A 1153433-nucleotide genomic window follows, 5' to 3' on the forward strand; every position below is an offset into this window, starting at 1 on the left:
AATACTAACAAACAAATCTGGAGCATGTTTCTTTTGTGTGTGAACACTGGTCATTTCAATTGAGGTCAGTTTGTATTTATCTATGTATGAATTATTTATGTTAACCATTTCCTGTGCCGTAGTATTTACATTATGATTACGTTCTCTATAAAGAGATAATAAAAATACGAATTTTGAATTGTGAATAATAACGAATCAAGAGCTAATCAGTTAAGAGGTGTGAGAATATCTGAGGTAACGAACCCACGCTGTTATAGCTTACTTCTTGCACGTTGCACCGGGTAATTAAGGCGCTCTTGTTACTTACTGTTACTGTTAGTTTTTAACGTTGTTATAATGAAAAAGAAATGGAGTTTGGAAACTAGATAGACCGTCCAGTTAGCCCGGATTAGATTCATGAGCATCCCTCCTGCCCCCTCCCTCTCCCTCTGCATGTTCTTCCCTCGTCCTGCAGGAATAGTCTTTCCTCCTCCACCGCTGCAGCCCGGCATGTCCGCAAACTGAGAGCGTGAGCGGTGAGACACGGAGAAAGACACAAGCCAGCCTTTAAGACACACGGCTTGTATTTTGCGCCTTCCCTTTGAAGGAGAGAAGATTTTAACACCGCGACGAAGCTTTTAGAAGGGACTTGGACGAGGATCAAAAACAAGGTAAAGGATGTCCCGAGCAACCACTGGGATGTTGACGTGTGGCTTCACTGTACGGGACAGGGTGCGTGATAGGTCCGGGCACTTGGTACAAGATGCCGATGCTTCCGTCCACTGAAAAACAACAACAAAAAATAACAAAGAAACAAAAACACTGGCATGTGTGTAAGTTGTGTCCCCTGAAAAGAGTAGGGGATGCATCGCTCTAAGCTTGTAGAGTAGATAGTACATTCTGTGCACGAACTGTGGCGACATGCTGCAGATAATAATACAGTGTTAACTGCGAGGGTTCATATGGGGGGAAGGAAAAAAGGTGCAGCTAAGGAGACCGATGAAGAGGAAGGAATCCAGGAAATGATTTGAGCATCTGAGCATAAAATCGCTGACGAAAGAGCGATGCCGCAACCGTGCAGCAAGTTCTCAAGTGGATTTTTTTTAAAATTCTGCTATAGTGTGTATTGCAATGTCAGTGGGATGGTGCGAATGCTGCAGAACTTTACATGGTTGTTATGTCCTAAAAAGGGACTTAACTCAGGCTTTGAATGCTGTAGAAATGTCTTTGGGACATTATAATCTTTTGAAATTACTACAAAGTATCCACTTGTGAGCCCCTTAGCAGCAGCGTAGAGAATCATAGCTTTTTTCTTTTTAAAGTTTTAAATGAACTGCTGATTTGTTCTGAATACCTACAAATCCAATGTAAATGATTATTATAGGAATAAGACATGCAGGAAAACGCCACAGTTACCAATATACTCACACAAAAGAATCAGACGTACTATAAGAAATCAGCAGAATGCATATTAAAAGCAGTGTGGTCAATCTTTCTAAGACCCATGCAGTGACACAAATTGTGCCTAGGTTTGCTCATCTTTGACCCCGTGTTTGTTTCCCTTTGCTTCTGGGAGTTATCTCCGTGAAGACAAATCGCAGGCAGTCCAGCACTGTCAGCATAAAATGCGCAAGACAGAGCGCAGTTGTAAATTGAGGGCACAGGTGCCTCAACCAAACTCAGGACACAGTGTTATCCTGAAGGGTAACGATGTTTTAACCGCTCGAAGTTTAACTATTCCCTGTTTTATTCACATTTTGAGATGGTTTCTGTACATTTTTAGCGCAGCTAATGGAAATAAAATTCCAGAGAGCTACTAAATATGAAGATATTCTCTTTAGAGTGACTCCTTTACCAAACAGGGATCTCCGTCTGAACATCGTGTTGTGTCCGCATTGTGCCTCGTCATTTCTACCCCCACCCCAAACCCATCCCATCAAACTTGTGTAAGAATCACTGGAGTGAAACAGTGGTGTTCCTACAGTCACAGCTTGTGTATTCTGTCTCCCTGGCTGCAGGTCTGTCCCTGTAACGCGACCACTGAAGGAGGAGAACACAGAACTGCTTCATCATGAATTTTGTAATGAAAGCTGCGCTGGGAGGTGAGTAGACTGCCCGGCGTGAGGTTGATTTAACAGCACTGCAGCGTAAAGGATTTAACAGGATGCTTGGCGGCAGTAGCAGCAGTATACTGGTACTGGCCTCATAGTTATGGAGACACTGGACTGCATCCAACATCAAACTACTCTCTATAGCATCATATTTCCTCTTTGTTTTATGCCAACTGTTTAAAACCTCCAAGGCTGCAACATAACTTGTTTCAATAAATGCATTCTGTTGGCCAGTGCTTCATTATTGTCAAGAACTGCTGAGTGTTTTAACCTTGTCTTTATGGCCAGCATATCAGTCTGGAACCAGGTTAAGGACCGCTGCAGATGAAATAGGACGGCGGCAGCAGCAGTGATAGATCTAGTCATATACCAATAATACGTCTGTCAAGTGAAAAAGCCGCGTATCTCCAAAATGTCACCTTCTGAGGATGGAGGCAGCCTTACTGTAGGTTGATTTTAATGCATGAGGTTTTCACATGGTTTTAATACCCAAGCAGACTCGGCTTTTCAAGTCCAACCAGTGGCACCTTTTGAGGCAAGAGAGATAGAGAAGGGCGGTTTTGCCAAGAATTAATGCTGACTTTTGTCCTTTAAAGCCTTCAGGTATTATCCCTTAGAATATTATCTCAGCTATTATTTGCCCCCTAATTAATCCTCATTATAGCTCTGTAATTCATCCTTCTCGTCAGCTATAGCTTCAAGGTGAAGGGCAGGAAAGTGGTACCAGTAGCTACAATGCAGCGGTTTCACTCATACCTGGTCAGTCGTGCATGATGTTGAGCTGTTGTCCAGGTTACAGAGATGTTAGGCAGTTACAGCTGGAGTTAAAGCATAGCCCCAACTCCTCATTGGGATGCAAAGGATGCAAGCGCTGCCTTGTTCTGCATAGCTCCTGTGCTGTGCAGCTGTGCTGTGAATTCTTAAATCAACTGCACTGCACTGGATGTAGTTTTGCTCTGCATAGGTTGGGCTGCACTCCCCCTGCAGACATTGGGAATAGATTTGACAGTGTGGGTGTTTATCTGTGTACACTGCCAGTGCAGGGGCGGGGTAGTGTGTTATATAGATGTGTGCACCTTATAAAAGATAAATTACAGTGAATGCAAAGGCCTGTCTGCGTGAACAGATCCTTGTTGTATATGTGAGAGAAAGGTGAGAGAGTAAGGATGCAGAGAGAAAGTTTGACGATTATCAGGATGGGTGTCATATTTAATATTTAATAATTATTCCTTCTGGGATGCATTGCTGTTAATGCCTTTGTATGTTACACAAGCTGTAGTTCCAGTCTGGACACAGTGACCTCTTTCCACGAAAATGTCCACAAAGTATTGACACTGCAAAACATCATTAAAGCTCCCTAAGGGGGGGTGAAAGGTTAATGAAGGAGGCAAGCCAGTTAGCCAGTTAATCAATGAGCTCAGCTATCAATCTGATGCTCAGAGCCTGAAAATCAGTAAATCAATATTTGTGAAATATTATTTAATTAATTAAGTTGGATCATTGAGTCTCCTCCGTGCTTTAGCAGTTTGAGCTATACAGTGCTTGTGGTTTCATTCCAACCAGTGACCTTTGTTATGTGTCAAACCCCTCTTTCCCTTCTCACATTTCCCCGAGGCTTCAGTGACAGCTATGAAATTAAAAAAAGAAAAGAAACAGAATAACATGTTTTATTAATTAGCAATGTCTTACAGTGGATGTCTAATTGAGACTGAAATATGTTCAGTAATACTGGGTGGATTTCTATGACATGAGCGTAACTTAGGTACCGACTCAAGCACCAACATCAGTTCTAAATTTAATCTGTGCAGCACTGTGCTTAATGAGATATCAGGGAAAGTATCAATCAAAATGCTGACCGTGCCATAAATATCACTGTTCCTGATTTCAGTTTTGTCATCCTTTTCAACATTGTCAACTTGTGCAGCAACACACTGCTCCCAGCCCCCCCTGCTATGTGTGGAGCTGTCAAACAATGACTTACAGGCTTAAACATATCCTATTAAATGGTCAGGATGCACAACCTGTAATGTGAAATGGTGTCAATGTAAAACCTCCAACACATATTTAGGCTAGCCTGCCTAGCATGGGATGTGGCATAGCTTGTCAGGCTAGAAATATCCTGGATGTCAAAATGGAGACTTCGACAAAAGCCTGGTCTCCATAGCACTAGACTAGAGGGAACATCTTGTGGTGCTGTTGGGGAAATATGCTTACAAGTAAGGGCGATCGTGGCTCAAGAGTTGGGAGTTCGCCTTGTAATCAGAAGGTTGTCGGTTCGAGCCCCGGCTCGGACAGTCTCGGTCGTTGTGTCCTTGGGCAAGACACTTCACCCGTTGCCTACTGGTGGTGGTCAGAGGGCCCGGTGGCGCCAGTGTCTGGCAGCCTCACCTCTGTCAGTGCGCCCCAGGGTGGCTGTGGCTATAAGCTTGCCATCACCAGTGTGTGGATGACTGGATGTGTAAAGCGCTTTGAGGTCCTTAGGATACAAATACAGGCCATTCACCATGTTGGAAGTTAAAAATGCTTTGAGTAGAACAGTGTTATATAAGAGCCAGTCCATTTACCAGAATGGATCTAGCTGAGGTATCTTGGGGATCTGATTAGAACTCCTCAACAATGTTGTTTCCGAGAGGTTGTGTAGTCATGGGCAACCTTAAGGAGACCCAGAAGCTCTGGCTTGGAAAAGCTTTGGTGTTCCCTCAGAAGAGCTGGAAAAGCTGGCTCGGGAGTGTTGACCTTGTTAGTGTTGACCTCTAAAATCCACACTAGCATGTATACACTGAAAAACTCCTGACAGAAACATTTATATGACCTCCATTTATTCCTGTGACTATTTCTTTTCTCCTTAAGTCAATATTCAGACAACCTTAATGAGACAATTTAAACAATCTGCAGAAAGGTAGCTTGCTGAGAGACAGAAAACAGAATAAATCAAGCAGCATTTCTTCATTTCTACAGCATTCGTTTCCATCCAGTGATGATTTTTTTTTACCTGTTTTTGGATTTGCTATCCTGCCACTGAGTGTTTTGCTGAGTATGTTTGGCGATGTGCGGATGAGAGTCTGTGTGACAGAGGATGCTGCCAGTGCATTAAGTAATCCTCCAAGGCTTCTTTAGTTACAGATACTTGAAAGAAAACAGAGCGATGTTTAACTGTGATGATTCAGCAGGACTAAGATCCAAAGCTTGAAGAGTGCTGGGTAGTTTGCTGCATTTGCCACAATCGACACCGCTGGTCACGCGACTCCCAGACATATTATTTTTCCTCACACAACAACTAAAAAAAAAAAAATGAAAACCTACCAACGTATTTTTATACTGTTGCTGTGTGCAAGCTGCAGAAAGCTCCTAGATGGGATATACAAACAGTGTAACTGAAAAATTTGTAGGCACCTGCTTGGTGATGCAGACATTTTAAAATACAATGAAACTTCTTTTGTTTTTATAAATTTCCGTCTTACTGAGAAGCAAAAGAAATGCAAAGAAAAGAACAAGATGTAATGAGATGAAACAAGTATTTTAATCCAACTTAAGGAACTTCTCAGAGTAAAATGGCATGCACGGATGGGCACATACAGATGAGGGGTGCTTACAACCACTTGAACAGGTATGTTTAGGCATGTTTATCTCATTTTAAAAAATTATTAAATTAAATTAAATTATACAGTACCTTGAGCTTCTTGGACTACAGTTTAAAAGCCCACAGCATCCTAAAAATCTCCATTATGGAAACAAAAAATTATGCAGTTAGATTAGATTTTATTATTATGATTCATCCGTGAAGATCTGTTGCTAGTTCTGAGCTATGGTACAGAGTAATGCATCTTAAAATTCCAGATCCACTTTTGTCTCCTTGTTAAGTGATTGCTTCGACTTCTGAATGCTTGGGTGCTGACTTGGCACCTCCTGACTCCTAACTAAAAGTTGAAGTTAGTTTGACAGAATGGGAAGCTGTTAAATGCGCTAGTCATTTAGTCCCAAGGTCTGGAGCTCAATCAAACTCTGAAGGCCTCAGGCAACAGCAGTGACACCATGACTGCTGCATCTGCAGAAAAGTCAGAAGTGCAATCGTCTAGTCAATAGTCACATTTAATTACTCATTTAACGCATGTTAACGCAAGTTTTATATTTTTTCCATTTGTTCAACAATTTCTTCAGCTATGGGAAGGTTAGATGTGCCAAGAAGATTGTCTTTACACAGAAGTTTGCAATGCGTGTACACTAGAGTTTATGTGTTTGTCTGTTGGTGGCACCAAATGTGCAAAACACAGTCATGAAACTTTACAGGTGTGAAGTTCAAGTACACCTGAAGGCCAGCTTTAAAGATCTGTTTAGGGGGACTTTGCAGTAGGACAGTAGACAGCTAATTGAATCGGCACAGTGGAATAATTATTGATATTGATTTAATCATATTGATATAATCATCAATATGACACCCAAAGAATAAAAGGCAGGAATTAGAAATTAAATAGAGTGCATGCTTAATATTGAGTATTTTGTTTTATTTGTCAGATGTTGTGAATGATATGGAGACTTGCATGTGAAACCAATGAACAGAAAGCTGACCTTTGTTTGGGTGAAGATCAAAGTCCATGAATGGCAAAAGTCCATGAACAGGTGGTAAAACATAATGTAAGACTGACTAGAAACACAGAGGAGGTTAAACAGATGCTCTCACGAAGGAGAAAAGAACAGTCTGGGCCTATATACTCAAAATGGGAAAAGAGGCAAGGGGAGGTTAAAAAATAAATAAATAAAAGCGCAAGGAACATATGACTTTCAAAGTAACACAGGAGGTAACCAAACAGGAAATCGCCAATAGTGGTGAAAATTTTTACAATAACCCATAGAGAACTCAGGGGGGATAAACAAGGTAAGACTGAAAAATAAAACCAAATAAAAAAGATTTCAAGAACAAAGAAACTAAACACTGAGGCATGACAATTATATGGAAAAACCAGAAGGCCATAGACTAATGAAAACAATGAAAATCAAACTATAACCAAAAGCTGGAGCTAAGAAATCAGACTCAGTCCCAAACTTGAAATGCTTGGTCAAAGACCTGAGACCATAACATGAATAATGTCTCATAATTAAATACACACAGTTCCTTCATCATTAAATTAAAAGATCAGTATGCCAGCATAGCTGAATCGCTCATTTCTGCTGTTGTCTGGAAACCATTAAGGCTAGATACCATCGTCTGACCCATGAGCACCCAGTAATAATTTCTTCACCACATATCTGGTAGTTCCTGCTGCAGTAAAAGACTCCAAGACCACATTTTACCATGATCAAACACGCTTACACACAGACTGCTAACTGTTGGCTAAAAACTACATAGAATTTACCGCTTCAGCAAATTAGTGTTCTACATATTGTAAACAAAATGGGAACATGCTAGTTTTTCCTGGTAAAAATATGAAACCCCATCGTTTCTCTGCTGTAATAATATTTAGTTATTTACTCTAACACATAAATGCGATCATAAGACATTTTCATTAGTTAAGTCTGACAAAACTGTGTTATTTGAGGTGGAATGAACAGAAGAGACACCTTGAGATTTTGCTTGCTCACCCCATCGCCTCAAAGTAGAGATAATCACATTTAGCAAGCTTCTAATATGATTGGCAAAGGGAGTGAGGCCGTCATTACTTGATTGGTGTGGAGGTCTACAGCTGGCACCCACACATAATTTTCCCATTTTCTTCTTGTGTTAACTCCAAGAAATCAAATCATTTGCAAAAGTGACCTTGAGCTTTTGCTAGAGTGCAAGGTGTGCGTGACTGCATGTCTGTTTGGTACATCCAGATTCAACAACTAAATTATTCCACCGTATAAGGCATGATTAGTGAAAGAGAGAGACGGGGGAGGGGTTCTGAGAAAGGCAAATTCACAGAAAGTATCACTTTTCGAATTCATAGCCTGACGATTGTTACATGCTGCTGCAGCATTTTTATTACTAATACCATTTTTCCTGTGCTGAAATGGCCATGTACCTTCAGAACGAATCTCAAGTCTTGCTTAGAAGACAGCTCATAAGCTCAACTGCTTGTTAACGCAGCTATCTAATCAGCCAATCACATGGCAGCAATTCAGTACGTTCAGGCTTGTGGAAATTTTCAAGACGACCTGCCAAAGTTGAAATCAAGCACCAGAATAAAAAGAAGACTGACAGAACGATAATGAAAGTCTGTGTATTTCAGAAACTGCTGATCTGCTGGGATTTTCCAGCACAACCATCTCTGATTTACAGACAATGGTCTGAAAAAGAAGACAATATCCAGTGAGTGGTAGAGGAGATGTTAGACTGCTTTAAACTGATGGGAGGGCAACAGTAACTCAAATAACCACCTTAAAACGAAGGAATGCAGGAGAACACACATGTTGAACAGTGAACAAGACGACACCGGCTGCCAGTCCTGACATCTAAAAACAGGAAACTGAGAGTAGAGTTTGCATGGGCTAACCAAAATTAGAAAATTGAAGATTGCTCACCCCATCTTCACTTTAGCTGCAACGGTCAGGCTGCTGTTGGTGTAATGGGGTGGAGATGCTTCCTTGGGACACTTTTGGGAGAGGAATATAAGCTGGCATTAAAGCTGCTACCAATTAGTAGGCAAAAAAAAAAAAAATCAAAATCACAGTTAACATGCTCCCCACCATCTCCTCCACCGTCTCACAAAGCTGTTATTGAGACAATGACTTATATCCCAAAGGCCAAACTTGCTGGAAATCTTTACAGCACACTTGTGAACTTTCTCGCCACACACTGGGCTTAGAGGGGATTTGCCCGAGAACTTTGAGTGGGAAAAGAGAGATAAGTACTGTTTATCTGATTCTGTCAAAAGTTGAAACTCTGTGAGAGTTAGCTAAGGTTAGTCTTCTTTGCCACTTTCCCTCAAGACTTTGGATTTAACAAAGATTTACTGAAGAACTTTCAGAAGGAAGGGATTAAAGAAATGACACTTCTTATTAAGCAGGAAATGCCCAAACATGGAGGAAAGAAATCATAGTATATTAATTAAAAAGAGAGGTGATACAGGAAATGACTTAAAATGTTGTACTTGGATTATCTTGGAATTGTATTTTCGATGTGGTCAGTAGCAAGATTATCTACAATATCCAGTGGCACAGCAGGGCATGTCTATGTCTGTTATGGATAAAGTGGCTGATATTACTGATTTTAATTGAAAAACATAGCTCACCACAGCTTTGTGATAAGAGCAAGCTAAATAAATTTACTTTGGTTTAAAAGGGCGTTAATGTATCTGTGGCAAATGGCTTACAAAACAACAGCCAGACTCATTGTTCAGTTTTAAAGCTATCGTCCTTTATTCTATTTGAACAAATATGATCTGAATGCACAAATAGGATTTTGTGAAACCAGACCAAGTTTATTTTGGTTTGATTTAGTGTTGTTAAAATAAGAGCTGAGGGCCCTTTTCACCGTGTTTTCCTAGGGAATTATTTGACAGTGAGGCTCAGCTAGTTGTGAGTCATTGCATTACTGACGGGATTCAGCGGCATTGTTTACACAGCTTCTGCTGGAAATATTCCAGATCTGGGCCATAAGCTGATCTTGAAGTCCATGTTTATCTGGGATTTTCTGACACTGACAGTATCGATTCATGTAAACATTTATTTCAGTTTCCATAGTTTCGCATAGTGCAGTGCCTTTTTCCTGACTAAACCAGTGGTCAAAGAATAGTGGTGTTTATTAGTAATCATTGTCTGGGCTGGTAACATTCAAAATTTTTTAACTTAATACAGCAGGTTCTCTACTAATTGGAAGGTCGGTTGATCCCTAGTTCCTCCAATCTATGTGGTGAAGCATCCTTGGGAAAGATACGGAACCTCGAGTTACCACCAATGCATCCATTTGAGTGTGTGTGTGAATGTTAGATAAAAGTACTATATATCTATAACTGCTAGTCCATTTAACATTTAAATGGCACCTTTTCTCAGCACATATGAAAGCAATACAATGTTTATCATCGTGTGAACATGTGTGCACATTTATCACTTGCATTCAAAGACATATAAAAAGAAATTGCATAACCATGCAAAACCTCATGTTTGACCATATATGTTGACAACTAAGGACTTTAGCTGTAACCTGCCTCTCTTTCACTGTCTGATACAGATGCAGACTTGAAAGGAGCAAGTATAGCATGCTCTGCCAGATGTTGCTGTGTTGGCTTCTATGTGCTGCTCATCCAATGCTGATGCAGCTAATACCTCACTTTACCTTGTATTTCTTTCCTTCCCTCTGAATTTATTCTCTTTAATAAAGAGATTCTGACTTTCTCTGTCCTTTTCAGTTTAATACAAGTGGCTCATTAATGCTGTTGATAAATTGCTTTAAATGCTGAAAAAAGTGCTGCTATTGCAATGCTTAAAATCTTGGTTGAGAATAAACTCACTGCTGGTTGGGTGTGGATAAGCAGGGAACACAGATATGGAGTGAAACTAACTTGCATGAACATAATTTGTATTGATGGAAAAAGAAATAGAAGAAATTCAGTTTGGATTGTTTTTATTCTCATTGAATGATAGAACTGAAGGAATTTGGAGTATGAACTTTTTCAGCCTCTGCAGTGGGAAAAAGGTCTGAGAACCACTGAGCTTGTTAATAATTGTAGCTTTGCTGCTCTACACTTCCCATACAACACCTGTTCAAACTGTCTTGAGATTACAGTCTTCTTTCCTAGCCCCTGGGCTAGAGCTATTACTAGTTCTCCAGTTGTCAATCCCTTATTTTTGCAAGCCTAGCAAAGTATAAGCGGGTGAAACCAGCCGTAGGTGGTGTAGCTCCAGGGTTAGAAAACTTTTCCTCCCTGTTATAGATTTTATTTTTATGTTTTTTTAACATTAGAACATTAATGTGTTCCATTTCATGCACGAGTTGGAGCTTATTCCGTTGAGTGTACTTTTTTACACAAGCACTGGCACAGTGTGTGTTTGCAACCTGAGCTGTCAGAGTCTTACTGTTGTTTTAAGTCTTCTTCCTTTGTAATAAAGTCTCTGAGAAGCTGTGGAGCCCCAGAGCCTTAGAAATAGCCTTGTAACATTTCTAAGACTGATGTCTTTCAATCGCCCTCTTCCTCATTGTGTCTGGAGAGCTTTAGATTTTGATATTGTGTTCTTCTAGGCGATCTTTCAGCATACTTAAGTGTAGCCACGGCCCTTTAGCTGAGGTCCTGTTTTGAAGCCTTATTGTGAGCTTTTTTACCGTCACCATCCTGTTTAGTTAAATCACGAGTGAGAAGTGGATCTGACTAAGAAAATGAGGACACTCAATACGCTTAAGTTAGCATCTTGTCAGTTAAAGTAGTTCTGTGCTAAATCGTACCCTATTTCCATTTTAGGACTATAAGTTGTAAATTATATGTGCTATAATGTGTATAATCTGTTGTATTAAATGTGACTTAAAATAAAAAATGTGACTTTTTAAATGTATTTTTATTGAGGTTATAGATCAAATGAGCTGTAGGGCCTTTATTACAATTAGAATTTTTGCAAAAAAAAATTTATAATTTGGGGGTTAACTAAGAGGGCAAATTAGCCTACTTCTCCATACAAGCTGTAATGATTCAATGTTACGAGTGTTGTCCCGCAGTTTTACTATTAGTCTGTTCTAACAAAGCCCAGATAACCTTTTTTGCTTATGGAAATACAGGCATCCTTTAAAACTTGTGTTTTGTGACTACTCAGGTTGCTTTTTTTTATGCTAAATTCTGTTTGAATATTTGATGCAATTTATTTTGAGATGTGAGCAGAAAAACTGGTGTCATTTGTGTTTTGTTAATTACCCAACACAAAAATGTGTTTTTCGTTTTCTGTCCTTCAGCACCCTTGTGCTCGCCCATTGCCAACTCATCTTTTCTCGTCTTCTGCCTTAGATGTCTTTTATCTCTCTCTACATTTTGCTACAGTTTGTTTTTATTATGCTGATGAATCAGAAAAACTAACAGCACCAGGGGAAGACTGAAGGAGTAGTCAGTCTTGTGCCTTGGTTGCTTGATTTTTCTCGTCCGACGTCCTTGCCCGCCTCTTACCTTTTCAATCCCACTCTTCGTTCTAAGCTCACTCTCTCGTTTACTTCACTGTTTTCTAACACAACTTATTCCTTCATTGAGCACTTTCTCCATATTGCTTCCTTTCCAACTTTCCCTCTCTCTGTGTCACACTGTAACTTCACATGAACTGTTGGATAATCCCACTAACTGGAACACTTCAACAAATTGGACGATTATTTTTGACAGATTCTCTCCTTCTCATCACACTCTTCTTGCTTCCCTTCTTGTTGTGTCAAAATGTTCGGATGTAGACTGCCTTGATATCCTAGATTCCTTATTCTCCAGTTCTTCTTTCCGCCTCTTCGCTACTTATCTCCTCCCGTCTTTGCCAAGATTCTTCAGACCACTGGTTTTTCTCCTAATCTTTTATATCATGATGCTTGATGACTGTTTCTACTGTTTTCTATTGTTCGTGTTTGCAGAAGTCAACATTTTCTGTACTGAAATCAGGAGGTATTATTTTATTAGATGTATAACTCTGACAGGCACAGGAAGCAGATTTGTGCAAAGCATATTCAAAGGCTTATGCCTTGTAGATTAATATACAGAACTGTGTACTCTCTGAAATCTGTCACCATTCTTTCATCCTGTGTCATACTGATTATACTGTTAGTCTCATGAGTACGTCTTTTTTTCCTGTTTGCTTCTGATTGTTGCAGAAACAGCGTATTGCCGTGTCATCTGGCAAATAACTGTATACATCAACAGTGTGCTATGCAAAAACTGTTTGATCCATAGCCTATCTGATATCATCTATGTTCCTCAAATTCCACATTGAGACTTATTAGGACTGCAGCCATTACTGGGGTCACTAACATTTAAACTACTTAGTTAATGCAGAATTCCATTCAGTTCAGTTATATTTACATAGCACTAACTCAGTGTGCTTTATATTGCAAGGTAAGGACTCAACCATCAGGCATTTACCTGGCAGCAACACTCGGCAACAGTGGGACAAAAGAACTCCTTTTCAACATGAAGATTCCCAGCACAACCAAACTCATCAGGGACAGGTTATGGGATGAGGGGAAAGAGAAGAGGGAAAAAAAGGAGAGCATAGAGACACAAGGACAAAACACAAACTGTGGGAGAAAAGACTGCATTTCATGGCGTTTACTAGCTGAAGGAAGTCATTTTCAGTGCATCATGGGTCATCTTCCAGCAGCATAAGGCAGATTAACAAAGGGATAGGTCAGCGTCACCTGCTGTAGCCCTCACTATGTGCTTCTTCAAAAGGAAAAATAGAAAAATTGTAATCCTGCTTTTACGAGTAGAGAGCGTGTCTGTTTCCCAAATACAAGCTGGGAGATGGTTCCATAGGAGAGCGGTCAGATAACCTAAGACTCCTGTTTTACTTTTAAAACTCTAGGAACCACAAGCAAACATGCTGTGTGGGAGCCAAATGCTCTGTTTAAATAATGTGATTCTATGAGGTTTCTATGTTGTTTGACTTTTTTTTTAAAACTTTGTATATCAGGAGAAGTTTATTACATTCAATTCAAGATTTTTAGGGGCAAAAACAATAATCCCAGCTTTGTTTTATTTTAGAAGTGAAAGGTTATAGGTCATCCAGACCTTTGTGTCTTTAAGACATCCATTCACGTGAAGTATTCATTTTTCTGCCTTTTTAGATAATAACAGCTGGGTATCATCTGCATAATAGTGAACATGTATCCAGTGTTTTATGATAACATGACTTCAGGGAAGCATGTATAATATAAAATCCATTGCTTTCAGCACAGAGCTCTGTGGACGACTGGAATTTAGAAGGAAAGGGCAAATTCAGCTATGTTTTAATTGCCACCAGTCGTCAATATTTGCTTTTTTTTATTTTTAAAAGGCTTTTAATGATCTCATCTACAAGGAACTTGCAAATGCCTTTCCAGCAATATTAAATAGGGTCCAGCATAAGGTTCTATTTTGCTGCCTTTTTTGGTATACTTTGCTGTCCATTTCATCAAAATGTGTCTCAGTTTTGTATGAGTCAGATGATTGTTGGGACCAGATCATCTGCACTGGTCTTTTAAATAGGCTTTGCCTGATATGTTTTGGTTTCATTTCCCAAAATCAAGCAAAATGGGCCACACTGTGAGTTCTGAATTAATAACCAAGTGTTACCAGCAGAGGGTGAACATCATGGTCAATGCAGACATCCATTTCCCTCTATTTTATTGTGACACGACATGTGAGGGCACCAACTATAAACACATGTTCCCCAAATGGACTGTGAAACAGTATCTGGTTGGAATTAGAATAGAAGAATCAGAGAGCCAACAAAGAGCAATGACAATAAAGCGAAATTATGGGTGCTCCACGGCAACTGTGCAGGACTAAAAAAAATACAAATAGTAAAGACATCAGGAATAATTTCAGTCAGTTGTGGGTAACTGAAGACACTACAGTAGAGTACTTGTTTTTATTGGGTGCCCTTGTAATGCAGTGTTTGCATTCAACAAAGTGGATGGCATGCTAGATTAATAAGAAGAACTGTGGTGTCCAAAGCTAATCATGAGAAAAGGTAAGCCCTTGCTTTTGTGGTGTAGCTGGAAGTACCACATTTTAATTTAAACCATGCTTGTAACTAACTCAGGCAGCAAAGGAGCTGTGCTAAAACAATCTTTGAAATCAGCTTGTAAACATATTAGAGGTGCCATTAATAACTGCTCAGACAGTATCTGTTTAAGAAAATCAAATAGTGAGTGAAAAGGGCCAACAAAAGACCAAAAACGGAAATGTTTTTGCATTTGATGTCAAATAGCATTGGATACTGGCAGATAATAATAGCTCTAAGGTGAAATGCTGAAGGTTGTACCTGTGTTTGTGAAATACATCTGCCTCTATTTCATTCAGTCAGTTTATCTGCTTGTCATCTCGTGTCTCGCAAACTAATTTGACAGCTCAATCTTGAAAGCCTGCTGGAGCAGTTGTTGTGTCTAATGTGTTTCTTTTTTGTTTCGTGTCTCTCAGGAGGCCCTCCTGATGTTGGCAAAATGCTTGGTGGGGAGGAAAAGGAAGAGGACCCTGATGCAGCGAAAAAAGAGGAGGAGAGACAGGAGGCACTGAGGCAGCAGGAGGAGGAGAGGAAGGACAAATATGCCAAGATGGAGGCTGAGAGGGAATCGATGAGACAAGGCATCAGAGATAAGGTATAATGAAAAAAATGGATTTTGCTCTGTGGCTAGCTAAGGTAGTCATAAAGTAAAATTTACAGTTTTCAACCCAACAAACAGAACTATAGTAAGTCAGTCAGTCTTGTAAGGAAAACAACCACCAAAACAAAGACAATAAAGAAACAATTAATGTAGAATTAAATAATGTCATACAATGAGCACTGCTTACTGCGCGAGAGATGCATATGGGCAAAAAACTTGGATTTTTAGAAGCCATTCTCTCTTTTGTTTTTCACGTACCTTCTAAAGGCTTCTCATCTTGGTGGCTTGACAGCACAACTGTTTATTTATATATATATAAAAAACTTGTTTAAAATAGACTACCGTGACATTGTTGTGCTTGCTTTGTGCTATTTTTAAAGCTCTCGTACCCATGAAATAGATCAGTAGATCAGGAAGGAGCTGTAGAGAAGTAAAAAGCTGTTGAAAAATGAGATGAGATTAGATTGATTTAGAAACAGTAATGGTAGCCAGGATACAATTGAAGCTACATATACATTATTAGGCCATTATTTGGACGTTTGTCTTTGTTCCATGATTACACACTGTATTTCTTTTATACAAACTAGTCAGGGCTGTAGAGACGCTGAAACTGCAGTGGCTGCAGTGTAACCACTTCACTGCAGTGTGAAAGGCAGGCAGTCTGTGGGTGGGACAGGTCTGAAGGGAATAGCCCACTGTGAATCAGCGGGTTGAAAAGCAGCACTCCTCCCTTGGTTCGTCACCTCGTCTATACTTCTTAAGTTCTCCCGGAGGAAAACAAAGAGTGAGGAACAGCTCCTAAAGTGCTTGTCACCAAAAGGATACTGTCAGTTTCCTCCACAGCTTCATTCCTTTGTGCCAGATTGTGTGAAAAATGCCCACACTATGTCCATGTCCTTGCTGGAGCATGGCAAAGCTAGCAGTGTCACATGCATAGCTGCTTTATTTTATGATTACCAAATTACTTGACTGACATTTGTCAACCAGAAATGGCATCTTACAAATGTAGTGTGTAGGCGTCTATAAAAATGTGATTCACAAGAAGCACTCACTCTTTAAAAAGCTGGCTGACAGCGCAATAATACTTCTTTTTCCATGATGTTTTGATTGAAACATGTTTTTTTTTTAAATGGATGCTTTTTTTTTCTTTGTGTGCTTTTGTCAAATACAAATTTGCAATGTATTTTTTGTCTGAGCTCTTATCAGCAAACTTGTGTTTCTGTTTCAACTCTAGTATGGCTTGAAAAAGCGTGAAGAGGCCGAGGCTGAGGCAGCAGCTGCCCAAGAAGAGTCTGCAGCGGGCAGCTTGACTAGACCTAAGAAGGCTGTGCCAGCTGGCTGTGGTGATGAGGAGGAGGAAGAAAGCATCATGGACACAGTGATGAAATACCTGCCAGGCCCACTGCAAGACATGCTCAAGAAGTAAGCTAGGTAGCTAGCTAACACTATCTAGCTTAGTTCACAGGCTACAGTTACTTTAATTTAGTTTTTCTCATTTTTCAAACACATCTAAACAAATAACATGAAGTTACATTTTGGCAAGGTGTTATGTTGTTTGGCAAGTCAAGGTTTTGTGATGAAGAAATGCACCAACAGTGTGAACTGCAGCCATTGGACTAAGCTAGGCTGGCTTACCGGCCATGTGAACGTTAGTTATGTTAGAAAGCTAACAGCAAGCAGAGGGCAAAGACAAATCTTAGACGATTTATCCTTCTAGTCTGAGAAGTTTTAAACTCCCTTTTCTGTCCCCTGCAAGGGATGCAAAAGCTTTCTTGCACCACTGGAAAATAATACCCTTGTACACCATATTCATTCAGTTTGTACATAAATAAGGCAGTGCATAACAACCCTCCATGTGGGCAAAAAAACAATCAAAAATATTATATATTAAAAATATTATTCTGTATGTCTGTCTTTAAAAGAAAAAAAGTAATAACTTGATAAGCCATATTTTAAAAAGGAACTAAAGACTACTCTTGTGTGCTCCTAAAGCTCGTTTTATGTTCAGCCTTGTCTAAAATTAATGTGAAACCTTTTGCACACAATGTTAAAATCTCTGTAAAACCTGTCGTCTACTTTCCCCACACACTCCCACAATGCCCTTCATGTAGTATAGTGTTTAAAATGTTTCCATTCTCACATTCTGTGTCTCTTCACGTCCTGCATGCCATTTGTCTGTAAGAGTTAGTCGTGTGAATATGTGCTCCCATCATCTCGGTCTCCTTTTATCCTCTTTGTTATCATGCAAAAAATAATATGGCAATAACACCTGAGTTTGACTGTGTTTTCATGTCTATATAGCCGTTAATATTATTAGTAATAAAAAGAAATATATATATATAAATAAATATGTATGCTTTCAGGAAGTTTAATTTACATGTTTGCAGGGTTTTTATTTTTTTATTTTATTGTTTTGATGAAGAATGACTGCTTGGCTGTTCATATAATAGCCAAAAACCTTAAGCTTTCAGCCATAAAACCAGAATTTACAGTATATATACTATTACCATCAGGATCACTTAAAAGGGAAAGAATAATAACAAAACAGTGTGAATAAAAAAAAATGTGTTTTTGAATAAGCAGCGTTGAGCCGAGAGTGAATTATAAGACCAGGTTTCGCATTATACAATGATTTGTGAGAAAAAGACCGCCTTCCCTCGATACGCACAGACACACAGTGAATACTGCAGTTTGCCTTCTAATTTAGCTACACAGAAAAAAGCTGGTGTGTTTTCAAAGACGATTTAAAGTGATGCTTGATTCAGTTTCTTATTGTTGGCTTAGATGTGATGATGGTCCAATGAGGTTGCCATGAGCAATAAAGGTTTATCATGTATGTTTCTGCCTGAGATTCAATAAAAACTTAAAACCTTGTTCACACATAAAAGTGTGTCGCTGTCTTATTTGTGATATTCCATATTTAAATCATGATGTAAGTTGCACTTTACAGTCTCAGTATACATGCAGTATTTGTTAGATTGGAACAATTAAGACGTTCTGCACGGTACAATAATAGAATATAAATATGTGTTTGTGTTTGCCATGTTGAATTTCACCAAATTAACAAAAACTAAAGACCTTCCTTCCTGAATTTTATTTCATTTGTTACTTTTGTAATAATAAAATTCCATTTCCATTCCACAATTATCAGGGATTGTAACATCTAGCCCTTTTACTGAATCAGTCTCATTTTATTTTTTATCACGATTAACTAAAATCGTTTTAGTTTAGTCCAGTTAACTCTAATAACCTTGTACTGAAACAAATGATGCATAAAACTGTAATTTTTCCCTCCAATGAAATTAAAATAAATTTTTTTTTCCAGATCATTCTTACAACCTCCCTGGAATGACAATGAGAACCTGTAATTTTTCATAAATATGACATGTGGATTTTTTTCCTTGTTGCTGTATAAAATCAATTGCAACCAAGCGCCACCATTGAGGACCGTAGCCAAGAGAGCCAAGAGGGATGGAAAGCTTCACCAGCTTGGTGTAATTCTTCTCTTTCGCCACAGAGTGGCACTGTGGGCCCTGCGGTCTTTGTATCAAATGTGCTGAAGGTGTATAAACAAAGACAATTTTCAAGCTTTATTTAATTCATAAAACAGAACAAAAAAATGTGAACTATCTATGAAAAAACCGAGTCAAGCAGTACAATATGAAAAAAGCCCTACACAGGAGAAAAGAACATGACACACAGAGTCCTCTTTCACTTTTAGCTTTCAATTCTTCATCTTTATAATGAAGATATCGACCATTCACTGGACATTGTTACTGACAGTGTCAGTAACAAAGTGGTGATAAATAATAACACTGAATGTGTTATTAGCCCTTAAACATGCAATCAGAATTTTGAGCAAGAGTTGTTCACATTAGGAAGACATAAACGTTTCCTAAAACAAATAATTCATCGACAGCTAATAAAAGCTAACAAACCATCCTGTGATTTCTACTGGAACTGTTCTAATTCCTGCTTATATAACAGCTAACTCTACTTTTCCCTCATTGCACTGCTGATTTTTAAAGTTATGAGAAATCACGCTATCTGCTCCAAAGTATACAGCAGCATAAAATCAACATTTATTCGGGTGTTTTTTGGCCTATGATGAGAACCATTTCATTTTGATCTCCAAAGGATTACGGTGCAATACCATATCTCTGATTTGCAGTACCTGTCATAGCCAGACATGCTTGTAAATAGTCTGTTTTTCATACGAATAAGGGGGATTGTTATAGTCTGAAAGCTGCAAAGACATGAAAGGTTTCCTGCATACAAAAATACAACAAACCTGGATTTAGGGATTAATGTGAAACCTGTAGTAAAAAAGTCATTTCATACTAAAACACACATTGTAGCTCCAGTAAATACAAATCAACACAAACAATCAACAAACCAGACCTGGCTGAAAGTGTAAAACAAATCCATTCAAATATTCACAAGTTGCTTGGGTTAATATAATCTGGTGACTGTAAGCAAAAACCCTCTTGCCACTCGGCAGCTATGTAACATTTATTCTAAAAAACTGCATGTAAAGAATCTCATCAAATTATGTTTAAAATTGTTACATTTCTTTGCAGATTTTGTCCCATCACAAAGTTTTTCAAAAGCTTTTTACTCTCTGGGAGTTTTTTTTCTAACACCATCTTTAGTTTTGGGAATTTCTCTCAGAATTTGTTGAGCTTCTTGTCTCTCTCCCTCTCTCTGGCGCTCTTACAATGCCGCTGCTGTAAACACTTCTATATAACAGTGCCGTATTCGCTGGATATTTAAAGGAAAATATAAAGCACATTACACTGGCATTTGAATATTGCACATTAACAGGCAGCGAGTGCTAATATAAACACTGGATAACGTCACAGTGTAATTTGACAGTACATTTTCTTTTACAGCAACGTTTTTACTACTGGTTATTTGATTATCCAGCATAATCAAACCAAGTCATATGAATGGCTTCTGACTCTTTCCCAGGTCTGTTTCAATAAATACGTATGTAGTGACAAATCTCACAGTTGCCAGGTTTATACAGCCATTTGTAAATTGCTCAAGAATCTGTGTAGCTCAGTATCGAAATGAGTCACTAAATACTTTTTTTCACACTGAAAAATGAAAAGAGAAAAACATCAGAAGATGGGGGCAAAACCAGATGTTCATTTTTTTTCTCAATTCAATTTAAATGAATAATCTGACATGGCAGAAATTCGTAGTCTTGTAAGGTGTCCTGGAAGCAACAGCAGTAGTGACAACACCAGTCATTTACAGCACAGTAGTAATAATAATAATAATAATAATAATAATAACTATTAAAATTCAACTCAGCAGACTGCTAAAAGTTGCCCATCACTTTTCATATGGGACCACATTCAAAACCAGACCTTAAGCCCTTCACTGAGGAAGCATTGAAAGACTCAAAATTACAGAGTAGGAGTTGGTTTGTACAAAAAGCTGCAGTTATAGCTGTCCAAGCCTAGAAAATATGTCAAAATGCAAACTTCAGAGCACAAAGTAATAATATTAATGTCACTTTTTTTGTTGTTGCATGCACTGGAAACTCAGAAGGATCTGTTAATTAATCCAAATGGATCATTTAACATTTACTAAGTAAAAGTCTGTGAGTGAAAAAGTTCAGACACTGTCTCTGAAACCAAAACAATTGAACCTGATAGAGTGGAAGGGGGTGACAGATGGCAGGAGTTGAAGGTAGCCCTGGTTTCTACACATTTGTCCGACACTTTGGGAAAATGGGTCCTCCTTCAAGCCTTCTCTTTCTTACTGTAGACAGAGGGAAAATGGAAGGTTACAGGAGAAAGAAAGATGAAAGACAACATCAACCTCATCATCTTAAGCAACAGCACAGCAAAGCTGACCTCTTTAACTGACAGGAAGCAAGATAGCTGACAAAAAAAGCAAGGCAAAAAGAACATCACAACAAATTGGTGGCTGCAACGTGTAAGAAGAGTTCTTTGTGAATAAATACACAGGACAAACGTAAGCAAGTGGAAAGAACAGGACAGCGTCTTCTTAAACGTGATTACTTTGTGGTTATTGTGCACAATAAAACAGAATATATGTTCAGCTCTGAAGAAAATTCTGTCTCAAGATCACGTGATAATGCATGTTCAACAACCAGAAACTAATTACTAAAAGGTGATCAGAGACTCCATGAGAGTCCTGTGGGTCCACTTTTGGGGCTTTGGAAAGGAGTGAAAAAACAGGAGGAACCAAATTCCTCCAAAAATGCAGATGAAAAGAGCAGAAAGACCAAAGACTAATCACTCAAAGTCAGTATAGAAAAATACAGCATAATTTCAAAGTCAAATTCTGTGCTATGAGATTCTTTCTTTTTTTATACAGGTAGTTATCTCATCTACATGTTTCCAGAATTGCAAGATTTTTGCACTATTTCAGGAATGCCGTGGGACTAAAGAGCAGTCTCCGTAAGCTAGAGATGATTAAAAGAGTGAAGATGTGGACAAGCAATAGAAACTCTCAGAAGAGTATGACAGAAGGCAGCAGAGCTTCCGGTAGTCCGGAAAAGAACCGGGAGATGTTGGCAGCAGAAAGGCAAGGCTGAGCGGTCATACAGTGTGTGACTGTACTGTACTTTTTTTTTTTTTTTACTTAGTCTTAGACTTGAACTTTTTCCCAAAGGCCCTCTCCAGCTCAGGGACAGATAGAGTGAGGGTGAAAGAGCCGTCTGTCTCCGACCTGACGACCCGGGCTTAAAGATGACGTGGGGAAGAGAAAGCATCATAAATGATGTAAAGTGGTTTTGAACATTATATATATACACAAAATACAAGAAGATAGTAAGACCATTTAAAACAAAACACAAACAAAATCATATCCACATCTAATTTAGTTTTGAAGCTACATTCTGTAGCGTGAATGTTACAGCAATCGAGTCAGAGAGGATTTATTCTGCCCTAGTTTGTTGTACAAAGTAAATATTTTGGGGGAAAAAAGTTGGAAATCAGGTCAGCAAACACAACAATTACTGGTAAAATTTGTGCATGACAGGAAACACTCCACTCACTCGCTTCATTATGTTCTCTCTCACGCTCACAGGCTTTTCTTAGTGCTGAGGTCATAACTCAGGAAGGTACTGTTATGATTGGCTGAGGCTGTTTGGCAGCTCTACTGAGTAACCAACTGATGATATCACTCTCATTCTTCTATTAGCCTCTGATTGAAGTAGAACTCAAGGAGATATAGTGATGATAAAGTGCACTCGTGCCCATACTAACGTCTAACTCTGCCAAATGAAACATTACAAAAAGACATAACTAAAAGAATGAAAATAATATTACTTGAGTATTTACTTGACGTTCTGTCAGTTCGAGACCTAATGCCACATCCATACAGTGATCATGCAGGTGTGTGTACCCACCCAGGTCATTGTTGTTCATCATGGCATTGGAGCCCCGGAGGCGTGGACCCTGCTGGGTGAAATGATACCCAAACTTCAGCAATGTGGTGTTTTTCTCCAGCATGTTGGCTATTTCCATCTCCACTTTGTTGCCTAAGGGCTGACTCTGGAGTTCACAGAGAGTGCAGGAAAGGATGGTGGAGAGAGGAAGACGAGAGAGGAGTAGATGATTAAAGGCAAAAAAAAAAAAAAAAATCAGTGGTGGGATTGAGGGTTTAAAAAAAAAAAAGTTGATTTCAATCAATAACTGGACTTGAAAAGCAAAAAAGAAAGGGCCAAGAACAAGGAGAGAAATAAAAGTAGGCATTAGTGGGCAATGAGTCACAGATGTCCAACTATGGCATATGAGACATTGCAATGCAATCAGCGAGCATTAGACCAAAGTGGCAATGATGAACTGTGTACACTGCATGACACATACATACTGTTCCAGTGTGTTTAAATCTGTCTGTACTCTATGGAGGGTGTGAGCTTTTACCTGATTGTCTATCTTGAGCTCCAGTAGTGTGGTGTTATTCTGCAGCGACTCTATGAGGGCCAGGATTCCAGTCCCTGTTATGAAGTTGGACTCAACGTTCAGACTCTTGAGCATCGTGTTAACTTTCAACATCTCTGCCAGGGCCTGAGAAAACACACAGCACTTTGTATTCAGGAGCAGCTTTGAAGCCAGGCTGCTCTTGTCAGGCTTTCGTTGTGGTTTGGTCCCCGTTTTGATTTTGATTTGGTTTTTCTTCTGTTCATATTGTACAAATGTCTCCACTGTTTCCTACTCTTAGTCTCTGTTTTGTCTGTGTTAGTTCCCTCGTCTTGCTTGTTTCCATCTCCTGCTTCATTTTGGTAACTGCTATTCCTTGTGCGTCATCTGTGCCCTCACTTCCTGTCTTTGTTTTTCTTCTCATTTCCTGCTTGTTTCCATCTGTGTCTTCGCCTATCCGAGTTCCTTCCACTGTGCTATCTGCCACTTATGTCCACCTATGTCTCATTCTAAAATCTGGCCACTGAGTATATGCAAGTCTTTTCTTTTTTTTGGGGGGGTGGCTGTAGCTCAGGTGGCACAGCAGGTCAGCCACTAATCAGAAGGTCGGTGGTTTGATCCCTGGCTGCATGCCAAATATCCTTAGGCAAGATACTAACCCCGTGTTTGCCTACTGGTGGTGGTCAGAGGGCCCGGTGGCGCCTGTGTCCGGCAGCCTCGCCTCTGTCAGTGTGCCCCAGGGCAGCTGGGGCTACAATGTAGCTTGCCATTGCCTGTGTGTGTGAATGACTGAATGTAGTGTAAAGCGCTTTGGGGTCCTTAGGGACTGAGTAAGGCGCTATACAAATGCAAGCCATTTACCATTTTCCCTTTGTCTGATCATCTGCTTGACTCCACATGTACTCCTATTTGCGTCACATTTCTTTTCTGTATTGTTGGGACGAATTTTCCTTGTTGCCTTGAGTTTGGATATCTTGCTCTTGTTCTGCAGAGCTTTTTCTTCTTTTTGTTTACGCCCTGCTTTTTTACCCTCTTGGTGTATTTTGATCTGTTTAGGAGGAACTTTGTCAAACCACATGTTTATTTTAATCTTCATATTGTTTGTCAAAATAGGACTCATCCCCATTAATGATAAAAAGTGAAAAACTGGGAAGCTGTTAAGATAAAAAGGGAAGAGAACTGAAAAAAAAAGCAAGTTAGGTTGAAAAGCATTAGACTTACAAATGCTACAGGGTCATTGCTCCTTGTTCCTACAATACTGAACCTCTCCACCACTGTGTTCTTCATCAGAGCCTCGGCATATGCCTTCAGAGTTGGGATAGGAATATTCTGGGTGCAGAAAAACAAAAAATTAAATGTTGGAAAAACTTATTTCTATGTATTTTTGCATTTTCCCTTGTCATAAACAGTAAAAAAAATATTAATTGCTGTGATTCATAAAGAAACAAATGCTTGAAGTTTATGTATAAAACTTGAAACCAAATCCAATATACATCCAAATTTAAATATAATTTTTATAATAGATATAGATTATTAAACCTGCACTGTCTCTCTTTTTTTTTTTTTTTTTTTTTAACACAACCCAGCATTCTTACCTTGATGTTATTGAGGTTGACTTCTACCAGCTCGGGATCATTCCTCTTTACTCTCAACAGAGTTTCCTCTACATCAGTGGAGTTGGGCTCCTCATCAGGGACTGGCTTGTACTGGGTACACTGGATCACACCTGGGGTGCAACACACGTATAATATAAAAATATATTTACAAAATCAGACTGCTGATGGATAAATTTGCTTTACTCAGGGTCTGATTGGACTAAATCTCATTTCAAAAGCAGCACAAAAAATAACCTCTCCATTAAGTAGTTGACTCAATTTCTGAATCTGCGACTCTAAACACTGTAAACAGCATTTTCTGGATGATTGCTTGAGACTTTGCTTGTGTCAAGCAAAGAGAACACATTTATTTGGTGAAAGTATAGTTTTCCACATTCAGTGTTGCTTTTGGCCGTGGAGTACTCTGCTGGTTCAGAAATGCTGTTCTTCTTCTCCATGCTTGCCCCCTTTTTTATGGTAATCCAGGCTAAACATCTGTGTAGCTTCACATTTATTTTACTGACAGGGGATTGGTATCAATCTTAAGAAGGTGATTAAGCGTACTTCCAACGATAGTTTTTTGCAGAGCACAGTACAGGCAGAGTATTAGTATTTGGCTACAATAACCTCAGGAGATTTTCAAAATGATATTTTTTATACTTTGCAAAAGCTGCACAGAGTACCTCGTTGTAAGTGCTCTGCAGCAGAAGATCTAAAATACGGAAAAACTAGAATCCGTTTGGTTTACCAGCACGAGAAATGTGCACCTACTTTAGTAATGGATTGCAAATCTCTGAGATTCAGTCATTAAGGTTAATATGGACCAATGCTTTTGTAAAAAGGGTTTTTGTGCCCTCCTCTGTATCACTACTCAAAACAGAGTGACAACTTCAGCAGGAGACTGTGGGTTGCTTTATAAGGTAGTCATATTTGGATGTGAGATGCTCAGTCTCTGTTTAGAGCTGGAAGTGTAACTATAGGATGAGCCACCACACAAGATAAACAATAGCTCATTAACCTGTGAAGGAGAGCTAAAAGTAATCCCACAATTCAATCGTTTACACGATGTAGCATAACATGAAGTGCAAACAGATGAACCAGCGATAGTGTATTCCTGGCAGGATAATAGCAAAATGTATGTGTGCTTATACTCTTTTATCTACCTATCTATTTTACTTTAACCTGTTTTACATTATTTGTGCATGTATCAAGTGCAAAACAGAAAAAATATGAGCATACACTGTTTTTGGTAAAATAAACATTCTGCAAACATGAGATCACACTTTATTCCAATCCAACTGCAGCATTTTTCTTAAATGATGCAATTTTTTTGGTACTAGTTGAGTGATCTGCTTTATTTTAGAGTACTTTTACTTGTTCCTCGAAAGTCCCTATAATTCATGTGTACTTGTGTCCAGTAGTATACATTTCGGTAGGTGAGTGCAAGCGTGTATGTGTTTCACATACTGTTAAGGCCTTGCTTGTTGACTATAGTGCTGCTGGCCAGGGCTTCATAGTACTGCTGGTTACTCATCAGCGTGTGCATGCCCAGGATGGCTGGAAGAAGAGAAGGAGACTGAAGAATGAACATTTGAGAAAAAAAAAGGATCGAGAAAGAGAAAGCAAGAGAGCAGTGCTGACACTGAGTGGACTTATTGATTGGCTTGCAACCTTAGACCAGACCACCATGCACCAGTCGCTTTCAGCATCGCAATCAAGGCAAGCATGAGGAAAAAAAAAAGAAAGAAAAAAACCTGCACACTGTATGGATTCAGCTCCCGTGTACTGGCTTTGACTTCTGCAACCACAGCTGACCTTCTGCTCTTAGCAGGCCGAAGCCAAATCAATGTGCAATATACTTTATTTGTTATAAAAAAAATAATGAGATATCAGCCAGCCAAGGCAAAAAAAATCTATGATGTGCTCTGGCAGCAGGAAATCTGAAATATGTTTCCAGCCAAGCAGTTACTCTGAGGACACAATTAACAGAGAGTCTTTGCCTTGTTTCTTTGTCAGAGAGATTGAGAGTATCTGACTGTTTATTCGATTACTGAATGCAGTGAAGTGCGTGTATTGCAACAAGCTAAGAGGCTTGTTCACCACGAGCATTTCTCATTTTAAATCTCCGTCTTCTAACAGCAGCAGGGTTGGATAATATTTTTGTCACACATGAAGTATGCATCGTCTTGTAATTACTCTGACAGTGGTTAAAACTAAATGTGTTTACATGGTATAAGTAAGTATACTTCCCACAAAGTCAACTCACTGTCATCATTAATATAATAAGTTCAGCACATTGACTGCAATAACTCAGGCAGGCTAAAAACAAAGAAACAAAACAGACAGAAAAAACCCTGAAACATCAGCAACACTGTTTTAATGGCAGCTCGAGTTTCTCCTGATGGTATGGACATCGAAAAAGTTATTATTTTATATTTTAAGGCAAAGAAAAATAACTTCAAACACTATTCAGACAAAATCCAGCAAATGACAATAACTGCAGTGTGTAAAGCAGAGCTGCGTCATATCACATCATACCTGCTATAGCGGTGTCATGCACTTACATTCCCAACTGCCGCCACCTGCAAGCTGCAAGCTGATAAAACACTGGGTGTTTTCTACATCGTCATTAATATCATTTTTACAATTTTTTGTGATGTAGTTTACATCGTCCTTCCCCACTATGCAAAAAAATGTACCAGCAGGTCCACTCGCCCTGCATGAACCAAGTTTTTTGTTAAATACAATGCACGGTCCGCACATGCAACAATACGACTACAAAGTAAAACAAAAAGCACAAATGTCACAGAAGACCAGTGTTGTTCCATGCAGGACTATGTGCAGCGTACAGATACCCTGGACGGTGATGAACTAATAGATAGAAAGATCCAGAAAATGAAGGTACGGATGATGATGATGAAGAGTTGAACGGTAAGAGTGGAATGAAGATGAAAGGAGTGCTAGAGGAAATGAGTGAAAGTTAGATTAACAAGGGCTAGTTACACCTATGGTAGTCTACTTACATTCATTAGTGAGAGCATGCCTAAAACCTTCATATAGAAATATATAGAAACAACTCTTGAAATGGAGAAAAGTTACAGTTCAGCTACATGTGCAGACGTAAAATCCAATTAAACTTAAGTACTTTTATTTGTTCATTTTCTTGGAAAAATTAGCCTACAGAGAGATGTTGTGTGATAGTTACCTGCAATATCACAGAGTTCAGCATCGGTAGCACTGGACAGGGCTTCTTCTAACTCCGGCTCCAGAGTCACAGACTCTATGATTGGATCCACTCTTGTTTTAGGCACCCAGGCTTTCCCTGCAATATGAGGGGATATATTTTATGCAAAGTAAGTGACTGCAAGCACTACTATTACAATGACAATTATCAGTAACTTTAATTTAGCATTTAGCTTACAAGTTACATTTGACAGACTCCAGTTTTTTCCTGGATTTTTGTCAATTTAGGGACCTCTATGGCTACAGATTTGCTTCTTAAGTAGCATTTTTTCTCAAAATGACCCAAAATTTCTATACATTCTGTGTGGTGTGACCGCATGTAGTGGAAATGCAGCTTCATAGTATATGCACTGAATTTCTCTCTAAGGTTGAATTTGTTGAACTGCTGTGTATTGAGGTTATTAAAGTTAAAAATATAACTAAAAACTAAAGTAATAAAAACTGAAACTAGGCATGAACACATATTTTTGTGAACTAAAATGAAAAAACAAACAAAACTACACCTTTGGAAAAAAATAAAACTGATGGAAAAGATTTTGTGAATTTGGAAAACTAAACTAAAATACAATTACAGATGAAATGTGTTTTCCTTGTCATTTATTATAAACTGCCTGATGAGGATTTGATGAATGCTTCTATTGAGGCCAAAAAGTCGAAAGGTTTGTATTTATATTGTATCTACACTCATTTTTCACAGTTCTTGCCTCTGGCGTTTGCCGTAAATGAAATAATAAGAATTAAAGATTGAAACGAATGAAAGCTAAACATTTTCAAACAATAAAAGCTAAACTGAAACAAGCAAACCCACTCTGGAAACAAACTGAAACTAAACAGAATTAACAAAAAGTCAAAATGAAGTAAAATTAAAAACTAGTAAGAAAATAATAATTTAAAAAAATCTATGATAACTCTGTGATATATTGTTTTATTTCTTAAAATAATGGCATAAACAACTTTGGATTGTCCCCTCACAGCGAGGTGTGTCAAATCCACTAGACAGTCGGGGTGTTTCTGTGTGACGTTAGCATGTTCTCTCTGTGCCTGTGTGGGTTCTCCTTGGATACTCTGGCTTCCTCCTGCGGTCCTCCCATGTTAGGTTAATTGGACATTCTAAATCGGGTGTAGGTGTGTATGTGAACATGAATGATTGTCTGTCACTCTGTTATTCCTGAAACACAGCAATCATTTTCATTGCTACTACCATTAACAAAGGCTCACTCTTTTGTCATAGAAAGTCATGTATAAAAAAGACAGAACAAAAGCTAAGTAAATGTGAATTACAAAAACAGTGAAGACCATCAACCTGTTAGAACCTATAACTAGTACTGAATACAGTACATACAGTAGTATGGAATTTGAATGTAACTGTCAGTCTAAGGTGAGGACATGTAAGACAAGGTCAGTCCAGTTGCCAAAATCAGTTCTGTTACACAAGCTGTGTGAGGTGAGTATGCTTTCATGTCACACCTGACAAGCGGCTGACTCTAGAAGCCCAGAGATGTCTTTACCGATAGGTTTGCTATGTCTGTATTTGTGTGGCTTGCTCCTCGAGTTTCAGCCAGACATTTTTTCTGATGCTCATATGAACACGTGGCTCTGTGAGAGGAGTTGTGAGAGCAGTTTTTGGAAAGTCACGTGTGACCTGTCTTGGTTAAATGTCATGGCACCGCTGAGGGCACGGCAAATGCTGCGGCAAGTGGAGTGAGTCCCAAAGCAACAACACCAGCAAATCAGAACGTAACAAAAGTCAGAAAAACAGAAAGAAACTTTACAGAGTTTAAAGAGTTTGACATGGCTGAAGTTCTTCACCACCAGTCAAGTCTGTGTCTACGCTGTGGATTTCTGATAAACCGAGTTTTAGTGTTAACACCTGAGCTACAGGTTGGCTGTTTTCACTGATCAATTTGCCTTTTTGAAATCCATCCAAGAGTCCAGAGATATTTGTTTAATTACAAAGTAACACCATCATTTAAATCATGTTTAAGGAAGCTTTAAACAGCTTTCATTTATTAATAATAATAACAATAATATCTTAATAAAAAGATTAATCATGAAAAGATTTGCCTGATTAACTTGATTTTTATTAAACACACCAGTTCCTACCTCTCTTCTCCCCGGTGTAGGGCACCAGGTCTTCTTTGTCAGGATGCTCTTTGGCCTGTTTCTCCAGATGGGCCAGGAGGTTGTCTCTTTGAAACGTCCCTGTTGGTGCTTTCTTTGTCTGGTCCTTCTGGCGCATCCCAGCAGGCAACAATGCATTCTAGACACGGATTAACATTTACAATATGTTGGTATTGCATGTTGGAAAAATAACCCATACTTTTGCTAATTTGACCAGTCTATGTGTGAAGTCTATGTGTGAAGTGTGAAGGAATTTTTCGATGCTTTTAGCCAGACTTGCTCCCTGCTTTACAATTCCGATCCAGCCTAATGTAACTCAACATTCATTCCCCAGAGAATGAATCCTTGAGTTTCCCAAAGTGCCTTTCTACTTATTCTATCATGTTAAAAAGGTTTTCGTTTTTTTTCCCACAGAACTTGGTAGCAGAGACTGTATTACGCTCCAAGAAAGAAGAAAGAAAGAAAATGTACTTTATTGATCCCCGTGGGGAAATTCCTCTCTGCATTTAACCCATTCACTCAGTGAAGCAGTGGGCAGCCATTGGGCGCATGGGAAGCAGTGTGTAGGGACGGTACCTTGCTCAGGGGTACCTCAGGGTAGCTGTTCAGGGGAATCGAACCCCCGACCTTCCGATCATGGGGCCACCACTCTACCTACTGAGCTATCCCTGCTAAGAAGCCAATCACATAGCAACAACTTGGTCTCAATCATGCAGACATGGTCAAGACTACCTGGTGAGGTCTAAATCGAGCACCAGAACTGGAGTCAAAGATGGTTTGAGCGACTTTGAATGTAACATTGTTCTTTTTGCCAGATAGGCTGGTCTGAATATTTCAGTGAGTACTCATCGACTGGGATTTTCCCCACACATTCATCTCTGTTTTATAGCACAAGACCACACCTGCTGTCAGCTAAGAACAGATGAGATGATGTGAGATGATGAGATTTTTTGCTGCTGCAACATTAACGCTCCATGTCATAAAGTTCAAACCATCTCAGTGACAGTGAGCTCACTGCACACAAATGGCCTCCACAGTCACACGAGCTCAATTGAGCATCTTCAGGTTGCGGTGATGTGCCGACAACAAATCCGAAGCAACTGTGTGATGCTATCGTGTAAACATGGACCAAAATCCCAGAGGAATGTTTCCTGCACCATGTTGAATCTGAGCTACAAAGAATTAAAGCATTTCTGAGTGCTTTAACTAAGTCCAACCAAGTATCTCATATCTCACCTCATGAGGTGTCAAGATGTATGTAGCTTCTGAAAAGTGAAGTGACTTACATCTGCATTCTTTCTAATGGTCAACAGAGGGCAGCTTCTTTGACTGCAAAAGCAGGGCAGTGCAAAGTCTATGATAAAATTACACTAATCAGGCTTTTCAATCACATCCTTCAAGCACAGCATAGCATATCTTTCTTTATATTAGGATTAAAGTCAGTAAGTAGCTGTGTTGGCACCGGATCACTTAGTTTATGTTTCCCTATGTCTCTGTCAGCAGTTATCTCATGCTAAAGTGGTCTCGAACAGGTGCTTATGTGGTTTTATTTTCTTTATCTTGTTCAAACTTCTCTTTTAGTTAAGTCTTGTAATATTTTGAAGCAAAACACAAAGCTAAGAACAAATGACTTTGATTTTTTTCTTCTGTAACAAGTTTTATGAGCTGCTGAGTGAACTGTATGATGTCAGGCCTAGACAGCATGACACTATATAATTCTCTCTCTCTCCTCTAGCTCAACACAGGACCAAGAAATTTCCCAGACCATTAGTGCACACCAAGTTATTTTGAACCTAAAGCAACATTCAAAACCATGCTCTTAGAAGTGCTACTTATAGCTGCATATCTTATCTGCTTCTCAGCACTTAGGGGCCTCCCTTTCTTTATAAGTCTGTTTCTCTTTTTGCTTCTCACTGTTATTCATCTTCAGTCAGACTCTCTCCTTACATTAGGAGCTTCCAAATAATAATCTGGTTGTACAGCAATTAAAAAAAAAAAAACCCCAACCGAACATACCCGACACTTTGCGCAGTCAGCACAATCTAAGATATCACCAACACAAAGCTTATATCAGCTTTAGATTACAGCGCTCAGTCCCAGTATTTTATTTTTAACAGCATGAGTCGGCCTCTGTTTCTCTCCCATCAACTAACAGTCACATGTACAATACGTGTGTCTATGTGTCTATGAGCCTGAAGCTGAGACGATATCATTTCAAGATATATGACACATCAAGATTCATTTCAGATACCAGCATATAAAAATGCACAATGCAAATAAAAATGACCACCTGCAACAAATGCAAACAAACATCAGCACAGATTTCAACTTTCTCACGCTCTAATAAACATATCCAATAATACCTGCCAGCAAAACACCACCTCCACCTCCTCAGGAAAATATCCATCTATTCTGTAGCTACAGGCTCTCTACAACTTTTTGAAAATGGGAAGTTGCAGTCTCAGAGCCATTTTGATGGTTTAATCTATGCCAAACTTTTCACTTTGATTGGAACTTTTTCTACGTGTGATTTGTATTAATCCACACAAACAACTGAGTATGAAGCAAGCTTGGGTCAGTACACTTGTGAGGCAGTACTGTGTGTTGTAAAACACAAAATGTTCTTGTAATTGTTGCTGAATAATCAATAATGGCAGACATGCGTGCAAACTTTCAGTCTGTTTACTGGAACCGATGTGGGAAACCGTGCTGGGAATGTTACAGTCAGAGCAAATGGGCACTTTACTGTTGTGTAACAGGTGACCCTCATAAACAGGCACAAACAAGGTAAGGACATACGCACTGCTTCTCTCTGTTTCCTCTGTTTACGTCAGCGAGTCCCTGCAGTCACTCACTGCTGGCATGAGCCTCGCTAACAAACACACACACATATCTACTCCACATTATACCCTTCGAGTCATCCCCTTGGCACTGAGGGGGACTCCGGTCTCTTTATGAGGAGTTAGACATTCATCTGGCAGCTATTGCAGCAGCTGTCCACACCTTGACCCCTGATTTATTACTCGGTGGTCTGTCGGTGGACGAGAATCAAATGCAGAAATAAACATATCATAAAAAGCAGCAGCGAATAAACACGAGTGCTGATGTAGTATTATAAGTGCTTTAGCTGTACTTAATACAAAAGGAGAAATACTTTGAATAACAGGGAAGACTAAACAGTAACAAGAGGTTATTCATTTAAGGTTAGTATTTTACTTTTTCACACTTTCACTCTTCGTTTTTCGTTTGTTTCACCATTTTTACATGTATTACTGAATCAAACCCTGCCGCAGACACAAAAGACCTTCATGTTTAGTTGTAATACTTTTACACAGAGAATCTAATCTGCGCTCAGCAACTTTTAATACAGTCGCGGTCCAAAGTTTGCATAAGCTCATTGTGGTAAATGCTCTAAATGATTTATTTGAATTGATATTTTTCCAGGGTGGAATGAATATACAGCATCTATCTTTAATGACTTCAAAACATAAAAATAAAGAATAAAGAATTTAATTCATTTAGGATTTTCTCTAATTCACACAAGGTCAAAAGTGTGGATTACACCCCAACTAATATTTGGTTAAACGTCCCTTAGAAAGTTGCACCTGGAATAGATGTTAATCAAATTCTTCTAAGCAAAATTGGTGGAGCTCATTTATTTTGGCTCATTTTGTGGCACAGAACCAGCTTTACAGGTTATCCCAAACATTTTCAACATGGTTAAGGCTGGAGGTTCGGGAAGGCCATTAAAGAAGCTTAATGCTGACCTGTTTTATTTGGAACACCCAATTCTGTCCATGTTTAGTCTAGTGTGGAGTAAAGTTGAAGAATTCCATCTATTTGAGTAATGTAACAGTACCACTAGCAGCAAAACAGCCCCAGAGCATGATGCAACCACCACCGTGCTTGAGAGTTGGTACAGTGTTCATAGGTTTGAAAGCCTCATCTTTACTTCTCCAAACATGCCTGTTGCCATTGTGGCCAAAGAGCTCAATCTTTGTCAAATCTGACCAAAAAATCTTTACCAAGAGGGATTTTAACTTGTCCATGTGGGACCCTCTCAGGGCATGGCGATGTAAAAACTGGCTTCCCTGTGCAGTTGGTATTCCAGTAGTTTCTGGTTTCTGGTAACCTTGAACTTGGGGTTTTTCCTGAACAACCATCATCTGAGGGTGACAGTTTGGGTTTTCTTCCAGACCTTGGCAAAGTGGTGACACATCCAGACAAGATGTGCTTGCGCATAACTGTTTTGAATCATCTTGGAATGTGCACTTGTTTAGAAATGGCTCCAAGAGACCTTCCCAACCTGTGCAAATCTACTCTTTTCTATTGCTCTGAGTAGTGACCAACACTCAGAGCAATAGACAACTGCTATGAAACAAATCCTTTTTATGCTGGCAAAGAAAGTACCAGTTGTAGGCCTTGGCTTTGTCAATTTAAAAGAGACTATGGAACCTTCAGCACCGCTTATGAAAAAATGTGAGTGTATGTATATTTTATTTTGTATATACTTTTTCCGGTGTGGATCAGAGGAAATCCAAAATAAATTGCTGCTTGTGCACCCAATTCTTGTTTTTACAAGTCATTAGAGATATATGCTGTTATAATCAGGGGTGCACATAAGTGGTCCGCAGGTGCGCATTCGCTGTCAAAATAAAAGACGCGCACAAGATAAGATGTTGCAACGCACGTTTGCGTACATAAGATTTTCTGGAGGAGGACAGACATTTGTTTAGAACTCTTAAAGATGTCGAAGAAGCTCCTTTAAGCAATTACTTTGGTGTTCCTCCACCTCCAAAGAAATGTCAGAAGGAGTCCGAACTGCAAAAGAACCGCATATTCTCAGAAAAGTAGTTGCAGGAGGTGAGCTGGCTTCAAACAAATGATGAACACACAGAGATGTGGTGCAGAATTTGCCGTGAAAATCCCACTCTAGCGGACAAAAACAGTGCCTTTTATATGGACGCAAACGCGTGTTGCAACTTCTTATCTGGTGCGCGTCTTTTATTTTGACAGCGAATGCGCACCTGCGGACCACTTATGTGCACCCCTGGTTATAATCAATGCACCCTGGGAAAAAATTTCTTAAAGAAATCATTAAAAGCTCAAAAGTATCACGACATTCATTCCCATGATGAGTTTATGTAAACTCCTGACCATAAATGCCATGGCTTTGTAGACTTTTATTTTCAGTCCTTTCCTTCAAACATATTTTAACAATTGCTACTGTACTACCACTATAAAAACTAAGATTTATGTTATTTTAAAAACAGAAATTACCAGCTAACAGCAACTCAAACGAAAGCACACTGCAGCTCCAGTGATATACAATGTGATACATTACATCGTGCTGTCTGCTGAGCATGTATGCCCCCATTAATCCCCACTGATACCAGCATACTGACATAGCTTCTCCTTATGGATTTCAATGTTATAAGCTTACATCAGGATCCAGCTCCTCTAATTCATCCTCTAACCGCTGCAACTCTTCTTCTGACAGTTTCTTCAGCAGCTCGTCCTCGTCTATGTCTCTGTACTTCTCCATCTCCTTCCTCAGAAGCGCCATTGTGGACAGCACACCTGGGGGGGAAAGAAGAGTACAATATCTTGGAAAACAACAGAAATAAAATATTTACACATCAATTATGAGCAATGATGGCAATCAATTTGAGAGTTATACTGTTTGAGGGAATATACGTGGCAATAAAGCATAACAGTATTTATCATTTTCTTGTATTCTCTTTGCTCTTTGTTATTCTTGGGATGTGTTCAACATGTGAGGCATATTCAAACTGTTCTCTCACTTCAGCAACGCCTCCAAATGAAAAAGGCAAACTGTAGGAGATCAGGAGCCTAGATTATATCTATGGATGGAAACAACCAAGAAGTGAGTAATTAAAATGAATGTTGGAATAACAGTGGGTTTGAAGGATCAGAGAAAAGCAACACAATGCTTTAACAGTGGAATTCAGAAGACAGACTGACCTTAATGACCCCCACCTCGGGTAAAATAACAGCAAAGGCAGCCAAGTGCCCGTAGCCCTCTTGGGAAAGCAATTACACCTGAAAGAGGCACAAGTAAATAGTGTGAAGAGAGATTAATAGCTCGCAGAATTAGAAAACAATAGTACGTCATGAACATGGAAAGAAGTGAAACATCATATTTCTCTGCTTGTCATCTCTTCTCTACTACTCCGATTTCTCAGAAAGCAACTGTCCGGAAATACAGAAGGCTTGAAAATACGAAATTCACTGAGTGCAAAAGAAATGTATGAGAATTTGTCAAACATTTTCACTGGTAATGCTTTAAATGTTCTTCTTTCCATTTCTCTTATATCGTCACAGAGTTTTTGAGAGCTGTTGGAGTGTTCATTTTCATGTCCTCAAAAGGTTTCCATGTGCCACACTCACATCTTTAGATTAAATATGACGCTACAGCCAGCAGGTTAGTACAACTTAGCACAGAGTGGAAAGATAAAAAGCGCTAACCTAGGCCTTCTCAAAGCTAACAATTCCCATCTGCCAGCAAATATACAATTAAGCTGTTAACAGAATTGCTAGATGGAACTGCTCCTAGCCAAGACAAGTCTGGTATATAACTGCATCTTTAAGCTTTTATGCAGGTTTTTGAATGACTTAATACTAAATATGAATGAGTTTACAAATGCAGACAGGTGAACAAACTGCACCGTTAATTATTATTTAAGGAGAAATATTTTGAAGCCTTCCTAGGTGTTTTATTGTTCTTCTCTGCAAGAATTTTTCCATTTATTTGTCACCATTTCAATTTGATTCAATTAGACAAAAAACAGTTGTCTGATTGAATTGGATTTGCTTACAAGTTTTCACCTATTTGCTTGACACTTGGTAATTTTGCACATATCCTGCTGCTGATCATCTGCTTATTTTCTCCAAGTGTTGCCCTGAAAACTTTATAAATGTTGGATAGGTCAAATATGCTGTCCGTAAACGTGTCTTGCTCTTGTTTCTTTCTCAAACAGCTATGAAGACTCATTCCAAATCTTGCTCTCGAACTCTGTCTTGGCTCTGTGACCAGATGACTGAAAATGGATGAGCTGCAGTGGAACATTTGTGGACCAGAGCACCAAACACTGGGCGCGCACACGGTCACTAAGCCCCAAGTTCCTTAAAGCTGTAGTTCAGACTCTGACAAGTGTTGAGCTGCTACCGATGGATGCCCACATAACAACATTAACTATAACTTCACTGAGCTTGTATCAGGTGATGGGAATGATCTCAAATTAGGCAGAAAATATTGAGCTGGAGCTCAAAGTGCAGAAAATTGTGTTTTTGAGGAGCACAAATGTGAAAGAAAGCTTATCTTTTTGATCTTAGCGATGTCACCAAGTGTGCTTTGGCTTTAATCCTAAAAAGCGGGGTCAAGCGTGTTGTTCTTTTGTTCTGCTTTCTCTTTTCACTCCATGTCAAGACAAGTTTCCAAAACCAGAGATGAAGAACTGGGCTGCACTCCAAATAGCACTGCAAGCCCACTGGAAGACTGCAACCTGTTCTGATGATATCGAACAGACACTTTCCTGTATTTAGAACATTTCTATAAGCCTCTGCTTCATTACAGGACATTCACTGGGCAGAAAGAGCAAAACAACTAAAAATGACCTGAACCAGAACGTACCCTCTGCAGTCATAAACATCTAACTTGCCTCTTGCCCTTGAAAGCAGGCCTATCCAATCCTTAAGCGTCTAAGAATAGCCCACTGATACGGGATAATTAATCAAGTCAGATATGTGTAAAACCTTGGGAGGGCAACTGGTCTTGCATGAGCACAGCCTTTCACTAACTGAGAGCAGAAGATAAAAAGATTTCAGAATAAAAGTCTTTTTAAAACTGTGTGTATACAAGTTAGCTACTCCTGGGTGAAGGCAAGATTTTTTTTTCAGTCATGAAGTACGCAGACATTTCTGCAATATTCACAAATGCTCTCAGAGTGAAGAAAACTGAAATATTCATCACAGAAATAAGCTCATGCAGCAATATTAAAGTAACTTGATTTTTCTTTTTGCAACTCCTCGTTAACTGCTTTCAAACAGCATACAAATGGTACGTGAAGCCTTTGTTGCCATCTTCTACAGGCTGCTGAAATGCCCTCCACAACATCTTTGTGCATAACTACTTCACAGATTCACATTCAAATATAAGCATAACTCTACATATCTAAAAAAGTAAATTAAAAGTGATTTTAATTGATTAAATTACCCCAAACATATCTTAGCTGCTCAGTTTGTTCTAGGTCTGATGCTGAAATGGAATAAAACTACAATAATCACACTTAACTCTGCTCATTTTTGAGAAAGTAGAAGAATTAAACCCTAATTTTGTGCCACACAATCTAAAGGAAAGATAGCAGTTGTAAAAATTGCACAGATATCTGAAATGTCCCAGCAGACAACAGCTGAGAGACAACTGTTCTCCTTTACTCAGCCACATGTCACAATGCATGTGGCAGAAAATAAGCTCTGTGGAAAGGATGGCGTGTTTTATTACTGGCACTCCAAAGAAAAGACAGTTTGGTTCGTAGATTTAGACCTGGCATTGAGGTGTGCATACAACCAAAACCATTAAAGGCCACACGTTAAATAATCCTTCATTTTGCTGAGGACATCTGTGGCCACTGTTTTTTTTTTTTTTTTTTTTTTGCTTTGGGGCCAGCACAGAGTCATATATCATGATCTGTATACCAGACCAAGTAGCTCACTTGCTACCTTGGACCTGGGGTCAGGCCATTTGTTCATTCTGCAGAGGTCAAAGTGTCATAATGTTTTTGTTAAGTGTAATATCACCAATGAGTGCTGTTATACTCCAGCTAATAATATAATACATGGCTAAACCAGGAGGTAAACAGCAGACTTCTGAAGCACCATTAAGAGCTGTGCTCATAAAATAAAAATGACTGACAAACAGAAGTTCCACAGCTTAGTTATTTCTAGAGTGGATGTGTGGAGGTCACAGAAAACCAGCAACTTTTGTATACTTCGGAACTCCTGTTTCTGCAAAGTTGTAATAACTTTAAAAATTAAATTAAAAGATGTAGTTATGATTGGTCCAAATACAATCACAATAAAATAAAAATAAAAAAACCCACCCAATCTGCATCTTTCAGTTTAATATTTAACCTGCAGCAGCCAAATGATGAAAAACAGAAACAGGGAACTTATAATTGGTGTTCATTTTTTCTAGAAAACCACTTTCCCACTTTAAGTAAATGTTAAACTAATCCGGTTCACGGTTTTAACACGGAGAAGTGACCTTAACTTATTTGACTGCTTTGCTGCCCGCAGTATAATATATGCATTAATTTCCCTACCTCCTCCAGCGCTATTTATAGCCGGCTGGTCCCGCTGGGTGACAGCAACGAATACTTTGACCAGATATGGTTTCCTTCACAGCCGCCTGGAGTCGCAGCAGTGCGAAGTACGGTCCGCTGCAAGCGCGTAACTCCGGGAATCCGCCAAATTTCCCCTAAATCAAACCGTCCATGACCCGCGGACAATCTTGAATCCAGAAGATTTCAGCGCTCACAAAGTTTCCTCCCCCGGCTCTGGTCGACTCTCTGTGGACCTGTTGGGACTGAATCTCATCTCCAGCAAAGGGCAAACCAAACTTTTGGGGAAGAGATCCTCCTCCTCTCCTCGCTCACGGCTGCTGTGTCACTCCTGTGATGTCACGAAGATGCGCTGCCTCCATTATCGGACAATGGTTCACTATGTAGCGTAGCTCACGATAACGTTTATGGTTTACATTAAAGCTGCAAGAGTCTGGGTAGGATATCGGTTAGTTTGGTGACTGTTAACCGCTTAAGTGCTGGACTCTGGATCCCTATTATTTTACTGTGCAATAAGTTATTGTATTCTTACAAGTACAGAGAGCAAATCTGTACCAATCCGTTTATATTGGTTCTGCAATAAGCACCAAATTAAATTTAGGTTGGCTGAAGCGCAGACAGATGACTGTCTGTTAAAAAGTACTTGTATTTAAAACACTGTGTAGAATAATAAGTGGAGTAACAGATGTTTGTGCAGACACGTTACAGTATATGTTTCTAACACTGAAATCTTAAGTCCACTCAAATCCATTAAAATTGTGAAATTATAATTCAGTCTGATTCAGTTTGTACAGACAGCCAAATAAAACTGTTTAAAATACTCATTCTAATGTGGGTGAAGCTAATAAAATAAGTTAATAATAATAATAATAATAACAACAATAATGCTAAATATTATGTAGCAAAACTCAAAGCTGTTTAATAAAGCACCTGATAAACAAGCAGCACTCTCCCAAGGCAGCTCACTCTGAGCATTATTTGCTTTAAAGGTAATATTACTGTATTTCATGTATATTAACTTTATGTGTTTTTCTTTTTAAAGTTACTTGAAGACATTTGTAATGCAGTTAGTCAGGTCAGGGTAACATGACAGATGTTTACTTGATTACACAGACATTATGTAGGACTAAGATAGGTAATGGATAACAGGTATCAATTTTAAATAACTGGACATGAATAATCTGAGCTCCTTTAATATTATAAAACAACATATTTCAAACTTACTAGACAGCTCTTTTGCTTGACAAAAGTGCCTTTAAAGGTTAGAAGAAAGGTAGAAATGTGAAATGTAAAAGTGAAATCAGGGGTTAAATGTGAAAACGCTAACATTAAACATTCAACATTAAACATTAAACTATATTGTCCATTATACAAAATGATACTGGAAGGCAGAGGTTAAACTTGAAATCTTTATACGGTGCATGCTTTCTATATTTTGAAAATACACATCACACTTGCAAGAATCTGCTGACAAGAAATTGCTCACCCCCCCCCCCAATATTTGCCCAACAAACCGTTAAACTGACATTGTTGATATAAGGAAAAATTTAATGGATTTATGACCCTATCTAGAAAATTGTAATCAGAATTAAACTTTTTGAGCCAGAAGGTATGGACGCACATGCAAACCCACCCCCCAAAAAAAACAACAACAATTTCTTCATAAGTATACATTTCAAATATATATTATATAAATAAACAGCTGGATTCACTGCAATATCAAACTCTGCAAAGTCAGCTCAGCTTAAAGAAAAAGCAAAACATGCAATAAAGAACACATATGGCTTAACTAGAACCAAAAGAAAAATGCAGGAAATTTTTATTAACTTCAAGACTGTGACCCTACCAAATCTCAAAAGTCTTCGTACAGAATAATGAACACTGAAACAGAACAGAGGACATTTATCCCCATGCTTGTGTTTCCATTCTAGGAAGTTCAAGACAGCTCGACATCAATCGCAGTGATAACTGTGTGGATCCAAAGGTCCTGATTATCCACTGTGGTGTCCACTAGGTAAACTGTCAACCTGCGCTCCCAAGGCTCACCTTTGACCTCCGACACATCTTGCACACTGTCCACCACTGCGACCAGTGCGCGATTCTCTACATGATTTCTGAATAACATCGAGGAATCCTCTGACCATTGGTGCTGTGTTACACCTGTGTGATCAGGAAAAGGAAACAACTAGTATGTGTACACCACAGATTTCATATAAAACATGGACATGTCTACTACAACACCCCCCCCACGGCCTTTTGCATTTTGGCTTCCACTATATTGATTGGTAGTAGTGACTATGTTTGGATGGATGGATGATCTCCGTCACACCTCTCTGATCTTTCAACTAACAAAACCTCCAAATAGAACTCAGTCAGCTGGTAAGTTGCTTCTGATTTTCCTTGAAGCAGGGTAAAATAGGCCAAACTTTGGAACAGTCTGCCTCTTCAAACTAAGATCTCTCCAACACTCGACATCTTTAAAACCTGTCTGAAAACACATCTTTACTCACTAGCTTTTAATTCTGACTCAGTTTTTGTTTTGTTCTTTGTGTTTGTTCTACTTTTTACCTTTTTAAAATGTGCTTATAAATAAATTGATTGATTACTAAGTTGGGCTGTCAAGTTAAGTCACATGCAACAAGATTTGCTTGTTGAACACTTCTTTGCAAGTGGCAAGCAGTCCCATGAAGGACACTCCAGGTTTCAGATGGTAGCTAACCCTCAAACAGAATTTTGCTATTCCAATAGTAGACATAATTGTACCTAGGGCTGTGGGATATGACCAAAACCTCATATCCCGATATAAGACATTTATCGCCCCGACAACGAGATATATCACAAAAATGTTACATTTTCTGTAAATTCTGTGAATCTCGGGCAACTCTACTTGCGTGAAGTTTTTTCAGCTGGGCGTCGTGTACCTGGAGTTGAGTGTGTCACATAAGTTGAAACTACCACAATTTTCTTTGTATTTATTACACTGCGTGCTAGCGAGACAGAAGCTAAGCTCGCTGCAACATGGCAAATGCCTCAACGCTACCCGAAATTGAACCTCCCCCACCCTCATTCAGATCTGGCATTTGGAACTATTTTGGTTTTCATGTGAAGCATGACCCTGAAGGTAAGCGCGCCATGGACAACAGTAAAACAGTATGTCGGATGTGCCACGCAATGCTCAATTACATTGGTGGGAACTAGTGCGTTAGCGCAGTTAGCTCATTAACGTGTTGACGCCGTCCAGCCCCACACACGGGGTGATCCGCGGTAGCTCGTTAATGGAGATTTGCGCCATTATGGCGTTAAAGTAATTTTAACGAGATTAACGCTGACAGCACTAGTGGGAACACAATGAATATGACTGCACATTTACGCCAACATCATCCTAGTGCAAAGACAAGTGGAAGCAGACAAAAACAATAAGCACGCATGCTACAAACTTTACCCGAGTCATTTAGACAGCCGTTAGCACATGCTTCTCCTTATGGGGACCTGATATGTTTAATATGCTGCTGAGAATATAGCCCAGAAGAAGCGTATAGTATAGCTTTTATTTTGGAAAGAGCCATTTCTCTGTAATAAACCCTCTTTTCCAAAGATGAGTGATTTCTCGATCAGATAGATTTTATTTTTTTATTATTTTTTTGTTTCAGCAACATTAAATTTAAAAACTACTTTTGAGTTAAAACATATTTATAATTTTAATGAATGACAAATTAAAAAGGCATGAACATTTTTTGTGTCGAAAAAATATCGAACCGTGACACCAAAGTATCGAACCGAACCGTGAATTTTGCGTATCGTTGCACCCCTACTATCCATCTATATGTAAAAAACCAGTGAAGCTATATGAAGACAATAACTCACCTGCCAGTTGTGCAGTCATAGCCTGGAAGGGCAGCTGTCTGAACTCCTCTATTAAGGGCCTGATGAGCGTACTGTGGACTAGCTCATGCTTACCGTAGTCCAGCTGGTAGACAGACACCAAGCCATTGGAAAGACTCCCCTTCACCTTCACACGGTGCCAACTACATACAGGTAAACATCGGTTAAGCCATTGACCCTGACACAATAGCAACTTATTGATTTTAAACTGTGAACCTTGGCATCACACAGCAAAGCAGTTGAAGGTTTTCCTCCTAATATAAACTTATAAAAGAAGAATTCTTTAAGAATATCTTTTATAATTTTGGAGTCTCAAAAATATGCTACAAAGACAACAATGTGTTAGGGAAGGAGAGAGAATAAATGAAGTAGTTGATTTATTTCGGGAAAAACTGACAGACCTTTAGCAGCCATGTGTCGACTTACTTTTTGTCTATTTTGGCAGCATAGATGTGCCCTTTCTGGATGGTGGTGGTTGGGTTGGTCTTCCCTGTCTGGTTGTAATAAAGCATCATCTCCCCCATCAACACCACCAGCTTATGCAGGTCATGCCAAGCCTGCAGCACAAAGTAACCAGGGTGGCATGCCACTGGTACGAACACATCTATATTCTGACCAGGCTGAAAGAAGAGGACAAGGAAAATGACTTCTTGGTACTCCAGCTTTTTTTGGGTCTGGAATAACCCCAAACCCATATTCTTTACTAATTTAATTTGACCATAATCTGTAAACGGATGTGAGAAATTGCTCTCTCTCTCTCACACACACACACACACACACACACACACACACCCCAAATTTGAACAGCAAGATTATGTTGAACTTTTAACTGGAAAACTCTATTCATTTTCAATGCTTCAATGTTACAGTTTTATTGTTGGACTGTAGTAGAGTAACTGCATGTTTCACCATGCAAAACAATTGTTTTATTTTAAACTAAGCCTTGATGAACTTCAGTTTATTCTCTCTGAAACAAACCACTTTGGCTTCACCATGCTCCCCTCTAAACCAACTTTTTTCAGATTGGCTCCCCTGGCAACAAAAGCATTTAAAGGAGTGGTAGGGAGGAGTTTTGTGCTTAAAGCCAGGGCTGCGTGCTTGAGACTATTCAAGCACACAGACTATTCTTGCAGCCATCTTTTACTCCCAGTAGAAGGTTATCTCATCTTCACGCACCAAGGGGAGATCCAGCAGAGGTGGCAGCTGAAGTAGTTGCGTCTGAGTTTTGGTGGTAGCATCCCCGCCCCCTGCTATGTGACGTAGCTGCGGTGAAGCCTTCACAGCGGGATTCGAGACTGAGCTGCTGAGAGACGACCTCTCCATCACAGGAGTGAGACCTACAAGTTTAAACAGCACCCCATTCCAAATATTACATTAGAGATTATGAGCTTAAATAAAAAAAAATAAAAAATAAAAGTTTCAGGTCAAATGTTTACTGCTGGTAGGAAGTATTTCAGACCCAGAATGTTTATGATGCGCACCATTACCTGTATTCATGTTGCAACTGGTGATTGTGTTGTTTTGTATTGTGAGCTTCTTCCACAACTCTGACTGGGCCAAGTGATGGTTGATGCTCTCGTCCAAATGCTGACCGCCAACGCCAATGAAAAGATACATATAGACAAGCGTGTCCTTTGTGTCCTGGTTTAATTTCAAGATCTGAAAATGAAAAGAATGGTTAAAAGAATGCATGGACAAAATGTACAAATTGAGAGCTTAAATTTATCGTGACTGCTTTACACAGTTGCACTTTGGAGTTAACTGATATTTAACTGCACGTCTACTAATGAATCAAAATACGACAACCAGAAGTCTAACACACTGTTAGAACCTACAAGACCTGTGATTTGCCCTGTGATGTACAGCACTAATACAGTGCCAGCAGATCCTTTATTCTGTGCATTTTGAGTGAAAGAGCCAACACAAATCATATTTGGTCCAACACATTCTCATTATCCATCAGAAGTTCATGGTTTGTGGATCGTTAGACCAGTGCTAGTAGATGCTGTCCATAGCTCTTCCACTAGCAATGCTGGTTATGGTATGTCTCAACAGTCAAATCTTTCCTGTTTAGAGATACTTCATTCCATTTACCTGAAAATTTGTCAAAAATCACTTCTTTCACACTGGCCATTATTCCAGTATGCAATTACAAGTTACTGTGCTTCAAAGTGAAGATTTTATTATCAGCAGCATTTACCAAGTCTATTTTTTGATGTAGATAGTACCTTCATTCTACAGGCTTCAGAGCCCATAACAGCCTCCTTCACCCACAGAATGGCCTCTTGGCTCCAGTCACCCTCAGGAACAGGAAGGTCAGCTAGGCGACATTTAATAGCCTGGAGAAGACACACTTACAAACCTTTACATGTGTTACAAAACTCGTGAAGCCTGTCTGACCACTGATCTCTCCATCACCTAGAACAAACACAAGTAACTAACCTGTGGTGGGATGATAATGAAGTCTTTCAAAAGAAGAGGGGGGATCTCCCGAAGATCAGTGAGTTCTAGTGTTGCTGGGACACCAAAGTCAATGACAGAAATCTCCATCACTCTGTTACCGTACATATTGGTGATCTAAAATTAAAAGCAACAGAAGATGAAGAAGAAAAACTTACTGGTCATGATTTTTGCCATTCTCAAAACATTTCTTTCAATTATTTTTAAGTCTTCAAACAAATACATTGCCAATATTTGATTCCTACCTCAACTCTGGCCCACTTTTCTTTGTAGCGAGCTAGACAGAACTTGCCAATGAAGGGCCTAGACACCAGGAACTCAGATGTGATCTAGTAGTGGGGGGGGGACGACGACAAACAAACAGAAAAACCCAGTAACAGTGTTAGAAAGCTTCGCCCATTCCACAGGTGAAACGGCAGTTGCAAGGAACTCATATCTGAAAGAAGTACAAATAATGAATAAATCCCAGTAAATGACAGACAAGTGTCTGAAGTCTTTGGTGGGGATCAAATGCACTGTCAACGAGATAAAAGACAGGCACAAAAAAGAAGAAGAAAGGAAGCCATTCGTGCTCAAAGGTCATCCTTAAGGAAAAACCTCCAACAAGAACTTTTTTTTTTTTTTTTTTTTTTTTAAAACTAGATGTTTTTTTGCATTCATTGTTCTTTGTATTTAAAGTAAATGCATGCTTCTGAAAAGCAATTTAAACAGCCAATGTGAGGTACAACAACTGCACAAAAACCTCATTGTCCCTGAGGCCCAGTATGGGGAATGTATTTTTCCCCCTCCTTATCTTTATCACTTTATCACTGTTTATAACTTCTCACAAAAACACATGACGAAAAATACAATCCTGCACACATAGTATGTGGAAATACCCTTATTCCATTGTCTTCCACTCTTCCATGAATGTATGTACTATAAAGTATTATATACCTGGGAAATGAAGTAGGCCTCTGTTTCTTCTAGTAACTTGCTCAGTCTTGCAGTTCCACGGGAAGGGAGCTGGCAGTACAAGGTGCCATCTTGACACACATTTGTGACAGACACATCCTGATAGGTAACATTTACCTACAGGAAACAGTATCATATTATACAATGCTGGAAGAATTCATCAAAAACTTGTGTGATGCAGCAATGATGATAATGGTTAGAGTCTCACGCACAAAACAGTCTTTGCATTTTCATCTTATTTCTGGCCATTTGATGAGCTAAAATGAGTGCATTATGCTTCAATAAATGAAACCCAGATTAATTTATTGAAGAATAATGAACTCATTTTTAAAAAAAAGCAATTTTATTACTACAATACATTAAAAAAAAAACAAAAAAAAAACCAATGAAGATAATGAAAGTTTTGCTGCACTCCCAAAGTTATTTTTGTACTCTTGCATTTTTAAATCAAGTAACACGTGTTTCTCAGGAAAAATAACAAGCAGCAAGCTCTGCCTGAGGGCTAACAAATCACTTTGCCCAAAGCTGAATATAAAACTGCAGTTTCCAAACCACCCACACACGCAAACACACACCCCTACTGTAACATAAGACACAATAAAGTACGGGTAACACAGCACCACTTAGTGGTTATGTTGAGTTTATAAGAAAAATATGAAAAGGGGAGGAAAATAATTACAAATCTAAGTCTTCCCCACTAGAACTAATTGTCTGACCACATTTTATTTAAAAAAAAAAAAAAAAAAAAAAGGGTATATCCTCAATAATATGTAAACCTACAGACAGAGGGTTGTTCATGGTCTTGTCCTGTAGAACCTTCAGGCAGGCGGAGTTGATGTTGAGGTCGTCATCCTGTGAAGTATCATAAAGTACTGCTGTAGGTACTTCACTCTCTTGGCATGGCTCTAATGTTTCCATCAGCAGGATCTTTCCAATTGCCACATTATCCATAAGTGAGAGCACCAATGGATGGGAGCTGAATCTTTCTAGGCCTGACAGGAGGATAGTAAAGAAATGGAAAAAGATGAAGACAATGGCAAGAGCATCAGGGTAACAGAAACTCCTAAAAACACTTCCTTTATCTAGAGATTGAGTTTGTTCTGTATAAAACAGTTAAACAGAATTTCCTAATGTTCTACATACCTGCAAGCTGAACATTAGTGGCTTGAAAGGGCAGGGAAAGAAAGTCCCTGTGTAGTTCCAGCAGATTTTTCATGTTAGTCTCTACAGAGAAGCCATAATCCATGTAGTAAACCTGACAGACACACAGAGAGGTTCTTTGGTTTCACATGTCTACGTACACACACACACACACACACACACACACACACACACACACACACTAAATATTATAAGACTTTTGGACGCCTTTTAATACACATTGTATTGTGATGGCGCTTATACATCAGTCTCACACAATTTGAGACTAAACTTACAATAAAACAACAATAAAACAACAACAACAACAACAAAAACATACAGAGTATTAATTTTCAAAAGTAAGAATGCACTCTTTGCAAGTGTACATAAAGTTGGTTTAGTTTAACATTAGAACCACAAAAGGGGGTAATTTGGCATTTATAAAAAAAAATTTAAAAAAATCCTTTTACCTCTGTTAAAATAAAACCATCATCTCATATTCCTACACAGTGCTTATTCATCAAATACTGAATTTCTAGGGGTGCTGAATTTTAAACAAATATTTTGACATGAAAGATGCTATAACATGAGCCAGAGCTAGACAGATGTTATAGATAAATAAATGTATACGTTATAGTATTTAGATAAAAAAAAAAAAAAAAAAAAAATATATATATAATAATAATAATAATTAACTGCCAAGGTGAGCATGGGATTCTGAACTACAGGGAGTGCATAATTATTAGGCAAATATACATTTCTGACATTCAAAAACAAAACAAAAACAAATCGGCGACCAAGATAGCCACCTTTCTTTGCAAGGACACTCAAAAGCCTGCCATCCATGGATTCTGTCAGTGTTTTGATCTGTTCACCATCAACATTGCGTGCAGCAGCAACCACAGCCTCCCAGACACTGTTCAGAGAGGTGTACTGTTTTCCCTCCTTGTAAATCTCACATTTGATGATGGACCACAGGTTCTCAATGGGGTTCAGATCAGGTGAACAAGGTGGCCATGTCATTAGTTTTTCTTCTTTTATACCCTTTCTTGCCAGCCACGCTGTGGAGTACTTGGACGCGTGTGATGGAGCATTGTCCTGCATGAAAATCATGTTTTTCTTGAAGGATGCAGACTTCTTCCTGTACCACTGCTTGAAGAAGGTGTCTTCCAGAAACTGGCAGTAGGACTGGGAGTTGAGCTTGACTCCATCCTCAACCCGAAAAGGCCCCACAAGCTCATCTTTATGATACCAGCCCAAACCAGTACTCCACCTCCACCTTGCTGGCGTCTGAGTCGGACTGGAGCTCTCTGCCCTTTACCAATCCAGCCACGGGCCCATCCATCTGGCCCATCAAGACTCACTCTCATTTCATCAGTCCATAAAACCTTAGAAAAAACACTCTTGAGATATTTCTTGGCCCAGTCTTGACGTTTCAGCTTGTGTGTCTTGTTCAGTGGTGGTCGTCTTTCAGCCTTTCTTACCTTGGCCATGTCTCTGAGTATTGCACACCTTGTGCTTTTGGGCACTCCAGTGATGTTGCAGCTCTGAAATATGGCCAAACTGGTGGCAAGTGGCATCTTGGCAGCTGCACGCTTGACTTTTCTCAGTTCATGGGCAGTTATTTGGCGCCTTGGTTTTTCCACACGCTTCTTGCGACCCTGTTGACTATTTTGAATGAAACGCTTGATTGTTCAATGATCACGCTTCAGAAGCTTTGCAATTTTGAGACTGTTGCATCCCTCTGCAAGATATCTCACTATTTTTGACTTTTCTGAGCCTGTCAAGTCCTTCTTTTGACCCATTTTTCCAAAGGAAAGGACGTTGCCTAATAATTATGCACACCTGATATAGGGTGTTGATGTCATTAGACCACACCCCTTCTTATTACAGAGATGCACATCACCTAATATGCTTAATTGGTAGTAGGCTTTCGAGCCTATACAGCTTGGAGTAAGACAACATGCATGAAGAGGATGATGTGGACAAAATACTCATTTGCCTAATAATTCTGCACTCCCTGTAAAGCAGAGTGGGTAAGAGGTGGGAGTGTGCGACCAAACATGTGGAGAACTGGCCATTTTACTGACTGTACAGAGCAGCGAGGAAACCATAGCTGAACCCAACTGAGAGTGCACAGTATGGAGAACTAATCCAAGGGAAATACATTTTTTTGTTGCAGGAGAGGTCAAAATTACACTTTCTGGCAGAGACAGAACAATAAATTCAAATTTCTTTGTATTGTGAGAAACTGGAAAACCCATGCAAATACAAATTTTCCAGTGTGTCAAGTTTAAAATACTTTCAAAGCAAACTATGCTGCCTATCTTAATTTGCGTAAGCATGCCATTTTCGTAAGTCACTTGTCCTTAAACTTGCATTTTTTTTTATTTACATAGACTAACAGCCACACTATCAAACTCATCTTCTTCAACTAATTCTTAAGAAAGGGAAACCGTAGTATCATTAGATTTTAATCCACCAATGTGTGGGATCATCTAGACAAGCGGTCTCCAACCTTTTTTGCACCACGGACCGGTTTATGCCTGACAATATTTTCACGGACCAGCCTTTAAGGTGTCGCGGATAAATACAACAAAATAAAACTAGTACCGGTACCGAAAAAAAAGAAGATTTATTCATAACACACGTGAAAAGACCCAGGAAAACCGAGTTAACGATAAAAATGATAACAAAATAACGCTGAAAACCGATAAAAACCATACATTTCACACCTGAGCCTCAACTTTTGCGGCCCGGTACCAAACGACTCACGGACCGGTACCGGTCCGAGGCCCGGGGGTTGGGGACCGCTGATCTAGACTGAGAATGAAACAAAAAGAAGAGCTCTGAATGACCTTCAATATGCCTGGAGAACTCTTCCTGAGCACCACTTAAAGAAATTCCAAGAAACAGAGTTCAGTCTGTGTTAAAGAGTAACATGTGGGCATACCAATATTGACTTTCAAGTCTGTTCAAGTCTGTATATGCTTTACTTCTATTCAGGTTTCATAAATCACTGCCACCATCTCCAATTTTCCCAGCAAAATATAGAGAAATGAGACATGGATCAAGACTTTTGGACAGTTAAATGCTCTTACACTTATAAAAACTGCCTGATGGTTTAGCCAAATTAAAAAGCTTGGCTCTATCAATATAATTTACTGAGACGCATAAAGGGGATTAAAAAAACAACAACAACAACAACAAAAACAGTGACATTGTGTGTCAGAAACTCTCAGGGTGACTAAAATTGTAGTGGGTGCAACTAGATATTTTAAATATAAACATTTAGGACTTTAAGGACTTATAAACACACTAGCACAGAACTATGGTTAAAAATAAATAAATTCAAGAAATTTACCTTGACCTTGTTGGGGCCTGTGACCTCTAACACCTGCCCTCTGGCCATCTCAGCTCCATCCTCACCTCTGACAGCTACAAGCTGACCAACTATGGGATTAGACACAGGATGCTGAATGGAGTTTTGGCTGTAAAAGGTTTGCATGGCATCCTCCATGGCTTCCTGGGCGTTGGAGTAATTCTCACCTACATACCTGAAGAAAGACAGATTTTCACTTCACTCTTCAATTTGTCATAACTTACTGTGGGGGAAAACATTTTTGTATTTTCAAATTAAATCCAAATAATGAAGGTTGCAAGACATGATTTTAGTCATAATAAATCACAAACAAACAAAAAAAAGACTGAATTGATATTATGTAATAATAATAATAATAATAATAATAATAATAATAATAATAATAAATTGCGTTTATATAGCGCTTTTCGAGACCCTCAAAGCACTTTACAATTCCACTATTCATTCACTCTCACATTCACACACTGGTGGAGGCAAGCTACAGTTGTAGCCATAGCTGGCCTGGGGCAGACTGACAGAAGCGAGGCTGCCATATCACGCCATCAGCCCCTCTGGCCATCACCAGTAGGCAGTAGGTGAAGTGTCTTGCCCAAGGACAACGACCAATATGTAGGTGAGAACTACTCCAACGGCCAGGATCGTGGCTCAAGAGTTGGGAGTTCGCCTTGTAATCGGAAGGTTGCCGGTTCGAGCCCCGGCTTGGACAGTCTCGGTCATTGTGTCCTTGGGCAAGACACTTCACCCATTGCCTACTGGTGGTGGTCAGAGGGCCCGGTGGCGCCAGTGTCCGGCAGCCTCGCCTCTGTCAGTGCGCCCCAGGGTGGCTGTGGCTACAATGTAGCTTGCCATCACCAGTGTGTGTGTGTGAATGGGTGGATGACTGGATATGTAAAGCGCTTTGGGGTCCTTAGGGAGTAGTAAAGCGCTATATAAATACAGGCCATTTACCAAGACAGACAGAGCTGGGGATCGAACCGGCAACCTTCCGGTTACAAGATGAACTTCCCAACCCCCTGAACCACGGTATGTTGATAACAAAAGGTTTTGGATTTTTCTCTTCCATTTTGTTGACTGGGTTTAAATTATTTTTTAGATTTAATAATGCATTAAGAAGTACAAAAATGTCTGCATTAATAAAGTCTGTCTCACCTTACAGTAACGGCATTGGTGGTCTTGACTTCAGTAACCAGCACTGATGGGTATTGCACTGAGGGAAGAACTAAAGAGGGAGGAACCACAGGACTCAGGACCTTCAGACCAGAAGGAAGAGGATGCCTTATACCCTGCTGGTTTTCTCGACCGTCTGTGGGTTTTATGTCTGCTCTGCTTGATTTGTAGAGGATGGCCTGATCACAGGAAAGAACGAAAACATAACCATTGTTAAAATCATTGTTGTTTTAGCTGCAAACAATCACCATTTTCACCCCTACAGTTTCTGTGTTACCCATCAGAACACCTACTGCTGTTTACTCAACTTATACGTCACCTACACTGCATCAATCTCTTACCTTCTTCTTGTCATGTGGCGAGGGGTACTCCACATTGCATATATCAAGCAAAAGAGACAAGTTGTCCAGCACATGCTCAGGGAATGGCACCTTGTATGCCTCCATAAAAAGTTTGGGCATAGCATGGGCCCACAGACCCTGGCTGTATTTGGAAAGGAGCTCCTTTATTTTCTGACGAACATCAGCTGAGACAACAGCACACGGTTTTGATGGAGGACATGGTGTAGAATCAGAAGTGGGATTGAATGTGACTTGTGTACAAGGGCTTTCAGGTGTTGAGGGACATGAAGAAAAATGTGTGCTGGTAGTGCTTAAATTGTTGAGCGATGCTTGTGAAGTGCTGGTGGTGCTCTTTAAAGGAACAGGAGATTTCTTGGTAGGCAGAGGAGGGTAGACCAGCTGGTCGGCTCGGTTGGTGGAAAGTTCCTCTACCTTTGGAAGAAGATAAATGAGACACACAAAAAAGTGAACATCTTAAATAAAGCTGTTAAGCATACAATCAAAGACCGCAACACACCTCCAACTTACCCCATCTCTAACACCCTTCTGTCATTCTAACCCTCTCCATGACCACCTTCACTAAATCCAGGAATCTTACATGTACTCCTGCCTGGCAGCTCCATTAAAATTCTTTGTCTAATAAATCCACTGTACCTCATTTGCACAATTCCAAACCATCTCAACCTTGCCTCAAACTTTGTCTACTCAAACTCTGACTCATTTTTAATCTTGTCTATCCTGGTCATTCCCAGTGAAATTCTGAGCATCTTAAACTCTGCTACCTCCCTCTCATTTTATACGTGTGTATTCTGTCTTGCATCCAACTTTCTTCTTCACTCCAGTGCATACCTCCATCTTTCCAGACTCTCCTTCACCTGCTCGCTACTTTTACTACAGATTGGTGCTCACAGATGACATCCAGGGAAACTCCTACTTGACCTCATCTGTCAACCTGCCCATCAACACTGCAAGCAAGAAGGGGCTCAGAGCTGATCCCTGATGTAATCCCATCCCCATCTTGAACCCATCTGTCACTCCCATTACACACCTCACCACCATTTCAGTGTCCGCATACATATCCTATACCACCTCACATGCTTCTCCTTGCCACTCCTGACTTCCTCGTGCAGTACAATAGTTAGCTGGCACCTTATCATATGCTTTCTCTACATCCACAGAGACACAGGGCCTGTCTCAATATGCGTTCTCGTGATACGTCATCAGTCGGAGACCAAGTACTGTTCCAATTCAAAGTACGCATCAAGCCGAGAACACGAAAAAGTCCCGGATGTGTTCTCGCTCCGCCCGTTTTATCGAGCATGCATCGGTGGTGACTTGTGTGGACTTGGTACAGCTAAATATCCCAGAATGCATTTCGTCCAAAACTCAAATGCAGTAATGGCGGACGTGCGGGGCTAAAAACTTTTAAATATTACTCTTTCTGAGTCACAAAATAAACTTTTAAGTTATTTTCAAGCGAGAATGTAGCTGTGTAAGCTTCAAATATCTGCTCGATTTATCAAGATATCATATATTTCAAAATGTGCTCTGATGTTTTTGGAGACGTCTGTGACCCGCCAGCTCTATAGCAGATATGGCCTGCATGGTAAATGGCCTGCATTTGTATAGCGCTTTTCTAGTCCATAGGACCCCAAAGCGCTTTACACTACATTCAGTCATTCACCCATTCACACACACATTCACACACTGGCGATAGCGAGGTTGAGGATCACTAGAGCCGGCGAGAGCAGCGGACTCCCGGCGCAACATTTTCAACCCCCCCTACGGTCTTTTCGCTACTCGGGTTAAACAAACCCCAAACCCCAGCAGCTGCCTATTGTATTGAGTGTCCACTAAAATATAAATAAAAGCGTTCTAACATCTCACCTGCTTGTTTTTATTAAAACATACATGTACACTATTTTTATTTTATTTCGCTACTGAGGTTAAACATGATATATAAGTCACTTAGATCACTTCTAAAAGTTAACGTTTGGTTTATTTCAGTGTTTTATTTGTTCCTGAGTAAATCGGTTTGGCTGTGATTAAAGTTAAGCTTCATAACATATTACTCAGTTAAATTAAGAGGGGACAGCAGTAAAAACTCCGGACCTGTGACATCATCAAGTACGCTGGTGTTCCAAATGTAGAAATCGCGAGTCTGTGCTCACGTTCTCGGCAAGTCCGTACTCCCGTGCGGTCTCGGCAAGTCCGGTCTCCCCGAGAACGCGAGTGCGTACTCGCGTACTTAAAATTGAGAAAAGGCCACAGTGAAGCTCCTTCTAGTGCACTCTTCTGGCATGAAGCCATACTGCTGCTCATTGACTGCCACCTCTCTTAAGCTAGCTTCAACAACTCTGAGGCCTAGCATTACTTTTTCATTTGCTATAGGTCTGAAAACTAGTACTGGTAACGATTTCAACTGAAAATACTATCACTTCCTAAGAGTTTGTTAAAGAAAAAAAACTTGACTAAAAGTACTTTTTTTAAAAGGCATCACGATACGTCCACAACCACCCTTACTAACCCTTTTTTGGCATTTTAAACTACAAGTTTTCAAAATAATTGATTCTGAGACTGCAGAACTGAGTGTGAAATTGAAAACTGTCACTGGGTTTACAACCTAACATAAAACAAGACATTAAAAAGAACAAAAAAAAAAAAAAAAAAAAAACAAAAACCCAAAATACTCAACTTACGGTACACACGTGTGTCCACTTTGCCATGTCCCTGAGCACCTGAGGATGGAGGTTCCGACTGAACGTATCACAATAGAGTTCTGAGAGTTTTGACATCCACAGTCCACTGTAGTACTTCTCCAGGAGCTGACTTATTTGACTCTGCACCAGCTCCACGTCATACTCACTATCCTGCATGGAGGGATTTGAACGATCATGTGTTGCATTGCCACCTATGGGTTAAAACTTTCTACTATACCATATTATCAAAACTATGCAAAAGTTATTTTCTTAAACAGAAAGCATCTGATGTGACTTCAGTGATCAAATAGTTTAACTGAAATAGTATAAATATGGATTCTGAGTAAAAAAATACACTTAGAAGTATTAAGATTGTCCTGACCATCTAAAGAGCACTTTGTATTCTAATATTGACAAAATTAACAGCAACAGACCGTACCTGGGATTGGCTGGGCATAGATACTCGCTGTAGGTTCACTTCTGAAAAATGTTTGAAAAGATAGAAATTAAGTAAATTCACTTTGATACAAGCCAGTCTCAAAAGCAGAGCACTGCTGTTTGTTGTTAATCTTTATACATATGCTCTATTAACTTCTTAAATCAATCATTAGCACTAGAGCAAAACTTTGTTTCATTTCAGATCCTATGATTATTGTGACCATACATTGTTCTGAGCACTATAGCTGATAAAAAGTCAAACACTTCAATATGGTGCTGGTTAAACTGTCATCTGTGCAGCTGATTACAAGAGTTATATATTGTGATGCTGCACAGCCAAATTCACTTTGCTAACAAGCTTGGTACTGTTTGTACTTTTCTTTAGTAATACATTTCTAAGCCTGACTTGAAAAGATCTAAAAAATATGCCCAAAGAGCAGTTTAAAAGCAGATATATGCAAAAGCACTATATTTGTGTAACTCTTGTTATACTTGGATTCAACTTAGAAAGTTGTGCTATCAGAAAAAAAAAAAAAAAGAGGAAAAATCTCAAATACCTTTGGAGTTCATCAAGTTCTTCTCTTTCCTGTTAGCAACATAGATATCTTAAAGCACAATGTGATTTCATAACAATAAGCTGTCACTCAACAGGACACAGAATTTTGCATTCATGTAGCTATGATTCTTAAAGGCTATACATACTAAAATTACACAGTACATTTTTTTGAGGAGAGCTTAAGCTTAATTTGCCCACAAGTGTATCTTCACCTGTTAAGTGTAACACATGCTGGTTTTAAAGCTGGTTGAGGAGCTGGTTGTCGGTGTTCAACTGGTGTGATGGAGCTGAAACCTTGATCCAACTTCCTAGCATTTGAGAAGATTATGACAGAGTGTGACAAAGAATTTCTGCAAAGCTGAATTTATTGTCTAAATATTGCTTATAATTCCTTGAATAAATAAGTAAAGAAGATATTGTTAACCTGTAGTCCCCTGAGGCACTGAAACCTCTATAGCCACCATAGGGCCAAGAACGGTTTTTTGATGAATAACATTTACTATGAGCAGAAGGTTGGCGGAGTGAAGTCCTTGGCCTCACTAAAACCAAGGAAAGAAAAACAAACCATATAAATAATGACCAATGTTTCCCCACAGATACAGTGTATGAAAACCTGCCCAATCATTATGACATTAATCTTTTTTTTCTTCTCTGTCTAAGACGAGACCATGATTAATTAGTTGTTCCAACTAAGAAACACCTACCATTGAGCATGTACGAGTTGGGAGGCTTGAATCTCATCTTGCAGTTCACAATCTGGGAGCGACCAGATTTCTTCGAGGTTTTCTGCCTGGCAACCAATTGAGCAATGTTGGCAGTCTCCTCATACACTGCAGCTAAGCACTGTAACTAAGGTAAAGATTAATAAAAAATTGTTTAATAAAAATTTCTAGCAGTTATACGTCTCCCAGTTCTTTGATGAGGCAGTAGTGTAGAGGGAAAACATTTTTTAAACAATACACTCACCTGACCCATGCCGTACTCAAGTTTCACAACGGAGGGAATGCTTCTGAGGTAGTCCTCGAGCTTTGAGAAGCCCAGCTTCTCCAGTGGGATGTTCTCTCCACACAGTGACCGGTACTCCGACTGAAGGTTGTCAATTGACACGCCGTCTTTGCTGGACTGGAGGACAGCCCGCAATATCCTCTTGACGAACTCGGCATCTGCCATCTTGGCAAACTGAGACTTGCACAGAACTGAGAAAAAACGGAAAGCAAAACATGTTTTTTTAAAAAAACAAAAAAACAAAAAACATAACATTGTAACAAAAATGTGAGCTTCAACAGCACATTTCTTATTTTCAAAGAGCTCTGATATATTTTACAGTTTGGATACTTTAAAAATCTACAAATCTTTGGTCCCTAAGTTAACATACCAACACGTTTGGGGCACACTCATTATGTCCGAAATCTTTTTTTTTTTCTTTCCACTCAGGTTCATGAATTTAGCCTGTAAAGGGAGTCACAGGAGTGACTAACGATTAGGTAGGAGTTTCAGGTGTCGAAAACCTCACCAATAAGTTTGGTGTGTGAGATTTTGGTATACCACGTTTGTATCATTGATGCAAAGAGCAAAATCTCAGTGCCTCATTACTGGACTCCTTTTTAATCCTCATGGAGAAAAATGGCGCAAACCGCGGGAGTTGGCTAACGGCTAACTGTTAGTACAAAGTAGCTCGTTCAGAGGTCGGAAATAGTCCTTCATTTCGGCCCACAGTTGACATAAACCATAAACCAGCGAAAAACATCTATATTGCGCAATTAACATCAACTTAAATTTGGTAATTTTATCGACAGGGAGACGGTTAAAAGTTAATAGTACCTGCACCTGTTAACCAAACGCCTGGAAACTCTTCTCTCGCGAACTCAAAATCTCGCGCACGCCCACAACTCCCAGTAGTTAATTATCCTGAAGAGCACAATTTTGAACCGCCTCATATACGTTTAAACATTACGTCGCTTTTTTTTTTATTTGTCTCGTAAACATTTAGCTAGCTAACACATATTTTCTTACATCACACAAAAAAGGTTTAATCAATTTTTTTTGAAAAGCTGCTTTTAAGTGTTGTGGAAAATTTAAACTTTTATCGCAGAAAAAGACTTCACTATTCTCAAAGCAAATGTTTGTTGTAAATTTATTATTAGTATGCTGTTTTGCATCATTCATACAATATACCAGTAATTTTGCATCTGGTATACATTATCCTTGATTAATTGTTCAAAGTATTAATCCAAATAACATCAACTCTAGGATTTCTGGTATCATTTTATTAATTTGTATTTTGATTTTATTTTCAGCAACCTACAACCTACACTGGCCTTTCTATATATGTACTACTATAAAAAATTGTATGAATGCTCACTATTAAACACAACCAGACATTTAAGGAAAAGTAGTGTTTATTAGCAGTTAGATTTTATGCTGCCAAGACAAAATAAAAATAACAAGCACAATAGCTGTGTGGTGTAGGTCAAGTAACTGTATGGCCAGCTCCAACTCGAGATGTTATAGAGGTTGTGACAATATACAAAGGTTTGTTTATCCCTGCATTTATACATTTATATATTTTTTTAATTTGCCTTCACAGCAGATGCTTTCATTCTGAGTCAGGGAAAGAGATGGCATGAACTCATGTTTGAATTCTTATGCCAAGTCTGAGTAAAAACTATGTATTTGTAAAAAACAATACACGCATAAAACCCACAGACCCTAGGCCACAGAACTCCATTAAAAAGAAGTACATTCACTAACTAGCAAATTAGTGAAGTTGTTCTAAACTTATTTATGGCACTCTCAGCTGGTGACATAACAGGTAGTGAGATTATGGCAGTGCTGAAAAACTTCCTTCTGCTTTATAACAAGTTTCCATTAAAGGTCTTCGTCATTCATTGGATTCCAGCTTATATTTTTTTAAAGAACCGGAATCAAATGTGTTATTAACAGTCTTCTTCTGGTGGCAATTTGATCTCTGGTGGCAGCTCTGACAATGCCTGTTGCCTCTGTGTTTGAGATGCCAAAATCCAAGCCTGCAGCACTGTGTCTGCTGGGGGAGATGATGACGAGAGGTGGTGCTTTCTTAGCATGATCAGGGGAGGGTTCCTTAGTAATGTGTAAAGCAAAGCCCAACGCCTCCTGGCCCGACTGTTCACAGGGGGTTCTGAACAAACAGAAAGTGATAATAAAACAGAAGTTTGAGAAAGATCAGATGACAGAAAGGTCAAAGCAGTATAAAGGTGTCTATAAATGGAAGAGACACACAGACACACCACTGACCTGACACATTATTGTCGAATGTGGAGTAAGCAGATGAATTGTGTCTCTGCAGCGTACTTGACACCAGCATCTGACAGAAAGATACCATGACTGGGTTGTTGTGATAATGGTCAGCAAAGATCATCCCAATCCATGTAGTGTAGCCTGGATAAAAGGGGAAATACAATTATCAATATTCAGAGATACAAATTCACACACCATCAGACAGGGTATTGCAGTAACATAAGAACAAATGAGCACAAAGCTGTCATTTTACATGTCTTTTACATGTTATTTGTGAAATAACATCTTTTTTTGTTGTTTTTTTTTACTAGCTTTAATCAATATTTGACTGATACCAATATTTGCCTTGAGACAAAGTAACTTGTAATTCTCATTGAAATGCTGCCATCTCGTGGATGCATCTGAATGTGGTCTTCTGGACATCAAATAATATGAATGATAAAATTATTTTTCATTATTACTGCAGTATATTAAAATACCAAAGAGTTTAGGTTTGGCTGTGATCTTTTTTTCTTAACTATATGTTTTTAGTTGAATCTAAGCTTACCAGCATCCATGTTCTCATACCCCCGCTGCATAATAGTTCGGTCTATGCGAGACACCAACCATGTTCCCACCACAATGCTTAAAAGAAGCCTCAGTATGCAGGTGGTCATCCCCATAACCACGTTGTAGAAAAAGAAGAAGTAGTTGAAGCAGTGAAATGCCTTCCTAAAAAGGGGGAAATTGTGATTTCAAGTTAATGTGCTTTGAGTTAAATTCTTTTGTCTTATTAATATTTGAAAAAAATTGTTAAGTGATGTTAGCATTGGAAATCAATATATATCTATTAACTATTAAATATTAACTATAATTCTTTATGACTCTGGTGGTCATCTGGTTGCTTGTGAATATGCAAATCTCCTTGAAAAAGTGCCAATAATGCTTTCATACTACTTTAAATATTTTGTATCTGCTATCTAATGAGCCACTTACTGAGTATGTGAGATTTACGAGAGATTTTGGGATTTTTAAAATGCCTTTTGGCATTTTTCTACCACGATGAATTGCTGGCAAATGAAAGATCTGAGTGTTGGTGTGACTCAAGAACACACTTTATATGAGATACACCTACCTGTTGTTGAGGGCTAGAGGTTTCTCTTTGTCTGTGGCATCTATTTTGTTCTGAAGGAAGAAGATCTGAACCAAAATTATTTGAAGAATCACCAGGCTAATTACAATGCAGATGGTCAGACTAAAAGAGACACAGAAAAACATTAAAGGTCAGCCAGAGTGCACATTAATTTATATATGTAATCATAGCAACACACTTATAGAAAGAAAAACAGCCTTACAATATAGTTCCCAGTGTGGAGAGCATGCTAAGCACTTTCCCATTCAGTATAGGAAGAACCACCACGTAAGCAATCAGCAAAGCAAACAGGAAGTGGACAAAATGGACAATCAGGTAGCCTAAAAAAAGCAGAAATAATTAACAACTGTAAAAATATTTTCCTTATAATAGCTGCCTGTATAATAAGTCAGACAGCTTTTCTGTGATTAATTTCATCTATTGGCATAGATTACATCTACATAGATTTGCATTTTGATGAAAGCTACTGTATGAAAATGATTCTTAAGATTTGGTTCTCAAGTCCTAATACAGGATGTCCTATTTAGATCAGGCCAGTTGTCCTTGTTTTGAAAGTTTACGGTAAGAAAAGCTTACCCCACAGTGTGAAAGCGATTTGCCAGCCCGAGTATCTTGCAATGGAAGCCTGGTAAAATTCATGGCACAAACATTTTTGTGTACTTTGTTAAGAATGCAATAATTTAAAATCACTTCAGCTCTACAGTATGCGTGTTTGCATCCAAGTGTTTTGCTTACCACACTCGTAGCAGATCTAGGCTTATGAAACTTCTCAGGAAGAAATACTTTCTGTCCTTTCCAGAGCCTCCTTAAGTGTTTCCTAAAGCAACAGTAAGCTCATTAAATTACAGACAAATTCAGATCTGTTTGTCTGCTTGCTGGTAGTAGAAATGGTAGTCTTGCTGTAAACTAAATATAGCTAACAGTCATTATACCCGTTTCTTAAATTTCTTACCTGTAACATGCCAAAACATGGAAGGTGTAGGCAACAGAGTTAAGACTGGCAAAGATGGTGGTGGCTAGCCAGGATTCTTAAATAAACAAACAAACATAAATTCAAACATACATAACTTTATATTACTGTATATTACTTTGTATTCTTATAAATGGCGATGACCATTGTGTTCCTAATATTTAACAAAAATATTATTCAATTTTCTAATAGAGGTTTATTTGGTAATTCCTACTGGCAATATTAACTCTCAAAACAGCAGGAAATAAAATGTGTCTGATATCCACTTTACACATAATATGTGATATTAATCACAGGGTTCATAAATGCTCCCCCTTTAAAAGTCTGAAGGGACTACTTACTCCTGGCCACAACGATAAATTCTTCCAGCTGTGGTACCATGTATCCCAGGGATTCTGTCTCGTTACATGCAGTAACCACATCTTTCAGTGTATTTTTCCAAGTTTCAATTTTGTCAAAAGTAGAACTACTGACACTGTAGTCTGCTAGTGTCATCTAAAGGAATGGAAAAGATAAATGAATATAGGAGTCCCCGCAGAAGAAGTATAAATCATTTAAATAACACCAAACAAAGGGAATCAATTAGACAATTCAAGAAAATCATAAAATATATTTTTCCGTACCGTATATAGGCCTATTAGGGATATTACAACAGTGCCAATGATTCTGCTGGGATACTTGAAGTGGGGGTCCCACTCATAAACCCTCCTTTGGAACCAGGTAAGTGGCATACTGCAACACAAACATGGATGAAAAGTTTCAATTTGTCCTGTTCTTAGGTTCAATAGCAGCTGCAGCATTTTTTAAACAGCACTGAAAATTCTCTACAGAACTGTGACACGTGTGATTTTCAATTAGCTGGATTGTTAACTCTCACATTTTTGATACTAAAACCTTTTGAAATGGCTTGAACACAGCAGACTGGACTTTAAATCAGTCTGAAACTCGGTTTCTATAAAATGCAGTCATTAAAACTTAACATCCAATGTTGAGTCACATTTTATATTAGAATGAAACTAGGATACCCTGAAGATTTGTAAAAATACAAATACTGGTGACACTCTTGATGGAGGAGATTGAACAACATCTACCTATTCGGAACCATGATAACAGATGCATGCTGTCTATGCAATGAGGGGGGATGTCTATTCTGTTCTCTATTTTGTTCTCAAACTGATCTCACTTTAGCGGCTCAGTATCAGTATGGGTGGAGTTCCTTTTTCTCCTCCATTGTTCTACCTCTCTGACCTGTCTTCCCCATGTGATGTCTGTGTAATGTCTGTACGGGAGGAAGGGTAAGATGGCGCTGGTTGCCGGCAGCCTTAAACCAATTTCATTCGTGTACACGAGTGGGTGTATTTACCTATGTCCGGGTGTCTTTTGCAGCAGTCTCTTAACATGCTGAACCTGGTGTCGCTCAGTTAGCTCTGCAGAGTCCTGGCAACAGATTCAGACATTCATACTCGGACAAAATTCACTATATTCATAAAAAATTGTAACTTTCTAATCTATTATGAAAAAAAAAACGTTATTAAGATAGCAACTGACATCGACTTCAACCAAGGCAGCTACTATCTGGGTAGTATTCATTTTATTATCTTTGTATTTTTAATGTATGAATTTTGTTTTCTTTGTTCTTTTTTTAAAATGTATGGAAGTTTGTACTGCAGGCTATTGTTGTTTGCCCTGCTGAAGCCCATTTCAATAGAGAATACCTGACATAATTTTTATTGTAATTATTTTTAGTAAAATGTGTATGTGTGTTGAAAATACAAACTACACTGGTAAGAATAATAGTTTGTGTGATGAGGTAATGAGACTTTTTGTCCATTTTTAACCAATAAATCATTAAGTTCAACTTGAAGACCTTGGTGAATGTAAGTCAAATTTTAATGTAATGTTAACACATCCCCACTCTACACCCTTACAAAGTTTTATCAGAATTTAAAAAATATGTGAGCTATTGTGTTTACAGGCAGAATGGGGCACATGCACACACATTTGCTACCAACAACATAATATTCTTGATGGCAGTAATGACGTTATGTTGTACACGTATTTAGTAGGAATCATCACAATCCATGTATTGGTATTTCTGACCTCTTGTTCCATGTGCAGGCGTATTCGAATAGCTTTGACCAAGATGTAAATAAATCGCCCGAAGAGGAAGATGAGGGAGAGCATACGGGGCCACTGGGAAATCACCTTTTGGTATTTACCCAGTATCTTTAAAACCATAAACACAGACAATCATAAATGTGTTCTTCAAAGCTTAATGCACTAGGCAACTTCATAGCTAAATGTTCAGCAGAGTTTGAATGCCTTTAATTAACATGGGTCGAATATTGTGAAAGCTTGATGGACGGTACATTGCTGGGTTTCCTACCTTACCACTGGGACAAGTGACTGTTTCCCAGGCTGTAATTCCTATCCTACAACATAAAAACACAAATGTGTAATACGGTTGTTAATAAAATTAAATCACCCACACATCAACCAGTTAATCTATCTATTTAATCTCCAACTTTTTTTATTATATTTTGTGTTTTTAGTTCCTTTTTTAAATTAACCATTAGTTTATTTTTGTTTTAGTTTATGAGAAGCTTTAAATGATGTTGTAAAACATGCATACATAGACTATGTCTGAATATTTACCAAAATAGAGAGTAGAGTATTCCCAGCACTGCCCCTGTCATTCTGAATGGTGTGGACAGACAGGCAAAGAAAGGGAAATAAACCAAGCCCACTTCTAAAGCTCCAATCAGGTACAGAAAAGCTGAGGATAACAGTCAGAACAGTGTATCTGTCAACACAATTCTTGGAAACTCTACAGTAAAAAAGTAAGAGGATAACAATGTACCTCTGGCCCAGGATGGAACAGTGAACAGGACATAGTTTTCAGAGAACAGGAGCAAGACGCTGCTTGATACGGCCCCAAAGGCAAAGCCATAAGACCAACGATTACTGAGGCTGCCTACAGTATCCAAAGGGCTGAGGCACAATGATTAATAGAAAAACAACCATAAGTACAGAAAAAGCCATAGTGATGCTGTAGTCATACAGACACAAGTAAATGATTCTTAAAGGATGTCAGTGAAACTTAGTAGGGGATATCCCAAAAAGTTGATTCTGGTCATCTGGACGTAGCGTTTTCAGTAGGACAACGGTTTCGTCACCCATCCAAGTGACTTCTTCGGTCTCAGCTGAATGCAGGTTTCCCCAACGTTATAAACAGTGGTTTTGCATAATGACTGAAACTAGCACTACTGACAAACAACGGGCTGACGAGTAATTGTTCCCATTGTTCATCAGTGGTGCTGGTTTCAGTCATGAGAGGAAGAGTGACGAAAACTTTCTCCCACTGAAAACGAAGAACAAAATCAACTTTCTGAGAATTCCTTACCTAGATGATTGCATACTTAATTAATTTTTACACCAATACATTAGTTTAAAACTACAAACTTATGACTGATATTTACGTCTCGTTCTATTGTATAATAAAAGATAAGACACTGACTTGAGGACCCATCTGTTGTTACTACTCCTGTTGACTTACACAACTATAGCAAAACGTCGATCTAGGAATGGCAGTCTGTCGTCAATGGCCAGCCTCTGGGCTCGTTTCTGAAGGAATGACAGCACCCCTGCAATCAACACCTGGATGAAAAGATATCACATCATAAATACTATAATAAATAATAATGTCATGTTCGCATCAACTGTGTGAACAAGGAAATAGGGTGAGCATATGGGTCTCTTATAAAGGCTTTATTTGATCCTTATATATTGCTGCACCAGTCAGTGCTGCTCACTTATTGTGGCAGCAGGTTTTTTGTATGTTACCCTGCATTCCCAGTAGCACTGCGCTAGTGCTACTCGTAATCCTTGGTTACACAATACTATGCAAAAGTTTAGAGTCACCCCAGACTTTCTTTTATTTTTTTTTCAATGTTGTCTTCAGTAAAAGTGACTAAAGTTACCATTCAAAGTTAGAGTGCTAAGTTTTCTGTTGTGAGCACACACAACACTTATTCATTTCTTGAGTTAGGTGACAGTTTCTGGCTTGTATTTCTGGCCACTGTTGGGTGGTATAGTAAATATAATTTTTTTTTTGATAACGTAATTTAACACATTACTTGCATTACAAATATTTTTCAATTCTCTACAAAAAAAGTTAATAATAAAAAAAACACCCCACCATGGATAATAGACATCTTTTGAATAAAATAGGCCTGGCTGAAATTAAGTTGGGACACTACATACTTGAGTTGTTCAAATACAAAACAAATTTCAATTATTAAGGGAGTTTCTGAAACTCTGCATTATTAATATGGTCTTATTATAGGCAGTGTTGTAGTTGACCATGTCTAAGATCCAGTTTTAATGAATGAATAGCTTACTGCTGGTATGAGTGAAAGATGCAAGATTAGCTCCACAGACACTCTTTGGTGACAATCCTCATCCGGGGAGACCCTGGAGACACAACGATACTATGAACACAATGTAACATAATGCACTGTAACACATGACAAATTAAGGAACACCTAGTTTGTTCCCTTTTGTTCTGCTGAGTACAAATTAATTTGATAGACTAAAAAGACACCAACAGGACAGAGCCTATTTAAACTAAAGTGCTGATCTGAGTGGAATAAGCCTTACAAAACCTTACCAAAGCTTTACTTACTAAATCAGATAGAGATAAAAGAGCATTTAATAAAAAGGGTTCATAGTGCACTGATAAAGTCAGTTCAAGTTCTGTCCCTGTGTCTTTGTTTCAAACTCCTAGAATCAGTTTGTAAACTCGAACGGCGACAACAATATACAGCTGATTACAACAAAGTAAAGATCTGTAATGTAACACATTTAACATTTAGTGTTTAAAGTTTGTACTCACTCATGTTCCAGCAAGTTTCTAATCATCTTTCGATAAGTTGGTTCATTACTGTCCAGAAAACTTTGTTTCTGCTGTGCTGTAAAGATAAAGCAGGCTGTGGAGTGATCCCACTTCTCCTTTTCCTGGTTTTAGTCATGTGACTAATATGAAGTTGACCTTTGGCCTCAGGACTCAACACTTTTATAACTCTGCTGTTTTACTGTCCTCTGTGTTTTTTCTTTTTTCGTTTGGTCTCGCTCTTTGTCTGTCCAGTCCTTCCTCTTTCTGTCACTCTTTCTGCCACACACATACACTATCGACCACTGTGTTACTCAGTGAAAGGAGTGTAAACAGTTAGCTCACCCAGTTAGATAACCAAGTGTTCATTCACCTTGTGTCTTCACTTTACAAAGGAATGTTACACTGATTCCTGTCTCTAAATAACAAATCTCTTCTTTCTTTCTTCTATTCAGCATTGTCTTCACTGAAACATTTGTTCAATCTTTCGTCTGTTTCACTCTCCTTATTATTGTCTGCTTTGGTGAAATGTGAATTTGGTGGATAACAAAAGAAAATACCCCAAGCACACTGTTGAATGATATTTATTGATTGCGGTAAGTATTTAAAACAGTTGGAATCATTTCACTTGATTCTGATTGGGCCCTTGACAGTGACTTCACCAGGTGTGGAGGTCAGCAGCTCTGCTCTTTGACAATCATAATGTCCACCTTCGTTGATCTGATAAGAAAATAATAACGACATGACTGGGATGATTTCTGTCAAATGACTTTTAGTTTAACATATGATAAAGAGTGAAAATGAGGTCATGTTAACTACAGGTCACATTTCATCTGTGAACAGAGATAAAATGTGTCAGGAGTTACCGGGTCATGAACAAACAGAAAGAGGGAGAAACAGAGACAGAGATCTTTTTTTAAAAGAAATACATCATCCTAAAATAGCATTACTTTCCTGTAGCTAAATCTGTCTGTCATTTGAGGAAGATTCAAGCCTATATAAGATAATGTTTTACTTTAATCATTATCTGATAATTAAAAAAAACCCTCACATTACCGCAGCATTGACTTTATTTATTTTACTCAGACTCACAATATTCCCTATGTAAGGATTTTATCTTATCTTAATCCTATCTTCTATAGTTTTGTCAGTATTTTTGGCAATATTGAATAAGAGCATTGCTGCTAAATTACCTGTTCAAATGTAGAACTTTATCATTTCCCATGATATAACTATTACTTTCCTAAAAAAATCACTAACATCTACATGCTTATTACTCGTAAAAATGAATCAAGAATGACCTGGAAAGCTTCATTATTTGAATCATGAAGCAATTATTTGTCTAATTTATTTTTTAATTTATTTTTTACAAACAGATGGATGTGCAAGTATTATATAGTAAGTAAGTAAAGTAAAATTTATTTATATAGCACTTTTTAAGACAAAAACGCTGTTACAAAGTGCTTCACATAAAAACATGTCAAACGAACAATATTAGAGGAAATATAAAAGCATATCAAACAGGCAATAGTACAATATAAATATAAAATAAGACAACATATTACCCAAATGCCTGTCTAAACAGATGAGTTTTAAGCTGTTTTTTAAAAGAGGCCACCGTGTCGATGGTGTGTAGTGAGGAGGCTTGGGTGATGTTGAAGTAATGTGTGAATACTGGGAGTGTAGAGCAGCTGTGTGTACTCACTGTCTCTGGGCACACAGCTGACACTCATTTGCATAAGTGTTTCCATCGCTGCCACATACAGGAGAGAGGTTCAAAGGACACGCCACAATCTCTGCCGTGTCAGGACAAGTAGGCTGGCAGAAAGGTAAACATTTGTCATTTATATTCTATAATAGATACAATAATACTAACAACATTTCAGCAACAAAGCTGTAGCTTCAGTTAAAACAAATCCAATCCCCGAAAGTACTCAAATATAAAGTTTCTATTTAAAAATATGTCACCTTTCTCATGAGTCCAGACCTCTCTTCTGCACCTTAAAAAAACCCAAAGAAAACTTTAAAAATATATATATATTAAAAATAGTTCATATAATAGTCAAGAAATAAAGAAAGGCCAAAAAAAAAAAATTGGCCTTCAAAGAAGTAACTACACTGATTCAAACTGTGCACTAGAATGAGAAACTACTACTGCTGTATTGTTAATATGTAAAATGTTCACTAAGTGTATGAGTGCATAGAATTTAATAACTAAAGTAAAACTGACACACCTGACATAACAGCCCCATATTGCAAAATGCGTATGCATATGTAACCAAGTATTCTGTATTTCCTATTTATAATGAAGTCAACTTAACTATACTTTACAGAGATATTTTGTCTGTGACATTTGACTGTTGTTTTTGGTGATCAGTGTTGAAGCATAAAGCCTTCAACTCAGTGTTGTAAAACAATAAAACTTCATTATGTCAGTGTGCTTCTACAACTGCAGCTGCTCCCCAAACTAACTAACCCCGATCTAACACAAATATAATTTCACTTAAAAGTACCCCACATACAGAAGAATGATTGTTTGTTTAGAATAGAGGGCTTTTCTTTGTTACCTGCAGTCATACAGATGAGCAGAAGTCCCAGAAAAACAACTCTCCCAGTCATGATGTTGGTGGGTGAATAACTCGGAGTGACAGGAACCCGTGAGTATGCTTCTCTTTTTAAAGGCAAATAAAATGTGTGTGTGGTGGGTGTGTATACGTGTGTGGGAACACAGCAGATGAAAATGGACACACAGACGCATGAAATCTCTAGAAACTTAGTCACCAGCACACATTAACCCACACACCCAAACATAAACTGATCTTTTGTTCATCCAGTAGCTACAAACTTCCATGTGACAAGCCCACCCTTTTTTTCTTTTTTTAATCTAGCACACAGGTACTGTGAAAGCAAAGTCAAAGTAATCACATCGTGAACCTTTTTTTTTTTTGAAAATGTATGAATTTATTACTGTAAAGAATAACTATACATAATGGGTAACAACCACAAACGGCCATAATACTTAAAAATGTAAACAAATAATAATATTGAGCATGAGAAGAGAAAAATCCCTACCTTAGTACTGTCTCGCTCTCTCGTTAACTTGCTACTATCTCTGCTTTTGACTATTTCACTCATTTCTCACGATCACATGTAAGCCTTTGTTCTCTATTTCAAGTTTCAAACAAATCGTTTTATGCAGTGGATTAACTTTGTTTTGTCTGTATTCCAGTGCAGAGATTTGTTTTTACATGTCTCTTTTGCCATGATTTCCACTTTAAAATAGTTGAAATAAAAGACTATACTAAACCTATAAAGTGCTCAAATTTAAAACAGGGGTTTGGTGGGATGGGGATCAGACCCTTTGTGTTGGTAACAGAGTCAGCCCCAGAGCAGTTATCCCCGAGATATTGGAACCCCCTTCCGAGATTCCGCGTGAAACAGAGCACCTGTTATCACCTTAAAGCCTGGATTGGACTTCTGAACTATAAAGCATTACAAGCATAAGTATTAATTGACATGGTCCTCGATTTTAGCCTGGCTTACTGACTAGCTCTTATAAACAAAATATCTCAACAGCTTGTCCTATATCAGAGCTACTGACAGCACAGATACCTTCAGTGTGGCAGTTTATGGACGTGGACAGAGTAGAATTTGGCAACATGACCAGAGGATAGAAAGAACTTGCAGTCTAAATAAGACTGAATGAGAGCACAAGTTTGTTTCACGCTGTTGACAATGAGAATAGGAGGATTTTGACTGAGCTGATGGATAAAAGCACAACACAAACTTTAAAAAACATTTGCCTCCTCCAGATTATGCTGGTTGGTTAAGGATACATATTCATCTTCATTTGGCACAGATACTGTTTGTTCACTCCACTGGTAACATCTTTTTTTCGACTTGACGTCACAAAATTGCTACTGTACATAATATCCACATCGACACTGGCTCAGGTCTGAAAAGCTTCCGTGGTACCCTCGCACTGATGTTTATAAAAGCACATCCTGGTCACACTCAGATCTGGCGGCATGCTTTGGTACACAGAAAAAAGGCCAGACAGTCCAGGTGTGTGGCCCATTGGAAAGCATGCACTATATATTTCCATTTGACTTTCAAAAATTCTTCAGTAATCCTTAGCCCTCCTTTGTCCGAACAGGACAGAGTGAGTAACAAGCCAGCATAGCAGACTGTACATCTTGTGCATATAACAAAGAACCACAAGATTTTTTTTGTTGTTGTTGTTGTTTTTTCACGATGAAGGACACACTTTAAAACAAAACAGTCAAGTTTCTCTATACACACAAAGAAATTGGGCTTTTTTTGTGCTTTGATGCATGTTGGTATCTGTCTTATACATTCCTTGGCAGCCTACATACATTGTTGTTTTAATGGAGTGCTCAAATTTCTGTCTCCGCCAGTTTAGGCACTATGCTGGACAATGTCAAGGACACCAAGTACGACAAATAAAAACAAAACAACTTGGTTAGCAGTTCTTAATTGTTATTTGAAGAAAAGTAACTCTGTCAAGGTTATGTTTGCCTGGAGGAATTAAATTACCTTTAAAAATGTAATTAGTAAAAATTACTATGCTGATGATTGCACATTTGTGACTAAAAGTGGATTGTAAAAGCTTTTTTTTTAACCATCATTTGATATAGAAAAAAATCCCCCAAACTGCGCTTGGTAATGAAAAGAAATCTAGAAAGGTTTGACCCTGAATAAAAAAGCAGTCAGTCTGTTTTTAACCAGGTTAAAAAGGTTGAACAGATTTAACAGCTGGCAGTGACTGATCCAAATTTGTTTTTTTATATCATCCTGATTTCTCCATACAGGCAAATACATTAACACCCTCACTGACCACAGCTAACTACTTTAGGAAAGGGGTTTAAAACTGAGAGATCTTCTGCCGTCCCCTGGGTCTTGCCCATTGAGTGGGTAGCTAGGCTACACATGCTTTCCAGTCTAATACAGCATTAAAATTCTGCTGTCAGTTCAAGTGTTCTGAGTCTTTCCTTTCTTTCTGTCAATCTAGTGAAGGAGAAGCACCTGTCTCCTACCCTCACAGAAATATCTCGTCATCTTAAACATAATTATATATATATTTCTTGCATTGATTTGCATTGAGCTTTCATTGTTTCAGTGTCTGTCACAATACCTGCAGTCTCTGCCTTTTCAAGAGGCTGTGCATTGAAATGCAGGTCCACTGAGAAATGATGACAATTGAAAAAGACTAAAAAGTAGAAAAAAAAAATGAACGCAGTCTGTCTCCCCAGAGTTTAGTGGTCCATCTTTTCTCGGTCGTGGGGAGGGTGGGCGAAGCATTGCAACTCCCACAGATGGTATGTTGTGGAATCAGACACAGCTCTCCCTGGTCTTGTTGTCTGTGAGAAAAGAGTTCAGCTGGGAAATGTCCACTACAACAGCGTCCCGCTTGCTCAGATGGACATCTTTCAAGTGGTCCTCGTCACTTTGGTCCTTGGCAAAATTTACGAACACCTGGAAAAGGAGGGCGAAGAAGAGGAAAAACAAATGAGCATGCTTAAATTGAAGTTGGATGTTCATAATGATTGTTTGTAAGTTTGCTTACTTGGTCTAAAGTGGTCTGAGAAACAGAGTAGTCCTCTATGCTGAGAGCCTCTTTGTTCTTTGAGAGCAGGGAGAAGATTCGGGCGAGAGAGGTGAGGGATGAGGGAAGCTGGTACTGGAGCATGTTGCGGTGCTTCTCCTTCAACGTGCTCCCTGGTAGCTCCCTTTCTATGAAGTCCATTACTGGCCTAAGGTCTGGGTCTGGTCCCGCCACCCGTAGGATGATTGTGTAGCCATCTCCAAATCTAACAAGTATATTAAATATATATACATTCAGTTTTTTTCCCCTGCTATGGGGCTGAAGACCAGTCTTTCCTTCATATGAATCAGCTGACAGAAATACAGAATCAGGATTGCTGCCATATATAGTCATAAACATAAAATAATACCATTAATCTTGCTAAAAGTGTAAAACGACTTTTTGTGAGCTACAATGTTGTGAGAGGTGATTTTTTTGTGGTCTGACCTGTTTTTGAGATGCTGCACGCTGCCCAGACAGCGGAACCTGCCGTTGACCATGATGGCCATCCTGGTGCAAAGAGCTTCACACTCCTCCATACTATTACAAGACACATAAGAAAGATATTCATAAGGAGGGAATTAGAAAAAAAAGAAAAAAAAAGAAAGAATGTCCAGGTAAACAAACACATGGACCGGAAGGGCCTGTCGAACCTGTGAGAGGTCAGGACTACAGATCGCCCCTCTTTGATGATGCTCAGGATGGCGTTCCAGAGAGCACGACGTGCCTTGGGGTCCATGCCTGTAGTTGGTTCATCCTGCGAACATGTAAGAGCAGGTACTCAGCTGCTGCTACACAATCATATTTACGAGACAGTTCACTGACTTTAGGAGCTTTAACATTCAGCAATGCTTTATTATTATTGTTATTATTAGTTTCACTGACCAGAAACACAACAGGTGGTCCTCCTATTAGAGCAATAGCAGTAGACAGTTTCCTCATATTTCCTCCACTGTAGCTGCCAGCTGCCTTGTCCACATACTTCATCAAACCCAGTTTACGGATGCCCCAGTCTGCCACCTAGTGGAGGGTTAGAGTTTTGCGTGTGTTAAACTGACTTCTGGCTGAAACATCATATCATGGCTGAAAGTGTTATCATTATCAGGTAAAGTGTCTAGTTGAAATATAAAATAGGAAAAAAACCCAAACAAACAACAACACTGCACAAGTAGAATTATAGGTGTAGTTTACGTGTAAAAGGCAAATATGTATCACGTGTGTATGCTTGTTGCTGACCTCACAGACTTCCTTCTCGGGCACTCCTCTCAGGATAGCATAAAACTCGAGATGCTCTCTGCCAGTCAGTAGGTCATTGATAGCATCAAACTGAGGACAGTAGCCCATGTTCTGATGGACTTCATCTATCTCTGTGGTTACACTGCAGTAAGAGAAAATAGATTAAAGTGGTTTTTTTAAGTGATATGAAGAAAGAAAAAGAAACCTGAAATGTAACACCTTTTCATGAATTAAGTAGTGTTGTAATCTACATAGTGTCGTATGATATGACGTCTTTTCTTGTCTCTCACCTCTTGCCAGCCAGGTAGGCCTCGCCACTTGTTACCACAGAATCTCCTGTCAGCATTTTGAAGGTGCTGGTTTTTCCTGCTCCATTCACCCCCAGCAAACCAAAACACTGCAGGAAAGAGGAAGAATATATTCTACTTAATATTTCACATTCAAAATGCCATTTGCTAATCCTTAACTGAAAAAGAAATTACTCATCCTCATATGTATAAAAGCGAAAAGACAGCAATACCTCTCCAGGAGGGATGCCAACACACAGCCGGTCCACTGCTGGCTTCTGTTTACGCTTGTAAATCTTGGTGAGCTGTCTGAGCTCCAGGATGTCTGACTGTCCTCCACCGCTGAGGATCCGCTGTCGCTCTCTTGCCACATCCTCGTCTTCCTCTCCGATGGGCTTCAGATGACTAGTGGATGACCTGAAAGTTACGGAGGAAAGGAGTTAAGTCTGAGTGTTGTGATATGGAGAACAAAGTTTAATGCATTTAAAACAGAATAATCACATGTATGTAATAAGTTTCCCCCACCTGGCCTTGAAGCAGAAGTGATACTGAATGAGGACGGTTATACAGAAGAAGACAACACCCTCAATGGCCATTGCAAACAAGTTCTTTCCAACCATGTCCCAGGCCAGAGGAGAGCGGAACCGGTTTTCACCTACAACAGGACATACATTTTAGGAACAAACACTTATTTTTCGTACCTTGTCAAAAACTAATAAGAACACATTTATTGCTGTAGTTAACAACTGCCTGCTGTGTTTACCGAATCTCTCCAGAGCATCAGCCATTGCTTGATTCTTCACCATGTCAATAAGTCCTCTTCCCAAGCAGAAGTGAGGGAAGATGAGGAACACATTCTTCAGGATATCATTAATGCCACCGATTTCCTGAAGGAGGAATGAAGGCAGCATTTAGCCAAGAAAGGTTGAAAATTCAATGTCAGTCATTCAAAAACCTGCAACTCTAGATATTTTTGAGTAATTCCTTACAAATTTACAAGTCTCCTGCTACTAATAACTGCTTACATTGCTTCCAAACAGCTCGAGAACAAATGTGGACACGCTGCCGTTGATTCCTATCAGTATGTTGACGCTAGTAAGAACCACGTAGGCTGTGCTGGGTATTTTAAAGAAAAATGAAGCTGGGTACATCAGAGGGGTGATTGACCATCTGAAAAAAGACACAAACAGAATTTTATATGAAAACAGGTTAAAGATAAACAAAAACGGAAAGAGACAAAGAAATTGTGTTTGTGCCTAATTTACCCATATAGTAGCAGCAGCAGAGCCAGCACAGGCAGATTGGTGGAGGAGACGTAGGCGTCTTGTTGGAAACACACAAAGATGATGATCACCAGTGTGGCGGGAACGATGTAGTTACACTGCAAATGGGATAAAAAAATGTACTTTCAATAAGCTAGATGTTGTATCACGACTGTGGTTTTCAAGTCTTTTTCAAGTCTTGAGCCAAATGAACCTTAAGTTTCGAAAAACTAAAATGACTTACCATATCCCAGACAAAGTTGGCCAGCCAGTAGAGGAAGGGTTGTACTCCACTAATGAAGTGCATGTGTTTAGCCTTGTTCACTCTCTCTTGGATGAGAAAGACCACAAAACTGGCGGGCACAAAGGACATGGCGAAGATGACGCAAATGGACACGAGCACGTCCACCGATGTTGTCATCCTGGAAAAGAAATAACAAAAGACACAACGGGAGTAAGGAGAGGCCAAAGAGATAGTTAAACCTTTGAATTCAGCACTGTAGTCACTGTAATACTCACAACGCGACTTGTGAGAGCTGCTCCTTGGTGAGGTTGAGTGGATGATTGTAGGCAGTGATGCCAAACTTTGTGGGGTCTTTTCCACCTGGCAGACTGACCCGTAGAATGGCGTTGTTCATCACATTGAGGAAGGAACCAATGCTGTGCCAGCCTTTGTTGTTAAACCAAATCTGCATTAAGAGAGGCAATTGTGAGAGTTTCACTTGATGTAACATTAGAGACTAAATAAAAGGAGCTTAGACATAAAACAGCAGCTTGGAGATCAGCTAAGTGTTACAAGTCTGTAAGAGTAAAGAAAGTCTACAGCATTCATTTATTTTACCCCCTCTTGAGCACTTATTATCTTTCCACAGTCAAAGTAGCACTTAAAAAAACCCACTTAGGTTCTAATGTTATAGTGCATTTGCTGTTATTTTGGACACCAAATAGTGCCAGACACCATTTGCATTTAAAATGTGAAAGTACAAGTACAAGAAAAATACACATTACTTGATACTCTGTAAGAAAGAAAACATAGGGCAATAAATCTCACCAATGTGGAGGGGAATCTATGTAATGTTCATTATCTATGACATACTCAACATAAATAGCATGTAGGTTGAGTACTACACATTTTGTGTGCAAGCTGCAGGTTTAACAATGGCACTGTTGAAGGAATTGATCAAGGAGGCTTAACTGTAATGTCCAGAGCCACGTGCTGTTGTATAACTGCTGTCTCGTGTGTGCATGTGTGCGTGTGTGTGCTAACCTTGACGTTATTCTTGGTGTCCAATCCTTGGATGAAACTGGAAAGACTGTGAAAGAAACGATCTGCTGCAGCTCCCTGGAGAATGGGCGAGGCAGCAGACAGAAGAAGTGAGCCAAGTCTTTTTTTAGCACATGTGTAAACTGACACTGCTCAGACTTGTAATAAGATACCATGTTTATCATCAGTACAGCTGTAATTATAACAGCACAGACAGACCCCCTGTAAGAGTCTTATCCCGACAAAATCAAAGCAGGCCATTATGGAACGGTTTATGGATTATGTAGTACATAATGTAATAAAATCTCTTACTCTTTCAAGATGGAAACGTCTCCTCAGCTGAGCAATTGCCCGATCAGTTTCATCTGCGTGGGCCAGAAATTGTGAACTCCTTGCACCTAATGAGAATCCGCCATATCTGCAATAGATTACAGCCATTTTAATACTTTGAAAGGACACAGCGGAGAAGCACTCACTCAGTATTATTGATTTGTGAAGGAACTAAAGATGCATCATGTCTGTTACTGTACCTGAACTCGTTGACCCAGATCTTGTTCTTCAGGCTGTAAGAAAGGAAAAGAAATTACTCAGTGCTTGATAGTTGCTTGAATGAGAACAATTTGCATTAAAAAAAAATCAAGGTAAATAATAATAACATGTCAGAGGAGTGTTACCTCTTGCCAATGATCTGAGCGTAGGTCTTAACCAGATAGTCTGAAACGTTTCTGCCTGTCAAATTCTGCAGAGTGTCTGTCTCACTGAGCTTCATCTGGATACAAAAACAGACAAATCAGTTATTTCGTGTTCATTATTCATCTAGTTGGTTGCTCACACTTATTATATGACTTTTGTTTTAACTGGTTTTAGATTTTATTTGCCATCTCAATTTCAATTATTTATTTATACAGAGCCAAATCACAACAACAGTCGCCTCAAGGTAATTTATGTTGTAAAGTAAAGACCCTAGAATAATACAAAGAAAACAGAGAAAATATAATCATATGACCCCCTATGAGCAAGTGCTTTGGTAACAATGAGAAGGAAAGAACTCTAACCTGTGGTGGTGGAAGCCCCCCAGCTCCAGATGGACACTCGGGCAGCATCCTCTTGCGCCCTTCGCAGCTGCACTCACACAATGGAGACGGATTCTGCATGGTCCAATTTCCTTTGTCAAACATGTCCTTCACACTTTGAGAGACTTGAGGGACCGACCACTCATCTTGAACTGCAGTGCAGGGAATGTCCCTGGAGCATAAAGAGGGCGCTCATATTAAAATCTCCAATTTGTCCATATGCATTAAGCATTCTTCCTGAAATTCTGACTGATTCTTACACGATCTATAATATAGATCTAAATATTTTTCCTAAATGTAAGTTAACTCACGGTATTGGCTGTCCTTCCATGCAGCGTGTTCCAAAGCCAGGTTCTGCTGTCAGAGCTCCAAGCAGATTGTTGGTATGAGGGTCTTCAGGCATGTCATTACTGCAAAGGCACAAACAAAACACATTCCTTTTAATAACACATGCCATTTTAAACTATCTCTAAAAGTAGGAGAAATACATGTTAAAAGAACATCGTCACAAAATTCTACTTAGCATTTACAGCTTTGGTAAGAACACTAAAGGATAGGCAGCGTTATGTAACGTTTTACATCTTTAATGGGCTGAGAAAAATGGGCTATTTTGCAAAACAATGGATTAAAGTTCTTTGCAGACAGATTTTATCTTACCTGATGAAGGTAAACTGTTCTCCATACATGCCAGGATCCAGAGCCAGGCTGGGGTACTTTCCAAATGGAGGAACGATCAGGCTGAAGACCAAGGCAATACACACAAACACTGCCGGAAGCACAATCTGAAAGATAACAGCACTGATGTTAAAAGAGAAAAATACAGCTATTATTTTATAGAATCAGAATCAGCATCAGAAAGACTTTTATTTATCCCCAAGGGGCAATTAAGTTAGTAGTTAGGAAGAGCCTCATGATTGAGCGAGGCATAAACATTCATATAATGGCTAGCACTGTGTGTAGAGCCCATATATGTGGGTTTAATGCCAGTATACCTGGGCAAAAAAGCCCTTCCTAGAGCGTCGAGCATAGAGGAATCGTTTCCACAGTAGTGCTACAAACTGCTGTCTCTTCAGACTCCAGCCTTTCACTTGGTATGACCCTTTGCCATCTGTTCCACTAAGCCAGTCGGTCTCACGGGATTCTGAACACAGACAACATGATACCCATCAGCAAAACTGCAGTGTGACAACATGGAAACATAACTTGTGACACATGGATTGTAATAACTTAATGTCTGCAAATTTGTAATTTTGTTTATATTTATATATCTGGTAAAATGAAACTTTAGGTACAAGCATAGGCTGAAAGATTTGATGAATGATAGCGAAAAAGATCTTTGCTATCACTGCACTTCATGCTGGGTAATCCATTTCTACCTGGGTCACCTTCAGAGTCATTGAAATCAAAGTCATCCTCAGTGAAGGGTTTCAGGCAGCTCTGGTGATCTCCGAACGCATGACGACGACGGGTTCTGGTGGGCACGACTCCATCTGCAGCCACATGAGAATCAGTGAGCTGAGCTAAACTATTTAAATTCCATTGTTTTGTCTTTTCTATGTTCCCTGATGCTTCTTATTTAAGACTCGGTGTACACAGCATTTAATTTCTAATTATTTCATCTAATGTTTACCAACAAATGGTGTTATAATGTAGATTGCATAGGAGACGTTAGGTGTGGAAATGTTGGAATAAATATCCCAGATTTACCTGAGAGCTCAACTGAATCCACTCCACTGTCCTCAGCCACTTTCAAGAAAATCTGAAGAGTTAGAGGGAAATAAATTAAAATACTGGCTAAGGTGAAAACAGACTGCAAAAAATAATGCAAATGACATATAAATATGTAAAAAAGTTAACTCCAACCAAATGAAAATGTAGTATCTTACTTCTTCTAGGGTGGTATCAGATATTCCATAACTTGAGATTCCCAAGTCAGTCAGTCGGTCATCAAGCTCATGAAAGAGCTCCACAAAGGCGCCATCTTTTGCAGCCTGGTAGGGCAAGACATAGGCGAGTTCATGGCCGAGATCCTCCACCAGGCGAGCCTCAGGGACATGCTTGAAAATCACATTGGAAATGAGGGAGACATCTGTGGGGAAGAAAAAGCAGAGAGAGTGAGAAGTTAGTAAACGGACAGAGGTCATTTTACATTACAGCTTTCCTTTTTGGAGCTCAAACTGATAATGTGGGCTTAATTTTATAAGAAAGACAGCCACTTTGTTATTGATTCTTACCAATAGTAGTGGTTTCACTTTCTGGTTCACTGCCAAGACCAGCATCTGAACTGCTTTCTGATACATTGTCCTCCTGTTTAAAAGACAAGACAATGTTAAGAGGGAAGACTAAATCAGTTGTCCTTCATTAGCAATCAGCATGTATATTTTCTATTTTACTATAGTAGAGTATATTTCTGTATTAATGATACAGAAAGTTTTTTTTTCTTCATTTGAAAAAGCTTAATATTGCTTTTTACATTTCTTGTACCTTTTCTGTTTTCTTGCTATAGGAGACTGTGCTGGCAGAATTCCTGCATGACTGTAGTGTCAAGTCATAGTCTCTCTTGACCAGGGTCAGGTAGTAGCCTGTCCCCAAGTGGGTCTTCAGGAAAAGAGAGGAGCCTACGCAACACAGCTTCCCGTGCGAAATGATGGCAATGCGGTCACCCAGGATGTCAGCCTCGTCCATGTGATGAGTGGACAGGATGATAGTGCGGCCTAAGAATAGAAAAAACTGAATTTGTCATTTCATTCTTGGGGGTGGATTTCTTGACTCAAATTCTATGTAAAACTACAAAAATAACAAGCTAAGACAATATCAGATCTAGTTACCTTGTCTGTATTTGAGCAAGAGATCCCAGATGCCCCTGCGTGCGTAGGGATCAACACCAGCTGTGGGTTCATCCAGAATCACAACCTTTGAACCACCAACAAAAGCCAAGGCCACTGACAGCTTCCTCTGCATCCCACCTAAAAAGACATCAAGAAATAAAAGTCAGAGACAGACTTTCTGTTGAAGCGTTAAACAGAAAATCCCTTTGCACAACCTGCCCACTGAAATAAATCAAATTTAAACTGACCGGACAGGGTGCTTGTGCGAGACTTTCGTTTGTGAGGCAGTCCAACATCATTCACAATTTGTTCCATTTCCGCCTTCACCTTCTCCTCTGAAAGACCCTTCAGGCGGGCGTAGAACCAGATGTGTTCCTCGACTGTCAACCTGCATTACAGCAAGCAACAGTTCACTTAACAGCCAAAGCACAAAAGACTGAAAGTTTCCACAAAAGTCTGTCCCCCAGTAACGCATACGTACATGCTGAAAAGTACGTTGTGTTGAGGGCATACACCCAGATTCTGCCGGATTGTGCTGAGTTCAGAACGAATGTCTTTGCCGAGAATGTAGGCTGTGCCAGAGGTGGGTGGAAACAGCCCTGTCAGGATTGACCTTGATCAGAAACAAGAAGGAAACACAAAAATACAGTCAGCACTTCAGCTGAGCAAACTTTTAAATCCTTTATCAAGTGTCAAATTCTCAGCTCAGCAAAACTTGGGAGTACTGTAGACAACATGTGCACTATCTTACATAGTTGTGGTTTTGCCAGCTCCATTGTGTCCGAGGAAGGAGGTGATCTGTCCCTCATAGAATCTCAGGGACAGCCCGTCCACGGCCAGTTTGTTTCCATGGCTGTAGATCTTCACGAGATTCTCAATGTAAACACCTGGCTCTATGTGGCTTGGCTCTTCCTCAATGCAGACAGCTGCAAATCAGACACAAAAAAACAGCATAATTTATCCTGGTATGCCATCCAAACTTTAAGTAGTTTAAAGTGAAGATGTGTTGTATATCTAAAAATTATGATAATAATGATTATGATATGTACCATCAGCGTTACCCTTCTTTGACAGAGGGGTGGAGATGTTCTTGTTCTCTTTTTCTCCACACCAATATGTCCTAGTGAAGGGAAAATACCAGGGCCTAGGGATCCCATACTGACCTGTAACAGAATGTATTGCTTGTCAAATAATTCATATTGCTCATGTGCAATTTGTCCGCTAAAGGGAAAAATACCCAAACTGCAAAGTTTTTGCACAACTCACCAGGGAACACAGCTTCAATGTACCAGGTCATTATTCCGTACAACACAGCGTCAAACAGCATGAGGCAGATGGAGGTGGTCAGGTTGTAGCTGTCTTCCTCTAGAGGGCTGGCAAGTAGGTTTGACCACTGTATTCCCACTCCTTGCTCCTCAAAGAGGGCAAAGTACTCACATCCAAAACCGAAAGCCACAGGAGAAAGGAGACTCTGTGAAAATGAAAGAGCATTCAAATTTTAGGACAGAAAATTATGCCTGCATACAGCAAGCTTGTTTTTAATCACTATATTCAAACATAGAAGTAATATTTTAAGACAAAGAGTACAAAATGCAAAAGAATCATGTTTGTATTCATAAGTGTGTAATTAAATCTATTCAACACACCACAACAATTTTTGCTCCAAAGCCCACGTAGTCCTGCCAGGCAACACAAAGCACGTAGGGCAGGTAGAGAGTGAAGTATATAATGCCACCGCAGGCGGCTGCCAAGTTGGCACGAGAAAACAGCGTGCTGATGAGAAAGCACTGCATGATGGTAACTACGCCAAATGATCCCAGGAAGAGAAACACAACGCCGGAGTCACTGTAAGGCAGCAGGTTACCCATCTGAGAAGGACGTCAGACAAAAGAGACAGGGAGCGAAAAGAATGATGTCAGTTGTTTTCCACCTTTTAATTAAATTTGGAGACATCATGGAAAAAGAGTGACTTAATTGTGCTGAGTATGAACATCTGCAATGATCAGTGCGAGCATGTTCACTTGTTTTCTATAATTTGCTGACATTCCTTCATGGTGACATATTGGGCATACGTGTGTGTGCCTGTGGCTGCACCAACCTTCAATAACATCACCAACAACCCAGCGCTGATCAGCAGGGGGATTAAACTGCTGATGAACCAGCTGAGCCAAAGGGTGCCGTTGTTCAGTCCCATGATTCTCATAGTCTCTTTGAGACGTGCCTCTTTCTCGTATACCACTCCCTTGATGATGATAGCTACTGAGTACATCCATGCCAAGGTCATGAAAAGAGGCATTGACCGACTCATCACACGCAGGAATCTGAAAAAGCGCATTGAATGTTACACACATATCCTCTGTAGAACTGAAACACATTCTTTTTTTAACCACAGCATTCACTTACATATCATCAACGTAGCAGGGGTAGGGCATCTGCTGAATGTAGATTCCTGTCTTCTGCTTGGTGCCGGTGACAGCTCTGATAATTCCTTGTTCGATTACATCCTGCAGGTAGGAAAACCCACCCCAGACATACCGCAGGTCCTCAAAGGGGTCTGCCCTGGGACCAGGGTCCCAATATCTGCAAAACAAGATGAAAATCAAGAGGGTCAAAGGAAAAGGGAAAATAAATAAAAAACGTCTGGTCAACACGGCCACTTACCCGTCTTTAATCTTGTTTGTTCTCTCCACATTATCGATGTCCATACGAATTTTGTAATTGACATTGGGTGGCAGGTCAGTGCTGTTGTTGTGGGCAATGTCAGGAAACACGATTCCAGCCCAAAACCTCTGGTTATCAAGAAGACCCATGGACTTGTTGACCAATCGCTCCTCATTAGCCACTGGCTCCAGCTTGTCCAGGTTCACACACTGAAGGATTTTGATAAAGAATGGTTTTAATTTCAGTTTAGCTAGAAAAAAGGCACTTTTGCAATAACTTTTATCTGAAAAGTGTTCATACTGAAGACGCCATCAGCCTGCAGACATCCAGTTCAAGTGTTAAGTCCTTAACAGCTCCAAAACAAACTACTCAGCTCTTACGAATGCTAAAAAAGTTTCAGCTCAAGTAGTCACACAGTTTCTCAGAATTACATTTATTTAAACTGGAAAACAGCAATGAACTTTACACCTGATTGCACAAACTCAGGTGCTTTTGTAACCACACCAGGATTGTTTAGCTGATTTGTTGAGAGCTCCTACAGATTAGCTTCAGACTTTTTTAGTTGACAGAAGCAGACTTGTACCAGATCCTCCCACAGCAAGTCTCTACTGTGCCAACAGAAAGCTAGAAAGCATAATGAAATGTGGGTGGACGATAACAATTAAAATACACCATATGCTACATATGTATGTCATTTTTGACTGTGTACGGTTGTCCTCGACACAGTTCACAGTGCAAGAAGCTTCACACATCATATGATCTTAAAGGGTGAAACAGTCAGTAGGTCAGTGAGTTGTTTGTGATTTTGCTGAACATGTAATTGACCCTAAGTGAGGCTTTTTAAGTGATTTGTATTGCATTTGTGCATTTAATAACATTATCCGCAGTGGCTAGAGACAACAGGTCAGACAAAACCAGGTCAGATTCACATTGAGATTCACACTAAAATGATCAATTACAGTAATAAAATTATCTATATATGGGAAGTAAATAGCTGTGAGGATCTGAAAGCAGTTCAAATGCACTGAACAGTCGAAGATGATGGCAGATTTGTACTGTGATGCCAAAAAATGTGAAATTAGCTGTTATTTTTCTGCATGCATGAACACCTATTCTACAGACATAACTTCAGACTCACGTTATTATGGCTTTAATCCCAAAATCTCAAAAAACATGGCAGCACATGACAGTTTGTTGTGCACTTTTTGCTAATACATCCTTTTATTAACACTAACCTCCATGAAACGAGAAATGGTCTGTATGGCGTGGTTGGTTTCATTGAAGACGTCTCTCCAGGTGTAGACCGATCCTGCGTGTTTTTTGTTAACTGAGGTCTTAGAGAGGAATGCTGCTATGTCTGACACGCGCAACTCAGTCCCACTAAGCTGGGTGTTAAGGAACATAGCGCTGGCATTATTCTGGAGCAGGGTCTGCAAAAAGAAAAAATAACATTTAATAACAAATAAAATCAAAATAACAATGCTGATTTTGATAGAAAAATTTTTTAAGATGCTGGAAAAGCTGAAAGTTCTTTTTTCTTTCATTTAAATTGTCTTTTAACCTTCTTCTTTTTGTGATGCAAAATGCCAAACTGTGAAAAACTCCTGCATGCATTCTTGCTTGTTCAGGCAGTTTATCCCTGACAGCAACTTATCATTAAACTCAAAATGCAGCTCATTATCAGTCAGTAAGTATTTTTACAACCCTTCACCACCAGGTGGTGCTTTATGTAATTCCCACATGAAAATGCTGAACAGATTTCTCAGGCACAGCCATGCACTGATGTATTTTTGAGAACATAATAACAAGTAAACTGACTCCAATAGGATGAATCCAGAACGATGCTCACTAATCGTGGCAGAACAAGTAGTCAACCAAGCACATGTGTGGTTGGTCCGGCTCTTTTCTTATTTGAACGAGAACAAGTGTGGCCTAAATGAGATCAGTTCTTAGTTTTGGTTTACGAGGTTTTTTTCCTCAGCTGCCAAATTCTCATTTCGATAGCTTCAAATAAATTCATCAAAAAAATCCCAGAACATAAACACTCTTTGCTATTGAGGTCACATCAGATATATAATTATACATAATTACATTTCAGTAAAGGCGATCCTTTCATGTAAACAGGAAGCACACAAAGCAGACAGTGCTGATGTGTGCCAAAGGAAAATGCCCCTGCACGCACTCACCCTGACCATGTCCATTTCCTCGCTATTCTCCATGAAGTTCCAAATCTTGGGCTTCATCTCCTCCCACATCCCTCCAAGGTCCCTCAGCACACCCAGCTCCTGGAAGGTCTTATTAACCTGAAAGACCCACCAAAGATAATTTCATTTAATGGTTCATACACACCTCTAATGGGGATTTTATATGTTAAGCGATAGCTATACCTCGTGGATGATCCTCTGTGTTGCTGGAGTGTCTGGTGTATAAAGGATCTTCCCCATGAGAAGGGGCTTCAGAGCTCGCCAGATCATTCTGGAAATGGGACTGGACTCCAGGTTCTTCATCAAATTGTTACAATAAGGAGCTGAAAAATAAAAATAGAGACATTTAAATGGTGAACCTTGTATTAGTAACAACAAAATATTTGACTAACAAACTGTACTATTGTGAAACTAAATTGATAGGTGAGCTCTGGACACTTACTGGAGGAGTTATCGTAAGTGGAAATGGGTTCACTGTCATTATCGTTGCCGTGGTTTCCAAAAAGGGCCTTGTAGTTGTTGTCTTCATACCAGTTGAGAGACTTGATTTTGAGGCCCCCTCCCTCAGGATGTCCACAGACGATACGTGACACGGCCTGGTACATCTGATTTGGAGACCCTGTAGCATTTGCGGTAAGATACAGGATCTCCTTTCGCATATCCTTCCAACTCTTCATGCTGGAAAGCTGTAGTAGAGAGAGGCAGATAGAAATGTCAACATATTGATGATTGCTAGGTGGCAGTAGGTCAAATTAGAGATCTACTTCTCATGTCCTCAAAAAATCGGTTGACAATCTTTGGTTTGTCTACACAAATAGAGATAATGCTCCTGAAAAGACCTATTTTAGACACAAAATATCATCTTAATATATTAGAACAATTTTTATGTTTCAGGCAGGAGGCTTTTTTTTTTTTTTTTTACCATATTGCCTTTTTACAGTAAAGTAACTGCATATATTTAAGACTGTCACTTTTTTTTTTTTTAATTATGCAGATCCACATGGTTGAAATTCATCCTGAATGACAACATGAGTGTTTTTAATGCACCGCTGATCACTTCAAGTGTCATCCCATATGTGTTCAAAGTTGCTCTGCACACATTTCTTCTTCAGGTATTCTCAAATGTCCTGAATGATTAAACAGATAACGAGCAAAATGAAAATAATATGCCCACATCCTTATTTGAAAAGGGATCATTTGTGACAACAGTAATATAAAATGTTTGAGTGCCTGTGTGTGACGCAGGAGGTGTGAAGATATTGAAGGTTATCATCTCCTCTATGGTTGGTATTCTGGACGTGGAAGTCAAGTGCTGCACTGAGGGGTGGAGACACTTAGCTGTCTGCCTGCCTCAGATAAATTTAACTGGTGTTCCTGGTCTATCGTTATGCCTGAGTATGTGTGTGCATGAGGAGAGGTCAGATAAAATGTAACACGTATTTCTGCACGTGACTTGCATGCTACTGCTGAGCAACTTACATAAAAAGCAGCTGTGATGATGATATTTATCATAGTGTACATCTCACATGTGTACGTTTTGTAACAAATAACACAGAACTTGCATTGCATTTCAACAGCAGTTATCTCTGCTAGTTTTCTGCTGCTTATGCATGTGTTTTTAATGTGCACACAGATAAAGGGAAATTGACTTTTAAGTTAGATAAACTTTGTGACATTCACTCATCATTCTGTTAAACATTTGTTTGGCATTGGCACAAAATGTAACAAATATAAAATGACCAAGATTATCTTCTTTTGCATATCCTTCCAGTTTTAATCTCCAGAAAAACTGGAATTATTGTGATGTCAACATACATTTGCATTGTTTCATCAAAGTGAAGGAAGCAGGGAGTTCATTCTGGTTCACACTGAGGTTACTATAGGTCATCAGACAAGTCCACACTAGTTCACTGTTAAGTTTCCAAACTGGTCATCAGCTACCTACACACGCAATTATGTCACCGACTCGTGACAGAGAAGGATGTCTTTTGTTAAAGTAAAAAAGAAAGAAAACAGACGATAACTTCAGCAATTCCAGCGTCACACACGCACACAAAAAACAATCAAGCATTTCAAGTCCACTCAAAGGGGGACTTTTGTGAAAGGAAGGGGGGTACTAGGGCATACGGTAATTTTGAGCTTTGTGCTTTAAGCATGGAGGATGAAGAAATCAGACCCTTTCTTGAAAAAATGAGATAAAAATGTGAAAGAAAGAAACTGAAGACAAACAAACAAACAAGACAGTGTGTGAGAGGCTGCAGCAGGAGGTAGAAATGAGCACAGAAAGCAGAGGAAGGTACAAGAACAAAGAAAGGTTACTATCGGGCGTTCTCGTAACTGGCAAACATCCGCAGGCTCCACAAGTACAGCCCTATTATTCTGACAACTGCTACTGAGTACATGCTCATTGACACAGAAACACACATGCACACACACAAACGCATATAAACACATTCAAGCCAGACAAGTAGAAACGCACACGGCTTTCTGAAATGCCACGCATTCCTGTTTTAGACTGAAATCTGCAATTTTCTTTGTCATCTTTGTCACTTAATATCAGCTGCTCCATGTCATTTTTATTCATTTATTTATTCGCTATTTGCCAGGCAAACAAATATTCAACGTAAGTTTCAAACAAAGAGAAACTGAGCCGTAATTTAAAGACCTGTTGCGTCCTACATTTGCACTCGCTGAGCTCGTTTTGTATGCGGTCGCTTTGCAGCTGATCCTGCAGCCACATCAAATGGTCACATGCTTTCCTGCTCTGTCATGTACAAAGAACTGTGGGTGATTATTTCTGCCAGTATGTGTCTGTCTGTAGTGCTGACTGGGTGCATATCAGAGTCTTTTAGGAAGTTTTGTTTTGTGGCTGTCAAAGTACATTAAAAAAATATCAGGCTGTGCATATGTGTATGTGTGTGTTTGTATTTAACACTGCATGTAGCCACCAGGCAAAATTTATATATAGGTCTGCATGAGTGCGTACTTGCCTTGTGCTGAAAACGCTTTTGTGTGACTAAATTAATGTGTCATTTCCCTAGTGGGTTACTGCCCATGTTATCTTGGGTGACTAGGTGACTAATACACACATCCATGCAGGAACTTGCACAAAAATACACACACGCACATCGACACAGACATGGAGGCAGCAGAGAAAGATCATCCTAGAGTAACCCCACAGCTGAGTCTACACAGGTTACTAAAGTTCAAGTTTCCGCTCAAGCACACAGCTATTTAGATGAGAACAGACCCTCGGAGGGCAATCCTAAAATAATTGTGAACATCAAGTCACAAGTATAAAATACATTTAGATAACTTCCAAAGAGATCCAAATTCTCAGACAAAACAATAGAATGGGAGTTGCAGGTGCACACAGTTGTTCTTTCTAATAACGTAAACCTATTAGAAAAACACATAACAATACACTGATCATTTTAAAGCAGGAAAGAGTAAATAAGCTAAGAATGTTGCTGTATGCACTGTAAACTGGGCTTCTTTGTGAAAAATTCTAATGAACACTATACGAGTCAAAAAAGTTAAGTTATAAGCTTGTTCTCTCTTGTTCATCTGGTCATGTTAAGAGATTCAGCTGACTTTAAAAACTCTAAAAAGAGTTTTAAATCAATTTTTCACAAATAGTCTGCATTTGCCAGTCTTGCCAGAGAAGACAATTCATGACCCCCTTTTCAATAATTGCCACCAATCATAATGAAGGTTTTAGTATAAATTCTAAGGGGGGATTCCAGATTATTAGTGCACAAATGCCTGCCTCCTCAGCAAAACCAAAATAATCTACTTACAAACTGAGAAAAGGCTTCAGATAAAGTACTTAAGTAATTAGTTTAACAATACATTAAAAATTTAAACTCATCATGGCTAGCAGAGAAATAAAAGGCAGCGATGTCTGATTCAGACAACGACCATTATGTAAGTCTGACATGGACCATTTCTTTTTGCATAATTTTCCATGTAGTTATGAGATGCTGGTTGATAAGAATAGTTACATCTCATTGCTCCATAATGCCAGGCTCGCTCATACTATTTATCCAGTGTTTAATGAAAAGCCACGAGGTAGCTTAAAAAGTAGACATTTTTGAAAAAAAAAACCCCAAACAAACATTTGATAGGTTTGTAGCTTAAACCTATTCGCTGGAACGTTCAAGACATTTTAACTACACAGCAAAGCAAGACACGAGTAGGCAAAGTTCTTCATGTTTCTCGTGCACGGGAGAGAACTGGACAAACGTCGTTCCTTCACTTGACCCCAGTTGCTCTCGTCCGCTCCCCCGTAACACTGCTCTTTTTGAGGTTACATGAATATACATAGGTTCATTAACATATGACGTCTACATACACACAAAGAGTACCTTGCCTGTGCGTTGGGTCAGAGTGTGACCCCATAAACGACTTCCCTAAACCTGCTGGTCTGGAAGTCCAGCAGTTCATCTAAACAAAAGGCACTTAGAGTAAAACAGATATAGATGTGTTTGCTATACCATGTATCAGCAAGAAAAGATACAACCTTGCTCATGATCCCAAGAGTGATCTATGCCAGAACACTCTGGAGAGGAGTGAACGCACCCCCCTCTTCATGCTACACAGAGTTGTTACAGACCTCCTAGGATGAGACATTCTTTCAATCTACAAATGATTATATACTTCTAAGCATATATGAGTAAATATTTCTAAGCATAAATGACAATCAACAATATAAACCTGACACATTAAAAACATTAACATCTGTACTTTTTTTCATGAGGTTTGTCACAGGGCTGGTAATGTGGAAAAGGGCTTTTTCTTTGCTCCTGAAGAAAAATTCTGAAAATGCATTAAGCTCTTTATGCCATTCAATAGTGATAAGCCTTGGCTTGAAACACAGGCTGTGAATGATTTTTGGTTGGGAACAAGAGGGTACATGATTGCACGTCTCCATTCTGGCAGCTGCATATCTCATCTATCAGCCAGCTAAGCAACGTCATATAATCTGCTTCTAACAAAGTAACAGACTGAAAAGAATTATAGTCTTTTTTTGGTCATTACGCCACTGCATGATAGCAATTCATTCCCAATTTCAGCAACCTAAAACATAACCAAGTCTCCAGTGACGTGTAAAAGTTTCCAAGCAGCTGTGGCCAAAATGAATATAATCATGGTAAAGCACAGAGGAAGTTGTGCAAGAATGATTGCAGTTGAAATTCTTTTTTAAAAAAGATTTCATGAGATTATGCTTATCAATCATTTACACAGAACAGAGAGTGGAATAATGCAACATCAGCTGCCGAGAAGAGGAGAAGACAGAAGTACATTGGTGTTCTTGCAGCTGCTTAGGAGGAACATACACCAACACATACACACACTTGCATTCACGACTGGATCTTTATGTTTTGCCAACTCACCAAGCAGGGGCCTGAGAGAAAGAAGGTTCTGTTGTAGCTTCTCTCGTTTCTAACTACACTCCAGCAACGCTAAGATACATTAGCTCAGACGTGGAAGTGAGCGTGCATGCACGTGATTCTATACTGCTTGTCTGCAATGACGTGAGACAAGCGAAGACAGTGCACCTGGTTGCCTGCTGAGCAAAGCTTTTACAGGAATATTTCACAGCCTGCTTACTTTTATCTAAGCTTCAACAAGATGCATTACTGCAGTTTTTTATGCTTTAGACTATAATTTATTTTCTACTGTTTGTACAATAACGTGATCTGTGGTGCAAAATCGCTTAAAAACAGAGGGACCCTAGTAAATCAGAGCACACTGTGTCAGTAGAGGAGATCTGATTTTATATGAGGTGTTATAAAAGACTCATATAAGAACAACCTTTTCGAATCAAAGTGCACAGTGTGCTTTCTATTACTTATTACTACCTCGACCCTAACTTTAAATATCTTTAGTGAGATTTGGTTCTTGGTAAGCATTGATTTTATAGGGGACTGAACTTTGGACACAAATACCTCAGTAACCTTGTTTGTTCGTGTTATGTTAACATGGGGGGGTTGCGTTATCTGTATACATCGGCGGTGTGTTTACCTCAACGGCCAGTGCTCCCAGGCTTTCCAGAAGATTGTCGGTTGCAGCTGAGACTTCCTGAATGTCTTTTGGATCAGACCTCACATCCCTCTGTGAGATACAAAGAGGACAGTTACTGTGCTGTAGAGATTTTTAAGGTAGCCTGCACAAATAAAAATTGATTGGCTATTTTCTAATTGCTTTTGTTCTTGCATAATATACTACTAATGACCACAGGAAAAGATTTATCACACAGGCAGAGAAAGGTGAGAAAGTTGTGGGGTAAAGAGGAAGAATAACATTTGGGTCAAAGGTGAATGAAGAGTGTCTGAAATTCGATAAAGCACAGGTGCTTCTGAAGACAGAGTGGCTTTCTAAGAAGAGAGAAAGACAATTTAACTTTCTAGTAAGTTCTTTCTCTCTAAGTTGCTCGCTCGTCTGCCTGACTTTCTCTTGCCATAACAATTTCTCCACTGTCCCTCTGTTTTACACACACACACATGCACATACACATGCACAAATGGGGAGAAACGGACTTATGCAAGTTCCGGTCTTCATATTATGCAATTCAAATTTTTTCCTGTCGGAAAAATTTCCCAGTCTTGCATCATTGTTTTAAAGACTCAATTAAAAAGACATACACATGATTTTTTGGCTTGATAAAATCACGCTTCTCTGAGCCAGAAATGTTCCTTATTTACACGCGAGTGAGCAAGACAACACCAGCAATGGTTATTAACTTTACTGACAATGATGACATTCAGAGATATTCTCCATTTCTCTCCTCCTGTGTTTGTTTCTTGTTTGAACATTCTGTGCTGCATAATGTTGGCTGACCTCTTCCCATCCTTCCAATCATGACTCACATTTCTATCATGGGTTTGGAGGGATAGGGCAGGCGTTTTGGAAACATGCAGGGAGAAGGGAGGTTAAGCTGAAAAGAAAAAAAAAAACCCAAACCAAACAAAAAATAGACATGGGAGCACAAAATATAAGAGATTGTGGTTATAACTATAATTCCTTTTGACCACTGACTGGTCAAAAGGTGTTTTTATAAAGAACATTTGTGATTCTCCTTGCAAAAGAAAGCTAGGGACTTCTAAAAAAAAGTACTTTGTTTGACTGAAAAACACTTTGGGGATATCTGAATAAATACATGAGCACTAGTAATAGTTTTACTATAACCACGAAGCGTCACAGTTCCGTGACAATAATGCATATTTTCCATTTTAAACAGGAAGGGCATGTCTTCCTAGTTCCGGGCAGGTACACAAAATACCACATCCCGGTCAAATATGTAAACACAGATGGCAGATTTAGAGTGCTGTACTCTGACACACTATTGAGTTACAAGTTTGTTGCTTTTTTTCATCTGTTTTCTTATGTTTCATTTTATGCCAGAAATACTAAAATAAGACGTTATATAGGTATTATTAGCAATATTACATTTGATGTCAAAATTAAGATCCATTCTAAACTTATCATTTCATGGATTTCAACTTACCCGAACAGGTTTTAGGAAGTCCAAGTTAGACAGGAAGTGGCTCTGGGCCTTGTTCAGCCAATCACTGGAACTCTTACAGATGATCTCTTGAGTCATGCGGGACACGTTGCGGTCAGCAATGTGGACAAACTCCTCCAGTGGTGTGGTGTTGCAGAGATCTCTGAGATGGAAGCCGAAACCTTTTGTGAGGACCTAAAAAGAGAGGAGGGAAAAAAGACAAAACAGGATTGAGATAATATAGAGAATAATGAAAAAGAATGCATAGGTGAGATAATGTAACAGGAGAATTTTAATGTCTGTGTGTGTTTTATATATTGAGTTAAGCTACGATGGATTTACAAGTAAAACTGCATCAAAATTTGGTGAATAACAAAGTTTGCTAGGTGACTGTTACTGGCTCTTATATGACTAATATCCAAAAAACACGCACAAACTGATAAATTCCTGAAACCTGACCATGTAAGCAAAACAATGATGTTCCCAGAAAAAATATTATTGAGCAATTATGAGGTAAGAAACGTTCTGAATGGCGATGCTGGGTAAGCCAAGAACAAACTGGACAAACGTTAAAAGTACTCCAGTACTCCAAGCAAAACTCAATTCCAAGAAATTCATTTTGCCTTAAAAAATTATCCCTCTTTTTCTCTTTTAAAAACTCACAAAGATAGAAAGAAATTTTATTAAGCAGCTGCAGCCACAATTAAGGCCCCTTTTCCTCAAGACTGTAGAAATGTGTGTATTTGTGTCAGTGTCTTGTTTTGTAAATGTCCTTTAACATTTTTTGTTATGCCATCATGTCGATTAGACTTCACAATCTGCACAGACATACACGACTTCCAGTGTTTTCACTGGGAAAACATCAGTGCTTACAGCAGACAGGTCGAGGGACTGGGAATCACTCTCACTTTATACAACAAAGGACACAGCAATATATGGCAACACATACTTCCTTGAATTTTCTCTCCTCTCCTTCAATAATGCTCTTTATGAAATTTCTGACCAAAAGGACATCGCCCTATCTGATCAATAGCTGTCCGGGAGAGAGGAATGAGATGAACAGATGGTAAAACATGATCCCAGAGTGGGAATTTGTCTCTGAGCTTTGGTCTCTGCACGTGAGGAGAAATGTGGGGAAGGAGGAGCGGCCATGTGACTTCAGCCCTCCAACTGCTAAGCAAGGATGATGTGATGTGCTGAGGTGGGAGCTGTTGTTGAGGGTAGGCAGATCAGTCAATGTATGTTCTATGGAGTTTGTTTGCATAGAAGAAGTGTTCTGTGTGTTGACCTGCGCATGAGCATGTTCTGAATTATGGAAAATTAAACACAAGACGAGAGGAATCGTTTAAAAGTGAGGGAGGGAGCAACAGAAAAGGGAGTTTTGAATGTAAAAATAATGGAAAATAATTAAATTACTGACTTAAAAAAGAAAAAAACAATATATATAAGCATACATGACCTCATTTAAATTGTTTCCATTACACTGGGTTTAGAGAAAAAACAAACTGAACAAAAAGACTAATGATAAGGGGACAACCTCTTCACCCATCTGCCCCTCACCCACTCTGATTTTTCTCTCGGGTATTAAGGGCTTAGCTGTGCCACAGCAGAATACAGTGGCCCAATAGACGCTATGAAGCCAAGGTCATTGGATTTATTCACAAACACTGTGGCCAGGGGTGGTTATGATTATCTCATAAAAAAGAAAAAAAAAACAGTGATACAAGTATTGGTAGTGGTTCTCAGGTGGTAAGAGAAGCTGCACGAAAACATTTAACCCATTGGTGAATGTTACTTTAAAATAAATAATAATGATTCTAGACAACTGTCTTCATTTACCTTCTCAAGATTGACATCAGCCTCCACTATATGCTTCAGGGCGTGACGAGGAAGTGACGCATTGTGATGCAGGAAGTGAGAAAGGGTTTCATCATCACGCAAAAAGTCTTTCAGCTTGAAACCTAAAGGAAAGAAATCCAGATACACTGATTAAAAATAATAATAATAATACCACTTTCTAGTGGTTGATTCTGACATAAAGACAAATAGCAGATATCCCAGGAGAAGAGGTTTAAACAAACTGCTTTCAAAAAGTTATAAGCTCTACCTAAGCACATATCTGCAAAGAGACTGTTTTTATATTGTCAAAATTCAATCTCACAATTGTAAAATTTAAAGGCCTTAATTAAAGATTCAGTGATTCGATGATAAATGACCTCCACACACAGATAATCCTTGTTTTTTTGGCTAATTCCAAAAAAAGATAAAGGAAATGAACAATGATGGCTTTACCCAGAAACACAATGTCTCATCTGCACTCGTTGTACTTTGCTGCATTCCAGTGAAGTCAAACCATTTCAGAAACTGGCTTGAGTAAGCTGTGTGGTTAAACACATGCACGCACACACACTGACTTCTCTCTATTCCTCAGCTCCAGGTTTGGAACTCAGGGTTACTACAGGGCATTCAACTTTGGACTAAATATTGTGTCTTCTTCTCCTCTATAAGGATTTATCTCCCCAGATTTTCCCATCTCTCCTTTCACACAGCGTTCTGCCCTCTAACTAACATTTTAGACCATTTGAAAGCCATCTATTTACTAGCCGTGAATGAAACTACTAACTAGAATAATCATGTAGCAAGAACAGGAACTCCTTCAGTTCGCAAGAATAGATTGTTGGTGGAACGACATACTTTTATATCAACTTTTTCCCTTTAAAAAAAGGTTTACGCATTCTTTTACCACCCTGCCTGATTACTGGCCGTCTATTCTGTTTTTATCTGCTCTCATCTAGTCCGTTCTCAACTATAAATCAGGAATGCTTGTTTAAAAAACATCTTCCTACAACCCCTCTCATCTTCCATTCCTTTCCCATTATCTTAAGTAAATCTTTTTCTGCTCTCTGGTTTTTATAACAAGCACAGATGCAAACGCACACAAACTCATGCAGACAGGAAACACTTGTCTCGACTGAACTGAACATCCCCCGAGAGGAAATGAAAGGGAACAGTGTGTTTCTGTGTGTTTGAGGGCACATGTGTGTTGTCACTTTTTTTACTGCCTGCAATATCTACGCGCCGTAGTGTGTGAATTGTTTGTAAGGGTGAAAGTTTTAACATCTACATCCTTTTAAAGTCCTAAATACCCTTACCAGTCCTTATGGACCTGTGCATGTACAACTAATTGTGTGCCTTTGTGTGTCTTTGTCTATGTGTGACCTCAAGTCCCAGCTGGTAACAGCTAGGGAGTATTAATAAGGTCTAATCAGCGCCCCAGTAGGAAGTCAAAGCTCCCATGGTGCACCGCATCCAAAGACCCTTCGGGACACACCAGTGTGGATGGTGCAACCTTGTTGAAATGGAAAATCTAGCAGTACTTTGTGCAGTCAGCAACTTATCACTTATCAGGAACAGGAACAGTTTTTGAAGTATTTGTTTATGTGTGTTTTTCCTGCGTTGGTGCCAGCCTGATATGAGGGCAAGTCCCATATTAACATTTGCAAGTCTGTACGTGTTCCTGGCATTACCTATCAATCTTGTTTGTAATTAAACAGTACTGACATCACACACCTTAGCGACCGTGGCATCACTGGTCAAACTAGTTCAAAATCAAGCTGTCATTTCTGTGATACCAAATCTGTCACAAAAACTCATCTAACAGACTTAAGGTGAAATTAACCTCAAGGGGGGAAAAAACCTGCTGGACTGTCTACGAGTATGTTGGCATGTGAGCCTATTTGTGTTGTAGATCACTCTCCATTCACTGATTATTGATGTTACATAATAAGAACTATAATCACTGTTCTGAAAGTTTTTCAGTGTCTTTGCAAACTGTTGTTAAAGTCTCTACTTCAAAAGCTCGGGCTCAAAAAACAAAACAACACTCAAATAAAGTCTTTTAAAGCAGTCAGGCAGATTGAAGACGGTGGAAGATTCACTATGCAATTGCAATTAAGCTTTACTTCTCTGAAGATTAGCAATATGGTTAGGAATCAAAATCAAAATATATTTACCTCTCATCTACTCTTATGATATTAAACACATTTCAAAAACATATTGCATATATAGCAATGGCAATATGCAGCATATTGGATATTGCAAATTACTGCTGAATTGTTTACTTTGATGTAATTGTCCATGTCATCTCACACCACAGATATCTGTTAGATCTGATCAATGAAAATAACATACAGTGTCATCCACTTGTCTTGTTATCTAAAGTCAAAAAGCTTATCCGTGTCCACAACACTTCACAATCCACCTTTATCAGTTAAGGTCTTATTGAAATGACCTCCCTACAAGTGCTGAATTATTAACCAACATGTGAGAGGCTCCACTCTCAGCTCTTTGATCTAGGCTGTTATTCTTATAGCATCACTCTGAAGCAGCACCAGCTCTGTTTGCCCTCTTTGGCATCACACAGCGCTGTCTCTGCTCTATATCAGCTCATTTCCTTTTGTGGATTAAAAGAGATACTGAGTGGAATATGGGATTGACAACTATCAGACCGCTGCGCTTTCACAAAGCAATTATGATGAAGTGCACAGATACAGAGAAACTGTGTTAAAAAGAAACCCCATGGCTCCCTGTTCACTCCATTTAAAATAAAATGTAATAACGCACAGATAGATAAGATATATCACTGGTTTTTAAGGCATTCCAAAAAAATTCTGACAGAAAAAAGGAATACAATATCACACGCCACACAAGGCATGGAAACTGAGAAATCTTTACAATTGAAAACTGCCAGTCCATATTTTCTTTGTGTGAGCTGATTTGTTTGCAAACCATGCTTTGCTTTGTAGGAATCATTGCATAATGAATTGTATCTCCAGGCTAACAAAACGGCAAAGTCAGCTAAGGTACCCAAAATAACAAGAAACTGATTGCCGTGTTTTATTGCATAATTTATAATTGCTTTAGCTTCTCAGTATATCAGAAAATAAATGTACTTATTATTGTGTGAGTATAAAAGCAAGGAAACACTAATGAGTCAAACAAAAGAGCAGCCAGATTAATTAGACTTCCTCGTTTCACATCACCAATTAAGGGAGGTTAGTAGTTACATCACTGCTGTTTAATGTTGTTATACACTGTCCTGAAATGCCATCCTTCTGGTCCTCCTTTTTATCCTTTAATAATGTTTTTTCCATAACATCATTATATGTTTCCCCCCTAAATGTGCAAACTTTATCGGTAACAGACAGGAAGAAACAATACTCCAATCCAGACAAAGTAGAAAATCCTTATTATGATTATGCTGTGATTGTCAGGGCAGTTTAGACTTTGCTACCACCAGCGACACATAAAAGTGGAGAAGTGCAACACCCACTAGCTGCTCAGAAAACGAGCCCATGACATCTGGTGGACTGCGATAAGGGGCCTCTGAGTACTCAGGGTACCATTAGTTGCACGAGCTGGTACACTGCAAACGTGATCTTAAGTCACTTTATCTACGTTTAGCATATTTTTGTCAGTGTATTGATCTGCAACGACTGAAGTCTATCTCACTGCAGATCACAAGACATTACAGCTCTTACTTGTACCTGGAAATATATTCTTGGGTCTTTTTCAGAGTAAAAAGGGAGGAGGAGTGGGTTAAAGGGTGATCAATGATCAGTCACCTGATCCTCAAACACTTACTAACACAAAAAATACCAAATAATCAAAGGCACAAACTTACGAGCAGTGTTTTTCTGAAGATTCCTGAGGGCTCTTAGCAGTCCCTTGTAGCCTTCATAGCTCTTATCATTCTGAGTGTACAACAGGATCTTCTTGGCATCAGTGAACAGACGGGAGATTCTGGTGTTTAGAGAAGGATGAGAATTGGATGAAACAAAAAAAATGTGTTGTTTGAATTCTGTGAATCAGTGCATAAATTGTTAAATATTAATACATTTGACAGCCAAAGTACTCACATAGAATCATTAAAATTTCCCACCACCCCAGGACTCTCTCCAGGTGTGGGATTACGGAAGCAGGGGTTGTTGGCATTACAGATGATACCTTGTACCCAGGGCAGAGTACCTGCTGAAGGCATGGCCTTGTTTGGGAAGTGACCTGAAAAATATACATACAAATTCAGATATAATTTGATGTAATAATATCAGCTTTTGTTAAATGAAGTCATAAAACAGATGACAGACACTGCAGAAGAAAACCTGATAGCATTAAACTACCAACTGGGAACATATACATCATTGCAACATCAGTATTAAAGAGTGCTGATTTTATCTTTAACATAATTTGAACTCTCATGAGCTAACATTACCGATATAACCACAACTGACAGAGTAGAACCAGTTATTATAATACAAAAGATAAGAAGAGAAAGCCAACCATTGTCAGAAAGTTGACACAGCCATGATTAACTTTCTGTCATGAGTTTATTGGGTTAATTGCGATGCAGCTGAATTGAAAATTTGAGGAAATTCTGTTGGAGGTGACAACTTTCCTTTTCAAAAGTGGAAAAAAAAATCTTTATGAATACTACCAGGATTATTTTGTGCTTTCAATCAATGAGTTGCAATCTTATTGACTTAAATGGGGCCAAAGTTGTGAAACCAGCTGTATTGACAGCCAGTAATGTAATTCCCCGAGTCTTATCACATGTTCAGTCAGTGCAAGTAAATGTTGGCAAGTCCAACAGATTCTTCTATGAATAAAACAAAAATTCCCTGGATGAGTAAAGTAGTGATCTAACCCATTTGGCATAGTTTTCCTGAAATTTTTTTTATAAAATGCAGAACAACTGTTAGAAAGTTCAGACCGATGATACCAAGTTCACTTAAAAGTAGGAAAAACTTGCAGAAATTTTTAAGATGATGCTTTTAACAACACTTACATTCATGTTGTTCATAGGGCGGATAATATATTCGGACTGATATCAGGATGAAAAAGATGAACAGGGGCCAGACGATCTCAATCAGCAACTGGATCTAAGACACAATGGATGATGACAAAGCTTAATCAATGAAAAGAAAGCAGGCTTTAAAATCTTCATGTGAAAAAATAAGTTAATCATCCCAAAACAATGGGTAATCTATTTTTTACCTTGCTTTTGTGTGTTTGTGTATTTACAGTTCATCTAAGGGTATTTCTACTGCTTTAAGACAGAAAAATATCAAGTGCGTGAGGAAAGGGGCTATCAGCTGTTGCTCTTCAAACATTAATCCCAGCATGACTCTAAAGTAAAGTATATGGGTTAATAAGAGGAGATGGAGTGAGACAGAGAGATCTGCTGGATTTAAGGACTGTGGATTTGTCCATCTGCTCCATATGGCTTCCTCGCTTCATCTGCTTTTGACACAGGCTTTAACAGCATGCTAGACATACAATGTAGGGATAAAGAACAAAGCCAACGTCTCAGAAAATGTACTGTATCCCATTGTTGCAAATAATTGGACCGAAAGTCACGCAGCTAAGCCGTCACTTTGAGCAGCATTTTCGACTTGATGGACAAATGGCTTAATTGTACACAGAGAAGCCTCTCCATTTATAATGGAATACTATTCAACACTTGGGAACTGAATTTCATTTACATAACTTTGAGTGTGTAGGCATCAACCAACACAAGAGTAACTGGATAATGGATCTGACACATAATTGTGTCATCAAGCTGTCTTCAACTGATTCACAGTAAACAGCAGCACTTTTCTTTCCAAGTGGCACAAAGGACAATTACACTGTTGCCATTGCATTGGGCTATGCAATGCAATAACCCGTATAAACAAGCTTCTGCAATGCTTTTATGACTAGGCATGTGGCATTGGAAGATCACATTCAAAGATTACATTTAAAGTAAACCAACTAAAAAGTGAGACAAAGCATTGCTGGGAAATCATAAACGATGGATCTGTCTTTTTTGTGACGAACAATACCATGGGCAATAGTAGGAAATTATAGCAACGATAAAACCAAACTGAAAGAAGAAAAATAAAAGGTACACAATTTCCTTGTGGGTACTGAATAAAAGGTATTTAACCCCCAAAAAATTGGTTTAGTGAAACACTGATAAATAGGAAAACATTTTAAGAGTCACGACAAACAGATGAAACAAATACCCAAATACAGGATTAATCAGTCAATTGAGCTACACTGCTACTTACAGTCTGTCTCCGTCGGTAGGTGAAGTTCTTCCAAAGCAGTAAACCCAGCTGAGTGGAGACTGCCATGTTGCCGTCTTCCCAACCTCACTGAGCACGCTCCTGCTCCTCACTGTGAATCCACACAGACAAGAAAGAGGATCAAACACTGTATAAAGGACTCATCAATAACAATCTGCTCCGCGTGAAAAGTCCACTAATTAAACAAAGTCAGCTAACTGACTAACTAAACCTCTATTCCCTGTGGATAAAGACACGGATGACAAAAAATATACCCCACTGACGCACAAAAAACAAAAAAAAAGAACAGGAAGTTGTTACATGTTACATTAGCAAAACCATGATTACCAAGATCACGCATTTCTACCGAATATGGCTGTAAACTCGGCCTCGTCATGTGACAGTAGGCCATGAACATAGAAACAAGAAATCAAAAAATAATAATGATGGCAAAAACATTCACCTATTTAACAAACTGTTTCAATCTGAAACTCAGAGCCAAGCCGAAAGTATCGCTACAGTCGACAAATGAAGCCAACTCTACTGACTGAGGAAGGGTGCTAAACCCTGCAAACTCAGGTCCACTTCATGTAGCCCCGTCTGTACCAAAGTTAAGTGACGCTTCTTCTGGGAGAATGACTGGGTGGGTGGGGGGCAAATTCGTCATCTGGTACGAGTTGTTAGCTACCACCCCCCTACCCCTCCAATCCCTTCTTTTCTTTAATCACAAAATAAAATTCATCCTGTTAACACTCAGTATCGCACACAATACTGTGTCTCGTTTAAAAGTTAAAGTTATCACCGTAAACCCATTTATTCCTATTGTTTAAAACAAAATAATCCACTGATTAATCAGAGTTTCTTTCAAATGCTTGTGAAAATCTGCGTGGGTGGAAACCTTTCCCTGCCTATTTGTTTGCTCTATCTGCAGCTCAAAAAGTCCTTGGATATTTGCTCAGATGTGTTATATGCAACGCGATCTAATGAGACTACCTATACAGTCACTTATAGTTTTATTTCAGTTTCTTTTTTTTAATACCAGGAACAACTGATGATAGAAAATTAATCAATGTGAATAATTAAAACAAGAAAGCCTTGGAAATCTGAAACACGGCATTATCAAGAATTAGTCAGTAAATTTGGTCTCCTGGTGATCAAAAGTTAACATAAAAACTCTTTAATAAAGAACTTAAGAGTCACTGCTGCTCAAGGCTGATACAATTATTAATTAAGGTCACTGAAATCTATTTTACTTGATGTTAACTGCAGTTAGAGAGGAAGACGTTGTAGCATGACATATCAAAAATAGTATAAGGGCTCATTCCTGACATCTCAACATTTCACTGAGCTCAAAAACTATTAACAGTAATGCACTTTATGTATTTTCAGATTTGATGGTTTTATTGGTGATGAAGTTGGACTATTTTTGGTGGGAGAATTAATGCTGTGCTGTTTATTACGCAGAAGTCCTTTATACAGAGAAAAGCTGGCTGGATTTCACAAAGAGCAGGATGACAAAATAACAATGTCAAGGACAGGGTGATGTTGAAACACGATCTTAACTGATCTGCCTGTGGGCTGAAAAACCTTGTCCTTATTAAGCCATTCATACACTTCTCTATGGTTTTACACCGCATTTTTGCTATTTCAAGCAAATAACATTTTAGTCAATCTAACCACATTCTCAGGTGTTTTGCAGCGAATTTATAAGTAATCAGTAAATCCACTTAAATGCATTAAATGTCGCAATTAAAAACTAACATGAACTTTGGGAACAGCAAACAATACTCTAACCCCTGTCCTTATTCAGCTGTACTCCTACATCTGTTTTCTCCATGAGTCACTTATTTTAATAACAGAACTCGGGGGCATATATAACAGTTTCAGAGAAACAATGTAAGATACCTGGAACTGACATGTTGAGAGCCTCTTCACTGAAAAAACTAAACTAAAAGCAAAACATCAGCTGTCTGATTTTTCGTTATTATTTTAACGCTGTTGACCATTTGTGATGACCATTCACTGAGGATGTGGGGGAGAATTCTGAAAACCCCGAAGACAAAAAAACATCATCAGCACGATCTTGTGTTTTATCACAGCTGATGGTGAATGCGGAGAACACCATGCTTATTACCATATCAGAGACAGCAATGGTGCTGTAGCAGATGGTGAACTATGCATACAATGCATTCTTTCTATGCATTTCGTCATTTAACACACACAGTGAATAGATGTCACTATTCTTTTCTACTAAATACATGGGATTTAAAAAGAAAAACATATGTTTTGTCTTTTTACTGGCAAAATTTATTGTTCTGTAACTGCCCACCCCCCTTCCCCTCAACTGAACCCCGCGTTTGCGTCCTTATTGCCAATTACAAACCTTTGCATTCATTTACCTTTAATTCTATCTATATTTTCTCCAATAATACAACCAGCTCAACATGACATCCCGATAAATCATTATCGATCAGTCCACCCTCCGGGATTTGTATGATTCTGAGACACGACGTGGTGGAAATGCGTCGCATACAGAGACACGAGCGGTTCTGCTTAGTGATGAGAAGCTCGTACAGTGCAGAGACAATGCGCCTCTAGTGGTAGACACACAAATTTTTTTCTTTTTAATACTTGTTTACCATCAATCCTCGCTCACGTGTTATATCACTCTCACACATGATTTCCCCCCCTTGACTTCATTGTCTTGCTTTGTGTAAAACACCTGACAAATCACTCAAGAGTTTTTATAGAGAGCGTTTTCGATATTAAGAAAAAAAGAAATATAAAATCGTCGATGCTTTACTGGAAAGACGCGTTTATGCTTCCCTAAATCACGAATGAAAAAAACAACCTACAGTAATGCATCTCGTCATCACTGCGTACATAGCTACACATAAAAAAAACCTACATTCTCGTCACCACTGCGCACATACACATAGATTTAAAAGAAAATGACTTTTTTTTCACTGACAACAAAAAACTAAAATAAAGGAAGAAATTATAAGCAGCATATAGTTAATAGTCATAGTTGAAATTGGCCACCTTTTGCACTACAACCAAATGTCAACGATATAGCAGACTTCAAATCATCGTCTGACAGAGTTTTGTGCTTCTGTTTCACTGTGTTACTGAGCTGAGGTTACTGGCGGTCATCAGCTTTGCGACGCTGACCCACAGCAGCAGCATCAAGTAAGCCAAAGTGAAGGCACAAGTAGGGTGAGCAAACCTTCAGCATTAAGAGGCAACAAATGGGACGAGAAAATATCGATGTAACAAAGACCACCTATACATACAACTGTTACCATGCAAAGCGCTCTGTCGTGGATTTGCGTTAATTGAGGAAGAATGTAGATATTTTTTGTTTGTTTGTTTTTACGTCTTTAGTTTTTCTTTAAGGGTTTGCAAAAGAGGACATTGCAACAAACTGCCTTTTATTTTTGGTATACCTCACCGGAAGTCCTGTACTTGACTATAGCTACCTTGACATCGCTTTTTTTAACACCACATAAGACACTTGCGCCACAAAAGAGCAAAAAATAAGGTAAGAAAAAATGCATTCACTTGTACTTAAAAAAACCCCAACAGTACTGACTTAAACTTAAAGTGTCTATTCAGGCACATTAACGTCACTGGTTAACTCCGCGACGTTAATGCAAAAACGTCGACTAATAATTAGCCAATAATTAAACAATATAAATTTTCATCAAAGAAGAAAACTAAATTTTCACTCACGCGGACTGAGAATATTAAGATGACAACGTCTTCATAAATAGTAATATGATTTTTTTTCTTTAAAAGAGATATTCTCACACTCTTTGTTAAACAAAGAAACGCACAGTTTCTCACAAAAGTCAAAACTGCGCTTCCAAATCACCGACCTGTATCCTGCACGGTGTTTATATCCACTCCTTCTCATAAATTGAAATCCTTCGTTCAAAGGTTGAATAAAATGTTCTCCTCAGTTGTTACGGTGTACCGTTGCTCTCTCTCTCACTGGCTGACAAAATGTTTTTTTCTTGTCCGCCAGGGTTTTATAGCGCAGCTCGATGCGGAGCAGAGAAGAGCAGCAGCAGAGGTAACTAACGGTCACCGTTTGTTGCTGCTCCCATATAAGGAAAGCACGTGCGGAGGCAAAACATGTCTTAAAGGGCCAGCGACACTCGCGCGCCTCTGTGCACTGTGCCGCTTTTCAATAAGTGGATGATTCATGGAAAAATTCAATTAGCAACAACACTTCTTTTAGACTTAATCAGATTACTGACCATTGTTCTATATCCATTCAATAATAATAATAATAATAATAATGCGTTATTATCTCTTTCTCTTGATAATTTAAGTAAAATTATGCACAGTGGATTGAGTTCAAGAAATTTAAAATGATATTAGGTATACAACATAATCGTAAAAATGTAGAACACAATATGTATTAGATTCTGTAAATTCTGTAAATATAACATTTCCATATCCATATGTTGTGTGGGTAAAGGGCATGGATATATTGATAATTTAGAGAATGAATGTTTAAAAGGCCTATACAAACACAGAACAGTTTCTATTTCAAAAGGTCCTGTAGATAAACAAGGGAGTTGCAACAATACTGGATGTTCAGTCAACAAACTGTACACTTGTATTCTTCCTGAAACGCAATACTATAGGTGAGTCTTAATGTGGCTCTATCTGTATATGTGTATTCTGCCTCCTGGCCAATGTGTGCACAGATAGGCTCCGGCCCTCTGTGACCCTGAAAAGGATAAGCGGCTTAGAAAGCGCATGGATGTTAGCTTGTCATTGCTTCATTTCTAATTGCTGCTTTCATCCTTCAAACCTAAACTCAGATCACGGCAGGCTAAGACCACTCCAGGTCACGTGGAGTGATTTGGTAATGCACAATAAACAGTAGATGCTGTACAGCAACTATGTGCTGTAGTGATTTGGATAAGAAATGAGATTATCCTCTTTCAGAGCTGCAGCAGTGCTATCACAGTCAGCTGGGATAACATTGCTGGGCTAAGTAAATAGATCCACTTCAAAGGGATGCAATCCAGCAGAATCCCCTTCGAGATGAGTTTGAGTTTTGATGTCTTTCACCAAACTCTGAAACTAGGAAGCTTTTATTTGTAATTCTTTGCTTTGTATTGCACTGTGGTCAGATATGTTTAATGTGGCCTGTTCATAACTTACTGACTGACTGAACAATGTTAATATTTAATAACTTGTGTAACTTGACTAAGCTCAAAAGTTTAATTATAGCTGCCACAAGTTGCTGCTGGTCATTCATATGCGTCTATCTGGCCATCACTTTCACTTTGATCAGTGACTGTGCCCAAGTTTACAAAAAACAACAACTTTCACATCATCACTTTTTAAATGTTCTTTTTCTTTGAATGTAAAGAGAAGCAAAAACAGAAATTCTTGTAGATTCTGTTTAATCTTAACAGAATCTGTAAGAATCTGTAAACTCGGGCTCTTTAATGAAATGCTAATAACCAATGCCTTCAAGAATCAAGAAAAATTGTTACAATCTATTCTAATGAGAGAACACTATCTCTATTACTTTGCCTGCTCACTAGCCCCAAAACCTTTGTCAACTTGCTAAGTGTGGTTAAATATGGATAACTGGATAGCTCTGCTGTCCAACAAACTTCCATTCAGGAACAACTCTAAAACCTTTGCATGTCCACAACGTCAGTGACAATTGGCAACAACTTCTGCTGTAAGAAAAAAAACATATTTTGACAAATTAAGCACTACTACTGTCAAGTTTTTGCAAGATAAAAGTTTGGACCTCTCTCTCTCTCTCTCTCTCTCTCTCTCTGGTCTGTATCAAAGGGATAAAGACCAGCAATCCCCTCCAACACTGATTCTATTTGTTTACTGGTAAGCCTTTGTTGATGTTTGAGAAAAGCTGCAAGATGGGTGCATGATGTATTACACAGATTCTCTGACGTACAAAGAACATGACAATCATCTGGCAATGACATGTCCTTTGATATACTGCAATGAATTCTGACTAAATGAACTGCAGAATCTGTCCAGAGTCTTATCGTCCTTTGTGATCTTGCAAACTTCATATTACTCAGCTTTAAAAAATAAAAGAAACATTATACACCTCTATTTAACTAACTATATAACTATAACTGTTCTCTAAGCATGGGGTGAAATTAAAGCACCATCTCCTGTCTGTCACAGTAATTAGTTACAGAATCTCCAGAATTTTGTGAATCGGTGAAGATGGATCACAGTTATCTAGGTCATACAGAAACAGTAATTAATTGACTGAGTTATACAATAACCTGTTTAGCTGTTTATTTTATCTGAAGACTTTGGACTAACTAGGGACAATTTAAACTGCTTCTGGGCTACAGAACTCACCCAGCAGGCATTACAGAGATCTAAATGAAAGCTCTCAGAGTACTTAAAGACAAAACAAACGCTTGTCTGACAAAGCCAAGTGGATCCTAAGATGCATGTCTCCTTCTCAGTTTACTATAACATCTCTGGACAGTTCATTGTTTCATTAGAGTCTGTGTTTACGTTTTGTTAACTCAGTCAGTGCTGGACTGAAGGCAGCGTACACAAACACTAAGGTAATTAGTCTTTCAGTTAGCTTTTGACTGAGCTGCACACTTTAAGTTCTCTGGATAAATCGTAGTTTCTTTTCTCTTTGAAACAAAGGGAACTGAAATAAAATGTAAGATGTGTAATCTCTTTATTGAAAACAGCTTATTTTATCCATAAAGAGACACATTGTGACACAGTTCTGCTGTGTAAAAGAATGTAAAAAATATAGCAAAACCTTGCTCAAGTTTCCATAGTTTTTAAAAACATGTGTCTGCATTAAAAACGAGAGTCCAACCACAGCAAGTGTTTTTCTCAAAACTGAATTTCCAATAATTGTCCATTTTCTTTGGCTATCCAAAGTAATCTTGAGTGAAACCAACAATAATCTTCTATCTTTATTTATTCCATTGAAACAAAACAAATCATACACCACAATGTTTGAGACACCCAAATCACCTTCCTACAAAGAGACAATTATACCAGTGTTTCCACAATGAAGACTGATATGGTGCCAAACCTTAGATCCATTAACCTCCACACTGATCTCATTCTTAATAATGCTTCAAATGTACTGACTCCAGCAGTTACAAATGTCTCACATGCACTGAGACTGGTTTCCTCAGTAATATGAGCCTCATTATGAACTAAATGGTAAGCGGACTGGTTCTTATATAGTGCTTTTCCAATTTACCTGAGCATTCAAAGTTCTTCATACTTCATAAGCTACATGAAGTTTCTGTAAACTCATTCTCCTATGATTCATTCACAGATGAGCCATATAGAGCAATATTCTCTAGACAGATCTTCACTCAGCCTGTACATGCATTAAATTTATGTAAGAGGATGTTTGTTCGTGTATACATCATCCGACATTGCTTTTAAATATCATCATTGTTGGTCATTTGATCTGCAGAAAGATGTCTAAGATATTTAACCTTATTACAGACAGTAAGATTATTATCTGATTATTTAAACTTGAAAATCTTTGATATTCGTCCTCCTTGTTTCTACAAATCATCGTGCAGTGTTCTGGCATTGTGTCTGTTTCTCTGTATTTCTATACTGTTTTCCACACCATAAGCAGAACGTGTGAAGAATTAGAGACTACTAGGACTAAATACCATAAGATCATTTGCATACATAATATTACCAACTATGCACTTAGTGTTATAGGCTCTGAATGCCTTTGATAATTCATAAACATGCAGATTAAAAACTATTGGGGACAAAATTGGTCCTTGTTGAACTCTGTAGCCCACCGAGGGGCCAAAATGATAACCCCCACCCCCCATTTTCTTGCAAAGTTTGTTTTCCATATCAATAAAGCAGAATTCTCACACATAAAGACTAATGAATTTCTAATGTTCAAAAAACAGTTTAATAAATGCATTGTCAAGAAAAGTAAGAGTTAATGATACAGCATTTGTAGAGGAATGTGTCTTGAAAGTACAATAGCATACATTGGTGAGCTGGCAACCCAATAATGTATATATATCACCAGTACAAAGGTAACTAACTAACTATTTTTTTTTACCAATAAAGAACATTTGAATGATCCAAGCCAACGGTCATATCTTCATGTGGTCACAAGTCTGAATTAGAAGAGATTCCAAAAGCACATTAATTTCCCAAGAGCTTGTAGTATTGTGATCAAGTAAGCGAACTCACACTGTGCCAGCCATGGCAAACTATTGTTCTCCAGTCAGTGGTAATAAAGACACCAACCCTTTACATATAATTGCAATAAATGAAGTGAAGAACACTTCACAGGAACGACAGATATTCTGATCAGTTTTCATGAAACTAACTTTACATCACACAGTTTCTCAATCCTCCTACCTCACTCTAATGAAAACAGGCATCTCCAACTATTCCTCTGGACTGGGCAGAGCTGAAAATGCTGTACTCGTGTGCACCGTTTAGATTTTGCTGTGTGATTTTTAAGTCAGTTTTATTCCTCTTATTCTTGCTGTCTTAAAATACTCTGAAACCAGACACTGTGACTTCTTATTTTTCCTAAATGTCATTGTCATAGCATTTTTGTACTTCCCACTGAAAATGTGAAAAAGTGATGGAAGGGAAATATGCCAGAAAATACTTTTTTCTTATTGTGACTCATTGTGACTAAGAAATCAAGCCAATGTTAGCAGCCTTGTTTGTGCTAAAGCGCAATTTGCACAGATACTGTGATGGAAACTCTGAGATAATAATAAGGGTCCACAGTTATGGTGCACATCTAGTCAGTCTCTTTAGAAAAGGCATTGAAAATGATTAATTTAATTAACTGGTTAAAACCTTGAAACCATTGAGAAAGACCATAGTTATTATTACACGGGACTAAAGCCTTCTTTGAAAACAAAACATATCAGTGTCACTGGTGTAGTTTGCTGTTTCAAAAACACAACACAATCATCATATAAAGCTTGTTATCTGAGACACTTACTTGTGTCTAAAATGTGAAAAACGCAAAAGAGAAGGACATGGACTTAACAGGGGAACAAGGCTCCCATGTCAAGGTTGACCTGAGTGATAAGGACTTCTCAAGAATTTCTTGCAGGCAGTTTTTATTCTGGGTTTCTGAATGTGGGTTTCCATTAAAATACAGCTTGTTGATTCTCTCGCTTATGCAACTGAAAGCATATCTACTGATTTTTTCATCTCCTATTTTTGTGAGTAAATATTTTAATGTGTCTTTGTCTCAGTTAATGAATCGTTTCTTTGTTTCGTTTTTGAATAAGGGACCAAATGTGTCTCAGCTTCCTCGTTTTCGGGTTGACCGATAGTAACCCGGGTCTCTCTCTTTTTGCAGGATTTAATTAACATGCAACATGTTTCACTTTCAGCCGTGCAGCTCGTAAATTGTCGTCCTTGGAGAAACATATCGTAATTTTTAAGGAGTACCTATGCTTGAAAAATATGCGGGTCCAGAAAAACAGGAATAAAACAGGTCAGGATGAAAATGAAGAAGAACAGGAGGAGAAGGAGGATGATTTTGTCCGATAGTAACCCGGGCAGTGGAGGAAGGGAGGTTTGTCCGATAGTAACCTCGGCACAGAGAATGATGGAGAAAAGCAGAGTAGGAGGGGGTGGTGTACATATCACCTAAATTTAACTCCGCATCGCAAAAATGTGTCACATCTGTTTGCTGTGCTTTAAAGAAATTACTGCCCTAAAACTGCATGGTTTTTAAAACCGTGTCAGTGCCACATTACACCCGTGGTCTTTTGCACTAAGCAATGCGGCGAGATAAACACGACACGGGAGTTTATTATTATTTTTTCTTATATTTGCATATATTTATCTAATGACTGTCACAGATAACATTGAATTGGTCTAAATACAATAGGACACCTTTCTCCTAACTGTGCAGCAGGCTACAAAAATGACTCCCGTATTCAGGAGTTCTGTTATACCGACTCCCTGCATGCAACGTAGACATCTTATGTAACATTAAGGAGCTGTGGGAAATTTGATTGACTAAAACATTAGTAACATAACATAATAATGAGGTTCTTTCCCCCACTTGTTCTAAATTCCGGACTATTGTGTTCTATTGTCTGGCATTCGTGTAGGGCAGTATCATTTATGATTATGGCAGCAAGTGTCACTGTTCCTTAAGTGCTCCACAGAATGCAGTTTACCTTCCTCTCTTCTCAGGAAGTGAAAAATGCAGAATGTCCTAAAGACACATGCATAACACAATCAGCGTAGTCTTTAAATTCATATTTGTCAGATGTCAGCGGACATACATATTTAGCCTATCTGGAAAAATGAGCCCACGTTAAAGATGTGTGCTAGTATCTACATCTAGATGAAGGTACTAGCGATTTATCTGTGGACATCATTAATGGAATATAACATCAGTGTGGAAGTCATTGTCTTTAATCATTGCCTAAAGCAGGAGGCTGGCTGGAGTTATTAAAAAAAATAATAAATTAAAAAATGGTACTTTATTCTACTGCAGTCTGTGCCCTGTGATATTTTTTGTGTTTGACTTTTGTGTTACAATATGTATATTTATCATATTTATTGTGTATGTTATTCATTTAAATATTTTTTAAAGGCCCAACAAGGGACAGACATATTTCTTTTTCTATTTCTTTTTCCATCTTTAATCTTACGGTTTTCGGAGGTTAAGAACGGCATTTGAACGCATCGCGGTTTGACCGCAAGTTACCTCGCACTGCAGCCGCCGGAGAACTGGGTGAAAGGGGAATGATGTCACTGCTTAGCCGACGGATGAGAACAATAAAGACGCCGAGACTACTGGAAATGGTTACTGGGCATAAATACAGCAGCGAAGACGCTTGAATAATTTATCACTTAAAGCATGTTTTAAATCTGAACAGGACAGAGATACTAAGTTTACATTTCTTAAACTTACAGTTTCATTTAACGTGGAGTCAGTTATACCGCATAGTTTTAGAACAGTTTTGTTTCCCTTTCCTTTTTCCTGTTTCATAATCATAAACAAAGAGGCTTTTCATCTGTCAACTAATGACTTGTTAATAGTTCACTTAACATGTTTGTTTTTATTTTCATTGCCACACTTCAACACTTATTTAAAGATCCATAGCTGCAGATAATTTAAGATTAAATCTCAGAATCGTTGCTGTTTGTTTCCTTTTTAAACAAGTTGTGTGTTGTGGATCCAACCAGGTCACATCAACAGCAGAAACTGACACAAGCTCAGCTCAGAATGAACTATATATGCTGCGAGGTCAATCCGTGCTTCACTGGATAAGTAATACATCAGATTTAATTGGCTCTAATGTGGCAAGAAGTTCTAAGAGGACCTGGGGTTTTAAATCACAAGAAAGGGTCGAGAAAGGATCACAGCTTTGAATCCATGACCTATGACAGAGTCAAAGGAATAAATAAACTTTTCTGTATTGTAATTTAAAGATCTAAAGAAAAAAAATCACCAGGATGGCACATAAGTAAGCTTTGGGTGACCGTACAAATTTTGTGTTGAGTACAGTGTGGTCACTGAGCTGCTTTCTTGTGTGTATGTAAGGTGTATATGTGTATGTTGTTGTTTTTTGATCATGTGGGCTATTATCAGTTGCTATTAAATATCTCAAAATCTTAGCGACAAAAATGCAAACTGCATTGTTTTCCTTTATTTTGTCTCTTTGTTGATTTATTGCATAAACTCATGACCAGTAACTCACACACTGAATAATGATTTTCCATGTAGCTGCAATGAAGCTCTTTCACTCCACTGGGGACGACCTACATATTCGCAGTTGTTGAATGAGCCTGTTGTTGTTGTTCCACTGGGTTTCAGATTTTTGATTTTTTTTTCTGGGAACCATCTGAAAGAATGTATTCTCACAAGTCATGACCCAAACTAATTTGTATTCTGTTATGTGCCCTATGTCCTGCTTTATTTCTAAGCAAGCATTTCTAAGCAAGTGGTAAACAAGTGTTTCAGCTTTTGGGACCAACTGTACAAATAGATCCATACACAATTATAAAATGTTCTATTTTTTGGTTCCCATTATAACATCTCTGCAACAAATCCAGCTATGATGAAGCTTATAATAAGCTTATTGGCTTCACAGCTTGTTTATACTTTGTTTAATCATCTCTAAAATGATATCAAAGGCGCTTTTGAAGGGTGTGAAAAGTTAAGTCTTGACCTTTGAAATAAAAGCATGGGAAAAATATAGCATTAACTTCATATAGTGACAAAGTGACAAGTGAAAAGTGGACAACTGTAGTTTCTGGTATGGCTACTGAGGGTTTCTTCTATGTTAAAACACCCAACCTGACACCAAAAAAGCAACAAGAAAAGGTTTAAAAAAACATTATGATGGTTGATTTACAATTTTTTTTAAACTTTTACATTTTGCTAAGGGTTAAGTTAGGTTTATGGTGTGGTTGGTGTGTGTAAACACAGGCAGCTGTAGACAGTATCTCTCTGTTAGGCCTCGCCTCCGCTAATGTGAGTCGTTGACCTGGACATCTCAACTGTGTTTGTGGTCTTTGTTCTTTTGGAGCCTTTTAATGAGATTATCTGATGTTATCTCGGCCTGTTGCAAGGTGTGAGCCATCCTGACATTTCTTTATCTTATTAGTCTTTTACTTAGCACTAATTACGAGGTATCTGGTGCTAATGACACTTCAATCTTTCATCAAAAAGACAGCGATCTTTTATTAACACTATATGGTAATAATATGGAGTTAAACTGGATATAATTAGACCTACTGGCATGAAAAGACTTTACATCTTGCCATGTTTGATTAATTTGTGTCACCAAGATGATACGGTTATCTTCAGGCAAGGATTTGAAAACCTTTTCTTTTTATTGTTTTTAGGTCATTCTCACAGGAAACTTTAAAGATCAGTACCTTTTTTTTAAATAAATGGGCTACAGTTAATATTACAGATATATAAACTCATAAATGAAACATTCATAACACCTCTCCTGTCCTTGACACCTTTTCTTGCAATATGAAAAGAAAAGAAACACATTTCCTTTCAAGTTCGATTGATGATAGTACGAAAACATTCATCAAAAGAAATCACATGATTTAGCTTAGGTGAAACTTGTTTGTTGAATACAGTATGTTGCATAATGTGTTTACAGTGTGCTTTTAGTAGGCTGCTATTGTAAACTTTTCTTTGACCTGACCAGAGCGTATGTGTGAGAATTTAAGGATGTTTATGTGAACATATTTATATGTGATTTGATTTTATCTCAGTGGATATCTTAACCGCAGCTGCACTCACTGAAAACTCCTCACAAAATCAGCAAGCAGGTGTCAGCAAAGTGTCAACTAAACTGTTGCACTTTGTTTTTCATTCAAGTTTTCATTGCTTTGATGACCTAAAATATTTTCTCACTCACTGCCAATGGGCTGTAAACCACACCACGATGTTACTTTTTGTCAGTTTATTCCCGACCTTGTACAGGAATTCCTTTCCTTATAAATGTGGATAATTTATGCCACATGATCAGATATCCTTTTGGAATGCAACAAGTCTTGCATGTTTGGATAACTCTGAAGAAGACTCTTCTGCAGGTCACAGAAAGCAGGTCACAGAGACAAATTTATGCATTAGAGTTGCACTTTTACTGTAAGCTGCTTGCATGTTTTATGTCGTGATCACAAAAAGGACTTAAACAGGACTTAGACACACAAAGTAAACTGGAAGGTGAAATAAACAATAGTGACTTAAATAAAAGCTTTTGGCAAACAAAAAGCCTCTGGAAGAACAGATAAGTCCCAATAAAACCATCAAAGAAACATCTGCAGATTAAAGCTGAAAATCTAAAGGCCTGAATTTGTATAGTGCTTTACACGTTCAGTCATCCACACACACACTGGTGATGGCAGCTACATTGTAGCCACAGCCGTCCTGGGGCGCACTGACAGAGGCGAGGCTGCCGGACACTGGCGCTACCGACCACCACCAGTAGGTAACGGGTGAAGTGTCTTGCCCAAGGACACAATGATCGAGACTGCCTGAGCCGGGGCTCAAACCGGCAACCTTCCGATTACAAGACGACCTGCCAACTCTTGAGCCACGATTGCCCCAGACACAAAACATAAATCATACTGGGAATAATAAAAACCAGCTGTTGTGGATCTGTGCCACTGCTTTTTAGATATAGCAGAATAAGAGAAACTGGAGTCTAGTTTACCCTATTTTTGTGTTATATTAGAATTTTAATGTAGATATTTTATGCAAACAAACAAAGCAGTCACAATTATAGTAATGGTTGAGTCAGTAAAATGGACTTTCTCACAGAATATAATAATTCTAACTGACCTCCATTGTGCTGAATGTGTGAGGAATACAGGAAAGGGACCTCAAACATCTAAAATGATATAGAAGTTATTATATGTGATAAGTCAGACAGTGGGCAAGTTTTCATATTTTGTCATTTGAATGTGTAAATAGTGTGTGTGTGTGTGTGTGTGTGTGTGTGTCAGTGCTGACTAGCCATCTGCCGCCCTCTGTTCTATATAACGGTCTATTCTTCTCAAACAGCTGGCGACCACACTGACCTCCGCCTATTCTCTCTCTCTGTCTGTCTGCTTTTCTTTTCTCAGTCTAGCATTTAGTAAGTATTTAGGTCCCTACACTGCATGTGGTATCCCAGCCGCACCATTTAACATCTGTTTAAATGCTCTTTACTTTTTCAAAGGTAACGCTCGAGATCACATTTGTAACTTTGTTTCACTACAGAGCGATCTCACTGAAAACAATAAGTTGCTGTTGTGTTGTTGTCCTGCCTCAGTGTTGTGCTAAATGTTTAAAAGACTAAGAGTAAGCCTGTAACACAGGGGAGTGGAAAGTAACAAGGCGACAAGGTTACTGGGTTCAAGATTAAATGTAACAAACCTACCAATGTCAAACACACTGATTTAACTGTGGGCGAGACCAAAATTAAGGGTGTTTAGTCTTTTTTGCTCGAGAAGATTTGAAATTGTGTAAAATGCATCTAAGTAGTGGTCAAAATATGAGCCTTGAATGTTAAAAAAAAAACCTGTTTCAAAATTCTTTTCAAAAAGCCCAGTGCAAGTAGAGCTTGAAGGAAGATGAAGTAGAAAAACAATGGGTGTAATTTGTTTGACTGAACCCAGGAGACCTGCTGGCTGATGCCAGCTTTTATAATGTAGAGCTAGGTTCACCAGTTTTCCTGATAATTTTTAACTCAAAACAGATGAGTAACCTGTAGGTGGTGTCATTATTACATTATATCTATGCATGCAAGCAAAGCTAAAGTTAGCTATAAAAGCATAAAATATGTTGTTATTTAAGTAATCTTAATGTATTCTATGTTAACCGCTGGTGGTCTCACAGTCTAAAAAGGTGAACAGGAACATAATTTAAGAATGTTTCTGCAGAGATAACCTGTTTTTATGTGTTCAGATCTTCTTTTCGTTTCCTTTATTTTGCTCCTGTCTCTTTAAACATTTCACCCCCGCTGACAACTTTCAGCCATTTTAGGAATCTCTGCACACTGTTTGCAGGGAAGTAATGCTATGTTATTTTGACCCCCTCTTTCTGTTCTGCCTCTTTCACCCCGCCATTTGGAATTCTTGTCCTATATTTTTCTTTCTCTGATTCTGCTGTCGCGGTTGTTTTCTCCTGTCAGGGCCTCTGTCTGCTTGTGCTGATCAAGCAACATTTATGTCCTGTGCAAGTTATTCATGCTCACAGACACGCACATGCACAACCACACGCACAACCAGCAACACACAGGGAGTCTCATCAACCAAGTTCAATGCCATGCTCAGAGATAACTTATTTAGAAAAGCTAAAGGAATTTATTTCCTAATAGGTTTTGGTTTCAGCTGTGAAAGTTCCCCTGCATGTAATAAAACACAGCTGACAGCTATTCTTTCTCAATCTTAAATGATGCTGTGTTGGGGAAGATGTCTCTGTAAACGCTTTTGAAACTAGGCACACACAGATGCAAGCACGCATGCATGTACACAGACATATACAAACAGATTATTACAGCAAAGCTCTGCTGTCGTTCCCAAAGGAGAACCCGTGGCTATTTTTGGCAGTGTGGAGGACTTAATACTGAGTGAGAGAGGTTTATAGAAAAAGGATTGAATAACCCCCGTGATCCTCTCTAGAGTGAGAGAGACAAAATTATTGCTGGTAAGATAATTTGCATTAACACAAATGACAAAACAGAAGTTTAAAGTTATAAATATAACAAAAAAAAACAAACAAACAAACAAACAGTCTCCTCATTTTTCTCAAGTAATTTTCAGTAGATAACTGGAAACTTGAAAACCAACAAGTCTATCTGTAAATGCCAGTGATAAAAGTATCTGTCTGTGGTACCTTCAGAGGTTAATTATTAACATGCACAGCTCATTTTATGTAATGTACAACAGCTGAAAAGTACAACACCTTATACTAGAGCTGAAAATTCTGGCTGTGTGAGAAACAGCCTGCTTTCAAAAGAAAAACACATTTGCTATTAAATGCAATATCACTAAAAAAACAGAGATAATACTAATGAGAGGCCCAATGACAGCAACCAATCTTAAATTGCAGTGGCACACTGTGGTACATAAAGTTCAACATTTTTAAAAGGCTACTTATTAACGAGAAAAAAATATGCTAGTTGAACCTACAAGTTGCTCTGCTGATTAAAGAACTGAAAAATACAACTTCATAGATGTATGGCGCCTTTAAGGTATTGATTAATATATATATATATATATATATATATATATATATATATATATATATATATATATATATATATATATATATATATATATACACATACATACATGCATGTGTATATATATATGTATATTCTAAATATACATATGTATATATGCAAGAATACCAGAGGCGCAAAACACCAGCTACTGGCAGACCAAGCAGTCAGCCTAGACTGCAGGACCAAACTGACCAACCTGTGCACTGCCTGGATTGATTACAAGAAGGCCTATGACTCAATGCCCCATACCTGGATCGTGGAATGCCTAGAACTATATAAGATCAACAGGACCCTGAGAGCCTTCATCAGGAACTCAATGGGGATGTGGCGGACAACACTGGAGGCCAACCTCAAGCTCAAGCCCATAGCACAAGTCACCATCAAGTGTGGGCTCTACCCAGGAGATGCTCTGTCCCCACTGCTGTTCTGCATAGGCCTGAACCCCCTCAGTGAGATAATTGACAAGACTGGCTACGGATACTACAGCCACCTCCTGTACATGGATGACATCAAGCTGTATGCCAAGAGTGAACGAGACATCGATTCACTGATCCACACTACCAGGATATACAGCAATGACATCGGAATGTCGTTCGGGCTGGAGAAGTGTAGTCGGATGGTAACAAAGAGAGGGAAGGTAGTCAGAACTGAGGGGATCAGACTACCAGAAGGCAACATTGCAGACATAGAGGACAGTTACAAGTACCTAGGCCGCTAGGAAAGCTGCAACCACCAAGTACCTGCAGAGGGTCAGGCAAGTCCTGAGGAGTCAGCTGAACGGTAAGAACAAGATCCGGGCTATCAACACCTACGCCCTGCCCGTGATCAGGTACCCTGCTGGGGTAATAGGCTGGCCAAAGGAGGAGATAGAAGCCACTGACATAAAGACAAGAAAGCTCCTTACCATGCATGGAGGGTTTCACCCCAAGTCCAGCACCCTGAGGCTGTACGCTAAGCGGAAGGAAGGGGGCCGGGGACTGGTGAGTGTCAGCACCACAGTCCAGGATGAGACAAGGAACATCCACGAATACATCACGAAGATGGCCCCAACTGACAGCGTGCTCAGTGAATACCTCAGGCAGCAGAAACCCAAGAAAGAGGAGGAAGGCGAGGAACCATCATGGAAGGACAGGCCCCTGCATGGTATGTACCACTGGCAGATAGAGGAGGTGGCTGATATCCAGAAATCCTACCAGTGGCTGAACAAAGCTGGACTGAAAGACAGCACGGAAGCCCTAATCATAGTAGCACAGGAACAAGCACTAAGCACAAGATCCATTGAGGCTGGGGTCTATCACACCAGGCAAGACCCCAGGTGCAGGCTGTGTAAAGATGCTCCAGAGACAATCCAGCACATAACAGCAGGGTGCAAGATGCTAGCAGGCAAGGCATACATGGAACGCCATAACCAAGTGGCCGGCATAGTGTACAGGAACATCTGTGCTGAAATGGCCTGGAAGTCCTGGGGTCAAAATGGGAGATGCCCCCAAGGGTGATGGAGAATGACTGAGCTAAGATCCTGTGGGACCAGATACAGACGGACAAAATGGTGGTGGGTAACCAACCGGACATAGTGGTGGTAGACAAACATGAGAAGACGGCTGTAGTGATCCATGTAGCGGTTCCGAATGACAGCAATATCAGGAAGAAGGAACACGAGAAGCTGGAGAAATACCAAGGGCTCAGAGAAGAGCTCGAGAAGATGTGGAGGGTGAAGGTGACGGTGGTCCCCGTGGTAATCGGAGCACTAGGTGCAGTGACTCCCAAGCTAGGCGAGTGGCTCCAGCAGATCCCGGGAACAACATCGGAGATCTCTGTCCAGAAGAGCGCAGTCCTGGGAACAGCTAAGATACTGCGCAGGACCCTCAAGCTCCCAGGCCTCTGGTAGACAACCCGAGCTTGAAGGATTGACCGCCCACAGGGGCGAGTGGGGAAAAAAATTAAATAAAAATAATACTGGATGGAATATCGGGGGGGGGGGGGGGGGGGAATGTAATGTTTTACAAAGAGACAGCTTAAGGTGACTAAAAAAAGCATTGTGAAAATTGTGAGTTTGGGGTATTTTAATGAAGGTAAAGTGGGACGTTTGTGCTTGATAAAGGCTACTGTATCATACTCCCTTCTAACACAGCACCACACCCTGTGGACAAACATCAATGAGAGCTGTTTTCCTCCCATAACAGTGCAGTGACCCAAAGCACTGCTCCAAAACTTGTAACAACTATTTAGAAAGTGAAGCAGTCATCTGACATTCTGTCTCTAGTGAATCAGGTAGCACACCAACACCAATAAATTGTTGTGGGACCCGCTTGACCATATGATGCATAATAACAGACAGCTAGAATGCCAGATGTGTGTAAACATGTGACTGATCATCATTGTGATGGTGATAGCTGATTATTAGATCAAAACATAATCTAAGAAAAACATTTCAATTACATTTTTAAAGATTAGTCCTTCAAGCCTCAGAAATGTCTTTTATTCACTTCAATTTCATGAGTAGACTTTCATTTTTCCAGTCCAGCGACTGTCAAAAACACACAATTCACTTTTATTGGAACCTGCACTTGCCTGCACATGTTTCAGATCTGCTACAATGTTAGTGAAAGCAAATTAAAGGAAAACCTAGTTGAGATCAAAAAGACAAAGCTGAACAACTCAAACGAGAAAAAAATGAAGGAAGCATGGAAAAATGAAGAAAAAGAGCAGAGGTGTATAGATTGTGAGAAGAGAGGACACAAATAGGGGACAGCAAACCAGCACAGCTGCCCCAGTGAAAAAAGATGAGCCTTTTTTTCTTTTTTTAACGTTCCTCCTCATGCTGCTCTCGCCGCATCCACGTGAGAGACAAGGGGAAGGAGGGGAGAAGCAGAGAAATGAGGAGAAAAGGGCTAAAAACCACTGCATGGCAACCTGCGCCATCTCTCAGCCAAAAACCCTCCTTAAGAAGTTATTTGATTAAAGACTTAGGTTTAAAATGTCTTGGTATAACAGTGAGGTATTTAGAAAATATTATTATTGTGCAATAAGATACAAAAAGCACAAGTTAAAGCTAAATATAAGAAAAAAGTTGTAAATTAAATGTTGAATTGATAATAGGATAAATGGAAAGAGAAGTCTAAAAAGGAAAAGAAAAAATGTTAAGAATGGGTATATTTGATAGCAAGATGATGACCCCAAAAGACATCTAAACGCACATGCTTGTGCTAGGGTTTTTTTGCTGTGAACCCGAGCTGGTTTGCTGAAAGCTGGTTTGGCGATTTTTGGCGAAGCCAGTGATTTGGGGATATAAATAAATCTGTCATGTGACGGCTTTGGCCAGTGGAACCCGGGACCAGCTACAGGATTCCATCATGATTTAGTCAGCCTCTTAGTCTCCATGAAACCTGGAAGAATCCCTTATCCTGGTGTCAAATCCATGCACAGCACACTGAACAAAACACACTGATGTGTGTATACATAAAACATATTTAACAAGCGAGTCCAAAAACTTTTGACAACGTGACTGAGGCTGAGGCTAGTTATTTCTTTTACAGGAAAAATTTGCAGCAAGCAGCAGTATCATAATGAAGCCTTACCTAAGCAGTCATGCGAGCAGTTAGTTTGTGGGAGTGGGCCGTTGCCTCAAGGAAATGCCTGATATCTCATACTGAAACTCCATGAAATTCTCTAGGTGAAAAGTAGGAACAGATAACTCTCATTTCTTTCAGCTACATTTACCAATAGGGTGTGAACGTCTCTGCTGTCAGTCTTGCATTTCATTTCCTTTAGCCTGATGTGAGGACGATGTGTTCTCAAAGTAGTTTGCTTTTATATTCCTAAAATAGAACTGAAACTAGAAGAATGGTCTCCAATTTTTCTTCTTTGCACAAAAGGACAAAAACACTATTAAACTTGAAGAATGATGTCTGCAGCCTCACTAATAGCATTTTCTCTCATCTGTTCAAGTAGTCCTTGTGTCTCCCTTAAAGAAGACTAGAGTTTTGCCACCCCAGAATCTGATGAACTGTGGTTCTCTTTACAGTTTTTTTGAGTTCTCTGGTCACTTCTATCACATCATAACATTTAGCTATATAAATAGACAAAATCTATTGGTTGACAAACATGTCGATCAGTAAATATATACCTATATTAACTGATCGACATGTTTAAACACATTTCATGACATTTCTTTTTCAACAATATTTTTAACAGTAGTAAAACTTCATTACGCCCTGCACCCCAGTCCATAGGGACTAAGTAAAGCAGGCCATTTACCATTTCCAAACATACATATTGCTAATCTGAAAAATCTCATACAGAAAAGGATACATTTTTCTTTCCTCACCTCTTCTCTCTACTATGGTAACAGCATCTTATTCCTGGTAATGCTTCACTGGCAGCATTTTCCCGTCAGTGCTGTTTTTGTATGAAGGCCACAGTATCTTTGTGTAGTCTGCTCTGGTTGGTCCCAGGTGCATTGTGTCCTCTCATGAAGGACAGTCTTTCAGTTTAGTGTGCATTTGTTTTTCTGTGTGTTCTTGTAGAGTCTATGTATATGTTGTTGTCCATACTTGTTACATAATATAATTTCAAAATGACCATGAAGGTCTGGATCCGTGGAATGAATCATCTTATTCTCTTTGGACTCCAGCTGCAACAGCAAGACCAGCAGCAATGGCAATGCTGGTCTCTAGCGCCATCTGCTGCACCACATTTGGAAAAGCACTTTTGTGAAACAAAACATCTGTATACATTTTCAGTTCACTTGGTTATTGTATTTGCCTTTTTTAAAAACTTGTTTCGACCTTTCCCACTTTGTACCATTCTAAAAGGTACAAAGATATGACATATGAAGTAATGAGGCTTATTTAATGCTGTCTTTAACTCTTTAACGCACACAGAGAGTCTTTAACTCTGATCTTTAACTCCTGATGATCTAGTGAGATTATATCTTGCATCAGTGCGAATGCAGAGTTGACATCAATAGTGTGAAATTAGTCACATTTACAGAGAAATACTGTCATCCTAGAAAAATGCTCCATTGATTTAGTGTATTACATACTCTCACAGCAGAGTTAGAGCATTGCTTTTACTATAACAACAGATTTTTAAATTTGATTCAGTTCAGCTGAAGATTGTCAACAAATGTAGTGTATTTTACAACTTTGTCATACAGCTTCGATTTGGTCAGCCTGCTAAAATGTGTTTTAAGAGTTAAGTCCTGAGTTTATTAAATATGTTAGACTTCATGTTCCCACAATCCAAGGAAATTTAATTGCAAAATACTCATGAAGCCTTTGATGGTTTGAAGTATTAATTCACACAGCCAGAGAAATAAAGTTACATTAGAGACTTGAAATAGGATTGATAGCTGTTGTATTTCAGGTAAAATGGAACAGTCACTCAAATCATCTACTGAAAAAGAAAAGAATCAGTTTTCTTGCCTTTCCTCATCCAAGGGTGTTTACTCTGAGGGGTTTTTTTTCCCCAGTTGCAAAAATGAAAGAGTTAACCAAGCAGAACCAGGCATTGATTTTAACATTTTAAATAGTCAGTGCTGCTTTAAGTAGTACTGAAACTTTTACACGTCAAAATGTTTACTTCAATGTAAAGCACAAATTTAGAATTTAGATAGAAAAATGTGGTACCAACAGGTTTGATGCAACTTTGCTCTACAACCTTTAATGAGACTTCCACAAAAACAGCAACATTCTGTTTTCTCTTCTTTAATGTCACATCTGCAGTGGCAGATGTGTGGAGCAGAGGGAGACAGGACCCAAGTGCAGACATAACTGTGAGTGAGCCTTTATTTACAGTGAGGACAGACAAAAACAGGAAAATGTCAAAGACTAAACTAAAGTAAGCAACTACAAAAGCAATACAAAGGAACTAAAAACCTGATTGGAGACATGAAACACAGAACAGGAAAACCTGAGACAAGGAACCCTGGAACAAGCAGAGGATGATGCTAAGTAAAACAGGAAACATGAGAGACACGCAATCCAAATTATGTTAATCATATAAACTCCACAAACTGCATCTAGGCTCCTACAATTTCAATGACCCTAAGACTAGAAGGAATCACATGTAATGTTACTCTTAATTTATTGTCTTAATGGGGCCCTATTTGTGGCTTCTTTTCTGTCCAGTATACAGTGCTTTACAAAAGTCTTCTATCACCCCTCACGTGTAGCAAACACAATGGGTATACATTATATAAGAATTAAACGTAGTTTAACAAGCTTGAAGGTCAATATTTGGTATGATCACCTTTATTCTTCAACACAGCCTGATCTCTCTTTCTTTAAGTAGTCTTCAAGAATAGCTATACCAGCTTCTTGAAGCAAATCCAAAGCTCTTTTTTTGTATGTTGGCTGGTGTGATCTGTCCAGTTGATCCCACACTGTTTCAGTAATGCTAAGGTCAGATTCCAGCAAAGCCAATCAATGACTGATAATGTTCAGCTGGCTGTTTTCTCCTATGCTTGATCACAGAGTAGGTGGCTCGACTGAAGGGATGGAGCGTTCAGGTCCTGTGTCAGGTCTTTGTTGGATTTTTCTCCCCTGTTTCTTAAAGACGTGACTTTCTGATACAGTATCATCTGCTGTGGATAATTTTTTCAGGCTTGCCACTTCTTTTTAAATGTTTTCGGAACAGACAACACGCCAAACTGACAGCTCTTTGGGAATCACCTTGCTGATACAAAAATGCCCTCTTAAGCCAAAGTCAAAATTTGTTATCTTTGACATTTTTCATGATTTCAACTAAAGAAACAAATTATATGTTTTTGCATCAGACACTAGTAACAAAGTGCCTAAAGCTACACTTTAAAATGAGCGATTTCTTTGCTATGTTTTCTGTTATGTGTAGACACAACATTACTTCATCCTTTGAATTAGGTGCCAATTTTATGCTTGAACGACAACACATTATAAAGTGACTGCAGTGAAGACAAAGAGACACAGACTGTCTTTTGTACCTAGTGCTATTATCATAGTTAACAACACTAAACCGTAAGTGTTGTTGCCATTGCACATTGCACTTTTTTGATGAAAAATCTAGGTTGTTTTATCGGGCTTTTATTATATTATCTTGGTGAGTGTATGTGATGTGTTGGCTGTCTGTTTGTTTGTACGGACATACTGCAAATCAATTTCCCGTTAGGGACAATAAAGTTACCATTGATTGACCATTGATTGGCTTGATCATATTGGATTCAGCCTTGATGGAATGACCTCCTTCAATGCATGAATACAGTCACTGTACAGGCATTTCTATAAGTGAGCTGTGCCACATCAATGGCCATGCACTTTGTAGATTGGTTTGTAAATTCCAAGTTATAATATTAAGAATGGCATTCTACTTCAGGGCCTTTGCCTTCAGCTAAACAGTCAGATTTGATACAATCAGAATCAGAATCGTGTTTATTGGCCGATTCTGATTACAAAGGACTACTTTTGGAACTTGAGCAATTCACACATCTTCCAGCAGAGGGTATTCGTGAGTAGAATTAGTGGCTCCTCAAAGTGCTGTATAAGAGAATTAGAGTAAAGAGAAAATATCCAGTTAGTGACAGTTCTGGGGTGAAAATGCCTTGCTTATGCCAATGGTCAGAGGGGAATGGCTGAACTGCTTCAAGCTAATAGGAAGGAAAAAATAAATCAAAAGTGACCAAACAAAAAAAAAATGTCAGCAATAAGCCAGATTGTGTCATCTTCATGTGGGTCGTGAGGATCCAGGGTGTTGTCCTGCTTAATGCCAAAGCAGAGCAGTTTGAATAGGGAGAAGTATCAGTATCACACAGGAATTGTGTGATCTTGTCTTTAATCATAACTCAGTAAAGTTTGATACATAAAGTTGAGCTATTTTTTCTCTCTCCATGCAACACCACAGCACATCTGTTAAAAAATTAATAAACAATTGTAATTGGATTTAGAGTGAACATTTTTGTACAAGCACACAAAGCACGCTTGTAAGGTATGTTCAGTGTTAGAGCCAATGGGTACAAATCCTTATAATAATTTCACAATCTTTTGGGGACATCTTTTTTCTGCACCACACTGTACGTTAGATTTGCAAACAAAGTTCTAAAATGAAACATTGTGCGATAGTCCTACATTTAAACTGTTGTTCCTAGCTTTTGGATGAGGTTAGGCAACTGCATATAAAACTGAGAAAACTGAATTTTCACATTTTTACATAAAAAGTTCCTTCCAAGAAAACATGAAAGAATAAATTGACTTGAACTCCAAAATAATGAATATCAGTAAGGTCAGCACTTATTTTCACAGAACTTAATCTATGGTAAGAAGCCTTACACTGTCAATTAAATCTGTAATAACTGTGGCACGGACACATCTCATTTTCAGGAGCCAGAAGTCTGTTCGTACCATGCATGCATTTCATATTTTATGGATAAGGGCACCCACACATAAATAGGTATAATTAGGGGGTAAGGTGCTGAAGTTAAAAGATAAACTTTAAAAGTCAGAGATAAAAGGTCAGAAGGTTGAATCCAATATGAGAAAATTAACAAGGTACTAAGGCACCATGTGTGATTTCTTAATAAAAAAATCCTTGCAGGTACTCTGTATCTATAGAGTGGAAAGTTTTAATAGTAATCTATAATTTACTGGTGCCTTATTAACGTGTCCTTCAAATTGGCTGATATCATTTCAGTAAGTCAGTAAACTTAGGCAGGTAGACATGGTTAGGACAACCTGCTGACATTCCCAGAATAGGAAAAAGAAAGATGGTTCAAATGATTTTGAACACGGCATGGTTTTTGGTGTCAGACTGGCACCGGTGGTCTGAGTATTTCAGAAACTGATCATCTGCTGGGATATTTTGTTGGCACACTTTGGACCTCTTACTACCAATAGAGCATTGCTTGAATGCCTCAGACTGGATGAGTATTGTTGCTGACCACATCTATCTCTACAGTGCACCCATCTTCCGATGGCTACTTCCAGTGGGATAACACACCAAATCAGAAATATCAAATTATCTTAAACTGAACAACATCGGAGATCTCTGTCCAGAAGAGCGCAGTCCTGGGAACAGCTAAGATACTGCGCAGGACCCTCAAGCTCCCAGGCCTCTGGTAGAGGACCCGAGCTTGAAGGATAAACCGCCCGCAGGGGCGTGCTGGGTGTTTTTTTTTTTATATATATATATATAAATTAATTAATCTGTATATTAATTAATCTGCTAGCATCTGCTAGGATTAATTATGTATATTAATGCTAGCAGAGACATATAAGGTGCATGTATTTCCTGATATGATAACAGCATTCCAGCAGGTTTCACTGGGTGCTGTGGGGAGTGAATGACAAGATAGCAATGGAAGGAGATGTGATAAACCTGTAATTGGATGAATGCTGAATATCTCACTCCACTAGGCAACAGAAAATGAAAAAGCCTCCTACTAGCTAACCAATCACCAACTTTGCATATGAATAGTAAGAATATGAGAAATCATAACCATGCCTTTAATAATAACTACATCTGGAACATGAATTATTTATGAGGTGTGCATCCCAGACTGTGTGAGGGAGCCGGAACATTATGGACTACAGATGTTACCTTCTCGCCTCCTCTTCTATTTTCTCATTAAGTGTAGAGAGGAACAATAATCACAATTTTTTAAAACAGTATTATTTTTTTGGTGCAGCTCAATCCTTTACTCTTCATATCTGTTCTCCATAAAATGGGCTTTTGCCTCAGAGGGAGAGAGAAAAACAAACAGGCAGCTTTTTGTTGAAGTTGTGATGACAGAACGTGGGCCAATGTTTACTCATCTTGGGAATGAAAGACTCCTCTGACTTTACAGAGGATTTAGAAGTTAGACAAGCATGTCCAAACACACACACACACGTCCATACAGCGAAGTAAAGCCTTCTGACTGAAGTCCTTCTCCTTCTCGTCTCTCCTTCTGCCACTTACTCCTTAATTAGTTTCTCTCCCTTGTTCTTCCTGTTTCTTTCTACTAGTTTTTCTCCACTCTCACCCTGCCTGTCCTGGTTTCAAAGCAATACTTCACTTTGCAACAAATAAGTTTTCATGCAGTTTCAGCTAGGGAAAATTGAGCACTCAAGTGACTTAGAATAGAAACATGGTATTTTTCATTTTCAAGATGGAAATAAACTTGTCTCTTGCCTCTTTGATGATGTTTACTATCCAGTCATTGCAGCTTTATCTTGGATGCCCTGAATAGACACTAAGATCTGACTGCAAACCTCTTATTCCTGAAGGTTATCAGCCTTCATCCACCAAGGCAAGAGCTAAGGGGAAATATATATTTCAGTGCTGCTGAAAGACAGCTAGACAATATCTGTTATGCAAATCTGTTATGGTTCATTTCATAAAAACATAACGAAGACAGGCAGCACGGTGGCACGGTGGTTAGCACTGTTGCTGCACAGCAAGAAGGTCCTGAGTTCAATTCCAACATCAGGCCGGGGTCTTTCTGTGTGGAGTTTGCATGTTCTCCCCGTGTTTGTGTGGGTTCCCTCCGGGTACTCCGGCTTCCTCCCACCGTCCAAAGACATGCAGCTTGTGGGGATAGGTTAATTGGAAAAATCCAAATTGCCATTAGGTGTGAATGTGCGAGTGAATGAGAGCGCGAATGGTTGTTGTCTGTCCCTGTGTGTTGGCCCTGCGACAGACTGGCGACCTGTCCAGAGTGTACCCCGCCTCTTGCCCTATGACAGCTGGGATAGGCTCCAGCGCGACCCTGAAAAGGAGAAGCGGAAGCGAATGGATGGATAATGAAGACATAGAGCAAAGTGTAAGGCCTAACCTATTGCACAGATCTAAAAGGCTTCTATAAAAAAGCAAGGGCATTTGGCCTTGCAGAGGATGCTCTTTATCAGTATCATTCAAGCTTTTGTTATGTTTTTAAGGCTATTTCTGGTCTTATATTTCTTTTAAAAAAATGTATTTGATTAAAAGCACAAAACAAAGAAATAATAAATAAATAAATTAAAAAGTGGGCAAAGTCATTTTTAGGCTAAACTGCTCTATGATGTTACATAAATTATCTTTGTCAATCTGCAGTTAAATAACAATAAAAATGTCCTTTAGCTAAACAATAGAAAACAATAGAAAAAAGTAAATAATTAGTAATGAACTAATAACAGTGTATGTTATAGAAATACACTGGTCATTTTGAGTTAATTTTATTATCTTTATGATTAGAATACTTACCCTCATATTTTCATTTTTCATTACATAGTTTACGCCTCCATATATCCAAAACAAAACACATTTAAGGAAAACAAAAGATCTTTTTTTTTTCATTTTATCTTTACAATTAACACAATCTATTGAGTTTTGGAACTCAGAAAAACAACCCAAAAAACTATACCACCAGTAATTGCAGCACGACTATATCAATTTGAAAAATAGATATTTGATTGTTTGATTTGATTTAGTATCAGATACGCTAGCATGAACATCACTTTTGAAGCTTTTTATTATTGCATTTACTTGACTGCATTATTACTTAAATGATGTGTATACAGCATTGAAATGGTATAAATTGATAGTTAAGACCAATACCACAAGCAGAGCTATCTACTGAAGTAACACTGGAAAAATAATAAAGATAAATAGAATAAAGAATAAAACATAAGCAAAGTAACGTAACGCCACTTGGTATTGGCTGCTGTGCTACTGCAAAACATCAAGTCCTTTCAGAGTAAATTCATTTACATACTGGACATTTAAGTGAAAAACCTTTGCAAAAACTCAAATGAAATGAGATCAAATGCCATTAGTAATTACAAGATTAAATCACGTAAATATCATCATCATCATTATCACCGCCATCATCATAATCATTTCCATCATCACTGACCTTCAGAACTGAATTTGAAGCATTTCAAATATTTATAGCATTCAAACAGGTAATCAGAGCCATAACCAGTTTATAGCCTACACACACACACACACACACACACACACACACACACACACACACACACACACACACACACACACACACGTGTGCACACAGCATGCCTCCACAAAGTACATGCAGGTTAACAGCTGCTGAACACAGAGCTGATAAATATTTTAAGGGGTACACAGATTTTCTCACCAGCTTGCTTCCCCTGCTGATGTATTAGGTGGTGTTATGGCCAAAAAGGATGTGCATGACTTATTGATGTGACCGAGGAGACTGCTAGATGATGAATGATGGAAGGAAATAATAAGAATTTATGCTCATTATGAAGGGAAGGATTGCTTTTGTGTGCTCATTAACACTGACTTTGTTTATGCATGCATTATGAATTAACTTAGGTCTTCGAGTTACCTCGATAAACTGATAAACTTCACTCCGAATTTCAGATCTTTTTCACAAACTTCATGAGCAAACACACATTTATAACTGGTGTTCTTTCCAACTTTGTATTTCTATGATCTGATATTTACACGGCCGTTAAAATATAAGATTTTGCTAAAGTTGTTGCCCAGCAGAGATAGCACAGTAGTGTCGTTTTTAGATAAATGCCTGGAGACTGGAGTTCAATCTAGGACTTTCATGTGCCCCTCACAATGAGTTAGGTTTAGGTTCCTGTCACTGCAGTTTCAGGAAATTACAGTGGCTCACATTCATTTTGTGGGCACAAACCATAACTGCTAAATGCCTAACTAAATCCCTTGTTTCATCTTGACATTAGCATGATTAATATGGTAGGGACTCTCTGGCCTCAGAAGGGAATATGTCCCCTTAATGTGCAATACATGTGCGTGTGTACACACACACACACACACACACACACACACATACAGGGTACAGTACAGTTTACTGCTAAAGAATAACATTTGTGTCTTGTCAGCATTTTCTTGTCACTGTATGGGGTCAGGGCAGCTGTGAAGACACTTAAGCTGACTATAAAACGTACTGGATGTACTTTTACATTGAGGACTGGCAGCAGGGGGAAACATTTACTGCGATACCAGCTGAGTGAGTGAAAAATGATGAGAAAAGGTTGTTATTATGAATGTCTATATGAATTTGCAAGTAAACTTGGATACAATGCTTCCACGTTCCCATAACTACAAATTCATTTAGATTTTCTTTTATCTTTCTTTCTTGAGTTGCCATGCAAATTGCCAAATAAGAAGCACATTTTCATTTATTGAGACTACACTTCCATTTAAAATGTTTTCCCAGTTGTAAGTGTGAAGTTACTGACAAACATGATCTTGGTCATCTCAAACCCCTGTGGAGAAAAAGGGCCTTGCTGCACTTTTCTCTGTTCCGTGTGCCTTTGATAACTTCAGCTCACAGCTTCTCTCAGGACCTCAGGAGCTATTTTCTCCTTTCTTTCCTTCTTTCATTTCTATCCCCTTTGTCGGACCCACTTTCTGTTTTGATATTACTCTGCTTGTTTTAGTCCAGCTTTGTAATCATGGTATATGACACCTAAACCATCTATTTTTCTCTTTATCTCACTATGCGCCACTCATTCCTCTCCTTAGATTTTTACCTCTGTTATTTCAGTTTTACTTGTTCCATTCTGTTCTCCCCACAATGCTGTGTTCTCTTATACCCGCCTGCCTTGTGGTCCAGGGTGATTACAGTATTTATGTCTTTGTTATTCTTGATTTGCAAAGCTGTCCACAGCCATTGCTTAAATTGTTACGCTTCGTGCTCGTGAATGCAAAATGAATCCTGAGTGTTTCTCAGCAGCAGCTGAAGCTCAGTTTTACTTATCGTGCAAATTTTTCTTTTCTGTCCCACAAATCCAAATGTAGTAGCCTGAATGCAGTGCCGATGAAGAAATTTGTGCTTTATAGATATATGCACACTCTGCCGTGGACGTACCTGTGTGTGGCACTACACTATTAAATATCGAGCATTAGTAGTGCCAGGAAATAAAGAACTTGGCTCAACCCATTCATTTAGATGAAGCCAATTAGAGGAGCTGTCTGGGGATAAGGCCCTCACTGGGCCATTTATATATACCGCTAATCAGCACACACACACAAACACACACCCATATGTATAGATATGTGTGTGTGTGTGTGTGTATATGTGTGAGCTTTTTCATAAGATAAATGAGTGCTGCTTAACAGTGCAGTAAATACTGAGGTCTCACAAGGGTATTGCTCTCTTTATTTCCTGTGTAACTCTCTTCCTTAAACACATGCTTACATTAGGTCTACCACACTCTCTCCCTAATTAATCCCTTAACTTTTTCTTGGTGTCCTATTTTGCCTCATCAGACTTTAAGGGATTAATTTGAGAAATTAGGCCTTTTTAAAAAAATATATAAAACTAAGTGAATAAGAATGAAAAATATTCTGAATGAAAAAATACAAACACAAGAGAATGTGAACTATGAGTGGAAAGATTAGTCTTTATTGAGGCAGATGCTGCTCTCATTGCCCTCAAAGCTGTTTTCTTTTAATCAGAATTGTGAGTGGGGGAAAAAAGGTGAACTGAAAAGAATTCATAATTTTAGAGCCTGATGATTTATATTGGTATTTTTGTTGACCTCAAAAAGGCCTTCGACACAATCAATCACTCAATTTTACTGGATAAATTGGAAAGATATGGTATTCGAGGGAAAGCTGGTAACTGGTTAAAAAGTTACCTAACAGGTCGGGAACAATATGTTAGCATAGGGCATTACCATTCAGAGAAACTTGGTATTACATGTGGTGTTCCCCAAGGGTCAGTGTTGGGACCAAAACTTTTCAATGTATACATAAATGATATTTTTGATGTTTCTCAAGTACTTAAACTCATACTGTTCGCAGATGACACCAACATATTTTTCAGTAGCGATGATTATACTGATCTTGTAATGACTGTAAACAGGGAGCTAAAATTAATAAAAAAATGGATGGACATAAATAAATTATCATTAAATATAAATAAAACTAAAGCAATGTTTTTTGGTAATTTAAAATATAATATAGAATTACCAATTATCATTGAAGGTGTACCAATTGATAATGTGAGTGAAAACAAATTTTTGGGAGTTATAATTGATAACAAAATTTCATGGAAACCCCACGTCAGACACATAAAAACCAAAATTTCTAGAAGCCTCGCAGTTTTGAACAAAGTGAAACAATTCCTTGATAAAGATGCACTTCGTACTCTGTACTGTACCCTGGTTCTTCCATATCTTACATATTGTGTGGAAGTGTGGGGAAATACATATAAAAATACAACTAATCCATTAGTCACAGTACAGAAACGAGCACTGCGTATTATTCACAAGGCTGGTTATCTAGATCATACTCACAAATTCTTTCTTCAGGCAAAGTTACTTAAATTCCAGGATCTGGTTAATTACAATACATCCATAATTTTGTATAAAGCTTTTACTAAACTTTTACCGGCAAATTTACAAACTAGATTTAAAATTCGAGAAAAGGTTTATAATGTGAGAGGCTTTGGAGAATTCAAATTACCCAGAACTCGAACAACCTGTAAAGGCTTTTGTGTGTCTGTATGTGGTGTGAAAATCTGGAACAGTCTGAGTTTACAATTGAAACAATGCAAAAATATTCATAGATTTAAATTTCTCTACAAACAGTTGGTCTGGTCACAGTATACTCAATGATGGGTTTTAGTGTGCTCTGTAATGTCTGTCCTCTTACCATTGCTGGTATGGATTCCAAAATAAAAAATAAATAAATAAAGTGTGCGTATGTATGTACATATATGTACTTGTGTGTGTAGATATATATGTATGTATATGTATGTGTGTTTGTTACTTGTAGTTATTACTGCCTGTTACCTGTGGTAATGCAATTTATAATTTATATATTCTGTATTCAGTTATGAAGGCTCTAATTGTTGGTTGCGAGCTGCCGCTTAGATGCTTGTATCTGCCCGGGGCTGTTGATGGGTCTGTATGCAATGATGGGCGTAGCTGCGGGAAGTTTATTGTTTTTTTTTGTTGATGAGTGAGTATAGGGGTGGGATTTAATAAGTTTTCTTCGTCCCACTCCTTTTTCAGGCAAGTTTTGTTTTTTGTTTTGTGTATTTTATGTTCAATATAGGTATTTGTTGTGCCTGAAAATGAATAAATAAATGAAATGAATGAATGAAATGAAATGATTTATCCCAGATCTTTTCCATCTTAGGATCTGCGCCCACTTTTTGTTAATGTTCCCGTTTGTCTCTTCATGACTTCCCCTTATTGCTTTTCCAGAGCCATTTTTTCCCCTTTATCTAATATTACCTTTGTTTTTTTCCTCTCTCAGTCTGCGTCTCCTGTTTTAAGCTGTTCAGGCGTATCATCATTTATCTTATCAGAATATACCATCATCATCTGTCACTGTAGGTTTTATGGGATGTGAAAAGTGAGTGCGGCGTATGTGCATGTTTCAAAAAGATATTGTAAAGTGGAGTGATAAAACAATATCAACCGTTATTGATGACGAGAACTCGGATGTTTATAAAGGAAGTAAAACTTTACCAACAGCACCAACACAGGAATAAAGTGATTAATCTGCTTGGGTTGGTAAGTGCTTGCATTTATTTCAGACTGCCACTTCAAAAGCTGCCATAGTTGACAAAAGACCATGTGAATATAAACAACAGTGTCAAGTTAAAATGAATCCCTAAAGACAGGTAGCGTGAACATAAAAAAGCAGGAGGGAAATGTGATTTTATTCTTCAATCAAAGTGGCAGGCACTTCCTTTTTAATGCAAGGAGCAATTTCAACTCAATTTAGTTTCCCATTAAAAATGTAATTGTGTCACCCGATGAGAAAGTGATTCAATCAAAACTTCAAAATCAAAACTAAAATGATAGGAAAGAAATTATTGCTTTTTCTTAACTAGAGTGCTGGGTGTTTTATACCCATAGCCAGACATTATTTTCATGCCAATCCAAGTGCCCCCAACTCACTCTCCAATCTAATTTCCTATCATTTTCTCTGGGCAGTCACAAGTGCCATTATTTTTATGGTTGGAAATCATCAGGCACATGTAAGCAATTTTAAAAAAAAGAAAAAAAAAAAAGTCAAATCATATGGCGTACGAGAGCAAAATTGGTTGAACTGAAAGTGCTTATACCTTTGCAATGAGAGTTTCTAAAGCACATCAATTGTTTCTTGAACTTGTTAAAAGTTACAGACTTCGTTTCAGCTCACACATGGAACTGCAATTACTGCTGGTGGCAGCTCGCCGCAATCAACACTACAGAAATTGTTCAGGGAGAAGGTGTTCCAACTAAAGGTGCAATCTGTAATATATCCTTGCACACAGTGCCTGTAATTTCAAAAAGAGACTTTGTAAATGGACTGGTTCATATATAGAGCTTTTCTACTCTTCTGAGCACTCAAAGCCCTTTACACAACTTGTGCATTCACCCATTCACATTTTTCTTGGTGCTTTCTAAGTAACATTCACACACACACACACACACTCCGATGGATGCATCGGAGAGCAATTTGGGGTTAGTATCTTGTCCAAGGATATTTGGCATGCAGACTAGGGGAAGCCAGGAATCGAACCACCAACCTTCCGATCAGTAGCTCTACCGCCTGAGCTACAGCCACTTTGTAAATGCTGCTGATCAATGGCAGTAACTCCTCAGTTTGCGACTGCTGCAATTTTAAGATTTTTCAACAGGCACATCCTGCCCAACTGGAAATTTTTTTTTTCTTAAGCAAAAAATGTCTTCGCTACAATGGTTCGTTTGGCTATTGTGCACAATTTCATAGATATTTTAAAAAAAATTCAACAAGTATTTATTTATTTATTGTCACAACTGCATAAGATTTCGTCACTGTTGGACGAGATCATTATAATTAACTTATGGCTCAGTTGTCCCTTTCTCTCTTTCTATTACCCTTATGCTATATAACCCTTTGGTCTACCAGTTTGAGCCAGAACCAACCGAAACTGTGATTAGCTAAAAATGAAAATGTAATGAATCCTTTTTTTTCTTTTATCCAATTCAAGGCCACAATGGGCGTAGGGCTATACTAGGGCAACAAGTCAGATACACCCTGGACAGCTCGTCAGACAGACAACAATTCACACTTACTGACAACTTAGAATCACCAGTTAACCTAACATGTATTTCTTTGGACTGTGGGATGAAGTCAGAGTACCCAGAGAAAGCCCAAGCAGGCACAAAGAGAACCTGCCAACTCCACGCAGAAAAGCCCCAGCTGGCTGGTGGATTCAAATCCTGGTCTTGCTGTGAGATGACAGTGTTAATCCACTGTTCCACTGTGCTTCCCAAACTAAATAAAAATTAAAGAACATTTTGGATGCAAAAACAACATAGGCATTTGATCAACAATCACACCTCTACAAAATAAAGGATGTGATAGTATCACTGTGAACATTTTGATTATTTGTGACACAATCGAGCACAGAACATTGTCATGTTGAACTGCCATCTTTATTTTTGGATTAGGAAATTAATTTAAAACTACTGCAGCCATTTTTATATTTTATTTTCAGCCAGACAGAAAAGTCTTTGAGGACAAAATACGTATTCACAGCTGCAGGAAATGCCAAGAGATGTTATTTTCCCCACGTTATCTACCTAGAAAACATTTTCAGTTTTCATCAGTCATGATAAAAATATCACAGGAAAAGGAGGCTTAAAAGGTCCCTGTAAAATTTTGAATAAAGAAGAAATGAAAAGCATCAAGTAAAAGAGAAATTTGACATTACGTTACTCAAGTCACTTTGTTTTGTGTTCTTATGCTTTTCTGGAGTTTATCGTGAACATGAAAGCCAATATGGTAAAAAGTAAAACATGGATGACTGTCGGCGCAGATGTTCATGTAGTTTATAATGTCAGCCACTAGATGCTCCTGAAGAGACATATTTCACTGACAGAACCTTTAAGGTCTGCACCATGTTCTCATCCCTTACTGTGACTCAGAGTTGTGACCTTCCAATCAGAAGCTGGATTTTTCAATCTCCAGACTACAAACAACCCAGCCTGGCCCTCTCTGTGACCCACACGACTTGTGTATAAATATAGATGCCTCAAGCCACGGTGTGTGCGAGTGAATTGATTGTAACAACATGAGGCTGCTCGTGGTGGATTCAGGCCTCACAAGGGAAAGAATACAGAACGGGACAGCAGCATGTCTCAAACATGTCTTGAACCCGACTGTAATTTTATTGAGAAAACAAAGAATCTTTTATTTTTTCAGCTGGACACAAGCCACTCTCAGATTAGAGTTGCGGCATTACAAACAGAGAGAAGGAATTGAAATTCAGTGAGCGACAATGGCACTGCTGTGATGCTAGAGTAGACTGTTGGGGGAGGAAAAAAATCTCACTATAATCATCTCAAATCACAAAGTGAGTCTGCACGCAGAAGCAAGGCATCCCATTCCCGTTAATTGAGATACTACAGCGGCAACCTATTTACCCAAATTAAATTTTGATATTGAACATGGGCATTAAGTGAGGATTTTCTTTGGAAGAGAAGTGATGAAATTAAACTGTTTCATAAGCAGAAACAAAGGCAGTGCACTGTTATTAGTGGCACACTGTGAAGCATTCAGCATTCAGCACCATTTTTTTTTTGGATGTCTTGGTGGTGATGAACTCTAAAACATAGATCCAATTATTATTCAGTACCATTTGGAGGGAACTCTGAAACCTCAGTGGTTCAGTAATATAATTATTTTTATTTTTTCAGATTTCATTATTTGCAATCTGTGAATGTGACAGGGCGAGGTGGGGGAGGGAAGGAAAAATGAAGGAGAGGGAGGATGCAAAGATCTAACTACTGACGTTGCTAAATGTCTACATTTGGCCATCACTCATTCCCTGTGGTGTGTGTCTGTGCCTGTGTGTTTTGTCCATTAGTCACTGAGAGCTTTCTTAACGAGGTGCTCTTAATTGCCAGAGTCTGTTGTAAGTTACTTTTCCTTCTGTACATCTCACCATCTTCTTTTCTTTTCTTTTCTCATGTAAAAAAATTTACTATTTGTATTGGACAGATAAATGTTTAAGTCATGCACTTAGAGGTGGCCTTTGGAGTTTTCTTTTAAAAAAGAATATTTGGAAACTTTCAGTGTTATTCACCAAAATGCATTTGTATTGCAATGTATTTCGTTCCTCATAAAATATTCACAAACCTGAAATACGCTTTTCTTGAAATCTTGAATATATATTGCACATATATTTTTCTTCCCACTATCCCTGCCCTTGTTCCACCACAAATAAACAAAATGTTTCTCGGCTCTTCTTTTCTCTTTGTTTTGTCACCTCATCCAGGCTAGGCAGAAGGCTGCCCTGCTATCGCTTTTTTTTTTTCCTGTTAAAGAGAATTGTTTTATCCCCACTGTCCCCAAGTGCTTGCTTAAAGGGTTTTGTTGGGTTCCCTTGTATGTATCATTATGTAAAGCCTTTATCTTACAGTACGAAACCCCATGAGATGACTCGTTCTTAAATGGTAATAAAAGGCTAAACAAATTTGATGTAAAATGTTTAAGCTGTTAAATACAATGTGTAAGGTTACGTTTTTAACAAGTAATGTAAAAAATATATTTTTTAGATAAATAATGTTATGTAATGATATGTAAACCTGACAGCTTGGGTGGAACAATGTAACATGTTAACAATATATTAAAATTCAGCTTACATCCACCAACGTTAATTTAATGATTCATTGGTTGAAAACTGAAAAAAAGCCTTGGAAACCCAAAAACTATCATTCTTACAGTAAGTAGCATTTAAAGATTTTTAAAAAATTATGTCATGTTTGTCCTTTGATCTCTATTTTAAGGTAAATAAATTGATCTGAAGGTCAAAGTGATAATAATGCTATTTAAAACAGTATTTCTAACTGCCATTGTTTGTAGTGACATCATATAAGCGTACAGAGAATGATATACCGGTATAGGAATTGTAAGTATCACGTTCCTTTGGACCTCTGACCACTTCAATGTCAAATAAGGTCAACTTTCAAATGTATTTTATCTTTATGCTTAAAATTGTACTGCCTGTTTTGTATTGAGAACATTTATGGAATTACACTGATATCTGTGGATACTAAATATTCGTGGAAATATGTCACATTTGACCTATGATGGTACCTTTTTTTCAAGCTAACCCCAAAATGCATTATAGGCTCAATAATCTTTTTAAAAAGAGAATTATATACATACACACATCATAGCTTGATGCATGGATTAAGAAAAGCTAAGCCAAGTAATGCTTGCTTGCTACATTATTGCAGGCCAAACACCCCAGGCCCCATTCTGCCACAGGCTGATAAACCAGGATGTTATGCACTTTATATATAAGCACAAGCGAGTCTCTTCACAAGGAAAAGCCAAGTGCCACTGAGTGACAGTCTGTCAGGATATCACTTCATTATTTGCATTTGGGTACTTTGAGTATTAGCATGGCAGTGTGCAGTTATGGCAGTTATTGTCTATGTGTACCAGAATTCCTACATATATTCATGTCCACTTGGCAAAAAAGTGTGTCTTGGTGAGTCAGATGGTTATGTAGCATTATTGCTCCACTGGGCTGACATTTAGATGGTTGGGAAATATCCTGGAGTTGCTGTGGGTAGATATAACCTGAGTCATTGCGCAGGGCCTGAATATGAACTAAATTAGTAGACTGGAGGGACAGAGAGAGAGAAAGAGATGTCAAAATGACCGTTAGGGAGAAGTCTTAATACTGTCTTTCAGCTTATCCCAACACTCCTACCTTCTTCATAAAAGACTTGCCCAGTGGTTAGTGACTGGTGGACAATGGCATAAAAAAAGAGCAACCACATAAAGAGCTATACAGTCAAACGACACATACATCACATAAATACAGCACAAAGATGATTGATGGCTTTATGTGTATATGAAAAAGAAAACAGTTGAAAGGTAAAACAATCCAAACTTCATCATCTACTCTAATGTGTTGGATAATCTCCAACAGCTACTTTGAATAAATTACCAACTACAATTCCATCTGCCACTAAAACAAACTTTAATGCTTATGCAGTTTAATTATAACTTGATTTCAGCAGGGAGGGAACATTTTGATAATTTTACCATCATGATTGCACGTAGAAATTGGTGCTGACTATTTACACAAACTAAATATGTAAAAGCTCACATTTTTATGCATCTTTTCTCCTCGTCTCTAAACCAGACTTTCCAAAAGTGCCTGCCTAATTTTTCTTTATATGGTAGCTTTATGGATGCTACTTACCACACAATAGTCTCTGTTTTATTGGATGTGTGTTAAGGCTTTGAGTTGGCCAACTTGAAGCTATGATATTTTCAGTGTCTGTTGTTTGGATCTTTTCATTGTAAGGACTAATTTTTTTTTTAATAGTATTATGACTGTTAGATTCTGGAAATCCAAGAATCCTGCCCTAGGCATTGATCTCTGGGATAAAGTGCCTTGCTGAGGGTTTCTTTTTCTACACCAACACTTTTTTCTCCCCTCAGGGCTTCCCTTGATTCAAAGTAATCTTGTTGACCCTTGACTCGACTTTGTACTTTGAATCCAATGCAGTACTCGCCTTACCATTTCTATTTTTCTCTCATTGTCTCTTTCCCCTTGATGCAACACAAATCCTGAGCCAGCATTACTATTCTATTCATAATGAATGTCAAAGCAATGTTAACTTAAGAAACTGAAAGCTCTGCTTCTTGCACTATGGGGTTTGAGATGAAGCAAAAATTCAAATTACTTTTGATTTTTGACAAAAGAGGAAGTAAATATTGCTTTCTTCCTTCTCCCCAAGAACGGTTAGTTGGCAAAAATAAATTATTTTTCTCCCCTCATTTGTCAGAAGTAAAAATGTAATGGAAATTAAAATGTGGATGAGTCATCTTATGCAGCTGGGACTTGCCACGAGGGAAAAATCCTCCAGCAGAAGCCAATATGAAATCATCTTTTGAGTTAATTGTCATTTTTTCCCCCCCTGATATAAATTCCTTCTCGTTATTCTAATACGCATTCTGTCAGTGCAGTTAGTGAAAACTCTTCCTTTAAATAAATATGTGGTATGCAGATTTAGCATTTTCTATTTTACATTTTCTTCTTTATATTATTTTAAAATGCAGCCCAAAATGCAAAGGGACCTTAGGAAAACATAATGCAGATAAATGACTAAATTTAGCATCATCATTTCCATATTCCCACCATGAGAATGCTCTCTCTTTAATATGCATATTTCCATATGGCTAGAGAATACTCGAGTGGATACCATATAGAGCAGATAACGATGATGGGCAGATGATAGCAGAATAAACAAAAGATAGTATCATTATCATTAGGATGTTAGCTCTGTTTCACCATCTTTAATCTTGGTTATCACTTTTCTCTTCTCTGTAAAGCACAGTAAACACACACTTTGCAATTATTTAATGTGTTGTTATTCCACTTTTGCTCTTCCTCAGCTGCAAAACACAACTGAATATAATAATAAAAAGTCAAGAACCAAGAACACGTCAACATGTCTCCAAAAAGGTGGGACAGGGCCATGTTTAGCACTGTGCTCTTCTTTTAAGCACAGTTTGTAAATGTCTGGGAACTGAGGAGACCAAACTTTTGGGAGAGAAATGTTTTCCCATTCTTGTCTTATAGCTGCATGGTGTGCCAAATGTTATCACTTGGTAAAAGGTGTGGGCTACAGGCAGGCCAGTTCAGCACCTGGACTCTGCAGTATGTGGTTTAATATTGTCTTGCTGAAATATACAAGGGGTTCCCTGAAAAAGACAATATCTCCATGGAAGCATATGTTGCTCTAAATCATCTATATGCTTTTCATTAGTCCAGGCCAAAGGTCTATCATTAGTTTCACAGCCTTCTTATCTAAAAGACCTTACAGAGACCCTGCCATTCCACACCAAAGGTAGAGAATTAAGCTGATATTTGTTTATGTTACATTGTTAAATGAAAAGAGTGGCATTGATGAGACATGTTTGAATTTTGAACCAGTTTTCAAGAAGACATTTTTCAGTGATGGTCATTAAATGGTCACATGATCAGAATGGACTTATACTCTTTACACTGAAACATAGCTGGACTGGCCATCGGGCATACCGGGCATTTGCCCGGTGGGCCGCTGGCGATTTTTTGTTTTTATGGGCCGATGGTTTTTTTTAGTTTTTTTTTTAGCGTATATATAATGAAAGGTGTTGGATTGGCCAATTGGTCATGATCGACTCTGGGCTGGACCAATTACAGCCGAGGAGGCCGGATGCACCCTCCCCCTTGTTTAGCAATCACGTGATTTTCGCACATTGCATGCCGGGAACTCGTGGCAAAACAATCCAAGTACCGCATCAAATGCAAGCATTTGCGGCACCGCAAAACGTTCATTCTCCGGTTCCAATACCTTCTTGTTTTTTATTTGCTGCACAACAAAGGAATGTACTGTGGAGCAGGGAAATTATTTTACTGCTATTGTTAAATAATTGTCATCATTACCATTGCATTAATAATATAATCTGGAGTTTATATTGCATTCAGGGGTTAAACAGTGTGTCTTTCAGAAAGGCTAAAAGTAACAGGACAGGAAACAGGCTTGGAGAGTTTTGCAGAAGTGGAAGTTATTTTGAGCAGCAGGCTAAGACGAGGCTTTAACAATGTAACAGATAGCTTTAAGAAGGCCTTAAGCAGTTATGACTATTTTATACACAATGCATATCTGTGCTTATTAAAGAGTTGGAGCTCGGTCAATTAATTGGGGGTCGGAAGCTTTGTTCGGCGCGATGTTCGGACAATCTATTGTGCAAGTGACTTGGAGCCATAGAAGGAATTGCAATACATGCTTACAAAACACTTATATATCAGATCATTTTATATTAAGGTTTTAGTAGAGGTTCTTGGTTAAAACATTTATTTAGTAGAAGACATACACATAGTCTCAGTGAGCCTCTGTCCTGGTGAAAGGTCAGAAGTGCAACAGGTGAATTGAGAAAGAGCATTTGAGGACGAAACACAGCAGGTTGGAGGTGAAGAGGTGACACAAAGAGCATGTGAGGTCAACACATACACACACATTAGTTAGATTTATTTAGAGGAGAGATTAGTCATGTCTGGTTGTAACTGCAAAAGTGTCTCGGTAAAAGAGGAACCGTCCTTGTTGTCTCGGCAAGAAAGAGGAACAATTCACTTTAAGATAAGAACGGAAAGTACCAGCCATGAAAATAGAAGATGATCTTCTGGGTTAAAAGTCTGATCTATGTATAAAATGTATCTGTGACGCATGAAGGGGCGTCAGTAAATCAAACCCTGATGCTATAAAATATCTGTTCATGCTTTGATTGAGTCGAGGACTACTGGCTGTCTGCGTACAGAGTGTCTTCCCACACGTGTGTTCATTAAAATCATTGTTGGACCAAGAGCTTCTGGACCATGGGTGGTTTGTACTCTCCCTCCTCAATTGTGAACCTTAACATTTGGGGGCTTCGTCCGGTGGTTGAGGAGGGAGAATTGGAGGTTTAGATGGAGAAATTTGGTGGTCTCTGAGGTGGTCTGACGGGCAGACATGAATTCCAGTGGTCGAAGTGAGTGGGCATAAGCCGGCTTATCCAAAAGGTAAGGCACTACCTGTTGAATTATTTCCAAAGTGTGCCAAATTGGACATGATAAAATTTAAGTCTACTCACTGAAGTTACTGGTGGATGTCTGTTTTGATTTTGATGAAAAATCTCATGAGTTGAAGCAGTTAGAGTTCTGCTAAGAAGAAATGAAAGCAGTAAAGTCTGCTAAAGCAGTTTGAGTCTGCCAGGAAAAGTTTAAATACTGGGTTGAAGTCCCAAAGAAATTGAGTTAGAGTCTCAAGTAGTTTGGTAGGGTATTTGGTCATTTTGTGGGTTAAAGTCCCGGTTGGTCATTAGGTCAGACCTTTGTTGGTCAATTTGTGGGTTAGAGTCCCCATTGTCCATCAGGGTCGATCTGCCTCAGTTATACACTTGTTTTGGGTGTTGATTGTTGTTTCAAAGTATTATAAATTATTCTAGAACGGCAGTTCGAGTCTGCTAGGAAGCGCAGAGCCCGGAGGTTATGCTCCCTCCTTGTCGTGGACGCGTGACATTGACCTGTCGGCGAACAGGGTTAGTTCAGTTTGGCTTAACTGTGGGGTACAGGGCATCCTGGAATTAAGCTAGGAGTTAGAGTCTCCTTACCGTTTGGAACGGTACCTGCGCTTTTTTGGTCAGAAGAAGTTGGACTTCGGGCGTGTAACTTTAACTTAACACTTTGGGGTAAGCCTTGGCTGTGAAACGCCAAAAATAGAGCTTCAGGCAAAGTTTGGGTTGGTTGACGCTTTTAAATTGAGTTAGGGATTTTAGAGATGAGGCCAGAAACAGTTAAAGTCTTGATACTGGTTAATTGGTCGCAAAAAACTCAGGGAGTTTATCCGCTGGGCGGTTATTTTAAATTTGTCTAAATTGTGTAGGCGCTAAAGCTGACAGATCTGACAGTGGTTGTAAATATAAGATGTCTTTGTAATATAAAATAAGAGATCTCTGTGTGAAAGGAGTCTGAGGCAATGCTGGAGCTATTTTTAGACGGTGTGTGTGTGAGTGAAAATGCAAATGAGTAAGCAGTGAACTGTTTAAACCACAGTTGGTTTTACATATACTGCTGCAAACATTGTTGAGTGTGTGTTTCAAATGCCATTCATGTTCATTAGAGGGTTATAAATAAAGTATTGAGTTGCCGTAGTGGATGTATAGTAATTGACTGAGTTTGGATGCAGATATATAAATATATTGAGTGCACTGTATATATTTAAGACTAACACATTACTTGCAGTAGTAACTTTTCTCCAGCAATAGTTGCTGGTGTGTTTTATTTTTTCAATTTCTTGTGTGTGCGGTGAGAATTAATGGAGGTTCCAATTTTTCGTTTGTTTTTTGTTTTTTACGTGCTCTTTTTGATTATGACAAGCATGTCTAAAATACTCTTAGGAAAGTGTGTTTTGAGTTATATTCCTCAACTCTGGTCACACTTTAAGTGTGTGAATGCGGTGACTAGAAGGTTTTGAATGATGAATAAAGGTGTGAGAGGTATTTCTTTGGTGATGTAAAGTAGGATGTTTTAAAGTTTGAAAGTGTTTTTAATTTAAGAGATGCATGAGTGATGTTATAAGAGTTTAGTTTATTTCAAAGGTGTGTGTGTGAGAGGATCATGAAATCATTGTGTGAATGAGGCTACATTTTAGATCAAAAGTTAGTAGAATTACAGAGGGTTTGTAGATTGTAAATCAGAGGTGTGGACTCGAGTCACATGACTTGGACTCGAGTCAGACTCGAGTCATTAATTTTATGACTTTAGACTTGACTTGAAAAAATGTTCTAAGACTTGTGACTTGACTTGGACTTTTACACCAATGACTTGGGACTTGAATTGGACTTGAACCGGTTTACTTGAAAAGACTTGATATTTTACCCCAAATATAAAATTTAACATGCATATTATATAGAGATTGAAAATGTGACGTCATTCACGGGTAGAACCGCAAAGGATTCTGGGAACTCGTGGCAAGCGGTACTAGCTCACGCAGGCTTTCAATTAAAATCAGTTATACAGCAATAAAAAGAAACACAAAAATGTCAAGAAGCTGTTGTATTATTAACTGCAAATAGCCGGTCGCATGACAGCCACGGGAAGCCGACGGGTAAAGAGATCGGTTGTTATCGGATTACGTCGTTGAAGAGAAATTGTTCGAGCCATGTTTCCGAAGTAACAAAGACGCGACGGGTGTCCTGGATCGCAGCCATTCAAAGATCAAATATAACGTCCCAGAACCCTCCAGCTCACAGGTTAGTCTGCTCCAAGCATTTACACGAAGGTCAGTGTTTTTTAGTAGTTAATACGTCATTTTCATAACATAATTGGTGATATAGGTTACAAGCAAGTCTGGCGCTGAACAGAAATTGTTGCGCTATGCTCCTTTATTTATTGTGCATAAATAGTGAATTGTCCTGACACAATATTGCGTTTCGCTTCTGTTATTATGGTACATTGACAAAAACATACTTTTATTCACAGGATAAAACAGGGTTTTTGTATCACTAATTGCCCAGTACGATTACAGCATACAGTATTATTGTCACTGCTACATTTCTGTGATGGGTACCAGAAATTATTTCTACTACTAATTAATTACCGTTGAGCTCAAAGGTCCTATTAATAAACGGTTAAGGAATGTGTATTTATGACGACGATTTGTGAGACTGGTAAACTTATGATACGTACGATGGTCTTTCGTTCTACACGGTGCATTTCAAGGTCCTGCACCCATCCGGCGGTAAACTGTACCTGGGCTTGTTGCAGTGACCTGAAGTTACTAAACTTCATGAGTGTATGCACTCACTCCAAGAACCGTATGATTATAAATATGCATATAAATATGCTAAGATGAGATAGCTGACTTCATCTAACTAGCAAATGTTGTCCAGGCTACGTTGGTGATACAGTTTTTTTAATGTGTATGATATTTTTGTCATGCGATTTTAAAGCCGGTCCTACAACCGCATCCAAGAATAACATGCAGCTTATCTCAGAACTGTCGGTGAAAATTATTCTTGGAGCTAGGTTTAATTGAGCTGCATTTTAAAGAGGTGCAATTTCACAATTTGTGTATATTTTCTAAGTTCACTATTTTGTCATGTGTTGAGAAAAACACAGATTTTAAAATTACATGGTCCAATATTTACATTTAGCATATAACTGCAACATTATTTTTTCGTTTTTTTTTTTTTTTTAAAGACTCGAAAGGACTTGAAATTCAAAGTTTCAGACTTGTGACTTGACTCGGAGTTTTACACCAGTGACTTGAGACTCGACTCTGACTTGCCTGACATTACTTGAGACTTGACTTGAGACTTGAGGATAAAGACTTGAGACTTACTTGAGACTTGCAAAACAATGACTTGGTCCCACCTCTGTTGTAAATACAAAATAAGTTTGATTAGCCTGGAGAAACAGCAAAGCAGCTTGAGCTGCTCTGAGCAGCTGCGTGCTGTGTGTGTGTAACAGGAAATGGTGTGGGTGACAGGAAGTTTGCATGCCCATATAAGGTGACGAGTGAGCACCCAGAGAGAGAAACAGATGAGTTAAACTCTAGGCAGATAAAGCGAATGGAGGTTTTGAGAAAAGAAATAAAAAGGATATTAATTGTATGTTTTAGTGTGTTAACACAGATTACAGATAAATAAAGGTGGACTTCTCTCAACCTGGAATTTTGAGTACGGCGCCAAAACCACTAGAGTAGCATAATTGGGAGAAAACAGGCCAGATTTTGGCTTAAAATTTTACAGCTTGACCTCGCACTTGTCCCCATCCTGAGAAGAAGCTCAAAGGACAGTTAATCTCCTGATGAAGACCGACAGAACATCGTGGACTTCAAGAATTAACAGCAGCCAAAAGACAGTGCAACTGACTCGTTAACACTGAAACCACACTGACGACACCAGCAGCAGCATGTAAGGAACCACGAGGTGGAAACATGTACTGTAAAATACAGGCTGGGCAGTTGAACAGTGGGATAATGAGCTGTGGAAAGCACTGGACACTGATTGTCAGATTTGCCATGCTTGGAGTAATCTTGAAAGAGATGACTGAGAGGATCAACAGAAAAGAAGAAACCACGTGATGAAACATGCACGGTGGACAGCAGGCTGGTAAGAACAGTGTGACATGACTGTTTAAAGGCACTGAATGTGGTATTTTGCCAGGCTGGGACTTGATCCAAAAGGAAAATACTGAAGAGAAACAGAGAAGAAACAGACTGTGTTTGCTGGAATTCAAGACAACAAAAGGACACTGAGAGAAGAGGACAGTGACCAGTGAGAGGTGAAGCCGGACGAGTTCGACTGTGAGAATACAGGGTGTAATTGGATTGAAATGAAAGCCTGAACTCATGATGGTTTAGAGATGTCCACCGTCACAAACAAAGAGGTAAACAAGAATAGAAAACATACATAGACAAAGTGTTACATGTGAAATTATTTCTGGAAAGAATCAGAAGTGAGATAGTTTTGAATTAAGAAATCAGGGAAAAGATGCATGAATTAAACCTGACTATAACATATAGAGGCAATGAAGAAAGCAGCTTACACTTACTGAACATTAACAAAATACATAGGAAAAGCAATGAAGACCTGCTTACACGTATATACATGACATAAGTTGGGATTTCTGACCAGAGAAAGGGAAACGGGTAGTTTAAGTACTTATGATAATAATGAAAATGTCTCAGTTGTGTTTCTTTAGGGGCTAAACAGACCTGGATCAATTCTCCCCATGCAGCGGTCGGAAGAAACCTGTAGGTTAACTTGACTGGACATGCCAAGGCAAGTTTCTGGTTGAATTGTTCACAGCGCCATGTCTCCATAAACCTGACAAGTGGGCCCTAACTTCTGGCTGAGGAGCAGGGATGCTGTTAGTAAGGTGGGAACTTAAAATTTGGGTTAGCAGATTTGGGAAAGACAACTGACGGCTTGAGTGGAGAATTGTGCAGGAGTCTGACACACTGCAAAAGCAACATATGCAAATTCACATACACAAACAGAAAATGCATTAACCTTATAAAGACAAGACAAGCTCATGGAGTTTAATGCATAGACACTGATTAAACCTGGCTAAGAACACAAACATATGCAATGAAGAACAGCTTGCTATTTTGTATGAATGATACAATGGTGTGAATGTTTAATAAAATGCATTTGAGTTTGTAATTGAGGAATAGAAGAAGCCATATGACAAAGGGAATGAGTTATGTAAACAAAAAGTGATTAAAGTAGTTTTAAAAAGAGTGACTTAGGAGTGCTCTCTCGTACTGAGTGATCAAAACCAGTGATCACTGTAGAAAGAAATAAAATGATTTAATGAGTTGGGAATGTTTAAACATATGTTTCGGTTGTTACAGCTTTTTGAGAGATGACTCAGTATGCACATTAGCTGGAGTGAGTGGTGACGTAGGAGCTTCCTGTATGTGTGTGACTGAGGAAGTGACTTTCAGAAGAGGAAGCATAGCAGACACAAGAGAAGTACAGATTTGGGTAGGAAATTTATAGTTTAGTGATATGTTGTTGTAAGGGGGTTTTATGCTGAATGTAAGTATGTTACAGAGCATAAGGGGGTGATTTTTGTGTGCAAATTGTGTGGTTTTAATGAGACTTTCGGTGTATTGAGGAGGTGAAATTATGTGGTGGCAAGATTTGTGTGTTTAAGGTTGTTGAGGTTGTTGTGGTGATGGGTTGACTCTGTCAGTTGGGTTTGGGTTGTTGTTTTTGTTTTTAATAGAGGGAGTTTTAGGAAACATGGACATGTCTAAAAATTGGGCCCATTATTTTGTAACAGTGCACTTAAAGAAAACCTGTCAGGTGATTTTGTTTTGTTTTTATGAGCTAACAATCAGCTCTATTTTTTTCATTTCTGTTTTAAGCAGGCCTGCAACAGTGAATAACGGCGCTGAAAATTCTCGGGAAGAGCAAATATAAGGGGGCTTTCCAAATTACAATTGGCTGAGGAGAAAGCTACCTGGGGACTATTCAGGTCGTAAGTCCCTGTAAAAAGGATTTTATGCGAGTCAATCCAGTCCTAAAGCATAAAGAAATATTTTCCTATGGAAAATAAAAATGACTGAGCTCATTTTGCTGAGGGTGGAGAATCTGACGCGGGAAGCTCCACTATTAGCAAAAATATGGAGTGAATGTGTGAGTGAATGTGAGGATGAATAAATGTGGACAAACAATTTGTTTTTACCAGAGAAAATTTCTGTTTTGTTTTATTAAGTGGGGTTAGATTATGGGATTATAGTATATTGTTGGGAGAATGCCAAATGCTAAAGGAGAAATATTTTTTGATGTAACTCAGTTACCATTAATTGAAGAAACACATGACTGATAACTGTTCTGTTTTAAGTTTATTTTTATGACATAGATTGGATCATGAGTGGGGAAACTGAGCATTTTAAGTTTTGTATAGTATCTTGACACATGAAATGTATCAAGATAAAGGGGGGTTTAGGGTTTAATAATTTAATTGTTTAATAATTTAGGATCATTTTAGGACCTTTTGGGGTTTTTGATCATTTGGATATGGTAAAACTGAAACTGTTATTTTTAAGTTAAGGTTAAAGGATTAAAGTGAACTTGTCACGGTTTGCGGGGCAAGCCGTGTGGAGTTGTAGAAAAGGACCCAAAAGGCGGCAGCTCTGGTGCAGGTGAATATTTATTTACAACGGTGGGCACAAAACAGCACTGGTGGAAAAACAAGAAACCGGAAACCTAAACTGGGTAAGCTAATAACACAAACCAGAAACGAGGATGCAGGGAGGTCCGGGGAAATACACAAGAGACGCAGGGAGACCGAGGGGAAACAACACAGACGAACCAGCAACTACCATAACAGAAGACACAACTTAAATACACCCAGAGAACACAGGGAGATTACACACAGGTGGGGAACACAGGTGATACTGATAAACATAACGAGACAGGGCAGGAGTGAACACAACATTACGCATACTGACGAGAGACTGTCAAAGTAAAACAGGAAGTACACAGAGGTTCAGACAGGAGGAGAGAAAGCACGGGGAGAACACAGACATAACAGGCTGGGGGAAACATGGAATAAACACAAAGAGAGACGAGAGCTCATAAATACACAGAGGGGCACAAGGGGGTAAGAGTCACAAAGGGAAAAACACTTAGGGAACACCACAACAGGACACCTCAGAAAACCTGGCCTAAATAAGGAGCGAAAATACAAGGAACCAAGAATACTGGGCCAACATGGCCCAGGACCATGACAGAACTGAATCCTGTTTAGAAGATACAATGCCGGTTTTTCAAAGCTGTGAATAATTCTTAGAGGGAAAATTAGTGAGGGTTGAAGGAGTAGAACAGCTTTGATTTCTTTTTGATTTCTAGAAGTAGTGGTTATAATGTAGGCTTACACAGACAGATATTACACAGAAACACACATGACAGTATTGATTCCAGGCAAAAGGCCTCAAATTCATTTAGCTTTTAACTGAACTTAAAGAAGGACCAAAGAGGAAGGAAAGCATATATTTTGGTTAAGTCTGATAAATTAGAATTAGAAGGTATTGTTACATTAAAGGGAGCAAATGAAATAAAAAGGCTATACCAAAAACAGGTGATAACATAGGAAATGTGAGGTTAAAATGAAGTTAACACATAGGACGTTGAAGAATATATATAAATATAAGTCAATAAGTTAAGAAGATAATTAGGATCAGGCTTTTGATTAAAGAGTCCCAAATAGGATAAGTTAGGGAGATGCAGGAAAAGGTGTTTTGTTTCCTTTGCAGAAGATCGATCTCGGCGACCACAGGAGGGGCGAGGATCCTGGAGATCTCGAGGCCTGCTGAACCACCAGAGAGGGACCGAGAAAACCAAAGCTTACACATGGAGTGTTCTCGAATGGGAGCTGGTTGAGCCAGAGGACGGCTAGAGAGGGTCTGAGCGAGGACACAATGTATTGCGACCTCTGGTGTTCCAGAGGTCGAGAGAGGGAGTGTGGAGCAGGGAAATTATTTTACTGCTATTGTTAAATAATTGTCATCATTACCATTGCATTAATAATATAATCTGGAGTTTATATTGCATTCAGGGGTTAAACAGTGTGTCTTTCAGAAAGGCTAAAAGTAACAGGACAGGAAACAGGCTTGGAGAGTTTTGCAGAAGTGGAAGTTATTTTGAGCAGCAGGCTAAGACGAGGCTTTAACAATGTAACAGATAGCTTTAAGAAGGCCTTAAGCAGTTATGACTATTTTATACACAATGCATATCTGTGCTTATTAAAGAGTTGGAGCTCGGTCAATTAATTGGGGGTCGGAAGCTTTGTTCGGCGCGATGTTCGGACAATCTATTGTGCAAGTGACTTGGAGCCATAGAAGGAATTGCAATACATGCTTACAAAACACTTATATATCAGATCATTTTATATTAAGGTTTTAGTAGAGGTTCTTGGTTAAAACATTTATTTAGTAGAAGACATACACATAGTCTCAGTGAGCCTCTGTCCTGGTGAAAGGTCAGAAGTGCAACAGGTGAATTGAGAAAGAGCATTTGAGGACGAGACACAGCAGGTTGGAGGTGAAGAGGTGACACAAAGAGCATGTGAGGTCAACACATACACACACATTAGTTAGATTTATTTAGAGGAGAGATTAGTCATGTCTGGTTGTAACTGCAAAAGTGTCTCGGTAAAAGAGGAACCGTCCTTGTTGTCTCGGCAAGAAAGAGGAACAATTCACTTTAAGATAAGAACGGAAAGTACCAGCCATGAAAATAGAAGATGATCTTCTGGGTTAAAAGTCTGATCTATGTATAAAATGTATCTGTGACGCATGAAGGGGCGTCAGTAAATCAAACCCTGATGCTATAAAATATCTGTTCATGCTTTGATTGAGTCGAGGACTACTGGCTGTCTGCGTACAGAGTGTCTTCCCACACGTGTGTTCATTAAAATCATTGTTGGACCAAGAGCTTCTGGACCATGGGTGGTTTGTACTCTCCCTCCTCAATTGTGAACCTTAACAGTACAAAACAAAAGGAGAACAATGCCGGTCCGTACAAAGACAGACTCGACGAAAAGACAAAGAAAAGATACGAGGAAAAAATCAAAGGAGTGAAAGGGTCAGACCCTTACGAGCACACAGAGTGGACAAAAGACGTTAGCGTGCTGCCCAACTTTCACCACGCTCAGATTTATAATTATACGCTTCTTGGAGTGAGTGCATACACTCATGAAGTTTAGTAACTTCAGGTCACTGCAACAAGCCCAGGTACAGTTTACCGATGGATGGGTACAGGACCTTGAAATGCACCGTGTAGAACGAAAGACCATCGTAGGAACAAAGGTAAGTTTACCAGTCTCACAAATCGTCGTCATAGATACACATTGGTTAACCGTTTATTAATATAACCTTTGAGCTCAACGGTAATTAATTAGTAATGGAAATAATTTCTGGCAGCATTACAGAAATGTAGCAATGACAATAATATTGTATGCTGTAATCGCACTGGACAATTAGTGATACAAAACACCTGTTTTATCCTGTGAATAAAAGTATATGTTTTTGTCAATGTACCATGGTAATAACAGAAGCGAAACGCAATATTGTGTCAGGACAATTCACTATTTATGCACAATAAACAAAGGAGCATAGACCGACAATTTCTGTTCAGCGCCAGACTTATTTGTAACCTATACCACCAATTATGTTAAGAAAAATGACGCATTAACTACTACAAAACTCTGACCTTTGTGGGAATGCTTGGAGCAGACTAACATGTGAGCTGGAGTGTTCTGAGACGTTATATTTGGTATATCCAGACCATCCGTCGGCTCTTACTTCGGAAACATGGCTTAAAAAATTTCTCTTCAACGACATAATCCGATAAAAAAAACAACGATCTCTTTACCCATCGGCTTCCCGTGGCTGCCATGCGACCGGCTATTGCAGTTAATAATACAACAGCTTCTTGCCATTTTTTGTGTTTCTTTTTATCGCTGTGTAACTGAGTTCAATTGAAAGCCTGCGTGCGCTAGTACCTCTTGCCACAAGTTCCCAGAATCCTTTGCGGTTTTACACCTGAATGACGTCACATTGTCAATCTTTATCCTGGTCTCTAGTCAAAATGCCCGGGCCAATTTTTTGTCCCAGTCCAGCCTTGCACTGAAAGAATATTATGCACGAGTTTTACTGATCTAGCCTACTCTGATAAAATTCATCTGCATGTGTCCCACAAACAGAAAAGAGTTTGATATAGGTGGTCCTGAGCAGTAGTTCTCGGTGCTTTCTGAATGTCATTGGCTGCTTTTTCATTTATTTTCAGTCTAGTATTTGTAGCTCAGCATTTTCAGAAGTTTTTCTTCTCTCTGATCCATTAACAGGGGTGCAAATAAGTGGTCCGCAGGTGCGCATTCGCTGCCAAAATAAAAGACGCGCACCCGATAAGAAGTTGCAACGCGCGTTTGCTTACATATAAAAGGCACTATTTTTGTCCGCTAGGGTGTGATTTTCACGCCATATTCTGCACCACATCTCTGTGCGTTCATCATTTCTTTGAAGCCAGCTCACCTCCTGCAACTACTTTTCCGAGAATATGCGCTTCTTTTGTGGTCCGGACTCCTTCTGACATTTCTTTGGAGGTGGAGAAACACCAAAGTAATTGCTTAAAGGAGCTTTCTTCTTCGACATCTTTAAGAGTTCTAAACAAATGTCTGTCCGCCCCCAGAAAATCTTATGTACGCAAACGTGCGTTGCAACTTCTTATCTGGTGCGTGTCTTTTATTTTCACAGCGAATGCGCACCTGCGGACCACTTATTTGCACCCCTTTCCATTAATCATTTAAGGACAACAAGGGACCTAACTTAAGGGATGAACCAAGGTTCATCAGACAACTTAGCAGAGAGCCAATTTTAAATTGTATCTCTATGCTCTTTGTTTCTAGCAGCATATTCCAAAAATATGATTTGTTCCCATTTCTTTGGGGTAGTCTACAAAAAATACACTTTCATATCCAGTTTGACAAGCATAAAATTGTATTTTTGCACCAGCAAGGTGATTCCAAAACTTGGCATATCTTAGCACTGTGTGCAGTTTGTCTTTAAATTGTTTGATAAAACTGGATGGGTGGAGGACAAAGGAAGAACTTCCAGGGCTAATAAATATCTGTAGGAGATAATTGATTATTTAAATAGAAGGAAATACAAACACAGAAAAATCTGGTTTTGATCCCCCGTGCAGTTCCATCTAGGAAGTGTCTCATTGGCAGCATCTTCATTTTAATTATGAACAATCCCAAACACATTGCCAATACAGTAATAGCATACTTGGAGAGAAAAACACCCATTGGAACGCCATTACTCCTGGACTTACTTCCCACAGATCTCAACATTGTTGAATCAATGTGGGATCATCTCCACAGAGAACAGAACAAAAGGCAGCCAAGATCCAAAGAAGAGCTTTGAATGTCCTTCAAGAAGCCTGGAGATCTATTCCTGAAGACTGCTTACAGAGATTACAAGAAAGCTTGCCCAAGAGAGTTCAGGCTGAGTTGAAGAATAAAGGTGGTCATACTAAATACTTACTTTCAAAATCAGAACTGTAGAACTTTAGGAACTCTCTTCTTGCCTTTTATTCTGTATTTCCATGTACACTTGCACATTTTAAAAATTAATTGCTGGACCTATTTTTCATTTTTCCTATTAAAATATGAAGAAAACAGGAGTGGCTCATATTTGCTATACTTTCAACTGATTCTTGCACATTTTCTCAACAATGGATTTAAGTTAATTTAGGTGTAAATTTAGACTTGGGGATTTTTTGTCCTTTGCTTTGTGCAACTTTGTTTTACAAACATGCTGCATCAAGAAGTGTATAAATTGATCAAAAAGTTTCTGTTAGAAAATATGAAGATGTTATTTTTCTGATATTGTTATCCCATATAGGGCTTATAAGAGACTAATGGAAAACACACATTCACACTTGCAGCTTCTTGTTCCTTACTCCTTCTTTTTCCCAACATTACATCTACTTTAGGCAATTAGTCCTGACTACAGTGCTGTTAGTGCACACACACACACACACACACACACACACACACACACACACACACACACACACACACACACACACACACACACACACACACACACACACACACACACACACACACACACACACACGTTGGTGGGGTGCACCATGGAGAACAACAGCATCAGTTACCTGCCAAGCCCCTGAGAGGCACAGCAAACTCCACCTCCCCTCCTTTACACTACATCTAGATAATTGCCATAGAGCGCAGGCATCTACAATCTTCTGTAATGAACTCCTGCATCCCCAGACACCTTACTTCTCCCCCTGACTCCTCTTCCTTATCCATTTTCCTCTTTAAACCCCAATCTCTCAACCGTCATTTGCTCCCTCTATTCTTCCCTTCAGACACCTTGTCTTTCTTCACACTCTCCCATGCCCGTCCCTAAACTCCTCATTTGTTGTCCTCTACTTCTCCTCCTAATATATGTTATCCCCATACCTCCACCTTTTCCAGCTTATTGGATCCTTTTCTCAATTCTTCCTGCTTTGTACTCCTCCACTACTTTTAATAGGATGCCATTTCAAGGCCATTATTGAGCTAAACTACAGGGCTGTTAGCCTTACTATACTCAACACTCTAGACCTTCGACATGGTCATATTTTACAGACTTGATTGTAACCATCCAATTTATACAATGACTGTTTTATTTAACCAGTATTTTGCTAAATCAGCAAAATACAGTTAGGACATTCATTCTTTGGAATAATTTCCCCGAGGAGATCATATTCAGAATTGTAAAACCTTATTGTGGAAGTAAAAGCCAAATTATGTGGATATTTTGCATCCAACTCATTGTGTAACATTTTATTCGATGGTATTTGATGGTTTGGGCCCCAGGAAGACTAGCAACCACTGTTGTGGAAGCTAATGGGGTTCCTTATAAATAAACAAATAAACAAATATCGGAAAGCTCACTTTCATTTTCTAAATCCCTCTTAAAGACGCATTTTTACAAGACGGCTTTTTCATTGCATCCATCTTGATCTATTTCAATGTTGTTATTTTTATTGTCCTATGAGCTTCTCCTAGTGATCATTTTTAATTTATTTTAATTATTTTATACTTGCTTTTATCTGTCTTTTTAATTAAAATAGTCTTTATTCCTCACGTTTACTCATCTTGTGCTGACTGTATTTCCATACCTTCTCCTCTTAGTTGCTGTTTGTTTCCTATCTTTTCTTGTGAAAAACTTTGTTTTTTAAATTTGCAATAAATAAAGTTTCTTATTTTTATTCTCATTGTCATTCTAAACTGTACAGAGTACTTTCAGCTCATTGTATTGGTGTTATTAAAAATTGTCACTTGGATTCACAGTTTCCAGCAAAGTTTTTCATAAGCACAAAATTATATATAGTTGTATTTTTGTATATATAGAAACATATCTTGAAATCGAGACTTAGCAAAAAATCGTTATATGGGAAAGTTAAACTAAAGCAATACAAACTACTCAATCGATACATAGTTTCAATTAATGAAAAAACTCACTGTACATGTGATACAAAGTTGTAACAAAATACTGTAAAATATAAAACGTCACATGCAAAACATTCATAGTGAAAAATACCCACTTGTTCAAAGCATGTCTGGTTCTCTATGACTGCCTGGTGGTTGCTGCCTAATGAATGCTTTCACAACAGTCAGGATGGTGGAAAAAGGGAAAATGCAGCAGGACAGAATCTGAGAAGCAATGGTAAAATACAATGAAAACAATTTATGTTTTTTATGGTCCTAGTATAACAGTTAACCACATAAAAATGGCAAAAAAAGTAATTTAACAAAGAATCGAAAGCCTTAATTACAGCTGTCAATATTAGCAAAGCAGTTATAGTCTCAGTTGCTGAAGTCGTTGATTAATATGATGTTGTTGCTGTTTGCTCCAACACTTTTTATAGTTCCCAGGAATGCAAAGAGCCCAAAGTGAGCTAAAACAAAGTGAATATTGAAGTACCATAATATTGTTAATGTTGTTGTTGGTCAGATTGATATGTAAACAGGCAAAAATTTTGTTAAATGCTAAAGTGCTAACAGGTGTGTGTCTGTGTGTGTGTGTCATGTGTACTGTGTGTAATGTTCAGCATGTTGTGTAAGTCTACCAAAATCATCTTTTATGTTTTGATGGTTAATAAGCCAGAATGGGTTCTCAGAGAAGTCCAGATTTGTATAAATCTTTGAGTTTCCATTAACAGTTAGTAAGGTTACAGTGTCCTTTCCTAAATACATTACAAAATAATATACATCCCCTCAAAAGCCCTTGCTCTGTTAGAATCTGATTGTGTATCATATTCATCCAAGATGGGTTGATCAAGGTGACATTTGCAGAGTCGAGTTGAGCGTGGCTCAGGGCCAGTGTTAGAATTGTTCCTGTGTCCTGGATTTGATAATGTGTCTAAATAGTTAGTACAGGATCATTTATCTCAATAAAGACACCACTCCAAAGACACGTTCTTGCCCTGAGACAGGAGAGTGGGGATGTATTTCTGGTACACTCACCGTGTAGTGGAATGACAACCAATAATTGATTACAGTGGCAATTAACTTTTAAATTACTATAGAGATGCAAAAGGTGGTTAAGTGGAACTTGAAGTGGAGTGGTTTTACACTGTCAAGGGAGAGAGCAAATTATAAAGTGGTGTGTGCAAGTGAATGGTTGCACCTGTGTAGTGTTATGAGGGCACACACACACACACACACACACACACACACACACACACACACACACACACACACACACACACACACGCACGCACATATTTCAGTCTATCCCTACTTTTCCTAAATCAGAACCTCAGAGACTTCCTTCAAAATATCCAGCTGCCAGCTTGATGTGCTTCTATATAAAGAAATGAGAAAGAGTGTTTGTGCCAACACTCCCACGCAAATAGAGGCGCACACAAACACAGTGTGACAAACAGTATGAAGGCAAAACTAATTATTCATAGCAGGCAGGAAGATATTCACATGGAGAACACATGCGCACACACAAATGGAGGGACACTTCTTGCTAAACAACCTGCCATGAGCCTAAACCATCGAGGACTGTAGCCTGACAGCAGATGTGATACACAGGAAAGTCTGCTTGTGTTATGCATGTTTGTTTGTGTGGGCCTGTGAAAGCTGCTATCAGTGTTTTGTTATGAAAAGTGAAAAAAAAAAAAAGAGTTTGAATGAGGATGTTTTAAGTAAGTTCTGGACATTTTTAGAGAACTGATTGCAATCACAGAAGCTTTCCCACATGACAAAGGAAGAGGATCTGAGAGACTTGAGATCATAAATATTACATCGCACGTAGCTTACACTGATCACACTCATGCTGCAACCACATGAAGACCTTGTCAGTTGCCAGCTTGTTTATGCACCGATGTGTGGGGCAAAAGCCAGTCTGTCAATCATTTCAGACACGCTGTTTGATTAAAACAGAACATAAAACAGCAGGCTGGTACTAACTCTACTACTCCTGAAAAAAAGCAGTATTCCTCAATTAGAATACAAACCGTTTTTTTCCTCCTTTCATTTTGCCCCTTTTGAATAATGTCCAGCATTCCTCTGTTTACAGCTGAGCTGCTATCCTTTTGTCAGAAGTATGAAATCAAACACTCTGTTCGTCTTAGTGCTGACAGCTCGGACCAAATCACAGACCACCTGACAAAATGTACATTTGAAGTGCAAATTTTTCCAGAATATTCCTGTGAGATCTTTACTCATTTAGTTTTTGCTTGGCTTTTAAATGACATGTCTGTACAGGGATAAGAGAAACTCATCAGAAAGCACAGAATGAACATTTAAAAGGGTTCTTTTAAGATTTTATTATCTACGTCAACACTTTACCCGTGAAACTGTCACAACAGAGACTGAACCTGCAGGAGATAGAATGGCAAAAACATCACTATAAGAGTCAAAGTCACACCGCAGCACATCACATGCACCAGGATAATAGCTTGGTGAGCCTGATGTTCCTTTAGGGTAACAAATTGCAAGTTTGTGCAATAATTAAGGACTCAAAGGACACGCAGTACCTGAGAGTCTAAACCCACTTAGGTGGTCTATCCATCCACTTTTCTCGCTGTGTGTGTTTGTGTGTGCTTTTTTTTTTTTTTACCTAACTGAACTGCAGGGCCTTTATCTGTCCCACCTTTGAGGTAAAAGGCAGAGACTGTCTATTTATTATGTGTAGCTCTGGAAGCCTAATCTTTAAAAAGGCATGTTGGAGTTTTAGCTCAAAAAAACATTCATACGAGGAAGGGACTTCTCCTGATGCAGAAGGGAGCACATTGGTGGAATTAAACCAATGATTTTGTTTGTGCTTCAGCAGCATAGAGCTTTGAAAAACCCAGGAAGTATCGGTGGATGTCTTTTGATTTGCAGCAATTGAAGTCAGTCTTCACTGTTGATATTAATAAGGCAGGCAGACAAAGAATTGACTGGATTTAGTGAAGGTATATGTTGAAAATGTGCAAGCCTAAGCAGTACGAGGAAAGTTTTAAAAATGGAACTTCTGTTAATGTTATGCAAATTTTAGGCTTCAAATGTTCTCCAATAGTAGGTCTGTATGATTGACATTTGCACAAGAAATGTCCTTATCCAAGTTCATTTTGTATAATTGAGGGGAAAAAATGTTCTCCAGGTTAATCATCATATTAACAATCTCGTTTTTGGCACAGAGTAAAAAGTGAAGCTAAACTTATTAAATTAGAAAGTAAAGTTATGATATTAGCACTTGTGTGAGCCAATCATCGTAACGGTTATAGCTAGCTAGCAAAGCTATGCAGCTGCTTTTTAAACTTGATGTAACTAAAAATAGTGTCTAATAAGTCAGGAAATGCGATTCTTCTTTCTTTCTTTCTTTGTGGAAGTCGATGATAGCAGGGACTTCAAAGTCTCCCTCTACTCAACAATGTGTTTATTGATCCGTTTTTCTCTACTCAAACATTTATACTTCACTCTGAAGTGTGTATTCTGAGTGTCACACTAAAAACATTTTAGTCATATCAGTCTGAGGAAAAGACTGACGTGGTAAAAGGAGAAAAAGGTTCCCTTCGTAGAAGACATGGAAGAGCATGATTATGCCCACAAAAGCCAAGCTAATCATAGCCGAGTAGGAAAAAGCTTGATCTAACAACATGCAACCAAGCAATGACACTGAGAATGAACTCGAAACGAGATAAGCCATCTTGCGCCCCTCAATTTCTTTTTGAATTATGGCACAATATTCATCAGAGAGTTTTCATATGTGCTTACATCCTTAGTGTATTTGATGAGAACAGCAAACAGTGAAGCTCTGCTAAGCTGCTCTTCAGTTCTACTAAACCTAACTCAAGTACAATCCAAAGACTGTACTCGATACTCTGTGTTCATCTCTACATTTTGGAATTGCTATAAAAAAAAGATTTACACTGCTACTAAAAATTTACAGTTGGCTCAGTAAGTATTTGTGTACAGCTTAATGTTGTTGTAATACCTCAGAATCACAACTGTTTAACTGGAATTGAAAGAGAAAATAGTTGCATTCTTGTTTTTGGCAGTAGAACTCTTCCGGGGCTGCTCAATGGATTTATCTGGAATTCGATCATGTACATGTACAAAAAAAATAAATAAATCCAGTGTTTGCACTTTTTTTTAAACCAACCTAGAAAAATAGCAGTGCTTCCCTGCATTCTCAGGCTGGCTCCTAAAGTAATTGGGTTTATGAGAGTGTTCATTACAGAGTGTTCTAAGCCAATTTTATGCCCTCATTTTAGTTACCCAAATGCCAGTGACACATTTGCCTTGTAATGTTGATTTCCACTGCTGACCATGAGGTGGCAACACAAACTCAGATATCAGGCGCCAGAGTCTTATCAAGGCCAATTCCATACAACCTTCCCTGTAATTCCCATCTTCTTAAGGTGTATGTGGCCACTACATCTGATTATTGTTTTTTTGAATTTTAAATCAGATAATATTATGACACACAAAAAGCAGTCTGATATCGATATTAAAGTCAAGCATTTACGTTTGTTATTTAAACATGCAGATTTAATTAACAATTTTTACATTACATGGAAAAAAAATCTACTTTACGTTTGCGTCACTCACTGATAGGAGAAAGGTTCAAAACTCCAAAGAAAGAAAAATGAATGTTCACGTAGTGAATTAGATCAAATGAAATGTAAGTCTGCTTCTGGCTTTTGCAGATAAAAGGCTTACAAGATCCATGTTGCATGACCAAAACATACAACATAGTAATCCCATCTTTGGGAGCCAGTCACTAAGATATTTTACCAAATTTTTTCAGCAGCAGGAAAATCAGTGGAACTCAAACTTTTTAACTGCAGTGTCAGCTCTCTATTTGGTTAATTAGACATCTGTCTAAGGAGCTTGGAAAGAAAGCTAATAGACTTCTTTAAGTTTCATGACGATGTTTCACCTCTCATCTGAGAGGCCTTTTCAGCTCTGAAACCGATGGTGGAGATTCCTAGGTTTAAACCCTAGTGGGTGTTTTCCCTCAAGAGGGTCATTGATCCACTATTATTCATGTCTCTCATCAAATGAGCCAAGGTGTAAAAACTGCCCCAAACCATTGACAACCAGTGTACACCCTGTCAAACATACGCTCAGCAGTCACTTCATTAGGTATACTTTTTCAGCTGCTCATTAACACAAATATCCAATCAGCCAAAGTTGGATAAGAGAAGACTCGATTACTGTTGCCTGATGTCTGGAGTCTTGATATCTGCTAGAACAGGGGTGGGCAATCTCAGTCCACGAGGGCCGGCATCCCTGCAGGTTTTAGTTGTGTCCTCGAACCAAAACAGCTGATTTAAATGGCTAAATTAGCTCCTCAACATGTCCTGAAGTTCTCCAGAGGCCTGGTAACGAACTAATCATGTGATTCAGGTGTGTTGACCCAAGGTGAGATCTAAAACCTGCAGGGACACCGGCCCTCGTGGACTGAGATTGCCCACACCTGTTCTAGAATGTTCAGATTTTGGGATGGGATGTAGGGTTTGGTGTAAACAGCATGAAAGCATGCTGACCATGTCCAACCCTTTGTGACCACAGCGTACCCAAGTTGCCTGCTTTTAGCAGGATAATGTGTCATGTCACAAAGCTGATATCTCAGACTGGTTTCTTGACGATGAAACTGAGTTTACTGCACTTAAATGGCCCCACAGTCACTAGATTGCAATCCAGTAGAGCACCTTTGGGATGTTCAAATTCCAAATGTGTTTTAAGGTTTTGGAGGTCACATTATTTATACAAGAGATTAATATTAAATGGAAAGGCTTTATGAAAGCACCCAAACAACAAAACAGCATGTTTGTTTAAACAAACACACTAATTAAAGCTGTAATGCTTGTTGTTGTAATTAATTACATTAACAATTGATCTGGCATTTAAATGTCCCTGTAGAGAACTACATAGCATGTGCAATCTAAGTGCTCTTTAAATGGAATTAAAAAAAAAAAGCACACCAAAAAATGGATATTATCGAGCATGGTGTGTGCGTGTGTGTGTGCGTGCGTGTATGTGAAATCTCCAGGCAAAACTTAGTTTCGTTGTCCTGCATTTGTAGTCCTCAGGTGTTACGCAGAGCTTTGCAGACCACATATACATGTTGTTGCTATGTATGGTTCCCTGTGGGCAAAATAAAAACAAAAAACGTCCAATTATTCAGCCAATCAGCTTCGATGTATGCATAGTCACATCTGGTGAATTGCTGTTGGCTCTTTAGAAGACACAAATATGCCTCCATAGCCACTGCATTGGCCGAATTCCCATAATGCTTCTCTCAGTGTGCCCAAAGAGTTATGCAAATAGACACAAATGTGCAACATGGCATCGCTGACCTACATTATGGGTGTCAAGAAATGAAAAGTAAAGTAGTAATATTTAAATTTCTAAAATAAATTCTTCTTATTTGACAACAATTATTTGTTGTTGTTGAAGAATTAAAGGCCAAGGCACTGTCCTCTTGTGGGGATGTGGTCAATTTTGAGCTGCTCTTGAATATGTTAATGCTTGTTGACAGAGTTTGGGTAAAGAGCGCACAGCCTGAATGGCCTCTGACAAGGGCAATGTTATTTAAAGAAAATTTCAGCCTATTGCAGAAAAACTAGAACTGTTGGAGAGCTTCTTCAGATATGATACAGCATGTGGAAAAACAAACAAACCATCAAACAAGAACAGAAAACCCTTCAGCAACATAGCAAGATTTTCAACTTTTTCCTCTTTCACCTGCACTAAACAATTAGACATACAAATGCTGCTCAACTAACTATGCTTGTGTTGGCTTTTTATAAAAAAACCCCAAAAACAACAACTTATGTCTCTGCAACTGCAAGCCACACATGGCACTATTAAAGGGGAAGATTTATTCAAGGAAGCAGCTTTGGCAATGACTGACCCAAACCTGGAAAACTGGTTGCTTCTTATACAAACTGCAATCAGATGCTTGCTAAGGAGAAGCATTTCCAACCATTGCATTGCACAGTTTAGCGTGGCATACAGGTTCCGTATTTTATTATAGTCATCAAAACTGAAATTGTCACCATTTTCCAATGTATAGAAATGACAGAACGCGGACCCAAGCACAGGCAAAATGTAGTGGAGGTGACTGTTTAACAAAAGACGAGCCTTTATTATTGGCTGGAGAAAACACTACAAAGTAAAAGGCAAACAGGGAACTGAAAACATGAAGAAAAACCTAAACTGGAGTTTAGCTAAACAAAGGAACAAGTGCAACATTGAAAACATAGCAAAACCTGACAATCGGGAACAAGGAGCCTGAGACATGAAACACTGAGGAGGAACTGCTGAATGAAAACACCGGGATGACAAACAGAGGTAACGCAGACGATCCGACAAAGAACAGAGGGAAACACACATTATATATAGATACACACACACACAAGGAAATGAGGAAATGATAGACAGGCAGGGAACACAGCTGAGACTAATCAAACAAGATGAGACAACGAGGAAGCAAAACTCAAAACACTGAACACAGGATGCGACACTCTCCAAAGTAAAACAGGAAACACACGAACTTGGAGACAAGGATGACAAGAAGGAACACAAGTGAGGCACAGGAACACCTAAATCTGCAGTGCTGGATCAAGGACACATCTAAAATCTGCAGGACACTGGCCCTTGAGGCCTAGAGTTGGACACCCCTGCTCTAAATTGATAGTTTAAAATGTTTAGTTTGCAACAGAAACTCTCGCTAAAGCTAGCAGTAAAACCTGATTCTATCTTGTCCAGTGATCGTTACACTAGCAAAACCTCACTTTGAATATGCCGATTTAGAAACATTAGTGACTCTTGTTCAGCAAATAGTTTGTGGGTTCTATTTTACAACACTGAATTCTCTGAACTGTAAACATCTAGTCTACTTAGCTAGTAATTCTCTTTTGCACAAAGAAAAGACTGAAATTGATGAGGATGTAACTACCAGTTGGTTAATACTTCCTCTGGCCATGACATGGCAGGACAGACAATGCTCCCTTTCTCACAAACACACATACACCCCAATACATGCAGAATATAATTGAACAGCACTGTGACAGCACTCACAGCCATTTGGAAGTAAATATGATCAGTTCCACGTACCAGTACAATTTGCACAGCGGACAATGAAACATTCTTTGGCAGAGCAGCCGTAAGTAAAGCAAACAGATTTATTAATGTAACATTACTAGTCACTGAAAGGGAAATAATGAGCCTTAGGCTTTGTTTTCACACCGTCAATAACACACTCAATACACCGAGTGCCTATTATCACATGCTGCTCCACTTGATTTTAATTTATCTTTTTGAGATAAAAAAATAACTTGGCATTCATTAAAGATTGAGAAAAAGAAATCAAAAGCATTATAGCTATATATATATATATATATATATATATATTGGACCCCAAGTTTCTGGTGAGAATAATTTCATAAGGGTTACAGAATTTGTGACCATGTTGAAATGTAGAAAGAAAAAAAATGAACTTTCTTATTTTAGTTTGAAGTTTCTTTCTTTCTTTCTTTCTTTCTTTCTTTCTTTTCAGGAGACATTTTATGCACATTTGTGTTACCTTTGTTAGCAATTGAACACCTTTTTGATCATTTATTTGCAGTGCATGTTTTCATTGAGCGTCTACATAGACATACAGTGTGTGCAGTGCCTGTGCTTATGTACACCTGTGTGTGAAAAATTGCTCTGCCACTGCTTCTCTGTGGGGTGGTTTTCATTTAAACAGGCTCCTATTCCCTTACCAAACACTGAGGCTGATAAATGAAAATTGTCCTTCTGTACATAGTGTATACTTCTGTGTGTGGGTGATGTAGTTTCATTATCTCACTTTTGACAATAATTTAAAGAAATAAACTTTGAACTAATTTACCTTGATAGCTATTAAACTGAAAATGTCCCCCTGCTCTCTCCTACATCTCACATGTTTATTTGTCTGTGTCTTGCAAATTTATGCAAGCTTGTGTAAAATGGTTTGCTCTGTGTGTAGACTAATGCACATCCAGAAATACACATGTATATGTGTGCTTTGTATGCATGTGTACTGTGTCTGTTTACAAGGTAGAAGCACTAACAGGTTTATTGCTGTTTGTACTGCGTCAGTCTGTCAGTGATTGCTGGAGTAATTATTTCCACTTTGCATTGTGTTTGTGAATAATTTAACAGTGCTGAGTGTATTTTAAGTGAACGCATCCTTTTATGTTGTAATATTTTTGTGTAAACTTGGTTAAGGGAATAAAAGAGATAAATAGAAATGGTACAGTGAGATGCAGATGGATAAAAATGACAAGTGCCAAATGTCTTCATTAAATTCTCATTTCTGGGATGTTTCATTCCGTCTGTCTTTGTAAACCTTTAATAGCATCTGTACTTTTGTCTCTGTGTCAGCCTCTTTTGTTTTCTTCATCTGTATCCTCAGCATATTTTCCTGACTTTCTAAACTTTGATAATTTTTGTTCAGAGAAACCAGGCCCTTCTCTAACACTGCATTGTTTCTGGGCCACATCAACAGAACAACCAGGCACAAACTTTCTGTTGCAGATGGCACTTTTTTTCATTTGACATTACAAATCAGCAAATCATGATTATAAAGTATTTATAAACAGTTCTGGTGTGTATTCGGCAATGGCTGGCAAGTGGTTTCTGGTGTATAATTAGCCACAAAGAGGTACTATATATGATTCTGTACTGAAAACCTCCATGTGATTGCTTTAGTTGCTAGCAGGTTTCTATGGTAGTGTTTTACGTGTTAATCAAAGTGTCTGCCACATTTGCAAACAGTGTTGGTCAAGTTACTTGAAAAAAGTAATCAGTTACTAATTACTGATTACTTCCCCCAAAAAGTAATCCCGTTACTTTACTGATTACTTATTTTCAAAAGTAATTAATTACTTAGCTACTTTTTAAAACACGATTTACAACCTGAATAGGTGATAAAGCGATAGATCTTTCAGCCCAATTCTACTTTTTCTGCATAATCCATCATACAAAATGTAATCAAATGGAAAAGTCTCTTTTTTAAAACTTGTTTTATTAGTTTTAATCTTTTAACTTTATGCATCAAGGAAAAATTTTATTATATGCAACATCCTCTGACTGGAAGAAATTTGTTTAATATTTAAACCTATTTTCTGCACATTCCAGCACATAATTTTTTTTTTGTGTGTTTACACTCAGTCTTTCAAATAGATGCAAGTAAAACACGGCAGAAAATAAATAAAGTCAAAGACTAGTGGTCCTGTTGCTCTATTTTCACCTGTAAAGCAGGAGTAGGGTAGGCGGAGGTTTACCCTGGTGCAGGTGTGCCGCAGCGGTCAGTGGAAGAGTCCGCGAGTTTCTCTGTGAGTTTCTCTGTGAATTTCCCATTACGTCGTTGCGCACTCGGTGCTTGCTTGGAAGTTTAGGGGTTTTTTTTCGCTGTAAAAAGAAGTTTTCTTCCCACGCACAACGGACACTAATGTTTTTGTCACTTTTTATGGAATCAAACTCAAAGTAAGGTCAGTACTTCCACGCTTTAAACACTGGACGCTCATACTCTCTCCCGCACTCGATATATTCTCCATTGTTGATCTGCACACAGCTGTTGTCACCAATGTCGCACTCGCTTACGTCACTGTCATGAGACATTCTCACAAAAAAATCACGGTTTTAGTAACGCAGTAACGCAGTGAACCTACGTGAAAGTAACGGTAATCTAATTACCGTTTTTGCAATAGTAATCCCTTACTTTACTCGTTACTTGAAAAAGTAATCGGATTACAGTAACGCGTTACTGCCCATCTCTGTTTGCAAACCATTCGCCAAATGTAAATAAAGCCGTAGAAAGTACATTGCAAACCTGAGACCCTAGTCCTTCAAATAAAAATTGTGCCTTATACTTTGTCCCTCTTCTACTGGTGTGAGAGCCTTTCTGTGGATGTGTGGGATTTTGTGTTCCAGTGGCAGAGTGTGCCTGAGGTCTCCACCCTGCTGATCACACACCTGAGCCTCATACCAAATCACACACCTACAGGCTGTTGGACTGATTCCTGTTTGGTGAAAAAAAAAGCTGGAGCATCTTTTCGGTCATAGCCAGACTGTTGCACCGCATGCGGTATTGCAAGCTTAGCTCAAAACGATTACTCGTCTGTTGTTTAATTATTATTGTGCGCTTTACTCACCTTCATGCGTGAAGTGTCCGAAGAGAAGCTGTGGATAGAGGATCTCATTATGACAGACACGGAAAGGAGAGAACTGCTGGAATTTGATCGTGTAGAAGAATGTTACAAGCAACATAGTGTTCGCCACGGCTTCTCCAGACCCTTTCATGTCTGTAACATGTGCTCAGGGTTAACCTGTTCTCATCTCTGAAAAGCAAAGCGTGGCAGTGGACCCGCCAAATTTTATATTCTGGTTGGGCTCCATGGTCCCAAGCAGTGAGCATAAGGCCCACCACAAGATGTAGGGCCTTCAGGCAACCCTCGTGAAATTTGTTTCTGATTGTCCGGTCAGAGACTTTCGCATTAGTGACCTGATGGAGGACATTCTGTAGGGCTCTGAGGGTGCTCATCCCCTTCCTCTCTGTACAAAAGAGCAGATACTGCTCCTGCTGGTTACGGCGCTTCTACGTCCCTTTCCAGATCTCCTAGAGTAACTGCTTGTCTCCTGGAATCTCCGTCATGAGACTGTGCTGGGAAACACAGCAAACTTTGTATTGATGTATTGATGTGTCATTCTGGAGGTGTTAGACTGCGAAACCTCTGTAGGGTTCAGGTATTCCGAGTCAAATACAAAACTAGTGACAAAACAGTCAGAAACTGGTTTTACAGTGGTCTCCATCTGTAAAACCAGTTTCTGTTTTGGGGGTCTCATTGTTTCCCCTGTACTGCACCTGTTGTTAATTTCAAGAGAACCAAAGCAGCTGAATCTGATTAACAACCCCCTCTGCTACTTCACCGACCAGATCAACATCGCAGAGGTTTTACTGACTTGATGCTATAAGTGTTTCTTTATTTTTCTTTTATTTTTGAGCTGTGTACAGCTACCACCTCAAGTTCTCCCCAGAGGAAAGAACCAGGTGAGGGATGTGATATTTGGAGTGAGTGGGTACATTAACTGACTATAGGAGGTTAAATGTAATCACCAAGAATATGAAAGGTGTAATTTAGGTAAGGCAGCGGAGAGGAATTCAGAAAAATACTCTGATGCTTTGATGAAATTCCCATCTTTCTATAAATTAAAATAATCACACAATCACAATCTAATCACAAAACGAAATACTTTAAATGCAGTAAAAATACCAGAAGAGCACTTATAAAGAAACAGCTAAATTTCTCCTTCTTCCACAGGGTTGAGAAAGATACAAGTGATTAAATTCTGAAGGTTGTTTTTAGTTAGCAACTTAAATCAGCCTGAGTGCGAGCAGACCAACAACTGATGGAGAGTGAGTTGAAAATATTTGTTGGTCCACGCAAGAATATCATCTGCATTTATCTTTTATTGAGATAACTGGAATGACAGTATCAATCTGATAAGTTGCTCTTTGAATTACAACAGTTGCCGAAATAGCTCAGTTGGGAGAGCGTCACACTGAAGATCTGAAGGTCCCTGGTTCAAGCTTGGTTTTTGGCATGGTGGTCCATTGACATAGTTTCCTTATGAATTAATAAAGTATTGTGATAATGTTGTAGCTTACATCTGGTGGTGAGATTTACACGGCAGATAATTAAAAAAATTAAACAAATACAATTAATCTATTTTCTTCCACTTATCTATGGACGGGGGCAGCAGCCTAAGCAGAGAATCCCAGACCTCTCTCCAGCCACCTCTTCCAGCTTATCCAGGAGAACAAGATCTTCCCAGGCCAGACTTGAAGGTGCTAATTCTCATTCTTTCCACTGCACATTGGGCTACAAACCACTAGTTATGGTCCTGTAATGCCAACAGGACCACAATTTCTAGCAGAGAAGCCTAGAAATTCTGTCCATAAAAATTATGAACAGAACCAGTGACAAAGGATACCCCTGTGGACTCAACACCCACCATAAACAAGTCCAACTTCTTGCCAGCAATGCAGACCAAATTATTGCAGTTGTTGTACGGTGACTAAATTGCACGTAACGATGGGCCACACACTATATTACCAAAGTATATCTCATATGACAATAAATGAGAAAACTGTTTGTTTCTACATTTTCAATGTACAAAACCTTTTTTTTTTAACTAGGATGTAATCATTTCATGATCATTACCAAACTAACTGGTAGCTGGTTTATGCTGAACTGCCATGGTACAGTTCCGATCAAAAGTTTAAGACAACCTGAAAATTGGCAAAAAAAATCACATTTTGCATGGTTGGATCTTAAAGAGATTACAAGTAGAGCTTCAACATGCAACAAGAAGAAATGGGAGTGAGACAAAACATTTTTGAGCATGCAATTTATTGAAAATGACGCTTAATTCCACCTAAGATGTTTTTTAAGTGCCACAGAGGAGGGGGTGCCATAATGGTGTGAGGTGCTTTTTCCTTCAGTGGAACAATGGAGGTCCAGGGGCATCAAACGGCCGCTGGCTATGTCTGGATGCTGCAGGGAGCGTCCCTCATGACTGAGGGCCTTCGTCTGTGTGATAATGACTGGATTTTTCAACAGGACAACCCTACAGTACACAATGCTGGCAGGACAAGGGGCTTCTTCCAGGATAATGACATCACTCTTTTGGACCAACCAACTGAGAACCTTTGGGGATGGATGGCAAGGGAAGTTTACAAAAATGGACAACAGTTTCAGACAGTAAATGCCCTTCATGCAGCCGTCTTCACCACTTGGAGAAATGTTTCCACTCACCTCATGGAAACTCTTGCATGCTGCAACGAACTTTGGAAGTGATCAACAATAACACAGTGATGAGTTGTTCATGTGTGTTTGTTTTGTTTGCACATTTTTATTCTAAACATTGCACACGCTTATAAACCTTTTAATATCATAATCCAGAATCGAAATTTTTCAGCCTAGTAATTGTAATTTTAAGCATTTATTGCTTTAGTAAAATAAAATACACTATTTGACACCTATGCTAATTAGGAATGTGCTATAAATGGTAAATGGCCTGTATTTGTATAGCGCTTTACTTAGTCCCTATAGACCCTAAAGCGCTTTACACTACATTCAGTCATCCACCCACTGGTGATGGCAAACTAAATGGTAGCCACAGCTGCTGGTGCCACCGGGCCCTCTGACCACCACCAGTAGGCAACAGGTGAAGTGTCTTGCCCAAGGACACAATGACCGAAACTGTTGGAGCCGGGGCTTGAACCAGCAACCTTCCGATTACAAGACAAACTGCCAACTCTTGAGCCACAATCGCTCCATGAGTGTGAGTTTCTATAAATCATAAAAATCAACTCATAAACAAAATAAGACCTCAAATAGGCCCACATTTTCAAGAAATTACAAGCTTAAAAAAGTTCCAACATATTTCCAAAGTTATAAAAATAACAAATTGCCATCTGATCTTTGGTTTAAGCCCTCTTTCTGCGCTGTAAAATAAATGTTTTATGGGATACTATTGAAAGGCAGGCAGACACACCAAACAGTGATGAGCTCATTACCTCCATTTTCTCAGTGAGGCAACCACCTGACTAAATATTTATATATCATGAAGTTAGAAATTAAATGCTAATCCACATATAAAATTAAACAAAACTATGTTGAAAGAATGGAAAGAAGGCCCTAGACCTGAGCACAAGCCTGTGCCTAAGGCTGTGCAAAGATGTAAGCATATATTTAAACAAGAAGCTGTTCAAAATAATGATGTATAATAATTTCAGAAAAATCTAAGAGATACATTTGCAGAACCAACAGAATAAAACTGCTTGGCCTTGAATGATTTATCACACTTAAAAGGCAATAAAACACCAACGCTGGAAAACAGAGAGAGCACTGATGTTGAATTTTGTTTGAAATGATCCTTAATGAGCCAGAAATAGTTGCTAAGCAACATCTGTTTTGACATTCCCAGTGTGCATTTTCTGTCCCTATTTTCTTCTACTTTACCCTTTCTTTGTCAAAATATCATTATATAAAACCTATAACACTATCCAGTGTACGCACAGTGAGTAATAGTTCCTAATAGCAGTTATCTTGAATTTTGCTGGCAAGTTTTCCCTTTGAAGTTTTGGTTCCGTGGTATTGCACAAAAACTCATCAAACAGAATAAATATTAGTGGCTTCTGAGCATATTGGAATGATCAGCCAAAAACATTGTCTTTTTTGGTCATTTCTCCAACTCCAAACTGGATATGGCCAGAAATATGACTGAACAGAAATGCTGATGCATAAAAGGAAGTGATTTAATGCTAAGTATATATGCCTGCAATTCTTAGAAAAAAAGTGTAAATGTCTTGCCCCAGTCACTCAGGCCTAGAAATTGGTCTGCAACCAGTTGCTAGGGAAAATATTATCTATTTCCTGACCAGTTGGTGAGTGGTTGCTGTAGATGACTCACTCTGAATCTGTTGCTAAAGCCTGAGTCACACAAGCCCATAAACTAGTTAGTAAACATCTGGCAACCACTGGACTCTAGGGAAAAACCTGCTAGTTGCGGTTTTAAGGCACAACTTTGTTTTTAATCACTATCAGATTTTTGATTGATTTTGCCTGGCAGCAACCACCAACTTCCAGCAACCTTTCGCCATCCTGTTAAGCAATATGCAATATTCCTTGGATAGGGCACACAGGTATAGACAGGTTTCTATGCATGTGTGACTAAGGCATTAGCTTATACTTTCATTGTGGTAATTTTAAATACTGGTTTTGCAGATTTTATTATTTTGTTCTGCTATTCTGTTACATGCTCCAAAAACTCACTCAGCAGCAAAATCCCATACAGAAATTAATGCAGACAAACTGAACAGAGAAAACAATTTCCTCGTTGTCCTTGCTTCACCAGTTATACACATATATTTTTATTTTTTCAGTGCTATTAATATGTAAATTGATATCATCCTTTCTGCACAGACAAACACACAAAGGAGACACCTTCATACAAGTGCTGATTGACAGACCAGTATGAGGCACACACTTCTTCTATTTGTCAGCAATCAATGCACTAAATTAAATAGCAATCCAGGGGATTAACTACTGCATGCAAGAAGAGAGGAGGGGTGAAGATGGTGTACACATACACAATGAAGATGCTGACTTTTAACATTTGAAAAAACTACTTAATCTTGCTGTCATTGCAGATATGAATACATGTGCACATATACAGTCAGGGACAGGAGGTGATATAAGTACTAGAAGAGAATACAACTTGTCCTGGCCACACAGCTATCTCTGTTTCAGCTGCAGGACACACACACACACACACACACACACACACACACACACACACACACACACACACACACACACACACACACACACACACACACACACACAAGCCTTCATGTTCTTGTTTTCCCTCCCTTTCAGGCTCTCTCATACACTAATGGCCTAGTTTCAAACTGCTGAATTAAGGGTTTAGTGACTAACAGACTGTTTTTTGTGTGTGACCGCTTTAGGTGCGCAGACAATCATCATTATACTGCCATAAAAATATGCCTTCTCTCACTATTTATTCTGATCTGTCCCAGTCTGGGAGAAATAAGATCAGATTTAGCATTGCTAAAGTCATACAAGGATGCCCTAATTTGGCTTCACACATTCCAAATTGTATCATAAAATGCAAAAATCATGCACTTCTTTCATGTGTTTCTGTGTGATTTGTGAAGTGTTTTGAAGCTAGAAGACTGATTTGATCTACATGTACACAGTTTTCTCATGGGTATGTTACATTTTCATCAGTTAGTTAAAACAAGAAAATTTCGCACTTGTGGAAATAAAGAAGATTAATACTGGCAATTATTTCCAATTATCCTCTATCTAATGGAAGCTTCATAGTATAGTTGCTTACACATTCGCCTAACAAGTGAAAGGTTCCTCATTTAGTCCCAGGAGCAGACACAAATCCCTCGGGGGTTACATCAGGAAGGGCATTTGGTTTTAAAATATAAATAAAAAAAATCTGCCAAATCGAACATGCAGAGCTACCCGCTGTGGCCCTTGGGGTCTACTGTAACAGATAGGCTTACTGTGAATGGGATTTTTTCCTCATGCGGTTTGGGAAATATAACTCTTACTTTCTTTTTTTCCCCTAAAACATTGATACATGATAAAGATGAAAGTTTTCGAATAAATTTGACATTAAAGTAATGTTAACTAAGTTTTTAAATGTTCAAAAGTCATCATATCTATCCAAAGACTCAGATCAGATGGTGAAATTGTGGTGCTCTCAGTGATGTCTCCAGATTTGTTTGACACCCACGGAAGACTATTGATGGAAGTAAATCTTTCTTCATCAGATTCATTATGTCTTGTCTTTTATTTGTTTCTTTTCGTGTCCCTATCAGGCTTTGCATTGCAGTTTATGAGGAAATCATAGCTTTGGTTCTGCCTTGTGAGAACGAATCTTTGATATATGGTTTGGTATGTTTCATAGAGAATTTCTCTACAAGCAGAGTTCCATGAAGCACAGTAAAGTGTAAAGTGTCTGGTCTTCTTGTTTTGGCAGATCAGACTGATGATGTTATCAAAGAAACATAAAGAGGCTTTTAAAGTCTCTGTGAAGTCAGAATTCCAACAATAACAACAAAGAAAAGGTAAAATATTTTGGGAAATACTGATTTTGTCTATTTGTTTGTTTACTGCAAGTACAGATAAACTGTTTAACAAAACAATTATTGCATTGAAAATCCTAATTTGCATGACCTCAATACATTTAATGTTACTACCTATTTTGCTGTACAGTATTTCTGATTTTTTTTATTGTATTTGATTTTTCTTGACGTTTTAAACTTTTATATTACTATTTCTAGGGAAGTTAGATAACTAACTGCTCGTGTTAACAAACAAAAGAAAATGATAATTGAACACACAGACCTTTACTTTTCAAAGCACGACATAAGTGATGCTGTCATGGCTGCAGAAGCAGACATATAGAGTTATGAGAGAAGGACCCAAGTGCAGGCACTGACGACTGACTTTACTGCAAGTGAGCTTTATTTACAGTAGGAAAGTGAAATACAAACAAAAGCTGAGGGGATAGGAAACAGGAGGGACACACAGCTGGGGCTAATCAGACATCACGCGACAGGGAGGAAGCAAGGCAGTAAACGCTGACATAGGACAAGGACTGTCAAAGTAAAACAGGAATCACGAGACATACGCAAAGACACAGACTCAGAGAGACAGGCTTCACTCTGAGACATGGCTGACTCAGGAACACAGGGAAGATAGAGACAAGGGTGACTAGACATGGGACGTGGGACCAGGACTAGCACAGAGAAGACATAGGAATTGACACAGACTAAGAAAAATAGAAAAATACAGAGGAAGGAAGAACTAAGATCACTAAGCACAACAGAAAAATAACCTAAACCAGCACCAACAATAGTCAAATAATATTAAATCAAGATCTGAAACATAAATACTGGGTTGCAGACCCAGCACCATGACAGATGGAGAGGCTGAAGTGCAACTGACTATTTATTATTTTAATCTTGGCATGTGACGTGTCTTGTTTGACTATTATTTTTCCAAAAGTAAAGAGTAAAGATAAAGCAAAGATAAAATAGTAAAGACAAAAATTAAACAAATATAAAGTAAAAGATGTGGTTTCTACCCCTTTCATCCTGAACTGAAAGCATTCCCCTCTTCTACTTTTCCCTGTTTCATGTATGGTCTTTGATGGAGGGCAGCCAGCAGTGAACGACCCTTTCAGCCACTCACACTCTGAGCTATCAAAGACTGTGATAGATGATGGGAAAGAATTCTCAGTGATGGATTTGGATCACAATGTGTTGTGACACATTGTACGGGGCTGCTGACATAAAAATCCCATTTCTTGACTTACACACATATAACATACACACACGTATACATAGATACACACACTGAGGATGACAGTATCAACTCACTGTGTCATCTTTCTCATTGACAGCATTTTTAAGTGTCTCTGCAGGTTTGAAAGAAAGAGAATCTCTATAGGTTGGTGTTTTCACTAAAGACAAGTTGCAAGAGAATTTGAGTATCTCCTGTGACTCTTCCCTTACCATCAGGTTATAACACCATCTTCCACTTTGGGAAACACAACTGTCAACTCCCCCCCACCCCCTCCCCGCCTTTTTTTGTGAATACCATCTGAGCATCTTATATAAGGCTCTTGTGGCATTCCTTCTTTTCAGCCTCTGTCTTTTTATTCTCACCTGCAGGCATTTCTGAAGGAGCTTCCTCAAACAAAGATCAATGCTGAAAGTAGAGGGAATAGCCACATGAGAAAGCTTTTGTGTCTTTTTCCTTTAGCAAAAGAAAGCAGAAAAAGTAGAAAAAAATGGGGGGGGGCTTCATTTACTTTATCATCTACATTGGAGTTCAGTGGAAATCCCCAAGGGTAAATGCCATCTTTTGGAAAGATGAATTAAGCACACAGCCATTCATCCACCCAAATCAGAAGGTTTCAAGTTGATTTTTCTGTATGTATGTTTAAAATATGCAAAAGTGTGTATTTTGTGTAATGTTTTGTAACCCTCCCTACATAAATAACCATAGAAATGAAAATAATACAAATGACATCCCTACATAAGAGCTAACCCAAAATACTGCAAAATCCAGGCTTGGATGAAGCATTAATATTCCCCTTGGTCAAAAAACATGATATTAACAAGGACAAAAAATAAAATATAGGAGAACTCAAATTAATGCATGCTATCAAAACAGGGATTTGCAGATATGCAATATATACTGTCTATGCTGTTCACTAAGACTATGGAAGGCAAGTTGCCCATTTGCAAGTGTTTTACTTAGTAATACACAATACAAATAAAATAATCTCTTCAGTGTAAACTGCATGAACTGTCTCCTTTTGGCTATCCCTGGGTAATAGATATATGATTGTAGTCCCTGTAATATCCCTTTGGATTGCAGAAGAAAAGGTTTACAGGTCTGCTACAGAACATGAAAATCTGTATTTCTGTAGACTCAGAAATCCAAACCTAATCTCATGCAAAATGACGCAGCGTCTTAAACCATGAATGGAAACCCAACTAAACTGATAGTAGGACACTGCTGACTTTCAAACCAATCATCATGCCTTCTTTGTCATAACCTTTGCCTATCTGACCTTCTGGTTTGTACCTACCTGTACTCCTTGGCAGCAAATAAATGTTAATTTTTAAAAACACTGGAGTTTAAATGTGGTCATATTCAAATGGTAATGATTATCTGAAGAACTGTAGTTTGCTAAGAATGAGATTTTGTTAGAAAGGATGTTAGTCGGTGCCAGGAAAATACTGAATGATATTACTTGTAGACACTGAGCTTTTTTAACTTTATTCTTTCACATCTGTAAGCTGCATTACAAAAGGTTTCTCTAAAGAGTTGTAGAAGGGAACTGCTCTGCTTGTAATGATTCTTCAGCGGCAAACTGTGTGGGACTTAGTGTCATTCTCAGTAAATGGGATGCTGAGAATCTAAGGAATGCTTCTCTATCACATACCCCCGCATTCATTTCTAAAGTTATGTAAGCATTCATTTAACTTTGGAATCGACTCGAGTCAGTCAGGTTCTGTCATCACAAACGCAAGCCCCAATTTTCCCTTTCAAGGTTTACCAAAGGACACACGACAATGGAGGTTTCAGCATCAGGCCTTGTAATTATTGTGAAAAATTCAAGAGAAGGAGATTAATGCCCTCTACCATAGCACGTACTAATTTCTGCTCACTGTGTTACGCAAACTTCTTTCAAATAAACCAAGGGCAAAAAATAAAATAGCCCTAATCATATTACGGCAACAAAGTATTTTTGTCATGATCAGGCTGTGTGCAGGCAGGATGGGGACCCAAACGCAAACTCACGGGAAAACAGGACTGAACTCAAAATACAGCTTTATTGCTGACAAAAGATAACGGCGACACAAAATAATACGAAACTGAATTGGGAAGTACTAAGGAACTGACTTACGAGGAAACACACGGAGGGGCACACAGTCACGAGGGAGAACGCGACACTGAACTGAGGGAGATGTGGACATAAATGCACAGAGGGTAAACGAGGGAAGTGGGAGCACATGGGGAACACAGCTGACACAGATAACCGTAACGAGACAGGGCAGGGGTGAACACAACATGACGCATACTGACGAGAGACTGTCAAAGTAAAACAGGAAGTACACAGAGGTTCAGACAGGAGGAGAGAGCACGGACATAACGGAAAACATGGAATAAAACACAAGGAGGGGAAACAAGGGTTCACAGATACATAAAGGGGAACACAGGAGGTAACCAAATAAGGAACATCTTAACTAAACAACCTAGGAACCAAGGCATAAATAGAGAACAGAATACAAAACACACAAAAACTAAGAATACTGGCCCAGGACCATGACAATTTTGCTTTCAGAATAAAAATTAAGTCCGTGGATTATTCTGTGTCATCTCCTTTAATACAATAATAATAATAATAATAATAATAATAATAATAATAATAATAATAATAATAATAATAACAAAAACTTTATAACAATTTCTCTCTACTAGACACAACAAATACACACACTTGTGCTGTCTATGTACTTGCATATTTCTATACTTATTTGCCGAGATGCTTTTGTGTGTTCTGGTGTATAGATGTCCTTCTGTCTCTGTTTGGAAACAGAGGCAGAATTTACTCTGTGTGTTTACTTCAGTACAAACAAGGATTGTGTTTGTTTTCTTATCTTGAGTGTGTGTTTTTGCACACCGGTGTATGTATGTGTGTGATGAAGTTTGTAATTAAACTCAAATCCATTACATTACAGTGGGGAGTTTTTCAGGAAGATTCATTTCTACAAAGGCACCACCTCCTCCAAGTCCTTTTAATTTGACAGATAAGTTTATCCATTTTTTCCTTTTGGGGGATAAACTGTACACAATACATCCCTGCATGGTGCCGCACAAATGAAAACTATAATTAAAAGTGACATGGCGGGTTTGGAGTAGTCATGAAAGCATTTGTGTGCATTTTGTCTCTCATAAACAACATAGTCATAGTTGACAAACTGTCCAGCACTTTTTGTAGTTGACATTCAATTCAAATTTTTTTTTATATAGCACTGGCTCACAATAATTATAACCTAGAGGCAGTTTCTATTGTAAGTTCAAGACCCACAAATATTAGAGAGAAAACCCCAACAATCAGACAATCATCTACAAGTAGTACTTTGTAACAACAGGAAGTAAAAACTCTCTTTAAACAAGAAGAGACCTCCAGCAGAACCAGTCTTTGGGAGGGACAGTTGTGTCCTACTTCGGGATGAAGGGAAAGACAAGAAAAAAGAAGGGCACACAGAGACGAGGACAAAACACAAACTATGGGAGACAGAAGACAAAGTATTTATGACATGTAGCAGCGGTAGTGAGTGAAGAAGAAACACCCAGAAACCTGAGCCTATATCAGCATAACTGAGGACTGATCCAATCCTAACTATCGGCTGAATCACAAATGACAGTTATAAGTCTAATATTAACAGTAGAGAGTATGTCTGTCTCCTGAATCTGAAATGGGAGCTGTTTCCACAGAGGAGTGGCCTGATAGGTGAAGGCTCTGCCTCCCATTCTACTTTTAGAAACTCTAAGAACCACAAATAACCCTGCAGTCTGAGAGCAGAAGTGTTCTACTGGGACAATATGTTATTATTAGCCTTATAGTAACATAATCAGGCCCCCTCACATCTTACAGATCTTAAAAAATCTTTAAGATGCGACGAGCCATGATGAGGTTTTGTACGTGATAAGAAGGGCTTTAAATTAAGTTCCAAATTGAGTGTAGGGAGGAATCTGATCTTTCTTTTTAGTCCCTGTTAGTACTCCAAAAGTGTGACATTTTAAATAAAATTGTAGAATGGCTTGAGATGCCAGTTGGACTGAATAGCCTAATAAGGAATTACACTAGAGTGAATGAAGAAAGCAATTCTGCATATTTATTTAACATGCATGTTGAAGAACACATCCCAGTTAAGAATAACTCCAGTGACTTCTCACAGTGTTACCGTAGGACAGAGTAATGCCACACAGAGTAGGTTTCTGGTTGGATGCCATGTTTCTGAGGTATAAGGGCAAAGTAGAATAACCTCGGTACTGTCCGGATTTAGAAGTATAAAATTACAAGTTATCCAGGCCTTTATGGCTTTAAGGCATGCCTGTAGCACTGTGTCTTACATAGGGAAACACAGAGCTGTCCCAGTGCTTTTAATGGAAATTAAATAAAAAAAAGAATTCAAAAATTTGAAATAAAAAAAGAAATTATGTATCTTATTCTATAATTATAATAACAAGTATACAATGATACTACACCCCTTTGTTAAATTATTGAGGTTTAGCAAAAAGTATACTGTCCACAGGTCACATACAAAGCAAATTTACAAAGAAATATGATACCAAAAATACTCATTACACAGGGAAAATTGCAATACATGCATTCAATTGATTGTATATATGTTTTTACCGTATCTGCTATTTTTACATGGTCACTCACTTTGGCCCAACTTCAGTCCCAATTTTGTAATCAAACCAATTTGCAACTGATTTTACAGTCTGGCAAACTTTCTGGTAGTTGTTTTCCTCTGCAATTTACAGGGAGTGTTGATGCCTGATTAAGTCCTAAACCAATCCTAATCTGGATCTTTTGGGTATCTGGCAAGATCCAAAGTCTGATTTCCCACAACCAAGCATGAAATTACCTCAGTGGCCTTGCACAATGACAGAAGTTAACAGTAAGAAACACAGTGTAGACCAAAGAGCTTGTTTTATGGACAGAACACAGGCTAGCATTTTTACTTTTCATTTTTTCCTCGAGGACGAGGATACAGCTATCTTCTTGTAACCCAGCTGGAATAATCTTCTCATCATCCAGAACAAGAAAACAGTCTCGAGTGTGGGGGTAGAAGTATAACTTTAAAATTCACACTTATCTTTTAACAGAAGACAGAAACATGATTTCAAAAAAAAAAATATGGTTATTGTTGAAATTTTAGTCAGCAGTGTCCTACTATCAGTTTAGTTGGGTTTCCATTCATGGTTTAAGACGCTGCGTCATCTTGCATGAGATTAGCCTTATGTTAATTATATCTAATAACTCCTGGTGTGACGTGACTCTATGGGCCATGAAAAGAACAAATAGCTTAGTACACACTCACTCACTCTCTCTCTCTCTCTCTCTCTCTCTCTCTCTCTCTCTCTCTCACACACACACACACACACACACACACACAGGGAGTCGGTGAGTGTTAAATAATGTAAAATGTGATGAGAACCATGTTGGTAGTTTCGCTCACTCGTATGTATGATTTATTCACAAAGCTCTCTCTTTCTTTTGATGTGATTTTGTGTGATGCGTTATGTGAGGTGAGAGACACACTTCCTTTCTTCACCCAAGAAGAAAAAGGGGATTTAGTCACAGGATAACACAAGTGAAACGGAACGGTCGAGGAAGATGGGGACGACGAGTTTTCAGGCAAAAAAAAATAAATAAAAAATGCAGAAGCAGGGAGGACAGACAAAGTGCCTTTCAATTACTTTCCTCTAGAGAACATGAAAGAAACTCGTCATTTCACCTAAATGGAAATTGTTCCAGGTCTGGAGAGACCTAAACCCAAAACATTCCCACCCACATTTAAATAAACTAAACCCACTTAAACATCTTATTAGCAGAGAGGTCCAAATAAGATTAGCACTTACTGGACAGCTGTTAGTGATGTTACGCATTCGCTCTTTCCATTATCTCTCTTTTCCCCACTCACTAAGTGACAATAAGAAGTAGTTGTTTAACAAAAAGTCTAGTTTCTGCAATTTTTACTGCCTGTGATTATAATCTACAATAATCCACTCCATAATGCTTCCAAGACAAAAAAGAGGCAGAGAATTTGAATTGGGGATTTGTATTACTCCAGTTACTTTTGTTTTGCATATTTTTGTCTTAGCCTTACTTTTAAGCTTGCATTTGAAATGGAACACCATCTTAATCGAAGTTTGCACTAATCTAAATGCTAAATGCAGACAGTTGAGATGTGAGGACAAAAACAGCAACATTAACAGGAAAATACACAGAGGGAAAGCAAGTTTAGAATTGCAAGTTTATAATACTATCAACATTGTTTGTTGTTTATTGACCATATTTGTAGATATTTATCTGTGTGTGTGTGTGTGTGTGTGTGTGTGTGTGTGTGTGTGTGTGTGTGTGTGTGTGTGTACACCAGCACTGAGAAATCTGACCTTTACTACAAGTTGTAATATGTTCCTGCTTTTCTCTCTGGTGTGCTTTAGAAGTATATTAATCTGTGGTACTAAACCAAACTCATATAACTCCAATGTCAAGTACCAAAGGGTAAAAAGGGAGCACAAACCTCAATTTCACCAGGTTATCCTGGCCTTATGAAAACATGAAACAAAAAGGACATCATGTCATTTATATACAGCAGTTTGACAGATGATTAGTTTGAAGAGTCACATAGTAATTCACTTCCCAATTTTGGATATATTCAGTAATAACAAAAACAAAGTAGTACGTTTGAACAAGGTTATCTGTTTTTGTAGTAAACATTTATTTCTATATTTTATGTAGACTGGTTCAGAGGAAACATTTCCAACTGAAATCATCATTCAGTCTAGCAGGTGACATTGTGTTGAGTGCTGGGATCCAGTGCATCTCTCTCTGTGACAGCAGCTTTGACAAATTGCCTCCTGTTGCAGGAAGAGTTACATATTTAACATCCAATAAATTCCTCCTCCAGCATTATGGATATTGCACTTATATGCAGCATACATAATGTTTTAAAAAAGTATTGGTTTGCAATGAATCACGGTGAAAGTTACTAGTCACAAATGGAATAAACTTGGAACAGTGGTGAACTTTCCCAGGAGTGGCTGATGTATCAAAATGATTCTAGTATTGCATCAACGACTGTTCCAGGAGGCCACAAAAGTACCCAGAACACTGAGGTCACTTAGGGTCAGTGTTTATTATTCAAAATTATGAAAGAAACTGGATAATAATGGTATCCATGTGAGAGCTCCAAGCTGAAAGCCACTGTCCATCCATCCATCCATCTTCAACCGCTTTATCCGAGGCCGAATGCACTAACATGAGACACAGACCTTCAAAGTAAAACAAGAAGTACACAGAGGCAGCCTGGAGGGGGAAAGAGAACTTGGAGGAGCACATGTTGGGATGAGGAACACAAGGAGTGGGAACACGGCACCAGAACTAACATCACAATATAAACACAGACACACAGAGGAGGACACAGAGGGCAACTATATGAGGGAAACTTATTAAATACTCAGGGAACTAAACAGAGAATACAGGAAACCTAAACTAGAACACTAGACAATATAGGATAAATTAGGACTAACAAAGTAAACTTTGAACATAAGCCTGTAGAGATTGGTACTGTTCTAGAGTTTCCCCCTCGAAACCACTATAACTAAGGAGATGGTGGTGGATCACAGAAGAGTTAGGCCATTCCATCCACCAGTTTCCATGTGAAGGACACTGGGGTGGAGCACTGTTATAAATGTCTGGGGCTCCTATTGAATAACAAGCTGAACCAGTCCCTGCTCTCTACATGAAGGGGCAGAGCCGCATCTACTTCCTGCAGAGGCTGACATCCTTTGGTGCATGTGATAAGATGCTGCACATACTTTATTAGTCTGTGGTGGCCAGTAGTCTCTTTTATGCTGTTCAGAGTGCAGCCTGATGGACAAATATAGCAAGTGGCTGGACATGCTGATGAAAAAAACACAGCTTGGTGCTTGGCAGGAAACCGGACTCGCTTAAGACTGTGGTGGGGAAGAGCACAATGAATAAACTGAAAGTTATAATGAACAACAGAAAACACCCTCTCCACAGCCTCCTGGCAGGGCAGAGGAACAAAGGTAGATGGCTCCTGTCACTGTGCTGCAGATCTGATCAGTTCAGGAGGTCCTTTGTCCCCACTGCAAAAAAGCTTTCTAAGACTCTCTGTAAGTGTGATAAATGAGGAATGGGCAAATACTTTCTCAAAGCTCCTTATGTACAAATGATTTTAAATCATTTGATTTAAAATCTATAGTGCTGGTGTAGAGAGGCAAAATTACAAAAGTGTCACTTTCCAAAAACATATGGACGTAAGAGGAATTGTGACTTTCTTTTGTTGAAATGAATCAATCTGTTTTTCCTTTTAGCATAAGAGGGATTAAATTGCAACAATTAATCTTAGTGCAGCCAAGCAGCTGTCATCCCTTTGCTGCTGCTTCTTTAAAACTTTGGTAGTTTATAAAACTTGCCTGTTTTCACAAATGATGCATATGCGTGTATGTGTGTACATGTGGGTAATTGTGTTAAATTAGCTGGCTGCTGAATGACGCTACACTTAATATTGTTAACTTTATATTACCATAATCATCTTGCATTTCCTCATTGAATCCTAATTTAATGCATCATTTAAATAAAATGATCACATTACATTAACTTATCAAACAATTATAACAGTACTTGCATTACATAAGTTCTCTGCACAATGAGAGGATAGCAAAAAAATACAAAAAAAACCCTTCAGCTTCATAATATAGATATTAATGTGTCTATTATCCACAAAAAGGCAATATGATGAGACATGAGCACACTGCACCTAGACCAGATATAACTATTTAGTGCTGCTAACCTGGCACCCTCTCTTTTCAAGCGTAAAACCCCCAAACCCAGAGTGGTGCTCAAGATGAGTGTATGCTGACCCTGAACCAATCAGCAAAAGCTGGATTTTCAACAGGTATCAAAAGCAGCAATGAGCTGCCAGGTTTATAGTACTGTGGCCTCCACTGTACTAAAACCTCCACCTGTACCTACTCAAAAAATATATGTTGTTTGTCAGTTGTCAAAGGTTTATATTGTTAACTTGTAATTATGAGACAATGCACCGCAGGCCATGTAATGCAAAAGTGATACAAAATAACATAGAAGTAATGTTAGGAATTTCTTTTTAGTTTTAACTGTTTTGTGTAAAAACAAAGTACAAAGTAGGAAAACTCAATAAATCTGCTTCTTAAATGTTTAGCCAGGAGATATTTTAACACACCAGCTTCCACAGACCTCTAAATAAACAGTTTAGCATATATTTGGCTACTATGATAGTACATGATCATGGATGAAGTGTTGTGTAACTTCCTATCTCTTGGTAGCCAGTTGGACATATAGATAGAGTTAAACCTTATGATCTCTGAACTCAAATGCAATAACCGCAAACAAACGAACAAAAAATCAGCCAAAAGTACGTTTATAAAGGATACATTAAAATAAAAAAATATTTAATTTCATATTTTAGCACTACTTAGCAGAAATCTGTCTGTGCAACATGAAGATATAGTGCATGGGTGCAGTTTTCTCACTAAGGTTACGTCATGAATTATGGTTATGAGCATGTTTCTAAGAGATGTGTCAAATCAAGGGCTCACAAATCAATGGGGTAATGCAGTTCTAGCTTTGTCCTCCTTTTCTATACAGTCTGTGACTATGTCAGCTTTCACCAATGCCTTCACAGCACAGACCGTGTGAGGAAATGTTAGAAGAGGATTACAAAAGTTTGAGGCGTGTTTGGGAAAAATGCACATGACCTATCCAAATTTTCCACTGCTTCTGTTTGTGCCAGAATGATACACTGGCACACACACACACACACGCACGCACGCACGCACGCACGCACGCACACACACACACACACACACATACAGAATAAACATTTTAATTATCTCTCTCCCACATATACACATGCACATAGAGATATGTACGCAAATGCAATCTCGCATCAACAGAGATACACACACTCATACATAAAGGCAAACTCAAAGAGTGCAGACTTAGCAAGGTAAACATAGGCACCATTACACATGCAGTTTAATATGTACCCACACACACACTCACATACACAAACTCTCACACATGCACAGTCCCCCCACAGCCCAAATCCTCTCTGGCTTGTTTAGACAACCCACTGCTTTCCAGTAAATCCTAAATAAGCTAATCCCAGAACATCAACAAATGTAATTTTCAGCTTACCATAAAACACATGCAAATGGAAGGCAACCCCTCTATGCCCTCACTGTGACAATATGTGAGTGCATGGATATGGGTATTTTGTAATGTGCAGGTAATGTCCGACAGGCAAAAATGATGATGAATGTAGGTGAAGAGGTGCATAAGGCTAAGAAGGTCATCCAAGCATGGCATATATAGAGAAAAAAAATATGGCTTTTGTTGGAGTGGGGGTAGCAATTAAATCCACAAATTTCTTAAGTAACCTTGACATTGTTAGTGCTGTCTATGTCATAAAGTCACTGAGTTGACACATAACCCAATAATAATGTGTTACAAAACCTGTTACAAAACACATTATCACTGAAAAATACAAAACTGGGATCAACTAGTCAGACACAGACTATGATGTGAATATGAAAATGTGACATAGTCTGAGCTAGTTATTGTGTACTGTAGTTTGTTCCTCCTCTGAGTCCAGGTTGTGGGATGGGGAGGCCCTCCAGCCACCTGCAGGGCAGAGTCTGAGTTCCCATTCACCAGGAAGGCACACCCATTTCTCACCAAGCTGCAATCAACCACCAGTACTTAAGGATCAGTTTGAGCCTCCGGTCTTTGCCAGATAGTCTGCTGCTGTTCAGTGCTTAATCTTGCCTGAATCAGGAACATATCACTTACCTGTACAGCTTACCTGACTCCACAAGACTGGTCTTCTTTACCTTAAAACACTCACCTACATTCAGATTCCTACCCCTCTCTGCTGGCCCTCCTGGAACTCTCAAGTAAGCAATAGTTTCTCAATGTTTTCCCTGTCAACAATCATCTCTGCAGATCTCTCTCTCCTGAAACTGGATTAACTCCCCTCTCCTCTTCCTCAGTGTTCCTGAGGATCCAGCCCTCAGTTCCTGCTTCTCGGCATCTGCAAATTCTTAAAAAATAAAGACTCTGAATTTTATAAAACTGTCTCAACCATGGCCACATTTGAGCCCTCCCTTTTGTTTTTGCCTGTAATAAAATGGCATCTCTTGAAAAAGAAAAACAATCAGCAGATATTTATTTATTAATTTTTTAACAGAATTCAATTGAAAAGTGCAAATAAATTATTAATAAGGGTTTTGGTTTAGGCAGCAGTTGTGCTCCTCTCTTTAGTGATCCCTTATTTGTCAAAAGTGTTGGAACAGTTGAGATGCATTTTTTCTAAACACAGCATCTCCATGACTTTTAAACCCAAAAACACGCTGCTCAAAAACACCCGGTCCACCCCATGGATCGGGTCCCCGACACAAACATTGACTTACCTGGATGATTGAGCATGCATCAATGCTGGACAACTTCTTAAGTTTAGGCTTGAATCACTAGAATAAGGTCTTTTGTTGAGAATCAAATACTAAGTCACTGATTTTCTTTTCTGGGCCATTCATTTATTAATTATCAATATTCATCCATTTCTTTTCAAGCTGCCAAAGAGTTGTGGAGCCTTTCCAAGATATACTCACTGGAGGGGAGTACTGACTGTTTGCCAGTCATCACATAATTATGGCAATTGCATTCACAAGTATAGACTAATTAGAGTGTCTTGTTTACCTCACTTTGAATCAGCTGGTAGGAAGACACAAAGGTGAATGCAGAAACAGAAATGAAAGTTTTAACACAAATCAAACTGAATATGCTGGCTTTACAGGTTATAATGTGTTACTGATACAGAATCTGAAGGATAAACTCCATAAGTAGCTGCTGGTATGCACAAAGATACTTTAAAAAGTGTTGACTAACCTGAGAATTTTCTTTCTACAACATCCTCCAGCCTACAGTAAAGCACCAGAAGACTTAGCTCAGGATGTCATGCACCAACACAAATGGAAGGAAATCTCATTTTTGATTAACCCAAAAGTGTTTACTAGATCTAGGAAATTTGTGCATTATTGAATCTAAGGGCATGCGTATATCCCAGTGCACAAGTTTCAGTATCTACTAGGGTTATTTATGGATGTGTCTGGAAACCTGTGTGTGCGCTCTGGCCCAGGTAAACATTAATCATTAGCCTTGCCATATGGTGGCCACGTTGATCACATTCCCCTGACAGGCAGGGCAGCTTATTCTGGAAAGAGGATGTACTGGTTCAGGTGAAAGCAAGTACACATGTTCATGCACACGACACACACACACCCAGACACAAAAACACACACGATCCTAAAGCCAACAGGAAACTCAATCTGTAACACAAATTCCCCTTGCTGCCACGTTGGGTTTGAGTATGTCTACAGATATGCTGTTGCTGTTATCAACAGTTAGGAAAAAGAAAAGGACTAAACAAGAGTTGAAGTTTCTTTTCCTCAGTGAAAACTGTGTCTATATTTCCTGTGAAGACAATTATCTGGTGTTGACAGAAAGAAAAATAATATATATTTAAAAAAGGGGGGAAGAGGCAGGCATACCCTGAACAGGTTGCCAGCTTGTCACAAGGCAACCAGAGAGACAGACAACCATTCATACCTATGACCAATTTAGAATCACCAATAAACCTAACCCCACTAACTGCATGTCTTTGGACTATGGGAGGAAGCCAGAGTACCTAGAGCCCAAAAACTATTTGTAAGTGTCTAGAGCTGTCTCTAATTCTTGGTGTGATGTAATGCTAATGTTTTATAGGCCTATCTGTTATCATACAATACACCTCTACCTTCTTTTGGTAATTGTCTTTTTTCATACATACAAGTGGAAATATCTGGTTAGTGGCACAACTTTCATAGATTTTATTTTCAATGCCATCCTGCTTATTTCACTGTGACTGCAGGTGATCTAACATACTTTGGATTATGAGCTGTTCCTCTAATCTTTATCTGTCAAAAAAAATTGTTTTCCAAAGTGATCTGAATTTTCTATTCGACTTTTCTAATTTTCAGATGGATAGCAGATTTTCATGTTTTGTTGAACCTTTGTATAATGATTTCACATCTCTAAAAAATGTTCTTCACTTGGCTGGATATTGCAAAGTCTTTTTCCCCCTTTTACTTTACCAGGTAAAAGACACTGAAAACATCCAGTACTATTTTACCTCATGAGCACATGCGTCTTTTTATGTTGTTCCTTCATATGTGCAAAACTGTCCTAATATTCCCACTATCTCCCTGATAAATTTGTTTTGTTTTTGCAGTTTAAGGATTACCTTCATTTGCATTTAAATGTTTTTGGTTCACAGCAACAGCTTCCAAATGCAAATCCCACACTTAGAATCAACTTCAGACCTTTCACCAGTCTAATTTATGAAGAACTGCACACACCTGTCCATTAAAAAGCTTTTTAGTCAGTTGTGTATGAGAGTCTGAAACTAGAGGACTGTGTTTAAAAGTGACTATAATTCCTTGACAGTGAATGTAGTATTGTTAAATATGTAAACTTTGTTTTCAATTCAATTCAATTTTATTTATACAGCGCCAAATCACAACAGTCACCTCAAGGCGCTTTATATTGTAAGGTAGACCTTACAATAATACATACAGAGGAAAAAACAACAATCATATGACCCTCTATGAGCAAGGACTTTGGCAACAGTGGGAAGGAAAAAAAACCTTTTAACAGGAAAAAACCTCCTGCAGAACCAGGCTCATGGAGGGGCGACCATCTACCGCGACCGGCTGGGGTGAGAGAAAAAAGACCGGATAAAAGACATGCTGTTGACACGCATTTCAAGAATTCAACTGCATACTGATTGTTTTATTTAAAATCTGTTGTGGTTGTATACACGGTTAAAGCTGTGAACATGTCACTGTTCAAAAAACTGTATTTCCCTGTAAGTAGCACAATGTCTTATCATTGGCATCACATAACTGAATAAATGACTTTTTAGAATTGGAAAACATTTGATTTCTTTTGTTTAATACCTTGTATTGGGTGTTACTGTGACCTAGGTTGAGTATGTTTCAGTTTCAGTATCAGCACCCCAACTTCCTCTCCTGTTAATGACCTAAGGCAGTGATTTTTGTGGAGGAAGCTGTACAGAAAGCAATACACTTTTGCATCTTGAGTGTTCTTGTACTTCATATCCAACCTGTTCAAGCACACTCAGGAATGGCATGCTTAAATATATCCAAGTTGGGTACTCAGTTATCACACTAGTTAAAGAAACTGTACTGTCAAACTAGCTTATAATGGATTGCATTTATATAGCGCTTTTCGAGGCACCCAAAGCGCTTTACAATGCCACTATTCATTCACTCTCACATTCACACACTGGTGGAGGCAAGCTACGGTGTAGCTACAGTTGCCCTGGGGCAGACTGACAGAAGCGAGGCTGCCATATTGTGCCATCGGCCCCTCTGGCCAACACCAGTAGGTGGTAAGGTAAGGTGTCTTGCCCAAGGACACAACGACCAGGACAGAGAGCCTGGGGATTGAACCGGTGACCTTCCGGCTTCCCAACCCCCTGAGCCACAGTCGCCCTAATAGTGGTTTAAAATGGAACTGAACCACCCAGAAAAACATCAGCTATAATGTATCTAAATATATACAAGTCTGGTATTAGTGTAATATTACTTTGCACTATGTATTATGTATGACATAGACTAAATTCTTGGGACCAAAAATGAGCCTGTTTTCTATTTATTTTCACCTCAACCAAATTTGTAGTCTCAGTTACTTTAAATGTGCATTTATGATTGTCATGTCATAAATGACCACTCCTCCTTGAATCGCTACCTTATCGTGGTGGAGGGGTTTGTGTGTCACAGGGATCCCAGGGGCTATGTTGTCTGGGGGCTTTTGCCCCCTGGTAGGGTCTCCCATGGCAAATTGGCCCTGGGTGAGGGACCAGACAAAGAGCGATTCATAAGACCCTTATGAAAAGGACACCGAGGGAACAGTTTACCCTGCCCGGGATAGGGTTACCGGGGCCCCGCCCTGGAGCCAGGCCCGGGGAGGGTGCCCGAGGGCGAGCGTCTGGTGGCCGGGCCTTAGTCCATGGGGCCCGGCCGGGCACAGCCCGAAGAGGAGACATGGGCCCATCCTCCCGCAGGCCCACCACCCACAGGAGGCGCCATAGGGGTCGGGTGCATTGTGTGCCGGGTGGCGGCCAGGAGCGGAGGCCCTGGCGGACTGACCCCCGGCTGCCAAGACTGGCAATAGGGACATGGAATGTCACCTCTCTGGTGGGGAAGGAGCCTGAGTTAGTGCGTGAGGTTTAGAGGTACCGGCTAGATATAGTCGGGCTCACCTGTACACATGGCTTGGGCTCTGGAACCAGTCTCCTGGAGAGGGGCTGGACTCTGTCTCAGTCTGGAGTTGCCCCTGGTGGGAGGCGGCGGGCTGGGGTGGGTATCCTAATATCCCCTCGGCTTGCTGCCGGTACGTTGGGGTTTTTCCCGGTGGACGAGAGGGTTTGTTCCCTGCGCCTTAGGGTCGGGGAACGGGTCCTGACTGTCATCTGTGGTGGCAGTTCAGAGTACCCAGCCTTCTTAGAGTCCCTGTGGGGGGGGGGGGGGGGGGGGGGGTGCTGGAGGGTGCTCCACCTGGAGACTCTGTTGTCCTGCTGGGAGACTTCAATGCTCACGTGGGTAACGACAGCGAGACCTGGAGGGGCGTGATTGGGAGGAACGGCCTCCCTCATCTGAACCCGAGCGGTGCTCTGTTATTGGACTTCTGTGCTAATCACAGTTTGGCCATAACGAACACCCTGTTCGAACATAAGAGTGTCCATAAGTGCACGTGGCACCAGGACGCTCTAGGCCGTAGGTCGATGATCGATTTTGTAATCGTATCAGCAGACCTGCGACCATATGTTCTGGACACTCGGGTAAAGAGAGGGGCTGAGCTGTCAACTGATCACCACCTGGTGGTGAGTTGGATCAGGTGGCGGGGGAGGACGCTGGACAGACCTGGTGCACCTAAACGCGTAGTGAGGGTGTGCTGGGAACGTCTAGCAGAGGCCCCAGTCCGCGAGATCTTCAACGCACACCTCCGGCAGAGCTTCAACAGCATTCCGAGGGAGACTGGGGACATTGAGTCCGAATGGACCATGTTCAGCGTCTCCATTGCCGAAGCTGCTGCATTGAGCTGCGGCCGCAAGGTGGTTGGTGCCTGCCGTGGTGGTAATCCCCGAACCAAATGGTGGACACCAGAGGTGAAGGGAGCCACCAGGCTGAAGAAGGAGTCCTATCGGGCTTGGTTAGCCTGTGGGACTCCGGAGGCAGCCGACAGGTATCGACAGGCCAAGCGGAATGCGGCTCGGGCAGTGGCTGAAGCAAAAACTCGGGTGTGGGAGGAGTTCGGAGAGGCCATGGAAAAAGACTTTCGGACTGCCTCGAAGAGATTCTGGCAAACCGTCAGACGTCTCAGGAGGGGAAAGCGGTGCTCTACCTGCACTGTGTATAGTGCTGGCGGAGCGCTGCTGACGTTGACTGAGAAAATTGTCGGGCGGTGGAAGGAATACGTCGAAGACCTCCTTAATCCCACTGACACGTCTTCCGAGGAGGAAGCAGAGTCTGGGGATGAGGGGAATGACCCGCCAATTTCCGGGGGCGATGTCACTGAGGCAGTTAAAAAACTCCTTGGTGGCAGAGCCCCTGGTGTTGATGAGGTCCGCCCCGAGTTCCTGAAGGCTCTGGACGTTGTAGGGCTGTCCTGGTTGACACGCCTCTGCAATGTTGCGTGGAGATCAGGGGCAGTACCTGTGGACTGGCAGACCGGGGTGGTGGTCCCCATCTTTAAGAAAGGGGACCGGAGGGTGTGTTCCAACTACAGGGGGATCACACTCCTCAGCCTCCCTGGGAAAGTCTACGCCAGGGTGCTGGAAAGGAGAGTTCGTCCGTTAGTCAAACCTCGGATACAGGAGGAACAATGCGGTTTTCGTCCTGGTCGCGGAACACTGGACCAGCTCTTTATCCTCTCCAGGATACTTGAGGGTGCATGGGAGTTTGCCCAACCAGTCTACATGTGTTTCGTGGACTTGGAGAAGGCATTCGACCGTGTCCCTCGGGGTGTCCTGTGGGAGGTGTTGCGGGAATATGGGGTGTCTGGCCCATTGCTACGGGCCATTCGATCCCTATACAACCGTTGCAAGAGCTTGGTTCGCATTGCCGGCAATAAGTCGGACTCGTTCCTGGTGGGTGATGGGCTCCGCCAGGGCTGCCCTTTGTCTCCGGTTCTGTTCATAATTTTTATGGACAGGATTTCTAGGCGCAGCCAAGTGGCGGAGGGCTTTCGCTTTGGTGGCCTCAGAATCTCATCTCTGATTTTTGCAGATGATGTGGTTCTGTTGGCTTCATCGGGTGAGGGCCTCCAGCTCGCACTGGAACGGTTCGCAGCCGAGTGTGAAGCAGCGGGAATGAGGATCAGCACCTCCAAATCTGAGGCCATGGTTCTCAGCCGGAAAAGGGTGGAGTGCCCACTCCGGGTCGGGGATGAGTTCCTGCCCCAAGTGGAGGAGTTCAAGTATCTCGGGGTCTTGTTCGCGAGTGATGGGAGAAGGGAGCCGGAGATCGACAGACGGATTGGGGCTGCAGCTGCAGTAATGCGGACGCTGCACCGGTCCGTCGTGGTGAAGAGGGAGCTGAGTGTAAAAGCGAAGCTCTCAGTTTACCGGTCGATCTACGTCCCTACCCTCACCTATGGCCACGTCCTGTGGGTAGTGACCGAAAGAACGAGATCGCGGATACAAGCGGCAGAAATGAGCTTCCTCCGAAGGGTGGCTGGCCTCTCCCTTAGAGATAGGGTGAGAAGTTCGGCCATCCGGGAGGGGCTCAGAGTAGAGCAGCTGCTGCTCCACATCGAAAGGAGCCAGCTGAGGTGGTTCGGGCATCTGACAAGGATGCCCCCTGGGCGCCTCCTGGGTGAGGTGTTCCAGGCATGTCCCACCGGGAGGAGGCCCCGGGGCAGACCCAGGACACGCTGGAGAGATTATATCTCTCGGCTGGCCTGGGAACGCCTTGGTATTCCCCCGGATAAGCTGGAGGAGGTGGCTGGGGAGAGGGAGGTCTGGGCCTCTTTGCTTAGGCTGCTGCCCCCGCGACCCGGCCCTGGACAAAGCGGATGAAGATGGATGGATGTCATAAATGTAAGAACTCCAAAGTTTCAAAGTCTTAACTAATACGCGTTTTAACCTTTCATTTTTTGTGGTAGCTGCTTAATCTGTCCACATCTTTTTCACTCTCTTGCCTTAGTTTGAATTGTTTGACTGTAAACCTATTTTCACAAAAAAACATAATGACTCATCAATGCAGGAAACACACAACTGAAACAAATTTCAGCAATGACGGGCCAGCTCCATTAAGTCATAATAATAATTGAGCACACACACTACCTAGAACCAGAAGCATGAAAACTAGAACTGTATTTACACACAAAGGCAGAGACGTGCTTACGCATTCTTATTAAATAAACAGGTAGGGGTCCTCGTTCATAAATGTCAGTCATTATGTACAAGCCTGGCTTCCACTCCCGTCTCTAGCAATAAACTGATGTAGACAGTCATTTTTTTTTAAACCGCAAGTTATTAGAACCGGCAATGCAAAAAACAGCAAAGAAGTAGCATAATTTCACTGAATGTCAAATTCATGGAATTGTGAAACAAATAGAAACTACTGAATGGAAAAATGGAACAAAATCGACTCGATCAACTCTGCAAGGTCTGCATTGAGGAAAGCAAAAAATATAAAATGGTCACAGCATAAATATATTGGCAAGATCCTCCAACAAAGCCTGAGCAGCCATCATTTTGCACAACTGCAGGAATTTATAGCGTCAGCATTAGCATAATCATAATTAAATAAATAAGTAAATGTGAAAACAGTAATAAGAACATGATAAATTCAATACACAGTCAATTATTTACAAGACTGATTATGAATGTTAAACTGTATATATCAATATTGCTGCATTTGTAAGCTGAATAAATATTTAGATGATAATAAGAAATGCAATAAATAAAACTGGATGTTTTATTTGTGTTCACTTCATCACCGTATTTTAATCTCCATAGCTTCTCATAAACTTGATTTACTCCAAAGCAATGTGTGTACACTTGTCCGCTTATTCTTCCTTTATATTTTGTTAATTCCAGCTTACCTGTGGCATGTTTTTGTGCATATATCAAGATGCTGCAGTTAATGGAAATCAGAATTCATTGTCTTAAGATTTTCAGTTAAAGTTGTGCTCATCCTGTTGCAGAACGTCTCTGGACAAAGACAAAGGTAAGCAATATATAAATGTATGTTTTTTAATAGTTATTTAGAATTTGCACGAGTTATCTGAGTATTAGTTCCAGTACGATGAGTTTGATGTCTTGTGTTACATATCCCATTAGAAATCTTTACAGATAAGTATCATAAAGTAAATCAGGATAATAGTTTGATGCAAATGATGCTTAAGAAGTAGAGTGATGCATTTTGTGCTATTGCTGTTTACATAGGAGTAGATAGAAGCAGTAAAAAAACAGTATTTCATCCACAAAAGTGGATTTTTAGTATATTTTACCCTCAGGCTGTCAGACTCACGGGTCACTCTTGAGAGGCTCAGGAGAGAAACTATAATAACCCCTCAATACAGAAGATATCATTAAAAGCAAATAATAAAAATGATCTGTATGTTTTACATTATACTTTTTCATTTTTCTTTGTAGTTCTTACAAGGACTTGGGCTCAGAGCTATTTGAGGATTCTGCTTTGTTTCTTCTGGTGTGAACATCTAAGCACATTTATTCTGTTTCAGGGTTCAGTCCAGGCAAAACGAAAACAAAAAAATATATGTCAGTGTGTATGTGTGTGTTTGTATTAAATTACTTGTTTGCAGCACAGCACTACTGCAAATCATTAAATGTCAGAGTACAGACTTTATTATTATGTTTTAGTTTAAGGCTAAAGTAAGGAAAGGACCATTTCTAATGAGAACTCCAACTTATTTTTTCTAGAGATATCCAAATTAAATTTAACTTTACAGCTTTTGAACATTTCCTCATAATTCTTAAATTCAGCTCCTGATCTTACTCTCCCATAAGATCTTAAAAAAACCCTCTTTTTTTTCTGTCTCCACTGATCTTTTACTGGATTAAACAGCTACTCATATAAATATTTGTATATAAAAGAGAAATCTTGACTGGCTTATAAATGAGGCTTTATGTGTGTACATGTGTATGTGTGTGTGAGGTCTTGGCTACAATAAAAATACTGTAAGTGTCAAAGAAACTGTACTGTGTTGGTATTGCAGTCCTGTTGTATGTCTTTATGCTTCTTTATCTGAACAGATATGCACATATGTGTGTTTGACCTGGCTTATGCCAGAGCCTAGTTAACCAGAAATAGCTACAAGAGCATCGCATCCCCAGCAAAGTGGTAATGGTTTCAATTCCTAAGTCATTTTTCAAATGTGTGGTGTGATTGAGTCAGCCCGCCCACTGAATTCAGTATTTAATTTCCTCAAGGTCTCATGAGCCATGTCTCTATTTCCAATTTCTCCTCCTCATGAGATCAGGACAGGACACTAAATGAAGGGTTTTCTTTTTCTTTTCTCCCCTTTTTTCAGTCCATCGTTTCCTTTTCTTGCCTGTACAATGCTGAAAGCTCAGGGTTGGATAGGAGGGGACAGGTTAATAGGTGTTCTTGGAGTAGAAACACTTTCCATTATCATCATTTCTCTTTCCCTTTTACTCTTCCACAGCATTTATCAGCCTTAATCCTTGTTTCCTTTTCCCCCTGCTATCTGTCACCTGATGCCATTTATTTTCCCCATTTTCTGTAATTTCTTGTAATTTGTATTAAATTTTTTTAAATGTGCATGCTATAACATAGAAGCAAAACTTTGCCCTACCTAGAATTTGTTTCTGTTCTCTCTCTTTAAAAGTGACCAAATTATAAATTTAAAAATAAGTAGAAAACATTTAAAACCTAAAGAAATCACATTTTCCACCTAAACAATTAACACAATGCAAAATTTTAAAGAGTGGTGGTCTTAATAGTTGCAGCATTTGAAGCTGGAAATCAAAACTCATATGTATGTGTGTACTGGTAAATGTGAAACAAATACAAAAAAGCGTACTGTCTCATGGTTGAAAAGCCTGGAGGGAGACAAAAAGTTGCTATTTATGGTGGAAATGTTGGGAAGAGAAAATAAACTGACCTCAGTCTTTACAGGAAGAATGACTGCACACAAGTAAAGGTAAACATGGTTTTATTTTTTTACTTTTTACTAAGAGGCCTACGTGACCAGGCATGACCAGGCATGCCTCTGGTCAATGGCATCGACCGAAAGCCAGATGACCGCTAATGAATCAAAGATTGAAAACACGAGTGGCTCTTCCCTCACAGGAGGATGCACTTGAAATGAATCACAAACACTTTTACATATCCATCCAAGTTGATTCAAACTTCAAGGGATATACTGTAAAGTCATTACACATACAAACCCAAGCACATGCAATTAGTTTTCAGTTGTAGTACAAGAACTGAATTACAAGTGCCAGAGAGCAAATTATAACTACATTAAAACTGTGAATAGGGATGCAAACAACCCCCTTGGAAGGTAACTAACTGAATATGGAGTTACTATATCACCCTTAGTCTTCAGCTGCTTTGACACGTCCTACAAAAGGCAAAAACTTCCACAGAAAACAGGCACTTTGAGGGATTTTTTTTTTTAACCAGATAAACATTACTCATTTTGCTTTTTATTTTATCTCCTGTAGAGAAAAAATATGAAAGTGTTGACTGCAGAGGTTGGTATCACAGTATGACTTGGGGAGCTCTGGTTGATGGATGGTGCAAGCCCAAAGTCAAGTATGTATAATTAAAAACAAAAACAAAAAGTAGAAGAAAGAAAAACTAATTGAACAGCAAAGTGGACTAGCAATTCAGTTTTCTCTAGCAACAAGGGAATTCACCATAGGGTGCTATGGGATCAGCTCAATTATAAAAATGCTACAATCTAAACAAATGAAAGGGACTCCTGTGGTGCTTTCAATGAGCAGTACTGCTTCATTTCTTTTATTCCAAATGGGAAACACAAGTTGCATGTAAGTGTGTTTATGTTTCAAAAAGAATATGAACACTTCTGAACAATTTTTAACTTTGTGTGCTTTGGATGCCAGTCCTCAAATGGAGAATTTTGGTTTTCACTGTTTTATCATTTAAGAAATTGTACAAGGTATTTCAGTAAGGATTATAAACTTAAATCACACATTGGATTTCAATGAATAAAATATTAATATGTTCTCTTATTCACTGAACATTGGTTTTGCATGGAACGGAAGGGCATGGTGTGAATAAGACTGCAAAAGAGCATAAATATTTAGGACAATAAATATAAAACTGGACTTTGGAGAATGACCTAGTATTGTGTTAAATTTAAATTACTAACAGACCTTGAGATAGTGGCTCAATGACAAAAGGTCAATCAATTATTTTTAAGATCTTTCTCAAATTTGGGGGATTACAACACAATAAAGATAAAAACATGATAATTGCTGTTTCCAATATACCACTGTGATTTTAAATGTGAACCACAAAACAGAGTTCCTAGGAAGGACTTTAATGTGTTTTTAAATATTTATGCCCTTTTGAAAATATTTTCCCCTTATTTTCCAAGAGTCATCCTTTCAGTAACATGCATGAGCTGGAAGAGTACATATTAAAGACTGCTAAAAGGATTCTAATTCATATAGATATAGGAGAATACCACTAAAGCACTTCTGTTGCTTGGAAAGACATGACTATAGTATCACTATCCTTCTTATGATTATTTTGAACTGTATATAAGGTAATATAAAGCTTCAGAAATGTAGGTCTATGCTTGCATGTGTGTATAGAAATGGATTGGCAGTAAAACATCATGAGCTTTTATTAGGAATAAACATTTAACTGATTGAATTTATATCAAAGCCGTTTTTCAGAATTAATCCTTAATCTTTGAGCAAAAGCCATTGATCAGTGACAATTGATCAATGGCCATTAGTACCATTCACAGAGAGTTGGGGAATGGCTGCAATGGTCTTTGATCAGTGGTCATGACAATTATTATTAATAACCAAAATACTGACCATTATCATTATGCAAATGTACTGTTTATAAGGTTGGGGAAACCTGCAGTCAGCTAAGACGAAATCACCTGGATGAGTGATGAAATGTTTCTCCCACTGAACATCCAGATGAACAGAATCCACTTTTTGGCATCCATCCTTCCATTCTCTTCTGCTTATCCTTTTAAGGGTTGCAGGGAGGCTGGAGCCTATACTAGCTCCTATAGGGCAAAATGCAGGGTACACCTTGGGCGGGGCTAACACATGGAGACCATTCACACCTGTGAGCAATTTAGAATTACCAATGAACCTAACCACACTTACTGCATGCTGTTGGACTGTGGAAGGAACATCTACACAGCAAGGTGGAATCGAACTCAGGACCTTCTTGCAAGGCAACAGTGCTAATCCCTGCGCCACCATGCTGCTTGACTTTTTGGCATGTAGATGAACTTTTAAAAGTACTTTTATTGCACTATGTTCATTCACTAATGAGCTTCTGTAACATGAATCAAATGGCTGAATTGCCACTTCAGCATTCGGTTAAGTTCTATAGAGTCTTACTAATGACCTACTAATTGTATTCAGGTGTGTTGCAACAGGGAAGCATGGAAAAGCTGCAGGACACCGGCCGTTGAGGGCTGGAGTTCGAGACCCCTGGTCTAAAAACAGCAGAGCTTATTGACAACTCACCCCAGTACCGGTGTCAGAAGTGAGCTTTACTGACTTACTGACAAAGTTTGACAGTCTCTTCCAGAGTAAATAGAGGTAAAGACCCAGCCTATGGGCAGTAGGGATGGGTATCGTTTAGATTTTATCCGATACCAGTACCAAAATGGTACTTTTGAAACGGTGCCGGTGCTTAAACGGTGCTGGAACCGGTGCTTAAAGAATGGAGAACACACACTTTGTCCAAAAACCTCTCATGTTTAGCTTTTTTTGTGTGAAAAGATAACAGTGTTAGCCTTTTCTGCAGCTTTAGGGGATATATGGTATGACTCTTGGCTGGAAGCAGTGCTTAATCAATGGGGAAAAAAAAAACACAAACTTTGTCTAAAAACCTCTCATGTTTAGCTGCTTCCCACTTTTCTTTGGTCATTTTAGCCTTTTTGGCCAGGGTGAAGGGAGTACCTGCCATCAAACAAGAAGACAACCGCATGTAACTACGACAGTGTTTGCTAGTTCACCTTACATGCATTAATGTAATAACGTGGTTAGCCTACTCAACTTAAATTACACACGAACAACATTAAGCTACTCACGCAGAGAAGAACGGCTGCTGCTGCCATCATCATCATCCGTCATCATTTCTGCTACACTGGCAGGGCTAGGGGCCAGGACTCTCCTCTTCGGGTTCTTGGGGGATGTTGCTAACTCCGGGACCGCTAACAGGCACCACACTCGCAGTAGATGTGCACGGTGTGAGGTCTTGCCACAAGCTATCAAATACGGTGCATTTCTCGGCTTTTAACATAATGCTATACGTCGCCAGGTATTTCATCAGATTCCAGGACTTAACTCCTTTGCACAGAATCACAGTATCAGCTTAAAGCACTTGTTGCAGGCTGCTGAGTTTGCATATTTTGCTGTAAAGTATAGCCAGACTTTTGAGCGCTTCACCTTGGGCATTTTTAGTCTGTAGTTCTGCTCTAAAAGAACGTACGTACCTGGGCCTGCCTACTACGCTTGCAAAGGTAAAATGATTGGCTAGAATTCAAAGTGTGTGACATCTCAGGGGGGAAAAAAGCACTGAAAGAAAGCACCGAAATGTGCGCTGCTTTTCGGTCTGGTTACTACCGTTTATGTCAGAACCGGTGCCATTACCCATCCCTAATTAGCAGCTGAGTTAAACCGTAGACTGACAGCTTACCCTCACTACAGATGAAAGGTGGCTAGAGTTTTTGAGGTGAATCGGGGATTAAAAACGTAAAATTCTGAATAATATTTAATTGACACACTCTGTTTTTTTGTCTGGTTTTTATATTATTATTCAAATAGTATGTTACAGTGCACTAGGGTTAGTTAAATTAATATGCACAATATGCTTTTGTCTTCAGACACTGAAAGTCAAAAGCAACAATACAAACAATTTAAAATGCCAGAATTAAATCCCATGTCCACTTAGCACTATGTGGTGAGATGTGCTATTTAACATCAATATTTAATAGGAAATCATCTCAAAACGCAACAGCACAAAATGCAGTCAGTTTAAAGAAAGAATGATTAAATATAACTGAGTACATTTCTAAGAAAACTGTCTGCTGTGAGGGACTTTTTCTGCTTTCCTGCCGTCGGCATCACCACTGTTTTTTTTTCTATTTTTTGTTTATTTACTTTTTCAACACAAATGTATTAATATCCACATAGGGAAGGAGGCAACTTGTTCAATTTACCAATATCAGTAGACAGTTTGAAAAGTAACAGATATATTAAGTTTACTTAGCTCTGTAATGTGTTTTACAGCATCATGGATCACAAATCTGTGAATGATATAATAATTTGGGGTCAGGATAAAGTCGATCTTTTCATTTAGGAACGTTGCTGTTCCTCTCCATTGGCCAATCACAGCAGCTTCACCATCATTTGCAAAGCCAACAAACCATACATATAACATTTGTTCAAAGATGCTCCTCAAAGCAAGGCATTCTAACTGTGGGATGTCAAACAACAGCCCTAGTGCATAAACCCATCTCCATTTACCATGTAAGAGTATTTTTTAAACACTCAGATGGTTTGGAAAATGAGAGTGATTGTCAGGACAATACATGGACCCTAGCAATTTTTAACATAAGAGTTCAGCCTTATATCATATAGATATTCACTTTTCCTCAGTTTTCTCTCATTTCTGTGAACAGACATGCTGTTTAAAGCAAGAAACACATGTGTAAAACACATGCTTACACTGAGTACATTACCTTCTCCATCATTTTTGAGCCACAAGCTTGCAGATTGCTGGTCATTATTAAAATGAACTTGGTGCATCTGTTTGTTTATAAATTTAGATAAGGCCTAGTCTGTGGCTGAGAGTTGTTTCTGCCGTGTTGATTTCATGTGATTCACTGGTAGTGTCCATCCCTGGGTCTGTACAGCACTACAAGTCTGATGCAGACGAAACAGCTGAATTGCAAAGGCAACAGATTTATCACAAGTAATCACAGTATTATTGCAAACAGACTGAATGTAATTACCAACTTGACCCCATTCAATCGAAAAAAACTGGTGGCAGATGGATCCCTGTCTTATAGCCATTTTCTCGCCACGTTCATGCAACAGTGTCATTTTGAAAATAAAGTCATCTCAGACCTAGTCCCTGTCTTTAAAGTGACCACTTCAAAGGCAGGGATCTGTGTGTTGATTGCCAAAGCTGTGCTGCATTGTGCTGTTTTCTCTATTGTAACTGAAGCCTGATATATTAACCTGGGGAATTATGGTCTGGCCGGGTCTTCCGTAGCCTTTCACATCCTTGCAGTGTATGAAAAGCTATGGACAGGGTGGAATGACCCATAAGTGTATTCACATAGTGTCGATGATTAAATAAAGACACCAAGACATTCCACTCCATAGTTTGCCTGTTTGTTAAAACTGATGATAACCTTAAGACAATGACTCAACAGAAAGTGCTATCAACCCACTTTCCTTCCACCTTTCCACAACAAGAGGAGCCAATGCATTTCCAGAGAGCTTGCCTCTCTGCTACTGAACCTCGGTGGAAGATCCAAGTGGGTGAGCACCTTTATTGCATCAGAATGAAGCTAAAAAAGACTCACACATCAGTAATGGCAGGAGTACAGACTTGTGGCTCTCAAATAAACTTCCTGCCCTTTCTCCTGTTATCTGCCTGACTCTGTTCAGGCTATAAATTCCTTTCACATCAGGCTTTGGTTGACTGTGGTTTTGAGAAAAGTTTTCTAAGTAAGAAACAGAGCCACACACTCTCTGAAATGATGACAGTCACAACTTTAAACAAAGATTTTTTACTTATATCACCTAATATAATTTCCCTCGTCTCAATAATCCTATCATTGATTGATCAGCTGGTAGGTGGGGTAATTTCTTTCTTGCTACCTGTTTTCCGTCCACCCTGACTTCAGTTAAGGATCTTGTTTGAGCTGAGTAGTTGCTTTCCTTAGAATATAACAACCTTGAACAGGCCTTCAGCAAGGCTGGGCCTCGGATGTTACCTCCCCACTGTCCATACAAGTGCACCACAGATGTCCTCCCTTCGGCTCTGTTTCCCTCCAGCCAGATTTATAATCTATCATGCAGTAAACATGAAGCCATGGAGCAGTTCATTTTATTCTCTTTCATTATTCTCATATCATGTGTCCCCTGTTTACAAGAAAGAACAAAACCAACACGCTTGCAGTTTTTTGTCATTGGTTATACTATTATAATAGTTTTTCTACCATTAATCAGCTCAACTTGTTAACCTCTTCACTGTGGCCACCATAATTGTTGAGAAAAACCCAACAATCATATGACACCCTATGAGAAAACACTTTGGCAAAAGTGGGAAGGAAAAACTCCTTTTTAACAGAAAGAAACCGCCAGCAGAGCCAGGCTCAGGGAGGGGCGGCCATCTGCTGCGACCGGTTGGGGTGAGACAAGGAAGACACTATAACAGACATGCTGTGGAAGAGAGCCAGAGATTAATAAGAAGTATGATTCAGTGGGGTTAGGGTTAGTGCGTAGGCTGTAGCTAAAAAGCTGCAGCCGCGTGCGTAAGTTGACAGCTGCAATAAAGAAGTGTACTGAAAAGTGTGAGTATGTGGTTCGGTCTCTTGTGTCCCAGTCCTGGGTTTCGGCACCACTGTAAATGATGCACGACAGATCCGACCACATGTTCACACTTTTCAGTACACTTTTTTATTGTGGCTGTCAACTTACACACACGGCTGCAGCTTTTCAGCGGATGCGCATATTATAAATGTAACTGCTGTGAATTTCTTTGTTCTGACATAAAAGTGATTCCTATGTTAAACATTAGCGCTGCATGACTTTCCTGCCAGGTAACTTGCTCCTCACCTGTCAGAACTCTGCGCCGCACCAGTGGGGGGCGCCACACACTTTGAGAACCACTGCATTAATCCAACACGTCACACCATAATCACTGCATTTTAATAGACAATCAGCATCATATATCACTTTGTTATGACATGACATTTATCAAATAAAGTAAAAAAAGAAAAATAGAAGTTGCGCTGTGTGTGCACCGCTGAGAAAAGAAATGAGTTTTTAGTAGAAATGTTACTAAAATCCTGAAATACTGGAGCGTGCTCTGTCCACTGTACAGAGAACAAAATGTGTTGGGATTCTTATCTCATCACATAAAGTTCAGTTTAGCTCTGTTCTGTTTTAATAAAATACTAGTGTTAATGCAAAGCATAAATATGTGGGGCTTCACTCTAAACACTTAGAGTGAAGAGTGAGTAAAGGGTTAAGGCACAGAGTCAAAGTTTTAGATCAGAGTTTTGAGATCAGAGTTTTGATCTAATGGCAGCTGTGCCAGTAATGTCTTTGTTATAATAACATCTCCCTGTCTACTTTCTTTCCCTAGCTGTAACTATCACATATATATAAGGTGCTTTTTGGTGCTAAATCAAGCAGAGTTTGCATTTGTGTGATTGATTATATTCCATGCTCACTTGGGGAAATAAATGGAAGAGCAGATGAATTGCACTCACTGGTACAGACGGACTCTGAATGACTGCAATCTGAATTGCCTTCCACCAGGTGACCTGTGCAATTGCCTTGCAACCCAAAGTCTAAACCTCTGGGCAACCAGTGGATCACTGCAACTACTCACTCTCAGTTTTAGACAGATTGCAATGATCTTTCCTGGTTGCAAGGAGGTTGCAGTTCTATGTTTACTATTGTGTGACTGAATCTTTAAAGTTATTTACATTATACATTATATACATTTGGGAGCATGCTGTTCATTTCACATGAACCATGAGATCAAGTAGCTAATTTTATCTCACTGCAGTGAGATAAAATTAGCCCTTGTTACTGCTCTAGACAGATGACATACTGCACACTGAGTAGCAATCTCTTTATAATCTTTATTCTATTTCAGTGAAATTAAATTGAGTTTAAAGTGCAGGATCCTGATCAGAGAGTATATGCATGGCCTCAGCTGGATTGGAGGCAGGAAGCCATATTTAGGCTTTGATAGCTGCTTGTAAGAGGGTTTGAAGTTCATAAAAAGATTTGGGGAGCGTTGTCATGAGCCCAACCCCCCCCCCACCCCACCCCCACCCCCAACCCCTCAGCTTCAGAGTCCAGGGAAGTAAATTAACTTAATTGGAACAAATCATTTTGTACATGCAACATCAGAAGTTCAAGTCTGTAATTATGAGCTTAAAGGATTTTAGGTATGCTTGTTATTGGGTTAATCTAATTTTAGAACACAGATCGTAAAGGTGTTTATTAGCTACTTGATCTCATGGTTCATGTTAAATGACCACCATGCTCACAAATGTATATAATGTATATTTCAACCAGAATGTGTCGTTGTAAATAAATAACAGAATGAGGAAAAAAGGCTTTTAAATATTCTGTCTGTGTTTCTTGAAATAATCTGCAGAAGGAACTGAAGATTATCAGAATTAGTTACCTTGGGGGAGTTTAAGTCCATTTTAAAGGAACTGGATAACTCTTTTACTCAGTGCGATTGTTTTTAATGTCACTCTTAATTCATTTGCTATTGTATATTTTTCACATGTTTGAACGGGATATTGTATTTGTTTTAAATTTTGTTTGTTTTAAATGTACTTATGTGGTACATGTATTTTTGACGTTTGTGGCCATGATGCCAGGTCTCTCTTGGAAATTAGATTTTTAATCTCAATGAGATTTTTTTACCTTGATAAATAAAGGACTAGTAAAATTTGGCTGAAGTCCTTCAAAATATTTCTGCAGATGAGTCAGAAACAGGATAATTTAGCAAGACTGGGGGTCCATACCAACTGGAGAGAAAAAAAGAAACTTGTGTGTAATACTGCCTAAAACAGTCCACACTATTAATTTGGCAAAGAATATGATTTAAAATTTTAAAAATGAATAAATATATTTTAATAACCATTATACCCAAAGCTATCCTTCATAGTTTAATAACCAGTCATGTTTTTAAAATCAAAAATATCTATTTGCTTTTTGTTGTAAATTGCAATTAAATGTAACAACACATCTTCTGGTATCTACTCCGCACTCTTGAGACTGCACTGGGAGACACACTAAACCTTGCAACTGGCAGACGTGGCAATGGTATCTTGAAGCATTTGGACTCCCTGGGTAAACCTGAGTGGCTGCAGGTAATGTCTCATGCAACAGAAGCGAGAGGAACATTAGCAAATAGCAAAATTATAGAACAAAAAGGTCAGGAGAGAAAAGGAGATGCTAATGGTTTGTGGCAATCACCTGTAATTATTTTTTAGGAGTTGTGTTGCCGCTGCTTTTCCAGTGACCTGTTGCCACTTTCATTTCCATGCAGGTGAAACGGATTCATAATGGTTTACACTTTCAAGCTGGACTAATTGATATCCATGAAGTTTAACTGACTTGGTGTTTCACTGTGATGATTGAGCGTTCTGTTAATTTTACTGAGCAGTGTGTACCCTCAGGCAGTTTTCATCTCACCTACTTAATGAATCTACCTTAAATTTTCTTGCACCCTTCTTCAAACAAAACCAGTATAGTGTATGGTTGGAAGTGACTGAGAGTGAAAGAAAGACAGAGAGAGAAACAGATGGCTAATCCTTTTCACTTAGTAGCAGTGTCATTGACTGTCACTGATAACAGAGTGAACATCCCAGGCCAACATACTCTTTCCCTGGTGGGTGATGTACACAACAACAATAACAACGACATCAAGCTGCTCTCACTCTGAGTCTGACAAGATCAGCTACTGGAGGGCATACCCGCTGCCAAGGTGACTTCAGCTGCCTCTGTGTGTGAATGAATCTAGCAAGAGTAAAAAAACAAAACAAAACAAAACATACTGGCAGAAGAAATACAACAGAAATTCATAAAACAGCCAAAACACCTGGCTGTGTATTACTCTGAGCATTTTGGTTTGTTACCAAATCATTCATCAAAAAGGAAAATGTCAAAAGAGAGATTTAATGTCATCTTTAATATTCAATAAAAAAAAAAATCTAAAGCTTAAATAGGCGTAAGCTTAAATATAAAATGAATGCAGGTATTATTGTAAAAGATGGTAAATATTTTTGCGTGTGTTGTGATGCCAGAGAAAATGTTCAGCTGCATTTTCAGTAAGTGGTGCACAGGGCAGTCTGGATCCATTAAATATCTACAGCCATTCACCACAGCCACATTAGAGCGACTGTTGCGTCAGTTAATGGAGGAATGCACATAGTGTTGATTGAAATCACATTCAGATTGAAACAGAAAGGATGATTTCTCTCTGTGAGTAATAGGAGTGCATTTCAACAGCAGTTCAGTCCTGAAGGCACAAAAATGTCACTTCACAGTTACATATCCAGGTTTACACAACTTCCCCAACTAGTGTAATCCACATTTCTTCCTACAGCTCAGATTAAGGTTGCTGTCTCCTGAAAAGTTTTGAAGCCAGTTATGGTCACATTGTGGTCCAGGAAGTGTGAGTATTGTCACGTCTCACTGCAATGCTCCATGAACTTAATCCTTTCACTGTGCTCCCATTGGTCTTAATCAGCTCACCAAGCTCACCCACAATATTGCCCATATAACACCTTACAGTCTTCATGTTTGCAGGTGGATCAGCACCATTGCTGAAAACCCATAATTTCCTCCATAGTTCCTCCTGGATTGCAGTGTAATGTGTAGAAAACTCGTGGATTTGTAAAATTTGACTTTACAACACTTGCAGAACAAAAATGACCAATTAACCTTCACAGAAATCACAAAGTGCAAGAAAAGTAAACTTTAACAGGTGATAAAATATTTTTTTTTAAATCAAGGGATCTTCTGCAAGAGCTACTCCCAATTCAATTCAGTTTTATTCATATAGCACCACATCACAAAAACAGTTGTCTCAAAGCACTTAATATTGTAAGGTAAAGACCCTACATTAATACAGAGAAATCCCAACTATCAGACGTACACATATGGGCAAGCATTTTGGCAGTAGGAAGGAAAAAACTCCCTTTAACAGGTAGAAACCACTAGCAGATCCAGTGTCAAGGAGGGCCAACCATCTGCCGTGACCAGTTAGGAGTGAAAACCACCGCAACAGGCCAAGGAAAAAAAAAAAGGTCACATACCAGAGCTGAGCTTGAGAGATGCTGTCTTCATGCAAATCTGAAACATCTGGCTTGATCTACCTTGTGCTTTTGGACAGATAAAAATAATATGGCCATTGTTTGGCAAGAATTTCAATAGGAATTTCAATTCATGAAGTCAGTTTCACAAAAAATATAGAACCAGTGGAGACAATTATACATCAGAATCCAGTACAACACTCAGATTTCAGATTTATTAGGAAGACGCAGCTGTCAAAGTTACACTGTTAAAAACAATTCTAATGTTTATGCTTGGTAACATAAGTCTACTGTATAATGTCTCTTTAATAAATACAAAAAAACCTATCACTTTCATTCAGAGGTGTCAAACTGAAGGCCTGGGCCCATACTACACAACAGTAACATCCTACTGATTATAATGATTTCTTTTTTCTTTTCTTTTCTTTTTTGCAATGAGTCCACAATAAGGACATTTTCAGTGGGTTCAGTTTTGAGCTAACAGATATACATATTTAATTCTTACAGTTTAAGCCCAAACAGTCATGCTGACACATTTCTTTCATTTACCAAGCAGTATTTCTTTATCATGTTGGAAGACTGAGACATCCTTTTGGAACTGAAATTCTTTTTCTTATATTGAGGCATTTAATGTGTAATGAAACATCTTTACACTGACAGAAAGGGGAGTTTCGCCGGTGCTGCCCACTTAGCATCAAAGTGGTCTGCATGTTGTCCTCGATATAAAATGAGTTTGAGTCCTGCTTTTATTCACAGCCAAATCTCCCTGACCGTGGTCGTGCTAAAGGTCTCTTCCTGTTCAAAGGGAGTTCGTTCTTCCTACTGTGCCAGTGTATTTGCTTATCATCTGATTCTCTGTAATACTAAAGAGTCTTTAATATCAAGTTGACTCTTATGTGTTGGCACTATAAAACCGAGTTGAGTTGAACTGAGTTGAATATTTCGGTATGATGTATTTTTTTTTACCTTAAAAAATATCAAATTTTCCAGAACAAGTGAATGATTACTTTAATTCTTATAAGTTAAAAGGTTTTTGATGATTTTGTGCTCATAGCACTGTGCTGTTTTGTGCTTAGATTTTGTGCTGTTCAGTCTACTCACTAAGAAACTATGTGATGTTTAATGCACAGTGCAGGATATTTGTTTGTGCTGGTAAATATTTATTTTATTCATCTTTGAGACCTGAATATGAATTAAAACTTCTTGCTCACCTTCCTTATCATGTTCTCTTTTTCTTGTTCTGCTTGTGTTTCTGAAATTGACGTTCATTTACAGTATAATGATGGAAAATATGAAAATGCTTATCAGTAACACAGGATAAAGCACATGTTTGATGCTCTGTGTACAGAACATCTATCTGCTTGTAGGATTATTTTGATAGTAATCCTTCTTCCAATCCTTATTTTGATCATTTGGAATAGACTTGGACTTAATTTTTGGAATTATTTGCATTCATACATGCATTACACAATACACTGCTATATGATAAAGAAAAGAAAAATGAAATTTTAACAGCATTCCCTTCTAATTATTTCCTGTCACAGTTGTCAGGTTCAGGTTGCCTGTGGTAGGTAAACAAGGGAATATATAGAATTACTTTTTTGTTCATTGTGTTCAGTTTTATGTTTGAGTAGTTGAGCAAAAGAGTACAATGAATCGTTTATCACTGCTTATTGACTGTCTTGGAGATAATTTGCATAGAGACTTTCAGAGTCAACATCAGCATTCATTCTAGTGAGACTTGCACTCAAGACCATTGGCCTCGCAGTCTGCTGGTCTTCAGGTCCAGTTTCATCATATGTAAAATCCTTAAAGTTTTAAAGATAGAAAAGAGAAAAAAAGTAGTAAAACATAAAAATGCTATTACCATGCTGAAAGCATTGACATAAAAGTCACTGCCGTCCTTATTAAACACAGCTGATGTTATCTTGTTACTGAAGATGGCATTATAAGGTTTTAGCTATCAATATTTTAATTTATGAATTAAGCTTTAGAGAGTTCAGTAATCAATATATTACCTCAATAGACGTTACTGGTGAAATAACAAAACTGTTAACTGAATAATATGCATGCAAACGCACACACCAGCCTGCCACCCCCCACCCACCACCCCCACCCACAGACATCTAAAGAAAAGAAAAAGCAAACTAACTTACCACATGTGCATCTTCCTGTGGAGACACAATTTCTACAAATGTACAACAGGAAATGTGTCATGGACGCTGTACCACATTTTCCATGCACAATGTCTGTGGTGGTGTGTGTGACCTTACCCATTTTTTTTTTTAAAGTTTGCATAAACTTCAACATGACCATCAATACTATCATCACTGTTATGGCAATGATACCTAAAATTAAATATGGCAAAATTCCTGGCCAACAAAGAAAAAAATAAAGTTATTCAGAACAAAATCTTTATCACATTTCATAATATTCAGTATATTCTTTATCGTGCTATCATTGAAACAGTTCATCAGAGAAATTTATTTGAACTCACATCTGAAACTACTGAAAACTGAAGAAAATGCAAACATCAAACTCTGACTGAACATGATAACGTGCATGCACAGAATACAACATGAAGAAAGCATGTGAACCACTGATTTAGTTCATGTGTGTTCTTACCATCTTTTTGAATGGGTGGTGTAGTTGGTGTTATATAGGATAGGACAGACAAATTAGTAATAATATCCAAATGGCTTGAAGGCATAGTCGTTCTGTTTAAAACAGCAAAGGACACAGTTGACCCAGCAGTGACTGTCTTAGCAGGTTTTTTGGGACCTGGAACCACAAATGCAGCATACATTTATAAATAAATTAAGATTGTAAGTTCCTTCTGATTTGAACAAAGGATTTGTTTTGTTTAATTCTTGAAAGAAAAGAAAGAAAAGAAACTCACCGTGTACAACTTTTAGATTGATCTCTATAAGTGGATCAGAGGCGAGTCTCTCAACTCCACAGTAATATTTTTTTGAGTCTACCAATTTAAGATTATTGAAAGTCACTAACAAATCATTCCCTTTGTTTTTTAGGATTACTCTGTTTTGATGTTTAGTCTTTCCAGGTGCAGCAGTGATGATTATGTGTTTTTTATCTGAGCATGGACTTTCACAAAGGTACTTATTATTAGTGGTCACACTGAACCAAATGTTCCAGTTTGAACATGTGAATGACACCTTTCCCCCAATTTCACCTTGTACATTGAGTGTCATTATCTCCACAATATTGAGAGCTATAAGCAGAAATAAAAAGAAAACGTTTTCAGTGAATGCATACCTTCAAATATTAACATTTCTATCAATAGTGATATGAATTGTATTTTAATATTTGCAAACATTACTTGACAGCTACCACGTTTATGCACCTGCTTATTGTCTAGGTGCAAATACTAAAAAAAAAAGAAGCAACCCCCCCCCCCCCCCCCCCAAAAAAAAAAACAACAACAACAACAACTTACCAGAAAGAATAAAAGCACATCCACTGATTTTTACCATGTTTACGATGAAATCATAAAAATATTGACAAATAGCTCCACTGTCGATAATTTCCACTTCCCCTTCCTGTTACTCTTTTATGAGCTAGACGCTCCTCCCTTTTGCAAACACACACAGACACACAGTCCATTCGCAGTTTTCTCCCAGTATGTTTTAAAGTTGAACAATGTTTTGTATTTACTGTTGTTGACTTTAGAACTTCACTATGAAAAACTAAAAAGACTGACAACAGCAATTGAGAATACACATTCAGTGATAACAGCAATCAGTATTTAATCAAACAATGCGGAACACTTCACAGCTTTACCCACACGGTCGATTAAGAGTGCTATAAACTTGAAACACTTTTCTTTTAACTTGTTTAACACTCATACCACTTAATGTATGCATGTGAATGTCTCAGGATCACTTTGAATCACTGTCAGAACTAATAAATTGAACATGAGCATTAAGGTCACATACTGTAAGAATAAGGTTAAAAAGGTAAAAAAATATTTTTTTTCAGGGTATGGCTATGATACGCTATGATTATTTATTTGCGATCGTTAAATGAAGCCACAAACTGTGTTTCAGAAACTCACAACTAAAATAAATAAATAAATAAAAAATCCTGCCCTCATGCCTGAATGACTACTGGCCACTTGCATTGACTTTGGTGGTAATGAAGATGTTCAATTCAATTCAATTCAATTCAATTCAATTCATTTATATAGCGCCAAATCACAACAAAAGTCGCCTCAAGGCGCTTCATAGATACAGAGAAAAACCCAACAATCATATGACCCCCTATGAGCAAGCACTTTGGCGACAGTGGGAAGGAAAAACTCCCTTTTAACAGGAAGAAACCTCTGGCAGAACCTGGCTCAGGGAGGGGCGGGGCCATCTGCTGCGACCGGTTGGGGTGAGAGAAGGAAGACAGGATGTTCAAAAGGCTGTTGAAGAACATCATCTCCTCCTCCATCCCAATCACCACAGGTCCGCTCCAGTTCGCCTACCGACCCAGCAGATCCACAGAGGACACCATCGCCTATGGCCTGCACACCACTCTCAGCCACGTGGACAAGAAACAGGGTAACTATGTGAGATTGCTGTTTGTTGATTACAGCTCAGCGTTTAACACAATAGTGCCCATCCAGGACTCAACGGCTGTCTATGTGCATGGGTGTTGGACTTCCTCACTGATGGAACTCAGGTGGTGAGGGTTGGTAGGTGTGTCTCCGACAGCATCACCATCAACATGGGAGCGCCACAGGGGTGTGTACTCTCACCACTGCTCTACTCCCTCTATACTTCTGACTGTGTGGCCACCCATGGCTCCAATACCATTGTGAATTGTGACGACACAGTGGTGTTGGGCACCATCTCCAACAATGATGAGGCAGCCTACATGGATGAGGTGAAGAACCTGGTATTGTGGTGCCAGGACAACGACCTCCAGCTGAACGTCTGCAAGACACGTAACCATTTGTGTTTTGCAGTGTACGTGACAGTAAACTTCTTGAATCTTGAACATTCCACTCACACAAAGTACATTTTCAGAATCCCAATTTAAAATTTCCAGATTATTTAATTTAATTTACTTAATGTATATAATTCACTTACCTACTACACATAATGTCCTCTTTTGTATATAATTCACTTACTGTATACAGTTTTCTCTTTTTGCACAGTCGATGAGCGTTTCAGGACACATTTCACTGCGTGTTAACTATAGATGTGGCAAATAAAGAATCTTGAATCTTGAATCATCTACATCATAATTCTTTACAAAGATGAATTCTGCATTTTCTTATCTTTTAGATGACTATCACCTCCAATCTACTGAACATGGACAAATATTTATTCTCATAAACTAAACATCTTTAAAAAATCTTGGTGGACTCATTTGAACATGATACAAACACATCCTCTGGATACCATGCATTGTATAGGTCATCAGGAAATTTCAACATTGTAATATATGTGTATCATCATTCCTAATCAAGAGTGCACAGTTATTTCCCTTTCTCATTGAAAGGAGGCAGGTTTCTGAAAACATGTCATTTTGTTTTTTATAACAACAAAAAATTTCCATAAGTGTCACTGAATAGTCAAACTAAGTACAAAATCACTGTGCCAGTCATGTAAATCGAATTGTTTTGAAACGTCATCAGCTCCTGCATTCATGAGCAGATAATTTCTTTTTTCCTATTAGTCACATAATTGTAGTATTTTTGCATGCTCTCTAACATCAAAAAACCAGCTTAATCACACATGAAAATAGGCAGAATTGTAACAGAGTTGTTGATGCCTGTCATTACAAAGAACACTGTGTATTGGTGTTTTGGAAGCGCAATTTGTGTTTTTAGACTACAAAGAAACATAAATAGCTCTTTGTGGTGTGTCCTGGGAGCCATAAAATCTTTTTTTCTTTAAGTTTATCTTTTACAGCTGGGACTGGGATTTAAGCACATCAGAATGCTATGGTGATTTGCTATATTTGGAAAGGATAACAAAAGCTGATTAATGCCGCCATGATTGAAGGTAACCTTCACTTCACATACCTGTGGTTTAAAGAATGACCAAAAATATGTTCTATATTCATGGAAACATAGGACCTTTATCTAACCAGTGTCATTCTTCTTCTTCCCATTTCATGTCCACTGTACTCTTTTCTTTTCTCATATGTAGTGACCATAGTGGTTAACCATTCTCCTATTATAAGTAATGTGTCTTAATGTACAAGGAGGAAATGAGAGTATTATCTTGCACCTCTGTTGGCAGTGCTTGTCATTCAAGCACACACATTTATCACACACCGGCAGTACTAGACCTCTTCTTTGTGCATATGTACAACTTGGGTCATCATTAAGTAGAGATTTGTTGGAGCACCTCAGTAAATGCTGTCACTTGAGTACATGGCGAGTCATCTACTGTCTGTTTTGTAATGCAGCGTTCAGTTCAAATTTAGACAAAGAAGTGGGCAGGCAAATGAATAAAACTTTTTTAAATAAAACTTACACTGTGGTGAAAATAAAGGTAGCCAAACAAAGATTAGCTGCACTCAAAAAAATCTGTTGTTGGATGAACACAATTTAATCATGGCACCCTTTTTGCACACAATTTAACCAAGTACAATAAACCCTTTTCGATCATGTCAAACCAACACATTTAGCATTTGGTGGTTTAATGTAATCAGATTACGTTGGATCAACATACTATACTTACATTGATTTGAAGTGATTTATTTAAGTATGTAGAGTGAAATTTGTTTTAATTCATTCTACACAATTTAAAAAGTTTAGGAAAACAGAATTAAATCTTGTTGTTTCAACAACTACTTTGTTAATCAAGGCAATGATTTCACTCATTTCAACCAAATTATTTCAATTAGATTTGTTTACATTTGTTACACATTTAGAAACCCACTACTTTACAAAAAAAGTCACAATCAGATTATGATAACATTATCTTTATTAACTGGATTTAGTGGACAATATAAAAGCTTACCATTTTTGTACACCTGCAAGCATATACTTCAAAAGGTAAAATGTTAGAATACTTATTTACATAGGTAATATGTTGGAACCAAAGCTTCCACAACTAAAAACAGATGCAAAATTTGCTCAATATATCGACTGCATTTTAAAAAATTAAACTAAAAGATAAAAATACATCTCCCACTTGGCAAATTAAAACATGTGACAAAATCGAATTGTGTGAATTTGGAAAAATAAAATAAAATAATTAGAAATATTTTGGGGGCAATACAACAACAACAAAAAATTCCATAGGTGATGAAAATCTATATTTGTTTGGTGTATCTCATTGAAATAATTATTAGTTTGACCAATTTTTATATTTCTGTATTTATTTTTTTAATTTTGGTTGCAGTCCTCCACAGCTAGCAATATAGTTTTGCTGTGTTTTAAAACATGCTAGCAAGCAAAATGGAAACAATAATACAGTGAACTTAACAGGTGGCAGTGGTCTTAAACTTTACAGGACCTTGATACATAAACACAACATAGTACTTCTGTCAGTACTTCTGATCCATTTTGAGCCATCTATATAAGGACAAACAAAAATCATCTGCAGTGCTGTATAAAAGGTGAATTGCCCAACAGAGAGAATCCAAAAACTTAAAAAAAAATGTTTTAAATGAAAGAAAAAAAATATAAACAACTCAAATATTAACATTATATATTGGAAATCACCATTGCACCAATGAACCATTCAAGACCTATCAGTCATTTTCAAGTGCTCTCACCCCATAAGCTTGTTTTTCAGAAACTGTACCTTTGAAGACAGCTTTTGTCCATCAAGATTTAAAAGTATCTTCTGGAGGACTTCAAAGGTGCATTTAAGTTCTGGTGGGTAGCTCAGGTTCAAACGGTATATGAGTCCAAACAACAGAGCACATGCTTGTGCAATGTTACCCAAATCAGTGTTAGCCTCCACACCCTCAATCACGACACCAACGTCCTCTGGGTCATCTTCAGGTTCAGCACCCTCCTTCTGGATGACGTACACCCCCATCACAGTTTGCTCCATGCAGCTTTTTGCCTCGCTGTCCGTATCCTACATGAAAAAGTATAAGACAACAAAGTAAAATTTAAGAGATTGTTTAAACAACTGTTTCTATGCTGTTCATAAAATCCAAGTAGTCAAAGTAATAAACAGAAAATTACACCACTAAAGTAGTTGTTAGTAATTACTCCAATACATAAATTATAAAATACACCTCTCATGTCAAAAGAGGTGGCATAATTGACCTCTCACCGGCCCCTCCCCCGAAAGGGCCATTGTCCAATTACACATTATAGCAACCGTTACTGTGTCTGACAAACATTAACCTCAAGCAAGATGGAGAAGCGGTGTGCCCACCGATACGCCGAGAGATTGTGTCTGGAGGAGTTGTGTTCTTTCCATTCACAAAGTCAAAAACAACGTGAATAGATTAAACAGTGTGTATGGCCCCATTCCCAGGTAAATGTACCGAACATTATGAAGCATGTCTGCTCGCACATTCGGGTACCCATTGGTGCGCAGAGGAAACCATTTGTTTGTCGGACGTAGCAAGAGTAACTTAGGGGGACAGGACTCGAGAAAAGGCTAACTCAGCTGCTAAAATAAAACAGGTATAGAAGTGTTAGTACTAAACAGCTCAAAGTTCATAGACATTTCTATTTACAAATACTGATGACCATAACAATGAAAAAACAACAGGACTTGTTTTAATCCAAGTACAGATTCAAAAGCAATATAGTCTTGATGCATGTTAAATGCATTGTATGTTTGTGTATCAAGTTTAAGTAGGCATAAATTTCTTTCCTTCCAATACCAAATTCCAGAAATTCTTTATTGCAACGCTTAATACTGTTTGGTATTCAAGACATCCTTTCCCCAATACCAGGTGTCTTGTTGCTAATCTCAAAATTTTAATTTTAATGATTTGCATTTGAGGCAACGTCACAATTTGTATGAGAATGTTACAGACAACATGCTGTCACAATGGCTCACCAAGTACTCCTTTATTAACTTCTCATAGTCTTCGTTTAGGTGGATGCACAAAGACTTCAAGATGCATGCTCGTCTGGTATGGATGTTGTCATGCTGGAGAGGAGGAGGAGATAATATGAGCCAAAACCAGTCTGTTTTTCTTAAAGCTAGGGTAATCAGTTAACTTGCATAATTATTCTTTAGGTTAGAACCTGGCATGTACCACTTGTTAAGCCGAAACAAAATTGACAACTTCATCTCCAAATAAAAGTTATTTTTGCTGCCTATGACAAAGTCTACTCAATCCTAATACAAACCTTGGAGATGGCAAGCATGAGACCTCTTATTTTCTTTCCACGTGTCCCTCCTTTGGTCAGAAAGATTTCCATTAAGCGTGGCGTGTATTGGTCAAGCTCGGCAAAGAAAGTAGATAGCAGAGGCTTTGTGGTGATTCGCAGAAACTCCTTCTCAATCTGCAATAGAGAACAAATACATTGATTAAAAACGCAACTGTATATTTCACTCACTTCACATCTAAGCTGACTAAAGCTGCTTTTAGAAGACCATGCAGACATCAGTGCTGTCTGTGTAGGACATGAATCAGTCTGTGTCAGATACTGAATTTGAAATTTCCACTAAAGTCACAAGTAAGAGGCAAGTGGAACCAAGATCTAGGCCATTTGCTTTTTGAAGTTTGCAAAGACTGCTAAATTGCACCAGTGGTAGTTCACTCTTTGCAACACAGTATGCTGTTCTAAACAGATTTTTCAGGTTTATTTTTAGTATATTATTTGCAATTGGTGTTTGTTCTGGGAAAGATATTGCAGACTGAGCAATAATCCATTTCTAATGGGGGCCTTTCTTAAAATGACTGGTCCCAGTAACAAAGGCGCTTGTCGACTCAGAAATCGAGGGAAAACCAACAACACACCCGGCAGAACATTATGTTATTTACACGGGTGCACATAAGTGGTCCGCATGTGCGCATTCGCTGTCAAAATAAAAGACGCGCAACAGATAAGAAGTTGCAACGCACGTTTGCATCCATATAAAAGGCACTGTTTTTGTCCGCTAGAGTGGGATTTTCACGGCACATTCTGCACCACATCTGTGTGTTCATCATTTGTTTGAAGCCAGCTCACCTCCTGCAATCACTTTTGCGAGAATACGCGCTTCTTTTGTGGTTCGGACTCCTTCTGACATTTCTTTGGAGGTGGAGGAAAACCAAAGTAATTGCTTAAAGGAGCTTCTTCGACATATTTAAGAGTTCTAAACAAATATGTCCTCCTCCAGAAAATCTTATGTATGCAAACACGCGTTGCAACTTCTTATCTTGTGCGCGTTTTTTATTTTGACAGCAAATACGCACTTGCGGACCACTTATGTGCAGCCCCGGTTATATAGCTCGTCATGTTGCAGCCACAGAAATTCTTTTGTCCATGAAACCATAAAGCTGCACTTTCTTTTTGCCTTATAGTCTGATTTGTCATAACTTTTCCGTTTTGTGGTAAGCTTTTCTTTGACTGTCACTTCTTCACCCTGACCTGTCTTATTTGGCTAAGCAGAACTACAATTAATATCCTGCTGCTTTTACACACGCACTCACATAACACTCAGCGATTGTCTGCGCGATCAACCTCTCACATGTTTAAGCTGCGGGAGATTTCACTTGTCATGTTTGCATAGTAAGCTAACGATTGATAAGACGATGTCAGAGGAATTGGTGCACAAATTATCATCACTCACAGATCAGTGCTGTCGCTCTCTATACACAGGTCGCGCGATTGCAAAGTGAAAGCAAAAAACAAGCGCAAATTCAAACGCGATTTCAATATGTCACATATTGACAGTGGCTCACCGATGCCAATGACATAATTACCCAGCTACATTTCCGAAAGAATGCAGAAGCATTGACATATATTTTTCCTTCTTATGACAGCCCGACGGGCAGGGCAGAGATAGATTTTGGTAGCCCGACTGGAAAAATCGCTAGCCCTGGGACGTCGGGCTAGCCATTTTGCGAGCCCTGTACAGTGTTTCAATAATTGTACCTACTACTCTCCCTGATGGAACAACGCTTGCACTGCCACATACAAGTCACTGAAAGAAAAAAAGAAAAGCAGTTTTAAGGATAGTTTTATTGGCACCTTTTTTTCACTTTGATTAAATCATAAAACTATCATAAAAAATATATGATGGTAAAAGGCTTACCATGTATTATAGAGGAGGCACAAACAATCAGAAAAAGGGGTCAGCTTTCTTTGTGGTGTTACTATGGTAAAGAAAACAGAAAAAATTATTTTATAAAAATTCCACAGTGGATTTTTTTTTTACTTTGTTGCAAATGTATAAAAAAAATACAAATACATATAAATACCTCTTGCAATATAAAATTCACAGATAAATATCCAATCTGTTGCCAAATGTAATAGCAGTGTTTCACACTATGCAATAAAGATGCTGGTAGTTGCGGTAAAGGTCCGACAGGCAATTTTCATAACTATCCGCCATTGCCTTTTCCTCTGACCTCGTGTTTATGCTCTTTTTCCCATGCACTAGCATCAAGTCAATTCGAAGGATGCAGCCCCTGAATTTGGACACAGCTAATATTTAGCAAATCGCGCATGCTAGTTTAACTTGCATTACTGTGAGAGGCCGAATGCTTAAAATAAAAGGAGAGAGAAAGAAAGAAAGAAAGAAAGAAAAAATGCAAATGATAATAAAAAAGTGAACAAAGACCATGTCTTGCAATAACCGTCATTTAAAACCAAAGTGAATGCTAACAGAGCTAGGTAGAAGTTCAATGAGACAACCATACTAGCTTTAGCTAACTTCATTTACTTTGAAAGTGAATTACAAACGTGTTAAATATTGAATTAAACATATCAATAACCGCTAAAAACACTATAAGACTAACTGCAAAAACGGGTAAAAAAAAGAAAAAGAAAAACAATGAAGTGGAAATGCTAATAATAGTATAAATATACCCAGAGTGGATTATAAATCAGGTATTAGACGGTACCGATTGGCACCGTCTAATACCAGATTTTCACTGTATTTGCTCCACTCCCGCTGTCTAATGACAACTTACACATTTGGAATTAAAAACATTGTTAAACAATTAATGGACAAAACAACTTCGTTTGACTAAGATATTTTGAGTTATTTATTACTTACCTGTATTGTGGAAGATTCCGCAGAGGGAAATGGCAGTCCACTGAACACATATAACTTCTCCGCGTTCCCGCCTCTTCACTTTTGGGAAGTTTGAGCATGCGCACTAGGCATCGGTTTTAGAGTTGTTGATTTAAAATAATTACATTTAATTGAACTGAAGAATGCAAATCTAGTTCATTAAACTTTTTGTTATTTTATGTTAAACCAACAACTGATAATGATTTAAAAACCTAAACTCAATATGTTCATGTTAAATAGACAAATGTCTATTGAATTAATCAAACAACTGCCTTAGTTGACTTTTTTGAGTGTGGAGATCCAGAAAAAGTAGGTAAGTCCAAGTATAAATCAAGCAAAAAGGGGAACAAAAACAGGGTAGAGAAAACACAGAAGTTAGGTGATACAGCCAGGGAACATAGGCAGGTAAACACAAGCTGACAAAGAAGGGAAAAAAACAAAAGGCTAAAAAGTAATGAGTGTTGGGAAAAAGAATAATGAGCCTGTTATGTCTCAAACTCTAACACAGAGCGCAGAGGACAGAAGGAGTGCAAAAAAAATGTGACATCAAGACACAGTAGAGACTCTCTGCATTGTTTTTTATTACATGCATATTTTGATGGATGCACCTTCCAGTGTGGCCTTCCAAGATTTACTTGCCAAATGGAAAATCTGCCTGGATTTTGCAGTTTGTGGACCCCACATAAACACCACATTTGGCCCATTCTCCTTTTTTTGTTGAGAATCTGAATTTTCTGCCACCACTTTAGGGAATTAGGAATAGGTGGCATAAACAACTTCGAAACCACATTAACAAATAATAAAAATTACTATATTGTGCAAATCTTGACAGAATTATACAAGACATTCCACTGAACACGGTCCTGGAAAGAGGTGACATCCAAATAACAAAAAATGATTAACAAAAAACAAAATATAGAAGGAGAGCACTTTTAATAAGAAAAAGGATTCTTTAATTGTTAATTTAACTTTTTATGTTTTGTTGCTTAGGCAACAAAAATGTTTCATATTGTTATAATATGAGAATATCATCTTTAATAAAAACCTACAGCTTCAAACAGAAATCAAAACCAGTAATGAAATTTAAGCTTCACTAGCCTAGCATTAGCTCACTGACTGCATTATTAATTATAAGAAAACAAACAAAGTAACTTGACTCACCGTCGAGTGGATTGAATGAGGGCACAATGCTGAATCAGTTGGCCGTGTTATTTTATACTGTCAAGTGGTATTGTGTCAGTAATTAGTCAACTTCTGACAGAGCACGCCAACTACAGGGAGCAGCAATGAAGCAGGGGAGATGCAGCAGATCGCCCCAGAACTTATGAAAAGTTCACTCCCACCACAATAACCAGATTGCTGGAAATGGGGTCTGATTTCAGCTTGTTTACACGATTCTCCTTCAGCTGCCTGCTATTGATCTGAATTGTCACATTGTTTCACTATATTACATTATATTCTAAACATTTGCAAAACTCAAAACCCTGGCTCACCAGGCACCATGACAAATAAATTACACTCAAAACATTGTCATTTTTAAGCTTGTAACTTCACACTAATTAGAGCCAATTTGAGTAAATTTGGCCTCTTTCATAAGTGCCCTTCAAAACAAACTATAATGCAAGATAATAGACTTCACTCCCACAAGTTGTCATTGTATCTTGCATCACTATAAGGTTCTATACAAATAAGGTTTAGGTATAATAAGGTTCTGAATCACTTGTCTTTATAGGACCACAACACAATTTTAAATGGTTCTACCTGTACATTTTTAAAATAGGTTAGAGCATATAACATCCTTCCATTACTGTCAGGAAGCCTAAGGGTCATGTGACCCACCGGCCTCACTGATAAATGACAATTGAATGTGCTGGTCAGGGTTGCTCTGCCCCAAAGCATCTATGTGGTTACATGTGTCTGTAAACAATTTTTTTCATGATTTTTGAAAGACACGAAAATAAATGTTTAGAGGGTGAGTTTACCTCTATAGAAAAATGTGTATACTCAGGGGTTAAAGTGACATTTGGCAGGTGGCAGAATCCTAAGATCTGTTTTAGTAGCTGAGCAAGGTGAAAACGATCACAACTCACATTCATTTCTATTGTAAGCTCTAGTATGTTTTCTTGGTGTACAGGGTGTGATGAGCTGACCTGCTTCTGCTCTGAGGTTTACTGCTCTTTGTGGAGTCACACAGCTGAATTCAACAAGATGTAAGCAGAAGTTTCAGGAGCAATCTTGGCTGATTTCCATCCCCTGCTCTAACAGTATACCATTTATACCATGGATGTGAAATGCATTTTGAAGCCAACGTACATGCCACTTTGATCTTAGGTGGGCCGGACCAGTCTAAAGTTTTTTCCCCATTTCTGTCAGTGTACAGTAGTTTAGCTGCACAATTAATCTCTGAGATACCTCAGTACAAGCTGATCGAAACATTGCATTTAAAATGACCTGTTACTTCAAAAAAAAAAAATACTGCCTTAATTGTTGCCCTTCTTAGTGCCTTTACGTGGTGAAAAGACTCTGAAACAAACCGTGCAAGTTTCTCCTCGTATTTGCTAAAAATATTTCTTTAACTTTACTTAAAGAAATCCTGATCAACATGCCTTTGCCTCAAGTTTGATAACTCAAGTATCCACCCTGTATTATAGTAAAAACTGTGATGATTCATTCAGAATCTTTTTTTTTTTTTTACACGACAATACAAACTGAGATGTGAAAATGATTGAATATGTTTTGCCAGCATCATAGTCCATTGCAAGGGGAATATGTGTGATATTATAATTGGGGGCTTGGCTTCCATAAATGTTCGATCCTAAAATCACCCCTGCTTGAGCATTTAGTTGAGTTGACACAATACCCAATGGGAAAAGACATCAGCAGTGATCTTAAAGAAGTAATTGTTCCTTCCCATTGATCTGGAAAAGGTTATAAGGCCATTTTCAAACAACTGTACATTCTACAATGAAAAAGATTATTCACAAATGGAAAACTTTCAAGTGAGTTGCCAATCTTCCCATTAGTAGACATCCGAGCAAATACAAACATTGGATACAAGCACAAACACCTCATACCACCTGTCAAGCACAGTGGAGGAGGGGGTGATGATTTGGGTATTTTAGAGCCAGGATCTGGATACCTTGCAGTCACCGAGTCAACCATGAACTCTGGAGTAAAATCTGACACAATTTGATTGAAAGTATGCCCTTTATCCTTTGAAAGCCTACTAGGAGTAACCCTCAAAGCTCTTTTCTGAACCAAGCAGTTTCATCCACATTTCAGGCATGCTTACATAACAAAATAACTAGGTGTGCATCAAAAGTTAGTGTGGGTGGTCATTGCCTGTGTAGTTACCCCTAGAAAATCCTGGAAAGTATGCTAATGGTCGTCAAACCACATCTTTATTGATAAACACTGAGAGGTCAAAATGTGAAATCAAGGGTACAAGGGGACGATGTCAGTTGTGATCTTTATGGGAGAAAAAGGTTAACCTTGGCTGAAACTGGGCCATGCAACAGGACAAGAATCCCAAGCACAACAGCAAATTTACAGCAGAAGAGCTGACAACGAAAAGCATCAAGGTGTCACAACTGCCCAGTCAAAGTCCATCTGAAATGATGCAATGATAGTCATTTAGTTTTATTCATGTTCAATTAATAATATAGCAAAAAAAACAACCCATAAAACTATTTTCTTTGGAATGACGTGGCAAAGTGATGGTGTCCTTAACAGACAGTTATATTCTCAGCTTATCTTTGGTAGCAGTTCTGGCCATGTTTGCATTCTAGTGCAAGACCAACCTTTCTGCTTTATGTATTGTTAAAGTGAGTTGTCAGACTGTAATTGAGCGATACAGCTGGCAGCGGTCTTTCAAATTCTTCTCCTGTTGAAACCAAGTTCTTCAGGTAAAAGGTAGCAGACAAAGAAAAGGATAAGAGCAGGGTTAAATATGGTATAGCTTTCCCAAGATAAAAAGTCCCAGAAGATAGTTGTGTTCTTGTCTGACCAAGTGCTTCTCGATGTTCTATATACCTTAAAAAAACATTGTTAGGAACATAAAAAAGTGATGGTTACATACTAATTACAACACCAGTTCAAGAGATTCTTTTTAAAAACAATACTATTTTATTTTGTATTTTATTGGTATCGTTATATACATGGCATAATTTGTGCTTTTTTATTATCAAGAATAAACCATAGGGGAACACATCAGAAAATTAAACTTTAAATGATTGAATTATTCATTGTTCAGCTGGATATACTGAGAGTTCTACAAAACCAGGAGGGAAGGGGCAGAAAGGGAAAACAAACTAGATAGGTAGATTGATAAAATAGATAGTTCAGAGACACTTGCAGATGGTCCACTGAGGGTAGTGTGAATGTTCAGACTGTGATGTGCTTTTACCAACAGTAGCAAAGGCACCTGTGTATCGCTTTGTTTAAAAAAGAAAGTAAGCTGCAGGGCCTTATTCTCGTTGAGTCCATACACATATAAACCAAACCCATCCATCACTTCTTGCAGGGGGATTTCTTCCACACAAATTTTTTTTCCACCAGCCATTACAGATTTTGGGCACCAGGTTAACCAGCTCATGGCCATTCACACTGATCCCCCTTCTGGGACTGACTGAATAATATAAAAAACAAAAATACACCCCAAAATAGTATTTCCCAAGATTTCCATATTTTCTTGCCCAGATTTAGAGATATTTTGAATGACTATAGAGGGACATTTTCAACTTAGACTGGAGAAAGCATAATGGATAGGATGTGGAAACAACATTAATGTATGCTAGTTGATTGATGATTGGGATAAAAATATGAGATAAACAGGTGAGATGCTTCTTAACTGGGAAGATAAACAATGAATAGTGAGTGGCAGGCATACTGCAATAAAATACAGAAAGGACAAAATGGACTGAGCACAAAGAGTGAAAATGTCTCTTGGTGGCTGAGAAGGAAGAGCACAAACCTGGCATGAAAAGCAGAAAGGTCAAGCAAAAAAGATGTAAAGACAGTATGACCGACAAGACAGCCTGGATGAAGACGTATAATACCCCATAAGAGGACTAAAATTGGTCTGTCTTTCAGCTGACTGCTGCCTCTGCCTGGCGTTGGAAGTTTGGCCCTATACCAGAAAGTGGTCTGTCTGCTACAGCACCTACCTGAGTATGATCGAAGACTGATATCTCATTTTCTCCTCCCTTTTTATGTTCCATTTGCTGTCTGTAGCTAACCATCATATGTCCACATAGAATAACTTGTGAGAAACAAAAGACGTGGAGACAATGGTGGAGGAGGAAGTCGAAGCAGTCTGTATGTGGCGTTTTTTTCATTTTTAAACTACACTGCTGGAAGAAATAGATAGGCCTTTTCCTTACCTGAACAGTGCTAGTAGGTGCATAGACAGAACAAATAACTAGCGCATGGAGAGGGGCACATTTGCAAAATATGAAATGATAAAGGAATACAAAAACATTGATTGGGAAAAAAGAGAAGAAGTAAAAGATTTCATCAGAAAAAACTAAAAGAAAGTAAAAATAGATATGAAGAATGTAAAAAAAAATACTAGGAAAAGAAGCTGGTGAATACAATGGTTAAATCACAATAATTTGCATTAGTTATCATATGAAAAGTGGGGATAGAGAACATTTTTACTATCAGGTGCGGATTAATGCAGAAGAGTCACATGTCAATGTTTGAGTTGAAGGGCTGGAGAGGAAATAGAGGGAGAAGGCCTTTCTGGTATAGATTGGTCCGTTAGCTAGCCTTAGCTTCCCTAGAGACAAAACTATATTTTGATTTTCTTGTTAGCTACCCACTGGGGTAAACAAATGTCATCATTGATGTCTGTTAGCCAACTGATAACCAAGTTTTCATGTCCATGTCACTGCCAAGTATGTGTTCCTTCATCATATTATAGCAACAAGTGTATGTTTTGTCAGGACATGTTGGCTATTTTCTGAACACACAAAGGTTGCTGTTCATAAAAAAAAAACCCAAAGTCTTTGCGACCTTCAGCAATCATCATGGCAGCAATTAAACAATGGGAAAGACACTCAACAACAGCCCCAGAATGAGACTGCTCACATATGTCCAAGAGTGGTCTAAGCATGAAACCCATCAGCTGATCTTGTTGGCTTTTGTGTCCCACAAAGTTATCCATGCTCTGGACTGGCATTGGCTACCCACCAACACATTAATTCAACCAGTGAGCTGGTATTAGCTTTGCTCAAGCTCTAGTCTCTGTTGATTTAGTCCTTTAGTTGGCATTAGCTTAACACCGAGCTACAGTCTATGTTGATTTGGCCTGTTAGCAACCATTAGCTTCCTGCCAAGCTGTAATCCATATTATTTGATTGGTGAACAGACATGAAATTGTCGCCTTGTTACAGTTCATGCTGATTCAGTCTGTTAGCTGGCAAAAGCTTCCCATCAAGCCATAAATCCATGGTGATTCAGTCTGTTGGCTATATTAGCTTCAAACTCAATCGTCCATATGTCCCGTGTGTATTTCGACCTCCCGCTTTCAGCTCCAGAGACAAAAGTTACTGGTGGTTTGGCAAGTAGAGCCTTTCTCAGCAGGGGACAGGTAGAGCTTGCCGTTAGCACAGGCACAAAGCTCGTACACAGTCTGTTTGGTGTAGGTGGTACCTGCAGGCGCTCCCTCCAGGGGATCCACAGCACTACCAAGGGGAATGTTGCCCAGTCTGATAGTGTTGGCATCTAGAAAGATCTGTAAACATAAAAGAAAAAACATGCATAAAACATGGAAACAAAAGTTACAAAGAATCCAGCTGTAGGGGGCAAAGCTCTTAGGGATGGTCTTGGTGCTGAAAGTAATGCACAAACAAAGAGAATTTGAAAAAGGGAAAAAGAAAAAAAAGGGAACCAAGGAATGCTTGGTGCGTCGAAAGAGAGGTCACATTGCTGAAGGCAATGACTACTTCTTGCTGTTGACTACGGTTGTCATCATGAAAGATCTATGAAGACACAAAAAGGAATTTCTATGTAGAACAGGTCTCTTTTGATAAAGAGGTAGGGTGGGAGTGAATGAGGCAGAGAGCAAGATAGATTATGAGAAATGGAAGGAAATCAGTGGGAGAAAAGAGAAGTGAAGTACTAGTATGCAACAGAAAAAAAACACACTGGAAGCAGCTCTTTTGTTCCAGGTGATTTGATATTGTATCACACTTATCACAAATCAGACTTAAAAGAATAAGACTGTCTAAGATAGATGATTTAAGCGCCACATTTAATTAAAAAAAATGATCACAAACTGTTGAATCTGAATTCTATAGTTTCTTTTAAAAACATATGCTTATTTGAAATTTAACAGACTTCTTAAAGGGTTGAAAGGCCAACAAAATTTACTTGCACAAGTTCATTTACTTCCAAGGTGCATGGAGAAGACAAAGATCTGATGATGTGAAGACTCCAGAGACACTTAAAGTATTAGGGAACAACTTTATTGGGTGACCAACGCATTTCGCCTTGTGGCCTTCATCAGGTTCATTGCACAATATCAAACAGTTTGTGTTTAAACACAAAAACAGGAAACAGAAGAAAGTGGACCAATCACACATTCGCAAATGCTGACCAATTAGCATTTAACAAGGTGGTACTAGCTGATTGGTTAAGCCAGTACCACCACTACTGGACTGAACCACTACAGATTGAAAGGGGGGAAAAAATCTCAATAAGTCCAAATGTAGTTCATACTCAAAATTACACAGAAAAATGCAAACAAGTTAAAATAAAAATAAAGGAAGAACAGGGTCAAAAGGCCAGCAAAGTTCCATGTGTCTTGTTTCTAAAAGAGAATAATTTGATTATTATATTAGTTGGCAAGGTCAGTAACATTATTGAATACCAAAAAAGCATCCAACAAATATTAAGACTTACAGGTAAAGTTGAGAAGATAGATAAGAATAAAATGTTCATATCTGAACATGAGATCACTCAAAAAACATATTTTCAAATCTGTGTTCAGTGATTTTTTTTGTTGTCGTTTATTTTGGATTCTCTAAAATCAAGTAAATATTTATTGATATTAACACAAAAATAAATATAAGGATAATAATATTTGGTACTTAAACACTTCTTTGCTATATCTGGATGTCAAGTTAGCTAAACAAATGATTTCCAGTGTTTGAACCTTTGTACAGTTTTCACAAGCTGATACAAAAAATGCACCCCCCCAAAAAAACAAACAAACAAACATACAAGCAAGCAAGCAAGCAAACCCCCCCCCCCCAAAAAAAAACCCCCAAACAAAACAAACAAAATAATAAAAAAACAAAAAACCCAAACAAAACAAAACAAAACAACAAAACAAAACAATAAAGGCCACATTTAATTTATTTTAATGCATCCTTTGATGGACTTAATCACTGTTTTTTTAGCAGCTTCTTGTTGGTGTCACTGGATCTGGGTTATGTGTCCAGACAAGCTTAGTGAAATACCCAGTCAAAAAATCAAAAATGTATTGCACTCTAATGTTGGAACATTATACGATCAGAAGTAGTTCAGTAGATTAACATGATAACCTTGGTTTGATTTTTTGAAAATACATTTTGAACCATAATCAAGCACAGTTACTGAAAACATACTGTATAATCCACTATCAGGCTGCACAGAGTGATGTGGCTTCCCAGTCACAAAAATCATGTTCTAAAGAATCACAAGAGATTACAGTAATCAAAAAAGAACACAGTTTCATTTTCAGCTATTGATGTATTAGCCTTAATTACAACTTTGTGGACAGCTAAAAAAAACACAATTGTTTCTAAAAACTATCTGTTTTTTCCTTTGCTCTGTCTGCCTTATTTTCTCCTGTCTTCATAAGATACAAGGTGAGTTTTAAGCAATAATCATTAGACAATCTTCGCTTCTATTGACAGCTTCACTTGCCTATTTATTTACTCTGTAATGTTCAAGGAAGCTCTGCTTGTTATTTCTCGCTCTCTCACACATACCCACAGGCTGGACGGTAATCTCAGCAGACATCTGCATCCCTGTTATTTGTCTACTTCATTTTAGAAATGAGGACAGGGGAAGTGAAAAAGTGTGAATATAATTGCCATGAGTGCAAGAGTAAGGAAGAAGAGATGGAAAGGAGGGTCAGATAAAAGAATGAGAGACAAAATGTCATATCAGAAGTGGTTTGAAGAAGATAGGTGACACAGAAGGAGGGAAATAGATGAATGTAGGAAAAAGAGGAAGAGAGGAATGAGGGATTAAGATACGCCGGTAGTGAGGAACCAATTAGTATAACTAATGATTTCACGTTAGTTGACGGGGCACATCTTGAGCTGTATAAACAACATCCGTACATATAGTGTATACACACACACACACACACACACACACACACACACACACACACTCAAGCGCTCTGTGTGTGCTGCTTATGTTTCCTTTGAGTATCTGTTTCGATAAAAGCAGTACATGCATTAACATGAAGACAAATCTGCAGAACTTTTGAAATGATTGATTTCTTTGATACTTAAGAGACTCAAATTCCTATAAATAAATAAAAACTGGAATTTCATAATCTCAACATTAATTAGTTAATCATAAAATTAAAACATGGCCTGATCTCTATCAACATTACACACAAGAGACAAAATAAAATAAATAAAAAAAATCTCTAAAATGGTTTATAGTACTACCTTTACCTACACTTGCTGCAATACACTCATAAAGTCATAATCGAATAAATTCTGCATCACTCAACAATGTATATTTTACTGAAATGAGAAATGAATCCTGATCAATGTTTTAATAGTCAGATTACAGTAAATGCTATTCCCAGCCCCAATGCGCTCCCTCGTATCTTAATAGGCTTCAGCATCACTTAATAATTTCATTTTATTTAAAAGAAGTTCTTTCTTTTTATTCGTATTTTCAGTAACTCTGCAGTCAAGAGCCTACCAAGTTGTAGAGTGGGGAGTGATCGGTTCCGTTCAGACATTTAATTTGGAAATTACAAGCGGAGAGTCAGTCTGTTCTGTTACTGTAGGGCAGTTTGACATGGGCATTGTGTTTGTGAAAAAGGGTATAATAATTCTTCTACTAACATTAAAGAAAGGCACACAACCGTAACCATGGTAACTGGTCTCACACAAAAAATGGCAACAGCTTCGAACCGCTTAGCCTCCAACAAGTGTAGATAAAATGACTTTAATACAAAATAGAAGTTACTAATATCATAGTTCTGTCTCTGTAGAAATAGATGGGCAAAAAGAAATAGATGATTTTGTGTTAAATAAAATGGGCAACCTCTTTAACAGAGCTGTGTAGAGCTATCTCATTAGCCTGTCATGCCTATTGGTTTTAATGAGACATAGTAACAATGAAAAGGAGAGACTTTAAGAGCCAGTGAAAAAACGGGTGTGTGAACTTCTTTACTTATGTATAGAACAAAAGAAAATACAGCAGTATCTCTAAATGTCAAGGTATTCCTTTAACAGGTCCCTGGTGCACACCTGTCATCTTCCCTTTGGCTTCCAACAAAAGCTGCCAGGGCTCAGTTATAGCCTTACAGGAGCAGGACTCAGTCACGGTTGGCAACAGAGCCCAAATCTAATTCTAACAACCTACTTGCCACAGTAACAGAAAGCTACATCTAAAACAAACTTGGGTACGGCACTCGAATGTGGCGGCGACAAGAGTTGGGTGCATGCATGTTTAAGAGAGGAAATGGAAATCGGTTCTCCTCTAAACAATAGAAACATCAGTGCAACAAAATGGTGCAGCAAAAAGAGAGGATGAAGTTGGAGGAAATAGAGGTGAAGAGTAGGAAATAATGGGGAAGAAAACAAGGGGAGAAGAGGATATGACATTGGAAAGACAAAAAGGCAATTAGTGGGTAACAATGGCTTACAAGGAAGGGTAGAGCGAGGAAGAGATCAATAAAAAAAGGAAGTGAAGAAGATGGAAATTCAAGAAAGAGAAATGTATGTACGGTGATTATGTGAAGGAATAAGGATAACAGAAGTGAGACTATAGATGGACAGACAGATGGATTGATAGAAAGGGGAGAAAGTCATTTGATGAAGCTTAAGATCGGATTAGTGATGACATTCATTCTAAATGAAAGTGTCTGTAAGTATTAGGTGGCTCGACGTTAGCTGTCTATACACGTGAGACAGTGTGTGCTTGAGAACAAGTAGTGTGGGAAAGGATGTGTCTGTGAATATAATATTGTTTGTGAACAAGTATGAATAAGTGCTTTTCATTCTTTCTTCTGTTTATACGTGTACTTACTGACATGCCTTCATTACATTAAAATGTGTATGTTTTACACATTATTTTTATGATTAAACTATTAATTTTCATGGGGTGCACTGAAGTTACTACCATGACTGCACAAAGTACACGTCGTCATGATTAAATAGCACTCCAGTTCAGATTTCACTTTTATAGTCATTGTTATTAAAAAAAATGGTATAATTATAAACAGAAGAATCAATATTCTTTCTTTTGACAAACACTACCAATTTAATTTAAATATTAAATAACATATAAGCGAACTGAAACAGTAAAGACTAACAGTTTGAATCCATCTCCAGTGCTTCTTGCCTTGCTTCACACATCTGTCTAGTCTCTTGCGCACACAATTTATCTACCTTCTCTCCATCCTATCAGCAAACTCTCTCTCTTTACCATCATCATTTAGCCTATTTTTAAAGTTGTTCCTCTAACCTTTGCAGTCCTGCCTTTCCTTCTCTCTCGCTGGCACCAAACATGCCTTCTTCTTCTCCTCTTCCTTTTGTCTTTGGCCAACAGTTACAGCTGTTTTTTCCGCTTTGTATGTAATAGTGTGTTTATAACAGTTATGCGGTAATAACCTAGTTAAAATAGTCCTCAAAGATAAAACATCATTTTGGTCCAAATTTGGTTTTTATGCTACTTCTTTTGGTAAGCTACATATTCCATATTTCAAGTTAAATGTACAGAATTCTTTAAAAAAAAATGTAGTCTCCAAAATAAAACAAAAAAAATTAAAATAAAATATAAACATTGTCATCTTACAAGTTAATCTAAAGCTCTAAAAATAGCAATTTTGGTTTTCTGTGTGTCATATGCATTCCTTGCACATTTCAGTCCAAATATACAAGTCTGTGTGGGTGGCTGTTTATGTGGATACAGTATGAATGGAAATGTGTCTACACCCATCTCTTTCCAGCAGCAGTTTAGCAAGCACATTGCTAAGGCATTGAGAAGACGGAAACATGCAGGAAGTAGCAATTATGGGGGTTCAAAGCATTTTTCATGGATGATTTCCTTTGGCAAAACAAAGGAACAAAAGGGTTGAAGGCAAGTTAGCTGCAAGAGAGAAGGGGGACGTGGTGGCGGTGAAAGGACAAGATTTTTCTGGGATTAAAAAAGAAGGGAGGTGGAGAGAGCAAAACATCAGAGGACATATCAGAGATAGAACATCTGGAAAGAGACCAGGAGAGAGAAAAAGAGCTCTCTGTATACAGTGGAGTTGTTTCAAAGGAGAAAAAACATCTTTTTAGGACACCTTTTTAGGTGTATTTAAGATGAAACCAGATGCATGAGGAAGAATAGTTAAGGACAAAAACTAGGGTGCAAAATTGCATCTGCAAAAGTAAAGCACATAAGAGTAAAAAAGCCAGAAAAAAGTTTTTTTTTCAAGAATTTATTTTATTACCGCCATAAGGTTTTCCATTAAATGCAAACAATGCCATCTTTCATTTTCTACAAATACCTAGAGGACACTTTCTGCACTTGAATGTGTGTAAGTAGCATGATACTTCTCAGTTGTCAGTGTCCTAAAAAGGTGTATAAATATAGTTTCTGGCATCACTGTCATTAAAGCAGCTGTCAAATTATATTTAAAATGATTTTACACAACTACCTTTTCCTTTCAAACCATTCTTGGCTGTCTTTATCTACTTTTTTCATCTGCTAAAAGCGAATCCTTATTGGCACATCCACAAAACCAAGTGGTAATTTCAGAATGAATGGGCTCTCTTTGCAATGGGTTTTATGGATTCATTCTTGCATTTATTTATTGTATCGAATGCCCCAAAGTATTCACATAATGTATGACATGTATAGGAAGAAATGAGCTGTGGCTATTGGGAAAATGAAAGCAATGTAGCTGCCTTCATCAAAAATATAATAATAAATAAAATGGTAATAGATACGTTTTTTTATTATTATTATTATTATAATAACCATGGGCTAATCTGAATTTGATTGGTTCCCTATGAACTTCTCTTTCATTTTGCAATTATGTCTGGCATCTGCTAAGAAATACCCCGGGTTTAATAGGGAACTGATAAAATGAACTGATAAAATATGGAAACTTGTGAGTTCAGGTAGTCATAGAAAGTTTTTTGTCTGTTTGTTGAAAGATGTGAGAATTTTACTGATCTTCATATCAACCTTTTCAGCGAGAAACTGAATAAGTATATTCGGTTTCCAGTGTCAAAATATAATCAACTGACTTAAACTGAATCATAACTGAAAAATACTAAAAACTGTGTTAACTTGATAATCTTTGACTGAGAGGATAAAAGGATAAAAGAGTAGAAGAAGAGAGGTTGAAAGGACACTAGTACTACTTCACAACACACACAGAATTCTGCCCACACAAATAGATTCAGTTCAACCATGTTCATCTAGCCTTAGCTCACCTTGCCTCCCATTCTCTTTTTATTTTCCTCTCTTGCTCCCCCTGCACTTGGACATGGAACACACACACACACACACACACACACACACACACACACACACACACACACACACACACACACACACTCCAACAACACCAATAGGTGGGAGGCTGTGAAGCTTTCTGAGTGTATTACACAGACCATTAGGCTTGTTGAATGGACGGACGCTGGAATGGGAGCTGACAACGGACTAAATGACAGAGGCTGGAGAGAGACTGAGAGTTTAGTAACCCAGATGTAGCAGGGACATAAAGCAATATCAGCCTACTCTACTGTACCATACAAACAAACACATTCAGAACACACACAGGTGCAGGCATAGACAAATTCATTCACCCAAACTTCTACAGGTATACAAGAAGAGAGACTATAAAAATGATGTGTACAAACACACAACAAATGCAGGAAGTAAGAGCTGCAGAATAAATGAGCCCCCAAACATATGCAGCGACAGATGGTAAAACAAATGAGAGAGAGAGAGAGAGAGAGACAGACAGACAGACAGACAAAACTCCCACACACAATGAAACACTCAGACCGAGAGTGACAAAATAACAAACACATCTATGACGATCACCTCAGGGAGTGTGAAGTAGGCTAATAAATTTCCATTAATCACACCTTTGAAAAAACATACACTACTTAGAGCTATTGGCAGATATCTGTTAATCTATTCCTCACACTCTGATGAAAACAAGTTTTGGAAGTAAACAGAAAGGCTCTGGAGACCAAGAGAGCAGGGGGGCAGCTGTGGACGTGTCCTTTGAGTTCATGTTTGTGTGTATGTGTGTGTATCAGTGCATAAAAATGCATGTGCGTCTCTTCATCTGTGGGTTGAAGATTTTGCGTGCATGTTTTGCATTTAACTTGTATATAGTTATATGTTTGTGAGGCTTCCACAGCACAGCATCACTTGGTACAACAGCGAGTTACCCCCTGCCAGCATTCTAATTTACTTACTATTCTCCCTTACCCGCAGGTAAAACATGAAGTAGTGAGGAAAAAAAAAATTTAGTCCCAGTGTACCACCCCAATAATACCTCCAGGCTACAGTTTCTTAATAAGCCCCATCATTGTGTCAACAAACAATAAAACTCCATGGTAACCTAACTTTGTCAAAAGTTTGTGTAAGCTGACCTGATTTCACCTCGCTGAACTCACTGGTAGAAAGCACATACAGATGTGCAAATGTGCCATGTTGGGTATTGTAGACATCTTTTGAAAGAGTTTAAGGTGATCAAGAAACTTTGCCAAAAAAGCTGCAAGTGAAAAAAGTTGTCGGTTTTTATCAGGTTTAATTCTGCATTTAGAGATTTTGGTCTTCATTTTTTTTTTATTTGTCTTATTTGTTCAGACTGCTTCAGACTTCACACAGCTCTTGCTCCTGAGGTGAGAAAATACAGCCCACACTTAAAATACATGTGGTTGAACTAATTAAATTAAATTCAGTTATCTAAAAATTGTATTTAAACATAGTAACTAGTTCCTATTATCACCATGATAACAAAAATTTACGTGCACTCCCTATATAATGATTATAGTAATAATAGCAGTCATAGTAAAGACCAAATGGTTTTGTTGTGCCAACAACATGATAATACAGCTTTGTGGATTCCACTTCCTGGTGACAGGGGAGGTGTGAAATTGGTATACCACATTCACACCTTTACATATAGAAAAAATGATATCTTTAACCTCCTAAGACCCGAACTCTTCCATATCATGCATTTTTAATTTCTCTTTGAACTTTGGGCATATTGGGAACTGAAGAATGTAAAAAGAAAGAATTGCCAGATTTTTTTTTTTTTACCTGATTTTTGTTCCTGACAAAAATGAGATGCACATATGAGGACATTGGTCTTAAATTTTGATAGAACAGTGCAATATAATGTCCTCGTAAGTGATATCAGGCCGCTGTAGAGCAAAATTTAGTATTTTGGTCTAGACAACCCAAAATGTGATGTCCACATATGTGGACGCCAGGTTAAATAAACAAATGCAGTAATATTCAACATGCAAGCAGCAATATGCAACATGAAGTCACTTTCTATTTCTCATTATTACACATTTTGCAAATGAAAGCAAATTCTACACCAATGTATGAGCATGCAAAAGCTCTTTAGCGTCTGCAAACCAGTATGTAAACTACAATGGTTTGTGTGATTTCTGCATGTAATAAATTGTTAAAAATGGGACTATCACCCTGCCCACAGATGGGGAAGTCATCATGGAATTTATATGTCTTGCATTTATGGAAAACACATCACTGCAGTTGATTTTGTTCCCACTTAGTAAATAAATGAATGATTTCTATTTACAAAGTTGTAGTTTCACTGGAAAACTGCCACTGTTAGAACTCATAGACCTTACTCAAGGGCATTCTAATTGTTTGTAGCTTCCCTTACTGCAGTGGTTCCCAAACTTTTTTTTGCTGGGCCCCCCTTTGTTTTAAAAGAAAAATATTTGCCCCCCCCTCGCCCCCGCCCACGCACGCACGCACACACACGCACAATCACAAACACATCCTCCAACCACACACACCCACATTTTGCTCCATTGTTACGGTTCTGGGTCAGTGTTGACCCAGCATTTTGAATTTCTTATATTTTGGTTTATTTTTGCATTATGGATTGTTTTCTGATGTTCTGGTGCTTTGTTTATTATTATTATCATTATAGATCTGTTTCTGTTATTCTTGGTGAGGGATCAGTTCTTAGGTTTTGGGTTCTCATGTGTATTGCAGTTTCTGTTCAGTGTCTAGTCTGTCTCTCAGTGTCGTGTCTGCATCTTTATTTAGTGGTTCTTGTTTCCTGTCTTATTGTGAAAGTCTTTGTCTTATGTTAGCGTGTGCAGCTTAGCTCCCCCGTCTCATTAGCCCTGATCTCCCCCAGCTGTGTCTCCCTTCTGTTACCCATTCCCTGATTACCACCCTGTGTATATTAGCCCTGTGTTGTCCTCAACCCAGTGTTGCATCGTACCATCAGATTATGCCTGTGTCTTTTTTGGTCTCAGTGTTCAGTCTTCACTTCATGTTTTGTTTTCTTGCCAGCAATAAAGCTGAGGTTTTGAGTTGCATTCCGTTTTCCGAGTCCTGCATTTGGATCCTCATCTCCGCCTGCCCGCACACAGAGCCCTGACAGTTTGTCCGTGATTTAAACAGCCCAGCGCGTGCTCTCGACGCAGGGAAAACCAATTCTGCAGGGGAAGCCAAAGGGAAGATATGCTTCACCATATTTTCGAGTCTTTGGCTTAGAATGAAGTTGGTTTGGAAACATATTCAGCTATGCTTCATCTCCTGCTTTGCGTTTGTGTGGGCGCCCCGTGCTAGCAGTGTCCAAGCGTTGTTTTGTTTTTTCCCTTTTCATGCCGCGCCCCCCCTGCAATGGCTCTGCGCCCCCCCTAGGGGGCGGGCCCCACACTTTGGGAAGGTCTGCCTTACTGGAACATATTTCTGTACTTTTTACGTAACAACAAAAGTGTCTTATTAATTTTGCTCACCTCCAACGCTATGCAGCTCAGTCTTCATGAGGACTTCTGTGTCTTCCTTTTCATTTCTTCTTGCCCCTGCTTTTTTTTTCTGTGTCTGTATTTTGCCCTGTGTAGCACCTCCTTCCAGCTCTTGGCAACTACCAGTTTGGCACAGATGCATTTAATCACTCAATCAGCCTCAGTAGCATATCTACCCCAGTGTTTATTCAGTGCTCGCTAGATTATTCTGTGTGCTTGTTTGGTAGCAAACTTGGCTACTTATGTCAAGTTTGTTGGTTCCTTGTATGTTTACTGCTCCTGACTGAAATGTTGAATCCTGTATGCTTGGTTACTCGACTTCATCTGTTGTTTTCCGCACGTGCCTACTCTGCGTCTGCTGTGCTCCCAACATCCCTCGCGCTCTCGGTCAGGCTTTGTCTTTCCACTGTTTTCTTCTCAGCCAGACCTGATCTAGTACAAATTTCTCCTGTGACTTTGTTCACTGCAAACTTCAGCTTACTTCAGACACTTCTCACTTTTTTTTATGTATTCATTTGGCAGTCTTCTCTGCTCTGAATTTTTAATAACTAGTCTGAGCTACTGAACTCCCACATCTAAGTGCTTACGTATTCCCTATTTCACAGACACTCACCTACCAAAGTTATTTGTAATTCTTTAAAATGTTAACATTAAAGCAGTCATCCAGATAAAATGAAGCCACATTAATGATAGAAGTGCATTGCTTTAGAAAATACAAGTCCAGTGGTTCAAAATGTTGGGAATTTACTCACCATTCATTATGTGAATGGTGAGTAAAATGGTGAGTACCTCCTGTGGGACAGAATATAAAAAAATGAAATAGAATAGACAATTAAGTAAGTGCATATTATGTGGCATACATGTCTTCTTGCATCATTTCATTTATGTTCCTTTCAACTTGACTCCTTCCAAACTGATTTTAGTGGTTCCTGCATGAGCCTCCAAACTGTTATGCTCCCTTATTAGGGCCAGGGTGTCCGCAAAACAATAACAAAGTATCTGAGTAAAAACAATGTCAAGACTTTCTTTCAAGGTTTAATTTGCATAGAAATTAACTTGAATATGTTATTTCTCTCTTCCTTTCAATAAACACGGACATTATTGCAAAATACTTTTCTGTTCTCGGATAGAAACAGTCTCACTTATAACTGTAGACTGTATATAAAAAGATGGATATGGATATGCCCATTGGTTATTAAAGTCCTGATGTGCAGCTTCAAACTGAAGATATAATGAAAGGGAGTTGATCTGACTCAAAAACCGAGGGACTGTGTATGCTCATATGCTAGCAATTTGACCATCGCATTAACGTATACTCAGGTTTATCAACCTTCAATTAGTTAACCCTTTAAGACCTACCACAGAATCACGTCCGCCAGAGCTTATCTTTATATTTTTACATGCTGCAGTGCCATTTTCAAATTCAAATTTTATTTGTCACGTACACAGTCATACACAGTACGATATGCAGTGAAATGCTTGGGAGCATTTTTGGGAGCATTTCAAGTTGCTATACATCAATACAACCGTTATAGCCCAAATTTTAATAATATGTATGCATTAAGTCCATAATAACTACATAAATTGCAAAAAAGTGCAATAAACTACAAAAAAATTAAAAATCATTTTTCCTTTTCTTTCTTTCATTTTTTGCCAAATTTGCCAAAAAACAGCATATGCATCAAAATAAACTATTTCCAGCAGCGCAATTTGAGTTTTAAGCATCCCAGAAACTATTCAGAAAAGCATCAAGTCAAACATGACTTATAAAAAGGCCAGTATAGGCTTATGAGGCCCCGATGGTAAAAACCCCCCCAAAAAAAACCCCTACATTTTCCGCGAAATGACATCACTTCCGGTTTCGGGCAGGTAATGGCGGACATGCGACAGTTCACGCTGACGTCTATTCCAACGTAGGAAGTGTTATGAACAGCTGATCGGATCGGCAAAGCGTGTTTCTGGAATATTATGTTTTTGTTGCTGCAAAGCCATATGTGGAAGGAAACCATGACTTAGGACAAGCTGATGGCATAAGATGTAAGTACAATTCCTCCTGTTTCATATGCAAAAAAAATGATTGCGCTAGCTTACGTGGTTCTGGTTCTACAGGGATTTAAAAATAGTTTTGCAACCAGAGGAGCGGCCCAGAAAACAGGTTTAGGGACTTCCTACTTTAGCCCCAAAAGCTCTGTCCATCTTTTACTACAGTCTGTGGTTATCACAGAGGGACAGTGATTTCTGAGTTATGAAGACGCAAAGGTGAGAAGTAACAATAATTAAAAGAATAGAAAGCTCACATAGACTAAAGTGTCGACAAAGGGAGAGTGAAAGAGACAGAAAGAGAGAGAGAGATGACAAAAGGGGAGAAGACAATAAAAAAAAAAACACAGGAGGACTGCAAGAATCCTGAGAGGATCTGTCAGCTCTCGTTGGCTTTGATTTTAATGGAAGCCAGCGCTCCCCTACCTCTAACCCATTTGGCCCTAATTCCAGCACTGCTTTCCAAACTTTTTAAACTTTAATGGCCTCTTCTTAAGTGCCAGCTGCTGACAACATTGATTTGGCTTTAAGCCTTGCTGTCCTGCACGCCTTTATTTTCTCCTGCAAAATCGACAGAAACATCTATTTTCTGCCATCCTTCTCCACCTCCTGCTCATCCGATCCCCCTTCTATCCTCCCTTCATCCGCTCTTCTCTGTTCATTTGATGGTGTCAGCAGTCGAGGAACGCTTGTATGAGACTGGATGAAAAGGAATGCTTTTGGATAAAGTCTTCTTTTTAGAATGTATGTATTTTTTGTTTTTAAAGAAAAGCTTGGTTGCCATTCAGTCGTGAATCTTTACAGAACAGAGCTGAGATTTTTTTTTCTAATGTATTTGAATATTCCTGTGTGGTATCACTGCAATACCTTTAGGTGTTGCCCAAAGTGGAACACAAAGGGAAATACGGGTCATGATAAATGTTCTTTAATAAGTAGGTGGATTTACCAGGAGCCCATGTAAAAAAACCAAACAACCTTTATACCCCACCAAACTTACTACTGAAGGAAATTCAGGGATTCAATCTGATGGTTAACTTATAAAAAGTTTAAAAATTGTTGAAGATATTAGTTGCTTAAAAAAAAACTAACTAAAAAGCAAGTCCAAGTTCTGTATTAGAACAAGACCGCAGCTCAAATTTATAAAAAGCTGAGAATATTGTTGAGTGTGCATGCGGTTCATGCAGATATGAAAGAAAACACTGTAATATGTTTATTTTCTTGATCTTTTAACCAGTATAGACAATTCTTTCGGTTTCACAGGGTCATGTTGAGGTGGATGTGGTTAACTGGGGATAACTGGAAAAGGTCATGCAAATGCAAAACCACTGTTGGATGAAGCAGTAAAAGAATATGAAATTTATATGAAAAATGTCACTGATTGTAACATTCATAAATGCCAGAAAAAATGGTATGAACTTGAATCTGTAATCTAGGTATCAATCAGATGTTCTTCTATACGGATAACACATCTCCTCATAATGGACCGTTTTCAAATGGAGCTTCTCTAGACATTGCATCATTGGGCTTCATTGTGATAAAATGGCTCAAGGGTACAGTATGATCTTTAGAATAAACCCTGGATGCCATTTGTTAAAATTATTTTTTTTCCTGCCTTTCAAGCTGCTTATTATCCCATCTCTTTAGGGGCCAGATTTACAAGGGCAAATTAACATAAGGTCTGATGATGTGATAATGTGAGTAATCTAACATAACAGTAATCCGTCAATCATAATATATAAAGGCATAGGTTCTACAGATGTGTTTCTCTTGGGAAACAGAATGACAGCACAGACCAAGGAGAGACATCAGAAGGAGAACATTTTTATGAAAGAGAAACTACAGAAAAATACTTTGCAAGTACAAACTGCTCCACAAAAGGTACGTCTGGAACATCATCATGGGAAAGGCCAGTGTTACCCATATGGAAAAGAAATAGTAAAAACTTATAAAAAACTTGCATACGTTGTGGCCTACTTCATATAGTGAATCATATAAGGCTTATATGATTTACTCATGAAAGTGGCCACTTTCTCATTACTTTCATATATTGTTTTAGGAAGTATCCAAAACATACAAGTTTCATTTATATAATTTTTCAAGGGATCTTATATCTATTTACACTCTTGTATTCTTTTCATACAAGTTTCACACAAGACAGATACAACTTTATAAGATTTATACATGATGTGACGGAGTTACACCGTCCCGGGCCGCAAACAGCTGATCTGGGCGCATACACGCACCACCACCATTAGTTGTACAATTACCGTGGCTGCGCGTCTTTTAGTCGACCGGGAGGATAAACAAAAAGGGGTGAGAGGTATATTTTGAGTAGGGATGGGTATCGAAAACCGGTTCTTGTTGAGAACCCGTTCCCACTGTTTCAATTCCTTGAAATTGTTTGCCATTTTTGCAAACGATTCCCTTATCGATTCCAGTCGCCCCGAATGACGTCATCACGTTGCGGAGCGTCATTTACCTGGGAGGAAACACGGCGCCTAAGCGACTCAAACGCTCAAAAGTTTGGTAAATAAGGTAAATAATCAACTAACAGTGCATATTATGTTAGTGCGATCTGCCTTATTACAAAACCTGCCATTACTGTGCATTTAGGTGACCATGATGAGAGAGACAGACAGAGTCTGGTTGGCTCAGATGCTGGCAGTTCTCGCTGCAGTCTACCGGTAACGTCTCCTTTCAGGCCATGATAGACGAATGTCACCGAGCAGTGACTAGGTTTGTGGTAAAAGGCTTGCACCCATTTGCCACAGCAGATGCCCCGATTTTCGGTAAGTGAATGCGTTTAATTGTAGGCAGGGACATTACTGGATAATTTATTTTATACTTTGTTATTGCTACAGAAGAATATTTATTTTATTATTTTACATTTACAATTTTTTTTTTCCTGGGGACCCTGTGACACCCCATTGAAGAGCCGTAGGCTATGGATCTCTTAAGATCTCACTGTTGGGTTTGTAAGGCCATGTTACTCCTAAATTTCTATCTTGTTCAAAGAGAAGATATAAAACAAAGTTCTAAGCTAATCGATCTTAGTGTTCTCCTTTTTTAAAAAGAATCGATAAGAGAATCGATAAAGAATAGAATCGTTAAACAGAATTGAAAATGGAATTGGAATCGTGAAAATCTTATTAATACCCATCCCTAATTTTGAGCAGAGGGTGGCCAACATATTCTTTTTTGCTTACCTTTAATAAAGCCGGTCGCATACTCTCTGTGATCGCCAATAAGACGAGTGGTTATGCAAGCCGATGGTATGGTGTTCTGGGGTTCAAATAGTGGGTTCGCACGCGCTTGAAAGGTCACATGAACTGCATTATTTTTGTTTGGTTTTTTTGTTATTGTGAAACACTGTAGACTGCCTGGAAGTGGCCATAAATGTCTGTATACACATATATATGTATTATAGGAATACAGCTGGAAATAAGCTGAGGAAAAAAAGAGTGTTTTGGGAAAAGAAATGGTGAAGGGATGACTATTATGCCTAGTGGGAGGGGCAATGGGGTATAAAAGAAGGCTGTCAGGGCCTACCTGGGCATTATGTGAGATGTTACAGAGAGGGTAACATGCAGACTGGCTCAGCCGCTTGTGTTTTGTACAGATGTTTGTTTTGTGTTGAATTGAGTTAGTTTTCTATTTTCTTTGTAAATAATCTTTTTGTGCACCTGGGAGGCCGGCCGAATAAACTATCCACACTGAATGCTTCCTGACTACGCCTGCATTTGTTGGGAGAAGTTTAGGAGAGGACCCCGCGACACATATATTTTCCATGTAGGTAGAGGCACTGTAGATGAAAAAAAGTGAATGTTATTTGGAAGAAACAATACGAAGGTGGTTCATGTGAGAGCAAATAAGAGAAATTGGCTAGACAGAAAACACTGCGATACACAGTGATGGATGTTGTAGGTTACGTTTAAAAAGTTTAACATCATCATACTTAATTTATAGGCTTATATGATTTCAAAACATTAACAGAGGTACACAGTTTGGAACCAGATTTGGTGACAGTGACTTCATTAAAAAAAAAAAATAGACAAACTGAGTAGATGAGACTGACATTGAGGACACAGTATGATAGAGCTATCTGGCTATGCCTGTGTGTGCTCTGGTCAAGGCTCAACAGGCCACAAATGAATCCCTGATGCACTGAATTGGCTGACTCAGGATGACAGCAGAGACTCCACAAGCTCAGGGGGGTGAATATGAACTGGATGACCAGCATTTCAGTGTCCCAAAGGCCATCAAAGGCAATCATGAAGGCAAAAAAGTAATGCAATAAATATGCCACTTTTTCATATCTTATTTGACCTCTTTTTGGGTATATTTATCATCTATCTTCATAATGTGCTCTTAATTTAATCTATTTTAAAAACAGCATATTTTTAACCTTATTTAAAATAGTGTAATCCATGAAAAATTTATTAAGATTTGAACAAATTGACTTCATTTTACTGAATGCACTACTTTGGATAACCTTTTACTTTTGTTCGTTTTGTTCTGAAGATTATGCTCAGCACATTTCACCATGTGTGCCTGGTTGTGTTTGATTTTTTCTAGTTCTGTATATTATATGATATGTGTTTTGCAATTATGAGATTGCCACCTTTTATGTTTCAGATTTTTTTTTGCCCATTTCCAGATCCTTATTAAGGTTTAATATAGCACTTAGGTTTTATCATCCCAAATGAAAAGTCACTTTTGTTTCTGTTCAAACCAGACTGGTCTTTATTTAACTGCAATCTCCCAGTTGATATTTCTGTGTTTGATCCATGTACTATATCCACCCAAGCCTATGTGGATTTTGTCACTTTTATTATACTGTGGACATTATCACTCTCTTGAGTTTAGCAAGTCATATGAGGTAGAAATAAAATGGAGAATGGTACCGAGGAAAAGCCTCAAGCCAACCCTTATTTCTTTATGTTTTTCTTTCAGGGATCTATACTTTCTTCTAATTTTTTAAGTGCTCTTGAGCAATGGTTTATTAACTTTTTTGGTTTCTTTTTTTGGAAATTTCACTCATTTTCAGTCCAGTCCTTGTATCTGGCCATTTTCAAGGGAATGTTTTTTCTTTGTTAGGGCACTTAACACTGACATATGAATTGTTAAACATAAAAAGGCATCTAACTAAATGACACATGCTGATGTCCAACGCATTATAGATGACTTGGGAAAAAACTGTTTTCAAAAACACATATTTTTTCCCTTGTTGAAACTGGACAAGAGGTGGACAAAAGAGGAAGTGGCAGATTTAAAAAAAAAATTCTACAGTAAGTGAACAGCATCTGAAAGTCATTAAGAAATAGAAAATCCAGCAAAGACACTGGACCTGAGAGATACACCTGGCCCATCTACTGTTTACTGAATGTAATGGTCTCAATGGAAGTGTTACTCCCTGTTTCTCCTTAAGGAAGGAAAAGGCTGAGGTAGTCTTACACAACTTACCCAAGAACTGGACTAAAAATCAGTGGGAACTGGTCTCATGGAACGATAAAATGAAGTTTATTTAGCACAATTCAACAGTAAGGTGATTCAAAGTGCTTTACAGAGACATTAAAAAACCAAAACAAATAAAAATCATGATTTAAAATGGGAAAAAAAGCAAGAAAGGAACAGTAGATGAATTCAGTAGTTGAAATGTAAATTTTGAATTTGGTGGTTTATTCAAATGCAGCTGAGAACAGGTGAGTCTTCAACCTAGATTTAAATACACTGAGTGTTTCAACTGATCTGAGGCTTTCTGGGAGTTTGTTCCAGATATATGGAGCATAAAAGCTGAATGCAGCTTCTCCATGTCTGGTTCTGACTCTGGGAACTGATAAAAAACAGGATCCAGATGACCTGAGGGATCTGGAAGGTTCATACTGGGTCAGGAGGTCACTGATGTATTTTGGTCCTAAACCATTCAGAGCTTTATAGACAAGCATCAGAACTTTAAAGTCTATCTTCTGACGGACAGGCAGCCAGTGCAAAGACCTCAGAGGTCTTTAGTGAGCTTTAGGTCTGCCTCCATCACTACACCCAAATTTCTCGCCCTGTTGGTGGTTTTAGGTGTAAAGATTGAAGTTCTCTGGTGACCTGTAATTGTTTTTCTTTGGCTCCAAAGACTATTATTTCAGTTTTGTTTCTGCTTAGCTGGAGAAAATTGTGGCACAACCAGTCATTAATTTCCTCAATGCATTTACCAAGAGCCTGTACAGGGCCTCGGTCTCCTGGTGACATTGTGATATATATTTGTGTGTCATCTGCATAGCTGTGATAGTTTATTTTGTTGTTCTTTATAAGCTGTGCCAGTGGGACCATGTAAATGTTAAACAGAAGGGGTCCCAAGATGGAACCTTGGGGAACTCCACATGTGATACTTGTCTGCTTGATACAAAGTATTTCCTGTTTTCTATGTATGTTTTGAACTAGTTTAGTACAGTTCCTGAAAGACCTGCCCAGCTCTCCAGTAGTTTGAGTAATATGTTGTGGTCAACTGTATCAAATGTTACACTGAGATCAAGTAAAGCCAAGACTGACATTTCTCTTCTGACAGGAGGTCAACACCACGTGTCTAAAGCCATATAGAAAACTTGGTGGAGGATCTGTCATGTTTTGGCTGGATTTCATCCAGTGGTTTTGGAGATCTTGTCAAACTTGATGGAATTATCATTAAGTACAGTTAGCCTTTGCTCTACTATACAATGCCAGCATCTGATTGGCCATGGCTTTATTATTAAGATTGACAATGATTTTCAAACATACTCCTGAAGAATATAAAAACACAGTGAAACACTATCATTCATGGACTTCTCCAGAGTTTGGAACTCAACATTGTTGAAGCAGTGTGGGTTCGTCCTGACCGAGAAGGGAACAAAAGACAGCCAACATAAAAAGAAACCTTGGATGTCATTCAAGAACTACTTTATGAAATCAGAAGAAATCTTGCTTAAGACATTTCAGGCTGTTTTGAAGGATAAAGGTGGTCCCTTTAAAATACCAACAAGCCTCTTCAAATTGTACAAACTTGGTTTTGCCTTCTATACTATAGTTTCATCATTTTTGCACCTATTCTTTATTTTTCTAGTAAAATGTAAAGCAAAGATGATTGGCTCCAGACTTTTGCAAGGTATGTATTTCAGACTGAAATCAATGCAGGCAAACCTAATCCATTAAATAAGTAGGTGGAAACTTTGTAAGCTTCAGTATTGACCCATGATTAATTATTCCATGTGAAGATTGACATGAAGCCACAATGTTTTTGACCAGGGTGACACCCCAAATATAATGTACTCCTTACAGAAAATAAATACAAGCTTAATAAGTTAATTCATTATGAGGGGTTCCCAAAGAAAAAAAAATCATATAAAAACCGCTACCACCATCTTTCATTTTCTGGAAAAAGGTTGATGATATTTCAAAATGAAGGAATTGTAGTTGGACCCCGGGTATTTAGCCATGGCACTGGTAATTAAAGTTGTGGAGTTGCACCGTACTTGGACGTTGATAGAGTATTTGTGCTTCCTGCTGTGGAACAGACTCACTTTCAGATACAGTGATCAGCTGAACATGTGTTCCCTTTGGCTACTCTGTAGAAATCTGCAAAAGCCTGCCACAGCCTTAGACCCTTGCTTGAACCATTAGCATTATGTGCTCCTGCACTCTAGTAGTAAAAAACTGCAGCTTCAGACGGTTCTCTTAAGGATACTGTTTGGAGTTTAGATTTTACCATGATAACACGTTTTTCCACAGTAATTATTCTTAGATTCATTCACATCTTCTACTCAAGCTGTATTCTTTTCAAGTGTGACCTTATTCATTTCTATATTTTGATCATTTAAAGCTTTTTTATATAAGCCCTCTTTAGCATTTCAAAACTTATACCTTTGGTGAACAAGGTTTTTCTTTCTGTTAATCTAAAGCTGACAAGTGCTGTAATAAAGGGTGAGGAGGTTGAGAAGCAGTGCACCACAAATCCTTCATTTTCTCAAGCCTTTCATGGTATCAAGTCTTGCTAAAGGCCCACACCAAAACCCTTGTTACACTCTGCCTCATGCTAATGTTCACCATCAATAGGGAGACATCTATTTATGCTGGGATGACAGACAGAGATGGAGACAGAAACAGAGAGAGATAATGGATGAACAAAGACCACAAAGAGACCAAAGACTAAACATATGAAACAGAGGGAGTGAGAGAGAAAGGAAGAGATGACAGAAAAGAGGTAAGAATTAAAATTCCCCTCCCCTTTTCTTGTGAAGTGACAGCTACAGTGATGTATAACCCTAGCAGTGGAAAGTTAATTAGATAGGCTGGGTTACTGAGAGATGAAGGACTGAGGGGCTGCAGAGGAGAAGAGGGAGGTGGAGGAAGAGAAGAAGATGTAGAAAGAGAAGGTTACACAAAAAACAAGAGGAGAAAAGAAAGGAGAAGTAGGGCATAGGAAAGGTGAGGAATGAGACAAATGATGAGAGAAAGGAAAATAAGATGAGGTAATAATTCAATGATAGACAGAATGAGAGACTTGCTGAAAAGTAAAGTTGTAGAGGGAAAGATGAAATAAGAGGGAAAAGCCTTGTCAAAATTATTTTCTTATTCTTTGAAGCTGTAAGAATGTACAGAAACAACTACATGGTAGTCACACAAGCCACATCAGAAAAAAATCAGCAATATGCACATATTCAAAATCATCTGTCTCGCAATAAAACTTTCATGATGCTCTCTGACAATGAACTTGGTTAAAAGACAATCTTAAATATATCATCGGCACTGCAAGGCAGGCAATTGAATGTCTCCTCTCCATGCATGACACACATCCTAACAACAATCCTAACAGGATAAAAACAAATGCCACTGAACTTGCAGACTCATGCACTCTCTGTCCCTAGAAATGTTTCACTGTTCGAATGAGTACCCACTCACTGGAACCAGACAGTCCTTGGGGATTTTTAATACTTCTGAACACTCAATAAGTTCATAACCTCCTTTAGAACTCCCTGTAAGCTTGCCATGTATGTCACACAGACTGCTGTCATCTGAGTGAAAACTATATGTTCTGAAAATCTCTTTTGAGTGGAAGTTACAACCCATGGGTAAAATAATAAACACACAAAAGAAATAATAAACACAACATAAAACGCTTTTTTATTTAGTAGCTGAACATTCTGGCTTCCCTCTGGCACTCCTCAAAAAATGTATTCATATTATTTTAATTAGGATGTTTTTTGTTTCTTTTTCTATTTGAAGTAAAGGGAAAAATATCCTTCTTCCAGGATAGATCCTTTCCTTTCAAAAACAATTTTCTGATTTACATCCAGACTTTTTACTTGTCATCATATTACTGAGCTGAAATGCCTTTTCTGAAAACAACAACAACGAAAAAAAAAAAAAAAACATTGCTTGGTGGGATTATCATTCTGAAAAAATCCTTCATCTTCATTAACCCAAATTTACAGCTAATGTTTGGACAGAATGAGAACATTTCAGCATGTACCTGTGCATTTACTGATAATGTAATGATTCCCACATGCTCTGATCCTTTTATATGGCATAAAAAATCCCGATCATAAATGAGTGAGGAAAACTGCTTGTTTTCTCAGTTTTAAAAGTTTTAGTATCACCTCCGCTGCTAAAGCAGATTTGTTATTCATCACTGTTAAACATTACTTTCATCCAGTCATCCAATGACCAAAATTGCTTCACTTTAGTCCACTGATATCCTTTGATATCGTTTGTCTACCTGAATATTTTCCTTTTATAACCCTCTCATTTTGTTTGTATTTGAACCAAATCATAGATAGAACTGATTCTGTGTAGTAAATGATATAAATTTTTGATATTGGTTTCCTTCTTAGACTATATGGATAATCCCTTCCATTGTTTCACCTGACAGCTCTGTTGTTGTGGTCATGCTTTCTTTCAGCGAGGTGCAATGTCTTGAAAGTACTTTAAATGCAGCGTATTAGATTTTTACAGTATTTATATTAGAAACAGATTAAAAGTTACAATTCTTCCCTCTATTTGTTCTGGAAAAATATCATTAATTAAAATAATAATTTTAACTTAATCTGTTTGCTTGTGTCTTGTGGAAGATTCTTGGATTGTTAGTTGAGTTACCAAGTGAAGTGGTGAACCGAGAGTACGAATACACATAGCATAAGTAAAGTGGAACAAGTGAGCTGATGGGGCAAGCTGGAGTGACTGGGCATTGTTAAAAACACTGACAGCCTCTGCTGGGTGGAACAGGCAATTAACAGAAAAGTACTAGTAAATCTGGTTCATCAAACTCATGTCTTTAAACGGAATTTCTACTGTGGTGGTGTGGGTTTAAAGTTAAAATGCTGTTAGCCTAAAAACTAAACATATGCCAGGTTTAAATAAACCAAAGGTAATTTAGTATCTATGAAGTGACAGTGTTTCCAGTTAGCTGGAGATACAAACATTTTAAATAATTTAGTCCTGGCAATAAAAATAGTATTGTGAAATAACAGACACTCTTACGATTGTGCGGTTAGATACCTACATTATATATTTCATACGTCATTAAACATGACTTCAAAATTTGCACAATAAAGCACAATACTGTGGAAAATGTCTGTGCAATTTGTCAAAGCCTGATCTGCAATTACTGTTTAGATAAATGGACTATTGTCCAGATACAAACACATTACACTGTCTGCAAAACAGGTGTTTATGTTCATTTAGTTTTATTATGCCATTTTTACTATAACGACAATACAGTGCACTAAACCTCACCATGCCCTCTACACATCATCAACAATTTCACTCCTGTATAGTCCGTATGACTACATATATTGGGGTAATCCTATAGATGTTGTCCTAGCTCTCCCATTTTGTTATTATGACTACTGTATTCTTATCATATGCTAAAGTTAGAATTTGTATCCACAGTATCATGTTATATGTAGCTTTTGTTATGTACTTTTTCCAAGTAAGGCCCGGTGGAAGAAAAAAGATAAGGAAATGAGAATAAGGCAGTAAGAATCAACAGCAGCAGAAGGAAAGAGAAGAAAGAAGAGAGAAGATTGTGATAAAACACAGGAAATGAGAAATGGAGAAGAGAACCCAACTTTTACCTGTTTGTGTCTGTTGGTGTGTGTGTGAGAAAATGTGAGTGTGTGTATTTGTAGTAGAAGTCAGTTTGTGAGTGTGACTGACAATGACAGTGAGTGCAACGAGTGGGGGTCATTCTTCTGTTAATTAGTAAGTTAATGACACACTATGCTCCAGCGGACATGCAATATGGCAGGCTGACACACACTTACATACACACACTTACAGCCACACATAAGGATAATGGCTAAGTCTGCTTCGGTGCTCACGCAATGTGGCAGGCTGCTATGCAAAGAGCTTGACAGTGAGATAACAGGCTAACAATGACACTTCACACATACAAACACACACACAGCAGCAACAACTGACAGGGAATCTCATCAAACCAGCTTTAATGAAGTCACTTTTCCCAAATAGAAAAGAGGAAGAAAGGAGTGATGAGCAGAGGAGGGGAGAAAAAGGAGGACAAGGTCGCATGGATTGATGACGCTCATTAGCCTAATAAGGTACTTTAATGAAGCGGGCCCAACACTATAGAGTGCCACAGAGTCTAAAGAACACACACACACACACACACACTAACAAAAACACCCAACTGGTTTGTGTTCTCTTGTATTCACATATAAATATAGCTATTTTTGTCAGCTTCTAATAGAGCTGGGCGATATAAGGAAAATCTAATATCGCGATATCTTTTGGCTATATCACGAGACACAATATTTAGCACGATATTTTTTAAATAACCTCCAAAAAGCAATGTTATTTTCAACCACATGGTGCCTAAAATTGCACTTGTGTACTCATTCAAATCAACCGTTCAATATTTTTTTTCTACTTTAAATACAAAAAAACTGAATTAATTAAAATCTTTCATTTTAACCGCTTTTTAACCATCCATTGCCCACCAAGGTTTTTCACAAATGACTATACTGTCACAGTATGTCTCTTTCTTTAACAAACAAAAGATCATAGTAAGGAAAAAAAAGGACATTAAGCAAGAATTCACGGGGAAAAATAAAACAACCGAAATTAAAAAGGTGCTCTTTTGAGCTTATAACATATAAAAATTGTAAAATAAAAAATGTGATGACCTCAAATTACAGAAACAAAAGTCAAGACAGTGGTTATAAAAATGACTGACCAAGAACAGTCACAAGTATCACTGTTGGTTTATTTAATGTTTTCTTTGGTGTGTGAACAGACTGAATTTTTCAGTGGATGACTTTTCAGCTGGTGGGATACATTTCTGGTACGCCTACGTTTTGCAGGAATAGTTTAACTGCACATTTTGCAAATTATCGGATTTTGTTCAACATCCTCCTTGTAAAATCCAAACGACAGTGAGTCTCATTCCCTCACTTGTCTGAAACTCCCGCTGTCACCATATTGTCCCTGTCTGGTAGTATATAAACACCCATGTTCAACGCAGTGAACATTTTACGGGTTAATAATACATTCGCAGCATTGGCATAAAAAAACTCATAAAAAAACTCAGTAAATTACCTGCAGACAGCTTAATATAACCATGGCAACTTATACTCGATGATTACAATAAAGCCATTTTAACCACTGTACGTGGAAAAGTCCACAATACATTGAGTATATTCAATATATCGCCCACCCTAGCTTCTAACTTCCATTTCTCTTCCAAACACTCACAGATACCCAACACAGTAAAACATAACAGTATGTACACAAACAGTTTTACATGCAAACACACACATGCATAAACAAATACAATGTAAGCTCACACTCACCTCTCCTTCTGAGGACTGCAAGAGGAGGTCTTTTCTACAAGATGCCGTAAAATCTCCCACTCCAGCACTGACCTCCACACCTCTGGGGGCCTCTAGAGTTAGGGTCCGAGTTGGGGATTCCAACCTGAGAACCATTAGCACAGTCTAGTCATGCTGGAAGCACTGGAAAGAATAGACACACGCACCTGCAAGGATTTGTAGTATGAACATGAGCAGGGTGATTTTAGGTTGATGCTTCAGCTGCCATTAGATGATTTTGTTTTTGTTTTTTTAACTTTCTCAGTGACTGTTTTGTGAACACAGTTTTTTAATCCACCAGCTTTTCAATCAAAAGCAATAAAGGTTCTTGTATAACAACTGAATATTTACTCTTGAGTGAGTACGGAGCATCGTACTCTGTAGGTAAACAAGGTAAAACATTCAATAAAATACAACTTCTTGAACACAAAATTTGAACTTTCACAGTTACTCATTTAATGATTAATGTACACTGAAAATTTTGGATAGAGCCCTACTATATTCTTAAGAAATTTCATGAAATCAATGAATTTGTGATTACTTTGTAATAAGCACTAACATAACCATGTATTTAGACTTCCCTGTTTCAGGGTTATCAAGTAAGCTCTTGAAAAGCTTGTTGAGACAGCCATTTTTGCTAATCAATGAATAAAAGTACACTCCTTTTTTAGCATTGCACAGTAAAGTTTCATAGAAAATTGTATTAAACTTTTTATTTAGTCTTTTTTTTCACATGTTTAATACATATTAAAATAAACAGAATGTAATGTTTACAGAGCGACACATCCATTTTCAGGTTTTGATAAAAAAAAAAAGCAATTTAATTTTAGTGAGCAGAAACGTATTTTTCTTTCAGAGAATACAGGTGCATTGAAGGGTCAGTAGGTAAGGTTGTGTGAAGCTGAAAATAATACAAGGTGATTAAACAGTTTGGTGGAGTAAGATAAGCACAATGCTTTGCTCAAGGACATATTGGCAAATTAAATCGAATAAAGAGCAATTTTTGATGTGAAGTATAACAAGTTACACACCACATACACACCAAAGACCAAATAACAAACATGTTTCAGTATAGGGGAAGTTTTCCAGACAAGCTTTGCTCAAGGGCACTTCAAAAGATTGGTTTCCCAATCCATACGGAGAGGCTGAAAGGATAAAGTGTTCAAGCCAAAGACTAAATTAACTGAACTCATGATGTTTGTCAGATCTGTGTTCAAAAAACAGATGGACGTAAAAAAGAAATAGGAAAGAAGCCCTTGGCCAGGAGCACTTTGGTGATGATATCAAGCTTCCACTGTTAATGTCCTCACTAGACTACAGTCCCCGGGCTAAAGTCATTTACTTTTATTGTGTAGAAGCTGAAAACTGTTTATTCACACAATTGACACACGCACTGTGGTGGGGAAAAAAATGAACAATTGAAGATTCAATCTGAAAAATTAAACATTCTCTGACAGAAAAAAAAGCTACTTTAGTAGTGTCATGGTCTCTGTGCCTTCACTAACATTTTCTCCCTTATTCTTGCTCATGAAGGCATAACAGGTTGCCACTCTGGGGTGTGGCAGTTAATCAAGACTGGGAGGCAGTGTACACCTGGTTTCCATTATTCATCCTTTGTATATAAAGACCACCTTCTTTCATCCACCTTTACCAGGTTGTTCAACTGCTGTAGCAGTAATATCAAGCTTCACTTGTTTCATGCTTTCTTTAATTCCTTGTAACTTATCTGTTGTTTCTGTCTTTAGAAACCCCTTGGTATGTGCTCCAGATCTTCAAGGCTTCTCTGAAAAGGTTTTGTGGATCCCCCAATCTCACTGGAACTGGACACTGAACACTGACCTTCTAGCCCACTCATTAGTTGTCTGCAACAATTATTCACTGCTCAGATTAGCCTCTGTTAATAAACAATTTGATTTGCAGTTGTGGACTACATATAAAGGTCTATCCATTTTGAGTTCATTATGACAAAATGATCGAATGAGACACAGGAGAACCACAAAGGCACGGTAGTCATGTTTGAACCAGTTGGAAGAATGGACAAACACAGCTGCAATGATCTTGAATATGTACAAGGGGAGGGTGGTTTTAGATTGATGCTTCCGGTACAGGCTTTGCATCAATTAAAAAATTACCTTATTAACCAAGGATTATACTCAGTCAACAGATTATCTGCACATTGCTGGAACAAAATCACATCCCAAAACAATTTATTGTAATCAGAGCTCTCCTCCAATCTCTAGCTTCACCAAGCACTTTTAGTTTTGTCTCAGTCCGCAGCTAAAACCCCTACAAGCCTAAAAAGATTCCCCACCTCCCTTCTGTGATGCTTCTTCCCCCATTCTTGAGGCTGAGGGAGGTTATATTGGTAGTGGGTAATTGCTTCAGCAATTGCTTCCTTTTAGTCATCAACCCTGCTTGTTTTCTATAGATTCTCCCCAGGTTAGTCTTTTAAAGAGAAGGCCTTTAGAAAAAATAAATAGATACATTTATTCATGAAAGTTTATTTAGCCATTAGGACCCATGCCTATTAATGATTTGTTAGCTGAGTTTGATGACCTCTTTACTCTGGGAGAGTACTGCTCATAGACATGTCAATCTCTGGCAGCATATCTGATTATTCAGCTATGCTACTGCAGCTTCATGTGACCACTGGATCGCAATGGTGAAATTTTGCTCTCCGAGATAATTTTAACAGTTTTAATGGACAATTTAAGGATTAGCTAGCCACTAAACAGCTCCAATGTAGTCTCTCGTGCAAGTTGGTGTTACTTTTGTCTTTCCACTTGCTTTCAGTCAGCCATATCAGCTGTCATTTGACCTTAGTCACTCTCCATCCTGACCTCTGTTCTCTGCCAGAGGTTTACTGTGGTCTAGGTGCCTCAACACACTCTCATTTTCAACACATGACCAGAGATGGGCAGTAACGCGTTACTTGTAACCGCAGTCCTGCTTTACAGGTGAAAATAGAGCAACAGGACCGCTGAGTCTTTGACTTTATTTATTTTCTGCTGTGTTTTACTTGCATCTATTTGAAAGCGTGAGCGTAAACACAAAAAATATTTTATTTTATGTGCTGGAATGTGCAGAAAATAGGTTTAAATGTTAAACTAATTTATTCAAGTCAGAGAATGTTGCATATAATTTAATTTTTGCTTGATGCATAAAGTTAAAAGATTAAAACTGATAAAACAAGTTTAAAAAAGAGACTTTTCCATTTGATTACATTTTGTATGATGGATTATGCAGAAAAAGTAGAATTGGGCTGAAAGATCTATCGCTTTATCACCTCTTCAGGTTGTAAATCGTGTTTTTAAAAAGTAACTAAGTAACTAAGTAATTAATTACTTATGAAAATAAGTAATCAGTAAAGTAACGGGATTACTTTTTTGGGGAAGTAATCAGTAATTAATTACTGATTACTTTTTTCAAGTAACTTGACCAACACTGCACATGACACATTTTCACTATGACCGTGACCCATCCTGACGACCAAATTATAGAATCTGTCACAGCCAGAGAAAGACGCTATAGAAAAATAGGTTAAGGAGTCCTTAGAAGCAGCAATCTTATGGCTATCCTCTTCACCAGTGGAAGCAAAACATGTATTGACTATAAAAGTCTAAACCAGATCACAATCAAGAATAAACACACCCTCCCCTCAAACAGTACAACCTTATAGCCTTTGCAGGGAGCCACCATCTTCACCAATTTGGGTCTCAGAAATGCTTATCATTTCTAGTATGTATTGATAAGATAAATGTAAAACTGCAGTCAGTACCCCCAGGAAACTTTGCATATGTAGTCATTTCATTTGGACTAACCATTACTCCAGCAGTTTTCCAAACCCCAGTAAATGACTTTTGAGAATCAGTGTTTATATACCTTGATGACATCCTCATCTTTTTCATACTGGGTATCAACAGTATGTGAGGAAGCTATTGTAGAGGCTCCTAGAAAACCAGCTCTGTGTCAAAGCTCCATGTTTCATGTAAAGCTGTGTGGCAGGCAGGTGAATGACTCAAACGTAGGACTCAGAAACAAAGAGAGTGAACTAAAGGAGGCAGCTTTATTTGCTGCAATATGGTACTCGAAATAAAATATGAAAACACTAATAGAAACAAACAAAAGATAAGCTAGGAACTATGATTTTGCAACTAGGAATGTACGACTATTAAATACACACAGGATAACAACAGGATGGGAAACAGGAGGGAACACAGCTGGAACAAATAAAGACTAAAAGGACAGGGGACGAAAAACTCAACACACTGAACACAGGATGAGAGACTGACAAGAAAACCCAAAAAGTATGATACCCATGGAGACAAAGACAAAGGCAGACAGGCTTGGCACTGGGACGGGGAGAAACAAATATAGGAACATGACTGATTGGGGAGACGGAAAGAGTCTTCCCAGATGTCTCCCCAGAATACATAAACGCTGAGTCATAGACCCTAGAACCATTACCACATTTCTTCTTAGTCTCATTTTTGGGGTATATAATTCAGAGTGGGTAAATGAAAGCACATCCAGAAAAGATGAGAGCAGTGGCTAAATTCCCTCTCCCAGAAAACAGCATCAGTGAATCCTGGGTTTTGCCAGCTTCTCCATAAGTGTTATTAAAGAGTTGTAGACACGTTCTCAAAGGCAGCCCACTTTACTACTACCCAAATTGTCCTCCACTGCAGAGACAACTAATTTATCGGTTCACTACAGCATGTTTTCTTCTTCCATAGTTTCCCCAGTGACACTGTTTCTGACAGAGGTTCCCAGTTTATCTCTCAAGTGTAGAAGACATTTTTAAAGCACTACATGCTAAAGTTAGCTTGAGTATCATCCAAAAAGTAATGGGGATGATGCAAACGATCTACTCACAATCTGCAATCTACCTAAAGCTTACATTGGCCTTGAATTGAGTATGCACACAACTCTATTCTGCAACACCTTTTGAAGCATCCCCAGGCTGCCTGCCTCTTCTGTTACCAGCCCATGAGGATGACATAACAGTGCCCTCAGTCCAACACCATTCATGATGCTTTTGCATGGTGTGGAATCAGACCAAGGTTGCAATTCTCTGGACAGCTGAGTGAAAAACGCAGTTGGCGGACCCCAGGAGTACCCTGCCCCACAACTACACTCCAAGTATGTTGTTGTTATGTTTAGCTGCACTCAAGTAATGAACATTTAGAATATATTTCTGTTTAAACATTTCTTCGACTCTCTTATCAGGTTTATATTCAGGATGTTTATGCTTCACCTGATGTTGTTTCTGTAACAGAAAGGTGTTCCTTTTAAAATTACTCTCTGGAGAAGTAATTTTAGGTGGACATTGCTTTTCCAAACTCATGTTTAGAGACAAAATGAAAACAATTGTCTTAATTACACTAATTTCAAATGCAGATTCACTTCATTTCAGACGTTTACTTCATTAAGTGCTAAAGTAGAGTAGATCACTAGCATCACGATAATGTTTCCTGAATTAGAAATACTTGAAGTAGGCTGATTTGCATCAGAATTAAGTAATTTCACCACAATTTACTACTCAATACTTTTTAGATTAAATTACTCCTGGTGTGTTGTTCCCATTGTGTGATGTAATGAAAAGCTACATTAGAGCAAATTGTCATTGTTTCTCAGTATTGTCTTTGTTGTTTTTACATTTAATCACTTTTATTAGCATTCAAAATGTTTGGCTTTGTAATGGAAACCTACCAAAAAAAAGTTGGTGGTTTTTCTTTTTGTAGCTGTCTCTTAAAACCTTCATAGCTGAGTAAATGTCTTCTGTCGCACCGTTAGATGTTTCTTTGAGGTCAATTTGGTATTTAGTCTGGGTTGAAAAGAATACAGACTGGCCCATCTGGAACTCTTTGAGCATTCCTGGTAGGCCACTTAATTGTTAAGCCAGTTTTCAAATGGTAAGCAATACAGTTTTAAATCTGAGAGTCAACACATTAGTTAATCTACTCTAATACTAGGCATGTTCAACTAACACATTCTAAGATGTTGGGACAATGAGGAAGGAAACAAAGGATACAAGTGACCACTCTGTAATAAGTACAGCAGTTACTGTGTATCATTATTGCATTGCATTCAGCTGTTCCTATCGTATTGCATGTGGTGAGGAGTTCGATATCTGTGTGTTTTTGCTTTTATTATTTTGAATAAATTATTATTTAAATAATAACCAGCATATGATGGTCTACTTTATGGTGTAAAACTATGGATGCGTCTGCCATTCAGAAATTTCAACCATACTGGATACTTATTAATTTTGGTGTTAAGATTTTTAGAGCAAATATACACTGAACAGAAGCCATAAATCCAAATTTTGATTTGCATTTATTTATTTTAGTTTATTAGTTAAAAATGACTCTTGCCTAGCTGAAGGTGAAGGTATTCAAGGTGAAGAGGAGTCATGAGGTGGATTAAATGTGATGGGAGGTTTGCTGTCGTGCAGTACTGAGCATCCAAGTGACATAATAAGTGTTGTAAGCAGACACTTCACACTGGGTCTGACTTATTGATCCGTGCAAAGAGTATACGCTACTTCAGTCATAGGTTGAGAAAAGGATAACCAAATGGTAGGACAGGCAGGAAACCAAATGGATCAATAGATAGATCATGATATAAGACGGTACATATGCATACGTAAAAAACAGAAGATGAAACAGACATCTAGCAAGGGAGAAAGAAATAGTTTTAGACCCAGTCAAATCTGATGATGTGAGAGTCTTTGGCTGGTTTGCCAGCTGAAGCAATTATAGTGATGCTTCTGCAAGGTGAAACCAGCTGTGATGGACAAGCAGACACTTACATACTATCCTGCTATGACTCGCACCTCTTTCTGTCATTTCTAGCATCATGCCTCATTTTCGTTCACTGAAGGAACAAGTTAGCTTTACAGTTTTAGCTTCACCCCACCCTGCCCAACACACACACACACACACACACACACACACACACACACACACACACACACACACACACACACACACACACACTAATGTTCCATGGATGGATTATTGGGAGAATGACCAGGATGGATGGGTTTCATAATAAAATTGCCATGAACATCGATTAACAGCTGAAAAATTGAGTTTGTGATCTCATACAAGTTTCAGCTTGATTAACCTAAGAAATTCTACGCAATAAAGGATATTCTGGAGGTCAATTACTCTTTGAAAAATTATTTTCTTATTTATGAATGGGTGTTACACTTGTATATCACTAGAACTCAATTTCTGCAGGATGCTGGACCTCCATTTTTTCAAAAACTGTAAACAAATGCTGTGCAATTTTAAATTATTAATGTGTTCAATGGCCATTGGCATTCTGTGAATTTAAAGAAAGACTCTGTGACAAAATCTGTGACAAATAATGGGTGGGTATCAAATTCAATCTTTAGATAACTCACATCATTGCATGTTTCATAATTCAGGGATTAGTGATAATGGATGGATCAATTTGATGTAATAGTTATAAAACAAATTACACCCCAAGGATATGTAGCTTGATTATCAGCTATATGACTGATCGTTTACTTTACCTACATTTTTACCCACACTGCATTAAGACTGTATATACTACATGTATTTTTGCCACTGTCCTCTTTTTTGACCGAAGTAAGTCTACCTCGGAAATATTGACTGATACAATTGCCAAGTGGATTGCAACAAACAGCAGACCGATTAATATCGTTGAGAACACGTGTTTTACATAGCTTTGGTTCCTCATTTCAAGGACTTGAAGTGCCTCCCCAAGAGTGACAGAGAGAGAGTGGATACATGTTTTGAGTGATAAATTGTGATAAAAAACAAACTAAACAAACAAACAAATTTAAAAACTTTAAAAACATATCCCATCAATGTAAGCTTTACTTTGTTTAAATTGTAGCTCGTACATGTTAGCAGGTTGATACTGATTAGGGTAAGAATTTTTCAGCGAAACATCATCAAACATAAACATCAGCGTGTTAAAATGATCATTGTGAGCATGCTGCCATGCTTTACACTGTTTCACAATGAGTAAATACAGCTTCACAAAGCCCCCATATTAGTTTATATGCATTCTCTTTGTTTTTTGTCAAACCATATGGACATTCAATTGAAATACACAGAATTTACTATTTTCCTTTCTTGATTTAAAAAACCATAATGAAATACAAGATCTTTAATATGCACACACACACACACGGCATAAAACTTCTGATCAGCGCCCTAAGGTTGTGTTTTTCATGGTGCAGATAACAGGAGTCTGCAGCTATGCTGTTATCTTTGCAATTCATTATTATTACAGAAAACTGCCTATCCTCCTTCTCAGCTTCCAATTCGTATAGTATTCCTCCCCCTTTTCTCTCTACCATATACCAGCAATCCCTTCCTGCCTTTCATAGATCTGTTTTGACCTTCAGTTGTGACAATGCCTTTTTAATGCACTGTCCATATTTGTCCAATCTGACAAGATAAGCTGGATGGAAATAAATCAACGTGATTTTTTTTTAATATTAGCATATAGAAAATAGAAAAACAACACTGCATGTGTTTATAATATTATAAACACATTTATCATAATTTTCATCTGCAATATCTAACACTAATAAAAAAAGAAGACTAGGTTTGACTTTTGATATCTGTAAGAACTTCAATAGGATATATACTGGCAACTCCTTCAATTGTTTGGCTATGAAAGCATTGTGGAGTGAATGACTGGTTGAAGTAAAAACATCATATCGGGCGAAAGACTGAAAAAAATATATAATTGCAGGACTATTAACAAATCTCCAGTTTATGTGTGTCCCAGTGAGCACAGTGTGCTAGTATTCATAATATGAAAAAACTAAAGTGGATTACCTAGGTGAACATCAGCCCTCATAATTATTTACTTTTCTGCTTTTATGACTCCGTACAAGTGTTGTACGGAGTCATATTGTTGAGCCACTGAGTTTAATTTTCTTGTATTCTGGGCACTCATAACATAAATCCATTTCTGAAACTTGCATTGTAGAAAAATTTGCAAACCACGCTTTAAGACAATTTGTATTTTTGTGCCATTGCAAACTCTGAAAGTAGATTTTTTTTTGAAAAGGCCAGTAGTGGGTTTGACACTATACAAAGCAATTTGTTTGTAAAGCATTTGTAATGCACTCATGTAATTAGCAGTCACATTTGTTAGTAAACATGCATTTTATGACAATTATAGATAAAATGAAAAAAAACAACAACCCCCTAATACATCTTTGTATACATACTTGCACAACCAATGGCTGACCTCAGACAGGAGAAAACACAAGCATGCCAAAGCAAGCTATATTGTTTTATGGGTGAAGATAATTAATTAATAGAAGAATATCTCAGTAAAGTGTAAACTATGACCAGCCCAGAAACAGCTATCAAACTGAGAGCCAAATGACAGAAAAGTATATAAAGCGCCTTGAGGCGACCTTTGTTGTGATTTGGCACTATATAAATAAAATTGAATTGAATTGAATTGAATTAAAAAGTAACATGCTACTAAAAAAGCTAGTAGCTAAAAAATTAATAAATAAATAAAAAATCAATAGAACGTCAGCAATGCTCAATGCATTTCAGCAGGTCAGAAAATCAGTTTCTACAATTTTATTTCTTTTTTCATCATTTTTTTCCTCTAAAATGCTCCTTGGAGTAGTTTGAAATAACTTTGCAATGCTCAATTAGTGAAAAAGATTTTGAATATGTTTTTCCTGTAACGGCAGGGATTTGTGTCACACATATATAAGATCTGATGCTATAGCGTTACTGTGCAAAAAACTGTCATTTTTAGTTTGGTGAAAAGAACTTCTGTCCAACTGTGTAATTTTGTAAATTAAGAGTAAAGCAGGTCAGAGAATTTCTGACCAGATTGAGAATGTGGAGGAGCCCAGGATTAATTTCCTTTGTCCTTCCTGCTTCTTACCACTGGAAAGAAGCAACACTTAATTTATTCCAAGAATTCATACTGTCCAAGTGTAAAAAAAATGTCCAAGAAGTCTGACAAGATGGATATTATAGAACTCCATCCAATGCCTTAGATGAATCTGCATTTCAAGAGAAATTACCCAGTATGGTGTATTTCTGAAAGCAATGAGTGAAGTTGTGCAAAAAATATTCAAGTTTGGGTTTTTTAGTGTGATTTATATTTCCCAGAAGACTTGGCTGACATTCATCCTGCCCTTTTCCTCTTCAGAACTATGAAGGCCAACACCTTATCGCCACCTTGCCATTTGGGACGCAAACCTTTAACCTTTTCACGCTAAATGCTCCATCATTTGCCTCAGTGCCCCTGTCGCTGTGGTCCAACCCCATCCAAGAAGCACTTTAAAAACTTTTTAAATTTTAAAAAATGGTGTTGAGTGATGCATTGAGACAGGACTGAAGATGGGGAAACACGTCAGTCTTTGACTTTTAGAGAGTTAAATTGAGGCAGAATCCAGAAACATGGCATTTTAAAGCTTCTCTACCTTTTTCTTTGTTTTTTTCAGTGAGTCTGTGTCTGGGTGAAGGAGGGCGATGCAGCTTGTTTAAATTGCACCATGAATCCTGCAGGTGTGAAAAAAAGAGTGGGAAGAGAAAGCCGTGGGGTGTTTTAAAAAGTTATCTGAGTCCCTACTGAGTTATTGAGGTGGGACAGGAGAAAGTTAAGGTACATTAGACATTTGTCTTTGTGGAAAGAATGTGTGTGTATGTTTGTGTGCCATAAAAGATCAAGAAATATATATTTTTGTGCTGATGTGTGTGTTTAGCAAGTTAAACCTGATATAATAAAAATGGAGATAAAAAATACGGGATGGAATTTGACTTATTAACAATGGATTTCAGCTCATCACCTTTTTTTTTGGTTAGCATTCACAAATTAAGTTATAAATGATCCATCCGTCCATCTCTTCCATTTATCCAATTCACTGTCATGAGGGGGCTGGAGCTGATCCCAGCTTGCACAGAGAGAGAGGCATAAATGATTAAATGAGTTCTAAGTAATTTTCTACTTCATTTAATTGTTTTCTTGAAAGAATTAACTATAGGTGATGATGGCTTTATTATTGGACAACCTACAAGAGAAATCTTGACAATCCGAAAAAATATTGTGTAATCACATTTGCTTTTTTATATACAGAAAGTTTTAGCAAAGTTTTTATACATCTGGCTCCTGATGGTAAAATTACATTTTATATGTACGCATATTGTGAGAATAGACACATAAAGATTTAGCAATGGGTGTTAGCGTATTTATTTTCAGTTAGTATCTTAACAATCAGCCACTTAATCACATACTTCCCAGAAGTTAGTGCCTTTATACAGCTGTCTCATCATGATGTCCCATACTTCTGTGTCCCTATGCATGATACACATTGCCTGACAAATCCTTAGGTTACTACTAAAAATGATTTTCTGAGGCTCTCGCTGTCCTCCTTGCTGTGAAATGTAGCTGAGGAAATGGCTAATGGCAGAGTGCACAGGGAGAAAAAATGTCAAGCAATTTCATGCCTTTGTGCCTCCGATGGGGTGCCAAGCTGATAATTTAATCAGTAGTGAAAGACTAGCTTCACTCCTCCACAACTTTAACCATTCCATCCATTGTTCATTGACTTGTTTTTGCAAGGAAAAAGGAAGAGTTGGAGAGCAATTTACATGAAAAAGATGGCAAGTAATAGGGTCGGCAAATGGATATGTCAAAAAAAAAAAGGTTAAAGTCATTGTACAATGTGTGTCTCCATTAATACATGGCGCTTCTCAGTGTTGCACAATATGCACTAAAATTCCAAATTTCAGAATAACTATCTTGCATTTTTGTTCATGTTCTTGATTCACAAAGCAGTGATTGCTAAAATTATTGTGCATTTTCACAATGACATAGCATTGACTTACTTTGTGACAGTAACAAAAGTAACCTGGGGAAATCATGCACTTACGGGTGCACCACTTGGAACCATGACAAAGTCTGACTGTGAATATTCAACTTAAAATATATGCGATGATGTGAACAATGAAAATGAATACTGAAAATCCCATAAATAACTCTGCTTGTACACTGAAGTCCATTTCTCTCTGAACAAAACTTAAATTAGTGGTTCAACTTTTGCAATCCTGTATCTTTTGTAGAATATAAACTAATTCACCCCATGAGAAAAAGACTTATACTACTGAGCTATAGTGCAAAGCTACATGCTTGTTTGCTTAAAAACAAAAACAACAAAACAAGCCTTGTTTTTCTTGATGCCTAAAGATATAACAAATGAAGAAAGGTATGTGCATTTGCTTCTCTCCAAAGACTAGACATAAGGTCAGAAAAACAGCAGGGTATCTTATTCTTTGGTTCATTATTACTGTCTCACAGTAATACAAAGGAGCATAACAGACAACACAGAAAAACATTAGACTGTCTCACAAAAGCAATAAAAAGGCTACACTGCATTTAGTCTCTGGAATGTGTATTCTCTTTACCCATCTGTGGTTTATTCCTTCTGTAATGCCACATGGCTTTTTTTTTTTTAATAATGAGTAGGTAGCATTCCCAGATAAGAACAAACATTTAATTCCGTAGGTCATATTCCTAATTTAATAGACTTTAAAAATTAAAGAGATAAATTAAATGTAGCTTTTCTGTTTTTATATATTTAGTCTAGTTTATTTTGTTATTTATTTATTCTTATCTAAGGCAAATTTGACATTTTTATGGGACTGAAGGTGCAAATCATTAGCACCAGTTTGGTTCCCCTTTTGCCTTAATTCTTCATGGCATAGATTACACAAGGTGGTGAAAATATTCCTTAGAGATTGTGGTCCATACTGAGATGACAGCTTCACACAGTTGCTGCAGATCTGTCAGTTGCACATTCCACATGTAAATCCCTCATTCCACCACATCCCAAGAGTGCACTGTTGGATAGAAATCGGGTGACTGTGGAGGCCATGTGAGTACAGTAAACCTATTTTGATATCCAAGAAACCAGTTTGAGATTATTTGAGCTTTGTGACATGGTGTGATATCTCTGTTTCCTACTGCAAGAAGAGATGAGCTGTGGTGATCATACCAGAAGGCGATGATGTGCTGTGGTCACAAAGCAATTGAAAGCAAGAGCACCACCATTCAGAGTGGCTGTAGCATTTAAACAATGGTCAACATGGCCAGTAGTACTAACTAAATGTCACTGCACCACCACAGACAAGACTCTTTTTTTCAATTTTCTATTGTCTGAATTTGGTGGGCTTGTGCCTGTGTAGCCTCAGTGTCTTGTTGTTAGCTGTCAGAAGTGCAGCATTAAGTGTGGTCCTCCCCTACTGTAGCCTGTCTGCTCCATGTGTTATTCATTCACAGATCCTCTTCTGTGTGCCTTGGTTGTAAAAAGTAATATTTGAGTGACTGTTGCCTTCCTATTAGCTCAAGATAGATCATTCTCCATGACCTTTTGACGCCTGCTGAGAAAACTGCTGCTCAATGTATATGTTGTATTTTTTGGACCATCATTGTAAACCCTAGAGATGGTCGCGTACGGAAATCCTATAGATCAGAAGTTCCTGAAACACTCAGGCAACCCCATATGGCATAAACATCCATTTCAAGTCATGTAAATCATCTACACTATTCTGATGCTTTTGCGTGCATGTCAACAGGTTGTTTTGACCATGTTTACATTCCTAAGGTGCATCTTTTACATGTAAAAATAAGCCTTTCTTAAAGTTTTAGAAGTCACACAGCTGCTTATGAGGAGACAAATCATGTTAGCAGACTTTAGGCTCAGTGTGACAGTTGGAATAAGACATCATTTAAAGAGGCTACAATCCCTTGCTGCATTAGTGACATCTGTAGCTATTGTATTTCAGTCCTTGTTATTTAGTATGCCTGGCAAATGTAATCTTGTATTTTGTATGGATTGGATGAAACTTTAATTATCCCTACGGGGAAGCCAAATATTTACTGCAGCAGTGAGGAATAGATCGATAAGAACAGCACAAATACAGAGCACTGAAGGTAATTTGATAAATAATTGTCACAGCAGAACATACTGGAATTAAGGAAACTGATATAAAATGAAAAGACAGGGTGTCCTCACCAAGGAAAGTGAGGGCAGGTCAGAAGTGTATTTGCAGTGTTTGACTTTAACTGTGCACATTACTGATTATATAGATGGAAGAGCATATGTTGGGTATGAGACTGTGAATGTCACTCTGGTCCCATAAAAACTGATAAAGTGCACCTGGGATGGTACCTAACCCCACTGTTCCACTTGTACAGAAAACACTGCCTTGACCTTTGGTAGTGATAATAAGAGCACAGTTTTTTATTGCGTGTATATTTATTGCATCACACTTATACGCTAACCAGAAGTTGATGGTCCTGAGGTTTCTTTAACATAAAATCAACCATAGTGACAAAAATAAAAAATAGAAAGTGGGAAATAGATACAAAAATAGTTAGCTACAGTTTGTGTTGTATTGATGTTAGATTCTTTTTTGAATTCATATCCTTTATATCTTACCTCCCTTTGGTGCCAATTAGTCCGCATTAAAAAACTAAAGAGGATTCTTGTTTTTAACAACTTGAATACATATCCCTATTTGCACTCATGGATTTTCATGTTTATTTAGCTTTTTTTATTTATTTATTTTTTTACATTTGTGGCACTTATTCATGATTACATATTCAATCATTGTAAAATTGCACAATTGAGGTGGGGAAAAAAACCTTTTGGAAATGATGACAATATATTTGTGAGCAATTTTCTCAGCTTTTTAGAGAAAGTAGGTACAGGAAAAAGTTTAATAAGTGAAGAGAAAACATCTACATCTTTCAAGATTCAGGGAGCTCTGAACCTCAATGCTATTATTTAATTCAGAGCTTTAACAAAAATGAATATCAGTAGAATTTATTAGTTCAGTATTCAAAGAAAACTAATTACAGAAAGACATGCTCGATGGATCGATGAAGCAAATGAAGGATTTGAACCAAACAATAGGTGAAAAGATTATATACGTTCCTCCCTCTGGTGGACACAAAGAAGAGTCAGAAAATGCTTGAGGAATCAGACCAAAGCATGGGGAAGAGAAGAAAAAAAAACAAAAAACGAGAATACTTTGAAATGGAGAAACAAAATCCTCCACAAAAGCAATAGCAATCACAAGATCAGCTCTGTGCTTAGTTTTCTTCATTTCTCTGCCTCATTGCCTGCCCTCCTACAGTCATGCTATCAGTGTTTCTCTCATTTTTCCTCCTCGTCCCTTACCTCCTGGCTAGATTCTGGCTGTGCTCACTCTCTGTTAACTAAAATGTACAAACAGATACGTTCTGGTGGTATAATAACACGCCTTCCCACCACTTCATTTTCCTCTTTTGTTATTATATATTTTATCTTAGTCGTGCACTCAGTGGTTTTTGTTTTAAAGGGAGTTTTTAATTTAATGTTGTAAAAATTGCTGGTAAGTCAAAATTATTTTGACCTGCAGTTCTCATGAAAATATTCCTCTACTCATTAGTCATTGAACATTCCACTAATTTAAACATATTTTCATTCATTCATTTATTGATACACATCCTATTTAAATGTGAACTTATACATGCAATATATTTTATTGCAACTCAAATAATAGAATTAATTCAAAGTCAGTTGTAAAATTCCACAGCATTACACGTTTTGTTTGAGGGCCTACTGCAGAAATATATTAACAATAACTACATGTGATCTCAAAGGGAACAAAGGCCAATGATATATTTTGCAATTTCAAGCAAACTGAATATCCAGAATTTTTTCCCCTCATGTTCCACTACTTCACTAAGTTTCCTGAAATTTAGCCTGGTACTTTTTGCATAACCTTGCTGAGAAAAAGACATACAAATAATGATGATCACATAATGCTTGGCTTTGCCAAGATAATGCATCCTTTTCAAATTTTAGTTCTAAAAACTTTACGGCTACATGAGGGATGATACATTTTAGAGTCCCCAGGGTGGTCTTTGTCATGTTTTTACTGCCTTTTCTTTGGTTTTTTTGTTCCTTTTTTAAAAAACAAATTTTTTCTCCTGCCTTGAAATCCCACCATGAACACTATAAACCTCTCTGTTGCTCTGTTTGGAACAGGAGCATGTGTGTGTACGCATTTGAGGTTTTTGAATCTGTGATGTCTGTGTGTATTTATGTGTTTGTAAGTTCAATAATTTCTAATGTTATTTATTTTCTGTGATGCCAGTGTCTAGCTGAAACAGCCTGTAGCCATTTACAATAGTCTTTATCCACAGTGGAACATTTGGCTCTGTCACAAAATCAGATAATAAACACCGTCTATCTTTGAAACCCACACATTCAAATGCACACACAGTAAGCTATTGGCACTGACACACACACACACACACACACACACACACACACACACACACACACACACACACACACACACACACACACACACACACGCGCACTTAAATTTCACAAAAGGAACAGATGTGTTGCAATATGGTGAGACTGTTGAATATTTACTTGTTGTTCTTCCTTTTGCACATCCCCCCCAAGATGTCTACAGCAGCAACCACTGATAAACAGCAGTTGATAAACAAAAATAAACAACAATCAGCAAAGACAAACAATGACAGAACAACACTGTTCATGAGGAAATGCTCCAAAGCTCTATCAAAAAAAGAAGCTCTAATAGGAAGAAGGGCATCCATGTTAATCACTTCAGTGCTTGTTTGCAGCAAATGTAAAGCAGCATGCCACATTTAATTGCCTTGTTTATACAAATTGTAGACATTTGGCACAGGTTGCAGTTACCAGCGGTTGCTGGAGGTAACTGGCAGCTGCTAGGTGAAACTCACCACAAAGATGTTTTGAAATAGATTTGATTTTGAAACATGACGATTGTAGCGATATGGGGGACAACGTTTACTTGAGTACTGTTTTGATGGCATAGAGTAACTGACATATGCAATGGACTCAGCCCTAGAAAGTTAGTTTTTATTCCAGTGTAAAGTATATAGGGAGTGCAGAATTATTAGGCAAGTTGTATTTTTGAGGAATAATTTTATTATTGAACAACAACCATGTTCTCAATGAACCCAAAAAACTCATTAATATCAAAGCTGAATGTTTTTGGAAGTAGTTTTTAGTTTTAGCTATTTTAGGGGGATATCTGTGTGTGCAGGTGACTATTACTGTGCATAATTATTAGGCAACTTAACAAAAAACAAATATATACCCATTTCAATTATTTATTTTTACCAGTGAAACCAATATAACATCTCCACATTCACAAATATACATTTCTGACATTCAAAAACAAAACAAAAACAAATCAGCGACCAATATAGCCACCTTTCTTTGCAAGGACACTCAAAAGCCTGCCATCCATGGATTCTGTCAGTGTTTTGATCTGTTCACCATCAACATTGCGTGCAGCAGCAACCACAGCCTCCCAGACACTGTTCAGAGAGGTGTACTGTTTTCCCTCCTTGTACATCTCACATTTGATGATGGACCACAGGTTCTCAATGGGGTTCAGATCAGGTGAACAAGGAGGCCATGTCATTAGTTTTTCTTCTTTTATACCCTTTCTTGCCAGCCACGCTGTGGAGTACTTGGATGCGTGTGATGGAGCATTGTCCTGCATGAAAATCATGTTTTTCTTGAAGGATGCAGACTTCTTCCTGTACCACTGCTTGAAGAAGGTGTCTTCCAGAAACTGGCAGTAGGACTGGGAGTTGAGCTTGACTCCATCCTCAACCCGAAAAGGCCCCACAAGCTCATCTTTGATGATACCAGCCCAAACCAGTACTCCACCTCCACCTTGCTGGCGTCTGAGTCGGACTGGAGCTCTCTGCCCTTTACCAATCCAGCCACGGGCCCATCCATCTGGCCCATCAAGACTCACTCTCATTTCATCAGTCCATAAAACCTTAGAAAAACCAGTCTTGAGATATTTCTTGGACCAGTCTTGACGTTTCAGCTTGTGTGTCTTGTTCAGTGGTGGTCGTCTTTCAGCCTTTCTTACCTTGGCCATGTCTCTGAGTATTGCACACCTTGTGCTTTTGGGCACTCCAGTGATGTTGCAGCTCTGAAATATGGCCAAACTGGTGGCAAGTGGCATCTTGGCAGCTGCACGCTTGACTTTTCTCAGTTCATGGGCAGTTATTTGGCGCCTTGGTTTTTCCACACGCTTCTTGCGACCCTGTTGACTATTTTGAATGAAACACTTGATTGTTCAATGATCACGCTTCAGAAGCTTTGCAATTTTGAGACTGTTGCATCCCTCTGCAAGATATCTCACTATTTTTTACTTTTTTGAGCCTGTCAAGTCCTTCTTTTGACCCATTTTGCCAAAGGAAAGGACATTGCCTAATAATTATGCACACCTGATATAGGGTGTTGATGTCATTAGACCACACCCCTTCTCATTACAGAGATGCACATCACCTAATATGCTTAATTGGTAGTAGGCTTTCGATCTATACAGCTTGGAGTAAGACAACATGCATGAAGAGGATGATGTGGACAAAATATTCATTTGCCTAATAATTCTGCACTCCCTGTATATATATATATCTCGACTGTAAAAGACTAGACCGATCACTCCTAATTTGGAAGGCACTGGTGACCTATCACATCACAAGGAACCTTTGGTATCATATACGCAATTCCTAGACAATTTCTAGATTTATAGACTAAAATCTGAAAAATCTGAAACAGACATAGGTAAATTTTCTCTGCTTGTCTTATAAGAGCTGTGGCACAGGTTCCACGTTAAGCTTTCTGCAGATAGAATTGCCAATTAACATGAGGTTAAAGGGAATATATATATATTAGGGGTGCAACGATACACAAAATTCACAGTTCGTTCGATACTTTGGTGTCACGGTTTGATACTTTTTCGATACAAAAAAAATGTTCAAGCATTTCTAATTTGTCATTTATTAAAATTATAAATATATATTTTAACTCAAAAGTACAGTTTTTAAATTTAATGTTGCTGAAACAACAAAGTAATAAAAATTAAATCTATGTGATCGAGAAAACACTCATCTTTGGAAAAGAGAGTTTATTACAGAGAAAAGGCTCTTTCCAAAATAAAAGCTATACTATACGCTTCTTCTGAGCTATATTCTCAGCAGCATATTAAACATATCAGGTCCCCATAAGGAGAATCATGTGCTAACGGCTGTCTAAATGACTCCTTGTTTGTTGTTTTTGTCTGCTTCCACTTGTCTTGTCTAACTTGGTGTTTGACTACCCTTGTCGCACAATGTTGCCTTGAAGCAACAACCCAATATCTGTTTGGGTGATTATATATTATTAGGGACCCTAAAGCTCCCCCAAAATAGAGTGAAATATGTTTTTCCCAAAAAATTAAAAAGGCATTCAGTAGAGGGTTAAAGAAGCACCTTTGCCTTCCTATCTCTTCATGCAGGCTTGATCAGAGGGCAAGAGGTCGCTGCCATGGTAATGGCAGTGTTGCCATGGTGATGTGAGAAACATCATCTCCTTATAGGCAGTGTCCGAAGGAGCATGAGATGAAACGTGAGCCTGACATGGGGTCTAAAAGCTTTCCTCCAACATTTTGACCAATCATGTTAATATTCTATCGTTACCACATGCAATAAAAGTGTTTGTTGCCTGCGTGTGGCAGCACTTGTCTCTGAGCCAGAGAGATGGAAGATCCATGGTGCCATGTAAAACTAATCTGAAATTCTAACCGTTCGATAATAAATTGTGAAAGCTTATCATTTCAGTATATTTGTCTTCTCTCATGGAAAAAAATGAACAAATGTAAGCTTTAAATAGTTTATCAAACACTACTGAGCAGTCCTTACCTTTAAAACTAACCTCTGTTCTTCCCCTTCTGTCCTGTCTTTCTTATCTTTCTCCAACTCTAAGTGAAGTTAGCTGTTTCTTTAGCTCTTTGTCTTTCTTTTCTCTCCCACTGAAAAACAGCAGCTGGACCTTTAGCTAGCAACACACTGTGTGACAAACTACTAACTACAGTTTTTTCCTTTATGTTCGCTACTCTTATGTAGGACTAGCTAGATGCCAAAGTACCGCAACTGCAACTTACAGAAACCTGCAGTCATTCTGGTGTTGTGGAACCCCCCTCAAAAGACCAAACACCGTCCCACTTTTAACGCCTGACTTTGGCACACATCAGGTCTTTTTGGAGGCTCGAGGTGACGAAATAATAACTTGCGCGTTAAACCAAAATTAACAAGTCTATTTTTAAAATGTAAGGAGTAGAAAGTACAGATATTTTTAGGAAGTAAAAGTAAAAAGTTCTCAAAAAAATTACATAAGTGAAGTACAGATTTGTAAAAATTGTTCTTAAGTACAATAACAAAGTCAAACGTACTTGACAGAAAAAGAAAAGAGTAAGTAGGTAACTGAAATTGTACTTTGTTACTTCTAACCTCTGCCTAAATAGCTGCTGAAAACCTATCAGTGAATAAAATGTGAGTTAAAGCTTAAAATTCTAAAAGCAGGAGTCCTAGAGTGGACCTAGTAAAAACAAATGTAGTGCATTGCCCCTAGCCATATCATTATAACATCTGACCGTTTTTTCTGCAGTCATTCGGCAACTTTTTCTTTATTTACTGATGTGAAAGAAATAATAACTGCTTCAGTTACACAACATAGCAGTATAACCAACATAAAAAACAGAAATTCAGATATGTTATGGATTGTTCCCATAACCATCCTTGCTTGACAATTGGCTTGCCTTCCCTCTCTCGTTTTGTTCTCAGTGATTTCCCTGTGCGTGTACTCAATAAGAGATGGATCAAAGGAGGGCTGGACTGATTGTCCTTGTTGTACCAAGGAAAAGAAAGTGATCGATGCATCCAAAATTCAATCACACAACAGCAGATTGTATGTGTACGCGTTTTCTTTAAGGAGCTCAAAATTGGTTTTGGTTTACGTGATTACAGAAAACTCTAGTGTTTGAGAGAAAGACTCGGGATATATTGAGTACTAACGCTAATGCTACTCAAACTGACAGGAGGCCGCAACACAAGTCAACAATTCAGTTAAAAAATAGGCTTCATAAGCAGAATTCTAATGTTTTTTGTTTTTTGTTTATAAAACAATTATTATTAAATACAATCAGCATCACAGTTGTAGATATCAAATATTGTTCTTTAAATTGCTCTGAAGACAGCACTGCTTGTTGTGGTCATGACTGAAAACTTAAAGACAAAAATGAATTGAGTACAAACAAAACTTTTTTCTTCTTCTTCTGTCAAACTTTTCAGTTAACCTTTCTTTCTGCCATTCTTTAAAGAGAACTGCAGTCTGAAAAGAAAAGTGCAAAGAGAATGTGGCTCATCTGAAATTTCAGTGATTTCCAATGGCTTTGACACAAACCTCAGTCTTAATAAAACAAAAAACTGAGCTAATTAGGTTGTGTACTTTGTCATTCCACACCATGCTTCTCAATCGGGCTTCCCGGAAAACATGGTCAAAACTCTGCTGTGAGAATTTGCACTGGAAGACAGGGTGCTTCAACACAGACTGTGTTGCAGGTTTTTCAATGAACAACTGATCTTTGGCCATTAAAGTAGAAATAATCATTTTTTTTATTAAAAAGAAGAATATTACAGAACTAAGGATACATTCTGATCACAAAACTCAACTTTAGTTGTGTGAAACATGAAACATGTTTTTTCTGTGATCTATTAGTTGTGTAGCTGAGGGGGAAAAAATGTTAAGAACCAATTTCTTTTCCCCCAACTTCAAATATTCATAATAAATAGTTGTATGGGGGGAGTAAATATTTTAATATAAAATACAATGGCTTCCTTGATGAAAGTGTGTAAGCATACCAGAAAAACTGATGGTAAATGGTAAATGGCCTGTATTTATATAGCGCTTTTACTAGTCCCTAAGGACCCCAAAGCGCTGATCTTAGTGAAGTGACATAATTTATTGTGCTTTCAGAAGTTTTCATTGTGTATGTGGCAACTATCAGATTCCAAATAAAGATGATTCAAATATAAAATGCTCCATAACAAAAATCAGAAAAACTTCTAATGCCCTATACTGCTTATTGTGTGGGTAAATTTAACTATGTTATATTTTAAGATATAGAAGCCAAGGTCTGTCTGTGATAGGTGTTGCTGTGTCTCCATCCTGATGATAACTGTTAGTTGCCCTTTCTCCCTGACATTGTTTTTGTTGGCATCTTACTGGACAATCTTATAAGCTTAATGAGTCCATTCCTAGGAACTGTCCCATTTACAACTTCAGTGCAGTGACATTAATGACTACGTTTTAGTCTTACGGTTTGTGATTCTAATGATTCTATTTACTTGTCGCTAAAATCCTGTAATACTGCACCTGAAATGTAATGTACGTCAATGTGAATGTAAATTAATGAAAACCTTCAGTGTGGATTTAAACTGCCACGATGTTTTCCCTCAGTCTGGAGTTTAAGGATAGTACTTGCATAGATTAGTTTTAGTTCAAAGAAAATTTTTTTATATTTTTATATTTGCAACTAAAACATGCTACTAGTGAAGGAGCTTAAAAAACCCTTGTTTTGCAAGAGCTTTAAAATTCTTTGACATATCTATTGTTAGTATAGTGCACAGTCTTTTGGCTGTTTTTCTTTTAGAAAATGTAATTCTGTTTTGTGTCTGAGAAACTTGCTGCCAAAGTCCACTTTTGTAAACTGCTGTCTGTCTTATCTTTTCTAAATAATCAATTCTAAATAAAATCCTTTCCCATACCCCTTAGCCTGACGGGGCACTGAGTTCCACTGCAGTCTTCTTGACTTTCTTGGATGGAAGGCTAGATAGATGCATCCAAATAAAGCAATGACTAGGAAGAAGGAGCACTGTGCACAAATTCCTTTCCAATGCCCTTGTCTGAGTTAGGGCTAACTCTCCCTAGAGAGCTCCCTTATGACCCTAGGGCGGGCAGAGGAGAAGGTGGCTCAGAGGGAGGGATAAGAGGATGAAAGGTGTATAGAAACAGAGAATATTGACAGCAGGAGCTTGTTTCCCTCTGCTGTGGAGCCAACTAGATGATACTGGAGACCTGCAGTAACCTGATGTCAACTAGAATCTGCATGATGTTTTTCCTGCATGAGATTCCTTCAACTTTTTTGGTACATTGTTTGTTGGTGTATATATTTATTTATTTAGTATTCTCTGTTGAATCATTACTGGTTAAGGGATACAATATATCTGACAAACTGAACATGGTTTCAGTCAAAATCATAGCACCAAAATAGCATTACTAAAAAACTACTAATGAGACTGTTATGGTCTCAGATAACAATTACTATTCTGTTTTAGTTCCACTTGACTTGCCTGTGGCCTTTGACATCATCCATCAAGGCATTCTAACAGAGAGATAATTTAACTGATCTCAAGTGGTTTTCAATAAACTTATTACCAGACATTAAGATTTATATGTTTTCATCCACTCCTCTCCTGTGTGGGGTAAGCAAACGATTAATCCTTGGATTAGTTATTTTTTATTAATATGTGTTTTCAGTGGGTCATCCACTTAACGTCTTCAGTGTTGTTTCTAACCGGTGTTATGCTGATGATATGCAACTATACATTTCTGTTAAGCCTAACAACCTGGACAGCCTTTTCTACCTCACTGACTGCTTCACTGATATTACTAATTGGATGTCTTTAACCTGACCTGGCAACCTTAATAAGGAAGTAAATCCTCTCTGCAGCAGTATCAAACCATCTGCAAAGAATCTTGGTATTACTTTTCAATTCAATTTCATTAAATTCACTTTTATTTATACAGTCCAAAATCACAACAATGGTTGCCCCAAGGTGCTGTATATTGTAAGGTGGGCCCTACAATAATACAAATACTTACTTCTTACTACTTCTGATGAACATTTGGATTTTTATTTCTAAAATTATACAATATACACTGTAACTTTCTGTGTTTCTGTCTGGATTACTGTAACTCTGTTTTACAACCATTACTCAGTGTTTTCTAGCCTGACAAATGAACTCAAAACTGACAACCACTTGCCACAAGATTCCCATCAAATCCATGTTCTCAAGTGGACCTAAGAGGAGACCACAGCAACCTCCTGGAACAATAACCAGTCAAAGACAAAATTACAGCACGGGGCTGAGATACTGGCTCTAATATTGAAAACTTTACTGTAGAAAAAAGTAGCCAATTTCTCAGTGAATAAAAATTAAAAAGCAGAATGACACACATTTATGTTAATAAGTTAAGACATAAAGGATTGACTGAAGGATTTGACTTCATTGTTTCAGGAATGGAATGCATTCGTATAGATTAAAAAAAATTCTATATTTTCTCTTAGTTCTCTTTTTGATATCTTTACCTTTTTACAGTTTATCTAAGGCATTTTAGGTACCACATATATTAACAGCTCTGATGGGAGCAATAGGATGGATAATTTGAGAAATGGCATTAAAAAAAGTATTCATTATTTCATCATATGGTGATAGATAGTACTAGCAATGTGCACTGCAATGTGTCAGCCATACCTAGATCACACTTAAACTATACTTGCCTTGATGTCATGCTTGTTGATAAATTGGCTGGTATTTATTTTCACAAATGAATAGGATACTTCTGAAATTATCCAATGATGATCAGAGATGGCAACATTTAGAACAGTGGTCCCCAACCTTTTTTTCGCCACAAACTGTTTTTTTGTCTGACAATATTTTCACGGACCGGCCTTTAAGGTGTCACGGATAAATATAATAAAATAAAACCAGTACCGGTACCCAGAAAAAGAAGATTTATTCATAACACACTGGAAAAGACCCCGGGAAACTGAGTTAACGATAAAGAAGATTTTAAAAAAATAACGCTAAAAACCAATAAAACCCCTGAAAACCATCAATTTCACACCCAAGCCTCAACTCTCGTGGCCTGGTACCAAAAGACTCACGGACCGGTACCGGTCCGTGGCCCAGGGGTTGGGGATTGCTGATTTAGAACATTTCTAACTGTAACATCAACAGGTGACCTGTTGTATGGGTGGGTTCAGTCACATGTTTAAAATCAAATGATTTTTACTAAACTCTAATATATAATAAGGATTAATACAGCAGGAGATAGAAGTAATTAAGTATTAAACCTAAATTATTCAAATTCAGATAATTGTGAAATAACACAGATTTACAACTGTTTTAGGTATATAACTAATGGGCGCTGTTTCAGTCAGGTATGTGGTACCTGTATAATCAAGCCAGGTTTCCATTAAAGGGATAAAAGCCAGTTTATTACTAATGAGGGTGTCATTAATAATACATGACTCATTTGTTTAATGTGTACAAAAGCAGCAAGTATTTACCGATTGCTTACTGGTTGCTTGTTATTTGTGGAAAACTGGTGTGGTATTTGCAGAATGTCCTTTAGCTGTGCTGCAATAGTCCTCCCATGATGCACTGAGCATTTCTCCCTTATTCACCTTTTTCACTGTATGTCTTTTTTGCCCTGTCCCTGATAAAACTGAGATTTTCTTTCCCCACTGTCATCAGTTGCTTGTTCATATGGGTTTGTCTGATTGTTGGGGTTTTCTCTTTATTATTGTAGGGTCTTTACAACATATAGTACCTTAAGGCGACTGTTGTTGTAATTTGATGCTATATCAATAAAACTGACCTTTATTGAATTTTGCTCATCATGCACCACAACAGTGGTGACTGAGGAACGTTGATGAAGCAGCTGAGGGACAGAGGTGTTTACATCGTTAACAGTAGCACCTGGGGTGCATGAAGTGAGGCATCTGATCATTTTTATGTGATGGACTATAAATGGTCCAACAAAAATCAGACAGGGAGGTTTGGAGTGACCGTCTACAGCAAAAGCACAAGGACAAGGATGCAAAAACCACTCAACCATTGGCTGAGAATGAACCGGGCACCAGTACATCTCCCTGGGTAGCATGTAGACTGGTCCAGTGCTACTAGAAGAGCTGGACAACACCGGGACCTAAAATGATCCATGCCTAATGGCCGAAAAAGATGCCATGAATGACGAAAAGCACCAATAGGTGGGCTGCTAACAGCAGGTACTCATTCATCTAGAGTGCCTAAGGATAGCTGAAAGGACAGCACAGAGGCTTTGATCAAGGCAGCATAGCAACAGGCCCTAACCACTAGAGTCTTCCAAAGCCAAAGGAACCCAAGTTGCACGTTGTGCAAAAGTGCCCCAGAGACTATCCAGCATATACCAGGATATAAGCTGCAAACTGGGACAGTATACACTGAGAGGCACAGCTAGGTGGCTGGGATAGAATAGATACACATGTGGTTTCAAAGTCCCCAAATCCCAGTGAGAGTCACCTCTGAACCACCTTTGGCCAATGTCCTGTGGGACTTTAATCTCCAGACACACAAGTAGCTGCTGGTCACCCAACCAGAGATAGTGATGGTTGACAAGGAGCATAACACTTCAGTTGTGATAGATGTGACAATCCCAGTGGACAACAACAAAACCAGAAAGGAGCATGACAAAATAGAGAAGTACCATGTGAATGGTAAAGTACAAAGAAATAGGTTTGATCTTGACGGGTGTTTGGTTTGATAAAAGCCTTGCTCAGTCAGACAATTTCAGTTCTATTCAGTTTTATTTATATGGCACCAAATCAGGACAGTTGCCTCAAGTTACTTTATATTCTGAGGTCAAGACCATACAGTAATATAAAGAAAATAATAGCAACATATACAATGAAGTGTTGACCATTACAACCACAATGATTTCAACTTTATCTCTTTATCTTTACTTGACCTGTACCTGGTCTTTTTATGTGAAAACATTTCTTTGAATCGTTCCCTGCAATTTCACCTTTTTTCTTAATTGACTGCCAGTGGACATTTGCTCCTGATAAGTGTTGCAGAGATATCTCACTAACAAAAACTACTGACCATACCTTGTGAATGAAGTCACTCAGACTTGCTGAAAACATGAATCCTTGGGTCAAGGCTAACAGACATAAAAAGACACAATAGCAAAATCTGAAAAACTATGCATTTTCTATGGTGAATGCAACTGTTACTGACAAGTGTTTTTAGTGTGCACCATCCTACATTTAACATAAATACTTCCAACACAGTGGCATTTGCAAAACGCTGGTAATATAAAGAGTCTTCTAATATGACTACTGATACATGTGATCATATGATTACAGATACTGACTCATTGAAATATAAAATATTTGACTGGTGAAAGGAAAAGGAAAAGGAAAAAGAATTATTGTCAACAATTGTTCAGCCATTTTACATAGCCATCCTTGTTTTGTTGTGGCAAATGCTCTCATCTATCTAAGGGTGTGCATGTATTGCTGTGGTTCTCATAGGTAAAGCGCTGTCTCAGCAACATGCTGTACTGATAATGAAAAGCGGTTTTCTTATCGCAGTGACCCTTTGCTTCTATCAGTAAACTGTACCAGCTACAACTCTTAAACATTTAGAAATTCCCACATTACAGTGAATGTGCTCCCGTCAGAAAGAAAAAAAAACCAACCCAAAACATGCACCAGTTTTTTTCTACAGCTACTTTCTCCATTTTCAGTTTTTGTTGTTGTTGTCAGCAGCATACAAATTGTCAAACCCAACTTCCTTTTTCATGGTATTTAGTCAATCACTGTCATGAATGCTTTTATAAGATGTTGAACTGAGCTGCTTAAAAAGATGCCAGGCACAGCACTTTTTTTTTTTAAAGCAACTGTTTTCCGTTTGCCTTGCGGCCGCATACACTTTAAAGTGGAAAAGCAGTTTAAAAAAGCAAAAGAGTTTGAACATGGCTTAAAGTGGTGAACACACTAGAGGCTTTGAAAACACACGGCATAGCTTTCCTTGAATGTTCTCTGGCAGGCAGACTTCTGAGCATTTTGTTTCTGTACCACTAGCATAACCCAGTTCCTGCTCTTGTATGATGTCTCTCTAGCTGCAGTCACATCTGCTATCCACTGAAAGACTCCTGAAGCAAACAACACAGACAGAAATCTTAACGGCATTCTGCTGTGGTCACTGTGATGGCACTTTCCATAACGTCAAGTCTACTAACAGTTACCTCTAGTGTGGCTCAGTAATGGACTGCAAATGCAATGGCTAAACTTTTTCCTATTTCAAGATGTAAAATGTCAATTATATAACTGAGCAGTTCTTTAAACTGTCAATAGCCTTTTCACACACTGAATGTTCCAACTTGATGCTATGTGTTTCGTCCAGTCTTTAACCTATTTTTGTATCTGCTGTCCTGTCATTCTGTCCAAAGAAGCAAAGTTACTCACAGAAAACTACGTGTGTCCGTAAAATATTAATTTGCAGAGGTTATATACCAAATAGTTGCAAATACACTCCTTTTATTGATAGTAGGGCTGGGCGATATGACCCAAAATTCATATCTCGATATTTTTTTAGCTGGATGGCGATATAAGATATATATCTTGATATTTTTTTAAAGCCATAAAGTAAGAACAAAAAGAGAGTTCTTAGTCAAAGCTGTGTCCCAGATGTCACACAGGCACTTTTATTAGCATAAAGCATAGATGTACATGAAAAAAACTACTCAAAAATAAATTATGAGCATTTATTAAAAATAATGCTCCATAAATAAAAATAGTATGTTGTTTTTGTCCATAACAAAAAGCTCACAATTGTGCAGTCAAAATGTAAACTAAAAGACGCTGAGCATAATAACATAGGCAGATTTCACAGCTGCTCTGTTCCCAACTTCTACTGCATGACTGACAGCCTTGAGTTTGAAATCCTCTTTGTAACCATGTCTCTTGTTAACAGGTGACATTTATGGTCCTTATACACACACAATACGGTAATATTACGTTGAAGCACAGTGCGTATTACTACGCGAGGCTCCTCGGTAGCCGCTCCGACAGTCCATCAAGCGGTGCAGCCCCGTAGCTTACCAAAGTCGTACTAAAACATTTTTTGACAGATTGCTGAGCGCCGTGTTCCACATAAAATCAGTTCGCGGTCATCAAGCACAACCAGAATTCATACATAAGGCGCGCTGTCAACTTTTGAGAAAATGAAAGGATTTTAGGCTGTGCAGCCCCTGTGGGCTGCATGGCGTTAGCGTGGTTAGCTTGTTAGCGTGGTTAGCTCGTTAGCACGTTGACGCCATCCAGCCCCACGCACGGAGGAATGCGCAGTAACTCGTTAACGGAGATTTGCCATGTTCATCTTGTCGCTGCCTGGAGGTGAAGCTATGAGGGAGGAGGGGGAGTTGTGTTCAGTGAAGGAGAGGCGAGGCGGAGTAACGTTGCGTAAAGGCAAAAGTGGACGAAAGAGAGGCAAACCTGCGGCTCCACAACTATAATTATAACGTATATATCGATATAAAGGATATGGTCACATCTTATATCTCGTATAAAAATATATCGATATTTTTAAAAAACTCGATATATCGCCCAGCCCTAATTGATAGGGATTTTTTGACCTGCACTTCATCATGTAAAGTGTGTGCCATATTTTTTTCAAGGTTTCCCTCTTTACTTCTCTCCCTGTCCTGCTGTTAAACGCTAAGATAGATCATTAGCTTTAAATGGACTTCAGTCCTCTCATTACATGTCCCATTTACCTTCACTGCATAGCACTCTCCTTTCATAACAAGAAGGGGTGGGAGTGGTGGGGTGGGGGTCATATTTAGGATCTGAAGATTTGGACAAAAATATGATTTCAAAATAAACATTTGTTTAAAAAAAGAGTTGGGAATAGAGACTCTTTCTGTGTTGATATCCACCAGTAATCTAAAAGATCGGCTTATATTGAATACACCTCTGTGCTCCAGCAATTTGTTTCTTTCCCTACCATTTGACAGCTAATGATGGGACGGAGGGACTGGGGGAGGGGTATTATTTGAAGCATGTAATCGCCCCTTTTTTCAGTGCTATTTTTCTTTGACTTCCATTAACCCTTCAGTAGATGCAAAGGGTAGTCTATGCTTTCATATGGCTGCACTGCTGTGTGAAGGGTGATAAATGGTTTCACGTCATGCATGCCATATGTACGTGTTATATATGTGTGTATAAAAATTTGGCAACGTGTGGGTTGCCTTTTATTTTGTGCTTTCAATGCTGTGCTAACATTTGTTAAGTGTATATGTGTTATCGTACGTGAGTAATGTCATTGTGCTGTGTTTGCATACAGAGTTAGATGTATGTGCTAATTGTTTTTAGTATCAGTGTATTGATATTGTACTGTACTAAGGTGACACTGATGATGACAAGGTCACTCAAGCAACACTAATACATTAAGTGTTTCTTAAAAGTGGTCATTTGTTCTCATTTTGTCACGTCTATCATGCTAATTAGATACGGTCTGTTAAAACAGCCCAAATACATTTTTTGTGCTGATATTTTAATATCATATACTGGCATGCTAAGCTTACTTTCTTTTTCCTTTACCTTCATCACAGATGTCATCGTCTTATTCGTCTGCATTGACCCAGTGTTCTCATGCCTCCTTTTCTCAGCACCTTTCTATCCTCACCTAACCTCCAAACTTCCCTATATCACTTCTCAGTTTACTTCAGCTAAGCTAACTCCTTTTAATCTACCTTTCTCCAGCACTCTCTATCTCCCCTGCTCTCTTTTGATCCCTGAGACTATATGGGACCCTATTTCATGTATTACATTTGCTTTTCATCCAACTATTATTTAATAACCAAATGTATATCTAACCCACACTCATTTAATATCGCTGTCTTTGTTTCAAAACTTTACTTTTTTTCTAGAACATTAACTTTCTTTAGTCCTTAAAGATTTGCTTGAAATTCCCCTAAGAAAAAAAGAGAAAAAAAAATCAATCAAGGGGAACCCCTTGTAGTTTAAAAAAAAAAGAAAGAAAAAATATGTGAAAAAGAGTTATCCATTCATTTGTGGTGATATATATATTCTTCAAAATACAAACCCAATTCCCAAAGGTTATGAAGCTGTGCCAAAGGCAAATAAAATAAAATTTAATAATTTGCTAACTGGATAAAATGATTTATTTACAACAGAAGATAGAAAAAACATCAACTGTTTAAACTGAGACATTTTCATGAAATATATTACTTCATTTTGAATGATCTGTTGGCAATAACATGTTTCAAAAAAGTTGGGATAGGGAAACAAAAAAATATGCAAAACTTAATGGTACTGAAAAGAAACAGCCGGTCATGATTGTGTATAAAAAGAGCATCTTAGAGAAGCAAAGTTTCTCATACTTGAAGATGGGCAGAGGTTCATCAATCTGCAACAAAATGCATCAACAGATTGGAACAATTCAAGAATAATGTTCCTCAATGTAAAATTACAAACACTTTGAATATTTCATCACCTATGGTGCATAATTTCTTAAAAAGACAGACAGAATCTAAAGAAATCTGTATGGGCAAGTTTCAAGCCTGCACTGCATTGCCAACAGGTGGTTGGCCTAGCCTGACAACAATCCAGCTCTTTTACCATAAAGAAATGGTGCATTATGAAAAGAAAAATACAAAAAAGAATACACAGGACTGTTGAGCAGCTAGAATCCTATATCAGAAAAGAATGGGACAATAACCCTTTTCCAATTTGCTGTTGTAATAATCCTTACTTATTCTTTAAGTCAGGGGTGTCCAAACTCCGGCCTTGGCCCGCGGTCCATTTTTAATTGGCCCGCAAGTAATTTTATAAATAGAATAGAATATGGCCCGCACTTCAACTTTTGCTTGAGTGTATTGCACTTCTTAGTTTTAACACCAGGGGGAGCTGCTGTTGATCAAGGCAGTTGCTCCACCAAAAAGGACAATCACAGAAGAAATTTACCCCCAAGTTACTAAACATGGCAGAACCAAAGAAGCGAAAGGTAGAAAGTGAGTGCAGAAAATTTCAGACACGGTGGGAGAGTGAATATTTCTTCAAAGAATTCAAGGGGGAAGTGTGTCTGTTTGATTTGCACTGAAACTGTGGCAATTATGAAAGAGTATAATGTACGACGTCATTATGAAACCAAACATCAGGCCTATGCATTCTACACTAGTGCTGAGCGAGAGCAGAAATTAAAGCAAATTGTAGCTATCCTGCGGGGTCAGCAACAGTATTTTTTTTGTGCTCAAATTATCCAGGAAAAGGCTCCAATAGCCAGCTATGAAGTCGCCCAACTCATTGCAAGACATGGCAAGCCTTTTTCAGATGGAGACCTCATAAAACACGGCCTCGTTAAAGTCACTGAAATAATATGCCCGGAAAAAGTGAAGGACTTCAACAACGTCAGCATGTCCAGAAATCCAGTTGTGCGACGCATTGAAGACTCGTTTTTACTCCATTGCATGTGATGAGAGCACCGATGCCTCAGACACCGCACAGCTGCAAATTTTTTTTGCGGGGAGTGGACGAGAGCACGAGCACTTTAGTTGAGTAAAAAATATATTCCACAGTACCCGTGTGTTAATAAGCATGCATATGCAGGTACACATGCTTCAAATATCAATTATGCGCATCAATTCTGTCACTACCCTGCTTTTGCGCACCACTTTCTTATATCCGTTTTTCTTGTTGACACACAGAGTACACACCGCTGTGCACAGCGCACGCACACGTAGTCAGCTGATGTCATCTGATGCAGATTTGCTCCTTAATCAAGTGACATTTGTCTGGATTTTTGCCACGAGTGGCGATCAGCACCGCAGCTGGATGGCCCGATTTACATACCCAGCGCAGCTGATACTCACGAGAATAATTTACTAAAATTATATGCACTCCTGTTATTAAGTCCAGTTCAGTCTGTTAATGTTGATAATCGTTTCAAACGGACGTTAATAGATGTTTTGCCAAGCCTAATAACTTAAATAACAAACTTGAAATGTACCCGTCCCATTTTCCCCTTTATTGTTTTTTTTCTCTGTACTGTAAATCTTCTGTCTAAGAAGAAATCTGAGGCTGCTGTTCTGAGAATGAGCTAACAAAGCTTTTTATGAATAAATCAATAAAGATCCATTTATGGAAAGCTGTGATGAAGGAAGTTTTGTCTTTAATTATATTCAACGATACAACACATTTGACCACTTTTAAGTGATTTTTCTAACTTTAATATAGTAAAGTACCTAATTTCTAGCCTCTTCTGTCCTCTTTATTGCTCTTCTTGTATCTTTTGACTGTCCTCTTCATCACCCCTACTCGGCCATCTTCACCCACTGTCTATCCTATTTAATGTCTAATCTCAGTGTTTTTCCTTCCAACATCACCTGAAACTCACTTCAGAGGGTGTATGAGAAAAAGATATGCACATAACTACACAGTTAGCTGCTGTGACCCAAACGAATGCAGTGGCAAAGTGACCAACACTCAAGCTTGACACCATTTTAGTTTTCCTTCCATTCAGTTAGTCAATCATTCAGTGTGCTTTGTGTCCTCCAGTGACCGAGCTCTCTTGTCATTTCAGACCTTGCCACTCCCACCTGTCTGTCTTTTCCACCAGTCATCTGACCTGCCCCTTCTCTCCACTCAACTCCATGTACTTCACTGATTAGTCCTTGCAGCATCACCCCCACTTACCATCTCTCACTTGCCAGATTGTGTCTTTGTGTAAAGTGCAATTGCTTTCTGGCATTGTGTTGTTTTCTTTTTCTCTTCTACCTCGGCTGTGATCTGGATTTCGCTTCTGTCTGAGCACTGTGTTTAGTTTGTCTGTCATTGTCTCACATGTAAAGTTTTTTTTTGTTTTTTTTTTACTAATTTGAATTTTGAATCATGTTCTTGAGCCTCCACCATTTCTGAACCTGAGACAGTGGGAAAAACAGAATGTATCATAAAAGCACATAAACCTTAGCATCTGGTATCGTTCTGCATATATCTAAAGCACCTGATAGAACCGTTAGTTTAGCTTGAGCAGCCAAAGTGATTTGAGCTTTAAACCAGAAAATCTCCAAGTTTTGTCTTGCGAATAGCAAGTCTATGTTCCCGATCGTGACTCAAGAGTTGGGAGTTCGCCTTGTAATCGGAAGGTTGCTGGTTCGAGGCCCGGCTTGGACAGTCTCGGTCGTTGTGTCCTTGGGCAAGACACTTCACCCGTTGCCTACTGGTGGTGGTCAGAGGGCCGGGTGGTGCCAGTGTCCGGCAGCCTCGCCTCTGTCACTGCACCCCAGGGTGGCTGTGGCTACAATGTAGCTTGCCATCACCAGTGTGTGAATGGGTGGATGACTGGTTGTGTAAAGTGCTTTGGGGTCCTTAGGGACTAGAAAAGCGCTATACAAATATAGGCCATTTACAACGCTTTTCTACAATATGAATAGCCACATCTTGGTTAGAGGTCTTCTTGTGCATAAGAGGGTTTCAATTCTCTTTTCACATTGCGAAAGGAGTGGCGGTGAAAACTCAGTGGAGTGAAATCTGGGGAGCGAAAATAAGACAAACTGCAGCAGGCTTGGAATGTTAAATGCAATGTCAGTGCAGGCTAGTGGGTAGTGGGTAGGAGGGACATTATGCTTGGGAACGGTGCAACGAAAACCGTGACTAGTGTGAGTACAGCCTAATCCAATCCAGGCTGCTATGTTTTAACAGCAGAGACCTGTATTACTAGCTCACCTCCACCTTGATTAAGCACATCTGTGTGTGTGTGTTTGTGTGGGTAGGGGATCGGAACAGTGAACATGTGCTGTGAGACTCACAAGAAGAAAACTCTGGTGTGTCCCATTTCACTGTAGGTATGTTATGCATTAAAGTTTCAAGTGAGTCGTTGAAGAGTGACCTCTCCTTCCTTTTTTTCTGTTTCCCTGTGTGTTTGCTGCTTTCTTCTTCAGGTGCCGTGGTGTTAAAGCAGAATTTAGTTTTCTCAAGGCTGAAGTGCTCTGCCAGCCCAATCCATGGGTTGGCTTGGCGTTATTAAGTCCAGTTCAGTCTGTTAATGTTGATAATCGTTTCAAACAGACATTAATAGATGTTTTGCTAAGCCTAATAACTTAAATACAAACTTGAAATATACCTGTCTCATTTTCCCCTTTATTGTTTTTTTTCTCTGTACTGTAAATCTTCTGTCTAAGAAGAAATCTGAGGCTGCTGTTCTGAGAATGAGCTACCAAAGCTTTTTCTGAATCAATCAATAAAGATCCATTTATGGAAAGCTGTGATGAAGGAAGTTTTGTCTTTAATTATATTCGACAATATAACACATTTGACCACTTTTAAGTGATTTTTCTAACTTTAATACAGTAAAGTTAAGGTTATATACCTAATTTCTAGTAAGTGGCCCAGCCCCTCCTATATTTTTATGTATGTGGCCCTCAGTGAAAAAAGTTTGGACACCCCTGCTTTAAGCCATTTAAACATTCCAGTCAGGTATTTTTTTCAGTTAAAAGTTTGTCTCTTAGTCTGATTCTTGTGTTTCTGCATTTCTAACTTCTTTATACTTTTAATGTAAAAGAAAGGTCATTATTTTGCACTCACTAAAAGCTTGCATATTTTGCTGTATCCTATTATCTGCTGTTCCTACAACTTAGTCTCTGTGTCAGAGCCAATTTTGATTTTATATATTCTTCCACAGCCTGACTTCCATCCTCACCTCCTGCATTTTTTTATTTCGTCCCCCTTCTAGCCTCTTCTGTCCTCTTTATTGCTCTTCTTGTATCTTTTGACTGTCCTCTTCATCACCCCTACTCGGCCATCTTCACCCACTGTCTATCCTATTTAATGTCTAATCTCAGTGTTTTTCCTTCCAACATCATCTGTCCAGTCAATTATATCTCATCCACAATCTCTAATCCTTTCTGTTGTATAGAGCATTCAGAGCATCTTTGTTTCCACCACCCCTTATCTGTTCCTCAGTTTACATCAGTCCTCCCTGACTCCATCTTTTTCACCTTCTCCCTCAGTTTGTGTTTTCCTCTCTGGCAAAAAGCCCCTTCAGCCTAATCCTGTCTGACAATTCCCAAATGAGGCTAAGACACTAGTAATAAAAAAATGCAGCATGCCTCTTAAAAATACCTGAAACTCACTTCAGAGGGTGTATGAGAAAAAGATATGCACATAACTACACAGTTAGCTGCTGTGACCCAAACGAATGCAGTGGCAAAGTGACCAACACTCAAGCTTGACACCATTTTAGTTTTCCTTCCATTCAGTTAGTCAATCATTCAGTGTGCTTTGTGTCCTCCAGTGACCGAGCTCTCTTGTCATTTCAGACCTTGCCACTCCCACCTGTCTGTCTTTTCCACCAGTCATCTGACCTGCCCCTTCTCTCCACTCAACTCCATGTACTTCACTGATTAGTCCTTGCAGCATCACCCCCACTTACCATCTCTCACTTGCCAGATTGTGTCTTTGTGTAAAGTGCAATTGCTTTCTGGCATTGTGTTGTTTTCTTTTTCTCTTCTACCTCGGCTGTGATCCGGATTTCGCTTCTGTCTGAGCACTGTGTTTAGTTTGTCTGTCATTGTCTACATGTAAAGTTAGTTTTTTCTTTTACTAATTTGAATTTTGAATCATGTTCTTGACTCCAACCCAGTTATTATCAGAAGCAGCATTGAACTGGACTAACGTCAGCTATCTTCTGCTGTGTAATTCACCATAGTAAAATCTGTGCATCATGCTAGGAGCAAAACTACGGTCCAAGGTTCAAAAATGTACCTTGTTTCTTTGCTTTAATTTACGTCTATCTCCATTACACCATTTCATATAACACCGAATCTACTGTCACAAAACCAAAACAGAATTTTTTAAGTGAAAACTCTTCAGCATATAATAATACTCTAAGTATTTGCCAAAGTGGTTCAATAGCCATATACTGTACCTAATTAAGGATCGAGCACCATTGACACTTTACCTTAATTGCAGTAAAACTGTAATTGAGTGATATTTAAAAGCTGAACAAGAAACAATTTACGTCATGACTTGCAAGTGACCCTTGTTATATATACTTGTTATAAAGACAACAAACCCTACAGCCTGTTTCATTTTGGTTTGATTTGTTTGTTTTGTTGTTTGGTTTTGTGGTTCCAGCTTATACAAACTAAAATTGACTATTTAGCAGTGAGATGAGAAGAACGAGCTGGGGAAAAAAGCCCTAACAAGTCCCAACAAGTCAAAATAAAATAACATTTCAAAAGGTATTTACATATTAATATAATCATTCAGTTAAGGTTAACAAAACCTTTTTTCATTTAGATTCAAATTTCATCATCACTATCCTCATCATCACCATCAGTATCATCTTTTGAAATTCTATGCAATAATAAACGCTGCTGATATACCCTGCACATGTATATACCTGTATATACCACACATGTATATACCTATACATGTGTTCAGTGCTTGTTTCAAAGAAACAGTCCATTCACTGCCTTGTTCACTGGCTCCCAAAGGGCCTTTGTTTCCTCCGTAAGCCCTGACAAACTATCAGTCAACAGCATACATCATTCTGCTGTATACTACTTAAAATCATGTGCATGCTGTACAGCAGGACTAGCTAACTAAAACACCCACTTAAGTTTTTACTTAAAACCACATTTTCACTAAATTGTTATTTGTGGTGTTACTATCTTAGAAATTATTCACAAGAACATAGACTTCATGAATAATAAAGCACAACTAAAATATTAACAAGGGAAACTTGTTAAGTGGACCAATGTACCAGTCTCCCTGTCTGACACACACACCCATACAAATCCATGCTCACAAAATTATTTAGACTACTTACTTTAGGTCCTGGGAAGGTTCTGCTCTTACATGTGACGTCTCTACAGAATGACTGAACACTACTCCTTCATTTCCTGCCGAGAGAATGAGAACGAATTACAAAAAGGAAAGCAATCACTGAACTCTTGAGTTATAAACTTAGCAGACATTTCAAATGCACGCCAGGGTGCTGAGGTATTCTGTGTCAGAAACACAATTTCCTTCAAAAACAAGGTACCACTGGGTTGTCACTGTTAAGAAGTATGTGTCCTTTGTGCTGAAAATCAGAGTTGATTTAATGTTTAAAACACTTTAACCACAGGCATCATATTTCTCTCTTATTAACAAAGCAATTTAAAGTATTTAATTATATCTCAACCATCTTTTTTCTCTGTTTTCAGTATTTTTCTGTTCCTGCATGTTAATAACAATAATAACCATATGGCATTACTTTCCTCCAAAATCAAAATTTCCTGATGCAAAATACATTCAAGCATGCAACTGATGTGCATGCTTTTTCCTTGTAAGAAAAGTCTGGCTCTGATATAATGCAATGTTTAACCCCCCGTGTGCAGTAGCCACCTTTGCAGCTGTGAACAGATGCTCATTTTTGGCTCTTGCTGAGACCACAGACAGCATGTTGGAATATCAGCACTGCTGCGGATTTAATACTGCATGAGGCTATCTTTCCCATTGGCAGGCACACAGATAAGAAACTGCATAGTCTGAGCTGTTTGATACTGAAGCAGCATATGCCAAGTTTAATTCTAGAAGATTCAAGGAGGTCCCGTAGGTAGGATGAGAACCTACATCTCCAAAAAGCTGCAACTGAACCCCCACAGGAGCTAAACTTGGAAGTTATTGTGTACTGTTGTATTTTTCAGTTAAATCTCACTTTCTGTGGTTCATTCCAGGGAACACTGAACTATGCCTATGAACTGCCAAGTAAATGAAACAACAGGTAAAATGGCAGATAAGGGCAAACCTTGCTTTGTGTTCTCCTGTTTGACTGTCTGCCTCTATGATGTTCATAACTTAGTCAACCATGCCACAGCTTCTGGCTGATATTACTTTTCCATATTATTGCTACTCTGTCTTTTCTACTATTGTTCTGCTCTCATGAAAACTTTATGAGCTTGTTTGATGACACTTGTTCTTGAACACAACAATCCTTGAACTATTTTTAAAGCGGATAAACTGAAATCAACTTTTCATACTGGGTTTACAGTTTCAGACGCGTCAACTGAGGATAAGCTCGGTATCACTCCAAACTTGCTGCCATGGTATTGGCTTGCATTTGCTGATTCATTATCTATTTACACCTTGTTACTGCAAAGGGCAGCGATATGTGGAAATATGATCTATCTTCATTAGAAAAATACATCAATCTATAAATCTAAAATTTAAACAGTAGCACAGCATAACCCGGCAGACCTCAGTGCCTGAGCTGAATGAATGATGTGCCCATATTTGTATTCTTTTTGCTATCTACGCTCTTTTCGTTCACCTCCTTCAAACAGCAAATGACAGCAACAGTGACCTATAGACCTCGATCTCCTCACCCTCCCCTTGTTCTTCTGCACCCTTATTCCTTCAGAGTGCCTCTAATGAACAAATTACCCAGGTTAGTGTGTGTACGTGTGCTAAGGTGTGCGTAGTTTGTTTGAATTTGTGGTTTCGTAGCAATATACACTCAAAAACTTTTGGGTGTACATGTTGTATTACATACAAATTTTAAGTGTACAGGTGAACAGACATGAGCGGACTCATAATCTTCTGTCAGCTTCCATTTGATTTTCTCACTTCCAATGATCGAGAGAACACAAATGAATAAATGAGAAAAAGACAAATAGATGATGCAGAGTGAGAGTATTTTCCCCTCTCACTTTTTCCATTTTTTAATTTGAGCTAACTACTTTCCCCCCAGTGATGCTTACATGCCATGTCACATATTTCTCATCCATCTGCCTCGTTACCCCTTCTGTCCGTGTCATTATTTTAATTATATATATATATATATATATATATATATATATATATATTTTTTTTTTTTTTTTTTTTTTTAACTGTATGGCACTGGCCTCTTTCTCAACTCTGCTAAAGCTGCTCTGCTTGCTGACCCGTAACTTGTTTGGCTGCACTCATCAACAGCACTCTGTTTAACTGCTTATTCTGTGTCTGTATGTGTGTATATTCCTGTACCCTTGTTACTCAACATGAATAAGTTTGAATTCGCTGTCCACTACTGAAAATAAGCATGAAAAAAATAAAAGAAATAAGTTCCTTATGAATTCAGCCACATGTATTCATTCAAATTGTACACTTTACCTTTAGTATGTTATAGAAGGTGGGGAGAAGGTGCAGCGATGTCAATGTCTGTTTTATGCTTTTGTGTAACCCTACCTGTGACTTTGAGTTTCTCAGTACCGATGGTGATCTCTTCTTCATCTGCAGAGAACAGAACTCTCTCTCCATCAGCATTCCTCACCTCAAACCTCTGACACTGAGCCTCCACCATTTCTGAACCTGAGACAGTGGGAAAAACAGAATGTATCATAAAAGCACATAAACCTTAGCATCTGGTATTGTTCTGCATATATCTAAAGCACCTGATAGAACCGTTAGTTTAGCTTGAGCAGCCAAAGTGATTTGAGCTTTAAACCAGAAAATCTCCAAGTTTTGTCTTGCGAATAGCAAGTCTATGTTCCCGATTGTGACTCAAGAGTTGGGAGTTCGCCTTGTAATCGGAAGGTTGCTGGTTCGAGGCCCGGCTTGCACAGTCTCGGTCGTTGTGTCCTTGGGCAAGACACTTCACCCGTTGCTATACAAATATAGGCCATTTACAACGCTTTTCTACAATATGAATAGCCACATCTTGATTAGAGGTCTTCTTGTGCATAAGAGAGAAAGGATTTAAATTCTCTTTTCACATTGGGAAAGGAGCGACGGTGAAAACTCAGTGGAGTGAAATCTGGGGAGCGAAAATAAGACAAACTGCAGCAGGCTTGGAATGTTAAATGCAATGTCAGTGCAGGCTAGTGGGTAGTGGGTAGGAGGGACATTATGCTTGGGAACGGTGCAACGAAACCGTGACTAGTGTGAGTATAGCCTAATCCAATCCAGGCTGCTATGTTTTAACAGCAGAGACCTGTATTACTAGCTCACCTCCACCTTGATTAAGCACATCTGTGTGTGTGTGTTTGTGTGGGTAGGGGATTGGAACAGTGAACATGTGCTGTGAGACTCACAAGAAGAAAACTCTGGTGTGTCCCATTTCACTGTAGGCATGTTATGCATTAAAGTTTCAAGTGAGTCGTTGAAGAGTGACCTCTCCTTCCTTTTTTTCTGTTTCCCTGTGTGTTTGCTGCTTTCTTCTTCAGGTGCCGTGGTGTTAAAGCAGAATTTAGTTTTCTCAAGGCTGAAGTGCTCTGCCAGCCCAATCCATGGGTTGGCTTGGAAAGGATTTCCATGAAGTGACACTTCAAATCTGTAAACACTTTACTCCCCTCTGTAGTTTACTGACTGTAAACTACAGACTTTAAGACTGTACAGCGTACCAAAATAATGACGACACTATTCACCTGAGAGCATAGTCAGATTCATTTCACTAATTTTATGCACAAAAATGAACTTAAAGCTAAAATCGGGACTAAAGTTAAACACTTCTTATTTCTCTTCATATTCAATATAGAAGTTATATGAAATGTGAGTCGAGACATACACGTGACTCTTTGCTCAGTCTAGCTTCAGTTTACCGTCTTAATAACTACCTCTAATATTTCATCAGTGTCCAAAATGTGTGTACCCATGCGCGATTTTCTGTATAGATGCACATATTCTCCACTCCTATTTATCCTTTTAGGACCCAGCTGTGAAGTGGCATGCATGTTTCCATTTATATAGACTTTGAATCATTTAAAAGCATTTACTCATCAATGTGCTGACTTGATGTAATGTAACAAAGAAGGTGGGCTGCATATACTATGCTGCCCGGATAAAGATGATTTCTAATCTTGGACCTTAGTGGTAACATTTCACAATTAAAAAAAAAAGGCAGTGTTCCTAATAATGAGGAAACAACAGCATAAATAAATAAATAAAAGCTACTTAAAAAGTTGATTAAGTAGTGGCTTTTTAATAGAAATGTAAAACGTTGACAATTAATTACTAGGTAATTATTCAGGTGATTTTGTGATTTGGCCTGTGATTGGATGGCTTTCCATCCTTGCTGAATCTATAAAGAGGTCTCTCTCCATTTCATTCTATCCCTTTTCTTCACTCTCTAGGCTGCCCGGCTATTTTGTGTCAATTAGAAAGTCAGAGTGCCTTGTCAGTCATAATCAAACGTTATTAGCACCTATCAATCTGGGATTAAGCTCTATTTCTCGTCTCATTCTGACTGCCTTTATCCTGTCCAGCTCTATCTCCTTAAACCCTCTCACTCCTCCAGTGACTGTGTGAAAAAGCAATTGAGATTTGTGTTGTCAAAAGCTCACGCTAAAGTGAGGTGTGTATGAGTGTGTTACAAATATATGCAAAGACGTAGCAGATAGAAGGGAAGTTGGCAGTTAGAGGTGGGAGACGTATGCTGAGAGAGGAATCAAAGGAAGAAAAAGGAGGGTTTATGTTTGAGACGGAAAGATGAATAGAAAATGAAGTTTAAATTGGAGATGTGCTGTGCTAGTTGCTGTCTCAGGCATCTAGCTAGTTCTCTTTGGCTCTTCAGCTCTTGCTCTATAATACATCTTGTAGTGCAGATTTCCAGTATGGGCGCAGGTCAGCATATTTCCAGAGATTTGTGTTTTATTCACAGAAATTGCTCTTCTTGTCTTCTCAGTAGGGGTGAATAAAGGATTCTAAAATTGCAGGAGATGGAAAAGTTTAGTGGCCAAACTTAGTGAAAAGGAAATAAAAGGAACCTGCTGATGCTCCTGACAGACTTTAGTAGTGCAGTGGCACCAGCAAAGACAATATCGAGCTATAATTGAAGTTACATAAAGTCTATTTACAGGTGAAAACAGTAGTTGACAAATAGCCAGTGTTACAGTTTCATTCAAGATCTCAAAAAGGCAGTTTGCATGGAAGAGGAAATTCAGGAAATTGGACTTTGCATGAAAACTGTGGTTGTGATAAACTGCTGTATATATATGACTGCATCAAAGTACGAAACATTTTCGGACAGTGTTGAGATGACAGGATTGCAGAGTTTGCCGGAAGAGTTGTGTTTAAGTGAAACAATAAATGCACCCAATGACATTAATGCTCACTTCAAAACTAATAGGAAATGGAAAAAAATATGTATAGTCAACTTAAAGCTCTGAGGCAACAACATGATGAGACAAAGTAACCAGAGGTTATTAAATTTAAATGATCGCTTAGAGGACTGACAGAGATTGGCAGGTATAGCTTGCAGAAACACCTCTCCTGAGTTGATGTATTTTATGCAAATGAAAAGTGATGTGGTGTACACTGTTCCAAAAAATAGTAATGTAAAATTATTTTACTGTGTATTTTACAGATGTGTACTGTTTTTCTAGAATATCATTACACTTACATAAGTGGACTGTGATCTGACACGTCAAATGTAAAATAACATAACATCACTGTAAATGTAATACTTACTTTTAACTGTTATCTTGAATGTTGTGTTTACGCCGTGGTGCAGCGTCACTGACAGTTGTTGTTTTGTAGAGAGAGTGCTGTACCATGAGTGACTTCTGTTGTGCTGTTGTTGAACCTTGAGGCATATTGTTGCACTGGCAAGTGTTTTATTAAGGAGCTCCCCCTACCAGCTTGGGGTTAAATAACAAGCTCAATCTCTCTCTGTGAGCTTCTATGTTAAGATTTCTCTGCATGCCACAGTGTAAAACATTGCACGGACACGCTGTGCTAATTATGTATTTTGAAAAAGAAATGTAGAGGTAGGAATTGCAATTAATATAAATAACATGACGCTAAGCATCGGCCAATGAATGTGAACTAACAACAAGGTCGCGGGTAACGCTGCGACCGTAGGAAAAAACCCCTAATATGAAGGTATTTTACTGTGCATTTTACAGTGATGTTCTGTTCTTCTAGAATATCATTAAAGTTATGTAAATAGACTTTGACTTCACATTTTGAATGTAAATTAATGTTAAATCACTGTAATGTAATAAAACATAATTGTCATGATTATTAAATGTATCTGTCTGTACATATGCATATTTAGATTGTTAAAATACATTCACAAATGTATCATGATTTCACAAATATCTGTCCGTTATTTGAAAGATTGAACTGTTGAATTCAAATGTAATGCTATGGAAAAGTATATAACATGAGCCCTATAAGCTTGTGTTACATCACATAAGTATTATTATCATTGCTACTTAGGCCGTTCGTGGCTCAAGAGTTGGCAGTTCGCCTTGTGATCAGAAGATTGCCGGTTCGCGCCCCGGCTCGGACACTCTCCGTCGTTGTGTCTGTGGTCAAGGCTCTTCACCTACCGCCTACTAGTGATAGCCAAAGGGGCCGATGGTGCGATATGGCTCCCTCGCCTCTGTCAGTCTGTCCCAGGGCATGCAATCAATTATTATTTAAACCAACTGTTAACGGTGTATTTCTGTACATTTACGTACAGAAATATTTCCACATTCAGTGACCTTGTTTATAGGTAATTTCATTGTTTGATCGCGTAAAAATGTTCCTAATTTAATGTCTAAAAGCACTTGGAAAAGGCAGAATCCCATGTTAAATTAGCGCAACAAACTCTATTTTCATTACTGAAAATAACCATATTTTTATGGGACAGTTATTTTCTGTTATTTTACGGTCTTTTTTTTGGCGCCCCAGCTGCCGGAATATTACCGTTTATTAAGATGGTTTTTTTTCCTATTTATAGATGGTTTCATTGTTTAATCACATTAACATGTTCCTGATTTAATGTTTAGCAGCACTTGAAAAAAGCGAGATCCCCTGTCAAATTAGCGCAACTAATTGTATTTTCATTACTGGAAATAACCGTATTTTTATGGGACAGTTATTTTCTGTTATTTCACGGTCGTATTTTGGCGCCCCAGCTGCCGGAATATTACCGTTGTTTTAGGATTTTTTTTTAACAGTGTAGCTAAATAATATGGCAGATGTATTGTGTGTTCAGGGTAACTTTTTTCTGCTGCAAAATGTAGTGATTATGGCTTTAATAGATGTGATAGTCGATAACACTAGACTGTGAAATGAAAGAAAAGTAGTCACTTTTAAAATGCATTGTTAGTGGCTGTTAGGACTAACATAAAAAGCATAAAAAAGCACAGTATGCATCTCCTTCATTTCTAATAATTTCTAAACACTTTGAAATGACATGAGCTTTTTGCATTAACCTGCTAGGGTATAACCCAATGGTGTTATTTTAGGTTCCTTTCATGTTGTGCTTGTTTTTTCAAACATGTTTCTAAGCCTTTGGGTAACAAACAAAATTATCAAGTGAAGAAATATTTAGTTACAAACAACCTAGGGAGTACTTTTATAACTAGCTGATATTTGTTCATCTTGTTAGTGATCCCCAGTTAGAAAATGTTAAATCTGTGTAAATGAAGTGCATTTGAACAATTAATTTGCTCCTGCAAATGTCTCTCCCACTGATAACACTAAAGTAATTCTGCTGTCACCAATAACAGCACGACTCCTCGTTAGGCAGACATATTAATTGATGCACTGATTTAAATAATCACTTCCTGACAGAATCTCCTCTGTTGTCACAAGTGCCTCCCTCAGCAGGATCCTTCAGCAATAATAATGCTTTAAGAATACCTCACTGATGAAAAGAGGTGCTACAGATGAAATAATGGGGAAAAAAGCAGCAGCGCGTGTGTGATGAGTGTGCTCCTGAGTCATATCTGACTTGTGAAAAGACATTAATGTTAAGAAGCATGGTGAATGATTACGCCACAGACTGCTGTGTGTTACGTATACAGCAGCAAAGAAGAAATAACAAATAATAACAAGAATTAAAAAATGAAGAGAAAATAGAGAATATTGGTATTTAGCAGCCAAAAAGGTGATTCAAAAACATTGTACCGAGCAAGGGGATAATTAAGATAGTTCTGTTATTCTATTATTTATGTTATTATGATTTTGGTCAACCTACTCCCACAGACATGAAAAAAACAAAACCTTAAGGCGGCAGTGGCTACTAGATGGTTTAAGTCTGAAACTGATGTGAATCATATGCTATGACCTTTGCAGTCAACATCTCTTAACCCAACTGAACACCTATGGGAGATTTTGAGCATGCAAATGCCATTTGATTCAAATCCCCACTACCTACCAGGAATATGACTCCGCTGCACTATAGCTCATTCTTATTGTCACATAGATATTTCCATTTTTTTTTTTCACTATAACTGTCAGTTCAGTGTCTGTCTTTGAAGTCCCGGTTTGTGTTTAAAAAAAAAAAACTTTAATAAATGTTCCACGTAGTAAAATTTTGAATTCCCAATTTGTATTCAGCTATTAATGAATGGGGCACATTAAAGAGGTACCTGTGTAACTTTTTTACTACTGCACATAATAGCATTGAGGCCATAATAAAGTTATATGGATTTGCTCTCCTGGATTTTTAATTCAAGCCTTTAAATTAGAGCTTCTAGCAATGAAGTGATATGGTGCAAGAAGAAACTGTAAAAGGCCCGAGGCATAGGTACAAAGAAGAGTATGGCATAGCCAAGCAAACACTGCATGCATGGTTAATTTTCCCAAGCAGGTCAAGATGAATGTTTAATTAAAATCTCTTTTAATGCACTTTTTCATCATGCCATCCTTCCTCCACATCTTTCTTTACTTTGTCCTTCACTGATATTATTCACAATGTAGAATGACTTGAGTCAGATAAGCAGCTTTCTTCCTACAGTCCAGGCCATACTGATTTGACTTTGTGCCTATGTAAATACCAATGACATTTTCAGCCAAGAAATCCATCTAAACTTAGATTGTTTTTGTCTTATGGCTTTATAGAGAAAGGTGACAATGGTTAAATCTCTACAGTTTTCCTAAGGTCAAGATTCTGTGAGTAAAAATAAGGTTATATGAGACAAAGTTATATAACTCATACTCAAATGTCTTTTTACTGCTTAAATGTGGGCTTTGTTTTGATATTTCTCTGCTCACTTTCAATGCCTGGCTGGTTCTAGCTAATGGCTATATCACTTTTCACCTTTTACGAATCAGAGTACAGCCTAGGAGCTTCAGGCAGGTCCTGTTCTACAGCTACACAGGTTAGACTAAAAGGTTAGAGGAATTTCAGGCATTTTCAGGCATTAGCGGGAAGATCTACTAAAACTGAGGCCACGCTACTTGGCCCAGAAAGATTTGTCTAGTAACATAAGGTACAAGACAAGGGCATTATTGTTTTACCTCCCACACACCTCCTTTATTTAATTGAAATTCAACCATTAAATGTCTATGTGCATATCTAATAATTTATTAACAGGCATCCAAATAATAGAGTGACACAAACAGACAAGGAAAAAAACAGAAAAACAAAAAATAAAAATAAAAACCACCGCTATATCTATTACATGTGACACAAAAGTTTAGTTGTAGACACCAAAGAACATGTCAAATTATTCTTCTATCTATAGCAGTGAATAGAAATGTATATGAAAAGCATTCAGTGTTTTCCTTTATCACATTTTGTCATGTTACAACCTAACAAAGTGAAAAAGGTTTGCTTGAAATTCTTGCAAAATTATTAAAATTGAAAAACAAAAGCATAACACGTAGATGAGTAGCTGTTGCCATGACACTCAAAACTGAGCTCAAATGCATGCTATTTCCACTGATCTTCTGTCAGATGCTTCCACAACTTCATTGGAGTCCACCTGAGGAAAATTAATTTAATGTGATTCGACATGATTTGGTCACAAGGTCACATAGTTGACGTGTCAACTATGGGCATGTCAGAGCGCAAATCAAGTCATGAAGTGCGAGGAATTGTCTGTAGAACTCTGATATAGGACCGTAGTGAGGCACATATTGTGAGAAGGATCCAGAAAAATGTCTACAGCATTCAAGGTCAGAAAGACCTAGTGGTCAGTAAATGGAAAAAGTTTGGAGCCACTAGGACTCATCCTAGAACTGGGGTCCCATAGTCAGAGAAGTGACCAAGTACCCAATGGTTATTGGTTCCTCTGACAGACCTCCAGTGCTTGCTCTGTGGAGAGAGGAGAACCATTTCTGCAGCACTCCAGCAATCAGGCCTCATCAATCAGTGGCCAGACAGAACCCAGTCCTCAGTAAAGGCATATGAGAGCCCACCTAGAATTCGACACCTGAAAAACTCTCAAACCATGAATAAAATTCTCTGATCTGATTAAAGACAGGACTCTTTGGCCTGAATGCCAAGTGTTATGTCTGGATGAAACCAGGCACAGCTCGTCACCTGGCCATTATAATTTCCTAGTGTGCAGAATGGTGGTGGCAGCATCATGCTGTGAGGATGCTTTTCAATAGCAGGAACTAGGAGACTAGTCAGGGTCGAGGGAAAGATGAATGCAGCAATATACAGAGAGAACACTGACGATAGCCTGTTCCCGAGTACTCTGGTCCTCAGATTGGGGTGAAGGTTCGCCTTCCAACAGGACAATGATGCTAAGCACAGAGCAAAGATAACAAAAGAGTTTCTTTGAGAAGACTCTGTGAATGCCCTTGAGTGGCCCAGCAGAAGCCCAGACTTAAACCTGATCGAACAACTCTGGAAACATCTGAAAATGACTGTGTATCAGCATCCCCTATCCAACCTGATGGAGCTTGATATGTTCTGCAATGAAGAATGGGAAAAACAGCTATGCAAATATTGTAGCATCAGACTCAAAAAGACTTTAAGCTATAATTCCTGCCAAAGGTGCTTCAAAGAGCAAAAACTGACTACGAATACTTATTAATCTTTTAATGTATTAAAAATATAAACATTTTTTATACATATTCAAGAACCTTAAGCACTTTTTTATTATGGGGTATTGTGTGCAGAATTTTGAGGAGAAAAATGAATTTCATCCATTTTGGAATCAGGCTGTAACATGACAAAATGTGGAACAAGTGAAGCTTTGTGAATAGTTTCCGGCTACACTGTATGTCAGGCAAATAAGTCTGACAGAATTTCACTCATTAACTGTTCTAATTAGTTATTCAGACATGGTACAACTTATCAGTGGATTAAGATGAGCATTCTGTTGAGTGAGTCAGGCTGATATGCCTGTCAGCTCCCCTCCTGTCTGGAATGTCAAATTTAATGAATATTCAAAAGCCCAGTGGGTCCTTTTGTGAGTATTGCGAAGGGAACTGCTCCTATGGGGTAATTTTGCATTTTGCATTAAGCAACACACAATCCATGTCTTAAAATATTTAGTCAAATCTTGAGCCAAATGTTTCTTCGTTTTCGAACGCGATGTGAGAAGGGTGCATTTAGCTCCATGCTTGCAGGTGAAACTACATTGCTCCCACCAAGAAAATATGTTTCTATTCATCACTTCTTGCCATCTGTTAACTAAAAACATAGGCTTTAACTTTTTAATGATAGCAATAACAAATAAAAGCTCTTGAAAAGAATATCTTCAATATTACTGCATCTTACTGAGTTACTGAAAAACATCTTGCACTACTAAAGTACTTGTTGGATTAAAGTCATTTATAAATGCTGGTACTTGTTATGCTTCTCTCTGGGACCCATTTTATACACAAGCGATCACTTGATGAACCATAATCTAGCACCTTCATAGTGTCTTTGTTGCCATTTTTTGTCATTTAAGTCCAATCAGCTTCAATTTTACTGCTCTTCAGCTGTGAATCACATTGAACAGGCTTTATCAACATTTTCTCTTTCAGTGAATGACACTTCAAAATGCTAGTATACAGCTACTTTGTATTCCCATAATATACAGAATGAAAGTTGACCTTACTTTTATCTGACAGTTTTGCTGCTATGAGTGACAACTGCAATTGTTAAGTGAAGTTATGCTTGGACATATGAGCTAGGATTTGCCAAAAAAGTCCTAAGACACACATGACAATGTTGTGGATTATTATTATTACCCATGTGTTACGCGCTGCATGTCACGTATACTTGAGTATCAGTAAAACAGAAAGAAAATTGACTTGGCTGTGACAAAGTAGCCAAATACTTACTGCTTAAGGGCTATAATTTAGCTACGCATGATGGCTACAATATGGCCACTAGTAATGTTGGCAAGCAGTCATTTCAACAAATTTCACAATATGATTTATTGCAAGAAGTAAATATTTCAGAGACACACACTACATATTTTCTTTGAAATATTTAAAAAATGCTTCTAATCTAATTAAAGTATAGAAAATAATATATAAATAAATGAATAAATATTTGATTAATAAGAAATTTAAAAATATTAACTGATCTTTCATGCTTGCTAATGACTGTTTTTTGTTTTTAAATATTAACTATCCATAGAGCAAATATGAATGAACATAGAAGCTATCAGGAGTTTTTCTTTTAGTTTCATAATTTAAATATGTTATTTTCATTAAATTGGTGACAACTATGCATAAAAAACAATCTGGGGATAAAACATACAGAAAACATTTTTTCTTTCGACTGCCAGTACAGAAACTTTGCTCTTCTTGCCTTTTCAGTGGCAAAGCTTTAGATGACCTTCTTATTAAAGTCAGGGATGTCTCTGACGAGTTTCTACTCCATGGGGAGCACAGCCAGAGCATTAAGACGATCCTGTGTCATGGTGTTTCTCAGGAAAGTCTTGATCCTTTTCAAAAGCAGAAAAGTACCTCTTGGATCCAGTTATTGTCAGGAGTGTGGTGAGGAGAATCTTGAGAAAACTGAATGTGTATGTGAAAGTGCTCTGTAGGCTGTTCTTGATGAAAAAAAAAAACCACTGATACCAGGCACAGCAGCACTATGTTTTGAAAGCAGCTCTTCATGCTGAATGCAGAAGAAGCGTTCCATGGCATGCTTCAAGATTGCATCACACGCCTATCAAAAATACATGACAAGATTAAATATGCATTAAATCTTTTTAGATGTAAGAAATTCTACCTGAACACGTGCCCATGTCCATGTGAAGTATATGAGTCATAATGTTTAAGCACTATTATTCACACACTTTACAGTATGTTTACTTTTTAGTGGTTTTGTTTTTAACTTAATTCAATATTGGTCATTAATGAATCATTGTCTACATAGTCATTTTATTACATTAATCATTTTTTCATATTAAATATTATGACATATTTTATACAGAATATATATCCGATGTATGAAGATGACAAAATAATCTTACTAATAATAATAATTGATGATTTAAAAAAAAAATCTGCATCACAACTCTAAAGCCAGTCTCTGCTGTTCTACTAGTCCCAACAAATAACCTCAATTTAAGTTGTTATCAGATATTCATTCTTGTTTATTTTATATAATATAAGTAACATAAATTTTGTGTATGTTCTGAATTACAAAATTGATCCTGAATCTTCCATCCATCTTCTACTGCTTATCCAATGCTTCAAAGAATATAGATATCAATAGGCTGAATAGTTTCAGTGGTCAAATAGTTCCAATGGTCTTTATTGTCCCCAATGGGAAATTAATTTGCAGTATGTCCACACATTAAACAATAAACACACACACACACACACACACACACACACACACACACCACACACACACGCACCACACACACACACTCACACACACACACACACACACACACAAAATGTAGTATATTATATGTTGCATGCTCTTGAAGAAGAATGACAGGAAAAAGTGAAATTCTCATGTTCAAGGATCCTCACAAAGCCTCCAACCTTTCAGAAAACCAAGGTTATGAAAATGTTATAAAAAATGGGTTTTTGCTTGCAAGTTACGATGAATTGGGCAAGCCAACAACTTTATCATGTTTTATAGGAGACAGTAGCTTTCATTCAATATTATAATATAGTATTTACTTTAGACCTTTGGTTTTGAGTTTTTGTGGAGCTCATAAATTGCTCCTGTAATCAACATGCTGTCCAACAGCTCAATCTAGAGTTTCAATGACTGCGGGTTGGGTCTTGTAGAAGTAGGATTCTTGTTTGCTATTGTTATGTGGTTAATGTAATCTCTTTTTAGTTTATCTGAGGCTCGGGGTGATAAAATAATTCACCTTTTAGTATAAAATTTAAGCACACTGATTGGCTAGGTTTGGATTTCTCTAGACACCAGTGCTGAATTTCGGCTAGTCTGAGAAGACATACACTATATTGCTAAAAGTATTTATTCCCAAGTTAGTGTTCAAGTTACAGGTGTATAAGATTAACCACCTAGGCATGCAGTCTGCTTGCATTTGTGAAATAATGGGTCACTCTTGGGGTCTCATTGGATTCCAACATAGTGCCGTGATAGGATGCTACCTGTGCAACAAATACAGTTGTGAAATTTCCTTGATACTAAATATTCCACAGTCAGGATAGCCCCTTCCTGTTCCAACATGACTGCCCCCAGTGCACAACGTACAGTCCATGAAGACATGGATGAGCAAGTCTGGTGTGAACTCAACCTGACAGAACACCTTTAAGATGAATTAGAGCAGTAACTTCGAGACAGGCCTTCTCCCCCGGGTCTGCCTGCACAAATGCACTTCTGAAAGAATGGTCAAAGCTTCCCATAAACACACTCCTAAACCTTGTGGCCTTCCACAAGAGTTGAAGTTGTCACAGATTCAAAGGGTGGACTGACAGCATATTAAGCCTTTTGGATTAAGAATGGGATGTCCCTCACAGCCGAATACTTTTGGCCATATATGTTAGATAACATAAGCCTACCTGCAAATTACTTGAAACCCAATATAGCAGCTAGTGAGAAGACAAAATGTACCTTGCTTGCTTGTTCTCTGTCACTAGCAACATACTGACTAGAGCACTATTAGGTTTTGTTTTGGAGTCCTTGTGTGTTTCAATATGTATTATGCCAGTAGTTTAGTAGTGATTAGTGGGCTCCATTCCTAAAGAAATGTGATTCATTTTGTCTTTTGTGGAAGGCCTGTTGTTCTTCCCATCTGATGTTTGTTATATGTAAGAAACGTCATAAGGAATCAGGAATGTAAATGGACTACTCTCCCGGAGTACTCAAAGCACTGTGTACAACATGCCACATTCACACCCATTCTCACAAGACTCTAAACTGAGTGCTTTTCTAACGACATTCACACTCCAATGGACGCATCGGAGAGCAACTTGGGGTTGGTATCTTGTCCCAGGATACTTGGCATGCAGACTGGAGAAGCCAGCGATTGAACCACCAACCTTCCAATTAGTAGGTGACCTGCTCTACCTCCTGAGCTACAGCCACCCAATGTGTGTGTATGGGAATCTGGGTATTTTGTACAGAAGCACAAATCTGTCGCAAACCAATGTAAAACCGATCCATGTGTCTTTCCTTTATTACCTCAAGTTAGACTGCAAAAATGATCGTTTCCTAATACCTGCTTTCACATTAGGGTAGTGTTGCAAATTTTAATGCATATGCAGGCTTTGGTTAGCATACACAAAAATAAAGAAATAAGTAAAAATAAAAATGTTTCTTTTGACTTGAAAGTCAACCACAGTAATTTTGAGATATACAAAGTAATATGTGACAGTGTTTGTGGAGTGAGAGAATAAAAGTGGCAGAGCAGGGGGGGAAATAGAAAGCAGCTGCATTATTTCGGCCCTTTGAAAGTAAACAGCATGCAACATGACCATGATGCAACAGCAGGAAACAAGAGGGTCACCATATCATTTGAAGTGTTTCTACCAAAGACAAAGACAGGCCCTCTGGTGCGCCACAGCTCACCTTAAATCTCTTCGAGGTATTTTTTCGATGTTTTGTAACAAACAGACACAGATAAATCCGGAAAGAAAACATACAGAGGGTACTAGGGAGAATGGGAGGAACTGCACTGCAAAGCAGTTTTTAATTCAACTTCTGAATTTGCTACAGGTGGGAGGATAAGATTCATGCACGGAGGGACACAAATTATTTATTTAGAGTTGATTATAGTCATTAATATAGTAAGAGAGGAGAGAAAGCGACAGAGGGAGAGACAAATGAGTGCCATTTGTTATCTACATTAATCAACACGATCTCTGGTGTCAAGGCTGTGGGATGGAGGGAAGATGAAGTGGTAGAAGTGCTGATGAAAAGACATGCAAAGGTTGTGCCACACAGCTATACATATTTCTTTATAATTTAAAGCTTCAAACACAACCAAACAGCTACTGCCAGGCTTAACACAATTAGTGATGTTAGTAGCTTGGGGCAGGCTATGCGTGAAAACAGAAGTTATTATTCAGTAAACAAAATATATAGAGTATATATTCCTCTACACTTTATATTCAGCAAAAGATCAACTGAGGATTTATGTTTAAGGTAAATGTGATGTAATCAGTTCTTGTATTTAAAAAAAAAAAATTCCATGATTTTACTCTTTTCCTTGTCTTGGTTGGGTGCTACTCTCTTTAAAAAATATGATGTTTACCGTAAAAGCATCACACTGAGCAGTGCATGGCTTCACACAGCCTACTTTTGAAGACTTATGTGTAACTTAAATATAATCTATAAAGTATGTGTTCATGACTTAGGCATCAAACACATATCAAGGTAAATATAGCATGAATGTGAAGTTGATATATGATTCTCGTGGTCACAGACAGATTCACATTGACACAGCTAGTGTAAAGAATTTCAAACTGATGGCTAATCCAATGTAAACAGAGACAAGATTTTACAATGAAGTGTGGGCCCTTGATTTGTTTTGGTTTTTTTTTGCAAACTAAAAGTTTTATTGATATTATATTTCACACACCAGCTAAAATTAGAACAATTAATTTTAAGCAAGATGATGGCATATTTACTTATTAAACACATATTAATGTCATAGTTCCTAAACACCAGCTCTCTTAGAAATGATTTTATACAGATGGAAAATGGTGTGCTAAGAAAAAGTGAATGAAGAAATATTTATAGCTTATAAAATATAACACATATAAAGTTTTAATTATTTCCCAAAGAGACACTTTTTTCATCTGGTTCATGCCACCAAGCAGCTTTTTGTGGATATTTTATTGCCCACAAATAACAAATGTGTATTGTTTATAGCTCCATCCACTGCATAAACAATGAAATAATCTTGTAGCTTTTATAATGTTCTCTTCAAGGCATAGTTTACCAGGGAAAATATTCTCCAGTACCCATAATGTTGTAGCTACACAACATGGACAAAATAAAAAAAATGTGTGCCATATAATATAATGCATCCCAATAAAACAACACTATACGCTATTACATGAGACAATTTTTTTCTCTCTCTCTTTTTCAGAAAGAGTCTTAGAGTGGTGACTATATGCCCGTCGGCAGTTAGTCAGATGCGAGTCTGGGTTTTGTAGAAATCTTTTTATTTTTCTATTATTTTTTGAAATGTCTACCATACCCGAGTAAACAAACCCACAAAGTATGTCATTTAGCCATGGATAAAATCTATTTTGTAATAATCACCACTCCTAAGATAACTGACTGGCATTATAAGTTTTTTCATTTAGCGCAAATATTTATGTGGGTCTTGACTGCTGCATATGTGGATAACAGTTTCAATTGTTTTGATTACTAATTGCCTTTATTAAATCCCAAAATTGTCACTAACTTATTATAATAAAAAAATCATAAGCTATTCAAGATGTCTTTATTGAAATTGGAAAATATTATTAAATCCTGCAGTGCTGGAAGCAAGGAGAGAACGCTGATCTTTATAATACAACATAGCTGTTATTTTATTATTGTGTCCAACCACCAACAGCATGAAGGCCGCAATTCAGTGGTGCAGAAGAATGACTTGATATGGTCCATTAAATCCATTCCTCGGGGCATGCCTACACATATGGGCAAGTTACGAAAACAATATTTGCCATTTTGAAACCCAAACTGTATGCAGACAATTACACTTTGTGCAATTAAAGTGCAATCAAAAGGATAAATGACAACAATGCCAGTAAATCCATGCCTTTATTGAGTCCTTGATGGTCCCTTAAGTGTATTACAGTTTGTTAATGTGCTGCTCTATGTATTTTTAATTGCCTCATTATAGCCATTGATTTGATCTTCGAGCTGCAGCAAAATGAGGAAGACGTGCTGTCTGAACTTTGCTGGTAGGGTGAGGGGAAAGTCATATGTAGAAACAGACTATTTGGTATCTTTGTATTTCTCATCCAGCCAAGCCAGGAAGATCTCTCTTTAGCCGATAATATGATCCCTGCTTAATATGATTGTTATGTACGTCATTTGTTTCTCAGAGGGGGATTTGAAAAGATGTAGATTCATAATTAGACTGTGTGTAATGGAACAATTGAATTTTATGCAAGGCTTTGCAAGTTCTCATTCCGCACACTAATCAGAAACCAATTTTAGCTGGCATTCAACTGTTTAACTACCATGGAAACACCATGTTACTGAAAAGAATGAAAGCTTTTTTTTTTTAAGTTTAACAGCTATATAATTTGTAAGGCCAATAATGCAGAGCTAAGTGCAATAACTCATAAAAATAATCTTACTTTCTACAACAAAATTCCCACCAATTTTACTACAAGTTGTTAATTATCATTAATATTCTGTATGGCCTTTGCCTTTTAGCCCTCTAATTTTACTGCTTTGATAAGCCGCTTTTTGAGCTACTTCAGCCAAATGCCAGAGTGATTCTGCTAAGATAAAAGGGAACATAATTAGTATAAGAAGGTAAAGATAATGAAGTGATAAATGCAAGTCTGAGTTTAGATGAAGGTCAGTTGGGAAATCATTGGTTTAATATGAGATGGAGGTCCATGCATGTCTAAAACGTGAAAGGTAAAAATAACACAAGAAAAAGGAAGGAGAACGGCAAAAGAAAGAGGCATGTGTGTGTGAATTAACGGATGTAAAGGGAGGTGGAAAGAAAGAAATTTGATATTGAAAGTTTTTTATTAAAAAAAACAGACATGTAAGCAACTTTTCACCTGCAGAACATTTTTTAATGTGCTCTTTCTAAATCACAGATTATTCTTCACCCAAGACTAACTGTGACTGAATAAGAATATTAGCAATAGCAAGAGCAGCAAGAATATTAGCTGTAATACAGAGAGCGAGAGAGCGAGAGAGAGCTACAGACAAATGCAACCACATTGGTAATGAGCACTATCAGTACCTTTGCATCAAACAGCACAACACGTGTAGGAAAATGAAAAGTCAATAGCCAGAACCTAAATGTACACCCACATAAGTTGTAATTAATGCCAGCTTTCCCAATGGACAGATGCACAGGTAAATTAAATGGAAAATGTGCTGTGAACAATAATTGAGCTGACCAGTTAATGGAGATGTCAATATTATAGATGCAGTGTTTTATTTGTGTTTAAGATTTAGGTCACAGACATTTAAGAGCGTTGCATAATATTTCAGAGAAAGTTGTACATTTTAATTGTTGTACACTTCAACAAAAACACACTTCCCAGCTTGCATGAGTTTAGAATAACTTTTACTCGTTTCCTTTGGTTCAGGTGCCTGCAGTGTGCAACTTGGCTGCACTCTGCAGGCTGCGTACCAAATGACACACACTTCATAAACAAGTGTGTGTCATTTGGTGTGTGTCATTTCAAAATTCATACAATTTTGAAAGTTGTATGAATCATAAAATGTCCTCTATACTACAGTATACTCCTCTGTACTACACAGAGGAAAGAAGCTCCTACGTCCTCTGTACTACATCTTATCAAACTCCCAGGGGCAATACTATGCCCACTTACACGACTTGGAGAATATGCAACAGGTAGTTGCATATTAACAAATATGCATTAACAAATTACACTACATTGTTTTTTTTTCGCAAATTCCCAACATGAATGTGTTCTTTACATTCAATGTAGTGCATTGGTCTAACATATTCATTATTCATCTGTGTCCCTGTGTTTATAGAAATTCTGGCCATTTTTGCTAATTGGAAATACAAAAACACAACCACATTAGTATAACGTGGGTGCATTCTGCAGACCCCTCCTCTCCTTCCTGCACATCCCACTCAAAGAAAGCCTAAGCTGCCCCAAGTGCCTGTGTGAGCTTCACTCATGCAGGCAATAATTAAAATTAGTTTACTGTCTGTCAGACTGCAAATGGCCAAGATAATAATAGCAGTAATAAGCCCAGACAATAAAAATAATAAGACTGGGAGGTGGGATGTCCATTAATGTGTATTAACATGCCTTACAATTCTATGGGTCCCACACTACCACCACTACAGGGTAATTAAAGGATACAATGTATAACAATGTAAGAATAAGCTCTTCTTTTTTTCCAATCAACCAACTACGACCACTTTCTCTGTACTGATTATAAGGTGCTATTTTATATAAGTAATGTACACATTCTCAACTTAACTCAACCACTCACAATGCAATAGGAAATAGTCTTTCATGCTGCACAACTGCTTCCACAATGCTGTTTAGACACCACTCCACAGCCTGTAATGTTGGAACATGATCACCTAGGTGGGTGAAAGGGTATGGCTTCAAAACTCCAAGTTCACTCATCATCTTTATGGTTGGCCATTGAGAAGACAGAGATGACAGGTTCTCACTCACATTAACGAGCTGACAGCAACACAGCGGATGAGAGGGGATGGAGGGATGAAAGAAAGAGAGCAATAAAACAGAGACGAAAAGCCCAAGGCCAACAAATGTACTCAGATCTTCTCAATCAAAAGATGATGCTTCAGGAGGTTGCAAGCTAAAGGTAGAAGAAGGGCTGTGTGTTTTGTACGGTATTTCTAATTTAAAATACGACTAATTACATAATATGAGCCCTACCTGAATAAATAATATTTGTTTTAACATCACAACACATTTTTTTTTCACCTAGAGCTAATATATGACTTTAATCCCAGTCTTGCTATCCATTCATTTTTAAATATTTGGAGCTTAGTTCTTGTTTTTTTCTTATTCTTCTGTGCAGATTTAACAATCCAGTATATAATGAGGTGTCAGTGTACCTGTGTCTGGATATTAATGCACTACTCCAAACATTTGTGGCCATTTTACCTTTCCATACCACTAACCATGATGATCTTGTACCTCTTGTACAAGCTAAAGCAAGCTGTTCCTCTGGTGAGTTTTAGTGATGAATACTAATAAGGAGGTTGCTGAAGTGGAACTTTTCTGCTTCAGATTTGGCAAGTTTCTGGTGAGTGGAAATAACTGCCTTACTTTAAGAACTGCTGAGAAGCTGTATGAAGAGAGTGAAAAGAAAATGAGGTTAGAGAGGATGGATGTTTGTATTTGTGTGTTTTGTGATAATTCTGGTGATGAGTCAACACAGAAGCAGCAGCAGGATGAGACCAAACGGTTGTGCTGCTAGATAGAAGAAGCTCCTCAAGAAGATTCATTCCCTCCCCTCTTATGTTATTAGTCAGTCTGTGAGAACTTCAAAATGTGATCATATCTGTGGGGTTTTTTTTTGTTATGTGGTTACTGCTAGATCTCCTACTGGCATGTGCCCTGTGTTTAAGGATTCGAAGCTCTAAGCTAGGGGTGTGGAACTTCAGGCCTCGAGTGCTGGTGTCCTGCAGGTTTTAGATCTCACCCTGGGACAACACACCTGAATCAAATGGTATAAATAGTTCATTACCAGGCCTCTGGAGAAATTCAAAACATGTTGAGGAGGTCATTTAGCCATTTAAATCAGCTGTGTTGGATCAAGCATGGAAGCATGGAGTTCGACACCTGTGCTCACCACAGTACTTTTCTATGCTGTGGTGTGCTGGGGGAGCAGCACAGCAAAGAAGGACTCATCCAGGCTGGAGAAACTGATCAGGAGGGCTAGCTCTGTGGTCGGCATGAAGCTGGACACTCTGGTGACAGTGGCAGAGAAAAGGACATTAAAGAAACTGATGGACATTATGAACAATGCTGGGCATCCTCTGCACACGGCCATAAACAATCAGAAGAGTCTGTTCAGTGACAGGTTGCTTCTCCCCAAGACAAGAACTAACAGACTTAAAAACTCCTTTGTCCCACACGCCATCAAACTGTTTAACTCCTCTCTGGAGGGGAGAGGGAGGGGAAACAGGAGGACAAAGGAGGGGGGAACAACTAAGCTGTAGTGCCTCTTCACCTCACTGTACAATACCTTGTGCAATACTTTTTGTAAATAGTCAACAGTGCAATAGACTCAATACTTGAAATGTGCAATTCACTTGTATTTTTATTTTTTATTCCTATTTATTCTATTTATCCCCTTTGTATATTTTATTTATATTTGTCTCTGTATTTATATATGTGTGTGTGTGTGTGTATATATATATATATATATAACAATTCTGTAACTGTAACTTCGGTCGTTGCTGTGCTTTTTGGAAGTCGAATTTCCCAGAGGAACCCACCCGAGGGATTAATAAAGTTCTATCTTATCTTATCTTATCTTATCTTATCTAAGCTGTACCTGCAGTTTAACTGTACAAGTGTGTGTAACAGAGGGTAATAAGTACATGTCTGACCAAACCTGACCACTGCAAACAGCCTGACTAGGCTGGTTGCAGTGGGTTCTCTAGCTGTATAGTTTGAAAACTGGCTGATTCTACTGACTGCAAGACAGGCACACGGATACTTATTCAGACACACATAAGCATTAAAATGCTTTTCTTAGTGAGGAAGGGAGCTTTAGGGGGGGTTTTCACAGGAGGAGGTGATCTGTCAGGAATTTCAAGCCCTTGAAGTGTCAGAAATGGAAAGTCTGTGTATATCGATACTGCAAGTGCCCGGACGATCTACAGGAGATGAATATCTATATGCTGCATTAACATCAAATGGAAGACTTTGGATGAAAAGTTTCTGCCTCAAAATACCATTTATTTCACCTGTCAGACTGCAAATGATGTTTCATGTCTGCAGCAACCTGAATTCTGGCATCACCACCAACCACCCAAAGTCAAGTCTTGCTTTTAAAACACTGGTCTTCTAGGTCTGAGAACTGAACCAATATAGACTTGCCGACAGCTCCTTTGGAAGATATAGTAAAAGTTATTTCCCCATTGATCTGTGACGTGGGAATTCTGTCATTATGGTTTAGGTTTTAGTTTTACTATCATTGGTCTTATAAAAAAAAAGAAAGAAAGAAAGAAAGAAAGAAAACAAAACATAATACTGATCTTGTGAATGGATTCATTCATTCAGAAAACAGATGATCAAATTGTTGCTTTTAGGATTTGGCTACATTGTGACATTTGAAAGTCGCTACCATGAGAGGACACAGTATACTTTGGTTTATTCTTTGGTTACACTTATGCCCCAGTCATCACATCCAGTTTTAAAATGCCACAAAGTATCTATTGTGAACAAAACCAAAATGAAAAATGATTAAAAATAGATCCTACTGTGTTTTCCATGTTTCAGAACCATAATATATAACAAAAATAATTTGTTTTTCAAAAAAAGCAGGAATTGTATATTAGAAGAACAGAAAACAATGAATTGTAATAACATAAATAATAACATAAAATAACATCCATCCATCCATCTTCATCCGCTTTATCCGAGGCCGGGTCGCGGGAGCAGCAGCCTAAGCAGAGAGGCCCAGACCTCCCTCTCCCCAGCCACCTCCTCCAGTTTATCCGGGGGAACACCAAGGCGTTCCCAGGCCAGGCGAGAGATATAATCTCTCCAGCGTGTCCTGGGTCTGCCCCGGGGCCTCCTCCCGGTGGGACATGCCCGGAACACCTCACCCAGGTGTTTTTAATAACATAAAAAAGCTGACCAGGGCCTTTTGTGATCTATTTTTAATTTGATTGTGTGCCAAATATTTTCAGTGGCTGACTGGTCTAGACTGCAGCAGCCGGTTTATTTTTTACCAAAGAGACATGCTGTTGTAAAAGGTTCAGTCCTGCTATAATAGGCAAGGCCTTTGCTCAAACTTGGCCTTCCAGTCATTTGGATGGTACCACATACTGATCCAAAATGTATTTATATTTCCATATCTTAGCAACAATGTGGATCACATATAAAATTAGGACATACATAGTTATCACAAAACACTATATTTTATTTTATTTTTTTAGAAACACAGTTGCATATCAAAATATGATGTCAGCTATATCTTGTATAAGTATGAAAATGGTGGCAATCATATCTTACATTAGATTATATTTTGGAATCAGTGCACAGCCAGACCTCATCAAACATTTCATTTAAACCAATCAGACCGAATCAAAGGCAAGGAACAGGGTTTTAGTGGATAAAAAATGCCACGGGGTTAAAGACACTGGGAATTGGGTCAGTATTAAATTGAAAAGTCACACAACACACAATGAAAGACTGGGGAATTTATATGGCAAGTAGCAGGACCTTGAGTCAGATTTTTCCTTTTAAAAGAATCAGCATTACAAACATTTGAGACGAAGTAGCTAAAAAAAATTATTTTAATGTAACCCTTTAAAGCAGTTTTGCGTAACTATATTTAAATCCCTGTAGAACCGGAACCACGTAAGCTAGCGCAATAATTTACTTTTTGCATATGAAACCGGAGGAGTTGTACTTACATCTTATGCCATCAGCTTGTCCTTGGTCACGGTTTCCTTCCACACATAGCTTTGCAAATACTGCATAAAAAGCGCTAGCAGGAACAAAAACATAATATTCCAGAAACACGCTTTGCTGATCCGATCAGCTGTTTGTAACACTTCCCACATTGAAACAGACATCAGCGCAAATGATGGCATGTCCGCCATTACCTGCCCGAAACTGGAAGTGACGTCATTTTCGCGGAAAATGTAGTTTTTTACTTGTAGGCCTTAAAAGCCAATGCTGGTGTTTTTATAAGTCATGTTTGACTTTATGCTTTTCTGAATAGTTGCTGGGATGCTTAGAACTCCAATTGCACTACTTAAAATAGTTTATTTTGATGCACATGCTGTTTTCTTTGCAAATTTGCATCATAGGATTGTTTTTCATTTTTTCCTGCAGTATATAAAAATTGGTGTATCTCAAAAATAAAACTATGAAGACACTCAAAATAAATTTCCTGCTGTTGTAAGCTATTTATTGCAATTTTTTTGCATTTAAAGTTTTGAGGGATAAACCTCTTAAATTTCTCCAAGTAGAAATATACGTAAAAAAAACCAAAAACGATTTTCAATTATTTTGTAGTTTATTGCACTTTTTTTGCAATTCATCTCGTTACTGTGGACTTAATGCATACATATTATTATAATATGGGCTATAACAGTTGTATTGATGTATAGCAACTTGAAATGCTCCCTAAAATGGAACTATAGCATGTAAAAATATAAAGTAAGCTCTGGCGGCCTTGGTTCTATGGTAGGTCTTAAAGGGTTAATAATATTGTTTTTTCTTTTTTAGATATTACATTGACGTTGACCTCCCTACACTGGTCAACCACAGAAAGATAAATATGACATCCAGACCAGAAAATAAATTCAAAAAGCATATTTATCTTTATGTATTAACTTATTGCTTTATGGGTATAGTTTCCCACAGCTTTTCATTCATGACCTTTTTAGTGAGTCCCCTGAAACATGCTATATAGACTACATGTCATGGTCCTGAGTCTGAGGACTCAGTGTTTTGTGTTTCCTTATGCTTTTGTTCATTCCGAGTGTGTATTCTGTTGTGATTTTGCCATTTGTTAGGTTTCTGTTCTTTGCCTGCCTGCTCCCACTTCTCTGTGTTCCCTCTGTCTGTCCATGGTGTTATTGTGTCTGCTCATGAGTCTGCCTGTCATGTTCAGTGTCCTGTCTGATTCTCTGTGTCTGTTAGTTTCCTGTTTTATTCTGAAAGTTCATGTCTCATGTCAGTGTGTTCAGTTTTACCTCTCCCCTGTCTCGTTAGCCTTATTGCTCCCAGCTGTGTCTCCCTCCTGTGGCCCATTCCCTGATTACTCCCCGTGTATTTAAGCCCTGTGTTTTCCTGTGCTCTCTGTCGCGTCGTCTGTTTAACGCCGTGTCCGTCTGCATCATTCTGTGTAACCTGGTGTTTAGTCTGCGTCTCTCCACCATCTTTCATTGTGTATTTTGTTCCTCCCCCTGTGCGTGTTTGGTTTAAGTTGAGTTCTTTAGTTTTCCCCAGTTTAGGTTGGTTTACTCCCCGCTCTGCTCCTCCTGTTTTTGTCCCCTTATCACCTCTGCAAATAAATATTCACTCGCACCCCAGTCAGTGCCTGCATCTTGGATCCTTTACTCAATTCACCACACGACTGCTGTGCAGCCGTGACAGTACGACGCGACCACAAGATGGATCCAGCGGCCCTGACCGGGGAGAGCGACCTCACACGGGCTCTACGCCTGGTGGACTGGGTAACCCACACCTCCAATGCACGAGCGAAGGTTGTGGGGATAAATGCCGTTGAAGCAATCCTGGCCGGAAATCCCTATCTCCACCAGGTCCGGGGATTTACAGACTTACTCGCTGAGCTGCATAAAGCCCGGGAAGCGGTGCAAGCTCGGGAAGTAGCGGATTGCGCCCAGCAACAATGGACTACGACCGCCACAAAGCATCCGTCTCAGAGTCACCCACCGGAGGTTTCACGGCCCGACCCCCCAGAGGTTTTTCCCTGCCTGTCGGAGCCGTCAACGGTTGGGAGGAAACATTCGCACCACCGGCGCTTCACCCCACAGCCGGATTCAGGGACTCCTGTGCGACCAGCTGTGGTGAGTTTTAAGGACGCTGGTGCTTCTGGGACTGTGTTTTCTGGGGCTGTTCATAGTGAAAGTAGAGACAGTACACGGCGTTTACCTACCTTCGTGGTAACTGACCTCTCACAAGTTGGCATTTTCAAAACATCCATAACAGTAACTGACTGTGTGTCATCCACTCCACCACCAACTCCAGTCTCACTTCAACCAGTACATCAGCCTTTAGCCAGTTCATTAGCCCAGCCTGCATCTATGCCATTAGCCCGATCACCCGTTCCCTCCATACTGGAGGCTGTGTCTGTGCCACCCATTTTGAATCCCGTTCCTAGCAGCCATTTTAAGCGGAGAGACAAACCCATTAAAACCACTCTAGTTTCTCAGAAACTGGCTAATTTAGAGACTGTTACTCGCCCCAGGGCCTCCCCAGAGGCTGGGTCTCAGCCCCCAGCAGACTCGGGACCCCTGGCGGTTAAGAAGCCAGCTGGGGACGGCACCCGGCCGTCGCTGCCTGAGCAGACTCAATGCTCTGTGCAGCTGCCGTCTGCCATGTGTTTGCCAGAGGCCCGTGCGCCTGCTGGTTCTGTTGCGTCCCTGCCAGAGGCCCGCGCGCCTGCTGGTTCTGTTGCGTCCCTGCCAGAGGCCCGAGTGCCTGCTGGTTCTGTTGCGTCCCTGCCAGAGGCCCGCGCGTCTGCTGGTTCTGTTGCGTCCCTGCCAGAGGCCCGCGCGCCTGCTGGTTCTGTTGCGTCCCTGCCAGAGGCCCGCGTGCCTGCTGGTTCTGTTGCGTCCCTGCCAGAGGCCCGAGTGCCTGCTGGTTCTGTTGCGTCCCTGCCAGAGGCCCGCGCGCCTGCTGGTTCTGTTGCGTCCCTGCCAGAGGCCCGCGCGCCTGCTGGTTCTGTTGCGTCCCTGCCAGAGGCCCGCGTGCCTGCTGGTTCTGTTGCGTCCCTGCCAGAGGCCCGAGTGCCTGCTGGTTCTGTTGCGTCCCTGCCAGAGGCCCGCGCGCCTGCTGGTTCTGTTGCGTCCCTGCCAGAGGCCCGTGTGCCTGCTGGTTCTGTTCTGTGTGTGCCAGGGGCTCCAGTGCCCACTGGGTCTGAGACTGTTTTTGCTGGGGGGCCCGAGGAGCCCGTCCAGCCTTCTGCCTCGTCAGCTGGGGGGCCCGAGGAGCCCGTCCAGCCATCAGCTGCAGTCTCATCACCAGCTGCAGTCTCATCACCAGCTGCAGTCTCATCACCCTCGCCTGCTGCGGCCTCAGAGTCTTCGGCCTCGCCTGGTCCGGTTTCAGCATCTGCTTTGGCTTCATCCTCGTCGCCTGGTCCAGCGTCTGCTTTGGCTTCATCCGGTCCAGCCTCTGCATCCTCGTCTGGTCCAGCCTCCGCTTCATCCTCGCCTGGTCCAGCCTCCGCTTCATCCTCGTCTGGTCCAGCCTCCGCTTCATCCTCGCCTGGTCCAGCTTCTGCTTCAGCGTCCTCATCAGCTTCGTCTGGTCCAGCCTCCGCCTCCGCCTCGTCTGGTCCAGCCTCCGCTTCGCCTGGGGCTGCAGGGGCCACGCAGCCTTCAGGTCCCCTACTACCACCTCCACATCGTCGGTCATCTGCCAGGCCGCTTGTTGGGCATCTCCGCCACCGTGGACGCCCTCCTGAACGCCCTCCTGAACGCCGCCACTACCTTCCACGTGGCCGGCCTCCGGACTTGTTTCCACGCCGCTGTTGCCGTCCGCACGGTCAGCCCCCAGAGCTGTTTCCACGCCGCTGTTGCCGTCCGCACGGTCGGCCCCCAGAGCTGTTTCCACGCCGCTGTTGCCGTCTGCACGGTCGGCCCCCAGAACTGTTTCCACACCACTGCCTACTGCGTGGCCGGCCTCCGGACCTGCCCCACTGCCGCTGCCTTTCACACGGTCGGCCCCCGGAACTGAACTGTTTTGGCCTCCGGGTCGGCCCCCTGACCTTGTCCGTCTGGGCCTTTTCGGACTGTGTCCCTCCGTCCTGGACCCCCACCGCCCGCCCTGGTCGGGTCGTTTTCTGTTTTTTGCTTCGTGGGGTTTTTTTTTTGGTTTTGGTCCGTTTTTGTGTTTCTGTTGGGCTGTCTGGTGCCAGCCCTTGAGGGGGGGGTACTGTCATGGTCCTGAGTCTGAGGACTCAGTGTTTTGTGTTTCCTTATGCTTTTGTTCATTCCGAGTGTGTATTCTATTGTGATTTTGCCATTTGTTAGGTTTCTGTTCTTTGCCTGCCTGCTCCCACTTCTCTGTGTTCCCTCTGTCTGTCCATGGTGTTATTGTGTCTGCTCATGAGTCTGCCTGTCATGTTCAGTGTCCTGTCTGATTCTCTGTGTCTGTTAGTTTCCTGTTTTATTCTGAAAGTTCATGTCTCATGTCAGTGTGTTCAGTTTTACCTCTCCCCTGTCTCGTTAGCCTTATTGCTCCCAGCTGTGTCTCCCTCCTGTGGCCCATTCCCTGATTACTGCCCGTGTATTTAAGCCCTGTGTTTTCCTGTGCTCTCTGTCGCGTCGTCTGTTTAACTCCGTGTCCGTCTGCATCATTCTGTGTAACCTGGTGTTTAGTCTACGTCTCTCCGCCATCTTTCATTGTGTATTTTGTTCCTCCCCCTGTGCGTGTTTGGTTTAAGTTGAGTTCTTTAGTTTTCCCCAGTTTAGGTTGGTTTACTCCCCGCTCTGCTCCTCCTGTTTTTGTCCCCTTATCACATCTGCAAATAAATATTCACTCGCACCCCAGTCAGTGCCTGCATCTTGGATCCTTTACTCAATTCACCACACGACTGCTGTGCAGCCGTGACACTACATGTCCTTTGAGTTCTGTATTCTGTAGGACATTCACTAATTCAATAAGAGCTTGGAAAGATGATATAGTCAAGACAAAAGCCCAAAGAGCCCGGCTCTCAGCCTCAGTGAAACACGCCAATGGAAACAGATAGCATTCGGTTTGCAAAACAGAAAGCAGTGGAATGTATTTAGGAATTCAAGTACAAACAATGCCTTAGAGAAATGATCCGGTTTGGAGGTTGTTTAAAGAGAAAATCTTGTATGTCTTTGGTGTATGTCTTACCCACAGTTAGCTGACCAGTCAGTTGTCCCTGTTCATTCCGAGCATTGACAGTCACATTTCTGTCTGACTGGAGGATCAGTGGACTGTCCTATAAAGAAGAGGAGAGAGAGATGACTAAAAGAACATCAAAATGTAGATTTATTGGACTCTCACAAACATAACCACGAATACCAAAATAGCTTCATAGTTTTCATTTACACCTATTTACTTTACTTTCTGTCTGTGCCTTGTAGGCTCTTGCTTCACTGGACACCTTTCAACCAACCAGCCAGTACTGTCATAACTTGTATCAACCTCCACAGTTCACTCTTGACTCCCTCTCCTCTCTGCCAGCACCGGATCCTTTGCACTCAATTTACATAATCCATTCAAAATGGCATCCATCTGTGATTGTGTTTGCTTGTGTTGAATTGTGTGTATGTCTGCGAAAAGCCAATTATTCTCAACCTAAATGATATAAATACAGCTGTGACCCTGACCTCTGCTTTCCTCTTTTAAAGTCTGACTGGGACAACTTTGGTTTACATTGAGTGGATATGTGTTGCAATGAATGCAAACCTGATGTCTGCCATTTTCATTGGCTTACAAAAACAATCTAACATCGCTCTCTCTCTGGGTCCTTCTCTCAGAGCTACCTCGGCTGTCGCTCCCAGCCCTTCCCAGTCTGCTGACTCTTCCCACTTATATACTTAACCAAGTTTCCACCTCTTTCATTACATCTCTGCACTTGCATCATTTTCTTTTTTTATTCTCTTCCTCTGCCCTGCGTCTCTCACTCTTACCCTTTAAATTGCTTATTTGTTTTGGCTGCTTGAAATGAATAGCTCACAGGTGACCCAATTTCTCTGTTGATTTCCCCAAATTAATATCTTGCTGCATTCTGGTCTGAATTCCAAATGAGTATTGTGTTAAAATTGGAAAGTCGTTGATCCGTTGAAATGGGGGGGGGGGCCCTTTCCATCCTCTTCTGACTGAATCTCCCTCATTCACCCACCCATTCTCTGTCGTGCTATTTGTTATGGATGGATATTTATTGTTCTGCTTATGCAAGTGAAGACCAAATTCCTAATATGGCACACCTGTCTGTGTTCTATTTTAGAGCATCAGGGGCTCCTGGGAGTCACGAATGCAAACATGAACATAAGTGTTATGGGTACACAAAGTTATGAACAGACACACACACACACACATACAACAGCCTTACACGTACACAAGACAACATGTGGCAAACAACGTTTGCGTATGACTGTACACCTCACATACACACTTTGATAAATGCACATTCTAGATATGAACACATGCAAACATTAACACCTGAAAGGGCACTTAGGTGCAGTTCAAAGCACTCAAGCTTGTGTGCATGTGTACGCAGAAACACATAATCCACTCATACAGACTCGGGTAACAAATTTGCTAAACAACAAATGAGTGCTCCACTCAGTTTATTGTGCAATGCGTCTCTCTTCTATTTCCTAACACATGTACGCTGGATTAATTATTTTCAACGGGGCGTGTGATAGGCTTCACTGTATTATCTTTCCACTCTGTTAAAAGCGAAGGGTGCTTTGAAAACTATGACAGATGTAATATGCCTTGAATCATTCCAGCTCAATGGGCGGTGTGGACGAACATGCCTGGTCTTATTGTGTTAGCGCAGGACTCTGTCATTTTAAAGCGCAACCATTGATGGGAAGTCTTATTCTATTAAATGCATATATAATCTATGGATATAAAGTTTCCAAATAATGACTACGTGTTAAACAGTTGCTAACGTCGTTATACGACAGCTGAATGTTGCCCACGATGTATGAAAAAGTAACAATACTGTCTTGTCCTTCTTGATGAGAAAATTGTCAGCTCCCCCTAAAAGACATTAGCAGTAATCAAAGACTGAAAATCAAAAGCTTTTCGTCACTTGCATTCCTAATTCTATTAAAATAAGATCTTTTATTCACTCATTTGACACACAATACCCCAGTGTGCAGCCTTTATTATCTCTGTAGAAAATAAAGGCAACATTTTTACAATGTATTATCTACCCATAGCGCCCACTGTACTAGTTCAGAGCATGTTCCTACCATCTGAAGAACGCTCTATAGACGCAGTCTTCAGATAATTAAGGGCCCAGGGCAGCTGCTTTATAAATACTCAACCTGCTGTTACTGTTTGCTTCCCTTAAAGCTACTAAGAGAGTGCTGCAGATCAAGTTTAAGAAAAACCTCAGTTTCAGCAATCATAGTTCATATTTAGTATGAATACTAATTGAGTTACCATTTGGTGATGTTCAGCTTTGCCTATTGCCCAAAACCTATGCCACAAAAGCACACAAACAGCAAACAATAAGAGTTGTTTGTCTCTTTGCTAGCAGTGACACCTAACACTGATCAAACTAGCTCCAATTTACCCAGAACAAGAAAGCACCACTAGTAGCCTGAACAGTATAAAGGACAATTATATGCAAAAACTGGCTCCTTTAAATATGAGCTAGGCCTCTAGCAATAAACAAATAAATAAATAATTTTAGTCTTGTTTGCATGGAAAAATACACACATTTATCCTGAGATAAATTTTGTTCTTTTCACACTTTGCAAGTTACCACGGAGTTACACACGCACACACATATACACACATATAAAACTAGTGCTTTTAAAACAAAATTTTAGGGGGGAAAAAGTTTACAATGAAACAATAATAAGTAACAAACTTTATTTTAGTGAAGTAAATTAGCTATGGTTGTCAGATTGTGCTTTTAAAATTTAAAGACATTGTTGCGGTCCGCTAATTTATTAGAGGACACATTTTGGTTGGAGCAACACTGAACCCTTACACCAGGGTAGCAAGAAAAAGGTATAAATAAAAGGAAAAACAAATGTATACAATGTGTATCGTATCAAATGCATAGAAAACAAATCCACCAGTACTAGTGCAAAGGTATAGCGTGGAAATATCCATACATATCTCACATATGCTTTGTGTTGTTCATCCATTATTGTCCCTCTGGTTTTGTTGTTAACGTCTCACTCATAAATCTCATCGAATAATGCAAACTATGCACTGAGGAACAAATACAGTCACAAGCACCATACTCTCTCTTGCGAGCTGACACAACATACACCACTGCACCATTAATTAAGTTAATAGTTAAATTTTTGCTTTGATTATGGATACAGGCATAGGGCTGCCAGCCTGAGGTAGCCAATGTAATTAGTCAGGTAATAATAGGCTGTAGACGGGTGGCTCATCATCACAGCCTCCAGCCCCCAGTACAGATGGGTCCTAAAAGCAGCTCTCAGCTCTCCTGTTTCATTGGTATGTCACTGACTGCCTGACTAGTCTGGTCAGGACACATGGTTCAAAAGTGATTTTTATTTAGTTATTACTCCAGCTTTCAACTCTCCTATCTGTCTCTCATGATTGGTCTCACAAGCGGTCTAACTTCATACATTAGCTGTTTCGATAGTAATATAGTCAAGCCTCATACAAGATGCATTTGACTGATTCATCTTTGCCGTCAGCATCATAACAGCTTTTAGCTCTCCTGACTGTCGTGCTGATTGCTTGTCTCACTAACAGACTGACTCTAAATGGCTATGGATGTAAGCTGAACAAGCAACACTTCTGGCTGTCATGCTAATAAAAAAGCTTTAATCTCTCTGGTCTCTGGTCAGCTCGATTCTCATGTTTGTCTCTCCGACTATGCAAGTGACTGCTTCTTCTGCAATATCCCCTCAAACTCAAACCTTTAGGAATTGTTACTTTTTGAATGTGATGCAACATATGAGGAAACTCATTTATGGAAAACTGAGATCTCAATATAGTAGAATGATTATGTTTAGTCTGCTGTGTTTTTATGTCTCTCTATTGATACGTGTGGAACCTTTTCATTATAAATGTCCTCTAAAGCTCTGTTGTTGATGCGGTTAAAATTACAAAGTTGTTTTAATTTATCAGTTAAGTCAAGTATATAGTAAATCGTTCAGGGCTAAATACAATACTAATCAAACACTGTATGATAAAATGCCTGTGGGGGTTTCCCAATTCCTCTTTCAACCTTAATTCAGTTATCTAGCATAGACTATTAAATAAGTAATGTGCTTGGTGGCATGCAGTGCTAATGTGGTGTTTTCTGTTCCCACAGCCAGAGACAATAAACTAGCAGTGCCCTTGTGTGTATGGGTATTTGGACTGAATATGTTCAAGCTTCTTAATGTCCATTCATAAGCCTTATCATCTATTTAACTGGTCACCAGTGTTCGTTACAAGACTTTTATCTACAGATGTGAGATCTGTGTAAATCTCAAGACAAGAATGAGATTGAATCGATTAAAAATTAGCAGTTCGTCCTTTTCTACTAAGTAGCCAGAATGGTGACTATAGAGCTCAAGAGATAGGTTATGTAAGTAAAAACCTCATTCATATTCTCTATTTGGATTTTGATAATCCACCACAATCTTGTATCCATCCAAAGAAAACTTGCTATTAGCTATGAGAGTGATTAAGTCAGGAATGGAGCACTGTACCACACTGATGACTAGGATATACTATTAATATTATGATACGGATTAAATCTGAGAAAGTTAGAAGTCCTTTGGGGAATCTGGGAATTGCAATGCATTATGGGATGAGCAGTTCCTTCACTGTCAAAAGGAATGACATTTTTTAAAGCAAATTTCTTCATTGCTTTTATTGACCTCATAGATAGTTGTCTCATTTACATGAGAATTTTCTGAAATGTCCATGAGGAGAATCAATGGGAAATTAACTTTCGTGACTCCAGCTCAGTCACTATTGAAGTTTTCGGGTCAAGAAGTGTATAGCATTCTACTCACATCTGATTCACCGTTATCATACCCTCCTTGTACTCAGAGCAATGCATCTACTGTGAATGCACTAATGCACTTAAAATAGCAAGTGCAGAAGTATACCAAATGAAACACAGCAACTGTGTCACCAGGTTTCATTGCAAGACTAGCCTGCACAAAGCAGGTAATTACTCACCACAGAGAGACAAAGAAAAATTAAGAAAATGTGAGAAAGCCTGAAGGGCCTCAAGAACACTGAGGGCAGAGGGTGGGACAAAGAGGTACGGGTACAGAGGGACAAGAGGTGTACGCAGGGACCTCCCGGCTCCAGGGTTGCAGAGTGATAAATCTTACAAAGAGCAACGAGAGAAAAAGAAGAGTGGGAGAAAGATAGAGATGGGAGGCAGAGTAGGGTAAACCACAGAGCATCTGTTTTAGAGATAGAGACACCAAATAGATCTATAAACTGAAGTCGCTACGTCAGCCCTCTGCTTTCTGCTTCTTCATGATAATGTATGGTGCTTAAGCGACCAGTCAACAAAGTCACACAGCTCAAGGAAAATAAATGCCAGCTGAGAAAGAAATACTTCAAGATACTAAAGTTAGATGTACCACTTTTTACAATACTGCATTACAAACTGGAGCTTTCTTAAAAGAAATAGTGATTATAATGTTTATTTTATTTACTCTTTTTGCTCTCCACATTGGTCTGTATAACTGTATGTCCTCACAAGCAAGGCATTTATAATAAAGTATGCCATTTATATTGAAACATTAACAGGCTTTGAGAACCTAATTCAGACATCTCATTTAGGGAGACACGCAGAACATCCATATCAGTAGTAACAAATGTGTTTGGCTACATCATGGCCATATAAGTAAATTCTCCCTCAAGTCCTGTGTCCTGTGGAATGCTTGAGGACAGGAAAAGAGAAAAGATAAGTGCAGAGGATAGAGGTAGTGAGGAGAGCAGAGAAGATAAAGTTGCAATGCTCCATTTACCATGAAATATTCTCCTGTGGTTCAAATACTTGAGGTGAAAGAGAAATAAGTTTACTCTGTACAAGTTTTTGTTTGTAAAAGTATGCAGGTGACGGTGACTGCTGTTTGCCCGAGTCAATATGTGGAAGAAGTGCACAGTGTGTGTGCAATGTGTGAGACAATATATTTTATATTCTGTCCATGAATATTTCTAAATGCATATGTTGTGTTTGCTTGCATGCATTTCTGCCTGCCTACACAGACGTGTTGGTGCTCATAGATTATTGATCAGGGTCAGTTTCTTAGACCTTCAGCGGCACACACAGATTCACACTTAAACACGGACTTGCGGTTTCTGAATACTTTTTACTGAAAACAATATAATATGGCTACTTCCTGATTTGACTTTTTACTCTTAAAGGACTCGTACTTTGGTAGTTTCCAATACCTGGGTTTAAGCTTGGTTCTGCAGAGTCATAGATTCTGCACAGCAATCTCAGGAATGAAACTGTATTAAAAAATTAATTGAAGATTTCATACCAATCATTATATCTATTTCATTCCTCTGGTATCCGTCTTTCCTCTTGTGGTTTCCTTTCTGTCCCTGTTCAACTCAATTCTCCAAGGGATCATAACAGATCCCTTTTCATTTGTGCTAAACCCGTGTGTGTGTGTGTGTGTGTGTGTGTGTGTGTGTGTGTGTGTGTGTGTGTGTGAGTTCTGCTTTATATATATGTGAGAGAGTCCATTTTTTTTTTCTTTAATGGCCACACAGACGCTTCTGTTTAACCCCGTCACCCCTGCAAAGTCAGGACAATCCATTCCATCAAAGCCAGACAGGATCAGGTAGCAGCTACCAGAAATAAATACTTACATCTCTGGTCTATGGTTAGCCTACAGGCGGCAGGTTTACTGCTAATGTATATCAGTTATCATTGCTGGTTTATCCTTTGCCTCAAGGTTATCCATTTCGAGCCTAATGCGCAAACAATAAATTGCACATAACTGAACCTCATGTGGAAATAAGTAATAGCACCACCGCTGTCTGTAGCCAGATAGTTTTGTTTTTCCGGTCACTGATGTATGCAGTCAGAGAATGAAATTATAATAATATAAATCCATCTGTTCCAAAGTGACCAGTGAGTTAAATGTCTTTCACTTTACCCTCAGTACTTACTTTTATCCTGCTCAACGCCACAATCCTATAGTAATAACCACTGAATAATGTATGCTAGGCCTTTCCTACTTACCGTAGAGAAGCAGTGTTGGAAGGATATGGCTGCTTCAAATTTAATACTCTGATTCACTGGGGGCTTGAGGCTGGTGGGAATTTTCATGTTCCTATTTTCTATAAAGACCCAAGCCTTTTAAACAGTACAAGAAAAATGCTGTCCAATTCTTTGTCCGCTTAGAAAAGCTTTGAAGAAGGAATCAGGCAGAATTTCCAAGATGTTTCAGAACTTTTTTTTTCCAATGAACCAAAGTTTTAGAGTGTTTATCTTATAGGATTTGTATAATTTATTCTGTGCCAAAAACCAATTAAGTGTAACAATTAGCTCTTTGGCTGCAAAATGATAAGTCACTAAGCTTGTTTAGCCGTGCAAATTCCATGCAATTTTATCACTCTTTGCATGAAGACAATCAAGCAAGGAAAATAATTGTTTTTTCAAACCCCATCTCTAACATCCTTTAGTGGGGCAACCTTTGTGCTTGCATTTCGTTTCCAAACTGAGGCTTTAATCAGAGCTCCTCTGGGCTTTTTAGCTCATTTTCTAGCAGTTCAGTATATCTTGTGGTTTGTTAGTGTCTCATTGCTGTGACAGGGATTTCCTGATGTTGGCCTCTCCTCAGAGCTCTGAGCCATGTGATGAAATCCCCAGTCGAGTTGCTGCCTTCATAATTACTGGGAATGGTTTACAAGGGTGGGACATAAGAGAGATGAAGTGGATTCTCTTGATGGCAAAACATTGAATAAAATGGGACATGGGAATGGTTTACAGAGATGAGAGGAGAGTGTGAGAGCGACAAGTGGGAATTTACATACTGAGGAGAAATAAGAGATGACAACGACAAAAAGGACAGAATATAGTTCCAACCCGTGGACTAAAAAAAAGAAACCTGTTGGAAATCATTTATTTTTTAGTAACATGCACTGAATACAATGTTTCATTATGTGTCACATCACGTTCATGCTAATTCCTGCCTGCCATCTAAGTACCACAGAGATGCAAGAGTGACTTGGACTTAATTTGTTCATAATAACTGCCTCCTTACAGGTAAGTGCAAATTACAGTTGACTTGATCCAGAGGACATGAGGAGTCACTCAATAGTTTAATGAATATAAAATGATTCTGGATTAAAAACATAATCTGATTATTATAACAAGTTGCAAAATTAAATATAATGTATAGCATTGCTAACCTTCAGAGTACACAGTACTCAGTTTTATTCTATTTTATTCACTCATTCATGAAAACCATCTCCTTGCAACATATGCTGTTAAAACATATCAAACCTGTGGATGTTGTGATTATTTTTTTCATTTATTTTTGACAAACTGCAATTGGAGTAGATAGTAAGCTACTATTTGCATTTCAGCATTGGCTAACAGCGCTATGCTATCTATTGCTTTTTTAAATTTTTTATCAGTGCACCATAAAAAAAATACAAATACAGTACAACATTGTGCTGCTTTTGTCATGATCCAGGTCTTTGACGTGGCATTTTGATTTTTGGAGGGCTTTTTTATCATTTAAGTTCATGCTCTGTATAATACTGTTCTGAGTTCAGTATTTCCTAGTGCTTCAAGAACTATAGTTCTAGTTCTTGGTTTCTTGTTTGACGATGTTGGTTCCCTTTCATGTCCTAGTCTCATCTCTGTGTTTTTCCCTCTGTCTGTGTCAAGTTCATTTCCTGTTTTATTTTGATGACAAATTATCTCTTGTGCTTAGTATTCAGTTGTACTTCCCGTGTAAATGATGGGATATTAAAGAAATTCAGTAACAATGACCCAAAGGTAAGAAAGCCGAAATAGGACAAACGGAATAAAGGATACATACAAAGACACATTTCTTTTATCTGTCTTTTTTATTTTCTTCTTACTGTTCTCCAACTTTAGCTGTTCTCTCATCACTTAATTTTAAAGTTGTCTAGTGACAAGCTTCAGCTTATTTATTCCTTTGATATACACTCAACAAAAATATAAACGCAACACCTTTGTTACTGCTCCCATTCCCCATGGGATGGACGTAGAGACCTAGAATTCATTCCAGATACACAATATAACCATCCCTCCCAAACAGTGGTCACAAATCAGTCCAAATGTGTGGTAGTGGGCACATCTGCTATATTGAGATAATCCATCCCACCTCACAGGTGTGCCACATCAGGATGCTGATCTGACATCATGAGTAGTGCACAGGTGTACCTCAGACTGCCCACAACAAAAGGCCACCCTGGAATGTGCAGTTTTTTGCGCTATTGGGGGTCTGGGGACCCAGAACCGGTCAGTATCTGGTGTGACCACCATTTGCCTCATGCAGTGCAACACATCGTCGCATGGAGTCTATCAGATTGTCAATTGTGGCCTGTGGAATGTTGGTCCACTCCACTTCAATGGCTGTGCGAGGTTGTTGGATATTCGTGGGAACTGGTACACGCTGTCGTATACGCCGGTCAAGCACATCCCGAACATGCTCAATGGGTGACATGTCCGGTGAGTATGCTGGCCATGCAAGAACTGGGACATTCTCAGCTGTCATCTGCCCTGAACAATGTGAACCATGATTCATCCATGAAGCGCACACCTCTCCAACGTGCCAGACGCCATCGAATGTGAGCATTTGCCCACACAAGTCTGTTACGGCGACGAGCTGGAGTCAGGTCAAGACCCCGATGAGGACGACGGGCATGCAGTTGAGCGTCCCTGAGACGGTTTCTGACAGTTTGTGCAGAAATTGTTTGGTTGTGCAAACCAATTGTTCCAGCAGCTGTCTGGGTGGCTGGTCTCAGACGATCTTGGAGGTGAACCTGCTGGATGTGGAGGTCCTGGGCTGGTGTGGTTACACGAGGTCTGCGGTTGTGAGGCCGGTTGGATGTGCTGCCATATTCTCTGAAACGCCTGTGGAGACGGCTTATGGTTGAGAAATGAACATTCAATGCACGGGCGACAGATCTGGTTGACATTCCTGCTGTCAGCATGCCAATTGCACGCTCCCTCATTGCTTGTGGCATCTGTGGCATTTTGTTGTGAGACAAAACTGCACATTCCAGGGTGGCCTTTTGTTGTGGGCAGTCTGAGGTACACCTGTGCACTACTCATGATGTCAGATCAGCATCCTGATGTGGCACACCTGTGAGGTGGGATGGATTATCTCAATATAGCAGATGTGCCCACTACCACACATTTGGACTGATTTGTGACCACTGTTTGGGAGGGATGGTTATATTGTGTATCTGGAATGAATTCTAGGTCTCTACGTCCATCCCATGGGGAATGGGAGCAGTAACAAAGGTGTTGCGTTTATATTTTTGTTGAGTGTATATTGCCTTGATCTCTATGTAATGTTTAGCCCTTACTTTTAATTCCCTTTGTTGTGTTACTTTGTTTCTAGTCTTTATTTTCTTTACACCGTGACTCTGCATTCACTACTCTTTGACATCTAAACAGAATTTTTTTTTTAAAAAAAATAAGGAACTGAATAATTTTAAGTGCATCAGAGGTTGTACATAACTTCCATGTGGGTGGATAGATGGATGGATGGATGGATGGATGGGTGGATAGATAAGACTGCATGAAATCCAGTCCTAACAGATGAAGTTGTCCCTCTCTATCTCTCTCTCTAGTTTAAGTCTTTGCTCTCTTTATATTAGGACTGCCTATAAGTTTTTGGTTTATATAGTTTTACTCTACAGCATATCACACACAGTAATCTGGGTCTTTATCTTCCTGGAGATCTAACCAGCAGTTGTCCTGTATGTCTTAACAACTGTTTATGCATTACCGTTTATCAGGACAAGCAGTGGGTACTTAGTCAAACCAAAAAATAGACATCAATTAAAATACACCAAAGTAAACTGATCCCTCTCCTTTCAGCTCAAACAGTGCTCTGTCATAAAGCTTTTTGCTTGTTTGCATCCATTCCTATTTTTGCATGAAGCACGCTTGCTTTGGATCCCACTGGAAACCGTAGCGTGTCTCCATTTCACAAGTTTGTCAGTCCCACATTAACAATGACTAGAACCTTCCAGCAGCTTTTTAAGGGTGCCTGTACATGTGTATTGTGGATAAAACCCAGGTCTTTGGCCGGAGACTGATGCTAGACAGGGTGTAGTTGGCTCTGCTTTCACAGCTCTTAGATTAGCTAGGAGCGGTGCCCTGTGTGGAAGCAGAGCTACAACTAGCAAACAGATAAACTTCTGTGATTTATCATTGTAACAGAAATTTTCTCTTATTGACCACCAACATATTTGTAGAGAAGGAGGAGAGCAGTGTGAAAATCTTTTTAATAATACCTTTAGCACGTTAGGAATGAAAACCTTGATGATGCAGAGGAGATAGCGCATCAAGTTTAATAAAACAGGCAACAGGAACAGGCAAGCCAACGCTTTCATACTAGTGTCTCTGAGAAATCATATTATGTTTACCAGTTGCTTTGTCAACACCCCACCTGGATTTTGATACGTTATGTTTGCCAATAATAGTTAATGTGTAGTCAAGTGTTTTCAAGTAATTCTCTGTCAAAGAAATGATTCAGTGATCATGGACTTAGAGGGTTTTAGGGTAAAAATATGACAATAAACAATATTGTAACATTGTTTATTGAAGAAAATAAAAAATAAATGAACACACACACACACACACACACACACAGTGAATTTCACTGAATTCAATTTCCAAGTGTCTCATATTTGGCCCTTGGATTAAAGTTTAAGGGCATTTTCATTTATTATCCTGTGTGTTGTAATTTCAGAATTCAGGTTTGTAGCATATGGAACAATCCTCTGGCTAAGCTATGAATCGCCAGTTTAATTACAGACAATTTATTGTTGGCTGGAATACTGAATTTCCCAAACGCCATCTTTAGAGCCTCATACTCCTAGAATTTTTCCATTGTTTTGCTATGATAATTGGCTTTCCTGTTTTACAGTTCTGCCAAGTTCCAACATCTTAAGGGAAAACAGGCTCTTCAGTTATCACCTCAGTTGTACCAGTTTGGCATTTGAGTACAGCACAGGGATTGTCTTAGTGGCAGATCTATTGCTGTGTTACTGCGCTGGCTCCAGATCTGTTTGTCTGTCTGTCTGTCTATCAGTCTGTCTGTCTGTCTATCTACGTCTTCATTCCTTAATTAAATTAAAAATTAAATCTAAAGTAGCTTAAATTACCTTATCTAAGCACTGAGGTCGGTAGAGTCGAAAAGAAAGACTGCAGCTATTCTGGGGATTGGATTAGACCTGCTTCAAATGAGACATATATGGTTGGCCATAACTTTTCCCCATTCAGTGTGCAATTCTGTTATATCTATTTGATTATGTATGTATTCAGTCTTTTCTGAAAGGTTGTCTGAAGTTCCTCAGAATGTTTACATTTTTTATGTATATACTTTGCTAAAAGCACAAACAAGAAATTGTTGACAGCATCGATTCTACACGTTAAGAATTTTTGGGGCAATATGGAAAGATCACATAAGAAATGAATAGTAGATAACACCAGCTTAGATAAATAACTTGGCGAACAGACTTCAGGAAAACTGCACACATACTCCCTCATCTAACAAATCTTTGTACTGGAGAATTGCAACAAACCAACAATCCCTAAAACAACAAAACAGCAAAAAGAAGTTTTACTGCTTTGAAGGCAGGGAAAAGACACACCAGAGTCTAAATATGGCCTGGCCTGTATTTGTATAGCGCTTTTACTAGTCCCTAAGGACCCCAAAGCGCTTTACACAGCCAGTCATCCACCCATTCACACACACATTGACACTTAAATATCTTGAATGTATTTATTTTCTTGAATTACTCACTAGACCTTAAGCATTAACTGCTGTCCCTTCAGTTTACATTAAGGTTTCTGCCCATGCATTTGTATTACTCATCCTGAGGCTGTTTTTTATCATGACAGGAAATTTGCCACCTGTAATAAGTTCTTAGCAAAATATTATTAACTTTATTCCCCTTCTTGCACATAGAAATAAAGCATGCTACTATAGTGGTTTTAAGATTAAATGGGTCTGCCCAGGACAGGACAGGACTTTGCTATAGGCAGCTCATGACCTATTTAGCTACGGAATAAAGGCGTCACAGTGGTGTATAATAAGTATAGCTTACATAGCTTGCATGAATGATATTTACTTCTGTGTAAAAGCAAAACCAGACCTGCAGAGAACTTGCCTAATGTGAACACATCGTTGAATTTCATGGAACAATATTCAGTTTGATTATGATGAGTATGCAGATTCACTGGTGGACAATTGGCTATTCTGCACGAGTGAGACAAAAGTTTTTATTTATTTTTGTGTTGTTTTGCTGGGAAACTGGGTCACAATTGTAACGTCAATGAATTCCAACTGACTAGAGCTGCCTATGCTCCAGTGCAGAGCAGAAAGCTGCCTTTCAAGCCAGTGGGTGGGGGAATTGTGCCCATTTTAAACTGAAAACACAGGTATTTGGTCGAATATTAGCTTCTGGAAATTTGTGTGCTTCAGTATTAGCTGCCTGCCACTTCAGCTAAGTTAGCACATACTGTTGTACTCACATTAATGTTACATACACACACATGCAGCCATAGTACAATATGTAATTTGGGATGATCCACATTGTACCAGTGATCTGCACACTGGTAATTAAATTGAATCTGTGTGTCTTCTTACTGCAAGATTGTGTGTGTATGTGAGTGTGAGTGTGTGTTTAATGTCATAGGGCCAGAGAAGTGTAATGCCACACTCCTAGTTAATTAATTCAAATGTCCACCCTTAATTAATTTCACACGGTGGAGTGTTCCCATGGAAACAATGTGTGAAAACATAATACCTGTAGGTTCCAAGGTGTGTGCTTGGGTGTGCGTAAACACAATGACTGTCAGTTAGGTATATTTTAACAGTGGTAGGCCAGAGAGTAATTTTAGCACAAGCACATCAAAATAGAAAATATGAATGAATGGTAGTTGAGTGTATAGGCAGATATGTCTGTATACATGTGGAAGTGTGTGTAAATGGAGTTTTTTATGAAGACTAAATTTCATACTTATTGTATATATACTTTAAAAAGTGTGTATATATGTATGTGCTGAATGATAACTGGCTAAGCAGAATCTATAACATATTTTAAAGAAGACGTAAGGGAGTGGATATTGCTAACAGGATTTGGCCATACCAAACCAACCGCTTTACTTAAAAGTGACCATGCTGTATTCATGCCACATGAAGTTAAATTCCTCTCATGACAGATTATGCAGTCTACATGACCTGGTGATTACACTCAACACATGCTTTAAAACACTTCAGTAAACGGGCACTCCGTGGTTGAGAATGAAACATCTCTATCTTGGCTGTCCCTTTACCTAATATAGGCCCTCATTTTCCACTGATGCTATCATTGAAAATAGCTATGGGCTAAAAGATAAATTTGACTGTACAAAGCTATCTGCTCGCCTGATCACTATGCCAATTACTACTCAGAAACCAAGATTGGAGGGTATTCAAAGTTGAAAATACAGAGAAATATCAGCTCTTCATGCTTTAAAGTGAAGCATTGCGATTCTTCTTTTTGCATAAATTATGGCTGCCATAATATATCTGAGGTCATGGTTGTTACTGAAGGATAGAAAAAGCACAGTGCTAAATGGGGCTAACTTTAGATTTAGGTAATGAAATCGAAAATAAAACAGCACTCAAGAAGATGCCCGGCCAGCTATGAATGACCCTGAGTGTGTGTAGTTCACTAAATCAGATGTTAACTGGAGTGCTGGCACAGAGTTGATAGCCTTGTGCTCAATAGTTACTACTGTCTTTATGCCAGCAATGCAGCAATTATGGATGTCGAGGGATGTGCTGCCTTGAGCCAGGACTGGTTATAAGGAAATGAGTTGTTCAAGAGAAGGTATTGCTTTTTCAACATTAGCACTAGAGTTAGCATGTTGAGTCAGATTTAGAAAGGAAAGGCTTAGGAAAATATCCCAGTCTTATTTTCTCCTTTTTACATTGTGTCAAGGTTTCAATAATATAGGCCAATATTATTACACTAATCTCCTTAGCAGGCTTTTTTTTAAATTAAATTATATTCATCCTTGCAGTTTTCGTGGCTATGAAAGTGCAGTAGAGCTCAGTACTCTGCACACAAATTAAAAGTTCTATGCTGAGTTAGTTTAATTCACTTTGATGTTGTCCATATAAATATGTAGGATAAAGCATTTGGATGCTACAACACCATCTTGTTGGCTAATGCAGGGTTTTTGGTTTGCTGCCAAAGGCAGAGGTACAACTTGACAAGAAACTTGGAAGAGTATTTTGATGGACTTTAGGTCAAGCGATTTTTATTTTAATGACAGCATTATTAAAATTCTTAGATTTAACATGGTATGGCATGATGTGCCCTTTCTCTTCAGTCAAGTTTTGTGATGAGGGGATTTGTTGTGGCTTTTAGATGATGTGACCTCTGAGACAGCAGCTTGAGGGAGGAATTGAATGGTCTTTAAGATAAGATAAGATAAGATAAGATAAGATAACCTTTATTAGTCCCACACGTGGGAAATTTGTTTTGTCACAGCAGGAAGTGGACAGTGCAAAAGTTATGACACAAAAATTAGAATACAATAAGAATAAATACAGTACACAGCTGTACAGAATAGAATAAAATAATATACTATATACAGTAGAATAAAATAGAATAAAAAATATACAATAAGATAAAAATAGAATACGAATGCTATATACAACTGAGTAAAAATACAACGATGCCAGAAAAGATTATTGCACTTAGTGTTATTGCACATGTGTGGATGTGTGTGTTTGTTCAGTTAAAGTCTTTGTTGTGGAGTCTGACAGCAGTGGGGAGGAAAGACCTGCGAAATCTCTCCGTCCCACACCGTGGGTGCCGCAGTCTCCCACTGAAGGAGCTGCTCAGTGCTGTCACAGTCTGCTGCATGGGGTGGGAGATGTTGTCCAACAGTGATGACAGCTTAGCCGCCATTCTCCTGTCACTCACCACCTCCACTGGGTCCAGAGGGCATCCTAGAACAGAGCTGGCCCTTCGGATCACCCTGTTCAGTCTCTTCCTGAGACTTTAAGAGCAAGGGATTAATATTCTCATTCATTTTGTCTCGTTTCCTCTCTCGTCTCTAGGGCCAATGTGACTTTCATTCTTCTGACATTCTAAAAAATGCTATTAAATGTTAATGGAGTCTATTTTTACATGGGTCATGACCACATCTGGGACACACATATGTATCAGAGACTTATACAATGGACACACAGGAATTTGGACATTTGCGCAGACAGGACAGACACAAACATAGAATCGAATATAAGAGCACATCTTGCAGTGACTCTATGCCGGTTAACACGGGGCTTGCCTCACAGTTTGAGAGCGACTGTTCTAGCCTAACAAAATTTAAGGACCTTGTAAAGTTAGTCAAATATGTTCTGAATTTTTTAAAAAAATATATTGCTATTGCTATGCTGTGCATAATGAAATACTGACAGTGTCTAATATCCCTTAAATTGCATCAGTCTCTCTCTGCTGTGCACTTTCAATGACCCACATCACAAACAATTCAAATACAATATTTCTAGCTATTGTACTTGACAGTGTGTCCAATTTTTATCATGTTTTATTTTATTCATTTACTCATTTCAATGAAAGGTCACCCTTTGATGGAACGACAATGAACAAAGATAAATAGCGCTGTAGACATAAAGGCATGCCGAGCTCTATCCCAAATAAAATAGCATAATGAAAAACTATAAAGAAACCAACCTACACCATGTGCTTCAGGTGATTGCAATTAAAATCAAGTGTACTTGACAGCTGAGCTTTGAAACATTTTCTTAATTATAAACAAAAGATGTAAACACAAAAACAAAGGAATAGAACTTTACATGCATTTATTCTTCTGAGAAAGTTGTGAGCCTGAGCTCTCGTAAGTCACATGCTATCAACGTCAAGCAAAACCGTGTGATACCAGCCACAGTGCAACAGTTCCACAGCAACAGCCTCAGAATCATAGTTTATACTAAGGTCTGCATCCGTTCAGTTATATTTATCTGAGACTGTTTACAATGCTGCAAAGTCAAAATCAATAGGTCCTGCCAAGACAGGAACAGCCTAATGCTCCATTAGAACTCTCTGCTATTCAATTACAGCGCCAGAGTTGGAGAAGTTTCAGCTAGCTCAGGTCCCCAGAGGAGAACCACAGAGAAAGTATGAGGCAGAAAGAAGGAGTAATAAATCTAAAACTGACAAACAGCAAAAAATAAAGTTATGGCACCCATCCCCTGTATGTTTCAGCATTCCTTGAAGCTGCAGTACAGGACATGGAAGACTGGAGTTCTTTAATGATTGCTGCTTTGAACTTTTTTGTTGTCATTTTATATCATCGTTCCTATTTTTCAATCTCACACATCTCTTTTCCAGTTCTTTTGTTTTTTTAATAGGTTTTGCTCCATATGACATGACTGTTCCTACATCTTACCTAACTCCTTTTACATATAGATCTCCACTGTGTGTGCAGGTTTTTTTTTTTTCCTTCCCAGGAAGTGAAGCCCTATCCAGGCAGTCTACTACATCTAACTATGCCTGTCTCTGGGGAGCTAGCATCAGTACAGGATTGAGAGAGAAATACAGACCAAGAACCGACGTAGCAAGAAGGGTACAGTGGCAGAGAGAAAGAAATGTCATAGACAGGGGGAAGAGAGAGAAAGGCCTAATAAAAGGGAACAGAGGCACATAAAAGAAAAGCTGAATCAAAAAGAGAGGGACAGCAAGAACAGAATAAATGAAGTTTTCTGTGTGCCTCCCGTGGTGGTGATAGGTCCTCATGGGGTCCCTGTGGGGACAATTATAGGACCTACTGGCAAGAGTCAGTGTTTGAGTGTGTATGTGAACGGATGCAGTCATGTATCTGTGTGTCACTAGAGAAAGATCTTTGTGGATGTAAAATAGAAAGAGTGAAATACAGAAGGACTAAAAGTTGAAAAACACCAAAACACCACGAAGCACCCCCGAAAGCTACTTTTAACATCATCCCAAAGCCTTTGACTTTTAGTCTAATAAACACCGAGTTTTAGATTCAGGAGGGAAGTAAAAGGACATTTTGTACTTTAAATTTGCTCAGCTATTAAAGCTAGGATATTTTTTGCTAATATGATTGTGCTCCAGATGCTGAAACAGATTAATGGTATTACCTTTGATTAGTAAAACTGTTTTTTTCCACAGGTTTTACATTTAATTTCTTTTTGCTCAATGTCGTTGTGGCGGGTTGTGGTTTGTGGCTCAGCTGCAGGGGAGGAGGAGGCTGACACACACCTGAGCTCCATCAGTTGATCATGTCTCCCCTATGAACGATGTGCCAGGACCTGAGCTGTGGTTGTGTGTGTGACTGACACACACCCATACCCGACCGAGTGTTGGAAAAAACCACAAACAAATAAAACGTGTAGTAACATGCGAACTGTGTGTGCGGGTCCTCATTCATGTCACACTCATCTTTGCAAAATGTGTTCAAATATGTTGCATTTTTGTTTAGTATAAGCTGTTTGACTTGTGGTTTAGGCTCAGTGCTTTTTTTCATATTGCTTCCGTGACACAAGCTGGATGGGGTGGAGTCACATGACAACATATCCACTGAGGAAAACATTAACAAAGAAAACAGAAGTACTTAGATTAGTCAGATCACATAGATTACTAATTCTGAATGTTGGGTTTAATTAATTTTTGATTAATTGCTCAGCATAAATTAAGTGGAAGCAGCAAATGAAGTGTCCTACACTATGCAGCTCTACACTGTCAGAATGCATACAAACTAATGTGTCTGGTGTCTTCCAAGCATGGCTGGCACCTGGATTAACCATTAATCTGTTACGGGCCTCATTCTGTGCCCACACAGCCTTTATATGTACTGGGTACACCATACAAGTATGCTGGGAAGTACTCAAACACTGGGAATGTGTGCTGATGGTTTAGGTGTACTCTAGGTGTTATTTTCTTCCTCATTTGTTCTTCTGGTTTATGATCATGACCTGCAATTGTGCACGTGCACATACACCCCCCACACACACAAACAGCATAACTTCCAACTGTTTCTCCCCCAAAATCTCTGAGCACATCATTAAAACCTGGCTTAAAAACAAATCTAAATAAGTTTGCCGAAAGGTTTATTTTGCCAAATTTGTGAGCAATGCTGATTTATCTGACCTCACACTCAGCCTACACAGTAATCTATTTACCTGTAAGGCAGGTGTAACAAAAATACACTGTCCTTACATTTGTCCTTCCCAATAAAAATGTGAAACACAATCAGAGGTCTACAAACAACATGCCAAAAATTGCAATTCATGTTGGGATGTTAAACTTGGCATAGTTAGATCTGGTATTTTCAGTCTTTCTGAAGTTGTTCTTTATACCTGCATGTGTCTCTTTGCCTCCCTCTCACTTCTTTACTTCACTGTGACCTCCTTTCCCTCTTTTTTCTATTCCTTCCCTTCCTCTCTCAGCGATTATGTTTCTCTTTCTTGCACTCAGCTTATACAACCCACCCCCCCAATCTACTTTCTCCCCATGTCTCTCTTTCTGTTAGTGTGTGGTTTATATGCAGTTTTCTGTATTTAGCTCTCACTTGGAGTCACAATGTTCCATTTACTGCTCTGACAATGCACTGCTGGGGGATGGCCTCGATTATGCAAAATGTTTGTGTGTAAAGATGTGATGTTTTGAGCAAGGCATAATTGTGTGGGAGGGATGTCATCTTCATCCTTTTCCTCTGTTCTTTTACATTTCTTTATATCATATATTTTTTTCTAAAATTGAAAAAGCTATTAAACTTTTCATATTTGCAGTATTTATTTACTTTTGTGGATTATCAAACTGTCTTTTGGACACCAAACACTTGTGTTGAAAATTGGGCTCATATTATGGGAACAAACCGTTTAGTGAAAAATAAATCTGTCACAGTTCTGATTGAAATTTATTCTTTATCACAATCAAATATTTTTCCTCTTCAAATCCTAGACTTTTTCTGGTGAACAGCTAAACACATATCTGAGCTGAAGCCTCCCACTGATCCCACAATTTCAGGCTCTATTTTCGATTTTCTCCCCTGTTTTTGTGGCCCCACTTTTGTGAGTTTTTTTTTCTAACTCTTCCCTTCTTTTTGATGGCTTGTAGAAATACTGTATCGCCCAAACTATACAAAACCTCTGAGTATTAATTAATGTAGCAATCTCCTACCATGGTTGCCAACACTTGAATCTTCTTTGTCTAAGGAGGTTTTTTTGTTTGTTTTTTTATTGCAGAACTTCCTACAGCTGACTACTCATTTAAGTTCAGTTGGCTAAATAAACTTAAACCAAATCCTAATTTACCGTATCTGTGCATTTCTTGACCATTCATTTACATTTCATAGATTGGAAGCACCTTGCTAGAGAAAAGGGATGGTATGTATTTAATAAAAAGTTTTGTTCTGACAAAAAAAAAAAAGTTATCCGCAGTTGAGAAATATTAGCAAAATAATAAATGATGAACTGCATCACTATCTGCATTAATTGCAGACATCTATTTTGGAACACTCTGGAAAACTCCAGTGACAGAACCCTGATGGTTGTGCATACATAAGCATTAAAAAGTCCACTAAACAGCACTAAGAATACTGATGTTTTCAGCTGCATAGATATTTATGGATTTTTCTATATTTACATTGCATTTTATTCTGCAGAGCAAATACAAGCTAAAACAAGCAGTGTTGTCAGAGCAAGAGATGTATTTCACATCATGAAAATGTTCAAAGTGTCTTAGATTTGCATTATAATTTCGCAGGATAACATATCCTGTACACATCTGGCGTAAAAATCTGTCAAATCAAAAATGTGGAGCTACCCCATGAGAATATTTTTTGGTTGTTTTTTTTAAACAAAATGTATGCTAATAACTTTGCTGTTCTTTTGTCTTTAATGAGCTTTTAAGCTTTTAGTACTACTATAGCCACGTGCCAATAAATAAATACACAAACAACACGGTCAAATGATTTGTATTTACAAAGGTTGTGAATGGGTGTGATTTGAACTATTACATACTTGCAGACTGTCGAAAAGAGACAAGATGACCAAATATCATGTATAACAATTAATAATGTGATATGTTTATGATTTCAAAGGAAGCTTATTCCAGTATGTAATCATTAGGGCCAGCTTATATAACTGAGTAAAGGCATTAGAATTGCATATTTATTTATTCATGGTAGTTTTTTTATGGTTAGGTTTGGGCATGCTGTGTCATGGAAAGTTATGGATATTTATTCAGTGATCGCTTCGATTCTATGAGAAGTTGTGGGGTATGTCATTGCACAATTCAAACTTTGGAATGACTGTCTACTAGAAAAAACTTTTGAAAAGGAAATTTGTCATCAGGTGCATTTTAGCCTTTGCATTTGGGGGAAATGTTTTCTCTTTAAATTAGATGCAACAAAATTTCTGTTATGTATCCAGGAAAAATCTGATGATTTGTACTGCCCAGCAGGTGCTAAACAGCGTAAGATAAAGCGACATTTGTAGCTTTTTTTAAATTAACTTTGCAATATACTCCCTTATCACAGCATTTTCTCCTGCACCTTATTTTTCCTCCTAGGCTTATTTCTTTTTCTATTCCTTACTATGGTTCTGTATCAGTTCACAAAACAAGCAGTAGACCTAAGGTTCTTAAGGAGATTTTTTTTTTCGGGGGGGGGGGGGGGGATACTTCTTATTCAACATGCTCTCCCTGAATGCAAACAAACAAACTTCACAGTAAAAGTGTGGCAACTGTCAATATCAAAATAAGAGCATGCATGCTCTTTAGAAAATGTGAGGGCAACCTGCTGTTTGCTTTCATGTAAAGCAATATATTCATACAGCTCAAGCACACAAACTTGCAAATACACAAATATACCTCGGCCTTCACAGAAACACAAAACATCAATATCTATTCAAAATAAAGTAAAGGAGAAACATTTGGGGGTAAAAGTATGAAAGCTATGTAAAAAGGTGCACATGATGACTCAGAGACACAATAGCAGAAAATCACATACAGCCAAAGCACACAGTGTGTTGCTAAAAAGACACGCATAAGCAAACTGTTATCACTCAAGTGACTTAAATTGGCTTTATACCTACTAAGAAAATTTTACTAAGGGACTTCGTGAGACAAGGTTAATAACATGTACAGTGGTCCCTCACCTTTTTTTTTTTTATTATAGCGCATTGTGTTCTGCGTCCCGAGTGGCTGTAGACCATTGTCAATCAATCTTGTGCCGAGTCTCCTGTACAGGATGCGACGAAATGTTGTTTGGTTTCATTCTATAATACTGGACTTATTTTTCTACAAAGGTTTGAACATTGAGAGTGTTTAAACAAGAGAGAAAATGTTTGTGCCTTTCTGAGAAAAGTGTATAAAGTGTGTAGTGAGGGGTTTTACGCGCCTAAAACATCTATAATAATCGTGAAAAATAAAGTTGGGTACTTTGCAGATTTCACCTATCGCGGGTTATTTTTGGAACGCAACTCCCGCGATAAATGAGGGACCACTGTACTTCAATTTCTATGTTCAGATTAGACAATACTGCGTCATTCATGGCAATACTAGAGAGAGGACATTGAGATAAAGTCGCTGATGTGAGTATAAAGTATTCAGGGGAATACAGTAAGATGGCAGATTACACTTGATAAATATTAATGCTGGAATACATTAACAGCAATTTCTCTGACATCGCTGAAGATATATATTGTTGAATAGAAAGAAGCTACAGTGTTTAGAAACAATATCCATCAAGTAAATCATTTTACTTTCGGCATGCCATTAGGAATTATTACATCAAACTACTGAGTAGGTTAATTCAATCACTTCAGCTCATGTATGAACTCAAGTGAATGAGTAATGAGGACAAAAAAGCAGAAAAAATAGCAATGCACATTATTAGTTTTTGATTGAGATGCCAAATTATAGTTTACTTGCATTCCTGAACAGAAAATTGAATAATTGTTGAATATTATGCTGAATGTTATGGGATCAGTCAAAATGAATGTAATTTTGAATATTATCGTTGCTTCATTTCTGAGAAGTTCAAATTTTGGTATAAAAATGTGAGCTCAGTTTATTATTTCCCTAATTTATGACTAATGCAATTTTTAAACAAGCATTTGACAGATTTCCTCTTTGTGATAAGTGATCAAATACACTTTAAAATATATATTGTAGCGGGTCAGGGCTGTTTGGGGTTTGACAGCTATGTTCTGTTGTTCCAGGCGGCACAGTTATGTTGCCATGATTACAGGTGACGCGCTCTCTCGGCGACTGTGCGTTTCTGGGTGGAGAGAGCGCGTTTTTGTTGTTGTTGTGTTTCTGTGAATGCTAATAAACGGCTGTGCTCCCTGGCTAACTCGCGGGAAGCAAGACCAAAGGACACCTCTGTTTCCTCCTTGTCTGAGCTCACCACAATATTTTTTTTCTTGATTCTTTCAAATTTCTTCGGATTATCATGCCATATTATGCAACAATGTGAATGTGAATCCAACTAAAAACATTTATGACACTTCTGCCTTTTTCACTTCTCTTCTTTGTTCTCCCCTTCATTTGTGTTCATCCCCCTTTACTTATTCTACAACCCTACTTGTCACACTTCATGTGAAATATGATGGCGCCGGTGAGGTCGGCTGCCGTCACGACTGCTCCGACCACTTTTTCTTTGTCTTTGTTTTTTAAGTTAGTTTTCAGCGTTTCTAAATCGGCAAAATCATCACCATTGGGTACATTAGGTATGACAGTGACACTCTTGTTTCTATTGGTATACAATGTACTCACAATTCGAAGTTTTTAACTCCGGATCCGAGCTGGCCGAGTGAGATCTCGAGGGAGAACAAAGGGAAGCGGCGGCGGCCTAGAGGGAAGCGAGCCGGCGTCAGGAACAGGCTGAGAGCTCGTGCACACCGCACACCTCTGCCTAGCATCCTGCTCGCCAACGTCCAGTCACTGGAGAACAAGCTTGACGACCTCAGGGCCAGGATAAAGTTCCAGAGAGACATTCGGGACTGCAATCTCCTCTGCTTCACCGAGACATGGCTGAACCCAGCGGTGCCGGACCACGCCATCCAGCCGGCCGTGTTCTTCTCGGTTCACCGCATGGACAGGACACGGGACTCGGGGAAGTCAAGGGGAGGCGGCGTGTGTTTAATGGTGAACAACAACTGGTGCAACAGTGCGAACGTTGTTCCTCTCACACGCTCCTGCACACCAAATCTGGAACTACTGTCCATCATGTGTCGTCCTTTTTATCTACCTCGGGAATTTACATCGGTCATTGTAAGTGCCGTTTATATTCCACCACAAGCGGACACGGTCACCGCCTTATGCGAGCTGCATGAGGCACTCACACAGCACCAGACACAACACCGGGACGCTGCGCTTATTGTGACGGGGGACTTTAATAGCGCCAACCTCAAACGCGCAGCGCCGAACTTTTATCAACACATCACCTGCCCCACCAGGGGTGAAAGGACACTGGACCACTGCTACACTACGGTCAAGGACGGCTACAAGGCACAATCTCGCCCTCCGTTTGGCAAATCTGATCACGCCGCCATCTTCCTCATGCCAAAATACAAACAAAGGCTGAAACAGGAAGTTCCGGTTCAGAGGAAGGTCGCGCGCTGGACGGATCAATCGGTGGCCGCGTTACAGGACGCACTCGATGACGCAGACTGGGGCATGTTCAGAAACAGCTCCGACGATGACGTCAACGTGTTTACGGAAGCGGTTGTGGGATTCATCGGGAAACTAGCGGATGATACCGTGGAGACAAAGACTATCACAACGTTTCCCAACCAGAAGCCGTGGGTGGATAAAACCATCCGCGACGCTCTGAGATCCCGCACCGCTGCCTACAACACGGGACTCATGACGGGGGACATGGACCCGTACAAAGCCGCGTCATATAACGTGCGGAGGGCGGTGAAAGAGGCGAAGCAGCGCTACGGGAGGAAACTAGAGTCACAACTCCAACAGAGTGACTCTAGGAGCCTGTGGCGGGGACTAAGGACAATAACGGACTATAAAGCACCAACAACTGGTATGATGAACGCGGCCGTGACTCTGGCAGACGAGCTGAACACTTTCTATGCTCGCTTCGAGGCTGCAGCTAAGGTCTCCAACAATGCTAGTGTTAGCGGCGCTAACGGCTACAGACAGGAAGATACTGCCAGCACCGGAAACGTGCTCGTCATCTCCGAGCATGAAGTAAGGAGAGCCTTCAAGAGAGTGAACACCAGGAAAGCAGCAGGACCAGACGGCATCCCAGGTCGCATCCTAAGAGACTGTGCATACCAGCTAGCTCCTGTGTTCACTGAGATATTCAACATCTCTTTATCTCAGTCGGTGATCCCCACATGCTTCAAAGAGTCCATCATTGTTCCTGTCCCGAAGAAACCCCACCCTGCTTCTCTCAATGACTATCGCCCTGTAGCCCTCACCTCAGTAGTGATGAAGTGCTTTGAACGCCTGGTCAGAGACTTCATCATTTCTTCACTACCAGACACACTGGACCCACTACAGTTCGCTTACCGTCCAAATCGTTCCACAGACGATGCCATCTCTCATCTCCTCCACACATCACTCACTCACTTGGACACTAGAAGGGGGAATTATGTTAAAATGCTCTTCATAGACTACAGCTCTGCATTTAACACCATAATTCCCTCCACACTCACCACCAAGCTGGAGCATCTGGGACTCAGCTCATCTATGTGTCAGTGGATCTCCAACTTCCTAACTGGCAGACCACAGGCAGTAAGGATGGGCGGACATGTCTCAGCCTCCACCACTCTCAGCACTGGAGCCCCCCAGGGGTGTGTTCTGAGCCCCCTGCTGTACTCTTTGTACACATATGACTGTGTGGCCACTACCAGCTCCACCACCATCATCAAGTTTGCTGACGACACCGTCGTGGTGGGCCTGATCTCTGATAACAACGAGACGGCCTACCTGAAGGAGATTAGGAATCTGGAGAACTGGTGCCAGAGGAACAACCTCCTTCTAAACGTCAGTAAGACAAAGGAGCTGATAGTGGACTTCAGCACTAAGCAGGAGAGGAACTACCAGACCCCCGTCATCAACGAGTGCCCAGTGGAGAGAGTGGACAGCTTCAAATACCTCGGAGTTCACATCACGCAGGACCTGTCATGGTCCTGTCACATCAACACCGTGGTGAAAAAGGCCCGTCAGCGTCTCTACCACCACAGACGCTTGAGAGACTTCCAACTGCCCTCCAAGGTGCTCAGAAACTTTTACTCGTGCACCATAGAGAGCATCCTGGCGGGAAACATCTTAACCTGGTTCGGGAACAGCACCATGCAGGACAGACGAGCTCTACAGAGGGTTGTGCGGTCAGCTGAGCGCACCATCCGCTCCGAGCTCCCTGACCTGCACTCAATCTACAGCAGGCGGTGCTGGACCAAGGCCAGGAAGATCGTGAAGGACCTCAGCCATCCCAACAACAGACTGTTCTCTCTGTTGAGGTCAGGAAAGCGATTCCGCTCCCTGAAGACCAACACAGAGAGACTGAGGAGGAGCTTCTTCCCGCAGGCGATACGGTCTCTCAATCACACCACCACACAGTACTGACCCACACATATAGTTCTTACACACACACTGGACTTTCTGGACTTTGGTTTTGCACAACACTGGTCACTATATTCTTCATTTCCGATTAATACTTGTACAGCTGCTGTTATTGTGTATATATTTATTTATATTTAGATTTCTTCATACATTCTTATATAGTTCTATATTGTGTATTGTGTATTTTGTTGTACAGTTATTTTATTTTCAACTTTAATTTATATATTTATCTTTATCTTATTCTTCCCAGTTAAATTTACCCTTCATTCTAATTTGTGTTGTACAGTTATTTCATTTTTAACCTTAATTTATATTTTATTCCTTCCTAGTTAAAATTACCCTTTTTAATTTTTCATATTTATTTCCTATCTTATTCATAGCCTTTTCCTTTTTTGTTTTCTTTAGGTCACGAGCAGTTGTCCAAGCATTTCACTACATATCGTACTGTGTATGACTGTGTACGTGACAAATAAAATTTGAATTTGATTTGAATTTGATTTGAAGAACCATTAGCTTTATCTGGATAATAGAACATCTCTGAGCAATGTTTGGATTATACACATTTATCTTCCAAGCATTTTAGTTGAACACTAATAAAACAATAATAAAAAAATGGGGTATCATTCATAAATGTATGGTCCTGTTTCTTTCTGTTCTACTTTACCGTACCATTAATCTCTTATTGTGCAACTGAATATCAGCCTCTTCGAATCACATTCGCTCAACATGAATACACCCATACAATATCTTTGTAGCAGCATGACAAAGCCCCCTGCTCGATTTCATATAAAAACATAAACAAGCACATGTGCACACACTGACACAAGTGTTGTTGTAAAGTAAGTTTTCATGTTGCCTTAGCTGCTGAGATCGATGATGACTCTGTGTATGATGAATGGAGACAGCTATATTATGTTACACACATAACAAATAGACCCTGACTGCAGGGAACACCATCTGATGTCTGCTAATTATAGAGGCTGGAAAACAGAGGTGTACACAGAGGCACGCAATCAACTCATATATCTTTCTTCTATAATGGGGCAGGGCTTTTTTTAGCAGTATAGAGCACAGACACACATAATGTTATATATACATATACATCCAAATGGTCACATGCAAATGGTCACACACAAATGGACGTGTTCTTACCCTACGAGACTGGATCTCTTTCACATATAAAGGCAATAAGAATTCTGACACTCCTTCAAGTCTCACTCCTTCTTTGGTCACCCGGAGATTCCCCATACCATCCTAGAAAAAGGTACGAGATAGAAAAATACAGTTTTTAAAAAGTTAATGACAAGCCAAAACAATACAAATGAAATTCTCATCCAGTGTTTTGCTTTGCTTGTCTATTATATATATTAAAAAGGGCACAACAATGTATTATTAAAGTGTACAATGATATTACACACAAGCAGACAAACACACACAGTAATCTGAGAAGTTACACAGTTTTTTTCTTCATTTTATTGTGCATACTGTGTCAGCATGGGAAAAACACTCCCATGCTGGCACAGTTGGAGTGTTTTCCACAAAATTGTTTGAATGCCTATAGTTAATGTGGATGCCCCTTATTCGTCTACTAATAAATATATTTCATAAAAACAAACATACAAGGGAGCTAAGTTTACAAAATCCAAGCTCCTATGCAACACATGGAGGATAAATAAATAATTTTAAGCTTTTTTTCTTTTGCTTTATCAATTAGTGTGAATAGCAGTACTTGACACAATTATATATACCTGAAGATCTTAAATGGAAATAATTGAAAATATGTTGACAGCTTTTAAGGCTCTGTAGATACCAAATACTGAGTAATATTAGGCACTGACAAGCAGCGTTTATTCTCAAATCCTGGGTTCATCAATGGTCAATATATAAATATTATATTTAATTATCAATGGAGAATCATTATTTTTTATCATTTATTACGTTATCATTTGATTCAACACCAATTATGTTATGTAATTATGAAATAAATAATGACAAACAATGTGTAACTGGAAATAAAGTCATGCTGGATACACATATTCTATTGATTTGGCATTCAGCAACAAAGTCTCATGAGAGCTCTAGTTTTTCTATGCTAACGCAATAGTTGCTTTATCCTAGTCAAAGCAATGGAGTGGCAGATAACCATTTAGTTTACAACACGGAAACAAAACAGTAGAAACAAATTTTAGCTGGTCAGAAAGACATATCAAAGAAATCCATGAAGTTTGGCAAATGAAAAAGAGGATAACTGGAAGAAGGATGTGTTGTGGCAACCATCTTCTAAGAAAGGCTTTGTACTAAAATGAACTTTCTTTCACTTTGCATTGCCTGTGAACTGCTATTAACTTGTATTGCCATTACAATAACTGCCAAGAAAGATTTTGATAATTATAAATTAATGTTTTCCCTAAATTTCTAAAAGCTCTTATGATAACTAAGGGTTATATAAATATGCGCATCACTGCTCTGACTAAATCTGGTTTTATGGTCTCATGAATGTGTCTATATGCGTACATGATACGGGAGGCAGGGGGGGTTTCACCCCCCCCCCCCCCCCCAGACACGCCCCAATGCAGTTCTCCAAGATCCTGACTATGCGACGCTGGAAGCAGATGACAGAAGCGATTGTCGAATGTCAATTGGTTGACAAGTGGGCTGAAATAGAGAAAGGTGCAACAGCAGAGTTCGCCCGGAAGAGTAAAAACTTCAAAGATCAAAAATTACAGCATCAAAAGCACAGACAGAGGCTGCAGTGGAAATTTTCATTGTTTTTAACACTCAGTTCCACTTCTGCACTTTGTATGTCATAACTTTGCTCTCCTTACAAGAGTGGCCCACAGACCTGCTGTACCACATACTTGGTACAATGCCTCCATCTGACAACAAAGCTCACTGCAGGCAGACGTGCTGTCCTACTTCTGCTCGACCATAAAAGCAGCTTCAGGCTTGTGCTTCTGCTCACATCAAAGCAATGTTTCTGATGAGCTTGCTGACTATGTTTGATAAAAATGGCTTAAATTCAGTTCCTTTAAAACAGACATGCCGGGTATGAAGAAAGTCAAGCCTCTAATAGAGTAAAAAGGCAGCTCCTGTAGTATATCAGATCAATTATCTCACAACTTAGACATTCACATTACTCACACTCTCATAACATATACATATAGGATCTTAGGGGTGGGCACGCTACACGGACTTCAAATTACCATCAGGGTGTACACCTCACCGCTGACGTCGTTGCCCACCTCTCAATTTTAAATACACGTAGACATTGAGGGCTAGCAGGAGGGACCATGCGCTTACCTGCTGCTCTCTGGCAGGTAGCTCCATGCCCTCCTGGGTTTTAAATGCACCTTAGAACACACATGCATCAACACTACATATGAGCGGGCAGAGGGAGGTTTGGAGTCTTCTACACCCCCGTTCTCTGCGGCCTGCTGGAGTGGGAGGGCTAGGAGGAGGAGTTGGCCGTCCGACTGCGGTCTGGAATGTGGGGCCTCCCTGCTGCTGCAGAGTCGGGGCGGTCTGCATCTCCCCACCGCAGGGAAAAGGGTAACACCACCTGGGTCAGGCCTCTCGGCCTGGGGCTCGGGCACTCTGGCACAGCTGGCTGCCGGAGGAGCTCCCAGGCACGTCACTACAACCCCCCCTGGCTTATGCTCCGCAGCTGCTGAGTGAGCCCTCATCTGGGACTCTCGTCAGCTCTTTCTGGGATACTGGCACGGCTGCCCCTCTGTTGGTCTTCCTTGGTCTCTTGTGTTCTGAGGGCCTCTGGATGTCTGGAGTTTTGATCTCCTCCATACCTGCTTCATGCCCTGGTGGACAGGGCTGTGGCCCCCCCACACCCTCTAGCAGATCATTACATGAAGGAACCTTTTAAAAACAAGCACGTTAATGCTCATACCTTAAAGCACACTGTGTGCTGTCGATCTTACGTGCTGCACAATAATGTTTAACATTTAGTATTTACTGTTATATTCCCATAGATCATCACGATGTTGTTTATTCTATTGCTCTCGTCTTCTTCTGCTTGTTTTCTTTTTTCTTTCTCAACAGGTGATCCAGGAAAAAGAAAAAAAAATGGTCCGTGGCACACAAAAGACAGTGATCCAGCTGTTGTCTACTCAGCAGTGACAACTGACGAAGTCAGTTATGGACAAATAACCATCAGACCAAACAAGACCAGAGACTTTAAACCAGAGCCAGACGTTGTCTACTCTTCACTGAAGTAGTCCACCAGTCCAACCATTGACGTCCAGCTGCTGGTCTCTAACTGGTCCCCCCAGCACCTCAGACCAGAGGACATCCCTATGTTCAAGATTTTTACATGTCTTATGTCTTTCTATCACCAAATTAAAAATCTGTCAGCAGATCGGTGGTTAGGAGAGTGCAGAGTCCATAAATGTGTAACAGATGTGTTGAATATAGTGTTGTTAGAGTTTGGTGAGTCTTTTTGATTCCGTAAGAGTTGTTGAGCAGTTATTATTGTCAGTTATTCAGTTATTAAGCATAAAAACAACTCTGAAGGGTTTACTAATCAAAAGAAATGAGTTAAAATGCTTAAAAAAAAGAAGTAAAAAAAATACAAAAATTGGAAAAATGATCAAGAAATTTTAAACAAAGTAAATAGAGGCTGGGGAGATGGCAACTGTCTTACTGTCTCATTACTTCGCAGTGCAATTGCTATTTGAAGTTTTATGAGTCAGACAGTCTGTGAAGTGACTTTTTTTTCAGAGGTGGAACTAAAACATTCTGTATTGAACCTTTTCCAGCTTCAACTGAAATATGTGTTATTCAGTGACAACAGATTAGTCTTGCCTGCTTGGCTTCCAGTTTCCTTTTCATGCTCAAAATGTTTGACAAAGTGTTCATGGAAATAGTGATTCTGATCCCATTGATTATCATTAATTGTTAGCAACAGCAAAGCAGCAGAGCCTTTCAAATTGTAATAGTGCAAGTTGGTTGTAAGAGCAACTTGGAGAAATTTGTAGGACAAAACAATGAAAACAATGAGTAATGGGGCATACATGAACCCCCCCCCCAAATAAATACATAATTACCTACCTTACTGTTGGATAACAGTTGGATAACAGTAACCATTCATTAATGAAAAAAAGTAATATTTTTCAAGCCATGCCTTATACCTTCTTTGTTGTAGGTACAAGTATAAAAAGATAATTTTAGCTTGGTGCTATGTGGTTGCTAGAGAATATGAAGATGTCTAATATGTGATATCAATAAGAACCTTCAGCAGCTGAAGATATATGTGTTTACCAATTCTCATCCTGTAGGAAGAGTTAGTGACCAAAGAAACCTTTTATCTGCCAACATTCTTTAATTACAATGGCTAATAAGAGAATGGAAATCTACATGTTTTGTATGTCTTTTTCAACTAAGTGTGCTTTGCTAAGAAATCTACAGGTGCTTGTCCCCCAAATACCTACTGGAGATACATTTTCTGTGTCATCATTACACAGTAAAGTACACTCCCTTGCCTCTATACTTACTTAGTACTGACTTATTTTGGAAATAAGTGTGAGCTTATGAAACGTCCGAGCTATTGTTGCAGATAGTTTTTTGAAATAGATATTTTTTAACGTTATTTTAACCCTGAACCTCGATTGTTCTAAACCTAACCAAGCCATTTTCTTGCCTACATCAAACCAAAGTGTACCTGAAAACCAGATGCAAAAGAACAAGAAAATAATTCTGTTAGAAAGCCCTTAAGGCAAGCTTCTCCCATTTGCACTCTTGGCCTGAGAAGGACCTGAGGGAGGTTTTCAGAATCAATAAACCCTTAAACACAAAACACTTCAGGGTTAACTACTTTTTCACTAATGCTATTTACTTTAAATAAAGAGAATGATGAAAGGCAAATATATAAAAAAGGCTGCCATATATGAAAATTTTAAAAGATATATCAAATGTCAAAGACACACTTCCTTAAAACCGCAAAGTCTGTGAAATACAATAATGAAGGGTCTTCTTGTGAAAGAGTAACAACCATAAATAAGAAGTTGCCAGGTAGTAATGGTGTTGCTTGCACACAGGTATGATAAAAGAAAAAGCATGATATTCAAAACATGAACTACTGTTTCTTACTCAAGTCATGAAAACATGATGCAGCATTTCAAATACCAGAATGCTTTTAAGACCAGTTAACCTATATTTCTAAAGTGATTTTACATCGAGGGCCAAAGTGGGCTGGACAAGTAAAACTTCAATTTTTAACTATACACTTAATTCATGGGATATTTTATATTAAGATAAAGAAGTGCAATATCAACAGCATATGTCAGTTCTTTTACATGATAAAAGTGTGAAAAGCAGAAAACGGTCTGTAATTCACTGCCCAGATTGTCCTCTATTTATAAAACCTAAAGTTTTTGTTGTTTGATGAAGATTTTCTTGTTTTAACCAAAATGTCTATACTATACAGTAAAAAAAAACCCATGAATTTTTCTGTCATTTAACTGTTTATCTATTACTTAACCACTCTGGTTTAGTGTGAATAGCTATGGGGGAGTTCTTCACCAGCAGGAAAAGCTGAAAAACTTCAGCCTCCTTCATGTTTTCCAAACCCACCTAGCACCTCTAATTGGACATTTTGCCAGGCCAATATTGACACTGCTGTACTAGAGCTTAATAGAGAAACAGTGTGATGGCCTTACTTGCAATCACACATCTATCCTGTCGGGAATCCCATGTATAGCTGTGGTAGGGGTGCTGTGGGGTTGATGCAACATACCTAGAATGGGCGTGTTTGTGTTCCCTATACGTACGGTAAACAGAATGTGCACATTTATAGATGTCCTATTCAACACAGTGCCTTTAAAGGGAATGATGGATTCCCTTATCATGACGAGGTTAACTAGTAAACTGTCCCATTAGATGAAACAATACCATATGCAAGGTTATGCACACAGTACACCCACACCAGTCACATACAAACGAAAGACATGTTTACCACAATGACTTTTCAGTGTCCAAACATAGACATGCACGTGCAAAGACACATAATAGGTCTGTGTGTCCCTGCGATGATGGATAGGCTGGGAAACTATTTTGCAGGGGCTTCTAATATTCAGGAGTGTTGTAATTTTTCATACAACCTTTTATGTCAGCAAGTAGACCCAGAGAAAAACAGAGAGCAAGAGGGAGTGAGTACAGTGTCACCTTTGGTTAGAAAAAAACAGCTGGAAAAATTGCTTAAGGGATGCACAAATTGGGAAACTATAAAACTGCTTTGGTTGCTCCTTGGCTTGTTGAACTGAGACACTATGTGAGGGTTTTAAAAAAAGCGTTGTATGGCAAAATATTAACTTTTTTAAAAGTTAATTTGGACCTTTTCATTTTGATATACCACTGGATAAAAGTTGAATTCAAAATAATTTCTGTGAATGCTTAGTGAGTAATATAAATGACCATTTTTAGGTGATAGTTTGGCATATCTATGAATTTTTACAAACTGCAAAATCCATGTCACATTCAATTTTTCACATGAGGCATTAATAGCTTAAGAGCTCCTTCTGGAATGTATGGCAAAAAATATGAACTTATAGCATTTTTATTGGTTATCTTTCTCTTCTCTCACTCTTCCACTGCACCTCTTATCTTTCTTGCTTGCTTTTTCCACATATTACACAACTCACTCGATTTTATGGTGCACCAGCACAGCTCTAACAGTGCCAGACTCAGATTAAAGGATGGAGTCTAAAATGGTTAAACCACACATGTGTCATGCAGTGCAGCCAAAGTAATTTCCTTTATCGAGAAGTGTTTTGTATATATGAGCTGAAATTTTGTTAAAAGTAAAGCTTTAATGTCTGCAAATTACCAAGGTGTCCAGTTAGCTTTCACAACAGCCAAGTAGCAAAGCAGCCATTGAAGAGTAACTAAAGAATTCAACCATAACTGTCCATATTGCACATTAAAAAAGTATATTGTCCTACTTCCACATCAGGCTTTTTAATGTACAATAAATAAAAAAAATAAAGCCATGTGTTTATTATTAGAGACATGCTTACATATCGAATTCATGCTGTTTTAAAATTAGCCATTGTGGATTCCTCTCCCATGTGCTCTGTTAATTTGCTGTTGCTGCTGCCATTTGCTGTTAATGCAAACTCAGCACATTCCCCATCTGTTTCACACTAAAACACATTGAAAGAATTAAACCTCCTTAACTGCTCACTTACCTACAAGGCCTTTTTTTGTTAAATATCAGCAGCAATTCTCATCTATCAGCACTGATGTAGAAAAGTCAGAGACTAACCGCTATTATAAAAGCGATCATAATTATAGCCATAAATGATGTAATGTGTTAATAAGATAAGATAAGATAAGATAACCTTTATTAGTCCCACCCACACTTGGGAAATTTGTTTAATAATATATAAAGTCCAAAATGTACTTTTCATCCTTTCCTATTTGTTTCCTTTAATCTAGAGTAATTTTGCATACGCTAGACCGCATGTTGGGAAGTATTTGTTGTTAACTGAACAATCAGTTCTCATACTTACCATGTGGAATCAAGAAGATTGACGAGGGAATAACAATCACAGCCAGATGAAAAGGCATATTTTAAACTGCAAGGCTTCTACTGTGCTTCTGGTCAGAAGTTTCACGTTGCTATGATTATTTTATCTGCATATCAAGCAGATAGAAAGAAAACAAAAGTCAATCAAACAAGCTTTCTTCTTCTTGAGCACTTGTGCTAAAATCAGCGGTAGTGCTGTGCAGTACTAGAAGTTTTTGTATCAGTTTGATAATAAGTAAATAGAGGGCCAGTATTGCTAGAAGCGATACTGATACTTTTTACCTATAAGGGTAACTTATGTAAGGAATAGCAGTGTGTCATGATTTATGAGCTGCATCAGTAACTGAGTTTTTTTTTGAGACTGTACCTCTGTATCTCTATAACACTCTGGGTCAGTTTTTGTTATTTAAATATTCTATAGGCTATAAATAAAGTAGACATGACAGTCACCACGAAAAGGTTCATATGCTGGTATTGATCCAATACCAGTGGTGGTGTCAATACTATTCGTGTTGATGTGTGCGACCATAGCTGTACCTGTTAATTGAACACCGTAACAATAAAGTAATGTAATGTAATGAATTACTTTCTCTGTGGTGTAATGTATTACTTTTTTAAAAAACAACCCTAACAAAGTTCTCAACACAGAAATAAGAAATTGACAGAGTTCAAGTTAAACACACTAGTAATTACAGTACTGTTCCAAGATAGTGTCTTCAAAATATGCTGGCATTCCAGCAGCTCTGACAGGCTAGAGAAACAAGCTAGACAGCTTGACTTAATGTCTCTTTTTCTCAGAATGTGAAGTCTTTTCATTTCTGTTTACATTAGTTGTTTATTGTATACTGAAGGTGCAGTTGAAACTGACCATTTAACATTTTCTATTATAACCTAAGGCACCAGATCAATACCAAGCATAAAAACAGATAGTTAAACTAACCTTGAACTAAAAGTTCCAACCACTCTCATGCAATAGTATGAACTTTAATCAAGTTTTGTAATCTAAACGCATCGTGATGCAGTGGCGCTGTCATCTCGAGCCAAAAGCATTGTGGGTGCAAACCTCCTGGTTTCTTCCTGTGTCTACAAGAAATGGTTAGATACTAAATTGGCTGTAAATGTGGATGCATGTGTGTGGTTGTCTGTCTGTCTCTCTTTGAATGAACTGTCAGCCTGTTAAGGGTTTACCCTGGCCCCACGTTCTGGAAGGGCTTTTCTTTCTTTAGTAAGTGAACTTTCTGTTATGATGATGTAGCTACAGGGGAGAGACTGCTCTACACAGGATGACAAATATTAACCTTTCTTAAGTACTGGGTTGCGTTGACCACAGCTGCACACGAATAGACATCCCTTAGTGTCCACAAATGATGCACTTGCTCTGTCTCCTTTGTGTGAGCCCCCACCTGCGTCCTGAATCACCTTTGACTGACAAATGACAGCAAAGAGTTTCCTGCTGCTTTGCCCAGTCCACACAAACCACTCATTCACACAAATTGCACAGAATATCACAAAGGGACAAGCTGACAAGTGCAGTTAACATCACCTTGCTTTCACCAACAGCTGTGCCCCACTTCACCTCTATAGCCTGAGAGACAGTCTGACTGACAAATGACAGCAAAGGTTTAATGCCTTCTCACACTTGTGTTTGTCTACTTGCCCCACAGCTGTCACCCCACTCACTCTTGTTGTAAAAAAATAAAATAAAATAAATCTAAAGTGTTAGGTCAATGGGGAGAGAAAAGAAATAATCCTGCAAGGCTCAGTGGTTAGATGAATGCTTGCCACTCACAATTGGACAAATAATTCAAAAAAACTTGTCAGCGACTTTCAAGACATTGGAGCGCCGAAAACTCACATTACTGAAAGGACCCGTGTATTATTTTGAGGTTTAATGAGTGCAAGATCAATGTATATTTTTAGAAATTCATCATTTAACTTGTTTCAATACTTCAACAAGTCTCCATGTTTCTGTTATGCAATTCTGCCTAAACTTTGCATAGGTTATTTTAGTTTAAGAAAGATTAATGTTCATAGCACAGAACATCAATCATAACAGTCTTAACTCCACTATAATGGAATTAAGACTGTTATTGATAGAGCTATCCTCAGGGGTTAGAGTGGAATTTGGCAGGTGGGGAAAGCTTAGGTTCCAGTGTGGCAGTGCAGCGTAGAAAATCCGACTCAAATTGAAATCGAGTCACTTAATAATTTATTTTTAAAGCTCCAGCTTAATCAGCTACCTGTGCTACTAGTGCTCTGAGGTTTATTGCTCTTCATTGATTTAGCTGAATGCTTATTACAACACATAAGCAGATGTTACATGAAGCATTATTGCTTCTTTTCAACACCTCCAAGCCAAAATAGCAAAAACGGGGAATTAGGTATCATCAGTTTAAACTGATGACTCCTCTCAAAGTCCTTCCAGAACCAACTCCTATTAGTCTGCAAGTATATTAAAACACATTTAGGCATTTATTTGGGCAGTTATTTTAAAATAGTAAATGTAAATGAACTCCATTAAAACTCCTTCCAGTCAATGATTTATATATATCTGTTTCTGTCATATATAAATATGACAGAAACACTTCCTTTTTGCTTGGAAGTTATAGTTCTAGCACAATTTCACAGTTGCAAAATTCTGCAATAGTTTCCATTTCTTCCCTTAAGCTACTTCAGTCTCTGACTGTAGAAGTCACTTGGATGAGAGGTGAAACGTTTCTCCCACTGAAAACGTTACGTCCAGTTGAATAGAATTGACTTTTTTGGGATTTCCTTCCCTAGATGATTGAGCATGCATCACTGAAAACTGTACTGCTAATTACCTAGTTTAGCTTGCATTTACTCTCTGGTATAAATTTGAATAACATGAAGTTATTATCATTTAATTTGTTGCCAGGTGTGTTTCTCTCTGGATCTGTATAATGTCAACACATCCGACCCAGTGCCTGCTTAAAACAAAAACAAAAAAACCCAATCAAAAAAGAACAAAAAAACAACAGCATAAATTAGGACCAAACTGTACATGTAAGCTTTAAATTTACAGTTGGGCTTGCTCAGCAATCCCTACCTTTAAAAACAATCTCTCCTCTCCACTGCTCTCTCACTTTTTTCCATCTTTTTCCATCATTTTTTCCCCTTTGGAAATAAAGTAACTATATCTATTGCAGGCATTCAGTGCCGAACTAACATGTGCTGAGCTGTTTGAAATGATGCAATTTAAATTACCTGTAACTTAAAAAAAAGAAGTCACTCTGTTTCCTCCATTAAGTATAACTCGCTGAAAGCTGAAGTTCTGACAGTGAGTGGGAAGAGAAGGAAAAAAAGGACGTGTGCAAAAAGGACTATTAACTGTCTCTACCACATCAGCTCGAAGGACCACCGAGATGCAGTCCATGAAAAAGTATCTGGCGTGACAGTAGCCTTATCTGTAGTATTGCTCTCAACTACACATTAATTCAAGGTTTTACAATGCTGTTCCAGATTATTCCTTCTATTTTAACCTCTTCCTATTCCTCTATTCATCTTTCATTTTACTTTACTTGTTAATCCTTTACTCACTATAGTTGTACATAGCAGGTTTAGAACCTTAGACAAAAGAGAAATAATAATGTGCACTGTTCTTGTCAATAGCTCCTTCCTCTTAATTTAATAGTCAATAAATGCCAATGCAGTTGGGTAATTAAAATGTCATTATTATATTTGGACAACACCCAAGGTATTCTCAAGCATTTATAGTTACACATATGAAGCTAGAAATAACACAAAATGTGGTTTTATTTTTAAAAAATGCTTTAAAAATCACCTCCCACACGCATACAGACATTTAGCAAACAAGGTTTAGCTAAAGTTTATCTAAGGTAACAGCAGAATCCAAACAATTGAAAAAAGTATCTTGAATAGGAAGTAGTGGTGCAACGGATCAAAAATCTCACGGTTTGGATCGGATCACGGTTTTAAGTCACGGATCGGATCAATTTTCGGATCAGCAAAAATAGAAAAAAAAAGACAAAAATTCGACTCGTCATTTACTTATTTAAGTATTTTTTGCCTATTAAAAAACATTCAACTGAAGACTCATTCCACGCACTTATATAAAAACAAATTAAGGTGCAATATGGACATTATGGACCATGCTGGGCAGCCTCTACATCCTCTGCACATGGCCATAACCAACCAGAAGATTCTGTTCAGTGTGTATAGGAATTTCTTTGACTTATGTATTAATCACATTATTTTATTGTATGATGCCTTGGTGCCACTGGATTTTAACAAGTCTCACACTCATACATTAAGACAAATGGTGGGGGTCTAGTAAGGAAGTTGGGGGAAGCAGACAGCTCCACAGGAAGAGTCTTTTGTCTCTTTGAGGACTCTGGGAGGTAGCAAGGGAGTGTGAACCTTAAGATGTGAAACAGCTGTGTACTGCCTTTTGTTCCTGGAGAAGGTATTTAACTGAGAGCCATGCTAGGCTCAGGGAGACTCTGCTGACCGTCTGCCCCGCGGTCATGTAGGCTCTCCATAAGCTTGGTTTTCTGTTCTTTGTGTGTTTTGATTAAAGAATGTTAGCTACCGCTCACCGCTCGTCTGCAGGCTTTATTTAAATGGAAAACTTCCACAACAAGTGACAGGTTGCTTCTCCCAAAGTCAAGGACTATGCAGCAGACTTAAAAAGTCCTTTGTCCCACACGCCATTAAACTGTTTAACTCCTTGCTGGAGGGGAGAGGGAGGGGAAACAGGGACAAAGGAGGGGGGAACAAGTAGCTGTAGTGCCTTTTCACTGTGCAATAGTTTTTGTTAATATCCAACGGTGTAATAGACTCACACAGAGGTGTGGACTCGAGTCACATGACTTGGACTCGAGTCAGACTCAAGTCATTAATTTTATGACTTTTGACTTGACTTGAAAAAATGTTCTAAGACTTTTGACTTGACTTGGACTTTTACACCAATGACTTGGGACTTGAATTGGACTTGAACCGGTTTATTTGAAAAGACTTGATATTTTACCCCAAATATAAAATTTAACATGCATATTATATAGAGATTGAAAATGTGACGTCATTCACGGGTAGAACCGCAAAGGATTCTGGGAACTCGTGGCAAGCGGTACTAGCGCACGCAGGCTTTCAATTGAAATCAGTCACACAGCGATAAAAAGAAACACAAAAATGGCAAGAAGCCGTTGTATTATTAACTGCAATAGCCGGTCGCATGACAGCCACGGGAAGCCGACGGGTAAAGAGATCGGTTGTTATCGGATTACGTCGTTGAAGAGAAATTGTTCGAGCCATGTTTCCGAAGTAACAAAGAGGCGACTGGATTGCAGCCATTCAAAGACCAAATATAACGTCCCAGAACACTCCAGCTCACAGGTTAGTCTGCTCCAAGCATTCCCACAAAGGTCAGAGTTTTGTAGTAGTTAATACGTCATTTTCATAACATAATTGGTGATATAGGTTACAAGCAAGTCTGGCGCTGAACAGAAATTGTCGCGCTATGCTCCTTTATTTATTGTGCATAAATAGTGAATTGTCCTGACACAATATTGCGTTTCGCTTCTGTTATTATGGTACATTGACAAAAACATATACTTTTATTCACAGGATAAAACAGGTTTTTTGTATCACTAATTGCCCAGTACGATTACAGCATACAGTATTATTGTCACTGCTACATTTCTGTGATGGGTACCAGAAATTATTTCCACTACTAATTAATTACCGTTGAGCTCAAAGGTCCTATTAATAAACGGTTAACGAATGTGTATTTATGAAGACGATTTGTGAGACTGGTAAACTTATGATACGTACGATGGTCTTTACTTTCTACACGGTGCATTTCAAGGTCCTGCACCCATCCGTCGGTAAACTGTACCTGGGCTTGTTGCAGTGACCTGAAGTTACTAAACTTCATGAGTGTATGCACTCACTCCAAGAACCGTATGATTATAAATATGCATATAAATATGCTAAGATGAGATAGCTGACTTCATCTAACTAGCAAATGTTGTCCAGGCTACGTTGGTGATACAGTTTTTTTTAATGTGTATGATATTTTTGTCATGCGATTTTAAAGCTGGTCCTACAACCGCATCCAAGAATAACATGCAGCTTATCTCAGAACTGTCGGTGAAAATTATTCTTGGAGCTAGGTTTAATTGAGCTGCATTTTAAAGAGGTGCAATTTCACAATTTGTGTATATTTTCTAAGTTCACTATTTTGTCATGTGTTGAGAAAAACACAGATTTTAAAATTACATGGTCTAATATTTACATTTAGCATATAACTGCAACATTATTTTTTCGTTTTTTTTTTTTTTAAAGACTCGAAAGGACTTGAAATTCAAAGTTTCAGACTTGTGACTTGACTCGGACTTTTACACCAGTGACTTGAGACTCGACTCTGACTTGCCTGACATTACTTGAGACTTGACTTGAGACTTGAGGATAAAGACTTGAGACTTACTTGAGACTTGCAAAACAATGACTTGGTCCCACCTCTGGACTCACAATATTTGAAATGTGCCGTTCCCTTGTATTCTTATTCCTATTTATTCTATTTATCCCTTTTGTATTCTCTGTATTTATATATGTGTATATATGGTATATTTCTGCTCACATTCTGCAACTTCTGTCGGTGCTGTGCTGCTGGAAACTGAATTTCCCGGAGGAACCCACCCGAGGGATAAATAAAGTTTCATCTAATCTAATCTAATCTATAGGGCAGTACAGGGCTTTGTATCTACCACTCCGCTGTGATATAACGAGCAGTCACGGTCACGTGGCTTTCCGTTGCCCTGGAGGTCCACCCATTTGTAGTTAGGGCAACAGAAGATGCCTGGGACAGTTCAGCCATAACTTTAAACTTCTCCTGCTCATACATGCTTGGAACGATCTTGTCACACTGAAGTGGACGCGCAACGAGATATCATAGTGTGGCTCAAGCATGTTCATCACAGTTTAAACCCCTTGTTTTGCACAACGGAATACGGCCTCCCGTCTGCAGCTAAACACCCCAGTAGCTTTTGTAATAGCTTTAGCCCGGTCAGACTGGGCAGCAAAGGGCTGCTTAAATGCCGCAAACTCCTCTGCTCCTCCACTACTAGCGTTGGCCATAACTACCATCTTGACAGACCCACCACGCGCACCATACACATACTTTTTTTTTCTTTTTCGAATCTTCGGATCACGTGCGTGCCGAACCGTGGAGTGGGATCGGTTTGGATTTCGGATCAACCGTGATCCGTTGCACCACTAATAGGAAGTGTTATTTAACTTAATCGTATTGACAGTGAACAAATCTACTGCAGAAGTGGCCTGGCTCTGTTGCTTGCTGTTTTCACCAGTCCAAGAACTACTTCAGAGAACTCACACGCTTCTTTAACAATTTGAACTGGGATTGTGTAAAGAACAAGCCCAATGTATTAGGCAGGGTACAAACTAACATAAAGCAAGATGAACAAATAAACCAACAACCAGAAAATGAAGACACATATGTACACGAAGGGAGCTAATATTGACCTGAATGCAGAAGGAAAAGCAATTATCAAAATTAAATTGGAAGTAACAATAGATAAGGGAACACTACAGACAGAAAGATGCCAAGGAGGAAACACAAGAGAAATGGGGAGGAAAGAAAGACAAATGAACTAAAACCAGAAAACAAAACTCAACAGATACTTTATAAAAACACAGCAGTCTGCATTAACAATAATGAAAAAATGTTTTAACTAGCTTCTCAGTTGTTAAACATGTATAATACATTCATTTATATTGTACAAGGTGCTAAAATTTCAGTCACCTTGAGGGTGTTTCCACAATCACTGGTAGCCCAGTATTGTTTTTATTTCAAAAGAGAAGCAAAACTAGTCGTGGGAAGACATACTGTCTGAATCTACAGCGACTTGGTTTCAAGGGTAAAGCCTACATCTTGAAAGCAACACACAAATCCCAACAGCGGTTCAGCCCCCACATTCATGTACTGCATTAGCTAAATAGTCTGAACAGGGACTATTTAAAGGTACCAAGTGAGAAGCACAGAAATGCTAATATTGACTTGCAGATATTCAGAACAACTGCCGTCATTTATTTGCCTTCATAACACAGAGATCATATTTAATCAATAGTGCATCCATGTTGTAGAAGACTGTGAGTCTTCTGCATCTCAGTGGTGTTGTGGGGTTATAATAAAATAATCTGGCCCAGGTAAAACAGAATCAGATTTACTGCAATTTTGATGCTAGCAGCAATCTCACGTTTCAGCATTTATGCAACATCTGCAGGAGTCTGTAGGAGTCATGTACTAGGTTGTTGGCAGTGCTTACAAATCATCTTCAAGAGATTAAGTATTTTCAACCTGAACAGACAGGAATCTCACTGAACCTGAAAAGAGAGTATTAGCCAAAGGACTCAATTTCGCCATTTCTCCACAACAGTTGCCCATAGTGGACCTCATCACAGCCACAGAATCTGCCATACGGATTAATAAATTATCACAGACAGAAGCAGAGCAAATCAGGATGAAAGTCTCAGCCACCCTCTCCAGTGCCAAAGTCCCTCCGTCCAACCTCACAATACAGGAAAAGAAGGCCGTCGCTTCCCTGAGCAAAGATCACAACATCACTGTTTTACCAGCTATAAGGGAAGATGCACCGTGGTCCTAAACACTACAGATTACCATACAAAGATCACTACTCTCCTCAGTGACAACAATACCTATGAAGCCTTAAAGCGAGACCCCACAAGCAGCTACAAAAAGAAAGTTATATCTTGCCTTCAAGACTCTGAAAAGGACAAAATCATTGACCGCCTTACATATCACCGCTTTACCCGTGGGATGCCATACCCTGCATTTACGGACTTCCTAAAATCCACAAGGAAGCTGTCCCACTCAGACCCATAGTCAGTAGCATAAACTCAGCCACTTATAACATTGCAAAACACCTTGCTACCATCCTTGCTCCTCTCGTGGGGAACACCCCACACCACATCAAGAACTCCACCGACTTCACTGACAAGGTCCAGAAACTTACCCTGGATCCAGATGAAACCATGGTGTCCTTTGATGTAGTCTCTCTCTTCACTTGCATACCCACCACGGAGGCAGTAGAGACTGTCAGAAAACAACTACAAGAAGACAGCTCCTCTGTCTCACCACTACATATTTCAAATACAACGAAGGCTTTTACAGACAAAAACATGGCTGTGCCATGGGCTCCCCCGTGTCACCTATTGTAGCCAACCTTTACATGGAGGAAGTGGAAAGGAAGGCTCTTGGCTCTTTCAAAGGAAGAGTACCCAGCCACTGGTACAGATATGTAGACGACACCTAGGTCAAAATCAAGACACAAGAAGTGGAATCCTTCACTGCGCACATTAACGCTGTGGATAAAAACATCAAGTTCACCAGGGAAGACACAAAGGACAACTGTTTGCTTTTCCTGGACTGCGCTGTGCACATTGAAGAGAACGGCAACCTCAACATCGAAGTTTACCGGAAGCCCACACACACGGATCAGTACCTCCTCATTGACTCCCATCACCCTCTGGAACACAAACTTGGAGTAATTAGGACCCTACACCACCGGGCAGAACATGTTCCCTCTAAGCCTGAAGGAAAAAAGAAGGAACACACACATGTAAAGGAAGCACTCAAAACGTGCGGCTATCCTAAATGGGCGTTCTTAGAGTCAGCAAAGAGGCACAGAAAAGAAGACCAGACACCAGCGAGGGAGGATAAGAAGGACAGACGCAACAACATTGTCATCCCCTGTGTAGCCGGTGTATCAGAAAAACTCAGGAGGGTTTTCTCCAAGCATGACATCCCAGTGTATTTCAGACCCAGCAACACGCTCAGACAAAAACTGGTTCACCCGAAAGACAAAACGCCAAAACACAGACTTAACAATGTGGTGTATGCGGTACAGTGCAGCGAGGAATGCCCAAACCCCTACATTGGAGAGACCAAACAGCCACTTCACAAGCGCATGGCACAACACAGAAGAGCCACCTCCACAGGACAAGACTCAGCAGTCCATCTGCATCTGAAGGATAAAGGACACTCTTTCGAGGATGCCAATGTTCACATTTTGGACAGAGAGGACAGATGGTTTGAAAGAGGAGTGAAAGAAGCCATCTATGTCCACTGTGAGCGACCATCTTTGAACAGAGGCGGTGGTTTACGACACCAACTCTCTGCCATCTATAATCCAGTTTTGAGATCCCTTCCCAGACGCCTTAATGCCCACTCACATCCTGGGCCATCTGATCTCAGGAATTCGCATGATAAGCTGGGGCCAGGTTTCACAATGAGCTCACCCGAAACTCTGGCTGATTGGGACCCACATCCAATTTCACACCTTGGCTTAGGCGATTAGAGGATCATCAGGGGGTCCGTTTGTCCCTCTGTGGGGGGTTACTCCCCCTAGGTTTATATCTGGGACTCTCCACCATTTGACCTTAGAACTGAAGAAGCTTCTCGGATGAGAGGTGAAACGTCTTCAAGTAACTTAAAGAAGTCCAGACGCTTTTCTTCGCAAGCTCCTTTGACTACGATGACCTGGATGACTGAGAACCTTCACAGACAACCTGAACAAACTCAGCAAAAGTCCCTCTTTCTTCCTTTTTTTCCTTTCTTTTTTTTTCTTTTTTAATGAAAAAACTGGATGTTAATCTTCTTATATTACTGCATTTCTAAACTTTGGTTAAGGGTGCAAACTTCAGTGAGAGGGCAATACAGGGCTGATGTCTGCTATTGAATCTGCTGGCATGACTTCAATCCTTCTCCCTGAATACCTGAAGAGAGTAATACTATTTTCAACAGAGTTTGCTCAAGAAAACATGCCTGAGGGCCAAAGTACTTTAGGGAATGCTAGTCAAAATCCCAAAATGAAAAACATAACCACAGCCCAGTAGAACTTGTGGTATGAGTATGTCAACTCACTCTTGAAAGGCTGCTTGACTTACATGAAGTGAAGCCTTATGTAAGTCTAGGGATAATAAATATCTCTATAGCCAGAGAAGCCACCACGTTTTATCTATAACATATATATAGTTTACACAGTAGTCCCTGTTATGTGATCCTAGTCTGATCTGAGCCGCTACATTCCATTTGCCATCCATGTCAACAGCCTTGTCCAGCATAAGTGTGCTAGCAGATGAAACGTTTTTATAGTTTTTTTTATAGAGTACACAAAATAATGGGCAATGTTAGCTGTAATTCTCATTAAGCCTAAATCAAGTCACTGGAAGCTGTTAATACATTTCTGTAATAACCATGCCATTCAATACAATTCCACAGCTGATTTAGCAGCAATTCACTACATTCTGAGTTTAAATTACACTTGATGCACATGTGATGTGATGTTGCATGGCATGGTTTATATCAGAAAAAAACTGAAACCTCATACATTGCCTGGAGTTGCAAAGACATACTCTACTGAAAGCCAACACTGTGTCATATTCAATCACATCTTTCACTCACTCACTTCAATGAAGGCAGAATTTGGAAGTAAAACCACTTTTGTGTGTCTATGTGACTCGAGTAATGCTTTTTAGCGTTCAAAACATGACAAGCATGACTAGAACACAACCACCACTGAAAGGATAAAAATGCAGAAAAAAAATCATGCTGTGAAAAAGAACCTAAACCAAACTTTCCAAAAAATATTTTTCTCATTTTATTTTTTATTTTTTGTATTTGAGTAACAATGACATTACATCTGTATCGCCTTCTTTAAATTATTATTAGCAACTCATATGACATGATGTCTTGCTGCAGAGTCAGTGCGTCAGTCTATATTGCTTCACACCCTTCACTCGCAGACCAAAATAAACTAGGTGACCGGCATCCATCCTACCCTGGATACCACATATGTGACTGGTTTAATGGTTTGTGGGTGACAGATCATCATTGCTGGATCCTGTGGCCACTAGCTCCCCAGTCTGCCAATCATTTGCCTCCAAAGAGCACCCACACAGAGAGCATGTCTTCTTCCACTGTTGGGATTGTTTCTGAGTGACAAGCATAACAAAAATACATCTACTTTCATCCACAGAGTTTATATTGATCCATTGTTGGCAAACAGGCAGAAAATAAAGGGACAAAGTTCAGTATTTTACTGTCTGTGATGCATCTGATTTTTGAGTGACACAGTGAGTAACAAGTGACAAAATATGTCTGGTTTCATCCATCACCCATCCATTTCTGTCCTTCTTTTCTGCCCAATCTTTGTTTCTGCCATTTTTTTTCAACCCTGTCCGAGACATTTCTCTGTCCTCCACTGGTGGCATAACAAAATAAAGAGAAGAGGATAAGAAAACAGAATAATGTATAACGATGCATAAATTATTTGTGAGCAGGCATTTAGTAGTAATGGCTATGTAACTGCATAGCCAGTGTACTTTCAACATGTTACACATCTGTACTACAACATAACAAAAATAGTGCGTGACAGTGGCTATCTTGAATGACAAGTGACTGTTGATATGGCTGAAATCCCATGCCTACTACGTGGTCACTTGTCTGCCTGGAACTGATATGACCTGAATATCAAACAGAGTGGAAAATATTACTGGCTTCACTGCTGACAGACAAGTTATAGTAGATGCTTGTGTGCTGCTGTCCATGTTAATATCCGGATGCATTATTTGTCTCTGCACATGTCCTTCGTCTTGTGTTATGGGTAGATGAGAGCCCACCTAAACTGACAACAGTCTGTGTGTCCGGTTCACGTCTATGGTTACAATAATGGTATGGTACAATAATGTTATTTTAAATAAGAGCAGGTGGCAGTAAAAACAAATTAACATAAATCAGTTTATGCAGGTTAAACCTTAGTACAAAATTGTAAAAGTTGTTAGATTTTGTCTGTGTAAGTTTTTAGTCATTCAGGAAGGAGCCTGAAAAGAAAGCCACTGAACTTCTTTAAGTTTTTTGAAGATGTTTTACCTCTCATCTAAGAGGCCTCTTCGGGTCTAAAACCAAAATGTGGAGAGTCCCAGGTATTAATTGATGGTGCACATGATTAATAGTGGATCAATGACTCCTAAGGGACAACCCCCACTAGGCTTTAAATACCTGAGACTCTCCACCTTGTGGTTTTAGAACTAAATAAGCCTCTTGGATGAGAAGTGGAATATCTTCATAAACCTTTGAAAAGTCCAGTCGCTAGCTCAGCTGCTACATTTCTAATACACACCTGAAATATAACTTCTTTGTATCTGTAATAGTTTATGTGGGGATATAAAAACATCCTTTCTTGAGCACTGAGTGAAATTAGGCACTGAGTTTATAGGATTTAAGTCTATTTATCATTAAACATGTATATAGCAGCCAACAGTGAAACTGTGTGCTTTTGCACATCTCAAGTGTTTAGTGTATGTCTAAGTATGCCTCTAGATGATACAACAGTGCAGCAGATTGCAGCAGTGTGATATATAAATATACTGATAGAGAAATGTGTGCATTTGTGTAAGGGCAGAACGCATAGCACTCACATTTGTCTATCCATTTTTCTTAAGCGTTTATACAACTTAGGGTCAAGAGGGGCCAATTTACAGTCCTGACATGTCTGTGAGAGTAAGCCAGAAAACCTAAACTAGATGGAACAGGCACAGGAAGAACATGCAAACTGCAAGTAGAAAGGCCCCAGATCAAGCGGTTCAAACCTTGACCTTTCTTGCAGTGAGGTGATAATGCTAACTACTGCATCACCTTGCTGCTTCAGCAATGATATGTATTACATTCAGTATGTGAATTTAAGTGTCAGTGAGCAGATGGATGTGTGCAAATTTCCTACATGACTTGGAAAATCTTCTTTGTAAGTGAGACTAAGTGAGTGTGCTTGGTTGTGTGTAGCCTTTAGCCCATAGCCAAAAACTCTTTGTTTGTATGCTGTCAGTCACTGCAGACTGCCACTGGGTAAACAATGCGCAAGAGAGATAAATTGGGAGAGATGCAGAAACATGTGGCAGGAAGGAAGTAAAGATGAAAGGAAACAGGGAGATACACACATGGGAAAAAGAGGAAGAAAAACTGAGACACAAAGGAAGTTGGAGACAGAGAGAACTGGAGACAGAGAAAGACAGAGCGAAAGAAAGGGCATCAGTGGCAGAGAGTGCACTAGCAAAAGTGTCGAGAGAGAGACAGAAAAAGTGAGGAGGTTTTCTCAAGGGTGTGCACTCTGTACATTATAAATGATGACTCATGTGCACTGAAGCCATACACACAGAGACGTATATAAATGTAGCATCACCTTGGTGATATAACATTCTTTCCCCAAGGTCTACTTGTCACTTTACAAGTAGTGTAAAGGTGCCACATACCCTGTAGAAGAAAACACCGATAGAAAATCTAAAACGTAAATAATATAAACCAGATTAAATAAATCATTACAGATGGTATGAATATAAAGTCGTTTAAATCTATGATGATTTCAGAGAACTGATCTGATGTTCCTAATTGTTTTTTTGTCCTTCATAAAAAGTCAGAATTCACACAGAATTTATACCTGGATTAAAATAAAGTGAACAAGAAAAGGTGCAATATTAAAGAGTAGGAACGGCAATTTTAGGAAAAGCGTTCAGTGCAGTGTAGCCTTAGTATTTTTGTGAGAATAAATCCAATGAAACTGATAGTAGGACTCCCTAAGCGCTCCCTATGTCTTACTGATTTGTCTATTAAGTTAGAAGACCTTTTCATGAATCACTACCAGTTCCATAGGTGCAGTTGGAAAAAAGGTTGTGACATAAATTCATTTCCACCGGGGAAAGTAAACTGTAATCTTATCATAAGACTCTAAAAAAAATTAGAGAGGCAATTCTTGAAATAGCTTAAGCCCAGCTTCAGCTGGATTCACTGGTCTTTATGACTCGATTTTATGCTTTGTACATTCAGATTTTATTTTATACCAGTGCAATAAAAAGGAATATATGTGTAAAGACCAATCCCTTGTTGACAACAAATATCAGATGACAATTAAACAAATTCAGCAGAATGAGTAAATCTCCTGTAACACTGTCTTAGTGGATGTTGAGAAGACATCCAGCCATTGGATGGTGGTGGTGGTGGTGGTGGGGTCTCTCTCAGTGTGATTGTAAAATAAAATTGTGCCAACATGCAATTTTAGTCTTACAGGCAGTGGGTGGTTCAATCCAGCCTGCAGTCAGTTCATGACAATGAAGTAACAAAACAACCAGAAAGACCTTTGTAGCAATAATGAGGATGGTTTTCGCAGAAGTGACAAGAGAGGACATGTCTTCTTTTTCATCCTTTGTCATTGTATTTCTCTCATTTACAGACTTGCACAAGTTCACATAAACATGCTGACTGACTGATGGCTCTTATCAACATACCTTAGCCAGAAGTTCGAGCTACGCCTAACCTTTACATGTTCAATTAACCTACAGTAATTTGTACTGTCTATGTCTGTGTGTACATACAAAACAAAACAAAAATGTTCCCTTTGATTTAATGGGGGAAATACACAACTATAAACCTGTCAGTACCCATCATATTCACAATAACTTGCTGGGTTGAATGGTAATTAGTTTACAGAGAAACAGTCCCACTAAGTTCAAGGATTTCCCTTGTTTCTTCATAGAAAAGTACTTATTGTCACATCCCATCTGTCATCTCTGAAAACACAGTGGTTCCAAATTCTTTTAACTCCATCAATCTGTCTGCAGTTTGTCATATCATATCTAACATTAAAACCTTCAGCTGTTCCCTCAATATAATTAAAACTAAATTCCTATTTTGGCATTACTGGAATTGTGCAAATCATCGAAACCTCATGGTAGCTGGCTGTGTTCCAGAATCATTCAAAAATGCAGTTGTCCAAACACTTGGACGACAGATCCTTCACTGTTGAATACAGATCAATCTCTAAATCCCATTTTCCTTCTAAACTCCTGAAGAAGAAAGAGGTCCTGTTCTCAGCTGCTTTTCATCATGGTTAAAGCTGGTTTCAAAGCTCTTCACAGTGCAGAGTGTGCATTACAGGGAGTAAGTAATGACCTCCTACTAGCTGTTGACTTAGGCAATTGCTCTGTCTTCTTATTCTTAAATACATGTGCAGACCACTTTACTGTAGATTCAATCTTAGGTTAAATCAGGGTAGGGGTTTCCAGTTCTACCGCAGCTTGGTGTTCCACATTTGTCAAACAGGTAATTTGGTAATTTGTCCTTATCTTCAACAGCAATTTTCTTGGCTCCTTTACACCTTAATACAGTTAAAACAGTCGTCCTGTTTTGTATATATATGCGTTCATTATTTGATATAATTTAAAAGCACATTGTTTCTTTTAACTGCTCTGTGGAAAACTTCTCTGATGCACATAAAACTCAGTAGGAGATCAAATACTTATTCTCCCATCTTGATTTTTTTTTTTTGCTACCATGTTTGAAAATTCTGTCTGACAATTGAAAAAAAAAGATTTATTTTAATATTCGTACAACTTTCTGATTAGTGTGATTGCTGCAAACACTGTACAAGAAATTATAACAGAAATACTGAATTGATGTGCAGTAAAGCTTAAAATGGGTGCTGAGTAAAAATATTCAGCCTTGCAGGGTTAGCTGAATGTTTTGCCAGATTGAGCAGGATTGCATTTTTTTTCTTTTTTAGCTCAGAAGTCCTGTGACTTCCCTAAAAGGCACATAATACAGATTGATGACAGCAAAGTTTATAGAGCAGGTCACGTTTCTGCAGCGTAACATCCCTCTTTTCCTGTCACTCTTCGCTGGCTACTGAAGAATGGCTGAGAAAATAAAACGATACCAAGAAAATTCATATTCAAATGCCCTACAAAGAACTATGTGGCCAACAGAGTTATCTATTTGCTACTCCTATGTGCCAAAAATCAATCATTCATTAGATTTACTGCCAAATTTATCTTAATTCGTATCTTACATTGTTTATTGTTTTTAGAGTTCTTCTCACATACTGATAGTATTCAATTGTGACACTGTCTGTAATTATAATAAACAGGTGTTTGACATGTACAAACTAAACAGAAGGTGTAGTCCAGATTGTTGGAGCATAAACATCTGCAAATGGAGACTGAATTTGGCAGGATGCTGTATTAGGACAAACGAACGTTTCCCAGCTCATGCAGAACCACTGTTACTTTGCTGATCTTTTGCTAAACTTAATATTTAAAATATCGTATAAGAAATCAAGGGGTTTCTCAGGCTATTCAACCATATGCCGAGGAGATTTGAAGGAACATTAAATCCCCTTAAGGATTACAGGGCTGTTATATACAGTTTACTTGAGCATACTTGAGTCAGTTCCAGTAGGAACTCTAGTGATAAGTGTTAGAGTGTTCAATAAGTAACAGCTGAAAAAAAAATTGCCTATGTGGAAATGCAAGAAACTGCAGTTCCTCTAATGTCTGGGCTGACTCCAAAAGAGATTCAGTTCCCATAAACTGTAAAAATTCCCAGATTAAGCGATGAAATTCAGGTGGTGAAAATCAATCTAATGCCTGAATCAATCAAGGAGATTTTGTTTTAATTAATGTGAATTAGAACTAATTATTAAGTATATCTGTGTCTATTGGTTGCACCCATACTAAGCGCTGCTTTCTATTGTTCAAAAATAGTCATTTCTGGCTAAAAAAACAACAACATGGTGACTGGCCTTTGCAATATTTCTAAAGCTGCTACTTTTTTTTGTTAGTTTATGTCAGTCTTCTTTTTTGGTTTTTATTTTTTTTTCTGTTATGCTTCTTCAATCAGAAAATTACTTTACCCCTGTCCCTCTCTATCTGACATAAAAGAAACAAATATGATGGCAGTAAATGTCAGAAAGATTCTCCTTCCTTTCTCTAAGGGGAAAGAAATGGTAAGTTTCTCCCAGTTGGATGTCAGAGGGATGTCTTTTTATCATCTTTATCTGTCAAATGAGAATTTCTGGTGTCTAAGCTGACTTCAAAATGGCACAGAATGTACTCTTTGACACATTTTGTCTTGTTTCGCAACAAAGTCAAAGTGGCACAGGCCATTTAGGAGTTGAACCTTGCTGTTAACTTTGCTGTTTCAAAGAGGCTCGACTGTGTATACATCACTAGCTGGTCAGGATGTACAATCCCATTGCAACATTACCTTGTGTGGATTGTTCCTCTAGAACCTAGCAATCCAAGCTAATAAGTACTAAACAATAAATCAAACCTAAAGTATTTAAAATTCAGCTGAAACAGGGTACAACAAGTACACATACAATTCAGCAACAAGTTTCAACAAAGCACTACATATTCTGCTTCAACAAATAAACGGAATAAATGACTTTGGCTTGATTTTCAACCAGCAGTGTATGCTTAAGGTCAAAATTACCTAGGAGCAGGTTTATTCAGTGTAAACTAACTGGATAATGGACTTAAAATGGCTTTTGTATTTGAAAATTCCCCCAAACATGGCTACTTCAATCTTATGAGAGGAACCTGTAATTTGTATATGTATAGTTACAGTATATCAAATAGAATTTTATATAATTTATTACTTTAAGAGATGGAGGAAATTATACCTTATTATCAGCCAAGAGTAACATTTCCTGGAACACCGCTCACATATTTATGGGCAACATAAAGAAATTAGGCTGCATCACAAGCTCTTTGAAATGGTCTGAGGAAATGTCCAACAAGCAATTTTTTTTTTTGCCATAAAATTATATCACCACCACTGCTGCTCAAGTTGACCCTTATCCTTCTTTTTGTTGTACATCATCCTTAACTTTGATTTTCATGACAAAATTTTATGACGTAGTTAGGCTACTGTAGCGTTGATGTAATATGGTTCATTTTTTTCTGTTACAACTGATTGCCACGCTATTGGAGAGAAAACTTTTGAGCAGCATGAGGACTGCATACATGTTTATTGTTCTGTCAGCTATTTGTGTGATATTATTAATATTACAAAGCACTTTGACTAATTTTCTACACCACTACACAGAAATTCTTCTTCCACTGAGGTGAAATTTTGAGCTCTTCCAACTAGCCTTGCTTCAGTAGTATAATTAGCAGCTTGAAACAATTGTTGTTGTGATTTGGCACTATATGATAAAAATAATTAATTGAATTACTAATCATGTTTATGTTGATCATGAGAGCGCGTGGCTAGTTTTAGCCATCTCTGATGACTGAGTACAGCTGTTATAACTCATTCTTGTGCTCTCTTTTTGAAGTACTAAACTTTTTGAAGTACTAAACAAATCAGATTATCTTAACCAGGCTAATAAAAACCTTAGATTCATTGAGTAATTTTGGAGAATAGGCCTTTGGCGAAAGGTGTCACTTAAGGAGGATTAACAACTGTTCCACCATCGGATTAAACTGGACTCCTTGTTATCTTGTTTCGTGACAAGATGAAAGAAACTAACTCTGTTTCCATGAGGTAGCAGTGGGGAGCTGAAAACACTAGAACAGACTGTTCCATCCATCCATCCATCCATTCGATTATCCTTTTCAGGGTTGCGGGGGGCGCTGGAGCCTATCCCAGCTGTTATAGGGCGAGAGGTGGGGTACACCCTGGACAGGTCGCCAGTCTGTCGCAGGGCCAACACACAGGGACAGACAACCATTCACACTCACATTCACTCGCACATTCACACCTAGAGGTAATTTGGATTAACAGACTGTTCCCCAGTGAGATATTAAAAATAAATGAATAAATAAAGACTATTTAATAAGTTTGATTATATGTCCCATTAAACTTTAAAGAAGTCCTTTTAGCCCCTAATAACTTTTTTTGTTTTAATGTCTTTACATTGCTTTGTAACCTTTTGTATTGCATTAATATTGTTAGAGCAACTTAAAAAAAAAAAAAAGTTCAAGTGTCTGTAACAATATGAAACTAAAATCAGCCATAACAGAAAATGAATGAGAGATGAATGTGCTCTTGTGTTTTCATTGGATTTGCCTTCATGACTATGGATAAACTCTGAATAGGGGTATAATGCAGAGAATTCTCAGCAGAGAGTTATTCAGTAACCAATATATTGTTCGTAACAAGGACAAAGCAATAGTGATTCCCTTGTTAAAAACACGAGCAGCTCCGACGTAAACAGTTCTTTTTAACTCGATCTCATGCATCCAGTATCATATAAAACAATTTGTAAAGGCATATTTAACTTCGTAATATAGTGTAGACAGTTTTATCCAAGCAGGTGGCAAGTTTGTCCCAAGAACTAATCATTCATAGTTTGCTGTGTTTCATTAAGTGCTATGCCCTTCAGTGGTTAATCATGTTTTGAAATGTATTTTTTTTTATAATAATTACTTACCAGACATTATAGGTGGCATCCCATCAACAAATTCCGGTTATATAATGCCAATGGCATTGTTGCAATAGCTCACACTGAGCAATATCATTACATGAGAATAATTCTCTCTTGCAGCCAGGCAGGGCCTTCTGCGATTCTTACCCTGTATGGGTGTGTCCTGCCTTAGGTGCCACTTTTTCCAGTACAGCTGACTCTACATAGCAATTAACCAGAGAACTTAAGGCCAGAGAAAGGAGAATCCAGTGCCAGAAAGCCTTTTTGGTTTTCAGCTAGTGAGCTGTGTGTTATGGCTGCTTACTCTTGGTCTGTGGAGATGTGTGTTTGTTTCGGTTACCTATACTTTTTGACTTACTTTTCAGTTTAGTGACCAGCTCCTGGGTTTTGGGTTTTGTTTCTTTTTTCATAAAGGTGATAGTGGCCTGCTCATCTCTTTCAGTTTAATTAATAATAAAAATATTAATAAACCATTTTCTTAAATCTGTGATGAATATGACCTATAACATCTTAAAAACTGTAGTCATATAAAAAAGAAAAAAAAACATAAGTTTGATTGTATGCAGTGTTGAGAAAAAATAAGTGGACCACATGCAGCCTGTAAGATCACCTTTAACAGAAATAACTTGAAGTAATTGTTAGATTAAATAGTTTAAACATTTGTCATTTTTATATGTACCATTTGTCCATTGTTTTTAACCCTGTGAAAGGAATTCTTTCTTTCTTCCCATACCCAGATTCTCGAGGTTCTGGGTGCAAGGTTGAAGTGTTTTATCACAGGAACGTCCTTTTGAAGATCTGTTTGATGTTTGGTAGAGCTTCCTACCCTTTGTATGGTTTCACTGTGTTATCTTTGGTAAACCATACATTGGGTGTGGGGGAAGACTACCCTCTTTATGACCAAGGATGTTGTTCCTGCTTTTAGGTTTTATGACCCTTTGATCAACACACACACACACACACACACACACACACACACACACACACACTTACATACAGTCCTTGTCTATGTAACCAAAAGGGGTTGCAGGGGGAGGTGTTTTGTAAACTATTGTTTGAAGTTTGTCAATAAAAGGCGGCGAGAGGAGGCCACCATTGTGGTCATTTCGACGTGCTGGACACAGATGAGAGGCCTCCCTTGCGCAAGAAATCGATCGAATATTGTTGCCTTGCTTTTCTTTCATGGGAATAAGTCTTAGAGACAGCGGGGTCTGAGTTTAGACCCAACATTAATCATTTTTTGTATGACTTTTTTTCTTGCTTTACTTCAGTTCATTGAAATCTGTGGGAATTTGTTCATGTACATCTCGCTTAAGGTCCCTTCAAAGCAATTGAGCTGGGTTAAAGTCCCGACTTTGACAGAGCCATTGCAACGCCTTGATCACTTTTGATCACCCCTTAATCACTTAGATGTAGATTTCCTGGTGTGCTTTGGATCATTGTCCTGTTGCAGGACCCAGTTTCTGCCAAGCTTAAGGTGTTGAACAGATGGCTTCACATTTGACTAGAATTCTTTGGGACAAAGAGGAGTTCATGGAAGATTCAGTGAGTGCAACATGCTCAGATTCCATGGCTGTAACAACATAGCCATGTGATCATCACTCCACCACTGTACTCGACAACTCTTTGGAGGTGTTTTTGCTGAAGTGATTTTTTCCCCAAACATGGCACTGTGCATTATAGCCAAAAATAATCGAATCCACTTTTATAAAGGTGGTAACTAGGGCAGGGGACTGAACCAAATCACAACAACAGTTGTCTCAAGCTGCTTTATATTGTAAGGTAAAGAACCTACAATAATACAAGGAAAACAGAGAAACCACAACAATCATATGCCCCCCTATGAGCAAGCGCTTTGGAGACAATGAGAAAGAAAAACTCCCTTTTAACAGGAAGAAACCTCCAGCAGAACTGGGCTCAGGGAGGGACAGCCATCTGCCACGACTGGTTGGGGTGAGTGGATGAAGACAGGACAAAGACATGCTGCGGACAAAGACATGCTGTAGAGAGGAAGAGATTAATAATGACTAATAATTACATGTGGAGATGTTACGCGTTACTGCCCATCTATGGTCACCAGTGATGATGATGAAACTTAAAAGATTGTTCACATCTAGTTGGATAAGTTGTCCATGGGCAAAACAGGGCTTTTAAACGCTAGCATTATTAACACTGGCTTCTTTATTTTGCTGTTTACAGTCAACAAAAATGTAATATGGGATAGCATATCCAAAACCATAGTATGTAACTAGAGTTAATAATAGTCTAACATTAGTATTCGATACTGCAGTATATCACAGTGACAAGGATGTCAACATCATGTACATTGTCAGATAATGACTGGGGCAGCTCATTGTGATGTAAAACTGTTAAACAAATAACAACATGTTTCAAATGAGAAGTCAGCATACCGTTGCCATGTTTAAGGGTGGAACAAGATCGTAAATATTTTACTCTATATGATACCGTGAATCTACTCCTGGGTGTTACGAGAGAGAGGGTTTAGCCATTCAAAGAAAAGAGCACTTACAAAGTCAAACGTATGCTAATTGATAATGATCTGCTATCCCCTAGCTACTAAATAGGCATTAATATTTCAACTGCTGCAACAAAGGAAATTTCTGTATATCGAATATGGAATTTTAAAATGTATTTAAATTATCATCTTATTATTTTATTTGATTATTTAGAAGCAAAACATTATCAATCACAGACATGGTGAATATTGAGAAGCTTTGATTAAAATTTTTTTTTTTAACCCAACAGTGTTTAAGTAGAAGACATCTGAACTTCTTTCTGACTGAACTACTAGGATGCTTCCTCGGTTCTAACTGGCTCGAAGTTAGTAAATTTCTTTCAAGAATAAAACTAATTCAAAGCTTGTTACTATCCAACACTTTAATGATTCAAAGTGTAAATGGTGATGAAAAAATGTGTTGTTAACAGTCAGATGTCTGGCTGAGACATTCTTTTCTTTGACATGCTTGGCTTCTTTCTCTCTCCTTTGTCCAAAATGTCCACACTGCTGGCCTCGGAGGAGTTCCCCTTATCTTTTAGATGCAGGTGGGCTTCTGAGTAGTAAACTGAAGAGCACAATCTCCTGTGTTGTACCATGCACTTGTAGTTATTTAGACTCCCTATAGGTCTATCTAACTCCCCTTGCATTGGACTGTATACACAACATTGTGTTTGGGCTTTCTATCCTTGAAGTGTTGTTGGGTCTGAAGTGAAGCAGGATGTTGTGTTGGGAACAAATCTTTTGGCACTCAAGCCTGGTACACCTCAAAAGTATTTTTTGTTCTTTTTTTATTGAGGGGGTGGTGTCTTTCTTTCACTTTTCTAATTCTATGCACATAATGAAGGCTCTGTTGGGAGAACCACATTAATACCTGTGCGTACTGCTTTTGTTTCCTTCTGCAGGGGCAGGGAAATGCCTTGATTTTCTAAGGTTTTGATAACCCCCAGCTCATGTTGAAGTAGTTGGAAGGCATCGAAAGCAGGTTGGTCCGAGTGTGCAGTTCAGTAAACCCTAATCATGAGTCTTCTGTTTTCACTAGCACAGATAAGAAAACTGAGATTGTTTTTCTTTACTTTAATGTATTTCATATATTTGCTGATATTTTTTATGTTGTGTACATGTTAGCTGGTATGCAAATTAAAGGAAAGGTGGGACACACAAACTACTCTACGGTTCTGTTAGGAAAATGTTGTAATAAATAAAGACTACTCAAGAGAACCACATAATCACAATAATCAAACATTTGGTGGAGACTATTGTTTGTAGTGTTTAATACTTTGTTTCTACTGTGGACAACATTGTCATGTTAAAGGCCGTGTGTCTGTCTATTTATTTGATTTACACAGTAGCCAATACGATACTACTTCCCCAGTAAAAATTAATTTCCCACAGTGTGAAAACACAATAATGGCAATAATTTGCTAGTCATCAGCAATGATCTATCAAGGGTGCTGCATTTGCGTGTGTGTATTTCTGTGTGAGCAAGACAAAAGGAACACAGAGGAAATTGACTACAGAACCAGTTCAAATCAAATGCTTTGAAATCTTCGCACCGGGTTTGTTCCGCTGATACAATAGATGCAATCAGATCACTTTTATAACTTTTCCTCTTCCCCTCATCATTTCCTCTTATAATGTAACTTCATCTACTTTTCTCTCCTCAACCACCAATTATCATTTGTTCTTTTCACTTGCCCATTCTGTATTTTTTGATATCATCTTCTGGTTCCCTGTGTCCTCATTTTCATTCCTCACTTTCCCTTATCAACAATTTTGATTTATTTTTATTGTGTTTTAAACATAAACCCTCGTTGCATATTTTCTTCTTCCACTTTTGTCTTCTACCAGAAGAGGGCATCTCACAAAGAATATAAAACACTCTCCAATCATCTTCTTTGTAGAGGTGGAAAAAAAGGAGGAGGACTGAAAAAAAATCACTGATCTATTTTGATCCCCGCTGTTTTCAGCCAGGAAGTCTGGCAATCTGTCCTATATAGACACACACACACACACAGACACTGACAGATTTCCCACAAAGACCGTAGACTTTTGAGCTTCCAAAGACAATAACGTAAATGGAGAGAAAGGCAGCCAGGGATATGGATAAAAGACAAGTAAAGATTAAGCATGAAAGAAAAAGATGGGAATCAGGAGCCCCGGAAAAAGGAGGGAGGAAAGGAGTAGCGGGAGGGGTGTTTGCAATGAGTTACGGCTGAGTAAGGTATTTCGGGCAAGAGGAGAAATGACGAAATAACAGACAGCGAAAGTACATAAACATTATGACCACAGGTGATAACTGTTTTTTAATTCGCACAGCTTTAACCTATTATAAAATGGTTTTCTATTTACACATATAAATGAAATGATGGCAGTGTACTATTGACATTAAAGATCACCATTTTATGATGAGTGCTTAGTGACACCCTGGTCAGATATTATTTTATAAGTCAGTGTATAATATGTTTGCCAAGTGTGAAAAATGTGAGACCTAGAGCAAGTATAAGCACCCATGAAATGCACCAGAATATGAGTTTGGGTGTTCATTTTGCTTATGGTAAGCATCTCATGTCATTTTTTTGTGCTAATGAGTTGAGGTTCAGCCTCGCTTAATGGACTATATACATGATTTATGGTTAACAGTGATGTTAACTGCGATGATTTTTGAACAGGTTACTGGTCAAAATTGTATTTGTATTAATATTCTTAACTTTACACGCTTCATTGTTGCAATAATTTTCTTTTTTTAACCTACACATTTTATGTTCTTAGTTACTATGTCTAATCTCTGCAGTATAAATTTTAGATGATGAGAAGAAATGATATAAATGGATAGGCAAATCACAATCATTATGATTGGTGGCCAATGAGAACTGGTTTAATTTAATTTGAGATGTGAGATTTTAATGTAAAGGAATAGTTTCACTTTGGTTTATAAATAAATTGATAACACCTTAATAAACTTCAGCAGATGTGATATAAATTTGGTCTAACTAGCTTGACATTTCAGGCACATTTTAGGTCATTCAACACTCCGAAATGACTGAATGGTTAGGGTAAGAGTCATGGACAGAGGGTCCTTAGTTGGCACTACATGCAGTGAGATGCTTAACAAAACCAAAAAATCTCCCTGGAGAACCTCTGCCAGGTCTTTACTGTAGCAGCCTTCAGTGCTGCTTGTTTATGAGTCTCTCTGCATTCAGTTTTGTATTTAATAATTGAAAGGCATGCTCTGTTGCGCAAACTTCAGGTTACTGACTTATCCATTAAGGAATATCTCATTTCTTTACCATGGGACACTCTTGGGTTGCTTCTACAGTAGGATTTGGTCATTATCCATTTGCACTGTGAAGTGTTGTCTGATTAGGTCTGAACCCTGTACAACTCAGAATTCATACTGCTACTTCTATCAGCACTCACATCATCATAAACACTAGTAACCTGGTTCGACTGGCACCTATACAAGTCCATGCCATAACAATGCCTCCAACATGTTTGACAAATAATATGGTATACTTGAGATCATGCTCAATTTTTCCCTTTTACATATTTTCTTTTCTTCTCATGATTCTGGTACATGTTAATCTTGGTTTCATCTGAGCAAAGAAAAACATCTTTAGAACAGCCTCTTTTAAAAGTTTTCTGGATAAGTCTAAGCTAGTCTTCCTGTTCTTGAGGGCGAACAGTTTTTCACCTTGCTGTAAATGTATTTATATTCCTGGAGGCTTTTCGTCACAGACCTTGACAATGATACATCAACCTACTCAGAAGTGTTCTTGACTTGCTTAGATGTTGTTGTTTTTTTCAACTTGAATATAATTCTGTCACCATGTGCTTCACCAAACAAACAAAGTACCATGACTGAAAAGAAGCTCACATCCTAGTTCCCTTAGAAAAAGAAAAGAAGAAAGGGAAAAAGAAAGTTAAAAAAGATTACTAATCATTTAAACTTGCCAGAAAGTCAAACCTTTTTTTTCAAAGATCACCTTATTGCGCAAGAACAAAGAGAGAAATCAAAGGACATCATGAATAAGAAATCATACAGGGTGAGAGATGAAAGAAATATCAAAATACAGAATGAGAACGTGTGTTAACTTGTGCATTGATTTTAGTAATCCAAAGTCCACACTTTGATCCTCCACCAGCGCCACTGAGAGTACAAATGCAGAAAAGGTTCATATCAACTAAGGAATAAAATAGTACATTTGAAAGTACAAACTTTGTTGTCCAGACTTTGATCACTGGAGAACAAATATGGTAGATGATAGTGATGACCATGCACTTTAAAATACTATATTGTTTTTAGGATTAACAATGAACATGAAGATCTTAAAAAAAACAAAAACAAAAAAAACCCCCAAAAACAAATACAAGCTTGGAAACCTAGATCATAAAATCCTCTTTTCCCTGGTGTACTCTGGTAATCAGTTCTGACCATGTTTGATCGACGCATATATTAGTGCCCAATATTAGTGAGAATATTCAGTGCTGGAGATGTTTTGACAGACACACACACTACCAGTCAAAAGTTTGGATACACCATTTCATTTAATGTTTTTTCTTTAGTTTCATGATTATTTTAATTTTTTACAATTTTACTAAATTGTAGATTCTCACTGAAGGCACCAAAACTATGAATGACCACATATGGGATTGTCTAGTGAACAAAAACATGTTAAATAACTCAAAACATGTATTATATTTTAGATTCTGCAAAATAGCCATCCTTTGCTTTGATTACTGCTTTGCACACTCTTGGCATTCCCTCGATGAGCTTCATGAGGCAGTCACCTGAAATGGTTTTCCCAGAGATGCTGAGCACTTGTTGTCTCTTTTGCCTTCACTCTGCGGTCCATCTCATCCCAAAGCATCTCAGTTGGGTTTAGATCAGGTGACTGTGGAGGTCTGGGCCAAATAGCCCTTACACAGACTGGAGGTGTGTTTTGGGACATTGTCCTGTTGAAAAATAAATGATGGTCCAACTAAATGCAAAGCTGAGGGGACGACACGTCACTGCAGGATGCTGCGGTAGGCCTGCTGGTTCAGTGTGCCTTAAATTTTAGATAAATCCCCAACAGTGTCACGAGAGAAGCACCCCCACATCATCACACCCCCTCCTCCATGCTTCACAGTGGGAGCCATGCATGTAAAGACCATCCGTTCACCTTTTCTGTTTCACACAAAGACACTACAAGTGGAACCAAAGATCTCAGATTGTGACTCTGACCAAAGCACAGATTTCCACTGGTCTAATGTCCATTCCTTCTATTTCTTGGCCCACACAACTCTCATCTGCTTGTTGCTTTTGTGGTTTCTTAGCAGCTAAATGACCATAAAGACCTGATTGAACAGTTAATGTAAAGACACATCTGCTACTGCAACTGTGGCATTCATCTGGGATTTAATCTGAGGTGCTGTTAACTTGTGATTTCTGAAGCTGGCGGACCTTTGCACAACACAACTGATTGTCCCAACCCCATTAAGAAGGCAAGAAATTCCACGTATGAACCCTGAAAAGGCCCTGTGACGTGCAAAACATTTCAGGTGACTACATCATGAAGCTCTCCGAGAGAAGGCCAAAGCGAAGGGTGACTTTGCTACATAATTCCATATAACTTGCTTGCATAAATTCCCCTCTTGGCCCTGCAGGCTGTCTATCCTTCAAGCTCGGGTTGTCTGCCAGAGGCCTGGGAGCTTAAGGGTCTTGTGCAGTATCTTTCCTGCTCCTAGTACTGCGCTCTTCTGGACAGAGATCTCAGATATTGTTGCTGGGATCTACTGTAGCCACTTACCTAACTTGGAAGTCACTCCACCTAGTCCTCCATATTGTGTGTGTGTGTGTGTGTGTGTGTGTGTGTGTGTGTGTGTGTGTGTGTGTGAGAGAGAGAGAGAGAGAGAGGGAGAGAGAGACTTTTTTTGGTTTTATGGTAGGAGATTTTGGTTACACCATAACTCATACAGCATTATTATACCTGCTGAATATGCTGACACACTGTATTTATCTGCTTTCTTATACTTGAAATCTTGTAATTGGCTCTATTCTTATTTATAACCCTATTTTTCCTTCGCTGTATCTCATTTGCCGCTGCAATGATCCAATTTCCCCTTGGGGATTTTCAAAGTTTCATCTCCTCTAGAAATCATTTAATGCACAATGGAACAGAGAATGCATCTGTTCAGTCTATGTGGAATACATCTGACACCAATTCATGATAGCTCTCGCTACAAGGCCATACCGGTTATATCACATCTGTATATTTTCTACTAATGGATAAATAAGACATATGATGGTTCAACTAAGGAATTTAATGCAAAGTGTCAGCTGAAGTTTAGCTCCCTTCCAGGTACACTCAGTCTTAGTACATTTACTTCATATGGTCATCTGTTTCTCTTTAAATAAATATTATTTTCATTGAAAGTAGAGATCTCTCTGTCTATTTATATATATATTTTATATCAAGTTTAAGATATTTTTCCCAGTCATAAGGCATTGCAAAACATGATACATATTTCAACTGTTGTTTCTCTGTTTGTTTTTTAACTTTTCTGCTTTTACTCAGATGGGAATTTTAAATCTGGGAGCAGAATCAGAGTAACAGCTGTACGACAGCAGTGCCACAGTCACAGTGAGTGCCTGTTTGAAAGTGAGTGTTGGTTAGCATCTTTACAGAACGTCAGTTTGGAGACCAATACAACATAATAATAATAATAATGTACACTTTTATTGATCCCCGTGGGGAAATTCTTCTCTGCATTTGACCCATTCACTCAGTGAAGCAGTGGGCAGCCACCAGTGCAGCGCCCGGGGAGCAGCGTGTAGGGATGGTACCTTGCTCAAGGGTACCTCAGGGTAGCCGTTCAGGGGATTCGAACCCCTGACCTTCCGATCATGGGGCAACCGCTCTACCTACTGAGCTATCCCTGCCCAGGCATGCCTATGCATTTTCTGCAATAATTATCAACACAATGTAAAAGAAAAAATTTTAAATGTTCTCAGCCATTTTATCCTTTTATATTTGACTGCTGCCTGTTTGCAATGCCAAATTTAAAAATACTCTTTCATCTCTCAATAATCAAGGTAAGGTAATGTTCACAATAAATGTAGGGATTGTAGTTTATTTTTAAACTTTCCATGTGATGTTAAAAATACAAACATCTAAGCAAACAACCTAGGACGTCAGCATAAACGTTAACAGCAAACCTCTATTTCCCTGAAGATGCATACACACAAACAAATGTGCCATTTCAGAGTATCTCCATCGAACACACACACAAACGCGCACACACAAACAAAGTCCATTAACATGAGTGTGTGTTCATTATTTATCATTGTTTATATCTTTGGTTGAATGCCAGCTAAGATAACAAGGCTAAAACTGCTGACTGTTGGGTAATTTGCTTTCACACACTTACACACTAAATTGAACAATCCGGTTTCTTTGTTCAAGCACTCACGTACTGAATTTACAGAGCTGGACAGAAAACAAAGAGGTCTCCTGTGATTATGTCTGCATATTCGTTGTTGTTTTATTTATTATTATTATTTTAAATATTGCTACTGGAAATACCAGGACTAAACTGCTGACTGATTCACATTTATACATTACATAAAGATGCAGAAACTCCATGGTTGTCTTACAGAGCCAAAAATACTCTTGGGTCTATGCATAAAAATACACATCACAGTGATTCAATGTTATATTTCTTGTCTCTCTCTAAGTTTAAACTTAAAATGTTGCTGACTCTATAAAAAGATGTCTTTGTTCTGTCCAAAGTGGTAATCAAGGAGATTCTCCTTCTTTTCCTCCCCCTCTCCCTGGTGCTGTGCATTCTTTGTTGGAGTGGTTTTCTCAGAAAATTGTCTGTCAAACTGTGTGGCGACAGTGCTTCGATGAGCTTGATGAGCTTCAGTATTCTGTGTTCACAGTGGCTCACAGTGCTCATGGAATCTCACCACTTGTATTATAAGCTTCATTTATCAGTGCAACATTGGAATATTAAAACCACCTGTCTAATATTGTGCAGCCCCCCCGATTATTGCAAATGAAGTGGTATTTACATAATGTCTGGCACCAGGATGTTAGGAGGTGATCACTGAGGTCATGTAGGTTGCAGGGATCGGGCCACGGTGGACTGGTCTTGATCTGTTGTACCCTGGGAATACTCGATCAAATTAGGATCTGGCAAGTTTTTGTATATTGCATGAGGTGACACTGACCTGCTGAGGCAGACATTTTGCAACATTGTGTTGTACCTTAAATTGGACATTTCAACCATTTTGTTTATTAAATGGCTAGAAATGACAGAAAATGTACAGTATCCTTCGAAGTAAGTTATCTGTGAGAGTAAATCACATTTATGTTAGTCTTCCAAATCTTCCAAAAGGCCTACTTTGAGCAAAAGAAACAATATAACTTGTTTAGCTCTCTCTTCTCTCTTTACCACACTAATCACTTTTTTACAGTAATTTATATTGACATAAAATTTACTTCAAATGGGAAAAATATCAAACCTTACTTATATTTCTTTCATGTAAGAATGTGCACAGTATGTGAGTTTGGGTGTTTACTGGCCATTCGAGAGATTAACATCAGATATGTCAGCAGTCTGATGGATATGTCACATTAACTCTAGTTTTTGTTTGTGTGTGTGGGTGTTTGTGACACCAGAAGACAAGGTATTTCATGCTAGACTCTTCCATTACCTGAGGTCAGCACTGTTACTGACAAAGTGAGAAAAATGTGTGCATGCATGTGTGTCTGTATGTGTGTGAGCAATAAACTGCACAGTGCAGGTGTGAAGAGCCACGGTAACAGTGGCTGGTCTAAACCAGGAGCTGAGTACAGCTGGTCTGGGGTCATGGGAGTTCACTCTAACCTCCCGCACACAGGAGGGTCCTAACAACCTAAAGCCTTTACCATTCACGGGCAACTGTTTGGGCATGTCCAGACAGGTGCATACCTAGCTGCTATTTTTAGATCTCTCTGTGTACTGTGATTGCAGAAAAGAAGCAACTTCTGGTTCCTACTAAGTCGACTTTTTGTGTGGAAGTTACATTCAAATAGTTTTAAGCAGTTTTCTCTTATAGAGTCCACAGTTTCCAAAGCTAAAGGCAGTGCCTCAGGTGAGGAGTGAGACCAGGAGAGTGCTCATTATATTCTTCACCATTTGCTGGGTTGTGCATCATGAAGTGGTCTCCAAGGGTGAGACTAGACTTAGGGAAAACATTCAGTGTAAACGATATTAACTGTGGTGCATGCCAGCATACCATCTTGAGCTACCTGAGAGAACATTAAAAATACAGGAGGTTTTTGGTCATAAAAACATTCTTCACCCATCATATGTCTCCTAGTGAATTCATCCTCTGTCCCAAAAAAAGTAACTCAAGTTGAGGGACCATGATTTTGTCAAAATGGAGGTGGTCCAGTACCCAGACACAAGTCTTATGGGCAGAAACGGCCCTAACCAATCTGGCGCCCTAGGCAAGATTTTAGGTGGCGCCCCCCTACATCAGCAGTGTAGTGTAATGTTGTAACAAATAATATTTCTATTAAATGAGCTTTACTTTGCATTTTAATTAACGTGGGATTATTTTTTGTATTTAGAAATAATAGTACCAACTTTTTTTTTTTTTCAACATTTGTGGCACTGGCGTGGCGCCCCCTGATGGACGGCGCCCTTAGCATTTGCCTATATGGCCTATGCCACGGGCCGGCCCTGCTTATGGGGCATGAGAAGACTTTCATTAAAAGAACTTATAAAAAAAAAGATATAAAAATAGCATCCACACAGAAAATTTATATATATATATATATATGAATGAATGAATGCTTTATTGGCCATATGCAGGTTGCCCCACAGAGGAATAGGACCCCCCCCCCCCCCCCCGACTTACACACACAACAACAAGACAACACAAGGGAATACAGTCGGAGACCGGCAGCGTTGGGAGAATAACACTGAAAAAATTACACAACATTGGGAAAAGTACAAGAGGAAAAAAAGAGACCTCTTCACACGCTGGGCAACCTATGGGAGGACAGCATGAGAACAGGAAACAAAAAAACTCCTCTGCACAGAGAGCACATTAATGTCCACATCACAACATCAGAGCACATGACAAGCCACAGGGGATGGATAGGGGGGTGGGGGGTGATTCGAAGGAACACAGCAGTCGTCCTGCACCATGCTATCATTTCAGCGCGGCACGCAGACCCGCTGCCTTCCCCCGCAGGAACAAGCATCGAAGGCGTTTGGAAGGGAGGGGGATGAGTGCGTGCTTATCAGTGTAAGTGTATGTGTGTGCGTGTCCATAGTTCAGCTGAGACAGTGTCCTTCGCTGTATCAGGCTAAGTAAACAGTCCTCCAGCCGATCCAGGTGTCCTTCATGGGATGGGAAGAATAGTCATCACACAGTCGTTATCAGGGAGTTGTTTTGGTGGGCTCCAGCCTTGGGCCTAGCAGCTGGCGCCGTGGTGTCCAAATGTTGAATATTGTTGATTTCTCCTTTATGCGAGCAGCGAATTTAGCACTCTGACACTGGGGCCTCGATTTCCCGTTGGAGCGCTGCGAGCCTCCCCATGATGGTATCAAGCTTCTGTTCCGTGGTGTTGTCATTCTTTTGGTTCTGAGACCCCACAGCTGCAGTGAGCCGTTCTGCGATGTTATCCAACTTTCGCTCAAGGGTATCCCATCATACGCTCAATGGTGTTAGTTTGAGTCTTCACGGCAGCTGTAAGCGTCTCCAAGGTGTTAACCATGCTGCGTTCGGTGTGGGAGGCCGTGCCTCGTCCCATCGCTTCAATTCCAGCGGTCAGCTTAGGGGGAGTTTGAACAGCTGGTTCCGCTCTCTTATTTCTCCGATAAGTCAGGGCCAAGCCAGCTCCGATCAGCAAGAACCCTGTTATCATGGTTCCGAATAGGTAAATATATATATATATGTGTATATATATATGTGTATATATATATATTAGGGGTGCAACGCTATTCGTATCGATATTGAACCGTTCGATACAGTGCTTTCGGTTCGGTACGCATATGTATCGAACAATACAACATTTGTAATTTATTTTATCAACTTTCCTTCTGACGATGCTGTCTGTGTGGAGCGCTCAGTGAATCTGCGTTCGACTACTCCGCCTAGGCTGCACTGTCGAGCGCAGATCCACTGAGCGCTCCACACAGACAGCATAGTCAGAAGGAAGAGCGCAGGGCAAGCTAGCGAGGCAGAAGTTAAGCTCTCCTTGCAACATGGCAAACTGAACCTCCCCCACCCTCATTCAGATCTGGCGTTTGGAATTATTTTGGTTTTCATGTGACGTATGACCCTGAAGGTAAGCGCTCATGGACTAAAGTAAAACAGTATGTTGGATGTGCTATGCAATGCTCAATTACATTGGTGGGAGCTAGCGTGTTAGCGCAGTTAGCTCGTTAACATGTTGGCTGTCTAGCCCCATGCTGTCTAGCCCCCCCAAATAATTTCTGTGGCTGCGATATGATGAGCTAAATAACCAGGGCTGCACATAAGTGGTCCGCAGGTGCGCATTCGCTGTCAAAATAAAAAACATGCACAAGGGTTAGGGTTAAATTTAAAAAATGTACTTTTGAGTTAAAATATATATTTATAATTTTAATAAATGACAAATTAAAAAGGCATGAACATTTTATTTTGTATCGAAAAAATATCGAACCGTGATACCAAAGTATCGAACCGAACCGAACCGTGAATTTTGTGTATCGTTGCACCCCTAATATATATATATATATATATATATATATATATATATATATATATATATATATATATATATATATATATGTATATATGCCACACTTTAACAGCCACACATCAAGCTTCACACACTTGTCTTTGTCAGCCCATCATCCGCTCCCTTCCATTTCATGAGATGGTGAAATACACACCTCTCCAAGTCCCAAAGGACCCCAGAGTCTGCCAATAGGAGAGAGAGGCTGAGAATGGATGATGGGACGATATTTAAACGACACGAACACATACTTCCTCCTTTCACTCCCTCTCCTTCCTTTTCCCGTCTTCTTCGATACATCACTCACCATCTCCTCTGCTTGCCTCTCTCACTCAAACCTCCCTTTGTTTCCATCGCTCGTCTCTCTTTACCACACTAATCACTCAGATTAGTTTTTTTTCCTTTGGTAAAGAAATTAAGCTTTCAATATCAAGTCTAGTATGAAACACACATACACACACACGCACATCTGATCAACATAAACTGCAATGCAGCTGTGACAGCAAAGACCAATCCATCCACTAATTGAGATCATGTGCCTATTGCTCTGTTTGCCTGAAGGAAATGACAAACATTCTGCTAAACAGCACTGACTAAAAGCTTCAGACAGAGAATGCTTTCCACTCTTTCTCGTCCCTTTAATCTAATTTGGCATAGAACAACACATCTTTATTTACATATAAGCACTGGTACCTCATTTTCAATGAGGTAAGTCTAATTTTCCTTTAGTTGAAGTAATTGAAGTAAACATTTTGAAATAATTTACCAATAATAAAGATTTTTTAGACAAAAAATGAAGGCATAAACATTTAAAGGACCCAATGCTTACTGCACATCAGATCTTCTGAAACTGTCTTGCATCTCAGTAACTCATTGTGGAGATGTGAGCATCAAACATGATTGGTTAAACATTTTTCTTGGTAGGCAGCTAGTATACATATCTTGAAAATGAAAGCAATCTCAAGTCAATGAAGATGCTTGCTCAAATGTTTACTCTGGAATTCATGCTGAAACAGTGTACAGCGCACATTCATGAAGGGTGACGTTAAGGCCCAAAATCTCAACTTAGTTTTGTAGTGAGTATTCACATACAAAGAAAAGATGGAATGCAGATAAAATACTGAAGTCAGGGCTCATAAACAGGAAAATGTGCATCAACATTTAATTATATCGCATCATATGAGACTTTATAAACTAATTTTCCAAGTCTGACTATGTTAGATCCACTTCAAAGAAAGTTTCAGTAACACCCATGAACAGTCGTCAACTCTGGCAAAAACGGCAGCACTTACTGAAAACTCACGATATCCTCAACAACTCAACTCAGTATCACCATCATCAAAGAGTAAATAAACATTTACACTCTGCACTGTGCATGGTAATAATAAAGGTAAGCAGAGGAGTAATTAATTCAGATGAATGCCACCCAGAGCATTTGTGGTGACTAGGAGGTAAAAATATAAATTACTGCAAAATATCTTATTGACACAGGCCCATTTTTAAATTCCTGATTCATTGCTAAGTATTGATATTCAAGTATGTTAAAATATAGTATGTACAAAAATGCTTTTATCCAAAAGACAGTATTAGAAACTTTCAGTCACAGGCCTTTAAGGAGAAATGTGGAGTGCCTGGCTGGGATCTTGGTGGGTTTCAGGGGGTTAAAGTAAATTGGCTGAGTTTACAGCAAAATTAAGCCATTAACGGGAGTCACGTCAGCCCAGAATACGACAATCAAAGCTGATGACCCTGACCTGTAGTCATTGCTGTCTTTGTCTGTCTGTTCCCTTAGTTTTATGAGATACATGAGCTAGAATTGTTTTGGCCTCTTTTATACCCTGTCGTATTTTTTTGTTTCAAACTATTTATGTAGCTATAACCACATTGCTAATTAATGATGGCGATTTTTATAGATTTTCCAATTGTTGTTTTAAAACCTTTTGTGACACTGATCTGAGAAGTACCACAAGAATACGATTTTATTTTATGACCCCACTGATTGGCAGCCAATCAGGACTTAAAAACAATAAAAGCCCACTGCACTCACTGCCAGTAAAATTTTTATCAGCATAAAAGCTGTGTGTGTGTGTGTGTGTGTGTGTGTGTGTGTGAGAGTGTGTGTGTGTGTATGAATGCTGAAACACACTGCAGACCTCTGACAGTTTTATAGTTATTCATAGACTATTTATCGCTTCGGTGTGGTGAAAGAATAAAGCTTCTGCACAAAGTTACACATAAATGTTTCAACTCAGGAGTTTCAACCACACTATAAAAACGAATTCTGCTGTTTTAACATACACACTTAGCAAAACTGGACAATGGTTTTGTAAGGCCAAAGTTGAAATGCAATTCTCAGTGTTGTAAAATCGCATCTGGTTTATGGCTTAATGTTGTAGCAGAAGTATTTTAATAATTTACGCACATATTAAAAGAGGTCATTATGGAAGCACACAAGGCAGCACATTACAAATTACATTATGCTTAGCCAAAAAGAATAAGCAGGCAAAAAAGAAAACACTCACTCTACACAGTGCACACTCTAAGACACACACATGCACACAAACACACCACGCTCAAGTCCAGACAGGAATTAGGCAGGCTGATTGGTGAGTGACAACTGAAATTGAATTTCTCTGCTGTGAAGGCCCAAAGGACTCAGGGGAGAACATAAACACAATCACATGTGAGTATCGGTACACACAGGCATGAAAAGGCACACACACGTCAGACATATACACACGTCAGCATGAACAATTGCTGAATAATTGCTGGCACACACACAAATACACGCACATATTCTTTCTCCCTCAGCTTCGCTTTCTCTCTTGTTCTCTTTCTCTTGAACAAATACAAATACAAACACACACACACATATAAACTTATATCCCCACCAGTCCCTGCTCTCCAATTTACTGCCAAAGCTGTCTCTTCAAAAGCAAATCTCTTTTTTTTTTCTCTTCCCAAAACATCACAATGGCAATCACATCTGGCAGCTCCAAACAAAACAAAGAGTTTGAGAAAGGCCATCATTATACTGTGGCCAGCTAGATGTGATTTGAATTGTGATGATGAAAATGACAATCACTGGGCCACACATGATGCCAACTCCCACTAGCCAAATTTGGAAGAGAAATTTAGGAATTATGAAGGGAAATTTAGTTGTGCATTGGTGTTTCTGAGCTTGTAAGTTAAAGAGTTTCTATTCTTATGGCATATGCCTTATAAAATAATAGCAGATAACTGTGCTTGCAAAATCAGTCAACATAATACACCCCAGAGAATCTTCTGCTAACATCCACTGACAGATACCACAAGATACCTGCAGAGCCCCTTTGTGACCTCACAAAGGGGACCTATGTAAGAATAAACCAGTGATTTCAAAGTTGTGGCTGAATGGTATATATTAGCTACCTCTGAACTTACTTTGCTGTGATTACAATGATACAGTACAGGCACGTTATTTACATGATGAAAATAGTGTTGTTGTTTTTTTACTTCTTTAGCAAAGTTTCAATAATTTATCGCAAACATTTGATTTTAATGGAATTTTTAAAGCCATTGTATTTGAATTGCTCACTAATACAGTAACTGCACTACATGCAGCTTTTTTTTGGAATACAATGGAGGCTCCCTGGTAAGCACAGCATGAACACTTTTTAAAGTACACTTTGTGCCAGATTGCAGCTAAATTACTAAAAACTCATATTGCCAAATTTCTCTGCTGGCAGACTGAATTTGTCACACAGCTGTGCTCCAGTAAATATAAATACACATCTTCAAATAAGCAAAGAACTATGATGGAGAATTGCATCACTTATAAATTCAGTCTTTTTCTATTTAGCTATTCGCACCATGATTTGAGGTCTAAATCATGCACTGCGCATTTTAAGCAATATACTTGATGGTTGCATTTTTCTGTAAACAAGTTATAGTCATCAAGAAAAAGGGTGCTGCGTGACCATGTTGCTGCTTATTTTTTCAATTATTCATTGATTTCATAAACTAACAAACTACTCCTCTCAGATAAGTCGATCCATATCTCTGAACCAGCTGAAGACTCAGAGCTGGCTGTTAGAAGGGAAATTAGTAAATCATAAGAAATTCCAAAAAAATATTCAGATTTCTCCAGTGAGCAACAATCCTCTCCTGGAATTTTTAGAAGGCGAAATTCTACACTGTTCACTCTTTTATGCACTATAATGTTTTTTTTTTTTTGGAGGAAATTAGTAAGCGCCCGAGGTCTTCTGCTTCAAAACTGCAGTCAATACTAATACTTCACAGTCTAAACTATAACTTTGCTCTGCTCCAACTGTGATCTCATCTGTTGATCTCTATCTCTAAACCAACTGAAGAAACAGGCTTAAAGCTGGCAGGGAAATCATGCAGCTATTACACTGGCACTTCATAGTCTAAATTGCTAATTGTAACTTTCCTCTGTGTGTGTTGGTGTGTTGCTCCATCTCCTGTTATTTATTTAAACAGATCCTAATGTGGTATACAGTCACTATGTTTTAGTCTGGATGCTAGATAAACCCATGTCTGATTTATTTATCTATCACAGATATAAGTAACTCCTTTCCAATATTACGTCTGTGTCTTCTTGACTTAGCATTTTGCTTATTGCTTTTTGCTAAAATCTGACCTGAACTACTTTCAGGCTGGAATGTGTTAGTGTATACTTTGGTAACAAGTTTTTGCACCAGTGACTGAATGTCAGACTATATGTCAGCTCATCCACCACCCACCTCCCTCCATGAGACACTGAAATAGCCATGCTTCCAGGCCCTGAAGAATCGTCCATTTAAAATAGAAAAATTAATTATTGTCTTTCTGCAGCAGCAAAAACAACATCATGTGTATCATATGCATCATTCATAGACATAGCTGATAATTGGTGCCACATATAAACAATACATAACATAGATGGCTTTTAGTACAATTAACCACCTGAGTCGAGTTTACTGAATAGCTTCCTTAGCACCCACCTATCACATAACACCAGTCACACCTCTAACAGGCAGTTTGAACGAACTACTTTTTTACAAGACTATAAATGTATTTATTTTGATATATAGAATTCTTTGAGGATTGTCTGTGAAAAATATTTGTATCTGCCTCTGTTATTTTCACACAAACGGCATGGCCTATGCCATATCTTCATCTCTTTTATACTTCTTGCTTGCTGTGTCTTCCCTGAGGCATTTACCCATCCACCTCTCGGACCCTTTTTCTCCCATCTTAATATTCTGAAGTTGCTTACTGAAACATAAGGCATTATGTGGAAAGACTTTACTAGAGGTTTACAGGGGTCAAATTCTGCCTCATTCACATTCTACTATCACAGTGTAGTTTCTTAGGCCCCGGGGCAATAATGGATATTGCATGTGTGTATGATGTAAGCCTTAGAAAGTGTTTACAAAGCAGGACATGAGCCTTGGTGTGTATATATTAACAGGATTAATAAAACACACAAAAAATAAGGACATAGTTAAAATTACAGTGATGATGGAACAGAGGAGCAAAGTCTAATACCACCTATACTGAATACACAATGAAGAAAAACAGGTTTGGGGATGAGCCTTCAATGTCTTTGTTGATTCTCCTGGATTACTTTATTGTGTCCTCCCACAGTGAACATGAATCTAGAGTTTATAGTTTCAATGTCAGCCACTATGCAGGTATTTGCTTAGGTCCAAGAGATGTGGACAAAGATATGAACAATGTGTTCATGTGAACGACAATGAAGTGGAATCAGTAACCGTAATAATATATGTTTGACTAAACAAACTTCATATAGAGTGAAGACAACTGATTAAGATTTAATTTGAAGAAAGAACCCTCCCCCCAACACACACACACACACACACACACACACACATAAATTATCATCACTCCCATGTTCCATTACATTACAGAAGCCCTTTTAAATGCACTCTCTCAGATTTTTCACATAAACCCCCACATAAACACAAGCCCATATAACATCCTGGCACTTTAATGATATAAACACACACACGCGCTTCTTACCGGAGTGAAGTTCATGACTTTGAGAATCCAGATGGTCAGTGCCAGGTTGACAATCATGGTGACGAGGAGGAGGAGGATGAAAAAGTACAAGCATCTCTTTCTCCAGCCATAGATTCCCACTGCTGGATAAACCTGCGCACCACAAACTGAAGCCCCTCTCTGGTGGAGGGGGTTGGGCTGTGCTGCAAGGATATACTGCTCCTGGGTCATCTGAGGGAGACACAAATATAATGTTACATGTAAGATGTAACATTTTTTTTGAGAAATTTCTCTCATTCTTCAATTTTATTTGAAGAATATCTATATACTGACATTTTTTTTTAAGAAATGGAAATGCAGAGGGTTTATTATCCCTGTTTGTCAGCTGTAGATGCCCTAGTAAAATACTGAACATATGTTGTCTATTATTGTGAATGTTTGTATTCATTTAGTTATACAAGGATGATAAACAAATGTGGAGAAATGTTATGACTGTGAAGAAACAAATTCAAAAACAAGCAATTAATGGAATCTTATTTCTCCCTTTCAGTCAGTGTTGTGGCCATTTTAAGGCATAGGTAAGCCTGTACCAGATGCCTCCAGTTGGAGGAACACTGTTAATGTACAATCGGTATTAGCTATTACACCATATAACTGTGATTTGTCTTTTATTTGCAGGTGTGTACTAAAATACAGTCAGATCTAGCCAACGCATAAGCTAAATGGTCTCTACATTTTGCATCCAAAATAAGAGTTTTTGGAGCTGATCCACAGGCGCTAGATCCGGGCCAATCTCATACTGATTATAACTGCAGCTCATTAAAAAGAAAACTAGAAATAAGTTACCCTGAGATGTGGATACATAAAAAAAAACAACAAAAAACTCCAGCATTAGACCTTATCATAATAAAACTCAATGATAACTTGGAAATGACTAAAAGAAAGTCTTAGTCGTTATTAGGAAGTGTTACATTAAAAAGTTGTGTAGGGCATCAAATTGTTCAGAAATGTCTCTGTATGCAGCATAAGCAACAACAGGAAGAGGAGAGGCTAAACTTTCAGCGTTTTGGAGGAAGGAAGAACAGAAAATACAAAAAACATAAGATAGCAAAAAAGAGGAAGAATGGAAGCATTTTAGAGTTTTGAGAGTGAGATAACAGGAGAGAGAAAGAGTAAGACCAAAGCATGATAAAAATGAGATAGAGGTGGAGCTGTAAAGTGGAAAGATAGCACAGCATTGAGTACTGAGAGATAGGAAGGGAGGCTGGAGAAAGAGAGAGAGGGCAGATAAGATGGTAGAGGAGGACAGAGTCCATTAGTTGTAGTGCAGCAATTGGAGTCATTGGTGGCAAGAGATATGGACACTGGCTGCAAGGCACTATTATCTCTGTCCATCTGACTCCCTAACTCTCTTTGACTCTTTTACCCCACTCGCTATACCTCAGATTCCCTCTTGGTTCCTTCATGCTTTCTCCCTAATTCACCTCCTATCTCACTTTTGCACATCTCTCTCTTCCTCTTTATCAGTCTCTCTCTTTACGTACACACGACACAAACACACACATACACACACAAACACACATTAAGTCTTTATTTGCTGAGACTGCATGACCTTAACACCTCAGTGACTGTTGATTTTTCTTCCCCCCTGCAATGCCTTTTCTCTATATAGTCTCACATGATGATACCCAACAAGCCTTGATGATAAACAAAAAAATGCTGACTTTTGCCTTAGCCTGCAGAAAAAAAAGAAAAAAAGAAATGCAGGCTTTGCTTGTCTAAGTTTTATTGTTTCATTTTGGGGAGAGGAGCGTCTAAAACAACTATCAGCTTGTGATTGGTGTCTCCACAGGGGTCCTGTTTCTTATACGTAAGAGGCAAACCCCAAGGTCTGCTTGAGTTATTCATGCCATGACAGTGTATAAACACCATGGAAGTCTAAAAAAAAACATTAACAAGCTTTTAAAGCTAACAGCTTAACCTTGAGGAGGATTGATAGTGGGGCCTCAGCTCCTCTGTCTCCTTAAGGCTAGGGCTGTCTGACCCATGAGTTTTAGCACTGAAAATAATGTAATAATGTAAAAAATGACTCTTTAATATTTATGAGTCAGAATAACAACATGTTGTGGCTGAAGATTTACTTTGATGTCTTGGGAAACAGCACTGTTTTCTTCCTCTTTCCATTAAGGATTAAACTCCAGTTCTTAGATGGTCTTGCCCCTCAAACTGATGAAGATTACTAAGTATAAGATGAGGCATAAGATAAATTTTAATTTAAATTATTCATTACATAGTATTTTTTATTGGATTCAGTTAAATCCAGTGTATCCAGTGTACCAAGCAGCAAATACAAAGAGGACACAGGAAAAATATCTTCAGAATGTTTTTTTTTAACCCCAAAAAGTTTAAAGAGATAAAATTCTAAATATAATAATCGGGCCCATAAAAGAGGTCAACTAAATATAACGCTACTCAAAAGTAACTTCCAGAAACCTAATCACACAAAGTAGACACGACCTAACTTACAAACTGACCTAAACACAAAGACACAGGAGGGTAACCTTTATAGTGGTTTGACCAAACCATTTACACACAATAGACATTATCAAGACATCACATATTTGGAAAAGTGCTCCGACGTTTTCGGAGAGCTGGCGAGGACACCGGACTCCCAGCACATCGTTTTCAGACTGTCTTTTGCTAATCAGATGAAACATGATATATAAGTCACTTAGATAACTTAAAAATGTTATTGTTTGGCTTTTTTCAGTGTTTTATTTGTTCCTGAGTAAATCGGTGTGGCTGAGATTAAAGTTATAGTTTTCACACAGTTGTACAGACGTCAAAAAGAAAACAGATTGAACAGAAGTGTGGGATGGTAGGGAATTTACTCCAGTGTCCAGTTATACTTTACATAGCAAGGAGCAGACGGCTGAGTTTATTAAATTCCACCGAGACTGCTTGTGACGCAAATCTGAAGGCTAGACCATCCCATTTCACAGCTTTGCACTTCCAGCCTTCTCAGTCTTCGGAGGACCCGGCCTTCGCAGTCTACATGGGCCGGGATGCGGAAGGATGCAGCCCCTGAACTCATACACAGCTATTGTGTTTCCAAAGTCCTCAGCCCTTGGCCAGAATTTTAGGATATCAGTAGAACTTTTTAACCAAACCAATATTAACTAATCTAATCCAAAATCTTACTCTAATTAACTATAATCTAATAGCGTCATCACACGGCAGTATTACTGTGCTTTCCTTTACATGGCAGGAACCCTTTTCCAACTAAATTAACAAAAATACTGGATGAATAAACTGTGACAAGAGAAAGCAGAAGTACATCAATATGAGGCAGAATTGTGCCCAAGACTGAGTCAAGAGCAGATCAACATTACCATTAGCATCTGTAGCAATCATGTCAGTTTTAAGGCCAATATTTGTTTAAATGGAGGAAGAAAAAAACACTTTTGAATACCAGATTTAAATGAGGTGATGAAAGGATGTGATAGATATTGCAATCTGCTTTTTTTTGGCAAAAGAAAAGCTGAGGCTACTTTAGATGTGCATAAAAAAACAAGCATTCAACCTTCTATCAAAATGTAACCCAACTGATTTATATCCAAGCGTAATTTGGGTATGCAACACATATTAATGCCAAGTGCAATGAGGGCTTAATATCTGTCAAATGGGCTAATGGATTACAATATTTTTTGCCTTTTCACAGTGAAAAGAAATCTCCTGCAACAGACACAGCAGTTTCAGCTATTTCTCTTTTTGGGTGCATCTGTTCAGTGTGTGCAGACACAATGCATATGAATCAATAGCACAGCATCGCTGTAGAATAGGACAGAGAAATGGGCTGCTGATGATTTTATCTCTGAATTCAGAGTCCACACTTAATCGATAGCACACCGTGTGTAGCTCTGTGCTGATATGTGTGTACTGAACTTTAATGAAGTCTGTACTGACCAAGAGTGCTTATCGTTTTTCTCCATGCATGCATCAAGAATGGGAATCAATAGATATTCTTGTTCGTCGATGTGTATATATCATCTTTGCATGTTTCACTGGGGCCACACTGTCACTTGGTAAAATGAACGTCAGATGTGTTTTTGTTTTTTCTTAAATTCCACAGGTGGCAGTCAGATGCATAATGTCACTGCTTAATTGCGTGTGGTCAGTTTTGTGACTGTGCCATTTGTCACTGTGTATTTTCCTGTGAACACCCCACATTACACTCTTTCACTGACACACTCATTGTCTTGCAAGTGTATTTATGTCTCATTTCACTCAGAGATATCCAAGGTTATCAGTCTAACTCGGCAGTCTGACAAAATATTGTCTGTCCGCCCACTAGGCCCTTTGCTACAGAAAAGCCAAAAGAAAAACAAATTGTTGCTTAATCTTTTCTTTTTTTTATTATTCTCCTGTTCACCTCTCCTTCACTTATCTCTTTCAGTTATCCTTGCTAACGCACATTTCCTTTCTTATCAAGTAACATAAATTGAGCAAAATAACATAAAATAAGCTTGTGCTATATATAAAACTATTTTTTATTTTCCTTTTTAGCAGATTATTTTAAATTTTCCTTCTTTTCTTCCTCACTGCATTTTTTCTTCTATTTTCGTTGTTGCTAATCAATCAATTTTGTTCTCCCCTTTCTCCCCCTCACATCTTCTGCCCTACACTCGTCCCTTCTTCTCTTCTAATGCATTTTGTAGATTGAACTGACAAGAGAGCCATCAATCAATCCTATAGTGTACCACAGCCTAGAGGCCTTGCACTGTGTGACCTAACTTTATTAATATCATAATGCCATGACAGCTGTAAAAACAAGAGGCACTATAGCTATATTGCAAGTGATACCATTATAGCTCACTATCAGCTCCATAACAGTGATTTCTTTCAATTCAGTTAGTCTGCTTCATTTTCTCTGTTGTATGTGTTGTAGAGGTGCGTAAACAACACTTTGACTTTTACAATTGACAAATATTCAAAAATATAAGTTCAACTATAGAAATTAGAGGTTGCACACTTATGAACAAAACTGCCAGCATGATGAGGTTGGTGTGGATGTGGTGTATATGACAAACCTAAGTACATACTACGATAGCGCCATCATATTATCTATCTTTTTAAGCAAGAGAAGACAAAATACGAGAAAAAGCTGATAGGAGATGACACGTGGATATGAACAGTGGGGAGAAGAGACGACAAATGAGAAAAATGAACAGGAGAAAAATATGATTGTGATCCATCCATGTGACATCTCCACCCCCACAACCTCCCAGAAGAAGCAGCCCAAAATGAACAACATTAGTTTACAAAAAGCTAATAATGAGAATTAGAGGACAGGAGATAGTACTAGAAAAAAATCTTTCCATTATATTGTAGTTCATCTTTCAAGCAGTGACATTTTGCATAAAAAGAGACATTCAAAATCCATTATGACATGAGAAAATCGCAAATTTGTCTTCATATGGAGGTCTTGTGGGTTCCTTGCAGATACCAGATTATAGTTCAGTACAGACTGAAAGCAATGTCATAGAAAATATTATTTTAATAATGGCAAAAATAGCCTTCAGTAAAGTTGTGTTTTATAGTCCCAATAATTAATATTTTTTTCTACTTTGAAAACAAAAAATCTAAATGAATTGAAATGTTTTATTTGTACAATATCAGTTGCACACAGAGGTGTTTCACAGATGACAATACTGTCACAGTATCTGTCTCTCTGTGGTCAACACTTGACCTCTAACAAAAGATCATAGTAACAAAAAACAACATCAAGGCAAGGCAAGTTTATTTGTATAGCACAATTCAACAACAAGGTGATTCAAAGTGCTTTACAGAGACAAGAACAAATAAAAAGCATGATTTAAAATTGATTAAAACAAGTAAATAAACTAACTAACTAATTAACAAACAAACAAACAAACAAACAAAACAGTATATAAAATCAAAACAGATAAGCAACAATTGACGAGACAAAACAAAACAACCGAAATTAAAAAGGTGTTCTTTTGTGCTTATTACATATGAAATTGTAAAGTAAAAAATGTGATGCCCGCTAGAGCAGAGCGATATGACCAAAAATATTTATCACGATATACATTTGAAAATTTGCGATAACGATATAACCGACGATATAATTGACACTAGACAAAATACTTTACAACTCCACAACTTTATTCATGCAAAAAAAAAATAAATAAATCAACGTATTTTCACTTAAACAAGCAGCTGTTTTTTATGTGCATTAAAGTTATATAAAAATGTAACAGTGCAAATGCAAGTTCCTTGCTGACAAGTTTAACCAAAAGGCATTTCCAGTGGAAATTGGCCAACATATCCTCAGCATAACCATGCTTAAAAAGAGGTTATACACACAATATACGGTATGTATCACTCCGCGAGGCTCCTGCCTACGATAGCCGTAATGCTCCAACAATCCATCAAGCGGTGCGGCTTCGTAGCTTAGCAAAGTCGTACTAAAACATTTGACAGATTTTCGAGCGCCGTGTACGACATAAAATCGTTTCGAGGTCAGTAAACACAACCAGAATTCATACATAAGGCACACGGGATTATAAGGGGCACTGTCGATTTTCAGAAAAACCAAAGGATTGATTTTAAGTGTGCCGTATTTTCCAAACAACACGGTAATAACGACGGCCTGCTAGCATGCGCTACCAAAAATAGTGCTTTGTTGTGTATCTGACGGACGAAAGCTAAACCAGTTCCACACCACTGAAGTTGCAGCATTTTTACAAACCAATTCTGGTTCATCTGTTTCATTCACCGATCCGCTTTCGCCCTTCTCGTTCTCTGTCGCCGCCATGCTTTTTCCGCCATGTGCGTATGAAAACAAAGGTACGCATGCGCGTTTTACCCATATTCTATCGCGATATTTCATTTTCTTATCGTTGCCCGACATTATACCGGTATTACCGTGAACGGTATGATATGGCCCAGCCCTAATGCCTGCAAATGACAGAAACAGAAGTCCAGATAGTGTCTATAAAAACAGTCACAGGTATCATAGCTGGTTTATTTAGCGTTTTCTTTGGTGCGTGGTTAGACGTTGACATGTGGAGTTTAAAATAGTCTTAATTGTGCAGTGGATGACTTTTCAGCTAGTGGAATAAATTCGTGGTACTGCTACCTTTTGCAGCAATAGTTTTACGGCATGTTTTGCAAATTACCGCATTTTGTTCGACATCCTCCTTGTGAAATCGAAACGACAGCGAGTCTCATTCCCTTCCTCGTCTGCGACTCACACTGTCGCCATATTTTTCTGGCAGCGTATGAACACGCATTCTCACTGCAGTGTGCCAGGTAGAACGTTTTCCAGTGGGGTGGGGCAAGGGTGGATAATAAATAGAAGAGTGAATGGACTTGCCAAAAGAAAATCAGGAAACTTGGGAATTTTGGTTCACAGCTGAAATCCAGATCAAAGCGTAATTTAACATGCATGCATAGCTGATTGGTACTGCTGCTGTGGAATTTCAAGTGCTGTGGGCATGCCACTGTATCTGTCAGAGAGCAATGAATGAAACAGGCAGGACAGGGACATGTTTACCATTACATTTTAGAGTTCTGAGGAGACAAAGTTTTCAGGCCCCTCTTCTGTGGAACCAGCTTCCAGTTTGGATTCAGGAGACAGACACTATCTCTACTTTTAAGATTAGCCTTAAAACTTTCCTTTTTGCTAAAGCATATAGTTAGGGCTGGACCAGGTGACCCTGAATCCTCCCTTAGTTATGCTGCAATAGACATAGGCTGCCGGGGGATTCCCATGATGCATTGAGTTTTTCCTTTCCAGTCACCTTTCTCGCTCACTATGTATTAACAGACCTCTCTGCATTGAATCATATCTGTTATTAACCTCTGTCTCTCTTCCACAGCATGTCTTTTATCCTGTCTTCCTTCTCTCACCCCAACCGGTCGCAGCAGATGGCCGCCCCTCCCTGAGCCTGGTTCTGCCGGAGGTTTCTTCCTGTTAGAAGGGAGTTTTTCCTTCCCACTGTTGCCAAAGTGCTTGCTCATAGGGGGTCATATGATTGTTGGGTTTTTCTCTGTATCTATGAAGCGCCTTGAGGCGACTTATGTTGTGATTTGGCGCTATATAAATAAAATTGAATTGAATTGAATTGAATTGAACAAATTGTTTTATCATTAAAGCAAAATGTATTACTAATTACCAAGGTTTTCAAATTTTGTGGTCTTAAAAAATGGAAGATGCAACAATTATTCCAACAAATGTAGAAAGGTTAGCTAAGCACACAAAGTCTTTAATTATAGAAACATGTGAAAACAATATGGTTTGGCATTGTGCTTCTACTACATGTGATAAACCACTTGCACTTGTGTACCATGATGGATGCTGGTTTTTGAAACGGTCATTCATACTAAGTTGAACTTTACATTATCACCTTACCCTGAAAAGGAGAGTGTCCATGGTTTCAAAAAAAAAAAAAGGAATTTCTAAATGGGATCAACCATTCAATCTGGAATTCATCGATTTCTCTTGCAAACAAAGATTTGACCAGATTCTCCGAAGAAATGATATGTTACTGTACATAATAAAAGGCACAGCGGACCCAGGGTTTGTTTTTTTTTTTTGCTTTTTTAATTTATTTTTATTTTGTTTTGTTTTTTAAACCCTCTTCCATTTTATAAAAGTTGGCCCAGGTAAAATTAAACTTTAAAGCATGTATACATTTCTTCACTCTATCACAGTCTGTTTTGATTTCATATCCAAAGCAACCAGTTTTCTCACCATCCATTATCGTTTCATTATTCACTATGATAGTTAAAAAATATCAGACTTATTTGCCTTTTAGGAAGACCATTCTCCTTGTTAACTAAGGATACACAAACAAAATCAGTAGCAGCACTATAGGCATCAGTTGTTATGATGTGTGCTGGTCATTATAACAGGGGATTGAACGCTTACGCATGCAAAATACTATTGATGTCGCAATGCTACATTTGTTTTTTGTTTTTGTTTTCATGTGTTTGTGTGAGTGTGTTTGCACTAGTGTGATAAAACACTAAGCCAACTGAATTGGGAGCACTCGCTGTTGGCTGTTGGTTGTTGGTTTGGACAGCCTGCCATTCCTCTCTGTCACTGTGGGCATTCAGGTGTTCAGCCACTGGAATGGACAACACACACACGCACCACCTCTACCACACACACACATGTATACACCAAAAAAAAAAAAAATCCACACAAACAAGTAAACACAATCACAAAATCACACTGCAGCTACATGCACCAGCAAACACACAGGGATGTATTCAAATATAAACAATGTGGTCACACCTAAATATATTCAGACACACAAACGGGGCTCCTTTGCAGTGAGCCGTTCAGTATTCCAACAGATTCAAGAGGTTCTGCTGTAGGCCGAGTGTAGAAAGAGAAGACTAAAAAGGACAGGTCTTGTTCTCCTGGTCAAACACATTCTTAAGTAAAAGCACAAACAGGTGTCCTCGTCTACCCTTCTTATGATGGACAGAGAAACAAGACAACATGATAGCACTATCACTGAGAAGTCCAGCTCCTAAATAATGGCATCTACTCACTGGTTAAGATCAGAGCTCAAAGTAAATGCTTAACACACGTATCAACCCACCACATTACCATACTTGTTCAACTTCACCACTTGGCACCAAATTAAAACATTCAAGCCATAGTTTGTAACAATGTTGGATTGTCAGCAAACTATAAAGAAACAAGCCTTTTCTTTTCTACCCTCCTTCATTTTTGTTTATCCTGTTGTTCTGATGTTTATGCTTTTTGAAACCCTGCTTTGGAGCTAAAGGGATGTTTTACAGTCATCTCTATTTATAGAAACGAAACTGTCTCTAGACAGAGATTTGTCTCTGTCTAGATTTATCTACCTCGAATGAGGTCTTTCGTTTGTTCGGGGCCCACGAGACTAATTAGTGGGTGATTAAAATGGAGAAGGAAAATGGGAAAAACCAGAAAAAAAATTCAATTTTGAAAAAGAGCTAAAAAAACAGCAGGCAGAGAATTAAATAAATAAATCTGCATTGTGTTCTGATTGGCAAGTTTACTCCCCCCACTGGGATGTTTCCCCACTATGGAGCAAGTGTCCTCTCATGCTATTATATAATCATGTGCTGCTAGCAGGTAGATGATTGAAGAAGGTCTTTTTACACTGCTTGGCTACTCAAAATCGTTAAATAATGGTTAGAAAAATGTTATCTTTTTGCCACACACTCACAGCAGACCTGAACTGCATGCTTACACCAAAAAGACACTGTACTGTTTCAGAATCAATTTTAGTTTCATTTTAGAGTTAGCTCTAAGACAGGCAACATTAAATGAGGCTTGAGTTATAATGTTCTTGCCCACCAACTTATCATCTTTATTAAGAAGACATATTCTCACTTAAATATTTGAATGGATACAACACTTTTTTTTCTGCATTGTGCAAACAGCGATACCCTTATATTTAAAGTCTTACAAACTGACTTAATGCTTTCTGCTCTACAGTATTTGCTCAAACCTCCAGTATCTGTAAATTATTAAGGGATGACAGCTTTGTAATAATAATAGGAGTAAAATATGATTGATAGCTGGTTAGACAGTAGCTATGAGCTGTAGTTTAGAGGCTCAACAATCATCGCTCATCTCACTTACTCACTGACAGCTGGCAAAGATTCCCACACACTGATTCATGACACCCCATGACTTTTCAGATGTTCAATATTCAAGTTGAACAATTTTTATTATTACAGTATATCTTTCTTAACTCTGAACAAAACACCCCACACAGAATTCTGTAGAGTTTGTCCATTAGTATTTCAAAGGCTTGAGCAGCTCTGTCACGAAGATGTCACCGACGTCCTGAAATAGAATCTACTTTTCTAATAATATGATGATTTGGTTTTAACATACAGCTCCGTTTATGTAGTTATTTAGAAGCTGAATGCTGTACTGAGACAGATATAACACCGAGACAGAATCCACATAGTCCCATATGCAAAATGTGTAAATGCAGTGCTCTCCAAAGAGTAATGTTATTTTGGTTGTCATTATGTGTGCATCTTTGTGAGTAAGATCTGTAAAGCACATTGCGGTTTCCCTTTTGTTTCTTTCTCTGTCATTATGTTTGCCTCTCTCTCCGCTTAAATTGTCTTCCAGCCCCCTTCTTGCTCTTCCAATATTGTTGATTTCTTTTTTCCCTTCCTCCCTCTCTTCCCTTCTCTCTGGCATGTTGCCTCCCGCTGAGTCAGTATCTGTCAATCAAGAAGCCGACACTGTTAAACACCGCCAACACCAACAGCAGACTTAAAATCCTTTCTCTCTCTCTCTCTTGTGCTCTCTCATCACGAGGAGATAGATGGAAAGCCTCATGGAAAGAGACTTTGCTGGCAATGTGGCCTCTTTTTTTAAAACTCTTTGAAAACCACCAAAAAAGATGGTGAGAGACTAAACTGTTTTCTGGGATGCTTTTTAGCTCGATAGCACAGTACACAACATAAGGAAATCATTATGATTGGCTGTGATTTGCCAAATATATATTTCAGTGTTTAACCCTAACCCTGTCATATGTTTTTTGTGAGCAATAAGTTGCATAAAAATGTTGCATTTTTTATGAGGGTAGAAGTAGAAAATACCACCAGTATTAACATAGTTGACATTTATTATTAACATTTATTTCTTGATCAAACATAAATAAATGAAGAAAAAAAATAGCAAGTAGTCATCCGTCCTGCAAGCTAGTTTACCACCACAAAAACAAGTCAACTCACAGTCGAATTTCCCAGAGGAACCCACCCGAGGGATTAATAAAGTTCTATCTTATCTTATCTTATTATCACTGTCACACAGTCATGATCTCATATTTATATACGTCAATGACAAAACGCTAAACGAGTCCCTTCTACCATGTAAGGAAACCTAGTGATGGTGTGTCAGTGTCCATTGGCTGGTGTCTGTGTGTGTGTCTGTGTGTGGCATTACAGTCGAGAAGATAATCGCTGTGACTTTGAGAAAGGGACTAAAAAAAAACAAAAAACTTTCTGTTTCCCACTGTGTTATTACTAAGAGGGGGTATAACAATGGTGTAGACCACTCTGTGTGATTGAGATAGCGACACTTAGAGAATAAAAATACAACGAGGAATAACAAGAGGGAGAGAAAGACAATTTCCAAGGGGAGTCATACTCTGAGAGATGTGATGGACGCCTTCTGTAAGTACATCACATGCTTGTGTGTGTGTGTGTGTGTGTGTGTGTGTGTGTGTGTGTGTGTGTGTGTGTGTGTGTGTAAATCTTCTGGTGACAGAATCAGCACACAGGCTTTATGACCCCGTTCAGGGCCTCCTCTATCATTACCCCACCACCCACCCAGCCATCATGCTTTTGGAACTTTCAGCAAGCTTTCGCCCCAGCTTTTACGTTAAGAATGTTCCTTTTAAAAGAGCACAATAATTCAATGATTTTTGTCAATTTCATCATGCCTTTGATAGAAAAGCAAAATAAATACAGGCCAAAACAGCAAAGAGGCATATAAACAATAAAAAAGGGAACAACACAAAATGCATCTGATTATTCTTTATGATGCATGCAAGGGTCACTGATGACATAATTTTTTTAAACTACTATGTCCTAGTAGCTACTTTTTATTCTATCATTTCATTTCATTGGATTTTGTTTTGTTTTTTGGATTTTTGCCCGTTTCCAAAAAACTTTCAAATTAGTAACTCAAAAAAAATAATAATTGATGAGTTTGATTTGAAACTGCCATAAATTATAAGGCAAGGGCATTGTTGCATTACAGTGTTAATGTCTTTGAACTCACAACTTTAAACTGTACAAATTTATCCCTTGCATGTTACCTACAGTAGTAGTTAGACCATAAAATGTAAAAGTACTAGACATGTTTAGTATTAGCATGAAGCATAATTCACTCCATCTTGTTCTTCTACGCTGGTCGCACCATCACTTAAACCTCATTCTTCTTTGAACACCAGCTGCAATAACCCCCCACAAACACACACCACACACACACACACACACATCTCCGTTCACTGTATTACAGTACTTGCATTTCTTTATGCCTTCTATCTTAATTGAGTTGTGTGTTGTCAGCCAAGCAGCTCCACTCAAAGCTCCCTTTGATGCTTTTGACCAAAGAGTGTATGTGTGACTGATGTATGTGATGAATGTCCAGCAGTCTCTCATGTCCAAGTCCCTCAATGGAGCACTCATACATCAACCTCTGAGCCCCTGCACCATATAATGGAATGAGGACAGACTGGCTTACAAAGTGGGGATGAAAAGGAGAATGAGAAAAGAGTTTGGTGATATGGAATTTAGTGAGAGGGAGACAGGCAATTGACTGTACGATTCCCTCTCTTTCATTTCTTTATCTTTTGTTTTATTGTCTAAAAAAAACATCTTTAGACACTGTTCAAGTACTTTACACAGCACTTTCAACTCTTTCATTTCTAAAGGGCTAAATGCTGTTAGTCATTTTCTTTTCCCAAGTTTTTAATCTTTATTGGATTACCCCGTCTAGTCTCCATCAACTTAATAGCCTTTTTTTCAGGCAGCACGGTAACATGGTGGTTAGCACTGCACAAATCTGGATGTGATTTCCCATTTCGCCAGGGCCTTTTTGCGTGGAATATGTGTGTTCTTCACACGACTGCAGGCGTAGTCGGCTTCCTCCAACAGTCTAAACACGTGCAGTTAGTGGGCTTAAGTTAATTGGTGATTCTACATTGGGAGCAGGTGTGAATTTAGATGTGAATGGTGGTCTGTCACTCTGTGTTAGCTCTGCGACAGAGTGGCAATCTGTCCAGGGAGTACCTTGCCTCTCACCCTATGGTAGCTGAAGTAGCTCTAGTGCCCCTGCCACCCTGAATTGCATAAGTGGAAGAAAATCATGTTACTCTTTCTCACTCCCCTCTTTTCAGAGAAAATCACAAGACATATTAATTAAAAATTCATTCTTGAACAGGTACATACTTTTCTCTGGTATTTTTTGACACAAAGTCAGACTTTGTTGCTTTCTGATGCTTTGACAGCGTGTGAACATCAAATCCCTGTTTACCCTTTCAATCTCGTACTGACTTGTCTTTGAAAAGGTCTCTCCTTCTGCTTCTGAAACTGTATGAAAATGTATTATTTTTGTGAGTTTTCAATGGATTTAATGGTAATTTAAATAAAACTTATGACCACTTTAACTCAATAATTAAGTCAATACTCTTCACACATACAGTAGTGTACAAAAGTGCATACATACATAAACCACACAGGAATAAGAAATAAAAAAGAAATAAGAACAGAGCTAAACCCCTGAGCACTTTGTTAAGATGTGTTACTTTGCCATAAATCTCCAGTACTTTATAAAAGTTTGGAACCATGCCTCATTTCTTTATAATTTGCTTCTAAGGAGCCAGAAAGAGGCCTTGAGCAACAGTTCTCCAGGCTTTCTGAAGGTCTTTCAAAGTTTTTCAAAGGACATTGGCTGTTTTTTCCACTCATTTTCAGTCCAGTACAAGAACATTTTCAGTTCAGTTTGTTGTTTAATATTGACCTATGAATCAGTGAATCATGAAAAAGACACCAAACTCAAGAGCAGCTTCGTGGGTAACTTAGCAAAGAAGCTGTTCATGTTAGGAACTAGAAACTGTGTGACCTGGGGTAGGAAGAGACTGAGTAAGTTCCCCCTGGTTGCCTCTACAACATAGCAAAGAAAGGTTAAAATGTCTTAATATCAAGTTTTATGTGAGTAAAACTGACCAGAGTGCTAAAACAGAGCTTTACTATATTATCTAATAATAAAGCATTTTTATTCTTAATCAAAGAAAAATAAAAATATAAGTTTCATCAATATATAAATGAGAAAAGTACTTTGAGTAGTGAAACGTGTGGTGCAGGATGGGCATGAAAGTGACACACTGGAGCCACTAACTGCAGAGAATGTTTGACCTACACAATGTATGATTTAATACAAGTTTCATAAAATGCAAAAATAAATATATACATTTATATATCTATAAAATATATAAATAAATAAATGATGACTGACAAACACAAAGTTTAAAAAAAATAAAAGTATTCCTCAGTATTTGAATTGCAAAGGGATTATGTTATAATAAATGTTGATGTAAAAATGTCCAAAATGTGAAGATGTGACATCCAGTGAAGGAAGGGGAAGAATGGGTGAGCAGGTATAAAGTGGGGTATAAAAGAGATTTGGGATTCTTCCCTTTTATCCTCTGCAAGATGAGTGTTTCAGAAGATTGGATCTAAGAGGTTCACAGCTGAAAATTCCAGCAGAGACGCTAGAGGGGGAACAGAAGTCCAACCTGTAAATTGAGTTTGGAATTTATTGCTTTCATCTGCTCATTTTATGCCGTGTTAGATGGTTAATTCAGAAGGATTTTGATTTACATCATACTTCCACTGGATGCCCAGCTGCTTTCGTGTTCGGTGATTATCATCAACTCGGAACACAGGGATAAGTGCATCTTTGGATCCAGATATGCTCATCCTTTCTCAAACCTTTTCTGACTAAAGACAAGAACAAACTCAGCATTAGCTCAAAGTAAGTTCATTAGATGAGTATCGTTTAAGTGATTTGATGATTGTTTTGTGATTTTTATAATTTCCTTGTGCTTTTTTGCCCAGATGATTTCTAGGTGGTTAGTACTGAAGGAGTCCCCTCACCCACATTGGCTCACACTGACCGTGCCTATTGGGTAAGATTAACAGGATTGGGATTAGGACTTTTTTTTTTTTTATCAACTTCCTGTATTGGGGTCAAAAACTTATCACTAAAATATGCATCAGTAAGGTGATTCCTAAGATGTTAATAGCCAAAATCTTGACATATTTTTGCATGGTGGGACGTATGTCCTTAAAAACTTTTAGGAAACTGGAGAAGTGGAGGAAAAAATCTGCCAACAGTCGATGAACTGTATCTGAAAGTTATGTTATTAAGAAATAGGGGAACATTTTTCCAGCAAAGACCTGACACAAGACCTGAGAGATGCATCTGGCCTGGATACTTTGATTTGCAGTAGCTTCATCAGTAATGATCTCAGTGGAAGGGTTGCTGTCAAGAAGCCATTGTTAAAGAATGGAAACGGGGTATAAAGGGTGAGGTAGACCTATGTCAAATTAGACAAGAACTGGACTGAAAATCAGTGGCAGACTGTGACAGAGATTTTTGGATCAAATCATCATCAGTATAAGGAGAGAGGTAAAACAGTGAGCATCTACAGCCACTGATTTAAAAGCAGTGAAGGCTCTGTCGTGGTTTGGGACTTCATTTCAGCCAGTGATGCCATGGATCTTGTCAAAATTGACAGAATTACAAATGCAGAAAAGTATGGTCAGATTTTGATCCACCATGTAAAGCTTATTTTCAATTTCCCTAGAAAAATATTAATGAGAGGTGGCTCAAGACTTTTGCAGAATAGTGTATATTAAATGAAAATAATATAATAAATATTGTTGCCTAATCTTATTATATCATTGTTTTACACACCCATTCCCCAAATAAAGTGTTATACCACTTTATTTAATTAGATAAAGATCTCATTAAGTTGTTCAGACCTAGTTTTGTAAGATGGTCATCGGTCCTTCTACAGTAAAAGTTAATGTTATATAGTAGTTTTGTTTGGGACATACATGAATTTAATTAACATGAACCATTTAAATAAGAACCTTTCCATAATGACATACAGTTAAATCCTAATTCAGTGGAAGCTTGGATAAAAATTATTTACACATCACAGTACAAAAATAAAGTCCACAGCAGTGCAAGTACAGCGCTGTAAGCATGAATGTATGAAATCTCAATCTGTGTTAATACTAACCATCTTTTGTAAGATAAAAATAGTCAAACATGATTGAAATAGTGCATGAAAATGTGATTACTGGACGAAGTGAAAATATTTAGCTAACTAATTAATTCATTAATCAATGCATAGACATATGGCATTATATCTACATTTAATCTGCACCTATATCAACTAAAATAAAAAAAAAATAAAGTTTTCTTAGCGACACAAATAGGAACACACACACACACACACACACACACACACACACACAAATACACTTGTTTCTAAAAGCAGCAAACAGATGCCTCTTTCCCAGGATGCATTGACCTGTGGCTGCTGTTACCGTGGTGATATGATTTATTAATTAGAGTACTGTTTGATTGGCTTGTTAAAGGACAAATCTAATGAGGTGCTTGTAAATGAGAGAGGTGGAAGTGATTTATCGCTGATGCCAATCACCTTCACACAAAAACACACAGTTGAGATAATCTTTGCTCACAGACATGAACACGGACACAAAAAATCGCACACACGACACTTAAAGAGTGTTAACCTTGTACTCCGGCAAGGTGTTCTTGTTTGCGTCTGGGTTCACTGCGCATGAACCAGGTTCCCGTCTACTACAGCAGGATCTCGCATCCAGAGCACAGCAGTTTAAATAGAACTAAACAGTGAAGTGTGGCGGAGAAAAGCAGTGAGTTGTGATTAACTGCAGGAGAAGAAAAATTAGAAGAACTGTTAAATCTCCAAATGTAACAACGCTGTTTTTTTGTTTTGTTTTTTGTCAGAGCAGAGTTACACATTGGTGCAGTGGCCACACAGCAAGAAGGTTACTATTTTGAAGTTCCTGGTTGTCTGGGCTCTGTCTGTGTTTGCATGTTCTCCTTGTGCCTCCAGGCTCTCTGCTGCTTGTTAGGATAATTGGTGATTAAATTGGTCATAGGTGTGAATGTAAGAGTCTGTGGTTGTCTGTCTCACTGTGTTAGTCCTGTGATGGCCTGTCAACATATCTATAGGGACTACTGTGGCTCTCACTGCCTGTCAGTAGCTGGGACAGGCTCCAGCCAGTTGCCACTGTATTGGATAGGAAGAAAATGGATGAATGAAAGTTTAATAAGTTTAATAATACATGGCAAGCTGGCACATGCTTTTTTTCTTAATTAATAATATACTAATAATGTGTGTGATTAATTCATAAATGGCCATGCTTATTGAGTGGCATCTTAAAGCTGAACCAATACACCAATTCATTTCAGACCATATTTGAAATGACAAATCCACAAAAAATTCCTAAAGAGCTTAATAATATATGAAATATGTAAATGAATTAAGTTGCATTGCCAAAAGTAAAAAAAAAGCTCACACTCATGTGACCTATTTGCAACAAGCAGTAAACTGTAGATGCCTACTCTTTACATGAAATGTGCAATTATATAAATGCTTGACTTATATTACAGATGAAAAGTGTTTAAAAACATTTCACCTTTTAGTGAATTTGGATAGGAAGGGGCAGGTAAAGGTCGGAGTAAATCAGAACTATCTTGAAAAGAAGACTTTTTTTTGCTGCTTGTATACAGTATATACAGAAACATACACACAATGATACCAAGACACATGTGCAAAAATCATTGAATCATATCTCAGTAAGTATCATTGTACTTGAGTGAGTATCAAAAATACTAGACAATGTTAAGCATCAGAGAGATGTCCCAGGATTGGCATAAAATAAACCTTCTGACATTTTATTTTTTCCCTTCGGCAATCTATTGTGGAAAAACATGTAGGTGGTATGAATATACTTAGGATAATCTAAAAGCATCAGGGTAAGTAAAAAAGAGGAGAATGTAAAGGAGGAACATACAAAGATGCTGTGAAAAAAGAAAAATCTCCCTTTCACATCCTGGGGTAGTATGTGTGCAGTCTGGGAGTTTGGTCCTGCGCAGTATCTTAGGTGTTCTAAGGACTGCACTCTTCTTGGCATAGAGCTCTGATGTTGTACCTAAAATCTGCTAAAGCCACTCTTCCAGTTTTAAGGTTACTACTCCTAATGCTCCTATTACCACTGGGACCACTTTGGACTTCACCTTTCACATCTACTCAATTGTTCCTTCAGCCCCCGGCACTTTTTTTTGTGCTCCTTCTACCTGATGTTGATGTCCTCTGGGATCACCTCAACTATCACAACTGCAATTTTCTGCCCCTTCTTAACCACCACAGTGTCTGGTTTTCAGTGGGCCATATTCTTGATGTATATGTGGATACTTGAAGTCTCAATCTGGATTGTGGTTTTGCCACTTGTTAATTCTTACCCTCTCTCTTTCTGTTTCTCAGGATGCTGGTAGGTGATGACTTGTGTGCATTTTGAAGAGTTTTCATGTCTTAATATAAGTGGCATACATCTCTTCTTGTTGTTCACATTGCCCTGTGGGATATCCAGGTACTTGTAGCTGTCCTGCATATCTGCTATTCTGCCTTTTGGCAACTCCATTCCTTCAATCTGGATCACCTTCCCTCTGTTCTGCAACAATTCAGCCATACTTTTCCAGTCTGGACGACATCCCGATATCTTCACTGTAGATCCTGGTCGATCAGTGAGTTCATGACAAACTCATGCCTGGCATACAGCTTGATGTCATCCACATATATGAGCTGTATCACTTCTAAATCTGCTCTTAGAATATATATATATATATATATATATATATATATATATATATATATATATATTTAACTAAACTGCATACAGAATATGGGGAAAATAAAAATATAAAAAACAAAAAAAGTAGTGAGTATTGCAACGTGAAAGATAACTCTTCAGCTCTACTGCAGCGCTGTCATGGCAGAAAATGCACATGGCTGTTTTTGTGTGTGTGTGTGTATATGTCAGCCATGTGATCTAAGGTCTTCAGTGTCATTACACTGCCGTTTCTGTGATAGCAACCCATTCATCATCTGAGCATCTGGTGCCCTTGCAATAACACACACACACACACACACACACATGCAATCACACGCATGCAAGCACAGGGAAAAACAGCCACACAAACTACTTCCTAAATTTCTTCTCTTTGCCGCTTTGTGCCATTTATCCCCTATGCTCTCTTTGTTGATCTTTTTTTTTTTGGTATTTCTTGTTTTTCTCTCCGTTACTTTTCTTTCCTTCGTTTTTAATGTCCTCCTGTGACTTTTTTTTCCTCCATCCTCCTCAATCCATCCAAAATATCCCTTCCAGCTTTCCTGTTCATCTTACCTGCCTGCTTTTCTCCATTTTTTCATCAATAATCTTCTGACAGAGCACAACATGCATTACCACATAAATAAATTCAGTTGAAAAAGTTGACAACACATGCTCTTGGCAGGTGGATATCTGAAAAAGGAAATGAAAAATGATCATTTCAGAATAATAAAACCAAGAGTTATTAATATATTTAAGGTAAAATAATTAAATAAATAAATAAAAATACCCTGCAGATTTTTTTTGAAAACCTATTATATCCTACCAGTTTCTAATAGTATTTTTTAAATGATTAGCTCTGTCTGTTTTTGGAAGAACTTGTGCATGTATTGTGCCTAAAGGACACATAATCCTAACAGGATAAACACTGAATGTCAAATAATGTATAAGACGTAGAAGAAACAAGAAAGTTTGTCGCTGATCAATATGTAAGGAATTCACATAACTAACTGAAACCAGTGCTAATATAAGACAATACAAAAAAAAAATACACCTCTACTCTATACCTCTATGAGTTTATTCCTATGGCAATGAGTTAAGGAGTATTTTAACATTACTGTCTACTCAAACTCTTGTTATATATGTAATAATTAGTGGAGATTTTGAAGGACTTTATATTCAGGTGCCATCTAGCTAAATGTTTAATACTGTCACAATGTCCCCTGTTGCCAAAATATAGCACTAAATAAGTGTTTTTGCAGAATATTATCGTGTCAATATGAAGCTGACCATCAACCCTTTGGATGTAAAATGTCATAAATTAATTATTTGGGGTGATTTTTTTAAGCATTAGGATATGAATTTTTGAGTTATGGCCCAAATTTCCTTTGTGATGCTACGGGGATGCCTGCAAAACCACTTTTTTTCACACCCCTAAATATCAGCATGTGTCAAATTGATAAGTTTAACTTTTGGTAATTGAAAATGTATTTGACACACTGAAATGAAGGAGTCAAAATTCAAAATTTGCCACAAAAGAGCTGCTTGATCCAGACACTAAAAGTTCAAACTGTAATTATAACAAAGAAGTTATTTGGTGTGTGCCATTAATTAACCTATAGGTGAATTTGTCATTTTCCTAGCTGTGGGATCAGCTATCTAGAAACCAAGCGAAAAAAGAACATCTGCTTGTACACCACTTGATGATACTAATAGAGGATGGAGCAGCTTACATGTTTGTTACTGTTACTGTGTTTTTTTCTAACCCAGGTGTCAAAACAGTGTCAGTCACTGGTGATTTAGGAAGAAAATGCCACTCTTACATCCACAATACGTGAATGAACCTAATGAGATAACCGTATACATTGTTTCTCATTTGTATTTTTTTAGTGATAAAATGAGATTAACATTTGAAATGTGTTTGGCCCTGGGTGATTAGGTATGCAGCATCTTACAATTTTTAATATTACCAGTGGTTACATAAAGGTCACGAGATGCAAGGGTGGGGCAATTTCATGTTTACATAGTGATATGGTGATAACGATGGCATTCTTGTACCCTTGTTCTAATTAGTTAGAGAAAAAAGAGAATTGAACAAAAACCTGACTACTTTGTTACATGTATGATGTGTAAGTAAACAATTTCATGAGTCCTTTTTGAGATGAACGAAATTGTCCAGTCATTGTCCAGTCTTCCTTTATCCATCCAGGAATATGTTTAAAAATGTACACTGTGGCAATTCAAAAGCAATGAATCTGAAACTATGAACTAAATACACAAACCGAGTCTAACTGTGTTTCATATGAAGATCTTTAAGTTTCAAGTCATTTTAATGAAAACAAATATGGTGCTGTTCATGTGAATTCAAGACCTAGAAGCATTTCAAGCATTTTCACATGCTTGTGTGAGTCGTTTAAAGTACGTATATAATGGAAACAATTAGGTATGTATGAAAACATGAAAAAATTAAAAGCTAGCGAGAGCTAGTAATCATGCATAAGAGCATAAAGTCACACACATTTACACAACATTGGTTTATTGCTAAGAGGCTACCAGTAAAATAGACGGGCACAAGAGAAGAACATTTACATCCAATTTTCAAACACACACATGAAATGTATACAAAACAAAAGCCACACACAGAAATAAAAACAGCACCAGGCTGTTGTGGAAAATAGCACAAAAATCAAAAACTGGAAGACAGCAAAGATATAGGTTGACCACATTGTTAAGCTTTACTGGATCTAATTATATGAAAAAACCGAAGTGACAAAACCTTCTGAAGGGTTCAAGCAAGTATACATTTTTTGACTGACAACTAAGCCGGCAGAGTCATGGAGATACAACATAAAGACACTCGCTCTATTAGTTGGTGCTTTACAAGACAAGGAATAGACCATGTAATGTCAGCAAGACTATTTTAAACACCCCACCACTTTACATTTAAACTGGCCCATCTTGACACTTCCAGGCAAGTTAAGCTCTTCACTGCTGCAGTCTATCTGACAAAGCTAACTGGCAAAATTGCATTAAGTCAGTACACTTTCCCCTGGTGGACATTTCCGTGTCTGCCCATTAAACATGACGAGACAGAACATGTGTCCATGCCTTATGCTTTCAGCAAAAAAATGTGTGTAGCAGCTAACACTCTGTGGCTTTTTATGTCTGTGTGTAGTTTGCTGTTAGTTAGGACTTTTTTCTAAAAGGCATTTTTATATGAGTCATGAGTATTTTCACCAATGAATATGAAAGCAGTGTGATGAACATTACTGTCAGTTCACTTACACACAAGAAGAAGGCAACCGTATCCCTTCATTTATTAGCAAAATTAATATTGAATGTCGGACAGTGGCTATGACCCTTTGTTACATCTGTTACAATTACTCATTTATGTAATGATTAGGTATGTTCATCAAACATGTTGGCTCAGCAGCATGCTGCCACATGGCTATAATCATCCAAGTTATTGGCCTAATTAGCATTGGTGAGATGACTGTAATGAAAATCATTCTCTCTGCCAGTTCTGGAGATCACTGAAGTACCAAACTAATTCTGAGGAGTGTCTGAGCATGTGAGGACCTACGAAACATTTGCTTTCTTGTAGGAATATCCACATCCATCACTGTCATCAGAGCACTGATTTATATTTTTCATGCCTGGGAAAACAGGTCTTCATCCCAATATTTATAAATATGCTCCTATTAAATAGGTATTGCTATAACAAACTATACCCAGTTTTCCCTAAATTTGAGCAAATTTAGCAGTGCATTAGAATTACACCACTAAATTACAAACAACAAATATGAACAATGAAATACTAAGTTGTTTTGCTGCTGCGATAAATAAGCTCTACTTTGAAATGCTTGGCTAAACAGAAACACCTTCATATAATTATGTAATACAAAGTATAAAGAATTAAAAAACAGTCCTACTATTAGTGAGGCTAAATGTGGAAATACATTTTGAGGAAATATTGCTGTTCGGCAAGCAAAATAGCGTCCTGTTATTTTGTTCATACTGATCTCTTTATTTGTCAGACACAACTAATCGAAGCAGGGATGGAAAAAATGTAGTACTCATATATGTTTTTTATATATGTTTGTTTTTATTTAAGCAACAATGCTGAAAGAATAAAATTTGACTAAAATTATGAACACACAAATATTTTAGCTTTAATTTCCTAATGGAATAGACAGTGCATTAACTCCATTTTTTTTGTCTTTTTTCATTTCTTGCATATATTGGAAGCATGAAGGAGATATGTGTAAACTGCAAGGGAGAGGAAAAAACAGCATATGAAAGAAGAGGGCATAAAAAAGCTGGCAGAAAGGAGATGACAACAGGGCTAGATGAGGACAGAGATATAGCGCACATGGCACAAACTCAAACACACCCACCCACACACACAAACACACACAGAGTACCCCAATGTTCCAGCTCATTTCAGTACATTCTGACAACAGAGAGGCTCCAGAAGCATGTGGTCTCACACTGGTTTCACATCCATGGGAAACAAAATCAAAAAGCCAATTCACTTGCAACACTGGCCAAATATAAACTTTCCTATGTGCGAAAGAACCAAACAATATAATATATATAATATATAATATAATACTTATAATTTAAGTAATGATCTTTTCAGGTTAGAGAAGCCATGCATGGTCCTTTAGCTCTAATTTCCTTGCAATGTTCATTATAACTGAAAGTAGTTCCTTTACTTCACCTGTATTGCTTCTTATCCTGCAAAAAAGAAAAAAGAAGTAAAAACGTATTTCTTGCCTTTCTTTTACATCAGCACTTTTTATTATTAATACGATCTTGTTTATATGGCCTTTGATTTTTTTTTAGTTTAACAGGATTGTATGTTGAGTGAGAAGATGATGTGTAGCAAAAGCTGCTGATTTTGACATTATGGATCAGTTTACAGAGGTTTTACTGTGTATGAAAGAGGTGTGTAACCTCACTGAGAGCACAAATACAACCATCAGTAGGAATCAAATGGATGAGTTAACACTTCTTTTCAGGGCTGTTTGTTCTTTGAAACATAGCAGAAACGTGAAACTGGCTTACACTCCTTGCGAAAGACATGATAGTGACATGATAATTAAAGACCGATGAATGTGTATAAAGAAGCATTTTTCAGTTTTGAAAACTATAACTGTATCATCTAAAATATATAAAAAAAAACATGTTTTGGTGAAAATAAATATTTTTGAGGTACTAATATATAACTGCTTAAAGTACTGTTCAAAACTCTTGAGCCACCCCTTACTTCTACATGATTTGATTTCAGTGATCCAGACTTTATGATATTTTTAATTGGTTTTGAAGAATCATGCGCCAACCTTTGTAGAGGTCCAGTCTTACCTCAGTACCTGAGCATTTTTAAAGAAACTAATTCAATTTTTTAAATTTTTGTTAAGGTTTGTTAAGCCTATTAACACTGACCTATAAATCATTCAAGTATAAAAAGTTATCTACACATAACAAGCTACTTTTCAAAGAACAAATTTTAAATTGTATCTTTAGGCACTTTGTTACTAGCAGCCACTGAAACGCATAACTCTTTCACATTTCTTTAATTGAATCTACAAAAAAATGCCAAAGATAACACAGTTTGACAGGCATAAAATTGTACTTTTACCACATTAATGTAATTCCTAAAGAGCTATTAGCTGAAATCTTGGCATATCTCAGCTTGGTGCGCAGTCTGTACATAAAAAACCTAAGGCAACTGGAAAAGCAGAACAAAAGAAGGAATGGCCGGTCTGAAAACTATTTGCAGCAGATAAAGAGTATCTGAAATTCATGCCTTTAAGGAAGGGGGAAAAACTCAGCAAAAATCTGACACTGAACCTGAGAGATGCATCTATTGTTCACTGGAGCCTCATCAGAAATGGTGTCAGTGGAAGAGTGGCTGTCAAGAAGACATTCTTAAGGGAGAGATGCAAGGAGAACATGCTGAGGTTTGCCAAATTAGGCCAAAAATGAGTGGCAATCAGTGGCGGCATGTCTTATGGAGAATAAATCCAAATTTGAAATTCTCATTAAAGAACACAGAAGTGGTCAGTAGAGAGGTGCAACAGTGAGTGACTACAGTGAACTGTAAAACACAGCAGAGGTTCTGTCATGGTTTGGGGATGCATTTTACCCAGTGGCATTAGGGACCCTATCAAAACAGATGGAATAATGATGAACGCAGCAAATAACCATCCAATTTAATCCACTGTGCAATTCCATCTCTAAAGCATTCCATTGGTATCAGTTTCACTTTTCAGCATGACAAAGATCCTAAACACTGGCAATGCAGAAAAGAAGATAAAATAACACATAGTGGAAGAGCCCAGATCTCAACATTATTGAAGCAGTGTAGGACTGTGTTGAAAGAGACAAGAAGCCTGGAGAACTATTCCTGAAGACTACTTAAAGAAATTACAAGAAAGCTTGCCCAAGATAGTTCAGACTGTCCTAAAGAATAAAGCTGGTCAAACTAAACACTGACTTTCAATCTCTTTACTGTTTCACTTTGCCGTACATAATATGTTTCCATTACCATTTGCATATGTTTTTTTAAAGCGCTACATCTATGACGTACACAATTCCCTAATTCTATGTTTCTCTTTCTCTTTGTTTCCTCTTTGTTTTGTCCTTAAAAAAAAGTTTGTCCCTCAATGTATCAAAAAGAACATAATATTGGTAGGAAAGAAGAGCATGTATATGTGCATCCTACCATAGAAGTTGGGAAATTACAGTTAAAACAGTCAAACAAATAAACAAATTATCATGAAATTATCAATCCAAAGAGTCTCAATTTCCCTATTGCTTGGTTCAGAGTGATAACATAGAATGTGACAAGTATCTGTCACCAAATGGATGTTTGATTTTTAATTAATTCGCCTCCTCTCTGTTTTTAGTCCCCCCCCCCTCCCTGTCTTTCCATCCTGCATTAAAAAATAGCAAAAGCTTGGCAGATAGGAGATAAGGTAGGGCTGCAGGGCTTGCAGCTGGTACCCTGGATGAGGGCCTGGCGCAAGACAAAAAAAAGAGCAGATAGAGAGAGAAAGGACATTGAGAAAGAATGGAAATTGGAGATGGACAGATGGAGGGAAAAATGAAATAGTGGCTAAAGGGAGAGAGAGATAATGATGATGAGACTTCAGCTGGGCAGCATAGAGCTACTGGCTGGATAGAAGTGAAACTGATTGGGTTGAGAGAGTTATGGAGGGTGAAAAGAGGAAGAGAAAGCGAGACAGAGAGGGTGGGCAGCAGATGGGTACACCCTAATACTCTCAGCTGACCACTTGGTTTTCATTAAAGAGATTTTTGGGCACAAAAGAGAGGCACAGAGATGGACAAAATAAAGAAGCAAGAAGTGAGAATTGTGGCTGTACTTTTGTTATTTCCTTGGTACATTTTGATTTTGTTGGAAATATTACGAAAAGCTTGTCTCCACCCATCTGTCTACATTCCTGGTCTGCCTCACTCACTATTCCTGAGTGCTAAGGGCTTATTAATCAGCTACTTACTATTCAAACAATGCAGTAACACTTTGAAGGATCTTTCCAGGTTAACACCTGTGTCCTCATCATGGCTTAGACCTAAATCAACTAATTAGTTTATCAGTAGTTGCTCATTACACCTCCAGCAGACAAATAGTTGCAGAATCAAATCATAATTTCAAACAAACATCTAACTTTCACTTTCGGACATTCCACCCCATCCAAACCCATACACCTCTTCCTCAAACCCACCACCAAAAGCTGTAAGAGCCACACACTGTCATATTGGCTGTATGTGTTTGGCTGTCATCCTGGACGTCTGTCTTTCTGTGGTCAAAATGTGCCAGACTGGACTGGATTCACCCAATTCCAGGGTCAGCAACATACAATACATCACAGACCTCTCGCTATCTCTCTCTCTGTGCTTCTTCAGGCTGTACTCTCCCCTTCATCTATCTTGTACAGCGGCTGTCTCCTCCTTTCACTATCTCTGACTACAAATGCAGCCCAGCTCAGGGGGAACTTCGTGCTCTACATTGCCTCCTTTCCTCTCTGCCTCCATGACTCACTTTTCTTACGCCTTAGCCTCTGCTCTTAATTTTTCTTGTTTTGCACCATCATCTCTTTCGGTTTACCATGTGTTTCTTGCCCTCTTGTTCTTTTCCTCACTCAACCTGTATTGGCTTCCCTCCCACCTTCTCTTGCTTTACTCCATCTTTCTCTCACCTTCTCCTTCTGTTTTCTGTCTACTTGCCAGCAGAGCCCCGGGGTTAAAACATGCTGTCATCCACTGGATTGGTAGTTGTGTGCAAGTGTGAGTGTGTGCCTGTGCATATGCATGTTTTTTGCATGCATTTGTGTTTTGGATAAAATTAGTGCGTTATTACAGAGTCAACATCTCTAGTGTCCTGTATGCTACTTCTGCATCCATTTTATATAAAGCTTCATAAACCGTGTAAGAGGTACCAGTATGTGTGTGTGTGTGTGTGTGTGTGTGTGTGTGTGTGTGTGTGTGTGTTTACCAGTCTAAAATTTTGTGTGTTGTTTCTCTATGCACAATATCATGTAAACATACTTCAAAGGTGTCATTTGGGGTGTTCGTTTAATCTTTTAATATATGGTATATAAGTGTTGTAATCATTAGGTGACATGACACGCAGTCCTGCCAATAGCATTTCAGTATTTAATAGTTGGAGGAAGTAGGATGCCAAGAAATTTGGTTATGCCCCAATAGAAGCAAAGGAAGTGACTTTTAACATGTTTTGTTAGCTTCATTGTTAGAACTTTTAAAAGCGTGATTGCCACTTAAACAGCACATGCTAGCTCACTGACTTGCTCTTAATAACGTCACTGTATGTTAGGCAGGTGCTTTCCGTTGCTTCCTTATTTCCAAGAGGTCACCACAGTGGATGGATTCATATTTTTATTTGGCAAAGATTTTATGTTGGTTGCCCTCCCTGCCTCCCATTTATTCTAGTCTGTCATCACCCTCAGGCGGTAACAATGTATAAATAACTACAACGACCAGTGTCACAGTGTTCGTAACTATTCAGAGAAGGATAAAAAAAACTCCAAAATGCTAATTTATTAGTGTTCTTGGAATCATCAGTCCATCAAGTTTGACTGATGTGACAACCAAAGGAGCATTTTATAGGTTAATTTCACACATAGCCATCTAATAGCACCCTCATTTTTTTGACTCACTACAACAAAGGTTAAAGAACCCTCTTTTTTAGTGAAAAGCGATTTTTTTTTAAGTTTTAAATGACAACATTAAACTCGGTCTTGACACATAAACATAAGTTTAATCACAATCTGTACCCAGGTAGACACACATTTTCCATCAGCACACATCCTAAAATGCTTCAGGCGCACACTCAGTCACACACACAAACGCACAGATGCCCCCCCAACACACACACACACACACACACACACACACACACACACACACCATGATTAAAGACCAAGGCCATCTGGCGCTGTAAAACAGAGCGAAGGGAAAGCACCCTCATGGATGCTGATGCAAGCCTTGAGACATGTCCTTTGTATCCTCTCCTTCCTTCCTTAGTTCTTTGCTTCCTCTTTTTCTCCCTGTATCTTCCTTCCTTTGCTCATCCTTCCCTGATTAAACACCATCTTTAAAACAAATTATTCATATTTTCTCATGTTTTGGAACGGATGTCAGAGATAACCTATGTACCCACCAGGTATCACTTTTCAGCCAGCAGCACTAAACAGATGCTCAGCGAGATTGCTGGTACTAGCTTCTGCTGTTGCTATGAGACTAATGAAAATGTGTGAAGCACTCAGCCTTTCACTAAAAGTTAGAATATTATTCATACTAAAACACTAACACTGTTGAGATTTTGCATTTAAAACAACAGAAAGATGAAGATGAAAACCCAAAGTTCCCACGAGGAAGCAGTTCAACGGGTATGTGGAAATCAGATGTTTTAAATGAGCTACTCAAGCTTTCAATTTACGGGATGATTTATGCTCCTACCTTCACATATGGCCACGAGCTGTGGCTAGTGACTGAAAGAGAAAGATAACGGAGACAGGATGGGCAAATCGGTCTTTGAGGAGTGTGTCAAAGCCGTTGGTGTTCTGCATCAAAAGGAGCAATCCTGTTGTTCAGGCATTTGACTGGGATGCCACCTGGATACCTCCTACATGATAAGTTTTGGGAGGATGCTTTTGGGACAAGACATGCTGCTAAGATCATGTCTCTGGGAAGGCTTAGGAGGACTTCGGCCTGTGCTGGAAAAAGTGGAAGCAGTGAAATGCAGTTACTGCTGCTTCTGTGACATAGACCTGGATGAACAGCAGAAAATGGACTGATGCATGCACCAAGCTCAGGTGCAATGCACTTATAACAATGATTATCGAGATATAATTTTTTGTTTTGTTTAGCCTTTGTGTGTTTATTTTGCATTTCATTGCAGCTGAAAAAAACAAACAAATAAAAATATATCTGTTCCACTTTGGACTTTTTGTTTTCCCTAAAGAAAATCATTTGAATGTGGCAACAACAAGGGCCACGGTTCGTTGAGATAATAATTTTTGTTAGTATGATGAAAGGCAGAGAGAGTCGGTACTCAGCATGGTTCCAGAAGACTAAAACACTAACAAAAAAAAAAAGGAATTATTGACAGTTAAAAGAGGATCAGCTGCACTTATTTATTTCAAAGTTGAATAATAACAGCAAAAGTTATCACAAGTAAAAAGCATAATTTAAGAAAAGCAAATCCAAATGATCACAAACGGTAAAAACATACTATTTTCAAGTCACACTTAAAAAGCTTAGATGTCTGTCACTTGGGTCATAACAGCTTTGAGCAGTTCTGACTGACATGTTTGCCATAGCTTTCAGTCTCTTATCAAAAGTATTTTAAAGCATTACCATATGATTGTTATTTGACTCATTCATTAGTTAAGGTCTGTGCAATGTACAGCCGGGGTCAGGCATTTTTCGTACACTCATCAGGTATGTCATGGCAAGCTCTGAACTGTTGTTTTTCCAGGGTGAAATGATTGTACAACATATGTCTTTACTGACTTTTACAAAAACAAGAATTGAGTGCACAAGTTTGCATTTGTTTTGGATATATCATTGGAGTGTTTCTGGCATAACTTGACAATCTTCTTTAGTGTGAATTGTAAAATAAATAGAAAAATAAGTGCATACTATATTACCAATAATAATTTATATATAATAAATTAAAATAACAAGTGGTGGAGATTTTTTTCAAACCATTCCTTTAGGTAAAGAAATAATAAAACACTATGAACAGCTCACTACACATAACAATTTATTAACGGAAAATTATGCATAAAATATCAAAAGTAAAATGAATAATTCTTCAGAAAAATGTAATTCATCAGTGTTAAATAGATTAATATCACTGCTGCATGTATTTAAGACAAAGCCCATTTTAAATAATTTATTTTTTAGTGTTTAAGGTTCAGCATCATACTCTATAAATCACGTTTGTGGTGACGGTTCTGTGAGGGATACGTATCTCTGAAAAAAAAAAAAAACACAGTTATTCATGCACTTAGAAACACAGGTCTACAACTTGATTTTTTAAGCATATTAAAAGCAAATATTAATAACAAAGAATTCAGCTGGATTAAAATGGTTGATCCATGTGTGACATGGTTAACTGTCAATTTTCACAGGGGAATTAAAATATGAATAGAAATGTTGGCAAACCAGCTGATTAAACTTATTACATGCTAATCTGAAAGTGCTGCTTAGCCTGCACCTGGTCAACCTGCCTATTTTATTAGACTGGACGTGTTCAGAGTTACTTTTCCCTCCCATCATGGTCAGAGCTTTCCTTGTTAATGTCCTAGAGTAGGTATTAACAACTCCACCTTGTTCCGGGCTTAAACCTTGGGGGTTCCTGGGTTTTCCTAAATGTCCAAACCAGTTTCCTCTAATCTGAGGGTGACAGTTTAGGTCTTTTTCCAGACCTTGGTAACACATCCAAATACATTGCACCGATGTAAAGTTGTTTGCAATAGTTTAGTGATGTCAGAGAGAAATTACCAGTTGTTCTCAATCATGATCACTAAGAAGAAGCTAATAGGCCTCGTCCTTGTCAAGTTAAAATACACTGTGGAAACTTCAGTGCCACTTACTAAAAAATTTAAGTGAATGTATGTATACTTCTGACCCTCTGCAGATTATCTGATTACAAACGTTTCCACCTAATTCACATTTTTTTTTGTTATGTTTTGCTTTTTTATTTTTAAATCTTCACAAAGTGCGGATTGCAATGAAAGCAGAGCCATCAACAGCTTCCCTCTCACACTGGTCTTCCTGTTAGTTTACAATGAAACATGAGAGGTTTATCCACAATGTGCAAACCACCAGAAAAAAGCTGCTAGCCTCTCAGGTTACTCAGCCCAAGGCATTGTTGATGGGAAATAGACACGCCCATGAAATGGAGAAAGCAACAGCTTCTTATGGGCACGAAACAAGCTGAGATTTCAGTGACAATTGTGAACTGCAACCAATAAAAGGAAGGAATATAAAGAATGGATGTAAACAGGAAAGGAGCTTTCTGACACCACTGTCTGAGATTAAAAGTTAAACAGAGAGACCACTTTGTTTTAATTTACGTTTAATTAAATTTATGTTTTATTATATATATATTTTTTTTATATCAAGAACAAAATATAGTCTTTCTGCATTTAAAGGAACTGCTTTAGTACAATAGCCACTTGTTTTTCTCCTGACCACTGTGCTCTCGGAAGAAAATTGTGTTCTATATGACCACACTGCTTTGCATTGTATACAGATGGTTCTCTCATACACATTTTAACCTCCTGTTGATAATCCCACTAGTGATACTTTTTCTTCCTAAAAAAAAAACCACACACTGCAGAACCTATGCGTCTCTAATTTAGGGTACATTGCATTTTAATATGCCAAGCTATATGCTAATCACGAGGAATGTGATAGTGAACATCTACTTAAATGCAAACATAGGACCCCCCATCTGTCCCTGAGGCAAAAGAGGAGGAGGTAATTTGCATGATTAATTACCTATACCTAACAAGCATTGGCAATGTTCGTGGCACCTCAAATAGCGTGCTGAAATTTGTGTCTATGTGTTTGCAAGCATTTTCCAGACTTTATAGTCTAGTCAGGCACGGATCAAAATGCAACTATGTAGTCATATTTTATTGTCTGTAAGAAAAAGAAACTGAAAAAGTTCGTTTTAATTCAGTTTCAACATTTTCAACAATGATCACTGCATGGAAGTTTTGACTCAGTTTGAATACCATGGCCAAAAACATCTGAATAATAAGGCATATCACATAACTCTTATAACTGCTGACTCTCATTTAAACTAAAATGCTCTATAACCATAGAATCTGTAAAATGATCATAGATGAAACAGTATCCAGTGTTGTAATCCACTTATAGGAGTGGAGCATTTTAAGAAATGTAGAAACTGCTCGAGGATCCCAAAAATAAAAAGGTCCTAAAAGTTACAAAAGAAATGATTAGTCCACTTATGTGTACAGTATCATGAACATCGGGTTTTCATGTTTGTGTGTTTTTTGGAAAATTACATAAAGATTTTTTTTTAATTCAACAGATTTATGTAATTATCTGACATTCTTTCATTACTGTCATTTTCTTCTTATTTAATCTGTCTGTTGAATGAACGATATCCGAATGATACTGCAATTTTCAACTGGCATGCCTAAATAAAGCATATCTATTACCCTAAAGCTTCAGTATTTATGAAGCTTAGGAACCTCCACTGCTTCATTTAACATGTAATGGAATAACGTTGTGTAAATATATATTTTATTATTATAGAAAAGCCTAAACAATATCTTAAATGCTTGAAGTTGCTTAAGAGTGTGTCCACCATTAACTGCATCTAGCTCTGGTAGGGTTGCACCAATTAAAAAAGAAAGTACTGTACTTGAAGATGATATTCTTTAGCTTTGAATGCAAGTGTCAACACAAGAAGTGATTCACAGTAAAGTGCTTATTAGAAACCTTTAATTGGAGATTATGTATTGGAATTTCGGAGCAGGACCACGCCTCCAAAAATGCTCCTTCTGGTTATCATCTATATAGGTTCCCCCAGTTCTGCAAGCTGTTCATTCTCGTTTATGTGCCCCACCGTCGCTCCCTCCTTGTTCTCAATTCTTTAATTTCTTCACTCCTATGTAGTACACGGGAATCTGCCAGGCCCGTGAGCTGTCGTCAGTCCCCTTCGAGGCCTTCCCCAAACCGCAGCTCAATTCATGTCCAAGTGTTCACCTTTACCTACTAAAATGCTGTCAAACCTAAAATGAGGATGTGGGCCCAGCTAGTGAAAGTCAATATTATTCAGTGACTAGGTCCTCAGTTAAACTTTTCATACTTCAAAGCAACCAGTTGATAAGCTAGTGTTAAGTACATTAGAAAGTAACTAGAAAGTAACAAACCATCTTGCTTCTAAGCAACACATGATGATTGAATGATTGGTTGTGCAACCTAAGGAAGCACTGAAAGTTTAACTTTTTAAAGTTTAAAGTCAGACAGAGCAACCATGATTAGAAATGCGATGCACAGAAGCGATAAAAGGGAGAAATATGGGTTTAAAACAGAACAAAAAAAGTTAGTGATACCAGCAGCAATCTACCCTCTCACTCACTTTGAAACTGACTAGGAGCATATGGGCTTCTTCATTACCTGTAATATGACATAATAGCAACTTCCACAAGGGGTGCGCAAATGTGTCTGTGTGTAAGTGCATGCAGCTGTGTATAAGTGCTAGCCAAAATGACTAACCATGTGTGCATAATATTGTGTTAGGTTTCTTCTATAAATGACTGTTTACATACACACTGCTTCTATATGCACAGGTGTGTGTGTGTGTGTTATAGTAATGGACTGCACCACGATGCCACTGTTGTGATTAGGCAGCAATCAGAGCAGAATAAGCCATAGATATGAGCTATCAAAAGGCACACACCATGGAGAGGACATTGTCATACACTCTCACTGAGATATAATGGCTTTCATGTACATAAGCCGCGGATTCAATTTCATTTATGCCTGTTTATTAACACTCACACATGCTGACATAAACACATGAGTGCATGCAGTGAATAAGTGGCATACATATTGTCAGTAAATGTCAAAACTATGACAGAAAGACTGGGAAAATATTGTAATGTGTTTTACAGAAAATCAATTCTAAATAATTTATCCACTGCTGTCTTTTGGGAAATTAGTAAGGAAAACTGCACAGATCCATATTTAGCTTGAAGCTTTGTTGTAGGATCAATGACAATTTGGAGATTTCTTACAAAAATACCCAGACAGGCCACCTTAAAGTGACATTATGCTTTCACAGATAAAATGTATAAAGTGAAACATGACAGAAAATAAAAACAATCGCTTTTATGGTGTAGTTTGAATTAAGTGCCTGAGTTAAAGAAGACATAATTTAGTGAGATGTCTCTGATGAAATCCTAGTCTGCAACTTGTGATGAGCAGTAGTGAGTGTGTGTCTACATTGTAAGTTATAACTGTGTGACTGATCCTGAAAGTTTGCTTAATGTGACAGATGGAGTCTGAAAAGTTTATCGTAGACCTTTAGGGGTGGAATGTGTAAAACATCTTTATCTTTCAGAGATCTATGTTGTTTTATGCCAGGGTATGCATACCCTGATTTTTAGTTAATTTTTTGATTATGTTGTACTTTCTACAGTGCATAGATATCAAGTTGTCCAGTATAGGACATATAGTTGTCCATATAAGGAAGTCTATTTGTGCCGTACCAACTGTGGCAAACAAATCTTGGGTAAGAAAAAAAAAGACTACCTCTCCATCAGCATGGATTAACATAAACTTGATAATCACACGCTATATAAAAGAAAATCGACTCTCTGGGCAGTGCAACTTGTTCTTCTACTCATATTAGACAAGGGCTAGATTTGATGTTACACTGACTCACAACTCCACTGTGAGGTATACAGTTTTATAGTGGGTGGACACTAGACATATAGTTTGCCAAAGTCGTCAAATATCTCTGCAGCTCGATTAATAATATGATAATCAATGACCTATACCCTCAACCTGCATGTGTTCCAGGTCCCTGGTGGGTGGAGCTGGATTCTTTAGTGCTATCTGGGAACACCTGGGCCCCGCGTTCACAGAATGTAAAGCTGTGGCTCTCACTTCATTCTCTCTTTCACTCACCTACTATATTTCCCTGCCTTCATGCTGTGTGTTAACTTTATTGCAGTTACAAGAACTATACACACCTTTACACCCTACAACACTGATCTTATTGATTCCCACACCTCATTTAGTTTAGTTAAATGCACTTCATAAATGCCGAAGAGTGCACCCCCCCCCCCCCCACCTCCCACCCCTTCTGTCATTGTCTTACAAGCGAGGCAGAAGTAATAAATAGCACCATAGTTAATTCTTCAAAAAAATATTCTATGAGAAGACTCTTTATAATTTTAGTATCATTTTGAATGATGAATAAACTCTTTTTAAAATTGCAATCTTACAAATTGTAGCTATCAATTAATTTGGCCTATTTATAACACAGTAGATCACTGCCCATTTAAAACACTTAATGGACTCTCACTTAAACATTCTCAACACTCTGGATACTTCAAAATAATTTGAAGTAAAATGAATCCTTTGAGTTGCCCATACACTTAAGACTTATGAAGCAGCCTATTGCATTAGAACTAAGACTGAGGATGACGTTAATATATATTTTATACTACTAACAACTTAAAGAGAAGTCAGAAATGGCATCTGAACAGACATTTATTACAAAACATATGAAGCTAAACATAGGAAAGTTACGAAATAAAACCTCTCATTAGTTAAAGGTCATACTTTTTACTTATTCTCTTAATCTAACATCCAGTATAATAGTCACGCAGCAGCAAAAACAATCTACTGTTGTCCAGCCACCTTTACAGCTCCATGCATGCTTATTTTCTCTATGAATCATAGTCGACTGATACTGTAATCAAGTCATCTCTCATTGTTTCACTACAGTAAAAAGACAGAGAGAGAGAGAGAGAGAGAGAGAGAGAATAAATAGGGGTCTTGAGTTGCTGCGTGGGAGTGTGTGGGAAGAGATTGGGCCCATACATCATAGAAAATGCACAGGTAAGACAAACCTAATGCTCTCCCATCCCATAAGGAGTTTTATAGTCATTCTCTGTTGTCCCACTCAAACAGAATATACACACTGGACAAACAAAAGTCTAGCCTGGATGTAAGAATATGTAAAATTAAAAGTATGAATATGTAAAGGACACATGTTTGGTAATATAAGACAAATGTACCAACATTTACTTATAAAATACATATAGTGTAGTCAGTCCCCAAAGTCCTTAAAAAGAATCAGAGATACAACCCTTGTGAGGCAGCAGCATGTTTATTTAAATTGTGCGGCCATTACTGTGGGAAATTACAGGCATATTGGTTAATATTCCCAAGCAGACATTAGTGCAACAAAAGGTGCATCCAAATGTGCGGGTATGTGTGTTCCTTAAGAGCACAGTGAGTGTTCGGTACAGATTCTCCAACTGTTAAACCTTGTCTTTCTGCCAGTACCTGCTGTCATCTCCACCTGTGCCATGAAAAGGCACACACAGACACACAGCTTTGCAGCTGTCTCACAACAGTGCACACACTGAAGGAAAGGACAAATTTCAAGAGATGAGACTTAAAAAAAATAGTAATAATAATAATAATAATAATAATAATAATACAAAGTAATAGTAAAAAAAACCCAAAAACTCTCAAACTGCAGTTTGATGTATGTTTGAATTGTTACCATTAGGACTTTCAGAAAGACAAAGGAAACTTTTAGATTAAGGTCTTTGAAGTTACTTCTCTAAAAAAATAACTTTGACCTCTCTTATCTCTCATTCTCCTGGATTCCGACTTTGTCATCATCTGCCTTGGACTATTTCTCTTTTCCTGTAAGAGGCACAGATATGCAGATATGTTCCAGAACAGTGAAACATTATCTCTCCCGCCACTGACTTTGTCTCATTCACTGCTACTATATTTTTCTTGCACACAAAGACACTTTCAAAAAAACCAAGTTGAGCATGCTTAACCTGGCACCTAACATAGATAGATTAGACTAAATGTACTGAAACAAGGTGTATCCAAAGAGCCATGGTCTTTGTACAGCGTACAGTAATTACTGAATAAATAATTTGTACATTATTCTATAGTATTGACAATATAACACATGGGCCTGGTGTCCTGCTCAGTAAAATTAAGCCAAAACATGAATGACTAAAACCTTGGAGTCTACCAGATACCAAATCTGTGGTTGCAAAAATTATTTTGGTCCTACAGAAGTCTATGAGAAAATGGCTTTCTGCCTTGACTTACGTAAACACTTTCATTGTGAATTTATGGGCTCACTCACTTGTTATGAGACACATTGAATGCAAAAAAAAGTTAAATATATTTTTCAAATCTTGGTCAGTATTATGAACCCACACACTTACTAGCTAAAGAGCTGTCAGTCATTAGCCAATAAGAATGTGGTTTCACAATCAGACCTGCCCTTCCTTCTCACATCTGTTTTTTGGCAACCAAGATGGCAACAGTGGAAAGGCTTATAGACCCTCAAGGCTCCAAAAGAAGACTTCAGAAATCAGTTGGTGATGTCATGACAGCTGCATCCAGCTTCTAAACTGATTATACATTTCATCTGTCAAGTCTGTGTGACACAGTTGTAGTTTATCTACTTGCTTTTCTACCAGGCCTAAAAAACTAGTAGTACCATTTGCATGTGGTGGACTTGTGGAATCCATTACTTCAAATAATATTTGTTTCTTAAGGAGATGTGGCAGCTGAGCCAGCAGAACCACCTCAGTTGTGTTTCCCCTAATCTTAACCCGGGGGTTCTCAATTTAATTTTTTCTTACTTAAGAACCTGGAAACAAGTTTATGGCCACAATCTATCTCGTGATCAATTAAAAATAAACCAAGTTGAATTTTAATTAAATGAGGGTCAGCACATGCTATCAGCAAATGCTTGTTTTTCTCAGTGGTAAAGCCACATATGAGACGGTGGAGCACACAAAACTGAAAACACTGACGTAAGACACAGACCTTCAAAGTAAAACAGGAAGCTCAACACACATACAGAGACAGACTCAAAACTGACTGAACAGGAACAGAGGGAGTACAGAACCAAAACCTAACAAATAGCAAATCTAAACAAAAGACATAACCAGAATAAACAAGAACATAAGATAATATAAACAAACACAAAACACTGAGTCATCAGACTCAGGACCATGACATCCATGACAGTATCCTGGAAATAGTTAGTCAGGATGGCTAACGCAGCTGCACTGTCGTGGTACAATACGGTTCAATAAGAAGAGAAAGAACAGATGCTGATAAAAGTGTACAAAACAGACCAAATCTCGGCCAGAAGGAACTTACCACAAAATTACTTCCTTTTAGTTTAGGTTTTTGATCAGTAAATCAGATTTTGTACACTGTGCATTCTGTTACTGTTATTTTGTTTCATAAAATTACTCTCAGAAATATACAGTTGGGATATATGATTATAGAACAGCATTACTTGTGAGGTTAGGTTAGGTGTTTTTTTGCTTATAGCACTTGCATTACTATTCACCCCACACTAAAATAAAGGAATTCTATCACAAAAGGATTAGATCCATTAGAAATAAATTCTTAAACCCCAGCAATGTTATTTCACATTATTCTTATGCTGTGGAGAGCAACCAAGCTTCATTCATCCAATGTTTTAAAACCATAGATATAAGAAAAAATGTGCTTTGAAAGAGGGAAAGTAAAAGAGGGAGTCAAACTTAATGTCACCTTTCTACTAGAATCAGCATGAACTTTTTCTGCAATTTTTTCTGCACACATGATCCTGTTGCTGGTTCACTAACTATTCTGCTGTTTTGATAGATACTGACCACTGAGAACGAAAGAGCTGCAGTTTTGGAGATGCTCTGATCCAGTCCAGTTGTGAAGCCATCACAGTTTCGCCCATGTCAAACTATATGTCACCCACCAACAGCTGCCATGACTGAGAAATAATTACTGTATATATATATATATATCTCCCAGGAACAACATCGGAGATCTCTGTCCAGAAGAGTGCAGTCCTGTGAACAGCTAAGATACTGCGCAGGACCCTCAAGCTCCCAGGTATAGAACGGCACCTTTTTGTATACATTTGTACATCACCTCAGTCGATTGTAAGTCAAACAGTCAAGTTGTGTTTAAAGGGCAGAATTTCAACTTTAATCTATAAGATTTAACAAAAGTATTTCACTCATTTTTGAGAATTACAGCCATTCTTACATGTGGTCCAGTTATATCTCACTGAGTGCACAGAGGGAATATTATTTTTTAAAAAGAGCATTTGTCTATACATTATAAATCAACAGCAAAAAGAGTGTCTACTGTGCTATTCAGTTTCATTTTTAAAACATGTCAATTTTATTTTCATCTACTAAAGATTAAAAATCAAATTACATGAGTGCAAATCAGGAAGCTCAACCTTTATTTTACACTGTTTGAGCTATAATCTAACATTTTGTTGTACAGTTTGCTGAAATTATCATACAGGAAAACCATCCGTTCTTGATCTGGTATGACTGCTAGTGAGCAAAAATGCCTTTGTTCAGTTTTAAGGCCACAAACTGACAGAACAAAGCCATTTCCTTGAATGCTGCTAGTTTTGAAGAGTCATTTAGAGTTTCATTAATGTCTGCCTCTTGATTTTTTTGTCCCTTTTTCTAGTTGGTTCTTTTAGTGTTTTAATAGCTCAGGACTTGAACTGATATATAAAAGCACTATAAAAGAAAAGAAAATGTATCTGCATACAGATTTGAAAACAAATTACATTAAATTGTCCTGTTAATCAGAAGTCCTAACTCTTTCTTTTTTTTTTTACTATCTTGGTTGTCCCTATTGATGCCAGGTGATACTTCTCCACTTTCCAGTGTGCTGATTACAGTCAGCCAGTTCACAGGAAACTAATCATCATAAATGGAGGCACTACTATGGAGTAATTTGAACACCGGTGTACCACAAGGCTGTGTGATGAGCCCTTTCCTCTACTCCCTCTTCACCCACGACTGCAGACCTGCTGATGGTTCCAACACCATCATTAAGTTTGCAGATGACACCACGGTGATTGGCCTCATCAGTGACAACGATGAGGCCGCCTACAGGGAGGAGGTGGATCGTCTGGCTGAGTGGTGCGACAGAAACAACCTGCTGCTCAACACCGAGAAGACCAAGGAGCTCATCGTGGACTACAGGAGGAATGCTGACCCACATCCACCCATCCACATTAAGGGGACGGCTGTGGAGCGTGTGAGCAGCTTCAAGTTCCTGGGAGTCCACATCTCCGAGGATCTCACCTGGACGACCAACTGCTCCAAGCTGGTCAAGAAGGCTCACCAGCGCCTCTTCTTCTTGAGGACTCTGAGGAAGAACCACCTGTCCTCAGACATCCTGGTGAACTTCTATCGCTGCACCATCGAGAGCATCCTGACCAACTGTATAACAGTCTGGTACGGGAACTGCTCTGCCTCGGACCGGAAGGCGTTGCAGAGGGTCGTGAAAACTGCCCAGCGCATCGCCGGAGCACCACTTCCTGCCATAAAAGACATCTACAGGAAGCGGTGTCTGAAAAGGGCTGGGAAAATCATCAAAGACCCCAGTCACCCATCACATGGACTCTTCACCCTCCTGCCCTCTGGGAGGCGCCACAGGAGCCTCCGGACTAAGACCACCAGGTACCGGAACAGCTTCTTCCCCACAGCTGTCAGACTCCTGAACTCTGCCTCCTGACATCTGACCCACGTTAAACTCATGGACTGAACATACACACACCCACAATGGACAACTGTACCCTCAAACACAATAATAACATGGACTGAACCACCACTCACAACCACTAGCACTTATATAGCCTCTGTAGAAACTATCTACACCCTCACTTATCTTAACTGCACTACTGTATAGCTCTGTGTAAATAATCATTCTGTACATTCGATAATCTTTAATCCTACAACTGTTTACAACTTGCATAGTTCCCATTTCTGTATAGCTGTATATCCCAGATTCTGTAAAGTTATTTATTTCATATTCTGTATAATTTTTCATATTTATATCCTGTTCATATCCTGTACATAGCTTGTACTCACTACAGCCTGTACATACTTATAGTTATAGAATATTCACAACATACTTCATACCGTGTACATTATAATATACCATAATAGACCCATTTCTGTAATATACTCACATATCTATATTATTGCTAATATATATTGTAATATATCTATATCACTAAAGCACTTCTGGATGGATGCAAACTGCATTTCGTTGCCCTGTACCTGTGCATGTGCAATGACAATAAAGTTGAATTCTATTCTATTCTATTCTATTCTAATTTCTTGCTTTTTTAAGGCCATTTTTGCTCAGACAATGTTTTTTTTTTCACAATGGAGTAACTCAGGATGGCATAAAAGCATAAAAGATAGACCAAGTTGTCAGGGTGATAATATAAAGAGATGAACAGAAAAGTACAATTAAATAGTGACAACATTTAGCATGCAACACACATCCATGCATTTGCATTTCAGAGAATGGGAACTTTTAACATCCTAAAAGGTAACACACACACACATAACAGCATACCTGTTGGACAGGCTTCCATCCTCAACAACTGTTTGCTTCATAGTTACAGAATCTTTCTTTCTTAATCAGATTAACTGGTGAGTTTATCTGATCAAAGAGAAAAGGGAACACAAGAGAATTAATGGTAACTTCTTACTGCTAAATTGCTCTTTATCTCCATCTATTGTTGCAGGTAATACATATATGCACAAACACACATCTGCTCACACACACCTGTCAAAGGAGACCATTGAGGATGGTAAGTGAGTTGGCTGCTGCCAAAATGGCCGCCTTTTGTTTACAAATCTCATTATCCTCTTCAGTTCATGGAGAATGCGATGAGTAATTACTCCACCAGTGAGCAAGTCACACGGTTGGTGTGAAATTCACACTCTAGTAGGGATGTATAATAGCTCTTGGTAAATACATACCACTTGCCGATGACTAGGCCATCACTCACAATAGAAAGTAATAAGGGTGTATGGATTCACAATATTCACCTGAATGCAAAAACGTATGCCGAGGGTTATCACTGAATATAAGCACCACCATGAATGTCGCTTTGCAAAATTATGTACTAAAAAATGATCTTCTTGTTTGCAAGGAGAATATTTGTTCTCTCGTCAATAAAAGCTCCCACACTCTTACAACAGAAGTATTAAAAATTACGCTTTCTGTTCATTTTGAACACCTGTGTGTCTGCTTAATGAAAGAAAAACAGGCTTACACACAACCACTGTGCAAGCACAATGAAATTACTGTGATTTTTTCCCCATTCTTTTTATATTTTAACACAACATGCATTCAAGTAAACACAAAAAGCATGTAGGATTTTGAATGTATACACATTAAAGACACAGAAAGTCTATGAAAGAATGTGTAGTGGGGGTTTTAAGTAAGAAAACATTCAGGCTAGCGTTATTTGTGTCACAGTCTGGCTGGGGCAGACCGTATGTGTTGCAGAGGAGGACTCAAACGCAGACCAAAACGTAGTGTGGATAAACAAAACAAGCCGTTTATTGAGGCTAGCAATGAGGGTAAAAATAATCGGGCATCGGTGAAAACTAAACAATAACCTAAACTGGGTGAACTAATAACAAAACATGAAAACGCTTAACCATAGTGAACTGACATGGGTACCTGGGGATGAGACATGGATGAGCAGACGACCTGACAACAAATGACTGAAAGCACACGGACTAAATACACACAGGAGGATGATGAGGGAAGTGGGAACACATGGGGAAACAGCTGGCACACATGAACATAATGACGTCACAGTGGGAGAGTAAGACTGAACACGATGAACACAGAAACACCAGACCTCTTCACAATAAAACAGGAAACATAATGAGACATAGACATGACAACCCGAACTTGACAACGTAAGACACAGACATGAAACGCATGAAGAGCAGGGGAGATTTAACATAGTTGGAAACACGAGGGGGAAATAATAAGAACTAGAAACACCTAGGCATGATAACAAGTGAACTTAGGAAACCTGAAGGGCTTACATAAACTAAAACTCAAAACGCTGGGTCAACAGACCCAGGATCATGACATTTGACCCATAATTTAATTTTTGCAATATGGCAAACAAACCAGGAAGAATTATGTTAAATTTATAAAACATGTTTAATAATGCAGGCAGCAAGCTTTGCTGACAGATTTCCATTTATTGTACATTTGTATTCAATTAAAGCTTATATTTAAATATGGGTGATACCCAATGGAAATTGACCTTGTAACAAGAGCAGTGGTAATATCTTGCTGTACTCTGTGCTATAAATTTGCTTAAAGAATACAGAATGGAAGTATTCACTCTTACTCACTTGATTACAGAATAACAATTTATTGTTGCATACCAAAGCGGGAGCTCTCAGCAAATATAAAACTCACTGATGGCAAAACACTAACTTTAACTGTAAGACTTAACCTCATAGCGCTTTACACTATAGTGACAAGGCATGTGCAATAAAATTTTACTATGTCTCAAATTATTTGCCAGGTTGCTAGGAGGATTTTATTCGTATTTGTGCATTTCTTTGGTGTCAAAAGCAACAGGTGACTGCCTGCATCAGCATGGGTAAAAGTATGAGTGAAAATAATGACTACCTCAATGTGTAAAATTAGGATGTCACACATTATGTGTGTTTAGAGATGCAGAGTGCATAGAGAACAAAAGCTAACATGACAATGTGTATGTGAGCCATCAGAAAAAAACTAACAATGTATCAGCAAAAATTCAAATAATGTCTTGTGCATAATCGGTTAATATTTATGCTCCAGAGGATTCATAAAAGGGGTTTCCTCTATTGATATTTCACTATATAATGCCAAGCCTTTCATACATGGCTGAAATGTATGCAGGTTTCTTTTCTTTTTTTCACGGAAGCTCAGGCTCATGCTAATAGTTCAGAAAAGGGTATTCAAGATGAGATTATTTGTCGGCAGAAACACACTCTAGTTTTGCAGTTTCAACTGTACTAAAAGTACCTTGTAGAAAATAAAACAATTGCATTGTGCTAAAAAGCATCTGACACCAGATTGTTAACGCTGCAGCTCATCTAATTCCATCACTGCCTTGACAAAAAGACACCGACTACAGCTGTGACGCAAACTTCAGAGACATTCAGTCACAAAGCTTGCAAAACAGTTTATATCTGTAGGTAATGTGCAGAAAGATGATTGGATTTGGATTCAGGACACAGTGTTAGATACAAGACTTTTTTTTTCAGAGCAGCTTGGAATACCTCTTATCTCAAGCCTCCAAGCATGGATTTTTAACTTGCACTGTAAAGTTTTAATAGGGTGAAGTGGTCTTGGAAAATTTGATTTAAACACAGAAATATGCATGCACAAATTTGTTTGACTTCCAGTTTGTGTAATCCAAACCATATAGAGAATACTTAGAATTAGAATATAAATAGAATTTTAGCCACACTAGTGTTGTAGCTCTAGGCGATGGCAATGCCTGTCCGTCAGTCCTGTCCACTATTTGGTAAAAACTGAAAGCTTAAGCCCACAGGGTGAAACCTAACATTATTTCTTTTTTCCTTTCCAATATTTTGGTTTGTGATCACATTCCTGCTACAGTAATATAGCTCACATCAGCTTAACCCGTTGTGAAGAGTAGGGTAATATCAGCTAGTGGGTATAATGGTCACACCTGGATGGACGACAATACAAAGTTTTTGGCAAAGTTTTTTTCCACATTATCCAATTTTTCTGAAATAAATTTGAATTTTATTTATATTTGCATTTCTTTTCAAACAAGCACAGATAATTAAAAGAGCTGGCAATTTCGCCAGAAACAAAATGTACAAGTGTGGCTGTCAAAAAGTCAGGGAAAGTAATTACAAAAGTAGCTACCATTGATAATGGAATTGAAGGAAAGAGTGGGAGAAAAGGTGAAATAGAAAGAAACAACACTAATGGACTTTAGGAGTCTACCCATTCTTCCATTTTCTTATCTAAGCAAGGGGCCTTGGATTGGCTGGAGCCATCCCAACAGTCATAGAGTACGAGATGTTTTACATCCTGTATAGCAGTCATAGATGTTTTTGAAACTTACTTTAATGCATCTCACATACACAAAGCAGGTGTGCCCTTAAAAATGACTGTGTATTTTCTATCAGACTTTTGAGTGAATTAATTCATCTGCGTGTTTATTTGTGTATTACTGTGCATCTGTGTGTTCCCCGTGGACACATTCACTGACTCCCTGTACTGAGCTGCATTATTGAATTGATTAATTGTCACTGATAACTGATGGCTGCAATGACTTGCTCTCTTGTTCTGTGTAGCAAGTGGAGATCTACTAGAAAATGAAATATGCCTTCAGTAATTGGTTTTAAATGGAAAAGCTGACTTGGGTGGTTTGAGAAGTTTACTGCATTAGCACAGAGGTTACCGCGTGTGTGCGTGCTGCTTTGTGTATAAATAGTGTAGCAATGTTTCTGCTTATTTGTCTGTGTGTGTGTGTGTGTGTGTGTGTGTGTGTGTGTGTGTGTGTGTGTGTGTGTGTGTGTGTATGTGTGCGTTCTATATGTCTCATCTTAGGTGGACTTAAGACACTCATTAATTGCCTGAGGACTTCATTAGCCAGGCTGATTACCCCTGCATCAATCTGACAGCTTACGAGCTTACATACACACACACATACACACACACACAAACTTGCAGAACCTGTGACAATTCTATGGCACATCACTGAGAGCTATTTGTGTACTAAGAGCCAAATTCAATGCACAGGGATTTAACTATTCAGCCAACTGCCAGATCAAAACACTTTCTCAGAGGCATCTATGAAATGCTGAAAATATCCTTAATGTCTACGTATGGATAACTTGTGGTAAAACAGAAAAAGAATGATGTGAGGTAGAATCAATACTTCAGTTCTCAGAAGCTTTGCCAAATATTTCCCTCTGCTCTTACATTATTTGAAGACTTCCTCAACCTTTACTTCCCTTTCTTTACTTGTTCTTTTCCTTTCACCCCTACCTCTTTTCTTTGCACCTTATTCCCTGGTAACTGGACTTACCCATTTCTGTTCTGCACCTTTCTCACCTTAAAGATGATAAGTTCCTGTTCACCAGAAGAAAGAAGAGCAATTGGGGGTTGAAGAGCCCAAAAGACTGGCAGATTGTATCAGAATGTAATGAAGAGGGGCACACAGAAGCAGAAGAGGGTGGAGACAAAAAACGTGTTTGTGGATGACGACAGAAAGTGGCAGATATAGACGGTAAGACAGAGAACTACAAGTAAGTTAAAAGGACTGCCTAGGTTTTACTTTTAAAGGGGAATAAAGGCAATTTTATGTGCCATCCAGCTGAGATACTTTGTCATACAAAAATTGACTCATATCTTAGGTGACTATTCTTAATCACTATATTTGCAAGGCCTTGTGTCTCTAGTTCTCTTGTTTACTTTGTCACCTTTTCCTCCCCCTTTTTATGTCTGACTATTACTTAGTTCCCAACATTTTTTCTTAGGACTTTTTTTTACAGGCTGCAAAGCGTGTAATATTCATGGGAGGCTTCTTCATGCTACCAGTGTAGTTTTGTATTAAGGACAGTGTTCTGAATGTTTCAAGTTCAGTAATGTTCAACTCTTGAACTCCTGAACACAGTGGCCATTGTAATGGACAACCTTAGCCTGGAACCGCTCACTTCCTTCTCAGTTTCACAGGTATGAACAGGTACAGATCAACCAATCACAGCAATGTCATTTGGCATAACACTGAGTAAAGAAAAATTGTTGGCAAGCAAACATTTGCAGAGATGAGCTGTGACCTGTTAGAGACATTTAAGTACTTCATATTTAAAGAGATTCTGAATCCACACAAAGAAGGATTCATAAAATCTTTTGTCATCACTGGTTGGTTTTTGTTGTTGTTGTTTTCTAAATATGTGTCCATGTGGAGTGTCTCTTCACAGTCATTGTATGTAATCTGCTCCATATTAGGTAAAAGTTGGTCCATCTGGCTTGGGCAAGTATGGGTGAAAATCTGCTCATTTTGTTCATTTTTAGGTTACCTTCCTCCTGAAGTCTTAACATTTTATAATGTAGTACTATTTACTATATTCAAGACAAAAATAGTTCAAAATAGCTGTGAAGAATGAAATAAATGACTCAGCCTTTTATTCAGTTTCACTGCTATCCTCTCAGTTGTTCTATAGACTCCATGATTTAGAGTTATTGGTAAGGGAGTAGGATCTATTTTACATTGCACTGCATTTGTTTAAAAAATAAAGAGGCTTATGAAATTTCATTTAAATTTCAAAAAATGAATGGGATGCGTTAGGGGTTATGTTTGTTTGTTTGTTTGTTTGCTTGCTTCAGTTACCATCAATGGTGTTTCACATAGCCACTAATTGATTAGCAGCTTGCATGTTGCCTGTTTATGTTTTTGATTAACATGTGGAATAACGAAAAGGAAGAAAGAAAGAAAGAAAAAATAAAAATAACCATTGACAAAATACGACAAAACCAATTAATACTTGGAAAGCACACCACCCAAACGAGAGGGGAGCAGAACCTCTGGAGCAATTATTCATTATTCTACCATCAAAGTAAAGAGAATTCAGAGCAGCTGAAATATTCATTTCTCTTTGTTTTGACCCTCAGTTTCTGAAAGAAAGAAAAATATGTTTTTTTTCTGCTTCGTCTCTCACTGCAGGAGATCATCACCTGTTAATGACCAATGTCAGCAGGACTGCTACAGTGTCTGTGTAGTGTGTGTGCTCGTGTGTGCACTAGGTTATTCACACTATAGACTGCCAGTAGTTGGAAATGTATGCATTTTTGGAGGGGCTATGTGCTGCAACATATTCTAAATTAAATAAACAGATATCTACTACAAATGGAGATTTCAGCTTTAGCTATGATGGAAAAAAGGAAAGTGCAAAGAAAAAAAGCGGAATTTGAGCTTGAAACCAAACCACACAATGTTATCTGTCAAAAATACTGTCATCTGTGAAGACTTGGATGTAAATGGAATGGGCTCAGTGGTACATGATATTTCAGCCAATGACTATTCGAACTGAAAGAGTAACGTTCCATTTGCCGGAGGAAAATTTTAGTGTTGTAAAACAATTGCAGCATGTAAAACAATTTTAGCTTTTTTAATGTCCTGTTGCATATCAATTTCCGCATTTAAACACAAATTTGGCTGAAGTCATAGAAAGTCTTAAGGTTTACTGAAAAAATTACCACACATACACATATTTTAACCAAGCTTTACAGTGAGGTGGGGGAAATGATGAGATGGGAAAGGGAGAAAAAGCTTTTCTCTTCTGGGCAGTTCCAGTCACATGAAAAATGTAAAAGTGCAAATGGAAGTGAACCATTTTCTGCATATAATGAAGGACACAGACAGAGGTAGTATCAAAGAATTTCGGAAATATGTCTTTAAAATTTCGAGCCATTACTGGATTTAATGTTAAATTTATAAATCCATGGATTTATCTACTCATAAGACGTTGCGAGATCATAAACATAAAGCAATTGATAGCAGCTCCTGCAATGAAAATGCAGTTTATATAAGTGAAAATACAGAGCTGGAATATTTGTATCCCTTTTCCCCAGATTTTTTCTTTTCCGAGAAAAGTCTTAATGAACTATTCCTACCACAAAACCAAATCACTAGAGCACAAAACATTCTTTGAGCTTTTACTTCAGTACAATATAACAGCCCCACTGTATTGATTTAGTGGGGGCTCATTTGACCCAAGACATGTTTTTAAGGAGAGTGATGGCATTCCATTGGTAATACGTCAAATCCACTGCCACAGTCACTCACTGATCTGTGCTCAATCATTTCATCCCAGGAAAACACAAAGGAAATCAAAACATGCTCAGACCAAATGCAAATAAGAGCAGACAGAGTGGATTGAGATCATTTAAGGCTGTCTACTAGTTACAGTACTCCAGCTGAAACCTCAAATAGTGTTTTGTTGCAGCAACACAAAGGCACTTTTGACTTAATCTCTATGGGCCTCATCTGCTGTTTGCCTCTACATTACAGCGACATAGTGGAAAAATGAGGTGAAATTAAATCAAATTTTGTAATGCACGGATTTTCCATACAGTAAGTCTCCCTTTTCACACAAGATTACGTGAACAGCAGGCACCTTGTAAAGTGGCACTTTGGTGAAACTAGATCTTCTAATCAACAGATAATTAGGAGTGCAACTAGACTTGAATAGTCACTCTCTTGGATGTTTGGAAGAAAGAAAAAGCATGGGAACATGTTTTGAATAAGAAATTGCCAATATGCACACATGGTCAATGTGTCTGATGATTATGAAGAAAAAAAGAAAGAGATTCAGGAGACTGAAAGGTCATGAAGATCCAGCAGCACTGTTGACAAAATGGGAAAGACATAGAGAGGCAAAATGTGTGTAATTTGAGGTGTTTCCCCAAAGCAAGGTTGCAATTACTAGATTACAATTACAAAAGGTCTTTAATTTTTCATTTGTATCACCTGTGTCAAAGCACCACACACACAACTAATTTTGTCTTCCTATGAAACTGCAGCACACAAAACACAGGGACAAAACTGTTGGACTTATGTCTTTAACCATATATTCTTCTTGCTGATCTAGAAAACTACAGTCTGTAAGGTAATCTTTAATGTTTCATTGCTTCATGTAAGTGTGTGTGTGCGCGCGCGCATGTGTGTGTGTGTGTGTGTGTGTGTGTGTGTGTGTGTGTGTGTGTGTGTGTGTGTGTAAATATGAATTATGTTTTATTTATATACAGTGGTAGGGTGCTGAATGGAGACGTTCCCCAAACAACTATCTATGTGGGTCAGCAGAGATGACTGTACATGTTTAATATATGAGTCATGTGTGCGTCATGTGAGTCATGGGTTTTGCATGTGTGTGTGTTTTCCCAATAGAAAAGTAATCTTAACAACAGATGAAAAGTAAAAGATTTTAAAGAGAAAAAGATTTTAAACTGGATTTAAATTGATCAGATTACAGATTACATCTGCATAGGTATACAGAGACCAGTTGTCAAAAACAATCACTCCAGAGAGTAGTACACTTTGTTGTATTAAATCTTGTTCTGTGATTTGTTTTTTTGGTATATTTGTTTCACTTATTTTATTTTCAAAACTGTATCGTGTGAGACTATAATCCAATAACAGATGCTGACAGTTTAGACATTATATCATCTAATTCTATTCCTTCTGAAATTAGCAGTGATCTCATTTTGATAAACTTGCATTTGGGAACCATTCCCCAATGCAAAGATAGTTTCAGAGATTTCTGAAAATGGTCCTTTTATTACTAGACTAGCATGAGTAGATTAATAGATTCCATTGCATTGGATAAGCCATTTCTAATTACTAATTCCATCAATTTTTAATTAGTCTGGTATTTACAACAGTTTGTGATTAAATCTGCTTTGCATAAGTACAATTTTAAATTCACTCCAAACTTTTAACCATACCAACATGAATATCTGAAACATTAACTCATGTACTGTAAACAGTAAACGATGTGTGTAGGTACGTGTATTTAAATATTAAAGATACATCATGTAGACTTACAGTGGGGCAAAAAAGTATTTAGTCAGCCACCGATTGTGCAAGTTCCCCCACCTAAAATGATGACAGAGGTCAGTAATTTGCACCAGAGGTACACTTCAACTGTGAGAGACAGAATGTGAAAAAAAAATCCATGAATCCACATGGTAGGATTTGTAAAGAATTTATTCGTAAATCAGGGTGGAAAATAAGTATTTGGTCAATAACATAAATACAACTCAATACTTTGTAACATAACCTTTGTTGGCAATAACAGAGGTCAAACGTTTACTATAGGTCTTTAACAGGTTTGCACACACAGTAGCTATTTTGGCCCATTCCTGCATGCAGATCTTCTCGAGAGCAGTGATGTTTTGGGGCTGTCGCCGAGCAACACGGACTTTCAACTCCCACCACAGATTTTCTATGGGGTTGAGGTCTGGAGACTGGCTAGGCCACTCCAGGACTTTCAAATGCTTCTTACGGAGCCACTCCTTTGTTGCGGTGTGTTTTGGATTATTGTCATGTTGGAAGACCCAGCCTCGTTTCATCTTCAAAGTTCTCACTGATGGAAGGAGGTTTTGGCTCAAAATCTCACGATACATGGCCCCATTCATTCTGTCCTTAACACGGATCAGTCGTCCTGTCCCCTTGGCAGAAAAACAGCCCCATAGCATGATGTTTCCACCCCCATGCTTCACAGTAGGTATGGTGTTCTTGGGATGCAACTCAGTATTCTTCGTCCTCCAAACACGACGAGTTGAGTTTATACCAAAAAGTTCTACTTTGGTTTCATCTGACCACATGACATTCTCCCAATCCTCTGCTGTATCATCCATGTGCTCTCTGGCAAACTTCAGACGGGCCTGGACATGCACTGGCTTCAGCAGCGGAACACGTCTGGCACTGCGGGATTAGATTCCCTGCCGTTGTAGTGTGTTACTGATGGTGACCTTTGTTACTTTGGTCCCAGCTCTCTGCAGGTCATTCACCAGGTCCCCCCGTGTGGTTCTGGGATCTTTGCTCACCGTTCTCATGATCATTTTGACCCCACGGGATGAGATCTTGCGTGGAGCCCCAGATCGAGGGAGATTATCAGTGGTCTTGTATGTCTTCCATTTTCTGATGATTGCTCCCACAGTTGATTTTTTCACACCATGCTGCTTGCCTATTGTAGATTCACTCTTCCCAGTCTGGTGCAGGTCTACAATACTTTTCCTGGTGTCCGTCGAAAGCTCTTTGGTCTTGGCCATGGCGGAGTTTGGAGTCTGACTGTTTGAGGCTGTGGACAGGTGTCTTTTAAACAGATGAGTTCAAACAGGTGCCATTCATACAGGTAACGAGTGGGGGACAGAAAAGCTTCTTACAGAAGATGTTACAGGTCTGTGAGAGCCAGAGGTTTTCCTTGTTTGAGGTGACCAAATACTTATTTTCCACCCTGATTTACGAATAAATTCTTTACAAATCCTACCATGTGGATTCATGGATTTTTTTTTCACATTCTGTCTCTCACAGTTGAAGTGTACCTCTGGTGCAAATTACTGACCTCTGTCATCATTTTAAGTGGGGGAACTTGCACAATCGGTGGCTGACTAAATACTTTTTTGCCCCACTGTATAGCATATGTCATTATTTTGTGATACTTTTTTTTTTGCAGTATTTTAGAGTGTATAAAAATATCTAGGAAAATTAATAAATAAAAGGGAATAAGAACATGGGGTACTGTTCTATACTGTTCTATAATATAAGTCCTTTGCCCTCTACAGTATATTAAGTTTAGTGACCTTGTAGACTTAAGATGGTTTCAATTAAATGTAAACACTGTATTTACTAAAAACATTGAATTATCTATGTGGCGGGCGTGGTTGTGGCACGGCTGCAGTGGAAGCAGACGCACCGGAGCTGCATCGGCTCATCACCCCGCCCTGCATACACGGTACTGGGTCCTGAGTATGTGGGTGTTGTTGATGGTGATGTGCATGGCTGCGGGAGAGCTGCAGCTGTTGAGTGTACTGTTACAGCAACCATGTGTGGGAAAAGTGGTTGAATAAAGATGCGACAAAGCATGAATGTACATCCGGATCTGCTGTGGATTTAACTAATATTGCTGTGGATGGTTTTCCTGTGCCTTTTGGGTGGAAGCTTAACTTTGAAGGTAAAAAAAAATGCCCCCCCCCCCCCCCAAAAAAAAAATGTTTAAGTAAATTATTGTATAAATAATTAAATAATTGATACGGTATTTTAATAATGTGATGGGTGAGGCTGACAGTAAATGAAATAAAATGAATTTATGATGCACTGTTTAAAAAAAATCAATTTACATTTAATTAATTATGTATTTGATTAATTATTTTTTTCCAATCTTAATTAATTTATGACACATTTAATTATTTATTTTTAATTTGATTACTTACTTTACATATTTAGTCCTCCGTAAAAAACAACAATATCTGGATATGCATTAAACTAATGATAATAAAGAAATCATTTTGAGTTGACTTTTGTGTGATGAGTCCGGCATCTTGGGTCCTGCTTCTGTCTGCAACATGCCTGTTCCAAGACATTCTGGCTCTCTTCCAAAGTTTGTCTTTTGTCCTGCCTTCAGCTCGCATTGAAAACACTACGTCCAGATGAACAGAATCCACTTTTTGGGACTTACAATATAAAGCACCTCGATGTGACCTCTGCTGTGATTTGGCACTATATAATAAAATTAAATTCAATTTAAGTGAATTAATCAAAGTGTTAAAAATAACTATTTTGTCATTGTAGATGGAAATTTACAGTTACACAAAGCTAAATGATCAAAACATATTTATTTTATTTTTCACATTCAAGTGTTTAACAGTCAATCTTTTTAATGAAAGAGATTCCCTAAGCCAGTGTGGTGTGTGTGCACGTGTCTGTGTGTCTAAGTTCATGTATTATGTAGACATATGAACACCAGGACTGTGTCTGTGGTGTCTAACTGAATAATCTGAGAAGATGCAAAAATCATTAAAAGAGTCATTCCTCTGAGAAATTCCTCTCTCCAATTTTGTATCCAAGCCAAATCCCCCAAAATACTTCAAACATTCACTCACTCTTTTTCTCTCTCTCTCTCTCTTTATTTGTACTTTTTCATGCAATACAGAAAATATTTTGCAATATCTTTATGCTAATTTTTCACAGCTGGAGTCAAAGGAATTACAATAAATAGTAATATGTGAAAAGCCAGATGGAGAACAGGCAGTCTTATCCTGATTTTGGGCACCACTGCCAACTGCCCTGCTAAATAATTGGACTGTCAACGCACTGTGCCAAAGGGACAAAAGAGGAGGTTTAACTGTGTGGATCCATTCTGATGAGCACTGGTCAAAGGGTGATTTGTTCCAGTTTAACTAGCATAAAGCTGTTTGCCTTTCTTAGAGGTAAGGATACAGCAAAACAAGTAATCAGCTTTCCACAACAATTTTGTGGCTGTTACCAGGTGTGTGCCCTTGTGTTAAATGAGTGTGGGTATTGGTGTTAAAAAGCACAGTTACATCATCTAATGTGATCATGCTATTTTTACTCTGCTATCATTTTCTTTCATTTTTTTGGGAATTGTTCAGTAGCTGGTGCTCATCTTGCCTAACGGGACTGTTTGCTCATGCAATCTAGCACTCTCACAGGGACGAGACTGAATCACTTCTGAGAAACATCCAAAATCTGCACAGCAGAATGATTTAAACAGGCACCACAGCACTGCAAATAACAACAGATCCTGACAGTGTTTCCTACAGTAACAAATACTGGTCCACTGGCATTTCTGCAACTGCTCATCAAGAAAGCCAGCGGTAGTTTTACTGGTGATCTTTTAGTTTATTAGTAATAAAGCTGAATAACTAAAACTACTGATTATTACTAGAAAAGGAAAAGGGTTATCTGGCTATCAGGCCGCTTTAATGATTGGTTTAGTGACGCTGAGAGACTGGCATATGTTGAAGCTATAAAAAAGCTTCACCATGTGATCTGTTTTATATATATATATATATATATATATATATTAGGGGTGCAACGATACACAAAATTCACGGTTCGGTTCAATACTTTGGTGTCACGGTTCGATATTTTTTCGATAATTTGTCATTTATCAAAATTATAAATATATATTTTAACTCAAAAGTACAGTTTTTAAGTTACATTTTGCTGAAACAAAAAAGTAATAAAAAAATTAATCTATCTGATCGAGAAATCACTCATCTTTGGAAAAAGAGAGTTTATTACAGAGAAATGGCTCTTTCCAAAATAAAAGCTATACAATATGCTTCTTCTGGGCTATATTCTCAGCAGCATATTAAACATATCAGGTCCCCATAAGGAGAATCATGTGCTAACGGCTGTCTAAATAACTCGGGTGAAGTTTGTAGCATGTGCGCTTGTTGTTTTTGTCTGCTTCCACTTGTCTTTGCACTAGGATGATGTCGGAGTAAATGTGCAGTCATATTCGTTGTGTTCCCACTAGTGCTGTCAGCGTTAATCTCGTTGAAACGACGTTAACGCCACAACACGGCAAATCTCCATTAACGAGCTACCGCGGATCGCCCCGTGCGTGCGGCTGGACAGCGTCAACACATTAACAAGCTAACTGCGCTAACACACTAGTTCCCACCAATGTAATTGAGCATTGTGTGGCACATCCGACATACTGTTTTACTTTTGTCCATGACGCGCTTACCTTCAGGGTCATACGTCACATGAAAACCAAAATAGTTCCAAACGCCACATCTGAATTAGGGTGGGGGAGGTTCAATTTGCCATGTTGCAACGAGCTTAGCTTCTGTCTCGCTAGCTTGCACTGCGCTCAGTGGATCTGTGCTTGACAATGCAGTCTAGGCGATAAAATAAATAAGAAATTTTGTATTGTTCGATACATATGCGCACCAAACCGAAAGCACTGTATCGAACGGTTCAATATCGATACGAGTATTGTTGCTCCCCTAATATATATATCTATATATATCTATATATATAGATATAGATATATATATGTCAATCACCTTTGGAGGTTTTTGTGGGAGGCTCCCGGTCTGCCATGGACAGTTTAAAAAAAAATGGCCAAGGAAGGAACACTGATGAACCAGAGACAGGGTCATGGGTGACAGCCAAGGTTCATTGATGCACGTAGAGATTGAAGGGTGGCCCGTGTGATCTGATCCAACAGATGAGCTACTGTAGCTCAAATTGTCAAAAAATCTAATGCTGGTTCTGATGGAAAGGTCTCAAAATACACAGTGCATCACAGTTTGTTATGTATGGGGCTGCAAAGTTGGAGGCCATTGTGCCAAATGTGCCAACAATGGGCACCCGAGCGTCAACATGCTTGCAATAACATGCTTTTGGTCAATGTTCTGCTGGGAAACCTTGGGTCCTGCCATATGGATGTTACTTTGACATATACCACCTAAGTATTTTTGCAGATCATGCACACCCTTTCGAGGAAACCGTGTTTCCTGACAGCTGTGGCCTCTTCCAGCAGGATAATGCCCCCTGCCACATAGCAAGAGAGATTCAGGAGTGGTTTGATAGGCACAACAACGAGTTTGAGGTGTTCAACAGGCCAAATTCCCCAGATCTCAATACAATCGTGCATCTGTGGGATGTGCTTTACAAAGAACTCCCATCCATGGAAGGCTCAACCTCGCATGTTACAGGACTTAAATCTGTTGATGCCATCTTAGTGTCAGATACAACAGCACACAGTACCTTCAGGTGTCTATTGAATTTTATGCCTCAATGCATAAGGGCTGTTTTATTAGCGAAATAGGGCAAAGACAATATTAGGCAGATCATTATATTATTATGCCTGATTTGGACATCTTGAAGATCATACAAAACTACGTGGTAGTGAGCAGTTCTGCCCTTTCTTTTTTTTACTTTGTATATGTAAGGTAATAACTTAGATAAATCACAGGGTGTCGCTGATGAACTGCATATACACTGTAGATTTGTGCAATTTCGAATATTTGTCCTCTACAGGACACCGTTGTTCAAGTTTCTCGCGCGAGCACCATATTGGCTCAGTGTTTGGTAAGCATCATCACTGACATCCCGCATGGGTTTTGTTTAAAAATAAGTATTCTACTTTGTAAGATGGCGATTGTCCAGTCAAACTATGTATATATTGCGTTTATTGATATGTTCATGTACTGTCCGATTAGAGTGTGAGGAGTTTGTGTTTATGGCCTACATTTCCGCTTGTTATCAGAGCACTTATGCAGGCAAAGTATTGTAAGACAAAGCATTAGCTATTCAGCTAGAGTTTGGTAGTAGTCTTGTTATGTTATTTTCATGTCAAATGCGATACATGAAACCAAGGAATGTTGTAAAGGTGAATTAATTACATATTTACACAATATGGGTTTTTGTTGTTGTTGTTGCTGTTGTTTTGTTGTTGCACTTAGGCAGTGTTTACTGTTATTGCTTTGCAAGGGCTAACACGAGAGTTGGAGGGGTTTATGCCCCAGTGTCTAAATAATGGCGCGGTCCGAGCCACAAATTCAACGCCTGTGTCCGACTGGTCTCTCTACTCTGCACCCCAATCCAACACAAAAATTACACAACGCAGAGTCCGGAGTGTAAGGAGGCCCCTGCACGGTTGGATTGCATATATATTACCTACACATGTGGGTTGATTGTTCCAATTTTCTATGTAAAAAAATGTAATATTGAAACCTTTCAATTTTTTTCCTTTTCAAGTTATTTCAGTGATGCATCCACCAAGTACAGTCAGCTGCATTTTTATCCACAGAGCATGAGCTAAATTATAAGCACAAGTAATATCATCCAATGGAATGTAATAACATTAAAAGCATCAAAAAAGACTATAAAAGAAAATCAACACCTCAGTTACACCAACATTTTTTCTTACTATCCCAACCAGTGTAACCAGCTGTTGTTATTTTGTGCACCAACTTGGATAATACATACAGTACAGTCATTAAGTACCATCCACGCTGCATCTGTGGACACCAACTGCTGGGCTCGTCTCTAGCTGTGATTCATTTCTGCCCAGGCACAGAAACAGTTTATTGATAGACAGTCGCACCGCATCACATCATGTCGACACTTTGATAACAAAGTCATCTGCATTGTGACATTGCTATCCCACTGTGCGGCTGTGCCTGCTTAGATGGGACAAATGATGCTGAGAATGCATGCTGTGTTTTTGCTCATAAGGGTGGCATTTCAACAAACAACCCAACATGTACCAAGGTTATTTTGCAGCAGTAACCCTACCATCTATACCACCTGCAATTTTCTAAATGCTGTTATGTTACATACCCTTTAACATATCCCCAAATTCTGGTGTATTTTTCTGTGTAGACTGATTTGTGTAGGTCACAATGTGAACAAATTGAGGATCATTAGTTCATAACTATTTCAACTACCATGTTATGCCCTATTTCTTTTAGGTTTCAGAAAATGAGGAAATCACACAGGTACAAGATTTCTAAAGGACATTATTCTATATCAGCCTGACATGTTGTACAATGCAATCTTTTTGTCCAGTCAAACATTCACATTTTACAACATCTCAGCATATTCCCAACTACTCTCATGTCTAATAGTCATCCAATATTTACTGTGTGCCTCCAGCAAGTTAATAATATATGCTGTCTTGGCAGCCACTGCTGTAGCCTTTATACATGGATTGATTTTAAATGCAGAGTACAATAAATAGTGCAATGATGTACCTCACTGATGCTCATGCAGTTTTCTCAGTCTTTGCTTTAGTTGATCACATATTACATGACTCTAAACTGTAGACAAGGTCTACCGTGAAGTACAATTAAAAGGAAAAAAAGATACAAGAAAGTGGATCTTTTCTTCAGGATGCTGACAATATGCAGAGATTAATCTGTCATAGTCTATTACCATATGTGTAGGCTTTCATGCAAAAAAGTGCCATTTTCATGTTTGAACTGTCTTTACGATCTAGTTTATCACTTTGTAGTGGCATCAAAAAATATTCTCTGTGACAATTCAGCGTGCTAGCACATCACTTTATATCACTGCCACTATATGCAGATAAGTCCCTCAACACAGATCAGTAGTTCAGCCGATCTAGCTATCTGTCCTGTTCAAAAAGACAACTCATCCAGATGAGCAGTTCAATCTTTTATCACAGTATGTTCCTATCAAGAATGTACTGTTTGTGAAATTCTACAGGGAACTTGATACATAAAAAAGTCAGCAGCTGTCGATATTTGTCAGTCTTAAAAAATTTGGACACCTCATACAGTACTATCGTTGTTCATAGATGTTACATTTTCAATAGCTTTTATTATTGGTATTCTATACACAACCATTGTATGGGATGGTTCCAGAATTCCAGAATTGGTAGGAATTCATGCGATCTGGTATTCTTTGCAGTGTCTTTATGTAAGAGATTTATGTTAGATTTATATTTAAGAAGAAATGCCTGTTGAATTAAAGTGAACATTTGCTCTAAGATTTGTGGAAAATCTTAGAAATGGGGAAATATGTTTTTTTCTTTGTGTTTGTGCCAATACAAAAATCTTCCATTTGTAGTGGCATATTACATTTACTATTTCTAATAATAGAAGAAAAGGTTTAAAATAAACAACTCAATTAATTGTAAGTTAATTGGCTCATTTACTGTAAAGCCTAATATTGTGCTTAATAAAAAATATTAAGTAGACTCTTTTTATGAACTTGTTATCAGCACTCATTTTAAGTAAGTTACCAGTAATTTTTCTTCAAAAAGCTGATGAACTCAGTTTATTTGAGTTGGCTTAAATTATAAAAAAAAAAACCAAGTAAGCTGGAAATATTGCTTTTCTGTGGTGGAATGTAACTAAGTGCATTTACTCTATATTGTACTTAAATAGGTTAAAACTCAGGTAGCCTGCATTACCTGAGCTTTGGCTCCCCTTTTATGCCTCTGTCTATTGTTGCTTCACTATAATTTATATTTTACTTCATTATCTGACAGTTTATATTACTGTTGTAATTTTGTATATAAAACATACAAATAAGTCTTCCAGTGGAGCTGGGCACTGGGTAGTGCGTGAGGCTGAAAGATGCTGACAGTAAGGTATCTGTGGCTGTATGTTCTGCATACTTGGGAGATGAGAGGAGCTGAGCTATCAGCTGATCACCACATGGTGGTGACTTGGATCAAGTGGCAGGGGAGGATGCCAGACAGACCTGAAACACCCAAATGTGAAGGGTGCACTGGGGGCACATGGTAGAGGCCAGGTTCAGGAGATCTTCAACTCTTGGTGTTTTCGATTATGATTGTTTCCTTCCAAGACACCAGGAGAGGTGAGCGCTCCGTCACAGATGGTGTTTTCAGTAAAGATGTTCACCTGCAGCATCAAGGTCATTGCCTCTCCAATCAACATCTACTACCACTGTACTTAAGGGAAGTTGGGACAATGTTAAAGACTTTCTTGAGGCAACTGCATTTTGGATCACCTAAATCCATGACAGTCATTCAGGCGGTAATGCCTGGTCTGGGAAACAAACCACTCTTAAAATATTACAACATACCAAGCTTCTGTGTCTGAATGCAAAACAAATGTGTTGTTTGCGCTAAAGAGTTGTGGCTGAACAATAAATAAAATTTATATTGATTATATCAGTAATGTAACTTGCAATACAAAGTTATTGGAAGCTCAAACTTAGTTACAGAATAATTTGATCTTTGTTTTGTGGTAAGGTTATTAAAGGTGTAAGCTGTGTAACAAACAAATATAAATTGTAAATTTGATTATATTTAAAATATTATTGAATAACAACAGCTACAACATACTTTTTTGTTGTTCAGCAGAACAGTGTCCAGCATGTTGACTGATATACGTTTTTGCATTTGAAAATAAAGTTGGGCTGATTTTAACTCCGTTACAAGAAGTGTTTTTAATTACTATTATTATTATTATTATTATTATTATACATACAGTGTTTATATTAATTGAGTACTGTTGCACCAGAAACCACTTAAGCTCAAGGTTTAGTTGCATTTAATTTATATGTAATCAAAGTAAAAAATGGTAAGTTGCAAAAAATAGTTTGTTTTAATTTAGTAAGTTAGTTGAACTTGAAATTTTTGTCATTTAGTATTGCTCACTCAGAAAAATCAAGTTATTCTTAGTACTGTGTACTCACAATAAGTTGTCGTAACTTAGTCCTCTTAAGTACACTCTACTTTGTTTATTTGAGGCAACGAGTTTGCATAATGTTATAAAGTTCTGGGAACTAATTAGATTTTTAGAGTGTTATAAATAAATGCTTTGCTTTTTAACTCATTCATGGCATGCATTTTTAATTTCTCTTTGCTATTTGGGCTGATTGGGACCTGATGAATGTAAAAACGAAGAATTGCGAGATTTTTTTTTATTATTTTTACCTGATTTTTGTTTCTAAGAAAAATGAGATCCACAACAGAGGACATTAGCTTTAAATTTTGATAGAACAGTGGCAATATAATGTCCTCGTAAGTGGATATTTATTATTTTGGTCTAGAAAACCCAAAATGCAATGTCCACATATGTAGATGCCAGGTCCTAGGAGGTTAAACCAAGTGCCTTGTCCCAGTCCCAGTTGAAAAAAAAGGTTGAAGTGAATTCTTGATGAAGCCTCAGCTAAATGACCACAGAATGACAGAATGGCCACATAACACTCGCTGACTTTATGGGCTTAACAGTTTTATACTTGCACTTCAAAGAAAGTACTCTATTGCAGAAATGATATATTAAACCTGAAATGAATCGGGATAAACAGAGTGAAATTCGTAGGACTGAGGACTAAAATGGGCTGATTGAATGAATAGGATTAGATAGATTGTGTTGAAGCCTTAGTTTGTTATTTGTACTGATAATAGAGGACCATTTTAAAACATTTCTGCTGGTGCACTTCTAGGTGTTTATTAAACAGCAGACCTATGCACTATATGCACTATATTTTGCTTGTCTGGTGTCTGCTAAAGAGCAAGAAAGCACTAATATAATTTATGTAATGGCTAAGATGGAGGAAAACAGATAAGGCAAGCCAGGACTCAGACATACAGAGTAGCAGAAACAAAAAAGAAAATGAAGCAGGTCTATCCAAAAATCACAAAAAATAGTAATTAATTTTTTCCCTAAATACATTTATGGCTTCACGAAAATAATAATAATAAAATAATAATAATAATACAACTGTTTACCTTTGCCTTTTAAGATAATTTTAATCTCTAGTCTTCTGAGTGAGTTCAAACACATAATGCTTACACTCCTTCACAAACTGCAAGTCTGTCTTATTATTTTGTAGCCTTTTGTTTTGTAGAATGAAACATAAATATATCATATCATATGTAAGAGTAGGCTGTGTTATCATGTATTATGACTTATCAAGTTCAGATTTCTAACACATGCTACAAATTAAACAAATTTTACTGGCATACTATAAGCTTTATATACTTTATATGATGTAAGGCCAAGTGGAAGATCTAAACGAAATCCATCATTAATATATTTAAGTTTGGTTTTCTTTAGGTTCTTTTGTATTTTAGTGTTTGATCTTTTGATTCTAATTGTTACTCATTAGGTCTCTTTTCATCCCTGTAATGCTGATCCTTAGTTTTTATTGTATTATTCAAGTTCTAGTTCCTGTTTGTGTTTGTTTTTCTTTCCTTTTGATTTGTTTTTGTTTTTTTAATGACTTCTGCAAGCCTTTCAAGATGATTTACCATTGTCATTTGTCTCAGTGTTGATATTTAATGTGAATGTTCTTGTGTCTGCATTTAACCCTTTGATAACTCCTTATTTGACTTTGAAGCAAGTGCAGGATTAGGAATTCAGTTAATTTCTATTTATTAAAGGTGGGTACATGGTGTGTATACATTCTTAAAACAATGCCTGATCTGTAATTATAAACTTTGCTGTGGATTGTGAAGTGTATGCCAATCTTTCACTTAAAACACCTAAATCCAAAGTATGAAATCTTTTGTCAGGCCATAATAATAATAATGGATACTTTATTGATCCCCATGGGGAAATTACTTGTTTTTCTCTGCATTTGACCCATTCACTCAGTGAAGCAGTGGGCAGCCCACTAAGCAGGCGCCCGGGGAGCAGTGTGTAGGGACGGTACCTTGCTCAGGGGTACCTCAGGGTAGCCGTTAAGTGGATTCGAACCGCCGACCTTCCAATCATGGGGCGACCACTTTACCTACTGAGCTATCCCTGCCCCGTGGTCATTCACGTTGCTCATGTGTGAAAACACAGACATGAATGTCAATTTTGTCATCTTATCCTTTTTATGTTCATTAAATCAATATATATAGTGGGATGGCAAAAATGTCTCTTCATAAATTCCAAATAAACAATAAAAACATGTATTTCTTTTTCTTTGTAACCTATATATTTATTGTATAAACAAAATCCTAACTTCCAGGCACTATTTGATGAAGGAAATTGATTGAATTGAATCTCTCCTAGAATATTTTCATGTTATTTTTATTCACTGACAAGATGTCAATACATTTTATCATAGTTTGTGTCTGTGTTTTTGTAAATTTTGTATTGTAGTTTTTGTGTTATCTTGCTTTTCTCAAAAAGTAATTAAATAAATAAAAAGGTTATTAATAAAAACTGATGAAAATTATTGGTCATTGAGATTGTTGAGTAAGCTACATTCACACTAACACAGAGAGCATTTGTGCATTGCACTGTAAATTCATGAACTTGTCTCGTGACAAATGCACTGAGGTTGAGTTACAACCAAAACCCTAAACTCAGACTTAGTAAAACATACACGTCACACACAAAGTTGCTTCATCTTGTGCTGAGAAACTTGATAACTGAACCAGTATTGATCAATGTGAAATGGCTTGTTGGGGTTAGTCAGAATTTGCAAATGATAACTTAATAAACACTGCCTTTTGTTTTCATTTTAGAAAGGAAAACACATTTAGAGTTTTTATATTATGGTTTAAATATTTAAGTCGTATTCATTGAAAATAAGAAAATACTTCACTGGGGCTATTAAAATGAGCCCATTGTTGAAGCGGGTGGGCCCTGGCCTTAGGCCCACTCTCTCTTCTTCAGTGTTAGCTTTAATTCCAGTGTTTTCCCCTGGTTCCCCTCAGCATTCTCACCTGGTTTAATGGCTGCCATCTGTGTTATTTCCCAGTGATCTATCAGTGTATGACTAGACCTGGCCTGTTGTTTTTTAAATGTGGTGTGTGTATGCATTCTGGCTCGTGTTCGTCCTTGTGCTGCTCAATTCACATTTCGGATATGTTCTCTGTTTCCTAGTGTTTACCTACCTGCTTTGCCTACCTTGTCATGTTTTTTGGACTCTTGTTAGCTTTTCTACTTTGGGACTTTACAGTCAGTTATTAAAAGCCCCCTGCACCCTCCACCTTCAATATATAATTATATCATCAAATAGTGACACACTATGCCTTTCCTGAAACAAGAAGAAGAAGCAGATCACTGTACTCTATTATCACCAATATGTTTAATTGCTCAGCAGTATTGAGGAGACAAAGCCCACTTAGTTGAGATTCCATGAATACATTAAAAGTTCAACAAGCTTCTGTTTTACATAACTTTGCACAAACAAACAAACAAACAAAAAAACAAACAAAGATTTTAGGAAAAAAGAGAATGGATTCAATATTCCAGCCATGTCATTAGAACTCTCAGACTTCATACACACCCCCATAAAGTATCCAGGGCAATTACAGGATGCTGTTATTTCACGCCTATGCAGCATAAAGTGGCAAGGGCTTCATCTAGACCTTGTGGGACCCCCTCCAGCTTTTCATTACAGCCTCTCAAGCCACTAATGGCTACCCCGGGAGTGTTTCCGAACTGCAGTCAAAAGTTAAAGAATTGGAACAGTAATCTCAACCTATTTCTTTACTTGACTCACTGAAATATGCATCAACAAAGTGATTATAGCACAAAACGTGAGAAGCTTGTGATTAGTGCATGGGTAAGTTGTTGTTCTTCGTGTCGGTATAAATATTTATGTCAACAAAGCGCATTACGTTCTGCTCACTGATCCTAAACTGGAAATACAAAAATGTTGGCTAGAACAAGACTGGTAATAGTGTGTAATAATCACAATTTCATTTTAAATAATAATAGGGTTACAAACTGGGTGATGAAATAGGGCACACTTCAGCATATAAGAGGGCTCAAATACTGACCAAGACTTGCTGCTTGAATCCACACAAGCAAACAGTTTTTTACAGCTACCTTTCAGAGTTTAATTAGTGCATGACTGAGACAAGATAACACAGATTTTGTGTATTGTGTAAAAAGCAGTAAGAATTTAATAGCAGTCTAATAGCAATGGATATTTTCAAACTGAAACGCATGAATAAGCATATAAATAAATATACTCCCATGCTGAGATATACTGTACTTAAACACAAATAGAACAAAGTAACAAAGCAAAAACACATTTAAATCCAATCAAACACCCACCACGATGCACTGAAGTGCACAGAGTTGCAGGTAACGTGATGTTGCCATTTTACCCCTGTTTGTATGTGTGTGTATGTGTCCTAATCAGAAGAGCCCCATAAACTTCTCATTGTCTCAGTGGGTGTATTCTAACACCAGATGTGCTTCCTTATTTCATTTTCCATCCACCACTTTGTACCTCCCAGTGAACTCAAATATTTCCAGAATAGGTTTCTTTTTCTTTCATAAAAGTATCTACTAGTAATTAAATAAATAGGGAAGGGATAGGGTTATCAAGTCTTCGCAAAGTATCTAGGAGCTGCATGTTTCTTTTAACACTGAAAGATGTAATTCTACTTATACTCTAAATTGGATAGTGGATAAAAGTTGTTTTGATCCCCAACTTTTTACAATTTAATCACAATGGCAGTGACTCTATTTAACTTGAAAGGCAGTAAAAGGAGACATTCTAAAGAAATGAGCAGAGAAATATAATTGTAGATATTTTCATACAAAGCATTACTGAATCCTTCCATATAACGTAGTACTGACGTTACCATCAAAAGCAGTAAAAGACCATTTCTTGTCCGGCTCACATGTTATCTGTTCTAAGGCACATTGTTTTTGCTGTACCAGGGGAGGTGAACCTGTCTAATTTCCTGCCTTCTTTTTCAGAGAAACCACAACATCAAATGCTGTATGAAGTGAGGCTTTTACACTATTAACAATTTAATTCGCTTCAGTTTTATTTATATAGTGCCAAATTACAACAACAGTTGCCCTAAATGGGCTTTTTTATTGTACCCTACAATAATACAAAATAACCATGCTCTAGAGAGTAAAACTTAGATCCTCTGCATTGTTTTGGCACATGGTGTTATGTGAAAATAATACTGAAGTGTCCTTTACTTAAATTTAGTTAGAGCACTTTTAGATATACATCTACTGTAATGACATTTCCCCCCTAGTGCTATGAAGTCAATTTTTGTACATTTAAATTTAAATAATTGAGAAATTGTCAGACAAAAGAGAGTTTTGAGGATAATGTATTAAATACAGAGTTTTTATGTGTCAAGACAAACTCAAGAATGTGATTAAAAAAGATTCATTTACATTTTGAGAGAAACCCATTCACATTCATCCCAACAATGAATTAAATGTACTGTAGTATTGAGGCTGTCGTGTTCAACATCAGCATGGATGTTAAAGTCACACACAATAACTGAACTGAACACTAAATCCAATAAAATAACTGTGAAACAAGATTAAAAGTGAGTTAGGGACAGCCAGATAATACATTAAATAACAACAAATAAAAATTTGTTATGTTATTTCTAGTTAGGGTGTAGAAGACTGTGAGTCTTCTACACCCTAACTTAGGGTGACCATATTTTGATTTCCAAAAAAGAGAACATTTGGCCAAGTCTTGAAGAACTTTAATAATACTGTTTGCTTAAAGAAGATTTTAACATATTTAAACGATGCCTTCTCTGTGCGGTTAATGAATGGTGAAACAAAAATGTCATAGTCTTTTACAAGTCACAAACCCGGACATTTTCTTCAATCTCGAAAATCCCCCCGGGTGCCCTGGACAGAACGTGAAAAGTGGACATGTCTGGGGAAAAGAGGACTGTTGGTCACCCTACCCTAACTGGAAATAAGGCTTTGGGTGATTGCTAAGGTAGCATGAAAGATTGCTGCCAGTCCTACTGGCTTGGGCATTGAGGATTCTAACATTAGGAACCTCATGAAGAGTGGGAAGGGGCAGACTCAAGTTTGAATCTTCATGGGGAGAATCTGTAAGTTGAGAAGACAGTATTTCTGAAGGCAATCCTGTTTTTTTGGACACTTGATGGTTGAAGGTAATGTAATGGTTGAAGGACAACATGCAGCCACATGTCATTATTGGTCAGAGTATCAACGAAAACTACACAGCCTGACATTGTTTTTGCAAAGGTGCGCATGGTTTTAATTTTAATGATTATTGCCAGCATCAAGTACAATCTTATTTGATCTACAGTCATCTTTAGCCAACCATTTTAAATGGGATTCATCATTGTCTGCTCTTGTTTAACTAAAGTAGTTTCATGAGTATGAAATCACCAAGATCCACAGTTTTTTCTTCACCGACCAAGTCACCAAGACTGTAAGACTGATTAGAAACATAAATAGGTCAGTGGTGATGTACCAAGAGCTTATTTGTTTTTCTAGATTATTTGTTTTATATTTTTTCTAGTTTCCTAGTTTTTTTTTTTCAACAGCGGAGGGCTGTGCTTCCAACTCACAAAACCTAGACTACAAAACTATGGAAAGTCTGCATTTATAACAGGTACCATCATCCTTGAAGGGGACTAAGGAGTAGCTAAACATTTGAAACAGCTGGAAAGCTTAAAGCCATTGCTAATGCTGTTAGTAGCTAACCTAAAAGTTAAGCAGGTGGACCCAGTAAAGCTTCATGAATAAACACTGCATCTACAGTTTGCAGCTGATTAAGCAGAATACATGCACGATGCATGTGCCTTTTACAGTTGACTAACAGCAGTTTTATTGCTTCATTATCTGCTATGATTGGATCTGTCTCTGATTGGAGATGTGTGAAATCTTTTCCTGATTTTATGGTCTGAATTTTAATCAGTAAATATAATTCCTGTGAATGAAAAGACTAAAACTGTAGGACAGGTTGTGTGTCTGTCAGGTTGTTTTGTCAAACACAGAGTGACAGAGAACTGTTCCCACTTCTTCTCATACCAAAGGGAAATTTCTTTTAATATCCTACATTTCTCAACTCCAGGCCCTGTCTGTAATCTGAATCATCTAGAGTAAGCCGATGTGAACACACAGGGTATAAGAATTAACTGAACCAGATTTTTATCAGAACACCCAATGTGAAGTCATTAGTGCACAAAATGAGGTTTGCAATGAAACAGTTTATTAAATATCACAAACAGCCACATTTTATGTTAAATTTGTATCAGATTGCACATATAGACCTCGAACAGATGGCAGCTGCAAAATGCAAATCAGATTCATGTCTCTGAATTCCGAGCTTACATTGGCATTACACGGGCTGGGCAAACGCAGAACCATATGTAGAAGGACAGATGAGATGACAAGATGGTGAGAAGACCCCTTTCTCTCTGTCTGAATACTTTAACCTTCCTCTCTCGCTGGAGTCATACTCTTCTTGCTTTTTTGTTTTAACCAACATTGATGATAAGAACCAGCAACATCACACCATTGGAGCATTTTAGGTTTTGTCACATGTTCTTAGTTCTCTATGTGAATATATGCGGAATGGATATGTAAGCTGAAACTATAAAATACCACTATTGTGTGTTTATGTCTGTATGTTTGTGTGTGTGCATGGAAATGTATGTTTCATTTACATGAATGCTTGTACTTAAAATGTGGATGTGTTTCAGTGTGTTATCATATTTAGCAAAGGTACATGTGTCACTTTAAGCCCAATTTTGATTCAGGTGCAAAATAAGAGTAATGTATTTCTACTGTTAGCCAAGCTTGATTTTGCAGGTATGACACAGAAGGATGCACTACTGTGAAAAAGCATCATGAGCATTCACACTTAGGGACTCACACAAGCATGAGCAGAGAACAAATCAGACAGAAATTTAGCCACACACACACACTAACCAAAATGTAAATAGCTGGACAATTACCAGCAGACTCTTCCGTGGCTAGAGGCTTCATGAGAAAGTCTGTATATAAACATAAGCAAAAACAAACAACAGAACTCACATATGTCAGTCTCTCTCTTTCTTTCAAACACACACACACACCATCTGCTTTCAGCCCCTAACCAGCTCTTAAGTATCCATGTCTTTCTAGGAACACATCCCATTAGTTTCCGGAGAGACACAGCCTTAGTGTGTATGTCTGTGTGCGTGTTTTAAGAGTGCAAGCAAGTGAGAGCATTAGCACTGTGTTACAGCGATAATGGCATTGTGTTAAGGCCATAACGGCGTCTCGGTTGCATACCCAGTCATGCTATGTGCCAGCCACTGTTGGAAACTCTATTTGGTTCTGGGACACGGGGAGAAGCCATTACCGAATCCCCGTAGTCAAATATGGACAAGCAGCAGCATGGTAGAATAGAGGAAAATACCCCCAAGGCTCAATTTATTCTTTCAGACACATTCAGGGTTTGGTCAGATTATTAGTTATGTGTTAAAACCAGGTTTTGGTTGTTTTTTTGTTGTTTTTTTCCCAGAGCTGACATTTTAGCCTCCTATATTTTACCCAAGAGCAACAGATAACCTTTTTAGCATTTAATCTCATTGGATCAAACATTCAATTCAATTCAGTTTTATTTATATAGCATCAAATCACATGAAAATAAAGACACTACAACAATACAGAGAAAACCCCAACAATAAGATGACTCTCTATGATCAAGCTCTTTGGCGACAGTGGGAAGGAAAAACTCCCTTTAAACCAGAGGAAACCTCCAGCAGAACCAGGCTCAGGCAGTGGTGGCCATCTGCCACAACTGGGGGTAGCGGATGAAGACAGGACAGACATGCTGTGAAAGACAGCCAAAAATGAATAATAACTAATAATTAAATGCAGTGAGGTGTATAAACACACCGTGAGTGAAAAAGGTGACTGAGGAAGAAATACTCAATGCTCAGTGCATCATGAGAATCCCCCATCACCATTGTAACTAAGTGAGGACTCAGGGTCACCTGATCAAAGCCGAAGTTGCAGGAGGGGCCGGTAAAGAGGCCATGCTGCTAGTGAGTCAGCTACTAGCTAAGCTAAGCTAAGCTAGCGAATCCCTAAAGACACAGTGAGTGAATGCTGTGAATATAATTATCTACTAAATCAACACAGAGTGTGCTTTGGACAAAGCACGTGAAGATTACACAATGAAATAAGACGTTATATATAAGTTTTTTCATTAAATTGGCTACGCAGATAAGCTCAATGTAAACACACTGTTAAAGAGAACAAGGGACTGGTTGGTGTCAAGAATAAAACAAGTAAAAGAACAAGAAATTAACCAATTTTTCTTGTTCAAAATTTTAGTCACCTGCATGGTTGTGAAGCAAAACTGCAGAGCCGTGACATAATCTGTTTTCAGTCACTAATGGATCTGAAGGACAGATTGTCATATTTTTAAATTCCATCACTCTCTATTTTTTTACCTCTTCATTCACTCCTTCCCGCCTCACTCTATTCAGACAGGTGACACGTGACAGGTTTAATCAGTTGTTGTGTGTCTGTTTCAGCGTGTGGCCTTCCTGAATGCGAGTTGATAAAAATCACTTGCATAAAGTGGTACTCCTGTTTTGTCATTGTTAACATACCTGCATGAGTCAGCCTGGTCTAGTTCATTCAAATCACTGTCTATATATGTGTTCCACGAGTTATCTGTGCATTTGTTTGTATATTTATGTAGGCACGTGTAGGCATGTGTCTATGAAAGTAAAGATGGAAAAAATAAATGAATAAATTCTTGAGCAACATAGTGCTATGATTACAACAGACACAGAATATAACACACATTGGACTGAGACACCAAACTATCCAGCTTGTCTAAAAATTATATCTTAATTAAGCATGTAAATCTCTTTATGTAAGATTACCCCACAAGTGTCTTATGATGGCAAACTGTGCTCTGTGATAATGTTGTGTTTGTGTGCTTGTTTCCTCAAATTACTGTGAACCGTAATATTGGCTCTAAAATAAACAATGGAAACCTTTTTTTGCAGCAGCATTCAATCCACAGCTTCTGAAAGTATTTTCAGATTAAAGGGTGGCTCACATTGTTTTGGAGCTCTGATCCCAATCCTTTGTAAAATTTAATGACAAGTAACCAACATAAAAGGCTTTTCCTGTCCTTAAGTGCTGATAGTACAGCTCCAGGCACATTTTGTAGAAGGCCCTCTTTTGCTCAACAGTGAAGAAGAAAAAAACAAAAAAGAAGAACAATGAAATGATTAAATAAGAGTGGAAAAAAGTGTTTGTATGCATTTACATGACTGTGAGGGTTTTTAACTGGGTCCAAGGAGGTTTGGCATGCAAAGAAAAAAAAAGGCTTTTGGTTTGCTGTTTGCTGTTCTTAAAAAACAATACCTCTCTTGTTGTTTCTCTCAACAAAACAATACAAACAATACAACAATCTTCACAAGAAACTTGGCCATACCCAACAATTGGAGGTCCAACACAGATTTACGTAACCTCTGTCAGTATAAATAAAAATTAGTAGTTTCCTGAGTCATAAGGGTTTTAAGGATCAGTGGAAATTATTAGCAGCATCTAGCATCCCGTTCTGAAAGGACATGGACTTCTAAGTTTTTTATTTTTCTAAAAGTTACTGGGCGAGCAACTGAATTTTTTAACAACCAGAATTTTTTATTTTATTTTTCTTTATTCACCAAAACAATCCTTCACAGTCCAAAAGCAGTCTTCACAAATGGTTAGTATGTCCAAGAAACTTGGACATATTCGAAATATGGATGTCGAACACAGATTTTTGTCACCACTCTCAGATAGCAATTAGAAGAGTTTCCTGAGTCGTGAGGGTTTTAAGAATCTGTGAATGGAAATAATTAGTCGCTTTGAGTATGCTGTTGTGAAAAGACGTGGCATCCTACCCGTGGTACCCCATAAGCTTTTGTTTTTCCTAACAGTTATATTGGAGCCTTTCTTGAGTAGCTGAAACTGTAACAATCAGGCTTATTGTGAAAGATCTACCATTGTCACATTATCAGAGAGAGTAAGGAAACGTGAAAAGATAGAATGATGGAAACCAAACGAATGAACAAGAATGAACGGCAACAGGCATTCACTTGAGAGAGAGAGGTACAGTTATCTGTAATCTGGAGTTATCCTCATATTAACATGTAAAGCAGGGGATAAAGTAAAAAGATAAAGGAATGAAAACAAATTTAAGGGGTTGTTTGCAGGAGATGGAATAAATGCAAGGGCAGACAGAATAAAAAGCCCCACATTAACCTCTGCAAGAAAATAGGTGGGTTGGCACACAGCACATTTGGATGTTACTGTCATATTAAGAATTCTATCTGTAATTTTTCCTCATTAATAAATCACTATGAAATTAGGGCGAGTGACACATTAAAGCATCGGAAAACTGTCTGTATTTGCAACTTTACCCTTTAGGATCATTGTTGGCTCTTTGAGCCTCTTTTGGAGGTTTCTGTGTACAATTTCTATTTTTCCACTGCCTGTTAACTCACTGGCAGTTTGTATCAGAAGCAACTAAGAACACTGAATTTCAGAAAATTCAAATTAAAAGTATTCAAGCAGTAAGTAGCAAATTGGCAAAAACACAGTATACTTATAGAAAACCCTGCACCAACACAGGGGAAAACAAACAACGTGGAATAGCAGAGGAAAATGAGTGAATAAACAACAGATTTGATGACAAAGTGAAGTAAATCTTAGTTGAAAGATTCAAACCTGCACATTATCTTGCATATTTTAAGGGTGAGTAACCACAGCTCTGAGAGTGGTACCCAGTCACATAAGCAGACAACAATGAGATGATGAGAGAGCCTGAAAATGAAAGAAATGTTTGAAAATGTCAAGTAGGAGAAAAGCAACAGTACCGAGAGGGGAAGTTAATTCTATCAGCTAGAACTAAAGCCATACATTAGCCTTTCTAGTGGAAGGGTGAGTAAGCAAAGACAAGCTATGAATAGGAATCACAATAATTGTGCAATTGTGTTAGTATATATATGAACTGAGATATGCATTTTAAGCAGGGATGAGTAAGAGAACGATCAAAAGGGTCACCAGTGACTGTTTCACAGATGGCTGTACAAACATTTCTAAAGCACAGCAACTTCCAACTTCTGCTGCCATTGGAAGTAGAATTTGCCAGCAGCAGCAAAATGGCTTCATTACTTTTTGTTTAATATTGTTGTGCAGACACACACTTAACAGATACTTTATTAGGTACTTCTTGCTAATACTAGATTGGTTCCCCCTTTTCCTTCTTAGCCTAGATTCAACAAGGTACTGGAAATATTCCTTAGAGATTTTGGTCCATCGTGGCAAGATAGCATCACACAGTTTTGGCCAATTTGTTGGGTTCACATCTCCCTGTCCACCACATCCCTAAAGCTTCATTGGACTGAGATCTGGTCACTGTAGAAGCCTTTGAGTTAAGAAAAAAAAAAAACAGGTTGAGATGATTTGAGCTTTGTGACATGGTGCATTATTCTGCTCGATGCAGCCATCAGAAGATGGTCAGGAAGCAACAATATTCAGGTAGACTGTGGAGATTAAGTTGTGCTCACTTGGTAGTAAGTGCCCAAAGTGTGCCAAGAAAACACACTTTGGGCAAACCATTAAGCTACCTACAGCATCCCAGAATGTTAATACAAGGCGAGATGAATCCGTGCTTTCATGTTGTTTACGCCAAATTGGAGCAGAAATCAAGTCTCATCAGACTAGACAATGTTTTTCCAGTCTTCTACAGTTTGCAATGGCTCATGCAAAATGTAGAAAGCTGGGAAAACATTGTCTGTATCCTGTTCTTAGCTCATAGGAGTGTTACACAGTCTGTCCTTCTCCCATTCTGTAATCCATCTGTTTCAAAGTTTGATGTGTTGTGCATCCACAAGATGCACTTCTGCATATCTTATGTGGTATTTGGTAAAGTGTGATTATTCAAGTTCCTGTAGCTTTCTTATCAGCTCTGACCATTCTCCTCTGGTCTTTTGCTGCATTTCATTTTTGTGTAGAAAATGGACACTTATTGAATATTTTCTTTTTTGTTTTTGAAGCTGTTCTCTGTAAACCCTAGAGATGGTTGTGTGGGAAAATCCACAAATCAGGAGATACTGAAATACTCTGACCAGCCTGTCTGGCCATGGCTCGTTCAAAGTCACTTAAAAATCTTTTTTCCCCATTCTGATGATTGTTTTATCTTGACCATATCTATATGCCTAGATTTATTGAACTGGTGACATGTGACTGGCAGATTAGATATTTGAGTTAATGAGCACCTGAATAGATGTACCTAATGTTAGGTTTTGTATTGTTGATTGTCGTTTATGCTTAGAAATATCTACTTATATATGCTTAGAGTTTTATAATTCGTTGTAGATTGGTAGAGGTTTGATCCTTGATAGCCTGCAAACTTTGTGTGCATTGGAGAGCACTCTGGGAGCATGGGAGAGGTCGTACCTTCTCTTATTGTTTTATGGTAGGATAAACTCTAAGTGCCTTTGGTTTGAATGAACTGCTGGACTTCCAGACCAGCAGGTTTAGGGAAGTCATTTATGGGGTCACACTCTGACCCCCCCCCCCCCACACACACACACACACACACACACTTACACAACGCACATGAAAGGTACTCTTTGTTTGTATGTAGACGTCATATGTTAATGAAGCTATGTATATATATTCATGTAACCTCAATAAAAGAGCAGTGTTACGGGGGAGCGGACGAGAGCAACTGGGGTCAAGTGAAGGAATGGCGTTTGTCCGGTTCTCTCCCGTGCACGAGAAACATGAAGAACTTTGCCTACTTCGTGTCTTGCTTGCTGTGTAATTATATTGTCTTCAACGTTCCAGCGAATAGGTTCAAGCTACAAACCTATCACCTAATATGGCCAGTGCTAGTGCAAGTCTGTTGTTCAGCATGAACATGCACAGCTAATATATTTTTACTTTTCTTTTCTTTTTTACATTTTGCTATACTTTCCACATTGATGAAGGCTGTATATAGTGACATATGAAATACACAAAAATGTGTGATCATTAAAATAACCTTATTTTGTTTAGATCTACTTTCACATTGAGGTGGGAAAAGAAATTTCAAATGCAATCGTTGTTTTCAAAAGGAAACAATATATCAGTGGGGCAACATTTTAATAAATAATGATGAAGAAAGAAAGTGTACTTTATTGGTCCCCGTGGGGAAAATCCCTCTCTGCATTTAACCCATTCACTCAGTGAAGCAGTGGGCAGCCACTGGGCGCCCGGGGAGCAGTGTGTAGGGACGGTACCTTGCTCAGGGGTACCTCAGGGTGGCTGTTCAGGGGAATCGAACCCCCGACCTTCCGATCATGGGGCCACCACTCTACCTACTGAGCTCAGACGGTAGCCAAGACTTGCCTAACCTTTAATATCCATTCAGAGTACACATGAAGCCATAGAAGAAAGAGGAAAGAATACAAAGTGCTGTTATTATGTGAAACAGAACAGAGAAAGTGATTCAGGCATGTGATGCTGGTAGGGGGGGGTCTGGCTGGATGAGGGGGTTGTGTAGACAGAATCTTAGAGAGATGAAGGGATCAAAAAGAAAGCTGGAGAGAAAAAACAAGCAAGATTTCTGGTTAGCTGCTGTCATGAGTCAGACAAGATGCAGCCTAAAAGGGATTATGGGAAGTTTGACAACAAAGTGTGCCTTAAGACCAGAGTGTAGGAAAAAACACAGGAGCTTAATTGGGAAGACAGACAGCAAGTCATGCAGAGAAAACTCACATTCATTCAACACTCGCACATGCACATGGCACCTTAAAACTCGGCAATAGCTGCCGTTAAAGCATATATTTCTTCATTCATCTCAGAAAGTAACACATTAAGCTGACATTTAGCTGACTTTTCAACAAAAGACACTGACAAGGAATGTGAAATCACTGAGCATGACTTTTCAGAAGACTAAAAATCAACTTTAAAAGTGCAGCACCACAAAATCTACACATACTGATAGTCACATAAACCCACGCTCATAAATATATATGGATAATAAAAACAAGAGATTCTTATTTCTGCAAAGAGTATCGTGCTCCCTGTGACTGAAAGAGAGCATTTTCGTTCTCTTTTAGTAGACGGATAAAAACCAAAGACAAATCCTTTCAAATTACTAACACCTTTTTTGGCATTTCTTTCTCTCCTTTTCTTCATTTTACATATTAAACTTGCTGCTGTCTACACCTTTGTCATTAGCTTCTGTCTCTCCTTCTTAACGTTAACAAATTCTTCCAGTCAGAAGGTTCTTCTCCTGCTTTTGACGATCTCCTGCATCTTGTTTTTCACCACTTCTAGTTATCCTTCTATCGCTTCCTTTGACTACTCTCCAAGTTCAACTGTGGTCATTTCCAGTTGTGTCAGTTTTACTTGTGACACTCTCACTGTCTATTTGTAGACACTGGAGTTATTATCCTCTGCCTTATCAAGGTTCTGACCAACAAATGCTGCTTTGATTAAGCAAAGGAAGGATTTTTGTCCCCCCAAAATCTAACATGTAGTAGAAAATTAAAGAGGAAACAGAGAGTATTCAGGACTATGCTAAATATAAATGTTTTAGAACTTTATATCAAAATAATAAGTTTGCTGTTGCAGTCACTTGGGATTCTGGCAGTGTAACAGAAATCTCCTCCATCTAGACTTTCTGCTTTGTAACACTTCATTTTATCAATGTTAATAATGATGTTTTGTTAATTCTGCTGCTTATGGTTTCACTCTGTCTTATACAGCCCCTGTTTTCTTCCTTAATTCAAGCCCTCTTCCCTCTGTCTTTTCCAGCTATTCACAGTGGCAGAGCAGTGCTAAGATTTGTTAGACATTTTAAACTGTTACATAAGACTGCAGCTCAACCAGACTCTGCATACTGTACAACGTCTAGTGTGTATGCATGATCATGTGTGACATAATCAGTTTGAATATAAACATTTCTGCCATGAGCTAAGAGCAAACTTATGATTGGTCATTTAAGAACAAATATTCAGGAGTTTATGATCAGTATGGATACCTGCTGATTTATTATAGGTTTTATGTTAAAAGCCTCAATGTGATTCTGAAGGTTTTATGGAAAAATATTGGATTTAACAAGTGAATTTTCCCAGTCTATGTATATCATTTCTTTATAATTATCATTTGTGTCATGTTCTATTTCTTTGATTTCCAGACAAAAACTATCCATTTTGCTCAAATAAGTGAAATACACGGAAATACACATCTCAAAAATAATGAGTGAGTTTTTCACAAATGTGCCTTTATACTTGTAACCGTGTATTTTTTATTTTGTTTTTACCTTAGTTATTATGTTCCTAGTTTTGACTTAGATTTTATCAAAAATTCCAGCATCACAGGCTGTTTTGGGGAGCTTTCTGGTTGTTTTTGCCAATACTCAAATTACAGTTGCAATCTGTAAAAACAATATGTGAAACTCTTCACAACATTTTGTTACATGTGCTCAAACAGAAGAACATAAAATAGCACAAAATATGTTTTATTCCTCTCAAAGTCAATATTGGTATAAATAAAGGAGAAAATCTCATTAAAAAAATAATAATATCAAGATAAAGTAAGTCAATAAGATAAAAATGACACAAAGATGTCATTGTTATTTATTTCCATTTGCTGATGTTTTAGCATATTTATGAAATAATTAAATAAAAGTATCTACTTTTTGAACAATTACAAGTGGTATGAGTCTTTGTGACAAATATGATGATGATGTTCTTTCTCAGTTGTATAGTTTTAAGCTTAAAAGTATTTATTTTTTTATTTTAGAGTGGGGAAATGTTTAACTGAAACTATGCTGTATTAACTTGCTTCAATCTGCCAATCTTTCATTTACACTTACAGTTACTGACATGTTGACAAACAAAAGAAAACACGATTTCACTAACAGTGACAGCGTGAATGGTAAATTGACTGGTTAAATTACTTTCTACTCTAACTGAGCCCTCAAAGTTCTTTTTTACTACAACCCTCATTCACCTAATCACACGTTCATGCAAGCAGGGGTTTTTTTTTGTACCTACAGTAAGGGCTTTGTCTAACATTAGCACATACACTCAGACTCCGATGGATGCATCGGGGACGACTGGCTGCTCCAGTTGGGAGGCAACCTGATCTATTTCCTGAGCCACAGCTGCTCCGATAGAGTGATATGTCTTTTCTCCTATAACTAACTTTGGTAGTGTTACTTTCAGTCAGTAGCTGTTGTAGAATATATTAACAGCCAAATTTCACTAACATGAGCAAATTAGCTTCATCTCACTTGTACTGGGTGGAGTGGAAAGACATGAATTTATAAAAGAAGTTGATTTTAAAAATGACCAGCATTCTACCAAGACCGTGAAAATGGATTCTTGCATGTCTTGTATGCTCCACCAACATTGCACACATGCTTCAGCATAATTAAATTTACAGTAGTAAACACCTGTTGTAAAGGGTTCTGCTATAAAGAAAATCTGGCCTCGTGAAGTATTATTAATAAGAGGTTTATAATTTGCAAGGATGCGCATTTTAATAGTTAAAATGGAGGCATCTGAACTTAACACATTTTGGTATTTTGCAGACTAGGAATAGGATCTAAACAGTACTGGTATCTTAGTGTCTTTTCACACAGAATAATGTCAAGTGTTTAAGTTTGAAATGATGAAATGATACTAAAAAAATGAAGATGGCAAAAAAATGTATGCAGCTGAATCAGCTACATGCACATTTATGTCATTTTATGTTAATTTGAGCCTCTTTGCGAATGTCTGATGATAAACTGCGTTAGAAGTCGAGAGCGTGCTGCCTATATGCAGCAGCAAGTGGGAGATCAAGCGAACACAGTAAGAAGGAATAATCATTCCGAAAGCAGCTCACATCTACACAGATCATGACATGGCAGGCATTAATGATTCAGTGGGAGACAAATGAAAAGGGTGAACAAGGGAGATAGACAGAAAAGATGCCAGGTGGAGGGAAAAGGACAAAGAAAAGAGAAAGGGGGTTGATAGAAAAAGCAGAGTTAAGGAAGGAAAAAGATGAAGAAGAGGGGTGAGAGGCTGATGGGAAATAAAGTGGCAGAGGAAAAGAGGAAGCCTTAGAGACTTTTTTTCTCCCCTTCTCAGCTCCGAGCCATTTTGGTTGGTTCACTTGTGTTATATTTTAGGAAAGCGTGACGAGACAGAATGTGAGAGTAGAGAAAATGCTGTTTGACATTACAGCAGCCTGAACACCAGTTTGGGCATTTAACACCTCATTTTCCAATATTTTCTGTGGCTGCGCCTGTATTTTTTTAGGTATTTAGAACAATTGTGGTGATTTCTCCTGCAAGAGTGTTGAAATCAAATGAATATGGTAGAAGAAACTAACTAAGAACAAGACAGACAGACAGACAGACAGACAGACAGACAGACAGACAGACAGACAGACAGACAGACAGACAGACAGACAGACAGACAGACAGACAGACAGACAGACAGACAGACAGACAGATAGATAGATAGATAGATAGATAGATAGATAGATAGATAGATAGATAGATAGATAGATAGATAGATAGATAGTCCAGCATGTCCAAATTAACACTGTCGGATTTGATTTCAACACTATTAAAGTGTCTATATGGGTCCACACCAGAGAGTGTTAATTTAACTCTTTTTGGAGAGTTGGTACGTTAACTCTGATTTAGTGTTAAACACCAAATCTGTCTGGAGTTGATAATTTAACACTTGGTGTTAAGAGATTATATATTAACTCTCAAAAGAGTATTTTAGTTTAACTACGTAAGAGTTATCTTCTAATTAATTCTAAACAGCGGGAATTTTACTGTTCTGAACTTCTAGAAATTTCTTTTGGAAATAAACATTTACTAAAAAGACGCAATGGTTTTTGAAAAATATTTATTCTGAACTGTGCACCACAATTTCAAAACATTTTCTGAAAGATGTACACAGCAAATTCTGGTCTTTGGAATTAACTCTCAGGGAGTTCAGATTAACTACATTTGAGTGTACATGCGTGACCATCGAATGAACTCTAGTGCAGAGTTAGAGTAACTCTTTTCCGGGAGTTGATTTTTCAACTCTTTATAGGAGTTAAAACTAAACTCTCACGGAGTGAAATTTCTACTACCATATAGAGTAAAATTTAACTCATAACTAGAGTTAAGTTTGATATTAACTCTTTTGTAGTGTTACTCATCAATTGAAAAAAGTTTTAGGTTTTTGGTGCAAATTACTACAAAAACACAATAGTGATTATTATGAATGTATGGATTTTATTTATCAAAAATAACATATTCAAATATGAATGCTGCATGGATTAACATACATTCTGTGTAACAGTACTGTAATAGCATAATATCCACCATTATTGGCAGCTAAACAGTTGAGGTCAGAAAGGCCTAACATTGGGCGAAAAGAAAAAAAAAAAACAGAATTAAAGGAAAAAAATGACTACAGAATAAGCACTTCTTGTAATGCAGTGTTAACGTGAGGAAGACTCTGTAAAGTCTCCATCAAGCCAACAAATTAAGTAATGCAACTCTCTCACAGAACATAAAATTGTGAATCACACCCATATGACATTTGGGCATCAAAACATTTGAAATGTCTTACTTTCTCCCTTTCTAGGACCAGTATCTTCTTAAAAATGGTTTCATTTACCTGAAAAGCAGGACACTGATCATGGAAACACGTTTCATGGTTAACATGCATAACAAAAACAGAGAGAGAGCGAGAGAGAGAGAGCAAGTCTTATTACACACTACAGTTGCAGAGCAAACTACATGAAATACTATATTAAATTATTTTTCTCTAATCTGTTTTATCTTCGTGTTTAAGCTTTTTCAAGTAATGGCAACTAAAGAGTCAAGTATAAGTCAATTAAGTACTGTATCTACATTTCTTTCATGTATGCTGTCCAATAGAGGCTGAACCATTTGAAGTCCGGCATCACTTGTGTCACTGCCCTGACTGCTGGTGGTTGAGACAGACAATGTATCTGTTAGACTTGGAGAGGAGGGCTCTTCCACATGTTGCTTCAGGACAGTCAAATCTGAGGGTGACAAATAAAAATATTAGAATACAAGGTACCGTATTTCCCGGACTACAAAGCGCACCTGAATATTAGCCGCACAAGCTAAAATCAGGGGAAAATCCTGTTTTGTACATACATTAGCCGCACCTGACTAAAAGCCGCAGGTGTTTCAATGTTGACTTATCATATGTAAGAGAATATGCACAAAGGGAATTGTCAGGAAAGAGATGGCTGTTTGGAGACACACCCCTTTTATTAATATTTTGAAAAACAAGTTATGGGTACATATTTGCACATGTAGTACATAACAGTAACCTACAGCACACCAGAAAAATAGATTCGGACTACCTTTTAGGCTCAGGTGCAGTGACACGGCTGTAACAAGAAGAAAAGTCAGTCATTCACCATCTTTCTCTTCTTCCTGCGCTCTAAAACCACCAAAGTCCTCTTCTCCAATGTCGGATACAAACAGGCTCAGGATGGCTTCGTCATCCACTCTCCGCTTCTCTCCTTCGTTATCACTTTCAAAACCAAAGAAATCCTCGTTGTCAGTGTCAGAGTCGAACACCCTCTGAAGGGCCGTGGCGGTGTCCTCCTCTCCATCATGCAGCAGTCCAGCCCTTCAAAATCCGTTGGTGATCGTGGATGTTTTCGCACTTTTCCACGCTGTCAGAATCCACCGGTGGAGTTGGGCATAACTTGCTTTTCGCAAGTTTATCGCCGCTCGTCATCCATGCCTCCCGCTGAATGCGTAGCGCTACTTTGAAGTTTGTTTTTCGCGCTACTTCGTACGGCACTACGTTGCCTGGCGGACGGACATGTGACTAACATACCACTCTTGAACCCCGATCCTTCCGCCAGGCAACGTAGTGCCGTACAACAGCGGAACAAACAAAACAAATCGTCTTACGATATCACAAAAATCATGGACAATCCATAGAAAAGCCGCACCTGACTAAAAGCCGCAGGGTTCAAAGCTTGTGCAGAAAGTAGCGGCTTATAGCCCGACAATTACGGTATATACAATCAAAAACACAACACAACAAAGATACCATTTATGCACACAGGGCCAGTAAATTGCACGGTTTGATTAAATTATACTTTCTCCCAGGAGAACAGATGGTTATTTTGTATTTTATTATGGTAATATACAATTTACATACCACAAGGTGTGAGTGTCACATAGTGTGTTAGGTCTGAGCAGTCACGCAGCTTCTTGGATGATTGTGTTTCCAGGATGTCTGAAATGCATGTGATAAATCCAACTTACTGTTGAGCCATGAAAACAGCATTTTGTGATTGTTACCACAGGATATTAGACAAATTAAAAATGTTTATTTAAGAGTAACTGTACAAATCAAATCAAACTTCTGCTGCACTGAAGTAAAATCATCACTTAGTTAATAACAACATTATCATTTCTTCTTTAATGACTTAGTACAAACCATAACTTACCTGCTCTCACAAAATCTGTGAAGCTGACTTCTTCCAATTTTGCATATTTCTTTGTCTCTCTGTGTTTTACTTTTATCAACATCTTGGCCACCTACGGAAAAAAATACCTTTACTACTATGAAACACAACACAAGAAGAAGAGGTTGTTTATGGTAACTCTATGTAAACTGTGTATAACTTAATCAACGAACACTGTCTTACATTGAGTTAGCCTGTCCACACTAAATATTGCTTAAAATCTATTTAGCTAGGCTGGTTTAGCAGACAATGTGACTGCATGTTTGCTGTGTCCTTGTCTTTACAGTTCTGGAGACAGGGTTGTGTGCATGTCTCAGTGTGCAGCAGGACTAACTAACTGATGTTAATGGTACCTCAACATCTCATCAGTGAGGCTGCACCTCTCTTTGGTTAAATACGGCCATTACCATGAGTCTAAACAGAATATTACTGTAGTTAGCTAACGTTAAATTAAACGTTGGTGTTAAAATTAAGAAATAGAAATAAACGTTTTCATTGACAACGTGAAATGTGTATCTTAAAATACAGTAAGATAAGTAAGTTAGCTAACTTTTGACTAGCATTAGCCTAGCTGCTATCTCCAAATCAGCATAACATACAGAAAACACATGTAGTGCTAGTTAGTTAACTTTATATTTTACTTGTGCATCCATGTAACTGAATATATATATATAAATAACATCACTACACTCACAGAAAATTCCAAAGTAAATAAAGTATTTTTACCTCCTACATGTCGGAGTCCAAGAAAGAAACACAGATAGGCGCTGTAACGGTCGACAGACAAACAACACCAGCAATGTGTTGAATTAGACTCCTTAGCACCCAGTGAATGAACACCTAAATATTACACCGCTTTAGAGTACTCCCCAACACTGACTGTAGTATAAGGTGAAAAATAAACTCCCGGAATGTAACTCTTGCGCACTTTTATGCCTAACTCCAGAATATTTAACTCCAGTGATTTGCTGTGTAACAGTGTACATGTTCTCACTTTCATTAGAATTTTGTTTATCAAAAGGTCTGACATAGGTGAGCTGGTAAATGCAAATAACAGCATTCTCATCACTTATTTCTTCAATACAATATGCATGTCCTTCATTCATCCCTTTGTGGAACTTCAACGCACTTCTGCTCTCCCCCATATTCCATCTTCACAAGCATATCCTATGTGGAGATTGAATAAAAATTAGTTGACACTAATTAATGCCACAAATAATCCAGTAATCAATTGCAGCACAGTAAAAAAAAAAGGAATCCTCTTTGAGCCATTACTTGTGTAAAGTATTTTCCCAAAAGACAAGGACACAGGCAACAGGTAATACTGAACTAAATGTAAAACCTCAACCTTTTTCATTTTTACCTAAACCGTGTGCACAAAACTCTGGAGGGATCTAAATGCTAACGTAGAACCCAGTCAGGACGTCTGCTACTGCTGTTTGCTCGTTTTTATTTTTATTTTTATGGGAAATCGTTTTCAGGCTTCAAGTAGCACCATTATACACACATTCTAGACATTGTTTTAGGTGTATTTGACCAAAGGTTTGACTGAAAATTCACATGCAAGCTTTTTTTCAAGGCTGTGGTATTTGCCTGCAAACAATACCTTTCAGCTAGCTAAAACAGAATATTATGCTATCAGCGAGCAACATGGCTAATGCCTTTCACACAGCTTTGTCTCAACTCCAAAGAGCCACAGAAGTAAAAGCTAATAACAATTGAAACAATCTTTGAAAAAATGACTTACCAAGCATGGCAAACAACTCAAATATGTAGAGCAAAATGTTCTGAAACGGCTTCACTTCAGCTTCGATTGGAGCCTATGGTGCTGGGGGCGGAGTCTGTGAATTTACTCTATTGGTGTCATAGCCCCTCTAGGAGTTCAGAGTTAAGAGGTCAAGAGTTAATGTTTCCATTGTAACACCTCCAGATTTGAAATAGAAACACTCATTTTTAACACTCGATTTTAACTACTATCATTTTACACCTCAGAGTTACATTAAAAGAATGTGACTCTACTTAGAGTAAAATTAACTCTACTTTTGCAAGAAGACTATTAACACCAAAACATTTAACACTTTTGAATTTGCTGTGTAGATAGATAGATAGATAGATAGATAGTAGGGGTGCAATGATACTCGTATCGATATTGAACCGTTCGATACAGTGCTTTCGGTTCAGTACGCATATGTATTGAACAATACAAAATTTTTTATTTATTTGATCAACTTTTCTTCTGACGATGCTGTCTGTGTTGAGCGCTCAGTGGATCTGCGTTCGACTACTGTGCCTAGGCTGCACTGTCAAGCGCAGATCCACTGAGCGCAGCGTAAGCTAGCAAGACAGAAGCTAAGCTTATTGCAACATGGCAAACTGAACCTCCCCCACCCTCATTCAGATCTGGCCTTTGGAGCTATTTTGGTCTTCATGTGAAGTATGACCCTGAAGGTAAGCGCGCCATGGACAAAAGTAAAGCAGTATGTCGGATGTGCCACGCAATGCTCAATTACATGGGTGGGAACTACTGCGTTAGCACAGTTTGCTCGTTAACGTGTTGACGCCGTCTAGCCCCACGCACGGGGCGATCCGCGGTAGCTTGTTAAAGGAGATTTGCCGCGTTATGGCATTAACGTCATTTCAACGAGATTAACGCTGACAGCACTAGTGGGAACACAACGAATATGACTGCACATTTACGCCAACATCATCCTAGTGCAAAGACAAGTGGAAGCAGACAAAAACAGCCAACACGCATGCTACAAACTTTACCAGAGTCATTTAGACAGCCGTTAGCACATGATTCTCCCTATGGGGACCTGATATGTTTAATATGCTGCTGAGAATATAGCCCAGAAGAAGCATATAGTATAGCTTTTATTTTGGAAAGAGCCATGTCTCTGTAATAAACTCTCTTTTCCAAAGATGAGTGATTTCTCCATCAGATAGATTTCCCTTTGTTGTTTCAGCAACATTAAATTTAAAAACTGTACGTTTGAGTTAAAATATATATTTATAATTTTAATAAATGACAAATTAAAAAAGCATGAACATTTTTTTGTATCGAAAAAATATCGAACCGTGACACCAAAGTATCGAACCGAACCATCGTTGCACCCCTAATAGATAGATAGATAGATAGATAGATAGATAGATAGATAGATAGATAGATAGATAGATAGATAGATAGATAGATAATCTCTGAATCTAATTTAGCATCAAATGTAGGCTGAAAATAATATACTGAAAACGGCTGAGCCACACTGGCATACAGACAAGGTGGCAAGGGCCTGCTGCCAACCCTGTCAACCCGATTACACACATACTACACTCACACACATAGACACAGACAAACACACAAACTTGTGATGTTTACTTAGTCCACAGGGCACACACATAGACACAAATACACAGCCTGGCACAGCATCAAGGTGGCATGGCAAGGCAGTGCTAGTGGCCTTGTCAACTCTCGTAACTTCCCATAGGAAACACAGAGGCATTTAGTCCTGAAAGTGTACATCATTTGTAAGAAGTTGAAAAGAAAGAAAGACAAAGTGAATTTTGGAGGTAAGAAGAACATACAGAGTCAGCAGAAGTAAAACTGGAAGAGAAGACAGACGTAAGACATTTTAAAAATAGAGAAGAGACATAACTCAAGAAAAACAGTAATACGAAAAAGAGCATACAAGAAAAAAAAAGACAGCAAAAATATTGTTGGCCAAGCAGCATAGCAACAGATGGACAAACTAAGGAAATCAGAGAGGGAGAAAGACTGAAAAGAGACTGGTGGAGTGAACAACACAGACAAGTAGAATGAGGGAGAAAGGTGGAGTAAAAAGACCATCTGCTGTTATTGGGACACTCCAGGCAATTTTGTATGATGCTGTGTGCGTCTGTGGATGGGTAACTCAGTGTCTCACTGTCACTGCATGTGTACATGTGGGTAACAATTGTGTGTTAGTTTTTGTCTGGCAGTGTTTTAACAAGAGACTCATCTAAAATACACATAAAGGTTCAACGCATTAATGTGCATGTTTGCAACAGACTACAAATGCAGACTGACAAATGACTCGTTTCTTTTTTTGATCTTTATCATGACACTATGCCTAACTACTCTGTCTTCATTTGTTAATTCTGACTGCTCTGTAACCTTTTAGAATTTTACTGAAGCTTTTAAATGACCAGCTTTCCAAAACCTTATAAAGAATGATTTTACACGTTAATCTTAACACTTATCAGGTTATGTCACTATAATAAATCCTTTTATAAAACTGGTATGTACAAATTCTTTCAATAAAAAAAACATGCTTCTTTTTTTTATTACATGAAAGGTTCTTCATTTGTAAATTTTAAATTTCTGAATTAATTATTGCATATTTATTTGTTAAGTGTAACCAATGACACACAATCTTATTAGCTTTGCACTACAACACAGAAACCGAGTACTGTCCTCAAGGCACAAACAGATTTTAGGTTTCTGTTAATGGCAGATGGTTGAACAAGTGGATGACGGATGGCAAAATCATTTCCAATATGTGCAGCCTCTTAAATAAAGCCAAAGATAAAAGCAAATACACATCAGTGCTGGAGACAAGCCTGGGACAAGCTACAGTGTTTACTGAACCATTTGCACAAATCATAGTGTTAACAGGAGATTAAAGTAAGTTTGACTTTAACTGTGTGGTTCCAATTACACACAAAGGTGTACATGTCACTGACACATTATTTGTTACCAGTGTACTTTTATTTCCACAATTATTTTCTATTTGGAATGATTGTACACTATACAACTTTACTGACAAGTTTTGATGTGTATTTGGGATTATTGTCCTTTTGGAATTATGTCCAAGTTTCAACCATCATGCTGCTGATCTGAGGTCAAGCTGAAGACTTTGGAAGACTTCCTTCTTCATTATTCTATCCACAAATATTGCAGTGATTTTGCTTTAGTTCGCTTTAGTTTATTTTTAGTTGCGTATGTACTTTTTCATAATTATCTGAACCGCATGTAAATTTGTACGTTTGCTCACTTACAAAGAGATGAACAAGGGGGAGACTGAGACAGTAAATACTGCAATTTCTTCATGTAATCAGGAAGTCTTCTACAGTACACAGACGTTAGTCAGGGTTCTGTGCTGGGAACATTTCTATTTACATTATACATGCTTCCCTTAGGCAATATGGCAACGCATGTACATGCAGTGGCTCAGCACTCCAGTGATAGTGGGGTCATTTATGCTAAGGCAATATTAGGTCGGTATTCTGACTTTGCACCATAATTTCATTGTACAGTCTTGTCCAATGACAATAAAGTATATTATTTTATCTTATCTTATTACAAGGCACTACATACATTTTACTGTCACGTAGACCAGCTTTATCTCCATGAAGACAGATAATAAACACCAATTATTCAAACTATAGTTATATATTACAGACATAAAGGTCTGGATTAAGGCTTCAATTTTTTCCTTCTTCTTATAAATTGAGACAAAACTGAGGTTATTGAACTCAGCCCTAAAGATGTTAGAAACACAATGTATAACCAGATGCTTACTCTAGATGGCATTACCCTCGCATCCAGTAACACTGTGGCGAATCTCAGAGTTATTTTTGACCAGAATATGTCCAGAATGCTGCAGCAAGAGTACTGACTGGGTGTAGAAAGAGAGACTATATTTCTTCCATATTAGCTTCTCTTAACTGGCTGTAAAATTAAATATAAACTAATTAAATTAAAAAAATATTTTCCTCACATACAGGGTTTTGTGTAATCATGACACATCATATATTCAACTCCCAATTTGGTTTGGGGAGAGTCAAATATCCTCTCTATTTTTAAGATTAGGATTACCGTTCTATTTGATTAAACTTATATTCACGGCTTGATCAGGTGACACTGAACCAACACTTATGGGGCCATTAAGCTAACCGGGTTGCCTGTGTCTTGTGGCACATTGGCTGGTTGTGCACCTCCTGATTTTTGTAACCTGGCACATACCGCCACAGCAATCACAGCTGGATTGAAAACATGTGTATACAATCGTGTTGGTTTTTACCACCATTTCAATGATATTCAGTACAGAAACCCAGAGACATACAGATAAAAACTTTTATGGAAAAAACTTTGCAAAAAAACACTTGACAAAGTCTTGACTTCCGGTTTTGACTTCTCCGACAATAGCAGCACTTATGTGGCCTTATTCTCTGAGTGGCAACACCTATTATTCGGCAGAATACTGCAGTTGCTTCTTGTGCTGATAACGGAGGTTATGAAAACAAGTGACTGTGAGACGAGGTTGAGGCGGTGAGTGAAGTGACCATTCTGGCAGGTATACTGGCGCCTTTAATTACACTGCAGTAGGTCTAGACTGCTGCAGGCTTCCCATGATGCACTGATCATTTCTTCTTCACTGACTTCTTTTTCACTCTCCATGTGTTTATATACAACGATTGCATTTACTCATTAATCATTCATTTTAAACTTTCTATTATGTGTATCTTTTGTCATTTTTCCCTCTGCTCTCTTGTCTTTTCCCTCAGCCACAACTGGCCACGGCAGATGACTATGCCTCCTGAAGCCTGGTTCTGCAGGAGTTTTCTTCCTATTAAAAGGGAGTTTTTTATTCCCACTTTTGCCAAGCACTTGCTCATAGGAGGCTGTCTGATTGGTGGGGTTTATCCTGTAATATTGTAGGGTCTCCACATGTCAATAAACAGCAACTATACAACAATGCACAACTATTGCAATGAATTAAATGAAGTCTTTGAAAATACTACTTAAAGAGGAAAACATAAAAAAGACAAAACACTTGAGCTGTAACTAGGGCTGCCACAAACGATTATTTTGATAGTTGACTAATCACCGATTATTTTTGCAATTAGTCAACTAATCAGATCATGCATCCATTGGACGTAAAACGTTCGGCTTATTGCACCAGCATGCATCTGCTCTTATATAACTATCATTAGCTTACAGCTTGAAGTGTTTAAGGTATGTGCTAACTAAAAATAAAGACAAGATGATAGTTTATTGAATTTTAATGAAATTTGCAGATTGTTTCAGTGGAGTTTAATAAACTCAGCCCTCTGCTTCTTGCTATCTAAAATAAAACGGGACACCGGAGTAAATTCTCGAGCATCTCACACTTCTGATAATCAGTTGTCTGCTTGACGTTTATTCAGCGGTGTAATAACCATAACTTTAATCTCAGCCAAACCAATATACTCAGGAACAAATAAAATACTGAAAAAAGCCAAACAATAACATTTTTAAGTTATCTAAGTGACTTATATATCATGTTTAACCTGAGTAGCGAAAGACGGCGGTGGGTTTGAAAACGATTTGCCGGGAGTCCGGTGTTCTCACCTTGAACCCCGGCTAGCTATCGAGCTGGTGGGTAACCACTGCATTTTCTCCGAAAATGAAATTTACACAGTCACATTCTCGCCTGAAAATATGTTAAACGTTTATTTTGTGACCCAGAAAGAAAAATAAGAGTAATATTAAAACTAGCTGCCGCCATTGTTGGAAACTGAGCAGGGTTGCGCTATGAATTTTGGGATAGTTTGGGCCACAAAGTATACACCCGACCCATCCTTCAAATCTGGGGAAATGAAGGGCGCATTTGTCGGCCACATTTGTCGGAGTCTTCGAATTTGGACAGTCTTCGTCGTGCTGCTGTAATGTAATCAGCCTACAAATGCGGGCACAGGAGGATACGGTTCCTGAATTTGGACACAGCTACGATACCGGACACTGCTTCTTCTTCTTTGAGGTTTAATGGCAGCTGGCATCCTTGTACATGCAGTGCTGCCATCTTCTGTTTCAGTCCGTTATTACACTCTTTAATCCTACTACTTATTCCTGCGTCTTTTGGGATCTTACAAAGCTTCAAACGACGCGTCGACTATTAAATTAGTCGTCAACGATTTTGATAGTCGACGTAATCTTGATTAATCGTGGCAGCCCTAGTTGTAACACAGTCAAATCAATCCAATTTCCCCCTAAAAATGAATATTCAAATTACAATCTAGCCTATAGTTTTTATTATTATAGGAGCAACCTTAATTTATTTCTATAACTATGTATGGATGACAGTCTTTTACTCCAATTTGTACATGCTGCCTGTGGCCAGATAAAAATATCAACAAGTATAGGTGAGATATTATCTTGACAATAGTAATCAAGTCTTTGCCAACAACATTTGCCCACTCCTCATACATGCACAAATAGTCAGTCACAGAGATGTTTTACCTGACTCACATCTTATCTGTCTGCTTTTACTGTTACTCATACTGTCATCCACACGCTCACTCTGGCCCTTCTCTTCATCACTCTGTAAGCCTTTTAACCCACTCATGTGCCCGTTTATACAGAAATATAACAGAGCTCAGGCTGGCATACAATAAGCACACACACATTTTTCAAAACTGTACATCAGTATGCCAGTGATAAGGAGGCACGGCATGATGTTAAAACATTCTGATCCACAATTTTATGGTAACACCTCTGCATCATTTACAGGATTTTTTTTTTTACATATCATTGACTTGGTTACCACTCTTTTAAATAAATATGCAGCCTCACAGTCAGAAACTAACATATAAAGCATAAGTCAGTACACTCCCATACATCCTGGTGCATACATAAACACAACACTTGCATACAGAAAAACCTGAGAAAAAGTTTCTGGGATGGTTAAGAAAACCTAAGGTAACTGAAAAGAGGTTGCTTAAAGTTCCAGTGATTCTATTATTACTGTGGTTAATTGCCAATAGCTTTCTTCTGAAGGTAAATTAAATTTTAATTAAGGGATTAATTAAGGCATTTAAAATAGCTACAACTGTTTCTTTTTAAGGGGCATTATTCACTTTTTGACATTCTAGAACTCTACATTGGGAGATTTTGACATAGTAGTAATAGTGTTAGTCCTAAACACATCCTATGTTCAAAACTTTCTAGTAATATCCATCTTAAGTCAGTTTACCTATGGGTATGTTGTGTTTATCAAAAAACAGATAAATGAAATCTGTCTGATTCAATAATTCAGAGGTAACAAGTGAAAATATAATTGCACGGCCACGCTGTGCTAATTATATATTTTAAAAAATAAATGTAGAGGTAGGAATTGCAATTAATATAAATCTCAAAGTATTCACAACATTCCTGAACAGAAATAGGCCTCTGCACCTGGGGTGAGGGTGTGGCCATGAAAACAATGTGACATGCCATTGGATGTTGGGACACATAATAACATGACGCTAAGCATCGGCCAGTGAATGTGAACTAACAACCACAAGGTCGCGGTTATGGCAGCACTGTAGGAAAAAATCCTAATATAAAAGTATTTTACTGTGCATTTTACAGTTTTGTTCTGTTCTTCTAGAATATCATTAAAGTTACGTAAATAGATTGTGATTTCACATTTCAAATGTAAATTAACGTTAAATCACTGTAATGTAATAAAACATAATTTTCATGGTTATTAAATGTATCTGTCTGTACATATGCATATTTAGATTGTTAAAATACATTCACAAATGTATCATGATTTCACAAATATCTGTCCGTTATTTGAAAGATTGAACTGTTGAATTCAAATGTAATGCTATGGAAAAGTATATAAACATGATTCCTATAAGCTTGTGTTACATCACATAAGTATTATTATCATTGCTATTTGCTATTTAAACACTCTCCATCAAGGCTTTGAATGTGATGTCACATCATGCCAAAACGCACCACTTACATGGTCACCACCAACAGACTCCCTGTGGCACAGAACCCCTCCCCAATAAACAAAAGTTGGGGCGATCGTGGCTCAAGAGTTGGCAGTTCGCCGTGTAATCAGAAGGTTGCCGGTTCGATCCCCGGCTCGGACACTCTCGTTATTGTGTCCATGGTCAAGACTCATCACTTACTGGTAATGGCCAGAGGGGCCGATGGTGCGATATGGCAGCCTCGCCTCTGTCAGTCTGTCCCAGGGCATGCAATCAATTATTATGTAAACCAACTGTTAACTGTATATTTCTGTACATTTACATATTATGATTCATATTGCCACATTCATTGACCTTGTTTATAGGTAATTTCATTGTTTGATCACGTTAAAATGATTTTTAATTTAATGTTTAAAATCACTTGAAAAGGCAAGATCCCATGTAAAATTAGCGCAAAAAACTGTATTGTCATTACTGGAAATAATCGTATTTTTATGAGGAAGTTATTTTCTGTTATTTTACAGTAGTATTTTGGCGCCCCAGCTGCCGGAATATTACCGTTTTTTTAAGATGTTTTTTGTAACAGTGTAGTTGTAGAGACACAGACTTTACCCCTTGTATTTTCTGCTTGTCTGCACACACAGAGCCTTCTTTTTAATTTTAAAGTTTCACACAGACACACGCATACAGAGAGACATAAACAACACACACAACTGCACCTAACTACCCGAATGCACAAACAAATAAAGCCACCGTCTGTTTGCCATACACACAAAGAGCTTACCTTCCATTCATATGCAGACAGAAGCCTTCTCCATCATCCCCCACTGTTATTTTCAAGTAAGTTTACAGTGCTCATAAACAGGTTTTATGTAGTCAATATGGCTGACTGTCTGGTACACGGTGTCCTCTACTCACAAGGCCTGACTGTCAATATAACAGTAAAAATCTCTGTAAACACCCTCTCTTCATACCACGCTGAATCAAATTTAACTGCCAAGTTAGTTGTTTTCGTCTAAGGTGTTTCAGATCCATTTTCGAAAAGGTTAAAGAAACAAATCCATATTTAGCTGTAGGCAGTTTTGTTAAGCATAAAATCTGTATGTGTATATTTCTATTACCGGTCATCACATTTTACAAGGAAACTCAAACTTTGAGCTACACGTTTGTCTATTACTCTTAACCCAGGCATCACAGTGCATTTTATATGTTGTCTTTGTGGGTACTTATATACTGTGAACAGCCAGGTGTTTCATGAATGGCTTTCTGTGACATACCCTTTTTCTGGAGTGGATCACTGATCCTCATTTGGACAGGTGCAAGTGCTTATTCTAAAAAACTGAGATAGTGAATTTCTGATTTGAGCATGAACATGAGCAATACCTCTTTTGCCTGATATCTGACAAAACTGTCACAATCAGTTTGTGGCATTAAAGCCATTTTTCTAAGTGATCAATAAAGATCAATTAACCTTGCCAATATATGCATTGAACAGAGGGAAGTATTAACTTAATGTAGTATCAGGCAAAATTTTATATGCCTGTAAATACATTTACCATGCAGTTATTAGTCTTACTATTATTCCCTGTTGCCCATTACTTTTTCTTCTTGTTATTACTCCACTTTGACTGAAGCACTAAGCTTGACATTAGCTTCACAACAGTTGATTCTCAAAGTTTACTTCAGTGCTATTACTTTTTCATTTCAGAAATGTATTTAATGCTGCGATACCAGATGAATCACTCATCTTGAAGGAGTAGAAAGATTCAAAGTTCTGGACCCAGGAAAGCTATAATTTTCATTGTAATAAATGACCATGTATTGTGGCTAATGTGTTTTCTCATCAATGGAGCTTTGTGGCACAAAGGACTAAATTATATCACATCATAGATTCAGAAGCAACACTAATTAGTAATGTTACTTTGGGCTTTGATCTTTTCAAGGAATCTGTCGACCAAAGGAAAATGCAACAAATCAACAGCCTTACCCTTTAATGCACTCACTTTATCCTTCTTCTGCCTGACCAAATCTTTTCTTTTCTTTTTTTTCAGAAAGCCCTGAATAGGAACTTTTAACATATAATTGCCTCAGCTGCCCTGTCCAAGAAAAGATTCAGACCAAGGCCTACACAAACAGACACACAAACACGCATAGCTTCTTCTGCTGGTCTTTGAGTGGTCCCTAAGGAGAATCTACTGTTAGTAGATAATTGGTTTCCAGCCATCACAATACAGCCGTTCCTCCCTCCTATTTCTTTCTCTAAAGCAGTCTTAGCCTCCCTAGGTCTCTCCTTTTTACATTGCTGGTGCAGCATTTTGCAGTGATACTCAACTACGGACATAAAACATTCTCATCTTTTGTCAGATGTAATACTACAAGTCTACAAGTTATTTAGTTCCACACTTTTATTTAACAGTATTTAGCTGTTTTGTCATTAATGCTCAATTAAAATTAATGTTAAAGCAGAATCAGAATCAGAATCAGAATACTTTATTGATCCCTGGGGGAAATTATTTTTTGTTACAGTGCTCCATTTTAAACCAACATTAAGACAAGACAGACAATACGCTAACTAAGAATAGTACAATATATACATATATATACATACATACATACATAAGTCACTTATAAATAAATATTTGGAAAAGAAACATGTGTAGTTGTAGCAGCAAACAGTGTGTTAAGAATGACTTGCAGAAAGCATTTAGGGCCTTGACAGTCCATCTGTTCTGCCTCTGTAGCCCTGGCCCACTTTCTGTAAATGTGTGGAGGGAAGTTCATATATACTGTTACTTTTTTTTCTACTAATTTGACCAGGAACTGATCATATACAGTATATGACAAACCCATGCTATTCTAAAACGCAGTGATTACAGACTCGGCTATCTGAATTCACGCACACATGGACTTCCTCAGTGGCACCATCAATTTTCTACTCACCTGCTACAGCAGACAAAAATTTCTAACTCTAAATATGGCATTTAGTTTTCAGCATCCCATATGGGCCAGTTACTATGACAACCCCTGCATTCATGTCCAAGCAGCCTAATATTTACTCAGTAGATACATTTTTGCGGACTGTCTCTGAGGTAGGTGATGATACCCACCAGGTGTTTTCTATATAACAGACTCAATCTATAATACATGAAGTAAATACAGCCTTGCAGAATTCAGGTCATGTGAATGCACTCAGCTTAACTTTTTTTTTTCAGGTTTTCTTACTCTTACATAGTGGTAAATATGAAGATGAGAAAATTATAACCATCAGTTATCCTAAAGGATCAAGTTCAGTGTGAACAACCAACTAAACTTGGCATCCCCTTCAACTGTTTTAAGCCCACCATAAAACCAAGACTGCCAGACTTATCTTTATATTTTTTCCATGCTGTAGTGCCATTTTTTGGAGCAATTCAAGTTGCTATACAGCAATATAACTGTTATATCCAAAATTCTAACAATATATATGCATTAAGTCCATAGTAACTACATAAATTGCAGAAAAGTGCAATGAACTACAAAGAAATTGTTATAAATAATCAAGGTTTAATTAAAACGCATTGTGGCTACATTAAAATTGCTAAGTAGTTCATATTTTGTCATAGCTACAATGCGCAAGTGAGTACATCCAATACCTTGAAAGTAGGACATGCCTTATATTAAATTTGCTTCGAAAAATGTTGCAGTCAGACATGAGAAATTAGAAATGGTGTTGCTATTTTTAGGGATAGCTGTAGCTCAGGAAGCAGAGCAGGTCATCTGTTAATTGGAAGGTCAGTGGTTTGGTCCTGATGAAGCACCCTTGAGCAGGATACTAAACTCCAAATTGCCGATTTAGCCAATCTGTGATGGAAAGTGCTCAAAGGTACAGAATAAAACGCTGAACAAATTTTGTTGAACAAATTTGTCGACCATGACCTCTTCTCTATTCAGCCTTTTTGACTCTATAATGATGCCACCCAGCATGATTTTATCTGTTATCTTAGAAAAGAAAACATCAAAATGATTCTCTACTGTTTTCTGTTTCTTTCTTGCTTTTCACTTTAAAAAAAAATACAATAAACCAAAAATGTTCGTGTCTTCAGATTTTGGAATTCAAATATATTTACTTAACAGCATAACAGTAAACCTACACACACTTTTAGAGCAGAAGAGCATATGTGATTATTTCTGGTCCCACCCTGTCTATTCTAGGCAGGTCTTTGGAAACAGCCAGACACTGCTGTGTGGATATAACTGTGTTTGAGAAAAAAAAATAAGATGGGGGTCAGAACTGATGGAAGAAGAAGAAGGAAGGAAAGAGAGAGCAGAAGATGGAGGGGGAGACATGGAGTGAGAACAACAGTGATAGATTTGCTCTCTTGAGTGAGAGAGAGAAGGGGCAAGTAAGGCTAGGGATGAGTATAAAGTCATTAAGAAGCAGCTATAGCAAGAGGCTACTGGTCAATAGGTCAACACTTACCTGCAAGTGTCAAGCATTAAGCCGGCACCATCTGCACCTTTAGGGGTAATTTTTTGTGTGTCTAGGTGTGTGAGTGTAAGTGAGTGTGTAAAATGAGCAAAAGAGCTTTTTATGATATTTAGCTAACGGAGAGCAACAGTTAAAAGACACAAACACATATTTAAACACCTTCATGGTCAAACAAAGGATAGTGATGAGGATGGAGTAGCAATGGTGAAACATTAAAAATGGAAAAGACCATGGATTGGAGAACAGCAAGAAAAAAATTTATGAGACAGGTTTAAAATCATTTGACAGTGAGGAAAAATTATGTAGCCAGTGACAAGAGAGGCAGCGATGGAAATCACAAAGATAGAGACCATAACAGAGGAAGAGTGAGATGTAAAGACAAAGGAGCAGGAGGGTGCAGGAGAAGAGTATCCGGGAAAGAGAGAAAGAAACAATTTGATGCTTTTAGAGCTTGCATTTACGCACATGACAACTATCGATTTTCCATAGACTCTAATGGACATTATGGGTTCTATACATTCTTAAAAAGCTGTTAAACAATTTCCTAGTTGACTGCACACATATATACACAAAAATATTAAATGCACTCACTAGCATAAGGAAAGAAAATCTTATAATAATATAATAGTAAGCTTTGGCATTGGTATTGTTTGCTATAATGCGCATTTGTACTATTGAAACCTTATATTTGCAGACATTTTGCTGCATTACTGCATCTGTTGTTAATTTGGTAACACAAACTTGGGGTCAGTGTTAAAAAACTAAATTTTTGGTAATTCTGTATTTTATGTTTCAATTTACTATAGATTGCAAACTTTGTCAACTATTTTTTAAGAAAATCTTTGCTTTTTTCCCCTCATACTGATACACACCAACACACCATTTCTGCTCTTTGTGTTCCTGCAACATTTGACTCTATCTCAGTCTCTCTCTCTCTCTTATACACGCAAACACACACATATACACGCATGCATTGACACACAGCCACAAAAACACTTCCATTCTGGTCTTGTCAAGTGTAATAGAAGACACTGGAGAAAGACAACAGGATAATAGGATTATTATTCTCCTCTAATCTCAATGAGTCAGCACCAAGCAGTTTGTGTGTGAGTATTGGTCCTGACTATGTACGTGTATATTATGGTCTGTGTATGTTTGCATTCAGTTTTTCACTTTAAAAAATTATGAACAATTGACAGAAAATAAATACACAATTACTTAATTAAATAACGAGTGTTGCCACAATACTGGAATTATTCATCACCAAAGCTACATGTAAAATTCTTATATTCAAAGAAGCTAAAGCTCATAACTGACCTGATAGTCACGTTTTCTAAACCTGAATGTTATATTTAATAATAATTTATGGCTTGCTGTAGATTAGAGGTTACCGTTTTTGCCAACTGTTGACAACCAGTTAAAATATCTTAGCAATAGGAGATTTTCATTTGCAACCAAAGTAGTGACCATGAGAGTAAAAGTGCTGTTGATTCTGCTTCCTGCCTCCAAGCAGGACCAAATGTGATTACATGGAACACACATGAGTTATTATCTATTAATTATTTCACATTGACTATTCAAAGCCATCATAACTGCTTTGGTGTCTCACTTTATGCTTTCTAGCTAAAAAAAAAAGTGTCCACTCCAGTTGTTTAGCTAGCTGTCCACATATAACACTATTTTCTCTCATTCTTTATTTGCAATCTTCTTGTTGATGAGCTGTTTCTTCACCTGCACTCTCCTGTACACACACTAATTTAAGCGCTCCAAAGTAACACGTGAAAATATTCCTCTCAGTAATAAGTATTACGCTATGTTATATAGCAGGTAACAAAATTGTTACTAGAGAAAATACAACTGCATTTGTATCTGTAGAACATCATGTTTCTCTTAGCTAGTACTGCGTACCCTAAGTACTGTGTAAGTTATCATGTTGCTATTCATCCAATTTTTCCCAAGTACTTACTTACTACACTAATGACTTTGATGCTTTGGGGTCTTTACTTGATAAATTATTAGTACCCATTTCATTTAGTTTAGTTCCAAGCAAAACAGTTTGGCTTTAGCACATTTTCATCTATCAATGACATGTTTTCCTGAGAAAAGACTGATGTTCTTTAGCTAAGGGACTGTTGAATCTTAATGAATTACTAACATTTTAGTTGAAGAAATAATAGGTGCAGCTCTGGCCAAGGGAAAACTCTCCACTCTCAAGTACTAACAAATGAGTTCCATTTTATCACGCAGAAACTCTAGCCAGGGGACTATTTAAGTTGTAATGGGTTGCACAATTTTATCTTGAGAAGACTGATTTGACCAAGGGACTCCAGAACTCTTTAGAAATTAGTATAATACTGAGCAAACCGTGGTTTGGGACTATTGATTTCTTGATGAATTAGTCTCACTTAACTTTGGAAAACCCCACATCAGCTTTAACTGAGGGACTATTGCATAAAGTCAAGAGAAGTTACTAATATTTAGAAGTCAGAAACATCTTGTGCTGGTGGAGCATGATATGTATGAGTCAGCATGCCAGAGTTGGCGTTAGAATGAGTCACAATGGATACTACTTTTATTAATAGAGCTAGTGTAGGTGGTAGTTGGTCACTTGCATATGCACACACATGCACATACAGAAGTGCAAACGCAATTCAGATAAATTTGATTGCATTATCATTCTCAGCATTCATAATTTTAGATATTTTACATAATCGGATACTTCTATTAATGTTCTCCACAGAGAAAGCGCTTAGCAGTAGCCAGCATAACTTATTTAAACATTGCATACTGGAGGGAAACCTGACATGATAAAATGGTGTTTCAAATGTCTTTCCCACAAGAAACATTGCTAGGAACCAGACAAATGCATCCCTGCTTCTGTGCCTTGCTCAAGGACACACTGAAATTTTCCTAACACTACAGTCCTGTATCTTGGATTGGTGGGGTAAAAACAGGCTCTGGAATGTCTTTAGCAATAATGAATCAGGAGGAGGGGTTGTTCATAGCACTGGCTTAGAGAGGGCAGGAGAAGGACACACATACAGACTATACCTTGTATATTAATTATTGTAGCCCTTGTAAGAGTGTAGACCAGTCATGTTTTACAATATTATAAGTACTACATTCACATTAACTTCCTGAACTAATGAAGTAAGTGTTTTAATTACATCAACAGAACCCAGAAGACTCATACTTAATCTCCACTATCAGTTGAAGCATGAAATGCTAGCTCCTATACTGCCTAGTAAATAACCACGTTGTGAACATGCTTCACACCTGCACATTGGAACAGAAGCTTTTCAGCTCACTATTCCAGTCTCAACTCCAAGCTGACATTTCTACAGTGACATCAAACCACAGAAGACATTATACAATTATTTTTCAGAGGCTGAGTAATAGTCAACTAAGCTGACCTTTATGTGCAAAAAATTAGAGTGCTACTTTTAATTTAATCAAAGGATAAATAAACAGGATTTTGAATGTGACCAGTCATTTTAAACCTTTGGTATTTGGCATTTTTGACACAAGTCTTTGCTATAAAAATATAGTAAACCTTAATGTGTAGCACTGCTGTGGGTTTTGATGCTTATGAGAGCCCCCTGAACAACACATCAATTTATACACAGCTCACACATGCAAACATTAGATTTCTACTTGGTCGTATCTTTTCCCAAATGAAAACTTGTAGGACATACCCATCAGTTTCGCCCATCATTCTATCCATTATTTGGGTATATTATCTATTATTCAGACTCTTCTCAGTTTCATCGTCCTATCTCTTCCCCTTCACTTACTCAGCAACAAGCTCTCGTTCCTCTCTCTCTCTGTTACTCTCTCACACTCTCCCATACACTCTGCGTTATCTGCTGTAAAGTAGATAAGCATCAGTTTTCAGCAGCAAGAGAAGAAGGATAATAACACACAACATGTTCATGAGAGGTAGAGGGTAGCAGCCAAAGTCAAGGTCAAATTGCATCTGGTGCGTGTGTGTGTGTGTGTGTGTGTGTGTGTGTGTGTGTGTGTGTGTGTGTGTGTGTGTGTGTGTGTGTGTGTGATTTACAGTCCCATCTACCTGCCTTTATCTGTACCCTTATCTAAGCCTTGGCACCATTTCCACATAGGGGCACAATATAAAGTGTTCACACAATTTCACACACACACACACACTTTTCTGAGGACATGGTAAATCATGAGCTGGTGGATATGAGAAGATACAGAGTAGCCTGACTGACATGAATCACAGTTGTTCTTTACTTAGCAGCCCCTGTCGTTTGTCTTTCTTCTCCCTGTTATTTATTTATTTCATTATTTTGCATTTCTTTTCTCATTATCTCTCATTTAGTCTCCTGGTCACTCTTCTCTTTATATCCCTGGCATCCACTACACAAATATTACTTTTTTTTCCTTTTTGTTATCGTTATTCATTTCTCATTTCCTGTTGATTTGTCCCTTAAGGTTTATATCTTCCTCCTTTTTTTGGGACTGAATAATAACTGCTACTTATCTAGGGACTTTCCAGAAGGTTCAGTATAGGCTCATATTTTATTGTTTATGATTATGTGTTTTGATTTACTCACATATGATTGCATATCACTTTTTAAACTCAAGGGGATATCAGCAAAAATTGAGGAAAATGTTTAGACAGATCTTTATGGCACACTATTTGCCAGCAAAAACACTATAGGCTGCATCCACATGTACACAGGTAATTTGGATAAACTTAGCTTTATCTTTGTGGTTTGGCATTTTTATCCACATGTAAATGACACTTAAAACTGAACTTTTGATAAAAACTCTGCCCGACTCAAGATTTTCATAGGTTACATTCCTACATTTACATGTGGACAAGGAAAACGTCAAAGTTCACCATAACCTCCTTTTCTCATGTCAGGCTGTGCACCATGTTATTCATTCTGGGCTTTTGACTGACCAACATGTCTTCACAGCAATATATCGCCACCTATCAATTAAGTTGTGTGTTTTGTGTTTTTATATAGACTCAGATATTTTTTTCTAAACAAACTCAGAAAAATCACCATTTCAAAACATATGCTAAAAATTACAAGTAAAATTATTAAATCCAAAATTGCATAATAATGCATATGTTTTATAAATATTAGATCAAAAAACTCTGCTGCAACTGCATTAAGTAAGTTTTGTTTGACTCACTGGCTGTATTTGGAATATTTGGACTATATTTGCCAGATAGATAGATAGATAGATAGATAGATAGATGGGGTGCAACAATACTCGCATCGATATTGAACCGTTTGATACAGTGCTGTCGGTTCGGTACGTATATATATCGATGTATTTATTTTATCAACTTTTCTTCTGACAATGCTGTCTGTGTTGAGCGCTCAGTGGATCTGCGTTCGACTACTGTGCCTAGGCTGCACTGTCGAGCGCAGATCCACTGAGCGCAGCGCAAGCTAGCAAGACAGAAGCTAAGCTCATTGCAACATGGTAAATTGAACCTCCCCCACCCTCATTCAGATGTGGCCTTTGGAATTATCTTGGTTTTCATATGAAGTATGACCCTGATGGTAAGTGCGTCATGGACAAAAGTAAAACAGTATGTTGGATGTGGCACGCAATGCTCAATTGGTGGGAACTAGTGCATTATCGCAGTTAGGTAACTTGTTAACGGAGATTTGCCCATTATAGCATTAATGTCATTTTAACGAGATTAACACTGACAGCACTAGTGGGAACACAACGAATATGACTGCACATTTACGCCGACATCATCCTAGTGCAAAGACAAGTGGAAGCAGACAAAAACAACAAGCGCACATGCTACAAACTTTACCCAAGTCATTTAGACAGCCGTTAGCACATAATTCTCCTTATGGGGACCTGATATGTTTAATATGCTGCTGAGAATATAGCCCAGAAGAAGCGTATAGTATAGCTTTTATTTTGGAAAGAGCCATTTCTCTGTAACCCTCTTTTCCAAAGATGAGTGATTTCTCGATCAGATTTATTTATTTATTTTTTATTATTTTGTTGTTTAAGCAACATTAAATTTAAAATCTGTACTTTTGAGTTAAAATATATATTTATAATTTTAATAAATGACAAATTAAAAAGGCATGAACATTTTTTTGTATCGAAAAAATATCGAACCGTCACACCAAAGTTTCGAACCGAACCATGAATTTTGTGTATCGTTGCACCCCTAATAGATAGATAGATAGATAGATAGATAGATAGATAGATAGATAGATAGATAGATAGATAGATAGATATGATGTTGCAGTGGTTAAGACTTCTTGATTTTTATTCATTAAATTTGAAAAACTTCACCCATAGAGTAAAACTTGTTAAGATTTACATTCTTATAGATGTTTCACTTATGGCAGCAAAGTAGCAGAGTTCACACTTCTAGTATTCATAGAAATATAAAGGTCATTCAACTGAGAACAATCTATCGTGTTTTGGTTTTTTTTCCTTTGCACTGCTGGTTCTGCCCATTGCTTCTGCCCACCAGGTCGCTTAGTGAAAATGCTCTATTTGGTTTTCTAGGAAAATCAGTGTACCAACATCACAATAGGTGAAAACAAGTAAGACACCATTTATCTCTCCTTTGCAGGCATTCATTGTAGAGTTGATGACCCAAATCTAAGTCCCCACGGTTCAGAGGCATTGCATTGCTTTTGTGTGTATCTGTGTGTATCTGTGTGTTTACAAGGTAAACACAGTGTTTTAAAACTTAGGGGGTAGGAGGTGAAGCTTTTCACTGAGGGAGAAATACAAAAAGGTAATCATTGTGCACCTGTGCCTCAGATGCATATGTCTGTACAAGTTGTATTTGTGCTTGTATGCATAAATTTTGCATTCTCTCTGTGTGTGCAGACATCAATGCCTGGCTGTTTTTAGACATGCTGAGTGTAGACACCTCACTGCATGTTGTTGCACTTTCTTATGCAATTGTGTGACCACGTATATTCACACACATATATCCAAACACACATACTCACAAACACAGTATCGGGGAGCTACTTATTCTGTGATAAAGGCCGAGCCAGAGGGAACCCAGTAATTGAACTCCAGTGAGCGAAGCTTGAAAGCACCGTGCCGTATCCAGGGTAATAAGAAAAAAGTTATTATTCACCTCAAAGAAACACACACACACACACACACACATACACACACACACACACACACACACACACATTCACACACACATTCACAACAGAGCACATACAGTGGAATGTGCACAAAATGCCAGACTTAAGCAGAAACAACAACATGCCATACATACAACTAACTCAGAGGCCTGCAGTTACTAGGTTTAGACTCTACTACTGAGCCAAGTTTGAACGATGATGAAGATCAGAGAATGGAGCTGTTGCATAAGCAAATAAACTTTGAAATTATTGACTTTCACACTCTCTACCTCCTGCTGTTCTACTGAATAAATCAGAGCTCTCTCTCTCACACATTGACTCTCTTTTTTGTCTCCCTCTCTGGATGTATTTAGTACATTCGCAGAAAGGAATCTACAATGTGTTCAGCTATCACTTGGGCTGCAGTACTGCAGTCTGTACTCACACACACAGGCACATTTGCACACAGCATAAGGCAGGGTACGAGTGCTTGTATAAAAACTCTGAATACATAAATGTGCAGCAGGCCTGTATGGTGGTGCATGGAAGTTCTTGTGTGTCATTTTTACTGCAGTCTTTTTTTCTTCCTAAATCAGCCACATAGGCTGTCCATAGGCTCTTTGCTCCTTTGAATCCATTCTTCATGGCTGCATTCTCATGGAACCAAGTGCCAACTGAACCCAAGCGCTGACATGTTACATGCTACTTGGAGGAAAATGCAACCATCTTCCCAAAATGTAATCATCCATAGTCCTCTTCATTCCCTGTCCACCTCACACTTCAATACATAACAGCCTGAGCCGTGACTAACTGTAGACTTATTGACCCACTGTGACTAAAACTGTATTGATTTATTCATCAAGATTTCTTGTCTGTTTGTGTGTATGTGTGCCAGTGTGTGCTTGTTTGTGTGATCTGTCCTCAATGCTGGGTTTGTATGTTAAATATCACAAAGAAAGTAATTTTATAAATGTATCAAGGAATTGCCTCATTGTATATGCTGTCTTCACGAGTTTGGGCCTAATGTGCATGTGCGTGCTGATAATGGATTGCATTTATATAGCGCTTTCCAAGGCACCCAAAGCGCTTTACAATTCCATTATTCATTCACTCTCACATTAACACACTGGTGGAGGCAGCTACAGTCGTAGCCACAGCTGCCCTGGGGCAGACTGACAGAAGCGAGGCTGCCATATCGCGCCATCGGCCCCTCTGGCCAACACCAGTAGGCACCAGGACAGAGAGCCCAGGGATCGAACCGGCAACCTTCAGGGTACAGATGCGCTTCCCAACTCCCTGAGCCCAAATGACAGAACATGTATGGTTTACCTTATTTGCTGACTTTTTAATGGGCATCTCATAGTGGTGCAATAGATCATAAGTCTCACGGTTCGGATCGGATCATGTTTTTTTCGTCACGGATCGGATCAATTTTCGGATCAGCAGAAAAAAAGAAGAAGACAAAAATTTTACTCGCCATTTACTTATTTATGGATTTTTTTGCCTATTAAAAACATTCAGCTCAAGACTCATTCCATGCAATTATATAAAAACAAATTAAGGTGCAATATAGGGCAGTACAGGGCTTTCTATCTACCACTCTGCTGTGATATAATGAGCGGTCATGGTCACGTAGCTTTCCGTTGCCTTGGAGGTCCACCCATTTGTAGTTAGGGCAACAGAAGATGCGTGGGACAGCTTAGCCATAACTTTAAACTTTTCCTGCTCATACATGCTTGTAGTGATCTTGTCACTGAAGTGGACGCGCAACGGGATGTCATAGCGTGGCTCAAGCACGTTCATCATACTTTAAACTAGTGCTGTCAGCGTAAATCTCGTTAAAATGACGTTAATGCCATAACTGCATTAACGCAGCAAAATCTCCATTAACTAGTTACCGCGGATCGCCCCGTGCATGGGGCTGCATGGTGTCAATGAGTCAACTAACGCGTGGACTAGTTTAAACCCCTTGTTTTGCACAACGGAATACAGCTTCCCGTCTGCAGCTAAACACCCCAGTAGCTTTTGTAATAACTTTAGCCTGGTCGGATTGGGCAGCAAAGGGCTGTTTAAATACCACAAACTCCTCTGCTCCTCCCCTTGGACCGCTAGCGCTGACCATAACTATCGCTTGACTGACTACGCGCACCATACACATACTTTTTTCTTCTTTTTCGAATCTTCGGATCACGTGCCGAACCGTGGAGTGGATTGGTTCGGATTACGGATCAACGGTGATCCATTGCACCACTAGCATCTAATCATCTAGTAATCATTTTTATAACTTTCATGCATGCATACTTTCACACAGACAGACACACAGATGCGCACATATAATGAAGGACAAACATGTCAGGACACAGATGGCATGTCTTACGCCAATACTACCTGGAGAATTGTTGGGACTGTATATATGAGTACCGGAAAGAAATTGACATGGAGTGAAAGCGGACTTTATTGGAATTCAACAACAATGCAAGGTAACAGGTTCTTAATCAATATGTAGTGAGGCACTTAACATGGAGAGAGCTGGACGTGTGACATCAATTGCTGCTGAAATGCCAGGAAAAGCTACATCAGATGGTAAGCACTGGTAGAGATAATGATGTTGTTTGCGTAATCATAAGATGAAGGGCAAAGTCCAATCTGTTCTCTCTCCAGAAGTATCCTCCTTCTACAGTTATCTTTCAATGAGAAAGATAGTCAGACAGATGTCAGGGGAATTCCCTGAGAGTCTGGAATAGATTTGAGGAGGCTTTAGAAAAAAACAACAAACGTTTGTGTGACAAAGTGGGTGAGAAGACCATTTGTCTATATTCTTAGTTAACATTCTTGTTTTGATTTAACCATATTTCACATGTGGTCTGCAATAGGCAAACATCTACTATCCCAGGTTTGTTTATGTTTTGCACTTTTACAGATTATATAATATAACATCTTAGTTTAAATCAATCTCTACAAGTTTGTTAAGTTAACATGTTTTTATTTCAACTGTTAATTTGTATTGTTTAGAACTCACCTTACCTACCTGTCTTCCAGAAATAAAAGGAGGAAATGTAGTTTTACGTCCTGCTTTATAGCTTCTGGGTTCATCTGAGGTCACAGGAAGTGCAGAAGGGGAAGAACTCTTATAATTTAATAAAGTTGATTTTAGAGGGTTTATGAAGAAATAGATTTATTGTTGTAATATGTATTATTTACACCACAGAGTTTATGTTGCCAGTAAAGAGGAGTAGTAGAGGTTTGAATATAATCATGTTCATCTTACCTACCTACTGAATGGAATAGTCCAGAGGAGAAATTGTTTGGTTAAGTGGACTATTTAAGCAGAAGAACTCAGGTGTTTCAAGAGAAAGGTTCAGGTCAGTATAGCTGTGTGTGTGTGTGTGTATGTGTTGTGTTAGTCCCCATAGGGAAATACTTCCTCTGCATTTAACCCATTCACCCAGTGAAGCAGTGGGCAGCCACCAATGCAGCGCCCGGGGAGCGGTGTGTAGGGACAGTACCTTGCTCAGGGGTACCTCAGGGTAGCCGTTCAGTGGAGTTGAACCCCCGACCTTCCGATCATGGGGCCACCACTCTACCCACTGAGCTATCCCTGCCCCGTGCAGTTTGACCTTAATTTCCGTTGAATAAGTTCAGTTATGTTTATTTGAACTGAGTTAATTATAGAGTTGAGTTTCTTATTTGTTTCTTTGTAAATATTGTTTGGGTCACAAAATGGTGAATAAATCACTTGCTACACTGGACAGCATCAGTCTCCTGCACTTCTTTGACCGCTTAAGTCAAGTCCTACCACAGTTTGTCTCATAACATGTGGTTAACATTATGATATATATGTTTTTCTAAATTTTGCCAAGTAGTTTCCAATTCTTAAATCAAACCCCTAACCTAACCAAACAGTGACAGAAAAGAAAGTTAAAAGTTAAAAATGAACGTATAAGAAGAGTAACCCCAGATGGTATTGAAACATGTGGTCTTTGCTTGGAAGTCATGTGATCATGCCATCTGTCATCCCACCTGCAGACGTTTGGTGATTGTTGTTCTTCTTTATCTGGAAAATGGTATGGTGCAGCAGCAGTGTTGGGTAAGTTACTTTAAATTATTAACTTAGTTACATTACTAGTTAGTTCTATCAAAAGTAACTCAGTTACTTCAAGTTACTCGTTACTTTCAGAGTAACTAGTTACTAGGGAAAGTAACTTTGGTTTTACTCAGAATTCTCTTGTTAATGTGTTGCTTCCAAAACTGGATACCCAGCAAGACTGCCAGTCTTCTAGCTTGCTTACTTGCCACAAGTGCACTGTGCCACCTACCAATAGAAAGGAAAAAATAATCTGCATATTTCCACGAGAGAAATCCCACACCTGAACCGTCGTTGTTCGCCGTCATGATTCAGCATCATGTGCGCTTTTTGTTGTAAGATTCAAATAATTATTTTTTTTTTAAAGCTAGACATTTTAAATGAGAATAAGAAAGAAAAGTATATCTTTGTGCCCCCCTTTCCCTGTTAATGCCCTACCTGGCCTTCTGGCAAAACTTTGCTAGATCCGCCCCTGCACAGTTACCAGCTGTCAGCTACTTAGAAAATGATCCTGGTGTTATTTGTCTCTCAGAAACAGTTCATAACTTCCCTTCAACTCATTCATGTCACCCAAAAGATAAACCTGTTTCTCCATCACCTGTTCAGCTCTGATGATTCAGTAAGGACATCTCCTGGTTTCATCTTCATGTTTCCCTCTCACCACATATCCAAACAGATATCATGACCAGCAGCTTTTACAGCTGTGGCTCCAGCAAACATCAGCTGATACTAGAAAGTAATATTAAATAAATTCTAATAACAGCTGATCAAGCTTAAACGTGCTACTATGGTTAAGCGCGACATCCGCTGGTTTCTTCTTTCTGGCGCAAAGTGGGCGATAAACAAGAGAGAAAAGCCGATCAGCTGATCATTGATCAGTTTCATGATTGAAGTAGCAACAGGAGAGAGAGGGGGAGAGAATGAGAGGAGAAGAAGCAGCTATGCAACAAAGATACAGAATAACTCCAGCTTTGTGTCTTTTTCAGTGTAACTGAAGTATAGGATAAACTGTGTTTCTTTTCACCTCAATACGAAACGCATAATATTTTCTTTGACTACGAGACGATTCAGTTTTTTACGGGACGGTTGGCAACTCTAATAATTAACCTTATGAACAAAATAAAGTTCAACATCAGTAACATCATAGTGTGTGAATGTGTGTGTGAATGGGTGGATGACTGGATATGTAAAGCGCTTTGGGGTCCTTAGGGACTTGTAAAGCGCTATATAAATACAGGCCATTTACAGGCCATTTACCCACCCAGCTGTATAGAAACTCCGTCATGCTAGCTAGTACTCAGTACAAAAAAGTCAGCATAACGAAAATAAACTCCACCCAAACTTGGTTTATATCTGACCCAGATAGACTGCAGGTCATAACTTCTTACCTGAAGTTCAGTTCACCTAACACTCGGGCCGGTGGCCACCTCGGGTCTCTGCTCCTGCTTCCGGTTTCCCTTTTCCTCATCCACCTGCTGGCCTCCACCACTTGCTGATGCCACCACACCAAGTAACGAATAACAACCCTATCTAAATCCCAGTAACGATTAACGCGTTCCTGATTTTGGCATAATAACTAGTTACCGTGCTCGTTACCACAATAATAACGTAGTTACTGTAACGCGTTACTTAATAATGCGTTAGTCCCTATACTGTGCAGCAGTGCACGTTCCACATTGGATGGGATTCTGACCAAACATCAGTATGTATAGAGTTAGGAGTGCATGAGGATTTGAATCTCCTCTTGCACAATGTGTTCAACCAGCCATTAGTAACCGCACTCATATCCTTGTGCTACTCTCTGTTGATAAGTGGGTGTACTTCACTTGGCCTTTATACATGTTGGGGTTTGTGGCAGAGCTGGAGGGGAGGGGTGGTGCAGTGAGCTCAAGCTGGCAGTGCCAGGAGGCAGGTGAGGCCACAGGTGGTGATCATCTACCTAACGAAGAGTCTCTTTATTGATAGTGAAGCCGGAGACCGGAGCGAGAAGAGTGTGTGCTTAGACCGGCTGTAAAGTAGGCGAATCGTGTGTTGAACCGAGAGACACTGCAATAAACACTCCCAAATGTGAACACAACAACAGTGTGTCAGGTCCATCTCTACAGGGTTTGTTCCCTGTTTTTATTTTCTGTTTTTCTGGTTTTTTTTCAACTAGCACTGTTTATGTCTTATAGCTGAAACACTTTCATCTTCCCTATTAAGAAATATTAAGAAGCATACTTATCAGCAAAGCCAGTATTCTGTTTTCATATCCTTCACATCCCCCGCATCTTCTTACCAAGAAAGTGAGGTCATACAATATCTTTTTTTTTTTTTTTTGCCCCGTACTTAGTTGCTTCCTATCACATCAAGTATTCTATATGTGGTCAAAGTTACACACATTAGATTGGAATCAGAATTGGAATGAAGTAATACTCAGTGTTTGGTAGGCAATCAAACACTACCTCCACACACGGATGTACAATATATATTCAATATTAAACAAAATACATTGGAACCAAAGTGAATAAATAAACGCTGGAATTGTCACAATGTATTTTCTTCCACTTTTGACTCAGACGAGCTATTCCACCTCCAAACATTACACTAAGCAAACACACAGCAGAAGATGCAAAGAGGAGAGAGAGACTGTACCAGTCTTTGAACCATTCTCTCCTCTGATATGTGATGTATTATTTTTTGGCAATGTTAAAACTGTCTTAAAATTGAACTACAGAGGATGCATTTGCACGGCGAAAGTCTATTCACCATTTGATTCAAGATCTGAGGAGTACTTTGCTAGGGGTGACGTTATTAAATTATTAAATGAATAAGCAATGTTTATTTTTAAAATGTCTGTTGATCTTTTCTTTTATTATTATAATTACTTCAAATTCATACTTATGGAATTTGAAAAGAAAAACAGTTTATTGGTGGCATCTTAAAAACTGTTGCCTTTCACAGTGACACCAACTGTACTTCATCTCCTCTAAAAAGGAAAAGGAGCATGCTCACAGTGTTCTAATGTGTTTCAGTAATGATATTTAGGGTTGTAATACTGTCCATGAAACATTTCTAATTGTAATTACATTGGTGAGGGTTTTGCTTGCTCTCACTAAAAAAAAGCCAGATGTCAGAGTTAACTACTGATTAATAAGGTATTCAGACTATTCCTGGACATTGCAGACTGGGTTGTGTCCCCTAGCACATGACTTTGAACATCAGCTGTCTGAAGATGATCTTTAAAATCACTAGGCCACCCAGCATCTTGTAGCAACAATGGGGATATCAAATCCCATTTAACACTGAGGATGTAATTTAATTTCATTCATATTTAATTAAATATGCTTAAAATGATATTTTTCCTCAATTTCTGCCTTATCCATCAACTCTTTGTGTTTGCTGGCCCTCTTGGGTGATCCCACAGGGTTTCTTTTTCTTCTTTTTTTCTGTGACATTTCAGAGCAATTAAAAATTTGGCTTATCTCACAGTTTTCAACTTACCACACCGCCACTGCTGTGACTACATCAAAAGGTTGAGTGCAGCCTTCAATAGTGTGAGTGTGAATACGAAGGTCTTCGAGTGAAAAGTGGAAAGGTTAAGCAATTAGGACTAAGCTGAAATCACTGGATATCATGAAAGAAGAATATGTTTCAGTGGAGCTTTGAATTGACTTCTCAGTGACTCTGAGCTTAAGAATTAAATTGTCTATACTTACTTTTTTTAAGGCTCTTGCAACCAAGAACAAAAAAAAAACCCATGTGATTGTCTCATTAGGCACATCAACAGTCACATACATCCATGTCCTTAAATGCAGTGCTTGAGTAAGCACTGAGTTTAACAAGTCTATTGCTATTGGAGAAAGGATGTACTGTAGAAAATAGGATGATGCCATAGATGGATGAATTTGGAAGTAACCTCTGGTGCTTGAAGATGTTGGAGCTGATTATCAAGGGCTTAATCTAATAGAAGAATATATTTAATGGATAGCTACCAACACACGGTGCAAGGTAGGGCACCTTAAGCTAATGGAAGACAATCTCACACACGTATTTTGTAATATGTGAAGCCCCACTTTAATATTATTAAATTTAATGATTCATCACCTCACAGCAACATCCTAAGTTAGAATACACCAGCCAGCTGGGGCCTTTCTTAGTGGACCCTGCCTCTATACCCTATGACAGCAAGGAAAAACTCCAGCCCATCACTTCACCAACTGGAATCACTTTCCGAGATCACGCCAAAGACTCACTCTGGGTTTAAAATGTCCAAAAGTATTGCTTATTCATGAATCAAAACACTCTGTGCAGAACAATCCCCTCCTTTGTCATCCTCGAGTCTCTCCTGAGATTGAAGGATGGCGAAGCTGAGTCAGGAAGTAAGCTGTGACAGTGCTGAGGAGTAAAACAGTTTTAGCAAACACCTCTGTTGCTATCCAGCAGTAAGTAGAAATATGACTTATGTGAGGAGTTCAGTGCTGTCAGCACTGAGGAAGTGTAAAAAAAGATCACCCATATGGTCAGTTTGAAAAAGCTGTGCTCAAAGCAAAATAAAATGGACTGTAAAGTCACCTTCAAAAGTACATCTAAAAGAAGTCAAGTGCATAATGTGAAAAGTACTGAGTGTGCGTGTATCTTGACATCTCTTGCTATGTCAGGGGCCTCTGCTCTGATCCCTCTCCTCCTCCTTTGAGGGCGCGAGGGAAGGATCACTCCTTCTTCAAAGTCTCTCTTTCATCTCTACCCCATCACACCATCCTCTGGGGGAGGAGAAGCGGCACAAGCAGACAGGACTGGCTTTTTATACATCATTCTCCTCCCTCCCTCATTCCTCTTCTCATTCGCCTTTGCCTTGCATATTTCCAGGGGACTCTTAGCCCTCTTTGGCCTGAAAACTTTATTTGATTTGGGTTTTTGTTGTTTTCTCTCCACATTTGGTTTACATTTACTTCACCCTCCTTCTCTCTTCCAGTGGCCTTCTTTACTTTATTTCATGTAGTAAACATATATAGATAGACTTTTAGCATTTTTTTTCAAATATGTATTGCTTTTCCTGCTTTGGGACTCAGCAACAGCAATTTTAGCTGCAGCACCTGTTTCCCCCAGTTTTCAATCAGAAACCTGCCATGTGTTGTATTTTGCATCTAGACATTAGCACATTCATGAATTCTTGGAAACGATTAAATTACCAATACTTTACTCCAGGAGGGAAACACACGGTTCTAAAATGGCACACTGTACAAAGTGTGGGTGGCAGGCTGTTCTCTAGTGTCTCCTCACTTCACAATTGAGCTGTATGCTTTCAGAGCTCTCCGAACCCCCAACACACCTTCTTTCCTCTCCCGCTTCCCTCACTCACCACCCCTGGGGACAAACTAAATTTACAGCCTTTGGTTCCCAGGAGTTTGTAAAATGCTGTTCCAACAGACTAACACAACCTCAGGGAGGGTTTACACTCAACTCTGGGATTTACACTCTGCATGATCACTTAGCCACATTATGCCACACAGGCACAGACTCACACATACTCTATACACACATGGCTGTGTGATGGTGCCAGTCTCATTGCTCTCCAAAGGGATTTGACTGGGATTAGTGTGCAAAAGCCAGTATCCACTTGATAATGGTGTATGCCTGTTTATGGTTTTAGTCTTCTCACTGTGTCTTTATTTGAGACAGTGTTCTTGTGCTTTTGTGTCCCTCCTTTTATTTTGGCCACTAGTCAAGGAGGGCACTTCGTTATCTGCAAGCTGCCTTTCATCCCGTGGAAAATCTCATTTAACTCTCTCTGATCCAGTATATTGATGCTGTTTTCTCTAACTTAGACTAAGTAATTGTCCTTGGTATTCAATCTATTTTTGATTTACTCCTAGATTATCATAAATTATCTCCGCATTATCTATCTATCCATACTTATCCTACTAACATTAGTTAGTGGGATTAATGCAATAACCTCTTATAATTTCTTTGATCTAATTAATCAGCATGTTATCAGTTGGGCATTTTTTTGTCAGTTTACAGTTTCAGAGCGAGCGTTATTACTTTAAATATTTGCATCTTACTAGGATATCTTTGGTGATGCAAGTCATCATGGTTGTCTAGTTCTCTGGAACATCTTAAAAAAGAATTTCAGTCCTGTTTCACTTCCAGAAAGAGACAAGATTATCAACACAACTCCTCTTTCTATATTATTGCGAGAGGTAGGGTTGTAAGTTACGCCACCATATTGTGAAGATGATTATTTAAAAAGGGATATGAAAAGGCCAGACTCACTTACTGAGGCAACGTGACCAGTGATGTGAATATAATAGTTCAAGAGAGCAGTTGGATGTATGATGGCTCTCTGTACACAGTTACAAGAGCATTTGTGTGAAAGGTGGTTGGGGCTGGAGCTATTAAGCTTGGAGGAAATAAGGGAGCGTTATCGCCATTCGGTTGTGTTTAACATTAATGCACTGCCATTTGTTCTTTACCGTGGCTGCTAACACAATATATGAAGTATGAATGATTGTGAAAATGCAGTGACTATCTGCCTATGGCTTTCTTCACCCTATGATTTGTTGGTTTCCTCACATGCTTAGATTGGGGTGATGGTTATAGTCATATTATTAGATTCAAAAATCAGATGTAAAATATCCTACAACCATGACATCACCAAAATAAATGAAATGTGTGAGTAGCACTGTTGAATAAAGTTAATGAAAAGGTTCCTACTTGTTTGTCATAGAGTTATGACATATACAGACGTCAATACATGCATGCTCAATAGGAAACTCTTTTTTTGGTGGGAGAAAGGTTTCATCACTCGTGCAAAAGACTTCTTCAATCTCAGTTGACCTGGTAAACAATGACTGTTGTCTAACAGGGTAGTGGCATATCCTTCCATGATAACGACTAACATCATGAACAGGGAGGAACGCTGGTTTGGCCATTTTTGTGAAAAGGAAACAATCATCCCTGAACCAACGTGGGGGTCTAAGAGTTCACCTTTCACCATATTACAGTGCTGTGATTGCAGCCATTCTCCAACACTATGTGAACAGTACTCATGGCCGCTGATCAACGGTCATCATAAGTTGCATATTAACAATTATGAAACTGAGCTTGTGGCTCATTGTAAGGCACTCGTGCTAGTTTTAGTCATTATTTAACAATGTTGTTTATAAGACTGATGAAACCTGCTGTTTGCTGAGACTGCAGAAGTCCTGTGGACGAGTAATAAATGTTTCTCCCTCTGAAAACACTGATGAACACAATTAGCTTTCTGGGAAAAAGTCAAAACACTTTCATGAGCAAAAATAATGCTGCATGAGTAACCCAAAGAATTTCAAAGCCTGCAACTAGCTACGATTGAAATTGCTGTTTGAGGTTGTGCTTAGTGCCACACACCCTATAAAACCTTATTCACCATTAGAGCACATTAAAAGAATTAACTAGTAATAACTAGTTTGAGTGCACTGTATGCTGGTTGTGATTGCTGATAGTAAATTGACAATTAAAACCTTGTAGAATTAAAAAAAAAAATCATCAGTTTCCAAAAATAGAACATTTTGATTCATGTATTCCATCTTACTGACTTTTCACTGTGATCCAGAAAATGCCCCTGCAGTGTGAAGAATTATACCGTGGCTGCAGAAACAATACACTGTATCTCAATCTTTTATAGTGTAATTGACAGCTGACGTTGTGTGACATATGAAGTGTTGAGACGTAACCAAGCCAAATAACTGAATCTTATCGAACACTCTCATGGCTGTCAATGGAAAATTTAACCAGATATTGTGTATTCTAAACAATCTGTCACTTTAGAGATTCCAGATTTCTGCAGGTCATCACTGAAAAGCAAATCTCATTCATTTCTTGGAGCATCTCACAATGGAGATAGACTGCCTTTCATAAAACCTGCCAATTTACCCTCACACCAGCACAAGTTATTTACATTTTCTGCTATGATGTCTTGCCAAGGCACATAGTGTCTACCTCTTTCATCGTCTGGGATTGTGCTTTCTACAGGTATGCCAAAGCCAAGGGCCGTGCTTTAAATTCATTATCAGCTGTCTTAATGATGAGAAGCCAATCTGTCTGAGAGGTGTCTGGGAGGCTCAGTAACGTCATAACAGAATAAGCTGTAGTGAAATGCCAATACACTCCCTGGAGTGGGATGCGTGTTGCATGTGTGTGTTTGTGAGTGTGTTTGTGGATTTGTGTGTGTGTTTATGAACGTGAGACACAGACAGCAGTATGAGTAAGAGGGCAAGTGCTTATTGTTTGACACTGCATGTGTGTTGTAAGATGGGTTTTTAATGCTAATCTTATGGCTTTTGCAGTGTGGAGAAAAGCAATATTTTGTCTGCCAATAACACTGAATAAAATAAAGTAGCTAAGCATCACATTATATCACTTGTACTTCCTGTCCTATTGCCAATATGCGTAACCCTGACTTGATCAAGGTGTATGCTTTGCCACATACAGCATTGCAATAAGCTCTTTTTTTGTAATGTTAATAGGCTTGCATCAACATGAAACAACACATTTGAGAAGACACTGGAACACCCTAAACATAAGCATTAGTCTTTACCATAGTCTTAAATGGCAGCCCTCAAACAACATGCATTTGCACAAGAAACAATTATTAACCAAGTGAATAATTAAGCTTCAGCCTTTGCAATTTGGACACTACAGATTTACGAAGTGAGCCAAATTAGCCTGAAGCTGCAAATCCCAAAAAATATGCCAACGGAAGTGAAAAGTTCTGTGTAAGAACTACTAATAATGTTTGAATTTATAAACAAAAAGCATAGTTTATTTGAGTAATGACCAATGCAATCTACCAAAACTACAATTTAGTGGGTCATTATCAAGTAGACACAATGAGGGGCAGCGTAATCTACTAACAAAAATAACACAGTGCAGGCGCAGACTTTTAGCATGTGTTCCTCGCCAGAAACAGTATGGTAATTGAGATCAATGAGATGCAGCCAAAGGAAAATAAATATGTTTTTGATAAAAGGACAAACGTATCTCTTAAGAATTGACAAGAATTGTGTGTGTTCTTGTAAATTTAGAGTGCATGATAAAAGAAAAAGCTGACAGTCGAGATGGAGTGAGGGATTATAAACCTATGTGATTATAAATCCATGTGTAAGAGCTGATTTGCAAAAGATAAACAGAAAATATTTTGTGCTGTCACACCCTTACTCATGCATGTAGTAATTAAGGATTTATTAAAGCAGTCTTAATCTAAAACACTTTGGATTTGAGTAATAGTTTTATGTTAAAAGGCATTTTAATATGTACCAGGTCTATACTCTGCTGTCTGTAGTGAATGGGCAGTGTAATGACAGGAATAGTTAAGCTGATTTGCCAGGGTGATGGTAGCACTCTGAAAAACCTTTCAAATGTCACATTACCAGTCAAAAGTTTGGACACACTTTCTCATTTAATGGTTTTTCCGATTGTTTTTCTACTTTCTACATTATAAATACATACTAAATAAATACATGACACAAGATATACGTAATTATGTAGCAAAAAAATAAATTAATAAATAATTATGTTTTATAATGTTGATTCCTGAAAGTAGCCACCCTTTGCTTTGTTGATAGTGCTGCAAACCCTTGGCCTTCTCTTAATTAGCTCAATGGTGTAGTCACCTGAAATGGTTTTCACTTCACAGGTGTGCCATGTCATTTCTAGAATTTCTTGGCTGGGGTTGGGACTATCAATTGTGTTTTTCAGAAGTCAGGCTGGTACACAGCTATTTGAAAACTGTTAGAATTCATATTATGGCAAGAACCAATCAGCTAAGTAAAGCGAAACAACAGTCCATCATTACTTTAACCCTTTGAAGCCGGTCGGAGCGGACACGCTCCATTTTGCGTAACTATTTTTAAATCCCGGTAGCACTGCAGCCACGTAAGCTAGCGCAATAATTTTTTTTGCATATGAAACCGGAGGAGTTGTACTTACATCTTATGCCATCAGCTTGTCCTAAGTCACAGTTTCCTTCCACATATAGCTTTGCAAAAACTGCATAAAAAGCACTTGCAGCAACAAAAACATAATATTCCAGAAACACGCTTTGCCGATCCGATCAGCTGTTTGTAACACTTCCTACGTCCATCAGCGTGAACTATCACATGACCGCATGACCTGCCCGAAACCGGAAGTGACATCATTTGGCGGAAATGTAGTTTTTTACCATCGTGGCCTTATGAGCCTATACTTGTGTTTTTAAAAGTTATGTTTGACTTTATGACTTTCTGTGTCGTTTCTGGGATGCTGAGGACTCATATTGCACTGCTGGAAATGTTTTATTTTGATGCAATTGCTGTTATTTTGCAAATTTGCACTATAATATATTTTTTCATTTTTCCTGCAGTATATGAAAATTGGTGTATCTCAAAAATAAAACTATGAAGACACTTAAAATAAATTTCCTTTGGTGGGAAACTAGTTTGTGCAACTTTTTTGTATTTACAGTTTTGAGGGATAAGCCTCTTAAATTTCTCTAACTAGAAATATATGTTAAAAAAATCAAAAACGATTTTCAATTTTTTTGTAGTTTATTGCACTTTTTTGCAATTTATGTAATTACTATGCACTTAATACAGACATAAGGCTATAATTGTTGTATTGATGTATAGCAACTTGAAATGCTCCAAAAAATGTCTCCACAGCATGTAAAAATACACTATAAGCTGTCATCTCTGCTCCAAACAAATTCAGCCAAGTTGCCAGCTTCAGAAATCACAAGTTAACAGCAACTCAGATTAGAGCCTAGCTAAATGCCAGACAGAGTTCAAGTAGCAGACACATCTCTACATCAACTGTTCAGAGGAGACTTGGGAAATCAGACCTTTATGGTCAAATAGCTGCTAAGAAACCACTACTAAGGAAATGCAACAAGCAAAAGAGATCTGTTTGGGCCAAGAAACACAAGGAATGGAGATTAGACCAGGAAATCTGTGCTTTGATCTGATGAGTCCAAATATGAGATCTTTGGTTCCACCTGCCGTGTATTTGTGCAACGCAGAAAAGGTGAACGGATGGTGTCTACATGCATGGTTCCCACCGTGAAGCATGGAGGAGGAGGTGCGATGGTGTGAGGGTGTTTTGCTGGTGACACTGTTGAGGATTCAAAATTGGAGGCACACTGAACCAGCATGGCTACCACAGCATCCTGCCATTCCATCCGGTTTGGGTTTAGTTGAAACATCATTTATTTTTCAACAGGACAATGACCCCAAACACACCCCCAGGCTGTGTAAGGGTTATTTGAGTTACTATTGGGATGCTGCCCCAGATGGTCTGGCCTCCACAGTCACCTGACCTAAACCCAATCCAGATGTTTTGGGATGAGATGGACCGCAGTGTGAGGGCAGTGTGAAGGCAAAGGGGCCGACAAGTGTTCTTCATCTCTGGTAACTCCTTTAGGACTGTTGGAAAACTGTTTCAGCAGTAATCAAACCCAATGGTGGCTGTTTTGGTGAATCTAAAATATAAAACATGGTTTGAGTTATTTAAGGCCATACTTCAGGCCAAACTCTGTGCCAAGTATGGCCTGGAAGTCCCAAGGTCAAAATGGGAGACGGCCCCTAGGGTGGTCGAGTGGGACTCCCAGATACAAATGGACAAACTGGTGATGGCTAACCAACTGGACGTAGTAGTGGTGGACAACTAGAGGAATATGGCCGTAGTGATAGATGTAGCGATACCGAAGACAAAAACATCAGGAAGAAGGAACACGAGAAGCTGGAGAAGTACCAAGGGCTCAAAGAAGAGCGCGAGAAGATGTGGAAGATAAAGGCATGAGTGGTCCCAGTAGTAATCAGAGCGCTAGGTGCAGTGATCCCTAAGCTAGGCGAGGGGCTTAAGTACAACTTAAGGTGTGTTGAGTGCGAGAGCAGCTGGTAATGGAGATCATGGTGAAGCTGGGATATTTAAATCTGTTTAAGACTAGAGCTTCCAAAGGGGTGGTCATGCCCACTTTTCTCCTTAAAATCAAGCTGATGATCAATAAGAAATGTATCTATTTTTCTATGTTGTTTTGTCCTTACAGAATTACCTCTGACTAACTTGAGGGATGTTATGTACATTGTAACCATCAACTTTGCAAAGTTTCAAAATACATTGCCATTTCTTTTCCTCATTGAATCATTTTTATCGAGTTCAGTATCTTAGATTCTTGCTTGCTATCACAGTTTAGGTTACCTTTTCTCCCATATTTTAACCATCCCTCAGCATGCAATCACTCATTAGTCTTTCAGGAGGGTAAAAAAGGAGACGAGCATGAGAGAGACAGCAGGCAAAATGACAACTGGCTGACAAAATGACATTTACACGCGACAAAGGGAGGGAAGAAGGATTGAGACAACTAAAGAAAGACAGGCATGGTGTAATAAGAGACTGACAGGGCATGGAGAGAAAAGAAAAAATCAACTGAAACAATGAAGGGTAGAGAGAAAGAGGGAGAAAGATAAAGAAACAGAGGCAGAGCCCTGTCACCTAAGTAGTGCTTTTATTTTGCTGTGTGAGCAGTGATACAAACAGCATTATGGCACAGTTACAACACCCTGACAACAGCCTTTCACAGCATGATAGCTGAGTGTCTTTTTCATACTGTGAGTGCATGTGTTTCAAAAGATTTGTGTGTGCACACATCGTATTCAGTCTTCTAGTTTCCCCATGGCTACTCAATGGATAGGCAGCACAGTGCTTCACACAGATTTGCATTTGTATGTGTGGCAAATTCTAGAGCAAAATAATCAGCTGCCTCTCCACATACAATATGTCTAATCTCAGAGATGAATTCCAACTCCATGATCACAGACTGCAGCTGACAGTCCTTGTTCTGCTACGAAGGTTCAGTGAGCTTGGGGCAGTGATACATGAACCAGCGCTTTACCTGCTGCAGTTTTTGGAGTGGGATTAGAGATTCTGTAATGAAGTAGAAAGAAGGCATCAAGAACAGCCACAACAGTAACCTGACCACCTTGCTGTGAGGGAATCACAGTGAGGGAAAAGCCAAGCCAGCCTAGCTGACTAGCAGCACTTGGGCTTTTGAAATCAGACCAAAAGGATCTTCCACAGGTAAAACTACTGCCAATGATTTCACAGTCTTGGAAAAGAAAGGACATGGTAGATGAGTTGGCAGAGATAATTTGACAGACAGTAATTTATGTTTGCATTTGGGCAAGGAAAGTATCACTGTCAACAACATGAATAATGCGTACCTGCCAGTATGCTTTACTCATTATTCCCAAGAAACTCACAGAATGTGTGTGATCCTCAAATTTTGTTTTGAACAACTGAAAATTTTTGAATTTAATGTTATTCTGAGAGGTGAAATGTACTGCAACATAATAAAACACCAGCAAATCGAAAAAATGTTGCAAAAGTACATGAAACACAATGGAAGTTTAATAAAATACAACGAAAACAGAAATAAAAATCGCAACTAAACCTCACACACAAACACACACATGCACACACATACAAAAACCTGTCAATAACATGACAGAACAGCTGCGGAAGTAACAAGCTAACATATATCTACAGTATTATGTGAGCCATGATATTAAAACACACAACACCACATATCTTTTTTCCATAATTTCTATCACTTCCACATTCAACTTTCTTTGTTGTTTGTGTGCTTTAGCAGAGCTTTGCAGTGCTTTTTTCATTTTGCTGGTGTTTTCTTAAGTTGCGTGTGTTTGAACTCTCAAGGCCACCATGAATTGAAGAATATTTAATTTGAATATTTACACATGTTAATAGCTGACCAGCTACAAAGTAATCTCACAATGAACATGCTTATGCTGCCTCAAGGTAAGATTTGCCCAGTGACAATTCAATTCCCGTTAGAGGGCTTTGTTTGTTCTTTCTAAGGCTGACAACGGTTTTTGTACTGACATGTAAAAAGTTTCAAATGTAGCAACAAAACAAGAAAATTTGGTTCATTTAAAATAAAAATAAAAAATTCAAAACCTTTAGGGAATGTAATTGTTTCCTAACCCTAAGTGGTAGGTATTTCTTCCTTGGGATGTTGAGGGATTTGCAAGTTGCTTCTTAAAATGAAATTAAAGTCACAAAGAATATATTTTTTTGGTTGGGACCAAATGTGTTCAGTACTCATTTTTTAAATTTTTTGTTTGTTTGTTTGTTTGTTTTCTTGTTTTTGGGGGGTTTTTTTTGGGGGGGGGGGGGGGGGTGAGATCTGGGGTACTGATGCACCACTTGTGACGAAGCTGAAGGTTAGGTAGGTAATTGCGAGTAAACTGAACCCAGAAATGGTCGGCAAGCACTTGGCTGTGTCTCCAGCGGCGGTGTCCCAGTAGGTCACTCTTGCTGTACACTGCTTGTGGTAGGGATGCATCTCTCCGCCCCATAAGCAGAAGGTTAGGAGTAATGGGATCTGGGTCCGCAATGTCTGATGTTGCATAACCAAGGGGTTTCGAGTTAAGAATACCCTCCACTTCTACAAGCATAGTCATCAGCACTTCTTCTGGGACAGCTTGGTCTTTCAGGACAACACGCAGGGAAGCTTTGACCGACTTGATTTCCCTCTCCCAGGTGCCTCCAAAATGTGGAGCAAGTGGTGGATTGAATTTGAAATCAATACTCTGTTCAGCGAGCTGTTGCTTCAAAACTGGTTCCATGGCAGCAAAATCTTCTCTGAGCTCCCTCTCTCCTCCTCTGAAGTTGGTGCCACGATCACAGAGAATCTCAAAGGGTTTTCCCCTCCTTGCCACAAAGCGCCGAAGAGCAAGCAAGAATGAACCTGTGTTCATGCTGCACAAAAGGTCTAGATGTACGCATCTGGTGGTCAGACATTTAAAGATAATACCCCACCTTTTCTCATGCCTCCGTCCTATTTTTATGGTGTAAGGACCAAAGCAGTCGACTCCAGTGGACCAGTATGGTGGTTTAGTGATGCGTAATCGTGCAGCTGGTAGGTCGGCCATCTGGGGAGTGACTGGTTTGCTGCGCCATTTACAACATTCCACACAGCTGCGTTGATGCCTCTTGATGATCTGTCGGCCGCGAAGTATCCAGTAGGTCCTCCTCATCTCTGCAAATATACGGTCAGGACCTGCATGTAACAGACGGTTATTATAGTCCTGCACTAACAGCGTTGTGACAGGGTGGTCTGGTGCAAGAACTATAGGATGGATGGTGTCCTCTTTCAGATTTTCAGCCCTCTGGAGCCGACCTCCAACTCTGATCAACCCTACAGTATGGTCTAATTCAGGTGAAAGCGACAGTAAGCGACTGTTAGGGCTGATAGGTTTACCTGACTGCAATGCAGCCAACTCTGCTGGGAAACTCTCACCTTGTGACCTTTTCAGTAGGGCAATTTCTGCCTCCCTTTGACTGGAGGCAGTCATGGGTAGAGCGGCCGCCCCGTGGAGGGCGTGATATGTGGCATGTACCAGCTCAGTCCAGGATTTGAACTGGGTCAGATCAGGTATCAGCGGGCTGCTTGTGGAAATGTTGCCGCAGAAGGTGGTGTCGCGGATCTCTTCCTCCTGCACCGAGCTCACTATGGGGTGCGTAGGCCAGCTAGCGTGAGGCTGATGGAGGAATGCTGGGCCATCTGTCCAGCGGTTTGGCTTAATTAAATCCTTTAAGGATTTCCCACGTGTGATGTCATCAGCAGGGTTCTCTTCAGAGGGAACATATCTCCAGCTCTCAGCTCCAACAAGCTCTTGAATCTCTGCTATTCGGGTTCCCACAAACACTTTATACTGCTGGGATTCAGACTGGATCCAGTGGAGGACAGTGGTCGAATCGGTCCACAGAGTAGTTGTCTGTAATGGCAGGGTTAGCTCGGTCTGCAGAACTGTGGCTAACTGTGCTCCTGCTAGGGCAGCACAAAGTTCCAGGCGAGGTATTGAAAGCTGCCTTTTGGGTGCCACGCGAGATCGGGCCATCACAAATGCCACTTTAACTTCATTGCTGTCAGCCTCTACTCTCAGGTATGCAACCGCACCATAGGCTCTCTCTGAGGCATCACAGAAGATGTGTAGGTTCACAGGGCTCCCAGCCGAGATACCAGGAGTGTAACACCTTGGCAAGCTGAGGTTTGGCAGGTATGGCAGCTCACTTTCCCATGCTAACCACACGGACAGGAGCTCGTCAGCAATCGGCTCATCCCAACCCCTCTCCTTCTTCCAGAGTGCCTGAACTAGAACCTTGGCTCGTGTTGTAAAGGGTATGATATAACCTAATGGGTCATATTGACTTGCCAGTACTCTGTAAACATATCTCAGGGTTGGTGCAGTACGTGGAATGGTACGGTGCTTGTATCCCAATGTGTCAGAGCTGCATCGCCACAGGAGACCAAGGGAAGACTCTTCTGGATCAGTCTTGCTAGTGGTTAGCCATAACTCACACTCAGTTGATTTGGCTTCAATTGGTAGGTGAGAGATAACCTCAGGTGCGTTGCTAGCCCACTGCCTTATCTCAAATCCTCCACTGGCAAGGAGGGCTCTCATCTTGTCTATCAGGTATTTTGCCTGCGTCTGAGACTGTAGAGACTGTAAGCAGTTATCCACATAGAATGCATGGAGCACAGAGTGCAGTACTTCTCCATTGTCTTTGCTGTGATCCTTTACATGGCGCTGCAGGGCATATGTAGCACAGCATGGGCTACATGTGGTCCCGAAAGGAAGGACATGCCACTCGTACACGTCTGGGCTGCGCTCCCTCTCCCCATCTCACCACAAGAAGCGTAGAAGTGGCTGGTCCTCAGGCAGAAGACGCACCTGATGGAACATGCCACGAATATCCCCACTGATAGCTACAGCATACTCTCTAAATCTCAACAGCACGCCAAGCAGTGTTGACCCAAGAACCGGGCCTGGAAGCAGGTTCTTGTTAAGTGAAGCTTGCCTGTAGTTAAAGGAGCAGTTGAAGACGATTCTGGGCTTGTTGTTGTGGTACACCATGTGGTGCGGGATAAACCATGATTCCGCAGAGCTGCTCACCTCATTCATGCTGATCTTTACTACATAACCAGCTTTCTCCAACTTGTGGATTTCCTCATTGTAGACAGCAGCTTGATCTGGACTGTTACACAAACGTCGCTCTGTCGCTCTGAGGAGTGCCATCACAGCTGTGGGAGGTGCCCGAAGAACAGGTGCATTCTTTCTTCGCAGCAGTGGAGTAGCATAGCGAGCCACTCCATCGACAGTGACCCGGACAGTCCCTTGCTCCAGTCGTTCTATGGCTGCTTTATCTTCGCATGATCGCGTCACCTCCTTGTTGGTGTGGAAGGGTAGGGTGTCCAGCTGCCAGAGTCTCTGGACGTGTTGATGCAGCTCATCTGAGGAAGAGAGAGTGGACAAATGCAGACAACTTCTCTCATCTGTTGATTGCTGCAAAAAGCTTGCTGGTCCCTGAATCGCCCACCCCAGCATTGTGCACACAGCCACTGGGCCACCAACTGGACCGGTACGCACAGGCTGGGTAGGTATTATCAGGTGAGGGTTATCAGAACCGATAAGTAGCAGGGGCTGGACTTTGTCAAAAGACTGCAGGGATAAGCCTCTCAAGTGTTTGTATCGTTGTGTCAGGAGGTCAGCGGCACGTGATTGCTCTGCCAGAGTTACTTCGGCGGCTGTAAAAGCCTGGTGAATGTCGTATTTCACTCCCTGGTTTGTCATACCTGACACCTGAAAGGATACAGTGGCTCCCTTCAGCTGTACGATTTCTTGTCGAATCGTCCTGAGGGACAGAATCTCTTCTGTTCCAACAAGGCCAAGGTGATGGACGGCAGCAGGTAGTATGATTGTTCTTTCAGAGCCATCATCCAGGACAGCATATGTGTCCAGTGTTTTCTCCCCATTATGCAACCGCACGGGGACAACCTTTAGCATTACTCGCCCAGAATGGCTGACTTGGTCCAAGAAAACCATGTTAGAGGACGTATTCACGGTCAGGATGCTCTCAGCAGTAGCAACTTCATGTAGTATGTGCAGATGTTGTTCTCCACATGTTGCACAGGGCTTCTTCAGAGTGCAGTTTACTGGGGAATGTCCTCTCCCACATTTCCAACATCGTTTTTTCTCTTTTATCCAGGTAGCTCTGGCAGTACAGGTTAGCGTGGCAAAGTCAGCACAGGCATTGAGGTAGTGCTCCTGGTTATTACAATAAGGACAGAAGGGCTTGAAACGGTCCCTCTTCTTCAGGTGTGGTACAGTGGCAGGGCTCGGAGAAGGATTAGTGGGCTTCGATCCCTGCTGAACCCCAAGCAGAATAGTAGCAGGTTTGAGCCTCTGTTGTCTCCCTGCTTTCCGGTCCTTGTACTCAGTATGTGCTGGTATAGCTGGGAAGGGGCTTGTGATTTGGCGAGACACCTGCAATGTCTGGGCCTTCCTTTCCAGCCACTCCGCTAGATCAGGGAGAGTGTATGTACGATCACTGCCACTTTGGATAATTCCTCGATTAAAGCAATGTTCAGCAAATGCATCTCGATAGTTAGTGGGGAGTTTGGTGAGTAGGGTGTCCACATGAGACCCACACTTCAACTCTGACGATGAGGGGCCCTCCATGGTGCTGAGCATTCCCACCAGAGTTCCAACTGCGGTAGCAAAGTCCTCAAATGCTTGATAATCTCCAGCCCTGACTGGTGGGGAATTCAGAATGGCCTTCAGTTCCCCCTGCACTAGCTGCCTTGGCTGTCCGTACCTCTGCGTGAGCGCTTGCATGGCACTTGTGTATGGGATCTGACTGTTGACATACCTCTTTGCCACTTGAAGTGCCGAGGGGAATGTGAGATGGTCAAGCAGGATCTGATACTTATAGTCTTCACTTAAATGCTTGTGCGGACCAAGTAAGCTGTCTAGACCCTTTTTGAGCATAAGAAAATCACTATCTTTCCCTGAGCTGAATACAGTCAGTTTGGGTTTAGGAATGCCAAATGATGAAGCAATCGCCATCTCCATCATACTCGGCTGATGTGAACTATCTACTGGGTGAGGTGTTGGATAATAGTGCTGACCACGGGGTCTTCTAGGATGATGCACAGGTGGATATGGCAGTGGAGCAGACTGCCAGGCCCTGGGGAGTGCATCATACTGCTGCTCTGGCAGGACATGCTCAGGCTGTAACGGTGTGGTAGAGGGCACTGGCGGGGGCACATGTGGTTCTGGCTGCGGTGTGATAGGAAACACTGGCGGAGGCACATGTGGTTCTGGCTGCGGTGTGATAGGGAACACTGGCGGAGGCACATGTGGTTCTGGCTGCGGTGTGATAGGGGACACTGGCTGAGGCATCATTAGAGAAGCAGGAGGTAGTGAGAAGGGCAATGCAGGCTGTGTTAGCCACGGCGGCGAGCAGGCTGAAGGAGCCGTGGATGCGGGGGCTGGTACAGACATCGCTTCTGAAGCAGGTTTTGGATTTGATGCGGCAGTGTCAACCTGCACTTGAGGAGCAGGGGCTTGTGTTGGAGCGTGCAGAACCTCGTGCTGGATGTTAGGTGCAGCTCTTGGACTGGGGGGCCGAACAGGGTAACCCAGTTCTAAATGGGGGAGGCTACTGTAATGTGGCTGAAATGCTGCATAGCGGTATGAAGGGTGAGGCAGGTGTGCACTCTGTGGATACGAAGTCAATCTGACCCTGTCCATTTCCACTTCAAGTTCTTTCATCTGCTGGCTTATCGTTTGCCAACGTGCTTCCAGCCCCTGCCATCTTTCCCCTGCACTTGCCGTACCATAATGACCAGCTGCAGGGTAGTTAGGGGAACTCCCAGGGCTGAGTGGTGCTGCGTAAGTTGATGTCAGTGGTGATGCTGGTCTTACTGTGGTACTATAAAGACGGTGAGCTGGGTAGGTGAGTTCAAAGTCCTCCAGATGTCCGGGAATGCGTCGCACCCTGCTGGGACGGGGACTCAGTGCAGGCTGGTTGTCGTTGAACTCTCTGGGTGTAGCCATAGCGCAGCTTGTATAATCCGGCTCGAAGGACCACTTGTAGAATATATATATACTGGAAGTGCTGGGTATACAAGTCTGGCCTAAGTCTTCGGTCAGAAAGACTGCAGCAGTCCAGGAGTTTAGTTCACCGTCTTTAATGAAGCTTCACAGAAGATATGCACTGATAATTGTGGCAGGTGCAGTATCGGTGACTATAAGCATGTTTGTAGTCTCATTAACGCACACGGAATCACACAAACTGCGATACAACTGCCATGCTCTGCTGCTGCTTTTCGTCCCTCACTCTCCCTCTGCGTGATGCGCACATGATCGCCTCTGGTGCGCTCATTTGGGTGCGCTTGGTTCTTGCCTCTAGACATCCTGAGGCCGAGTCAGCAGGGAATTTGCACATTCAGTATCGCTTGATCCCTTTTGTTAAAGGTTGAAATGGAAAGAATTTATAATTAAATATCTGGTCCACACATCAAGTGTAACATTGTTATGAGACAATATTCAGAAAATGTATTATATATATGGATGAAGGTTATTCTCCAGCCATACATAGATAACATGGTCATGGACTTTTATGAAGGCCACAGCTGTATTTATACTGAGGTCAGTTATTTTGACCTATTCCACTTCCCACTCATTATGTTACGATACTTATTTTAACTTTGTATACACAGGGGGCAGAAGTCAGTGTTATTTCCAGAAGAGCACCACTAATGCTGGAAGTCATTCAATGTCATACCTGAGGACATATAAGAATGTTGGATGACTGCATATATTCACTTTCAGTAGATACTTCCAGTTGGCTAAGAGAGGCATTGTTTTGGTGTTTTTCATTGTACCTTTGATATGTGAAGGAAAAAAACAAATATTCTCCACTTTCCCTTATCAGTTACCACTGTGGCAGCATATTCAACTCTGAAGAACAATTCCTTGTTCTAGATTTATCTTTTTCAAGTAATACAAAAGCCCCACTGCACCAAGCAATTACTATACATTTACTACATAATAATGAGGAGCTGTTTACAAATGTCGGTTTCACTCTACTGTTAAGGAATTTCAATGTTACAGTTTTATATCGGACTTGTTCCTTCTTCAAAACTCCCAAGGTTAGAAAACGTTTTTTCTGGTGAATCGCCTGTATTACCTTGAATGTCAATGAGCCTCTGTGGAAATCAGGTTGGAAAATCTGAGAATCCTGCAGATTAATGCAGGTATTGATAACACACACTCAAACTGAATAACCCGAGTCAACTTGCACACATTGTACTCGCTCCTGTATCCAATACTTTGGCTAATGCAGGGTGCGAGAGGAAGAAGGGAAATGTACACTTTGCTCTCTTTCACCCTAAGGTGGCAAGGACACACTCATGTACCTCCCGCCCCCCTCCACCACCACCGACACACACCCCTCTTCCGGCTTAGCTTTCGCACACAAACACACTAACGGGGGGCAGCCACACTCAGGCCTAAAAATGGAGCCAGTGAGAGTATAGAGAGACCCTGTAATGTCAGGTTTCTTTGCTGAGAAGATGAAAGAAGGAAGATCAAACAGGCGGTGGTACGTGATACAGGAAATGTCACCCCATCACCACCCCACCCTAAAATACCCACCCACCCACACACACACAGCACAGACAGACATATGAGCCCCCAGAGGAAGGGATGATGATCATGGAACATGTGTGGGTCAATTTGAGTGTAAATATGTGCAAGCTATATCCATGTTGTCTATGTACTAATTAATCACCAGAAGCTCAGAGCAGCTACATAGCACAGCAGTCTGTGTAATGTATATAATATATATATCTGGTTCCAGTCTGCACTGGGAAACAAGGTCACAACAAGCTTAAAATTATTTTTTTAATTACACAGTCACAACACCGTACCACAGTAAAGATGAACTACTGCAACCTTTAGAAAAGCAGTTGGTAACTATAACCCACTGTAATGTATATAATAGCTATGTTTTTAGAGCTAAGAAAAATGATTTTATTGCACTGTGCCACACTCTGTTTTTCTGATCATGGATGGAAATTAAAACTAATGTAGCTGAAGGCAGACTTTGCTCTAACTGCCATTTAGCCAGTCGCTATTTGAGTGATCTCTAGGAAGTCTGCACTTTCTGGCTTCTCTTTCTGGCTGCTCAGGTAGGAGGATGTAGTAAGAGCACACTGATTGTAGTTGGTTTGAAAACAAAAATCGAGGCCATTAAAGTGTTTATTCCCATTGTTGATTTTATTCAATAATTCATTTTACAGCATTAATATTTCAATATGTAAGACTACTTATTTCATATTCTTTTACTTTACAAAGTGGCCTCTGTGTGCTTTGTGGACCAACCACAGATGTAACTTTGTTACTTTGTCTTCCTCTTTTCTCCCTCTCCCCCTCTTTCTCCTTCACACACACACACACACACACACACACACACACACACACACACACACACACAGATCATACCAGTAGCATCATTCCAGGTTTTGATCAGCACCATGGGTAATGTGGATGTTAACTGGGCTAGCAATCCAAATAATTTAATGTTCCTAGTAGCAACTCTCATACCCATAGCAGGAACAAAAATAACATATGCTTTTCATCTGATTTAAATAATGATGCAATTTGTCCCAATTTGTCAGTCGTAAACTTTAGAAAATTACATTTTAATTATTTGTTTAATTAAAAAAAAAGATTTGAGGAAGATTTGTAGGAAACTACTACAAGTATTTGTAAGGAGTCCAGATGGAAATATAGCTTTCCACTCGTGTCTCTCCTAGCCTCCTTTTTTTCCCTCCACTGACACAAATTAAAAGTCTGAAAAGAATGTTATTAAATCATATCTAAAGTAGTTATGGTACTGTTGTAAATAAGGTCTGTGTGCATTCCTGATGTCTGTTGTTTCAACAGCTACAAAATAGCCACTTTTTTAATAAATGTAACACACGTGTCCTGATTAGCAAATGTTACCCGCCATTCCTGCTGTTAAAGTCTTGCCCAAAGGCTTTGTTAAGTGAATGTCACCCACCTACTTTATTTGATGAGTGAATCACATCTAACCTGCCTGATTTGTTTGGTAAATGTCTGGGATCTAGAGATGCCTATCACCATGCAGCCCCAACTGTGTCACCACCAAATCACACACCGGAGACCATGATGAGACATTTGAGGCTCAATAATCTTCTGCACATCAGTATGTGGAAAAAGTCAACTATTATACTAACACAATGACACATCACTCAGCAGAATTCAGGCACTTTCTCCAGGTCCCGTGCACACAAAGTCTCAAACACACACTAACTGGTTAATATATCTTCTAGTCTCTGTGTGTGCCTATTGGGTTGTGTATGTGTACAAGCTGGTTTAGTCTGACAGGTTTCTATTTAAAGGGTCAAACAAACCCATTCAGCATATTCAATTTTCTTTCCCTGCTGAGGGCCGAGTGAGAAAGAGATGAAGAGAGACAGAGGGAAAGAGAGAGGGAGAGAGAGATGGCAAGCTAGTGTTTCAGACTTCTTTTACCTGAAAAGGATGTGATGTTATAGCAATTATCGATCAGTTCAGATATATTACACAACACCGGGACGCTGCGCTTATTGTGATGGGGGACTTTAATAGCGCCAACCTCAAACGCACAGCGCCGAACTTTTATCAACACATCACCTGCCCCACCAGAGGTGAAAGGACACTGGACCACTGCTACACTACAGTCAAGGACGGCTACAAGGCACAATCCCGCCCTCCGTTTGGCAAATCTGATCACGCCGCCATCTTCCTCATGCCAAAATACAAACAAAGGCTGAAACAGGAAGTTCCGGTTCAGAGGAAGGTCGCGCGCTGGACGGATCAATCGGTGGCCGCGTTACAGGACGCACTCGATGACGCAGACTGGGGCATGTTCAGAAATAGCTCGGATGATGATGTCAACGTGTTTGCGGAAGCGGTTGTGGGATTCATTGGGAAACTAGCGGATGATACAGTGGAGACAAAGACTATCACAACGTTTCCCAACCAGAAGCCGTGGGTGGATAAAACCATCCGCGACGCTCTGAGATCCCGCACCGCTGCCTACAACACGGGACTCACGACGGGGGACATGGACCCGTACAAAGCCGCGTCATATAACGTGCGGAGGGCGGTGAAAGAGGCGAAGCAGCGCTACGGGAGGAAACTAGAGTCACAACTCCAACAGAGTGACTCTAGGAGCCTGTGGCGGGGACTAAGGACAATAACGGACTATAAAGCACCAACAACCGGTATGACGAACGCGGCCGTGACTCTGGCAGACGAGCTGAACACTTTCTATGCTTGCTTCGAGGCTGCAGCTAAGGACTCCAACAATGCTAGTGCTAGCGGCGCTAACGGCTGCAGACAGGAAGATACTGCCAGCACCGGAAACGTGCTCGTCATCTCCGAGCATGAAGTAAGGAGAGCCTTCAAAAGAGTGAACACCAGGAAAGCAGCAGGACCAGACTGCATCCCAGGTCGTATCCTAAGAGACTGTGCATACCAGCTAGCTCCTGTGTTCACTAAGATATTCAACATCTCTTTATCTCAGTCGGTGATCCCCACATGCTTCAAAGAGTCCATCATTGTTCCTGTCTCGAAGAAATCCCACCCTGCTTCTCTCAATGACTATCGCCCTGTAGCCCTCACCTCAGTAGTGATGAAGTGCTTTGAACGCCTGGTCAGAGACTTCATCATTTCTTCACTACCAGACACACTGGACCCACTACAGTTCGCTTACCATCCAAATCGTTCCACAGACGATGCCATCTCTCATCTCCTCCACACATCACTCACTCACTTGGACACTAGAAGGGGAATTATGTTAAAATGCTTTTCATAGACTACAGCTCTGCATTTAATACCATTATTCCCTCCACACTCACCACCAAGCTGGAGCATCTGGGACTCAGCTCATCTATGTGTCTGTGGATCTCCAACTTCCTAACTGGCAGACCACAGCCAGTAAGGATGGGCGGACATGTCTCAGCCTCCACCACTCTCAGCACTGGAGCCCCCCAGGGGTGTGTTCTGAGCCCCCTGCTGTACTCTTTGTACACATATGACTGTGTGGCCACTACCTGCTCCACCACCATCATCAAGTTTGCTGACGACACCGTCGTGGTGGGCCTGATCTCTGATAACAACAAGACGGCCTACCTGAAGGAGATTAGGAATCTGGAGAACTGGTGCCAGAGGAACAACCTCCTTCTAAACGTCAGTAAGACAAAGGAGCTGATAGTGGACTTCAGCACTAAGCAGGAGAGGAACTACCAGACCCCTGTCATCAACGAGTGCCCAGTGGAGAGAGTGGACAGCTTCAAATACCTCGGAGTTCACATCACGCAGGACCTGTCATGGTCCTGTCACATCAACACCGTGGTGAAAAAGGCCCGTCAGCGTCTCTACCACCTCAGACGCTTGAGAGACTTCCAACTGCCCTCCAAGGTGCTCAGGAACTTTTACTCGTGCACCATAGAGAGCATTCTGACGGGAAACATCTTAACCTGGTTCGGGAACAGCACCATGCAGGACAGACGAGCTGTACAGAGGGTTGTGCGATCAGCTGAGCGCACCATCCGCTCCGAGCTCCCTGACCTGCACTCAATCTACAGCAGGCGGTGCTGGACCAAGGCCAGGAAGATCGTGAAGGACCTCAGCCATCCCAACAACAGACTGTTCTCTCTGTTGAGGTCAGGAAAGCGATTCCGCTCCCTGAAGACCAACACAGAGAGACTGAGGAGGAGCTTCTTCCCGCAGGTGATACGGTCTCTCAATCACACCACCACACAATACTGACCCACACACAGAATAGAATAGAATAGCCTTTATTGTCATTGTACAGAGTACAACGAAATTGGAGTGCCACTCCCTTGGTGCAAGTTTCAATAATAAATATAAATGTAAAATATAAAAAGTACAAAAAAACAATCATAAGTACTCAAACAATAGTATATACAATATATACAGGATAGCAGCATTAATATAATGACAGTATGAATAGCAGCATAATATAATGACAGTGACAGTATGGAATAGGTTCAATTGTTTTTGTGCTTATTTACTACGGTGATAGCTTTGGGAAAGAAGCTATCCCTGAATCTGTTTGTCCTGGTTTTATGTGACCTGTACCGTCGGCCTGACGGTAATAGTTCAAACAGTTGGTTGCTGGGGTGAGAGTGGTCCTTGATGATATTGCCAGCTCTGCTGAGGTACCGAGAGTTTGCAGTGACCTCCAGGCTGGGCAGAGAGCAGCCAGTGATCTTCTGGGCTGTGTTGATGACCCTCTGCAGTACTTTCCTGTCCGCAGCTGAGCACCCTGCATACCATGTTGTTATGCCGTACGTTAGGATGCTCTCTATGGTGGCTCTGTAAAATGTCACCAGCAGCCTCTCCTCCAGGTTGTTCCTCCTGAGCACTCTCAGAAAGTGGAGACGCTGCTGGGCCTTTTTAAACACCGCCGTAGTATTTGCAGTCCAGGAGAGGTCATCAGAGATCTGCACGCCCAGAAACCTCATGGAGTGTACCCTCTCCACACACATATAGTTCTTACACACACACTGGACATTCTGGACATTGTTTTCACTTCATCACTTAAATCACTTTAAGCATATTTGCACTGCACAAGACATAATGTGGATTGCACAACACTGGACGTTATATTCTTCATTTCCAGTTAATACTTGTACAGCTGCTGTTATTGTGTATATATTTATTTATATTTCTTCATACATTCTTATATAGTTCTATATTGTGTATTTTGTTGTACAGTTATTTCATTTTTAACCTCAATTTATATTTTATTCCTTCCTAGTTAAATTTACCCTTTTTAATTTTTAATATTTATTTCCTATCTTATTCATAGCCTTTTCCTTTTTTGTTTTCTTTAGGTCACGAGCAGTTGTCCAAGCATTTCACTACATATCGTACTATGTATGACTGTGTACGTGACAAATAAAATTTGAATTTGAATATTAAGAGAAATTACTTTTTTTGATTAAACTACCATGAGCTCTGTAGAACCGAGGGCCTCGATCCCAATATTGAACAAGGTGAATATAACTTTGCATGCCATTGTGCAAACAAAAAACAAAACAAAAAAACTACAAGCTTTTTCAAAGCTGTTTAGATTTTTTAGCTAAAAATAGACCCCGTTTCAGCCATGAAGAGCCATGTCACTATAATGGTACTGAGAACGACATATTGAGATACTCAAATAAAATTCCATTCAGCTCCACTGCATTGGATCAGAAGCAGGAAATTTAAGGGCATATGAAAACCTGAACAACTATAACCAAGTCTACCTACCATTAGAGTTACAGTAACCAGCTTGTAAGGAAGTAAAACATGGATGTAAATTGTCTGAAAGCACAAGAGTGAAACGTTACAAATGTGAAACTCGACCATACCCTTTCTGAGACTGATGCTGATCCGTGTCATTTGAAAGTAGAGTCAGCAAAGTATGACAAATGAGGGTACAATGGCAGTGGAAGAACTGTGGTTTGAAAAGGTCGCTCCATCTCCCCTACCTCAAGTACAGGACTCCTCTGTTCGTCTCCTGCTTGTGAATTCTTTATCATCTGTCTTTTGAATACCAAAGCTCATGATGTCTTCTGTAACTTCAACGCCCACGGCTTACTGTGTCACTCACTCTGAATTAACCTCGGGATCTTTATGCAAAACCATGCAAAAAAATTCAGATGAAGGCAGTTAACTCATTTGTTCAGATCGTGCCATGCTTGTGTTGACCTTTTATTCTTGGTCTGTGTTGCGTTACCTTGAGTGGAGCAAATAAAAAAATGGAATTAATCTAGTATCAGCAATGTACTTGCGTGCCATAGAGTTGCACAAGACCATTTTCCACAAGTAACATACAAATGGTTTGTAATGTCATTGTTTCACAACCTCTTTGTGTAGTTACAGTATATGTGGAGAGCTAAGAGATGCAGGTGTTTCTTAAATCTAATTACTTTATGCTCACCAGCACTGGAACATACTCGTACACACACACACACACACACACACACACACACACACACACACACACACACACACACACACACACACACACACACACGCACACAGACACACACAGAGCCCTATTCCCTTATTACAAGAGTATAAAGTGTCAACTGCTTCTGCTCTACATGACTAATGAGTTGAAGAGCTGAGCATAGTGTAGTTATTTTGTGTGTGTGTGTGTGTGTGTGTGTGTGTGTGTGTGTGTGTGTGTGTGTGTGTGTGTGTGTGTGTGTGTGTGTGTGTGTGTCCCACTGAGCTTAGCTGTAACCCATAAAGTGAATGTCAGATAGTGTAGTGTGTGGGCTTATCAGTTTTCCAGTTGCCTTGCAGAAAGTTTGTTAACACTGCTGAAGCATTAACAAAGCCGCTTAAAGGATTTGTAAAATCTTACACTATCCACAAAAGGTAAATATGAGACAGATGATTGATGGTGATAAAAAGGCAACTTGAATATTCCACATCTTAATTTACTGAGCTGAGAAAGGGGAATGTTGGTCACCTTTAATACTGCTTATCACGGCAGGAGAGGCATTAAACTTTGAACATTACTCAATTATATGTAGGCTAGATAAGCTAGTTTTAGAGTCTGGGTCACTGTCATGATTCACTCGGATACTTGAATTCTAAGAAATGCTCAGCAGTATATATTTGCCTTTTAATATCATCAGTTACATCTTTGCTTTCTCTGTTGAGACATGCTGAAAAGTCTACCGTGGAAAAATCTTGATCATTTTGGTGTACCTTAATAGTGGCTCCGTGGTTTACACATTCACCTAATAAGCAAGTGTCTTCTACTGGGACTGAATCAGGGGAAAATACAAGTTCCTAACTTTTTCTATAGCACTTTTTTAAATAGACTGTTCTTCACAGTTTCAATAAAATATATATTATGATATTACAATTGAGTGTACATAACCCAACATACAACATACAAACATGTGGCCAAGTATACATAAATACATTTAGGTCTGTAAATATTTAGACACTTTTTTTGTATTTTTGCCTGATAAAGATAAAAGATAAATCTAAGATGAGAGAAGCAAAAGAACACTTTGTGATCTGAAGCATACCATATCATCTGCAGTGGAGGAAACGTTATGGCAGGGGCATGTATGGCTGCCAGTGGAACCACATCACAAGTGTTTACCGATGATGCAACTGCTGATAAAAATAGCACTATTAATTCTGAAATGCTCAAATTCAGCCAAATGTTGAAAAACGGATCGAACAGTAGTTTACAGTGTAAATAAATAACGACCCAACGCATACTCCAAAATCAACCCAAGAGTTTCTCAGGGCAAAAAAATGGGATGTCCTTCAATACCCACGTCAGTCATCTGATCTCAATCAATAGCCTTTTCTTTTCAGTTATTAAATAATAAGCTGAATGCAGAAAGACTCACAAACTGGTGGCAGTTGAAGGCCTGGCAGAGCATCTCAAGGGAGGAAACACACTGCAATAAGAGTGTAGCCATCACTAGCATTTGGTGATGTCTATGGGTTGTAGACTTAAAAAAAAAAGTGATAATCTGATTTTTTTTTTAAATCTTTATATTTAAAATTGTGTTAATTTCTTTTTACATTTATTTTAGCTCGTGAAAAAAAGGGGTACTATGTACAACCACCCCAAATTAAAGCTGCAAGTCTGCACTTCAATCAAAACCACACTATTTGATTTAAAATTCACCATGTTGGCATACAGAGGCAAAATAATAAAATTTGTGTATTTGCACAAACACTTATGACCAAAAGCTTAAGGAAAAACTCACCTATAATTATTTTTTTTTTAGCAGATACTTAAGACAAGCCACTGATTCAGATGACCTGGGCTCTTGTTCAATCAAAGTTTTGGTGCTACGACCTCAAAACAGTGGTGACCTTTGGATTTAAAATAAGTGTGTAACAGTTAAAATCCTTGATTAGGTAATCAGAGAGGAACAAGGAAAGGAAGAGGGGAATAAGTCCTCAGCAGGTCTGCTACATACACAGGGTCCACATCTTTAAACACCCTGGTCATTGTGTCTGTGGCGCATTACAGAGATGCATTTGATTCTGTCTTGTATTTTAAATTAATTTTCATAATCTCTATACTATCTTTGTAGAAAATTCATATTTGTCCCCTTTATCTCTTTGGAAGAGCCCCATGTGATGGAGGCTAGATTTGAGAACAGAACTGTAGTACCATTACGTCAGAGCTGGCACCAACATTTACCATCATTTGACATTGAGAAAATAGCGAGGGGGAAAGAAGAGGTTGGAATAAAATGAAAGAGTTTATAGCTGAGTTTTATTAATTGTTGAGCCTGGTGCCTAAAAGGATTGCAGCGGTTGAAAAAAGGAGAGTAAAGTGATGGTGTGATGAGGTAGATTTATGCCAATGTAAACAGGCAGGCTTGGCCCAGTGGCAAGGACTTCTGGTAAGGATGAAGAAGCGGTGGGTGGGGATGGGGTGGGGGCAGGGAAAGGACAGAGCAAGAGGCAGAATAGAGTAAGAGCAGGGAATAAATGAAGGGAAGCTGTAGGGGGAAAAAGAGCATGTACAGAGATGTAAGGGTGACAAAGGAAGAGGAAAGGCTGACATTGAAAGGATGAAGAAATCAATGAAAGGAAACAAACAATAAGACAGTGAAAATAAGGGAGGATGACTGAGAGGACGTTGTTAAATAAGCACAGGGGAGGAGAAAGTAAAGGGATGAACAAGAGCAATGGAGGAATATGAGAAGTCAATGGAAGAGGAATAAAGGTCCCGACTCTTCTATATCTGCATGTTAGATAAAACTGTAATGGGAAGAGTGATAAAATAAGTCTATATGAAACGACAGGGGGGAGAGATTAAAGAAAGGAGTGGAAGAATAAGTAATAAAGTGTCGCCTGTCAAAGATAACGAGGAGTAAAATAAGGTTGCAGAAAGGAAGGAAAATGACAGGTGTTGTGGAATGAAGTGAAAGCACCCCTTGAAATGAAATGAGAAAGTATGAGAAGGAAGAAGTTACGGAAGAAGAAATAGTAGCGACAGAGGAAGAAGAATTAAAGCAGGAGGAGGTCTCATCAGTATCTAAAATAATGAATAAAACAAAGGGGATAAAGACAGGAGGCACTGAACACGGGACAACCACAAAATATAGGGGTTAACAGTAATCTACTGCTAACAGTACGAAAACGGGCATCATCTCCTCAGGTACTAAATCCCAGTCTAGTAGAAAAGGGGATTATCATGATCATCATTAATAAGCAAAATGCCAGCAACCCTAAGCCTTTCTCTATCTAATAAATCCTCCCTGATCCACAGAGGAGCATAATTAATACAGACAGCAGGGGGTAGGAGGTTAGCACCAACAGAGCACGAGTTAATAAGACGGTAGTGAAGGAGGTATCAAAACTTCCAAGTTTGGATACCTCCATTCTGGATGAGTAAAAGTTCATAAAGCACAGAGTAAAGAGTTTGCGCCAGTGGGAGATCATTATTATGCATACTGCTGCTTAGAAAAAAGTACACCTGGATCGACTGGAAAGTTGAAAATTCAATTTTTTTTAATTTTATGTATTCATTTATTTATTTATTTTTTAATTTTAGTTTTCTGTGGGAGAAGTGTCTCATTTGCTGTGAGGTCCACAGAAGCAGTGTCTTGTCTCCTGCACAGCTGACTGAGATGAGGCTGAGCATGGATAAGGGCCATCTCAAAATGTTAATTGCACAAAACCAGAGTAGTGAAAAATAATAGCACAGCTTGCAAATTATTCCTGTTGGCAACATCGAGGGAAGAGTAATTGTATTTTGTTTATGCATGTGCATATGTTCAAGTTCAACTTGTATATGCCCAAGTGCATAAGAAATTAAAAAAAAAAAAGCAGTAATTTGTGTTAACTGGCGTTTGAGCCCATTTTGGGTGGTTTTGCATCTTTTTCAGCCTTTTAATTACAACAAATGGAGGAAAATTGTCACCAATCAGTTATGAAGCATATTCAATATTTAAAAAAAAATACATTTCAAGAAAACTCTTATATTAGTATCTATTGGTTAAATCTGTGGTCCTATGGATGCACACCTGTAGTGAAAATTCTCAGAGTGCAATAAAGACTTGATGAGCACTACACATTAAGACTCAAAGTCCTTGTCAAAGCCCTTTACTCCATGCTCCCTAGAGAGAGATTAAAAAGGACTAAAATAAATCTGATAAAGAGGGAAAAAATGTTCCCAGCAGTGTAGACCTTGACATACTCTTTAATAACGATGGCTATGCTCTTTGACTGAAATCTTAACTCGAGTAAGTTGAGAGTAAGATAAAAATGCATCTCAGGGCAAGGGTCAAGGTGAACATCTTTATCGGAGCTCAATGGAAAGGAAGATGAAATACCTGAAGGTACTTTCTGCAGCTAATAGCTTGTGGTATTGTGGATCAGAGATGGGCAGTAACGCGTTACTGTAATCCAATTACTTTTTTCAAGTAACGAGTAAAGTAAGGGATTACTATTGCAAAAACGGTAATTAGATTACCGTTACTTTACCATAGGAACGCTGCGTCGCTGCGTTACTAAAACCGTGATTTTTTTGCGAGAATGTCTCATGACAGTGACGTAAGCAAGTGCGACGTTTGTGACAACAGCTGTGTGCAGATCAACAGTGGATCATATATCGAGTGTGGGAGAGAGTGTGAGTGTGCAGTGTTTAAAGCGTGGAAGTACTGGCCTTATTTTGAGTTTGATTCCATAAAAAGTGACAAAAACATTAGCGTCCGTTGTGCGTGGGAAGAAAACTTCTTTTTACAGCGAAAAAAACCCCTAAACTTCCAAGCAAGCACGAGTGCGCTACGACGTAATGGGAAACTCACAGAGAAACTCGCGGATTCTTCCACTGACCGCTGCGGCACACCTGCACTAGGGTAAACCTCTGCCTTCCGCAGTCCTGCTTTACAGGAGTAGGGTAGGCGGGTAGGGTAAATATTAAACAAATTTCTTCCAGTCAGAGAATGTTGCATATAATTAAATTTTTGCTTGATGCATAAAGTTAAAAGGTTAAAACTAATAAAACAAGTTTTAAAAAGGGACTTTTCCATTTGATTACATTTTGTATGATGGATTATGCAGAAAAAGTAGAATTGGGCTGAAAGATCTATCGCTTTATCACCTATTCAGGTTGTAAATCGTGTTTTTAAAACGTAACTAAGTAACTAAGTAATTAATTACGTTTGAAAATAAGTAATCAGTAAAGTAACGGGATTACTTTTGGGGGAAGTAATCAGTAATTAGTTACTGATTACTTTTTTCAAGTAACTTGACCAACACTGTTGTGGATGCATAATAAGGGTCACTTTTGCATTGATGTGTTTTTTTGCACACTTGCACATTTTTACATTCAAGGGTTTTACTGAACTCATTTAACAAAATGACTATCCTATACTTTTACAATTCATGTATTTCAGCAGGTGCATGACCCACATCACTCTGCACTCTGTCAGTAAATGACTAAGAATACCTAGCTTTAGCAATATAAACTCATCAGCCGTATGTTGTTTCTGGTGGTACAGATAATTATTTAAGTACGAACTGTTTGTTAGGATGGTGCTGAGTGTCTGTTTCTGGATTTGGCTCCAGCACGACTTCTTGTTTGTCCACACAAACAGTTTAAATGAAAAAGAAAAAAAGGCTAAAAAAGTTCTTCTCACTTTCAGTCAATCACACACATATTCAGAAATCCTTGTTGTGATATTTTAAAGCATTGAGTGCACATTTAGCATTAGGTTTGACATAGAGGGTCACCGGACTGTTGCCGGGAGTTTCTAAGACAGAAGGTTGTAAGAGAATGGCTACAGTCTAATGGTGTTTATTTCACATACTGAGAGACATCTGCTGAAAAATGTTTTTAAGTTAAGTTCTAAGGGTACCTAGCATTCAAATGCAAAGCTGAGAGTACTGCACAACAATTAGTATGTAATAAATCTGCATTTGATATTCAGATGTCTTTTCAAGGCTGAAGCTTTTACACTGCTGTGGTAGGCAATCAAATATTTATGTATGCTAAAATGGCTTTGAAAAAATAAAGAACACAACATCCAAAGTATAATAGAACACTAATGGAGAAATTATTTATTTCAAATAAACGTGGATAGGAGAACTTCAGGAATTAGTATTTCCAACAAACGTATGAATGTGGCACTGATTGTACCAACTCACAGGTAACAATTCACTCACTTTTAATTCTTATGATGGAATGCTGATTATAGATTTTTTTTTATTGCATATTTGTCACACTTACATGTTTCAGATCATTGAATACATTTTCATATTGGGCAAAGGGAACCCAAGTACATACAAAGTGATTTTTTTCTAAATGATAATTTCATTGATTAAGGTTTTTTAAAAAAAGTTATCCAAACATACGTGTCCCTGTGTGAAAAAGTAATTGCCCCCTCAGTTAAATCATGAATTAAAACATGAATAACTGTAATTAACCACAATTTTTGGAAAGCTGTGTTCATTTTCACCAGCCTCATCCAGGCCTGATTACTGTCACCTGTGTGGCAAAGTGAAGTGGGCTCAAATATCTCATGAAGCAACACATGATGAAACTGGTAAGGATGTTGTAAAAGTGGCCGTGAAACTTTGTGAGACTGCAGATTTAGAGGGATGCTGTCAGTAATGTAGTATGTTCTATAGAATGATCCCTAATCACAATCGGGAGAGGTTCTGTGCCACAGGCTGCCTGTTGGTGGTGACCATGTAAATGGTGCGTTTTGGCATGATGTGACATCACATTCAAAGCCTTGCTGGAGAGTGTTTATCTGTGAAAAGCAGTGTGTAAACTAAACGCCACTTTCAGAATTATATTGGAGCATAAATGTGCTACAACTATGCTATAAGAGCACCATTCTCACTGTAGGCAGTGACACATTTAAGTGATGGCACTGAAAGCAACTAACAGTAAGGAGTGTAAAGGCCAAACTCTCTCTAGTTTATCTTCAAGTGGGCCTGGAAACAGATTAAAGCTTCGACCTTTGTAGTTTATCTTCATGCATGTTTTCTTAAGTGCTGTTGCAGTTACTGCAGTTCCCCAAACTGACACTCCTACTAAAATACTGCTAAATGCATTTCTTTCTTTTTTTTTGTATGTGTGTCCTAATCCAAATCTGGCAAATGGCACAAGAAAAGCTGGTTCTAAACAACAATGTGGGAACAAAATGGGACGGTATGTCATGACAGCATTTTTGCCAAATTTATATCTTTTTTTCAGATAAAGGGAGAATTAAAACTGCACAAGGATTTTTTTTTTTTAAACTAAACCATATCACAAGGAAAAAGGAAGGTCAGTGGAAACTCGTGAGACTGAAAATTGGTTGTAGTTTAAACTGGTGGGCAAGATAGAGGTCCCCAAACATGCATATATCTTGTAACTATTTTAAACAGCCAGCCACAGTACTCTATTCTTTTTCTCCCAAGAAGCCACTCTTGGGTCACACAGGACTATTTGCTTCTTTATCACAGGCAGAAGTCTTAATGTTTCATCACAATACCCCAGACGCTATTTCAAATATACCTGTGCCCACTTACGCACATGCACACACACACATTCACCTCTGCTAGCCCACAAGGCTCACTGAGAGCCTTGATTAAAATTTCCCCAATGTTCTGCTTCAGATGGTGGCATGCTGAATGATGTGTGTCCCCACACAGATGGAGCTCCCTCCATCCATGCATCCACACAAACACACACACACACACAAACACACACACACACACACACACACACACCTAACATCTTGTAGTGTCTCAAATTCTTCATCTGCATGTGAAAATGGGAAAACACCTTTAATAAAAATGCCTTCCCACTTGCCCAGTCAACTGTAGAGAGCCTATGGAAATCACCTTTTTTACTTCACAAGCCAGCTGAACAGATGAAAGAAAGGTGACTTTTGTCTTCTGTGTGTATGGATGAGTTCAGGGAAGCATTAAGGTAGGCTAGAAAGGTATGGCCATGAAGAATGTTCCTTCTGACATAAATACTTGAAATAAAACTGTCAACAGAATGCACGTTAAAAAAAACTGCTTTACATGAATGCAGTGGAAACATATGACTGCGACATATCTTAACATTCCAGAGTCAAACCTCACTATGTATGGGATAAAGTAAACATCAGTGGGTGCCCCACATAGTTGACCTTATGACTTACATACACTGCAGATAATAAACCATGTCCTTTGATATTCAGATCCTAATTCAACATTTATTCCATTGTAGATTAATTAAATTAAAATTTCACATTAACCTTACTCAGACATACAAAAGAGGCTGTGTATATCAACACGAAGAGGGAAAATGTGCATTGGAGTTATATATTTATACTTATTAAACACTAAATATATAGTCTAAGGAGCTTGGAAAGATAAATATAAATATATAGATATTTTTTTTGTCTGGTAAAGTGAATATATAGATAAGTGATCAATTTAATGAAACCCTCAGCTCTGTTATGCTACATGTTGCATTTTACAGTCATGATTTGGGTCAGGTTTGCCCCTTAGAGGGAAGGGTCACTGCCAACCCATACAAAGTAGCTCTGAGTGATCACTTTTGTTCAATGATGAAACACTTCTACACCCATCTATAGGGCACTAGGGGTCACTGAATGGTTTGATGAGTCTGTAAATTATGTGAACAATGCTTCGCCTTCACAGTCACCACATCTCCACCCATCTGAACACCTATGGAGACTTTGGTCCATTGTGTTTGACAGAACACTTCAACACCATCATCAAAACACAAAATAAGGCAATATTATTTGAAAGACTTTTCATTCCTCCGTTAAAGTTCAAGAGTATCACAAGATATGAAACACAAATAAACTAGAGTGAGTCAGGCTGATCGAGATAACAGATGAAATCAAAAAGCTCTCAATATGCGCTGTAATGGTAAAAAGAAATTACAAACTGTGTGAAAGTCTAAAGATTTAAGTACCAGAGCAAAAAGAATATAATAAAATATTTAATAAAGCATAAAACCACTCCTCAGGAGGTCTTAAAATTGGGTAGAAAAGCAATCATCAGCAATGATTTTAAAGAAGCAATTGCTACCGCGGACCAGTTTGGGAAGGTTTATAAGAACATTTCCAAACAATTTGAAGTCTATCATACCTATCATGCTACAGTGAGAAACAGGAAAACATTCAAGAAAGTTGCCGGTCGTCCCAAGAGGGATAACCCAGCAGATTCACTCCATGATCAGAGAAGTCTGGCCATATTGCACAGCCACACTTTTGGCAAAAAGCAAAAACAGCATATCAGCACAAACACCACATACTAGCTATCATGCATGGTGATACAGAGGTGAAGATTTAAACTTGTTTTGCAACTAGTAGCTCAAAACCGTGCAGTAAATGAGTTAACTATAAACCCCTCTGTATACCAAATTATTCTAGAGTCGGATGTGAGGCCAAAGCGTCCAAGCACACAAGCAAATCTGTAACAGACTGGCTGAAAAAGAAAATAATTAAGGGTTAGAGTGAGAGACCAATAAAGTTATACAGAAACATGTTACTTCAAGATATTGCTGCTAGAAGTGGTTAGAAAAAAGCTACTGAATCATGGAGTATACTTAGTTTTTCCAGACACTGCTTCTGTATTTTGGATTATTTTTTAAGTAAATAATGACATGGTGCAATAGGTCATGTGTTGTTTCACAGAAAATACAAAACATCTTTTAAGATTGTAAGATCTAAGAGCTCGGATGCAGGATTAATTTAAAAGAATTGCCTTGCTTGTGTTGAGATCTCTGCAGTTGTAATCATTTGAGGCCTTTGTGGTTAGATTTTTTTGGCATTTCATTGTCAAGACAAGAGACAGTCCAAATTGGGCAGACATTCAACATGCCTTTTTGATCTCCCTAATTCACTGGTGTCATATTTTATGCTACAAGCTCAGACTGCAAGATTTCCGATTGTTCTGTTTCCGACTAACATTTGAGATCTGACAAAAAAAAAGAGACAAATCTCTGCTTGTGATTCTTTAAACTTAAACACGTGTCTTCTCCAAGAGTGTGGCTTTCAGGTGTCTGGGGAAAAAATACACTTAGGCAATTGGTGAGCTTTATTTGCATTTGTATTATTGGGCACTGTAAAACGACATCAGAAAACCATACAGTGAATGATAGATTGCTGCTAACTTGGTTTAAGTGTTCATATATTTCACTTCAGCTCATTTCAGAGGAAGCACCCTGGTGTCACTCATGTAATATTAAACAGTTTTTGTCATGACACATCACAACACACGGTGCATATGATTTTCTCCTCCTACTCATTTGAACTTACATGTAGCTATTTAAGAGAAAGCAGTCCCACTTTTGAAAATGAAAAGTGCATCTCCATAAGTGGAATCAGAAGATAAATCCCAGAGCTATAGATCTGAAAAGGTTATAGACATAAATAGAAAAAACAAAAACAGAGAATCATCGGTTGAGTGATTACAGATGAGCTGCTGTTTCTTTTACAATCTCAGTATACCTTCCCTTAAGGAATGGTTCAGTTCATCATGTAGAGTTTCTGTTGTGCTACATTAGACAGAACTAATTCATTCTACAAATGTCTACATTCTAGGCTCACTTCAGTCCAGGTAGCAAATATAAGTCCAGACAAAAGTAGGAAAGAAAATCAAGGAAATGCTGTTACAGTATGTGGTACAGTATGATTACCAACACTAGAAGTGCAGTTACAGACATCATATTAACTGCAGTTTCCATAATTAATCATCATGGGGCCAAGCAACTCATAATATCCAGAAACAGAAACTGCAGTCATTAGATAACATTGGTAATGGATTTCTGCTACTCTTCCTTCTCTTTTTCTGCTTGTAACTAAGGGAAAAAGTCAAACTACGCTCATCCCTCTGCCCCTTCACACTGCTTTTTGTCTCTTGGAATATTACTATTCAAGTCACACCCAGTAGCTTCTGCATGCCTCTGATCTTTCTGCAGCATTTTTTTTCTTCTTCTTTTTTTTGTTGTTGCGTGTATTGCTTTCTCTCTCCTTTTGCTCTTCCAAATCACCATTTCAGCACAACCACCTACCCTCTATTGATATCTAACCCGTTCTTTGATCGACATTCCCATGGTAAAATGTTGTCTTTTAATAAAGATTTTTTTTGAAAAGCATAAAATTCTAAATAATCTAAAAGTAAGAGAAAACAAAAGTTTGAATAAAACAGAGAAGAAGAGTGTTACAAGTTTTACAATTCATTTCTGCTTTCAGCTTATATAAAGTAAACATCAAGGCTCACAAGGCTGATTAATGGTTATTAATAATATAATTTTATGAAATTAATCATTTAAAAAAATGGATTGTTACACATTATTATGTATTAATTTACATTATTTTTTAGCATTTCTTTAAGTACATGTGTTGACACGATTCAGCAGCATCCACATTGAATTATAGCACTGAACTGAAGCACAGCACTGGGTTTTTTATGCACAAGTAAAACAAAATATGCATGAAAAAATCAATACCCATAAGTAAGGAACCACAAGCTTGAAAGATATCCTTTTCAAATTCTCAACAGAGACAGAAACAGAACTCACTCCTCCCAAAAAACTGTGTGGGTGCCCTTGAGCAGGACACTTAACCCCTCAACTATTTAAGGTGCCAAGAAGACTGCTGTTGTTCAGAGCTGCCTTGGGGTTATTTAATGTTTGGCAGTATGAATATGCAGAAGCGCTGTTTTAAAAGGAAGGCTTACTTAGTTGGACGAACAGAAACATACAGCTATAAAGAAAAGTGTTTCCATCATCACTCTGTTGTTTGTGTTTACTTTATTTATCTGAAATACTCATAGCAATAATTCCTGGTTCACCTTTACAACAAAGGATGTTTAAGGAAATTGATGCTCTATAAACAGATGGCATTTCTAAAAATAAGTATTTCTAATCTTTTCATTGTTTTGTTTTTTTTTCATTGCCCTGTCCTTTATTGTCTTTGAATAAGTATTGAAGTACAAGCATACTCTGAGATCATGTTTTGATATCGGTTTACCTTAACAGAAGCTGTCATTTGTTTACCTCATGAAACGCGCACACACAGACACACACACACAGTGTGATTCACGGATTACAGCCTTACTGAGGCGTATAAGAACACATCTCTATCCTCCCACCCAGCTAGCTGGCATACTGTTTCACATCACAAGAGCCCATGTCAAAACCACAGAAAGGCCTCGAGCTGCCTTATAGCATGGAAATCTGTGTGTGTGTTTGGTGCTTGCTGATGCTTTAACTATATAACTGCTGATATAACAGCTGTAAGTGTGCAGCCTGTGCTATTTGTATGAAAGACAGTCACTGCACTTAAGCTGAATGCTGGCTTTGGACCTCCCGTCAGGGGTTGCTGCCCTCCCACACCCATTCCTGCCCTCCCACACCCTGGACGCTGATACTGAAAAAGACTTCAGTGAGAGTTATAGTAACTGTGTGTGGACTTACATTTTTTATGCTCTGTGGACTTACAGAAAATCTTTTTGTATGAGGGGAATGGCTTATCATTTCAGGAAAAAAAATGAGGGCCACTAAATCTTACCACAAAGGCATGGCTTGGGTGAAGGTGGGTTACTGGTTAAGGCTGGTAAACGTTAAATGAGTAGTAATAGAGGTTAGGATTGGAGTTTCAGTATAATTCCATGTGAAAGATGGAATTACATTTCTCGCTCTCTCCCGTGTGTGTTTGTGTGTTTATGTGTGCATGCATTATACAAGTTCAAGAGGATTCAAATTCAAGCTTGTGTTTTGGCAAGCATTCACTTTGATAAATTGTCCTTGAGCAAAACACTAGAGCAGTTCCAGCTGCTGGGCACTGCTCTGCAGCAAATATTGTCTTTTAACCTTCTTTATAAGAAGTGCAATAGAAAACATAATTTGCTTAGTAATTTTGCTGTGAGATTTAATGAAGAAATACATTAATCACTTTGAAAGGTATCTGTGTAGTGTTAACCCATAGCAAAAGAGGAAAATGTTGGTATTCCCTGTTTATAAAACACACCAAATAACACAGAAAACAGCTCCAGCTCAGTCAGATTAGATGGACAGTGTTTGTGAACAGCAGTTTTCAGATCTTGCCACAGATTCTCGATTGGATTTAGATCTGGACTTTGACTGGGCCATTCTAACACATGGATATGTTTTGTTTTAAACCTTTCCATTGTTGCCCTGGCTTTATGTTTAGGGTCGTTGTCCTGCTGGAAGGTGAACCTCCGCCCCAGTCTCAAGTCTTTTGCAGACTCCAAGAGGTTTTCTTCCAAGATTGCCCTGTATTTGGCTCCATCCATCTTCCCATCAACTCTGACCAGCTTCCCTGTCCCTGCTGAAGAGAAGCACCCCCAGAGCGTGATGCTGCCACCACCATATTTGATAGTGGGGATGGTGTGTTCAGAGTGATGCGCAGTGTTAGTTTTCCACCACACGTAGCCTTTTGCATTTTGCCCAAAAAGTTCCATTTTGGTCTCATCTGATCAGAGCACCTTCTTCCACATGTTTGCTGTGTCCCCCACATGGCTTGTGGCAAACTGCAAACGGGACTTATGGTTTTCTGTTAACAATGGCTTTCTTCTCGCCACTCTTCCATAAAGGCCAACATTGTGCAGTGCACGACTAATAGTTGTCCTATGGACAGATTCCCCCACCTGAGCTGTAGATCTCTGCAGCTCGTCCAGAGTCACCATGGGCCTCTTGGCTGCATTTCTGATCAGCGCTCTCCTTGTTCGGCCTGTGAGTTTAGGTGGACGGCCTTGTCTTGGTAGGTTTACAGTTGTGTCATACTCCTTCCATTTCTGAATGATCGCTTGAACATGGGATGTTCAAGGCTTGGGAAATATTTTTGTAGCCTAAGCCTGCTTTAAATTTCTCAACAACTTTATCCCTGACCTGTCTGGTGTGTTCTTTGGACTTCATGGTGTTGTTGCTCCCAATATTCTCTTAGACAACCTCTGAGGCCGTCACAGAGCAGCTGTATTTGTACTGATATTAGATTACACACAGGTGCACTCTATTTAGTCATTAGCACTCATCAGGCAATGTCTATGGGCAACTGACTGCACTCAGACCAAAGGAGGCTGAATAATTACGCACACCCCACTTTGCAGTTATTTATTTGTAAAAAATGTTTGGAATCATGTATGATTTTCGTTCCACTTCTCACGTGTACACCACTTTGTATTGGTCTTTCACCTGGAATTCCAATAAAATTAATTCATGTTTGTGGCTGTAATGTGACAAAATGTGGAAAGGTTCAAGGGGGCCGAATACTTTTGCAAGCCACTGTATAACACAACTGCAGAATTAATCTCAACTTTAAGTTGACATAAGGAAGAAAAAAGGGTGACATTTCAGATTTTTTGACAATGGAAGGCTGCAAGCCCAATTATGCAGTATTTCAAAATGTTGCTAAACAGAGATCTTTTTGAACACGATCATTCAAAAAGCTTCATAGAGTGTCTGTGAAGTGGCTGAAAATCTAATAAAGGAATGTCCATTACCAAAGCTCCTCCTGAGCTGAAAGCTTTGAAAAATGTCACTAAGCTCAACATATTTCTGACTCTATTTGTGATAGTATAATGAATCCAGACAGAGCTCACTTAAAAGGGTCTCTTTTTTCATTATCATTGTTCAAATATCACAGTACTAGTACATTCAAAGCACATTCAGTGTATCCCTTCAAGTGTTCGGTTCAATATGTTTCTAATCCTCACAGAATCAAAATCAGTGTTACTTTTCATTTGGGACAATATGATAATCAATGGATTTCCATTCTGCCTGGCCTGAATGTTCCACTTTACACCAGTCCCTTTGGAATAAAAACAGATTTGGCAACAGAAAAAGTAAAATTGATTACAACCTGGGTGATACAGCCTGTTCTAACTAGCAAACTGAATCTACAGATAAACCCTAATACTTCATAACACTTTCTGCTCACCCTGCTGACAGTCCATCTACCCCACAGCTTCTGTGCTATCAGTGATTAGTGCAGGGTAGGTTTGTTGCCAGCTAGGATGGCGTGTTACTATGGAGTCCTGCAGAGAGAGACATCTGGAGCTGGGTCGCCAGGGCAACATGGCAGTACAGGTCAGGACTGCTGTAGCAATGGTCCTGATCACAGATCTCAGAAGTGCATGTCTGGGCAGTGCCAAAGTGTTTTGGGGAAGTGTTACCACCAATGCCCACCTGCAGATACTGAGTACCAGAACATAAGGTTAATCCTGAAGGCCAGCAAGTGAAAATATTGTGGTTGGTACACACATCTTTTAAAATGGTAATGTCCCTCAGGTTTGTATGAGCAGAAAGCAGACACATTGAAAGAGATAGAGAACAATAATGAAAAAGTCTGCTGCAGTCGTGAACTATACATTGGCTGCCCACAAATGGCCCATCCACTTTTTACAACCGCACAAACTTCAGGCGCCACATTAAGACATCTGAATATGACTCTAGGAAGCTATATCTCAAGTTCTCTTCCAGGAAGCCTTGATGCATTGATTTTCACTTTCAGCTTAAGAAACCAATATGTACATTTTCTGCGAGACAAACCTGGAGGATATTCAGAGCAACACCCTCAAATTCCACCATGGCCAGTGAGGAAATGTTCATTGTGAAATCCTTTAAGTCTGATCCTCTGCCCGGTGCACTGTCGACTGGAAGCTTCCAAACTCAAATGATGCCAGGCTTAAATTCCCAAAGGTTGACACAGATGCTCTTCCTCATGTAGTGCATTTAATTAGTGTTAAATGAGAAAGTGTTAGAGAACACAACCGTCAGCAAAACACTAAACTGCTCTCCTATAGTGTTCTTCTTTTTTTTCCCTGAAAACACTGTTTGGATGACGTCTCTATCTTTAGATACAGAAGCATTTCAAAAGCGGCTCAAATAACAAATACAAACACCCAAAACATGACTTTTAAAAAAGCCACTAATATATCCATCAGTAGTTTTGGGGTTTTTTTGGTAAATTGTGCTAACAGACAAAAACATGAAAGTAGTTGTGTTAAAATTGATCCATAGTCTTGTATAAACAATATTTATCAGAGAATGTTTTAATGTAAAAATTTGTATCCTTATGCCTTTTTGCTGAAACATACATAACATATAACACATACAGCATATACAAGAGTCAAATTTCCCACTAATGCAAATATGGTGATACTGAGGGTAGGGCTGCTCAATTAATCGAATTTTAATCTCGATTACGATCTGGGCTTTCAACGATCATTAAAAATGACTGAGCCGATTATTAGCCCCTCCCTCGTGCTTTACTCTCGCGCTGCTCCGTGTGGCAAATCGAGCGCACCTCTCCGCATTTCGAACACGTGTCACAACAATTAAGAGGACCCGAGGGAAGCTCGGAAAGCTAAGCAGAAGTTATTTGGAGAGGAGAGTGACTGCCGTTGGTTGAAAAGAGGTAAAAAAAACTTCAGTGGTGTGGAAACATTATGGGTTTGCGGAGTCAGACGTGGATCAAGTAGACATAGTGTGTAAACTTTGGTACAGTGTCGTAGCTGCACCACAGAGCAACACTGCAAAGTTCACTAAACATAGATGTTTACATTTTTCATTTATTTTTTATATTGCAAACATTTGCACTGTTATCAGTATTTGCACACTATTTTATATTATTTTTTGACAAGCTTTAAAGTCATTATTCAACACATTGTTATTGTTAAATAAATATCGTCAAATAATCGAGATCTCAATTTCAGTGAAAATAATCGTGATTATCATTTTTGCCATAATCGAGCAGCCCTAACTGAGGCTTAACTTAGAACTTAGCATAAGACTTCTTAAGACTTATTAAACAGATAAGTCATTGCCCATTTCTGTATAGCAATAAATCATTATGTTGACTATAACTAAAATCTGGGGAACCTCAAATCAGTTAGAGGCTGCATGAAAGCAAGTAAATCTTGTCAGGTCTTGTTTTTTCAGCATATTTATTTAAACGTGTTATTTTATCTACCTATTACAAGGATGTAAACACTCTTGACCTAATGTGTTCTTTTTATCTTATCTCCTGCTGTTGCTGCAGTAACAGTTTTCCCACAGGAATCATTTAAAGTATCATCAGATAACTGTCAGACATATTAGAGACACTCGGTGTCTAAAGAGGCCCTCGTGGAATGATGAACTAAAGGGCTGCTATTTTCTTAAAAGTGGCCTTTAATGGAAGGCTTTGCTCTTTGTCCTGGGAACATCTATGGTAGGTCTTGATAAATGAGCCACTTGTAATGTATTCGAATGTTTTAATCCAGGCACAAAAGAGGCCTCTGAAGAAGAACATACCTCTATCAACAAAGGATGAAGACGTTTCTGGCACTTTACATTGGACATATAAGTCAAACAAGGCGAAGGACAAAAGGAGTGAGAGGCAGGACCAAGATGGGAGGCATGAGAGGAGAAAAAGAGATGAGTGTGAGGATAGCAGATTAGACAGCTTAAGGTTTTAAGACAGGAGTCTGAGGAGGTGGGGAAAGAAGAAAAAGGAGAGCGAGAGTAAGGGCAGAGAGGAGTGTGAACGGGAATCCATTATGGCATTCAGTAAGCTTACTCTCGTCACTCCTGCCTCTTGGGCTCAATACCATGTCTCCTGACCCACGCACACGTACGTGCGCACCTGCAGACACACTGCCATATTCTAACTTTCCCTGAGAATTCAGTACACCAATTCTCTGTATTGATTTTGATGGAGATGCTGAGCTGCTGCTGAGTGAGACTCACTTTAAACCAAGCAGACCTAAGCTTTAACACAGACAGACTTGCCCAGCCACGCTCTGTGTGAGCAGGTATGTGTCAAGAAAAACAGACAAGGCAAGAAGAGAAAAAAAGGCTGTATGGCTCGTGCCACGTGTGTGCCATGTCAGTACATTTGGGTGTTTGTGTGGTTATATTGTGTTATTGTTTCTGTTGCCTTTTTTTTGTTTGTTTGTTTTTTTTGTATTAAAGTAGACATGAGAACCCAAAAGTGTGTCTGAGTGAAGTCAGTGCCATTTAAACAGGCAGATGTAACATTTCATACAGGGCAAAGAGGGACACAAACACAGAGACATTTGCAGGCCTTACATATACAAGCAGGCATAAGACAGAAGTATTTGCAAATTTACAAATGTGACATTAGAGATGAGAGTGAGGAATAAATGGAAGTAGCTATAAACCAGAACTGATATACCAGTGAAGGCAGCATAAAAATAACTTTCACACAATCATGTTATTGAGTAGATAATTTCTATTCTGGGATATTTAAAAGAAAGAAAATAAAAGCATTGCTTGAAGCAATTAAGATAAGATAAGATAAGATAAGATAAGATAAGATAAGATAGAACTTTATTAATCCCTCGGGTGGGTTCCTCTGGGAAATTCGACTTCCAAAAAGCACAGCAACGACCGAAGTTACAGTTAATTGAAGAGTGCAGCACATTCATCCATCACTTTCTCCAGCTATGATGTGCTTAGACATCTGAGGTTTCTACCTAATGGGCTGCTAAATAATGCACATGCGTGTGTTCATTGGTTTCTACAACATATACCAGATTTTGTAAGCTAAAGTTGAACTCATTCATGTGTAAAATTAAACATTTCTAGAGAGGATAAGCATTCAGATTGTGCAATGTTACATTATATATAATATAGCCGTATTCAACAAACTCGCATAAAAAGTGATTTCAAGCAAGGATAAGCTGAGAACTCATTCACCAGCATGGTTTTACTTAGGGTCATCTACACTAAAAAACAATAAGAACAAATAACTCCCAAGAACTTGTAGTCATGCAACAACTATAATGCAATATCTTTAAGAATATTTTTTCTTTTTAGGCTGCATGAGGCAGAATATATAATCTGCACTGGTTAACTGGCCCGTCGTCTTTTCTCCTCAGGGCCAAGCTGAGTCACAAAGCACTAACCCTGAAATCTCAACAAATTTGCAGCTTGACAAAACACATAAGCTTACCTTCTCTCTAAGGGCAAGGTTGCCTCATATGCTACATGTGTCAAAATGATACAGCACACAAATGGATTCATAACTGCTTAAACGCATTCATTCCCATGCAAAAACACGTACACTCTCCCCTGACCTTTTCTCCAGGCCTTTCTCCAAGCATTTCTTTGAGATACACACAGTCCATCACAATGACTATAAATACCTACAAATAGAAAGAGAATGCTGACCGTAGACCTCCTCACTTACACAAGTATAATATGAGCCATATTTTAACACGTGTGCGTTTTGATATTGGCTCAGGATTTACTCACGCACATACACGAGTACCATATGGTTGCACAGTGAAGTCAGGTGTTACAATGAGTTACATCAGACAGGTGAGCCAAGACAGTGAGCCAGCTGGCCTGAAAACAAGCTCTGACTTCATACTATGAGAAGGTATTAAACAATAAACAGAATTTCACATGTAATGTCAGCCCAGAAAATGGATATTTATCAACATCCACATAGCTTTTAAGTTTTCATTAATAGAAATGATATATATACAAAAGATTTAAAAGATTATAGACGTTACTGGCATAAGGAACTTCAAGTGATTAAGGTGAACAACAGCTCAAAGTGGTGGATGAACTTTATCTGGCCTCTAAAGTGTTTTATTTTTTTAGTTCACCATCTGTTTTTGCTGTGTTGTTGTTTTTCCCCAACACCTGACCTGATCCTTGAGCAGATCAAAATACAATTTCTCTCCTTCTAACTTCTCTTTCCCATATGAAGACACTTTTCAGTAACCTCACACTGTAGGATTTCAAGTGGTAAAATAAATAGCACAGTTGACCCCATTAAGACTGACTCAGTGGCAGTATTGAACTATCAGTATGAGGCTACATGACACGTGATAAAAGGAAAAGGGGTCTGTCAATATATTATAAAAAATATGCTTTAACTTTTTACCAAATCTTTCAACAAAAAGATTAGGTAAAAAGAAATTGTGTCAGCTTGGGTGGGTGACATATATTTATGGAGGAAGAGAACAATTTGTCCTCAAAGTTGATGTGTAAGAAGCAGAAAAAACATACAAGCATAAGGTCCAAAACTGCAGCTCATGTGGGGTGTTCCCAGTTTGCAGTGGTCTAACAAAGAAACAGTGGTGAACCAGCGACAGGGTCATGAGTGGCCAAGGCGCAGTAATGGAGGTAGGGAGCAAAGTCTGGCTTGTGTGGTGTAATGCAACAGACAAGCTACTGTAGCTCAAATCACCATAAAGGTTAATTCTGATTCTGATGGAAAGATGTCAGAATACACATTTGTAAGCCGCAGATCAATGAGGGTGCCCATGCTGACCCCTGTCCACTGGTGGATGCACGAGCAATGGGCACGTGAGCATCACTCACGGAAACTGGAAAGAGGAATGGAAGAAGGTGCCCTGGTCTGACATTTACATTTTCATTTTGCATCATGTAGATGATGTGTGTGTTTGTGGCGCTTTTCTGAAGAACACATGGCACCAAAGCGACTATGGAAAGAGGCCAAGCAGGTAGACAGTGTTATACTTTGGCCAATGTTCTGCTGGGAAAGCTTTGGTCTTGGCATCCATGTGGATATTACTTTGACACGCACCACGTACCTAAGTATTGCTCTTTCATGGAAATCACATTCGCCGACAACTGTGGCCTCTTTCAGCAGGATAATATGCCACAAAGCAAAAATGGTTCAGAAATGGTTTGAGGAGCACAACAACAAGTTTGAGGTGTTGACATGGCCTCCAAATTACCCATTTCTCAATCCGTCCACCTCTTTCAAACAATTTAAATTAAAACTCAGGGACTACAGTGTTTCCATAGAGCTAAATCATCATGACTGTAGACTCCCCTCCTTCTCTGTTAGTATGTCATGATTCAGCTAGCCACCTTGAAACAAGTGAGGAAGTATGAGTTGACAAGTGAGACATGCTGCATTGATCCTAACAGTCAATGGATGTCCCCTATTGCATCTGGGACAACAGATCATATGTCCTCACTTTAGTCTCAAAGGGGCCAATGGGCCTCTAAAGAGCCAGGTATCAATAAAGTCATAAGGAGGCCTCTGGGTAAATGAGTCTATTGTTCATTAGTTAAATGACCTCTTAATGCATCACCTGCAATTGTATTGGCTGAGCATCAGCAAGGAGCTCAAAAATCACAGTTCAGGTTTGTGGGCTCTTAGTCTGATTTTACCCCATTAGTTAGAAAGATACAAGCAGTGATAGAGAAAGATTTTGCACACAGGGTGATGACAGAAAAAATGTCTTACTGCATCACTCTGTCTATTAACAACAAACACACACTAACAGGCATACACACACACACACACACACCCACACCCACACACACAAAGCAAAACTGCTGGCTTGAGACTGATAACAATGACAATGAACATCTGCACTTCCCTGCCTATATTTACTGTGTGTGCGTGTGTGTATACATATATACATACATACAGATAGATAGATAGATCTGTGATATACATGTATCAAAAGGATATAGTCCCTGTGATGAGTGTACATACTGTATTTCTTTTTGTGCAATGTGTGTGTCTGTAGTCCCAGTTTAACTGGCTGTGGTGTTTTATTCCATTTGAAGCTGTTTATGCTGCCTGCTTAAAGTTTGATGAGACCTCTAAATGAACACAGTTAGGAATTCTGAGAGAGACGCAATGCGGAAAATACATCAAGTCTGTGTGTGTATTTGTGTGTCTACCATACTCTCAAGTTTTGTTCCTGCCAAAAACACACTGAACATAGTATTTTTATTACTATGGGATGAATTCACATATGTATTTGGTAAAGAGCCAAGTATCATTTCTTGTACTGTATGTAACTGTAAATAGTGTGTTTGTGCATGTCTGTGTATGGTGATGCCGGAAATGAGAGTGTGTGAGATTGGCATGTAATTATCAGTGTGTCAGCTCAGTGATACTCCTCTGGGTCATTCATCCTCTGACTGTCATCACTCTACACACTCTTGGACTATGCTATCCTTCAAAGTAGTGTGTGTGTGTGTGTGTGTGTGTGTGTGTGTGTGTGTATGTGTGTGTGTGTGCATGCGTGTGTGTGTGCATGCGTGTGTGTGTGCGTGTGTGTGTGTGTGTGTGTGTGTGTGTGTGTGTGTGTGTGATACATGCCTCAACTCTTAAATTGCAGTTGGACACAGGAAGTGCAGTTACCCTTAAGAGAAAAGGAAAACATTCTGGAGTGATTTGTGGTGGTTCATCCACTAAGTTGGGTGCAAAATGTATCCTGTAGCTGTTCTTATCTCATATAATTATGCAATAACCCACATTATTTTAAAATATAATGATTATCTGAGATTGATCTGAGAGAGTTGAATGATCCTGTACCTGTTCAATTTGGGGGGTTTTATTACACGGGATTAGATATACCCTCCCCTTCATCGAGGCTTTCGTTGCTAACATGCTGAAGGAGTTATTAAAATGTTTTCACTCTATACTCCCCTTCATCACATAGGTTGGACAATTTGTTAACAGGAAACCTACAATGATAAATCACAGACTGCTCACTTACTTGCTAATGCTAGCTGTGTTTCCACACCATATAAGATTGTAACTGATCTCATAGCAGATAAAACAGAGCTAGTGACAGCTTGTCTAGCATGCTAGTCACCCATCAGTTTGTTGTCAAAGACTGGAAGTTTATCCTCTAACAACCAGATAAAGCTACTGGCCTCTCAGATTGACATATTCAAGCCACTTGTTGATGAAACATATACCACAACGCTGGCCCTGTACAGATTTCAGTGTCTCTTTGTAAAGCAATAGCTAACAGAGACAGAGACAATAGCTAACTGCAGTGACAAGATGGCAGTAATTTACAGAACGGGGAGAGACTGCTTTCACTTTGACATATCTTAATTAGTGCTGTCAGCATTAATCTTGTTAAAATGACGTTAACGCCATAACCGCATTAATGCGGCATCTCTCCGTTGGCGAGTTAGCGCAGATTGCCCCTTGCGTGGGGCTGCACGGCGCTAACCCGTTAATGAGCTAATCGTGGTAACGCATTAATGCCGTGCAGCCCTGCACTAACTCGCTAACAGAGATTTGCCACATTGATGCGGTTCTGGCTTTAATGTCATTTTAACGAGATTAATGCTAACAACACTAATCCTAATGGATTTTTATTTTTTCGTTTCACTAGACAAGCACTGTTTGCATTGCTTATCTTGACAGATTGCTATTGCGTTAACCTTACTTTAGGATATAAAAGATGTGGGGGAAATTAAATAACAAAATCAGCATAAACTGTAAAACTAAAGTTGATGAAATTGGAAGTAGCTCAGAAGTCTCATTTTTAGACAAATGAAACCAAAAATGGCTGTGAGAATGAATACCATATTTTTTTATTACTATTTTCAAGCAATGCTGCACTTCCAAAAGCACCAGTTATTACTACTCCATTCTTAAAATCTTCATTATCACAAATAATAAGTTTCTATAACACTGAGTCATATCCGTCAGCAATAAATGTTAAGTGTGTGATTTCATTGGTATACTCCAGCCCCTAAATAATAGCGATTTATAAATAATTTAAGTCCATTGTCAGAGGATACACAATTCTAGCTGAGTAGACACACTACAGTATATATTGCCTGAGCCACTCTTTGGAAAGCTGACAGTCTCTTCCCCGTTTTCATCCTGTGTGTACTGCTTCTTTGCACTGAATATTATTTGATAAAATAACTGAATATTTTTTGGAGGCCGAGTCACACTCAATGCTGTTCATGTAGTATCGTAGGATTCAGTAAGCTTGTAATATTCGTGCTAGGAAAACAAGCCAGAACCCTTTCACCACATGATAGAATCTAAAATACTTACTCCTTAGATATAAAGGAAAGCCACCAAAAACAGTGAGTGTGCAGTATTTGTGATAACAAAGACTGTCCTGTTTTTGTGCAACTCAGCCATAAGCATTGGTCAGCAAATCAACATCTCTAATTCTCAATATGATGACTGTGAGAATGTTATAGAGGTACATTAATATTTGAAATGTATTGGCAAACATTGCAGGGAATCAGCTCCTCTGTTGCTGACGCATGTGAAATATAGTACCATTCAGTAGACAGTTGGGTGATTACCAAGTACACAAAACAGAGTTGTTTTATTTTACCACTCTAAGTATATCAGTTGCTACAAACATTTTATTTGTGTTATGAATAGCTTACAATTGTTAATAAAATATGTAATTACACTGTAATTCTAGCTCACACAGCTGGATGACAATGATAAAAATCTTGCAATGTTTCATAATATTACCCTCACAGTTGCAGTCATTGTGATGTATGTTTTATATACCGAACATTCAACCAGCTTGCATGCTATCATGCTTTGTGAACCATGAAGAAGAAGTAATTACATAAAACTAAATGGAGTCAGATCTTTATTGTTAACTTCGAAGAATCCCTGTGGACACATTGAAAAGATGAATGGATTTACTGAGCGTCAAACAAGTGTTTTTAGATCTGTGGGAACCCCATCAGGCATCATGAAAAATAAATACCAAGCAATGAGGCAGAAATGGAACAAACTGCTTTTCCATGTTGATATCAGACATTACAGCGGCAGAGAAAGCTGTTTTTTTGTCTCGTTAAGTTAATGTACTGTCACGCTCTGTGAACAAGTAAAACTACCTGAGATTTTAAAAAATGGTCTATTACAAACTAAAGTAGCAATAAAAATATGGTAGCTTAGCTGAATATCTTAATTTGCATTTATGAAAATAACTTTCTGGCAGCAAAAATGCAACTCTAGTCGCTGAACACAGGCAAAAAAAAGAGAAAGGCAATCACTTTTTATTCTTATACATCATCATTTTTAAAGGTGGTGTATTAACTGGTGTTTAAAATGTCTATTAGTCATACAAAGCAAGATTGTTATCATGCTCAATGAATAGTAAAAGCACAACTCAGCAGAAACGCAGCAAAGGAAAGAGTCAGTTATTTAACGTTATGGTCCTAATGTCTGATTAACTTTTGGAGTTTGCAATGCATGTACTTCAAAAATGGCTATAATCATAACTGAAAATTTGTAATCATATATTGATTACGAATTTTCAGTTATGATTATAGCCAGTTTTGAAGCACATACAGCAGGTACCTATATGGTACCTATATGGTCTGCTTATATCATCTAACCTTGAGGCGACTTTTGTTGTGATTTTGCGAAAATTGAATTGAATTGAATTGAATTGAATCTAGCAACTTTTCAATTTTGTTGGTTTGACAGTTGGCGTGTTTGACATATGAAATACATTATTACTTTAGATTATCTGCTTCTCTGCGACATCCCAAAGATGCTCTATTGGGTTGAGATCTGTGGAGCCCATCTGAGTACAGAGAACTAAAGAAACCAGTATGAACTGACTTGAGCTTTGTGAGAATCCACACCTTTACACCAACAGCAACAGCCTGAAGCGCTGATACATGGCAGGATGAATCCATGATTTCATGTTGCTTATGTCAAATTCTGACCCCACCATCCAAATGTAAAATCAGAGACATCAGACTAGTTAATACTTTTCCAAGCTTCCATTATGTCATTTTGGTGAGCTCATGCAAACTGTAGTCTCAGTTTTCTGTTCTTAGTTGACAGAAGTGGCATTAAGTCTGCTGCTGGAATCCATCTGCTTTAAGATTTGGTGTGCTTTGCATTGAGACATGCTCTTCTGCATACCTGAGTTGCAACAAGTATTTGAGTTGCTGTTGCTTTCCTGTCAACTTGAAGAAGTCTGGCTATTCTCTTCTGACATCGGGCATCAATAAGGCATTTTCTTCCAGAGAACTGCCATTCTCTGTAAACCCTAGAGACGGATGTGCATCCCACATTCAGAGTCACTTAAAAGTTAAATCACTGTCTTTCTCTCTCTCTGTCACTCACCCACACAGATATATATTGACTTCACCACTTAGACATTGAAAATAACGTAAAAAAGAAAATATAAGTTGTTGTTTGCTTCATTACAGTGGTGACGATAGTGAGATGACATTCACTGAAGTTCTCTTTTACTCATGTAAAGTAAGTCAAAGAGGCAAGCTAAGCTAACGAAAGTGACCACCCAAATCTGCAGTACTGCAGTCAAAGCATGAATAGACACCAGTACAATGTTATATAGAGCAGCTACTTCCAAAAAAATTAACTTTCTTTGCAGAATGACTTTTTAACAAAGGAAAATAAAGCATACTAATTCTTTTCCCACATGGCCATTAACACTCTTGGAAGGAAGATGTTAGCTTAGCGGTGTATACTAATTATCTGTTGGAGAGCTGTGTATGTCAAACTGATGGCAATCGATAAAAAGCAAAAGGGGAAAACAGCTCTGGCAGAGATAACTGTTACTGCAAAGCAACAGAATGTAACCATATACACAGAGACACACAAACATGCAGAGGGAGAAGGAGAGACAGATGTGCACATGCACACAGACACAAACACTCAGCATCCCTTTTTCTTGACTTGCACTCATTTCCATGAGTCTTAGCCATAATTACTTTCAACGCTAACCTAAACTTTACTTTGACTATGAACCAAGTTTTAACCTTGAGATTTTACAATTTACATTAGTCACAATGTTACTGTCATATACTTAAAACAAGTATTTATGATGAGCATATGTGAACAGCAATACCTTTAATATAATCAACAACAACAGGCCAAACTGATTAATTAAAGTTTATATTTACATTACATAATGTAGAAAAACTTGGTTTGAAAAGACAGATGACAAAAAAATGATAGATGAGATTTAAATAAACAGGTGGAGAACAATAGAGGAAGCAGAGTCAGGTAATGCACAAACATGCTCTTTCTTCTCTGCCCACAGTCCCATCTCTCTGCTCTCATCTGTACCTCTTCTCCCTCCCAATTAGTTGTACTGCTGCAGGTGTTTTCTTGTAGTTCATGCAAAAGTCACTCTCGCCCTTCATTCTGTATCCTCTCTTCATTTCTTTATCTTCATGTCTTCTCATCATTTCTCTTGCTCATCTCTTCAGCTCTCCATTCCTCTCCTATCTCTTTCTCCATTGTCATCTCCTTTCATGTCTCCTTTCCTCTACTTCTCCCTTCACCTCTGCAATGAATGGCAACCGTGGAAGGGAGGTTTATGCCTGACCATTTTTAGTCAGATTAACATCCTCCTGATTTATCGCCTTATGTATTAAAATGAATATAACATATGTATGTGTACCTAAATTTCTGTAATGGAGCCTGCACAACTAGAGCCAGCTGTGCACAGGCAGAATTGCATTTCTTACTTGGAAATTCCGACACCACTTCAAATTTAAAAAAGAAAGAGACGGGCAAAATCTGTCCGTTCAATGCAAAACAACCAGCAACCAAGCTGCACTCGGCATCAAAAGACTCCACCTCCAACCTAAATAAACATCTGGAAGTAAGTTCTTTTTTCAAAGCCTATTAGCCTATTGTTTTAGTTTTTAGTTAGTGTAATTCATCAAAAAATTAAGAACCCACCCACCGAGTTCATTTACTTGCATGACATTAAAGAAAAGGCATTCCACTCTGCAGGACCACAAAATAACAAAAACCGGTCTTGTATATTTTTACAGTGTGTGTAAAACCTTCCTAAAATCACTTTTCTTACTCGTCTGTTCTTTTCCCCTTCATCTAATGTCATCTCCTCTTCCAATCTTGTCTTTTCACCCTCATCACTGCTTCCCCAGTGTGCTCTTTTACTTCAATAGAAGGACAGTAAAAAGGCAAAATTCTAGATGGCCTTTGATGTGCTGGCCAGGTCTGGCTATCTGCTCTCAAAGTAAAACGGGAACGGGATTGGGAATAAGGAGGAGAGTTATCACTTGTTCGTTACTCCCTTCAATTTAAGTCGAGATATGAGCATTGCTGTCCTAAGACCATCCTTCTGACTTATTTCACTGACTCCTGCTTCCTTCCTTTCTCACTTTTATTCAGCTATCCTCTCATCCGGGCTGTACAATCGATCGAGTAGTTCTTACTGCAGATCTTGTTGATGTACTAAGACTCACTCTACTCATCAATAGAACCAATGATCACTAGGGAAGAGGAAGATCGAGTGAGACAAACAGAGGAGAAGCATTGCAATCCTCACATTTTCTGCAGCACACTCATGGTTTAAAAGAAGCTTAAATATAAGTAATTGCCTACTATGGCCCGAGTTACATTTAAATTTGCAATCGACTGACAACGATGTTGCACCCAGGCTATGATGGGTCTTTTTAACTGGTCCCTAAAGTCAGAAGAGGAAAATATAGTGCAGTCATTATGTATCTGTAGTGCTGAACTAATAGATGTGATGTAGAAATATGACAGTTAAAGAGCTTTGTAACATTTACTCAGCGATCAAAATCAAGAGGAAAGACATTATTTAAAATGCTAATTAAACAGATTGATAATTCTACCATTCACGATACAGTGTCTGTCCTGGTAGGACAGCATGTGTGAGCCTTAAAAGGGGCGATATTTCACTTTAAGTAAATCAATTCACTTATAAAAAAGTTACACTGGCAATGGCTGAAGTGGACTGTCTGTAGCTTCATTCAGCTGCCTATTTTTGGAGACAACTTTAGAGCCTTTAATATCCTCTGTAAAAAATATTCTTAATCGCTAACAGATTTAAAACACTGTTGCTTGTTAACCCTATAATTAACAATTGACACCCGAAAGTGTTATATCTATTAAAAAGTCAGCATGTTTAGGGTTAAACACTTCATAAGAGGGATGTTTCCCACTGAAAATAAGCTGATGGCCATGTTTGAGATAATATCATGACTATAGCATTTTGTTCTTTAAATTTATTAACGTTTCACTGAAAGCTCATACCGATGTCGTTAAACTTCATAGTACATAGTAGTAAATATTTGACTTTGGAGAGAAATAGAAAATAATTTCATGTATTGGAAGTTGCTGTCATTCCTCCATCATAGACTGTCATGCAGCACCTGCTCTTCATCTAAACTCGCTAATAACTTACTTTTATACTTTTAGTGGTCCAGCCATGTCACAATAAACTGAGAAAGCTGCATGTTGCACCAATCAAGTGTCTTTCTCAATTCAATTCAATTCAGTTGCCTCAAGGCACTTTATATTGTAAGGTAAAGACTCTACGCTTTCTGCTTCTGAACCAAGCCTATTACATATATAATGTGCAATACTGGTGTACACGCTCATGACTTACAAAATTATAATATAAAAATGCATGTTTTAAAGCAGAAATGAACAAAAATTACACACAGAACAAAGGTGCATATTTGTACAATGTATGTATGCTGAAAGGTAAAAAAGCTTTTGTGCGTTTTCTATTTTATGCTCAAAAGCTGCTATATGCACATTTGTTCAATGCTTTGTTTACTCGTACAGTTAATAACAAGAGATGATATGTGCATGTATGTCAAAAATCTGTTAATCTGCTTTGAGGCATCAAAGTGGCTCAACAGGTTTTGGAAACACATGCACATATGCAGAGCTCTGTATGTGTGTAAGAGAAAGTTTAACCAAAAGCACTTTCCCCAGTTTCCAGTTTAGAAAGCGATAGAAAGCCTACATCAATACTAAGAGTCAAAGTGCTGAGTGCCACATCACACGTGCACTCACACACACACACACACACACACACACACACACACACACACAAATATGTGCATGCACAAACACACACATACATACACACGGCTCTGGATCTGTACACAGCATAGCGAGCTGTCACCAGTAGACTGTAAATAATAGGCTGAAGATGAAACCGTTTCCAAACAAAAGCTGTATAGTTTGTGTGTGTGTGTGTGTGTGTGCTGGTGTTTGTGTTCTGTATGTCTGAATACCCTGTAGAGGCCCAGGCATTTGCCCAGTCCAATGCTCTTTCTTCCAGTCTGGCAGGCAGACAAGGGGAAGTGAAAGAGATAAGTTGAAAGGAGAAGTTCCTGGAGTCCTGTATGGCCAGGATATGGTCTGATTAAGATAGACGCTGACTGATTGCTATTTGGACACAGCTTAAATCATCAAGTCAGTTCTCTGTCTGGGGTCAATTCAATCAATTTGAAATACAAATCAATTTAGGAGCAGCCAGGAAGAGATGAGATTTGCAAGCTATATTATGTATTACAGTATGAATGTTAGGCAACTGTGGAGTATGTGAGTCTGCACCCTTGCACCTATTTCTTTTATGACTGACAGTCAGTATAATGCTATAGTGATTCAGCTATCAGACACCTAATATGGAAGTCTTATACGGAGTCACAGCCTTCCCGAAGTGTCTCTGTTAGTCAGCGTATATGACTATACACTGCAAAATTTATGCGACTATTACCTGATGATTTAAGCATTTAACATGCCTCCAAAATACTGTACGCATTTGTGCCATGATGTATAAGGTATGTTATACGTTATATGTACATGTTATATAATACAATAGGATATTATAAATACAACTAATATACTCATGCAAATGTAGTCTTTTAACTTTTTAGCTAACAGTTTACAGTTGTTCAGTCCTTAGAGCCACATGATCATCTGGGAGAAACTTAAAAATAATTACATTTGTAATGACACACAAACAGGAACAGCCCTGTTTGTTGTTTCAAACTCATCTAATTACCTCTAGCCTTACTCAGCAAAAAAATGTTCATGGAGAGCTTATTCTTCTTTAGACTTCTCCTTTAGGGGTCGCCACAGGGAAATATCTGCACCCATCTCCCCCTATCCATAGCCAGTGTTGGGGAGTAACAGAATACATGTACCGCTGTTACGTATTTAAAATACAAAATATGAGTAACTGTATTCCGTTACAGGTACCGTTTAAAAAGGTGGTATTTAGACTACAGTTACTTTGTTGAAATAAATGGATTACACGGCGGTACTTTCTTGTTTCATATTGTGGCGGGTCAGGACTGTTTCGGTTTTGTTTGACAGCTACGTTCTGTAGTTCCAGGCGGCAGCGTTACGGTTGCCATGGTTACAGGGTGATGCTCTCGCTCTGCGTGTTTCCTGGGTGAGAGAGCGCCTTTTTGTTGTTGTTGTGCTAAGCTAATAGGCAGAATGTAGCTTCGTGGGAAGTGTAGTCCGTGCTGCAGGGAGAATGGACTGCCATACCCGTTATGTGTCTGTGAGCGCGAGGTGGGAGAAAAAGGAGAGTCGAAAAGTAAGAGTTGTCATCGAGCAGAAACAGGAGCTGGAAGCATGTAAATATAATAATAACCACTGCAGCCAAGAAGAGTGCCTGACGAGCCCAGTTGTAAGTAAGCTATTAAGACTCGACTGTACGCTGTGTTCGTGTTTTCCTCCGAAACAATAAGTTCCGTTGGAGCAGCCTTTCAACGCCTCTCTCTGTCTCTCGCAAGCTAAGTTGACCCAGACAACAAAGTAAAGCTAGTTTTCGGCTACGAGCCCGACACGGAACCCGTATTAGTCAGAGGTCCCTTTACTACGGTTCGGAGCCGGGGACCTTCAGTAATAGTAATAAATCACACAGCAATAGTACATTCATGTAGTTGTAAAAAGCATGACAATATGTTAAGTAATCCAAAGTATTCAGAATACGTTACTCTCATTGAGTAACGTAACGGAATACGTTACAGAATACATTTTAGGGCATGTATTCTGTAAACTGTAATGGAATACATTTTAAAAGTAACCTTCCCAACACTGTCCATAGCATCCTCTTTTGTCACACAAACCCTCTGTGTGTCGTCCTTTAGAATCCATGAATCTTCTGTGTGGCGTTCCTCTTTTCCTCCTGCCTGGCAATAAAGTTTATCGTCTATGAAAACCAAATGTTGTTGAGGATTTCTTTAGACAGACCACATCAATTATTATCATTATTATAATAACTTGTGTTTTAATAGCAAATGACTAATATGTTATAATGCATGAAGTTTATGTAACTTTACTGAATGTTTTCTAACTTACTCAACAGAACTACTGTCAGCAAGTGATTCAGATTAAGATTCATTCATGTAGTTAATTGGCATTTTTTGAAGGTAAAATACATAGTGATGCTAATCACCTGAAGTTATGTTCAAGGTTACTTGTGGGTCATTTAAAAGTAACAGACAATAATATGACAGATAATGATAGCACAAAATAACACTGTTATGTTTAAAATCTTTACAGTAAAATATGTGCTTTCATTAATTTGTTGAATTGTATTTTCTTGTGTGGTGTAATCCCATATCAGTTCTTATTTCTTCTGATTGTCACAAATAAGAATCCATCAAATGACATGTATTCTTTCAGCTGCACCTGCCTCTCTTTTTGGGCTGTAGAGCTCATATTACACAATTAAAAAGTAATATAACAATCATTGAATCATCACAGTTTTGTGTTTGCTGTAAAAAAATCTATTTAACATGTATTTGTGTGGATTTTTTTTTTTTATGTTTGGAGGTTTTTTTGGTTTGGTTGGGTTGGGTTGGGGGTTATCCGGTTGTTCAGTCTGACGTCACTAGCCGTGTCTGGACCTAAACTCCACTGCAGGTCCATATATCAAACAATCACTATGGCATTACTGAGAGTTGAAAAACTGTCTAAAGTCTTTCATCTTTAATAAAATGATCAGCATTCTGCTCTACCAGGTGTAACAATTGAGTTTAACATCCAGGCATCCATGAAAACGAAATTTATGACATTTAACGATTAGAAGTTAGCAGGGAATTAGCTCACTAGCTTCTATCTAAATACAATATAGCATGTCCTGACTGCGGGGTTTTGGAAACAAATTAAAACGTACAGCTCTGTTATCACTTCCAGCATAAATGAAGACAGAAAACTAAAAAGCAGTGACGTTTGTAGGGTTACTGAAGTTTGGCTAGCTGGTATATAATGATGTGCTACGTGACCGCTAGCGACACAGCTATGCTAGCATAATATAAACAAGCTAACTTTTTTTCCACTCAATAAAAGTTAACGTGAGTGTTCTCGGTGGTCAGGAGCAAATGTAATCGCATGGCAGGATGCTGTAAAAGGACCAAACTTCAGCCAGGAGAACAACTGAGATAATCCATCCATAATACGAGGTTAGTCATTCATATACTGCTGCATGGGCTGGGCTGTAGTTACAAGGTTTTAAAAACTGAGCTTAAATAAATGATTAGCGGTAATAAAAGCCAAGGAAGGTCAACAGTGATCACTGACTGTTTTAGGAGCTTTTTGAGATCAAATAGAAGAAAATACATAACATTAAACATGTTAACAACACAAAAGCCATATTAAACGCAGACTACTTTAGACCCGGAAGTAGGATTCGTCGTGTCATCACTGAACAACCGGATTAGGGTAAGATGCACAGTGCTGCTGGTGGTAGAAAGTCCTGCAGGTGATCTAACTAACAACATGCAAAATTTATAAATAGCCTTCATTTGAATAATGACCAAGGGCAAGCACACATTAGCAGGTCACAAACAAGCAGACCTGATGAGAATATATTTAAGCTGGAAAAACGTATGAGGGCTGGTGCTGATTCACAATGATGCTGAATACTTAAGATGACCCACGAGGACTGACATAAACAGTAAATAATACGGAACTAAAACTAAAGAAGAAAAGATACAAAATAATGTGATAGGTGTGTGTGTGTGTGTGTGTGTGTGTGTGTGTGTGTGTGTGTGTGTGTGTGTTTGGTAGAGTTATGATAAGTCTTGACGCAACAGTTTAAAGCCGTGTGTTGTTACCAGTAAAACTGTGGAAAGAACAAGGATGAGTAAGTGAACCCACGGGTGCTGTCTGGTCAGTGATGGGTGAAAGTCTATAATCTGCAACACATGCTGACACAAAGAAGTACACATATATTGGCAAAACCACTTTCCTACATGTGGGTATCTCAACACACACACACGGGAATATCAAATCTAACACTGAAAGAGCTGCAAAGCCGCCATCAAGGGGGTTTGAGGAGTATCGGTGGCATGAGCCTTATGGCTGTGATGTTTCTTTTCCACTTTGTAGACTAAGGTTTAAATTGTAAACTGGTAATTATGTGAAAATGCATCTACATAATCCATTACTTACATTACTTTTTTTTTTTTTTTAAAAAGCATCAAGGAATGTGCATCAAATTACTTTCTCCAGTATAACGACCCTAACAAGAGAGATGACAGCCTTGAAATTAAAATCGCAATTAACTACTAACTCTTAGGGGTCAAGAAGTTAAGTGGTAAGGATTTTTACGAGTTTCCTAACTAATCTTAATATTATTCTGGTGGTAGTGCGGCTGTGAGAAAACGTTATGTAAGATACACAATCGCACAATTACAAGATCAGAAATATATTCGCATATACAATGGGGACTTACATATGCATGTGGAGGTGTCATTATTTTAGGTGCATAGGAGAACAGCTGGGCAGCACATAAATAAAATTTTAATGTGTGTGTGTGGGTGCGTGTGTGTGCGTGTGTGTGTGTGTATTCTCCTCCAAAAGAAAGAAATGAATGCTGAGCTTCCACATCTTTCATTAGCTCAGACAAAAAATAAAATAAATATATAAAAAACCTAACTGAAGTCAAGTCACAGTACAGGAAAGAAAGCAACTGCATGAGAGAGGGCAAGAAAGAGAGAAAGAGAACATAGTAGTGTTACTAGGGCAAGGTATGAGGACACAGGCAATTCACTACTTATTCATCTGTTTTTCAGTTTGTGTCACAGGAATTTTTGTAACACAATGACAGCATTGTGTTCAAGTGTTTCTGTGTGTGTGTGTGTGTGTGTGTGTGTGTGTGTGTGTGTGTGTGTGTGTGTAATCTGAAAAAGCAAGATGTCTAATACAAGTTCTACACATGTTTTAAGGGACCTGAGAGGGTATTCTACAGCAATACCCATCACACATAAATAGGCAAAAAAGGCCGACTAATAGGAAATCAAATTGAAAAGATTAAATATAGGTTCTTTGTTTTAATGTTATAGGAGAAGTGCCTTGCTGCAGGGAGCATGGTGGCGTACTGGCTAGTGGTGGCCTCAAAGCAAGAAGGTCTGGACTTTACTCCACCACCGCCTTTCTGTGTGGAGTTTGCATATTCTCCCTGTGTTTGTATGAGTTCTCTCTGGGTACTCCCGCAGAACAAAGACATGCAATTAGTGGGGTTAGGTTAATCAGTGATTCTAAACACTTACATTGTGAGTGTGAATGGTTGTCTCTCTTTCTGTCTTAGCCCTGGATCAGATTGGTGTGCCTGTCCAGGGTGTAACCCAGCTCTCGCCCTATGGTAGCTGGGATAGGCTCCAGCCACCTGGCGATCCTGATAAGAATAAATGGAAGAGAATAGATGGATGGAGTGCCTTGCTGCTAATTTCATAGAGGGAGGGGGAGATGAACTGTAAGCTAGGGTGTGGGATGGATAAAGAAGGAGAAAATGGAGATAGTGATAGAGGGCCAAAGGAAGGTTTACGAGCAAATGTCAGAAGCTATGAAACAGCAATCAAAGGTGATTGATTTTAATTTACCATGGCTTTATTGCATACTTCCCCTGATCCCCAACTTCTATGAAGCGTGCCTGCTGCAGAGTGACTACTTCCTTCCAGTATAAAGAGAAGTCATTTTAACGAGATGTGGATTTCCTTTATCATTTGAAGCCACATCCTTCTTCATTACTCCTGAAATAGCACCCTGCAGACGCATTGAGCCTCTTTTCACAAACAAATTGATCCTTTTGTCATCAAATGCCTGAAATTAGTTTGACAATGCAGGAAAAGTGATGGAGGCGTTGCCTGGGTTCTATTTCCTGTGACAAAACAGGACAAGACTACAGCTGCACTTGATAAGCTAGCAACCAGAAACAAAGGCATGCTGACACGCATTTCGTACGGCTAATTAAAAAGAAAGCATTTTATGATAAATGTACTCACCTCCTCATGGAGTACCGCTGAAGGAGTTTGAATTAATGCGTCTTCTAAAACAGCTCCTTACAGCCAGGAACCTTAGTCAGCAGCCGAGTTACACTATTCCCCCGTGTGCCTTTTTACACCACAGACTCAGCTGTCTTAATCAGGTGAAGGCCAGAGAGAAATGCAGCATCTGCCATGTCAAGCTACACTGCTTAATGAACATCAAGTTGGACCACATTATGGCGACAGCACAATGTAGTTCACTACATCAAAATGGATATCACTCGCAGCATTTTAACATGGATGTCCTACTTTGCAATAAGAACTAAGACACAGATTCTCAATATGAGACTCAGGGTTTTTCGAAAAAGGGTCCAGTCATATTTGGCTGCCTGCAGGTTTTTCACAACTACCATCTTAAATGTTATGTAGATGAAATACCGTCTAGATTACTGATGAAAAATGCCTTTAAAATTACCTTTAATCTCAAGGCCAGAGCAAAGTGAGCTGGAGTATAGAGTTGGTTGCTTTGATTCAGGCACTGCAGCAAAATCACCACTAAAAGTTGAAAAACCATGAGTTAAGTACACATACTTGGAGGCTGTTTTTATGCTAACAATGTAAATGGTATATTTTATGTTTAAATTATAAAGTTCTGCCCTTTTACACCTCATGTTCCAGAACCCTGCACACAAGTCATGGATTTAGGTTTTCCAACAAGAGAACGACTCTAAGCATAAAACCGACACATATTATTATGTGTGTATATATATTTTTTAAGCATTTTCCTAAATTTAAATTACCTGTTTAGATAAGTAATACTACTGCTTCCTGTAGGGTGAGTGCGGCACAGCTGCCCAGGTGCTTTTGTTGGTATTTGATACTGAGGCAAGAGGATACTCTGTGATTTTTAGCTGAAGTGAGCAGAATATTAATTAGATTGAAGACAGGACTAAGATGACGGAGAGTTGTGAATTCATTACCTCTGTGTTTCTGCTAGATTTTCTTTTCAGTTCTTGTAAAGACACACTTCATAACATTGAGCCCAAGGACACAGAGAAGCATAGAAGACCTGCAGCTGTTTGTGTATAAGGTAAACATGATATTTTAAAATGTAAATAATTTCAAAAGTCCTGTCTGTGGCTTGGCACTCAGTATGGCTACTATCAGTGTCTGGGTGATTGCCTTATTGTTCAAATAAATGGTTTTCTCCCTATCACTTGATAAATGCAATTTCCATTTAGTTTTTCTTTTTAATTACTAACAGAACAAGAATATGGAATGCTATTAACAACATGTCTCTTTAAGGGATTTTCTTTTCATATCGTATGTCAGGAGGACTAATAAATTCAGAAAACATTGCCTAAGGCTTATTGGAATTAAAAAGCATAATTAAAGAAATGAGAGGTGGAAGCTCTGTCCCGCAGGAACAGAATGAGAGGGAAGAAAATGAGCAGAGAAGGAGATGAAAGCCAAAATGGAAGAGAGTGTAGCCCTGGAGATGCCTAATATGAGACTAGATCATCATGGTCACATGTGACAAACATACACAGACACAGGATGCTAGTTTATGCACACGAACATGTTTGTGAGCATGTGTGCATATGTCAAAGCGGGGACCTAATCATAATGAGAGAAAAGTAAATTGGAGGGGATGAGATAGGGGATGAAGCCGTTACATGCAGAAAGTTACCAATTCAATAAGTCAACCCATGGTTTGCTAATTTAGCTACAACTGTGAATGAAGAGGTTACACACACACACTACCAGACCATTCATATGAATGAGTGCATGTGTCCGCACTTTTGACTGGTACTTTAATACAAGGTGGAAGTGGAAGTGAACTAAATTAAAAGGTAGGTCTACATGCAAATGCAAAGATTCAACCCGTGGGTTAACCATGAAGTTACCTGGATAAGTCCAAATCCTGCTTTACACTACAGATCTCTGTCAATATTTGCCTTGGTGACCAATATCCATCTATCAAAAAAATGTCATAAAAATGTTAAACGTTTTCAGTGTAAGTAGCTAATGTTTAGGTGTTGTGTCGTTTTAATTTTAAACTGGTTACATGTGCAAAAGCAAGAGCTGAAAGACTTTGAGCTCAGCTTTGAGTGCTGCAGGTAACTCATAACACAGCCACTTCTATTTATGCACGCTGTGGCGATGCAGGTAGCACTTGTCGTTCTCCTGAATGAAAGGTGTCACCACTCAGACAGTATTGCAAATCAGCGCTGATACAGGAATAGAAGAAGAATAGCAAAGAACTCAAAATCCGAATCAAAGACAATGTTGAGCCTTTTTGTTGTTGTTGCAACATCCTCCTCTGTATAATCTGTGAATTTCTGAATGTCTGCATAATGTCATTAAGATAGCATTTAAATTCAATTTGATTCAATTGTATTTATATAGCGCCAAAACACAACACAACAGTTGCCTCAAGGTGCTTTAAAAGGGACATAATCACACAAGCGTATCATCATCAATTTTTAGCTGTGGCTCCAGCAGCACAACATGCCAGGCTGAAAAAATTGAGAGATGCAATTTTGGCTAAAGCAACACCAACATGGCAGCTCGTGCAAGTGGATGTAACATCATTATTGTCCCACAGCACCGTACAACGTGATGAGTGGCAAGCATATATAGACCTGCAAGACCAAAGACCTGGTGCCCATCTTTTAAGTTCTTATTTGTAATAGTTTCGTATTCTTGACATTGTGGTTTCCTAGCTACTATCGTAAATTTTTCCTATTTTAATATTATGAGCATAGAGGTCATCAAAAACAAAACCCATAAAAAAGGTCATTTGTTCTTACCTACGTTTTCCTAATGCTGCTGCCTCTTTTGTAAGTGTACAATACGCACACTCCTTACAACTGTTCATGTAATCTGCCCTACCTATTGTTAAAGTTTACTTCAGGTAAGGAGAATATTGCAGCTCTGGGTAAGAGGAAAAATAAAAACTACCAGGAAATATAATATGAACCACAGCCTCCTGTGTCAAGGTCATAGGCGTAGTTGCTGACCTCTCTATTAAGAAAAAATATTCACACTAGTTCTGCAATTGTTTTTAACAGACTCATGAATCACACTGGCATAGGCGGTTCTAATCATTTGACCCAGTGGGAAAAAAAATGTTATTTTCCCTTGATACACACAATAAAAATGAACATGTTGCGTATTTATCAAGTGATAGGGAGAAAAACATTTATTTTCATGTTGAACTCATCTTACAAACTACTGGCTCTTCGATTTGTGCTAATAAAGTTATAGACCTGAACTAAGGGAGAGAGAGGACAAAGACAGAAGAAGAAAATAGAATATGTCTTTTTGTCAGAGGGCAGCAGTGACAGATTGGGAATGCACAGGAATAGACTCCCGCCTTCGAGAGAAAGTGAGTGGGGGCGAGAAGGGAAAAAGGAGACTGGCTGTCTCAGTTAAAAAAAAAAGAGTGAGAAAGAGTGCTACATGATGATGAAGACGTTGATTTAGAATGAGAAAAATAAATTTGCCAAATGGGGAGTGGTCATGGGGGAGGAATCTGGGGAAGGGGGCTAGCAATGAAGAATGATGAGTAAAAAGGGGGGGGGGGGGGGGGGGGGGGGATGAGGTAAAGAAGCAAGGAAAATGATCTACACACCGAGAGCAGGATTTGATAAATGAAAGGAAAGATTAAAAAATGGGAAGGGGGAGAGTGTGTAACGATAAAGAGAGAATTCAAATGAGGGACTGGTTTGGATGCAGAAGTGGGAAGAGCCGACTGAGAGAGAAAAGGTGGTACAAAGGGCAATCACAGAAGAAGGGAGGAAGATGGAGAACAACTATGCATTGCTGACATATTGATCCATATCGTCACCACCCTCCTTCGTCCAGCCCCAACACGGATTACTGCTACAGGCCTCAAACCACATAGGTCACTGGTCACACGACACGCAAACACACACACGCAGACATATGGACACTCACAAAAAACACGCCAGCAATTCCAACTACCACAGAGTTGACAGGAAATATGTTAGATGCACTTGTTTGGGGAGTTCAATCCAAACAAGACACGCACGCACATGGGCACACATGCACACGCATACAAACACACACACATACATGAAAGTGCATACAGACAGACGCCCACACAGATTCCTAGGGGCAGTGTGGGACACCAGTCTTTGTGTTCATTGATCCACAGCAAGAAAAGTCAGACCACTCAAGCTGTGACAGATTCTTGGCTCACACACACTTTTACTTACACACACACACACACACACACACACACACACACACACACACACACACACACACACACATACAATGCACACTCACACACTTGGCCTTCTCATCACACCTTTGTGTATATGTGTCGTGTGCCCAGGGTGGGGGTGGGAAGATAAAGGGATGACAGGAAGACAGAAAGGTGGTGGAATGGATGAAAGAGAGATTAGATCGGAAAAGAGGAAGCAGTGGAAGAGAAAGCAAGCAGGTGGAGATGGCTGGGGTGCAAAGACAGGCATAAGGGTGAATTAGAGGACAGAAAAGAAGAAAGTCTGCAAAGGATGAGGGGAGTGTTGTAAGATGCAGAGCTGGACCAAGGAGAAAGTATAAAAAGAGAGAGAGAGAGAAGAAAGTGAAGTAAGGAGAGTGCTAGCTGACATATTTAGAGGACAAGACAAAATAGTCTATCTCACCTAAATGCATGTTAGATTAAAGTGTGATCTTCTCTCCGTCCCTCTGTGTGTGTGTGTGTGTGTGTGTGTGTGTGTGTGTGTGTGTGTGTGTGTGTGTGTGTAACAACACTAATCCCTACTCAAGGCCAAACCTATATAGATCATATCCCAATCATCATATTATTGCCTTCAGCCCAAGATAGAATAGTGAGGGAGATAACATACAACAGTTATCTCTCTGTCCCTCACACAAACACACACACACACACACACACACACACAGACACACACACACATTCTCTCCACCCTTGTGATATTTTCTCTTTTATTGCTGTTTTCTGTTTATTCCTAATTTTCATCATCCACTAAATGTTCTTGTCCCTTCAAGAATTTGAACTCAAATTCAACCCATACACTTACAGCAGCTGATCACAGCAGAGCTGGAGAGACGCAGGAACTGCCAAAGACAAAATCTCTGGGTGGTGAGCAGCTTTGAAGTACAGAGAAACTGCTTCCTTGTGGTTCAAAGTATTTCCTGTTTTTTGTTTTTTAGTTACATTAAAAAAATTCTAAAAATTATTTAATGGGTGGAGGCATTCATAGACTACAACAGAAAGTTCTGTTTATATTGTAATATGGTATTGTATGGTATAACTACAATGATAATTTAAAAAGAATAACAATAATGCTGAAACTAATTAAAACTAAACCAAAATGAGCAAACATATTGTAAAAACTAAATTGCAAATAAAACTGCAAATAAATTGAATTATAAACAAAAGCAGAACAATATAAAATAAAAACTAACAAGAAAATACAAAACTATAAAACCTATATATAACTTGTGATTTACAAGTTGATATGAGCATATGAGCGTGGGATTTCTACTGTTTTTCTCAGCCAGGCCCACTCCTCAATCATAATAGGAAGAAAAGAGAAAGATCACAGTGTGAGTAAAAATTACTTTATAAAGGTTATGGTAGCTTAGTCGTCATGGTTTCCATCATGATCACTTTTCATGAGTATGTTGGAAGTTTCCCGTCAAAGTCTGATATTTTGTTGACCCATCCATCTGCTGTAACCTTGTCTTTCTGTGGACTTCTTTGTCATTTTTTAATAACACCGACTCACTTCCTCCTTTGCTCTCAAAATAAATATCATGGCTGCTACAACTTTTTACCATTTAAAATAAAAGTGTGTTAACTTAGTGCACTAGCGAGAATATCCATTGCTGTCGCACTTCCAGAGATAACAGTCTAAAATAACCAGGCATTTGGTCCCCAAGGGCAACACACAACAATTGTGGGTAACATGTCACAACACCCCTGCCTACTTCTCCTATGCAGGCTCACACACCAGCAGTGTCTTAATATGAGCTGACAAGCGTCAACACATCAGCATATGCCATCATTCAAGATCAAAGAGATCGGGTGTGTTCAGGGTGGTATGGCCGTAAGCAAGGATATGGCATATCTATTTCACAACATCAGTGGATGGTAGCTATTCAGAGAAGTAGCAAATGCATTTAGTTACTGGAGTGGTGTCACAGCTACTGTATACAGAATACTTCCTCTGGCTACAGGGTCACTGTGTGTTGCACTTCCGAAATATTTTTTTTTCCTTTCTTCTCCATTTCCCTTTTATTTGCTGTGTATCTGTTACTGCCTCTATAATTTCACACAGTTTGCTAGTATCACTTTGTGCTCAGGCCATTCCCTCTCTTCCGCTTCTCTGTCCTTCCTACCTTCACAGAATGTTTCTGTTGGATTTGTTCCCAAAACAGGAGGACAGCGGTTTGCTTTCAGTTTGTAATTGCAGTTGTAATTGCTTATATAGACAAAAACCTGAAATACCACGCATGGATCCATACCATTAACAGAAGCTTCTCAAGAACAATGTTGCAAACTAGGCCTATACGGAGGCTAAATGCAAGTAGAATTAAATATTTTGAAATGTAAATAAAATAGCTAATGACACTAAACGGTACAAATTACCTCTTATACCACTTTTCTTCTATTATGGGTTAATAGGAACCACCTTTTATATATTTTATGCATATTTTATTTTATATATAAAATATAAGGTCAGTCTATTACTCTTTTTGACAAAAGGAAAAACTGACATGTTTGTGTCTGAATTCACCAACAGTGACAGGTTTGCTCTTTAGATTTTTTTAACATTATATGTTAGAGTGGGGGGGAAACCTAATGCTTTAAACACCTACTGTAACTAAATAATAATTAATTCCATTTTCATAGTAAGCCTCCAAGAAAAATGATTGCCAAGAACTTTCAAAAGCCTACAGCTGGTCCTGCAAAACCCCCCTCTTCCTCCTTATTGCTCTCTCGCCCCCTCTGGTGAGACCAGCTGTCTCATAGCAACAGGATGACACTGTTCCTGATTGCCTGACCACCTACACACACACAAATGCATTGTACACATAATCATGTATCCCTGACAACATTAAATTGCCTTACATTTAATTCCTGAAAACCAACATCAGCATAACTACTGCTCTCACTTGAAACCAATCCGACAGATTAATCTAACCCTAACTACTGAATTTAAATTGTATTGTTAAGCAGAAACTGGCTATAAGTTTAACTCAAACATGGCTAAACTATACTGTCACTAGTTTAAAACAACTCTGAAAAAACAAACATACTTAGTGTCAGGCAAGCTAGACAGTTAACTCCAATCAGTTAACGTCTTCATCAAAACAAAATTATTCTGAAATCATTGATGTGAAACAACACTGTTCCCCATTTTAATGAAGATGGATATAAAAGACAAAGAATAATTCAATGGGTAACATGGGCTGCAGATAACACACCACTGCATTGCCTTTGACTGAGTTTACGACTCACTGCCTGGACTGGGAGAGGATGAACAAGGTTACACTGTCTAACTCTAAACTCACTCCAAACTTAAAACATCAACCTTAATTTTAAGGATCTACGTGTTGGGGACTTGCTTTTCGATGAAGACATTATCAAAATGTCACAGTGCAAAATTGTAATAAATACATGTTCCTAGCTCTAGTCTTTTTTCTTTTGTATTTTTTTCATTATAAGAAAACATATTTTATGTTTCCATATGAATGTATTTTCTGTTTTTCCATTTCAGCAAACTTTCATGAAATACCCACATATCTAGAAAAAAGCGTGAGGTTAATGTGTTTACATGTGTTTTTGTGTAAAAGTGCTTTTTGTTGTTAAGGTGGACTGATAAATAGATTCAGCAAAAACTCCTTTACAGTTAATACAAGCTGCAGATCTATTTTTCAACCAGACCTTGGTCTCCGAGAGGCAAGTAAAGCATGCTGCTGTGATCAATGCCCATTCATAACAGCAAAGTTAAAAATAATAATAATAACAATACTCTTTGGGCTTTTTCAAATAAAGTCTTTATTTTTACATTACTTTTAGTTGAAAAAAGGCAAGATGGCCTCTTCTTGGTGAAATTACAAAAAATTGTGTGCATAAAGAACTTCAAAGTGCAGGAATGCAGAGCATACACACATACTTACAGATGTAAACTGAAAAAGAAACACACACGTCGATGCATGCATGTGCCAAAATCCATCTAAAACAGAAACTATCTGCACTTTCTTTCATGTCTTTGGAAAACTCAATACAGACAAAAAATATGCAAGAGGAAAAAAAATTAAAAGAAAAAGTTTGAGAAAAAAAATCATTTTTTCTACTGAGCTGGTTCTCACAAGGAATAGCAGAGTATCTATTACACATCAAAGGTGCAACACTCTGTTTTTTCCTTTTGACTCTGTTTCCCTTCTAATAAAGAGAAAAAGGGTTGAAACTAGCAATGAAAAGAATAAAAAGGGGAATGCTGTGGTAAGGAGCTACGGTGGAAAGAGATGCTCTTTAAACTTTAATAGATTGTTTCTCTCTCTTCCAGGTAGCTTTTTTTGCTGATGACATTCTTAAAATGATTTCTTTGTATAGAAGTTGGTAAAATGTGCTATGCTACACTGTTGCACCCTCAAAAATGACAGTAAGGGCATAAAGATTTTTTTAAAGGGTCTTTTGTAAAAAAAAAAAAAAAAAAAAAAGAACAAACACCTGATATCAAACTATTCAGACACTGGCATTCCCAAAAATAAGCACACACACGTAGCCTGATACCATCAAACATTAATATTGCAGAGACAAATGCACACAAAGCATCAAAAGCAGGTAGAATGACAAGATCAAGAGAATCCCTGCATGGAAAAAGAAATAACATCACAACAAAATATCAAAAATAAGTCTCTTTCATGTCATGACAAAAAGGAATAAGTAATTTTACCCACAATGCAGTTTTTAAGTTCAGGAATGAAAGACACATAAGCTGTCCATCTTCTTTTGTGACATGAACAACATGTAAAGCTATTTCTGAGCAAACAAGTGAACAAATAATGAGCTCAAGTCACAACATATGGATCAGGCTCTGATCAACACACTGGAGGTTCAGTATATTGTTGTAGTTTTGCTTTATTTGATGTTGTATTGATGATAGAAGAGAACAACAATCCTTATAGTTGTCTCTATGAGCACATGCGTACACACAAAGACATTCATTTAGGCCCCAGTTACACAGGCCTAGACCATCTGATTAAACTAGTTACAGTGGCATAACGTGTATTCTTCGACTGGTTGGTTGGTTATTGGAGCTTGCCGGCTGGTCCATCCGGGAGAACCCTCTTGGCGTTACTTTTAGTTGGAAGAAAAGAGTAAAGGTGGCCACTTGTTGGTAAAATTATAAAATATTTGCAGACGAGTTGGCATGGAAGATTCTAACTTGCCAACTAACCCTTGCCAACTACTTGGCAAGTGATAGTCAAAGTGTGACACAAATAAGAACCAGTCACATTTGATAGTAAATTTCCTTTTGAAGTGTGTTGACACAACAACTGACTCAGTGTTCTCTTTTTCCATTTTGCATTATTTTTAAGTTTCACTAAAGAGTAAATGGCGAGAAGTTGCAAGCCTTGGGTTTCATCAAAACTAAGGGTGACCACAGGTCCCTACGACATGAGCGGGCCCAAAACTGGGACTTTCTCTCTCAAGTAACTTTATATTTAAGATGCTAAAGCTGGATCGGGTGACCCTGAATCCTCCCTTAGTTATGCTGCAATAGGTGTATGCTGCTCGGGTATTCCCATGATGCATTGAGTATTTCTTCTTCAGCCACCTTCTCACTTACTATGTGTTAATAGACCTCTTTCCACTGAATCATACTTATTATTAATCTCTGGCTCTCTTCCACAGCATATCTTTTATCCTGTCTTCCCTCTCTCACCCCAACCGGTCGCAGCAGATGGCCGCCCATCCCTGAGCAGGAGGTTTCTTGCTGTTAAAAGGGAGTTTTTCCTTCCCACTTTTGCCACAGTGCTTGCTCATAGGGGGTCATATGATGTGATGCCATTTGATATTATACAGCAATTTAATTCACTGGCAACATGCTATTAATTTGTAGTTATCTTAACTACAAAAAAAGACACACACTGCTCTGACATTCGAAATCAAAGATGTGATGCCAGAGACCTCTGTGGGTGGTCAGATCTCAGCCAAGAGTGTGTGCACATTCACTACTTGATGTTCTAATTTGTGTGAGAGTCCTGCCTTCTGGGTAGAAGCCTCACTCTGAAGTTTGCCAGCCACTGAAGAACTCCTGCGTGATCTGCTCCCATAAGTCACCACTACTTTCCTTAACTATAGTGAGGCAATTGTGCGTCTTTTCTCCTCACGCCTTCCTAGGAATGATAAAACAGAATCTATTTGTCAGTCACACTGAAGAATATCAATTGTACATATGTTAACGAGCATAAGCTGCAAATTCAAAGGTATTGATTTAAGTGATTATTACCCTGATAGCGCATTCAGAGACAGATATCAATTACATAAGATATATGGCACAAGACGCATGGTTATCTTAGCTGCCAGTTTCAGGATCTGAATCAATTTAGCAGATAGAATCAGGCTTAAATCTGGCCAGCAGCCAAGGATATTTTTACAGGAGTTTGGGTCAAGAAGTTAAAAGCTAGCATTTTTCAGTCAATTTTACAATTTTAGGAAGCATCCATTTTCTTTGTTTCTGGCTCTTTTATGTTCATTCTGACCTTCACTTTTTGCCTTTAATTCTTACACTCAGCTCTGGCTTTCTTTTTTGCATTCTATATACCTTCCTCTACACTTCTTGCCTCGATCTTGCTTTCTTCTTCTGTTTTGCGTGCTCTCCTTTCTGCCCTCTGTCTATTGCTGCATTATCATCCATCTGTAGCTCTCTCAGGTGAAACACAGTCCTCTGTCCTCCTTTCCATCACTCCATCTCTTTCTGTCCTTCACTCTCCCACTTCTGAGTTACGAGAACAGACAGTGACAAGTACCTTGTCCTATTCTGCTTCATTTCTCTCAATTTATTTTCTCTTCCCCAGCCTTTGGGTCCCTGTTTTTATTTAGAAATAACATTGGCTCTGGAAGATCACAGTCATAATCACAAACTATAAATACTCCTGAATTACTTTCAAGATCAGTTGATTCGTTAGTGACATGTGACGCTACATTTGGCCACATTTAAACCCAGCACATGCACAAAGCTCAAGACCTGTATTTATATTAAAGTAAATTGCTAATCCAAATCAGGCAGTACATTGATACATTACATGCATAAGAAAAATAACATTTATTCACTATATGATGGGAAAATTGTAAAGTAGGTGACTGCTACATTTTGTAAAATGGAAATGAAATCCAATTTTAATGAGTTTAGAAAAGGCATATTTTTCAGCTGTGAATGTAATCCAAGCAAATTGAAGGAGAAGCGTGGTGTGGAAAACATGTTAATGTTATCTCTCTCCTTTTGTCACACTTGCTATCTCAATTAAACTAAGTTCCTCACAGTCTTCAATGAATTACTGCAAAAGCTGGCACAAATAAGAACAGCACATAAAGGAAGCAAGAGAGCGAGAGAGAAAGGTGTCTAGAGGTGTCTGTACCTGGACTAGACTGGACACTTCATTCCCCCCATCACCTCACTTTCTGTCTGTCCCTCTACATTTCCCAGAGCTTATTTCATGCCCCTGAAATCTAGCACCAGGTGTTGGTCGCCTTGCTGGCATATAACTCAACTCAACCTCCTCCATATTACTCTGTCGTTCCGCTCCATCCAGCCCTCGATCTCTCCTCTTTCCCTCCTCTTCTCTGTGCTGCTCTTGCTTCATTTGGCTCATGATGAGGTGTCACCACTCTGTCCTTGAGTAGACGAGAATCCCCTCTGACAAAAAGTGTTTGTGTGTGCGTATGGATCCCAGCATGTGTGTAATGTGTTTGCCTGTTCCTGCCTTTCGCTGCAAATGTGTATGTGTGTATGTGTGTGTGCATGCGCGTGTGTGTTCAACATGTGTGTGGCCTACCCTAGCCTGCAGAAGTGAAAGACATCAGGATTGTGCTGTCACAGCAGGAGAAGAGATGATTTACTTGTCAGGGGGCTGAGGGACAGGAAGGCAGATACAGCTAACAGATAAATGCACTGCTGCTGGTGGGATAATGTAAAGATGCTAGGCAATACTGCAGGGACAGTACAGCTGAAGGACCATTGATGCAGAGCGAGTTGGGGCACAGGTTGTCTGGCTCCTGCAGTCATGTTTGTTTCAAATTATGATTCATATGGTGTCACCTTCGTATCTTCAGCATTTTTGGCTGTACCTTATTTTCCAGCTTAGAGAGTTAGAACGTCCTGTGGTCATGTGGTTCTAACACAACGCTATCCAATTAGGCTGAACAATCTTCAATTCACAAATGCATATATTGGATCTTAGGGGCAATCTTAAGGCAATGCCCTACAATGTCAAAAATCGTCATGTTATATATTAAAAACAGGCTGAAGTCATCATGTTGTAATAAAAACATCATAAAACATAAAATTTTTGGTATAGCCAGTGCTCTTCGGGAGGAATTGCACTCTCTGAGTGCTCTTTGCATTTGGGTTGGACATCACCTGCTTCTAGCATTTCCTACTTTGTTAAAATTATAATTAATAGTGTATTTTTTATACAGCTGTCATATCAAATCACAGTTGATATGATAAAGCACAATGTAGTAAACTGATTTTTAAATAAAGTAGAAAAATTAACAATATAAGGACATAATAAAATGTTCACAAAACAGGGAGCGTAATTAAGCTATTTTAATATAGGCTGTGTGTTTTGGCTGTTGTGACACCACAACCGCTGGGATGAATAAAGTATAACATGCCTTATTGAATCCTATCTTGTCTCATCTTAGAGATTCAAATTTGTCACTGAAAAAGCAACCCAACGTAACCCATTTACCCTAACAGAGAATTTTGCTAACAAGATTGAAGTATCGTGAAATTCTTTAAATAAGATTTGTTCAGTACTTTTACTGTTTGTTAATAAAATTAACACAACTGAACTTTTTAGAGTGTTAACAGTGCCAAGGCTGGTATTTATCAACCTGGGTCAAAATCATTTAACCCTAATATTTAATTCAATTGTAATATTGAGCTAAATTTATGTCATAATGGCATCAAAGTCTGTGCTTTGGGACGTGACAGACAGGACAAGATGGTGTATAAGGAGACGAATATTACCCTGTCATTTCAGTGTCAGTTCCACAGTCTCTGTAAATGATAACCAAGCTGGGGCACATGATAGCTGGCTTGCTGCAGGGAAATGACAAAATAAATGTTATCAAGGAATAAAGGTTACGCCGCATGTGCAAGTTGGAGGCTGAGAATGCAGGGAGTGAAAAGTCCATATCTGCTTACAGCATTTGGAGGTATAGCCTCCTGCACAATCATGAGGTAAAAATTAGAGAAAAATGTGTTGTCAGTATAAAATAATCAGATTTTCTGAAGAGTGGCTAAGCTAAATACTGCACTACCATTTAAGTTAAGTTTAGTTTATGGCCTGTTTGCATTACAGAATATGAGTCCAAGTGCAGCGCTAAGGCTTGCCCAGTGTTAAAAATGTTATCTCAGCCAGATTTACACTAAAGCCACAACAAAGAGCCACTGATTTGTGTACCTGACAAAACAGGCGATCATTAGCTTGTCATAGCTGGACTACATAATTACCAGATCATGATTACCTTGTCATTACAACATAATTCAATTTTGAAATAAAATTGTTGTTGAGAAACAGAGTCATGTTGCAATAAGCTACAAATGATCATAGCAATTTGTGAAGAATTTAATGACTGAGATCTGAGACTGTTTAGCACCACTGTGCAAAGCAGCATATTAACTTGTCATTGCTGGACAGGGGGACATAGCCTGCAGCAGTGCACATGATGACAACTGTAAAGGTCCCTTCATGGTGAGCTACACCTCAAATTAAAATCTAATATTGAACAGTGAACAGCCTTGTGACATTTATGCTGCAGATGAAATGGCACCACATCGTTTCATTCTTTTGGACAGAGACAAATTTGTACATCTCTCAAAACCACTATCTCTGAAGTAGTCACAGTGGACAGAGGAAAAATGTACAAGATAATGAAAGTCTGCAGAACAAATGCACACCCGCTATTTCCTTGATTGCAATTTTCAGTGAATTAAGGAGAGACTGTTGTGGTCATTTGCAACACAATTTCAATAGTGCTGCAATACTGAAAATAATTCATTCAATATGTCAGTGACAGGTCAGCTGAAACAAGCATTTGAGCGTCAATGCCAGAATCAGGGGTATAGAAAACATCAAGGCCATGTAGTCGAGCTATGTGACATATCCAGGATGAACTGTGCCATGAGCCTTGATCATGATGCTGATACTGCAATGTATTTTTCATATGCCACATTTCATGGTAGAGTGCTGATAATACTGCTCCTCATAAAAATGTTTCATTAAACTGAGGAAGGATCCTTTATGCACTGACATACCATGGCACCTGTTGTGTCTGCTGTATAACATTTAAAATTATATTGATATTTACACTGATACAGTGTTCAAAGTGATATTTTGCTTTTAGACATTGCGGTGTACATGCTGCTAGTATGGGCCACTACTCTGGCCAAGACTAAAAATGCAGCAACAACTATTAGATTATTTAATATGAAAGCTTGTAAATGTATTTCCTTTTCTCCCACTGGGGCTGAATCTTAATCACTTACCTGATTTCCCCCTTGCATCAAAAGTCGATCAGCGTTTTCAGTTTACCAGTGAAATATGTCTGCAAAAAGCAATAGATGAATGTGAATGCTGTTTGAGGTAATTCTGGATGATTTCACTAAATTCCACTCAGCTCAAAATATCAAAAAAATAAGAATGATGAATCTGGCGTTGCTGAGCCACTCTTTCTCTGTTTGCTGTTCTTGCTTAATGCTGTGTGCAAAGTGACAGAAAAAGTGCGTTTTTTCACCAGTTCTTATTATTTCACCTTTTCTCAGTTATACTTTGGAATTTAGACAGATAGGTATCAAGCTGAAATAAAAGATTTTAGTAAACGGTTTCAAAGAAGTAATAAACATACCACTGCACTACAAGGTTTTAAAATTGTTTACTGTTATTAGTGCTCTTATTTCGGCCTAACTGGAGAAATAGAAGAATATTTTTTAAAAGAAACCACTGTAACTTTGGAGGTATTGCGTATGCTGTAATGCTGCTGCAAAAATGTGTATAGCTTTATAATATACACTCACATTATTAACGCAGCAAAAACCCAAATTTTCTTCCTTTCATTCACACACTCTACAGTAAGTGCAGATGTGATTGCTGTGGAAAAGGAAGAAAGTAGTTGCAAGAGTATGAGAGAACATAAAGTGGACAGAGCATTCCCTTGTGCAAAACTGGCTAACATAGGGTATAAAGGTCACACAATGAGAAACAAATGCACAACACTGAGGCTTTCACAGGAAAGGTTGAGTGGCAAGTAGCGAGGTGCGGCATCAGTCATTGTTAAGACTGATCGCTCGTTTGGAAGCTTTAGGCTCCACTGGGATATGTGTGTGTGTGTGTGTGTGTGTGTCTGAGTATGTATGTTAGTGATTACTGCCATGAGTGGTGATCTGGGGACAAGTACACAGTAAATGCACCACAGGCAAACACAAATGGATTCATTTGTGTTTGCCCGTGGATGCAAAAGGTTTATATAGTAATGCATTCACACATTTACACCTATTTCCTCAATGGTTATTATATGCATAAAGTGGTCGTCTGCAGGACTCTGTCTGGCCAACTGTGTGTGTTTGTAATTGTTTAAATCATATAGTGATGCGGACCCTAGAGTCTCCCCAGGGCCAAGATCAACCCCACCATGTTTTCTCTCTGCTAACAAAACATGTCTGCAGTCTGCTCTGCCTTTTTCCCCATGTATCTACTGAGTAATGCATCCCCAGACAACTCCCATTTCATGATTTCTTGTATATCGACGAATGTGACTTAGGTATGCTGCATGCATTCCTAAAATATCCCTGATGCTTAATTAAATTCTGCAGGCCTCACATGCCTCAGTTAAGCTTAGTGATTCAACAAAAGGTGAAAACCACTGCTGACCATAAAGATCTCAAATTTTAAAAAAACAACAACAACATCTTGATGATCTGCAAGGCTTTTAGAAAAATATGCTGTGGACCGAAGTTGAACTTTTTGGAAGGTTGGAGTCCCTTTACATTTTGTGCATTTCGTGTAAATTTCTTAAAAAGAACATTGTGCCAACAGACCAACATGTTCGTCTAAGGCTGTTTTGCTGCTTCGGGACCTTGATGACTTAATTGATGTCGTAACAGATGGAACCATGAATTCTGCTCTGTAACAGAAAATCCTGATGCATCTGGCCATTAATTAAGTTGCATAACCCAACTCAAGCACGGTTGGGTTATGCAACAGGAAAAGGATCCAAACCGCACTAACAACTCAACCACAAAAAAATACAAAAAATATAATAAAATAAAGAAAACAAAATGAAGATTTTGGATTGCCCAAACCAGGCACTCCTAATTGACGTCCAATTGAAATGCTTTGGCATAATCTTAAACGGGGCATTTATGTTTGAAAGCTCATCAATGTGGCTGAAGTAAAACAAAGAAGAGTGGGCCAAAATTCCTCCACGCCAATATGAAAGACTCAGAAGATTGCTGTTCTTGCTCCCAAGGGTGGCACAACCAGTTATTAGATTTAGGGCTCAATTGCTTTTTCACACAGGGCCAGGTACAGTGGGGCAAAAAAGTATTTAGTCAGCCACCGATTGTGCAAGTTCCCCCACTTAAAATGATGACAGAGGTCAGTAATTTGCACCAGAGGTACACTTCAACTGTGAGAGACAGAATGTGAAAATAAAATCCATGAATCCACATGGTAGGATTTGTAAAGAATTTATTCGTAAATCAGGGTGGAAAATAAGTATTTGGTCAATAACAAAAATACAACCCAATACTTTGTAACATAACCTTTGTTGGCAATAACAGAGGTCAAACGTTTACTATAGGTCTTTACCAGGTTTGCACACACAGTAGCTGGTATTTTGGCCCATTCCTCCATGCAGATATTCTCGAGAGCAGTGATGTTTTGGGGCTGTCGCCGAGCAACACGGACTTTCAACTCCCGCCACAGATTTTCTATGGGGTTGAGGTCTGGAGACTGGCTAGGCCACTCCAGGACTTTCAAATGCTTCTTACGGTGCCACTCCTTTGTTGCCCGGGCGGTGTGTTTTGGATCATTGTCATGTTGGAAGACCCAGCCTCGTTTCATCTTCAAAGTTCTCACTGATGGAAGGAGGTTTTGGCTCAAAATCTCACGATACATGGCCCCATTCATTCTGTCCTTAACACGGATCAGTCGTCCTGTCCCCTTGGCAGAAAAACAGCCCCATAGCATGATGTTTCCACCCCCATGCTTCACAGTAGGTATGGTGTTCTTGGGATGCAACTCAGTATTCTTCTTCCTCCAAACACGACGAGTTGAGTTTATACCAAAAAGTTCTACTTTGGTTTCATCTGACCACATGACATTCTCCCAATCCTCTGCTGTATCATCCATGTGCTCTCTGGCAAACTTCAGACGGGCCTGGACATGCACTGGCTTCAGCAGCGGAACACGTCTGGCACTGCGGGATTTGATTCCCTGCCGTTGTAGTGTGTTACTGATGGTGACCTTTGTTACTTTGGTCCCAGCTCTCTGCAGGTCATTCACCAGGTCCCCCCGTGTGGTTCTGGGATCTTTGCTCACCGTTCTCATGATCATTTTGACCCCACGGGATGAGATCTTGCGTGGAGCCCCAGATCGAGGGAGATTATCAGTGGTCTTGTACGTCTTCCATTTTCTGATGATTGCTCCCACAGTTGATTTTTTCACACCAAGCTGCTTGCCTATTGTAGATTCACGCTTCCCAGTCTGGTGCAGATCTACAATACTTTTCCTGGTGTCCTTCGAAAGCTCTTTGGTCTTGGCCATGGTGGAGTTTGGAGTCTGACTGTTTGAGGCTGTGGACAGGTGTCTTTTATACAGATGATGAGTTCAAACAGGTGCCATTCATACAGGTAACGAGTGGGGGACAGAAAAGCTTCTTACAGAAGACGTTACAGGTCTGTGAGAGCCAGAGGTTTTCCTTGTTTGAGGTGACCAAATACTAATTTTCCACCCTGATTTACGAATAAATTCTTTACAAATCCTACCATGTGGATTCATGGATTTTTTTTTCACATTCTGTCTCTCACAGTTGAAGTGTACCTCTGGTGCAAATTACTGACCTCTGTCATCATTTTAAGTGGGGGAACTTGCACAATCGGTGGCTGACTAAATACTTTTTTGCCCCACTGTAGGTTTGGATAACTTTGTTCCCTTAATAAAAGAAATCATTATTTAAAACTGTATTTTGTATTTACTTTGTTTTTGCAGGAAAGAGGGAAATACATATTGGTAAGGTTCTCTTAGGGAGCCTCTGATGGCGCTAGACCAGCTGTTTCTAGTTCTTGTTTCAAGAAACATTTTTTAAGAAACATTTTTGCTAAGAAAAAACAGTCCATTTTAAGTCTAAGAAGAAAGAAAACAGCATTACTTTCCAAACTACCAGTGTATTTTCCTTAATTATTACGCAGCACAGCTGTGTTAGCTCATCTTCAAGCAATTCATAATGTCAGGTGGTTTAAAGTTCACATACACATAGAACAGAACACATACATGCCTACAAGCAATGTGAAGGAGAGGGGTTCATACTGTGAATTACTTTACTGTTCAGCAAACATAACAAAACTCGTAAACTCCAATATGCACACACACTCATGAAGTCTAAACACTGTAAATTAACCTTTAAAAGGCCAATTCTAGCCCCATAGCTATTAGACCTTTAAACACTGCTACCCAAGCAATACACACACGCACACCCACCCCCGCACACACTCACACGCACACAAACATGAATAAACATAAACACAGAAAAGCCATGATTGCGAGTGAAATTCTATTTATGTAACACACACACACATGCACAACCACACTATATTGTGTAATGGAAATATTCTTTCTGCAAAATTGGGTAATTAACTGTAAAATGAACTGATGTGGATAAAGAAGGTTACTGACTACTTCACTCTGAAACTTACCTTCAATATGGCACACTCCTGCTCCGGGCCATCTCTAAGTGAATGTGTGGGCATGTGTGCATTATTGAATTTATAATGAAATTAAAAAACACTGTGGTATGAGTAAGAAAAAGGTAAAAAAAAAAAATTTAAAAAAAGGAAGCCTAGAGTAATTTGGGAATAGTTTTAACCTGTACTCATTTATATACTGTAATGCCAAGTATTCACAAGTCTGCCTTTACACACATACGAACATGAGTGAAATCCCATTCTTAATGCATTTGGTTTAGTATGATGCTGGCCCACCCTTTGTAGCTCTAACAGCTTCAACTCGACCATTCTTCCAGAAGTGCATGCATTTGTGGGGTTGAACACTGATGTTGGACGAGAAGGTTTGGCTCACAAATTCCACTGTAACTCATCCCAAAGGTGTTCTGTTGGGCTGAGGTCAGGACTCTGTGCAGGCCAGTCAAGTTTTTCCACAGCAAACTCGCTCATCCATGTCTTTATGGACCTTACTTTGCGCACTTGTGCGCAGTTCTGTTTCAACAGAAAGGGACCATCCTCAAACTGTTCCCACAAAGTCAGAAGCATGAAATTGTCCAAAATGTCTTGCTATGATGAAGCATTAAGAGTTATTTTCACTGGTACTAAGGGGCTGAGCCCAGCTCCTGAAAAACAACCTCACACAATAATCTCCCCTCCTTTACACATGACACAGTGCAGTCGGAAAAGTACCATTCTCCTGGCAACTGCCAAACCCAGACTCGTCCACCGGATTGCAAGCCACAGAAGTGTTATTCGTCACTCCAGAGAATCCAGTGGCAGCATGCTTTAAAACATTTAAAACATTGCATTTGAGTTGCTGCTATTCCCAATCACTTCCATTTTGCTGTAATTCCACTAATAGTTGACTATCTTTTTCAATATTTTTTCATTGTTACTCCAGGTGTTAGAAAGTAGGGGGAAAAGTAGACGACTGTTCAATACAGAGGCAATGGTGACATTAATCAACTGAAATACATTTTTAACTCTGCATACATGAGAACTGAAGTACACTGGCTAGCTACTAAAGGTTGCCTCTGTTAAGTGAAATTAAAATACATCAGTACCTTACCAGTCAACACTGATTATCACTTTAACCCCAAATGTAACGTAAGTCCGTGTCAAATTTATCAATGAATGATAGAAGGGAGGGATTTATCTTAGTTCAAAATAGTATAGGTTAATAAGTTACCTTGATTTGAGCAAGTGTTGATTAGTTTAATTAGACAAACAATTTTGTCTAAATACCAAAATTGAAAAAAAAAACAGAAATATTAATATGTCAGTCTTGTGTTTTCTATTCATTTGCACATTATGCAATGCCGTGTGATGTTCCAATTCCAATGGCTAAGAAACTTCAAAGTGGTTAAATTCACATTCAGCTGCCTATTGCAGTGGAATAATTTGCCACCCGGAAAGGCTTTGTTATTAATGTGATGCCACAGTCAGGAATCGTAATGCATCACAGCCTATCTGTTATGGATTCAAAACTGAAAATGAGGATGCATGCAAATGTTTGGGAAGTCTCCACTACAATAGGAATGAAGTCAGTGTGGCTGAGAGTGAGGCCCCCACTTTCAAATTGTGCAGCTGTCACATTGGCAACCTCAACAAACATGACTGTCACTACAATATAATGTATTTCACACTGGAGCACATTGAGTAATCAGTTCACGTGTGTTTTTGCACTTGTAACATAATTGAACTGAACTGGTGATACACAGATGAAGAATTGCACTCTCTAACTTGGAGGTTAGAGAGGCAAGCTGCAGCCCAGCTCACTTAAATGAATGAGTAATGTTCTCCCATCCCTCAGCAGCTACTTTTGAAGTGCCCTTGGAAAAGGCACTGAACCCCCAATTGCTCCAATTGAGCTGCTCAGTGGCCAGAAATGCAAAACTGTGGCTGCACTGGGTGGTTACCAAATGGATTTAAGTGAAAGAGTGTAACCAAGGTGGGAAAACAGCCACATTGCAAATGCTGTTTCATTCAGTTTCAGGCTTGTATCATAGGTTGGTTCATTTGGCTGTCCACTTTGTGATTAACTAACCATAATTTAGAAGTTATGTTCTATGGTGGCTAGAAAAGGAATTACATTTCCTTGTTTTTTCACCAGTCACAAATTTATAGACACTATTTATAATGTATAGTTATAGTTATATCAGTGTTAACTCATAATCTGTAGACTTACGAAAGATAAACTCCAGGTTTCCTTTGCCTGTTGCAAGTCCAGAGCTTCTGATCTAGAGGGTCAAATTCAATCTGACTGCCCTTATTATACTGTATATAATTTATGGTGCAGCTATTACTAAAGATCAATACCACTTAAACTGCTCTATTGATATTGAAACCTGCACTGATTTATGACCCCATAGGTCTTTGGTTAAAAACACACACATTCACATGCACACACAAACACGCACACACATACCAATTGTAGATTTTATATAATGCAGTGTCTTATCAATGTCCCGATGTTGTCCTTGTTCTCTGTTCATTTCCTGAGAGTGCTTTTTGAAACACACACACACACAGGCACTAGACACACACACATTTGACTAACTGAAGAAAAAAAATCTGGTTTTTCATTAGATTGGATTGCTGTGTGTATATACTGCATGTGTTTGTCTCCACTAGTCCAGAAGGCTATGTGGTCAGTAAGCCTGTGCAGTTTCTCTCTTTCTCTCTCCCTCGCAAACACACACACACACACACACACACACACACACACACACACACTTTTGCTGTATTAGAAAAGCCACTACATTCATTTGCAGTTCCTACACTTTTCAGCATTTAATCATGAATTATGATTTCTTGCATATAAACTCACTCAGATGTGCATACCTTCAAACCTTCACTATACAGAGCATACTGCAGGAGTGTGTATGTGTGAGTACTTCTGAGTGCCAAAACCCAATGCACTCAAACTTAGGGACTGTCACCATTGCCAAGGACATGTCACCAGCTCTGCAGAAAACATCAAGCAGATAGATAAAGAGATGGACGTAGCAGAACTAGATGGAAATACTTTAAACTCAATATGTAGTGTGATGTAGTAGTTCTTACGTGGGATGGGAGGTACGGGTGATCATTATTTTTAGAGAATAACAGCTAGAAATCCTGCATGGTCATTTACTTTTTTAAGGAAAGGAAAGGTCATTATTCTTTTAACATAGCGCTATAAAACTAGAGCCACCAACTTTTAATATGCAATCACAGTAACATTCAGTAAGTTCCACTGTACAGAGATTAACAAAACATAATCTAATGACAGCAATGACAGCTTAACTTAATTATTTACCTTTAGTCATTCAGAGAGAATGGGAATAATACATGCGATGCTGAATTTTATTCAAAAAGCTCAGTTGCATTAGCGGCAACCACATTGCTGTTTTAAAAGTTTTAAAACTACACATTTGCTTTTGCTGTTTAGGTGTGTATCCAACACAGTTGTGATTGTTGGTGAGCTGTGCAACTTACAAAGATTCATAACAGAGATGCGCATATATATGTCTTCATATATATCTTTGCATAAATGTAACTATCAGATTGCCATAATATTTTTACACAAAGTTCCCAGAGTTCTTATTTAAACTTGTTATCAATAATTACCTTTGCCGATGATTAATAAGTCGGTAAGTGATTCATCAAATTAACAGAAATGAGTGCATGTCTAAAAGGAACAAGCATCAAATAGACACCAGAAAATAGCAGAGACAAAAACATTAGTACTCACAAAATTCTGCAGGTCAGTTTCATTGGCTAACAGTTAAGGTCATTTTAAAATCCGAACGCCAATTTTGATCTTTTAAATCAGCAACCAGCCAGCTGAGTCCAAGTCCGTCTGGAGCTCTGCATCAGTGCGGTATCAAGGTTCCCTTCTCAGAAATTTGATCACATAAAATGTTGCTTGAAATGTCAAACCTCGGAGGAATTTTATTGATTTGTTAATTTATCTAGTTACTGGTCACCAATAAATGCAGCAGCACGCAGTAAATAGACATTTCCACCCACAGTCTGTGTCTAAATTGTATTCCCTATTGAAAACTCAGTGGTATAATAGGTGTACAATGTATGTGGCCATTAATGGCCATTAATGTGTATACTACAGTGAGCTTTCTTAACTAGAATTATTTACTTATCTTTCAATACATGTCCATGACTGCTAACAATGACCTACTCTAGAGTTAGAGTGAATGTATTTTCATTATATAATTCAAATGTATAATGAATTGAATTAGCATATATAAATAGAGAACCGCATTAAAAACAGCCAAAATACTGAGTGAAAGTTGAGTGATAAATGACTAGCAAACATTAACAGAGGTGGCAAAAAGTACAAACATTCTTCACTTAGGTAGAAGTACGGACACTTACACATACACATTGTTTAAAAAAATGATTTGGCAAAAGTAAAGTACTGATTCAACTTCTTTATTCAAAGTGGAAAAAGTTCCGAAATTCACTCAAAGTATAAAAGTAAAATATAGTTCTTTGGAGGACATCAGCTACCAGCTATTTTGTTCAAACGAAACTGAACTTCATGTCACAAAAAAAATAATACAAACTTTACTTCAACCCAAATTCTAATTCTAAACTATTTAGTCAGCTTGAACAGGTGTTATCTAGAACACACAGAGATTAAAAGCAAATGGAGTTCATCTCTATTTTCTGTTTCCTACAGTGTGAATGACTTTGCCTCTGCACCAAAACAGAAAAATGAGTAAAATCGAGTGTAGTGTTGTAAGGTGGTGAAAAGAATTCATATGGACAATATTTTCGATATTTTCTATTCTGAGCTGCAGTGGATTTTTTTAATGCATCAGCTGCCATGTGCTGGAGCTGCTGCTCCAATATTCACTGCGCTTTCTGGATTTACCAAACAGAATTCAACATAAGCCGATGTTACATGAGCAAGTGTAGCTGATTTCTGACACCTAAACATTATAAGGCTGGAATTCAGTGAATGAATCTAATCAGCATCCCAATCTTTACCTTAAATGAATTTTGAGCTCTCCTACCATTGATGTAACCTAACATTGACCATGAACATCTCATCTTCTCTTCACCAGTCCAACATAGCTGATATTTGTTGAGCTGTTAGAAATGTTGCATTTGAAATTACCTGCTGCTTCAAAAAAAAAGTGATTTCCTTCACGGGGGAAAATAATTATTTGATCTCTTTCTCAATTTGTAAGTTTGCCCACCATCAAAGAAATAAACAGTCTTTCATTTTCATGATAGTTAATTTTGATGGCGAACCAAAAATCAAGGGGAAAAAATATATATGTAGAAAATCTGTGGAGGGAGCCAAAGCTTTGAGTTGCCAATCAGCAGCCAAGAAATCTAAAGGATTTAAAGTTTATTTAAAGAGGAGTGAGCCAAAATTCCTCATTTGATGTTCAAATCTGGTGACCAACTTCAAGAAATGCCTTACTGCTGTGCTTGCCAACAAGGGTTTCTCCACAAAGTACGGAGTTATGTTTTGCTTGAGAATCAAAAACTCACTTCACTCAGTGACATCCATAACAGGATATAGAATTTATGTAATGTGCTTTTTGTAGATTTTTTGGTTAATATTCTGTCTTGCTCCATTAAAATGAAACTACCATGAAAAGAGACTGCATGCTTGGTTCTCTTCTGAATTGCTCACTCGATAATATCATGAACACATCTTTTAAACTTGTGCCAAAAATGGACTGTTCCAGACTTTAACCCCTGAATATAGTGACTACAGTTTTAATTGGTTTGATACTGGGAATTCCACAGTGATGTGAAATAACAACACAGATCAAATGCATTAAACCTAAAGTAATGAGCCTGTTCTGAAAATGTAACAAGCAACAGAAAGGAAATATATCTGTGTTAAAATATGAGGAGTAAAAAGTAAACAATTGTCAGAAAAACAAATATTCCAGTAAAGTACAAATACCTGAAAAGTCTACTCAAGTAAAGTAACAAAGTAGTTGTACTTCATTAATTCTTACCTCTGGTCAAACGTAACTAGAAGCAATGTCTTATTATTGTTTTTTTCCCCATTATGTTGCTCTCATTGTGAAGTGCAAAAAGATTCATCCCACAAAACACCGAATTTGACCTACATGGACATGCAAATGCCTAGGAAATTGGACAAAAATGTCAACGGTTAGAATAAAAGGATAGCGCGAACTATATAAGCGTCCTTCACAAATATAGTCGGGAAAGCAATGTCTACACAGCCACATAGCCTAAATCTGTGGGCACAAGTACACACAGGTATTTATTTCTTCCCCTTGACATTAGGAATCGCCAGCTTCACTTTTAAGCCAGTAAAAACCTGTATTACACCGAGGGAAATGAAAAGTAAGATTAATAACTCAAGAAAGGGGATAGAAATGATAAGTCTGGTGGCAGTCTTACTTCTCTATCTGTTTCTATGAATGTTTGCTAATTCATTTACACGTCGGGCGCATTCGTCCCGTCGATCGAATGTCCCAACACCGCACAACAGTTCACTGCAACAAATCTTTGTGCAAGCAAAGCTTAGTGAAATTTACCTTACACGCTGAATGCTGACACACGCTCGCCCTCACACTCCTCTTTTAACCAACATGCACGAGTGTGGTTTTATACTTAACAGAAACAGAGAGAGAGAGAGGGAAAGCATATCTTCGATAGTGCTGCAACTACATCCGTTTACTCGACCCGAATGTTAAACCCCATTTGATGATTGTACCTCAAGACTTTCAGATACCAGTTAACCTCCCAGCATCGAAAAGTCACTTGGTCCCCCCAGAAAGAACAAACAACCTGCTGGCCGCCCATCCAACTAACCAACAGTTAACAAGCATCGTCTCATGATATCAGCTTTACCCTTCAGCACCAGTCAGTCATTTGCGGATTAATCCAACCAGCCAATAACAGCCATAAGACAATTCACTCATCATTCCAAGTCACCCAATACGCCACCAGTGTCTCCACTCATCCACCCATACAGAAGGGTATTGCAACTCTCTCTGCAGGAATAAGTGCGCGTCTCTATGCTGCGACTGTCTTACCTTGAGCGCTTCTATATCCAAAGACGTCGAGCGGTCCATGACAGAAAGTGAAGTAGCTTACTGCTAATCAGTCACGAAAATACAAGTCCCACAGGCGGAGAAGATAAGAGGGGAAGAGATTAAAAACGGAAACAAAAAAAGGAAGAAAAAAAGTTGGGGTGCTCTCGAGAGTCCCAAACTCTGCTGCGATATCCCCTTGATTATTGTTAGGATTTGGCTATTAATATTCCAGCACGGCACGACGAATTTTCTCAGTTTCAAGCCTCCCTCTGGGTCGCTTGGTAAAATCAGGACTCCATAGCATGGAAGTACCCCCCGCCTCCAGTCCCCGGTTTGTCCGTGCAGAGAATTGATGGGTGAATTTGAAAATAGATAGAAAAAGAAAAGAATTCGCCGTGCGTAATGTTTTAAGCTGCGGCTTTTGCGCACTTGGTGATCCGTTACGTGTTTTTGTGTTGTTACATCTGACTAAGAAATATCGCCCCTCTGCTGGAATGAAGCCGGGATTTAGACTCTCCTGATAGTCGGTCAGCGGATAAATGCCGTTATATCCCGTGGAATCCCGGTAAATGTGAGTGTGCTGTGTCTGGTGGGCAAATGGAGAGAAGACGTCCGGCTCAGAGAGATGATATTCTGCCTTGCCTGGGCGACTTCCATGCGGCAAACCGCCAGAGATATCAGCTCTCCCTGAAAGAAAAGGGAAAGAGAGAGGGCGAGAGAGAGAGAAGGGGGGAGAGAGAGTGAGAAAGAGACAGAGAGAGAGAGACCGGATGGAAGAAATGCTGAAGATAGGAGATGGAAAACTAGAAAATAGGCAATGATGTTGACGTATATAATTTCAGTGTCTGACGCCCCAGAGTGTGATGTTAGCTGTTTCTTCTCTCTCTGTGTGTGTGTGTGTGTGTGTGTGTGTGTGTGTGTGTGTGTGTGTGTGTGTGTGAGTGAGTGAGAGATGGATTGGGGGGGGGGGGGGGGGGGGCATTCTAATCAATTAGATGAATGGACAATGCTGCTTGCCACAGAACTCAAGAAGGGTATTTAAATGCAGAGGCTGTTGGAAGAGGGTTGTTTCAGAAAGTCTGGGGAAGCTTGTGTGTGGTTTTGTGTGTGTCTGCATTTGAAGTGTGTTTGTGAGTACAAATGCAATGCAAAAGCATTAGTCTGATACACTATCAGTCTTTTGATATTGCAGAAGACGAATCATACTGTGATTGCCTGGGAACAGAAAAATACTGTAAAAGAGTCAGTGAATAGATCATATATATAGATTGACAAAATTTCTTTCTTTTTTGTTATGTTATGGTGTAAACTGTCCTAATTCCTTTACTTAAATTGTCGCCGCCTGCTGACTGCCAGGGCTTTTCCTCATCCATAAAACACCTTTTAAAAAATGTTTGCAAGAAGGTGTAATCATAAAACGAGGTGAGGAAAAGAAAGCGAAGAGAAGAGGATGACCAGAGGAGAGCAAAGCAAACTAATACAGAGCTGACGGGGAAGAAGAGCAATGTAGTTGGGTACAAAAGAATGAGAGGAATATTTAAAAGAGGTGACGATAACGGCTTGTCAAGCACTAAGTTGCACAGACCAGGAAGAAAATGGGAAACATAGGGTGACAAGATGTTGGGAAGAAATGTCAGAAATGCTGACTATTCAGTCTAAAAATCTTCAAGACCTGTGCTTTAAAAGTATTGTTAATATCTATAATTGACTTTAGCATCTATCACTAGCCCTAAGAGATGTGTGGTTATGATACATAATATTGTCACAGAACGCATTCCCAAGTGAAACAAAACATATAGCCATACAGTTACAAGAAAGATTTGTTTATCATTTTGCACAGTCATATCATATTTAGCAGTAGTGCATTATTGTTGTACAGAGCTAAGACTGAGAGTTGATGAACACATAATCATAGGAAAACACACAATAACTCCCACTCTCTGTTTCTCTGTCTCACACACACACACACAGCCATAGACTTATTGAATGGCACACTAGAGAACAGAGGAACATTTGTTGAGGGAGTCCGTCAGAGATAACGAACATCATATTAATGAATGCCTCAGTCAATCTCTTTGCTCCTCCCTCTCTGTTTGTCTGACTCTTTTCCTATGTACGCTCATTCGATACATGACTCGCTCTAACTTCCCTGCTGCTATCTTTGCCTCCAGTTCCTTCATATTCCAATCTCTCTGTCTCTCTCGCTCCTCCACTCTCTCGTTTCCCTTTTATTGTTGCATTCTCTCAACCTTTCTGTTGGCTGCACTATTTTCCTTTTTCCTGCAGCTCTGCAATTCAGAGACCACAACCACCTCCATCTAGTTCCACTGTTTCTGTTTTTTTTTTCCTGTAAACTTTGTGTTGCAGAGCAATTAATCACTTTTCTTAGTCCTTGTGATTTTTCATATGGGAGAGTCTGACCCTTGTTGCGGGTACTCGCTACTGTGCTAGCTGGAAATGCCATCACCCATCTTTCCCCTCTCCTGTCTGTGCTTCCAAGCTCTCTCTTTGCCTCTCATTTACAGTGGAGGACATAATTATTTGATCCCCTGCTGAATTTGTAAGTTTGCTCACATACAAAGAAATGAACAGTGTCTCATTTTTATGGTAGCTTCATTTTAATGGAGAGAGTAAAAGTTTCAACCAAAAAAATACAGAAAAGAAACCACGTTACATGAAAGTTATAAATTCATTTGCATGTCACTTAGTGATATAAGCATTTAATCCTCAAGAAAAACATGACTGAGTACTTGGTGGATAAACCCTTGTTGGCAAACATAATGGTAAGATGTTTCTTGTAGTTGGTCACCAGTTTTGCACACAATTCAGGAGAAATTTTGGTTCCACTCCTCTTTACAAAAACATTCTCAATCCTTTAAATTTCTTGGTGGACACCTGGCAACTCAGACTACCGTTTTTTCCCCCCCAAATTTATATATAGAACCTACGTCAGGAGACTGACTGGCAACTTCACGTTGGCCTCTCCTCTCTTGCCTTTGTGGCCCTATGAATTGGGCTCTCAGTGCAGCAAATGCATTCTGTGCAGATGTCTTCAAATAAAAATGAAAATGGATTAGCACTGTACTGAATGCAATTTTTACTTTACAAAAAATAAGCAAAAATTTTTTATTTATTTATTTAAACTTAGTTACAGCACACAAAATTCCTTAAATGAGATGGAATTCATTTTTTCCATCTTTCACACTAACCTCTCTGATTCTATGTATCCCTCCTTGTTGCTTTGTGTCAGTACACAAACCCCCATCCAAAACATGCAGTGTGTAATTTTACCTGTCACACTGGTCTAAAGAAGCATGACTGAGTTCTGCAGTAGCAGCAACTGACTTAACATGATTCTCTGTGTCTCTCTCCCCCTGCTCTCCCTCTGCTCTCCCTCTGTTCCTCTAGCTTCAGATCAGACAGGAGTTTTATTCTACTTAAATGCAAAGTGCGGCTGTTTGCTTTGCTAGATGCAAAGAGAGCAAAAACTCAGGAGAGGGTCACTTTTTTCCCCTGCCTCGCAGTATAAAGTTTGACAGCAACTTATAGGTCACTGCTGAGTGCTAGATACTTTGAGAAAAACATAGAGGATTGACATGAAAATGCTTCAGTGCCCCAGAGAAGAATTATGGGACAGTGAGAGAGTTCCAGTAATCCTAATTTAACTAAAGCAGTGCTTCCTTATCCTTATCCAAGAAAAATGGATTAGATGAAATTAGGGCTGCCACGATTAGTCGACTAGTCACGATTATGTCGACTATTAAAATCGTCGACGACTAATTTAATAGTCGACACATCGTTTGAAGCTTTGTAAGATCACAAAGGACGCAGGAATGAGTACCGGTAGTAGGATTTAAGAGTGTAATAACGGACTAAAACAGAAGATGGCAGCACTGCATGTACAAGGATGCCAGCTGCCGTTAAACCCCGAAGAAGAAGAAGCTGTGTCCCAGAATTCATAGCGCAGCTGTCAACAATGGCGGCAGCTAGTTAGTTTTAACTTTACTCTTATTATTCTTTCTGGGGCACAAAATAAACGTTTAACATATTTTCAGGCTTGAATGTAGCTGTGTGAACCTCAAATATCTGCTCAGTTTATCAAGACACCACATATTTTCAAAAGCGCTCCGACGTTTTCGGAGACGTCTGTTACCCACTAGCTCGTTAGCTAGGCGGGGGCAAGGCTAACTAGAGCCGTGAGAACACCGGACTCCCGGCAAATCGTTTTCAAACCCACTGCCGTCTTTCGCTAGTCAGGTTAAACATATATATAAGTCACTTAGATAACTTAAAAATGTTATTGTTTGGCTTTCTTTAGTATTTTATTTGTTCCTGAGTAAATCGGTTTGGCTGAGATTAAAGTTATAGTTTTTGCACAGCTAAAACTGTCAAGCAGACAGCTGATTGTCAGAAGTGTGAGACGCTGGAGAATATACTCCGGTGTCCTGTTATACTTTAGAAAGCAAGGAGTTTATTAAACTTCACCGAAACAATCTGCAAATTTCATTAAAAATTAATAAACTACCATCTTGTCTTTATTTTTAGTTAGCACAAACACTTCAAGCTGTAAGCTAATGATAGTTATATAAGAGCAGATGCTGCTGGTGCAATAAGCTGTACGTTTTACGTCCAGTGGATGATGATCTGATTAGTCGACTAATCGCAAAAATAATCGGTGACTAGTCGACTATCCAAATAATCGTTTGTGGCAGCCCTAGATGAAATTGCATTTCCTGGCACAATACAATGCTGTTTTTCTATATCTTGAAATAAAGATTTAAGGAAAACAGAAATATTCCAGAGGTCATCTGATCAAAACTTTTACCAGGTGCAATCTGCAGTACAACTTAAACAATAACCAAGTAAGGTAATTCCCAGGAAATCGTTTTGCAGCCACGGCCAACAAGTCTGGGAATGTTTCCATGATTGAGCGCTATCGAGTGAATGAACTGTGAATTAACAAGTCTGTAACATGTACTGATTGTTTCATGGTGCACTGGCTTTAATAGTCCATTATGCATTTAATTTAACACAGACACACGCGGGTTTTTGTTTGTGTCTGTGTGTTTTCATATACTCATTATTTATTCATTCACATACACATATATTCATTTTCCCCTTAAAAACAGTGGTTTAGATGAGAAGCATTGGGGGAGGTTTTTTTCTCTCCAGAAAGCCATTACAGTCTGCAACAGCCACTGGAACTGAGCTAGTAACTTCTCTCAGTCCTTAAAAAACACATGCTTCAGTTTTCGATTAAATATATCTTAACTTGACAGACTGATTGATTGATTTATCAATCTTTTGATTGATTTATACGGAATGTTTACTTGCCCTCTGCTTATATTTTACACTAAAAATAAAAAAAAAAAGACTTAAATTTTCGGTAGGCCAACCGGAAGGCTGGCGACAAAGGTGGGGACCCTCAGGCGACAGGCTGGGACTTCGCAGGGCACATAGTAGGCTCCGGTGACCCCTCAGACCACAGGTTCAGGCGGCACGGGTCCCTCTGGCTAAGTCACTGAGGCATGCGGAATCTGCAGGAAGCTGGAATGGGTCAGCTGAGCACCCAGCAGACGCAGGAAGTTGTGTTCAAGGACTACTGGGGTTCCAGAGTTGGCTGAGGCCACAAATTCATTCTCTGGATAGGCTTTGGGCAGAGCCTCAATCTCTGGGGGAATCCAGTTTTCGCAGCAGGGGAAACAGTCTCAGAAGGATCTGACCAGGAGGCACAAGCATCATTACTAGTCTCAAAATATACAGTTACAGGAGTAACAAGCTTAGGAACACAATATTCAGTCTCTGGGGCTGTTGGCTGATACACACGACACACTGACTCAACTTTCTCAGGCTGACCAACACATGACAGAGTGGTGTAATTGACTCGCTTAGGAATATGATTAACTATTTTACATGGTACTTGCTAGGAAAAAGCAGTTTTAGGCAGAGCTGGCTTGGCAGCAGAAACAGTTTCAGAAACAGGGGTTCTGTACAGACACAAATTTGCAAAAAATGTGTAAGTGTATCTTAAGTGTATCTTGTACTACAGAAAATTAAGATAATAAAGCAAAACATATTACAGAATTTATGTAGCTTGCCACTGCAGCTAAGAAATTACAGAGTTAAGTTTGTGAAAGCTATTAAAATGCATAAAGGGACCAAAAAAGTTAAGACCCATGTCCGGTGCAATCCACTCTAGAGACCCCTATTCTCCTTCTGACAGCTAGAAAGGAAAGCATCTTCACCCTAACACGCTATGTTGTACTGGGCAGCTTGTTATAAATGTAGATAAATGTTTAATTTATGCTACAGTGTTGTATCTGTTTGCCCACAGACAAACATGCTCCTGTGAAATCCTCCAAAATCCAAACTGCACATTGCCCAACATGCATAATGCTGTGTATTGGCCAAATACTGATTGGTTGACTAGTGGACCTGTCAGGAAAAGAAGTGACAGCAGTTTAGTACAAACGAGAGACGTGCAAAGAAAAAAAAGAAAAGAAATCAAAGATCAAAAATTACATTATGAAAAGTAGGCAGTGGCTGCTATGGACACATCTAATTGCTTTTAACACTTGGTTTAACCTCAGCTCCTTATATGTTTTAACTTTGCTCTTCTCTGTATTTGTCTGACAGATCAAAAACAGCACAAGGAAACCCACAAACCGGTTGTACCACATTTATTGATACTTCCACATCAGAAAACAGACTCTCTCTCTCTGTGTAGATGGGCGGTCTGAAGCTGCCCACAGACTGCCAACGGACTGTGACTTAAGACCACAGAATGAATAAACAAGTCAATTATAATATAAAATGCATGTTGCTTTAAAAGTTGATTATTTATTTATTGCAATATTTGCAATATTTATTGCAATATTGCAATTGCAATTGCAATATTTATTGCAATATTTTTTATATTATTATATAATATTATTGCAATATATTGCAATATTTATTACAATATTTATTGCAAGATCAGTTTTGTTAATGTATTTTTTGATGTATTCAAATAAGTACTTATTTCATATATGTATATTTTTACCTTCACTTGGTTGCCCTGAAATCATAATTCTACAGAATCATGATGTGACTACAGCCTGGCTTTTTTCATTAACTACTTAGGTCAGGGTCATAGATTATAAATGAGAGGCAAACCTAAATCATGGAAATAATACAGTTTTTTGGCTACGCCTCCTCCAACGCATGGATTAGAAACGTATTAGCAGGACAGTACTGTGAACGTTAAAACTACAAACCCCAGAGGTCTCCATATTCAAATCCTTTTCCGCTGATTGGATAACGTAGGATCCAATCGCTTGGTCGAGACGTGTCTCGCATTCATAGCATCCTTCCGTCATGGCGTCTATTTGGGCTAAATCCATTGTTAACCTGCAGGTCTTGGCTGTTTTTTTCTGCCTAATGGTATGTCTGCCACCGGGGGGAGGACAGAAGAAGAAAGAGGTAATGTTTCAACCGTAAAAATGTGTTTTTCATGTAAAATGGCCACGCTACTCACTGAAAGGGATGTGCAGGTTTAACCTACCGGTGTTTTTTAAGCTAGTCTGGGTTAGTCAGAATTCCCAGGAAGTAACTCAGAGAGAGGCTCTTGACATGCCGTTTCTTAGTTGCAATAAATTCCATTGGTGCCAATATGTGTTTTAAAGAAAAGTCTTATAAAAAGGTGTGCTTGTCACGTTTTCTGCGTCACTACGCCCTCCTGTGTTTCTGACGATGACAAAAGGACACGCATGAATAAGCAGAGCAAGCTAATGCGGGCTGTCAACAGCTGCTGCATGCAAAGTGTGTTTTGTTTGGAAAGAGTTTCTATTGGTGCTTTTTGGCACTGCTCACTCAAACACTGGTGCAGTGTGGCGAGTAATGACTTTATTTTGAAATCTGTCAGAATAGGAAGTGTTACGGTTTACTTATTAGTAGTTTAATAATGCTGGTGAGGATGCCAGAATACCCACAACTGATAGCAGCGTGCTGAGGTTTCTGTGATGCGCCGGTTGCCGGATTAGTAAAAGAGGGTGGTGTGGTTTTATTGAAGTTATAGTGGAACAGTTTAATCCAAAAGGATAGTGAGGGGAAAGTCATTGTAATGTATTTACAATATGAATAAGGTCTGTTCACCAGCTTTGTATTTGATTCATTAAAGTAAGTAATACATGTTCTGAGTTACAATATAAGCCTCCTAATTATATCAACAACAGGCATATGACACATATTTTAGCAATTTTGGGATGATGTGCAACGTTGGTATTGTTTTATTATTTGTTCTTGATTTAGGGGCGATCGTGGCTCAAGAGTTGGGAGTTTGCCTTGTTGCCGGAAGGTTGCCGGTTCGAGCCCCGGCTCGGCCAGTCTCTGTTGTTGTGTCCTTGGGCAAGACACTTCACCTACCGCCTACTGGTGTTGGCCAGAAGGGCCGATGGCGCAATATGGCATCCTCGCTTCTGTCAGTCTGTGGCTACAGTCTACAGTCTGTGGCTACAACTGTAGCTTGCCTCCACCAGTGTGTGAGTGTGTGTGTGAATGGGTGGATGACTGGGTGTGTAAAGCGCTTTGGAGTCCTTAGGGGGGACTAGTAAAAGCGCTATACAAAGAAAGGCCATTTACCATTTAGTTCTAGTCATAGTCTTTTGACTAAATATGGACGTAGTGTTTTGTGGGAGAAACGTTTGTGACTAATTTCTAAATCAACTAAATGTGAAAAAAGAATTAGGCTAACTGACCAGTCAAAAACTAAGAAACCCTGAGCTACCAAGTTAAATCTGAGAACTGTTTAATGAACATGTTTAATGACAAAGTCTTATGTTTCCAACCTCCTTAATGGCATATGTGTCAAGACTTAAAATTTTAACAACAGGCTTTAGTAGTTTTTGTTTGAACATGTAGTTTTTATTGCTTTTGATAACATCAAATGTAGATATCATCTGTGATGCAAATATCTAAAGAAATAAAAGTGTAGAACCTCATGCTTGTTTGGTCATAAAATCTTGAGCACCTTTTGTAAATGGCTCTTGACTGCACTGTCAACCAAAATGGTTATCATATTGGGTGGTGATGCAGGAAGTGGAGTCCGCATCTAGTCAGATTTAGAAGTAGTTTTAGGTAAACTCGTCAGCATTCAGCACTGGAGCTAAGAGTATCGGACTGTGTAGAAAAGAGCTACAAAGCACAGCATGTATCAGGCTCTTTTTTTTTTTTCCATTATATGTTTTCCTATTTTATTTATTGATAGAACATCATATTTTTAAATATATGTAGCCAGACATTTTGTGCTACCAATCTACAATCTACACAAACACAGTAAAAGCCTGATGCTCCCAGCATCAACTAGGGAGTTGAAACAGGAACACTTTATTTTTAAAACCTTAACATTCTGTAAATTTAGACCAAGCCATGTTTAAAATTACATTAATTCTGCTTTTGAACTGTTTGCAGTACATTCATCTTTAAACTAGCACTCCTAAAGTTTTTACCCAACAATTAGAATCAGTGATAGTGCCACTGGCACTGAAAATGCAAAAGTGCAAGGTTTTTTGTTTTCAATTTTGACCTATTTTATAATAAAAAAAAAGATGCAAACTTTTTTGTATTGTACTTTTTAAAACATGAATACAAAGGGCATATTAGATGCTTGCCTGTGACTCTAGATGCTTGCCTGACAACACAGAATACAGAATTAAGCATTAAATAAGCAGGTTCAAATTTAATAAGCATAGCCACAAAAGTATAAAAATGATATATTAGCTCTCTGGGATATCTAGATGTTCTAGGCCAGATTGGATTTTATAGTCCTTTGCCATTGTAGGAATTTTATTTGTCTACATAGTCATGATCAGTGGATTTGTATGTGGGTAACTTCAGTTCAATAATAGGTTTTTGTTGGTTTATCTGCAGAGTTGATTGTAACTTGTGTTGTGATTCTATCCTGTAATGGTTTCCATTATTAAAATCACAAGATCACTTTCTTCCCTTTCATTTCCTTTAGCTATATGTGGTGAAGTTATTTACCTAAAGTCTGATGAACCCTGCTGACTATAGTATGTTGAGCATTTATATATTTTTATAGACCACGGGACTTGGATCAAGTCAGAATGCTGTTGTGCCTTTCCTGTTGGACCACTTCATCAACACCTTTTTTCTGAGCTGACTTTGAAAATGAATAGAAAATTAATTGAGTGGACTAATTGTGGAATGAGTATAAGAAAGAATGCATGGACAAATACATGACAGGTGAATGAACATCTGAATGAATGAATTGAATGTGTCAACTAATGAATGAACAAAGAACTGACTGAGTGTAAGAAATGATGAATAAATAACTGATTAGCCACTGATGAAAAAGTACTTGAATGAGTGAGCAAATGAATGAATAATTGAAAATGGCAAGTTTGCCTTGCTGTAAACCCTTTCTGTCACTACTTCTAATGGCTTGGGAGGTGTATCTGTAATTAATGTGCCATATTGTATCTAGGAGACTTTCAATAATTATAAAGTAACAACTTCAGGCTTGTGTATCTTTATGAAAATGAAAAAATGAAAATGTGTTACTATATAAATAATCCGTTTTGTGTAGTTTGTGGGAAACTGTGGCTGGTTTAAACCAAATTTGTAATGTCTTGTTAAGTGGCAATGACAATGAATAGATTTAAAAAATAGATTATTATAAAATTCTTATTTGTAACATTATTCATGCAAGGGTAGTAAGTGCATCAGTGCTTATTTGCAACAATGCTTTGCTTCACTTTCACAAAAATGCACAGGGGAGTTGCCTGTTATAGTCACAGTCTGTTAGACACTGACCGGCTCAAGGACACCTCTGCATTACCTAATGAGTGGCAGAAAAAGCATTTCTCAATTACTTACCCGGCTTAAATTTATCCAGCTATTATTAGTTTGCTTCTCTGACATTGAACTGCCTCTCTTTAAAACTTTGGAGTTAAAGTATTTTGTCTGCCAACATTTAACTTTGGACCATCCTTTATAAAGTACCAAATAGAAGAGAGGAGGTAGTCACACTTACACACACTTACACACACAAACAAAACACACAGCACACACACACAGAGTGAGAGACAGCCATACTTTCGATGAGCCACAGGAGAAATATTGAGGGGTTATAATGTGAGAAATGTATTTTCCCAGTTGCCTGCCAGAGGCCATAGCAGGAGAGGTGGAGGAGGCGGAGGAAGATCTTATTTAGCTGGAAATGGACAAATTGGTGAAGCAGCACTTTGTATTCCTCTCACCAATTTCTGCTCTCCCTCACTGCCCTTTCCTCTGGCTCTGGCCAATGTATGATTTAACTCTAAACTGTAGTGAAGGATAACATGATCTGAATGTTAAAGGTAAAGCTGTTAAATATTTAAATTTTCTTTTGTTAAAGAAGTACACATAGGTTTGCATATTTGTTTGTTTTTTGGCTTTAGTCACTTAACTGGAACTAGATCATAGCTTTAGCTAGGGCTGTGCGATATGACCAAAATCTCATATCCCGATATAAGAATTCTATCATCCGATAACGATATAAATCACAAAAATGTAACATTTTCTGTAAATTCTGTGAGTCTCGGGCAGCTCGACTTGCGGGAAGTGTTTCCAGCTGCGCGTCATGTAGCTGTATTCGAGTGTTTTAACAGATGCATGAAACGATACATTTTTAGACATAAGTTGTAACGGCCGCCGTTTTCTTTGTGAGTATTTATTACACGGCGTGCTGCGGGGGAAGGCCTGTTCTAATGTTTGAGTCTAAGGTTTATTTTTTAGCACCTGGCAGCTCTTGTTTACTTTTTCATCCGTAAATAATCTGCTCTTTCACGTGATTCAGTTTATTTTGAAAAGTCTCAACAGGATCTTGAGCTTTATTGTGAAAGGTTTATGTGGAACATAAACAAGCGGACACGCGATGCTGTTACCGTCGTTGTTGCTAACCACAAAGCATAAAAACAGGCGCTTGTCCGTCCGTAGTGTGGTTATATTAAATATAAGAGAAAGAGAGAACTTTAAGAAATTAATATAGCCGTTACATGGAGAAACCTTTGGAATGCAAGCATGCTGATCCACACAGGTATGCACACAGGTGTACACACGGGTATTCACAGACGCGGACTACAGCTTTCTCTGCTGCTGCCTCAAAGCACATTGTGCGCTGTCTATCTTGCGTGCTGCACAATATCGTTTATTATTTAGTATCTACTGATATCTACTGCTAGCTAGTTTATTGTGATGGTGCCAGGTTTTTTTATTATGTTGCTCTTTGTTGTTTGCTTTCTCTTCTGCTTTTTTTCTCCATACAGGTGACCCAGGTGTTTTTTTTGGGGGTTTTTTTGTTTGTTTTTTTGTTTCCCCCCCCCCCCTTCTCACCGTCTCTTCTCCCCTTTGGTTTTCTTTCTCTCCCTCTCTTTCTTTCATTCTTTCTCCCTGTCCTGTCCCGTTTGTAGCAACTGAAAATAAAAGAAATTCATAATTATAATAAAGGTCAATCAAATGGACCAATATGGCAAGGCCATGATGATCCACTTGGTAAAATAAATCCGCTTGGCATCTTTCTTGGCCTTAAGACAACAATTCTGGTGGCTAAAGATCCAAATGGGACACACAAAAAAAAAAGAAGAAATTAATATAGCCACTACAGTGTACATCAGAACGATGAAAAAATATTGCCGTAAACAGTTTATTTTGCGACACCACGAGACAAACGATAGCGTAAAATGAAGCGATAGACGTTTTTATATCGTCATCCGATATATATCGTTATGTCGAACAGCACTAGCTTTAGCTCATATTTATTATTTTATTTTATTTTATTTTTTGAAAGTTTTGTAATTATGACAGTCATCCACATGAAAAAAACAAACAAAAAAAACCCCTAACAAACAAACAAACATAATATGCACTGACAATAACATAATGGCACAGTGAAACCCTCAGATCTGCCCGGTCTGGGGGAGCTCCCCTCCACCTCTTTATGTCGTCAGGTTTTTGCTACTGTCCACGCAGCACTTTACAGTCCATCCCTGATGATGTTCGGAAGGGTATTTCCAGTCTCTTTTATGAGCTGCCTTCTAAAAAACAGTGACCACGTCCTTAGCAGGCCTTCCTTCTTCCAGTAGTTGCGTGAAAATACTTAGTTAAGCTCTGGTTATATAACCCACCACCCATCATCCCACATTACCAAAAAAATGTTAGCTCGTATTTATTAAAATACATTTTTGAGATTTTGTCCAGTCTGCATACAAGGGATCTCTTATTGATTCTTAAATAATGTAATTGAACATTCTATGGGAGGAAGTTCAGGCAAGTTAGGATGGTTTGCAAACTGGAATCCGGTTGTTCAGTGATGACGCGACGAATCCTACTTCCGGGTCTAAAGTAGTCTGCGTTTAATATGGCTTTTGTGTTGTTAACATGTTTAATGTTATGTATTTTCTTCTATTTGATCTCAAAAAGCTCCTAAAACAGTCAGTGATCACTGTTGACCTCCCTCAGCTTTTATTACCGCTAATCATTTATTTAAGCTCAGTTTTTAAAACCTTAGGATGTAACTACAGCCCAGCCCATGCAGCAGTATATGAATGACTAACCTGGTATTATGGATGGATTATCTCAGTTGTTCTCCTGGCTGAAGTTTGGTCCTTTTACAGCATCCTGCCATGCGATTACATTTGTTCCTGACCACCGAGAACACTCACGTTAACTTTTATCGAGTGGAAAAAAAGTTAGCTTGTTTACTTGGCCAGTGGTGTTTGTGGAGAAGTCTGACTATGCAAGCTATGGATTAGAGCAGCAATTTGCTAGCAACCAAAGCAATCAAGAGGAGGTTTATGGTGCAGTCCTTTGCCAACAGGTCAGGAAATTCACTTTTATCCTAGCAACCAGAGATTGCCAGGAGGTCATTGCCCAGTTTCTTGGCCTGTGTGTCAGAAGGCTTAGGATATTCTTGAAAAGTATATTGGAACCTCTATTTGGAAACATGTTTGCATCCTCCGTACAGAATGAAGTAAATCTCCTTTGTCACTATGAGTGGACAAATAACAAAAAGCAGAAAAATAGGTAAAATCTGTAGCTACTATTAAAAACTTTGTGACCTACTGTACATTTTGCACAAACTGAACATTGTTCTAGCACATTTATTGTTGGCATGTATACTGCGTGGACAATCGGGCTGGGATTTGATTCCTCAAAACCAATTCTTAAGGTGTGCTGGCAGAGCACATCAAATTTTTATTTATAGTTGATCTAAACAGTCACTCTGGTTTGCAGAGTTAAAAGACAGCTATCATGGGCACATGAAAAGTGCCACAAAATCTTTGAGCAAGTGATGAAAATAAAGGACAGTGAGAGAGTGCTAGAAAGAGAAGTTCAATGTCTGGCTTATTTATCACCTCCACACAGCTGCTTCTGTGCGAAGTGGGAATGAATGATGGATCATTGTTTTCTGAATGTTACAAATATTTGCAACATAGACAATATCTGATGAGTGTTGGAAAAGTGTAAGGTAAAGCATTAAAAATGTCTGTAGTAACTCTGATAAATTATTCTTTAGTGGTAAAAGGAGAAGTATTTAGACCGGGGGTGTCAAACATAAAGCTCAGGGGCTAGAATAGTCCCGGCAAACCATTTGGCTTACTGGAAGGTTGGAAAATGTAAAAGACTGCAAAGATTGTGTGATTTTTAGACTGTATTTTCATAAGTTTCTAAGTTATGTTTCCCACAATGTAAAATGTGAAATGAGATTGAAATTCCTGATCAAGACTGATGATAACAAAAAACAAATTAAAATAAATAAACAAATAACTTAGGCAACAGTACTGAAGCCTGCCTTGTTTTTAATTCCTACTTTTTGTGACTAAGTTAGAGGAAGAAATGGTCATTGAGAGAGAAAGAATATTTATATCCCTTCAGTAAGCCCTCGTTCATCACACCGGCTCTGCTAGATATTAGAGCTGGTTGTGTTTCTGTCTCAAGGCTGACCGCAGCACAAAGAAAGAACCGGTGTAAGCACTTCCTATACCTAGGTATGTGGAATCAGGGGAGGTAAAGAGAAAAAAGTTCAGGGCGGCAGGCAAGAAGAAATTATATATCAAGAGAATTATATATCTTCAGAGAGATAGAGATTGCAAAGTAGTGGGCTTGCTACCACACCCAGGGACCAGTCTAATAAGTGGATGGGAATAATAAGAGACTGCTACCTCTGCACACAGAGGCCCAATAAACTACTGGGTAGGCCCTTCAGGGCATAACCCAAGCCACTTCCACAGTTTAGACTGGGGCTTATAAAGCTGTGTAAGCAGTACTGACTCTTGGTTTTCTGTCTGACTTGTTCATGGGAAATGCTAGCTTACAAGTTACAAATTTTGCTGATTGATTTTTAAGAACCAGCAGATACTGAGAAAATGTGTGGTTCTTTTTGTTGTATCATGTTATATTTTGATGTTTAATGCACTGTGCTGATTTATGTTCTTGAATTTGCATCCATTACCATCTTAAAATATTAAAATATTAAATATTAAAATTTACACGAAACACTTAAGAATCTAGTCAATAGGGTTTTATTTTTGAAAAGGCTGCAGTAGCTTTTGACATCATGCATTAGTCTCTGATTAACCCAGTTTAGCTGGAAACATTATTTATTTGGCACATTGCTGGATTAATTAGAGAAAAACAGACTAAAGACTGTCCAAAAAGGGCTTAAGCAATTTCTGTTAAAAATAACACTACATGTCACGGAATTGTGATTGTTAAGAAGTGCAGCTTTGTGTTTGAGTCTAATTTTAGTCTTTTAAGTGAAAAATAAATTAATAAATAAAAGAAGATTAAATTCTGCAAGACACAAACAATTTCATTACTGGGAGGAATGTATGCTGTGAAGATGATGCTTCTGTCACAGTTGCTTTATTTCTGTCAGAACTTCCTCATCTATCTTACTAAAAACTATTTTATAAGACTGGGTGACTCAGTGATTCTCCATTTTATATGGAATTATAAACCCCATAGAATTAGGAAGGACCAATTCTGCAAGAGAATGAGGGAGGGCTGGCATTACTTAATTTCATTTTGTATTTATTACGGGTCCACTGTTTCTTGCTCTGGTTTTCATTGGATAGATGAGAACTTCCTGGATGGTAAGAGATAAGGCGTGCATTGCTATAGCAATCATGTCCCCTACTTGGAGACATAAATCTTGTTATAGATAAAATCTGTGTTCCATACAACCCCATGATCTATAATGCAATCCATAATACAGGGTGGGCCATTTATATGGATACACCGTAATAACATGGGAATGGTTGGTGATATTAAAGTCCTGTTTGTGGCACATTAGTATATGTGAGGGGGCAAACTCCTCAAGATGGGTGGTGACTGATAGGTTTGTAGCATAAACCTATTCGCTGGAACGTTAAGACAATATAATTACACTGCAAGCAAGACACAAGTAGGCAAACTTCTTCATGGTACTCGTGCACGGGAGAGAACCGGACAGGCACCGTTCCTTCGCTTGACCCCAGTAGCTCTCGTCCGTTCTCCCATACACTGTCCTTTTATTGAGGTTACATGAATATGCATAGGTTCATTAACATACGACGTCTACATACAAACAAAGAGTACCTTGCCTGTGTGTGTGTGTGTGTGTGTGTGTGTGTGTGTGTGTGTGTGTGTGTGTGTGTGTGGGGACTGCTGATCAAAGGGTCAAACATCCTTGGTCAGGAAGAGGGTAGCCTCCCCCTCACCCTAGATGGTTCATCCTAGATAACACGGTGAGGAAGTCCTGCAGTTCATCTAAACAAAGAGCACTTAGACTAGAACAGACGTAGCTACGTTAATCCTACCATAAAACAATAAGACACGGTATGACCTCTCATGCTCCCAAAGTGCTGTCTAATACACACAAAGTTTGCAGACTATCAAGGATCAAAACCTCTACCAATCTACAACTAATTACAAAACTCTAAGCATATATAAGTAAATATTTCTAAGCATAAATGACAATCAACAATACAAATCTAACATTTCCCCCCTTTTTGACCTTTATGCCTGAAAAGTTCCCAGGTATGAATACCTCATGTCTAACAGTTTCAATGCAAACATTTTTATACTCAGCATATGTCAAATCACCCTAAATTACTGAAAGGTACACAGTTTAATAAATGTATTAGCAGTTACCCCATTCATTGAGCTCATCTCATGGCAAACTGCATCTTACGAGCAACCAAAGAAATTGTTAATTTAATAGTGAAAATAAAAAAGTAACATTTTCAAAAACATCTCAACTTGGTGGTGCTTCCTCCGGGTGTGCACATCACATGTCTCTCTGCAGAGTGGTTTAAGCTCTGCAGGGCGTCATGAATGTCTCTTCCAGTTGTTTCCATCGTTGTCCATAGGACCAGAGTCCAAATGTATGTAGAATAGACATTCAAACATACCAGTTGGTTTTGTTGTTTGTCAACATGGTTCTCAGCTATTTCCAAAGCTGCAGACCTCTCAGCACTCTAGTTTTATGGCCTCTTACCAGCCCCCATCACCTGACTTCAGACCTTCGTCTTGTGAGGGGGATATTTATGACTCCTTAATTGTCCACGCTCTGCAGAAAAAGCTCTCTGTGGAAAGGGTGCTGGGTTCCGTCATCTTACTGCTGTTATGATCCCAGCAGCCTTCAGAGTGTCATCGTATGCACAGTATAGTGGCACAGCGTTAGGTGATGTTCATAGGAAACTGCTGTCATCACCACCATAGCTTCTGGTTCCTGTGCTTTCACAGAATCATGATGTCATCCTCGAACTCCTTCTGCGCTGTCGATGGAGCTTGGCACGCTCCCCTCATCCCACGAGTTTTCATGTTCCAACGCTGCTGAAGGTTTAAGGCAGAGCACGTCGTACACCTTAGTCGTCTTCCTCAGCGTCAATATTGAATCTTTCATTTTATTTAAAATCTCCTGGAAGCTCAGTAGCACAGCTCTCTGTGTGATGTCTGCTGTACTGAAGATGATCTCTGATCCTCCTGAAGCCTCTCTCCTGGCCTCAGCTCCCATCTTGTGGACGATCCTCTCCTCTATTTTGCAGGCAGTTTCATGGTCCTTGCTGTGGCTCCAAGGTCTGATCTCATGATGGGCCCCAACCAGCTTGACCTTTGACCTCAACCACTGCCTGGCTGTCAGCTATGCCTGGAATGGTTCACGCTTCTCACTGGGCCTCTGAAGATTTCTCAGGAGATTACTGCTGCACCTGTATTTCCTTGCTAAGAAGAAAAACTTCTATTTGGAGAGCATGTCAACAATCATCAAACCACATTCTTTAGTTCAGTGAACTTCACTTATAGGCCATCAAAGCCTCATCTGAACATGGATGCACCACTTGCATAGGTTTAATACTTGTAAATAAACGGCTAATCACACAAATCACTGCAACAATAATAAAAAACATCATTGTTTAATGTTAATCCTTGCACTCCACCTCTTGACGCATGGACATTCCCATGCGTCAACTCACCAAACCTGGATCCCTGTCTTAAAGAAAAAGATTAGCTAGATCATGTCCCAGGCAACATCAGGGCATCTCCTCTGGAGTAGCTCCGTAACCCTGCAATAAAAGATGTTAGCGTGTGTTGCATATTAAGTTTGCTTAACACCTGGCTCTCCCAGGAGCCTGCATACACACCATCATGGCCTGGAAAACAAAATCTGGAAGTAAAATCAAACTTCATACCTGTAAACAATTGTATCATAAGGACAAGAAGCATTCAACATCAGCAAGACAAGTGTCATGTGCAGGTTTTCTCAAATCAGTAAACTACAATTATTTTCATAAGTCGCCTCAGACATGGATCATCCCATGTACTCAGGCAACATTAATGTAATCGGTGACTGCCCTTAAGCAAAGTCACTCCACTTATATATTACTATGGGCTCAAAAGTGGCCAGCTAATGAGCCCATATCAAACTATCCCAGAAACACTGTATCTCTTATTTGTTCTTCTCATGTCACTTGTCCGCTTCTGCCGAATCCTCTACACGCAGTCATAGAAAAACAAACATTAGCAATACACATTGACTGTGGTCAGACGGAGGTCAGACACAGGTCAACAGGTTCCAGAGGTGCCATAAAAACACCATAAAGTCAACCCTAGCTGTGGAAAGAAGTAACACCAGTTCTCAACACAGGAAATTTCACACAGGTTATTCACATTATCAAAGTAACCTTCACATTTTCCCATCAACACAATGCAACAGCATCACCACTCATAACCCGTAAACACAGTTTTCCTCACACATAAACCCAGAAATCTTGTAGTAGAGAAACATTAGCCAGTATTCCTATAAATCACATGATCAAACACATGAAGAACCGTAATGCTGTAAAAACGAAAATGCAAATATTAGCGCTTGCGCAGGCGTATGCATACTTTGTCACAGATATCTCTGTGAGCAACTCAAGCCTATGAATAACACACCTGATAAATGCACAGACACAGAAAATGGCATTTAAAAGGTTAAATCATCATGCAACCTCGAGTGTTGCTGTCATCTTTCTGCTCCTGTAAAAGGAAACACATGGGTTCATCTGCACCTTTGTCAGGTGGGGGTTAGCTTCACACAATCATGTTCAGTCAGTCAGTCAGTTATTTTAAAATTCTTACTCATTCACTCAGTGGTTCCTTCTTTCTTTGCTGATAGTGGAACCTATCGTCGCATTTAGTTTCCACTCTCAGCAAAATGACGTCATTTCAAAAAGAAAAAGAAGAACTTTAGTTTGGATTACATCGCTGAATCCTTTTGGACTGGGACTGTCATTTAATAATTGTCCCAAATAAGTGGCTTTCTCCAGAGTCCATTTAAATGTGGAGAACTCACTTGGCACAATTTTCTCGACGACGTGTAGCGCTTTTAATTCCCGACGTGCAGATCTGCTTAAAGAACAGAGATTATCAAACAAAACTTTCAGTGCACTGTGAAAGTATCAAAATAAAAAGGCCTTGTTAAGTCATGACACAAGCTCCTCATCTCAGGAGGGTAAATCATACCATTAGCATGGTTTATCATACCATCATACTAATCGGCAGGCTCAGCTTCACAACAAAAGAAAAATCATCAGCTAGATTCACTCCAAATCAACCATCAGCTGCACAACATAACCCTAATGTCATATTAGCTATGAGTTTAATCACCCGGTCTGTGCTCTTCACTCATTTAAGCCACAGATCTATTTTATTCAATTTTTCCTTTTTCCCTTCATCATAAAACATGTGACATGCTGTCATGCACTTCACAAAACAGTCTGTTCTGACGTATTCAGAGTTGTGTATCTAAATACAGGATTCACTCGCACATCAAAGCAGGAAACTCAGTGTTTTAGAGTCTCTACTCAACACACAACAAACTCCAACACATCTCATTCACTCGTGCTAGAATTCAATCACCTTTCATTAATCTAAAACCGATCAACTAATTTGCATATCAGCTATTAACCCACTAAGTTGACAGGACGACAGAAAAGCATGTTCAAAATAGTATCACAAAAGACAATTTCCCTCATACAGTAAATTACTTATGCTGCCTCAATCAAGCAGGAAGCTTCTCCCAATTTACCATTTTAACACTAAATTTATTGTCTGATCACTGATTTATCAAACCAGGATTTTTTTTTTTTTTTTTTTCCCACAAAAGTTAAATTGTTGTCCTGCAACTTGTAGAGTCAATTTTTTTCTTTAGGATAAATTCAGTATTTGATAACAAGTGTCTGCTAAATTGACACTATTGTAACACTGATGAAAGATAACAAGCTAATTTTCATTGCATGGGTTTGTGTTATTAGGCAGGTCTAATGCATGTCTGTGGAGCTGCATCTCCAGCAGAGCATGTTCTTAAAGCTGCCTTTCCTACACATTTCTCTGCTATTATTTAATCATTTCTTAACTAATGTGCTATGAGTCTTCATGAGTCATTTTGTGTTTGGAATTGTTAGTAGGGTTAATGCATGTTCTGCTTGTGTGTGTGTGATTTTGTATATGTTTCTATTTTCGCAATGTTTCAGACTCCGTCTCAATTTTCCAACTTAAGCAGTCAGTTTTCTTTTCCCCAGGTTTGCTAACCCAAATTTTGATTTCCCACATTAAATAATTCCTATGTGTTCTCACCTAGTCTTCTCACTCTGTTGTCCTCTCACTCTTTTGTCCTCTCCCTCTTCAACAGTCCCGGCAGTTCTCCTTCAGCTTTGTCCTGTCTAGTAGCTGAAGTGCTGCTGCTGCCTTCTTGGGCGACTTCTTAGCAGCTGCTGCCGGTTTCTTGGCTTTGGCCGCGGCGGGCTTCTTGGCTTTGCTCTCAGTAGCCTTGTTCATCTTGAAGGATCCGGAGGTCCTGGTGCCCTTGGTCTGCACCAGAGTGCCCTTCGCCACCAGGCTCTTGATGGCGGTCTTGACACGGGCCTTGTTCTTGTCCACATCGTAGCCTCCGGCAGCCAGAGCCTTCTTGAGAGCGGCCACAGACAGGCCGTTGCGCTCCTTGGAAGCGGCCACGGCTTTCACAATCAGCTCGCCCACGCTGAGGCCGACCTTCTTGGGCTTGGAAGTCATCGTCTTCTTCTTCTTGGCCTGAACCTCGGCGCAGGGCGTGTTTATGATGGAGCCTTTCCCACCACAGCGCTGGCACGTTGAACGCATCATGAAGGGTCCATTTCTTTCATGTCGCTAGCCGCATGTGGCTTGCCCGAGTCACTCAGTCCTTTTTGAGCATTTCAACATGCTGCCGCCGCAGACCCTGGCCTCAGATCCAGCAAGTTTAGCGCGCTGATCTCCAAAAAAGTCCCGAAGGCCAGAAAGACATCAAATAAGTGTCTCGTGCTGAGAACTCAAACAAAAACTCCTCTTCACGCTGCCATCTTGCTCGCCCCTCCGTGAAATTCAACCAATCAGACAGGAAGATGGGTTTGCTTTCTTCTTCTGCTGCTGTTTATCCACATTGCTGCTGCTTTGCTGGGACTTTTTGTGCTCAGGACTTGCTGCTGTCTCTTTATCATGGAGCTGCATTCCTTATCTTCAGGGAGGAGTGAGCTCGCTTGTGAGGTTGAGAAACACATGGCACTGTAAATAAGTCAGCCAGAAACTTGGCCTGCATGTTTCCAATGATGTTAAACTATAACTTTCTTCCGACTGTTGCATGTGGAAAATTGATACAGGTCTGCTTTTCACCTGAAAGTGACAAACTAAAACATGTTCATTATTATCATCACTGCTTAATCAACACACATCTCTCTCTCTCTCTCTCTCTCTCTCTGTGTTTGTGTGAACAATCCTTTCTTAAAAGCAGAAAATGACATTGTAGTTGTTTTTCGGCTGATCAACACAAAACCTTTTTCCTATGATTATTTCTCTTCGTCTACAATGTAGTAATTTGTCTCTTTTTCACTCTTTTTTTTTTTTTCTTCACAATAGCTGGTGGTCTGCAAAATCACCGCTCTCACTCACAATCAGAGGCAATCACTTTTGCACAGCGCACAAAAACACTGTGATGTCAGACACATTCACACTCACTTTTTCATCTGCATAAATAAACCATATGGCTGGAGATATGTGCCATGGTGATCCATAAGCATGATCACCAGTTTATTTAATTATTTTTAATCCAACAAAACAAATAAACAAAAACATGATGCTGATGCTACACACACACACACGAGTCAAGGTGCAGAAAAACTGCTCATGGAAACGCTGCACACTCTCTGTTTCCCTCTCCTTGAGTAGTTCTCAGACAGCTCTTGATCTGATAATGTGTAGCTTGCTCATCAGCTCAAAAAACAAAAACAAAACTGCAACGCGACATCACACAGTAGTTGCATGCTCTGCCCACAGTGGCAAAGTCTTACACTTACATATTCAACACAGCTTCTCCATCATGTATTTTTAGATGTTTCATACAGGGTTGAGCATATTAGTTGTTTTCACAGATGTGCTCTATATCTCAACAATGGCTCATAATAAGACGACAGTCTTCCACACAGGTCAAGTGCCTCTATGCACTTCATGAGTTTAAATATTTATCTATATCACTTCACCTCACATGTCATTGTACTGAATTTAAGCAACCACAAGCTTAATGTAGATTACTTTTAACAACTATCCACCTCAATTAAATCTATGGTCTGGCACACAGGCTGCTGTCGATCAGGGCAAGCTAAAGAATAAACATTGTGTCAGCAAGGGGTGGGGGGAAAGCCATTCACCAGAGCATATCTTAAGTGCTGCTGATGTGGGCTGGCCTTCTCCACAGCTCTCCAAGGCTGGTGTGTTTTCTGAAAACTTCTAACATTTGAATCTCTTCCATTTATAAGCCTGCGATTAACCGCACGGCTCAGGTCCGCGTAACCGCGCTCGCGTGAACCCGCGCAGCTGTGGAGCCGTCGCTCTCTCTCTTTTTTACATAAATACTTTGTGCTGCCAGGAGCAAAGTCCAGCACAAACGTCTGTCTCCCTCCGACTCACTCTTGGTTGCTTAGAAACCCATGATAACAACAACAGTCGGTGTCACAGACCACATGTTCTGCTCCGCACACACTCACACACAACGACGACGACGACGACGACGACGACGACGACGACAACACAAAATAGGCCTACTGTCCAGCACAATCTGGACCCCGCGGAACTTCTCAACACCCCACTGAGCGGTGGAGAACTCACTACAGTACCCCACACAGCGGTCTGTATTTCGCCCCACTAAGACGGCGAACCAAAAAAAGTTCGAACTGCGCAACTCTGCGACTTAATGCTTCTGTACAAAAAACCCCACTGAGCGGCCTTGTACATCGCCCCACTTAGACGGCGAATTTTAGCCCCACTAAGCGGCCACGGACAACGCCCCACTGAGCGGCGAAGACGTAATTTTAGCCCCACTAAGCGGCCACGGACAACGCCCCACTGAGCGGCGAAGACGTACAGTTATAGAGTTGGACTCTAAACTTACTCGGTGTTGCTTAGCGTGTAATATCAGCCTCGAATCCCGCCAATCGCCATTCATCGAGGAGAAAAGACATACAGCGAATCCACAGGAACTTCCTGGCTGACGTCAGTCTTTCAGCGTGTCCCTCCTCCCCTCGGTGAATGCGATTCCAGGGCTCCGGCATCGAAGGACCAATTAATGATAGGTTTGTAGCATAAACCTATTCGCTGGAACGTTAAGACAATATAATTACACTGCAAGCAAGACACAAGTAGGCAAACTTCTTCATGGTACTCGTGCACGGGAGAGAACCGGACAGGCACCGTTCCTTCGCTTGACCCCAGTAGCTCTCGTCCGTTCTCCCATACACTGTCCTTTTATTGAGGTTACATGAATATGCATAGGTTCATTAACATACGACGTCTACATACAAACAAAGAGTACCTTGCCTGTGTGTGTGTGTGTGTGTGTGTGTGTGTGTGTGTGTGTGGGGACTGCTGATCAAAGGGTCAAACATCCTTGGTCAGGAAGAGGGTAGCCTCCCCCTCACCCTAGATGGTTCATCCTAGATAACACGGTGAGGAAGTCCTGCAGTTCATCTAAACAAAGAGCACTTAGACTAGAACAGACGTAGCTACGTTAATCCTACCATAAAACAATAAGACACGGTATGACCTCTCATGCTCCCAAAGTGCTGTCTAATACACACAAAGTTTGCAGACTATCAAGGATCAAAACCTCTACCAATCTACAACTAATTACAAAACTCTAAGCATATATAAGTAAATATTTCTAAGCATAAATGACAATCAACAATACAAATCTAACAGTGACCATGGTGGCAATTTAGAAGTCGGCCATCTTGGATACAACTTTTGTTTTTTCATTAGGAAGAGGGCCATGTGACACATCAAACCTATTGGTAATGTCACAAGAAAAACAATGGTGTGCTTGGTTTCAACTTGACTTTATTCTTTCATGAGTTATTTACAAGTTTCTGACCACTTATAAAATGTGTTCAATGTGCTGCCCATTGTGTTGGAGAAATGCCAGCACAGGCATCCAGTATCCGTAGTTTCAGGTTCTGCACACCTCGTATCTTCACACAATAGACAATTGCCTTCAAATGACCCCAAAGATAAAACTCTAAGGGGGTCAGATTGGGAGACCTTGGGGGCCATTCAACTGGCCCACGACGACCAATCCACTTTCCAGGAAACAGTTCATCTAGGAATGCTCGGACCTGGCACCCATAATGTGGTGGTGCACCATCTTGCTGGAAAAACTCAGGGAACGTGCCAGCTTCAGTGCATAAAGAGGGAAACACATCATGTAGCAATTTCAAATATCCAGTGGCCTTGAGGTTTCCATTGATGAAGAATGGACCCACTATCGTTGTACCCCATATACCACACCAAACCATCACTTTTGTTGCTCCAACAGTCTTGGAGGGATCCATCCAATGTGGGTTAGTGTCAGACCAATAGCAGTGGTTTTGTTTGTTAACTTCACCATTCACATAAAAGTTTGCCTCATCACTGAACAAAATCTTCTGCGTGAACTGAGGGTCCTGTTCCAATTTTTGTTTTGCCCATTCTGCAAATTCTGTGCGCCGATCTGGGTCATCCTCGTTGAGATGCTGCAGTAGCTGGAGTTTGTAAGGGTGCCATTTGTGAGTAGCTAATATCCACCAAAGGGATGTTCGACTAATGCCACTCTCCAGTGACATGCAGCAAGTTCTACGCTGTGGGCTCTTGCTGAATGAAGCTAGGACAGCCACTGATGTTTCTTCATTAGTGACAGTTTTCTTGCGTTCACATTTCGGCAAATCCAACACTGAACCAGTTTCAGGAAACTTAGCAAGCAGTTTGCTGACTGTAACATGGGAGATGGGTGGTCTCGTAGGGTGTCATGCATTGAAATCTGCTGCAATGACCCGGTTACTGCGTTCACCAGATATCAACACAATTTCGATCCGCTCCTCACGTGTTAACCTCTTCGACATGTCAATGGCTGTGAACGAAGAGAAACTTGTAAATAACTCATAAAAGAATAAAGTTACGTTGAAACCAAGCACACCATTGTCACCCTGTACAATTAAAATGTTTGAACTGGAAAAAATATGGAATACTAATAAATATTGGACCACTCTTTTTTTTTCATTAATTAATTTTCTTTTACATTCCTCCACTTTGTGGAGGAATGGACCATCCACTTTACTATTCTGTTCAGATATGCATACTCAGAATGCTTATTTTTAGTTGGTCCTCTCTGTCATTTCTTTCTTGTGAAAATAAATGCATTTTTATGTTTTACAGGTCAAGAGAAATAAATATTGTATCCAATTGCCAGTTTTTCTTCTGTTGCCAATAAAACCCAAACCCAAAAAGGCATAATGGTGCCACATTTTGCACATAGAAATGTTTCATTGTACTTCCAGTTAATTCAAGGGTTATTTTGTTTGGATCTTGCTCATTAGCCATAGTTATCTGAATTATTGATGCACTAGTGTCAGGCCTGCTTTCGGAGTGACTGATGGCCCATGCTGCTATGTCATTTTCCACCCCTGTTATTTCTCCCTTTCTATCTCTGTTCTTCCCCCCCTTGAATTTCCAGCATGTGTATCTAATTTCTGAGTGGGAAAAAGATTTTCCACCCTTCCTCCCATTATCCACCCTCTTTCTGCTCTCTTGTCATGTCTCATGTTTTTTTTTTTTTCCAGTAATCACCCTTTTCTGCCCTGCCATGTAACATTTTCATAATTATGTTGTTAGAGATGAAATGGTATGAAAATTTTATTTGATGATTATTGTGACCAAAATGATCACAGTTATCATAATCATTGCACAACTAAAATATGTGGAAAATGTTCAAGAAGTACTGATGCACACAATGATTTATAATTAATTCTTCATACTGCATATAAAATGTGCAAAAATGCTGCTTTTGTAGGAAACCAAAAGTTTGGGTCGTCTTTTGACACATAAAAACATTTAAAACATTAACTAAAAGACATTCCTTTCCCGTTCTATAGGTTGCATTTAAGCAAATGAGATGACCTAGGCCCACTTTACAATATGGAGTCACAAGATGACGATGATACAATGAACGCAAAAACTGACAAATATTAACAGTCATTATTTGAGTCTACTTTTTCTGTTGAAGCTGTTTTTTTTTTTGTTTTTTTTTGTTTTTTTTTTTTAACCGACTTGAGTCTTACCGGCTTTTAAGGAACCCTGTATTTGTTTGGGTGACTCTGCAGCCTGTGACCATTTGCAGTCAGTGAACATAGTCTGCAGACACACAATGAGAAAAGTAACACTGAACTCTTACATTATTGACAAGCTTTTCACAAGTTAGATAGAGAAGCTACGATATTTCTGTCCTGCTATGAAAGTGTCTACATCATACACTGAACTAAAAGTTAATTTAGCCTGCATTCACTATAATGTGGAGGTTATGAAGAGATTTTGTATGTGTCTGTACACAGGGTGACCATTTTCTCTAAAGTTTCTTGGCACTCTTAAAATCCAAAGTAAGACCGAACTTTAGACTTAGTCCATTTCGACAGCTGCAAAGCCTTTAAAACACTTCTACTGCCTCCCGTGTTTTTATAGACTCAAAGCAACCTCATGATGCAGAATTTCTTTGTTTGTTAAACTGTAACAAAGACATTGCGGTGTGCCCACAAATTACACAAAAACGTGGTAGAAGGCATGTTTTTGTTTAATTAAATTACTATTTTGGTATAAACATAACCTTAGAGATTCACTTACTAAACAGAAAATCTACCTGCATTTGGTGCTTGGCTGTCACTTTTGAACCCTGATCCCTACACTTCTTCATTACTCATTATGGAAAATGCATTGTTGCCATATTGCTTTATATCTTTATATTTTATTTTTTCCTGTCAACTCTCTTCTCATTCCATCTTCCTTTAGAGCCCCCCCCCCCCCCCCCCCCAAAAAAAAAAAAACAAAAACAAAAAAAACCAACTTTATTCCTAAACTTCTGTCTCCCTGCTTCTGTTCCCTTTCTGCACACCCCACCACTGCATCATCCCACCACCACAGTGACAGGGCTTGCTACATAGCTGACATGAGGTGCCATATTATTCTACTGTGTATTATGTGTGTATGTTTGTCTCAGAGCGTGTTTGTGTGTCTGTCTGGCTTGGGGCTGATAAGACGTCGTGGTGTTATCCTCCCAGACAGACCTGTGTGACACTGATGTGTTCACAGGCCACATACGCACTCACACAGAAACATATTCAAGTCCATATTATATGGACTAACATATATACATGTGTACATTTCATTATGTACTGGATTGTTATACTGAATGCCTTTAGATGTATACATGTATGTATTTATTAATGTTAAATTTCACAGATAACTTGTTATTCTTTCTTATTTTTCTTTCTGCTTCAATGGATGAAAGCTAGTGTTAAAATGGGGCTAAAACTGTGTGTGTTCTTTTGTGTTCCTCTGCATGAAAAAGAGATTGTCATAAGTCTGCCATATTAAAAACACTTGTCATAAGCGGGTAAGTACAGATGTGTTAGGGCAGATAGTAGCTAGGAGAGACAGATTTTTTGTTTTGTTTTGTTTTTTGACCTGGGCACAATATTTAGTGTTAGTCCATGTTAGGGAAGGCTATACCAAGAAATTGAACAGGTAATGCGTTATTAAATTACGTTAACATTGCTTTTTGAAAGAATGTATTTGTCCAGAGGATGTCAGTAATTGCTGTCGTGTTTCTGGCTACTTCTCATTTGCTCAGTCAAATAGTCTTGGAGGCCTGTCATGCAGCTGGAAGAAGCTGTGTTGATGATTATGTTTGGGGTTTGATTTTCGTGATTATAATAGCAGAAAAAAACACCTAAAAGTACTGTGAGACTAATGTTAGAATCTGCTCATCTTTCTCCAGCTAAATATATTTACTAAAAATTTCAACTCTAAGACTCCGCAGTCCTAGAGATCAATTGGCGACTCCCTTCAACCACCGCTTTCTAAAAAAATTGGTAAATGCACTATATATTTTTTTTCTAGTACTTCACGAGTGCTTTCTGTCTAACAGGCACACACTTTCATACTTCAATGCACGCATCAGAGAGCAGCTTGGGATTCAGTATCTTGCCCAAGGATACTTCATGAGTATTCCCCAACCAGTTGTGACTGGTTATTGGCAGTTGCTGTAAAATTGACTGCTAAGCCCCAGTCACACAGGCCTAGAGACTGATCAGCAACCCCCTGGTAACTGCAGGTCATATTCCCCCAATTTGTTGGTAGGAGGTTGCTTGCTGTTGCTACATGAAATTTTTACAAAATGGTATCCATTGCTGCGCTGAAAGCATCACCGTCCTTGCAATCACTTTGGTCACCAGCAAACTGCTGCAGTGGTCCATAGTTTGACCATAGTTTGACTCAAAGATGTTAATGTTAAGTAGCAATGGTAGTGACATTCAAATTAATTGCATGCTGTGTGGTCAGGTGTTTGAACATGTTGGAGATATTTCCCCTCTTGTGTTCAGTGATGAGGTTATTACACAAAAAACTAATTATTACACATATTGCAGAGAAGTCTTTTCTTAAAAGTAATGCAGTATCTTACTTAATTACCCCCAGGAAAAAATAATTTGTTAAATAACTTTTCTTTCACGTTTCTGCATAAAATGACCCCAAAAGTATAGTCTAAAGTAATTACCATTTAACAATATAAACCTCGACTAGTCAACGATTAGTTGACTAGTCATGATTAAGTCAACTATCAAAATCGTCGATGACTAATTTAATAGTCGACGCATCGTTTGAAGATCCTGAAAGACGCAGGAATAAATAGTAGGATTTAAGAGTGTAATAATGGACTGAAACAGAGGATGGCAGCAATGCATCTACAAGGATGCCAGCTGCCGTTAAATACCAGAAAAGAAGTAGAAGCAGTCTGTGGTGTTGTAGCTATGTCCAAATTCAGGGGCCGCATCCTTCGAGGCCACATTTATAGGCCAACTACATCACAACAACGCAACAAATGTCCAAATTCGAAGACTCCTCCAAATGTGGCCAACAAATACGTACTCCTTTTCCCCAGATTTGAAGGATGGGTCGGGTGTATCCTTCGTGGCCCAACCTATCCCAGAATTCAGAGCACAACCCAGCCAGTTTCCAACAATGGCGGCAGCTGCTTAGTTTTAATATTACTCTTTTAAGATATTTTCAGGTGAGAATGTAGCTGTGTAAACTTCAAATATCTGCTCGATTTATCAAGGCATCACATATTTGCAAAAGTGCTCCGTTTTCGGAGACGTCTGTTACCCACCAGCCTGATAGCTGACTGGGAGGTCAAGGCTCACTAGAGCCGGCGAGAACAGCGCACTCCCATCCCACATCGTTTTCATGTGACGTTATTTTTGTGCCACTATTCTGAGCGCATGTAAAAAAAATTTGCAGGTGCAAGTGTCGCATTTTGAGGAAAAATTTATATTGAGCGAAGAAAGCTAAATTTGAGTGAACAGAATTGATTGCTGCGTGCAAAAAATTTATTTTAGTGTTCCAGCTGACCGGGTGGTCACTCGGGTTAAATGTAATATATAAGGCTGAACTGACAAAAAATCGGCCGACTACACCACCAGGTGTTATAGGAAAAACCATAAAGCCTTTGAACTAGAGCAGGGCGATATGGCCAAAAATATTTATCACGATATATATTTGAAAATTTGCGATAACGATATAACTGACGATATAATTGTGGCGAGACAAAATACAACTCCACAACATTACTAGCGCAAAAACACAACCTTCCATTTATTTTCACTTAAACAAGAAGCTGGTTTTTATGTACATTAAAGCTTTATAAAAATGTAACAGTGCAAATGCAAATTCCTTGCTGAAAGTTTAACCAAAAGGCATTTCCAGTAGAAATGGGCTGACATATCCTGAGCATAACCATGTATAATATCCACTGAAGTTAAAAAGAGGTGCTTTGCAACATTAAACTGCAGTGTGCAGTACGTATTTTTCGGACCACAAGGTGCACGGGATTATAAGGCACATTAAGTGAAACAAAGCAGTCAGATAAATCAAACTTTATTAAACTCATTCTTCTTGCTTCCTCCACTTCTGTACCATTGATTCATTAATGTTGAATTCTCTGGCAGCTTCTCTATTCCCATGTTGTTGCAGTATATTAATGACTGACCTCGTATTGTGGATGGATTATCTCAGTTGTTCTTCTGACTGAAGTTTGGTCCGTTTACAGCATCCTGCCATGCGATTGCATTTGTCTCTAACTATCAGAAACCTTAACGTTAACTTTTTTAAGTGGAAAAGTGTTAGTGTTCGTCCTCCAGCTTCACTGTTTATATTATGCTAACATAGCTGTGTTGCTAGCGATCACGTAGCACATCATTATATACCAGCTAGCCCAACTTCAGTAACCCTATAAACGTCACTGCTGTTTAGTTTCCTGTCTTCATTTATGTAGGAAGTGATAGCAGAGCTGTACGTTTGATTTTTTTCAGAAATCTCTGTCTCTCAGTCAGAACATGCTAGCGAAACTAGCGAGCTAACTTCCGCTAGCTTCCGCTAGCTTCCTGCTAACTTCTAACTCGTTAAATGTAATAAATTTTGTTTTCATGGATGCCTGGAAGTTAAACTTCATAGTTACACCTGGTAAAGCAGCAATGCTGATCGTTTTATTAAAGATGAAAGAATTTAGACAGTTTTTAACTCTCAGTGATGTTGCAGTGTTCATTTGACCTGAAGTATATGGAGTTTAGGACCCAGATTACTCCCAGATTTAAGAGCATCTTAGTCCGACAATAACGACGGCCGCTTGCATGTTCTGCAAAAAAATGTGCTTTGTCATGTATCTGACGGACAAACACCAAACCAGTTCCACATCACTGACGTTGCACCATTTTTACAAACCAATTCTGGTTCATTTGTTTCACTCAACAATCGGCCATGTGCGTATGAAAACAAAGGCACTGCGCATGCGCGTTTTACTCATATTCTATCGCGATATTTCTTTTTCCTATCGTTGCCTAACATTATACCGGTATTACCATGAACGGTATAATATGGCCCAGCCCTACTTTGAACTAAAACAAACGCTGTTGTGACAGTGATGTACACTGTCTTGTTGGTATATATGTATGATTTGTATCACCTTCATGTTTCCCTCTCACCACATATCCAAACTGATATCATGACCAGCAGCTTTTACAGCTGTGGCTCCAGCAAACAGCTGATACTAGAAACTAATATTAAATAAATTCTAACAACAGCTGATCAAGCTTAAACGTGCTGCTGTTGTTTACCGCAACATCTGCTGCTTTCCTCTTTCTGGCGCAAAGTGGGCGATAAACAAACAAGAGATGATCAGCTGATCATTGATCAGTTTCATGATTGAAGTAGCAACAGGAGAGGAAGGGGATGAGCATGAGAGAAGAAGAGGCAGCTGACAGCGTAAAGACAGAATAATTCCAGCTTTGTGTCTTTTTCATTCTAGCTGAAGTACGGGACGAATCGCGTTCCTTTTCCCCTCAATATTGTAATTGGTCCAGCCCGGAGTTGATCATGACCAATTGGCTAATCCACCACCTTTCATTGTTTATACCATTACAAAAACAAACAAACAAACATAAAAATGAAAAATCATTATTGGCTCATCGCGCAAATGCCCGGTATGCCCAATGGCCTGTCCAGCTATGCGGTCAGCTGGTGGGTAACAGGTATCTCCGAAAACGTTAGAGCACTTTTGCAAATATGTGATGTCTTGATAAATCGAGCAGACATTTGAAGTTTACACAGCAACATTCTTGCATGAAATTATCTTAAAAATTTATTTTGTGACCCAGAAAGACTAATATTTCAAACTCCACCACTCTGTGTTCCTTCGCTACTGCCTTGTTTGTTTTGGACGAAATGGATTCTGGGATATTGCATTTCATCATTTCGATCTGATTGGAGACCAAAACAGCCAATCAGATTTTTTTGCATCCAAGTCTGTGATTGGCTGGTTTTGTGGCACAAATATAACTGTGTACAGAAAGAGTTGAGCGCGCACGGGCAGAAATGTTGAGAGCGCAAGCAACACATTGCGAGCAAGCGCAAATGCAAAAACTGAGCGAGAGGGGCTGCTATTGTGTGTGTGTGTGTGTGTGTGTGTGTGTGTGTATGGATAATAGCAAACACTAAAATACATTTTTTGCACGCAGCAAGTCAGTCAAATTTAGCTTTTCTTCGCTCAAAATAAATTTTTCCTCAAAAGTTTTTACATGCGCTCAGAATAGTGGTACAAAAATAACGCCATATTTTCAGACCTCCCGCGGTCTTTTGCTACTCAGGTTAAATATGATATATAAGTCACTTAGATAACTTAAAAATGTTATTGTTTGGATTTTTTCAGTGTTTTATCTGTTCCTGAGTTAATCAGTTTGGCTGAGATTAAAGTTATAGTTTCACACAGCTGAATAAACGTCAAAGAGAAAACTGATTAAAAAGAAGTGTGAGATTGTAGAGAATTTACTCCTGTGTCCTGTTATATTTTAGGGAGCAAAGAACAGACGGCTGAGTTTATTAAACTCCAAATCTGCAAAAAGTGTAAGTTTATCATCTTGTCTTTATTTTTAGTTAGCACATACCTTAAACACTTCAAGCTGTAAGCTAATGATAGTTATATAAAAGCAGATGCAGCGAAATACTACAAAAGTAATTGGATTGAGCTTCACACTGAAAATGGGTAATGACCCAAAGCATGCTGCAAAGCAACCAAAGTATATCTCAAGTAAGTAAACTGGATATTCATCAGTGCCCAAGTTGGTAACCTGGTCTCAACCCAATAGAGCATGCTTTTCAGTTACTGAAGTCAGAGAGACCCACAAACAAGCAGCATGAGAAGGTGGCTGTACTAAAGAGCTGACAAAGGGAAGCAACATTTTTTTACACTTAGTATTTAAACTTTTGAGGATATGAGAATGGGGAACTGTGAAATGAGTATATAGAAATGATTATGATTTTAAAAAGTTAATTCAGTGTGGTTGTTTAACTCTTTTAATTAAAGTGCTCTTGAAACATCTTGAATGTTTAATTTTAAATCCATTGTGGATGGATTTTGGATGGATTTTAAATCTACAGGCAAAATGACATGGGTGTTGTCCAAATAATTACGGAGCCAACTGTGACACAATGAACCAAATCAGTTTAGATTAAAGCTGAATGCCAAATGTTATTGTCAGACCTCCATCTATTTCTCCCTTTCACTACTATGAGTTTACTAATTTTGGAAACTCTTGCTCTTGACCCTATTGGAGTTCTAGACAGGATGAAGTGTCATCAATTTTAGAGTTTTTACTTAAGACAGTTATCTGGGAAAACTAAAGTGAAGTCACATTGCTTCATTTAAGTCATATGAATCTAATAACACCACTGTCTTATTTGAGCAGTAAAAACCTAAAACTATTACATACATGGTACATAAAAACTAAGAATCATACATAATGTATATCATTTAAATACAATAACAACATGATCAAAACACAGGACACTGCTGGTGACAAATACGTGATCTCACACCTAAGGATGGGAATTGATATGAATTTAGCGATTCTGATTCATTTAAAGCGCCTTGAGGCAACTTTTGTTGTGATTTGGCGCTAGAGCTGGGCGATAGAACGATAACGATATGTATCGCGATATAACTTTTACTCGATAGAGAAATTAAGCTATCGCGATAGACCTCGCCGCTCTTGTCCTCTAAAAAAAAAAATTTAAAAAAAAAAAAAAAAAGGTCAGCCAATCCAAATTCAGTAGCGCAGAGCCGAACCAATCACAGCCGCAGCGTCACGTCGCGTGACTTGTTACGTACAGCACAAGTGCCAAGCCGCACGTGTGTTTGTTTGGGAAGCAGCCAGCGCATAATGGAGGAAATGAGTGTGCCGACTAGAAAAATCAACCGAGCGTGACCGAAGAGAAAACAGATGATGGTTCCAATGCCGAAGAGATTGTCGAACGGAAGAGCCATAGAAGTTCCGTAGTGTGAAGGTATTTCGGCTATTTCAAGTCTGACAAAAAACAGAGTAGCGTGCACTGTAAATTGTGCCGAAAGCAAGTCTGGAAATACAATAAACTGGTGCATGCGTCACACTGTGCGCCACGTTATTGTTTCGGTGAAATGAATTTCTACAATACTGTTACTGTTAATTCTACTCTCTGCAGTGTTTAAATGCTTACATATACACACAGTTACTGTCCCTCCACACATACGACTCGGTTCTGCTTCTATGCCCCAGCTTTGTTTACTTTTTCCCACCGAGGCTTCTAGACTTCTGATTGGCCAACATTTCTGCACGGCTAGGAATCTAGCGCCACCTGCTGCTTTGGCATGTTCATAGCAGCGTTTTCCTTCATTTCTGCCTTTATGTGTGGACGGGATTATTTTTTAAAACGAAAACGGAAAATCTCCGTTTTCAAAAATACCCGTGTACGTGTGGACGTAGCCTCAGTCTCTGACTAGAAGCGCTAATTCGTCATTTGGCTTTTGTCAGACTAAAGTAACTGTTAAAACTGTTTGAAAAGCTCAGCTATACAACAAGGAGAGATTGAGAATTTCCTTTTAGTTCTCAGTTTATTTGATATTGACAAAAGTTAGTCAGTTTTGTCTATTCTTCTGTAAAACAAACTAAGATTTATTTTTAGAATTAATATTTTGTTTCTAAGTGGAATTGACAATTTAGTCTGTTTCGTTTGTTCTATTTTGAAACTTAAACGCTTTAGCGGCTGCCTTTTGTGTAGTTTGCAATATTTGCCTTTATTTATCTGAAAAAGTCTCATGTTCCTTAAGTACATCTACCCTGTTGAACTTATTATGGGAAATAAATATTTAAAAACAAGCTGCTGATTATTTCACATTTTACTTGTGAGCAACGGCACATTTAAATCTTACAAATATAGTTATTTGGCTTATATCGTGATAGATATCGTTATCGCCTGAAATGAAAAAAACATATCGTGATATGAAAAAATCTCATATCGCCCAGCTCTATTTGGCGCTACATAAATAAAATTGAATTGAAACTGAATTGAATTGATTGCAGTGCTAATATCACTTATCTATTTGAATCCTTATCAGTTCTCATTGATTTCTCATTGGCTCAGCTTTGGGAGTCACCAGTGACATAAGTTACTTACTCCCAGAGCAAGCAATTTGTTACACTACTTGTTACATTGCTTTCTCTGTAAAATGACCTAACGCATTGTCATAATTACCATTAAACAATAGAGAACTATAGGATAAAATCCCACAGACCAACACAAATCCCTATCCTAATGAGGACCCACATATGATCTTATTCCTAATATTTGGGTATGAAGAGAAAGCTGACTGGACAAGGCAGCTTTGAAAATTGGCACAAAGAGATTTGAAAGCGATTGCCATAGTGATTATATTTTAAGTGATTATATTTTAGAAACATGAACAGGTAGAAACAGAGGGTGAAACCTGCCTGTTCTGGGTCAGGGAACTGTGCTGGGGTCAGCATTCACTCAACTGTAACAACACTTTGAGTTCTTGGCTAGCTTAGCATTAGCATGCTATCTGTGCAGATGCTTGCAAAGAGCTGACATTCTGTTAAAAGTATAATGAGGTTGTTTCTGTCCTGGATGCAGTTTGCACTTTACCATTGCACTTTTGTGCAAAAAAAATAAATAAATAAAAGAATACAAGTAATGTTTATATCCACGTTGCACACTGTGTCACTATTTTCCTCCTCTGGCACACAAACTGAAATCAGCTGATTGCAGCGCAAGTGCAAGTAGAACTGATCAGCAGAACTGATAGGCAAGCAGACTAACAATTTCAAGTAATTGAACTGGGTTCCCAATTCCCATCTCTAGTCATGTCACGCTTTTATTTATTTTAAGTTTTTGATTCCTATGTTGACAAAAACAACAACAAGTTAACAGAAGCCTATGCTGAAATGCAGTAAAACTTTCACAAAGACTCTCTTGACTGGAAAAAAAAAAAAAAAAAACTGTACTATGACTGACAGATCATGTCTAACAAGGAGCTTGATTTACGATGATTGCAGTTCTTATTTTAGCTGAGCAACTCGTGGTCACGTATTATCCATACTGTTATTGAACAGCCAATTAGTCTCGCTTGATGAGCTCAGACCGTTATCTGTTTAGCACTAGTTCACCATTTCCCAACTGACACCACTTTGCAGTTGGCTATAAGACAGCTGGGCTATGAGAAATAACATTACTGCAGTTGCTCTAAGTTCTGCATTCTGAACAATTGAACAAGGGCTTAAGCTTTTAATGCATGGGTTTTATTTCCAGGCAGTAAAATAAAAAGGTTCTGGACAGCAGTTTCTCTGCATTGGCTTTATGCTGGCTCATTCTGAAATGGCCTCTTTAGCCTGTTTGCCACCCCACTCTGGTGTATGTGCTTCATTAAACTAAGGTTAAACATAAAAAATAAAAAAAAGTTGCCATCATTAGATAAGATGTTTGCTCACAGGTTATGTTGCTCAGTCTTGTCTCTTTGCTTACTCTTAGCTTGCTTAGAAAAGCAATGCTAAATCCACTGAGTAACCCATCATATTAGAAGATTCTTTATATAATCCTGATTTATGTTAAACTATTAGTTGAAAATATTTTTTAGTATTGTTTTTTTCCACAGTATGCACAACAGTTTCCTTTGCAGTGTATTTTGTTTGAATATGGTAGTAATACATTAGAACAAAACAAATTGTTGTCTGACATTCAGTCTCTCTTGGATTCATTTGAGCAGAGATGTAGTGACTTTCAGTAGCCTGTTATTTGATTGAAATTTTAAATGATTGTTATCCAAGTGATATTATCCATGTTGAAGTTTAAAAACTGCTTGAGAAGAATGGAGGAAGAAAGTACGCAGACCAGACAAAATGTAAGGAAACTGAATTGTAGAGCATAGACAGTAGATTTGAAGAAAGTTCAAATTTCTAATTGATCTAGGTGTACTTGCGATATTCTTTGGAGGTTTTTCATAGAATTATTGTTGAAAGCTGTGAGAATGAGTGAAACTGCTTACCAAGGCGTGAATGTATATCAAATGTGAATGAGGCTTATTAGGAGTATGTCTTTACTAATACTAGGAATAGATTTTAAAGGCTAATGAAGTAGCAAAATAGGCCAGTCATACTTTTTAAAAATATGTGTGTTGTGCACTTGGCCCTGACTGAGCCTATTAAAAACTTTTTTTTTTTTTTCGCCTGTCCCATTTGGTTCTTTAGCCATCAGAATTGTTGTCTGAAGACCAACAAGGATACCCAATGGATTTACTTTGCCAAATGGATCATCGTGGCATTGCCGTATTGGTCCATTTGGTCGATCTTTGTTTTTATTATTTATTATATTTTATTTCCAGATGTTACAGACGGGACAGACATGAGTGAGAGATAGGAAAGGGAGAAAGGAAAGGGAGAAAGGAAAGGGAGAAAGAAAGAGGAAGGAAAGGAAAAACAGAAGGGGAGAGGGACAGTGAGAAAGGGGGGAGAAAAAAAATAAAAATCTCCTGGATCACCTGTTGAGAAAAGAATAGAAAACAAGCAAAAAAAGACAAAAAAAAAAAGAAACAAAGCAACATACTAAACACAACACCATCGCATTAATCTAGCTAAGTGTAAACAGCAGTAAATACTAAATATTCAATGTTGTTGTGCAGCACGCAGGACAGATGTGCTTCGAGGTAGCAGCCAAGAAAGGTGTAATTTGGGTCTACGAGCAGTGAACACCCGTGTGCATACCTGTGTGGATCAGCGCGCTTGTATTCCAAAGGTTTCTCCATGTAACGATCTGCTAGGGAGTGTGGGGGGGCCACAGCCCCGTCCTCCAGGGTGTGAAGCAGGTATGGAGGAGATCAAAACTCCAGACATCCAGAGGCCCCCAGAACACAAGAAACCATGGAAGACCAACAGAGGGGCAGCCGCGCCACTGTTCCAGTAAGAGCTGAGGAGAGTCCCAGATGAGGGTTCACTCAGCAGCCGCGGAGCAGAAGCCAGGGGGAGTCTATTAAAGCCTATTAAAAACTATTGATGTATATCTCAGACAGGTGTATCAATTTAAACTGAGACCCCCCCCCCCCAAAAAAAAAGAACCTTCATTTTTTTGTTGTTAGACAGGACAAGGAATGTGTTTACCTTTTTCTTTCTCACCTAATTGAAGTGTGCTGAAGTGTATCTGAACTGAATTACTTGTAACCATAGATCTTGTGCTGTTGGAACGCACTGAATGGTTAATTAAGGGATGAAACAAAATAAATGGCTTTCAGAATAATTATTTTAAAATATTCATGATTTAGTGTCCAATAGTGTCCAAAAAAAAAAAAAATGTAATAGTAAATGGTCGATGGTGCTGTAAATTTCTTGAATATGGTCTGTTATCATATTAAGAAGAGATTTTGTGGCAGAATGCATTTATAAATAAGTGTCATTTCTGATTACATCCTTCTTTTAACATTTTTTTTTAAACGTATGGCCATGAACCAGGCTTTGTTTGATTTTTGAATCAAATATGTAAATATGTTTGAGTCCAGAGTACTTTATTGGCATGGCATTTTCAAGAACTGACTGACTACATATACACCCTTCAGATTTACACATTTCTCTAACATGCTCCTGTCACTCTTTAGATCTCATCTCTTTATTTTTTGTATAGTTTTAGTGCGTCAAATGGCAAATTCTTTATCTTTACATACTCATTTTTACACAATAGCCTTTCACACCATTTGACTAAAGTCCTTGAGTCTTCTGCTTTCTTATTTTTCCTCTGATTTTCCTGTAAGATGGATTAAGAAAGATGGGGGTTGTAGATCAAGCTGTACCACCATATTGCTTCTGTGCTTAATAAAACCACAATACCACCCACAACTGAATTGTGCTTCTAAAATCACAGAGCACACTGTAAAGATTGGCCCTTTCTTTGTTCCTCTTTTAAAAGTTTCAATTACACACTCAAATTGTGTGTGAAATACTAAATGAATGCTGCACATATTGCACATATTGCCACAGTAACAGTGTAACGCATACATTTTTGTTTGTTTGTTTTGTCTTTTGCTCACTTCAAATTGTGAGGCACATTTCAAGTAGAGAAATTACTCAACTTAACTTAACTCATTAAAAAAGCCAATCTAACATTCGCTTCGTTTCTGTTCAAATTTAAAGGAACAGCTAACACATCTTTAGGGCTCCACTTAGGTATTCTTGTTAAGAATAAAATGATTTTGAAATGGTTTTGAAATACAGTGCTGTGCAAAGGTTTTGAGCCACCCCTGAATTATTATTTTTTCCTTCCAAGGAGCCAGACTTTCTTGTAAATGTTTTACAGTAGTCTTGAGGAGTAGTTCTCCAGTAGTTGTCTTTGGACGTTGGCTCAATTGTCACTTATTTTTAGTCCAGTCCTTATTCCTGAACCTTTTCAGAGGGTTATTTATAATAAAATCAGATTTATAAAGGTCAGTTTTATAATAAACTCTGTTAATAACACATTGAAATATTACAAAATTAAAGGTCATAAAACGAAATCTTATGAAATTGTTTGCAATGTGTTAGTTTTTTTTCCCCCTTGGTTTCTCTTTTTGAGGATATTTCAATGTGTCTTTGGTCTCGAACAAACTGTTATTTCTCGTCATTCCCCCCAAAAAATGTATTGCTGGCTAGTAATATATCACAATTTAAAAGTTTACCATGTGCAACCGTAAATAATTTGGCCTACAATGCTGCCTTGTATTCCTTCAACTATGTGTGGGAAGGAAAATAATGTGATGTCTAGTAAGATATTCAGTTCAATTCATTCTTATTTATATATTCATTCAATGCTGTCTGGAAAGCATCTGATTACCAACTTCTTAATTTTTCAGCGTGATAATGATCCCTAACACCAATGAAAACACATTCTAACACCTTAGTGAAGTCCTGGGAGCTGGGACTTCAACATTACTGAAGCTGTGTGGAATCATACTGGCGGATAATTGAACAAAAGGTGCAAAGATCCAAAGGAGAGCTTTGCAGCATTCTTCAGGAAGTCTGGAGATCTATTCCTGGAGACTATTTACAGAAATTACAAGAAATCTTTCCTAAGAGCTCAAGCTGTATTGAAGAATAAAGGTGGTCAAACTAAATAATTCAATTCAGTTTTATTCATATAGTGCCGAATCACCACAACAGTCACCTCAAGGTGCTTTAGATTGTAAAGTAAAAACCCTACAAAAAGAGGGAGAAACCCAAACAATCAAATCACCCCATTTGAGCAAGCAACTCCCTTTCAACATGAAGAAGCCTCCAGCAGAACCAGGCTCAGGGAGAGCCAGCCATTTTCCGTGACCACGTGGGGGTGAGAGAAGGACGGACCTTCAAACTTGTTAGGATTGTGCAAACTCTGTTTTGCCCTGTATGCTGTATTTCCACGTGTGTTTGCAATTGTTTTAATAAACTGCTGCACAGATTTGCAATTTTCCTAGAAAACTATAAAGAAATGAGGGGTGTCTCAAGACTTTTGCAAAGAACTACAATTTTTTGCAGTGCACTGAAATTCATTTAGATTTGGTCCCTTCCAGAAAATATAACTTTAACAATATAATAAAGTTCCTCTTAATGATTAACTCTTCAACACAAAGCAACATTTGTGTCCTTCTCGATGGTATAAAGTCAGGTAAGCTAAGCAGTATGTGTTCATTCTAATAGTCCTGTGGAGTAGTTGTATGATTGACCTACCTTTTCCTCATCATGGAATTCCACTAATTTTTAATAATTTCAGTTAATATTGACCTTGTTCAGGTTTAAAACTGATATTAACTCACATTAGACTTGAGACCCTTTCCCAGTAACATAAGGTTTTAGTTTTTTTCTGACTGCCTGACCTTCTTCATAACTTTTTCTTTCTCAGTTTCTTTTTCTTTATTACGTTCTCTTTCTCTCCCTCTGTCATCGTTACTTGTTACTTGCCCAAATTATTTATTTATTTATTTTTTCATTTTTCCCCTCATACCTTGTTTTCATCCTTTTTTTTTTCTTTTTTTTTCATTTATTTTCTGATCCTCCTTCCATCCACCTGGATTTATTGCTGGAAGTAGTATAGTGACCATATGCTCCTTGATTCTTGCACTGAGTCGCTATTGTCAGACTCACCCCTTGCCCTGTGTCTCCATCCTGAGTTTTTTTATTTTATTTTTTTATTAGGATGTCTTTATAACAAAATCAAACTGCACCATTGCTCTATAAAACCAATTGGTGCTCTATATTTGAAAAGGTGGGGGAAATGAAAAATAAGGGTAGAGGACAGGATGAATATAAATCAAATACAGTCACGTAATGTTTTATGTATTTGACATATTTAAAAAAAAAACCCCACACACAAAAAACCCCAAACAATTGTAGTCCTTAGGTAAATTAGTTAAAAACAGCGCGCATGACGTAGCGTAGGGCTGTTCGATATAACGATATATATCGGATGCCGATATAAAAACGTCTATCGTTTCATTTTACGCTATCGTTTGTTTCGTGGTGTCGCAAAATAAACGGTTTACGGCAATATATTTTCATCGTTCTGATGGTCACTGTAGTGGCTATATTAATTTAAAGTTCTCTCTTTCTCTTATATTTAATATAACCACACTATGGACGGACAAGCGCCTGTTTTTATGCGTTGTGGTTAGCAACGACGACGGTAACACCATCGCGTGCCCGCTTGTTTATGTTCCACAAACCTTTCACAATAAAGCTCAAGATCCTGTTGAGACTTTTCAAAATAAACTGAATCACGTGAAAGAGCAGATTATTTACGGATGAGAAGTAAAAAAGCGCCGCCAGGTGCTAAAAAATAAACCTTAGACTCAAACGTTAGAACAGGCTTCTCCCCGCAGCACGCCGTGTAATAAATACTCACAAAGAAAACGGCGGCCGTTACAACTTATGTCTAAAAATGTATCGTTTCATGCATCGGTTAAAACACTCTACTCCAGCTACATGACGCGCAGCTGGAAACACTTCCCGCAAGTCGAGCTGCACGAGATTCACAGAATTCACAAAAAATGTTACATTTTTGTGATTTATATCGTTATCGCTGGTTGCTGGAGTACTTTTCTATGCTGTGGTGTGCTGGGGGAGCAGCACAGCAAAGAAGGACTCATCCAGGCTGGAGAAACTGATCAGGAGGGCTAGCTCTGTGGTCGGCATGAAGCTGGACACTCTGGTGACAGTGGCAGAGAAAAGGACATTAAAGAAACTGATGGACATTATGGACAATGCCAGGCATCCTCTGCACACGGCCATTAACAACCAGAAGAGTCTGTTCAGTGACAGGTTGCTTCTCCCAAAGGCAAGAACTAACAGACTTAAAAACTCCTTTGTCCCACACGCCATCAGACTGTTTAACTCCTCTCTGGAGGGGAGAGGGAGGGGAAACAGGAGGACAAAGGAGGGGGGAACAACTAAGCTGTAGTGCCTCTTCACCTCACTGTGCAATACCTTTTGTGCAATACTTTTGTAAATAGTCAACAGTGCAATAGACCTCAATACTTGAAATGTGCAATTCACTTGTATTTTTATTCCTATTTATTCTATTTATCCCCTTCGTATATTTTATTTATATTGTCTCTGTATTTCTATATATATGTGTGTGTGTGTATATGTATATATGTGTGTGTGTGTGTGTGTGTGTGTGTGTATGTATATATATATATATATATATATATATATATATATATATATATATATATATATATATATAAATATAAATATTCTGTAACTCTGTAACTTCTGTCGGTGCTGTGCTTTTTTTGGAAATCTAATTTCCCAGAGGAACCCACCCGAGGGATTAATAAAGTTCTATCTTATCTTATCTTATCGGTACGATAGAATTCTTATATCGGGATATGAGATTTTGGTCATATCGCACAGCCCTAACGTAGCGCGCACATGTTATTATTTAATGAAAATTAAACCAAAATGAAGAAGCAGTGTGATTAAAAACAAAGTATGCACCATCCTTCAAAACCTTGAAGAACCACTCTACACAGAAATAACATAGAAGTAATTATTTTGCATGTGGTAATCAGTCTTTCACATCATTGTAGAGGATTTTGACAGTCTTCTTTACACTGTTGCTTTATTTATTTGAGATTTGTGCTTATTTGTTTAGTCACAGATGTCTTAAGATCCTATACAGCAATTCAATCAGGTTTTTCCCCAGCCATCAGATTTGCTATTGTGCTTGAGACCATTATCCTGTTACGTGATCCATTTTTAGCCAAGCTTAAACAGTTGTACAAATGGCCTCATATTTCACTGTGGAATACTTTGGTATACATGCAAGATGCCCAGATACTGTGTTGCAAAAAAGCCTACCCCTTCACCACTGTGTTCCCCTGTTGGTATGAGGTGTTTGTGCTGATTTGTTGTGCTTGTAAAGCTGCTCTGTCCTGATATGTGCTGTTTTAGAGAGAAGCGTTTTTTTTCTCCTTGATCATTCCATGGTCAAACCTTGGGGTTAATTATTTTAACTATTTTGAATATTTTTCAAATTCATTTGGAAAATAATAATCTTTTTCACAACACAATGATTCTCTTCAAATTGTTTGGACACGGCCCTAGAAGTCTTTCCAGATCAATAAGCAGCAACAACTGCTTCTCAAACATCGATATTGATGTATTTCCTCTTTAGTATTGTTTGAGACAGCTAAATCCTCCAGAACATCAGTTTTTATAGGTGATGGTCACATTTGCTGATGATTAGTTAATCAAGTGCATTTGATAATCAGCACCTGGCTGCTACTTACCCTCTTAATTCTTGTTAAAATATTGTTCCACAAGTAATTCTCATAAGATTGCTTGTTTTTTTTTTTTTCTTTTTTTAAACGAAAATCAGCAAACAAAAAAAAGAGGAAAAACCCTACCAACCATAGAGATTAAATGTAGTCCTTTGGTTTATGGTGTAATGCAGACTTTCCAAGTCTCTCTTTGATCTGTGCTGGCGAGCTGTTCCTTGAGCGAAACACCCCATATGGAAAAGATATATATATAAATCTTACAAGACAGATAAAAACTTTATATGAAACTTGTATGAAAAGCATATTTACCGTGCTTGGTAAATATGGCCCAAAGAGTGACTCGTTTGAAAAATAAGTGATGTCAAATTGAATTCAAATAGGAAATAAACCGTTTTACATAAACCGTTTTACCCAGAGCTCTAAACGCAGGTCTTAATGAAGCCGTTTCATAATATAATCATTTACCCTTTGAACATTCAGTCTAGTCATTCGCATGATGCATGTTGTTTTATTAGTTTCATGTTCTTCGCATTTGGCCTGTATCTCTTGTTAATGGGCATTTAAACTGTCAAAAAAAAAGTTAAAAAGTTCAGTTGAAACTTTGCAGACAATCTAAACTAACAAACACAAAAGACTTAGGCACCCTATGGGGGGAAAAAGACAGAAGATTTAAAATGTCAAACCATTTGCCTTGGAGGTTTGGAAAAAAACTGTAATCTGTAAGGAAAAAAAATAGGCAAACCTTCAGATATTCTATAAGCATCGCTGACAGAGACAACCATTGGCACTAATAGAAGAAAAGATATAAAGTAAAATTAAATCACCGGAGGGTGACGGATTGACAAAGGGAACAGAAAAATGCATTTATTTCAAATAATTGTTATTAGGCAGATAAGCTGACAAATCCTTACCCAAACATGTCTAGTGACAAGTCATGATATTTCTGGGAAGCACAGATTATGGGCTGACAAGTGTGGAGTCGGCAAAATGAATGCTTGTTTTATTCAGTGGAGGTGAGAGAGAGAGGAGCAATAACTGACTTGCACAGATATGCTGCCAATATGTCTGATGTTATATGTGATAGCATCTTAACACCTTATCTGTTCTCTACCTTTTAAAAATCCTGAAAACATGTTCACAGAATTTCCCTGATTACGTGAGTGTGTGTGTGTGTGTGTACGTGTGTGTGTGTGTGTGTGTGTGTGTGTGTGTGAGATCTGCTTGAAAATGGACAAATTGATGCAAAACAAATGTTTGCATTATTTTTAGTCTGGGGGAAAGTTTTCTTATTATGGCTTTGTGCTCACGTGTCCATATTAATAATTGTTCTCTGTTATGTTGTCTTGTTCCCTCTTTTAAACGTTATTTTTCAAATATGTTCTTTCCTCTTTTTTTTTTTTTTTATCCCCTTAGTTAGTACCCATTGCCACATGCAGGATTCTTTTTTTATTTTCTATCCCACCACTAGGGCTGCCACAAACGATTATTTTTGCGATTAGTCGACTAATCAGATCATCATCCATTGGACGTACAGCGTACAGCTTATTGCACCAGCAGCATCTGGTCTTACATAACTATCATTAGCTTACAGCTTGAAGTGTTTGTGCTAACTAAAAATAAAGACAAGATGGTAGTTTATTAATTTTTAATGAAATTTGCAGATTGTTTCGGTGAAGTTTAATAAACTCCTTGCTTTCTAAAATATAACAGGACACCGGAGTATATTCTCCAGCGTCTCACACTTCTGACAATCAGCTGTCTGCTTGACAGTTTTAGCTGTGCAAAAACTATAACTTTAATCTCAGCCAAACCGATTTACTCAGGAACAAATAAAATACTAAAGAAAGCCAAACAATAACATTTTTAAATAATCTCTTTTTTTTTTTTTTTTTTTTTCTTTTTCTTTAAAATGACATCAGAAACAGCAGTATGCGACATTACGTGATGGCAGAGCTTCAGTTCATCCTTTGTCATTTTTTTTTTTTTTTTTTTTTTAATAAATAGGACAGGGGGAATGAATGAGAGAGAGAGGGGGAGAGAAAGAAAGAAAACCAAAGAGGAGAAGAGACGGTGAGAAGGGGGGGGAAGAGAGAGAAAAAAAAAAGAACTCCTGGGTCACCTGTATGGAGAAAAAAAAAAAAAAACAAACAAAAAAAACAAACAGAGGAGACAGCAAACAACAAAGAGCAACATAATAATAGAGAAAACAAAGCACCATCACAATAAACTAGCTAGTCATAGATATCAATATTTACTAAATAATAAACGATATTGTGCAGCACGCAAGATAGACAGCGCACAGTGTGCTTTGAGGCAGCAGCCAAGAAAGCTTTAGTCCGTGTCTGTGAATACCCATGTGTGCATACCTGTGTGGATCAGCATGCTTGCATTCCAAAGGTTTCTCCATGTAATGATCTGCTAGGGAGTGTGGGGGGGCCACAGCCCCGTCCTCCAGGGTGTGAAGCGGGTATGGAGGAGATCAAAACTCCAGACATCCAGAGGCCCCCAGAACACAAGAGACCATGGAAGACCAACAGAGGGGCAGCCGCGCCACTGTCCCAGTAAGAGCTGAGGAGAGTCCCAGATGAGGGCTCGCCCAGCAGCCGCGGAGCAGAAGTCAGGGGGAGTTGCAGTGACGCGCCCGTGAGCTCCGCCGGCCCCCAGCTGCGCCTGAGTGACCGAGCCCTAGGCCGAGAGGCCGGGGGCACCCCACCTCCAAAGGGGCCCGAGCGAGCCCCAGGCCCCAGGCCCCGACAAGCGGCCGCCAAGGAGTGAGCCGGTGTGTACCCGGACGCCCACCCCCAGACACAAAGAACCACCAACACACCGACACCTGAGGGAGTCCGCCACCGGCAGGGGAAGTGGTGGTGGGTGGAGATAGGCCTCCAAACCTTGGAGGGCCTGAGGTGTCCCCAGAGAGGTGGCGTCTGATACCCAACCTGACATATAGACACAGACATACAGGCACACACAGACACAAACATCCATTCCCACCCTCATGCTCTCATATGCACTCACTCCACACTCAACCAACGTGGAGACAGACATAAAGAGACGCTGTACACACAATCACACTCCCCAAGCGTACTCTACAAACCGGGTCTAGATACCCTTGCCCCTGGAGGGGGGAATTGCACCCAGACCCAGGTGGTGTTACCCTTTTCCCTGCGGTGGGGAGAGGCAGACCACCCCGACTCCGCAGCAGCAGGGAGGCCCCACACCCCAGACCGCAGTCGGACGGCCAACTCCTCCTACTAGCCCTCCCGCTCCAGCAGGCCGCAGAGAACGGGGGTGGGAGATGTTATCTAAGTGACTTATATATATGTTTAACCTGACTAGCGAAAGACGGCGGTGGGTTTGAAAACGATTTGCCGGGAGTCCGGTGTTCTCACGGCTCTAGTTAGTCTTGCCCCCGCCTAGCTAACGAGCTAGTGGGTAACAGACGTCTCCGAAAACGTCGGAGCGCTTTTGAAAATATGTGGTGTCTTGATAAACTGAGCAGATATTTGAGGTTTACACAGCTACATTCAAGCCTGAAAATATGTTAAACGTTTATTTTGTGCCCCAGAAAGAATAATAAGAGTAAAGTTAAAACTAACTAGCTGCCGCCATTGTTGACAACTGCGCTGGGCTGCGCTATGAATTCTGGGACACAGCTTCTTCTTCTTCGGGGTTTAACGGCAGCTGGCATCCTTGTACATGCAGTGCTGCCATCTTCTGTTTCAGTCCGTTATTACACTCTTAAATCCTACTACCGGTACTCATTCCTGCGTCCTTTGTGATCTTACAAAGCTTCAAACGATGCGTCGACTATTAAATTAGTCGTCGACGATTTTAATAGTCGACATAATCGTGACTAGTCGACTAATCGTGGCAGCCCTACCCACCACTGAATTAATTTATACACCCTGATTTCTTTAACCTCTTGCTAACATCCTTCCTATATTTTTCATTATATCTTATTCAATATAAATAAATAAAAAGAAAAGAACCACTGAGTATTATTTTTTTCCTTCCTTCCTCAATTCCTGTGTCCTCTTGAGCTTTTATAGTGCATCAGTATATGAGTATCCTTTATGTATCTTTACTTTAGCACAACACAGAAAGGTCATCATAAGGACACTATGATTACAAGAAACTGACCATGAATAAGTCTTTGTTGGGTTTTACAAAAGCAACATGATTCTGATGATGAGAGAGGAAGAGCGAGTCTTTGTTCCTTTATTATATGAAGTCAATTTCTAGTAATCCCCCTTTCAATGGGAGAACTGAAGCAAACTGTTTGGAGGCTGATGACCAAAGCAGAAACCCATTCACTCACAATAGCCCTTGGTTAAGACTGCCTGGAGCAAGGGATTGTTGAGAGAAACAAACACTGTTAGCTTTTATGTTGAGTATTCACAGATCAAACCCCTGGCTGTTTGCAAATGAGGTATATAAAGATACTCCATAGAGGTTTTAAGACTAATGCTGATGTGAAACACACATATACAAACATATGTAGGAAACTTTTAAATCATTTATTTCAACCCCACCCCTTCCCGTGCATGTGCCCTTGTTATGGCACCATCATTGAAGAGTGTTACAAATTGTACTCTCTACATTTCTTCAAAGGAACTTCTCAGTTGGCCTTTGAAGACAGAAAAATGAAGACAGGACAGTTTGTTTCTCTGTGCATGCTTTTTCGAAATGACAAAAAAAAATTTGCATGTGCATTTTATCTTTTAAACAGTGAAAATCAAAATGAGAATTTCAAGTGGCACAATAGAGATTTAAACTACTTGACCTCTGTGGCTTTTCTAAAGTAGAAACTACAATTTTTTTTCAAATGAGAGGTGAAGGACTTTTATTAAGAAAAAAATACAAAAATAAAACTCGTAGCAGCCATGACTGAACGAGTCGAATCAGTCTTTAAAATGTTCCTCGAAAATCTTTCTCACATCATTCTTCTTCACAGAAAACCTTTGCTGCCTTTTTATTTTGGGTGGGAACTTTAACCTCTGTCAAACAAAGTGATGCAAAAGTGTTATCAGCTGCAAAGTTGACCATGTCAGCTTTTGATTCAACACTACATAGCTGACAGATTAATTTATAACTAGCTTTCTTAATTCACAAACTGGTCCCTTGTTTCACTTACTGATATATTTTCTAACAGTTTTATGGCTGGCAGAGTAAGTGTATGGTTGTGCAACTAGATGACTAAGAAACTAACTGGCCTCTTTCATGCCCCACTTAACCTCTTTCTACATGGTCATTGCTGGATGAATCACTTGCCTTATATGTCATGCATCATACTCCTGGCTGTCTAATCACATCTCTTCAAATTATCTTCCTGTGCTGTTGGGATGCACTGCTAGTAAGATCTTTGTGGGTTTGTTGTAAAGTAACTTTTGTTGTATTTATTTTACAAGTCATGACACTCAGTTCTTAGCACTGTAGTGGCTTTGCGCTGAAAGCAATGTGAAATGACAGTGAGGTGTTTGACAAGAGGATAAAACAATTCAGGAAACAAGAAAAGCAGGGGCACAGAATGAACTGGAGATTAAGTAAGAAATAGATATGATGAGACAAGAGAGTGAGAGCAAAATGGAAAATTGTGAACATAGAAAATATTTATTTCTAGGTTTACTTCTAGTGTTACAATTTGCTCCATACCCTATGAACTATAGTTTTTTTTGTGTGTGTGTTACAGAGAGGTTAAGGGATTCATATTTAGTAATACAAAAGGAGATGGATAAAACAGGATATCTATAGACCATTTGTGCGTTTTACTCACTGGATAACACGCACACATGCACGCTTGGTTAAGATTCATTTCCATGCCCACGCCAAAGTGTGTGTTGTGACTCTCATATAACAACTAGTGCTTTGGTGACAAATTGATGTGATTCTTATATTTAACATTTTGTATTGCCCAAAGTTAAGTTTCAAAAAGCAAAGAAAGCACTACAATGTGTTACTTTTCACATAAGTTTCTTTTTTGCATCACTCAACTTGTTTATGACTCTCTTATGTGCACCTGTTTATGCTTCATTTTCTATTGTTACCAAGGGTCTTTTGAAGTTTCCCAACAACATTGTTTTTTTGTTTTTTTTTTTCACAAAGTGCTGTATCCTTGACATAGGATAGATTTTTTTTTTTTTTTTAACTTTTTTACTTTGCAGTGTGTATGGTTTCATTAGTCATCTGAAGGCATCTTTAAAAAAAAAAAAAGGAAAGGCAAAGCAAAGCCAAAATTAAAGTCTTTTTCTTCTATGTTTAATTATTCAGTGCTAGAAGAAGAAAATGCTACATTTCAAAATGATGAATGTTAGACGGTTCAAGAACAGTATTCAGTTTACTGTATGCCTGCGATATGCATTTTAGGTAGAATTCATTGGAATGTTGTGGGCTTCTATTTTTTACATAAACCCCTGTGCCCAGCCTATAGCGTTGTTTGTGGATATTTTGATTTGGATCAGGTGACTGACTTGGTGTCAGAGCTTTAACTCTGATACTGCTGGATAAACAGAAACTCACTCAGGAACGAGGTCACACAAAGCTCAAGTTTTCACTCGCGAGAGGGAAGCAGTTGTTTCCAACCCACTTCAACTTGCGTCCCCCTGCAGGCTGCTTTTATTGCTTACACACATGAATATGCATAGTCTCATTAACATGTGACATCTTACACAGGCATATATGTGAACAAAGAGCAGTGTGTGTGTGTGTGTGTGTGTGTGTTTGTGTCAAGATATGGCCCTGTGAACGCCTCCTTAAAAAGCTGGTGACAGGAGTCCAGCGGTCCACCTAACCAAAGGGCTCTTACACTTAAGCAGATACAGAGTAGGTGTCCTCCCATAGTATAAATCAGAAAGAGAACAGTCTTCGCAGACTGCTAAGGATCAGACATCCTATCAATATGCAATTGATTATATACCTCTAAAGATTATTGATTATATGTTCCTAAGTACAAATGACAATCGTGAAATATCACTCCAACACTTGGCTATTAGGAACATTTCATTTCTTTGCCCCATTATCATACCACAGTATAGGGGTATGCTGTTGTCATCATCTGTCTTTGAAGAGTCATCCTATCTGACCTTACACGTCATACACAATGACTAAATTTGACATTTAATGACAGTCTTTTGCATTGTCAAAAAAAATGTTCACTTTCAAACACATTCACAAAGAAAATAACCAGGAACGTTGGAGTGCAGTTAATCGCATATATAGCTTAATAAGTCTCTTATTTGCCCACGCAATTATTTTACTTGATTGAATTTTAACTGTGGGACTGGACAAGTTGAGAAATGCTTTCAAGCTAAATTAAACTACTTTAAATTGCTAGTTTAGTAGAGCTGTAAAACATTAATACTGGTAGCAGTGCAGCTGTAAAATAATTTCAGTAAGGCTAATCATACATGCCATAAGACCCATAATTTCACTCTCAAAATGGTGTGATAATGTAATTATGCAGTTTTATGCCAATTAGTTGTCAGAAAATAATGTAGTACAGTGCAAAATCTAAATTTAAATATAAATTTATGTTTTGTGGCTTGCTTTTATATTGTCTCAATAACTTTTGTGTTTCCTTGCTGCTTCAGCCCCTCATTTTAGACCTCCATACAGCAGCTCATACCTGAAAATTGGCACAAGTAAAAGTGTTTTTTTTTTTTTTTGTAGTTTTTTAAACTAGCTACTCTGTAATGGTCCTGAAAAAATAGTGTGCAATCTTATCTATACTCACATAGTACTTCTGAATCTTTTCAGTGTGTGTGTGTGTGTGTGTGTGTGTGTGTGTGTGTGTGTGTGTGTGTGTGTGTGTGTAAAACAAATGTTAGACAGTGCATCATTACTGCAGTATGATTGGCATCCAGGACTGACAGTTCTCCTTTTCGGGGGTGAATGCACACGGGCAGCAACAAGGTACATAAATCAAAGGCAGAAAAGCAGAGGTGTATAGAAACCACTTTGTACCTCATGTGGACATTCACACTATTGTGTATACATTTGTGTTTTTGTGTAGTACTTATTGTTGCCTTTTCGTGTTCCCTTGGGAATCTCCTTCCTCATTATACATGGCTCTCCTGGGCCATGTATATATAGGAGTGTGTGTGTGTGTGTGCGTGTTGTCTAAAACACACAAGCAATACTGCAGAAACACATGTCAGCAGCTGTGTGTATTGCCTATTTCTGCCTCACTCTCTTCCTCTTCCTCCTTTTAGTTTTTGTTTGTCTCTGTCAATCTTGTCCCCAGGCAGTTTACTGGAGAGATTTAGACAACAGCTCTGCTTTCTTCAGCCAAGTCTATGACCGTGTGTGTGTGTGTGTGTGTGTGTGTGTGTGTGTGTGTACGTACATGTAAGAGTGAGCAAAAAAGATTTTGTGCCCAATTAGTAGCTGGAGTGAAGTGCAATGCTAAATTATTTAGTTACTGTCTACTTGATCCAATGCTACCAAATTTGGGGAGAGAGTAATGGAGACAGTAAGATGAAAAGTTAATCTACATATGTAATATGTGATGACAGAATGCTTGCCGCTGATCTCTGCCATGCTTCAACCCTGAATTAAATGTCCCTCTGCCAATACCAGAGATGCGTGCATATGATGGCTTCTAAAAACTGACAGTGAGAATTAGAAAGCATGATCGTAAACTAGGCTTGGGCAACTGGACGAATATATCGACTATCGACGATAGGCTGAGCCCATCGTCAATTGTTTTTACAGGGATGATTTATTTATTTATTTGCCCATGAGTAAGTTTGCTAAAAACGATGGAGCTAATAGAAGCATCAACAGAAAAAAAATAATAATAATAATAGCGCTGTTTTAACAGCATCCTCTTTCATCTGCGAGCAAATGCACCCTCCTCAGAGTCCGCCCAAATGCTTGTTGATGGAGCTGCAGAAGGTGGTGATAGCTGCATACTCAGCCGGATGGTGGACACGTACATGCTCATGCAAGTTAGTCGTGTTTGAGTACTTTGCTCCCACTATACGTCTGCACAAGCGGCACACCTCTTTGCCTCTTTCCTCTCTACCTCTTTCATCTGGTTTAAAGGCAAAGAAATCTCACATTGACTACTTTATATTTTTTTTTAGTGCTGTCATCGTCAATGCGCCGTCATCACGACTAACGCGATTAACAATTAACCCATCTGGAGTCGAAATCCCTGAAATGCCCCTGTCGGGCAGTTTGTCCGAAGTTTGTTCATTCTGCACTCCAGATGGGTTGAGCGCGTAAAAAATTTAAATTGCGTTAATTGTGATGACCACGTTAACGCCGCATTACCGCTGACAGCCCTAATTTTCGGGGGGAAATTAGTTTGTACCCTATTAATATTTATAGGCCAGTAGTCAAACCTATTTTTATTTAAGTCTTCTACCACCCACCACTGAGTCACCCTTGGACTTTCAGTCAGAGTATACATGTTTCACATGAGGAGAAAAGGCTGGAAGAAACATTGCCGTTTTTTAAGATAAAATGTAAGGAAGCAGGATCATACATACTACGGTCTTATTTCCCTGAATTGTTACTTAACTATGATTGCATTGTTCTTCTTTTTCCTATAAAATCCTAATGGGATGTATTATTTCCACCTCTTTCTTTTTCTGGGTGTTCAGAACCTGCTGTCAGAGAAAGTTGACCAGATGATGGAGTGGTCTTCTCGGCGTTCAGTTATCCGGATGAATGGGGACAAGTTCCGTCGTTTTGTCAAGGCCCCACCCAGAAATTACTCTGTCATCGTCATGTTCACTGCCCTACAGCCTCAAAGGCAATGTTCTGTCTGCAGGTATATACACGTACACGCGCAGTACACCTACTGTAGGACACAATGTGCCATAGCTCTTACTGTAACAGCTATTCCTTTGTCCTTCCCGCTATTGCCCAAGATGTCATGCCCTCCTGTGAGTTTTCTCAGTGGGCTACAGTGAAAAAGTCCTTTAAACTCATGTTCTTTTCTTCTGTACTACCAAAAGGAAATGAATACTGTCCACAGAACAAGTCCCATAGCCACTTATATACTAGAAGCATTAAATGCACAGGGAGATTTAAAAAAAATAACAACAACAACAACAACAACAACAACAACAACAACAACAGACAAAACTCCAACTGCAATCTTAAATTGTAATTACTACTTAAAAAAAAATCCAACCTGTATCACATTTGCAGCAGAATGAGGTACAACACAGCAAGGTCAAGTACCTGTATAACAAATTAGATTACTCTCTCTAAGATTACTGTCTCTCTAATCTAATCTGAGGTTCTTCAACAGTTTTTTTTTTCTTGTCTTGTCCGTGATGGTGGAGAGGTTGGAATGGAAGAAATTGATTCTGTGTAAAGCTATGTTTTATACGCATAATGAGTAGGGATGGGTATCGTTTAGGTTTTATCCGATACCAGTACCAAACCGGTACTTTTGAAACGGTGCCGGTGCTTAAAGAATGGAGAACACACACTTTGTCCAAAAACCTCTTATGTTTATCTGGTTTTGTTTTTTTTTTTGTAAAAAGATAACAATGTTAGCCTTTTCTGCAGCTATAGGGCATATATGGTATCACTCTTGGCTGGAAGCAGTGCTTAATCAATAGAAAAAAAACACCAGTTTTGTCTAAAAACCTTGATTAAGAATTCTGGTTGGGTTGGATCAAATACTTATTTCACTCAATAACAAAAAAAATATTTATTTATAACTTTTATGTCATATATTTTGCTTTTTTGTTTTGTTTTGGGGGGCAGGTAGATATTATCTCTCTCCATCCGAATGAAACTACCATGAAAATTAGACACTGTTCATTTCTTTGCAAGTGAGAAAAATTAAAATTCAGCAGTGGCTGAAGTAATTATTTCTCTCATTCTATTTTTAATGAAAATTTGTTCTTATGTGAATCTACAACTTTAACGCCCTGACAAGTGTTAAATTGTATTTCAGCACCATGGACAGTTCTTATCATGGCACTGGAGTTCATAATTGAGACAGCTCTAGAGCTGTCCATGGTTATGAAAGCTTCTTGTCAGAGAACCCAAAATGTGGTGTTACGTGTGATACTGCAGTCTGCTGCATATTACTTAATTATTTCTTGCTTGTCTGATGGTTGGTTGTGATGATGGTTTTTGATGGTATTTTTTTTTTCAGTCATACTAATTTATATTAAAAATAGTGGCTATTACAATTTTTAGGAATTTTCAGTTTGAGAACTCAAATAGTGAATGCTTACACAAATAACAAGCTTAATCTGAAAATGTAGTAAAAATTACATACAAATTTAGTCTGTAACTGCTTCATTTTGTATGGTAAACCTAGCCAGCTCCTCTTTGCTATGTAGTAAAAACCAGGTAGCTGACCATATCGTTGTGTCCAAAGGGGCATCCAGCCAGCTGATGAAATCATCACTGACCTTCTCTATCTTGACCTGGCTGGTTTCTTTAATCAGCCACTCTTCTACGTCATCAGTCACTTGATTAGATAAGTTATTCATCAGCCATGTCAGTACCACACAGCAGGCAGACAGAGTGAATGGACTCAGTGTATGAAAGTAACGCAACACAAAAAATTATTGTTTCTGTTTTTGGCGTTCGTATAAAATTATCTTTGCTGAAATTGCATGACAGTAACTCAATAAATCATTGCCAAACCAGATTCTGCAATTTACAGTTTCATACACACCATAAATACAAAGTCCTTTCATTCAAAATATCTAAATTCTAAATGTTTGTTTGTATGTGTTTTTAATCTAACAACAAACTAGGGAACTTATATAATACGTACTATATAAAACTATATAAACTACTATATAAAACTTATACTGTATAATTAACAGATGTATACATTAATGTCACTCCTTTTGTCTTTTGTCTTCACTTTCTCTGTCTTTCCTTGTTCCAAGCATTCTCTTATTAACATTAGTGTGACATCATTAGAAAAAGAGAGCAAGGAGAGAATGTAAGATGGATGTTAGATGGTGACCTGAGTGTCTGCTTTAAGAGGACTATCGGGCAGTGAAAACGATGGCTAATCACTGGAGTCCTCACTCCCACATCACTCTTAAGCTCTGTCCCAGTTTCATACTACATACTAATTTTAACTAGGCTCTTTAAGTTTTGGAATTTAAGTACACAAAAGAATGATTGTTTTTGAGCATAGCACTGATGGAAAATGTTTTTGCACATGCTTGTGTTTTGTGAATGTAATACTGTTGCATTTTACAATAGTAAATTAATATATATCTCTTCTGTCTGTCCTGTTTATTTTGTAGGCAGGCAAATGAGGAGTACCAGGTCCTGGCAAACTCATGGCGGTACTCATCTGCTTTCTCCAACAAGCTATTCTTCACGGTAGTGGACTATGATGAGGGAGCTGATGTTTTCCAGCAGGTAACCATTTTCAACTGGTTCGCTTAAACCCACTGCAGTCTTTAGATTGTCATACTCACTACCTAAAGTTGCACTAAAAATAATGATAATTTGATGTGTGTTCATGCATCTGTTGGATTGAGGATAGAACTAGATTGTTTGTTAGTACTTGTTATTCCTCCACTGGTTCCTTCTTTGTTTTTGTTTTACCAGATATTTAAAACTCAGAAAAGAGGCGTCAAAAAAATAGCTGTCATTTTTGTTTTTTGGGGTTTTTTTTTTGTTTTGTTATTATAAGATACTCTTAGAACTTTCAATAGATGCATATTGATATAAAGCCTGTTTTTAGTTTTTTTCTTTCTTTTATCATGATTTAGATTAACAATAATCCAGAAAAAAACATTTTAAGTGCTAAGATTTTTTTTGCTTTTACTACTTTTGTTTTTGTTCTTTTCTGCTTACTATTTCGGTATATTTTTCCTTCTCTTATATTGTTTTAATGGTTGCTTCTTGTCCTCTGTCTTGTATTTTGTTGTTTAGTATTGAGTTTTAGCATGGTGCAGGGTCCTGACCTGATTTTTGGACTTTCCTTAACCCTTTAAAGCCGGTCTGAGCGGGCACGCTCTGTTTTGCGTAACTATTTTTAAATCCCGGTAGCTCTGCAACCACGTGAGTTAGCGCAATAATTTTTTTTGCATATGAAACCGGAGGAGTTGTACTTACATCTTATGCCATCAGCTTGTCCTAGGTCACAGTTTCCTTCCACATATAGCTTTGCAAAAACTGCATAAAAAGCACTTGCAGCAACAAAAACATAATATTCCAGAAACACGCTTTGCCGATCCGATCAGCTGTTCATCACACTTCCTACATTGGAATAGATGTCAGCACGAACTTTTGCATGTCCGCCATTACCTGCCCGAAACCGGAAGTGACGTCATTTTCGCGGAAATGTAGTTTTTTTTTTTTTTTTTTTTAACCATCAGGGCCTCAGGGCCTATACTGGTGTTTTTAAAAGTTATCTTTGACTTTATGACTTTCTGTGTCATTTCTGGGATGCTTAGGACTCATATTGCACTGCTGGAAATAGTTTATTTTGATGCATATGCTGCTTTTTTGCAAATTTGCAGTATAATATTTATTTTCGTTTTTCCTGCAGTGTATAAAAATTGGTGTATTTCAAAAATAAAACTATGAAGACACTCAAAATAAATATCCTGTGGTGGGAAACTAGTTTGTGCAACTTTTTTGTATTAACAGTTTTTAGGGATAAGCCTCTTAAATTTCTCTAACTAGAAATATATGTTAAAAAAGCCAAAACGATTTTCAATTTTTTTGTAGTTTATTGCACTTTTTTGCAATTTATATAATTACTATGCACTTAATGAATAATAAATTATTAAAATCTGGGCTATAATTGTTGTATTGATGTATAGCAACTTGAAATGCTCCCAAAAATGGCACCACACCATGTAAAAATATAATATGAGCTCTGGCGGACTTGGTTCTATGGTAGGTCTTAAAGGGTTAAAGTCCTTGAAGTTACATAGCATAACTGTAAAGATAGTCAAATTTGTTTGATCATTTTGGCAGTTGAAAGGTTTCACATAATAAAACATAACTAACTTTTTCCTTGACAGTTCTCATAAATTTTAACAACAGTCTCAAATGTCTTGGGTGCAAAGTCTAGACAGGATTTGAAACTTCAACAAAAAGTTGAAGTTTAAATGCAGTATTTACCTGACAGCAGCACTTTAGAATTTGGCTCCTGTGAAATGGTACTGATACAAAAGCAGAGTGAGTGCAGCTTTGCTCTCTGATGCTCTCTGGCAGTAAGGATATCTTCACTGAAAGTTTTGGCTAATGTTTTGTTGTTTGTGTCACCTTAATGATGACTCATTCATGAAACTGTTTGTGCTGGAAATACTACTGTGTCCACATTTAAATGACAACATATGCATTTTTATTTGCCGAACTTCATAACAAAATAAAGCTGAGGAAGTGAAAAATGCTACATCATCCCACATGATAGAAGTATTTGGAGGAAATGCCAGCAATGAAAACAAATTCAAGCCTATGCCACCAGTCTGCTAATATGTTATGATTTAGGATAATATTTTGCCCTTGTGTATTTAATGATTCATTAACTTAATATCTTCTTCATTGTGTGTTCTCTTTCTCTTAGTTGAACATGAACAGCGCCCCAACCTTTATGCATTTCCCAGCAAAGGGAAAGCCAAAAAGGGCTGATACATTTGATCTGCAAAGGATTGGCTTTGCCTCAGAACAGCTTGCCAAGTGGATTGCGGACCGCACAGATGTTCAGGTACTTTATAATCAAAACATTTATTCAGTTTTGTGCAGTTGCAGAAACATTCATGTGTTTGTGAGAAATGATGAAGAAACCTGTGTAGATACACCCACAATAGTTTTTGTAGATATGGTTAGAACTGTTGAAATCCCGTGTACTGCAGTTTATTGACCTTTTCGATAAATGGACTGGTATTTATATACTCAAAACACTTTCTGCTACAAGTCTCATTCACTCATAAATTCATACAACACTTTTCTATGTGACTAAGTGTTTTGTCTTCAGTGGATGCATCCCCGACAACGCTTTCCTTCAAATTGGCTATTACTGTGTAATGCTGAGGTGTTTTTGACCCAGGTTGTTTTTTCTCTCTCTCTCTCTCTCTCTTTGGTTTTCAATTCAACCTTCAGTTTTCAATTCCAGCAAAAAATATGCTTGTAACCTGCTTGCACAAGTTACTTATAATTTTTCCTTGGCAGTTTCCTTGACTAGCAGATGGATATTCTAGAAGCCTACAGTAATGTGCAAAAGTCTTCAATCTCCTTTCATTTCTTTATATTTTGTTAGGAAAATGGGGAATAAGAGTTTGATTGTAACATATAGATAGAGGTGAACTATGTAAGGAAAAAATTGCATATGCAGTTCTAATGAGCTTGAAAGTCATTATTTTGTATGACTATCTCTATTCTTAAACACAACCTGGACTCTTAGGAAAGCTTCTTTGTAATTTCTTAAAGGACTCTTTATAAATACTTCCAGCCTTCTCCATTTATAAATACTACTTTATAAATACGTCCAGACTTCTTAAAGGACATTCGAAGGCACTTTTTTGTTTGTTGGCTTCTTTTTGTTCCATTCTCCGTCATGGTGATGATTTTCTTTAACTGCCAATAAAATAAAATTTGTTGGCAGTATGTTTGGCTCATTGTCATGCTGAAAAATAAGGCAGTTGCTATAACATACCAAAAATATAGTTGATACTTTTCCAGATGCATCTACACGGTGGATCAAACTCTAATGGTTCTTTTCTGTGTTCGTAATTAAATCGATTTTGACAAGGTCACCATCACAACTGAGTGAAATTCAGTTTGATGCAAACCATGACAGATTATCCACAGTGTTTTGTCTATAGTGACTGTAGACACTCACTGTTGTACCTCTGGCCCGATGATCTCCTCTACACATGTTGATGACAATGAACCAATACTTTCATATTTGGAGTCATCGCTCCATAAGGCCTTGGCCTATTGTCAATATTTTTTTTCAATTTATTTCTTGTGTAATTTGACATACCTCAGTCTCCCTTTTCCCCTTCCTTACTTAAGAAAGGCTTCTTGTTGGCCACCTTTCGATTCAGGTTATTTCCTGTTTAGCAAACTTCAAAGGTCAGATGCATTTCTTAAGTCCTGTGTCTTTGCTGTTTGCATTCCCTCTCCTTGTAAGGGCAGGAATTTCAGATTCTGCTCATCAGCTGTTGGGTTTTTTTGTTTGTTTTGCTTTGTTTTTTATGTTTTAAGCACATACTGCACACCATGCTGAGATATGCCAAGCTTATAGTTAATAGCTTTGGGAATCACCTTTTTGTTGCAAAAATTGTATGCCTGCCATACTTTAACTTTTACGTTTTTCTTAGATTCAACTAAATAAATGGAAACAAATTATGTATTTTTGTGACGACTGCTAGTAACAAAGCTGTTTATGTGTAGACACGAGACTGATTCATCCCTTGACCTAGCTACATTTTTTTTGCTTTAATAATTCATACATCAGTGTCCTTTGACTTTGACATTTAGTGTCATGTGTGCACTGTATTCTGGAAATGAAAGTTGAATGGATGGAATACAACAATAAGTTATTCTTGCTTTTTCCTTCAACCTTTCATCAAGATTCTAGTGTGGGTGTAGTAGAACCATGTTAAAATAAACAGGAAAAAAATGTTTTTTCCTCTTTATGCATACATAGTCAAGCATTTGCAGCCTGGTACATGGCAAATTTGTAGGGCAAACTTTTAATAGCTGTAGAGTGTCAACACATTCTCATTTGCAATATAATAATTTCAAGCCAGTTCAATTGTATTTATATAACACCAAATCACAACACCAATCACCTCAAATAAAATTGTCACCAGTTACACATTTATCTTTTAGAACATCTTGATCTGTTGGAATAACAATGTTTGGTATTATAGTCGCACTGAAATATCCTCAAGAAGAAAGACACTGAAAATAGAAGAAAAAAAACATATTGCAGAGAATTTCATAGACTAATTTTATTGGCCTTGGTTGATCACATCCTCAAATATTACTGAGTTTAATGGAACTGAGTATGTACCCCAGTATAATGTCACAAGTTATTATTATTATTATTTTATATAATTAATAATGTAGTTTTAATTCCCAAAGTAGTGTGTGATTATGTGGAGGAAGAGTATTCTGTCAGAAACAGATTCATGGTCTTTGTTCTAGATGGAGTAATTGTGCTTGCTGTGTTGTGGCTCTCTTAAATTTCTTTTTATGTCTCTGTCACAGAAATTAACTGCAAGGAGTTTTTAATTTATATGTAAAATTCATATTTTAGTACTGGAAGTAAATTATTTGAAATTATGGAATTATTTGACAGTTTCAAGGACCCTTTTCTGCTCACATTAGTATTAGTTCAGAAAATGATTTGACATTTTAAATCAGCTTTATATTTGCTTCTCCTTCAATAAAAAACCCTCAAAAATTTCAAATATAAAAAACACTGAATACATAATGTTACTTTCATCCACTCACTGAGTTTTATCTTGAATGTGTAAGAAATCATAGGAAATTTTTGCTTTACATCAGATATAGAATATAATTTTACATACAGACTACTACAAAATTAAAGTCATACAGCAACTGCAACATGTTACCATGTTATTCACTTTCATCTCACTTTCTTTCTGGCTTTTCAGATTCGGGTCTTCCGTCCTCCTAATTATTCAGGAACTATTGCTTTGGCGCTCTTAGTATCTCTAGTTGGAGGATTGCTGTATTTGAGGAGGAACAACTTGGAATTTATATACAACAAGACTGGATGGGCCATGGCTGCACTGGTATGATACATATACACCAACATTAGGTTGGAGTGAAATATTTGTTTTTCCATATTTATCTACTTTTACATGTCAGGGACGTTGTGTGAAATGAGATTAGGGGTGTAGTTTTCTCCCCATTTTAACAAAAATATGATGTCATGTTTTATGTAATGGAAAAGTTACTTATCTATGCTTGACTCTCTCATCTGTTATTTTATCTCTCTCTAGTGTGTGGTGTTTGCAATGACATCTGGTCAGATGTGGAATCACATCAGAGGTCCTCCTTATGCCCACAAAAATCCACAGAATGGACAAGTGGTATGAGTTACATTTCTTTCTTCCCTGCCAGTGCATATAAATGTATATATATGGTTTAATTTTAGTTGTTTTGTTTCTATTTGGCTTTGTACTGTCTTCTGTCCTTCAATCGATCGAACTTAGCTATGTTTTTACCTTAAAAGCTGTATTTTAAGGTATAAGTTAATCTTTTTTACCAGGTTGTAAGTGAAAATATATTAGATCAGTGATAAAAACATCTGTAAGGTTATTGGCCTCAAGTAAAATAGACTCTGTGCCATTACCACCTGCTAATGGGTCAGACATGGGACAGTGCGTGCGTGCGTGCGTGCGTGTGTGTGTGTGTGTGTGTGTGTGCGTATGTTACTGGACAGCTGGGAAGAGTCATTTTGTGTTAATATCACCCTAGAGGCATCTCAGAGTCATCTTGGGCCAAGCAGAGTGGGAAAGAGAGAGGTGTTGGCCAAAAGACTTTTTCTTTACCGTAATTCTTTCTTGCTTGTTTTCTCTCATTGGTAAATGGCCTGTATTTATATAGCACTTTACTAGTCCCTAAGGACCTCAAAGCACTTTACATGTTCAGTCATCCACCCATTCACGCACACATTCACACACTGGTGATGGTAAGCTACATTGTAACTACAGCCACCCTGGGGCGCACTGACAGAGGCAAGGCTGCCGGACACTGCCGCCACCGGGCCCTCTGACCACCACCAGTAGACAACGGGTGAAGTGTCTTGCCCAAGGACACAAAGACAGAGACTGTGCGAGCCGGGGCTCGAACCGGCAACCTTTCGATTAAAGACAAACTGCCAACTCGCCACGATCGCCCCCATTTTTCTGCGCTTTCTTCCTTTCATGTTGTCTTCCTTTCAGGTCTTTTTGTTTAACCTAGCTATCAGCCGGAATTAGAGTAATCTATATTTGACAAAGTTTGTGCACATAAACAAGGAATTTGACTCAACCATCCTTTCTTTCATATAGTTGCTGTGTTTTAGAGAATTGCCACTTATTATCAATATGTGTGCAAATACTTACTCACACAGTATTTCCAGATATAGCTTTGCAGGTCATCATTTAGGTTTCTCCACTGAAGTGTGAAATTAAAATAAAAATATGGAAGGAAAATGGAAAAAAACTATGAACTTGGAGGAGAGTAGGATCAGAACAATGAAAGTGAAATGGCCATATAGAAGAAAGGGAGGAATCTGAGAAATTATGTTTGTGTCTGCAAGCCGAGTGCGTGTGTGTATGAGGTGCTGTAAGGGACATTATTACTGAAACGCTCTCACACACACTATTGAAATTTTATCTCTCATACACACTACTGAAACACTCTCACACTGAAACCCTCTCACACACTCCACTGAAAACCAAGGCATTTCAGTTGAACAGGAAGTTGTTTCCTGACAAGGAAACTGAAGGAAAAAGTGGTAGATTTCAAACAAACCACTACACAGATGTCTACTCCGCAACCTGCTAGTAGCCTAAGTGAAGCAGCTGCATTACTTAACAATATATTAGCTTCAGCATAAGTCAAAATTTAGAATAGCAGGAGACGGGCAATATCCTGGTTAATTTTTTTTGGCATATTTGCTTTTTGTCTTTTTTAGCGAAGAAGAAAATATCTTAAAATCATTAATAAAACCAGGGAGAGAAGGCTTAGTGTTCCTCCATATAGCACAATGGATGTGATATTTACTCAAAAGTATGATGATGTTAAGAATGTCTGAGACACCCAATGCTAGATGATCCATATAAAAAAAATTATATGATGTAATTCAAATGGTGGCACATCATTAATTTTTAGGGAAATCCATTTTTAAGTCACACCAAAAGCATTGTGTGATAGGGCATAGAAAAAAAAGATGTTCTAGGGTTTCATTTTCATCAGTGCAAAAAGAACACGGATCCACCTCAAAGCCAAATCTCTTTTTTAGAAATTCTGCCACAGGATTAATTTTGTTTATGACTTTAAAGTGTGTTTCTTTAACTTTAGGTAGAATAGGCCATTTCATACATTTCGAGTTTGCTTTATCGAGTGTATCTGAAATAACTAAATTAGAACCATGTTATGTAACCATTCTGTCATAGCTATGAAATATTTTGTATTTGAAGAAACTACTAATACATTTATTATTGCATTTTTTCAAACAGCTGACATTGTCCTAGCAATAAATTAGGAAGCACTGATGAGAAGTTATTGTATATCATAAAGTTTTTAATCAAATGAAGCAGAGGCAGTGGGATCAGTTTACAAAATTAGTTATATTCTCTTTGAGAACAGTTTAGACAATATTCTTCTGAAAAGTCTGTGTAACTTAGAATGACATCGTTCTCATGCAACAAATCTGTTATGAATATAATCTTCTTGTTAAACCAGTCGCTCTTGAAAATTGATTTTCGATTACGTTTTATTACCCTATTATTCCATAAGGTTGAATTATGAGGAGAGAAGTTGTGGGTAAATATCGTTTTACTCGTGCAATATCATTGCAAAGTCTCTTTGGGAAAGTTCGATATGTTGATCAGGATTTTATTTACCTCAAAATCACATTTCAAAATAAAGTCTAATCCTCCTATTTTACTAAACAAGGCTTGTGGGATGTGGAAACACAGAGTTGCTCTGTGACAGACAAGATTTTAACCATTTAATTCTGAGGGTGCCAACCATAGATTCAAATTCTGGCGCTTTGATGCCACCTTTATTGTATTCCTTAACAAGCTGAGATCTTTCAATGTAATAGGTTTTATTCCTCCACAAAAATTGGAAAATAACTGTGTTAGCCTTATTAATGTTTTTAGAGGAGATATATAGAGAGTGACAAGGATAAATCAATTTGGAGATGCCTTCAGCTTTAGATACGATGTTTCTGCCAAAATAGTGAGGTCTCTGGTTAACCAGTGGCTAAGTGATTTCTTCATCTCCATGATACGGTTAGAAATATTACAGTCTCTTCTAATTAGGCATTTAGATATTATCAGCCCTAAATATTTAACTTTACATTAAACTCTAACCGAAGCTATTGAGAAGTCAGAGCTTGTATGAATCGGGAGTTGTTCACATTTTTTGGTATTAAGAGATAAACCAGAAGCTTTAGAGAAAATTGAGTTTTTTCTACCACTGATTTATCTTTCAAAAAAAATAGATGTATCATCTGCGAATTGACTTATTTTGAAGTTTTCATTAAAAATTGATACTCCTTGTATGTTGTTAGAATTCTTTTTTCATAGTGTTGAGTTTTTGTATATTGGCAACAGTTGAGGTGCCAATATAAAAAGCTTAGGGGAAATAGGACATCCTTCCGAATTCCGCGTTTCACGTTCAAGGAAGCTAATATATTGTTAAGTAATGCGGTTGCTTCACTTAGGCTACTAGCACAGCGGTCCCCAACCCCCGGGCCCTGGACTAGTACCGCTCTGTGAGTCGTTTGGTACCGCAAGTGTTGAGGCTTGGGTTTGAAATTTATGGTTTTCAGGGTGTTTATCGCTTTTTTAATCGTTATTTTTATATCTTTTATATTGTTAACTCTGTTTCCCTGGGTCTTTTCCCATGTGTTATGATTAAATATTCTCTTTTTGGGGGGTACCGGTACACGTTTTATTTTATTGTATTTATCCGCGACACCTTAAAGGCCGGTCCGTGAAAATATTGTTGGCCTTAAATGGTCTGTGGCGCAAAAAAAGGGTGGGGACCGCTGTACTAGCAGGTTGCTTGTAGTGGTTTGAAATGTACCAATTTTTCTGTCAGTTTCCTTGTCAGGAAACAACTTCCTGTTCAGCTGAATCAGCCAATAAAGGTGAAAAAAGGAGTTGGTCAAAGTCAAACACATAAGAAAAACACTGACAAAAAAAGTACTTTAAACAACTCAAACCCACAGGAAGAAAATGTTCGCGAGGAATCCCTCATTCTTCTTTAACTTTAAGTTAAAAAAAAAAATCTATTTAAAAGACATAATTCTATACTTAGCTTGCCTTTTTTGACAGAGTTTGCCATATCACAGCATGTGTGTAAGTGTTTGGTATGTGCATGCTTCTTGTAATTCATGAGTACATGGATTTTGGGTATAGTCTATGTATGAACCTCTGTGCATAGGTTTGTTAAAGCAAAACTATTTTTCTGTCACATTTTGAGGCAGCAGCTTTTGCTTTTTTTTTTTTTTTTTTTTTTTTTTTTTTTTGGCTCCATAGTGAGACACACTACAATTTCATCTGCTTCACTGTACCATTCGTCAGTTGACAAATCCTTTCAATATAGTGTACCTGGTCTTGCTCGCTCATCATTTTGAAGGAATTACACGGTCTGGTGAATGTGGGAGATTAGAAAAAGAGGTGAGAAAAGGTAACATGAAAAGGGGTGGGAAGAAACAGAAAGGATAAGATGATACTGATCCTTTCTGAATCATCTTCTCATTCACTGCCATTTACCATCAGGGGATGGAGAGACCAAGAGAGGAAGGTTAAGGTGTGGTTCAAAAGTGTAAAGAAAAAAAGACGAGCATCATTTGTAGTCAAATATAGCCAAGCCTAGTCCTGCTCCTATGTCAGATAAGTCGGTCCAAAATTCAAGACAAAGCAAAAATAACAGAGTAAAAGCACACATTGCATGTTGTTGCAAACTATGTGAGTGGAGTTACTGCTGTTAAAGAATAGTGGATGGCAGGATTTTAGGAACACTTTGAAATGTTATTAAGTAAAGGGCACCATTATCACTATAACCTTTTAAGAGCAAAAGTATACTCATTGCACACATTGTCATTGTTATAAAACTTTTTTTAAGTATATTTTGTAGCCTGTCGTAGGCATGCATAGTCAGCATGGTCATTAAAAAAATGGCAGGAACACAGAGTCACACGAAGCTTCATGTTAGCCTTATGGTGATGAATTTTACATCAGTCATACTCAAGTGGACCTTCATGAACTCATGGATATGGAAAGTATAACTGCAGGGTGACACTGTAAAACAATGGTTAGTAATGTTGCATCAAAGCAAGAATGCTTTGGGTTTCAATCGCCTGCAAGTATGGAGTTTGTATGTTCACCCTGTGCCTGCATAGTCTGCCTAACTGTCACAATCTAAAGGTGTTTTGCTAGTTGGTGACTTTAAACTGGCTGTAAGTATGAATAGTCAGGCAGGTATGTTTGTTTCAAATTAGCTGACCACAGGCAGAGTGGGAGTGAGTAGGCAGGGCATGGAGGAGAAAGAGGAGCAGAAGGAAGACAAAAATAAGTAATTATTTGAACTGATAAACAGACTGAATAAGGACTTAGTTGGGACAAAAATAAAGAAAAGTAAAAACTGTATGTATGTACATAACTTTCATTCAATTATATAATGCAAAAGTACAAAACTGCTCCCTGTCATGTGTGCAATACCATGCATTAGCACAGATGAATTAGGTTTTTAAAAAATAAATTATTTCTACACACAAACAATACCATCAACTTCAACTGAAGAAGCTATTTTGGGCATGAATAAAAGTGTTTCGAAATCAAGAGATAGCAAATGAGTGGACTAGAGGGATGTGGAAATGACAGGGAAAAAGAAAGAAGAGCTGAAGGGTACATTAGAGAGCTACATCAGATGAGGGTGTAACCCATTTGTTGTCAAACAGACTGAAAAATTACAGAGAGCACCAACAGTGCCTGAGAAATAGAGTGCCTTTTACACAGAACAAGACAGAGAGACAATACAGCCAGAATTAAAAGACAGGCAGGGGCAAGAGGGGGGTGTGGTGCTTTGGTAGTCTGTATGCATGCAATACATCCACTCCTCCCTGCACGGTGTTTGTGTGTTATGTTGATTACTGGCTACTTAGAATATCAATCCTTTTGCGTTGGATAAATGGAATTTTTTTTTTTTTTTTTTTTTAAACAACAACCTCACTGTTCTACATACTTATCTCCATGATAATGTCCCTTACGGCACCTCATACACTTAAGTTTGTGAACACAATAACTCAGGAAAGAGCCAACATAGGACAACATTTCACATTCATACCATAGGTGAATATAGCAAAAATCATGGACTTGAATATCAGTGACGTCAAGGTCAACATCAAAGTTAGAGGTCAAGTTTTCTGAAAATCTTGTAAACACAATATTTTGCGAAAATGGTCAACTAGGATTTTCAAACTTAAACCCTAGGTGTCACGGTCTGCCGAGACAGGCCGCGTGGTGGTGTGTGTGATGGACCCAGGTGCGTACACAAGTGAGTAGACGGGAGTGAACTTTAACAGAAAGTGAGCCTTTATTATGGCTGAAGACAAAGTGTACAAACACAGCAGGAATAGCGTGACTAAACTAGACTATAACTAAACTGGGAAAACTAGTACTGTGACAAACTAAGAAGACTCAGAGACTATGGTGATAACTGCAAAGACTGACCGTGAAAACATGGAGGTGGGAACAGAGACGACGCAACACAGACTGCATGAAACACATAGGCTGTATCCCAATTCAGGGTCTGCAGCCTTAAAGTACGCAGCCTCAACGATCCTCAAGGGCCGCGTACTTAAAGACCGCTAAGGCCGGAAGTGCGAGGCTTGTGAAATGGGACTGTCTAGCCTCCGTTGCGCTGCCCAGGTTGCCTAGCAACCATGATACTAACAGCTGGAAACGTTTCATACAGCTTTGTTTGACAGAAATGAAGGAGAAAATCTTTTGTTCATTTGTTTGTTTCTTTCTACATGAGCTTTGATCATTCTCTGTAAGATTAAGCTCAGCTATTGAACGGCATATATTTTAAAGTAAAGGCTTTAAAACCAAGTTAGTACAAACATCACTTATGTCACATAACTTTGCCGACATGTGGCCAACAGTAATGTTTTAATGTTCTTCGTTATTAAACATTTGCACATAAATAAGTGACATGATATTCAGTACTTAAAGTTTACTCTTCGGGCGCCCCTCATCCGCCGTTTTTTTCAGCAAAATTATCCACACTATGCATTCTGGGATATATTGGGCCACGAAGTCTACACCACCACGTCCTTAAAATTCAGGGAAATTAAGGACGCATTTGAGGGCCGCATTTTGAGCAGCCTTCAAATTGAGACAGCCTTCGTCGCGTCGCGGTGACGTAATCGGCCTTAAAATGCGGCCTTTAAGGCTGCAGACCCTGAATTGGGATACAGCCAGAGACTAAATACACATGAGGGATGATCAGGGGAAGTGGCCACACATGGGAGCACAGTTCCGGTTCAGAGGAAGGTCGCGCGCTGGACGGATCAATCGGTGGCCGCGTTACAGGCGCACTCGATGACGCAGACTGGGGCATGTTCAGAAACAGCTCCGATGATGATGTCAACGTGTTTACGGAAGCGGTTGTGGGATTCTTCGGGAAACTAGCGGATGATACCGTGAAGACAAAGACTATCACAACGTTTCCCAACCAGAAGCCGTGGGTGGATAAAACCATCCGCGACGCTCTGAGATCCCGCACCGCTGCCTACAACACGGGACTCACGACGGGGGACATGGACCCGTACAAAGCCGCGTCATATAACGTGCGGAGGGCGGTGAAAGAGGCGAAGCAGCGCTACGGGAGGAAACTAGAGTCACAACTCCAACAGAGTTACTCTAGGAGCCTGTGGCGGGGACTAAGGACAATAACGGACTATAAAGCACCAACAACCGGTATGACGAACGCGGCCGTGACTCTGGCAGACAAGCTGAACACTTTCTATGCTCGCTTCGAGGCTGCAGCTAAGGACTCCAACGATGCTAGTGCTAGCGGCGCTAACGGCTGCAGACAGGAAGATACTGCCAGCACCGGAAACGTGCTCTTCATCTCCGAGCATGAAGTAAGGAGAGCCTTCAAAAGAGTGAACACCAGGAAAGCAGCAGGACCAGACTGCATCCCAGGTCGTATAAGAGACTGCGCATACCAGCTAGCTCCTGTGTTCACTGAGATATTCAACATCTCTTTATCTCAGTCGGTGATCCCCACATGCTTCAAAGAGTCCATCATTGTTCCTGTCCCGAAGAAACCCCACCCTGCTTCTCTCAATGACTATCGCCCTGTAGCCCTCACCTCAGTAGTGATGAAGTGCTTTGAACGCCTGGTCAGAGACTTCATCATTTCTTCACTACCAGACACACTGGACCCACTACAGTTCGCTTACCGTCCAAATCGTTCCACAGACGATGCCATCTCTCATCTCCTCCACACATCACTCACTCACTTGGACACTAGAAGGGGAATTATGTTAAAATGCTCTTCATAGACTACAGCTCTGCATTTAATACCATAATTCCCTCCACACTCACCACCAAGCTGGAGCATCTGGGACTCAGCTCATCTATGTGTCAGTGGATCTCCAACTTCCTAACTGGCAGACCACAGGCAGTAAGGATGGGCGGACATGTCTCAGCCTCCACCACTCTCAGCACTGGAGCCCCCCAGGGGTGTGTTCTGAGCCCCCTGCTGTACTCTTTGTACACATATGACTGTGTGGCCACTACCAGCTCCACCACCATCATCAAGTTTGCTGACGACACCGTCGTGGTGGGCCTGATCTCTGATAACAACGAGACGGCCTACCTGAAGGAGATTAGGAATCTGGAGAACTGGTGCCAGAGGAACAACCTCCTTCTAAACGTCAGTAAGACAAAGGAGCTGATAGTGGACTTCAGCACTAAGCAGGAGAGGAACTACCAGACCCCCCGTCATCAACGAGTGCCCAGTGGAGAGAGTGGACAGCTTCAAATACCTCGGAGTTCACATCACGCAGGACCTGTCATGGTCCTGTCACATCAACACCGTGGTGAAAAAGGCCCGTCAGCGTCTCTACCACCTCAGACGCTTGAGAGACTTCCAACTGCCCTCCAAGGTGCTCAGGAACTTTTACTCGTGCACCATAGAGAGCATCCTGACGGGAAACATCTTAACCTGGTTCGGGAACAGCACCATGCAGGACAGACGAGCTCTTCAGAGGGTTGTGCGGTCAGCTGAGCGCACCATCCGCTCCGAGCTCCCTGACCTGCACTCAATCTACAGCAGGCGGTGCTGGACCAAGGCCAGGAAGATCGTGAAGGACCTCAGCCATCCCAACAACAGACTGTTCTCTCTGTTGAGGTCAGGAAAGCGATTCCGCTCCCTGAAGACCAACACAGAGAGACTGAGGAGGAGCTTCTTCCCGCAGGCGATACAGTCTCTCAATCACACCACCACACAGTACTGACCCACACATACAGTTCTTACACACACACTGGACATTCTGGACATTGTTTTCACTTCATCACTTAAATCACTTTAAGCATATTTGCACTGCACAGGACATAATGTGGATTGCGCAACACTGGTCACTATATTCTTCATTTCCAGTTAATACTTGTACAGCTGCTGTTATTGTGTATATATTTATTTATATTTCTCATACATTCTTATATAGTTCTATATTGTGTATTTTGTTGTACAATTATTTTATTTTCAACTTTAATTTGTATATTTTATCTTATTCTTTCCCAGTTAAATTTACCCTTCATTCTAATTTGTGTTGTACAGTTATTTCATTTTTAACCTTAATTTATATTTTATTCCTTCCTAGTTAAATTTACCCTTTTTAATTTTTTATATTTATTTCCTATCTTATTCATAGCCTTTTCCTTTTTTGTTTTCTTTAGGTCACGAGCAGTTGTCCAAGCATTTCACTACATATCGTACTGTGTATGACTGTGTACGTGACAAATAAAATTTGAATTTGAATTTGAGCTGACACACATGAACCTAAGACAGGACAGAAGTGAAACTAAATACACTGACATTGAATACAGACTTTCAAAGTAAAACAGGAAACATGGAGATTAGACATGACATGAACTAAACATAACCACGCAGACATGACTCATGACAGGTAGACGCACGAACCAGGGAGACTGAGTACAAGGGAAGATGACAGAAACGACAACATGAACTTGGCTACATAAGACACACAGACATAAACACATGAAGGGCAAGGGAGACTTAACACAAGGGTAATATAATTACAAATGAGCTAGAATAACTTAATGAACCTAAACAAACAATAAACATGAAAATAGACTAAAAACACACTCAAAACACTGGGTCGCACGACCCAGGACCATGACACTAGGTGTATCTACAAGGAGGTTGAGGGGTAGCACTTGCAGCTGTCGGTATTTTATAGACTATGCAACAGAGCAAGTGGGTAAGCAGTGTAACAGCTTTTAGGCTGACACTCTGTTAGGCCCTTCAATTAAGACAGGTTTCCTATTGGTCAGTGGCTGCATGGATATACAATACCCATTGCTAGTGAATGTTTGGTTCCATTTGGTTCCACATGCGTGCGCGTGCACACACACACACACACCCACCCACACACACTAATGGAGAATGCACAATATAACCTGAGTTTTTGTCTGCTTTTTTGTTGTGTTTATTGGAACGGTCAAAAGTTCAAACAACTTTGCACAAGATGAACTCAACAAAGAGGTGGCTAGTTTTGTTTTATTTCTTTTTTCCTCCCCCCCCCCCCTCAGATGTATTATGTATTATGTATTCAGATGTATTAAACAATGCAGGTCTTTTTTTGTTGTTGTTAAATGAGGCTGAGCGCTGAAATGTTCAAATTAAAAGGCTCCATGTAGACCAACTGGTTTGTTGAAATTGTCACAAAGTGTCACAAAGACACTGGTCATGAAAAGCAGAGTTTTGCATTGTTACCGCCTGCCAGCATCTTAGATTGCAGCTTTCTGATACTTGACACATTGTTCCAGTCAATAATAAGCCCCCAAAATAAAAGAAATAAACTCTGAAGTATATGTAGACGTACATCAGTGTAAATTTACATCAGTGTTGCCGTGGTTTCCCTTCAGGAGGGCTGCATCATTTCTCCTTGGCCTATTAATGCTTCTGTCCCAGGATGATTAGAGGCATGCTTTGTAGGGCTCATGGTGAGTCAAATTAAAGTGGTCACCAAGGCAAATTAAAAAAATAATTTATAAGAAACTGTACCTTGAAAATATGCAGTTCACAAAAAAACCACACGTTAACACAATTTAGTGTCTCCATTCCTACACACTTTTACTTCCTGCCTTACTGAGATTTACAGAGGTAAAAATAGCTATTATTGTGGGAAGATCAGCTACTTACATTTTGTGTCAGTAGGCTATAAACTAACTCTTAGTCATAAAGACAGACATTGGGCTATGAGAAACTTTTATTTAAAAGAAAACAAAAATTAAACAAAAAACAACTTGATTGAGCTTGATTCAGAAGTCCCATAAGAGGCTATGGCTCATATCATAGTGGTCATCATATAAAATAATTATATGAAATAATTAAAATTATTTTACCTTGTATATCTTAGTTCACTTTGCATCCATTATGTCATTCTTCAGATTGATTGTCTGTTACTAATCCCAGCCACATGCAGAACAAGTAACAGTCTGTTATAAATCTCTGACTCAATGCAAGTCATCTCAAGTCCCTCACCTTGGCTGTCTTTCTCTATATATCACTGAAAACAAAATAATTAATAAAATTCTGCATATTTAGGAAGTTAAAAGTCACCTCATTTCACTGATTGACATGTTTTCAAAAAAGAAAACGGGTTTGAATGGCTTTAATTGACTCTTGGGTAATTAAACTGAACTCTCCACGGAGTGCGTAAACACTGAACTGCATAAACACTGAGTAGATAATGAGATTTTAAAGCATTACCTGAATCCCTTAAATAGACTATCATATTTGTTCAAATGAAGGGTTCAATGAACCTAACCAGTCTCACAGCGGCTGTGAATAAATCACCTCTAAATGCTTTCACTTCTTGTTGTTAAGACATTAAGTTGTTATGTGCTGCAGGGCATTCCTCTTTGAATGGTGTGTGTGTGTCTGTCTATATATATATATATATATATATATATATATATATATTTATTTATTTATTTATTTATTTTAGGGGTGCAACGATACTCGTATTGATATTGAACCGTTCGATACAGTGCTTTCGGTTCGGTACGCATATGTATCGAACAATACACATTGTTTTTTAATTTATTTTATCAACTTTTCTTCTGACAATGCTGTCTGTGTTGAGCGCTCAGTGGATCTGCGTTCGACTACTCCGCCTAGGCTGCAATGTCGAGCGCAGATCCACTGAGCGCAGCGCAAGCTAGCAAGACAGAAGCTAAGCTCGTTGCAACATGGCAAATTGAACCTGCCCCACCCTCATTCAGATCTGGCGTTTGAAACTGTCTTGGTTTTCATGTGAAGCATGACCCTGATGGTAAGTGCGTCATGGACAAAAGTAAAACAGTATGTCGGATGTGCCACGCAATGCTCAATTGGTGGGAACATATATGTGTATATATACATATATGTGTATATACGTACATGTGTATATACGTACATGTACATATATGTGTATATATGTGTATATATACGTATGTGTATATATATGTGTATATATACGTATGTGTATATATATGTATATATGTACATATATGTGTATATATGTACAGTGGGGCAAAAAAGTATTTAGTCAGCCACCGATTGTGCAAGTTCCCCCACCTAAAATGATGACAGAGGTCAGTAATTTGCACCAGAGGTACACTTCAACTGTGAGAGACAGAATGTGAAAAAAAAAATCCATGAATCCACATGGTAGGATTTGTAAAGAATTTATTCGTAAATCAGGGTGGAAAATAAGTATTTGGTCAATAACAAAAATACAACTCAATACTTTGTAACATAACCTTTGTTGGCAATAACAGAGGTCAAACGTTTACTATAGGTCTTTACCAGGTTTGCACACACAGTAGCTGGTATTTTGGCCCATTCCTCCATGCAGATCTTCTCAAGAGCAGTGATGTTTTGGGGCTGTCGCCGAGCAACACGGACTTTCAACTCCCGCCACAGATTTTCTATGGGGTTGAGGTCTGGAGACTGGCTAGGCCACTCCAGGACTTTCAAATGCTTCTTATGGAGCCACTCCTTTGTTGCCCGGGCGGTGTGTTTTGGATCATTGTCATGTTGGAAGACCCAGCCTCGTTTCATCTTCAAAGTTCTCACTGATGGAAGGAGGTTTTGGCTCAAAATCTCACGATACATGGCCCCATTCATTCTGTCCTTAACACGGATCAGTCGTCCTGTCTCCTTGGCAGAAAAACAGCCCCATAGCATGATGTTTCCACCCCCATGCTTCACAGTAGGTATGGTGTTCTTGGGATGCAACTCAGTATTCTTCTTCCTCCAAACACGACAAGTTGAGTTTATACCAAAAAGTTCTACTTTGGTTTCATCTGACCACATGACATTCTCCCAATCCTCTGCTGTATCATCCATGTGCTCTCTGGCAAACTTCAGACGGGCCTGGACATGCACTGGCTTCAGCAGCGGAGCACGTCTGGCACTGCGGGATTTGATTCCCTGCCGTTGTAGTGTGTTACTGATGGTGACCTTTGTTACTTTGGTCCCAGCTCTCTGCAGGTCATTCACCAGGTCCCCCCGTGTGGTTCTGGGATCTTTGCTCACCGTTCTCATGATCATTTTGACCCCACGGGATGAGATCTTGCGTGGAGCCCCAGATCGAGGGAGATTATCAGTGGTCTTGTATGTCTTCCATTTTCTGATGATTGCTCCCACAGTTGATTTTTTCACACCAAGCTGCTTGCCTATTGTAGATTCACTCTTCCCAGTCTGGTGCAGATCTACAATACTTTTCCTGGTGTCCTTCGAAAGCTCTTTGGTCTTGGCCATGGCGGAGTTTGGAGTCTGACTGTTTGAGGCTGTGGACAGGTGTCTTTTATACAGATGATGAGTTCAAACAGGTGCCATTCATACAGGTAACGAGTGGGGGACAGAAAAGCTTCTTACAGAGGACGTTACAGGTCTGTGAGAGCCAGAGATTTTCCTTGTTTGAGGTGACCAAATACTTATTTTCCACCCTAATTTACGAATAAATTCTTTACAAATCCTACCATGGGAATTCATGGATTTTTTTTTCACATTCTGTCTCTCACAGTTGAAGTGTACCTCTGGTGCAAATTACTGACCTCTGTCATCATTTTAAGTGGGGGAACTTGCACAATCGGTGGCTGACTAAATACTTTTTTGCCCCACTGTATATATGTACATATATGTGTATATATGTGTATATATACGTATATGTGTATATATATGTATACCTGATTTTAGTCTGTGTCTGTGCCATTACCTGAAAGTAAATACATTCATTAAAAGATAAATGAATAAATAAACTGAAGCCCAAAGCTGGGTCTCTGACAATAGCCGGGCATGGTCACGACAAATAAATAATGCTGTTCCTATACCACTGTTTCCTTAACTTGAGGGCGTTCTGTTTACTAAAGTAATAGAGGTGTTCATTTGAAATGGTTACAAAGTGTGAAGTTGGAGACATGTTTTAGTTATGTAATTTATTTTTTGTGTGTTTTTATTTTGCAAAACTTTAACACAATTAGTGTGTGGCATTACTGCTTTTGATTATTCCTGTGCATGTGGTTAAGAAAGATTTTCCCAACTCAAAAAACCCCCCAGAAAATTTACAGCAGTTCTGGAGTTTGTGCATTTAAATGTTTGCCAAACGTTGTGTATGTACTGTATGCACTCAGCCATTCTCAAACTCATGTAGAATTTAATTTGAGGATTCACCAGATCTGTTATTTGGAAATGAAAGCCTGTCTGTAATTGAAGGCTGATTCATATGCAACCTGTTATTTCAGAAGCTGGGCTAAACAAATGTATATTAAATGTGAATCAATATTTTATACTTACATGAGTGCAAATACATAATTTCTGTCATAATGTTACAGATGGTTATTCTTGTATAATGATGATTTTAATATCCGTGTTTTCAAATGGGTCCATGAACATAGTCGGCATATACTGCTGTGCACATCTTCATTCTTGTTGAAGAAGAATGTTATCACATGTATACCCAAGCTATTGATCGATTGAATATGTTATTTTTTATGTAACTTGTCTATACAGAGTGGGGCCGCATGTCCAACTTTTATTTACCACTCTACTTAACTTAAATCATTTGTTTATACAAGACAATGTTTTAACCTAATTTGCAGACATGGCAGTCTTAAAAAAGAACCCAAAAAACCCTCCAAAAAGCAAGAAACTAATCCATCAGATTAATTGGCGCAGTAGTAGACTGCAGTTGTACCAGACGCTCCCCAGCATGAACCTGCCTAAATTTATGCAGGCAAGCCATTGTGAGACTATTTAAAAAGGAGAAAATGTATGTGTCAGCATGCTGTGCACCAGAATGGCACCAGCGATCATATAATATTTTTTTTCTTGTGTATTTAAAAAAATGAAACAAAAGTAAAAACAAGAAATATTTAAAACAAAAAATGTTAACACGGGTTTCTGTATATTAGGCATACTCCACAGATTATGGAGTATGTCAGGGTGAGGGTTTCTATGTATTGCACTGAGCAGCAACAGATAGACCTGAAGCAGAACTGAGCAAATGACTAATATTATGTTTTGACCTTTTTGTGGGATTTTGCTTGAAATATAACCATATAATATTGCAAACCTTACAATATAAGAGAAATTTAGTTAATGGCACCAAGTACATTGATCTATTATATAGATTATATAGATCAGAGAATGGGATTTAGTTTTTGGGGGGGTTGCTTTTGTTTGTTTTTTGTTTTTTAAGTAAGAGAAAAAGTTACAAGATGTGACTTCTGCATTAGCTCATTTAAATGTCTTTGTTATCTCAGCAACATGAAGACTAAAGGTTGCCGCTTTTATACCCCAAATCACTTTGAGGTAAATCCTTCTGATTAACGCACACTCACACAAAAGCCACACAAAATGTCTCAAAAGGCTGTTCTCTCTAAACAGTTTAATTTACAAACATTTACTTACGTGTTTTGTGGACACCTGTTTAGCTACGTACACTGAAACATGCACACTCTGTTCTGCTCCGCACATTAATGAATTAAACAGCTACATTTTAATACATCAGGTTAATTGGAAGTGCCCAACCATGGATTGAATAATGTTTTATCCGCCAAGCATTGACTTGTTTTGTGCTTAAGGGTAACATGTAGCAAGTGGAACAATGGTATGGATGTGTTGGGTTTTTTTTGTTGTTTGGAGGGGGGTTTTTTTTAGTTCCGGTAATGAAAGAAAAATCCCCATTGGATACTGACGCACCTATTAGTTTCAGTGTGTGGTTTCCCAAACTTTCTAGGACTTGTTTAATTTGTTTTGTCATTGTGGCAGGTTTTTTTCTTCTTCTTTTTTTTAACCCTTTCATACTGTTGTGTGTACTTAACGAGCTTAACTAATAGTCTCCTGAAAATGTGAGTGGGCTTCTTAGTGGGTATTAAAATGAAGAGCTCTACAGTTAACTGAAAAACACACCAGAAGTTCATTCAAAAAGCTTATGTAGGTGTAAGGACAAAAGGCAGCTAGAGATTGTTTGTCTTGCATATCCTGGTCTGAACTATATCTTACAGAGGTTATCAGTTGAAACTCATGTGATGGGTCAATTATCAACTTAGCAAGCAAAAGCTTTAACCTTTTAAAGGGGGCAAATCATGGGTTTAAAGTACCCCCGTCATCTGAAATGGGTTTATCACAGTGTAAGTGTCAATATATCTGGCACAGTGCCCATCTAATAGGTAAACATGATATTAAGAGTCTACAGTATGTTCACAAATGGTGTGTTCTATAGTTGTCATTTTATTTTTCATTTTGTATATGAGTATTAGGTTAGTATCATCACCAGCAAATGCAAATTGCTTTTTCTATTGACACAAAACAGGGAAGTTAGGGAATGGTGAAGGTGCAAGCCACTATCTGCTGTTCTGTTGTCTATGTGGAGATGTCTGAGGAGGGGCAAAAACCTCAAAGAAGTACAGACAGCAGCTGCGGTGGAGACTTTTCGTTGTTTTTAACACTCAGCTTCACTTCAGCTCTTTGTATGTTACAACTTCTCTCTTCTCTGCCACTGATGGATGGACTAATAACAGCACTAGGAAGAGGAGACTACAGACCAGATGCACCACATATTTTTGCCACTGCCCCAGAGCCGTTCACTGCAAGTAGACAGGCAGTCCGAAGTTATCCAAAGTGCTACCACTGCTGAACCAAAATTCCCCTTCCAGTTTCAAATGTACTGATTAGGAATGTAAGGAAAATTTCCAAACAGTTTCCCATTGTTCTAGTACATGAGCTTTGTTTTCTAGTCAGCAAGAAAAGAATGCCGAAAATAATTTTAAAAATCCTAGCTAATGGAGAATAACAGGTTTATACCGAAAACAAAAGGATCTGTTTCAGCACTGAGGCCTCATTGTTTTTATCTGCTTTCAAGTGCAAAAATTCTTCACTTCTCTCCACTGAAGCAAGAAAAAGCTGTCCACCCTCTACTCCACCTCTTTTGTCATCTTCTATTCATCTTTCCATACTTATTCTTGTCTGATAGAAAAGGAATGAACACTACACCAGTCAAGTGGAAAAGCAGACCCTTGATCTGCCTAGACACTGATAATCTGCAGGGATTCAACAATGTTAAACACTCTGAAAGACTTTCTCCCTTCTTCTGTTTGTTTCCTTTCCTCAGACCCTCATTTTGTCTGCTTCTTTTTCTCTAACAGACAGATGTTAGTCAAAGTAGACCTCTGACATCTTAGCACAGGAGCTGGAATCCCAGCATTTTGCTTCGAATCTCAGTGAAGTATGAGCTTCAGCGGGGACATTGATCCAAGCATATCATCAGGTTTAGATGGCTATAAGCTATAGCGGAAAAAAGATCAATTTGTTAGATGTCGATGATTCTGATCATAAAGTGTCTGAAATGCACAGAAATCAGGATAATTATAATTTTTGTTTCTGGAACGGTTAGATTTGATGATCCTGTACTATTTCCATTTTGTTTTTTTATTGTTTTGTATTCGATTCATTCTGAAAGATTTTAAAGTACAATTAATTCAACATTTAGAGAAGATTGTACTGAAGTGGGAAGTTTAGCTTTGGCAGACTGCATAAAACATACCAATTCTCATTCAGAGCAATCATATGTGTATGTGTGTGTGATCGGTAATGTAGGTTTAGGTTGACCTCTCTGCCCACTGCATGAAAAATGTACCCTTTCTATACACCTACACACCACATGGATAATTCCTCAGGCTTGAGTCATATGAACAAGCACATTAATGAATTCTGATCTAGAAACATACTCAAGCAACACACATTTATACAATTAAATACAATTACTTCTCCACTCAGATCCCCACTTTCTATTCATTTATTAAAACACTAGTGACGGGTCTCTTAAAATCCTGTTCGTCCTGTTTATGATGCATTTTATGCCACCCTCAGAACGTCACATTGGGAAAGATTTTACTCAATTATTTTTAAGGTTTATTTGCTTGTTTGTCTAGTGCATTTATAATACACTGCCAGCTGGTAGAAACGCTCCATGGACACTGCAGAAAGAGTATACAACTGCTGTCTGGGAACACAACTGAAGTTAGTTTTAAACAGGCTAAACTATGAATGTGGTTTTATCTGATGATTCAGTTTAGCCCTTCAAAGAACTGGTAGCATTACTGTGTGGTAATACAAAATAATTCCAGAACCACAATCCCACCGTGTCCTTTTGTTTATTATAGAAGTTTTTGAGTTTGTTAGTGACTGAATTACTCGCTGAAAAGAAAATTCTTAACTGACATTGTTTTCTTCTCTTTCTCTTCCCCCCCAGAGTTATATTCATGGCAGCAGTCAGGCACAGTTTGTGGCAGAGTCTCACATCATCCTTCTTCTGAGTATCCTTTAATTAAATTGTTCTTGTTTGTGTGCCACATGTTGCAAAATGCTAATCATCTAGAGTAATATATCTCCATGAAATGTCCAGCAGCTCATCTTGGCAGCAGATTCCTTTAAATCACCATTTCCTCACCCACAGCACCTTTGAGCACTTTTTATGTTTGAAAGAGTGTTCCCTTTTGTTTTTATTTGACTTTTTTCCCTCCAACAAAGTCAAAAATCTCTGTTAAGGCCTTTCTGTTGGACTGAAGAAATTCACAATACAAAGACAATGGGTTGTCCTCTTTTCAACTTTTCTCCTTGCCTGATTTGTTCCAAATTCCAACAGCTCATGATTGAGTGTGTCTTTGCATGTATTTTCTTGGGGTCTTGTTTGGCAGGATATATTTTTCTGTTTGTATTTGTTTACTTCTGTCTGCTTGTATACCCATGTGTACTTGCAGTGGGGCTTCTGTATGTGTGTGGGTAATGATACCATTCATTCCTAGCTGTTCTGTTCACCCCCATAGGAAATAACAGGTCCAAGGTCACACCTGCTGCAAAGCTATATTTATTTGTCCGTGGTCACACAGGGTTTTGTTGGGTTTTTTTGTCAATCTTCTGCCCATCTGATTACACCTAAATGAAACATACGCACCTGCTGAAATGGTAACACAGCTACCTTTGTTGTTAATGCAGGTGGAGTGAGCACATTTTATGAGCATCATAGAAGAATGTAATCTTGCTTAATCTTTAATTTATGCATGCGGAAACAGTTACCACATTAAGCTACAAAACCATACTCAATTAAATGTTTCCTTGATGGTATTATTTATTTGTAGACTGTCTAGCATCTTGGTGGTTATTAGTTATACTAAAGTTGCAACTAATATTGGTGCGAATGAAGTGTTAAACAAGTGTTAATTTGTTATGTTTCCAGGGCTTTATATTGTTTATCAAACATGGTGTGACTGTTCAAAATGACATTTTATATTCTTTAAACAAAGCAAAGAATTTAAAAGTAAAAATATCCAACAAACAAAGACCTGTTTTAGTTGTGTTTCTAAAGCAGCTCTCCTACAGGTAGCTACTGCATAGTTAATATGCTTTTTATTTCATAATCTAAGGTTCACATATTCATAATGTTTGTTACTATAGACTGATGAGGGTGTAGGATGCCTGCAGGCCAAGGGACTGTTTTGTTTTTGTTTTTTTGTTTATTGGTTTGTTTTTTTAATAGTTTCAGCCCTGCTACAGTCTTTTTCAAGTTCAGTTGCTCCTTGTAAGAGAAAAAGCTGTGGTTGCTTTGACATGATGGAAACTTTATATCAATGCAGATTGGTCTATAGTTATAATAATTTTTGTGACACTCTGTATAGCCACCCAAACAGCCACCTTGCTGTACTTTGAGATCTTGTCTTTGTGTCGCACCAGCATGCCATATCTTTTACCCCAACATCAAGAGAATACCTTAGTTTTTCCCCTGTATGTTCCCATGTGGCAGTCTTTGTTTGTGCACCCCATCAGGCTTTGCCTAGTTGTGTGCATTTGTATGCAGAGCATGCTAGAGAGAAGAATCTGTAATTAGGCCCTAAGCCATGTGAGCCTGTGCTTGAAGTGATTTAAAAACAGCTCAGGTGTTGAATGAAAAAATGTTTGCTTCTGTAATATATAAGTGTTTACAATATTGTATGAGTATTGTATGAATTGTTCACAATTATTAAAGTTTAATCCTAACTGCAAATTACTTTTTGCAGTTAGGATTAAAGTGATTTGTCTTTCTGCAGCTGTGTGTTATTAATAATTTCACTTTATGCATGTTCTACATGAGCACAGACAAAGACTTGTTGTTCAAAAATACTAGCTATGTTATTATTCTTATTACTCTTATGTTATTTTCTTGTGTGTGTATATATATCGATACAAGTATTGTTGCACCCCTAATATGTGTATATTAGGGGTGCAACGATACTCGTATCGATATTGAACCGTTCGATACAGTGCTTTCGGTTCAGTACGCATATGTATCTAACAATACAAAATTTTTAATTTATTTTATCAACTTTTCTTCTGACGATGCTGTCTGTGTTAAGCGCTCAGTGGATCTGCGTTCGACTCAGACTCCGCCAAGGCTGCACTGTCGAGCGCAGATCCACTGAGCTCAGCGCAAGCTAGCGAGACAAAAGTTAAGCTTGTTGCAACATGGCAAATTGAACCTCCTCCATCCTCATTCAGATCTGGCGTTTGGAACTATTTTGGTTTTCATGTGAAGTATGACCCTGGTGGTAAGCGCGTCATGGACAAAAGTAAAACAGTATGTCGGATGTGCCACGCAATGCGCATTTAGCTTGTTAACGTGTTGACGCCGTCCACCCCCATGCACGGGGCGATCCACGGTAACTCGTTAACAGAGATTTGCCGCATTATGGTGTTAATGTCATTTTAATGAGATTAACACTGACAGCACTAGTGGGGACACAATGAATATGACTGCACATTTACACCGACATCATCCTAGTGCAAAGACAAGTGGAAGCAGACAAAAACAACAAGCGCACATGCTACAAACTTTACCCAAGTCATTTAGACAGCCATTAGCACATGATTCTCCTTATGGGGACCTGATATGTTTAATATGCTGCTGAGAATATAGCCCAGAAGAAGCGTATAGTATAGCTTTTATTTTGGAAAGAGCCATTTCTCTGTAATAAACTCTCTTTTCCAAAGATGAGTGATTTCTCGATCAGATAGATTTATTTATTTTTTATATATTTTGTTGTTTCAGCAACATTACATTTAAAAACTGTACTTTTGAGTTAAAAATATATATTTATAATTTTAATAAATGACAAATTAAAAAGGCATGAACATTTTTTTGTATCGAAAAAATATCGAACCGTGACACCAGAGTATCGAACCGAACCAAGAATTTTGTGTATCGTTGCACCCCTAATATATAACATCCTTTCTTTCTTTTAGATTTTTCATTGTTCTATAGACTGTTCTGTTTGCTACACCACAATAGTCATTAAAATTAATAGTTTAACTAACCTTTCTCTCAATATAAATTTCTACTTTCTTCTTTCGTGTTTACGAGTCTGTTGTTTCCTTGACAACCTTGCCCCAGATGCTGCAATCACCATGGGGATGGTGCTTCTCAATGAAGCTGCCACCTCCAAGGGAGATGTTGGCAAGAGAAGAAGTAAGTTGACAAAGTGTGTGTGTGTGTGTGTGTGTGTGTGTGTGTGTACTTGTTTTCATGACATCTTAGGACAATTTTATGATAACACACTCACAAAATGAGGACGCTCAGAAAAATGAGGACATTTTTGAGGTCCTCATTTTTCTGAGCTTTCTAAAGTGTTCTAGAGGCTCCCAACATGCTCCCAAACCAAAAATCTCGAAAGTCCTGAAACATCACAATTTTATGAAAAAGTGTGTTTAAGTGTGTTTAGCGTTTTTGCTCACTTTCAGTTTCGCCGCCTACTGGCCAGTTTTGGAACTTAACACACTTTAAACACACTTTCAGTGACGTCACTCTGCGAGTCCTCATATTGTAGGTGTGTCAGACACAATAACACATTTGACCCAGGTTATACCCTTCTGGGGCTTAGCGGACACATGCGTGGACAGCACCTTTTAGTTCTTATGTCCAAAGTCGTATTCAATGTTGAAATGGAGGTGAACTTTATTTCAATCATTCGTGGAATAGTAACAGATGAATTTTGAGGCTTCTGAAAATTGTTCGTTCAAACCTTGCCAATTAAACAATCATTCTAACACACATCAAAAACTTTTCACATTTTTATACATATTAAGGTGAGCTATAAGCAAGGGTAACAACAGTTAAATCAGGCAAATCTTGACAAAAATGAAGGTCTTTAGATTCAGTTATCAGTACCTGCACAGCTTGGTTTCTTTTGTTGTTGACAAAATGTATCGAAATATAAAGTTTCAACATTTGTCTAATTATATTACTATTAATTAATGAGTCTTACTTCTCAAGATCAATGCACAAATTGTCTGACCTTCACTATGCAGAATGATGTGTGTGCAGATTTTGACCCTTGAAGAGTTTATATTAATCTACATTAATATAATTGCATCTGCAATCTGCAGTTGAACTTGGAGATTCCTGCCGCTGTCATCTGATTCAGTATGATCATCAGGCTCAGTCTCGACTCTGTGTATCTACAAGAATTGATGAAAAAAGTCAACACTTTATTAATTATATTTTAAATTCAACTTACCTTATACTTTTTACAATATAGTATAAAATGCATATTGTTTCTTTAAAAACTAATAACACACTATTAAAAACTGCAGAATGCACAATTCCAGCTTCATTTAGTAATTCAATTAGTAAATAAAAGTGAGTAATTAAGTCACTTAATTAACTAAGCAACTGTAAATGTCACAGAAGTACAATTCAATTTCAATTCAATTTTATTTATATAGCACCAAATCACAACAAAAGTCACCTCAAGGCGCTTCATAGATACAGAGAAAAACCCAACAATCATATGACCACCTATGAGCAAGCGCTTTGGCGACAGTGGGAAGGAAAAACTCCCTTTTAACAGGAAGAAACCTCTGGCAGAACCAGGCTCAGGGAGGGGCGGCCATCTGTTGCGACTGGTTGGGGTGAGAGAAGGAAAACAGGATGAAAGACATGCTGTGGAAGAGAGACAGAGGTTAATAACAGATATGATTCAATGCAGAGAGGTCTATTAACACATACTGAGTGAGAAAGGTGACTGGAAAGGAAAAACTCAATGCATCATGGGAATCCCCGGCTGCCTACGTCTATTGCAGCATAACTAAGGGAGGATTCAGGGTCACCTGGTCCAGCCCTAACTATATGCTTCAGCTAAAAGGAACGTTTTAAGCCTAATCTTGAAAGTAGAGATAGTGTCTGTCTCCCGAATCCAAACTGGAAGCTGGTTCCACAGAAAAGGGGCCTGAAAACTGAAGGCTCTGCCTCCCATTCTACTTTTAAATACTCTAGGAACAACAAGTAAGCCTGCAGTGTGAGAGCGACGTGCTCTAATAGGGTGATATGGTACTACAAGGTCATTAAGATAAGATGGGGCCTGATTATTTAAGACCTTGTATGTGAGGAGTAGAATTTTGAATTTAATTCTGGATTTAACAGGAAGCCAATGAAGGGAAGCCAAAACAGGAGAAATCTGCTCTCTTTCTAGTCCCTGTCAGTACTCTTGCTGCAGCATTTTGGATTAGCTGAAGGCTTTTCAGGGAGTTTTTAGGACATTCTGATAATAATGAATTACAGTAGTCCAGCCTGGAAGTAACAAATGCATGAACTAGTTTTTCAGCGTCACTAAGAGACAGGATATTTCTAACTTTAGAGATGTTGCACAAATGAAAGAAAGCAGTCTTACATATTTGTTTAATATGTGCATTGAAGGACATGTCTTGGTCAAAAATGACTCCAAGGTTCCTCACAGTATAACTGGAGGCCAAGGTAATGCCATCCAGAGTAAGAATCTGGTTAGATACCATATTTCTAAGATTTTCAGGGCCGAGTACAATAACCTCAGTTTGATCTGAATTAAGAAGCAGAAAGTTAGCGGCCATCCAGGTCTTTATGTCTTTAAGACATTCCTGCACTTTAACTAATTGGTGTGTGTTATCTGGCTTCATGGACAGATAGAGCTGGGTGTCATCTGCATAGCAGTGAAAATGTATGCTATGTCTTCTAATGATACTGCCTAGGGGAAGCATGTATAATGTAAACAGAATTGGTCCTAGCACTGAACCCTGTGGAACTCCATAATTGACCTTAGTGGGTGAAGAGGACTCTCCATTTACATGAACAAATTGTAGTCTATTAGACAGATATGATACAAACCACTGGAGTGCAGTACCTGTAATATCTACAGCATGCTCTAATCGCTCTAATAGGATATTATGGTCAACAGTATCGAACGCTGCACTAAGGCCTAGCAGGACAAGCACAGAGATGAGTCCACTGTCAGAGGCCATAAGAAGATCATTTGTAACCTTCGCTAAAGCTGTTTCTGTGCTGTGATGAGCTCTGAAACCTGACTGAAACTCTTCAAATAAGCCATTCCTCTGCAGATGATCTGTTAGCTGTTTGACAACTACTCTTTCAAGGATTTTTGATATGAAAGGAAGGTTGGAGATTGGCCTATAATTAGCTAAGACTGCTGGGTCTAGAGATGGCTTTTTGAGTAAAGGTTTAACTACAGCCAGCTTGAAGGCCTGTGGTACATAGCCGATTATTAGAGATAGGTTGATCATATTTAAGATTGAAGCATTAATTAATGGCAGGACTTCTTTGAGCAGTTTTGTAGGAATGGGGTCTAAAAGACACGGAGGATTGGAGGAAGTAATTATAGAAGTTAACTCAGAAAGATCAATTGGAGAAAAAGAGTCTAACTTAACATCAACGGTACTAAAAGTAGCTGTAGATAATGTTACATCTGTGGGATGATTATTGGTAATTTTTTTCTCTAATGATAAGAATTTTATTTGTGAAGAAGTTCATGAAGTCATTACTAGTTAACGATGGTTGGCTCAAAAGAGCTCTGACTGTTTGTCAGCCTGGCTACAGTGCTGAAGAGAAACCTGGGGTTGTTCTTATTGTCTTCAATCAGTGACAAATAGTAAGATGTTCTGGCTTTGCGGGGGGCTTTCTTATAAATCAGCAAAATATTTCTCCAATTATGATGATCCTCTAAATTTGTGACACGCCATTTCCTCTCCAGATTACGAGTCATCTGCTTTAGGCTACGTGTTTGAGAATTATACCACAGAGTCAGGTACTTCTGATCTGAGACCTTAGTTTTCACAGGAGCTACAGTATCCAGAGTCATATGTAGTGAGGAGGTGAAATTATTAACAAGATGATCGACCTCTGTTGGAGCAGCGTTCAGATAGCTGCTCTGCTCTGTGTTGGTACAGGTCATTGAAGATGATAACAGTGGGTGGATTACATTCTTAAACATAGTTACAGCGCTTTCAGAAAGACATCTGTGATAAAGTCTACTCTCCACTGCTGTGTAATCAATTATTGTAAATGTAAATGTTATCAGGAAATGATCAGACAGGAGAGGGTTTTCAGGAAACACTGTTAAATGTTCAGTTTCTATGCCATATGTTAAAAACAAGATCTAGAGTGTGATTAAAGTGGTGGGTGGGTTCTTTTACATGTTGAGAGAAGCCAATTGAGTCTAATAACAGATTAAATGCCATGTTGAGGCTGTCATTCTTAGCATCTACATGGATGTTAAAATCACCCACAATAATTATTTTATCTGAGCTGAGCACTAAATCAGATAAAAAGTCTGAGAAATCAGAGAGAAACTCTGTGTAAGGCCCAGGTGGACAATTAGATGATAACAAATAAGACTGGTTTCTAAAATTTTTCAGCTGGAGTGGACAATGCTAAGCATCAGGCTTTCAAATGAATTAAAAGTCTGTCTTGGTCTTTCATTAATTAATAGGCTGGTGTGAAAAATTGCTGCCACACCGCCCCCTCGGCCTGTGCTTCGAGGTTTCTGGTAGTTAGAATGACTCGGGGGTGTTGATTCATTTAAACTAACATAATCATCCTGCTAAAACCAGGTTTCTGTAAGGCAGAATAAATCGATTTGTTGATCAATTATTAAGTCATGTACTAACAGAGACTTGGAGGAGAGAGACCTAATATTTAATAATCCACATTTCACTGTTTTACTCTTTAGTTAGGATGTGGATACTGTATTGTTCTTTCTTTGTAATTGTTTATGTTTAAGTTGTTTGTTGCTGGTTTTTAGTTTGTTTTTTGTCTTTTTGGAAGCTGACACAGTCTCTATGGAGATGGGTTTTTGGGGGGGTAGCAGGAGGAGAGAAGCTGCAGAGAGGCGTGTAAGACTGCAACTCTGCTTCCTGGTCCCAACTCTGGATAGTCATATTATGGGGGGTTTAATTAATTTGTCCATATTTCTAGAAATGAGAGCTGCCGTCTCTCCTTATAAGACCAGGTTTCCTCCAGAAGGTTTGCCAATTATCTATGAAGCCCACATCGTTTCTGGGACACCACTCAGACAGCCAGCAATTTAAGGAGAACATGCGGCTAAACATGTCACTCTTGGTCTGATTGGGGAGGGGACCAGAGAAAACTACAGAGTCCCACATTGTTTTGGCAAAGTTACACACCGATTCAATATTGATTTTAGTGACCTCCGATTGGCGTAACCGGGTGTCATTACTGCCGACGTGAATTATGATTTTACTGAATTTACGTTTACCCTTAGCCAGCAGTTTTAAATTTCCTTCAATGTCGCCTGCTCTGGCCCCTGGAAGACAATTGACTATGGTTTCCGGTGTCTCTAGCTTCACATGTCTGAGAACAGAATTGCCAATTACCAGAGTTTGACCCCCGACGGGTGTGTCGCCGAGTGGGGAAAAACGGTTAGACATATGTATGAATTTGAGGAGTGGACCCAAAATGCTGACACAAAGGAACGTGAAAGAAAATTTGAATATTAACAGAAAGCAAGCCGTTTATTAATCTCTACTTTTAAGATTAGGCTTCAAACTTTCCTTTTTGCTAAAGCATATAGTTAGGGCTGGATCAGGTGACCCTGGATCCTCCCTTAGTTGTGCTGCAATAGACGTAGGCAGCCGGGGGATTCCCATGAAGCACTGAGTTTTTTCCTTTCCAGTCACCTTTCTCACTCACTGTGTGTTAATAGACCTCTCTGCACTGAATCATACTTGTTATTAATCCACAGCATGTCTTTGTCCTGTCTTCCTTTTCTCACCCCAACTGGTCACAGCAGATGCCCGCCGCTCCCTGAGCCTGGTTCTGCTGGAGGTTTCTTCCTGTTAAAAGGGAGTTTTTCCTTCCCACTGTCGCCAAAGCGCTTGCTCATAGGTGGTCCTATGATTGTTGGGTTTTTCTCTGTATCTATTATTGTGCGATCTACTGTACAATATAAAGCGCCTTCAGGCGATTGTTGTTGTGATTTGGCGCTATATAAATAAAATTGAATTGAAATTAAAAGATTACAAAACAAAAGGCAGAGGTGAAGCTAAACAATAACCTAACCTGGGGAAAATATTTTTTATTAAAAAAAAAAACAAACAAACCATGAAACCTGACATGGATACAAAGATACCTGGAACATGGAAACGTGGCACCAAAGACAACAGATGACCTGACACTGAACAAATGAGGACAGGACTTACAGTGGCTTGCAAAAGTATTCGGCCCCCTTTAACTTTCCCACATTTTGGCACATTACAGCCACAAACATGAATCAATTTTATTGGAATTCCACGTGAAAGACCAATACAAAGTGGTGTACACGTGAGAAGTGGAACAAAAATCATACATGATTCCAAACATTTTTTACAAATAAATAACTGAAAAGTGGGGTGTGCGCAATTATTCAGCCCCCTGAGTCAATACTTTGTAGAACCACCTTTTGCTGCAATTGGATTCCATTAAAATTGATTTGTGTCACGGCTGGGAAGGCGAGCCGTGTGGTGTGGAGGAAGGAGGACCCAAGATGCAAGCAGTGGATGAAAATGCTAGTGAAGTTTATTTACAAGGTGTAGTGGCAAACAAGCAGTGGGGCATGACAAATAACTGAAGACACCTAAACTGGGAAGAACTAAAATAACAGACCTGGGTGCATACGACAAAGGGATGCGCGGCAGCCGCCGAGCAGGACACCGAGTAACAGGCAGGAGAACACACAGGGCTTAAATACACACACCAGTAATCAGGGGATGAGAGACAGGAGGGCAACACGGCTGGGAGGAATCAGAGCTGACGGGACAGGGGAAACGTAAACTGAACACACTCACATCAGACAGAGACCTTCACAATAAAACAGGAAACTCAGACACGGGGAACCAAACAAGACACAGAACTAAACAGACAGATTCACAAACAGACGGGGTGACAGCATAGACAGAGACACAGACTCAGAGGCAGACCAAATATAACACATAGAACTCAAACAATAATAATCATCATCATCATCATCATCATCATAATAATAAACTAAAAGCGCTGGGTCACCGACCCAGGACCATGACAATAAAATCAGTGACAGTAAAATCATTTATTATACACATTATACTTATTTTCTTAAATTGCTTATCTATTATCTGTATTTTAACTTGGGGGTCTAGGGGTGCTGCATGTTTATGATAACACACTGACAATATCAGGACAATTTTAGCCTTACTCTATCAGTGAACAGCATGCCCATGCTAACTTAAACTAGACCAGCAAGCTAACCCCATGTGTATTAAGTGTTACTTCAGAATAGGAACCAAACAAATTAACGGAACGAAATTAACTGTAACAGCAGTTTGCAAAACATTGTGACAGTTCTCAAGTGTTCCTACCTCAAATCCAGCACGTGTTGCTGTGTTTTTGTTGTTAAATGGACGAGGAGAGACCGTGGCTGGTGAGAGGATGCAGCATTTCGTCAGTGGAGCATAGAACGACGTCTCTGATTGGTCAAAAAGTGAGTAAAGATGCATCTGATTGTTCGAAAGCGTCAACCAAAGAGCTGCTGGTCACGGCAAGATACAAACTCGCCGGAGCTCTGCGTGAACGGCACATCCGGGACCTTCAGCACTCAGGAGAGATTTATCTTGAGGTATGTATTTACCTTTGATATCCATGCGTCGACGAAAGCTCCGCGAGGTAAAGTTGTATGTTTAACAAGCTAATTAAGGTTAGTTAAACGGAATTAAAACAATACACAACCGATTTGAACAAATTGAAAGTGGTGAATGATGATAAATGCTAAAAAATTACTTAAGATTTATCTTTAACAATAGATATTAGAAGTTAAATTTAACTGTTTTTAAATTCCCACCGGAGTTAAAGGGACCTGCGGCCTTGCATGTGCTCTGCATCTTCAACTGCAGAGACAGTCAGTCTAAGCTCAGTGTAGCTAACTGCAACACACTTTTTTTTTTCAACACAAGATATGCTTGGGGGGATTTAAATGATAATATTAATGTTTTCTTATTCAGCACAAATCAATAATATTATAGTTATTTGCTCACGGTCTGGGTCTCTGGCCCAGCGTTTCTGATGTTATTCTAAGGTTTTTGAGTTTCTTATGTTTAATGGCGGGTTAGTTGAGTTTGGCTTAACGTTATTAATATCGTTTTAAGGAGTTTATGTTAGGGCTGTATATTACCACGTTTGTATTTTCATGCCATGTTTCCTGTTTTATTTTGAAAGAGTCTGTTGCGTTCAGTTCATTAATCTCACTTCCCTGTTGTGTCAATAGAATCATTTGTGCAAGCTACTACCCTGCTGTCCCTCTGTCGTGTCTCAACCTCCAACAGGAAAGTAGAAGTCCTCATATGGTAGGACCAGTGATTGTAGTGTGTGTTACACTGTCCTCATATTGTTTTAAGCTGTGAAGGACAGGAGTGTGTTTCAGTTGCCTTCCTCATGTGGTAGGACCAACAACTCTAGTGTGTGTTACAATGTCCTCATATCGTTGGGTAGCAGAACCGTACAGTGTTAAGTTTCTATAGAATCTGGTATAAGGAAGTCAGATCCTTCTGTAATAATATTCACTGATACAAATATGATCTGTAGTTAATTAAATAGTCGGGATTTATACTAGAGAATGTTTCTGACGTTATATTGTTGTCTTTTGTTGCAGACACCAAGTGCCGAGGTCCTGCCTCAACCTCCTTCAGACCAATTGGTGAGTGACACACCCACTTCATTCTTCCAACAGGTGAAGATGGATGTTGCAGACAGGACATATCCTAACTTTTGCAGCCGTTACGATAATAACGCGCTGTTTGCACGATGAGCACAGCTTCCAAGCTCCCCTAAATTGACCGTGCGCTTCGTGTTGTGTGTGCGCGAGTCTGTGCATTTAGTGGCGTCTGTGCAGAAATGACTAGTAAGACAAGGCTGCAAACTATTCTCACAGACTTCAAGTGTGCACTTGAATCCAAAACGATCTCTCTCTCTCCCTCCGGCTCTGTTGAGATGCCACTGGGAGAGTAACGACTGCCCCTCCCCCCCTCTGCTCAGCAAACAGGTGGCTGTTTTTGCACCCCTCCCCCTCTGCTCTGCAAACACGTGGCTGCTTTTGCACCCCTCCCCCCTCTGCTCAACAAACACGTGGCTGCTTTTGCACCCCTCCCCTCTCTGCTGAGGGCAAAAACAAGGCTCATGTGCAAAGTGAAGCAAAATAACATTGACAGAGGTTCAGAGAAAGGAGGAAAAAAACGGAGCAGGCTCCCGTTGTTCACTTCAAGGAGGCGGCTCTACGGGCCGTTTTGTTTGTGACCGACACACACAGTATATATATATATATTCTCAATCACATTCACACCACTCTCTTATATCAGTTCCACTACATCAAGACTATTTTATGGTGGTCAGCTGTTTTATTGTCATGTATTTTGCATAGTAAGATAACCATGTCCTCCATTCAAAAGCACTGAAAATGTCTATGGTGGTGCTGTACCTAATATTGTGCTCATTTGATCCAAAACCTATTTTTCCTTTATTTTGAAGGCTGAGGCTTAGATCCATTAGGTATTCACGAGAAAGGCATTATCGCATGTCAGGATTACAGTATATCGAAAATATGTGATTATAATGGGAGTCAATGGGGCCCAAACGGATACAAGGGTAAAAGGAGGTAGTACATATGTGAATCTTCTTTACTATACACCACACCATAGAGGGGATCATTGAATTTCAAAAATAATCCTAAAACACACATCCTGGCCAAGTTTCATGCAACTAGTCTTTAAAATGACTGATATATTGAGAATCAAAAATCCAAAGTTACCCAAGCGGGTCCCTTTTTTCGCTAGGGTAAAACGAGGGTTAAATAGTCGGGATTTATACTAGAGAATGTTTCTGACGTTATATTGTTGTCTTTTGTTGCAGACACCAGGTGCCGAGGTCCTGCCTCAACCTCCTTCAGACCAGTTGGTGAGTGACACACCCACTTCATTCTTCCAACAGGTTACACATTATTTTTTTGTATTTGGCATCAAGTATATGTGTCAGTTGGGCCTAGTGCATAAATGAAATGCACTTTAATTGTACTAAAACAATCAGTTTTAGTCGAAGTTAACCAAAACCAACATTAGCATTAGGATAAAGTAATTGTCTATACCATTTGTTAGTCCAAACTTTCCCTTAAAGCATCAGCTTGATCTTTATTCTGACAAAATTTGATATTTTTGTCGTTTTACACATGTTTTTGTCAAAATAAGCTCCCGCTGATCAGTTTACATGATTTAATTTCTGGGGAAATAGATGGCTGTACATCAGTGTTGGGTTTAGAGCTTTTATTGACAACAGCAGGAGAAGTTAGAGGTCAGGAATGTGAACTCTACATGTGTTCAGTCGTCATGTCCTCATATTGTTTTAAGCTGTGAAGGACAGGAGTGTGTTTCAGTTGCCTTCCTCATGTGGTAGGACCAACAACTCTAGTGTGTGTTACAATGTCCTCATATCGTTGGGTAGCAGAACCGTACAGTGTTAAGTTTCTATAGAATCTGGTATAAGGAAGTCAGATCCTTCTGTAATAATATTCACTGATACAAATATGATCTGTAGTTAATTAAATAGTCGGGATTTATACTAGAGAATGTTTCTGACGTTATATTGTTGTCTTTTGTTGCAGACACCAAGTGCCGAGGTCCTGTCTCAACCTCCTTCAGACCAATTGGTGAGTGACACACCCACTTCATTCTTCCAACAGGTGAAGATGGATGTTGCAGACAGGACATATCCTAACTTTTGCAGCCGTTACGATAATAACGCGCTGTTTGCACGATGAGCACAGCTTCCAAGCTCCCCTAAATTGACCGTGCGCTTCGTGTTGTGTGTGCGCGAGTCTGTGCATTTAGTGGCGTCTGTGCAGAAATGACTAGTAAGACAAGGCTGCAAACTATTCTCACAGACTTCAAGTGTGCACTTGAATCCAAAACGATCTCTCTCTCTCCCTCCGGCTCTGTTGAGATGCCACTGGGAGAGTAACGACTGCCCCTCCCCCCCTCTGCTCAGCAAACAGGTGGCTGTTTTTGCACCCCTCCCCCTCTGCTCTGCAAACACGTGGCTGCTTTTGCACCCCTCCCCCCTCTGCTCAACAAACACGTGGCTGCTTTTGCACCCCTCCCCCTCTGCTCTGCAAACACGTGGCTGTTTTTGCACCCCTCCCCCTCTGCTCTGCAAACACGTGGCTGCTTTTGCACCCCTCCCCCCTCTGCTCAACAAACACGTGGCTGCTTTTGCACCCCTCCCCTCTCTGCTGAGGGCAAAAACAAGGCTCATGTGCAAAGTGAAGCAAAATAACATTGACAGAGGTTCAGAGAAAGGAGAAAAAAACGGAGCAGGCTCCCGTTGTTCACTTCAAGGAGGCGGCTCTACGGGCCGTTTTGTTTGTGACCGACACACACAGTATATATATATATATTCTCAATCACATTCACACCACTCTCTTATATCAGTTCCACTACATCAAGACTATTTTATGGTGGTCAGCTGTTTTATTGTCATGTATTTTGCATAGTAAGATAACCATGTCCTCCATTCAAAAGCACTGAAAATGTCTATGGTGGTGCTGTACCTAATATTGTGCTCATTTGATCCAAAACCTATTTTTCCTTTATTTTGAAGGCTGAGGCTTAGATCCATTAGGTATTCACGAGAAAGGCATTATCGCATGTCAGGATTACAGTATATCGAAAATATGTGATTATAATGGGAGTCAATGGGGCCCAAACGGATACAAGGGTAAAAGGAGGTAGTACATATGTGAATCTTCTTTACTATACACCACACCATAGAGGGGATCATTGAATTTCAAAAATAATCCTAAAACACACATCCTGGCCAAGTTTCATGCAACTAGTCTTTAAAATGACTGATATATTGAGAATCAAAAATCCAAAGTTACCCAAGCGGGTCCCTTTTTTCGCTAGGGTAAAACGAGGGTTAAATAGTCGGGATTTATACTAGAGAATGTTTCTGACGTTATATTGTTGTCTTTTGTTGCAGACACCAAGTGCCGAGGTCCTGCCTCAACCTCCTTCAGACCAGTGTGTGAGTGACACACCCACTTCATTCTTCCAACAGGTTACACATTATTTTTTTGTATTTGGCATCAAGTATATGTGTCAGTTGGGCCTAGTGCATAAATGAAATGCACTTTAATTGTACTAAAACAATCAGTTTTAGTCGAAGTTAACCAAAACCAACATTAGCATTAGGATAAAGTAATTGTCTATACCATTTGTTAGTCCAAACTTTCCCTTAAAGCATCAGCTTGATCTTTATTCTGACAAAATTTGATATTTTTGTCGTTTTACACATGTTTTTGTCAAAATAAGCTCCCGCTGATCAGTTTACATGATTTAATTTCTGGGGAAATAGATGGCTGTACATCAGTGTTGGGTTTAGAGCTTTTATTGACAACAGCAGGAGAAGTTAGAGGTCAGGAATGTGAACTCTACATGTGTTCAGTCGTCATGTCCTCATATTGTTTTAAGCTGTGAAGGACAGGAGTGTGTTTAAGTAGAAGTCCTCATATGGTAGGACCAGTGATTGTAGTGTGTGTGTTACACTGTCCTCATATCGTTGGGTAGCAGAACCGTACAGTGTTAAGTTTCTATAGAATCTGGTATAAGGAAGTCAGATCCTTCTGTAATAATATTCACTGATACAAATATGATCTGTAGTTAATTAAATAGTCGGGATTTATACTAGAGAATGTTTCTGACGTTATATTGTTGTCTTTTGTTGCAGACACCAAGTGCCGAGGTCCTGCCTCAACCTCCTTCAGACCAATTGGTGAGTGACACACCCACTTCATTCTTCCAACAGGTTACACATTATTTTTTTGTATTTGGCATCAAGTATATGTGTCAGTTGGGCCTAGTGCATAAATGAAATGCACTTTAATTGTACTAAAACAATCAGTTTTAGTCGAAGTTAACCAAAACCAACATTAGCATTAGGATAAAGTAATTGTCTATACCATTTGTTAGTCCAAACTTTCCCTTAAAGCATCAGCTTGATCTTTATTCTGACAAAATTTGATATTTTTGTCGTTTTACACATGTTTTTGTCAAAATAAGCTCCCGCTGATCAGTTTACATGATTTAATTTCTGGGGAAATAGATGGCTGTACATCAGTGTTGGGTTTAGAGCTTTTATTGACAACAGCAGGAGAAGTTAGAAGTCAGGAATGTGAACTCTACATGTGTTCAGTCGTCATGTCCTCATATTGTTTTAAGCTGTGAAGGACAGGAGTGTGTTTAAGTAGAAGTCCTCATATGGTAGGACCAGTGATTGTAGTGTGTGTGTGTTACACTGTCCTCATATTGTTTTAAGCTGTGAAGGACAGGAGTGTGTTTCAGTTGCCTTCCTCATGTGGTAGGACCAACAACTCTAGTGTGTGTTACAATGTCCTCATATCGTTGGGTAGCAGAACCGTACAGTGTTAAGTTTCTATAGAATCTGGTATAAGGAAGTCAGATCCTTCTGTAATAATATTCACTGATACAAATATGATCTGTAGTTAATTAAATAGTCGGGATTTATACTAGAGAATGTTTCTGACGTTATATTGTTGTCTTTTGTTGCAGACACCAAGTGCCGAGGTCCTGTCTCAACCTCCTTCAGACCAATTGGTGAGTGACACACCCACTTCATTCTTCCAACAGGTTACACATTATTTTTTTGTATTTGGCATCAAGTATATGTGTCAGTTGGGCCTAGTGCATAAATGAAATGCACTTTAATTGTACTAAAACAATCAGTTTTAGTCGAAGTTAACCAAAACCAACATTAGCATTAGGATAAAGTAATTGTCTATACCATTTGTTAGTCCAAACTTTCCCTTAAAGCATCAGCTTGATCTTTATTCTGACAAAATTTGATATTTTTGTCGTTTTACACATGTTTTTGTCAAAATAAGCTCCCGCTGATCAGTTTACATGATTTAATTTCTGGGGAAATAGATGGCTGTACATCAGTGTTGGGTTTAGAGCTTTTATTGACAACAGCAGGAGAAGTTAGAGGTCAGGAATGTGAACTCTACATGTGTTCAGTCGTCATGTCCTCATATTGTTTTAAGCTGTGAAGGACAGGAGTGTGTTTAAGTAGAAGTCCTCATATGGTAGGACCAGTGATTGTAGTGTGTGTGTTACACTGTCCTCATATTGTTTTAAGCTGTGAAGGACAGGAGTGTGTTTCAGTTGCCTTCCTCATGTGGTAGGACCAACAACTCTAGTGTGTGTTACACTGTCCTCATATCGTTGGGTAGCAGAACCGTACAGTGTTAAGTTTCTATAGAATCTGGTATAAGGAAGTCAGATCCTTCTGTAATAATATTCACTGATACAAATATGATCTGTAGTTAATTAAATAGTCGGGATTTATACTAGAGAATGTTTCTGACGTTATATTGTTGTCTTTTGTTGCAGACACCAAGTACCGAGGTCCTGTCTCAACCTCCTTCAGACCAATTGGTGAGTGACACACCCACTTCATTCTTCCAACAGGTTACACATTATTTTTTTGTATTTGGCATCAAGTATATGTGTCAGTTGGGCCTAGTGCATAAATTAAGTGCCCTTTGATTATATTAAAATAATCAGTTTGATTGAAAGTTTCCCATATTCAACATTAGCATTACTTGTTTGTGAACATCTTAGGAGAAAGAAATTGGCATATCATTTGTTAGTCCTAACTTTCCCTTTAAAGCATCAGCTTGATCTTTATTCCTACTAAATTTGATATTTCTGTGTTACATTGTCCTCAGATTGTTTTAAGCTGTGAAGGACATGAATTTGTTTTTTTGTTTTTAGCCTTTCTCAATTGGTAGAACCAACAACTCTAGTTTGTGTTACATTGAAACTGAACAGCAGGGATGTTTGTCATGAAGATAATAACACTCTATCCGATTTCAAACAATCACACTGTGATGAGTATTATTAGTAGATTATGTTCACATGTAAAATATTCATATCAAATGGTAAATATCCTATATTTATATAGCGCTTTACTAGTCCCTAAGGACCCCAAAGCGCTTTACACATCCAGTCATCCACCCATTCACACAGACATTCACACACTGGTGATGGCAGCTACATTGTAGCCACAGCCACCCTGGGGCGCACTGACAGAGGCGAGGCTGCCGGACACTGGCGCCACCGGGCCCTCTGACCACCACCAGTAGGCAACAGGTGAAGTGTCTTTCCCAAGGACACAACGACCGAGACTGTCGGAGCTGGGGCTCGAACCGGCAACCTTCTGATTACAACTCTTGAGCCACGATCGCCCCTTAGCCCCTTAATGTAGAATTACACACTGCCCAACGCTGACTTTGCCTACAATGCAGAGAAAAAAGCAAACAGACCTATTGCATGCATTGATTCTCATATTTCACTGTTACTTTTCAAAGGCTCAAGGACCAAGTATTCCGGGGGTTCCAAGCCACACGCTTTACTCAGCTGCCCTGGACAACATGAAGGGCACCTCTGCCTCAATCACCCTGGACAACAAAAACATTAGCAACACTTCACCAAGAAGGGGTAAAGGCACCCAAATACAAAATGTTTTAGGTTAATATACTTGTGATCAAAGAACAAGTTTGTTTTCAGACATGACACTATTCAGAGCTTTTATCATAAATCATTTCATCTTATTTGATTCCCAGCAGAACACAGCACTTCAAATGGTTCATTCCAAGCATCCTTAAAGGAGCAATAAGCAATATCTTTTCACTGCTAGGTGTGCTGTTTTGCACTGCCTGTGAACCAAACCAAAGTCTATGGCTGGAGATCAACACAGAGAGAGGGATTGTGACTTCATGCTGTACTCCAGATGTAATTACACCTCTAGTTCTTCACATAGTCATTTTTAATTCCTTCAACCTAAGTATGATGAATTGTGCTTATTGCTCCTTTAAAGTGCTCCAGTAGAAAGCAAGGTTTAAGAACATTTTGTATTCACATTATAAACTAGAATATTTTCTATCTTTTCTTGCATTCACATTAAGATATTTTCTTTTGTTTCCATTTATGACAGCTGGGACGGTGAGAAGCAAGTGGACAAATGATGAAGTGAAGGTTGCTGAGCGGCATGTTTCACTTCATAAAAAGCTGCAAAGTACCAGGTAAAAAGGAATGTGACTGCTGCCTCCAAGCAGAGCCGGCAGCTCTGAAAAGCAGAGACTGGGTTGTCATAAGGTACTACAGCCACAACAGGATCATAGCATTAAAAGAAAGATGCAAGAAAAAAAGAAACAAGCAAGAGAGATACTTTGTTACTTCCACAGTTATGTCAGTATTGCAGTTTTCTGTATTGCATTGTTCTTACTCATAAATCTGTGGTTTATGCTGGGTGCTTTTTGCAATTAAATGATAAAAAAGGCAGATAATGTTCCACGTTTTTATTCACATGAACATTCACTACAAAATGAATTAATGCATTACAATATCAAGACTTAAAAAGTAGACTGACCACATTTGACCCATGTCTTTTTTTTTTTTTTTAAAGTCTTTACACAGCTCAGATTTACTGTTTTATTAACACATAAATGTCTGATATTTCTGTCAGAAGTTACCCAACTGATGAGCATTACTATTGTGCATCCATGTCTATTATATTGTAATCTCAAAAGGAGCCAAGCTAAAAATGCAGAACCTACCGTTACCTGGTCCTTATAAGTCATGTATACTTGAAAATTATGTGTTTCCATGGGCTTCACAATTCACCTAAACATGAAATATCTGTGTGTGACCTTATGGTACTCATAAGTCACATAAACCTGACAGTGTCCTCACAAGTAGCATTAAATTCAGGTTTGACCAAAATTTAGCCCTAGCCAAAATCTCAACAGATGGGTGTGTTCCTGGAAGCATGGGTCAAATTTTTTTGAGATCCCCATGCCTCTAGGACCTTCGGAAAGGCACGTTCCCATTTGTCACATTTTTGTCATACGTACTGATATATCACGAAAACACGTATGTGTGTGTGTGTGTGTGTGTGTGTGTGTGTGTGCATATGTATCTGTCTAACTGAAACTAAATACATTGGAGCTGTGGCATACTTGCGTCCCTTATATTGAATATATTTCAGGTATCACTAATAAACTTGAAAAGTTAATTTTCTGTGACTTTATAGAAAAAAACTCATTCATGCAAAATATGTTCTTAATCTACATGAATATCACATAAACAGAAACTAATGGAAATGCTAATGGTATCCAGCTGGATCCGTCTATGATCTTTGCAATTAACAATGGGTGGAAAAAAAAATACTGATAATTACTGAATTTACACTCGCAGTCTGTCTGAAATTAACATCTGATTTACTAAGCAGCAACTAATTATGCAGCCACCAACTATGCAATTTGCAAGTAAAGAAGTTTAATGCCACAGTTCAGTTATGACCTGAAAGTTAAAAAGTATTAACTTGAGAACTGTTAAAAGTAGTGTTGTGGGAAACGTTTTACGGAAATTATTGGTATTCAATTAAAGTTAAATTAATGTACGTAAAATGCTAAATAGATTCACATAATAACGCTCAGAATAATTTAAAAATACACATTCCCCCAGCGATATAACACAACTATTAAGAGCATGGGTTATACCAGAGCAGGATCAATAGAATTTCTGTTCAGCTGTATTTATATGATGCAACTTCAAAACAACAGTCACTTCAAGGTAAAAGAATGCAATATTAGTTTGAAAAGCCCAACTAGTAGGCTTTTTTACAAGCAGGTACTCGGTAACAGTGGGAAGGAAGTAGTCCCTTTTAACACAAAGACATGGTAGAACCAGACCCAAGGTTGGACAGCCATCTGCTGTAACCACCTGGGTGGTGAAGTTTAAAAAAAAGACATAAAGACACTAGGACAAAGCACAAACTATGAGATTAAAAAAATAAAGATTATATCATACCTGATTCTGGACATATATATAGTCAAATGATACACTCAATTATCTGAAACTTCATGTCAGGTGGAGTAGAGGCTAATAGTAAACGTTGATCAGTTTGTATTATATTTGTAAAGGGCACTTCATTGATCACATTTAAGGCGAGTCTGGGATTACAATTTGTAACTCCTTTAATCTTTAAGATTTAGGTTTGTTGTGGAAGTTTTCCATTAAATAAAGCCTGCAGACGAGCGGTGAGCGGTAGCTAACATTCTTTAATCAAAACACACAAAGAACAGACAACCAAGCTTGTGGAGAGCCTACATCAGCGGTCCCCAATCCCCGGGCCTCGGACTGGTACCGGTCCGTGAGTCGTTTGGTACCGGGCCGCGAGAGTTGAGGCTCAGGTGTCAAATGTATAGTTTTCAGGGTTTTTATCGGTCTTCAGCGTTATTTTGTTATCGTTTTTATCGTTTACTCGGTTTTCCTGGGTCTTTTCACATGTGTTATGAATAATTCTTCTTTTTTTCGGTACCGGTACTAGTTTTATTTTGTTGTATTTATCCGCGACACCTTAAAGGCCGGCCCATGAAAATATTGTCGGGCATAAACCGTTCCGTGGCGCAAAAAAGGTTGGGGACCACTGGCCTACATGACCGTGGGGCAGACGGTCAGCAGAGTCTCCCTGAGCCTAGCATGGCTCTCAGTTAAATACCTTCTCCGGGAACAAAAGGCAGCACACAGCTGTTTCACACCTTAAGGTTCACACTCCCTTGCTACCTCCCATAGTCCTCAAAGAGACAAAAGATTCTTCCTGTGTAGCTGTCTGCTTCCCCCAACTTCCTTACTAGACCCCCACCATTTGTCTTACTGTATGAGTGTGAGACTTGTTAAAATCCAGTTGCACCAAGGCATCATACAATAAAATAATGTGATTAATACATAAGTAAAAGAAATTCCTATACAGGTTTCTAGTCTACATATGGATGTAGCCGTTTTTAAATAAACCCCTTAGCTTTAAACGCGCACCATGAGGTAAATCATTGGTTTTAGACTAAAAAAGGATGTTTTGGCTGCAGCCGTGTTCGTTTTTTAAAGCTACTAGTTTAATATTTAGATTAGAGGCTTGGATTTTATCAATTTTGCTTACCAAAATTTAAGCACATACTTCTTAGATGTGCTAAGAACCATAATTTTCCATGCTATTTGTAATATAATTCTAGTAATTTTATTAAAATGCTTGTAACACTTCCAGTCTGCACCAGGCTATGAACCCATTTTATTTGCAGTGAAAGCAGAAGCCTGAAGATTGACTCACTTTTGCAGCCATCCTCAAGTTGCGATTAGAGAAGTTGCAATTTTTGGCAATACATTATAATGTGTGCTTCACTTTTCACCCCTTGGGGACTTTTGCTTGGTGTGCACACATTTGACTATTTATTTAATCACCTTGATCATACCTTTGGTTTGGTGTGGTACTAAAAAGTGGAGCATGTTTTTAGGAAGAAATTATGGTCCCTGACCTCACATGAATGTCTGGGAGTCTTATGATTGTGACACATTACAGATGCAAAGTGGTCACTTGACTATAATAATTCCATATTAAGTATATGTACATATTGTCACTATTACTTCATTCTAATGTGTGTATTTGCTTAAATATGCATATTAAATTGATGATAATATGGAAGTAATTTACATGTCTTTCTCCTAGGTTTCATCTAATAGTTGGCAGTTATCATAATATTTACACCTGCAATATTTACTTTAAATAAATACATTTTAAGATAGAGCTCTCCTCTCTGGTACTTTTTGTACCAGACTGCATGCTTCAAACTGGGTATCATATCAGAAAATTAGTGCAAGCCTCTAAACAGCCCTTAATATTTTACAAGAGTTTGAGGATAATTTGTAGATTATGGCAGGAGATGGATATTAGATGACCTCTCTGGTAATTACCTCAAACACATAGACACGGTTACACACTAGGGGATTTAATTAGAGTTAATGTGATGAAAAACCAACTCAAAAAAGTGTTTCACTTGTCTTTGTGAGGTCCCATATTAAATGATCACTCTAAATATCTAAGGGAAAGAGTATCAACCCTGAGTACTTCTTCAGATGTTAAAGCTTGACATTTAAAAATATAATATTTTTTTTAACAACATCAGGACTTGTTTTTCCAATATCACACAAACACATACCACTCTACATACATAGAGACACACACATGCGTAGGTGGCACACTTAATTATCACCTGTAAAATGACGACATATTATGCGCACACTGCAGAGGACTCCATAATTTCCAGCAGTATTTTTAGTATATCGACTACTTCAATTCAGTCTCTTTTGTTGAAATACTACCTACTAATTTACATAAATTAAAGGAACCACACTATGAGGATTACATTATAATGAAACACAATAATTTTAGTGCTTACAGAAATCTTCTATGCAATTTACAGAAAAACACGTGCGTATCAAAGTCATTTAATAGATTGGGATTTATTCAAGGAGGGGGTGGAAAAAATGGAACACAGTACAGGAAATGGGGTGATGCCAACTTTGAATTAAAGGTATACACTGCCAAAATGAATATTGTTTTCTTCAAATGTAAGTTAATTATGGGGGGGTTGATTTTCCTTTGTCTTTTAGCTGCTACCTTTAGGGGTCACCAAAGGAGATCATCTGCCTTATAAAAATAATATGCTATCAAATTGGGGCAACATTGTTGGTCTAATGACAGCAAAGAGTTTGTGCAAAACCTGATCATGTATCTTATCCAGTCAGTACTGCAGTGTTTCGTAGTTTCTTGAGCTTAAATAGTTAATTAGCTTTGTCTTGACTTCAGCTGTTCCCAAAAGACAAATACTTATTTGACTCTTCTTCGGTTTTTAGCTTGTTCGAGGTCTGTTTGGGGCCATTACACTGCTGCAGCATCAATGCTTCTCCTTAAAAATACAAATAGGTGTATGTAGCATGTGTCTGAAGAATGAAGTGGTTCTGTCTCTCTCCCATTTGTCTCTTTACAACACCCTGCTGTCACTCTATTAAGTCAGACTTGGAATTATCCACATGTAATATAGATAAAGAAGCTTTTCTCATTATTTGGTTTGGCCCAGCCAAGATGTTTGTCCCCAGCCTACCCCAGTAAAGAATATATTAGTGAACAAAAAGAAATCACTGTGAACAATTATATTTTTGTAATGGGGGAGGAGGCTTTTATTCTATCTGCTTGGTTTGTTGTAAAGTCAATGACTTATGTGTGATTGTATCTTCTGATGGAGTCACTTCACAGTTTATTCTTTGATTAGCAATTGGCTGCCGAAAACATGAGGAATCATTTAGCTTTACAGTCTATTCATTTTCTCCTCCTAATTAAATAGGCTTAACTTAATATGTTTATTGACTTCCTCTTGCTTGGGAAATGTAAATTTATTTTTACCATGCCAATATATTGTGATTTGAGCCAAGTCATACAGTCAAAAGAGGGATTACCACCTTTGTCGCTGAGGGAAATCATTCAGTTTAAACAACTTGGCATACTTGCATGCCTCGTGTGTGTATCATTATCCGTGGATGCATACTAAGATCTCTCAGTCATAATTGATGAGGTAAGGGAAATGCATCCCTTTCTACTTAATTAATGAAGATACACAGACGTTCTGATGTTCCCACTGTATATGTGGATGTTGCAACCCTGGAAGAGCAAGGACACATGCACTTTCTGTGCAGACTATGTAAAATATACATTATTTTCAATTAAGTCATTTGGTAGCACATTTCTGTAATATAGTACTTGGATATTTTCATCAATTGGGCATCAGTATATTCCTTATTTGACCTCAAAAGGAACATAAGGTAGAGGGGATTCTCCACCACTCGCAGTCTTAGCAGCTCAGTCTCTAGCCTCTCCCCTTACTCTTGGGGAAAACAGTGAATCCCAAGTTGCTGCTGTGTGTGTGTGTGTGTGTGTGTGTGTGTGTGTGTGTGTGTGTGTGTGTGAATGAGAAAAACACTGTCAAGTTTTTTTAAACTAAGGTTAAAAAACTGTTTACCTTTAAATAGCTTAAATTTACCATTGTGACAGATGTCCCCTGTCTTCAGTGCTGTGAGCATGTGATTTGTACCGTGTGGTCAATGCACTAGGTCGTCAGTATGCATTCTCACTTTGAAAAAAGTTGGGACACTTTGTAGCACGTAAATAAAAAGAGAATGCACTGATTTGGAAATCTCAACCATCATTTTATTCACAATGGAAAATGTCAAATCTGAAGGCTTAAATTTTAAAATTTAGTCATTTTGAATTTGATGGCAGCAACAAATCTCCAAAAAGGTGGGACAGGGCCATGTTTACCACTGCATAACATCCCCTCACCTTTAACAACGGCCTGTAACCATCCGGGAAGTGAGGAGACCAATTGCTGGAATTGTAGGAAATGAATGTTGTGCCACCTTTTTCTTGAATTTATTTATTTTTGGTGGGGGGCTCATAATACACCAAAGATTTTCAACAGGTGAAAGGTCCAGACTGCAGGTAGGTCAGTTCAGCAGTTCAGCTGTGATACATGCTGTAATGGGTTTAACATAATTTTGATGCATGGAAACGAACAAGTTTTAAAGGAACATACAGTATGTGCCTTTCAGCATTTGTGATGCATTTCCAGATGTGCAAGCTGCTGATTCCATAGGCACTTATTCACCCCCTCAGAATCAGAGATTCGAACAATGTGCTAATAACAAGGTGCATAGTCAATCTCCTCTTTAATCCACAGTATGCTCGGTCCATGTTTTCCAAAATGAATTTCAAATTTTTGATTCATGTAACCACAGAACAGTTTCCCACTTTGTCTCCATTCATTTAAATGAGCTTTGCCCTGGAGAACACGGCAGCATGTCGTGTTAACCTGCATTTGTGGATATCATGGAGATATCACAGGCGATGGAGATGTTCAAGATTCTTTATTTGTCTTATGCATAGTCATAAGAGTGGTGTGTCCTGAACGGCTCCTTGACTGTGCAAAAGAGAAACATTAAGTAAAGTAATGTTTAAATTAAAAATCTGAAATTTTAAATTAAATAACTGAAAATGTACTTTGTGCAAATGGAATGTTAAAGTGTTTTGTGCCCTATTAGCATAGCAATATATTGACAGAGCAATGCAAGTAGAATAAACAAAATGATCAGAGTAATGTAAAAACAGGGTAATGTAAACCCGTTTACAATACAGTAGATGTTTCTGAGCCCATGCAGAGATTTTTGTGACAGAATCATAGCTTTTCTAATGCAGCTCCACCAGAGAGTGAGAGGTTTGCAGGCAATGTCCCTTGCACACAGAGATTTCTGCATATTTTCAGAGCTGTTCGATAACATTATTTGCAATAGATGATAATTTTATTTTGAGGAACAATATTCTGAAATTGTTGCACAATTTGTAGATGCAATTTTTTTCCAGTTTGATGAAACGCTGCCCATCTTTACTTATGAGAAACTCTCTAAGACACACTTTTTATATAGCCAATTATGTTGTTGACCTGTTGCCAGTTAACCTATTTAGCTGGAAAATGTTCCTCCAGATGTTTCTTTTTTTGTGCCATTTACCTTTCTAGCCTTTTGTTGCCCCGTCCAAACTTTTTGAGACATGTTGCTGCCATAAAATTCAACATGAGCTCAAATTTTTGTTATAATAAATTTTCTCAATTTAACCATTTGATAGGTTTTCTATGTTCTGTGAAAAAATATAGGTTTATAAGATTTGCAAATAATTGCATTCTTTTTTTTTATTACACAGATTTGGGGGAATTTGGGGTGCAATATCACTTGCTCTCTTAAATATCACAACAGCAAATGTAGTCTTATACAGTACATCTTATATTTTACCAGCCAAATGTTTTGATGTCAACTTTCTCGTGCATCCACACTCACCCTCTTGTTCTCTAACACTCTAATTCTCCTTTACGCACACACACGCACGCACACCCCGTGCGTGTGTGTGTGCCCCGTGTAAGGACAAGAACATATCTCGCTATTTAGTCTCCAGGAGAGGTACTCATCCTAATCCCTGATTAACAATATCAGTCGGTGGTGACAGTTTTAATTTAACACAGTACTTCTTAGGGATTAGCCACTGCACAGGGGTGTGCATACACTCATACACTTGCACATACAGTGATAATTCCTCGGCAGATAAAAGGTCATGCTTATGTATATTTCACTTTAGAATAGCCACTGAGGAAATATGATGATAATGGCTTCAAAGATAATTTTCTGTAACCCAGCAGGGTTTATCACGACAAAGAGACAGTAGCACATACTTTAAGGGATTATTTTTAAAGAAAAAAGGCTAAAGGAGACTTTTTTCATAATGTCTAGTTTGTGTTTTATATTCCCTTTCTAGTAATATTCTATTATCATGTTATGTTACCAGTGAGTTGTATGTTTTTGTGTTTAGCCGCTTATAAATTTGTGTTTATACATGTAAACTACCAACATGCAGTTAAAAAGATGCTTTTAGTGTGTGCTATGTCTGAATCCTGTAAGCATATTCAATTTGAAAATGGATCAGAGAAACACTTGCTTCTGTGTTTATATTGGGCATGGAATGCTTGAAATGAATGCCTTTAACCAAGAAGAAAAACAATAATCTCAGGCCTTTTTCAAGTTATTATAAAAGAACATATTAGGGTGTCATGAATTTGAAAATGTGCAAGAATAAAATGTGCTTGTAGTAACTTAAAATCTAGAGGTCGTTGTGTAATGAAATATTGTTAATGATATTATAGCACAAGACTTCTAACCAGTAATGCACAGTAAAACAAGTCTGTCTTTGTCTTCTTGCAGTCATCTGCCTGGTTGGCCTTGGCCTGGTGGTGTTTTTCTTTAGTTTCCTGCTCTCCATCTTCAGGTCGAAGTACCATGGATACCCCTACAGGTAACTATAGCAACCACACACCACTGTAAAGATGCTTCCACCACAGCTCAACAATTATTCAAGCGCAATATACAAGCAAACAATGAATCTGAAAATCACTGAAGCTGACATAAAATCACTGCAAAGTTTTTGCTTTCACAATGCAAAAATCAGAGCCAAAACAGATCCATCAGTTCAAATTACTGCCTTGATTTAAAGACAGCTATTCAATCAAAAATACTCTCTCCAAAATATATAAGACACAGAGCCAAAGAATCAGTCATAGAGGCAGTATATTCAATACAAAGTATAACACAAAAGTTTCCTCAATTAAATAGTAAAAGTCATAGGGGTTTTTTCTCCAAAGGGTCTCATGTAGTGAACACACTTTTACATTAAAACCCATTTTCTAGTCAACCTACAGCAATTTGATTCCATTGTGTGCTAAAGGTCACCATAATAATAGATTTAATGCTTAATGGAAAATATCCCACAACTCTTCAGAGTTTGGGTTCAGTTTACCCGTCCGTGAGCAGCTTTAAAACATTACAGCAGCCAAACCCCCTAGCTGTTGAAACTCTTGAAACTCACCTTTGAACAGGATGTCAAGGGGTCTTCATCAAGGCAGATACTTTACAATAATAGAAGCTTGAACTATGAACTCTTCCTTTAAAAAGACACAAATTGTAGTCTTCTAGTTCAGTGGATGGAGTTCAAATATAATAACGATTGTCTTGAGACTTTATTGTGGTATGAAAGTGATAAACCTTTTCTTTATAGGTCTGCTGAGACCATGATTTCCAAAATGAATTTCAAGTTTTGTTTCAATTTAGACCATAAAAACAGTTTCCATTTCATTCCATCCCATCTTAAATGCACAGGGGATAGCAACATTGCCTGGTCTTGCTTGGTTTGGTAGTTTAACCTTGGATTTATGGATGTAACAATGAATGGTATTCACTGAAATGGTTTTCCTGAGCCCATTTAGTTATTTCTACTACAGAGCTGTTTCTAATATAGTCATGTCTAAGGCGCCGTCATTCAATATCAGGTTTGTGGCACTATTGTTTGCATACTGCGATTCCTCCAATTCGATGGATCTTTCATTGCTATTAAGTGCCTCAATCACCGAATTCAAAGAAATATTATTATGCCTGCACAATCTCTGAGTGTTTTCATTGTTAGGGTTTTATTTGTTATTGTGAAATACAGTGGGGCAAAAAAGTATTTAGTCAGCCACCGATTGTGCAAGTTCCCCCACTTAAAATGATGACAGAGGTCAGTAATTTGCACCAGAGGTACACTGCAACTGTGAGAGACAGAATGTGAAAAAAAAAATCCATGAATCCACATGGTAGGATTTGTGAAGAATTTATTCGTAAATCAGGGTGGAAAATAAGTATTTGGTCAATAACAAAAATACAACTCAATACTTTGTAACATAACCTTTGTTGGCAATAACAGAGGTCAAACGTTTACTATAGGTCTTTACCAGGTTTGCACACACAGTAGCTGGTATTTTGGCCCATTCCTCCATGCAGATCTTCTCGAGAGCAGTGATGTTTTGGGGCTGTCGCCGAGCAACACGGACTTTCAACTCCCACCACAGATTTTCTATGGGGTTGAGGTCTGGAGACTGGCTAGGCCACTCCAGGACTTTCAAATGCTTCTTACGGAGCCACTCCTTTGTTGCCCGGGCGGTGTGTTTTGGATCATTGTCATGTTGGAAGACCCAGCCTCGTTTCATCTTCAAAGTTCTCACTGATGGAAGGAGGTTTTGGCTCAAAATCTCACGATACATGGCCCCATTCATTCTGTCCTTAACACGGATCAGTCGTCCTGTCCCCCTGGCAGAAAAACAGCCCCATAGCATGATGTTTCCACCCCCATGCTTCACAGTAGGTATGGTGTTCTTGGGATGCAACTCAGTATTCTTCTTCCTCCAAACACGACGAGTTGAGTTTATACCAAAAAGTTCTACTTTGGTTTCATCTGACCACATGACATTCTCCCAATCCTCTGCTGTATCATCCATGTGCTCTCTGGCAAACTTCAGACGGGCCTGGACATGCACTGGCTTCAGTAGCGGAACCAAGCTGCTTGCCTATTGTAGATTCACTCTTCCCAGTCTGGTGCAGGTCTACAATACTTTTCCTGGTGTCCTTCGAAAGCTCTTTGGTCTTGGCCATGGCGGAGTTTGGAGTCTGACTGTTTGAGGCTGTGGACAGGTGTCTTTTATACAGATGATGAGTTCAAACAGGTGCCATTCATACAGGTAACGAGTGGGGGACAGAAAAGCTTCTTACAGAAGACGTTACAGGTCTGTGAGAGCCAGAGATTTTCCTTGTTTGAGGTGACCAAATACTTATTTTCCACCCTAATTTACGAATAAATTCTTTACAAATCCTACCATGTGAATTCATGGATTTTTTTTTTCACATTCTGTCTCTCACAGTTGAAGTGTACCTCTGGTGCAAATTACTGACCTCTGTCATCATTTTAAGTGGGGGAACTTGCACAATCGGTGGCTGACTAAATACTTTTTTGCCCCACTGTACATCAGAATTAGCATGTATTATTAAAGATTCTCACTTTCAATGTTGGGTTTTCTTTGTACTAGTTGAATGTTGGGTTTAAAGGAATTGCACATTTTCTTTTTTTGAAATGCACTTGGACTCCACTGGTTACTCAATAACTTATTTCTAATATTTTACATACGCTGGAAATATATGTGATGTGGTTTGTAAGACTGTAGCAAGGTCTTGACTTAAAATACAGTCTCAAAAGGCCTAGCTGAGGGTCCATTTTTAAGTTGCTAAAATATGGATGGATGTATTGGGACTTGTCATATACTGATTAGTTAATATTTTATATTTAAAATATAAAAATGTCATAAAAATTAAAACATTTTACAAGGATAGAAACTTTTATGAAAAAAGTCTCTAAAGTGGCATTATTTATGGCAATTTTTGCATACAGTGCCGCATATACTGTATTTTCTGCACTATAAGGCACATTTAAAATCTTTTAATTTTCTCAAAAATTGACAATGCACCTTATGTATGAATTCTGGTCGTACTTATTGACCTCGAAGAGATTTTATGTGGCACACAGCATTCACAAATCTGTCAAAAACTGTTTTGGCACAACTTTGGTAAGCTACGAAGCCGCACCACTTGATGGGTTGTCGGAGCATTACGGCTACCGTAGTCAGGAGCCTTGCAGAGTAATCTGGGTCCAAAACTCCAGCCGCTTCAGGTCCCAAAGTCAAAAGAACACTGCGGCATCACTGAGAGTTAAAAACTGTCTAAATTCTTTCATCCTTAATAAAATGATCAGCGTTGTTACTTTACCAGGTGTAGCAATTAAGTTTAACATCCAGGCATCCATGAAAACAGAATTTATTAAATTTAACGGAGTTACAAGTTAGCAGGAAGTTAGCTCACTAGTTTCCACCTAAACATGATATAGCAACAAATGCAATCGCATGGTAGGATGCTGTAAACGGACCAAACTTCAGTCAGGAGAACAACTGAGATAATCCATCAACAATATGAGGTTAGTCATTAATATACTGCAACAACATGGGAATAGAGCAGCTGCGAGAGAATTCAACATTAATGAATCAATAGTACAGAAGTGGAGGAAGCAAGAAGAATGATTTGAGTAAAGTTTGACTTATCTGACTGTTTTCTTTCGCTTAATGCGCCTTATAATCCGCTGTGCCTTATCTATGAAAAATACGGCAGTACAGTTTTAAATTCCTATTACTTAAGTCTGATTGTGGCTTTGTTTTTATTCTTAAGTCCATGTTATGTTAGAGTGGCATACAGAAATGTTTAGGGCTAATTCAACTATTCATCAGTTAGATTTCTGTTTCATAAATGCAAATCCGTTTCAGAAATGTTTCTTGTTTACATGCTTCCAGAAACAGTTTATACTCCAAATGTGTTTTTCTTTTTTCCTTTTAGCTTTGTGTTTCACGAAAATGTTTTTAATGTAACACAAGGTTAGACAAAGAAATACTTTATTTATATCTCTTATTTTTCCCTCTCCTTGTTTTTTTCTACCCTCTTTCCTTCTCTACTTATTTTAATCTATCTCTGTCTCACAGCTTCCTTATTAAGTGAACAAACACAGTAGAGGCAGCCAGAAAAAATGTCGACGAGGTGGTAGGTGAGAAGAAGAGGAGTTGAGAACATACTTGAAGAGGAGGCAGTGTCACTACTGAGTCTAAAGTGCATGGTCTGGTTTCTATTAGTGTATGTGTCGTTGTTGTTTTTTGGGTTGTTTGTTTTTTTGGGGGGTTTTTTGTTTTGTTTTTACTTAACTACTACCATTAAATCTGCAAGCTGAATAAGAATTGGTTGTCACTTCATACACTGGACAATAAAGGCACCATTTTGCATGTCATGTATCTTTGTTGTTTTTTCATGACTCTTTAGCGCTGAAGTTTTTTATGTGGTTATATAAACTGACCAGTGACAGTGGCAGTCTAATCATTTGTGACATATTGTTGTAAACATGAATTGAACCATATTTTTCAAAAATGCTGTTAAAAGTAAAACTGGAAACGAAAGATTTATGGTGGGTTAATGGGGATAAAAATGGGGCCAAAATCTCTAGGTCAATTCAGTATTTTTAAGTAACATGGACTAAGTAACCCTCTTTATTAAGTACATCTTGTTAGCACTGGGTGGGACTCCATTTTGCCTTCAGAACTTCCTTAATTCTTTATGGCATAGCCCCATATTGATTGTCCATACTGAACAATAGCATGACGGAGTTGCATGTCAAATTCTGTCCCCACAATCTGAACATCACAGCTTCGACACTCATTGGAATTAAGGAGTCATCAGACCAAACAACTTTTTTTTCTTTATCTTCTATTGTCCAGTGTTGTCTGTGAAAGTTCTCAGTCATCCAGGTCATCGTAGTCTAAGAAGCTTGGAAAGAAAAGCGTCTGGACTTCTTTAAGTTACTTAAAGTATTTCACCTCTCATCTGAGAAGCTTCTTCAGGTCTAAGGGTCAAATGGTGGAGAGTCCCAGATTTAAACCCAGTGGGAGTTTCCCAGATGCCTTAACGCCCACTCACATGTTGGGCCATCTGACCTCAGGAAATCACATGATAGGGTGGGGCCATGTTTCACAATGAGCTCACCCGAAACTCTGGCTGATTGTGACCCACACCTGCTTTCACACCTTGGCTCATGTGATTAGGTAGAGGATCATCAGGGGGTCCTTTGTCCCTCTTTGGGGGGAAACTCCCACTGGGTTTAAATCTGGGACTCCACCATTTGACCCTTAAAACGGAAGAAGCTTCTCAGATGAGAGGTGGAACGTCTTCAAGCAACTCAAAGAATTCCAGACACTTTTCTTTCCAAGCTCCTTAGATTGTCCAGTGTTGATGAGTCAATGTGAATTGTAGACTTAGTTTCCTGTTCTTATCTGACAGGAGTGGTATTTGGTGTGGCCTTCTGCTCCTGTAGCCCATGTGCATCAAGGGGTCAATGTGTTGTTGGAACTAGTGTGTATTTAAATTTGTTTTGTCTTCCTATGAGCTTGAAGCATTTACATCATTCTCCTCCGATCTCTGGCTTATCTTAATAGGGCCTTTCTCTGCAAACCGTAGAGATGGTTTAGTGGGAAAGTCTGTAGTTCTGCAGATTCTGCAATACCCAGACCAGTCCATCTGACACCAACATTCACACCAGTTAAAATCACTCTCATCACCTTTCTTCCCCAGTTCTGCCGCTCAGTTTGACCTTTAGCAGTTTGTCCTGACCATGTCTGCATGCATAAATACACTGAGTTGATGCATTTGCTGATTAGACATCTTGTGTTAAGAGTTATGCCTAATAAAATGGCCAGAGTGTAAGTTTATGACAATGATACATAATTGTGTAACATTATATGGATTAACATGGATAAATAAATAAATCAAGTCATTTGCAATTGAGGCGTTAGGGCTTTGAGCTTTTGTTGGTAGCTGAGACTCAGGATGATGGGTTTCGCTCAAGTTTTCACCATGTGATTCCATCTGTGTAGCTGTAACATATTGTCTTAACCTAAGATGAAAATATGTTATTTAAATGTCTCTGTTCCTGCTGTTTCTAAATATTCAATATGCTGACTACGTGTCTTTTAGCTGCTGGGTATATACTATATTGTCATCTGGCAGCTAAATTATACTTCATGTTATGCAGCTGAAACCACTTGGGTGAAATAAGGCAAAGGTTGTGATTGCAATGTAATAGAAAAAAAATAAACATCAAAAATGATTAGTGTGCTGCAGAACACAAACGGCAAACCAGCTGCCCAAAATTAAGTCAGTAAATAAATACATTAACAAACATACCTTAAACTGCCACTGAACTCATCACCAATGTAAAATGGTAGCTCGTGTACTGAGTTTAGAGAAGAATGGTTGGTAGTAATGTTATGTTTCTTGCAGAAAGTGAGAAGCATAGGTCATTTAGAGAATACATACATTTTTAATTCCTTCACTTTTGTATTGCCCACTAAAACAGTGAGTGGGATGTGCAATGGATCCATTTATGTAACCTGCTGTGTGTGGGCAGACAGAGAAATGGTACTTTAGATAGACTGGGTTTGACAAATGTTATAAAAATATTCCAATTCTTGTCTATTTCTGTTTTAAATCATGGGAACAGTGAACCATTCTCCATTTCTCAAATATGGTTTTCAAAATACACAGTTAAGTATTTGAGTTCATCAGAACACATTCTTAAGTAAAGGTAACAGAGTGGCTTATTCTTTACAGGTAGAACATGGTGTAATCAACTAAATATGTGTAACAGCATGGTAATACGCATAGCCACCCAATATGAAAGGTGACCCAATTCGATAAATGCCCACCCTCTTAAGGCTTGCAGGAAAATACTAACTTCCTTGGAGACCAAGTGTAATCACCGCAATATCTATCCTCAAGTTATACCATATTGAGCTTATTGATTGGGCCAAAAATGAGGCATTATGTTTTGAGGGTTTTTAAGTGCCGTCTGAAGCTGAGAGGCCCTTTGCTGCGACATATTTGAATAAAAGTGAAGAACAATGCTGATCATCAGCACTGCAAGCAGAATCTCCCATCTGTTTTCCCTCAAGTGTTGGCCTTTACGTGTGTCGGAAGAAAGCAGAACAAATGTCACCTTCAGGGGGGATAAGTATTTGCAAAGAGAGCAAAATCAATGTGGATATTAGATAGAGGACAGTTGTAGAACAAAATACACAATTACATGAAGAATAATCTTTCTGCTGGTTAGAAAAAAAAATCACAGTTTGCAGGCTAAAATTACACACTAATCTTTCACAGCTACATTAGTGTATGCAAATTACAAGTTTAGATTACACTGCTTTTCAGCAAAACACACTTTTTCTGCTGTAAAGACCGTTTAAGCTATTAAATGATTGAGTCCTTTATAATGTGTATCCTCCGTGCAGGTACCCAAAAATCTAAAAATACAGCCCATTAACTTGCACAGCTTCCAGATGTGTTCATCTGTTTTGCACAATAGCTTGACATTCTTTTTTTATTTATTTTCTTTTTATTGCACTAAAATTAGCATGAATGCCACATGTAATACAATGTTTTACTCCCAGAACTGATAATGTGAGATGGCAACAGGTTCAGTCCTATAAACCTTGTAAACATCCATCAGAAGACCACCTCCAGTTCCAGTAAATACAGCCCAGTAATTAAAACAAGGTTAAATGAAATCTCAGAAATTAGATTTACTTTGACATTGTGGCCACTGCACTGCATATAAATTAATGCCAGTATTTACAGCAGCCATACATTTACAATTACCTTTAATGTCTGTCTTTTACCTTTAGACCTTTAATGCTCTTTAAAATACACCATCAACACAATTTATATTATGCACAGGAGAATATTTTGTTTGTAACTGGGTTTCGCATGTTCTGCAGTGAACCCTTGCTGCTATATGTCCCTTATTTCAAAATCACATTTATCTAGAATTCTCATCAAATATGAAACTGACTGAAAAACCATGTCACCAGCCACTTCAGTCATTACCTTGCTGGTACCAGACTCCACACTCTATTTCCTTCAGAAATGCCTTAATTCTTTGTAGCATGGATTCAACAAGGTCCCGGTAACATTCCTTGGGGATTTTGGTCTAAACTGACATGATAGCATCGCACACTTGCTGCTAAATATCTATAATGCAAATCTTCCACCACATCCCAAAGGTGCTATAGTGGACTGAGTTCTGGTGACTGTGAAGGCCATTTGAGTACCATAAACACTCTGATGTTCAGTAAGCCATTTTGAGATTATCAGAGCTTTGTCACACGGGGTATTATCCTGCTAGAAGCAGTCATCAAAAGACAGGCACATTGGGGTCATAAAGGGAGGTACGTGGTCAGCAATAATACCAAGATAGGCTGTGGCTTGTAAACAATACTAAGGTGCCCAGAGTGTGCCAAAAAAATGTACCACACCACAAAGGAGGACGGATCCGTGCTTTCATGTTGTTTATGTTAAATTCTGACCCTACAATGTCATACTGAAATGTGAGACTTGTCATCTTCTCTTATCCACAATAGAAGTTTCCTCTTCTTAGCTGACAGGAGTGGCACTTAATGTAGTCATCTGCTGCTGCAATCCATCTGCTTCAAGGTTCGACTTGTTGTGCATTGCGTACTTTGGTTATAACTGGTGGTTATTTGAATCAATCTTGCCTTACTATCAGCTTGAAGCACTCTAGCCATTTTCCTCTTACCTCTGGCATCAACAAGGCATTTTCATCCAGAGAACTGTTGCTCACTGGATGCTTGCTCCTTTTCAGACCATTCCCTGTAAACACTAGAGATGCTTGGGCGTAAAAAATCCCAGCAGATCAGCAGTTTCTGAAATGCTCAGATCAGCTCAGGTCATTATTTTTGTAAATATGAGTAAATCAGATGCCATCAAGTGGATTTCCGAACTGAAGTAAATATGTGGGGTTACTAGTTTCTTTCACTTAGAGGTAGCAAGAGTGTACTCAGGCTGCTTGCAGTCTAGCCTATGCCAGGATGTGCCTCTACCCCTGTGAAAAGAAAATATTTTCATAGATTTTAGGAAAAACCTGTAATATGCCTCAAAAGCATGAATTCTGCTCCAGTCCAAAAGCACACCAGCTGGGTTACATGATTGTTGTTGTTTAAAAAAAAAAGAAGAAGAAGTGGTTATTATAGTTCTTTAGTACCTGCTAATATTAATTTCCATGCATCAAGTTAAGCATTAAAATCAAAGAAATACACTTTGTGGCATTTTGTGAAGATGGCAGGTCTGACATTTCTGAGTTATTGGTGGTTCGGTTCTATAGATAGCAATTCAGATAAATTCTTTTCTGGAGCCTGTCTTTCATGTCTGCACTTTGTATCGCACACATACAACAACTGGTGAAGAACAGCATCTTTTTTAATTTTTTTATTTACAGTCTGAAATACAAAGAACTAATGATCTGTCCCTACCATCCTCTAATGGATTCAAGAGTTGGCTGCAGGTTGGTTGTGTTATTTTATCTGTTACTTTGTACTCTTTGGGGATATTGATATCTGGCATTTAAAAAAAGGCTATTGTTCATCATTGCCAATCATGAATAAACTATGTGGACTGAAATAACTTTTCAAAAAAGTCAGTTTTCTGAAATGTGTAAATTAGATTTATCTTCTTTTTTTCCACACAATTTTACCTTTCATTTAAATGTCTCTAATCTCATGCTGCCTGTAATTTTAAACAGCCTCACAGCCACTGGAGCCTTTTTCTTAGAAATGATGCTGCAACCTGCTGTCAGGTCTGATTTGACTCTGCTGTCTGATGTTCTTGGCTTATCTGACCTGTATTTCAACTACTGCTGTGCCACGACCAACTTTGAAAAAACTCTTCTGCTGTCTGTTGTTCAGGGCATGGTGTCACCTCACTGTGGATCAACCTTTCCTCCCATAGGCCACAAACACTTTCTCCAGGCACCCAGAGCTGTAATGATTATCATCAGAGACCTGCTGTAGTTGTTGCTGTTTTGTTGCATCACTGTCTGTGGTGTGTGCTTGTATCTCTTGAGTTTGTGTAAATGTATCAAAGTGTGTGTGTGTTTATCCATGAGTACATGCATGTTTTGTATTGTTGAATTTATTAGCTAAGGCATATTTGATTTATGGGGAAACAGCTATGATAGACTGAGAGAAGTTGGAAGCAAGAATTATTTAGCAGTTTGAGTACTTCGCAGTAGGGCTGAACGATATATCGCATTTGCGATAATATCGCGACATGATCAAGTGCAATTTTCTAACCGCAAAGGCTGCGATTATACTCTGGACATGTCCAAATTCATGGGCTGCATCCTCCTGAGGCCGCATTTGTAGACCGATTACGTCACAGCGACGCGCCGAAGGCTGTCCAAATTACTACCATATCCCAGAATTCATAGCGCGGCCCAGCCAAACTCCAGTTTCCAGCAATGGCGGCCGCTACTAAGTTTTAAAATTACTCATACTAATCTTTCTGGGTCACAAAATAAACTTTTAACATATTTTCAGGCGAGAAAGTAGTTGTGTAAACTAGAGATGGACCGATCCGATATTACGTATCGGTATCGGTCCGATACTGACCTAAATTACTGGATCGGATATCGGAGAAAAATAAAAAATGTAATCCGATCCATTAAATATCACGAAAGCACCTCGCAAAACTTGCAACACGCCGTAACTCACCTCAGAACGTTAGCAGTCGGAGCAGTATGCATCACGTGATAGAGCAGCTGTGGCATGCCGGACCTGTTGGTGGTCTGGATAGCATGTGGAGCTTCGCTAGCAACCTGGCATTTCATCTCCGACAAAGTTATCCCCGAGAGAAGTAAAGCAAGTGTGTAAGTCCATCTCTGAATGTTTGTAAAGCATTCCCACGTTAAGCTTAACAAGCGACTGCCTCTCGCTCTCCGGCTGCTACTTCAATCGTGAAACTGCTTAAATGATCAGCTGATCAGCTTTTCTGTCGCGAGTCCGTCTCTCTTGTTTGTTTTTGGCCCACTTTGCACCAGAAAGAGGAAACCAGTGGCTGAACAACAGCAGAACGTTTAAGCTTGATAAGGTGTTGTTAGAATTTATTTAATATTTCTTTCTACACCAGGATCTTTTTCTACGTAGCTGACGCTGGTAACTGTGCAGGGGCGGATCTAGCAAAGTTTAGCCAGGGGGGCCGATAGGGCATGAACAGGGAAAAGGGGGCACAAAGACATACTTTTCTTTCTTATTCTCATTTAAAATGTCGATCTTTTAATAAATAATTATCTGACACCCAAAGTTTTAATTTGATGTAAAATGAATAGAAGTCCATTACTGTATATAGTAACTATTAAGTCTAATATATATCCTAGTAAGCTATAGTAGTTTTACTTTGGGAAGGTACCATCTGTGCAGTCTGCAATTTTGTTGAAGAAAGATGTTGAATCTATTTAATATTTCTTGAAAAATAATTGATTTCTGTGCATTTTTTTTCACACTGCATCAAATTAAGGTTGATTACGTCGATTAAGCATCATGAGGTGGCGCGTGAGGGGTGGTTCCTTATTTTTTATTTATTTATGTTTGTTGTTGCTGGGAGTTGGAACCCTATTAGTTAGGTTGCTTAATATTTACGCTAAGTACTCTTTAAAATACCAGAATAGGGAGGATGGTGTAGGTTTAAGTTTATTAGATTGATCAGTATTGCTGAACTATGAAATATTTTTTTGCATACAGGTATAACAGAATAGCTTTAGTGTAGTTGTTGTTTTAAACTTGAGTATGAACTTGCAGACTTGCAAAATGCAGCAAGATATTTTAAAAAACAGTTTTGTTGATTAAAAAAACACTATATCGGATTCATATCGGTATCGGCAGATATCCAAATTTATGATATCGGTATCGGTATCGGACATAAAAAAGTGGTATCGTGCCATCTCTAGTGTAAACATCAAATATCTGCTCGGTTTATCAAGATATCCCATATTTGCAAAAGTGCTTCGACGTTTTCAGAGGCGTCTGCTACCCACCAGCTCGACAGCTAGCCGGGAGCTCGAGGGTTACTGATGCGGCCGAGAACGGCACAACTCCCGGCACATCATTTTCAGATCACCGCGGAGTTTCGCTGCTCGGGTTAAACGTAATATATAAGTCACTTAGACAACCTAAAAATGTTATTGTTGGGCTTTTTTCAGTGTTTTGTTTGTTCGTGAGTAAATCGGTTTGGCTGAGATTAAAGTTATTAGATTAGATAAAATAAAACTTTATTAATCCCCCGGGTGGGTTCCTCCTTGGTTTTCACACAGCTGACTAAACGTCAAACAGAAAACTTATTAAACAGAAGTATGAGACAGTCGAGAATTTACACCAGTGTCTGGTTATATTTTAGATAGCAAGAAGCAGACGGCCGAGTTTAATAAACTCCACCGAGACAGCGGTGACGCTAATCAGAAGGCTAGACCGTCCAATTTCACGCCTTTAAATTTTAAAGGCGTGTTTGTGTGTGTGTTTATACAATTGCTATTATGTTTGCACTTTATGTGTAATGTTACTGACTGCAGAGATCAGTAAGATGTGTGTATTTTTTATTTATTAGTTTTATTTATTTAATATTATTTTTTAATTGAATGACTGTCTAGTAGTTCACAGATGTCGAAAAACTGAGTGTGGTAAAGCCACTGATTTTTTTTATGTATATTTCTGCAATCTGCACATTGTACTGACTTTCATTTTAATGTTTACACCAGGGTTCCTTGTCAGCACTTTATGCTCAGATGTTTGTAAGCTAAAAATAAACTATTGTGTATGTTCAAATATACTGTTGTGATTGAAGAAGTTAAATAAAAATGTCAGTCATCAATTCATGCATCACCTCATGTCATCATAACAGAGGTCTGTCTTCCAGGAAAGAACAGTTTAAAATTAATGTAATATAGTATTGGCCATACTATATGATGTATTGCTTGTCTTTGTTTAATAATACAGAAGACAAAGACCTTAAAAAATAATCGCATATCGCATCGCAATCGCAATATTGGGGCAAAAAAATCGCAATTAGATTATTTTCCATAATCGTTCAGCCCTACTTCGCAGTATTCTCTCCCTTTTTTTTCTTCTGTCACTTTGTAGCATTGTTGGCTGGCCGCCTTTGATAAGCTATTGTTTGTTCATTTTGTAGAACAGCCTATTAAACCCAAAATATGAAGAGCAAAGAAACAAATGACAGGAGAAAATAAGTATCTTTTATGTTAATTGGCAGTTCTTGTTTAAATTATTTGTCAGTTAAATTGTGTTGTAAAATAAATAAAAAAAAGTAGTGATGCAGTGGTTGGTACTGTTGGACTACATGTTCTCTATGTTCCTGCATAGGTTCTCTCCAGATACTCCCACCATCCAAAAACATGATTGCTAGGTTAACTGGTGATTCTAAATTGACTGTGGATGTGAATGTAAGCATGAATGATTGTCTGTCTCTCTGTGTTAGCCCCTGCCATAGACTGGTGACCTGTCCAGGGTGTAGCCTGCCACTTTCCCCATGACAGCTAGGATAGGCTAATTAATTGCTCCTGCCTTTTACGCTAATCACATCAGTGAGAAAAGCTATTTCAGGAGGAATCACTGGAGGATTGACAATAACTCTGTTTCCATGCACAAGTCTTTAACAACCACTTACGCTCATATTTTATTACCTGTTATTTGCTCATCAGTGCAAGTATTTAAGCAGCCAAACACATGGCAGCAACTCAGTGTATTTAGGCATTGTTTGAAGTAATGACTCCAAGTCCTGTTTTCTTTTGGTTTTCTGTGTTGGTGTATTTAAAGTATCCCAGCATATGGTGGACATAGAGAGTGGGTCTGAGTGGGTAAACCATCACAGAACCATCAACAATAACAAAAATGTTGTTTGTACAGAAGACTGCATGGAAGACGTGGAAAACAGAGGTTAGTGAAAGAGATCTGAATTTCATTTGCAGAAGTATCTGATCAAAGGCCACAGAGTACTGGGATTAAAGTTATGAAAACTTTAATTGACGATAAGGGGTAAAGAAAAGATTCAAGTCAGGTGACAGATCAAAGGTTCAGACCTACAAAACAAAACCAAATGTACACAATACCACGAAGTCACACTCCAGGAAGAGGGGAGCTTCCGTTCGCCTACAGGGACTGTTTGCATTAAACAACATGTAGACATGCTCAGGATGACCTGCTGAAGTTTAAACTGAGCATGAAAAAGGGTAAAAGACAGATGATTTAAGTGATTGGATAGATGATATGTGTCATATGGTTTGGTATGAATAGTTCCATATCTGTTAACGTGCTGGGATTTTTGTGCTGATAGGAAGGCAACAGCAACTCAGATAACTACACATTAAAGCCAAAACACACAGAAAAGCATCTCTGAACACACAACACATCAAACCTCAAATCAGGGTGCCACTCGTGTCAGCTAAGAACGTGAAACTGACGTTACAAGGGGATTTCTGTTGCAACATTCCGATCATATTTGGCTTAAAAAAATATGACATTTTGGGTGTATCCTGCCTTGTGTCAAAGGTTCAGGCTAATGTTGTGCAATTTTCTGCAAGATATTTTCTTGGCACACTTTGGGCCACTTACTATCCAACTGACCATCATTTAAATGCAACAGCATTTAAGTATTGTCGCTGATCATGTCTGTCTTTTTATAACTGCAGTCTACTCACCTTCTGATGGCTGCTAGCAGGAAAACACCGTCACAAAGCTCACATCATCTCAGGATGCTTTTTTGAACATGGCAATAAATTGTACTCACTGAACTCAAATGCCCTCCACCATCATCAGATCTCAGTCTAGTAGAGCAACTTTGGTATGTGGTGGAACGGAAGATTGGCATCGTGGCCAAAAGTCTGCAGCAACTGTGTGATGCCATCATGTCAATTTTGTTCAAAATTCCTGAGGGACATTTTCAACACCTTGGAAAAAAACAAAAAACAAGCCTCTAACCCAATGTTAACAAGCTGTACCTAATATAGTAGCCATTAAGTGTATATCACCATTTACTTGGCACTGCATGAAGATAAGCCTGGGTTTGGCCTCAAACATAATCACAAATGTATATCATAGCAGCCTTACAAGAGAAAGGGACAGAGTAACTGCAGAGTCTGTTTAAAAAAAAAAGTATTAAAAGAAAGTGTTTAAAGATAACATAATATTTTGGTGTTGATATCTTATGAGATGCAGGGTTCAGAAGAACCATCTACCACATGTGTGCTTTTGCTTGCAGGGGAACTCATCTATTTCATCTATATTTCTGATAAAACCCTGATAACCACGACCACTATGGGAAAAATCTTTTTAAAAAAAACCTTTTGTGTGTGGGTGTATATATGTGAAGTCAAGGACAGAGTAGATGTAATGTTATCTATACTGTCAAACTTTCATTATCTTCTTATGAAAATCCCTACATGTTGCGATTAAAAAAAAAAAATCTTAAAAGTTCCTTTCACTCTTTTTCACTTAACTTTTTAGCACCACCATGAACTCACTATTAAATTAACTTTCCCGTTCCTTGGGCTATGTCCAAAAACTTGCAAAACTACATTTCCATCAGTCTTACTTTAACTTTCTTTAGTTCATATGTGGCGTTTGGGTTTAATTCCTTTAGCAAGTGTTGCTGACTGTAATTGATGTAAGAAAGCAGAAAGATTAAAACCTTTGTAGACTGTAGATTTAATGCTTCATCTGTGCCTCATTTTGTATTCACAGATCAGTGAAAATGCAAATCCATTGATCCCACCCCAGCAATCCAGAACCAGCTCATACTTATTTGCATAGAATAGAAACGAAGAACTGTGTCCAAAATACACAACTACTGGGAATGGTCCTAAAGTCTGCTACACATATATAATTTTCTTTTCTCTACACTGAATACCTACAGGACTTTGGGGAGTAAATCATCATTTATATTACTAGCTTGTATCTTTTACTCTGCATGACTTGCATATAGTTTGAAGAATCTGGAGATAAATGATAAATGGACTGGTACCTCTCTATTCAGTTGAGCACTCAAAGCACTTTCTTACTACAAGTCTCATTAACCCAATCACACACTCATTCATACAGTTCTTTTATCTACATCTAAGCACTTTCAAACACATTCCCTCTCTCTCTCTTTCTCTCATGCACACACACACACACACTTCAATAGATGCATTGGGAGCACCTTGAGGCTCTGTATTTTGTCCAAGGATACTTTGGCATGTGGGTTAAACAAATCAGGGATCGAGCCACCAATCTTTCAAATAGGAGATGACCCACTCTGCCACGACCCACTGAGTCACGGCCACCTTGCCCATAACATAACCAACGCACAACTCCTTTCTCATCCATACCTTTGCTGTAAAAAACACTCTTCCTATCTTCACAAAGATCCTGCAAGAGACACGAGTCAACTTCCACAGCAACTTTTCTCTTGCAGCGATCTGAAGAGCTGTTATCAGAACCTCCATCCTACAACACCACATCTCCAGCAACCAGTGCCCTGAGACCCAGTTACAAAGTACGCTTATATCATTGTGAAAAAGTGTGTACGTGTGTATTTATTTAAGTCGTGTGTATGTGAAAGACAAGAAAATTAGAGGGAAAAACAAGGTTGCTACACAAGCTGCTAGACCCAAATTGCATTTGCATTTTCCTCTCATGTTTTCTAAATATAACTTTTACAGCTTTTAATTACTTTTTTTTTTCAACAGGATTTCTCTACGTGGTTTTTTTCTTTGAAAAAGATCATTTTCTTTGCAGTCACTGACTTGAGAGGGTTAGTGAAGTTTGTTTTTTTTATCTGGCAGTGAGCCTGTAATTGCACTTTGTCATGCACACATATACAAAGAGACACGCTCACGGGCAGACACCTACACAGCTGTATTCGCACACGCACTCTGTACCATGCAGCATATAATTACATGCTGTTACAGTGACGGCCTTGGGGCCTGTCAGCCTGCCGTTGGTTCTAATACCTCAAGTGGGTACACTGTGTTGCCCAGTAATACAGGCTCACATATGCAGTCACGCTGATACCCAGCTGGAGTAGGACGGTTAGGTTTCAAGGCTGACTCTTGACATTCCTGATTCATTTTCTGTGAAGTGTACTTGTCCTACAGCAACATGTAATACACAGTAATTGTCACTACTCTTTCTAACTCACTTTAACTCACCCATTCTCACCAAATTATCAGAGCCTATCAATCTTTCTCTCCATTTCCCCTTTCTGTCCTATCTAAGGACATGGAGAAACAAGATGGCGCGGCCACGTCCAGACGCCTTCCTGACCGCTCCGCTCCGACTATCCACTTTTCTTATTTTTTACCTATTTTTTGCTCTGGTTTACATCCCAAAATCCTCTAGTCTTATAGTATACGACAGCGGATCACTTGTAAACATCGGTGCCAAGGTTGCACATCTAATCTTGGACACTTTTAAACCTGACCCTTCCTGGCCGCCAGAGATTCTACGCGGCGCGGAGAACAACAAAGGACGGGCCGCTCATCTGAGGCACAGAACAAAGAAGCGCTGGGGAAAACGCGCTGGTATTAGGAACAGACTGAGACAGCAGGCGCACTGCCCAGTATCCTACTGGCCAATGTACAATCCATGGAGAACAAGCTCGATGACCTAAGAGCAAGGGTCACCTTCCTTTTTTTTTTTTTTTTTTTTTTTTGGGTCACCTTCCAACGTGACATGAGGGACTGCAACATTCTGTGCTTCACGGAGACATGGCTGACCCCCACCGTGCCGGACCAGGCCGTAACTCCGTCGGATTCATTCTTTGTGCTCCGCGCGGACAGAACGGCAGAGTCGAACAAAACCAAAGGTGGGGGAGTGTGTTTCATGATAAACAGAAAGTGGTGTGATGCCAGGAGCATTTCTACTCTCTCCAGCGGCTGCTCGCCACATCTGGAGTTCCTGAGCATTAAGTGCCACCCTTTCTATCTGCCCCGTGAGTTCACCTCAGTCATCGCCACGGCGGTCTACATCCCACCCCAAGCGGACACAGGTATGGCTTTGTCCGAATTACATGATGTGCTGAGCTCGCTTCAAAACAAGGACCCGGGCGCAGCCCTCATTGTAGCAGGAGACTTTAACAAAGCGAACCTCAGACAAGTCATGCCAAACTTTTACCAGCATGTCTCGTGTCCAACGAGAGGGGATCGGATTTTGGATCACTGCTACACGCCATACAAGCAGGGCTACAAAGCTGTCTCACACCCGGCTTTTGGGAAGTCTGACCACAACGCCATCTTCCTCATTCCCCAGTATAAACAAAGCATACGGAGGGAAGATGTGACCAAGAGGGAGGTAAAACGGTGGACTGCCCAATCAGAAGCTACGCTACAGGACGCACTCAACGACGTAGACTGGGACATGTTCAGAGCATGCGCAGTCGACATCAACGAGTTTACGGAAGTAGCAGTATGCTTCGTCAATATGCTAGCGGAGGAGATTATCCCCACTGCGAGAGTCACCACATTCCCAAACCAGAAACCGTGGATGGACAGATCGATCCGCACTGCAGTAAACGCCAGGACCGCCTCCTACAACGCGGGTCTCGCCACTGGCGATATGAGCGCCTACAAAGCGGCCTCATACGCCGTGCAGCGCGCGGTGAGAGATGCCAAACGCCGGTACCGGGAACGTGTGGAGTCCCGCTTCCACCAGGGCGACACACGGAGTATGTGGCACGGACTACGCACCATTACGGACTACAAAGCCAGGGACACTGCGCCGATCAACGCCGACTCTGCATTCACCAACGAGCTGAATCGGTTCTACGCCCGTTTCGATGTTAGCCAGGCGGCTAATGCTATCTACCGCCTGACTACCGAGGACAGTGACGTCATCAGCGAGAGACCGGTGACCAGCATCGCAGAGCATGACGTCCGAGCGGCACTGAGGAGAGTGAACACAAGGAAAGCGGCGGGGCCAGACGACATCACCGGCCGTCTGCTGCGCTGCTGTGCTGACCAGCTAGCAGGTGTGTTCACTTACATCTTCAACGAGTCCCTGGCGAAGTCTGTGGTCCCCACATGCTTCAAAAGATCCACCATCATCCCTGTGCCCAAGAACAGCAAACCCTCATCCCTGAACGATTACCGGCCAGTTGCACTGACCTCGGTAGTAATGAAGGTGTTTGAGAGGCTGCTGAAGAACATCATCTCCTCCTCCATCCCAGACACCACAGATCCGCTGCAGTTCGCCTACAGATCCAACAGATCCACAGAGGATGCCATCGCCCACGTCCTACACACCACTCTCAGCCACGTGGACAAGAAACAGGGTAACTATGTGCGAATGCTGTTTGTTGATTACAGTTCAGCGTTTAACACAATAGTGCCCTGCAGACTGTTCACAAAGCTGAGGGATCTGGGACTTAACAGCCGTCTGTGTGCATGGGTGTTGGACTTCCTCACTGGCAGAACTCAGGTGGTGAGGGTGGGCAGGTGCTTCTCCAACAGCATCACCATCAACACAGGAGCACCTCAGGGATGTGTCCTCTCGCCACTGCTCTACTCCCTCTACACTTCAGACTGTGTGGCCACCCACGGCTCCAACACCATTGTGAAGTTTGCTGACGACACAGTGGTGTTGGGTGCCATCTCCAACAACGATGAGGCGGCCTACATGGATGAAGTGAAGAATCTGGCATCGTGGTGCCAGGACAACCACCTCCAGCTGAACATCAGCAAGACCAAGGAGCTGGTGGTGGACTTCAGAAGGGGTCAGCACAGAGACTACAAGCCCATCATCATCAATGGAGCTCCAGTGGAGAGGGTGCAGTCCTTCAAGTATCTCCACATCTCCTCAGACCTGACATGGGCTGCCCACATTCAGGTCCAGACCAAAAAGGCTAGGCAGCGCCTGTATCACCTACGACAACTGAGGAAGTTCAGGGTCTCTCCAAAGATCCTCAGGATTTTCTATACAGGCGCTGTGGAGAGCATCCTCACACAGAACATGACACCCAACCTGAAAATTTGTTTTTTGTAACCACAACATTTTCTGATACAGTCTGGCAAAAAACAGCAACTGTGCTCAGAATTCAGTTGTATTCAAAAGTAAAACGATCACTCTCAGATAAAGTTAGAAACCACAGAGTCTCTCATCCGTGTAGCCTGCACGATGACCTCTGCTCCTCCCGATGGTTGCTGTTGCTATGGCAGTCTTCCCAGTTTGATTTAGTTATGGACGCTGAAACTACTGTAACTGTTTCAGGGTCCTGTACTACCAAACAAGTTCAACGTACCCAGGGTGCCTTTCTGTTATCTGGATTCTCTTATCTCAGCATCAGCAGTCAGGACAAGCGGTCACACAAAGCCAGCTATCAACTAGGTAAATTAACCCAGGGTTTCCCCTGTGCATTCCCATGAAAGGGATGGCAATGGCAGCATCACAAAAATATGGATAAGCGTATTGATAACAGAGCGGCTTATTTTATGATGGGGAAAAATATGAAAAGGCAAAACGTATAATACAGAGAGAAAGTAACACAGCTGTCACACAAAAACAGTGGCATTATGGAAAAACACTGTGCAGCAGTTTAGAATTATAAGCACTAAATGAACATTACTATATTAATTTGAAGTTAGAAAAAAGCCTGCAAAAATGCAGAATGTTTAACTTTACAGACTTTTCACCACTCTCTCATTAAGACACAGGAGAATCTGATGGATGTTTAATTAAATTAATGTTTAAAAAACAGTTTTAGGTGTCATTCCTGCTTCAGCCTCGGTTGTGTTTAACAGTCTTAGAGTAAAGAATAAATACAAAACACGAACTCAGACTTGGTCTATGTACACATTTGATATAAGTTCAACAATTACAAAAATTTGCTCTGTTTTAGGATGATTTATTAATGTTTTTAGAACAATAAAATTGCTGAGTGCCATTAAAAAAAACTATAAAGTAACAAGGTACACCTAAAAATCTATATTGATTAGTGATCATCATGCAGGAAAGACAGACTTTAAATGCTATTAAATTTAGACTCTTTAAATTTAGACTTTAGACTCTCCATCTATCTGCCCACAGAGATCTGACTCTTTCAGGAATGCTGGTGCTACGTTCTGAAAACTGACTGGTCAGTAGATGGTGATTTCATATTTGCTGATCTTTAATCTGAGATTTAACCTGTTCTGAAGTAGGTTAGGTCTACAGCACAAGTTACCAAGGCAATATTCTCTTGTGAGAAGTGAACCATCTTCATAGTGCAGAAAACCAAGTGTTAATCATGAAATTATTTGGACAAGATGAAATCCTGCATCTGAGTACATTTCTCAGGTGTATGTAGACATGGTAAAAAAAAAACAACCCATCTATGTGGTATTTTGTGGTGAAACTTGAATGTATGAAGTGGTACAATATGGTACTTTTAAGAGACTGGCCAATGCTATATGTACAAACCTAAATTGATACAATTTGTAGCGCTTTACCATGACTTTACCACATAATATACTGTTTGCTTGAAATGCCACACTTTATTTAAGGGAAATAAGAAATGTGAGAATTGTGACCAAAGAGCTTTTATTCACTTATTCACAAAAAAACCAAACGAAACTAAAGAAATCAGTAGCCTGGAATGGAAACAGAAACTAGGCAAAAAGCTGTGTATGCTTATAATAAAGGACTGTGCAAATGGATAATGTTGGGAGTGGTCTAAGAGGGCACTAAGGGGTCAGTAAAACCTTAAATGCTAGGACTACATAAAGCATCAAGCTCTGCTTAAAAACCTGGCCTCCATGTTTTTTGTCAGCTATAAAATTTAAGTACTTATATATATTTTTCCTGCTTTTCAATAACCATTTACAACAAAATAACATACTTCCCATTTGTCTTGTGTTTTTTCTGGCTCTTCTACTTGTCTGTTCTCCTTTTGAAGGATCTCTAACCTCTTTGAGATCCTGTCTTCCCACCTTCTCAGCCCAGTCTCCAGTTTCCCCAGAGATGCTTCTTTAACAACCCCCCAGGGCCCTGGCAACCAAGACAGCTGTGGTTCCAGAGGCACAGCAGAGACAGTTGCTGTACATCTACAATACAGAGATGCTGAGCAAAAATAGCTATTATGCTGAGAAACCAAGTCTGGTTCATGCTGCATGCCCACATACACAGATAATACATAAGTAATACTGTGTGTGGTTTGTGACAAGCAAAGAAATGGTTACCACAGTTACAGGAGAGTATTGTGTAAAATGTGAGACCTTATTTGCATATTTGTAATTTGCATATCACATATGTTTTTTTTTAAGCTGATGAGGAGCAAAGTGTCTGCACAGCCTCTCTGTTGATTGACACACTTAAACAATTATCTTTTTTATGACTTTAAATGACTTTACAGTGATAATAATTTTCCTAACTATGCCGTAACCACTAATTGCCTAACCACAATGTCAACCTTGACATTGAAGGAGCAGCCACACAGGTGGTGATTCATTTGTTTCCTGTTGCTTTGTAGCTGAGGGATTATTGCTGCCAAAAATTCCAGGCTGCGGTTGCCCAGGCAAGCCTGTAATCTATTTGCAAGCCATCATATTAAAATTAAAGATATCCTTCACTTTCACTGTTAGTCATTTCAATCACTGGTATTCAAGTTAAGAAAAGTTCAACCCAGCCACTTCATCTCCATCATCACCAGCAGATAATTTGCCTATCATCACTCGAAGTCTGCCATTTTGCCATTAGACACTGTTGTTCGTGCAACAGAGTATTATAAGTATTACTAGAGACAACAACAGTAATACACATACACACACAAATATTTACCGTAATTGTCGGGCTATAAGCCGCTACTTTTTGCACAAGCTTTGAACCCTGCGGCTTTTAGTCAGGTGCGGCTTTTCTATGGATTGTCCATGAGCGGATTTGTTTTGTTTGTTCCGCTGTTGTACGGCACTACGTTGCCTGGCGGAAGGATCGAGGTTCAAGAGTGGTATGTTGGTCACATGTCCATCCGCCAGGCAACGTAGTGCCGTACGAAGTAGCGCGAAAAACAAACTTCAAAGTAGCACTACGCGTTCAGCGGGAGGTGTGGATGATGAGCGGTGATAAACTTGCGAAAAGCAAGTTATGCCCAACTCCACCATTGGATTCTGACAGCGTGGAAAAGTGTGAAAACATCCACGATCACCAACGGATTTCGAAGGGCTGGACTGCTGCATGATGGAGAGGAGGACACCGCCACGGCCCTTCTGAGGGTGTTCGACTCTGACACTGACAACGAGGATTTATTTGGTTTTGAAAGTGACAATGAAAGAGAGAAGCGGAGAGTGGATGACGAAGCCATCCTGAACCTGTTCGTTTCCGACACTGGAGGAGAGGACTTTGGTGGTTTTAGTGCGCAGGAAGAAGAGAAAGATGGTGGTGAATGACTGACTTTTCTTCTTGATAAAGCCGTGTCACTGCACCTGAGCCTAAAAGGTAGTCTGAATCTATTTTTCTGGTGTGCTGTAGGTTATTATGTACTACATTTGTTACTCATTTATGAAGCACAGTACATGTTTTGTACTTGTAATTACCGGTACTTGTACATGTACCCTAAAAAGTTATGCAAATATGTACTCATAACTTGTTTTTCAAAATATTAATAAAAGTGATGTCACCAAACAGCCGTCTCTTTCCTGACAATTCGCTTTGTGCATATTCTCTTACATATGATAAGTCAACATTGAAACACCTGCGGCTTTTAGTCAGGTGCGGCTAATGTATGTACAAAACAGGATTTTCCCCTGATTTTAGCTTGTGCGGCTAATATTCAGGTGCGCTCTGTAGTCCGGGAAATACGGTATTTATATACATTCAATCAATCAATCAATCAATCAATCAATCAATCAATCTTTATTTATAAAGCACTTTTCATACAAAAAAAAATGTAGCACAAAGTGCTTTACATAGTTAAAAGCAGCCCACCCTCCAACTCACTCCCCGCACTCTCATTAACATAAATGATGTGAATACACACATATCCCCCCCCCCCCCCCCCCCCCCCCCCACACACACACACACATACACACACGCGCACACTTAAAGAGTAAAAATTGGGCTGGGCTCGCATGAGCCAAGTGAGGAAACACTATAACAGGGAGCCGTCTGCACCGGGAGCCGGTCACAGACCGCAGCCTCCAGGCTGGGCACACAGCAGGAGGGAGGCCAAGGAGCCCCCCAGCCAGGCTGAGAGGACCCCCAGAGACCCAGCAGCCACAGTCGATCACAGCCCCGGTGCAGAGAGCGCCCTCTGAGGAAACACTGGAGATATGACACAATAGGATATATACAGGGTAAAATGATAAAATAAATAAGAACAGGATACAATATAAATATAAATATAAATAGAGTAAGAAGGTTAAAAAATGAATAAGAATAAAATCAATAAATATTAGGTAAAGTCTAAATTAATAATAGAATAACAGGATAGAATAAATAAGCATAAAATAAATAAACGCTAAGTAAAAGCTAAATTAAAAAGGTGGGTCTTGAGCCTGTTCTTAAAAACATGTACGTTCTCTGCGGCCCTGAGCTCCTCCGGCAGGCTGTTCCACAGACGAGGACCATACCACTGAAAAGCTGCCTCTCCGTGAGTATGTGTCCTGACTTTAGGGACAATTAAAAGGCCAGCACCAGAGGACCTCAGGACCTCGCGAGGGTTCGTATGGTAAAAGCAGATCTGAGAGATAAGAAGGCCCAAGACCATTAAGACATTTAAAAACCAATAAAAGAACTTTAAAATCGATCCTGAAACACACGGGGAGCCAATGCAGCGATTCTAAAACCGGTGTAATGTGGGCCCGCCCTCTGGTCTTCGTCAGCACACGAGCTGCCGAGTTTTGCAAAAGTTGTAAAGTTGAAATATTCTTCTTAGGAAGACCAGAGAGCAGGGCATTACAGTAATCAATGCGACTGGTAATAAAAGCATGCATCAGCATCTCCGTGTTGGCCCGAGAGAGAATAGGGCGGACTCTGGCTATATTTTTTAGATGATAAAATCCAATTTTGGTTACATGTTTAACATGTGGGATAAAACCAAGCTCAGAGTCAAAAATAACACCCAGGTTTTTCACTTGTAGCGAAGGACATAGTGAAAATGCCTGTAATTTAGACAAGAGTTTCTCTCTCTGAGCCTCGGGACCGACGATTAAAACTTCAGTTTTGTCCTGGTTAAGCTGTAAAAAGTTTTCTGCCATCCAAGATCGTATATCTAAGATACAGTTAAAAAGGGCATCCATTGGTCTGGTGTCATCAGGAGACACCATAGGATACTGACTACTGAATGGATCAATCATCAACCACCTCCTCTACATGGATACACCAGAAGTAAACAAGATATCTTTTCACTCATCCTCACCAGCATATACAGCATCAACATTGGAATGTCATTTGGACTAGAGAGGTGTAGTCGGATGGTAACAAAGAGAGGGAAGGTAGGCAGAGCTGAGGGGATTGAACCACCACACTACAACTACTTGGGAATTCCATGGGCAAATGGGAACTACAAAGGGGATTTTAGGCAACAACCAGATACTTGCAGAGAGTCAGACATGTCTTGAGGAGTCAGCTGAATCGTAAGAATAAGATCTGGGAAATCAGCACCTACACCCTGCCCGTGATCAAGTACCCTGCTAGGATAATAAGCTGGCCAAAGGAGGAGATACCTCCACCGACATCGAGATAAAGATGCTCCTGATCATGCATGGAGAGTTTCACCTCAAATCCAGCAAAATGAGACTGTACGCTAAGCAAAAGGAGGGAGGCTGAGGATTTGTGACTGCCGAAAGCATTCTCCAGGATGAGAAAAAAAACATCCATTAGAACATTTGGAAGATGGCCACAACTGACCGTGTGCATAGTGAATGCCTCACGAAGCAGAAACCAGAGAAGGACAAGGAGCAAGTTGAAGAACCATCCTGAAAGGATAGGCCCCTGCACAGTATGTACCACCGGCGGATACAAGTCCAGAGAATAATTTCCCAACGGGGTTTAATAAAGTATACATAGTTATACTATACTTTATTAAACCGCGTTGGAAAATTACTCTCTGCATTTAATCTATTCAGTCAGTGAAGCAGTGGGCAGCCACCAATCCAGCGCCTAGGGAGCAGTGTGTAGGGATGGTACCTTGCTCAGGGGTACCGCAGGGTACGTTCAGTGGATTTGAACCCCTGACCTTTCAATCATGGGTTGAACAATCTACCTACTGAGCTATCTCCTATATAGGAGGAGCTATATAAAAAGAGAGAGGGAGAGAAGAAGCAGGAGTCTTTTATTATCCAGTGAGTTTGCCAGAAAATGGACGATAATAGCTGACCTCGTATTTAGCAGCTCACCTGGCTCACCGCCTTTCTACTTTTTTTATACACCCCTGCCTATGACATCTTGAAACCTGAGCTTGTTCAGTTAGTCCACTGCTTCAGGACCTTTAGTTCTCAGTAGCAGTAATCTGCTGAGCTCTCCTCTCAAAGTCCTTGTCAGTGCACTTTTTTTTCCAGGAGGTTGTACAAATTACACATTGACAGCACAGGCACTGCATGGAGGAGTGGAATTTGAAAGCGAGTAGAGTAGAGCAGTGCACGCTCCCACGGGCATGTTAGAGTCATCAAAAGTAAATGCTATCTGAACTGGTGACATCATTATGAGGAGTGTAACATGGTCTGTGAGGCCATACCATGTAATTCAAACTGTATGGAGTTAAGAGAAAAGGGGGCAGGACAGTCCCTCCTGTTTTTCGAGTACTGCTCACCACTCTGTCTGAAGGCTGATAAGGTCCTCCATGATGCAGTACACCAAATGCGTGTCAAACTGCATGGCAGTCATCTTATTCCACAGCAGGGGAGGTTAAACCGTGTTAAAGCTGTTGGAGAATTTAAAGGACATAGTTCTGATAGTGCACCCTGACCTGTCGAGATGGGTGTAGACACAGTGGAGTAGGTGTGTCGTTAACCCCCACATTGGATTGGTACATAAACAGCAGGGTGTCTAATGAAGACCCAACCAGTAACTAGGGGGAATTTAGGATAGGTCTGTCATAAGCCTTCATGATATGTCAACACTACCAGCTTGTAAGTGTTTTCTGCCTCCTGTATGACACACAGCTAAGGGCACATCCTGTCTTCCAGATAGCGTCATTATGCCGCCCACCGTACCAAAAGTCTCTCTTTTTATGCAGACTTTGGGTGGTTGTTAACATTCTGGACAAATAGTATCCTGCAGCAGCAATGCGCCATGGAAAATGGAGTTTAAAATGTGATGAGGAGGGACCCTGGCCAAGTGCCAGCTCAAAAATGAGCTGCGAGTAAGAACATGCTGTTTGTGTACCTGCCTCTGTGTTTACATGATGGTGTAAAATATCCATGTTCATTGTGTGCGTGCTACTGTTAAGCTGAGGCATCTTCCTTGGGGGGCTCAACCCGGGGTAGCGGTCATGTCCGGTTAGGGGCTCTGTTGGCTCTCCGGTGACTGTTTCCTCGCGACATTCACATTACTCACACTCTCATTACACATACATATAGGATCTTGGGGGTGGGCACGATACACGGAGTCCAAAGTACCATCAGGGTGTACACCCCACCCCTGGCATCGTTGCCCACCTCTCAATTTTAAATACACGTAGACATTGAGGGCTAGCAGGAGGGACCATGCGCTTACCTGCTGCTCTCTGGCAGGTAGCTCCATGCCCTCCTGGGTTTTAAATGCACCTTAGAACACACATGCATCAACATTACAATGAGCGGGTGGAGGGAGGTTTGGAGTCTTCTCTCACCCCCGTTCTCTGCGACCTGCTGGAGCAGGGGGGCTAGGAGGAGGAGTTGGCCGTCCGACTGCGGTCTGGAGTGTGGAGCCTTCCTGCTGCTGCGGAGTCGGGGCGGTCTGCCTCCCCCCACCGCAGGGAAAAGGGAAACACCACCTGGGTCTGGGTGCAGTTCCCCCCTCCAGGGGAGAGGGCACCTAGACCCGGTTTGTAGAGTACGCTTGGGGAGTGTGATCGTGTGTACAACGTCTCTTTATGTCTGTCTCCACGTTGGTTGAGTGTGGAGTAAGTGCATATGAGAGCATGAGGGTGGGAATGGATGTTTGTATCTGTGTGTGCCTGTATGTCTGTGTCTATATGTCAGGTTGGGTGTCAGGCGCCACCTCTCTGGGGACATCTCAGGCCCTCCAAGGTTTGGAGGCCTATCTCCCCCTACCACCACTTCCCCTGCCAGTGGCGGACCCCCTCAGACATCGGTGCATTGGTGGTTCTTTGTGTCCGGGGATGGGCGTCCAGGTACACACCGGCTCACTCCTTGGCGGCCGCTTATCGGGGCCTGGAGCCTGGGGCTCGCTCGGGCCACTTCGGAGGTGGGGTGCCCCCGGCCTCTCGGCCTGGGGCTCGGTCACTCAGGCGCAGCTGGCTGCTGGCGGAGCTCACGGGCGCGTCACTGCAACTCCCCCTGGCTTCTGCTCCGCGGCTGCTGAGTGAGCCCTCATCTGGGACTCTCCTCAGCTCTTTCCGGGACAGTGGCGCAGCTGCCCCTCTGTTGGTCTTCCTTGGTCTCTTGTGTTCTGGGGGCCTCTGGATGTCTGGAGTTTTGATCTCCTCCACACCTGCTTCACGCCCTGGAGGACGGGGCTGTGGCCCCCCCACACCCTCTAGCAGATTATTACATGAAGGAACCTTTTAAAAAAACAAAAAACAAGCGCGTCCATGCTCACAGGTGTACACACGGGTGATCACACCCACAAACTGAACGACACAGGAAATCATTCCTGCCTGTGGCCATCTCCCTGTACAACGCATCCACTTAACACACTGTTTGCTGCTACAACTACACATGTTTCTTTTCCAAATATTTATTTATAAGTGACTTATGTATGTATGTATGTATATATATGTATATATTGTACTATTCTTAGTTAGCGTATTGTCTGTCTTGTCTTAATGTTGGTTTAAAATGGAGCACTGTAACAAAAAATAATTTCCCCCAGGGATCAATAAAGTATTCTGATTCTGATTCTGATTCTGAAACTACACCCTTTTTGGCTCCTACCTCAAAGCACACTGTGTTCTGTTGATCTTATGTGCTGCACAATAATGTTTAACATTTAGTATTTACTGTCATATTCCCATATATCATTGTGATGTTGTTTATTCTATTACTCTTGTTCTCTTCTGCTTGCTTTCTTTTTTCTTTCTCAGCAGGTGATCCAGGTGATTGATATATGCATTTTTTTTCTCTGCCCGTTCTGTTGGTTTTTGTCTTTTGCCCTTCTCCCCCGTCCCTCTTCTCAGCTGTTTCTCTTTCCCTCTTTCTTTCTCCCCTTCTTTCCCCCAGTCAAGTCTGTCCCGTATTCAGTAAGTGAAAATAAAATAAACAATAAAAGGTGAATCAAATGGACCATTACGGCAAGGCTGGGATGGTCAGTTTGGTAAAAAAAAAAAAAAAAAAAAAAAAAGCTGATTGCTTATGCAGCTCAGCCCGTTATCTGTTCTCTCCATCGTAACAAACAATCTGCTAAATAAGACCTGTCAGTCAAAAACAGAAAATAAAATGCACACAGAAAGAAAAAACTGACATTTTGTTTAAAGGTGGTTGGAATTTGTGTTTATATGAGTATAAGTACATGTTACTAGCACACTGTATGTAGCTGAGGAGAAAAAAAGGAAGTTTATAAATAATGAGTCACATAGAAACATGCTGCAAATGTCTCTATTTTTGATGGCAGATGCAAAAAGTAAACAAAAATAAGCTAACCTTCCTAATAAAGTAAGAAAAAGCAGATAAAAATGACAAAACAAAACAATGAAAAATGACAAAAGCCTCAGTACTGTTCTATATTACACATTTCATCAACCCACATACAAACACATATGTATTTACTGAATATGCATAGGTCAACAGCATCCCATTAAAACCTAATAAAAGATAATAAATAAATAAATATGCACATGCAGATATACACACTGACTTATGCAGTATACTGTACATGCAGGCTCATTACAGAGTGAATACCACCTCATCTTCTGACTTTATATTGTTCTCATTAGTTCAAATATCAGATCAGTGAACTGAATGGTAATGGAGGATTGAGCAAGGAGGCAAATGTCAGATGGGAGGAAACTGAGAATGAGAATAGAAAGTAAAGGGTGAAGGGATCTTGAGAGAAGATGAGGGGGAGAAAATAGCCCAAACAGGTGATTTAGCATCTGCTGGCAGCTTTATTCTTGGGCAAAAATGCCAGAGAAGACTTGTTGCTTTGCTAAAAGTAGCATGCATGTCTGTCTGTAAAAAGAATGAAAAAGAAAAAATTCTAATTAAAGATATAAATGTTACTTTGTCTCAGACTTTTGTCTCGCAGATGATGCAGTATGGTTATGTTGAGGAGCAACAATTTGTTATATGACATATTTTATAAGCATTTCTCCAAATTGAAAAAGCCTCAAACTGGGACAAATAACAGAATTATATGTCAAGATGCAATACTCTGCTCCATAGTCACAGATGCAATCACTCAGTCAGTGTGAGTTTGTACATCATTACCACAATTGGAACTGACTTCAGGGGTCTTCTGGGAGATTTCTTTGGGAGCTACAATTATAATTTAGATAAGGATAAGGGTTACACAGAGCATGTGCTTTCTGACTGTCATGGAGACACAAAGAAGAAAATCGGATTCTTCCATTAATTCTAAATTAGGCATTACTAATTAGCAGCAACAGCATTGTGACTATTTTGGTATTTTTGTCACACAGGGTTGATTCTGTTACTCTGAGTTTCTTTTTTCTATACTGTTCTTATACAGAACTTGATACAGAATCTCCTTCAGATTAATACCTTTAGTAGGATGAAGCAAAGTCATTCACATTCACAATAGCTTTTAATATAGCAAAGGTCTGTACTGAAAAGATTCAATGGTAATTTTATACTTCTGATGCTATTTTTAAATGCTTTTAGGGAAATCAGAAAACTCAATAACAGTTTAGTTAAGGAGCAAGCTCATGCTGGGAAAAGAAATCTAATGTTAACTCTATAATTACAAGCAATGTAAATACAAAAATGCATTAATACAATTCCATTCTCTTTTTGTCTAATTACATAGTGTACAAACTTTTCAACTAATAAAGTCTAACCCATAACAGAGTGCAAGGATACTTGTGACGACACACCATCGAGTATTTCGAGGTAGTCATTTGGAGAGATTACTACATGGAAAACTGTGCCTAATTATGACACAGTGGGTCTCATTACATTTCTTAAAATAGTAATTTTCATAATATATTTAAGCTTAAGTAAAAAAAAAAAATCTCAAGCTGTGATGAATTTTCTTATATGTTTGGAGGCCCGAAGAAAGCAACACTGTCACTGGCATTTGAATGACTGATGGGATTTTCTGGTATAATCAGGCTTAGTGGGTATTCTCTCTGATGTACATGTGCTAATAATGTTAATTTAGGACCAAGATTAAAGGTTTCCACACCTTTACCTAATCTGCCTTCAACAGCAGAATGGATGTTGCACAGCTTAAACTTCTCATACCATTAAATGGTTATTTTCATTTTCAGAGAAGCAGAAGGAGACAGAGGCAAAATTAATCGAATGAAGTGGCCTGGTTGTATCATTTATTGGCATCTGAATATGACCAAGCTCAGGGCTCTTACCTAAAGGCAAGCCTTATGACTTTTGTAGGATAAATGAATGGGATAACAAACTGACACAGAATGCTGTTTCTGGATGGTACTGAAAAGGCTCTTTGGTTTCCTCTCACAGTCCAAAGACATGCTCGATAGGTTAATTTTGAAATTCTAAATAGGCCATGGTGTGAATTTGTCTGCTTCAGACCTGTGAAACAGACTTCCAACCTGTTCAGGATGCATCTGCCTCTCACCTCGCCCACTGTCAGCTGGGATAGGCTTCAGCGTCCTGTGCCCTTGGATTATATAAGCAGTTAAAGAAAAAGAAATGGAGTAGAATGAAAGAGAGGGGACAGAATGAAAGGGTTATTTGAGGAACATATGGTTGAAGTACAGTTCATGTGAAAAAGTTGAGCCCACCCTTATGTTGTCTTGATATGTACTCAATCATCCAGGTAAGAAAAAGTTGATTCTGTTCACCTGGAACATTTTCAGTGGGAGAAATGTTTCGTCACTCATCCAAGTGACTTCTTCAGTCTCAGCTGACTGCGGCTTTCCCCAAACTTATAAACAGTACATTTGCACAATGACTGAAACTAGCACCACTGACTAACAATGAGGTCAGTTTCATGATCATTAATATGCAAAGTTTTGTGACCATTGATCAATTGATCTGTACCATTCACAGAGAGCTGGGGAATAGCTGCAATCACAGCATTGTAGGATACTAAAAGATGTACCCTTAGGCCCCCTCCTCGATTCAAAGATGGTCGCATTCCTCCCTGTCCAGGATGTGGACATCCTCATCAGTGAAACAGTATCCACTGGCCTGTAGGTGTAAATAGATTGTCCTTGCCTAACAATTTAGAGTTTGTTTGGTTTCCCCAATGTAAAAAATCATTGCAATCCTCTTAGTGTAGCATTTCATCTCCACTTTAACAGCATACACTATATTACTCTGTTTGTGCTGGAGAATTGGATCCTTGGGGTGGACCAATTTTTGGCGCGGGGTGAGTTTTGAAAGCCACAGAGAAGCGGCGTTTAGAGAAAATGCGTGTCAGTTCCGATACTCGTGACATATAAAGGACTGCTGGTGGTGCTTGTTTCAGTCATTATGCAAATGTACTGGCGTTCAGCCGAGAGTGAAGAAGTCATTTGGATGAGCGACAAAATGTTTCTCCCTCTGAAAACGCTTTGTCCAGATAAACAGAATCCAGTTTTTGGGGTACCACTTATTTCTCTACAATTTTCTTCCAAAGGAGCCAGACTTTCTTGTAATTGTTGTGGGTGAAGTGGTCTTGAGTAATAGTTATCCAGACTTTCTGAAGTTATTTTAAAGATTTTGTGCATTGGTTGCTTTTTCACGTTTTCAGCCCAGTCCTTATACCTGACCATTGTTAGAGGAACGCTTTTTTTTTCTTTTTTAAATTATTTTGCCACCTAACACATACATATGAATTACTCAACCTTAAAAAGGCAGCGTACATAATGGTTGAACCACTATTGTGTCTCCAAAAACACACAACATAGCAAAGGACTAACTCTTAAATTGTATCTTTAGGCACTTCTAGTAGCATCCTGCAATAAACCGCATATGTTTGTTTATAAAAATGCCAAAAAAAACACCAAACACAGTTTGGCAGACATAAAATAGTTTTTGCACCCACAAAGGTATTCCCATCCCCTGCATGTTGTGCACTGTCCATAAAAAATTTGAGGATACTGGGCAGGTGGAGGACAAACGAAGTGGCAAGCATAAAACACGATCCACAGCAAATGAACATTATCTGAAAGTCATGTCCTTAAGAAATAAAATGTAGTGAAGACCTGACACAGAACCTGAGAGGTGCTGGTTCTTCAGTTGAACCAATTGAATCTACCAGCACTGAAGCTTCACTGGAAATAGAAGAATGGCTATCAAGAAGTCTTGCTTAAGGAAGGGAAATAAGAAGAATAGGCGGACATATTCTAATTTAAACAAGAACTAGAAATCAGTGTGTAACAGCAGCTCTGGTGAGGAAGGAGTAGCTAGCAGGTTTAGCGGGCATGTGATGTGGAGGTTACCCGGATAACTCAAAGCTACTCAGTTAAATCAAACAACAGACCTTTATTTGACGTTAGCAACATAAGACCATACAAGCCAGGTCTCCACAGCTCTACTCGGTCCGTACATGCATGCGCAGAGGATGGTAGTCGCCGATGCCTGCCCATTACAATGGTGAGGTCCCTCTGAACAGACACACAAGCAGCATGTAATGGCTGCCACACACTATACTCACACACCCACTTGGGTTGTTACAAGTGGAAACAGGTTTCAAGGAGTGATCGATCCAGATTTTAAATCGTTGGTTCAAAATGTGATCAGTGTTTACAGAGTAGGTCAGTAGAGGTACAACAGTGAGTGTCTACAGCCATCGGTCGATCAAAAGCACAGAATCTGATCCACAGTGCCATCTAGAAAGGATCTGATTGTGAGTGGCTTCACTTTTCTGCATGACAATCAACCCATACAGTCTACCTGGATTTTTTTTTTTAATCACACAATGGTATATTACCAGTCATGGATTCCCCCACTCCCCACATAGCCTCATCTCAACGTTATTGAAGCAGTGTAGGATCATCTTGACAGCATACAAAACAAAATGGTGCCTGTTGGGTCTGCGCTTCCACAGGCCCCGCTGGTTTAGGGACTTATTCCCGTTAACGAAGCAAGACGAACAGCAATTGATCGATTTTACTTGCTAGCAAGGGAGGCTGGTCGGAACCAGACTCTTTGAGCTGAACGCTCCTCACCTGTTTCCTAGCCAACTTCAAATTTGCATTTATCAAGACTTTTAACCCCAGATAGGCCAATTATGGATCTTCGGATCCACATTATGTGAGCAACTATTCTCTACCGTGAACTAGGTTAAAAACAAACGCCGCTCACGCCTCACAGATGACAGCTTACAGTCCTGCGTAAAGATGAAAGTGATTTTGTACCACGGCTTTTCAGCATCTCTTTATTGACCACTTTACACATACGGTTGCTGTACGCATACACCCGGCTGTAGCTTTTCAGCTCACAGCCCGACAACACAACAGCAGAGAGTGCACAGACTTTAAGGCGGCGAGGCATGATTGCAGGTGCAGCTGAGGTGCGTCCGACTCCCATGCAGCGGCACTGCAGACCACGCCCCGCCACACACATTAACCAGGTAAAATACATATTTAGGCAGAATTTTGGAAGTATCTATTTTTCATTTTTTAGCAGCATAGTGCTTTTTTTCCAATTACTTTTTAAAAGTCAGGTCAAGGCTCCAAAAGCCCAAAGGCGATATAATGAATGAAAAGGGGGAAAAAACCCCAAATTGCTTGGACACTGCTAGCACAGGCGCCTACAGAAACACAAAGCAGGAGATGATGCATAGCTGAATATGTTTCCAAACCAACTTCATTCTAAGCCAAAGACTAGAAAATATGGTGAAGCATATCTGACCTTTGGTCTCACCTGCACAAGTGCCAAGGCAGGTCTTCCCTGCATAATTGGTTTTCCCTTCGTTGGGAGCAGCGCTGGGCTCTTCAAATCACGGACAAACAGTATCCCACATTCGTGAATTTTTGGTCACAAACACTTGTAATGACTAACTACTCCTGACATTTTGGAGATGTTAGCTTTTCATACAGTAAAGTTACAGCAGGATACAAATAATATCAGGATGATCCTGCCACAATTTGTTCCCCGGTTCAAATCACGGACAAACAGTATCCCACAGTTGTTTATGTTTTCGAACCTATTTTGCACAGAGAGGCATTTTTTGAAGGTGCAGACGTAGCATAAAAGAGTTAGTAGTTACTTTCTTACCACCTGTAATTTATTGCAGATTACTTGTATTTGCTTAATTGTTTACTAAATGTTTGAGATGTGAAATAAACCGCAATGGAGCAAAATATGGGTGTGTGTGGTTGGAGGATGTGTTTGTGCGTGCACGTGCGTGATCATTTTTCTTGTAAAACAAAGGGGGGCCTAGCACTGTCCTAAACAAAGTATAAAGAAATGAAAAGTGGATCAAGGCTTTTTTCACTGCATTGTATAATATGTTCCAAATTAAATCTAGCACTTGTAAAAGTATTATGTATTTCTAAGACTTAAGGTTATGGAAACAATGTCTAGATAACCAAGTCTAATTACCTACTTCAAACACATTAGTTCCACAATGATTTTTATGAGTTATTACTTGTGTAATGATTGACTCTGAGTCAGTGTATTGACTTTTACTCTTCTAAAGAAGGCCCTTTTAAATGATACACAATTATAAAAGTGTAATGTAGTCATGAAATAATGTAATAAAGATATCAGTAAAAAGCTGCAATACTTGCTTTCATGATGAAATTGTATTTTCTGGGTTTGCACTTCGGTTTTTAGGTGTGTGTGTGTCTCAATTTGACTGAGCCAACACAATAACGTAATTCCTTTTTCTTTTGAAGTGTCAATTTTTTGTCAATTCTATTCCTTTCTCAAACATTCTCGAGTATTAATTTTTTCTTTCGTTTGGTCTTCCTCACCTCTTGTCCAGCCCTGTGGCCTCTCATCGAGGTCTCTCTGTTAATATTCTGAGGATCCCATCAGGTCTGACCTCAGGGCAAGCCTCTGAAAAGATTTCATTTTTACTGGAAGCTTGCAATAATTCCTTCATAAGGTTGTAAAATAAGGCCAGAAGAAAAAAAATATTAGGACAGGCAAAACCCACAAAAAAATACAGTGAATAAAATACAAATAAGACATGTTTACTAATACATGCTGCATATTGCAATAACGCACCTTCGACCACTTGAGCCTGTGAGTGTGAATGAATATAATAAATCTCCTTAACATCAAAAGCACTAAAGGAAGCTTTTCAAAATAAATGCAGCGTGGTTACTTCCATTTGAAAGAATTTATTGCACAATAATGCAAAGACTATTGCAGCAGATAAATTTAAGGAAAGCTGGACTGTTATCTATGAGTGCTTTCTTGCTGTTGTGGTAGGCCTGCACGAGGACTGAAAAACAATGACTTCAAACAAGATGAACGTTTCTCTCTGAGATTCTGTTGTTATTGCTCTCCTCAAGACCTCGTTCCTGCATACAAATACTAACTGGGAAGTGTTGGCTTTTCTCTCTGAACATACTGTGTAAGCATATAATATACTGCATGAAAAGTGGTCTGTAAGTAGCACTGTGAATTACAGTAGAAGTACAGATTAATAGCAATTCATAAAAATTTGTAGTCAGCACAGAAAACGTCCAAGAACTGTCAGGAGCAGGTCTGCCAGTTTGAAAAGCAAAAAAAGCTGGACAGGTCATCTAAGATAAGATAAGATAAGATAAGACAAGATAACCTTTATTAGTCCCACACGTGGGAAATTTGTTTTGTCACAGCAGGAAGTGGACAGTGCAAAAGTTATGAGGCAAAAATTAGGATACAATAAGAATAAATACAGTACACAACTGTACAGAATAGAATAAAATAAAATACTATATACAGTAGAATAAAATAAAATAAATATACAATAAGATAAAAATAGAATACAAATACAAATACTATATACAACTGAGTAAAAATACAACGATGACAGAAAAGATTATTGCACTTAGTATTATTGCATATGTGTGGATGTGTATGTGTGTGTTTGATCAGTTAAAGTCTTTATTATGGAGTCTGACAGCAGTGGGGAGGAAAGACCTGCGAAATCTCTCTGTCCCACACCGTGGGTGCCGCAGTCTCCCACTGAAGGAGCTGCTCAGTGCTGTCACAGTCTGCTGCATGGGGTGGGAGATGTTGTCCAACAGTGATGACAGCTTAGCCGCCATTCTCCTGTCACTCACCACCTCCACTGGGTCCAGAGGGCATCCTAGAACAGAGCTGGCCCTTCGGATCACCCTGTTCAGTCTCTTCCTGTCCCCAGCAGAGATGCTGCCGCCCCAGCAGACCACACCATAAAAGATAGCAGAAGCCACCACAGAGTCATAGAAGGTCTTCAGGAGTGGGCCCTCCACTCCAAATGACCTGAGTCTCCGCAGCAGGTACAGCCTGCTCTGCCCTTTCCTGTAGAGGGCGTCTGAGTTATGAGTCCAGTCCAGTCTGTTGTTCAGATGAACACCAAGGTACCTGTAGCTGTCCACAGCCTCAATGTCCATACCCTGGATGTTCAGTGGTTGCAGTGGAGAATGCTTGTCCCTGCGGAAGTCTACCACCAGTTCCTTGGTTTTACTGGCATTGATCTGGAGGTAGTTCAGCTGGCACCAGTCCACAAAGTCTTGGGTCAGTCCTCTGTACTCCTTGTCGTCCCCATCAGTGATGAGGCCGACTATTGCAGAGTCATCAGAGAACTTCTGCAGGAAGCACTGGGTGGAATTTTGGGAGAAGTCTGCAGTGTAGATGGTGAAGAGGAACGGAGCCAGAACCGTTCCCTGTGGGGCCCCCGTACTGCAGACGACCCTGTCCGACACACAGCCCTGAGTCCTCACATACTGTGGTCGGTCGGTGAGGTAGTCCAAAATCCAGGTAGTGAGGTGATGGTCCACTCCAGAGTTCACCAGCTTGTCCTTTAGAACCGAGGGAAGAATGGTGCTGAAGGCACTGGAGAAATCAAAGAACTTGATTCTCACAGTGCTTCCAGCGGTCTCCAGGTGAGCGAGGGAACGATGTAGGAGGTGAATGACGGCATCATCCGCTCCAATGCCAGGCTGGTAGGCAAACTGAAGTGGGTCCAGTGATGAGCTTATTAGGCGCCGAAGCTGAGCCAGGACCAACCGCTCCAGGGTCTTCATCAGGTCAGAGCCACCGGTCTGTAGCTGTTGAGTTCTTGGGGCGTGAAGTCTTTGGCACTGGTACAACACAGGAGGTTTTCCAGAGCTGTGGGACTCTTCCCAACCTCAGGCTCAGGTTGAAGAGGTGCTCCATCACCCCACACAGTTGGTCCGCGCAGGACCTGACGACCCTCGAGCTGATGCCATCTGGGCCCGCTGCCTTCTTGCCATTAATCCTCCTCAGTTCCCTCCTAACCTGGGTGGTTGAGAGAGACAGGCTGGAGGCTTGTGTTGAGTGTGTATTGGATGCTGTTGTTGGGGGTGGGGGGGAGTGAGCAGGGTGAATAGAGGAGGTGTGAAGTGTCTGAGGTGTCAGAGGTGGAACAGCAGCAGTGGGGGTGGGTGAGTCTGCAGCCGATGTTGCAGACTGCCTCATGGCTGAATCAAATCTGTTGAAGAAATGATTCAGTTCATTTGCCCATCTCACATCCCTCCCAGGCAGAGAGTTCTGCTGTTTGTGGCCCGAGATGGTTCTGAGGCCTCTCCAGACTTCACCAACGTTGTTTTGTTGAAGCTGGTTCTCCATCTTCTGCCTGTAGCTGTCCTTCCCATTCCTTATCAATCCCCTCAGCTCTCTCTGCACCCTTTTCAACTCCTCTTTGTCTCTGGATTTGAAGGCCCTCCTCTTCTGCTTGAGGACGGTTTTAATTTCTGGGGTAATCCAAGGTTTGTTGTTGGAGAAACACCGTACAGTCCTGGTAGGTACGGTGTTATCCACACAGAAATTTATATAGTCAGTAATGCAGTAATCTACCATCCTCATGCACAAGGGAGATGTTTGTGTGTAGCTAAAAACAGTTGTACAAATTATAATCCTGATAGTAGGGGGACACACTGCTCCAGAAGTTGAACCATTTTCTAAAAACTGCAGGCATAGATCAGACTCAGTTTAATTAAACATGTAAACTGTGGCTTAAATAGATTTGCCGTATTTATTTACGTCTGTTTCGAATGATCTTATGTGTTACTTAATGTGGTTTGATAGGTAGAGATCACTTGAAAAAAATGAGAAATAAATTAAAGTAAACAATATGATTAATAATTATTAAAATCTAATTAATCCACATAGCATGGTAGAAGCCCAACAATGGCAGGAAGTAAGACCCAGAGTCTAGACACTGATAGTGTTGGAGATGATTAGGGCATTTGAGTACCAGGATGAGGTAGAGGTGGAAAGGAGGAGAGCCATGTAAGCAAATTACTGAATCATGTGATGACGACAGGAATCAGTTTGACAGTGTGGGAAAACAGAACTGCCAAAACTGATAGACCACCAGGCTCAAACACCCAGCACTGCTGGACTGAACACAGATCTTATATTGAACTCATGCAATATAATAAACAATATAATAAACAATAAACAATTTAAACAATTTGCATGTTTAAATAGTTTTTTATTGCAATTTAAACATGCAAAAGGCCCTATAAGTTATTCTGGCGCTTTATATTTATTACAATTCATAAGTACTGTTATGGCTAACATTTAGGGACTTGAATATCACACTGTTTCTGTATTTGCTGTGGATATACAATTGTGAAAAACAAAGTACATGTTCTTTCAGTTAAAAGGGTTTTCCATATCAGGACAAAATAAAAAAAATCATCTTATTTCTTGCAGGTTTTAAAAGTTCATCCATCTTCATCCGCTTTGTCCAGGGCCGGGTCGCGGGGGCAGCAGCCTAAGCAAAGAGGCCCAGACCTCCCTCTCCCCAGCCACCTCCTCCAGCTTGTCCGGGGGAATACCAAGGCGTTCCCAGGCCAGCCGAGAGATATAATCTCTCCAGCGTGTCCTGGGTCTGCCCCGGGGCCTCCTCCCGGTGGGACATGCCTGGAACACCTCACCCAGGAGGCGCCCAGGGGGCATCCTTGTCAGATGCCCGAACCACCTCAGCTGGCTCCTTTCGATGTGGAGCAGCAGCTGCTCTACTCTGAGCCCCTCCCGGATGGCCGAACTTCTCACCCTATCTCTAAGGGAGAGGCCAGCCACCCTTCGGAGGAAGCTCATTTCTGCCGCTTGTATCCGCGATCTCGTTCTTTCGGTCACTACCCACAGCTCGTGGCCATAGGTGAGGGTAGGGACGTAGATCGACCGGTAAATTGAGAGCTTCGCTTTTACACTCAGCTCCCTCTTCACCACGACGGACCGGTGCAGCGTCCGCATTACTGCAGCTGCAGCCCCAATCCGTCTGTCGATCTCCGGCTCCCTTCTCCCATCACTCGCGAACAAGACCCCGAGATACTTGAACTCCTCCACTTGGGGCAGGAACTCATCCCCGACCCGGAGTGGGCACTCCACCCTTTTCCGGCTGAGAACCATGGCCTCAGATTTGGAGGTGCTGATCCTCATTCCCGCTGCTTCACACTCGGCTGCGAACCGTTCCAGTGCGAGCTGGAGGCCTTCACCCGATGAAGCCAACAGAACCACATCATCTGCAAAAATCAGAGATGAGATTCTGAGGCCACCAAAGCGAAAGCCCTCCGCCACTTGGCTGCGCCTAGAAATCCTGTCCATAAAAATTATGAACAGAACCGGAGACAAAGGGCAGCCCTGGCGAAGCCCATCACCCACCGGGAACGAGTCTGACTTATTGCCGGCAATGCGAACCAAGCTCTTGCAACGGTTGTATAGGGATCGAATGGCCCGTAGCAATGGGCCAGACACCCCATATTCCCGCAACACCTCCCACAGGACACCCCGAGGGACACGGTCGAATGCCTTCTCCAAGTCCACAAAGCACATGTAGACTGGTTGGGCAAACTCCCATGCACCCTCAAGTATCCTGGAGAGGATAAAGAGCTGGTCCAGTGTTCCGCGACCAGGACGAAAACCGCATTGTTCCTCCTGTATCCGAGGTTTTAAAAGTATTTAGCAAAATCCTCAGATTAACAACAAAATGTAAGATATTACACTGTGCCATCATTTATTTAAGAAAATTAACCCAAGCTACAGACGCAGTGTATAAAAAAAGTAAACCATTACTGCTTAATTAAGTGAGTAAGCAGCAGCTAAGTGTTGTTAATAAAATGTACCTGATCAACTGATCATTACTCAGCAGATGTTTTGGCAGTTTGCTGCTCTGGAGCATTCAGGTCCGTGTTAACAAAATGGCAAATAGAAAATACATCAGCAATGATCTTAGAGAAGAGCTGATTATCCAGAAATCTGTGAACGGTTATAAGGCCATTTCTAAAGACTCTGAAGGCCATCAATCTACAGCGAAACATCCAAGACATTTGGAAATCTTCACAGTCGCTATTCCAGCAAAAAACAAGAAGCTGCAAAATATCCGAGAGCTGCATTTCAGACTCTACAGGCCTCAGTCAGCATGTTGAAGTACACGATAGGCTACAGAGCTTAGGTTACAATTTTGAAGCTAGAGGACCTGAACACCTGGCAGTCACTGAGTGGATCATGAACTTGATAAGGACCAGAAGAATTTGGTCCTGGTATGTAAAAACCTTAGAAATCCAAGAGGATTCCATTTTTTACATGAATATATTGTCTTGCGAAATTCTCCATGTGACTTTCATCTTGTGTGACTGGGAAAGTTTGAGCTCTTTGTAGGGCAAGCAGCAAATGAGAGATGAGATGCTTTGGAAGTGCTAAACTGCAGGTCTACTATTAAGGAGAAGACATGAATGGCACACACCTACTAAAATTGCAGTAAGATTTTTTGATAACCTTTGCATTTTGACTAGAACAGAGAGAAAAGTAACCCTAACAAAAGAGACAATGCTGAGAGGAAGGGCAGGTAGTTTCTTCACAGAAGGCACTTTAAAAATAGGCTGCATGGAATCTGCTCCAACCTTATTAAAGCTACAATTAAGTGTGCTAAGTTGTGGGCTATAATGGCGAAACAGCGTACAAGATGGTAAAATATTATATCTAACATCTTTTTCTTTTGCAGCATTTTAAATTGTGTAGTGCAGCCTTCTACAATGGAGAAGCATTGTTGCCGGCCATGTCCACAAACAAAATATGTTTTGGGTTTTTTTTTTACATGAAAAGAACAATCACACCTTCCATTGTTAGCTATACCACATCCTGCTTTTTCTTCATGTTTTGATGATGCCGATTTTGACAGTGACAGTCAATTATATTTTTCAGTTGAAAAACTAAGTGGGGGAAAAAAGCCAATCCTCATTTAAAGAAAAGAGTAGATTCCTATTAGAGTCTACAATGTAATGGTCAGACATGGAGTGGGAAGAGACAATAAGTGTGTCTGCATTTGTGTGTGTACGTGGGCGTTTAGATGGGTATCACTGTAGGCCGTGAAGGCCTGGGCCGTTTATTTAAAGAGCCACTATAAATGTTGAAGCTGTGATAATGGCTGTGGGGCTGAGGGATGACATTTTGACAAACACTGCTTATTATAGAAATGGTTTTATCAATGTGTTTACAGTGCCATCCAAGTTGCAGATTGTGTGTGAGCCCGTGTGTGTGAATGTGTATGAAAGGATGTGTGTAAGCGAAAATGTATGTACTGAAGTGTGACAGAGTATCTTAGCTTTGCTGTGCGTATGTGTGTGTGTTGCTAGACCTCTGAATTGCCATAACTGGGGAGTGAGAAAGACAATAACCACTAAATGTGCTTGTTTTCTTTCATTTATTTTCTGAAGTGGGAAGATGGAGGGGGAGGAGATGAAGAGAACAATCTTACAGCTAAAAGCAAAAGATAAAATGAGGGAGGAAGAGAAGAGGAGGGGATGGCCAAATGAAACTTAATAACTTTTATACATCTTGTTTCGCTGTCTGTAACTTTCCTGCTCCTAGTTTCTGAAACTAGTAGGCATCAATTGTTTAGGCACAGTCCTGCATGCAAAACACCCAACCTCTCTCACACACACACACACATACACACACACACATACACGCACGCCTGCACAGACACACATTAGGCATGCCGGCTGTCACGTTCAAAAATATGGAGCACAGATCTCCCACTGCTGCCAGCTCGCAGTGAGAATGTCAGGTCATTTTAACTTATCCATTGTGTTTATATTTACAGGAGGTGAGTCAAGATGTTCTTATGATAGTCATCTCAGTGAATGACCATTTATTACTCTGCCATGTTAGAGCTTACTTTGTGTTTGTTTGTGTGTAAATGCAAAAATATGAATTAGTCCATCTCGGTGGAAAAGCTGATTTGTATTGTGACTGTCATGATTTCTCCTAGCTTCCCATTTGCGCTCTTCATTCTGACAGTGTATTGCCTCAGGCCTTTATTGGGCCAATAATATGTGTACGTCCATGTGTAGCCTTCTCTTTCCAATCTGTCACTTATTTTCCTCCACAAGCATTCACTGTCTGTGATGTCACTTGATTACCTTCACAAGAATTCGCTGCCTGGGAATGCTTTAAAAAACAGTGTATCATCCTTAAACACTAAGCAGGTTTATTATCTCTGGGATCATTGTGGGCACACAAAACCATTTTCAGCATCTCAGATCTGACAACAATCTCTGGAGCTTAATGAGGAAACCCAAAACACACTGTATTGGCAAGGAAGCAGTACTTATGGCTGCACCGACGACTGAGAAGAGAGGCTTGTAAGTGAAACGGTGGCTTAAAAGACTAAAATAACAACTTTGTGCTATAATAATGCTCAAGAAGGCATCTCAAAATACATGGACAAACAGGGTTTTGATGAAATAAATAGAATGGAATATAAATAGATATATAAATAAATAAAATAAAGCAGCAGCAAAGAACAACAGTTTGTGTTTCTCAGTGAAGAAGAATGCACCCAAGTTTAAAAAAGAAAAGAAAATATGGTTTCACTTTCACTTTTGTTTTGTGTTTTTGTTTTGTTTTTTTGCTTAACTGAGTGAGTGGTAGGTAATCCTGTCTGAGGTTTAAATAATGTTGTGCCATAGGGTAGGTATACTATTACCATCAGTCCATAATAAGCATATTATTTTCAGGCAACAATCCATCTTTCTTAATATGCTGTGCAACAAAACTTTTTGTAGACGGCAAGTCTTATGAAAACAGTGCAGTGATATACATGGTTCCCAGCCTCCTTGTTGTTGTGTTTCCATGACTTTCCTTTTTTTTCTAAAGAGTTTTTAATGAGGTATTTGTACCTCAAATTAACTCATACCTTATCTCAAGGGGGGGGGGGGGGGGGGGGGGGGGAATTATCTCAGCGACCAGCTTCATCAATATAGATTGTCAGCTTTATTCAAGTGAGGAGAATGTGCAACAAATTATTGATGTTAATGACTCACACTTATAAAATAAGTAAAGCATCTGCAATGCAGACAGCAAGATGACAGAGAAAGACCTCAAGATAAAAGACACCAGAATAACATCCCTGTTTAGATGACAGTAGAGGCTGAAATAGTTATTACACCTTTGAGAGGAAATAAAAAAGACAGCAATATTGCCTTAAAGGAGTTAGATGGTACTTTGAAGAGATTCCCGAGTTCTTTCATTGGCTGCAGCATAAAATGAAATTAATAGGAAAGATGTTGATATGAACTGACCTCACAGCCCATTCTTCATTCAGTGGGCTGGTTTCAGTCATTATGCAAATATACTATTTATAAGGTTGGGGAGATCTGCTGTCAGCTGAGACTGAAGAAGTCACTTGAATGTGTGACAAAACGTTTCTCCCACCGACAACACTATGTCCAGATGAACAGAATGAACTTTTTGGGACTTAACAAGTCATGCCACAAAATGAAAACTACTTCTAAAACACAACTCTGCTTGAGCCAGATGTTGCTAAATGCACCTGCTTCAGCAATGAAAACTCTTTTCTTTCTCTCATTATTAAAGGTCCTGGTATGAGATGGTAGTGTGTTGACAATCACTGCTAGGAGCTTTGCAGACCCATTTCTATGTGCCACAGCTGTGTACTGTCACTTAGGGGATTAGAAAGAAATAAAACAGTGAAAGTAACTATTTTTGTTCATGTTTGCACTGTTATTTGCTCTTTAGCTTTGCCTATAAGGGAGAGGAAAGTTCTATTCACTGTTTATTGTTGTCTTTCTTTTTTGTGGTAAACCCTGTTTCTATGCAACCAAATGTATCTATTGAACATCAAAATTGCTTAGAGAAGGCTTGGGAGAAAGTACTGTGGTCACATGCGTCAACTCGAACCACCGTATTTGGAGAAAGTGAAATGCTCCAAAGAGAATTAGTCATTAGATGTGTGAAAACCAGGAGATCATGTACCTGGTGAACAGGAAACAGAAGATGGGTGATGGATAGGTCTTCAGCATGACAATGACCCAACACATACCAACAAACCAACAAAGGAGTGGCTAAAGAAGAGGCACACTGAGGTCATGGAGTGGCCTAGACAGTCTCCAAATCTCAGTCCTATAGAAAATCTGTGGAGGGAGCTGAAGCTGCCAAGTCAGTGGAGATTATTGTGGACTTCAAGAAGCACACAGTCATCCTGACTGACACCCTCATCACCTCTGTGGACTTATTCCGCTTCCTGGGTACCACCATCACCCAGGACCTGAAGTGGGAGCCCACCATCACCTCCGTCATAAAGAAAGCCCAGCAGAGGATGTACTTCCTGAGGCAGCTGAAGAAATTCAACCTGCCAACACGGACGATGATGCAATTCTACACCGCAATCATCGAGTCCATCCTCACCTCCTCCATCACCATGTGGTACGCTGGAGCCACTATCAGGGACAAACAGAGACTGCAGCGTGTTGTGCGCTCTGCTGAGAAGGTGATTGGCTGCAGACTCCCATCTCTGCAGGACCTGTACACCTCCAGGACACTGCGGCGTGCAGCCTGGTTCACAGCTGACCCTTCTCACCCTGGACACAGTCTGTTTGACCTGCTTCCCTCAGGCAGGAGGCTCCGGTCCATTTGCAATGAAATACTATATTTCAGATCCAAAGTTGTTGTTCCCAGAGAAGCACAACATCCTGAAATATATTTACATATTCTAGTTGGAAGCATTACTGTCATGGCCTTGCTTTAAAGTCACTTTAAGTAAAAGCTGGCACAACTCACCCCACTCTCCCCCACTGAGAAACTCATACAGCATGTAGCTGTAACTTCTGATCAAACCAAAAGAGGTTTACGTTTGGGTTTTTAAGAGCAATATGTTGACTAGAAGATTGACTACCATAGAATTCAGTACACACTAATGCCCTTTTTAGATGTACAGGGACACTTTTGTCTAAATTTTGTTTGTGCTACATTCTTTGGTTTTTAGTCAAATTTTGATACTCTGTTGTTTTTCCCATGTTGTGTGTCTCACCTCACTCGCATGTCTGTTGTCAGTCTACTCCAGTGATCTTCATGGTGCCAAAACTATTAATGTAATGTCAGTTTTTTGAACTTGCTGCTATTTTGTCTGCCTTTCACACGATTTACATAATATCCTGTCAAATATGATTTGTACGTTTTCACTGTTGTTTCTGAATTATTCACTTAGCACTGCACTGTGCTACACCTGATATACTAGAGTTGTAGGCTAGGGCTGTGTGTAGTCTAAACAAGTCATTAAGTGCTTCTTAGAGAATCATTTATGTCTCTAACTAACCATAATATACAAAATAAACTTTGTATTTTTTGGTATTTGATATTTTAATCTAGTGATTGAAACAATAAAATTATCTGGAAAAGTAGTTACTGAGGTCACAGAGCAAGTGAGTGAATCCAGGTTTAAGGTACTTTTGGTAGCTATATCTACAGTCAGGGAAAAAGTTATTTGAGCCCCTGCTGATTTTTTTTCCACTAAAAAAGAAATGGTCAGTCTATAATTTCAATAGTAAGTTTATTTGAACAGTGACAGACAGAACAATAACAGAAAAGAATCCAGAAAAATGCATTTCAAAAACATTATAAATGAATTCACATTTTCATGAAGGAAATAGGCAATTGATTCCCTATCAATCAGCAATCAGCAAGATTTCTGGCTCCCATCTGTATTTTATACAGGTAACAAGCTGACATTTGGATCCTTCTCAACTCGTTACCTTTATAAAAGACAGCTCTCCATGGAAGCAATCAATCTATCCAAATTTTAAACTTGCATAATGGCCAAGACCAAAGAGCTTTCCAAGGATGTCAGGGACAAGATTGTGGACCCACACATAACTGCCAATCTCCCTCGTTCCAGAGCTCCATGCAATATTTCACCTCATGGAGTTTCAATGATAATGAGGACAATGTGGGACCAGCCCAGGACTACTCAGGAGGAACTTGTCAATGATCTGAATACAGCTGGAACCATAGTCACCAAGAAAACAGTTGGTAACACACTACACCATGAAGGACTGAAATCCCAAGGGCCCGCAAGGTCCCCCTGCTCAAGAAAGCACATGTACAGGCCCATTTTAAGTTTGCCCCTGAACATCTCAATGATTCAGAGGAAGACTGGGTAAAAGCGTTGTGGTCAGATAAGACCAAAATCAAGCTATTTTAGCATCAGCTCAGTTCATCGTGTTTGGAGGGGGAGGAATGCTGCCTATAGCTCCAAGAACACCGTCCCCACTGTCAAACAGTTAGGTGGAAATAATATGCTTTGGGGTGTTTTTTCCCAAGGGGACAGGACAGCTGCACTGCATCAAAGGGAGGATGGATGGGGCCAAGAACCATCAAATCTTGGGTGACCCAAGAAAATGGGTCACGGGTGGGTATTCCAGCTTGACAATGATCCAAAACACACAGCCAAGGCAACCAAGGACCGGCCCAAAAAGGAGCGCATTAAGGTCTTGGAGTGGACTAGTCAGTCTCCAGACCTTAATCCCATAGAAAATCTGTGGAGGGAGCTGAAGGTTTGAGTTGCCAAACATCAGCCACGACTTTAATGACTTGGAGAAGATCTGCAAAGAGGAGTGGGACAATATCCCCCCTGATATGTGTGCAAAACTTGTAGCTAACTACCAGACATAGCTGACAGCTATGATTGCACACAAAGGTTTTGCCATCAAGCACTAAACAGCTTTTTCAAATTGATCAAATACTTATTTCCTTCATGTGAATTGTGAATTAATTTATAACTTTTTTGAAAGACATTTTTCTGGATTTGTTTGTTTTTTCACTGTCTCTCACTGTTCAAACAAACCTACCACTGAAATTATAGACTGATCATTTCTTTGTTAGTAGTTGAAGTGGTTCAAATAATTTTTTCCCTGGCTTTATACAGTCTTTTGATTTACGCCAACACCACTGCCCAATCTCTTCTTATACTTTCTTTAACACCAATGTGTATTAACTTTAATTGCAAATCTACAATAGCCATCCAAATACAGCCATTTATGAATGCACAACTGTATTTTTAACTATTTACAAAGATTAATAACTTGTGCGGGATTTTTACACATACTTTTTGTCAGACAGACAAGAGTAGTTTAATATGCTAACTACATTTCTAGCTATACCGATTGCTTGTACTGTTTAAAGCTCTTCAGAGTGCTTGCCCAGCTTGTTCTTAACTTGTGGTAGACACATAGACAAATGTTTTAGAGTTTGGGTTTTGGGGGGTTTTTTTCAGTTATTTGCTTCCAAGGACAACAATGCAAATGGTTCTCTGTAATGTGTCACATTACTTTTTCCAGGCACAAGTCAAACTTATATAAATTACAATATTTGGAATACAATTTTAAATGTGTCATATGAATGGGGTGTCCTTCTAAAGTGTCAAAAATTCAAATCATCTCTCAGTGACTGATTCTTTCAGCACTTGTTGAATTGACCGGTAGAACCATTTACATTTACTGAACCAATGCACTCTAATCTCAGGCTAGGCAATGGCTCACTGTCTCTAACAAATAGCAGCAAGGTGGGGGAATGGAGAGAGAGAAAGAAAGTGTCTGTTTTGTTTCATGGGTGACTGCAATTCCGCTTTTGTTTCCTGCTCTAAGCCCGGTGGATTGGAAATACATTTTAACCCAAGAGTCTTCAACTCCCCGAAGGCTCCTATACAAGCACTCACTCACACACAAGCCACGCACAGAAATGCCTGTCAAGAAAAGAATAAGAAAGAAAGAAAGAAAGAAAGAAAGAAAGAAAGAAAGAAAATACTTACACACAAAAATTCACTTTACTCTTTTCCAAACTTTCTAGGACAGTAGGACACACTGTCTCTCTACCTGTCTTTCACATAAATAGCCAAAGGCCAGTAGTAAACAACTACTTATACTGGCCTGCCATCCTGATAATCAACCTCTTATCAAGGGTTTCTTGAATCGTTAAGAATCTTTAACGCTTGTTAGGGCTCATTGACACTGGCGTTTACCTCCATCGACATCGAGAAAAGGCATTAAAGGTGCGTTAAATGTAATTTTGGTTGGACTATAAATTCATATTATCATATAAAAGCCAGTTCTTTAATCATTTCATAGGGTATAATCATCACAAACAAAAACACACTAAACACAAGCCTCCATCATATAATGTCCAGGAAAGTTAAGCATGTAGCACTATTTTGATAAGTTCAATATTCAATCCAGCAGTTTTTCCATATAGTTTCCCTTCAAAGGTTTTACACCTTTTACATTTTACAAGAGCCCATGTTATAAAATGAAGGCTATCTCACACTGGATGACTTGAAATTAAAACATAAAGGTTTGACGTTGTATTAAAACAATAATGTGGCAACTTTAATATGACAAATGAGAGTTTAAACTATAGAATTGCTACAGTGAAAAAACAACAATTTGTTTTATAAGTAATCAAATGAAGGCTTGCTGCTTTCTTCTGAAGTAAATGTAGTAAATATATGTTTGAGTAAATACTCTAATTTAGATTAAAAGATTATAAAACAGGGGGGGTTTGTGTGGAAGAAGTACAAATTTTAGAATGTGTCACAAGCAACCATTTTGCATTCATAAATGGCTGTATTTGGATGGCTATTGTAGATTTGTAATTAAAGTTAATACACATTGGTGTTAAAGAAAGTATAAGAAGAGATTGGGCAGTGGTTTTGGCGTAAATCAAAAGATTGTATAAAGCCAGGGAAAAAACTGTCTTTTCAAGATCTGCCGCTCCAGTGATCCTGGAGAAGAATGTGCAATATACATGAATAGCCCGTTTTTGGTTAAATGTGCTCTGCTATCAAGGTGGAGGCTGTCTATGCATAAGGCTGTTTTGTATGGCCAAACTTAATTAAATACTTCTGCGTAAGACAACCTAGTCCACTAAATATCCTTGCTGAGGGAGCTGACCTAGTCTAAAATTTCCTTTATAATATGCATTGTTAGATTTGTATTGTTGATTGTCATTTATGCTTAGAAATATTTACTTATATATGCTTAGAGTTTTGTAATTAGTTGTAGATTGGTAGAGGTTTTGATCCTTGATAGTCTGCAAACTTTGTGTGTATTAGACAGCACTTTGGGAGCATGAGAGGTCATACCGTGTCTTATTATTTTATGGTAGGATTAACGTAGTTGCATCTGTTCTAGTCTAAGTGCTCTTTGTTTAGATGAACTGCAGGACTTCCTCACCGTGTTATCTAGGATGAACCATCTAGGGTGAGGGGGAGGCTACCCTCTTCCTGACCAAGGATGTTTGACCCTTTGATCAGCAGTCCACACACACACACACACACACACACACACACACACACACACACACACACACACACACACACACAGGCAAGGTACTCTTTGTTTGTATGTAGACGTCGTATGTTAATGAACCTATGCATATTCATGTAACCTCAATAAAAGGATAGTGTATGGGAGGACGGACGAGACCAACTGGAGTCAAGCGGTTGTCCGGTTCTCTCCCGTGCACGAGTACCATGAAGAAGTTTGCCTATTTGTGTCTTGCTTAGCAGTGTAATTATATTGTCTTCAACGTTCCAGCGGATGGGTTCAAGCTACAAACCTAACATTAATTGGTCCTTCGATGCCGGCTCCCTGGGATCGCATTCACCGAGGGGGGGGAGGCACGCTGAAAGACTGACGTCAGCCAGGAAGTTCCTGTGGATTCGCTGTCTGTCTTTCTCCTCGATGAATGGCGATCGGCGGGATTCAGGCTGATATTACACGCTAAGCAACGCCAAGTAAGTTTAAAGAGGCCGACTCTATAACCGTGTCGTTGTGCAGTCTCCGCCATTTTGTGAGGCGTTGAGAAGTTCGCTGCTTTGTGGAGCGATAACTGGGTTAGTGTCCCGAAAAAGAAGTTTTGGTTAAATCGCCCAAGGGTCCCAAGCGTCCGGTGAGTGTCCGGTTTTGAAATCGCCCTGGGTGTGTGTCCCGAGCGTCCCTTCATTGGGTTTTGTCGCGCGAGTGGGTGAGCGTCCCACAACTGGGTCAGGGTCCCGAGCGGTCCGGTGTGAGTCCGGAGTAGGCCTATTTTGTGTTGTTGTCATTGTCGTCGTCGTTGTTGTTGTTGTTGTGTGTGCGGAGCAGAACATGTGGTCTGTGACACCGACTGTTGTTGTTATCATGGGTTTCTAAGCAACCAAGAGTGAGTCGGAGGGAGACAGACGTTTGTGCTGGACTTTGCTCCTGGCAGCACAAAGTATTTATGTAAAAAAGAGAGAGAGCGACGGCTCCACAGCTGCGCGGGTTCACGCGAGCGCGGTCACGCGGGTTTCACGCGGACCTGAGCCGTGCGGTTAATCGCAGGCTTATAAATGGAAGAGATTAAAATGTTAGAAGTTTTCAGAAAACACACCAGCCTTGGAGAGCTGTGGAGAAGGCCAGCCCACATCAGCAGCACTTAAGATATGCTCTGGTGAATGGCTTTCCCCCCACCCCTTGCTGACACAATGTTTATTCTTTAGCTTGCCCTGATCGACAGCAGCCTGTGTGCCAGACCATAGATTTAATTGAGGTGGATAGTTGTTAAAAGTAATCTACATTAAGCTTGTGGTTGCTTAAATTCAGTACGATGACATGTGAGGTGAAGTGATATAGGTAAATATTTCAACTAATGAAGTGCATAGAGGCACTTGACCTGTGTGGAAGACTTTCGTCTTATTATGAGCCATTGTTGAGATATAGAGCACATCTGTGAAAACAACTAATATGCTCAACCCTGTATGAAACATCTAAAAATACATGATGGAGAAGCTGTGTTGAATATGTAAGTGTAAGACTTTGCCACTGTGGGCAGAGCATGCAACTACTGTGTGATGTCGCGTTGCAGTTTTGTTTTTGTTTTTTGAGCTGATGGGCAAGCTACACATTATCAGATCAAGAGCTGTCTGAGAACTACTCAAAGAGAGGGAAACAGAGAGTGTGCAGCGTTTCCATGAGCAGTTTTTCTGCACCTTGACTCGTGTGTGTGTGTGTGTAGCATCAGCATCATGTTTTTGTTTATTTGTTTTGTTGGATTAAAAATAATTAAATAAACTGGTGATCATGCTTATGGATCACCATGGCACATATCTCCAGCCATATGGTTTATTTATGCAGGTGAAAAAGTGAGTGTGAATGTGTCTGACATCACAGTGTTTTTGTGCACTGTGCAAAAGTGATTGCCTCTGATTGTGAGTGAGAGCGGTGATTTTGCAGACCACCAGCTATTGTGAAGAGAAAAAAAAAAAAGAGTGAAAAAGAGACAAATTACATTGTAGACGAAGAGAAATAATCATAGGAAAAAGGTTTTGTGTTGATCAGCCGAAAAACAACTACAATGTCATTTTCTGCTTTTAAGAAAGGATTGTTCACACAAACACAGACAGAGAGAGAGAGAGAGATGTGTGTTGATTAAGCAGTGATGATAATAATGAACATGTTTTAGTTTGTCACTTTCAGGTGAAAAGCAGACCTGAATCAATTTTCCACATGCAGCGGTCGGAAGAAAGTTATAGTTTAACATCATTGGAAACATGCAGGCCAAGTTTCTGGCTGACTTATTTACAGTGCCATGTGTTTCTCAACCTCACAAGCGAGCTCACTCCTCCCTGAAGATAAGGAATGCAGCTCCAAAGCAATAACATGATAAAGAGACAGCAGCAAGTCCTGAGCACAAAAAGTCCCAGCAAAGCAGCAGCAATGTGGATAAACAGCAGCAGAAGAAGAAAGCAAACCCATCTTCCTGTCTGATTGGTTGAATTTCACGGAGGGGCGAGCAAGATGGCAGCGTGAAGAGGAGTTTTTGTTTGAGTTCTCAGCACGAGACACTTATTTGACGTCTTTCTGGCCTTCGGGACTTTTTTGGAGATCAGCGCGCTAAACTTGCTGGATCTGAGGCCAGGGTCTACGGCGGCAGCATGTTGAAATGCTCAAAAAGGACTGAGTGACTCGGGCAAGCCACATGCGGCTAGCGACATGAAAGAAATGGACCCTTCATGATGCGTTCAACGTGCCAGCGCTGTGGTGGGAAAGGCTCCATCATAAACACGCCCTGCGCCGAGGTTCAGGCCAAGAAGAAGAAGACGATGACTTCCAAGCCCAAGAAGGTCGGCCTCAGTGTGGGCGAGCTGATTGTGAAAGCCGTGGCCGCTCTCAAGAAGGCTCTGGCTGCCGGAGGCTACGATGTGGACAAGAACAAGGCCCGTGTCAAGACCGCCATCAAGAGCCTGGTGGCGAAGGGCACTCTGGTGCAGACCAAGGGCACCAGGACCTCCGGATCCTTCAAGATGAACAAGGCTACTGAGAGCAAAGCCAAGAAGCCCGCCGCGGCCAAAGCCAAGAAACCGGCAGCAGCTGCTAAGAAGTCGCCCAAGAAGGCAGCAGCAGCACTTCAGCTACTACACAGGACAAAGCTGAAGGAGAACTGCCGGCTGTTGGACTGTTGAAGTGGGAGAGGACAACAGAGTGAGAAGACTAGGTGAGAACACATAGGAATTATTTAATGTGGGAAATCAAAATTTGGGTTAGCAAACCTGGGGAAAAGAAAACTGACTGCTTAAGTTGGAAAATTGAGACGGAGTCTGAAACATTGCGAAAATAGAAACATATACAAAATCACACACACACAAGCAGAACATGCATTAACCCTACTAACAATTCCAAACACAAAATGACTCATGAAGACTCATAGCACATTAGTTAAGAAATGATTAAACAATAGTAGAGAAGTGTGTAGGAAAGGCAGCTTTAAGAACATGCTCTGCTGGAGATGCAGCTCCACAGACATGCATTAGACCTGCCTAATAACACAAACCCATGCAATGAAAATTAGCTTGTTATCTTTCATCAGTGTTAAAATAGTGTCAATTTAGCAGACACTTGTTATCAAATGCTGAATTTATCCTAAAGAAAAAAATTGACTCTACAAGTTGCAGGACAACAATTTAACTTTTGTGGGAAAAAAAAAAAAAAAAATCCTGGTTTGATAAATCAGTGATCAGACAATAAATTTAGTGTTAAAATGGTAAATTGGGAGAAGCTTCCTGCTTGATTGAGGCAGCATAAGTAATTTACTGTATGAGGGAAATTGTCTTTTGTGATACTATTTTGAACATGCTTTTCTGTCGTCCTGTCAACTTAGTGGGTTAATAGCTGATATGCAAATTAGTTGATCGGTTTTAGATTAATGAAAGGTGACTGAATTCTAGTATGAGTGAATGAGATGTGTTGGAGTTTGTTGTGTGTTGAGTAGAGACTCTAAAACACTGAGTTTCCTGCTTTGATGTGCGAGTGAATCCTGTATTTAGATACACAACTCTGAATACGTCAGAACAGACTGTTTTGTGAAGTGCATGACAGCATGTCACATGTTTTATGATGAATGGAAAAGGAAAATTGAATAAAATAGATCTGTGGCCTAAATGAGTGAAGAACACAGACCTGGTGATTAAACTCATAAGTTAAAGAAGACATTAGGCTTATGTTGTGAGTGGTGCAGCTGATGGTTGGTTTGGAGTGAATCTAGCTGATGATTCTTCTCCTGTTGTGAAGATGATGAGGAGTTTGTGTCATGACTTAACAAGGCCTTTTTATTTTGATACTTTCACAGTGCACTGAAAGTTTTGTTTGATAATCTCTGTTATTTTTCATTTTTATTTTTTGAACAGGCACTGATTTTGTTTGTCTATTTCTTTTCTTTAAGCAGATCTGCACGTCGGGAATTACAAGTGCTATACGACCTGTCGAGAAAGCTGTTACAAGTGAGTTTTCTCCACGTTGAAATGGGCTCAGGAGAAAGCTACTTATTGGGACAATATTAAATGAGAGTCCCTGTCCTAAAAAGGATTCAGCGATGTAATCCTATCTAAACTTCTTTTTCTTTTTGAAATGACGTCATTTTGCTGAGAGTGGAAACTAAATGCGACGATAGGTTCCACTATCAGCAAAGAAAGAAAGAATGAATGCATGAATGAGTGAGTGAAAGGAAAACAAACTGACTGACTGGTAAAAGCTGACAAAAGCTGACAAGACTTTACTGATGTAACACGACTGTGTGAAGTTGACCCCCGCCTGGCAGGGGTGCAGATGAGTCTGTGTGTGCTTCCCTTTACAGAAGCAGAAAGATGACAGCAACACTCGAGGTTGCGTGATGATTTAACATTTTAAATGCCATTTTCTGTGTCTGTGAATTTACTATGTGTGTGTTATTCACTACCTTGTGTTGCTTACAGAGGTAATGGTGACAAAGTATGCAATACGCCTGCGCAAGCGCTAATATTTGCATTTTCTTTTCTTACAGCATGCCAGTTCTTCATGTGAATTGATGATGCGATTTATACCAGGACAACTGGTTGATGTTTTTTCCTACTACAGGATTTCTGGGTTTATGTGTGAGGAAAACTGTGTTTACAGGTTATGAGTGGTGATGCTGTTGCATTGTGTTGATGGGAAAATGTGAAGGTTACTTTGATAATGTGAATAACCTGTGTGAAATTTCCTGTGTTGAGAACTGGTGTTACTTCTTTCCACAGCTAGGGTTGACTTTATGGTGTTTTTATGGCACCTCTGGAATCTGTTGACCTGTGTCTGACCTCCGTCTGACCACAGTCAATGTGTATTGCTAATGTTTGTTTTTCTATGACTGCGTGTAGAGGATTCGGCAGAAGCGGACAAGTGACATGAGAAGAACAAATAAGAGATACAGTGTTTCTGGGATAGTTTGATATGGGCTCATTAGCTGGCCACTTTTGAGCCCATAGTAATATATAAGTGGAGTGACTTTGCTTAAGAGCAGTCACCGATTACATTAATGTTGCCTGAGTACATGGGATGATCCATGTCTGAGGCGACTTATGAAAATAATTGTAGTTTACTGATTTGAGAAAACCTGCACATGACACTTGTCTTGCTGATGTTGAATGCTTATTACTCTTATGATACAATTGTTTACAGGTATGAAGTTTGATTTCACTTCCAGATTTTGCTTTCCAGGCCGTGATGGTGTGTATGCAGGCTCCTGGGAGAGCCAGGTGTTAAGCAAACTTAATATGCAACACACGCTAACATCTTTTATTGCAGGGTTACGGAGCTACTCCAGAGGAGATGCCCTGATGTTGCCTGGGACATGATCTAGCTAATCTTTTTCTTTAAGACTGGAATCCAGGTTTGGTGAGATGACGCATGGGTGTGTCCATGCGTCAAGAGGAGGGGTCCAAGGATTAACATTAAACAATGTTTTTTATTATTGTTGCAGTGATTTGTGTGATTAGCCGTTTTATTTACAAATATTAAACCTATGCAAGTGGTGCACCCATGTTCAGATGAGGCTTTGATGGCCTATAAGTGAAGTTCACTGAACTAAAGAATGTGGTTTGATGATTGTTGACATACTCTCCAAATAGTTTGTCTTCCTAGCAAGGAAATACAGGTGCAGCAGTAATCTCCTGAGAAATCTTCAGAGGCCCAGTGAGAAGCGCATAGCTGACAGGACCAGGCAGTGGTTGAGGTCAAAGATCAAGCTGATTGGGGCCCATCATGAAATCAGACCTTGGAGCCACAGCAAGGACCATGAAACTGCCTGCAAAATAGAGGAGAGGATCGTCCACAAGATGGGAGAGAGGCTTCAGGAGGATCAGAGATCATCTTCAGCACAGCAGACATCACACAGAGAGCTGTGCTACTAAGCTTCCAGGAAATCAAGAGGAGACTTCCCACAGCAAGATTTTAAATACAATGAAAGATTCAATATTGACGCTGAGGAAGACGACTAAGGTGTACGACGTGCTCTGCCTTAAACCTTCAGCAGCGTTGGAACATGAAAACTCGTGGGATGAGGGGAGCGTGCCAAGCTCCATCGACAGCGCAGAAGGAGTTCGAGGATGACATCATGATTCTGTGAAAGCACAGGAACCAGAAGCTATGGTGGTGATGACAGCAGTTTCCTATGAACATCACCTAATGCTGTGCCACTATACTGTGCATACGATGACACTCTGAAGGCTGCTGGGATCATAACAGCAGTAAGATGACGGAACCCAGCACCCTTTCCACAGAGAGCTTTTTCTGCAGAGCGTGGACAATTAAGGAGTCATAAATATCCCCCTCACAAGACGAAGGTCTGAAGTCAGGTGATGGGGGCTGGTAAGAGGCCATAAAACTAGAGTGCTGAGAGGTCTGCAGCTTGGAAATAGCTGAGACCCATGTTGACGAACCACAAAACCAACTAGTATGTTTGAATGTCTATTCTACATACATTTGGACTCTGGTCCTATGGACAGTGATGGAAACAACTGGAAGAGACATTCATGACGCCCTGCAGAGCTTAAACCACTCTGCAGAGAGACATGTGATGTGCACACCCGGAGGAAGCACCACCAAGTTGAGATGTTTTTGAAAATGTTACTTTTTTAGTTTCACTATTAAATTAACAATTTCTTTGGTTGCTCGTAAGATGCAGTTTGCCATGAGATGAGCTCAATGAATGGGGTAACTGCTAATACATTTATTAAACTGTGTACCTTTCAGTAATTTAGGGTGATTTGACATATGCTGAGTATAAAAAGGTTTGCATTGAAACTGTCAGACATGAGGTATTCATACCTGGGAACTTTTCAGGCATAAAGGTCAAAAAGGGGGGAAATGTTAGATTTGTATTGTTGATTGTCATTTATGCTTAGAAATATTTACTTATATATGCTTAGAGTTTTGTAATTAGTTGTAGATTGGTAGAGGTTTTGATCCTTGATAGTCTGCAAACTTTGTGTGTATTAGACAGCACTTTGGGAGCATGAGAGGTCATACCGTGTCTTATTATTTTATGGTAGGATTAACGTAGTTGCATCTGTTCTAGTCTAAGTGCTCTTTGTTTAGATGAACTGCAGGACTTCCTCACCGTGTTATCTAGGATGAACCATCTAGGGTGAGGGGGAGGCTACCCTCTTCCTGACCAAGGATGTTTGACCCTTTGATCAGCAGTCCACACACACACACACACACACACACACACACACACACACACACACAGGCAAGGTACTCTTTGTTTGTATGTAGACGTCGTATGTTAATGAACCTATGCATATTCATGTAACCTCAATAAAAGGATAGTGTATGGGAGGACGGACGAGACCAACTGGAGTCAAGCGGTTGTCCGGTTCTCTCCCGTGCACGAGTACCATGAAGAAGTTTGCCTATTTGTGTCTTGCTTAGCAGTGTAATTATATTGTCTTCAACGTTCCAGCGGATGGGTTCAAGCTACAAACCTAACATGCATAGTCAAACCACAGCGTGCCTAAATGACCAAATTACACTTTAATTATTATGTGAAAATTTTCAGTTTGCATATTTCAGTGTAATACAACTTTTTTGCAGTCTTATGCAAATCAAAATAAAAGTAGACAGAAGCACATGCTTTCTTTTCAACGGTTTCCTAATCCACTTACTTTAATACCTATAACTAAATTTAACTTGTGTTCTCAGCTGACACCATTCCCAGTAACGCAGACAAAATTACCGCATACCACGAGACAAACTCTTTCGACACAAGCAGTGAATGCTTTGAGGCCCTATTGTGTTTCTGTATTCTGAACCAGTGGTGCAGAAGACAGCAAATGAAATCATTATGCTAATTACAAATGCATATTTAAAATGTCCCCAGCTTGAGTGCAAACGTCAACAAGCAAAATCACAGAGCTGATGACAGTCTTAACTTTATAAATTCTTTGACTCTTATAACCTTCTCAACAACACTGGGCTTAGGCAACTCGCTGAAGATCTAAATAAAAATGAATTACAAAGCAGGGGAAAGCTATAATTAGAACAAATCAGCAAACTTCCACCTTACAATTTCCTGAAAGGAATAGCATTTAGAGAGAAACTGCAAGAACAACAACCTTTTTACTTTTTAATAAAAAAGCAAAGAAAGCCCTGATATCACTGGAAAGGAGTAGTAAATTTTACCTGGCAAAGACTTGGTGCTGCTTCCCTGGATGCACAAACAGAGCGTCAATAAATCATAGGGCATTTCTATGATGTCATAGGATATGTTAATGTGTAAATCTGCAGAAGGACACTGGCATATTTTCTTAAATGCCTATTCTAATATACTTTTAATATATGTGCAAGTGGATAAAAAGAATGGCCATTGCAAATATAGATTTTGTAGATTTTGTGTATCTTTTGTGTTCACTGGCTCACTTACTTTGGCTTTATTTTTCCAATTTAGAAGTATAAGGTGTCTTGCAAGCAATGTTATAAAACTCAGAGCACGAATTTGTTTATTATTTAAGTTTTTAACTGTAGCTACACCAAATAGTGCCATTACTGGGTCTGGGGGGAGTTGTTTTTAAAAAATATCAGACAGAGTTTTAAATATTTTAGACCAGTAGGTAGCGATATTAGGACATGTCCAAAACATATGTGACAATGAGGCAGAATTCTGGCCACATCGATCACATCTTGAGTCAGCCCCTGGAAACATCCTTGAAACCTTCAATTTCAAGTTGAGTGTGGAGTAAGTGCATATGAGAGCATGAGGGTGGGAATGGATGTTTGTATATGTGTGTGCCTGTATTTCTGTGTCTATATGTCAGGTTGGGTGTCAGGCGCCACCTCTCTGGGGACATCTTAGGCCCTCCAAGGTTTGGAGGCCTATCTCCCCCTACCACCACTTCCCCTGCCAGTGGCGGACTCCCTCAGACATCGGTGCGTTGGTGGTTCTTTGTGTCCGGCTCACTCCTTGGAGGTCGCTTATCGGGGCCTGGAGCCTGGGGCTCGCTCGGGCCACTTCGGAGGTGGGGTGCCCCCGGCCTCTCGGCCTGGGGCTCGGTCACTCAGGCACGGCTGGCTGCACTGCAACTCCCCCTGGCTTCTGCTCCGCGGCTGCTGAGTGAGCCCTCATCTGGGACTCTCCTCAGCTCTTCCTGGGACAGTGGCGCGGCTGCCCCTGTGTTGGTCTTCCTTGGTCTCTTGTGTTCTGGGGGCCTCTGGATGTCTGGAGTTTTGATCTCCGCCATACCTGCTTCATGCCCTGGAGGACGGGGCTGTGGCCCCCCCACACCCTCTAGCAGATCATTACATGAAGGAACCTTTAAAAAAAAAAAAAAACAAGCGCGTCCATGCTCACAGATGTACACACGGGTGATCACACCCACAAACTACACCCTTTTTGGCTCCTACCTCAAAGCACACTGTGTTCTGTTGTGCTGCACAATAATGTTTAATATTTAGTATTTACTGTCATATTCCCATATATCATTGTGATGTTGTTTATTCTATTACTCTTGTTCTCTTCTGCTTGTTTTCTTTTTTCTTTCTCAGCAGGTGATCCAGGTGATTGATATATGCATTTTTTTCTTTTTTTTTTCTTCTGCTCATTCTGTTGGTTTTTGTCTTTTGCCCTTCTCCCCCGTCCCTCTTCTCAGCTGTTTCTCTTTCCCTCTTTCTTTCTCCCCTTCTTTCCCCCAGTCAAGTCTGTCCCGTAATCAGTAAGTGAAAATAAAATAAACAATAAAAGGTGAATCAAATGGACCATTACGGCAAGGCTGGGATGGTCAATTTGGTAAAGTAAATCCGTTGGGCATCTTTCTTTGCCTTTAGACAACAATTCTGATGGCAAAAGAGCCAAACGGGACAGGCCAAAAAAAAGAAAGAAAAAAAAAAAAGAAACCTTCAATTTAGACAGATGGAGCCTATGCAAGACCTTAAATTGTAGTAGTCCGTGCCTGCAGCAGACAGAAGTGGAGTGAACCAGTTCTTGTGCCTTAGTCCATTGATCTTTAGTGATGTTAGTAGCCAGTTCTTCACTCCAAGCATTTCTCAAGTGGTCCAATGTAATTGTACTGTCTATTTGCAAAAGTTGGTTGTAGATCCTAGAAATAGCTCCTTTCTTTAGCGGGTTCATTAAGAATAAATCATCTGAAACTAGCTTTTGTGGTTCATTGGGAAAGGATGGAAACGTTTCTTTAATAAAATGACGTATTTGTAAATACTTGAAAAAAATCTCTGTTTTCTATGGAAAATTTTTGCTGAAGTTGTTGAAACGAAGGAAAAAGATTATCAATAAACAGATCCTTGATTGTGTGTATCCCTTTGGAAGTCCATAGCTGGAATGTTGATCCTGAGAGCAATGTGTATGCTTGATTATGAATTAATGGTGTAAAGATTGAACATTGACGCCAATGAAAATGCTTTCTAATTTGAGACCAAATTTTTAGTGAGTCAGATACTACCGGATTTTTACATTTATGCTTACCCAGATCTGAGTTTGAATGAACCAAAGATTTAAGAGTATTGGAGAAAAAAGTCATACTTTCCATCCGTTCCCAATCAGGTCTATGTTCCCCGCCCCAGAATGACATTCAACGTATATTACAGGCCCAATAATAAAACTGAAAAGAAGGCAACCCCATTCCTCCTGTAATCTTGGCTCTTTGGAGAAATATCTTTTTTATTCTGGGTGTCTTTTTGTTCCAGATAAACTGAGAGATTAACTGGTCTATTTTCTTTAAAAAAGTTTTTGTGATCAATATTGGGATACATTGAAACAAAAATAAAAATGTGGGTAAAGTGCTCATCCTAATGATATTTACTCGGCCAGCAAGCGAGATGGGCAGTTTAGACAGTCTTTCCAAGTTCTGTTCAGTTTGATGGTATAAATTAATAAAATTATGTTTAAAAAGGCCAGAGAATTCACGGGTTACAGTTATTCCAAGACATTTGAAGGTATTTGAGATTGTATAAGGAAACGAGATCAATGTAGCGCTATCTAATTTTTCTAAAGAACTAATCGGAAACAATATGCTTTTTGTTAAGTTGATTTTGTATCCAGAAATTTTCCCAAATTCAGTTAAAACTGTCATAATTTTTGGCAATGATTTAGTAGGGTCAGTGATATATAGCAACAAATCATGTGCATAGAGAGACACCTTATGTTCTACACCAAATCTCCTTATTCCTTTATAATCTTTTGTAGAGCGTAATTGAATGGCAAGAGGTTCTATGACAAGTGCAAATAGCAATGGGGACAAAGGGCACCCTTGTCTTGTAGAGCGGTGGAGGAGGAAAGGACTAGAAGTTATATTATTTGTATTAACCAAGGCCTTAAGTTTTGTGTAAAGCAGCTTAACTTTGACAGGGTCGAGAAGAGGAAATCCCACTCAACTCTGTCAAAGGCCTTCTCTGCATCTAATGAAAGTAATATTTCAGATTGATCAGAAGTATTATGTGTATTTTTTTTTAAGTATTATGTGTATATATAATATTGAATAGCCTTCTAATATTAAAAGATAACTGTCTACTCTTTTACAAATCCCGTTTGGTCCTCCGACACAACTGTTGGGAGAGCTATCTCTAATCGCATAGCCAGAATTTTTGCCAATATTTTATTATCTACGTTCAATAGACTTATTGGTCTGTACGAACCAGGTTCCAAAGGATCCTTACCAGGCTTGTGGATTAGAGAGATAGTGCTATCATACATGGTTGAAGGTAAGCATCCTTTAGTTAGAGCTAAAAATTTTGTTACTCTTTAAACATTATTTCATAAAGCTTTGTGAAGTTTGTTTAAAACAAAATCCCTCAGCAAGCCAAACTTAATGCTAACTCATGTGTATCACGTTGAGGCCTGGCCAGTGCACACAGGGGTGCTCAACTAATGGCCTTTTAAGCTTAATGACTTAAACCAAGCAGAACTGAATGTTTATAAACCTCTCATTTATCACTGGAGTTTATTCAGCCAATCCTAATAGATGTCTTCCAATGCCATGCTAAATGAGGTGGTGGTTCTTTAATTCTACTGGGTAAATGGTATTCGCATCTTGGGTTAATGCAAAGTGAAAGAGGAATTGTTTGAGTCATTTCCTTTGTTTGTTTTTCTCCCAATAATTTATTAGCAAAACGTTTCACTGAGAAATTAGGCTGTAGATGCCAGCGAGCAAAGTGAAAGAAATGTAAACGGGGAAAAGAGAAAAAACTTGATAGAATTTAATATATGAACAAACTAGAAGTTATATTGAAATGGGATCAAACTAACTGTGAGTGAGTACTCAACACACACCACAGCCTTCTTTAAACTCTTCATTTATTTTAATTTTAACTACACACCTACAGCTGTGATCATAAGTTTACATACACTGAACATGGGCATGAATGTCATTGTAACTTGAGGGCTTTAATGCTTTATCTGAACTCTTCTTTTGCCAGGAGGAAATGATGGTCCAGCATCTCTAATGACTCTAAAACAACAAGAATTGGCTAAAGTATACATGCAGGCTCAAATATCTAGTCTTAAAACCACTTTGATATTTTAATAAGTGATGCTGAAGGTTTTAGAGTGTCTTTTAAATTGGCAAGGCCGAGGCCTATTAAGTTCTCATTAGTGATCATGATTTAATACAACTAGTAGTTGCTCTTTGTCATCATAAATAGTATTTGTTTGACAGCATTTATTAGCTAAGGTGTTAGAGCAGGTCACCTACTAATCAGAAGGTTTGTGGTTTGATCCCCATCTGCTCCGGTCTGCTTGTGCAAGATACTAACCCCAAGATGCTGTCTGATGCATCCATCTGTGGTGTTAGAAAGAAAGCGCTTGCATAAAAAAAGTGTTTGTGCGAATGGGTGTTAATAGGTTAATGAGGTAAGTTGTGTAAAGTGCTTTGAGTGGTCAGATAGAGTAGAAAAGGGCTATATAACAGAGGTCCCCAAACCCCAGGCCACTGACCTTTACCGGTCCGTGAGTCGTTTGGTACTGGGCCACGAGAGTTGAGGCTTATCAGTTTTTATCGTTATTTTTTTTTTACTCGGTTTCCCTAGGTCTGTTCCTCTGTGTTATGAATAAATCTTTTTTTGGTGCTGGTACTGGTTTTATTCTGTTGTATTTACAGTATCCACGACACCTTAATCAGAATCAGAATCAGAATCAGAATGGGTTTATTGCCAGATGTTGAGGTTTACAACATTAGGAAATTGCTGCGGTGCTTCAGTGCAGACAATAAGAATTAAAGTGCTATGTAGAAAGAAAGATATGTGCATGCGATATACATGAGATATATACATGAGAATAAGAATTATGAGTGCTACGTAGAAAGATATATACATGAGTGCAGGTGGTGATCAGTGCCAAACATGAAATGATGCAGTGACACAGCGTAGGGTCATGTGTTAGTGGCGGGGACAGTCATGTGGTTATTGTTCATGTGTCCAACAGCAGAGGGGAAGAAACTGTTCTTGTGGCGAGAGGTTCTGGTGCGAATGGACCGGAGCCTCCTGCCTGAGGGGAGCAGGTCAAACAGACTGTGTCCAGGGTGAGAAGGGTCAGCTGAGATCCGGGCTGCACGCCGCAATGTCCTGGAGGTGTACAGGTCCTGCAGAGATGGGAGTCTGCAGCCAATCACCTTCTCAGCAGAGCGCACAACACGCTGCAGTCTCTGTTTGTCCCTGATAGTGGCTCCAGCGTAAAGGACGGTCAGTGAAAATATTGTCGGACATAAACCGGTCTGTGGCGCAAAAAAGGTATATAAGAAACTATATAAGAAACAGTCCATTTTCCATTTACCAATTAAAAAAACAGTGTAAAGGTCTTGGTGTAGTTCTTAAAAGGACAACTATAGATTTACAGAAGTTGTGAATGCCTCCTGGAGAGAGTTTCAACTCTCATCTGAGAAGCTTCTTCAGTTCTAATAGCAATTGGTGAAGAGTCCCAGGTTTTAAGCCCTATGGGAGTGTCCCCAAAAGGGTCATGGACTCCCTACTGATCCTCTGCCTAATCACACAAGCCAAGGTGTGAAAACGGGTGTGGATCACAATCAGCCAAGGTTTTGGGTGGACCCATGGTGAAATCTAGCCCCACCCTATCATGTGATTTACTGAGGTCAAATGCCCCAGAACGTGAATGAGCGTTAAGGCATCTGGGAAGGGATCTCAAAACTGGATTATAGAGGGCAGACAGTTGCTGTGGTAAGGCACCACTTCTGTTCAAAGATGGTCATTCACAGTGGACACAGATGGCTTCTTTCACTCCTGATTCAAACCATCTCTCTTCTCTGTCCAAAATGTGAACATTGGCATCCTCGAAAGAGTGTCCTTTATCCTTTAGATGCAGATGCAGACGCTTTTCTCCTTATACTACGATGCCCTGTATGACTGAGAACCTTCACAGACAAGACCTAAATTGCTTTCTCAGATGAGAAAAAATTGGTTATGATTCAGGAAAAACCCAGGTGACCTGCATTACTGTCCACATCATTACTGTCCACATTGAGTTTTCCATTGCCATGGACTGAGAAGGTGACCAAGAAAGAAGACCCTGCTCCAAAAATGGAACTTTCAAGCTTGACTGAAATATGAAATTTGCACCTCTAGGTAATCTTAATTTATGCTATTGTATCATTGGAATAACCTTCCAGTTGATACTCATATGTATGTATTGATTTAATTCGTAAATTATCTTCTGATACTCATATATTTAACTTGCATTCCTGGGTAATTAGAGCCTTCCATCTGTCAGTGTATTTTGTACTTTGCAATTGCCCCATATGTAATTTAATTTAAATTTATTGTATTATTGAGAAGCACTTTGGTGTACCTTTGGTTTTTAAATGTGCTATATAAATAAAGTTGTATTGTATATGCAGTTGCTTACATTGATGAGCCAAGACTTCTAGAGAAAGGATTTAATGGTCAGATATGAAAAACATTGAGCTATGAGGACATTTGCTATCACTGCTATGCAGATGATATTTGGTTATATATCTCTTTTACATCCCAAGATGTTTCTAAGCTGCATAGGTGCTTTGACTCCATTAAATGTTGGATGACTGACAGCTTTCTCCAAATTGATGAAGAAAAAACTTAAACCCCCTCTTTGCTCCCTGACTGATTTGAGCCTGGGGTAATGTAAGCTCTTGGTCCCCTTGCGACATTTGCTAAATCATCTATCAGGAACATTCGGCTAATTTTGACTCTGCTCTCACATTGGATGCTAATGTCAACATCATCAGGGAATCTACCCTCCCCTCCCATGGCCTGTTCTCCCTCCTGCCATCTGGCAAGAGGTACATGAGCATCAGCTGCAGAACCAGCAGGATGCTGGAAGGGTTCTTTGCACAAGCTATGAGGTTGATAAATGGACTGTTCCCACTCCCCATTCACACAGCCACTCACACAGCCAGACTTTAAGACCCACAAAGGACTGGGACCCCCCAATCCATACACACACACACATACAGCATACTCCTCATATACACACACTTAGCCAATCTTATATCAGCAGTCCTCTTAGTGAAAGTGGTCAAATATTCATCCAGAACTATGCCAAAAGTGTCTAGTAGAGGTGCAACTAGGTAAGGGTCATTTATGTATGTAAATCCAACACCAAAAGAAATCTTTTTTTGCACCTATTTTTTTTAAAGTTATTTAAGATGTATGATGTACAGTCATTTCAGACTGGAAAAAGAACATTTTAAAAAAATATAATTAAAAGCCCAACATTACCATGATATCAATCCCCATGATTATTATGTGTAAACCTCTGACTACAACTATATAAACTTTTAGGACTGCATGTTGAATGTTGGAATGGTATTGAACTGACACAGTCTGATCATAACCAGACAACTGTCAAATCTCTTACTCACAAATAATTTGTGCCATACTCACAAAATGACTCACAAGAAGAAAAATATACCAGTTACACCATTATGGTTGGTTAGAAAAGTGTTAGGCGAACCCTAAGTGTGCATGCTACCAATTGTAACGTAATTTTGCAAAGGCTGTTACAAGACTCCTGGGGCAATAGGTTGTGCCCAGCACTACCCCTTTCCGAGTCTTACATAACGTTTTAATTCATCAAGTAAGAAGAAAAAAATATATACTGCTTTATTGCAACCAAAGGGGATAAAAGAGATGTATGTCTGAGTAAATTTAGAAATCCAAAGCAAAGAACAGCCTTTTCCCTCCAAAGCGTCATGGTGAGAGTCTTAACAGGATTTCATTGATTTTAAGCCACTCTCTGCTGCGTGCAGTCAGGGCAATGAGCTACAAACAAGTTACTTTCTTTTCTTTTCCTTTTAATGGAGTTTCAAAGGGTAAACGGGTAAATCAAAGCAGAAAAAATGTTGGTTAAAAAAAGTAGTTATGGAATAAATAAAAGATCTGGGGAAAATAGCAAGTTTAATTGGGTTGATGAATCATCGTTGTTTTAAGATAAGATAAGATAAGATAAGATAACCTTTATTAGTCCCACACTTGGGAAATTTGTTTTGTCACAGCAGGAAGTGGACAGTGCAAAAGTTATGAGGCAAAAATTAGAATACAATAAGAATAAATACAGTACACAACTGTACAGAATAGAATAAAATAAAATACTATATACAGTAGAATAAAATAAAATAAATATACAATAAGATAAAAATAGAATACAAATACAAATACTATATACAAATACTTCAGTATTTCAGTGCATTTGGAACATATTTCTTTTTTTTTTGTTTTTCTCTGTTTTAGATTTTCTTCCAAACAAGATATGCATAAATAGAGCAACAGAAACATGGACAGGGTGTTATATAGGAAACTCCAGGACTCCACTTTGTAACAAGCTATAAAATCTCCCTGTGCTTTCCTCTGTTTCTGTTTCTGCCAGTCTGAGTGTTTCAGTCAGTCACTGTATGATTTCGTTCTTTTTGCTTGTGAGGGCTTAGACAACAATCCCAGGACTAACTGACAGAAAAGCTAATAATATAGCTTGTGCTGCAGATGACGGCTGTTTAAAAACAATATGGTTATAATAACTTTAGCATTGATTCCACAGGCCTAGGAAATGATTGAGGTAACACACAACTTTTTTCTGAAAAATAGTTTTTGAAGGCTGATATTTTGTATATATAATTCTATCCATTGCATACATTTATTTTTTAACTAAGATTTGAATATTTTTATTTTTATTCATTAGGAATGACAAAAATTTAACTCATGAGGAAGCATTACAATTGTATTGATGTATTTCTTGGACATGTGGAATGCAGTGGTTGAAACAGAGGTTGTGGTATTGCAGTGCAGTTTAGTACTTCAAAGCCTCAGCTTGTTATTCAGCCTCTCCTCTGATGTTGACTGGATAGCATGCTCTCTATAGGTTTGCTAATGATAAGGTCATGAGGTTATGTTTGGACTGCACCGGCATATGAAGAGGGCAAGTATCTTGTTTGTTGCACCAGGACTTCAGTGTTTTTGAGAAATGTCTAAGGGATGAACTTAAGGGGATAAATAAAATCTTCTTTCCATTTTCATTTTGCTGAGTACAAATTTCCAAAATATAATTAAATATAACATTGCTACTGTAGAAGACTAATGGTCAGCTGTCTTCGTGTGTCATTTCTATGTGAGTGCAATACATATCCATATCGCTCTCTCTCTCTCTCTTCAATTACGCCAATTTTTCCAGTTATTTATTGCAATTCAAATCATTCAAGGGCTGAACTGCCAGCCACTTGATTATGGTGTTTCATTTGTGCCCTGCCTGCTAGCATCTTGCACCCTGTGAATTGTCTCAGTGGCATCTTTACATAGCCTGCACCTGGGGTCTTGCCTGGTGTGGCAGATCTCAGCCTCTATGGATTTTGTGCTGAAAGCTTGTTCCTTTGCTGCCATGATTAATACCCCTGTGCTTTCTTCCAGTCTAGCTTTGTCCAGCCACAGGTAGGATTTCTGGATGACAGACACTTCCTCTATCTGCTGGTGGTGGGGCCTATCCTTCCATGATGGCTCCTCTTGCTTCTCTTTCTTGGGTTTCTGCTGCCTGAGGTATTCACTGAGCATGCGGTTGGTCGTGGCCATCCTTCTGATGTACTTTGTAACAGCAGTCTGGCAAGAAAGGAGCTGGTAGCAGGTCAGATGGGCATATGGTGTGAAGGTTAGTGGGATAACTCAAGCCAGTCAGCTAAATCAAACAACAGACCTTTATTTGACGTTAGCAGCATAAGACCATACAAGCCAGGTCTCCACGGCTCTACTCGGTCCATACATACATGTGCGGGGATGGGGAGTCACCGGTGCAAGCTGTTACAATGGTAAGGTCTCTCTTGGAACAGACACACGAGCAGCATGTAATGGCTGCCACAATATACTCACACACCCACTAGGAGACTCATCCAACTACTACAATAGTAGGGCAACCCCCCCCAGTGGTGCTATAACAGAATAAGGGGTTGCTACAACTTGTGGATGTTCGTTGTCTTCTCCTGGACTGTGGTACTGACACTAACTAGTCCCTGGCCTCCTTCTTTCTGCTTAGCCTACAGTCTCAGGGTGTTGGGCTTGGGGTGAAATCCTCCATGCATTGTCAGGAGCTCCCTTATCTTGAGGTCAGTAGCTTATTATCACAACAGGCGACTTCATCACAGGCAGGGTGTAGGTGTTGATAACCTGGATCTTCTTCTAACCATTCAGCTGACTCCTTGGAACCTGCCTGATGCCTGATGGCGAACAGTGCTATGGGCTTGAAGTTGGCTTCCAGTGTTGTATACCACATCCTCACTGAGTTCCTGATGAAGGCTCTTAGGGTCCCGTTGAGCCTTTATAGGTCTGGGCTAGGGATGTCAAACTCCAGGCCTCGGGGGCCGGTGTCTTGCAAGTTTTAGATAACACCCTGGGTCAACACACCTGAATCAAATGATTAGTTCATTACCAGGTTTCTGGAGAACTGCAAGACATGTTGAGGAGGTAATTTTGCTATTTGAATCAGCTGTGTTGGATCAAGGACACATCTATAACCTGCAGGACACCGGCCATTGAGGCCTGGAGTTCAACACCTGTGGTTTAGGCATTCCAGGATTAGTCAATTTGAAAGCCTAACTCTTACCCTTGCCGAACTGGAAAACTCAAAAAACAGTATGTTGTCATCTACTGTCCACTCAGATTTATCTTTATATCTCATTTAATGCTCAATTCAGATAAAATATTTATCCATATAGATGCTGAAAATGACACCCTTAACCCAGAATTTTGTCTGTTATTAGACTCAAATGGCATCTTTCAAAATGTTAAAGATCCCAACAACACGTCTAATCATACTCTGACTCTTGTTCTCACATATGAAATCATATAGGAAATAAACGTTTAATAGTGTTCGCTGTAAACTCTCTTTTGTCACACCATTTCTTTATAATATTTAAATTGAGAATAATGAAATACACAGCAATTGGGAATACATACATTACAATAGATGTCTTTCTGAAATTGTGGTAACTAAATTTAAGGATATAAATGTTATCTTCTTCAGTGCTATGTGCCAAAACAGTGCAGAGCAGTTACCTAAACTCTACTCCCACTGAGGTCGCTTATCTTACAAATAGTGTTACATCCTCACTGCATACGACTCTAGATACTCTGGCTGCTCTGATACAGAAAGCCTCAAATCAGAAGTACTTGACTCCATGGAATAACTCTTAAACACCTACCCTAAAGCAGATAACCTGTAAACTGGAGAGGAAATGATCTCTCACTAATTAAGAAGCACTTCATTTAGCCTGAAAAAAGAAGTTGTTGCACTATAAGAAATCCCTCTGTAAGGCAAGGACATTTTACTATTTGTCACTGTTTCATCACTGAGAACCCTTGGGTTCTTTTTTTAGCACTGTAGCCAGGCTTACAAACAGTCAGAACTAGTAATGACTTCTGAATTTGTTCAAAAATAAAATTTTAACAATTTGAGAAAAAAAAAATCATAATCATAATAATAGTTAGAGTAAGACTTAAGTAAGATATTTCCAGATGACCTCAGTGAATAAATAATCTTGGACAGGACTACAATTATGTTCTTTCTAAACTTAGTGTACTAAACAAGTCTTAATCATATATTCTGTATCATCTCAGTAAGCATGATGATGTTGAATGAATTAGTTAAACATCAGTAGTTGTCTAGTTAGGGCTGTTCAAGACTTAGTCTAATAGCAAGGCCACAGTTTTGTTGAGTCACTCATGTAAACACTTTCAGTTAAATGAGTGTTCCTGGAGTTTGATTTGAAGACATTGCATTGTTTTCGTAAAATGCCTCCAAAATAATAGTTTTTCAAGTCCTGCCAACAGTCCCTTTTATGTGAAGATGCTCAAGGCTAGTTTAATAAACCTTTGGTTGACCTATCAAGTTAATGACTTTTGTGACAGGTATCCTTGATAGGTTAAGCTGGCTTCACATTACAGGATAGAGGTTGTAGTGAAGTGTTTTTGACATTTACAACTTGTCAATGGTTCGTTTTTTTCTGTTTCAACCTGTTGAAATGAAACTAAATCCAGTGACTGAAATGAATTCTCTCCAGAATAGCTCTGCTTTTGTAAAATGTAATTCTTAAATCAAAGTTGCGCTTAAACACCACTAGCAAAATGTACAATGTATTCACCAAAATGAGTGGGAAAATGGTGTGAAATTATATGCCAAATATGAATAAAGGGTTCAGTTGTAAGGTATTTCTAAATGTGAATGGACAAGTGGTGGGATATAGTAAACATGCAAAAAGAGTAAGAAAACTGTGGTGATATGTGAAGAGAACTGATAAAAGTGATTGGATGCTATCTGCCTGGAGAAACGAAAGGTTTGAAGACTGGCGTGCTAAAGTGCAAACTGCTGTGGGGTGAGAAGTAAGTTTAAAATAAGAACCTTTCATCCTACGTTTTTGTCATGAAATCCAAGTATCACAAGCTCACACACACACACACACACACACACACACACACACACACACACACACACACACACACACACACACACACGTATTGGACATGGTACCACTCAAATCCCAGAGTGCTTACAGCAGGTACAGGAAAAGACTGTAAAATACTAAATACACTGACACCCAGTCTCTTGTGCACTTTCTCTCTCTCTCTCTCTGTCACACACATATTCATTCTATGGAAAACTTCTGATCTGATCTTGCTTTGTAAAATGCAATCATTCATTCACAAACGCGAAGGTAACACACTAGGAAAATATCTGCATTTGCAGCAAACACACAGACACACAGGCATACTGGTTATGTGTGGTTGAATGCATGTGGGTGTGCAAACCCCCACACATGTGCTTTGACAGCTACAGCAAAAGTCTCCACACTAAAACTGAGAGCCTGTGTTTAAAGCTGTATATTGAATGAGGAAGATTTATTTTGAAATCATGCAAAAGTGAATATGTATCTCTGCAGTGGTACATAGACTCACCTCAAACATAAAAACATGATCAATCACCTTGTTGTGGCATGCCAGTCTCCAAACCAATATTAGCACATGATCTTGAATGGAAGACTTTGATTGGTTATAATAATGTTATTTCTCTGAGTTGCAATTTACTTCATGATGTGTTATGACCTTGGGCCCCAGCGATATTTGAATTATCGCATACTCGTTCATTTTCTCCCCGAGACTGGAGAAAAATGATTTGCTACATTGAAGGATATGAATAAGGGGAAATTACAGGATGACAGGATGGGAGGGTGTGAATCTTAGGACAAAATGTACATGGAAAGTAAGAATTTTAGAGAAGGAAATGAAGGAAAATTACCTGCAGTGTGTTTAACTTGCTACATTTTGAAACAATAGCCATTAAGTATGAATGATAGAGCCAATTAGATAAGTACATTTTAGAGCTCATTAAAGGCTTGGCAGGGTGGCTTATTGTTTAAAGATACCAGCCATTAATGATAGGGTCACAGATGGCAACTGTGACATAAAGTTATAGTAAATTGGTAAAGAATGCTGGAGTCTCACAAGGGCTGCATATTTTTGTTAAGAATCACCCCCCACCCTGCTCCCCAAGTGGACATTAACAAGCCAAAGAATGAAAACAACCCACTGATGAAGGAGGCAAAACGAAGCTGGCACAATCTGTGCCAAGCAACAGATGTTAGCTGGCAGTCCACCACACAAATGGTTATAAAACAGCCATGACGGAATCTGCACCCTATCGTGCCCTCACAGAAGTGCGGTAGCCAGCCAGAATTCTTGCAGAAATTCCTCTTCAGTAAGCACATAAACACAAAATTACACAAAGAAAAAGAGTAACACATTAGGTAATGAAGGATGATTCTGTGGTGTAGTGTGTTGGGTTTTGGTGCCTTCTGTTGGGTGGGAGTATTGTGTTTGCCACACTGTGAATTGGCTGTGGTTGTGATGGATGAAGTTAAACAAAGTTGCTCTCCCAAAAGCTATGAAAAACATAGAATCAAAACTAAGCCAATGCTTTCTTTTCACATAAATAATAGGTCACATCTAGTATTAGTGATGTAATAAGAAAGGTTGAACCCAGCAGTTTGTTTGGGCTATTCAAAACCTTATGAACAGTATTTTCAGATAAAAAAAACCCCACCATTGTGATCCACGCTCAGTGCTCTCATTAATAGTGCTTTTGGACACAGCTCTTTTTAAGAATAGCAACAACCTCTAAAACGTAATCTGACCTGTGTTTATTTTGAAAATAATTAGATAGATTCAATAGGCAACAGTTTACTAACATGCAAAATTTAGGAAATTTAGCAGGTGATACCGAAGTGTTAACATCCAGAAAGGTCAGTTATTATGAAATATTTAGTAAATTAGGAATTTCATAAGTAAAAGTCATTAATCGGAACAGAGAATGATCTGTTTCCCTTATAGCATCTGAAAATTACTGTTTAAGAAACATATTGAAACAATATTAAAAGTATCCATCCATCCATCCGCTTTCTTCTGCTTATTCAGTTCAGAGTCACATGGGGTACTGAAGCCTATTCCAGCTGCCACAGGACAAAAGAAAGCACACACCCTGGACAGCTTTCCAGTCCATCACAGAATAAATACTGTATATAATAGTATTTCCTTGTGATTAAATCTCAACCTGCTTGCAGCTATTGTGTGATTTTTATGTGTTATTATACATATGTATGTGCACACAGTGTGATGATTATTAGTTTTTGTGTCCTGTAAAATGCTATAAGGCAAATTAATTGCAAAACAATACAATGTTAGCCTTGGGTCGTTCTTCCCCTTCTGGTCTCCATGGGGGTTGAGAGTATTTATCAAATGGTGTCATCAACAGCAGCATTTTGGCCCGATGTTAACTTGTGTGTTTGTGTTTCAGAGATGTTTACTTTCCTTCAGGCAGACAAAGCAGAACCCCTGCAGACCCATATGGCCTGGCATATGGCTAACTCTCCTTCTCGCTCCTCTGACTTGCAGCACACACACACACACACACACACACACACACACACACACACACACACACACACACACACACACACACACACACACACCAAAGTGAGTTGAATCACACAGTTATAATGTAACCACACAGGACACCACAACATGATGCAAACAGACAGACAGACAGAACATCCTTTTCTGCCCTGAATCTAGTTGCAGTATCTGGACTTAGATGGGTGGGTGTTCAGAATATTCCCCTTCTTTCCATTTCTTCTTTTAATTTCATCTCTGTCAGTGATTCAGGTAGATCTGTCATTGACTTTGGATTACTCTCCTCAATTTGATCTCAGCAGCTGCCTCTTCTTCAAGTTGTGCATAACTAGTGAATCTGCAGGACTTTGATAAATCTTTGGCAGCCTTGTAGGCATAGTAACTGTTGCTATGAAAAGAATTTGGAGGGAGGTTAAATACTGGTATGTACTCACTTGAGAACATGCACATAAATATGTAAACGTAATTTCCCATATGGATTCATTACTCTGCAGTGTGCAAATCCTCTCTCTGATTCATATGTGTAGCAAATCCCCTGGTGGATTTCTGTGTTTGTGTCTGTGATCCTTCATTATGGATTCTAAAAAGAACACTGACTAACATAACTGTAATTAATATGCAATAAGCTCTAGCACTAACACTAACAACACACTCAACATTTTTTACAAACCTATGTCTCTCTTTGTGAGGATTAACTGACTTCCTAATAAATCACTCCCTAAGACAATTATCCACACCCTAACAATCACAGCAACCCTTAACCAATGACTTAAACTTAACCCTATCCTTAAAAAAATGCCTTATGTACACTTCCTTGAATTTTAAACAGAACGTGAGAACATGTTCTGACTTCCTGCAGATGTGCTAATTTCCTCAGGTGTAAAATTGTTCCCTACAACAATGGATTTACATGGATAGACAAACAGAGACACTCATCTTTCATTTTCTCCTCTCATTTGAAATTTTAGAGTGAATATGACTGAATAAATTTGCTTATTTGCATTAAAAAGCTACACACAAAGAAACACTAAGTGTATGTGACTTGCCCATTCACCATGGAGGTATTTTCAACTCATCATGAATGGTACAAAACAGCCACCTCAATTAGAACACCCTTGCACCTAATCAGCTGAGCAGTATCAGCTGACTATTACCTGTGCTAATTACACTGAAAACAACGCAGTGATGTGTGATTATCTGATGTACTCACTTTTTCACCTCTCTGATCCTTCATGTCACTGACTGTTTCTACATGTTACAAGTTGTTATTCCTGATGACTCGTGCTGCCATTACTGATTATCCTGATGTCTGGATGTCTGGCTTTGCCGTCACAGCTTCCTCTCATTGTTTTCATCGCACTTGACTTGGTATCTTGTGCCTTTTGAGTTGCATGTGTTTGTGCATGTGTGTGTGTGTGTGTTTTCTGTGTTACTAATGTGTTGTGGTCTTCCTACTCCTGAGAGGTCTCTACCACCAGTGTTGAGTGTAACACTTTGAACTACATACACTGCATTGCACATTATATTTGCTTGTAATGCAATAGTCTGCAGTTACAGTTTACCTGACTTCATTTTGAGACAAAAGATTGCAAAATATTCTAGAAATGCAAATTACTTTAAATTTACTGTGTAAATAGGGTAAGAATGTGATGTTACAGTGTTTAGGAACACATGGTACCAAGGGTCAAATTATCTAATAGTCTACACCAACGCAGTAACTTCTTTTGAGGGTAAAATGTTAATGAAAGATATCCAAGAATAGATTAATGTGGACCACCAGTACTAATGAACTTGTACTCTTTAGAAACTACCGTTTGAGCTGTTTGGTACAGCTCAACCTACAAGCAAATGACATGCATCTAAGTGGTAGAGAACTGATTATTAAACAGGTTCTCAGATGAAATGATATTTCAATATTAAAAACCTCAAAAATATTTGATGTGGTCAATATTACCTGATTTCAGAACTGATTTCTGGGGAAATGGATCCAGGGGCATTCGTTTTCATACTTATGAATGATTTCTAAAACTCAGATGCTTTTTCCAAAGATAGCTTCCAAACTCTAATTAAGTTTTTATGATAAATGTGAGACAGTTATTTTGTTGTTGCTAAAATTTTGCCATTCAGATGACTGGTAGTTTGGGTCATTTTCAAAACTGAATTTCTAATGATGACAGCCTTGGAATTGTTTTGGAATTTTTCTTTTCTTTTCTTTTTGTGTGTTTGTTTTATTACAGGAATCATGTTTTTATATGTTATTCTTTAAAAATTCTTCAAAAATAAAATCTTAGTCAGGGAAAAAAATATTTTCAATATGTTACATATCAAACTGCTGCAAGTCTGTTAGAAATTTTTTTAATTAATTTTTGCTCGTCACTATGGATAGCTTTCTGTTTAAATGTGATATAAACAAAACAGTTTCCATCTCTGCATCAAAAAGGAAAAACCAAATCTGGGTGCCAAATAGGATGAGTCTAAAACAAAACAGGTGTTTTCAGTGCTCACTTTCACCTGTGAAGCAACTGAGCCTGCATAAATAATGTTTATCTTTTATGTTTTTGACCCATGGTGATTTGATTGTATTCCATCCCAAAAAAACTAAAATAGCTAGCAAAATGAGTCCATATGTGGCAGAACGAAATGAATGGAGTTCAAATGTAGTGGTTTCTAGAACCAACCAATGCTGCAACCCAGTGCTGGAATCAGACTACTGACCAAGTTGAGTAAGGTTTTGCTTCAGAAGCTCAAACTGTTGGTCTGCAGTGTTGTTTGTGCACAGATCTGGCACGAAATCTCTCTCTATGGGATCCTTATCTAACATACTGGAGATCTCATTTTCATTATATTTCTGTTAAGGCCCTGGACTGTGCCTTCAATAGGCTCAGTATAGAGTCAAGAGCTGGTATCCTCTGGAGGTCTTATAGTAATGGAACACGACCGGGGATGGTGGTGTCATTATCCATTCGTACCAAAGTTAGGAAGTCAATATTGTACTGTTTCAAGTTGTGGACATCAGGTTGAGAGGAGCCCAGTGTTAGGGTGCCTGGGTCGTCGACCCAGTGTTTTGTGTTTTTGGTTCTTTGATTTTGTTTATTTCATTATATTCTAGCTTTGCCTTATGGGTTATAAGATTATTCTTAGTTTAGGTTCTCTGTGTGGGTTTTGTTAGAGTTTTAGTGTTCCGGTTTTCTGACTGTGATCCATAGTTGCTGTATCCCCATGTCAAGCCTGCGTCTCTGTGTTATGTTTCCTGTTTTACTTTGAAAGTCCGTGTCTCATATTAATGCATCTGCTTTTGCTTCCTTTGTCTCGTCAGCCCTGATTTGTCCCAGCTGTGTTTCCCTCCTGCCTCTCATTCCCCGATTGCTCCCTCTGTGTATTTAAGCCCTGTGTTTTCCTGTGTCCGTGTCGTCATCTACCCTCACCTTGCTGTGTGGCCTGCCTGCCTGCCTGCCTGCCTGCCTGCCTGCCTGCCTGCCTGCCAGCCAGCCAGTCAGTCAGTCAGCCAGTCAGTTCAGGTTATTGTTATTTTCAGTTTAGTACAATGGAACCCCAACTTATGAAATTAATTTGTTCCCGAGGGTCTTGCGCAAGTCGAAAATTGTCTTAAGTCGAAGCACCCATCGCGCCTTTTGAGTGAACAATAGGCTATAGGCTAATTGCTAACTGCAACAATATGTCGTTCAAGTGGAACAGCGAAGTACGAAAGCCAAGGGGGTTGTCACATGATTCGGAAGGCATTGTGGGCATTGTAGGCATTCTGGGCTCAGCCAATCAGAACCAGCGGATTTCGTTACGCGGGCATTTTGCCGTAACATGGGCAGAAATATTGCCGTTAATTGCCTTCGTAACTTGAATTTTTTGTTAAATGGGGTATTTGTAAGTCGGGGTTCCACTGTATTTGTATTCTCAGTTTTGCTAGTTCGCTGCTTGCCATCTACCAATAAATCTGAGTTTGAGTTTACTTTCTGCCTCCGAGTGTCTGCGCATTGGGTCCTTCTTACCACCACTCCTGCCTGCACACAGCCTTCACATGACACCCAGAGCAAAAGGTTTTCTAGAATAGGCGGTATGGACACCTGAGAACTTCACAACAAGTTATTCTTTCTGTTCAGCTGTTCAACCCATGAAACAAGTCGGTTATTTTGGTCATTACAGAACCCACATGCAGCCATCAGGTAATATCAGCTGTAGGGCAAAATGTAGATAAAACCTTTAAAATAATTTAAAATATATGAGCCAGAAAACTAGCTAGATAAGTAGTTTTAGAATAGTAGTGACTCTAGATGTATATTTCTTTCAGTTTAAAGAAAAATATGTCTCATTCTTTGTAGATCAGAAGAAGAGAGACACTGAAGACACTGAAAGTAAAAAATAAAGAATGTGCATCACTGTAGTGGTAGATGCTGTCAGTCTTAATAAAATTCTAATTTGTATTGGGAATAATCTAATTGAGTTAATGCCTTACATTTAAGGCAGCAGTGTTTTATTGATTGGTAGATGTGAATAATGGCACAACTTTCAAGGTCAAACACTCCACTGGCCAAATCTACCATCACAATAAGTGGTATAACCTCTTAAAACTTGTGTTTTGTGTGCATGAGTCATTTCGATTTCTAAACTAAATCAGAAGCGATTTCCATGATCTCTTTTTTTATTTCCACTGTGTGATCTTTAAATTGACTTTTTAGAATAATAAATGGACCGTAGAGTGACATACCATATAGTTTATATATTTCAGAAATGTTCCATCTTTTCAGTCAGCAATCCATTAATCACACTCTGCTTTGAGCGAGGGAGTGTGAGCAGGACAAACAACCAAACATTGGGGAAATTGGTGAGAAATTGAGTTGGTTGGCAAGTCAGTAACATTTATCCATGGCATTATTTGTCAGGGCTTTACGATTTTGTAAATAAAATGCAGAAAGGTGTGCAACTTTTAATAATTAGGAGAAAATATTAGATGGTGAAAGAAAAATGTTGGTGTGTATGGTGGAGAGATATTGAAATTGCAACTTAAAGTCTATGATGGGGGGGGGGGGCGTTAAAAATGTTTTAATTATTTTGGATTTCTGTGTGATCAGGAGTTTGTAGTCTGTGTTTATTTGGTTCCACATTTCCTTATGATATCCTGCTAACTGAAATGTAGAAATTTAAGTCCTCACAGTAGCATTACAAGACCTAAAGCAGAGGTTTTTTTTTGTTTTTTTTAAGAAATAGGTATTTGATATATGTCAAACATATACTAGTGCTCAATGCTTGTAACTCACCTCAGAATTTTTCAACCTCTATCGTCTTTTTTGTTGCTATATTTGTTTCTATGTGCTGTATTGTGTAATTAATGTAACAAAGGATACGTAATGGCAGTTAAGCCAAAGTATTTGGGTTCAGCTCATACTTACAGTCATATATGAGCTGATAGTTTTCTTACTTTGTTTTTGTTGTTGGCTTTTGTTTGTTTATTGTTTTGGGTTTGTTTGGTTTTTTTGCTCTTTGTATTTATTGACTTTGTTGGTCTCTTTCTTATATCTGTCTGTTCACACTGCATTTTCATAAAATTGAGTGAGCCTGTGCCTAATTGTCACCAGATCTCTCTCTATTTTTTGCTCTTTGTTTCCTTCCGGCCACTTCTGGCCTGGGGCTTGGTTTCATACTCATCCTTGCAGTCTTCCTGCCAACACCTCTGCCACAGCCATCTTATCCTCATCACCCACCACCAGCTCTCCCTGCTTCCCATTCAACTACACTGATGCATCATCTGCAGTAAAGTCAGTCCTCTGCTTCTGCCATTATCTCACTTTTATCTCTCTTTCTATCTGAGGACATAGAATGTGCATGCCTATATTACTGCATTTATACTGCATGATATCGTGTGATGGAGAATACAACACAGCTTGAGGTATCATTTCAACATGTTCAATACCAAGAGTCCTTATTGAGACTGTGGGGTAAAATGACATACAAGAAAAGAAACGGGATGGGTTTAATCGAACAATATGTGACTTGCAATATGTGCAAATGGTCGACTTTAATTTAAGAGGTTTAACTGTTTAGGAATTGCAGCCATTTTTATACATAGTTTCCCATTTTCAGATGCACAAAAGTAATTGCACCAGTAACTGACAGTTATGTCATTGTTCAAAAACATATGGAGCTAACTGTCAAGATGCACTCAAACAGAGAGAGAATGTCATAATTAAAGTTTGCTGAATTCAGTTGAAATATAAATCAATATGAGCCCTGCTTTGCTGTGCCATGCCAATACAGTGAGTAATTTTTGTGGTTTCATCCCATTAAACATACTATCTTTGTTGACATAGAGCAGTTGATAAACTGTATATAAAGTGGGGTTTTTTTTATGCTTGCAAGCCAATCAGGCACAAATATGTTCTGGTGTGTGCAAAGCACAATGAATGAATAAAGGAGCTGATTGTATAGCATAAATTAAAGCCAAACAAATCTTTCAAATTACCTTTTAGAAATGCTTCTTCAGTGGTGTATACTTATGGCCTGATTATGATCACAAACACCATTGTGACAGTGGTGCAATTCTATTAATATAACTAATTTGTGCTGGTTGTCTCAGATTGTAATTGCCCCTTGTGAATTATAGTAATTTCTTATTGGGTTTAAAGTAATTATCTTTTTTGATGTTCATCTGCATTATCTATGTCACAATTAGAAACTTTATACAGTTTTTATAATTAGCCCTGGCTCAACTATATCACATTAGATTATCTAGTTGTTTTTACAAAAATGTCCAAGGTGCCAAACATAAGCTATGTAAAGTCCTTATAGCAGTTCTAATCTTTAACATACAGAATGAGAGCTTCACATATTGGTATTGTATATAAAATATGCATTCAGAGTAGTAGGAGAAGTGGTTTCATTTTGTAATAAGCTTTAAACACAAAGAAAAACACCTGATATTCCCTTAAAACACAGGAACCTATAGCAATATGATCAGTCCCATCAACAGGTGAGCTGACCTTTTTAAGGCTTGCTATAGAATCACAATGTACATGACTCAGATGTGAGTATGCTCAGCTGTATCTGTGGGTTTTTTTTCCTTTCTCTTTTTATTGCCAGTCGTTTCTATGCATTGTTGCAAACCTTTGTTTTTTAAGCATTTAAGTATGGTAACAATGTCCGAACTATTGACTGATATTGTATTCCCTAAATTTGAAAATATCCCAATCTAAGGAGTTTGGAAAGAAAAGTGATTGGACTTCTTTAAGTTTCTTGAAGACGCTTCACCTCTCATCCGAGAAGCTTCCTCAGTTCTAAGAGCAATTGGTGGAGAGTCCCAGATTTTAAGCCTTATTGGGAGGGTCCCTTAGAGGGTCGGGGAGCCCCTATTGATCCTCTACCTAATCACATGAGCAAAGGTGTGAAAACGGGTGTGGGTCACTATCAGTGTTGGGAAGGCTACTTTTAAAATGTATTCCACTACAGATTACAGAATACGTGCCTCAAAATGTATTTTGTAATGTATTCTGTTACGTTACTCAATGAGAGTAACGTATTTCAAATACTTTGGATTACTTAACATATTATCATGCTTTTTTACAACTACATAAATACACACAGTACTATTGCTGTGTGATTTATTACTATTACCGAAGGTTATTCGCCATACCAATACCAACTAGATTTTTAAATCTTAATATAAATGAGTAACAGTAGGGTGGACATTAGGTAAGGCTGCACTTTTTGCAGCGATCTCATATAGAAAACTATTCCGCGCGTATATAAAACAGGTCCGCGGCTCTGAACCGTAGTAAAGGGACCTCTGGCTAATAAGTCGGGTTCTGTGTCGGTCTCCTAGCCAAAAACTAGCATTACATTGTTGTCTGGGTTAACTTTGCTAGCGAGAGACAGAGAGAGGCGTTGAAAGGCTGCTCCAACGGAACTTATTGTTTCGGAGGAAAACACGAACACAGTGTACAGTCGAGTCTTAATAGCTTACTTACAACTGGGCTCATCAGGTACTCTTCTTGGCTGCAGTGGTTATTATGATATTTACATGCTTCCAGCTCCCGTTTCTGCTCGATGACAGCTCGTACTTTTCCTTTTTCTCCCTCCCTCGCGCTCACAGACACATAACGGGTATAGCAGTCCATTCTCCCTGCAGCATGGACTACACTACCCATGAGGCTACATTCTTTCGGCGATGCCTGTAACACTCTGCCTATTGCCTTTATTAAATCATTTTTTAAAATACTTCTTCACGTCATTATGAGACGCAAGATTGAGACACAACACATATTGAGATACGTGTTTTGTTGACGCAGGCTTGACATGGGGATACAGCAACCCGCGTGGAATTACCAAAAATAGAGAGGGCATAGCCGAACATATCAAACAGGAAAAGACCGTCGTGTAATCATCATAAGTCATATTTTGTATTTTAAATACGTAACAGCAGTACATGTATTCCGTTACTCCCCAACATTGGTCACTATCAGCCAAGGTTTCAGGTGAACCCATTGAGAGACCTTGCCCCACCCTTATATGTGACTTACTGAGCTCAAATGACCCAAGATGTTGGGTAGTCTGTCTTCAAGAAAATTAAAGAAGTCTAGTCACTTTTCTTTCCAAGCTCTTTAGATTACCATGACCTGGATGACACAGACAAAATATCCCAATGTTACAATTGTTAGAATTTACTTTTTTAAAAATTCTATAAAAAATATCCCAGTTTTTTAGGAATTGTTGCAATATTATTTACAAATTTGAAAACAAAAATTAACAAGCCTTTCACTTTGTATCAAAGTTTATCGCCTAGCACATTGAAATGTTGATTTGCATTATATTTACAGTGGCTTGCAAAAGTATTCGGCCCCCTTGAACTTTTCTACATTTTGTTACATTACAGCCACAAACATGAATCAATTTTATTGGAATTCCACGTGAAAGACCAACACAAATTGGTGTACATGTGAGAAGTGGAACAAAAATCATACATGATTCCAAACATTTTTTATAAATAAATAACTGCAAAGTGGGGTGTGCATAATTATTCAGCCCCCTGAGTCAATACTTTGTAGAACCACCTTTTGCTGCAATTACAGCTGCCAGTCTTTTAGGGTATGTCTCTACCAGCTTTGCACATCTAGAGACTGAAATCCTTGTCCATTCTTCTTTGCAAAACAGCTCCAGCTCAGTCAGATTAGATGGACAGCGTTTGTGAACAGCAGTTTTCAGATCTTGCCACAGATTCTCGATTGGATTTAGATCTGGACTTTGACTGGGCCATTCTAACACATGGATATGTTTTGTTTTGAACCATTCCATTGTTGCCCTGGCTTTATGTTTAGGGTCGTTGTCCTGCTGGAAGGTGAACCTCCGCCCCAGTCTCAAGTCTTTTGCAGACTAAAAGAGGTTTTCTTCCAAGATTGCCCTGTATTTGGCTCCATCCATCTTCCCATCAACTCTGACCAGCTTCCCTGTCCCTGCTGAAGAGAAGCACCCCCAGAGCATGATGCTGCCACCACTATATTTGACAGTGGGGATGGTGTGTTCAGAGTGATGCGCAGTGTTAGTTTTCCACCACACGTAGCCTTTTGCATTTTGGCCAAAAAGTTCCATTTTGGTCTCATCTGATCAGAGCACCTTCTTCCACATGTTTGCTGTGTCCCCCACATGGCTTGTGGCAAACTGCAAACGGGACTTATGGTTTTCTGTTAACAATGGCTTTCTTCTCGCCACTCTTCCATAAAGGCCAACATTGTGCAGTGCACGACTAATAGTTGTCCTATGGACAGATTCCCCCACCTGAGCTGTAGATCTCTGCAGCTCGTCCAGAGTCACCATGGGCCTCTTGGCTGCATTTCTGATCAGCGCTCTCCTTGTTCGGCCTCTGAATTTAAGTGGACGGCCTTGTCTGGGTAGGTTTACAGTTGTGCCAGACTCCTTCCATTTCTGAATGATGGCTTGAACAGTGCTCCGTGGGATGTTCAAGGCTTGGAAAATCTTTTTGTAGCCTAAGACTGCTTTAAATTTCTCAATAACTTTATCCCTGACCTGTCTGCTGTGTTCTTTGGACTTCATGGTGTTGTTGCTCCCAATATTCTCTTAGACAACCTCTGAGGCCGTCACAGAGCAGCTGTATTTGTACTGACATTAGATTACACACAGGTGCACTCTATTCAGTCATTAGCACTCATCAGGCAATGTCTATGGGCAACTGACTGCACTCAGACCAAATGAGGCTGAACAATTACGCACACCCACTTTGCAGTTATTTATTTGTAAAAAAATGTTTGGAATCATGTATGATTTTCGTTCTACTTCTCACGTGTACACCACTTTGTATTGGTCTTTCACCTGGAATTCCAATAAAATTGATTCATGTTTGTGGCTGTAATGTGACAAAATGTGGAAAAGTTCAAGGGGGCCGAATACTTTTGCAAGCCACTGTATCTGTTTTTCACTGAGAATAACTTTACAATCTAGTATTATAATGTTTCTGTTTTTTAATACATCCTGTTCCCATCCTGTCATGACTTCTGGCGTGTTCCTGAATAAATCAAAGTTGAAATTTCATATCTCAATTAAATCTGGAACACCACCTCAACTCGGATTTCCTACTTGCAAAGTAGGAGCAGCAACCTGAGTTGGCCACAGTGAACCTAATAAATAATAATAATAATAAACTTTATTTATAAAGCACACTTAAAAACCAAGGGTATCCCAAGGTGCTTAACAAGTAAGATAGAGAATAGGAGGAGGATAATAGAAATAGGACCAAAGAAAGTACTAAGTATGCAATCAGATAACTGTCACTGATACATAAGAAAGCAACAGGTACAGAGCAAACAAGAATTTAAATGAGCATAAAAGTGCATGATATAAAATCATAAAAGAAATATTAACTAGAGGGAAAGGCAAGATTGAATAAGTGGGTTTTTAATCATGATTTGAACAGTGCAATGGAATCAGATGCGCGGAGGTCGAGAGGAAGCAGTAGTCACACTGTCATCTGTAAAGCCACTGTTGTTTGACTCGCTAAATAATCTATACACAGAGCAATGTGCTGCAGTGGCATTTTTTTTAAGTATTATGCTGTATTCCCTGTGATAACTGAATGGCTCTACCTTGCTACGATGCTAAATAAATCCATTTTTCCTCACTTTTTCTGGAACACACTAACACATTGCTCGAGAGTTCAGAGATGTCTAGAATGGGGCATTCTAAACATGCAGCTCTTAATGCATTACCTTTATGACAGAACGGAGCTCTGTGCAGCACAGCCAAAGTAAGGACATCTGACTGGTGGACATCCCTGCCTAGGAAGCCAGTGTTTTATAAGAAGTCATTTGTGCAATCATGAGTGCTATGAACAGAATATACAGGGGAAAAGGTAATGTAAGTAACTCCATGAATGACATTACAGGCTTAGGCTAATAACAAGTGAAGTGAGACTGAACTTAAATTTAAAACGCTTCTTAAATATTTTATGATATTTTGGTCCCAAACTCAACTGAGTGTCAAGGAAACCCTTTATACGTTATATCAGTGTCAAGTTACAACCTTTGAAAAATAAATGTGAGCCTTAGCTGCTTGAGAAATTTTCTAAATTGGTATCAATTTGATGAATACTTGATACAGAAAATGTAATGCATATGAAATGAATTGATCAAGAACCAAAGAGCATTCAAAGCAAAATCACTGACTCCACACTTCATAGGGAAAAGCATTTATTAAAGTCATATTTTATGTAGATCTTTTGTAATTTATATGAAAATTGTACAGAAAATATTGGACTCATGGATAATGGCACTTAAATGCCTTGAAACTCGTTTCTTAATTTGCTATAGTGCTAATCTAACACTTATTTAATTCATGAAAATCCCATTTTGAAAAGTTTCTGTTTTGCTCTATGTCAGGTTTTTCCCTCGTTCTTTTCTTTTTTTTTTCTTCTCTGGTTTCCATTATCTTCTTGCAGTTTTTGAAGCAGCAAATTAATGCAATTCTTATAAGCAAGGTGATAAAAATGTATTATGAATCTCCTGCACTTTTGAACCTCACCGTGTGTGAAAATGCATTAAACTTAGAAAGAACAGAAGAAGATGAGAAACCAAAAAAAAGAGTGAGAGAATGGGGGAGGACAAAAAAGGGAAAACTTCACAATAGTGCATTGTCAGCAGAAGGACCAGGGTGATCTTTCATATTGAGATGTTTGTGCATGTGCGTGTGAGTGTGTGTGTGCGTGAGTGCCACACGCACACACACATTATCTTTGTGAGGTCCTATTTAAATATTAGACCCTGAAAGTCTTCAATTGAAAGATATTTTCACTGTGTGGATTTTTCTTTTGTCCTGTCTAACTCCCAACCAGTCACACAGCAAATGGCTTCCCTTTCCCAAGCCATGTTCAACCAGAGGTTTTTTTTCCTGCTAAAAGAGAGTTTTTCCTTCCCACTTTTACCAAGAGCTTGCTTAGGGGGATTGTTTGATTTTTTTTTTTTCAGTTTTCTCTGTGTTATTGTAGGGTCTTTACCTTAGTATAAAGCAACTTGTGGCAATTGTTGTTGTGATTTGGTGCTATAAAATAAAACTGAACATTAAACTGAGTATTTTTGGAACATGAGAATATTTAGATTGTTTGTTGTCAGAAAGAACTTCAAGAGTCTGGGATTTGAGTTAGTGGGTTGAGGCATTTATGGTAAGGAACTCGTCAAAGTATTATGTTAGTGACAGGTCCTCACACATATATAAGTACAGATATGTGCATAAAACCTGTATGTCAGACATAAAACAAGATTGACTAGCAGGGGTGAGAAGATGATGAGAGGAAAGAAATGCAGCAGGTAACAACATTTATCAGAACAGATGAGAAATACTGTCAGTGTGTCTTTTTATGTTCATGCATAGTGTGCAAAAAGAGGGTACAAGAGGGAGTGTAGGGAGCATAGTATGGAGTCACACTAAAGTATGCAGATTAATATGTATGAGACCATCATATGGATAAATATAGTAATATCACACTTCTGGTCCTGCATACTTATCTGAAATGAACACTCGCAATAAACACATTTATTAAATAATGCACACACACACACACACACACACACACACACACACAGAAAGTCTATTAGAAAGACTTGTAGTTTATGTCACTCCTTTAGTTCTGTCTCTATTGCACATATCCCATGAACAACTACTTCATTCCCTCCTCTTTATCTCCTCCTCCATCCCTCTTACTAAATTAGATTTTCACCATTTAAAAAATGACTGACTTTTTTTTAGAAAACACTTTCTGCTAGTTCATCCTACCATTCTTTTTTCTTTCTTTTTTTTACTCTGGACTGTTGACATAAATTTAAAAATACAAATGCAGCCATTCATCCATCCATCCATCCATCCATCCGCTTATCCTTTTCAGGGTCGCGGGGGGCGCTGGAGCCTATCCCAGCTGTCATAGGGCGAAAGGCGGGGTACACCCTGGACAGGTCGCCAGTCTGTCGCAGGGCTAACACATAGGGACAGACAACCATTCACACTCACATTCACACCTAGTGGCAATTTGGATTATCCAATTAACCTATCCCCACAAGTTGCATGTCTTTGGACGGTGGGAGGAAGCTGGAGTACCCAGAGAGAACCCACGCAAACACGGGGAGAACATGCAAACTCCACACAGAAAGATTCCGGCCTGATGGTGGAATTGAACTCAGGACCTTCTTGCTGTGAGGCAGCAGTGCTAACCACCGTGCCACCATGCTGCCCCCAAATGCAGCCAATAATGCCAAAATTCTCATTAATTTCAATCCAACTGCCTTACCTTTTCCAGAGTATTCATCTACATATCACAACATTTTTTTGTTTGCTTGCTCAGTTACTTAGATGACTCATATGAATACAGCAGTCTGGAAAAGAACATTTTAACAGGAATCTATGCATTTCTATTAAAAACTAACTACACCCTATGATTCAATAGCCTATAGCACCACCTCTAGCAGCAATAAGTCGAAGTAGTTGTTTTCTGCATGCATTTGTCAAGCTCTTATATCATTGTGGAGTTATAGCATTGCTTGAGTTCACTGAGGTTTGTGCAAACCTCTTTAAAGAACTGGTCGCAGCATTTCAGTTTGCTTGAGGTCTGGACTTATCCTTGCAAAACTGAGTCTTGCATCTCCACTTTGGCCTTGTTGGTCCAAAGTACATTATTTTACATGTCTTGCAGTTTGCTGAGATGCAATTTTTCAAAGTTTAGCAATGCTGCAATATTCTTTTTGGCAAGAAAATAAGCCCATCCTGGAAACCCTTACAAGCAAGCTGTTTTTAGTCTTTTTCTAATTCTGTCATGAAAGCCCAGTTAGGATAATGATATGTTTTAAGAGCTTTCTTTACAAGTAGACGTGTACACCTTGCCACATGTGGCCTCAATAGCGCACATGGTGATGGGATGGGGCAGCATCTCACAGAGGTTTCAACTGTCAGACCAGGTGACCGTAATGGCCCATGCCTTTTTTTCACACCTTGGCTTGTGTGACAGCTCACATGATCACGGCCATGTTCATTTCTATTACCTAGATCACCAGTTGATTTATAACTGAAGAAACCTCTCAGATGAGAGCCAAAATGTCGTCAAAAACCTGACATTTTTTAGAGCAGTTGCCTGCTGACTTTTTTTCCTCCTTCTTGTTGCCAGTTTCAAGCACAAGAGGATAGTTCACATTATTTTTCAGTCTTTTCCAGTAGAAGCTTATCTCAAGAACCAATGCTTAATGTATAGCATGATGATTCAATTAAATTCATTGATTTTATATGAACTTTTAGTATGGAGTGGTAATTACAGTGTTGGACTACAGACACCCTTTATTATTCCCTAATTAAATGTGGAAAAAGGTATGACAGCACAAGAGTTCAGTTTACACTATTGTATATAATCTTATGAGTCAATCAGCATTCTTTCACATGAATGGCAAATCTATACTGTGTCTGCAAAGGTGTACAGTGTTTGCCTGATGGTGTGTGTTTGTGTGTTTGAAAGTCATGTTGGTGTACAAGGGCATTTGCAAGTGATCACTGGCGAATTCGTATAAATAAATGCACTCATGTGTGAGTTTCCCTTTGCAGAAATGATGATCTGCAGGCTGGTAATCATCACCTATCTACCTTGAGATTTGAGCTCAGAGTGGCAGAGTCATCTCAAAGACAATCAGAAAGCTTTTGCATGGCATGAGCCTGTGCTCTGTTCTAAGGCATTAGTGTTTTTCACAGTATGTTATTGTCTCTTTATTACTATCTATGAGCTGATGATATGTGTTTGAGTGGCAACAGCCAGCAGATTGTTAGTGCTCTGTAGTTTTATATCATCTATCTTAAACTTTGATAAAAAAAAAAAAAATTATACCTTTAGACTTCGTGTTCTCCATAAGTGCATACTCCAGACTGAGAGCTATGGAACATGGTTGTGCTCAACTATGAAAATCAATGCAGCTTCATTTTCTGAACTTTGTCATTCCAAATGCTATTTCACACAAGTTACACCCTTTAATAGGTTTCCCCTACTCTTCTCTGTGGATCAACACCAAGAATAATGCATGCAGCACTTCTTTACCCAATTGGGACTCTTCCAATTTCTTCCTGGCACTGGCAGCAAATAGATAGGATTCTTAGGCCACTGTATTTGCTTCTATCAAAACAAATACAGTTAAAAATCATTTGAAAATGAAATTTAAAAACATGATCAGTCTATTCATCCATTTTGTACAAGGAAGCCTTTTCACCTCTGTGACAAGTGTTTACACAAACCGTTTGACTAAGAGAAGCTACATGTATGTGGAATTAAGTATCGTATGAAGATCAAGCTTTTTTGATGTGAAAGAAGAGTAAAAAAAAGTTCTGTTACGGGACTCAGGAGTGGTGCCACAATAATAAAGATAAAATTCCTGCAATTGCAGATAAAGTTCAGGAGCAATGAAGACAGTGCACTCGGTTTGCCTTCCAGATTGGATCTGAGTAGTGGCCGGAAGTCAGCAATTGGGGCACACCTGTGTAACCACGGTAACTTCTGACCCCACTTCCGCCAGTCCCTTTATTGTGGCGGGAATGAATCCTGTATAAGTTCCGGGTCAATCAGCTGCATGTCCCTGCTCCTCTGGCTGCTGTTGTCCCTGTGGTTGGCGTACTTGTCAGATCACGACAAATTTTGCACTACAGGCCAGTTGACAGCGTGCAATAACCCGGCCGATTCATTCATCTTTACACTACCTCACACTCGACTCAACGGTGAGTTATTTGTTTGTTTTGTTTTGTCACAATTAATGTACATGCGGAGCCGCGATCGCGCATCCTACAATGCCGGTAAGCTAATGCTAGGCTAGCGACAGTAAGTGCAATTACTAGTGTCATCTATTGAATATTGTTGTTTTTGTTTATTCCATTATGGCCGAATGTTGACTTAACGTATCTAGAGTTGAACGAGTGATTTGATTTTTGTAGTTTTGTCCGTTTTGGATGTTTTTTGTTACTTTTCTGATGAAATGCCGAAACGGCCTATGAGATTTTGCATTGAGTTAAATTCCATTTACATTATTGAATCTGTTGCGCAACACCTGTGATTAATTGAGTTTTGTAAATATATTTGATTAACTTTGGATAATATTTATTAGCTTTAACGCTGATATACTTTGATGGGACCCATGAGAATGTCTTTCTATAATAGTATTTAGAATGACATTCATTATAAGAGATGATGGTTTATTGATTGTTGTATGAAACATGGCATTGATTACTTGACTTTGTTGTTTATGGATTTATGTATTTATTTTGTCACAGCAGTAGAATGCTGTTTCATTTTCTTCTGTGAATGATAATTTCTGTTTTTTGACCTTGTTTAGGTCAGGTTTTTTTTTGTTCTCCCGCGATCTGCCCTGATCAGCGCGAGATGGCGAGCCACCCGACCACCGCTACGGTGCGGTAGGAATTGTGAACCTATGGACTAAATCACAAATTGTTGACAATGACCTATCACAGGTCCATGGAACTAAACTAAATCACATACTGGACTACACCTCATCCCACCTCCTTTTGGAACCTACTAAGCTGTTTTGTATTGTCAACATTATTTTTGTTTGTGATATATATGCATATGTTTTTATTTCTTTTGTACATCCGTCTATACACTTCTCATAACAAACATAATATATATATATTTGAGCTCTACTTTTGTTTCCTGTGTTTTATTCACACCCTCAGGCTCCATAGTCGAATCTTATTCTGATAGCTCATTGTCTATGAGGCTGCAGTCAGGCGCCCTGGTCCTTTAACCGCGTTACACCTGCCTTGAAATCAATAATTCCACCTGTGGTGTTGCTCCATTTTTTCTGTTCTTCTGTAGAGTCCCTGTGACAAAAATAATATATTACAGATATTAGTCATTTCCAAAGTCGTTTTAAGTCCTCATAGTCACAGAAAATAGCCAATAAACAAATTAAATCAATTATATTAAAAGATTAACACAAACATGGACACATTTTGGGTGTGCCACAGTTTGCAATCAGAGTATGGCATGAATGTGCTTATCTGGGCCTAGATTAAGGAATATATATTATATATGAGCTGCTGTAGTGACACTATCCTCTTTTCTCACACAAACCCCTCTGCATGTTCTCCTTCAATACAGCCGTGAACCTCTTCTGGGGTTTTCTTCTTTTCCTTGCCAGCTCCATTTACTAATTGGTGTGTGTGATCTGGTTTCTTGGACAGATAAAGCTGGACATCATCTGCATGGCACCTGAATCCTGTGAAGAAGAACAAGACCTCCCCCATGGTCCATTTACATGAACAAATTGAAGTTGGTTAGACAGATATGATTCAAAACCACTATACCACAGTACATTTAATACTTATGACGTGTTTTAATCTCACTAGTAAAATATTGTGATCAACACTGCACTGAGATCTAGCACGACAAGCATAGACTACTTCACTGTCAGAGGCCGTAAGAAAATCATTTGTAACTGTCACTTGCGTTGTTTCTTGTGGGGACCTTTTGTGATCAGAATTTTTCAGCCCTGTATTAAAAGTTTGATGACTGGCTGCTGTTGGCAGCTCAAATAAGGGGGCTGCTAAATGATTGTGGAGTGCCATTAACTTCTTAAGTCAGTACAAGTAGATCATATCAGACCCTGTTCAGTTTTTCATTCCACAGATTCATTATTGGAAGTCTACTGTTGTAATGTTAACTGGCTTTTGCTTCTTGTTGGGTGATGGGTCTTTCTCCCATATGTTCTTCAAATGTTGCTCAGTTTCAACTCTCAGCTATTATTCCCTAATAGTACATCTAGGGGGAATCTTTGGAGAACAGGTTTATTCTCTTCGTCTCTGCTTCTCTGGTATATCTCTTCAACCTAGTGGCCAGAGCTTTGAGCCTTTGTTTGGCAGTTCTAGAGCCTCAGTGATGGACATCTTGTACCTCTTTTTCTTTCCAGGACCTGTCTCTCATGATACCCTTCTATATCTCCTTGATCTTATAGTGTAGGAAATGATTATTTGATCCCCTTCTTTGTTTGTAAATCTGCTCACTTACAAAGAAATGAAATCTTTATTTTTTGATAGCAGTTTCATTTTAATGCAGAGACTAAATTTGTGCATTTGTGAAGCCTGAGCTTACATCATCTCTGACGGTGAAAAAATGTAAAAGCAATCACTGAAACTTTTTATTTTTGTGATGGTTTTGTTTTTGTGAGAACTGAAATATCTGTGTTAATTTGCCCGTCGATTTTTCTGTTTATTGAGTATTAATCAAAACAACACGTTGTGGATGCTTTACTTAAGTTTCACACCCAGCAGTCATCTGATTTTTAAAAGTTAATGTTCAAAGCTACTCATCAGGAAATGATAGTAAGAATGGAGGCCGTGGAATCGAATTAAACCAGTTATGTTGTGTTGTATTGGATTTATAATTTCTAGTGATAACCTCTAATATAACAGCATTTGATGTAACAATAACAAAGATCCCATAACACTGAGGCTGTCCACAGAGGTATAAGACATTCAAAGGTTGTAACAACAGGCTGAAATAGAGGAAAATGAAGAAGAGACAGAAAAAAATAATGTTTATATCCAGATTTTTTAGGCCCCTTCATAGTCCTTCTCATTGAACCTAGAATAGATAACCTTCTGCCTTCTAATGATTCTGAATGGTATTCCAGCAGTCACTGGTATAAAAACAAAACTGTTGCACCACACCATCACTTCTTTTCCTCATAATGTAGTCACCATCAAAACAGCACATGGAATGATGAACAGAAGAAAATAACTATGTAAACTACATTGAGAATTCATTGAAAATTCAGCCTTTCATTGCCATAACTCCTCCGACACTCCTTATTTTACAAAGAGGAGGATGGAAAAAAAGTATGTTCCTTATGCTTTTTTCATAAAACAATCCCTGAGTGGATCCTACTTGTTCTGTTGTTAGTCATTTGTCTAATTCTAAGAGGCAAATGCTTCTATTCTTCAAACTGAAGTTACAGGTCATTGATGGCTGGTACTTGCTTACTTTTAAAAGAGCAGTCATTTTCGGGACATAGACGGTTATCAACAGGGCTAACACTGCTATTGTATAAAGCAATACAAAGTAAAAAATATATATATATACTTTTAAACTCCAATAATACAGTTGAGTAGTATGCTAAGGTCACATGAAAAACCAAGTTGGATGACAGTTGGTTGCCTGTTTTGAAGCCCTTCAAGAAAAGAAATGGTTCTTATATACCACTTTTCTACTCACGCACTCATACCACTTTATACAACATATCTCATTCACCCAAGCACTTTTTTTCTACACTTAAGTGCTTTCTAACATTCACACACATTCATACTCCAATTAAAGCATTGAAGAGGAACTTTATCTTCAGTATCTTGCCCAATGATACTTAGACATGCAGACTGGAGACAGACTGGAGCCAGGGATCAAACTACTTAGATGACTTGCTCTATCTCCCGAGCCACAGCAAACCAAAAAAGTCTGTTCAAAAGCTGGTGGCAACAGTGAAAAAAGATGTATAGACAACCAATCCAGGCACCATTTCCCAGGGCTATTAAAAAGAGTAAATATGATTGATTTTATAATAAAAAGTTAAAGCAAAAATGTTTGAACTCGCAGAGTAGTCAGTATCAGCCAGAGAGCTGTGGCGCTTCCTGGTATCTTAGACTCATTTTCTAGGTACTTAAGTATCATCCTAATTAATACATAGGACTCTATTTTAAGACTATATAATTATGACTTTGGGTTTTTTTTTACCATTAAAAACTAAAAATCAAAGTGCAATACAACAGTTCTCTGACAGCGCAACTCCCCCCGGTGTGCAAAGACTATACTAAAGTATTTATGTTTTATGATGTTTTTATTACAATGTGCTGATGTCATCATGTTTTGATTTGATATTTAATATTATTTTTTCAGTCATCACATATTACACAGACTGTATAATAAATTCATATAAGATCCATGACTTTTTTACAAATTTATATAACAATATGACGACACTTGGGGGTCATATTGGGCGCAGTGAAGTGAAGGTCAAGGTCAAATACTTAGGCACATGTACAAGGCCTAATATATTGTTGTTGTTGACCTTGGCTGGACCTTCTCCTAAATTAAATCTGCTTGAGCTGGTATTGGTGTCTATCATCACACACAATTTAAAAACGATATCTTGAATCTTGTATATATATATTCTATCTCAGGCTCTACTAGGTTTTATGCCTAACTGAAAACAGGAACAGGGAATATGGTAAAGTATAGTGTACATTAGAACATATTTTCTTGTGTGTGCATTTAGCTAATGCATGACCTGGTATTCTGATTTGGTGTTAATGGACAGGTGCATCATTATATTCCTGAGAAACCTAGTTAGAAGTTTGCGCTTTTCTCCCCTGGACAAAATTCCCTGCAGTCCCGCACTCCCACTCACAGGCAAATCTGGGGCAGAGAAAACAGCCAGCTCTAATGTTGTTAGAATATGATGAGCATTGACTAGTGAAGAACCTGTGAAGTGAAAAATGACTTCTGAAGGTGTTCAACAATCCACCTCACCCAAAAGTTATCCAAAGACATACAGGCCAAAGTTTCACTGAACTTTACTTGTTAGAAATTTGCCCTGAAAAAAGACCCAAACTAATATTTTTTGAAATGTTTAGTAAACATATTGTGAAGTTCTGGTGTGAGGCGCTCTATTGTTCATCAGCTTTCAAACCTCCTACCTGTTTCCTCTTTATCAGGTCCACTTGTCATAAAGTCAGTTTCAATCTCTATTTCATGGGTTTTTTTGACAAGACATATTGTTTCAAATTCTTCTCAAGCCACTGAAAAATCTTTTCTTTTCCTATTTTTTAATGTATTCTCACACACATCAATCTCTAGGTATTTCCACTATTTATGACTTCACTAAGCTATTTCTGGTATTTACACTACAGGGATGGTAAAGTCAAAGAAATAATTTAAACACAGACTCAATATTGAGTCAATATTGAGAGATAGCACTAATACTTTATACCATATGAATTGTATTGTCTGAGTTCTGTAATAATAATAATAATAATAATAATAATAATAATAATAATAACAATAATAATAATAATAATAATAATAATACAACTTAGTGGCAGTTAATTGCTGGTAAATGCTACTGACTGGCTTACATGTCTGTTTTCTGCTTTTCAAGAAAAAAGCTACACCCCATCATTCCTGCACAGCTCTGTAACAGAATTTGCATTTTCTGGAAGCAGAGCATCTGGGCTTTGTGCATACCCAGTGCTTCTATTTTTACCCTCCGCTTATTATGAGCCTGAGGTCTACACTGGTGTTGCTTTGTCAGAAATTACAACCAAGGAAATTATGGTTGTGTGTATGTGTAGGAAAAGCTGTATGTGTGCAATGTTATTACTCATACTTGACTAAATTTACATTGTCCTCTAAGTCAGCAGGGTGGCATAATATATGTATATATATCTGTGTCTGTGTGTGTGTGTGTGTGCATTTGTGTGCGCTTGTGTGTGTGTGCACGCTTGCTTGTGTGTTTCACTGTGGACTACTTGACCTCCTCTCCACCTCTTCCCTGGTCCTACTGCCTTCATTACCATCAGCATACTTCACACTGCTGCTGTCTGCCCACACACTGAGGCATATATAGGACAAAAGACAGATACACACAGACGTGACGAATCCTGCTTCCGGGCCTAAAGCAGTCTGCGTTTAATATGGCTTTTGTGTTGTTAACATATTTAATGTTTTGTATTTTCTTCTATTTAATCTCAAAAAGCTCCTAAAACAGTCAGTGATCCCTGTTGACCTCCCTCGGCTTTTATTAATCATTTATTTAAGCTCAGTTTTTAAAACCTTAGGATGTAACTACAGCCCAGCCCATGCAGCAGTATATGAATGACTAACCTCGTATTATGGATGGATTATCTCAGTTGTTCTCCTGGCTGAAGTTTGGTGCCTTTACAGCATCCTGTCATGAGATTACATTTGTTCCTGACCACCAAGAACACTCACGTTAACTTTTATCGAGTGGAAAAAAATTAGCGTGTTCATATTTTGCTCACATAGCTGTGTCGCTAGCGGTCACGTAGCACATCATTACATACCAGCTAGCCAAACTTCAGTAACCCTACAAACGTCACTGCTTTTTAGTTTTCTGTCTTCATTTATGTTGGAAGTGATAACAGAGCTGTACGTTTTAATTTGTTTCCAAAACCCCGCAGTCAGGACATGCTATATTGTATTTAGATGGAAGCTAGCGAGCTGACTTGCTACTAATTTCTAACTTAAATGTCATAAATTCCGTTTTCATGGATGCCTGGATGTTAAACTCAATTGTTACACATGGTAGCGCAGAATGCTGATCATTTTATTACAGATGAAAGACTTTAGACAGTTTTTCAACTCTCAGTGATGCCACAGTGATCGTTTGATTTATGGACCTGCAGCGGAGTTTAGGTCCAGAGACGGCTAGTGGCTTCAGACTTAACGACCGGATTTCAAGATTCCCCCCTTTTTTAGCAAGATCTTGGCAGGATCCCCTTTCGAAGGTAGAAGAATAAAAGCATTCCAGAATTTCCCCCTTTTCAGACAGCTTTTCTCATTACAGACTGATGATCACCCAGTTCTTTAGAAATACTTTAGTAGCCTATCCATCCATCCATTCGCTTCCGCTTATCCTTTTCAGGGTCGCGGGGGGCGCTGGAGCCTATCCCAGCTGTCATAGGGCGAGAGGCAGGGTACACCCTTGACAGGTCGCCAGTCTGTCGCAGGGCTAAAACATAAGGACAGACAACCATTCACACTCACATTCTCTCGCACATTCACACCTAGTGGCAATTTGGATTATCCAATTAACCTATCCCCACAAGTTGCATGTCTTTGGACGGTGGGAGGAAGCCGGAGTACCCGGAGAGAACCCACGCAAACATGGGGAGAACATGCAAACTCCACACAGAAAGACCCCGGCCTGATGGTGGAATTGAACTCAGGACCTTCTTGCTGTGCGGCAACAGTGCTAACCACCGTGCCACCGTGCTGCCACTTTAGTAGCCTATTCTAGCTTAATTCATCTTTATATTGCATCTTCACCTAAAGGTCCTGTTTTGATGAAGACAGCTCAGACCAAACACTTTTTCAAAAACACCCCACTCATTTATCATATTCTGTATGCCTTTTTTGTAATGGGTGCTTCAGTAACCCACACTTCAATTCTTCTCTCCTTAATTGTCTCGAGGGAGTTTTCAGAGAAGCTATTAGCGCAAAAGTTTACTTAGTTTTTCAGCCTGCCCCCCAAAATAAGTCAGTCTCTTCAATTAAGACATTAAATGTACAAGTGTTTGTGTGTTAATAGGAAAGTCAGATGTATTTTTTTGTTTTGTTTTTTGCTATAATCATGACTCAGAAGATTAGACGAAGTCATTTTTTGTGAATACAATGAAGAAATCTTTTTTCTTCGTCTTTTTGCTTGTGCATTTCTTTATGTAAATAGATGGCGTGAGAACAGCGGCTCCCATTAACCTGCCATTTCACAGTCCACAAAGTGCTATAATCTGAGAGAGAACACACACATACACGTAGACACACACACACACATGCTCCTTTAACACACACTGCAAAAGTGTAGGAGGTGATTGCTTTGACTACACCTGTAATCACACCACTTCACAAGGCGTCTTTACAAGCTTGTCCCACACACACGGACAATACTGTATACGATATTTCCCTCTGGATGTTGTCACCATATCGCATTACATCTGATTTAAGTTATTAAAGATTAGGCGCTTGATGCCTAATAACCTTCAGATTGCAATGGGTAATATTAAAGTGTGTGCTATTGCAGCTTTGAGTTTTTGGTGTGTGTATATATGCATGCAATGTATATATGGGCACAATTGAGTAACAAATTAATTATTTATCTAACATACATGTAGTAAGTGAGCATAGTTGCAGCAGCCAGACCAAGCCCAGTGAAACAATGATAGGCTCCAACACCCCCATCACCATGAAACTGGTAAGCAGTTAAGAAAATGGTTGGCTAGATGGATGGATCTGTTGATTTAAAATATTTTTTTCATGCTAGTTATGCTACAAATAACAAAAGATTATCAGGACTATTTTTGCTATTTCTTGTGCTTGTTTGAAATCGTTTTGCACCACTCAAGATGGAGTAACTCGGCTGACAGTGGACTCATTTCTCATGGAAAAAGAGACTATGTGTAGGAAAGAAAGTAGAAATAAAATGGAAAAAAGGCCGTGTGGGAAAAAGTGAGATGGGCAGGGAGAAAATCAGTTTAGAAAATAGAGAAAAATGAGGAGGATGAGAGAGATTAAAGGTGACGTTAGGGATTTTGCTGGAAGCTTCAGCACTCTGCAGAATGTCAGTCAGCAAATTTTTACACGCTGGGACACGATCCAAACCTAGCATCCAGTCTCTTGAGGGAGGACACTACGGACTTAACAGATCATTTTCCAAATGTATACGCCATAATAAATCTTTCCTTTGCATGGATCAAACATTTGCATTAAATTATTCTGGCAATAATTTAATACCTCTATAATAATCAAAAGAAACCACATGAGGTCCTGTATTCCTAACTAGACGGTCAGGTGAATGTTAAATGCCATAACCACAAACAAAACCATAAACAAAAACAAAACTCCCACGTCATCCACAAGTACAGTGAATTTAACAGCTTCTAAATAGCCCCTCTTTTTGTGAAATCATTTGGAATGGCCTTCATGACAAATGCAAAATCATCCCATTAGTTGTGTGAAAAAGTACAGCCCCTTTCACTTCTAAGGTTCTACTTTTCAAGACGTGAAAAGTCATCTGGTCTTTACCAGGTCTACAATTACATAATGACTGCCTTAGATGAATGAAAGTACATGACATATTTTACAGTGTTGCTAATAGTTTAACAAAAATTAAGGTGAAATGCAGAAACAGTGTGTAATAAACTAAGCACATGCCATGATTGAGCAGTTTATATAATCACTTTTATAGGTGATAACTTGAAGAACTGTGGCCCACTCGACTTTACAGTGTTGCTTCAGTTCATTCATTTTTGCATGCATTTCTTTATTCAAAGCTCTTTTAATGTCCTGCCATAGCAGCTGGATTGAGGTCAGGACTTTGACCGGGCCATTGCAACCCCATAATTCTTTACTTTTTCAGTCATTTCCTGATGTGCTTGGTAATCATTGTCCTGCTGCATGGCTTAGTTTCAGTCAAGCTTTAGGTGTTGGACAAATCGCTCTAGCATACTCTGGTATACAAAGGAGTTCATGTTCCACTCAATATCTGCAAGGTGCCCAGGTCCTGTGTCTGCTCATGTCACGGCGGGGTGCGCCGGTGTGTTTTTGAAACAGGACCCAAAAGCAGATGTGGACGAGGTGTTGCAGGTTTAAACAGAAAGCGATCCTTTATTTGGATGATTGCAGGAGTAAACCAGGAAACCAAAGTAAACTGACAAGACACTAAGAAACAAAATACTAAACGGTACTGAGACCAAAACCTAAACTATGACTGTGGTGGAAAATAACAAGCAAAGACCATGACTAATAATACATAACAGACAAAAAACCGTAACTAAGACTGAGGTCAAATAAACAGAACCAGGCTAGAACTAGGGCAGAATAAACAGACGACCCGACAATGGCATGAAGAAAACAAAAGGCTTAAATACAGACATGAGGTGAATCAGGGGAAGTGGAAACATATGGGGAAACAGCTGACAGCCATAAACCTAATGACAGGACCAGGAGAGAAAAGCTAAATACAATTAACAGAGAACACATGACATTGTCAGAATAAAACAGGAAATACTAAAACTAAACATGACAACACAACTCAACAGACCCAACACGTGATGAATAAATACCAAACCCCAAAACATAGAAAACCCAGGAACAATAACCAATAACTGCCTAAACTAAAGGCAAAATAGGAAATAACACAAAAACTAATAACATATCAAAAAATACAAAGAAAACTCAGAGTGCTGGGTCGGAGACCCAGCCTGTGACAGCTCATAAGCTCAGTCACTTTTCTACCACTCTGTGTGACAGTTGGTATGAAGTGTTTCTGCTGATATGCTGTGTATTTTAGCCAGATGAATCTACTTTGGTCTTTTCTCTCCAAAAGACATTGTTCAGAAGTGCTTGGACACTAGAAAATGGTTCATAATTGTTCCATGTTTTACCATCTTTTCCAATAAAAACGCAATGCACAGTGGTACTGTACACATTCATAAAGATATTTTTACTTGTAGTCCCTGGATTGGATTAACATGTGCAATGTTGGATTTTGTAATTAAAGTGTCATATTTAAAATACACATTTTCTTTCTGTTTACCCAGTTGATAATCAGCTGCAGGGCGCAAAGAATAAGATGGAATCTTCAACTCAGAGTTTACTGCCAGGGTCAATGACTTTACAGTTGAGTTTACTCAAGAAAGAAACAAAGAAATTACATTGATTTTCACCATTCATCTGTTTTAGATAAAACTCCTTTTAACCTTTTTCTTTTTCTTCTCTGAATGAATTACATTACTCACATCCACTATCTCTCATCACACTAATTACAAATCAAACCTGTGGCAGCCACACAGTCCAGTGGAAAATATGGGGTTCGTGGGCTTCATGAAACTGCAGCGCGCAGTGGAAGTCACAAAAAGTGTGACTGTGGGGCACACATTTTGAAGTAAAAAAAGAGTCAATATATCCAGATAAAATACTTCACCTCTTGAAAGCAAAATTTCTTTCAATACTCTAGACATACCAACGCTCAGCATGCTCCGTTCCTCCCACTGTGTTGCTCTGCAAACAACTTTCAGAATCCAACAGAATTACATTCCAAATCAAACCAAACAACAATATGGACATGTTTTATTGAGCTGCAATGAAACTCTCAAGAAGTTAGGTATCAGAGGCAGATCAGTATTATCTGAGCAAGGGCTATAAGTAGCAGTGACTAGATAGTGTAGATTTATAATTAAAATTTGCATCATATATTGATTTCAAGTGGTCAGAGGATTTGCAGGGGGCATACTGCAAAGGCCAAAGCAGTAAATATAGATGAAATAGATACGCTTTTACATATGATTCCCTGAGATGTGTTCTTTCAACTCTGTGTTTAACTTGCAATGTATATTTAATCAACTTATCCTGTCAGAGTCAAAGATTTCTCGTCATTTTATTCAAAGTACCTCTGCACTACTTGTTCCCTGAATTTACATGAAACAATGTACAGCTGACTGCAGTGCTATGATTCTGCAGTTATTTAACTGTTTCAATTGTTTTTTGTTACATGTTTTTCTGAAGAATGTTTTCCAATTTATGTGTACTCAACTAAATTGTTTGAGTGATTTAGTCACCTCAACGAAATCCATAGAAGCCAATTAAGTAATCAAGTTTTGCTTATTTAGCACTGGAAACAAATCAAATGCAATTCAAAGTGCCACACAAAAGAGAGTCAACGAGAGAGACTTTTGGATTAATGCAAATTAAAACACTACAGAATTGTAAATAGGTAGTTAAAATTATAAAAGGTCATAAAAACAATAAATCAATATCAGTTAGAAAAAAAAACCTCTTCTGTCTCACCAACTTTCTACATGTCTTCCTTCACAACATCCATGAATCTTCTTCTTGGACTTCCTCATTTTGTCCTGACTGGCATCTCCACATTTAACATCCTTTGTCCAATATATTCAACATTACTTCTCTGTATAACCCTAAAGTAAATAGTAAAATGGTAAATGGCCTGTGTTTGTATAGCACTTTTACTAGTCCCCTCTAGGGACCCCAAAGCGCTTTACACACCCAGTCATCCACCCATTCACACACTGGTGGAGGCAAGCTACAGTTGTAGCCACAGCTGCCCTGGGACAAACTGACAGAAGCGAGGCTGCCATATCACACCATCGTCCCCTCTGGCCAACACCAGTAGGCGGTAGGTGAAGTGTCTTGCCCAAGGACACAACGACCGAGAATGTCAGAACCGGGGCTCGAACCGGCAACCTTCCGATTACAAGGTGAACTCCCAACTCTTGAGCCACGATCGTAAAGTGATACTAAGGGGCCCAAAGTGTGACAAAATAGCATAATTACATCACCACCAGCATGCTGAACTTTTGATAGGCAGAATGGATCCATGTTTTCATGTTGCTATCGGTCACCAGATATTTGCACTTTTTCAGACCATTCTGTATAAGCTGCAGAGATGGTTGTGTGGGAAAATTCTTGCAGATCAGCAGTCTGTATAATCCTCAGACCTGCTCATCAAGCACCCATAGCTACTTAAATCAATGTTTTTTCATATTCTGATGGCTGATTTGAACTAAAGAAGGTCATCTTGGCCAAGACTCTTGACCATGACTCTAAATGGTTTGAGTTGAAACCAAAGATCACTAATTCAGTAATGACCACGAATAGAGCCACAGATTAAAATGTTTTAACCTGGCCATAAATTTATTTTATAAATGCTTCAAGTTCTGACTTATTCTAACTTTTTTTTCTCCTCTGTGTATCTTGGAAGTATAAAGTTGTGTCAAAAACTCTGATTGTTGAGTATTACCCTCATATGGTGACGTGATCATTTCTGTCGTCACTCTCTGTTTCTTTTAATTTCCTCTTTGGTTTCTATCTTGTTTCATTTTCCATCTATGTCTCCTTTTCATCTTTGGTTTTGTTCTTGGATTTGATGACAGCAGTTGGAGGTTTCTGAAACCCACAGATCCTTACCACGAGCCAAGGGTACTTAGAAAATATTTTTTTCTATTCTTTGCACAATGCCATGTTTCCAGTAAACCCACAATGACACTGAATTATGGTAACATCCACACTAACACAGTTTCAGCAATATTCTGACCCACTCACATTCATGATTGATGTGCAGTGGCATGTATCAGTTTAACTGGAAAGCATGTTTGCTGTTTGAAGAAAATATTACAAAGAACAGCAATAGCAAACGGTAGTTATTCTGTAATCAAATAGAATTGTTACCAAAAAAAACCATTGTGACAGAAAACAGATTACGAGCCAGTAAGCGAGTATGGTGGCATTTTAATGATTGTCCATAAACACAGAAAGTAAGTGTAAGAATAGTAATGGGAAAGGATTATTCACATAATGTGGGTGAAATCACAGAATATATGAATTTTGTTTAAATAAGTTTGGTTGCATTAATTACAGATTTAAAAAGCCTTTCTTCCTTGCAAGTTTTAGTCAGTGATGTTTCCAACGTCGAAAGATGTCATGGCAGTGTAAGTTCTTTTCAAACCCACATCTATACTTGCATGGTCAAGTAGGGATAATTATGTAAATATCAAAAGGTGCAACATGAAGACATGACTTGATTGAGCCCCTGATTTCTTTGGGCAGAGTGCTTGCACAACATCTTATGTAGCATGACTGTTAAATTTTGATTTGTCACATCCTACTGTTTTAGAACATTTTTTTTACAGTCTGTGAACAGCAGTGTAGGTATTGTAGGTAAACAGGGGAACTCTGTTGGGTCTCTGGTAGTGCAGATGAGGTGCCATTGTCTCCTGAATCACAAATTTAAATGGTTGGATGAAAGTATCTTTATATAAAACTCTTGCTGGGCCGTAAGAGTAAGGGCATTTGTGTTTGGTCACTTATTTTTTTGTTGTGACAATGATTCTTGGCAATACAGTACATGTAAATCTGTTAATTATGTCTGTTTAAACAGTCTCCAATGATTATTTTCATGTTGGGTTGAAATAAAATAGTTCCCTCTGCTGTTACTGCAGTGTAGTGCAACTTCCGCATGCGTGAAATGGACACAGTGGGCTGTATCTAATACATACTGTGATATTGGGTTGGAAAGCGTTACCTATCAGTGCAGCAATCAGCATAGCATTATCCGCATCTTCTCCACAGTTTGACCCTGCAATCCAGTTGCCATATTCAAAATCTGGACTATCACTGAACATAACGTTCCTCCACATTTTCAGGTTCCAGTGCACATGCGGCTAACACCTGCAGAAAAAGGCCTGATGGTGAAGTGCAATTCTGGCAAGCCTCCTAGCACCCCTATAAGACACAAGATCGGCTGCTTGCAGACTGTTTCAAATTGTCTTGGAAGAGAGCCGTTGGCCATATCAACCTGCAAACCTTCACATGCACAACAAATCTGTAAAAGACTGGTTACAGTTCCTAAGTGCTAACAAGGTGAGGGAATGGTCCTCTTGTGGTGTCATCTTCTTGGGCGCCCACTTTGCGTCTCTCACGTCCCCCGTTATATGCAACTTGGCTTCTAAATTGAAGATGTACCAGTGCTCATTTCAAATACTACTGCAATTTGGTTTTGCAGGATACCAGCTTGAAGTTGCCCTATGGCACAGGTCCTGTCAAGATCAGTTAAACGTGGCATGCTTGGCGCAGACAAAATTGACCAATGTAGGAGGGCCCATGCTCATAGATGCCGCTAATCGGACATCATTCAGGCACCTGACTGTCAGCACCTGGGGTACCAGATGCTCAAAACAAAAGTCAAGATTTGACAAGTTTTTATGTGGGCATAGCCCACATACTCAACTGTGTTGCTCTACACACAAATTCATTTTGCTTACAAATGTGACACCATTTAAGGGGAAATAAACAAGCTTTCCAGTTATAAAGGGCTTATTGACAAAAATCACTTTTTAAACAAAGAAATAATTTAACTTTTGCATTTAGACCGCAGGTACAGCATATTTTTTTAGAAGCCATCTGTTTTGAAAGTTTGTCCCATTTGTTTTGTATGTCAGTCATCATCCATGTTTTCTAGGGCCAGACTGTAGCATGTCCTCATGTTCATTTTCATCAGCTGCAGAGCCTATACCTCTGTTGCCACATGCTGTTCTATCAATCTTTGTCAGTCTGTTTTGAAAAATGAAGAACAAGCACGCACACAAGTTACACACACACACTGTGTGATTATTGTTATTTCCCGAAACTTCACTGTGACTCCTGACTCCTGACCGCTGTTACTTTCAGCGGAGTTCATTTGAAGTACAGCAGGAAGTGAGAGTGATAGCACTGCTCTGGGGACTACTGCTGTTGTCATTGTATGCTACCTGATAGTAAAGTAAAGAGAAATAGAAGGAAGAAAGAAGTCTAAAACCAGAGGAGACAAAAAGTGGAAGAGAGAGCATTAATGTGGTACCAAATGTCCCAGTCACTCGGGACAAACATTACCTTGGGACATTCACTGATTTTTAATGAGTCTGAAAAAGTTGTCTTTAAAACTGGCTCAACACGGAAGTTAGTGCAACATTTTGGCAGTGGAGTGTTGCCATAGGCTCCTTGAAAACATGTCATTTACAAAAGTCTGATGTGCCTTCCTTTGTTTTCTTTTGTTTTGGGGTTGTTGTTTTGTTTTTTTTTTTTTTGGGGGGGGGGGGGGGGGGGGGGTATGATTGTAGCTGGAAATTGTTGCCTAACATAAGTACAATGTATTGTTTCGCAGTTTATATTAGCCATCTGGTTATTCCGAGTAGCAAACACAGACTCTTGCATTCTCCCTGTGTAATGGAAGTGATGCATGTATACATTAGTGAACCTGTAAAGCTTTGTGTTGTGTTCTTTATTTGTGACTCGCTAAATAAGCCACATACATAGCACTGACCAGGCTCTATCACTGAATGTGCTGCAGCTGTGTTTTCAAGCACTGGGCTGTAATACCAGTGATGCATGAATCACTCGGCCTTGCTATCGATCAAAACAAATCCAGTTTTTCCTTGCTTTTTTGACTTTACTGCTAGAACACATTCAATTCAGGAGTGATGTCACTTCCAGCTCCAACATCTTACCTTTAAAACAAATGGGACATGTGTTCAAGCTATGTGTGGAAAATGGCAACTAGTACAGTTATCAACATAGATCTGCCTTAGACCTTTTCTCAGCGATTAAAAAAGCAATGGGCAATATCCTAATTATCCTGCCATGTTTTTCAGATCTAAGGAGTAACAAGTTGTGATATACCTAAAAGATAGGTTCACAAAACCATTCAACAAATTCAAAGTGAGTTTAAGTTCGATGTCCAATAATATCAAAATTTAGTCCTTCTTATATTCTCTATTCTCTCTATTCCCTTCTTAAAAACTCAAATTGGGTGGTCTAGTATCTTGACATTCCTAATCCAGATTTCTTTTGAATATTCTATACATCTTACTACAGGGCTTATTCAAGTTGTCCTTATTTCAGAATAACACAAATCATGCATAAACAGAGCTTTTGAAAATATAAAAGGAGAGAAAACATAAAATAGGGACAAAAATTAAGCAAAATTAAATCCCAAAGCAGAACAAAAAATAGAAAATGGAAAGACAAAAGGGAACGGTCTTGTCTCAATTTGCCCTCTCAAAGCTGTTAGACTTAGTATTATATGGATTCATACACTACTATGAAGTAGAGATAAAATAGGAATAGAGGATACATGTTTACACACACGACAGTACACCAATTTTGTATGATAAATGTATCTTTCTGCAGTCTCTGTGACTCTCCTGAAGAAGATATCTTCTTCCGTTTCAACAAGGACTTACTCAACACACCATATCACTTATCCATGTCCTTTCCCGCCTCTTTTGTTGCCTTTGCCATCTATCCCTTTCCACTTGCTTCTTCTATTTTCAGTGCATCTGCCACGGTCAGATTCACATAAAGTGCAAACGTTCATTCAGTTTGCTTTTTGCAGTCTCCATCATCAGTTTTCCAAAGCAGTCCCTTTCAGGCTTTCACATCTTCCTGAATTTCTTATTTTATTAATTTTTTTGGTTTAACCTTTTAGATCAGTCTATCATTGCAGTATAACTGTATTAGTTTGAGGTAATTCCCTGAAAAGTCCCCCCTTTGTGTGTATTTATACTTAATGTGTGAAAGAAAGTACTGACAAAACCTTAAAGAAAAAGATCTGTATAAAAATATATATTCCCTACATGTATTTTCTCTGTGGAAAAGCTGATTTAATATATCTATAGACTGCATCATATTGCCTTGACATGCCAGTCTCTTTCTTTCCCCAGTTTCTCTCTCCCTGTCCATCTTCCCTTTCATCTTTGCTGCTATCAGCTGGAGCAAATCCACCAAAAATACATAAAAAATATCCATCGTCATGCTTCTCAGAAGGTGGTAAATCACTGTTATCTCTTTTATGTACACCTCCTCCACTCTGTAACGTGTTGCCTTTTTATCCACCCAACCCTGCATCTGTCCACATCATCTCCATCCCTCCTCCTCAACCTTCCTTTGCTGAAACTAAAATCCATTTCTAAACTCTGTCCATTTCATGTGCCTCTACAGCCATCTATCATGTCCAAGTGGAGCTTGAGATCAAAACACGAGGTAAATTTGTTTGTTTTCTGTCACGATGAATATTTCATGGATTGCTTGTCTGGCTTTAGTTACATAATATGAGATAGCCTTGATTCCAATTTTTGCACTTTTTTCACCAAAGGTTCATTTGAAGGCTTCTTACGTTCCTTACTACCTGGACTAGAACTAAATTGTGTCCTGGGAGTTTCTGTTCATATGTGACATTTCTAGACTTGTGCAATGGTCATTCGATAATTCATTTACTGACAATCACACAAGTTATGAGCTTGAAATGAATTCATGCGATTTGCCTTTTTGTAATTGATTGTTATATAGAACTAACAAACTTTTCAAGATGTCAGACCTTAACCAGACTCTTTCATCATACCACAATTTCCATATACTGTCGAAACTTATCTACACAAAGTTATTCTCTCCAGGGTCATAAATGGGGAGTAATTCAGAAACAAAGAAACAATACATCATGGCAGCTTACCAAAAGTGAATGAATATCCTGACATAGTCTCATTTTCCTTATCATCTTGGGTAAATTCCACATAAATGATGCCAGTACTGTGAACCTTCCTCATCTGTAATGCATCCTTCTACTATTGCTTTAACAGTCAGCATTTCTTATTTTACTTTCACCTTCATCCCTTTCTTGTTTTTTCATATCTTCCCTCTTTTGTCTTGTTTATTTTTATTCTTTGAGCCCCTGTCCTTATTTACAAAATCATTTTTCTTATCCCATTTTTTTTCCATCATTCTTGATGATTTCTCATTTCTTATAGCTATACATTTACCTATTGTTCTCCTATTCTCCCACCAATCCCTACTTTTTGTCCTCAAACTTTCCTTTCCCTGTTATCTTTATTTCTTTCATTCCTGTTCATTCACTCATATTCTCACATATTTATGTCTCTTTCTGCCCATCTGAGTTTTCTCGATCTCTCTTTTGCTGCTGTCCCTTTTCCTAAGCATCAATTTTCTCTCTTACTGCCAAAGCTAACTCAGTATGTACTCTGCGTTTTCATTCTCCACTCACTTCCTTCCCAGCCATACTAACCCCTTTCTCTGTTGGGAATGTTTGAGTAATTCACTTAACACTACACCCTTTGCACCCACACATATACTCTTACCTTTGTTTGTACTCATTCTCCTGTTCTCTATTTTTGTTTTTATTTTTCCTCTTCCCCTTTGCTATATTACTATGTTTCCCTGCTTCTCTCTTAGGTATGAAGCAGCTCAATCACATAAACACTACAGATAAAAAAAATCTCTTCACCAATCCCTCCAATCTTCTCACAAGGATTACCTTCATTGTTAGCTTGATTTCAGCTCAGTCTTCATACCTGGTCTTCCTGGCTTTGCACTTCTGTCTCTACTGGGCCTTATATGTAACACTCAAAGCTTTTCTGATACCTGTTGAATATCTCTCTCTAGCTTTCATGACTTATCATTTCTCTTCCAAAATAAAAAATTTTAAAAAAACTCCCTCACTTGCAGTATTTCTGTGTTTTGCCTTACATCAGCACTCAGAGCATCTTACATCCCTTCTCCCTCCTATTGGCTTTGCAATTTCTCTCTTTCTCTCTGCTCTCCACATTTCTCCAACCACCTCTTACTATCTGTTTTCTGCTGAGAATAATGAAATGTTATCAAAATGCAATAGGACCAAGATATACCAACAAATGCACACAGAGAAACTTGAATCTGGGCACTAACAAACAGCGGTAGGTGTTGAGAACATCTCAGCATTGCCCAGTGATTTGAGGCCAAATCATTGGCAATGCTGCCATCCACTGGAATTTGTTGATAGAACATATCTTAAGAAGTCAATAGTTTTCACAGAAGATTATTTGATATCACTGCACTGCATTACATAATCGAATAGTGATTGATCAGTTCCATTTAGCTGTTGTAACATCAGGGTCCAGTTTTTGTGTTTTTGAAGATAGAAAAGCACTGATCCATTCAGTCTTTTAAGTTAAAAACAAACAAACTGAAAATCTCCACTGTCACATGCTCATGCATTTGGACAATTGTGGTTCAAATTGCCAGAGGCATTAAAGACACTTAGATATTCAGACTAGAGGAGTCAGAAATCAAAACACAAACTTTGTGATTGGTAGATGATGTCACGGCACGGGCCGTATAGGGCGAACTGGACTCTAAACTGATTCAACACAGACACACAGGTGAACGTGACAAGAATTTATTACAGCAAGTGACAAAAACATGAATACACACTAATGTGGATTTTTGGGCTACGTCCACACTAATTGGTTTTCGTTTGAAAACACATCGTTTTCTCTCCGTATTGGCCTCCCGACCACACTGAGACAGCGTTTTCCCTGAAGGAATACGCAGCGTTTACAAAACGCTCTCGAAAAAGAATACATTCGAAGACGGTGCTTTTGCGGTGTGGACAGCGAAACGTGGGGACACTACACGAGTACACTTGGGCTGGGGATATACAAAGGTTAAGGCTGATAAACACACACTGTGTCCTGGAACTGCTCTGACTGACACCTGGAAAGAAAACAGGCAATGAAGGGCTATAAAATTCACTAGCAGTAGACTTTGACTATGAACAGGGGCTTGGAGACTATGACTGTGGGAACTATGCAGTGTTTGGGGAGTAACGGAACACACGTACCACCGTTACGTATTTAAAATACAAAATATGAGTAACTGTATTCTGTTGCAGTTACCGTTTAAAAAGGTGGTATTCAGAATACAGTTACTTTGTTGAAATAAAGGGATGACACCACAGTCTTTTCCTGTTTCATATGTTCGGCTCTGCCCTCTTTATTTTTGGTTTCCACACCCCAAACAAAACACGCATTAAGAGGCTCTAATCCCTGCGTCTCAATCTCGCGGCCCATGTCACCTCTACTTGCGGCCCGCATAATGACGTGAAGAAATATTTAAAAAAATTATTCACAAAAATTATTTAATATGAAGGTAATAGGCAGAGTGTTACAGGCATAGCCCTAAAGAATGTAGCCTCATGGGCAGTGTAGTCCGTGCTGCAGGGAGAATGGACTGCCATACCTGTTATGTGTCTGTGAGCACGAGGGAGAGAGAAAAAGGAGTCGAAAAGTCATCACCGACCAGAAGCGGGAGATAGAAGCATGTAAATACATGTATAATAATAACCACTGCAGCCAAAAAGAGTGTCTGACGAGCCCAGTTGTAAGTAAGCTATTAAGACTCAACTGTACACTTTTTTCGTGTTTTTCTCCGAAACAATAAGTTCCGTTGCAGCAGCCTTTCAACGCCTCTCTCTGTCTCTCGCTAGCAAAGTTGACCCACACAAACAAAGTAAAGCTAGTTTTCGGCTACAAGCCCGACACAGAACCCGACGTATTAGCTAGAGGTCCCTTTACTACAGTTCAGAGCCGCGGACCTGTTTTATATATGTGTGAAACAGATCTCCATACGAGATCGCTGCAAAAAGTGCAGCCTTACTTAATGTCAACCTGCTGTAACTCATTTTATATTAAGATTTAAAAATCTAGTCGGTATTGCTATGGCGAGTAACCTTTAGTAAAAGTAATAATTCACACAGCAATAGTACATTCATGTAGTTGTAAAAAGCATGATATAATAGGTAATCCAAAGTATTCAGAATACGTTACTTTCACTGAGTAACGTAACGAAATACGTTACAAAATACGTTTTGGGGCATGTATTCTGTAATCTGTAGTGGAATACATTTTAAAAGTAACCTTTCCAACACTGGAACTATGACACTAAGGCTTGGAGGGGTTCTTATCTTCTGAGCAGGGATCTAAAAGTCCAATGGAAGACAGAGGGCGCTGGTCCTCTGTAATCACAGAAGAGGAGAGTTAAAGGTAGCTGGGTGGATTTTGAAGATAGGATTTTTCTGTAGTGAGTGTGTTCAGGCTTACTTGTGAGCAGGTGGAGATTGCTTCGGAGGGAGGCTAGGTCCAGGTGAGTTTGCAACGTCGTAAATCCAAATGGGGTCGAGCGCTGAGGCGGGGGGAGCAGGCAGGTGAGGAAAAGTAGAGAGATCCGTACCTGGCCAGGAATGGAGTGGGTTGGCAGAAGCGACTAGCGACCAGACTGAATTAACAGTGACAGTTTGCAGGCATGGTCCATGGATTTATCTGAGGACAGAGAATTAGGCTAGCACAAATACAAACAACAGCAAGAGACATGAACAGATTAGCACTAATGGTGATTAGCAGACATTCAGGTGACAAGTGGTTTCAAACGCTGGTCTTAAATACTGCCAGCATAATCAGCCTCAGGTGTGAATCCTACGTGGAATGAAGGTCTCCGCCCAGGGGAGGAGACCTAGAGCACAGCAAACCAACATGCCACTCACCCGGACCATGACAGATGACGTGCTTTGGCTCCAAAGCCACAACTGCCTCAAAACACAACAGTCCACCCATCCATCCATCCATCCATCCATCCATTCGCTTCCGCTTATCCTTTTCAGGGTCGCTGGAACCTATCCCAGCTGTCTTAGGGCGAGAGGCAGGGTACATCCTGGACAAGTCGCCAGTTTGTCACAGGTTTTACACGTAGACACAGAAAACTATTCACAATCACATTCACTCCTGCATTCAAACCTATGGGCAATTTAAAGTTTCCAATTAACCTAACTCCAATGAGTGCATGTCTTTGAACTGTGGGAGGAAGCTGGAGTACCCAGAGAGAACCCAAGCAAACATGAGGAGAACATGCAAACGCCCTCTTCCATTTTCCTTTTCTTCAACAGAAGCATCACACACAGCCTTCAGTTATCACAGTTGCAGCACATTAACACACACACGCATGCTTACTTTCCTCTTCAGCTATTCACTAACTATCGATCCACTGGTAATTAATGATATATATATTATATATAAATATTATATATATATTAACTGCTCCCTTTCACAAATAATGTTTTCTAAAGCTATTCTCTTTCTTTGGCCGTTGATGTTATTTACATTGCATTTTATATTTTATGGAAATACCTTGGCAGTTTGCACTAAATGCTATCTTCTCACGACCTACCTATTCACTGTCTCTTTCTCTTTTATCAGGCTTTTAGTCTGGTGTTAAACCAGCAGAACACAGCTCAGGTTGGCTGAGATCAAACGACTGAATGGGAGAGTCAAGGGTACTCTACCACCATGAAAATCTCTTTGGTTGCTTTTGTTGTAGGTTTATGTCTCTCTGAATAATGAAATGCCATCCACTGAGTTTTATTGCATTCATGTTGCTTCTGTCAGCATTGAAATTATTATGTACAACAAAAAAAGTGTATTTTTGGGTCACAAGCTTTTTTGATTTGTTTTGTTGTTATTTTATTAACCTATATTAATATTAATATATTAACATGCATTCACCTATATTAGCATGGATTGATCATGTTAATTTTTAAGAGATAATCTGGAGATAAAATTTATGTATGTTTAAACTGCTAGCAATTTAAGCTTTAGGTAGCAAAAGAGAAAAAATGTTCGTCTAAAAAGTAACTTCCTTAAGTCAAAATCAGCTTTGTCCTGGAGAATTTCTGCAGAGGTGAAGTAACTCTGCACTTCTCCCACAGGCAGAGAGAGAATCCTAATGACCTTGTAAACATTAAGTGTAATCAAAGGAGCTTGCAAAGAAAAGCGTCTGGACTTCTTTAAGTTGCTTGAAGACGTTTCACCTCTCTGTCCAAAATGTGAACATGCCAATGTTCACACTTTGGACAGAGAGGACAGATGGTTTGAAAGAGGAGTGAAAGAAGACATCTATGTCCACTGTGAGCGACCATCTTTGAACAGAGGCGGTGGTTTACAACACCAACTCTCTGCCATCTATAATCCAGTTTTGAGATCCCTTCCCAGACGCCTTAACGCCCACTCACATCCTGGGCCATCTGATCTCAGGAATTCGCATAAGGTGGGGCCAGGTTTCACAATGAACTCACCCGAAACTCTGGCTGACTGGGACCCACACCCAGTTTCACACCTTGGCTCAGGCGATTAGAGGATCATCAGGGGGTCCTTTTGTCCCTCTGTGGGGGGATACTCCCACTAGGTTTATATCTGGGACTCTCCACCATTTGACCTTAGAACTGAAGAAGCTTCTCGGATGAGAGGTGAAACGTCTTCAAGCAACTTAAAGAAGTCCAGACGCTTTTCTTTGCAAGCTCCTTTGACTACGATGACCTGGATGTCTGAGAACCTTCACAGAAATTATGTGTAATCACTCAAGCTTGATTCTGTTTTGAGGAATGGGCTGTGGCACAATCCCTGATAAGATGGAAAACAATGCCAGCTTCATTATCAGATAGCTAGTAAGATGGTGTTTGACCTCCCTAAAAAAATACAAGAGTAGTTCCAAAAACTCAACTTTTCTGACTGGATATGAATTTAAGTATAAACCTACCGACAATTGTGTATAACTAAATGCCATTCTTGATATTACCATCAGATGGTGCTAAAGGAAAAACTGACTTCACTGTCCATAGATTTTTTTGTTTTAATTTTAAGATCCTAGTCACGTTTGTTTCTCTTCCTAGTAAACCTGGTCTAAAAAACCCAGGATGTTGTCCAGTTTAAAGGATCTGTCCTGTGCAATTGTAATTTCATCTCTAAAATAGAGATGAATAAAAATAGCCTTATTTTATAAATTAAACAATGTCTGAATATATCTTTTTGCTACATAATTTTGCATAGTTCCATTCCCAATTTATTTAGCATGTGAGGTAAAAGGACCCATCCCTCTTCATTCAAATTTGTACGGCATATCCATAGGTTTTGCATGCCTGTAAAGAACTCGTGCGCATTATCTGGTTACAGTTCAACACATCTAAAGTCATTGATGGAACTCCTACTATACATTTAATAATAAACTTCAAACAAATTCTAGGTAGGACAAAGTTTTCCTTTTTTTTATGCTACATCTTTTGAAATCTACTCAGTAAAGCAATAACAAATTATGAAATTGTTCTCTTAGGTAGCTTTTTTTTTTAACAGTATAACTTTTTGTTTACATATTAAACAGACAATTGTCACTTTATTAAATTCTTTGTTTAATCGTGTTTTCTTATCATTGTGTATTTAAAATTTACTTTGAGTGTTTTATTGTAGATTTGTTTTAACTAAATTTAGTGATATAGTCAAAAACATAATGACTGGTTTTATACATTTGTCAAATCAGTCTCATGATTAAAAAGAACTCCTCTGCACTACATTTATTGTTTTTTCCACCACAATTTACAGGAACCATGAAAAACCTACCACCGGGCAAACAAAACGTCACAGATTTTGAGTGTGGTTTCTGTTTGAACCCTCTTCTATTTAATTCTGCAGTCATTCCTTATGTCTTGATCTCTCTGCCTGCTAACAGCTGGGTGCTATGGCTCATGAAATCATCTCCTGTCTTCTGGACAGATCAGATGGAAGTCTCTGAGTTCCACTTGGTCCTTGCAGAGCTACTTTTTGGATTCCTGGGGCCACCCTTATTGATTATAAGTTTTTATTTTAATACCGAAATAATACAAAGCCATCAACACAATATTTACAGCTAGGGTTCAGTTTCAGTGCAGTGTCTGCATAGAACGCTATATTGCAGTGGTGCATCCCTTGTTGTATCTCAGGTATAAACCTTTAAGGTACAGGATGAGCTTTTGTTGTGTAATGTGGTTGCAATCCATCCTGCCTGTTTTATCAGAAATATACTTGTGCAATCGCATAACAATGGGCATTTATACCACTTGTGTTGTGTTTATCGTCATCATCAACTCGTTCTGCTCCATATCAGTTCTTAAAGCACTGAAACAGCCATCACCAGGCGAGGGAGAGAGGGAGAGATCCAATTTGGTAAAGAGAAGGGCTTTCAATATAGTCCTGATATTCCAGATGACTACAATTGTTGGCTATGTACCTTTGATCACTGTGTTCTACTTAGCTGGGAAATTGGACAGGAACACACTATGTATTTGGCAGCCCTTGACCTATGCTTTAATGATTTGGCTTGGTGGTTTCTATGCTCTCTTCTATCTCCGCAGAGCTGGGAAACTCACAAGAAATTATTTATTTGCAAATTGTTTTCAGCATAGCTACACTTGAAGCTACTTTTCTTTTATTTGTAAAATTTGCATTTCAATTCCTTTGTTTTAGAAATACATGGCATTGAATAGTTAGTATTCTTGGTACTATTTGTTTGGCATTTAGTTTTCAAAGTAAAAACTTGACCCAAGAATAGCCAGCCTCTAGGTTGCATTAAAAATTGGGTGCTGTGTGGAAAAATCAGCAACATTGTATTTTAGTTATTTAATGTTAGGTGAGCTTCCATTGGTATTTTGCAATTAAAAGAATTGCACATGTGTATTCTGAGGTCTGTTGCATTGTTTTACTTATACAAACAAATATTTTATACTCCAAAGAAATGTATTCAAGTAGATGTGATTGTGACATAGTGATATGTTGATTAAAAAATTAATACAAAAACTACATAGTAGTCTGTATTCTGTATTATTACTACTAGAAAAATAGAATAAATAACTACAATAGATGGATATGTATGTGGATACTGGGCTACTATGATGGAATCCAAAGCAATAATAAGTACATTCAGATATATAATTTATTGTGCAAATACTAAAAGGAATGCTACAACGAGTTGCAGCAGAGCAGCTATGTAGCCAAATGATTTGAGGCAAAAGAAGTGTTTCACAGATCTCGAAAGGTAAACTTATTGGGCCAGTGTGATACGATACTGAGTAGGGCTGTGCGATATGACCAAAATCTCATATGCAAATATAAAACATCTACCGTCCCGATAACGATATAAATCACCAAATTTTAATATTTTCTGTAAATTTTGTGAATCTAGGGCAGCTCGACTTGCATGAAGCGTTTCCATTTGGGCGTCGTGTACCTGCAGTTGAGTGATTTTACAGATGAAACTATACATTTTCAGACATAAGTTGTAACAGCCGCCGTTTTCTTTGTGAGTATTTATTACACGGCGTGCTGCGGGGAAAAGCCTGTTCTAACGTTTGAGTCTAAGGTTTATTTTTTAGCACCTCACGGCTATTTTTTGCTTCTCATCCGTAATTGCTCCGCATACTCTTTCACGTGATTTAATTTATCTTGAAAAGTCTCAACAGGATCTTGAGCTTTATTGTGAAAGGTTTATGTGGAAAATAAACAAGCAGACACCTGATGGTTTTACCGTCATTGCTGCTAATGTAAACGTATAAAAATAGGCGCTTGTCCGTCTGTAGTGTGGTTATATTAAATATGAGAGAAAGAGAGAACTTTAAGAAATTAATATAGCCACTACAGTGACCATCAAAACGATGAAAAAATAATGCCGTAAACAGTTTATTTTGCGACACCACGAAACAAACAATAGCGTAAAATGAAACAATAGATGTTTTTTTATCGTCATCCGATATATATCTTTATATCGAACAGCCCTAATACTGAGATACAATATGTGAAATCTACCATACTGTGATGGTAAATTAGGCATAACAGGGTTAGGACTGGAAATAAAGCAAAAGAGGACTGGATGAGAAGTGACTTAATTTAAAACATCATCTATGTGCCAAATAGACAAACAGTTTCTTGTATCCCAACGGATATGTTCAATCATGACATCATCATCATAAACCCCTACATTCTCTTTTTCTTGTAACAGAAACTTAAAAACATTTCTAAAATGGTCTTTTCTTGATTGTCCATGTTTTTAGGAGTTTTTCTTCTAATATGGCCACTCATCTGCTCAATCAACCTCTGTGTTGCTAAAGAAGGAGCGGGCGTATAGTCAGGGAAGACAGAAAATATACATTCAAGAATATAAATTTCACTTAAATTTATTTTCATTATATTCTTCTGCATTTTTATCCCCATGCTTCTAAAACTTTCCATGGAAACTATAATTTAAATCTTGGCACTACAAAAGCTAAGAAACATCATCTTTATTCAAATTATCTGCATACAGGTTCTAGATTACCTTTGGCCATTAATTTGGTTACAGTTCAACAGTGTTAAAGCCCTGAAACACCAAGGGAATTCTGTAATGATTTGGCTTGCATGTGTTAGTCTTCTCGACAATCTCAGCAGAACTCAAAAACTCAAGAAAAAAAATAAAATTGCTGCACATTGTTTTTCACATATAATTCAATTCAATTCAATTCAATTTTATTTATATAGCGCCAAATCACAACATAAGTCTCCTCAAGGTGCTTCATAGATACAGAGAAAAACCCAACAATCATATGACCCCCTATGAGCAAGCACTTTGGCAACAGTGGGAAGGAAAAACTCCCTTTTAACAGGAAGAAACCTCCGGCAGAACCAGGCTCAGGGAGGGGCGGCCACCTGCTGCGACCAGTTGGGGTGAGAGAAGGAAAACAGGATAAAAGACATGCTGTGGAAGAGAGACAGAGGTTAATAACAGATATGATTCAATGCAGAGAGGTCTGTTAATACATAGTGAGTGAGAAAGGTGACTGGAAAGGAAAAACTCAATGCATCATGGGAATCCCCCGGCAGCCTATGTCTATTGCAGCATAACTAAGGGAGGATATAATGACCCCTGAGACTGTAATTATACCAGTTATACTGTATAGAATTATGTACCACATGGTATATTTCTTCAAAAGGAAAACAAGGAGGACAAATAAGTGCTTTGTAATTATATGAAATACACTTCTTTGGATCTTTCATGTACTAGTTTCACTATAGACTTCTTCAGACCTGCACTCCTTTCTATTTATCTGATGGCATCTTAATGTGTCAACTTCATGTGTAGTTGCCAATCTTGGTCACTTTTCTGTAAAAGTCACAATGGCAAGTTTACCAAGTCAGAAAAAGATAATATTTACATATCACTTTTAACACATCGTAATTCTGAATGCATGTCTTAAGTTAAGTGGGAAAACATGCACAAAATTATAATTACACAGTACTGTTGCATCTCTGCAGCATCTTGACTTGCTGGACTCATGAAAGATGAATGAATATTTTAACTGTTTCAACTGGTTCATCTGTTCACTCTGTTTTTTGTTTGTTTGTGTTTTTTGTCCCTACATTGTGGTAGTATTGAACCACAAGTATTTTTCTTGTATTTCCTCACCCATTCTGATGTAGGAGACTATTTCACGGAGAGTTGCTATGAGTATATTGCAAAGAATTTAATTTGACTAAGAATCCATGTATTTTCATTGTTTTATCTAAACCCTTGCACACGTTTACATACTTCTATGGAAAATTATAAGTGGCCACTTATGCCAAAGTCTGAAAACACCAAACCCTGTTTATTCAAATTATGTTCTCACATCAACAGGCTTTGCATGCCAGGAAGGTACTCATAGCCATTATTTGGATGCAGTTCAGCGCATTTTTCCCCACTTATATTATAAAAGATGCAGCTCCAACTTTACATGTTAAATAATCTTCAAGAACTAGACAAGGTTTGTACTTTCAATTATTTGTACCTATCAGTCTTTCTAGGAAGCAACTAGAAACAAATAAATGTCTTTATATGTGGCTTCCATCCTGCATTTTCTGCATTTTCTTTCAATTTGTAAAATGATCTTGAGCAGTCGTTCTCTTGGATTTTCTAAAGTTCTTTCAAAAATATTCCTTGAACATTGGCTTCCTTTTCACTTATTTTCAGTCCAGCACTTGCACCTGACCATATTCAGAAATATGTTTTTTGTTTGTTAAGCCAAATACTGACCTATAAATGAATAAAGCATGAAAAAGGTTGTGTTGCTTTTACAAAACCAGTGTTGGTTGTAATCACATTACATTTTCGATTCATACTGTAATTCAGTAATTAATTACATAAAGTCGTCGAGATATGTCGTTACTTGTGTTATAATAGGGATTTGTATCATAGGGACTGTAGCCTAAGGATTATGATTTTAATTAGTAATTATGTGATAATGAGTTGTTGGTTTTATTACAAGTTAGCAAGAAAGTAATGTTATGAGAAGTGTAACATATGACTTTGTCTGGTGAGTAAGTGACTTACTACACTACTTTTAGAGTAACAAGTAATTTGCAATGTATTACTTTTTGAGTAACGGTCCCTACACTGTACAACCAACAACTTGACAAAGAAGCAATTTTTAATTGGATGTTTAGGAATTTTACCAACAGCCTGTTACAAAACTCTCTCATTCAGTTACAGGAAATCCACATAAAATGTAGAATAAAATGGCATGAAATGACTAAAATAGTATTTTTGCACCAAAGAACTATTAGCTAAAAATGTGGCATATTTCAGCATGTTTTTCCAAAAAATAAAATAAAAAAGACTCTTAGGAACCTGGACAAATGGAAGACAGAAGAAGAAAGAGCAGGCAGGAAATCAAAAGCAGGTGAACAGTATCTGAAAGTCGCATCCTTAAGAAATAGGTCCAATAAAGACCAAACATGGGTCGTGAGTGATATATATCTGTCCCAGACGGCCGTAGTGATCGATGTAGCGGTTCCGAATGACAGCAATATCAGGAAGAAGGAACACGAGAAGCTGGAGAAATACCAAGGGCTCAGAGAAGAGCTTGAGAGGATGTGGAGGGTGAAGGTAACGGTGGTCCCCGTGGTAATCGGAGCACTAGGTGCGGTGACTCCCAAGCTAGGCGAGTGGCTCCAGCAGATCCCGGGAACAACATTGGAGATCTCTGTCCAGAAGAGCGCAGTCCTGGGAACAGCTAAGATACTGCGCAGGACCCTCAAGCTCCCAGGCCTCTGGTAGAGGACCCGAGCTTGAAGGATAAACCGCCCGCAGGGGCGTGCTGGGTGTATATATACCCTAAGGACAATACCTACAACCACGATTACCGACACTAACAAGCTGATCTACAATACGGCAGCAGTGATCAGTGAGATGCTTGGCTACAAGTTGAACAGCCACAAGGGGCAGTACCCTCCATGGAGAAGGAGGCTAGAGGGCAAGATCAAAGTAGCACGGAGGGAGGTTAGCCAACTAACGGAGTTGCAGAAAGGTGCGACAAAGAAGGTGCATAAGAAATACAGCAAGCTGTCCATACCTGAGGCCTTGGAAACTGCCAAGCAAAGACTCACAGCCGCTTGAGGAGGTACACCAGAGAGATAGAAGGCAGGAGAATAAACCAGCTGTTCTCCACAGAACAAGCAAAGGTGTACTCTCAGTGGCAAGGGAACAATAATAATAAGAGAACAGCACCACCAAGGCTGGAGACGGAGCAATACTGGAAGAGCATATGGGAGAAGGACGCATCCCATAACGGCAATGCTCAGTGGGTAGTGGATCTGAGGGCAGACCACAGCGACCTCCCTGAACAGGGTCCAGTAACCATCACAGTGGCAGATATCCAAGAAAGGGTCTCCAGTATGAAGAGTTGGACAGCACCAGGGCCTGACATGGTTCACGCCTACTGGCAAAAGAAGCTGACTGCACTCCACGAGCGTCTGGCAGCACAAATGAACCAGCTGCTAGTTAATGAGAGACACCTAGAATGGCTAACCGAAGGTCGGACGGTCCTGATCCCCAAGGACCCCAAGAAGGGACCGGTCCCCTCCAACTACCGACCAATAACCTGCCTCAGTACTACATGGAAGCTCCTGTCAGGCATCATATCGGCTAAGATGAACAGGCACATGGGTCAATACATGAGCCGGACACGGAAAGGAATTGGCAAGAATACCAGCAGCGCAAAACACCAGCTACTGGTAGACAGAACAGTCAGCCGAGACTGCAAGACCAGACTGACCAACCTGTGCACTGCCTGGATTGATTACAAGAAGGCCTATGACTCAATGCCCCACAGCTGGATACTTGAATGCCTAGAATTGTACAAGATCAATGGGACCCTAAGAGCCTTCATCAGGAACTCAATGGGGATGTGGCGTACAACACTAGAGGCCAACTCCAAGCCCATAGCACAAGTCACCATCAAGTGCGGGATCTACCAAGGAGATGCTCTGTCCCCACTGCTGTTCTGCATAGGCCTGAACCCCCTCAGTGAGATCATTAACAAGACTGGCTACGGATACCGACTACGGAACAGAGCAGTTGTCAGCCACCTCCTGTACATGGATGACATCAAGCTGTATGCCAAGAGTGAACGAGACATCGATTCACTGATCCACACTACCAGGCTATACAGCAATGACATTGGAATGTCGTTCGGACTGGAGAAGTGTAGTCGGATGGTAACGAAGAGAGGGAAGGTAGTCAGAACTGAGGGGATTGAACTACCAGAAGGCAACATTGCAGACATAGAGGACAGTTACAAGTACCTGGGGATCCCGCAGGCGAATGGGAACCATGAAGAGGCCGCTAGAAAGGCTGCAACCACCAAGTACCTGCAGAGGGTCAGGCAAGTCCTGAAGAGTCAGCTGAATGGTAAGAACAAGATCCGGGCCATCAACACGTACGCCCTGCCCATGGGGTAATAGGCTGGCCAAAGGAGGAGATAGAAGTCACTGACATAAAGACAAGAAAGCTCCTTACCATGCATGGAGGGTTTCACCCCAAGTCCAGCACCCTGAGGCTGTACGCTAAGCGGAAGGAAGGGGGCCGGGGACTGGTGAGTGTCAGCACCACAGTCCAGGATGAGACAACGAACATCCAAGAATACATTGGGAAGATGGCCCCAACTGACCGAGTGCTCAGTGAATACCTCAGGCAGCAGAAACCCAAGAAAGAGGAGGGAGACGAGGAACCATCATGGAAGGACAGGCCCCTGCACGGTATGTACCACCGGCAGATAGAGGAGGTGGCTGATATCCAGAAATCCTACCAGTGGTTGGACAAAGCTGGACTGAAAGACAGCACAGAGGCACTAATCATGGCAGCACAAGAACAAGCTCTGAGTACAAGATCCATAGAGGCTGGGGTCTATCACACCAGGCAAGACCCCAGGTGCAGGCTGTGTAAAGATACCACTGAGACAATCCAGCACATAACAGCAGGGTGCAAGATGCTAGCAGGCAAGGCATACATGGGACGCCATAACCAAGTGGCCGGCATAGTGTACAGGAATATCTGTGCCGAGTATAACCTGGAAGTCCCGAGGTCAAAATGGGAGATGCCCCCAAGGGTGGTGGAGAATGACCGAGCTAAGATCCTGTGGGACTTCCAGATACAGACGGACAAAATGGTGGCGGCTAACCAACCGGACATAGTGGTGGTAGACAAACAGTAGAAGACGGCCGTAGTGATCGATGTAGCGGTTCCGAATGACAGCAATATCAGGAAGAAGGAACACAAGAAGCTGTAGAAATACCAAGGGCTCAGAGAAGAGCTCGACAGGATGTGGAGGGTGAAGGTAACGGTGGTCCCCGTGGTAATCGGAGCACTAGGTGCGGTGACTCCCAAGCTAGGCGAGTGGCTCCAGCAGATCCCGGGAATAACATTGGAGATCTCTATCCAGAAGAGCGCAGTCTTGGGAACAGCTAAGATACTGCGCAGGACCCTCAAGCTCCCAGGCCTCTGGTAGAGGACCCGAGCTTGAAGGATAAACCGCCCGCAGGGGCGTGCTGGGTGTTTTATATACATAATCTTGATTCTACAGGTGATTACAGTTATTGGTCATTTACCACTGATTACTATATCCTACATGTCTTGGAACATAGTTTGGGATACACTGTGGATCTGGAAGCCCTTAAGTTATGTTCTAATGATTTGGTTTGGAGGCTCTTATCCTGTCTTCTACCTCCACAGAGCTGGAAAACTCACAAAGAGCTTTTGAGTGTGTGTGTGTGTTCCTGTCTAGCTATCTTTGTGAGGACTGACAGCTGCATTCTACTATATTGTGAGAACCAACAGTCACTTGTGAGGACACACTCACTGGTCCTCACAAGTTTAAAGGCTTTTTGAGGCTCAAAATGTGGTTTTAGTGTCAGGGTTACAATTAGATTATGGTTAGGTTCAGGGTAAGGGGGCTAGGAAACCATTATGTCAATGAAGGTCCTCACTAAGATAGCTGAATGGGCTTGTGTGTGTGTGTGTGTGTGTGTGTGTGTGTGTGTGTGTGTGTGTGTGTGTGTGTGTGTGTGTTGCATTTGTATGGATTTGTATTTGTTTGCTATTCAAACATTTAAATGACTAGCACATTACTCAATATTGCTTTTATTTAACACACAGGCATACTCTTCTAGAAACATGCTGTAAAATATACATATTTTACATATCACTTATATTGCATTTGTAGTGTACGTATTATAACTTCCTGAGTACTATATGTTCCAATTGTGATTTAAAGGATCCTACAGACTTTTCGTTTGTTTGTTTTCTAATGTTACATTACAGGACATGTAAAACAAGGAACTATTTTCCCATGTATGATCAAATTTTGCATTTTAGATATTTATTTAGATATTTGCAATCACTTCTTTTAAATTACATTTCCATTCATGGTGAAAATGGGCATTCTTTATTCATTAAACTTAAAAAGACAAAACATAGTGAAAAGAGATGTAATAGGAGGATTTAAAGTCCCATTATGATTACAAAGAAAGTTAAAAAAAACTGTTTAAGTAATTCATATGTTTAGCTTCATCAGTACCAGAATCTAACTCTTTGTTCTTCGCTGCTTGGTGTTTTTTGTTTTTTTTGTTTTTATTAATAATCAAAGAGTGTTGCACTGTGTTCTTTCATGCCTATTGCATTTTTCTAAATAAACTGTTAAAAACTATTAATTTCATACTATGAAACTATGATGAAAATAATGGGCACTGATTGGTCATGTAACAAAGGCACTGAAATATAAAATGAAAAGCTCGCAGAGCAGCTACTGAGATAGCGCCATTCTTGATACCAGCTATGTTTTTATCCTTTGCATTATGATTAACAGAGCATAGCAATGTATCATAGTATTCACACTAACGGCTATATGTTTAGTAAGGCACAGTGTATAGCAAAGCAGAGTAACAATATGAAGCATGTAGTTTCTTTTTTGGTTCCAGCAGAAAATACACAGAACACTTTTACTTGTACATGCTGTATACATCATGAAATTCCCACTTTGTTTTGTTTAACTAAATAAAACAGGCATTAACTTCTGTTTAGTACCCCTATCTAAGTTATTGGTGAAACACAATAATGGCTAGCAGTGTTATGCCTCTTTCACTTTGTCTTCGTAAGTGCCGCTGCCCTTGTAAGCTGCCACATAACCACTGGTGTCTGGGATGTCTTCACGCCCAGCCTTTCCTTTGCCTTTTCCTGTGTCATCAAACCGCTCCTTGTGTGAACCAGTGTACTTGGAGGTGTCAGTCAATCTGTCCACTGCTGCTGCCTTGGTAGCTTTCTAAAAAAATGGAAGACAGAATACTGATATAATAAACTTTTTTTTAAATTTTTTCCCCTTTTAACCCAGTAAAACAAAAACTCTGTATTGTAGTGTCTTTTTCAAGATGCAATGATTTGTATCTAGAGTTTCTTTGGTAATCCAGTTTTAGATCCAAAATAACACACTGACAGTCAACTATTTTTTCTGATTTGTGACCTAAACAGTTACACAAAGATTTGGTCATCAAAAACAAGTAGCACTTTCTATTCCAGCTCAGTAATAAAGTGATAACAGTGGGGTGACAAGGTGGAAACAAGAACATAATAATGTGGTCATTTCTACATTATTACTACTCAATTACCAAGGTAATAACCAATTACTATCCTTGTAATATCATGGTAGCATCATTATCACCTTATAACTGAGGTGTATTTCCACAATCTTGCCCCTAGTTTTTGGGCACTTATTATCCAATTACATAAATTTCAGTGTAATACATGTAACCACTGCTGCTATCATGATATTACTTGGAATTTAAGTGGTTATTACTATGATGATTGAGTTGTAATAAGGTAGAAATTACCACATTATTACAGTCTTGTTTCCACCTTGCTACCCTACTGTTACCACTGTATTACCAAGCTGTAATAGGAAGTGCAACACAAGAGAACAAAACATGTTAATACATTAATCTCACTTAAACAAATTTTACCTAAGATGATCTGTTTTACAGTTTAAATTTAATTGTATGGTTGAGGGTCAAACTACTACTACATATATAAGTTTAAAGGGATGCATAAGTGTAGTAGCTGGTTGCTGCCGACTTCTAAGCAGCAAATTTTGAGTTTATTATGACTTAATACTCACAGTAACACCAATGTTGGCAGGTTCTTTACCAACAACGAGACCATAAAGCTGCTGAAGTGACTCTTCCTTGTTCTTGCCTTTAAAACGTTTGGGAGCCAACTCTGTCAGGGCCTGGTTAAACTGCTCAAATGTGATTACACGAGCTGACTTTGCCCTGAGGAAACACAGAGTGTTGCCAACTATATTTTGAGAGAAATAACAAAATGAATAATATAATATACACTGCTCAAAATAATGAACAGAAAACCTTTTAATCAGGGATATTAATCTGGTCAGTTAAGCAGCAGAGGTTGTTGTTAATTAGTTTCAGCTGCTCTGGTGTTGATGAAATTAACAACAGGTGCACTAGATGGGTAACAATGACACAACCCACAAAACTGGAATGGCTTTTCAGGTGGACACCTCTGACATTTTTTCTCTCGTCATCTTTTTTTGAGTTTTGTTTCACTAGTTTTCCATTTGACTAAGGTCAGGGTTACTACTGGTAGCATGAGGTGATATCTAGATCCTACAGAGATTCCACAGGTACTCCAACTCCTCCAGGATCACACATTAATACCTGCCTGTCTGATCAAACAATCAGAAATAGTCTTCATGAGATTGAAGAGGAACCATGAGAGGAAACAACATCCTCTAGTGGCCCCTGTGTGCACTGTCTGTCACCTTAGAGCCTAATTGGTAATTTTCCAGTACAATACCAGGATTGGCAGGCACCCCGTGCACACCTTCCCTTTGTTGGCAAGTATTTGCTCAGAGGTGGTCATTTGTTGGGGTTTTCTCTGTAGTATTGTAGGATCTCTACCTTACGATATAAAACTTGCCTTAAGGCAACATTCTGTTGTGATTTAGCGTTATTTAAAACTGAATTGAATTAACATCACTCAGCATGATTGCTTTAGTGGAGGATCAGTGATTGTCTGATCTACGGATGTGACGCAAAGACCTCGAGCATATAACCCCAGTGTTGGCCTCTTCATGCTGGTGGCTTCCTGTTCCTTACAGGATCCAATTTAAAATCATACTTTTTGCTTTAAAATCACTTAACGGCCAAGCTACCTCTTACCTATCTAAGTTCCTATTTATTTATGGTCCAGAAAGAAACATGAAGTCCAATTCAAAACTAATGTTATCCAACAGTCTACACATAAATCTCATGGCAACAGAGCCTTCTCTGTGGCACGTCGCACACTTTGTAATAGTCTGCCTCTAAATATAAGATATCCACAAACAATGGAACATTTTAAATCTTTAAAGACCCATTTTTAATGACTGGCTTTTAGCTCACGTTGACCCATATATTATTTTATTTTTTTAACCACCTTAGCTGTAGTTGTTTTAGTTGCATTTAATGTCTTACTGTTTTATTCCTCTTCTTTCATATTTTATTGCATCATTGTCATGCATTTTACTTATTTTAGTTACATTTTAGTTTTTAAAGCACCCTGTGCAGCATGAACTGTTGGAAATGTGCTATATAAATAAACTTCACCTTGACCTCGACAGACTAGGCAACAGCACCCTGACTGCCACTAGGTATCGAGGTGAAATCTTTGGACCCACTGTCACACACAATGCTCGGTCTCATGTGGCGAAGGTATGCAGGCAGTTCCTGGAGGATGAAGGAATCAATACTACTGGCTGGACCTCACACTCTCCTGACTTACATCCAATAGAACACCTCTGGGACATTACGTTTCTGTCCAGCCAATGCTCTCTGGTTGGACCTCACACTGTCCAAGAGCTCAGTGACGCCTTGGTCCAGATCTGGTAGCATATTTCCCAAGGATACCATTTGTTGTTTCATTAGGAGTATAGCCCAACATTGTTAGATGTGCATACAAGCACATGGGGGACAAATAAACTACTGAGTACCATTCTTACAATAATTGCTGCAATGAACTTGCAAAATGGACTCAACTACTACATCATATTTTTTACCTTGACTTTCATGGTGTCTTTGAATTCAGTCCTCTGTAGGTTGATCATTTACACAATGATGTGAAATTTGATGCATTTTCAAAGTGTTCCTTTCTTTTTGAGCAGTGTATACTGTCAAGGGACAAGCAATGAGTAGATGCTACAATGCTATAATGTGATTATGAGATGTCTTAAATCCTTTGCATTTACATGAATCATGAAGTTTATTCTGTAAGGTAGTCCCAAAACAACAGAGAGTCACTAACTAAAAATTGACTGTTCAGTTACTGAAAACCAATAACCACATTGTGACATACATTCAAACCATTATGTTTTTGCTGTGCAAAGTCAAAATGAAATCTTACTTGACTTTGCTAAAAACGATGTCCACGTCTGTGGTAGTCACATTCTTCCCATCAGTGATGTTACAGTCTTTGCAGAGCTTTGCAAAATTCTTGCCATTCATCTCCTTCCCTGTAGCTTTTGTGTCTCCGTGGACTGCAAACTTCTGGAAGGAAGTCTTGACCTCTTCTAGAGACACCGAACCCTCGGCCATGCTGACAGATGAACACATGCAGTTTTTAGTCAATTCAAATACAAAAGATTGTAACACTTTGTTCTCCTGATTAAAATAATAATCTAAAAAAAGGCCCTTAAATAGCTTGGATAAAATATCCTTTGTGAAGACATTTTGTAAAAAAAAAATTACAGTAATAACTATAGGTTAACTGGCTGCTGGCCTGCCAAGACATAGCTGCCAAGATAGTGCATCTAATTTTCTCTCTGTCTTACACACACACTTTTACTGTGTATCCATCATTATGCTAGTGTGTCTAAAACTGCGCTCAAGCCCATTTAATTCAATCAACTCAATTTCCAAATGGCTTCTCTGCTGTTCAGTCTATAGTGAATGAACAAACACATTCCTTCTCCTTCTCTTCTGCCCCGTCTCTCCATCACACTCACTGACACTTACTTATTCATGAGTTAAGTGTTACCAAATGTGGCTTTTGATCGAGCTACACTGATATGAAATTTATATTAAATATTCACTGCATATAAAAATAACCATAAAAACAAATAGCACAGAAAATGTTTCAATGAACACTTTAAAACTAATGCATTTTAGTATGGCGTCATCTCAGTTTACGAATAATCCTAAAAAATAATAATTATAATAATAATAATTACCAGTGCTGGTGGGTGTAAAAATATACATCAAACTATTATTACATGTAATCTTTCCATATATTTTTTTTCAAGATTATTTCTACTGCCCTCTCACTGCAGCACTGCAGGTACTAAATGATACAACAGTAAAGCACTAAATCACAAAAATATAAGATGTACCTGCTAAATGGAAGGATGCCGTGTGGATAGTTAGCCAAATCCGGAATTGCTAACAGCTGCTTGATCTCTTTCTCCGCTTCTGCCTCTCCTCCTTCTTTCTCCGCTTCTGCCTCTCCTCCTTCCTGCCACTCCCAGGCTGTCTGACAGTTACGTAAAGGATGGAAGGATGCAGAGAGGCAAGGAGAAATGGAAGGCAATGGGAGGGGGAGAGAGTACCGACAAGCACAGTCAATGACATCATGGGTGCTCAGCCTCTCTTCTGTCTGCTCACTGTTATTAGCTTCCTGCCTCTCTCACAGACTTGCTCAAGGCTTTGTTATGTTATACAACATTCTGTGGAGTTAAACCTTTACCAACATTCTCTTGTACACAAATACATTTTGCTGTTCAGTTTTTTACCCAAAATGATTTTTTACCATGCTCTTTTTCTGACTGGAATATTTAATTCAACTCACAGATATATATCTGTCGTGCTCTTGCTGTCATTTTCACAATAGCCTTCTTGTTTGAGCAAAGATGAGAGTGCCCCTTGACAGAACAAAGACCAGTGACAACATAAATCTGACACTTTACAAGAATAACTATTCTCTCTCGCAATGTCATATCAACCACATAGAATAATGGTTCTGTATTAAATATAATGCATAATAACGTGCCTGAAGATTCAAAACTATACCTATGACTGGAAATTTTTTGGACAGTAGCAATTTTTATGCCACCAAAGTTTGACACAAAAATACAATAAATGTGCAGATGATTAATTGCTTGAGGCTGCTGGCTTTCACTGTGTGAAAGCTCATTCGATTGTTTTGGCCACTTGGAGATATCCCATAACTTCAAGGTTTAATTTTATTTCAGTCATTGTTCTTAGTGTTTCACAGGCAGGCTGGGTTTATCCTAGCTATAGGCATGCCTATAGCCTTAACTATGTTAGGCAGTGCTTGGTTAGACAGGCTAACACAGATACACACACACATGCATTCTCACATGCTTGGCCAATTTATAATTACTATTTGGCTTGCATGGATGTCTACAAACTGTGGGAGGAGGATAGTGTACACAGACATAACGTACACACAGGGGGAAGAGAAAACATATTCAAATTCAAATAAAAAGGCCCCAATCTTACATATTTATATATATTTTTTACAATAATGATGTAAAAATTAAAGATTAATATATTGTTATGTCAGCACTGTTTTTGTTTTCTTTTCACCTTTTTGTTGACGTGCCAATGGAGGCATGTGGGAACCCACGTTTTGTATTTTGTTCACAGCAATAACAGAGAAAACTGTTTTGACATCACACACCATCATGAAACTCAGTGCTCAGTCAAATGGAAAAGGTGCAAGGACTTTACATGTTTTGTTTAATGATCTGAGACAAAGGTCTCAAGTCTCAAATGAGTTCTTTGGTCAGTGGAGACTTTCCCATGGATAATTTTTTTCGTCCAGTCAGATGATTCATTGACGTGTTCTTGGAGTACTTTTTGTAGGCCAGTCACTCCTGGGGGGCTTTGCTACTGTTTTCTTCATTTGTGGATGGTGGCTCTCACCGTCTCTCCACAGTGACACATTTGTCCATGCGTCACCATGCACAAGGTTTAGAAGTGGCCTAGAAAACCTTTCCAGATGGACAGCTGTCAGTGAGTTTGGTCTCATCTGTTGTTGAGGTTCTACAGATCCTGACATGTGTGATTTTTATTTTAGCTTTGTCTTTAACTTCTCTTTGTCCTCCACACCAAAGTGAAAGACTCATTGCCAGTTATCACAAACTCATGATTGCACTTTCTTGCTGCCAAGGGTGGTATAACCAGTTATTAGGTTTCAGAAGCAATAAATGTTTCATGTAGAGCTATTGAAAACTGAATTTTACATGTAATCTGGTTGTTTTTTTCCAATATTAAAATTATTTGGTCTGAAACATGTAAGTTTGACAAAAGAATGAAATTAGGGCAGCAGTAAATATTTGGAAATTTGACTAAGCCTATTGATTTAATTAAACCATTTTAATTGAGGATGTTAGAACTTCCGAGGCTCGTTTTTAGCACAAGGAGCCACAGGGAAAATCACAGAGCTATGAGGGAGACTACGACACTGACAAAGAGAAACACAGGGCTTAAATACACTGAGGGATAACAAGGGAATGAAAGACAGAAGAAGAGCACAGCTGGGAGTAATCAGGCTAGACGAGAAAAGGGAAGCAAAACTAGAAACACTGACATGATACACGGACCTTCAAAGTAAAACAGGAAACACACTGACTGAACTCTAGACACGTAAACTTAACAGCAACTGGGGAGACAGAACATAGGAACCCGAAACATGGTACAAAAAGTCACAGTAGACACAACATGGAACACAGGGAAGCCATATTACAAAACCTAAGAACTAAACTATGATGACCATAACTGAAACCTAGGGAAATAAGAAACAGTACAACAAAGGACTCAAAACATAAGAACAAGAACTTCTTGTTCTTATGTTTTGAACTCAAAAAGCTGGGTCAGAAAGACCCAGAACCGTGACAGATAGCCAACGGTAAAGTTTATTTTGCTGACAACTTGACCTCACTGTGTGACCTGAAATCCCTGCTTGGTAGGCCAATTCCAGTGTATAGTGAAGACCAGAGTGATTTCACTCATGCTGGGAAAGGTGTTGTGTGGGAAGACATTATCAGGTTGTTTACTGTAGAAACAAAGCCTTCCCTTTAAATGTCAACAGAAAGCAGCAGTATCTGGTTTGAAGAGAGGTAGGATCACAGCAGGTTATCTGGATGGACGTTTTCTGGACATCATTCTGACTGACAACACTGGACTTACCAGTCCAATATTTGATGGACTTCTAGTCAACACAAAGAATTCTTAATAATTTTCCATATTGATCTTATTGAGCATTATGGCTGATTCTGGGTTCCCATTACCACCAGAGGCTTTCTGTCTTCTATGTGCGGACACAGTGAGAGATCCAGTCACTATCCCCTGTGGTGACACTTTCTGCCTGGAGTGCATCAAGATTTACTGGGATCAGTTCGACCACATTGGTGTGTACAGCTGCCCACAGTGCCGTGCAACATTCACACCTCGGCCTGTCCTGAAGCGAAACCTGCCAGATGTATACCATGAGCCACAACGAGAGCTTCCAGAGCTTACTCCTTTCCCCTACTTGAATCGTGAAGTCTACTGTGACTTCTGCATTGGCCGTCGCAACAAAGCCGTCAAGTCTTGTCTGATGTGTTTGGCATACTACTGTGAAACACATGTCAAGCCTCATTATGAGTCATCTACCTTCAAGCGGCACAAACTCGTAGATGAGATGGGTCATCTGGACAGAAAGATTTGCCCACAACACGAGAAAGGTTTGGAGCTGTTCTGTCGCACTGACCAGATGTGTATTTGTGTGCTGTGTACTGTCAGAGAGCACCGCAGCCACAACATTACCTCGGCAGAAGACGAACGCAATGAGAAACAAGTGAGGTTTTTTTTTATTGTTGTTATTGCTGAGTCTATCTCAAAATCTTTTAATACTCTTTTTATTTTGATATGACGTTTTCATCAGTTTTTGCATACATTAGATGATGAAAAGAGTCATTCTGGAGTCTAGAGCAGGAGTCTCAAATGAGCTGTGGGTCACTGCTGTCACTGTCATCTCATTGGAGGGCCGCTTTAGTGTTTGAGAAGTACAAAAACAAAAAAACAAAGAAGAAAACACTGACAAATATGTAGTCTTTTATTTTTTTCAAAATTTCAAATATTGTATAACAAGACAAAACTGCAAACAAGACCGCAAATTGTTTTCTCGCTCTTAACTAACTGAAGCCTTTCATTGAACAACCAAATAACAAACTTTTACCCTCTTTCTGGCCAGACACATGGCAGCATTTCTGCTATAATTTTGTTCATATTTAACAAAATAAAAATGCAGACACAAGTGTACACTTTAGTTTTAACTGCTTTTGAAAATTGTTTTCTTTACAAATAACTCTCTCACTGAACTAACACAGCCAATCCCTCAACATGTTTGCACTCTCTGCTTATATTGCCTTCATATTAAATCATTTTTTGCCCTTTGAATACCTTATTTTAACATTACGCTTAACAACATACAAATCCTCCCTAATGATAAAAGTAACTTCAAAGGCCAAATTGCATTATATTTCTTCACGTCAATATACGGGCCACAAGTAGGGGTGACGCGGGCCGCAAGTGGCCCCCGGGCCAAAAGATTGAGACCCCTGCTCTAGAGTGATAAAATCCTGTATTCTTGTCTTTTATCAGAAAGTCCTGGTGGTCACCCAAACTGAAGTCCAGAACATCATTCAAGAGAGGATGAAGGAGCTCCAGGAACTTAAGCATAATATTGATGTTCTAAAAGTAAGATCATAGCCTGGTCCAACATAAATTACTTTTCTTCATAGTAAATTTGACATGGTCTCATTTTTTTTTTTTTACAGAACTGTTACATGTTAATACCACTATATAAAGGAATCCAGTGGTAATATCAAGGATGACTATTGTAACTAAAAGCTCCTGGAAAAAACTGTCTTTACCTTTCAGAGTGCAGCCCAGCGAGCACAGGCAGAAAGTGACAAGACCTTCCATGAAATGCTGCAGGCAGTTGAACGCTGGAAGTCTGAAATCAATCAGATGATAATGGCCAACATGCAATCAGCAATGTCACAGGCTGAAGGCTATGTGGATCGTCTGGAGCAGGAGATAATGGAGCTACAACGTCAAGATGCAGAATTACGGCAGATCCTCGAGACGGAGGACAACATTTACTTTCTGCAGGTACTGGAAAATCAGCCAGAGCTACAATAATTCATCTCTGTCTTTCTTGCTTTGTAATGTAGCACAGAAAAAACAGTTAATGTACTTATCACTTCCAGCGCCTGTTGCTATAGCATGCTCAGCATTTCTTGCTACCTCGTTACACTGACTAACACAAAACAACACCACGACTTCTTTATGTATATATTTATGTTTTTAGTAAAAAATCATTACACTTCTTTTTCTCGATAAAAAACAGAGTTTCCCAACCCTGTGTGTTGCTCCTGAGGCCATGGTCCCCAAAGTGCTAATTAACCCTCAGTTCTCCTTTGGAGAGATGAGCAGAACGGCCAGTGACATGAAAGAAAATCTGGATGACATCTGTAAAAAGGAAATGGGTAAACTCTCCAAGACAGGTTTGTTCCACTAGTCATTGTTAACACTTCAATTACCTTTTACTGGCTCACTAGTTTTTGCTGCAATCCATATATACTTGAATTTATATTTTTACAGTGAGCGAAACTCCCGTGTACATATTGTTGCCAAGAAATGGAAGCAAACGACTCAAAGGTAAGTGAGCTGAATAATTTCATTCGTGCTATTTTGTACATGGCTGGCAATTTTTTTTAAACATAATATTGTTGCACATTTTATAACATATGTTATGTTTTTATATTTAAACAGTTCCTTCGAATGTAGATTTTCAGGAGCCAAAAAACAGAACAGACTTCTTGAGATGTAAGTAAATTTTATGGTTCAGAATTAGTACTCAAGAGCAACATTTTAATGTTATCTAAACAGAAGACATTTATAAATGTATGTTGTGGCTGTGTTTTCAGATGCCTGCAAGCTGTCCTTTGATCTTAACACAGTTTATAAAGAGCTGGTTTTGACAGATGGGAATCAGAAGGTCACCCGGAAGAAAACAACCCAGTTTTACCCAGATCATCCAGATCGCTTTGATGGCTACTCCCAAGTTCTGTGCAAGGAGCCTCTCACTGGTTTCAGGTTTTACTGGGAAGCTGAATGGAGTGGAGAATTTTCCATAGGGGTGGCTTACAGGAGCATCAGCCGTAAAGGGAAGAATTCACACAGCCTGCTTGGCTACAATGACAAGTCTTGGAGTCTCCTTTGCTCAGACTCTGGTTACTCTGCCTGGCACAAGAAAGTAGACAGAGACCTTCCTGGTGCTGGTAGGGCTACACGCATTGGTGTGTACCTAGATTATCCTGGAAACACAGTGGCCTTTTACTCAGTGTCAGGCACTATGACACCTATCCACAGATTCAAAGCTCAGTTTACCGAGCCTTTGTATGCTGGCTTTGGTGTAGGTTCCTCAGTTACCCTCTGCCAGCTAAAACAGCCTTATTAACTAAAAAGTGCAAAAATTACCCATTACCAGTAAAGAATTTACACCGATACAATATGTAAATAATAATGACATACATTGCAAAATACAATATACTACCAGTTATACTAGCAAAATACACAGGATACAACAACAAAATTTACACCAGGAAAACTTCGTAGTAAACAGTTGCCTGTTTACAACAAATGTGGACCAAGTTTGGGGCAACGGGGTCAAATTATCTCTGACCACACCCAGCCACAATCTTTCCTCTGGCTTAGTCTGGTCAGAAGGTGATCTATCTTTTGCACATGTAAACTGATATCACTGGAGTCATGGATACATCTCAAAATCACTCCTGCAAAGTAAGAAATTGAACCACTGGTCAGCACGGGACGTTAAATTACTTTGAATTATAAATGCGTTTTAAGGTAAAACTTTCTAGAATTAATGTATTAAATGTAGAAATGCTATAAATCTACAAATATTTGCTTAGAGAAAAATACTAGGGTTAGATAATAATAATCAAAGTCAAAGTCAAAGTCAACTTTATTTGTCGATTCTGCCACATGTACAGGACATACAGAGAATAGAAATTGCGTTACTCTCAATCCCTAGATAAATAGCAAATGAACATTTAAATATATTTAAATATAAAAGTGATTAAAAATGCAAGTAAAATAATTAAAAAGTAAAAATTTAAATAAATACAATTTTACATATAACAAGAAAGCTATACAATATACAATATAATGGGTAAGTGACATTGAGTGTAAACCAGGCAGAGTAGTGCAAATAGGCAAATAGTGCAAATGGAGATTTAGTAATGTACGGTAAGAGAAAGTGTAACAACAAAGTCTTATGAGGTAATGGCAGTCCAATGCTCCACAAAGTGACTGGTAACTGGTGCAGGCCAGTGAGTGAGTCAGAGAGTGTGTGTGTTTGTGTGTGTGTGACAGAGTTCAGTGAGACCGTGGAGGAGAGAGGGGAGAGGGGGCAGAATCGGGAGGGAGTTAAGCTTCCTGACAGCCTGATGGATGAAGCTGTCCTTCAGTCTGCTGGTCCTGGCCTGGAGACTCCGCAGTCTCCTCCCCGACGGCAGCAGCTTGAAGAAGCTTTGCATTGGGTGCGTGGGATCAGCCGCTATGCAAAGGGCTTTTTTAGTGAGACGGGTGCTGTAAATGTCCTGGAGGGAGGGGAGAGAGACACCAATGATCCTCTCTGCAGCTCTCACTATGCGTTGGAGGGTTCTATGACAGGACGCATTGCAGGCTCCAAACCACACAGTGATGCAGCTCGACAGGATGCTAATAATAAAAAAAATCTGAATTTGTCATTTGCTAATATTAGGGGCAGTCTGTCAGTCATTAAAAAAGACAGATACACGTGTCCTAAGCATAGCATGTGCTACATTTTATGTTATAACAGCTTTTATTATTATTTGGTATTCATTGCTGTACTTAAAAACAATCAATTTTACATTATATTTAGCGAAAGTGCTGTGTCTTTGTTATTGTTTTGTGTCTGTGTGTTTGTGATTTTGTTTTCTAATATCTTCTTATAATAATTTATCATCTGCTCATGGAATTTCAAATGGACACTTTTGTTTTCTCTGTTTTCCAGTAAATCTAACCAGTCAAACCAGTTAATCTAGCATCAAAGGATGCTAACAACTGAAGTACCATTTTAGAAACGAATGAAGTATTTGTTTTCATTTCGAACAATATGCAAGTCATTTGTAATGTCCTCTTAGATAACATTAATTACATAAATAATAATGTTTTGAGAGGAAATGAATTAATATGTTGCATCATACAACATCTCTTACAGCAGTTTTTTCATGTGGTTTACAGGGACCTCATTCAGTAAACAAAAAGCCTATTTCTTTTTCCTCTTTTCTCTCTGATGCTCTCTTTGGCTTTTTCTGGTCAAGGATCTGAGTGGCAGGAGAACCTTATCAGCAGAGGGAAAAAAGAAAGATAAACTTTCTCATTTAATAATTATGATTACCTTTATTGTTCACTGTATATTTTTTTAAGCTATTACCTTTAACTTCCAATTTGGGTCATAGGACACGCATTCAATTTGCTTAGATGATTTGCATGACAAATTACCCAAAGGTACAACAAAACAACAACAACAACAACAACAACAATCTTTATTTATAGAGCACATTTAAAAGCCTTGGGCATACCAAAGTGCTTTACATAAAACAATAAAAAATAAAACAGTTCACACATTAACATCAAATACATAAAAGTAACGGATTATGTTCACAGATAAAAGCCACCAATAAGAGTAAACTGCAGCACATAGGTTATAGCAAGGTAAGACTGTACCACCATGATAAAAGACACCAATAATGGAAAGATAGCAGAGAATTTAATACAATACAATACAATAGGTCAATAGGTCACTGCAAGCAAGCCAGCATTTAACTGGTAGAAAAGGCAAGTTTAAAAAGATATGTTTTTAGCCGTGATTTAAAAGAATGAATAGAATCAGACGCCCGGATGCCAATCGGGAGATTGTTCCACAGCACAGGTGCAACTAGAGCAAACGATCGATCACCTCTAGTTTTCAGTCGAGATCTGGGCTGAACCAACAGTAACTGTGAGGATGACCTTAAAGCCCTAGCAGGAGCATATGGGTTTAAAAGTTCCTTAAGATAGCTTGGTGCAGTGTTATTGGTAATTTTAAAAGTAAACAACAAAATTTTAAATTGAATACGATATTTGACAGGCAGCCAGTGCAGATCAGCAAGGACAGGAGTAATGTGGGCAAACTTCTTGGTTTTAGTTAGAATGCGTGCTGCAGCATTCTGAACTGTCTGTAATCTATGTAAAAGGGAAGAGTGGAGACCACAATAAAGTGAATTGCAGTAATCAAGCCTTGACGTTACAAAGGCGTGGATGAGCTTTTCTAGGTCTTTATACGGGATATAGTGCCTGGTCTTAGAAATAAGGCGAAGCTGGTAAAAACTGGATCTGACAACAGCAGACACTTGTTTATCAAGTTTAAATGAGCTGTCAAATAAGACACCCAGATTCCTAACAGTGTCAGAGAAAGAACTAGTGAGAAAACCAAAGGCATCCCGAAGTTTGGCACGAAGGGCATTACTACCAAAAATCATAATTTCAGTTTTCTTATCATTGAGGATAAGAGTATTTGCCAAAAGCCATTTCTTGACCTCACACATGCAGACATGAAGCACGGCCATACCCCCATATGCAAATGTTCAAGCGTTAGATGCAATCAGTCATCACACTACTCTAGAAGTGTTATCAAATGCTACACTGTACACATTTAGTCTAATAATATTTGTGGTCTTATTACAAACTTAACTGCTATAGTAAGTATTGCAGTGTTGTATGCACGACATGTTTATTGTGTGCTGCAGTGTAAAACCTTAAAAGAGACCTTACAAGTGGTCGTGGGTTTCTGCAGACATGCCAAATTAAATTAGATAGTCTGAATGCATACAATGCAGTCAACAATATCCTGGGTCTATATGTATATGTATATGTTATTTGGCAAATATCAAAATGAGACAGAGGCACTTTGACACCATGTTCTTCTAAGATATAGCTAAGATATATTTTGTCTCTATTCCTTCATTCTACATCCTTTTTGTAAAACTGACATTACTAGGCTGATTCAAAGCATTCATTTTGCCATTGGTCTTCTGACTTAATCTATATTGAGTGTTATGTTAATGTTGTCCACCTTGTTATGTTGCTTGTAGAGAGTGGTGCATAGTTGTTTGCTTGGCTGATTGCCTCTGTTTCTTGCATGTACTCTATGTACACATATTCAAACCCTTTGCATGTCTATGTGGGTTTTTAATTCAAAATGTGTTTTTGTTCTTTGTAATGCTATTCTATTGCTATTCTATTGAAGAACAATAATACACTGAAGAGATGAATGATGAAAATCATGCCAATTATTATAATTTTATAATTGCTCCTTTCCCATTGCATTGTTTCATTGCTGATGTTCCTAGTGCCTTTAACATTTGCATAAGCTTATTTTTAATAACTGGGTTTCTACAGCTCCTTCTCTACATTTGCGGGAATGGAAAATTCTTCTGTTTTAGGAGCTTTAATTCTTTTTAACAACATCAATTCATTTAGATCATACACAGGACTGTGAATGATAGTATGAAGTAAACTGTTTTGTTTTTGTTGCTGTTGTATTTCGGTGGCTTTTTAAAAATAAAATTGCTGTTTCTAATGTAATGGCATACAAAAATGAAAAACAAATGGGAGTACATTTGTGTTATGATCACTCGATGGCACTGTTTCTAAACTGCCAGTACACTGATACATGGCTCTTTTTTTCTAGGCTTCAACATCACCCTAACTAGAGGATCACAATCTGCACATATAAACATAACCCTTATTTAGTCTGCTTCACATATAAAACAATGACATTCTGACAGGATAAGATGAAAGCTCTACTTATTTTATAGGAGAGTGTAGCTGTCTCTGCTTTGTTGGTGTTTCCATCTCCAATTAACAATGACTTAAGCTTGGCAAGCTGAGAAGCCAGAAGCTTTTTTTCTTGTTTATGCATGCACAGTATGGATAAACCTCTGGTCTTTCATAGTAAACTGATGGAAGCCCAGCATGTAAGGCAAGCTGCCACTGGATCTACGTTTATTACTCTTGCTGAAGTAATGACCTCACAGCCCCTTGTTCGCCACTGGTGCTAGTTTCAGTCATTGTGCAAAGGTACTGTTTATAAGGGTGGGGAAACTTGCAGTCAGCTGAGACTGAAGAAGTCAATTGGATGACACTGCGTCCCTTCTTGGGATTTCCTTGCCTGGATGACTGAGCATGCATCAGGACAGAAACTCTTATTGAAGTAATATGAGGTTTGAATATCGATAAATATTATACAATAGTAAGTGCAAGCACGTGTAAAAAAGTATGAAAGAAATCTGATGCTGTGTGCAAATTCTTCTACACTCACAAAGGTTGGAGAGCTAAAATGGATCTTAGATTGCATGAGATAGCTACGCAGTATTTTGTGTTTGTTGATTAACTTCTTCGCATTCAGTGAATGGCTTTTTACAATTTTTTTTAATTTTTACTTTGAACTGTTTTCTCAGTTTGCAGCAGATTCACATTCACATGTACTTACTACGTGTGGGTGAAAACTTTCCTGCACACTTGTTCTGTCAGTATCACTGTTTACATTCAAAGAGGGACGTCCTACAGGTGGTAATACTAGCTAATCCTGTTTGGTGACTAGCTCAAGCAGAAAACCAAGGCAAGTCTTTCAACCGTAAAACACAAAAAGGGAACTAAAGCATTTTCACTCTGGAATTAAAAGACCACCTTAAACTGTAGTGCTGTTCATAATATTGTAAGTAATAAAGAAAAAGAAAATAGACAGAATTTTGAAATGCATTTTTTAAATGTCTTTTCTAGCCATTCCACATAAATACAGAGACATTACAGTATGTTGTTACCCTCTGTTTACTGTGATATGTTCAGATAAATCTTACAGAGAAAAATTTTATTTATTTAATTTTCTATTTACATTTTGGTTTGTCTATGACAGTTTATAAACATTGATGTTAGAGGAATTACGTACTTACAGACTGTGTCAGGAATTTAGGACCTACGTAGTTCTCTCATTGTGACAAGCTGCAACAATATCAATTTGAATATAACATTTAATGATGTGATCCTCTGGCAGTGGTGTATTTTATTAAACATTTCAATTTTTGTTTTGTCTAACACTGGCAATTCGTATTTTCTAAAGAGTTTAGTTACAAAGACACACAACACAAGCTGAGTTCATGCAAGTAGCTCTTTTTTCTCTCACATAGTAGGACTTTGATTCACCACAGTGTTATCACACAACCCAGCATGCCTTAAACTAATATATATATAGGGCAAATAGATGTCTAGACATATGTGTATATATAGACATATAGACTGAAACAGGCTTTTATTACACTTCTATTGTGTAGAGCAAGCAAATAAACTGTACACAGTCATGTTGTGAAATATGTGGGGGGTGGGGGGTTTGTGCCAAGATACATGACATACACTGACATTTTACAGGTTTGCCAATTAATTCCACAAAAGAAAAGAAAACACAAATAATTCACTTTAAACTAAATTCTCTTTTTTTTTCAGATGAATTATGGCTTCTTCAGTGTCGCGAGTGTGTCAGAGAAAAACAATCATATGTGCCATTACTACTCTTATTTTTGTTGTCACACATCTACCATTCAGCCTGCAGGATACTGTTAAAAAGGTATACCACTTTAAATTATTTAATACTGCATAATTTACACTATTTTGTTTTTGATTCAAGCTAAAGTTAGATGTAAAATAAAGGGTTTTCTATGTTTTGGTTTCTTTTATGGCACTTTATCATAATATTCATAGCCAGTGTTTTGAAATCTTTACACCTTTAATGTGATTCTTGAAGCCATTATCTAAAAAAGACTAAAAGAAGATGAATGCTGGCTGTTGATTTAATGCATATCGCCATCTGCTGGATATTTTTAACAAGCTGTTCCTCCTAATTTCAGACATCTACTGAGAATTTGACTTTTTACCAGAGTGATGCCACATTTTATGACTGCGTATTTGAAGTTACAGTTTTAAATGATAATTCCATGATGCAAAAATGGGAATCCTGCTGTAAAAACTTCAGTGAAGCCTGGAGAAATGCAGAGCAACACACCAGAAAGCCTCAACACAAGCACCTGGAGAAAGATCATTCTGCTGCTTTATATATGTACACAAAATCTATGTTGCAATCTGTAAACCTCAACTTCAAGTCTGCAAATAGAACTGGGAAACCAAAGGAGACATTTGAGTCACGCTCACTTTATTCTTTTCTAACTGAAGGCATTCAGATTTTAAAACACAGCCAGGTGACATGTGTTAGTACACATTTTCAAGCAGAGACACTTTTACATCTGAACATCTCTAACAAACAGGTTCGGTTTAGCACCTTCATGTTAGGCTCTGATGAGTGGGACTTTGCAAGGAACATCTCATGTTTTGAGGTGCAAACGTGCTTTGGCGCTGACATAACATATTACTCTGCCCTGAAAAAAAATAATCAGGTCCTAATTCCCCCATATGAGATTTTCAAAGTCACTGACATCCAGACAGAAACAAAGGAATGCAGAATCAGCTATAGACTCACGAGCAATATGAACTGTGTTTATAGCAAAGAAAGCAATATGTTGCATCCAATATCTGCAGTAGTAGATGGATTTTGGGTCATTTTTACTATTATTTGTATTGTTCTAATTTGTCTTTTGTTGCCTTTTGTTTTGGTGAAAGTGTACCATAAAACCAATGCTGTTTATGGTTCTTCCTTTCCATCTAAGTTACAGCAGCCACATTGTGGATTATATTAGGCTGATCTTTGCATTTTGTGTTTTATTCTTCATGTATATGTTTTGTTTTTCATACATTCATGCAAACATACATAAAAAATAAAATCATTTGTCACATCATGTACATTGTTCTTTTGCCTTTGTTTTTTTTGACAGTTTTTTGCCTCTTTACATCACCAAAATGACTTTTAATCCAACAGTCACAGAAAAAATATTTAAGAATTATAACCGCTGTCTTTCACAGTTGAATGGCAACCATTTAATGACCCAGTGAGGTTTGTTCTCTTGTTGTTTCAAATAAAGTATTTTTGTTTTGATAATATATTTTTTAGGAAACTACCAGAAGTATGTATTTCAGTTGTGCCTGTAATTATGCCAATATATATACTCTCTCTCTCTCTTTAATGAACTTCTACTTTCAACTCTGTCATGAACAAATATTCATAACAATTAGTAAAATAATATATAATCATAGATTACATTTATCGTGTCCAGTTCAATTATGACACACAAACACATCCAAAAATCACTGAACAGGCCTTTTACCTAAAAAGCCTGTTCTATTTATTACGCTCTTTTCCTTCTTTGACTGCTCCCTTTAGGGGGCAGCACAGCACAGTGCATCATTTGCAACATTGCCATTTCATCCCATCTCTGGGATCTTCTGTCACAACAGCCTTCTGCACGTCCTCCTTCACTAAATGTATTGATCATCTCTGTGGTCTTCCTCTTTTCTTCCTCCTGGCAACTAATGCTCAACACCCTTTTGTGTTGTCCTCCTAGTGCTTGTTAAAAATAACATAGCATCCACTTATGCTTTGTGAGCTACTCCCCCAAACAATTTATTATACAACACCACTGATCAGTCTTCTTTTATGTGCTCCCCTTTTGCCATCCATAAGCTTTCTTAAAGACAGTGCCCCTGCTGATTAACCTTATCATTACATCAACATCGCACTGTATATCAACGCACCTTTGTCCAATTTCTTGTATCCGCTATCCCTTCTCTGCACATGTACAAACCATCTCAGCCTTGCCTCTAACTTTTCCCCCAAAGTGCTCTACCTGAGCTGTCCCTCTGATACACGCATTCTAATTTTGTCCCTTCGTGTCTCTCTCAGTGCAAATCTTATAGAGGGGGTTATAGAATACTTCTAGTTCAGCCGTCCCCAACCTTTTTTGCACCACGGACCGGTTTATGCCCGACGATATTTTCATGGACCGGCCTTTAAGGTGTCGCGGATAAATACAACAAAATAAAACTAGTACCGGTACCGAAAAAAAGAAAATTTATTCATAACACACGTGAAAAGACCCAGGAAAACTGAGTAAACAATAAAAACGATAACAAAATAACGCTGAAAACTGATAAAAACCTTGAAAACTATACATTTCACACCTGAGCCTCAACTCTCGCGGCCCGGTACCAAGCGACTCACGGACCGGTACCGGTACGAGGCCCGGGGGTTGGGGACCGCTGCTCTAGTTAGAGGATCGCTAACCTATGTATTATCTGCTTTAAGAGTTGTGAGTCAAGTATATCTTATTTGTTGTCTTCTTTTTCAGAAGAGCCACAGCATTTGGGTTTGAACACATGAGTATGTTATTTTATTAATAAGATAATCTAGCATTGTAATAGTAGATGTTAGATAGCTGATCAGCATTGTGTTGGCACATATTTAAAAGGATAACAGTGAAGGAATCAGTTTCTATGCAGTATATCAGGACAAGGTCCAGAGTGAGACTAAAGCAGTGCATGAGCTGATCTAAATTTTGATCGATACCAACTGAGTCTTACACTAAATTAACTGCAGAGTTGAGGCTGTTGTTTTCAGCATCTACACCAATGTTAACATCATCTACTATAATATTTTTTATCTGAACTGAGCACTAAATCAGACTAAATCTAAAGGCCACTATATATGGGCATATGGTTTCCTGCTCAAACAGTGAGCAAATGGCACTTAATTTCTATACTTAATGACCCGTTTCTCCTTCCTTAGAGTCCAGCCTCACATATTACTAATTACAAGCCTTTTCCTGTGCTTATGACATCTATCTCATTGCTGTTCACCTAGCCTCCCACTGGCCCTGTCTACTTTCTTCATCTATCTAACTATCCCACTTTTTCTTTGCTAAACTCTTCTTTTGAATACTTTTCTTTACTTCCTCATTCCACCTCCAAGTCTCCTATACTCTGTCCAGAGAATACACCAAACACCTTTCTGACAATTTCCCTCACCACCTAAGCTGCACTGTCCCAGTAATCTGGGAACTCTTCCCTACCACCCAGAGCCTGGCTCATCACCTTCCTCTTGGCCAAAAGCAACAGAAGCAGTCACTGCTAACCCAGGCCCAGAACAATTCTGTATGAAAATTACACTTTTTGCAGGTTTGATTTGCCAAAGGTTTTATGGCAAATGCCCTTCCTGACACAACCCTGCTTATTTATCTGAACTTGGGGCTAGCACTAGAAGTATGTGCTAGTAGTTTGTCCCACCCCATAAAACACAACATAGCTTCCTTGTGCTTTTGTAGTATTGAACTTTCAGTTTGATAGCTTGATTTATTATATGCTTTGGTGGTATGCAGACGCAAAAGTTCAAAAACTGTTTTTTCTTCAACTAAGAAAAATTCTACAAGTTGGCACAATCATGCACATACTGTATTGTTCTTTTGCGATATCTCTGATTATGTAATTCTACACCATTGAGTGTCAGCACCTTTGTGTATGAGAAAAAGTAGCTTAGTTAGTTCACTAACCTCACCATAGAGAGAGAAGAGATTATCTTTGAAATCTTGTTTTAGTTTTTGCCTCATCAGTCAAAGTCATAGAACGATGTGAGATGTGATTGTCATAAGACTCTGACAAGGCAAATCCTTTTGAGCTCTTTCACTAATGCATTAGAAAAAGAGAAATTGGCACAAACAACAATGGGAGGTAGGAGAGGCCAGAGCCAGCAACAGCAAGAGTGTTTTGCCTGTTTTGTTGTTGTTGTTGTTGTTGTTTTACTGTTGTTGTTGGTGTCAGATTATTTCTAACCTGACACTGATGAAAGCTGGTTCAAGCTCTGTGACTCGAATTGGGACCAGTGATGATCACAATTTAGTAGGTAAAATAGGGGTTTTTTTGTCCTGTCAGTAACTTGGTAAATAACCAATAAAACAGTTTATTTAAAATCTTGCTGCTTTTTGTATAAAAAAATGGTAAATGGCCTGTATTTGTATAGCGCTTTACTATGGACCACAAAGCGTTTTACACTACATTTTGTCATCCACCCATTCACACACACATTCACACACTGGTGATGGCAGCTACATTGTAGCCACAGCCACCCTGGGGCGCACTGACAAAGGCGAGGCTGCCGGACACTGGTGCCACCGGGCCCTCTGACCACCACCAGTAGGCAACGGGTGAAGTGTCTTGCCCAACGACACAACGACCGAGACTGTTGGAGCCGGGACTCGAACCAGCAACCTGCTCAATCAACGTAATCAACTTTAATTTAATGCATGTATAAAAAATTGAACCGAAATCGATTATATTCCTACAATAATTAAATAGATTCAAAATCTTTCTACAACAGAACTGCAGACTGCACAGATGGCACCTTCCCAAAGGAAAAAGTACTACAGCTTACTAGGGTATATTAGACTTAATAGTTACTATATACAGTAATGGATTTCTATACATTTTACATCAGATTAAAACTTTGGTTGTAAGATTCAGATAACTATTTATTAAAAGCTAGACATTTTAAATGAAAATAAGAAAGAAAGATATTTCTTTGTGCCCCCCTTTCCCTGTTGATGCCCCACCTTGCCCCCCTGGCAAAACTTTGCTAGACAAACTTGCTTTAGTTCTTGGGATAACTTTCTGGGAGATGAAATATTGGTTTGGTAGCGAGGCTCCAAATGCTCAACCCGACTGCCGACAGGTCTCGCACGCCACAGCTGCTCTATCACGTGAGGCATACTGCTAAGGTTATGAGCTGAGTTACGCTATGGGATATTTAATGGATCGGATTACATTTTTTATTTCTCTCCGATATCCGATCCAGTAATTTAGGTCAGTATCGAACCGATACCGATACGTAATATCGGATCGGTCCATACCTAGTATTACCACGGGAGATTCAACCTGTTCGGACTCTCTCATTGGTAAGTGTGCAGGACTGTACCAGCTGTAGTTGATGGTTTTCCTTCGAGCAATTCTTTAATGTTTCCTTTTCATCAGCAATGAAGTTTTGTTGATGGTTTTCATTTGCTTTAGCAGCTTTGCCAGAAGTTAAATCTTTATTGAAATCCAGTTTTAGGTTTTTATCTGCATTGACTTTTCTCCCCTGAAGGTTCAGTTAGTTTGATGGAGTCCATAAAAGGTTTAAAGGCACTTACTGGGATTTCTAAAATATCCAGATTTTACGAATTATAGACAAAATTTATATACAGTATAATTATGATCATTTACAGTATAATTGATTGCTTTATTTATTATTTATTCATGTATTGAAATATAAGAAGCAGAACAGTGGAGGCAATCAAAACACTCGCTCACAGAGAAAGAAGGATGAGGGCTTTTACTGGATGTGACTGAACTGTTCAAAAAAAGAAATGGATCAAGAACACAAGAAGCATGATGGAGAAATCATGTCTGCTGTGGCTGCTCATAGGAACTCTGTAATGGTCCTCTCTCTCTTGTTTCTCTATATCAAACATCCGGTTTGCGTAGGAGGTAAACAAGACAGCTGTTTCCTCCTTTCTCTGCTTGAACCCCATCAGTCTGTGTCCTGGAAGTTACTGCTTTTCTCTATTGTTTTGTTAAATGTCAAACTTTGAGGTAATCTGGATGTCGTTTCTCTTTAGCTCTGACCTGTCCTCTGTACTGGGTGCAAGCCAGCACCAGCAAGGTGTTCCTAAGTAGGGCTGGGTTTCGTCACTGATTTCTAGAATCGATTCAATTCCAATTCACAAGTTCCTGAATCGATTCAATCTAGGATTCAATTCAATTCGATTTGATTTGAATCAGGAAAATTTTGCCTCAGACAGTCAGAAATATTATAATTCAGACACATTCAGTACATTTCTATATTTTTATATCTATAAATAGAAATCTGACACTTGCAAGACTTCAGCAAAGGTGTATAAGCATCACAGCAGATGCCTTTGTGTCAAAGAGGATAAAACAGAGAAAAACATGAAGGTGATTTTCCTGGCCTGGGATTTTGTAAAAATATTCTGCAGTAGATCAAAAACGAAAGAAAACCATTAATCAACATATGAACATTACCTGATGCTGCTGAAGTGAAGCAGAGCAAAGTTACAAAGGTTTTATTAGAGACACAGCTGAGCGTTTGCAATTTTGCATAATTTTAAAAAGTTTAAATTTGTTGAGAAGCCCATTGAACAGCAGAAATGGGGCTTTTTTTGGAAGTAAGTAAAAGGAAAAAAAACAGTGTCTGACAGAGCTGTAAACAACTTGTGCGTAACAAGCAAGTGAATAATGCAGAAAACAGATTTTTAGACGGGAAACTGTTCTTGGAGTATACACAGAGAGAGAGAGAGAGAGAGAGAAAGCTGTGCATGAAGTGATTTTTACCGTGGTGGAAGCAAAACAGCGAAACTAAGGGAATTCATGACGATGTTTATGTGAAGTGTAGTTTGGATCTTCTTTTGCTGTTGGTTCAGTCAATATTGTTTGGAGAGAGATCAAACCTGCAGCTTCATAATCACAAGAAGAGCGTAAACACAAAGCGCGGACCCGCCGACGGATCAGAATCAGTGAGTTTTCAGCCATGACCGTGTCATCGGGTGAGAAAGACGACATCTCACTGACCCATCGGCAAACATGCAACCTCCACACAGAAAGACCCCGGCCTGATGTTGGAATTGAACTCAGGACCTTCTTGCTGTGCAGCAACAGTGCTAACCACAGTGCTGCCTTGGTTACAAAACATGTTCACTAAAATTAAAAAGCAACTGTTGAAGAGATAAAATGGTCCTTTCTCGTTTTTATAAATATGATTTTTAACTTACAGTTATTATGCATTTCTTGTATAAAATAAAAAAGATAAAATGTGAGTTACTGCTAATTGTTGTATGTTTATGTAATAACAAATCCCATTCACATTTAAACACTGAATTTAGGCTTGGACATTATATTTAACACTTAGTGTGGAGTTGTCATGTTTTCCCTGACAATTCTCTCTGGACACTCCAGCTTCCTCCTACAGTCCAAAGACACACATGTTACTCCTAAAGTGGCTGCATATCTGTGTACGTGTGCTGACCCTGTAACAGACCTGTGACCTATCCAGGATGTATCCTGCTTTTCACACATCAAAGTTGGGATAGGTTGATAGGTAGCGTTGGCTGAGGAAATCCAAATCATGTGACGTCACCCTGAGATGCTTCTGAGAAACAAACTCACTAATAAGCTGTTGAACTGCATGCCAGTCAAACAGATACGTTTACTGTGTTTGTGTTTCAGAGATGATGAAAGTTTCCGCGTTCCTCTTTACATTTTCCATTAGTACACACCCATCCTGACATTCCTCCTGTCAGTCAGCTCTCTGGGTGGAAGAGAACAAAACACATAAATAAATGTTTAAGACAGGAGCTACTTAAACTGTTAATGTTCCTTTATTTGTTTTGCACACAGGTTTATCATTAAAAATCTTACCAACAATGACATAAACTACTTATCTTTATAATCTTTATAGAGAAATAAATAAAGTTGAAATTCGTATGTATTTCTTATGCCCAGCAGCAAAGCCAGACTGTGACTTTAGGCCTGTCTTCTTACAATTACTTGTTTGTGTGTGTGTGTGTGTGTGTGTGTGTGTGTGTGTGTGTGTGTGTGTGTGTGTGTGTGTGTGTGTGTGTGTTCTGAGTTTTCATCAGAGCCAGAGGTCAGCTACTCTTCACTGAAGTTTTCCACCAGTCCCACCACATTACACAATATGACACACATTAGCTGGTTCAGTGTTTAAATGCTGTAGGCCACAAATGATGCATTTTTCTGATTATTACAGATACAAACACTTTTTATCCCCTCCTTGAATCGCCACCTTATCGTGGTGGAGGGGTTTGTGTGTCCCAGGGATCCCAGGGGCTATGTTGTCTGGGGGCTTTTGCCCCCTGGTAGGGTCTCCCATGGCAAATTGGTCCTGGGTGAGGGACCCGACAAAGGCAAGGCAAGTTTATTTGTATAGCACAATTCAACAACAAGGTGATTCAAAGTGCTTTACAGAGACATTAGAAACAAAAACAAATAAAAAGCATGATTTAAAATTGATTAAAACAAGCAAATAAACTAACTAACTAATTAACAAACAAACAAACAAACAAACAAAACAGTATATAAAATCAAAACAGATAAAATCAGAACAGTAGATAAAATCAGTAGTTAAATGTAAGTTTTGAAATTTAAGCTTAAAAGTGTGGATTTGGTGCTTTATTCAAATGCAGCTGAGAACAGGTGAGTCTTCAACCTGGATTTAAATAAACTGAGTGTTTCAGCTGATCTGAGGCTTTCTGGGAGTTTGTTCCAGATATAAGGAGCATAAAAGCTGAATGCAGCTTCTCCGTGTCTGGTTCTGACTCTGGGAACTGATAAAAGACCGGATCCAGATGACCTGAGGGATCTGGAAGGTTCATACTGGGTCAGGAGGTCATTGATGTATTTTGGTCCTAAACCATTCAGAGCTTTATAGGCCAGCATCAGAACTTTAAAGTCTATCCTCTGACGGACAGGCAGCCAGTGTAAAGACCTCAGAGCTGGACTGATGTGGTCCACTTTTTTGGTCTTAGTGAGGACTCGAGCAGCAGAGTTCTGAATGAGCTGTAGTTGTCTGACTGATTTTTTAGGTAGACCTGTAAAGATGCTGTTACAGTAATCAAGCCTACTAAAGATGAATGCATGGACTAGTTTTTCCAGGTCCTGTTTAGACATCAGATCTTTTATCCTTGAAATATTCTTGAGGTGATAGTAAGCTGACTTTGTTATTGTCTTAATGTGTTTTTCTAAGTTTAGGTCTGCATCCATCACTACACCCAAATTTCTCGCCTGGTTTGTGGTTTTTAGATGTATAGATTGAAGTTCTCTGGTGACCTGTAATCGTTTTTCTTTGGCACCAAAGACTATTACCTCAGTTTTGTTTTTGTTTAGCTGGAGAAAATTGTGGCACAACCAGTCATTGATTTCCTCAATGCATTTACCAAGAGCCTGCACAGGGCCTTGGGCTCCTGGTGACATTGTGATATATATTTGTGTGTCATCTGCATAGCTGTGATAGTTTATTTTGTTGTTGTTTATAATCTGTGCCAGTGGGAGCATGTAAATGTTAAACAGAAGGGGTCCCAAGATAGAACCTTGGGGAACTCCACATGTGATACTTGTCTGCTCAGATGTGAAGTTACCTATTGATACAAAGTATTTCCTGTTTTCTAAGTATGTTTTGAACCAGTTTAGTACAGTTCCTGAAAGACCTGTCCAGTTCTCCAGTCGTTTGAGTAATATGTTGTGGTCAACTGTATCAAATGCTGCACTGAGATCCAGTAAAACTAAGACTGACATTTTTCCACTGTCTGTATTCAGACATATGTCATTAAACACTTTGGTCAGAGCGGTTTCAGTGCTGTGGTTCTGTCTAAAACCTGACTGGAAGGCATCGTAGCAATTATTCTGTTTTAAGTAATTGAGCTGTTGAGAAACTGCTTTTTCAATGATCTTACTTAAAAATGGGAGATTTGAGATCGGCCTGTAGTTGTTCATTTGTGTCTTGTCAAGATTGTCCTTTTTCAGTATAGGTTTAATTACAGCAGTTTTTAGTGATTCTGGAAACACACCTGATAATAAAGAAAAGTTGACGATCTGTAACATGTCTGACTCTAAAGTCTTTGAGACCTTTTTGAAAAAACTTGTTGGCAGGACATCTAAACAGCAGGAGTAGGAGTTCAGTTGACCTAAGATGTCCTCCAGGTCTTTGCTGTTAATAGGTTTAAACTGTTTCATGGTATTTAAACAGTTTTTTGGTGGACACAGTACATATCCTGGATCTGCTGTTGATGTACCAATAGCTTGTCTAATTTTTTGGATTTTTTCTGTGAAGAATTTGGCAAAGTCATTGCAGGCCATGGTCGAATGAAGTTCAGCTGCCACTGACACAGGAGGGTTTGTTAGCCTGTCAACTGTAGAAAATACCCTGGAAGGCCTGATCATTTTACTTTTACTGTTGATGGTTCATTAAATAATGTAACAGCTTACATCACAGGAGACTCACCTCTCACCTTCAGCCTCACCAGCCCAACAGGTTTTGTCATCACAAATGTCTCTTAATACTTCTAAGATGCATTTTTTTATGCATTTGTTTAATTTTTTTTAACCTCTTATATCATCATATTGAAAATATCTTTGTAATTGTTTGTCCCTCTCCTCCAGGTGTTTCTCAGACTTCCAATCAGTCCAGTGGGCCTTTGGCATCTGTCACCAGAGCAGGAAACTTCCGTCGTTTAAGCTTTAACACTGATAATCAAACGGGGCTATGGCAAATCAGTGTTAGCTCAAACAACCCTTACTTAGTTAAGGTCACAGGTCAGTATCTGTCGCGGCCTTTTACTTTCCAAACAAAAAAGATCAGAGGAAAGGCCGTGGGTGGCAACGGGAGGTTTGTTTTGCTACGCACTTCTGACTCCATTGTTTAAAATCATATGCCGTTTATTTCGTGAAAAAAAATACAAACATAAATCAGCCAAATAACTTCTTTAAACTTAAACATAAACGAAAGTTAACTTAATTTGTTTTAACAATTTCAAAAGTGGTCAAAAAATCATTTTTTAACCCTCCCGTCTTCCCATCTGACATTTGGCAAACAAAACAAAAAACCTCTTTACCACACCCATCCCGGGTGCTCTTAATCTCTTAATTAATGGGAGGGTCCATAAACTAATAAACCAATCATTTTTCAAATGCTTATCCAATAAAATTTATTACAAATTAAGGTCAGTAAATTCTTACACCTTCAAGGAAAAAACAAAAAATGAATACAAATTGCATTCTAAAAACATTCAACAAAAATGGCCACAACAGTATCATTATTGTTAACTTTTAACCACTGAGTTATATGAGATGTTTTTCAAAGATTTTATTTGTCTGTGTCTACTGTTGTGCTTTCATACTCAGGTCAAAGTTCAGTGAACTTCATTTATAACCTCGTTGAAGAGTCTGCCGGAGCCCATGGGGACTTTAGTCTTAAGGGCCTGTTACCAACATGTGTTGATGATGAACTGGCAGTGAATGAACATCCCTCTGGCTTGATTGCCTGCAATAGGCTCCAGGTGTGCAGGAGCTGGAGTTGGCCCTGCCCAGGGGCGGATCCCAGGTAAGTTCAGGAGCCTTATGGAAATTCCAGCCACCCACCGCAGACCATGACACAAACAGCAGTCGCTTTCTAAAACATCGGATATGTATCGGATTCAGTACCACATCAAAAGTGACACAGATCAGATTTGAAAATATCGGATTTGCGCCGTTCACACTGTCATAGCATGATCGGATATGGGTCGCATGGGGATTTGATGCACTTTCGCCTGCAGTGTGAACGTAGCCTTAGTAACAAAAGCTCAACACTGCGCATAGCATTCTGGAGCACTTCTTTTGTCTTTTGTATGTGTTTTGAGTTTTTATGTGCTTCTGAGTTTTTACATGTTTTGGAGTTTGTACGTGCTTCGGAGTTTGTATGTGCTTCGGAGTTTTTACGTGTTTTGGAGTTTGTACGTGCTTCAGGGTTTGTACGTGCGTGTTTTGAAGTTTGTACGTGCTTTGTCTGTAGGGGCCACCGTAAATATACTTTTATTTATTCATTCCACATAAAATGTAATAAATAAATCATATAATACAAAAAACAGCTATTCACATTTCAACTTTTAACTATTTAAATTTTCAGCTTTTTCCTTTAAGGAAGGACGTCCTCGCTCAGGTCAGGGTACTTTTATGGCGATTGTTTGTTCATTTTTATAGTTTGTAAAGTTCTCTTGTGGTAATCACTTTTCCTCACTTACTTTGGGTATGGCCTGGAAAAGGTATAAAAAGGTATAAAAATTTGGGTAGAATGGTCATTTTAATCGAGTTGATACGTCCTACCAGAGACATAGAGAGTGGTGTCCAGTGGGTAAGGGACCGCTTCACTTGGTTCAGCAATGCACTCACATTTTCTGTGCAGTGAGAATTTTTTATATTAATACCGTCACTGTTGTGTATATAATGTATCATGTGAAAAACAAAGTTTTCACAGGTCTCTATGCAGTCCTGTGACAAACTGAGTACACCCTTACTGCTTCCAAAGGAATTAAGAGGAATTAAATTCCAACCAGGTACAACTGTACAAATGCACGAGATTAATCAGCAGTTGTAACCCCTTCTATACAAGCGGAAGGTTTGGCAGTTGGCTGGTCTGGAACATTCAATTGTGTGTCAGTGCAATTAGAGTCTTCCTAGTAGCAAATAAACAAGCAAATTCACCTCAAGGTCTGACTAAAACTGCAAATAATGTGAGTTCTAAACCTCAGACTCTACAGGCCTCATTATGCATGTTAACTCATTCACTGCCAGCCATTTTCAAATCAGGTAACTCCCCACTGCCAGGGTTTTTGAGCATTTTTACTCATTTTTGAAGAGCCACAGAAAACTGTGTGTTATGATCATATAAACGCTGAACCTACCAAAATGAAGAACAGACTCTCTTCTTTCATCCAAAAAAAAAAAGCTTGTTTCTACCATTTTCCATTCTTTAGTAATCAGCTGTAGAAGAGAGGTGGGTTCCACCAAAAATGCCTGTCTTGACCAAAAAAAGGGAGAAAACGAGCTTTTTGTGAAAAATACATTTCAAGCAGAAAAGTGCCTTTGACACTAATATTTCTTGCTTTGTGACACCTCTAACATATAAAATAGTTTTTCACTTCTATAAAACAGAAATAACACTGAGAAAGGTTATGTTTTATCAAAACAATTTATTTACAAATATATGTAAAAATAAAATTCACTGACAAGCTGCCCGAGGTTGTATTCTAGCCCCTCCCATTGAAAAACGTAATTGACGTCTATAGACGTCAATGGCAGTCAACGTAAGTTTTTCAATGGCAGTGAATGAGTTAAATGCTAAAGTTCAAGACAGAGAAAACATCTGATCTCTAAAAAGAACATGTCAGCACAGATTAGATCTGCAAAGTTGCATCTGAACAAACCACAAGATTTCTCAAACAATATGCTTTAGACAGGCAAAATTCCTTCACGGAGATATGAGGGACTGATAAGAAAACAACTGCGTCATATTTTTGTTAAAAATAGTTCTGCGAGCCATGGGCTTTAGGTAGTTTTCCACAAGCCTGTATTGAGTCACATAAAAACTTTCATTTTCAAATGCCTTCAGATTGATCAGATTCCTTTTTAAGGAAGGAAGGTCTATTAAAAAGTTAAAATTTTAGCATATAGCCAAATATATAGATTTATTTAGCACTGCAGAGCTTAATTAACATTGTATCATATGCCAAGGAAATTAATTCAACACCCTGAAGGCAGCCATTTCTTGCAATAATATTTCATTGAAGGTATTTCATGGAAGGTAATATTCATATCTTAAATATCCCGCAAAAATAGTCTTTGCACCTGCCCTACTCTGCAGTAAAGATTTAGTTATATATTATTTTGTCATGACTGTCAATCTGCTGACAGTGCATATTACTCCTGGTCTCATGCAGTCATTAGGAAGCAACGATTTCCTGGTGACATTTAGTGGAATCCCAGCAGGTGAATTTGTGCTTATCCTGAAAGGAGAGGACAGCAGCTCCACTTCCAGGTCCACTTCCAGGTCCACTTCAAGCAGCTTCCAGAGACAAGCGTCCACACGGATGTGGACGTGTCCACATGAAGCCTGTGTCAAGGCCCATATGGTTCTTCAGAATGTCACCTGACCAAATACAAACGAGGCCCCGACTCTCTGAAACGACGATACTGTCTCGTTATGTGATTCAAGCTCTTGAAAAGATGCTCTATTAAGATTCTTCTGCCAGTAGAAGTAGAATCTTTGAGGTGTAGCACTGTCGGCCACCAGTATTTTTGTATTTGTTTTTGTCTCCTCATGTCTTTCTAGTTTATAATGGGGTGCTGTTAGAAAAGTTGATGTTATGTTTTTCTGTGTAAATTTTCTGCACCTTTGAGATGCCAAATATGAAAATACCTAAGATGTAAGCTGTTCTTACATAAAGGTCAGAACAACTAAATAATTAAAAGTCATTTCATCGATCACTGTAGCAGCATTTGAAACAGAGTCTGATTACAGTTGTGAAGCTATTTTGTTATGCTGCAACCCACTGTCAGTAAACTGTGATAAATTCTAATCAATACAATCTTGAGGTCATTTGTTTACCTTTTAAATGCTGAATAAAAAATACCTGTATTAACAATAATAGCTATCGTTACTCTGTTTACGTTATCGTCATTAGAAATGTATTAATTTTATTTTGAGACACAACATGAATTCAGATTGTTTTTGTTTTAAATCATATGCTTACGTTTTTTGAAGAAACTCGTGCTTTTTCTGTTTCCCTCAGTTAGGGCTATTAAATAAGATAATACATGTCTATTATATGTATAATTCTGATTATTAGTTCAGTTATACAATTTTATAGTTGAAATTAAAGGTTAAATGTGAGGTTAGCCTTCTAGTTCAGATTGTTGTTTCACTTTTGAAACTGCATTCCTGACCTGTGTTGGTGGGTTATCTGTTTCTTAATGTGTGTATGCAAATTCACCTGTGCAGGGGCCCGGCTGTGATTGGTGGACCGAAGGAGCGGCCTGATGTAACTGGTTCCTGCTGTGGACATGAACTATAAAAGGGCGACCGAAGAGCAGCGGTGCGGGGGGTGTGGCAGACTTCCCGTGCACTTGCCTCAGGTCCAGATGGAGCAGCCGTAGCAATAGCTATTTGGTTAAAAGGTCGGGTATGTGTGTGAAGTGCGGAGCAAGTAGGGGTGAGCTGCCGATTATGTTGGGAAGCCTTCTTTTCTCCTGTGTTTTTAGACCAGGGAGGTCAGACTGTGTTATTTCTTTCTTTTCTTTTCCGTAAACAGGTCAGAGGGGAACCGAAGCCTAGGTTGAGTTTTGTTTGTTGTGTTGGCCTTAGCTCACCCCGAAATTATACACTCCCACTACCGTGAGTGCCATTGTTGTCAATAAACTATTGTTAAAAGTCCGATGCTGTGGCTGTGTCTGTTTGGGCGTGGGAAGTCACGGGACACCCCGCTCTTGTTACGGTGATTTCTGCTGATGTGGTTAGTATCGCAGATACGTTTGTGGCTGGGGAGCAAAAACCTTCTGTACGGGAGAAAGACAGTGTGGGGGATAAATGCAGTATGCTAAAATTAATACCGGCATTGAGCGGCAATGTGAATAAAGAAACTTTGGTAAGAGCTCAGGAAAACGACAAGTCTTTGAGTTCCTGTTTTGCAGCCGTTGTCACGGCTGGGGAAAGCACCCTTCCCCGTTTTTTCCTGCAGGATGACGTGTTAATGAGGCGGTGGTCTTCTGATCAGAGTGGAACATCAAGTGTTACACAGGTGGTGGTACCATCTCAGCATCGTGATCAGGTGCTAAGCTTAGCACATGATGCCGGCATGGCTGGGCACCTCGGAATAAATAAAACTTATTACCGAGTGCTGGGCAATTTCTTTTGGCCTGGCTTAAAAAACATGTAGCTGCTTACTGTCGATCTTGTGCCACCTGCCAGTTGGTGGGCAAACCCAATAAGCCCATTCCACCTGCGCCGTTAACTCCTATTCCAATAATGAGTGAACCTTTTGAAAAGGTAATACTAGACTGTGTGGGACCGTTGCCGAGAACAAAAGCCGGTCATCAGTATATTCTTACTGTAATGTGTTCAGCAACGGGATTTCCGGAAGCCATTCCGCTGCGTACGGTGAAAGCCAAAGCAGTAATTAAAGCTTTGATCAAATTTTTTTCTGTGATTGGGTTGCCAAAAATCATTCAAATGGACCAAGGCACCAACTTCATGTCCAGAGTCTTTGCACAGGTTGTTAAAGTACTACATGCTAAGCATGTTACATCAAGTCCATATCACCCCGAAAGTCAAGGTGCTTTGGAAAGGTTCCACCAAACTCTCAAAGTTATGTTATGTAAGTTCTGTTTGGAGTCTGGTAAAGAGTGGGATGAGGGGTTGCCCCTATTGTTGTTTGCCATTAGAGAGGCTAAACAGGAGTCGCTGGGATTTAGCCCTGCGGAGTTGGTTTTCGGACATGTGGTCCGAGGCCCTCTCCGACTTTTGAGGGAAAAATGGCTGTCGGAGGCCCCGGAGGAGCCGTGTAGTGTACCTGACTATGTGACTCAGCTTCGAGATAGGCTTCGCCTAGCGTGGAAAATAGCCGGGGAAAACTTAAAGCAAGTGCAAACTAAAATGAAGGCTCGTTTTGACAAAAAAAGCTGTGGATAGAAGTTTTCAACCAGGGGAGAGGGTGTTGATGTTACTGCCTGTAGTATGGTCCAGTTTACTAACACAGTTTGCTGGTCCTTACAGTGTTGAATGTAAACTCGACAATAACCATTATGTGATTTGCACTCCAGATCAGCGGCGAAAAACCAGGGTTTGTCATGTGAATACGTTGAAACTGTTCTATCCCTGTAAGCAAAATACAACAGCGCCCCCGGTGTGCGCTGTTGCCATCCTCCCCGCCTACAAACTGTGTCTGTTTGGGCGTGGGAAGTCACGGACACACCGCTCTTGTTACGGTCATTTCGAGCCGGATCGTAACACTTCCTGTAGCATTTATGAGAGAGGTGTTACTACTGAACATTTTTTCCCACAACTGACATATATTATCTGTTCTGCACATAACACACCCAACAATGTAACTCTTCTGCATATTTGTACCATGAATAGAAATGGGAGGCACACAAAAAAGCATATGTTGAATAGAAAATCCATTAAAGCATTTTTATATAGTTACTTTAGTGTTTAAAACACTACCATAAAAATGGATTTGAACAATCAATTATCATTGCCCAGATCAGCCAGTAACCTTATTGTTGTGATGTGGTTTCGCTATTAAATAAGATAATACATGTCTATTATATGTATAATTCTGGTTATTAGTTCAGTTCTACATTTTTATAGTTGAAATTAAAGGTTAAATGTGAGGTTAGCCTTCTAGTTCAGATTGTTGTTTCACTTTTGAAACTGCATTCCTGGCCGTTTGAATTATTTCCTGTAGCATTTAAGAGAAATGTGTTACTACTGAACATTTTTTCCCACAACCATTTGCCCGGTGGGCCGATGGTGATTTTTCGTTTTTATGGGCCGATGATTTTTTATTTTTTTCTGGTAACGGTATAAACAATGAAAGGTGGTGGATTGGTCAGATGCTAGCTGGTGTGTAAAAATAACTCAGTTGTTTGGTGATGGCTATCGCGATGCTTCCACAGATTCAGTAACATTAGCAAGTGGTGGAGGACAGCAGGTGGATGAGAGAAAGGGGAGGCAAGAGAAGGAGAGACCAGAGGCAGCCGCCGGTTATGACCTGCAGTCTATCTGGGTCAGATATAAACCAAGTTTAGGTGGAGTTTATTTTTGTTGTGCTGTCAGTTTTTGTTTTGTTTTTTACAGTCAGTTTACAATAACTCGTACTGCGTACTAGCTAGCATGACGGAGTTTCTATACAGCTGGGTGGGTGCTATGATGTTACTGATAGTGAACTTTATTTAATTCATAAGGTTTGTTAGTAGAGTTGCCAACCGTCCCGTAAAAAGACGGAATCGTCCCGCATTCAGAGAAAATATTACGCGTTTTGTATTGAGCTAAAAAAGGAGCACAGTTTGTCCCGGACTTCAGCTACAATGGAAAAGACACAAAGCTTGAGTTATTCTGTCTTTATGCTGTCAGCTGCCTCTTCTTCGCTCATTTTTCCCCCTCCCTCACCTGTTTCTACTTCAATGAACATGATCATGAATCTGATCAATGATCAGCTTTTCTCTCTTGTTTGTTTATCGCCCACTTTGCGCCAGAAAGAGGAAACCAGCGGATGTCGCGTTAAACAACAGCTGCACGTTTAAGCTTGATCAGCTGTTTTTAGAATTGATTTAATATCAATTTCAAGTATCAGCTGATGTTTGCTGGAGCCACAGCTATTAAGCTGCTGGTCATGATGTCGGTTTGATATGTGGTGAGAGGGAAACATGAAGATGAAACCAGGAGATGTCCTTACTGAATCATCAGAGCTGAACAGGTGATGGACAAACAGGTTTACCTTTTAGGTGACAGGAATGAGTTAAAGGGAAGTTATGAACTGTTTCTGAGAGACAAATAACACCAGGATCCTTTTTTACGCTGACAGCTGGTAACTGTGCAGGGGCGGATCTAGCAAAGTTTTGCCAGGGGGCCAGGTAGGGCATTAACAGGGAAAAGGGGGCGCAAAGAAATACGTTCTTATTCTCATTTAAAATGTCTCGCTTTTATTAAATAATTATCTGAAGATTACAACCAAAGTTTTTATCTGACCTAAAATGTATGGAAATCATACATATACCAACAAGACAGTGTACATCACTTTTACAACAGCGTCTGTTTTCATTCAAAGGCTTTATGGCTTTTCCTATAATACCTGGGGGGGCCAGTCTCTAGTCAAAATGCCTGGGCCAATTTTTTGTCCCAGTCCAGCCCTGCCCACAACTGACATATATTATCTGTTCTGCACGTCACACACCAAACAATGCAACTCTTCTGCATATTTGTACCATGTATAGAAATGGGAGGTCCTGCTAGAGGCGTGGTCCTCTAGCAGGACCACGCCCATCAGGCCTGCAGGTGCTTGACATCCACACACATATATACGCACACATACACACATACGGCTACACATACAATAAGTGGAACACCGAACAGAAGCATAGAATTACAAATACATATCACAACATAATTCATAACTGCTCGGGGACCCTGGGTCGCTCCGACCCAGGACCCGGACAAAAGCATTTTTATATAGTTACTTTAGTGTTTAAAACACTACCATAAAAATGGATTTTAACAATCAATTATCATTGCCCAGATCATCATCATCATTTATGTAAATAACACTTTAAAAACACACCTGGTAGACAAAAGTGCTGTACAATACAAATATGCACATAGTAATAAAACCAACCCCCAAATGACCAAACTGTCCATCTCAAAAGTCCCAGAGGCTCAACCGCGACTCCAGCGGAGGCACAAAACAGTTCAATAACCCCCCAAAACTGTGGCGGGAGAAAAATAGTTCAGGCGGCCAGTAACTATAACACAAGAGTTCAGGTGGCCTACCTCGGGTCCCGTGAAAGCAACAGAATACTTCAAGCGGCCTGCCACAGGTGCAATGGCGGCGGCGCTGCAGCTCCGGCGGGCGGCCATGGATCCGGTGGCAGCTGTGTGACAGCTCCGGCGGGCGGCCACAGGCCCGGTGGCGGCGGCGTCGCAACAGTTCCGGCAGGCGGCCACGGGTCCGATGGCGGCGGCGTTGCAGCTCTGTTGAGCGACGGAGTAGAATGGCCCATAATCCCCGACGTGCTGGACGTGGACGCTGTGGTGGGCGCGCTGGACGTGGAGGTACATCCTGCACACCGACCTCCGGCTCTGGCTGAGCGGGTCCCCCCTGCATGCCGAGTACCTCCGGCTGCGACGCTGGCCCCTGCTCACTGGGCTCCTGCTCGCTGAGCTCCACAGTTGGCAGCGCAGGTCCCTCCTTCAGCGGCGGTGCAGGCTCGCTGAGCTCCGGCGCTCTCTCCTGCTGCGGCACGCCGAGCTCCTCTGCAGGCGGCGCGGGCTCCTCCCGCTCGCTGAGCTCCTCTACAGGCGGCGCGGGCTCCTCCCATTTGCTGAGCTCCTCTGCAGGCGGCGCGGGCTCGTCCCGCTCGCCGAGCTCCTCCGGCTGCACTGCAGCTACGGATGGTTGAGCCGGTGGCGAAGATGGTGATACGGCATCCGCAGGCGGTGGAGATGATGGTAAAGTAGGTGATGTGGATAGTGAAGCCGAGAGTGCTGCACTCGTTGCAGACTGATGGGACGCTGGTGGAGTGGGTCCAGCCGGTGTATCGACCTCCGACACAATTGGCTGAGGAAAAGTCAGGGAACCTGGCAGTGGTGAGGCACGCCGGCGGCGCCAACGTCGCTTCCTAAACAATGCCGGGGCCGGTGTCTGACTAAGGTTCCACCAGCCGGCCGGGCAGGACAGCAGCTGTGTGGTTTTGAGCTGCCGGTCCTTCGTCTGCTGACTCAGCAGATGCCGCGGGGGTGAGTGGAGATGTGGTGAGGTGCAGAGAGCGTGGGAACTGTTTCCCCCACAATGGAGGGTCCAACAAGTGAGCTGCAAGCGACGGTGGGGAAGCTATCTGCCTATGAAAAAAGAAACAGGCAGCAAGGGCTCCCAGGGAGGTCGCCACATCCGCCTCACCCGGACAGCCCAAACCAAAAAGCTCAAAGCTGGAACTTGCCCTCAGTATGGTTATAATCGAAATTAATCTCTTAATGTCCAAAAAGCTTACAGAAAAGGTGGTTGAAGACAGGAAAGTATCAAAAAATACGACCTGTATGTGTCTCTGATGTGGGTCTGCCGCCTGGATAATGCTCCGACAGTAATTCCAGAGCTGGGCGAGCAATTCCTCCTGTGAGACGGTCCTTGAGTCCGCTGGGCCCATAATGGCTGGATTATTCTGTCACGGTCTGGCTGGCAGACCGTGGTGTCATGACCCTGTGCCTTCTCGGCTGACTCTGTATGGCTACAAGTGTTTTTGTTGTGCTGCATCTCTTTCCCCACTGCGCTCTACCGGGGCGGAGTCATGACGGCTCCAGCCCCTGGCTCGGACACCTGCAAACAATCATCTCATCCACTTCTTAAGGCGGCTGCTGAGAGTGCTTCTTCGCTGGATTATTGTGTAACACTCGTCAGTGTCATCGCCAATCTGAGCTTTTTCCCGAGTTTCTTTCGTGCCGCAACTTACCTGTTTTTCCTCCCTGTGTCAGATTTCTCGCCAGCCTGAGGACCGCCGTTTGGTGAGCTAAAAGCCGGAGTCCGAGCTACCTGAGCTTCAGTGAAGGATTGTGTACATAGCCATCCCCTTCCCGTGCCTGTGTTCCCCGGAGACCCTCTTCCTGTGCCCCCTCACCTGTATATATCCGCACCTGGTGTCTGTGTGTAAATAAATTGTGAACTTAAGTGACGGTCTGCCTCCGAGTCTCTCCTGATCCTGACACGTGGGGAGATGGGGAAATAGGACCCAACCGCCGGACTATTCAGTGCAACAGTGTTTATTTACAAGGTGGTGAAGTAAACAACAATAAATCCCCAGTTTCCCAGACTCCCGTGTAGTGTCTTCTTCCCAAAAGTCCCCGTGTAGTGCTCTCTGCCCCAGTGTCCCTGCACTCCCCGTGCTCACTGCTCCTTCTCGTCCCACACTCCTCCTGAGGGGAAAACAATAGAGGCAGCCGTTACACACTTGTCCCAGCGGGCATACACTCACACTTGACTATGCTTGAAGATTGACGTGTAGTCAAACGCAATAATCCAGCGTCGGTGGAAGCTCCATTGCTCATCTAAATAGCTCCCCCGATGAGCCCAGATGAGGAGCAGGTGTGCGGCAAGAACTTCGGGTGTGGCCAGCCCTCAAGTCAGGCCACGCCCCCAGGGCTGAAGGTGCCTGTAACTTGGCCACAGAAGAAAGGCAACACACACACACACCTGCCTACATACAGATGTGCACAGGGGCAGTGCAGACAACACACCAAATAATAATAACAACAACAATAATAATAATAATAATAATAATAATAATAATAACAACAACAACAACAGTCATAGTCCCCACTGCCCACGGACCCCGAGTCCGTGACACTTGCACAAAGTTTAGGGGTGTGTCTGTGGGAATTTTTGATCATTCTTCCAGAAGTGCATTTGTGAGGTCAGACACAGAGATATTGAACGAGAAGGCATCATTTGAACAGGTTTTCAGTTATTTTTTGTTGTTTTTTAGTTATATTCCTTTAGTTTCATTTAATTTTACCAGAAAAGATCAGCTTATCCTTACAGGAAAAATCAGCACATGCCAATGTCGTGGCATTTTCACTCAAATGCGCAGCAGGAGAGAGCGCCGGAGCTCGGCGAGCCGCAGCAGGAGAGAGCGCCGAACTGAGACTGGATTGACTGGAGAGATCGGGCAACCTCTGGACATTGCAGTGTCAGCAACAGCGAGGAAAACGCCCACAACGGTGAACGGAGCAAGTGAGACAGCAAACTAAATGGGGCCTAAGAGAACACCGACCGCTGAGGAAATTGAGGACATCAAAAAGTCACTGGACTTTTTAACTGAAGAAACATCAGCTATCAAGCTACAGCAGAAATATATCCTGGACATTGTCGAGGAGATAAGGTCGCTTCGCAATCAGAATGCAGAGAAGCAGAAACGGATTGTCTATCTGGAGAGCAGGGTCGTGGACCTGGAGCAATACACCAGAATGAACGATGTGATCATCACAGGGCTACACATAAAACCCCAGTCATATGCTCGGGCTGTGACTGCTGACAGCAAAGAGGAGCATGGAGAACTGGATGTTAGCTCTGCAGAGCAACAGGTAGCTGGTTTCTTGCAGTCAAAAGGGATCGACCTGGACTGTAATAACATCGAGGCATGCCACCCTTTGCCCAGGAGAAACGCTAGTGATAAACCAGCTGTCATCATAAGATTTGTAAACAGGAAACACAAGAATGCACTGCTGAAGCAGGGGAGAAAACTAAAGGGATCGAACGTCTACATGAATGACCATCTAACCAAATACAACGCTGACATGGCTAAGAAAGCACGACACCTAAAGAAACTGGATAAAATTCAAAATACCTGGACTGCAAACTGTAAAATATTTATTAAACTCAACGGCACACCGGAGGAAGCCAAAGTGCTGGTCATCAAATGCATCCAGGATCTGGAAAAATATTAACAAGTCACATGACTACAAATGCAAGGAGCTGAACAAACAATCTACATCCATCAAAGCAGGTAATAGAAGATAACAACGGAAGCTAAAGCACAACATATTAAATCATGAAACAATCAATTAATTTAACATCTGGGAATTATACACTGCTATCACAGAGGATTGCTAATCATGAGAATCTGGAGTTAAATTCACCACAAAACACGGAATACAATACACACTTCACAGAGCAGGACATTGATCCAGAATTGAACTTTTTTAACATCAGAAACACCTGCTGCTATTATACTGAAGAACAATTCAATAAAACTGTCAAGGCTGACTGCAAAATGTCCATAATCCACTTTAATAGTAGAAGTTTATATGCCAATTTTCACAAAATAAGGGAATATTTAAGCAAATTTGCACATCCATTCAGTGTGATTGCAGTATCTGAGACGTGGATTAATATGGAGAAAGGAGTGGACTTTGAAATAGACGGATATGAATTAAATTTTATGAACAGAAAGAATAAGAATGGTGGGGGTGTGGCTTTGTTTGTGGACAAAAATTTAAAATACAGGGTGGTGGGAAAAAATGACGGTGGTGGTGGATAACATATTAGGCTACGTTCACACTGCAGGCGAAAGCGCATCAAATCCGATTTTTTTGACCCTATGCGACCCATATCCGATCATGCTATGACAGTGTGAACGGCGCAAATCCGATATTTTCAAATCCGATCTGGGTCACTTTCGTATATGGTACTGAATCCGATACATATCCGATGTTTTAGAAAGCGACTGCTGTTTGAACGGTCAAGTCGCATTAAATCCGCCTTTTACGTCACCGACACAAGACTGAAGCCAATTATCAGCGCCAGAGAAGCGCCCGAGAAGACATCGTGAACGCTTCCTGGCCATCCAGTGTAGATGTCAGTGAAACTGTTGGGAAGACAACGTAAACATTTTATTTGTACTGTATAATCTGCAGATTCTGACAGAAATCTGCAGCTATCCTTTGAAGCACCGCTCCTCTCTTAAACAGCAATAAGGATCATTATTAGGTTATTTACATTATTATGTAAATAACAAAATAACTTAAAGCAAAAATTGGGAAACGTGAAGTCCAAAGTCTTTATATTAAGGGCCATCAGTCAAACAATACTGTTGCTCTGGGTCTAAACAGAGCGCGTTGTGTGTGACATCTTCTTTTGCGCATTTTGCTGTCGCATTTTATTTGTAGTGTGAACGAGCAGGCAAAAAAATCGGATTTGATCAAAAAATCGGAATTGAGCATTAAGACCTGCAGTGTGAACGCAGCCTTAGAGTGTGTAACTGTAGTGTTTTCAACGAGGATGTTGGTGACACCGAGTTAAACCACAAATGAAGACCCTGGAGTTTAGTTGCAGCTTGTTTAATTGTCTCCATGAACATGTGGTGAAAACTGAAATGACAGAAAATAAACTCCATCTCAACAGACAGAAGCATGTTTACATCAATAAAGTGCATTACTCTCACTAAAACATTCATGTTAGCAAAATATACATTAATATCCAAAGTTATCTATATAAACTGTCATATAAAGTAACTTACGGCGTTCCACCCTGATAATTCGGAGAAGATGGCATTTGATTACATCTCCATACTGCCTTTAGCATGAGGAGCCTGTTTCTCAGCAAAACCGAGCGCTTGACCAAAACCGGAAGTGCTTGACCGGAAACGGAAGTGCCCCGCCAGAACAGGAAATACATTTTAGCGATATTTTCCTTTTAACTAAAACGTATGTAAAGCATGAATTATTCATTTTAACAACACATATTAATTTTTTAATGGCAAATCTTTTTAGAATTATTTATTTCAAACTTATGAACCCACTTATTCAGAGAAATGCCTTAAGGGCAACACAGTAACAATAGAAATTAGTATGGAAAAAAAGAAAAATGTCATTGTAAGTTGTATATGTAGAACACCAGGTTCTAATATTGAAATATTTAAGGAGTGGGTAGATAAAACATTTATTAGGACAAATCAAAAAGTTATGTTCATTTGTGGGGATTTCAACATAGACCTATTAAATCCAAACAAACATACTATGACAGATGAGTTTATTAATACAAAGTATAGCATGGGACTCTGTCCAGTGATCACTAAACCCAGCAGGATTACAGCACAGTCAGTAACCTTAATAGACAATATATTTACTAATGAAATAGAAAACAGATCTATAAGTGGTCTCCTAATTAATGACATCAGTGATCATCTACCTGTTTTTGTAGTGTATAACAGCAATTACAGGAAGGTCAAACAGGAAAATACAACAAAATACAAACGAGTGAGAACAGAGGAGTCCATAAATGCATTTAAAAGTGATTTACTTAAGCAAGAATGGGAGATGCTGTATAAGGAAAAAAATATTGATAAAGCTTATGAGATTTTTTTAGGAAAATTTAAACTGTTATATGATAGTCGTTACCCAGTAAAGAAATATAGTAAAAAACAAAAATATGCAGCGTGCCCATGGATCACAAAAGGATTACAAAATGCATGTAAAAAGAAAAATACCTTATATAGAGAATTTATAACGAACAGAAGTACAGAAGTTGAAAATAAATACAAGAAATATAAAAATAAATTAACTAGTATTTTGAGGTCATGTAAAAAGGAATATTATGAGAAATTATTAAATATGAATAAAAATAATATTAAAGGGATTTGGAAAACATTAAATACCATCATTAAAAATGGTTCTAGGCAGTCAAATTATCCTTCGTATTTCGCTAATAATGATAGAAATATTACTAACATGAGTGATGTGGTTAATGAGTTCAATAAATTATTTGTAAGTGTTGGGCCAGACTTGGCTGATACAATTCCTGATATAACAGATTCTGCAGAGAAAGAAACTAAACTCATTGACTGTAATCCTCATTCAATGTTTTTAACGGTGGTAGAAGAAAAGGAAATCATTGATATTTTTGGGAAATTACAAACAAAAAATTCTACAGACTCTAATGACATTGATATGGAAATCGTTAAGAAAGTGATAGATGGCATCTCCAAACCCTTAACACACATTTGCAATTTGTCTCTACAAACTGGTGCATTCCCAACACAAATGAAAACAGCTAAAGTAATACCACTGTTTAAAAATGGAGATAGACACCAATTCACAAATTATAGGCCTGTTTCTCTACTTTCACAATTTTCAAAAATACTGGAAAAAGTTTTCATTAATAGACTTGACAAATTTATAGATAAACACAAAATAATAATGGACAGTCAGTATGGTTTCAGAACAAATAGATCAACATCTATGGCATTAATGGAACTAATTGAAAATATCACCAACAATATAGATCAAAGACAAAGCATAGTTAGTGTTTTCATTGACCTAAAAAAAAGCTTTTGACACAATTAATCATGAAATATTACTTGATAAACTGGAGTACTATGGCATTAGAGGAGTGGTGCTAGAGTGGGTCAGGAGTTATTTGAGAGACAGGCAACAATTTGTGAAGATTGGTGAATATCAATCAGAGTGCCTGGACATTGTTTGCGGAGTTCCACAGGGGTCAGTATTGGGACCAAAGCTGTTTATCCTCTACATCAATGATATATGTAAAACATCTGATATATTACAGTTTATTTTATTTGCAGATGATACAAATATTTTTTGTGCTGGAGAGGATTCACAGCAGTTTTTGGAAATTGTCACACAAGAAATGATTAAACTGAAAACATGGTTTGACAGAAACAAGTTATCACTAAATTTGAAAAAAAAAATACATTTATGTTATTTGGAAATTGTAAAAAAGATGCCGGAGCAAAATTGTTAATAAACAATGTTGAAGTAGAGCAAGTTTCTGATACAAAATTTCTGGGTGTGATAATAGATAACAAAATCTGCTGGAAACCTCACATAAAGCATATACAAGCTAAACTGTCAAGAAGCATCTCTGTACTGAGTAAAGTTAAACATTTTTTGCCTTCCAAATCACTCCGGGTACTTTACTGTTCACTTATATTGCCATTTTTGGAATACTGTGTGGAAATCTGGGGAAATACATACAAAACTTCACTTCAACCACTATGTAAAATTCAGAAAAAAGCAATCAGGATGATTACTAAAGCAGGATTTAGAGACCATACTAACATCATGTTCTTGAAATTAAAAATTCTGAAGTTTATGGATCTCATAAAATATAAAACTGCAAAAATTATGTACAAAGCCAGATACAATATGTTACCAGGAAATGTACAGAGGATGTTTTTTTGACAGAGAAGGGGACTATGAATTGAGGGGAAAATTAAATCTGAAGACTCTTAAAGCACGGCCAAAGGTTAAAACCTTTTGTGTTACTATTTATGGGGTACTGTGGACCTACAGCAATGTTCAAGCATTAGTCAGTTTATAAAGATGTTTCGAAAACTGCTTTTGGAAGAATATGAAACTGATAAAGTTGATCACCCATTGTATATATAACTATACTAAATTGTATCTAAATTATATCTATCACTGTAGCTATGTTTATACATGTTCTCCTTGTTTATTGTGTGGGGTAAGTGATGATGGGAATTAGGTGAATAGTGGGATTCAATAGAATGTTGAGCATGGGGTAGGGATTAATAAGTATGTTATACTTCTTCCTACTCCATTTCAGACCTAATAATTGTCATTTCATGTCATTTAGACTTTGTTTTATTTTATTTTATTTTTTGTTGTTTTATCTGAGCACATACGTGTGTGTATTTACATATATATTCGTATTTGTAAATGCAAGTATGTGTACTTGTGTATATATTGGTTTTTTCTGTATATGTCTGAAATAAAGATACAATACAATACAATACAATTTCACTCAAATTAATGGCCAAACACATTAACAGATATTAAAAGTAAAAATTTCTTACATAAAACACAAGATACATACGTTTCTTTTTTTACAGTGATTATGGCTTCTTTTTTTCCTGGTATTTACTTTACATTTTACGGTCAGTTCTTTACGACATGTGATTCCAAGCTTATTGTTTCTTTTCTGTTGGCATGTTTTGCTCATAATTGCACCTTTCAAAAATTGCCAAAGAAGGTTTTGCACACCTTAGCCATATGCATGTTTTCTGCATGTGTTTCTGCAGTGTTTTCAAACACAATAAAACGTGAAATATTTTATGATTAACTTATTTAGCTTAATACTATGTACATTGTTTCCTCTCACCCTGACTTATACTCCTATGGTTGCTAGAGGCCATTTTCTCAGTAACCTTATTGTTGTGATGTGGTTTAGTACAGGTGTTGTTATGGATTCAAATATTGGGGATGGATACAAGAGGAAAAACCACAATAACAACACTGGTCCGGCCGGGTTGAGTCAAACAATGATTTTAATGATCACACGCGTGGGAGATGGACACCGTACGCAGACAGCATCAGATCTCAAAATGGTGGAGCATTGATCAACCTCTTATAGCCTCTAGTGGCCCCCACCTAATCATAAAAGCCTAAACATTCACATTCTTTCTCTCACACGGCGCCTAAGCTACGACCTTGGCTCCCTGTTTATCTGCTCCTGCTGAGATGGGGCAGAAAACTCCAGTATGTTCTGTTCTCTTCTAATCAGACAAATAAGGCAATGACTTTCTGCGAACAGTATTTCTTATAACTCAGCAGTATAATGCATCATAAAACAATATCATTCATTCACAATAAATCAGCAGTCTAATGTAATGCAAATCAGTTTAACAAATGCAATAGTTATCACCTTCTAATTCAGGAGAATAATGCAAACTAAAACCACATAATAATTCACAATCTTTAATTAGGGGTCTAACATGGCATAAAATAATATTATAATCCCACAGTGTTCAACAGTCTACCAAACAGGTTGTTATTTTATTGGAGTGTTTTTTCTGCTATTTTCTTACTAGTTTATAATGGTATGCAGTCATAAAAGTTGACGGCATGTTTTTCTCTGTACTTTCTGAGATGCCTAGAAATTTACTGGATGCTTGTTCTTATCTGAACTTCGGAACAACTAAACAATTTAATTTAATGGCACTACCGCACGCTGTCCTACTTAATGATGCATCAATCATTTCATTGATCACTTTATTGATCACAATTAAAATAGAATCAAATTCAATAAAAGGACTAGATTTTATAATCCCTGATATTGCATTCCATCAAATGGAGAAAGTCTTGAGGGGCGGCTGCAATGAGAAAAGGCAGCCCGGAAGCTTTACAAGCAGGACGCATCATCAGTTGTGTGCCTAAACTTCACAGGGTGTTTTGGCCTTTTATCACAAATTATTCTACCAATTTTTATTTTCAATTTCTTTTTAAATTCCTTGGTTAGGTAGATTAGAAATCTGATCGAGATTATAATATTTAATTCAAATATAAAACTTTTAAAGACGCATCATCAGTAGTGGACCTTGGATTCATTGTGTCACAGCCAGACCGTATGGAGCGTGAGTTGAAGAAATGAAAGCAGACACAGGAGAACAGAATTTGAACAAACAAAAAGCAAGCCTTTATTGGGCTGAAACACAAGAAACAAAAACAATGTGAGATGCCCGTGGGGCGAAACTAAACTAAACATAAGCTGGGCAAAACCAAATACGTGACAAAGCAGTGACTAGAGTGTGAGACTGTGAAACAAGTAAGATTGCCATGATAGCTATGAGGCTATGACGATAACTATGACACTATGAGAGCTGAGACAAGAGGTACCAAAACTGGGTGATAAGAACAGAATTCCTGACAACGACTGAATGACAACACATATACTAAATACACACACAGGAGGTGATCAGGGGCAGTGGAAACACATGGGAAAACAGCTGACACAAATGAACGTCATGACACCTTGGGGAACGTGAAACTAAAACAATAAACATAGAACACAAGACCTCTTCGAAATAAAATAGGAAACAAGGAGAGATGTAGACATGACCCAGGCTTGACAACATGGAAACACACAGATAGGAAATCCATGACCTGACACAGAAGACCTAGGAGAAACATAAACTAAACTCAAGTTCTAGCCTTAACATCCTTTCACATGAGAAATCACAAATACAGAAAGGAACACATTAGGGTGTTTCGGCCATTATCACTAGACACCCTCATCCAAAGATAACCCTGTTGAGGTTGATCAGACTCTGCAGTTTGTCTCTGGCATATGTAAAATATTCTTATTAATCAATTTTTATTAGTATTATTAAACTTTTATTCCTTTTTAAATTTCCTTTTATATTTGTCTTTTGTTTTCTATTTCAAAGCGATAGAAAAGGTGATAGACAGAAGCAAGAGAGAAAAGAGACAAGAGAGAGGAGAACCAGAAGGGGGGCATCTGATCTGGCATCCCACACCTCCCCACCAGATCGGGCTGTAAGCTCTACCTCCCCATTGCATTCCAGAAAAGGGAAAAAGAACAGAGGGGAGAAGAATAGAATTTTTTTCTTTTTACATTCCTCCATTAGGTTTCACTATCATGAGGTTAACTGCAAAAGTCCCCAGGAGACCCTGAGACAGCTGTATCAGTGAACCAGGGTTCTGGTTTTTCACTGTAAAAATTCTGGTGTTAGGTTTTCTACCCTTTTGACACCCTCTGCTGAGGCCAGCCCACCACATGTTGACTGCCTTAGTGGCCTAATGACAGTTATGAAACTATTTGTTTACACTGCAAGCCATTGTCAGTTAAATCGTATACAGGGAGTGCAGAATTATTAGGCAAATGAGTATTTTGTCCACATCATCCTCTTCATGCATGTTGTCTTACTCCAAGCTGTATAGGCTCGAAAGCCTACTACCAATTAAGCATATTAGGTGATGTGCATCTCTGTAATGAGAAGGGGTGTGGTCTAATGACATCAACACCCTATATCAGGTGTGCATAATTATTAGGCAACGTCCTTTCCGTTGGCAAAATGGGTCAAAAGAAGGGCTTGACAGGCTCAGAAAAGTCAAAAATAGTGAGATATCTTGCAGAGGGATGCAGCAGTCTCAAAATTGCAAAGCTTCTGAAGCGTGATCATCGAACAATCAAGCGTTTCATTCAAAATAGTCAACAGGGTCGCAAGAAGCATGTGGAAAAACCAAGGCGCAAAATAACTGCCCACGAACTGAGAAAAGTCAAGCGTGCAGCTGCCAAGATGCCACTTGCCACCAGTTTGGCCATATTTCAGAGCTGCAACATGACTGGAGTGCCCAAAAGCACAAGGTGTGCAATACTCAGAGACATGGCCAAGGTAAGAAAGGCTGAAAGACGACCACCACTGAACAAGACACACAAGCTGAAATGTCAAGACTGGGCCAAGAAATATCTCAACACTGGTTTTTCTAAGGTTTTATGGACTGATGAAATGAGAGTGAGTCTTGATGGGCCAGATGGATGGGCCTGTGGCTGGATTGGTAAAGGGCAGAGAGCTCCAGTCCGACTCAGACGCCAGCAAGGTGGAGGTGGAGTACTGGTTTGGGGTGGTATCATCAAAGATGAGCTTGTGGGGCCTTTTCGGGTTGAGGATGGAGTCAAGCTCAACTCCCAGTCCTACTGCCAGTTTCTGGAAGACACCTTCTTCAAGCAGTGGTACAGGAAGAAGTCTGCATCCTTCAAGAAAAACATGATTTTCATGCAGGACAATGCTCCATCACACGCGTCCAAGTACTCCACAGCGTGGCTGGCAAGAAAGGGTATAAAAGAAGAAAAACTAATGACATGGCCACCTTGTTCACCTGATCTGAACCCCATTGAGAACCTGTGGTCCATCATCAAATGTGAGATTTACAAGGAGGGAAAACAGTACACCTCTCTGAACAGTGTCTGGGAGGCTGTGGTTGCTGCTGCACGCAATGTTGATGGTGAACAGATCAAAACACTGACACAATCCATGGATGGCAGGCTTTTGAGTGTCCTTGCAAAGAAAGGTGGCTATATTGGTCGCTGATTTGTTTTTGTTTTGTTTTTGAATGTCAGAAATGTATATTTGTGAATGTGGAGATGTTATATTGGTTTCACTGGTAAAAATAAATAATTGAAATGGGTATATATTTGTTTTTTGTTAAATTGCCTAATAATTATGCACAGTAATAGTCACCTGCACACACAGATATCCCCCTAAAATAGCTAAAACTAAAAACAAACTAAAAACTACTTCCAAAAACATTCAGCTTTGATATTAATGTGTTTTTTGGGTTCATTGAGAACATGGTTGTTGTTCAATAATAAAATTATTCCTCAAAAATACAACTTGCCTAATAATTCTGCACTCCCTGTAGAAGTGTATCCATACAGTCTGAACATAGCAAATTTGATTACCTTTTAAATGTTGAGTATCTAACATAATCTGAAATAATAAGAAAAAGAAGAATAGCTATCATTAGTGTTAATTTATCAAGTTGTCTGTGAGGGCCTCCAGCTCGCACTGGAACGGTTCGCAGCCGAGTGTGAAGCAGCGGGAATGAGGATCAGCACCTCCAAATCTGAGGCCATGGTTCTCAGCCGGAAAAGGGTGGAGTGCCCACTCCGGGTCGGGGATGAGTTCCTGCCCCAAGTGGAGGAGTTCAAGTATCTCGGGGTCTTGTTCGCGAGTGATGGGAGAAGCGAGCCGGAGATCGACAGACAGATTGGGGCTGCAGCTGCAGTAATGCAGACGCTGCACTGGTCCGTCATTGTGAAGAGGGAGCTGAGTGTAAAAGCGAAGCTCTCAATTTACCGGTCGATCTACGTCCCTACCCTCACCTATGGCCACGAGCTGTGGGTAGTGACCGAAAGAACGAGATCGCGGATACAAGCGGCAGAAATGAGCTTCCTCCGAAGGGTGGCTGGCCTCTCCCTTAGAGATAGGGTGAGAAGTTCGGCCATCCGGGAGGGGCTCAGAGTAGAGCCGCTGCTGCTCCACATCGAAAGGAGCCAGTTGAGGTGGTTCGGGCATCTGACAAGGATGCCCCCTGGGCGCCTCCTGGGTGAGGTGTTCCAGGCATGTCCCACCGGGAGACCCAGGACACGCTGGAGAGATTATATCTCTCGGCTGGCCTGGGAACGCCTTGGTGTTCACCCGGATAAGCTGGAGGAGGTGGCTGGGGAGAGGGAGGTCTGGGCCTCTTTGCTTAGGCTGCTGCCCCCTTGACCCGGCCTCGGATAAAGCGGATGAAGATGGATGGATGGATGGATGTCTGTGAAGGTTCTCAGTCATCCAGGTCATTGTAGTCTAAGGAGCTTGGAAAGAAAGGCATCTGGACTTCTTTAAGTTTCAAGAAACTTAAAGAAGTTTTTTTTTTATTATTTTTTAATTCACAGAAGTAAAACATTCTAACTATGCCAATGTCATGAGTTTAATAAATAAACATGTCAAAGAGCTTTAAGGGAAGAATGGAGACATAGACACATCCCATATATTAGCAAAGGAATTACAGTGATTTACAGCAAAAACACATGCCAAACATGCCATCATCAGCACAGTCAACGGTAAGTAACGTCTACATCACGTAAGCAAATGATCAAACACGTAAAAAAATACTTTAGGGAAAGAATGAGGATATAGAAGTGTTCCTTATAAAAGTAAGCCATCAAAGACAAACACACACTGATGCACACTGCACACGCAAACGTCTGCTACAGTCTTATTCAAGAAACTGGACTGGCTGCTACCAAAACAATCAAAACTCTGTGGTATGTGTTTAACAGTATTCTTTTGTATATAAAAAACATTAATTTATTGTTACTGTAATATTAAAAAAAAAGATAATTAATAATCCATGGTAGTTAACAGATTAAATGTGGGAAAATGGTGAATTTGGCCAAACTATTAGTGACTTGTATTGGGCATCTTAGAGTAGTCTTAGAGTAAATTGGCACAATTACTGCTGGCTAACTGTTGTTTGAACCTTAAGAGCCCTAGGTGCACATTTGGGAAACTAGGTGAAGGTTAAGTTTAAGATCTTCTTTCCCTTTTTATTGTTGTCTATTTGTTTGCATATGTCTTTTGTGTCTCTATTCAGGGTCTTGGGTTATTTTATATTATTTGTCTTCCTTTTTCTTTTTTCCTTTTTTTGCCTGGTTCCTCCAGGATTTTTTGTTTACTATACTTTATAATATTCTTTTTCTTCGTCCTTATGGATAATTAATAAAAAAAAACAAAAGGCAATGATACATTCATGTATGACAGTGACTCATTAATGTAATAAACTCATTAATTAATTAACCTATTAGTAGGGATGGGTATTGATAAGATTTTCATGATTCCGATTCCATTTTCGATTCTGTTTAACAGTTCGATTCTTTATTGATTCTCTTATCGATTCTTTTTTCAAAAAGGAGAACACTAAGGTCGATTAGCTTAGAACTTTGTTTTATATCTTCTCTTTGAACAAGATAGAAATTTAGGAGTAACATGGCCTTACAAACCCAGCAGTGATATCTTAAGAGATCCACAGCCTACGGCTCTTCAATGGGGTGTCACAGGGTCCCCAGGAAAAAAAAAGTGTAACTGTAAAACAATAAAATAAATATTCTTCTGTAGCAATAACAAAGTATAACATAAATTATTCTGTAGCAATTACACAAGAATATCCAGTAATGTCCCTGCCTACAATTAAACACATTCACTTACCGAAAATCGGGGGCATCTGCTGTGGTAAATGGGTGCAAGCCTTTTACCACAAACTTAGTCACTGCTCGGTGACATTCGCCTATCCTAACATAATGTGCACTGTTAGTTGATTATTTACCTGCCGCATTAATGGGAGAGGACGTGCAAACGTTACCGCTGCTGGGTTGAGATTCACGAGTCCGGAGCGGAATTAAAAACACGATATTCATTTAAGGTCATCGTGTGTTTTGTGAGCAAATGCTTTTTGCATATTCGTAGTGTTTCCTCCTTTAAATGAAATATCTACTTTGCAAGTATTGCAAGTTGCCCTGTTGTCATCCGTTCTCGTGAAGTATAACCAAACTTTTGAGCGTTTGAGCCGCCATGTTTCCTCCCAGGTAAATGACACTCCGCAACGTGGTGACGTCATTCGGGGCGACTGGAATCGATATGGGAATCGTTTGCAAAAATGGCAAACAATTCCAGGGAACTGAAACAGTGGGAACTGGTTCTCAACAAGAACCGGTTTTCGATACCCATCCCTACCTATTAGTCAGTTACTTCACAAATTAGTACATGCAAATAGATGCAGAAAATGTTGAGTTGTTGATAAACTAACTGTAACAGAGGGAGAGCAGATTAAAACTGAGAATAGGTGGATGGAATAAGATAAGAAAGAAAAACAAAAGAGGGTTCCTTAGGTGAGATGAATAAAAGCTAGTGGCTATAAAGATGATTTTTTTTTTTTTTAATAAATCAGAGTGTTCCTAAATTTGGTTAATTTTTACTTTTTACTCATAAAGTTTTAAACCAGCAGCTTGCAGTGACTTTTAAGGTGAGATGTTGGTTTAAGCAGTCACTCAGTTTCAGATTGAACATTTTAAATATCTGTTTGATAACTTGAGCATGCAGTTTGTCTATTGTTTCAGTTACATATAGCATTGCTTTGTTGCATTTCCACAGAGGACCGCACTTCAGTGATATTGTGGACGATGTTAACTTTATCAGTAACTGTATAAGTTGAATAAATACTCTGTGTGGATATCAAGTTATTTTAATTTTAAGAGAGCAAATTCACCCTATAGCTGTCAGCGATCATGCTCCTGTATCTTTAACACTAATGAACAAGAATAATACTATGCCAAGTAAAAACTGGATACATCACTACTTAAAGATGAAGACTTTATTAAATATTTTAAAAAAGAATGGACTTCATATTTAGACTATAATGACACTCCCGGAACATCAGCTTCTGTTCTATGGGAAGTAGGGAAAGCTGTGATGAGAGGTAAAATAATTTATTTCTCATCACATAAAAAGAAAGAAGAAAACAAAAATATTCTGGAATTAGAAAAAAACATCAAATCCCTAGAAGAAGCCTACGCGTAGAGCTGGGCGATATATCGAGTTTTTAAAAAATATCGATATATTTTCATACGAGATATAAGATGTGACAATATCGTTTATATCGATATAGTCTATGTTACGTTATAATTATACTTGTGGAGCCGCAAGTTTGCCTCTCTTTCGTCCATTTTTGTCTCTATGCTGCGTTACTGGGCCTCACCTCTCCTTCACTGAGCACAACTCCCCCTCCCCTATAGCTTCACCTGCAGGCAACGACAAGATGAACACGGCAAATCTCCGTTAATGAGTTACCGCGGATCGCCCCGTGCGTGGGGCTGGACGGCGTCGACGTGTTAGCGAGCTAACCACGCTAACGACCTAAAATCCTTTCATTTTCTCAAAACTCGACAGTGCACCTTATGTGCAATCTGTCAAAAAATGTTTTAGTACGACTTTGGTGAGCTACGGAGCCGCACCACTTGATGGATTGTCGGAGCATTACGGCTACCGTAATGGAGCCTCGCGGAGTAATAAGTATTGTGCTTCAAGGTAATATTACTGTATTGTGTGTATATAAGGACCATAAAAGGCACCTGTTAAGAGACACGGTTACAAAGAGGATTTCAAACTCCAGGCTGTCAGTCATGCAGTAGAACTTGGGAACAGAGCAGCCGTGAAATCTGTCTGTCTTTGTTATTATGCTCAGCGTCTTTTAGTTTACATTTTGACTGCACAATTGTGAGCTTTTTGTTGTGCACAAAAACAACATTGCGTTCTTTTATTTATGGAGCATTACTATTTAATAAATGCTAATAATTTATTTTTGAGTAATTTCTTCATGTACATCTATGCTATATGTTAATAAAAGTGCCTGATTGACATCTGGGACACAGCTTTGACTAAACTCTCTTTTTGTTCTTACCTTATGGCTTAAAAAAAAAAAAAAATCGAGGTACATATCGTATATCGCCATCCAGCTAAAAAATATCGAGATATGAATTTTGGGTCATATCGCCCAGCTCTACCTACGCGTCCCACCAAGATCAGGAAACACTGAACAAAATACGCAAAACAAAACTAGAATTAAATGAGATAATTGATAAAAAACAAAATTCTTAGTACAAAGACCATGCTTACAAAATTATGAACATGGTAATAAATCCGGTAAATTTCTAGCAAACCAGCTAAAAATAAAGAAATAAAAAACAACTACAGGTGCTGTTCAAGATTCTGGGAACACAGTTGTACTGCCTCTGCTATGGTTGGGCCGTCAGCTAAACTCCTTCCCCACATCAAGACTCTGATGACACGATTTCCGGTTCACAGGTTTATTGACAGAGGGAAAGGTGAAACTGTAACAAACAGTACAAGGCATAATCACTGTATTTATTCACCATTTACATATATAACGATAAAAATATATTAACCCAGTTTTTTAATATGTCAACATGCAATGTTCATATGAATTACTTCCCTTTTTAACTCAAATACAAACATCAAATTATGATTTTAACAAGTCTTGCTATAATGAATGCCTCCAATTCGTTTGTCGTTCCCCTTTAACTAGCTCCATAAGCGATTGCTAGCATAAACCGCATAAGCTTGGTTTTATCATTAAACTTACAGAAAAATGAACTTATTTGAAAAAAAGTGGTCTATACATGCACATAAAATATAAAACAAGTCTATACATATCCACAATGCTACCAAAGGCATAGGATGTATGTGGATGCCACTGGATTTATCTGGCTAAGGCCACCATGCTGCGCATGCCTTCTCCTTAATTCACAGACTTACTTCCTGTTTACCGACAACATCATGTCCTATTACAGACTACAGGTTTTAAGGTGACACCACAGAGTTACAATTGCATATTTAAACATTTACCAAATCCAAGAAAACAGTCTACCTTAAAAACTTTTGATATCAGAACAACAGTATATGACAAATAAACAACATTTTCAGGGATTTCTATAAAACGTCGTATTCACCACAAATAAATCCATCTAAAAGGGAAATTGATCAGTTTTTAGACAACATAACTCTTCCAAAATTATTAGACACTCAAGCAATGGCACTGGATTCGCCACTGACATCAGGTGAACTCCAGGAAGCCCTGATAAGTATGCCCAATAATAAGGCTCCAGGTCCAGACGGCTTTCCTGCAGAATTCTACAAAGAATTCTGGACAATTCTAGCATCAGTTTTTTTCAGAACGTTGTTGGAAATCAAAGAAAAGGGAAGACTTCCATCAAATATGAATTCTGCAAACATTAATCTCCTGCTAAAACCAGGCAAAGACCCTGTATATCCCTCAAGATATCGTCCAATATCCCATATAAATGTAGACCTTAAAATAATCTGCAAAGCTCTCTCAAAGAGATTAGAGAAAATAACCCCCCTCTTAATTCATCCTGACCAAACTGGTTTCATAAAAGGTAGGCACTCATCAACAAATACACGCAGATTACTTAATTTGATAGACTACTCATACAGTAAAAACCTTGAAACTACAATATTTCTCTTAGGTTCTCTTAGATGAACCTTGGCTAGATGTAGAACAAGCACTTTGCAATAATCTAGAGATTTCAGATCTATCATTTATCAGCTCAAACATCCAACGACATGAATGCTTCAAAAGCATCAACATCAGCTCTTCTCTGACAGCATGGTGGGAGTTTCTAAAATTGACGGAGTCTTCATTAATCCCATGCAAACGTACACCTATCTGGAACAACCCTGACATAGTACAAAACAATAATATGATAAACTTTTCAGATTGGAGTGGTAAAGGAATAAAATATTTAGAACATATACTAGAAGGAACAGAATTTATTCCATTTGACAGACTAGTTACACAATATGGGATCAACAAGAAAAGCTTTTTAGAATATCAACAAATTAAATCCATAGTAAAAAAGAAATTCAAACCGGGTCAAGTTGAACTACAAACGCCACCAAGTGTGGTTCAATTTCTTACTCTTAAAACCCCCCAAATTACTTTCCAAAATTTACAGAATGCTTTCTAGAACAGATGAATCAATATCACTTCCTACTGCAAAATGAGAAGCGGATTTATCAGTTAACTTAGACCAAAACTTCTGGTCTCAGATTTGCTTAAAAACCTTTCATCTAATTAGAAATCCTAGTCTTCAATTAATTCAATACAAAATACTACATAGAGTGCACTATACAGGGCATCAGTTGTTCAAGATGGGTTATATGTCTACCAACAACTGCTCGCACTGCCAAACCAACTCACCAGACAATTATATCCACGCTCTTTGGTTCTGTCCACCAGTTCTGAAGTTTTGGCGCAAGATATGTGAAGACTTATCAAAGTGTCTGAAATGTAACATTCCAACTTCCCCTTTAGTGTGTTTGTTGGGCAGCTTAGATAATGTCACTACAGATAAGAATATAGCCCATATGGTTTTCACTGCCCTATGCATAGCCAAGAAAACAGTCCTCATGAACTGGAAAAATAAAAATAATCTTAATTCTAACCAATATAGAAATTATCTATTAGATTACATTAGTCTTGATACAGCCTCTGCCACCACATCAGATCAATTGCTCTGGGCTCCTTTGATCAGCTCCATCACCTAGTGTGGGTGGGGGGTCATAGTTTGGTCCCACCTTCGCTGTTGTGATTGGTGTGGGGGTAGGGACAGGCTTAGGGCGTCGGGGGGTTCCCCAGGAGCATCTTCCTTGGAGGGCTCAACCTGGGGTAGCGGTCATGGCCTATTAAGGGCTCTGTTGGCTCTTAGGTGACGGTTTCCTCGTGGCTGCGTGCAGCGGGGCTAGGGGAGGGTCTGTGCTGACGGACGTGGGTTACTGACCTGGTAGCCTGGCTGCCCCGGGGTGGGTCCGGGATGGGCGTGGGGTTGTGGGGGTGCTCCGTCTCCGGGCTGGGGCCCTGGCTGGGCCTCGGGGGCTTGGGTCCTGGTTGGTGTGTTGCCGGGGTTGTGAGCGGGTGGGTGTATGGGGGCCCAGCCCTGACGCAGGGTGCCGCCAGTGCATCGAGCCACCTGGGGGGCTCTTCGACTGGTGGGGGAGGTTGTTACATCTTGCAGGAGCTCTCCTCTCTTCAGGAACTCACTCTGTAGTCTGGAAGATGAGTGGGTGGGTGCAGTTTTCTCTGAGGTGGGGTCGGGTGGGCTGTCCCGGACTCTGTGGGGCCAGGCGGTGCTGCTATACTGGGCCCCGGTCCGGATGGGCCTGGGCCCCCTTTCCCTGGCGGGTTGCGGAGTATGGGGGTGCCTACTGGGGTCAGCGGGGGAGCTGGCCCCAGGGAGGGGTCACTTGCCCCTCCCTTCCTTCCCTCCCCATCTCCAGCTGCCTCCCTCTTCCCGCTCCACCACAATCACCCACACATGCAGGGCCTTGGGGTAAAGGTGTGTCACCAGGGTGCAGGGGAGGCATCCCCCCCCCTCTGTCCCCTTCTGGCTGCCTCTGCCTCAATTTTATCTCACAACTTAGACATTCACATTACTCACACTCTCATAACACATACATATAGGATCTTGGGGGTGGGCACGCTACACGGACGCTTGGGGAGTGTGATTGTGTGTACAGTGTCTCTCTATGTCTGTCTCCACGTTGGGTGAGTGTTGAGTAATCACATATGAGAGCATGAGGGTGGGAATGGATGTTTGTATCTGTGTGTGCCTGTTTGTCTGTGTCCATATGTCAGGTCGGGTATCACACACCACCTCTCTGGGGACATCTCAGGCCCTCCAAGTTATGGAGGCCTATCTCCCCCCACCACTTCCCCTGCCAGTGGCAGACGCCCTCAGACATCGGTGCGTTTGTGGGTCTTTGTGTCCGGGGATGGGCATCTAGGTACACACTGGCTCACTCCTTGGTGGCTGCTTATCGGGGCCTGGAGCCTGGGGCTCACTCGGGCCACTTCAGGGGTGGGGTGCCCTCGGCCTCAGTGGCGTGTCTAGAAAATTTTTGTTGGGCCAGGTAGGGGCACAGATTTGGAGAAGGGTGGCAGATGTAATTGGCAGATAATGTTAAAAACAATTCTACCAACCGTTAACCATAATTCAATAATCCTGTAAACCTAATAACCGAATGCGCTTTTAACTCTTATTAGAATGAGATTTTAACCACTACGGTGCAAAGTTTTTAGATACTGCGTTGATAAAGTACAAGAGATACAATCAGTGCTTTGTCAGTGTTTACTCAGCATTCAAGGACAGCAATATTTGCATAGTATTTTTACTGACATGTAGTGCACATATGTTTTGGGCAAAAACAGTTTTGAATATTAAAATATGAACATTTTTAACATACAACTGACAAATTAGCCAATGCAAAACTTTATCTGTCTGTTAAAAAAAGAAGATAATCTTCTCACAAACTGGTGTTTGATTTTGAAACAGGAAAAAAGTGGAGAAACAAATGAAAAGACTAACATTTGAATAAAACCTGAAAGCAAGTAAATACTTTCTATGCTTCCTTATGGTAAACTTTGGTAATATTGATAAAGAACAACACTGGCTGATGATGAAATACAGTCAGCTGGCATGGTGACACTGCCAGTATTAACCTGCAGGGCTGGACTGGGACAGAAAATCGGGCATTTTCACTACAGACCGGCCCCCCAGGTATTAAAGCCATAAAGACTTTGAATGAAAACAAAGGCTGTTGTGACCCATATGGAAAAGAAATAGTAAAACTTATATGATTTACTCATGAAAGTGGCCACTTTCTCATTACTTTCATATATTGTTTTAGTAAGTATCCAAAACATACAAGATTCATTATATAATCTTTCAAGGGATCTTATATCTGTTTTTACTCTTGTATGCTTTTCATACAAGTTTCACACAAGACAGATACAAACTTTATAAGATTTATAAATATCTTTTCCATATGTACACTGTCTTGTTGGTATATGTATGATTTCTATACATTTTACGTCAGATAAAAACTTTGGTTGTAAGATTCAGATAATTATTTATTAAAAGTGAGATATTTTAAATGAGAATAAGAAAGAAAAGTATGTCTTTGTGCCCCCCTCTCCCTGTTAATGCCCTACCTGGCCCCCTGGCAACACTTTACTAGACCCGCCCCTGCACAGTTACCAGCTGTCAGCTGCTTAGAAAAGGATCCTGGTGTTATTTGTCTCTCAGAAACAGTTCATAACTTCAACTCATTCATGTGACCTAAAAGGTAAACCTGTTTCTCCATCACAGCTCTGATGATTCAGTAAGGACATCTCCTGGTTTCATCTTCATGTTTCCCTCTCACCACATATCCAAACCGACATCACGACCAGCAGCTTTACAGCTGTGGCTCCAGCAAACATCAGCTGATACTAGAAATTAATATTAAATAAATTCTAACAACAGCTGATCAAGCTTAAACGTGCTGCTGTTGTTTAGCGCGACATCCGCTGGTTTCCTGTAGAGATGGACCGATCCGATATTACGTATCGGTATCGGTCCGATACTGACCTAAATTACTGGATCGGATATCGGAGAAAAATAAAAAATGTAATCCGATCCATTAAATATCACGAAAGCACCTCGCAAAACTTGCAACACGCCGTAACTCACCTCAGAACGTTAGCACGTCGGAGCAGTATGCATCACGTGATAGAGCGGCTGTGGCATGCGGGACCTGTCGGTGGTCTGGATAGCATTTGGAGCTTCACTAGCAACCCGGCATTTCATCTCCGACAAAGTTATCCCCGAGAGAAGTAAAGCAAGTGTGTAAGTCCATCTCTAAATGTTTGTAAAGCATTCCTTAACAAGCGACTGCCTCTTCTTGCTGCTATCATGAAATCATCATGAAACTGCTTAATGATCAGCTGATCGGCTTTTCTGTCGCGAGTCCGTGTCTCTGGTTTGTTTTTGGCCCACTTTGCACCAGAAAGAGGAAACCAGCGGCTGAACAACAGCAGCACGTTTAAGCTTGATAAGCTGTTGTTAGAATGTATTTAATATTACTTTCTACACCAGGATCTTTTTCTACGTAGCTGACGGCTGGTAACTGTGCAGGGGCGGATCTAGCAAAGTTTAGCCAGGGGGGCCGATAGGGCATTAACAGGGAAAAGGGGGCACAAAGACATACTTTTCTTTCTTATTCTCATTTAAAATGTTTAGCTTTTAATAAATAATTATCTGACACCCAAAGTTTTAATTTGATGTAAAAGGAATAGAAGTCAATTACTGTATATAGTGACTATTAAGTCTAATATATATACCCTAGTAAGTTATAGTACTTTTTCCTTTGGGAAGGTACCATCTGTGCAGTCTGCAATTTTTTTGAAGAAAGATGTTGAATCTACTTAATATTTCTTGAAAAATAATTGATTTCTGTGCATTTTTTTTCACACTGCATCAAATTAAGGTTGATTACGTCGATTAAGCATCATGAGGTGGAGCGTGAGGGGTGGTTCCCTATTTTTTTATTTTTTTATTTTTGTTGTTGCTGGGAGTTGGAACCCTATTAGTTAGGTTGCTTAATATTAATAAGTACTCTTTAAAATACCAGAATAGGGAGGATGGTGTAGGTTTAAGTTTATTAGATTGATCAGTATTGCTGAACTATGAAATATTTTTTTTTGCATACAGGTATAACAGAATAGCTTTAGTTTAGTTGTTGTTTTAAACTTGAGTATGAACTTATACAAAATGCAGCAAGATATTTAAAAAAAACAGTTTTGTTGATTAAAAAACACTATATCGGATTCATATCGGTATCGGCAGATATCCAAATTTATGATATCGGTATCGGACATAAAAAAGTGGTATCGTGCCATCTCTAGTTTCCTGTTTCTGGCAAAGTGGGCGATAAACAAACAAGAGAGAAAAGCCGATCAGCTGATCACTGATCAGTTTCATGACTGAAGTAGAAACAGGAGAGAGAGGGGGAGAATGAGAGAAGAAGAGGCAGCTGTGCAGCAAAGACACAGAATAACTCCAGCTTTGTGTCTTTTTCATTGTAGCTGAAGTCCGGGACAAACTGCTTTCCTTCTCAGCTCAATATGAAACGTGTAATATTTTCTCTGAATGAGGGACCATTCCATTTTTAAGGAGCCGTTGGAAACTCTACTAACTAACCTTATGAATAAAGTTCACTATCAGTAACATCATAGCACCACCCTGCTGTATAGAAACTCCGTCATGCTAGCTAGCACGCAGTACGAGTTATTGTAACTGACGGTAAAAAGTCAGCACAACGAAAATAAACTCCACTTAAACTTGGTTCATATCTGACCCAGATAGACTGCAGCTCATAACTTCTTACCTGAAGTTCACCTGACACTCGGACTGGTGGCTGCCTCGGGTCTCTCCTCCTGCCTCCCCTTCCCTCATCCACCTGTTGCCTCTGTGGAAGCTCCGCCACAGCCACCACCAAACAACTGAGTTATTTTTACACATCGACCTGCATCTGGCCAATCCACCACCTCTCATTGTTCATGCCGTTACAAAAAAATAAAAAATATGCCCGGTATGCCCGATGGCCAGTCCAGCTATGTTAACCTGCAACCAAATCTGCAGCTCCATACAGCAATGTTACGACTTAGATTATAACTCATAACTCATAACTCTTATGTTAGCTGCCCTCAGTAGCCTACCGTCTGAAATATTCGACGGCTGCAATAATTCTTTAAGTGTTATTTTTTCCTTGGGATTCTAATTTCACCGAAGTTTACTAAACTCAACAAACTTAATATTACTTACCGGGACATTTATTCTGTCCTCATTTTCTTTCACCGAAAAATTGTTTCCTGCAGTGCCTCTTTCGTGCTTGGCTCTCCTACCTTTGCTAACGTGATGCACATAGCGCAGAAGCCGATGCTGCATTCACTTACACTCGGATATCTGAGCTTCACCGTGAAAACATAATCGGACATTTGATATTTGATTGAATTTTATTGTTTTACCTTTGGGGTGGCACCTGGGGTGGCCAGTCTGGTTGGGGGGGTGGCCTGTGCCTCCCCAGGCCACCCCGCTGGACACGCCACTGCTCGGCCTGGGGCTCGGTCACTCTGGCGCAGCTGGCTGCCGGCGGAGCTCCCGGGCATGTCACTGAAACCCCCTCCGCGGCTGCTGAGTGACCCCTTATCTGGGATTCTCCTCGGCTCTTTCTGGGATAGTGGCGCGGCTACCCCTCTGTTGGTCTTCCTTGGTCTCTTGTGTTCTGAGGGCCTCTGGATGTCTGGAGCCTTGATCTCCTCCATACCTGCTTCATGCAGGCTCCCCTCACCCTCTAACAGATCATTACATGTAGGAACCTTTTAAAAACAAGCGCGTTCGTACACACGGGTGCTCACATACACAAACTACACCCTTTTTGGCTCCTACCTTAAAGCACACTGTGCGCTGTCGATCTTACGTGCTGCACAATAATGTTTAACATTTAGTATTTACTGTTATATTCCCTTTCTCTTGTTCCTTTAGTAAAACACTGTCCATCATGGCTGTCAAACACACAGTCATGCTCCTGGTGGCAGTTTGTCTCTACCTACCAGGTCTAACCCATGGATTTCAACCATCCTTCTCTGTTGATGAAACTCATCGTGACATCACCAGAAAGGCAGTTCTCAGAAAGACAGCTGAGGTTTGCCGAGACCTTGCCGCCGCTGATGGAAGAGACTTCAACTTGAATGTGGGCTCATTATCATTTAAAACAGGGTCACTGCTTATGCATTCATGTTTAGTCTAACATAAATGTGAAATTTAACATTTTGAGATTTTTCCAAATGTCCAGTTAAGCACTTGGCATTTCTTTGTCTCCAGATTGATGACAACCTTTCAGTTCAGGAGGTGCAAAAGGCCTGTTTCTCCTCATCTACCTCCACCGCTCCGCTCTCTACTGACATTTTCCAAACTGCCCTTGATGAGATCTACGGTAGCAACGAAAAAGTGTATTTCTCATTGGTCGATTTCCCTGAGTTCCATTTTCACAGTGAGACCTTCCTGGGAGGACGGGACATCATCACAAGAGGTACACTTTAAAGTCCTCAAAATTAAACATGTTTACGTTCAGTACAACACAGATAGTAGATTATTTTGAATTTTTAATTAATTTCTATTCCTATACACCAATTAAAAAACATTTAAATGATAGGTGCAACAAAAATCAGAATTTTGCTTCATTAGGTTTCACTTATACTGGATTCTTAAGGTTATATGTTTTGTTTGAGATATGTCTGCCATGAAGGCTAGTGTGAAGTTGGAGAATTTTGTTGCTGCAAGACAGGTACTTGGACAAATTTGTCACATAATTCAGGTGAGAGTGATAATTATTGTTTTTATTTAAACTTGATGATGTTAAGATTTTGGAAGTAGGAAGCAGTGATAGGATTGGAAATAATGTTAGATTTTCCATACATTAAGGACTTTTACAGCCACAGTAACTGGGTGGAGTTGGGGAAAACCACTCCTTACTCCGCTCTGATCAGACCAGATCAACCACTGCAGAACCTAGCAGGTAAAAGCCTTCCAGCAACTTTAATCACAGTAAGAAACACATTTGTCTCCACTTGTTTTAATTAATTTACCTGGTGGGGTGTGTACGGACACACACTTGCAATAAGGGAGATAAAGGGGATAAATAGGAAAGATATAATAGCCAAAATCATTTTACAAAAGCACAGTTCAAACCAAGTCTTATCGCCAAAGCATAGATGGCCCACCTTTAAATACTGTATGTCACAACCTGTTTCCAGATGGTTTTATGGATAACCTTTCTCTTGCTTTGCTCCAGGTCCATCTACTCCAACTTGTAATAGCTGTACAGGAGATGCCTGCACTGATAACATTTTGCCTGAAGTGCTGAAACAGGGGCTCCTGACCTCAGGCTACTTTAGCACATTCTCTTCTTCAAAGCCTACTGGTAACAATCACATTCATTTGTGTATAACAGCAAACTATTAGGATTTGTATTATTATTTTCTTTTGTTTGCTTGTTTCATAGCAAATGGACTGTTTATCAAACCAGCAGAATGAGTAAATTGTAATCAACACTGAAACTAAATTGGCTTCTGTAGTTTTGTTTGTTTTTGGTATTTGTTTTTTGATTAGAAAATGTAAACAGCATCTCACAGTAATGAATTCCCACAAGCTACAAATTTAAATATTACAACAAATAGATGTGTTGTCCCACCTTGAATTTAATTTAAAGATTACCTAAACTCACCTATTCATTGCCATACCCCAACTATAAAACTCTTTGGATGTTTTTTGTCTTATTGATCATTTATTCAGCTATTTATCTAGGTATAATTAAATGTAATTTGTTATTTTTTTGTCCAGGTAAATGTAGCCATGGTGGTCTACTTGACAAGACAAGAAAAAGGGACCCAGTTGGGGGCATCAATAAGGATTCTTTTACATCAGATCATGGCACGTTGCACAAAAAAGCAGCTAATCTGGCAGTGGATGCTACTATGGAGCTGCTGGAGGACATCAGACTAGCTGCTGGAGACAGGAACTTCTTGCGGTACGGGAAAAATTGATCAGAGACATTCTTGCACTCATGAAATGGTTACTAGAACTCTAATAAATTTGAAATTGAAACAGTTTATATTTATTTTCATGACACAGCTTTCAAGGAAAAAATAGTAAAAAGCCTTCCTCACAGAAGATAATATGTATCTTAAAAGTGATGCTTTTTATGATGCACATGTTTCTGCAAAGATACCTCGGCATCATTCTGAATGTAGAGAAATTGGGTTCCTTACAGAATAACAAAGGGATGATTTTGTTTTTTCACTTATGTTCCTCCAGGTTGATGGGCCTCTCCCAGTCCTATGCACTGTGTTTTGTCATTGACACTACAGGCAGTATGGCTGATGACATCGATGCAGCAAAACAAGTTGCCTTTAACATAATTGACAGTAACGCAGGAACGCTACAGGAACCCTCTCAGTACATACTGGTACCTTTCAATGACCCAGGTACTTCCACTTTTATGGATATTCCCCATGTTGCCAAAGAGAGCCAACAAACAAAGCACATATACAGTACAAAAATCTGCAAGTTCATGTATTTCTCTGTCCCCCAAAAAGAATTTGGACCCGTGATAAAGACAACTGACAAAAACTACTTCAAAAAGGAAATCAACAAGCTCACTGCATCCGGAGGAGGGGATGAACCAGAGATGAGCATGTCTGGACTGCGAGTGAGTGTACTTGTATTCTATCATTGGGATGTGTGCTTACACAGTAATTAGTGTGATGTGACTTATGAACTTTTAGGATGAAGAAATGGGGTATTTGCAGGTAGTGCAAAGGACATTGTTACGTTCCCCTGAGGGGTCTAGGCGGTGAGGGGAGAGTAACAAAAAGTGACCGGGTTAGAAAAAGGAGTCAAGGAGGCAAAAGGGTTAAATCAAAGAGTTTTATTAAAGTAGCTCAACTAAAAGAGACGGACAAGCAGCTATCACCATTTAAGAAAACAAACAAAACTCAGGCGTGGTCAATAAAGTAAAACGTAAGCCAAAATGAAAGAGAGCAGCTCACTAGCTGCAAACCACAATAACACAGCTCATTAGCTGTAACCACTCACAAACACACTCAGCTCACTAGCTGTAACCACACTCATGGCACTCTGGCCCAGAGCTCACCTTTCCCTGGGCTTAAATACTTTTAATTACTGATGTGAGTCAGCTGTGTAACAGGGAAAGGTGACACCTCAGGCAGAAGAGGTGGTGGGACACGCCCACACAGGCACCTTCAGGAGGAGGCCCTGCTATTGCCGTAACAACATAGTTAGGAAATTAATATGAACCTATTGTGTCCTATTATGTAATAACAGAATGACTGTGTGCATGCATTATCAGAACTTGCTTTTTTGTTACTTTTTTAATCACTTTCTGAATTACAGTTTTGCACATCTGGTAAATCACAACAAATAATGTTTAATTCTTCTGTCATTTGTATAACTGACAGCTTGCGCTGACATCAGCTCCACCTTCCTCTAAAATCTATGTCTTCACTGATGCTTCAGCCAAAGATTCCCATCTAAAAAGCACCAACATTGCCCTTATAGAGAGAACCAAGACTGAGGTATGTGTGAGGATAAGTTGCATTCTTATTATTGTTGCACTTTATATGTTAGTTCAGCTGATGAAGAAATTGCCAAATAAAAACATGCAGAAAGGAAAGAGTATTCTTTGTTGAAATGTAAAAATAAATAAATTCTGAATTGTAATTCCAGCTTACAAAAATGTGTAAAAAAACAAACAAAAACAAAACAACAACAACAGAAAAAAAGGTTAATACTCTGGCGGAGCAAAGTACAGTGTGGCACAGTGGTGCCGTGTTTATTACTGTAGGATCACAGTAAGGAGGTTCTGGGTTTTAAACACTGGGTATCCAGGCCTGTTTGGAGTTTACATGTTCTTTCACCGCCTGTGTGTTTGCACAATTGTATACAAAATTCTGCATGGTGAATTAATTAATATTTTTTGAATTAGCTGTAGATATGAGTGAAACGTAGATAGCTGCTAAATAATTACTGGTGAAAAGGGTCAATATAGCTTGATGGCAACATAAATGCCAGTCCATTATCAAATTTTACAAAAGCTTTTTTTTTCTTTTTTCTTTTTTTTACAAAAAAGTCAGTTTTACTCAAGCTAGTCCAATCCTAGAGCAACACCTCAGTAAATAGTTTCATTTATCCATGTACTGAATGGTCACTTTAGGTCTCTTTGATACTTTAGATAGAACTTATCCAGTTTCCACTGAGCGTGATATATATAAACTGATGCATTTTTCTATCCCTACACTTTCAGGTGTCTTTCCTGTTGACAAACATTTTTTCCAGTCGGCGGCGCCGCAGTATTGATGGTCAAAATTTTTCACCTCGTGCAGTGAGGCTAACAAATGTCCAGCTATACAGAGACCTGGCCCAAGCTTCTGGAGGTCAGGCTATTGAAGTCAGGAAGTCAGATCTTTCCTTGGCCACTACTGTTATAAAAGATTCATCAGCTGGTGCTGTGGTGAGACACTGAGCATTAACAGGAATTACTTAACATGTTTACAAATTGTGAAGGACTACATTTTGATAAGTTGGGGCCAGATATTTAACAGATTTTCTTTCAAAATTGCTTTCTCACTGGAGCTTCTGTTTCTTTGTCTTTCAGGTGACAGTTTTCCAGGTAGTAATGGATCCGGGGCGACCTGATAATTTTAATTTTACTGTTGATTCATCAGTAAGCAACGTCATCATTTACATCACCGGAGTTTCATCTCTCACTTTCACACTCACCAGCTCAGCAGGTTCAGTTCAACGATATTTTTTGGACATCAGTTTTCTAAAACATAATATTTCACAAAGACAAGGCACTTCCCACCTTGTGTCAGCTTTGCTTTATTTCTTTGGCTCTCTGGAAGTTCCTCATCTGACCTGATCTCTGGTCTCTGCTTTTTGCCTTTTGATTTCTCCTGTGCAAATCTGTTGTTTGGGCAGTCAGGTGAAGGTTAAGAATGTACAGTAGTGGTACTAGTCATAATTTTACATTCTTATTTAGTAGTAACTGTGCAGGTGGATCGGAATTCATTTGCCTATTACAGAAGTGGAGTAATTTGCAAGTGTCTCACACCCATGAATTGCAGTAATAGCACAGTAGTAATAAAAACAACAACAGTCACAATTACAAATTTAGGAGGAGGAAGAAAATTCCATTGTCATGCTGGTAAATAATTCAGCCATTTTCCTCTTTTCAGGAGTGTCTCAGGAGTCAAGTCAGACCAGTGGTTCTCTGGCATCCATAACAACAGTGGGAAACCTACGCAGAATAAGGCTCAATGCTGGAAGTCAAACGGGTTTTTGGCAAATCCACATCAACTCTAACAGTCCCTACTCTATTAAAGTCACAGGTCTGTAATATAATTAAGAAATAGTCTGTAGAAAATGTTTTCAGTGGTATAATATTTCTAACTTAGATGTGGTTTCTGTGTGCGTAAGGTCAAAGTTCAGTGAACTTCATCTATAGCATTGTGGAATTACAAAAAGAAGGTGGCATCAGACCCAAGGAAGGCCGTCCTGCTACAGGTTGACTAAACAAAAATGTATCATTTGGTTTGTGGGAAACTGAGATGACCTAAATAGTCATGAAAAATGATTACATTGATTTATGTTTCTGGGTAGAAAACTTCCAACTTTTTTGTTTAGATAAACATAAACTTTTAAGTTTAAAGAAGATTCACGTACAGTCTAAGGATCTGTTGTAATAATACTCTTTTGTGGCTTGCTATCATTTTCAGGTGGTAATGTCACTCTCCTGGTCACTGTGACAGGAAGTGATACAGTAACAGTCACAAAGCTCACGCTCTTCGACAGTTCAGGGCCAAAGGAGTTGATTGGATCAATACAGGCATGTCATATTTTACACCTGATAAATGTAAAAGGTCAAAATTACAACTGAAACTACAACAGACCACAGCAAGCATTCCTAGACTTAGTCGCTTTTAGTCTGTGCTAACTGCACTGTCAAACATAGTGTTATAAACATAACTTTTGTAGTTCTACAACAGCTTAAGAAAACACCAAGAAGTAAAAGATACATAAATAACATTGGTCTTTGGTGGCTGCTTGTTTACTCTGATTACTGATTGTTGCCACCATCTAACAACTAACTTATGCATCTAAACATGCATAAGGTGCTCTCAGTTGCTATCTTTCTGTTTTCCACAGTCATTAGAAAACAGCAACTTTCTGGTAACATTCACTGAAGTCCCAGTAGGAGACTATGTAGTTCGACTGCAAGGTGAGGACACCAGCACCACATCCCGGTCTACCTCAGATACCTTCCAGAGACAAGCCTCCACCCGCATCACAACAGCTAGTCTCTCTGTTGCTGTGAGTAGTAGAGTCATATGTTGTTTTTTGAATTTCTAGAGCCAGTTTCTAAACATCTTATCTGCCTGGATAAACTCAACAACCACTGTCATGTTATTTTCTATGTCATTATATAAAAGAAAGAAGTGATTGTTTAACTTCAAATTTCCTGCCCTCTTCTATCGCTACTTTTCCAGGCACAAGCTGACAGTATCAACATAGAACCAGGCACTCGCATCATCATTCCTTTTACAGTGTCTTCGGATGTAACTGGGACATTCACAGTGCAAGTCAGTAATGACCGCAGCTTTGACTTCACCTCACCTGGAAATGTCAATATTGGTCCAAGCGATGGAGGCAAAGCCAATGGGACAATAACCTTAAGTGTTCCAGCCAGCACTAAATCAGGAACAGACGTGACCCTCACCATTCAGGCACAAAACGCTGCTGCCACTGACATCAACTATGCTGTCCTCTGATTTTCTGTGGCTGCCAAGGTAAAAGAAAAAAGACTTTAGGTGAAATGAGACTAAAAACAGTGTTTTACATTTAAAAAAACTAATAATCCAAACTAAATGTATCACTGTTCTGTATTGTCAAATGCCAAATGTTTCAGTTTACATAATACTTCAACTGTGATCTGAGGAGAGCTTTTAAAAGAATCAGCTCAGTGATGAATTAGTACTGCATATGTTCTAGTTCAAAATAAGAAAAAAAACATGATTCACTGCGTGGACAATGTAAAGGGTCATGCTACAAATTTCATCCAAGAAATCCATTGATTAATCTGTTAACTTTCTGATCATGATTGTATTAGTAAATCCAAAAACGAAATGTTCTTTTCCACAGCTGTTCAATGGTTTTTACAAACAATTTGTTATTTGGCATAGGGTCATTTGACCACTGTGCTAAATTCTTTTTGTCGCCCAGATTTGCTAAATTATTGAAACAGTAATACTACTATCGGGGTTGTACAAATTTTGTGAGTCATTTTGAATGAAACGTCTGGATTTATAACCCATAATATCAATTAAAGTGAGTTTTAATTCGGGACATAGGTTTTTTTGTAAACAATAATATCTCATTACTAGTGATGGGCCGGTCGCAAACGAACGTCGCTCTTAGAGCCGACTCTTTGAAGTGACCGATGCGAGCTGGCTCCTTATTGGGAGCCATGGGGGTTTTTTTTTCTTTGTCTTGCCCTCTCTTTCACTTTTTTTCGCTTCATGCTGCACGTCAGCCTTGTGTTTATGCTGAGCAGAGACGGGAGGGGCGAAAACGCAAGCCTCTGTTTGTGCCCCTGAGCAGAGGGGGCGGGGGCGGTAGTTACACTCATAACAGCAGTAGCACACAAAAAGAGCAGGAGGGCGAGAGAGACAAAGAGAGCCGGTATTCTGACAAACCGGCCTACTTTGGCAAAATGTCCTACCGTAAGACATTTATGCACATTTCTGCTGTCACAGAGTAATTCCAGCACAAATTTAAGTAGGAATGACGGTTTGCCACTTAACTTTGCCCATCAGAGTATGCTTGTAGGTAACATTCACAAAGGTAGCATGGTTTGGCACTTCATTTTACCTGACAGAGTATCCTTCTAGATCTTATTAACAAAGGTAGGATGATTTTCCACTTAATTTTAGCTGTTAAAGTATGCTTCTAGCTCATATTCACAAAGGTAGGATGGTTTGGCACTTAATTTTACTCAGAGTATTTTTCTAGCTAATATTCACAAAGATAGGACGGTTCGCCACTTAATTTTGTGTTGTGCGCATGCGCATAAACAACAGGTAGGATGGTTTGTCAGGTAGGATGGATTCTCAGAACACCAGGGGCAACAACAAGAGACAACATCGTCACATTAGAAAGGTATGGTAAAGAAAATGAGTAACACCAAGAAAAGAAGCAAAATCTGGAACCATTTCAATTTTATAGACAATACAAAGGCAGAGTGGAGAATCTGCAAGAAGAGACTATCATATAGAGCTGGCTCCACAAATAAAATGCACAGGCACCTGAGAACTGTCCACCCATCAGTACAATGGAAAGATAAAACACAGTCAGTTTGATATTAATATTTCTAAATGCCAACCTTTCCCTTAATTAAAGATCTGGGCGTTCATTTTTTTTTTTTGTTTTTTTTGCATATTTCAGGCAGTACGGTGTCACGGTGGTTAGCACTGTTGCTGCTGAGTTCAATTCTACCATCAGGCCAGGGTCTTTCTGTGTGGAGCTTGCATGTTGCAGGGAAGAATAATTTCCCCTAGGGATCAATAAAGTATTCTGAATTTCCCTGTGTTTGTGTGGGTTCTCCCCGGGTATAATCCAAAGACATGCAGTTAGTGGGGATAGGTTAATTGCCTGAGTGTGAATGGTTGTCTGTCTCTATGTGTTAGCCCTGAGACAGACTGGTGACCTGCCGCCTCTTGCCCTATGACAGCTTGGATAGGCTCCGGTGACCCTGAAGAGGATAATAATAATGGATTGCATTTATATAGCGCTTTTCTAGGCACCCAAAGCACTTTACAATTCCACTATTCATTTATTCTTACATTCACACACTGGAGCTGCCCTGGGGCAGACTGACAGAAGCGAGGCTGCCATATCGGGCCATCGGCCCCTCTGGCCAACACCAATAGGCGGTAGGGTAAAGTGTCTTGCCCAAGGACACAATGACTAGGACCAAGAGAATTGGGGGATCGAGCCGGCAACCTTCCGGTTACAGATGAGCTTCCCAACCACTTGAACCAAGGTCACACCCCCCCGATAAGCCGGTTCTCTAAAAAGAGCCGGAATTCCCATCACTAGTCGTTTCATACACATTTTTTAAGTGATATTCAAAAACAAAAGAAAACGCTGAAAGTATGAAAGAACAGAGATATAAGGTAGCATCTATACCAAATTCTTTTTGTTCCTGTTCTTTTGCCTTTCTGACTACTTGATCTCCTTTCTCTCTCTTTTTTCAGGCCACAGATTTGTCCGGTCCAGTGTGCCATGTAGTTAATATATCAGGTATCTGTAATGTCTCTTCCATCCTCTGTGCATCATCTCAGTGGGAGTTCATTGCTAATCTCACTGACGGCATCAATGGGACTGGCATCGCAAGCATCACCCTCCGCGAAGGGAATGGTACCCTTGATACTAGCACAGCGGTTGGAGCAGGGGGCGAGAATATCACACTGGTGACCTACACTGCCTCCTGCTGTTCACAGAATGTGGTTCTAGCTGCTGTGGACAGGGCAGGAAACGTGGGGACATGTATGGGGCAAGCTAGAGTACCTGCCACGCCTGCTCCTATAACTACAACTACTCCAGTACCTGCAACTACTTCTCTGACTACAACTACACCAGTACCTACAACTATCCCAGTACCTACAACTGCTTCTCTGACTACAACTACACCAGTACCTACAACTATCCCAGTACTTACAACTGCTTCTCTGACTACAACTACACCAGTACCTACAACTATCCCAGTACCTACAACTACCTCTCTGACTACAACTACACCAGTACCTACAACTACTCCTGTCCCTACAACCACTGCAGTGACTCCCTCGGTGACTACTGCTGCAGCTAACAGAGCATCCACTAGAGGTCATACAATGAGTGTAACACATTATGTCTGGATCAGCATTGCTTTTTCACTGCTTTTTAAGTAAGGTATATAAACAGAAATTTAACTAGAACTGAATCATCAAATCAAAATCTGTTTTAGAAAAGTAATACTTTTAACTCTTTTTAAAATATGAGCCATTGCATTTTTGTAAAGGTGTAATTGAGCATCTCATATTTTAATTTTTTTATTTTTTTGGGTGAAAATGGGAACGTGGTATAATAACGTACATTTTGTTTATTTGTTTTATCATTGCCTGCTAAAAAGGATCCAAGTAAACATTTATATTGAATTCACTACATAAATCAACATTAATACCCTCTCTTACAAAGTTATAGTTAATCTTTTCATAGATGAAATTGTAAAGTATTTGATTCATTTTAACCTGTGCACATAAAGTAGCAATTTCTTAGTGTCCAAAGCTGCATTTCATTCCCCAGTACAATGTAATAAGCAACTACTATCTGCTAAGGGAATGATGATTTAGACAACTTTTAGAAACAAAACTCCATTTGGAACATCCTGAAATGCCACCAGTGCCACCAGTCCAGACATCACTTCCGAATGAGACAGCTTGGATGCCTTTTGATGCTACTGTGGAAGATTTACAACAGGCTATTAATATATAATTTATATTTAAGAATTTTGTCAGAATCACAAAACAGTTTTAATGTGTTTAAGCAATAAATAAATGTGATTTCATTAGTTTATAACTGTCTCATTTTATTGTCTCATTCCTAAAGAGATTACCATCATGTGCTATACTTATAGGCTATTACAGTATTAGGTGACTGAATTTAATATTTTTCTTGCAGTTTCAGTTTGCCACATTGACTGATGATTAAACCTGCCTCCAGCACTATGTTGAGTTTATCCCTTTGACACTTTTGCTTCTGCAGTTTGGCTTTCCAGGAACTACTTGGCAACTGAAGGCACCGAGATTATACAACAAAGAAAAAACATGCAACAAAGAAAAACATAATTTAACCTTTGTTAGAAGCGTGTGCTCAGTTATTTTTAAGTGGTTTAACTTTCGTGGATAGAGAATAAGCAACAACTTCTAACTTTCCACAAGTACTCATTTATTTCAAATATCAAAAATAAAAGTGCTACCTCTACCACACATTACTTGAACGCACTTGTCCGCGTACACATGGAAGAATCCATTACAAAAAAGAACAAAAGGGGGGTGACCCACCAGTCATGAGACAGGAGGCACCACCATGCAGCAATACACTGTACTACAACAGCAACTGTTACATAGTCCCCACAGCTAAAGAAGCACACACCACACCTAACAGTACCCTGTACATAGAGGTTACAGCTAAGATCACAACACACACAGGGCAAAAGACCATTTAAAAATGAATTTGGCAAAAATAAAATGAAATGAATATGTACAGTGCAAAATCTGTTTTCTTTGTTTTTCAAAGAACGTGAACCATAACACACTAAAGAGCCATACAACTGGATTAAGAAGAGTGAACAGAAAAGTCTACACCTTCATGACTCAAAATTGCAGTGCACCAAGACAACATGAAATAGGTTTAATCAAAACATTTCACTTCAGATCAAGCCCAGTCATGTGAAAATCATTTGTCCATCTTTTGGGGGCAGGGTGGGCCTGAGGGTCAGTGTCCAGATCCTTTGTGGTCTCTCTGACAGCATGAGATGAAACAGAATGTTCCTTGGAAGTGAGAGAGTCCCAGTTATGGAACAGTTGCATGTTCACAACATGATAAACACCTGCATCCACACCGGAGTCCACCCAAGTGAGCCTGTAGTTAACATAACTGGGTCTCTGAGATACACACAATGGTCCCTCAAACAATGGTGCAAGTTTAACAGTAAAGTTAGACTGAGCGTCTGACCTTGCTTGTGTCCTAACTCTAACAAGGTCACCAAAACGAAATGTGGCATGTTGACGTCTCAAGTCATAGTAATGTTTTTGTCTGCCATGGCTATAGTCAAGATCCGCTCTGGTTTGGTTGTGAGTTCCCTGTGGGGAGGCTTTAAGAGTCTCAGGGTAAAGTACACCCGGTTCATCAACACCTGCTGTAAAAGGCTGAGTGATAAGGTCAAGTGGGGTGTCCAACTCACGACAAATCTGAAGGAGAAACTTGTCCCATGATGTGTGCTTATCACCTACATAAGAGCAGATTGCAGTCTTCAGAGTCCAGTAGAAGCGTTCAGTAGCATTTGTCTGAGGGAGATATGCTGTAGTGAGTCTGTGCACCGAGTCTAAAGCAGAAACAACCTGTTCAAAAAGCTCACTCACAAAAGGAGACCGTCTGTCAGAAATCAGGTAAGTGGGTGTATCGTGTCTAGCAAAAATGTCAGTAACAAATTTACCAGCTGCTACCTGAGATGTAGCTTCTTTGACAGCACTGGCTTCAACCCACTTATTTAAATAGTCAACAAACACGATCAAATATGCATTACCAGCGGGGGTGCAGGGCACTGGCCCAACAAAATCCACATAGCCTACTCTCAGGGTTTCTGGGGGACAATGGGAACCATAAGACCTGCTGCTTTTTTTCTGATTTGGTATGGTGAGTTGGCACACTGAGCATAAAGTCACATGGTGCTTCACATCAGTAATAAAGTCACACGGTGCTTCACATCAGCTGCCATTTTGGGCCAGAAAAACCTAAAGCACAGTCCAGCCAGTGTCCTAGAAACACCCAGGTGAACTGCTGTGGGGTGATCATGGTAATAGACTAGCAAGGCGCCTCTCATGGAAACAGGGGCAAACAGTATCAGCTCTTTCAAAGGGTGCAAAGCACATGTAGACTTGGGGTCTCTGTGATACAAAAGAGAGTCATACTGTAACGTGCGGTGGAGATGAAGTCAGCCGCGGAGGTGTGCAGGTGGATAGCGAATGAGCAACAGCTTCTGCCTCTCCACAAGTAGTCATTTATTTAAAATATCAAAAATAAAAGTGCTACCTCTACCACACATTACTCGAGGGCACACTAGTCCGCATACACACAAGAGCATCCATTACAGGGACAGTGCGAAGAAGAACAAAAAGGGGGTGACACACCAGTCATGAGCCAGGAGGCGCCACCATGTGGTGATACAATGCATTACAACAGCAACTGTTACAATACACAACATACTGTAACAAGGTAGCACTGTCTTAGCTGTTCAGAGAGCTAAGAGTCCAAAGGTCCAGGCTGCCTATGACAGCGTGTTCTGTCGGCCTCTCACAAGTCAGAGGTAAACAGCGCATCTGGAACTTTGTTATGTGCGCCAAGTTTGTGCACTAGTGTGAAATCAAAGGCCTGCAGGTGAAGTGACCAGCGGGCGAGTCGGAGTGTTGGGTTTTGATGAGACATGAGCCACCTGAGACTGTTGTGGTCAGTGAACATAGTAACATGAATGCCTTCAACATATGGGTGAAAGTGTTCAAGGGCCCATATCACAGAAAGGCACTCCTTCTCTGAAGTACAGTAGGGGAGTTCAGCTTTGTGAAGGGAGTTATACATCACTGGAGGTCAGGTCACTGAGGCAGTTAAACAATTCCTTGGTGGCATGGCCCCTGGGGTGGATGAGGTTCGCTCTGAGTTCCTTAAGGCTCTGGATGTTGTAGGTTTGTCTTGATTGGCACAGGTCTACAATGTCAGGTGGCAGTACCTGAGAACTGGTGGACTCGGGTGATGGTTCCCATCTTTAATAAGGGGAACCATTAGGTGTGCTCCAACTATAAGGAGATCACACTCCTCAGCCTCCCCATCAAAGTCTATGTCAGGGTGCTGGAAAGGTGAATCGCAGTCCATTAGATCCCATTGAGATCTGATATGTTTTGAGAATGTTCCTTTAATTTTTTGCAACAGTCCATTAATACAAAATCACCCATTTTTATTGTCATTCAAAAATTCTACTGCACCTATTTCCCCTCCTGCTAAGATCATTCTTGATGGTACATGTCTCCTGTTGTGCCATATATGATGACCCTGCTGACTTCCTGTTTACAGCATTACTGCATTTCTCTCATTTAGACAAATTACAGAATCATTATTTTTAATCATTTTATTGCATCTGTTAATCCTAAATACTGCATTTTTTAAAATCACCGGTACTGTAATTTCATGTGTACATATTTTGGAATGCTGTACTTTATCAACTATCTTGGGGCTAGATATTAAGTCCCTCATTTAGACAGTGCTAGGTGGACGAGGCCTCTGGGTTTTCAAGCATACTTCATTATCTATCAAAAACAGTGGAGGTTATGTTATGGTAAAGCATGACTGTTTGACAGTGGAATCAGGTCATTAGTATTTATTGAAGCTATGACTGCTGACATAAGTAGCAGGATGAATTGTGAAGTATAAGCAAAGCAATCCAATAGTTTCTCAAGGCAAAGGAATGTAGTATACCTCAATTGCCAAGTCAGTTACCCAATCTCAACACAATAGAACTAAAAAGCTGCCTGAATGTTTTTTAGTTCTTAAACACAAAACTACAGGCAGGAAAGCATTTCAAGCAAACAAGCAAGAACTGAAGATGATCACAGACAGCGTTTAACACAATAGTGCCCTGCAGACTGTTCACAAAGCTCAGGGATCTGGGACTTAACAGCCGTCTGTGTGCATGGGTGTTGGACTTCCTCACTGGCAGAACTCAGGTGGTGAGGGTGGGCAGGTGCTTCTCCAACAGCATCACCATCAACACAGGAGCACCTCAGGGATGTGTCCTCTCGCCACTGCTCTACTCCCTCTACACTTCAGACTGTGTGGCCACCCACGGCTCCAATACCATTGTGAAGTTTGCTGACGACACAGTGGTGTTGGGTGCCATCTCCAACAACGATGAGGCGGCCTACATGGATGAAGTGAAGAATCTGGCATCATGGTGCCAGGACAACCACCTCCAGCTGAACGTCGGCAAGACCAAGGAGCTGGTGGTGGACTTCAGAAGGGGTCAGCACAGAGACTACAAGCCCATTATCATCAATGGAGCTCCAGTGGAGAGGGTGCAGTCCTTCAAGTATCTTGGTGTTCACATCTCCTCAGACCTGACATGGGCTGCCCACATTCAGGTCCAGACCAAAAAGGCTAGGCAGCGCCTGTATCACCTACGACAACTGAGGAAGTTCAGGGTGTCTCCAGAGATCCTCAGGATTTTCTATACAGGCGCTGTGGAGAGCATCCTCACACAGAACATGACATCGTGGTTTGGGAACAGCTGTGTGAAGGACCAAAAAGCTCTCCAGAGAGTGATCCATACAGCAGAACGCTGCTGCAGGATTGCTCTCCCCCCGCTTCAGGACACCTACACCAGGAGATGCCGGACTAGAGCAGCGCAGATACTGAAGGACCCGTCCCATCCAGGCAACAAACTGTTCCAACTTCTGCAATCTGGTAGAAGGTTCCGCATCTTCCGGGCAAGGACAGAGAGACTCAAGAGGAGCTTCTATCCCCAAGCCATCCGTGCCCTAAACACACACACCCGCCCGCTCACATCATCTCACATCATCTCACATCATCTATAATTGACTGAGACAGGACTCTCTTCCAGACACTAAACCAAGGAACAATGTACATTTCAAATTCCTTTAATTTTAAACATGTTTATATTGTCTATCCTGTAAAATAGTCAGACGTCTATTCATATTAATGTACAGAATTCACCTGCTTGCTGCTACTACTGCACATTCACCCAATGTATATACTATATACAGTGGGGCAAAAAAGTATTTAGTCAGCCACCGATTGTGCAAGTTCCCCCACCTAAAATGATGACAGAGGTCAGTAATTTGCACCAGAGATACACTTCAACTGTGAGAGACAGAATGTGAAAAAAAAAATCCATGAATCCACATGGTAGGATTTGTAAAGAATTTATTCGTAAATCAGGGTGGAAAATAAGTATTTGGTCAATAACAAAAATACAACTCAATACTTTGTAACATAACCATTGTTGGGAATAACAGAGGTCAAATGTTTACTATAGGTCTTTACCAGGTTTGCACACACAGTAGCTGGTATTTTGGCCCATTCCTCCATGCAGATCTTCTCGAGAGCAGTGATGTTTTGGGGCTGTCGCCGAGCAACACAGACTTTCAACTCCCGCCACAGATTTTCTATGGGGTTGAGGTCTGGAGACTGGCTAGGCCACTCCAGGACCTTCAAATGCTTCTTACGGAGCCACTCCTTTGTTGCCCGGGTGGTGTGTTTTGGATCATTGTCATATTGGAAGACCCAGCCTCGTTTCATCTTCAAAGTTCTCACTGATGGAAGGAGGTTTTGGCTCAAAATCTCACGATACATGGCCCCATTCATTCTGTCCTTAACACGGATCAGTCGTCCTGTCCCCTTGGCAGAAAAAAAGCCCCATAGCATGATGTTTCCACCCCCATGCTTCACAGTAGGTATGGTGTTCTTGGGATGCAACTCAGTATTCTTCTTCCTCCAAACACGACGAGTTGAGTTTATACCAAAAAGTTCTACTTTGGTTTCATCTGACCACATGACATTCTCCCAATCCTCTGCTGTATCATCCATGTGCTCTCTGGCAAACTTCAGACGGGCCTGGACATGCACTGGCTTCAGCAGCGGAACACGTCTGGCACTGCGGGATTTGATTCCCTGCCGTTGTCGTGTGTTACTGATGGTGACCTTTGTTACTTTGGTCCCAGCTCTCTGCAGGTCATTCACCAGGTCCCCCCGTGTGGTTCTGGGATCTTTGCTCACCGTTCTCATGATCATTTTGACCCCACGGGATGAGATCTTGCGTGGAGCCCCAGATCGAGGGAGATTATCAGTGGTCTTGTATGTCTTCCATTTTCTGATGATTGCTCCCACAGTTGATTTTTTCACACCAAGCTGCTTGCCTATTGTAGATTCACTCTTCCCAGTCTGGTGCAGGTCTACAATACTTTTCCTGGTGTCCTTCGAAAGCTCTTTGGTCTTGGCCATGGCGGAGTTTGGAGTCTGACTGTTTGAGGTTGTGGACAGGTGTCTTTTATACAGATGATGAGTTCAAACAGGTGCCATTCATACAGGTAACGAGTGGGGGACAGAAAAGCTTCTTACAGAAGACGTTACAGGTCTGTGAGAGCCAGAGATTTTCCTTGTTTGAGGTGACCAAATACTTATTTTCCACCCTAATTTATGAATAAATTCTTTACAAATCCTACCATGTGGATTCATGGATTTTTTTTTCACATTCTGTCTCTCACAGTTGAAGTGTAGCTCTGGTGCAAATTACTGACCTCTGTCATCATTTTAAGTGGGGGAACTTGCACAATCGGTGGCTGACTAAATACTTTTTTGTCCCACTGTGTGTGTGTGTATATATATATATATATATATATATATATATATATATATATATATATATATATAATGTTCTTCCTCTACAGCCCCCCCCCCCAATTTTTGCACATGTCAAGGAGTGTGTCAGGCTACATTTCACTGTGTGTTATACTTGTATAACTATGCATGTGACAAATAAAGAACCTTGAACCTTGAACCTTGAACCACAGAAAAGGGTTAGCAGAGATTTCCAAGAAAAAGAAAATGTGGTATGGACATCACCAAATGTTGATGTCCATGGGTTAATGTAAAAATCTTTGTAAAAACCCACTGCGTTAAAGTATGGAGAATCAAGGCTGAAAGCGTGATTGATTGTTTGATTTAAAAGGCACTGTGGTTGTGTGCAGAAACTAAACTACGAGAAATGTTACTCTACAAGTGGTCACTATCATATCCTTGTTCTTTTGCCATTTTCTGTTAATAGCATTCTTTCAGCGTCAGCATCTATTGTCAGAGCAAAGAAGTAAAAGCAAACGCAAAAATATGTCAGTTAGTGCACTACTGTCACTATAAACATAGGTTATCGAGATTCAAGATATTCAAGACAAAATATGACTTTGCTTAATCAACAGAAGGGAAGCTCATGAATGCCTTTGTGTGGGTTAGCAGGTCTTTTGTTTATTATTAAACTAGTGAGACTGTGAAAGCTTCCATCATGTCAACTGTTGTGACACACCCATTTGAAGTGCTGATAAATGTATTTGTCTTGAAAGTGGACAGTGGTATTACTATGTGTGGGGCAAGAGCTGTGTGGCCATTAGCACAAAGTCTCTGCACGATGTAGCTCACTGTCTTTTAGTATTTGGGAAGTATTTTATGTCTCTTTGTCGTTCTGTTTTTTCCCCTCTGCTTAAGAACCTTTTATACCTCTATTCATAACAGGTTTTAACTCTCACACAGTATTCTTTGTTTTGTTTTGGGGGGGGTTATTAGGTTTTATGGTCCAAAGTAAAGAACATGTTGTCTAAAACTTGCATTTAAAGTTAACATTCTGCATGTTCTGCTGTTAGTGTGTGGTTTAATACAACCTCAGAAAGTTAACAGTAAGTGTAAAGAAACTGTTAGGACTAAATCTTACATTTGGGTTCAGGCAGTGTCTACTTCTTAACTGATATCTTCTAATAACTTTAGGTAATATCAGTTATTGTTTTATGTGAATTAGCTTAAACTAGAAGTTAATTTAAAATCTTCTCTGACTGACAACAACATAAAAATGAACTTGTTCATGAGGGGAAATTGCCCCAAAAAAAGAAAGAAAGAGAAGAGAAGAGAAACATAAAACCATGTGTTTCTTTCCTTTCAAAGAAGAATATAATTCTAGTTCTAACAGGAACAGAAGACATCACCAAATGCTGATGTCGATGTAAAAATCATTGAAAAAATGCACTGAATGAAAGCTGATGTAAAATCATAGCTAAAAGGCTGCACTTCAATGCTGATTGTTTGGTTTAAAAGACACTGTGGCAGTGTGCAGAAATATGACTATAACAAATATGCCTGTCGAGCTGAAAAATGTTACTCTGTAAATTGTCACAATTCACACGTTGCTCTTTTTGTGATTTTCTATTGATAAAGTTCTAGAGCATTCTTTGAGTATTAGGCCCTTCTGTCAGACCAGAGAAGTAAAAACAGGTCAGCCAGTACACTATAGGCTACTGTTGCAAATAAAGAGAGATTATCTTGGCTATCTCGTTTTAGTTTGTACTCAATGATTCAGACCACAGTTAATACATGAAACAAAGATTCAAGACAAAATATGACATTGTGCAAGACTGTGAGGCTGAAATTGCACAGTGCAGATAAAATTCTTACTGAAAACCCGTCTGAAGGGTTCTTGTGCAATTATTTGTAAATGACTAAAAGTTGAGATTCCAAGTACATCGGGTTACAGTTTATTCACTTAGAGATTCATCATAGTTTCGTTGTGCATGTACAATGAAAATCAAGGGCTATTTTATTCTATTCTGTATCTGATCAACTCAAAGCTTAGACTTCATTACCATCACAAAACAGCCGCACCATCACAGATGTAGCCGCGCCAAAAAGAAAAACAGTGAAAGTACACACATCAGGGACAAGAAGAGAAAAAAAGAACTCTACTCGAACTGTGCGCCTAACTGGGAAACCAGCTTGAGGTCAGTAAAAAAAATACACCTCAGCACAAAAAAGCACACGAATATTCACATTTACACCATGTAAAGCACGTGACATGCATCGGAGGCATTTGGGGTGGGTGAGTGCGTATCTGTTTCAGTGTACATGCATGTGTATGTGTGTTCTATGTTCAGCATGAGAGAGTGTCCTTTCACCCAGTTAAGCGAAAGTTAACAGTACCCATCGTACCCTTGAAGGATTTTTTTTAGTGATAGATGACAGCGGAGTGTGATTAAAACAAAATGCAAAGGTCAGTTTCATATTCTGTGTGTCACAGACTTCTACGGCCACAGTAAGTGGGTGGGGCTGTGGAATAAAGCTTCATAGTAGTAGTATTTACTCGCCCCACTTTCTGTGTTCAGAAATTTCATTTCATTTCATTTATTTATTCGTTTATTAAGAGGAATGATTCAGAGCACACACACACACACCCAAAGCACACTCAGATGCAGCCTAGAATTGAAGCAGAAAACACACATCTGACTATAGACTATAATCTACTTGAGTAAACAAAGTCTCACACTGAAGAAGTTCTAAAGACTGAATCCTACAAAACTACCTAAGAACGACCTAAGAACGGTTCACACAGGTAAGATGGACAGTGAAACCTTTTTATAGTGTATCATAGAATTATTTTGGCATCTTAAACATATGTTGTACCATCTGTTTTTTTCCTAGTATCCCATTTGTTTTTTCTATATTATTTTCAATATTAATGAATGGAAGTAAATGACCAATGCATTTGTATCAATCGTTTTTACATCTAAGTAAAATGTGAGGTCCAGTATAAAATTATCATATGATGTAGTGCTGATGTTAATAGCGTTAATCTGTTTAATAAAATATCAAACATGATCATTTCCACTTACTTTCAATGTGTAATAGTTGCACTGCTTTACATTAACTGCAAAGGCAGTCTCTGTGCTTGATCACATCCTTTTTGTCCCAAAAGGTTGATTCTGTTCAAATTGTCATGACCATTGATGAGAATAAACATTCATGGGGAGTTTCCATCAGGATTTCTTTTTCTTTCAGCATTACCATCCGGCCTACCTGCTCGACTATGACTACCAGGCAGTCAGTGATGCTTCTGGTGGTGCTGGTCCTCTCCCTCCCAGGTCTTATTCATAGCTTTAAACCACTCTTCAATTCGAATTCATTCACCCACCGTGAAATCACACGAACAGCAGTCCTTCGAAAGACAGCAGAGGTCTGCCGAGATATCGCTGCTTCTAAAGGACTGGACTTCAATCTGATTGTGAGTTAGACTTACAAAGAAACACAGCAAGAACAGTGATACATCTGTGCTTCGCTTAGTGTTTAACACTAACGAAAGAATATATGTTATTCTCATTCTAATGTTGTTGAGTGGAGAAATATATCAGTCAGCCACAACATGAATTACATTTTTCTTCGTACAGTTCAGTGTTGTGCTATAAAACCTCGTGTCCTACTATTCATGTTGGTGTCACTTTGATACATCCATCTGCATACATAATGACAAAGATTCTGTTGGATTGTGCTCAAGCAAGCCCAGTCAACAGAGGCCACACTGCTGCCAGTGGCCTCTTATCAAAATTAGCGGTGTCACCAGTGGGACCTGCACTTTATTACTATGTACTATATTACGCACAAACTACTTAGCTGGTCATAATTGCTGATGATGAGATAAGACTACTCTTACCTTTAGTGCAATAGTTAGTACTAATTTTGGTTAACATGCGAATAAGATACATAATACAAGGAGTTGTAATATACAAATTTATTGTCTCCAGATTGATAACAACTTGTCAGCTGGCGAGGTGCAAAGGGCCTGTTCGTCTATGGATACCTTCACATCTTTCGTTTCCACCATCAAGTTTGAAACTGCCATTGTTTCTATGTACCTCAGCAATGCAGAGGTGGATGGAGTTTTTTTCCTGAGTGCAGCACGCCATTTTGACGATGAGACCTTCCAGGAAGGACGGGATATCATCACTGAAGGTACCTCAAAGCTTGTCAATAATAGTTTTATAATGAAAATAATAATGTTATACTATGTATAACTAACTCATGTGAATACAGATCTATAGAATTCAACAGCCTAATTAAGAAAAGTGTTTAGAATTAGGGTTTGGTAAATAACAGAAAATCAAAAAACAAAAACTGAAATCTAGAAAGAATTTTTGTAACATTTCTCATTTCAACAAGGTTTGTAGCAATTCCCACAAAAGTCTTACATACTTGAAAGTTCTATATCTAGGGAAGGAAAGTGATGTTACAGATTACTTCAGTACTCAACAAACAAGACTTGTTTGTCAGTTGGAACTGCCAACTTCAATCAGAAATCTTGCAGAATAACATCTTCAACATTCACACACACACACACACACACACACACTGTAACACTGCTTTGAGTGGATAAAGACTGGTGATGTAATGCTGTAATTCAGGTTTTGCAGCTTGTGTCTAATCTGTTGTATTTTAATAATAAGGTGCATCTGTGGTGAAGGCGCATGCTAAGATAGAAAACTATATCCAAGGGAGGTTGTCTCTAGGGCAAATCTGTCACACTCTACAGGTACTGATACTTAATTTACTGCTAATTTGTTAAGACTGCTAGATGACAGCATTGTGTAATTAAAACAAAACGCAAAGGTGATATTCTAAATTTGTTTCATTTTCTGTATATGAAGGACTTCTACAGCCACAGTAACTGGGTGGAGCTGGGAAATAAAGCTCCATACAGTGCTCTGATCAGACCTGACCAACCTCTTAAGAACTTGGCAGGTAGGAGTTGAGAATTTCCAGTTTAAATATGATCTAGATTAAATTTGTAGAAGTATTTGTAATGTTTACTTTCAAAATATAAATCAATATTTTTTTTCTTATTTATTTGATATTTCTGCAGGACAAAATACTCCAACTTGCAGAAGTTGCGTAGGAGAGAACTGTACCAACAACATTCTGCCTGATGTGCTGAACCAGGGACTTCTGACTTCAGGCTACTTTAGCCTAATCTCCTCATCAAAACCTACAGGTAACTTGGAGCAATCATCTCTTTTGATGTGTTATGATAAAGTCTTTGTATGTTTTCAATATCTCTTGACAAAATGATAAAATGTTATCCCTGTTCAAAGGTAAATGCAGTCATGGTGGATCTGCTGATCGCACAAGCAGGAGGGATCCAGTGGGCGGGATCAATAAGGATACACTTAATTCCAGTCATGGCTTCCGTCACAATGAAGCAGCTAATCTGGCTATTCGTGCCACCATGGAGCTTCTGGAGGACATCAGATTAGCATCTGGAGACACAAACTTCACGAGGTAAAGCTAGCTCTCAAGTGTCACACGAGAGGAAACAAATGTGGGGAAAATGGAGCTGAAGCACATGATAAAAAATAAACACTTAAACATTCCTGCACCTCTTGCTTTTTATTGAATTGATCATCATTTTTAGATTAGATTTAGATGAGGGGGATTAAAAAAAATTGGTTTGTCTGAGGTATTTCTGTGCATGGAGCTATATTTTTCTGCATCTCAAATACAGACATTGTAGACTGCCACCATTTCTGTTTCAGTTTCTAGTGGCCTTTTTATAAGCTTCATCTTAGCTGACAGAGAAGTGTCAGAGCTGTGGTCTTCTGTTGCTGTAGATAGCCTACTTCAAGGTTAGAGGTGTTGTGCATTCAGAGATGGTCTTCTACATAGTGAGTGGTTATTTCTTTCTTATTCACCTAAAGCACTCTGGTCACCGGTCTCTTGTAACCTCTGACATCAACAAGACATTTTCACCCAGAGAACTGCAGCTCACTGGATATTACTGTCTCCGTAAACACTGGAGATGGTTATGTGGCAAAATCAAAGTCGAACAGCAGTTTTCTGCAGCACTCAGACCAACTTGTCTGGCAGCAACAACTAAGCCACGTTCTAAGTCACTTAAATCTTCCTCTCCTTTTCTGATGCTCGGTTAAAACTTCAGATCATCTTGGACATGTTCACATGCCTAAATACATGGGGTTCATGCAATGTGACCTGATAGTTAGATAGTTGTGTTAACGAGGAGTTAAACAGGTGTTCCTAATAAGTGTATTTTTCCCTGCTAATGAATTAAGCATCAATGAAACCATAGTTTCATTGATGCTTGTGAAAAAAGAAAATGCATAGGCTTTGACAATCATCATACTCTTAAAGACTACTGCGTCATCATGCGTAGCTGCTGTTAGCACCACTCCAGTCTGTGTTCTCATCTCTGCTTTTTGCGGATGATGTGGTTCTGTTGGCTTCATCGGGTGGGGGCCTCCAGCTCGCACTGGAACCGAGTGTGAAGCAGCGGGAATGAGGATCAGCACCTCCAAATCTGAGGCCATGGTTCTCAGCCGGAAAAGGGTGGAGTGCCCACTCCGGGTCGGGGATGAGTTCCTGTCCCAAGTGGAGGAGTTCAAGTATCTCGGGTCTTGTTCGCGAGTGATGGGAGAAGGGAGCCGGAGATCGACAGACGGATTGGGGCTGCAGCCTCAGTAATGCGGACGCTGCACCGGTCCGTCGTGGTGAAGAGGGAGCTGAGTGTAAAAGCGAAGCTCTCAATTTACCGGTCGATCTACGTCCCTACCCTCACCTATGGCCACGAGCTGTGGGTAGTGACCGAAAGAACGAGATCGCGGATACAAGCGGCAGAAATGAGCTTCCTCCGAAGGGTGGCTGGCCTCTCCCTTAGAGATAGGGTGAGAAGTTCGGCCATCCGGGAGGGGCTCAGAGTAGAGCAGCTGCTGCTCCACATCGAAAGGAGCCAGCTGAGGTGGTTCGGGCATGTCCCACTGGGAGGAGGCCCCGGGGCAGACCCAGGACACGCTGGAGAGATTATATCTCTCGGCTGGCCTGGGAACGCCTTGGTGTTCCCCCGGATAGGCTGGAGGAGGTGGCTGGGGAGAGGGAGGTCTGGGCCTCTCTGCTTAGGCTGCTGGCCCCGCGACCCGGCCTCGGATAAAGCGGATGAAGATGGATGGATGAAACCATAGTTTCAAAGAAATCTGATTAATAATACGAAAATATGTAATTTGTTGTTGATTTTTCTAATGTTTGTTTCTACAGACTGATGGGCCTCTCCCAGTCTCCTGTGTTGTGTTTTGTCATAGACACAACAGGAAGTATGAGTGATGACATTGATGAAGCAAAGAGGGTTTCTTTTGAGATCATTGACAGAAAAAGGGGAACAGGAGAGGAACCCTCTGGTTATATATTGGTACCTTTCAATGACCCAGGTAGATCATTTACAGGGTGAATTTGTGCTTTGTTATGTAGAAAAGATGTTGTTTGAAAATAATCTTAATAATTAATACATTATTATAGACTTAATTTGGGAGTCAATTTCTTTTGTTATTTAGTCTTCCATATGAATGAGAATATAATAGCAGCTGTGTTTGTAGCAAATCTTTAAAAGAGCAAATGTGTCACTTTGAACATTTTTTATTTTATTTTATGTATTCTATGTGCAGATTTTGGACCGATAGTTATGACATCTAATGCAGACATCTTCAAAGGAAAGATCAACAGTTTGACTGCGGATGGAGGAGGAGATACCCCAGAAATGGCCTTGTCTGGACTGCAGGTGCTAACAACATAACAAACTGTTTTCTACTTTAGACAAAAGTTTAAAAACATCATATTTGATTTGGGAGAAAAAAATGGTATAGAAAAAGTATAGACACAGTGTTCTCAGAATGACCTTTTGTTATTAAACACGTGTAGTTGAGGTGGCCAGAAATGCCACTTTTCACTCAGACTGTATTTTTTTTATTATTAATTATTAATTGTTGATACTTTGTCCTGTCTTTCATACAAATAATATTGAAGCTTGCACTGACAGCAGCTCCACCCTTCTCTGAGATTTTTCTCTTCACTGATGCTCCAGCTAAAGACGCCCACCTGAAAAACACCATTATTGCTCTTATAGAGAGCACCAAATCTCAGGTAAGAGTAAACTTTGTACCATCCTTGCTCTTAAAAATGTCATTTTTGGCATGTAACATCTGATAATTTGTATAACATTTGTCTTGAAATGAAGAACATTATCTGAAGTTCGGAGGGACCAAACTTTTTAAACAGGTTCCCCACACACCTGTATGTGTGTTTTTTTTCTGTGCTCCAACCTCCTTTCCTTTGCATGTTTTTCATCGTCTGTCAAGGCTGCCAGGCCTGAAAGCTGCTTCCTCTGGCCTAGCTCATTGATTACCATTCATCTTTCATCTTCATTATCAATAAATGTTTTCCACTTAGGCTTGTGGTCCTAACTTTTAAGATTTTTTTCCTCATGCTTGCAGGTTACTTTCATGCTCACAGGCTTTGCAGCAGTTCGACGTCGCCGCAGAACCTCTCAGGGTGTGGCTCCACGTGTAATGGGTCGATCTGCTGTCCAGTTATACCAAGACCTAGCTGAAGCTTCTGGAGGTCAGGCCATTCAGGTCACTAAGTCAGAACTCTCTCTGGCTACCAGTGTTATAGTAGACTCATCAGCCAGCGCTGTGGTAAGACATCAATCAAGAGAATCATATCTGACTGAAGATCACACTGTGTGAGGAAATGTGATGTTTCTCTCCTTTTTCTCTTAGGTGACAGTTTTTCAGGCATCAAGGAATCCTGGAAGGCCTGACAGTTTTAATTTTACTGTTGATAGCTCATTACAGAACATAACAGCTTACATCACAGGAGACTCAGCTCTCACCTTCAGCCTCACCAGCTCCACAGGTTTTGTCATCATGAATGTCTGTTTACCCTGTAGCAAATATGATAGAAATTTAAACTCATGTATGCAAATTGAATGCATATAGTATATTATTATACTATATTTAATATTTATAGTATATATACTGTATATATACATATTATTTATTTATTTTTAATTTAATGAGAAGGTTCATGAAACACATTTTCTGCCGAGTATTTCATGGTTCAGGCTTTTAATTCTAAGGCTCTATTTGATGCATTTGTTTTATTAAACTTCTACTTCTTACACTGTCATGTTGAAAACACCTTTATAATAGTTTGTCCCTCTCCCCCAGGTGTATCTCAGACTTCCAGTCAGTCCAGTGGGCCTTTGGCATTTGTCACCACAGCAGGAAACTTGCGTCGTTTAAGCCTCAACACTGATAATGAAACGGGCCTATGGCAACTCAGTGTTAGCTCAAATAACCCTTACCTAGTTAAGGTTACAGGTCAGTATTATGGAAGCTGATTTTTAGGCTCTGAGTTACATGAAATGTTTTAGAAAAAAAAATGTATTTACTAGGTCTGTTTCTACTTCTGAACATACGTATTCCATCCCTTCTGATCTATTTTGTGTATCAGGTCAAAGTTTAGTGGACTTCATTTATAACCTTGTCGAAGAGCACGAGGGAGCCCATGGGGACTTCAGTGTAAAAGAAGGACGTCCTCTCTCAGGTCAGGCTACTTTTATGGTGACTGTTTGTACATTTTTATAGTTGTAAAGTTCTGTTGTGGTAGACAATTTTCTACACTGTCCAAAGAGTCATCTTTTAATCAACAGCAACAATCATTTGTCTTGAAAAAGTTACTCTGTGCCCCAAAGGTTTATGCTACATCATGTTATAGTCAGTACAGTTCAAACTTGACTATTCTGTCCTACAGCTTACCTTTTTTATTTGTACAGGTTGTGTTTCGCTTTAAGGGCATGTCATACTGATACTCATTTAATTACCTTTTTTTCTTTACCTGTCTTTCAGGTGGTAATACCAGCTTCTTGGTCACTGTGACAGGAAGTGACACAGCAAAGGTCACAGAAGTCACACTGTTTGACAGCTCAGGTCCGACAGAGGTCAAAGGATCATTGCAGGTGTGAGGCCATCTATCTGACAGATAAGGCTTAGTTGAAGTTGGAGTCATGCATCAATCCCAAGTGTCACCAGCAAATCTACAACGCAGTGACTGAAAAAGAAAAATAACATAGTGTTCATTGGTCCAGTAGAAATCACGAGCTGTGAATAAACCTCAGTGAAATGAAGAAGTATTTACTTGAAATGATAATATTACTACATACTACAGAGATATTGTTGGCATTTCAGAGCTTAATTAATATTGTGTGAATTTACAAGGCAGAAGTTTTAATTTTAATTAAATGAAGGCCGCTATTTTTTGCTACACTATTTAATAGCAGCCAATTTTCAAACCTTAAATACATGAATGTCCTGCAACATCCACAAATAGTCCTCGCACTCGCCCTACCCTGCCGTAAGGATGTAGTCACATATTGTTTGGTTTGGTTACTGTTAATCTGTTGACAATGCATGTTGCTGCTTTTTCTCTCATGCAGTCATTAGGAAGCAACGATTTCCTGGTGACATTTAGTGGAATCCCAGCAGGTGAGTTTGTGCTTATCCTGAAAGGAGAGGCCAGCAGCTCCACTTCCAGGTCCACTTCAAGCAGCTTCCAGAGACAAGCGTCCACACAGATCAAGACCTCCAGCATCTCTGTCACTGTGAGATCAGTTAATGTGTGCTTTCTGAAGAATCCTTAACCTCACCATAAGTAAACTGAAACATTTTTACATTGATTTTTTTTAACTTTATATAATTTGTAATAGCCATCTATGTAAATAAGTCTACAATCATAAACAACAGCCATTCCTACTGTGCTTCTTTCAGTGTGAAGTCATGTCATTATGCATCAACATATTATTATCTACAATCTTTAAAAAAAAAAAAATTCCCCTGCTCCTCTCTCCCTCTCTCTTCTTGTCCAGGCCCAAGCCAATAATACCAACATCGAGCCGGGCACCACTATCTCCATCCCCTTCACAGTCGCCACAACTGCTGATGGAGTTATAACTGACTCTGCAACTGAGACATTTACAGTGCGAGTCAGCAATGACCGCAGTTATACTTCCACTTCACCCAGCAGTGTTACTACTGTAGCAGGCAGTGGAGGTAAAACCAATGGCACCGTGACCCTAACAGCTCCATCCAGTGCTGCATCAGGATCAGACGTGACCCTCACCATTGAGGCAGAAAACGCCGCTGCCACCGACATCAACTATGTAGTTCTCAGGTTTTCTGTGACTGCTAAGGTGAGTGATAATGGTTAGAATATTTTTCAACATTATTCTTAATTCTGTAATAATTAATGATCACGTACATAATATATCAAAAAGAAATTTTTCTTATTTTTATTTCAAATGAAAGATTAAATTTCACATGCAATTCGTTTTAATATTGTTGTCTTGCAGTTACAGTTAGGCTTTATGTGTCATACTTCTCCTGTGAATCATTATACATTAATTGAAACTGAATATGTTAAATTGTTTGTCATGGGTTGCTAGACAAGGACACAAATGCCAGACTGGCTGAAAAAAAATAAAACACACCTTTATGTATAAGAAAGACACGAGAAGCACATCACAAAAATGAAAAAGGGAGAACTGAGGATATTAATACTCAAATGATGATTAGGTGAATGTGGAACAAGTGGGTAAACAAACAAGTGCAAACAATCAAGGACGAGATAAAGAAAGTAAAACTAAATGCAAGACAAAAATAGTATTAAAATAAGACAGAAATGTGAGAGCAATCAGCACAAAGGCAAATACCCAACAAGAAAGACATGGGAGGCGGGATAAACTGAATCTAACTGACACGCAAAGATCTAATTAGTGTTCTTTTCTTTTTATCTTTAATAACTGGTGTGACACATACCCAACCACCCAGTACTTTTCATTCTTTTCATATTTCTGTCTCCAGGTGACAGATGTTAACCGCCCAGTTTGCCAGGTAGTCAACACATCAACCTGTGATTCCACTTCATTGCTTTGTGCTTCCTCCCAGTGGGAGTTCATTGCCAATTTCACTGATGGCATCAATGGAACTGGCATTGAGAGTGTAACCATTAGCCAAGGGAATGGTACTCTGAATATGAGCACAGTGGTTGAAGCAGGGGGTGAGAATATTACCCTGGTTACCTACACTGCCTCCTGCTGCTCACAGATTGTGGAGCTGACTGCTGTAGATAGTGTAGGAAATGTGGGGACATGTGTGGGACAGGCTAGAGTGCTTACCACACCTCCTCCAATGACAATGACCCCTGCAACTACAACAACCCCTGCAAATACAACGACCCCTGCAACTACAACGACCCCTGCAACTACATCTGCAGTTCAAACAACATCCACCGGAGGGTACACTTTGAACATATCAACCATTGTTTGGCTCACTGTTGTGTTCTCTGTACTTTGGAAGTAAAAGAGAACAAATGGAAATTGCACTGTATTTGTAATTTGTGACATATGAGCCAAGTGACCCATCTTTGATTGCTGAGCTGAAATGGCTATGAAGCAACACACTGAGAAAAGTATCTTTAAATACTAACACCTTCTATTACCCAGGCATGTTTTTGTGTTTAAATTGTAAACACTTTAAATACATCAACTTTTTGGCCTGTTAATTTCTGTAATTTCCTAGAATAAATTATTATGTAGTAAACAAGATTATAAAGTGATTCCACTACATAAAATCAGCATTAATGTTCTCTCTTATATTTCTACAGTCAGTCTTTGCATAGGTGGAAATACAGTATCAAATTCTTTTCAAACTGTCCACTTAACGGAGCAATTTCCTAGTTTTGAAAGCTGCTTTTTCATTCCACAGTATCATGTAAACAGCCATTACTTCCTTTTCTTACCTGCTCCTGGTATCTCTTTCTTATCTCTGAGAAGTCACCAATCCAGACATCTCTTTCTTTGTGTGTTACCACTGAAGATTTGTAACAACCTACTGAAATACAACATTATATATATATAAGAACACATACATATAAAAAAATGTTGACTTTAATTAAAACGTAAATAAATGTGATTTTAATCAATTTACAAGTATCACTTAATTGTCTCATTATTAAAGAGGTTACAGATTATAATGGTGTTCCTGCGGTCATTAATGGAGAATTATTTTATATTATTGTTCCAGTGACAAACCAGAGAAAGCATCTGGATTCTCACTGTAGCACCAAGAAAAAACACCATTTAATATGTTAGAAGTGTGCTAAATTATTCTTGAGTGGTTTAACTTTGCCTTTATATTTGGATTCCAAAGCATATTAATAATGTAGTTATTATTACTCAGCTGGAGACTGGAAGGTCATTTTACAATGACAGTTTCTTTCTTTTGAAAGTACTCTGCAATGTTTTGGTTATTCAACAATGCACCAATAAAGTTGAACAGTATGATTACACTAACAACAATCTTACGCTAACATATTGCTGAGTAATTGTAATTCCATTACATAAATGGAGTCATGTGAAAAAGAAAGTGCTCAACTTTCAATTGTAATGTCAATCAAATGCATTTGATTAAATGCTCATCAGCGAGTGTGAGCACCTAAATGAAGAGCAGATGTTTTGGTAGTTTACACATCTGGAGCATACAGGTGTGTGTTAACTGCCGCTACGCATCATGCACACCACACCAACATGTCAGGACAAACACTTCAGACAAAATGTCAAGCACGGTGGTGTAGGGCTGATGATTTGGGCCTTAGAACTAAAAAAAAAAAAGAATAGATACACATTTGTAATAGCTAATAAAGTTTATTTCAGAAAAAAGTAAAACCATAATTACAACAAAGAACCAAATTAACCTTGAACTGCAATAAAAATATAGCAAATGCAATAATAGTATAAGTGGAAGAACTAAGAGCAACTTCCAGCAGCTAAACAAGAATGGCACTTCTGGGGCCTGTGTCACAAAGCACAATTAACGAAGAAAGTTTGATGAGCCAGAAACGTACACATGCTGCAGTACACTGAGCTGTGCTTTTACTCAGTGACAGATCCCAAATAACTCCATGACTCTGCTTTGTGACACAGGCCCCAAATATCAGGAGACAGCACGACAGCCTGGCCGAATGCAAACTGCATCAGGAAGAGGGGAGGAGGAGTGAAATGTTTGGTCCTCTTGACAAAAGAAATGGTGATAAACTCATTTTTAAAACCATTTTTCTCTGAACAATACATCATCACTAAATCAAAGTACAGCAGGTTTACTACATAAAGGAAAACAGAAGAGCCAATCAACCCTCAATAAACATGGCGAGTAAACATCAAAGCAGCCACACCACTAAAAAGAAACGCTTCATTTTGTTGTACGACTTGGAAAATAATATTGCCCCGCAGGGTCATCAAAAGCAACCGGAGTCAAAAGTGCACCACTACGATGAGGAACTTTGATACTTAACTGAGAAAAGTAAACATAACCAAATTCAGTATGCTCAATAGATGACAGCTTCATTGATTAGACACATATCAAGCCTAGATCTAGAATAAAACAGACATTTGAATCCATGTCTGTGAAAATGCCATCCTAATCACACAAACACAAAAGAGTAACCTTCTTTGTCTGCTTTAAGCACATTCATGTCACATCAGTAATGAAACTTTGAACAGGTTCAATATAAGAAATCTACTATATTAATCATTAACAACAGTATTTACAATACCTAATGTGTTACTCTTTTAAACAGAGCAGAGCTTAATGTTACACAGTTGGATATTTTGCATTTTATTAATAGCCCATGGTAGATCGAACATGTCCCTGGATCTCTTTGTTCCTGACAAGAGAGGTGGTCAATACCAGAGTTGTAAGTATGTATAAGCTTATACATAACAGATCAACAAAGGGCCAATAACCAGAATATAGCATTTGTATCCTCAGAAGGCAAAGACAAAAGCTACAGTTACAGATAAATGGCTACAGTTTTTTTTTCTGTTTTTTAACAAAAGCAAGTGAGAAACTGTACAAAATAGTAACAATATTGTAGGAGAAGACCATCGAGGATCTTCTCTTTGACCTTCTCTCTCTGAAGTTAATATGCTGTAATATGGGACTTTGGTCCAACAAACCCAACAAGACAGTAATGTAACACATTCCTTCATTGTCAAATAAGGTGTCAAAGACTGGAAAGTGCAAAATGCATTGCGCTGTAGGTTGGTAATCGCATAAGGAGGGGGGAAGCGAACAAATAATTTCTTTACTAAAACATAACAAGTTAGCCCTGTTACTTGAAAATCTGGTGGTGTCATTTGATATGATGGACTTGATCTGATTATGTTGCAATTCAGCTACTTTATGTGACGTTTTATCCCATTTTTATTCTTAAATGCAGCATTTGAGCCAGGAAAAAGCCGGGAAAGAAGAATGCAACAGCATTTTGTGTGTCTGTTGCTTAAATATAAGAGTTTGGTTTACACACATGTCGGTAATTATATAATTCTGCATGCAGAGGCACTGAGTTCAAAGAGTTTATAGGCCTACAGAGTATATTCTCTGGACATGCTTTCATTTCACTTCAAATTTGGATGTTATATTTTACAAAATGACTACAGACTTCAAATGTAAGCATTCGTTATTCTTACGCGGTTCAATCACCAAATATATCAAATCATCCATTTACATTATATCCATCTACTTCATATAATATGTGGTGTGAAAAATCCATGCAGCATATATAAAAACCTGTCTTTGATTAATACCATTTTTTTATTCCTTCACAGGACAAATTGTCATCCTGGCGGTTTTGGATGATAATAGCTCACTACAAATGACACTTCTGTTTTAAAACTGTTTTCTGCCAACACTGGTGAGACAAAAAAGTAAGCACTTCTGCAAATACTTTGCACCTAATGAGGCACATACTCAAGTCAGCTTGACGCACGTGCCCTTCTCCTCCAATCAAACACTGAGTTGCTGCTACCTCCACTATGCACAAAACAAAAAGAAAAACCTCCTCAAAAATGGCCTTGTTCCTGCATGTGACGTAAAAGTGACTCGCTGATTTGATCAAAAAGGATCACATTTATGTCACATGTGATGTCCAGCATTAGTTTCAGGCAACACTTGACTTGGTTGTAATGAAGTACTTTTGTTGTACTGACCTCTCAGTCAACTTCAGTAAGATATATGCAGTACCTTTCAACACTGCAACTGTCACGTTAAAACGACAAATGCAGTAATAACAACAGCTTATTCTGAACATGACTGCTAATATGCAAATGCTCCAAGGTTTCTGATGTGTAAACATTTCCAAGGGTTAGGCAGACTAGTATAGTACAATAGTTACTGTATTATGTCAGCGGAGGTACAAAATGCACGTGTTTGGCAATAACCAGGGAGAGAAACACACAGTACAATCCCTGTATTTGGAGTGCGTGCCAGATAGAGTTGGGGGAGACCTGAGGTGTTTACTCTATGATTGTACTGCTCTTGCATCACTTATATTAATGGAGTTCGGAAAACAAAGGAATGGGCAGAGTCTGATCCAACGACTAGTTTGGACGGCTCAAGAAACGGGAGCATCTTTTATGAGGGTTCTTGGCTGTCTTTTCATTTCAATGTATGATTTTTTAACAAATTACATCTACAGTGCTACTCTAGTGCATTTCAATGATTACATTTCTAATTGAATACACGACAGCCATTTTACAAATTCATTCATTTGCACATGTCGTCAAAACTATTAAACACCAATGGCTCTGTGGTGTTAAGGCAACTATTCAAAGTTCGATAGTTCATAGCCAGCCTTTATGGTTGACGATAACAACTAAGGAAACAATGCCAGGAATTTATTCCGATGAGTTAAAGAACTGCTGGTCAAAAAAATAAAATACAATTTGACAAGCTTTGCTTTAATTAAAGACCGTGGGTGGTTGTTAGATTAAATGTGGCTGGTTAGAGTCACAGGAAGAAGAAGCCTGCCACGTCACAGTGGCTTAGCCTACAGCTGCCCTGGATGGTATCAGTGACACTGATGAGGCTTCTAGAGTGATTGTTGTAGAGTGATTGTTGTTTTTTTCAGGATTATGGCAATTCATTGGATATGGCTAAGGAACTTGACTGTCTTGGGCACTGGTGTTTGGAGGTTAGGCTAGTCTCATTTGGGCACATAAGACAACAGGTACTGGGAATAAGTAAAATAAGGGGTAGGGAAAGAGATTCCAAGTTCTTCTACTGGTCCTCCACTTCAGCAAGCTCAGAATTAGAGGGCGGTGTGGATGGTTGGAGGTGGTTTGAAGTGGGTAATGGGCTTACGGTTGAGCCCTGGGGGACGTCACTTGGAGCTGGGTCAGGAAGGGTCAGGGTTTCTGGAGCAGACTTTTTGCGGGGTCGGTCCTTGGGGACAGAGAGTGACTCAGGCGCATCGGTGCACATGGGTGTGGAGGGGGCGCTGGCAGGGCCAGTGAGGGCACAGGAGGACAGGGGTGTCTCACTGATAGAGATCGACGGGGGAAACATCCCAATCTTCTGGTTCGTGGCCTCCTGGATGGCGCGCTCAAACTCTCTCACCTCATCCATCGTCATGTCTGGATCAGAAATTTTATTTTATTAAGACCAGTGACAGAAAGGTGGACACAACTTTTTAAGCCTTTGTATGAATGTAGAAACGTTAAGCTGGAATGTGTTAACACAGCCACACCTAGAAAATGGTACATGGTCAGTAAAAGACTAAAAAACAAAACAAACCACATATTTACAAAAAAAAACGTGGATAACGTGAATTTTTTAAGAACCATTTTTTTTAGAATCATCATAACTGTTAGTTCAAATTAAATTTCGTTTTTTGGCTTTGTGTGTGAGTAGTTTGACTCAGAATAAGTCGATCCATGAGAACATGTAAAGTCAGCTGTGAACGCTTCAGAGGAGAGTCATCATCAGTTTAAATATAAGAAAAGAGGGGCAATGGAGTAAAAAAAAACAATGAAAAAGACACATACGCTTGCTTTGTCATGGATCTCTATGTCATCCAGTGAAGATGCGTTTGTTGTGGAATGCTCTTGCTGTTCATGGCAAACTTTAATGTTGGTTTTCTCATGCATTTTTCTCTCGTAATCCCGCACATCATCCAAAGTCATATCTGGAAGAAGGGGGGAGGGGTGGAACGGGGGTCGAAATGTTGGTAACTCTCCTACAACGTTCTCCAATTGAGAGACAGGTGGGGGAGCGAGAGCGTTAGGTGGCAAAGGCAGGCTTTTTTTGAAGTTAAAGCTTTAGAGGTTAAGCTGCCAGCTTCCCAAGACCCAAAGAGTTTGTGGGATAAAACCAAACAAATCCGAGGCACACAAAGAGGAAAGGACTGATAAGGTCAAGGATGTTTCAAGACAAAGGAAAAGCATGGAGAGGCTGGATCATTGCAAGCATAAAAGAAACACCTGCAAAACCGATTCCACAGGCAAAAAAAAAAAAAATCATTCCACAGTGAAAAGATTTTAGGAGTATTAAAAAAGTGCAGGCTGCAATGGTTAGTGGTTATAGAGAAGGGGAACATTTCAGGGCAAAGACAATGGGCTCATCTATGCACCCTACAGTTAATGTGCTGCAGCCACTTATACGAGCAAACAGAGCTGCTTCTTGCACAACCACAAAATTCACAGAAACAGACAAAGGTAGCTTTCATGTTTCAGTAAGGACCACACTCATCACCAAGGAATAAAGGAATAAGTGGCAATTTAACCACAACCAGCCAGTCAGATGCGCTGCACGCATTTTATTTTGCTGATACTTTGTTTCAGTTTTAGAATACTGTTTCTACTCTTTACATTTTTTTATTTTTTTTGTTGCATCAACTGGTACATATGAATGTCTCCATTATGAAACATGAAAGAATGTGGTTGAAATATATTTCTATTGTGCAGGTCTCAGTTGAAACAAACTTTGACCATGCTCAAAAAGCGTTTATTATTAGTGGGTTAGTTGTGAGAAGAGGTTCCATGCTGTAAGAGAATAAACAGGACTAGCAGTGGCCGGGTTTAGCTGGAGGCCGAATGACTGTTCATGCATGGCAATGAATGAGGCAGGAAGTAAACTACAGTGATCTACAATGCAAAGTACAAGAACATGTCAAATTCAAACATTTGTTAAACTATGGACGTGCTACCACTGCATGTAGCACTGTGTACTATTACTTAGACAAGAAAACTAAATACTTTAATGACATAAGTTCAGCAGTGACCTACCTATCCACTCATCCACCCAGGCAAAAGCCTGCCTGTGTCCCAGCAGCAGCACATCCCGAACCACCTGTAAAAAAATACAAAGACGGTCTGAAGTCCAGAAAAACTTTATAAACTAACACACAAATAATATAAATAGCCACGCCTTACAGTTTGTTAATATTCAACCCATTTACCAACCATAAGATGAACATGTGCTGTGATAAGTTGGAAACATTCACGTTTCAGTTGTAACTATGGAAATTTACTTCATCCAGTACTAGAATTTGAAATATGTATTTTATTAAGACTTGCGTCTGACGTCTCACCTTGTGGACAAACTGCTCAACTCGTGTCTGCAGACCCCACACCTCAAACTTTACTGAGACAAGTTTGTATGAGCACATGATGGGATCCTGCGTGTCCCTCCAGCCCTCCTGAAGAATCCCTCGTGACGTCTTCTCAGACTTGAAATATCGTAAGTCCTGCAATTGTAGAGTGATCACACATGTGACACTGTAACCCAAACTGGCATCGTGTCTGCAACAGACTTGGGAAATAATCAAAACTTTGAACTGAATGACAGTAAATAACACCTTTTCACATTAACCCTCGTCCTTGAGAAAATCTCAAGCTTTTATTAAACAGCTATGAAAAAAGATAGATGCCAGATAAAAATGTGTGAGATGGAAGAGTCATTTGAGGTAAGTGCAGCTCTGAAGTCCACATAATTTACACAACTGAACAGATAAAAATAAAATAAAATGTATTCCTATTTTCCATCTAGAAACAGAAGAACCTTTCCATTAGAAGTGATTTAATAAATGACACAGTTTTTACTACTGTTTCCACCAGTGTGTTTACACCTCTCCAGGGGCGTTTACTCCTATTAGCTAACAGCCTTCAAACACACACACACACACCTACACAAACTCACCTCAGACTCTTTATAGTAGCGCTCCGGGATTTCATCGTAGGCGATGTCGATGAAGCAAACTTCCCTCTCCTGGTCCTTCAGCTCAGTGTCAAAGATCTGAAAACAGACGAGGTAGATTTGCCCGTCGTCACATAAATACATCTCAGAAAGGTACTTACTGGTCACTGCAAGAGTTGGAATAGAATCTTAACACTGCTTGACTTGTACCTTGTCACTCTAAAAGCAGAGGTGGGCAACTCCAGTGTATCGCAAAGTGTATTGCAAAGCCATAGCTCTACTTATGGTCTTACACTTTCTCTGTCATTCTGTCCAGTGGCGAAGACACTGCTTATTTCTGCTTAACATTAACCAGCTGTAGGGCTGCTCGATTATGGCAAAAATGATAATCACGATTATTTTCACTGAAATTGAGATCGCGATTATTTGACGATATTTATTTAACCCTTTAAGACCTACTATAGAACCAAGTCCGCCAGAGCTCATATTATTTTTTTTACATGTTGTAGTGCCGTTTGTGGGAGCATTTCAATTTGCTATGCAACTGTTATAGCCCATATTTTAATAATATGTATGCATTAAGTCCATAGTAACTACATTAATTGCAAAAAAGTGCAATAAACTACAAAAAAATTGAAAATCGTTTTTGTTTTGTTTACATATATTTCTACTTGGAGAAATTTAAGAGGTTTATCCCTCAAAACTTTAAATACAAAAAAGTTGCAAAAAATAGTTTACAACAACAGGAAATTTATTTTGAGTGTCTTCATAGTTTTATTTTGGAGATACACCAATTTTTATATACTGCAGGAAAAACGAAAAAACAATCCTATGATGCAAATTTGCAAAGAAAACAGCATGTGCATCAAAATAAACTATTTCCAGCAGTGCAATTTGAGTTCTAAGCATCCCAGCAACTATTCAGAAAGGTCAAACATGACCAGTATAGGCTTTTAAGGCCTACAAGTAAAAAACTACGATTTCCGCGAAAAATGACATCACTTCCGGTTTCGGCCAGGAAATGGCAGACATACAGTTCGCGCTGACGTCTGTTTCACTGTGGGAAGTGTTACGAACAGCTGATAGGAAGGCAAAGCGTGTTTCTGGAATATTGTGTTTTTGTTCCTGCAAGAGCTTTTTATGCAGTTTTTGCAAAGCTTTATGTGGAAGGAAACTGTGACCGAGGACAAGCTGATGGCATCAGATGTAAGTACAACTCCTCCGGTTTCATATGCAAAACAAATTATTGCGCTAGCTTACACGGTTCCGGTTCTACGGGGATTTAAAAATAGTTACACAACACGGAGCGTGCTGCTCTGACCGGCTTTAAAGGGTTAACAACAACTTTAAAAAATAATATAAAATAGTGTGCAACACCACTGAAGTTTTTTTTACCTCTCTTTTCAACCAGCGGCAGTCACTCTCCTCTCCAAATAACTTCTGCTTAGCTTTCCGGGCTTCCCTCGGGTCCTCTTAATCAGCGGTCTCCAACCTTTTTTGCGCCCGACAATATTTTCACGGACCGGCCTTTAAGGTGTCGCGGATAAATGAGGGAGGGGCTAATAATCGGCTCAGTCATTTTTAATGATCGTTGAAAGCCCAGATCGTAATCGTGATTAAAATTCGATTAATTGAGCAGCCCTAACCAGCTGTATTCTATTTTTCATGAGACTTTATGAGACATGAGCATGTTTCATTTGTTATAAGATGTGTTGTAACTTGGGCAATCCCAAAGTCTACATTCCTTGAGCTCAGCCCTGATTCAATCATATCTGTATCTTTTTTCTTTCTTTCTTTTTTTTTGTTGCATGATCTTATTATGGTTACAGTTTCCCTGTGTGAAACCTCATGCATTTTCTTTTACCACACCCTCAATTCAACGAGTGCATTCTGTCCAGGCACATCTACTCATTTCCTGTCCTTCTAACTTTCAAGATTCCTTGCTTTTCCTTTTTTGTTTCCATTCATGCTTCCTCCATATTCATGCAGTTGGCCTTCCTCTCTTTCACTATGTTTTCAGCTTAGTTTATAAACAAGCTGAGTGGACAAATGCAAGTTATGTCGTAAGATTGGACTAGGGCAGAGGTGGGCAACTCCAGGCCTCGACGGCCGGTGTCCTGCAGGTTTTAGATCTCACCCTGGGTCAACACACCTGAATCAAATGATTAGTTCGTTACCAGACCTCTGGAGAACTTCAAGACATGTTGAGGAGGTCATTTAGCCATTTAAATCAGCTGTGTTGGATCAAGGACACATCTAAAACCTGCAGGACGCCGGCCCTCGAGGCCTGGAGTTGCCCACCCCTGCTCTAAAGCCTCATCACTTGAACCACATGTTATTGTCTAAATAACCAGTAGGGGGCGCTCTCTCCCATGTTTTGCAGCACTGCCAGTGCTGACTCCAATAACTGCATCAAATGTTGAGAAGTCATCGGCCCTCCTTCATTCTTTGTGTTGCTTTCTTATTGCTGTCGGTCATTATTTCTCATGTTGAATAAAGGGATGTTGCAGTTAGTTTATAATACACTGCAATTTATGCATGCATCTACTTGTCGATTTATCAGTTCTTCTACAGTCAGAGCTTGTGAGCATCTTGCTGCAAAATTTGTGTGAAACAAAATCAAAAGCTTGATAAATAATGAGTTGACCTCTAGAAATAGTCCTTTCTACTACAACAGCAACACTGTGATACATCACAAACTAGACACTGTGGCACTTAAATAATTCCAAGGTTACAATTACATTCTGAAACTGTTCTGATAATGACAGACAGGGAAAGCAATAAAAGAAGTGACAGGAAATTGATTTGTGTCAACAGATGAGAAGAAGGAAAAATAGCTGCACTTTGTCACTCTGCAAAATATAAACAAACATCTGCAGTAATGAATGAGTGAAATGTTTTGGGGGGTTTTTTTTCACTCGATGCTGAATATTTTTAAAGATACTGATGCAGCACCAGCACCTAAAACTCTTAAGAGACCATTTCAATATAAACATAAGCAAGGAAAATACTCAAAATACTCTAATAAACTTAGGGTACGTCTTTAGCTATGAGAAAATAACATTTAATCTTTTTTTCTAGATACACTAACAAATGGTATTGAATGAAGACTTTTTACCTCTCATCTGAGACCCTTCTTTAGTTCTACAAGCTGATGAAGAGTCTCATGTATCAACTCGGACGTGGTCCTGAGAGTCATCAATGACTTGGATAAAAAAACAACTTCACAAACATATAAAGAAGTCCAAATGAATTCAGTTCAATGACTTAAGACTCCTGTGACCTGAATGACTGGGAACCTACAGACCTATTTTTATGGGATTGTTTTGATAATATTAATAATGATAATAGCACAAGCCTTATCCATCAAGAATAAGGCTGGATTTTCAATTCAAATCATTAAGATGTGATTGAAGCTCAGGCTCTCAAGTTTAATTCCCTGGATTTTACAAACACATTACATTAACTGTTTGGGAAGTACAACCTTTTTAAATGTATAGTCTCCCATTTTCAGTGGATAAAAATAATTAGCATAATTACTGAATGTATATTTAGTACAGAAAGAGGGGGTAAGAGATGACAACAAACAGTAAATATATCACTGCCCAAGATTTAAGTGTATCGCAAAGCCATAGCTCTACTTATGGCCTTACACTTTCTCTGTCATTCTGTCCAATGGCGAAGACACTGCTTATTTCTGCTTAACATTGGCGAAGACACTGCTTATTTCTGCTTAACATTAACCAGCTGTATTCTATTTTTCATGAGACTTTATGAGACATGAGCATGTTTCATTTGTTATAAGATGTGTTGTAACTTGGGCAATCCCAAAGTCTACATTCCTTGAGCTCAGCCCTGATTCAATCATATCTGTATCTTTTTTCTTTCTTTCTTTTTGTTGCATGATCTTATTATGGTTACAGTTTCCCTGTGTGAAACCTCTCATGCATTTTCTTTTACCACACCCTCAATTCAACGAGTGCATTCTGTCCAGGCACATCTACTCATTTCCTGTCCTTCTAACTTTCAAGATTCCTTGCTTTTCCTTTTTTGTTTCCATTCATGCTTCCTCCATATTCATGCAGTTGGCCTTCCTCTCTTTCACTATGTTTTCAGCTTAGTTTATAAACAACAAGCTGAGTGGACAAATGCAAGTTATGTCGTAAGATTGGACCAGGGCAGAGGTGGGCAACTCCAGGCCTCGACGGCCAGTGTCCTGCAGGTTTTAGATCTCACCCTGGGTCAACACACCTGAATCAAATGATTAGTTCATTACCAGACCTCTGGGGAACTTCAAGACATGTTGAGGAAGTAATTTAGCCATTTAAATCAGCTGTGTTGGATCAAGGACACATCTAAAACCTGCAGGACACCAGCCCTCGAGGCCTGGAGTTCCCCCACCCCTGGACTATGGGTGGGGGAAGGTTTGTTGAAGTCTTAAAAACACACACACACACACACACACACACCAAAGCAGCTGCATTCTTATCATTTCACAGCATCCTTTATAGAAACATACATAACTCAGACTGGTTACTGTTTGTCATAAAAAATGCAAAGCCCCTTGTTTACTTGCCTTAAAGACGTTATACAAAGTAGCAAAGCTGTTTTATTCCATTACTAAATCTAAGTGCTAAATCTGCGTGTGTGTCCGTGTGTGTCCACAGGCATTTCAAATTGAAACCAGATATTTATCCGACACAACTGTGATTTCTCTTAGTTTTCATCCACAAAGTGCACTTGCTGAAGGCGATTTCTGCTCTTTAGATTTCATTTAAAAACTCTTTGGTCTATCACTTTGTCTTGTCAGATGAAGCAAGCATCAGTCTAACGTTTCATGCATGCATCAATGAGCACTGACAGTCTGGTCATTTCCGTCTTCCTGCTTTAAGGGTACAAGTGTGGTTTGTCTCAGACACAAACAAAGCACTTGAAGCACTAGGAACCATCTTCTACGTATACATCGCAAAAACCACACATCATTTTAAAACTCGAGTGATCTTAACCTGCTTACCAGTAACCACAATACATTTAAAACTATCTGTATGTAGCACACCACTCCACGATTTCTTTTTCCTAATGTCTGAGCACTGGCAGCCTTTCATTTGATGATTAATACCCATATAAATGGGAATACAGAGAGTTAGCAATTCCAACAACCCAAATGAAATTAGGTGTCCAACAAGTGGAGCCGTTTTTTGGCAGACTCTTGAGGCTCATGCACTGTTGGCATTATTACATGATGGGATTGCACAGAAAGAGTCTTTGCTGCCAGATCTGCCTGGATAATTTTACTCATATAGCCTTTGTAGAGATCTTGTTTTTTATGTGCTATTTTATCTTAGACAGGGTTATCTTGCTTTACATATTTCTCTATGAGAAAGAGAGCAAACAGTCAGCAGTGTTACATTAAGCTGAAAGATTTGCGTGGGAGTGAGAGCCTGCCTGATTAACTGACTGGGCATATGGGCTGACAGCAGTATGGGTGTTCGCTGGGAAACCACAAACAGTGCATTTCACGATAAAGATAAAACTAAAAGTTTCATTTTCTACTTTGTTCCATTGCGCTGCTTATGGGTCACCAAAGTGCATATGCTACAGTATTTATATCAGAACAGAAAGCCCAGAAGTAACGGAACACAAGGCCATTACTAATAACACATCATGAGGTCAAATCAATATAACTTGTATAGCCCAAAATCACAAGTTTGCCTCAAAAACACTTTAAAATCTCTGCAGCATGGAAAACTATTTGCCTTTAGACCATCTGGAGGAGGAACACAGGAGGCGTCCATCTGCTTGCAGAGACATTCATGCAACAGACTGCAGATGTACAGAGCAGTCATACTATACTGTGTTCCACTCAGCATGTGACTAAAAGGAAACACCCAAACCACAGTTCAAAGCTCCTATCACACCTGCACACCATGTACTTACATTGTCATTGCATCCTTTGTTGTCCTCATATTTTGTCTCTATGTGGATGGAAAACTTGGGCAGGAACGAGCACTGTGGATTAAGAAAGAAAAAAGATGCTTAATCACTTGTAAAGACAAATTCATCAACTAATGTCCTTAACAGAAGCGGTGTTGCTTTTATTATTCTTCTGCATTCCAAAGCTGAGCAAAAATAGAAGCAACGAGCTTATGAAGTCTGTTCTTCATGAGGCTAACATATTCATACGTGCCTTGCTGTAACACCTCAAGTGCTTTTATGAGCACCGTGTCTGAGTTGGGAAGGTTTTTTCTCCATTTGTATGTTTATCACTGTATAGTTTAAAATGAGCTGTAGCAGTGCAGTACTTAAATCTCCCTGTCAAAAGTGAAAAAAACCAAGACAATTTTGCTAGCCTGCTTAAAAACTCATTTTGCATGGGTGTATTTGCACTGACTCATACATAAGCACAGTACGCTCCCACACATGCACATAGACAATATCGAGCATTCCTTCGCTGTCACAACATTGTCCTCTTTCCCCGTTTATCCCCACACCCAAAAGTGTCGTGACTCACGCTACTGACATTTCTCCCTCTGCATAACAGAAGCCCTATAGCTAAGCCTAATCACATTCATATGTTTTAAATTATGTATCAAGGTTAATCATGGGTCACAGAGGCCGTTCTGATTATTGGGGAAAACTTAGTGCGTGTGTGTGTGTTTGTGTGTGTGGTTGCTATGTAAGTTGTTTTGATCATTGCAGAGACTAACAAACCCTTCTGACAGAACTCAGCTGCCACCACTGTACTGCGGCTACGCTGCATACAGCAGAAGACTGCATAATCAGTAATCGGAAAATTCTTTAATATGTAAATTCTGGCATTTTTCTACAATTTGACATGTTACAAGCAGTCAGATGTTTGAAATGAAAGACGAGCAGACACAATTTAGAGAAGGGATGTCAAAGTCATTTCACACTGTGGGCCGCATACAGCTCACTTTGATCTTGAGTGGACCAGACTTCACGAGTAAAACTATGTAATAAATTGCTAAAGCTACTAAAAAAAGTGCTGAAATTTTTGTTAACTCCGGGAAAATGCTTCCCCCTGTGAACTCACTGTAAAATACAAACAAACAATCAAATTATTGTCATTGTTTATGTATTACTTATTTACTTTGGTCTAGTATGAATTTCAGTGGCAGGGAGAGGTCTAAATCAATAGGAAAAGGGAAAAATCTATGCAATTCTTCACAATTTCTAAAGCTCAAAGGGCCAGAGTTGAGTCTCTGCTGGGCCTATTATTAAGTACACAATACTTAATAATCAATTTTTCTATGTGCTATTAATTAAAAGAAATGGAGAAAAAAGATCTTTGTTTGAAATCTACCGGTGAGGTAAACATAAATGTTTGCCCCTTCTATGATATTCAATTAGCTCCTAATATTTCCACAATAATATTCCACAATGATTGAGGATACTTACAGTGTATTCTTCAGAACAATGCATGAGGTGACATCGGGTCAAAGCCATGGGAGAACACAAAAGAAAGCAAAATCAGTTACACAACATCAAAGAATATAAGTGAAGGCTACAACATATAAAAAATGTCTGTCAAATATCTGAAAACCCAAATCATCCCTCCTCACTAGAGTGTGTGTTTTCATTCCCTTTAATCTGTCCTCATCATCTTGTAACACCGCTTTTTAATGATCAGAATCATTAAAGCATCACAGAAATGTTCTGTTCTGGCCACTGTGCCTCTGATCTTTGGACTCCTGATTACTGCTTGCTCGTAATATTGGTAATATTGGCTTATTCCACCGCTGTGCTCAATGCGCATAAAAAGCACTGGCGGCTGTAAGCATGTAACTATATGCAGATTTAAACGTGGTCACGCGTGAATGAGTGACACGTTCATACTTTTTTACATAGTTTTGTGTTTTGCTACCAAACTGAAACACTGGCAACCAGAAAGCTGCAACGCTGTCACTGATGTAACATCCCATTCTGGTTGACCTTGAATGTTGCGTGGAGGCATTAAGGGCACTCAGGAACTTACAATGTCTGCAGTTTGCTTTTTGACTGAAGATGCTGTCCCATGTAAATGCCTTCACCTTTTATAGAGTTTAAGATTGCACTTTATTGATCAACACTGAAAATCCTCCCTCATCTTTCATCTATGGCAGTCACCGACCTTTAACACTGAATTAGCATTTTGCTCAAGTTGCTATAAAAGCGCTTATTTCCAAAGTCACTGCATCCAGCTCATGATCACTGTGCCCAAATCTGCTATAAGCCTTAATGTGGTGAAACCTCCAAATGTCCTTCAGAGATTACACATGGAGCTGCTGGAATCTGACCATAAATTACGAGTTAGGTTGCATAGTAACTTTGATGGCTCTGACCACTTATTCGCTTTTTCTTACAGTGCTGTGCAAAAGTCTTGATCCAACTCTCATTTCTTTATATATTGTAAGGAAAATGGGAAATAGGTACAGTTGCCAGAGTTCAAAGAGAAAATCCACACAACCACACATGCATGGGATTAGGTTACGTAGGTATTCTAAATTGGCAATGAGTGTGAATGATTGCCCTGCGATAGAGCCACAGTGTGCCCCACCTCTCACCATATGGCAGCTGGGATATGCCAGCACCTGATGAATGGAAGGTAAAAAGAGAGTTTCTACAATTCTAATTAGCTTGAAATGCGATATTTGGTATAACCACAGCACAGCCTGAACTCTCTTAGGTAGGTTTTCTTGTAATTTCTTTAAGTAGTCTTCAAAAAAAGTCCTCCTGGCTTCTTGACAGCCATTCAAATCTCTCCTTTGGATGTTTCTGCCTTTAGTTCTGTTTTCTGTTAAGCTGATCCCACACTGCTTCAATAATGTTGAGGTCCAGGCTAATTTCTTTGCCTCAAACTTCAACTTTTCAGGGGACTTTTTATGAATCTGTAACAAACCACTAACCTGCGATTTTAATGAAAGTCTCCTGGCTGCAGATTTTAACTGGCACTGCTGCCTCAGACTGTGTTACATCTACAGGGGTTCATATAATCTTTCACAACTAATTAACAGATCAAGTCATCCAAATCTCGAATACTCAGAAAAATTGCTGCTTTAAACTTATACGCTGCATGAACATGTCTTTATTGGTCTTTCTGGAAATTGTGTCAGTCAGAATGGAAAAAGAAGGCTTTTAAATATGCTGCTCCCTTTTTCTGGAATAATCCGCAGACGGACCTGAAACTGTTAGAGTTGGTTATGACGGATAAGTTTGAGTCCAATAAAAATTTAAGGCAAGAAATTATTTAAATAATGTGTTAATGCAAATGAATTGGATGTTTGTGTTCACCTGCACTGAATATCGGTTGTATTTGTTTCTTTACTTATGTTACTTTTGCTGTAATTTCAGCTTTCTTTGGGCTCTCAGTGACTTTTACCTACATTAAAAAAAAGGATATATGCTTTTGCACAATCTATTAAAACTGTCCATTAAAGATTCACAATCTGGGACCAGATTTTATCTCCAAGCTTCTTAAACCTTTATATCTTCTTTTCACACTCCTCCAGTTCACTTAAAACATGCAGCCAAGTGTTTATAGTAGCTGGCGAGTCCTGAGAAGCTGACCTTTAAAAGAAATATTGTGCTTACAATCTGACTGTAGTTCTAGGCTTTAAACACAGAGTATTAAGAAGGCAAAAGTAGGCCTCCTTCAGTTACAACAGCTAACTCAATTCTTGATATAGCATGAGCTGTGAACAGCATGACATCCTGAGAAATACTTTTAGACGGTTTACTTACCGGTTATGGTGTAAGGGTAGTAGTTCCATGCCTTCTCTGTTACATAGAAGATTTTAGGAACCACTGCTCGAGCCCAGCTGGGTAATTTACTGCAGAGAGGCATTGAGAGAGACAAAGACAGATGTGGAGCGCAACTGTGAGCTTGTGTTAGTGAAGGAGGTTGAAAGATTGAAACTGCTTCCTTTGGCACAGCAATCATCAAAAACTTGTTTTACGCATGAAAGGAAAATGGACTCGCAGAATAAAACAGTTGAATAAAAGAGTGCTTCTGTAAAGCTTTGATTGAGGGGAGTACAAATGGCAGCTTAGGATTTTCAGCCACTCTAATGTAATAAATGAAACCAAAAGACCAACAAAAGAACATACGGACAAAAAAAAAAGTTATAACAATTTATGCTGCTGATATAAATGTGGTCTATAAAGGAGCGCTCTCTCTTTTTTTTATATATATACACACAGTTAAACACATTCATTCCAAGGATGGCTGAAGCAGTTGGGCTTTAAGGACCTAAAGGGACCAAAAGACACATTAATGGCAGCAATGAGGAAAAAACAAGTGGTGCCTTCCCTTTTTCTCGTGAGCTGTGCAGCAACATAATTTTACAACATAATAATTTTATTTCATGACATTTCAACAATTCAAATCCTCGACACTGACGGATAACTTATTCCGACTTGAAACATCTCACAGCTTTGTTTCACTAATGTATTAATCTGAGTTAATAAAGCTACTTCTGGCTTTCCCCCCTTTTTCACAAGGAATCAGCAGGATGCTTCTAATGCAGGTTAAATTATGTCAAGGTAGTGTCATACTTATCCCACAAACAAAATAGTCATATAAACTCTCAAAAATTTATTAAATATCGCACTATTTATCAGTTGTAGCGGCAGACATATGAGTTTTCTGAGCCTGAAAGCACTTTGTTGAAACTTTTAATCTCTGTATCATCCAGCATGAGGTCACCGTTTCAGTACTCTACCAATATGTGTATTCGGGAGACTTATTAATGCATGTCTGTGCTTGACATTCACTTTTCTTCGATTATGTACTTTGGAAAGCCGCCACATACTTTGACTGACATACTCTCCAAAACAGGACAAAAATGGCACTCCGTGAAATACGTGACTGCTGTGAATATAAATTTGTGAATGCTGCCAGATATTCTCTCTCTCTTCCAACAAAGAGACTGACACCCCTCCTACACCTCCATCTGTTGAGTTCTCCTATTCCCTCCTTCTTCTTCTTGTAAAGATCTTTGCCAGCCCATGTTGCCAAACGTGCGAGCGTAATGGATGTCTGCTTTATTTTATTTATTTTTTTAAAAAAGCATCCCGGTTTATCTGAACGCATCTGAGGAATGGTAACAATTGTTCATAATCAATCAACTTTAACAATAGTAATAGTAATAACAATAATAATAATGATAATAAACAAGGAAAACAGTATTCATGAGATGAGATCAGGCCAAATAGTAAAGTACTGTGTGAAGCAGATTGTGAGGGCTAATGAGGCGGTTAAAGTGTGACAGATTGGCAGCTTGATTCCCTGCTGGTGACTTAAAGTTAATGTTTACTTGTTGCAGCTCCAGATGGATGACCAGTTAAGGTAAACAGAACAGTAGTTAACTATAGTAAAGTTATGTTGTTGATTCTATACAAGCCTAACTTCCATCCATGCAGTTTCTTCTTGCCACGCTTACCACGTTTATACAAAGAACATCATTAAAATATAACAATATTACTTGTGGATTAGTTTTTTTTATGTCTTCTGGTCAATTTGATATCTCAAGAACGCCTGAAGGGAATTTTATTGCATTTGGTAGTAGAGCCAAACCAAAACACAAACAGACTTCCCCAACAATGGTTTTGTTTACTTATTTATTTACATGTTTACACTGTTGGGTTCTGCTGATATTACCCAGGTTTGTGTGTTTGTTTGTTTTAAGGCAATAAATTAAGAATGCCATTTCACTTCATGTGAAAGCACATCAGTTGTTTTCCATGATTATGCACCATCTAGTAAGAATTCCTTGATCATTTTTTCACTACAAATATTGTAAGACAGAGATATAAAAGGCAGCTTGAGTGGTTGACAGAGGAACGCAGCTGTTATTTCCATTGAGAAGTGAGGGTTTCGAATTAAACCACAGGGATGTTCATCATCAATATGTGGAGCTTTTGAATTCTGCCAAACACAGACACACATTTACGCACTCATACATTTCACTCCATCAAAATGTCAGCTGCTGTGGAAAGGTTAGTGTTTTCTAGATCTCCATCTAACTGCAAATGCAAACATCCATCAAAGCTGAGAGTTTAAGTGTTTAGAATACAATTCTGTCCCTCTTTTTTCTCCTTGCCTGAATGACAATTTTGTTGGTGCGCATGAATGAACTGCTCTGAAATGAGTAAATATCGCTCCTTAGATATTGGCAAAATTTCACAAAAATTTCACAGAACTGCTCCACCTTACAGTGTGAATGAAGATTATAGCCTAAGGTCTTTTTTTTTTGTACAAAGCAACTGTTGCCTTTCATTTCTGTTTAAACAAAGCTCCAAGCAAGTGTCTTCCTGAACACTGTTGCTCAAAATACTCAATTTATCTATATAAATTTCTAGTTCAATACAAAGCAAACCGACTGAAAATATCTGAATGGAGATCCAGACGATCTCTGTATGCTGCCTTTGCCTTCTTCATTTCCTCTGCAGAGCAGAGGTGTGCTGACTCAACATAATTAGTTCCCTGGCATAGCGAATGCTGACACGGGTATTTGTGCTCAGACAAATGGCCTACAGCATCTCTGCCTTCTTCCATTTTCTCTCTCTTGACCTCGTTTAGGCTCTGTCATATTTTTTAATAATGTATTTCTTGCTAACTTTCATTTTAATTCGTAATAATAATTATATATATTTAAATGACAATTCATTATAACAAATAAGTAATTAATCATTCATTAAAATAAAAAAATTAACAACAATACTGCCAGTCTTGTCATTAAACAACCAAAGATACAATGAATGGACTTGATGCTTCTCGATGCTTCTCGATGCAGAGGCCATTGTGATTAGATTGTACATCTTTGCCTCAGACAAACAAGAACAATTTTAGGTCTAATCATTTTTTACCGAATTACCTGAAATTACCACATCCTGCAAGCACTCGTGTCATCGGGAAGAAATGCTGTAAATATAAGCAAATAGTTCATCACCAGGAAACACTGCAAGTGGTGTTTAGGCAATTTGAAGTATTTCTTGTTAAACTATATCACGATTTTAACCCCTGCATTGCTTTTTTTTGGATTGACTGCATTTAGGAACAGGGAATTAGGTCCCAGGTGGCGAGAATAGCCTTTAAAACAACAATCCCACAAGCATTTGGCTTTCTGGTAAACTTCTACAGAGTTTAGTTCTGCCAGTCAGTGTGGGAAGTTTTTGATTCATTTTGATTCATTGCATTCACTGAGTAGTCTTTTCTGTAAATATTCAACCATAGGGATTGAATTTGTTCGTTCCATTTCTGAAACAAACAAACAAAATATGTTCTGTGGGCAAGAAGATTCTGCCAGAGAAAGACAGCAAACAGAAATGTTCAGGAACTGGTTGGAGACCAAATGAAAATTAGATTAGATTAATGGTGGCCAGCATATAAAAGTAGCCCACACACTACTAATTAATCACATGTCGGGCATTCAACTAGCAGGAGAATATTCCACTGACCTGTTGAGGTAGACTCGTTTCTCTGTGTACTGTCCTTGGCCATGTGCCGGGTCTTCATACGGTTCGTTCTGGACAACCTCCACCCCTTCCCCTCGATCGCTCTGCTCATGGCTGTGTTTACTGATCATGTACAGCTGCCCAATCCGGTACTAAAAGACAAAACGCACAGACAGGGTGAGTTCACACTCCGAAGCAACCAAAACTGTGACAGAATCAGAAAGAAACACTGATAACAAAAGATCTCACCGAAAAAGTTCATCCACAGCCAGTCGTACTTTATTTTTTATTTCTAAAAGCAAATATCCAGTTGATAATGTCATAACACCATTACCAGAATCTAATAACACTAACAAAAAGTACAAGAAAAAAAATCCACAGTTTGTGATTCACTAATGACACCTAAAAAAGAGCCTCGAACTGTGCTTCACTAACTGCACCCTTGACTCAGTCTAATTTGCTGTTATCACTGCAGCCACAGAGAAGCATATGCCAAAAGCAGTTATGGTCACCTTCCTTTTAGTCAGCGATTACATATGTAGAGCTTAAGAGAAATAGAATCAAAGGGAACTCAGCAGGGCATCAAAGCACCCATGCTAACAGCAAATTTGGCTTATACACTTCTACACCTTTTGATGCACAAGTTACCTCAGTAATACGTGCATGGTACTTTTTTTCCTGTGGAGTTTAGCACTGTAGATCACCTCAGAGAAATGTTACAAGATGAAGCAGATAAATACATTCTCTTAATCCATTAGCCTTAACATTTGAATTTTTAATTTTATAACTAATTAATAGCACATGCTATAGTATTGTGTGGTCTGTGATTTCAGTCCGTTGCCAGGTGGCTGATAGGCAACATGAGGACATCCTAATATCTGATCTAGATAAGAACCTTCAGGGCCTAAGATGTAGCTACGTACCAATTTGGGTTGCTCAACTCCTGCTCATGTGGGACTTTCTGGGCAAACAACCAGACAGGGACTGTGTTCTAGTAAGATGACGTCAAGAATTTCTACAAAACTAAAATTATAAAAGAGTAATTAAACTGTGACTGAAGAGACACTTTAGTCAATCACGAAGTAAAAATTATATGTTTATGCAACAATGAATTCCACCTGCTTATCTTGCAGTCAACAATCATTGTGTATTTACTGCATTTAATGTTACTCCTGATTTCACTGAAAGCAAACATAGAAAACAAAATGAAGTCTCAGATGCTTCTTCTGCAATAATGGATCTCTGTACAAAGGTAAAAATTGCTGTTGTATGGCAAAGGAACTTCTGTTCTATAGAACAGCGGTCTCCAACCATTTTTGCACCGCGGACCGGTTTATGCCCGACAATATTTTCATGGACCGGCCTTTAATGTGTCACGGATAAATACAACAAAATAAAACTAGTACCAGTACCGAAAAAAAGAAAATTTATTCATAACACGCGTGAAAAGACCAAGGAAAACCGAGTAAACGATAACAAAATAACGCTGAAAACCGATAAAAACCCTGAAAACTATACATTTCACACCTGAGCCTCAACTCTCGCGACCCGGTACCAAACGACTCACGGACCGGTACCGGTCCGAGACCCGGGGGTTGGGGACCGCTGCTATAGAACATGTCTCTGCAGCACACTGGAACGTTTTCAATTAACCAAATAAGTGTAGCTATGCATAAATCCAAAGCATTGTTCTGTGTAAAAAGACAAAAAAGGAGAAAGACTGATTTTTAAAGAGGAGGTCAAGAGCTGAGTGTGAGAGAAAGACTGAAGAGGATCAAAGGATGGCAAATCAAAGAGATACAGAGGATACAGACAACTGTAAATTCTAGAGTGATTATAATTAAATGAATAAGGAAACATAAAGGTGAGGCATAAACAGTCTGAGCTCTTCACTAAGAGATACTAGCTTCACAAAAGATTAAAAAACCAGGAAAGTTTGCCCTGGTAAATCAAATTAACCATATTTCTGTGGATTCAGCTGACCTTTTCCAGCCTCAGCTGTTAGCTAAGCTGTGATGTCCTGTCGAGGGAAAATGAGAGGTGCTCAGATAGTCGCCCAAACAAACTCCCAGCAGGCCTCTAAATTTTCTTTCTTTCTGTTTTTTTAATAAACAGGCATAAAATAAAACGACATGAAACGGTTAAAGCAGAGATTTCATCATGGAGGCTTTGCGTGTGTGGTTTTTAGAAAGTTAACTTTATCACTCGCGTGATGAATATTTAACACGGAAGATTTTCTAGTTCGTTATTTCCAGGCTGCCATATTTAGTCAAATACAGTACATATGTACTTGCACACAATACCTCAAAGTAGCTGCATGGGGGTCAAATAATATACATACAACATATTATGTTAGTGTGAGTGTATATTTCTGACTTAATTAGCCCAATTAACTAATAGTCTGGTGAAAACATAAAATACAACACCGTGTTATTATCGCTTTACAAACATGTTAATTCCCTGAAACTAATAAGTCTAAGTGTCCTGCTGAGGAGAGGTGATGGTGATTGTTATGCTTAACAGAGCTTTCAGTGGCCAACAGAGCCTCAGGGACAAGAGTGTAATCATTTGAAAAATAGACACTCCCACCAGAGCAGGACACATACACAGAGTAGGACACAGATGATGAATTAGTATAGCTTTTGATTAGTTCTGATTAAGCATGGGCCACGAGGAAAAAAAAAATCCTCCCTTTTGAATTTTAAACACTTGAAACCCTCATGTAATGCTATCGATTTAATGAAAAGAAGACTCTGTCTAAGATCATGATACATGATGTCGTCAACAGGGGCAGAAAGCCACATAAATATACGCAAAACATGTAGGCACATAGGTAAGGCACACAATAAGCCTATTTTACATACATTTTCTGTTATGACACCAAAGCAACAATTAAATAGAGTGCTTTTGTTGAATGAAACCTGACATAATGTGTTTCCCGTGCTTACATTCCTTAGCTATATCACTTTTCCCCCCCCATGCATTCATGCAATCTATGCATTAAAGGTCACAGGCACAGCTGCATCACCTTGGCTCTGCATCCTCTGTGGTGGACTAGTTTCACTGTGAAAGTAACACAATGACTCAAATCCTTTGTGGCTGTTTGGCCCACACACTGCTCTGGGCAATGATATGTATTCGTTGTTTCACACAGATAGAAACATGCATGCATGCACGTACATTACATCCGTGAACACACACACACCATGCACACATACCCACTAACCATAAAGATAGTTGTCTAAGCACAACACTAGCAGAGTGGAGATCTGGAAGCAGAAGCAGGCTACAGTGAAAAATTAAGACGTACGGGCATTCTCCCTCCTTCCACTGGTCAAATAAAAGCCAAAATGAAGTGAATTTTATTTTAGCAAAAAAACAAAAAACAAAAAACCCAAACCTCTGTATTCAACATAACACACACTGGCTCAGACGGATGGTTTTGGTTAAACACTCTAACCTAGACTACAGTTTAAGATTCCTCATAAAAACTTGAAACGAGATGAAGCTAAGTTTAAAAAAGTATTCCAACCACTACTACTGCAGCACTGATAAACCGTAAGAAAAAAAATGCCTTGTACTGCGTTGCTCTCACATTAAAGCCAAAACAGTAATAATTGTGTATAAATCATAGTTTCACAAAAAAAACCCCTTCCTCTCCAACATCTCAATTTACAATAATACCACATTTCACATTTCAATTCGCTTTCAATTTTCAAAGTACTGGTACTGCACAGTTTTTGAATTTCAGTGAGCCATGAGGAGAGACAGGCCAAGCAGTGAACCAAACACCATGTGACATTTAATTCATTACATAACATACTATGGTCAATGCCTCAGATACAGCTCACGTAATTAGTGTTAAATGGACTGGCATTTAGATAGCACATTTCTAGTCTTGCTGACCACTCAGAACTCTTTTACACTACAAGTCCTTTTCATACACATTAACACAGGATTGCATTTTATGACATTTTTAAGTCATAAAAAACTGGTTCAACACTTGCTGAAGAACAGCAGATATGTTGAGGTTGGTGGGATTGAACCGCCAACATTCCAACATTCTGATTAGTAGGCTATCTGCTCTTACCTCCCGAGTCACCGTCGCTCATTTGGAGTTGGGTTTCTGGTTACCTACTGAAAGTTACAGCCAATATTAAATCTCTTTTTAGCTCTGGAAATATATGATTCTAACTGTTCATGCAGCTCAGCACTAACAGCTGCACGATGTCCATCAAATAGCCAAAGTTGCTTTCAACTGACAACAGTATACATATAGTGAGTGTAATGTAATGAAACAAACAAAAACTAAGCTGATAATAATCACAACACGTAGCCATTTTAACAGCCACTTACGTCTAAAAAGCACCACTGCTGCTAAGCCCACTTTAGCAGCAGCAGTGCAGAACCCACTAAAAAGTTCAGTGAAGTTCAATGAAGTTCAGTGAGTTCAGTCTAGCACAGGGCTGTCATGTTGCAAGATTATGAAATTCATCAGGCATAGGACATTTTCTGCACTCACAGCATACCTTCAGGACATTTTGACATCAGGCTTAGTCCTGAAATAACCCATGTACAGTGTAGTGCTCTGTACTGCACAACCTCTGAAGTCCTGAAATGCATAGCCAACCTTCAAGTGTTATGCAAGGGCAGGCCTATTCAATCTTATGTAAACAGTACTTAGGCATTTATTTCCTTGGTTATAACACTTAAACGAGTCAATGGTTTCATTTACTCTGCTTGTAATATGTTGACTTTCAGATAGCTCAATCACAGACAATAAATCTGTCATGGACCATGTGTATACACCGTGATAGACTAGCTACCTGTCCAGGCTGTACCCTGGCTCTTACTCTATGACATCTGGGAAAGACTCCAGCAACCCTGAATTGGTTAAGCAATGAGAAAACAGCTGACTAGATGGAATGTCCATGAGATCAGCAGTGACAATGGACACTATATGAGTTTTTGGGCTATAGAATACTTTTTACAAAAATAAAAAGGTTTGTGTTAACTTATTATTACAGCATATACCCAAAGCTGAATCATCTAAAGTTATTAATTACATTAAGTTCTTACATCACTGTCAAGAAGCCATTACAGTAACATCCAGGGCAAAATGCATGTTATTTTTGCATCATATCAGTTTTGTCTCTCCTAATCTGAGTCATGGCCTGCTTTATTAATAAAAGCTCACCTCTTCAATGAAGTCTCAAAAGCTTCTAAAAACAGCTCTGGGCTGTGGAAGAGATCCAGCCTGATAAGCTAAGAGCTACTGTAAATAATGCATATGCACTCCATTGCTTTCCTGTGTGCCACACAAAAACCAGTGAGTTGAGTAGTGTCAACTGAAAGACACTGCAGTGGCAGAGGACAAAGTAAGGGGAGCGTCACAAAGATATCTGGAGTTTTGTGAGTAATGACAAATTAAAGTAAATGCAAGTGAGGTACTGTCACCTTGAAATAAAAGCTTTGAACACAAGTGTGACATCATCTTAATTCACTATTCATTTAGACAAGACGTGTCCTCGTCCATTCATTTTGACATTGATGAGTTGTAGTGGCCTTTAAAAATATCAAGGACTAGCATACGTCATCGTGCCCTCTTTTGTGGGTCAGTGTGATGATTTTAAAATATTAAAAAAACACCCCACCATTAATATCCTCAATCACGAAGAAGCCAAAAAGAGGCTACCCAGTACACCGAAAGGTTTGAACAGCAACAACAACAAAAACAGAATAAAAAAGTCTTGTACTGATTAGTTCAGTAACCTGCTATTTTCTCCCTTTGGAGTAATCACTTCTGTGAAAGCTGTTCTGTTGAGTTACACTCATTCTTTCCCTTTTCTGGAAATCTTCACAGCGTGATCAATCATTTAGCTTTATGACACAGCTGGCCAGTGCTTGCCTTGCCTTTATTTGATTTTTCTGATAACAAGGCACTCTGGTTTGTTGTTGCTCATTAATCAATAATAATAAACTAGAGTGTGTTGTCATCATCGCCCCCAATTACGAGGTCCTGGGCTAGTTCACTGAAACCCAAACTCACAAACTAAGATGACTACATTCTTACGGACGTGAGATGAGCCAACTACGGCATCTTGCTTGAGTGCCTGTATGTGCAAACTGCATAATCATCCCTAAATTTCCATGTAAGGCAAATAATCTAATTTAATCTCAATTATTTAGCATTCTACAATTAAATGAACATGATCGACCAATATTGGAAATCTGCCAATAAAAAATCACTACCTGAAGAAGTGCCTGCATGTGCTATTTACAAATGTCCCCTTGAAGTTTCCTGAATGTCGTATGAACACTACATCACAAAAACGGATAGTCAACAAATGATACCACTTAATTATGAATCATTATTAATTAATGTCTTTTGTCCCTTCTCCCTCCACTCAACCCAACCAGTTGTAGCATATTTCGTCCTGTTAAAAGGGAGTTTTTTCTTCCCACTGTTGCAAAAGTGCTCACTCAAATGGTGGTTGTCTGATTGTTGGGTTTCACTGTATTATTGTAGGGTTATTACCTTACAGTGTCCTCGGGATTCCCATATGCTTGTTTGCCATTCACCTAGGGACCATCTTTGATCCGAGGACACCACAAGGGTTACGGGCCTCAAGGTAACTGTTGTTGTGATTTGGCGCTATATAAATAAAACTGAATTGAATTGAAATTGAATAACGTACCATCGACACGAAAACCAAATGTCTGGCATAGCAGATAGCGGAGACTTTGTCCCTTGAACTTGATCGACGTTACTGGAAAGTTAGTTGTGTTTGCACCACAAAGCAACACAACTAACTCATTCAACTACCTGTAAACAGACCACAAAATGGCACTATAATGAAGGCCAAAACAAACAATACAAAGGCTGCTAACATGAATCAATCCAACATCAGCTCAAGTGTCCATAAAAGCAAGCCTGTAGAGCACGTCAGCGTATCCATCAAGACGCACTGAAGTCACCGATGCAACTGCATTCCATATAGTGACCAATGAAGGAAAAATAGTCAACAAAATGGGCAAAAGTTATGTTATATCTTAATGGATATATTATAACTTTTGAAAAGTAGTGATATCTGCACTGAACATAGTAGGAGACATATAGAAGTATATACAGCCATTGAATACTTTGCTATGAGTTTTATTTACATCCATAAGCTACAAAGAATGGAGTGACAGACATTATTTTGCTGGTTCTTTCATCTAATGTAAAAGAATAATAACACAAATATCTAGAGGGGAATCATTGCTGTGAAATAATAAAATCACTGTCATTGATATGAAGTTCTTAATTATAAAATATGAGGAGTCATTTAGCCCTAAAACATCTAGCGCTAATTTGCATTCAGCATGTCTGAGCTCACCCTCAGAAAAATACTATTATCACTTGATTATCACATAATTTCAAATATGCATTCTTCTTTTTTTTCCTCCCTTTCCCCCCCATCTTACTTATGCTTCACTTTTCTTCTGCCAACCTATTGCCTTAAAGAAATAACAAAAGCTTTGTCCAAAGTTGCAATATCTAAAGACACCATAAACAGAAATCCCTCATTAACCAAAAAAGGAGTACTACTGCTACCAGTCCTAACGGCTTAGTGTCTAGACTGAGACATGCTTCTGCAGTGGCAATACTGATAAAATGGTTGATCCTTGTATCGTCTGTTGCTGAGAGCGATTGGGAGTGGACATCGGATAATGAGGGAGAAAGATAAAAGAGAAGAAGAGGGGAAAAAGGGGAGGGATTATTGAAATAAGGGACAGGGAAGGGATAGGGAGACAGCAGAAAAGGAGAGAGGGGGTATGATTAGCAGTGTATGTCACTCTGTTTCCAGGCCTCTGCATACAGAGTAGAGGGAACTGAAATGAACGAGAGCAATAAATAAAGGCCGACCAGAATGGATTGGGGAAAATATAGAATTATTAACTGTCTGAGAGATTATCCCCCTCCTGTGTGACAACATCTCTCATCAAAGACGTGGAGGTCTTGAGTACTTTGGCTCCGCTTGCACCCTCAGAACGACACAGTGATGAAAGATCTTGAACTTAGCTTTTAATTAAAGATAAGACTTAGGCTGTAGCACTTAAACAAAAGACCCACTGATTCAATTTAGCATGAAAGTTAAGTCTAATGTTGCTGTTAAGAATTAGTTTTAATTGTGCTAAAAAAAAAAAAAGACTAAGTGTAAGAGTAGCAAAAACATCACAGAAAATTGTTTGTCATTTTCTTTGGCCTTTTGAAAACAAATGTTCAGCAAAAGGTCAACAGTTGGATTTCGAGTATCTTCAAAGCTCTTGCAGATATAGCAGAAATAAATAAATAGCTTGATATTATGATTTTGATGTCCAGTCAACATCACCATTGGCACAAAATAATGTTACAGTATAAACCCTGATTCATTCATACCACACATATCAAATTTCCAAATATGTGATTAATAAAGTTGACAATTCATTTAAAGGTGTGCTTAAAATAAAAAAAAGACAATTAACTTAATATACTAATATTACATTACATATAATGTAATTAAAGTATCAATATCCCTTACTATGTAATAAATACTCAGTCCACCTTTGCAAACCTGATTTTGTATGATGAAGCTTACAAAATGCTATTATCAAGCAGTTTACTTACCCAGACAGGATTTCATTTATTCCATGATTCGTTTAACTGTAATAAAACTAGGCACACGCTACAGTATCAAGCTCAGTATCAACCTTGCTCTATTGAGTTGGCTTAAAGAGCCTGACAAATGAGACAAGTTTAAATCTACAGCACACTTTACCATCGTTGCGTAATTAAGATGAATCCCATTATTCAATTGAACCACATAATACGCTAGTTTGAATTATACTTTGCTTTCCAAGCGCAGATTACTGGTTAATCTGATGTAGTGCAAATTATGTTTTGCAGAGAAAATGAAATTTGCCTTCACTTATGAGACACACGGTGATTTATCATTAGCTGAGTAAGATAGAAAGATGTAAGATGGAAATATGTAGCCTTTCCAAACACCAGACTCCCATCAGATTGAGACAACAATAACTCGAGAAACTTCTCATTAATAACACAAGGTCGCACTCGTTAAAATGAGACGACTTTTTGTTACATTTAGAAATCTATAAATCTTTTAGATGTTTTTTTTTCCCAGAGCAAGTAAAATAAATGACCTTCCACAGAGAGCTTCTGACATTAGCCAAATACTCTTCTAAATGAGTATGGAATCAGTGAGCACATAATTAACCTGCAGTCTAACAAGGCTGCTCCTCGGCAGCCTTGTCAGCAAACCTCTCAATTTGAATGTCAATGTGAGGTAACAGTCTAAACTAAAAGCTCTGATAATCACTGTGCTCCACTTGCACAGGGCCACGTTAATGCCCTCTGGGAGTACTGTGGTAGCCAAAACTGAGAGACCATTTTGTGCTTGGCAGGTACTACAACACTGACAACTTGTACGAGCAACTTTAAAAGTAGGGTTGTGAGCTGATTCGCTCAGTGTGTTTCTCTTAGCTGCAGGGTGAAAGAGCCTGTGAGGAGAAGTGTACGTGTAAAATAGTGACTGCATATTAAAGACCTGTGATTATGTAGGCTTCAATGTGGGTTACTCACTTTGTGAATACTATTGGGATCTCGACAAAAACTAAGAGTTTAGTGTAAGTCCCGTAATTAGTGATGCACTGGCTGCAGCTTTCTTGGCTGTTTTCCAATTTTTTTGTAAGCATGAGCTGCAGACGTTTATTTTTCCCGATTCTAATTTTCAAAAGTACGTGCAAACAAAAATCAACTATTCAATTGCTCATAATCCCAACATTTTTTTTAAATATGCTGGAATCCACAGAAGTCATTCACATTTGTCCGGTATTTCATTGCTCCATTTTTACACAATAAACAAAAAAAAGGTTTTTTTCTTCCTTCTGTTTTTCAGCTTTGCAATTCAGCACATTTAGATAATTCTGCTCTGGGCTTCAAAATAGTTTAATTTAGTTTTCCAGTTTTCTTAACCCGTAAGAGAAAATGTCATTGTACAGAAAAATCACTAAGACGACACATACATCTGGTACACACACATAGAAATACATACATCCACAATCCTATACTGATGCCACACCCACAGGGCCGTTTCATTACCTATCATGGCAAATATACACAAACAAACTCACATTGAGCGACAGACACATGCAGCCCTTCTTGCCTTGTTCTGTGCGCATTTAATCAACTGGGTGGCAGTGTGCACTGCTCTGAGCTGCACTCTCCAGATAAGATTATCCTTTAGCTGTAGGCCTGACAGTCAATAGGTTAGACAAGGGGCATAATTAGTGTTTGTGTGTGTGTATGTGTATTAGGCCAAGGGAGAGAGGGTAAATGAACAACACAGATAAAGATGGTAAAGATAGAAATTGAGTGAATAAGAGAGAAAAGCACAAAGACAAGTTATCAGTGTTGCCCAGCAGAGCACTATAAACATGAGAAATCAATGTGACGGATGCAAACACATCTGCAGTGCCATCTATGCTTCTGCTTCTCCTACCTTCTCTGCTCCCTGTTAAGTGGGCACACGGCGAATGTGTACTGTGTGTCTTTGTTGGTAAGAAGTCATTTTTTTCTGCACTTGCACTTGTTTACAAAAAGGGTTTAACAAAGGGGTTAACTCGCAAAATTGATCAAAAGTATGAAATGAATTTTCGAATCCGTTTGTTTTGAGTTCGAAGTTTCCTGTTATTTGGAGGCAGTTGGTAAATGTTCTCGATGTGTGCCGAAGTTAGAACAGCGGTGTTCTTATTTCGTTTTCAGACTATACGCTGTTTGCCTGACAACCTCAGTCATCAGTCAAAACAGAATGAGTCACAATCAATTTAATGCCATAAACAAGGCGCAACATCCATCTATGTGAAAATGTTGACATTTTTCACATTGGCTGAAGTGCACAGATGGAATATTAAACTATAGAAAACAGGAAGAACGGAACAAATGCCAATTCCATTAAACCCTCCTGAATTATCATTAGCATTTAAAAAGTAATTATTTAAAAATGTTTCAGTTGTTGTGCATTGCTTTCGAAGGCTACTGCCTTGACCTTTAAGTAAAACAAACTGAGCTGAGGTGTCCACCTGTGACTTAACCTGATACCTGTCAGCTCCAAGTTCCCGCTAATGTGGGATAAAGTGCTGTCCAGCTGAGGCAAAGGAACAGGATGCACGTCTTGCTGCAGACAGTATGATTAATCACCCAACCTATTATTATTCATCATATCATCACCTAAGCAGACAGGCCTTAGCACCCACATGATGCACTGTAACATTTATACACACAAATCCAATGCCAGAGACAGTTAGATGGCTGCTTTTGCTGTGGCTTAGATGATGGCTCTGACACAATAAAGAAAATGAAGAGTCATGGAAAGTGCAGGACCAGGAAATGTTGTCGACTAGTATTTTTAGATAATTGTTTTTTCCAGAAACAGAGCCTGAAGCATTAAAGAGATGCCGGATATTTTGGCTGATATTTCCACATTAAAATGTCCCTAATTCAAATGCTGGATTTCCTAGATAATATTACAGCTGGACAGAAAAAAGTTCAATATATTAAGGAAAGTTGAGTCGAATCTCGAGATGGGCAGGGTGAAGGTCATGGTAGTGTGCCATGAACTGCACTATTTTCCTGTCACATGAAAATAGTGCACTGCAGTCTCTAAGGTCACTGCTTTGAACACTGCTGTTCATTTGACTGTGTGTCTGTATCTGTGTGTGTATGTGTGGTAGGAACGTCATATTTTGGCAGATTAGGGCAAAATATTTTCACTGTGTTTACTATATTTAAGTGTACTCGACTCACTGTTCGGTTGGGTTAAGGCAAAACTTAGGAACTACTTTTTTAGGTTTTAGTTAAAAATTCACCCTTACAAAGCATTACCACATGCATAGGAGATTTATTTTCTTGGTGATTTGATTCGGGGGGGGGGTTAATCAGGACAGTGCATGTTGCTAAATATCAATATAAAAATACGATAGAGATATTTAGCAACACTGCAAATTTATATCTGTGACCTGCCTGTGGGTAACATAACAAAAATGTCGAATGTCGTGATAAAAGGGATGATAAAACAGCAGAACCTAGTAAGTTAAGCGAGAGTGTATATTACTTAAAATTATTAGCAGAAATTCTAAATTAAATGCGTTATCAGTCATTCTGTCTACGGGTGATTTATACCAGAAAAAGGTTGGCCGTTGTCTGTGCCTGTTCTAAGACCAGAAGACATCAGCAAAACATCAAAATAAACTTCTTCTGTGCTGTTTTCGGTCCCACAGAGATGTCTGTCATTCTTAATTGCAAAAATGTAATTACTGACTATTCTGAACTGGCCTAAATAAAATACATTTAATATTAGCTTGCAATTTGCATGTCATAATACGGTACTCTATCCCTTTACTGCACGTTAATCGCACTCCTGTAAATACTGGGGTAGAGAATTGAAGATTATCACTGGAGCAACACAATGTCAATATTGTATTGTGGTTGCTGATTGGCCAACTCTTTGGAGCATAATGTTTTGTGTCTTAGCCAATAACAGATTAGAATGACAAAAGTAAGTAGACTCAATTGATGTTAAAGGTTACACTGGGTGCCGGTTTAGCTCAGTGGGTAAGGAGACCACCACATGCTGCATGGCAGGAAAGCAGGAAGGGAGATGGGGCGACACGCAGCAAAGGGCTGCAGATTGAAGTCCGACCGACTCCTCTCTATCCTGTCTATCTTCACTTACTGTGCAATAAAGGCAATAAGCCAAAAAATAATAAGAAAAAAAGGAGGACCTTACCCCTTTGCACGGCTTTCAACTCTGTTGAGATATTTAATCAGAGTCTCAATAACAGATTCTTCAAAAAAGGCAGGAAAAAGCCTCATCTCATGTGGAGAGAGAGGGGGGAACTGAGGAGAAGCATAAATCACGATGGAGGAAGAGGATGCAGATAAGGAAAACTGTTCTTGATTCAATGGATCCTCCCTCCTTGTCCTTTCTGGCCAACATAGGGACTGTAAATCCCCCCCGAAACTTGAGAGGATGTAAACAAACCCTTAGCTCTGTTTCAAACCTGTGCTTTTGCTGGGAGACACTGTCACCTCACAACAAGTTTATGTTAGCTTAATTGGTGAGTCCAAATTGGTTGTAGGTGTAAATGTGTCTGCCTCTCTGTGTTAGCCGTGTGACAGACTTACAAACTGTGCAAAGCGCTCTAGATCCCTCCCCATTGGACAAGTGGTAAGATGGATGATTATCAACCAAATCAAATTCTCAATTGTATATATCCAGAATCTTGCAAAAGAGCTTTGTAGAATCTACACGATTCATCAGAGTTACTAAGATTGATGTTGTTTTAACCATAAATATCTCAAGTTCAGAAGCAATCCATCCCACAGTTTTAAATAAAGCAGTGTATTTACAGCTCCTGATATACATATACCACTCGTAAGTAAGATTACCAACAGCGCCAGAGGACTTTATACCATGAGAATAGCAAAAAAAAAATGTGGATTGGCTTCAACACTGAACTTGGCTTTAACCAGTACAGCACTTCTGGGGAAATACAAATTTTTAGGGTTAAATATATTAGGAGAATGTATACAAATGCTTCCCTACCCTAAAGGCATTTGTTCTCTATAAACAATTTAAGAAATGATATTATGTTGTAGAAATTACATTAGAAAGCATCTAACTTCTTGAAATGTGCAGTATTTTATCATTATTCCAACTACAAACGCATTTCTTGGACAAGAACAAAAAGCTGTGATTCTAACGACGTCACGGACAGTTGCCATGAGAGGGCATCGAATCCAATTTTAGGGGGCATGAAGCCTGTGTGGGAGTAGATGAGGTGCTGACCAGGACACCCTTGGTGTCATCTGAGCTTGTCAGTAACTATAAGCTAAAACTAAAACTATATATTGTTTATATAGTCTATCTCTATAACTTACTATAATCATATCATCGGTCTTCTGTCACTTCATTCACTCCACTAATATGTCTTTTCACCACTGCCCTATAATCTAATTCGATTCACTTCCATGTCAGTGAAACTCTGAATCTGTTTTTCATTTTCACAAATCGGTGCTTTGCTCTTCACACTGTCACTGTGCAGATGGTCAAGAGTTCTTGGAGTTGTGAGAACTTCCTGAACATGGAGAATAATAGTTCATCTTGACATGTTTATTTTTACTCTCCAGACTAAAAGAGCTAAACGTAATGTATGAGCTGCAAAAACACATAAATGTATGCATGTGTGAAAGTACTTCCTCTTCACTGCTCAGAGACATTGCACACAGTAGCCAAAGAGGTACTACTGCAGACTGACGACAGCAGCTAGACAAAGCTACAAAGTGACAGCTCACTGCAGAACAAAGGTTTAGAGGGTTACCTGCTTGTAATGTCTTTTTTCCACTTATAACAATACTTCTTACATATAATTATCTTTATGTAATTAACCTTGTAAAATGCCATAGTTTTACCTGAGATTTACTTCTGATTTACAACTTACCGCTGGTGTTTCAACCCTCTATGCACTAAGTCTCACTGAGTGCACCTTAGAATTAGTAACGACAAGTGAAAAATAATAAGTGAATTGTGACTGTAATATTGTTACCGTAACAATCCAAAGCAGATTTTGAAGCGATACAACAAACATAAATAGAGTTAGACAGAGTGTGAGTGCAAGCACCCAAGACAGAAAGAAGCTGAGAGTGAAAGTGTCATCGCATACTGATATAGCCTTGTTCTACCTGGTTCTGCTGGAGGTTTCTTCCTGTTAAAAGAGAGTTTTTCCTTCTGGCTGTTGCCAAAGTGCATACTCGTCTGATTGTTGGGGTCTGTCTGTATTATTGTAGGGTCTTTACCTTAAAATATTAAGTGCCGTAAGGCGACTGTTGATGTGATTTGGCGTTATATAGATAAAACTGAAACTGAAATTAAAATGTAAAGACAGTAAGCAGAGAAAATCTGCCAGCTGGGCACTTTTCAAAGGGAATCATTTCTGCCAATCAGCACCTGTAAATCCAGAAACATCATACTAATGACAATCCTTCATTGCTGACAGTGGTGTTAATCATAACATCTATCTCCAAGAAAGATAACATGTATATTTTATTATTTCCCCAAGTGCAATAGAACTTCTTTAAAGAGAGACTTTTTCCTTTGGAGTGCAAACTGTGTATATGTAAATTAAAGTCACTGTGAAGTAATATTTTTACTGCCAGACAAGACGAGAAGTTCAACAGCTTACGAAATAAGCATTATATTTCGAGCATTTGCAGATGTCCAAAAGGGCCCATATTATGTTTATTTTCAACTTCATACTTGTGTTCTTGGACTAGCGTCTTTGCATGAGTCACAGTTCAATTGAGTGATTTTTTTTATATCCTATGCTGGGCCTCGAATAACTGTTCTAACAGAAATCATGCAGAGTAGAAACAATGTGTAAAACTGAGCCTAGATATAGACACATAAACACACACACACACACACACACACACACACACACACACACACACACACACACACACAGTTTCTATAATAGCCCTAAAGTGATGGCGATGGCTGAAACGTTAAATTTTTCAAAATGAATTATCAACTTGAAGCAACAAAGAATCCCCTGGGGCTTCACTGTTCTCTCCCATTTCCTTGGCTATACATTGCAGAGTGGGCTGTGTGCTCATTTAAGATAATTTGCCACTTTGCTTTCTCTTTATTTAAGCGTTGTCATTGCAGTTTACTACATGTTGAGGGAACTAATATAAAAGCAACTCAACTGTATTTTCAAAGAACAAGTCCGCTGTGGAAAACAGTAAATCACAGGCCTCCGGCATATAGGCAGGGTATGAATAGAAGAATAGCAAGAAGCCTGTGTGTGATTGCTTTTGTGTCTGAATCCGTTAGTGTTTATGAATGTAGTGGCTGGGTGTAGGAGTGCAGGTGAATGGTTTGTATTGCACGGGGAGGTTGTAAATATGAATGGTGGATTGAGAGAGTGAACAAACATAACTTAAATGAAAAGGTCAGGATGGCAGATAGCAGCTTTGATGGGAATCCCCACTGGGGGGTGTGTGTGTGTGTGTGTGTGTGTGTGTGTGTGATATCAGCAGGGCCACTCACTGTACTATTTTTAACCTTGCTTGTTGAGGTTTTACTTCATCATTGGGGACTAAAGACAATCAATTTCAGCCTCCTCCACTTTCCTTTTCCTTCGTCTTCCTCTATTCTTCATCTCACAATTTTTCTCCATATTTACCTCCATCTCTAAGACTTAAAAAAAGTAATCTTAACCCTGTTAAAAAACTGTTAAGTATATGTAAAAAAAAGAAGTCTTAACATTAGAGCCAGTTTCTCTAGCTTAAGAAAGGAAAACAAAAAATGACTATTAAGCTGATAACATCTCAACTAACAGCTGATTAGATTAATTAAGCTGTTAAATGTCTGATTAAGTCTGAATGAGATGCTCTGAAAATCTGACAGCGAATAAAATCTAAATAACAGTCCTTTGCCAGGATGAGCTTATTGATTTCTATGAATGAAATCAGGAAATTTATTGGCACTTTAGCAAAGGCATTTATCCCTTTAAAGGTAAGAATAGGTCTTTATGGATATTGTTTCTTTCCACTTGTGGGTTAGTCACAGAGCAAAAATAGCACAGCAACCTCCTTCCCACTAAATTTGGTGGTTGCCAAAGAATTTCTTTAGCATTTGGCAACCAGTTGCAAGCAGCTTGCCATACAGAGGTTGCACATACATTTTTAGACATAAGTTGTAACGGCCGCCTTTTTATTTGTGCTGCAGGGAAAAGCCTGTTCTAACGTTTGAGTCTAAGGTTTATTTTTAGCACCTGGCGGCTTTTTTACTTCTCATCCGTAAACAATTTGCTCTTTCACGTGATTCAGTTTATTTTGAAAAGTCTCAACAGGATCTTGAGCTTTATTGTGAAAGGTTTATGTGGAACATAAACAAGCGGACATGCGAAGGTGTTACCGTCGTTGTTGCTAACGACAACGCATAAAAACAGGCGCTTGTCCGTCAGTAGTGTGGTTATATTACATATAAGAGAAAGAGAGAACTTTAAGAAATTAATATAGCCACTACAGTGACCATCAGAACGATGAAAAAAATATTGCCGTAAACAGTTTATTTTGCGACACCACGAAATAAACGATAGCGTAAAATGAAACAATAGACGTTTTTATATCGTCATCCGATATATATCGTTATATCGAACAGCCTAATTGCATGAAATTGCTATTCGGATCCATCGAAAACAACCAAGCCATCTGCTACAAATAAGATCGAGTAAAATGTATTCATGATCAGACGATAAGCTTTTTAGTTGGGATTGATTGCAACTGAAATTTCTGACACATCATCCAACTGTAGTGGCTGCTGTATAAATGAGTGAATGAAAGGGTTTATTCTGAAAGAAGAAAATTGTGTAAAGCTTCTGTGAACTGTTTCTCATCTGTGTCACTCTCATTCATCATGAAACTGATCTTTCCAGTTGCTTTGTAACATCCTGAAAGTTTACACTAGTTCACAAACTGTGCTGCACTGCATTATCCACCAGTGCAGGGAGAGTAACGCAGTGAAACTTTGCTACAAATCTTATTTCTGTTGCCGATGTTTGTTCACCAAAAATCAAATCAAAGTATGCCCATCAAATAAAAATCCCGGTCTTCCGTTTCTACAATAAGCAGACAAATTACACTGGAGAGACAGATTTACTTAAGAGACCACTGCACTGGCTGAAGGAGGCTTTCAGGTCAAATCTAATGAAAAACAGACAGTCCATGTCTTTGGAAACAAACTGCTGCATTCAAATCCTTTTCAAGAGTAAAGATTCACATTCACTGCCTCATTCATGCCAACAGACTGCTCAACACTGATGACTCTCAAATGTTGCTCAATATTTATTATTCATTTTACACACTGACTTTGCTGATGAGCTTATGACAGATTTAGCAGGGTGTGATTAAAACAGGATGAAACAAAACTATTAATGGTAACATTTAATTCTTTAAGACTTAAGTATTTAAGACTTTTAGACATTTAGCACACAGCTTTTGGCATTTTACCACAGAATAGGATTTAGGAAACGATAAACCCTGCTTCCATATAGTGCGGATACAGCCATGTGAAAACACTTTTACCAACTTCTCTCCTGACTTTAACGTCACCTCTTATCTGTTTAATGTGATATTGCAATAACAATAACCCCCCCCCCCCCCACCACCACCATCACCCCCACCCCCCCCCCATTTATATTGCTATATTCCACCCCCTACCATCTCCATGCCTCATACTTTCATCATGCATTAATGCATATGGCACCTCACGTGACCCGCGCATTACTGATTCAGTGTACTTGTGAGTGGCATGCTGGGCTATTGCATAATGATGGTTCAGATAGCATTACTGTCCATGGTGGTGTAATTCTACACACGTTAATGATTCCCAATGCAGCATGACGGCATAGCAAGTAAGCCGAGGTGGATTTCTCGCCACCCATGTTCACTTACTCCTCGGTCATCAAAGACATTGTTTTCAAAAAGAGAAAGGGAAAAGAAATTGCCTTTCATTAATGTACTTTCTACCAATGCTTTATTTATTTATAAACCACATTAACTACCTGTACTTCAGATTTATTTTCAGTGCAAATGTAGAAGATTTTGGTATTTTAATTCTCACCACCTCAAAATATTAACTCAACTGTAATGGAAGAGTTCATAATGCTTCATATCTGTTTGATGCCATGCCAAATCTACCACACAATAAGATCTTTTAGCTGTGAAAGGCCAGTCAGGACTTCCGTCTCCATTTTTAATTGTGCACTTTCCATCCTAACCACTTTAAACCAGCAATGTGACCAGGTGAGAGAATGAGTGTTAACAACTACACCATTCCAAATTATGTCCAAATCTATCGATGGATATAATTTTGTGCTCACATAAAACATTCTGTACATGGTTCAGTCTCCAGTCACACTGGTGTGTTAGTGCAAACCAGCATTTATAAACAGTTTCCATTCCCACAAGTAGCAAAATTATAGGAGAGTAATCTGGCAACCGGTCGTCCTGGCATCAGAAGGGAACGTCAAAACAAATCTGACTCCAGTTACTGTAACTTAAACTAAACACACTGACTTGTCTCGCCTGTACTCTGTCGTTAATATTATGTCCGTGTTAATCCCAGGAAGGAACATAGCAGAGGCTCTGTGCAGTTTGCCTTTTTTTTGTATTGTGCTCATCTTTCCAAGCCTAAGAAACTGCTAGCATGCTTTAATACTAGTCTCGAGACACCTACAAAACCCTGCATGTCAGATTGGATAAGAGTTTTTTTCTTAATGAATGCACTGTGGCTCTCTTGGATGAGGACCAGATCCTTTCAGGTGCTTTATTTGAGTAAAGTGACACCAGAGTTTAACTGGCACTACTCCCAATAACCTTGGAAGGTTGTGAAAGTGCAAATAAACTGCTACAAATATTACTGATGTGAATTCACTCTGTATCTACTCCAATTGCTGAAATTGCTCAAACAACTCCCAGAAAAAACATTTCCTTAATTAATCAATCCAGTTTCATCTTTCTGCTGTTGTTAACATGAGCATCACGTGCTACCCCGAGAGCAGCCCTCTGTGCATTACAGGCTTGCTTGGCTTAGTCCCTCATGCCACATATATATGTAAGCACGCTGCTGAACAATAAGGGGAAAATGCCACAGCGCACTTGTTAAGGCAAATCCGCTCACACATTCACACACAGCCACAGTCACAAGGACTTTGTGGCGTTACCAAGGCAACCAAAACACAAGAGCTAATTATAGTTACAGCTATAGACTCTGGGATAAAACTCAGGCACACTTACACGGACAAGCACACAAACCAGCTGTCAATACATCCCAGTCCTTACAGGTTTTAAGTCAACAGGCATAGTGCTTATGTGAAAATGAACACAGCTGCTCAACCTCATACTATAACGAGTCACATATACATGTGTACAGACGATTTTAATGATTGCAAGTACACATGTACAATGCTTTCAACATATTCTCAAAGTATTTTATTTTACTTGCAGAAGTTTCTCCTAGAACACAAGCACACATCTGAATATTCCTTTTGTATATTCTAATAAATGAGCTGTACTGTGTAATGTGGTATTTTTGGTAATTAGGAGCCATCTGTGGCAATCCAAGCGCATGTAACTGTTAAATTCTCTGATAATATGCTAACGAGCATCCTATATTTCTTCTACATGAACAGCTTAAGGAACAAGTCACTAAAAAATAAGTCACGTATCCTCGCTGAGCTGTACTGAAGGCATTTCATAGATGGAAATGGATATAAATAGCATCAAAATACAAAGAAATACGAAGACATGTAAGACAGGGTCCAGAAGGACTGGGAAAAAAACACAAAACAGTTCCATATGTTTAAACTATGGACGTTTTTTGTATATACTGCAGCCTCAGTACTAGAATGTGGCAACAATATCAATCCCATCCCAAGTATATAGCCAAATAGTTTCACAATAAGTGACTCTGATGAATCAGAGTGTGTAATTGAGTTTTTTTATTGCCCTTTCAAAAAACTATTAAGGCTGGGCTTTTCTTTATAGTTACTTTCAGCTAATGGGGCGACCGTGGCTCAGGGGGTTGGGAAGCGTATCCGTAACCGGAAGGTCGCCAGTTCGATCCCCGGTCGTTGTCCTGGTCGTTGTGTCCTTGGGCAAGACACTTCACCTACCGCCTACTAGTGTTGGCCAGAGGGGCCGATGGCGCAATATGGCAGCCTCGCTTCTGTCAGTCTGCCCCAGGGCAGCTGTGGCTACAACCGTAGCTTGCCTCCACCAGTGTGTGAATGAATAGTGGCATTGTAAAGCGCTTTGGGTGCCTTGAAAAGCGCTATATAAATCCAATCCATTATTATTATGACATTATTAAAAGATTCAATAATGTAAAAATACTTAAATGCAGATTTCTGACAAAATATGCCGGAGGTGCGTTAAACTACATCGGGGTGGGCAACTCCAGGCCTCCAGGGCCGGTGTCCTGCAGGTTTTTGATGTGTCCTTGATCCAACACAGCTGATTCAAATGGCTAAATGACCGCCTCAACATGTCTTGAAGTTCTCCAGAGGCCTGGTAATGAACTAAACTAATCATGTGATTCAGGTGTGTTGACCCAGGGTGATATCTAAAACCTGCAGGACACTGGCCCTCGAGGCGTGGAGTTGCCTACCCCTGAACTACATAAACAATCAGCATTTCACAGCAGCCACAAAAATATTCCAATCATCCAACTTCTGCTTGTAAATTTCAGGAAATATTCTTTTGGGTGCTCAACATACATAATACATGTTTATTACATTTAAATATCACATTTTTAGTCTTTACTGCAATGGGCCTCTACCTTATGGCACATGGATCGCCTGTTTAACCTACATTGGCACCCCAAGAAGAAAGTAAATATTAAATCCACAAAGTAAGTATTAAAATAAATAAAGCAGCTGGAAGATTTCTAAAATTTCTCTACTTCTTATTTTCTGCTGAAGCACACATTACCCGTGGTTACTGCTGACAGAAATACACTAATCAATGTTGAAAAAGGAAGTGCAGGGATTGGATTAAGCACAGCAGACCTTCAGACCCTTTCTGCCTTTAATATCCTCCAACCAGCCAGAGCAGCTGGACGTAACACTGTAAGAGGTGCGATCAACCCACAAAGAGAAAAAGAGAGCTGGCATAAGAGTTACGCTAAATCAGTTTGGACCCAAGGCAAGAAATAAGGCTATTTCCTCTGACCAGCCTATTTCTGCTCACTGTTATCCAACCTCTGTGGTGCTTTTCCTCAATTTGCATCTTGAAGAATGTAATCAGCAGTAGCTCAAGACAAACCACATGGCCAACATTTTATCTCTGAAAACTGCACATCTAGTAAACACTTCCCCATCTTGCTGCATAACAGCAGAGCTTAAGTTCTGTCAGCATGGAAACTGGAACAGTGAAATACTTTGATCTAGGTTCTTTTGATAGATTTTAAAGCTTGAATTCTTAAAGTTGAGCATCTGGTGAACATTTCAAAAGTATCAATTTTTAATTATTTTTTTTTAAACTTTTCATTTTATTTTCATTGCTTCTTCTTGTGCTTTTCCTCTTTTTTAATCTTTGTTTTCTGAAAGAGCTGCATTATGCCACAAAACATCCCCTTTTCACATTTCATTACATACCCAGTGTGCAACTTTTTCACCCTAAGCCAGAGTGTATGCTGGTTGTCCTATGTCTCAGTTGGTCTCATATGGCTGAGGTATGCTTTTCACTAAATAGAAAATAAGGACTGCGGGAAGGAATGTGAAAGGCTAGTCCATGCAGAGATAGATACACATACACATTTTTTTTAGACAGACAGACAGACAGACAGACAGACAGACAGATAGATAATGGTGCAGTCAAAAAAAGTACAATAGTTTTTAAATTTAAATTTAAAACAAAATAAAAACATAACAACGATCATCACATAACACTGTTGATTGGCTGGAGGTTCTCAGTTTATACTACAAGGATCTGAGTGTGCCTGTGTTTGTGTTTGTGTGCGTGCGTGCGTACCAACCCCTTGGGCTGTAAACACAGTTCAGTACCTTGGACAGCTACCATTATCTTCTGGTGGAAAAGTGGGTGCAGTCATCCATAGCCATCTTCAACAAAAACCTCTTCGCTTTATATAAACTGGCATCTGCGCAGAATTCAAACTTGTTTTTTAACTTTTAAATAAATCCATTGCCTTGCCAGATACAGATGCAAAGTGTGATCTACTACTTAGGGGAGCCAGAGTTTCAGTATTCCAGCCACTGCTCAAAGCTCAAAATGGTACAGGGATGCATTTACACATATACGCACAGTGATGGCACAATATATTGCTCAGCCTTAAAAAGGCACACTTCTGCCTTTTTGTGTCTATTTGAGCGCACTGCTATTATGGGAATTATAAAAATTCTAAGTGGACCGAAAACCATTAGGTAATTTGTTTAGATTTGATATGGCAGATGCCTAGTGGATTACAGCTGTGGATGGATTAATAATAATTAAAATTACTGAGCCCACTATGGTGAATCTAACCCCGTTTAAATTGGACTCACGGATGAGAGTCTCCTCATGGAAGTACAGCCAAACAGCACTTTGATAAGTCCATATATAGAGTCTGAACATAAGAAATGAATGGTTATGTTATATTCTCTATTTCATTTATTGACGTTCATAATCTTTCATTCCTCTTAGGGCTACACTACTCAGCGTAATGTAGCCCTAAGAGGAATGCTCCCACTACTTTGCTTAGCTTTGCATTCGCTATTTTATTAGCTTAGTTTTCAAGTACTTTACTCACTGGTTAAGTTTATGTATCAAAGGGTACTTGTTTAGATTAAGGAATGAAAAACTACTTCTGAAAAGTGCACTGGGACATTAATCAGTCCCAATAATTTAGGTTACCCTGTGTTTAAAAGTGTAAGTGTGAGATCTGTCTCACTATTAACTCAGTGTATCACAGAGCGAACACTGTAGGACACCTTCAGTATGCTGTGGGATGCCAGTGGGTTTGACAAAACAGCAGATATGTAACCCCCATAACACACGTATTAATATAACAGTACTGAGAGAGTTTATTCATTTCTCAGGAAACTTAATTAACAATCTGTTACCTGTTTCAGTCGGGTTGGTAAGAAATTCAACTTTAGCCTCTCAAGTATGAAAACTCACAGCTCTTCTCAGTTTTATGTTTTACATTTCAACAAAAATAATAATAATAATAATAAGCTAATTAATGAAGTAAAAGTAATAAAAGAAAACATTCACTGGGACCTTACAGATAAATATTTTAAAATGCTTCATCGCAAACAGTCCCAGCATGCACTGGTGCTGACCTTATCAAATAAATAAAAAGCTGTACCTTCTAGAGTTGGGGTGTGCCATTATATCTTCAAAATTAGATTAGAAGGACATTTGTAATAACCATATTTATAACAATATTTTTTTTCATTAACGAGGTTTCATTGGAGGTTGTAGTTTGCTGGCAGCAGCTTTTATTAGCACAAACAAAATGAACGTAATTTCCCATTCCTTTCCAATAACCCACTGTCTTTGATTACACCTAATTCCCACTTTGAATTAACCTAATTCAAAGTGAGAATCTATTGCCACACGGGAGTAGCAGCAGAAATGCTATAGTGACACAGCATACAGTGATACAGCATAGTGACACAGCTACTGCTTAACACCCTATTTTAACAATAATAATCACTGAAGTATCTCTTTAGTGAGAAGTAACTTGCTGCACAATATTGTCATATAATAAATTTGTAATTGAAAAATATTTTCTGTTGTTTTGGGCTGGGTTTTTAAACAAGCTACTGAAAGCCCTCTTTTGGCACCGTGTAACTACATCAGTTACTTCCAGCCACTATATTTCCACCTTAAGCAGGAGCAGTTTCTTGCATCCTTTGTAAAGCTGTGTGCTTAGTTGGAGGTTACTGTGGAAGTAGCTCGCCTTTAAGGTACTAAATCATCATCGGAGGCTGAGACGTTGCAATGCTGCTCTTGGTCTCAGACATGTCTGGGCTTATGTTATTGTAGAGCACCATAGGGAATGGATGATACTATATCACTGATAATGCAATATTACACTTTTACATCACATCAAAATTACTGTGGACAGTAGGATATGGCACAGCCCTAGCAAAACTACCATGAACTGATCCAGTGCCAATATTAAAATAAAAAGAAATAATAAGAAAGTGTGGATTATTCTTAAATGTATAAGGCAACAACTGACTCAAGCTTATTTTTAAAGTAGCAAATGAATCAACCTTAATGCATACATTAAGTGAAAAGGGTATTTTACACAACAAACATAATTATTATTGAAGGTCATTTTAGCTGAGTGAGTCATTAGGCTACTGCATACTGATGTCATTTAGAGCTGCCCTAGTTTACTTTTTTCCCTGTAGTGTCACTGTGAATTGTCCTCATGCACATGCATGGTGGATGAAGAAAGTGGTGAGCATACCAGTGTCTTCTTAAAGCATCAAAGTGACACCGGCTTTGCAGAGATCTGTAATTTTGGCCATTAGCTTTGATTGGAAGTTAAAGGATTTGTATTTAGGTGAATTTATGCACAGCTAATGATTGTGAGCAGCCATGTGGTGCCAGAGCAGCTTCAATTTCTTTGATTTTTGATATGTCTGTAAACTTTACCTGAGGGATGGAAAAAATATATTTTCTTTAAAGTACTGTCTTATCACACTCATGAAATTCACAGCACTGGACTTTTGGGAGATGGATGTTGTCCGATGTAGGATTCTAGCTGTCTTCTTTGTGGCATTTTCCTTTCATGACGTACCGCACGTTTTTTGTTAAAGATCGGGACTGCAGGCAGGAGGGTTCAGCATCTAGACTCCTTTACTATGGAACAGATTCAGTATGCAGTTTATCATTTTCTTGCAGAAATATGCAAGTCCTTCACTAAAAAAAAAAAAAGTCATCTGGATGGAATCATATGTTGCTTTAAAACCTGTATACATCTTACTACATGGATGATATTTTCCAGATGTGCAAGGTGCCACTTCCATAGGCACTAATGCTCCTCCATACCATCAGAGATGTAGGCTTTTGAACTGAGTGCTGCTAACAAGCTACATGGTCTCGCTCCTCTTTAGCACAGAGACTACAATGTTCATTGTTTTATAAAAAGAATTTCAAATTTCAATTCACCAGACCACAGAACAGATTTCCCACTTTTAGATGAGACATTCAAAGTCTTTGGAATTTTAAGTTGGAGAACATTATTCTGAATTGTTCCACTATTTGCAGGCAGTTTTGGTGAACTTCTGCTTATCTTTAATTCTAAGAAAATCTGCCTCTCTAAGATGCTCTTTTAATACCTAATCATGTCACTGACCCGCTGCTAATCCAGTCTTTTGTTTCCCCCGTACCAACTTTTCTCAGACGTGTTGCTGCCATGAACTTGAAAATAAGCTAATATTTTTCTTAAAACAGTTCAAACATTCTGTGTTCAAATCATTTTTTTAATGTATATTTCACACTGTGTCCTAACTTTTTCAGAATTAGGTTTAGGTTTTCCTATATTAGTGGTACCAGCTGTTTTGTATTTCTTCTGACTCACCAACACCGCACATAATGCAGCAGGAAAAGGAGGCAGAGACCAAGCCAGCCAAAGTCTTTTCAGAAATAGTTCTTTTAACGCCTACATTTTGTCAGGATCCTGGGTCTCCTGACCCAGCGTTTTTAGTTCTTTGTGATTCTTGTATTTGTGTGATTTATTCTATGGTTTCTTGTTTTGATCCCTTGCCCTTCATGTTTCTCTGTGCCCCCTCTGTTCTGTGTACGTCTGTGTCTTTGCATGTTTGAGCTTCTTGTTTTCTATTGTGAATTATGTTCTCATGCTGGTCTTTTGTTACTCCCTCTAGTCTAGTTTCTTGTGTTCCAAGCTTAGTATTTCCCTCTGTGTGTTTTGGTTCTCAGAGTCCTCTGCCTTATGGTTTATGTCTGTGTTTCTTAGTTGCTGTCTCCACCATGTCAAGTTCACGTCTCTGTGTTATACTTCCTGTTTTACTTTGAAGGTCCGTGTCTTATGTGAATGTGTCCTGCTTTGCTTCCTTGTCTCGTCAGTTCTGATTTCTCCCAGCTGTGCCCTCCTTCTGTGTCTCATTCCCCTCGTTACTTCCCAGTGTATTTAAACCCTGTTTTTCTCTGAGTCAGTGTCACGTTGTCCCTCAAGCTGTGTGTTTCCTTGTGTGCCTCGCTGTAAAGTGTGAGTTTATATTTTCCCAGTTTAGTTTAGTTTTGTATGCTTTTCCCCTGTCAGCAAATAAAGCTGAGTTTTTTGAGTTCATCCCTCGAGTCTGAGTGCCTGCATCTTGGGTCCAACTCCTGCCTGCCACACAGCGATTCATGACACATTTCCACTGACAACCAACTAAACTCCAAACTTTTTGAGCTTCACAGGACCCACTGCCTGGGTAACTGAGCTACAAAAAAAGAGAGCACAAAAATCCCCGCCAATGAAAGACGAATAACCAGCCCTGAAAACCGAGGAACAGTGAAAGCACAGAAATGAGCTCAGCTGGCGGTGTATCAACATGGGAACCAGAGCGTTTCCAAATCGCCCTTCTTTCTTTCCCTTGGAGCACTACAGAGCTTTCTGGGAAGCAATGAATGACCTGATTTTCCCAGAACTGCTAATTGGAGGTTTATGCCGATTGCCATGGTAATGGGTGAAGGTCAGAGGTGAGGAAAGGTGCCACAATGTATGAGTGAAATCAAAGTGAGGATGCAGAAAAATGGGACAGTAGCTTTACAGGATATAACTCTATGTAAGAATAACAGCAAAAAACTAAAGTATGCACGCCAATCAAAGCCTATATAGGCACAAAGCCCATTCAGTAATGCCAGTCAGCAGGGTTAAGGTATGCTGGGAATCTTGGAAAACAAGATCATTTTGAGACATGCACTCCTCCTCTCCCTTCCCTGTTTTAAAGATTTCTCGATTTAAATCAAGACATGTTTTTCTTAAATGAAACTTTAATTAAGAGAAAAACAAAATTACAATTGGCTGGAGACTGTCTTGGAACATAGCAGAATGTAATGAATAGTAGCAGCACATGATTTCAGTCAGTCAGTCAATGCACCATGACAACAGCCTCAGTGTCAGTCACTAGATGATGCTGTACACGGCTCAGGCTGAGTGACAGGACCGGCTAAGTGCTACAGAGTGTGTACGACAGGCCGACACAAAGTGAGACTTTGTTATTAAAGCAGTAATGGGGTCTCTTTTACCTCCCCACCAGCAGGTAGATCAATAGAGCTCTCCTCATTGAGTGTCCACTGTAGTGGCTCCCTGAGGGGCAGTGATCACGTGTGAGGGAGGATAAGAAAGGCAGAATCTTTGTGCGTTTCTGGGATACGAGTCCACACATCTCTCTATTTTAGAGTCTAAACTGATGCAACAAGAGCAACAGATATTTCTGTAATGGACTAGAAAGAGCATAAAGTGCCTCTGACATTATGCTGAGTAACAGAAAAATATGATTTGCAAATCTGTCTCCATTCCAAGCTGACCAGTGATTCCCCAGTGACTCACAGTGGGTAAGCCACTGATGCTGCATTTTTATCATTTGACACTGCTGTTTTCCACTCACGAGACACCCGTTAGGTTTTTATGAATGGAATTTAACTATTTAAGGTCCACAGCAATACTTGCGTGCATTTAAATAACTGCTTCAAACTTATGGGATCGTTATTACATGAAATTTTAGAAGAAGTTTGAATATGCACATCAGATCAGAACTGAAACCAAAAACAGGACAAATAATGTACATTTTCATATCTGCTGTTTGTGAATATTCTATCAGCATTTTCCATAAAATGAACATCTTTCAACTTGTATTGAGATTCTGCTGCCAACTACAGGTACTGACTGAAAAATCATTAATGCCGACAACTTTGCTGCCTTCCAAAGAGCAGAGGGCTTCTCCATGTTAACCTTCCACAAAGAGTGACATTTCATACAATAACATTAATAACAGTCCTGCTGTGATTTAGTCTATATATGGAGCAGAACGAAACAGTGAGAGCTGGAGAGGGAGAGAAATGCGACATGGGCATAAGCAGACTGTTGGAATCCAAGAATTACGAGTGTAATGGACTCTATCTATGAACCAAAATGAATTAAATAAATGCATCAATTAATAATTCAAATAGGAAATATACATGTGTGTGTGTTTGTGTGCATGCGTGTCTGTCTGAGAGGACAAAATTGAAAGTTATAGTGGCATGAAAGGCATGAGGTCATGTGATCAGAAAGGCCATCAGCTGTTAATTGCTGATTGTGTCATCAAAGACAGTAATAGCCTGGAATCACAAAAGGAGTAAAGACTTCAGTAATCTTGTGTGAGAAGAGAGGCTGGAATACTTTACCAACTAAATCCTGAACAAAAGGGTTTATTGTTAATGTTATAAACAGGAAGTGACAGGCCCAGTTCCCCATTACAGCGTCTGTAGCCAGTTACATGGGGAACAGTGCTGAGTGTTACGCTTTACTATAATCACATTACATTTTTCTGTAATGTCATAATGCAACTAAATTCAGTAATCCCATTACAATTCTTAATCACAAAGTTATCCTGTTACTTGGGTTACATAAGTTCCTTAATCATCTGCAAACTGGGTACACAGAAAAAAAAGTAGCTGATTTTTCCCATGCACCTAGCACTACAGTCAGATGATTTCAGTTTGTGTGGAGGAGGAAAAAGATGGCAGAGTGGCAGACGCTACTTTTAATTTGTCTTTTTACACAAAGCACAAGAATGTGACGGTTAAGTGGTTAAGTGCAAACTGCACCCAAGCCAGAAACAAGTGTGCGTTACTGCTAACGTGGCAACTCTTTGAAAGCATCTGGAAAGACAGTGATAACACAGAGCTAGTAGGAAAGAATCCCAAATGTCGACTCAAGCCAAGCAGACAAAGCTGCCAACATTTTTAACACGAAACAAAAGCAGCCAGACTTGTAGCAGTGTAGCCTCCATTTCTGTTTCTAGAGTTTTATCTCTATGGCCACAACACTTTTTTCTGTGGACTGCTCTTTCGTCTTGCTTTCAACTTCGCTGTCAATTTAGTGTTAAGACTTAAGAACGAAACAAAAGAGCCCGTGCATCCTCACTGGGCCACAACTGGTAATTATAAGAAATGAATCTCAAACCATGTTGCAGAGAGATGCAAAAGTAATCTGAAGAGTAGTTAAACAAATTACTATATACGGAGAATAATTAGGTCATTTCATTTGCATTACATAAACATATGTAACTACACTATGCTGTACATTTGGTTGAACGTACAAAAAGTCATGCAAGCACTAAAAAAACTAACTTACTCACTAAAAAAGCTTATTCACCTCCACATTTACTTCTGGATGTAGGTGAATGTAAAGTACAGTAACACCAAAGAAATGTTTGGAAGATGTTGACAGCACTAGACCACGGGAGAGGTACTTCAGTTGCAGCATACAGGTGCTTTCAGAGAGTCAATATCCGGTCGTTAAGTGATGACGTGACGAATCCTACTTCCAGGCCTAAAGTAGTCTGCGTTTAATATGGCTTTTGTGTTGTTAACATGTTTAATGTTTTGTATTTTCTTCTATTAAAATCAAAAAGCTCCTAAAACAGTCAGTGATCACTGTTGACCTCCTTCGGCTTTTATTACCACTAATCATTTATTTAAGCTCAGTTTTTAAAACCTTAGGATGTAACTACAGCCCATCCCATGCAGCAGTATATGAATGACTAACCTCGTATTGTGAATGGATTATCTCAGTTGTTCTCCTGGCTGAAGTTTGGTGCTTTTACAGCATCCTGCCATGTGCCAACCACATTTGTTCCTGACCACCGAGAGCGCTCACGTTAACTTTTATCGAGTGGGAAAAAAGTTAGCTTGTTTATATTATGCTAACATAGCTGTGTCGCTAGCGGTCACGTAGCACATCATTATATACCAGCTAGCCCAACTTCAGTAACCCTACAAACGTCACTGCTGTTTAGTTTTCTGTCTTCATTTATGTTGGAAGTGATAAAAGAGCTGTACGTTTTAATTTGCTTCCAAAACCCCACAGTCAGGACATGCTATATTGTATTTAGATAGAAGCTAGCGAGCTAACTTCCTGCTAACTTCTAACTCTGTTAAATGTCATAAATTCCGTTTTCATGGATGCCTGGATGTTAAACTCAGTTGTTACACCTGGTAGAGCAGAACGCTGATCATTTTATTAAAGATGAAAGACTTTAGACATTTTTTCAACTCTCAGTAATGCCATAGTGATCGTTTGATATATGGACCTGCAGCGGAGTTTAGGCCCAGACACGGCTAGTGACGTCAGACTTAACGACCGGATAGCATAAAAGCAAACGCAATGGAGTCTCATGTTTCCCCCCGAAAGTGAAATGCAACACATTTGGTTTTTGGGGGGTTTTGCACACACACACACACACACACAAAGCTAATTGCAGAAACTTTGGCTACTGATTCTACTACATCAGCAGGAAGCCATGTACAGAAATCAATATATCTCCAGCACTACTGTATCTATTATAGCAAGAACTACTAACCAGCATCAGTGATTATTTTTTGAATTTTTATAAGACTCCCTGCTTTGTTTGGTCAGCAAGCAGAAAGAAGCTGCCTCATGAAGATATTTGATTCTTCAGCAGCAAAAATGTCTGACAAACAGCTGCTGGTAAAGTGTGGTGACTGACTTAAAAGCTTTCTGTCCACTGGCCTCGACCTTCTGTCTGTTGATTTTTTATCTGTCAAGCTAACCATGTTTCCATAACAGTGTTGCTAACCAGGGCCATTGTTCCAAGGTCAAAAACACTAAGGAGGAAGAGCGTAAGAAAGAGGCAGTTAAGAAGTCCAAAAATATTTTTAGAAAAGAAATAGAGCAGGTTGACCGTGTGCAATGTCTACACCCTCGGGCCTGCACACTTTTGTGGTAATATATAGTTTGTCAAAATATGTGATTAAACGTAAACTAAAGCCTGTGTTCATCGTTCAAAGCAACAAACTGTGTTTCAGCAAAACACTGGCTTAGGCTGTGATCTTTGTTTGCTCGAAATAAAAGGAAATCCTAAGAAAATAATTTTTACCACAAACCAACATTCATTTCCCTACCAGTAGGACTAAAATAGAGACCAAGATTCCAGTGTCTACAGTGTGTTTCTTGTGGTTTAAGGAAATGTGTTTACAGCAGGCTATGCAAGAATGATGTTTATATAACGTTTAGAACAAGCAGAGAGGTCTTCAATCTTAGACCACATTAATAATTCTGAGACAGAGTTCATTCTTATGTGACTATGAAACTGCTACAGGGCAACAATGTGTTTAAACATTGTCGTGTTTAAACAGGTTTACAAAAGTTCCTTGCCATTAATCGCATCTCGTTTATCCAAGTCGCATTAATAGTTGATAACGTGCGAGTCACCAGCTCACTCTCTCAAAATTACATGACAGCTTTACATCCCTAAAGGCAATTCCTGAATATGCCCACCCTCGTGTGCTCCCCTAAATGATTTTCCATGATGCTGAATTAGTGGCTTCATAAATTGGATTGTTATTTCACACAGATCATCGAGGCCTTGTGGCCATTGCTTCAGCTTTCGCTGTGTGACGACAGGCCAATAACCACAAACCACACACATAAACAATTATTGCTCAATGCACGTATCTCATCTCTCCATTAAGTATTGGCGTCATGAAGGTGGCGAAAATAATCTTCTGGCAGTCACAAATCCAAGCATCACTTCCTTCTTCTCAAAACCCAGAGCCCACAAACTTAAACTAACCCCAAACTTGAGGAAATCATGGGCAAATGCAAAAAACAAATCATGTCACAAGAAGAGAACTGTCAGTAAAGAAAGAAAGCATGCTTTAAGACCTTAAAGTGGGGTTGATCATTTTCCAAGTAATCAAGCCCAAAGTAGAAACTCAGGGTAATCATTTAAGTGAAACACTAACAACCTCCTACAAAACCCTTCAAAAAACGGTTTCCTTTTTTGCTTTCTTTCTCTTCACAAATTCCCCCCCCCCATAACTTCACACTGACCAGCAAGAAAACAAACCCCAAAAAACAAAAAAACAGAAAAGGGAGCTTGACATTCAGAGTAAGCACTCTGGCACACTTCCATAACCAACTGCTTGCGTCATCCTCCGCAAATGCAATGCGACTGTGCTTTGTACCACAACACAGTCTGTGAAATGACGACCTCAAAGTTAATATAAATCCATCTACTTTTGTATGTAATGTTATTTAGGTACACAAGACAGTCAGACAAAATTCTGGATGCAGGATCCTCGACCAAATCTACTTTTATCAGTTAAAACTTCATATCAGTGTGAAGTTAATAACTGACTAAATTAAACTTGATGGCTACTGCAATGTGTTCAAAAGACAAACAAATGTCACTTTAACTACAGGTTTATTAAGTTATAATGAAACTGTTACCTCACATCGTGAACTTTACGTTTGCAGTTCAAGTGCTTAATTTCAAGTGCTGTTTTTACACTTTTGGAATTCTGTACAATCCATTCATAACAACGCTTATCAAGTGCTTGACAAAAATACTGGAAACAGTAACAGGAAAAAAAGAGAATCCAATGGATCATCCACTGAGGCCTCTGGGTCCAGTTTTCAGAAATGCGTATCGGAGTCCAATTTCACCTCCCACTGACGTCAAGTCCCTGCTAAGGCCAAAACAGCCCAGCAGCAATGCTTCTCTTCCCTTCTGTATTTCGAGGAAATTACTCAGCTTTTTCCAAAGTATCTGCACTGTTGATCCTTGGCCAGCATGTGTGAGCATGTGAGTTTGGATGTGTGTGTTTAGCTGCGTGTGGCTCTTTGCAGTGACATCAATGGGGGTGCAAAGGGGAAGGAAGTTAGAAAATGTTTGGAGTTGGAGAAAAGACAGAGCCGATCTTTGTAATCACAGAGCAACAGTCTCAGAGTGAGCTTAAATGATGGCTTGACTCAGTTTTATTGCCTCTGCATATCTCAAACTGGTGCTAGAACCAGTACCGAATTATTAATACTAATATCTTGGAAGACATTACTGTGTTATGCAATACATCATACTACAATTTATGTTAAGAAGATCAGGTTCAGCAGGAACTTGACTGTATTACCACACCACAAAGTAAACTCCAAAAAAAGCATGGTTAAAAATGATTTCTCGAGCAAAAACAAAACCTCATCAATTAGTCTCAGACGTTCCCCTCTTGTGTTTCCCTACTTTCGAGCTGATAAAATCACTGTTGTGTCTCTCCTCCCAAAACGGAGCAGACTTCGACTTGACGTCCATCATGTAGGACTACAGCTGGCAAGAACAGCATTTGTCCTCAGATGTAAAGGTTCAGTTTAACCAAAATCTGCAGGAAGCAGAGAACTAGCTCATATGCTGCTACACTGAGCTCACCGAGGCTGCAGGGCATAACAAAGACTGCCGTCGTTAACTGCTCTCCAAGACTGTTCAGTTGCCGTCCTCATGGAGAGACAGCTCATTATTGCTCTGTTGTTTAGTTTTAACAACATGGGCCCACCTGTATTATTTATTCACCCTTTTAAGAAAGGACCACAAATAGAAACCAATTCTGGATTCTCCATGAATAATGCATGGATAGCATTGTCAGGAACATGACCTCAGTAATAGGTTACTGTTATTTTGTTTAAAAAAACAGGCTGATAAGAAAGATCTCAACGCCACAGTCTTATATTTCTTCAGCAACTTCTTCTGACTAATTGCAACAGTAGCAGTTAATTTGTGATCAATATTTATAACACTGATCCTGCTTTTCAACAGAACTCCCACATTTCCAAAAGAAGCAACACACCAACTTATATTCTCATGTAACTAAAACAACATTTGATTAGTGCCTAACAGTGTCTGCATGTGTATCACCTCTGTTTTCAGCTACCTTTCTAACCTGATAGTGCAAAACACAGCCCAAACACTGTGTGAACACTGTGAAGCAAAACACAAAGGACATTTGCTGTTATGTAGTGTTTTTAGAGATTTAGCTCAATACAAACTGAAGAAATGAAGACCATTCTGAGTTAGGCTCACTGGTATCTCTTAGATGTAGTCCTTTATTTGTATCATTAGAAGGAATGCCCACACACATTCCCACAGAAACACAGAGGAAAGCCTTTGTGATCATTATTAAGCATGTAGAAGATGAACTGGCAGCTCGATAGTCAACATCCTTTGTCCAATATATCCACTATCCCTCCTCTGCACATGTCAAAATCATCTCACTTTTCCACTCCAGTGCATACCTCCACCTCTCCAGGCTCTCTTCCACCTGCTCTCTACTCTCACAACAGATCACAATGTCATCTGCAAATAAGAGTCTCCTGCCTGACTCATCTGTCAACCTGTCCATCACCATGGCAAACAAGACAGGGCTCAAAGTAGATCCCTAATGTAATCCCACCCCCGCATTGAACGCATCTGTCACTCCTGCCGCACACCTCATCACTGTCTCTCTGTCCTTTGCATGTCCTGCACCACCGTCACATACTCCTCTGCCACTCCTGACTCCCACCTACAGTACAAGAGTTCCTCTCTTGCCACCCTACCATATGCTGTCTCTAAATCCACAAAGATAGTGAAGCCTCTGACCTTTTCTAAACTTCACCCTCAACACTCTCAAACTAAACATCATATCACTAGTGTGCTTCCTCTGGATAAAGTCTTACTGCTGCTCACTGATTGTCACCTCTCTTCCTAACCTAGTTTCTGCAACTCCTTCCCATTTCTTCATGGTATGGCTCATCAGCTTTATCCCTCTGTGGATACTGCAGCTCTGCACATCACCAATACCAGTACACTTCTTCTCCATTCCTCTTCATCCCTTCACTCCTCAAAATCATGTTAACATGTCCACTGCCCTCTCTCCTAGTCATCTGGATCAACTGCCTTCCCAGTTCGTCCTCTTCACAGCTGCCCTCACTTCCTCCTTACTAATCCTCTGCATTTCCTGATTCACTAACTATCCTCCATCCATCCTCTTTTCTCTCTCATTTTCTGCATTCATCAGCTTCTTAAAGTAATCCTTACATCTTCTCAGCACACTCTCTTCACTGGTTAGCACATTTCCATATTCTGTCTTCAATCACCCTTAATGCACATCCTTATGACCTGTTTATAACCTGCTGTACATCTTCTCTGTGTTTGTATATATGGAATTTATACACCTGTCAGCATGGAGATTTAAATATACCAGTATTCATGCATACTACCGTGTGGGTTTCTCTATATAGTATTTTATGTTTTCTATACTTTCAAACACCAGAAAAAAATCTAAACTTGCCTTTCTTTCCCTTCCCTGTTGAATTCTGGGATTGTGGTAGTGGACTTTGAAAAGGGGTTGTCCTTTGAGGAGAAGGATGTGGGATGAGAGTGAGTCATGCACATACAAACACATACGAGCGCGCACACCGAGAAAAGAAATGTGTGGGAAGTGATCAGCAGATGTGTTAGCACCAAACAAACGCTACACTTTGGGGGCCAGAACGCAACAAGCGAGAGAGTCAAAAATTAGCACAGGTTGATCAATATGAGATGAATCATCCCAGGAGCCGGTGAGTCCATGTAACCTCTATAAGTCCTCAAAAAAGACTCAGGACTGAAACCACGGAGACTTAAAGCAGCAAGAACTGGAAACGCTGTGTAAAAATAGATCAAGGATGTGACATATGCCATATAAACCTTTACCAACAGGCTGAATCTACTTTGTAGTAGACCTGCCCTTCCCACACTGCTGGCTTGTTCAATCAGTATTAGAAGTTCACACTTGCGCTTCAGTGTTTGGACTTTGTGGGCATTACGTACATGCTGGTTTTTGTATTTACACCAAATCAATCACTTCTCTGCTTGTAGCAACAATTATATTTCCTTAGAAATGGCACCAGCTGCTCTACAGCAGACAGATAACAGGTGTACTAGAAGTTATGGTATTAAAAAGGGAAAATAAAGTAAACAGAGAATAAATTACAGCAACTGAGGGGTTTGTGGAATTTCTGAGGGGCCATAAGGGGCAACCAGACTTTAACAAGAGCCAGAGCTAAGTAGCCTGCTTTTTAAGGCCTCTTTAGGTCTATTTAAAGAGCCTGCACATCTGCCCCCTGTTTGCCTTTCTGGGGCTGTAAAGCCTGGAAAAAGAAAGGAGAGTAAATGGTGATAGAAGAGAAGGGAGATAGTCTTTATGAGATGCACACTTGGATGGCTTGAACCAACAACATCAAATGAACAGAGTGACTTGGGCATACAAATCAAACTTCCCCAGTATTTTTTATTTTTTTCATTTTCACCAGGTGCTACACTGAGGGAGGCTGAACAGAAAAACTGCAGTGTTGTTATGGAAATTCAAATAAGAACGAAAATGAAAAGCACACAGTAGACAACTTAAAGCAGCATTATGTAATTTTTATATGTTAGTGATCCCAAACAGCAGCTGTTTGAAACAGGAGGACATCTCTGCAAACAAAGCTGGTAGTTACCCCTTTTTAAACCATTATGGAATCATTTATTTAAGAAAATGATATTTAATGTCGAGATTTTTTTGGTTCTGGTTTTTGTTTTGGTTTGTTTGGGTTTTTTTTCTTTATACTGAACAGCTTCCCCTCCATTGGATGTTCATAGTGACCTATACCAGTCTCCAAAATGAACCGAAACCACCAACATGTACACTGTACAGTGGTGTTTACTGTATCACTTCCATTTCTTATCAGTAATTCTGATTCTGTGTATAGGTGTATGGTAACATTGCTGGTCATGATGTTTGCTATATTTTTCAGCAAAAATTCAAATTTCAAATTAAAACCTCGACGTATAGATGTTCTCTGTGTCTAGGGTGGTGGTGTTTGGTTTAGGTTCTATCAAGCTACATCCAGACTGGAAGCTTTGAAGCTGATGCCCAGTCGTTTGCAGACGTTCCAGGCTTTAGTTTCCTAGGTAACCCTGTCGTGCATATACTATCAGGTCATATGTCAATCAGCGGTATCCTGTGCTGGTAGCTGCTTCGATTGCTCACCTTCAAGGTGAGAAACGTTCATTTCAAGTTGTGCCCACATGTCCATGCCAGCAGTTATTTTCCCTGGAATCACTTTTAGTCACCGTACGTCTGTCGCTTGTCTTGGTCTTTGGTCGCCACATTGCTTTGAATCACTTCCAGTGTGCACGCAACTTTAGATTGAAAGCAGTTAATTCATTGTGCATTGCTTTGAAGCTGACAGCTGGTTACTTGTCAACATTCTAGGATCGGGTTGCCAAACCAACTAATGTATTTACTACCAGGTCATGTGTCAATTAACAGGACACTGTGCTCTCACTGGTGATTATTGCAAACGCTCGTCTGGAAGCTGAGAAAAGATTATTTCAGGTCCCGCCCCTTGAGGTCAAATGTCTCTGGTCACCACATTGCTGCAAATCTCTTGCAGTGTGGACACAGCTTTATAATTCAACCGTAAGAATTTCTCTTTGCATGGGCAATTAAAATTCTTGTTGCCATCTATCATGCCATATAATTGTTGAACAACTACTTCTAGGATTTTTCTTTTTTTTAAATCTGAAGTTTAGCAGAGACAAAAAAAAAAATCCTTAGAATCATTGTCTATGAGAATGCTCAAAAAATATGAGTTTTTAAAACATGATTTAACCGTATATCAATGTTGTTGCAAACAGAAAAGTCTAAAAGGGAACATAAAAGTCTGTGAGAATTACTCTGTGGCTACGTCCATTTGTAGTGTAATGTAGAAATTATTCAAACTAAACAACAATAAAAAATAACACGTTTTTTAAAGCTTGAAACAAACAGACAACAGTCTTCTTGAACCCTACTTAACTTTCCTACATATACAAAAATAAATCTTGTCCGCGTTCCTTAGTAATCCCTTGAGAAATGTTACACAGTATTGCTATAATTGCATTCCTAGGGGTGGGGGTAGGGTCTCTTTGGGTCATTTAGCTTCAGCTGCCATGTACAGTCCTCATCGCTGATTATCCTAGCTGGGCCGAGTCTGGTGATTTTACCATTGCAGAACTTTACAACCCTGTCGTAGCACTTTCATCCATGCAGGGCCTCCACGGGGGCCACCAGCAGGTAAAATATTAAATTCCTAATCCTGCCAATTATAAAACATACTGGATGAGTTGGCACAAAAACTGGTATGACCTCAAAGGACCCACCTGGGGAAATTGCACTACTTCAACAAGCTCAGCTGGTTAGCGCCAGTTAGCGAGCATTAGCAGGCTAATGTTAGCAAGTAGCTCCAAACCACTGCTATACCCATGTACAGTTTCACAGAACCACTAACATGGTTCTGATTTGCTACAGACTACAGTCTCTTTAAAATGTTACAAAACAAGCCACTTATAGGGTTTCCAACAGGCAAGATGACCCCTTTTTAGGATAAAAGCTACAACTGTTAGATTAGCTAATGTATCTTATTAGCCCACCGTTGCCATTAACTGTTTTTACACATATAATTTAAAAAAAAAAACAGGTCAAAAGTCTAATTTCTTTCCTTACTGGGATTCCATTATCATTTTTTTTCTGTTTGTTGTCAGAAAGGAGAAAAAAACATAGAAATATTTATTTAACCAGGAGCGTGACCTTCACACATAAAAAAAACTAAAACAAAATGAATACTAAGTGTTTAAAACACAATCAGAATGACAAAAAAGAGAAAAAAACCAACAATTGCCAGCTTTACAGAAGAGCCATGCTTTCAAATATTAAATGCAAATATATAAATAAAAATAAAAATCATTATTCTTATTATCTGTTCTTTACCCACATCTTTTTATAAAACTGCACAGAGAAGCACATGTGCTCAGTTTCTAATTAAAAACATCGATTTCCTTTTGTACTTTCCTACAAGCTGACTGCCAACTATCAATGTGATCAACCATTCTGTTATCTAAATGATTAGACAAGCACATCTCTCTACTTGCTCCTCCAAACATTATCCCCTTCATCCCCCTACTCTCAACCATGTAGCTTCCATGTATGCACGCACACACACACACACACACACACACACACACACACACACACACACACACACACACACGGTCAATGCATCTTAGCTGGCATTTTCGCTGCTTAATCCTGCAAATCACACAGCAAATCAACCGTGGTCAGGGCTGACTCGGTGGAAGAGGACACTAAAACAGGGGAAAATTTACACACACACACGCACCTGCACCAGTGAGGGAAGAAATCAATACCTACTCTTCTTTTTCAAAGGAGGAGTTCAAAACATGACCTACCTTTACAATTACGTGGGGAATTGTAACTCGGTGTGGAAAATAATTTGCCCTCTCTCTCACACTCAGGCAGTCCCTTGCAGAGATTGCCTGAGCGTCATTGTGAGCCCATTAAGATAAGACATGAAGTTTATTAGCTTCATTCAGCAAGTGATCTCTGTGTTCCTTCATCAGAATTCCTTCATGCAGAGGCGGCAGGGGAAATACTGGCCTTACATCTAGCCCAGGTTAGTACAAGACAGCACTCCCTTAAAAATCTTGTACCCAAGGAGAGCTCAGCGTACTTGGACAAGGCTCATTTTCAAGTTGAGAAGTTCAAAATGTGCACCTGAATAGCAGTTATTGTGCTGAAATATTCAATCAATTATAAAACAAACTGCAGAAGTTGTTCGATGCAGAGATGATGGTAAATATCAAGCCTTCATTATAATCACTTAAAGGCTATGTAAGCTTTTATTTCACATCCAGATAAAAGCTCTTACCATCTGAAAGCTTGTTTTACTCCTGTGGCATTTCTTGTCAGCTGGTTAAATAAAGAATCATCTCTTGCAAGTAAAATCTAGTGTCGGAGTATTGCAATGTCATTCAATCAGTCCAACACTTTGGATGCATCTAGGATTTCTACCAGTTTAATCACAAGCGGGAGGACCCCCAGCAAGCCCAAAAGCCTTTTAGCACAAAAATATTGATTCGTTCATGTATCTTAGCCCACTGTTCTCATTAACAGTTTTCATGCACATTAACAACCACTTGAACGTCTCATTTCTTTCCTCACTGGGGCTCCGTCATGCGTTGTCTTTTTGTTGTCAGAAAAGAGAAAGAAGCTTATGACATTTCATGGTTCATTTAAATTTTGCTGCGTTTAGAGGTATGTGCTGGATTGAATATACACCCTGCTGAAACATAACATAAACAAATGCTTAAAAAAAATAGCAGAGCCTATTAACCTTGGCATCAATGTGTCTAAGCTGAAATTATCCACACTGCAAGCAAGTGATTGGTGCTAAATCCCAGGTTTGGGGTAAAGTAAGACTCATTCAACTGCCTCATTATTTGACAGTTATCCTAGGGATAGCCTTACACCATAATCACTATAATCCAGTCCGCGATCAGGGTAATGGTAGGGAAGGATGGTGCTGGTTACCATAGAAACCAGAGACGATAATGAAGCGTGTCAGCATATAGCTATCTATAGCCTGTCTAATTTGTGTGCGTGTGTGTATGTATGTGCGTGTGTAGGCTGAGATGATAGTTCTTCCAAAGATGCGTTGCACCTGTGTGTGGGCTGCAGGCGTAGCAGCACAGCATGATGACCAGTGTGCGCAAGTGTATTCTTATCCCGAGTGTAAAAGCAGCTCAGTTACACATGGCGGGAGCAAGCTGAAACTTTTCTAAAAGCGATAGAAATAGATTCACTCATAGCCTCATTAATGCCAAATGCGTTTTTGCACACACATGGACAATGACGCACCTGAGAAATTAAGCCTTACTTATTTCAGAAGACGGCAAAGTAACTGACGGAAGTTTGCAAAGTGCAAAAAAACAAAAAAACAAAGCACATTATATTGGTAAAACACTCTTAAAGCTGCTATAATTTCAGTGTCAGGCAGTGAAATCATCCTAATGTAGCAGCAAGCAGCACTAAACCAAAGATGACTTTTTAAACGTATCCTTCCTTCTCCATATTTCATGCAAGTACACCATCTCAGTCTATCTTTGTTCTCCCCCTTCTTCCTCTTATTTGCATGTATTTTACTGAATGAAAGCCTCTGGTGAACCTCCACTTTCCATCTCCATCTTAATACCCTAACCCCATCTTGGTAAATCTTTCCTTCTCGCCTCTTCATGCACTAATGGAGAAAAAAAAGGCAGAAAAAAAAAGAGGGAGCGGGGAGGGGTTGTGGATTTATATTTTCCATTTCTCTGTAATCCTCTGTTGCACTTTCTGTCTAAGTATCTCTGTGGAGAGACAGCAGGGACCAGCAGCTACTGTACAAATACAGGTTCAGCTCTATGCCTGTATACACATACACAAATACAAAATACACACGCACAACATGTGAAACTACAGACGGTGAAAGAGGACCACCGGAACATTAAATTGAATCAGATGGCAACTCACTCTTCATAGATTATAGAGCTAAAGGCTATTCAAGAAAGAAAGGCCAAAGACCTAATCAGGGCAGAACACACAGAACACAGTAAATAGCCAGCCACAAACAGTGTAGCCGAACAAGCACGAGGCCACTTTAAAGCCACTTTCATACTAAAGGTGATAGCGTTATCAGTTTGGCATTTGCTTAAGTATTGAAGATATAAGCCTAAATCAAGCTTTAAGCACCTTGTTGTATTTATTTGGAACTTGTGATAGAACTTTCCCTCTTGCCTCTCAAAACCAGAGCACTACAGTTCAAAAGGAAGTGATTAAAAACATCGTTTAACATGTTATGTGATGCCGTCATTTTTATTTTGCGCTCTTCTGCAGCAAAACACCAGTCTGTGCTGTAACAGGTCTTAGCTGTCGACAGCAACCAACGCTAGTCTATGGTCATGTGAATTTAGACTCATTATCCACAATATCACAGTACAAGTGCAAAGTCTATATTTGAGTTGCTAAAGTGTGTTTGTACATATTCAGTGGACCGTGAACAAATTCAAATCTGACAGCAGAGGCCACAAGTCAATAGAGGTAACCTTCCCAGATAGCAGTTTACTTCATGTAAACAGACAGTTACATTTGTATAAAGTTAATGCTGGCATGTTGTAATTCTTGTATAAATAAGCACTTGTGGAATATAACTGATTTGAAGACATTGCGTGATCTTGAAATTCAAAACAGATTGTTCACTCGGATAATTTTACTCTCAAAAGATGGGACAGCAAGTCTGTTAATAGTATAATGTTAGATCAGCATCACAACTGGATTTAGCACCATGTAGCACTACAAAACACATTAAGGAGCTTCCTAAAAGGGAAATCAAATCACCCTTGAAATTTAACAGTGCTAATAATTGTCCTCTCAGAATCACTTTCAGCGTCACAGCCAGAATCTAGTTTCCTGTGTGCGTTTGTAGGATCATAATTTCCAACACTTTACTCAGACAGAAGTGATGTGTTTACTCTGTTTATCACGTTAACCCCCCCAACCACTCAACCCCTCTATCCCCCACCCTGCACACCCACACACACCCCTCTGCTTTTGGCAGGAATCTACTCAATAATTCATAAAACACAAAAAGGGGGTGTGGAAATTCGGTTGTGGCAAGATAAATAATAGAGCGTGCACGAGCTTGGTTAAAGTGATCATTGGGAAATGCAGGGGTTGCTGTGGAGAGCAGAACCCCACTGACAGCTCAGACATAAGCGCATGTGCGCGATATGACTCTGACACTGCCGTACAATCAATCAGTTTTAATCACCCATTCCCTCATATCGCCTTAACATCGAAGCGAGAGCGACAAAGTTGATGTCTTTTGAATGAATGGGGATGTTTTTGGCACCGATGGTAAGACAGGGGGGGACATTAAATGGCGCCAACTCGAGTGCAGGAAAAAAATTAATGGGAATTTTCCACTGTTCGCACAAATGATTTGGAAAAATGGACAGATTTACTAATGAAATAATATTGAGTGTCTGCCCTAAAATCTATTATTAATAAATACCACATATTGTGTGTTTTGAGTAGTCTCTCGGGACACTCTAGAGGCTCCACAAAGTTCTCTGCTACACCTAAGATATAACAAAAAAAAAAACAGAGCTGAGCTACATCATATCGTCTTTAATAATGTAGGTATACATTTTTACGTGATATAAAAAATGTCATACTGTGATATTGTTGCTATAGCAATGTGATGCATTTACTTCCTGCAGTGCATGCAATAATGAGATAAGCCCAGGCACGTCTGGAAGCAAGAGCCACATCTCGTACTTCGACGACAATTTACTACCAAAGAAAGGAGCCAATTTGGGCACCAGTTTAGCTCTTGGGGTGAGCGGGCGACTATAAACTGTTCCCCTTAAAGGTTTCAATTTCAAATTAGTTTAACCACTGGGGCAACAACCTCCGAGTAAAACCAGGCTACGAAGAAGAAGATATTAGCAGCTGGTGATGTGCAAACAAATGGCTCAACCAAGAATCGCTAGCTTCATCCCACATGACAGGAAGAGCAAACGGTGGATGGAAATTACTGACGTGTTGGAAAAACAGGATTCTAAGCAGCTGTTTAAAAACTCGACCCAAATGCAACATCCCAAAACGATTCTTTAGTTTTTTCAGTTTTCAGTTTGTAACATGCAGCTCCTCAAGACTTACAAAGTTAAGTTGCTCAAGCTATTGTTAAAATAAGCTGCGTTAGGCAATTATGTCATACTTTTATTTAAAATTTGCAGCCAGAACACTATCAGGGCTACTTTTGCTCTTACATCTGACTTGTGCTGTGTCACTGCTTTTGCACTGTAATTGACACTGATGGCAGCTTATTGGAAAAGGACAATTTAAATGCCCTTTATTTACTTATCGATGCTGCTATGTGCAAGCTGCAAGCATCAACAAAATGCTGTTCAGTTTTGGGGGGTTTCTGTACTACATTAAATATCGCTATCACAAATTCTTTCTGAAATGTTGTGGTATAGTTTTGAGGCTACATTGTCCACTCCCAATAAAGAGAAACTAAAAAGGAGATCTTCACATACGTCAGCTGCTGCTATAGTGCTTCTATGTGTATGCATATCACTTCACGACGATGAATGCACACACTCCACGCGACTACATTTGCGTTCCCCATGTCTCCATGCGTTATTAGTAGTACACATCATGCATATCAACACTACATCATCATCAGCTCGCCTCTCATCCTTAATTTGTCATACATTACTTCTCTGATGCCCTTGCTGTCTGCTACTGGCACTGACTAATTCATTCACGCAGACCATTCCATGTAATTCCTGTCATCTTTCCTGCAAAATCTCTTCAACCACACCCCTGCGAAAGCTCTCTCAATAAACAACAACGAAAATCTGCGCAAACCCACTTGAGAGCAGCAAATGAATGCCTGTAATGTCAAGTGCTGTAAAGAGTCTGTGTATATTAATTTACACTCATCTTCTATCTAGACTCTAGCCTCTCATCCTTGTATCACATTTGTGCATATTTTGGTGATTTTATACAAGGCAGCATTCGCAATTACACTGAGGGCCAAAGAGAAGAGCAACCCTTTCAACTCTTGTAGCAGGATGTAGAGCAAACAATAAAAAGGAAGTTTACATTTTATTCTAATCTCAGCATGTTTTTTTTTTTTCTTTTTATAAAGCATCTCCGAGACACGGCATTAGCATATGCACCCAAAGTAGCAAACAGTAAGCATTTTCAGTGACATTTCCCAAATTGAACACAGCAAGAAAGTTGCTTTGGTGTAAAGAATCAGCTGCTTTGTCTCTATTTATAGCCACATTTTACAGATTTAGCAGCCGCCTTCTAACTGTGGCTGCAAGTAGAAAACGTCTCTTATCCCTCCTGTGTGATTTGCTAGCGCGTTGGAAGAAATCCTTTTTTTCTCCATGGTGACACGAGGTTGTTTTATGCCAAGGCTTGATCAAAAAGAGCCTGCGCTGCTCTCATTTAACTCCATTACTTATTTTTATGTGACTTTATGGGAAAACAGAAAATGATTAAGCAATACTCCTAATGATATCCGAGTGGGGTTTTTGTGTGTCGTGCAAATTTCCAATAAGTGATCACTGGGTTTTCACTCTCTCTCAAAACGTTGGGAACTGCTGTCCATCATTTTGAGCTCATTATCAGTCTCGCATAAGCGTCTCAGGCTTCGAGTGCTTGATGCTGCTATAGAGCACAGATCACTGAAGAGCTTGCAATGATCATGTGCCTTACTGTTGAAAACAAAAAAGAGGCACAAATACACTCGTTCCAACTAAAAGTATGGAACATAAAGGAGAGGATCGGTCCAGACGAGGCTGTCAGTGTTGCATGACGACATCATGGAGCTCTTATGTTATGAAAAGACCTTTGTCTCAATACAATCCAGATACACTACCACACCGGCACACAAACACACACACACAGTGCCATTTAGGAAATGAGAATAGTCTTCATCCGAGGATAATGGTCCGTCACAACCCATGATGGTTTCCTCTAGAAGAGTAAATGGCAGTAAATGAGACGCTGATTGAATCATAGCATTGTCATGTATACCAGATGGCAAAAAGGTCTTGCACCTTACCACGAAACCAACTAAATAAACAGCATGTAATGGGCCCTGTTTCCCAAACAAACTCTGGGGTGGTCTGGAGGGATCTAACAATGAAGTGCGAAAACAATATACTGAGTAAATGTGCAGCTCTGCTTTTGAATTAAATACTGGTGTTTTGATACAGGGATATCATGGAGCTTTGGGGTCATCTTGAGGTTACGTTAATATACTACGGAAGGCAGGTAATGAATCGAAAACTCAAACTTCCACCTCACTCATCTAACAAGCGCAAAAAGAGAAGTTCCCTACAGCAATCACCAATATCTCACTTTGCAACTTTATTACATTATCCATTCAAACCACAGGAACACCAAAGAAGCATTGCTGTTTTCATTCAGCCATAACAGATTTGTTCTTACATATTTTCTGCCTTTCATCCTGTGGACACATGGAAAATAACTGCTAGTGTCATAAAAATTTGCTCTGGGCCAAAGTATCACTTGACAATGGCAGCCAATCAAGTTAAAGAGACTGATCTTTTTCTGTTCCTCCAACACAAATTAGATATCCTGGGGAAACAGACAATATTTCCAACACATGTAACCCTTTACTGTCTATAGAACAGTTTTACTGAGATAAAATTAGTACATCAAGCGATGGAAGCCAGTGTTGCGTGAAATTGTTCAAACTGCCAAGCTCGAGGGCTCATACAATGTCAGAACAATATGAATGCTTCCATGTGCATTTACAACTGATATTCATCAGTCACAAAATGACTCAGCAATTCAAAATCCTATCATGGTGCTTTGTAAATATCCGCTACATTACAGCTAACAGATGCTAACTGCACTTCTGTGTCCAAGTTGCTTTTAGTCAGCAACATCAATGGTAATCTCAGCTGTGTCGAAGCAGAGCAGGTGTTCAGCTGAAATTAAGCTATGCAAACATAAATTACACTACAGTAAGGTATGCAGGTTTCCTTTGGCAAGTATGTGGGCATGCTACATCAGGATATGCATTCTGTAATGAATTTATACAAAACTGGTAATTGCAAACATATGAATACCACGAAAAAATGTCGAGTTAGAAAACCACCTAGGTTTCCTTTGAACCTACCATCCAGACATCCCTTCAAGCAGTCAGCCAACCCTAAGTCTTCTCATTTATTAAGTCACCCTTCTATATATCAAGCCATCCATTCTCTCTAGCACCTAAAAAAAAAAGCAGTTTCTGCAAAATCTGGCTTTACTACTCCCTCCAAATGATAAACATGGCGGTCAATAATGGATATACCTCTGGGTTTCCTCTAAATGTGTCATTCTTTTCCCAAAAAAGCTGTTATCCCAGCTCAAGTCTTTCAGGAGATTACAGCATTTCACAATCAGATGCTGTCATAATCCTTCAGTTACTACCAGCGCTAACACCCCATCAAACAGGCATTCAGCCAAAGGCTACTACTGTCTGTCGACTACACCAAACAGACTAAAAACTCATGGATATTCAGTTAATTCAGTTTTGAGAGGGTGTGTTTTTCACTATCCTCTGCTGAATGTCATTATCCTCTGAGTCACTACAGTTAATAAGGAAAAAAGAGGCAATGAGGCCCTGCATCATTTTGTCTTTTCCCTTGAAAACATCGTGCGCTCTTGTGACAACCTTATTCAAATGATACGGTCTAGGTCTACATCTGAGCACAATTCAAAGAGATTCTCCGGTTCCCTTTTCATGACACAGATAAAGCTATTACAGTGTGAAATTGTACTCGCAATGAAAACTTAAAATTCATCCACCAGGGCTACGATCTCAAACAACTGTGCCGATGGTGCCACATAGAGACTCGGGTTAGCCAAAGGTTGACCAAAAATACATATCAAACAAAGACACTGAGGCACAAGTGAGAGCTGCTGCAGAAGGAAAAATATATAATGACAGACAGACAGAAAGAGGAGGAGGAGGAATACATCCATCTGTGTCCTATCCTTTACTGGAAAGGATAGAGAGGTGGCTGATGAATTGTCGAGCGCCACGGTGGCTGATGAATGGCTCAGCTCGTAGGAGAAGAGAGCAGATTTATTCCCAAGGCACTTAAAAGGGAAAATGATTATTTCTTGGCTAAGTGGTTCTGGTTAGTATTACATGTAAATCTTCTGAGATGGAACTTTAAACCAAAACAGAGAAGCTACGCTATGAGTGAACTGCTTCAAAGGCTTGAGTTACACCGAGTCATCCTGGCCGTTATTATTACACTGACAAAATTAAAGTTAATATTAGAGATGGCACGATACCACTTTTTTATGTCCGATACCGATACCGATATCATAAATTTGGATATCTGCCGATACCGATATGAATCCGATATAGTGTTTTTTAATCAACAAAACTGTTTTTTAAATATCTTGCTGCATTTTGTATAAGTTCATACTCAAGTTTAAAACAACAACTACACTAAAGCTATTCTGTTATACCTGTATGCAAAAAAAAATATTTCATAGTTCAGCAATACTGATCAATCTAATAAACTTAAACCTACACCATCCTCCCTATTCTGGTATTTTAAAGAGTACTTAGCATAAATATTAAGCAACCTAACTAATAGGGTTCCAACTCCCAGCAACAACAAAAATAAATAAATAAAAAATAGGGACCCACCCCTCACGCTCCACCTCATGATGCTTAATCGACGTAATCAACCTTAATTTGATGCAGTGTGAAAAAAAATGCACAGAAATCAATTATTTTTCAAGAAATATTAAATAGATTCAACATCTTTCTTCAACAAAATTGCAGACTGCACAGATGGTACCTTCCCAAAGGAAAAAGTACTATAGCTTACTAGGGTATATATATTAGACTTAATAGTTACTATATACAGTAATTGACTTCTATTCATTTTACATCAAATTAAAACTTTGGGTGTCAGATAATTATTTATTAAAAGCTCGACATTTTAAATGAGAATAAGAAAGAAAAGTATGTCTTTGTGCCCCCTTTTCCCTGTTAATGCCCTATCAGCCCCCCTGGCTAAACTTTGCTAGATCCGCCCCTGCACAGTTACCAGCCGTCAGCTACGTAGAAAAAGATCCTCGAGTAGAAAGTAATATTAAATACATTCTAACAACAGCTGATCAAGCTTAAACGTGCTGCTGTTGTTCAGCCGCTGGTTTCCTCTTTCTGGTGCAAAGTGGGCCAAAAACAAACTAGAGACACGGACTAGCGACAGAAAAGCCGATCAGCTGATCGTTAAGCAGTTTCATGATTGAAGTAGCAGCAAGAAGAGGCAGTCGCTCCATATATCGTTTGTTAAGCTTAACGCAGGAATGCTTTACAAACATTCAGAGATGGACTTACACACTTGCTTTACTTCTCTCGGGATAACTTTGTCGGAGATGAAATGCCGGGTTGCTAGCGAAGCTCCAAATGCTATCCAGACCATCGACAGGTCCCGCATGCCACAGCCGCTCTATCACGTGATGCATACTGCTCCGACGTGCTAACGTTCTGAGGTGAGTTACGGCGTGTTGCAAGTTTTGTGAGGTGCTTTCGTGATATTTAATGGATCGGATTACATTTTTTATTTTTCTCCAATATCCGATCCAGTAATTTAGGTCAGTATCGGACCGATACCGATACGTAATATCGGATCGGTCCATCTCTAGTTAATATGAGCAAATCTTTTCATTTGCTAGGTGAGTCCAATCTACAACAAGGCTTGTGAGCATTTAGGTGGAAACTTTTGCCACTGCAATTTCAAGACTTATGAATACTTACTTATAAAATCTAAGTTTGAGGCTAAAATGAGCTCATCTCTGAAGCAAATCTAACAATATTACCACTTGGAATGTGTATAAATCCAAGCCTGTGATAAACACAGTTCTCTCTTTCTGCCCTGACTTGTCCACGCCACATGTTTCACTTTGTTTGTCCATCGGCTATTCAGTCCACTGACTAATACATGGTGCCTGACTTTAATCTCCTCTAACATCACGACGCTCTTGTCTTCCAAAAAGACCCTCTTTCTGTCTATGGCTATTGCTGACAAAAACCGTAATTTATCATAAAATTATACAAGGGATTGGTCTGTACTATAAATGTATGTAGACTGACTTCACTTAGCTACATAACACAAAGCAGTAACAAGAACCTGGATATCAAGATATCCTTTTTCAGGAAATAAGATACTGCTTTCAAGAGAACTGACTGGACAACATGTATTTTTATGTGTCATTTTCTTACCTCGAAAATAACCTGCACCAAAGAAGTTTAGGTTTACAGAATAAGTTACTATGGGCGTGTAACCAAATAAACTAAGTTACCTCACCAAGACTGAAAACCCCGTGCAAAAACCTTCCACTAACAAAGCTTCATAGTACAGGCCTTGGGTGTTAACATCTAGATGAGAAGCAGCAGCTAGTGTGACTGATCATAAATACTGAAATGTCTAGTTAAAGTTCAGCTAGTATAGCCAACCCGCCGTCTGGTAATGTCTATTTCTTGGCTGAGAGTTGTGACATCATCTGCTGCCTGCCACTCAAATGTGTGGTCAAAAGATTAGATTTGAACAGAGAAAATAATCTCCTATAAGACCACGATGTGCTGTGTTTACACTTCCTATTTGAGATTTTAAAAAATGGTAAAGATTGGAAATTAGTGAGCTTTAAAGGTTCTGTGCAAACTGGATTTCTTTCCTTTCTCTCTAATCTTTAAGCTAAGCACAGGAAAATGTTCGCGTGAACATAATAAGGTGTTCTCTGTGTGGTTTCTTTTTTTCTAGTTTCGTGTCCAAAGAAATTGGGAAGACCACTTTCCTCTGTTTAAAGTTGGAAAAAAGAATGAGAAAGGCAGAATATGGATGGAAAAATGCTGCAGCAGTAATACGTCAGGAACACATCCAGACAGGCATCTTAATCATCACCCAGAGATGATTAAGAGGAAAGAGAACTGAGCCTCACAGAGCAGCTCATACACTCTGGTATTGCTAAATGATTCCTTCAGTGCGCATGATGTTTGTTAAACTTGTATAAACACAGCACAGATAACCAGTCCAACCTCAGTAGTAGGGCTCGAATGACGCAACACAGCAAGCAGCAGACAGTGATCTCTTCCCAGAGACGACACACAGAAAGATGTGACCTTACATGTCCCCACGACTCTAAGAATCTAAGTGCACGTACGTACGCAGTATCGGTTTATGACACAAGGGAGCTTATAAGGGGAAAAAAGATCTCCCAGAACTTCCCCCATTACCCCCACTCCACTCCACTCCACTCTTCTTGTCCTCTCTGCCATCCTTTCCCTTCTGCTCAGCACATCAACCGGCAGCACAACGCGGTTTGTCCTTATGCCTCATCTGTCTACTCTACCCTTCCGTCTTTCATTATCTTAATCCATCCTTCCTATCCCTTTGGACTGGCAGGAAACTGGATTTTCAGGAGCGAGGGGACGACACTCAGCTCAATGTGTGCAGGCTTGATAAGAATAGTAAGAACAAACAGGCCAAACTACAGCCTAATATGTTTTTCCCCCAGATCATTAAGGAGGTTCCTTTCTGTAACAGGACTGTCAGCAAACAATGGTGCCCTGCTTCCTGTGTTTCATCCAAACATGGATTTATCTTCACAAATAAAAAAAGAAGCAAAGCGCGGGGCCTGTGTGAGCAGTAGTGGATGACCACTCTCCTCCTTGTTTGCTGAAAAGTAAGAGTAATGTCTCCATCCCTGTTTTCTTTTTAACTATCAGATTCTGAGTACAGTACAAAAGCATCAGTGTTTTTGAGCATTTTGGTCCATATTATTTTTTTCTTCACCTTTAACTACATACACGCTACACTCCTTATACTTCCAATTTTACTGTATTTCTAAGAGTATATTTAAGTATTTTGTTTAGCTTCATTGCACCTCATCATACAAACCTCAATAAGGGTTTTAAAGCTTGACAATAACCATAAATAGCAGGGTTTGGGGTTTTTTAAGTTCACTCTGAGTTTACGTGTGCTTTTCATAGTTTGGGTCTAGCCCGACTGCAGAGGAAGGAAAAAATAGCAACAGGAAGTTAAAACAGCAGGTGCCAAAAAGTCAAGCCTCACTGTAACAGCATTTTTGAAAGTACGAACTGGTAAATTAAAGTGTCATTGGCTCAGCATATTCTCATAAATATACACATAAGCGGTTGTCAGGTGCTCCCACGTATCAGCAGACTTGTAAATAAAGGAAAAAACAGCAGCATCCAATGTGGTGCTTTGAATTTTTCGTGCTAGGGTGACCCTCTTGTTGAAAACGCGATTGCAGATTGAGCCTTTGATTACACTGTTCTTGCTTCTCATAACTACCATCTGTTCACAAGTTAAACCGACGTGACAAGAAAGTGCTCGCTATTCCTCTAAGCTTATAAAATGTTCACAGGAAAGGCTGCTTTACTGAATGGAAAAAAAAGCATGTGTGAACGCTAAGACGCATTATCACCGCACACACACACACCACCACAAAGGTGTTTAAGAACACAGGCATGAGCACACTGTCCCTGTAACACCCTTGTGCAAGAAAATGACTTCTCCCTTTTAACCGCAGGTCTCTACATGAATTGTTGGTGTGAAACTTTGCGTAGTCTCTGTGTTGAGAAAACTGCTGCTGGCCATGGCAAGAAAAGTGAACTTATTACATGCGGCAAGATTTTCCCAGTGAATCTAAAATTACTGTGTAAGGCTGTACATGTAAACGGGAGATGCGTGTAACTGCACTTCAGTGCAAAAATCCTCTCTTCCTGCATCTCTAATCATGATTTCCTCAAATCCTGAAGGTGTCAGAAAACAAGAATATAATGAGGGTTACACACATTTTCTGTTGGAGAACTCAATCACCACATTCATGTATGAATCAGAGAGCAAAAATGAGGAAAATATGAATGAATAAGTTCCCCGTAAAAGGCCTGACAAAAAAATGGTCTCATTATCTGCTCACGCTTTACAATACTTGTTTCTTTCCTCAGAGATGACCAAGTCTCATGTGGATTTTACTCTTAAAGTCTGGGGTTGAGGAGATGCCACTGGAAAGCATTGTTCCACGTGACTATACCAGCCCCCAGCCATAAGAACACCACCCCCTATACCCACACATCACAACGACAAGAGGGATGGAGATGAATGAGAAAAACAAAGGCCTGGGTGACAATTGATAAACATGCTGTTGTGCTGTACAGCAAGCATGCCAGGACAAGAGAGCAGCGATCGTCTTCACCTTCTAATTTTAGACTGTGTCACGGGACCAAACAGACAAATAGGTTGAATACAGACAATGGACAATTCTTTCTGACATCGCCGCGTGCGGCACAAGTGCATGCAGGTATCAGTGTGCCGACCCCTGCTCTGCATTGTGTTAGTGTCATCGTGTGCAGCATTACATCAATGCAATGTAATATGCATGTAATTGCCTGCATGTGAGCAAGTTAGAGTGTGCGGCCGTAAGAAGAAGAGTGAGAGCACACTGCCACTGTACGCAATTCTACCACCAGCTGATCAAACAATCGGATCTATGATTGGTTTTATATTTGATGGAAGCGTTTTACGAGCTGTGCAAAGGCACCTGCTTGTATTGGGAGTTCTTTGTGTTGCTATGCGTTATCAGACAAAAAGTAGTGATTTAAAGTGCGAGTAGAAAAGTGCCGATAAAGGCGGAGAAGTGTGCATAAAGCGCAGATAATAGATTAGTCTCCAGTGAAGTTAACCTGAACGCATTTCTCACTTCATATGACCTCCTGCCACATGTCTGGGACAAGCAAACCCATGGCGTTAGCCGCTAAGGTCGTCCGAACAGCACTGAACCCCGCTCGTGATTTAAAAAATAACAAAAGAAACAAGTGGTGGAGAACTTACCTCCTCTACTGTGAGGGGCATGCATATCCTGTACTCCTTCATCAGCATCTTCCCCCCTCTTTTCTGTTTATTCACAATGTGTCAAACCAGCCGAGTAAAGGTTCCCTCCGCCGACCGACGGGATGTGTGTACAGTCTGGAGACGTGTCAGAGCATGTGAGGGGACGCGTAGCCCGAGTTATAAAACGCTCCCGGAGTTCCGGCTCACTACTTTCATCAGAACCAGAGGACGCAGTCTTAGGCGCTGAACGTGAGAGGAGAAGTGAACTCGGTTCTGGGTTGTTCCCTCCCAACACACTGATGACGCGTCAAGTTGAAGCAAATGACGCTGGACACAACCGGAAGTGAGCATATGGACCATTAAAATAAGAGCAGAAGTGTGCGACTGCAATTTGAATTGATCCCGTTTTCTACACATACACATCATTGTTGTTGTTTGGCGACATATTTTTCACTTAACTATTTATACTTTATTCTATTTTGTATTGCCAGAAAGTGGAACGCCATATTCCAAAGGGTCAAAAGGCACAGGTTACTTTTTTTGCAAGTTTCAATTGGAAGTGAGTTTGAGGACAACATTAGGAAGGGTGGTTTGGGCATGTGCAGAGGAGGGACCGTGGATATACTGGACCACGGATGTTAACCATGGGGCTGTCAGGCAGGAGAGGGGGGGGGGAGTCCACAGAGAAGATGAAAGTAGTGAAGAGTTGATGTTGGTTTCACAGAGGAGGATATTTTATTAAGAATAACAATTTTTTAAGAACTTGCATCACTATGGTGTTACATGAAAATGTTGCCCTGTGTGTGGCTTCTTCTTCTTCTTCTTCAGGCTGCTCCTTTTATGGGTCACCACTCACCACAGTAGACCATCTGCCTCCATCTCACCCTGTCACTAGCATCTACCTTCACTACCTCTGCTCCTTGCATCTTCACTGTTTCACCCGTCTTCCTCTCAATCACACACATGTATTCTGTATCTGATGCCTGATGTAATGCCACCCCCACTGTCACTCCTACTGCACACTCACCACTGTCTCACCGTGCTCATATGTATGCTTCACCAACCCTTACATCTTTCTCTGCCACTCCCGGCTTCCTCATACAGTACCACAGTTCCTCTCCTTGCACCCTATCGTGCTTTTTTTCTAGATCCATTAAGACATAGTGCTACTCCTTCCTCCTTAATGCCTTTAATTTTTAGTCTGAATGTGTTTATATTATGCGAGTTGTTTAATAATTCTGTTCATCATCAAACTGCCAAAACTAATTATATCTGTGGGCATCAAACACTGGTCGAACTTAACTTTCAGTTAATTTGTAAATGACTAAGTACAAAGATGCAAAAGCAAATTTCTTATTTGCACTAAAAACAAAAGATCTTTAATTTATATTTTTAAAGAAAAAGAAAAAAGTGATTATTCAAGATTTAGTGGATTACATTTTATTTCCATTAAATAAAAACCTGCTTTAAAGTTTAGGGTGCTATTATTTTGAAAAAGATAATTCACCGGATGTGGCATTGCCTTTTGCATGCTGGCTGCACAGCTTTCTGTTGGGGATGCCACAAGAAGTAAAAAGCTAAACTGCTGACGAGTAAAGCTGAAGGCTTCTTAAAGCAGCGTTTGTTAAGCAGCCTTCAGCTTGTAGGCAGTAAAACTGCGGTTTAAACGAGTCCTTCAGTCAGATGAGAACGAGGCCCTCTGCAACCCCCTCCGCCCCCCGGACACAAACACTCACACTTGTAAAAACAGCTCGCAGGGGTATCGGAAAATGTAAGCACTTAGCAGCAGTCTAGGCCCCCCTTCTTTCCTCTGCTTGGCCGGTTGAAATACGAAGCGGCTTGCTGGAAACATCGGTCTGCTCAACCACAGCACAGGAAACATCAGCTCACTGCTGCACTCCCCCCAACCTCCTCTCACACGTCTACATAGTGCTTTTGCTTCTCGATCAAAGACGCATTTAGCACATATGCACACAGACCACTGAGAGTGAGCTATAAAGAGTTTTAGATAGTTTCAGCAGGGTGAGTATGATGGGAACATTTTGAGAGGATCAGACACTACAGCATTTTAAAATGAGTTAGGGGTTATGCTGTGTACTGCGTTCTTAGTCCAGATGGCTTCAGATAAGATAAGATAAGATAAGATAAGATAGAACTTTATTAATCCCTCGGGTGGGTTCCTCTGGGAAATTCGATTTCCAAAAAAGCACAGCAGCGACAGAAGTTACAGAGTTATACACACACACATATATATATAAATACAGAGACAATATAAATAAAATATACGAAGGGGATAAATAGAATAAATAGGAATAAAAATAAAAATACAAGTGAATTGCACATTTCAAGTATTGAGTCTATTGCACCGTTGACTATTTACAAAAGTATTGCACAAAAGGTATTGCACAGTGGGGTGAAGAGGCACTACAGCTTAGTTGTTCCCCCCTCCTTTGTCCTCCTGTTTCCCCTCCCTCTCCCCTCCAGAGAGGAGTTAAACAGTCTGATGGCGTGTGGGACAAAGGAGTTTTTAAGTCTGTTAGTTCTTGTCTTTGGGAGAAGCAACCTGTCACTGAACAGACTCTTCTGGTTGTTAATGGCCGTGTGCAGAGGATGCCTGGCATTGTCCATAATGTCCATCAGTTTCTTTAATGTCCTTTTCTCTGCCACTGTCACCAGAGTGTCCAGCTTCATGCCGACCACAGAGCTAGCCCTCCTGATCAGTTTCTCCAGCCTGGATGAGTCCTTCTTTGCTGTGCTGCTCCCCCAGCACACCACAGCATAGAAAAGTACTCCAGCAACCACCGACTGGTAAAACATCCTCAGGAGCTTCCTGCAGATGTTAAAAGACCTCAGCCTCCTGAGGAAGTACAGTCGGCTTTGGGCTTTTTTATACAGGTGCTCTGTGTTGCATGACCAGTCCAGTTTATTGTCCACCCACAGCCCGAGGTACTTGTTGACCACCTCCACCTCCTCCCCCTCTATCTGAACCGGCAGTGGACCTGCTCTAGACCTCCCGAAGTCCACAACCAGTTCCTTAGTCTTTGAGGTGTTGAGTTGCAGGTGGTTTGTGTGACTCCATGCGACAAAGTTCCTCACCAGACTTCTGTACTCCTCTTCCTGATCATCCCAGATACACCCCATGATGGCTGTGTCGTCTGCAAACTTCTGAATGTGATAGCTGGAGAGGAACTAAGGAGAAGCTAAATACAAGGGTTATGGTTCATTTGTTGTTTTCAGTAGGACCATCACGATACCTGAGAGCCAAGACAGCAAACATGTGTCCTATAAACTGCAGCTACTAATGTTGGCCTTTCAGTGGGATGTAAACGAACTGTACAGTTTGCACAATTCACCCATTAAAAACACACAGGTTTCACAACATATCTGAAGAGAGGAAGTCAGGATTGTTAACTCACTTGACCAAACATTTGGCCTAAAGGATCTGGGAACTATTATTATACTGTTCCATAACCTTCATTTATTATTTTAACATTGACAGCCAGTGCCCTCTTTTAACACACGCACAGATCTTTGTCTCATCCTAAGTAAGGGTTGAAGGGAAAAACTTTGCAAGACCTTCAGAATATTGGTGCTAATATTTCTGACTCCAGTAGAGTTCAGTAAGTACCTTCTGGTACTTGTATAACACTCTGTATTTGTAATTGGATTTCTGTAGTTTGTGAGTTCCTTTTGAAAACAAGACATTTTGTCAGTGACAGTAATGCTGCTGTCCATTAGTGTCAGCTACGCCTGCTAGAATCCGCCATACTTTAACACAGAGAATAAATTCAAATAGATGTCGTACATTATTTAAAAAAAATGTTACAGCATTGTAAGAATATAAAAAAATTGCAAATGTGACCAGTTTGTGCATGACTGTGGCCTCGTTAATGTTAAAGTACAGATCACACACCTAATAGCTAAAACATTTAATCCTCTTAAAGGCATTGATTGCTTTAAGAGCTCTGAATGGTTTAGGACCAAAATACATCAGTGACCTCCTGACCCAGTATGAACCATCCAGATCCCTCAGGTCATCTGGATCCGGTCTTTTATCAGTTCCCAGAGTCAGAACCAGACACGGAGAAGCTGCATTCAGCTTTTATGCTCCTTATATCTGGAACAAACTCCCAGAAAGCCTCAGATCAGCTGAAACACTCAGTTTATTTAAATCCAGGTTGAAGACTCACCTGTTCTCAGCTGCATTTGAATAAAGCACCAAATCCACACTTTAAGCTTAAATTTCAAAACTTACATTTAACTACTGATTTTATCTACTGTTCTGATTTTATCTGTTTTGATTTTATATACTGTTGTTTGTTTGTTTGTTTGTTTGTTTGTTAATTAGTTAGTTAGTTTATTTGCTTGTTTTATTCAATTTTAAATCATGCTTTTTATTTGTTCTTGTTTCTAATGTCTCTGTAAAGCACTTTGAATCACCTTGTTGTTGAATTGTGCTATACAAATAAACTTGCCTTGCCTTGCCTTACAGGGATACATTATTAAGTGATCAGTTAACATTAACTCAAAATATCTGGTGGCACAGTTGCTACAGAAGAGCTATATGAAAACAAGCATCATGTAATGTGAGTTTCCTCACAGCAATGTAAGTTTTTACACCATATATTGGGAATAACAAAAGATAACTTTAACACAAAGCTTGAGCTCCTCATCAACTCAACTCATCTTTCTTAATAAACTTAACTGAATGAAGATTCAAGTGATTAACATTGATTCAAAACACTTTTTTGAGAGAAATGTTTACAGTTTTCCTTGTTGTGTTCTAGTTAATGGTCTAACATTAAGTAGCACCATTTTACTTGGGCCTTATGAACAAAATGAGTCACATTTTCAAAGAAAGAACTTGCATAATACAGCACTCAAGAAAATTAACCCCGCTGGCACAGCAATAAAGCATGTGCCACTTCTTTGTGAACCTCGGGAAGCTGCAAATATTAATTTAAGTGCTAAATTTACCTGAGCTTGCACTGAAAAGAACGTCTTATAAAATACACCGTGATTCAATGTAACTGTGTTCACATATTTGGCTTTCAAACAGCCCAGTAAGGTAAAGGATTATTAAACCCAAAGCACAGAAACACATCCACGGCTGCTATATTAATAATGGATTGCATTGACATAGTGTATTTCGAGACCCTCAAAGCGCTTTACAACTCCACTATTCATTCACTCTCACACACTGGTGGTAGGCATAGCTGGCCTGGGGCAGACTGACAGAAGCGAGGCTGCTATGTCACGCCATCGGCCCCTCTGGCCATCACTAGTAGGTGGTAGGTGAAGTGTCTTGCCCGAGGACACAATGACCAAGACAAACAGTGCTGGGGATCGAACCGGCAACCTTCCAGTTACAAGATGAGCTTCCCAACCCCCTGAACCACGGTCCACAGTACTATAGTACACTAAATTGAATTTAATCATTGCTGTATTCGAATTCTGTTACCACTCCAGAGATGCATGGGTGGTATTGTTTTGTTTTTTTTATGGATTTCAAAGGGGAATACCAAAAATGTGCTTCATGCCTCCATTAAAAAGAAGCCTAAGATACAACTGTGTAACCGTTTTATAGCCATGTCCTGGGTAAATATGACATTCTTTTAAATGCCTCAAAACCATATGATAAGACATGTCTTAAGACAGGTCCTAAGATATCACAAAACTCATTCCTTGCATGAAGCACAGTCACACAAAGGTTTAATTCATTAGTCAGTGACACATAAAACAAGGAAGAGCTTCTTAAAATCCAAAGCCTGTATTTAATTTCTGACAGTCTGTGTTTATCTTAAACCCCCCCGGCTGTCGAACAGTGATGGTCTTTCGCGTAACTACTTGACCTAAAGACGGCCCAAAAATTTCAATAACGTCTGTGTTGATTAGAAAAGAGATTAGCGCCCGATGTCATCTGATCTACAGATGACATCAGGCGCTGCATTATTAACACAAAAATAAATCAATAAAAATGTGAGCTTGGAAAAAAGCACAAATTTTACTCACTGCAAACTAGTCTGTGCATTCAAAGCAGTGGCGTGTGTGGGATTTGGACGTTTCCAAGACATTTAAATGGCAGAAAAGGTGCTTTTATAATCTTGATCCCTCTAAAACTCTCTTTTGATCTCTGTTTTAATCTCAGTTCAGGTTGTTTTGAATTTGCTTTTACAGGTTTTCTTATATTGTGGGTATTTGTGCCTGCAGGTTCACAACAACAGAATAGTTTTACTGACCACTTAAAAGGCTTCCGACTGCAAGTTACACTTTAATTACACAATTCAAGAACCTCACATCCACAGCCAGTTTAGAATCACCAATTAGCCTTACGTGTATGTCTTTGGTCTTTAGTAGGAAGCCAGAGTAACCACAGGACACCCACTTGAAGTACACTGGAGCATGCCACCCCATTTCAGAGCCTTTCAGTACCTTTGTCAATGCACCCTCTGGCCTCTGTATGGGCTCTGTTCTTCATGTGCACCACATATGATCACTTCTGCTGTTTTACTGTTACAGTGTTTAGAGAATCTCCCACGATCCTTTAAAGACCAGCAGATGCCTGTCTCTGTGGGATCGTGGGCAAGTATGGTGGGAATACAGTTCTCATTACAGTGTCAAGGTACCCACTGAACTCTGTAATCACTGTCCTATAAAAATTATACACAGGCATACCGTCTAAAGTTTCACAGTTTCAAGATTCCTTAAAAATACAATTTTCCTTGATTTGACCCACACTGTTGGATCTAAAATCCTTCTCGGTAGATAACGATGAACTCTGATCCACAAAAATATTTTGCACTTGTACAACAGTATGCTATGTTAAAATCGTCAAATGTCTGGCTAAAATAATGACATTTACGACATTTTTGTTGCTGACTGTACTGATGATCACAATAATGATGAGACCATCTGAAGCTCAATCTCACGCTGAGCTCTTCCTGATGGTTTTGAAGTCTGGAAAGTATGCTGAGATTATTTTTATGCCTTCGCAATCAGAGTTCTTGTTCCATATTTGATCTTTCTCTCAACAGAGCCGAGTCATGTTCAGTTTACCAGGCCTCCGAGGTCTATGCTGACTGAGCCTGCCCTGGGATCAAACTGATTCTAGTTCAGGGCTTAGGGGCTTTCTCTGCCAGGAGGAAGAAAATCACTGACCCACATTGGCTCTATTTACTGGGAGCCTTTCAAAGCACACATCAACGCACACATTAAAAGGACACCTCCTGGTGGACTGCTGCAATTACACGATGTGTTCATTCAATCAAATCCTGTCCATTCACAAAGTTCTTCACTCACCCTGACCATTTGATTGATGATTGCCAAGCACGTGAGGCTTTATTCTGTGAATGGTAAAATAATGTGTCTGTTCCATTTCAGTCTTCACCACCGACATGATTTCCACTATTATTCTTTAAAGTATGGCTTCTTATTTCCTCTAAGCTATGTGGTCAGTGGTGATTCCACCAAAACGCTCAACCATTACTCTTAGCCTTGTCACCATTATAGTCCTCGTGTCTAAGAGCAAATTAAGTAAAAATATATGAACAGCAATGTAAAACAGCATAGTCTTACTGCCACAGGAGTGTTTTTTTGTTTGTTTTTTTGTTTGATTGATTGTTTTGTTTTGTTTTGTTTTTACTGTGGAGGGAAAGCCATACCAGGCAGTTCATATCCACTATACTTTTTTCACTTGATGCCAGCGGCGGACAGATATGGCAGTCTCTTTCAGTCGGCCACATAACAAATATACTGAGCATGTCAAACATATATGAGCAGGCTTTTTGCAATATCTATGAAATAAAGACTGATTAGTTTTACTAGTATGTATGCCAATATGTGAGTATGTTCTTCAGTTAAAGCAACAGCAAGCAGCTCATCATAAGGAACTATTCAATCACATGAAGCCAAATATTTAAACGGTAACAATAAGGTTTTAATGGAGTGTCCGGAATAAGTAATTAGTGCAGCGACAGGTCGCCTACACCCAACTACACCATACAAACACTTATGTCCCAATTTAAGCACGTTTGGCTTCATCATTAATGTAATAAACTCGAACTCACTCAAGATGTTATTTTGCGGTTTGCTTTGAGTAATGAATTGAGCTATAAAATGGTGAATCAGCACATCCTGCTGGTGATGCATGGTTATATCGTCTTTTTTAATGTCAAAAGAACAGCTTAGACAGATTAAAATGACCGTCTGAGTAAACGTATTTGAATTTAAATTGTATTATTAATATTATTCCGAGAAGGTCGTTGGTCTAAATCTAATCTGGTACCTTTCTGTGTAGTGTTTACATGTTTTTTCTGGGTACTCTGTCCTCCTCCTTCAGGCATGGGTTTAAGCTAATTGTTGACTCTAATTTGACCATAGGTGTTAATGTCTGGCTCTATATATAATATTAACACTGGGGCAGACTGGTCACCTGTCCACGAGTCCCTAAAATCTATTATTAAGGAAACTTTTATTCATTTATTTATTGTATTCTGTCTCTGTAACTAACATAAATAGATTCGTATCCATTCTTCTGAACTTTAGTCAAAGACTAAAAGATTCCACTCAACGTCAGACTCTTTAAATTATTTAACTATAAACTTACTGACCAACGATCAGGGAAAATCAGGATTTTACCAGGTCTGCCTGACAAATACCGGGGTCCATAGTCGGTCCTTCAGGCGCCTCGGACAGAAGTTTAGTTCTCGACTTTGATTGGTCGCTTTCGCAGCATCGTTCGTTTGACAAGTAAAACAGTGGTCCGCAGGAAAAGAAAGCTCCGTGCGCTATCTTCATTTGTACACTGCAAAGATGTCTGAGGAGCGATCTGAAAGATCCGATGGGAGGATTGTCAAGATGGAGATCGACTACAGTTCAACTGTAGACCAGCGTCTCCCGGAATGTGAAAAAATGGCTAAAGTAAGCGGGTTGTAAAAGAGGCCAGCGCCGGCTGAGTCATGGTGCAGCGAGATCAGTGTTAGCATTCAGACTAGCATCTAGCGTTACTGGCTTTGTCTGGATAGCTCTTATGACCAAATATACAGTAAATATACTTTACTTTGTAATTTGAGGATTTTTTTACTTCCATAAACTTCCAGTGTACTCTGTTTACACACACACGCAGGTATTTATTTGTTATTATACTCGCTAGCATGCTAGTATTCTTAGCGTTAGCTAAACCTTTAGCTAGTTTGCCAACCTGGAAAAGTGACTTAAACATTTTGCTGGTACAAAAGCAGGACTTACCTGTTGTCAGCTTACAGCAATAAATATATCTGACACTGTATTTGTGCATTCTTCTGTCGCAGGAGGGCAAGTTGCAGGAAGCTATCGAGAGCTTGTTATCATTGGAGAAGCAAACCAGAACAGTAAGTCGATGTACACTGTTGCAATTTGTGTTCTTGACCATTTAGCTGCAGAAATACATCTAAGAACTCGGGTCCGATGTGACAGTAACATAAATAATATAAATTGAGATTAAAACACATTCTTAAGTTAAAGTTGTTTTTCCATTTTCAAACTATTTGTAGATGTCAGATTCAGACCCAGTCTTTAATAGGTGCAGCTGATCATAGGAGTGTAAACGAATGGACACGGTTAACCAGAGAACAGTGTCGCATAATTCTCTTTGCAAAGTCTTTTTTGTAAAACAGTAAAACTGAAAGATGTGTTGATGAAATAAGAAATGAATTTTTCATGATTGCAATGTATATTGGTTAACATGTATTTTTTTTTATTGTTGTTGTTTTTGGTTTGTTTGCTTGTTTGTTTGTTTTTTAATCTGCCTTTAACCATTGTGCAGGCATCAGACATGGTATCAACCTCCAGAATCCTTGTGGCTGTGGTTCAGATGTGTTATGAAGCCAAGGACTGGGATGCACTCAATGAAAACATCATGCTACTCACCAAACGGAGGAGTCAGCTCAAACAGGTTACATACCTCTTTTGTCTTGATTCCTGTTTTGTATCAATTCTGTCCTAAAACATTCTTCTGAATCTACAGTCTTAATACAGAAACATTTTATCATGCTTCTAAAGCCTTTTTTCAAATTGTATTACAATGTATAAATATATTGCTCAGTTACATGAGCAATCATAATTACTGGTCATGTAACTGTTTTTAATGAAAACATGCTGCAATGTTATCTATAGTGTAAGATCAGGATCTGTTTTGAAATGATTTCCTCTGAGGGGTAAAATGCTAAATACACTTTTTTGGAAAGTACCACTCCGACAAAATTTAGTCAAGACAAGTCCTTAAATTCAGAGCTCTTTTAATAAGCTTAACTTAATAACCCACAACCATTCTTTGAAAGTTAATACAACCTGAATCTGTTAGTTGTTTTTGTTTATTTGTTTGTTTTTCCTCTATTAGGCTGTTGCCAAAATGGTCCAAGAATGCTACAAGTATGTGGATGCTGTGACTGATCTCACCATCAAGCTGAGGCTAATCGACACACTTCGCACTGTGACAGCTGGAAAGGTCTGGAATATATGTGATTTAATGTTGATATCTGAAAATTTGTATAGATTTGGAAAGCTATCAAAGAAGTTACAGCTAAATAATGAGAGATTAGGCTAGCTTAAGCATTGCAGGTTGAATACGGTCACAGTTACCTAAAATCTGAAAGGTGAATTTTTTTTGTAATCAATGAAATTCTTGAAAAATTCAGTTCAGTGAAAAACGGAATGAAAAATTCTTTTTTTTTTTTTTCACATGCCTAAACTTCCAATCACAAATTAATGTGGTCTGGTTTACACACAACTATTTTGCAAATGTCTGTTGTCTGTTGAAGGCAGGTCATAGTAACTATTTGCTTAACTAACACTCTAAATTTGTCCACGTCACAGATCTATGTGGAGATCGAGCGTGCCAGGCTAACAAAGACCTTAGCTAATATCAAGGAGCAAAATGGAGAGGTCAAAGAGGCAGCTGCCATTCTTCAAGAATTACAGGTAAGGAACAGATGGTTTCAATTTTATACCTTCAAGATGATGAGGTCTGTGCAGCAGTTGTTGTTTCCTTATTGCTGTTGGGTGTATGGGGGAGATTTTATAATTTGTATGACTATAGTTTAAAAATACATAGATTAAGATTAAATAAATATTCCCATTCATTACTCACGCATGTTCTGATCAGGTGGAGACATATGGCTCAATGGAGAAAAAGGAGAAGGTGGAGTTTATATTGGAACAGATGAGGCTTTGCATTGCTGTCAAGGATTACATTCGTACCCAGATCATCAGCAAGAAGATAAACACCAAGTTTTTCCAAGAGGAGGGCACAGAGGTATGAAACAGACCAGGAACTGGGAATTAATTAATTAAAGATGGCAATGAAATATATTTTAATGTATTTTCATGGGTGGCATCTGTACCCTCTTGTATCAGTTTGGTAGGTTTTAGCTTCAAGGGCTGACCTAATCAAACTTTTTTCTCATGAACAACTCAGGAGCAGAAGTTGAAGTACTACAACCTGATGATTCAGGTGGACCAGCATGAGGGCTCCTACCTGTCCATCTGCAAACACTACAGGGCCATTTATGATACCCCTTGCATCTTGGAGGACAGCAGCAAGTGGCAACAGGTGTGTATATGTGTATGTGTGTATATATATATATATTTACTGTCAAGAGTATAAAGGTTGTTTTAACGGATGTTTAACTTTGTGATTAGCAAATTCAGCTTGCTGACTTGTTTACAAATAATGACAGGGGTTTCCTGTAGAAAATGATACTGGGTTTTTTTGTGGTTTTGTTGTTTTTTGTAATATTTGCAGGTCTTAAAGTGAGATAAATACAACCTCAGATGAGCAATAACAGATGACGTATTGCATCATGTAATTATTTAACAAAAGTTAGTGTGTGTGTGTCTGGGGAGGGGGCACAAAACCCAGTACACGCACCCCAGTACGCCCTAAGATTCAATGGGTAGTAGAACTACTTTTGACAGGAATAACTTGAAGTAATAGTTTCTGTATAACTCAGTCTCTCACAGTGTTGTGGAGGAATCTCAGCCCCCAAAACTGCTTCAGATCACTAAGCTTTGTGGGCATTTGTTTATGCACAGCTCTCTTAAGGTTACCCTGCAGCATTTTAATCTGGACTGGACTTTGACTGGGCCATTGCAACACTTTGGCTGAAAAAAAAAAGCGTCAATCTGTTATAGATTTGCTGGTGTCCTTGGAATCATTGTCCAGCAAACCATCCACCATTAAAGAGGTGATCGTGCTTGCTGATGATCAGTTAATCAAGTGTATTTGATTAACCTGACTAAATGTGTCCTAAAGTATTGGAGGGAGACGTTCTCTTAGTCCTGTTACTGAAATCTGTATTTATGTGTAACAGTTAATTAGGTCTTTTTTGTTTTTCCTTTTTTTTTTTTTTTTTTTCTTCCTGTATGTCTAGTTTGCTTGTTGCTTGTTGAGTGCTGCAGCTACTTTTTTGTCTTTCAGGCCCTGAAGAGTGTGGTGCTCTATGTGATTCTTTCACCCTATGAGAACGAGCAGTCAGACCTTGTGCACAGAATCAGTGGAGACAAGAAACTGGAAGAAATCCCGAAATACAAGTGAGAAATAATTTTTGCTTCTTTTGGTGCTGCTGTACTCTAAAAAAGTAAGCTACAGATGTGTTGTGGCTAGATAATAGAAAAATACAAAGAAAACACAATATATGTTACAGTATAATGTAGCTTGCTACCTTTTCTCAATTACTATATGAATCTTTGTGGACAGTCCCACACACAGTGGGTATTTGCTATTTTAGCGAAGTTGCTAAATGTTTTTATCTCAAGAAAATGCTAAAAACTATTTAAAAATGTTGCTGTTTGCTGATGATGGTAATATTTTCTGCTCTGGTGATGATTTGCTGGCTTCACCTTATTTAAGCTATTGTGCAGAGGTCTGGGGCAATAACTACAAAAGTACATCACATCCACTGTTATTGTTTATTTATTTATTTATTTTAAAGGCAGTAATGATCATTTACAATTCAGGTTACAAGGACTTTATAAATTGACTATTTTTAAAGATTAAATGATTAAAATTTGTAGATCTTGTGAAATTCTGGACAGAGCAAAACATAATCAGCTACCAGGAAATATTCAAAGCATTTTTTTCTGAGAGAATGAAGTTATAATTTAAGGGGTTTTTGCAACTTCAAAACGGAAGGTGTATACTACCAGGAAAAGTTCTAGTTTGAGTGTGTGGAGTCAGACAGTTAAAGGTTGAATCAGTGTCCAAACATGAAGCAGGTCAAAAAGAGAGGTATGGTATGGATATGGTCCTCAAGAGATGTAAAGAAGGGGACAATGTTGAATTTCAGTGAATGTCTCTGGTTGTTACTTTGTGCTTATTTGGATTTTGTAATTAACATTCCCTAAGTGGAGTTACTTGGCTTTCATGTGCAGATGTGAACTTATGGAGTTGTAAATATAAGATGATCAGATTATTATTTTGTGTATTTCATTTTGTTTATATTCTGTGTTATTGGAAGTGTTTATAATGTTGTTGTTATTGTTGTTGAGGTTTATAACAATAATTAAGTTGGTTAAATAGTATCTTATGAAGGAAGAATGTGATTAAATAAGTGTGCACTTCTTCCCACTTATTTCAGATAAGTAAACTGAGTCAAAAAAAGAGGAGCAGTATTGTACTGTGTTTTGCTTCATTTTTCTTCTTTTGCCGTTGTTTTCCTACATAATTACGTAATCAAACAATCCAAACAAATCAACAAAACAATTCAAGGCAGTACTTTTTCCTAAGCTACTTGGGAGAGCTAACCACAGCAATGTTCACATATGTTGATACTGGGTGTGTACTCTCCGTAGCAAGGTGTAGATACAAGTTTTATTGGGAGGGGTTGTTAATAAATATTCTTCTTGTCCCAGGGACCTTCTGAAACAGTTCACTACCATGGAGTTAATGCGCTGGGCCTCCTTGGTGGAGGATTATGGGAAAGAGCTGAGAGACGGATCACCCAACAGCCCTGCAACAGATGTCTTCTCTTATACAGAGGAAGGGGAGAAAAGGTGGAAGGACCTGAAGAATAGAGTGGTCGAGCATGTAAGTCCTATTGTCGAGAGCAGGGGCTTCTCACTTGGAGTTTGAACACACAACTGTGACACTTTGTTAGACTTGTTTTAGTTTTGACGGTTTTCTGAGTGCTTTCTTAGTTTTAAACTTGTCAGTGGGTGACATGTTTTCCCCTCGTTTTTTACTAAAGTAAAGTAGTTGGCAGGACCATTCAAAACCTTTTTTTCTTATAATGAGCAAGAGACTGAGTTCAATTTAAATAGATACAAGGACTAATCCCAGAAGGTTGATTCTCTTCATCTGGACGTAGCGTTTTCAGTGGGAGAAACATTTTGTCAGTCATCCAAGTGACTTCTTCAGTCTCAGCTGACTGCAGGTTTCCCCAGCCTTATAAACACTACATTTGCACAATGACTGAATTTAACCCACTGAATGAACAATGGGCTGTGAGGTCAGTTCCTTGATCATTAATATGTAATAGGACTAAATGGAACACAATTGGACATACAATAGAAATACGATGGAGGCAACTGAGATAAAGATGACTCTGAAGCTTTATGCAGATTGAGTGGATAAACTGTCTGGCTCTTATATTTAGGTACATTGTATGTGCACTGATAACCGTGATATGATTTTCACGTGTTTTCTGCTGTCCCCAGAACATCCGAATAATGGCCAAATATTACACGAGAATCACAATGAAAAGGATGGCTAACCTTCTTGACCTCTCTGTTGATGTAAGTAAAACAATATAGCTAAATAACTCATTTAAATGTAGTTTTTGAGTGTAACTCGGAACTGCCGAGTTACACTCAAAAACTATAAATAAGAGGCACTAACCCAGGTCTCTCTCTCTCGTTAAATACTTTATCAGGAGTCGGAGGAGTTCCTCTCCAGCCTAGTTGTAAACAAGACCATCTACGCCAAGGTTGACCGGCTGGCTGGCATCATCAACTTTCAGCGGCCCAAAGACCCCAATGACCTGCTCAACGACTGGTCACACAAACTCAACTCACTTATGTCTCTGGTCAACAAGACCACACATCTCATTGCCAAGGAGGAAATGATTCATAATCTGCAGTGAAATGTTTATGTTTTGATTCATATTTTGTTTTTCCCTCTGTGGAAATGTTTTTGACTACACAGTATAATGGCAGCCTGTGAAAGCAATCTAATTCCAATGTGATAGAATTAGCAAAAAAAAGTCTTCAACACACATGAACATGCAAACACTTATCCTTTGCATCTCACTCTGGACTGGATATTCAAAGTGTTACACATTGCCATTTGATGTAATATATACAGTAGTTTAGCCTCTGTTTCTTTATAAAAACCTGGTTTTCAATGTACATCTAGCAATGTAAACAATAAACTTCTGACATTTGGTTAACAGTTATATATGTAGGTGTTATTGTAGCCTGACTTACATTGATTCTATTATGACAAACCATGAAAACATGAGTGCATAGTAGGTGATAAAAGGATTAATGTGAAAAACACCAAGGGCGTACAGCGCACAAAGTTCAATGAATAATATGTGCCGATGCTTTAATTACAATGGGTTATCCAGATTGCAGATCCCTCTCTTCACTTTGATTTTAATCTCCACGGGGCCCAAAATGAAATGTTTGACACATTCATGCACCACATAAAAAGATTTTTTCCACCAGCAGATATATTGACAAAGAAATTGTTGGCATCCAGTTGTGCACCAGTAAACACCACAGTAGGCATTTTGAGTGGTAATAGCACAAAAGCACAGGTAGAACTAATGACATTAAATGTGGCTCGGGATAATAAAATGTCAGGGGTGCCATAACAATGAGCTAGCATGCATAATAGCAGAATACTGGAACTTCTTATTTGAATGGAAAACTGCTTTTAATCATAGCAATTACCTCTGTGCTTTACTTACTATGTGTATGTGCCCTCATTTCTTGGCTTATGAGTGCGGAAAATACAATTTTAACTAGCTCAATTATATTTTCCCTCTTTTTTTATGTCCACAATGTAATGTGGCAAGTCAACATAAAGATTCAAATGTTATTATTGTGGATATTTTCAATACATCACAGTTTAATCTTACACACACCACTTATTGTTGTGTGTGTGGTCATTTCGGGTTTTTTAAATATGTTCTATGAAGCAAATGGATTAATTTTGGTCACCTCGAGGACTTGATTGGATTTATTAGAAACACCTCATCTGTGTCACAAAATCGGCTCATATCATTGTACATCCCTGAGAGTTATAAAAGGCTTGACTGGATGGATGAGGAAAAATACCTTTAGGTTAAGGGAAGATAAGTGACGTTCCTAAAATGTCATAAACTCAAAATGCTTTTTAGTTTTATACTAAATTTTTTAGTTTAATAAACATAATTTGATGCAGATTTCTTTTTTAAACCGTAATGCTACATTTCAGATTTTATATTTTCAGACATCCATCCATCCATCCATTCGCTTCCGCTTATCCTTTTCAGGGTCGCGGGGGGCGCTGGAGCCTATCCCAGCTATTTTCAGACATATAGGAGTCAATCCTACAGTTGTAGAACATTGTCTGTCCCACTCATGAATTTGAAAATATCTATAAGATATTAAAACATGCATTTGGGGGTTAATTATATCTGTCCTGGGACAAAATGTAAACCTAGTTGTTGATAAAGTGGTTCCAAAATTATTATTTAAAATATAAAATAACTCTTGAGAAACCCCTCCCCCAAAAGAAAATGGCATTTTTCTCTTATCACAACTTCTTAATAACCGAATTGCATGTCAAATACAACAATTAAAATGTTATAAACGCACTTTTTTGTTTTCATTTTGTTGGCATGTGTGTTACAATTGTTAAACAACTTTTTAAAACACCAACATACTTTAAAGAAGAGTGATTGTATCCCAGGTCATTTGTTCAACTATGCCCATTTAGCCTGGAAAAGGAAAAGATAAAGTAGTTAGAAGGCGACAAAAAAGAAGTAATAAAGTAATATGAACAAGTCCTGTGATAATATTATGGATAGTCCAAAGGTCAGTTCTCTTTGGCAAATTTTGTATTTTTCCAATCTTTTCTGACTAGACTGTGTCACTCTAACCAATGCAGCACTGTTACCTGTATTACAAAAAGAAGATAAATTAATTTTGGTGTTTCCTTCCTTTTTTAAATATATATATTCACAATCATTCATGACTGTTGCAGTCCATTATGTTACTCAATTCAATATATACTCAATATATATAGAGATATATCTCTATATGTGTGTGTGTGTGTGTGTGTGTGTGTGTGTGTAATAAACTTTCTAAATATATTAAAAGTATATAAAATATTCTCATTATTATTATTATTAAATGTGTGAACAGTGTATTTGAGATAAATACTGAAATTAAATGAAAACGTTGGGGAACGTAGATTTCAAAAGTTGCTTAAATGAATATAAATTAAGTCTTAAGAATGTATATTATATGCTATAAAATATGCTTTTTCATATTCCAGAGTATTGGTGTGAGCTGTACCAAGCATAGCACACAGCAACTTAAATGTCACATAAAAGTGTACTTTTGATACCTGAGGTGGACAAATCTATATTTTTGATGTTTTTTTTTATGTGTTTTTCTTAGAAACATAACAGAGAATTATGAAATAAAAGACCAGTTTTAAAAAACGATTCCTAAATTGTGCTCTAACTGCAGAATGACCCGTAGACTAACTTTACTTGAATTTTAGTCCCACGTGTGTGCTTACAAGGAATAAAACGAACTACTATGACAAAAAGGATGCTTGTCATCACGGGCCATATAGACGCGCACGCAAACACACGTTTCGGTCCCCTCAACCTTCAGATCTGTACATCCCACTATGCTTTGCGATGACGGTCTGACAAGTGGATCCAAGATGGCGTAGAAAGTAAAGCTAGGTAAGTGTTGACTTCCCATTTTCAGCCCTTTCAGTTGTCTTTTTCATCTCAAAGGCACTGCCACGAAACCCCACCATAAATCATTAGGATAATGGCGAATGCTTTGAGTTTATGCACGAATAACAACACGATGTCATACCAGTTATATGCGTCCAAACACCGTGGCAAAATCACAGGCCCGAACCCGTTTTGTTTCGGCGAACCTAGCTAGCTAGCCCGCTAACATTAACAAACCAGACAGCCATTCTTGTTGTGAGCTTCCCAGTTTGGTTCCAAGAAAGGCCGTGTTTTGGCTAGCAGGCTAACTGCTAGCTACGCATACTCTATTTAGTGGCAACACTGTGTGCCCTGTGCAAAGGCGAGCGATAAGTTGACCAACACTTTGAGTGGGGACATTTTTTTTTGTTTTTTTGTTTTTTTGCAAGGCTTTGTGACGCTGCCGTCATCGCTCTTACTTGCAGCAGTCATGACAAGTTTGCTGGACAAACAATAGCTATAACTAACTACTGAAAGGCAGATCATGTCCACTCCAGTGTATTTGGTATTTAGTGTATGCACTCTTGCTGCCTCCTGCCAGTTAAGCTCAGGGAAATAAGTTTTTACAGCCGTATTTTGCACACGTTGCTGCTGACGATACTGTCAAGCCAAATAACGTTATCTGAGGACAACGGAGACAGTCGCGGTTGCTCTACAACTATTTTCCGTTATAAATATTAGCGTTTTCTTCCACTGTATATTGTAATCGTGGAGTCCCACGACTGAACACGAAAAATAAGACAGCTGCCCACCCGCTGCATCCCGCCAAACTATTTTTCGTTGCACCAGTGAAGTGCCAAGCACTAATATTAGGTAACGGCTATCCCCACAGTAACAAATAGGGCTGTGAATCGCTACATTGGTTTTAAACTAACCCTACTTGATCGTAGCAAGCACTGTGTTAATATCAGTCGTGCATCTCTTTCGTTTTTTTGTCTACAATTCTGTTGTTCATCTTCCCATAAGCCATCATTCTCTGGTCAAGCAACTTTTAACTCTCAACTACTTTTGGATGATTACATGTTTTTTCCTTAGTCTTAAGACTATTTTAATTATTATATTTGCAGAAAGTTGTTTTACAAATACAAACAGCTACTTTAAATTCAAATCCTAGAAGTTATTTTAAGATTTTCTGACATTGTGGATGAACCATTTTTATGCAAAATGCTCCAGACAATGTGTGATGACGAGGTGTGGCAAAATTGGTTAGTTTCATGTCTGCATGATGACAAAAAACTAGTTATACTAATCAAAAATGCATCTGTATTTTTTTTATTTTATTTTATTTTTAAAGGAAGCGTTCACACCACGAGTTCACTTTTTGAAGATCAGCAGACCTATAATGTGTCATATTCCTAAATGAAAAGGCAAAGAATTAGCTGCTTATGGTCCCCTCCCTGCTTGGTTAGCTTATTTTTTTCTGACTCATGGAATATCTGTCCAGGCCAATGGTGACGATTGTGGTATTTTTAGCGTTAAAATTAATATAAGTGCAATGACTGCATTATTTGCTTCACATGTGCTTTTTGCGACAGTGAAAAAAATCCTTCAAATACATTATTGTGTGTCATGTGTATTACCATGTACTGCACATAAGCTGAAAGACTTGTCTCTCTATGGTCCTAAGAGACATGTTGAGCCAGAGCAGCTATTACTAACGTAGCTGTATGTTAGTAGATGTTGAAGAAGTGTCTCAAACACTGTTACAGGGTTAACAGACTCCCCCACTGCACCCACCGCCTCTTGCATGATTGATTTTGATTTTGAAAATATTTTTTTAACAATGTGTGAAATGTCAAATCCTTTTGTTTAATGTCTTCATCATGCGATGCAGGTATAAATTGCAATTTCACAGCTAGCATATAGTAATTTGGTGCCTCCTCTCTCTCTTTCAAGGACACCCTGTTCCAAATATGCCTAAAATTACTGTGCTGTAGGTGACAGCTTCCCTGTTCCTCTGAGGTAGTCAGAATCAAAATCTAAATTCCATACTGTGGTGAGTGCTTGGATTGAAATTGAGCATCAGCTAACTGTTGAAACTCCGTTTGCTTTGCACATAGCTATAATAGGGGCTTTTAGTGTAGTATTTTTGTGACAAAAGCTCTTTATCTGCCTTCCTGAGATAAGTTGCAGTTCTGGTGTTGAAACCAGCGTGGTTGGAAACCGGGCCAGAAGTTGCTAGGCTGTTATCCAAGGCTAAGCATTTGAGGTTTTGGCGTTTGACAGGAGTTCACAGTGTACCCTCCCTATCCTGGAAAAAAAAAGCCACTTTCTTGTTTCTTACATGTTGTTGTATAAGATATTAATTAGAAGTTGCTAGAAAAGCTACTGGTAACAGCCCCCCCCCCCCCCCCCCCCCCCACTCCAAAAGACAAAAAAAAAAACAACACCCAGAACACGAGTACATTCATGGCTCAGTACATTTTCATTACAGCAGATGAAACTAAACAAAAGATATACTTTGAAACTTTAACCTTTTGTTCAAGTTTTGCATACTGTGAAAAAAGGTTTAGTAAATGAAGCTAATATGATTGCAACATATTTTTATGTATGTTTGTAAAAATATCGTGTTAAAAATTAAACGCTAGTGGTGCCACTTGAGTTTGAATATTTGTACAAAGCACAGTTGGTCTTTTTGTCCACACTGAGGAAACAGTGATTACCACTAGATAAAAGCAATGTTGGTCTTTACATTCAGTGTGACCTTTAGGATTTGGAATTGATAATTGGTTTTGGATGGTTACCAAATTGTCTAGATCATTTGAATCATGTGTCTCTGAACCTATGAATTTCCGTTATCTGTGCTATTATGTTTTCTCACAGTTAACACAGGGGCCTTTGTACTTCGGAATCACATATGAGGCTTTTTGAACTCCCTATTCTATACTATGTTTATATTTATTGATAATAAATCCACATTGATTTAGAAAATGTAGAAAACTTCCTATTCCTATTTTTTTTTCTCTCCAAAAGTTGATTAGGAATATACAAAGTGAAATGATCGTACCCCTAACCAGAACCTGTATTGGCAGTGATATTGTAATTTTATCAAGATCCATCCTTAGTGAACCCCACAATGTGAGCAGGGAAGTTGTAGATTCCAGCGGTAGAGTAAGTTAAATTTAAAAACTCAGCGGATTGTATGAGTTGTCAGATAAAGTACACGTATAATGCCTTACCTGCTTTCAAGGTGCACTGCTGTGCTTTTCCCAGTGGCTCCCAGCCTGGAATTTTTGTTCCGGGAATCCAAGTGTGTAGACATAAGTGCAAACTTCTCACAGTACTGTTTTTTTGTCACGGGGCAATATCGAACTGAACGCTGTGTACTGATGGGTTGAGGGCAAGTACCATTACACTCCTAGTCCCAAAATACGCAAGTCTCATCAGGACAGATTGTGATGAGGTTTTATCTGAAACATTGTAAAAATAAAAGTACTGCTAGAAATTCAACATAAAGGTTATATTGACTTTTCCTCTGCATACTGTCCAGCATGTCCACTATCTTGTCTCAGCAATGCCCCTTTATTCTGGATGATCAGTTATGCCCATTATGAGTCAGTTGACACCAGACAGCTGACTCTACTACTGACTTCAGAGCTTGATCATAAAGAAGAATGTCTCTTATATTGCTTAAGACATCTCACATGACTACATCTTTCTCTGCTCTTTGCACATGTATTTCAATTTACACTGTGTAAGCACAGGCAGAGGTTGAGGTATGTTAGAAACACTCCAAGGAGTCTTATCCTCTGTTCTTGTTGATTTATGGCAAACATCAGTTACATGAGAACTTGACTCTTGCTTGTTGCCACTGTAAAATTACATTTTACTGTAGAAAACCTTTTTAAAAAACAAAACAAAAACAAACTTGTTCCAAATCAAAAGCCACAATATATAATTTATTATTAAAGTGAACATAATTTAATAATTTATGACTGTGACGTTATGTGGAGGGGAAAAAAAACATTTACTTTATTTAAAAATAATGTTCTGTGTCAACTACATGTACAAGTAAAAGCAAATAAAAATGACCTATCAAATCGGGAGTTCATTGGAAGCAACAGACTATATCTTACCCAAATAGCGGAATTCAGTTTTCAGTGGAAAGTTAGGCAGCTGATGTTGGCTGCGTTTTACATATTGTTTGACAATAATCAGGATGACAATTTCCGAGAGGTTGGAGAAAAAGAAAATTGTTATCTTTTGTCTAGCCCTGTTTTTTTTTTTTTTTTTTTTTTTAAGTGTTCTTATTTTTGTGCCGTTTGTGTTTTATTTGTAGACGGTTTGTCCCTAAGTCATGGCGGACAGGAGAGCGGAGAAGTCATGTGAAGAAGCCAGTAGATCGTTAGCCAGGCGGGAGTACGAGGCGGCAGTCAGCCATAGCACGGATGCCCTGGTGGTCCTTGCACCCCAACCCCCATCCTCCAGCAACCCCATCCCGCTGAGCCCTCCATCTCTTGTCGCCGCCGCCGGACCCCTCCGCAGCCGTGCCCTGCTCTACCGAATTGCTGCCTTCTTGCAGCTGGTGAGGACACGGCTGATTTTTACAACTATTTAACATCCCCCAAAATCACAATGTAGAGACAGAACTCATTAACAATAATAATGTGAAATATAAAATTATCATCTAATACTCATCTTGAAATTATTACATTACATTGAAATAACTGACCATTGTCCTTTGAATCAACCTTTGTGAAATGAAGAGAAGATTAAAAATGAGGAAACAGAAGTTTCTTCCAGGGTACTGTTAGGTCATCTTTGCTGAAGACTAAAATTAGACCTGTTGCTTGAGGCTGAAGATTATGGAAACTACTTAAGTCTTATAAGTCTGATAATGTGAGGAAGTATCACCAAGTATTCTCATTTGTAAAGGTCATAAATTTTCTCCCCCATTTCTGCCAACAGAAAAATTATGATGAAGCAGATGAAGACTGCAAACATGGTGAGTGGCAACTCAAATTGTAAACAGTACTGATACTGTAAGTTTGTGTAGTGTAATAGGTAATTTTGTACCTGTGGTAGAAGTTTCACCATGTCCTGACATGTTAATTTTGCATCTACTGTAAGTGTTATAGCTGAAAAACAGAAGAAAATAAATGTTTAGGTCTGCACTCAGGTGATGCCTGGGGTCAAAGATAGTGTCCCAGTGTTGTCAAGTGAGTCGTTTACTGCAGTAAACCTGGGGCATTGCTGAAGCTTGCGGCATAGAAAAGTATATGGTACAATGTAGCCTCTTTCAGCCTGTATGAAAATACAAGCCCTGATAATCCTAAAATGTCATGTTTTCATTGAACTTTTCAGAAAATCAAATCAGTCCCTTTCACTCTTTTTCTAGAGAGCAGGCATGCAGACTTATCACATACAGAACATTGAAAAATATCTAACTGACTGAACTGAATTTATTCTTTCCATACCCACTCCTCTTTCCTCTTCATCTTGTGATAGTCCTGGCAGAAGAAATTGCCAGGGGAGATGGTTCACTACAGGTGAACTTGCGCTCCATGCTGTTGGATGGCAGCCTGCAGGAGGTGGCCAGCATCCTGTCTAAAGCCTTGTATGGAGAGCCAATGGTATGATTAATGTATCTATAAATCGCATTCAAAAGTACTGTCAGACTACACATTGGTAGCTAGAAGGGTATTTAAAGTGCAGTGTCTAACATTGCCAATGTTCTACAGTTTTAGAATAATAATAATAATAATAATAATAATAATAATAATAATAATAATACAGGCAATGTTTTTATTGTGGTTTTTGAAGCAGCTGTCAAAAGTTAGATGGTTTTGGTTTCCACTGGCCATTGTTAGATCATACATTGTTTAATTTTTTTTTCTCAACAAATTACATGTATGTTAGTACAGATTTTAAACTTGAATATTCATTTAGATATGATGTGGGATTTTAAATGTTACCGTATATTTTGGATTAGGAATGTAATAGGCACTTTCTATGTGTAATGAAATTGTGAGGGGTTCATGGTCTATATAGAGCAGTGTTAAGCAGAAAGGCAGTTAAACTGTAAAATTTTCTGAGACCTTAAACATTCAGGAAAATCTTCATATAGCGGTGGATAAAGTCACTACCAGGAAGTGCAAATAAGCGATGAATCAAACAAGAGTTTTATTTGGCAAATAATTCACTAAGAAAGTGAATTGCTAAGTACCCTAGCTGTAAGGAAGCCATAAATGCATGAGCCAAAGGCTTATTTGCGCTTTTCGATACTATAATTTGTGACTTGTTGCCAGCAAACTCCAGGTTACATCGCACATACATTTCACATTCCACTGATCTAATATGGAAACCTTTGTAGTGCATACTGTAATGATGATGAAGATCAATTTTGCATGTTATTGTTAAAAAATGACTACTAATAAAAAGGACTAAAGTAGTTGTTTTCTTTCTCAACAGAATGGTATTGTTGCAAAAGACCTGAGCAGATTAAAAATGCTCTTCTCTGAAATAGAGGTACGTGCCTATTGTTCGTCATGCTCCTTTGTTCCAGTCATGTGGTGTTTGGTTTTACAGGGAATTCTTCAATGCTTGTAGATGGAAATAATTAAGATTTGGTTATAGCCAAAGTATCTGTTGTTTATTTGTTCCCGTGCAATATGTTTAATGCCTAAGCTGATTGCATGGAGCTCGAGCTGTTTTTACACATGAACAGAGGATAACCTCAGGAAAGTCAGATCGGAACATTGTCCAAAGTTGCCCTTTCTCACATTTAATGATGGATCCAACAATCTGTGACATTTGCATGCAAATGTGCACCTCCATTGGGTAATGCCTGGAAAAGTTAAGGTCATGCATGTATCTCAAGTTACTAGTTGACATATTAGAAATAATCTACGCACCACCTCCAAGCTCCTCATTCTGCCCCCCTCTCTGTCAGGCTGTAAAAGGAGAGATGGCACCAGAATACACAGATGACCAGGATGAAGGTAAGCAAATGTGTACCATGACAAAAAAAATCACATTAATGTTGTTTTGTTTTTTCCCCTCTGCTTATCTTGACTGGTGGTGCAATATGATTATAAGCTTCTGGCTGAAATGGACCTGTGTGGCACTGTAAATGCCTGAGTGTGTTTTTAAGGATGAAAATACTGTATGGAAAATATGAACGCACATCTTCATTTAAATTATGAAATTCCAGCTCCGATTATGCTTGAGTTTAAAGGCAGATCTTCTTCACAGTTTTAAGTATGTAGGCTGTGATTTGTAGCTGTCCGTCTCTCTCATACATACTGAAGGACAACAGACAAACTTAAAAATAAAAAGAACTGGCAGTGTTTAAAATTAAACATAAATGTCTCTTAATAGAAGACCAGCTTGTTTTTAAAAATTGAAAATTTTAAAAGCTAAACTGCAACAGCCAACAAGGCGACATCCAGCAGTAGCAACAATCCCAGCATCATTTCTCTAGAAATTGTATAATCTAGTTAGCATTAATGGTTACACTTTTCTCAGTCTTACATTGACCACCCTGCTCATATATTGACAGAGGTCCAAGATGGCTGGCGGTTCCGACCACCTCCAAGAGGAGTCACGAGCAGTGAGGAGTACACCCTTTGTAAAAGGTAATGCAAATTGTATGGTTATTTGTAAGAAGTGAGGAATATCTGTAAATTTGTATATCTTTTGATGTGTTACTGGGGTTATAAAAGCAAATGCATGTAACAAATTGTAAGGAAGAATTTATGATTGGTAGGGCATAAATGGGAAGAAAAAGTACTGACTATTAGTTACTAAATAGTGGAAATGAGGTGGGATTATATAAGATTATATATGCTTCTTCCTACTCCTTTTTGAGCGTCAGTTGTAAGTTATTTATAATTATTACTGTTTTGTTCTAATTTTATTTTGCTTTCTTTTTTCTCTTTAGTGTTATACTATTTTAACATGTTCAAAATAAAGATACAGTACAAATACAAATGTATCTCACACTAAATGTTGCAAGGAAAAATATGCCATGACTTACGCTTATGTTTATGCAACTAACGGGCATTTGCTGTCATCACACTGAGACTTCAGAATTTGTGATTGTAGTTAGTTCTGTGAATTTTCATTTTTGAACTCTTTACACCAAAGGGGTCTCCTTTACAAACAATAATATATTTTAGATTTTTGTGGTTGATAATGGTTTGTATAAAATTAACCAAAATTGTACATTGAAGTACAGGAGGGGTGGGATGAGATGGGATGTGCCTTTTTGAGTCTGCACAACTTAAAAGGTAGAGGAGATGGGCACATGAAATTTTTAACTACATTGTGTCACAGTCAATGTACCAACTATTTTTAAATGTTATACTTTTAAACAACCAGCATCACAAAACACACCGAGAAAGCATAATATAAATTGGGAACAAGAACCGTTGAGTATTCTGAAACATTTTATGAAGTAAAACAGTTGCTTGAACTAACATGGACCCACCTGAGCATACTTTTTATTTCCCTTTAGGTACTTGGAGCAGGGCCTGTGTCGGTATGGGGCCCAGTGTACATCAGCTCATTCGCAGGAGGAGCTTATGGAGTGGCAGAAGCGCTATGCTTCACGCCTCATCCGCCTCAAACAACAGCAGGAGAGTAAACACTTCACTGAAAACTACATGGAGACCTTAATAGAGAAGTGGATGAACTCCCTTTCTCCAGAGAAAGTGGTAAGTGACATTGTAGTTCATGCAAACTCAAAAGTGGCACAGTGAGATAAAAGTGAAAACACTGTGCGAACATGAATGTGTTCACTGCTATTTGAAACCATTCTAACATGTGTTCTGATTAAAAGCCTCTGCAATTTCTATATATATCTACTATATAAATCTCTCAAATATAAATATAAATCTCTCAAATTTACTACACATTTCCAGCATAGGTCCTTATTTACATATGCATCCACACAAAAGCTTTGAATATCCTAATGGAGGGTTGTTTTTTTTGTTTGTTTGGGTTTTTGTTTTGTTTTTTTTTTGTTTTTTTGCCCCCATTGGGTATAAACACAGCTATTAACAGATATGTGACCCTCTAGTTCACTTCTTAAGTCTGTTTTATTACGGAAAACACTCAAATACCTCCACTACATTTAAGATATTTTAGAAGAACAATGCATCAAAGATTATGTTTTCTTTAGGAGTGTCAGTGTTGAGCACATACTCACAAGCCTGTAATATTATTTGGCACTCTGTATCTAGCTCTTAATTAATGTGTGCTTACAGTCAGGGATACCTAACTTTTGCTTTCATTAATATTTGATGCGTAAATTAACTTGGCTTGCAAAAATATTGGCTAACCGTTGACCTGTAAATGGTTTATGAATAAATAAGCTGTGATGGTATGTAACTAACCATGGTATTTTATTTCTTCTAGCTAAGTGACTGTTTAGAAGGAGTGAATGTAGAGACCACCTCTAGCCTGTCTGTCACCGTCACCACCAAAAAATCCTCCCACTCCTGGGTCTTCTCCTTGTTGTGCAAGGTAGGATGAAGCATTGAGTGTTTGATCATTTGTCATTGTGGAGGAGGAACATGAGGGCCGTATGTGGTGATGTGTTAAGCACAATGTTAAGTTACATTTTGTTTATTTATCAACATTAATTCATTTTCAGTTGAATGTGACAGTTCTTCCACCATTTGATGTCATTAACAGTTGCACTGGTTACTCTCTGCTCTTTTTTTCCACTCTGTGTGTGTTTAAAAGGACAAAAGAATCACATTGTGTTGTTACAATTATCCCAAAACCCATAGTCTGTGCTCCTTGGATACTTGGTATATTAACCATCTGTTAATTTTGTGAAAGTCCTGATTATCTTCCCATTGCTCTGTACAGCCGCCTAGAAAGCTGTACCGGATTGCTCTCCTCTATGATGCCCACCGACCACACTTCTTCATCACAGGCGTGTCAGCTGGAGAGCGGCTCCAAGGTGTTCCCAAAGGCTGCCAAGAGTGGACTCCAGGGGAGGAGACAGCAGGTGGGTCATAAATTTTATGTTATGTTGTGTTGTGTTGTGTTGTGTTATGGTCAAACATGAGCTATCAGGGGATTTTTATTTTCAAATGTATTTTTCCAGCTTCATAAGGTTTCTGATTCCATTTTGTCTGTATAAATTATATGTGTCAAACTTGTATGTTTCATATAATCAAAAAATGTTAATGTTAGACAAGGATAACCCAAGTAAATACAAAATGCTGATTTTTTTTTTTCTCTTTTCTTTTTAAATGATGATTTTAATTATTTTAAATGATGGTTTCAATTATTAAGGTAAAAATGGCCAACCAAACTCACCTGGTCCTGTGTGGAAAAGTTCCAAGGCGAAAATCACTGCTGACCAAACCCCCCCGTTGCGTTTTTTTTTTTGTTTTTGTTTTTTTCCCCCCCACTCCCTCCTCTCACCAAACCACCAATATAATTTCCTCAGTTGCCTCTTCCCCCTCCTCTTCTACCAGTTGCTCCATCTATGACTTTCCAACAGTCTCGAGTCATGTCGACTGAATCCAGGGAAAAGGGCAAAAAAAAACCAAAAAACGATGTTGTGGGTTTTTTGGGGTTTTTTTTCCTGTTGTTGTTTTAAAAAAATATATTTTCCTCATTGACATGTTTCAAAAATGCTGCTTGTAATTTTCGTGAACGATGCAGTCTCATGAATCGCCAAGTGACAACACTGACCAGCCATTCAGTGGCATGCAGACTTTTGACATCACATTTTTGGATTGTCTTGGATAAATCCAATCTTGGCTATTAGGTGAGAAGGAGAAGGTAGTGCAGGGGAATCCCTTAGTGGTTTTATGGTGATTGGACTATCTGTCTTGAAGACTATAATTTATGCGTCTGCAGAACAGTGTCTCCAGTGGTGTGCAGCTACAGATACCGTGGTGTGCAGCTCAACAGTAAGTTGGACTGGAAGAGCTACATGGAGGCAGTGTACAGTAATCAGGGACAAAGATGGCTTTATTCCCTAAAGATGCTAAGGGCATTCAACATCTGCCAGCCCTTCTTGCGCCGTGTCTACTCTACAGTGGTGGCCAGTGCTCTGTTTTTTTTGATGCGGTCTGCTGGGGAGCAGAGTTGACAAACCTGTAAAGAAGGGTGACTCTATAGTTGGGTGTAAACTTTAGGCAGTCCAGCAGGTGGTGGAGAGAAAAAGACTTTTGAAGTTGGAATCAGTTAAGATCAAGCCTGCATACTTACTCCATGCCCTGCAGGTTATCAATAGTAGAACCTTCAAAAACTGACTGCACCTAAGTGCAAGTCTGAGCACCTCAGGAGGTCCTTTATACCAGCTGCTATGAAGCAGTTTGATGCATAATGATAATATGATTTTTATCCACGTTTGCATATTTGCACATTACTTATTGGCTGTTTTATTTATTTGTATAATGTCAACTTATAGGAATTATTACTATTGTTTTGCTGTTTGTGATTTGTGGTCTTATGGCTGTGTTGAAGCTGCCATGGCAATGTAATTTCTTGTAAAGGATTAATGAAGGATCTTTGAGTGGGCCAGAATTCCTCCAGTGTGATATAAAAGACTCATTTGCAGTTACCGCAAGAGCTTGATTGCCAACAGCCAGTTATTAGCTTTAGATCCCAATTACTTTTCCACATAGTCATTAATTGCATTTTTTTTTTGTTTGTTTGTTGTTGTTTTTTTGGATGCAATACAAAATTTGTTTAGTCTGAAACCTCTGACAAATATGCAAAAATAGAAGGATAAGGAAGGGGGCAAATACTAGCACTGTACATACATTAGTCAATGCCTTGTGTGACAGAGCTACCACAAGATTTCCATATTATATAAACTATTAGTCCTTTTATAGGTATTGACAAGCTTAAACATGGAGAAGTCCAAAAAGTTTCATTTAGATTTTCTAATATTTCAAAACTTCTAAATTAACAAGCAAAAATCATTTCATTTATCTTTGTTTATTTTTATTGACTTCTAAACTTGAATATGCCAAACTGTCTGTTCTTTTAATTATTGTGGTTTAGTAACAGTGCAAATGGACAAATAGTGAAGTTCTTAATCAGAAGAGTACATGTACAAGAAATTGTAAACAAAGTTCCCAGCATTGCTAAATTCCATTAGCTGACTAGCCAGGTTGCACCCCTAGGTCTGTATGGCTCTGAGTTGTTTTTTGTGTTTGCTTGTTGTTGTTTTTTTTCATAGACCAGAGGCTTGCTAGCTGACAACCTCGGGTAAAATTGTGTGTATTGTGTGGGGGATATCTCTGACAGTGAAGATTCAAATATTCAAAAAGTCTGGTTGTTCTTGTTAGCGTGATCACTTTGCTGTGTTTGTGTACTCCTTGGATTCTCAGTCTGCCTCCTTAGGCAACTTTTACCATGCTGTTCTACTTATGTAGTTGTTGTGGGGGCTTTGACCTCCAAAAATATCTATATTTTAAAACATTGGTAGAGACTGTATATCAGTGGTGCATAATATGTATTCCTCGTGTTAAATGTATATATTAAATTTATGTGGTTAGCTCTTTCTTTTTACAGCACAGTGGAGTGCTAGTTCAAATGTACTTAAACGTTTCCTCTTCTCACAGTGGCAGCAGACAATGGCCTGGACCACTGTGTCTACAAGGTTGCAGTGGGTTTCAGCACAGAGATCTTTGGTACCTTCCGACAGACCATTGTTTTTGACTTTGGTTCAGAACCTGTGCTAATGCAGCGGATCATGGTGGATGCTGCCTCTATTGAAGGTATGCTTTAAAACGAGCATCAATGCATAGAAAAGTCTGTTGCCTCTTATTAGTGTGTATATCTGATAAAGTTTTACTTCAGATAGTTTTGTGTTTAAAGATGATACCTGGATAAAAATTTCCAGATTTTTTTTTTTTTTTTTTTAAGTCGCAAAAAAGTAGCAATTAATGCTTTGACCCATTTTGCTGTTCTTTGTTCTCTAGACTTGGAGCACCTGTTGGCAGCCAGACAGCAACTCTTGATGACTGCGAAACGCTGGGACTCATCCTGTAAAACCATTGTTGAATTCAGTCCCAATGAGACGATGGCTGAACTGGAGCGCAGCCTCCTTTCCCGCTATCAGATACCTCTATCAGCTGACCAGCTCTTCACCCAGTCAGTCCTTGACAAGACTCTGACCAAAGACAACTACCAGGCCCGACTGCACGATCTGCTCTACATAGAAGAGATTGCACAGTACAAAGAAGTTAGCAAGTGAGTACATACATATTGAAGGTTTCTTAATTCTGCTGTACAGTGCAAATAAAAAAACATTTATATGAAATTTGAACATAAAACTTTGATTGGAAAGTTTATTTTACACATGAATAAAATCAAATGCGACACAGTATCTAAAAGTACAGAACAGCAAGTTTTATACCATATTATGCACTAATGTTCCCATATATATTACACATGCACTGCCTAAATGTACAAAATATATTAAAAAGAAATGTATATACCAATATAGATTCTTTTTTCTAAATTCTGGGCACTATCAAGTCTTTTGCTATTAAATGGCAAACCACCACAAGGTGTCAGACTTAACCTTTACTATATGCTTGCTCTATGCATGTGTGAGAGGGAGGGTGTGTTTCTCACAGACAGCTTTACTAAAAGTGCTAGTGCCGTTTAATAACGGCTTTGAGGTAGCTGAAAAGAAACTGGTTTACCCTTTGTTTGCCAGCTGAAATAAGCACACTGCTGGTAAGTTGAAACGCAGTGTAAACCCTCATTCAGTGAAACAAGTACAGTAGACCATCCATAGCACACAGGACATAATAGCCATTTAAAACACTGAGTTTCAAGACTGTGTCGTTTGAATAGTGGGTGCCTTTCTGTTGTTATGGCTCATATTCAAAGGGCTTTTAATCTCCAGTATTTTCAAACTCCATATGAATAATCTCTTTGAAGTAATCTGGGTTTTTTTGCCAGGTTCACATGCTTGGGTCATTCAGTTTTATCTGGAGACATTTCTTCAGTTTTGAGAGAGGCACATTCCTTGTACCTGGGAGGCAAAAGACATCAGCTGATTATCTAGAAATAAAAATTGAGCAAATAGAACCAGTGCAGAGTTTTTGCCCTGTTTGATTATCCAGCAAAATAACTAATGTAAAAATCATAAAAATAACCTTCTAAGACTCCGTTTGGTTGTGTAACATCACTGTTTTGCTAATACACTATGTGTCAATTATCTGTCACAAGTTCATCACATAATATTAGTTCTTGTTTCATCATGTCAGAGTCACTCATAAACAATCCAGAACTGAACTTTTTTTCTTTTCCTTTTTCTTTTTCCCAAAAGACCTTGAATTTCAATAAACATGTGCATGGATACATTTTGTGCCAATGTTTTTCGTTCAAGAACCTTCTTGAATGTTTTTTGGTGATGTATTTATTTGGCCTTGTACTCTGATGTTTAGATGGTTTTAAACATCACATAATTATGTGAATATATTGCAAAATTGTATATTCATAAAACAAAACGGGTGAAACAAAACAGTTCCAGTTTTGTTTTCTCTAAATGTTAAATTCACCACAGCATTCATTATGACAATGATATATTTGATTAATATGTTTTTCAGTATAATGGCTTTTGTCATTTTGGGGGGTTTATTTTGTTTTTGCTTTTTAAATGGACTATTCAGGATAAAAGTGTGCAACCCATGTCTATGTTTGTCCCACAGGTTTAACATCAAGGTGAACCTGCAGCTCGTCACTAGCTTTATGCTGACTGGCATTTCTGTTGGAGCAAAGTATGCTCAGAATGGACAGCTTTTTGCACGTTTCAAACTCAACGAAACACTTTCTGAGGTAAGTTGTCTAACTCTAATTTCAGCTACCATACTGCTTTCCACCTTGTTTTTTTGCCGTTTCACTCAGAGTACTACTTAGTGGCACTATATACCAAGAACATCTGTAAGCTAGCTATCTTGAACAGTGATTTCTGTTTTGAACACCAGGACACACTGGCTGGGCGGCTAGTGATGACCAAGGTAAATTCAGTTCTGCTGCTACCTTTGGGCCGTGAAGCGATCAACAGCCAGCCGCCTCCTGGAGTTAAAGAGCGTGTTTATGAGGCTGTGATTGAGGAGAAGACTAAGGATTACATCTTCCTAAGGATCTGCAAGCACTGCTGTGAGGAACTCGGGCTGCAGCCTGACAGAGAACTACAGGTATGGTGAACCACACTTCATGTGCTTAGACATGTGGCATCACCTACATTAAATAAGGTTTGGTGAGGGCTGGTAAATGCTCTCTTATAAAGCATACTTTTTTCCCACATGCAGCCTGAGAACATCATTCTTGTCATGTGGATTTTCTAACCTTGAAAATTTGAATGAAAGGTTCACTGCTTAATTATAGTTTTCGCAAATGATTGCAGAGGTTTCAAGGAAAAATGTGTCTGTGTTGTGCATCCATGTCAACACTGATGGAATTGTTTTGGAAATTTATTTTTGCAATAATGCTATCTTCACCAGCCTCAGCTTGTTATTTTGCTTGTTCCCCCCAAGCCTGAATGTAGTCAGGGGAAACAAGACACTGTGTTAATGGTTATCAAAACAACTCCTCATTCTATCACTGTGGGAGCATAATCTTCTTTTCTTCTGCATATGCTTCTCCTGCCTTCTTATGTGCTACAATTCTATTACCCTGTCTCCTCTGTGGGTTCTTATTCCACACAGCCTTTGAGCTCTTGAATGTCTCTGACTTTCTGTACTCTTGTACTCATTGTTTATTTCATGCTTAAGCTTTCATGTTTTTTTGGGGTTTTTTGGGGGGTTTTTTGGTTGTTTTTTTTGTAAATGGTTTTAGATGTTTTCATTTGGCTAATAAAAAGTGGATATATAGTGCAGCGCAAGCATGTCTTTTCAGACTGTTAATTAGACTTGCTCAGTCATAAGTGTTGCAGGTGGCTTTCTTCCAAGGTTTAGCAATTTTTGAGAGGATTAAGAGAATGGGATACAGTGAATTTTAGTTAAATCTTAGTTTTGAATGGACAAGAATATCCAGCTCCATAGCAACTGCACAGCTTGTGGGCTTGATTTGTTGGTTTAGATGGTCATTTTATCTGAGCACTTGTGTATATTAATATTTAAAATGTTCTCACAGATGCAGACTTTGCAATGTGATGCAATTCATTGCTTGCATAAAATAAATTATTTTAGTAAAAAAAAAAGTAAATTCACATCATGAAAGAGAATCATGAGCACAAGCTTTAAACCAAAAGATGCACACAAATACCTTAATGAATGAATGAATTGAATGGAATTATCTTTATTTTTGTTTTAAAATTTTGTATGATTTCTTGGCATGGATGGATATAGACAATTGTGTTGATAAACAAGCTCTCTGTGTTGTGTCTGCCAGGTGGAGCTCCAGTTCCAGCTGAACAGACTGCCACTCTGTGAGATGCATTATGCCCTGGATCGCATCAAAGATAATACTATCCTTTTCCCTGATGTTAGCCTTGTCCCTACTATCCCCTGGAGTCCCAACAGGTGTGTACTCCACCATGTACACAATGTCACACACATAAGAACACACTTGATGCATTCATTTTTATGATAATGCATTGATTGTTAAGGCACTAAAATTAAATCAGTGGGAACTCAGAGACACAAAAGTTACATATAAATAATAAATAATTGGGATCAAAGGAAATTTTACTTTGTACACATGGCATGCTGCTTTATGTTGCTTTTATACTGAGGATATGACTGGCAGATATTTGATATAGTAAAGGCTGCATCTACTTTTAAAAGTAGATGTTTAAACGTTTACGTTTAAAAGTGAGGGAAGATATTTGCATGCAGCTTTTGCTTTCAGATGCAACTAATCCTAAACACATTTATTATAACTCTTTTAATACGTCCACATCCTTATAGTTTGACAGATACTCTCACAGAGGGGTCACCACACCAAATCAAAAGTTAAATGAAGACTTCTCCTACTTTTAGCAATTTGGAAATGCTCACAGCTGCCTAAGCTTTAAATTTCTCTGGTGACAGGTGAGGGAAGTGAGACAGTAATCTTTATTGACAAGAGCAAAAGTCAAATATAATCCCTGTGGTTGTCATAGCTGCTGCTTTATCTGAGCTCCATAATAGGATTCGTGTGGATTTTTGTTTTAATTGGAATTTGGATAAACGTGGGTTTTTGATTAAAGAAGGAGCAAGAGGTGAATTTGGCTTTAGTTTAAAAGCACACTTTCTTTATGGTAGGTATTTGTGTTTTAAACATTTGCCTAAACTGTGGAATTACCGGGATTTTTGCATTGATTACTCAAACGTATGGCCTGACGTTTATGTGAGTCCCGTTATAGACAGTCACAATCTGGCTTAACTAATAACTAACAGTAATTTAGAATTTAGAAGTCTCTGTACTAATGAGTTCATTAAGCACTACTTGCAGCCAGGCATTTAAGTTAACGAGCTCATATTAGACGTTGATGTGGCAGCTCTTTCCTTATTTAAGGAAGGCATCGTATGAATTTTGGTGAAGTCTACTATATTCAAAAAGATTTATTGGTGTGAGCCATGCCTTCAAGAAAAACAACTTTCAAAGAAACTTCACAGGATGCTATAGCATGATCAAACTGTTCAATCAAGATGAAACTATAACAGTTTATTTCTGAGTAGTTATTAAAAACATCTAATGGAGGTGCTAGAGAAGGTTCTGCAAGTCGGATAGTTTAAGGCTTCACTCAGTCAGTTACTTACAGGGATTACTTGGTGTATTCATTTTAGATTTTGATACATACAACTGTGTATTATCAGTTTAGACAAATTGGTTTTTTGGGGTTTTTTTTTTTTTTAATTCATAGAAACTTAGACATTTTATGCATAATCTGTTCAGAAATTCATTCAAGTAAAGTGGTTCTGATTCTTATCTTTTAACTCAAAGTGTCAATAAACCCATAATAGTGTATTAGTGGTGCATTTAAACCTGATTTTTTTGTTGTTGTTTTTTTGTTTGTTTGTTTGTTTTTTGTTTGTGCATCTTACCCTAACCTCTTGCTAACTTTAGTTAGTTTTGGTAAGAGTTTATAGGACTAAATGCAGACTTTGGTGTGTAGTAAAGGTTGGGTGATATCTAAAATTTTTCCAACCGACATTCATCAGTCCAATAAATGATGATAGGCAATAAGTTTACGGATGTGAAGCAAAAAGAGCCGTCAGGAGCTAAAATTAAACCTTAGACTAAAACGTTAGGACAGGCTTTTCCCCGCAGCACGCCGTGTAATAAATACTCAAAGAAAACGCTACAACTTATGTCTAAAAATGTATAGTGTCATGCATCGGTTAAAACATTCGACTCCAGGTACATGACGCCCAGCTGGAAACACTTCACGCAAGTCGAGCTGCCCGAGATTCACAGAATTTACAGAAAATGTTAAATTTTTGTGATTTATATCGTTATCGGGACGATAGATGTCTTATATCGGGATATGAGATTTTGGTCATATCGCACAGCCCTAGGAAAGGGCCATCCTAGAACTAATCCCACAAAGTTGGAAGCATGAAATTATCCAAAATGTCTTTGTATTCTTGAAGCATAAGGACTTTCTTTTACTGGAACTATTGGGGTTAAGCCCGATTCCTGATAACAACTCCACACCATAAACCGCCCTACACCATATTTTACACTTGGCAAAGTGCGATCAGACAAGTACTGTTCTTCTGGCAACCGCCAAACCCAGACCCGTTTACTAGATTACCAGACGTTGAGTGTGATTCTTCACTCCAGAAAATGTCTTCACTTCTCTAGAGTCCAATGGCGCTGTGTTTTATAAAACCACATCAAAACTTTGCTTTGTGCTTGATTATTTTAGGGTCGCTGCTCATCAGCCATTCCATGAAGCTCTCTGCACAGTTGAGCTTAAGAACCAAATCAAAGAATTTCAGTGAAAGAGCCTTGACTTGGTCTTAAAATTTCTTTCCATTACAAATTGCTTACCTTTAATAAGTCAGATGTTTTGGTTTATAATAAATGGTCTGCTTTGACTGTCAGCGATTGGCATGTCCTAATTATTTATATCAAGGTAAGGTATGAAGGAAACAAAACAAAATGCTTGTATAGAAAGTCTTGTTGGGATTCAAGAGTTGAAGCTGTTTGTAACTTGTAGAATATTCCTTAATGTTATGCATCCCTTTTTGTTACGCACACACACTTGTGCAAATGCTGAGATTTCTCTCATTCCCCCAATTACAGCATCTCTCAGCTGGAGTTCAATCAATTGACTCTGGGGGATTCACAGCTTTTGACGATGCAGTCACCATAATGATGATAGTGATGCATGGAGACATGCACGCATGCTGCATTTACAGTAATTCACAAGTATCAAATCAGATGTGAATCATTTTCTCCTACCTTTCTGTCTTGTTTAGCACACAAATTACAACTGCTTAGTTGTGAATATTTACTGGTCATCCTAAAAGTTATGTTTGTTGCACATTCATAGAAATGCATTCAGACACGTTCCGTACCATGTTTCCTCTGGAGAGCTAGTTTCATGCAGTTGTGAAACTTGCATGATATATGACTTAATTTGACCTGGCCATCAGACACATTGGCATGTCTTAGTTTGTCTAATGAGTCAACTTCATAACACAACACAAATTGATCAAAAAGAGAAATGTGCAGGGTGTTTAGTTTTTCCTTTTTAAACTTGTAACTGTCCTCCTGAGACCCAGCCTATTCATTATGTCGTCTGTAGTGGACAAAAACAGTTAAACTGAAAGATACTACTTTTTTTTTTCTCCCTCCATTCTCAGTAGGATATGGGCAAACATTGGGTCACCTGCACATAACAACTAGATGAGGTTTTATGATATCCCATTCTTAATCCATAGATATTAGCATGGAATTTATCTCCATTTGCAGCAATAACTGCTTCTGAGTTGGCTCTCAAAATTTTGGAATTTGTCTGTGTGAATTATTGACCATTCATCCAGAAACCCCTTTGTGAAGTCAGACACTAATGCTTGACAAGAAGCCCAGGCTCACAATTTTGTTCCTAGTTTACCCTAACAGTGTTTGGTAGGGTTGAGTTCTGCACTTTTTGCACAAGTCAGTCAAGCTCCTTCACACCAGACTGGTCTAGCCGTGCCTTATGGACCTTAATTTGTGCACTAGGGCACAGTCATGATGAAACGTAAAAGACCCTTCAATAAAATGAATCATTATCAATTCCCTTCAATGGAACTGATGGGCCCAGGCCAGCCACCCCCCCCCCCCCCCCCCCCCCCCACCCCCAACAAAACATAACCACATAGAATTATCCCCTCTCTGCCAAACTTTATAGTTTGGTGAAGGTGATGTGGAGATAACAGTCCCAGACTGCTAGCTGAAGTTGCGATGGAGTGCTTTACACTTTTTGGTGCTTTGTATTGTTCTTGGTGATGTAAGACTTGAATGCAGCTGCTTGTCCATGAAAATATCATGAAGGTTCTGGTATCCAATTACAATACCACACTCAAAATTCATTGTGCTCTTTGGAATGACCCATACTTTCCCAAATGTTTGTAAAGGCAGGCCTGGTGTTTCATTTTTTGTTTTGACACAGCTGTAGCAGTGAGACTGAAAACATTTAAACCCACATTTCTTACCCCCTTTCTCATCTGCCCCTCATCTTCCATTCGATCTTTTTATATTATTTTTAGTGGGACATAGACAAAATAATTACATGGGCATACTGCCTTTTTATATTCAAAAGTAATCTTTGTTTATAGTGCAGTATTTTACTTGAATGCTTGAGTTTGAAATGTTTTATAATAACAGTTGATTTGGTCATCAAAAAATGCCTCCATCCTCTTTCCGCCCTCAGGCAGTGGGATGAGCAGTTGGATCCTCGTCTGAATGCCAAACAGAAAGAGGCCATCCTGGCCATCACCACACCCATCTCTATCCCTTTGCCCCCCATTCTTATCATTGGGCCCTATGGTACCGGCAAGACCTTCACCCTGGCACAGGCTGTAAAGCACATCCTCCGCCAAGACCACAGCAGGTTTGCGATCATTTTCTTTTCTTTTCTGTTTGTGGTTTGTGATCGTTTGATCTTCTTCTCTGTTTGTTTGCATGTTAATTTTTTAAGATACATTGAATTATTTTTAACAGATAGGATTCCGCCCACCCCAGATCCCTGATATACTCTCAGCTTCTTTTGTATTTGTGAATGAATGTTTATGAAGTTCTAAATGTAATGTTTACAATGATAGATGGAGCACTTTTTTTTGTTTCAAACTGTAGTTGTGAAGTGCCAAGTAGATAGTCGCTAGTTTTCAATAACATTTGACTTACATTAACTAAATGATTCATAACTAATAACATAAGGTATTACATTGGTTGCCATACCAGCAGTAACCGCCTGATGATTGAGTAGTAAACTGTAAAAAGCCCAAGTACTGCATTTTACATATAAAGTCAAGTTTTGTAATACTTAAAGCTAAGATAAGGAGGCTATAATTTGAATAACACAGCAGGACTGTATTTTTACTCCACTTTCACTGTGAAATTATAGAAATACTATCACATCTGTCAGTAAAATTAACCTAAGACGAATGGTGCATAATTAAAGGCACAGCTAAATGAATATACAAATGAATAAAATATCTTTTTTTGTATTTGGTACAGCAGAGCAATTTATAAAAGCAGGCACTGGTGTAATTTACAAAATTGCAAACTAAATGATGTTTTAACAATGAAATATGAGAACTTTTTTTCCCTACATCTTACGTTTAATCTTTGTTTTGTTTTTTTGTCATTGAGTAAGTTTCCTCTGCTTCATCACTGGTTAAAAGACAAACTTGATAAACATTAGTGAAATATTACAAATAAATGGTTTCAATCACCATCATATAAATATAGTCAGCAACCTTGATCTCACAAGCAATCGTTTTTGCAGATTACTGATACTCCCTGCTATGTATCATAAAGTGTCAATGGGGTATTTGTAGGGAAATTTGAAAGGGAAATGTGGATGTGAATCAAGTTAATATCACTTATAAATGCAGTAGGGGAGCTCAGTCAAAAGAAATGACAGATGTATCCTGGGGCTGGGCTGTGCAGTGGCCGCCGTTTTCGTTTCAGTGGCAGTCACTGCCTTGGGTTTGACCTTTTTAAAGTTGAGAAATCACAGTGCTATAAAGTGTCAAACTGTGGTGTGTGTCTGTGCGTGTGTTGGAGCCTGTGTTGTGCTGTGTAGTTGTCTATGGTTTGTATTGTCTAGGCCATATCACTTGAAGACAAACTCTGCTGGTCATTTGGACAAATTTGTGTCAATGTGTGGTTGATGCACATGGTTAGTCTGATTGCAACACATTTTCAGGGCCAGAATGGAAGTGCGTGCCAACTATATTGTGATCAATCAAGCTATGTCACTTCAGTGGCCCACACAGTGTTGTATAACAACAAAACAGTGTATGATTTTCTTCCATTGGCATTTTTCATCATTAGTAAGCTCCCTCCCTGTGTAGATACCCACAGGAAACTTTGCAATTTCCCGTGTTAGAAGCAAACCGATGTAGCACAAGCACATAAATGGTTCCCTGGTCTTTATAAAAAATGAATGTAATATCTCGGACAGTGTCCCCTAACAAAAGTTACCATTTTGGTTTTTAATAAGAAAGACCAGGATGTGTATGTGTAATGCAAGAGAGAAAACAGCCTTGGAAAATGTGTAGCAATATAATATTCATTCCTCAATTCACTCTGAATACATTTAATATTCTGTGGTTAAGATGAATTATAGATATTTTAAAAGCTATGACAAGGGGAGGTGAGCCCATGGATTAGTGCTTCTGGCTCACCATATTTTTAAAAACGTTAACAAGACCGTATATCGACCCTGGTCAGGTGTGCTCAAGATGTGAATTACCGTATTTAATATTGGAAGCTTTCTCTGTACATCTTTAGCTGTGATGCTGCATGAATGTTTAAAAGTGTAATTATGAACAGGAGTTGTTACTGCTGTCAGGGTGAACAGCTCTGGGTTTGCTGTCCCGGATACTAATATCAGTTTACTTTTTAAGGTTTCTACTGAAAATAGAATGGTATAGAGATGAAATAAATCCCTTTTCTTTATTCCTTATATTTCTGTATTTGTATAGCATTAGTGAATGCAGTTTAATCATGAAATATTATAGATAAGGTATAGATATACAAAAATAATGTTATACTATGTTTTTGGGAAAGCCAAGTGCTATTAATCAAAATGAACTGATAGGATTCACAACCACTGTTTTGTTATTTAAAAAAAAAAAAACCATGCAACTTCATTATAAACTTTTTATTAAAAAACTTATGAAGTGAAACCATTTCTTAAGGTAGTTTATGTGCCACTGTACCCTGGTAATAATTTATTCTTGCTGCTGGTTTTGGAAGATATCGATACAGTGTTTCAGCAACTGCGTATGATGATTCATGCCTACAGTTGTTTGTCTTTTGTCTCTACAGGGTCCTGATCTGCACCCACTCCAACAGTGCGGCTGACCTTTACATTAAGGACTACCTTCATCCTTATTTTGAAGCAGGCAATCAGCATGCCAGACCTCTCAGGTAAAGAAACACGCCTACGGAACAAGAGATGGCTGAGGGGCAAAACAAGCTTCTCGTTTTGTTTTGTAGCATGTAGTATGTACAGTAGATAAAACGTGCTGTAGTGCCCCGGGGGGAGCATTATATATTGGATTTTAAAGTGTTTAAGTCTCTTTGCAATTTTATGTTGTAAAATAATACCACATAAGCTAGTGTTTGTAGATGCTGAGAAAAACCTGTCAGGTACAGGTGTTCATCTTCTTGGTAAATAAATAAAAACAGTTTTAGTAATGTATTACACATCTCTGTAGTTTACATACTTTGGGTTGGGTGTTTTTTTACAGAAGTGATAAGTGTTTCTAAAATGACTGGTATTTCTACCTTTTGCCCTATATGTCAGCAAAGACCATTCTAGCTGGATAGCATCAATAAAAACTCAACTAGACATTAACTAGATGAATGTTATTGGGCACATAGTCAGAGTTATACATCCATGTACGTGGGTTGTTTTGTTTTTTTCTGCCCTGCAGTGGTAACAAGCAGACGTTTGTTGACTTGAGGGATTTGACCTCATGAACATTCCGGCTTTTCGAACTACTCCTTAAGACAGCAGATATACACTCAAAGATACTGACAGCTTCCTTATACTGCATCATTGACTTCTAATCACATTTCAGCAGTGCCAGAAGTCACCAAAGACATGGAATCAGTGTGTTCCTTGACCAGGCTGGGGTTAGGCTGTGTGTTTGTGTTTTCACACACAAGCCTGGAGACCATATGGGCAATCAAATGACTTGTTTCACATGAGCAGTCGGTCTGATTTCTAGAGCTTCCAGTGTAATTCCTCCATAAGCATTGGAGCCTCCTCCTCTTGGGTCCACTTGTCTGCTTTGAGTGAACTCAGTCAATACAGAAGTTATTTGAATATTTAGGGGCAGAGTTGAAAGTGCACCACTGCAGAAAGTATGTCCAAAGGGTCTGCTCTTGGCAGCCTTCTGTGTGGATAAGATTGCGCTCAGTCTGAGGTGCACATCAGATATCATGTGCAGTCATGCATTTTTACAAGCATTTCCAGTCTATCTGCTTTTAAGTGAGACAAAACATATAAAATTAAATGAAAATTAACAGTTTCATTCACACTGAGACTTGAGTATTTGCTTTTTGTGATTGTAACTCTTGATCTTTCTGCTTTCTTTGCTCACTCCAGGGTATACTTCAGGAACCGCTGGGTGAAGACGGTCCACCCAGTGGTCCAGCAGTACTGTCTCATCTCCAGCACACACATCACTTTCCAGATGCCCACAAGGGAGGACATCCTCAGGCACCGCGTGGTGGTGGTCACCCTCAGCACCTCCCAGTACCTCTGCCAGCTTGACTTGGAGCCTGGTAAGTCGTATGAAAACAAACAAACAAAAAAAACCATTAAGTCACGCTGACCTATTGGTTGAGGCAGCCATTGTTCTCAGCAGCTTTTATTTGGCATACCAGTATTTGCACTTGGATTAAACTTGCCAGCCAGAGTAGCTGACACATTATATATCAGACATACATGCTGAATGAATGCTGAAGTGTGGTTTGTGTGTGAGATGGGGCTTAATTTAACTCAGGATTGTTCTTGTTTTTTGCATTGCTGATTAAATAATTGAGGCTGAGTGTTAGATTTGTATCGGGAGAACGGACGAGAGCAACTGGGGCCAAGCGAAGGAACGGCGTTTGTCCGGTTCTCTCCCGTGCACGAGTACCATGAAGAAGTTTGCCTACTTGCGTCTTGCTTGCAGTGTAATTATATTGTCTTAACGTTCCAGCGGATGGGTTCAAGATACAAACCCATCATTGAGAAACGGTAAAAAACGACAACAACAAAAAATTGCTCGAATTCCCAGAATGGTTAAACCATAATTTCAGCAATTTAATAAATGAGTTTTCTAGTATGTTCTAAAATGTCTTGCAGCACGTGAGCATGCGTGTGCACACTTTTTTTAAAGGCTTGTAAATGTATGCAAACAGAACACAGTCACTCTCATTTCCTGTTCTTTGGTCATCCCCACTGACTCTGACAACCATTGCTGGTAGGGGCCCACCATTTATAGAGGGTTGGAACTCATTTAAGTTATGTAAAAGACATGGAAAACAAACCAATTTGTCAGTGCAGGCTAATAACCGACACTAATGTGTCAGCGGAGGGGGCTTTGTCGGTTGCTTGGAAACACCATCTGCCTGTTTCTAATGTACTTTACATCATTAGCCCTCCTCCCCACGTTTCATCTGTCCTGTTCTCCTGTTGGTTGATGGTGATGAAAATCTCCAGGAAACGAGACACTTGGGAGCCAGCAAGTCTTCTAAGTAGCGATAACAAATCTCGCACCCAAAACACAGGTCCCCCGAAAGATGATGTTTAGGCTTTTATGTTTGGCTTGATGACTTTGCTTTTTTTTTCATGGTCTAGGTATGGGATTTGGCATGTAGACATTGTGCATGTATTGTTTAGCATGCCTTTATATATCTTAACAAATTTTTGTTATTATGATATGCAAAAATCCCATTCCCAGCAAAAACAGACATTCTTTGCTTCTACTAATTTGTGCAGCCCTCACAGCATGTTTTTGCCTGGATGCATTACTTTTCTCTACTGTGCAAAGTTCTATATACAGTTAGGCCCATAACTAACTGAAGTTGGATTTGTATTTCTTTTTCTTGCAACTTTCCTTCTGTGATTTAAAATCCACCACCCAAGTGGATTGTAAATCAAACCACTGATGTGCTTGAAGGGCAGACATTCAACAAAAGTATTGCATTAACCATTCAGCAATTACAACTATTATTTATACACATTCCTCAAGTTTCAGATGCAAAGAAACGATGGACAATCTAGCATAATTTTAAATATAGGGGGTATTTTAGTAATTGGTGGCAAAAGCCTTTGCAGTCAATGACTGACTGAAGTTCATGGATGTCAGGAAATGCTGTTTCCCCTTCCTTGAGCTCACACTATGCCACAACACATTCAAGTAGATGATCAGAAACTGTCCTTCTGATGGGGGAGTTCCACACAGCTTTCAGAGCTTCGTTACAAAGCTTGTGTTGTAGGTTTAGTTACGCACTCCAAGACCCTTTCACACTTGCACACTTTTCAAATCACTTTTACAGTGTGAAAAGAGCCAAAAAAAAAAAAAAAAGACTAAAAGGGAGAATGTGCGAGACTGGGCGTGTGAGTAGAAGAAATTGTCATTTATTATTGAAGAGTAATCTCTCTACCAAATAATTTCTGCAGTTCTGTGCCTCTGATCTCTTTCACCTCTCCTTATTACCCTACTCTCCTTCTTTCCCTTACTACGGTTTTGTGCAAATTCAAAAACTTCAATTATTAGCCCAGAGACTGATGGCTGCAACAAATGAATTTGTGAATAATTTCTCTGAGGCATTTCCAAAGTGCAGTGGTAAGCACCATATAAATTCATTTGTGCTTCTGACCATCTGATGCTCATAAAGACTATCTTTTCTTCCCTCTCACACCGCAACTAATCTCTACTCATCTGCCTGAGAAAATGTTCTCATTTTTGAGTATTATAAGTCAATTGACATGCACATAACTTTATATTTGTTATTCTAACATGTTTGCTCTTTGCATAGCAAAATATTGAGTGTATAATAAGGAAATTATTCATCTTAAGGCCTTTTCGTCCCTTTTTTGGTTTTATAACGGGACAAACAGCCAATGTTTTTTGTCTTATACATGCTTTTAATTTCACATGTTATGGTAATCAGCTCTCCATGATAATTAAATTTCCCTCCACTGCTTAATAAACTCTAAGTGCATGTACAGATGATGTTGTAGGACTCGCACGGTCAGTTTATAGCAAATAAGAGGAAAATTTCGAGGAAAAATGAAAATTTAGCAACACTTTCTAAAGTTGTTTTCACTAACATTTTGCTCTCTGCATAGTGAAACACTGAAACTTTGCTATCATGCATCCAAATTCATATTTTAAATTAATTATTGAAAAGCCAAGCCAGAGACTATTTATGTGTATTGTTTAACGCACAGTTACATGTAGTTATTTAGAATATTTGTAACCTCTGCAACAAGCATTTTTCCCTTTATTAACTGAAAATAAGGGAAACATTACAAGATATAGACTTTATAATTCTGATGGGACATTTCTCAGTTATACTTTGTATAAACCTACTTATTCACATTCTGTGTGCAGTGCATGGACTGTTGTATCAAAATGTTTACCATTTTATCAGGATCACTGCAGGGAACAGTGCCAGCCTATGCTTCAGTGAAGTGCATACAGCGTTAAAGGCGATAACACTGGTTTCAGGCTTTGTAGTTGGGGGGGAAAAAAGCCTGCAAAAAATATTTTGCAGGCTTTTTGCATTTTCAAAGGCTGATACTAAGGATTGAATGTTGCTTCAAATTAAACTGCTCCACCTCTTTTCTTGCCAGGCCCTTTTTCTTTGTTGTTGTTTGTTTACTTTTTTGTCAGTTTTTTTTATTTCCCACTGTCAAATTTCATATCTGCATGTCCTTTTCTGTGGAAATAGTGTAGCTTTAGAGGATGTTTGCTGGTTGTTTTTCAGCCTCTCTTCCTTGCTCCTTGTTCTAGCACTCATTTGCCATGCTGTTTTATCCCTCTCCCCTCATTCTGCCGACCTCTGTTAGAGCTTTTTAAGGCAGGGTTAGACTAAAAGTTCAGTCATTTGTATGTGCACGGAACCCTGCCTTTAAGTTGTAAGACTGGTTAAAACAATGGGAGAAAAAAAATATAAAGGACACCAATGAAGAGTGTGTGAGAGAGATTTAAAAAACAAACAAACAAAAAAACTGTTTGGTCGTAGAGCATGAATGTTTGTTGTTTCTGTGTGACAAATTTGTAAGATTTTATTGATGTAAGATTTTTTTAAATTAATAAGTAATGGAGTCAACATTACAAACAACAGAAAACCAAAGATAAACATTTTATTTAAGATCAACATTAGCCTAGAACTGTTGACAGTGTTGACTTGATGTGTGTCCACTTTTCCACTCAACGAGAAAGGTCAATGCTGCAAGTTCTTCACCTTTATGCTCTTATTAGAAAAGTATATCGTAATAAGTGGGAATAAAGAGCAATTTTGAAGCAGTGAAATTGTAATATATGTACAGGTGAATAGATATTTGTGTCTTGTCTGTTTTGATAGGTTTGTTCACTCATATCCTATTGGATGAAGCGGCCCAGGCCATGGAGTGTGAAACCATCATGCCTTTTGCTCTAGCTAGCAAGACAACCCGCATCGTGCTGGCCGGAGACCACATGCAGGTAAACAAAGACAGTAAGAATTCAACTTTGAGCTTGTAGAAGCCTCAAAAGTGGCCCTTTTTAAAGACTAACTGTATCTATACTGCTTTGTGAATTGCTATATAATAACAACAACTACATTATAGTGTCTTGGGGTCTCAAATGCTTGAAGAGGTTTTTCTTTAGCCCAAAGTCAAAACACTTAAGGAGATGGAACAAACTACAGATGGTAGCTGGGACATCAAGGAATAGTAATACCATTTTGCACTTTGCTTATTATTAGGTTCTTATCTGACCTACTTCAGAAAACAAAGGAACAGGCAGCAGCTACTGTGGCTCTGTGGTTTTAGAGACCACTTCAACCACAAAAAACAAAATATAAACTCATGTCAGTCAAGCTTTCTAAGCCAACACAAGGAATTAAAACCTAATTTCCTCGTCTGCTGGTTTTAAGACGGTGCACAGGATTACCGGTAGTGAAGTGGATGAAGATGCAGCATGAGTTGTGCTTAAATTACTTGATCTCTCTATTTCTTGGAGGAAAGAAAAACAGTATTAAGACGCAGTGTCCACCAATGCATCCATATGTTTCTTTCCCAGTCACACTCAGCTTTCTTCTGTCGACTTTCCTGTCCTGTATAGATCACTACAGAAAGTTATCATCATCATTAATTTACATTACAATCAAACACTGTATACAATTTCACTGACTGTCAGCAGTAAAATGTCACTTGCCAATAACAAAAGATTTATTTAGATATTTGGTCAACACGGAAAAGCTTTGATGGACTTCATTAAAGAGGAAAAATAATGAAGGGGAAGTGTGAAATATCTTGGGTGTAATTTTATAACTACCATAGCTTTCCTTCACTACTACTACATCTTTTTTTTTTTCCTTTTTGTCCTCTCCTTCAATTTCCAGCTCAGTCCATTTGTGTACAGCGAGTTTGCACGGGAGCGCAACCTGCACGTGTCCCTGCTGGATCGACTGTATGAGCACTACCCCCCTGAATTCCCCTGTCGTATTCTCCTTTGTGAGAACTACCGCTCCCATGAAGCTATCATCAAGTAAGTGCCTGCTTTCCCTTGCTACCTTGTCTTGAGTACTGTCTGAAGAGGCTGAGAGGGATGGGGTCTTAAGCTTTACTGAGTGAATATATGTCAGACACAAGCTGACTTGTGCTGCAATTTCTCAGTTAAACTGACCTGGTGATTTTTGCTAATTACTGAGACATTAAGGCTTTGGCCAGTCGAAAAGTTTGTTCCTCAATCCAAAGGGACCATGTTAGACAGCAGGTGGATAACTAGACAGTTAACTGTGTTGCTGCACAGGGAACCAACTCACCTGCTAGCTGGCTCGGTGTTAAGCTCTCCACAGCCATGCTGGTGATCTGTCTCCATTGCTGTGTCCTCCTGCTGTGGCTCCATCTTGCAGTAAAAAGGATTTGTCCTTTGCAACTTTAATTACTCTTGGCTGCCATCAAAATGGAAAAATAACTCATTTCTGGAACTCCATAACCAAAATTCTTGCAGTCTTTTCTTGCTGTTGTGTTACTGTAACACCTTAAAAATGAACTGCTACCCCCCATCTAGAGCTGGGCGATAGAACGATAACGATATGTATCGCGATATAACTTTTACTCGATAGAGAAATTAAGCTATCGCGATAGACCTCGCCGCTCTTGTCCTCTTAAAAAAAAAAAAATAATAATAATAATAATGTCAGCCAATCCAAATTAAGTAGCGCAGAGCCGAACCAATCACAGCCGCAGCGTCACGTCGCGTGACTTGTTACGTACAGCACAAGTGCCAAGCCGCACGTGTGTTTGTTTGGGAAGCAGCCAGCGGGTAATGGAGGAAATGAGTGTGCCGACTAGAAAAATCAACCGAGCGTGACCGAAGAGAAAACAGATGATGGTTCCAATGCTGGAGAGATTGTCGAACGGAAGAGCCATAGAAGTTCCGTAGTGTGAAGGTATTTCGGCTATTTCAAGTCTGACAAAAAAACAGAGTAGCGTGCACTGTAAATTGTGCCGAAAGCAAGTCTGGAAATACAATAAACTGGTGCATGCGTCACACTGCGCCACGTTATTGTTTCGGTGAAATGAATTTCTACAATACTGTTACTGTTAATTCTACTCTCTGCAGTGTTTAAATGCTTACATATACACACAGTTACTGTCCCTCCACACATACGACTCGGTTCTGCTTCTATGCCGCAGCTTTGTTTACTTTTTCCCACCGAGGCTTCTAGACTTCTGATTGGCCAACATTTCTGCACGGTTAGGAATCTAGCGCCACCTGCTGCTTTGGCATGTTCATAGCAGCGTTTTCCTTCATTTCTGCCTTTATGTGTGGACGGGATTATTTTTTAAAACGAAAACGGAAAATCTCCGTTTTCAAAAATACCCGTGTACGTGTGGACGTAGCCTCAGTCTCTGACTGGAAGCGCTAATTCGTCATTCGGCTTTTGTCAGACTAAAGTAACTGTTAAAACTGTTTGAAAAGCTAAGCTATACAACAAGGAGAGATTGAGAATTTCCTTTTAGTTCTCAGTTTATTTGATATTGACAAAAGTTAGTCAGTTTTGTCTGTTCTTCTGTAAAACAAACTAAGATTTATTTTTAGAATTAATATTTTGTTTCTAAGTGGAATTGACAATTTAGTCTGTTTCATTTGTTCTATTTTGAAACTTAAACGCTTTAGCGGCTGTCTTTTGTGTAGTTTGCAATATTTGCCTTTTATTTATCTGAAAAAGTCTCATGTTCCTTAAGTACATCTACCCTGTTGAACTTATTATGGGAAATAAATATTTAAATAAAAACAAGCTGCTGATTATTTCACATTTTACTTGTGAGCAACGGCACATTTAAATCTTACAAATATAGTTATTTGGCTTATATCGTGATAGATATCGTTATCGCCTGAAATGAAAAAAACATATCGTGATATGAAAAAATCTCATATCGCCCAGCTCTACCCCCATCTCAACACAGGTACACAGTTATTTATTTATTATTGGCTTGCTGCCTGACATCATTACAGAAAAATAAACCTGCTCTGCTACCATTTGCTACCATTGGTAAGTCTGCTGCTTAGTGTTGTATGTTGCCAGAATAGTGCCTCATTCATCTTATTAAGCATAATACAGCATGATATCCATGATATTATAGTTTGAAGGAAAAAAGGAATAACTGTCTAAGCCATGCCCTTTGGCTGTGTCTATACACAGTCACATCACTCCACAGGTGCACAGTGGGGTAGCGTCATTTATTTGAAAGCGATTCAGTAGAAAGAATTCTAGGACCAACTTGTGCCCACATATGTGTATCTGGGTTTCAGACCACTTAGCTCTTTACTTCTTCTTGTTGTACTTGTTTATTATCCCAAAATAGTTTAACTTAAGATTTATGTTAGCTGATCTACTGGTCAGTTTCTGCTCTACAACACAGTCATAACTACTGACAGAGACTGCACCTGCACTTTTTGAGACTCAATTTTGGGCAGCATAGTTACACGTTCCCATGTTCTGGGCCTGGTCCATTTTACCACCCTTTTTCAGTTACAGATCTTTGGTCTAGCAGTCTTCATCCATTATGGCTTTCCTTCACTGTTCAAATTGGACCTCATAAACAGCTACATGTGTAGATGATCACATTTACATAAATTTAATCTTGGTTTAACCATGGTTTGCCTGCCAGTGATCCTTCTTTGATCATAGAGAGCTTGGGTTTCCACTACAGTGGCATCTTTCTATTGGGCTTAACTCTGTTGCTGCTATAAAATCACAAACAGCCTCATGCCAACTTCATGCTCCCTGGATCACTTTAGAAATCAATACTAGTGGCAGACAATTAGAGAGCAAGTACAAAGTTGTCTTCATTGTACATCTTTGAAGCTTAAAGGATCACCTCTCATCAAAATGTTTGTTTAATTTTTATAATAATAATAATAATAATAATAATAATAATAATAATAATAATAATAATAATAATGGATACTTTATTGATCCCCATGGGGAAATTACTTGTTTTTCTCTGCATTTGACCCATTCACTCAGTGAAGCAGTGGGCAGCCCACTAAGCAGGCGCCCGGGGAGCAGTGTGTAGGGACGGTACCTTGCTCAGGGGTACCTCAGGGTACTTATACTTTAAGTTGTCACTAGTACTGGTAGTATACACATTGTACCCATGAACATGCATACTCTGTACATAAGGCAAGTTTGTATTGTCATTGGGCACAGTAGAGTTTCAATACTGCTCCATTTTGATCCAAACACGTTTTGACGATCATGACAAAAGTGAACAAATACCCATCCTTATAGTAAAGCTTAATTTCAAGGAATGCATGAATCATATATGCGGGACATGTGGTTCACGTTAATATCAGTTTTTGTGAACATATATTTGAAAAATTAAAAACAATTACCAAGATCAAGCAATTGTCCTCCAAATTCATGTCACTCTTTTATTTTTCCTTTTCTTCTTCCCTTCGTAAAGCTACACTTCAGAATTGTTCTATGATGGGAAGCTAATGGCAAGTGGGAAGCAGCCCTCCCATAAGGACTTCTACCCTCTGACCTTCTTCACAGCAAGAGGAGAAGATGTCCAGGAGAAGAATAGCACTGCCTACTACAACAATGCTGAGGTATGGCCGGGGCACTTGTACATCTAAAGCCTTCAAGAAATATTTTTGGTCTTATTAACATCTTATGGAAATAATGTGGTTCAGTTTAAATAATTCAAGGTGTTAAATAAGTGGCATAATGACCCCCTCTGGACTGGTACTAAATGCAACCCAAAGCATATTTAAACCAGTTTCCTGTGTTTTATGTGTATAATTATACTCGCTGTGTATTGGCCTCTATGCACTTCTAAAACATATAAACTGCTACTCACTATGGCCCCTGAACTCCACCTATTTAAACTCAGAGTGCCATAACTGAGCTTTGTGCAAAAGCATGTTTACAAAAAAGGATGCTTTGTAAAAACTCTAAGATTCAGAGATAAAAAAAAATTAGTTAAAATAAAAGATCAAGAAATGGTTTCTTACCAGTATAGTTGCCAACTTCACACATTAGCTGGTTAGAGTAATATAATACAATACAAAAATAACTAAAAGTCGAGTAATCTTTGGCAGTAAAAAATGCACTTCAGCCTAGTGTCTGATTTTTACAGAGACATAATTATGCATGATTGTTAGATGTGGACCTATACACTCAACATTCTGTATTTGAATTACATAGAAATTAAAGTTGTTACCAGTCTTTGCCTTGGCAAATCATTGCAATTTGTCACGCACATTGCCTTTTATTCCTGAGATGAAACCCATAAACTCAAATGTGATACCAACTTAGACCTACATTAAAACACATGAAGCATAAATTACTGAGTCCGAATTTTGGATGGGTTCTTATTTAGTTTTCAGTGGACCCTAAGCCTTTATTGTCATGCTCCAAGCAATTAAAGCAATGATCGTTCTTGTTCTCAATGCCACATTAATTACCTCCTGTTTGTTTGATATAGTACCCATGGTGAAATAGTATACATTGAGTAAAACACGCTCATACATCTTATGTCTGTTGTGCAAGAGTCTGTTCAAAGCCTCTACCCTTAGGGCTAAGCTCAGTGAAAATTGAAAAAGCAACCACTTCAACTTTAATAACAGAATTCTTAATTCTAAAATTGTAACTTGAAAATTATTTCCATCAAAGTTTGCCAGTTGTAGGAATTTTTAAACTTAAAGATGTGGCAATATCTATCCAATAGTTTATTTTTTTTAAACAACATTTTTAAATACACATTTCATGGGGTCTTCAAAATGCTGCAGACACAGCAAACTGTCACAGTTATGGTTTTATCGTGAATGTTTGGTTTCTTTTCTGTTGCTTTGGAGTCTCATTTCCTTAAAATTTAAGTTTGGATTGTATATAACTGAATCACAGTTTTACCAAGAAGGCACACCTCAGCCATGGTAGTTGGGCTAACTTAAAAAAGGAGATTTTTAAGCATTTCATTAGGCATGAGTCCAGATCAGTATTGTCAGGTAGCATCACCTTAGAGTGGTTGTAGAAAAGATCAGTCGTGAAGGTGTTGGAGAATATAGCTCAGTCCAGTTATTTAACATTTTACTTTTTATTATTTATTTATTTGTCAGGACTGATGCTTCATGTTAAAATTGTATTTTTAAATGAATATTAATTGTTTTGCAAGCCTGTGTTTAGTTTTTACAGTTACAGCTATGTTATAACACTTATGTATGTTTATTTTGTAAGTGGGATACATTTTTATTTAAAAAGTTGTTTAAAGAAGACCCTAAATCCAAATGTCTTGATTGTCTCTCCAAAGGTATTTGAGATCGTGGAACGGGTGGAGGAGTTGCGCAAAAAGTGGCCAGTGGCCTGGGGGAAGCTGGATGAAGGCAGCATTGGGGTGGTGTCACCATATGCTGACCAGGTGTTCCGCATTCGTGCTGAGCTACGGAAGAAGAGAATGCCTGAGGTCAGCGTGGAAAGAGTGCTCAATGTCCAAGGTGAGGAACAAATATTTACTAGCACATCCTGTGCTTTGTGTGTCATGTGTTAAGGTGATACATCTCTATGAGTAAAAAGAAAATATCTTAAATTAATGAGCTGATGTTTTAGGATGGCTTTGGTAGTATTCTATGTTAGCAAGTGTTAAAACATCATCGTAATTAAAGATATCTATGGTAAGGCATTCGAAAAGACAAACAATATAAACAAGTTCAGAGCATAAATCCCTAAGCAGAAATGCTTGATTCTGTGAAGGTTGTCTCCTATTTTTCTCTTTGAAATGTTGCTTAAAATGAAGGAGACAAACTAAACAAATGCCTTCAATCTTGGGTGTAGCTCGAATGTATTCATATTGTGTCTCACATTATGAAATCAAGAAGATTTCATAATATGATTTGTACAATAAGTCTTTTTTTCCCCAAGTCTCTTTTCTGTGTCGGTCTCACGCAGCTTTCATTTGTATCACATTCAGCTGCTTTCCACAGGTCATTAGCTCCCTCATTAATCATACATGAAACACATGGACACGGAAAAAAACTCGAGTTAGTGGTTAGTAGTTGAATTTAACAGATTTACGTAATGTTTTTCAATAGTTTCTTTCAACAGGCAATACAGGTATACTTATTAATAAACATTTATAAACACGGTAATTACCATTCATTCAGGTTCCAGTAATATAATAAATGTCACATAAGCTACTGGAGAAATTTATTCGGCCACAACTTTAGTTGATTGTTGATAGTTGGTTGTCTTCGGCAAGGTCTTGTAAGCTATAAAGTTTTGCCTTTTTTCTCCTTTTCTGTGTTTTGTTGGGGTTTTTTGTTTTGTTTTTTGATAGTGAAAGAGAAAAGTTAAATTGAAATAGAGAATAGCAAGTTCCTAAAATCTTCTTCTAATAATTATTTTGATTTCAAATGGGTTACTTTTTTTGTTTGTAATATTTTCTGTTGTCATACTGTTATGTCTTGCTAACATATCTTTTTAAATAAATCTTTTTAGAATTTTCCAAAGATCTCTGTTCTTAAGATTTCTGAGTTTAGCATTTTTTTTTTTTTTTTAAGAGGGCTTAAAAATGTTTTATTTAAAAAAATATTTGCAGGCAAACAGTTCCGGGTGCTGTTCCTTAGTACGGTGCGTACACGGCATACCTGCAAGCACAAGCAAACGGCCATCAAGCGCAAAGAGCAGCTGGTTGAGGACTCAACAGAGGACCTTGACTATGGTTTCCTGTCCAACTACAAGCTGTTGAATACAGCCATCACCAGAGCCCAGTCCTTGGTTGCAGTTGTGGGAGATCCCATCGCGCTATGTTCTGTTGGGCGTTGCAGGTAAATATAGCCTAATTAATATTTTCATATTGTTGGTTACTAATAATTTTGTCTCTATACACCAGCACAGTGCATTTTAAATCAGACTGCCAAGGTTTGATTGAAATGCAAAGTTTCAGGTTTAATTAAAACTACTATATTAATGGTTTAGGAGTTGATCATTTGGTAGATAGTTTGATAATCAGATAAATTAAGTGCATAAAAGTTGTTAAGTGTCGAGTTTGTTCACGTTTGAATATCTGCTTATTTTTCACCACAGAGAGAGCAATGGCGTACTCTGACAAACCATAATTGGGTCACTACTAGCTGCCAGATCCTCTCTGTACTATTTGAATCTTTTTAACCCACCTCCGCAGCTGTCTCCATAGCAGCTGTAGTTTGTCTTTGCTTATGTTTTGTTTATGCTATTATGCAAACAAAATGTCTAAGTCAGTGTAGTAGCCAGCCAAGCTGTTATTCAATATTTATATATTTTTATTAACTGAACAGGTTAAATGATTGCCTCTACCTGCAAGGTGTTGTAGTTTTAAAAATATTTTCTGATTGCCACTCAGTTCACAAACGGCAACAAAAACTCTGCACTTCTTTCTTCCTAATGAGAGCTGAAAAAATACAGTCTGCACAGTTGGCAGAATAAGTACCATTTTCCTTTTCTATTTTTTCTTTTAAAGGGTTACTTACTCATCATTTAATCAGATTAGGACACAATCGATAGCCTGCCCAACATTTCCCTCATAGCAGTTCCCATTTTATCCTAATGTTGACACCTACTTGACTGCTAATGATACAGCTACTCCTACAGCACAAAAGTTTGTTTTTGAAATGTAAATGTCTTATATCGCCACATTCTTTTGACTGCACATTTCAGGACAGAAGAGAACTAAAGTCAGATGACAAATTAAAGGAGAAAACGGCTCAAAATGCTTTTAGTAGGTTTTTAGGGGGTTTACAATGACTCTTAACATTAAGTGAGAAGTTGCCTCAAGCTGTGCCAGCAAAATGCCAACGACAGTATAACAGCGCCACCAGGTTCCTCACAGTTCAAGGGTTTAGGGTTTTTCTATTAGTTTGTTAGCCATCTTTTATAGACAGCTGTTGTTTGTTTTAATCATACCAATGGAAAGCATTGTGTTCTAAATAAAGTACACAATGCTTTAGAAAGATTTTTCCTTTTCCTCGTTTTCCTTCTTCCCTCTAGTTTTTCTGCACTGTGCACATGCCTCTTTGCTATAAATAGTTGTGATATTTTATGTTTATCCCCCAAGTCATTTGTAACACTGGCAGGCAAAAAAATTCAAATGATAATCCATTAAACACTCAATTCAAATAAGAAACAATACCAGAGACTAGAAGAAAATCTTCAACATTTTTTGTTTTTGTTTTTGCCCACTTCCAGAAAATTCTGGGAGCACTTTATTTCCATTTGCCATGAAAACTCGAGCCTACATGGCATCACCTTCGAGCAGATTAAGGCTCAGCTGGAGGCCCTGGAGCTCAAAAAGACCTATGTCCTCAACCCATTGGCTCCAGAGTTCATCCCTCGTGCCCTTAGGCCCATGCAAGGACACCATTCGTCTTCACAGGCCCTCCATCCCCACCATCATCCACATTCTCAGCATGCACAGCCAGCCTCCAACAAGCAGGGCCCCCAGCAGCAGCAACAGTCACCTCCTAAGGTAAGGTGTTTTTCAGTGTGGAGGGCAAAATGGAAAGAAAAAATACTGCATTTCTATTTTTTTCATAAGTAGTTTGAATAATAATGATAATGCTGATGGTTGTTATAAACAGAGCTGAAATGGTAACACTTTAGGAAAATGCAGACACCTATCAAATTTCACCAATGTGTCATGTCAATTAAATAAGTTCATAATTTAGTTACTTTATCAATAAAGAAATAGTCAGAATTCACATTAACTAAACCTGTGGTAGTCTGTGAAGTTTCCTGAAGATGTTTCTGCTGTCATCCTCTCATTGGATGAGAGGTGAGATATAAAACTTTTGTGCTGCAGCTGCTGATTGTCATAGTAACACAACCCGCTTCCCTGCTTGGAAGTGATTTTGAACTCAACCATTGGAAACACAGTGACCATTTGACATGGTAAACAGAGCAAAGTCTAAGAGGACTGAATTTGAGCTGAGAAGCATAATTTGTTTGTTTGGGTCTTTTTGTTTGTTTTTTTTCCTTGCTTGTGGAAAATTGACATCCATCACTGTCTGCATATTGCTGTGTATTCCCATTGTCATATTTATGGCTCTCTACCTTTAACATAAGTAGGCTTCAAGATGATATAAAAAAAAAAAATGCAATAAAGACAGTTAAATATGTCTGTGAAGGTTCTCAGTCATCCAGGTCATCGTAGTCATTGACTGAGAACCTTCACAGACATATTGCCATACATTTTGGGAGGAACACCCTTCAACTGGTGCGGGAGTATGAAAGGGAATCAAGGAAACTAGCGGATTATAGGAACCATCTCCGTTTCAACCTAAGATGTAGACAAAGCAGAGTTGTTACAGAGCAGACTTGATTCTACAGAGAGCACAAAATCACCTTTTAAGTGAAAGGATAAGACAAGTCCATTTCACCATAGATGCCCTCCAGATCAAGATCAGCCAGACCCTGCAGGAACTGGAAATCCTTCTACCCTCTCCAATCTTAGAAGAGGTTTACAAGTTTGTGGACAAGGCTCAGCGGGCCCAACACTCTAAAGGAAAAGAAAGACAACGCAGGAAATTTCACACCTTGCTTTCAAAAATACACACTCCTCATTCTGAACCTACACAACCCAGAGAAGAAAACACACCTGATGCCAGTCAGGAGAAATGGGTTAAGAACTTTTCAGACAGGATTCTCACTGAACCTGAAAAGAGAGTATTAGCCAAAGGACTCAATTTTGCCATTTCTCCACAACAGTTGCCCATAGTGCACCTCATCACAGCCACAGAATCTGCCATACGGATTAATAAATTATCACAGACAGAAGCAGAGCAAATCAGGATGAAAGTCTCAGCCACGCTCTCCAGTGCCAAAGTCCCTCCATCCAACCTCACAATACAGGAAAAGAAGGCCGTCGCTTCCCTGAGCAAAGACCACAACATCACTGTTTTACCAGCTGATAAGGGAAGATGCACCGTGGTCCTAAACACTACAGATTACCATACAAAGATCACTACTCTCCTCAGTGACAACAATACCTACGAAGCCCTAAAGCGAGACCCCACAAGCAGCTACCCTTTGACAAAGACAGTTAAACACTCATACAAAATTAAATACAAAATTACAAAAAAAAAAATTGGCTCAGTTGGATTTTTCTTCCACTGACTATTTTTTAACCTAATATGCATGCAGAAATAATTATTATTTTGTCACATTTATTTATTTATTTATATTTTTTATATTATGTTATTTGTTGTCATATTAATAATACACTGTATAGTGATATTTGAAAGCTAATTGTTTATACTATATATGTGTTATTGTTTGTCTCAGAGGGCCTAGGGTGTTGACAGGTTTTTAGGACCCATTTGCGTAAGAAGAATCTTAAATGGTGTAGAATTTTTTTTTTTTAATGCTAATCCAATATTCATGTTAGGTAAGAACACACTGGTTTATCAAAATAGAAAGCAAATTATCAGAAATAAATTGAGTGCTACCTACTTTTATAGAATAAAACTTATAAAAGCTTTCCATATGTGGATGCAAATCAAATATCTGAACAGATGACTCAGTTTAATTTTCACCACAGGAAATAATTTTATGACCAGTCCTTTTATTCCAAGCAGAATATTAGCATAACCTGTTTGGCAGAAGATCTGTTAATTGTTTAGGTCAGGATGAAATGTCTGCCTCGCCTCTGTGTCTGCACTGAGGTAAAGGTTAACGAAATCACCACTGCTGACAACCTGCTGCCATCACCCACTGGGCCTAATGAGCTGGAGCTCCGCAGTAGCAGCCAGCTTTACAGACTCGCACACTTCTATTTGCACAGTCATACTTACAACTATGCTAAATATGCAGATAAACATTTGCAATTACACCATTATGCAGAATGTGCTAAATATTCTATATGTATTTATGCACAGTTTGAGTTTCATTAAAAGGTCAAATCTTTTTTTCTGGTGTCTTTGTACACAGTGTAGACGCTACACATATCGTTCTAATTTATTTCATAATGACAGTATGCCCTGCAGTGGATTCTGATGTTGGCTTGTATTCGACTGCTTCAGTGCATCATTTTAACATCCGTTGCTGATGATCAGTATTTTTCTAAAACTTAACCTCCTGACTGTTGTAGTGTTGTTAGGATTCAAGTCTGAAAGCTACAGAGCACATTTCCACAGTTTGATTATTGTGTGGGGGAAAAAAATCCACTCTTGGTTGATGTTTATCAGCATGCATCAATGAACACAGAAAACTGTAAAGTACATTGTGGTTAAAATCATTTAAAACTGAAGCATTGTTGGGCATCCATTTTGCCAGAGACATACTGTATGCTTCACTGAACTTCAGATTGCTGTTTTCTGATGCAGATGGTGTTTTTCTGCAAGTGTGCAAGACTGATAGTTGTGCTCAAATTTGCCCCATGTTAATTCCCTTACTAAAAATATGTTTATGTCGGACATTTCTTGGAAAATTCCTCCTTTTCAGTCTTTCTTGCATGCCCCGCCGGTATACCTAGGATTTCACAGTACAGCACACTGCCCCTGTACTGACAGATGGATTGTGCTATTGTCACTAATGAAGCTTTAAGCTAACAAACTTTTTGTTTACCTTTTGTCAGAACTAAGAGAACATTAGGTTACATGATCTAATTTCAGTCTTCTGGATGAAGCCAGTAAATGTTCATCAGTGGTCCCTTTTCATTCTCAGCAGACTCCTGCAATCTGGGAAAATTATTGTACAAGATATCATGTTTAACACCTAGTTCCAGAGAACATTTTGCAGCAGTGAATCTGTGATTGGATCAAATAACTGCCCTGCTAGACTATAGGCACCAGTTTCAATCCAGTGTCTGGCATTGCTCAGTTGATGTTGCACAATGAAACCGTGACAGGGGAAGCTGCTTTGCTATCACATGTCAGACTCTAGTCTGTTTTAAGAAAGGGATCCTGCTTACGCTATACAGAATTTTCACATTTGCTGTGCTGTTGTAATATGACTCAGTTCTGCCAAGTCTGCATTTTACATTCCATTGCCGCGTTAAACCATTTGAGTGGAATAAATATATTAGATATCTCTCCTGTAGTTTATTATGGTTTGGTTTAGCTGCTTCTCTGCGCAAGCTGGCAGCCTAGCTACAACACAAGTGTGGACATATTTTAGAGATCCATAAATACCCATAAACATTGGCTTTGCTGTGGTTAACACAGCAAGACTGAATGAAAAAGGCTTTGGCAGACTGTGTGTGCGCTAAACTCCATATTTCAGTTGGCACTTTTGCTCTTTTCACAATGTTATTTCAGCGTAGCTTCTGTAATGTTCTGAATTATACATTTATTTTTATTATAACTGTCAAAATTGCTTGTGCTTCGCTTTAGTGTTTTCCTTGTATTATGATGACTAGTCATTTCCCTTGTATATCATGTCTATCTAAGACCATCATAGCAAATCACACTGAATTGCTGTTAGCATCTTCCTCCTTTAAGTAAGCTAACCCACAGTCATCTACTATTTCTGTTGCATTACTGATTACATTAATAGCAATAATAATTCTCATTCTCCATTCTGTTTGTTTTCTACCAATGTGATGTGAGAATAATTTTCTTTTGGCACATTCAGACTCTTAACCTTTGTTACTGATTGTCTTGCAGGGTAAACATGCAAACCACACAGAGCATCTCCCACCTGAAGGATATGGTGAGTATAGCCTTTCTGCTCTTGATTTTCTAAATATTATCTTACCAGAACAGCAAGGAAACAGAAAGACAATAACACAAAACTAACTGTGTCAGTTGTGGTTAGTGAAGGGACAAAGGACCGCAAAAGAAAAAAGGCTGGCACAAGTTTAAGTATAACAATGCTTGTTATTTGCCTACTAAATAACAATATAAATGTGAATTGTAAACCCATATTTGACAGCTTTCTAAATCATTTTTTCTGTTATAGTGACAGGTGATATAATAAACTTGTTAAGCACTGTCTTTGTTTAAGCCTAAATAGCTATAATTTAGAACCAGAATCTAGAAAATGAATATTATTTAAGAAATGCTCCCACAGATTTACTTAATATTATTATTATTACTACAGATTTACTTTTGAATCTGACAACAATAATGTCATAAGAGTAAAGTAATTTACCAATTTTACTTCTTTGCAGTCCAACCAAACCCAGCAGTGTTGATGGGGAACCCTATTCGGGCATTCACACCACCTTTGGGTGGCACACCAGCTGGTATGGGCAAGTCACCTAGTCCTGTGCAGAGGATAGATCCGCATACAGGTGCCAGTATCCTCTACGTTCCAGCTGTATATGGTGGAAACATGGTCATGCCCATGCCCCTGCATGTAAGTTCACTGGTGTGGTGTGTGTGTGTAATATTGTATTTTAAAAAGGAACCTATAAAACTGTTTGCTTCTTTTAGAAAAGTGTCAAAAAAACGCACTGCAGATATCTGTAAATGTATGTCCTTACTATTTCAAATAAGTTGATCAGTTATTATGGTCACAATGATAGTATTAAAAATAACAATAGCTCCCCTGCCTGATTTCTGTGTACCACAGGAAAACATTTTATTGAAATGTATTTTTTTTTCTTCTCCCTAAGTTGCCCTGGCCAGGTTACCAGAATCGCTTTGCTGTGGACCCTCGCATCATGGGTCATCCAGCAGCCATGGCTTACAACTTTAATCTGCTGCAGCCACCAAATAGAGGCTCCCCCATTCCTTATAGTGGGGTAGCACACCCCTCTCCTCTAGGACTAGCCCAGCCGAGCCCAGACAAAGAGCCTTCTGACCCCATCAGAAATGGTTTGCCTTGACTTTCTATTTCTAAATCAAGAGATCAGTTAAAAACTCTAATCCAATTTTATGCCTTCATCTAGCAATGTGGAAATGGCAGTGTAAGTCTTTTTAATTTGTTTTGTTTTTGACGTCTTAGGTAAATTAGAAGGATGTTCAAAGTCAGAGCAGAATCATCTTCAGACACCAGAAAGAAAAAACACAGACATGAAGGAAAAACAGGCAAGTTGTTGACATTTAAATGTTTCTTTTTTGGGTTAAAAGTAATTTGTCCGTTTTATTTGTACCCAAACCCAAAACATATTTTGCAAAAGCAGTGATAAATTCCTTGTACAACTTATGGTGTTTTTATACCAGTGTTTATCCTTTTTTTTGTCTAGGGAGATTTAGACTCAGGCCAAAGTCGAAGTCTGGATTCACAGACAGAAAGCCTAGTTGGATTTCCCAATCCTCTGCTCCACCGAAAAGACCCCTCAGCTGCCCAAAGACCTCTTAATTTCCAACTTGCGCCACCTAGTACACCCTTTCCTTCAAATCCAATCAGTGGAAGAACCTTCCCCCAGCAGTATTCAGTCACTAGGCTTCCTTATCGGGTTAGCCAGCCTCAACACCCAGGGATGGCCCAGCAAAATCAGCAGCAGCAACAGCAGCTCAGTCCTGCCTACACTGGTGGAAGCCATAATGCGTCTTTTTTCAGTGGCCCTATACCAACTCACAGACCTGTCCAGTCCCCGACTTTGAATGGGCCAGACTCTGGAGGAGTAGAGGAGATGAGTAGCTCTGTTAGGACTCCAATGGGCCACCCAGGAGGCCACCACTCAGGCCTGTCACAGCATAACAGGGTCAGCAGCTTTGGGGATGAGGGACAGGATGGAAACCCAGGAGATGGTTTGGGTGAGTAAACACTATATTTACTAGTAATTTAATTTTAGTTAGCTAATGAATTGTGTTACAAAGGAGGGAGCTGAATCTGATGATGATGGAAAATTAGCATCTTATTATTTCTACTTAGAATTTTCATTTAATTTGAGTCTGAGGGATTTAATTCATCTCTTTATTTTCATATAGACATTTTTTCAAGAGATTCTGAACTTGGTAGTCATGTATTCAGAGATTGTTCTGCTTATGCAGATGTTGAAGTTTGTATAGTATCCTGCTCAGGATTGAAAGGTGCTTGCACGTTCAATCAGACTGGTTCTGTTCTCCTCAAAGAAAACTTTCTCTGAACTTTTAAAGCAACAATCTCCATGGTTGAGATGTTAGGAGATTGTTTGTCAAATAGTCAAATTTCACATTCCTTTTTTGGATTAGAATGTGCAGCTTTCATATGTTTAAAAATATGAAAGGGTAAATATTTGATTTTTCAGTACATTTAATATATTGAATATTTATTCATAGAGAATCTACTTAAAGGTATTCTTAACCATGCTGTGTATACTAACCCTGCAGCTCATATAATTATGCAGAATACATGAATGACTCCAAAAACTAACCAGACCATTGCCCTTTCAGATCTTCAGGGACCCTTGGCTCTAGAGGCCCTTAGCCAGCAGCAGCAGCAGGCAGCTAGGCTGGGCCAGTGGGGGGAGGCAGCAAGCCCTTTCATCCAGGCCAGTGTTGCCTTTCCTCTGCCCCAACAGCTTGCCCACCTTGCTCAATCCAACATGGCTCGCTTTCCCCATCAGCTGCTTCGGGCAGGTAACTGGGGCCTTAGTTCCAATCTGGATGATGAAGCTGTTCCTTCTGCCTCGACCGGGCCAACTTTCAGCAGGTTAGACTGGGCACTAGTATGTTTTATAGTCATCTGTAATGGTCTACTAACTTGATCTCATAGAAATATTATAGGTTAAATATTGGACTTGTACTTTTTTTTATATCATATGTTAAGCACAATTTAGTTTTTTTTTTTTCTTTTGTTTTAAAACAAAATACATAGTTCAAAAAAATAAAAAAAAAGTAAACAATTTTCATTTCTAGGTATCCAGGTCTCTTGAGAGAGATGGCTCCACAGGAACAGCCAGAGCCCAGGGAAGCAGTTGAGATGCAGCCCCCACCTCAGTCTCGCCTCCTCCAGTATCGCCAGTCCCAGCCCCGTGGCTCGGGTGACCCTTCATCCTCTTTAGGTGCCATTTCCAATCAAGCTGGCCCTTTTCCATCAGGACTCTACCCCCATGACACAGGTCGGGATCTACTGAATGAAAACCTTCTTAACAGCCAAGGTCTGCAGCAGCACCCAGGGAATCCCCTGTACAATACTGGTAGCTTTCCACATCAGCCACCAGCTCAATCTGCCAGCCCCCCTCCTGCCCAGGTCAAATACCTTCTGCAAGAGGCCCAGTGGCCCCATGGTGGAGCTACATCAGTGAGCCCACCACAGCAGAACCCTCTGATGGGGAATCAGGGCCACGGCCTTCCTTATGGACTGCCCATCATGGCTCACCCTAGCAGGCAGGAGCAGGTTCACCTGATGCAGCTTCACCATCAGCACCACCAGCAGCAGCAGCAGCAACAACAGCAGCAGCAGCAGCAGCAACAACAGCAACAACAACAACAAAATCAAGGTCCAGATCAGGAGCCCTACCACCCATTATCCCCCAGAACATCAGCAGCCACAGCACATCACAATGTAGATGAGGTAAGGGCTCTTCATTAATGTGGTATTCAATAATATTTCAGTGAAATTAGCAATGAGTCTGAACTGCCTGAAGTAGCATCTCTATGCTAAGGTTATTCGTCCAAAGCAACAAAGTTAAGGGGGCACAGCTAAAAGTGAAGGCACAAAGATCCCGTTCATCCAGTTACTCCAATTATGGGCGGTGATGCCCAGCAGACAGCTGTGGGGCTACAGCTGCTTCTGTCAGATCACTTGTCATCAGATCAGTCCTACTCCAACTTCTAGTATCCAGATAGATGACTTATTAAACGAAAATCTGTGCAGTTGTTTTAATGTTGGAAATTAACTCATTCACTGCCAGCCATTGGCAGTGAATGAGTTAAACCCATTGACTCATTCACTGCAATTGACGGCTATAGACGTCAATGGCAGTGAATGAGTTAATGCCTAGAGAAGAAAAAAAATTGTATTGCCTCAGGCTCTAAGCATTTTAACATGGGAGTCTTTAAGGATACACTCAAACTTGAAGTACCAGAGGTTGTTGCTTGGTGTAAATATCATAAATAATACTATTTGGGAAATTAATTAGTAAGAACATTATGTAATGCTAATTAACCATATGGTCATATTAATGGTAAGCCAGTATTCAGCCAAATCAAGTTATTAACTGAAACGCTGTTTCACTCTTACTGCTCGCTGCTTTCTTAAAGTAGGGATTTCAAACAGCCCCGGATTATAATACACCAACAGACAATGGTGGATAATTGTGGGCTTAAAGTTTTGTTTTTAAGTCACCCAAATTTTAACTTACAAACAAATTAAAATAAAAATCAATATGGAAGATGTGTTACTGTAATGCTGTTCTACAAGAAGTAGCTAAACTAAGCAAGGTCTGGAAAAGGTTGTTCTCTCTTATTACAACACTGAGAGCATACATTCACTTTGTTGTTAGTCACTGGGAATTTAAACCAATTGAATACTCTTTGTAGTCACTATATATCACCTTCTGACCTTGTTTTTGTATCTGTGTTTACAGTATGAACCCAGAGGTCCAGGGCGGCCTCTTTATCAGCGCCGTATCTCGTCCACCTACCCAGATGAATCATCTCCAGCCAACACCCACAATACCCTGTCACAGCAATCCCAGCCTTGTGCATCAGATACCCAGGACCACCCTCATCCTCACATACAGCATCATCAACACCCACACGCCCCCTACAGCTATCCTTCACATGACCACCTCTGGCCAAGTAATGGAGGCGGTCCGGGTCCGTTTCAGAACATTCCATGTAACGGAGCCGGCACGCTCGCTCAGCATCGGGACCTTCTAGGTAAATCTTTCTGTTTTCAAGCCCAATTTCCTCTTCACTTGATTATTTGGATTGTTTTGAGATAGTTGTTTATTATATATGCTAAATTCTGTGTCCGTGTCTCATTCACCTCTCATAACCTTTGGCTGCCTTCCCATATGACAGCTTCCAAGGCCCTTCGTCAGGCAGAGGAGCATGCAAAGGCAGAAGCCACAGGAACACAGCAGACACATCCACACTCCCTCAACTCCCTTCAGCATCAGTTTCCTCCTCTCATGCCCAACAACAAGCAGCAGCAGCCTCAGCCTCCCACCGAGCCCAGCGAGGGGGCTCCAAATTTAGGCAAACAGCCTACCATGTCCTACGCGAGCGCTCTTCGCGCTCCACCTAAGCCCCGGGCAGTTCGGCCTGAACAGGTCAAGAAGAATAGCGACCCCCTCTCCCTCCTACAAGAGCTGAGTATAGGAAGTTCAAATGGTAGCAATGGGTACTATTCCTATTTTAAATGAGTGTCACTTCTCCCACATAAGTGAATAAGTAATAATTTAAAAAAACAAACAAAAAAAAAAAACAAATAAAAAAGAAAATTATAAAAAAGGTAAAATCATTTCTAAAAACACAAAAATTGTGCAAAGTGCATTTACAAGTTGTTTCTATCAGTAGGTTGGTTTTATGCATTTTGTTTCATTTAAACTTTTTATTTTTAACAGTCATTTTTTCCCTCCTATTTCACATATCTGTGAAGAAAATAAGTATATATAATGAATGCATTACTGGTATATATACATACTCATTATGTATATATGAATATATACTTATATTATCTACACTTGTATATGTACGTAATGCTAAAAAAAAAAAAAAAAAGCAAAAAACAAACATAAAAAAACAAAAAAAGCTCAAAAACAATGGTGTCTGTTGGTTGACCACTTAGCTCCCGCTTGTATTTTTCCTTATTGAAGTTGTTTTGCGAAATAAGTATGTTTTTATTATTTTTTTATTCCTCAGTTTCGAGTGGACATTACTTATTGATTTTCATACTACTGTAGATGTAATGGACATAAGCTAAGTGGTCAACTGACACAGAAACTACATGGAACAGTGTATAGAAGTAGATAAATTTTGCTCTAATATGTACATATAAAGAAAAAATAAAAGACTGAATCGTATGCCACAGACATGTCCTTAAATTCCTGCATCATGCTAGATTTGCAATATGAGTTTTAAAGTTTTGTTTTTCCTGTTTTTAGCTTCTGATCTTTAATTCTTAGACATCCTTACCTGGGAATCATCTTCAGTCATTTTTAGTAGAAAATGTGATTATTTATGGGGGAAAAATTACAAATATCGATTGCATATTTTAGCTTTTACCAGCTTCAACATCAAAGCAGCAACAACTGTTTCATTCCTCCTCTCTTTGCGTTAAAGATCAGAGAACACCATCCTTTTCAGTGATAAGATTATCCTAGACTGCTTTGCTTGTGGCTGACACGCAGTTACATGAATTCTTTGTTGTTGTTGGTTTTATTTTATTTTATTCTTTGTTTAAGACCGTCATTGCATCGTGGACTTACTTTGCAACTCTTGTCCAACAGTATGACATTGTTTCAGTATAATTACTGGAGTGAAATGGTTTGTTTGTTTGTGTTTTGCTATTGGGCAGAGTTCTGTTTTTATTGTGTTGTTTTGTTTGAAAAGGTTGCAGTACTCTGAAGGCTTGTGTAAGTGAAGAAAGGACAGTGAGGTCAGAGTAGTGTGTCTAACAGGCAAACTGAGAAGATCTAGAATTGCAGTCAGATGTTTTTGAACACACTAAATTATTGGTCTTACGTATGTTGGAACTTAAGAGTAAACACCCTGAAATGTTGTAGGTGTGACAACTTTTTTTTAATATATATATATATGCTTCTTTATTTTCTTTATAATAACAATGAATAGAAAATTGCCCAAAGTTGATGATAGACCCGTTATGTTAACCTGATCTCAGATGATTTGCCAGTTTCTTGCCACTTAGTTTTAGGCCAGAATGTCCAAAGGTTTTGAAGTCCTTAGGAATAAATATTACTTACATCTTTTGTTGTTTTGTCGCAAACATTGGTCATTGATCATTTCCAGTCCTGCTCAAAGTCAGCAGCTTTTCCATGAGCTGGGTATTTTGGAAATTCAGAGTATGTAATATCAACCTTTTAAAACTGCTGAATGAAGAGTAACATAGAACTCGCTGTTCAGAAACCTTTGACTGTTTTGCTTGTAGGGTGTGAATATAAAGAATGAATCGGAAATATTGGGTTTGCTCCTCGTGGTTCACAGAACCTTTTTATTCAGATTAGATATATTAACGCTACTGCAGTAGACACGTTTCATTCTCTTTAATCTAACTGAAATTGCTCTGCTCGTGCTTTGCATTTCACTACGACAACATTTTTCTATATTTGTAACACCTTAATAAATTACAGGATGAATCATGCCGCTGAGTTACTCAAAAGGAGTTGACACACAACAGGAAGACACACGTACGTGCACATGAATTTTACTTGAAACCCAGCTGATTTGAGACATGTGGAAATGAAGTATAAAAAGATGCTCGCACACTGTATCTGCCTATTTTATTTAACAAAAAAAAAAAAAAAAAAAGCGACAAAGCAATAGTGACAACAGTGGTCCAGTGCTCAGTCCTGTCATGTAATTCATGAATTGTTAACACATCACTGCCCCATCTGCAATTTGCTAAAAAATAATAAATCGTCCTGCTGTTTCTTGGCTTCCACATGGTAGTTAATCCCTCATAAATCTCTCTAAAGGTCACTTCCTCAGAACCCCACTGCTAATAACTTTGTTTTCAGCAGAGAGCTTCATACACGGTATGGTTTCATTTTTGTCACATTCTAGCTCAAAGGTCCAGATTTTTTGACTTTGCAGAGAACACATACTTGTAAATATGCATTTTCTAGGTATTTACAAACAAGAACTTTGGGAACGCCTCAATTTTGTAGAAGCTGTTCAAAGAAGAGGTATGCCCTTTTTAATTATGCAAATTCACAAAACAAAGAATTCTAGAAATGGACAACAACAACCCGGTTGGTAGTTGCAACATCTTGGAACTTTTTTTTTTTTGTTTGTTTGGTTTTTTTTGTTGTTGTTTTGTTTGTTTTTGTTTTTCTCTTAAAGATGGTGTCTGGCTTATTAGGCAGAGGAAACATTGTGTTGCAGCTGTTACAACTTCTTTCACTGTACAATGTGTATTTTTAAGTACATGTTGCTGGATTAGTCCTTCCCTGTTTTCTCACCACTTCCCAAGCTGTACAACAATCAAAATGGATTTGTTTTTAAATGTGAAGTCTTTTTCTTTTCTTGCATGTTGAGATGATCTGGCTGGTTTTTATCCCTGTTTTTACCAGTTTGTATTGATTTATCGATGGAGGAAAAAAAAGAAGAGAAAAAAAAAAAAAAGCTTTTTGTTTAACCTACAGAGTCAGATTTTGGTATATTATTTGATGTGTACAATAACTTGTGACATTATCAACAAATCTATTATACTATTTTACTAATGTGTGAATCAAATATGTAATGGTCATGTTAGGTTTTTTTGGTTTAGTTTGTTTTTTTTCTTTCTGCAGTTAGTTGGCAGATGTGAAGCTGAGGTTGCTCCCTCGTGTGTATTAAATTTAAAATACTGTGTTTAGGTGATCTGTTTTCCACACAATAGTCGCTGGCTGGTCTCTGAAGTTGTGCAATACTAATATTTCACCACTTCTATTGATACAGTTTTGGTCTTGAAGCAGAGGAGATCAAGCCTTTTTGTTTGTTTGTTTGTTTGTTTGTTTTTTTTAAAGAAATGCTCATTTCTTCTTTTTTTTTCTTTTTCTTTTTTCACAGCTCCCTGTCAGGAGTCTTTCTTTTGAAAGGAGACAATAAAAGCACTGTCTTGTGTGTGTGTGTGTGTGTGGTTAACAGTTTGATTTCACCTTCCAGAAATCACAGTCTGAGGTGTGTATTTAAGTGGGGGGGGACAAAGTGAAACCATCGTGTGTGTGTGTGTGTGTGTGTGTGTGTGTGTGTGTGGCACACTGAATGGGAGCAACCTTTTGCCCAGCCAGCAGAGAGCACTGTGTTCAGCTTTCTATAAGCGCCATCTTTTCCCGTTATCTGTTGGCTCTCCTCTGCAGTGAATCAATGGCTCACCGGTCCTCCCAGCTTCTCAGTCCCATTGGTTCCTTACTCGTGGGTACAAAACAATGGATAGATCTGTTTTGCTCTTCTTCATTTCAGTTGGTGGTGGTTATGATTCAAGGATTTTTGACTGTGTTTTAAAGGTTTATTTTCTTTTGTTTTCTTTTTATTTGTTTCTCTATTAAAGTGTTTTTATTGAAACTGTTTGAGTTCTGTTTCTCTGTCTTCTGAATTGTTGTGTAGTTGTGCCACCTGGGTCCAGATGGACCTTTACTGCATTAAATAACGCAGTCCCAGATAAGTTTTCCACAGCATTTCAAGATTGAATTTTTATTACAAACCTATAAAGCAGTATATAACAAACACACTCAAAATCTAACGCATTCCAAACGTTGTTACTGCATGCCTCATTCAGTGAAAAAAACACTAGAAGTACAGGAGGTTCACGTCAACAGCTGCCTCTATTTTAAACCACTGGATCTTTTTTTTTTTTTTTGAGTGACAATACAACTTTAAAGTCAAGTCAAAGAAAACTTATTTTAAAAGTAAATAAACAACTGGATTCTTTCCTCCTCCGTGCAAAGATGGATGCAAGGCTGACACAACAATGACAGTGTGGTTCTTCAGATACACCACATGTCAGCACAAAACGGTCTGAAATATGAACTCCTTGGTGCTCGAGTCTGTTTGCACAGAACAACAGCCATTTCGTGAGTGACTTTGAGAAAAGTAAAAACAAATATTTAAGAGCCTTTCGGTGTGTCACATAACGTCAGCAGCTATATAACCTGACTTCTTTTTATAATGTTGTATTTTTAAAAAAAAAAAAGCCCAGTAGAGGAGAAGTTCTGTAAGTGTCTGGCTGCGAACTTCATGCTTCTTGTTCTCTTTTATATCCCCTTGGTTGGTGTTGCGCAATACAGGCTACACAGAAAAGGTTTATTCTAATAATGTCCTGTACATTTTTGCTTTTTAAACCCAGGTGACCTAATTTAGTTCAAATCCCCCACCAAATAGAATGGTCACTGACCAACTTTCACTCCTTAATGTGGACTGTTACGCTGTTACAACTGAATTATAAACTGCAAGTAAACATCAGCTAAAGTCCGTGCTCATAATCTGAAAATATAGTGCAGCTCCATCACTCTATTAGTTTGCCACTTGCATATTGTGTGATTGCACAGCGTGACATCATTTACAACCGAAATTAAATTCAATTGGCGCTCATCTCTCTGAAACTCTGCATGTAAGGTTACAATTCAGTAAAAGACCATGAATCTGTGGCTTTTTTTCTGTTATCTATGCTAACAGCGTGTATAGATGCAAATGGACATTCGCCACATGGGTCAAACGGGTCATAACAACACATGAAAATGAACAGAGGCATGTTTTGTATCAGTTTGGCATGGAAGCTGTCAAGGCCTTGTATGTGCACCTGCTAGAACTGAACCTTTTCCAACATGACTGGTGCTGAAGACTTTGGGTGTTTAGCATTCCGCTTGCTACAGACACATACACCCAGACTCTGAGCAAGTAGTTTGCTCAAAGCTTTCCTTTACTCAGGAAGTTCTGGACTTAATGTGCAATTATTTAACTTTAAATGATGTTTTTTTTTCTTCTTTTATTTATCATTAGAGATTTACCGTTTAAGCTATAGGCTAAAAAATGACTTAATTGACAGTATAAGAGGGCTTCTTGGAGTGATGCCATAAAAAATACAGAAGCACATTGGCTATGTACACGATATCATACATAATGCAGTACATAAAATCACCTGACCTGGATGTCAGGCCATTAATGCTCAAAATGTTTGTCTTTTTAACTAAGGAGTGACACATGGGGGAACTAGTAAGACCAAGGTCATAATACAATACCTTTTCACCAGTAAAAACATGTCAGCACTAAATCATGAGTTGGAGGGGGAAAGGAATATCTTAAAAAATACTACTAAATCCCATGTGGGAAATGTCAGCTCTTAGTGACGAGTAGAGCAGGTTTTAAGCAACTGTGGCCTACAACACAAAATTGCAGGCATTACAAAGGGCCGCTCTTTACACTGTGGTTTCTTCTCTGATGACAAGCTGATGTCGTTGAATCTAACCTCTGTATTCAAAATAAAAGACAAGTCATTCTTTTCCTGCATTTGTCCGTATGTCTTGCTATCACTCAACTTGTTCCGGTTCGGCGTCCATGCAGGTTTCCCATGGATTCCTGGGCATCTGAGGCATGGAGAGGAACAAGAGTGCAATGCCACAGAGAAAGAGGAGGACAAAGCCAGTGCAGGCACAAGCAAAGGACCAGCCGTAGTAGTATTCGATCCAAATTGTCTCCTCGCTCTCGATCATGCGCTTCACTGACTGACGCATCACCTCCAGTGAGATGAATGCACAGAGACCTGAGAAAGAGAGTGATTAAACATTAGACACGGCTTATAGTAACACCTGTGGCACCCGCAGATTCCCATGCTCACCAAATATGAAACACACACTGAACATAAAAGCAAAACGACTGTGAAACAGAAACTGAACACACCTGCAAATGCAAAAAACATGCCAGCAGGTTTAAGGAGGTAGTCTCTTTTTTTGCCTGTACCAGTACATGAGCCCAGCACACAAAGAGAGCCAAGGATCATGAAGGCCAGACTGAAGATGGAGATGGCTGCAGCTGAGATGTTGTACTCTGGAAAGACAAAAAAATGTCAGTCAATTTTACAGTCATGTTGTAAAATTTCCTGGATCTGCCACTGGCGGATTAGTGCATGTGGAAATGGACAAAAAGCATCTGTGAAAGTCTCATTAATGCTGAATGACAAAGACATGACCTGACAGGCAAAAAATGTAGATACTTTAATACTGAAGTGTTTTTTTCTTCTACTTGTAGGCAACAGAGCTCCAAATCTGCTGTGACAAATTATTATTAACCTGTCATCCATGCCTTCGCCTCTTCAGGTTTTCTCGCTTTTCTTGTCTCTCTGTTGTCCATGAAGGTTTTTGGGCTCCAGCAGAAGACAATAATGCTTTTTAAAGAAACGAACTATATACTTTCATTTCTATTTATAATTATAAAGCAACTAGAAAGTTAAACTTTACTCAAAAATTAAATAAACATTTTTTTTAATTAAAAGACAAAATAATCTTTTTTTTTTTCGAAACTTTGCTTACTTTTACATCTAAAGTCTTTTAGTTTTAGTTGGTTTAGTTTAGTTAGGTTTAGTGTACGATATCACGAGATTATCGTACACTAATTTTGAAGTTGACTGTGTAAAAATCTGTCTCGTTTTTTCTGCTGAAATTTTCTCCACGAGTTTACAAAGGGTTTTTCTTGACATCAAATGCGAAATGTGTCCATACGTGTACTCTTGTCGCATTTTGTAGCATTCTCATGAGAAGCAGAGAGTGTGGGTGCTTCCCACCTTGTTTGTTGGCAACAGATCAAACATTGCATGTCTAACCTCTCTGCACAAGGTGATTATTTCTGATTGGATCGCTTCCAAACTGGTCCCGCCTCTCTACATACCTTATTCCTCATGTAACCAGAATATTTCCGTCTCGTTTTTATTCGTCTTATAAGTCTGAGCCCATTTCATCATATTTTTTTGTCCTTGTGGGTTGTTTTTTATTTAGTTATCGTCTCGTTTTCGTCAAAAAAAGACTTTTGTGAATGAAAACTATGGTGAAATTACTTAGCCAACGAAATTAACACTTTAGTAGCTGAAAGTATTGTTATTTTGTGGTATTTGGTACTCTGGTTAGTTTTTAGGAGTAGCAGGGCAGATTTAAAGTACACTATTGTGCCCAGGGTCATGATAACAGGGTGATATTATTGTATGGTGATGCTGTGTAACTCACCATTTGTACACTAATAGAAGTCTATGCAAAATAGGCTATGTCAGGTTTTGGCTATCTGGGCCTGTGACTAGACTAACAACCTGGGGTGGATGGGTCTTTAGATTAGTTCCCCAAAGAAAAACACCTGCTAACTTCTCCATTGCTTTTATTATAAATACAAGGTCTTTGAAATTGGGTGCACTAATATAAATGGATTCTGGTCTTTCATTTAGAGTGTACAACAGCAGCTGGCTAGGTTTCTGAGCAGACAGGTAGATAGGAACCCAGGCCTTTGATCTGTAGCCTGTTTGCCTGTGAACCATACCCTAGGGAGAGAAAGGCACCCCTTTGGGGGGGAAAAGCCTTCATCTTCTACTGGCAGGGGAGGATGGGCTGCACCCTGAACAGCTCTCTAACATAAACCATGTGTGTTAGAGGTTGGTGTCTAACTCAAGTCTGCAAAACCATGGATTCTCACATAGCGTGAGCAACATAGACATCAAAAAGCTTTCTGCATTTTATTCATACAGCACTTGCTTCACTGCACTGCTCAGAAATTTTTCAGCCTGCAGAAACATGAACTTCTCATGTGCTAAATTTAACCCTCCAACACAGAAAGGGGCAGTATTATGAGGAACTGGTCAAGCCACGTTCAAATTCACAGTGTTGCTAATGTATTAATCTCTTTGGCAAGGTTCCTTTCTTTTAATGTGTACTGGAATAGGATTTATTTTTATTTTTTGCTATTGAGCGTACACTTTATGTCACTCTCCAAATTTAGCAGATTAGGTATGAGTACATATTAATACATACAGTATCGGATGCATCAATATAACCACCCTGCTGAAAGAGACAGTTTAGAAAGAAACTCCAATTGTCTGAGCCCATTAACCTGATCATCTCTTTTACTCTCAACTTTTCAAATTTTCACTTCATTTACATTTTTACTGGGAGCATCCCTACATGCCCTAAAGTAGCTCACTGACCACATGTGTATGTTCAGACCACTAACGGCCTCTGCATGGGAGGACTGATGTACAAGGAGGAGAAAACATACACAGCTGAACAAATGTATGTACAAGATATATTTTGCTAAAGCACAAAATTTCGGGACTTATGATCCACAGCTTCTGACCATCAGGGGAAACAACAAGAACTTGAAAAACTACTGAGGCAGACTATTGCATGTTATACAGAGAAATTGAAAATAGATATTGGTCAGCTGGAGAAAGAAAGAAAGAAAAAAAGAAACAAGTCAGATTTCAGATAGGATTTCTCCCGTGAGATGTTCTGACATTGATAGACGGTCGAGTCTGCCTGCTGTGACACTGCCGACTGTGCTGTGGTCAGATGTGAAACATAACTGAAAACTTGAACCCACACAGAGAAAAGCAGCAGCAAGTGAGATCATTTGGAAAATCACGAAGCAACTGCTACATTTCGACTCGTCTGATGTTCACTTCACACAGAGGAAGGAACATGAATTCAGAGATGAAAGCAACTTATTATTTCAGTGTTTTAAGACAGAATAGGCCGAAGCAATTGCCAAAGGGAGTGAAAACAAACAAACAAACAAACATACCTTTTTGTGTTTTATATTCAAATATCTCAGCATCCTGTCCTGGAGTGAAGTGCCTGAAGTAAGTGCAATTTTCGTCTGTGAAAAGAAAAAAAACAAAGCAAAACCATATTTAGTTTAATTTTCTCTTCAAATCTGCACAGAATATTTGTACTCTGCTTTGTACCAGCACATTACGATAAAACCACAACAATAAAATACAGATATTACATCCACATGTTAAAGGTAAGTTTAAAATTGATTATTTTTAGTGCTTTTGGAGTTCTAATGCTCTTATTGGGAAACTTTTGATTTTACAGATTTTTAAAAAGTTGGCCTCGTCTTGCAAAATTTTATTACAATAAACTTAAATGTCTTCATATGTAAATAAAAGCTCTACTGATAAAAGGCGAGAGACGCATCAAGAGGGTTGTGAAGCACAGACATGATTAGTTAATTCAGTTGGGACTCTGATGGGAGCCTTCAATTGCACACAGCTATGATGAGTCAGTGTGGTATTCAATATGTTGCTATGTATGACCAAAAACCTTCCCGGACTTGAATCTAGATGCTCAGTTTTGACCATATAATCTGCCAGCAAATACACCAAATTGTCATAAAAGTGCTTTTACCTTGTGTTTGCTTGTCATTGACTGGGTTGTTTGGTTGTTTTTAAATTCCTCTCAGATCAAGGTCATATTTGTCAATGCCTAATTTATGTTTTATGATTCATTTTTATTTGACAAAATTTCTGTTTCTAATAAGACAGTTTGTTTTTCTTCTTTCTCAGGTTTGCTCCACATTTGTTCGCCCCATTAGCTGCATTCACCTTTTGTCACACGCCTTTGGAATATGGTACTTGTATTAAACACTTCACATGGTCTCAGCTATAGCTTCCATTTTTTGTCCAAAAGGGATTTTACATCCCAAGATAATGTTACAATTAAAAGTGGCTTCCCTGCAGAACTTTCTCCTTTGTGTGGTTTGACTCTGGTTGCAGACATCGAGTTCAGTTTCTGTCATGCAGACAAGGTGTTATGCCTTAGGGATTTGCAGATATAAAGCCAGGCGTTATGCATTATGTGATCACATAGTTGTTTGAAAGAAAAAGAAGTCTTTGATGCTGTGCCAGGTAGAAATGTTATCCCTTTTAGAAACAGGCTTGGTGTACATACAAAACTTGATTACATTTGATGATCTACCACATTTTGGCCAATGGGATATTTGGCCAAAACATCGGGAAATACGATCATTCAAATAATTAAAAACATTTGAATGATCATATTTGCTCAAATAGTGAGAAGATTTATGCATGCAGCACCAGATCATCAGTTCTCTCATGCACAGTCAGGTGCATGTCCATGATCTCGACGGTATGAGGGCTTAACACACAGGCACATTCCTTATCCCAGTTTCCACACGCGCTCATCATGGGAAGTGAAATGCTTTCATGTGAAAATATGAAGTACTGCATGGTATGATTTTATGGTAAGAGCTTGATAGCTTTGACATTCTTCTATTTCTCAAGAAACTGAGCTAAATGGGATGTCAGGTGCCCCTAAAAGGAAATAACAGGGTAATTTGGTGTAACAGGCGCAAATAGTATTTATGAATCATATTTTTCCAAGTCAAGTCAACAGTGCAATGTTCACACAAAGCTCCTTTGAAATGGCAAGCTTTTAAAGCCATGTGTCATACTGTGTGGGCCTACATGCAAAAAATAAATACATAAAAACCTTTTTTATGAATGAGGACAGGGACTGGCCATCAAAGAAAGGAAGAAAAAAAAACCAGTGGTTGTTACTAAGCAACAAGCGCTGCTGTTTTTCACTGGAGAATGTGATAGAGGTTTGTCACCTACATGTATTTATTGAGTCAAACCTTGCATTCAAAACAGATGCTGGCCTTTGAACCCCCCCCCCCCCCCCCCCCCACACACACACACACACACACACGCATATGCCTAAATACATAATGCTGATCAATGTCAGTCATCCACCAAAACATAATAATGAAAAAATAAAAACACATGGTCTCGATGTTCGAAAGTGTTTCATGATTATGTTCATTAAGCTTAAGCTTAGCAGGTTTATTCCCACATGTGACTGTGTGTGCTGCCCAATTAAACTTACCTCAGAGTGCATGTTTTTATAGAAATGTGAGGAAGAACTGTTGGATAAAAACGTATCTGTTATCATCTGTGGAAGCATGCTACAACAAACCCAGAGACACACACACACTAATCCAATTTTGGGTTACTGTTAGTCCTCGTCCTGCCAGGCTGTTTTGACGAGCTCTATAAAGCCTCCCTTTTTCCAAATAGGGCTGTCCGCCATCTTTCGACTGACAAGGCGAGGATGCAGGATTAGCAGCGTCTCTGCACATTGTCATGTCAGAGCAGCGTCTTTCCTCGCATTGATTTGTGGTGTCAGTTCATTTTTGGCTACATTTGGCTGTCAAAGCCTTCCTCATTCTTTGCTTTATCAGCTATGACAAGTGGAGTGTTGTTGCAGGGTCAAGAAAAATGTACATGTCAACAAAATTACTTTCAGTAAAGGTCGATCAGTGGCTTCTTTCAAACTTTTGTTACTACTTTGCTGCTTTTGCATGGAAATGTGTCCTAAAGATGAAAGGTGCACTTTTCCCTTCTCTGTAATACTCTGCTAATCTAAGCACCCTCTTTGCAAATGCATAAAACTTTGATCCCACTACAAACCTCAAATACCACATGGATGCATGCCTATTTAGGTCAGAAAGGCATCACTAGCACCCTTTCCCCATATACAATGCCCATCCCTTGGTTGCTATGTTGCATGCCTATATAGGCAAAATACAATTGATTCCATTGCTTTTTTGGGCTGTGAATCCCATCCTCGGGGAGTGTGAAGTAATTTGAGTGGTGGGCTGCACGGAGATGCGTAGCTGCAGGAAGGTCTTGAGGGAACAGGCCGGTGGGAGAGCAGGCCTTAGAGCTATGCCTGACTCTTTCAGGCGGCCCCGTCACTCAGAGGACTTGGCTTGAACACTTGACCCTCACGCGGCACAGCTGAGTATTTACGTGGCCTATATTTATACCTACAGCGGGTGTTTGCTGAGCAATTTACACAGTAATATATATATATTTTTTAAATCTCATGTTTTTGGGAACAGTTTTAAAATTGCTTACGCTTTTGGCCAATAAAATGCCGTCACATAATTGTTGTTTTCAATACTATTGAAAATTAAACATAGGGTGAAAAACTTGGAAGCGGCTTGCCAGAACATCTGATGTTGCACATTAAGACTTAACAGCTCTGATACTCAAAAGACATATGCAGTTAAATATAAAGCAGGATAATGCCAACAACTAAAATATTCATTAGGTTAATTTGTTACTTTTTTCTCAAAGCTGGTACAACATGTAAATCTTTATTGTACACTTAACTTGATTTTATATCACAGTCTGTGCTTTATCAACAGCTGATATAAATAACAAGTCAACCCATATTTTCCAGTTGAGTCGCTCTCAGCGAACACCATCTCACACGCTGTTCAAGTCCTGTGTTGGATCAGAGTTTGACACCTCTCTGAGGACAAGTGGTTATGATAAACAATATTGTTCCTGTCCAAATACAGTGGGCCTGGGGAAGCCCCTGGAAACACGGGACTTCTGCCTGTTTTTATTTACTTCTTCTAAAGCTATTTGCCAAGTGAAACGGATCTGTTTCATTTCAATGACTGTAATATATTGCATTGTCCAAAAATATTCCAGATCACTGCTTTCACTGTGTAGTTGTTTAAAAGTCAAAAACTGCACATGAAGAACCCAACCCAAAAACATTTGTCTCTTGGAGTTGCTGTCTTAAGAATTCCCTGTGTGCCTGGGCGGGTCACACTTATTTGGAATATTCAGCACATGCCTGCAGCAACAAGCCCCCCTCAGGCATCTCACTTGCTCCTGAGATGGCCCTGCAGTGCAGACAGTGTCTGGGATTCCTAAAAGTTGCAGGCTGCCACAATCAGGTTCTATTTGTAAGTAGTATAAATTTGGTATGATGTCTGGGCACGCTTCCAAAATCTCATATAACTTGGGCTCAGATAACACAGTCAGAGTTTTTCAGATAATGTTCAATTACCCATTTGCCCCCAACAGTAGCGTAACTCTCACTCCAGATCATTGGCACCACGAGTCTTTGCTTGCCAACAACGGCTCAGCACTTCTTTTTAAATTTTATTACAGTCTGCATTTTATTCAGGCACCTTTAACAGCACGATGTACCACATCATGTTTATTTGGAGACAAGACATGCACACCAAGGTGAGCCCTTTGTAGGGCATGAAAATGCATCACCTATAAACTGTGGTGGGCAAAGTATTTAGACCATTCAGTTAAGTAAAAGTATTAATACCAGTGTAAAGTGACATGTTGAGTAGGCTGGTGTAAGCATACACCACTGCAAACACAATCCAGAAGCAGACCAGCCTCCATTTGATGTCTCCGTGTTATATTAAATGTACCGACATTTCTATTTCTATTTGATGCACAAGCAGCATTTAAATTGGATCATTTTGTGCTGTTTTCACCTTACCTGCCTTGTACAGACTGAAAGATCCTTAATATGTTAAAAAAAAGATGAATGGGTTTTTGAAATGAACATGGCCAAATTAAAAACTTTAATTTCCCCGTGGCTGTGGCGGTGGTAATATTAGACTGTGTGAAATCTATCTCAAAAGTGTCCTCAAGTAAGATGTTTGAGGAAAGGCTTTTCATCACTTTTCATGGAGGCTGCTCTATCCAGTTTCTCTGTATTTCAGGGAGCTCTGATGCAGTGTCCATATCCATATGGGTATTATTATCAGCTGTCTGCAGGTTCTGTGGCAGCTGACTTTACTAATAAGATTATCTGTCAGAAAAGAGGAGCCAACCATCAGGGTTAGTCTCCAGTCTCTTGAGACTCTTATGCTTAGATTTCTCTGGCTGATGTCACATCTATCTACTGTTATCTCATGTCAACACTTTGCATCTATGGTTGGTCATAGTGGTTGGTCATTCTGGGTGCTGTTTATTCCAAGACCACCAAGATAGTTTAAACACAGGCTAAATGCTTCGACTAATATTTATATTACACTACCGGCTACTTCTTTAAAACACATTTCAAAGATGTTTCAGAAGTCTAATCAAACAGGCCCTGAAATGCTGTCGGCACATAACAATATGTATCCACGGGAAAAACAAAAAAAAAGAAAAAACAAGCTGAATGCATGAAAGGACTAAAACATGAGGAATACAACAGGATGTGTTTGTGTTGCAAAGGGAAGTTTAGAAAGTCATATGACATGTCTAGTGATCCTGCATCAGGATCTCTATTCTTAGTAGCTTCATACCTTAAAGTAGCATCTTACTCGCATGCAATATTTTTCCAAAAAAGACTGAACCTTTGGAGAGATAGCACAGCCACAGAGACTGAAAACTAAAAACTGGCTCTCAGGTTCACTTTCATGCTCCAGTTGCAAGAAGTTTTCTCTCAGATTTTCTCTTACCTCCAGGCAGGCTGATGGGTCCGCAGCCGTGCCCTTCGTCGTAGTGTTCTGAGCTGATGTAGATGTACTTCTTGCACAGCCTCCACAGGCCGAAGTGGGCCGCCTCACAGGTCTCATTGAGTTTCTCCACCTTTGGGCTAAGAACTGCCCAGTGGTCCGTTACCACTGCCGTGAGCATGCATGCCATGCCCACCAGCAACACAAAGATGGCAATCTTAATCTTTGTACGCTTGTGCATGTTCGCAGGTGGTGAGATTTCTGTTCAGTGAATATTTTTCCCCTGATAAAATAGGAAACCTTAATAAAACTGGATGCTCTGCAATGTAGACACACTGGTCTGTGTCCTTAGGGCTTCTTTCCTCAGTGACTGCAGCACAAAAATCTCTTCTCCTTTTCTTTCACCACCCAAGACTAGTATCTTCTCTCCTCCAGTCACAAATCTGTGCTTCTGGTTGGAAAGGAAAGGGGCCAGGCGGCTCTGTCCTACTTTCAAGTCTCCTTTCCCCTACTCACTGTGAGGTGCTGCACAACTCAGGGGCTGCAAGTTTAGATAAACAGCTGTTGAGGTAGATCAGGGAAGTTGATGACCAAAGTGTCTACCATGGTGGGTAATGGGCGTAGAGGGGGTTGCAGCATGTGCTGGTCAGTGTTTTTCAGGGGCGGGGGGATGCTATAAATGTGATCGGTGAGTCAAGTTGTCAGGCTGTCTTCTTATCTGGTTACACCGCCAGTGGGCGGAGATGTGTAACGTGGACTAACATTTGTCTCTTGTCTTCACATTCACATAAGAACTATTAAAGTAAACGTCTCAGCCTTGGAAATATAGTTTCCCCTGCTTCTCAGTTTCATTCATCATACTGTTTGTATCTTAACTCTACCTCACCTTAACACTGCGTCTGTGTGGATTTGTCTCTGTAAACTATTTATAAGGAAAAAGTGGAAGTGTTTACAAAGAGCAGCAACTGTGTTTCAGCTGACAAGAAAAGCATTTTCCCCCTGGAACAATAACACGTTTAGTCTTCCTGTCAGGAAGGATACTTAATGTGTCTTATGTACTTCATATAAAATTTGTCATAATTTTTCATTTTCTTTTAATAGCTGAAAATGTACTTATTTTCTATCATTACAGTATTAGCAGCATACCAGATATAAACAAAAAAACAAAAAAAACTAAACCAAAAAAAGAAAAGCAAAAAAGAATAGAGACAAGGGACACACTTGAGGAGAAAAAAAAAGACAAAAGGTGTGCTAATCCCGTTGATTCCTCTCTGACTGTAAATCATGTTGGCACGGTTTTTAAGAGTTGGCCCACTTCAAGTCTCTTTAAAAGACTTGTGGCCCACTTTTTCCCTGGCGTGAGCAGAGACACCAGTGAAAGTCAAAAAGTCATCACAGCAGCAGAATAGAATTGTGAGAGATCACTGCAAGCTAGCACACACACACACACAAACACACACACTCCTCGTGCATATGGTACGACAGCTTTTCTCCATGCCCCTGGTACACTGCGCAGAAACACTTTCCCACACACACACACACACACACACACACACACACACACACACACACACACACAAATATGAGTGAAGCCTCCAGCTGACAGATCAGTGACCAGCGACACCCTTACATGTTTCCCAAAGACTTTCAGAAAAATGACAATGTCAATAATCTTACTGAAACATTTTGGATCAACTAAAGGCTTTTCAGGGAGTTTTAGGGAATCCTGATTATAATGAATTACATTAGTCCAGCCTAGAAGCAGCAAATGCATTAACTAGTTTTTCAGTGTCACTTTAAGACAGGACGTTTCTAATTTTAGAGGTATTGTGCAAATGGAAGAAAGCCACCCTACATATTTGTTTAATATGTGCATTCAAGGACATCCTGGTGAAAAACAACTCCAAGATTCCTCCCACCATTACAAGGTAATCCCATCCAGAGTAAGAATCTGGTTAGATACCATATTTCTAAGATTTTCAGGACCGAGTACAATAACCTCAGTTTTATCTGAATTAAGAAGCAATTTAGCTTAGAAGAAAGTTAGCGGCCATCTAGGTCTTTATGTCTTTAAGACATTCCTGCAGTTTAACTATTGGTGTGTGTTATCTGGCTTCATAGATAGATAGAGCTGGGTGTCATCAGCATAGCAGTGAAAATGTATACTAGGCCTTCTAATGATACAGCTTAAGAGAAGCAAGTATAATGCAAACAAAACTGGTCCTAGCACAGAACCCTGTAGAGCTCCATAATTAACCTTAGTGTGTAAAGACGACTCTCCATTTCCATTAACAAACATGCATGGGATTAGGTTAATTGGTGATTTAAAAATTCACTGTAGGTGTGAATGTGAACATGAATGGTTGTTTATCTTTATGTGTTAGCCCTGCAGCCCTGCGTCTTGTTCTGTGGCAGCTGTGTTAGGCTTCAGCACACCGCGTGACCCTGAACTGAAAAAACAGAAGAAAATGGATGGATGGATGGATATTTAAAATTTGCTTGTGTAACACGTGTACGTATGTATGTCTGGATGCCTTACCATATAAGGAAACCAGGATGACTGTTTAACCAGTCCAGTCCAGTCTTTCCCACACCTTAATATAGTTTTGATTGATGGCACTGACATAATGACTCTTTATAGAAGAACAACAGCTGACCTCAAAGACATTAGTTGCTTCACCCTTTGACCTGACTGGAACTCAGGGAGCCCACTGGAGTTGTAGGTGTACATCCAATTCCTCAGGGGAACTTTTCTGGCTCTTCAAATATCTTCCAAGGGAAATCATCTCATTTTGTGGACTAATTGGACAGAGCTTGAACCATCAAATCCCACTGATTGTAATCACAGAGGTCACAAGGTGACATTGATTGTGGTTTATTGTGACTGCTTCTCATTTGCAGGGATAAACCCCCGACGTCATGGACAGAGGAGACATTGATCATTTTCAGGAAAAGCTTAAATCACTCTGTGGTCATCTTTGCTCTCATCTGACCAAAATCAGTCACGTTTGTCTTTACAAGTTAGAGATATCTGGATAGAGCCAGTCTATGTTTAGATTTCAATACCAGTGGGATCTTATTTGTGAACACTGTAAATGTGTGAAGACAAGTGTAAAACCACAAGGAATTCATAATCTGGTGGTGTCGTAATTGAGAAGCACTGTAATGATTCTCAGAGGAAGAGGATCCACGTGCAACAGACAGCTTTTTTATTTCTCTGTTTTGTGCATCTTTTACCGTCCTTCACAAAACCTGGAAATCCTTCTTAAATCACCATCTTGCAGGATGTATCACTTTCTAAAACACATCTGGAGGAGAGAGGAGTGAGGAGAGAGAGAAGGAGGCTCACCAGAGGAGCTGGAATCAAGGATGTAAGGGCATATCTTTTGTAGAAGTGCTTTCCCTGTGACTCAAAGGCGAGACACACAGCTGGAATATAGCAAGCAAAGTACTCTAAAGATAAGTGTTCCTTTGGATTTGGTTGTTTCAGTTGTTTTAGTTAGTTCAGATGATCAAACCTTTCTCCCACCATTTTTGTGATCTCTGTACCGCTATTCATATTTGATTTGCATATTTTTAAAATGAGGGCTTTGAAGGATTGATGCTTCATTTTGCTAAATGCCTGCTACCTCAAATCCTCTCCCTTATGTATTTTGTTCCTCTCCTCACATGTCATTTGTTGGTTTCTCCTGTTGTAGTTCACCTGGTTGGGCTTTTCACTTGGCTTTAAAATAAAGTTCTTGACTATATCTCAATATGAATAGCGACAACAGAAAATAAAAGCCATTCACATTTGAAACAAAATCATGCTTACCTTATTTCTGAGGAGGTTTTCTATATTCTTCATTTCGACCAACCACCAGTCTAAAAAGAAGTGAATGCTTAAACTATTTGATAGGGTAGCTGGTGGCATAATACTAAAAACAACACTGCATAAATGATGATCTCATAATTAAAAGAACAGAGCGTGTAATCATGAGTAAAGGTTAAGATGATTATCAATCATTATTGTATGTGAGAGGGCTATTGTTATAAATTGTAATAATTAGTAATGCCCTCCTTCACCCATTGCAAATTACACTGGCCAAGATTTTGTAAGACCAAAATCTAAGACTCATTTAGTCAGAAACTGCAGTTACCAGATGTCTTTCAGTTTGTATTGAAACCTAGCTGTCTCCTCAACTTGCTGCCAGATTGTTAATCCGCTGATGTGGTTGTGTATACACCAAAGAAAATTCAGCAAGACCAGACTTTCTTTGCTTTAGCTGGCTCAACAAAACCTAAAACCCCAGTGGAAGATAACAATAGCAGTTATTAATTTTCTGTGTTAAGCCTGGATTGCTGCTTTCAGAATCACATATAAACGGATATTTCACTCATCAGTGACTCTTTTTCCACAGAAAATGATCCTCGGGACTACTGCTTACACCAATCAGATACATTATTAAGTAATGATGATAAAATAATTATAACAATATGTAAAAATATAACTCTTCTTTACTGGAAGGGACACAGTTGGGGAGCAGTTAGGGCTGTCCGTTTGTGGTTTACCGCTATGGCAACTCTTGGATCAATAAACCATTTATTTTTCTCTCTGCATGCATCAAACCTCATCTTCTTTTGTTAATGAAATCAGGCCTGAAGCTCTATCACTGTCGGCTTCTGCACCAAACTTGAGCTGGACTACCTTGTTACATGTGATATAAGGCATCTGAAACAACCAAGACCCGCTCGACTTGCCATGGAATCAAGAAAGGGTAAGCACACTGAAAGGTTTTGTCACCAGTAATGAACTTAATCCAGCTGAGAAAATGATATAAAGCAAAGACGCATATATTATATGCATTTTACTTTATTTTCTCTTCTGACATGAGTTTAATAAAACGCACTCTTTATGTGTATGCTTTGCAGTAGCGTACATTATAGATCATTATTTTTATTTTAGTAAAATTCAAAGGCCTCAAATGGGACAACATCAAAGCTGTATTTAGACAACAGATACTTAACTGTGACAATAACGTAAAAGAAAATAGTTGCCACCTCAGCCAGCTTCATTCTCACCTCTGTGATGACTGATGGTCCCTTGGTGCTCTAATTTTAAAGTCAGCACTAAAACTGGTGCCTGAATAACAGTTCCCTTGTGAATAGCTTTCCCACAGAGTATGACTTAATCAAAAGGTTACTTTGGTATTAGCAACAGCGTTGCATTAATGCTTGCTTATTGTCAGCTGCTTTTCTGCAGACTGTAATATAATTGGATATGTTACGCTACACCATTATGATCTGGTTTTTGATGTGTCATAGCTGCTTAAAGGGGTTAAACTCCAACTGCTGCTGGCTAAATCCGGTCTTAGTGCAGTGACAGATGCCGTCCTAATGGCTGCCCGTGGCTCCTGGATTGACAGTGTGGCACAGGGAGTGAGGAATCGTGCCCCCTGCTAGGAATAATGTCAGCCATTTTAAATTTTCAAAAAGAAATCGGGAGGAACCAGAGAGATGTGATCAAGCAGAGGAAATCATATCTGAGTTTCACATTCGTTCTGTAGCCTCACAACACATTCTGTGCTAATAAACAATAGGAAGATGACATATTACAAAACTAGTCACATCCTATGCTTTGTTAATGGGTTTTCCTTGTGAAGGCCACCTCTGAGTTTGAGTTCCTGTATGTCTGCCTCTACACTTTCCTAACTGTGTCCACCTGTGCCTCGTTTCCAGTGTAGCCTTGTCTTTCCCTTTGCTCTGTCAGATCATCTGCTTCTCTGTTTGTTCCCCCTGTGGGGCCCGATGACAGCTGGGCTATTCTCCAAATGGATGGACGGATGTTCCCTGTGCTCCATGGCCTTTTTAGCTTTATTGCCATTAAATTTTGTTTGCCTAACCTACCTGATCCTGGATTTGTATTTATATCTTCATTTTTAAATTGTATTATTTATTTCCATCCATCCATCCATCCATTCGCTTCCGCTTGTCCTTTTCAGGGTCGCGGGGGGCACTGGAGCCTATCCCAGCTGTCATAGGGCGAGAGGCGGGGTACACCCTGGACAGGTCGCCAGTCTGTCGCAGGGCTAACACACAGGGACAGACAACCATTCACACTCACATTCATTCGCACATTCACACCTAGTGACAATTTGGATTATCCAATTAACCTATCCCCACAAGCTGCATGTCTTATTTATTTATTTATTTATTTTGCCTGTCCCATTTGGATCTTTAGGCATCAGAATTGTTGTCTGAAATCCAAGAAAGATGCCAAGCGGATTTACTTTACCAAGTGGATCATCATGGCCTTGCCATATTGGTCCATTTGAGTGACCTTTATTATAATTATGTATTTATTTGATTTGATTTTTGGTTGTTACAGATGAGACTGGAGGATAGGACAGGGAGAAAGGATGAAAGAAAGAGAGGGAGAGAAAGAAAAATAGAGGAGAGAAGAGATGGTGAGAAAGGGGGAAAGAAAAAAAAAGAAAAACAAACAAAACACCTGGATCACCTGTATGGAGATAAAAAGAAAGAAAGAAGAGAAAACAAACAAAAAAGAACAACATAATAAATACAACACCATCACAATAAACTAGCTAACAGTAGATAACAGTAGATACTAAATATTAAATGTTATTGTGCAGTACGCAAGATCGGCAGCACACAATGTGCTTTGAGGTAGCAGCCAAGAAAGGTGTAGTTTGTGTCTGTGAACCTGTGTGGATCAACACGCTTGTATTTAAAAGGTTTCTCCAAGTAACGATCTGCTAGGGAGTGTGGGGAGCCATAGCCCCGTCCCCCAGGGCATGAAGCAGGTATGGAGGAGATCCAGGCCCCAGAGTACGAGGACCCAAGGAGGACCACGGGCAACCGTGCCACCCTCCTGGGAAGAGCTGAGTAGAGCCCCAAACGAGAGGTCACCCAGCAGCCACGGAGCAGAGGCCAGAGGGGGTTGCAGTGACGTGCCCGCGGGCTCTGCCGGCAGCCAGCTGTGTCAGAGAGGACCGAGCCTCAGGCCCAGAGGCAAGAGGCCTGAGGGCACCCCACCCCCCGGAAGGGGCCCAGCCGGGCCACAGGCGCCAGGCCCCGCCAATCGGCCACCAGGATTGAGTTGGTACATACATGAGTGCCCATCCCCAGACTCCCAGGAACCACCAACACACCAACGTCTGAGGGCATCAGCCACCGGCAGGGAGTGTGGTGAGGGGAGGTAGGCCTTCATACCTCGGAGAGCCTGAGATGTTCCCAGAGAGGTGGAGTCTAAGACCGAACCTGACATATAGACACAGACGAACAGGCGCACGCAGACACAAACGTGCATTCCCACCCCCATATACACAAACAAATACTCGGCACTCACCCGACGTGGAGACAGACACAAATAGACACTGTACACACATTCACACTCACCAAACATACTCTATATCCCAGGTCCAGGTACACCTGCCCCCAGAGGGGCAAACCGTACCTAGACCCAGGAGATGATATTTATATCTTCAAGCCAACAACATGGTGTATGAGGCTGACCTTGTAGCAGTACCATGTTACAGCGCACAAAAATGATTTTTCTTTGTGCAGTCCCTTAAGTCAAAGCAATAAATATTGTCGGTTGATTAACTTTATATATCCAGTTTAGATTTGGAATTAGGACAATTATAGCTCACACACTTGTTTACCTGGTAAAATAAAGTGTTGCTGTTGTAAAACCTTTGCTATGGCATTTGTGTGCGTGTTTTTTCATACAAAGATAGATAAAGTATGAGCTGTTGTCCCCTGCTGTCCAAAGACAGGACCAGACTTTAAATCCTGAAATCTTATTCTATCCTTCCTGAACAGCAAGATACTACTGCTAACAAGCATGTTGGCTAGTCCTGCGACTGCATGGAGAGGTGACCCTGCCATTTTCCTCTCAATTACTGGAGAAGAATTTGATGGCGCCCAACAGGAAGGGGTGGGGGTAGAGAGAGGGGGGCATAGCTTTTTTATGGATGAAAATATCAGTGGGGGCTCATGGCATTCATAGGGCTTAACAGCTTGGGTGATGGCTGGAGAGAGGGGTGAAAGATGAATTGCTCAAATTCAGGGCTGGGATGGAAACCGGGTCATCAGAGCAGTTCAGCATAATAAAGATACATCACACACAAGCAGGATGGAAAATAAGTCTATTGTAATTCAAGGCATACCCTTGTCCACTTCAGTGACTTGAATGACAACGATAGCGGGGAGAGCAGGGACTTTACAGCGACTATACAGGCTCTCCTCTCATGGATCGGTAGCCTTAAACACACAGTGCAACCACTGTGACACCGATTTCCGAAAACCAACAACCAAATTAAACCGATTCCAGCTTCTGCTAAAAATACCCAACAGGGAAGCAAACCATGACACGGAAGCCTGACAAGCATGATGTACTATACCAAGAATGAGTAATTTGAACTTATACTAGCCCTTCCCGCACACACACACATACAAAACACCCACTTTACTCCAGCTCTTGTTTGGAGACAGGGGGACAAGCTTTTCAAAGTCTGGATGAGCATTTATGAGCCTGTTAGTTCAGTCAAGCATTAAGTTGGCTGATGCCGATTTCCTTTAACACCCTGTGGTTGGCCGCCTGTCTTTCATGCAGCTTCATAGTAGAACATAACAGGCCTATCAGCCCTGCGTCATTACCTACTTCTACGAGGAAAAGCAAAGGCTATGAAAAATGACAGCATGCTGTCTCTTCAGACTGAGTCTCAGCTCATATTTTGCATTAAACCAAATGTGAAGACAGCTGAAAGTTGAGTTTTAGAATTTGTCTCGCTGGTGGATGAGCTTGACAAATTTGCATGGGGGTGGCCATGCTTACTAAGTTAATTATATCCCGTTGACACACACACACATACAAAATGTGCTCATATATAGTAGTCAAATTATCCCATAAGGAAGTCACAATTTAAATGGGAGATTGCAGTGTTAAAAACTCTCCATATATTTGTGTTAGCTAATGTTACCATCTAATGCTAGCAAGCTTGTTTAGCAAGCTGTATTCATGTCCAGTTTAATGCAGATGTGCATATACTTGCTTATTATATGGCAGCAATATGGCAGCCTCGCTTCTGTCAGTCTGCCCCAGGGTAGCTGTGGCTACAACCGTAGCTTGCCTCCACCAGTGTGTGAATGCGAGAGTGAATGAATAGTGGCATTGTAAAGCACTTTGGGTGCCTTGAAAAGCGCTATATAAATCCAATCCATTATTATTATTAGTAGTAGTAGTAGTAGTAATTAAATGGCTAATAAAAAAAAGGATTTCACCCCAAAAAGAAGCAAAAACTGGGTGGAAACAGACATTTTAATGACTCTAGTGAAATCTAGCAGACAACAATTGTTGTAGCTGCTTTTGAAGGAACAGATATCAATGAAAGAGGTTCAAAGAACGCCCTAACTCTAGGGTCCAGGTGGGTTATAAAGTAATCCACTCTATCCATTAGTGGTTTAGACACTCACCTAACACATGAAAGATCACCAGATTGAGACTGGGATTGGTTGCATCAGGTATAAAAATCTGCCAAATCAGACATGCCACAGACACAGTGCATGTAAATATAAGGAAGTCACTGAGAGACGCTAGCTAGCTAGTTCAATAGCACCAACGTCTATTGTGGTATTAGTTTGAAGAGAAATCTTTTTTGGGAAATTGCTTTGAGCATAATTAATAACTTTAATCCAAAACATTTAAGAGCATGAATGGATCTGTGGTTAACTGTAGTCATCATTGCTATAATAATGCCAAATCTATACAGTTAGACTATACAAAACAAAGTCACATTATTACATCCTCACACAAAAATCTTTATTGTTGTTTTTTGTTTTTTTGTTTTGAAAACCATAACTTCCCCAACAGCTGATTTTGATATGGATCAGTAATAATACAGAAATACTTAAATATGAGATTACAAGTGTCTGCAAGTGTATTTTTTGGAGCGTGATCAAAACTCTGTACCAGACAGCCCTCCCATAAAACCTTCCCCAACACAAAGAAAGTAAAGGCAGAAGCAGGAGTCCTGTTAGAGAACAGCAACACAAAGAGCATGATATAACCTATGCCTTTAAACACGCCAGCTGTAACAGTCTGTCTGGCTTAGGAAAGGAACTCATTTGTTCTGTACATCGTCCCTGAGCGAATGGAGAACAAACTACACAGGCAGTCTGTACCTATAAACACTGACACATTACACAGCATACTGGATGTACTGACATTAATATGTGCCTTGTCACTTTTAATATACAGTATATATACAGAGATCCATATTCATAGCACAATTACGCCATGGTGTGGTAGGCGTGTTTGAGATTCATAACACACACACACACACACACACACACACACACACACACACACACACACACACACACACACACACACACACACACACACACACACACCCCCGTCCAGCGATCTTAGTGAGGACCTTCATTGACATAATGCTTTCCCCAGCCCCTTACGCTAACCATTAAAAATGAATGCCTAACCCTAACCCTAAACCTAACCATAACCTAATTGTAACCCTGACACTAAAACATTTTGAGCCTCAAAAAGGCCTTCAAACTTGTGTGGACCGGGTTGTGTGTCCTCACAAGTGACTGTGGTTCTCACAAGAATAGTAGAATGCAGATTTCAGTCCTCACAAAGATAGCTAGACAGGAACACACACACACACACATACGGCAACACATATTTATGACATGACTCATGTACATGGTAAAGGTTATTAAGACGCAATAAAAGTATTCAAATGGGCTTTGAAAGGCTTAAAACTATAAAAGATGTACAGATTGAGTTAGCACCATTTGTGTTAAGGTACAAACAAATACAATACGATTATATTCTGATAACAAACGGTTACATAGATCACTTTTGCAAACAAGTTTGGCAGGTTATTTTCATCTTAATCAAAAGAATTCCTTTTCTGAGACTAAAGGTTCAAGGCAACGTAATAAATGACTACCTTTACAGAATACAAGGACGGGCACATTTCTTTCTGTAAGAGCAGAATATTCCTTCCAGATTTTAAGCATTATATTTTTCAAAAACCAAACTCTTCAAATATTGCTACAAAATTGTGGCAACCACAATCATTAAAAGTCATTTTTCTCTCTCACCCATTGAAATACTGGTGTTTTTCTATCACAGAGGGATGTAAGAAAAGCAACTCTAAATTCGGACCTTTCATTGCTGCCGCTGCCAAAAACAGTCCTGGCGAGAAAATACCCTTTTCTCATCAACTGTAAACATCTAATGTGTACCATCAAGTTTATTGTTGGATACACTCCTGACCTCATACTGGAGTGGTTCTCCTGTTTCCTCCATCCTTGACATCTCTCTGGAAGCAGTTGTGGACTTGTAAAAACCTGGAGTCCCGCTCTGGGCTGTAGGGCCTTGCAGTACCACTTCCACCCTTCAAAGGGTCCCTGCTCAGGGAATAAAGGGATATACCGCCCACTGGCAAATTCAGCCCCAGCCCTGGTCCCCCCCCAATTCCTCCGCCAATCTTCATTCCCACTGGGGAGGGCTCACGGGATGGGTCACTTGACCTGGAACTGGAACGCGATCGCCTCCGCCTGTAGCGGTAACTTGGTATGCGAGAGTACGGCGAAGAGGATGAGGTGCTTTTGATGAAGTCACGTTTGGATCGGGAGCGCGTCTCTTTGTTTTTCTCAATATAAATGTTGACTGCAAGAACGCCCACTGACTCTGCTACAATGAAGGAGAGGGCACCGAAGTAGAAAGACCAACCATAGCTGTACTGGTTCTTCTTGTCCTCGTCTTTCTTGTCACTCGGGTCGCCGGCATTGCTGGAGATGTAGACGATGATGCCAATGATATTGCTCAGGCCTGAAGAGAGGATAAATGAGAGAAGGAATGCTGTTGTAGGAAAGGTCAAAACTGAGACTCTACATGTAAAGAAAATCAGTGTTTTTGCCATTGTCCTTTTGTGAGTGTGAGAAAGGTGCACTCTAATGACTTAAGGCATTTTTGAAGTGCACTGTATCTCAGAATAAAACCTGACCTTTTCCTTCTTTCACTCTCTTGCACTACACACGATCTATTTGTTGTCACCCTGGTTTTGATTCTTTATCTGTGGTACGCTGTCTGACTCGTCCTACCTGCAGCTACAAACAGGATGCCTGCACTGAGCAGGATGTTGTTCTTGCTGCTGTAGATGCGTCCAATTCCAACACACAGGCCACCCAACATCAGCAGGATGGTGCTGAGAATTGGAAACAGGCTTGATGCACGAACTATACCTGTTTAGACGAGAGAGACAGAGAGTGTGAAAATGTCTTGTCAGCACAATTGAGAATATAATGTAAACTACTTCAAAAAGAGAAGATAACCACTGTAAAGTGGAGCACAGGTGAAAAATATATACCCCCAATATTAGATTATATTACATACTGGCACACAGACATTATGTCTAATGGGTAAGAGAACTAACTAAAAAAGGACAACTACTACTGAAAGAAATACCATTAGTTTCACAGGTGTTTGATCCTAGACTACAGATACTACAGACCCAACTATCATACAGAGAAAACAGAGAAAACCCAAGCAATCAGATGACCCCCTCTGAGCAAGTGCTTTGGCGACAGTGGTAAGGAAATACTCCCTTTTAACAGGAAGAAACCTCTGGCAGAACCAGGCTCAGAGAGGGACAGCCATTTGTCGCGATCATTCAGGGGTGGGCGGAGGGAGACAGGACAAAAAAACACTTTGTGGAAGAGAGTCAGAGATGAATAATAACTAGGGATTAAATGCAGAGTGGTGCATAAAGACAGGGAGTAAAAAGGTGAGTGGAAAAGAAAGTGCATCATGGGAACCACCAGCAGCCTAGATAGAAGCAGCATGACTAAGGCTCACGTTATACAGCACTCACTATAAACTTCATGAAAAAGGAAAGTTTTAAGCCTAATCTTGAAAGTACAGAGTGTCTGTCTTCCAAATCCAAACAGGAAGCTGGTTGTGCAGAACATGGGCCTGCAGCCCGAAGGCTCTGCCTCCTATTCTACAACTTCCTGTTTAAAATATGTCAATCACTATGTTTCTCATCCTTTGTTGACCTTCTTTAACTTTTAGCGTCCCTCACTTTGTCAGACAGGTTCCAACTGAGAAAGGGATTTTTGATTAAACACTGGTGAAGGCTAGTGAAAATGAACTCAGCTTTCCAACAAATGTTCAATAATCTTCTAGGGTCCATACAACCTGTGTGCAGGCTAAAAGTGATGAAAAGAATGATTGACTGACAATGACCTTATGTGGCTGACAAGTTTAGTTTTCCACTAAAAAGTAATTCACTCATATTTCCAAGGTCCTTACTAAAACAGTTCAGCTAATCCATCACCATCTAATCAGTTAGAATCATTTTTTAATTTTTTACATTTCACCATTTCATTATTGCTTTAGTGAGCACCACATGAGGACTTAGCGGAACTGCTAACAGTAACAGTGGTTGTTGCCAAGGCCTCTGTTTTGTCTTGTCTTCTTTAGTCTGCAGGCTCTCTCTCTCTCTCTGCTTTGAGTGAGTGCAAGATTACTTACAGGTGCATAGAGTCTGAACAAAGCCCCACTGACTGTAGCTGCTGAAGTTACCTTTAAATGCTCACTGCTTAACACCAGAACATTGTCTGTGCTTCAGCAATCCTTTGGTTGATTGCAGTCTCACTTGCCAACCCAAGCCCAAGCCTTTAACACATTTTCTAGTCCAAAACTACAAATCCAAGTCTAACCCACAGGCTAGGCAGCTATACTGTAAGTTTTTATTTTTTACAGTTACTGCAGTACAGCACCACACATTAGTAAAATAACTGGAATCGTTTATTCGCCTTGTTTTATCATCAGAATTTAAACCGATACAATTTATCTTTTTCCCGCAAAATATAGAAATATAGTAATTTCTCTTTCTAAATGGTTTCAGTTAGCATATAGGCAAAAATTGTGATGGGTATGTTTAAAATAAAAAACTGTTTAATACTTGAATTGATGTCCAACACTTAAATGCCACTAGAGGGAATTTGTGAGCAGCCTAAAAGCTGAATAAACGGCAGTAGGTGACACGCCCTGCCAAACAAGCATCATTGTTGGTTTAAAATGGAGCACTGTAACAAAAAATAATTTCCCCCAGGGATCAATAAAGTATTCTGATTCTGATTCTGATTCTGATTACTCTTCCACGAGTGAAACAAATGAAGTGAAATAATGTCCAGTGGTTCAGCGCATAAAGGTTTTTACAGATACACAGTCCAGCTAGCATATTCAGCTGCCTTTAAAAAAAAAAACCATAAGGTAAGGTAAGTAAGGTAAGGTAACTTTATTTATACCTAAAGGCAAGGTAAATTTGCTTTACAGAAAAATGACAGCATTTGACATCCCTTTAAAAACACACATACCTAGTAAATATATAAAACTCACTGTGACACATACTTTAATATTTCGAATCAAAAACAGTTCTTATTTAATTCAGTGACAGCAACGGGGACAAAGCTATTTTTATAACGCTTTGTCCTGCATCTTGGAAATAGAAACCTCCGTCCTGAGGGAAGAAGCTGAAATTCACCCCTTAGAGGATGGGAACCATTTTTAAGGATTGATAAAGCCATCCTCTGTACCTGCTTAGAGTACAGGGAGGCTAAACAAGACTGTGGCTCACCTATCAGACGACTGGACCATCTCACTATCTGATTTAGAGAGTTTTTCTCTGTGACAGAGGTCTGACCAAACCATGCCACCAAACAAAAGGATAAAACAGACTCAATAAAAGAACGATAAAACAAAGTTACAATTTTTTGGTCAATGTGGAAATGAACAAGTTTCCTAAGGCAATAAAGGTGCTGGTGACCCTTTTTACAAACTGATTTGCAATTTTGATCAAAGTTCAGTTTTTCATTGATTATGGTCCCAAGATATTTATATGATTGTACTTGCTCTATTTTCTGACCTTTAATTAAAGTGACTCCGTGCCCATTTTGTTGTTTCCTAAAATCAACAACCATGTCTTTTGTTTTAGATATGTTCAGCTGGAGATAAGACTCCTCACACCACTGAACAAAGTCATCAATGACTGGACCGTGGTTAATTTCACCCTCTTTCAGTAAGCTGACAATAACAGAGTCATCTGCATATTTAATAATGACCCTGTTTTCATGTCTGCCCTGACACATGTTTGTATAGAGAGTGAATAATAAGGGCGATAGGACGCAGCCTTGAGGAGAACCTGTGGAGGAGAACACTGGGTCAGACAGAACCCCATTTATTCTCACTCTTTGTGACCTGTCAGTTAGAAAATCTAAAATCCAGCCCACCAGGTTTTTCCTGATTTCAAACTGTTCTAAAAGTCTTTTAATTAAAATATGGGGCTGTATTGTATTAAAAGCCGAAGAAAAATCAATGAAAAGAAGTCTTGCAAAAGTCCCTTTACTCTCTACATGTTTAAGAATTAGATTTAGTAAAGTCAAAAGTGCGTCCTCCACTCCTCTGTTGGGCCTGTATGCAAACTGCATTGGATCCAGCTGACCTTCAGTCTCTTTCATAATCACATTTCTGATGATTTTTTCAAAGACTTTCATGACAACTGAAGTGAGGGCAACAGGCCTGAAGTCGTTTAGAATTTTTGGACGACTAGATTTAGGGACAGGAACCACGACTGCTTCTTTCCAAAGAGAGGGCACATGTTGTGTTTGCAAGGATTTGTTAAAAATAACCTGAAATATAGGACTGAGTTCATCAGCACAAGATTTAATTAGGCGGCCACTAATATTATCAGGACCCTGGCTCTTATTCACATTAACCAAGTGATTCCAGAATAAATTTTTCTTGAGCTTATTGAAATTCATATTGTGGACAACACACGAAATGGTAACAGTTGCCTTGAGGCACAGAGCTGATCTGAAACCTGAAACATAAATAAATATTCAGTAAAATGATTAAATGCTCTGTAATTTTCAGTGCATCTGTTTGTTTATTTATTTTTAACAAGGGTATTAAGCAAAAGGCCAAGGCCAAATATGAAATCTGCTCTCATGTGGCCAAAGTCTGGCTTGTTTTGGACGGGCCTTATTACTCGGCACACAACACACTTCATTATCTCCATTGCTCCAATTGCTGTCATGACATCAGGCTTTTTATGGGAAAGGGATAGACATGCCATAACACATTAAGTAGCCTGGTAATAACTCTATCACATTCAAGAAAAAAAAGAAGGAAAGAGCAGGGAGAGAGGGATTAAGTGTTGGAGTGTTTGAAGATGAAGCGGTTGCAGTGACTTACGTAAGATGTACTCTGAGCTGTCTGTATCGTAGTCGTTATCCTCTGGAAAATGATTGATCCGAAAACAGCTTCCTTTGTTGATACCTGTGCAAAAGCCAAAAAACACACTGAGTGTGAATGTGAATGTGACTTGTGGCAGAAAGAGTCTGTGCAGGTTCGAAACTACAAAAATTAAAACAGCAATTTGGGTCTTCATGTTGAAAGTTAACACGAGAAGCTCAGAGATAAAAGGAGCCACACATCGACCGTTCACTCGATCAGCATGCAACTTTTATGAACCTGAGACAAATATGTTGCAGAAAGCTAAAGTCTATTCTCGGCAAAGTATATCTAACCGGGAGCAGACATGTCCTGTTTTCACCCATAACCATGTCAAAAACCATTTGAGGGCAGACCACTGTGGATCTGAGATTCTGAAGTTCCCAAGCCCTCGGGCACCTTCTATTCACCCAAGCTCTTCACTGAGAAAATCTTCCCTCCACTTTTAAGAGAATAAAACATTGGAGCATTATGAATATTGAAAGGTTAGACTTTGAATTTAAAGTCTGGCTCTTGAATTTCCTGCCTGAACTTATATATTAGAATTTATTAGAACTTAAATCAAATACACACAGTATCTTAATCCAAGAAATCAAACCATGCCTGTCGATTGTCAGCCCTGTCCCGTTTAATTCTGTAGATTTCAAATTGCTAATGTGAATAAATGTGGAAGAGTCGTCCAACATGCCAATATTACACTACAATTAAGGGGAAGAGATGAAGTACTGATATTCTATCCTAGTTCACATGCAGTAGATTCTTGAACTCAGGCATAAGCAATCAAGTGACATCTACCTTGTAGAACATGGGTGCATGTAAACAGTCCATAAGGAAGAGCAGCTGTTTTAGAGGGAGATGTTTCTAATCACTATTTATAATCCAAAAAGTCTGTCACTATTCAACATCAATTCTCCTTCACTTTGCCTGGCAGGGCGACAAAGTCAATAAGATGTGAGTTAACTCACATCTTATTGACTTTTCCAAACTTCAGCTATGCCAGTTGCTTGCTGTCATAGCCAATGAATCTGATCGCGATGGTGTCATCCCCAAGAGCTCTGTAAAGGATGGAGGATTGTCTTTCTTCCCTTCAAGTTGCAAATTTGTTATGACAGTCTTATTCCAGCATCCATGGCAGAATTGTTTAATGAGATGTTTTTCCAGTTTTACAGGCAAGAATGTCTCATCTTTTGACAACAATTCAATGTGCACTGTAGTCACTGGAAGTAGGCATAGGGGCTTCCACTGGGCCCGTGGAGTGTAGTTAAGAATTCAGCAACGAATTCTTTTCTGCCTTGAACACTGGCCAAGTCCGAGTCAAAATACTGTAAGCAAAGAAGTCGGCGTGGCTTCAGGAGTCAGATCTGTTGATCACATCAGCTTAAAGGGACAACAAGCTTTCAAGAATACACCCAGTGACATCCACTGACAGACCAGAATCACCAGGAAGTAATTCACTGTGAGCTTCTCATTAGTTTTCATCAGCTTCATCGCTGTTTTTTTCCCCCTCATTGCTAGGCATCAATGTCTTTGACAACTCTTTGCATTTCAGGTGTTTTTTTTAAATCAGTCTTAACTCTTTAAACCTCTTCAAATACTTATGAATTTCCTCATCTGTTTTTGTATTTGTATCACCACTAACAACTAAATAACTAATAATCATAGAAAGTTGCATCCACCTCTAACTGTAACACTCCAAACCTTATGTGCAATCATTATGTACATTTTATAATATGTAAAATACCTCATGTGAGGTGCACTTTTCGTTACGTTACATAGACATACACATAGCCTCTAAATAAATGCACTATTAAGTGCCAAACTCACTATAATTTACTATAATACATCAGTTAATCAGTTAATTGTGTTTAAATATTGTACTTTGTATTCCTATCCTGTCTTTATATTGTATTGTATTGATATTATTTAAGCCTTTTTTCTTGTACCATATGAGGGAGTATTGTCTTAATTTCATTACACTTGCATGATGACGATGAAGAGTCTTGAATCTTGAATCTGGAATGAGGTGCCTTTGATTTGCAGGCACTCATTAACTGTTACTGAACCTTACAATATCATAGACCAGCGTATGGAAATCTCCACCAGGTAGCTTTGAAGCCGGTTTTCTGCATCTACAATCTGTTATTCAGTGCATTCAAATGCACTGTTGCAAATACTGGGAACAGGATTTCCACTAATGTTTGAGCATTTGTTATTAGTTTGGTCAAGAGTGAGTTGAGGGTTAAAAATCAAAATCAGCACGAACACTGGCTGATTAGCTGCAATCACTGGCTGCTTCTTCTATGCCCAAGTGGCTTTACGCATCCTCAAGCTAGATCACGTTTCTATGATCGACAGCTCATTCAGATGGTTCATACATTTTTGGGATGGAAATGTTTTATGAGGCAGGACATGCACTTAGACAACGTGACACTATGAGTGCAAAGAAAACTTCTACGTTTCACATTTAGAGCTTATGTCAGTGTTGCCACCAGCGCACGGTTTTGATGTGCAAAATTTATGATTCTTAGGGTTAATTTCTGAGACAGCTGGGAAAGAAAATTAAAGTCAGGCTGTGATAAAGTGATGAAACATCCCTAACAGCCCAGATTCAGTCTGTTGGCTCCACGCTCTTAAATTCACTCTTTCAGTCTCTTTGAACACCCATTCTGTCTTTTTCTCTCTCGCCACAATCATGTCTGAATAAGCCACTTCACTTCCATTTTCTAAAACCTCTTTATCCACTCAGTTTTCTTTTCAATTTTTTTGTACCAAGAAAACTTGTTAAATAAGATTACTGTGTTACTCTAATGTATATTTGTTATATTTGTAAACATACTATTTTAGTGACACTGGATCAGTTTTTTGAGTGTGTAATCCAAAAGGTCTAAGGAGCAACAGGTGTAGAATATTAAAATTTCATATATAAAGTACACATATGTAGGGTTACAGTTGGATGTATAGCCCAGGAATGTTATATCAGTGTCAGAAAATTCAAAAATCAATAACATTACTATGATTATATGGCTTCTAGACTGAACATACGAGTAAAAAAATAACAACACAGCTGACAGCTAAAATGTATTATAATAAAAATGAAATAATCTACTCCACTGTGTTGCTTAATCCATTAGGAATCATTAAGAATTGATGACCTACCCTATCCTCCATTGCATGGGGAATTTCCCCATTCTATTTTACTTAAATAGCCCCAAAACAGTTTCCTCAAGGCACTTTACACTGTAAGGTCAAGACTACAACAATCAGATGACCACCTCTGAGCAAGTGCTTTGGCAACAGTGGGAAGGAAAAACTAATTTTTAGCAAGAAGAAACCTTTGGCAGAACCAGGCTTAGAGAGGGGTGGTCATTTGCCACGACCAGTCAGGGGTGAGGGGAGGGAGACAGGGGAAAAAAAGCCTAGACACACAGAGGATTCCGGGTCACCTAATCCAACCCTAACTATATGCTTTATCAAAAAGGAAAGTTTTAAGCCTATTCTTAAAAGTTGAGATGTGTGTCTCCCGAATCCAAGCTGGGAGCTGGTTCCACAGAAAAAGGTCTCAACCAAAGGCTCTGCCTCCCATTCTACTTTTAAATACCCTAGGAATATCTGTGTAACACACATTTTTGGAGAAATGGGGCAGGGATAGCTCAGTAGGTAGGGTGGTGGCCCCCATGATCGGAAGGTCGGGGGTTTGAATCCACTGAACGACTACCCTGAGGTACCCCTGAGCAAGGTGCCGTCCCTACACACTGCTCCCCGGGCGCCCAATGGCTGCCCACTGCTTCACAGAGTGAATGGGTTAAATGCAGAGAGGAATTTCCCCACGGGGATTAATTAAGTATACATTATTATTAAATGTTCAGCCAGTTTGGGAATTGTTTTGTTCAGCTACAGGGGCTGTGTTTCTCAGGCCATAGTTTTAACTTCATTAGAAATGGTTTTTTTAGTGTGCTTTGTGTAATATTCATATTTTATAATATTGTTCCTCAGCCAAACATCTGGGAGAATGAAAGTCATCTTTTCACCTGATATTTTGGTCTATCCACAGACAGTCATGGTGTCATGAATAAAATCAAAAATCAAGAAGCAGGTGCAGTTTAGAGCTAATTCCAAGGTGTCCACTCTCTGCACGTTATGCATCCAAGCTTATTCATAGCTTTGATCCATCCTGTGATCAATCCTGGCATGTTTTTAAGAGAGTTGTGAGTTCCAAATCGATAGCATACATTTCTGCCTGTTTTTTAAACTGTTGAGGCTCAGATATAAAACACTTGCATTAAAGCTGACAAAAATGTGTACGCTAACTTTTTCCCCCCAGACAGAACATTGATCTGGAATCAATAAGGGAAATGGACCTACAGACACAATCAATAATGACATTTCCTTCAGTAAAATCTTACCAATATCCAACCTGAGCTCCCCCCTCTGTATGTTCACTGTGGGGACAATACATTCACTGTGGCAGTTAGGTTAGACTTACTCCAAATATGCTCGACCTCATCTCAACAGAGTAAATTTATCTTGGTTTCAAAGAGCTCCCAGCAGCTTCTTTCTATGTTCTTTAGCACCAAATAAGTTTTTTTTTCTTGACCATAACACATTTGCCCATTTGTCTTTCACAGCGAGACTGTGCAAGTATCACAGTGTCTTTGATGTCATTTTAGGAGGACAGCTGCTGTGGGTGTGATTTTTGGTATTTTTACGTGGGTCCCGATTACTCCTGACACTGTGAATCAACAAATTATTAGCTGGTTAAAGATCTTGCGCTGTCCTTTCCTTCCGTCTCAGTCTGAATTTTTCCTTTCTCTGGTCCATTCTTTGTCCATTTTAAATATGTTCATACACTTTCACAGGTTAATAGTAAATCACAAGTGTACTCTTTTCCCCCCCAGTGATTACAGAATTTAACTTGTCAGCAGTCACAGGTGGATTCAGTTTTGCTGTATTTGGTTCATGTTGTTATTTTAGTGCATTCTTTCTAAAGTACGTTTTTGGCTATTCATAGGTGGAAGCACTCTTCTTGTCAACTTAAAAAAAAAATTAAGAAGTGATATAACTTTAAATCTTTTAACAAGTTCAGAACGGTACATTCACTGCTATGGTATAGTTGATTGTATGCATATAAATCAAACATTTGTGAAAGTAAAATAACCATATCAATATTTCATGCAGCAGCAGTAACAAAATGATCAAGGGAATGTCAGGAGAAAAGAAAAGAAAAGAAAAGAAAAGAAAAGAAAGCTCACTGGGGGAGGTATCTCCCAAGAGCCCCTGTGTCTGAGAGAGCGGGGCCCATCTTTTATTGCTCAGCATAGCTTCACCATAGCAACCTCCCCCCAGCAACCCAGAATCACATTTCTAGCTCTTCTCAGAGGACGCCTTTGACATCTTACTAATGCATTCATCAGCCAACACACACGCACACGCGCACACACACACACACACGCGCACACACACACACACACACACACACACACACACACACACACGAAAAACAACCCTAACCCTCATCACCACATACAAAGCCACATAACAGTTAACTAACCTTTCATGACCTGCATGAACTGAAAATTTAAAGTCAGACCAAGTGTTTGCTTGAATCTAGCGGTGAGTCCCTAAGTGTGAGTTTTTTACTTATTTCAGCATGACTCCACTTGTATTCCATTAGAGTTCATTATCCACCAGTGCTCACCTTCATCTAACCATCAGCTTGTTCTACAACACAAGGCACTCATAGATGTCTGTTTGCTACTCTTTGCAACATTAGCCAACATCTCCTGAGGCTCACCCAGCATCTATGCTGTTGAATTTACTTAATAAAACAGGATAGATTCCTTCGAATTATACACTAAGTTGTAGAAACTGAGAGACTTTTTTTTTTTAACGTTTCAGGAATGCATTTAGTACTACCGTTTTCAAGAGGCTGTATCCCAACTGACTGGACATGTTGACTTAGCCTGGGTTTGTATGCAGATATAGAGGTGTGCCACTAGATAGACTTACACAGTATTGCAGCAAAAGTGCTGATGTTCTCTATGCATGAGAGAGAACAAGGAAAAGAGCAAGATAAGTTGTGTTACTTTCAGTTCCAGGTCCATGCAGGTTGTAACACCCTTCTAATATTTTAAGCAGGAAATGAGAAGATGGTGCAGAGGGAAGATGTTTAGAACAGCGTGCACGTCTGCTTGAATCTCTTAGGAAGATTGAGAGAGGGAACATGTCTTTTGAGTAACAGGATTACAAGAAATCCATAAATAGCCAGGCTTTAAAAAACAAAACAAAACATGAAATTCCAGTAAAAGTAGTAATGGTAATGGTTGGTGCTTGGAGTGTGAGTTCAATAATGGCTGTATTCATCTCCACACAAGACAGACGCCTGGGTTCTGGGAAAATGCCTTGTCTCTTAGATCCCTCACCCCAACTCTTTGGAAAAGGCACTGTACCCCAAGTTGTTCTCCAAGTTACTGGTGGTAGCCTGCTTTGCAGCTTTGTAAATACATGTGAATTATGAAACGCAGTAAGGTACTTCGTCATTGACGAAAAAAGGCGCTTTGTTTGACGGAGCATTCTTCTATTGTTGTGAAGAATTTAATTGTTCTTCAGGTAAAAGAAAAAAAAAATCATTAAGACTGAGAATTTCAGAACCAATGGTAATGGACAGCGCCACAATCGAAGACGTCATTGGTGACTACTTCCGCGGATCAGGTGATTGTTTGCGTTTATTTTAAGTCTTTTCAAGGAAGCGGTCCGATGGACGGTGGATAGGTGTGCCTAAACATTAACGACCTTTTCTCACAACATGGAAAGGCGATCAGGAGCGAGATGCAGAACAGCTGAGGGAAACAACAAAATTCCCTGAAACAACAAGTCAGACGCTCCTCGGAACAGATTAAAACAAAGTCTAATACACCGGAAAGCGCTGCGCCCCCTCTGAATGCGAAAACTGGGATCATTCTTCCATGCTCTGCCATAGAAGCAAACTCACAGCATTAAATCGTATTCGTGTTCAATCCATCATCTCTCCGCTCTTTCCCTTTTCAGTGAATGTATAATTTACCTTAAAGGGGGGGAAAAGATGTAAAAGATTCGTTACGCACACACAACTCCTCCTTGGTGCGCAACACGAAGCTCTTTCACTCAGATTCTCGTAGAAAATATAATACTTGTGTAAATTATTAAATTATGTTTCATGTCATTCCATCAAAAAAGGGAGAATTGACTCTGATAATAAAGTTCAGAATCAGCATACTTTATTAATCCCTAAGGAAATTGTGTTAAATGGTTTGTTATAATATCACACAAACTGTCGCAGGTTCCAAACAAATGCGAACTTTTTTAGAAATTAGCAACGTTTCTGGTCTGGTCAGGTGTTCAGACTCGTTGACTATTTAATTAATCTCTGTGCACACCGTCACCTCCCCCACGTTAAAGCAAACATTCGGAAGAAATCAGGTGGCGCAACAGTGAGAAAATCGTTCATAAGCAGTCGAAATAAAACAAAAAAAAGTTTGGAAACTTACACAGTCACTGCATAAGGTACCAGACTTTGTTTACCTTCGATGCAGCAAATCCTCCACAGCCCGGAGTGCGTCAGGTCCCCTTTGACTTTCTTGGTTTGCATCTGGGTTTCGTCGGTTGTGGCATTAGTTGCATTGCAAATATAGGCTCGGGAATAAAGCCAGTAGTCGGTGCCGATGGCGATGGTCATGAGGCTAAAGGCGACGAAGGCCCCCACAATAGCCAGCAAAGTCTGAACCCCTCGGTCACACCATGCCATGGCGTCTCATAATGTGAAGATTCTCCACAGCAGCTTACGCACACCGTGAGGAGCGCACGGTACCAGTGATCATGGCTTGGGGGGAAAGGACTTGCGTGTCGATCCTCGTTTTGCTTAATTAATGCTCCACTTTCTCCCAAACTTCAATCGGACTTCAAACCAAGTTGCAGAGATTGATCGACCACAGCTTTCGTTTAATTCCTTACAGTGAGCTGGTGGTGTCTTCAATCCTGCAACAGGTGGAAATTTAACTCAAAACACACAAAAAAGAAGAAGAGAAAAATTCCTCGAACAAGTGCACTTCTTTTTTACCACAACATTTTGTAAATGACGTTTATAACCGCAGCATACATACGGATCACACACGGCTCAAGCTTCTTTACAGCTCAGTGTTCAAAATAAAACTGGTCGGTTTAACAATGGACGCAGCATCGCTCTTCCAGACCACACCTATAACGGATCTAGCCAATTGGAAACGGTGATGGTAACAGCTGTTAAATGAAGAAAACGTCACTCTACTGGCGGTCGTCATGTGCGGGTGGAAAACGGTTCTAGCTTTTACCGAGTGCACATAAAATGAAGAAATGATCAACAAGTGTACAGAAACGAACACGGTAATAACGAACACTCGTACACACGCACTGAAAACACGCACTGAAAACTGGGCTTCAAGTGTTTAAATGCATATTTAAAATCAAGGAAAAGTCTTTAAAAAACACGCCACCACTGCTAGGAGAGAGAGGGAGATGAGAGAGATTTGCTTTGTGACTGTGCAGGAACTTTAGAGTTGAAAGGATCACCAGTGATGAAATATTTCTGAAAACATCCATCAAAACAACTTTGAAGTCGGAGCAGTCAGCGTGCAACATCGCTGAGCTCGTAAGAGTAGAAAAGCAAGAGCAGATCTTTTCACAACGAAAAATCCACGTATCGTTTCTGCTAACTGATAAAAATCCTATAAAATTATCAGAGAATTCTGCCAGTTTTAGACTTTTTTCTCTCTCGTATTTTATCTTGAAAAATGCCACCGGACCCCTCCCATCACACATAATGCGATACAGTGTGATGCACATTTTCATCAAAACATAAACGTGTATTCATGTATTTAAATAAATTAAATATTTATTTAATTTGATTTTTTTGCAAATGTATTAAAATAAAGGCCAGCGTGATCCATGCCCCCCTGCCGTGGTCTTTTTCACACTAAACAAGAGAGAGGGGTCCATCCTTTAGTATAGATTCAGCTCTAAGATCCCGGACTCTGACTCACTTCCTGGTCCCTGCAGAGTGAGAGAGTGAGTTAAAAAAATTGTGTGTGTGTGTGTGTGTGTGTGTGTGTGTGTGTGTGTGTGTGTGTGTGTGTGTATAGGAAAGCCTGGAAATATGAAGTAGGACAGAAAAACGAGGATTAGAGAGCAAAAGATAAAAGCATGAAAACAGGAATGAAAGATGGAGCAAAATGAGAACAAAGAGGGTGGACAAAAAAAATGAGCACACGGAGAATGTGAGGACAATTTTGCATAAATACATTTACTGGGAAGCAAGTTGGAAGTATTTGTTCCACATTTTGGCATCTTATGCCACAGCACAGGCTAAGCTCTCCCTCAGATGGCTGATAGGACTGGAGTGCATCCACTGGTCTTTACTCAGTCGGGCTTTATCCTTAAAATGTTTCTTTTTAATGAAGTTTATGTGGACTTGGGTTACCATGACCTTACGTCCAAGATGGAAGGTCCTGAGATGTACAAAGCACCTCTGAAATACTTACATCTCCTTAACCTTCAATTCATTTATGCCACTATTGCAAGATACTATTGTGTCTTCACTTTGGATGTACCTTTGGCAAGTATCTCTGGCTCATGACTTGCACATTTCTGGGCTAAGCAAACTGATTAGTGGATTTTTTTTCAGTTGGTTTTGAATGCACATTTTTTTCTCTCCAATCTACCGTCACTTTCACCGGTCAGGGCAGATGGTCTTCCTCCCTGAGCCTGGTTCTGCCTGAGGCTTTTTCCTGTTAAAGGGGAGTTTTTCCCTTACCAAGTTCCTAAGTGCATGCTCAGTGACTGGCTATCTCCCCACAGCCTTGTTTCCAAAAACACAGGATGCTATGTAAATAACAGCAGAATGCAAAATTATGAATGTAATATTGTATAATATTGCAAGCTCTTGACCTCACTGTGTAAAGTAGCTTATGTTGTGATTTGGAACTATATAAATGAAACTGAACTGAAAGGTGAACACGAGACGATCACAGTAGGTGAGTGTTCAGAAGATGAGATGTGATGCTTCACATTGCATCATTAAACAGAAAACCTAGACTCTGAAATCTTCTGTACCGTCATGTAATAGAAAATCATCAACTATCTATCCTTTCATCTATTTTGGACTGTTTCAAATGCTTCCTTGTCTGCTGTCGCTTTCAAAGCAAGTCAGAGAAATTGGTCCAATTAACCGTAAGCTGAGACGAGGCTGGTAAAATACTGCATGTCTCTTAAAATAGTCGTGTAATGAGTCAAATTTATATTAGAGGTCTTGTACAAGTTGGAGTAGAGTGCTTGCAAGATTACCCAGATCATAAAAATAAAAAAGTAAGACATAAATCTTTGTCACGACTAAACAACTCAAATTTCCTGTTACTAGGAGTGTTTATTATCAAACCCTCGGCAGTTTCCAGTGGAGATCTTTTTCAGTGACGCAACCTTCTTCACTTTGACACGGGGAGGGGGGGGCAGACTGGTTTCCCAGCCAGACTATCTCACTGTACTGTAGGAGGTGTGTGTGAGTCTTCCCTGCATATGCTTGTTGTGGTTTGGATTCCAAGCGCATTGTCCTCGGGCTATTTTTGCATCCTGACAAGAGATGTCTGAGTACAACTGACATTTGAGCTTTTCAGCCCAGCCTGGCCAAAGTAAAGAGTGGATGAAGGCAAGCGACAATGAATTTAACCATTTTATTAAACACGTCTCGAGCTTTTCCCTCTCTCCATTTTGACAGTTTGTTCCTTTCTCTATTTGAGAGGATGCTGGGACAGCTCTTCATTTTATTCACTTTACTGATTTTTCATTTTCCAGCCTCCTTCATTTTCTTTTTTTCTTTTCATATTTTTCCATCCAGATTGTGGCCTTTGCCATCTATGACCTATCTTTGACCTTTCTGAGATTATCTTCTATATTTAGGTTTTGAAGTATGGTGTTTTAACTGCTTTTATTGGACTGTTTTTCAAGTAGTGTTGAGTAGCTGGCCTTTTCATTAGAGGATCCAGTGAAGCTGCCTGATGGACAGAATTAGAGAATGTGGAGGCTAATCAAGGAGGTAAATTGTTATTATCTTAGAAATGATCTTAGACTGATTTCTGCTAAACTGTAGTGCGAAGGCAGAAGCCTTCTGATTTGTTTATTTTTTTAATGTTTAGAAGCACATGAGAGAAAGTTGGCCTGGGTAAGATAGGAAAAAGGTCAGAGGCAAGAAAAAAAATTATATATGCAAAGAAGAAATGCACCAGCTGTGAAATGTGGTAAAAGATCAGCTTAAATTCAAAGAAACATTTTCTTAGGCTTCTGAGACCAAACAGAGCAGCCTGCATGTTATAAAGTGAGTTGTTTTATATCTCAGACTGAGACTGTAGCAATCAGCACAGCACAGGGATGACCTCTACTCAAATTTGGTCGTATATATTCTCTTCTATTGGAAAGTTAACATGTTATCAAAATGAAATCCATTTTTTCCTATTATTTTGTGAAGCCCATTTATTGTAGGCTATAACTACTTTAAACCAGTGGAGAAGTGTGCTGAATAAATAGCTACATTATGTTAAGGTTAATCTCAAAAAGGCAGCAATAAATATAACAGGTTGTTGATAGTTCTCAAAAACTGCCAAAGGACACCAACAGTCTTAAATATAAGAATCTCTGTACATTATAATTTCCAGTGACTTAAATAAAGGACGTGAGTATCTGTTATTCTGAAATAGCCTGCACCAAAAAAGGGTTAAAAGATACTGACCAATGTGCTCTGTGTCTATTGGTTCATGGTTAGCATTAAGCAAAGCAAACACATGCAGTCCACCTGCTGCAGTCACACGAGGAGCTGTGTGTGTGCAGACAGCGCCTGAAGCAGAAGAGAGAGATAAAGAGCATATGAGATTGGGCTAAAAGAAAGCAAACACAGACTTATCCGTCAGGCTGCCAGAGGCTGGCTGCGCCGTGACAAGCTGTACTTTACACCAGGAATCTTTCCTCTTTTGCCTATTTTTACCTCTTGCTTAAGAGGAAAACAGATTATTTCACCTTAAGTTGTATCCTAATGGTTTTAGACACATTTGCTATGTATGTAAGGCCTGCTACAATAAAGCCAGTTATGGCAAAAATCAAGTCCTGTGCTGACTGTGAGCTTGTCCAAGTCGTACTGTTCTTACTTCGTACTCCAACCACAGCTCCACCCAATCTCATCCTCTGAATTGGACAGTTGGACATTATTATTATAATATATGTTAGGATGAAAATAAGACCCAGATCTAATTAAAGCAATTTTTTTAGAATCACATATCACTTTTTCATATAATAGATGGATATGAATTCAACTGTCACATCATATGAAACAAGCTATAAAAGGACATTGTTTTCCCCATTCTCTGTTTTTGCTAGCCACTCAGCAAACTGCTGTATCAGCACCAATGCACCAAGCTTTAAGGGCCCTCAGTGTGCACATGTGTTCGCTGTGCTTGCTGACTTTTCAAACCTCTACATGTTTTAGGCTGGAGACTGTAAGCAGTGGGTGGTCTAGGGATTTTGAAGAGGGTGCATACTGGAGGTCTGATCTTCAAAGACTAATTTTCAGTTCCCTTGACTCCAATAAGACTTTGAATCTGGCTTCGACACTTGCGATTAAAGGCGTGACATTCTCTCTGAATATTTCAGGAAGCCAAAGCTGTTGCATCTTCAAAAACAGTTGCTTTGTCTTTAATTGATTTGACAGTTATTTGGTATTAAAACAAGCAACTAAAAGGAGTCATTTTGTCACGGTCCTGGGTCTCCTGACCCAGCGTTTTTAGTTCTTTGTGATTTTTGTATTATTGTACTTGTGTGTGATTTATTCTATGGCTTCTAGTTTTGATCCCTTGCCCTTCATGTCTCTCTGTGTCCCCTCTGTTCTGTGTAATTGTGTGTCTTTGCATGTTTGAGTTTCTTGTTTTCTGTCACTCTGCATTGTGCATTATGTTCTCATGGTTGGTTTTTTGTTACTCTCTCTAGTCTAGTCTCTTGTGTTCCCAGCTGAGTATTTCCCTGTGTATTTTGGTAAATGGTAAATGGCCTGCATTTGTATAGCGCTTTTCTAGTCCATAGGACCCCAAAGCGCTTTACACTACATTCAGTCATCCACCCATTCACACACACATTCACACACTGGTGATAGCAAGCTACATTGTAGCCACAGCTGCCCTGGGGCGCACTGACAGAGGCGAGGCTGCCGGACACAGGCGCCACCGGGCCCTCTGACCACCACCAGTAGGCAAACATGGGGTTAGTATCTTGCCCAAGGATATTTGGCATGCAGCCAGGGTGCAGCCTGGGATCGAACCACCGACCTTCTGATTAGTGGCTGACCTGCTCTGCCACCTGAGCTACAGCCGCTCTTAGACCTCTGCCTTATGGTTTATGTCTCTGTATTTCTTAGTTGCTGTCTCCACTGTGTCAAGTTCGCGTCTCTGTGTGATACTTCCTGTTTTACTTTGATGGTCCGTGTCTCATGTGAATGCGTCCTGCTTTGCTTGTCTCGTCAGTCCTGATTTCTCCCAGCTGTGCCCTCCTTCTGTGTCTCATTCCCCTCGTTACTTCCCAGTGTATTTAAACCCTGTGTTTCTCTGAGTCAGTGTCACGTCGTCCCTCATGCTGTGTGTGGATCTCCCTGTGAGTTCTTAGTTTATGGTTTCCCAGTTTAGTCTAGTTTTGTATGTTTGTTCTACCAGCAAATAAAGCTGTGTTTTGAGTTCACCTCCCCGAGTCTGTGAGTCCTGCATTTTGGGTCCAACTCCTGCCTGCCGCACAGCGATTCATGACAGTACGACGCGACCACAAAAAGGATCCAGCGGACTCAATGAGGAGGCGCCGCTTGGCTTTTGATGGGACCCGGTTGGTTCTTGGGGGTCCTCCGTGTAGCCGGTCGTCTTCGTTTGCCACTAACCCGTCTACTCACTTTTCTGTTTCCTCTCCACTGTTGACGCCTGCGACCCGGACCCGAGGAAAGCACCCGAGGCGGCACCGCGAGGAATACTATGAGCCTGCGAGCAACCAGCTCACGCCAGCACAGGCATTTTATAAAATGCTGGGGATTATCATTGTTCCCCCCAGTGCACCCAACATTTCCACACCGCAGCAGGAGCAACTGCAGCCGAGTTTTCCCACATCACCTTCAGCCAGCCCTTCTCCCTCTTCAACAGGGAAGCGGCAGACACCCCGCCAGCATTCACAGCCCCAACGAGGGCCTGGATTTCTTCCTGTACAGTCGGCTAGGGTGAGTGGTGGAGCTACTCTTTTGGCTCCTGCAGAAATAAAAACTGTTAATTCCGGGCCGGCTTGTTGTGTAAGCGGCACCGGAAATGAAAGAACTGCTTATTTTAAGGACAATTATTCTGGCCCATTGAGCCATTCAAACTGTGTCACTCCTGTTCCTTTCGAGCCTATCCATGAAACTAGGAAGATTGGTGTCTCTGTGCTCAATAACTCCAAGGATCCAAAGACTGTTTTAGACTCAGATGGTTGTGAGCTACAAACTGAAATGAAGGGTCCTGAGGGTTCGGTTAAAAATGAACTGTGTGTTCCCCAGCCCTCAGCTCAGTTAGCCGCCCGGCCTAAAGCCCAGTCGCCGCCTCCACCACCACCATCACTACACCCAGCCATTCAGGCTGCTACTCAGTCAGACATTCAACCCATAGCCCTGTCGTTAATACACTCTGTAGCTGAGCCACTAGCTGCCCAACCCGCAGCCACTTCAGCCACTCCTCCACCCGTTACACCTCCACTACAACCGTCACTGCAGTCTCTAGTGCAGTCTCCAGTGTCCCCAGCGCAGTCTCCAGTGTCCCCAGTGCAGCATCCCTTAGCACAGTCATCCACTCAATCACCAGCTCCACTTTCCCCTCAACTATCACTACCACCTCTAGCTCAGTCTCCTGTGCACTCACCTCTGGTTCATTCTCCTGTGAAGTCATCAACTCCACTGCCTACTCCACTCTCACCACCTCCGTTACAACAGACATCAGTTCAGTCCCCTGTGCCAGTGCAGACGCCCTCAGTTCAGTCTCCCGTGCAGTTATCTACTTCACCACCATCAGTAGCTCAGCTCCCACTCTCATCCGCATCTCCAGTAGCTCAGCTCGCACCTGAACCATTGGCCCAGTCCCCGATAGCAATACGGTCTTCTGTTCGGCTTAACATTCAGCCAGGGGTCCCAAACCTCTCTGGCTCTACATCAGCTCCTGCTGGAAGCTCGGATGAGCTCATCCAGGACTCCGCGGCTCCCACGCCGCCATCTACCTCGTCCGCTGGGGGTTCCAGTGAGCCCGGCCAGCACCTCCTCGTCTCCGCTGAAGGGCCCGAGGGGCCCGTTCAGCCGCCCGTCTCGTCAGCTGGAGGGTCCGAGGGGCCCGTTCAGCCGCCCGTCTCGTCAGCTGGAGGGTCCGAGGGGCCCGTTCAGCCGCCCGTCTCGTCAGCTGGAGGGTCCGAGGGGCCCGTTCAGCCGCCCGTCTCCGCTGGAGGGTCCAAGGGGCCCGTTCAGCCTCACGCCGCATCAGCTGGAGGGCCCGAGGAGCCTGTCCAGCCGCCACCTGCGACCGCCTCGTCGTCGCCTGGTCCGGCTGCATCTGCCTGTGCTTCTGCTACGCCTGGGCCGGCCTCTGCCTGTGCTTCTGCTACGCCTGGGCCGGCCTCTGCCTGTGCTTCTGCTACGCCTGGGCCGGCCTCTGCCTGTGCTTCTGCTACGCCTGGGCCGGCCTCTGCCTGTGCTTCTGCTACGCCTGGGCCGGCCTCTGCCTGTGCTTCTGCTACGCCTGGGCCGGCCTCCGAGTCTTCGTCCTCGTCTGGTCCGGCCTCCGAGTCTTCGTCCTCGTCTGGTCCGGCCTCCGAGTCTTCGTCCTCGTCTGGTCCGGCCCCCGCGTCGCCACCGTCTGGTCCTGCCTCGTCTGGTCCTGTGCCCACCAGGCCATGGCCAGCACGCCTGAGACTGGGGGGCCGCCGCTGCCTTCCGCGCGGTCGGCCCCCTGAACTGCTCCGTCGTCGCCGCCGCCGCTGCCTTCCGCGCGGTCGGCCTCCTGAACTGCTCCGTCGTCTCCTTCACCGCCGCCGTTGCCTTGCGCACGGCCGGCCCCCTGAACTGTTTCCACGTCGCCGCCGTTGCCTTGCGCACGGCCGGCCCCCTGAACTGTTTCCACGTCGCCGCCGTTGCCTTGCGCACGGCCGGCCCCCTGAACTGTTTCCACGTCGCCGCCGTTGCCTTGCGCACGGCCGGCCCCCTGAACTGCTCTGTGTTTGGGTTGTTTTCTTGGGCTCCGGTGTTTGCTGTGCTCTTCTTTTGTTTTCTGTTTTCCTGTTTTACTTTGATGGTCCGTGTCTCATGTGAATGCGTCCTGCTTTGCTTGTCTCGTCAGTCCTGATTTCTCCCAGCTGTGCCCTCCTTCTGTGTCTCATTCCCCTCGTTACTTCCCAGTGTATTTAAACCCTGTGTTTCTCTGAGTCAGTGTCACGTCGTCCCTCATGCTGTGTGTGGATCTCCCTGTGAGTTCTTAGTTTATGGTTTCCCAGTTTAGTCTAGTTTTGTATGTTTGTTCTACCAGCAAATAAAGCTGAGTTTTGAGTTCACCTCCCCGAGTCTGAGTCCTGCATTTTGGGTCCAACTCCTGCCTGCCGCACAGCGATTCATGACACATTTAATTAATAAGTGATGAGTCAGACTTTATTTTTGTTGTATTTTTGTTTTGCTTGTTAAAAAGAACACCCAGAAGGGTTTACCTCTCCTATTAGCAGTCTGTTTTGCACACTTCTGTGCGGCTAGACCGCCTAAAGCGCAACAGTGAGACACATCTGCGACCATGAACCACAACATCCACTGATTGATACTGACTGGCGACCTTAGTTGCATTTCATATATCTTGTTTTTGTTTCCAGCAGTTTAAAATAAATAGATCAAAATCCATAAAAAGAAAATGTTTTGACCGAGATTCTCTAGTTTTGAATCCATCACCCTAAATATTTAAACCAGCAACGCAGCATAATTGTTATCATTTGCTTGCTAACTATTTTTACATGCACCCACAGTGCACACAGGCCTACACATAGACAAAAGTATGGCAATATGTAAAGAAACCACACCTCGTCGTCTAACACCTTCATCACAGCCACAGAAGAAACAGCTTTGTGATTCTATTTGAAGTTTCTGAGGCCTCTCTTTTTGATTTTTTCTCTTTTTTTCTGTCTCCAGTTTTAATGAGTAAACATACCTCAGTGATTTATCCCACAGCGTGCACATTCTGACCTATTCTCAGGACCAGTGTTTTAACTTCCAATCAGCTTTTGAAAAAATGGAAGCAGTGCAGAGGTCCAAGTGTTTGGTGCTTGTTAGCGACATCCCTCGAGGAATTAATCTCTGTTGGATCTGCTGTTGTTTCAGCTCAAAGAAAAATGTTGCTTAATAGTTTGTTTTATTCTTTTATACAACAACTTTCTTACTCTCTTTCTTTTTTGTCTTTGCTACATCTGAGAAGAACTTCGCTCGATTTTTTTTTAAAGAGCAGGGGGTTCACAGTTGGAGTGAAACTAATTGTACGACCACTGAGTGAAAAAGAGCTAATCAGTTCCTTTAGTTTTATGCAAAACACACACAGCCACAGTCTTGTTTTCATCAAGTCAGAGGACATTACATCGACTTACATTCTTTTCCTCAACATTTAGCCCAACCACGCCTGCCCGTGACCTTTAAAAACTAACTCTAACCTTTAAATCAGGTTTTCCTTCTCATGCTTTCATATTTTATCCAGTTTAGTATTTTACAAAAAGACTTTATAAGAAAATATTGAGAAGCATATGGTGTAATTCATTTAAAAAGTTGGTTGGATATATTATCTATGCAGCTTTTTTAAAATCCATCTGGTGGCATGTGGCTAAAGGAAGAGCCTATGAAAGTTTCAGCTTGATTTTGATTTTACTTTCTTTAATATTTCAGGTTTCCTTAATAGTTTGTGCATTGGCGTTAACATAGGGTTCAGCATCATTTCCTACACCCAGATCCTGATGTTCAAAAAAAAAAGAAAAAAAGATTTGCATGACATTAATGAAAACAGATGATGCACACATTGATTTGCATAGATGTCAATGCTACACCAAATTGTCCTGAGTACCCTACATGTTTAGTAAAACATTTCGGATATTAAAATGCAAGGCGATGCCCCGTTATTTTTAATTTTTTAATTATATTTTGCCTGATTTAGGTCTACATTATATCCGCCAAACACCTTGTACACATTAAAGTACAAGACTCAAACTGTGAGACTCGATTGTTCTCTCCTCATTGAGTCTAGTTTCCCATCGCTTTAGGATAATATGTGATTTTAATTTCACTCATATGATTTCAATATGCAATCAGCACGGTGGCACGGTGGTTAGCACTGTTGCCGCACAGCAAGAAGGTCCTGAGTTCAATTCCAACATCAGGCCGGGGTCTTTCTGTGTGGAGTTTGCATGTTCTCCCCGTGTCTGCGTGGGTTCCCTCCGGGTACTCCGGCTTCCTCCCACCGTCCAAAGACATGCAGCTTGTGGGGGTAGGTTAATTGGATAACCCAAATTGTCACTAGGTATGAATGTGAGTGCGAATGGTTGTTTGTCCCTGTGTGTTGGCCTTGCGACAGACTGGCGACCTGTCCAGGGTGTATCCTGCCTCTCGCCCTATGACAGCTGGGATAGGCTCCAGCGCCCCCCGCGACCCTGAAAAGGATAAGCGGAAGTGAATGGATGGATGGATTTCAATATGGATGTGATTTTGTTACTCAAAAAATATTGTGTGTTTTTCCATCCAGCTAACGTTTACTGCTGTTGCCAGTCAACTGCTTTCCAGATGGTACATAATGGTGGATCAAAATCTGATGGCCCATTTTTATGTTCATAACTTCATCAATTTTGGATCCCCAAACCCCCTGGCTGACATGCAGCCTCACTGTATGCACTCACTATTGTTCATCTCTGGTGACCCCCTCTGTAGATATTGATGAACCACAGAATTTTAAATCTGGAGTCATCACTCCAGAAATTGTATGTCTATTTCTTGTGTGATTTGCGATGCCAGAGGCTTTTCTTCCTTTCTCATTGTTTCCCTTCCTTCTTGACAGCCACCCTTCCACTGAGACCATTTCTGATGGGGCTTCAGGGAAAGGCAGGGATCAACTGAAAGGTCAGATGCATCTCTTTGGTTCTGCATCAGATCTTTGATGCAATTCCCCCCTATTTTTTAAGGACATTCCTTTCAGAGACCTGTTTATGTGCTTTTTCATTTTTCCATAACTTGCTTAGTTTCCTCAAAGTTTTCAAAGACACATTGCACACCATGCCAAGTTATGGCAAGTTATGCAAAACTAATAGCTCTTTAAGGGAATCCCAATACTGGTGTAATGATACTATTTCAGTAATCTACCTTAGACTATCTAAATTATCCAGATTACTATTCCTACACTAAGCGAGATAAGAGCTTATTTAACTTCAACTTTTAAAAAAATCTCATTATCATTAGATTAAAGAGAATTATAAAGTTTTTTTGGTTTTGGTTTTTCCCTTGTGGTAGTTTTGGTGTTTTAGCTATTTCCTCTTCATGAACCAATAATGAATAGTCTCGGTTTGCTCCAGTTCCTTGAGACACATATGCAGCTTGTATATATCACTTTAGTCATCCTATTTACACCTTGAATTAGTGATTCAGTGTGAAGCTGTAAATGCATTTCTTACCTGAAACAAAACTGTGTATGTTTCCCACCTCTGTGTTTTTTGTTTGGGGTTTTTTTTTGTAAAGTTTCACACAGATAAAAATTGAGAAAATAGGTTTTGGGTTACTTATAAATGTCACTGCATAATGAACAAACCGGATTCCAGTGTTGTTGGGAATGAAACAAAAAGCTGTTCTGTTTGTAGCATTTTTTATTAATCTTAAGATCTTTGCATGGTCAGTGTACATTATGTGGATGTAAGTGAATGAGAAAGAAAAGAAATGACCTGGTAGTGTTGTACATTCACAAAAGTAACACTAGATGGAGGTGTTGTCAAAAGGCACTGGGTCCCCTTCTAGCCAAGACAGAAGAATTTTGAAGAAGTGCAGACACACATTCACTTGATTCATCTGGAAATGTTCTTCTTTAATTATACAGAAACTAGAAAGGGAACTTTGACGAGTTCAAATGAGCGTGTGTCCCAAAATGTGTGTTAATTACTTATTACAGTAATTAAATTTGCAACAAATGGTTTCATTGTTATAGAGGTAATCAGTCTGGGAATGTGCCATCTCATCAGGTCAATATATAAAACGGTTCATTCAGTTTGTGGGCACATCAGTGCACGGTGCAGATTAGCCTGTTTCCATCCTGCTGATAACCTCATTAAATCTCATCCACCTAGATGGTGCCAGCTCGCACAGGGAGGCCTGGTTCAGAGAGAGTGACTCACTGTGGCCGTATAGTTCATAAAAGACATTACTGATTGCAATGTATTTTCTCTTAGTCTAGCTGTTGATTTACAGATTTATTTAGATGCCACATAGTGGGAAAAGAATTTGACATTGAATGATCAGTGGTTGATATTCTTCTGTTTATTAGGTACATGTAGTTGCTTATCCACCTTTGGTCCTCAGAACTTCCTTAATTCTTCCTAGCATAGATTCAACAAGCTACTGGAGAAATTACTCAGAGGTTTTACTCAGAGCATCACTTCCTGCAGATTTCTTAGTTGTTCACATCCATGATGAGAATGTCCTTTTCCACCAAATCACAAAGAAGCTCTAATTGGAAGCGATCTGCTGATTATGGAGGTTGTTGCTGATAGGAGGGGTACCCAGTGTGTCCTTCTGCCGCTTCAAAGTTCACTTTTGTAGCTTCAGAGATGCTCTTATCAATAAGTTTATTGCAACAAATGATTATTTGGGTTACTCTTGCTTTCCTTTCAGGTTGAAGCCATTCTTCTCTGACCTCTGGGATCAACAAAGAATTTTCACCCTGATAGCTCATTAAATATTTTCTCGTTGTCTGTAAACCTTAGAGATTGTTGTGCAGGAAACTACCAGCAGAAAAGCAGCCTCTGAAATACTGTCGTCTGGCACCAACAACCATTCCACGTTCAGCATCAGTGAAATCACCTTTCTTCTCTATTCTGTTGCTCGGTTTGAACTTCAGCAGGTCATCTCGAACATGCCTAAAGAGATGCTGCCAGGCAATTGGCTGATTAAATATTTGCATTAGTGGCTGAACAGGTGTGGCTAATAAAGTGGCCAACGGGTGTGTAACTACAGTTTCTATTTGTTATGCATTTCCACTCTGTGCCAACAGAAGGTGGTACTTGACTACACATTTACTATACTTTGTAGTTTACCAGCAGATCATTTTCTTTAATGGCAATAAACATCCACAGCAAATGGCTTTACCTGCCTGAGAGTAACAAGGGTCAATCTCCTTGCATTAGTTTGTTGTTTTGTGTTATTGATCGAGCCACAGTCTCCTTCCCTGACTCATTTTGTGCAGTTAACTGAGTATTAGTTTAGGCAAGCTATGAAATCAAGCGCCACAGCCCCGATGCAGCTGTTCTCAGTCTTCTCAGCAGTTCTCAGTCTGCCCACAGCTGCTGAGCATCTGCAAGCCGCTTTTTGACCCACATCCAGCATTATGTCTGTTGCTACTGATACTTAGCAACAAGACTCTGATGTGATCCCAGAACAGATAAATATTATACGAGCTATTACAGATGTAAATAACAGTTTCCTCTTGAATATGATACTCATGATTGAATTTAAGGATGCCTTGCTGTTTTTAAGATTTATCGTCATTTTTAGCTGTAATAGTCATGGATTTTAGAGATTTCAGGTTCAGAGTTTTGGAATTTTGAAGGACCCTTTAGGGATATGCATGCACAATAAACTCAGACTTTAGTAGATTCATGCAGTGAGTATTTATCAAATAATAATTTTATTTGAGAGAACACACCGTCAATTGCACATCTAACATCATGAATATGACTGAATGTAAAAATACACATATTAACATTTCATGACACCATTTGGGATACTTTGCATTAATGTAAGCTTAACAATATGAAAAAGCTCACACTGTCAATGTGAAGCAGGAGGCAAAGCAGCTGTCAAATATACTGCAAGTAAGTCTACCCAACAATAAAACAACCAGTTTTTACATGAATAGATGTCTATACAAAAAAAATCTATACACATAGATGATTTTATATTTACAGTGTTTAAAATAAAGAAAATAGAATGGGTGTGTATACTGTAGTTTCAAAGAGTGAAAGTTTAACTTGGCACAGTTTGTGTTTGTTAGTTTTATGTACTTGTGCAGGTGGAACAATGTGATCCAGTGATGAAATGTTGCATGCATTAATATCACATGGAGCTCACACCATATACTGACAATAAGTAAAATTTTATTTATATGTCAAACTAACACAAAATTATTGCAACAAGACAAAATGCAGCTATGTAATATGTTTTTTTTACACTTATACTGCATGAAATGTGTATATTCAATACACTGGTGCTTAACCTGGATACAGTGTCTTCCTTGGCACACTCAGGTCTGCGGTGCATTTGTTAACATATAAGAATATTCTTTCTTTTTGAGGGAGAAATAAAAAAATACGCTTACAGAACTTGGTTGAAGTGTCTCTATAGGAGAGGTATTTCACTATCCGGTTGTTCAGTCTGACGTCACTAGCCGTGTCTGGGTCTAAACTCCGCTGCAGGTCCATATATCAAACGATCACTATGGCATTACTGAGAGTTGAAAAACTGTTTAAAGTCTTTCATCTTTAATAAAATGATCAGCGTTCTGCTCTACCAGGTGTAACAATTGAGTTTAACATCCAGGCATCCATGAAAACGGAATTTATGACATTTAACGGAGTTAGAAGTTAGCAGGGAGTTAGCTCGCTAGCTTCTATCGAAATACAATATAGCATGTCCTGACTGCGGGGTTTTGGAAACAAATTCAAACGTACAGCTCTGCTATCACTTCCAGCATAAATGAAGACAGAAAACTAAACAGCAGTGACGTTTGTAGGGTTACTGAAGTTGGGCTAGCTGGTATATAATGATGTGCTACGTGACAGCTAGCGACACAGCTATGTTAGCATAATATAAACAAGCTAACTTTTTTTCCACTCGATAAAAGTTAACGTGAGTGTTCTCGGTGGTCAGGAACAAATGTAATCGCATGGCAGGATGCTGTAAAAGGACCAAACTTCAGCCAGGAGAACAACTGAGATAATCCATCCACAATACGAGGTTAGTCATACTGCTGCATGGGCTGGGCTGTAGTTACATCCTAAGGTTTTAAAAACTGAGCTTAAATAAATGATTAGCGGTAATAAAAGCCGAGGGAGGTCAACAGTGATCACTGACTGTTTTAGGAGCTTTTTGAGATCAAATAGAAGAAAATACATAACATTAAACATGTTAACAACACAAAAGCCATATTAAACGCAGACTACTTTAGACCCGGAAGTAGGATTCGTCGCGTCATCACTGAACAACCGGATATGCAGAAACATCCCACTTAGCAGCATCTTCTTTGCACATCTTACATTCACAATAAACCCATCTGAAAATGGTATTTAATACAACCTGACTGACTCGTTCTACATCCAAGTAGAAACTTCAAACTTCAACTTCTCCCCTTTGGCATTCTCTTATAAACTAATAGTTTATAACTCTAAGTTAGCAGCAACACTCAAACACTGTTGCCTTTCTGATATTTTTGTTTCCTTCTTGTTTTATTTGTTTCAAAACTAATAAGTGCACAAATTAATTATAGGTCCTCTTTGAGTAAAAGGGTTGTTTATATACGGATAGTTATATTCGCCGGTGTGACGCAGTCCTGTATGTAATTCATGACGAGATATGAGTGCATATAAAGCATTAGTTTGTTTCCTATGTACAATAAAACACTCAGTTTCTATAGCCATTAGCGTGTTTGTATTTAGGCCTTTGAAATAATGTATCTCATATGTGTGAACAAGCAACTTATAATGCAAACCCATCCTTTGATGTCAACATTTACATTTCTTAGATGGACCAATGCGAACAAGCTTGAAAATGAGTAATATTATGCGTAAATACAAAATAATGACATATTCCTGATAGTGCTTAAAAAGTTTACAAAACTCTCATGGCTTCACAACAACAAACGGTTCTTATTCGGTGTACAGACATGGAGAAAATCAACTAAAAGTCATATAAAAATGTCAAATACCAACTGCATTGGACCCAACAAATACATCTTTTAACTGTTTATTTATAAGATGGAACATCAGTAAAATTATCTGAGCAGTTGTGATTCACAGCTGTTTCATAACCTTAAGCCTGCACTTGAACATGAAAATGTTCAAAGCTGAATTTTAGAGCCTTCACATGAACACGTCTGAAACAACTGTGATGTGCATACAAAGATGTACATGGCAACAAAATGTGCAACGCTTTGCAGTTGAGGCTACTTTAATTAGAAACAGCTGAGCATGTGAGCATGTAATGCCTGTGCACACTAACACCGCTGTTGCACATGCACGTTTATAGAATAAATGAGAAGCAATTTTCTGAACCCTATTAGCTGATTTTCTGAACCCTGTTAACCTTTATGAATGGCAAGTGCACGCTATTTGCTCAATTATCACATGATAAGAGAATCAGAGTGAGGAAACATTTTCTCAGAACAAGAACCCGGGATGTTTGAAGCACATCCAGCTACACTATGTGATTCCTCTGATTAGCTGCTTGTTTCTACGTGAAACTACATCGATGTAAAATGTTTGCATTTGAGGAAAAACCTGCAGATTCTACAATAATTACATATACAGAGCCTACTGATCCAGTTCTTACCTAGAGTCTAAAGCTAGCAGGGTGGCAGCCAGCTTTCACACAAAAACTTGAGAAAAAGCTAATAAAAGTAAAACCAGGTAAAACTATTTCCTCTGTCACTTGTTGTACAGCCTGGAAACAAAGTGAACCTGCGACTTTCAGTTTACTGTTGCTCTCTACAAAATCAAAAACTGCTTAAAAAACTTAATGGTAGAGAGGGTAAAGATAGTTCAAACAGCTGAAGCGGAAAGATCAAGCTGGATAATATTAAATTATTCAATAATTTTATGTCAAAATTCAGGCAGCTCAAACAGACCCCATCAGTGAAACAACCGCGCCTCATCTGCCTCAGCAGGGTGAGGAGGACATTTGTTCATACTCTGGACACTTGAGAAGGGCGGGGTAGTTAGAGGAGTTCATCTGGAGTGAGGCCTCGGAGGAGATGGAGGAGGGACTGCGACCACGTCCGGCCCAAGCGTTTGGATGGAGGAACTGACCGGAGTAATCTGAGCAGTTGCTGAGACGAGGTCTGTAGAAGCCCTGATGGGGCCTGTACATTTCCTCTGCTGTGTAACGCTTCATGAACAGGTACACTGACATCACACCTGCCGTCTGGGGAGGGAATAAACAGATTAAGGCTGGGACACAGTACATCTTCAGCTGCTATAAGGACAAGATTTGCTAAATGCCTGAAGTACAAGGCAAGTGATGAGATTAAATCTATACAAACAAAACTGAGACCAGTGCTAAGTTTATGTACATAAAACCATTAGTTAGACAGAAAATGGTTAAATATTACTGTGGCTTTGAAACATTCTTGTAAAATGTGAGATACTATTTGACTTTCTGAAGTTACCTCAGTGAGCAAGAAGGAGATGGCAGCAAACGCAAATGACCATCCATACTTGTAGCTGAAGTAAGCCTCATTAGTTTTGGTCCTGTTCAACATTTCATCATTAATATTGGAGATGTACAACACCAGACCAACAACCAAAGACAGACCTGTGGAAGGCAGAGAGACGAAATGATTAAAACTTATTTTATATAGCAAAGGTACACATCACTGATAGCTGCATAAGTTTGCATAATATTTTCCAAAGACAGAGTTAATGAAAACAATCATTCTTTCATATGACAGTGATGGACATGCACAAATATATTGGGCCACAGTCTCTCTTAATCTGTGAATGCATGTGTTTTCAGTCCATTGCCACAGATGTATGAAATCAAACACCAGGGTTTGCAAAATTTGTGAAAAAATTGGAAAGTTTTGTTTACTTTCCTGCTGTGTGCAGCAGGGGTCTGGTAGCTGCAACACTGGCATACTGTAATTCATTTTACAGATTATAATGTGACAAGATGAATGACGTGCAACAGATGGTAGCACAGTTGAACCTTGTCCTCCAACCTCCCACCAAGCAAGCACACGTGCATGCACACATGGCGCCACTTTGTCCAACTAGTGCAGATACAGTAAGTATAAATCAAGTACCTGACAAGATGAAGAAGATTCCAGAAACAAAGGCCAAGATGGTGCGATGTGGTCGAATGTGGCCGATATTACTGAGTACAAAACCAATGAACATGAAGAAGAGGCTGACCAGAGGAAAGGGTGTAGAAGAGCGAATCATCTCTAAAAGGAGAGAAGGGAAGCAAAAAGAAAATAAACTGATGAGTTTGAGTGTGTTTTATGGGTCCTTATCTTAGCTAATATAAAATTTCAATATCTGTATCTATTTATTTTTCTTATTAAAATTTGCTGTAGTAGCAGCATGAAATATTCAGTCGGTCTATCTTATGCCTCACTTTCATGGATTTAGTGTTTAATTACCTTGACTAACTTTTGATTCTTTTATGTTAAGACGGAGCAGGGCCTGCTCGCTGTGAGAAAATGGCAAAAGACCTCTTAGAGTCTCTGGTACTTTTTCCCGAACCCCCATTGTGTTCTTCATTACCCCCAAAATATAGCCTTTTAGCTAAGTGGGCCAGATGTCTAAGGCCATAATCTTAATGGAATTTGGCTTTAATGTTCATTAGCTGGTAAAACTTTGGATTCAGTGGCAATCTTGCCAGTTGAAATCTACAAGAAATATTCAAAAATCTTTTCTGAATGAAAACATAAACATTTGGCTAGCGGATACATTGGACAGTGGTTTACTTTCAATGTCATCCTAAACTGTTGTTTTAAACATCCACTGTCACCAGATCTGGACCCAAATCCTTGAGGACTGTTCACAGCATCTCGATTAATTTATGGCACAAAAAATTCAGCCAGTTGAGTAAACAAGAGGAAGTCCAACCTAGTTCTAGTCCTAATTAATTAAATGGCTGGTCAGTTTATGCTCTCCTGTTGTTTCCCTTGTCTTTTGGCCATTTGTCCCTCTTCACAGCTTCCTGCTTGCTTCCTCATGTCTTTAGGTATTATTATTGTTAGCTTGTACTTTGCTGGAATTTTGTTTAACTCATCCTGTGGCTCTCATTTAGTTATTTGCTTCTTCCAGAAAATGCAATCCCTTACATTTTATTTTTCAACTTTTCTGCATTTGTGTCAGTTTTTTTCAACCCCCACATAACAGCATAAAAGAGTGTGCTAATCTTTGAGTTACTGCACCTACTCAGTATAACTATATAATTGCAGGCTCTGGAAAAACTGACTTTTATATAGCTTGGCAATGTTATTTTCCTACAATTTGCTTGCTTGACTTGGTGAGACTCCACAGATTTAAACTTAAAGTGCCAAATGCTAATGCGTATATGTATGCCCATGCATTTTCACCATGTAGGGAGTTATTTAAATAGCATCACTGAATTTTTCATTAACACTCAGTATTTGTCTTGCATGCATTTGCCTTGGGGATTATTCCACAAATTGCAATATCACTCCATCCTAAAAAAAACCCCCACATACTGTATGAGATGACAGGACAGCAATGAATGAATGACTGAATTCATTTCATTAAGTGATTTTAAATCTAAACTACGAATCCTTGAGGCCAAGTCCACAACATGCAACTGTTTCAATTAGATTGATTATCATTTTAACTGACTTTTTTATTTTATTAGAATTTTATTGAATTGTTGCATGTGTGTTGTTGCTGCCTGTGTTTGAGTAATTTCTGTAACTGTGAGACACTTGCTGCTGCCTATCTTGGCCAGGTCTCCCTTGAAAAAGAGGTTTTTAATCTCAATGGGATCTTCCTGGTTAAATAAAGGTTAATAAATAAAATAAATAAAGAGGTGTGGACTTAATTCATGTGAGTTGTACTCAGGTAAAACTTAGTTATTTTCTGTTATCCTGTTAGACTTTACAATATCAAAACAGGATTTACATATGAATTGAGTGTTTGTTAAGAATAATCTTATCATTCAATTCAATTCAATTTTATTTATATAGCGCCAAATCACAACATAAGTCGCCTCAAGGCGCTTCATAGATACAGAGAAAAACCCAACAATCATATGACCCCCTATGAGCAAGCACTTTGGCAACAGTGGGAAGGAAAAACTCCCTTTTAACAGGAAGAAACCTCCGGCAGAACCAGGCTCAGGGAGGGGCGGCCATCTGCTGCGACCGGTTGGGGTGAATCATTGTCTTGTAAAAAAAAAAAAGACTTCTGACAAATGTATGTGGCTTCAGTTAACACAGTTCTTTCACACACTTCTATATAAAACATTTATGTTTTTATCATCTTGGTTCTGCATTTCTGTGCAGTAGCTTTGGTACGGTACATTTTTCTATGACTAAAACCGCTGTGCCCCTAGATGCTATTATGGTGAAGCATTTTAAACTAAATGGCATCTTTTCAGTTTAGAAAATAGACTGAAAAATGGTCAGAAATAATCATGACATGTGAACAGTTACTTACTGAGTACACTAACAGTGGACTCAGATGTCATCTGCACATTAGTAGGCATCACATACTCAATGGTAAAACACCGTCCATTCTCCTCTCCTGGAATGAAACACAGGGAAAAAAAATATTAAGTGAAATTTCAGTATATGTTTTTGTACACAAGCGATTAATTAAATCCAACCCTGAAGGTCATACAGTACACATGCAGAATACATGGATGTCTTGACATGATGAATACCTATAATGGCAAAAACGAATAAATGTCACAAATGTCATGTTTTCAAACAAGTTGTTGGAACGACGAGTTGCAAGTGGTATCTAAGGACCAAGCTCAGTTTATTTTCTCTGTGAGGCTCTTAAATTTAAATATCACTTAAAATCAGTCAACTTAGAAAGAGAATGGGGAGTTTATAGCTTCCACACAGTTTATGCTGTCAGTATTTGTTTGAGGAACACCCAACATTAGACTTTAACACCTTTCTCCTTATCGCGCTGACACATACAGTACAAAATGTGGCAGCAAAACACACCAACTGATTTTTTTCATCACTTCATTAACTCCACACACTATGAGGTGTTGGATTAGGTGATATTCTGGGGTTCAGCATATGTAATTACCTTCATACTGCTTCCACAGAATACACATATAAGGATGTGTTATGTTTTTGCATAGCTATTTAAGAAAAATATAATATATCAAACAAATCTGGGAGATTCTTGAGACTGTTCTCCAAGGATTTAGCCAGTTATTGACCCCATGTTTATAGTCTTGCTGGTTTTCACTTTAATGAAAAGTCAGTTTTTATTGTGCATTTCTAGGGTTTCTTTGTGTATGCAAATATCGGGCCCCCACTTCTTAGTGATATCACATACAGTATGTCTACATTTGCACATATGCGCAAATACAGTCTGTAATTTGTTAGTTAATTACCTCACTATATCATGACATAGTTATATTTAACAGACATTAGGATTAATATGTCTGCATATGAATATAAGACAGACAGACAGCAGGAGAAACTGATGGAGGAGAAGTTTGTAAACGCAGACTGATTGGACTAGTTCAGGTCCACATTGTGTATACATATGTAAGTCATTGCAGATCTCCCTCAAACTTGCTCATTGTATCAGCTTTTCTTTTAACATAAAGTAAAAGCTTGAGCCACTATGCAGTAAGTCCAAGGTTCCCTTTGGTCATGAAATATTTTGTACTCCAGTCAACAGCATTTCTGTACTACTACTAATCACCACTTTCTTTTTATTCCCAACAAAGGAAAATAACAACTATTACAGAACTTTCATGATGAAGACTTATGTTATTATTTCAATTTTTCTCTTATTTTTTATTATTCTCTATAATAACTGATTCTGGAATAAAATACTAACTGTAAAACGTGATATACTTCACCTGCCACAACACCGTGCAACCTCATTCACATTCACTGGTGTAACTACACACTGTGATGGTAAGCACTGGTTGTTTCTGGGTCAAATTAAGTGGGCAATAAGGCCACTCAATTGCCCCTAAAAAACACACTAAACCATTAGTTTGTTTTAACCAAAGGCCTGCTTCATGGCAGCAGAACATCTCTTACATAATCACAACTGGAATCCCAACATATTTACTAAGACTTAACCATTAACCCTGAAAAAGGACGAAGCAGCTCAATTGTCGTATAGATTAAATCAACAGTAAGTGGACTGATGTTAAAGGTTATGTTACCATTTAAGAAAAACACAAATATTCTTCCTGACCATACTGATCAAAATAATTGAAACATTCCCAGTGTAGGCTGGCTAAAGTGAAATGTTAAGCTAAACAGTACAAGTTTGTAAAGATGGAATTCAATCAATAAAATCAGGTTTGCTGAAACACCTTTTTTAGGTTTGCTGTTCTTAAAAACGAGACTGGAAAGGCTTACAAATTAGTATTAGTAGTTTAGAAATAACTATAATTTAATGCAAAGCTAGACAAAGAAAATGGAGTGTGGCTAATCTCCCTAGATGTGGACATTCAGTTAAAAACAAGAAATACTGGTTGGTGGTGAGCAATATCTCATACTCTAGACAGAAAGAAGCTGGTGTTCTCCAGCTGTTTTAACACTCCAGCAGCTGGCAAACCAGAACAGATTAGATCTACAGAAATACTGGGAAAAACCTGCTTTACGGTTTTCCCAGGCAGCGCCCAGAACTTAACCAAGTAAAGTGAACTCTGAAACAATCTAAAGACAGCTCGTCTGACTTAGAGTATGACTAAGCTCAAACACTCCTGAAAGACACATGTCCTTCTTGTCCTGACTGATGCATAAACAGTTGATCAAAGAAAGTTAAACCAATAATAAAAAAGAAGAGTCAGTATGATTATAACTGTTGGTATGTCTCCTACGGTGGGTTAAATACATTGTGTTGATCTGTACTTGTGAGCAAAATCAGACAAAATCAATTTAATGACCAAGCAAAAGAGGAAAAAGCATGTTATTTTAATTGGTTAATATACGTCTGGCTTCTGTAGCATAACTAATAAAAGCATCTTAAAGACCTAAGCACAAATATCATTGGATGCAATACAAAACATAAAGGAGTTTTTTTCTTTGGTATCTAGATATCCAGCAAAATAACAGAACATAGTACTGCAAGTACAGTAAATTGTTGTGATTACTGGAGGAATCGAGAGGGTAAGAGCAAGAATGGATACCTGGTTTACTCTGGGACAACACTTGTCTGGACGGTTGTTTCTCTAAAGAAAAGATTTAAAACGGTTAGTATTTCCAATATTTTCCAATCAAGAACTGTGGAGGAACACGTTAAGATGGTGTTTATCCATGCAATGTGCTGTGCTTCTGCAGTTGCTTTTAATGTGGAATGGTAAAGTGAAAAATGCAGGTCAAAAAGAAGGAAAAGGAAAGTCCAGTTAAGGAGTAGAGAGGAGTGTCTGCACCAACCAAAACTTCATCTGGCACCACTGAATGTAAATCAGCAATCGGTTAAATCATGAGAGAAGCAGTCTTGAATAGCTCTCTATCAACAGGAAAAGTGATTTTGAAGGATACAGCATAGGACTGGAAAACAGTTTGGAGATAGTATACAGGTAAGGTGATGGATCATAAAGCTATGCAGAGGTGAAGGCAAAGTTTCAAAGTTCATGCTCAAATATTCAAGTGCAAAGCAAAAACAAAAATACATCTTCTATACTTGCAGCAGTCTAGTGGTTAAAGAGAAGTAAAAAAAGGAAAGAAATGAGAGGGAAAAAATGCAATGCACAATATACTGCAAACGAGACAATGCAAAAAATTTTGGTGAATGTGTGCTTCAAACTTAGCTGTGTATAATAAAAATAGTTCTGAAAGATGGCATCACGATTTTATTTCCACTTTGTTACTGCTTTTGAGACTAACAGGAAATCTACTCTACTGTGTTCAAACTGTATTCTGACTTCAAACTAACTCACCAGCCAAAAAGCAAACCCTCCACAGACCAGAGTGGAGCGACATGCGCATCTCGGTGCTCTGGTTGAGAGGAAGGATGACGCCCTCTTCCAGGTAGAGCCAGTAGTCGGTGCTCACGGCGATCCCCAACAGGCCGAGGCCGCAGACGGCGAACACGCTGCTCAGCAACGTTAGCGCCTTCCTGCCACATAGGCTCATACCACAGCCTCAAGAGCAGGGGGGCACCGGTGGCGGAAAATGGAGCTATGAAAGGGAGAGAGAGATAAACATTTTTACTTTTATTTTTTTCCTTTTTTTTTTGTAAAATCCACTTTTTTCGGTGCTCAGAGGTGGTGGTTGGGCCTTTGGGTGTTGTCATGTGTGACGTTCTGCAATATTTAATTTCACTCGAACTGAGGCTTACGACTGAAAATGGAGATCAGGTAGAAACAGAAAGTAACAAACGCACCTGCAGATAGGACAGTATTATCTCTGCTGAATTTTAAATCTGGGAATGAGTCTCTTTCTTTCAAATCTCCCATTAATCTTTAAATAACCAAACTGTGCAGGATGAAAGATTTAGTAGAGCATGTTTGAGGAAAGTTTTTCACTTGACTACCCTTGACTGCTTCCAGGCAGAAAGAACACTCCTGCAATGTACCTAACAGCACTGATTGCACACAAAGGAGAATTACAAAACTGAGTTTGTTTTGATTTGTTTCTGCTTTAATAATCATGTCTATGATTATTAAAGCAGTTATGTAGTACATACATAACTGTCTGTTATGTATGTACTACAGCTGGCATACAGTATGTCACGGCATATGAATGTGAGTGCTTGCCAAACAAAACGATGGCTCTGTTCTTAGCTGAAGCCCACTTTTGCCGGAAGCTAAAGCGCTGGGAGGCTGAGATACATGTTGAAAGGAATTGATTTCACATAATGAGATCTCAGCATGCTGCTACTTTGAGCACCCACTGTGAGCTTGAGAAGATGGAGAGAGAATTTGTGAAAGGATTTTGAACTTTTCAGAAAATTCGTCGCATTTGGAAATCGCTTTCCTCCAACAATTCCTTATATGAAGACTTAATACAAAGCCCAAGTTAGAAGAAAAGAGTGAGATCTCCATGCAACCGTCAGCATGTAGTGAGGAACAAGTTTGCATAGTGAGGAAAAGTCCATGTAATACAGTAGAGAGAAAGACGATCATCTCCCTTTAAGCAAGCTTTTGGTAACAATGTGAAGGAAAAACTCCCTTTTAACAGAAGTTAACCACTGAAGTATCAGTCATCTGAGGGTGGGCATCTCAACCAGTTAAAGCACACAGTGAGAGAAAAAACAAAGTCTGATGGGGATAGTAACTTTAGATCAAAACCACACAGTTCATATAGTTATGCCAGTTGTAAGCAATTGAAATGCACATACTGTAAGTAATCAGAATTCACCAAGCACAGGAGCAGCATTAATGGAAAAGGACTATTACTAAACCTAAGCTATTCTTGGCTCTGTTGCAATCAGCAGCTATTCATTTACAATGACCATAAAGGCTGTATATTCAGGCAATTGCTACTGAGCTGTAAGTAGATGGATGCATTCCACTCAGTAACCCTTTTTGTGTACTTCACTTACCCAGAAGGGCTGTTTTAGCTGTACAGTACAAAACCCACACACTGGAGTAGTGACTGTGCTTAAATATACAGTCTTGAACAACCCTTCATTTTTTAAAATATTTTTTAATCAACAGTTCTCCAGGCTTTCTGATGATCTTTCAGACATTCTCTTGGGACATTGGCTGCCGGGGGGCACTGCACACCACCCAGAATTTCCAGTAAATTAATCAGTCAATCAGTTAAAACAGATTATTATGAATTTCAAAATCTTATTTGGTTTTCATATGTACATGTTATCAGAGATGTCAACTCTAATAGCAGGGAATTAACTAGGCAAATGATTTTTTCTTTCTTTCTTTTTTGCCATTTTTTTTTCAAGTAACCTATATTTGACAACAGCATAAATAAATTGGGAAATTCTGTTTTTGGTGTGCCACCCCATTATTTTTAGTGGCCCCCATATTGCCCCTATGAAAAAATTCTGGAGCAACCCCTGCCCCCTCTGTCCATCAGTAAATAAGGGTGTGACAATCATGGTGACACTGTAGAATCAAATAACTAAGACCCCAGTCACACAGGCCAAGAGAATAGTTCATGACCATCTGGCACCCAGTTTCAATGTGACAGGATGCCAGAGGTTGATGGTAGTTGTTGGAAAATGATTGTTAAAGTCCCAGTCATGCTGGCCCAAGTCAGTGACCCCCTGAAAACCACTTATCATTAGAGAAAAATGTGTATTCCACAACTGGTTGGCAAAAGACTCATTGCTTTGGTCAGTAGCATATTGTTACAGTCATGGTTTGAATGGAAATGATGGACTTGTCTGCAACAACTGTCCAGCTACACTCCAAGATGTAATAAGAAAACTAGTTTGCATTGCACTTTTTCCAAGCTTTACTACTGTTTGGCTAATAATTAGTGAGCATTTCAAGACAAACATGGTGTGCACATGGTGTGGATATAGATATTTATTTGTAGAAATTTGTGCTTGTATCAGATCCAATGTGGCTGTTAACTTTTCAGCATGGTGTGCATGGCATCAAATTGTAATAGTGTTTGGTAGAAAAAGTCTCTATTAATAAACAGCTGAAGCTGTTTCAAACAAAATAGTTCAGCTAATATCTGACTAAATACAATTGCATTGATGTCCAAAATGTTTCTTGCCTTTCTGTGTGTGCACCAAGTTCCCATCTCTCTGGTCACTCAACCTGCACACCTGATAATCAGCCAGTCATCAAATTCCAGCAGTATTTAAGGTTCTGGTCTTTACATCAATTGTTGCAAGACCTTTAGTCACCTATGGAACTCCAAAGTGTTCAAAATTAAATAAATAAATAGGTCAAGATGAAATAAATAACTATGTGAATAAATACGACACAGATATGTAATGTGAGAATGATATTGTGAAATAATGGAACACATTTTGAAAAAAATGCTCATTATTGTGAAATATATTGCATTCTGCTATATAAATTTACTTATCATTGTGAAATATTATTTCATGGTCATTATTTTTCACAATAACAGAGATTATTCCTGAGGCATTTTATTTATTTCCAGCCGTTTTTAGTCCAAAATGACCTTTTTTCAAAGTCAGTCTTTATTTCAAAATCCCGTTTTTCCCGATGGTCTATTTATTTCATAATGCGACTTTTCAGCAGAATGACTTTGTCTGTCAATCAATGTAAGTGGGCTGGACCTTTGCACCTATTGGCTTATCGTTTACCATCGACTAGTTTTCCTGGATACCGGCTCCGCGGACGGCTGCTGCAGCTAGCAACAGCGTGCTAGGTCAAAAGTCACGGAGGATGGCGGACTGGTGTGAACTTCAGCCAGTTCTGCTCATTTAAGCAAATCAGATAGAGAGGGATCATTTACCTGTAGATACTGTTTTGAGTCGTTTAGATGTTTCTGAAATGCTTGGGATGATAATTGCTCTTCAAGATGTTCGCATCGATGACAGCATTGTCAAAGGTTTAAGATCAATTCAGCACCGTGTTCGTTTGGAATACGCCGAGGAAGAACAGTCTTCAAATGTTGGCTGTCCACGTCTAGAAATCCCGGTGCAGCACTCAGGACTTTAGTGCTGTCCGGGATAACCATCGGGGTAATTGCCGATACATTTTCTGTGTCTCCGAGCACAATTAGGAGGAAAATGACGGAGGAAGGTCTAAGGTAAGTTTATGCTGTAATTGAGCACCTGTGTGATTCTGTACACAGCATTGTTTAGGTGTTGACCTTAATTATGACGTTTGACAATGAATTATTATCGCTTACTTTTTTTTGTTACTGTCTAAACTAAGTGGGGCAGCTACGGCTAAAGCTATCGGCGCCATCTCGGCGTTGAGACACGTTTAGCAGTGTTAGCTGTTAGTGTGTTAACTCGGAGACTGGGGTCAGTGGAGCCTGTAGGAACCTTTTACACAGAGAGTAGACCCACCAGCTTTCCACAGTCTACTTACTTATCACATCTTGTTAGACAGCAGGGTCATTAGTGCTTTAAATAGTACATAGTTGAATGTTTCATTGCTGTTTGCAGTTGATTGTTCTCTGATAACGCATAACAAGGTTGATGTTAAATAGCGAGTTTATTGAAATGGTTTTGTCTATTTCAGCAGCATTATAGATATACTTTCTCTGGTGTCTTCGGTAAAGCTAAAACAAGAATACATTTACATCCTTGGTTCTTTCAGCATTAATTGGAAAACTTGAGATTTGCTGTGCGCCTCCCAAGCCATTCTCTTTTATCCCACCTGTCAGGTATAGATGGCAATACTTTAAACAAAGTTAAATTTGTTATACCTGAAGAGAACCAATCCTGACCTAGAATGGGTGAATGAATAATTAGTTGGTAGCCAATGCCTAAGCAACTCACATAGGCCCTGGCAGACTCAATAAGTCCATCTAGGAACAGCTGCAGGAAACACCTCTTCAGTTTAGATTTAAAACATGTGCATGCTCTTTCAGGTTGATGAGGATTATGGTGTGGACTGGACAGGACAACATAATCGCTGCCCATCAAATGAGATCACCATTCCTGAGATTCAGCTCCCAGATGCACTGAATGAACAAGACCCTGCTGTGCTACCAATACTTCAAAATCACTTGTAGAAAGACATTATTACATTTAATCAGTTTCTATGTCAGGAGGATTTTTTTTTTTTAAATTTCTACAGCTTTGTAGCTAATACTGACTCAAAACAGCATAACCAATTTCATTTTCAACAAAACAGTGAGTGGCTATAAAACAGGATTTGTTTTATACAGCTGTCACTTTAATGATATTCATTTCTTGGTTGGATATACAGTACATGTCAACTCTGAGCAGATTTAATACAATGAACACAGTAGAGTAGTGTAACATCTTAATTCAAATAATTTTTTCTAGAAATTTTTTTTGTATCAGTAGCGAGTATAAACAAAACATATTGTGTAATTTATAATGTACAGTGAACAACTGATTTTGATATCTGAACTCTTCATCAGTTTATATTAAAAAAGCCATAAATGCACACCTGTACTCTGTATTTTTCACTGTCAAGTGTATTAAAAAGAACTAGAACTCACTAGATTGTCCGTTTCTTTGAACACCGAGTACAGTAATGTGATGCAAGAAAGAAGAAATGGTCTAATTTTACCATGTGGTTATGGAATCAATCGTAAACCAGACCAAAACCTGAGTCAGTAGAGTTGAGACACACCTGAATGTCCATTAGAAATGACTCATAGGTACAGTAGTGTGCAGGAAGACGTAGTACTTCAAAACCGGTGGAAGACTTTGGAAGATTGCTGTTGACCACTTCCACAGTCATTTCTCGGCAAGACTTCCCATCCTGTCCAAAACTTGATGAGGGCTTTTTGTTGTGCACAAGATGCTGCAACAGAAGATTGTTTTAAACTATAATGACATCCTATATTCATTATTTTGAATCTTTTATGGAGAAATACCATAAAGATGACCACTTACATACAGGGCACCAGACATTTTTGCCCCACTCAAATTGCTGTTGTAGCTTTTATAGATATTTTTATGTTAACAAAGCTAAAAGTAGTCTACATACAATTCTAGTGCAACTGATAATGCCACCACTCTTATGTATTGCATGGAGCAAATAACAAAACAAAATTATACTATAGCGTAGAGCTGGGCGATAGAACGATAACGATATGTATTGCGAAATAACTTTTTCTCAATAGAAAAATTAAACTATTGCGATAGACCTCACCGCTCTTGTCCTTTTTATAAAAATAAAAATAAATATCGTGATATGAAAAAATCTCATATCGCCCAGCTCTACTATAGTGTACTTTGTTAATGACCCAAGATCACTGGACTGTATGTAATTTACCAAAGTATAATCAGAGAAAACCAATGGCAAAATACCTATCGCAGCAGACTTACCATTTTCAATGAAGGACCGAAGGTAACCTGCCACTCTGCATTTATCCTCGAGAGCATTCCTCATCTTCATCTTCTGTGGCAGGCCACAGTCATTTTATAGCTTTACTTATCTTGTAGTCTTAAGAGCATCAGCAACATTAGGTGTATTTTTATTAAATGTAACCCAGCTGTTCAACTAACCCACGCATACAAAACAGTATATTGGTGTTTTGTGTCAACAATTAATGTTCATCCTTCATAAATTAACCAAATAGCTTTACTATTCAGATGTTAAAAGATGTGACCTGACCTTACCTCACAACAGGGAGCAGTCTCTGATTCCCTTGGTAAGAAAGGAGGAATGATGTCTGATCTTTCTGTCAGAAGCGGCCATACCATGGTTTCCTTAAGCCCTTTCCTCAGCTGCTTGACTTGACGACTTGTTTGTGTTATGACCTACAACGGTGAGACCAAACCAAAACTGAAGTTGGAGTCTGTAAAGTGACACACACTTTAAATGTTAAATATTTAAAGAACATCCACTATACTAGTAAAAGCATTTTCAAATTATAACCACTTACAAAATCACTACGTTGAACTAAAATTGCTTTCTTTTCTTTCACATAGATTACTTGTCTTCCATATTAGCACAGAAGATAAGCCACTTTAAAACAGTCATGAATAACTATTACCTACAACAATGTAAATAGTAATACAGACATTAACCCAGAAGACAATTATTTTCTCTTACCTAATTTATAGAATTCTTTGCTATGATAAAAAACAGTATTAAAAAAAATCTGTGACTAAACTGATTAAAAAGCTCATTTTTGCCAGACAGACAGACTAACCAAGCAATAATAACATATCGTTACTTACCCTGAACAGCGTTTCGTGGAGTGGAGCTAGCTGTGATAGCGTTAGCATTTGCTAACGTTAACACTGTGCGGTTGTGATGAGAACTTGGACCAGGGACCACTTCATCTCCAGTACACTGCTGCAATACGCAGACTGAGGTGAAGACGTTCAATCTAAGCGGTTAGCAAGTTCTCTGAGTAACTCAGAAACGGACTTGTTTCCTGCAGCCATGCCCTTCACAAGAATTGATACACCTGTAACGTTATTCGCGCCCAGTGTTTTGCATTTGTTGGTGCCTTAAGTTTATTTTGAGCTGCATACTGCCGCCAGCTGCATAGGAGACGCATTGCACCATTAAACCTAAATCGACAATTCATGTGCTATTACTTATGTCTGAGTAAAGGAGCAACCAATCACACAACCGGCTCCGCCCTGTCTTTCTTGATTGACAGACAAAGTCATTCTGCTGAAAAGTCGCATTATGAAATAAATAGACCATCGGGAAAAACGGGATTTTGAAATAAAGACTGACTTTGAAAAAAGGTCATTTTGGAATATAAACGGCTGGAAATAAATAAAATGCCTCAGGAATAATCTCTGTTATTGTGAAAAATAATGACCATGAAATAATATTTCACAATAATAAGAAAATTTATATAGCAGAATGTAATATGTTTCACAATAATGAGCATTGTTTTCAAAATGTGTTCCATTATTTCACAATATCATTCTCACATTACATATCTGTGTCTTATTTATTCACATAGTTATTTATTTCATCTTGACCTATTTATTTATTTAATTTTGAACACTTTGGAGTTCCATAAGTCACCTCCACGTGGTGCTAACACTACAAGTTGGATCTATTTTTGTGTGTGTGTGTGTGTGTGTGTGTGTGTGTGTGTGTGTGTGTGTGTGTGTGTGTTTGCGCATGTGGTAATCTTTATCTCCTGTCCCTCAGGATCAGTTTCTCCAATTTCCACTGTGCCAATTGCCTTGCCCTGTTCACCACCTTCACTCTGCCTTCGTAAAGTATACCTGTCTCACTTCTAGCTCTGTCCATTAAACTTCCATCAGCCAGCCATTTCCCTCACCAGCCACAGCTCTGGGGCCTTTTTACTGGAAAAAAGAAGTATAAAATCACAAGCTGTTTTCAATAAAAATCAGTGTCTCGGACTAGAAATAACCATGGTTGACTTTGTGTTACCTGACAAAGTAAAAACAATGAAAACCAATGAGCAGTGCTGATTTTCATGTTTGGTCTAGTCCACCAAATACTCAATAATGTTTCATCTGACTTAATTAACCTCAACAAAGCCTTCATTTGTGCATTTGTGAAAGGGGAAATCACAAGTCATTTGTTGTCAGTTTACATTAAGTGACATCACAAATGCATAAATTACAAATTGGGATTTTTAGAAGCTGCTTAAGCAAGCATTTTAGCACGCCATAGGGACTGAACACAAGACAAGTTTTAAGTATTAATCTAACAATGTTTTTTACAGATGAGTTCATAAATTAATACCACTGCTCTCCAAACAGTTTTAACCATTTCTCCCTACGCTAGGCAGGAAGTGAAAATTGCATTGTATAAAAATATAATATGATCCTGTCTCTATTGTCACAGTTTATGGTTATTATGAGGAAACTGTTGCACTGGCAAATGGAGGAACTTCTGCATCACTGTCCCTGTAGTGTCTGGCTGAATTATGCTTCAAGTGTTAAAAATGTTTGTAGAGTTTGCAAAATGTGTTACGTTTTACTCCGTAAGAGTATTTTATAAAATTATTTGCAAACATATACCAGTTAATAGAATGTGCAACCAATAATAATAATTCCCTCATTCAGGGGTCCCATACTAACAGACCTGGTATTATTTTTCATGTTTTGTTCTTTTCTTTTACATTATTCCTTAAAAAAAAAAACTAAATAACAAGTATTCTAGTTTCAGATGTCATCTTTAGACTTAAGCACTCAGTTTCATCTATCATCTATAATCTGTTAAAATAAACTACATGTAGGTTTGTCCTAGCTTGTGTTTCTTACTATTATGAAAAGCAGGAACCAGGAGTAGAAAAGACAGCACCAAAAAAAAAAAGGTTCTTAGTCCATCATAATCAGTGAGATCCAACACACTTGTCAACACACACACAATTACCATAACCAGTCATTCATTAATACTAATAATTCTGTTCATTGTTCTGTTCTTGAAAGGACAGTAATTGTGACTGATCTTAAATGAGAAAAATGTGTTTTCATTTTGAAAGCTTTCTCTTTAAATGTTCAAAGCTACGGGCACCAAAGCTTTGGCTCTTGTTGTGGGATCAAAGGAGTACACAAAACACCCCTCTCCTGCATACTTATCAGAGCTGCCTTTGGAGGAAAATGTCTGAACCTGTGACTAGAAACCATCCATCAATAAATGCGAGGTTTGTATTTGTTGCCGTCTTCTCAAAAGCTGCGTGCTCGTGCAAAAACATAGAAATGGCACTAAAAAAATAAGCAAGTTAAAATGTCAGTAATGAGTTTTATTGGGGATGTTTATGTAGTTAATGGAAGTCAGAATGCTCAAAATGCAAAAACATTTGCTAATTAATTTGAATGAAAGTAAATAATGTTCACATTTTCTGCCACTAATGTGATACAAGGCCACTAGGGGCCCAGAGGTGAAGTAAAGGAAATGTACACAACTGCTAGAGTAAAGGGCACATCATCACCAAAAGTAGGGCAATTCCTTTTCTGCCTACTTCCTTAATATGCACCGACCCTCCTGTCAACCCTAATCTAAATGGCTCACTGCCAGAAATACAGCATTTTCCCTAAACTGAAAATCCAGAGGTTTTTCATCAAACGATGGCAAAGCAAGAAAACACATTTTGATCTATATTTTTTTGGTAATAAAAAATATATTGTAACTTGAACACAAATTGTAGTAAGTTATCCAAATGAAATTATTATTTATATCAACATATCTCTGTATAATTATGATATGTCAGTAGTCCTTTCGTGGTTCATGAAATAGCATTGCTATAAAAAATTCATGATTTTTGACTGATACCTTTGATTGTCAACTAAAATATGCAGTCACAAATTAAAATGGTCACAATGTTACCATGAAGAATAGATGATGTCCATCACAGCTGAGTTTGAAGTTGTATTTGGAATTCAATTCAAAATGCCACAAAATGGTTGTGAAATCTATGAAATCTTGCAATGAACACCCTCATTTGAATTTGTGTATTTGTTCTTCTGCGTCAAGGGTTCGTCAGTGTCGTAGCGCGGATCTCTTTTGGCATGCTTATTGACCCAGTTACTGTGGCTGTAAGAGCGTGGCTGAGTGCATGTCCCTCTGTTGCTTCTGATGTGGACAGGCAACTAACACTGTGTGAGTTAGTTCCTGTTGGCTGATGTTGCCAGGGCTGGCTGGGGGAGCCTAAGGACAATAGCAGTCCAAAGCAACAGAGAGGAGATATGCCATGTCATCAAGCCACAGTCACAGCTGGGTGAAGCTGGCAGCCCCATCACTGTGTGGCTGGGAACTGCTTATATATTTTCAGCAGGCATACTAAAGGGGAAACACATGTCAACAGTATATATCCACAAGCTCAGCCACGCATCAGATCTACAAATATCCATGAAGTGGGTCATACGGTATATCTCACAAATTATACTTGTGAATGAACACATCATTGCAGAGCCAGTTGTCTACAGCCAGTTTCTGTTAGCCTCACTTCACACATAATAAATCTTACAGAGGGAACGTGTCATAAAGGGGTTTCAAGCAGTGCTATTTTTCTATGTTTCCTCAATCCGTGATAGAGTTAAGAAATACAAATACAATAGAATAACACAAACCCAAATAAATGACACAATTATTTTACCTTTACTATCTCGATTAAAATGATTCATTTAGATAAGTCACTGAGTTTAGTTTCCTTATTTTAAAGACTACTTCAAATCAGCATATAGTCTTGGCTTTTAAGCAAGGTACCATAAACAACAGTTAAGGTTGTAACAATTTCTTTACATGCTCTTGTGTATAAGCGAGCATTTTCGATCCACACCAGCCTCAAGCACATAGCTAACAAGCAGGAATAATTTCTCAGTGGTCTAATTTTGGACATGCCTTAAAATCACAAAATTCATACTATAGTCCAAGCCCAATCTCTGCTGTAGGCCAGACAGCTTACAATGCCTCATCTGGCACGAAGCAGAGAAAGGTGGTGATGGTGGTGCAAGTTCAAGTTGTCAAGACAGAGGATAGTTTTAGTATTTTTAAAATAAAAAAGTTTGGTGAAAAAATTTGCCAATTTGTGTTACTATGTTGCTACGGCAGTTTAACCAGCTGACCTAATGTGTCTCCCTCCCACTCTCGGGACTCTAAAGCACTCTGTATCAAAATGCAGTCCATCTCTCTTCTGTAATGTCAGATCATCTTAATTTGACAGGGCAGCTCTGGATACAGAGCTGGATATAGCTCAAGCGTTTAATTCTGTTCCAAATGTGCTTCCCTTATGATTTTTAGCAAAGCATTTTGGCTTTGAACTATCAGCCCTTGAGGATGCCATCATATAATATCATGATTTCTTGCCTCTCCACTTGATCTCTATATCTTCTAAGAATAATAAATAAACAGAATATAAAATAGTAGCAAAAGGCTGAACAAAGGCTATAGCTTATACCCTTAAATATATAAGACCATTTAAATACCCCATTTCCTTTGCCATGACTTTGTGTAAAGCCGGGACAATTATCTGAACTGCTTTTTTTCTCTTAGACATATTCATAACAAAGAGCACAGACAGGTTCACTTTATTTAATAAAACGAGTGAATGGCACTTTTGTGATCTCTAAAAGGGTAGACACTTCATTGACTCTGGCACAAAATAAAATAGTGACCCACAGCAATAGCACTAACATCATTTCCTCATGTTTGTTGTAAGAACAAGTCTCCCATTTATTTATAAGTGCCTGACTTGGCCTTGTCGCCAGGCAACGCTATACAGAGAGGCCCACAAATTAGTTAAGCATGAATGAGCTGATGAGTGAGTCCCAAAACAAGGCTTCCTATTTGGCTGTGCACTTTTACATGCTGGGGAGGGGATAGAAAGGAAACAGGAGAAAGACACGGGGAGGCAAATACATTTTAAAGGTTTACAGAAGGAAACATTAAAAAGACATACTAGATGTAGCCACATAGGCACAGAATGATCTCAAAATGTAACTGGAGATAAAATATATCTAGAACAGGCATCCTAAAGTACATCCTGTCTACACTCTACAATACATTTACTTTAATTTTCCACAGACCCAGAAAGAAATGCTTAAAACTCCGGTAAAACTTTAACAGCAACTTTGAGAGTCTTACTCAGAATAGGTGTTTAAAAAACTGGGCACATGGCAGCTGTGATCAGCAGAGAGCACTGTGTTTACATTTTGGGGATATTCCCATCGGGGTGCTTTTTAGAGGGTGGCCGATCGCTGACCCAAGTGATTTGCTACCAGGACAGTAACTGATGCAATGGGGAACACTTATTTAATGCACTTTGTTTAATTGCTCGTGCTTTGTGCCCACACTGGGAATAGAGAATTAATTTAATAAATCCTGCAATTCTGACAAAAGACATATTGTACGTGGGTTTCTTTTATGAATAGATATGCTCATTAAATCATGGATTAAACCTACACCGATCTATTTACTAATGATATGTTATTTATATTTTTTGTCAGTGTTAGGTGATTGCAATGTTTTCTGCCACAGAGATAACAGGGGAACATGGAAATTGTTCACATTTATCAAAAAGGAGCTACATTTTGCTTTTGTCATGAGTGACAACTGTGAGCATTGGTTATGTGTAAACAACAAAGAAATAAGGATGGGGAAAAGAAAAGAATTGATTATTTTAATGGCAAGACACAGGGACAGGGCTGTATAACCCTGTGTAGCACAGTCTCTGATCCTATCATGTTTGAAACGTGGCCCATAATAATGTTTTACAAGGCTGCCATGATAAACATAAAAACTGCCAGCCAGAGTTTAAACATGTATTTAATTTATGGCATTTATGACATGGGCACAGAAAGAAAACAGTGCCTGCAGAAGTTTAATGATGAGATCAGTAAAAATCAGTGCTTAACAAAAACCCCAAGATTTAGGTCGACTGACTTTCAATTAAATACCAAACCTCTAGATACATCTTTGAGCTTCTTTAAGAGCTATGTGGCTAAAGAGGCTTTTACAGCGGAGAAAAATTAAAAGCTCTACAAAATGTGAGGGGCTAATTCTGCAAATCTAATAGACCCAATTGAAAGTGCATGAAGTCACATTTTCTGTCTTTGAGTCACAGCCTGAACCGTTATGTCCAGATAATAATAGACTGTAAACTACCTACATGTACTTCAATGCAACAAGTACTTTCTCATCTGGCAAATGCACAAGTATCCACAATGCAGCCTGTATGCATCTGAAACTGTTGAGAAATAATCCCCATACTGAATGAGTGTTTTAACAATGTTTGTTTGGTTGACACACTGACCCAATGACACAAGCTGCCTATTTAAATCTTAAATTATACAAATGCCAAGGATTAGTTTAGTATTACTTTACTATAGAATAATCATGATTTGTATTAGGTCAGATTATAATGTACACATGTATCAGATCTTACAGAATCATTTTCCATCACAACACCACAAAACTATCTACTATTTTAAACCTCATAACTATAACACATAATCATTCTGAATGGCCACCATCATATTAATGGAAGCAACAAATCAAGTAATTATTAGATGTCAGATGACATAAAGCAAATATATTAGCCTTATATTCAATCTCGATCGGAGTTTTCAACAAATCATTATGTCATTTAGCCAGAGAGACTGTTGTTTGTAGTGCAATCAGCCAGCTGTTTGTTAGGCTACTGATACCAGTTAATCTTTGGCTCCGGCTTAAACCGCTGTCCGCGGTACTGAACCACTCACACACGTTCTCGTATTGAATCAGTGATAAACTTAACCAAACCTGATGCTAAACAAGAATACCTCAACTGTCCTTTTAATACACGCCCTAGGCTCTGGAATGCGCACAGTAAATACTGCATGTGTCTTGTTTTCCGTTTTAGAGCCGTGGGTTTCGCCTAAAAGTCTCAACGACTCTATTTTTTAATTCGTTTCCATCCCTCTAATCCTAAAAAATCTAAGAGCGATATTCTTTGTCACACATGTGATACTTTAGTTTTCCTGCAAGTTACAGCACTTCACGTGTCGATTAGCGGCATTGTGACACAATTGAAAGGGTGTAATAACCGAACAGACTTTGAGTCGGCATAAGGGAGGTATCGGCTTCTCTTCGACTGCCACTTAAGGCGTACATTTATCTTCTAAGTTTTTGTTTTAATCAACGTGCAACAAATCCTTTTGAATATCGCTAACATGTGTCAGAGAAAAGCAACTCCAGTCTTCACATGCAGATGTGAGTAAAGGATAGTCACATACAAAGCTTAGTAAAGGCTTCAACAGTAATTATGGAGACAAAGAGAAAACATGTGTTTTACATGTTAATATTTCAAACAAGTCTCAGTCTGATTGGAGCTAAGCAAAAACATTAGTAGCATGGGGGAGAAAACAACAACAGGAAAAGTAGCTACTCCGTGTTTTTGTTGTTGTTGTTGTTTTTTGTTTTTTGCTTTCTCCTCCTCGAAATATTCTCTGTAACGACTTGCTTACAGTGGACACTCAAGGAAAAGTTGGCTAAAAATAATTTACCTTCGCGAAGAAGACTCGTCGATGAAACGCCTTTCTCCTGGTGTTCTGTTATCTTCTCTCTTGTCTTCCTGTTCAGTCGCTCCGCGTTATCTCGGCTTTGGCTGGAAATAAGCCCGTTAACTGAACCTGACCCGCAGCTGCGTCGCTCGCGCACCACTACTATCCAAAACAGCAATACCTTCTGCCCGCGTGGAGTGAGGCACGTGGCACCCCAACTCCTCACTCCACCTCTCTTCAGGTGAACGGGAGGGAGGGAGGTGAAGTGACGTGATATGGATCAGTGAATTTGTAGTTCAAACCACATGCAGCGATAAGATTTCAGCAGATATTGTTTTGATATGAAGCAGCAGCACAAAAATCAAGCTCTGCTATAGGATTTACCACAATGTTATGCATAAAATAAAATTTAAAAAATGACCTGTTTTGCAAGGATCTTTGTGACTCTGTGGTCTACCTTATAATCAATCTAACCCCCTTTGACCGCTGAAACTATCTCTATAAGCCTGTTAAGTTATATTTGTTGCAAATTCTGCTGCCGCCTTGGCCATTTCTTGAAAAAGACTTTTTTTTTTTTATCTGGATAAGCCCCAAACAGCTTGTACCTCGTGTGAAGAATGCTCTCTCTGGATCACCCAACAAGTCACTTACAACAATGATAAGGGTTCAGTTCAAATTAGTTCAATTCAATTCAATTTTATTTATACAGCGCCAAATCACAAAAACAGTCGCCTCAAGGCGCTTTATACTGCAAGGTAGACCTTACAATAATACATACAGAGAAAAACCCAACAATCATATAACCCCCTATGAGCGGCAGAACCAGGCTCAGGGAAGGGCAGCCATCTGCAGCGACCGGCTGGGAGAGACAAGGAAGACAGGATAAAAGACAAGCTGTGGAAGAGAGCCAGAGATCAAGGGTGCAATACTCTGTATTTAATTATTAAATTATGAGTTATTATTCATCTCTGACCCTCATCCACAGCACCTCTTTTGTCCTCCTGTCAACCCAAACCAGTGCTGGCAGATGAATCTGGTCCCACTGGAGGTTTTTTCCTGTTAAACGGGAGTTTTTCCTTCCCACTCTCGCCAAAATGCTTGCTCATAGGGGGTCGTTTGATTGTTGGGACTTCTCTGTAGGGTCTTTACAATACAATATTAACTTACCAACTTTGTTATATTTTTGCACAATATAAAAAAACTCTTCCAAAGGATATTACCAGAATTTATATTTTGGTGTTTGCTTGATTTTGATGAAGAATACTAAAACATCTGTACAACATCATCCATATGGGTAACTGAGTTTATATCCAATGCTTGTAATGGCCATCATGTTCATCAAACCACCAGGCAAAGTTCAAAATTATATTCCTTCAGCATAGCTTGCTACCAGCTTTTAATAGCTGTACTCAGAACTAAATGACTAGATGAGTGAGAGTGAGTGGGAACATTTGTGTGTCCTCGTTGTTTTCCCATATCTGACCTTCACTTTTCCATTAAGACGCAAACATTTTTTAAACTTGTGCATGTTGTGTCTTAAAAAAGAGCCTTCAACAGGCTTTAATTCTTTTTCATTTCCATTCATCCATGTAACCTCTGTTTCTACTTGCACTTGAAACAGATGCACTGTATAGTCTGTGCACGTGTTCCCACATGAGATTAGGAGCTTTGTGTGATTGCTTAAATCGATGAAAAAAGAATTCAAAAAGTATGAAACTTATTCAATGTACTCATGAAGCTTATTCAGTAATCATTTTTAATGTGATAGTGTGGCGAAGCACTAATCTGTTGGGTTCTTTTAAGAATGAATTTAGCACTTCTATACATGGATATTCATAGAGTCATATACAAGCATGCTAATCACTTCCAGATGACTAACAATCACAACTGATCACAGGAGTGAACAATGAGCTGTCATCAGCTGTGCTCTGACTCGGCTTTGTACATAACCACTCTCTGGCTCTACTGGAAGCCAGACAGGCCCCTTCTCTTTCTATTTTCCATTTCTTCTTGTTTAATAAGGCCATCTCACTTGTCTCATCATTACAGTGCATAATTTTTTTTTTCTGCTTTCAAACAGAATCTAAATTCAGAAATGCTCAGCATCGTCCTTTTTCATTCATTCTTCATTTTTTATGTATGTAAAGCAAACATAAATCAGTCAGCTTCAGTAATGCACTCTTTCTTAGTCATTAATCACAAAGATACAAATGTGTATCAGGCAGTAATAGTAATGTATCTGCTCTACTTAAGGCTAGAGCAATTCTCATAAAAACTATGACAGTATATCATTTACAGTAGCTCTAGAACTTTCACAACAGCTTAAGTTATTCTGATGATTATTCTGTGTGTGTGTGTGTGTGTGTGTGTGTGTGTGTGTGTGTGTGTGTGTGTGTGTGTGTGTGTGTGTGTGTGTAAAATAGAGAATGAGAGAAACCAATAGACTGAAACATAACAAAAGTTCACACACCAGCTGGGTCCAACACTAAACATACTGCAGGACTTTTTCTAATCAGATGGCAGCTAAGCATCGTCTCAAAACCCTGTATACCCAAACAATATCGTCCTTTTCTCTATTACAACCCAGAACAGAATAAATAAATACAATTTTGATTCATTTAATAGACTTTAAGTCATATTAAAGAAAAGGAAATAATTCCCTTTCAGACTCACATTGTCATATTTAGGTCAAATTTGCAGTGTGACGGGCTCAACAATGAGATTCAAGAGCTATAGAGCAAGGATTGAAAACTGAATAAAACCAGGCTCAGTTTGTTGTAAAATCCTGGCAAGCCTCTTCTTATTACTCTAAGCCACCACTTAGGACATTGGCTGCCTGCCAGCAACGAGCTATAGTAATTATGGGCTCTCATTTAAGAAAATTTCAGTAAGATGGATGAAAGCTATCAAGTGGGTTGAGAATAATATGAGCTCAAGTTTTGCGACTAACAAGATAACAGATTCTCCTCTGTCTTGGTCAAGGTTGAAAGAAATTAGTGGAAAACTGTTTGGGGATCAATACTATAATGGAGGCAGCAGTAAGAAATGCTTGCAACCTGTTTTCACTTGTCTTTGTTTCTTTCTAAGACTAATAAGATTAGCTCACAATGACCACTGAGATGGTACTGTCTTTTGTTTTGCTGCTTTCTTTAAATTGGCACAAGGTACATGTCAAATGTTACATTTTGTTTAGACTACACTAAAGAGGCATGTCAAGCTTATACTGTCATGTCAAAGAGAAAATATGCTAGTGTGTGAGAAACAACAAATATGACATCACAATCTATAACAGTAAGCACTATGGATGCTGGTGTGTTTCATGAAAACAAAAATCTGATATTCTGACAGGTATTTGATTAGGTGGCAATCATGCTATGCTTCTGAAATGTCAGCGTAGTGCTCAAACATGCTAATGGGCTCTACATTAATCCCTTTCTGGTAGAAAAGTAAAGCCCCAGGTGCACCAAAAACCTAATCTGCACCACATCTAAAGATCGTGCGGTGTCCCTCAGCTGTGGCACGTCTGTAATGCTCTTCAGTCTAAGTCAACACTGATTACTCGTGACAGCAGTGACTACCACACTATGTCTTCCATCAATAACAACCCTCTTCCTTCATCCGGACTTCAGCTCAATAAATTCACATGTCCTCCATCTGTGCAGAATAAAATCATCCTAATACATTTCAAGCTAAATGGATGAATGCAGGTAAAAATTCAGAAATATGTATTGCAGCACATTAGATGTTGGACTGATTATATATATATATATATATATATAATCAGTCCAACATCTAATGCTAAGATACTGCGCAGGACCCTCAAGCTCCCAGGCCTCTGGTAGAGGACCCGAGCTTGAAGGATAAACCGCCCGCAGGGGCGTGCTGGGTGTTTATATATATGTATATGTGTGTATATATATATATATGTATATGTATATGTGTGTGTATTTATGTGTATATGTATATGTATATATATATATATATATATATATATATATATATATATATATATATATATATATATATATATATATATATATATATATATATATACATATACACATAAATACACACACATATACATATACATATATATATATATACACACATATACATATATATAAACACCCAGCACGCCCCTGCGGGCGGTTTATCCTTCAAGCTCGGGTCCTCTACCAGAGGCCTGGGAGCTTGAGGGTCCTGCGCAGTATCTTAGCATTAGATGTTGGACTGATTATATATATATATATATATATATATATATATATATATATATATATATATATATATATATATATATATATATATATATATATATATATATATATATATATATATATATATATATAAATAAATGTATTTAATATATATTTAATATATATAAATATATATATTTGCCAACTTAACGGCCAAATAAAGCACATAGAATTAATTAAATTAATCACAGCTTTTCATTGCAGAAGTTGACACACACAAACTCACACACACACAAAGAAGATGGAAATATAAAAATAAAATTAAGCCACAGACTCACTAACAACACTCAGTTCAAACTTTGTCTAAATTGGTCAGTATCAATTTTGTGCGTGCATGCGTGTGTGTGTGTGTGTGTGTGCGTGCATGCGCGTGCGTGTGTGTGTGTGTGTGTGTGTGTGTGTGTGTGAGAGAGAGACACATCATGTGACACCAATGACACATTGCTCAAAATAGACCAACATGCTTGTGTTCCATCTGAGGAGAAACATAAACTAAACCCCAACAATACAATGCATTTTGAAATAATACACAGTTCATGCAAAGTCTGAAAGAAGCCAGTAACAAAAACATTCACTTGTGTAAGTATGGACCTCATTTTTCTTTTTTTATTTGCATTATCATACATTAGGTACAAATGACACAATCAATTACAAGGTAAGTAGCTCAGACTCATTTTAAAGGTTTCAGGCTGACAAGGGAAAAAAAATAACAAACATACACCATTTGCAAAATACAATATGTTCTTTCTTTTACAGTCTATGTAGATATCTAATTTAAGTCATTTATGTACAGGACAGGGGTGCAGAGATTATAACTGAACAGAGGAAAGTGGGAGAACTGGTTACACTGTGGATTAAGATATAAGGCATTCTTGCACATGATCTTATGCTCTGATTGGCCAAGAGGATAGTTTACTTAAAACTCTCTTAATTCAAATCGAGCAGGAAACAGCAGAGTGATGACTAACTACAAAGAAGACGTCATACCAGATTCATCCACAGAAAAGGACTGACAGAAGTACTAATTAAAATCTATAAATTAAAATAAAATCTTGAAACAGCTGTATGACCATAGCTTTAAACCTAACCCTAACTAAATTTAAAAAAGTTGAGGACATGTAAAAAATGTAAAAGAACAAATACTTTTGGCTAATTTCTTTCCTGCGGTGCATTAGTCAAACCCAGAGAGAACTGAAAAGTCTTGGGCTGATGTCGTGTCTGTTGAGTGAATTGCGTGAACTAGAAACTAGAGACCAACTTGTGATGGGATCAAACCAGCTGCAGCACCAAGGAGTTGTAGGACTAGCCCCATAGAGGAAAGTAGTGAGTTTATACACCAAATATGACTCTTCGTATGATGATTTACAAATACATATACAATACAAAAGACTGATAGGGGCGTGATAACAGACAGGGCCACTGGGCCTCTTGCCCCCCTACTTCTAATCTTTTTTTGGGAACTTATGGTTTAGACCACAACTGCGTTTGATCCCAACTACACACCTGTAAAGTTGTGATGTTACTGTGTTCACCTGCTTTTGTGGCAGTTCCCACTAGAGTAGGTGTCCCCAGGACCACATTTAGTCTTGATGACACGTGCAGACTCACAAAGTGAGACAATAACCACTACCCTAGGATCTAAAAGGTGGGGGACACTATCAATGAGGAATGGATTTACATGGCCCAGGCACTGAGGAAGGAACTACAGATTGATTCAGAGAGGACAAAGGAGGGACGGTTCAATATGATGAGGCACGGGGGTTGTTCTTCAAAACGAGCAATTATCATCTCTCCTGTCATTCATTTCGGCTTAACCCAATTCATCACCTGTTCATTCTTCACTCATCCATCAACAAGCGTAATCTTTTGATATTTTTGAAACAGAATATTAATTAATTCGCCATGTTGTACAGTCATAAATAGGCACAGGGAGGTAAAGGTAGGAGACACGCAAGAATGAATCCAGTTTAAAATCTTTAGACAGTTAAAGGTTATTGTGACAGTGACAAAAAAAACCTTTAAAATTACATTCGTGTGAATTATTATTATTATTTTTATTAATTACCTAGTTTGAAAAAACATTTAACATTAAGATCTGAGACGCTGAGTTGTGATATGAAGTAAAAATGGAAAAGAGACTTCAGGTTAGAACACGGTAGACAAAGAGTAAAAAGAATATGTACAGTATAGGTGTACAAGCTGGGAAAGGCACACAAGGGAGGAATAATCTTTATGCCCACACCGACTGTGACTTGACATTTTGAAAACACAGCAAGTCAACAGAGATTCTATTAAAGGGATGAAGCTAGGCTATTAAGTCAGCACTTGTCACATACAGAGGTGCAAGTTAGGTTTAGACAAGGGCAAGACTGCTGCTGAGCAAACTCTGAGTATGTACAAGGAATATTTTCTCTCATTTCTCTGAAATTCACTGTGAATATCAAATGCTCTACCAAATGAAATGTTCTGCCCAAAGGGAACAACGTGCAGGATAAGTTGATTATCAAACCGACTGGCATTGTTAAGTGTACTGACACAATGTGCACTGTATACTCGTGTTAGCATGCTACTGTAATGTGGCCAACTGACTGTACAGCAGCGTATGCCTTTAGAAGCTGCCAAACAAAGTTGTTTTGGTGACCGCAGCTAGTGCGACGCTGCAATTTTCAAATTCCGGTGTTTTCCAGGTTTGGCACATGCAAATGTCCGTATAAGATGGGAAACAAACTAGGAGAGATCGGACAAAAATACTGACAAAATATTAAGTTCAATTACATTCAAACAATATCCATCCTATCTATGTCAGTTAGATATAAGCTTTGCAGTATGATACTGAGATATATCCTTTGAAACATTCCTGAATTGTGCAGATGCTAGAGAAATAAAACTGACAACAAAAAAATGAGAGCAAAAAAAAAAAGAAACAACCAAAAAGGGAAAAAAAGCAACAACAACACAACATTAAGATTATAATAAACATTCATGAGACACTAGAGAGCGTGTGGTCCCCCCACTGATCTACCAATTATCAGAGTGTCTAAGCCAAAACTCACCAAAGATCTGGACTCTGTGTTCCAAATTCTCTTAGGTAAAGGCAAAAGGAGCACGGGGACATAGAGTGTATACGCGTGCATATATATATCTATACAATATATATGCAGTATATCAAGCTTCTACAGAAGACAGCACTGATCTAAGCCCTGTGACAGCGACTAGGTCTCATGAAAGAATTTAAAAAGCAATTTAAGTCTATCTGCTATTACTAGATGTATTTACATTTATGCTATAATAAATGTCTATTCGATAGCATTCAAATCCTGTGATCTGCATTCTTTTGGCAAATCACTGTTGATCTTGTAGCTTGTTTTCACAATCACCAATCTATCTGCACTGAATGACTGAGACAGCTGACTAGTTTTCTCAGTTAAGCAGTGATAATAATCTGCAGGGATGTGTAACGGCCCACCTTAAATCTGGTTTTTGGTGAAATTGTCTTTTGACCAGTTATTTAAACAGCAACCACGATAACAGATGGTCGAATTCTCTGACTGCAAAGGAAAGGTTTTTCAGTGCCTCCTTGCTTCCTTTCTTTTCTACTTTGGCATATCATACACTAGAGAATCCTTTACTAAAGAAATCTCGAAAGCTAACAATCAACATTGCTGCTAAGGGATGCAGACCACTTGCAAATCATTGCTGTGTTGTCCATAAACCTCCTAATACAATTATGTTTTTTGAAATTTCAGCAATATGTTAAACTCGTAGGATTGAACAAATCCAACCTTGGTAATGAAGTAACACCTTTTACTGGTTGATCCACATTTATACAGCCTACATACTTCAGATGTGGTCTCTCTAAGATGAACTGCTAGTGGAGGTCACATTCTCCTAGCACCACTGTTGTTTCTCTAAGTCCCTACAGATTATCCTTAACCTTTTTTCCTGACTTCATGACATTTTCGATTGAGGTAAAGGAAAAGGTGTAAGAGAGGAGAAAGGAGCGCATTGTTTTTACTATCTAATCTTTTGACTGTTTAACACTCACAAGGCAAGACCTACAAACAAGCTGAATGTGGGTTTGTTTGGAGCTGTGTGGGCGAATTGAGATGGAAATAGTGCATTTTTGTAAAAAAAGAAAAAAAAAAGAAAAATACAGTTTGTACTAAACAGCACATACAGAATCAGAGCAAGCAGGAGCAGTTTGAGACATTACTACTAACATTTTGACAACTTGTTCCATTAAGAGTGAAGTGCTATCAGTAGGATTTTTTTTAGCCAGCATGTAGTTAAGCTAATCACGGTCACCATTCTTTAAGAAACCAGTAAAAACATTAAAGTGGATCTGTACTTACTGTAAACCATGATTTTGATTACTGTGACATTGTTATTCTTTGGAGTTTCGTACTTTTTTAGCATGCAGCATTTACCGTAATGTATCACGTGCATGAATGATGCCTACCAACAGCATGCAGATACGAAGGGACGGTCAACAGCCAGACGTGTATCCAATCAACACACAATATTTGCAGTCAAAATCGCTCAAAAATTATTATTTTTTTAAAAGAAGAATTTTATATAATTCAGACAAAGAGTAGAACAAATGTTTCACAACTTTCTAAATGTGGACTCTGTTAAAGAAACTGTTACAGTGCTGATCTGTACTGGGCTTTTAACATACAAATATTGGCTTATCTAACTGATGTAATAAAAGCACATTCAGGTGTTGGTATAAAACTGTAACTTGCTATACTTTCTTTTCTTTTTAAAGAACTTGTAATTATTTACAGATGAGATACACACCAGTTTTAAGTACATTAAAATATTATTCTGCTATAATGGAAAAATACGGTATGAGAGTGAGATCAAATCTGTAAAAACAGTAAAAACAAAACCCCCAAAACAAAAACTGATTTAACTAATAATGGCTCCAAATGCAAGACAAGTTTGTTCTCATTACAGCAACGCAACGGGAAAGGATTTCAAATTTGATATCAAATTTCTGTATCGAACTTCAGTGTTTTATCAGCTTTTAAGCTGATGACACCATATTCAATAAAACATTTTATGGTTAATGCACACTGATACAAAATGTCATGTGTTCAGCAACTGAAAATTTCTTTACAGTCTCTGTTACAACATTTAAGACCAATGTGAGGCTCTGTGGGTGTAGCATGGGACAAAACAGTGATTAACTCTAAAAAGTGTTAGACTATGACAAACTGTAAACGGTTTGATTTCAAGGTAGGTTAATAAGACTGCCACTGTTAAACTTGTGTGTCCGCATACTGTCCAAATAATCATTCACAAGGAAAGTATACAAGCTGAAGCTTAATAAGGACAAGGGATTGGGAGCTTACACTATTATTTTTTGTCACAATCAGGTCAAAGTGGCTGATAACAGTAAAGCCAAGTGAACTTGTTGCCAAAATGACGCAACACTTTGATAGTTTACAGGCTGCATATGTTTTAGAACCTCACCGTTAATCCTTCAGTTGGCTTGCTACACACACACACTGGAAGTTGAGACTGCCTAGAATCAATTTGTAAAAACATTTCATTTTACACCACCACCATGAAATCAAAGGAGAGAAAAACTGTAAACATTATACAGGAAACATTGAACAACAAGGTGCTGTTTAAACGCCTGCACCGCCTCTCCTTCATATTTGGCTATAGCATCTACACTGCCTAACGAGTGTTTCTCAGATTATCACATAATATCCATACTGTGATTATCCAAGTAGATACAATTTACAACCTGCCAATTATTTCTGTAGAATATAACTTCAATCCATTGAGATTTATACGCAGAGAAATACATTTCTTAAATTGTAGACAAATACAGCCTCTCCAATTCAAAATATATACTGGCAAAATGTGCATGCCCTAGAATCCTGCTTAGGAATAACACCAACACATTAGGATTGAATGGTAGTCAGATGTTAGGTGGGTGGTTGGTTTAAATGGGTAGCGATGAGCAGAAAGGTTCCTCACAGAGGTTTTCCCATCCTTCTCATTCGCTGTTGTTGAGCGACGGGTGTACAAACTGGGGGTTGATGAAAGAGAACCCTGCGAACTCGGCCTGGTCAATGTTGGCAATAACCAGCTCATCTGGCGGTGTGAGCTGGGGCTGGGTGCGTGTGAAGAACTTGTCAAAGTTCTCTGCTCCTTTGCCGCACTGTAAAAAAACAAAGAGAAAGCAGAGAAGAGGGAGCAGTTTAGACGTTAGGTGTGGAAAATGATTTGAAAAGTGCAAGTAGATCGACTCTACAGGGCAAAGAAGAAATTGTGGAGCTCAGGCAGGAGTGTGCACACTGCATCTCTTTAAAAGGCAAGTACACAGCAATTTTTTGTAGGCAGCAGCCACTGCAATCAGCAGGATTTGTTTTTAACTACTTGGTAATTTTGCACCAATGCGCCCAAAGCACAGGACACACTCATCATAGTCGTTGTCTAACATCATTAGTCACTACTATTGTCTTCGCCATTCATATCGCAGAATAACATTGCACTAGCCTGGGTATTTTGACAATGTGCAACAGGCAACAACTATAAATACTCCTGCTTTAACCTGCCGACTAATCAAAACCTTTCTTCATTCTGCCTCTGACCTGCATAGATATGGACGAGATCTCACACCTGACACCCCCCCAATGTAGATTACATGCTCCACATCTTGCTCACCTGAATCACAACGCACCCATCTGAATACCGAACCAACATCGGCACAGCTGTGAAACAGCAACGCAGTTTCAAACAAACAAACTGTGAACTGATTCTACGAGAGGAAATCGTGTCAGGACCTCCAGGATAAGCCACACTCCATTTCCAAAAACTCTGAAAACCTGCTGCAATGCAAAGCCCTTGTTTTGGCTTCAGCTAAGTATGTTACAGAAGAAGAAAGTTATTCCTTCAACAAGAATGACAACATCATCGAGGTGCAACAAGGTCACAGAGGGGTTAATTACTATATTCATGAGTGGGGTGCAATATAGAATGGGCGCCGTCAAAAGTGTTCATGCTCGTGAGTTGAGGGGACACTCAGTAAGATCACGTCATACGATAGATGCGGAAATGCTTCAGAGAATTCCTCAGCAAAGGAAGAACTTGCATGTATGCAGACCTGGGTGTGCATATAATTTTGTTGCTCTTCACATCGAATGGAAAAAATAAAAACTGTTTTTAGAAGTGCAGTGTAAATATGTATATAAATTTAGTATATTTAATTACAGCGATATGACATGAGTTGCTTGTTTTTCTTCAGACGAAATTTATAATAAATGTACAAAATCTGTTTTACAGTGTCCAGTGTTTTCTAGTAATGTTTCTGTGTATGCCATTCATAGTTATGCATATTCCACTGTAATTGTCTGTTCAGGAGTGTGGCTTCCAAACACAAGCATGCCATGGTATCAAAGGCAAAGAAACAGAAACGAAACAATATTTTATTTGTCATGATCAAGTCTCTACAAGGTTTGTTCAATTCAATCTCCAAGCACAGGTTTAAAATTTTGCCCTAAAGGTAATGATGAAAGCCAAGGGTCGTAGGGTGGTACAGTGGTTAGCACTGCACCTCAAAACCCACAGGCTCATGGTTCAAAGCTCCTAGCAGGCTGTTCTCCCTGTTTTCATTTAGAAACTCCTGCTTTCTCCCACAATCATTGTCATACTAAATTAGCCCTAGGTAAGGGTGTAAGGGTGAATCTCAGTGTCCAGGTTTCTCTTAACCAGCCCAGCTGGGGTTGGCAAGACGGTAAAGAAATCAGACAAATTGATAATTTTTTAGAATAATTTTAAAATATTATCTTGTTTAATGAAAGTAGATTGATTATTCCTTGTCCTCAGTAAGGAAAAAGGAAAACAAAATCCTTCTCTATCCTCATTTACTCGTCCACCCACACACAGACTTCATCTATGTGGATGCACAAATTCCCAAATACACATATGCTCATACTCTAGTAACTTAGTGAACAACTTGATAAATGTTCATACTCGATTCACGAATTATTACTTCTGCAGCTGACTGATAGCATAACACACTCTGCCAAACTCCATGAGACTCTAACACAGAACATGAAGAGAAGCCTAGCAGACATCAATCTCCACCATCACAGCATCTGTCCCTTCTCTGGATTGTAAACGCTATGACCACTGAACACCAGCAATTTCAGCTTGGCCAGCCACTATATACTGTCTTCCCCTTGTTTTCAGCCCCTTTCAATCAGTTTTAATTATTAGTATCTGGGCATTTGAAGCCCACGACTGACTGTGACCTGGATTTGAAACTCTTGACTAACTGACCTTTTTCGCTGTTGTCCTATATTCCATTCACAAACAAGATAACGCTGTCTGCCTAAGTCTATGCATGCTTAAATTGACATCACTGTCACTGTGCATACAGGAAATTCTGTTTTTATGTGTGTGTGTTAAGGTATGCCTGTCTTTGTTTGTCAAGTAAACACACACAAGTATGAAGGTGCAGACATTTCTATTTTTATTTTCTCTTTACTATTTTTTTAGGAGGCTAGACAGAGCGTGCCAGGTGATGTGAACACAACATACGATGAAAACATAAGACACTGCTGTTTCTAAGAGGCGTGTGTTTGTGTGTGAGGTTTTTGATTGCGACTGTTGTCACTGACAGGTGACATTCGCTCTAAGCCATCACCACCCTGTCAGAGTAGATAGAGGGCAAAGACGCACATCAAGATGTGACTCTCTGTGTGCGTGTGTGGTGGGGGGCCTCTGAATTTTCTGCTTCGCACACAGCGGGCACCTGATGGGTAATCGCTAGCATCCTTCCACCGCTGCGTCTCTGCTGCCCACTTGTCTTCTTCTATCCATCACTGGCAATCCATCGCTGAAGTGAAGCAGCACATTTTTAACTCTGACCTCCAACGACAATCTCCAGCACCAAGATGTTCCTTTCTAGGTCACAAAACTCCTTGTGACATGAGGCTTCTGCTCTCAAGCAATACTCTAACCAGTGTGTACGTAAAGCATATGTGAGCTTTTTTCCCCCCCTTTTGTCAACAGAAACCACTGTGACAGTGGTTAGTGTTGTTTTTACCCCTCGCAGCACCAAGCGCTGAGTAAACAGTTTAGCTCCTGGCGTCAGATCGTCACACTCCAAGTAAAGGACTTTGATGAGAAAATACCATATTCTGTATGTTGAATATAGGAAAATAAAGAACAAAAAAAAAAGAAGATTATCTTTTGACCCACTGTCTTGGAAACATGGTCTTAGTGTTTTTGTGACTTTTTAGGCGCACAAACATGCTCTGCTGGAAAAGCACAAGGCTGGTCTTACAACTCCTATTTTTTACTATGTGATTCAACCAACCTTGATTGGGTGAGACCAAGGCTATGATGCTGCTGATACATCCTCTCATACATAGTGACACAGTGTCCTACATGGGTTTTTGACCTACTTTCTCTCATCTTTAATCTCCCTCCCTCTCTCACTGCACACATACAGACGTGCACGCCTCTGTGCCCAAGCATATTAAAAGAACACTCAGCTACTTAGGATGACAAA

General features: G+C 39.0%; 23 protein-coding genes, 6 long non-coding RNA genes and 1 pseudogene across 61 annotated transcripts in view; 12 read left to right on the forward strand and 18 right to left on the reverse strand.

Moving 5' to 3' along the window:
• Positions 1 to 420: 420 nt before the first annotated feature.
• On the forward strand, positions 421 to 18211 carry cplx2a (complexin 2a). Its single transcript, XM_082536647.1, has 4 exons — positions 421 to 650; positions 1998 to 2081; positions 15140 to 15318; positions 16559 to 18211. Exons 2-4 carry the CDS (start codon positions 2051 to 2053, stop codon positions 16748 to 16750), a joined length of 402 nt encoding a protein of 133 aa, XP_082392773.1. The 5' UTR covers positions 421 to 650; positions 1998 to 2050; the 3' UTR covers positions 16751 to 18211.
• Positions 18212 to 18901: 690 nt separating this feature from the next.
• tmod1 (tropomodulin 1) lies at positions 18902 to 39937 on the reverse strand. Of its 6 annotated transcripts, XM_082536435.1 has the most exons (13): positions 39532 to 39932; positions 36173 to 36250; positions 35992 to 36051; positions 35631 to 35767; positions 30170 to 30326; positions 28029 to 28145; positions 26291 to 26380; positions 24824 to 24954; positions 24450 to 24557; positions 23232 to 23375; positions 22715 to 22859; positions 21946 to 22045; positions 18902 to 21096 (listed from the first exon to the last, which is right to left on the reverse strand). In XM_082536435.1, exons 4-13 carry the CDS (start codon positions 35751 to 35753, stop codon positions 21078 to 21080), a joined length of 1134 nt encoding a protein of 377 aa, XP_082392561.1. In that variant the 5' UTR covers positions 35754 to 35767; positions 35992 to 36051; positions 36173 to 36250; positions 39532 to 39932; the 3' UTR covers positions 18902 to 21077. The 6 variants fall into 6 exon arrangements, with proteins under 6 accessions (XP_082392561.1, XP_082392565.1, XP_082392562.1 ...); XM_082536439.1 differs by lacking the exon at positions 26291 to 26380 and having other exon boundaries at positions 39532 to 39937; XM_082536436.1 differs by lacking the exon at positions 35992 to 36051 and having other exon boundaries at positions 39532 to 39933.
• Positions 39938 to 40726: 789 nt separating this feature from the next.
• Positions 40727 to 58499, reverse strand: tdrd7a (tudor domain containing 7 a). Of its 5 annotated transcripts, none has more exons than XM_082536413.1 (23): positions 58154 to 58383; positions 57944 to 58017; positions 57535 to 57764; positions 57273 to 57417; positions 56993 to 57107; positions 56781 to 56876; positions 56570 to 56598; positions 56014 to 56054; positions 55575 to 55745; positions 52876 to 53307; positions 52517 to 52713; positions 51350 to 51542; positions 47989 to 48100; positions 47626 to 47837; positions 46828 to 46962; positions 46137 to 46220; positions 45874 to 46008; positions 45660 to 45770; positions 44919 to 45090; positions 44608 to 44768; positions 43858 to 44051; positions 43414 to 43574; positions 40727 to 41709 (listed from the first exon to the last, which is right to left on the reverse strand). In XM_082536413.1, the coding sequence occupies exons 3-23, from the start codon at positions 57736 to 57738 to the stop codon at positions 41486 to 41488; spliced, it is 3324 nt and encodes a 1107-aa protein (XP_082392539.1). In that variant the 5' UTR covers positions 57739 to 57764; positions 57944 to 58017; positions 58154 to 58383; the 3' UTR covers positions 40727 to 41485. The 5 variants fall into 5 exon arrangements, with proteins under 5 accessions (XP_082392539.1, XP_082392538.1, XP_082392537.1 ...); XM_082536412.1 differs by having other exon boundaries at positions 58114 to 58383; XM_082536411.1 differs by lacking the exons at positions 57944 to 58017; positions 58154 to 58383 and adding an exon at positions 58396 to 58499.
• Positions 58500 to 58955: 456 nt separating this feature from the next.
• stra6l (STRA6-like) lies at positions 58956 to 67165 on the reverse strand. The gene is made up of 18 exons (XM_082535192.1): positions 66841 to 67165; positions 66347 to 66419; positions 65503 to 65603; positions 64807 to 64937; positions 64602 to 64722; positions 64333 to 64378; positions 64047 to 64172; positions 63310 to 63383; positions 62570 to 62678; positions 62288 to 62441; positions 61929 to 62004; positions 61712 to 61793; positions 61553 to 61601; positions 61179 to 61296; positions 60959 to 61078; positions 60392 to 60555; positions 59842 to 59985; positions 58956 to 59725 (listed from the first exon to the last, which is right to left on the reverse strand). Exons 1-18 carry the CDS (start codon positions 66864 to 66866, stop codon positions 59505 to 59507), a joined length of 1935 nt encoding a protein of 644 aa, XP_082391318.1. The 5' UTR covers positions 66867 to 67165; the 3' UTR covers positions 58956 to 59504.
• A 240-nt stretch (positions 67166 to 67405) lies between these two features.
• Positions 67406 to 69512, reverse strand: spink4 (serine peptidase inhibitor, Kazal type 4). Its single transcript, XM_082536480.1, has 4 exons — positions 69405 to 69512; positions 68806 to 68837; positions 68543 to 68655; positions 67406 to 67557 (listed from the first exon to the last, which is right to left on the reverse strand). The coding sequence occupies exons 1-4, from the start codon at positions 69454 to 69456 to the stop codon at positions 67512 to 67514; spliced, it is 243 nt and encodes an 80-aa protein (XP_082392606.1). The 5' UTR covers positions 69457 to 69512; the 3' UTR covers positions 67406 to 67511.
• A 533-nt stretch (positions 69513 to 70045) lies between these two features.
• On the reverse strand, positions 70046 to 104901 carry LOC309708402 (phospholipid-transporting ATPase ABCA1-like). Of its 2 annotated transcripts, none has more exons than XM_082536403.1 (49): positions 104748 to 104901; positions 100873 to 100981; positions 99609 to 99702; positions 98683 to 98824; positions 98448 to 98566; positions 94604 to 94725; positions 92768 to 92959; positions 91285 to 91374; positions 85700 to 85943; positions 85441 to 85580; positions 85240 to 85356; positions 84289 to 84483; positions 83054 to 83262; positions 82796 to 82972; positions 82491 to 82713; positions 82039 to 82260; positions 81659 to 81863; positions 81442 to 81555; positions 81144 to 81318; positions 80874 to 81005; positions 80641 to 80780; positions 80393 to 80530; positions 80049 to 80278; positions 79799 to 79871; positions 79451 to 79653; positions 79272 to 79323; positions 78950 to 79054; positions 78557 to 78705; positions 78222 to 78346; positions 77876 to 77974; positions 77547 to 77736; positions 77166 to 77260; positions 77022 to 77054; positions 76804 to 76909; positions 76495 to 76569; positions 75747 to 75916; positions 75472 to 75649; positions 75231 to 75346; positions 74991 to 75135; positions 74729 to 74852; positions 74491 to 74620; positions 74199 to 74382; positions 73969 to 74075; positions 73679 to 73820; positions 73328 to 73462; positions 73096 to 73199; positions 72890 to 72982; positions 72425 to 72668; positions 70046 to 72333 (listed from the first exon to the last, which is right to left on the reverse strand). In XM_082536403.1, the coding sequence occupies exons 2-49, from the start codon at positions 100936 to 100938 to the stop codon at positions 72190 to 72192; spliced, it is 6807 nt and encodes a 2268-aa protein (XP_082392529.1). In that variant the 5' UTR covers positions 100939 to 100981; positions 104748 to 104901; the 3' UTR covers positions 70046 to 72189. The 2 variants fall into 2 exon arrangements, with proteins under 2 accessions (XP_082392529.1, XP_082392528.1); XM_082536402.1 differs by having other exon boundaries at positions 78941 to 79054.
• Positions 104902 to 167023: 62122 nt separating this feature from the next.
• Positions 167024 to 174403, forward strand: LOC309708429. Its single transcript, XR_014277265.1, has 3 exons — positions 167024 to 167036; positions 174125 to 174200; positions 174286 to 174403. It is a non-coding gene; the product is annotated as an uncharacterized lncRNA (long non-coding RNA).
• Positions 174404 to 214997: 40594 nt separating this feature from the next.
• On the reverse strand, positions 214998 to 220497 carry LOC309708234 (uncharacterized protein). Of its 5 annotated transcripts, none has more exons than XM_082536056.1 (6): positions 220221 to 220497; positions 219255 to 219315; positions 219099 to 219143; positions 217361 to 217516; positions 217065 to 217157; positions 214998 to 216122 (listed from the first exon to the last, which is right to left on the reverse strand). In XM_082536056.1, exons 4-6 carry the CDS (start codon positions 217430 to 217432, stop codon positions 215808 to 215810), a joined length of 480 nt encoding a protein of 159 aa, XP_082392182.1. In that variant the 5' UTR covers positions 217433 to 217516; positions 219099 to 219143; positions 219255 to 219315; positions 220221 to 220497; the 3' UTR covers positions 214998 to 215807. The 5 variants fall into 5 exon arrangements, with proteins under 5 accessions (XP_082392182.1, XP_082392181.1, XP_082392179.1 ...); XM_082536055.1 differs by having other exon boundaries at positions 219095 to 219143; XM_082536053.1 differs by having other exon boundaries at positions 217361 to 219143.
• Positions 220498 to 224400: 3903 nt separating this feature from the next.
• LOC309708419 (zeta-sarcoglycan-like) lies at positions 224401 to 594809 on the reverse strand. 2 transcript variants are annotated; one of them, XM_082536450.1, is made up of 8 exons: positions 593786 to 594809; positions 395463 to 395672; positions 347496 to 347597; positions 319704 to 319791; positions 292353 to 292475; positions 289972 to 290044; positions 252328 to 252451; positions 224401 to 226974 (listed from the first exon to the last, which is right to left on the reverse strand). In XM_082536450.1, the coding sequence occupies exons 1-8, from the start codon at positions 593822 to 593824 to the stop codon at positions 226768 to 226770; spliced, it is 966 nt and encodes a 321-aa protein (XP_082392576.1). In that variant the 5' UTR covers positions 593825 to 594809; the 3' UTR covers positions 224401 to 226767. The 2 variants fall into 2 exon arrangements, with proteins under 2 accessions (XP_082392576.1, XP_082392577.1); XM_082536451.1 differs by having other exon boundaries at positions 593285 to 594809.
• On the forward strand, positions 344381 to 572022 carry LOC309708639 (uncharacterized protein; the record flags this gene model as incomplete). Its single annotated transcript, XM_082536867.1, has 3 exons — positions 344381 to 344437; positions 527401 to 528157; positions 571871 to 572022. Exons 2-3 carry the CDS (start codon positions 527452 to 527454, stop codon positions 572020 to 572022), a joined length of 858 nt encoding a protein of 285 aa, XP_082392993.1. The 5' UTR covers positions 344381 to 344437; positions 527401 to 527451.
• Positions 476129 to 476858, reverse strand: LOC309709122. Its single transcript, XR_014277434.1, has 2 exons — positions 476489 to 476858; positions 476129 to 476274 (listed from the first exon to the last, which is right to left on the reverse strand). It is a non-coding gene; the product is annotated as an uncharacterized lncRNA (long non-coding RNA).
• A 6287-nt stretch (positions 594810 to 601096) lies between the features above and the next one.
• On the forward strand, positions 601097 to 707565 carry LOC309708416 (dolichyl-diphosphooligosaccharide--protein glycosyltransferase subunit TUSC3). 2 transcript variants are annotated; one of them, XM_082536443.1, is made up of 10 exons: positions 601097 to 601246; positions 648137 to 648306; positions 650774 to 650891; positions 653056 to 653196; positions 656120 to 656260; positions 656471 to 656560; positions 675256 to 675319; positions 678427 to 678501; positions 703083 to 703173; positions 707267 to 707565. In XM_082536443.1, the coding sequence occupies exons 1-10, from the start codon at positions 601142 to 601144 to the stop codon at positions 707280 to 707282; spliced, it is 1011 nt and encodes a 336-aa protein (XP_082392569.1). In that variant the 5' UTR covers positions 601097 to 601141; the 3' UTR covers positions 707283 to 707565. The 2 variants fall into 2 exon arrangements, with proteins under 2 accessions (XP_082392569.1, XP_082392570.1); XM_082536444.1 differs by lacking the exon at positions 601097 to 601246 and adding an exon at positions 627279 to 627325.
• Positions 614400 to 616199, reverse strand: LOC309708425 (histone H1-like). The gene has a single exon (XM_082536479.1). The coding sequence runs from the start codon at positions 615446 to 615448 to the stop codon at positions 614972 to 614974; it is 477 nt and encodes a 158-aa protein (XP_082392605.1). The 5' UTR covers positions 615449 to 616199; the 3' UTR covers positions 614400 to 614971.
• LOC309708430 lies at positions 618002 to 853351 on the reverse strand. Its single transcript, XR_014277266.1, has 2 exons — positions 853247 to 853351; positions 618002 to 618543 (listed from the first exon to the last, which is right to left on the reverse strand). It is a non-coding gene; the product is annotated as an uncharacterized lncRNA (long non-coding RNA).
• On the forward strand, positions 685725 to 694738 carry LOC309708423 (uncharacterized protein; the record flags this gene model as incomplete). 8 transcript variants are annotated; one of them, XM_082536469.1, is made up of 9 exons in its annotated part: positions 685725 to 685948; positions 686594 to 686672; positions 686978 to 687022; positions 688976 to 689020; positions 690352 to 690396; positions 691941 to 691985; positions 693761 to 693890; positions 694090 to 694184; positions 694387 to 694508. In XM_082536469.1, the coding sequence occupies 9 exons, from the start codon at positions 685824 to 685826 to the stop codon at positions 694396 to 694398; spliced, it is 621 nt and encodes a 206-aa protein (XP_082392595.1). In that variant the 3' UTR covers positions 694399 to 694508. The 8 variants fall into 8 exon arrangements, with proteins under 8 accessions (XP_082392595.1, XP_082392596.1, XP_082392598.1 ...); XM_082536470.1 differs by lacking the exon at positions 686978 to 687022 and adding an exon at positions 688231 to 688275; XM_082536472.1 differs by lacking the exon at positions 686978 to 687022 and adding an exon at positions 688228 to 688275 and having other exon boundaries at positions 686594 to 686648.
• On the forward strand, positions 794116 to 796960 carry LOC309708428. The gene is made up of 3 exons (XR_014277264.1): positions 794116 to 794321; positions 794933 to 795006; positions 795801 to 796960. It is a non-coding gene; the product is annotated as an uncharacterized lncRNA (long non-coding RNA).
• Positions 828390 to 833468, reverse strand: tppp2 (tubulin polymerization-promoting protein family member 2). Its single transcript, XM_082537563.1, has 4 exons — positions 833297 to 833468; positions 832312 to 832503; positions 830030 to 830183; positions 828390 to 829180 (listed from the first exon to the last, which is right to left on the reverse strand). Exons 2-4 carry the CDS (start codon positions 832500 to 832502, stop codon positions 828989 to 828991), a joined length of 537 nt encoding a protein of 178 aa, XP_082393689.1. The 5' UTR covers position 832503; positions 833297 to 833468; the 3' UTR covers positions 828390 to 828988.
• Positions 835916 to 839436, forward strand: ftr84 (finTRIM family, member 84; the record flags this gene model as incomplete). Its single annotated transcript, XM_082537432.1, has 7 exons — positions 835916 to 836766; positions 837573 to 837668; positions 837852 to 838085; positions 838324 to 838480; positions 838578 to 838634; positions 838749 to 838802; positions 838904 to 839436. The coding sequence occupies exons 1-7, from the start codon at positions 836194 to 836196 to the stop codon at positions 839434 to 839436; spliced, it is 1704 nt and encodes a 567-aa protein (XP_082393558.1). The 5' UTR covers positions 835916 to 836193.
• LOC309708640 (ecto-ADP-ribosyltransferase 4-like) lies at positions 844676 to 846808 on the forward strand (the record flags this gene model as incomplete). Its single annotated transcript, XM_082536868.1, has 3 exons — positions 844676 to 844782; positions 845565 to 845685; positions 845966 to 846808. The coding sequence occupies exons 2-3, from the start codon at positions 845572 to 845574 to the stop codon at positions 846806 to 846808; spliced, it is 957 nt and encodes a 318-aa protein (XP_082392994.1). The 5' UTR covers positions 844676 to 844782; positions 845565 to 845571.
• A 26937-nt stretch (positions 853352 to 880288) lies between the features above and the next one.
• Positions 880289 to 890664, reverse strand: LOC309708369. 2 transcript variants are annotated; one of them, XR_014277250.1, is made up of 3 exons: positions 890429 to 890664; positions 889992 to 890072; positions 880289 to 883075 (listed from the first exon to the last, which is right to left on the reverse strand). It is a non-coding gene; the product is annotated as an uncharacterized lncRNA (long non-coding RNA). The 2 variants fall into 2 exon arrangements; XR_014277251.1 differs by having other exon boundaries at positions 889992 to 890081.
• Positions 890665 to 891164: 500 nt separating this feature from the next.
• On the forward strand, positions 891165 to 901194 carry LOC309708367 (von Willebrand factor A domain-containing protein 7-like; annotated as a pseudogene). The gene is made up of 17 exons (XR_014280887.1): positions 891165 to 891356; positions 891488 to 891695; positions 891895 to 891980; positions 892088 to 892181; positions 892458 to 892586; positions 893006 to 893192; positions 893480 to 893649; positions 893761 to 893873; positions 894643 to 894759; positions 895488 to 895694; positions 895839 to 895974; positions 896422 to 896574; positions 896663 to 896749; positions 896962 to 897071; positions 897392 to 897556; positions 897733 to 898032; positions 900499 to 901194. The product of XR_014280887.1 is annotated as a von Willebrand factor A domain-containing protein 7-like (transcript).
• Positions 901195 to 911038: 9844 nt separating this feature from the next.
• On the forward strand, positions 911039 to 921410 carry LOC309708368 (von Willebrand factor A domain-containing protein 7-like). Of its 2 annotated transcripts, XM_082536342.1 has the most exons (18): positions 911039 to 911213; positions 911660 to 911882; positions 912400 to 912607; positions 913099 to 913184; positions 913300 to 913393; positions 913515 to 913643; positions 913744 to 913930; positions 915695 to 915864; positions 916099 to 916211; positions 916457 to 916573; positions 916924 to 917127; positions 917212 to 917347; positions 917662 to 917814; positions 917948 to 918040; positions 918343 to 918452; positions 918930 to 919094; positions 919359 to 919682; positions 920353 to 921410. In XM_082536342.1, exons 2-18 carry the CDS (start codon positions 911688 to 911690, stop codon positions 920848 to 920850), a joined length of 2982 nt encoding a protein of 993 aa, XP_082392468.1. In that variant the 5' UTR covers positions 911039 to 911213; positions 911660 to 911687; the 3' UTR covers positions 920851 to 921410. The 2 variants fall into 2 exon arrangements, with proteins under 2 accessions (XP_082392468.1, XP_082392467.1); XM_082536341.1 differs by lacking the exon at positions 911039 to 911213 and having other exon boundaries at positions 911455 to 911882.
• A 763-nt stretch (positions 921411 to 922173) lies between these two features.
• Positions 922174 to 996271, reverse strand: LOC309708427 (cytoplasmic phosphatidylinositol transfer protein 1-like). Its single transcript, XM_082536481.1, has 9 exons — positions 995965 to 996271; positions 941980 to 942128; positions 938263 to 938351; positions 935941 to 935948; positions 934459 to 934530; positions 928525 to 928620; positions 927917 to 928072; positions 927612 to 927675; positions 922174 to 925961 (listed from the first exon to the last, which is right to left on the reverse strand). The coding sequence occupies exons 1-9, from the start codon at positions 996010 to 996012 to the stop codon at positions 925606 to 925608; spliced, it is 1038 nt and encodes a 345-aa protein (XP_082392607.1). The 5' UTR covers positions 996013 to 996271; the 3' UTR covers positions 922174 to 925605.
• An 8373-nt stretch (positions 996272 to 1004644) lies between these two features.
• On the forward strand, positions 1004645 to 1011392 carry psmd12 (proteasome 26S subunit, non-ATPase 12). Its single transcript, XM_082536430.1, has 11 exons — positions 1004645 to 1004883; positions 1005273 to 1005332; positions 1005767 to 1005895; positions 1006340 to 1006447; positions 1006816 to 1006920; positions 1007105 to 1007254; positions 1007417 to 1007551; positions 1008419 to 1008531; positions 1009852 to 1010026; positions 1010656 to 1010733; positions 1010871 to 1011392. The coding sequence occupies exons 1-11, from the start codon at positions 1004776 to 1004778 to the stop codon at positions 1011078 to 1011080; spliced, it is 1371 nt and encodes a 456-aa protein (XP_082392556.1). The 5' UTR covers positions 1004645 to 1004775; the 3' UTR covers positions 1011081 to 1011392.
• Positions 1011393 to 1013783: 2391 nt separating this feature from the next.
• On the forward strand, positions 1013784 to 1065832 carry helz (helicase with zinc finger). Of its 2 annotated transcripts, XM_082535998.1 has the most exons (34): positions 1013784 to 1013906; positions 1015839 to 1015938; positions 1018222 to 1018467; positions 1018851 to 1018887; positions 1019391 to 1019515; positions 1020354 to 1020410; positions 1020835 to 1020883; positions 1021444 to 1021519; positions 1022401 to 1022599; positions 1023303 to 1023410; positions 1023762 to 1023903; positions 1026485 to 1026640; positions 1026845 to 1027115; positions 1028588 to 1028714; positions 1028864 to 1029076; positions 1030272 to 1030402; positions 1034731 to 1034910; positions 1037358 to 1037459; positions 1038646 to 1038824; positions 1042623 to 1042741; positions 1043643 to 1043788; positions 1047220 to 1047367; positions 1049068 to 1049251; positions 1050352 to 1050580; positions 1051977 to 1052256; positions 1056392 to 1056437; positions 1056898 to 1057085; positions 1057345 to 1057546; positions 1057677 to 1057763; positions 1057922 to 1058431; positions 1059050 to 1059308; positions 1059515 to 1060172; positions 1061188 to 1061482; positions 1061627 to 1065832. In XM_082535998.1, the coding sequence occupies exons 3-34, from the start codon at positions 1018240 to 1018242 to the stop codon at positions 1061968 to 1061970; spliced, it is 6075 nt and encodes a 2024-aa protein (XP_082392124.1). In that variant the 5' UTR covers positions 1013784 to 1013906; positions 1015839 to 1015938; positions 1018222 to 1018239; the 3' UTR covers positions 1061971 to 1065832. The 2 variants fall into 2 exon arrangements, with proteins under 2 accessions (XP_082392124.1, XP_082392123.1); XM_082535997.1 differs by lacking the exon at positions 1015839 to 1015938.
• A 101-nt stretch (positions 1065833 to 1065933) lies between these two features.
• LOC309707621 (voltage-dependent calcium channel gamma-1 subunit-like) lies at positions 1065934 to 1077129 on the reverse strand. Its single transcript, XM_082535040.1, has 4 exons — positions 1076537 to 1077129; positions 1071041 to 1071115; positions 1068164 to 1068310; positions 1065934 to 1068026 (listed from the first exon to the last, which is right to left on the reverse strand). The coding sequence occupies exons 1-4, from the start codon at positions 1076772 to 1076774 to the stop codon at positions 1067794 to 1067796; spliced, it is 693 nt and encodes a 230-aa protein (XP_082391166.1). The 5' UTR covers positions 1076775 to 1077129; the 3' UTR covers positions 1065934 to 1067793.
• A 9248-nt stretch (positions 1077130 to 1086377) lies between these two features.
• On the reverse strand, positions 1086378 to 1101030 carry LOC309708417 (voltage-dependent calcium channel gamma-4 subunit-like). Of its 3 annotated transcripts, none has more exons than XM_082536445.1 (5): positions 1101002 to 1101027; positions 1100424 to 1100876; positions 1092828 to 1092911; positions 1088672 to 1088812; positions 1086378 to 1088399 (listed from the first exon to the last, which is right to left on the reverse strand). In XM_082536445.1, exons 2-5 carry the CDS (start codon positions 1100644 to 1100646, stop codon positions 1087843 to 1087845), a joined length of 1005 nt encoding a protein of 334 aa, XP_082392571.1. In that variant the 5' UTR covers positions 1100647 to 1100876; positions 1101002 to 1101027; the 3' UTR covers positions 1086378 to 1087842. The 3 variants fall into 3 exon arrangements, with proteins under 3 accessions (XP_082392571.1, XP_082392572.1, XP_082392573.1); XM_082536446.1 differs by having other exon boundaries at positions 1100959 to 1101002; XM_082536447.1 differs by lacking the exon at positions 1092828 to 1092911 and having other exon boundaries at positions 1100424 to 1101030.
• A 17057-nt stretch (positions 1101031 to 1118087) lies between these two features.
• Positions 1118088 to 1139899, reverse strand: LOC309708421 (voltage-dependent calcium channel gamma-5 subunit). Of its 2 annotated transcripts, XM_082536466.1 has the most exons (7): positions 1139643 to 1139899; positions 1125049 to 1125289; positions 1124296 to 1124337; positions 1121613 to 1121699; positions 1119239 to 1119379; positions 1118603 to 1118748; positions 1118088 to 1118358 (listed from the first exon to the last, which is right to left on the reverse strand). In XM_082536466.1, the coding sequence occupies exons 2-7, from the start codon at positions 1125242 to 1125244 to the stop codon at positions 1118095 to 1118097; spliced, it is 876 nt and encodes a 291-aa protein (XP_082392592.1). In that variant the 5' UTR covers positions 1125245 to 1125289; positions 1139643 to 1139899; the 3' UTR covers positions 1118088 to 1118094. The 2 variants fall into 2 exon arrangements, with proteins under 2 accessions (XP_082392592.1, XP_082392593.1); XM_082536467.1 differs by lacking the exon at positions 1124296 to 1124337 and having other exon boundaries at positions 1139643 to 1139897.
• On the reverse strand, positions 1129890 to 1132182 carry LOC309707817. Its single transcript, XR_014277081.1, has 3 exons — positions 1131897 to 1132182; positions 1131333 to 1131473; positions 1129890 to 1130511 (listed from the first exon to the last, which is right to left on the reverse strand). It is a non-coding gene; the product is annotated as an uncharacterized lncRNA (long non-coding RNA).
• A 4571-nt stretch (positions 1139900 to 1144470) lies between the features above and the next one.
• The window catches only part of prkcaa (protein kinase C, alpha, a), a 144001-nt gene continuing 135038 nt past the window's right edge, over positions 1144471 to 1153433 (reverse strand). For all 3 annotated transcript variants that reach the window (XM_082536417.1, XM_082536416.1, XM_082536418.1), the window contains one exon: positions 1144471 to 1150073. In XM_082536417.1, coding sequence (XP_082392543.1) covers positions 1149909 to 1150073 — 165 coding nt within the window. In that variant the 3' untranslated portion in view covers positions 1144471 to 1149908. The remainder of the gene's footprint in view (positions 1150074 to 1153433) is intronic.

This window comes from Aulonocara stuartgranti (genome assembly GCF_965226115.1).
Source record: "Aulonocara stuartgranti genome assembly, chromosome: 6".
Classification (NCBI taxonomy): domain Eukaryota; kingdom Metazoa; phylum Chordata; class Actinopteri; order Cichliformes; family Cichlidae; genus Aulonocara; species Aulonocara stuartgranti.

Coding starts and splice junctions, on each gene's coding strand:
- tdrd7a (XM_082536411.1), bottom strand. CDS start 57,738: ATGGCAGATGCCGAGTTCGTCAAGAGGATATTGCGGGCTGTCCTCCAG. Junction 56,599..56,780: donor GCATGTGTTACACTTAACAG/GTGAAGATACAC, acceptor TGTTGCTAACAG/GAAAGAGAAGAACTTGATGA. Junction 44,052..44,607: donor CTCTGCTGGATCTCCCCTTG/GTGCGTGAAGAT, acceptor CTCTTCTTTCAG/CCTGGTCAGAATATAGATGT.
- LOC309708234 (XM_082536053.1), bottom strand. CDS start 217,618: ATGTCTGCATGGTCTTCTAAAAGCAGCTTTAGTCAGCTTAGATGTGAA. Junction 217,158..217,360: donor TCATGCTTGCCATCTCCAAG/GTTTGTATTAGG, acceptor CCTCCTCTCCAG/CATGACAACATCCATACCAG. Junction 216,123..217,064: donor AGTTAATAAAGGAGTACTTG/GTGAGCCATTGT, acceptor TTTTTCATGTAG/GATACGGACAGCGAGGCAAA.
- cplx2a (XM_082536647.1), top strand. CDS start 2,051: ATGAATTTTGTAATGAAAGCTGCGCTGGGAG. Junction 2,082..15,139: donor AATGAAAGCTGCGCTGGGAG/GTGAGTAGACTG, acceptor CGTGTCTCTCAG/GAGGCCCTCCTGATGTTGGC. Junction 15,319..16,558: donor GACAAGGCATCAGAGATAAG/GTATAATGAAAA, acceptor TTTCAACTCTAG/TATGGCTTGAAAAAGCGTGA.
- spink4 (XM_082536480.1), bottom strand. CDS start 69,456: ATGACTGGGAGAGTTGTTTTTCTGGGACTTCTGCTCATCTGTATGACT. Junction 68,838..69,404: donor GCTCATCTGTATGACTGCAG/GTAACAAAGAAA, acceptor GGTTTTTTTAAG/GTGCAGAAGAGAGGTCTGGA. Junction 68,656..68,805: donor GGTCTGGACTCATGAGAAAG/GTGACATATTTT, acceptor CCTTTCTGCCAG/CCTACTTGTCCTGACACGGC.
- stra6l (XM_082535192.1), bottom strand. CDS start 66,866: ATGATTAGAAACTTGCTGGAACATGA. Junction 63,384..64,046: donor GCCTGCACATGGAACAAGAG/GTCAGAAATACC, acceptor ATCTGTTGCCAG/GACTCTGCAGAGCTAACTGA. Junction 60,556..60,958: donor CCTCTAGCCCTCAACAACAG/GTAGGTGTATCT, acceptor CCCCCTTTTTAG/GAAGGCATTTCACTGCTTCA.
- LOC309708417 (XM_082536445.1), bottom strand. CDS start 1,100,646: ATGGCATGGTGTGACCGAGGGGTTCAGACTTTGCTGGCTATTGTGGGG. Junction 1,092,912..1,100,423: donor GAGGATTTGCTGCATCGAAG/GTAAACAAAGTC, acceptor GCTTTTGCACAG/GTATCAACAAAGGAAGCTGT. Junction 1,088,400..1,088,671: donor CATCCTGTTTGTAGCTGCAG/GTAGGACGAGTC, acceptor TCCTCTCTTCAG/GCCTGAGCAATATCATTGGC.
- tppp2 (XM_082537563.1), bottom strand. CDS start 832,502: ATGGCCGAGGGTTCGGTGTCTCTAGAAGAGGTCAAGACTTCCTTCCAG. Junction 830,184..832,311: donor ATCGTTTTTAGCAAAGTCAA/GTAAGATTTCAT, acceptor GTGTTTCCTCAG/GGCAAAGTCAGCTCGTGTAA. Junction 829,181..830,029: donor CTGCCAACATTGGTGTTACT/GTGAGTATTAAG, acceptor CCATTTTTTTAG/AAAGCTACCAAGGCAGCAGC.
- LOC309708421 (XM_082536466.1), bottom strand. CDS start 1,125,244: ATGAGCCTATGTGGCAGGAAGGCGCTAACGTTGCTGAGCAGCGTGTTC. Junction 1,124,338..1,125,048: donor GAGGGTTTGCTTTTTGGCTG/GTGAGTTAGTTT, acceptor TCTTTTCTTTAG/AGAAACAACCGTCCAGACAA. Junction 1,118,749..1,119,238: donor AATCTTCTTCATCTTGTCAG/GTACTTGATTTA, acceptor TGCCTTCCACAG/GTCTGTCTTTGGTTGTTGGT.
- psmd12 (XM_082536430.1), top strand. CDS start 1,004,776: ATGTCTGAGGAGCGATCTGAAAGATCCGATGGGAGGATTGTCAAGATG. Junction 1,004,884..1,005,272: donor AATGTGAAAAAATGGCTAAA/GTAAGCGGGTTG, acceptor CTTCTGTCGCAG/GAGGGCAAGTTGCAGGAAGC. Junction 1,007,255..1,007,416: donor TCCAAGAGGAGGGCACAGAG/GTATGAAACAGA, acceptor TGAACAACTCAG/GAGCAGAAGTTGAAGTACTA.
- LOC309708416 (XM_082536443.1), top strand. CDS start 601,142: ATGGCGTCTATTTGGGCTAAATCCATTGTTAACCTGCAGGTCTTGGCT. Junction 601,247..648,136: donor GAGGACAGAAGAAGAAAGAG/GTAATGTTTCAA, acceptor CTGGGTGTTCAG/AACCTGCTGTCAGAGAAAGT. Junction 678,502..703,082: donor AGATGTTGGCAAGAGAAGAA/GTAAGTTGACAA, acceptor GTCTTCTTGCAG/TCATCTGCCTGGTTGGCCTT.
- LOC309708368 (XM_082536341.1), top strand. CDS start 911,598: ATGACCATTGATGAGAATAAACATTCATGGGGAGTTTCCATCAGGATT. Junction 913,931..915,694: donor GGAGACACAAACTTCACGAG/GTAAAGCTAGCT, acceptor TTGTTTCTACAG/ACTGATGGGCCTCTCCCAGT. Junction 917,128..917,211: donor ACTCATCAGCCAGCGCTGTG/GTAAGACATCAA, acceptor TTTTTCTCTTAG/GTGACAGTTTTTCAGGCATC.
- LOC309708419 (XM_082536450.1), bottom strand. CDS start 593,824: ATGGACCGCTCGACGTCTTTGGATATAGAAGCGCTCAAG. Junction 290,045..292,352: donor TGAGAAACTCAAAGTCACAG/GTAGGGTTACAC, acceptor TTCTCTCGGCAG/GAAATGAAGGAGTAGTGTTC. Junction 226,975..252,327: donor TGCAGTCCTCAGAAGGAGAG/GTGAGTGTGAGC, acceptor TTATGTTTACAG/ATCTTTCTAGATGCCAACAC.
- helz (XM_082535998.1), top strand. CDS start 1,018,240: ATGGCGGACAGGAGAGCGGAGAAGTCATGTGAAGAAGCCAGTAGATCG. Junction 1,037,460..1,038,645: donor CAGCATGCCAGACCTCTCAG/GTAAAGAAACAC, acceptor TGCTCACTCCAG/GGTATACTTCAGGAACCGCT. Junction 1,049,252..1,050,351: donor AAGAGTGCTCAATGTCCAAG/GTGAGGAACAAA, acceptor AAATATTTGCAG/GCAAACAGTTCCGGGTGCTG.
- LOC309707621 (XM_082535040.1), bottom strand. CDS start 1,076,774: ATGCACAAGCGTACAAAGATTAAGATTGCCATCTTTGTGTTGCTGGTG. Junction 1,071,116..1,076,536: donor ACCCATCAGCCTGCCTGGAG/GTAAGAGAAAAT, acceptor TTCTTTTCACAG/ACGAAAATTGCACTTACTTC. Junction 1,068,027..1,068,163: donor CATGTTTTTTGCATTTGCAG/GTGTGTTCAGTT, acceptor TCTCTTTCTCAG/GTCTCTGTGCATTCATCTCA.
- LOC309708427 (XM_082536481.1), bottom strand. CDS start 996,012: ATGCTGATGAAGGAGTACAGGATATGCATGCCCCTCACAGTAGAGGAG. Junction 942,129..995,964: donor TGCCCCTCACAGTAGAGGAG/GTAAGTTCTCCA, acceptor TTTGTCTTTTAG/TACCGGATTGGGCAGCTGTA. Junction 938,352..941,979: donor AAACGAGTCTACCTCAACAG/GTCAGTGGAATA, acceptor GCCTCTCTGCAG/TAAATTACCCAGCTGGGCTC.
- LOC309708425 (XM_082536479.1), bottom strand. CDS start 615,448: ATGATGCGTTCAACGTGCCAGCGCTGTGGTGGGAAAGGCTCCATCATA.
- tmod1 (XM_082536436.1), bottom strand. CDS start 35,753: ATGGCGCTTCTGAGGAAGGAGATGGAGAAGTACAGAGACATAGACGAG. Junction 30,327..35,630: donor TAGAGGAGCTGGATCCTGAT/GTAAGCTTATAA, acceptor ATCCGTGTCTAG/AATGCATTGTTGCCTGCTGG. Junction 24,558..24,823: donor TCAACCTCAATAACATCAAG/GTAAGAATGCTG, acceptor TTCTGCACCCAG/AATATTCCTATCCCAACTCT.
- LOC309708402 (XM_082536402.1), bottom strand. CDS start 100,938: ATGGCAGTCTCCACTCAGCTGGGTTTACTGCTTTGGAAGAACTTCACC. Junction 85,581..85,699: donor CACTTACGATAACTCCTCCA/GTAAGTGTCCAG, acceptor TTTATTTTTCAG/CTCCTTATTGTAACAATTTG. Junction 77,261..77,546: donor GGGGGCTTCCACCACCACAG/GTTAGAGTTCTT, acceptor TTTTGTATCCAG/ATGAAGCTCAGTGAGACAGA.